Below are 1053108 nucleotides of genomic sequence, written 5' to 3' on the forward strand. Positions count from 1 at the left end.
TGTCTACTGTATGTTGATCATTATTTTGCAACAGAATGGCCCTTGAAGGCACAATAAAGAATTGCTACTGCTTCTTTAATGTGATAGTACTAAAGCTATAATAGTAATAATATTAAATGCTAATCGTTTGTGTGTGTTCACAGGGGGTCTGAGAACATTCTGGATAACCTGCTGTCCCGTATGGAGCAGTATGCATGTAATCTTGAGGAGATAGTTACTGAGCGTACCGCTGAACTTCAGGAAGAGAAGAAGCGGGCAGAGGGGCTGCTCACGCAGATGCTGCCACGGTAATGCTCCAGATTATAACCAAAAAGTTGCATATAAATCCTTTTCCTTTTTACACTTCCTTGATTTACAATGCTGTGGTTAGGTATGGAGGCATAGAAATCATGAGGTTACCATTGCGCCAACTGATGTTTTACCTAATTTGTAAAAGAATATATGCATGTAGGCCATGAAGCACCAAGCTGGTGGTTGGCCATTGTCCAATGACAGGCTGTCGTTGAGCTTCTGTTGTCCTATTTTTTTGTGGTATGTTCTACACTGTTGACACTCTTGAACCCCTATTGGCAGCTTTCCATGGATTGAGCAAATTGAATAACTCTGATTGTCTGTTCGGTTAGTCAACCAGTGCACAAGATGAAAAATGGAAGTGAGAAGCATGCAAATGACAAAGCCAAGAGGGCATACACAGAACTCTAGTTTACCTATTTAAAGGGGTCCTATTATGCCCTTTTACAAAGTCTTGATTTTGTTTTGGGGATGTACTAGAATAATGTTTTCATGCTTGATTGTTAAAAAAAACACATTATTTTTTACATTATTACAGCTCCTCTCTCCCCAGTCAGGTTGAACGCGTCGTTTTTGATGAAGCCCATCCTTCCAAAATATGAAATGTGATGTGATTGGTTAGCTGGCCCAGTGTGTTGTGAATGGCAGTGCTTAACGTGTGTTCAGGAAATGTCCTGCCCCTTCATAAACACAAGCTCTACTGAGATGAAAATATTAACGATGGAGTCAATTTCAAACCAATTTGAGCCCGATTCAGACCCTGACAATGTTAACGAACAACAGGATTGTGCTGAACAGATTTCAATGCTTGAAATCTGTTCAGCACGGATTTGAAGCATTGACTTTGGAAGCACGGATTTCACAGAACTTTTCAGAGTGGTATGTTTTTTTTGTATTTTCTTATAGATATGATTTTATCCACTTTTTAATCATATTTGTCGGAAAACTATATGGTAATGCAAACAGTAGTGATGTCCGGTTCGTGAACGAATCATTCTTTTGAACCGGTTCTTTTTAGTGAACCGGTTGAACCAGTACACTAAATCGAACAGAATCGTTCAAAACAGTTTGTGTCTTGCGTCAGCGCTGATCCACAAGTTACTAAAGTTACTCACTTTTGGACATGCCTGACACAGTCCCTCCGACTCAAAATAAACAATATCCCGGAGTATATACTCAACTACAACAGTTCACTGATCTGAGACATGTTGTGCTGAGAGAAGTGATGAGCACAAGCAGCTGATACTGAGCATGCACGCACTACCGAGCGTACAGGTACAGCGGTTCTCGAATCACCAGTACAGAACCGAGAACTGTTTCTTTCGGACACGGTCGATACGGAGAACCGATGAGCTGGAGATGCTGCGCATGCGTGATAGCACCGTCTCTGAACCAAACTTTCTTTCGGGCAACTGCATGCTGTGCTGATACATGAGCACGGGTGAACCGAGGACTTAAATGAGGGGTGAAATGTACGTGTTTTTTTTTAATAACAAATAAAATAAAATTGATGAAGACCAGTTTATTCACTTAATATCTTTAAGACATGTGAAACATCCGCGTACTTGCTCATCGCCTGTAGGGTTCATTTGCAAAACGTAAATGTAAGAAACTTATCCAAGATGATTATGATGATGATTACTATTATTTACATTTACATTTACATTTACATTTAGTCATTTAGCAGACGCCTTTGTCCAAAGCGACTTACAAATTAGGACAAAATTCAGCGAGTCATCATAAAGAGGCAAAAGCAACAACAACGCAAGAAGTGCTCAAAATACGAAGTTCAGGTATTATTCAGAGTAGCATAAGCCTGATAAGTGATGTTTCAAAGGGAAAGGAAATTTATTTATTTATTTATTTATTTATTTATTTATTTTTTCTATAAGGTTAAGTGCTCACGGAAGAGATTGGTTTTCAGCTGTCTTTTGAATGTTGTCAGGGATTCTGCATTCCGGATGAGGGTGGGGAGAGCGTTCCACCAGCATGGAACTGTGAATGAGAATATTCTGGAAAGTGATTTTGTGGCTTTCTGTGATGGAACCACGAGACGTCGCTCGTTGACCGATCGTAGGTGTCTGGTAGGGATGTAGACTCGTAGGAGTGAGTGAAAGTAGGAGGGAGCTGAGCCTGTGATAGTTCTGTAAGCAAGCGTCAGTGCCTTGAACTTGATGCGAGCAGCGAGAGGTAGCCAGTGCAGAGAGATGAACAGAGGAGTGACGTGGGCCCTCTTGGGCTCGTTGAAGACAAGACGAGCTGCAGCATTCTGGATCATCTGTAGGGGTTTGGTTGCACATGCTGGAAGTCCAGCCAGAAGAGCATTGCAGTAGTCAAGCCTAGAGATGACCAGGGCCTGGACGATAAGTTGTGTTGCATGGTCAGTTAGGAAAGGCCTGATTTTCCTGATGTTGTGCAGTGCAAACCTGCATGATCGAGCTGTCTTTGAAATGTGATCTGTGAAGGTCAGCTGGTCATCAAACGTTACTCCAAGATTTCTGACCGATCTTGATGGGGTGATTAATGATGACTCTAGCTGGATGGTGAAGTCGTGCTGTAGAGACGGATTGGCAGGGAGGACGAGAAGCTCAGTCTTTGCCAGGTTGAGCTGCAGGTGATGTTCCTTCATCCATGTGGAGATGTCCGCCAGACAGCTTGAGACCCGTGCAGCTACTGTGGGATCATCTGGTTGAAAGGAGAGGAAGAGCTGCGTGTCATCAGCATAGCAGTGGTAGGAAAAACCGTGTGCCTGTATGATGTGTCCCAGTGATGTGGTGTAGATGGAGAAGAGGAGGGGACCAAGAACTGAACCCTGGGGAACACCTGTGGTCAGCTGATGTGCTCTGGATACCTCACCTCTCCATGCGACCTTGAAGGACCTACCTGTGAGATAGGACTCAAACCAGTGGAGTGAAGTTCCTGTGATGCCCAGTGATGAGAGGGTGGACATAAGGATCTGATGATTCACCGTGTCGAAGGCAGCAGACAGATCCAGGAGAATGAGGACTGAAGATTTGGAAGCAGCTTTTGCGATCCGTAGGGCTTCTGTGACTGACAGTAATGCAGTCTCAGTTGAATGTCCTTTCTTGAAGCCAGATTGGTTGACATCCAGCTGGTTGTTTAGAGACAAGAAGGATGTTAGTTGGTTGAAGACAGCTCTTTCAAGTGTCTTCGCAATGAATGGTAGGAGAGAGATAGGTCTGTAATTCTCTACAAATGATGTGTTTAGCGTGGGTTTTTTGAGCAGTGGAGTAACCCGAGCCTGCTTGAATGCTGTAGGGAAGGTGCCAGTATGGAGGGATGAGTTAATGATGTGTGTGAGTGATGGTAGAAGTGTGGGAGAGATGGCTTGTAGAAGGTGTGAGGGGATGGGGTCAAGCGGGCAAGTGGTAGGGTGACTGGAGAGGAGAAGTGTAGATACTTCTTCCTCGGTTAGCGAAGAAAAGGAGGACAGAGGGGTATTGGCTGTGGAAGGGGTCGGTCTGGGTTCCTGTGTGTGTGGAGCTGAGAACTGACTGCTGATAGCTGTTGTTTTGTTGGTGAAGAAGTGCGCAAAATCGTCAGCAGTTAAGGAGGAGGCGGGTGGTGGTGGAGGTGGACAGAGGAGAGAGTTGAATGTCTTGAAGAGTAATCGTGTGTTGGAGGAGCTGTTGATCTTGTTGTGGAAGTATGAAGATTTTGCAGCATGAACATCAACAGAAAAGGAGGAGAGGAGAGATTGATACATACTCAGGTCAGATGCGTCTTTTGATTTGTGCCATTTCCTCTCCGCTGCCCTGAGTTCGGTCCGGTGTTGCCGAAGAACCTCAGATAACCAGGGGTTAGAGGGAGTAGCGCGTGCTGGCCTGGAGGAGAGAGGGCAGATAATGTCTAGAGAAGAGATTAGAGTGGAGCATAAGGTGTCCGTTGCGGTATTCACATCCAGAGATGAGAATTGTGAGGGTGGGGGAAGAGAGGATGATACGGCAGAGGAAAGATGGGAGGGGGAAAGTGGGCGCAGGTTTCGTCTGAAAGTGACTGGTGGTGGGGGTGGTGGTGCAGGGGTAGAGAGTTGTAGACTGAAAGTAATGAGGAAATGATCTGAAACGTGGAGAGGTGTCACCAGGATGTTTTCTGTGGTGCAGTTGCGTGTGTAAACCAGGTCCAGTTGGTTGCCTGATTTGTGAGTACCTGTGGTGATGAGTCGTTTGAGATCGAAAGAGGCTAGGAGAGAGGTGAAGTCTGTTGCATGTGGCTTTTCGAGATGAATGTTGAAGTCACCGAAGACTAGTAGTGGGGTGCCGTCCTCAGGGAAAGTGGACAGCAGCACATCCAGCTCATCAACAAAGTTACCCAGCTGACCTGGGGGGCGATAAATGACTACAATATGGATTTTGATGGGAGTTGTAAGTGTAATAGCATGATATTCAAATGAGTTGTTGTTGCATAGAGAAGAGAGCGTGGAGTGTTTGCAATTGTTAGAAACGAGAAGCCCTGTACCCCCACCTCTCCCAGACTGGCGAGGGGAGTGGGAGAAGGAGAAATTGCTAGAGAGAGCAGCAGGGGTTGCTGAGTCTTCTGGACGAATCCAGGTCTCAGTCAGCCCCAAGATACTAAGAGTAGAATGAGATGCAAAGGCTGGAATGAAGTCAGCTTTATTGACTGCTGACTGACAATTCCATAGACCCACGGAAAGAGAGAGAGGAGTATGTGAGGATGTGAGGATGGGACGCAGATTGGAAATATTGCGCTGTCTATTGCGCGTGATGAAAGGACGTTGCCGAGAGATAACAGGAATGTATTGAAAGCACATGTTGATTAAGGTGAACAATAAGATAAGTAGAGGGAAGAAAAAGGGAAGAGGAGATACGTAAGTGCCTTTCTGGTGTCCTTGCTCGGTGGAGTCGCGCAGGTAGAGTCGCTGGTCTTTACCCGAGTCGGTCTTCACACGAGGAGCCTGAACGCTTCCGCTGACGCTTCCGCGACAGCGTGCAAATTACACAGATATACAGATAATGCTCTCACCGCTTGAGTGAGTACAGCTGTTTCGTTCGGGCAATTAAGTCAATAACGGCAAAATGTGTCAAATCTAAAGTGCTAGGAGCAAGGGCTTAAGTTACGTGCAAATTAGATTGCTATAAACATTTACATGTGTTTCGTTCGCGGCTATTTCTCTAAAGTGCCAATGCGTCTAACTGAAATACAGGATTATGTGAAATTAAAATTTACAAAAGAACAAGAGAATCGAAGATGGCCTTACCTTGACTAAAATATAGCACTGAAATATCAGGAGAACAAGGTATTCTAGAGAAAACCACTTGCGAGCTGCGTGCCTCTAGTATGCTGCCCGCTGGTCCTATTGAAGTGATCTGAAGCCCTTCTATTTATATCTATCAATTCTTACAGATGCTGTTTCGTCCGGGCAATTAAGTCAATAACGGCAAAATGTGTCAAATCTAAAGTGCTAGGAGCAAGGGCTTAAGTTACGTGCAAATATTTAACTGAAGTTATGATAACAAATGCCTTTATTTGAATGTATTTTTTATCCGTTGGGATGATAGAATTGACGTCATTACGCGAATAGATAAAAGAACTGGTGAACTGTTTTTTTTTTTTTTTTTACCGGTTCATTGAAACGAACTGTCCGAAAGAACCGGTTCGCGGAAAAGAACCGGACTTCCCATCACTAACAAACAGTAATCAATCACAAAATCATGGATAATTGTCCTAAGGGGCTGTTGGAAAGTTTTCTTTTATCGAAGCAGAGACCAGGAGACGTTGGGATCACGTTCAAACAGAAAAGTTTCTTTATTTGAGCGCGGCTGCGGTTCGTCCAACAAAATCTGAATCTAATACAGTATTCAGTGTAATTATACTTCTCAAAGAGGGGAGGGATTACATAGAGGTGGAGTCTCTGAACAAAGCATGTAAATTAAGTATGAACACACCCTACTCTGAGAGCACTACCAGTCCAATTGAATCAGCGTAACTTATTCAAATGCTGATACTGGCCAGGAACTCCGGTTCCAAAAACCAATTCCAGAGCCATTAAAGACAAAAAGTGAAAGTCTCCCCTACAGCTAATCCAATCAACCTAATGATTCATCGTCTAGGGCTGGGGCTCGAGCCATTAAAGACAAAAGGTGCGTCTGGGGCTACGGGCTTGATCCATTAAAGACAAAAGGTGACTTAAAATAGAGAAAAACAGGACTGGCAGAAACTGTTGTTACTATTATCCTAACCTAACCTTAAAATGCTAACGTCAATGAGAAAAACAGGACTGGCAGAAACTGTTGTTACTATTATCCTAACCTAACCTTAAACTGCTAACTTCAATGTACTCAACTTTTACTGTTGCAACCTAAATTAAACATTTCATAAATTTGTAATACAACAGGGCGTTGAACAGTCTTACAAAAGCAAGAGCTTACAAAAGCTAAAGTAAACACTACATCAATACTGTAATGTTAGTTAGCAGGCTAGCGGAGGCAAAGCTTTGCCCTCTGTTTACATCATAGCTAACAACATAAAACTAATAACTGGAACTGTTAATAGAAACAGAACTACAAATAATAAGACATACTTACAAGTTCTGATCCATAACTTACAAATTGTGATCCATAAACAACAGATTGTCCCAACAAAATGGGAGCGGCTACGTCTTTCAGAAGAAGCATTTGAGCTTATAGCCTACAGTGTACTCTCTTTTGTAAGTAAAATGTGGAGTGCACAGACAAATGTTGAGGTTATATTGTTCAAGAAGAGTGTTGAAAATGCATAGTAACCACACTAAGTTCGTCAGCCTTAGGACAAACTTTTACCAGTGTGTAAAAAACAGCGACAACTCTTTTCATCTTCTCTAGCGTCACTTATCCAGGCCTCTCCAACTATTTTTTGCCTATTCCGTGGGCGGTATTATTTAAATGAGGAACATTATGACTTCATAAGATCCGGAAAAAGTGCGCTTTAGTCCACACGAGCCGTTCGTTGTGGTTCTTGAAAAGTTGATTCTGTTAAATAAAATATATCCCTTTGGAGTTATGCTCAAAAAGCAACATTACACACTAACTAAAGTAGAAAAAGTGAAAAAGCATAATAGGACCCTTTAAATAATGAATACAGACTACTGCCACCTGCTGGTATGAAGAGTTATTTCCTCTCACACAGGCACAGAAAGAATGCGCTAGTTGGCAGTTGGCTTTAGTCTTTGTGTTGTGTTCAAGCGCAGATTTTTGTGAAAAGAGACATCACCACAGTCGGCTTTCATTGCCGCTAGTTTTTTGATGCCGGTTTGTTGTGTTTTTACCCTAACATTTTCCTTAAAGGAAATGTTTTATTGTATCATCATTTACTCACCCTCAAGTTGTTTCACACCTGAATGAATTTGTTTCTTCTGCTGAACGCAAAAGAAGATATTTTGAAGAATATGGGTAATCAAACAGTTGGAAAAAATACTATTGAAGTCAATGTGGTCCATCAATTGTTTGGTAACCAACATTCTTCAAAAATAATTTGTGTGTGTGTGTTCAGCAGAAGAAAGTAATTCATACAGGTTTGGAACAACTTGAAGGTGAGTAAATGATGACGGAATTTTCATTTTTGGGTGAACTATCCCTTTAACACTGAAAATATTTAGAAAATATTTAGTACTGAATGCAATTTGCAATATATCTGCGAAACTGGATCTGCTTGGGTTATAATGCACTTGTCTTTCATTTGATGAATTATTGCTGCAATGATCAATAAAAATTTACTCAAACATATTTTTTTAATGTATACTAAATTATGTATACTACCTCATATTAAGGCAAAATCTTTATTAACATCTCATTTACATACAGCGAAGTCATGTTCGCTCTGGAAAAAAAAGGACACATAACTATGGTTCTGTGCTGTTTCAGCACATTTAAGGGGATAGTTGAAAAAAAAAAAATCTGTCAATTACTCACCCTCATGTTGATCCATATCCATAAGACTTGTTCTTTTTCAAAACACAATTGAAATTATTTTTAATAAAATCTGAGAGATTTCGGTCTCTCCATTGACAGTCCATTCACCCAAAACTTGTACAGTAAATGTAATCCATATGAAATATGGATTCATAAAATCAATCCATCAAATAATCCATATTTAATCCAAGTCTTCTGAAGATACACAGTCTCTTTTTTGATATACTTTTAATTTAATTAGACTTTTATTCACATATAAACATTGATCAACGCACCTACATAGAGTACATCAATTATAGTAAACGAAAGCACAACGATAATTTCTTGATGCATAAGATCCAGTAAGGTTTGAGATTGAGTTTCTGTTTACCATTTGGGTTTTGAAGATGAATGAAAAATTTGGAATGATATGAGGGAGTTAATAATGACAAAAATGTCATTTTTAGGTTTAACACCTGGTTAAACTGGATGCTTAGTGAATAAAGATGCATGCTTTTGTATTGACATACTGCGCACAAAAGTGGCACAACTGTTCAGTGAATTCGTCCTCAACACTTCAGTAGTGTTACTAAAAACTTGCTTGCACCTGGCCTAACAACAAGCCTACGTGACCAGACCAGTAATCAACATCACCAAGGCCTCCACTTGAAACCTGCCTTTGAAAAGTGCCTGTCTTTTTTCCCTCATATTTTTAGATCTGTGGCTGCTCAGCTCTTAGCGGGAAAAACAGTGAGAGCAGAGACCTACGACTGCGTCACCATCTATTTCAGTGACATTGAAGGCTTCACAGCCATGTCAGCATCCCTCACGCCAATGCAGGTGATGAAAGACACCAAGACTCAAACAGCATCTCAGAAAGTTTCTACCCAGTGCTTTCTGAGCAGGTTTGGCTGCATTCTGAAAACAAATTCACAGAGGTTTTTAAAAAATTTAGGTCCTGTGTGAGGTCATTTGAACTTATTTCGATCCTATTTTGAAAAAAAACATATGTCCAGAGCCATTTGGGCTGGCTTGAGGAGCTTGAGTTGTCTAAGACTTTGAAAAACCCTGGACTCGTTAAACAATGTGTGTGTGTGTGTCTGTGAGTGTTTGTGTTGGGGTCTGTGTTGTAAGATCAAATACCCACATAGTAAGCTCTGGAATGGGTCTCATATGTCCTATGAGAGCTCCTGACATTACTAGATCACATGGCTCAAGTGCCGAAAACTCCACTCTGTCACGAATATCAGGCTTCTGTTAGCATAGCTGTTGGCTCGCTAGCTCGTCTGAGTCTTAAAGTGGAAATAATACATTCACATGAGGCTATATGTGGACCATACTAAAGCCCACAGCTGAACCACAACAGAAAACTATTGTCACCTTACAGAAACTTTGATCTTTGTATCCATAAGCTGACTTTAAACCGGCCGTACTTGTTTCCTTTCCTGTAGGTTGTGAACGTGCTGAATGATCTGTACACATATTTCGACAATATCATTGACAACCACAATGTTTATAAGGTACGTAATATGAATGCCTCACCGTTTCATTGTAGGTTATTGGTTGCTTTATGTTTCCTTTGCTGTATCCAGGTGGAAACCATTGGCGATGCCTACATGGTAGTGTCGGGCCTGCCTATAAGAAATGGAGACGAACATGCAAAAGAAATAGCCAGAATGTCGTTGGCTATAGTGCAGGGCATGAGGAGCTTCCACAGTCCACACGTACCAGAGCAGCAGCTGAGGGTCCGCATTGGAGTCCATTCAGGTAATAACTGGATGGTGACAGCTCTTTGGCTGCATGGGCTATTCTTGTATATTCACTCGCCTGCAATGACCCTGATCAATCAGGAAAAAGAAATTTACTCAGGATATGAGTGTTCTTTGGTACTGGGTTGTAATTTATGTTACTGTATATAACAAAAGAGTAAACCTTCATGAACACGTTTTTTTTTGTGCTCTAAAATATGAACAAGTATCAGTGGTGCTCAACATTAGCAGTAGTTCAAGAGCTAGTTTTGTAAATTTCTTTTGTCTGCAAGAGCCACATTAAAAAAATTCCCTCATGCTCCACCACAGCTTGGTACATGGTAAAAAAATAGCTACTCAAAAGTTGCCACTCAACTTCGAGTGTTCAGTAAGCCTCTCATATTTCCACTTGATTTCCCACCCTAAAAATAAAAAAAATGTGTACTATTATTCAAAAGTTTGGGGGTAGAAGGATTTTTTTTTTTTATGAAATAAATAAATTGTATTCAACTGAGAAGCATTAAACTGATCAAAAGTGGCAGTAAAGACTTTTACATTGTTACAATCAATCAATCAATCAATCAATCAATCAGTATATAAGTAGCAATTATTTTGAACTTTCTATTAATTAAAATAAAATCATGGTTTCCTAAAAAAAATAATTTTAACTGTTTTTAATAATAATGAGAAATGCTTCATCAGCAGCAAATCATCATATTAGAATGATTTCTAAAGGATCATGTGACACTGAAGATTGGAGTAATGATTCAGCTTTCCATTACAGGAATAAATTACAATCTAAAATATATTATAGAAAAAGTTACAATATTTCACAGTCTCAGTATAGTGTAGGAAACAAATGTTGTGCATTGTTATCTACAGGTTTGAGAGACTACCTCTCATTAAATATTTGATTATGACTTGTTATTTATTCAAAAGGTTTATACAGTACATTTCATTTATTCTCTCTCTTGCCTTTTTCAGATGTGTTTTCAATAGAAAACCAATGACGCATTTGTATATTCATTCTGATTGGTCAATTTACGCATCAGAGGAGTGTTTACGCTGTCAGCCGCTCTGGCATCTATGCCGAGATTCCAACATGCCAACACATATAAGAAAGATTCAAATAAATGACATCATTGTACATTATATTACATAACACCATCATTAAAGAGGTGATTTAAGCACGCAAACACTACTACTGTGATAGAGAAATTGAAGAAACTTTTATTTGAAATGTGTTTGTTAAAACTACTAGAGGTTGAGGAAAAATGCAGAATCATAAAAAAAAACATTTTGCTTGTTGCAGGGCCTTGTGTCGCAGGGGTTGTGGGTCTGAAAATGCCACGCTATTGTTTATTTGGAGACACTGTGAACACGGCCTCCAGGATGGAGACATATGGATTACGTAAGATCACTCATGAAGGATGTGCCGACAGTAGATTAGTAAAATGTCAGAAAAGAATTTCAAATGAAACCTATATGTGATTGACATTGCATGATCTTGCCACTGCCTGGACCTTAGCATATTTCTAACACACATAATAGTGTAGAGAGGTATCATAACGTTATACTTTTCCCTCTCCAGCACTGAAGATCCATGTGAGCAGTTCCACCAAGTCTCTCCTTGACACTTTCAGGACTTTCCGCTGTGAATTGCGAGGTGATATTCACATAAAGGTACTGCTGTCACTTTTGACATTCACCTCAGAAAACACCATCTCAGTTTCATTTCGCCTGTCTTGCCACGTCACAACAATCCTATTTGCTCAACTGGTTCTTTTCACACTTATTTATTTTAGGATTGGTGCTTCAAAATTGCTTGCGCTAACAGTGACAAATCCATTGTTAAAAAGCCATAATGTAATAAAATGACATCATAACTACAATCAAGGATGTAAACATTGATATCTGAAAAGTTATGTATACACAGCAACACAATTTCAGAAAGAGTGGAAATATTTATTCGGTAACGAGCCATAGCTGGCAAGGACCTATAAATAGATCTCAATAGTCTATTCTTGACAATAAGTTTTCAAAGCTTCGGAACTGCTTTCACCTCCCTGTTCTCTTCCATTTCAGGGAAAGGGCTGGGTGAGGACATTCTGGCTTTTGGGAGAGGACCACTAAAACAGACGTCCCACTTAATTTTTGTTTTTGTCTTTAAATGCTGAAAAAAAAGTCTGTTCATTTTTACTAGAGCATATTACACTATATCTCTAATGTTACTTTGTTTTGCATGTTTGCAGTGTTTTAGTTCAATTAGCAAATTTCTAGGTACAGTTTGAGGCCGGCAATATTGTTTAATGTTTATTTATATATATATACAGTATATATATATATATATATCTTACGCTTTTTTATTGCATTTAGGCTGGATTTATTTGATCAAAAATACAGTAAAACGGTCATATTTTGAAATATTTTTGTGCTTTTTTTTCTATTTTAATTATATTTACTCCAGACTTTTCACAAAATTTAAAACACTTGTGTTGTGTTTTGTGGAAACAGTGATGCTTTTTCCCCAGGATTCTTTAACCCTTAAATGCATACCTCTGGTCTTTAGTGACCCAGGACATCAATCACTACCCCTCATCCTCATAATTTTTTTTAAGTTAGACATCATTATTCCTCAATCAATTCATTATACACAATATAACAAGAAAACAATATATAAAAGAATGCCTGTTTTCCCATTATAATTATTATTATTATTAATTGTCAAGGGAAAGGTAACGACATGAGGTGTGTTACAGTGCAAGTATATTTTTTTCAGCACAACAATAATTCAATCTTTGATGACTGAACAAGTGCAATTCAAATTTATTCCACAAGGTGGCAATGTCTGACACACAATGATGAAGTAACGTTTCACTCATAGTTACCACAGGCAGAAAAAAAAAAGCTAAAACAAATCGTCAGCTCAGCGATTTACTGCAGAGCAAATACTGAACGTAATCAAATATTAGTGTCACTGTCACTTGATGGTGGATCTGGTGAAGAAGCTGTCAGAGATCAACATTTTGATTTTGAAGATGTTGAAAATGATCCTGATAATTTCGCAACTCCTTGATAAGGAGGTGAAACTCTCCTTCCTCTCGGTGCAATCTCAGGATTGGATGGACCCAATATTTCCTCTTTCTTTTTCTCTTTTTAAGAAGTCAAAATCATCCTCACTGCTTGACGAATCCATTTAGTTTTTTTGCGTTTTTTTCCGCAAAGGTTTAATAAATACGCATCGGACTCAGTGTGCAAGGTTTCTGTGCGTGCCGAATTTTTAGGCTGACGAACACGAAAAAACGCATACGAAAATTTCGGACTCAGTGTGCAATGGCCTTGAGTCCGAAATTCGCATCCGAAATTTTTGCACGTAAAAAAAAAAATTCGACCTCACTTTATGTCAATCACGCTTGCACACTGTCTACGAAACTTTCGTCCGTAATAAAAAAATTCGGATCGGGTTCGATTTTCTGCGTTTTTCGCATCCACAGCCAGTATTTTGAGAGGTTTTTTGACAATTCAGAGCCACCGTACAAGCGAACGACAAAATCCAGAATGGCGTCTGACAAGTTGGTACACTTCGTCTCGCAGCACAAAGTACTGTATGAAAAACAAAAACGTATGTGTGTGTGTGTGTGTGTGTGTGTGTGTGTGTGTGTGTGTGTGTGTGTGTGTGTCCGTCCATACCTTAGACAAACTGCCAGTCTCTGTTCAGGATCGATTGGTTCACGGAAATTGGTGGTGGTCTTTTTAATATGTGGCTCCAGTATCGCTAGCAAAGCATCAAACTGTTCCACTGACATTCTGAGGTAAATTTTGAATCGCTCGGGATAATTTCGCAACTCCTTGATAAGGAGGTGAAACTCTCCTTCCTCTCGGCGCAATCTCTGGATTGGATGGACCCAATATTTCCTCTTTCTTTTTCTCTTTTTAAGAAGAAAGAGGGCAACAAAATCATCCTCACTGCTTGACGAATCCATTTTGTATTTTTTGCGTTTTTTCCCGCAAAGGTTTAATAAATACGCATCGGACTCAGTGTGCAAGGTTTCTGTGCGTGACGAATTTTAAGGCTGACGAACACGAAAAAACGCATACGAAAATTTCGGACTCAGTGTGCAATGGCCTTACTCTTAAAAGTAAGCCTGGAACACACCAAGCCGACGGTCGGCCGTCGGGCAGTTTCCGTGCGTCGGCCGACTAAATCTTCTCAGTGTGTTCCGCACAGTGTTGCCAACTATTTTCAAAGGAAAGTAGCTAACGCCTCCCCTAAAAGTCGCTAAATGTCGCTAGATGACGTAATACGTCAATTAGCATATTCATGACGTCATCGCGGCATACTTGCGTTCTGCCTGCCTAATGTTTTTTCTTATTAAAATCATGCTCACATACTGTATTTTAATATAATATAATATAATATAATATAATATAATATAATATAATGTAATATAATATAGCCGAATGTCCAATAAAGCTGTTCTCATTTACTATATTTTTTGTCAGACAATAGAACGAGTAGCTATTGAATGACTATTTTTTATATGTGTAAAATTATCTGAATTGAGAGAGTTCGGGAACTGGGTGAACTAATGCACTGTGATAGTGAGTATTAAGTGATAAGCACAAGAAAATAAAGGGAAAAAATGGTCAAACTAAATTCTTTAAATATAAAACAAAAGATAAGTGATAAGTCCGTGGAAACAACACTGCTCATTCACGTCTGTTGGCTGCCGTGCTGCTGCTCCTCTCTCAACCATTCACTGAACAGGGTAGACGAAGAGGTGCGTGACGGCAAGGAGAAAGCAATTAAACCTCGCGCTCGCAGGACTGTGCTGGCAACATTTGGAGGTTACTGAGGTTCGTCCAAAAATGCAGCTGGAAGAGGCTGGTGCGCGAGAACTGTGCCGCTTGTGAGTGCTTTGCCACAGGGATGGGTCAAACGGCAGCACCCGCTGCTCGTTGAGAAGAGTAAGAACAATGTGCGGTTTCACGTCAAAAAGTCTCTAAAAGTCTCCAAAAATACCAGTAAAAGTCGTTAGATTTGTCGCTAGTCGCTTTTTTGAAAATGTGTCGCTAGAGGGGTCTGAATACTCGCTAAATATAGCGACAAAGGCGCTAAGTTGGCAACACTGGTTCCGCACCGTCGGCTGAAATTGGTCCTCGTCGGCTTTGTAACGGCCGATTCGACATGTTGAATCGGCGTCGGGCCGTCGGTGAAAGAGGGAACTCTGATTGGCTGTTCAGCTCAGTGACCGAGTCAGTGCACGAGAATAATAGCAAAATAGCGGGCAAAGTCAAAACGGTAGATAGAAGGCTGTTCTAATGATATGTCATCTTATCTGAGTGTTCCTTGGCGAATATTTCAATATTAACACGAGAGGAGTGGAATAAAGACAGTGTTTAGCAGGATTGATATTCAAAACGGTAAGCACGCACTGCTTTGTTTACGGTTTGTGTAACTGCAGCCGGCAGCGCCGGTTTCCCTTTTTGAATGACGAATATAGACGAATATATCTGCAGAAATAGACAGCTGTCTCATTTACACGCAGGCGCAGAACACGCATTCTAGCTGACAGTCGGCTGTAGTTCTCTCGGTGTGTTCAAGTGCAGCTTTTTACCCCGACGCGAGGCGACAACACATTCGGCTTTCATCAGCGCTAGTTCGTCGGCGTCGGCTTGGTGTGTTCCAGGCGGCTATCAGGAGAGTTTTGTATTATTGCGACAAGTGGAGATCCATCCCTGTTAGATCTATACGGGTTGCTAAAGACATATGTAATAATGATTGGCGAAACATTCATGCATTTAAGGGTTAATGAATAAAGTTCAAAATATTATTAATGTATTTACTGTCACTTTTGATCAATTTAATGCATCCTTGCTGAACACAATTATTAATAATAAAAAAATAAAAAGTATTAAAGAAAAAAATTGGTTACACTTTTTGTTGTTACAGTGTAACTGTCTAATTACGGAGTAATATTAATTAACAACAACACGTTATTTCGATATAATTAGGGTTAGGGTTAGCTGCATGTAATTATGCATAATTTACTGTTTACTAATTACACAATTTACCAACTTACTGTTATTACTAAAGTAAGTACATGTAATACATGTAACAAGACACTGTAAAATAAAGTGTTACCCACAAATCTTACTGACCCCAACATTTTGAATGGCAGTTTATATATATAGCAATCACCTCCATGTTGCGTTGCTATAACTGTCATGCTATATTGACAGCAAACCTATAAACACTCTAGATTCAATCTTAATGGTCTACACATTACCATTGTTGAAAGGGACTGTCCATTACTCCTTTCTTGCTCTCTGGTAACATTTATCACACGGGCCACAGACACACTATTTTCAAACAAGACATTGCTGTGTAGAATTGCTGTGTGTCTTGTTACGGGGGAAATAAAAATGATATGATTTAAGTATTATCATTGTGTTGTCTGCTCTTTTAGAGTTCAAAGGAAACTTATCTGTCTTCGCCAGAATTTGTTTCTGCAGATTATCTTTGATTCCAACACAGAAATCTCATGAGATGAAAGCTTTAAATCTTTAAACTGCATCTTTAAATTTTGTTCAAAGTTTTAAGATTTAAAGATATGTGATGTTGAAAAGATAAATTCGGGATTGAAACTGATTGAAGTAAAACAGGAACAAGGGTTTTTATGATATTTCAGGCTTTGACAAAAGACTAAGATGTAACTTTGCCAGCTTATTTTCTCCAACACACTCACATGGCAATTCGTAACTGTTATACATTTTGGTGAATTGGTGGGTAACTTGCTCTGCTGTGGCGTACGTGAATTACCCATAGCAGATCTATACAGGTGGTGCTGTGCTGGGGAAGGTGGATGGCTTCTGAAGCGCGCTGCACTGCTAGGCAAATGCTATAGTATTTGAAGGTTGAGCAGCGAGCTCATTGGCTACTGATATGGCAGTAACCAATCAGCTGCACCCTATAGATAACGATGTGATTATGAAAAGGTGAGTATAAGGACCTATTAGCCTGCACCATCTAGAGTTTCATGCCAGAACTCTGTGTTTCAGTTCAGAAGAGATTCCAAAATCAAGTATTTTGACTCTAATATCTCATGAATACTTCAATCAATTCAAATCTCTCATGAATACTTTATCTATATCATTTAAAACAGCAAAGACTGTTGGTGTTATTGTTAATGTAAAAAACAGATATACAGTAAATCAGAATACTAAATGCATTTTATGTTAACACTTTCTACGGAGGTTGCATAAGCTGCATTCATTGTCACTCCAAGATATTTGTAATGTACTAAAAGCATAATATTACAAACTGTTAAAATAGGTTTTGAAATTCCAAAAATGAAAAAATACACTAGCTCTTTGCCTGATTAAATAGCTGTTTATGTTACAAATTGTAATAATTTAATGAAATTTTTTTTTACATTTCGTTTGACACATTAAGCTGTTCCATTAATATTTTATAAAAACTAATATATAGTATTATGGTATTGCCCCACCCATCTCTCCGAATTTTTATTATTTATCACTTAAAGGTACAATGTGAGCTCCTGCAGAATTCAAAGATAATCATGTTTGTCTTGTAATTCATTTCTAACTCAGGTTGCTGCCTGCTTCCTGCAATACAGTATATAATATATCCCTTAAGTGTCAACGGCACTCATCCAAGACTACTTTAGCAATTTCCCTCTGGTTAAGATTCTTGTCACGGAAGCTGGATCAGTGTCCTGAGAGGTGCTTTCTTGCAATGAGCCACGACCCGTGATTTGTTTTACGAACTGAAAGTGCTGATGGGGTAACTTCCTCTTCACGATCACCCTGTTGTGTCGGTGGTCAGTGTTGTTATAAGAAACATACAGGTCATGTTTACAGTAGAAACGGTTCGTGCAGTATGTTTGCTTTGGACTTTTGCCTGGTTGGCACTGGCGTGCTGTGGACAGTCATTGGCTGGATGAGGAATAATAGGCGGGGTTAGTTCATATTGTATGAGACTGGCCTGTGCTTTCCTCGCTGACCTGTGACCGGCACCGCTAAAGTCTCATCAATCACCGGGGACTGTCAATGTCTCCCTGCTGAGCACTCAACAATCATGTGTTTGTTTTCTTTTGTGATGACCCTGATAAGGTGCTGCTGTGAGTGGCTTTAAATACTTGATGCAGATCATTGTTCTTGCTACGTAGATGCAACTGAACAGGAGAGTTTTAACCCAAACATCCTGGAGCACATTGAAGGATATCCTGCTTTCTTCAGCCAGTAAAAGGCAAAGACTGTCAATGTTATTGTTATTGAAAAAAGAAAACAGATATGCATTTTCTTTGCGTTTAGTGTCTATCAAGCTTGCATTGTTGCTCCAACAAGATACATCTATAAAAGCAGAATAACACATATGTGACCCTGGACCACAAAACCAGTCACATGGGTAATAAAAAAAAAATTTCAGATCTATGCATCACCTGAAAGCTGAATAAATAAGCTTTCCATTGATGTATTGTTAGTTAGGATAGGATAATATTTGGCCAAGATACAACTATTTGAAAATCTGGAATCTGAGGGTGCAAAAATATCAAAACATTGAGAAAATCACCTTTAAAGGAACACGCCGACTTTTTGAGACTTTAGCTTATTCACCGTATACCCCAGAGTTAGATAAGTCCATACATACCTTTTTCATCTCCGTGTGTGCTGTAACTCTGTCTGACACACCCACCGCTAGCCTAGCTTAGCACAAAGACTGGAGGTAAACGGCTCCAGCTAGCATACTGCTCCCAATAAGTGACAAAATAACGCAAACATTTTCCTATTTACATGTTGTGATTTCTATAGTCACAGCGTGTACGAATAACAAGGTCACATGAGACACAACCTTCTTCTAACCATTTACATACTGGGAATTATTCTCAGAAGGCGAAGCACTGCTACTTCTGCGGAGTGATTTACTCCAACTCTGAGCGAACTCTGCTCCTCACCATGGGGCTTCTCAAGTGCTGCGAGCAAATCACTCCGCCCAAGTACCCAGTATGTATAGACCTTATGCGCCAGAGAAACGAGGGCGCCGCCATCTTCAGAATATTGTCTTTGAACTTCCGTTTTTGCGGTCGTTCTGTATATTCCTATGGCATTGCTGTCCAGGAGTAATTAGCTTTTGAAGTGGATTTACTTAATGTAAAGTTAACGAAAGTTATCATGAGGATTGTAATGTAAAGCAGATGTCTTAACAAATGTCAGTAGACCGGGAAGATTTTAAAACGAGCCGTTCATTAATAAATACGCAATATCACTGTGAAAATACAGACCGGAAGTCAAAAGACAACGAGCGCAGCGCTGAAAAGGGGCGGGGCTACATAAGGTCTATACGGTTAGATGTCTGTGTCTCATGTGACCATGTTATTTGTACACACTGTGACTATACAAATCCCAACATGTAAATAGGAAAATTTTGGCGTTATTTTGTCATTTATTGGGAGCAGTCGGGTCATTTTTTTCTTCTTTTTTTTTACAGATCGGGCTTGGTCGGACTCGGGCTCATTTAGCTTTTCTCCTTTCATCGGGCCCATAATATACATGCAGAGCGCAGGCTACTGTATGAAATATTGTTATATTGATAATATTATAAATATGCAACGCAATATGCGATTACGCGAGTAACGCTACGCGTGTGCAATGCATTAAGTGACAGTTGACCATGCAGAGCATCGGGGAGAAGTTGGAGCGTGGGGAGTTACTAAAAGTTCCCAATACTTCAGGAAAAGCTGCATTTTGAAAGAGTTTTGATTTGATTACCGCAACAAACAATGAGCCTGAAGCCTTCAACAGTGGATGATATTCTTTTTCACTCGCAAATAAACAGTGAATGAGTCTACTCAGTTAAACAGATTTATTATTTAACGTTAGCCAGTTGGCGAAGAGTTCTTTGAAACGTTGTTCTTCAGTAAAGTTACTTGACTTCAAAAAAAGGTATCACATTTGGCTATATAATATACTGCATGCTTATGCTTCTGTAATGGGCAGTCTGTATTAATATTTGTGGGCATAATTGTCGGTGGTGGTAGTTATGTATGGCGTTATTTTTATGTCAAAAGTTATGAGCGTGTAAGACATGCTCACGAGCACATTATGTTATTTCACACGCGCAAAAATGAACCTTCAGCTGGCATGATAAAAGTACACGCGCACAAATTCAACAACCGAGAGGTGTACAGGTAGCTGCAAGCGAGCGCCTGGCATACTCTCATAGGTTAACTCTGCTTGTATAGTGGAATCCTGCTCGCGCGCAGCGGGCTTCTGCTCGCGGAATGCTGTTTTGCTCGCGCAGTGGATTTCTGCTCGCTCAGCTGATTTCTGCTCGCTCGAGTCTACATGACTTTTGACAATTTGGGGGCGGAGACCAAGGAGGGCACTGACCCTCTTATGATTGGTCAATTTCATCATGGAAAATCTTGGGAAATCCTAACCCCGCCCACCTTCTGACGCAGCGCGCGTCACTCAGCTCGCTCTGCTACTCCAGCTATCTCTGTGTATATTTTAGACAACGAAATATGTGATAAAACACCATACTAACTATTTTCGTTTTCATTTAAAGAAATCTTAAACATGATAGCCACACAAATGTGGTTCAGGCAACACGTATTGATTATAATCACTTCACATAACGTTTGCCTATTTATAAAAAAAACTAAATATAAAACACAAACCTGCCTCTTTTCGTTTTAAATATAATATAAAACCATTAAACATTTTAATATGGTCCAGGCAATATGTGCTTTTGTACCAAACAACAGATTTTGCAGTAAACAACAATTTTTTACATACAATTATTACAATTTAAAATGACAAAACTCAACCCAGTCTCTTTTTGTTAAATTTCAGTTTTTATCAATAATAGCCATAATATTTTTTTTAAAAGCGCTGACTTTGTATGTTTGACTGAATTGTTTGCTTTATTTGTATAGCTTCTTATAAAAGGTATAAGAAGCTATACAAATAAAGCAAACAATTCAGTCAAACATACAAAGTCAGCGCTCTAATCTAACCATACAACGGTAAAGATAAATAGCTTATATGTATAGCTTTATTTGTATAGCTTCTTATACCTTTTACTTATACTTTTATAATGGCTAATATTGATAAAAACTGAAATTTAACAAAAAGAGACTGGGTTGAGTTTTGTCATTTTAAATTGTAATAATTGTATGTAAAAAATTTCAAAACTGTAATGTTGTTTACTGCAAAATCTGTTGTTTGGTACAAATGCACATATTGCCTGGACCATATTAAAATGTTTAATGGTTTTATATTATATTTAAAACGAAAAGAGGCAGGTTTGTGTTTTATATTTAGTTTTTTTTATAAATAGGCAAACGTTTTGTGCAGTGATTATAATCAATACGCGTTGCCTGAACCACATTTGTGTGGCTATCATGTTTAAGATTTCTTTAAATGAAAACGAAAATAGTTAGTATGGTGTTTTATCACATATTTCGTTGTCTAAAATATACACAGAGATAGCTGGAGTAGCAGAGCGAGCTGAGTGACGCGCGCTGCGTCAGAAGGTGGGCGGGGTTAGGATTTCCCAAGATTTTCCATGATGAAAGTGACCAATCATAAGAGGGTCAGTGCCCTCCTTGGTCTCCGCCCCAAAATTGTCAAAAGTCATGTAGACTCGAGCGAGCAGAAATCAGCTGAGCGAGCAGAAATCCACTGCGCGAGCAAAACAGCACTCCGCGAGCAGAAGCCCGCTGCGCGCGAGCAGGATTCCACTATACAAGCAGAGTTAACCTATGAGAGTATGCCAGGCGCTCGCTCGCAGCTACCTGTACACCTCTCGGTTGTTGAATTTGTGCGCGAGTACTTTTATCATGCCAGCTGAAGGTTCATTTTTGCGCGTGTGAAATAACATAATGTGCTCGTGAGCATGTCTTACACGCTCATAACTTTTGACATAAAAATAACGCCATAGTTATGTTTGAGGCCTATAATAAAATTGTACCTAGTAGCGTGTGTGTATGTGTGTGCGTCTAGCAGAGACAGCGCACATCAGAGAGCGTGCGTCGGAGAGAGCTTAAAGTGATATTGGTCTTGGGTCGGGGTGAAAAATTGCAGATGGTTTCGGGCTAGGGCCGGATTAGGGCTTGAACACCACGGGCCAGGTCTCGGTTAGGGCTGGATGTTTTGCCCCGTGCAGGGCTCTAGGCAGTATGCTAGCTGGAGCCGTTTACCTCCAGTCTTTGTGCTAAGCTAGGCTAGCGGTGGGTGTGTCAGACAGAGTTACAGCACGCACGGAGATAAAAAAGGTATGTATGGACTTATCTAACTCTGCAGGATACGGTGAATAAGCTATAGTCCCAAAAAGTTGGCGTGTTCCTTTAAAGTAGTCCATTTATGTTGGCGGTTGTGCTGCATTCACTCACAAAAATAAATGTTTTATATATTTACGGTAGGAAATTTACAAAATATCTTCATGGAACATCATCTCTACTTAATATCCTAATGATTTTTGGCATAAAAGAAAAATCGATAATTCTGACCCACACAATGTATTGTTGGCTATTGCCACAAATATACCCATGTGACTTGTGACTGGTTTTGTGATCCAGGGTCACATATGGTAAAAAGAGGTTTTAAAAATGACAACAATTTTTTTATTTATTATTAAATACCCTGCCTCTTTCCCTGATTACAGTAAATAGCTGTGTTTAAAAAAAAAATAAAAAAAATTCATCAAGACAGCTTTTAACCATTTATTTTCACACAAATTAAGGTGTTCCATTAATACTTAATAAAAAAGTTATATATAGTTTTGAACCATATTTAGTTTTCTGTACGGTGGGCCTTTTGTCATATTGTACCCTATAATGTACTTGCTAAACAACCCATTTTAAGTACTGTAACATTTCTAATAATGCATTATAATACAATATACTTAAACCATGAAACTTTAGTCACATTATAGGTGGTGATACAATTATTTATCAAAATATAAAATGGAATACAATGTGTCTTTTAAGATATCTACGGTATTAGATACACATTTATATTGCGATAGACAGACATACATAGATAGATAGATAGATAGATAGACAAATAGAGAGAGAGAGAGAGAGAGAGAGAGAGAGAGAGAGAGAGAGAGAGAGAGAGAGAGAGAGAGATCAGCATGTACAACAATGTAATACAGGCTGTGGTTACCGTCAATGAATTCTGCTTATTTATAGTCATACACGATCCTTGATCATATTCATAATTAACAAAATTCTCATTATGCAGGGCTCAGTGCAACACATCCTGCCTGTTGGTCTCAATCTGCTTATTCAATAGCGCAGATGCTCTGTGCCTCTCCTGACAAACACTCACATTACATATGAATGACTGGGCTGGAGACACCGCTGGCCAAGGAGTGAGTCTGCCTTTTATCTGGGAGCAATTGAAAACCCCACATGTTTAATTAAAGCTCGTCCTACACACTTGAAGGACTTGAGCTCAGACAGGCGCTCCAGGTATCTGGAGGGCAGTTTCACCTGTCAGATGTAGCACAGCAGGGGGTCCTGGAGGGGAGAGGGACACGCATAGCACCTCATGTGTACGTCTTGCTTCACATATTCTGTTCGTGGTGAGAGAGACCCGAGTGCTAAAGGAATTACATGTGTAGGTGGGCTGGGGAAGATGATTAGCAGGGTTACAAGTTGACAGATCAAAATCATTATGTTAATGTTTATAATATATTAAAGGGGTCATAAACTGCATTGTTTTATTGTTTTATAATGTTTCCTGGGGTGCACTTATCATTTTAGTATGATTTTTACATCAGAAAATGTCATAATTTAGAAATAAAAAGCATTTTTCCTACCTTGATTTTAGCCTCTGATTTGAACGCTCTGTTTGAAGGGGCGTGTCTGCTGTGAGACTTCAGTGTAAACGCCCACTGCTGTGATTGGCTGACATCTTTGCATATTAAATAGCTAAGTATTACATGTGGAACCCTCTCGAAAACTTTTAGCACATTTTTACTATTACACCTGTTAAGGTTAACTAATTAAGAAAATGGTTGATTATAGTATTGTTTTTTTAACTATAGCATTATATTGAGATCGTGGTATGAAAGGTTGCAGTGTTGAACATGTAGCCGATGACAGACATGTCTGTTGAGCGCATGAATGCAGTGATCTCATCATTGCAACACGATTTCTGCACACTCACGAATGCTTTCATCATAACTAACAGTGCAAACACAATGTAAATAAGAGATTCGTTGATTATAACCAAAGTTTTGGCGAGAGTCCAGAACTCAGTCACTGATAAACTTGCGCTGTATGATTGACAGCTCCAGCGATTGTAAAGGGAGCGTTCTTTCATCGCTTTCTACATATCATTTAATCAGTTTAAATAACATATGATTTTCATCCTAGAGAAACAATGTGAAGTTGACCGTTTAGTCACTGGTTTGTTTTACTGAGACAAAGACAAAAAAACATCTGACGTTACATGAATCATTACATATCAGAAATGACTGGTCACAGATCAGGCATTAGAATTAACACAGTTATTTACATGTTGTGGTATTACTGTCGAGTCCATATCGTAAAAGTCTGTTGCAAAGCCTGCGCCGAAATTGTGACTAATTTACCAAAGAATCCACAGTGAAATATATTGAATACAAATAAATTAATTTATACACCAAAAACTAACTGTCCAAGTACGTGGACGTCATGCTACAGTGGAGTCAGATTGTATAACCTCTGATTTCTGTAACCTGCTAGTATATATGTATATCTGTTCCATTTTTGCAAAAATGTTATGAGTCGTCTTATATTGTAATAAAACAGACATTTAACAGATATATCAACATAAATAACCATTCAAAATTCAGGTCACAGAACAATCTTGAACTGTGTTCGGTAACACTTTAGAATAATGGTCCGTCATTAATAGGTATAGGTAACTGCAGGAAGTAATGCAGGACAAATGAGTAGTACTACATTAACACTTCAGCTACTAACTAATATGGAAACAAGCTAGCTAATCAGTAATTAATATCAAATCTAGGAATAAGGTAGATCCTTATTAGGTAATCAATAATTATTGAATGAGATTAGCCTCATTAATAATTATCAAATAACTATAACCAATTAATTACCATCACAACATTACTGTGTGTCTGAGATGTAATCAGTCATCTTTTTTTACTCTGACTATAGCCATAAAATGCATCACTAATCACTAAGTGTTGCCTATAGTCACTCTGCAGGAATTACTAGTGATGTGAGCCATTATTTTAAAGTGAAAAACATCTTTCTTAAGGAGTAAATATAACACTTGAGTAATTAGTGAGGCATTTTATGACCACGCTGAGAGTAAAAATAAGACAATTGCTCACATCTCAGACACGTTAATTTTGTGATAATAAATGAATAATTCAGTAATTATTGATTACCTAATAAGTAACTATCTCAGTCCTAAATTTGACACACTGTTTATTTAATCTTGTTTCCATATTAGTTAATAGTACTGTAGTAGCTGTTAATGTAGTAATACTCATTTGTCCTGCACTACTTCCTGCATAGTTACCTTTTAAAGACAGACCATTATTCTAAAGTGCTCTTTGCTTGGCGTTCTGGCCTCTAATCCAATTTATTTATTTATTTTTATATATAATGGGATGAATTTTGAGTTATCTTTTTATATTTAAACACTCTCTGTTTGAAAGTGTTTTGTTTTAAATGCCTGGCATTTTGGTTGTGAAAAAAGGGTATTATGGACTGTTTTTCCTTTTTGACATTTTAATGGATAATGCCGCAAAAAAAAAAGAAAAAAAAAAAGGAACATTGGCGCTCATCCCATCTACTACACATTTGATCTGCTGTCCTGTGACACTGTTGTAGAGAGTAGCTGCCATGAGCACCTGTTCACAGTAGATCCAAAGGAATATTTCATCCATTTATATCAGTTTCAATATGCTAAGAGCCACAACAATTCTTTCTTTCTATCTGTCTATCTGTCTATCTGTCTATCTATCTATCTATCTATCTATCTATCTATCTATCTATCTATCTATCTATCTGTCTATCTGTCTATCTATCTATCTATCTATCTATCTATCTATCTATCTATCTATCTATCTATCTATCTATCTATCTATCTATCTATCTGTCCGTCCGTCCGTCCGTCCGTCCGTCCGTCCGTCTCTCCATGTGACAAAGGAGACATTTTAAATCTAGATAAAAAAATACATGTAGATTTTTTTTTTTTTATGTTGGTGTCATACACCATTTTTATTTTCTATTCGGGGTCTTTTTGACCCCAAATGACGTTTGCTGAAAAAAAATTATAATAATGTTCCCTTTAACTAAATGGCATGAGACTTGCTAGTTCTACAAACAAACAAACAAACCAAAAAAAGATTGGAATGATATCTGGTTTTATGTAAGCATAAAAAAAATGTAATAAAAAAAAAATCACACTCAGGATGATCCCGAAATCTCCCATAAAATGTGCTTTGGTAACATCATAATGTAATTTCTTTTTTTTTTCTTCTTTTTTTTTACAAATGTAATATCACTCAATTTATTAATGTTTTTACTCTACATCTGTGCAGCGTTTACTCCATCAGGAATGTGTTGTGGTATCGCCCCTTCATGTTTTGTGTTTTCTGCATGGTAACTGAATTTATTTTGACAAATTATGCAACAAAAAGCACATTTTATAGTCTCCCATTGATGTCTATGAAAAAAATATATTTTTATTTTATTTTTTATTTTTTTTAAATAGCTTTAATCCCCCCAACACTGCACAAATGTAGAGTAAAAACATAAATAAAGTGAGTGATATTACATTTGTTTTGAATATATATATATATATTTTTGTTACAAAATCACATTTTATTGTCTATAGTCTCTAGAGACCCCAACATCCTGAGTGTACATCCCAAACGAATAGTTTAGAAGGGTTAAAAAATCATAATAAATAATTTATTAATTACTCTAAAATATTGAATAGTGTTAACTGTAATTAAAAAGTACTTATATAAAAAATTCAAAAATAATTAATTACAATGAATAGTTTTAAATATTTTAAATTATTAATGATTAATATTTGAAACTAACCAATCAATTACTATTATTGTTGTTATTATTAAGAAACATTGCTAAAATAATGCAAAACTGCATACGGTGTTTATTTTTAAAGAATTTCTAACCTTTTAATGATACTTAATTATTTTATTTTTTTTCTTACAGCACCTGGATTTTTTTAGAATTTAAGCCCCACAAAAGTTATCCACACGTGTGTATTCATTATTATCGAATAACTTATAGATCCAGCCAATAATCTGCCAAGATCTCTGTGGAGTCGTGTGGGCACAGATTCTGTATGGGCCTGGAGCTAAACTCATTTTGAGACCAGAGCGGAATGCATGTGTTTACTGATCTTATCTGTGAAATACAGATTCTCAACACAGCAGTTTGTATCCTTCTGCCTTCAGCTTAGCAAAAGCAATTATTTCATCTGATTCAAACATCAAGCACAATTTGGAAAACGTGTAACCTCTCTGTTTATTACCTTGTGACTTTGATGTCTGCATTAGCCACACTGAGAAACCGCGAACAGTGCAGGAAATCTGTCGGATGTGAGGATTATTTGCATAACAATGCCCAACTCTTAATAATACCCAACACACAGGCACCCACACACACACACGCCCCGCCTACTTTCTGATCAAGAGGACCGTTTTAGTGCTTACTAATGTGGCATATTCAAAATAACACGCACACACAGACACTTTAGCATCCTTACTTTACCGATGGAGCTGCCACTCGTCTATTCATCCAGGAGAAATGGAGGAAACAAGAAGAGTCAGATAAACATGGCATTGTAAAGAAAGAAGAAACACCCCTATTTAGGTGAGTAGATCATCTCTGATTTGATGTGTAAAACTAGATTGTGATTGTAACATGCTAAATATATAATAATACTAGTAATAATAATAAATTATTATTATTGCTATAGATCTCCCATGATTCCAGTATTTGTATGGCATATTTAAGCATGTCAATACTAATATATATACTATAATATATATAATACTACTAATATAGTATTTATTAATAATGATGATAATAATATACTGTAGCTCTCTCCAAAGACATATTTAAGCATGTTATTATTAATAATAATAAATTATATTAGAATTATGTCTTTCAAATGTCCATATTTTTTGTCTTTAAGTATTAAAATCTGGTATGTCTAGATCAACTTTAGCACTGTTATTCTTAATGTTTTATAGTTTACATAATCATGAACCCTGAATGTTCTCTAAGTGATTCCCTTTATGACTGACAGGTCTGTTCGTCTCCTTGTTAGTGTGGGAAGGTGAGTTTTTTGCAGCCCGCTTTTTGTAGACAATAAATATGTCTGACTCAAATGGCCATTACTGCCCGGTCCAGTCTCTCCCTCCAATTCCTTGAAAGTAAAGCAAAAACATATTTTAAGTGAGTTGGCAGAATGCAGCGGTTTGATATGGGTCAATTGTTTTGCTTGGAACGCGCCAGAGGTTGGTTTTGTTCAAGAATAACAAACAAAGCGACTGATAGCACAATCGCATTGGATTTCCAGTGGCTTTAGTTTAAATATAAAGATTAAAGGGATGAATGGCAAGTCATTTGTAATAACTCCAGTAAGTTAAGTTCAAGAATATAAACAAATGAAAAGTGCTTGTGGATTGTCTCACATGATAACCGGAGGAGAGGTTTTGCTATATAACAGCTGAGCGCTCTGTTATGGTCTGGATGTCTTTATGAACTGGATCAAAAATGGCCCCATGTCTTTATTATGCACTTAGAATTAGTCAGTGTTTACATCTCTAATGTGGAGCGTGGGGTTGAGTTTAATAGGTTGTGTCTAAACTGAGGAACGACCACACACGCAGACACCTGAATCTGTTTCTCCCTATGTCCCTTTATCTTTAAACTATGTTCTCAGGACATTGTCTTGATGTTCATGGGTTCTTACTGCAAGAGTGTCTCTGTACGTTCCCCCTGCTGTGTCAGAGAGATAGAGTGCGTTTATGAACATGTCTGTTAATACATTTAAGTGAACAGTGTCTGCAGTCCTAACCTCGCTGATCGGTCATTTTGCAAAATTGCTAATAAAACAAGGGAACAGATATAATTCTATCATTATCATTTCGCATTATACTCTTCCCATTAGTTTTCAGTGTAAATTGCACTATAATGTGCAATACAGTATACACAGAAAGCCATTTGGCATTCCTCTATTTTTGAGCCAATCTTCATACTCAGTCAGTCTCTATAAAACATTTTGTTATAGGGATACATCTACAGCATGCTACATTTTATTATTCATTAAAAGATTATTAAAACAATAGCCCACGGATAAACTAACATTTATATCAGTTTAATGTCGTTTCAAACCCGTATACGCTGTTATATTATATTGTGATCTTTTGCAGATTTTCATAAAAGCACATAGTGACATTTGTCAAGCAGCACCAAAAGGACGACTTATATGACTTGTGCGCTATATTCCATATTCAAAATGTGGAGTGAAAAGTCAAAACACCACTGATTCTAACAGATGTGTTTTGAGTTTAAAAGATCTATAGCACATTAGTTGTATGGACTCATTTTTTTGTTGATCATTTTATGGTGTTTTTGCCCTTTTAGGAGCTGGACAGATGTGGTCACCTTGAACTGTTACTGTATATGGAGAGAAATGCGGGTGAATAAATAAAGACAGTATTTTCATTTTTGGGTGATCTTTTCCATCTGTGCTAATGCAGACAGCGAAAAAAATACTAAAATAAAATAATACAATTCTAATAAGCAATAGTACCAATTGCTGATATCCACAAAGGAAAAACAAAAACATAAAAAACATTTCTTTTAAATAAAATTACTTTTTTTTTGTGGATTTGGTAAGTAAGAGCAAAATGTTAAGCATTACCGCTCTCCCTGTCACATGGTCCCATTGGTGGTAATTAAAATTGTATTGTTACTGAGCTAAAACCATTTTTTTTCTCTGTCAAACATCCCCAGATGTTGTTTTCAGGTTCTGTCATGGGCTGAGAAACATGCCTGTCACTCATTAGGAACTGACACTCTCTTCCGCTTGACTGGATGTGAGACAATTCATTGGTGGTTTCAATTAAACACGACGTACATTTTACATGAAGAACGTGCGATGGAAGGTTTCTTCATTCAATCTCAAATATGTTATTTTTTAGAATTCCATTAATTATGTAACACATTACACCATCCCCTTGAATTGTTTCAAATAATGAAAGATATATGTGTCAGACAGTCAGACTGCATGCTTTCAAACTCGTGTTTTTGCTCACATCCCAATAGGGACTAAGTTAAACTGTAACAATGCTGATGACATTTTAGGTTTGCCTGTTAAGTCCCAAAGGTCAAGATGGGGCGCACTGCAGGGATACAGTTCCTGAAACAAGGTCGAGTTGAGGGGCTTTATATGATTCTTGGCAGATACCCAGAACTAAAAGATCCAAAATATTGTTTTTATTGCAGATTTGGCTTGGGTTTCCCAGTCTGTTCTGCTTTTCCCAGCCTTACAGGAGCTTCAGGGGCAGTTGTCACTTAGCAAAAATATTAATGCTGAAATAGATTAATTATTATTGTGTGGGGAAACGACACAGCCATTTTTGTTCGCATATATCAGTAACTGGACAATATCTCAAACAAGCATTCTTGTTGGTCTTCTAAAACACAGCGTGTTGTGAGATCAAACAAAGCATTTATCAATGATCATGGGAATACATCTTGAACGCATGTGTCTCGTTTATCACCAGGTTGAACAGCATGGAAAACTCCTCGGAATGGAGCAACATTTCACTCGATGCCGATTTCGAGGCCTGTGCCACGTTGAGGAGCTCTGGTTCACGAGTCGCCCTCTATGTCTTCATCATCGCTGGTATCGTCTGCACCGTTGTCGGAAACTTCCTGGTGGTGCTCGCCATTGCTTACTTCAAACAGCTGCAGTGCCCTACTAACTATTTCGTCATGTCTCTGGCTGTCGCTGACTTCCTGGTGGGCCTTGTGGTTATGCCGTACAGTATGGTCAGAACAGTGGAGGGATGTTGGTATTTCGGTCCAACCTTCTGCCATCTTCACTCCAGCTTGGATGTAATGCTCTGCACGGCCTCTATCTTCCATTTGAGCTGCATCGCTTTTGACCGCTATTACGCCGTCTGCAACCCCTTGGTGTATTCATTTAAGATGTCCCTTAAACGTGTCGGTCTGCTGATCGTGGTTTGCTGGGCCGTTCCTTTCCTCATCTCCTTCGGACCAATCCTCCTCGGGCTGCACAAGCTTGGCGTGGACGTTCCTTTGCCTGAGAATGTATGCATCTTCTTAGTAAACCGCGTTTATGCCGTCATGGCATCCCTTGTTGCGTTTTACCTGCCTATGGTGACCATGTTGGTGGCCTACTGGAAGATCTACAAGGCGGCCAAGCGGCAAGCCATGCAAATAAGCGCGATGGAATCGCAGATGGCGGCAGGTGTGGGCAAGGACTCGAGTAAGAAACAAAAACATCGCAACTCTATAAGGAGGGAAAGAAAAGCAGCCAAGACTCTGGGCATCATTATGGGGGTTTTCCTTCTCTTCTGGCTTCCCTTTTTTACCGTTAATATCGTTGACCCATTCATTGAGTATGGGACTGCTGGTGTGATTTGGGACGTGTTCCTGTGGTTGGGGTACGTCAACTCCTCCCTAAATCCTTTTCTCTATGGTTTCTTCAACCGTTCCTTCCGTAGGGCTTTCCTCATGATCATGGGCTGCAGAATATGTCTGTTCGGCACAGCTCAAGGAATGGACCTCTCTCACTCGAAAAGAGATGCCAGTGAGCGCACAGACAACCAGTAGACTGTAGTGGCAGTTTATTTGTTTTAATAAAATGACCCAAACTTGTTCCTGTCCACCCCATACGGCTATATATATATATACCTGTATATTTAAAATTCAAACATATATTACAAAATAGTGGCAAGAACATCCATTTTCAGGATGATTTCTTAAAATACATTTGTATAAATGCTTTGCACATAGCTTTCCTGTAGCTCAGTGGTAAGAGCATTGCGTTAACAACGCAAGGCTGTGGGTTCGATCCCAGGGGATTGCACATACCTATGTATAAATGTATAGGATAACGCAATGTAAGTCGCTTTGGATAAAAGCGTCTGCCAAATGCGTAAATGTAAATGCAATTTTGGACAATGTTAATGCATTTAGATTAAAAATATCTTAAGAAATTGTCAATACTATATGAGGAAATGTAAGTTACTGACACTTTTTTGTATATATTACAAATATATATTTGAAAATTAGAGCTGCACGATTCTGGATTGAGAATCACAGAGATCACTATTCTCCCACGATTCTAATCAAACAACTAAACAAAATGACGTAATTTGTTCTGACAAAATGTTAATTGCTGCAGTCTATTTAAAATGTTTAATTCATCTGAATAAAGGCCCTTGCACACTGAGTCCGAAATTTTCGAACGTTAAAAAATAAATACGACCTCACGTTATGTCAATCACACTTGCACACTGCCTCCGAAACTTTCGTCCGTCAAAAAAAATTCGGATCGGGTTCGATTTCCTGCGTTTTTCGAATCCGTAACAAGCGTTTGAATGGTGTTTTGAAAGTTTAGAGCCACAGAATGACGGACACGAAAAAACGCACGCGAAAATTTCGGATTCAGTGTGAAAGGACCTTTAGGCTATATATATATTTAAAAAAAAACTCGGTTTGAATGAATGATTTAGTGACTCACTCATAAATACTTCCCTTGTTTCATTACTGGATGAATCAGCATTTTTGAAAAAATGTCTTGAATGAACGATTCAATGACAAATACATTTTAACAGTCACTTGTCGCCACCTGCCGTAAGGATGTAATCGATATAATCGTTATTTGAAGCGCCACTTTCAAAATCTTTTCTATACATCAGTGTTATCTGAACTATAAACTTTTTTGCCAGTACTTCTGGGATAATAAGAATATTTGTAACACAGAAATAACAATACTCTGTGTTTGAAAAGACTTTTAAATTGTTTCGTAGAATATGATATACCTACACATGATAACTCTCTGGGTCAGCGGCAGCACCAACTCAAATTTGAATGTTCCGGTGTGATTTTTTCAAAGATTTAATCGACTCGGGCGAGGTCACGTGGGTGTTTGAGTCTCGGTCTCGACCTTTTAACAATTAATTGTGCAGCTCTACTGAAAATATATGTTTGTCGTATGGGTGCCCAAAGGTATTCTTTGTAGTAAGTCTTTCATAGATTTAAAAGATTAACATAATGGGTTCCAAATAATAATATAAATAACATAACATGAATCCCAGTTAAATGGGAATAACCCAGCCAAGACTAACAGCACAGTAAGCGATAAAGTGCATGTAAACATTGTGATTTGGTGTTGAACTTCCTGTAAAATGTTTTCTTCCACTTATTTATGTTTACTCTGTGAATAAATTAGATGTCTGGCCTGCATTTATAATTTTTTCGCAGATTTGGTGCTCTGCAGCAAATTATACATCATTCTTTTGCACTGTCTTTTGGTTACAAACAGTACTTTACCTTTTTAATAATGGCAGAATTGTGAGCATTCTGTGGTACAAGCTGTTACAGTTGAATTCTAAAATGGTTAAGAACACATTTTAAATTCACATTATGTCCTTTGCAGAAAAAGTTCTGGTATGTTTAACAAAATATGACAGTATGATAATAAACACAACAAGGAACAACCAAGAACAGAAGGTTTTTTGGCATTTGAGAGAGAAGTTACAGTACACGTACATAGAGTGCCTGTCAAAAGAAACACTCCGAAGGCATGTGACACATCCTGCCCTGTCACAAATTTGAACCAGTGACCTGTAGAACATCAGAGTCATTGCTAAAATATGTATGAGAACAAATAATGATAATGATGGAAATTAAATCGTATAGTCGTGATCACATTTTCTTGTAGAATTCTTATGAAATGACATGCTGCACAAAGAAATGGCACCAGCTGGTCTGCCTGCTCCAATAATGAGGTAAGCAAAGATAAAGGAGCTGGGGGGTGGGGGTTCTCAAAAACGTATAATATATTATTAATAATGGAACTCATCTCTGGAAAACATTTAGCATCATGCTATGTTTTTTAAATGAAGCTAATGTTCCGTTAACTCTTTGCCTGGCCATTCACTGCAGTGCTCTTCTTTTTAGACTTTTATGGCACTGCTTAGCGAATGACAGTGAAATGAAGCTTACGTAAAAACATTTATGTGACAAGTCAAAACATACAAGTGCTTAGCTGAAGGAACCCATTAAGAACTGTTATGCATGTTGATGTTAGTCTTCAGTAATCCACAGGAAACAGGGGAGGACAGGGACTTACACTGATTTACTCTTCAGTAAGTTCTCAGACATCTTAAATAGAAAAGGAAACCGTTTTTCAAAAAAGTAAGTTTGCACTTATATTATGTAATACTCACGAGTCATCTTCACACCTACATGCTTGTCACTTTTATAATTATGCATAATGTGAAATGATTCAGTATTGTAAAATTTGTAGGAATTTGCCTTTTTTTTTTTTTTTTACAGTGACCTCTACTGGCCATCTTTTTTTGGGGAGTAAGTGAATACAGCAATAAATCAGTTGATGGGAAATGTTGATAGTTCAAGATCATACAGTAAAGAGCTATAACATGTATGGGGATAGCAAAGCTATTTAATTTTGTTTCTCTTACTTTTGATTGCAGATTTGGTTTCCTGGTAAATCGGAGCACAACATGTCACATTGTTGAAATCCCTTCTAGAGACAAGCAATGAGTTTCAAAATGTCTTGGAATGTCCTTTTGTTGCTTAAATGTCAGCAGCACTTGAGCAGCATGAACTCCACAATGTTTGTAAAACCTAATAATCATGTTCTCTGGCATGATTTGATAATGTTCCAAAGAGCTTTGTATGCTTCAATTGAAGCAAGAACATCTGACCCTTTGTACAAAGGAGTCACACATTTGTTTATTTGAGCAGCGACCTAGGCTATGTTCAGACGACCAGCAAAAATTTTTTTTTTGTGCATATTTAGATCTTATCCAGATGGGTTTTTGAAAGTCTGGACAGCAAAATACTTTTTTTTTTTTTTTTTTTTTTTTTTTTTTTTGATTTCACATTTGGAGGTGATTTGAAATGCGATTCCAATCAGATTTTTACTGAAACATCTCAGTCTGGATGCTCTGGTTGTTCGAATCAGATTTCAAATTTTCCTTTGTATCACTCTTAAGGCGTCACACAACGACAAAGTCATTACTGGTGACGGAAATGCCAGAAGTATTCATATATTCAAATACTTATCTACCAGTCTCCAGGTTATGCACCGCGACTCGAAGGGGTGCTTATTTGGAGAGAAAAATGATGCACTTTCATTTTTCCTGCATCCATTTTGAAAGCCTCGTCACATGTGGTTACCAAATTGTACAACGTTGTTACCAAATCAACCCATGCAGATAGGTTGCTTATATCTGGACACACAACTCTTATTTGATCACTTGCAATTAATAGTGTGGACAGTCTGCCTGAAAAGATCTGATTTGAGAAACAATCTGATTTGTCTGCAGTCTGAACATAGCCTTTGCCAAGAGATGGTTTGGAATCTTAAATATTACTTCTTATCATTTTTTTTATTTATTCTCTGGAGTAAAGCAAGAGTCTCAAATTGATTTCAATATAATCTCATTCTGTGCAGGAATAACATTATTAAAGTTATCTGACTTGTGATTTTTTTTTTATGGGCATAGTTGTTTGAACAAAACAATTTCATTATTCTTATAGGATTCATCAAATATGAGATCAACTGCATGCTCTTTTCAGATTTATTATGTTTTATACTTTATACTTTTATACTTTATTATGTTTGACACTGAAAGACGTCGTCACATCAGCATTACAAAGAATCCCAAAACTTTTATCAACAACACACAAAAAAATGGAGTTGTAGTCCATTAATGATTTTTTTTCTTTTTTTACTATTGGTCCTTTTAGAGATGACTGAAAATCTCATGGTTGAAATAAGAATAGCATGAATAGCACACAGTATTCAACTACCCTATGAAATACTAAAAACATCTGCACAAAATCCATTTCAATTACAAATTGTGCCTCACATTTAATGGTATGTACCTCTAAATCAATTTTGAATCATTTAAAAGTGAATTCCTCAGTAATCTGCAAATCACGGTGAATCATTATGTCAAAATGAATCAGTATCATGGTTTCAACAGTCTCAGTATCACAGTTAAATATATTCTCCATTCACACTTTATGGACAACCGGTCAAAGCAATTGTAACAATCACTCATTGTAAATAGTTGCTGGTCATCAGAGTGTTTGAAACTGTTTGACTGTTTCTCAAAGGCCACATGGACAACACAATATACAGACACCCAGCAGCTATGAGTCTTTTCATTCTGGTCCAGTGCAGATAATTTTTTTATATATATGTTTTTTTTTATATTTCCATTCAGTGTACTTTTACCACTTTTAAAGTAATATTTTTAAATTATCCATATGGAAATGCATTAATCTCCTTTAACACACAATGTAATTTTTCCTCAGATTTGCTTCTCAATGGTGTCGATAGACACAACAAGAGTACTACTAGTCTTTGAGGAAAAAAAAATGATAGATTTAAAAAAGAGCTGGCAGTGGGTCAGAGCTCTGAGAAAACAGACACTAAGCTCTGTCTTTGTTTAGATGTCTGTTTCCTTCAGGCCGTAGCACTCTGTGAGGTCGTAAATCTGGTAGCCGCTCTGATCGGCACAGTCATTATAAATCCCCATTGACACCGTGTCGATCTCTGTCCGGGCCAGAGGAGACGTGCTACTCTTCCCCGTACCATTCTTGATCTTATTGGAAAGGTTGTTCATTTTCTCCTTCAGCTGGAAGGAGGACTTCTGTAAAGGGGTGAAAAAGCTCCAGCCCTTCAGACTTAGAGGCCGGCTTTTGCTCTGGCAGGAATATAAAGAGTTACCGCACTGCTCGTGAAAGGGTAGTCCAGAGCAGTAGTCTCTGTGCGGGTCCCTCCGGGGTCCCCGCATGGCCGTTCTCCAACGCTGATCGTAGAACCGGCGCAGGACGCGGCGCCGCCGCTGGCATTGGCAGCGCAGAAGACGGGTGAAGGCACGCTGGAATTCCTTGCTCGAGCAGGGATAAATTACGGGGTTAATGCAACTGTTGAAGTAGCCCAGCCAGAAGATTACTTTGAACACCGTCTCAGAAGGCTTCAGAGCGGGGAAGAAAGATCCTGAGGACGCAAAGAAAGAAAGAGAGAGAAGTAGAGAAATATTTAGTTGTCGGCTCAAGAGAGATTATTTACATGGGAAATAATGCCGTGCCTCAACTTAGCCTGAAGCTACCATTCTCCTCCCACGCGCTGAAAAGTTCAAATCTGCAAGTTCACCGTTTAAAACCATGTGTGCCTAATTATACCCAGCAGACAGATTACATACTTCGCACATAGTTTTTTTTCCTCCAGCTCACTGAAGAAATCTAATGCACATGGCAAATCTTCTAACAGTCTTTTTGAAACTAGTTCTATTTTTTTTTCTGTCTGCAGAGTGGGAGCAATGCCAATATGTCATTCCCAAATTCTCCTCCAAACCAAACAAGCACTATTAACATCGATAGACTGGCCACACAAGCCCATTAGTCATCACAATCAACATGAACTGCTGCTTGCAACCAATTTTTCTGCAGTAATCTCTGAGCGAAATATATTTAACAAAACAAATGCAAGGCGAGACTTGATTTTATCTATTGGGAATTGATTGGAATGTGAAAATTGGGTGGACCAAATGTAGGTCTGATAAAACATTGCCTTAATAGCTTTTTACCTGTTGGTTAATGTTACCCAACGTGACATCAGTGGAAATAGAAAATAGTTACAGGGGAGGCAAGTTGTTGCATTTTGATTAAAGATTACAAAGACAAATAGTTTGCTTTGGAGTAACATGCACCAGTGAATTGTTCACAGTAAGACCAGAATAATGCATTAAATAGATGGTTCATCCCCAAATGAACTAGCTTTTAAAAAATAAAGGCACTTTATTGGCATTGATATTTCCAGGATGAACCTTTCAAATCCACAGAACCTTTCCAATGCACAAAATGTTCTTTATAGTGGAAAAGGGCTCTTTAGAATATTAAAATGTTATTTATATTAAGAAAATAATGGTTATTTTAAGAACTGTTCAGTGAAAGGTTCTTTGGAAACCCAAGATGGAACCTTTCTTTCTTAAAACTTTTCCTCAAAACTTTTTGTCCATACAATGTAAATCATAGCAGTCTAACACAACATTGTCCCCTCATTTACTTTCATTGTATGGCCCATAAAAATCCAAATATTTTCTTTTGTTTTCTACTGATTTGGAGAGTAAATGATAACATTTTTGGGTGAACTACTCCTTTAAGAGAGCAAATAGGCTCAATTTTATTTCATACTGACTTTAAATACCAAACCATTCTTTTAGTTGCAGCAGGCATGCACGAACTGAAGATATAGAGCATATTTGGTCTAGATGGATCTCTGTCTACATTGTGTCTGTCTTCACATTCTCTCCTCCCACACATACACATCTAAACTACCTGCACATTTCTGCTCCGTCTACCTCCGACAGACACCACATATGTTGCCAATACCTCTTCCCTGCCTTGCTTTTCCCCAACGGGGAGTGAGAGGAGGCTAGCTTTGGATTATCTCACACATAAAACAGTTGTCATCGCCCATGCCATGAAATTTCAGTGTCACGAGAGGTCAGAGTCCCTCCCTGTCAGTGGATATGTATAAAAATAGCACCAGAGGGAATAGATAGTAAGGACGGACTGGGAGTAGTGCAGTCTTGTTGAAATTTTTTTTGATGAACAAAGAGATATGCTGCTCTCCCTCTTGTGTAAAGGTCGTAATTTGGACTTTGAGATGAAAGCTTTCCCTGGAAAGCTCCTTTTTCGTAATTGTAGTGATTATGAGATACACCAGGCAGGATGTTTGGTAGCTACTGAGAGAAAACTCCCTTTTTTTTTCTTTTTTTTTTGCCAGAGCATCATGTACAATGTAGCAGCCACTATTTTGGTGCAATCTGGAACCATATTTCCACTGCAGAAAAAGTGGATCTACTGACTCTTTTAGTTCTGATTTTAGGGGAACATCTGAGGAATTCTGCTAAAAGGATTTAGAAAAGCAAGCCAAACTAAAGTACACTTACTGGTAGCTGAAAGCATAATCAGTAAGCCAAACTATTTAATAAATGAATGAACGATGTGTATACATTTCAGAATTATGGATGCGGATGGCCTAATTATAAGCTAAGGAAATGGGTTTAGTTTGCACTTTGTTAGCAAATAACCAAATTGACATTCATGTTCTTTACACTCTTAAAAAATAAAGGATTCAAAAGGGGGTTTTCACAGTGGTGTCATAGAATAACCTCTGAGGAACCTTTCAGTGAACAGTTCTAAAAATAATTTGTTTTCCCTTAGTGTGAAGAACATTTTTAATAATGATGCAGCGGTCAGAGAGGCAATTAATTTAAAGCTGTAAGCTGAGAGGGTTGAATGTGTTCTTGTGGTCTTGAATTTTCTTTCTAGCATTGTATTTGCCTGGCACGAGCCACTTGAGCTATAGTGTCTTGGCAGGTAGCCTCACGTTAAAGCTGTCTCATCTTATACTGATCACCTGAAGAAATATTTTCATGTGGTCTATGGCTATTGGTTACATGTGTAAGTTCCTCTCAATCTGCATTCTGTGTCAATTTGAATTAAATGTATTAGAAGCTGACATGAGAGCTTGGTTCAAAAAGGTAAAGGATCATTTGACAGTCAGGCATGCAGGCAACGTTTTTCCCAGATATGAATATGACTTACCTACTCTACAATTTTTCTGCTTAGGTTTATAATCAGAGACACTAGCACAATCACAGTAGTCTTATATGAGATGGTATTAGTGAAACTTAAGTCATTGTGAAATTCATAATGTTGTATAATCTTACATTGCCAGAAAATTCATTGCAAATATATCACATAACACACAAACATAAGTGACCTGAAAAAAAAAAAAGGCTCATTCTCTGGACTTGTTGCCCTTTGGATTATTCACATATACATACTCTCAAATTACTATAATGACAATGTTTATAATTATTACATATTGAAATTGCAATGCAGGTTTTGCAATGACCTTGACTGTCAAGGTATATGTACATATCATTTCATTAAAGTAGTTTGTAGTTTTCTTTAGGACAGCAGCCAATCTCACAAAGAAATGGTCTAAAGAGATGGGATTTAGGAAACTTCATGGCCAAATAATACAAATTAAATTCATAGTGAAATGAAATTCGCAGTGTTGCATAATCTTACATTGCCAATTCATTGTAAATACTGTATACTGTAAATATTCAATATACTCTCTGAACACACACACACACACACACACACACACACACACACACACACACACACACACACACACACACACACACACACACACACACAGACACACAGACACACACACACACACACACACACACACACACACACACACACACACACACACACACACACACACACAGACACACAGACACACACACACACACACACACACACACACACACACACACACACACGTACACGTACACGTACACGTACAATAATAATGGGTTGCATTTACTTGGATTAATCACTTACTCAAATTACATTAACGTCATGAAAATGTTGAAAAATTGAAATTAGTAAACCTGGCAATGTTTTTAACAGTCACAGAATATTTACCTATGTAATTTCTAAAATATATATATTTTTTAGGAGAGCAGAAACATCTGGTTCTGTTTGTCACCAGAAGTAAGACTTTCACTGTCCAGCACAAACATATGCCATAAGGAAAATATTCCCCTGATCCATCACAACAATAACAGTGTGGACATGCTGTTGCCAAAAATATAACCATCATTAAGAGGGTGGGCCTGTCATTTTAAAAACTCAAAAAGTACAATTATATAAGTGCAGCGGAGGGGTGTTTATTAACAGGCTTGTACTTATCCCGCTCATTGCACAGCTACTCACAAAAATAGACAGACATTAAACACTGATTTAGGTTGAAATTATGTCCTAATCTTATCTGTATATTACCTTAAAACTTCCAACAAGAAAAAATTGTCCATTGCAATGTACAAAACAATTGGTCTAGCAAAAATATTAACGATATCACAGCAATGTTAAAACTGAAGTGGTCTGAGGTCATTTTCACCAACTGAGATGCAAGATGGCGTCAATTTTGTTTGTATGACTATGAAACAAGACAGAATGAGTCTGCAGAGAGAGACGTGAAAGTAGCGCCGGTTACAGTTACTCGGATGAGTGGACTGATATACCGTGGGATTTAAGGAAATATCAGGCTGATGAATGACCAATCAGAATTTTAAAATGTAATTTTTTATAACCACGATATATAATACCATAAGTAGAATAAAATACAATATTCCAAATGCCTTGACACTGAAGCAAGCTCTAACGTCATTCAACCCTTCATTTGTAACGCAGCGACTCACAGTTCGTGCTTCTCCAGTGTACGTGTGGATCTAAGCCATGTCATATCCCTCCTCTGTCCTGGTGGCTGGCTGCTTCTGAGGCTTTGGAAAACGAAAGCACCCTCTTTAACTCAACTTGTTAATAGCCGTGATTAAGGCAGTGGAGCGTTGGGCAAAAAGAGGTTAGGGACCTGAGTGAAAGAGCCTACTTCATTTTCTCAGGCTGAATAAAGTCAGGCTCCTCTTCCCAAACCATCTTGATCCCAGAATTTCATCGGTACCACATGTATATCTTGCCAGGAGATGTTATCAACCACTGCTGCCCTATTTTTCCCCACAGTGACTGCGAGTGGAATACCAACAGGGACTGTCAAAAACCGCACTTTTGGAATACCCTGGAAATAGATGGGACGGTTGGTTTGGGGGGAAACCAATAAATTGTGGGGAATGTACAATGCCAGCCATGTTTAAAAAATAAATAAAAATGATGTAGCCTAAATTTTAATTATCTCAGTAAATGATCAATAATAGTCAACATCATAATCATTACTATTTGGTTGTTTGTTTAGATACTTAAGACGTACCCATTTCGTGCCTGTCAGCAGCATCACCAAAATTCCTTTAATGTAATGGAATACTGTTTTTTTTTCCTTTACTAGCAAATTTTTTGGCCTCTGTGACATGGTTACGTGACTGGAACACTGCATTGAATGTCTTTCCTTCAGTCTCCCATGGGTGGCCTTTGATTGAGCATTCTTAAAAATGAATCATCTCTGCATTATGAATATCCCAAACATCTTTTTTGTTTTCTTTCTATGCAGGATTCAGGTATAGTTATTAACCCTGGGATGCAAAACTTAATAACTTAAGCATTGCACAACTTTTTGTTTTTCATGGGGTTTGGTGACAAGAACATTTTGACATGATTGTGTGTTTTATAGAAAAACGTTTGAAACTTTTGGATGTACTGCTTTTTGTGAGCACGTGATTAGTTAATACCATAAAATCATGGGTAATATAACTAAATGAGCCACAGCTCATTTTTGGCTGCTTGAGGACATGAAAACCCTAATAGAGGCGTGAGAGAATATTATGAGGTAAGATGTACTGTCACAAAGAAACTGTTATTGACTGATTGCATGCATGATTCAAGAGCAAACAAAGCACATTTTTATGAACTTTTCATACCATTGCTTTATAAAAAGGAGTTTATAAACTTTATAAAGGAACATTGTGCATTAGTCTCTCTCAAGCCTCAGTCTTTGCTTTGTTTGACAACAGGTCAGAATGTGCACTCTATCTATCTATCTATCTATCTATCTATCTATCTATCTATCTATCTATCTATCTATCTATCTGTCTGTCTGTCTGTCTGTCTGTCTGTCTGTCTGTCTGTCTATCTATCTATCTATTCATCCAATCCATATACATCCAACATGCACCATTAAGTACACTTGAATCCCACGGAACATAATGTTCTCCAAAACAAAGATCGTTGCACATTGAAAAGACAGCACATCAAGTGTAGAAATCAACAAAATCTCCCCTCCGGTTGAGCTGCTCAAATCCTGATCAAAACCCCACGCCATGGGCAAACATCCAGGCTACCATCTAATTTAATCGTATTAACTGTGAATGTAATAGAAAAAGTGATGCGTGGAACTGTTTTCGTCAGTAAGAAAAGCGCAAGTAATTAACATTCAGATAACAGCTCTTGTGTGCTTTATATCAGGCTACGCATTTCGCACATTTTTTGTTTCCCTGGCCAAGGAGTAGCTAACACATGAACACAGTATCGAAATAGACGTGTATTTCACATGCATTTCAATGCATAAAACATAGGCTACTTTAAATTACTATAAAATGATCAACTCATATATAACCTGCCATCTTATGTCATTTGTTTACGTAGCCTATGGCAGATGCAGAAAATTATTTGCTGAACTGCATTTTTTTTATTTATTTTTTTTATTTTTTTTACATTTCAAAGTTACAAAATAAATAAAACAAACAACGAAAGATATATGAACAATAAACAGTGGAATCTCTAGTAAACTTTCTTCTGGAACCAATCTTGTTTCCTAATTAATTGTCTCATAGGAAAAACATAGCCTAACAAAAAAAGTATATTTAGAAAACACATTTCTCAGCAAGATCGAATGGTCCTGCAAGAACATCACAAGGGATTTTATATATATATAAAAAATAAAATATTTATATATATATATATATATATATATATATATATATATATATATATATATATATATATATATAGGCCTATATATTTTAAAACTCCTAGCTAACTATCTCGTAGCAAAACAATCAAAAATACTGTTGCAATTTTATTTGATCCAGTAGGATCTTATTTGATTATTAGAGGATTTTTGTTTAATTCCATTATGATTCGTGGCGAATTTTAATATAAATTTGTACATAAATAATGATGATGTCATAACATCCATTTACACTGTCACAATAATTTCTGTCATTTCTACTCGTTGCAATGACATGTCATTTACTTTGGTTTTACTTTTAAACAAATTGTAAAGCAAGAAGTTTTAAAATGTTGCTCGGTAAATAAAAAATAAAAAAGTAGCCTATGAAAAACAAATAATAACTCGTATACGTACCCAAAGGCAAGACGAAGAAAAACGGTAGCCAACAGAGAATGAACATGCCCACGACGATGGCGAGGGTTTTAGCAGCTTTCTTCTCCCTGGAGAACTTCATGAGTCTCACGGACAATGAACTTCTGAACGGGTGATTTTTTGTTTTCGAGTTCGAATCCTCCGGAATGCTCCTGCAATGTATCCTCAGCACCACATCCATTGATTTATCTCTCTCCCGTTTCACACCCGCTTCCAAACTTTTTGTAGTCCTGCGGGCCACGATGTATACTCTAGTGTACATTACTAAAATCACCATGAGCGGTAGGTAGAAAGAGAATAAGGAGGAAAACAGAGCATAACCCGGTTCCTCCGTGATGCTGCAGATGCTTTCATCAGAAGGTGGAGGTTCTTTCCATCCCAAAAGCGGTCCGATAGAAATCACCATTGAAGAAACCCAGACCACCACGAGTATGACACCTGCTTTCCGTTCAGTCATGATAGTGGGGTATTTCAGACAGTATTTCACCCCGATGTACCTGTCTATGGATATAATGCACAAACTTAAAATAGACGCCGTGCAACAGAGCACATCCACCGCTGCCCAGATGTTGCAGAAAATGCGACCGAACACCCAGCATCCAAATACCTCCAGAGACGCAGAGAACGGCAGGACAATGATACTCAGCAGAAGGTCCGCTATGGCCAGGTTCACAATGAAGAAGTTGGTGACCGTCTGCAAATGTTTGTTGCAAAGGACCGAGAGAATAACCAAAATGTTCCCCACGATCGCCACCAAAATGAAGATGGCAAGAAAGATTCCCACACCGATGACTTGAGAGTCGAGGGCGATTCCCTCACAGGTGGTGTTGCTGATGTTGGAGAGAAAGTCCGAGGGGAATTCATCCTTGCTCTCGTTCAGCAGTTTAGAAAATGTCATTTTAAAACTCCATAAAGACGACTTTTACTGGCTTGGTCCGATGGTGTTGGCTGGTCGGTTCATGGTGAGTTTCATCCTCATCATCATCATCACTGTTGGAAGTTGTCTTCAGATTGTTCAGCTGGATCCGTTACTTTGTGAGCCTATTTATAAAATGTTGCATGTTAAACATCTCGTTACACCCACACTTTCGTGTGATGGCATAACCTGACATATCATTTGAACTATTTAAAACAAATTTTTGAGGTAGAATAAACTAACAAGCAACTAACAAGCTCCTAAGTCTGTAAAACCATAGTGCCGATGCACTGCAGGTCTTATGAAGAGGCAACTTCTGGTGGCATCCTCAGCGACCACTCCAAACTGCATTACAGTGGCTCAATGTGGACCCCAGTGCTCCAGGTCTCCTCCTCCTCCAGCTCTGAGAACTTGGTGACGCGTCGCACATTTGCTTCATTTCTTCATATGACCACTAGAGGGTTCTGTATTATTGTGGCACAGAGAAGGACTGCTTGGATTTTGCTATATGATATTGGATCAGTAGAATATCATTCAGCAACAGTAATGGGGAGTAAACAGTCATGTCAAGTCAGACTTATTTGTATAGCATTTTTCACAATATATATGTTTTTTTTAAGCAGGTTTACTGAAATTCATCCCTATATCCCCCCAAAAATCCTTAAATTACATTATTGAAAAACTGTTTAAATGGTAAGCATGCTCTTTCAGTTGCAAGAAATTACTATTTTACTGGCCTTGAAGTCCAATAAAAAAATGACTGATATACAGGCAGCAGTCAGTAAAGCGTGCCTTGCTGTCTCCTGATATATACTAAAATCACACTGAAAATCAAAACTAAAGCAATATTTCAGATTTGTGTGTAAAACCCCTGAGTACAACATGTCACTTTTCCATTTGAATTTCTGGCGAATGCCATCCTCAATAAAAGGTACCACATGTTTTGTGCGTATGGTAGAAAACATTTTTTCTTGTCATGACAGCTTTTTGAGTAAAAACAAAGCACTGTGCATTGCCAATGACATTCCCAGTGACTCTGTGCAGCTGCCAAGCTGCCATGCCATCTGTAGGTCCAGATGCACACTAAAAGCTGAGGGGACACTGAAGAGCCACAGGGTCCCCTGATGAGAAGTTGGGAGGAAGTGATTATACTCAAAGAAACTCTGTAAAATAGTACTGGGATACACATTAAAGGTGCAGTAAGAGATTTCTGAGAATCATTGTTGAACACTGTTGATATTTGAAATCAACCCATACAAACACAGCCCTCCCTTCATTGCTCCTCTCCCAAAATCCACAAACACTCAATGCAAGAGTGAATGTCTCTTTATCATAGCTGAAGTGAAGCAAAATAAAGCTTCATGAAAAGTAAAGCGAAGATGATGAACAAACGACAAGGAAGAACAAAAAATTAACACACAGTACACGAGTAATTACAAGCAAAAGTTCATTGTTAGTTGCCAGCAGCACACACTTCAAAACCAATGTAACTCACATATGGAGCAGAAATAATGCAACATCGGCCCTCTGTTTTCAGGCCTTCCCGCAACGCTGGGAAGCTTTTCTAATATTAACGCGGGTTCTTAAGCTCTTGCCTGATCATAACCCTTCTTTTTCCAGAGATATTCCTCTGACGTTTTCTCTTTTCTCAAACAGTCTTTCTTCAAATCTCTCTCTTGCTCACTCGCTCTCCTCCCCCATCATGAGTGTATACGCACAAGTTTGTTGTGGTCCTCGGTCTGATCCATTTTCATCAGTGTTTTTCATAAATCGCTTACTGCACCTTTAAGAACATGCAAGACACTGCAGCTGACTGCCAATCACAGTCAGTGTTTAAATATTTGATGTTGCCTTCCAGGTACTCATCACTGATGGCATGATACACTTATATTAAAACCTGAAAATTACATTCTACATAGATGTTTTGAGATCTAGTCGCATGATCCTTTGGCATGTGGACATTACATAGGCTACTGCAACATCAAACTAGATTGTCATCTCAAGATTTGTAACGTAACTGAATATAAGCAGCAGACATGCTGTTGTAAGGATGAATCTGTTGTCTGTGTGTTGTTTGCAGCTCTTCCAAGCACCTTTCCTAATCCTGAGCAAAGAAGCTTAGTTCCAGCTGAGAAGAGGAAACAGAGGCTACAATTCACACATGATCACCAAAACTGAATAGCTAAAATTGGATAGACACTGCATGCTTGCAAAATCCTGCCTGCGAAAGGCAGATGGAATGGTCAGTATCTGGCACATCATAAATCCACACATCCTTCCTGCCTTGTGTCAACAGGGCACAGCGGTGACGCTGGTGTATGCATGGAGAGGTTTTCTTGTGACACATTAGACCAACCGGCCATCAGCCGAATGACGCAGGTTGACTGAGCATTGCTTTTTATTATGTGCATCCCCATATAGCCACAAACTACCCATTTTCAAATTTGACTCCGGTGCCCTTTACAGCCTTCAGAAGGTTTTAAAGCATGTGAAACTGCATGAAGTAGGTCAGTATGGACACAAATCCCCAAGGAATGTTTCCAGTGCTCTTCTAAAACCATTATGCACATAATTCTGCATATTGTGAAGGCAAAAGGAGGGTTTTCTCTGAGACTGTAAAGTGACCGTGAAGTATGAAACCAGGAAAAACAGCATGAGACACAAATCGATTATAGGTCTAATAATTTGATTCTGCATTACACCCATTCCATCTTAAACTGCATCTCTCAAGATGTGCATGTTTATAACATGCAAATCATCATTTATCATATTAAATAGTCAATTTACTCTCGTGCTTTAACCTTGTGCTGTGTCGAAAACCCGCACTTGTGAAAAAAAAAAAAAACACCTGTCAAAAATGACCGACCATCAAAAAATTGCTTATAAATCTTTAGTTATGCTATCTTATCACCAAAATATTGGATTCAATCTTTTTGTCAGCTTATTTTCTTTCAATTAGGACAGGTTTTGTATTTACTTTTGGAACTCATCGATCATAGGCCTTATTTATCTGAGCTCATGTATCTCAGTTTTTGAGTGATAAAAGTGTTATTTGTGGATAATTTTGTAAATTTTACATAAAATATGAAGAAAATTGCACTGTTTTTCACACTAGTGTGCAAAAGCTTGGTTTGTAGCTTTAGCACACTAGTGTGAAAAACAATGCAATTTTCTTCATATTTTATGTAATTTTATGTAATTTGTATGCAATTTTCTTTCAACACCGGTGGTGTTCACGGTAAAAAATGGCCAACTTAAAAAAAATAGCTTGTTATGCTATTTCATCAACAAATATTGGTTTCAATCTTTTTGAAAAAGCATTTTTTCATATTTTATTACACATAATGTTTTTTTGTTTTGTTTTTTTACTCAAAAACTGAGGTATGTAAGCTCAGATAAATAAGGCCTACGATTGATCAATTCCAAAAGAAATATAAAACCTTTCCTAATTGAAAGATGATGTAGCATAATGAGATATTTATAAGTAATTTGATGTTTCTTGTACATCACAAGTGTTACAATGTGGGAAAAAAACACACAAAAAGTATAGATTTTTTTGGGGAGAACCCTAACATTACCTAGCATTTTCAGGTACGGGTAGATCCTCTCCAGGTCAAAATGACCCGAACACAACCTAAGGGATCTGTTTATGGAATGATATGCAGAAAATTATTCTACTCTCTAAAAGATATTACAGAAATAATAGATATCATATATCTTAGATAGCCATGTCTTTTAAAAGGGATATTCACCCAAAAATGAAAATTCTGTCATCATTTAGTTGTTTCAAATCTGAATGAGTTTCTTTCTTCTGCTGAACACAACACAAGATATTTCGAAGAATATGGGTAATCAAACAGTAGATGGGAACCCTCGGACTTCCAGAGTATGGGGGAAAAATACTATGGAAGTCAATGGGGCCCATTAACTGTTTGATTACGCATATTCTTCAAAATATCTTTTTTGTTTAGCGGAAGAAAGAGATTCATACAGAGCAACTTGAGGGTGAGTGATAACAGAAATTAATTATCTGTTTAAACAGTAATAAATTATAATAAAAAAAATATATAAAAAATTTAGCCAATCAGAAGGCTTTGAGGCGCTTTCTGCGTGTTTATCATTTCATGCCTTTTCGGTGAGCAGTCCATATATGGAAAGCCGGAAGCTGAGAGTGTGAGATGGATTTATAGTGCTTTAAACATTTACATTTACATTTATTCATTTAGCTGACGCTTTTATCCGAAGCGACTTACAATTGCTATATATGTCAGAGGTCGCACGCCTCTGGAGCAACTAGGGGTTAAGTGTCTTGCTCAGGGACACATTGGTGTCTCACAGTGGATTCGAACCCGGGTCTCTCACACCAAAGGCATGTGTCTTATCCACTGCGCCACCACCTCCACAACTTTAAAGAGTTTGTGGAGGTGTGAAATGTTCATGATTTCTCATTTGTGCTTAAACGTCCTGAATGGCAGGACTGAAGAAAATAAAGATGCAAGAGTGAACATTGCTTTTCATCGCAGGATATTGAGTTTCAAGACTAAAAACAGATGCTTGACAGGTAATTATATTGCTGTAAAAAGAGGGTCTGTGTCTAATTCTGTGGCGGAAGTTCTAGAACACGCTCACTTAGGCTTGGTGGGTAAATCTTTAGATGATGCACAACTTAGGCTCAATATATTGTATTCTGTGGAAGCATTGGTTTCCCTCTATTGTTATTTTTTTCAAGGCATTAAATTAGAACACAAACAGACCACTCTCTTCTTCTAGAAGAGTTCATGTGTTTTAGAAAGGATTCCAGGTCTTGTCAAATTTGAATAGACAATCGCAACAGAGTTGCCCTTTAGCTCTAACTGAAACCGTTTTTGCTCAGCTGTCAGACCCTCAATGTCATTACTCTTTCCTATCTGAGATGTTTATGAACAGTAGTTGTGCTGTCACACTCTCCAGGTCCAGGCCTGTTAGGTCCTTTCATGAATGAATGGTTTTTTACCACCTTGACGAAATCCTCGACCTGAACACCTTCCAAAATCAGCTCTGGAACACTTTTAGGTTTTATCAGGATGCTTCAGCCTGCTGGCAGTACAAAAATGAGAATCTAAAATATATAGAAAATCGAAAACAATTGCTAGCAGCTCTACCATTATTAATTAATGACTAACCTTTAATCATGCATTTTTAATTGACTGTTTCTACTTAACGGTCATTAATTATGAATCTTGTGTTACATAAGAAGACAACAAAGCTTCTTTCTCCATGCTTTTGGTGTTTATACATCAACTAATCTGGCATGACATATTAGAATATTACATAAAAAGTCAAAATTATGACATCAATATTTGAAATAATTACATACATCCAACACGTCATAATTTTGACTTTTTATGTTAATTTTCATTATGAGATACAAAGTCGAAATTATGACATACTATGTAACATAATTATAATATAAAAAGTCAAAATTATGAGATACAGTAAAAATTATGACATACTAAGTGATCATTTTGACTTTTTATAATTATAGCAAGTGAAATTTGACATAAGAAGTCATAATTATGACATACTAAGTGACATAATTATGATATAAATAGTAAAAATGATCAGATAGTAAAAAATATGACATACTAGGTCACAATTATGAGATCTAAGTAAGAATTTTGACTTTATGGGATAATTATGATTTGCAAAAGAAGGATTTATTCTTATGTGGTGGCTTTCAATATGTCTGTAACTATACTACATAAAAAAACACTCAGAAATTGCTAGAAAATTTCACAATTAATTACATAGAAATTGCAAGTAATATTGAATTGAACATGACATTTTAAAGTAGAAAGACTGAAGTTGTGTTTTCATGTAAAATGTACTTTAATAAACGCTTTATTAACAACTTCTAAAAAAAATATGTATAGTTTACAGTGTAGTACAAATCTCCAATAATGCACCTTATGATTGTCGCATTAGGAACATTTGCATTGCATTTTTGCTACAGATCTAATACAGGGAATAAAGGGCATTCGTTTGTTTGAAGCTGGCAGGTTTTTAACAGTTCTCCATTTATCCGACAGTCAGTGTTAAAGGTGAACTAAGTAACTTTTTTACCTTAACCGAACAGCTTCGGAGTCATTGGAATGGTTATATTACTTTTTTCGGGTTGAATGGTGGTCGTCTCTCACCCCCCTATCGCCTGTGAGCGGAAAAACCACCCTTGCAACTTTGAGCCGGCGGGCCGCCAGCCGCAGCGTCAGGAAGTATCGCGTGATATCAGGTCTCGTGATGTAACGAATTGCTTTACGGCAAAAAAATCGGCTAAAATTCTGTCATTATTGCGCTCCCTCACGCTGTTCGAACCCAAATGAAGAAGACGTTTTAAAGAATGTCCCATCTGCTTTGATGTCGTTGATCTACTAGCCTCTGGTATCTGAGAGTCGCCAACGAATTTTTCGACAGTGTTGTCAAATATCTATTCCGAAGCTGTAGGGGGAGCTCTATAGAGAAACCTGCAAGCAAAAAGTGAGAATACAGCGAAGAAATTCCCGAAACTGCATAGCCCTGCTTTAAACAGTCTCTGGAGCCTAAACTGAATGGTCCCACTGAAGGACTCAGTGCTATGCTCTAATTGAACTGACACTATGCATGTGCTGTCTGCTTTAGAACATGGTGACGTCCTTTGGGTTTGTGACTGACAGAAGTTTCCTATGAGTCACACAGCAAATGAACACCAGGCACTTTTACCTCTCAGATGAGAGCCACCATCATCTCCTACATTTTAGAGATTATTACCTACCTACACACAACCAAGTTACACAATGCTGTGTGCGTCTGAGTGATGCAAAGTCACTTTGTTATGCTGATTAGGAAACAATTTTGTGGTTGAGGTCTGTAATGGGTCTTGCACTGAAAGGATATTTGCTGTCGACGGATGTAATTTTGTTGTGCAGTGATGAGACATTCAAGTTTCACAGCCGACACAGTTTGAGGGGATGGTTGAGGCATTGCTCTAGCTATTTCAACCACAGAAACCCACTGATTGTGCCAAACATAACCACAGCTGCAGCATAGAATCCGTAGGACACACACACACTTTCATCTGAGGGTGATTCCCCTGACAATGTTCCCTGTTCCCAGTCTATTTGTCGCAGCCCCAGTCCATTTCCACACCACTCAATGTGGAAAATTTCCAGCTGCCAATCACCTCTTCCAGCTGTCTGAGCTTCAAATAGGGAAGAGCTCAAACCTAATGTTAGCATATATGCTAACTATGCTACTCTCTTAAAGGTCCCATGACATGCTACTTTTTGTAGGCTTTAATATAGTCCTTAGTGGTCCTTAGTACTGTATCTGAAATCTCTTTCCAAAAATTCAGCCTTGGTGCAGAATTATAGCCACTACAAGCCAGTCCCAGAATGAGCTTCCTTCAGACGGGCCGTTTCGGTGTCTGTAGCTTTAAATACTAATGAGGAGTAGAAAGGCGGCGCAAGGTGAAGGGTGGGTGTGGCCTTGACCATCTTATGCAACGGTTACGGTATTACGGTTGACCATTCGATGTTCATTTGTACATCCAATTATAGAGCAATTATTATGCTTCGCTCGCTCAAAAGCCATGATATCTCTCGTGGACAAACTAAAATCGCGCGCGCGTTCTACTTCCTAGCTCATTTTCTCATGGGCGAGAAATATTCTCTGGGCGGGCAAAGCAGAGAAAGGGGAGGTAACATTTCTCCTTATGATGTCATAAGGAGGAGATTCAAGATCAGCCCGGTTGAGCTTCCATTTTCTCAAAGGCAGAGAAAAATAGCAAAAGCTCGATTTACACCGATTAAAATTTTTTGAAACTTTGGGACCATATACAGGCTAGGGGAACTCATATTAATGTTAAAAAACCTCAGAAAGTGGAAATTTCATGTCATGGGACCTTTAAGGAAACAAATTTAGCATGGTTGTTTTAGTTCACTATAATATTACAGCTATGTTAAAGTGTTTTTGAAATAAATCTCTAATTCTCACCAAGGCTGCATTTATTTGATCAAAAATACAGTAAAAACAGTAGTAGTGTGAATTATTATTACAATTTAAAACGACAGTTTTATATTTTGATTTTTCAGCATCCATTTCTCCAGTTTTCAGTGTCACATGATTCTTAAGAAATCAGTTAATATGCTGATAAAAATCGTGATTTTAATGGTAAAAGACTGTAAAAATGCTACGGTGAAAAACTGTTAATTGCTTAAAGGAAAGTTTCCGTACTATATACGATGAATATCTGTGAAAGATCTAACAGTAGCCTACATTTAATCATTTTACAGTACAATACCATTAAATTCAGTTTTTCGAATTGAAAAAGAACAAGTCATTGTATAATTTACAGTGAAAAAACGTAAATTAATGTTTATTGCATTTTTTTAAATTTCATGTGTGTTTACCATGATGGTGTTTAGTGTTTGTTTGAATGAAACGTGCAGCTTACAGTATATTAGTACAAACTTTTTCAGCTTGTGGAAAAGCAGCTTGTGATGAGCTTTGATTCGTCATGTGACTCACATCACCTCTGTGATTGGTGGTTATCAGTGTATTTCAATGATTCAAAACAGATGTTAGTACTTCAATAGGTTGGTAAATTAGCACACACACACACACACACACACACACACACACACACACACACACACACACACACACACACACACACACACACACACACACACACACACACACACACACACACACACACACACACACACACACAGAGAGAGAGAGAGAGAGAGAGAGAGAGAGAACTTCAATTTTACAATAATCAATGCGGTCTCGACTTTTTCAACCTCACTGCCATATTTTTGTTTCATTTAGTACATGCAGGAGGGGAGAGGAGTTATTATGAGAGAATTAATTATGTGCTTGTCGAGGTCTAGATGATCTTGATTTTATTTCTATGATGCAAATAGCTACAAATTGCCATCTGTGGCCATATTATACAGAATATTCTTAATACACTTCACTGTCTCTAGCAGTAATTAAAAAAAAAGTGCCCATAAAGGCAATACTTTCTAATTTGTTCTATGATTCATACTGTACATTTCAGTGTGAATTGTGTATATTGTCAGATTGGTAAAGCAGTGGTTGAATCATTGCTGTTTGTTTGGGTTATTTTTCATATGGTCTGGGTCTAGGGCATATCCTGTGTTTATTTATTTCGTTTTTCCCAACATTTCTATCGCAAAGGCCAATATGTTTGTCAGAAAATAGTATTAAGGAAATAAAAAAAGTATAACAATAACATCACAGTGAAATTACTCCATAAATGGTTTCATATAATTCTAATCCCCTCAGTTTGGACATTAGATTCCATAAAGATAATTTCATGACCAGAATATTTTTGATGTCTGACCAAACCCCTGCCGTCCTAATGAAATAAATGGAATTTAAACGACTCCACATGTCTACATCCGAGAGTATCACTATTTTAGTGCTATTAAAACAGCGAATGAAAGTCAATTGCCTTATCCTCTTGAAACAGCTCTGATGTGGGAACAACATTCATGTCCTTAACCGTTATAACAGAGACGGCAAATCTCCCCTTTCATCAGAGCAGAGGGTTGAGATCTACCAGCATTAAGTAGCACATGTTTTATTAGTTCCATGTTGTGTCCTTAGTTCCATCGGGGTCCCATGGGCCGTCACTAGCGCCGCACCGGACACTGTGGTCTATGGGGTCACATTTTTCACAGATGTCTCCTAGTGGGGAGACATCCGCATCACACAGAGTGCATACACTCCCACACATGTACACAACCCCCCACAGAACATGTGTCACACCTCTGCACACAATTACTAGCACACAAGCTTCCCGTTATATGCACAAATATACATATGAACATATGCTGGATTATCTCCACGATTTGAGCACCAGTTCTTATTCATTTCCATAAAAAAAAAACATTCATGCACATGCGTTCTTCCGCTGATCCCAACAATGGAACACCATACTAAAAAACACTGAATGTGTTTCAGTGCATTACTTATTCAGTGCAAAACAGTGCGAGGACTGAAGTCCGATTCCTGAGCTATGACTTATACAAGCTGTGTTTTAGTGAATCTAAGACATACAATGTGACCCTGAGCTAATGACTCTTATGTGCCGGTTCTTATAGTTAATCACTGTAAAAGATGATTTGAAGTTGTAAATAAAGCAAAGATTACTGGAGTTCGTTTAGGGCTAGATTTACTAAACAGGGCAAATTAGTAGGCCTATGAGAGCACAATCCAATAAAAGCGCAGAAGGGAGTTACGCGCATATTAAAGGATTAGTTCACTCCAGAATTCAAATTTTCTGATAATTTGTCATCCAAGATGTTCATGTCTTTCTTTCTTCAGTCGAAAAGAAATTAAGGTTTTTGAGGAAACATTCCAGGATTTTTCTCCATATAGTGGACTTCAACAGGGACCGACGGGTTGAAGGTCCAAATTGCAGCTTCAAAGGGCTCTACGTACACGAACCCAGCAGAGGAATAAGGGTCTAGCGAAACGTTCTGTCATTTTCTAAAAAATAAAAAAATAAAAAAATAAATGATATACTTTTTAACCACAAATGCTCGTCTTGCACTAGCTCTGCAATGCGCGTCCATGACTTCACGCATTATGTAATCACGTTGGAAAGGTAATCACTTGTGACGCAGGCGGAAATAGCGACCCGGTGTTTACAAAGCGAATGCGCAAAGACTGAATGCGCAAAGAAAAACGCCCTTTACAAAAAAAAAAAAAAAAAAAAAAAAAAAAAACGATGTCGGACAATTTTGAAGTTGCAGGAGAAAATGAGATGGAGTTTTTCTACCCTACCTTTTCTGCCTAAATCAGGCATGACCTTTTCAACGTGATTACGTAATGCTTGAAGTGAAGTCGTGGACGCGCATCGCAAAGCAGTTTCTCTAATAAACCAAATCACAAATCATTAATTTCATCGTTCCCTATATTCCATGAATCAAGAAGTAATAGTAGGTTATTTTGGCATGTTAACATGTTCATAGGATTTACTTTCTGCTTTATTTTCTCATTTAGACCTATACATTGCATTGAAACAAGCCTCATCTTTCACCTCAAAGACAGCAGCTCCACACAAGCACAGTACATCTCTTATTTAAAACTCTTCCCACCTTTAATCTGTCTTCTTGTGCCTTTAGAACCCGAGATAGCGGCACTAAAAGCAGTTTCTGCATGTGGATGTTTAAATGACAGCATGTATTTTCCATTAATGGTAATGCAACCTGGGGAAATAGGGGACTGTTCCAGCAGAGTTGGATGTTAAATTATATAATGTTGCTTAAGGCTTACACTATAACAGTAGCATGCAGTATTTTGTGTTTTGTGAGTACTTGCATGTGTGTGTGTGTTTTTGTTCACAGGTGCTCTTAATGGGAGCAGTGCTCATTTTTACCCATTAAATAGATTTTTTTGAAATGACGGTGTAGATGGGTTACTATACATGAGGATATCTATTATCTGACGATACTCCAGGCATTGTGCCTGCAGCAGATGAGACAAAATGCTTTTGTTCTGAATAGACTATACACATCCAAATGTACAGTGTGAGAACTTGAAATACACAAAATAAGTAGTTGTGTCTTTTTTGGAAAACATTTAGAACACTCTGCTTTGCCGATAACCAAACAACTTATATTGTTATGTTAGATTTTTATTTTATTTTATTTTTCATTTAAGTTGGTCTTGTTTTGCATTATTCTGTGTGAAATTTAGTTTGTCTTTAATACACAGTCGTGTCTTAATCTAAAATGTTTGCCTGCACAATATTGAGCTTGAAAACCGACATAAAATATGCTACATATTCTTTTAATCTTGTTTTAAAATTTTAAGGTCACAGCCATGATGAAAATGGACACAAAATACATTTCTAACCTTGACTCAAACTCGTTATTATGAACTAAAACTAATCAAAATTGTTATCTGTAATTTAAAGAAAGCTGAAATAAAACAAAGATATAGATGTAGTAGATGGAAAGGCTTAATAGAAATGGCAATGGTGAAAGTTGAAGCTTATTTTAGTTAATAAAAATTATAAATATAAATTTAAAAAACCTAATAAAATTTACAATCACATAGCAAAATGACAACCTAAGTATATAAAAATAAAGGTTAATCTAAAATACTAATAAATACAATAATAGTATTTAAATCTGCTGATCTTGCATCTTATGTATAGATCATTTCCCTCTCAGAGATCAAACCGCAAGCAAAATAGATTAAATATCTGTTCATTTGGAGAACTTATTCAGCTGGGACGAATTATGCTTCCAGACCTTAACATAACAAGGTTATCTTCTCTAATAACAAGACGCTAGAAGATGTGTGTCGAATTCCACATATTTGTTTTCTTTGTATGTATCAAAAACGTAACTCTTTGACCCAATAATATTAAGGAATGCTAAGTGGAAGTTGATGGGATGTAAGAGGTAGAGAGTCTGAAGACAGTTTGAGGTCCTCTGAAGTTTGATTAGTGAAACCTTTGAGCCGTCATGTGATAAGATGGTGAAAGAGAAAAAAGTAGCCACAAAGGATTGATGCACTGATGCTTACAAAAAGATATGATTTTTTAAATAAGTGTTTTTTTTATTTATAGTTTGAATCAATGCAGACTGTGATCTGTGAATATATCCTGAAGGACATTCAAATTAGGATACAGCAAGGCTAAACTCCGCCCTTAAAGGATTAGTTCACCCTAAAATGAAAATGAAATCATAATTTTCTCACCCTGGTGTTGTTCTAATGCTTTAGGCCGTTCAGACCACAGGAGGAGAAATTTAGAAAATGTCCCGCTCCCACTTGTCCATGTAATGTCAGTGAATAGCGACCAGCAGAAAGCTTTAAAAAATAAGATGCAAAAGTATCACAGAATGATCCCATGCAACACGTGTCGTCTTCCAAGTGTTCTGGGGGTATTTGATGGGTATGGTGAAAAACAAACTGAAGTGTAATTTATTATTTAATGAGACTATGCTGCATTTCACGCCGACTCACCCAGAACAAAACAAAACACAAGTTGTGAGAAATCAAGGTTAATTAAAAGGTGACAATAAAAATGTGTGTTTGTTTTGACTAGTCATTTCAATATAAGACGTGCTTTGGCCCCTACAACATGGGGACTTTTACCCCAAATACTGTCCTATCACTTATTTAGTAAAAAGACATTGATTTAATCACATTTTGCTAAATCATAAGTACGTTTCTGTTTCAAAACATATGTGATTGTTTCAAGGTATTTCATCAGCTTCATACAGTAAATCCAGAACAGTTATCAAATATGATCAAAAGGCCTAAAATGTTTCTTTTGTTCATTGCATGCACTGACCTCAAGGATCACACAAGGTTTTCAGTTTTAATGATCAATAAACAGGGTTAAAATGAAGACATGATGGTGGGATTTGTTGAGAAAATAAACAGGCCCTTTAGCTCTGTTGTGCCCTACACCTCCTGGAAAAGCTATGTAGAAATATTTTAGCGGAGAAATTCCAGGTTATTCAATTGCAGACATTGTCAGCCCTCATAAGGTTATTATAATTTATGGAACAACTTTTATTTGGAAAACAGCATTTTCTGTATAGCTGCTTTGAAATGATGTGTATTGTGAAAAGCGCTATACAAATAAATATGAATTGAATTGAATTGAACTTTTCTTGCATAAATACCTGTCTGTTGCCTTCATTTTCAAGAAGCGCTTTGACTGCTTTAAAGTTCAATGATTTGACAACCTGAATTGTTGTGAGTCCCCTGGTGGCTGTCAAAACATACCTGGAAGATAAGCTTGAAACAAAGCAGATTCCTGTCACCTAAGTTTTCAGATAAGCAGCTTGTTTACACCCTTTTGGCGAGGTCAAACCTATGGAGAATCCATAAACAAACACTCACACTATGCACATATGCAGAGGTTTTCAGAGCCCTGGGCATTAGAGAGAAAATTATGTATATGTTTACGGCTTCTGTCCACGCAACACAAATAGCTCAGACAAATACAATTCTTTGAAGCTGTGATAATGCTTGATGGGACGCCTCTCTGTCTGTAAATGTGAAAACTATGCTTTTACAAAACTGTCAGCATAATGGAAAAAACATTTGACAGAAAATACAAAATAATTCTTAGAATGTGGCGTAGGAACTGACACATTAATTAACAAACCATATGGCCAGAACTTGATGCTGAGCAGTAATTATAATGGAAAAAAAGTGTATTACTTCAACATTTATATATATATATATATATATATATATATATATATATATATATATATATATTGTTTTTGTGTGTGTTTGCACTGTAAATATTGTTCTCATCAGCTGCCTCAATAATTGTCACCGGTTGCAAATTTAAATTGGGTTGTTCACTGAATGCAAAATGCCACATTCAGGATAAATTCTTGGCTGAATGGGGCAAAAATATAATTATGTATTTAATTTGATCCTTTTTCACCATTTCAGAAAATTCTGTTATGGTAGTTTGCACACCATTCGGAAGGATCACATTTTTTTAGTCTGTGGTTTTTAAAAGCCTTGCATGTAATTAATCAGCCCGATCTCATCCCAAGTCGTCATATACTGACGCTTTTGACATTTCGTCTACATCGAACGCACATGGCACCCTTTAGCGTCAATATGAGACGCAGATAGATATGGGCCAGAAGGCGCCTCCTAGCGGTCTAACCCTAACCCTACCCCAGACCTAAACCTACCCATAACCGAACAAATCTCTGTGCGCGTGTCATATTGACGCTAAAGGGTGCCATGTGCGTTCGATGTAGACGAAATGTCAAAAGCGTCAGTATATGACGACTTGGGATGAGAATGCGGTGAATTAATAGCTTTTCTTTAAGATTATTTTCTATTGTGGCCCTTTTTGGTGCAACACACAAGCTTTAGTAAAGCAAACAAAAGTTGAAAATGCATGCAACCAAATGAACCACAACAGAATGAAACTGTCAATTTTTTTTTAAATCAGTTAATCCAGAATGAACCCACAATACAACAACATTAGTAGAAACTGAACTTAAAATCTGCGGTTGCTTAATTCTGCAGTTTAATTCTGTTGTGTATCCGTCTGACACCAGGCTTCTGTCTAATCTCTACACACAGACACTTATCCTCTTCTCATGCTCTTTCTTCTTTCTATCTCTCCAGCTCTCTACTTTCTCTGCTCTGTTATGATTTTAATATACTAATCACCCCTATTTTACACTATTGTACTGACGGTTATATAATGCTGATAGACAGAACAATTTCATTCAGGGTGTACTTATATATATATATATATATATATATATATATATATATATATATATATATATATATATATATATATATATATATATATATATATATATATATATATATATATAGTTGGCTCACTTGGTATCCTAGAAAAGATAAAACATGACCACTTGAAGCAAAAGGTTTGGCTCAAATCCCACATTTTTATACATTCAACTGTTCGCTTTTTTATTTTTATTTTTTTATTTGCAATGTGGCAATGTTTAATATAACAATGTATAATTAAGTTTTAATACTTAATAAAAAAAAAAAGATTTATGGGCTTTGCAAAATAGCTTCAGGAGCAGTGCAAACTATTTTAGGATTGTCATACTTCATTTTGGAGGAATGTGCTAAATCAATTCAGGAAAAAACGAATGTGAAAAATGATGTGTGAATTGTGAAACTTTATAAAGGTTATAAAGGTGAAGTCTGGTGGTTAGCCTACTTACAGAATGATCATAAAAGCTGTCATCTGTGATAATTCATTGACAATTACAGCTCTTTCTTCCTAGAGCCACATGAGATTGGGTTGGTAGTTGTGTTGCTCAGGGTTAGAGTTTTCATCTGGAATGGAGTTACCATTTGTTCTGTATGCTTGTGTGTGGGAGTGTGATACAAGTGGAACATTTAATTAGCCTACAGTCCCTTATTAAAGAGCCGCTACAGTGTGAGACTGACTTGCAGGACAGATATATAGTGCAGAGTGTGATTTTGACTAGCTTGGATACATTTTTGAGGTTAAATAAATTAGAAGTTTTGACTGTGTCTGCTTTACCAGAGATAAAATATTTGTTTTTTTTAATCATTTCAGTGCTACCTGATGCTTCAGTTTTTTTTTTTCTCAGTATGAATAGTATATTCATCTACCTGTTTTTTCTTGGTATGTCGTCAAACACTGGAAATGTATAATGGAATATTGTTTTCAGACAGGATAGCTTTTTTTTTTTTTTTTTTTGGCCACCCACTCACAGAAGCTGCTTCATATCTAAGGGTGATCATAGTAGTTCGAGAAATACAATTTCAGATGGTCATGAATGCTAAAGCAGCTCATGTGACTCACAGAAGACCCACTAGCATCAGCATGTATTTTCAGCATTGTCAGGCAACCATACATGGAAAATAATAAAATGTATTGTAAAATTGTCAGGTAATCATATATGGAAAGGAAGAAAAAAATTATAAAAGGGAAAATATACAGATATCTTTATGATATGAAAGATTCGTATATAGTTAACATTTTGTAGCAGTAAAATCGTAATAATGTTACGTTTAAATGTTGCAGATACGTCCATATTAGATTAGATTAGATTAGATTCAACTTTATTGTCATTACACAAGTACAGGTACAAGGCAACGAAATGCAGTTTAGGTCTAACCAGAAGTGCAATAGCAGCAAGTGCAGGATATACAGTGGTTCCATAAGTGCAGAACATGGATATGTACTGAATAAATATAGAGTTGAATACTATTATAAACAAAAATTTACAGATAGATTTGTCCTATGAATATAATATACAGATAACTATTACTGTGAACAGAATTTACAGCTAGATATGTACTGAATATAATATACAGATGGCTATTACTATAAACAGAATTTTTACAGATAGATATGTACTGAATATAATATACAGATGACTGTTACTATAAACAGAATTTTACAGATAGATATGTACTATGAATATATATACAGATGGGTGTTACTATAAACAGAATGTGAGCATAATATACAGATGGCTATTACTATAAACAGAATTTTACAAATAGATATATGTATAAGTTAGGCTAAAATGAGCAGTATAACAATGGTTCTCTTACGAGAGGTCTCTCGTACTGCGTAAGATATCTTACGCTAGGGGAAAATCCTTTTCCGCGAGATATTGAAGCCAAAAATTATCCTTAATTTTGTAATAATGCAAAACGCGTTGCAGCAGCAATGCAGACATAGGCGAGACAGCTCGCGCGCCTATTGGCTGCTCTGCGGCAACTGCAGCAGCCTATCGAGCGAGGCCTGGCGTGACGTCAGACCCAATCAGGGCACTTCGCGCCCGCTGCGTCACGTCCCGCCGAAATGGGCGTGGTCTAGGCCTATAAATATCGCTCGCAGGCAGCTATTATCTGATTTTTCATCCTTCAAGCGAAGCACACGCATCGCTGGAGCTGGATTAGAAGCCGCGCCGTCGAGAGAGAGCACCTTCAGCGGGACGAGTCACTGAAGTCGCTGGCCGCGCCGCCTTCCTTGCCTTCCTGCTGCGCTTTCCGGCATTATATCCTTTCTCTGCTACTGTGTTTATGTATGTGTGTGTGCTCGCCGCCGCGACACACACTCCCATTGCACTAAAAGAGCTGGGCGTCTTTTTCAAGACGCCCCTTTTCCTGATCACGCAGCTCTCGCACTCGCTGACGGCGACTGCCCTCACTGCGAGTTAGGTACTGCCTATGGTGACTCTGAGGACTCACCTGGCATCCTTCTCCGAGACTGCTCCTCCGCCCCCCCCCCAACCCGCAAAGCTTGCCGGTTCGCCCGCTTGCCTTGCCTGCTTGGGGGACGATACCTGTTCTCCCTCTGTTCGAGCCGCGCACACCGCGCTGCTCACAGAGGATGTCAGGAGCGGGCGGTCACGGGGCTAGCTTTCTCTCTCCCTCTGTTCAAGCCGCGCAAACTGCGCCGCTCACAAGGGAGGCTGGAAGCGGACGGTCGGGGTTAGTTTTTCTTTACGTTATAAGAAAGCTACCCTGCCTTCTGCGCCCCATTCATGCGTCACTCACCGGCGAAAGGAGAAAGATGTGTTTTTTTTTTTGTCCCTCCGAGGATGGACTAACCTTCAATTTCTCATACATATTCCCAGTTCCCTGATCATGCGACTGGAAATATCAATATTGCAGCAGGCGAGCCTGTTTTAATACAAGCGCGCCTGCAAGCATACGCCGAAGAAAGCATGTGACGCTCTTATATGCTCGTGCATCCAAAAACCTTTGCGTTCCCCCCCTGTGGCTCAGTGGCGGAATCATTGGTTTTTCCCACGAGAGACCGGAGTTCGAATCCCGGTCTAGCGGCAGTTAAAATTATGCCGCCAATGCTTCGCTCTGTCAGTTCCCTGAAAAGCGACTGCAGACTTGCATTTTGCAGCCAACGAGCGCGTTGCACAACCCGCTCGCCTGCACCCAAACACCGTTTCTATGGTTTCCGTGCGTCACTGGCGAAAGGAGAAAAGAGCGTTTTCTGGTCCCCCCGCGGATGGACCGACCTCGTCTTTCTCGTACATTTCTCATTCCCCTCTGAAGTTCGGGCGACTGGAAATGTCTGTATTGCAGTGAGCAAGCCTGTTGTAATACACGCATGCCTGCAAACAAACGCCAGCACGTTGACGGTCTCTTATAATACTCGCGCTAACTGAGTTACAATGTGTCTCCCCCTGTGGCCCAGTGGCAGACTCTCAGGTTTTTGCACGCGAGAGACCCGCGTTCGATCCCCGGGTCTACCGGCAGATAAAATTATGCCGTCAATGCTCGCTCTGTCAGTTCCCTGAAAAGGCGACTGCAGATGTGTATTTTGCAGCCAACGAGCGCGTTGTACAACCCGCTCGCCTGCACCCAAACACCGTTTCTATGGTGTTCCGTGCGTCACTGGCGTAAGGAAAAAAGGGAGTTTTTCTGGTCCCGCTGCGGACGGACCAACCTCCTTTTTCCTATACATTTCCCATTCCCCTCTGGAATTCAGGCGACTGGAAATGTCAATATTGCAGTGAACAAGCCTGTTGTAATGCACGCAGGCCTGCAATAAACGCCAGCATGTTGACGCTCTCTGTTTCTATGGCAACTTCTCGCTCGTTCAGTTCCAGTAAATGTGACTGTTCCAGTGTATCCTGCAGTAAACAAGTCGGTTCTGTCACCCGCTTGCCTGCACACAAACGCCGTTTTTACGGCTACCCAGATAAATCCCATAAGTGTGAATTTTTTCTGGTGTCCCGGCCACGGCCGATGGTGCTTTATGTGTAAGAAGAATGCCCACTGCCCAGTGCCCATCTCTACACACAAGCACAGCCCGTCACACAGGGCTCGCGCACATGAATCGGCTCAGACCGATTGCGCTTCAAACATGGTGAATGTGCCCACTAACACCACGTTATGCATGTCTCACGGTTTCTGTAAAAACGAAACCAACGTGCACTCGCTTCACGCAAGCGAACGATGCTTTCGGTGTGATAAATGTGCCCGCTGTCCCGCGCCCACATCCACACATAGACATGACAGTTCCCACGGGAACCGCCCAGCCCTCCCCCTCGCGGTTAACCACCGCAGAGGAGTCGAGCGCGGGCAATCTGCCCGCTGTCATCAGCGCGCCCCATGCCTCAAATGTCACGAGCGACACGCTTGTGTTACAGCACACCGAAGCTTCTCCATCGCTGAGCGAGCGGAGCGCGCTTCGTATTCGACCCCTAGCTATCCATGCAGACGCATGGGCAAAGCTACCCGGGGTTTCGAAGTGGGTGCTGAACATTATAGAAAGAGGCTATTCGCTGCAGTTTCGCCGACGCCCTCGCCGCTATGTGGCGCGCGTCGAGACCACGGTAAAAGCAGAAGTAGCACATCTACTTCGAGCCGAGGTGACGAAACTATTGAGCAAAGGGGCCATAGAACCTCTCTCTCAAGATCAGAGCGAGGGAGGGCTATACAGCAGATACTTCCTGGTACCGAAAAAAGACGGGGGTCTCAGACCCATACTAGATCTAAGGCAACTGAACAAAGTGCTTGTGAAGCGACAGTTCAGGATGCTCACGACCAGGCAAATCCTTGTGCAGATTCGCCAAGGAGATTGGTTTGTGTCAATAGATCTGAAAGACGCGAGTTTTCAAATACAGATAAATACAGATATTTGAGATTCGCCTTCGAGGGCCAGGCATATCAGTACACAGTCCTGCCGTTCGGTTTGTCCCTAGCACCCCGTACATTTACGAAGTGCATGGATGCGGCGCTCGCACCCCTCAGAATGAGAGGCATGCGAGTGCTGAACTTTTTGGACGATTGGCTGATTCTAGCGCAATCTCGCGCAGTGCTCATAGAACACACGACCATTTTACTCGATCACCTCGAGGATTTGGGTCTGAGTGTCAATTGGGCGAAGAGCTCCCTGTCTCCCAGTCAGAAAATATCTTTCCTGGGCACAGAACTGGACTCACTATCCATGATAGCGCGACTATCACAACAGCGCGCGGTAGACATTCGACGCACAGCGAACTCTTTTCGCTGCGGCGCGTCTGTCCCGCTCAAGAGATTTTCAGAAGATGCTAGGTCTCATGGCCTCAGCATCGTCAGTGCTCCAGCTGGGTCTGCTCCGCATGCGCCCGCTGTAGTTTTGGCTGAAAGCGCGAGTCCCACGCGAAGCGTGGGCACCCGGTTTGCTTCGCCTCAGGGTCAATCAGAAATGCGTTACAGCTCTGAAACCCTGGAAAGCGAACGACTGGTACCAATCAGGTGTAAGCCTGGGGACTTCCTCGAGGGTGAAAGTGGTGTCCACGGACGCGTCCACCTCGGGATGGGGAGCGCTGCTCGAGGGCAGACCGTTCTTCGGCCAGTGGTCAGAACGGGAGAAGCTCCTGCACATAAACTGCCTCGAAATGCTGGCAGTAGACAACGCACTGACGCGTTTTTGTCCCCAAATAAAAGGTCACCACGTCTTGGTCCGTTCGGACAACATGTCTGTGGTGTCCTACATAAATCGCCAGGGCGGCATCAGATCCGAGAAACTGTACAGGCTGGCAGAACGCCTCCTGGTATGGGCTCAGTGCAACCTGCGCTCGCTCAGAGCAGCGCACGTGCCAGGGATCATGAATATAGGACCAGACAGACTGTCCAGGAACAATGTTCCGGCAGGCGAATGGTCTCTACACCCACAGACAGTCCAACTGCTGTGGAAGAAATTCGGCAGAGCGGAAGTGGACCTGTTTGCGTCTCAAGAAAACGCTCACTGTCAAGAATTTTTCTCCAAGAGCAGGAGCGCGCTGGCCCATGTGTGGCCCCGCCGCCCGCTCTATGCTTTTCCCCCCGTCTCTCTCCTGCCTCAGGTGATAGAACGGATCAGGGAAGAAGGATGCTCAGTACTGCTGGTAGCACCGTTCTGGAAAAACCAACCTTGGTTCCCAGCCGTGATGCAGTTAGCAAGTACTGCCCCGTGGCCAGTACCAGTGAGGAGAGATCTCCTCTCACAGGCCCGCGGCTCGATCTGGCATCCTCACCCGGAACTATGGTCCCTTCATGTCTGGGCCATCAACGGGTACATGTTGGACTCCCTAAAGGAGTATTAAACACGATCACGCAGGCTAGAGCTCCGTCTACAAGACGACTCTATTCTTCGAAATGGTCAGTGTTTTCGGGCTGGTGCACAGCCCATGGTGTGTCACCCACAAACTGTGATGTGACGGAGGTGCTTTCCTTCCTACAAGAGCTGTTGGATGGGGGCAGGGCCCCCTCCACGCTCAAAGTTTATGTGGCGGCTATAGCAGCGTTCTCAGAAACAACGCTTGGTCAGTCAATAGGAAGGAACGATTTAGTCATCCGCTTCCTTAGAGGAGCTAAGAGACTGAATCCTCCCAGACCTCCCTCAGTCCCCGTATGGGACCTTTCTACGGTTCTGGAAGCCATGAAAGGTGCGCCATTTGAGCCTTTACAGTCAATCGATTTGAAACACCTGTCTTTCAAAACGGTGTTTTTGCTGGCTCTCGCTTCAGTGAAGCGCATAGGGGATCTGCACGCGCTCTCTGTGAGCGCGGCGTGCATGGAGTTTGGGCCCAATGACTCAAAAGTTATACTCAAACCTAAGCACGGTTATGTTCCAAAATCCCTCAACACACCGTTTAGGGCGCAGATTATCTCTCTGTCAGCCCTACCGGTCCCTGATGAGGAAAGAGACGCGAGCCTCCTTTGCCCAGTCAGGGCATTACGAGCTTATGTGTCTCGCTCGTCTGTTTTCAGACAGACGGAACAGCTCTTTGTTTCGTTTAGCGGACGTTCTAAGGGACTAGCCGCGTCGAAACAGAGCCTATCCAGATGGATAGTTGATGCTATAGCGCTGGCATACGCCTCCAAGGGCATGCAGTGCCCTTTGGGTGTCAGAGCGCATTCCACGAGAGGCATGGCCTCTTCGTGGGCCTGGTCAAGTGGGATTGCCTTGCAAGATATTTGTATGGCGGCAGGCTGGGCCTCCCCGTCTACATTTATAAGGTTTTATAACCTAGAGGTTCCCGCCCTGCAGGCCAGGCTGCTGTCGGTCTAAACTACCAGTATTATCTGACCTGATGCGTTCAGCTCAGAATGCTGCGTTTACTGAGCACAGCTCAATTTTCGACAGTTTAAAAGCTGGGCAAACTGTGTAAGACCCACATTTTTTCCCATCAGTTCAGGCCGTACCCCGCCCTGTCTGTATGATGAAATTTGCGTCCCTTCGACGCTACTTTATGTGGAAAATTGAGGCTGCACCCCTCCTTCTTCCCGGACTCTCTGTGAGTTCACTGAGTGATTGTGCACTATATGTACCCCGGGCTTTCGCCCTTGGGTCTTTGGTGTCAGATCTCAGCATGCACGGCGTTTTACACTGGGTCCCCTAGCGTAAGATATCTTACGCAGTACGAGAGACCTCTCGTAAGAGAACGTACTCGGTTACTAACGTAACCTCGGTTCTCTCTAGAAGAGGGAACGAGTACTGCGTATCTTGCCGTGCATGCACACGCTCTGGTTGCTTCGATGATGAAAAACCAGATAATAGCTGCCTGCGAGCGATATTTATAGGCCTAGACCACGCCCATTTCGGCGGGACGTGACGCAGCGGGCGCGAAGTGCCCTGATTGGGTCTGACGTCACGCCAGGCCTCGCTCGATAGGCTGCTGCAGTTGCCGCAGAGCAGCCAATAGGCGCGCGAGCTGTCTCGCCTATGTCTGCATTGCTGCTGCAACGCGTTTTGCATTATTACAAAATTAAGGATAATTTTTGGCTTCAATATCTCGCGGAAAAGGATTTTCCCCTAGCGTAAGATATCTTACGCAGTACTCGTTCCCTCTTCTAGAGAGAACCGAGGTTACGTTAGTAACCGAGTACGATTTAAAGTAGTGCAAATAAAGTTTGGACAGAAGCTATCCGAGTGAAAGTGCAGTGGAAGTAATTGCATATTACAGTTAAAGTACGGTATTGCAAATGTATATGTAAACAGTCGGTACTGTAAATAAACAGTCGGCAGTGCAAATTGAGCATATTCCAGTCAAGGTAGTAGTGCAAGATGCATATGTAAACAGTTGTTTCTGTAATAACAGTCAGCAGTGCAAATGAACATTATAGTATTGCAAATAACAAAATGGAGGCAGGTGTGAGGAGGGAGAGGAGAGTCAATCAGTATATGAGGGGAGTGGGATCAATGAGGGTTAGAGTTTAATAAAGAGAAATATCATACGTTTCAGCATCTATCCAAACGTACAAAAAGTTTTCTTTGAAAATGACGTATTAATACCCACGTATTAACAATCAGGTTGGGGATGTGGTGCAATGGGAGATTCACATCATGGATGTGCAGCCGACAAACCTGCAGCAACTGTGTGATGCTATGTCAATATGGACCAAAACCTCAAAGGAATGTTTCTTTCCTGCAACTTGTTGAATTTATGAAGAATTAAGGCAGTTCTGAAGTCAAAAGGGCGTTATTTGTACAATAATGTAATGTCTCAAAGCTGCAGTCCGTAGTTTTTCCTCTTTGTCGCCATCTCTGTTCGAAATCTGCAATTGCAGTTATTCGCGGAATTATCAAATTTATGTGGGATGCACGGCACAGCACGGAAGAATCCAATGTTTTGAGGAGAATGTGCAGCTGTCAGTCACCGCGCCAATGTGGAAATAGTCATTCGGAATCACAGATTCTACTTTTTGGAAGTATGACCAACATAAAAATTTTCACCGGAAAATGTTGTCTGAACAGGTAAGTAACATCCACTTTTGTTCTGACCAACTAAGGAAAATAAGCATTGCAGTAAATCGCGCTGATTAAATTAAACGATCGCTTACCTTATCACGTCAAACCGTGCAAATTATACTTTGTTCTCAAATTTGTTAATGTTAACAACATCAGCATTGCGTGAATACATTTAATGCCCTTCCGATATTATCCTTGTTTTCGCATGGGCCCGGTTGCAGTCTCTTTTTTTTCTGTAGCCACTCCGAAGTCCGAACTAAGTCTTTTGCATTTTACAACGGGTGAATCTCCAGTTGTCACTGATGATTGTCGTTTGAACCTTTCTGGATCCGCCATCAAATTGCTAAGTTTAATCATATCAAGTGCTGCGAGAAAAGGCTATAGATCTCCATCTCCAACATCCTCACACGCAACATAGCCTACTAGCCGAGACTCCTCCTTTATGTGTACAGATGTGATGTAATGACGCAAAGACATGCTCGAATTTCCCGCGGAAATCCACCAGTACCACTGGAATTAAAAACATTATTACAAGCTTACCGTTTTGAATCGAGCTAAGGCAAGCAGGGAGTTTTGAACACTGGCTGGTTATGTACTTGCTAAAAAAAATTGGGGGGATCATTTTTAACCCAAAAAAGTTACGGAATGTTGCTTTAATTTGGGAATGTTTTCAGCAAATATTGATGTCACCTGCTATTAAATTTGATACATTTTCGGTAAAATAATTATTTTGAATACGATTTTAAAACGATTGACAGCTTTATAAAACTTTTATTTACTGTAATTCATGAGTTCCATAACATGTTGTTGTCTCTGGAAGGATGAGAAAAGGAAGGAGAATTATGGGAGGAACAGTGGCCAAAAAAGACAACCCAAGTTGCCTTTCAAGAGCGCACTAGATTTTGTCAAACTCCTTCAACACTGTAAGTGATTTGATAACAAATAGTCATAAATATGTTGATCTATACACCAAAACACACACCACACACACTCATATCCTCTTGTCCTGTGCCTGACACTGATTGTAAATCCCTCTTGATTGCAAAACAGTGACACAAGTTTACTTAGTGAAGTCTCTAGAGAAGGGCTCTCTGTGTCCCCTTGACTCCAAGGGCCCGGATATCTGGACAGACCGTTCTCACGCTGGTTGGACGTGGCGTAGTTTAAGAGCAAAGGGTGTCTCCACATGCCTCTGTAAGATTCTGCTGAGGTGCTGCCATGGTTTTCATTTCCTCTTGTTCTCTTCATCTGTGTTTCTTCCGGAGGAATGCACGGTCAAAATGAACCCTCACAGACTCAGTCACAGGTTTACTTTAATTAACCTCAGCGTTAAGGAAAGAAGCACACTCTTCAGTAACCGCAGCTGAAATCTAATAAGACTATACCAGTTTCTGCTAATAACATATTTGAATGGATGGATGGATGGATAGATAGATAGACTTCTGTTAATATTATGGGTTTTTTTTTATATTGTGTTGGATATTGGGGACCTTTGTGTTAAAATATTGATTACCACCGATAGATGCAGAGCAATAAACAATATTTTTTCATCAAAATATATGTTTCATTGCCTTGCCTTTGTCAAACCCAAGATTTATGATTTCTATCCAGGCAGTGTCTATTTACACCGAGTGTTTACTTGGTGCAATTGTGTAAAGGTTTGGATCAGAGCAGTTTTTCAGGAGAAGCAAAGAAGTTCACAGAAGTCCATCCCACCGACTGGCAGCGATAATTTCAAACATGCTTTATCCTGTTGGAAGGTCGGCAGGGCCATTAACTCAGCAGGGAGTTGAGACGATGGAGCTGCTAATGCCCACCCAGTGAGAGATGCAGTCGACTCAGTTTTACATAGTCATTTGAAAATCAAAATATGACTGAACATCGTCATAGTGAGATGCAGGACATTACCACTAACTGTTCTTAGACAGTTCGCTGATCTTTTCACACAATCTCTTATCTGATAATGCTAAAGACCTTTCTAGCACCACTTCCCACTGCACTCTGGATTAGCATGCTAGTAATCTTGTACAGTGTGCTTGTATATTATCTTAGTGTTATTTTGACATAAACTGAATAAAATGAAACTGAAATTATGTTGGAAACCCAATCATACACTTGATGCAATGCAGCGCCAGGCGCAACGCAAGTGTTTTTTGCTAGTTTCAGCCCAACGCATTTATCATTTTCACGTCCTGCGCCACGTTGTTTAAATAGTAAATTAATTTGCGCCCATTTGTGCGCCCATGGACGTGCTGGTCTAAAAACTAGGTGTGTTTAAGCTCATTATTGACGCGTTGCTATTTTGAGGCAACTTTAACCTTGCACACGAGCAGATCCGTTTCCGGATTCCGCTATGTAAATAGCGAATCCGCCATGGTGCGAGCGCAACCGGCTTTTAAAGGGAATGGGAGATGAGATGCTTATTGGTTTATTGCACGAAACGCCCAAAACACACCCATTGCTCATTATGAGAATAGGGACAACCCTTTTAGACCATGCGCTGTGCGCCAACCATTTTTCCCGTCGTTAAACTAGCAAAAGTGGATTCGGACACACTCAAAGTGCACTTTTGACCATGCACTTAGATTGTGAAAATAGGGCCCAGTGTGTTAATATTCTGAAGTGAACTGAAAAAAAGAAAAGAAGCCTGAATAGATAAATATGACTTGTGTCTGGTGCTGGTAGGAGGACAGTAATTTACTCACCTGCAATGATTGTGTGTCTGCACAGTGGTGAACTGCCCCTAATGGACTTTCAGCGAGGATGGAGTTGGTTTATGTGAGATATGTGATATGTGTGTGTGTGTGTGTGTGTGTGTGTGTGTGTGTGTGTGTGTGTGTGATTGAAGACAAGGATTAAACAGTGAGTGAAAGGAAGATGAGACAGAAGAGAAGGAAGAGGGAGACAGAGAGCTGGTGGAAGCATTAAAGGGATACTCCACTTTAAAATGAAAATTCTGTCATCATATACTCACCCTCATGTTGTTTCAAACCTGTATGAATTTCTTAGTGCTGGGCGGTATGACCAAAACTCCACATCACGGTATTTTTCTAAATTACACCGGTTTCACGGTATATGAGGTTGTTTTTTTTATTTTTTATTTTATTTTGTTTTTAGCATGACTGGGTGTAAAACCCATTTTTCACTGAGTGAGAGAGGAAATACTGCACAGTAGATTGACTTAGAATGCCCTATTTTACTGTCATGAGTGAATATTGTAAAAAAAAAAAAAAAAAAATCCACACTATATTTATACAGGTTTGCAAGGCTGTTTACAAAGAGGTGCCAGCAGGAGGTGCTTTTTAACGGCTGTACACAAAGCAGCAACGCTCATGAACGCAGCTTTATCAGGAAAGATAAAGAAAGATTCAATCGTAATAACAAAGAAACTTTTCTAAAGACCGTCAGTTCACTTCAGATACATTCATATAAAAACACCCGCGCCGCGTTTTGATTTTGAAACGTGCAGTGCTCATGTTTATTCAACGATGTCAATGCCAACCACTAATAGATTTTCCAAAAGGCTGTGTTGATATTGTGAACCAATGTATGGGAAACACTGTAATATAATTTGACAGCTATCAATTATAGTTGAACCTATCCATCTTCAAAGTCACGCTTAGTAACACGTGCATCACCACAGTGCAACAGTGAAAAAGGACCGCGCCGCGATCCGATCGTTATTAAAGCGACATACACCGGTATTGCGGTATTTAAAAAAATCATATCGTAACAAAAATAAACACCGGTATTCGGTATGAACCGGTACACCGCCCAGCACTAGAATTTCTTTCTTCTGCTGAACAGAAAGGAAGATATTTAGAAGAATGTCAGTAACCAGACAGTTTCTGGTACCATTGACTTCCATAGTATATATTTTTTCCTACTATGGAAGTCAATGGTACCAAAAACTGTCTGGTTACTGACATTCTTCTAAATATCTTCCTTTCTGTTCAGCAGAAGAAAGAAATTCATACAGGTTTGAAACAACATGAGGGTGAGTATATGATGACAGAATTTTCATTTTAAAGTGGAGTATCCCTTTAAGAGAGAGAGAGAGAGAGAGAGAGAGAGAGAGAGAGAGAGAGAGAGAGAGAGAGAGAGAGAGAGAGCACGAGAGACATGCAATTAAGGAGATATGCTGCTTTTTGTGTAAAAAAATTACTGACTGTCATGCAATTTAATGTTTCAGGACCAGCTCAGCATGTTTCTTGAATCTCAAAAGAGACTAAAATGCTGTTATGAAATATCTCTATTAACAGCAACTTGACTTTTTTGGTTTTCAAAACACAATGCAGTAATACTCAAATGTAATCTCTTGTTGGCAATGTTGACCTGTTTAGCTGTCAAAAAACTGCCTTTCTCCTCTGTCAAGCTGTGAACCATTTTTAAAGGATTGTGTAAGAGAGCTGCTTCAAAGATACTGTAGGTCAAAAAAAGTACTGCTCAAAAGGCTATCTAAAAATATTGTGACTGTGGATGCATGTTTTAACCCCCGTGATCATATCCATATCATGCGTGCCAATTTTTTCATACAAAGATGTTTCAACCTATCTAAGGTTGTTTTGTTTTTTTTTGTTTTTTTTTTTTGCAGCCTGTTGAGTAATACGGTGTGATATGGAATGGTGGCATGAGGAATGCAAAAAAAAGTTGCTCCTTTACATTTTAAGTTCAACTTGGATGTTTAGAACATCAAACTGAGTTTAAAAAATGAGTTGAATCTTGTATAACAAAAAAAAATTGTGTTAAGTGCTTAACTTATTTTAGTGAGTTAAAGCAATGTAAAAGCAATGTGTCACATGATCCTTCAGAAATCATGATTATTTGCTGCTCAAGAAACATTTCTTATTGTTATCAATGTTGAAAACAGTTGTGCTCCTCAATATTTTTGTGGAAACCCTGATACTTTTTTTTCAGGATTCTTTGATGAATAGAAAATTAAAAAGAACAGCATTTATTTAAAATATATAATGTAAAAGTCCTAACTGACTATTTTGTGTTCTTTTTATATTCTTTTGTGTTCAACGGAAGAAAGGAAGCCATTGAGATGTGAATGTTAATGGGTGAATTATGACAGAATTATTATTATTTTAAATTTTTTTTGGGTGAACTGTCCCTTTAATGTATTTAATAACTCTAAATATACAGTGCATGCAAAAATATGCAGGTCAGGTAGTGTAAGGTATTCCAAGGTAAATTTATGTGTGCATCAGCACTTGCATTGATTTTTAAATATTCATATTTAAAATATGAATATCCATATTGGCTCTACAAAGTTCTTTTGCTTGGGTCGTCAGAACATCATTCAGCTTAGCAAACTCTTTTGAGGCAGCTCTTTTGAAGACGCTTCACATGACTTTCAATCTTTTTTTCTGTAAAAAGATAACCGTTCCCACAGGGGAATCTCACCTAACTCTCTCGTACACTGACAAAAACCTGCTGCTGTTGCTTTAGTGCTGCACTAAACTCTGAAAAGGAAACAAAGCATTGCTTCATTACGTTTCAGTGTTTTGCAGAACAGTTTCTTCCCATCATGGTGGTCTACTGCGAGGTGGGGTGTGACCTCCAATTAAGGTAATTATTCGGTATAATCAGATCCGCCATAATGGACGTTAATATTCTCTCTTGCGTAAAATTGTGAGATTTGGAAACGCCTTAGGCCAACTAATAGGAACTCTTTTGTTTTGCACAACCTGAGAGACCACAGCGATTTGCTGACTGAGATGTTCAAAAAGAGCAAACATGTATCAAAGGCATGTGCATTGGAGCACTTGCACGTAAAGCTTCAAGGCTGCTAGATTTATTTGTTTTTTGGCATGCAATATAAAAATTTCATTATTAGATCTACCTAATTATATTATGTAAACCAAATCTGTTCTGTAAGCTTTGTCAAACATTTTTCAGCACAGGCACCTCTAGTTTAGGCAACAAAATGACTCACAAATTGGGTAAAATTGGTCCCTAATTATCATTATCTTTAATAGAAAAATATTGTAGATATACAAGAAATTATCCGTTTTATTCACAAACATAAAAAACAATTCTGTATTTACTTCAATGGGATAAATTATGTTATCACTTTACATTACAGTGTTCATTTTACACATATTATTTGAATTCATTTAAATAGCCACATCCGTAACTATGTATAATTACACGCAGCTGCACAAAGTAATTACATTAAGTACATGCTGTTTGTTAGTTTAACTCTAATGTAATTGCATGGTGCGCCGTAACACTGAACATTGATGTTGAGGTTGACCAACATTAGAATTCAAAACTCTATCATGAGTATCAGAACTAGCATGTCCTTGAAACACTGTAAACTGTATAAAAATAAGTGCATGAGGGTATAAAAATATTACATGCCGTAATGTTCAATCAGTCAACCATTTTTCTTACAGTTTAAGTTTAATAAAGGATGTTTACATTTTCCCCGTTTAATGTGTAACCAGTGTTAGGAGTAATGGATTTGTAATCAGATTACTTTTTCCAAGTAACTATTATTAGTAAATTAACTAATAACTAGTAAATTAACGCATTACTTTTAAATATCTAAGTTATTTTTTCAAATAAGTAGCATAAGTTACTTTTTCTCATTTATTGACTGACACCTCACCTGTCCCATGTTGAGTACAATGGGAGTAAGACGCTGAATAAACATGATGGTTATTGTAGTTCTATAGACTAAATGTGAGCGTGCATTTACTCATCCACTTGCACAAAAACAGATTCAGTTTTCCTCAAAAGGAACAAGAACAGCGAAATACAAAATCAGAATATTACACAAACTTGCAATAATTAAATATGTTAAATTACACAAATGTACTTTATGTATTTAATGTCACTTTATGAACACAACATCCTTAATTCTCATTTGTCGGTCCTCCCAAAACGCAAATTAATTTAATTGGCTGTTTTAATACACATGAAAATAACTAATAAAATGGAAAATAAAAATAAAAATCTGCTCATTCATTTAATTCAATCATGTGTTAATGCTTTTCATGTTACAACTTCCACCGAGATTCTGAGATGTGCATTTAAAGGGATAGTTCACTTTGAAATTAATTTTTGGTATGTTTTAGCTTACCTCAAAGGCATCCAAGATGTAGGTGTCTTTTTTTTCCGGAGTAGTTTCAATTTTGATATTTTTAGGTCAAACCGTTCTTGTCTGTCAGTCATATAATGCAGGTCTATGGTCACTGTCTCAAAACACAAGCACAAAGTCCAAATTAAACAATTCCCCATCGTCCAAATTAAACAATTCCCCGTCGTAAGTACACATTGATGGCTTAAGACACGAAACGAGCGGTTTGTGTGAGAAAACGAACAGTATTTATATAGTTTTTGTCCTCTTGTAAACACACACACCCAAATGATCAGAGGACGCGGGTGCTTCGGTCTGCGCAAGCGCCGGAAAGCGACGGAAAAGGTCAGAGGGCGCGGGCGCTTCGATCTGCGCAAGCGCCGGAAATAATCTCTCGCGCGTGTACGTCACTCATTGTTTACACAGAACAGAGATTGTAGGTAAGACGGCTAATCGAAATGGTTCTAATTTGCGCTTATCCAGGATGTTTAAACCGACGTAAAAGAAAACAATTTCGTATGCTCGCGCAAACTCATCCGGGAGTGGTGAGTTTTCACGAATTCCCAATTTATAATCCTTCCCTCTTGAAGTTATGGTTGATCGCTCTTCGGCTGGATATCAACACACCCATAAACGTACTAAAGTTGAGGAGGGTCTGCAGCGATCATTTTTCCCCTGATGATTTTATAAACCAAGGAGAGGATCGCATAGTACTGACATCATCAGCTGTGCCTATGGTGTTTTCTCATCCAACGGAGGTATGTGAACAACGTCTTTGTATGTGTCCTTTGTATTTGTAAAGCTGGCATTACATGAAATGAGCAATAAAATGTATTTCTGCACCATATATTTGGTAAGAATGGTTTTACATGAGAGAGTTATAAGATATGTTATAAGAAGAGAAGATATGTGTAGCCTATACTAAGCAGCTGCTAGTCAAACCAATGTGAAACTATGTGTACTACTCATAAGGGTGCAGTCAATGATACTACTACTACTACTAGCCTAATAATAATAATAATAGTAATAGACAGTGTGGATTCACGAGAGATAATTTCCGGCGCTTGCGCAGATCGAAGCGCCCGCGCCCTCTGACGCTTTCCGGCGCTTGCGCAGACCGAAGCACCCGCGTCCTCTGATCATTTGGGTGTGTGTGTTTACAAGAGGACAAAAACTATATAAATACTGTTCGTTTTCTCACACAAACCGCTCGTTTCGTGTCTTAAGCCATCAATGTGTACTTACGATGGGGAATTATTTAATTTGGACGATGGGGAATTGTTTAATTTGGACTTTGTGCATGCTGTTTTGAGACAGTGACCATAGACCTGCATTATATGACTGACAGACAAGAACGGTTTGACCTAAAAATATCAAAATTGAAACTACTCCGAAAAAAAAAGACACCTACATCTTGGATGCCTTTGAGGTAAGCTAAAACATACCAAAAATTAATTTCAAAGTGAACTATCCCTTTAATGGACACTTCACTATCCCATGAGGCTACGGGAGAGGATTTATGAATGGCAGTGAAGTGACGCAAGGACACTGGTAGGTCACATGATAATGAAAACATGACGAATAGTGCGTCCAGATTACATTCATACTAGACACATTCATTCTATATGGAATGTACTTTTTTAGAGGTTGTGAAGTAATTATTCAAAATAATACTTACTCAAGAAAGTATGCGATGAAAACGAGTGAGTGAATTCGGGCTGTAGGCCTACACTCGTTACTGCTTTGCAATGTGGGATATGAGTGCACTCGATAACGACCACTAATGGTTTCAGACACCACTACAAATGGCTGTCCCCTCAAATAATGCCCTATTTGAGGGTACAGGGTGCGATTTCGGATTCAGCCTTGGACTTTCTTCTCCTGTGTCTTATTCTTCTGCAATCCTGGGGTATATTTCCTAAAAACATCGTTAGCCAAATATGTTCGCAAGTTCCGTCGTTATCAGCATAGTTCAACGAGTCGGTGTTTCCCGAAACCATCGTTCTAACAAACATTCGCAAACAGCATCGCAAAGTTGTGTGGTTGGAACGACAGCTCTCGACCTGTGGTTAGAAGCATAGTTTCTAGTTTGCATGACATGTGGACTCAATAAATCCTTATCTTGAGCAAAATAAGCAAGATGACATTCAGTACAACCTGTGTTTTTTATTTAGAATACATACAAATGTCATACGTCTTTTAGTTTGTCAAGAGCTTTAAAGCACTGTTTTTGAAGAGCGCGAACGTGATCTAGAACGAGCCTATGATTGAATCTGGAAATAAAGAAAAATAACTGAGAAAAATGAGAAATAGTCCTCAGATGCCATGTCTGTATTGTATTTCAACACATCTAGCGTTAATTTGAGCTCAAACAGTTTCATTAAAAGAAGTTATTACTCCACCACGTGCGTGACGTCATTAAAAAAAACAGTCGTGATTTGTTAGTTAATTTCTACAATGATGCATCGTACTATTAGCCTGGCAAGCCAGACCTACATCAAGATGTTGGGTCTGGCAACTCACCATTGGCACGGCTCAATCCGAGGGGCGGGATAAACGGCTGTCTTTCAAATTCCCTCTGCACGCAATAGGACAGCGCTACAACCAATCAGAGTGTTTTCCCACCAGCGGAGCTAGTTGATAGATTAAACTTTTGCCGTATCTGGTCGGCAAAACTACGAACACATCTTCCTTTTTTAAGAATGACTTCAGTGCCGTTCTTTTCTCAAAGAACAGCTTAACTCCAAGTCCTCCAGAGTCGCGGCCAAAGCTGATTCAAAAGACCGCTGTTCACCAGCAGCCGCCATTCTTTATTTTCAAGTAGTAGCAGGGAATTCACGCAGAACCGTCACAACTCTGCCGTCATTATGTTAAGCCCGCCCACCGACTCTATACACGATGTGATTGGCCTGACTAGAGTTTGGTTTTTCCAGCTCGAAAGTCAACGGAGAGTTGCTAGACTACCCTGGCTGCAAAATAAATGTTGCTGCCGCTAGGGTGCGTCTAGATTTCTAGGCTATCGTACTATGGTAGTTAAGCAGTGAGTTAGGTCGTTGTATGTACACACCCAGAATGGCAGCACAGCTGAAATGTTTGTTTGAGCTGGTCCTCTACTGTACATATGTAGATTTGCATGTCCTTTTGCCTGAGGCTTTGGTATGAAAGGACCTTTACATTTGCCAAAAATATAGCTATAAAAACAAACCAATAATAGAGTATTGTGTCTGAGATGCTGCTGAGAGAAATTGCAGGAACTAAAAGTAATTTCTCCATTACTGTCACCATGTGTACTTATACATAAATGAGAGCTTTTGTAAATCAAGCACCTTTAGGTCCCATGATAGAAACTGGTCATCAAACCAACCATTGCATTCTGGCAATGTGGTTTTATAGCCTCCAGTTTAAATGTGGAGCTTGAATAGAGCAATCAGTATTAAGCATGATTGCTTCAGATGCCTCCAACCACTGAGTCGGCACAGGAAAGGGGTTTAGATTCTTTCTATGACTGCCCTTGGCTGGATTTGATCTCTTTCCCATGAGCTCGAGACTTTGTATGTATTGTATGTAAGGTGTATCTCTGAGTGACATGTGTACATATTTTTTACGTTTGGATGGACAGCGATACTTACAATATCAACGTATGAGTAACTTCTTAAACTTGAGACTGTTACGTTTTTTTTTACGTAAGTTTGAAAACGTACAAATGTTCACGAATCCTTATTTAGTCTAATGCTGAATTCATGGAATTAATTTTCTGTTGCATTTATGATAAATTATATTATGTTTTCAATCACATTTATTTAACAGAATTAACTAATTTGCTTAACTTGAAATTGTGATGTTTCATTCTGTTCATCAATTTAAAGGACTGCACAGTGTAAAGAATACTACGGTGGCCGAGAGAGCTCAACGTGCTGCAAATGAAGAAAACACATGCAAATAGAAAAAAACACCAGCAAATTAAGAAAACATATTCATCAGTTTTACAACATGTGTGCTCCAAATACTCACAACACAACCAAATACAGAAACATGCTGCAAACGTTCACAACACAACCAGATATAGAAATGTTTAAATAAAGACACTCACACACAGATATATAAAGCATGTTTTAAAAACTTTTTTGTATAAAAAATTTATATTTATTTGCAACAGTTAAATGTTAACAGCAATAATAAGACATTTTTGTCGTAAGAATGGTTATTCAGCTGATGGACACACACCGTGCTGCGTTGTCATGGGAACATCCCAGGTGAAAATAAGGTTGGTTGTGTTGTAAACTTTTGCAGCGTGTTTCTGTATTTGTTTTTTGAGTATTTGGAGCACACGTGTGTTGTGAAACTGATGAAGATGTTCTCTTAATTTGCGGGTGTTTTCTTCAGTTGCAGCGCATTGAACTGTCTCAGCCACCGAAGTGCACACTGAAAAACGTTACGACTGTAACCTATGTTCCCTGAGAACAGGGAACGAGACACTACGTCAGAATGACGCTATGGGGAACGCCTCAGGCGTGACAGGTGTCTGAAATAAATATCAACTCACGTCAATCATGTTGACCGGCGACAGCCCGTGAATCATCAGCTTGATTGATTAACGCGCGACCTGGATGTATAAAGGGGAGCCATGCACACATGACAACATCCTATCGTCTGAAGGGACTGTTGCAGGCAGGCCCCGAGGCATGGCAGGAAGACGTAGTGTCTCGTTCCCTGTTCTCAGGGAACATAGGTTACAGTCGTAACCTGAGACGTTCCCTTTCGAAAGGGAACTCTACACTACGTCAGAATGACGCTATGGGGAACGATATACCAACGCCACCATGCTAAGGGGAGTGCATGCCCTCAGGTCACACTGGGCTGTCAGTGACAGCATTCCCTACGGTCATCGCCCAAGCTAAAGGATACCATAGAAACCTCACAGTTTTAAGGGAAGGTCTACCTGGGCCAGCTCAAAGGCTTAGGACCACAATTCAAAAACTAGAAAGGGTCCCTTCTAGGGAATGTGGCTAGGGGACCCGAGGGAACCCCAGCCAGTCACTATTCAGGGGAACGTGCCACCTGAAATGCCACCAGGCAGGCCTGACCTGGTGTCACTACATAAGACACTACAGTCTGGCCACTTCCTGTCTGTCCGAAGACAGAGCCTCTGGACACTTGCCTTAGAAAGGCATCCAACCCAAGGGACTGCGAAGCAGGCAGTGAACCACTCAGCCCGGATCTCAGAGACGGGACATCCTGGAGAGTATGACTCAGCATAGTGCTTTACAACCCTTGCCAGCGAGGGGAGTTTCTCTACTCGATCCATGGATCTACCCAGTGTTTGTGTTTCAAAACACTGAGAAGGCCTGTGAGGGCCTAAAGGGAGCTTACCTCCAGGAAGGCCTGGTAGGACCTCTAACCTGGCGACCACAACATGGGGGAGCTTGTATTCAACCACAATATGTGGGAGCTTACCTTCAGGAAGGCCGGTGAGGCCTCTAACCTGGCGACCACAGCATGTGGGAGCTCATATCAGGAAGGCCGGTGAGGCCTGTAACCTGGGGACCACAACCTGTGGGGGCTTAATTTCAGAAAGGGAATTAAGCGTACAGCGCACAACCCTTACCATAATAAGGATTATAGAAAGTACATGAAAGAAAGTGCATGTACTTAGCCATTCTGAATCCAAGAAGGCCTGATGAGGCCTGTAACCTGGCGACCACAGCATGTGGGAGCTCATACTCGGGAAGGCCGGTGAGGCCTGTAACACGGTGACCACAGTGTGTGGGAGCTCATCAGAGTGTGGCAGTTAGCTAGAGAAAGGCGTCTGTCGTAATATACGTGACGACAGGACGCAACTAGAGTGGGACCCGAGGTGAAAGACCAGGGTCTGAGCCACATAGGAAGGGACCAAAGCGTACAGCGCATGACCCTTACCATAAAATGGATTTAGAAAGTACACAGGACGTTAGTCGTGTGACTTACCATAAGCATGGGTCTAAGAAAAATAGATTAAGTAAATTTAGGTGCATGTACTTCATCACTCCATATTCAGGAAGGCCTAGTGAGGCCTATAACCTGACGACCACAGTAAGTGGGAGCTCATTCTCAGGAAGGCCCCTGAGGCCTGTGACCTGACGACCACAGACTGTGGGAGCTTGTATCCAGGAAGGCCGGTGAGGCCTGTAACCTGGCAACCACAGCATGTGGGAACCCATGATCAGGAAGGCCAGATAAGGCCTATAACCTGATGGACACAATGCATGGGAGCTCACATTCAGGAAGGCCTGATGAGGCCTGCAACCTGACATGTGGAAGCAACCAGTGAGGCCTAAACCCTAGCGACCACAATGAGTGGGAGTTCACATTCAGGAAGGCCTGGAGAGGCCTGTAACCTGACATGTGAAAACTCATAACCAGGAAGGCCTTTAGGAAGCCTGAAGCCTGGCGACCACAGTATGTGGGAGTTCATACTCAGGAAGGCCTATGAGGCCTGAAACCTGGTGACCACAGTAAGTGGGAACTCACATTCAAGAAGGCCGGATGAGGCCTATAACCTGACATGAGGAAGCTCATAACTAGGAAGACCTGCGACCACGGTGTGTGGGAGCTCATACTCAGGAAGGCCGGGTGAGGCCTGTAACCTGGCGGCCACAGTATGTGGGAGCTCATAACCAGGAAGGCCTGGCGAGGCCTGTAACCTGGTGACCACCGTGTATGGGGCTCATATTCAGGAAGGCCTAGTAAGGCCTGTAACCTGATATCCCAGTATGTGGGAGCTCATAACCAGGTAGGCCGGATGAGGCCTGTAACCTGGCGACCACAATATGTGGGAGCTCACATTCAGGAAGGCCGGTGAGGCCTGTAACCTGACATGTAGAAGTCCATCACCAGGAAGGCCGGTGAGGCCTGTAACCTGGCGACCACAGTATGTGGGAGCTCATAACCAGGAAGGCCTGGCGAGGCCTGTAACCTGGCGACCACCGTGTGTGGGAGCTCACATTCAGGAAGGCCGGTGAGGCCTGTAACCTGACATGTGGAAGCTCATAACCAGGAAGGCCTGGTGAGGCCTATAACCTGGCGACTACAGTATGTGGGAGCTCATATTCAACCACAGTATGTGGGAGCTCATACTCAGAAAGGCCTAGTGAGGCCTATGACCTGATAACCACAGTATGTGGGAGCTCATTCAACCACAGTATGTGGGAGCTCATACTCAGGAAGGCCTAGTGAGGCCTATGACCTGATAACCACAGTATGTGGGAGCTCATTCAACCACAGTATGTGGGAGCTCATACTCAGGAAGGCGTAGTGAGGCCTATGACCTGATAACCACAGTATGTGGGAGCTCATTCAACCACAGTATGTGGGAGCTCATACTCAGGAAGGCCTAGTGAGGCCTATGACCTGATAACCACAGTATGTGGGAGCTCATTCAACCACAGTATGTGGGAGCTCATACTCAGGAAGGCCTAGTGAGGCCTATGACCTGATAACCACAGTATGCGGGAGCTCATTCAACCACAGTATGTGGGAGCTCATACTCAGGAAGGCCTAGTGAGGCCTATGACCTGATAACCACAATATGTGAGAGCCCATATTCAAGAAGGCCTAGTGAGGCCTATAACTTGATAACCACAGACTGTGGGAGCTCATATTCAACCACAGTATGTGGGAGCTCATTTTCAGGAAGGCCTAGTGAGGCCTATGACCTGATAACCACATTATATGGGAGCTATATTCAAGAAGGCCTGGAGAGGCCTATAACTTGATAACCACAGTATGTGGGAGCTCATATTCAGGAAGGCCTAGTGAGGCCTATGACCTAAAAAACCACATGTTTCTTTTTTTTTTATTTTATTTTTTTTTTTTTTATGGGGACTGTCTGGTCAAGGAGGCCTGCCAAGGCCTACTACCTGCCATACAGCCTCCAAAAACCTTTAGATTTTTACCTTCTTACCATAACATGCCCCAAACTCTATACAGGAGATGTGGTCTGTAAGAGAAACAGAAATATGTTATTTGCGCACAAAAAAACATTTCACAAAAAGACCAGACAGTACACCTGCGGCGTGTGGAGTAAAGACACGTCAGGAATTCCTTTTCTTTAAAAAGTACCTGGGCTCACCACTTACATGCCTGAAAGAGGCGCTCCTACTAACCAGGTCGAGGAGGGCCATCAGACATGATACTCATCATAGGCCCAGCCCCAGGCCTGATGTAAGAAACACCTGGGAACGCTAGGAGAAGGCTTCCGGGGAGATTATCCCTTTTCCTGGATAAGCTCCCTCAGATCCTTCTTCCTGCGGGAGTTGCGTCTCCTCTGTGACCTGCTCCGGGCAGGAGGAGGCGCACGAGAGGAGACACTGGCCCTCTGGGCCTGTCTATGGCCCTCAGACCAAGACGGACCAGGCCTTCCCGCCTGCTTGGGTGCGGACTCGGATCTCAGCGGAATGCAGCTTTTAAAAGCAGCTGAGCGCGCCCTCGCCTCCCTGAACTTTTCAAACACCGCCTGAACGGAGGGGCCAAAAAGTTCAGCAGGCGAAACCGGCGAATCGAGAAGAAAGATCTTATCTTTCTCCCCGATGTCTGCCAGGTTAAGCCACAGATGCCTCTCCGTGGCCACCATAGCCGCCATTGACCGGCCAATAGCGGCAGATGATTGTTTGGTGGCCCGGAGAGCAAGATCCGTGGTACGGCGCAGCTCAGTGACCGCCTCAGGGGATAGTCCTGTCCCCTGGTCGAGATCCCGCAGTAGGTCGGCCTGGTACGCCTGTAACACAGCAAGTGTGTGCAGAGCAGCACCGGCCTGACCCGATGCTGTGTATACCCTGCCATTCAAGCGCGATGTTGTTTTTAGCGGCTTGGATGGCAGGGTAGGAGCTCTTAGTGTCGACGCCTGCCCAGAGACGAGATAGTTAGCCAACGTCTCGTCAACGGGCGGCATCGACACATACCCATGCTCCGCCGCTCCATCCACAGCAGCGAAACTACCCCGCTGATGTGGATGAATACGGGCAGAGTATGGGTTCTTCCATGCCTTCTTGATCTCAGTATGGAGATCTGGAAGGAATGGAAGGCTCACCTGAGCTGATGGCCTATGGCTGGGAAGAAACCGATCGTCGAGACGGCCACGAGCGGTTTCTTCCCTGACGCGCCTCCACGGCAGCTGTAATCTGTCGGTGGCGCGCCCCATAACCTCCATCAGCTCCGCATACACAGGGCAGGATGGTTGAGATGGCTCCGTATCTGCCAGACTGACGACATCATCAACCATATCCTGCCCGTCCGGAAGAGCAGCAGCTGCAGACGCATTAGGTGATAATGGTAAAACGTCATCATCTACCTGCAGCTCACTCTCGTCAGCGGACGAGCTGTCTGAGAGGTGAACCTCCCTCTCAAGACGCTCGGCCAGCTCCTTCTGAGACCCCCATGATGAGAGTCGCCGCTGAGCCTCAGCCCGAGCGGGACCCGTACCACGGGGCTCAGAAGCTGAACCCTCCTCACTCGAGAAAAGGGTCAGACGAGAGCGGAGAGTCTTCAAAGAAAAACTCTCGCAGTTCGCACAAGAAGCTCTCTCGAGAGCCTCTCGTGCATGCTCTTCACCCAAACAAAAGACGCACAGACCGTGTGTGTCACCCGGCGTCAAAAACCTCGGGCACGGGTCTGCACACTTACGGAAGCTCTGCTTCTTTTCTGCGCGTTTCATACTTGTAAGCGATATTCTTACCAGACAAAACAGTCCCTGAAGACGAAAAAGATGTTGTCATGTGTGCAAGGCTCCCCTTTATACATCCAGGTCGCGCGTTAATCAATCAAGCTGATGATTCACGGGCTGTCGCCGGTCAACATGATTGACGTGAGTTGATATTTATTTCAGACACCTGTCACGCCTGAGGCGTTCCCCATAGCGTCATTCTGACGTAGTGTAGAGTTCCCTTTCGAAAGGGAACCTTAACATTTCTGTAGGCCTAATAGTTTAACCCCTTCATGTAATATTTATTTTATTTGCCATGGGGCTCAAAATGCATTTTATAAATATGCTGTGACTCATGGAGTACTCGAGTCCTGGACTCGGACTCGAGTCCCTATTCTCTGGACTCGAGTCCGACTCGAGACTATTCTCTGGACTGGAGTCCGACTCGAGACTATTCTCTGGACTCGTGACTTGACTCGGACTCGCGGACTGATGACTCGTGCTTGGACTCGGACTCGAGGATATATAAAATCGGACTTGAGCATTCGTCAAATGAATGACGTTGGATGAAGTTTCTGACCAAATAGGTAATAAAATTTTGATTTAAGATGTTACACTTTTCCTGTTTCGGGCTCCAAGACCGGCCGCCCGGGATCTCTTTTTTCCGCATAATAACGAGCGCAGAGAGAAAGCCCCGGCCACGCGTGCACTCACCATCTTCAAACAACACGAGCGCTGTCTTGCTCCATCTCCCTCGCGCATATTAATCAAAATCAATTGACACGATAGTAAAAGGTCGAAAGAATTAAGTTTCACGTGGAGCATTCGGAGATTTTTTTCTCCTGAAATACCGCGGGGTGTGAATTGTTCTAAAAAAAAAAACGTTTGCCTTGTCTTCTCTGAAAAGCGTTCCGCACATTCAGCTGAGATAAACACCAATTTCAATAAACGAAAAAAACCTATCCAGTGATGAAATGTTTTCTGTGTTGACACAAATCTTGTGCAATATCCTAAACTGCCGAGATAATCACACAACGCGTGCCGTAGGCTACACGTCCATTAATGACACGTCCGATTCGCGAACTAATGACTCCTTTGAACCGACTCACTTTAATGGAATGGTTAAAACAACTGTCCATCTGTCCAACAATGAATTCACGAGACGTCTGAATCGGTGTATAACAAATCTGTAACACTAATGTTCCATTTATTAAACTCTAGTTAACTACATTAGTTAAAATTTACTATTAATAAACTGCACTTCTACAGCATTTTTAAAGTTTATTTCAACATTTAGGCTAATAATAGCCTACATTATTGAAATCAAAAGTTTTTAACACATTGGTGTCATTTTTGTTTAATAGACCCTCTTTTACAATTATGTCAGCTCTTTAAAGGTGCCAGAGTGGAGAAATGTAGGCAGTCTTGAAACAACACAGACTCTATAAAATACACCAAAAACGCAACACAATATGATCACAAAAATGTTACAAAGGCCTACATAATTTAAACTTAAACATTGTTCAATAAGAAAATAAGAACGAATTTTCAATAAAAAAAAATATCTCAGAGAGAACTTAATATCTATTTAAAAAATAATTATTGATTTAATTATGTTGCATTTGAAGCTTGAAATTTTTCAGATGATAAACATTCTGTAACGCTTTTTTTTTACCATTCAAAAGTTTAGATTCATTAATTAAAAATTAAATTCATTTTTAAAGAAATTAATACTTCTATTCAGCAGGGATGCATTAAATTGATCAAAACTCAAAAGTGACTGCTTCAAAGAGCTTCAAAAAGATTTCTGATTTTGAATCAAAGAATCCTGAATAGAATTGTATCATGGTTTCCAAAAATATATATATTAAGCAGCACAACTGTTTTAAATATTGATAATAACAATAAATGTTTCTTGAGCAGCATATTAAAATTCTTCTTTACCATCAAAAAAATAAATAATAATTTGATTTTAAAATATATTACAATAGAAAACTTTTATTTTAAATTGTAGTAATATTTCACATTATTACTGCTTTTACTGTAATTTTGATCAAATAAATGCAGCCCTGGTGAGCAGAAGAGACTTATTTAAAAAAAACATTAAGAAATCTTACTGACTACAAACTTGCAGTGTATGTACTGTATATGTTGGATGATACATTGTGTTAAACAATAAATTGTACTAATTAATTTAACTGGCATCCCTGATATTAATATAGATATTTTACATATATTCCTATTTATGGACATTATTTTTGTTATGTTTATAGATTTGGAGGGTCATATTGTATCACCTCATATAGCAGAATTTTGTAGCTAGAATAATAAACAGTATTTTATTTATTTATTTAATTCTTTTTTTGTCATCTCATTCCAGTTTTTAAACCACAAGTGTTGTGTGATGTCCCATTACTGGCCTTTAAGATGAACTTTGATCAAGGTCACAATGTAGTCTGAACTGTGGTTTGACCCCCACTGAACTATGCTAAGAAAGAATAAAGCATATAAAAAGATTTAGCTTTTTAGTCTGACTGGCGATGTGCACTCTGACAGGGAAGACTACATAGGTAAAGGACATGTTGTTATCTGAAGGGTTAAGAACTATTTGTTAGTTTTTCCACTTACTGTTTTTCTCAATATATCTGCCTTATGACTTTGGTTACACAAATAGTTGTCTCAACCTCTTGCTGAGAAGTTTTACAGTGGGTCAGTTCACACAACCTCGTCAAACAAAAGTAAATACAAAAATTGAAGTAAGCTCAGATGCCGTAGCTTTATGTGATTCTCTGTAGCATTTTATCTCTGTAAATAATCAGCAAATATTCTCTCTGCACAATTACTCTTAAAAACAGATTGAATCAAAGGTTCAAGGTGCTAATGTTCTTTCAATCTTCCTCTCCCTATATCCTCTCCCTGTTTCTCTAGAACAAAACAACATTAAGTGCAGCCAGTTGTTTGTCCATTAAGGAGATTGATACTAATAAAAGGTGCATTTTCTTTTGCTAGTCGAATAGAGAACTGCAGTGTCACATCCTAATCTTTCCCTGTGTGTTTCAGGACATGACATCCAGTGTTGTGGAGTAGATGACTGTTATCCTGCAGGCCTCTCTTTTTGTGTTATAATTTTGTTTTAGAGGAAGAGGCTGGCATTTGTCCAGTCCATTTATAAATCGCCAAAGCCATTTCACCAAGAGAAAGCAGGCTATATAGTCACTCTGTCAAACAACCAGACTGTTCATTTATTTTAATGATACAATCTAAATGTGTGCATTTGTGATTGCCACCACACAACAGGCCTGAAAAAATACACTTTACTTAAAAGTTTGGTCTTTCTCTTTCTCTCGTATTCCATGTCTCTATTTTTATCAATTTGGAACTTTGTATTCCATCAAAGAATTGTGAATTTTGAAGCATCTCAACTGTTTTCAACATTGTAAATAATAAGAAATGTTTTTTGAGCACCAAATTAGCATATCAGAATTGTTTCTGAAGGATCATGTGACACTGAAGACTGGAGTAAAAATGCAGAAAGTTCAGCTTTGCCATTACAGGAATAAATTACATTTTATAATTATATTAAAATAGAAAACTGGTATTTTATATTGTAGTAATATTTCACAATATTACTGTTTTACTCTATTTTTGATTAAATAAATATAGCCTTGGTGAGCATAAAATAAATGTAAAAAAAAATCTTACTGACCCCAAACTTTTGAACAGTAGTGTGCTTTGAAAAAATGTATCATTTTATTCTATTCAAGATTTGTACTAGTTCATATGACATCATGATTAAATGAGCATTCCATAAATGTAAATCAGTCCATTGATGGGTTTAATGACATTAAACTTTTTTTTTTATATTTCTTGTAAAATAACAAGTTTTCGGTAACACTTTGTTTAAAGCCTTTATCTATAATGCATTATAAATTCATAATGTACATCATAATGCATTATATCTTTTCTTAAATAATTGTAACCAAAGTTTTAAAGCATTATAATATTCACAGATTCCTTCTTACATCTGAAAGTTTTTTTTTTTTCAAGTTTTAATGCATTATACTTTCTAAAGGTGTATTATAATTATAACTGTGGTTACATTTATTCATGAGACAATACAATGCATTAGATGCTTCACAAGGCATAATTAATGAATTAAAATACCTTTATAATGCATTATACATAAAGGCTTTAAGTAAAGTGTTAACTAATTTTCTTCAGTATAGTGGATGCGATTATTTTTCACACCTGAGCACAAATATTTCACATCACCAGTCCTTCTGTCATGTTCATAACTATTAAGCTGTTGTAAAGATGTTTTGACAGGACCTTTATTCTATTACTGAATGTGTCAAGACATAATAGTAAACTGGTGCAGATTATATTTTCTTACCTCATTTTGTAACATGTACAGTATGCAAAAGTGCCATTACACTGCATTATCACTAGCCTAGAAATCTATGTTTCTAGATTTCACACTAGCCTTCATAATCACATAATCACTAGATTTCATAATCACACTAGCCTAGAAATAAATGTTGCTGCCGCTAGGGTGCGTACCCGGGGCGGGCTTAACATAATGACGACAGAGTTGTGACGGTTCCCTGCTACTTGAAAACAAAGAATGGCGGCTGCTGCTGGCGAACAGCGGTCTTTCGAATCGGCTTTGGCCGCGACTCTTGAGGACTTGGAGTTAAGCTTTTCTTCGAGAAAATAACAAAGAACGGCACTTAAGTCATTCTTAAAAAAGGAAGATGTGTTCGTAGTTTTGCCGACCAGATACGGCAAAAGTTTCATCTAGAGGTCGACCGATATGGTTTTTTTCAGGCCGATGCCGATCTTTTGAAATCCGGGTCGGCCGATGGCCGATTAATGCTGCCGATTTATTTTGGCCGATATTTGGCCGATTATGTGCTTGTTTTTAGCCTCTATTTGAAAGATAAAATGTAACACAAATAATTACTTAAGATAGACAAGATTTCTCAACAAAAACATTTATTGAACACTTGACCAATCTGCACTTGTACAAAAGACAAAAATACCTTGAGATATGTTTGGTAATTGTACCTGAATGAATTGAAAATTAATTTGCTACATTTCAGATTAATATATTTGTTTTCCTTAAAATTTTAATTAACAGTAACTTAAACACTTTGCAGTTTGAATGATGTCTTGTATAAACAAAATGACGGTGTATGTTTTTATGTTTCCACTGTTCGATCGCATCTGCGCCTCTCTCACACACACACACACACACACAAATATAAGTAAACACTTTGCGACTTTAAACACACGCGACTTTTCGATCGCGCCCGCGCCCCTCTCTCCCTCCCTCTCTCTCTCACACACACACCATATTCCAGCATTGCAATCTTTACATCGCAGCCTGCTTCAGAGCTAAGGCGGAGCTACAGATTAGGTGTCCCTAAAGAACCCGCGTATCTAACAGTAGTTCCACATTACATTCATTAATTTGCACGCGAGTTGTATTTATTTTTATACCATGTATTCTCCGTGTAAATTTATACACTGAACCGTGACGCCCGTACCGTTTCGGTTCAATACGAATACATGTCTGAATAGTTTAATCTATCAACTAGCTCCGCTGGTGGGAAAACACTCTGATTGGTTGTAGCGCTATCCTATTGCGTGCAGAGGGAATTTGAAAGACAACCGTTTATCCCGCCCCTCGGATTGAGCCGTGCCAATGGTGAGTTGCCAGACCTAACATCTTGATGTAGGTCTGGCTTGCCAGGCTATTATCACACTGCTGTTGGCTGAATCTATGACTGCAAGAACATTGTTTGTTCACAAGAACAAAATAACAGTGGAGTCCAAAATTTGACAAGTGAAAAAAGAAGATTCTGCTTTGCACAACCCAGAGAATATGCTGCTATTAAAGCAAAATGAAATGCTAACCAATAGGCCTACTAAAAAACAACATTCATGTACATTTTTAAAGGGGGGGGGGGGGGGGGGGGGGGGGGCTCTGTTTCAGTCAATCTCATGTTAATCTTGAGTACCTATAAAGTAGTATTGCATCCTTCATATCTCCAAAAAGTCTTTAGTTTTATTATATTTATAAAAGAAAGATAGGCTGTACCGAGTCTTTCCGGAAAAACCCGAGCGGCTGGAGGCGTGCCGTGTGGGCGGAGCTAAAGAATTACGAGCGCGAATCACACACACACACACACACACACACACACCATACATCACATGCTCCATAGATACATTTACTATACGTGATCATGTTGTTTACTTGCTGTGCTTACGCTCCGATAGCTAACAACACACAGACATTTGAAGCAGTTTTACTCACTGCCTGCGGTTCCAACGCACGACCGTGAACCTGTATTGTTGGAACTGCTCCATCCTTAAAGGACAATTCCAGTGAAAAATGAACCTAGGGGTAATTAACACATGGTTACCGAGTCGATCGTTCCCTGGGATGCGTTTTCATAAAAATTGAATGTAAAGAGTTTTATCTCTAAAAACAGATTAGCTTATAACGCTAGTGTATGGGGCACAGCACAGAGTAAGTAAAAGTAAATCGCTAGTTAATACCACTAACAAGGCTCAAAATAGCCTCACACTAACACGGTAGCATAATGAGGTTCCCTACATGCAAACCGAAGCATTGAGAACTTTGTAAGTGTACAGACAGTTTAATAAGAAGATAGTTTATAAAGACAGTACATTACGCGTTTACAGGCTGGAGTCATCTTGGAAAACTGTCTCGACTAATCGAGTCACGATCAAATTTTGGGGCTCCACTGTTGTACATGTACAGTAGAGAAAAGATGCAAGCACAGTGAACCTCTTCACTGGAGAATGAATCATGATTGCCAGTAATGGATAATCAGCCATTTTGTTTTATAGGAGATCTACAATCTGCTCTAGAAAAAGTCACAGATGCCAAAGTAATTTTTTTATGAGTTTTATGAGGTTTGGGATGATACACTTCAACAATTATGAATGAGGCTCTGATGGGAAGTTTTGTTCCCGACTCCTAAATGTTAAAACACTCATTGTTTTGTTATCGGTTGTATAATCTCTCCTGACATTTCTTGCTCGCATCCATACGCTTCTATTTTTGCTTTCTGACGTGTTTGATCAATAACGTCATGATTGCAATCGCTCACTGTCTGTTCAGCTCCTCCGATCAGAATGGTGACAGCTGTTTTGTAGGATTCTGTCTTACACCTGCACTGTTGTACTGACTGAAAACGTTTTTCTTTTTATGACTCATCCCAGTTGCCAGTTGTGTTGGTCCATTTACAATTACAACCTGCTTTCGTTGTACTGTATGTCTGCTTGATGCATTCCAACAGTATTCAAAGCAAATAATCCAAAATAATGAATTAATTTAGGCCTTCTGTATACTTTTAGGTCTTCTAGAGGAAACATTACATCACTTCCTAGATCGAAAAACCTGGTATAGGGACTGACACCAGAAAATTTTGTGTTTGGCATTAAAAAATCTCTTAATGCACATTTCATGCTCAGTGAGTTAGTCAAACCAGTTCTTCCTGTTCTATTGTAATTCAAATAAATTCAGGAGCTTTACAACTCATGAGTTATCAGAAATTATAGTCATTGAAAATATGCATGACCCTTTGTTTATGTGAATCCATTTGCAACAGCTGGCATCAACAATGACACAAAGGAAAGGCCATGTAGTGTTACTGGGTCAATCAACATAAGAGGCTAAATATCATAGCTAAATGCCATAATGGTGTTTTTTCTCTCATCATAGACTGCAAATATGACATTTTACCCCTTGTATCAGAAGATGCATCTTTTGTGAGCCACTGCTTTAATCAAATAAATGCCGCAATCGTCCCATCATGATTCTATCAAGTGTTCATCCGTCAAATAACCTTTTTAAACTATGAAATTTAAAGGTTACTTAAAGTTACTGATGCTATATAAAGAAGCTTTGTGTCTTAAATTTTTCTGGAATTGAACCTCTCTCCTAGAAGTTCTTGATGATTCACAAATTAATGTCACTGCTAAAACTTTTTGCCTGTTAACTGTGTTATATGTTTGTTGAAGCTGTGTTATTACATCTCCCCTCATGTTGGGGGTCCAACACTATCCGACATCTGCCTATGCTAGTTGGTGTGTGTGTCTGAGGAGATCTACAAAGTTGATAAAAGGACATAAAGTTTCTTTATATCTTTTTCAGAACATTAAAGTGAGCCCTACTTTTTGTGTTGCTATTGTTTTTGAAGGTCACTTCCTATGACAGCGCTCTATAAATCTGACTTATTTTGATATTACTGTGAAAATATCCATCCATTCAGTAGCCGAACCTTCCCAGATCATATATATTTAAAACAACAAACAGAGCAGTGATTCCAGTGATAGCATATGCTTCCCTTCATGTGAAGTTAAGGACGTGCTGTTTGTTTTATTTCCTAATAAGGGATTGTGTGATTTCCTTCGCCATAGAACAGCGATTTTTCTTGTTTGGTGTTCTAGATAAATAGTTTCAAACCAACAAACGTAAATGTGTTGTGTTTATTTTCCATGTAAACTGCTGTTTATGTCAGGGAACACACACACTGAAAGACCGGTGAGTTTCAAAATAAACCAAGTACTTTATTTATACAAAACAAAAGAGGCAATGAGCGACAATGCAGGCAGCTGAGAGAAGCAGACGATGACAGATGGAATGGTGAGTTGCCACACACACATTAGACAGTCACTGATAAATGAACAAATAAACTTTAATTTTTTCTTTGAAGGGCGAGATCACAGAGATTGGAGGAGGATGAGGAACTGGAGACCAGGAACGGGAACGAGGAGAGGGACGAAGGAGGTAAGTCTATCATCAGGTAAGAGGTAAACAAACAGGATGCAGTCCGAGCTCTAGACAAGACTAGGCAGTGTGTGTGTGTGTGTGTGTGTGTGTGTGTGTGTGTGTGTGTGTGTGTGTGTGTGTGTGTGTGTGTGTGTGTGTGTGTGTGTGTGTGTGTGCGTGTGTGTGTGTGTGTGTGTGTGTGTGTGTGTGTGTGTGTGTGTGTGTGTGTGTGTGTGTGTGTGTGTGTGTGTGTGTCTGTGTGTGTGTGTCTGTGTGTGTCTGTGTCTGTGTCTGTGTCTGTGTGTCTGTGTGTGTGTGTGTCTGTGTGAGGAGTCCTTTTCACTGGTGCTCGGGTGATGACGGGTGACAGCTGATGATGAATACTGAATGCGTGCAGGTGATCGGAAGGAAGGATGCTGGGAAATGTAGTGCATGGTGACTGAACTGGTGACCGTGACAGTTTAGACTATTAATTAGCTCAAAAGGCTAATTTAACGAGTTAACTACACAACATTCAAGCGATAGCATATGTAAGCAGATGCATATGTAAAATATAGATATAGGTATAGGACTGTGCAAGCTCTGGGGGTGTTGATGGACTCGATCTACTCTATTTATGTTTTGATCATCGCTCTGAATCCGATTCAGATGTAGTCTTTGACCAAAACGTAGTCTTTGACCAAAACGTGATTTTCTCAGCTTTTTGCTCAGAATGTTGATTTTTTTTATGCCACCTACCCACATTCAAGTGTTGATAAAAAAATAAAAAAAAATAAAGGAATGCATGAATCTAGAATAAAACTGGGTTTCTGTTTAAAAGCAGAGGGTCTGTTTCTGTTTCTTTTGATATATTTCATGCTCAGATATTCATGCAACAAAATATTCTCGTGGCCATGAAACTTTGTGAAAATAATCAAAAATGCTGGTGCTGGCTGGCAACTTTTTTTCAAAAACGCTGGCAGGGAAACGTACTCGGTTACTAACGTAACCTTGGTTCTCTCTAGAAGAGGGAACGAGTACTGCGTAAGTATCTTGCGCTAGGGGAAAATACCTTTTCCGCGAGATATTGAAGCCAAAAAATTATCCTTAATTTTGTATTATTGTAAAACGCGTTGCGGCAGCATACAGACATAGGCAAGACGGCTCGCGTGCCTATTGGCTGTTCTGCGGCAACTGCAGCAGCCTATCGAGCGAGGCCTAGCGTGACCCAATGAGGGTGCTTCACGCCCGCTGCGTCACGTCCCGCCGAAACGGGCGTGGCTTAGGCCTATAAATCCGGCTCGCAGGCAGCTGATATCTGGTTTTTCATCGCCGAAGCGAACCGGAGCGTGTGCATGCACGGCAAGATACGCAGTACTCGTTCCCTCTTCTAGAGAGAACCGAGGTTACGTTAGTAACCGAGTACGTTCTCTTACGAGAGGTCTCTCGTACTGCGTAAGTATCTTACGCTAGGGGACCCAATGTAAAACGCTGTGCGTGCTGGGATCTGACACCAAAGACCCAAGGGCGAAAGCCCGGGGTTCATATAGTGCACAATCACCAAGGGAGCTCACAGGGAGTCCGGGAAGAGGGAGGGGCGGAACCGCACTCTTCCACATATAGCAGCGTCCCTCAGACGCAAATTACATCATACAGACAGGGCGGAGTACGGTCTGAACTGATGGAAAATTGTGGGTCTTATTCATTTGCCCATAAGCATTTTATGGTCGATCAGCGAACAGTGCTCAGCGAGCAGTGCTCAGCGGACACAGTATTCTGAACCGATAGCATCAGAACAGACAGTACTGGTTTATTTAGACCGACAACAGCCTGGCCTGTAAGGCGGGAACCTCTAGGTTATAAAACCTTATAAATGTAGACGGGGAGGCCCAGCCTGCCGTCATACATATATCTTGCAAGGAAATCCCACTTGACCAGGCCCACGATGAAGCCATGCTTCTCGTGGAGTGCGCTCTGACACCCAACGGGCACTGCATGCCCTTGGAAGTGGATGCCAGCGCAATGGCGTGAACTATCCATCTGGATAGGCTCTGAAGACAGATGAGCGAGACACATAAGCTCTTAATGCCCTGACTGGGCAAAGGAAGCTTGCGTCTCCTTCCTCGTCAGAGACCGGTAGGGGTGACAGGGAAATGACCTGCGCCCTAAACGGTGTGTTGAGGGATTTTGGAACATAACCGTGCCTAGGTTTGAGTATAACTCTTGAGTCATTAGGCCCAAACTCCATGCACGTCGCGCTTACTGAGAGCGCGTGTAAGTCCCCTATGCGCTTCACTGAAGCGAGAGCCAGAAGAAACACTGTCTTGAAAGACAGGTGTTTAAGATCAATTGTCTGTAAAGGCTCGAATGGGTCACCTTTCATGGCTTCCAGTACCGTAGAAAGGTCCCATACAGGGACTGAGGGAGGTCTGGGAGGATTCAGTCTCTTAGCTCCTCTAAGGAAGCGGATGACTAAATCGTTCCTTCCTATTGACTGACCAAGCGTTGTTTTTGAGAACGCTGCTATGGCCGCCACATAAACTTTGAGCGTAGAAGGGGACCTGCCCTTGTCCAACAGCTCTTGTAGGAAGGAGAGAACCTCCGTCACCCCACAGTCTGGGGGCGACACGCCACGAGCTGTGCACCAGCTGGAGAACACTGACCATTTCGAGGAATAGAGACGTCGCGTAGACGGAGCTCTAGCCTGCGTGATCGTGTTTAACACTCTGCTTGGGAGGTCAGCGGGTACCCGTTGATGGCCCGAACATGAAGGGACCACAGCTCTGGGCGCGGATGCCAAGTCAAGCCCTTGGCCTGAGAGAGGAGGTCCCTCCTCACTGGCACTGGCCATGGGGCAGTGCTCGCTAGCTGCATCAGAACTGGGAACCAGGGTTGGTTTTTCCAGAACGGCGCTACGAGTAGCACTGAGCATCCTTCTTCCCTGATCCGTTCTATCACCTGAGGCAGGAGAGAGACGGGAGGAAAGGCATAGAGCGGGCGGCGGGGCCATACATGAGCCAGCGCGTCCCTGCTCTTGGAGAAAAATTCCAGACAGTGAGCGTTTTCTTGAGACGCGAACAGGTCTACTTCCGCTCTGCCGAATTTCTTCCACAGCAGCTGGACTGTATGTGGGTGTAGAGACCGCTCGCCTGTCGGAACATTGTTCCTGGACAGTCTGTCCGGTCCTACGTTTAAGAGCCCTGGCACACGCGCTGCTCTCAGCGAGAGCAGGTTGCGCTGAGCCCACACCAGGAGGCGTTCTGTCAGCCTGTGCAGGTTTCGGGACCTGAGGCCGCCCTGGCGATTTATGTAGGACACCACTGACATGTTGTCCGAGCGGACCAGGACGTGGTGTCCTCGTATTTGGGGACAAAAACGCGTCAGCGCGTTGTCTACTGCCAGTATTTCGAGGCAGTTTATGTGTAGAAGCTTCTCCCGTTCTGACCATTGGCCGAAGAACGGTCTGCCCTCGAGCAGCGCTCCCATCCCGAGGTGGATGCATCCGTAGACACTACCTTCACACTCGAAGAAGCCCCCAGGCTTACACCTGATTGGTACCAGTCGTTTGCTTTCCAAGGTTTCAGAGCTGCGATGCATTTCTGATTGACCTTGAGACGAAGCAGACCGGAAGCCCACGCTCGGCGCGGTACTCGCGCTTTCAGCCAGAACCGTAGCGAAGCAAGCCCAGCTGAAGTACTGATGATGCTGAGGCCATGAGACCTAACATCCTCTAAAATCTCTTGAGCGGGACAAATGCGCCGCAGCGGAAAGAGCTCGCTGCGCGCTGAATGTCTAGTACGCGCTGTGGTGACAGTCGCGCTATCATAGACAGCGAGTCCAGTTCTGTGCCCAGGAAAGATATTATCTGTCTGGGGGACAGAGAACTCTTTGCCCAATTGACTCTGAGACCCAGATTCTCGAGGTGATAGAGTAAAATGGTCCTGTGCTCTATGAGCTCAGAGTGAGATTGAGCTAGAATCAGCCAATCGTCCAAGTAGTTCAATACTCGCATGCCCTGTAGTCTGAGGGGTGCGAGCACTGCGTCCATGCACATCGTAAAATGTACGGGGTGCTAGGGACAAGCCGAACGGTAGGACTGTGTACTGATATGCCTGGCCCTCGAAGGCGAATCTCAAATATCGCCTGTGACGTGACGCTATCTGTATTTGAAAATACGCGTCTTTCAGATCTATTGACACAAACCAATCTCCTCGGCGAATCTGCGCGAGGATTTTTCTGGTCGTGAGCATTCTGAACTGTCGCCTCGCAAGCACTCTGTTCAGTTGCCTTAGTTCTAGTATGGGTCTGAGACCCCCGTCTTTTTTCGGTACCAGGAAGTATCTGCTGTATAGCCCTCCTTCGCTCTGAGCTTGAGATAAAGGCTCTATGGCCCCTTTGCTCAACAGTTTAAAAATTTCGGCTTGAAGTATGTGTGCTACTTCTGTTTTTACCGTGGTTTCGACGCGCGTCGCATAGCGGCGAGGGCGTCGGCGAAACTGTAGCAAATAGCCTCTTTCTATAATGTCTAGCACCCACTTCGAAACCCCGGGCAGCCTTGCCCATACGTCTGCACGAATGGCTATGGGTTGAATGCGAAGCGCGCTCTGGTCGCTCAGCGACAGAGGGGCTTCGGTGTGCTGCAACATAAGCGTCGCGCTTATGACATTTGAGGCAGGGGGCGCGCTGATAACAGCGGGCAGATTGCCCGCGCTCGACTCCTCTGCGGTGGTCAACCGAGAGGGGGAGGGCTGGGCGAGTCCCGTAAGACCTGTCATGTCTATGTGTGAATGTGGGCGCGGGATAGCGGGCACATTTACAACACTGAGAGCATTGTCCGCCTGAGCAGAGCGAATGCACGTTGGTTTCGTTTAACAGAAACCTTGAGACATGCAGAATGTAGTGTTTGTGGGCACTGGGCAGTGGGCACATTTACCACGTTTAATGTGCAATCGATCTGGGTCGATTTCATGTGCGCGAGCCCTGTGTGACGGGCTGTGTTTGTGTGTAGGAATGAGCACTGGGCAGTGGGGATTTTGTCTACACTCATAACACCATCGGCCGTGGCCGGGACACCAGAAAATACACTCTTATGGGATTTATCTGGGTAGCCGTAAAAGCGGCGTTTGTATGCAGGCAAGCGGGCTGTGTCGCCGACTTGTTTACTGCAGAATACACTGGAACAGTCACATTTACTGGAACTGAACGAGCGAGAAGTTGCCATAGAAACAGAGAGCGTCAACATGCTGGCGTTTGATTGCAGGCGTGCGTGTATTACAACAGGCTCGCTCACTGCAATATTGACATTTCCAGTCGCCTGAACTTCAGAGGGGAATGAGAAATGTGTGAGAAATGGAATTCGGCCCGGCCGCAGCGGGACATAAAACACTCTTTTCTCCTTTCGCCAGTGAAGCACGGGAACCATAGAAACGGTGTTTGGGTGCAGGCGAGCAGGTTGTACAACGCGCTCGTTGGCTGCAAAATGCACATCTGCAGTCGCCTTTCAGGGAACTGACAGAGCGAAGCATTGGAGGCATAATTTATCTGCCGTTAGACCGGGATTCGAACACCGGTCTCTCGTGCGAAAAACCAAAGATTCCGCCACTGAGCCACAGGGGGGAACACAAAGGCTTTCAGATGCACAAGCATATAATAGCGTCAACATGTTTTCTTCTGCGTTTGCTTGCAGGCGTGCGTGTATTATAACAGGCTCGTTTGCTGCAATATTGATATTTCCAGTCACCTGATCAGGGAACTGAGAAATGTGTGAGAAATTCAGGTCAGTCCAGCCTCGGCGGGACTATAAACACTCTTTTCTCCTTTCGCCGGTGAGTGACGCGTGAATGGGGCGCAGGGGCAGGGTAGCTTTCTTGTACGTAAAGAAAAACTAACCCCGACCGTCCGCTTCCAGCCTCCCTTGTGAACGGTGCAGTTTGCGCGGCTCGAACAGAGGGAGAGAGAAAGTTAGCCCCGTGACCGTCCGCTCCTGACATCCCCTGTGAACGGCGCAGTTTGCGCGGCTCGAACAGGTATCATCCCCCAAGCAGGCAAGGCAAGCGGGCGAACTGGCAAGCTTTGCGGGTTGGGGGACGGGGCGGAGGAGCAGTCTCGGAGAAGGATGCCAGGTGAGTCCTCAGAGTCACCATAGGCAGTAACTAGCTCGGCAGTCGCCGTCAGCGAGCGCGAGAGCTGCGTGATCCTCAGGAAAGGGGCGTCTTGAAAAAGACGCCCGGCTCTTTTAGTGCAATGAGAGTGTGTGTCGCGGCAGCGGCTTCAAAGTGTCGACTCGTTCCGCTGAAAGGCTCCTTCAGACGGCGCGGCTTCTCTCCGGATCAAGCGATGCGAGAGCTTCGCTGAAGAGATGAAAAACCAGATATCAGCTGCCTGCGAGCCGGATTTATAGGCCTAAGCCACGCCCGTTTCGGCGGGACGTGACGCAGCGGGCGTGAAGCACCCTCATTGGGTCTGACGTCACGCTAGGCCTCGCTCGATAGGCTGCTGCAGTTGCCGCAGAACAGCCAATAGGCACGCGAGCCGTCTTGCCTATGTCTGTATGCTGCCGCAACGCGTTTTACAATAATACAAAATTAAGGATCATTTTTTGGCTTCAATATCTCGCGGAAAAGGGATTTTCCCCTAGCGTAAGATACTTACGCAGTACGAGAGACCTCTCGTAAGAGAACAGTTAATTTATAATAAAGAAAAGAGGCTTTGACTGAACTTGAAATTGGCTGTGCCATAAAACAAACAGCAGACAATTATTAGGTTTTAACAGTTATAATAACCATAGGATGTAATGGTCAACCTCATGCACATTATAAATCTCTAACCAGCAAATTATCAATTATCAATTATCAATTATCAATTATCAGTTTATTGCAAATGTTTGTTTTTTTTATAATGACTACAGAAAATGATGATTCATAATCTTTATTTTATTTCTGATATTCATTGTCAGCCCAAAGATTTTCCCTTTTAGTCATAACTTCAAGATCAATCAGCAAAGCTTCAAACAATCAAAAGTGTCTGTATTCCAGACGGAAGTACAAAAAATAAATAAACACTGCCGAGATGAGTCAGATTGAATGACTCATGTGTTTAAGGGGGAAAAAAATTTAAATAATGAAAACAACATCCAAGAGCAACAGATGCAGCCATCCTCCTGTAAGAAAACACTAGGGACTTTGTGTAAATTTGGCTGGACATATTGTGTCTTTCAAAGTCAAATCACTTGGCGGGAGAAGAAGCTCCCTTACATCCCTAGGAATTTGGGAAATATACCCTTCCTCTATTTTATGTATTTAAAAGTGTAAAATACTGCTGCTCAAGCTTGCCTGTAGGTGAATGGGTGTGTGAAAAAATTTGGTTTTTTTTTGGTTTGCAGACAAAAATCTTGGTAGCACTATTTTGATAGTCCACTTGATGCGTTTTAAACAAACTATAAGTAACGTTGTAACTAAATGTCAACTACCAGCCATTATATTATTAGTAGACTGTCTGCTTAGTCTGCAAACACGTTATTTTGATGCTCGCCAACAGAGTCTAGTGTGTAGTTATTGGCATGTAGTTGCAAATTAATGTGAGTTAGTTTACCTGTTGAAAATTTTGTTAAAATTAGCAGAATGTCTAAAGTGGACTATTGAAATAGTGTAACCAAAATCTCATTTTGTGTCTCTCTGAGTATTTCCTTAATGATCTGCAAAGTCTGTTTACTCCAGATATTTCCCCTTTTATTAAATAATGCCAAGAGCAGTAATAGAAATGTCTCTGTAGTACTCAAGATAGAAGGGTCAGACGTGTCCCAATCAATCAGAGAGATAAGAATTTAGACCTGAATTCATAATGCATTTTAGAGTGCTAATTTACATTCTGTTCCCATAAGTCTGGAACAAGGATAGGTTCTTTGGGACTAATGAACAATGCTGACCGGAATTCAGCTCTTTATATCAGAAATCGGTTTTCAACACGGTATTTTATTTATCAAACCATGTTTTGCGTAACATAAGCATAAGATGCATAAGATGAAAGCTTTGCAAAAAGCATAACATGTATTGTTTCATTGCACAATGATAAATCTGTTTTAAATGTTTTTATATGGATCTAGTAATCTTTTATACCCCCTAAACCTATTTTTTTTTATGTTATCAATACATTATTTAGCATGTTTATCAAGCAGTTTTCCACAATGCCCTCACAATGCCTGACTCACAAACACATACCCAAATGCAAAAAAATAAAAAAATAATAATAATAATATAAAAATATATATATATATATAAACACTATTGTGACTATTTTAAGAAGCCTTCTGTAGCTACAGAGCTTTGCAAAAAAAGTGAAGTCTGCTGAAGTAACCCTGAAGCATGCAGAGTTTAATCATTTGCATATCATTTGCATGAGTAATTTTCTGGATAACTCAAAGTGTGTATGATGATTTTGTGGGATGTTTTCAATATAAAAGATTCATTAACACATTTTGCATATACACGTTTTATATATATATATATATATATATATATATTTTTTTTTTTTTTTTTTTTTTTTACATATTTACTTTAATACAACACACAGTAAATATGCAACCATATATCATTTTTTATGTTTTTATCAATTATAAAATATATATTACATAAAATAATATCGTTTGAGCACATTTTAGCCTTGTGATGTAACACAAAAAGACCAATATTTAAGGCCTAAACTATATTCATTTGAAGAGAGTGATACAGGGGGGGGGAAAAATAGATGCAGCACATGCCAGGACTCAGATGGTGTGATATATGAGATGATGCCATTTACAGAAGGGAGTGAGATGGGCTTTTACTGCCGCTGAGCTGCCTAATCCTTTTAACTGTGAGCTGAGGTGTGAAAGCTGAATATGAGCTGATGCATTCCAGCGTTTATTCACACAGCAGATAGGTGAACACCCTCAGTTAGGCTCTAACTGGCTAGTGAGCATCCTGCATGCTACACCCAACTAAATTCCAGTGGTGCTTTCACACCATTTCACACATTAAAGCTACAATTTGTCTACTGAAAATAATACTTACTTCTAGTTCTAGGGAACAAAAGCCTCACATTACTTAAAAAGGTAAAAAAAAAAAAAAAAAAAGACAAATTGCTGGGCCTAAACCTGAAATGAAAGCACAATCAGACACGCCAGACACCTCTCATGTTAAAATGGAAAACATTAGGTTTGCTATAGTCTGTTTGGTTTCTGTCTGTTCTCAAAGCATGACCCAGCCAGCTAACTTTTATATAATGGCAATCCTTTAGAAATGAGATTTGGATAAGATTACTGTTATTTCAAAGTCAAGTATATTGCATAAAACCTGGGAAAAAAATTGGCAGAAACTTTGACCAATGCAGTTATTTACTTTTTATGGAATGAATTTCAGCTTTCTTGAGAGGCTTTTCCCCTCACATATATTTAATATAGATGTTTAAATCCACTTTAGTTAATCAAGAGATCAAGGCACTAATTATCAAATCTGACCTGACAAATGCATGTAGGCTACAAATATACTTTATATTTAATAACCTGTAGTATCATTTTATTCAAGGCTCTGACAAATTACATTTAAATGGGCACTGTCAAAATCATCAAATGCATGCAAAATTCATTAATCCACAGACTTTTCATTAATCCACAGTAAATTCAGGTGTTTTTCTCACCACTGAATCTATTTCCTATCTACATTCCATATATTTACTGTAGCATTCAATTTCACGTCAGTTTCATTCACATCTCGATGTTTCTTTATGCTCCAGCACTTTATAAAGTGAAAAATTCAGTTCCAGCTCAATAAGAAATATTTTTAGAAGCATGAGGTGAAATTCATGCTCTCGCATTTGTTGCCCTCTATTTCGTGTCATTTCACCTTTATATCTTATAAAAAGTAAAGTGCTCTTGGGGAAGCGTTCAGAGGGGAATCAAAGCACTTGTTTGTATAAACTCCAGAGACTGTGTGTCAGTCAGATAAAGATCTGACTGTGTGAGATAAAGCACTTTCCTTTCTGCTTTTATTTAAGTTTAGTTCTACATAATGTTGCTTTATGAGTCATTTAAAAAAGTTTGGTTAAAAAGGCAAAAAAGTAAATAAATGGATTTGTTTTTATTATGTAAGCCAATTCAAATTCATTTTCAGAGTGCCTTTTAGAGACATATTTTGCATTGTAAATGTACTGAAGCATGTTTTTAATGTGTATAATGGCCCTTTTGGAGCCTTGTGAAGTATTATCAACACCCTTGACATGGTAAAGGGATACTTCACCCAAAAATGTTCTTACCCTCATGCCATCCCAGATGTATATGGCTTTTTTTAGATGTACACAAACAAAGATTTTTAGAAACATAATCTATCTCTGTGAGACAATAGTAATGTACGTGTATAGGACCTCCAAAGTTGACGCTTCAAAAACCACACAAAGCGAACATGGCGGTAATCCATACGACTTCAGTTGATGAATCAACTGGCAAAAAGTACCCGGATGACCTAATACTTCAGCCGAGATTTTGTGTGCACATCAAAAGGACACTTTATTAGGCCACAGGAGAGGATTTGTGAATGGCAGTGAAGTGACACAACTGATGCCACAGGTCACATGACAGTGACAACATGGCAGATGTAGTACGTCCAAATTTCATTCATACTACGCACATTCATACTATATAGAATGTACTTCAGAATGTGCTTTCGTCAGTGCTTCACAACATGCTGGCGTTTACATAACCATGGTTTATAGTTAAAAAACTTTAAAATATTAGTGTTTTTCTCATACACACCCTGTCATTTCTCCAGGAGACATTAATCAACTGGGGTCGTATGGATTACTGGCCTGTTTGTTTTGCATGGTTTTTGAAGCGTCAAGTTTGCGGTCCCGTATAATTACATTATATGGACTCAGAGATGGATTATTTTTCAAAAAAATATTTGTTTGTGTTTAACTGAAGAGGGTGTGTAAATTAGAGAATTCAATGTTTTATTGGTTGCAGTATTTCTTTAAGCTAAGTGGTTACGTTGAGTTCAATTGGGATGGATGCTATCATCAAAGGTTTTTGATGTGAAGAAATATCACATTATACAATATGTTTAGCAATATTAAAAAGTCAACGAGACTGTAGGAAAATAAGGCTCCACTTTGACCACTTAATCAGTGATCACAGGACGTATTAATTATGTCTTATAATTGGACGAGGTTGCTCAGTCATACTGGTGTGTCTTGTGGAACAAAATAATTACAGGTTCTGGCCACTTTGAAACCGTTCAGAGTGGGCTTGTGTTTTGGTGAGTGGGTGAGTCATGTCTCCAGTTTTTCGACTGTCAGCTCTGCATTTTCAGGATTTCTCCCTCCTCGCACTGCTTGAAGACAGAGACTGTCAGAGCGTTTACTTTATGGTCTTTGCTGCACATAAATTGCCTCTGCTACACATCTCGTAAATCATTTGTACACATGCCTGAGACACAAAGACTGACTCCAACACCTGATCCAATTCCCTCTCGCACACTGAGACGTGCAGATAGCCTTTCTGTAATTGTTGTGTTGAAATGTTTTGCACTTTTGGCTCGGAGATAGACTCAAATGAGTTTCTCTCTCGCAAAAAAGGTCCTGGACAGCCCCTCGCTACACTTGTAGTGAATTTCTTTTGTATCACAATTTCCTCCCAGAAGTAGTGATGTCCGCTGAGCGGAATGAGTCATTTAGAAGTGTACACATTTGAAATAACTCATTGATGATGATGATCATTCAGACAGTCCCTCTGTGTTTTTCTTGTCAAATATTAAGTGTTTCCACTGCCACTTTTCAAAGTGTTTGGATAACAGTCTAGAACATCATATGGCACATATTTTGTAATACATTCTTGGATTTCTCACTGTTTGTATCACTGCTTTTCTTGGCCATGACCATGTCTTGAACTTTGAAATCCTTACAATAATAATAATAATAATAATAATATTAAATATAATAATATTTAAAACTGTCATATGTTTTGAATAGATATTCACTCTCAGAAAAAAAGGTACAAAAGCTGTCACTGTGGCGGTACCTTTTCAAAAGGTACACTTTTGTACCCGAAAGAGTGCATAGTCCCTCAAAGGTACATATTGGTACCAAAAGTGTACATATTAGTACCTAAATGGTACATTTTAGAACCTTTTTGAAGGGTACTGTCCCAGTGACAGCTTTTGTACCTTTTTTTCTGAGAGTGTTGAATAGATAAACAAATTTCAGTCAGGACCACTTGAGTAAAAAATAACAGACATTGTCAAATATAAAACTTTTTTTTTTTTATTTGCATTATTGTTAAAGTTACATTTGGCGGTATGGCTCTGTTCTGAGTTACCCATCATTTTCATGAGCTCCATGAAAGCTAGTCAGGGAACAGCAGCAGCTTCTGGGGACATCTCCCATTAAACTGGGAAAGCAGCAAAACAAATCCCCTTTGAGAACAGAGCATGCATCAATGACAACAGAATGACACTGATTAAGTTAAACAGAAGTTAAAGGAGGAGCTAGGGGAGGAGGTGGGTTGCAAGCAATGCAGTGGAAGCAGCCAAGCAGGCACACTGAAGAATGACTTTAAATACGGCGCCCTGTTTGATAGGGACCAATTGAGTGCTTAGAAATCAGATCAGCTGTTAGGTCTGGATAGGTATCAGCTGATAGCTGAGCTTGACTACGCGCAGTACGCGGCCTGCCTGAACTGACGCTGAACACTATATATTTATGTAATTTTGACTCCTTTAAAACCTTACATATATAGGCCTATCCCTTATATATAAACCTCCCTTACATCAGACATCCCCCACTGAATTCCCTTTTACAATAAACCCTAATAATCCAAATATCAAGTCCAGGAATTGTGGCCCTGTGGTGATTGACCTCAAATATTTGTGTCCAAGCCAAACATTTATTTATTTATTTATTTTGTGTAATTTTTTATTTATTACTTTTGGGCCACATTGCTGAAATATTCCAGTGTTTACCATCCACATATTTGTTTGTGTACACGATATCAAGTTAAACTAAAGCTTTTATTGCATCAGACAGGTTGTAGTCCATTTCAGCATGTTGCACTGATGCCAAATAAAATCTTAATATTGGACAAACATCACCCACTGACCTTTTCATCACCCTCATGAATAAAACTCATGGTTATATCCCAGTATTGTAACTACAGTATTTCTTTTACCTGGAAATTAAACTTTTTGCGCAAGTTCTATCAGGAAAACTCTAAACACGAATCATTGAAGCTCACAACCATCTGTTAATAGTTTACGGAATAAATACCATGCAAACGTTCACCTGCCCTCTTTCTGGTAGAATAATGACACATTAAGACTATTTGAATGAGACAGAAGGTATTAGTCTAAGAAGCAGAGATGACTGGAACCTTTCCACTCCTTTGGGAAATCCTGCTGTATCCTTCCTGAAGCGACTCAATTTCAAAAGCTAGTACAATTTTCAATTTTCCTCAATCCCTGCATGATCCTTTAGATGTGTGTCCTGATCCTAATTGACTCACGTTGTTACACAGGATAAATATACAACCCCATAAATAATGCTATAAAGAAATCCCACAGTATCAGAAAAAGACTTTGATTTGCTTTTTACATTAACTGCCATAAAAAAGAAGCAGTATGTTACAATGACGTGTTTTTTGTCTCACAACTAATGCCAGTATTTCAAGGAATTTGTACATTAATAGAATGAATGCATATGTGACCCTGGATCACAAAACCAGTCTTAAGTCGCACAGGTATATTTGTGGCAATAGCCAACAAAACATTGTATGGGTCAACATTATCGCTTTTTCTTTTATGCCAAAAATCATCAGGATATTAAGTAAAGATCATGATCCATGAAGATATTTTGTAAATTTCCCACCTTAAATATATAAAAAAATATTTTTGTGAGTGGATGCAGCACAATCGCCTATTGAAATGGACAACTTTAAAGGCGATTTTCTCAATATTTAGATTTTTCTGCACCCTCAGATTCCAGATTTTCAAATAGTTGTATCTAGGCCAAATATTGTCATATCCTAACAAACCTAATATCAATGGAAAGATTATGTATTCAGCTTTCAGATGATGTATAAATCTCAATTTAAAAAAAATTACACATAAGACTGATTTTGTGGTCCAGGGTCACATATGTGTATAATATCCTTATGTCTCTATTTCTGCTTATCAGCATCTGGAAAAATGCTCAACCGATCCAGAGAAAGTATTCCCACTGTGTAAGTCCAGGTCCTGAACCACTCTGTCTGCATCCTCCGCTCTGGCCAAGAAAAGGAATGAGCGCTTTTATGAGGAGACATCAAGTCTTAGCCAGTCCTCAGACCGTATTTAAGGAAACTCTCTGCACATCTCTTCGAAAGCTATTCATCTAGATTTAGCTGTCTTGCCTCGACTGTTACGTGCAAGGCACAGAAATGAATGTGCTAACGCTACTTTAATATGAAATCCTGCTGCTAGTCGCCGGTATTCTAATCTATCCTTGCAGATATTTTCCTGTTTCACATAATTTTTTTTTATATTTTAGGCAAAGGAATGTTGCTTTTCAAAAGGCAACAGCACATTTTCAGAAATTGTTTTTGGACAAATACATGTTAGGTTAGGGTCATTTACAATTTGTGAATTTATTACAAAAAAAATTCCCCAAAAGAATGGATTTGTTTGTTTGTTTATTATTATTATTATTATTAATCAATTAATTTTATTGTTTCAAGAATCATGTACTCCATGTTTACTGCTTAATTTCTGCTGGAAATCTATAAAAAGCTATTTAATAGCAGATTATCATATAGTATAACAACATGTTCCTCTATTGGACAAAAAGTTGAAGAACTGAATCAAAATTTCATGGAACAGCTGTGTCGTTCTATCTACGTAAGCACGAAGGGTGCGTACTGGACAGAGCAGTGCCAAGGCTGGATCTGCCTCCTCCAGGGGCAGCGCTTGCAGGTTCACCACCTGATCTCTAAAAGGAGTGGTGGGAACCTTGGGCACATATCTAAGACGGGGTCTCAAGATCACGTGAGAGTTAGCTGACCCGAATTCCAGGCACGCTTTGTCAACCGAAAATGCCTCCAGGTCCCCTACCCTCTTGATGGAGGCCAAAGCAATCAGGAGTGCCGTCTTCATAGAGAGGTACTTTAGCTCGACTGATTGCATTGGCTCAAAGGGAGCTCTCTGCAGCACAGATAGTACCACTGTGAGGTCCTAAGAGGGCATGATTTAACCTCCTCGCCCCTCTAAGGAACCTGACGACCAGGTTATGCTGTCCTACCGTTTTTTACTCTACAAGGTTGTGGTGTGCAAAGATCGCAGCCACCAAAACCTTCAGGGTGGAAGGAGACAGCCTTCGTTCCAACCTTTCTTGGAGGAAGGAGAGCACAGACCCGATCGGGCATTTTCTGGGATCTTCTCGGCGAGAAGAACACCAGTTGACGAAGAGGTTCCACTTCAGAGCGTAGGCGTGTCTCGTCGACAAGGCTCTAACTGAAGTGATGGTAGCCACCAACTGAGGTGGTAGGGTACTCAAACGGGTATACAAACCGGGATGCTGGTGGCAGAGGGTGACCTGTCTCTGAGAAAGAAGGTCCTTCCTCAGAGGGACTGTCGCTAGGAGCACCAGTTCGAAAGAACCAAGTCTGGGTGGGCAAATGAGGTGCAACCAAAAGGACTTGCTCATCGTCCTCCCTGATCTTGCACAGGACCTGTGCAAGAAAGCTCACTGGGAGAAACGCATACTTGCGGAGGCCCCGCGGCCAGCTGTGCGCTATTGCGTCCGTGCCAATGGACCCCTCGATCAGGGAGTAAAACCAGCGGCAGTGGGAAATGTCTGGGGAGCTAAACAGATCTACCTGTGCTTCGCCGAACTGTTCCCAAATCAGCTGAACCGTCTGGAAATGGAGTCTCCATTCCCCGGGACATGAGCGTTGTTGTGAGAGCTCGTTGGCTGCACGATTGAGCTCGCCCGGAATGTGAATGGCCACCCTGACGGTTGATGTACGCTACTGTCGCCGTGTTACCTGAACGGACTAGTGCGTGTGCAGCACTAGCTAAGTGCAAAACGGTGCAGAGCTAAGTGTACTGCCAGCAACTCGAGGCAATTGGCATGCCAAAGACGCATGGCACCCCAACCCGTGGCTGAGGCATCTGTTGATACAACAACATGTATCATAGAACACTCGTTCTAAGGGCACTCCGGCCCGTACAAAGGAGAGGTTCGACCACGGGGTCAAGGTCTGACGGCAAGCCCGAGTGACTGTGCGCACTCGCTCATAAGCTGTACGTACATGGCGACCAAGTCGATTTCCATACCGAGAAAAGAGATCCTCTGTACGGGGGAGGGTTTGCTCTTTTTTCACCAGGTCACTGTGCTCGCAAACCTGCTCTCGAGAGTGCGCTAGAATCAGCCAGTCATCGATATAGTTCAGGATGCGAACCCCATGTTGCCTGAGTGGCACAAGGGCTGCCTCGACGACCTTCGTGAAGACGCGAGAAGACAGGGCTAACCCGAATGGGATTACCGTGTACTGATATGCCTGCCCCTCGAAAGCAAACCGAAGAAACATTCTGTGTCATGGAGACATGAAAGTACGCGTCCTTCAGGTCGATCGCTGCAAACCAATCCAACGGACGAACGCATTCGAAAATGCCTTTGGCTGTCAACATCTTGAATGGAAGCCTGTGAAGGGTTCGGTTCAAGACGCGCAGGTCCAGGATTGGTCGTAACCCATCGCTCTTCTTGGGTACAATGAAGTAGGGGCTGTAGAAGCCGGACTTCATCTCGGCTGGAGGGACAGCCTCGATCGCACCCTTCGCCACGAAGTGGGCTGGAGTTTCGCTATGCAAATTCCGCATCCCCATGGCATTGTCTTGCCATTGGTTCGTTTTGTAAGAACTCAAAGGTGATAGGCTTCTATGCGAAACCCCCATTCGTCAGTCACTGACGTAACTCGTTGTGACTGACTGAAAGGGAACTAAGAATCACCTGACAAGACAAACCAATGAAAACATAACACATGAAACAAAGGAACAGAGAATCACATGAAACAATAACAGGAAACATGACTATGAGAAACTTCAAAATAAAAGACATGAAAAGATGAACATAAACAAAACCCACAACAGATGTGACATCTTTTAAATTGTGTGCCTATTCAGAAATTGACCTTCAAAAATGACCCTACCCTGATAATTATTCTCCTATATTCAAATTTAACGTCATAACTGTGTATGTTCGGGCATGTAGGTCACAGTTCATTATTGCATCTATTGCATGTCCTGTAACTGAGTGAACTCATAATGATTGCAAATATACAATTATTCAAGGATGCAGTTATGAATGTGTTTCATAACATTCATACAGGGTGCTTTTTTGTGCGTTGTAAGTGAACTTAAACCCATTGGCACCAGCTGAAAATGCAAACATTTAAAGTCCAGACATTTTAAACGTTTTATGGAGTTCTACCAGAAAGCCTCGGGAGAGTTATTTCAATAAACCATACATTTATTGACAGCTCAGCAAGCTGATAATCTACAAAGTCATTTGGCGTAGGCCCCGTCCGTAGTGCATAGTCCGAGAGTATCGGATCTGCAATTCCTGCCTAAAGATGAAGGCAGGGGCGCAGCCGACCCCCCTCCTGGGAGGTATGGACGGGACCATCCTGGTGGTGGTGGGGAGGATGGGGGTAATCGTCGCTTCAGTATCTGCGAACTCAAACATGTGTAAGTACCGTGCTTTTATACAATAAGCATAATAATATGATTGGATAGAAGTGAAGCAATAAGTGACGTAATAATTGAGTCTTCCCAGCAGAACTTATGCTAAAGCTTTCATTTCTTGGTAACACTTTATTTTGATGGTCCCTTTTGAATGTTCTGTTGACTACAAGTAACTTTGCAACTACATGTCAACTAACTCTCATTAGAGTTTTAGTAGACTGTCAGCTCTATATCTCTTTATTGTGTTGTTCCCCCAACAGACATTCTACTGTCTATAAGTAACTTATTCTAACTTTAACCCTGCAATGTAACTTATAGTCACCAGAATGTTCAAAAGGGACCATCAAAACAAAGTGAAACCGAGTTCTTTAACTATCACTTGCCATCAAAATTGGGCTTTGACAAGTGAATTTTTTCATGCACGGTCTCATACGAGATTATGCATTTTTCCTCTCTGACAGCCAAAGGCCATCTTTCAAATCCTGTAGAATTCTGCGTAATTCTTCGAGATTTTGGCTTTAAAAGAGTAATGTGGAAACTGAAGGGCAAAAGGCATATGACGGGCCACATAAAGACCAGTCTAGAGAGAGATAGAAATGACTTAAAGGATGAAGTCACTAGATAGTTTGTCCAGATTTATCTGTGTATTTGTGTATTTATGTGGGAGCGAACAAGCACACGCTAGTGTGTGAACTCGTCTGTTGAAACTGCCAGTTTAGACGCATATTCTTGGTAGTACTGGAGCCCTGCGCAACCCCCTAACCATCCTCAGCTGTGGGAAAATACTTCAGATGTCACTAGTGCACAACCTCCATTTCCCTTCCTTCTCCAGAGAAAGCATCAGCCAAGATAATAAACATCCTGAAATTCGGGCCTGCAGAAAACACAACTCCGAACTGGCTTTGGGCTCAACTGCCCAATGATATTGTATAGATGATGCTGAAATCTTGATGAGACTGCTTGGTTCTCTGAGGATCTCCAGACAGACAGAGTTGACAGGGGCATGTTTAATAGTCCTCTCCATATAAGCAATCAATCTTACTGCAATTTCATCTGACCACCTGTGGAAATTTTAAATGCATTGTATTTAGTTAGCATTCAGACAGTTTGTTGATCTTGATAAATTAGACTTAGTTTTTGTTAGTGGTACGGCCAAAAGAAATACTGTTCATAAATTGAAACGGCCTTGCAACACCAGCGGTTTTGTTCTTTTCTGTCATTCAGAGAGGGTTGTGATTGTTCAAGAGTTTATATCTTAAAAATCACCTCATTATTAAATCAAGCCAAAGTCCCCCTGTGGTGAAAATCAAGCTTTTTATGTTGTTTATATGTCTATGTGGTGTTTTTAATATGCTTTAAGACAAACCTGGCTGGTGTTTCTGATGTCACAAACTACCTTGTAACCAATCACGTTAACGAGTGGATCTCTACGCTGTTGTGAGTGAGTGGAGGTGGGGCTAATTTGAATATTCATAGACCTGCATATATACTAAATGAGGTAAGGGTGTAGAGTTACATTCAAGCTATTTTGAAGCATGAAGAAATTGTTTTCAAGGAGAAAATTTATAAATATGTAATTTTGGTGATTAAAGATGAGTTTTAAGGGATAAAGTTTATGAAAATTTCTACTGGCATTTTTGCCAAATAATAGGACAAACATGTTTTATTTTGCTTTTGTCATATTAAATATCAGAAGTGACAGTAAAGATATTTACAACGTTACAAAATATTTCAATTGGTCATGATTTGTATATACATCAAAGAATCATAAAAAAAAATCCTGGTTTCCACAAAAAACAACTGTTATTGTAATTGTAATAATATTTCACAATATTACGGTTTTACTGCATTTTTTATCAAATGATCAGACTTCTTTCAAGAACTTTGAACATTTAAAAAAAATCGAATCGACCTCAAACTTTTAAATGTTAGTTAGTTTGTTTGTTTAATGCTGATTATGGATTTGTATAATTTCTATTATTAATAGTAGTAGTAGTAGTTATATTTACAACAAATAACTTGACTTACTGATTTGATGATGATGTAGTTACTTCCCAACCAATACTGTTCTTTTGCCCACATTTTAATCCAAAACAAATGAGTTTAATTAATGCAGTGGTTTTACCATCAGGTCACAGGAGCTGCCACTGTAATGTATCACATGTCACAACATGCCAAAGCACAGTGTGCAAAGGCAATCTGTCATAATGAACAATGGCCTAGAGCAGAGTCTAGAGCTTAACCAGAAATCCTTTCAGGAGCTTTCTGCATATGTTTAAAGGAAATCCTAGCCATGCCCACGGCCTGATTTAATTTACTGTGGCTTTCTGGCTTGTAGTGCAGTGCAGGCGAATCCTCTGAGAATAACATAATTTTACATTCTGATTAAAGAGATTAATGAGATTTTTATGATCCTCTGTTGATGCACTCTATTTACTATTGAGAATAGACATGTTTTCTATAAGGTCTTACAGGAGGTTATGTACTGTTTTAGTATTACAGTTTTTCAAAGTGGCTTTGGTGCATTTCTCCAATCATCCTTAATATTTGCAAAGAAGTATGTGCATTCTCAAAACAATTCGTACAAACAGCACCACACATTGGATTACCTGCCTGTAACTTACTCAAAATCTTTAGTTCATCTCTCAAAAGTTATATGTCAATGAACATATCAGTGCCATCAGAATGAAAAGTCCTTGTGTTATTGTTCACAAACAATATAGTCAAAATGCTTAGTCAAGTTGTCAATAAAACATGGCACTCTGTTAGTATTACCTGATGTAAACTATGGTAACAGTTTGGATGACAGTTACTGTATTGAAAATTTACACACTACTGTACCTGAGTTATTGATTGAAAGAGACTGGATAGGATTCAGTTACACTTTTACTAGTGGTCTGACCCAAAAAAAAAAAAAAAAAAAAACTTTCCAATATTATTGTGATATAGAAAATAAAAAGAAATAGGGCCACAAAGGCAAAAATACAACATTAGAAAGGCAAACACTGGAAAGACCCCTTAGGCAGAACTTTGCTTTTGCATGCAGCACTGTATGAGGAATTGCAGTGCAGTTTGTCTATACCTCTTGACGTGCCAGTCTGTCGGGCCACAGATTCTCATCTACATCACAACGAATATCTTCCCTTGCAATGCAACGTGGAAAAAATCTTTTGGAATGTCTTATCCAACCTCTGCAGGCGTCTACTGTGATGTCCTCACGATCATTGACATTCCACCTCCATGCTGAAAAGAACTCCTCAATTGGGTTAAGGAATGGAGAATAAGGTGGGAGTAATTCCATCAGCATCCTATAGTGGGTCACAAATCATTGCCTGATGGCGTTTGAGTGATGGAATCTCACATTATCCCAAATTACCACATACTTTGGAAAAATCATCTCGAAATGGACCCCTCTCATCATCAGGGATGAGAGTCCTGTATAGGGTCTCCAAGAAGGTGAGTATATATGCTTGCCAATTGAAGGTTCATGAGATGAAACTTTGAGCTATTTCAGAGAACTGGTTTCTCATTGGTTGATCTGCATTCTCTTCATTAGTGAAAGTCAAGATTCACCTGCACAATTCATGGCACATTTACAAAAAGTCTAATAGAAATGTGTAGAAAATATGCTTGACAGTTTATGACAACTTGATCAACCATTTTGCATTTAATGATTTATACGATGGACTAATGACTAGATGTTTTGAGGGGTAAGACTATTGCACAGAGAACTATTTAATACATTTTGAGCAACATGGCATTAGCAACTGATAATGTAGGAAACCGCAGACAATTTTACATAATCAATTGCATGAATGTACCAAAGCAATCGCAACTTGTTCAAAAGAATGAGAAACTGCTTTTATGATGTGCACAAGTGACTAGATGATATGGAGGTTGAACAAGTAGTTTTGAGAATTTCATTTCTGATCTGAGAAATGCACCAAAGCGACTGAGAAAAACTGTAAGTTCTTTAATGTGTCATTTGTGGCACAGGTGGTGCCAAATCCATATGATTTAATTTTTTCAATGAAACAAAAAAGGAGATTGTACTGGTTGCTGTTTTCTATGTAGCATAATTAGTCCCCAAGGGCACTGAAGCTTTCACATTTAAATAAAAAAAACACACACACACACACACACACACACACACACACACACACACAAGAATTATAAAAGTCCACCATTTGACTCATTCTACATTACTGAAAGAGTAAGGAGGAACAGACATACATTTTAATGTAAGTCAATAACCGTGTCAGAATCCGTGCACTTATTGCGCAATTATACGACATAAAATGAGTTTAAGTCTTATTTCAAGAAATGAAAATGTTTTAATTTAGGTTGGAGCCGATAGCATCAAGGGGACCATTCTAACGTGTAGCGCGATTGTGCTTCAGGTGACCCAAGTTCGAGTGCCGGTGTGGTGCCGAATTCTATGACCCACTGAATTATGTGACCCTGTTAGGCGCTGTCATTGCTTAGGTTGCACGAGTGCCCACCACTGATGGAACCCTTGCAATGTGTTCAAATGGAACGTCCTAAGCCCATGATCACTGGAATCCACAATGGAGCTGATTTTTTTATTTACAGTTTGTCTTTCCTTATGAATTCATTTTACGCACCATTCTATAGGCATGTATGCATGCTTGGGCTGCTGTGACATCACAACCGTGTTGCGTAATTAATGGAATCCTTTGTTGCCAGCTAGCATGTCGTGAGTAAAAGTGATAAAAAAAAAAATTTAATAAAAAAATTTAAAAAAACGAATTACTTCTTGTGGCCTGCGTATTCACAACGAGTATAAATAGCAATGCAGATTAACACTAGGTGATTTCCTTGGCAGATATTGACTTGGGACTATATTGGGGTGAAGCACAGGCGAAGCACTGCTACTTGGGCGCAGAGATATCACGCAACACCTGATATCCCCCAACTTCCGTCAACATACTGACGTGAATTATAGTAGTTGGCTGTTTTTCCTACAGTAGACATAATGGTGATGAACATGGCGGATTTTGTGAGAGACGAAGAGGGTGACTTCTCAGACAGTCAAGATCCAGAACCATACCTCTATGAACCAGAGTTTTCAGAAGATGAGCTGCGTGCTTTGGAAATAGAATGACAGGAGGAGGAGGTTGCGATCACTCAACAGCCTGAGAGCCAACACAAACTGGTGGTGTGAGTGTGGGGGAATATGCCAACCTATGCTGACTGAAATAGAGTGTCTGTGCTGTGGCAAGTGGGACAAGGTACTGCCATCGATGACCAGGCTTAACGTGGGGGGATTTCAGGTGTTGCAGTGTAGCAGTGCTTCGCCTGTGCTTTACCCCAATATAGACCCAAGTCAATATCTGCCTAGGAAATCGCCTAGTCTTAATCTGCATTGCTATTTGTACTCGTGAATATGCAGGCCACAAGAAGTAATTCGTTTTTTTTTATTATTATTTTTTTATCCCTTTTACTCACGACATGCTAGCTGGCAACAAAGGATTCCATTCATTATGCTAAGCTTAGCTAGCGGCGGTTCTGCCAAACTAAAATAATGCATGCACTGAGACAAAAATGCCCACCTATCTAAATGTAGGAAAGATGATGAATTAGCCCCATTTCAAAAAATTGGTGGAGTGTTCCTTTAAGTGTACATATTGAGAAGACTCGCTCCCTCTATCAAAATCGAGGGGTCGAGGGCCTGTTGCTCTCTTGTTCACTAGACAAAGTTGAACGCACTTCAAACTTCCCGAGGGGAAGTGCTTAGGGACGTTTGTTAATGTATGTCTAAAAGTGGAGTTAAACGAAAAAGAAACCAGTAGTGCAATATGGGTTTGAAACAACATGAGGGCACATAATGACTAATCATCAAATAGTCAAAGACAGTGGTATAACAGTAACATGTTAAGTGGGCTATCCTGAACCAACACACAATAACAATATTTATATGTTGTTCTCGTTGGGCAGGTTTGGGAAGGATCTGTAATAAGGAGGGAAAAGATGGACCAGGTGGCAATCAATTAACTAGGTCTTGATATGACATTCATAAACCTCAACACTTGCCCCAATACACTAGGGAACCTAAAGCTGTATATATGGCAGCCTCAACAAGGCAAAATTAGCATCAGGTGTGCCTCCTCATGCACCACCAGCAACATTCAGTTTCCATGTCCTGCATCCTGTTATGAGCCTGGATGATGATGATAAGAGGATTGGTAGATCATCAGTCACGAAGAGTAATTGTTTGTACACCAGTCTGAGAGGACTGACTTCATATTGATGGTTAAATATTATTAGGAGCAAGTAAACAGTTGGGGGTTTTTACATTTAATTCACTCTTATAATATGTTGTGATATTTCGGCTTGTGACATTTCTTGTGCTAAAAGAAAGCATCTACAATCATATTGTGTTAACGTATTAAAAGGTAAAATTTAATGAATGAATGTATCATTATAGTCATTACTTTTCCATTTGAAGGAAAAAATACTACTAATGGAGTCTGGTGGATATAATTGAGTGTATCTGTCTCTAAACAAACTCTATAGGTGCCGTACAGTTTGTTGCGGAGATCTGACACCATCGACAGGCAAGCAGGGTTGAGATTTGGGTACACTGATAAGATGAGAAATAATGAGTTTAATTAAGGAGGAAAAGAGAGTGACTAAAATAGAGAGTGCAAAATAAAAAGGTGGCAGATGGAGATGGTCTCTCAAAGCAGATGGAATGAAACTACACAAACAGAGCGTAATGATTGAAGAGAGAGAAAAAGGGGGATTCACAGAAGCGATCACATATTCTACAATATTTAGTTTGCTTTTAGTTTGCTTGTTTGTTTGCTATAAAATAAAAAATAAAACAGGCCAAATCAGAAAGAAGCGAGTTTGTGAACGTTCAAAATCGCAAAATCAACATTTCAGTGTATACTAAAACATATGCAGTATAAGCATATCATTGTTTTAGTTATTAACTAAACTAGTGAGTTACCATGATCTTCACTTTATTAAGTGAAGATCATGAAGACAATGAAGATATTATTGTTATTAAGAATGTAGCACTGTCTGATCATTTCTGTATTTTCTTTGATATATTGATCTCTCCTGCCATTGAAGCTAGATCTGTGTCTGTCAAGAAGAGATGCTTAAATGAGAACACTAGTTTACTATTTATGAAGGCTATGTCCTTAACACCAAGCATATCTGCTGACTCTGTTGATTTTCTCCTTGATTCTTTTAACTCAAAAGTTAAAAGTGCAATTGATGATATTGCTCCTGTGAAAGTCAGGAAGAAGAGTGGCAGACAAAAAGCACCTTGGAGAAACTCAACAGCAGTGCAAAATATGAAAAGACAATGCAGAAAAGCAGAGCGCATGTGGCGGAAGACAAAACTTGTAGTCCATTATAACATCTACAAAGACAGCCTTCATTCTTTCAATATGGAACTAGCGAAAGCTATAGACAGACTTTCTTCTCAAATATTATAAACTGCAATTTAAACAACACACGCACTCTTTTTGCTACTGTAGAGACTGACAAACCCACCAAGCCAGATTCCCAGTGAAATGCTCAGACAACAAGTGCAGTGAGTTTGCTTCTTTCTTCTCTGAGAAAATCAATAATATCAGAAAGGTGATCAGCACATCCTTGAGTTGCGCTGGGGTCAGACAGATCAGACCACCTGAGAAAGTAGTTATGTCTGATTTCAAAGAAATTGATGGCAAAATTTTGGAAGAAACCATACAGCACCTTAAAACATCAACATGCGCCCTTGACACACTTCCCACATCTTTTTTCAAAAGTGTGTTAAACAGTTTAGAAGCAGATCTTCTAGAAGTGGTAAATGCCTCACTTCTCTCTGGGAGTTTTCCAAACTCCCTGAAAACTGCAGTTGTCAAGCCCCTCCTGAAAAAGAACAATCTGGATAAGACCATATTAAGCAACTATAGGCCGATTTCAAATCTTCCTTTCATAGGCAAGATCATTGAAAAAGTTGTCTTCAATCAGCTAAACAAATTCTTATGCTCGAATGGATACTTTGACAATTTTCAATCTGGTTTCCGACCGCACCGCACCACAGCACAGAGACAGCGCTCATAAAGATAATAAACGATATTCGCTTAAATACTGATTCAGGCAAATTATCAGTGCTGGTACTAGTCGACCTCAGTGCTGCATTTGACACTGTCGATCACAACATACTTCTTGACAGGCTGGAAAACTGGGTGGGGCTTTCTGGGATAGTCCTAAAATGGTTCAGGTCATACTTAGATGGGAGAGATTATTATGTGAGTATAGGAGACCATAAGTCTGAGTGGACATCAAGAACATGCGGAGTCCCTCAAGGCTCGATTCTTGCGCCACTCCTGTTCAACCTGTATATGCTCCCAATGAGCCAAATAATGAGAAAGAACCAAATTGCTTACCACAGCTATGCAGACGACACACAGCTGTACTTAGCCCTATCGCCTAATGATTACAGCCCCATTGACTCCCTGTGCCAATGCATTGATGAAATCAACAGTTGGGTGTGCCAAAACTTTCTTCAGCTAAACAAAGACAAAACTGAAGTCATTGCGTTTGGAAACAAAGATGAAGTTCTCAAGGTGAACGTATACCTTCACTCTAGGGGTCAAACAACTAAACATCAAGTCAGGAATCTTGGTGTGACACTAGAGTCAGACCTTAGTTTCAGTAGTCATGTCAAAGCAATAACTAAATCAGCATACTTTCATCTGAAATATATTGCAAGAATTAGATGCTTTGTTTCCAGACACGACTTAGAGAAACTTGTGCATGCTTTCATCACCAGCAGGGTGGATTATTGTAATGGACTCCTCACTGGCCTTCCCAAAAAGACCATAAGACAGTTGCAGCTCATACAGAACGCTGCTGCCAGGATTCTGAGCAGAACCAGAAAATATGAACATATCACACCAGTCCTCAGGTCTTTACACTGGCTCCCAGTTAGATTTAGGATTGATTTTAACCTCCTCAGACCCGAGCTTTGGTTTGACGTGCATTTTAGATTTATTCTAGCTTTTTGGGGTTAGGAGGGACCAATACATATAATAACCAGATATTATCTTTGAACATGAAGCACTTTTTGAAAAAAATGATGTCCACATATGTGGACACCGGGTCTGAATTCACAGAAAACAATCAAGACACCATTGTGTAACAAAATGCTAATCTCTTTTATTTACAGCCTGTGCCTGAACATTTTTCGTTGTTACTCTTGTATAACTTCTGAACATACATAACATACATCTTCCGCTTATCCGGGGCCGGGTCGCGGGGGCAGAAGAAGAAAGAAGAAATGCCCAGACTTCCCTCACTCTAGACACTTCCTCCAGCTCTTCCGGGGGGACACCGAGGCGTTCCCAGGCCAGCTGGAAGACATAGTCCCTTCCGGTGGGACGCGCCCGGAACACCTTCCCGGGAAGTCGTCCAGGAGGCATCCGGAACAGATGCCCGAGCCACCTCAGCTGAGCTCCTACCGAGTGACCGAGCTTCTCACCCTATCTCTAAGGGATCGCCCAGCCACCCTGGGGAGAAAGCTCATTTCGGCCACCTGTATCGGGGATCTTGTCCTTTCGGTCATGACCCACAGCACAGGACCCACAGCTCAGCCCAGGTGAGTTGGATCCGAAAATTTAGCCGGGGCCCCACCCTGGAGCCAGGCCCGGGGTTGGGGCTCGTATGAGAGCGCCTGGTGGCCGGGCCTCTCCCCATGGGGTCCGGCCGGGCTCAGCCCGAGGAAGCGACCTGGGGCCGCCCTCCCATGGGCTTACCACCCGTAAGAGGGACTGTAAGGGACCGGTGCTTAGAGGATCGGGCAGCAGTCGAAGGCAGGGGCCTCGACGACCTGATCCCTGGACACGGAAACTAGCTCTAGGGACGTGAAATGTCACCTCGCTGGCGGGGAAGGAGCCTGAGATTGTGCGTGAGGTTGAGAGGTACCGACTAGAGATGGTCGGGATCACCTCCAAGCACAGCTTGGGCTCTGGAACCACACTCCTGGAGGGAGGATGGACTCTTTACCACTCTGGAGTTGCCCATGGTGAGAGGCGGCGGGCTGGTGTGGGTTTGCTTATAGCCCCCCAGCTCAGCCGCCATGTGTTGGAATTCACCCCAGTGAACAAGAGGGTCGCTTCCCTGCGCCTTCGGGTCGGGGATTGGTCTCTCACTGTTGTGTGCGCCTATGGGCCAAACGGCAGTGTAGAGTACCCGGCCTTCTTGGGGTCTCTGGGAGGGGTGCTGGAAAGTGCTCCGACTGGGGACTCCGTTGTTCTACTGGGGGACTTCTGGGGGGAGGAACAGCCCCCCTGATCTGAACCCGAGCAGTGTTCTGTTATTGGACTTCTGTGCTAGTTACAGCTTGTCCATAACAAACACCATGTTCAAGCATAAGGGTGCCCATCAGTGCACATGGCACCAGGACGCCCTAGGCCGGAGGTCGATGATCGACTTTGTGGTCGTTTCATCTGGCTATATGTCTTGGACACTCGAGTGAAGAGAGGGGCAGAGCTGTCAACCGATCACCACTTCTGAATGGAAATATGGAATATGAATGGAATATGGAAAAACAAAATGTATATCCAAATAAAAAACATCCAAAAAACATGAAAATTTGCTTTCTTTTTTGTAACACTCCAAAACTTCAACTTCTCCAAACTAGTAGGCTAATGTTCTTTTTATTTGTGTGTGTGTGTGTGTGTGTGTACGGTGCGATCGCGAGTGAGCAAGAGAGTGTGTGCGAGAGAGTGAGCGTGTGTGTGTGCGCGCGCGATCGCGAGAGAGCAAGTGTGTGTGTGTGTGTGTGTGTGTGTGTGTGTGTGTGTACTCATCTATCTATCTAAGTGGGGACCTTGGTGTCGTTACACACTCACTAACAGGGGACCGTCGAGCCAAGTGGGGACATTTTTCAAGTCCTCTGTTGGTCATGCTTTAAAACATGTTAAAATCAGCTAAAACACGTTCTGGTTAATTTTTTACATTTTTGACCAAGTGGGGACTTACATGTGTGTATGTGTGTTTAAGTCCATACTCAGCAGCGCTCCTTGTAGGCTGGAGCAGGAACTGCAGTGGCCCATTAACACACGTTGTTCACACTTCTCTAATGGCTGCTGTCCTAGAGAGGCTCTGAGACTGTAGAGCTGCTGTTTAACTGCTTAGTTCGGGAGCTTTCAGTAACACTTTATAATAACTCCACGCTATTAATCATTAGTTAAGCATTAGTAAACAGTTCATTCATTTATAAAGCATTAATATACACTAATAAGCAGTATATAAATGCAGTTATAAATGCTTTATTCCTGTTTTAAAAGCATATATATAATGTGTTTAATAATTGTATTTTCATACTTTATTAATGATCAATTTATCATTTCTAAATGAAGTATAGCATCATTTACAAAGCAGTTATTTAGGAGTTGTCAGTGGTTCATAAGATCCCTTAGAAAGTGTAAATGTAAATGATTAAACTATTTCAATGTACATTCATACATCATACACTTATTATTCAGACATATAGTGTGTTAATAAATGCTTTATTAACATGTATTTCTACTGTAGTTCAGGTAGTTATAAAGCATTTAGTAGAGGTCAGTTCACAATTTTTTGTGAGCTCATCTAAAGTGAGGACTAGTTATGCTAGTTATGTAGGAGATTTAAAGGCTGTTAATATTTCTATGTTCTCTATCACTGTGTTGTGTTGTGTTATGTGTGTTTCCTTTTTCTGTTTAGAAGATAAATTAGTCTTTAAATCTCCTTTATAAATGCTTTACTAGGCATAACTAGTCCTCACTTTTGCTCACAAAATAGTACACTGACCACTACTAAATGCTTTATAACTCCCTTAATCTACTACATTTACTCACACTTTCTAAGTGATCTTATTAATCACTGACAACTCCTAAATAACTGCTTTGTAAATAATGCTATACTTCATTTAGAAATGATAAATTGATAATTAATAAAGTATGAAAATACAATTATTAAACACATTATAGATATCCTTCTAAATCAATAATACAGCATTTAAAGCTGTATTTATAAAAGGCTTATGTGTGTGTGCGCGCGCGCGCGCGATCGTGATCGTTAGTGAGCCAGTTTGCGTCACGAAGCTCAGTGCAACTACAAATTCTAATTTTTTTGCTCACATTCTTATACAGTTTCATCGAAGTTAAGTCCCATTGTCCACATATGTGGACATCAAATTTAGCAGCATAGTAAATCTTCCCTGTTACAAAAGTTTGTCAAATGTGCATGCCATTTTAATCATACAACACTATTATGCATAACTTAACAAGAATCAACAATGAAATGTTATTAATTTTTTTACATTGTGGACGTTTTGGTCTGATGTGGCTGCGTGACATTTCGCCTGTGTTCTCCATCATCTTGAAATTATTTATGTTACGTTTTTTTTTTCTCCTGACACCACCAGATGGCAGTGTAAGTGTCCACGTTTGTGAAAAACATGTTCCAGTTACACAGAATTAAGAATTATGCTGCCTGCACACATCCAAAAATGTGATGTCCACGTATGTGGACACCGGGTATAGTATTATTACTGGTATATAAATCACTCAATGGCCTAGGACCTCAATACATTGCAGATATGCTCACTGAATATAAACCCATCAGATCACTCAGATCATTAGGATCATATCAGCTCGAAATACCAAAGGTTCACTCTAAGCATGGCGAGTCCGCTTTTAGCTATTATGCCAGCCGCAGCTGGAACCAGTTTCCAGAAGAGATCAGATGTGCTCCTACAGTGGTCACATTCAAATCCAGACTCAAAACACTTCTGTTTAGCTGTGCATTTACTGAATGAGCACTGTGCCGCTGTTCGTCCGACTGTTTGTACTGTACTGTATTTTTTTTTTTCTAAACTGTTTTAATTATTCTTATTTCTTTTTATTATTTTAATTTCTTCTATGTAAATTACTTTGAATTGCCATTGTGTATGAAATGTGCTATATAAATAAACTTGCCTTGCCTTGCCTTTAGAGTACTGATCCAAATAATTAGTAATTCCTTTAGAAGGATGTAGTTACACTTGAGTCATTACTATCCAAAACCTTACAAAAACCTCAAAAGTGACTTCAGTCATTATTAGGTAGTTATTGTGCTTTTCACTTGAGAATACTGATCCAAATAATTAGCAATTCATTATAAAGGATTTGGTAATACTTGAGTCACTAGTGGGTTACCATGATCTTCACTTTAGAATTAATTATACCTTATGCATTATTCACCTTAATTATGAACCTGTATAGTAGTTCTTAGTAGTCCTCTGGGAGGTATGAAAATTATAGTTACTGATTAGCTAATAGTGAACTACTTAATTTAACTAAGCAGAGTTTATTGTTAGTTAACAGTAATTACTATAATGTTAATAGTGTGTTACTCATTTGTCCCTGTGTGATTACTCATTAATGACGGAACAGTATTCTAAAGTGTTACCCAATTAATTGCTAAATAGATAAAATAGGTTTTAATTATTTACCTTTTTGAGTTAAAACAAGATGTCACAGGGTAAGCCTGTGACTATGCATGGACTGAACACGCGCGCACACACACACACACACACACATTTCATACACCGGCGTCATGTTAACACGGTCTGTTTGCCGGCACTGACAATCATGTATACACGGACTCGTGTAGAATTTGATGTTATTGTATGTTTAAAGGTGTGTTGTGGTGTATTATGTCCTGTATGTTGATATTACCTGGTTTACGCGAGATATATGGGGAATCAGTGGCTGTAACATCAGCGCATATAACATGATAGGATTGTTGTCTTATGTACAGAAATAAATCACCCCACCATTATTATTTGATTTATATAGTTTATTAAGTACAGTGTTAAGAGTGATACAAATATACTTACAACATTTAACGAGTCATTTGCCAAACCTGTTCAGTTAAAAATCCGGTCTAGTTATACATGGTGTTCGCGCCATCTTGGTAGCGCGTGCGTCCGGGTGTGTGACGTCACTGGGGGTTCCATCCGTCATAGCTGTACAAAAGAAATGTTTTAGGAGTTATTTGTTTTATTATTTGTGTGTACATAATGTGTGTGTTATGTGTGTATCTGCAGATATAAGTTATTGTATTTATTATTGTTATTATTATATGTATATGTGATTTATGTGAAACATAGTTACCTTTCAAATGGTATGTCCCGGACCAGGGGAGGAGTTAGGCCTATAAAAAGGCTCCAGAAATTTAGCATGGGGATGGGGAAGTGCTGTTTGTGTCGTGCGATTGCACGTACAGCATCTCATTGTGTGGCAAATAAAAAAAAAGCTCTCTTGAACTTGACCAATGGCTTCCTCTGTCACTTTGGGCCTCCATCCGCTACTGCTATCGTAACACAAGATATAGATTGAATAGAAGACACTCAGTTTATGTTTAAAAAGGAAGGTTATAAAGCACAACTATAAAATGCAAGTGAAAATATATTGTTTTTCAAAACGTACACTGATTGTATAGACTGCAAGTCATGACTTCCAGAAACACAAAGAGGTTCAAGCCCAACTGAGAAACTCAGAGTACTTGCCAGAAAACAGCTCCCAAAATCAGATCTGGCCTGCAGCTCAATTGTCTAATGGACATATTGCAGGTCCTGGCAACAAATGGCTCGTGATTGAAGCAACAATTTTTATCCAATGCGACTCTCCCTCTCCCCTAACCTGGAGTTAAGTGTATTGCTCAATGGTGTATGATGGTGATAACCAGGATAACCATCTCTGTGATTCTCCAGGTCAAAGGTAAGCCCCAGTGTGCCCAGAGCCTTGACCACTTAACTAAAAACACCCGATCCCCTGGTTCTGCACCAAGAGATTGCTAAATGAGGAGAAATGCAAGAAAAATGCAAGAAAAATGCTTTCTTGACCCCTAATGAAATTAGTGACATTGACCAAGTGAACTCATTCGTAAAAAAGGTCAGCCATCCTTTGCTTCCATTAAAAATTATACTGAAATATTGTACCATGTTTTTCATATAGCTACAAATCACACTTGTTTAATCCATACACTTGTACAATATTTACAGTAAGTTCAACCTATTAAACAGTAAATTCAACTTATTAGTATGCTGAAGACTTCAACTTTCCAGCGATGGTTTGAATCTGACAAGAAACGTTCGATTTTAATGTTGCAGGGAAGGGACCACAAGCCCACCAGTGGTGTTTTTCTAGTAGTTACCATGACAACTAGGCATTTTCACAAGCCTAAATACTCAACGACTTGACCAGGAGCCACTTAATTGGTTAGCCCAATTCTGTGTCTGAAAAGAGCTAGCGCAGGCTTCTTTCCTGTACTTGACCTCTTACATAACTGTGGCTTGTGCAGACTTATGTTGTGGCTGGATGAGGCAACAAACATTAAGCTTGAGACATTAAGTTGGATAACCTGATCTTAGATCAACATAAAACATTAGACTAGCTGAGCACTGGCTCTGTATAGTGTCATTAAGGGTACGGGAACATGAGAATGAGGCTGAAAATGTAGTTTCGGGGATTGACACACCAATCAGTCATGGTTCTGACATTTGACTGAATAGTAACCCCTCAGGCTGTTTAGTTCTTCTGTGCTGCCCTGTACATATTATTATTTTATTTTTTTTTTTTTTTTTGTCAAGCTACTTGTTTAGGATTTCCAAATTGGCTTGAAACCAGCATGCTGTTACAGAATCATTTAATTGTGCATAATATAGAGGCTTTCATGAAAACAAATGCAATATTATGTGTTGTTTTTTTTTACTTGCTAATGTTAATACCTGGCATACAGTACATGTAAATAATTATTGGGACATGAAATTATTCATCTGAAATTATTTGTACCTGTAAATTATTTTAAATATTCAGGGGGGAAAATAGTCATTTACAATGTACAAAACAACATGTCTTGCAACAAGATAAACAACAATATTACAGTAATATTAATAAGATATGCTTGATAGATTTTTTTTATTATTATTATTATTTATAAAGAGGTTTCAAATGCTCAACAAGGATGCATTTCGTGAGCTTAGAATTATAAGGTTCTATCTCCACTTTTGGTCGAAATTGAGGTTTTGACATAATCTGATCCATTAGGTGTTTATTAATGCCTGTGTGGTGTTATCTTTGTAAAAAAAAAAAAAAAAAAAATTAGTAGTTAATAATAATTAATCAAATAAAAAGGTTCCATCTCACAAAAACATAAACCGAGTTGGGATTATAAGGTTCTATCTCCAGTAGATTCAATATCCAACCAAAATCAAAAATCCAATCAAGCTGTGTGCTTGTATTATAAATATATAAATTGATTAAAATCAATGGTTATATACATTTATTCTTTGAAATGTGGGGTTTTATTTGTAAAAGTGGAGATAGAACCTTATAATTCCAAACAGAATCAGAGCTCTCAGAATTATAAGGTTCTATCTCCATTTGGGCCATCTTAAAAAATCCCATTTCCAAATGTGCCAGGATTTTGATATTCTATCCTCAAAGTACCTGTAGGGTGATGGTCTTGTTGAGCTATAATAGTAGATTATACTACATAACAGTTTTGCCAGCTGGGATGTAAAAACTTTGATGCTCAATATCTCAGAACTACCCTAAACGGAGATAGAACCTTATAATTCTAAGCTCACGATTTATTTGATCAAAAATAGAGTAAATACACTATTATTGTGAAAAATTATTAAAATTTAAAATGACTGTTTTCTATTTTAATGTATTTTAAAATATAATGTATTCCTGTTGTGGCAAAGCTGAATTTTCAGCAGCATTACTCCAGTCTTCAGTGTCACATGATCCTTCAGAAATCATTCTAATATGCTATTCTGGTACTCAGTTTTTATCAATTATTATTGGTGCTCAATTATTAATAATGTTCTAATGGTTATTATCAATGTTGAGAACAGTTTCTGCTGCTTAATAGTTTTTTGTGGAAACCATTATACATTTTGTCAGGATTCTTTGATGAATAGAAAGTTCAAAAGAACAGCATTTATTTGAAATAGAAATATTTTGTAACATTATAAATGTCTTTACTGTCACTTTTGATTAATTGAATGTGTCTTTAATGTGTCTTTGCTGAATAAAAGCAATAATTTCTTTCATTTTGAACATCTTAATTACCCCACAGTTTTGAATGGTAGTCTATCAACTGGAGTAATGGCTCATGCATTGTTTTAATATATTTCATTTTCTGGTTTATCATTTAAATGATTGAATGGAGAAATAATAAATCAAAATAATTTATTCTCTCTATGCATTCCGCACAGCTGAAAGCTGTATCAAGACTTCTGCAGACTTGTCTTGTGCCATCAGTCACCTTAGATCAACATGAATCAGTACTGTCTGATCAAAATAAAAGTGATGATTTTACCCTTATAATTTCAGCACACAGAAACATTGATGCATGATGGGTTGGTATATAATAATGTGTTGAAAGCCTTGAACTTCTGCCATCACAATCTCCACTTTCATCCCTCCAGTCCTTTTACGATGTTTTTCACAGCGTCCTTCTGGATTTCCTTTCATTTCTTAATTTTATGAGCTCAGCATACAAAATATGTTAAATACTGTGCATCATTTCTGAAGGCCTATTCTTGACAATCTCCAAAGTTTCAAAAAATGATTACTCCAGCATTTGGGCACCTTTCTATATGGAGTGGTGAATGTTGTCATAATAACGGATAATTTAGACCAGTGTATACTATTTCAATTATGGGGTGCCAAAATCTAGATATCCTTTCTTTTCTTTGGCACATAAGGTTGGTGGTGCCATTGGATGTACTTGTACATTGACTGCAAATATTAAATAATATTAGAGCACTATGCCAAGAATCAATAAGACGCGGAGACCACGACATGATCTAAGCCTTCAGTGTGCCATATTTCCACATGATACCTCCATAATTAAGTATGCTGATGGAAGTCTGGAAAGAGCACAGAGCATCCATTAAAGTGATATTCTGGGATAAATACAACTTTAAACTGAAGTGTTTCATTTTTGGATGTTAAAATAGGTTTCTGATCCCATGCAGCTTAATAGACAGAGACAACTGTAAGTAAGCCATTGGTCAGTTAATTACAGAAAATTATGTAAACACTGTGGCACAATAAATACTTTTTTTGTTTATATGAGCATTTAGAATTGGCCGACAAGCGAACACCGACTGAAACAATGGCGTCAGTTTGAGATGTGACTATTTGTTTGATTGACTACCAAATGGAGACCCTTTAAAATCATTATTTTTGTAACTAATGCTACTTTTGGAACATAAATTATAAACTTCACCTTTAAGCTCTATCACAAACATCTGTAGGTATGTTTTCATCTGCAGTTGCAAATTAAACCTGGAATATCACATAAAACATTTGCGAATAAAACACTCGCTGCGTCCAAAATAAAATACTTCCCTATATGCAAAAAACAGTACATCAACAAATTATAGTATGTTGACTATGTTCGAATGCTATTCGAAAAACAGTAGGCAAAAGTTCCTGGATGACCTACTACTTCCACTAAGATTCTGAAATGCGCATTCGATGGACACTTTACTATCCCATGAGGCCACGGGAGAGGATTTATGAATGGCAGTGAAGTGACGCAACTGACTCCGCTAGGTCATGTGACAGTAACAACATGGCAGATGTAGTACATCTGAATTTTATTCATACTAACCACATTCATACTTTGAAGAACATAAAAAAAATAAATAAAAAAAAATCAGTAATAAAATGATAAAAAGTTGAGGTAAATGTATTTCGATTATAGGTTATGATGTGCATATTTTCATACCAAAACAAAAAACTTTTCCATCTCAATTGAGCTAATATGTTTTTTTTTATGCGATACCCCAAAATTTGCATACAAATATATGACACATACTGTAGTTAGTGACATTCTGTCACAGAATATAATTTTTGTTATGTATAAATACCTTGATACTTTGTCCAGAGGCCAGACCGTAGATTTGTGTGAAGAACAGAATTAATTTAAAGTAACTCATATGGAAAAGAGCAGCTTAGTCATTCTGCTATAAAATTTGCATTAAGTTATTTCTTTAAAACCAATTCTTTATTAAAAAGTGATCAAACAAGTTTAAGAATTTTAACCAAAAACAGACCTTGCAGACATTTTCTGTAAATGACATTTATATCGATATAAATCACTTTCATTTTAACTAATACACTTCATGAATTTGTTTGCTATGCTTCTGATTAAACAGAACGAACAACAGATTTAATTTATATCAGTGGTAATCAAGTCTGAATGAAATCCAGAAACATGTTACCCACAAGCTAGTGACAAATATATAATTGTAAGAATAATAACATGGGCCTTGAAAAAAACCTTAGGGTTTACTATAATGAGTAAATTATATGAACCACTTTTTTTCAGATCTTTGTGATATTTCAATGCCTCTAGAGAGTCAAATGCTCAGCCTCCGGGGAGCAAGCAAGTCAAATTACACTGATGGAAAAATAGAGGGACTGGCTTTTGTCGAATAGAATAGAGAACAATCACTAACCAGGAAATGTTACAGCATGAGTAAAAAGACAGGCAGGGCAGGCTTTCTTGTCAGAGCGTGATTGATATGTTTGTTCTTCCAGTCTGTGCACCAATCAATGATGAATATGACATTCTAGAGAACAGGGTGCACTTTCAGGCATTATACTTGGGCGTCCATCAAAAGTGATGGAGCAACATCCCTCACAATGAAACTCGTGTACCAGTGATGTTTTATGAATATTGAGTAGCGAGCAGAATCGGAGCTCAGGAAATAGACAAATTTTAGCAGCCCAGGCTAAGTGCAAAGTGCAAAATAGGCCTACTATTGGCCTACTAATGTTGTGCACATTTCGCGACAGTTTCAAAGTGAAATGTCCAGTGAGTGGCGCTAAAAGATTGATGCTCAATTACGTTTTAAAATAACATACACCTGCACTATACCCTGCCCTAAACCTACCCGATAGTGTTAACAAAAGCAAATGCGTCATAAAAACGCAATCGTAACCAGGGCATAGCTTGATTTTGAACTTTGAGCTCTTTCATCGTGACTCGTCTTCGTACCTGAGCTCTTCGCATCACAAGTACATTTCTGTACCAATTGAGCTATGGAGCAAGCTTAACAAGAAATTAAAACTGAGGATATGGACCTGATAAATTGAATAAATTCCAAAATATATTTGTTTACAAATCATGCACTATGGTAAAAAGCGCTTGCTGTTTTACTACCACTTGTGTTCATTTCTTTTAAAAACTGCAGTGATATGTACATATTGGTATGTATTTTGCGTTTTGCAAAAAAAAATTTGCCACAGGAAGGTTTTTCCAATGAGCCTGTGTTGAATTTTAGAGAGAGTATTTTTAGTCTGTAAAGTTGGAATAGAAACTGTATACATGATGTTGTTTCACCAATAAGCGAATGCCAAATTGTGGTCTTGTGAGCTAGTCTGCACCGTGTACTTGTTTTTGCTTAATTGCAAAATGTAATTTGGGTGAAAATGTTGCTTGGTGGTCACAGATCATATGTGTGAATGTCTGTGGATGTAAATGCACTGGTGTTCAAGAGAGACATAATTAAAGGAGGACAAAAATGACATGCACCAAAGAGTGTAGGCCTACTTTTACTAAATTACAAAGAAAAATCACACTTTCATTAGTTTCTTCACACATTTAATTATATATATATACAGTATATATAATTAAATGTGTGAAGAAAGGAATGAAAGTGTGATTTTTTGTATATATATATATATATATATATATATATATATATATATATATATATATATATATATACTATATATATATATATATATATATATATATATATATATATACACATATATATATATAGTACAGTAGAAATTGTATACCATATACCATAATCTACCATAATGTAAACCATAATCTGCTGTGTTCTAAAGAGTTGCAGGGCATTGATAAAACTGTTTAGTCACATTATGTAATTTGTTAACATTTTGAAATAAGAAAATATCAGTCGCTGCCTCTGGAATCGCATACTGTCTGAGAAGGTACTACATTTGAATTTGAATGAACTTTGCGACTGTTAAAAAAGTATATTATATTGTATGAATATGGGTAGTATGCATATGAATATGTGTCACTTCACTGCCATTCATAAATCCTCTCCTGTGGCCTCATGGGATAGTAAAGTGTCCATCGAATGCGCACTTCAGAAATCTTGGTGGAAGTAGTAGATCATCCGGGGGAATTTTCGCCTACTGTTTTTCGAATACTATGTATTCGGAAAAACTACTTTTTTCACACACTATAGTTTTCAATTTCGAATGCAGCGTGTATCTTCATTTCATCAATCAATGTGGGATTTTTTTTACTTTAAACTCAAGTATGTTTACAATTACAATTTTTTATATTTTTGTGTAATTTATCTGTACTTTTTTAGACTCCTTATCTGAGGACATCCACAGAACATTACTTTTTTTTACATTGCATACAGGTCACCATGAAATAAAAAAATATATTTTTTATGGAATATTGCTGTATTTATAAATCATTTTTCTGTGCACATCGTAAGAGCACTCGTAATCTTTAATCAAAATAACTTTTCCTCCTCTTGCAGTGACATCTCTTCTCTGATCATGTTTTTACTAGCGCGAGGGCAGGACAACCTGTCACTCATATGAGGTCACAGCAACAGAAAACCACAACCATCCAATCAATTCCTGATGGACAAAATCAAGTCCCGCCCTTTGCCCGAGAGCTGGATCTCTTGGATATACATTACAGTAGGGGAGACAAGACTACAGAAAACTTCCCATTAATTATTTTAATAGGACAAAATATAATAGGACACAATTAATAGGACACTTTCTTTTACCACTTCACTTTACATTGATTTTCAACACGGGTCATTTTGACCCCCTTTATGCATTTGTGTAGGTTTTTTGGTCCATGCATTCTAGGATTAAATGCAGCGTCAAAGACTCTGTAATGGTACGATAGGAACACTGACATGTGTAGTGGACAGAATAACTAGGGGCTGGGACCCTTTAAGTTGTATGAATAGTGTGGGAGAGGCATGTTTAAAGGACAAGTTCGGTATTTTACACTTAAAGCCCTGTTTACAGATCGTTTCTGATGAAATAGAACGGTTAAGATTAAAATTTGGACACATGCTGCTGTCCCGAGAATTTTAGGTTTCTTTCGCTTTCCCCCCCCCACCTCCAGAATGGCTGCATATGGGCACTGGAACAATCCTTCCTAAAAACGCATTAAACTTTCGTTTACAGAGACGTGAAATTCACCGAGTGGTCAGGGGTGTTCACTGATATGCTCACACAAAAATCGCTGCAAAAGATGCTTTCCAACAGGTTTTATCGTAGTTTTTATCCAACTCCATTGACTTGTATTGGATGTCCATTGACTTGTATTGGATGTGCTGTGAGCTACGGTATTACTCCGCCATCAACTGGGCTGGAGTGTCTATTATTCAAGCTCTCAACGAATGGTAAAACACCTGTTTGAATGCATCTTTTGCAGTGATTTTTGTGTGAGCATATCAGTGAACACCCCTGACCACTCGGTGAGTTTCACATCTTTGTAAACGAAAGTTTAATGCGTTTTTAGGAAGGATTGTTCCAGTGCCCATATGCAGCCATTCTGGATGTGGGGGGGAGAAGCGAAAGAAACCTAAAATTCTCGGGACAGGAGCATGTGTCCAAATTTTAATCTTAACCGTTCTATTTCATCAGAAACGATCTGTAAACAGGGCTTTAAGTGTAAAATACCGAACTTGTCCTTTAAGAGTTTTTGGTGAATGTCACTTTGATATAGCCTGGGTTTCCCCATGCTGCCTTGCTCGCAGCGCGATTTTATTCACGCTGCTAGGCAGCCTGGACACCATGGACCAGATTTTCCCCTGAAAAAGGGAACCAATCACAGAACGGGGAGGGAGCAGCAAGACGATGACGACACCGAAGCAGTTTGTTTATATCTATGGATCCAACATGGCATCAGACTCGACGTTACCTTCTACCCTCATATTTATCTTGCACAAACGGTAATATTCGCTAAACGCCATCGTGTACAAATAAATCTTTGACCCATCGTCTTTTTCCTCGTCGAATTTCTGTCACTCTACATACGTCATCTGGTATAATTGAAGCGATTGGCTATGAGCTACGTACAGGCGCATTTGATAGACATTCATAGCGCCCAATAAACGGCTCTGGGCATTCGTAAACCACGCCTCAAATACGAGAAAATTAACATGTGGTTCCCAGACCAAGTCTCAAATGAGACTTGGTCTGACGTTAGCCAGGCTAACTTTGATAAGGAACCATGTTTAATCTCCAACTTTGATATTTCCTAGCAGGGACAATTATTATACAAATTTAGTAGCATCAAAATGGAAAGGGGTGGTGACAGGTTAATGATTATGGTGGCAGATACAAAGTCAAAAGAGGGCTGAATCAGAGTAGGCGAGATGTAGCAAGTTGAAGAGTTATTTAAGTCCTCCACCCCCATTTGCCATCACTATTCTGCTCTGATGAAAGACATTTAACCCACGCTTTTAAGGGAATGGTCACAGTTAGTGTGTGTGTTTGTATAGTGGTGTATAGTGGTGTATATTCTTAAAGTGGTGTACTTTAAAAACATAATTATCGTCCTATTTAATGAAACTAAGCACATTTCTCATCAAATTTTCCTCATAATTTTTTTACATTTATTCTGAAATAATAACTAGAAGAACATAACATTGCTAGATTCTTTTTTTTGCTAACACTGCACCCTCATTTTTGGGGTATGATCCAAGAGGGCTGATAAGTTACAGGTATAATATTTCTCAACATGTGTAGCATAATCTGCATAACGCAGTATTATAAAAGTAAATATGCATCTGAGTTATATATACTGTATTTCTATATAGCCTACAGAATATTTCATTATGACATGCGTATGTTTTTCCTTTTCTTTTATATGCAAGTACAGGCGAGTTTCAATCATTGCACGATCATTAGAGAGGTTGAAGACAAAAAAGTGCGGACTAATTAGAATCTATATACAAAAGAACAAAATTGTACCTCCCTCTGCATAAATGCAATCATTATCACAGGTAAACCATTTTTTTTCAGCCCTACCACCTTTACTGCACGGCTGCAGAAGGAGCAAGCACTCATTCTGTACCCACATCAAGTATAAGTAAGCAAGCGAAAAGTATATTGATGATTATCAGGGCCAGTATGCGGAAAAGATGATAAAGACACAAAAGCTGTGCCTATGTTTAATTCAATGTCTTCACGGTTACTTTCCCTGTGTAACCTACAGGTAAGCAGCTTTCTCTACCATGAATGAGATTAGTGTTATTCCCCGATGCTGATGTACAGATCAAACTTGGTAAATTGGTATTCATTATTACAGACTTCTTAACATAATGGATTTTGTTTTTCCAAATAAAATTAAAGAGTATATTTTCGATTGATCTACATGTTTCATTGTCCAAAACAGAGAGAGTGCTGCTCTTCTTCTCAAGGTCAACTGCAACCATAAATTGAATTTTCTTTGGGCTTTCATTTTAATGGAGTCAAAGTTCAAGGTACATATTATCTTGGTTTTTAGTGATAGCGATGCCTAAATATGTAGTTTTTAGAACTGGAACATTATAAATATTGGGTGCTGTACAATCGTCGATAGACATGCATTCATTCACATTTACTTAGGCTATGTTTAGGTTTAGTCCTGAAGCGATTGAGAACAGTTTTATATGATCAAATGCTAAAGGACTTTGGGAGGCATCTTTTATAAATAAGGGAGTGGCTAATTGATTAACCATAATTTGCAGATCCTCTATACAGATACCCTGAATACAAATTATGTCAGTAACTGCACAGAGAGTAGGAATAAATAGGGAGACTCCTCTAGATAAATTAAACTTTGGTGAAGTGCAATTCTTTAATTCGCCTGAACAACTTCAATTAGAGGGTTTAAATTACTTAGCAAAACATACAGTATCTCCAAAATCAAATCAATGTAAAAACTGAATAACAAATTGGTACCAAATAACCAAATGCCTTATGGAAATACAGAGAAAGAAAGAAAAGAATGGAGCTATCCTCAGATCAATTCTAAATAAACTAATAAATCACGAACCAATCTTATTTTGTTAACAATGTGTCTTTTATTTATAAAACCAGATTGTGTCTCTTCTATTTTAGCCCCAGTGCAGATTTAAATTTTTAGCAACAATGATTTTAAGCAGAGATATAAAATGTAGAGATACTTTTAAATCAATTAAAAGTAGGTCTTTCTTGGGTTTTGGGGATTCAAGTAATTACACCTTAAGTAAGAGTTGAGGGAAGAGCTTCATTCTCTATGCTTTCTTCAATCACATTAAGTAAAAAAAGGGATACCTCTTTAAAAAACTCTTAGTAGAACTCTGCGATAAGCCCGTCAGTTCTGGGTGATTTACCTTTTTTTTTTTATGTTCAACAATTGAGTTATTTACCTCTAATAAACTAATTTGGCAACACTTTATATTAATTTACATTAATAAATCATTAACAAACATTATATAACGCTTAACAGATCATTAGTTAATATACGAGATAACGTGCTTGTTAATGTTTACTAATGAACTTATTAAACATTACATAATGATTAACAATTCATTATTTAATGTAAATTGAAATGCTTACAAATGCCATTAAACTTTGAATTTATATGATCAAGCACATTTAAAAAAAACAAAAAAAAAACAACTACAAATGATTTTTACATGGTTTACAATGATTAAAAGCTTCATTAATAAATAATTAACAAAACATTATATAATTCTGAAGGTGTCGTTAATTAATATACAATACTGTGCAAAAGTCGTAGACACGTTAGTATTTTCACCCCAAAAAAACCCCGGAAGAACTGTAGCAACGTCTCCAAGACGCTTGAATAAACCGACCTGCAAAGATACCTGAAATACTATGTGCAAGTGTACCTAGGACAAAAGCTGTTTTAAAAGCAAAGGGTCACACCAAATATTGATTTGATTTAGTTAATAGAAGTTAATTGATAATTAAAATCCATTTATGATATTACTTTTGAAAGCATCCTCACTTTACAGCACTAAGTGCCTAAAACTTTTCACAGTACTGTAGCTTTGCAGGTAGGTTTCTTCAAGCATCTTGGACACATTGCCGCAGTTTTTTTTTTTTTCTGTATTTAGTCTGGCTACATATTAGGGTTGCACAATAATACAAATTATCGAAATATCGCAAATGTATATATCGCAATATGCATATAGCAACGGCTTGCAATAACTGGGGTCATGAACAAATGACATAGAGAAAATCACTCACTGCTCTTGGCTGAATAACTTTTGTAGCTTTAATAAGAATCAGGGTATATATGTTTAATTAATACAGTGAAAACTAAGCAGTGTTTTATTTTTACATTTGATTATTCAGTTTCTGTTGTTTGATAAACCTAATGGAGGCCTACCTGAAACCCTAAACCCTGTGGTTTACACTGATGTTAAAATAACACTTTTTATGCTACAGTAAAACACTGCTGTTCACTTTTAGAAGTTGTAGGGATGTTTTCTTGTCACAAAAAGAATGTGAAACACGTATGTGTAGGTTATATAATTTAAAATACATTTTAAAGATAATTTAAGTTCATTTGACCAATTACCAATTTAAGGGGATAGTTCACTTTGAAATTAATTTTTGGTATGTTTTGGCTTACCTCAAGGGCATCCAAGATGTAGGTGTCTTTTTTTCCGCAGTAGTTTCAATTTTGATATTTTTAGGTCAAACCGTTCTTGTCTGTCAGTCATATAATGCAGGTCTATGGTCACGGTCTCAAAACACAAGCACAGAGTCCAAATTAAAACAATTCCCCGTCGTCCAAATTAAACAATTCCCCATCGTAAGTACACATTGATGGCCCAAGACACGAAACGAGCGGTTTGTGTGAGAAAACGAACAGTATTTATATAGTTTTTACCTCTTATACACAGCCATGTCCAAGTGATCTGATCTGACGTGTACGCAGACTGGTGCATAGATATATACACACTAGATGTCGCCTTGTCTATGGCAGTTCATTGGAACGAATGTCTTTAAGGCGACATCTAGTGTATATATCTATGCAACAGTCTGCGTACACGTCAGATCAGATCACTTGGACATGGCTGTGTATAAGAGGTAAAAACTATATAAATACTGTTCGTTTTCTCACACAAACCGCTCGTTTCGTGTCTTAGGCCATCAATGTGTACTTACGATGGGGAATTGTTTAATTTGGACGACGGGGAATTGTTTTAATTTGGACTCTGTGCTTGTGTTTTGAGACCGTGACCATCGACCTGCATTATATGACTGACAGACAAGAACGGTTTGACCTAAAAATATCAAAATTGAAACTACTGCGGAAAAAAAGACACCTACATCTTGGATGCCCTTGAGGTAAGCTAAAACATACCAAAAATTAATTTCAAGTGAACTATCCCTTTAAGATGAGTTATCACATATCGCATTTTTCTTCAATATCGTGCAGCCCTAGTATATACAGTGCGTGCAGAATTATTAGGCACGTTGATTTTCTGATCATATTTTCTGATCATCTGGAGAGATTAATGTGGTTTGGAATTGGTAAAATGTGCCTGGAAAAGAAATATGATCAGAAAATCAACGTGCCTAATAATTCTGCACGCACTGTATATATATATGGTGGTTTCAAGGTTGAATGAAAAGGCATTTCAGTATTGTCATCACCCTGTCCCTGGCACAAATGACAGCTCTAGCTACTGACTATTGCCTTCTCAAAATGAAATAAATATCCTCCAGTCATGGGGCGGAATGCAAGTGTAGTCTGTCTATGAATGTTGTCATTCAATCTGATCAGCTGTAGAATTTCTGGTGCCACACTGATTTTGGTTTGTCAGCTGAGAAATCGCCTTATCCTCGCATGTGAAAGGCAATTTTAGTTAATTTCTGTCAGCCGCTGAAATGAAAAAATGCCAATGCCGTTCATGTTCACTGTTGCTGAAGCGTAAGTGGCATTTTGAAACATGTTGAGCCAGATTCAAGAAAACTACAGGTCATAATTTTGATATATAGAGAAATGCAGCAATTACATAATACAATAATGTTGCACAATCCAACATTTATTGTTGTTTAATAAGTTAGAGAAAATATTTAGGAATTGGGTGTTGTTTCTGAGTGATTAATGGGGTTTTCTCCACTTTGTGAAGCTTGCAAGGTTCAAGACACAGCTAAAATTAAAAGGTTAAGTGTGTAATTTCTGCACCATAAACAGTAGATCTCTGATACGTCACAAGAACTGTTGAACCCATAACTTGAGCCCACTGTTGAAATAATGCTGCATCTTTGCTGAAATGGCCATTTAGGTAGAGACACAGTAGGTGCTTTGACGACAGCAGTAAATGGAACCTCCTACAAACTGTAATAAGGCTAAAAGCTTTAATGATCTATGCAGGACCTGATATTACTGAGATCATGATGAATAGATCAATAAATGTCTCTCTCTCCAACCATCTCTATGATTAAGTTGCGCTTCAATTACCATCCCACCGCACAAGGTTCTGATGGGGATGATTGCAGCCCATTTGCAGCAAATGACTGTAATTTGAGTCACAAATCATACCTGCTTAAGGCCTTCCTACAATGAACACAAATTGCTCTGATAATGCAGAAGTTCATTAGAATATGCTCCTCATCTTTACCACGAGTGTGTGTGTGTGTCGGTTCACATTGTGTGCTTGTTTACGGTTTTTATATGGACATCATTGTGATTATTTAAAAAAAAAAAGCTGAATAGTCTCTATGGGCCGTTTTTTTGGACTTAAGCACTGCAAGTGCTTTTTTTTTTTTTCAATTGCATAATTTTGCAATTACTACTTGCGTTATTAAATTATAACATTTGAAATCTCATAACGTGCATTAGTTGGACATATTGAGATGTTGTGATGAGGTTTGTGGCTAACCAGCTCTTCTTTGAGGGCTTCCAGATGTTGCAACATGTTCGTCACGTGACAAAGGATGTCTAGATCTTTCTCGAATGTAACTCTTCATCTGGTCTCCCAACCGAGGCTGGTTATATGCTGTTCAAACAAGCAGCGTTTCTCCGAGTGTCTCCACAAGCCACTGTCTGTGGTAATGTAGTCTCCAGTCATTGCTGTCTATGGTTCATAGCCATCATTCTGGAATTCCCATAATGTTTTGAGCATGAAAGCACTGACTTTTAACTGGTCTTCTCATGCAGTTAATTGAAAACAGCTGGTGTTGAGGTATAGCTACAGCAAGACTTGCATGATGCTGCAAAAAAATTATTAAACCGCTCTTGGCTCTATATCACAGTGCATTTATCATAGTTTATTCAGTGACAGTACCGGGAATACCAGAATCATTCCAAATGAATTGCTCATTTTGGAGCAGTGGCGTGCACAGACCTCCTCAGGGGCAGGGGCGGAAAGTCCAAAAAGGGCACCATTTTATTTTTTACATTTATTTATTAAATTAATGACCTGTATTTAAAGCAGTACCTGTCTGTCTGTCTGTTGTGTTTTTAAATATGACTTCCTTAAAATTAATTGGAATATCTCTCTCGATGAAGAGCAGTAGTAGGTCAGAGAGCCTCTCTTCATTACAAATGAAAAGACGTTGATACAATTAGAATACATAACACATCAAACAAAAATAGGGAAATTATGATAATATTACTAAATATTATTTACTTTACCAAACAAAACAGTGAGAATCAAGAAGGTAATTATGAGGAATTCATGTTTAGTTTTGTTGATGTTGTAAATTTTATGTATGTATTCATGAAAGTGTTAGCCATCATGAAATCAGTAACACTTTACAATAAGTTTCATTAGTTAAATTTGTTAACATGAACTAATAATGAGCTGCACTTCTACAGCATACTCTTAGTTAATATTAATTTCAGCACTTATTAAAACATTATTCAAATCTAAATTTGTATTTGTTAACATTAGTTAATGCACTGACTGACATTACATGAACAAACAATTTACAGTTGTGTTATTATTAACTAAGATTAACAAATACAGTAACAAATGTGTTGCTCATTAGTTCATGTTAGTTTATATTATGAATAATAAACAAATGAACCTTATTGTAAAGTGTTACTATGAAATCAATGAATCAACTATGAATTTAGAGTTGGACATGGACTTAAAATTTCCTTTCACTAGATGTATTTCCCCAAGCTAATAACACTTGCTATGGCCTTGGATAAAAACTAATGACATTGTCAAACTCAGAAGGCTGATGAGTTATACATTTATTATAGTTAAGCATAACTCGCGAGCCATCCCCAAAAAATGTAGAGGCTCGTAACATTCTTGTACTTTGTACTTTGTACTGTGTCATGTACTTTGCCTGGGACACCAGTGAAAATGTCTAGAAAAATGCCATGGTCATTCACAATGCCCTGTAGTAGAAGAGAATAGAAGCCTTTCCTATTCAGATAATCACCTCCTCTGACAACTGGCCTTTGAATGTGTATGTGGCACCCATCTATGGCCCCAATGATGCCCCTAATGCCACATAAGCGATACAACACTGCTGAAATTACTCTTTTGTCTCAATCGGTGGGCCATGTTATGTACATGTGAGCAAGCGAGCAGGTGACAGCCACAATCTCAAGGACAATTTTATGAGCTGCTCCACGGGAAACATTGAACTTATCAGAAATTTCTCTGAAGGAATTTTGATTGCCCATGTACCACAAAAACACAAGGGCTTTCTGAACTACAGGAGGTCGGGCTAGACCTCCAGGCTGCTGATCATCTGAAAGCCCTGATCTTTTCAGCTGATCAACAAAGCAGTTAAACTGCTCTCTAGTGAGGCGCATGTGACTTTGAAAACTGCGGGGATCCATGTTCAGAAGGACTTCCCATTCTAAATCTGTGGGCTGTCAGTGAGTAGCACTGTAGAACTGCATGTCTGGAACATGGCAGAGGGAGAAAAGTGATTGTAAAATATATATTACAATACTTACAGGTATTTAGCAGTGACATTGTAAGGCTTTTTCATTTATAACAAAGTAAGCTCTGCACAAAATATGATATCGTTGTAATATAACCATTATATATAATAATTATATAATGATACAGTTTACATTGGCTTCATAAGTTAATTAAAAACATAAAAAGCAAAAAAAACCTGATGCGCATTCTTTGTTCTTCATTTTCTATAAGCAGAGTTAACAAACCTTTCTGTATTTTCGTGTAATTTATTAAAAGAAGGTACACCATCTTGCTCCGACGAAACTGACTTGAACGCACCTCACGTCGTAAACACGACTTTCCACCTCGTACGTACGAACTTCCCAGGAGGACTTGAACGCACCACTAGACCGGTGTTGTTTGATCACTTGAGTGTGAGGTCAAGAATCACACCTTGCTGACTGGAGTGTGCGCCAACTAGTTCACTGCAGCTCATTGAAAAGATTCCTTTAGAAGAGGATTATAAGGTTTTGCAAAGACCACTTCTGTTCACATTACACTCTTTCATGAGCATTGAAATGGAAGTGATTCACAAAAATGTTCAGGCCCTCTTTATTATGTCTTACAATTTGGCCAATACATAATAGCAGGTGTTAAGCCACCAGTCTGACAGTTATGCCCATGGTAGTTTAAAGAGATGTTCTTGTCGAGAGCAGACAATTCAAGGAGTTACACAGTTTCCCAGGCTCTATAAATTCCAGTGAGGGTGACTTGGTGTGTAGGGGAGCACGGGGCTTAAATGTAACACAAACCTTTTACATAGTTAGTCAGGGTTAAGTAGGTTGTGTTTCCGCTCTTTTTCTCTCGCTGCCAGAAGACGGTCTCCCGCGGATTTGTGGAAAGTTTTGATAAGATTTCATGAAGATTCTGGACAAAGAGTGTTTTGACACCATGCAAGTGAATTTTTTCATCGTACGTTTTTTTTCGGTTTCTGAGTTGGGTGTGTACGTCACCAAATCTAACTTTATATTACCTTAATCTCTGTCTTGTTGGCTAAAACATAGCACCATTTTGAAACATATCAGCAACTCCTAACAACTGTTAGTTAGGCTTAAAATATTTTTTACACTGCGGGGTTAGTTGTAGCACGTTGTAACGATAACCAGCTGGAGTGCCCTTGAAAGCCTCCAGAGGGCACTCCACACCAGACTATCATGTTTCACTCACAAACTACATTTCCCATAACTCACTGCCCGGACTAATGGTGCGTTCAAGTCCTCCTGGGAATTTCGTACGTACGAGGTGGGAAGTCGTGTTGACGACGTGAGGTGCGTTCAAGTCAGTTTCGTCGGAGCAAGATGGTGGTGTACCTTCTTTTAATGAATAACACGAAAATATAGCAAGTTTTGTTAACTCTGCTTATAGAAAATGAAGAACAAAGAATGCGCATCGGGTGTGTTTTTCTTTTTATGTTTTTAATTAACTTATGAGGCCAATGTAAATTAACTGTATCATTATATAATTAGTTAATTGTTATATTACAAGTAGGCTATATCATATTTTGTGCAGAGAGCTTACTTTGTTATAAATGAAAAAGCCTTACAATGTCACTGCTAAACCTGTAAGTGATAGGCTATATTTTACTATCACTTTGCTCAACTACAGACGTTGCATTCATTGATTCCGCCATGCTTCTCACTGACACGCCCCCAACTCGTACAGATCGGGGCTTAAAGAAAATCCCGAGCTCCCCACTGGTATTTACGACATTGTGGTGGCGTTCATGTGCATTCAACTCGTAAATACGATCTATACGAGATGACTTGAACGCACCATAATCATCACTTATCACTGATCACATTCACCTGTACCTCATTCACTGATTGCATTCACCTGTCTCATCCTGTTAGTCTGTCTATTTATACCTTGTTCATTCATTCACTCACTGCGAAGTCTTGTTTAAGTGTTACACTGCAATTCTGAGCGTTTTCCCTGGTTTCTTGTCTTTTGGTTTATTTGGATTTCTTGCCCTGTTCCCTGGATTACTCTTTTGCCTCTGGTCCCTGCCTGTTTTGTTTGTTTCTTTGTTGGTTTGTTTGGACTGCCTACCTGTGTTTTGACCTTTTGCCTGTACGCTGGATTACGCCTCTGGATTGCCCCTAAATAAAAGCTGCGTTTGGATCTTAACCCTCGTGTCTCGGAGCAGTTCGTGACAGAAGACTTCGCCACACCCAGATCCATCAGCTATGACCTCCAGAAATCCAGCAGTACGGATCTCGCCTGATCTTCCCAGCATGAGCCGGGAGTTCGCTGGACAGATCGCGGCCTTGGCCCTGGATAGCCTCGATCTGTTCCAGTACACCTGGGGGTTTGTTCCTCTCGCTATCTCTTGCTCTCTGGGTGACGAGGCTATTAAGTTGTGTTACCGGCTGGGGGCTAAGGAGGTCGACCCGAGGGAGCTCCCTGATCTCTCCGGTCTGGATTGGAGAGAGGCACTCTCCAGATGTCTGGAGAGCTTCCTTCCGTGGCACGCCATGTCACCGTCTGCACTTCACGCCAGTCCAGCCGAGCCCGCACTTCACGCCAGTCCAGCCGAGCCCGCACTTCACGCCAGTCCAGCCGAGCCCGCACTTCACGCCAGTCCAAGCGAGCCCGCACTTCACGCCAGTCCAGCCGAGCCCGCACTTCACGCCAGTCCAGCCGAGCCCGCACTTCACGCCAAATCTGCCGAAGCCAAGGCAGTATGCGTCATGCCCGCCGCCCCTGAGACTGAGAGCGTCATGCCCGCCGCACCTGAGACAGCAAGCGACATGCCTGCCAAGCTAGAGCCCTCTTCACCGCTGGTCCCGTCCAGCACAGAGCCCTCTTCACCGCTGGTCCCGTCCAGCACAGAGCCCTCTTCACCGCTGGTCCCGTCCAGCACAGAGCCCTCTTCACCGCTGGTCCCGTCCAGCACAGAGCCCTCTTCACCGCTGGTCCCGTCCAGCACAGAGCCCTCTTCACCGCTGGTCCCGTCCAGCACAGAGCCTTCACCGCTGGTCCCGTCCAGCTCAGAGCCCTCTTCGCCGCTGGTCCTGCCCAGCTCAGAGCCCTCTTCGCCGCTGGTTCCGTCCAGTTCAGAGCCCTCTTCATCGCTGGTCCTGTCCAGCTCAAAGTCCTCTTCGCCGCTGGTCCTACCCAGCTCAAAGCCCTCGCTGATGCTGGTCCCGTAAAGCTCAGAGCGCACAGAGCCAGAGCCAGAGCTTCACGTCAGTCCTGCCGAGCCAGAGCTTCACGTCAGTCCTGCCGAGCCAGAGCCAGAGCTTCACGTCAGTCCTGCCGAGCCAGAGCCAGAGCTTCACGTCAGTCCTGCCGAGCCAGAGCCAGAGCTTCACGTCAGTCCTGCCGAGCCAGAGCCAGAGCTTCACGTCAGTCCTGCCGAGCCAGAGCCAGAGCTTCACGACAGTCCTGCCGAGCCCGAGCCAGAGTTCCACGTCACGTCCGCCCGTCCAGAGTCTCGTCCCGCTGAGACCGAATCTGATCCTGATCCTGAGCCTGAGCCTGAATCTGTTCCTCTTCCTCTTTCTACGCCTGTGTCTTCGGACAAGATGGCCAACTCCACGCCTGTGTCTTCGGACAAGATGGCCGACTCCACGCCTGTGTCTTCGGACAAGATGGCCGACTCCACGCCTGTGTCTTCGGACAAGATGGCCGACTCCACGCCTGTGTCTTCGGACAAGATGGCCGACTCCACGCCGGTGTCTCCGGACAAGATGGCCGAAACCACGCCTGTGTCTCAGGACAAGATGGCCACCGCCGAGCCAGTGTCTCAGGACAAGATGGCCACCGCCGAGCCAGTGTCTCAGGACAAGATGGTCTCCGCCGAGCCAGTGTCTCAGGACAAGATGGTCGCCGCCGAGCCAGTGTCTCAGGACAAGATGGTCTCCGCCGAGCCAGTGTCTTCGGACAAGATAGTAGCCGCTGCCACAGTGTCTGTCCCTGAGCCGGTGTCTGTCCCTGAGCCGGTGTCTGTCCCTGTTCCTGAGCCGGTGTCTGTCCCTGTTCCTGAGCCGGTGTCTGTCCCTGTTCCTGAGCCGGTGTCTGTCCCTGTTCCTGAGCCGGTGTCTGTCCCTGTTCCTGAGCCGGTGTCTGTTCCTGTGCCCTGGTCGCCTGCACGGTCGTCTCCGCCCTGGTCGCCTGCACGGTCGTCTCCGCCCTGGTCGCCTGCACGGTCGTCTCCGCCCTGGTCGCCTGCACGGTCGTCTCCGCCCTGGTCGCCTGCACGGTCGTCTCCGCCCTGGTCGCCTGCACGGTCGTCTCCGCCCTGGTCGCCTGCACGGTCGTCTCCGCCCTGGTCGCCTGCACAGCCTGCTCCGCCCTGGTTGCCTGCTCTGCCTGCTCCATTCTGGCCTCCCGTATTACCGCAGTCTCAAGGTCCTCTTCCGCTCCACGGACCTGGCCCTCCATCCCGCCCCCGGATCCGCCTCCGGGCCACCTCCCACCTGGACAGTTTTGGAGCGTCTGGAAGCCGCTCTTTGGGGAGGGGCTATGTAACGATAACCAGCTGGAGTGCCCTTGAAAGCCTCCAGAGGGCACTCCACACCAGACTATCATGTTTCACTCACAAACTACATTTCCCATAACTCACTGCCCGGACTCATCATCACTTATCACTGATCACATTCACCTGTACCTCATTCACTGATTGCATTCACCTGTCTCATCCTGTTAGTCTGTCTATTTATACCGTGTTCATTCATTCACTCACTGCGAAGTCTTGTTTAAGTGTTACACTGCAATTCCGAGCGTTTTCCCTGGTTTCTTGTCTTTTGGTTTATTTGGATTTCTTGCCCTGTTCCCTGGATTACTCTTTTGCCTCTGGTCCCAGCCTGTTTTGTTTGTTTCTTTGTTGGTTTGTTTGGACTGCCTACCTGTGTTTTGACCTTTTGCCTGTACGCTGGATTACGCCTCTGGATTGCCCCTAAATAAAAGCTGCGTTTGGATCTTAACCCTCGTGTCTCGGAGCAGTTCGTGACACACGTGTTACAACTAAGCCGGCAAGTGTACAACGATAATGAAATGAAAACAGGGAGCCACACAACTTTTCAGGTTTGAGTATTTATTTATTTATATATTTATTTTGCCACATTTAACTTTGTTGGACTTTCACAAACAATGTTAGAATTGAAATGTCAAAGTATGATTTTTTGGGGTCCACATTTGTTTACTATGCATTGATCACTTGTTTATTTATTAAAAAGCCTGTTTTTCATGCAATAAACCCTTTAAAATGTGATATTGAACTCATTTTTTATTATTATTACTGTTATTATTATTATTAATAATAATTTTGCATGCAGCTGCCACACAAATATAATTCAATAGCAATTACAATATTTGATGATTTTATTTATTGCAACACTGCAGCCCTTTCATAAATCTCTATCCATGATATTGATCCATAATAGAAGGATGATTGGATGAGGGATGAGTGTATGGATATCTATCTATAAAGATGCACAAACAATATCAAACTATACAGATAAAATAGTACTGAATGATGTGTGCTACACACAAGTGTTACAACCCCTCTGTCTGTTACAATTAACCCCGCATATTAACTTTCAGTGCAAATGTACTAAAATGGTAGGTCCTAGAAAAAAAACTTTAGTGTTCATTTGTAGCAGAGATGTGTGTTGCTTGTGTAAAAAATAAATAAATAAATAAATAATCTAACTGAATTATTTTTTAAATAATTGAGCCAAAACCAAAATGTGTTAGGTTGTGCCCCGATCTCTCCTACATTAAAATTCACTGCATTTGAGACTGCAAGTGAAGTATTGACAGGAGCTGGAACAGACCTCATGATATGAGCCAAATGTTTTACAAAAACTTGTCTCGTCACACATAGTCATTATGTAAATGTAGTAATATAATAGGCCTCCATGACTCCAATGATCAGTTTAGGGGGGCTCACAGTTCCACAATTGGCCGGATTCACCGCATGGCAACGATCACATGTGTTTTGTGTTTATTCTGAAAACAAATTATTACATTATTAAATTATTACATTATGACACCTTCAGTTCCCTAATGCTCACAAATCTGTATTTTTTTTAACAGTAAAAGCTCTTTTTATGTGGTCGTGAAGTTATATTGTGTCATGTTTATCAAAATAAAAATTATAAAAAAAACGTAGACCTCACTTCATTGGTATTTAAATAGTATAGGCTTATGTTGAAATTTATTCTTGTATGTTTTTGACAAATATTGCATTTATTTCACTTCAGCTGTGATAAAGTATGGGAACTACAGGAAGCAGAAAGTGTCCGACTTCATGTCTTCGTTTTCAGCTCCTCCCCGATTGCAAGAGGCAACTCTCACCGATTACATCCAGCCGCAGTCGAAGTCGAACGCACCGATTGGCTGCATTCAAAGACTTGTGAATGAAGGCACCTCACGAAATTGAGTACTGACAGGTGTCTAAGGCAGTGCAACAATAATGATCAACAGCAAAATAGAGAGAGCTTTGGTGATGATGCTTAAGCGAATATTTAATTACTATAGTAATTTATTGCTAGAAATGATATCAGAAGTGGAAAATGTTGGTCAAAAACTTACATTTAAACACAAACTACCCGCCAACCACAACATTTAGACGCCATCTTTATATTTTAGCTCAACTGTCACAGAATGGAAAACACAGGATTGTGGGATATCAAAGGCAGCGAAAGATATGCTGCCTTCAAAAATCGATCAGATGAAGGTATTTTAAGAAACAGGAAGTGAAGCTAACTTTGGATTCGGATGTGCCTTGATGCCTTCCTTTCTTGGAATGCGTCCTCCGAAGGCAGTATTTTTCAGTTTTCGGGCGCAGCCCTTGTCAAGTCCTCATTTTCTTGATTGTGTTCACCTGATCATCATGATCAGAAAGCTTTGCTTCCATAGTGCTCCTTTCCCTCATGTCTTTGCTGGTTTGTTGTGTTCCTTGTGTGTGCCTAGCTTGCTTGTGTGTGCCTAGCTTGCTTGTGTCTACACGTCTTATTTTTTGGTTTCTCTCTTGATTTTTATTCTGTTAACTAATCTTTTATTTCTTTTCTCTCTAGTTCCCTGCAAGATTTCACTCTTGTTTTATTTATTTTTTGCTTGCAAGTTCCAGTTATAATTTAGTTTCTTCATATTTTCTCTAGTCACATGTGTGTGTGTTGTCTTGTGTTGGTTCCTGACTCTCCTGGCAGCCAAACCTAGTGCTTCTGCGGTTTTATCTCCCCATGCCAATCGTCTGGTTCCTTGAGCCACTGCCTTATTTCCATCGTTGCCTTGGCATCGGGAGCTGCATCATCCCCGACCAGCCTATGCTCCTGTTGAGTGCCTTGCCCTATTGCTTGGACTGTGTTCACATCTCACCCTTCTTGTTTCGTCTATTGTAAATATAATAATTGTAAATATCACCCCTTGCTCTTTCCTCTCTCTCAGAACCGTGCCAAACATCTTACGACCCCAAAGTTTTGAAAAGTAGTGTATATGGGGCAAGTTTTCACAATGGAAGCTGCCTTACTACTGTTCTGCAAAATTTAAAGAGTAAAACAAGTATGAAACACACACAAAAGCAAATAAATAATGTAATTAATCAATTGGACAAATTTAAAACATGATAGCTTCCCAACAAATGTGAGAACTCGGAAAGACCTGACATCAAATAATTAAATAAATAAATGCAAACATTAGAAATAAAAGAATAATAATAAACTTGTAAGGTCTGCCATTGTTGAATATAGTTTTTTAGCAGTCCTACAAGAAATGCTTTCGAATGGCAACGATAACATTGCAGTGTGCCTTTTAACTGATCTTCAAAATGATTCAACCATGCATTTCTTTGTGTGGTCAATGGGCTCTATTCATGAAACAGGAGCGGAACGAATTTCTTATGTAAAATGTCACATTCAATAATTCAGTGCAACTATTTACTTTAGAATGTTTTTTTTTTTTAGCAATGGTTAACACAAATGTGCTCTGCTTGTTTCATAAATGAAACCCTTATATGGCAAGTTGAGCACATTCAGTGGACTGAAGAAAAGAGAAAAGTAAAGATCTGCTTCAGGGTCTTCAGGTGAACCCAGTCCGTTTTGTGCACAAACTCTTGCGAACAATTTAAGGCCCTGATATACTTCAAGCAAAATCGAAGAACAAAATTGTGCGATGTCATTTTGAACAAAATCAGGCCAAAACGAAGTTCATTTGGAGTTTGAAACAGCTTGCCTAATCGAACTTCCCAGAAACGTTTGCTCTGGCTGTTAAACACCTTCGAACTACCATTGGTGCGTTGCGATTACATACTGTAATACAAAGGTGTGCTTTGGGCTCCGCCAGAGAATGTCTAATAAGGGGAGAACTTCCACTCTCAGTAAACTTCCGGCTTCTGAACTGGTTGCAGTTCCACTCTGGTTCCATATAAGGGCGCTCACAGGACGAGTGCATAATGAATGGAGGTCTATGGAGCTATACCTCTCAAAATCCACTTTTCTCAGGATATATTTTTTTGTCGAGTAATCTGAATGTTGTATTCGAAAGGAGATGCATAGAAATTACACATTGCTGGGTGTTAGATTTTTTGAGTCACTTATTTGCTTTAAAAAGTATTTTAAAATGTCAATGACGTCATACACATCGTACGACCAGAGATACTGCTTTACGGCAATCCTTCAGTCACTTTGGTGCTTTCGCGCTCTGCACTTTCTTTTCTCTCGAGGCATTGACAACACAACTGACACAGGTAAATACACGTGCTAGATGAGTTTTTGTTTTGTTGTTTTAAAAGACCATCAAGCGGAATCTCTGGTCGTAATCAGTCCTTCACTGACCAATCAGCATTCATTAGCAGAATGCTAGCGTGTTATGGGCAACAACAACTCAACCTGTAAGAAATCGAAAGGACATAAGTACTTGTTCATTCAACTTTCGACCTATAACCCATGTTGAGCTTGCAAAACCTACAATCAAATCTGAGATTTCTCAACGGCAATCGGGTGAAAGAGACAAATTTAGCCGTCTAGCGCCATAGACTCCCATTCATTTTGCACTCATGGGCGATCGCCCCCAGTGGAACTCTGGTGGAACTACAACCAAAATTTGGTACAATAGGACTTAATAGGGAGTGGCCAGGCTCTCCATAGACGGGCTCTGGCTCCGCCTTCTTTGACATGGAAATCTACTCCAGTTAATTTCTTTTATTCTGTCCATTGAGGTACGAAATTGAAGGTGTACTTGTAATTGAAAGCGACACTGACATTTTTTCATTGTTTAAACGGCTAATTAAATAAACATGACATGACATGACTTGACTTGATCATAGTGCCGAATTGTAGGGCTTGTGCAAACACATCCACATCGCTATAATCAGATGGTTTCTTATTTGCTGTTTCCTCACATTTTTATCTTTTATTTTGTTATTGAGAGGAAACCATCTGCTCAGGTTCTTCAATTTTCATGAGCTTTGTGAAAGTGATGAAACATTGTCTCCTGTCTCTTTTCAAATCCCATTATAACGTTTTACAGTGATTTCATGAAAAAAAAGAAAAGAAAAAAATCTTTATCAGTACTCTGCCACTGATTCATTGCAGTACCTACCTTTTTTTAACATTGTTAATGAAAGGTCCTTGTGTGTCAGTTGCTCGTTGAAGCTGCATTGAAAAGATTGACTGTTTGAATGTGTTCATTTACAATGTGCTTTATTCAAACATATTTTGCCATTGTGAAAACATCACAGGTGTCAAGCATCTTTTTAAAGCTCTAACTTGATTGCAACTTCCTTGAGCGACAACGGTGTCCATTAAAAACAAACACCTCAAGGGCAGGGATGAGTGGGAGGAAGGCAATAGTTATTATGATTGCTTGTTCCTGCCTCGAGAGGCCAGAGTCCATTAAGACTAATTGCATTAGGCTCATAATGAAAGGCTCACACCTCAGAAACATAATTGATTCACATCAAATTGTGCTCCTTATTATTGTAATTTTAATAGTTAGTATCTGGAGTCTGGAAACATTCATCTGTCTTTTACAGAAAGTCATGTCAGTAATACATTTAGACCCAACCTTACGGATAACCCCATTCAATATAATTACATCTCTTAGTCTGCTCTGTCTGTTTAATTGAATGATGCACCTTTTATGCATTCCACATTTTGTAAAAGTTAAAGCCTGTAATATTGATTATTCATGCTCAGTACCAAATATTCTATAACCACAGGGCATCACTTTCAAAAATAGATGGGAAATGTTCATCTGCTCTTATCTAAGTCAACAGACTGGCTTTGAAAATCCATCTAACCTTGAACAAGGTGTCTGTATAACACTTAAAAGGGTCATATTATGAAAAATGAAATGCTCTTTGATCTTTAAAAAAAAAAAAAAAAAAAAACATTCATGTACTATGAAAACACTACTTTTTTATTTTCTTTAAAACTATGATATGAACCCTTTTAATGTGTGATCCATAACAAAGACAAAAATGGCTTTGAGAATAAAACGTCAAAAACTTAGCACAAAGAACCACAAATGTTTTCAACACTGATAATAATAAAATGTTTCTTGATCATCAAATCAACATATTAGAATGATTGCATCACAGGCATATATTGCATTTTAAGATAGAAAAAAAAATAGAAAATGGTAATTTAAAACATTTCGCAATATTTGTTTGCTGCCTTGGTAAGTATTAGATTTCAAAACCATTAAGAATAGTACTGATGCCAAAATTTTGAGTTGTTGTGTGGCTTTTTCCAAACTTTACCTCACTGACTAGTCTATAATATGGATGATTCAACATTATGAATGTCAAAGAGATCCTTCAGTCTCATTCTCCTTGCTATCAACGGTCCAGCTTGGATCAATCACAATCTCTTCACTTCCTCTTTTCTATAATGTTTAAATGTCAAGGTCACGGTGCTCTCACTGGTATGAAAAAGTATGACACCATAATTCCTCACCATCAATGCAAATCTGTAGAGTTCACATGAATTATTGCTTTAGCCTTCAAAGTGTGTTGAACTCAGTCTGCTTAATAGTTGTGATGCTGTGCTTTTTCTTATTATTATGTAATCAAACATTTGTTTCATTTTAGAATTTATGTCCCCAATTACAGCTGTTTGTTATTCTTGGCTGTGTATTATGATTCCATGTTGACCTGTTGAAATTTCAGCATGGCTAATAATGAGACAGTCCTTAGGAAAGCAGACTTGCTCTTGCTGATTCTGGTGAACTTCTGATACAGTTATAGATGCCAAGAATCTGCTGAATTTCAATATGAAATATTTAGTGTGCCCATTGTCCACCCAACACAATCCTTTTTTGTTAATTTGATGGCTAATTTTGTTTGACTTTGTACAATCCCATTTGTACATTATCATATGACCTGCTTACATGCCATTGAGGGCGAGGTTTAGCCTAGGTGGGGTTAATTTAGGCAAAAATTGAAAATAAAGTTTATTTAATAATCAATTAATCAACTTTATTTAATAATCAAAAAAAACTTGGGGAGAGTTCTAAAAATAGGCCTATTTAAATTGCACATATGGCACTAAAGGCAGTTTTTATATCAACATTTTAATAATAGAATTACATTTTTACTCCAATTTGTTGTTGATTGTTTATATATATATATATATATATATATATATATATATATATATATATATATATATATATATATATATATATATATAAATAAATGGTGGCATAATAATTTGTTTTCATGCATTTATTCAAACACAGTATTTGATAAAGACATCACTAACAGGTTAAGTACAAATTTAACGAATACGTTGTACAGTTAATTTATCAAAATGCTCTTCTCTTCTCGTTTAGCTAACTAACGAGCTATTGGCATTGAATAGTCGGTAACACTTTATAATAACTGCACACTTTTAATCATTAGCTAAGCATTAGTAAACAGTTTATAAATACAGCTATAAATGCTTTTTTCTTGATTTATAAGCATATTTATAATGTGTTTAATGTATTTTCATACTTTATTAATGATCAATTGATAATTTTTTAATTAAGTATTGCATTATTTACAAACCAGTTATTTAGGAGTTGTCAGTGGTTCATAAGATCACTTAGAAAGTGTAAGTAAAAAAAGTGTTACTTACTTGTTCAGACGACATTTTCCGGTGAAAATTCTTATGTTGGTCATACTTCCAAAAAGTAGAATCTGTGATTGCGAATGCCAGTATCCACACCGGCGCGGTGACTGACAGCCGTACATTCTCCTCAAAACATTGGATTAATCCGCGCTGTGCCGTGCCGGGGCACAACCCACGGGGCACAATCCAGGCGGTTGATAATTCCGCGAATAACTGCAATTGCAGATTTCGAACAGAGATGGCGACAAAGAGGAAAAACTGCGGACTAATTAAAATAAATAATAATAAAAGAGGCGGTACTCCACAGAACGTGACTTGACGATGATTGGACTACAGGCAGAACAACAGTGACTACTAGCTAACTCTGTGGTTGAATGCGAATGTGATTGAAAGAGTCCCTTTCACACTTTGGTGGTGCGTCGCCCAATCACCCTAATGAAGAATTCATTGTAATGCTCACATTGTAATGCTGATAACATAATTTTTAAGGAAAATTGTGCATTAAATAGGGAAGTTATATCCGGGAAACTTTTACAAAAAGAAACAAACACACACAAATAAATGCATGTCTCTTTGTAGTCTCGGCGAAGCTGTTTTATCAACAGCATCCACACACAAAAAAGTTGAACATGAAACATTTTTTTGCGCAAGTGCACTTGCCAAATGAAGACGGAAATGGATCAATCAAAAAACGTTGTTTATTAACGAGCTGTAGTCACACACTGACAGAAATGCAGTTCAAGTTAACGGCATAGCGCATCTGGCTGCATGGCGAGCGCGAGGGAGAGACAGCAGTGCACAGATCGCAGATGCACGTCTCTCTATATGAAGTAAATTGGAGCGGGAATTCACCGCATTATGAACTCAACACTTGAGGGAGTTAACACTATACGCAATACCCCCAACCTCACACCGAATGTCAGGCCCTGTAGATAGGCCAGCCTATATAAATATCATAGTAAGCAGAAATGTGAAATGTAGCATAGCATTTTAGATGAATACGATGATATCTCGATTGAATTGATGCTTGAAGAATGCACTTCCACATTCCACAGCAGCCACGAGTAACAGCAGGTAGGCTAGCGGTTAAAGTTTTCTATGCAGAATTTGATTTGATGACAGTCACGAGACCGATTACTGGATCCAATCACGTTGCTGGATAAAAATGTAATTAAAACGGAAGGAAAATAAGTTTAAAAAAAAGTTTTCAACTAGGCCTACTCATAGTATAATTTCTGCAAAAAAAAAAAAAAAAAACTTCTTAATTACAGTAACGTGAGTATTGTAATTTGTTAATTCTCACACCCCTGCTGGTTTGTAAATAATGCAATATTTCGTTTAGAAATGATAAATTGATCATTAATAAAGTATGAAAATACAATTATTAAACATTATAGATATGCTTAGAAATCAAGATTAAAGCATTTATAGCTGTGTTAATAAACTGATTATGTATATTAATGCTTTATAAACCACGAATTAACTGTTTACTAATGCTTCACTAATGATTAATGGTGTGCAGTTATTATAAAGTGTTATCGAATAGGGTTCCTAGAAAAAAAAAAAAAAAAAAAAGTGTAGAATTTTCACAAACAATTACAGAATGAGTAAACCTGAAATTTTGAAGTAGGTTTTTTAGTGTATTGATATAATCTAGCATTATGTGACATTGTTTACAAGCTGTTTTATTAACATCTTTCTGTGGTTGAAACACTTATGACTAATAGCTAATAGGGAGAGATGATTGTTTCATGTTGGCTGCAAATCCTCGTTTTCTGCAACACCAAAAAAATCCAGTTGCCAAAATATTAGTGCATCACTACTTACTTGTTTTCTAAGACAACATTCAGACTGTCAGTCCAAATCCGATTTTTGTGCTTATCCAATTGAAGTCTGATCAGATTCAGTAAGCATGAAAAAAAAAAAAAAAAAATTATATATATATATATATATATATATGTGTAAGGAATAATTGACGACAGGCCGTTGAATTATTAGAAAAATAATGCACACCCGAGGTGGTAATGCGGTCACGACGCGAAGCGGAGTGGCCGTTACACCTCGGGTGTGCATTATTTTTCTAATAATTCAACGGCCTGAAGTCAATTATTCCGCTTATACTACAGTTACCACACTTCGAAACATTGTTCAGATTATGTATTTCAAGACGTTTGTAAAGTTTTTGTCATTAAAATGCTCTTGTATGTAGGACTAATTTCTTACGCATCTAATCCCATGCCTCCGTTGCTAATTCCAAAACGTAATTTCAGAGTTAGTAACGGAGGTTTGAGCCGCTGATAGCAGACTAATGCTGGGGACACACGACTAGCTGACACATTCTCTGACTGTTTTCATCGACTGCAGCAGATTTTAAACACCGACTTTGAACACAGACTGAATGCGCTGAACACGCGTTTGGGCATGATCAGTCATAAGTATCAAATTACATTCATTATGCAGTTATTAATGCAGTTATTAGAGAGAGATGTTTCAATAATGAGACAGAAAAGCATGTGCGTCAATATTATTATTTATTTATTAATTCAATTCGTTTTAATTAATTCGTTCATTCTTTTTTTCATTATTGACAGATATGACAGTAGACTATAGCCAAATAAATGAAACACAAAGCCCTTTTAACAAGTAGGCCTATCAATAATTATTTATTTGTTATATTATCTGCAATAAAAATCCGTGCTGCAGGACTATCCATTTATTTAGCCTATATTCAGTTTAATTTTCTGTTGATTATAGATAGGACTATGTACTTTATTTATTAAAATTAAACTGCATGTTTCTGTTGATTGTGAAGCTAGACATTGAAAATTGCAGATCAAGCGCACGGGGCGAAATGCTTTTTCTTGTTATGAATTGTATCCTATTTTCCGTTATTACAGTTGACTACGCGAAGTGATATGGAACTGTAATGCGGTCAAGACCTGCCTGGAACTACTTTAGCCGTGCGTTTCCCTGAAAATAATGCACACCTTAGAACGTTCGTCAACCAATCAGATTCAAGCATTCAACGGCCCTGTAGTATATAAAAAAAAAAAAATAAAAAAAAATAAAAAAAAAATTATATATATATATATATATGGTTTTTCAATCTGGTCAGCTTTGAACTGATTTGCCGGCAATCTATTCAGATAACCTAACCAATCTGCACAGAAACTACAGATGGAAGTGTCACAGGGCGTTGAGGTGACTTTGAACTGAGGTGACATGGGTGAAGGCTGGCCGATGACAGGCTGGATGACTTGCGTTGGGTTTAGTGGGTCAGAGTGGGTTCATTGTTATTAGCATTCTGAGCGAGCGCATAGAGACGCAAGTGAGAGCAGACACAGTACTTTATTTTTAGCAGGATTTATGAGCACTTTAAACTTAAGATATGCACTGATGTACATAAAACGATAAGACTTGCACAAAAGTGTACATTTTACATAGACATAGACTGTTCGCTCCAAGCCACCCACCCACACATACTTGCAGTGAATTGGCTTCCCGACTGAGCAAGAACAGATGACAGAATCTGAATAATGAGCTCTCTACATGAGCAAATTACAGTTCAAAATTAACTCGGAGTACCCACAAAATCAGTCCCTCTCAGTCGAGACAGATACCAGAACTAATGTCCATGTTGGCTGCTTTATCATCTTTCAGAATGAGCAACACAGGCTTAAGCACTCTTTATATGGTGCTCTCTGAAGACATTCACAACTCTTCAGAATGGTCAAATGTAGGATTCGTGTCTGTTTGTCTGTCTGTCTTTCTGCCTGCTATCCATCCGTCCGTCCGTCCATCCGATCAGCACGGAAAACACATTCAAACACTGTTATACATTTTAGCCGATGGTTGCCAGTGAGCTTAAGCACTCTATGTTGCTCTCAGAAGACATGGGCCCATTTACAACTCTTCAGAATGGTCAAATGTTGTCTGTCTGTCTGTCTGTCTGTCTGTCCGTCCAACACGTAAAACGCATTCAAACACTGTTATACATGTTAGCTAATGGTTGCCAGTGAGCATGTGCTTTTATGAGGTGTGCTAATATTGTTTATAATAAAACGATGAAGGTTTACCTTCTAAAGTTCAATCTAGCAGTCAAGTTCACAAATCGGACCTGAGATGTTAGTCTCAAGCTAAAAAAAGAATCCTCCATTAACAGCACTTGACAGACAGATGGCATCGGTCCCCATGTGTCATCTTGATCTGCCCTCTAGCTGATTAAAACTCTGATTTACATATGGTTCAGGGCATGAAAAAATCCTCTCATGCTTCATATTCAGCCGAAGGGTTATTTATAAATCTTATAGCGGCAGAGTTTTATAGAGAATTTAGTGATAAAGTGGAGTTTTTTGCTACTCAGCTAATGCCTTCCTATGTTCCATTAGACAAGATTGGAGGCAGCAGGAATTTGAATAGACAGGCATGGCTGAGTGATGGGAGAATGTTGGGTTGACGTCGCAGTAACCCTGGCACACATGCAAGTGATTCGGTAATATTTTTCAAATTTCCTCTTAACATACTGGAGCTTTACTTGCCTGTCAGGCTGTGAATGAATCATAAGAGCAATCGGGATTGTCATGAATCTTTATAAAATGGCTTCCCTGGCATATTTTCTGTCAGTGTAAGGCTGCTTTTAACAATTCTAACAAATCTAAAATGTCTACTATTTGTTCTCATATTAAGTTCTGACATAACCCCTGTCAGTTTTTCTTAACCCATAATGTGAAACAGGTGTACTGTGTTCTGTTCAATCGTAAATCCTGTATTTAACGTCTCGGAAAATACAGCCCTACTAAAATGCTGAGACTGTACGATAAGGAGTAAACAGGAGGTGTGCTAAATGTTTATTTGTGTATCTTTGCAGTGACAAGCCTCCCTTCTCTGTGCAGTTGTTGACAGACAGCTGCCACACATGTAGGCATCAGATAAAGACGGTGAAGTGCTACAGGCCAACAGGCACAGCTGTACTGAGCTGATTCAACCCTGCTGAAACACTTCATTCTTTTCTATTGCTAAGCTATTCTTATTGCATCTCATTTGTGGCTAGGGACAACAGCACCGTGTTAAAAGACTCAGTGTCCAAATTTGACGCATTATTTTTTTTTGTTCGCCCAATTAGGAGCGTGCAGCAGCCGCAGTGGTGTGAAATGCATACAAAAAGGAACATTTATGGAACAAGCAACATTCGTCCAAAATGTAACAATCGCATAAGTAATGAAGGAACAGTAAATAAGGGTAGCAGGTTCTTGAGTCATGACCGGAGACTTTGTGTTGATAATGTGAAGGAAATATGAGGATATTGTTATGTTAAAAGAATTAGTTCACACAAGAATGAAAATATACTCATCCTCATATACACCCTCATTTAGTATACTCGCTTAAAAGCTGTACACACACACACACGCACACAAAAATCTAAATATATATATAAATATATAACAAGTTGTATGGATCCTTAGTTTTTTTTTAATGCTACTTTTCAGTCTTTATTGTTTTTTGTTAGTTGTATTGACCTTTCAGCATGAAAGTTGTCATTAAAAACACTGCATTATTTTGCTGTTACAACGAAACAGACCAACAATTTAAAATATACAAATGTGTACATGTCAGAGCTCATTGTCTGTCAGGCATATTTTATTGAATTATAATATTTCTTCTACTCTTTTTTTTCAATCCAAGTTTAAGTTATACATTTTTACTACAAATTCTAAAACTAAATTATTATAATATAATATATTATAATATAATATATATATATATATATATATATATATATATATATATATATATATATATATATATATATATATATATATATATATATATATATATATATATATATATATATATATATATATATATATATAATTTCTATTTAAATATTTTATAATATCTTATTTAGTTTCTTTTTAAAATTAACCTTACCCTAACACGAACTTAAGTTTGGTTTTCTCCATGACATTAGCCAAAGAAGCTGGCACTGCATTAAAACAAACAAACAAATAAAAATGAACCAAAATGTATAATATAGTAATGATTAAGCTAAAACCATCCCATATTGCAAACACATTTGTAAAATCGTTGAAGCTTGAATTGTATGAAAGAGCTAGATTCTTCTTGTTAAATTTTTTTTGTCATTCAGTATGAAATATATGAAAAATGGTCATGGCAGACTTTCATTTAAAAATAGCTTTACTAACTGCTGCATCTTGTAATTCTGCACAATGCATGTCTGGCAGCATAGGTAGATTTAACTTAAATAGAGAGATGGCAAATATCGCATGACATGAGCATGTCAAAACAGACTAACCACTCTATCTGCTTGAATCCTCAATCATGACAGTTACTGAAATTGCTTACTCATGGGTATTCTTTAAATTGAAGAACTACATTTAATTCCACCTTTGTACCAGCATGTTTTTATTTTATTTTATTTGACACCTCAGAAGATTATAAGTAACAGTCTGGGAATGCTTGAAATCGGATTTCAAGTACGCAGGAATGTACCTCTTGATGTTTCATGCCTGTGAAATGTCATGTCCTGACCCTGAGATTTTGGTCAAGTCAGCCAGATTGGACATTAGCTGTTTCTCAGGTTCTGAAAATGTCTTTAGCTTGATAAACACTCTTCTTCTCTAATTACATTTTTTGGAATTTTTTCTTAATTTTTCTTTAACGCTTTATTATTTAGATTAGTTATTAGGGCATTTTGCTGATTCCAGAAAGCCTATTCCAGTTTATCCTTGACAGGCTGATCATTATAGCAACCTGCTTACATTAAAGTTGGATTTAGCTGTGAGTCATTTGTGAGGCAATATGGAAGAAAAGACGATCACAACTTCTGTTTCTTGCAGACTTTCACTAATGAGATCTTATTTAAAAGTGTAACTAAAATTAGGTGGATAGAAATCACACATTTACCCAACTTTCATATTTAAGCATCTTTTCTTTCAACCAGACTGGAAGTCTTTTTTTAAATCTTCTACAACTTTCCAAAGTTCTGTAATTCATAGTTCTCCAGCTGTCTGCCAACCTCTGCACGATGATTTGTCTCCCTATCATAATACTTGTTTGGAATCCATTCTCTCATATCTTCATGAGTACACAGTCAAGACGGGTCTCCCAAGCTGGAGGCAAAATGATAAATGACGGCTTGAAACGTATTGAATATAATAATGAAGGTTTGCCCAAAGTTCTTGTATTTTAGGGACAGGACCATAAAGCATGAACAAAATATCATTCCTCAAATCTACATTGCCAGTATTCTGCTGACTCTTGTAATTTATTGATTTTACTCTCGAATTTTGTATTGTAGCCATTTTGTCCCTCAGCAAGTTATAATATACTGAATGCTTTGCGACTGAGTTATTTTTTGAGGCTCATTCTTCAGCAATCAGTGTTGGAAATCGCCTCCCACATATCAGCACTGGTTTGGCGAGAGGAGGTGGTGAGCAGCGTTGGCTGTTTTATTCTGTGCTAAAGCGGCGTCTAGCACTGAGACATGTTTAGTTTACAGCTGCCAGGCCTGTGGCTTCGCTTGTCACGATAGGCTTGTTGATTGTGAAGTTTTCGCCTGCTTACATTCACACTGCGCTCATAAACACCACCTCCTTAAGCCTCTGGGAGCTAAGGTTGGTAGGTTATGTCAAAGTGTGTGGGAACTATGTTGGACAAAGCATTTCCTTCCCATCAGATCACACACATTTACTCTCAACTGAGTGTTCTACACTAAGGCCTGTTGATACAGAGATTAATATTCCTATTATTGGGGTAGATTACTAAGGTACAATGTAACTGATAGGAAAGTTGTTCAAGAAAAAAATCAGCCAATGGGATTCTAGGATTCTGGGAAATAACACACTGTAACATAAATATTTATTTAATTAATAAATGCTTATATTCAGGAAAGGTGTATAAAAAAATAGACATTAAGATATTTTATAATGTTACAAAATATGTCTATTTCAAATAAATGCTTGTCTTTTAAAAATTTCTATTCATCGAAGAATTCTGGAGAAAAAAAAAAATTATCACAATTTCCACAAAACTTTTAAGCAGAGCAACTTTTTTTTCAAAGAAGAAGGAAATGTTTCTTGAGCAGAAAATTCATCTTTGCCATCACAAAAATATTTTTGATCCAATAAAATGCAACCTTGGAGACTATAAAAGTTTTTCAAAAATATTGGTAGTGGGGTGGTAGTGGCGCAATGGATAAGACACATGCCTTTGGTGTGAGAGACCCGGGTTCGAATCCACTGTGAGACACCAATGTGTCCCTGAGCAAGACACTTAACCCCTAGTTGCTCCAGAGGCGTGCGACCTCTGACATATATAGCAATTGTAAGTCGCTTTGGATAAAAGCGTCAGCTAAATGAATAAATGTAAATGTAAATATTAAAAACTCCCCAAACTTTTGAATGGTTGTGTATGCAAAGGCTTAATTGTTTTTGTTTGTTTTTTTGTCACTTTTAGCATAACCTATACATTTCTTTTTCTTTTTTTGTTGTCTGGAGTTGTAAGGGTTCTAGGTATGGGTGGAAAATGAAAGTGCCTAATATTATGTAGCCTATTATGACACATATTAGTTAACCCCACCTTTCCCCCTCCAATACTTCCTCAAATATCTGAAAATTGATTAGGAATTCTCAGAACTGAGGTGAAAATGTCATGTTATTGATTTTTTGGTGGTCCGGAATAATTGTCACTACAGCTGAGTTTCTTTATGTGGCTGATTTGATTTATATGTTGACCTTGCAGAGCTGTGATTATACAAATGTATGCAGCAGTTCCATCATGCAAAGTGAAATGGGGTTTCCTGCCTACTCTACTTTGATTCAGTAAAACTACACAGAATTTTGAAAATGGTGATGAAGACAGAAAACCCAATTAGCAAGAGAAACTCTTATTCGGATCCCATTTCACCTCTTCACATCAGCTTCTCAGATTAATCACAACATTCATTTAGAGATTAAATGTTAGGTTTTCATGCAAACTCTTTTTATATCTCTTCAAAATGTCCTTCTAAATGTCTTGGGTCATTGTGAAGATTCGAACAACCCAATCACAATTTATATATTGCATGCAATCAAACTACAGACACATTCGTGCAAATTTAAAAGTTTCTCACTTAATATCTGTCGTATTGACCATCTGTATATTGATTAACAATAATTGTTCTATATTTGCACTCATCAAGTATTCTCCACAGCAGACCATTTTCAATCAGACACAGTTGCACCCTTAAAGGATTGTTATCCCCTACTCAACAAATCAGCCTGTGCTTAGCAGCTCTATTGCCTGAAATTAGATACAAGCTGTAGGGGAAAAGTCTGAGATGCAACATTCACATGTTTAGATTGAGGAGGAATTAACTATGAACAAATTGCACCTGGTGGTATCACAGTTTATTTATCCGAGTTTTAGGGTTTAAAAACAATATTATATGTACAGTTTGTGCTATCCTTGTTCTACATTACAGAGAAATACTAAACCATAATAATGAGCTTTTTAAAATATACATTAAGCTCTCAAGCACATGCATAAAGCTTTCCGAAGCACACCGGCAGAAGTAATGATTTTGAATGTGTTTTCTGTAAGTCAGTGTCAGCTGCAAAGATGAAGTTGACAATACTGACTCGTCATTTCCCCCATATAGTGGATGTGCCTATAGAGAGAAATGGACGTTAAGTTAAATGTCATGCAGTAAACACGGTAGGCCCTTCTAATTTAGCTTTCACACTCCACACGAACACTTGGATATGCACCTAATAATAGAGCACATTTACCTAGTTTAAAGGGGGCCTATTATGCAAAATTCACTTTTACATGGCGTTTGAACAGTGTATCGGCAGTGTGTGTACACAACCACCCCATAATGGTAAAAATCCCCTCACTTCTCTTCTTTTTTATCCTCATCATTTTTAAATCATAAGCAGTGTCTCAGAATGAGCGTTTGCAGTTTCTATGCAATGTGACTTCCCGCCCACGACTGCTGACAGACTCTGCCCTATTAGCATAAACCCCGCCCTGAGTGAGCTGTACACAGTCCACCATGTTTATCTCTTCGCCAGAGTATTTAACAGCAGCATTCAAGTAAGAAATGTATTCTTATTAACGCTACTAAAGTTATTCAGTCAAGAGCAGTGAGTGATTTTCTGTTTTTCTTTGATTCATATCAACAGCATATATAGCAGTTGGTACTGTATATTATGCTGCTTTCAATTTAATACACAGATATAATATACACGTGTTTTTTTTTACTTGCATTCACATTCATAACTGACAGTGTTTAAGTGAGCTTTGTGTGTTTTTGATATAACCTTGTGTGTATTTGACAGTTTAAGCGCAATAAGACGTGAAAGATAGGCTAATTGTATTTAAAAAATCACGGGACGTGGCGTCTGACAGCCAGCTTTCTGTGCATGTGATTCGGGTTTGTTTGTGCACTCAGAAAACCATATATCAGAAGTTCAGACTGATATGGCTTTAAAACACATGTCATGCAGATAATAAACTTTCATGATGATGAAGAACTGCAATGTCACGTGAGCGTGACCACGATAGAGATGATTATCAAAACCAAACAAATGTTTTGTTAGTTTTTGTCAGAGTATCCGAGGCAAAACCTTTAAGGCCATTGCACACTGAGTTCGAAATTTTCGTATGCGTTTTTTCGTGTTTGTCAGCCTAAAAATTCGTCACGCACAGAAACCTTGCACACTGAGTCCGATGCGTATTTATTAAACCTTTGCGGAAAAAAACGCAAAAAAATACAAAATGGATTCGTCAAGCAGTGAGGATGATTTTGTTGCCCTCTTTCTTCTTAAAAAGAGAAAAAGAAAGAGGAAATATTGGGTCCATTCAATCCTGAGATTGCGCCGAGAGGAAGGAGAGTTTCACCTCCTTATCAAGGAGTTGCAAAATTATCCTGAGCGATTCAAAATTTACCTCAGAATGTCAGTGGAACAGTTTGATGCTTTGCTAGCGATACTGGAGCCACATATTAAAAAGACCACCAATTTCCGTGAACCAATCGATTCTGAACAGAGGCTGGCAGTTTGTCTAAGGTATGGACACACACACACACACGCTTTTGTTTTTCATACAGTACTTTGTGCTGCGAGACGAAGTGTATCAACTTGTCAGACGCCATTCTGGATTTTGTCGTTCGCTTGTACGGGGGCTCTGAATTGTCAAAAAACCTCTCAAAATACTGGCTGTGGATGCGAAAAACGCAGAAAATTTAACCCGATCCGAATTTTTTTATTACGGACGAAAGTTTCGTAGACAGTGTGCAAGCGTGATTGACAAAGTGTGGTCGATTTGTTTGTTTTTTTACGTGCGAAAATTTTGGATGCGAATTTCGGACTCAGTGAGCAATGGCCTTTAGGCTCCGCCCTCTTCTGGAAAGCATGAAGGGGAGCAGCAGCTCATTTGCATTTAAAGATATATGCACAAAAACAGCATTTTTTCCTTCCACTCAAAAATTTACAACATGCTATAATACATAACTGTGGGGTATTTTGAGCTGAAACTTTACAGACACATTCTGGGGACAACTGAGACTTACAAAATGGGGCATAATAGGTCCCCTTTAGAGCGAGTGGCCATGTAAAGTCGCTAACGTAGGCCATTACTTATGTTTCAAATGATAAGTTATGTTTGAGGTTGATGCATGATAGGTAAATGTTTGGATTTCCATGCCTGACATAATTACCTTGTTACCATGTTACCGTGTAACATTACCATGTTAACAATGTGTCCATCACAGATGCGTGATGTTTCCAGTAACTGTGGATTTTTATTTTCTGCGACCAACCGACTAATTAAAGTTTGGTCAACCAAGCCTCTTCTCATCGACTAATGTGTAATCGACTAAAATGATAAAATCAGGTAAATAATTTACGATTTATGGTAGTTAGCGGAGGATGCAGCAGACTACCACAATCTGCCGTACTTCGACTTTTTGCGCTAAAATATTGAATGTGCGTGCAGCTGCTGGATGAATTTAACCTTTATAATAACTAATCTGTGGAGAATTTTGCAATGTTTAATGTTTTGGAAAACTAAAGCAACTCTACTGTTCTCTAGTTATTTTTTAGAAAAGCGCATTGAAACTCTCAGTATTGTAATCAGCATCAGCAACGCTTTATCAAGTTCTTCATTGATTTCATTAGGCACTTCATTATGGATGAGCTGTAGATAAGTACTCTTGGCATTAGATAGAATCAATTAGCCTTGTTTTCAGCAAATAAACCATTCTGAGCTTAAAAGCACCAGTGTGTTAGTTCAAATAATGGAATGACTTTGTTGAATCTGTTTGTGAAACACACTTTTAAAAGTTAAATTTAATTAAAATTGACTTTAGAGAAGTTCATGCTTTCACCTGAAACTCACAAGGGTTGCTGCTGCTATCGAGTGACATTTTCTTACCTCCTTGACTAGTGGATTTTTATTTATCAGGGGTATTTTGAAGGACTTTAGCATTTTCTCAAAAGCTCTACTTTTGTGCTTATCAAATAAACAGTCAGCATCTGTTACAGGTTTACTTTTTATTTAGTTTCAACTGTGTAGGAAAAACTTTGCTTTAGCTTTGACCTAAAAAAAAAAAAAGATGGCTGTTTGTTTTGTCTTAAAATGGAACTTGGACATTCCACTGGGCATTTTAAGTGTACATTTCTGACCAGTAGAAACCTAGTATCACATTGCCCTGGAATGGAAACATACCGATGGGAAATACACTTTTTATAAAATTGCCTATAAGAACTTCAAATTAAAGTAAAAAAAAAAAAAAAATTGAGTGCACTCATAGATTGTGATCAGTGCTTATAATTTAACACTAAAGTTCACATTATCCAGATGATTACAGTAGACAATCATTTTGTATCCTTGTGCCACAGATGGCATTGCTTTAAACACACCTGGGGTCATCTATCTGATTTTATCTATAATTACAGCCATGTGTTTTACATCTAAATTACATCGAATCAAATTGGTATGGACATTACAAAATAACCGCATTTTCCAAATAATTTTGGAAAAGCTTTAACAGCAGAACAGGGTTAGGTGTGGCTGTTAAAACTATGAGGAGTACAGTTGCAGCGTGTATTTCTGAAAACGATTCAGAAGGAACCTACCCAGCTAACAGGGAATTTTCTCAGAACTTTGGCTAATGTTCTCACAAGGTTCTCTCAAAGTTTGAATCAAGAAGCCTTCCAGTAACATGAATAGAATGTTTGTTCAAAGTTATCTGGTATTTAATAATGTTCTCAAAACGTTAACACAAAAACGTTATTTCTATAATGATAACTCTGAAGTTGACGATCTTAATGTATTTGGTCTTGGTGGAATAGATCTGCTATGCTGCCGTTTACTACTGTTGTTGTAGATTAATGGCACTGCTGCTGCGGTTGCACAGCAAGTACAGGAGCTTGCTACTGCCAATACATACATGTATGTAGCGCTTCGTAGCAACTATGCCACCCTGGAGTAATGGGGAAAGCAACCCAAATAAATAAGGGACACACAAGTACGTTCCACTTAGAAACAGCAAGAGGCATGAGTTTCCGTACAAAAATAGTAGGTTTTATTAAAGTTACAATGATTGGCCAATAGTCATTTAAAGCCCGAAATCAGCACTATTGCCAGTGGTTAAAAATAAATAAATAAAAATATTTAACAACAATAATTGCTGGAGACTGAGGCTTCCTATTTGAAGAACAGGCTAGTATGACAGCACCAGGTACACAGAAGAGACACCACGCCAATCAGAATCACACCCACCAGATTCACTGCAAATAATGACACCGCAATAATGACAACCCTTGGTGAAGTAAAGCCTGTGCAACAAAGAACCAACCCACTTCAGGAAGCACTCAGCTCCTTGAAAGGAGGAACAAAAAGAAACAGAAAATCAAGAAAAGCACAAATTACAATATACTCAAACAAAACAAAGGATAAATATTACAGAACCCTACAAATTAAAGACAAAACAAGGACTTATACTGTCACCAGTGTATAACACCAAACTCAGAGGTAACTACAGGTCATAGGATCACTGAAATGACTGAAACATCTAAAACCACATGGTGGTAATCCATACAATGGATGGAGACTGTTGCTGTTGGAGCCATTAATGGGGACATGTAATTTTCTTTCACACCACTAGAGGGCACATACTGTATTTATGTTGTCAAATCGACACAAGTGTGCGCGAAGGTCAAACTAACTTTTTTTGATAGATTTGAATGGATTGTTGTTTGATAAGGTGCATGAAATAGACAATTCTTTTGTTTTCTGTGTTTTTGATTAATTTTGAAAGAAACGGACATTAAATGGATTGAAATATCAACTTTATTTTCAAAAGATATGGACATTGCATCTTACTTTTAATCTGTTCAACAACATACACGTCAAAACCAAGGATCTAAAAATAGGACAAAGCACGCCTACAGTTCATAATCATTAAAAAAGTCGGTGACAGTAACACAAAACAAATCTATAAACACACATAAATAATCCAAACAAAACCAAAAAAGGAACTTTCAACCCCACTTGGGCATTGGACCCCAAAAGCAACAGCGTGGCCCAGAGCGAGGAATAGGAAGAAAGCTACGTTAAGGTGACTGCTCTCACTCAGCCTGCCCTAACTCATGCACAGAGGACCTTAAAACACAACAAACATTTATTAACCATGATTAAATGACGTAATACTCACAGCGGCACATACACTGATCATAGAGTAGCTTCTTTAGTGGCTATAACCGCAACAGCTGGTGCTCCGACCTGGCTATGTTACACTGTGGTACCACTCAGATGGGGGCCCTGAAGGCACACCACACCAAGACCATCAGCGCTCCACACAGCCAGCCTTGGTAGCCCAACGTCACACTACACAAGTAAAATCGCATAATGTCACAAAATAACACAAAGATCAAACAGCTAAGCTACACAGCTAAAAACATACATCCATAGTACGAAGCCACGAAGGAAGGGGCGGGCTTTCAAACAGGTTTACGGAGCGATAGCTCATTGACTGATTGTGATGTTTTATACATCACAAACACCACTACACATACACCAATTTACTGCTGTGGCATGTAAGACACCGCTGCTGCACAAATAGCATGTAAAATTACCTGTAACAGATCTCTACAGGTGGAGCTGGGTGAGGGGGAAGGTTTGAGAGAAACTCTGAAAGTGCACTGCAAACTGCTATATGCTAACCAGCTATTTAAATGTTGATCAGTAAGCTCATTGGCTGCAGATGAAACATGAACCAATCAGCTAGTGGAATGTATAACGACGTGTGGTACCATCAGCCTGCCCCACCTAGAGTTTCATGACAGAATATAGTATTTATAAATCATTCATGGAACTCTCTTTTCTGGAATGTTTTGAAGTTTTTTGAATGTAAGTTCAGAGAACATTCAAAAGTAATGGCTATATTCCCATAAAGTTTGCATAACTAAGAATTTCTTTTTTCTTTTTTCTGTTATCTATTATATATTTGTTTGCTGGTTAAGCATTTGATGAATATGGTTATCTACATACTTAATTTTCAGTCCATTATTACATCAAATAGCTAATAAAAAGTGATTGTACTTCAAACAGTAACTTTTTGTTTAAAGTTCTTTTTTGACACATCATAGAAGTGATGACCGTGATTGTGCCAGGTTAATTGCATGATGCAAAGTAAAAAAAAAACATGATGTAACAGCCTTTAAATTAAAGATGTGACCATTAAATGAATATAGAGCAAAATGTCTATCTTTGAATATCAATGTGCACTTCATATACCATAATGCGTCTTCTGCCCGTCACTCCCCACATGCTTTATGAATTTGTCTGAAATGAAAATGGCTTGGAAATGAGCACCAGACATTAATTCTTGTCAGCAAAACAGAGTAAAGTAACCTTGTAGAGTAAAAATTGAAATATGTTTTATAATTGTGGTATTTTTGAGAGTTAAGAACATTTAATGAAGTGGACATGGTCTTATCTGTTCATTCGCTGGACAGCACATGGAGGCCCACTCAGCTCTATGAACAATATATCTTCACAGACAAGCTTCTCATTACATTTCCAGCCGACGGTTCATGCAAATCAATTTCAATATTTGAGTGTTAGGACCTTCAGATAAGATAGCCTTGCTACATTATGCAGATTATATAGCATAATATATTAGAGCTCAGCTGAATCACGGCCACAGAAGGCAACCATGAATCAGTAATTCTATTGTGCAGAAAAACTGTTTTTGTAATAGTACACAATAATTAAGCATTTGAAGTTTGCAGCTCTGCATTTTCTTCCTGTTTTAAATAAAAAATATGATTTAAAGGAATAGTTGATCCAAACATTAAATCCTTCATTCTTCACTCACCCTTATGTTGTTTTAAACCTGTATTTAATCCAGAGAAATAGAAATGTTTGATTTGTGAACTTATTCTTTTGAGCCAGATATTCTCAAGTGTTTCAGTTGATAAAAGTTTAGAACGGTTAGAACGATTTGTTCATGAAATAGACTGCTGTGGTCACTAAGCTTTATAATATGAGTTCAGAATATTTCAATATAGCTCACAAGTTGTAGAGGTGTAACAATACATCCATATAGACCCATTAAATCCAGCCCAGGCTCATTAGAAAAACGTACCTGTGGCAACATTTCTGCAAAACGCGAAATATGTTGTGTCGTGCACGTTTCGCACAGTTTCAAAGTGAAATGTCCAGTGTGTAGCGCTAAAAGTGTTTTTAGTTTTTCCCCCAAACAGATGAACGTGAATATAGCAACGTTTTATTACATTGGAGTTTCTAAGTATCATCACAGTTCTGAATTGAAATGTCTGTTGAGTGGCGCTAAAAGCTTATGCTCCATCTTAAAATAAAGTATACACCACACTAAACCCTAAACCTACCCGATAGTGTTAACAAAAGCAAATGTGACCTACAAATTCAATCGTAACCATGGCATTTTAGCTTGTTTTTGAACTCTTGTCTTCGAGCTCTTTGGTCGTGATTCGACTTTCATGGGATTCGTGCTCGAAATCTCTGCATCAAAAGTACAGTTCTGTACCAGCTGAGCTATCGAGCAAGCTCAATATGTTAGTAAACCAATCATATGAAGCTGGTTAAGCGATGCAAACTCCAAAATATATTCGTTTACAAATCAAACACTATGGTAAAAAGTGTTTTGAGGACATAACATAATTGTGCAAGGAGCCGTGTGAAAACATGTCTTTATTTATCTATTATCTGCCCTATAATCATAATTTTGTATGAAAACGATTAAAAGTACTGCCTCTAATGTTAATTTATGTTGGAAACTGCAGTGATATGTACGGCGGCCCAGTAGTGCACAACACAACGAAATTTAAAAAGCAAACAAAAGTTCACAACACAACAGAAATGAGCCACAATACAACGGAAAATGTGCAACACAACGAAATAAAGCCGCAACACAACGGAAATGCTCCCGACCACAAGAGGGCTCTCGGAGTGCGATAAAGTTAGTTCCCTGTCAAGGGAACTCGACTGCGTCAATGACACTTCGGGGACGCTCCCTTAGCGTAGCGGCTCTGAAGTATGAATGAAAAATAATCCAATCCTATTGGCGTTGCGTCGTGACGAAATGAGTGACGGCATAGGCGGAAGCTAGATAAGGACGCCGGCACAGCATAGAGTTAGCTTTAGCTCTTCAGCAAGCGCTCTCTGTTGTGTGTGTGTGAACTGAAAGTGAGAAGAAATTGTTTGTTGTTAGGAGATGGCAAGCGAGGATCAGTTTAGGTTATGTGTGCACCCTTGCCCACGCTATATTACGGGGGGGACACTCATGACTTGTGTGTTGAATGTTTGGGAGCGCAGCACGCCCAGGCAGCTCTCGAGGGGGCTGCCTGCGGCCACTGTGAAGCACTACCGATCAGAGTGCTGCGCTCCCGGCTGGCTATATTCGATGAAGCCGGCCAAACTCGCGCTCCCCGCCCTCAGATCGTGGGGCTCGCAGAGGGACCTAGCAGACGCGATCGAGACTGCTTCGGCACTTTCTCGATCTTCGTCTGATAGCTCAGATTCCCTTCCTCCCCGTGCAGAAGCCCGCCCCGCGGCTTCTTCCGTTCAAGTTGAGAATCCCGTGCTGCAGCTGTCTGATTCTGAGGAATTAGATGTGCTCAGCATTGTGGAAGGAGAATTAGTTGAAACACACACAATGCCATCTCACTCTGCTCCAGTGAAATATGAGGAGCTCGTGGAGGTTGTAACGCGTGCTGTAGAAAAATTTAATATCAGGGGACATTGATGAGGGCGAGGGCCTGACACCTGAGGATGTCGCGGAGCTGCGCTCATACAGACGGGACCAGAAAGAGAGTGTCGCTTCTAGAGCTCCCCCTCAGAGAGCTTGGGACTCTAGACGGCGCTCTCACCCGCAGCCTCCTGAGAGGACAGATTTAAAGGGATAGTTCACTTTTAAATTAAATTCTGGTATGTTTTAGCTTACCTCAAGGGCATCCAAGATGTAGGTGTCTTTTTTTCTCCACAGTAGTTTCAATTTTTATATTTTTAGGTCAAACCATTCTTGTCTGTCAGTCATATAATGCAGGTCTATGGTCACTGTCTCAAAGAGCATGCACAGAGTCCAAATTAAAACAATTCCCCATCGTCCAAATTAAACAATTCCCCATCGTAAGTACACATTGATGGCCCAAGACACGAAACGAGCGGTTTGTGTGAGAAAACGAACAGTATTTATATCGTTTTTACCTCTTGTACACAGCCACGTCCAAGTGATCTGAGAGCGCGGGCGGGTATAGATATATACAATAGAAGTCGCCTTGGCTACTGCAGTTCATTGGAACGAAACCGTAGCCAATGCGACATCTAGTGTCGCACCTACATCGGGCAAGGGTGCAAAAAGACACCTACATCTTGGATGCCCTTGAGGTAAGCTAAAACATACCAAAATTTAATTTCAAAGTGAACTATCCCTTTAAGAACTGTTCTTCAGGCAAGAAAGGCTAAGGGAAAGAGGTCCTAATGTCTGTGGAACCTCTAAGGGCCGCCCCCCACGAGAGAGAGCGATCGAGATCCCCTCTCTCGTTGGGCCCTCAGGAAACTGTAGTCAGCATCCCGCCGCCTATGGCGCTTCGGGACACATCAGTTTCCGGCGAACGCATCCTGCTCTGTCCGGAGGGCCGTTTCGACAGACGCGTCCCTCTCGGGCTGGGGCGCGGTCATGGACGGCCGCTTTACAAGAGGTCTGTGGCAGAACCAACATTCCTCCTGGCACATAAATTGCCTGGAGATGTTGGGGGTTTTCCGGGCTCTGAGGAGCTTTCTCCCAGATCTCAAGGGTCACCACGTTCTTGTGAGAACAGACTTTAGCTGTGTCCCAATGTGAAGGCTGCATCCTCCGAAGGCCGTATTTGAAGGACGATTGGCCGCATTTGAAGGCCGATTGCGTCACAGCGGCGCGACGAAGGACGTCCCAATTCAAAGGCTGCATCCTTGGAAGGTCGCATTTGAAGGCCGATTGCGTCACCGCGGCGCGATGAAGGCTGTCCCAATTCAGTTCTGCATCCTCCGAAGTCCGTATTTGAAGACCGGTTGCGTCATTGCGACGCGACGAAGGCTACCCTGATTCAAAGCGACGCCAAATGCATCCTTCGTTTCCCCGTGAAAGGAAGGATACATAAATGAACACTTAGCGGCCTATCCTACCCTATTCTACCCCATAAGTCATTGCGCGCCGTTGACGACAGCATTTATTTATTTATTTTTAAAGGCGGTCGAGACTAGAGATCGGTGGTGGACAGCAAATTCACATTTAAATGTAAGTATTATGTTTTCATTTATTTAAATGGCTAGCGAGTTAAAGTTTATTATAAACTTCATCTTAACTCCTTCGTCACCATTGCGTGGCTTCATTTGTCAGGTAGTTTGAGGCAAAACTTGTGCTAATATTAGTTTAACGACCTATTTGTAATATTTGCACTAGTCTATCTCACTTGTGTATTAGGCTAAAAGAAATATGCTAAAGAAATAAGCCCACAACAATAAGAAAAGCAGTTGATAAGGCAATGGGGTTTCACTTTTATGTGTTTTTGTAGTGCTGTCATGCAAGCTATGTGGTTTTAACCAAATTTGAGTATATAGAAATATGATTTCTTAAGTATTTTGTATGCATGTCTTGATGTGTCATATTTTGCAGTGTTAAGAATGCACTTAAGATTGCACCCCTGTGTTAAGCTTTTTTAGAGCAATTCAGGAGAAAAAAAATACAAAGTATGTTTGCAATGTATTGTGCTGTTGTTGTTAACAAGCTATGGTTAATTTGCTCTGCCCTTAGGATTGCAAGTGTCCTGGGACAGGTGAGGGTGTGAGTGGGAAACCCACTGCTGAAACTTGGCCCTGGTTTGTCCTCAGGGCCCAGTTCAGCAGTGGGTCCCCACGGTGAGGAGGAGCCAGCACCAGCAGCACCAGCACCAAGTCAGAGGCGAAGAGAGCAGGGAGAGGATGGACAGGCTGTTTTCTCTTCTTGAGAAAATGATAGAAAAATATATTTTTTTCTACATATTCTTTAACTTTTTTCACTATTTTTTAAAAGGAAAGAAAATCTGTACATTATTTTTATGCAACTTTAAATTTGTAAATAAAAGAGAATGAATTGTTCTGGACATTGTTTATTTTTTTGACAGTCATAATTTCTACATGAAACAAACTCTTGTATACCTTTTTTTTTTTTTTTAAATAAAATTGGTAAATGAAAATCATTTGTTCCATGGCCTACATTAAAGTACTTTTTCCAACTATTAACAACATACGTTAAACATATCAAAATCAACAAACATTTACAGTACATAAAATAAGAAAAAAATGATGTAGACTATTATTAGAATTTATTAGAATAATAATTAGACTTTCAAAAAGAGTAATTTCTGAAAAAAGTACGTTTAATAACAAGTTTTTAGTATCAAGAGTAAAACTAGAGGTATGTACAGTATTCTGCAGGGGAAAAAAACTTAATGTCAGGATTTTTATTATAGTTTGTATTTATATTATGCTACTCCTGCATTTTACTTATGAATATTTTCAAGGTTGTTACATTATATACTTTTGTGTAGTTTAATGTAAAATCATATGTGAGGGAAACAAAGGTACTTCAGTAGGTTACTTCACATTTGTACGTGACTATTTAATGAAATATGCAGTTCTGAAAATTAAAGTCCCATATCAGTTTGAAAATTAAAGTCTCATATAAGTTTGATATGTCCCATATCAAAGGGCGCATTTGAAGCGCTCGGACCGGTCTAGCCTACGGAGGATTGTTCTTGTCGCCTGGCAACCGTGACAGCTGCCGATGACGAGCGCGAGAAATACTGGACTTTTTTATATTCAATTGGGTTTTATTTTCAAACAGGGCTTAACCGAAAATACATGACCTGGCAGCGCTGGGGCTGAAACATCCTCACCATGTCCTCCAGTAAAATATAAAACATAAAAATGACAATAGCCAATTCTGGCTCAGCTGTTTACTCAATTAGGCTATATCAAATGAATGATCAGGATGGCAGCTGTCCTCTCGCACTGTTGAGGAGCGGTGATCAGAAACACCTGGTTGCGCAATTAGGAAATCCTATGAAGGCTACATGGTGCGTCCTTCGGAGGACGCATAGGCTGCATCCTTGAAGTCTTCAGTCCTTCGAAGGATGCAGCCTTCACATTGGGACACAGCTAATATGTCAGTGGTGTCCTATTTAAACCATCAGGGAGGACTGAGGTCACGCCCTCTATGCAGACTGGTGCATCAGATTCTCCTCTGGTCTCAAGGGAAACTGTTGTCTCTCAGAGCAATGTACGTCCCAGGGGACCAAAACCTAGGAGCAGACATCCTGTCGAGGCAGGGGCTGAGGCCCGGGGAATGGAGGCTCCACCCGGATGTGGGGGACTCAATATGTCAGAGGTTCAGCCCAGTGGAAGTTGATTTATTTGCGTCTCGAGAGACGACCCACTGTCCACTGTGGTTCTCCCTCACTCATCCAGCCCCGCTGGGGTTGGATGCCATGGTGCAGACGTGGCCGAGGCTGCGTCTGTATGCTTTTCCCCCGCTGACACAGGCGGAGGGCTCAATATTTCACCCTCGCCCAGAGCTGTGGAGTCTTTGGGTCTGGTCCCTGAGGGGGCGCAGTACCTAGAAGCTGGTCTGTCAGCAGGAGTGACTGAGACCATACTAAGCTCTAGGGCTCCCTCCACGAGGAAATTGTACGGCCTAAAGTGGAATGTCTTCACCGCATGGTGTAGACAACGTGACGTGGATCCAGTTAACTGTCCAGTGGCTTCAGTGCTGGAGTTCCTCCAAGATCGCTTATCTGCTGGTCTTACCCCGTCCACACTTAAGGTGTACGTGGCTGCCATTGCGGCTTTCCATGCTCCTCTGGGTGATGGGCCGTTGGGAAGACAACAGCTGGTCGTACGTTTCCTCCATGGGGCTCGGAGGATGAGACCTGCGGCTCGAACCAGGGTTCCCACCTGGGACCTGGCAGTGGTTCTCGAAGGGCTGGTCGAGGCCCCCTTCAAACCTCTGGAGTCGGCTGAGGCCAAGAACCTGTCCTTGAAGGTGGATTTCCTGTTGGCCATTACCTCTCTAAGGAGGGTAGGGGATCTTCAGGCGCTCTCTCTATCTCACGGGTGCCTGGAGTTTGCTCCAGGCGACATCAGAGCCATCCTTCATCCTAGGCCGGGCTATCTACCTAAGGTTCCATCCAATGTGGCTCGGCCTGTGGTTCTGCAGGCTTTCCATCCTCCACCTCATGAGACGGCGGTCGAAGAGAGACTTCATCGGCTCTGCCCCATCAGAGCTCTCAGAATCTATATTCAGAGGTCCTCTTCGTGGCGGAAGTCGGACCAGTTGCTGGTGTGTTTCGGGTCGCCCAAGAAGGGGCTTCCTGCCTCCAAGCCCACCATCAGTAACTGGATCGTTCAGGCTATATCTTCGGCCTACCAGGTGCGCAATCTGCCTTCACCTCTGGCCGTGAGGGCTCATTCTACCAGAGGCATGGCGTCCTCCAGAGCCCTCCTTTCTGGTGTTCCCATCCAAGAAGTCTGAGATGCAGCAGGGTGGGCTACCCCGCATACCTTTATTAGGTTTTATAGTTTGGACCTTCCCTCGACACCTGGCACCCTTGTGCTCTCGTCCTAAGTGTGCCTGTATTCAGCTTCACACTGGGACAGGCAGGGCTCGTTGTGGCAAAGTGGGTATTCGTTCCCCAAAATGTCATTGACGCAGTCGAGTTCCCTTGACAGGGAACGTCTCGGGTTACGTATGTAACCCTTGTTCCCTTAGAGGGAACGAGACTGCGTCCCTTCGCCACGCCTCCCCCTGACTGGGAGCGCTTGCTTCATCGCTAAGCTAACTCTATGCTGTGCCGGCGTCCTTATCTAGCTTCCGCCTATGCCGTCACTCATTTCGTCACGACGCAACGCCAATAGGATTGGATTAGTTTTCATTCATACTTCAGAGCCGCTACGCTAAGGGAGCGTCCCCAAAGTGTCATTGACGCAGTCTCGTTCCCTCTAAGGGAACAAGGGTTACATACGTAACCCGAGACGTTTTCCTTACCACTGTTCTATAGTCAGCAGTCTAAAAAAATATATCAACACCACGATTAGTTTTAATAGTATGTAGCTAAGCATTGTATAGACATTTATTTATTCAAAATCACCTATAGCATTATAGCTGCATTTATACTCTAGAATGCTTTGACGCGATACCACAGCGCATGATCCCCATGGGAACGTCCGGCAATTCCTTCAAGTTGTTAAAACATATAATTTGTATGAATTAAAATTACTTTTAACATTCAAAAACAGACATTTTCCAAATCCAAAGCTTGATTGTATTGGTAGTAGACTGACTTACTACAGCTGACTTTTTTCCAATACCTCCCTTCATGTATTTACAGTAAATAATATTTTTTTAGGAAACTTTTGTAATATAATTTTTTTTTTTTTTTTTTTTTTTATCATGTTTCAAAGGTTGCAGTTCCTATTAACCAGACTGATGTAAGTCAAGTGAAATTGTGCTAATAGCTCCCTGTATGCACAGTACACAGTTTTTTTTTAAATATATATATATAAAAACATTAGGCCTACTGTAATTCTTTTTTTTTTTTTTTTTTTGTTATGTTATGTCCCAAAGCTTGTGGTAGGTTCTTAGTGACCAGACTGACTTGTTAGGTGAAATTGTGCCAATACCTTCCTGTAATTCTACAATTCACCAAATGGTTTTTATTTTTATTTATCAAATTATAGTATAATAAATTATAAGTTTTAACCACTTGGTGGAATTACCAGACGTTCCCTTAGGGATCATGCGCTGTGCGAGTCAAAGCATTCTCCAGTATAAACTATAATTCATGTAGGCTAGTGATTTTGAAGTATATTTTATGTCGATATACAATAATTACATTCTGTTAAAACTAATCTTGGTATTGATATAGTAAGACTGCCGACTCTATAGAACAGTGGAAAGGAAAACTAACTTTATCACTCCAAGAGCCCTCTAGTGGTCAGGAGCATTTCCGTTGTGTTGTGGCTTTATTTCGTTGTGTTGTACATTTTCCATTTGTTGTGGCTCATTTCCATTGTGTTGTGGATTCATTTCGTTGTGTTGTGAACTTATGTTTGCTTTTTAAATTTCGTTGTGTTGTGCACTACTGGGCCACCGTAGTATATGTACTTATTGGTATGTATTTTGCTATGTATTTTGCGTTTTGCAAAAATGTTGCCACAGGTACGTTTTTCCAATGGGCCTGTGTTGGCCAGTGTTTGTTTATACAATCTGTGATGACATAATACATATTACACTAAAATGTATTTAAAAAAAATCACATAGCACCCTTTTTGACGGAAACTTTCTTAGCAGTGTACTTCTCTGTAGTCATCCTAACTCCTCATTCTCTATTAACTGATTTGAAATTACTGCAGATGAAGAAGGTATTGAGGAACACAGGGAAGGCTGCAGTTTGTTATTTGTTGCAGGGACATAGGCTCTATAATATTTATCTCCATTATATAGCAAATAAATGTTATATTTAGTGCAATGAATCCAGCCTCAGCAGACCTTGAGCATAACAGCCATTTTACTCCACATAAATAGAAACTGAAGACTGTACAGTACCAATCATGCTTCAGTAAATGATTCAGGGCATCGCTAAGATATAGCTCTGGAAATGAACAATTTATTGGCGTAATGGGGCTTTACCCATCCATGACTGAAAATGTGAATCATTTGCTGTGGCCTGTTGTTTGGTAGTTTCATTATTTTGCTAATAACAAGCATTGCTTTCCCATCCAAATGTACAAGGAAATGAAAATTGTTGATCACCGGGGTGTCATTTCCATGCCTAGTTTGAATAATCAACAGCATATTCAGGTTTGCATATGCAATCGATGTTATATGAGTAACAGTCCTAAAAATAACAACCGTCCTATCAGCATAATATTACAATGGCTTGCATTTAACTGTTGTCTCTCTATGAGTTTTTTTTTTTGTTTTGTTTTTTTTATGTAGGTAATATGCAATTGTAAATGATCAGTTATCAAGTTATCAGTGATCATTTTAATTTAATGGAATTGTTTTTGCCATCATTTCTAACCACTTGATCAGGAAATATTCAATTGATTGTTGTCCATGGCTGTACACAATAACAGCTTTATTCAGTATGACATTAAGTCAATGAAAAAAAGCACATACAGTACTGTACTACTTTTCCTATCTGGTACAATTTTGATTATCTGAGACAATTGATCTATATTATTTGATACAATTTATCTATATTATATGTCACGTTATATTTATCACCTTAAATGATAGACATACTGTACCTGCAATTGCAAAAGTTAATACATTTCTCTTCACCGACAATGCACTTTTCTCATAACTGGTCCTTTACATCTGGTTTGCATCCAATATTTTTCAAATTACTAGGGAAGAAAGGTGGCAATTGATGATAAATATACAGGATTAGTTGTGTCAAGCTGGAACGGCAGTCAGTGGTATTTTTCTCAATTCATATCGTTCTGGACCGAGGCCACATTTTTCTTTCTCCAATCTCGTACTTCCTCTGTGTAATGAGGTGTGAAGAGACTGTAAATATTTGACGGTTCCAAAATGTGCTGTTCAGATGAGAAGATTTCCAATAATATTAATGTAATCAAAATAATATATTCCTGCAGTTATTAAGTACATCTGGTACTTCTTGAATAGATTAGAGGAGTATTATTTTTTGCATAAACTGCTTATCAATTTCACACTAATATTACTTATTTAACTTCACGAAGGCTAGAACAACTTTCAACAGTGACTAGTACAAAGTCATATCCTCAAAGATGTTTTGATGTTAGATTCTCCATTGAGATGAATGAAAATGCAAATGGATAGTTTCTCCAGGTATAGACCTCCTTGATTATATTTATGTCATTGAAAAGGCTTGACAAATGCAGATTGAAATGAAATCGGTTTAATTAAATGTGTTAAAATAATATACTCCACACAAAACATACAGCTAACTCTGTCCAAGTTTTATCCATCTCTTATTTTCAGCTTCTCATCATGAAGGCTTTTTCCACAAAAGCAACATTAGTGCAGATGCAGCATTTGAGTTAAAGACCCAGTTGTTAAGATCTAAGAGAGAGATCTAACCAGACAAAAATGTAAGCTTTAATTTGACTTGTTCACCAATCCTGCCTGACATCTTTCATTACAAACCTGTCCTTCTGACAAATAAATATTTGCTTGACATTATGATTCAAGTAATTGCCAATATGCATTTTTTAAACAAATGGAGATAACGACGCAAATCTTTTAAAGGCTTTTATCTGTCATAATTAGTCAAACTTCAAATATGACCAGACTAATTCATACTTATGCTGCAGACTTGCTCACATTGCTGAACATGTGAAAATTAGATGTACTCCACAGCATTATGTGGGCGATTTATCTATTGTGGTCTATGGAGAAGCAATTACAGTGATTTACTACAGACTCTGATTGAGCCTAATTGAGCATTATGACACGCTATCAAGGGAGTGTTAATTAGAGGTTGTCATGGCATAATGTGAAATCAACCATTGAGCTCTTGTAACTGGTGCAGTGACTAAAACATGCAGTGCTGATTTAAAACCATACAATTTTCAAACTGGGATTTCAAATTTTAAATGTGGGTAACTTTGTATATACATTTTATGCATTTAAAATGTGCTCAGTTTTTTGTATTAATTTTTATATTTAAATGTGTATTTTATATTTACATTAGCTAAGTAAATTGACAGTTTACCACCTTGATTGAAAAGACAAGTTTATGCCCGCACAAATTTTTAAAGAGCTGTTCACAACAAGAATGATAACTGTAAAGATAACTTTAATATAACTGCAAGCAGCAATCACGGGGCCAAGCCCTTCCAAGGTGTAACATTTGAGACAGGCAAAGCAGCAGATCCACATGCAGGTCATATTTATTAAAGCAACACCATGGAGTTTTTCAACCTTCATAATGCATTTCCAACAGTGGCGGCTGCTGGTCTTTCAAAGAGGGGAAGCTCATTTTCGGCCTACATCATAAAAATTATTAATTTATTTATACGTAAATTCTACTTTCCTTTTCAAGAAAATGCTCTGTGAGAAATGAATGTAGTAATATAATAAAGGTATAAATAATAAAGTATAATAATAATGCTACTAATAATAAGTGTTTTTATTATTTTAATAATTCTTTTTGAATTATTACTACTAATAATAATATAAAAAATATAATAAGTAATAATATAATAAAGGTATAAATGTATAATTGTGTGAAATGTATTATGAAAATTGGCTAGCAATTTCGACAAGCAAATACCAAGAAATAGGTTGCAGCAGTTTGTCTTTGAAAAATCTGCGATGGGACTGAGCCGAACAGCTTCAACATCGGCGACTTTTTATTGTATGAAATCGCTGTCAATCAAAAGGAGACGCAGCCTTTCGACAGACCCTCCAATCATCACGTGGAAGCCCGGAGCCCGAAGCTGAGCTTCCATGGGCGGGACATAATCGCAGCATTTATCCAATGACCGTCTAGTTTCGAAGCAGCCCCACTGAAGTCAATGGAAGCTGGGCTTCAACAGGGAAATGCACTGTGACGCTACGGTAGGAAATCGAGTCAGCCGACCTATGAACTCGTCTTTGAGATGAACGTTTTCTAACGAATTTTTAGTCAATAAAATTAATACAATAGTACATATCTGACCATTCATTTTTTGACATTATAGGGGAAGCCGAGCTTCCCTTGCAGTCTTAAAGAAATCACCACTGATTTCCAAGACCCTTGTGATGGTACATCGACTTACAATAGGTTGAATGACACGTCTGCCATAGCCTGACGTGGCCTGTATCGCTTTTACTGGCACTACAGAACTTTGGGGTTCGGGTAGTAACCCGAGCACAAAAAGAACTACAAAATTCGACCGCTTTACGGCATACCTCAGTTCCCCCATTTATCTTCATTAATCAAGTAATGCTAGTAGAGGAGCAAATTATCAATCTGGTAACTAGTAAACGCTAACGCTATTACCTATCACACAAACATTGAATTGAATTAGCATATCCATTCTGTAAAACAGTAGCCAATAGGCTACTATAATGACGCTGGCTTGTAAACGTGAGCTACGTGACCTTTTGGCTTTAAAAACAAAACTAGGGCTGTACTCAACCAAAGAAAATCTTGGTCGACTGAAGTCCTGAAATTTTCGACTAAAAATCGACTAAAAATGACGGTAGAAAAAAAAAAGTTTAATTAATTAGATGCGCACTGTGCGCAGTACTTGGTAGCCTTGTTGTCCGCCTAAATGAATTATAAATAAACATAAAAAACTAGTAGGCTATTTGCAGTATATTAAATCGTTTTTGACCTAATTATTTTGCACTGAAATGAGTCTGACACTCCAGTCTGTCGGCTCTGACAGCGTTGCATCACGTGCACCTGCGCAATATCATAGCTTATGATTTCCGAAAACAGTAGCCTACTATGTTGTCAACTAGTGATATCATCACAAGAACTGTTGAGGAATATGCAACATAATTTAGACAACGATTTTTGTCATATGTTATAATAAGTTATAACTGTCAGACACTATCATTTCACCGTGCATGTCCTCGCACCGAGCGAGGCTGAACATGAGCTCAGCTTCGCAGCTGAGACACGAATAGACTATTAACTTAAAGCTTTTACTCTTAATAAACACAAAAGGCACGTCCACTTTAATAAAAAAAGAATATTTATTAAACAAACCAGATCAAGAGCAGAAACGAAATAAAGTGCATAACTGAAAAATAAAGCATCCTAGGCTCAAAACTAACACAACCAACAGCACAGCGCAATTGCGCATTAGGCTCCAAAAAAAAAAAAAGTTAGGTTATCACACTAAAACATTGAAATATGCAAATTCTGATATGTTTATATAGCCTACTCAAAACAGACAGGGCAAGCTAACGCAGACAAGTGAGCTTACCACTTTAGATGATATGTCATGTTTGTCGTCGAGCTGTGGAAAACTGTTGCTTGCAAACTTTGCATTCGACCTTTTTCCTGTTATCAATTTTAACAAAATGCTGCCACACTGTCGATTTCTTTGTTGTTGACATGTTAGAAGAGGACTGACTATTAAACGCTCTCACAATTAAATAAATAATATTCAGCATCAAACCTTCTATATGTGACGAAGCGGTGTTCGCTTAGGCAGTTCTAATTAACCTATTTTCGACTACGCCACCTGGGGAATTTCACCCCAGGAATCTAACGATACCTCTAATGTAATAGGCACGCACAGGTCCTAATCACTTCGAGTCAGAGACACAGATGAATTGCAAAAAAGATGTACATTTATTTTATTAATCGTTAAAAGACATTTGTCATTAAAAGGTGTTGACCAGCAATCACTTCAATTTGCTAAATTCTAATGTTGGCGGTGGAGGGACCTGGGCACACCCAGGGGGCAGTCTCGGGATTTCACCTTTTTGGAAATTACTCTACTCAGTGCACACACACACACCAGCACAGCACACTCAGCGACTCATGTCAGAGAAGACCACGGCACACAGTGAGGACACCACCACCTAATTTTGTCACTTGTCTGCCCCCGGGTGCCCAGGACCTACCAAAAAGCAAAAGAAAAGAGACATTAACCAGTGATATGTAAACAAAATAATATATAAACAAAATGATAAGTAAACAAAATAAACTTGGTTTACAATTTCAGGAGGGGACCAACTCCTTGGTCCCGACCTAATCGTCACAAATCAAAACCCCAAAAAACAAGAAAACTCTATAAACAACAGATCACAATTTCAACAGCGTAAGTCAACCAAAAATTATATATAAATTCACCAACACAATAATTGAGTCGGAAACAAATACAAATTCAGAAAACCCACTCACTCATTAACATGAATCAAAGTAATAAACAAAAAGAAAACAAAATAAACTCAAAAACATACCACGGTTACAAAGTCACCGTCAGTGGAAATAGTTCGTTTGAAACGATTCACTCGATGCGGTTCACCGAAACGGTTCACTTGCGATGGTTCACCCAGAATGGGTTACTTGAAGTGAATCTCAAAAGCAGTTCGCTTGGATAATTCGCTGGAAACGATTCACTTAGAACCGTTCACCTGGCGTGAAACAGAACAAAACAAACCGAACAGCACAAAACAGAACAGCAGCTGGTAAGGCACAGCGCAAACAGGCTCCACAATGAAGCACCAGGCAGATAACTCTCGTTCAGAATGGCGATATGGTCCTTATCGCATGCCTAGAAACAAAACAGAGGATGTTACGCTGAAAGTTCTTCCTCCTTGGCTTCATGCTCTAACAGTAACTCTATACTCACAACTGAGCACGCCGTCCCGGGATCAATATGCGATGAATAGAGCCGAATGCCTTCGACAACGCTCACCGGCGCCGACAGATCTTACACTACAGTGGACATACGGATTAATCAGACTAATCGCTCAGTCAAACAACTCATAGAAACGTGGTTTACAAAACGCTGTTGCACGCAAATGCTTCTCCTACCTGTCTCAGAGGTCCACATTCAACTCTCCCGACAACAGTGACCAGCAAACAGCACTGCCAGTGGCTAGCAGCTTCGGCGAGACTTTTACGAGCGGCAACACAGCTGGCCGTAACTCAATCAAACAGCAACAGGGCACATGGATGACATCACGTCCCTGAACGATGACGCATGCCAAAGAGCAGGTAATCCGGGCTCTTATTTGCACCAGACGCTGGGCCATTGGCCACGCATTAAACAATTACGAGTGGGAGGGGCGATAGACCGTCCTGCTACAATCTTCCCCTCCCTTTTTGCATCGGCGCCCCGTCGATGGACTCACTACAGGGTCCCCAACACCACTCATGACCATGGCCTAAACAAGATACCGGCAGTTACTTCAGAGCCAACTGCAACCCTACTTCCTATCTCTCCTACTGTTCGGGGAAGATGGTGCAAATTCCCATGCCGACCGGCTCCTTCTCGGCCTGTCCGCCGAGGGACGACCACCCTACCATCCTGGAAACCAAGAGGCACGGTGGGCTCCCCCGACACTGGTCCCCTAACCTGGTCGCCTGGCTCTCCTCCAGCTGCACCTACAAGGGGAAGATCCGACGGCAACTGGTTTGTACCAGAATTGGCACGTGCCCGATGACCTATTGCTCGAGCAGCACAAGGGGTCTCCGGCACTAGCACCACCAAGTCGACGTCATCTACCTCATCTACCCGTGGTTCTTCCTGAGCTTCTACTCCAACCCCCAGTTGGCTGTTTGGCAGGACCTCTTTCCGTCCAGAAGCCTTCAATAACGAGCGATGGACACATCGGACCTTACTTAGATCCTCTACTGGTGCAATAGTATACACTACACCTCCCACCTCAGGAGAGTGAACCACTTGGAACAACACCGGACTCCACAAGTCTGCAATCTTATGCCGCCCTTTAAACGAGTGATCTCGTAAATAAACCCGCTGGCCCTCCACCAAAGGTAAGTCACGAACATGCAAGTCGTGTCGTTCTTTTCGGCGACCCGCAGCTTCCTGCAGGCGTTCCCTTGTGCCCTGAAAGGCAACCTGCAACCGCTTTCGATGTTCTACCACCCAACTCTGCACAATACCTGCCATGGGCTCTGACACATTGCCCAGCAGGAAGTCCACCGGCAACCTAGGTTCCTGACCGAACATCAAGTAATAAGGGGACTCTCCTGTCCCCTGGTGGGGGGTGGTGTTATAACAGAAGAGAACCTGTGATAAACAAGAGGCCCAGTCTCTCTTCCTAGGGCCGGGCAGAGTTCGTAATAACGTATACAGGGTGCGATTGAAACGCTCGCATTGACCATTTCCGGCCGGATGGTACGGTGTCGTACGGGACTTCTTGATCTGATAAAGCTCACAAAGCTGCCGAATTAGAGCAGATTCAAAATTGCGACCTTGGTCGGAATGAATACGGCCCGGGACCCCAAACTTAAAGAACCACTCCTCGACTAGAATCTGCGCCACAGTCTCGGCTCGCTGGTCACGGGTAGGTATCGCCCTGGAGAACTTACTGAATACATCGGTCATGACCAAAATATTCTCATGGCCTGACTGAGATGGTTCCAGTACCGTGAAATCAATGGCCAGGACCTCATTAGGTCTGGAAGCCAACAAATGGCCCATGTAACCCCGTGCCACTGGTTGACTCTCTTTAGCGAGCTGGCATCGTTCGCACTCTCTACACCAGCGAGTAATATCCGCAAACATACTTGGCCAGTAACACCTACGCCTAATCAACTCACTAGTCCGCTCGACTCCCTGATGACCATGTTGTTGATGCAGCTGCTCTAAAACCTCCTGCTTCATTACCTCGGGCAATATCAACTGATAGCACTCTTCTCCCCCATCAGGACGGAAAATCTGCCGGTATAATACACCCTCCTTCTCCACCAATCGGTCCCACTGTTGCAGCAGTGTGAGAACGGGCTTAGCCAACTGGCGCCGTTCTTCGGGCAGGGGACGCTTACCCCGTCTCCAGAACCGCAACAGTGGTCCAATGATGGAATCACCATCCTGCATAACACACAAGTCGGAAGCAGAATAGCTAGGCAAGACAGTCATTTCATTTGCCACAGCATGCACAATGCCACCGGGTCTTATGGCCTGCTGTAGCAACTCAGGCACCGGGATACTGGCAGCCAAGCCCTCAATATCGTCCAGATTGACAGGGTTCTGGCGGGACAAAGCATCTGCATTGCCATTACTCCTCCCGGACCTATACCTCACCTCGAAATCGAAGGCAGCCAGCTCAGCAGCCCAGCGCTGTTCAGTGGCCCCAAGCTCAGTTATTATCAGTAAACACAAGACACTTATGTCCCAACAAATACTCCCTGAATTTCTCCACCATGGCCCACTTGAGCGCCAGGAACTCCAATTTCATGGAACTGTAATTACTCATATTACGCTCAGTGGGCCTCAAACTTCTACTGGCATAAGCTATGGGTCGCACTTTTCCCTCCTGTTCTTGCGAGAGTACAGCGCCTAAGCCGCTGTGGCTAGCGTCTACCTCCAAGATGAAGGTTCAGGAGAAATCCGCATATGCTAGCACAGGCGCAGAAATTAGCTTACTCTTCAATGCCTCAAATGACTCCTGACACTGTTGCGTCCACACCTGAACTAAACTCTGCCCCTTCCTTTTCCCTGACTTACCTCCAACAACTTCAGCTACCAGTCTATGCAAGGGAGCCGCCAACTTGGCGAAACCCTCTACGAAGCGCCTGTAGTAGCTTGCGAACCCCAAAAAGGTCCTCAATTCGGAGACAACTGTTGGGCGACGCCACTGCGCCACGGCCTCGATTTTACTCGGATCGGTCGCCACTCCTTGGGCCGATATAACATGCCCCAAGTATCTTACCTCTCGTTTGAAAAAGGCGCATTTCTGCCAGTTGGCCTTCAGCCCCTCTCTCCTCAACCGGTCCAAGACCAATTCCAGCCTCTGTAGATGCTGAGCCACTGAAGTGGAAAACACAACAATGTCGTCAAGATATAACAGAAGTGACTGACATTGCTGGTCCCCAAACAAACGCTCCATCAACCTCTGAAACGTACTTGGTGCGTTGCAGAGGCCAAACGGCATGCGATTGAATTCAAAGAGCCCAAAGGGCGTACAGAATGCAGTCTTGGGCCTATCATGCTCTGACACCGGAACCTGCAGGTACCCGCTGGCTAGATCTAAGGTGGAAAACCAGCGGGCCCCGGACAACGAATCTAATGATTCCTCAATTCGAGGAAGGGTAAAGGCATCCTTCCTAGTTTTGGCGTTCAAGTGACGGTAGTCTACGCACATGCGCAGACTACCGTCCTTTTTCTTTACCAACACGATAGGTGAGGCGTATGGGCTACTACTCTCACGTACTATACCTGCTTCCAGCAGTTGGTTGATATGAGTTTTAACTACCTCATATTCAGAAGGAGGAATGCGTCTATACCGCTGGCGCACGGGGACGTCATCCAGCAGCGGGATATCATGGGAGATTAGACGGGTGCAACCTAAATCTCCCTCATGGCCTGAAAACACTGCTTGATACTTCCGTAAGAAATCCCTAACCTGATCCTGCTCTGCAGCAGGCAGAACGGATAAATCGAGAGACTCAATCTGGTTCAGCAAAGGAGATTCCCCTTCTACACTATGGGACTGTACTGTCGCAACTGTGGTCTTAACTTCAATGACCCCCTGGGGCAGGTTAACCAAGTAGACTTCCTTCACACTTCCCACCACCGTGGTAGGGCGGAGCATCACATCAGCAGCCCCGACATTTACCACGGGCACGTACGCAGTACCTCGACTTACCTGTACTAAGGCCGGTGAGGCCAAGAGCCCAGCCGGAAGGCCAGACTCGGGGGGCTCAAACAACACGGTTCGGCCCTCAAATTGATCCGAACAGGTGGTAGCAACCCACTTAATGGTTCCTCCCGGAATGCGTCGTGATCTACGCCCACGCACACGCACACGCACCCCACCAACCCTGCAAGTTTTGCTCACATGTTGACAATGTTGAAAAGCCCTCAATACACCCGGAAGCTGTATAACCACAGGGAGATCAAAAAGTGCAACGCCGTGCTGGCCAAAGAGCTCCTGGTAACACCGGCTAAGTATATTCATCCCCAACACTCCGGGGATGCCTACACTCAGCCCACCAGGAGGATCCCTAACCACCAGGACACCACACCCTGTAATCAACCTGCCGCACATTTCTACATCCAGCTCCAAATAACCGAGGTACGGGATCTCCAGCCCGTTAGCCGCTCGAAGCTGCAACCACTGACAGTCCTGCAGACGGTCTCGCCCCCAAGGCTCAAAATGCCGACGAAAAAAACTTTCTGTGATAGTCGACACCATTGACCCGGTGTCGACTAAACAGGGTACCAACACTCCCCCTATAGACACAGTCAAATGTGGACACGAAGAGATCAAGCGAGGGAATAGACCACGTGTATCTCTGGGCTGGGAGTCAACTACTTCCCCACCAAGGTCGTGACTCTGCAACCTGGCGGGAGCTAGTTTTCCGTCGGCCGAGGAGAACGTGATTGTCCATGTGTAATAGAAGGACCGACTATAGGCTGGGGAGGGCGCGGGGGAGCCCGGCCCCCATCGCACTCCCGAGCATAATGACCTGGACGCTGACACCGTCTACATATAACTGGGCCCGGCCGCGGTGATCGACTAGGTACATACGGGGTTTGGAGACGAGCAATGGTCTGTGTGAGCTGATTTAATTGTTGCTGTTGCTGTCGAAACATTTCTCGCAGTTCGCTCATCTCAGACTGTTGTGGAGGGTTTTGCCCATCAGCAGAGGTGGCCCCACGTACCCCATACTGAAGACCGTAGGCTACCGGGACGGACTGACTACGCGCCCTTACACCCCCGGGCATCCCTTCACGTTCCCACCTAATTGCTTCTCCGCGAACTTCTAATAGCGTAACAGTGGGCTGGCGACGTACCAACTGTTTAAGCTCACGCCGCAGAGTGCTATCGGATACATGCTCCACAAATTGATCCCGCAATACAATTTCGGTATTTGCGACAGCGTTAGGTGCTTGGTTCTTAACCCTCTCCAAAAGAGCCATAAGCGCAAGGGAAAATTCTAACAGTGTTTCACCCTCCTGTTGCTTTCTTGAAAAGAAAGCCTCTTGCAACGCGACGTACGACTGCGAACACCCATAAAGCTCTTGCAACGCTTTAATAATCTTATTAGGATCTCCGCGCTCTGCCTCAGGACGATACCGAATCTCCTCTCGGGCCTCCCCCTCCAGGTGGTCAAATACAAAGAAAGCTTGTTCAGTAATCCCCATATACCGCGCTCTCATGCATGCCCGTGCCTCCTCGACCCATTCATCGATACTTATACCGGATTTACCGCTAAATTTTGGGCACCGACGCTCTCTAGGCACAAAAACTAATCGTTCCGGTGCACTAGCACCAGAAATTTGGGGCATTACCGGTGGAGCATTAGAAGCATCAGGCAAGGCTTCGCCATCCCCGGAAACACCAGCCACAGGCGCCTGTAGCTGCTGCATCCTGGCATTATCAGCCCTTAACTGAGCCACTAAATCTCGCAACTCCCGTAATTCTTCCTCCATTTCAAAAGAAATTACGTAAACTTACCACCCCAGAGAGGAAGCCACCTGCCCTCACACAAGCTGCTGTTCTGTTTCCCCCAAAAAATAAGAAAGAAAATCAAAACCATAAACACAATACAAACACACCAATTCATCTGTGTCTCTGACTCGAAGTGATTAGGACCTGTGCGTGCCTATTACATTAGAGGTATCGTTAGATTCCTGGGGTGAAATTCCCCAGGTGGCGTAGTCGAAAATAGGTTAATTAGAACTGCCTAAGCGAACACAAACACACCAATCTATTGTCTCTGACCCAATATAGTGATAACCCTGCCGACTTACGCCAAAATGTGACGAAGCGGTGTTCGCTTAGGCAGTTCTAATTAACCTATTTTCGACTACGCCACCTGGGGAATTTCACCCCAGGAATCTAACGATACCTCTAATGTAATAGGCACGCACAGGTCCTAATCACTTCGAGTCAGAGACACAGATGAATTGCAAAAAATATGTACATTTATTTTATTAATCGTTAAAAGACATTTTTCATTAAAAGGTGTTGACCAGCAATCACTTCAATTTGCTAAATTCTAATGTTGGCGGTGGAGGGACCTGGGCACACCCAGGGGGCAGTCTCGGGATTTCACCTTTTTGGAAATTACTCTACTCAGTGCACACACACACACCAGCACAGCACACTCAGCGACTCATGTCAGAGAAGACCACGGCACACAGTGAGGACACCACCACCTAATTTTGTCACTTGTCTGCCCCCGGGTGCCCAGGACCTACCAAAAAGCAAAAGAAAAGAGACATTAACCAGTGATATGTAAACAAAATAATATATAAACAAAATGATAAGTAAACAAAATAAACTTGGTTTACAATTTCAGGAGGGGACCAACTCCTTGGTCCCGACCTAATCGTCACAAATCAAAACCCAAAAAAACAAGAAAACTCTATAAACAACAGATCACAATTTCAACAGCGTAAGTCAACCAAAAATAATATATAAATTCACCAACACAATAATTGAGTCGGAAACAAATACAAATTCAGAAAACCCACTCACTCATTAACATGAATCAAAGTAATAAACAAAAAGAAAACAAAATAAACTCAAAAACATACCACGGTTACAAAGTCACCGTCAGTGGAAATAGTTCGTTTGAAACGATTCACTCGATGCGGTTCACCGAAACGGTTCACTTGCGATGGTTCACCCAGAATGGGTTACTTGAAGTGAATCTCAAAAGCAGTTCGCTTGGATAATTCGCTGGAAACGATTCACTTAGAACCATTCACCTGGCGTGAAACAGAACAAAACAAACCGAACAGCACAAAACAGAACAGCAGCTGGTAAGGCACAGCGCAAACAGGCTCCACAATGAAGCACCAGGCAGATAACTCTCGTTCAGAATGGCGATATGGTCCTTATCGCATGCCTAGAAACAAAACAGAGGATGTTACGCTGAAAGTTCTTCCCCCTTGGCTTCATGCTCTAACAGTAACTCTATACTCACAACTGAGCACGCCGTCCCGGGATCAATATGCGATGAATAGAGCCGAATGCCTCCGACAACGCTCACCGGCGCCGACAGATCTTACACTACAGTGGACATACGGATTAATCAGACTAATCGCTCAGTCAAACAACTCATAGAAACGTGGTTTACAAAACGCTGTTGCACGCAAATGCTTCTCCTACCTGTCTCAGAGGTCCACATTCAACTCTCCCGACAACAGTGACCAGCAAACAGCACTGCCAGTGGCTAGCAGCTTCGGCGAGACTTTTACGAGCGGCAACACAGCTGGCCGTAACTCAATCAAACAGCAACAGGGCACATGGATGACATCACGTCCCTGAACGATGACGCATGCCAAAGAGCAGGTAATCCGGGCTCTTATTTGCACCAGACGCTGGGCCATTGGCCACGCATTAAACAATTACGAGTGGGAGGGGCGATAGACCGTCCTGCTACATATAGTTATCGCTCTCTCTTGGGTTGGGCTAATCCTAAAAAGGTGAAAACAAGGGGGGTGTTCTGAAGACAGACTGTTAAAGTGAAACAAGGGTACTCTGAAAACACCCCCATTAGCAGTTAGTGCTTTCCACCTGATGAAATGAGCGCGCCTCAGCGCGGCAAAACTGATTAAATAAACGCAGCAAAACTGATGAAATGAACGCGGCAAAAAATCGACCAATCAGAGTTTTGGTCGAACCAGAACGTATCGACCAATTAATCGACTAATCGACTGGGACAGTACAGCCCTAAACAAAACAAAAAACATTATATTCATATGACATGCTGAAATATATGCCACTGTACCTGGGATGAAGATATTTCACACGCAACGCAGGCAGTCTGCCCAAGACGTGAGAACTCCTTCTGCAGAGTTCGGGGGTATCGGCTTGTCAACAAATGCACGTGTATCCCCTAGTGTAACCATGACAGATCTTACGACAGTAGTAGAAGAAAATACTGTTTCCCAACTGTAGGGGCACCCCGAGAGCAAAACTTACGTTGCTTTAAAGTCTCCACAAAGTGTAACGGTGGTCGCCCAATAATAAAAAATAAAAAAAAATAAAAAAATCTGAGGTGAGATTCAAACCCGGGTCTCCTGCGTGGTAACGCGGAGTCCTAACCGCTAGACCACGGTGTCGATCTTTTTCAATGGTCAGCAACAGTTTTACAACGACTCCCAGTCCTAAAGCCTCGAAAAAAAACAACAATCATTAATGTTCGGGCGCCAGACAAGTATACACCTGCCACAAAGATTTATATTATCGTCCCGGATAGCTATACCAACCACCCGTTACATACAAAAAACAAAACTGCATAAGAAATGATATACACCTTTCTTTAATAAGCTTAACAAGTCAATCTTTTATCAACACAATTTACTTCAAAAAAAATTGTAGAAGAATAAACAAACAAAAAAAACAATCAACACTCTTTAAATCACTGTAGCAATATATCTTCAAGTTAAAAAAATAGAGAGAAAGAAAAGGAAAAAAAAAAACAAGAGAAAAAACTAGCACTCGTTAAATCTGCGGCACTGAGTGCTGTGTATGTGTGTGTGTGTGTGTGTGTGTGTGTGTGTGTGTGTGTACAAATTAATTTGGGGTTTGAGAATATAACAACACTGACCAAATTGGCAGCACGGGTGGTCAAGAGTGACTCGGGAACATCGGCAGCGTCAGCCCGTCTTGCTCCTATCTTTGTCCCTGCTCCACCAAGCCACCGGTTTAGGAGTACGGTGCAAAACTCCAGTCCGATTCAAAACTTGAAATGGCCAAAGGACACATCCGCTAGCATGAGGCTAACCAAGCAGCACAACCTCCTCTCCACGGTACCCGAAAACACACTCTTCTCTCACGAAATCCACCCGCAATGACTGCCTCCAACGGGAAAGTAACGCACAAACTCTTCAGTTGAACATGACCGCCCTATACTCTTTAAATCATGCCCCTATATACTCATTTCCGTTAATTTTCCTCTCCTCCAATCCTGCCAGTTTATAGTTTTTGGGAGGAGGTGTCAGAAAATGAAAGTACTTAAAGGGGCAGTACAAAAGAAAATATCTGTATTGCTACACTCTCCCCCCCTGACTGAAACAACCCATGGTTGTTAAGAGAAAAAAATCAAAAACCCAAAAACTCCTCCTCATCTGAGGTTTCTTGAAAGAGGTTCTGAAGTTTCCTCTTCGCCTGGTCCTGCAACTCCTCAGCTGTTGGAAAATACATTTTAAGATTGCACACATGTGCAGTGCGCACATCTTCTCCAGTGGCCTCCAACGCTATGCGGTAATTCAAAGGTCCCAGGTTTTTCAGAATCCGGTATGGCCCTTTCCATTTAGGTGCCAATTTCGCACTAAACTTGCGTTGTGCACTGGACTGAGGAAAGTTTCGAAGCCATACCCGGTCTTTGATTTTGAAAGTGATGTCTTGTCTTTTTTTGTTATAGTTCCGGAGTTGTCGATGTTGGGCTTTTCTGCTGCTCTCTCTAGCTTGAGATTGCAGTTGTTGTATGTGACAAACCACATCATAAGAGGAAGCGTCAGGAGTGAGATTTGGACCGTGAAGTATTTTATCCATTGGTCCATGCAGTTTCCTTCCGAGCTGTAATCCTGCAGGGGTTACTCCAATGGTCTCCTGGATGGCAGAATTCATGGCAAATCGCAACTCCGATAAGAACTGATCCCATTTTGTGTGGTTGTCATCCACATATGCCGCAATCATGTTTTTAAGAGTTCTGTTCACACGTTCAGTCATGTTAGTCTGAGGATGATATGCGGTGGTTAACTTGTGGGTAACTCTCCATTTTTCACATACTTCTCTGAACACAGATGAGATGAATTGACTGCCCCTATCAGAAAGAATGAAGTCTGGAACTCCCCACCGGGTTAAGATTTCTTTTCTTAGAATTGTTGCAACACTCTGAGCAGTGGCGTGACGCATGGGGAAAAATCCAACCCATCGGGTGTAATAATCAACGAAAACCAGCAAGTACTCATTTTGCTGTGTACTCCGAGGTAGTGGGCCCATAATATCAACTCCCAGCATTTCATTTGGACGGGTGGTGGTAATTGATTGGAGTTTCCCTGCAGGTTTCTGGTTATCATGCCTGAGGGTTTGGCATGTCACACAACTCCTGACATGATGTTTCACATTAGTCCACATTCCTGGCCAAAACGCTACTTCTTGGAGCCGTTTATAGGTTTTATAGATTCCTCGATGGCCACTTAGGGGGTGAGAATGATAATGCTGTAGGAGTGTCGGCCTGAGACTGCTGGGAACATACACATATAGTGTATTTGCTCATTCGCTAGGTAAGTTTTGTGATACAACTTATCCTCTACCACTTCATATTGGTCCATTTGTGGACTTTGTTTTTCAGCTACTGCCTGTAATAGCTTTGTTATTTCACAGTCTTTATGCTGTTCCTCCCACAGGACAACATCTGACACTGGAAGCTCTGGGTGTTGGTCTGTCTTTTGCTGGTTGTAAAGGGTGCAACATGCTGTGATGGGAGGACTTGCTGTAGTGGAAGACCTGGACAAAGCATCAGGGGCTACGTTTAATTTCCCTTTACGGTATTCAATGACGAAGTTGAATTTTTGCAGTCTCAGGACCCATCGGATTAGGCGGCTGTTGGTTTTGGTGGATCCCATGACCCATTGCAGAGCGGAATGGTCCGTGACAACAGTGAAAAGTTTATGTTCGAGATAATGTTGCCACTTTTCCAAGGCCCACACGACTGCCAGACACTCTTTTTCTGTTGCCGTGTAGTTGATTTCTGCCCCAGTTAAGGCTCGGCTGGCGTAAGCAATAACCTCCTCTCTACCTAGATCTTTCCGCTGTGTGAGAATAGCACCCAGTCCTGTGTCGCTGGCATCTGTATATACGATGAATGGGACTCGAAGATCAGGGTGGCCGAGAATGGGGGGCGACGAGAGGCATGCTTTTAACTGGTCAAACGCTTGTTGACACAGCGTCGTCCATTTAAACCCTTGTCCTTTTTTTTTCATTGAATTTAGGGGCTCAGCAATTTTAGAAAAATTGGGCACAAACCGGTGGTACCATCCAGATAAGCCCAGGAACCTCTGAACTTCCTTCAAGTTGCAAGGGACAGGAAAGGTGCGAATGGCCTCAACTTTACTTGGATCAGCCGTGATACCTTTTGTGCTCACCACATGACCCAGAAAAGTGATTTCTGAGAGACAAAACTTGCACTTTTTTAAGTTAATGGTCAGACCAGCCGTTTCCAGCCTGTGGAGGACAGTCTGAAGGTCACAGAAATGTTGGTTCACGGTGGGCGAATAAATTATGATGTCATCAATGTAAACAAAACATATTTGACTTCTTAGCTCCCCCAGGACTGTCTCCATCAGCCTCTGGAAGGTTGCAGGTGCATTTTTTAAACCAAAAGGCATAACGTTGAAGTGATATAGACCTGCAGGCACGATAAAAGCAGTCTTGGCTTTACTATCAGGGTCCATTGACACTTGCCAATACCCGCTGTTGAGGTCTATGGTAGAGAAAATGAATGCCCCAGAGAGTGATTCTAAGATCTCTGTGATATTTGGAAGGGGGTAAGCGTCATTTTCTGTAGTTGCATTGACTTTACGGTAGTCTACACAGAACCTTAATTTTCCATTTTTCTTTGGAACAAGGACTACTGGTGAGGCCCAACCAGAATGTGATGGCTCCACAATTCCTTCTTTCAACATCACCTCCAATTGTTCCTCCATTGCCTGCTGTTTTACAGGGGACAACCGATAGGGCCGCTGCTTGATAGGTACCTGACAGGTGGTGTAAATGCGATGTTTCAGGACATCCGTTCGTCCAGTTTGGTGAGTACATACTCGTGGGTTACTTTCTAGGATCTGAAGTAGCTGCTGCTTTTCATCCAAGGGTAGATGTGCTTTACTTACAGCATCCATAATTAGTGTTGCATCATCCACATTGTCAGTTTGTAGCATGGTCAAAAAAGGTTGGGGAGGAGGAACAGCACTTAACAGTGACAAGTTTAGTTTGCTTTTGTTGCTTCTTTTTTCCTCCTTCTTGGTTGGCGAGTTAACAAGGGGTTCACTGGCATTTCCAGGTTGAAATGGATATTCTTCAGCAAGGTCAGACTTGAAGGAATATTTGTGTTCACTGACATTAATCTGCAGGCCACTGAAAAAGATAAAGTCCAGACCCAGGACGATGGCATAAGCAAGGGCTTGAGAAGGGAGGACAACAGCAGGTAATGTAATAGCTTTACCATGTAGATGAATAGTGGTGTTTATCCATCCTAAAGGACTCTCACCTTTGCCATTGGCCAGATAGAGGACCACAAGACCATGGTTGTAATTGGTCCTGGATGGCAAGCTGCTTCATAAGATTTTCATGAATTAACGTGTAACTTGCTCCAGTATCCATGATGGCTTTCCCCATCCAAAATCCAATGCGGATTGGGACTACTAATTGCTGTGGTATGGTCATGGATGCAATTGATCTTGAAGTGTTTGAGATACTTTGGATTTCTGCTTGTGACTGGGATGTTCCAGAGGCTGCTACAGTGTTATTGGAAGGCCGTCCCCCTGATTTTGCAGAGTGGTGAGAATACTTTCCACGGGGGAACTGTTGTTGACCAGAAGACTGATGAGATGGATGTACATACAGTGGGCAATTTCCTGGAGGATGTGGTCCATTACATCTCCAACACTGTACCGGTGGTTTCTCAGCAGGTCGGTTGGGTTGGGTCACTTGGTGTTTTTGTGAATTGGCTTGTTGTTTAAGACCCACACGCCCTTCATACCGAAGCTGTTCTTCGAAATCTTTTTCCAGTTGGTGTCCGAGTTTAACCAAATCTTCGACAGTGTTCACCCGACTTCGCAGCTGACTTGCCAGGTAAGGCTTGATATTTTTTAGGATCATTTTGACAATCTCATTTTCTGTTAGAGTGGTCTTCCATCTTTTGCACAGTGCACGATAAGTGAATGCAAAGTCTCTAACTGATTCTCTCTCCCCTTGGACTCTAGTACGGACCCGTTCAGCCAGCTCATCCTCATAGTCCTCGGACAGGAAAGCAGAGAGGAACGAGGTCTCAAATTCCTTCCAAGTGGTTATATTAAAACGACTTACTTCCCACCAGTCACGTGCAGTGCCATGCAATACTGTGCGGAAGGTAGCCAGGAGGTCTGCATCTGTCAAAGGATGTAGGGCCAGAAAATCTTGACACTTGGTCAAGTACAATAGGGGGTCAATATCATCTGTAGGCCGCCCAAAAGTGGGAAAAGTTAATTTAATATGGTCACTTTTTACAAGAGGGGTCGATAGAGGGGTTGATATAGCTTCTGGTGCTTGGGGTGTTGGGAGTGTAGTACTCAGAACTTGAGCTGTTGTTTCTTTCATTTGGGGTTCAACAGTTTTCTTATTGTACACTTGGAAATCATTTCGCAGCTCGGCTACACATATACGACATTTGTCAATTTGTGTTTCACATTGCTGAAGATTTGTGGTTACATTATCAAGGCCACCCAGAAGTGTGTGTTGGATTGCTTGTATATCCTGTTGTACCTCCACCCGTAACCGTTCCACCTGATCCCGAACTGCAGAAGTGATAGTTGATTCCATTTTCTGAATTTCTTTCGAGAACATCAGTTTCACAGCCTTAACCAATTGATCGGTCTCAGCTGCTTCTTGTTGTTTAGATGCAGTCAGTAGGGTGAGAACCTGTTGCTTGTTGGTCTCCACCTTGGCTGAAAGATCGTTGATCTGGCTTTCACGGTGGGAAGAGGAGGCCTTCAGTACCTGGGTAATCTCATTTACAGTTCTCTCCTGGTTTTTCATGAATTCCCTCAGATTGTCCCAGTTACCTTGTACCTGAGCAGTGAAATGGTGAATTTCCCTCCCAGGGGTTGGAAGGATGCCGGGCAGGGCATGCTGATCCATTGAGGAAAGAGATGCAACATCAGAAGACGTACAAAGCTGCATGTTATCAGATTCTGGGGCCCAAGTTAGGGGTTGTACTGATGTGCTGCCTTCTAGAGCAGGGGAGAGCATCCGCACCTGGGTTCCCGGATAGGGGAAACTGTATGGAGTGGAAATGTTGGGTACATCCGGTTCATCAATGTCCACATAAGTGGAGTATGGGGAGAGGGAAGTGGCCATGTCTGGTAATGTTTGGCTGTATTGTAAATGTTGGGAAATAAATAAATGAAAGCTTTTTTCTCAATAGTCAATTTAGAACATTTTCCCCAAACACCATCAAAAAAAGGAGAAAACCCACCAAATACATATTCAAAAGCAGACAACACCAATTGACAAAGATTATTCAAGTACGTGTCACACTTTTCAAAAACACAACATTTAAAAGGTTCAGTTATTCATCAATTAACCAGCCATTCAAAAGTTCAGGGGTTCACTTGCTCACAGTTCACACATTTTACAAAGTTCAGTGTCACAAATTTCAAGTGTTCATATTTAGTTCATGTCCCTGTTCGGGCGCCACTTCTGTAACGGTGGTCGCCCAATAATAAAAAATAAAAAAAAATAAAAAAATCTGAGGCGAGATTCGAACCCGGGTCTCCTGCGTGGTAACGCGGAGTCCTAACCGCTAGACCACGGTGTCGATCTTTTTCAATGGTCAGCAACAGTGTTACAACGACTCCCAGTCCCAAAGCCTCGAAAAAAAACAACAATCATTAATGTTCGGGCGCCAGACAAGTATACACCTGCCACAAAGATTTATATTATCGTCCCGGATAGCTATACCAACCACCCGTTACATACAAAAAACAAAACTGCATAAGAAATGATATACACCTTTCTTTAATAAGCTTAACAAGTCAATCTTTTATCAACACAATTTACTTCAAAAAAAATAGTAGAAGAATAAACAAACAAAAAAAACAATCAACACTCTTTAAATCACTGTAGCAATATATGTGTGTGTGTGTGTGTGTGTGTGTGTGTGTGTGTGTGTGTGTGTGTGTGTGTGTGTGTGTGTGTGTGTGTGTGTACAAATTAATTTGGGGTTTGAGAATATAACAACACTGACCAAATTGGCAGCACGGGTGGTCAAGAGTGACTCGGGAACATCGGCAGCGTCAGCCCGTCTTGCTCCTATCTTTGTCCCTGCTCCACCAAGCCACCGGTTTAGGAGTACGGTGCAAAACTCCAGTCCGATTCAAAACTTGAAATGGCCAAAGGACACATCCGCTAGCACGAGGCTAACCAAGCAGCACAACCTCCTCTCCACGGTACCCGAAAACACACTCTTCTCTCACGAAATCCACCCGCAATGACTGCCTCCAACGGGAAAGTAACGCACAAACTCTTCAGTTGAACATGACCGCCCTATACTCTTTAAATCATGCCCCTATATACTCATTTCCGTTAATTTTCCTCTCCTCCAATCCTGCCAGTTTATAGTTTTTGGGAGGAGGTGTCAGAAAATGAAAGTACTTAAAGGGGCAGTACAAAAGAAAATATCTGTATTGCTACAAAAGTAACTGGTGAAAACAACTGAAAACACGGAACAGGAGAAAACTCTAAACCAGGGAACGTCCATTCAACTACTGACAGAACAAGTGAAACAAGGGCTCTATATACACAGGCAGACAATCTTAAGATAACAAGGGGGTGTGGCTAATAAGAAACACTTTGGGAGATTAAACATGCAGGAACTGCTAAACATGGAGCAAGACAGAAAACAACAAGTCCAGGTACACAGGTTGGAATCATAACATATGATTTTGTCCGAAGACACAAGCGTAGAGTCAGCCATTTTGTCCAAAGACAGAGGCGTGGAGGCGGCCACCTTTCCCGAAAACACAGGTGTGAGGGTGGCCATCTTGTCCGAGGGCTCTGGAACAGCAGCCATCTTATCCAAGGGCTCTGGAATGGCGGCCATCTTGTCCGAAGGGTCATGGGATGGAGTTGATGTGTTTGCTGCCCACATACACAAAATAGCCGTGGCCATGATGATCAGTGCTGTATCATCCAGAGCTGACTCTGGAACGGCAGCCATGACAGTCAGAGGCTCTGGTGTAGGAAACGCATGACAGGACTGCCGACCATCAGAACTGGGCATGCTGGTGACTGATGGTCCAAGCTCTGTGGTTACTGGAGCTGGGTGAGTAACATCCTCCTCTAATTCCCCAACAGTAGAGGACCCACTTACCCCTCTTGGCAAAAGTGATTTTAACAGTTTGTTTAGTCCATGACAACAGAAGTCTTTCAGAACAGCATCCGTCCAGTTGATTCTATTGGCTAAAGCACAGCAATCGGTAGTGTATTTCTCGATAGTACGAATACCTTGACAAAGGAACAAATTCTCTTCTGCTGGATCAATGTGTGCAGTCAGTCATTTTGTAACATTTGAGACAGGCAAGGAAGCAGCACAAGTAAAACAAAGGGCTATATATACACAGGCAGACAAGTTTAACAAGATAACAAGGGGGCGTGGCTAATAAGAAACACCTGAGGAGACTAATCAACATTAAACAGAACAAGGAACTGCAAAACATGGAGCAAGACAGGATATAACTTAAAGGTCCAGGGGCACACAAGACAGGAGAACAAGACAATGGAACAAATAATTCTAAAATTATATGATCAGAGAATAGAAAGAGAACAGAATTCAAATATCTTGGACTAATCTTTGATGAGAAATTAACATGGAAGAGACATATTAAGAAAATTAAAAATAAATGTAAAGGTGTAAAAAACTGTATGTCTTCAATAGCCAAGTATGAATGGGGAGCCAGCAAGAGTTCACTGTTACAGGTATATCAAGCCTTAATACGTTCTAGTATAGATTATGGGTGTGTAGTGTATGGGGCTGGATCTAATACAGAATTGAACAAATTGGATAAGTTACAGTCTAGAGCACTTAGAATCTGCTGTGGAGCAATAAGATCAACCCCTGTAGATGATATCAGGGTTGAAATGGGGAAATGCCACTAGACCTAAGAAGAGAAAAGCTAGCTACAATGTATTGGGTTAACTTGCAGGGAAGTGACAATAATCATTGTACACGCACAGTAAGACTTTTGGGAATACAAAAATAATGGAGGAAATAGCTTTGGATGGAAATATAAAGAGTGGATCAAGGATTGTGGTCTGGAGAATGAATATATATGCCCTAATATACCATTATATGGAGTGCCAGTATGGAACTTTCCTGATCCTATTGTTGAAATGAGAATATTAGAGGCCAGAGAAAAAGCAGAAGAAGGATATCATAGCAGTAATGAAATCAATATGATTTTGCGAGAAAGATTTTACTCTTTTATGCAGATGTTTAAAGATGGATCTAAAGATCTAGTTAAAGCAGCACTCAGTAACTTCGGGACTTCTTCGCTGTATTCTCGCTTTTTGCTCGCAGGTTTCTCTCTAGAGCTCCCCCCACAGCTTCGGAATAGATATTTGACAACACTGTCGTAAAAACTCGTTGTTGATTCTCAGACACCAGAGGCTATAGATCAACGACATCAAAGCAGATGGGACGTTCTTTAAAACGTCTTCTTCATTCGGGTTCGGACAGCGTGAGGGAGCGCAATAATGACAGCATTTTAGCAGATTTCTTTTGGCCGTAAAGCAATTGTTTACATCGCGAGACCTGATATCACGAGAGACTTCCTGACGCGGCGGCCGGCCGGCTCAAAGTTGCAAGTGCGTATTTTCCGCTCACGGGCACCAGGGGGGTGCGAAACGACCACCATTCAACCCGAAATAAGTAATATAACCATTCCAATGACTCCGAAGCTGTTCAGTTAAGGTAAAAAAAGTTACTTAGTTCACCTTTAATCAAACAGTTGGTATAGTAGAATATATTCCGAGATTTAAGACAAAAATAAGTCTAAGAATAACTGATAAATTGTCTGTATATTCCACAGAGTTTATTGCCATAATAGAAGGACTACAATGGATTGAACAGACTAAGCCAATTAGGACTGTGATCTGTTCAGATTCATCGTCAGCTCAAGTATAATGTCTACAAGAAGTGACAGAGAAGATTTAGTGATGGAAATACATACATTATTGTACAGATTGAAAATAGAGGGTATAATAGTGTACTTTGTAGCACCGGTATCACACCACTTACTGCGCCACTGGACCAGTTCTAGGTTCTAAGGAGTGGGGAGCAAAAAACAATTACACCAGAGACCGTTGATTTAAATACAAAAGGCCGGCAATTTACTGAATGCAAAACACACATAGAATATACAGAATGCAAAACAAAAAAAATACCCTGCAGGTTCTTAATATTGAGGTAAGTATAATAAATGGAAAGGTATTTCACTCTCTTTTTGTTCTTTAGTTCACCTAAGTTATTTTAGTCAGGCTAATCTAAGTTAGACTGGTCTTTTCCTAGGTTGTACCTATTTTAGAATTCCTATTTTTCTTCCTGAGTTAACTCTTTTTCCTTTCTTTTACAGGTAAGAAAATACCTTCAATTAACACAGCCAAATCAAAGTGGACCACAATCATTTCAAATCACATTCAAACATATGAACTCAATATGAAAATAAAAGTATAACACCTTAAACTCAAGTTCAAGTCCAAATGTGAGTTCAATTATTCAGTTCAATGAAGAGTTTCAGTTCGATTCAGTCCAAAAATAATAGTTCAATCAGTTTCCAGTTCAGTTCAAAAACAAATTCCTGATACTCCTACCACTCTGGCAGCGAGTCACCATACGCAGGAGATTTCCTCACTGATGCGATGGAGAAGATGAGTTGAAAGTCTGGGTCTGGCTCGCCATCTTGAATCCCGTCTGTGCATGTGCACACCCGCACACTACTTAGGTAAAGTTGGTTTTATATTCGCATATTCGCACATTCGCGGACTTCCGCGTTCAATAACTCGTGAACTAAACGTTGTTGCTAAACAAAACACCTATCACATATAACTACAGATTAAACACCAGAAGCTACAACATAATTTTCCTCAAAACGATCTTTCCTTCGCACTGGACAAAATACATTGATCTCTATGCGCAGGCTGCTAAGAAGGGACCATCTGCAAAGTGCAAACCCGAAGGAAAGCTCGTTTTAAGAAGAAGATTTAAATATTAAAACAATGTTATTTGTGTAGTAACAATATTCAGCTCACGAGATATTGAACGCGGAACTCCGCGAATATGCGAATATAAAATCAACTTTACCCAAGTTGCAGACTTGATAATTTAGGACCTTCAGGACCACATACGTGGACAGCACCATGAACATAATCAAGTAAAAAAATAAATAAATAAAGTTGCCAACCAGGATAGAAATAGTTTCAGGTTTGATATTTGCTGCATATTTTTACTTTTTTGTAGGCTACTGTACATACAGTACGTATGTGTAATAGCCTACGTAGCAAATATGTTTTATGTAAAAGTTACAGTAATTCACCAAAGGGATTTTTTTCATGTTCCAAAGGTTGTAGTATGGTCCTACTGACCAGACTGACTTACTACATGTGAAATTTTGACAATACCTCCTTTACTGTACGTTCAGTATACAAATATTAATAAAAAAAAAATTACAGAAATTCACCTAAAGTATTTTTTCCTGTTCCAAAGGCTGTAGTGCTTTCCTAGTGATCAGACTGACTTACTACAGGTGGAATTTTGACAATATCTCCTTTACTGTACATACAATGAACAAATAAGTTTAAGAAAAAATTACAGTAATTCCCCTAAAGTATTTTTTCATGTTCCAAAGGCATAGTGCTTCCCTAGTGATCAGACTGACTTACTACAGGTGGAATTTTGACAATAACTCCTTTACTGTACGTACAATAAACAAATATGTTTAAGAAAAAATTACAGTAATTCCCCTAAAGTATTTTTTCCTGTTGCAAAGGCTGTAGTGCTTTCCTAGTGATCAGACTGACTTACTACAGGTGGAATTTTGACAATATCTCCTTTACTGTACGTACAATAAACAAATAAGTTTAAGAAAAAATTACAGTAATTCCCCTAAAGTATTTTTTCATGTTCCAAAGGCATAGTGCTTCCCTAGTGATCAGACTGACTTACTACAGGTGGAATTTTGACAATAACTCCTTTACTGTATGTACAATAAACAAATATGTTTAAGAAAAAATTACAGTAATTCCCCTAAAGTATTTTTTCCTGTTCCAAAGGCTGTAGTGCTTTCCTAGTGATCAGACTGACTTACTACAGGTGGAATTTTGACAATAACTCCTTTACTGTACGTACAATAAACAAATAAGTTTAAGAAAAAATTACAGTAATTCCCCTAAAGTATTTTTTTCCTGTTCCAAAGGCTGTAGTGCTTTCCTAGTGACCACACTGACTTACTACATGTTAAATACTGCCAATACCTTACTGTAAGTATAGTACAAACATATTATTATTAAAAAGTTACTGTAATTTCTCCTTTTTTCATGTTCCAAAGGTTATAGTATGTTCCCAGTTATCACTCTACTCAATTAACTTTGATGAATGTATTAGGTAAAAGTATGTATTAGAACTGCTGTTCCTTGTACAACACAATTCTTTCATTGATTAAAAAAAGCAGATATTTTAGGTTAATAATATTTTCAATGTTATAAATAAGCAACACCCTTATTGTAATTATTCAAGTTAAGTTTTTGTTATGAAGTCCTGAAGAAGTGGATTCTGGAACACACTGCTGCTTCAATGTATATCTAATGAGTGATTATAATCAAGGTATTAATCAATAGTTTTCCTTCTATATATCAAATGAGTTGAATGAATTCTCTAGGCTTATGAGATTTTACTTAAAGAAATTATCAGTGTGATTATAGAAAATGTTATTTCATGTATCCTTTAAATGTCTGTATTTGATATCTGAGGTGTAACATAAGGGTCTGGCCCATGCCAGGAATGCAGTAACAGTGTTTGCTCATTTAGCCCGGCTTCCAGAGATGAAATATGGACTTCTTTAACAGGTGTCACTACATCCATCTGCTTTTCCAGGCTACCCTGATAGCAATGGTCTCAGGAGTCATTGAAACCTATAGTTGAGAGACCATTTCTTAGTTAAAGTCTTTACTTTACAGTTAGATTTAAAGTATCCACTCCTTGAGAGAAAGAACATGTTATCTTAATGTTTTGAGAAGACTCTCCTCCTCACCAAATCCAATCTTGAAGAAACTGTGTCTGTGTGTGTTAGTATTTTGGTTACATGTTAAGGAACAAGTGGAAATATAGCTGCAAGCAGCGATACGGGGCCAAGCTGAAGCAGCAGCAAGAGCAGGAATAGTAAAAACAGCAGAAATTGAAGAAAAAAGAGCTGGTTTAGAAGTATAGGTGAAAATAAACTCAAAATGAACAGAAGTTCAGATGAGAATGAACATATAATGAACAAGACATACATTAATCCAAGAGGAAGAAAGATTAGTACAACGTTGAATAATAAAGGAATCGACATGACACAACATTACACACAATTTTTTTTAAATCATGCCACACGGGGCTCAAACCCATTATCTCTGGGTCAGATACCTGTCACTCATATCATTGCGCCACTGGGAAGTTGCGTTTTTAGCAAGATGAAGAAGGTCCAGTAGTTCAAGTGAGAAGCAATTCAAAATGAATAATTTTTTGTATAAATTCTCTGCATGTTGTATTTATCGAGTTCGCTCACATATAGACACCATGTCTGGAACAGAAGCAACTTTTACACCACAATACCTCTTGCGGTCTGGGAAGGTGCCACACAGGATTCAAACCCACAACCGGAATGGTTCAGGGCTCATGGCACGTGGTTTAGCAGCTTGCGCCACTCAGTTGACTCTGTCTTACCAAGCTGCCGAGGAGAGGCTTAAGTGTAAGAATGAGCACACAAAGGCATGTTAACTAGATTAGTTAAGTTAGCAAGTTAAGTTAGCTTAATGCTAATGTAGTTTATGGTTAGCCTTATAGCTGAAGAGCCACATTAGAAAGAATGGCATCAGGTTAGCATGCTAACCAATTAGCATGCTAAGCTAACTACCATAAGGCAACAAATACAGGTCAAATTTGGAGAAAAGTATATCAGGAACGATAGCAAAAATAAAAAAATCTGTTCAGTCACTTCTGTGTGGCTTGGTCCAAAGATCATCTGAGACAATTTTTGTAAAAATTGAACAAAATTTGAATGAGGAGTAGCACAAAAAAATTGAACACTGCCCATTACAGTAGTGGCCATTTTGAAAAGTACAGAGTCTTAATGTAAGATATTGATTGTGATCACCATAATGAGTGGAATCAGGTGTACTAAGTGTCATTTTACATCTATTTACATTCACATCTAGATCAAAGGGTTCAAAAGCTATAATCCTTTTAATGTTGAATTTTTGAACTGATGGTGGCGCTATAGAGTTGGTCCTAGACTGGAGACTCAAAAATTGGTCCAATTACTATTCATTACAATCACTACAAGTGTGGAAGGTCACGACGTGCCTAAATTCAGGGTCCGAATGTCAGCCGCATAATTGATGGAGATATGCTTCAGTCTATCTATGTGTAGAAAATGTGTGATTATTTATTAGCCAATCAGAACCTACTTTTGATCACTGGTTCTGATTCTTGACTTCTGCCTGATAATAAACTGCAAACATTCTTCAGTAAAATTTCCTTTAATTTATTATAATTCTGACTCTTGTCTTAAATTGAGTGCTCCTGGTCTTAATAAATCATATCTGGTCCATGGGTCTTTAACTGTAAGTCCCAAAATGCAGATATACAATGGTAATCCATATTGCAACAAGGACAATAAAGCAGAAGTTTCAGCAGATATTCTTTAATGATGTTCCACTGTTTAAGGTACACAGTGAGCACAACCATTGGGTATCTTTTTCAGGTAGCTTGTCTGGTGATAGTCCAATGCAGCTTACATTGGGTACCATCTTTGGCACTGTTCACGTTGGTAAACATGACAAGGATTAACTATGTAACAAACCACTAACAGTTATAGTTATGTGTGTTAACCAATTACATAATGCAATGAATAGATATTAAATAACATGTTCAATTGCTTAAATATTTTTGTTTACCCAAAGTAGTCCTGACTGAAAACATTTGAAAAAATGTTATTCAAACACACACATTTGTTTTACTTAAACTTTTACGTCACTTCACTAAAAGAAAATATAGTAAAGTAAAAAGTACTTGACAAAACAATCAGTTAAAGGGTTTATGATAATATAAGAACAACTTAAACCAAGAGAGGATCAACAACCGCAACATTTTGAAGAAGTGAAATTGAAATATTACTCTAACCACGAGGAATTAATTATAATAACTTTTATGTATAATCCTAGTGGTATTCCATGAACAATTAGAAAGATAATAGAAATAAAACAGTGCACTGTACAGTATCTTGAATGCCTCCATGATATTGTTCATTATCTGTCAGATTTGCTGCACCAATCCGTACAGGTTCAGTCACTACTGTTAATAATAATGTAGCCCCTATTAATGTACTACAACCTTAAACAAACAAAACCCCTTTTAGTGAATTACAGTTATTATATATATTATTATGTAAAACAGTATTATTAGGTATTGTCAAAATTTCACCTGGAGTAAGTCAGTGTGGTCACTAGGAAAGCACTACAATCTTTGGAATATATATATAAAAAACACTATAGGTGAATTACAGTCTATTACATAAACATATGTAATAAACACATGTAATAATGTTTATTACATAAAAATATTTGATAATTGTACAGTAAAGGAGGTATTGTCAAAATTCCACCTGTAGTAAGTCAGACAAGTCACTAGGAAAGTACTACACCCTTTGGAACGCGGAAAAATAGTTACGGTCAATTACAGTAAATTTTTCATAAACCTATTTGATAATAGTATATACAGTTAGGGAGTTATTGTCAAAATTTCACCTGTAGTAAGTCAGTCAGGTCACTAGGAAAGCACTACACCCTTTGGAACACGAAAAAATACTTAGGGTGAATTACAGTATTTAAAAAAAAAAACATATTTGTCAACTGTACGCACAGTAAGGGACTTTTTGTCCAAATTTCACCTGTAGTAAGTCAGTCCGGTCTGTAGGAAAACACTACAGCCTTTGGAACCCGAAAAAATACTTAGGGTGAATTACAGTAATTTAAAAAAAACGTATTTGTCAACTGTACGTACAGTAAGGGAGTTTTTGTCAAAATTTCACCTGTAATAAGTCAGTCCTTTCACTAGGAAAGTACTACAACCTTTGGGATATATATAAAAAAACACTATAGGTGATTTACAGTTTATTTCATAAACATATGTAATAAACATATGTAATAATATGCTCATTACATAAACATTTGATAATTGTACAGTAAGGGAGATATTGTCAAAATTTCACCTGTAGTAAGTCAGTCTGGTCACTAGGAAAGCACTACAACCTTTGGAACACGAAAAAATACTTGGGGTGAATTACAGTAATTAAAAAGAAAAACATGTCAACTGTACGTACAGTAAGGGAGTTTTTGTCAAAATTTCACCTGTAGTAAGTCAGTCTGGTCCTTAGGAAAGCACTACAGCCTTTGGAACACGAAAAAATACTTAGGGTGAATTACAGTAATTTAAAAAAAAAACGCATTTGTCAACTGTACGTACAGTAAGGGAGATTTTGTCAAAATGTCACCTGTAGTAAGTCAGTCTGGTCCTTAGGAAAGCACTACAGCCTTTGGAACACGAAAAAATACTTAGGGTGAATTACAGTAATTTTTTTTAAAACATATTTGTCAACTGTATGTACAGTAAGGGAGTTTTTGTCAAAATTTTACCTGTAGTAAGTCAGTCTGGTCCTTAGGAAAGCACTACAGCCTTTGGAACACGAAAAAATACTTAGGGTGAATTACAGTAATTTTTTTAAAAACGCATTTGTCAACTGTACGTACAGTAAGGGAGTTTTTGTCAAAATGTCACCTGTAGTAAGTCAGTCTGGTCCTTAGGAAAGCACTACAGCCTTTGGAACACGAAAAAATACTTAGGGTGAATTACAGTAATTTTTTTAAAAACGTATTTGTCAACTGTATGTACAGTAAGGGAATTTTTGTCAAAATTTCACCTGTAGTAAGTCAGTCTGGTCACTAGGAAAGCACTACAGCCTTTGGAACACGAAAAAATACTTAGGGTGAATTACAGTAATTTTTTTAAAAACGCATTTGTCAACTGTACGTACAGTAAGGGAGTTTTTGTCAAAATGTCACCTGTAGTAAGTCAGTCTGGTCCTTAGGAAAGCACTACAGCCTTTGGAACACGAAAAAATACTTAGGGTGAATTACAGTAATTTTTTAAAAAACGTATTTGTCAACTGTATGTACAGTAAGGGAGTTTTTGTCAAAATTTCACCTGTAGTAAGTCAGTCTGGTCCGTAGGAAAGCACTACAACCTTTGGAACATGCAAAAATGATTTAGATGAATTACAGTAATTTTTTCATAAACTTATTTGATAATTGTACGTACAGTAAGGGAGGTATTGTCAACATTTCACGTGTAGTAAGTCAGTCTGGTCACTAGGAAAACACTACAGCCTTTGGAACACGAAAAAATTATTTAGGTGAATTACAGTAATTTTTTTAAAAACGTATTTGTCAACTGTACGTACAGTAAGGGAGTTTTTGTCCAAATTTCACCTGTAGTAAGTCAGTCTGGTCACTAGGAAAGCACTACAGCCTTTGGAACACGAAAAAATACTTAGGGTGAATTACAGTAATTTTTTTAAAAACATATTTGTCAACTGTATGTACAGTAAGGGACTTTTTGTCAAAATCTCACCTGTAGTAAGTCAGACTGGTCACTAGGAACATGCTACAACCTTCGGATAGTAAAAAATCCTTTTGGTGAATTAATGTAATTTTATTCTAAAATTATGTATGTACATTATGTATAGTGAGGCAGGTTTCCTAAATACAATCATTATAATTCACTTTTTATTGTTGCTAAAGTACAATCAATAGCATTAGAAGACATAATGTGAGAGATATTTGCTGGTACATCTGTACTTTGCAAAAATGTAGTTGTCTGTTTGCACACAATGAAAAAAAATTGAACTTTTTAGACGGTCCCTATCCTGTTTACCACACTACATTGGACATTCAGTGGACATTCGCAACTTTGTATGCCATTAAAACAATATTTGCCCATTGATCGATTGTGGAGAGTGTTGTAGTTCACCATCTTTGTCCTAAAGATCATGTAGCTGCTTTTGTTTTGCAAAAATGTGCTTTATTGCGCTTGTTATTGAGACAGTTTTTAAGCAAAAAAGTGTGAATGTGCGAATATAAAACGTACTCGGTTACTAACGTAACCTCGGTTCTCTCTAGAGAGGAAACGAGTACTGCGTAACATCTTACGCTAGGGGAAATCTCTTTTCCGCGAGATACTGAAGCCAAAAAATTATCCTTAATTTTGAAATAATGTAAAACGCGTTGCGGCAGCATGCAGACATAGGCGAGACAGCTCGCGCGCCTATTGGCTGCCCTGCGGCAACTGCAGCAGCCTATCGATAAGGCCCTATCGTGACGTCATCACCAATGGGGGCGCTTCGCGCCCCATACGTCACGTCCCGCCGAAACGGGCGTGGCCTGGGGCTATAAATATAGCATCGAAAGGCTAGCTTACCGGTTTTTCATCGCCGGAGCGAACCGGAGCGTGCGCAGGCACGGCAAGATACGCAGTACTCGTTTCCTCTCTAGAGAGAACCGAGGTTACGTTAGTAACCGAGTACGTTCTCTTACGAGAGGTACTCTCGTACTGCGTAATATCTTACGCTAGGGGAAACAGTGTAAAACGCCGTGCATGCTATGATCCAGCACCAAAGTCCCAAGGGCAGGTGCCCGGGCTCATGTAGTACATGATCATAAGTGACTCACAGAGAGCCCAGGAAGAGTGGCTAGAATAGCATCATTCCTGTAATGCAGCATCCTATAAGAACAGTTATAAATGAATATAGTGGGTCTTACACATTGCCCATAGAGCTGCGCGATCTAAACGAGCGTTGCTCGCACTATTTCGGTATTCTGGGCCGGACGTACTCGGGGCAGACAGTACCGATTTTTAGACTGAAAGCAGCTTAGCTTGCAGAGCGGGAACCTCTAGGTTATAAAACCTTATAAATGTAGACGGGGAGGCCCAGCCTGCCGCCATACAGATATCTTGCAAGGCAATCCCACTAGACCAAGCCCACGACGAGGCCACGCCTCTCGTGGAGTGCGCTCTGACACCTAATGGGCACTGCAAGCCCTTAGAGGTGTAAGCCAGCGCTATAGCATCGACTATCCATCTGGATAGGCTCTGTTTCGAAACGGCGAGTCCCTTAGAACGTCCGTAGAGTGAAACAAAGAGCTGCTCCGTCTGTCTGAAAACAGACGTGCGGGACACATAAGCCCTTAGCGCCCTGACTGGGCAAAGGAAGCTGGCGTCCTTCTCCTCGTTAGAGACCGGCAGGGCAGACAGGGAAATTACCTGGGCCCTGAACGGTGTATTGAGGGATTTAGGGACGTACCCGTGCCTTGGTTTGAGTATGACTTTCGAGTCATTTGGCCCAAACTCCATACACGTCGCGCTCACTAAGAGCGCTTGTAAGTCCCCTATGCGCTTCACTGAAGCGAGAGCCAGAAGAAACACCGTTTTGAAAGACAAGTGTTTGATATCTACTGACTGGATAGGCTCAAATGGGGCACCCTTCATGGCCTCCAAGACCGTAGAAAGGTCCCATATGGGGACTGAGGGAGGTCTGGGAGGATTTAACCTCTTAGCTCCTCTAAGGAACCGAATGACCAGATCGTTCCTTCCTAGTGACTGACCAAGCGTTGGTTTGGAAAACGCTGCTATAGCCGCCACATAGACTTTGAGCGTGGATGGGGCTCTGCCTTCATTCAGTAGCTCTTGTAGGAAGGAGAGAACCTCCGTCACTCCACAGTCCAGGGGTGAAAAGCCGCGTGCTGTGCACCAGCTGGAGAACACTGACCATTTTGAGGAATAGAGCCGTCTCGTAGAGGGAGCTCTAGCCTGCATGATCGTGTTTAACACTCCCTCTGGGATATCAGAGGGTACCCGTTGATGGCCCACGCATGTAGGGACCAAAGCTCCGGGCGAGGATGCCAGATCGAGCCCCTGGCTTGAGAGAGGAGGTCCCTCCTCACTGGTATTGGCCATGGGGCAGTGCTCGTCAGCTGCATAAGAACTGGGAACCAAGCCTGGTTCTTCCAGAACGGAGCAACCAGTAACACTGAGCATCTGCTTTCCCTGATCCGCTCTAATACCTGAGGTAGGAGCGTGATGGGGGGAAAGGCATAGAGCGGGCAGCGGGGCCAGACGTGGGCCAGCGCATCCCTACTCTTTGAGAAAAATTCCGAGCAGTGAGCGTTTTCTTGAGACGCAAACAGGTCTATCTTTGCTCTGCCGAATGTCTGCCACAGCAGTTGGACTGTCTGCGGATGCAGTGACCATTCTCCTGCTGGAACATTGTTCCTGGACAGTCTGTCTGGTCCCACATTCAGGTGGCCAGGCACATGCGCTGCTCTAAGCGAGCGCAAATTGTGCTGAGCCCATACCAGGAGGCGTTTCGCTAACCTGTATAGGTTTCGGGATGTGATGCCTCCCTGGCGATTTATGTAGGCTACCACTGACATGTTGTCCGAGCGGACCAAGACGTGGTGTCCTGCTATTTGGGGACGAAAGCGCCTCAGCGCGTTGTCGACTGCCATCATTTCCAGGCAGTTTATGTGCAGAAGCTTTTCCCGTTCTGACCACTGGCCGAAAAACGGTCTGCCCTCGAGCAGTGCTCCCCATCCCGAGGTGGAGGCGTCCGTGGACACCACCTTCACACTCGAGGAAGTCCCCAGGCTTACACCTGACTGGTACCAGTCGGTCGCTCTCCAGGGTATCAGTGCTGAGACGCATTCCTGATCGACCTTGAGACGAAAGAGACCTGAAGTCCATGCTCGACGCAGTACTCGCGCTTGTAGCCAGAACTGCAGTGGGCGCATGCGAAGCAGACCCAGCTGGAGAACTGTGGATGCTGCTGCCATGAGACCGAGCATCCTTTGAAACTTCTTTAGCGGGACTATAGTGCCGCGGCGGAAGGTTTCTGTCATGCGCTGAATAGTCAATCTGCGCTGTAGCGATATTTGAGCTGTCATTGACAGCGAGTCCAGTTCTGTGCCCAGAAAAGATATTCTCTGACTGGGAGACAGTGAACTTTTTGCCCAGTTGACTTTGAGACCCAGATTCTCGAGATGTTCGAGTAAAATGGTTCTGTGTTCTATGAGCTCCGTATGTGACTGAGCTAGAACCATCCAATCGTCCAAGTAGTTCAAAACTCGCATTCCCCGAAGTTTCAGGGGAGCGAGGGCTGCGTCCATGCACTTCATGAATGTACGGGGTGCTAGGGACAGGCCAAACGGTAGGACTGTGTATTGATAAGCCTGGCCCTCGAAGGCGAATCTCAAAAATCGCCTGTGACGTGACGCTATTTGTATTTGGAAATACGCGTCTTTCAGATCTATTGACACAAACCAGTCCCCGTGGCGAATTTGCGCGAGGATTTTCTTGGTTGTGAGCATTCTGAACCGGCGTTTTGAAAGCGCTACGTTCAGTTGCCTTAGATCTAGAATGGGTCTGAGACCCCCGTCTTTTTTCGGAACCAGAAAATATCTGCTGTATAGCCCCCCTTCGCTCTGAGCTTGAGATAAAGGCTCTATTGCCCCTTTGCTCAACAGTTTCGCAATTTCGGTACGAAGTACACTTGCTACTTCATTTTCTACTCGCACCGCACAACGGCGGGGACGTCGAGCGAACTGTAGCGAATAGCCTCTTTTTATAATGTTCAGCACCCATTCTGATACACCGGGAAGCTTTGCCCACGCATGTGCGTGCATAGCTAAGGGTTGAATGAGATCGGAGCTCTGGTCGTGACATAGTGGCGACCGGGGAGCTTCGGTATGCTGTATTATAGACACCGCATTTGCAGCGCTCGAGGCGGGGAGTGTTTTGATCACAGCGGGCGGTTCGCCCGCGCTCGGCTCTCTCACGGCAGGTAGCTGAGAGACGGCGAGCGTGGGGGAAACCGAGGGATTCGTCATGTCTGTGAGTGAATGTGGGCGCAGGACAGCGGGCACATTTGCACTGAAAACACCATCGACCTGAGTCGGTTGTATGTGTGTTGGTTTCGTTTTTACAGAAACCGAGAGACATGCAGCGTGTAGTGTTTGTGGGCACTGGGACGTGGGCACGTTCACTACATTCTGTGCGCAATCGACATGAGTCGATTTTATGTGCACGAGCCCTGTGGGGCGGGCTGTGTCTGTGTGTAGGAATGGGCACTGGGCAGTGGGCATTTTTACTACACTCATAACACCGTCGGCCGTGGCCGGAATACCAGAAAATACGCTCTTTACAGGATTTATCTGGGTCGCCGTGAAAACGGCGTTTGTGTACAGGCAAGCGGGTAATGCAACCGACTTGTTTACTGCAGAGTACACTGGAACAGTCGCATGTAATGGAACTGGACGAGCGGGAAGTTTTGGTGGAAACCCGGCCGCAGCGGGGCTTGAACACCGTCGTTTTCCTAAGCTGGCTAGGAAGACTTTGAGGCCTCGGGCTTCATCTCAACCTTCGGCCGAGTCCCACGCTGTGGGGGGCGGCGGCCGGCAGAGCGAGAGCGTGGTCTCTGGTCCCGGGCCTGTCGACGCTGTGAAGCGGCGGCGGGGGGCGGTGGCTGCGAGCTGCGAGCAGACGGCTGTTTAGAGCGGCCTGATGCGGAGCTAGAGCGCTTTGGCAAAAAGTGCTTCATGGCCTGCGACGTCTTTTGTACCTCAGCGAATCTGTCCGCGAAATCTTTGACGGACGATCCAAAGAGGCCAGTAGCAGAAACGGGGGCGTCGAGGAACACAGAGCGCTCCGAGTCCGGCATTTCTGAAAGCGTCAGCCAGAGGTGTCTCTCAGCAACGGTGAGAGAGGCCATGTTCCGCCCTATGGCCTGTGCAGCGGATTTCGTAGCGCGGAGAGCGAGGTCCGTAGCGCTCCTTAAATCCGCCACGTTGACTGCTTCCGTGCCTTCCTCGTCCAGCTTTCGGAGAAGGTTAGCTTGGAAGATCTGGAGAGTGGCCATAGTGTGTAGCGCTGATGCAGCCTGCCCAGCGGCGGTGTAAGCGCGACTGTGCAGGGTGGAAGTAGCGCGGCAGGCTTTTGAAGGTAGCGCCGTCTTAGTCCGCCGTCCAGCAGAGGGCGGGCAAAGATGGGCTGCTACTGCCTCCTCCACTAGAGGGAGAGCGAGGTATCCTCTGTCTTTGGCACCGTCCACCACGGAGAATGCCGCCGAAGCAGAGGAACGTAGCCTGGCTGAAAAAGGGGCGCTCCAAGACTTTGCCAGTTCTTCATGAAGCTCAGGAAGAAACGGGGCGGGTCTTGAGGGCGTGGAAACGCGGTCCCCTTGCAGAAAACAGCCGTCCAGACGGTTGCGTGTAGGCTCGGCGGGCGCGGACCACTCGAGGCCGAGGCTCTCTGTGGCCTGTGTGAGCAGACGCATCAGCTCAGCTTCAATGCTGGCCCGTTTTCCTGACGACTCGCGGGCAGAAGAAGGGGCGAGGTCCACAGAGCTCGCCCAATCCTCGCTGTCCGAAGCCAGGATAGAGCAGTTGTCCTCCTCGAAAACTGCCGCTTCTTCCTTGTCATCTCCGGCGGAAGCGGCGGCCAGCGGCGGCCACTGTCCGGGAGTGAGAGACTCGAGAGAAGCAGACGGCGAAGCTGGCAGGCGCACCGGCGAGCTTTTCTCGGTGGGAGGCTCAGGGATCCGCTGAGCACGGCGCTTTTTACGGCGCGGCGTCGAAGCGGGAGGTGCAGGCTCGTGGAAAGTTGCCATGCGAGTCCTCAGAGTCGCCATAGGCATAAGCTCGCAGTGAGGGCATCCGCCGTCAGCGAGCGCTAGAGCCGCATGTCCTTCACCCAGGCAGGAAACGCAGATGACATGGCGCCGGTCCCCGTCGCTGAGTGGGGCTCGGCACGAGCCACAGGATGGACGAGACATCTTGAAAAAGACGCTCTGCTCTTTTAGAAAAGGAGTGTGAGTCGCGGCGGCGAACACACACAATGCAAGAAAAGGATATAACGCCGGATAGCGTAGCAGGAACGGTGGTTGAAGGCGGCGCGGCCAGCGACTCCAGGTACCGAACTCGTCCCGCTGAAATGCTGTTTCCACGGCGCGGCTTCTTCTCTCTGGATCCAGCGATGCGTGAGCTCCGCTGAAGAGATGAAAAATCGGTAAGCTAGCCTTTCGATGCTATATTTATAGCCCCAGGCCACGCCCGTTTCGGCGGGACGTGACGTATGGGGCGCGAAGCGCCCCCATTGGTGATGACGTCACGATAGGGCCTTATCGATAGGCTGCTGCAGTTGCCGCAGGGCAGCCAATAGGCGCGCGAGCTGTCTCGCCTATGTCTGCATGCTGCCGCAACGCGTTTTACATTATTTCAAAATTAAGGATAATTTTTTGGCTTCAGTATCTCGCGGAAAAGAGATTTCCCCTAGCGTAAGATATTACGCAGTACGAGAGTACCTCTCGTAAGAGAACCAACTTTACCTAAGTCCGCAACCTGCAGTCCAATCCTCGCTCCGACCGAGCCTCAATCCAAGCAAAAAACCTGACCAAAACCGGTGTGGCTTAGTTCTCATAAAATCCCCGACCAGGTAAGTTATGTTTTTCAACTGCAAAATCAACTTTTTCACTCTTTTCTCTGCTTATTAAACACAGTTCGTTCTCTCCTCTGCTCTCTCCCTCAGGCCTCTGCTGCAGCGTCACTGAAGTACTGTGTCTAACGTCACTAGTCCCTTAAAGGGGCAGTGACATGAATTTTCTGACAGCATACTTTTAATCTTAAACATTAAATTGTTGTATTAACATTAACATTTTTAACTCTGATGAATTAACTTACATTAAATGAATCACTTAACTTTCAAACTTATTTATGCAGCTTTTAAACTATTTATTCTTATTTATGTCATATTTTAACATGGGTTACAACTTCTTTTGGATACCGGCACATATTGGGATAGTAGGAAATGATCAGTAATATAAAGGATAGATCAGTGAATATCACGGACATCTTGGGAAAGGGATTGAGAGATTTTCAGATATATGGGGCTATATTAACCTTTTTAAAGAGTACAGGATTAGAGTATAGGATATAGTGTATGGGGATTGTGATGCTTCTGCCCACCTTGACGGTTGAGGAGCCCAGGGCGGACGTTGGAGGAGCTGAACACGCAGCGCCAACAGAACGTGGGTGAGGCATTACATCCACAAATTAAATGAGAAGAGGGAAGGAATGTATATAAAATAAAAGGAATATACAGATGCATCACCCATGTAGGCTGTACAGTAGGTGGCGGTAATACTCCTAAGGAGTGAGCGGCCAGTAACAACAACAAGAAGAAGATGACAGGAGAACACAGGTTAGAATCATAACACAAGGGTTCCATGAGTTTAAAAATACTAAGCTAAAAATACTTAGTTACTTTATTTTTTATTTTTATTTTATAGTTTTCATGAATGATGGTATTTAGAAAAACAAAACCTTTTCAGTTCCCTTTCAAGGGAACTCCCGTTGCGTCGAGAAATGACGCTGTGGGAACGCTTTGCGTGATGACGTCTTGAAGCACATGTAAAATCAGTCCAGTGGTGTGGCGGAACGTCAGAGGCGGGTGACGTCACGTACCAGGAAGCTATAAAAGCCGGCCCGAAACAGAAAACGAAAGCTTTCTGAGTCTTCAGTTGCGCTCTGTGTTGAATCTGTCCTTGTTATTTGGTGTTGTCTGTCTATATTATATATATATATTCAGTATGGCGAGCAAGCAGCAGTTTAGAGTGTGTGTCCATCCCTGCCCGCGTTATTTAACGGGAGGTGATACTCACACTCTTTGTGTTGTTTGTTTGGGTGAGGAGCATGCCCAGTCAGCACTCGAGGGTGGTGACTGTGTGCATTGCGACGCGCTTCCATTGCGTTCGCTCCGATCCCGCTTGGCTCGGTTCACGATCGCGATCCCGCGTTCCCCAGGGCTCGGGTCCCGCCGCGGCTGAGGCTCGGCGGCAATCTCAGACCTGGGGTTCGCAAATGGATCTGTCAGTGGATGTTGAGACGGGCTCTGCCTTATCTCAGCATCAATCTGACAGATCCAGTGTCTCTCATCAGGGTGTGGAAGCACGCATTGCGGTTTCTTCCCCCCCGATAGAGGCACCAATACTGCAACTGTCCAGCTCTGAGGAGTTGGATGTTGTGAGTATTGAAGCTGAGTCTGAGGATTCGCCACCTCAGTCTCATGCGTTTGAGGAACTGCTCGATGTTATTACTAGAGCAGTTGACAGACTATCTATTGAGTGGCCAGAGGATAGGCAGGACGTTCGTTCGAAAAGTAAGCTCGACGAACGCTTCCTGCCATCTCGAACACAGCCTCAGCGAAGAAGCCTTCCGTTTTTCCCCGATCTCCACACCGAGGTGTCGAAATCGTGGGGAAAACCGGTTTCATACAGAGTGTATGCACCACAAACATCCCACTATTCTTCCATTCACAAATATAAAGAATATGGTTATGGGGAGATGCCGAAGGTGGAGGAGACGCTTGCGAGCTATCTCTCTCCAGCAACGGCATCTTCCCTGAAAGCTCCTTCACTTCCCTCTAAGCCAGTAAAATTCACATCATCTCTGGTTCATAAATCGTATGCAGCCGCTGGTCAAGCTGCAGCGTGTCTGCATACGATGTCTATTATGCAAGCCTATCAGGCAGAATTATTGGGGGATTTAGAGGAGGGCGGGGGAATTGGTCCTGACACAGTGGCTGAACTACGCAGAGCCACAGATCTGTCTCTCAGGGCCACTGAGAGGCATCTGTGGCTCAATTTGAGCGATATAAAAGAGAAAGAAAAGCACGTTCTCTTAGATGCTCCGGTTTCCACTGTTGGTTTATTTGGTGATGCAGTAAACAGTGCGGTAGCTAAATCTCAGGAAGCTGCTAAACAGGCAGCTGCATTACAAAAACTTCTCCCCCGCCGTTCTTTCATTGAGGCTGCTGAGCGGGAGCAGCCTCACTCCTCTAAAAAGAGCGCTGAACATCGTGCCACTCAAAAACAGAGTGTGTCCTCTCGTGCTCCCCCACAAAAATCTCGGGGACACGGAGGGCGCTCTCAAACCCAGCAGTCTTCGAGGGGTAAAACGGATCTGCGGACCGTTATTACCGCCAAGAAGGCTGCTGGGAAAAAGTCCTGATGTCTGAGGGCTCAGGACAAATGAGGGTAGTCCCCCCGAAGCAGAGCGGTTAACACCTCTTTTCACGGTGCCCGTCTCTCTTCGGTGCCCTCAGGGGACCGTTCTGCCAACCCTGCCACCTCTGGTGTTACAGGGCGCAGCGGTCTCCGGCGAGCACATATCTCAAGGTCCACCCGGAAACGTAGTGGCCTCGGGATGCCCGCCCCCTCTGAGGAGGGTGCTAGAGCAGTCTGTTTGGTCGTTCCCTGCCGGTGCGCCGTTACAGGGCGACGAACCGACTACTCAACAGCAGGAGAAAAATACGGTGCCGTCTCTCTTCGGTGCCCTCAGGGGACCGTTCTGCCAACCCTGCCGCCTCCGGTGTTACAGGGCGCAGCGGTCTCCGGCGAGCACATATCTCAAGGTCCACCCGGAAACGTAGTGGCCTCGGGATGCCCGCCCCCTCTGAGGAGGGTGCTGGAGCAGTCTGTTTGGTCGTTCCCTGCCGGTGCGCCATTACAGGGCGACGAACCGACTACTCAACAGCAACAAAATCCAGAAACCAGTCTCGAGAGACTGGTACCTCTAGTAGAATCTTTGACAGCGTGGAAGCTACTGTCAAATGTTTCTCGTTGGGTCCTGCAGACCGTGGAAAAAGGGTATTAGATACAATTCTATTAACGCCCACCGCGGTTTATGGGGGTCCTGCCCACAGTGGTGGGCCCCGAGCAGGTTCTGGTTATGGAACAGGAAGTAAACACTCTGTTAGAGAAAGGGGCCATAGAATATGTACCCCCCTCCAACAGGGAAACCGGGTTTTACAACCGGTACTTCATAGTTCCAAAAAAGGACGGGGGATTGCGTCCCATTTTAGATCTTCGAGTTCTGTACGAGTACATGCAGCTCAAGTTCAAAATGTTAACCTTGAGACAAATCGTGCCACAGATCAGGTCCGAGGACTGGTTTGTCACGATAGACCTCAAGGACGCATATTTCCATCCGTCCGTGTCATTGGAAGTTCCTGAGGTTTGCTTTCGGGGGCAAAGCATACCAATATCGAGTTCTTCCATTCGGCCTGGCTTTATCACCCCGCACTTTCACCAAATGCGTGGATGCAGCTCTGGCGCCTCTGCGCCTCCGGGGTATTCGCATCACGAACTACATCGACGATTGGTTGATTTTAGCTCAGTCGCATTAGATGGCGGTTCAACATCGAGATGTTGTTCTCGCCCATATGAAAGAGTTGGGGTTACGGCTGAACGCCAAGAAGAGTGTGCTTTCTCCATTTTAGAGGACCACTTTTTTAGGCGTGGTTTGGGATTCAGTGTCGATGCAGGCGCGCCTGTCATCGCCACGCTTCGATTCCATCCTGGCAGCTGTGAGAAGTGTAAAGCTAGGCCAGCTACTCACTGTCAAACAGTTCCAGAGACTGTTGGGTCTCATGGCAGCAGCTTCCAACGGGATACCTTTTGGACTGCTGCACATGAGGCCCCTGCAGTGGTGGCTCAGGACCAGAGGGTTTTTCCCCGAGGGGCAACCCATTTCGCACAATCAAGGTCACGCGGTGATGCCTACGTGCCTTGGTTATGTGGAAGAAACCTTGGTTCCTGTCCCAGGGCCCAGTGCTGGGAGCTCCTTGTCGTCGCAAACTGCTAACGACGGATGCTTCCCTCACGGGTTGGGGAGCGATCCTGAGGGTCGCTCATCTCAAGGTCTGTGGGAAGACCATCATCGTTCCTGGCATTCTATAGCCTAGAGATGTTAGCTGTCTTCCGGGCTCTGAGGAGCTTTATCACAGGTCTCAGGGGACACCATGTGTAGTACATACGGACAACACGTCGGTAGTCGCCTATATCAAGGGGGTTTGCGCTGGCATGCCATATCCTCTTGTGGTCCCAGGGGAAGTTGCTGTCACTCAAGGCAGCCTACATCCCCGGGGTCCAGAATATAGGAGCAGACACTCTGTCGAGACAGGGGCCGAGGCCCGGGGAATGGTGGCTCCACCCCCGAGGTGGTGGAGCTGATATGGAAATTATAAGTGGATCTGTTTGCGTCTCGAGAGACATCTCACTGTCCACTTTGGTTCTCCTTCACGCATCCAGCTCCTCTGGGACCATCCAGTTGCTCTGCTCCTGGGAGTTCTGGAAAGAGTTCGCAGGGACCGGGTTTGCCTGCTTTTTATAGCCCCGCGCTGGCCGGGCAGAGTATGGTTTCCCGATCTTGTGTCCCTCCTCGACGGGCATCCTCTGGAGCTACCCGTCAGGAGGGACCTTCTGTCCCAGGCAGAGGGCTCGATATTTCACCCTCGGCCAGAACTGTGGAACCTGTGGGCTTGGCCTCTGAGGGGGCCCAGCTCATAGAGTCAGGTCTCTCAACCGAGGTTGTTGAGACCATTCTACAGTCCAGAGCTCCCTCCACGAGGAAACTTTATGCCCTGAAGTGGAGAGTATTCACTTCTTGGTGTAGTGACCGTCGGTTGGACCCAGTCCACTGCCCAATTGGTACAGTGCTGGAGTTCCTGCAGGAACGGTTCACTGCAGGTCTGACCCCGTCCACTTTAAAGGTCTATGTGGCGGCCATAGGTGCTTACCACAGTCCTTTGGGTGGAATGTCTGTGGGGAAAGACCCCTTGGTATCTCGTTTCCTTCGTGGCACTTGGAGGTCCTCCTCCCTTTCGAAATCGGACCAGGAGGCGAATAATTTGCTTTGCCCTGTTCGGGCGTTAGACGCGTATGTCCACAGAGCTGCCCTGTGGCGTAAAAGTGACTTTTGCTCCCCTAACAAGGGAGGTCCAGAGTCTAAGCAAAGGATGAGCAAGTGGGTGGTTGAGACTATCTCACTGGCTTATGAGGCGGCTGGACAGCCTTCTCCTTTGGCTGTCCGGTCGCACTCGACGAGGAGTATGGCGGCCTCTAAGGCCCTTATTTCAGGAGTTTCTTTACAGGACGTCTGTGATGCGGCAGGCTGGTCCTCACCGCACACTTTCGTCAGGTTTTACTCTCTGGATCTAGACTCTGCTCCAGGGTCTCATGTTTTGTCTTCCTAGTGCTGCTCTACGGATTTCACACAGGACAGACATTTGTAGCTATGGAGGCGTTGGTATAGACGTTCCCACAGCGTCATTTCTCGACGCAACGGGAGTTCCCTTGAAAGGGAACGCCTCGGTTACGACTGTAACCTCGGTTCCCTGAAGAGGGAACGAGCGTTGCGTCGCCTTGCCATATCTCCTTCATGCCTGTCAGCGCGACTTCAGACTTTACGAAGCTTTTGTTTTCTGTTTCGGGCCGGCTTTTATAGCTTCCTGGTACGTGACGTCACCCGCCTCTGACGTTCCGCCACACCACTGGACTGATTTTACATGTGCTTCAAGACGTCATCACGCAAAGCGTTCCCACAGCGTCATTTCTCGACGCAACGCTCGTTCCCTCTTCAGGGAACCGAGGTTACAGTCGTAACCGAGGCGATTTCTGAAAGTCAAGAAGGTCATTACTGAGACCCATCCTACTGTAAGATGTTGATATTTGTAAATTCTTAAAAATGTGTTTTGGAAAAAACATAGGTAAAATTATTGGTTCAGTGAAAATGGTTCAGCTGCCAAGGTTTAGTAGTTCAAGAGAAAATTTACTCAAAATTAACTCAAGGTCTGGAACAAAAGCATATTTTTCACCATTTCTGGCCACAGTACCTCTTGCAGTCTGGGCATGTTCTACACAGGACTCAAACCCACGACCTGAAAGGTTCGGGCTTGTTGCACCAGTGTGCCACAGAGGTCACATATTATGCCTTATTATGAAAGAGAGGTTTCAAGGCAAGAATGAGCACACAAATACATCAGTCAGCATGCTAACTGGTTAGCATGCTAAGCCAACTTAACCACTAACGTGGCTCATGGTCATAGAAAGAATAGACAAAATTTGATATAATAACCATTTAGTATGCTAAGCTAAGTAGCACAAGACATGAAACATGCACAGTCAACTCTATATAGATTTTCCTTGGGAAAGGTATAGAATATCAAAAATCTGCTCTGTTATTTTTGTGCAGCTCGGTCCAAATTTCATCCGATCAGATTTTGGACAAAATTGGACAAAATTTGTAGGAAGAGTAGCAAAAAACATTTTTTCATTTACTTCAATTTGGTGGACAGGCAAGGCACCAAGATCATGATTTTCTGCCAAACGTTTTGAGAAAAAATTGCCATTTTCAGATCTTATGATCTGTAGGTGGCGCTGTTCCCAAATTTGGCATGGACCCTCATATCATGGTGTTGATGAAGCCTACAGAGTTTAATTTCATTTCTATTCATTACCATCACAACAAGTGTTCCAATTTTCATAATTTCCCTACTTATGGTTCATAGGGCTGCCATAGACTCGTATTTAGAAGGAAAAATAATAAAGCAAAACCAACAATTACAATAGGGGCTATAGCCCCTTCGAGGCTTGTCCTCTAATTAAAGTACACACCAGCAGAATATATATATAAGTGTCTTGTGTGTTTTGTGTTATATTATAAGTACTTTTATGTTGTATTTCTAGTTTAGTTCCTGTTTCCTTTCTTTTCTTTTGATGCCTTGTTTGTTCCCATAGTTACTCTTGTTAGGCCGTTTCTCAATACCAAGTACGCAAACTTCGGACTTGAGTCCTTGGTAGTTCGGACTTGACAAGTTCGACTCAGGAGAACGAACTCCCGAGGACGGAAGGACTCAAGTCTGACAATTCTGCAAATGGAACAGCGGCGTACTTGATAGCGTCACTCAGCTCGCTCTGGCTACTCCGGTTATCTCTTTATGTATATTTAGGTTACAATAAAACAAAATATGTAATAAACCACCACTCTGCCTCTTTTCATTTTCATTTAAAAAAATCTTAAACATATTAATGGCCACACAAATGTGGTTCAGGCAACACAATTGATGATCTTCAGTTCATATATTTATAACAACACGAAATATAAAACACAACCCTGACTCTTTTTGTTTTCATTTAAAAAATATGATACATAAAAAACATTATAATATTGATCATTTATTTGATTATATAGGCTACATACAGTGAAGAGAATGTAGGCAACATGTATAATAAAATATTTTATGTTTTAAATATAAAATAAAATGACATAACCTTTTTTGTTAAATGTCAGTTTTAATGATCAATAATAGCCATTATAAAAGTATAAGTAGCCTAAAAGGTATAAGAAGCTATACAATAATAAAGCAAACGATTCAGTCAAACATAAGTCAGCTCTCTAGGCTACAACGTTAAAATTAAATAGTCTAAATATATAAAGCTATGAAACTTCACTTTGCCCTCATCCAAAACGTTTTGCCAGGGAATAAATTATAGATTAATGAGACAAATAAAGTAAATAAATAAATTGCCCGTTAGATATACACAAGACGATTTATATCTCATGTTAAACCACTAGTCTAGAGACATCCGAGCCAGCGGCAAACGTCAGCAGTACTAACCGAGGAAAGGCTGTTCTCGGCGGGGTACATGAGCGCCGAGCGTCCGATTGCCTGGATCTCACAACTCCGAAAACGTCAGATAAAATTTTCAAATAGGCGCTATCTTTATAAATAAACCAAAGATTCAAGCTTTCTGAAAAAAACTCTTAAAACTACATTTCGTGACACAATAACAGCAGTATTTTTAAATTACGCGGGGTTTCTCCTCTGCTATTGATGCTTGCTGGTTGGTGTGAGATGCATTCTGGGATACCTGGCTGTCTCAAGTCCGCACAAGTCACCTCTCGATGCATCCTCGGTAAAAGGGGCGGATCAAGAACACATCCGGGGATTTGAACTGGACTTGGCTAGATGTGAACTTTGAATTGGAACAGTACTTGAGCAGCGACTGATGACGTTTCACAAGTCCACAAGAACACAAGTACAGACAAGAACGCATATTGAGAAACGGCCTTAGTTTCCATACTTAACCTCGTTATTCACCATGACAACTTATTACCTACACCTGTTCTTTGTTCACCTCTTGTTAGCCTGTGTTTCAGTCTTTGTTTGCTTCATCAGCTGGAAAAAAATCGTTCTTATTTATTTCTATGGCCTGTTATTATTATAGTCGTGATGTGCACTCTTTTTTATATTTAGAATGATTAGAACTATTTCTTTATTGTTATAGTTATCATCCTTGAGGCTCTTAATAATTATGGTGGAACAGCGTGGTTTGTTAAACTTGTTGACTCTCAATAATGCCATTGTTATGTGTAATACATACATTTTGTAACTTTTTATTATTTGTAATTATATATTTTTTATTTATTGAATTATATTTATTGATTTTATTTATTACTTTTTGACAAGAATGGTTTGTTAGCCTTGTTGACTCTCAGTAATGCCATTGTTTCACCATATAAATACATGCTAAATTACATAATGTTTTTTTGTTCATTTCTAAACTATTTTTCAGTGTTCTCTGACATAACTTTTTATTAAAACCTATAAAAGATTCAATGTTAGATAAAGTCTCTAAATGTTAGTCCAAAAATAATCCTGCTAGGTTCCTACTCAAATATTTTGCACTGAAATAAGATCTTTGATTAATGATGCATGAGTTTCAAGCAGTACAGCCTCCTTCACTGGACCATCATGGAGAAATCTAATATTGAACACATGGTAACAAACTTAAGGTATTGGGCAGTAAACAATGACTGTGCCTCTAGCACCTCCATATTAGTAAGGAACTATCAAAATGCACATCAATTATTGATTCATATGTTACTTTTTGACCTTGCTGCAACTAAAGAAAAGGCTTGTTTGGTAATTTATCATGTTTCTTGGTGATTTATTTCTGGGGAGTACATTCTGGTTTGTATGGTCTGTGAGTGGTGAACAGAAGATGCTATTTTGGCAACTGTTTCCAACTATGTATAACTGTTTCATTTTGTAGGGGTCCTGTCAATGAGCCATAGAAGATCAACATATGCGTCTTGCAAATTTACAGACATAACAGCAGTAGTTAGTAGCAACAGTGTTGATTCAGATGTTCTGAAGCTCTCTGTTGTTTATTCATGCCCTATGAGTCATGTCTCAAAAAACAAACCTACTTATTTAAATATGATTGTGTTTCATTTTTTGATCGATTTATAGATGGATGACTGTTCTCTGTCCGCATAAAAATGTTGGAACACTCGTTCTTTCGGCTGCTGAGAGGACCCTGAAGCACAATGTTGTTACTGGATGGGTCAGGCCAACAGTACGTCAGCTCCTTAAAATGAACTGCAGGTAATGATGGCTGCACGAACATCACGTACACCTGCTCAGATCAATACCCATGAACCTCTGCAGAGCTACCCATACAGGGTCAATGACGTGAGGGTATTTTTTTGCCTCCATCTAAAAATACATTTGAAATGATTTTCATGCAAAAATAACATATTCTATTAGGTTTTCAAATGATGAATTTAAATAAATGTAAAAAAATAAAAATCTTAGAACTTCGCATATGCTTTAAAAAAAAAAGATTTTTGATAGATTTCTCCACTTTATAATCATATTATTGCAGTGTTGGGGGCAATGCATTACAAGTAATGTAATCAGATTACGTTTTAAAGTAACTAGTACATTTTCGTCTTCTTTTTTTATTTGTGAAGTAAGATTGTTGATCTTTCTTCTCCTGTGTCTTATTCTTCTGCGGTCCAGAATGGCAGCACAGCTGAAAGGTTTGTTTGAGCTGCGTCCTCTACTGTACAGGCGTAAATTCGCATTTCCTTCAGCCTGAGGCTTATTCATTTCACTTTTGGTGTGAAAGGGCCTTTACATTTGCCAAAAACAGAACTTTTTTGTTGTTGATGTAAAAACAGACAAACAACAAGCCCCAAAAAAAGGAACTAAGAAATGCAATTAGCTACTTTTTTAAGGAGTAACACCATGTTGTAATGCATTACTTTTAACAGTAACTTTCCCCAACACATCGTACTTGAGTATTTTTCATTGACACTTTTAGAGATGCAATGACTAAAAAAATTATATAAAAAACATTTGTTGTCAGGAATCCATATATTTCCTGTTTAGAACCCCCCACACTGCACAAAAGTTTTTTTTTATTTTTTATTTATGAGAGTGTACCAGAGCAAATGTTTGAAATCTTTTCCTCAATGGTTTCCACTTGAGCATGGTAAAACAAGATGCTCATGAAGTGTTTACTCAAGAGTTAAACATTTATTTTAAATTTGTAATTAGCTTTTCGCACGTCCTAACCTTCTCTATGTAAGGGCTTTCTTCACAAATGCATCCTTAAGGTCTGTACATGTCAGACTGCATTGGTGAAGGAGACATATTGTCTTTTTTTTCAGGCATGACTATCGTTGAGCTCTGTCTCTGTGATTGGTTTATCAATTCTCCTCACTGCAGTCAGCTCTATGCTAGATCTCATTCAGTAATCTCATGATTTCTAAATTGGCCTCTCAAAGATTATCCTCGTATCATTGTCTGCTCTTCACGCCGCTCCTCCATTCACCTCAGCTGAGCCATCTACACATACCATAAATTTAGTCTTAGGTCTGCTCTTTTCATCTCTTCGGTGATGGGTGGACTGTGTTGTGGAATAATTGCGTGCTGGTACTGGTCCAAAGCACACATACTTTTTCATCTTATAAGGATTGGACTGCATTTTCCCTCCTTGTTCGTGACCCTGTAGTGGATGATTGGAAGGCAGTGAACTCCTCTAGAATAACAGCAGCAATCAGGAAGCCCCTGTTAACCCTTGCCCTGGCAACTTTGCTCTGAGCAGAAACCCACTTGATGGATGATAGCCTACCTGCTTTTGAAATGACATGTGAGGGGAGATCCGAAATATCTGAAAAAACAAGTTTTGATTGTTTCAAGCTGCGCATTAAGCGGATGCCAAATATTGACTGAAAACGAAAGGCAAAATGTCACATACAACATCCATTATTGAGGTAAAATAGATTAAGAAACATTGTTGTAGAACTGCCTAAAAGATGAACTTTCAAATAGCTTATATTCTCTGTCTTTTATTACACACTTTTTTACTTAAGACATTTAAGTTATAATAATGCACTTTGAATTCCCCAGTCAGCCGGAGAAAAAAAGGCAGGCTTACCTCAAGGCGAGTCTATTTAAACTCCTTAAGCAACCGCCGCTATCAAGCTTTAAAACACACCATCATGACGATGGTATGTAACATTCCTGGTGATTAATGATTGAACGATTACAAGCACTAATGATTAGCACTTTAATTATTGCTGTGAAATTGTTCCTGCTGATGAGGATTTGATGAAGCCGCCCATGTTCATACAGACAAGAGTGAATTTCACTGTTGGTAAACTTTGGCACATTTTTCCCTCATATTTTTTTCCAGCAAGTTGTAATTGCTGCCTAACGCATTTGTTGTGTTAACTTAACTGAATACATGTAGTTAACTAACCACATGTACTATATTATAGCTGTATATCACTACCATTTGAACTACTTTGATACACTCATCTCTTGCTGATAAGAGAATACTTCCTGAATTGTAACGTTGCAACAAACATTTTCTGTAAAGCTGCTGATCTGATTCTAAATTCCATTGATTTCATCCTGTGTCAAAATTAGGAATAATTGTGATTTATAAAGTCAACAACATACATGGAAATGTCAAATGTCAACTGAAGAGTATGCTTATGACCTTATACCAGTATATTATTCATACTTCTGAACCATAAATGGATATTTGTGGCCATTCTGTAGATGGAGTTGATGCTCTTGTTCACATTGCATTTGAATTTAATATTAACTGTGATTTATAAAGTGATGCATTTTGATTTTTTTTTTTTTTTTTTTTGTAGACACTTTGTTAAACATTCACACTTAAAGCTGCAGTTGGTAACTTCTGTAAAAATGTATTTTTTACATATTTGTTAAAACTGTCATTATGTCCTGACAGTAGAATATGAGACAGACAATCTGTGAAAAAATCAAGCTCCCCAGGCTCCTCCCAGTGGTCCTATTGCCATTTGCAGAAATACACCGCTCCCGGTAAGAAACAACCAATCAGAGCCAGGAGGAGTGTCTTAGCAGTGTCAATCAAGCTTGTGTACGCGCTGATCACCCCCCTCTCTCGCACAGCGCGTACCGTCGTTCAAAATCAAGATAGCCGGTGTGCTGCGCAGCTGTGCTAATGGCGGACAAACAACCAAAACTGCCAATTTCTCGAGTGGCACCAGCTCATGGAACAAAGACAGGTAAACGGAAAAAGACCGATGACGATAAACAAGCGCGTCGGAGCCCATTGACTCAGTGTCAAAACTCTAGCCGCATAACACACAGATAAAATGTCACGCACTGTGCAAAGCAACAATAGAAACCTGCTAATTCACTGGCTTGTCATGTTGCTGAAATAATGTACTAGCAAACCTTATTTAGCATTACACATCGCTAGAATAATTACTTACTGTAACGTTACCATTATTATTATGCTAGCTATTTATAACTTATAGAAAGAGTGCAACGTTATGAAGTTACATTACATGTATTGCAAAATACGTAATGATTTGAGGACCAAGTTTGTAGTCAAAGTATGGGCAGGCCATAGTATTGTTGATGTTTCGTCCCTACCAGTGAATGTGCGATAACTGTTTATCCGCCGTCATCAGTGTCCCTGCATGTTTACTAGCCTGCGCGTTCATGGCAGGCTCCGCTGTGGAGGGAGGGCTGTAGCGCAGCTGAGAGCGAGGGGGAATTTTCAGTCTAACTGTACGTTCACACCGCCGCCGACTTGAGCTGCAAAGAAGCTCTGGCCGCCCTGTCAAGGACGCTTGTCAAAATCGTACGGGGAAGCTTGTTGACGCTTTGGCCACTCTGAAGTCTGTGTCACACCATGAAATGTAAACAGAAAAAAAAACAAGCAATACATTGACACTAGGAACCTTTTATAATGATAGCATTTTTATAACCGTTTTGGTCACATTTGGTCGGGAAAAAAATATTTGATTAATATGCGCGAGGGAGAGAGAGCAAGACATATTGTTTGAAGACATTGAAGGTGAGTGCGCGCGCACGGCCGGGGCTCTCTCTCTTTTGTAACTGGTCCCTATATGAAAATAACGTCATATCATAAATGATAGGAAACCCAGCAACAGCGATTATCAGTTTCTCCTCCATTTTCTCGGAACTAATGTTTTGGTAGGAACGAAAGTTTACATCGTATGTTTCTCCGGAATCAGCCAGCGCGAAGGACGTCTATATACCGATTGGTTGCTGGCGTTTGCCGCTGCTTGCCGCTGAACCGCGTCATAGCTCATTACCATAAAGTTGAGATACTTTCAACTTTCTGATTGACGCTCAAAACACTCAAAACGCCCAAAACGCGACGTCGATGGATTTGACGCTCCTTGCAGCTGAGAGAAGCCAGCCTCCATTGAAAATGAATGACTTCCGGTAACTTTGGAAGCTCAAGTCGGCGGCGGTGTGAACGTACAGTAAGTCAATGTTTTCTAAAAGCTCCCTACTGCAGCTTTAAACTTTACCAATGCTAGCTTGATAGTGAGTACTAAAATACATCTTATTTGTTTATATTCATAATGATAAAGTTAGATTTTTGTATTACATGTGATTCTGACATGATGTCACTGCATGCACTGCGGTCCTCTCCGCTCGTCTCAGGTAAATAAAATGCGTCTTCCAGCTCAGCGGTCGGAGTCGCGCGTTCATGTGTTTTGGGGGCGTGGCTTTGGAAGGAGCCCAGAAGGGAGGGGGTGGAGTGAATGGAAATAATGAGCTGTCTTTAAAACAGTCGTGAGAGGTCTACAGACACTAGATTTTTATACTTTCTTTTTCAGAGTACTTACATTTTAATTATGTATTGATATATAAATAAAGTTTAAACAAATTTGGAAAAGAAGTTTTTTAGACAATTCCTACCTACCCAACCTTTAAGATCATTCTCTGCACGTCTTTATGAACGAGGCCTGGACTGTTCACTCACAGGCAGTCCATTGAGTTGTGCAAGGAGTGATGTGTGTATCTTTTTTCCCTTTAGAGGCACTTTGGCACAGGTTACTCTATAAGGGCGTCTCTGTTATTTGCTTTGCATAAAAAGATGTCTGGACAAAGTCAATATGTTGGTGTCTATATCTTGTTTCATCCTGTTGTTGTTGCATCACAGTTGATTGCATGCTTTTGTCCACTATATCCTTTTTCATCTCATTTCAAATTAGCCCAGCATGAAAACAATAATTGAGTCCTGCAGCAGAAGGACTTCTACTGCATCTCATCAAGGAAATTGTCATTTCTTTAAAATAAAAATAACCTTGAAGTTATTATATGTGCTTCTGAAGGTTCATGGAAATGCTGTTGGCTTGCAGATTAATCATAGTATTTGTGTCTGCCGACTAAAATTATCAAAGAAAAACTTGCAGAGTGAAAAGAACAACATGAAGTCAGTGCCAAATGAATCCAAGTTCTATTTTGGTGTAGTGTTATCGTACTGAGTGGAACAGAAGGTTACAGCATACAATGCTGCATTTTGAGTATACCATAATACTCTTCAGTAATAATGTGTATTAACAGGTGACCAAGTTATAAAGTCTTGTGTGGGTTATTTTGAGCGTTAGCTGATGTTTCTTTTCCAACTGATTTACAGAACATTAATTACAGTGACAGTTCCCTTACACCATCCTGGAGTTAAGTGTCTTGTTCAGGAAAGTGCTGGCTAACGGCTTCTACAACCTCCAATTAAGAGCTTTGGATTATTTGGTAAATGTTATAGATTAGGATCTTCACACTTTACTTTTCTTCTTAATAATAATAATAATAATAATTCATTACATTTATATAGTGCTTTTCTCGGCACTCAAAGCGCTTTACATAGAGGGGGGGGATCTTGTATCCCTTCTATTCAGTTTGTGTTCTTTCTTTTCTCATCCTTTGCGCTCTTCTAGCAAATTTACTATGTCCTTTCCTCTCGCAACATTTCCATTTATTTTTCCTCTCGCACCATTTCCATTCTTTCCTCTTGGACCCTTTGCTTTCCTTTCTTCTTCCACCATTTCCATTCTGATCTTACTGTTTCTTCTTGTAACATTTCCATTCTTCTTTCCCTTTTCTCTTATCATTTCCTTTTCCTTCTCTTTTCTTCTCAAATCATTTCCATTTTGTTCTTTTTTTCCTTTCCTCTTCCACCTTTTCCTTTTCCTTTCCTCTTCCACCATTTCAATTCTGTTCATTTCCTTTCCTCTTGTACTGTTTCCTTTTCTTTTCCTCTTGCACCATTTCAAATCTGTTTTCCTTTCTTATTACACCCCTTCCTTTTCTCTCTCTCTTTCCTCTCTCTCTCGCCACATTTCTATAATTTTTTCTGTAATTTATTTCCTCTTGGACAATTTCCATTTTTCTTTTCTTTTCTTTTCCATTTTTATTTCTTCTTGCACCTTTTCCTTTTCCTTTCCTCTTGCACCATTTCCATTTAGTTATTTTCCTTTCATCTTGCTCTCTTTCCTCTTCTTTTTCATTTCTTCTCACACCGTTTCCTTTTCCTTTCCTCACAACATTTCCATTGTTTTCCTTTTCTCTTGCACCTGACCTTTACCTTGTCCTCTTTTCCCTGTCCTTGTTCGTTGTCCTTTCCATTTTCCTTTCCATCGCACATCCTTTTCTTTTCGTCCTACATTCTCTTTCTTTTCTTACTACATTTTCTTTCACAGAGCTACAATCAAAGCGTTCACTTTCTTAAAGAGATTTTTTTCTCTAGAGAGGGAAGGAAAAGAGTTGAGATTTCTCTATTTCTGAGAATCAAAGACTTGTACTGCACAATGGCAATCATATTGATGTGTCAGGGTGTACCAAATTAAGAGGAAGCTTTCATACATTGGTGTGAAGACATAGCAGAATCAAATGTACCACATGAGTGGTTAAAAGGGATTGTTTGATCCACATAAAGTAGTGAAGCATGCTGTTTATTCCCCTTCCAGAAATCAGAGTTGTGACTGGTCTTGATTGCTCTTCACTATCCCATTATGATGTGCTGTCATCACCGCCTTTCATCACTCAAGATGTTTTCAGAGAGATTGATGTTCTTTAATTTTGTTGAAACAAAATACATAAATAACATTGTTTATGTATGTGTGTCAGTATACTTAGTTACTGTTTTAAATGTTTGTGCAGGGATGGCACAAAACGTTCCTTTTATGATGGCATTGATGGCAACTTTATTGCTACTTTATTTAATCCATTTACGTACAAAGATCGCCGATGGCCCCAGATTATCCAGTCATGGCGCTGTGCATGGCGACACGCACCAGCATTTGGGTAGCCTACAGTGTAGTGCTTAGTTTGTTTGCCGTTTCGTTTTTTGTCATTTATTTGTCTAATAACAATGACTTATTTTAATTCGACAGGCTTTTTCTTTCTTTTAATGTTTTTTTGCCACTTTTTGAGTGTTTTTTGCAAGCTCCATGAACCTCTACAGTATAGCCGCGAGTTTGTCCTACTAATATAGTACGTAACTTTGGAGATGGCATTGTGGACCCTCTGGCGGCATTTCCAGCAGAGGTTATCCAGTCGGATTCTATACTGCGGTGAACCATGAGTATCCAAGCCGAAAGGGGTGAGGAAGAGGGGGAGTCGGGGTGGCGTGTGTCAGAGGTTGAAGAGACAAGGCCATCGTTGTAGAACTCTCCCTACAGTTATGTTGGCTAACGTTCTCCAGAACCAACTGGATGAGCTTTGGACAAATGTTAAGTTCCTGAAGGAGTATAATACAGCATGTCTTATTGCTTTCATGGAAACAAAGCTCAAGGAACAATACTCTTATTCCGATCTTGACATTGATGGTTTTGGGGAACCCTATCGTTTGGACAGAGATCCAACTGTGACAGCTAAACCACTCGGTGGAGGATTATGTCTTTGTTAACAAAAATTGGTGTAATACAGTGGTCGTTCGGGAGACATTACACCTGGCATTGAACTTTTATCTGTACTTACCAAGGGAGTTCCCACTAGGGCTAGGTATCGGTCAAAAACTTTTGATATCAATAACGATACCTTGATTTCGATACTGGTTCCTGAACGATACTTTTTCGATACCTATTAAATCCGTTTTAACAAGATTAAATTATATATTACATAAAAACCTTTGGTTTTATTTTTTAAGTTTGTTGACTTTTTACAGACTCAATGACTCATATAGGCCACTGGGGGGCGGAATATATGCCTTGTGCTCAAGCGCAAGCCTAAAGCTTAGGAGACATTTTAATTGTTTATTATTAAACTCATATTTTCAGAGTCAGTGTTGCCTACAAAGATGAAGTTGACGCTGACTAATCATCTCCGCAGTATAGTGAACGCGCACGCACCTATAAAGAGCAATGCACCTTTCATTTGGATTACATAATCAGTACATAATCAGAGTATTTGTTTTAGATTTGATTTGGTTCATTTAAAAGTAGACATTTCAAGCTTTCTTTCATTTCTCATGTCTGTGAAGCAAGTAGCCTATACGCTGAGTTTCAGTTCATTTGTGACACGCTCCAGTTCATCTTGCAGTCGAAGATGGAGCAAGTTTCTGCTCCTAAATTTATTACGTGCACTCATAAGTGCTTCATCAGATTTGTCGTGTTGCCGGTCTTGGCAGCAATGGTCTTGTCGCAAATATTGCATTGCGCGCTTTTGCCATCGAGCCTGGTGAAATGTAGCCACACTTTTGATCTTTTCCACATCTTTTACATCTATTTGGGTTGGGACGCCTACACACTACAGCCTTATGTGTGAGCCACGTCTCTGGGCGTAACCGGCAGAAACTAGTGTTTTTCCTTGATGCCTCGCCACAGCCAATCATGATGCATGCTTATTGGCTCACTGACGTTGAGGAGATTTGATGGTGTCGAAATTTGGTACTGAACGACAAGACATTTTTTGATACTCGATAGTATCGAGGCAATTCGATCGTTGCCTAAAAAGTTTCGAACTCGATACCCAGCCCTAGTTACCACAGCTTTTTGTTACGCTTGTAAATATTCACCCGAAAGCTAAACTGTGCAAAGGCTTCAATGGATGACGCCATATGCACTGAACTTTGTTATGGGTGATTTTAACCATTGCAAAATGGCTAAGTCCCTGTGTGGGTTTTTATCAGTATGTAACCTGTTTTACACATCATAAGAACTGTTTGGATCTTTGTTATGGATCTGTAAATGGAGCATATAAATCATTTTGTAGAGCTCTCTTAGGTACGTCATAATGGTCATAATGTTGTGTTTCTGGGTCCGTTATACAAATCTGTCCTGAAGAAAACTAAGCCGGATCATCGTTTAGTTCTGGTGTGGTCGGAGGAATCTATTAATTGTGCCCAGGTCTGCTTTATTTGTACAGATTGGGATGTGTTTATAAATGTTCGTGCTGAGATAGAATTACAGAGACTGTGTCAGCTTATATTACTTTTTGTGAGGACCTTGTTATCCCCAGGGAAGAAATCAGGCAATCTCGGAGCGATTGATTTGGTGCGGATCTCAGCATGATTACCGTGTTCACATTTGCCTAAACTAACTAAACCAAGGGAGAAAACACACCAGGTTCCGAAACAAATGCTCAGGTGTGAAAGCACCCTAAGAGAGAGGAAATGTCCTGGCCCAGATGGTATTGGAGGCCGTATTCTTAAATTGTGCAGAACAACTGTCCGGCAGATATGTTTCGTTTCATTTTTAGAATGCTATTGCGTCTTCATAAGATTCCTCGTCTTTGGAAGGAATCAATTATTGTACTTGTGCCTAAGAATAATGTACCAACATCTTTAAATGAGTACAGGCCAGTAGCACTTACCTCTCTGATTAGGAAGATATTTGAGAGGATTGTGAAGGATGCGCTTTTGACCATGGTACAGGCAAATCTAGATCCGCTTCAGTTTGCCTACAGGTCAGGCAGGGGTGTTGATGGCGCAATAAGTACTCTATTGTGGTTTTAGCACATCTAGAGGGTGCAAAGATTATAGAGGGTGTATGATTAGTTTTTATTGATTTTTCTATCAGCTTTTAATTGTTTCCAGCCTCATATCCTAGAAGAAAGGTTAAAGAGGGTTCATACTATTGATTCTGGATTGTTGGCTAATGGATTTTTTTAACTGATAGGTATCAATGTATGAAAGGTAAACAGAGTTTTATCTGATGTACTTTTTTCTTACTGGGTCACCGCAAGGATGTGTTCTTTCACCTCTTTTATTTGTGCTATACCAATGAGTGTCAGACATAACTAGAGAGGCGTCATATCATTAAGTTTGTGGATGATTTTGAGGATCCTGATCATGGTTTTGGACTGGCAGATTGTATTGAGTATTGGTTGGTGTAATTTGTCCTTTTTGGACTTCAATATTTAAAACTGAAGAGATGATTATAGATTTTAGGAAGAATACATTCATCTCTCCTTTTGTTATTAATGATCATGCTGTTAAGGTTGTACATCAATTTAAATACCTTGGTACTGTAATAGATGAAAAGTTGACTTTTTAGGCTCATGTGGATGCGGTGTGTAAGAAAGCCCACCGGCGTTTGTATTTTTATGGACGTTTTGTAGTTTTAATGTGGACAGCACTTTTATGAAAATGTTTTATTCTTGTTTTATTGAATCTGTCATTACTTTTTCATTTGTGCGCTGGTATGAGTCACTTAATCTTAAAAACAGAAATAGATTATGGGGTATTGCTAAAGTGTGTGGTAAGATTGTTGGCACCACTTTGAATGATTTGAATAATTTTTATAAAGCCAGGACTTTGAGGAAGGCAGAGTTAATTTAAGTTTTTAAGTTGCTTCCATCTACTCTTAGATATTATCTGAGACTGAGAGAGCGGTCAGAGCGCGCTCTGTCTCTCCTGTTCTTGGTTTGCGTCAGTTATGACTCATAGAGCGCTCATTAGTGGTCTACAGCTGTCAATCATCTAATGTGGCATAATTCCTGGCCTTCTGGATGATGTTGAATAATGATAAAAGAATAATGAAGATTGAGTCTCCTACCGGCAGAGGTGTGAAAGGTTCGTCAAGTTAGACCAATAGAACATGAATGGAGCAGTTCACCTCGCCAGACATTAGACAGAAGACTGCAAGTAGGTGTTTACATGGCAATAATATACTTTATTAGTATCTTATCAGCCTTCTCTAAAAACTCACATGACATGGTCTTAGAAAATGCTACATAAAGTTCATAGTTTTAGAGATGTAATCCTCAGATTTTAAATTAAGCATGAACAGACTTGTGGCTTCACTTTAATTGTGGTTATAAGTTGTTATACCACATCCACATAAATACATTTAAAAAATAAATTCTTAATATTTTTTTGAAAGGTTGCTGACCCCTGCTGCTGGGTTAAAAATATTGATTCATGAGATTATTCTCGATTTTAATCAATTTTCATTTTGATTAACCGAAATAGATTCTTAAATCCCAAGAATTTATCTTTTTGTAAACTAAACATTATTTGTATCGCCTGTCATCCAATAATCACACCAAGCTTTGCTTTGTTACTTTTGATATGGAGCAAAATCTCAGCTTTCAAATTTTGTCAATTTTATAATGAAATTATATGATTATTTGTTACGCTTAATGTGGCATGACAGATCTATGTAGTATGGAAACTTGTTTCTGCCACAGAATAATAATAAAAAACAACTCCAGGGTAAGATGTGCTTCCCCTTAAAATACATATTTCCATGAAACAGTTTTACATTTACATTTATTCATGCTTTTATCCAAAGCGTCTTACAATTGCTATATATGTCAGAGGTCGCACGCCTCTGGAGCAACTAGGGGTTAAGTGTTACGCTCAGGGACACATTGGTGTCTCACAGTGGATTCGAACCCGGGTCTCTCACACCAAAGGCATGTGTCTTATCCATTGCGCCACCACCACCACCCCCACCACCCCCACCACCCCCACCCCTTTTAACAGTATAAACGCTCCCAACAAATTATTTGTTATTAAAGCATCTACGTTCACAAACCACTGTTAATAAAAAAATTTAATAAAAAAAACAACAAGTATACAGCATGTGGGATTTGGCATGGCAAAAAGCATGCAAAGAGTGTTCCCTTTATAATAACTAAAAAGCTGTCACTCATTTTAGTTCATCAAGTTCTTACAAAGTTCTGCTATAATCAATGAAGCTACACTTTGTTTGTAATAATGAGAGGTTTCGTGGGTCCAAAGAACTCGGCACTGAGCAAAAACTCTGGCGTACTAACTTAAACATCTCTGATTGGCCATTGCGTTCAAGAAATCAACAGCTATGTTTGTGATGGGCTACTCTGCTCAACGCTGCAAAAACTCATTATAAATAGAAACCTTTGATGCTTCCCAGAGCGCAAACACAGACATGCACTATTATTACAGAGAAAACTAATCCTAGTTCCACAGTTATGAGCAGCATGTCGCTCTAAAAGCAATCACAAGTAGCATCAGGCATTGGTTTGAGTGAGAAAATTCAGTGCTAGTCTCAAATTTATTGCCAGGGGAAGGCTAAGCCTTGTCAAGCCTTACATGCTCTTCTAATGGATGTTGATGTTTGTGGTGGTAATTTATTCACTTATATTAGGCATGAATATTAAACGCTGTGCCAGAAATCACTTATTCACAATTTGGTAATTCTAATGAAGTCGCATCTTCTGCAGGTAATTTTTCCTCCATTGGAAAGTAAAAGAGGTTATTATGAAAATGTCAAAGCTGTTCTTCCATACATTTATGGTTCGGATTTTGCTTCATTAAAAAGAAAAAGATTTATATAATAAGACAGTATCTTGAACGCTAGGCTATTTCTAGACTATAGCACAATGCACTTTAAAAAAAAATTTAATTAACCAAATATTTTCTATGGTTATCTATTGACCCTCGGTTAGCCTACCTTCTGACCAGTTTAATGGAGATACCCCTGTGTGCATGTATTTATTTAATTTTTTTCTTGGGTTTGCGCAGTAATAAACATGCGTGAGCTGTAGCTATAAAGTGATAGCCTGAACCGGTCATGTGTGCACTGAAATAGATTCTTTAATTTGATGCACTCAGGTCTCAAGAAGTATTGATTTTCTTGACTGGTTTCTGCATGAATTATTCCACATGGACAATTTACTCAATTTGAATTCAAGTTGAATAGGGTTTGTTATTTTTTCTACATGCTTTTTTGAATAAATATGAAATATTTCCATCTCACTCCTCTAAGTCAAAGTTTTGCTAATGAGGAAAAGCTAATGCTACAGAATACATTTACATAATATCTATTTTGTTCTGGGTTTCGTAATCACAGCATTTGTTTTGCAAAATCTGTGTTCAACAATTAAATAGTTAATGCTTCTCCAAGGATTTTGTATGCTGTTATGTTCTGGCTGAACATATCATGGTATTCGGTTTTGTTTGATACAGCTTTATTTCATCATTACATCATTTTTTTTATTTATTTTTTTGCCAACATTAGAAACATTTGCATTGCTCATTTTGTTATTCTTTTTTTCCCACACTAAAAAAACTTGTCACATTGCTTTTATATTCCAAACTTTGCAAAACCCAAACTCTCTCATTGTCACATATTCACTCATATCTCAGGGAGAATGTACTGTACAGTCAGCTGGTCATCATTGCAAAATAAACTCTGACAAGGAGCACAGGGGACTATACCCTCAAGGGTTTATTTTGCGATAATGACTAGCTGACTATTGTCCTACTTACTATCTGCATTATCCTTACATCTCACCAAATAAAAAATATATTTGGGCATGGAATTAGATCTTGAGTTGAGATTATATTAGAATTTACCTGTATATTATTTTACTTGTCTATTAAGCTATAGTCCATTACAAAATAATGTTGTCTTGCAATAACATAACATCACTAGTATTAATATTAATGTAATATTACAGAAAAGACCTCTGAGGTTATTTCCCCTATGCAGTCGATAACTGAAAAATGTCCAAAATGGGAAATGAGATGCATAAAATAGCGGCAGTTTCAGTTTACCAGAAAAGCAGTTTGATATAGTTTTGACATTGACGAAGGTGAATATTAGGAAATATCTGACTGTCAGATTGTGCATTTGGCCAATCAGAATCAAGTGTTTCAGAAAGCCAGGCATTTTTCAGTGTAGTCACTTACAAACAGTATAGTAGTATCCATTCTTTTACTCTTATATCCATATCCAGTAATACTCTGTAAGATCTCATAAGGCACAGTCATGATATTTTCCCGTCCCCTGTCTTCATCAATATTGCCTCTGCCAGTGGCTAACCTCCATAAAAGTTTCAGGCTGACTCATCACAGCTGCCTTCACAGTTTTATCACCTCGTGAACTCAACTCCTTGATCAATCCCCCGGTGGGCTTTTAGACTTCGGACTATGCTGAAAATAGTGCAGGGAATAACAAAAACTCCATTTGCTCCCAAAGCCAAACATTTACTCTGTTATCTTACTTTTGTTAGGTGTTTAAAAGTGTGGATGAGTTTTGCCAACCACCATAAAACCTCACAAGAAGAGGGACCTACATTTGTGAGTTTGTGAGTGAGCTAGTAATTTAAGCTAATACAACACCTTTTTTGGTGTTGATTCCATGTGATGTTTTAAACAGAAGTTTACCTAATTTATGTGGAAACTACATTTGTAATTTTTGTTGGCGTTAAGGACCCAGCATGCTTTGAGAGTGTTTTGGTTTTAAGTGCTATTTTATGTATTTTTGAGCAAGATTAAAAATGACAAGACTTAGTTATTAATATTCTGTTATGTTGGGATTTCCTGAACGTACAGTTTCCATCACAGATGTACAAATGTATTCCCGCTCCACAAGGTGTTTGAGTACACAGTTGAACATACGGTAATGTTAAGAAAACCCATTTCCTATGTGAACAATCGAATTAGTCAAAGAATGACATTTTTGTTGTTGTTGAGTGTACTCATTTGTCTGCCAAGTGCCAAAAGGAGACATATATGCACAAGTGCAACACTCTCCAATTTCTTTGTCACGGTCGATAACAACATCCAGTTGCACCTTTAACTGAGGCTGCATATCACACTTCCTATGTTCTTTAAATAGATCAGCATCACGGGGGAGAATTGATGCTTGATGTGATGCTCTTCTCCACCCATCTTCCCGACCGTCACACAATTTCAGCTTGAATCTTGATGGTCAGGAGAGTTTTGAGAGTTTTGAAGTGGTGGCACATGTTTTGTTTTGACACTTGATTTGGGAACAGTGTGTTTAGAGTTCAGGACACCATACAGAGCATGCAGAAATGCATGCATTTTTTTGCTGAGCCAAGCTGGGACAACCTGTCACTCACATGAGATCACAGCAATATCAAACGACAACGATTCAATGAAGTCCTGCCCTACATTTTTTTCTACAACACCATCTTTGAGCATTTGACCACAACTTTGATTCCATTTGCTGTCAGCTCCATTTGTGAAGTGGAAGGATGGAGTGGTAAATTAACTCTTCTTTGTAGCCATCTGTTTTCCTCAACACCAGTACATTCCCATAAAGATTAGAAAAAGGGTTTAACATGGTTTAACATGATTAAAAATGATCCTGCTCAATCAAGAATGTTATAACGCTTAAAAGCACAGGTCAAGCATCAATCTCCATGTTTAGATTGAGAAAATGCAGTATAGCATGACGTTTTACACTTTTGAAGCCACACATCATGAAAAGATGTATGACCTTGATATAATACCCCATATTTTTAATGCAACTGAGCCAAAATAAAAATATAGATTAAATGAGCATGCACCTCTTTTTTTTTTGCCTGTACATTTAAAGGCTATATTGACTCTGAGGCTTGAACCTTATAAAATAGTGTCACCTAGAGGTGTGTTTGTGAAATAGCTCATGTTCCACACTGAAAAATGTCTCCATCTGCTGGTGACTTGTGGTAGTATGATATCTGTTTGGACACCTGCTTCATATTATATCACATCATATTATATCACATCAAGTGTTTGCATTGACTAAGGCAATAAAACATTTAACTGACCTTTAGCTTCTTTAGCATTGGTTGAAGGTAATTTATATAGGCTAGATCATTTACATAATATACAAACATATTATGTGGGATTTGTGTGAATATAGGGCTACATTATGTGTGTGTGAGTAGAATTGCGAGATATGAACTAACAATTCTTGCAATTGCAACTTGACTCCTTGCAATTTTTACTTGATTTCTTGCCATCTAAACTCAGAATTACGATATATAAACTTGCAATTGCAAGAAAAAAGTCAGAACTGAGAGATATAGACAGCAATTAGTTTTAGTTTTTTAGTAAAAATATTGTAGGTGGGCCTCATCACATGCAGGGCCTGGGACAATATAGTTGCCCTTCTGCATGTACTGTATGATATCTCCTACTTCCAACGAATGCTTCAAGCCTGATTATAATTATCTGCTGCTTTGCACTTCTGTGCATTAGTGGCTGAGATGCAATCAGATAATTGGACACTTGTAAATGTCAAAATGTCTCATCACGAATTCATGGTATTTTTTTTTTATACTATAGTAAATAGCAAACTAAGCCATTATAAAATACTTTGTTGCTTTTACCAGTAAAATGTATATTGCCAACTGAAATAATGTGTAGTTAGAAAAAACATTTGAAAAGAAGACAACAGGAGTGGATTCTTCTAATTGGGGAATTCAGGAAAACACGGAATGTAAAGCAAGGCAATGCTTAAGAGTCCTTAATTGGTGACGGCAGGAGCAGGTGTTTAGTATTCTGGGGATTGGGAATGAGTCCGAGGAGTTTAGGAATTTGGCACTGAGGAGATGGATGGGTTCATGACAGTTAAATTGCATTTTACAAGTGCCCTACAATATATTTGGCATATAGACATAACACTTTTTACATTAGTATGTGCATGTCTATGTGATTGGCTGAAGCCCTGGGGTGTCAACATGAAGACTGCTCACTAGCACCTGGCCAGAAAGATTCCAAGTTCTCTAACCACACAACAGATCACATCTAATCAAATAAAGTTTATATCAGTTCTTCTCATTACAATCAAGAGTTGAGATAAGAATGAAATCTAGCTCCTTTGGAACAATGAAATGTAACAAGAAAAATTACAACAGCAATGCCTCTTTGACAGATTTCTTCTGTAGGTTTTTTCCCCCTAAACTTTTCTTTTCTCCTTATTTTTTTTATTTTTATATATAAAATGTAACTTAAAATAAGTAAAGCTGAATTTTCAGCAGCCATTACTCCAGTGATCAGTGTCACATGATCCTTCAGAAATCATTGTAATATAGGCTTGGTGCTCAAGTAACATTTCTCATTATAAATATTGAAAACAGTTGTGCTGCTTAATAAGTTTGTAAAAACCAATATATCTATATATATTTTTTATTAAAAATTTTTATAAAAATTTTAATGTACAGGAAATGTAATAGAATGACATTTGTGTGTGCCACCCCAGTGGCATATTATCACCCTGCAAGTAGTCACAATTGCTTAACAGACAAAACTATTATAGGCTTTCCAGTAACAAACCGTAACAATCACATTAAGAAAACCATATAAAACAGAACAAGTTTTATTTCATTTAATATTTTTTTATTGGTTTTTAAATCCCTACAAAACCACTATAATTTGTGTATATTGAATTTGGACTCAAAACTTAAAGTTATTGTATAGCCCTACTGATAATCAGTCCCGGTCTCCTTTATAAACTATCATTTCAGTAGTAAAGGAATCAAAATATAAATATCTATTAATTTGCCTTATGTTCATTTATTATACACATCTTCTCTGAACCTAAAATGAACCCGGAGCAGTTACATAGATAGTTCTCAGCCTTCCGTGTTTCTTGACTTGGTGATCTGTAAATCTCATTGTGTAATAAAATACAGATCCCTGTGGGGTGAATGAGATACACACTCGCTAATGCCTTAAAGCTCTACTGAGATCAGTCTCATGCTCTCATTATAGCACTGATGTGAGATTGTGACATTTTTAAGCTGATTTTTCTTCAGGCTCGAAGGTGCAGTTCTCCAGGTACTGACTCAGCAAGAGCAGATTGGATTATGTCCTGTCACCCACCAACGTCCCCACGGGGCAGTGCTGTGGCTCAGCAACACTATCCACCTGTGGTTCACTGGAAAACAGGATAAGTGCTCAGTGATTTCCATACATTCATAGTCAGTAGTCGCCCATGGAAACTGTTTACTGTGCTGTTCTCAAACCATGTTGTTTATCTACATGCAAGAGCTTGACTGGAGTCATTAAAGGGAGGTCCGTTGACTCAGCGGCCATACTGGTACACTGAGAAAAATTAATCTGAGTGGATGTAAATGTTATGCAATTAAAATGTGTTATATTAACAATAACATGTTAAGTTTGTATATTTACATTATTATATCTAGTTTTTAATTAATCTGCATTTATTGGTTTGCAATTAATCTGTTTTGTTGGTCTGGAAACCCCTTGCATTCCAAACGAAGAGGAACACGCGGACTGAACTTAAAAGGTAAGAATAAAGTTAGCAAAGTAAGAGTTAATGTTACTTGGGTTGGTACATTCTTTACAGTTTTCGAATTGTTTGACAAAAACTAGGCTTTAAATGTAATTTGAAGATTATGTTGTTGGCCTACGTTTGTCACATGCCTGTCCTGTCTCGTGTAGCACATGTGGTGTTTGTGTTCCTGTCACTGTTTGACCCCACCCTCCTTGTTATCTCATTATTGGTTTCATTTGCCCCACCTGTTGTTCCTCATCACCTGCCTGATTTGTCCCTTTTATAAGTTCCTTTGTGTTTGCTGTCTGTGTCGGATCGTTGTCTTGTACACGTCTCCTGTTCTCCCGTGACCCTTCTGGTATGTTTGTTTTTGAAGTTGTTGTTTTGTATTTGGTTGTGTTTTCCCCCTCGTGGGTGTTTGTTTTACTTTGTTCTTTTGTTTATTAAACCATTCCTCTGCACTTGAGTTTTTTCCTCGTTTTCTTAAGTTTTACCGTGACAGAACGCTCCGACCATGTCAAAGACTCAGCAGAGGAATTCCCAGCATCCACTTGTTCCCCCTGTCTCATGCCCACAGTATGAACGCATTCTTCGTGTTCAGGCGCTGTTTGCGCTCCGCCAGCAGGGAGCTGACCTAAGGAAGTTCGCGGTCGAATTCCTTAGTACAGCAGAGGGACTGGGACTTAATGAAGAGCCCCTCAAGGACCTTTTCTTTTACGCCCTTGATGAGCCCATGGATTGGGTGCTTAGAAGGGCATTTGACAGCAGTACTTTTGTGGCTATGGTGGAGGGTCTCGCTCGCTTTCAGGAGCGAGAAGCCAGGAAGAGGGTCCCAGTTCCGGTGGTCCTGAGTCCAGTGGTCCCAGTTCCAGTGGCCCCAGTTCCAGTGGTCTCGAAACGGAGGAGGAAGAGGAAGACTCCCTCTGTGACTGTTCCGGCGGTCCCAGTTCCGGCGGTCCCAGTTCCGGCGGTCCCAGTTCCGGCGGTCCCAGTTCCGGCGGTCCCAGTTCCGGCGGTCCCTGTTCCGGCGGTCCCTGTTCCGGCGGTCCCTGTTCCGGCGGTCCCTGTTCCGGCGGTCCCTGTTCCGGCGGTCCCTGTTCCGGCGGTCCCTGTTCCGGTGATCCTGCTCGCACTGCCTGCACCACCTCAGCGATCCGTCACGTCTGCCCAGCCAGAGGCGGTTCACGTCACGTCTGACGGGCCTGTGTCTTCGGACAAGATGGCCGTTACAGAGACTGTTCACGTCACGTCTGCCGAGCCTGTGTCTTCAGACAAGATGGCCGCCGCCGAGAGTGTTCACGTCACTTCTGCCGAGCCTGTGTCTTCAGACAAGATGGCCGCCGCCGAGAGTGTTCACGTCACGTCTGCCGAGCCTGTGTCTTCAGACAAGATGGCCGCCGCCGAGAGTGTTCACGTCACGTCTGCCGAGCCTGTGTCTTCAGACAAGATGGCCGCCGCCGAGAGTGTTCACGTCACGTCTGCCGAGCCTGTGTCTTCAGACAAGATGGCCGCCGCCGAGAGTGTTCACGTCACGTCTGCCGAGCCTGTGTTCCCTGACAAGATGGCCGCCGTCGAGCCAGTGTCTGTTCCTGAGCCGGAGCCAGTGTCTGTTCCTGAGCCGGAGCCAGTGTCTGTTCCTGAGCCGGAGCCAGTGTCTGTTCCTGAGCCGGAGCCAGTGTCTGTTCCTGAGCCGGAGCCAGTGTCTGTTCCTGAGCCGGAGCCAGTGTCTGTTCCTGAGCCGGAGCCAGTGTCTGTTCCTGAGCCGGAGCCAGTGTCTGTTCCTGAGCCGGAGCCAGTGTCTGTTCCTGAGCCGGAGCCAGTGTCTGTTCCTGAGCCGGAGCCAGTGTCTGTTCCTGAGCCGGAGCCAGTGTCTGTTCCTGAGCCGGAGCCAGTGTCTGTTCCTGAGCCGGAGCCAGTGTCTGTTCCTGAGCCGGAGCCGTTGGTGCCAGTTCCAGTGCCTGAGTCGATGGTGCCAGTTCCAGTGCCTGAGTCGATGGTGCCAGTTCCAGTGCCTGAGTCGATGGTGCCAGTTCCAGTGCCTGAGTCGATGGTGCCAGTTCCAGTGCCTGAGTCGATGGTGCCAGTTCCAGTGCCTGAGTCGATGGTGCCAGTTCCAGTGCCTGAGTCGATGGTGCCAGTTCCAGTGCCTGAGTCGATGGTGCCAGTTCCAGTGCCTGAGTCGATGGTGCCAGTTCCAGTGCCTGAGTCGATGGTGCCAGTTCCAGTGCCTGAGTCGATGGTGCCAGTTCCAGTGCCTGAGTCGATGGTGCCAGTTCCAGTGCCTGAGTCGATGGTGCCAGTTCCAGTGCCTGAGTCGATGGTGCCAGTTCCAGTGCCTGAGTCGATGGTGCCAGTTCCAGTGCCTGAGTCGATGGTGCCAGTTCCAGTGCCTGAGTCGATGGTGCCAGTTCCTGTCCCAGAGCCATTGGTGCCAGTTCCGGTGCCAGTTCCGGTAGTGCCAGTTCCGGTGATGCCAGTTCCAGTGCCTGAGCCGGTGGTGCCAGTTCCACCGTCCGAGGGGTCGTCTCCGCCCTGGCCGCCCGAGGGAGGGTCTCCGCCCTGGCCGCCCGAGGGAGGGTCTCCGCCCTGGCCGCCCGAGGGAGGGTCTCCGCCCTGGCCGCCCGAGGGAGGGTCTCCGCCCTGGCCGCCCGAGGGAGGGTCTCCGCCCTGGCCGCCCGAGGGAGGGTCTCCGCCCTGGCCGCCCGAGGGAGGGTCTCCGCCCTGGCCGCCCGAGGGAGGGTCTCCGCCCTGGCCGCCCGAGGGAGGGTCTCCGCCCTGGCCGCCCGAGGGAGGGTCTCCGCCCTGGCCGCCCGAGGGAGGGTCTCCGCCCTGGCCGCCCGAGGGAGGGTCTCCGCCCTGGCCGCCCGAGGGAGGGTCTCCGCCCTGGCCGCCCGAGGGAGGGTCTCCGCCCTGGCCGCCCGAGGGAGGGTCTCCGCCCTGGCCGCCCGAGGGAGGGTCTCCGCCCTGGCCGCCCGAGGGAGGGTCTCCGCCCTGGCCGCCCGAGGGAGGGTCTCCGCCCTGGCCGCCCGATGGACTCTCAGCTCCGCCCTGGCCTCCCGAACTGTCCATTTTCCCTGCCCCACCCTGGTCTGTCTGTCCTGTTCCTCCTGTTTCGCCCTGGTCTGTCCCTCCCGTCCCGCCCTGGTCTGTCCCTCCCGTCCCGCCCTGGTCTGTCCCTCCGCCCTGGTCTGTCCCTCCCGTCCCGCCCTGGTCTGTCCCTCCCGTCCCTAGTGGAGCGTCTGGTAGCCGCTCCTTAAGGAGGGGGTAATGTCACATGCCTGTCCTGTCTCGTGTAGCACATGTGGTGTTTGTGTTCCTGTCACTGTTTGACCCCACCCTCCTTGTTATCTCATTATTGGTTTCATTTGCCCCACCTGTTGTTCCTCATCACCTGCCTGATTTGTCCCTTTTATAAGTTCCTTTGTGTTTGCTGTCTGTGTCGGATCGTTGTCTTGTACACGTCTCCTGTTCTCCCGTGACCCTTCTGGTATGTTTGTTTTTGAAGTTGTTGTTTTGTATTTGGTTGTGTTTTCCCCCTCGTGGGTGTTTGTTTTACTTTGTTCTTTTGTTTATTAAACCATTCCTCTGCACTTGAGTTTTTTCCTCGTTTTCTTAAGTTTTACCGTGACAACGTTGATTTTCTAATTAGCGTTACCATGTGGCTACGCTGGTAGGTGGCTAGAGTTGCTTTGTGTGTAATTGAAACTTTGCAAGTGGCGATAAAATAACGAGGCTGAATCCAGTTACTTATTCGTTTGTTACTTATTGACTTGTGGACCTCCCCTTTAAATTATACGTTATTCATATTCAGGTGTAATTGTACATTAAAGTACTGTATATAATACTTAAAATATTGTATAGTGTCCAATGTTTTCGGAGAATATTTGTTTATTCCTGATGATTCTTTTGCATGTTAGGCTCTGATTAGGTTGAGCTGTTACAATTTAAAGAGAATACTAGCAAATGTGTGTGAGATATTCAGCCGTTAAGAAAGTTTCACTTCAACCAGGTAATCAAGGTTGGCAACCATGGCGATCACACTACTCATTGTTAGCATGATATACATTTACACCATCAAAATGAATGATCACTTAAATAAGAGGAATTTAAACAATATGAAAATTACAATCGTGGCCTGCTGTCAGATGATACATACCTCAAATGGCATTTCATTACATATGTCACACAAAGAATGTTTTTTTTTTTTTTTATCATGCTGATAATTGTATTGTTATTTCATTGAATTAATACTATCTTCTAACATTTAAAATTGTAAATATATTTTAACAATCATCAACCGTTTCAATTGTGACTTATAAAACCAGTTAAATGAATGTAACTGAAAATATGAATTCAAATAAATTTGTAATAAATGATGCAATGATTCTTTGAACAGTTGCAGTGCAAGTCATTTTTTGCAATTTTTTGAATTATTATTAGTCAAATATGGACACAGAAAAAGCATTTTGTTACTCATACTAGCTACATATAATAGCTTTATCAGTCATCTTTATCACACAAAAGTCATCAGAATATTGCGACCACGGCGATACTTCAAAATAATTAAGTGTTTACATATTATGAACTTGGTCTGTGGTCAAGTCGTGTCTCTCCTCTTTCAAAAACTCTGCATCGCAAATTAATCAGCAATTGAGAAATTCAGGTTTAAACAGCTTTATTGGCATGGTAAAAAAAGGCTTTACATTGCCAAAGTTGAAACAGGCAGTGATTGACAGCGCTCTGGTCCAATCCCAGACAGCAACATAGTGTCGGACCAGATCCGGCCCACATCGGGGCCGTGTGCTATCCATGTGTACCAGATGTGGGCTGGATCTGGTCCGACACTATGTTGCTGTCTGGGATGGCATCGGTCATTGACTGATACAGTACTTTTTGTACTGTAGGCTACAGTACATATACTGTACAGTACTCTAGCCCAATGTTGTTTGGGGTGGCTAGGGGAAAATACGATCTAATCAGCTCCAGTTTGTATCCAGCCTCTCATGGAAACTTCAGATGCCCCAACACCCGTGAAGAGATGACTCGACGCCTGTGAAGAGACGACTCAACACTGGCGATATGTTATGCCCTAAATTTATACATGATTAACTAACTGTATTTTTCTATGTACATTTCTGAAATGCACTTTCTGTAAATCTGCTTTGAAACAATATGTATTGTGAAAAGCGCTATACAAATAAATTTGAATTGAATTGAATTGAATCTAATCGAAGACTAACCGAATGTAGATAAACAAGTCAAGTGTTATGGGCTCTCACTGAGCAGGTAGGCTACTGTATTATAAATAGTATTAGTATAGTATTAATAAATAAAAAAATTCAGACTTACCACGAGTAGCCTAGGCTATCCAGAAGGACCTATACTTATAGCGACATGATATCATTCGTCTGTACTATTCCTTCATCATCTCAACAATATAGTGTAACAGCAAATAAATACAGATATAGGCCTAAACTTAATATCAATAAAATGAAATAGAAAGCTGCGCTTACAGACGCTCACATCCACACATAAACACACCACTGACGTCTTCACTTCCAGGTGAAGAAGCTGTCAATCAAAAACTTAGTAGCCAATGAGAACACACTGCTACTAGCCCTGCCCCCACGAGAGAAATGTGTCAGAACGGCGAACGAAAACTCAGGGAGCGTAAACGAAATAACTTCAGAAGCATAAATGAAAACTCTAGAATTGCATTTGTAAGTTCAGATCAGCAAAATAAATATGATAAATAGTTAGCAAAACATGCAGTGTATTAAAAACGAAGTAAAAAAAAAAATTGCCTGCAATTTATTCTTTTTCAGTTTCAAAGATATTTTATTCAGTTTCAATTTATATTTTCATTAGTTTCTTGAAAAGTTACGTTCATTATTATTGGCACAAAAGTAATTACATAAATTAAAATGTACATTGCAACATTTGGAAAATAACCTGCATAAAAACAATAAAAGCAATCGCATACCAACATATAAGCTTAATCCTGGATAGTAGCCTGGGAAAACCCAGACAACTTCCGGCAAATTTAGATTTGCTCTGCAAGTAAGTCTGGCAAATAGCTCATTCAAGGCCATTTCCATGCCGTGGAAATCGCGGCACCAATCAGAAACATTGAGGCGGGCTTTACACGATGACGATCGCTCTGATTGGTTTTAGGTCTAGCCTATCCAATTGTGCCAAGAGGCATTTGAGAGACGTCCACTCCGTTGGTGAAGCACACCAACTTTTAAATGCAGCATTATTATATTCAAATTGCAAACACATGAGGACAGTCTCCATGATAGACCCACTGGCAGATGAACATGCTACTACATTTCTCTCCGAAACGGTAGGAAATTAAATTAGATTTAATAGAGGATTTTAACTGTGACAAGATGATTGACAGGGCAGTTTACATGACGGGATGCACGCGACAGATCCGTCCGATAAAGATGATGAAGTAGTATGTCCAAAAGTTGCCTACTTTTTTGCTACACATTCAAAAGTAAATACATTTTCTTCACAAAAAGAGTTATTTTATGGCGTAGTAGTGTAACATAGGCGAATTGCGAAGCAGCATATGGCTTTACACATGACGATCGCTCTGATTGGTTTTTGGAGTTCCGCTGGTGACGCCCCTTTGGAAATGATTTGTCTATGGAGCTTTGCCAGACCATAACTCAGTTACTACTGAGAATGGTCTGGTTTTAACCAGGCTATCTGGATATGAGAGGTGGTCCGATTTTTTAATATATTTTTTTCTAGATATGCACCCAGCTCTCCCTCTTCTGATCAAACTTTTGCAGTTTAGCCTCAGCTTATGTGGAGAGAGAGAGACAGAGACAGAGACAGAGACAGAGACTGACTTTAAAGTCGGCATGAAATCAAATTTGTCAAATCTTCTTTTTATATGTAATATTGTAGTGTTCATTATAAATGATTTATCTGTGCACTTCATTATTTAAAAAAAATGTATTTACCCTTATAATCTTTAATCAAATACATTACCCTTCCCTCCCCCCTCGAAACGACCTCTCTTCTCTTTCGGTCACGTGCCATGGCGAAAGGGTGCGGCCAGAGCCGATGAGGGTGCGGCTATCGGTGTCTGTCTCGTTTTGAGCGTTTTGAGTCAAGTCAAGTTATCAGTCAAGTTCACCCTCGAGAGCATCTCGAAGAGTCCGAATGGTAGACTATCTTATCTAAATCTAGTTATTTACTTATCGGACAAGTCGAGATGCTCTCGATGGTGAACTTGACTGATAACTTGACTTGACTCATCTTGGTTCGCGGAAGGCTCATATAACGTTAAATATGGGCTGATTCCTGCCTGAAAATGTAGCTGCTCGTCCTCGTTCTCGTCGCCGGGCTCCTCAATAAAAAAATCCTTCATGGGAGAGTAACGGTGGGGAGTCCGGTGGAGAGAAATCCTCCACAACTGAATGTAAACTGGCATTCAAATCTGCCTCCATTTTGTTTGCAACGCCCCACCTCCAACGATCCAATCAATTCCCGAAGGACGAAATCAAGCCCCGCCCTACATTTTTTTTCTAATTTCAGAAGCCGTTTCACTCGGATATACGTCACAACAAGGAAAAAAATGACAATCTCAACTTCCGTTTCATGCCGACTTTAAGGCCAGTCTTAAACCCTGTTTAAAAGTGCCGAATGCACTAGAGGCAAAAAAAAAAAAAAAAACGTAATTACTTTTACAACATTGTTAAAAGATTTGTAAATAATCCAGTTTCAGTTTATAGATCTGATTGCCAGACACTGATTTTTATTTCGTCATGTTTCAGGGCTCGGGATGCGAACAGGACACAGATAAAACAGAACAACGTAAGCTCTTGAAAAGTCAGCACAATAGTACTGTCATGCCAATGTGCACAATATATGTCTGTCTATTTTTGCATATGTTGCCATCACTAGACTAGTTGACTAGGTGGTGTATCTTTTGAAAGGGAACTGCCCCAGTGACAGCTTTTGTAGCTTTTTTTCTGAGAGCGTACCATGGTAAAAGCTTCAGCAATTATTATTTAATAAAAATTGTATACCCTGACATGCCTATATATGAAGAGTTCAGATGCAAAAGCCTCTAAGTGCCATCTGACAATTTCTTCTAGAATGATCATTTTTATCAAGCTCGTATATTTAAGTTCAGTAATTTCACTTAAATGACAATTAATAGGTAATTTTCATTGCCATTTAAGTGAAATTGCTGAACTTAAATAAACGAGTTTGATCAAAATGATCATTCTAGAAGAAAATGAGGATCTTCCTCAGGATTTCCTCCTGAAATGGACCGCCAAAACCTTTTTTCAGGCGGCTGAGTTCCTTAATTCTAGTAGTGGCCTGCTTGTGACAAAACTAACTCGGGCCGATACACACAGCTACACCGAGTATGGACCTGACACCAGTACATTTGTTCCAGTGTAATTTGAAGCTAATGTTAGAATGCAGCAATAAAATAAGACATGTAGTGTAAGCACATGGATTTTTAGAGCAGCCATGAATAATGTAGGGTAACATAGTTTTTTTTTTTTTTTTTTTACCTGCTATTTTATTCTTTAAAAAATATATTTTTTTGTGTTTAAGTGACTGATGGGAACAACAATCTTTGAAATCGGCCCAGTATTCGGGTAAGCAAGACCGCTGCAGTCTGCAGAGGCGAAACAATTAACGTTAGGCCTAATGGGCAATTGCGTATCTTTAATTTACATCCACAAAACCTGCTTGTTTTTCCACTGACATGCTCAGATTATTCTAAGTGTCTGACAACATGAAAGGATCCCTACAGAGGTCGACCTTTTTGTAGTAAGATCCTTTTTATTTAACCCCTTTACGTAGAAAGATCGCTTATCATATTAGAAAGATTTAAGACTCCAGCTTGGATATTTGGGCACTATTTATGATAAAACTAGGTTGCAGTGACATTCATTTCTTAATTTATGTCAAATAGTGCAAATAATCAATTTATTTGTGTTCAGATTGACAGCGTCCGTTAGGACGGTAGTTTATAGAGCGCTCATTAGAGGATTACAGCTGTCAATCATCTTACGTGACCATAGTCCTGCCTTCTGCATGACTCGGTTCCCTGTACACTTCTCATCTGAACTCCGAGGGAAAACAAACACAAAGAAACATTTCAACTTAAACGGAAGACAATTTGCTGTCTGATCAGCAGGTCAACTCCCTGCAGTGTTTATGGAGAGAAGAAAATGTGAAACTATTTTTAATATATATAGTTAAATTATTTGCTATGTTTTTGGTTTCTTGCTCAGTGTTATGGTCAGTTACTAACCATAACACTGTGTCGTTTCCAGGTGATTCTCCTGACAAGTAGACTACACTGGATAAAGGTATGTAACTTTCTATAAATTGGTTTATTGTTGTGAGGAAACTGGGGGTAAAGTTTTAATAACTCAGTTAGCTCATGGGCCAGACAAAAAGTTGTTTTCATTTCAAATGGCGAAGTTCCAGTTGTCCTATTTGTTTGCTTGTTTTGCATTTCACAGAGCAATTTTATAGTCCTGCAAATATCTATCATATCTATCATATCTATCAATACCTCATGAGGGTGAGTAATTAATGACAGAATTTTCACTTAAAGGGTTAGTTCACCCGGAAATGAAAATTCTGGCTCCTTTCACTCCTTCATAGGCTGCTTGGTAATTGCATCTATCAAGGCCCAGAAAGGAAGTAAAGACATCGTTAAAATCATTAAAAGTTGGCAACTTGCTATCTGGAATTGTATTTTCTTCTTGTGTCAAGCAATAAACTATAAACTAAACGCCGCTCTGAGCAGAACAGGTGGCGTAGGGATGTTCACTAACAGTATATCGCTGGTCTTGTATTTCAAACTTCTTTTTACTCCTAGCGAGGAACAAAAAAGAACTTTGCTAACGGGCTCTTTAGGCTTTTAAAGGCATAATTCACTCAAAAATGAAAATGATGTCATCTACTGACCCTCATGTCGGTCCAAACACAAAATATATGTTATATTTTGACAGAAAAATAATGTTTTTGTCCATACATTGAAAATTATTGGGGCTCAGTGTTGAGACTCCACTGACTCATTGTATGGGCAAAAAAAAAAAACATCCTTCAAAATATCTTCATTTATGATCCACAGAATAAAGGATGGAATGCAGGTTTGGAACATATAATAAGCTACTACAACAAAATGTAAATAAAGTATTAAATGTATTATTTGATTATGTTGTACTTTGAAATATTAGCAGAATGTAGTGTTGCTTAGAGCCACTTGGAGGCATTTGTATACTTTTAAAAATGGAAACAAAGAACAGACGTTTTGGAGTGCAGGTGTTTGCAAATGCAGCGTGTCTCACCTGACTGAGCTCAGAATATAATGTGCCGTCTTCACTGATCTGCCGCCTCTCATGACAGTGTGACAGGAGCCGCCAGACTCACGCAATTTGCATAATCCTAATGAATATAAGTGAACCTTGTCCTCAAAAATGCATTTTAAATAGACATCTTTTGTCTTTTTTCCCCCTGAAAGAGTGAACAGCAACCGCAGTCTGTCCAGATGTCTGATGAGTTGCTTCAGTGGGAATGTCAATGACGTGAGCCTGATTAAACCTGTGATAGTCCCTTTGATTGCCCTGACAAAACTTGCTGAAAGAGTCTCATGTTTGAGGAGATGAGATCTGGCCACGTTAGATAAATGCATTAGTGTGAAAATCCCATCTCCAAACTGTCATTTCCACATAAATGCTTTTTTGAGGTATTGTATGTCTTGGTCACGTTCAAAGCGAGGTCAGATGCCCGTCCGATTTATGAGAGTTTACATGATAGAATAAATGAGTAGTTCAGCCAAAATGATAACTTTGTCATTTATTCACGCTCATTGTATTGGAAACCTTTATGACTTCTTGTCACTTGTCACTTTTTTTTTTTCTTCATACAATAACTATAAATAGGGACTTGAGAAGTCACCATGAAATCAAAATGGACAATTTAAAAAAGAAATCATGAAATATTACGATAGTTATTATAGTGATTTAGCCCATCATTCTTATTTAAAAAAAAAAAAAATGTTATTCATGTGCCTAGTCATTAATAAAAATAACTTCCTATTCCCTCATGAAATGTTGATACAAGGCATGATGGATCCATGCTTCCATGTTGTTTACGCCAAATTCTGACCCTACCATCTGAACGTCGCTGCAGAAATCGAGATTCATCAGACCATACAATGTTTTTTTTTTTTTTTTACTTCTATTGTCAAATTTTGATGGGCCCATGCAAATTGTATCTTCATTTTCCTGTTTTTAGCTGACAGGAGTGGCACCCGGTGTGTTCTTCTGTAGAAAATCTGCTTCAATGTTTGACGTGTTGTGCATTCAGAGATGTTTTTCTGCAGATAGTTATGTTATTTGAGTCACTGTTGCCTTTCTATCAGCTCAAACCAGTCAGGCCATTCTCTGACCTAATGGCATCAACAAGACATTTTTGCCCACAGAACTGCCGCTCACTGGATATTTTCTCTTTTTCAGACAATTGTCTGTAAATCCTAGAGATGGTTGTGCATGAAAATCCCAATAGATCAGCAGTTTCTGAAATATTCAGACCAGCCCGTCTGGCACCAACAACCATGCCACGTTCAAAGTCACTTAAATCACCTTTCTTTCCCATTCTGATGCTTAGTTTGAACTTCAGCAGATCTTCTTGACCATGTCTACATGCCTAAATGCATTGAGTTGATTTGATTTTTGTGTTAACGAGCAATTTAACAGCTGTATCTAATAAAGTGGCCGGTGAGTATGTCACAATAGGCAAGAAAAGACTATCGCTTCCATTCCATGCTGACTTTAAGCTTCATACAATTCAAACACACCATACAATTATTTTAATTGTGGTCTGAATGACTCACTACATTCCAAGTCTTCTGCAGCGATACAGTAGCTTTGTGTGAAACTGAATAATGATTCGTTTAGCAATGTAGTCCACATTTGTGTTTGTTTTTTAAAGATTGAAAGCTACAGTCCTCATTCATTGTAATTGAATGGAAAAGAGCGACAAGTGCTTTAGTATTTTTTTCAGAATTGCTCCTTTTGTGATTCATTGAAAGATGAAAGCCATGCTAGTTTGAGACTAAATGAGGGTGAGTAAATTATGATAGAATTTATTTGTGCAACTATTGCTTCAGCACTATTCCTTTAACACACAGTCGCAGAAGAAAGGAGAAAATCAAAAGTGGTAAACATTTCCAGACAGTATACTTTACTTGTATTGCCCAATTCAGTCTTTTTCCTTTATAATTTTTCTTTCAGATTTTTTCTTTCTGTCTTTGTTGTGCTCAAGTGCGTTTGCAGTGAGAGCTAGAGAGAGGACACATGCCGCTCTGCATTGATTGATGTTGTAGTTGCAGACAATGTCCAGTCAACCAGAAACGTCTAGAGGAGAACTTCAAACTCTCTCCCTTTATCAAAATCAATTCGGCTCTCTTTGTTCTTTTGAATTTTAGCAATTCACTCCAGTCTCACAAAACTCTTGCAAAATTCAAATAAAATTTGTACAAATATTGTGCTGTTTACACTGATTGAAGTAATTCAAGTCGGTGATAGGCTTTTCCTCCTTATTGTGATGTATATCAGAGTGAGATGGCTTTTTGAACAAGAAAACAATGTAGGGTGGGACATGATTTTGTCCATCAGGAATTGATTAGATGGTTGTGGTTTGCTAATTGCTGTGATCTCATATGAGTGACAGGTTTGTCCTGCCCTCGCGCCAGTAAAAACATCGTCAGAGAAGAGAAGAAATGTCACCGCAAAGGGAGGGGAAGTTACTTTGATTAAATATTATGGGGGCACGTAGATTTTAAAAAATAACGCTGCGCACGGATAAATCATTTATAATAAATACTGCGAAATTCCATAAAAAAATTAAGAATTGTCATTTTGATTTTCATGGTGACTGTAACGTTGAGGCAAGGAACGACGCGGAGAGAGAATCCACATGCAAGCACTAAACAAACAGGTAATCCAGGGCAAACAACAACTGAAGCACAGAGGTTTAAATACACAGGCAAACAAGCTAAACAAGATAACTGTTGGTTAATCAGAAACACCTGAGGAGACTAATAAACAAGAAAAACTACAAAGGACTACAAAACATGGCACAGAACATGAAATAACAAAAGTGCACACAAGACAAGGGGAACACAAGACAGGAATCATGACAGCCCTATTGTTTTTATTTATTTTGACAACTAATGAACACTGGGGCGAGAGAGACTTGGTGAGAATGAGAAGTACAGAACATAATGACAAAACAGAAGTCAGTGACTCTTCAGCCACAGGGGACCCACACATGGCTGACTGTTTTCCATAATCCATCATCAGTGAGTTCAAACCGTGGAGTATCTGTGGATCAGAGGTTGTGAGGCCCCCACAGGATCCCCATTCTATGAAGTTCAGACTGTTGCCCGCTCCCCCTCCCATTGCCATACATTAGTGTTCCTGAGGTCAGAGGTTAAGTGAGCTCAAAACAACAGTGGCTCGGCATCCATGTGAGTCAGCAGATGTCTGGAATTGACTAGATTGTTTTTATAGAGGGGCAGAACAGCTGTGAAAGCTTGATAGAACACCTGCTGCAGTTTGACATTAAACTATTTCCTTGTTTACTATATCTATATATCTAGAAATATATATATATATATATATATATATATATATATATATATATATATATACACAACAGTTCTTTCTGGTTTTCGAATCTTATTGGCTGAGAGCCTTTTCCAGTCATGCGATATTCCCCCAGTATCAGCACTGGAACCGTTTCACCGTTTGTATAACTCCATATTTGCGGTGAATGTCATGGCAGTCAAATCCACCACTTTTTTTTGTTTAGTTTTTTTTGTTACAAATACTGCTGTTCTCGTGTCACAAAATGAAGTTTTGAGAGTTTTTTAGGTGAGAATGTAATTATTTAGACCTCAAATATGTGACCCATATATAAACATATCGCCTGTTTTACAATTTGTCGAAAAACTTTCGCAGATGCGAGCTCCAGGCCATCAGCAGCTGTTCAGTGCTCATGTACCCGCCAAAAACAGCTTCATCTCTGCCAGTCCTTCGGGATTGTGCTGTTGCCCTCTAGATAGTGGTTAAACATGAGATGTAATTCATTTGGGAGAAATCAAACAGGCAATCTACGGCTGAATCACATTCGTGCTGATATACCATATCACACTGTGATATTGCTCATACCGGTATATGTCTTAAAATACTAATTAGAAACTCTGTGATTAGTGGAAGCTGATGTCTGTCTTTCCTGCTGTGTACAGGAAAAGATTTGTGAACATGTTTTTCGAATTTTACTCCTTAAAACTACATCATTCATTGGATTGCTTTCAGCTAAACCGCTTTAAAATCAGCCAAACCATTCAACGGCTTGCTCTTCTGAACAATTCATTTTGTATGGGTCCGATGAAGGCATGATGAGTTTTTCATGAAAAACTCATAAAAACTCTTGACTTCCATTATTAGCGCGGTCATGCTGAGCAGACCTGAATGATTGAACAGTTGTCTTTATCCGTTCTGAACTCAAATGCAAATAGCCTTAATGGAATATTCAGAAATGTTCTGTAATACGGTTTCCTTTTCTTAAATATTTTTATTTCTTTTTCTTTAATTCTCAGTGACAAATTTCCATGTCTCATGATGCATTGTCATATATATTTTTATTTTGACACACAAATTTAATTTCACACAAATAAGCTAAAAAAAAGAATGTGATAAACGTGGTTTATAAAAACTGTGAAATACAGTTGTACTTATTTTTATAGTTAGAAAATGTGTTTAATGTTCTGCAAAGGCCTTTGTTTTTATGTTCTACTTGGTGGCTCTTGGAGATGCAATATTTAATTTCTTCTATTCTAATGAAGGACAGAATAACTTTGAGCTTTGTGTCACACAATGATAAAAATGACCTTGATCAATTCTTTCAGGCATGAGTTGGTCAATATGTACTACAGAATTAGAAACGTTTTCATTTTTTTAAGACCATTTTTTCTTTTCTTTTTGCATTGATTACTATTGCTCTAGAAAGTGAAAGTGAAAGTGAAAGTGAAAGTGAAAGTGACACGTGACGGCCAAGTATGGTAACCCATACTTGGAATTTGACCTCTGCATTTAACCCATCCAAGTTAATGCACACACATTAGGAGCAGAGTAGTGAGTAGTTAACACACACACTGCAAACGTGGATACACCCACCCAGAGCAGCGGGCAGCCTTTGTGTGGCGCCCGGGGAGCGATTAGGGGTTAGGTGCCTTGCTCAAGGGCACCTCAGTCATTTCCCACCGGCTCTGGAATCGAACCAGCAACCTTTGGGTTACCAGTCCAACTCCCTAACCACTAGGCCATGACTGCCCCTAGAATGTAATTGAGCTCACGTTCTGTAGATTCTCTCTCACCCATAATAGCATTTATTTTGAAAATCAATAATAGCATTTAGTTTGAAAATCAATACAAATTAGTTTTTAAATTGACCTTAATGGACTTGAACTTGTGTTTTGGCCTGCATTTCAATGTCAATGGGGCTGCAGCAGATAAAGTTTGCCCCTCCAGTTTGAATTAGATTATCTGAATTGACTTAATAAAGATATCATAATTTTGCAAAGGGAGAAAGTCTGCAAACGGTTTCTTGTTACCATGCAAGAAAAGTGTCATGCTTCAAGCTGATTGCAATGATCTCTGCAAACTTGGCTTCTCAGTTTAATTAATGTGGTGTTTCACAGTCGCTATTTTTGTAACATTTCATAATGTCACTACTCAAACTCTGGGTCAATATGTCTTTGTGCTCTGTCTCTTCTCGATAATTGCATGTGCACTGGACTGAGAGGAACATTAGACTTCACCAGAACAATCTTTCTAAGGATACTGAAGGCAAGTTAGACCTATATGTGTGATCAGTATCTGAAATTCCAATCATTCAGAATTGATTTTGCATTGAGTGGATTGATTCTAATATTTTTTTTACTATTTACCCATGCTGATTAATTGGCAACATACAGGAAGTGGCGCATTCAAATAACAAGAATCAATGAACCACATTATTAGACCATTTCATAAGGCTGCATGATATATTTAATCCATTTAAAAATCATAATACATTGTGAAATCACAAAGTCTGTGATTCAATTAAATAACACTGCAGGATTCAGAGTGAAGCAATGCTTTAATTATTTACATACTTGCAGGTTATGTGTTTCTCTGTTCACTGTAAATGCTGCTCCTGCTTTTCTTTGGGTTTCCTAATAACGTGCATTTGGGAACGCAAATAAAGTCTGACACGCTTTGTGTTTCATAGCGAAGGGTATTGCACCCTTTTCATTTAAACGTGCGTGGAATGTGTCCATCTCTGCATAAGCTGTGAGTTTAGGTTGCTTATAACTTTCATCTGGGAACGCAGCAACGTGTGCCATTTCCCCAGATTTGTAACATAAATCAGTAATAAACCTACGCCAGCACAGGAGAATACATAAATATGTTTCTAAATGAAACATTGTTGTTCATCGTGATTTCAAAATAAAAGTTTAAACCTTTGAAATGCTTCTATCTGAAAGAAGTGGTAAAATATTAAAGATTAAATGGACATTTGATTAAATGTTGTTTGGCCAATCCCAACAATGATTGATTATGCTGTAAAGTATAACAAAAAACACTGGCAGCATTTGTTATAATACGTAATCTACATAAGTTGATTGTTTATATTATGCATATTACGGATAAACGCTATTGTTTACTTAAATTGATTAGTCGATTAATCATCAAAATAATCAACAGATTACTCGATTACCAAAAAAATCATTAGCGACATTCCTACCATTCAAAAGTTTGGGGTCAGTATAGATTTAAATGTTTTTGAAAGAAGTATTCTCATCAAGGCTGCTTATATTTGATCACATATACACTAAACGAGTAATATTGTCAAATATAATCATTTAAAATAATAGATTTTTAAATAAGATTAATTAGATTGATCTAATTGATTGACATGATTGATCATGTAAAGAAGGATAAGTAATCTGCAGTTAACACTGACTTTTTATTGTTAAATGGCTATAATTATATATTTTATCTTTAGAAGTCACTTCCATTTAATAGAAGTAATGAAAAAAGATATTAAGATCAATATGAGTTCATGTGTCCACATATGTTAGGCCATAGTGTGAGTTGTTTTCTGCTCCTTTAGCAATTGCACTTACTACTTGAGCTGCATTTTACTGGCAGATTTTATGTTGAATACTGCTGTCATATGTTATATACATGTAGTGTGCTTGGAAAAGCTGCCAACACAACAATAATGTGATTCTAGCGAAAAATGTGAATGCTATAATTGTGTTTGTATGTTGGTGCGTCACAATTGTTGAGTGTGACATATGGTCTATTGAGTGGAAAGACCTCTTAGGAAGAAGACTGAGAAAGAAAATAGAGATAGAGAGAGATGGACAAAGAGTGTGGAGGTGGATGAGGGAGGGCATGAATATGTCAATAGTCAGCAGGATATTGTCGGTGAATGAGTTATATTTGTTTGTGTAAGATGTACTGCATGTCCACACATGTGCTATGGAGCTTTGTATAGCCCAATAGGAAGTGGTGATAGGATGCATTTTCTGCACAGTCTATTTAATCCCATAGAGAGATGGCACAGGAAACGTCTCCAGCTGAGTGCCTTAAGTTGTATTACAGACACTTTGGACAGTATCACAGGAAGATTCCCCTTGTAGCAACCTGGGGTTAAGAGTGTTGCTCAAACAAATTTCATCTTCAACCTTTTTATTGACCAGCTCTGAGAAGTACTGAACTAAATCTGTGACGGCAAGAGTTAAATCACAAATGCACAATGAATTAATTGTACAGACGTATATATCATGTTCCAGCTTGCTGCCTTTGAAATAATTTTGGATGCAAAGATGAAGCAAAAGCTAAAGTGAATAAATAAGCTTTCCATTGATGAATGGTTTCTTAAGATAGGACAATATTTGGCAGAGATACAACTATTTGAAAATCGGGAATCTGCGGGTGCAAAAAAATCTAAACATTGAGAAAATCGCCTTTTAAGTTGTCCATTTCTGTTGGTGATATTGCTGCATCCACTCACAAAAATAAATGTGATATATTTGCGGTAGGAAATTTACAAAATATCTTACTTAATTCATATCATAATGATTTTTGGCATAAAAGAAAAATTGATAATTTTGCCCCATACAATGTTTTGTTGGCTATTGCCACATACCAGTGTGACTGGTTTTGTGGTCCAGGGTCACATTTTAGGCTAACAACAGGTGCTTGAGAGCTCTCTAGTGGATTGAAGGCCATCTTGTTTTAGAGACTAAGAAAGAAACAGTCACATTCCAGACTCCATACTAACAGAATCCCTGGACACTGTCTGTACACCTGACCAAAACAGCACTTGCAGAAAATCCTTTCCTGTTATCCATCATTGATAACAGTTGTATCATATGTCCGCCAAATATGTAGGCGAAGCTCTCAGGCTTTAGATAATTTTCCGTTTTTCCAGGTAACTGACTACAGGGCAATCTAGAACATTCTTGATAGTAATAACCATAGTTATGACAGTAAATTATGCATAATTACATTCAACTAACCATCAACCAAATCCTAATCCTACCCTAACCTATAGTAAGTACATGTAGTTAATTAATATTACTCAGTACTTAAATGTGTAATTACACTGTAACAATGACACCTTAAAATAAAGTGTAACCTTGTGTTGTGTTTATTATGCTTTGTTTTGTTGTGGTGTTTTGAATTTTGTTTTGTTGTGCCTTGTGTTGTTTTGTTGTGTGTTGTATTACTGATTTGTTGTGTTTTTTTGTTGTGTACTGATTTGTTGTGCTTTGTTGTGTGCTGTATTGTTATTGTGCTGTTTTGGGGTGGTGTTTCATTGTTTTGTTGTGTTGTGTTTTGTTGTAGTGTTTGTTTCGTTAGGCATCGATAGTAAAAAAAAATATTTGAAGCATCTCTTAAGTTTTAACATAAATGAATTCGTTTTGATTGGTTTTCCTATACATTAAACCATGGCCCCTCAGGCTAACTTTTGCACTACCTAGGGGGCTTTGGCTGTTTGAAGGGTCATGGCCCCCTCGAGCCTTTATATATTTGAACTATGCTCCAGTTGACTCAAAAGGGATGCTTAGCTTATAGTCTCTTCTATTGTCACACTAGGTCTACTCAGTTTGTCATAGTTTTTATTTTTGGAGATCTCATACGAGGACTGACTCGGCTGTCAGTCAACAGTAAAGTGCACTCAATGCAGCCAAATACGTAAGTTGGGATTCAGACTCAGCATTATTCCTTCAGCTTGCTATCACTCACTTATATAGCTCTAATAGGACATCCTGATGCACAATCCTCACCTTTTTGCCATAACATTAAATCACACTGGCAGTTCAGTTCCACACTCCTCTGATTCAGTAGTGCGGAATAGCATGGATCACATTCTGATTTACTGTCCTTTGATACAGTGTGTCCTGTCAGTTATAATAGACTGCTGCCTTGAGATGGACATAATGGAAGTCAGTGCTTTAATGCGTCGGATATACCAGATTTTAAACTTGTGGTTTTTAGCAGGGTGATTGCTCTAGTTCTCTAAATTTGGCCAACAACTGAAAAAGGTCAGGTATAATGATTTATTATATTGTCTATGATCACTATTAGAGTTTTTCAAACAAATTTTGTAATAAACGCTTGAGCTGTAATTGTTTCTCTAAAAAACTGAACTTCACCTGTTCAGCTCTCACTAACTGAAGCTGACACAATGTCAGCTGATTTGCATAACAGTAATCACAGAAAAGTGAAGAGGACAGCTAGAGAGACTACACGTGTGTATATAAATGCATAGCAATCATTTCAAATGATTTCTTTGGTCCAGGCTATGCATACAGATGTTTCCATATAACAGAGTGATGGAATTGCTGGTCAGCTGAGGTCAGATGATCATTTTCTGTCACTGCACTCTGGAACCTCCATTAGTTCAGTGAGTGACGGGCGATAGATAAACTGCTGCAGACCCACAGGGATAATGAATCCTCTGACAACAGGTGCCATTGTCAGAATAGCAGGTGAGAGCATCCAGAGGCAGCGGGAATGTCTCTTGTCATTACAGAAAGTAACTGTGCCCAATCTAGAGGTTTTAAGAGCTTTAAAAAACAACAACAATTATTGTAACTTCATAACATAGCACAGTATGAATAATTGTTTGTGTGTGTGTGTGTGTGAGTGAGAGAGAGAGAGAGAGAGAGAGAGAGAGAGAGAGAGATACATTTTTCACATTTCTGGGTATGACATGCACTCTGGTCCACTTTTTTATTGTTGTTGTGGTGGCAGATATGGCAGCCATATTATACACTGTATACAGACATGTACTGTAGAAGCGTGGATACAAAATTCAAAGCTTTCAATCCCATTGTAGAAAAACACTATTGACAGTAACCCACACTGTAATAAATGTCATAATTTGAATGGTAAAAAAAAAAAAAAAAAAAAAAAAAAAAACGGTAAAAAGGTTACTGTCAAAACTGGTTAACGGTAGGCTATATGTATACTTTTTTATATCAGCTTGTGGAACAAACTACTTGTGATTAACTTGAATTCATTGTCTTACTCTTGTCTGTTTTTGGTTGTCACTATATTGTAAGGGTAAAACATATTTGAGTAATTTGGTATATTATAATTATTTGATTGTTTTTACTGTAAATTTAAGTTTGATCTGTAAAGCTTAAATACAGACTAACAAATTTTTGCATGGTAAAGTGCTGGCAACCAAAGCTGCTATTTTCTATTTTTTTATTAAATTTTTTTTGCTGCAAATTTCACAGATATTTTTTTTCACAGTGGTTTACTCTATGACCAAACATGTCCAATTATCCCTGAGATCCCCATGAGCTGCCAAACAGCGTATTATGACTTGAGTCATCTTGTGTGAGTGGATATGATTTGAAAGAAAAAAATGTTTTTACGTTTTTTCATTCTTTTTTTTTACTCGACTGGAAAAGTGCACATTTTAGGTCTTATTTTAAATGGAATATGTAACATTAATATGGGAAAGTTTTTGTATGTAATGAAAGCTCCTATGGACTTCTAATGGACTTCTAGATGTGGGCATTTGAGTCAACAGTATAATGGCTGATTTTATTTCAGCTTTATTTTACTGTCCATTTTATAGTACAAAAGCAAATAAGGAAAATGTAAACGGGTCTCGAAAGATTTTTTTAGCATCAAGTTTTTCAAGTTTAGATTCAAGTTTTTCAACCTTTAATATAACTAATTTTGTAGTTGACTGTGCATCCCTATACTTTACTGTGCAATACATAACAAAGAAGAGCCGTTTTTTAAAAGTGGGCCATAAAGCCAAAATACTATATCTGAAGGATACAGTGGAGTTACTGTATACCGTACCACATTAGAAGGCCAAGTGAGCAAAGATTGACCCTCAGCATTGCATGAATAAATCACAGCACAAAGCAGACCAAGTGCTGCATTATCTCATCACTGTAACATGACTAATGCTCAAACACATACTAGACAAGTCAGATAGGCAGTGATAAATAATGGATGCAGTACTGCAATGCCAAATGAAACCAGCAGCCTTTTGTAAACTCCGCCTGGGGGGCCAAGCATTGGTTAAAGTGGTCCGGTTATCATCAAGGTTAAGATTGCACTAGCAGAGCCACTACCATTGAGTTGAATAGGAATACCAGTGTGTTACAGACTGCGGGCCACAGCAAATCATTTTGAGATGCATCAACATTCTGAGGACTCAGTCAGAATTCTCTGAAAACTTTCGGCAAAGATCATTTAACTTTTTCTTCTTTTTTTTTTTTTTTTTGTCAGTAACTTCGATGTTAATTTCAGATGCTTTAGGTTTTAAATACATTTAATTGAATGATTCTATACACTTTTTGCTAAGTCAAAATAATAACTCACTCCCTGCTGTGAAAATGGGTAGTTTTTTGTCTTATTTTTGAGTGGCAGACAAAAGTAGCTGAACCGAGAGCGAGTTACTGGCCTGATTTTATCAACTGTTGATCTTAGAATTTAAACTTGTTACATCCGTGTGCCATAAGACTTTGTGAGAGATCTTTCTCATAAAGATTGTATAAGGTAATGCTGTATGTTAAAATGGCAATTTCTTCTGTTTGATGCATTTGTTTGTGTAGGGGAAATATATTAAATACAATTCTGATGTGGTGTTTTTGTCATGACATGAAATTGAGACAAGCAGCGAGAACCCACATAATATTGTACAACATTTCAACAAGAAAGGCTCCAGTGATATTACTGAAGAGGAAGGCAGTTTCTAATAAAGTGTTTTACTGAAATTAATTGTCAGATTTATAGTTAAAAATAGAAAATGCGACATTTTGATTAGAAAATTTCATTGGAAACATATTTTCAGAGTCCAATGGAAAGCTTTAACTAAATACTAAAGAGGAATTGGCATGAAGTGCATCAATGCTACATGAACTTATGCCTCCAGTGTCAGATATCAGTCTAAGGGGAGGGAGCCTAGATTTTTTTTTCTTTTTTTTTTTTTTCTGAATAAGGTATGATGAAATGATGGGAAATAATAAGACAGTTCTTTCAATATTGCTGTGTGAAAAATAAATGATTAGCTTTTGATTCCAGCTGTTAAACCTCTGGGGTCTGAAGTGTTTTCTGGGCCCTGGAGGTGTTTTGACATGCCTTGATATTTGTGCTTATTTCTGTTACTTATAACATTTTCATGGCAAAAGTCTGAATACATGGACAACATAAAACACAGAATCATGCATTTTTTTGTTAAACTTTTAATACATTTTACTTTTAAATATGGTTTGGAATCAGATACTTAAGGTCAGGAATGTGACACTTGTTATAAATAAAAATTTCGATTCCTCTTATCGATTCCTGTGTACGTATTTTAATGTGGTTTTAAACCATTCAAGTGGAGGAAAACGCGAAAAAATTCATTTCGGCACTAGCGCGCTGTTTCTGATCCATCCACAGCACGCACTCAAAAAGCTACCTCTCGTAGAGTGCACGAATACTGAATTGTACAGACAAATACAAACAAAATTATGTCAAAACATCCTCGTGAACACAGTCGATTATGTCCTAAGTGAATGTAAACAGTTGAGAAAGAAAACATGTGTAACAGTATATTGGATACATGCATTAGATCTTAAAGTGACAGCAGCTATAATAAACCGGCTGATGTCTGTGTCATTACTGTTAATAGAAAAACAAACAAAGAAAATCACTTACTTGCCTTGACTGAATAACTTTTGTAATTTTAATAAGGATTAATCTATATTTATTATTTTTATAAAAAATATTTATAAAAAGAAAACTATGCGGTATTTTACATTTGATTTCAATTTCTGAACTTTGTTCAGTTGTATTTATTTGTGCTATTGCAAATTAGTTTTATTGTATTACTGACTGTATACTTATCTTTAATAATGATTGAAATTGATATTCGTTAGTCTAGTTTATTAGTTAGTTATTTCTTTAGGCTGCTGATTTTTGTTCATGCTATTCAGCAGCAACAAAATGTTTTGCAAAAAGACACAGAATAAATATGTTTGATATATAAATGTTTGACGTAATTTTTTTCCCTGTCAAAACTGGGAATCAATAAGAACCATAACTGATAAGCAGAATCGGAACCGGAATCGCTAAAATATAAATAATACCCAACCCTTTTAAATTATTAATAAACTTTTAATAAGTTTGATTTCAATTCATTAGGCATGCTTTTTTGATCGCTAAAATTTAATTAAACAATTAAAGCAGAATCCAGAAACCGAAGGGGAAAAAACAAACCAAGAAAAACAAACAACATCAAAAATGGTATTTGGGAAAAAATAGATTTCATAGGGCCCTATAGGCCAAGTTGCAGCTCAGTCTGTAAAATGTAATCTTGTGTAAAACTGCACTTTCCAGGAAGCCCTCCACACATCAATCAGATGTCTACAGCTTGTGCCACATTCAGTGAATTTATAGAGAGGAAATGCTACGACAGCATTAGTCTCCATCTTTCACTTGGGAAGGAGCTTAGGGAGAATATCCGTCAAACATCACAGGGAAGACGTTTCTAGAGCACTTTTTTTGTGTGTCACAGGGACTGGGAAGGAAAGGTCCAAATGTGTGATCATGAGCCCTGCAGTCACACAGTCACTACCAGCCTGTACACCTCTGTATGGTCATAGCTCACTGTGACTCTCCTCTAAATGATTCATTCTTCTCATGTTATTAAATCATGAACGCTGTTTAATTCATGACCCAGGTGCCAGGAGTCCATGGCCAGAATTCTGCAGTGCCTTGAGTTTTTACCCATGGGATGTTCTTGCACTGCACTGAAAATGTTTTATCAAGTCATAGTCCTCTCTCTCTCTCTCTCTCTCTCTCTCTCTCTCTCTTTCTCTCTCTCTCTGTGACATCACACACGTTGTTAAAGATGGCAAGCGATGATTGGTTGGGAAGCAATGTGTAGTCTGACATATTTCTAGTCCATGACACAACAATAATTTAGGAATCAAAATCACATAATCTGATACAGGGACTATCGTAACAGACAAAATATTGTGTAGTCGGAACCCGGCAGCTATCCAAAAGTTCATTTGCATTTTCAATGTAGTTTTAAACCATTCAAGTGCAAGAAGACGCGAAAGCGAATTCATTTCGGCACTAGCGCCCAATTGTTTTAAAGGATTAGTTCACACACAAAAAAGGAAAATTATTTTATTTACAATACACACCCTCATGTTGCTGCAAACACGTATGATTGGAACACAAAAGGAGATATTTTTTATGAAATACTGGTCGCATTTTTACATGCTATTACGAAGTATACTAGTCTATACAATCACAGTATTAGTACTAAAATAACTGAAACAAAATAATCTAAAACTTGATAAAAACTATACCTATATATATAAAGACAAAAACACACAACAAAATTATTAAAGCTTTATAGTAAAAGAAAACAAAATAAAAAAGGAATTAAAATATTAAACTATAATAATATAAAAGAAAAAACAAAGATCTGACAAAGTTATTTATGACACTTTCATTATATATGCATATTTGTATTTATTTGTATCTATGTTTTGTTAAAAAAAAACGTCATTTCATTTTAAATTTTTTTTTACAACTTTTTAAAATTAAAGGTGCTCTAAGCGATCCCGGGAGTCGTAACTTGTTGACATTCGAATTGTTGTCAAACAAAACGGAGGCTAGCTAGACCCTCCCTCCTCCTCATCCCGTCTCCTCCCTCCTCCCCTCCCTTCCGGCATAAAGGAAAGTCAAAATAGTCACTACAAACAAAGTTAAGTTTTACTGATACTTCATTCAATGTGTAATGTCGCCAAGTTAGATAAATGCTTTTATATATTGCAGAACAGAATGCAGAAAAAGAGAAACATTATCTTAATCGTTTCGCCACCTGAGGTTATAACTATAGCTCCCATAAAAGGACGCAATAATAGCAAGATAACGTTAGCTTCGCGTTTCCCAGAGCATAAACAACGGCGGCGGCGTAAACAAATTTAGTCAATTAAATTTCGCAGTAGCCAATGCGACATCTAGTGTATATATCTATACCCGCCCGCGCTCTCAGATCATTTGGACGCAGCTGTGTTCAAGAGGTAAAAACGATATAAATACTGTTAGTTTTCTCACACAAACCGCTCGTTTCGTGTCTTGGGCCATCAATGTGTACTTACGATGGGGAATTGTTTAATTTGGACGATGGGGAATTTTTTTAATTTGGACTCTGTGCATGCTGTTTGAGACAAGTGACCATCGACCTGCATTATATGACTGACAGACAAGAACGGTTTGACCTAAAAATATCAAAATTGAAACTACTGCGGAAAAAAAGACACCTACATCTTGGATGCCCTTGAGGTAAGCTAAAACATACCAAAATTTAATTTCAAAGTGAACTATCCCTTTAAGATAAAATTTTGGACACATGCTGCTGTCCCGAGAATTTTAGGTTTCTTTCGTGCCTCAAACTGAGTAGTGTATCACTGAGAAACGTCCTGCTCCAGTCGTCCTTGCGATGGAGGTTCGAATAACTAGTTCTTCCAATTTTTTATCATCAGACTCGGGCTAGGATTGATAGGGTAAAATCAACATAATTGTTCGTTGCTGTTTACTTTATGGTGTAGGAAGCCTCAAGACAAGCAGAGCTGACGTTGTTATGGCAACAATGGCCGTTTTTGTTTTCAACACGCGCGCTGCACGCGGTAAACCAATCACAACAGACTGAGCCATCTGGCCAATCAGAGCAAAGTAGTTTGCGGAAAGGAGGGATTTAGAGAGACTGAGGGTTTAGAGTCGTTTGAGAATCATTGAAAATATAGCAGAGGTGGACGAAGTACACAACTTCCTTACTTGAGTGAAAGTAGAGATACTACTGGTCAAATATTACTCCGTTACAAGTAAAAATTGTAAAGACCTATTTTTACTTAAGTAAAAGTACAGAAGTACTCGTTTTTAAAAGTACTTAAATATCAAAAGTAAAAAGTAAATGTCAATGCATTGTTTTATTATTGTTGCATTGTTGTGTGTAATACTTACAGTACCTTATGCCTCTGAATCTATGCCTGCACTTATATCAATATCACATTTATTTCTAGAACACAGTTCAGTAGTGGGATTGAATGTGAGCTTCAACAATGGTTTCAGACACCCAAATGGCTGTTCCCTCAAATATTGCCCTATTTAAAGTTTTTTGGCTTTTAGTATGAATTTGTTAGCCTTACTGTTATCTATAAGCTAGTGTGCTCCAAAAAAGTGACAAAATTCGCATTTAGAAAACCAAACCCAACGTTGAAAATGAAAATCGGGTTGACGTCAGAAACCAACATCAGTCGGGTTCTGACGTCAACCCAACTTTTATTTTCAATCAATATCCATCTGACGTCGGGTTCTGATGTCAATCAGATGCAGGGTTCTGACGTCAACTCGACTTTCATTTTCAACCAAAACGCAACCCCTGCAACCAAAATCATCCACTGACTGATGTTACTTTCTACTCAAGGACCTTGACAAAATTGTAGTGGAGTAAAAAGTATGATATTTGTCTTTCAAATGTAGTGAAGTTAAAGTAAAAAGTTTCCAGAACAAATAAGTACAGGTACTCAAAAGGTGTACTTAAGTACAGTACTCAAGTAAATGTACTTTGTTACTGTCCACCTCTGAAATATAGTGATGTGCAAATGTATATTATGAGAAAATGAAACCGTTATTTGACCTTTGATGCATGTAAACCTGTTGTAGGAGACTCCAAAACAACACGAGGAAACTTTAAAATAGCATAATAGGGGCACTTTAAATCTTTGCCTTCAAGGAGTCTCCGTTTATCCTGGAATAGCTGTGAAGCTGGGGCGGCTGCTGTAATGTCATTAGCACTTTGATGAGCACTATGGACCTGAGAGCTCTGCTCACGGATGTGGAAGATAACACACAGCTAGTGTTGACAATGATGAATGCCTGTATGGTGCTGTGCTCTCTTATGAGTTGATATACAGTGAAAGAGCACTTGGTCAGGTGTGATTGAAGTGGAACAATTATCCTGTCATTGCAAAAAAAAAAAAAAAAAAAAAAAAAACGTCATTGGTTGAGTTTGGTTAGATCACTCACACATTATGGATCACACTTAGGGGATCAAAAGGATTTACTTACACTACAGGGGAGTATTCCAGAAAGAATGTTTTGTGTCTTAGCTGTGCAAGTTAACTCAGAGTAAGTGGAAAACTCCAACTTTACTTTTAGGGTATGCAAGTAGCCATAGCAATTTATTCCCTGAACATAACCTGCTCTGGATTTATTTTATTCCCAACTCACAGATCATAGATCTGCACTCGAAAGGTATATTTTTATGTAAACTAAAGTGAACACAATTGTGTATGCATGTAAAAGCCACAGAAATATCACTCGTCGTTTAAAAAAAAAAAAAAAAAAAAAAAAAATCCTGTTGTCACCGGCAGAAAAAGGATCCACTTTTTAGATTAATTATTAATTAATCAGTAATTATTATACTCCATGACATATCTGTCATGGAAAGAAGCAAGCATTTGTAGGCCATATTCAAAGGAGACTTCGAATTGGGAGAGCCTTCATCGCGCCACTGTGATCTTCGAATGCGGCCTTCAAAGGATGCAACCTCCGAATTGCGTTATTACAAAATACATAGGCTCATTTAGGATGTCTGGTAATGTTAATTGACATTAGAAAGCTGTTCCTCATTGAAAGCTATCCTCATTGATTCAATTAAGCCGATTACTGAGTGATTAAACTGAATGAACTTTTCTTTATGTTTCATATGGGACACATAATGATGGCAGTTGATTGGCCATTATGCCGGTCAAGTCTAGGTCGGGGAGCTTACTGCCAATATTATTCCTTAGTTTGTTGCTGTGTGCTTTTTTTTTCTCTCTCTCCATATTTTGGGGCGGGGAGGGGTTTGCAAATATGCTTTCGTTTGATTTCATACAGGCATGTGAAATAATCAAGGGGTTTGTCACAGAAGGCAGCATCTTCTCACACACAACAACAATTTTCCCTTTTTTTGTATCCACAGGTGTGTGCTGCGGCAAAACCAAAACCACACATTGCTGGAAGCCGAAATTACAGTCAACACGCCCAGTATTGCATCACTAGATTCACTATTGCAGCTGCCCCAGCAGTACTGTGCTTCCTACAAAATCAAATTGAATTAATTCATCTATTAATTCTTATGGAGTCCACCAGAATACTAAAGGTAATGGTAATTCAACCTAACGCATTGGCAAAGCTCCTTGTTTTAGTTTCAGCAGTACTACGGATTTTCCTATACTGTAAGTCTCTCTGTTTTGTTTTAAACCTATTATCCCTCTTGATTTGCTATTTGAAAATTGATAAAGACTCAGTTGGTAGAGCAGGATGATGATGCAACAATCCCATAGTATGGCTCCACCGTTTTGGTGTCAAACTGGGCCACATGGTGACTTTAAACTTGTGTACTCAACAGATGGGCAGGGTATTGGCACCCCCATGTGCATGGTCATGTCTGCACACAGTATATTGCCTGTATTACAGAAAACAAGTTACATACATGATTATATACTACTGACTACTTGACTAGAACTATGAAATAAAGTTGAAATGGTTACATTTGTTATGTTAGTGCATGAACATAGTAACATGAACTAACAAAGAACATTTTTAGTTTAATATTTATTTCTACTGTACATACATAACTGTTCAAAAATCTTTGAAAAAGGTATCTTATGCTCACCAAAGCTGCATTGATTTGATGAACAAATACTGTAAAACAGTAATATTGTGAAATATAAATTCATTTTAAAATAACTCTTTTCTATTTGGATATATTTTAAAATGTAATTTATTCCTGTAATGCCAAAGCTTAATTTTCAGCAGACATTACTCCAGTCTTCAGTGTCACATGATATACATTATTCTAATTTGCTGATTTTGTGCTCAAGAAATATATATATATATATATATTTGAAAATTATTATACTCAATGTTGAAAACAGTTGTGCTGGTTAATGTCCTAAAATGGAAAAGTTTTTCAAGTTGTTTATATGTCTATGTGGTGTTTTTAATATGGTTTAAGACAAACCTTGTGCAAATTCATAAGTCAACACCACTGCTGAGTACTTGCTCCTTAAAACTGCAGTGAACCAAGAACAGTCTCAAAAACGTGGTTTGAAATCGCTGGTGTTTCTGACATCACAACAAACTACCTTGTTACCAATCACGTCAGTGTGTGATGGTCAATGAGTGGATCTCTGAGCTGGTGTGAGTGAGTGGAGGCGGGGCTAATTTGCATATTCATAAAACCGCATACTAAATGAGGCAAGGATGTAGAGTTACATTCAAGCTATTTTAAGGCATGAAGAAAGGGGGGAAAAAACACTTAAGTGTACAAATTTGGTGATCAAAGATACGTTTTAAGGGATACAATTATTGACTACAGGGGGACTTTAACTAATGTTAATGACTCGAATCTTATTGTCCCCCCCCCCCCAGACTGCATGTTAAATGCAAGAAATGTGTATTTTGAGTGAAGAGCTTAAACCAATTACTAACTGCAATTGTAAATGAAAAATTTAATGGAATTATATTGACTTATCTTTACATCATGGGCGACTTATAAGCAAATGTACATACTGAACAAACAAACACAATCAGGTTTGGCCCTGACCGTTGTCTTCTCAATTGCTGATTTGTTCCAGATGAAGAGAGTGGAAAGCAGCAGATGGTGAGGTTTGAGAGGGGTTGGGCAAGACTAAGACTCTCCCTCAGACAGCCATAATCCCCACCAAAACAGCCCTGGATGCTGCCCACTGACATCCAAACTCTAAGACCGTCTGAGCTGGGCTGCTGTCATACACACAGCAGTGTGTGACCACGTATTTTACCATAGTACGACAGAAGGCAAAGGGTAATTGTGCAGGAACTTTATATTATTTATTACTGAACCTCCTGACCTCCATCAGTTAATTTTCACTGACTTCAGCAACCATGTTTACGTTTATTGCTTCTCAAGTTTAATCCTGTTTCAAATGCAAGGCACAACCTTAGCTTTTTGTAATTGCTTACTTTGGGCTGTGCGACTTGTCTTCAAATTCAGCAGACGTACAGTGCTCAAGTGGAAGCCTCTGTGGTATTGATGAGCATGTGTCTGTCTGTAAACATAATCATTCTGAAATGTGATGCAACTGATGCAGAACATTACTCATGACCTTCAGATTTTGTGGTGAAGTAGTTACTTAGTCATTTAGAAGGAATTTACTGCATTAATTCTAATTAGCAAAACAGGATAGCTGAAAGGCAACTGTTGATTTGCATCTGTCAAGCTGCTGTAATCAGAGGTTATGTAGTGTTCAGAACTCCATGTGACAAGCTGCTAGTTGCTATTTGAAAAATTACGTGAACAAGTTAGAGTCCATTTTTAATCTGAATTAGTTAAGGTTTAGGTCAGATGCTCTGGAACGCTTTGAGAACTAAAAAAAAACCTGAACAGGGTTTGAAACATCAATTGATTTTATGCATTCAAGAATTAGTTCTACTAAAAAAAAAAAAAAAAATTGGCCATCATTTATTTAATTTCATATCATTCCAAACCTGCATGATGGACTTTTATTCTGTAGAAAAAAAAAGAAAAAAAAAAGAACAAAAAAAGAGAAATTTCCCCTCCAGTGAGATTTTAACTCAAGAATCGTTTGACGTCAGTAACCAAATCTATGGAAGGAACCTACGGAGCCCCTAAAGGGACACGGTGATGAGAAAAATATGAGATGGGAGGAGAATTATTAAAGTCCCCTTGTAGTCAATAATTGTATCCCTTAAAACTCACATTTGATCACAAAAATTACATATTTAAATGCTTTTTCCTTGAAAAAAAATTCGTAATGCCTTAAAATAGCTTGAATGTAACTCTACACCCTTGTCTCATTTAATATATGAAGAGTTCAGATGCAAAAGCCTCTAAATGCCATCTGAAATTTTCTCATAGAATGATCATTTTTATCAAGCTTGTATATTTAAGTTCAGTAATTTCACTTAAATTACAATTAATAGGTAATCTTCATTGCCATTTGAGTGAAATTATTGAATTTAAATATACAAGCTTGATAAAAATGATCATTCTATGAGAAAATTTCAGATGGCATTTAGAGGCTTTTGCATCTGAACTCTTCATATACAGTTCTATGAATTAGCAAATTAGCCCCGCCTCCACTCACTCACACCAGCTCAGAGATCCACACATTGACGTTATTGGTTACAGTTTGTGACGTCAGAAACACCAGCGATTTCAAACCGCGTTTTTGAGACTGTCTTTTGTTCACTGCAGTTTTAAGGAGAAATTATTCAGCAATGGTGTTGACTTATACATTTGTACATGGTTTTTCTTAAAGCATATTAAAAACAACACATAGACATATAAACAACATTAAAAACTTGATTTTCACCACATGGGTACTTTGCAAAAGTTTTGCGTTCCCACAATAAACTTTGCATTCGCTCGCAAAACTTTTGAGATCGTTGCGAGCAAACGCAAAGATTAATGGATCGGAACGCAACATTTTGTGAAAGAATGCAAAGTTTTTCTGGGGAACGCTGTCACAGACTGTCATTTTCATGGACTTTCAGTTTGTATTCTTTAGTTTCATTTGTTTAGTTTTCCCACCACTCGTTAGTTGTAATGGCTACTGATATGATTAGTCATTAGTTCAGCTGTGTAACATTAATTTACCTTGTTTGTAAATATAAGTTCCTGTGTTGTCAGTATTCAGTGTCCGGTCTTGTCTGTTGATATTGCGTTATGCCTTCTGTTCATTTAGCCTGTGAAATAGTATTAAAGGGGTGGTTGATTATGATTTAACTTTTTTTAACTTTAGTTAGTGTGTAATGTTGCTGTTTGAGCATAAACAACATCTGCCAAGTTACAACGCTCAAAGTTCAAAGCAAAGGGAGATATTTTCTTTTAAAGAAACTGCTTTTTAAGGACTACAACAAACGGCTGGCTGGGACTACACAACATTCCTCCTGGGTTAGTGACATCACTAACCCTCAAATGTACATAAACCCCGCCCCCGGGAACGCAATTTATAGATTATCATGACAGAAAATGCTAATCAATGATTAGAAGATATGTAGATCAGCTACATACATTTAAACATAAACAAAAAAGTTTTTGAAATTTTCAGGACACAAACTGTTGTAGCTTTATCTTCATCATCGTGTCTTCATTCAATGAGAGAACGCAAAAGCATTGAAAAATAATTTTTCCTCCCATCCCATTTTTTTTTTTTCAACCACAATGTCCTTTTAGTTTATTTCTCAAAAATTCAGAATTGTGAGATATAAGATCACAATAATTGTGAAAAAAAAAAAAAAAATATTATTATTAATAGTTATTATCCTGATGATGAATTGTGAAATGTGAAATCACGATTGTGAGTTATGAAGTCAGATTTGCAAGGTATAAACACAATTATGAAAAAAAGTCTCACTTACTTCCATAAACAAGCTTCCATACGAATCAATCCGAATCATGAAAAAATCATTTAGATGAGTTTTGCAACAGATCAACTAATTAATTGAAAATATCTGACTTAATAGAGCAATTCATTATTGATGTTGAACAATTTCTTTAATTGATTTTCCAATGTTGCCAAAGCACAGTCCAAATGTGCATACAGTATATCATGATCATTTAATCATGATTTTTAGAATGGATTTAACCTTCCAAAATGTCTGTCTTTTCCAACAGGCAGAAGGTATTTCTGCTATACTGGTATACTTGCTACAGCTTTATGAATATGTAAACCTCTCACTTATTCAGCACATTTATTATGCATACTGCCAATCTCTGGCAGAGGTGGAAGTGTGCATATCAGCAAAAAAAAAAAGAAAGAAAAAAAAAAAGGCTGTTGTTACACTAGTAAGGCTGTATAAAAGGCTTTAGACCATTCATAGTAAAATAATAATTACAAAATCACATCTGTCCGGTGAAATCACATTTAAAAATGTGTGGACTAATTGATATAATCAGATTGCAATACTGTTTTTATACTCTATAAAAAATAATACAAAATCTGCTTGTCGAAAGCTGGTCAGGATTTGTGTGGCATTTCATTTATTTGTCCCTGTGATCCTGACAGCCTTCTGATGTATAACTGGGACAGCATTGTGAACATACACCTGAAAGAACAACAATGTTCACAACCCTGGGTTCACTGGGCTAGACATTGGCCTATTTAAAAAAAAAAAAAAAAAAATATATATAGGAATAGTTCTCCCAGAAATTAAATTACACTGTAAAAAATTTCTAACCCTCCCAAATCAAAAATGTCAAGTGACCGATAACATCAAAATTTTTCAATTGGCCCAAGTGAAATTCTTGTTGCAAAAGTCTGTTAACATTGACTCAATGAGAAATAATACGTCAGACTAATTGAAAAATTTCACTTGACATTTTTGACTTGGGGATGTAATTTTTTTTTTACAGTGTATGTAATTTACTCACTCCCATGTTGCTGTAACCATATGTTTTTTATATAAACAAACGTATAATTTTTTTTTGCAGAATCTTCAATCAGCTCTTTTCTATGCAACATCAGTTACTAGAACCATAAAACAACTTTGAGCAACACATCAATCATGTTTTAAAATCTGAACGTGGTCGTTCAGAGGAAGATTGTTACTAGTGAAATACTTTTCTTTGATTTTGAGATCAGCTTTTGCAAAAAAATACATATTATTTATATGTAATAATAATACAAAATATTGATCAATATTATTATTCAAGATTGGCGTTTATAAAATGTGCTTTCCATAAACACAGTAGGCCCAAAAAAGTTTGCCAAAAAAGCGAATAAAATACCCAATTCCAAACAGTGGTGGACTCCTATTAAGCATACATCACTGAGCACGCGCTCCATCCTCCAGCTGAGCATCACTATTTAACAAGGATGCGCAGCACCATCTTCGCCCCGCCTATCCCAGGCTGCGCTCTTTCTCGCCGCGTTCACAGCGCAGGCGCATTGGAGAGCCTCCGCGCGGCTCACTATTTAGCAAGGAGGGAGCGCGCATACTCAGCACCTGTCGTGTTTGTGGCTTGGGATTCAGTGGGAGGGGTCATTATTTGGCAGGGAGCGGCAGAGAGACGAGCATTTCCTAGATACCCACAGCAACGCGTGGATTCATTCTGCTTCCATCACTTCAGAGGCGAACCGGCGGGTTTTTTAGGGGTTGTTTCAACTTACTGACCAGGTTTGGAGAGCCGTCCATTTGGAAATAAATCACACCATCGTATTTTCCTCGGAAGTGTTTTGTTCCTGCACCGGGGCTGTCATCACTGAAGGTAAGATCAATGGAAGCCACTTTGGAGCAAGAACCCGTTATTAGATGTGTCAGAAAGGCGAGGCTTCTGCGTTTTAGCCTTATTGCGCTGATTATCAGAAGTCAAAAAGGAAAAACATATCAGATGTCAGATGAAAGATACATAGGTAAATTCCTGAAGCGATTGTCTAATGCATCCCTCCGCTGTATAAATACAGTTATTCCAGCACCGAGGTGATGGCCAGTGCCTCCCATCTGCAGCCTGCTAGCATACCGGCTAACCAGCTCATTTTATGTTAAATAATGGTTTGCTTTTAACAGAATAATAGCAGAATATTGTCCGCGTGATGACGGGCATGGTGTATTGCAATAATATAAAAGCATTGGTTCGTCTACGATCTGTAGACACCTCTCCTCATTGCCGGAGCGCCTCCCGTCTTAATGTCCCGTTATTCTTTGTCTGCAATTACTATTGTGCTCTATTTTACATTTGAATGATAGGTTGAAGAGGGTTTTAGGATCTGGACGTTTATAAGAAGTATATAGTAAAGTTTTGTAAAAACATACAACTTTAGGCTTCATGACATTGAGATATTTTGCCGGTTCCAGCTGGATGAAGCCCAGTGTTGGAAAATGAACTTTCTATTTATTGTAGAAGGATAGCTACTTGCGCCCTGGAATTGATTTTCAGGGGATTTTTTTTTTTTTTTTAACCTTTTATGAGGCCCCCTCCCCCACCATAAAAAAAACAAAAAAACAAAAAAAACAGTAGGCTACACAGTGTGTCATCAATTTATGTTTTGTCAAATAGGCTACTCCAATTGCACGGTGCGAGTTGTCTGGGTGTTTGTGGGAGTTGTGTCAGACTCCGCTTATTTAGCATCGATCCCCAAAAGGTAGTCAAAAAAAGGTAGGGTTTATTTTTCATATAAAGTTTAATTTTAGGTTTCAACATGATATTCATTTTCACTAGTAATGAGAAAAAAATATTTACATATCAAAGAGCATATTTTCACGTTTTGCTTAATAGACTAATGGACAGAGGTTGTGTTTGCTAAACCGTAACAACAGTTTTAGTCAAACGCTTGGTGTGTCGACATCACTGAAGATGTGTCCAGTAGCATCAGTAGATGTATTTGCCGTGCTGGTGGTGTAAATGACAAGCAATATAAAGGCTGCTAAGTTACATTTAATTAAAACGTACATTTAAATGTAATGTTAAAAGCCGGCATTTCTTTAAAACAGTCGACTCGCTGAAAGTCGTTGTATAATTCACACGCTGTTATCACAATTTGCTGACCTGAATCAGTTAGGCCAACTTCAAAATGTAAACCTATGACCACATTTTATAAAATATAACACAAAAAGAGGAATTTGCATTGAACATTTTATCACGTATTGGGGCATTATTTCTTTGAGCCCGTTTAATTTCAGACCCTAACCATTAACTGTTTAGCATCATGCAATAATTCCTGTCTTATCCAAGCTATGTCGTGAAACTGTAAAATCAGCCAGGTGCAATAACGTAGTTGTACATTTGTACACTTATATATATAGCGATTTTGTATTTGCAGTTTATTTACATGCAATGGATGTTCCAAGTTCCTTGCTGAAATCTGAACTTGTTTACTTTGTTTACATGAAATGACTATCTATCTATCTATCTATCTATCTATCTATCTATCTATCTATCTATCTATCTATCTATCTATCTATCTATCTATCTATCTATCTATCTATCTATCTATCTACAGTTTACAGTTAAACAGAGATACCTGATTGTGTTTGCAAGAGTACTTGCAAACATAAATTCCCCTCAGTCAAAGTGTAACAAGAAAACATTTTAAATGTCCTCACAGTCAGTGCCGCATTGTAACACCCTATATTGTTGGCGACGCCACAAACTTGAATGTTCCTATTTTAATCAATGAAGCTGACTATTTAGACAGCTTCCTTGATCATGAGGGCAGTTTTTATTTGCTCACTTGCAGTGTAGATGTAAGTTTCCATGCCGTAACAGTAGCCGTAAGCAGAAACCAAATGGGTGTGAAAGGGCAACAGTGAGGCTGCATTTAGAAGTCGAGCATTTGATTGACAGGGAGGTGTGCAACACTTTTACAGTCTTCACAATCGTGTCAGTTTCTTTTTTTCTTTTTCAGCCAACCTGTTAGCCAAAGAGTGCTTTTAAAGGGTCACATGCTTTCTGTTTTCATGTAATATGACACTATGTTAAATAATTGTATATCCACATATTTATCATGTTTCATAAACAGTAGCCCATTTAAAAGCAATTTCCTGAATTAACACTAAAACAAATACATTTTAATTCTTTAGCTGTTATTATTCTCAAATGGACTGGCATTGCACAGAAATAATGCGCTTTATAGTGAGAACCAGGAGAGCAGATTTGCCCCCTGTCAGCTCTTTGGGACGCCCTGTGTGCGTGATCTGTGAATCTGGTCGCTATGGTGTCTCCAGGCTGAGGTGAGGGGCTCTGTTTGCAAGACAAACAAGCAGTAATAAAGCACCCAGCTAGACGGTGAGACTTTCCAATGTGAAGGCATGCCTGCTGCACTGACTGACAGGAAAAATCATAGTATAAATTGTTCAGACTATTGATTTTAATGTTTGCGAACATCTGTACTGATCTTGTCTTCTTGTGAAACAACACTAGACGATTACATGCATGTCTTTACATCCATCCATTTATCTGCAGTATGTAAATCAGTGGTCCTAAAAAGTACAATTGTGCATTAGATTAATTTGAACAAAGTACCAAATCAATAGTTTTATTGTTAAAGAAATATGGCAGACTTTTCAATCATTTCACACAAACAAAGTTATTTGAAATTAATCAATAGGTTTGTTGTTCAAACATCACAACTGTTTCTTGAACACATTCAGCATATTAGAATGGTTTCTGAAGGATCATGTGACACTGAACACTGGAGTGATGATGCTGAAAATTCAGTTTTGCCATCACTTCAATAAATTACATTTTAAAATATATTAAAATGAAAACTGATCATTCAGCCTTAGTGAGCATAAGATAATTATTTCATAAAGATTACAATTCTTACCAACGCCAAACTTTTGAACAGTAGTCTAAGTGCCCAAATACCTTTTGGGGTTACTTGACAGTACATATCCTCCACACATTTTCCGGAGAAAAACCTTTCCAGACCTGTTTTTCTCTCTCGTTTATTTTAAACAGAGTAAACATTTGTTTAGATTTAATCATCAGCATTTCTTTGCAGTTTCAGAATAATTCATTAAGTTAATTGCTTTTCTGTTTGTGAATCTGCTTATAAATGTGCCAATAAAGTGGTTTTCAGGCTGAGATAAGCCTTTAAATAAAGAGGTAAAATTACCTTTGAAACTTTCATTGTCACAGACAGTTAAAAGTGATTTTCCAATGATGCATAAATAAAGACTGAAGGAATATGTATAAAGTATAATGCAAATAGAAATGAGGCTTGTTTTTTGTCATCTAATGCTATGTTTTATTTAAATAAGAGGAATTCATATTGTATTGGTTTGGGCATACGCCACAGACCTAATGCAAATTTCATGCATACTCCCACTTATTCTTTTCTGACATGCTGAACTCATGAGCTTATGCATTGTAATCTGCAAAATGTGAGTAATTTGGTAAGACTTGCAACACCCATTTACATCAATGTTAATGTGCCTAAGTATATTTTGAGATGCCTACTGGGATAAAGATGAAGTTCGCCATCAGGTTCCATGTAGAAGTTGTTCTTTGTGCTGATCTTGATTAATTCCTCATTAATTTATTAAAGAGGAAGCATTAAACTGGCGTCAGGAGACACACGTCCTGATTTTGCAGTTAGACACCTTCCTGTGTCAACATAATCATAACCCCTAAACCTAACTCTACCCATAAGTTATCCCTAAAATCCGAAGTGAATAACTGATGTAGAAGCACCTAACCCTGGTTGTTAGCCTAAACTTGACATAAAATGTAAACTTGTCCTTCAAATCTGATTGGTTGATTGGAATGTTGTTCCTATATCAATAAAGATGTTGATCCAGGAACGTGTTGCACTTGGCAACATTGTTCTTTATTTCCACTTTTAAACAAGTAATTTTGAGCAGTGTCATCCAGCGTTGCATTTTGCATCCTTTTACATCCTTAAAGGCTATTATTAAGATATCAGTATTCCAAGTTTAGATTTATTGGTTTTTCTATGTGGTCCAATGTCCACATCCTGATATTTGCAGAAGTTTTTAATGGAAAATGTCAGGTTACTTGGCTTTGCGACATAAATGTTCTCCAATGCATTACATGAGAGCAGCTCGTGTTGTTGTCAGTTGAGATTAGTCTTCCGAGAGTTAGAGAATTTGAGAAAAGCATGGATCAGTGCAAAAGGGCAGCGTCTACCTGGAGACACAGTTGCTTTTTAAAAGTCTGCATTGCAAGTAGCGATTAGCATTTTCTGGGAGGAAAACTGCAAAAACTGTCTGCATTTTTCTGAGAGATGCTGAGTAAAAAGCCACATCTGATCTTCTCGTTTGCAAACAGCGGCGCCTTTGAGTTTGGAGACGGTGCGAGCAACTGCCTGCAGCGCTCCAGAAGTAACTGAACCAAGTGATGCTGCAAGACATAACTTAAGCAAAACAAACAATTCACAATTTATGAGAGATTGCAAGCAGCACTAGATACACAAAGTGTTTAAGAACTTTTTATTTGAACTTTTTTGACACTTTTATTTAGCTTATCTTCTTCAGAATTCAGTATGTGAAAAGAGTTATTTCTCCAAGCACTTTACCATTCAAAAAGCTGCTGTTTTTTTTATCTGTCCAGTTTTGCTGTAGCGTCTCCCTGAAGACTTTTAAAGGGCACTGGGGAACCTTGTCTAATTTTCTTTCTGTATATGTATGACTGTGATAAGTCAGCAGAATCTCTCTGAGACGGCATCAGTTCATCCTCCTCTTTTTTTCTTTCAACTATATCTCCTTTTTTCCCCAGTTCCCTTCTTCCTCTAACCCAACATGAGAACAGCATTCCACTATAGGATATGGAGGACTCATTGAAGGAGTAATCTCCTTCCTCACCTTGCAATCTCCCTCTCTTCCCCTCCTCTTTTCTCCTCCATTTTTGTTGAGTGTTCTTCTTCTGCCCTACTGTTAGATCTGTTTAAAATTATTATTAGTACTTTTTTTTTTAATTACATGTTGTGTAGACATAAGACAAGTTAGGAATTTGTCAACAAAAGTATGTGAATTATTTAGACCAAATTTAGACCATCAAATCATCATTCTCAAAGTCACTGTACATGTTTTAACTTACAGTTAACTGTGATCTTGTTTTGCCATACACTCTTAAAAATAAAAATGTATTTATTGATGGTTTCATGAAGATTATTTAACATCCATGGATCCTTTCCATTGCACAAAAGGTTCTTCATGGTGGATAAAGGTTCTACAGATTATTAAAATGTTCTTCAAACTAAGAAAAAATCATTCTCTAAAGAAATGGTTGCTGAAAGGTTCGTTGGGGAACTCAAAATGGGTCTTAAAACGAAAAGTTATTTTTGGAACATTTATTTTTAAGTGTACAAAATACTGGTACAATAATTTTTATAAATATCTTTTTTTGTTGTTTTTTTTTTGTTGAGTTTATCTATTTTTCCCTCACTCTCTCACAATGTTTTTGGACATTTCTTTGTTGTTTGACTGTTTCATTCTCTTTTTTTGTACTTTCAATGCCAGAGAGACCCGCACCAGTCTGTCCTCTGCCCCACCCATCTGAAACATCTATGTATTTGACAAATATTGCATCTAATTCACTTTGTCTGTGATAAAGTACGCATACACTGCGTTAGCGTCACTACGGGAAGCAAAAAGTGTCTGACTTAATGGCTAATTTTTCTATTCTGCCCCCGACTGCATCTTGCTGATCTGTCTGCGCAGCACCGCATGAAGTCGAACACACCTATTAACAATAGTATTAACTTCAGATCACTTGGATAATGGCTTTTTTAGGGAATAGTTGATTAGTTCAGGCACTAGTTAATGAATTTGGAAAACATTTTCGGCACTGAAATATGAAAAACCAGTGTTGCTTGCTTACATGTTGGTCTGGTACACTGCGGGCATTCATTTCCAAAATAAGATGCAATGATTACCAGACTTTTTGCTTCCAGTCAGAAAAAAAAGTCTGGCTACTTAAGATGATGCTAGCCCAAGTTTCCCTCCTCTCTCCCTCTTTTTCTTTACCTTACTTTCTCTTCATTTTCTCCCCATGCTTTCAGCACCCCTGAGGGAAATTCTACAGCACAAATACTTCCACAGTGTGTGAATGAACACAGTACATTATACTGAGCTGGCCTCCATTGTCTTTTAGATATGTCCTCTTCCTCCAGCTCTCATTTTTTCTTCTTCTTCTAATGCTCCCCTGATCTTCTATCTTTGTGATTTCCAACATTAATTAACTTTCTTAATTAACTTTGGTTACCTAAGCCAAAATCTATCAGGGGGTCAATGAATGTTTTAGCTCCACCATTAGCATTTGAAGCGTACAGACCAAGTGAAGTGACCAGTATTCGTACATCAGGGTGTTTTAGGCAAGCTGAGCCCATTTACCTCCTTTTGAGGTGTCAGCAGTCGCAGCATTGGACAGATGGTCACTCCTCCTTCTGTCCGGCTTGAGATCTATTACTGAGGGAAATCAATAGGACTGTAGAAGTCACCGTGACCTGTAATTTAAGAACATCTATAAAACTCCACGCTTTAAACTTTGCTTAATTTTTACTAGGGTTCCTCTCTGATGGGCAGTTGTCATTTTGACCATAAACACAATTGATTTCCGGCCATGAAATCAAGTTGTGGCATTCAAACAATATCAGCTACTCCTAAATCAAATTTTTAGACGTGTGCTTTTTATGCTCAGTATGCTGGGAAATTCAGCACTGTGAATGAAATCAACAATCCTATTTCATGTCTGAACATTAATCTTCAAAATAGACCGTTTTCTCTTTGGTATTTTCATGCAATATGTCTGTAATCAAAACCAAGGACAGGATTTGCCTGTGTGTTAAAGAGATTCACTGAACAGCACAGGAACATGGCGTTAAAATTTGTATCCCGACATATAACAAAATGAAATGTATTGTTTTAAATCGCAAAAATTTTATACTTTTGCATACTGTAACGTTTGCCCTATTTTTCAGGTCTTCTGTCATACAACAGCTTTGTGTAAGGAACAGAGCAATAGTAAAGCTGTTATTGACTGAACATTTTGACATCTGTCCTAGCTTTTATTGGTGCATTCGAGAGATTTTTGCAATGTCTGATTCATGACCAATTTGTTCTTTTGAATCGGATCTTTTAAATGAATAATTTCTCCAGTTTACAAAGCCTGTCAGAATTATTTGTTTGTTTATGAGTCTGAATCAATTTCTTAAAGCGACACTAAATAACTTTTTTTAGCTTAAAATAATGTTTTCGAAATTGTATCAGTGGTTCATCAAGTCGTAACAGGGTGAAAGGCACTTCTGGATTCACTTTGCAGCCCTATATCTGCTATAACCACACTATGCAAGTTTGCCAGATCGGGTAGCATTTCTGTAGTTCGAATGAGACATAAGAAACGTTACAATAAGCGTTACAATAGTCATTATTTAGTTTTTCTTCGTTTCTGATGTCGCAATACATCATACTTTCATAAAATCACGCAGCATACTCTACCTTGTCTGTGGACATCGTTCATTCTAAAGCTGGTGCTGGATAAACAGTGAGCGTGCGTGCGACTGTAGACTGCGGTAGTCGAAATGATTTATGACAGCGGTAATGGACGATTCCGCTTGCAACCTGTAGGGGGACCGAAGAGGAAAAGTTATTTAGTGTTGCTTTAAATCTGATCAATGAGTCAGTGACTTAGAATCAACTCAATGATTCAGTGACTTAAAATCAATTCAACGATTCACTATTCTGCTCTCTTTTACTTGAGAGGAGATTATTAGTGAATAATGAAATTTCAGCTCGTTCAAAAGACAAGGAATGTGGTGCAGTGTTCAGTGCAGACCTCTTTTATGGTGCCTTTGAGACCATTTTGAAGTTGAAAGCTCCAGGCCCAATAATAATAATTATAATATCATAATAATATAATAAGAAACATGAATAATTATTGCATGGAAAAGAGCTACCAGTACAAAATTCATACTTTCGTGTTTCACGGACGAAAGAAAGTCAAACAGGCTTGGAACAACATGAGGATGAGTAAATTAAAGATTTGTCATTTTTGTGTGAACTAATCCTTGAACAGTTTTCCTCACGGATACTGAAATTAGCTGTCAGTGCTCATTTACCTTTCCCACAAATATTTGGCTGAAATGTTATTAGCTTCAGCTCCAAAGGCAATTGCTGCTGAGAGTAATTTGACTCTTGCTGCTTTTGTCAGATTGTTTTGCAATGAAACGCTATAAAAAGTAAAAATTCTTGTGCACATCATTTGTCACCAGAGAGCAATAAAGCGAGAAATTCCCTCATCCATTTAGCTCAAACCTGTTTGTTATCTCTCTTCAAGACACGACAAAATAGCCAATATTTGGAGCGCAAGCTAATAACAGAGATCTAAAATGGAATATGCTTTTCCAGCTCTTTAATAATGAGTCTTTTCTTAAAGGAATAGTTTACCTAAAGTCTGTGCTGCATACAACGTACTGGAATGGGACACCACTTCCATTTTACTTTTTTACGGTTATTTGTATGCACATATTTCATAGTTCCTTTGAAAGTATGTATATGTTTGAGGTGTAGTTTTAAAGCTGCAGTCGGCAAGTCTGGCAGATTGAGGGGACTTAGCCAAAATTTTTTATGTTTACAACTCTCATGCCCCTCCCCCACTACCACCGAGCACCCTCCCATTGAGTTTGTGCTCGTCAGTGCGTGTGCACCAGATTTTCTGTGAATGCACCTGTCTCTTCAGCATCGATCAACACCAAGCATACTTAGATTACTTACATAACACTCAGAAATAAAGCCAATGGTTGATAAAGCACAATTACCTGTCGAGAAGAAATGTGGCAAGCTCTGCATCCAGCTTGAACCCTTTGAAATCCCGTAACTTAGATCCTTCCATCTTTCAAATGCCGGTCCGATGTTGATCCTGGTTTTATTACGGGCACGGTCCCTTTCTTTCTTTGTTTCCTTCTTTTCTACAGGTGTTTTCTTTTCCTTGGTTGTTTTGGACCTCCTAGCTCTGGTTGTTGACCGAGGAATTGGAAGCTTGTTAGTACATTTTCTCTCAGCCATCACGCTTCGTACAATCCAAAACACCTGTGAACTTCAGGCGTGTGCATGGGATATTGTAACGTGCGCGAGGGGGAGGGTGGATCTGTGGCGTGTGCACGACCTGTGATTGACAGTCGGATCTCACACAGCCCTACGCTGATTGGACCAGAAGCAAAACAAATAACAGGCTCTAGGTGGAGGTAGAAGCGCGTTTTTTTCCCCTTTAAAACCAGCTGATTTTTGTTGTTCTGTCGAAGCATAGTGTCGGATTCAGTGAATATGATCAAAAAAATCTTGCCGACTGCAGCTTTAATTGTCAAATTTCACATGTTTGGAGCTACTTAGCAGTTAGTGCTCATGCTAACATGTTGAAGCCTTGGAGCTCATTTGGGTGACACAAAGTTGAGGTTTTTGGATGTTTAAGTAGTTTCTCTTGTGTTTGGTATGATGTGTGATTTATGAAGTAATTGATCACTTTTTGACTATGACCATAGTAGTGAGAACTGAGTGGAAAGCCCAAATATACTTCATTGTTTTATGTGTACACTAGGGTGACGTAAATGTTGTCATCAGCATAATATAGTGTAGCCAGATTTTTCTTAATGTATGTTTGAAGTGCAAATTTATTGTGACGCCTTTTTGTATTTGTGTATGATGTGTAATGTGTAGGGGTGTAACGAGACACTTACAGTGAGGAAAATAAGTATTTGAACACCCTGCTATTTTGCAAGTTCTCCCACTTAGAAATCATGGAGGGGTCTGAAATTGTCATCGTAGGTGCATGTCCACTGTGAGAGACATAATCTAAAAAAAAAAATCCAGAAATCACAATGTATGATTTTTTTTAATATTTATTTGTATGATACAGATATAAATAAGTATTTGAACACCTGAGAAAATCAATGTTAATATTTGGTACAGTAGCCTTTGTTTGCAATTACAGAGGTCAAACGTGTCCTGTAGTTTTTCACCAGGTTTGCACACACTGCAGGATGGATTTTGGCCCACTCCTCCACACAGATCTTCTCTAGATCAGTCAGGTTTCTGGGCTGTCGCTGAGAAACACGGAGTTTGAGCTCCCTCCAAAGATTCTCTATTGGGTTTAGGTCTGGAGACTGGCTTGGCTAGGCCACGCCAGAACCTTGATATGCTTCTTACAGAGCCACTCCTTGGTTATCATGGCTGTGTGCTTCGGGTCATTGTCATGTTGGAAGACCCAGCCTCGACCCATCTTCAATGCTCTAACTGAGGGAAGGAGGTTGTTCCCCAAAATCTCGCATTACATGGCCCCGGTCATCCTCTCCTTAATACAGTGCAGTCGCCCTGTCCCATGTGCAGAAAAACACCCCCAAAGCATGATGCTACCACCCCCATGCTTCACAGTAGGGATGGTGTTCTTGGGATGGTACTCATCATTCTTCTTCCTCCAAACACGTTTAGTGGAATTATGACCAAAAAGTTCTATTTTCGTCTCATCTGACCACATGACTTTCTCCCATGACTCCTCTGGATCATCCAAATGGTCATTGGCAAACTTAAGACGGGCCTTGACATGTGCTGGTTTAAGCAGGGGAACCTTCCGTGCCATGCATGATTTCAAACCTTGATGTCTTAGTGTATTACCAACAGTAACCTTGGAAACAGTGGTCCCAGCTCTTTTCAGGTCATTGACCAGCTCCTCCCGTGTAGTTCTGGGCTGATTTCTCACCTTTCTTAGGATCATTGAGACCCCACGAGGTGAGATCTTGCATGGAGCCCCAGTCCGAGGGAGATTGACAGTCATGTTTAGCTTCCATTTTCTAATGATTGCTCCAACAGTGGACCTTTTTTCACCAAGCTGCTTGGCAATTTCCCCGTAGCCCTTTCCAGCCTTGTGGAGGTGTACAATTTTGTCTCTAGTGTCTTTGGACAGCTCTTTGGTCTTGGCCATGTTAGTAGTTGGATTATTACTGATTGTATGGGGTGGACAGGTGTCTTTATGCAGCTAACGACCTCAAACAGGTGCATCTAATTTAGGATAATAAATGGAGTGGAGGTGGACATTTTAAAGGCAGACTAACAGGTCTTTGAGGGTCAGAATTCTAGCTGATAGACAGGTGTTCAAATACTTATTTGCAGCTGTATCATACAAATAAATAGTTAAAAAATCATACATTGTGATTTCTGGATTTTTTTTTTTTTAGATTATGTCTCTCACAGTGGACATGCACCTACGATGACAATTTCAGACCCCTCCATGATTTCTAAGTGGGAGAACTTGCAAAATAGCAGGGTGTTCAAATACTTATTTTCCTCACTGTATCTCACTAGACGAGACGAGACACAAGATTGGGTTCACGAGAAAGAGACGAGATTTTTGAACAATATTTTATAGAAATCCTGAGTGACAAAATTCATGACTGGAAAAATAGTCCATTTTGAAATGTTTTAACTAATAATCTTGTAATTAATGTCATTTCAGTTCTATTTTATGAGTTTGAATTATCATAGGCATTGAACAACAACAATATACAAGCACTGTAAAAGGTTGTGCCACAAACTCAACTGATTGGCTTCTCTCCTGTATGATTTCACATGAGTCTCTTCAGACCTTAGTGTACATGAATTATGAAATGGCACGATATCTCATCACACCCCTATTAATGTGCAAGTAATTGCTCACTTTTGACTATGACTGTAGTAGTAAGAACTGGGTGGGCTACTTGTACTACAGAGTGTATACTGGGGTCTCCTCGGCGGATGTTTTCCACACATGCGCCGTATATTGGCGTGTATACACTTCCACACATGCAATTTCCCTCCAGGAATTATTGCACATCTGGCTGTCTTTATATATGTTGTAATGACGGATTGTAGAGTTGCGGATATCAATGGACTTCTTCACACAGCCTCTCTTCATATACGGCGTCCATGTTGTTTTCCAGCCCATGCGCAGTTGGTGCTTTTGTAGCATAAGTGACTGCGCATACTTGTCTGCACGGTCACAAAAAATGGGAGGCACGCAGATGTCTGCAAAGAGCCTCCGCGTACACCCTCCAATGATGATTTTTACGCCACACGGATCCTCACGCACACGGAAATTATAGCGGAGCCTTAAGCGTTTGCATCAAAACTAAAGTAGCCCTATACTTTGGGCTTAACACACATACATGCTCTCTTGGCTGAGGTTACTCTTAAACTGCTGGAGAACAGAGATGTGAAGATAATGGTCAGTGTGATCAGCGAAACGGTGTTGAATCACTGAATAGGGACCTTTTTTTTAAAGGAATTTCATTATGAGATATAGCTGCTTTATAGTAATATTGAGAAAAACGGAAGTTTCAATCTGAGCTGCTTGTCCTGACCTTGTTTTACATGACTGCATGTGTTTATCTAGGTATTAACCTCAATTTGAGCTTTGATTTAATCTGGGTAAACAGCAAGGTGCTGTGAAAGAGAGATGACTGCAGTATGAGTGCTTTTAAGCATGAATTTGTAATCAAAAATTGTATAATGGAATTTGGGTTTTTGTGTGCGAAGTGGTGGGACTGTCCATTGTGACTCTAAAAGCTTGTTAAAACATCAGGTCTGAACTGGCTGATCTTCATTGCCATAGTCCCATAATGAGAGCTTTTCATATCATTCCATGATCCTGATAATTGGTTATTATGTAAAGCAGAACATAACTTGATTTGCATTCCCTAAAGTAAATACCAGTGCTTGCAAGGCAGCAAAAGAATAGCTGACAGTCAAAGCAGACAGGTGAGATATCCAAAGGCCATTATGACATCATCAGATTGCTCCCATTATAATTACTGGAGCTGTCATGCAAGTGCCTGATTGCATTATGTATTATTAACTTTATTTAATGGATGCCTCACTTCTATTTTTGATGCACAACTACTTCAGCTACTTTCTGTTACATCAATGCAAGCTTGTGATGTTTCTGGTTTCTGGTCTATTATTTTAAACATCCATGTTTACTGGGTGTGTATGCACATGTAATGTTACATTTTACATCAATGCATTTCCTTTGAAAGTACAGTAAGAAGTAAAAGAATTCACCCCATTATACACTGGCTCGTGGTTTGATCGTGGTTCTTATGTTGTGGAGCTGAAACTGTTGTAATTGGATGGAAAACAGCGACCTAAAGCAGGCCTAATTTCAGACCCAAATCTGAATTCTTTGCTGAATAGAAAGTTCCAAAGAACAACAATTATTTAAATAATGTCCCTTTTGATCAATCTAATTATTTCCGAGTAAAAGTGGTTACACACTTTGATCCGAACTGAGATGATCACAAAGGACTCATTTCTAGATCAGTATAATGACTGTCTTGCGGCAGAGCAAACAAGACCGGTCAAATGGTACCAGTCATTATTCCCTCCGGCATCTCATCTGAAGTTGTAGACAATGCTCTGTTGATAATAGCGGTGGTTACCTCAGGCCTTGGGAGCATCTGTGCGTCTGCTCGGTCTGAAATAAAACAGAGCCCAGAGCTCATTCTCTGTCTGAATGAGGATTAGTGAATCAGATGGACGGTTTGCTCACAATCCTCTTTTGAAAGGAAATCTGTGCGTTAGTTTGGTCTGTGGGCTTGTTAGTCTGACTGGCCTGCTACATGTTTGTCCAGCTGACTTCGACCTTTATCACATTTAGAGGATTCAGTAAGCCCTATTTTCTATGTACTGTATTTATTCATACAATTTAAGTTAAATAAATTTTTATTTTATTTTATTTATTACAAAGCAAATATACATCTGTATGTACACATTGTCAAATTATCAGTCAATGATGAAATTGATTTAAGTTTCACAGACCTTAAAGTATACACAACGTTCAAAATGGACATTACCTGAATGTAAGGATCATTTACAGTTAATTGAGTCAGAAGGAACAGCTTCAGGATTCGTGAGACTGTTTCAAACTGGTAACTGCTGATTTTGTGAATCTTTCTGAAAGATTCATTGAATAACTGGTTTGTAAGATCCATTTATTTGTTCAGTTCAGTTTAATAATAAAGACAGAATTACACTTTTTTCCATATTAGTCCGTACTGAAATTTAGAGATAGTGTATCAATGTGAGAGAGTCTGCTAGCCATGTTTCTGAATACTAGAAAGACAAATTGCATTTCAAACAATGACCTCATGGTGAGATATTTTTGAAATGTTGCCGTTCCAGTTGGAATTTCGCGAGGGTTTGCTAGAATGTGGGCTGATAAGGAATGTGCATTTGTTGTTATGGTGGACTGTGTTGTGCCTGGTCTGTCTCTGTGGTGACACATTCAAACACAGGTTAGGAATCTCATTGCTAGTGCTAGTGTGAGGAGCAGAACAAGAATATAATTAATTTTCCTTGAATGTCCTGTAAACACACATTCAGCAGTAGAAAGGCAATGCATTTGTTGTGTTTTTTTGTGTGTGGTTTTTTTGCATCTGTGTCGGTAATGACTTTATTGCATGTATGCCAGTTGTTTCTCTGTGGTCAGGACTATTTTAAGAGAGCTGCTCTCAGCAAAAGCAAGCCACCCGTACCATTAATGAGTAATCTCTTCAGTAGAGATCAGCCAAATAGAGATTTATATACTCTATAGGTCTATCGTTTGCAAGATGTAGGGTGACAGTCTGGAGAAACACATTCGGGGTTGTAAATCTCAGAAGAATTGGAAGTTGCCACCATGTGATTACAGAGTGTGCAAATGTAATGAAGACTAAAAGTTTGAGATAGTATCGGGTCAGTCCTTTTCACAAATTAATAACTCTGGTTAATTTAAAGGTGTGGTTGATTATGATTTCACTTTTTTAACTTTAGTATGTGTGTAATGTTGCGGTTTGAGCATACACAACATCTGCAAAAGTTACGACGCTCAAAGTTCAAAGCAAAGGGAGATATTTTCTTCTACAGAAATGGCTTTTTAAGGACTACAACAAACGGCTGGTAGGGACTACAATGAGCTTCTTCACGGGTTAGTGACATCACTAACCCTAAAATTTACATAAACCCCGGCCCCAGTAGCGATTTATAGATTATCATGACAGAATACGCTTATCACTTGAAGATAGTTAACTCCACATCAGCTACATACATTCATTAACTAACCATTCAGAAATGTCCTGTTGCATTCTACGTTGTCACTTCTTCTTAAGTCTCATCTTTGTCCGACTCCGGTTTGAACATAAAAGGCTTAACAGTTTTTGAAATTTTCAGTGCGTGTCTGTGTGATGTAATCGACGATGCTAACACATGAGCACTTGAAGCTCCACCCTCTGTGCCAGGAGCAGCAGCTCATATGCATTTAAAGGGACACACACAAAAATGGCGCGTTTTTGCTCACCCTCAAAACGTGACAATTTTAACATGCTATAAAAAAATATCTGTGGGGTATTTTGAGGGACATCAGAGACTTATTTTACATCTTGTGAAAAGGGCATTATAGGACCCCTTTAATAAATCATTCAACGATAATCACAAACACAGTATGAAGAATACTTCCCTCAACCAGACCACAATAGTGTTGTGGCTAACTCACTTTCTTTTGAATAAATAAAATAAAAATAGGGCTTAGATAAAAATATGCATTTTCAACATATTTTTAATTGAGGTAAAAAGCAAGTAAAATCTGTACCTTTGAGTGCTGCATAGCCTTTTGTCCTTGTGGCCATCTCACCATCAGCCACTGACATGTTCCAGAGACTTCCACTGTATTGTGACTGTCACCCTTTATCTGCTCTGTGTGCTTTCATTATTCTTGGCCATTTCTCTTTCTTTCTCTTATACTTCTCTACCCCCCCTCCTCTTCCCATTGCATCCGCTATTCTCCCTCTCTCTTTATTTGTTTCCTCTGCTGCATTTCCTCTTGTCCTCTACTTTGTCATTTTATCCTCCTCACTCTCTCGCTCCATCTTTCTCATTCCCCTCTAACTCTCCTCTGCCCCTGTGGCAAGAAAAAAAAAACTGTTTGTGGAGGAAGGAAACAACAAAAAACGAAATGACTGGAGATATTCCTGATGGTTAGAAAGGTGGAAAGAAAAATGTACTGTGAAATGGTACAGTGGGTTTAAGTTGCTTTCTGTCAAACGCAGCTACGCCCTCTTGTCCTCCTCCTCAACATGTTACAAAGTCATTGGGAGAACATTCTTGGTTTGACAGCAGTTTCAATGCTACCAGCTACTGCAGTGCAGGCCAGACTTCAGACGGTTTTAGCGTACTGACAGAGTCCTGTGCCTGTGCTTCAGCGTGTTAAGTGCCTAACAGTTATCAGACTGTCAGCAGCAAGCTAAAACCCTCTCGGAGAAGTTCTGTCTCTAACTTCATCCTCTTTAATGCTCCGCCAACTAGTTGATTAGTCATTCAGACAACCCACTGGGTAGTCGGTTTTAAAAAAAATATTTGGTTTTGCACATCCCTAATAAAAACATGCACATAAATGAGTTCTGGAAGTTGCGCAGCAGGCAGAATGGAGAGCACCGATATACTTTAAGCAAAATCCAAGAAAGTACTGGTGTGACACCATTTCAACCAAAATCAGGCCAAAATGAAGTTCGTTTGAAGGGAGTTTCAGGAGTCCCAGACATGACATATGGGCAAACATGTGTTCAATAAGAATTCATGAATATGTATTCAAATGAAAACATATGTAATTAACAATTCATTCCCACGTCTTGCTAATACAGTACGTCTGTGTCACAGTTATCTGGACTTATTCATCTTTAGTTTCACTTTCATGGACTTTCAGTTTGTTTTCATTCATCACATGTGTTCCTTTGTTTGATTTTCCCGCCACTCATTAGTTGTCATGGACACTCATCAGATCATCACACCTGTTCGTCATCTCCTCATTATCACTTTGTAGCCTATTTAAGTTCCTCACCTTCACTCAGTGTTTGTCGGTTGTTGCTTGTGTGTGCATGTTACACATTCTTTCTTTCTCTAGCCGCGGTTCCATTACCCTACAAATTGCGAATTGAAAATACGCCCAATGGAAACACGTCAGTTTCGCAAAAACTCCCATTTATCGCAAAAAAGTTTTTACGCTCGCATTAGGTGGTTTTTCAGGCAATTTGAAAAAGAAATATTTCGCAAAACTGCAATGGAAACAGTTTTTGCGCATTTACAGGTCAGCTGACGTAGATGACGCGGTGTGTTTGGACAGAATACGAGACAAGAGTTCTTTATTAAATTCATAAAAGACACAAGAATTACAGGAATAATGGATTCTGAACCTCAAATAAATGCCACAATCAAGACCTCGAAGCAGATCTGAGGGAGAAACACCTCATATGTGCCGCTCACAAGTATAATAAGGGTCGTTCCTTACCATTAATGCTTGGAAAACACACATACATTTCCTTCGATTAATAATAATGGCCAGTGCAGTGGCTGGGATTAGTACATACTGTAAACCTACCAGCGTTCATCCGTCGCCATGGTTTTTGGAATGATTTTACTTAATGAAAAAATTTAGTTTTAGTCGCATAACATCAGTTAATGGAAACACTGTCATTTCACAATAGTTCTTTGTCGACATTTAGAAAAAAATCGCAGAAGTTTTGCGCAAATCTGTAATGGAAACGTGCCCTCTTTCTCTTTCTCGTTGTGGATTACCTGAGTTTGTTTTCATTAAAGAACCATTTTGTTTATAGAAACCATTTTGAACTCTCCTTCATCTTCATCCTTGTGACAGACTGCATGATTTTACTAATTCGTTCCCTCGTTTTACTAAATCTTGTGCACGGTACAGCTTAATAATTAATTCCCTCATTTTACTATATCGTGGCCTCGTTTTAGTTTAGTTTTACCTCTAAACGAGGATTAAAAAAGAAGTTTGCTGTGAGTATATTGGGGCCTTAACTTACTGACAGCACCTCAAGAGCTACAGTAGTGGCGCCATTTAGCTGCTGTGTGCGGGACATATTTAGCATTTCAGTCCAAAATGAACACTCGGCAAACAAAGAATGCGAGAAAAAAACATTATTGGATAATATATGAATTTGTCAGTTGTTGCATTTTAATTACGTAAATATATTGTCTGATGTGTTGTGTTGCGTGGCATGGCAGGAACACTGGAGGGGTGTGTGTTTGTGGGCATTGAATGTTTTGCTTGTCTGATATTTAGCGTGGGTTAATCTAAGCTTTAATCGTCACCACTCCAGGGCAGGATCTCTGGGAACGGGCTGCAAAGAAGTTTAGGCTCAGGGTTTAAATTTAGGATGCGAGGCAGGAATATGCAAAACAGAATCAGGCGCCCTTTGATATTTTCAGAGATCCAGTGTCCTCGTTTTTCTCAAATGCACACAAAGTTGGCAACGTCATAGTTTCATTCAATTGCATATCTTATATACACACTTCTCTAACTATAAGATACTAGCATCAGCATATTGAGGTCAGCGTAAGGAGTTGGAGGGAATAAAAGAGGTCAAAAATGGCTGTGCTGGCTTTAGTCTGCTGTGCATGAAGTGTGTGTGTATGTGTGTGATGGGGTCACGATGAGTCTAGCCTGATTGAGCTGTCTCTAATCCTCTCTACTGTTTAAGCGTCACACAGCATCACAGGTTTACAGCCCAGGCAATTATCACTATTTATGTGAGTGTTGTTAATTTGATCCATTAATCTAGTGTGATTTCATTTTTTTTATTTTTTTTTATGTGGTAAATGCAATTAATCAGGCCCCCTAACCCATATGCAAAATCCGTGAAAAGGATATTTTCCGATTCAAGCCAGATTGATTTGATTTCTAAATGGATTGCTGTGAACTGTAGGTCAGTTATTATAAATGGCTTATATTTAATGATACACAACACAGCAACCAATATATTGGCTTCTTAAGCCTTTTTTTGTAATGCCTGTGTCTATGTAATATTTTACTCATTTGTCACAAATCACAATAGAATATCTTTATAAGACTTCATTCTTCATTTCTGATAATAATTTTATTTTTATTTTTCTTGAAAGAACATCAACAATAAAAGCATGTGTTGTCATGTCAGCGGTAAAGATTTCCTTGTCTTTGTGGCAATCTCGCAGTTAACACGGCTCTTCCTCCATATGAAAGCTAATGGATCTGAACCAGTCAGCTTGCTGACCCGTTCTGACTCCACTGTGTAGAAATTGCATGTGTGAAAGTGTCGCATTTCTGCCATTTCGCTCTCCTCGTTATGACTGCTGTTATTATCATCCTGGCAACCAGGCACAAATAGTGTAATTATTCCTGTTACCATTTCCGCAGGATAATTGAAGCATTATTCGGTGATAATGGAACTGAAATAGATCTTGTACAGCTTCCTTCCGGCGTGCTTTTCTGGAGATGGCTGTGTGATATACTAGTCAGCTCACTGTGAAAATAGACCTTTTTTTCTTTCCTACAAATAAATGTGAAGTCCTTTTCCCTTTTCTTGGAGTGTGCGTTTTTTTAGCCGAGTGAACTGCTAAACCTGATGGTATAAGAGAAAGTTTATTTTATTATTTTTATCTAGTTCTAGAAAACCAATCTAGGGCATTAAAGCGGTGGTACTCAAGTAGTTTTGTTGTTTACCCTCATTTTCCATTGAACATCAGATGGTGACCAAAACAGTACCTGAATTGTTAAACCAAAAACTTAAATAGATTAATATTACCATGAACTGCACAGGACCAACATTATTTACATAACATGCAGTGTTTTATATTTTAAAGTTTTGTTTTTGATTATGCATGTAACATTTTAGTCAGCAAAAATAAAAATGTAATTTATCATGTGCAAAATGCTTTAGAGACTTTTTTATGTTTTAGATACTGTTTAGGATATTACATGACATGTAGTGCATATTTAAAGTTCACCCCGTAATTATGTCATTAATTACTCACCCTCATGCCGTTCCAAACTCGTAAGAACTTCGTTCATCTTCAGAACACAAGTAAAGACGTTTTTGATGAAATCCGAGAGCTTTCTGACCCCTCAGACAGCAACGCAACAACCACTTTCAAGGCTCAGAAAGGTAGTAAAGACATTGTTAAATTAGTTACATTTTATTGAAGAATTTCTTCTCTTCCATGTAAGTCTCCTACACTGATCATATGTAGTGTAGTGTGTAGTGCAGTGCTTCCGGGTTCTACGTCGGAATGCCGACGCCAGTTGACCCTTCGCAGGGAGCTTGATTGACAGGCGATCTGACCAATCATAATCCGCCATCCGCCGAATCTGCCATTTTTGTCCGACAAAGCAGTCAGGAGAGTTAGTAGATTAACGTTGGAGGATTTGAACTTGAAAAACGGTGTGTACTGATGTCTTTCCATGGTTAAAACAACACTCCTTATGTTAATTTATGTTTATTTGATGCTATAAATGAACTAGAAGGAAGAGATGATCGGTTCACGAGCAGCTTTAACTGAGGCTCTACAGTGATCTGTCAGACACATTAAAGAGCCACAAAATGGTATTTATTGTTTCAATTTCGTAAAAAAATTACCAATTTTGAAAGCTGCGACTTTGTTTCATATCAAAAGTAAACTGGTCTGTCCTGTCTGTCAGTGCATTGTCAGTGTCCTCTCTGCTCCGCAATGTATTTTTCACTGCGTGAGAACATGTGAGACCAGGTGTGGTGTGAGAGCAGCATGGCTTGTCGGACATAGCAACAGTAACTAAAGTGTCTTTAAAGAGTCTTTCCGAATGGTCAATTTGCCTTCTGACGTTTAACTGTAGTTACAACGTAAACAGAGAGAATGAAACAGAAGAGAAGAAAATCTTCAATAAAGTCAACATTTTTGTTTGTTTTTGGTGCACAAAAAGTATTCTCGTCACTTCATAACATTGAACTACTGGAGTCACATGGACTACTTTAACGATGTCTTTACTACCTTTCTGGGCCTTGAAAGTGGTCATTGCGTTGCTGTCTATGGAGGGGTCTGAAAGCTCTCAGATTTCATCAAAAATATCTTAATTTGTGTTCCGAAGATGAACTAAGGTCTTACGGATAGGGCTGGGTAATCGTTCAAAAAATGTCGATACCGGTTCCTGAACGATACTTTTTTCGATACCAATTTTATGAAATCCATTTTAACAATATTACATAACACATTACCTCAGAAAAACTTTGTTTTTATTTTTTCAGTTTGACTCATGCTCCTTAGCCAGTGCACAAAGGAACAATTTTTATTATTATAAAGAACTCATGCTCACCAAAGCTGAATTTGTTTGATCAAAACTACAGTAAAACTTGTAACATTGTGAAATAGTATTACAATTTAAAATCTTATTTGAATATATTTCAAAATGTATTTTATTCCTGTGATGTCAAAGCTGCATTTTCAAAATCATTACTTCAGTGTCACATGATCCTTCAGAAATATGAAAACAGTTTGCTGCTTAATATTTTGGAAACTGTGATAAATGTTTTCATGATTCTTTGATGAATAACATTTTCAAAAGAACAGCATTTATTTGAAACAGAAATCTTTTGTAACATTACACAGGTCACGATTTTGATCACTTTAATGCATAGGCCTACTGAAAAAAAAGAAAAGAAAAAAAAAATCTGACTAACCAACACATTTTTGAACGGCAGTGTACATTCAGTTAGCATTCAGTGGGTCATTTGTCAGAGTGATCAACAAGGTATCTCTTCATTTACCAGTCGAAGACGGAGCAACTTTCTGCTCTTATGTTTACTCCGTGCACTGTCAAGGTCTTCATCATATCTGTCGTGGTACTGGTCTTTGCAGCAATTATTTTACTGCAAATACTGCAACGCGCGCTGTTGGCATCGAGCCTGGAGAAATGTAGCCACACTTTTGATCGACTTTTCCACATCTTTAGGGTAGTGTGTGTGTGTGTACGCTCGCGTCTCATATGAGTAGGCTATGTGCGCGGAGAGTTTGTGTGTGTGTGCTCGCGTCTCATATGAGTATGTGCGTGGAGAGTTTGTGTGTGTGTGTGTGCTCGCGTCTCATTGAGTATGTGACTGTGTGTGTGTGTGCTCGCGTCTCATATGAGTATGTGCGTGGAGAGTTTGTGTGTGTGTGCTCGCGTCTCATTTGAGTATGTGCGTGGAGAGTTTGTGTGTGTGTGCGCGCGCGCGTCTCATATGAGTATGTTTTAGGTGTGTCGTTGTGCATTTCATTTGTATTTGTTTGGGCACTGACGTTGACGAGTTAACCCCTTAGGTATCGAAATCTGGTACCGAACAAGAAGTAATTTTTCGATACTCGATAGTATCGAGGCAATTCGGTCGGTAGGCCTACCTAAAAAGTATCGAACTCGGTACCCAGCCCTACTTACGGGTTTGGAACGACATGAGGGGTAGTAATTACTGACAGAATTTTCATTTTGGGGTGAACTAACCATTTAAGATGTTTTTTCCCTCATCATTTTGTTCACCAGTGCGCATCACAAAATATGGGAAGTGTTTTATCCCTTAAAAAAAAAAGAAAGTTCTGTCCTAACTATGTCTGTGCTTAGTTTCTTTTTTCTCTATCTTTTTTTATTATTTTATTTTTGCCATTAAGCATAGTTTTCATCTCTACTGCCTGTGACCTTATCAGAAAAGACCTGGGATTCATTTTGGTTCGCAACTCGCCAAAGGACCCAGAAACCATAATGGTCATCATAAGAGTCTATAATATAACATCAAAGACTTTTTCATCTCCAAGAAACCGCAAAGAACCCTGCATAGTGACATGTGGTTCTTGATAAGAAGAGGGTTTTTGTTGCTGCAAAGACCCACTGACCCACTTTATTTTTAAGTGGTGAAGTGTGAATTGGTTACACCAATTTCAAGGAGTAAAATTGGTGCAAAACTGAGCAGGAGAGGTCTCAAACATGTGGTTTAATCGCTGTTAAGTCTGTTGTGTAGGACTCTGGAGTGTGTGTTTGACACTGTGCTTTAGGGAGTGTTTGACAGCGACTGAGACTGTCGGGATCCTCTCTTGAGGATTCACTGACAGCTACATCAGAAAAGAGAAAATATGAATTACAGTTTGAGCACAAAAGAATGTGAGGAACTGTGACTGGACAGTGGATGATGGTTTGATCTCATGCTGATTCTTCTCACACCAGACTGTTCAATTGTGTCATTATTTAATGAAAAAAGTTCTTGTTGCCAGTACTGGGAAAATAATACATGTTTATCTGTTCTTCATCATGTGACACTATTCTGGCACATTGTTGAACACAATCTTTATGAAACCCCTAAAGAGAAAAAGGAAAGAAAGAAAGAAATTAAAAAAAATCCTAAATTGTCCCTAAATTTCCCTAAATTGGGGAGTACTCTGGGTTCGGGCCCAATATCCGAGTTCGGAGCCCTCTCCCCGGACAGCACGCCAAATATGCATACCATTTATTTGTAACTTATTGTAACTTTGTAAGTGTGAACTCGTGAAATCTGTCATATTTTCACTTTAAAGTACTTTTCAAATTATGTAAGGTGGTCTTTTTGTGAAATTTCACAATATTTCATGTTCTTCCATCTGAACTGACTTCAGAACTGAAATAAATCTGAAATAATGCGGAAATAGAAAAAAATAACATCAAATATTTAAAATGTTGCTTTGGCAACTAACTGGAAAATAAATAAGTTTGCTGAAGTACTAAAATTACTTCAACTAAAACTGGAATACATATAAATGAAAGCTAAATAGAAATAAAAAAAACTAACTAATGATATTGCTAACATTTAAAATATCAATACAATTTTTTTTTAAATGAAAACTGAAAATCTAAAAATCTAATTAATTATAATAATATATAAATAATACTAAAATAACACTGCTCATGCAATGCTCATTCAGTAAGTCCATGCACTGAAATGTTCCTTCATAATTGGCATTCGAATGCTGTTTTACGTAAGTATTAATATCTACGAAGCCATGAAAGCAGGACACACGCTTAAAGGTAGGGTAGGTAATCATTTTTCTAAAAAAAAAACATTCCAAATTTGTTTAAACTGTCTTTATATACCAATACATAATTAAAATGTAAGTACTCTGAAAAAGAAAATATAAAAATCGAGTGACTGTAGACCTTTTAATCTGCAATAAACACAGCTCATTATTTCCATTCACTCCACCCCCTCCCTTCTGAGCTCCTTCCAAAGCCACGCCCCCAAAACACATGAACGCGCGACGCCAAACGCTCAGGCTGGAACAAGACGCATTTATTACCTGAGACGAGTGGAGAGGAAGGAGCGCAGTACATACAGTGACATCATGTCAGAATCACATGTAATAAAATACCTAACTTTATCACTATGAATATAAACAAATAAGATTTCTTTTAGTACTCACTATCAAGCTAGCATATCGATAATGGTAAAGTTTGATTCGGTAACGAGCTATATTTATAAGGCAAAACTAAAAACAGGTTGCATTGATACACGTTTTTCCATTACCATCAGTTACACTGTGATGAAGATGAATTTCGTGTAAGATTCATAACATATACGGTGTTTTGCATGTAAGAGTTTCCATGATGAAAACATTGTTGACTCTAATGAAGACTAACGTACACTCCGAGTCCGCAGACAAGTACCGCATAGTCGGTTCGAGGACAGGTCCGGGGTTGAGGGCGAAGCAGAGGAGGTCGTTCAAGAGCGCGGGCAGGGTCCGAGGAAGTAGTTTTTGCCTTGTTTGCCTTCGCTGACTGCATATGCAGGTGCTTTGAGCTGAATATTTCCGGGAACGGTGACATGTGATGAGTGCACGCCGGGCAGCGCGCGCAGTGGGGCTCGGGGCGGGCACGAGACATGAAGGCATCTGATTGGTTCTTTACATTCGCACCGAATGGCAGTGATTGGTCAGAGTTTTTACTGTCCTGCAGCTGCTACAGAGGTCTGATTTTTTTCATTCCTTTTTCTAAACATATAATGTATTGACTACTATCAGGATGGAAGGACCATTTCACCCAGTATAAAAAAAAGTGTTTCTGAACAGGATTACCTACCCTACCTTTAAAAAAGAGAGTGAACTTACAGAAGTGATCAAGAATTATTCATTCACTCCAAAGATGACTTCAAACACACCGATTTATGAACGTTGGTATGCATTGGTATTCCAGAACAATTCTGTAACGGAGGCGAAATGGAACTCTCAAATATAAAGAACATAAAGAAAAACTATGTGTAAAGGTGCTTCTGGGGAAATCGCAAACTCTCTCACACTCTTTCTTCCACATTCTCTCGCAGCTTGAAGGCTTTTTTTCTCTTAAGTTTCCCCTCAGTCAGGTAAACTTTTCTCCCTCCTGCTACGCAGGCCTGATCCTGTACCTCAGATGTCTACCTTAATCAGGAACCACCTGCTTACATTACCAGTGTTCAAAGGGCCTGGAGCTGGGCTTCGTACGCGCATATGTTTTTTGTAATGAGTATCTGTATGCAGGATCTAAAGATGCAGGAGGAAATCTAGGCCAGTGCTCCCATGAATGACAATATGATTGAAAACACCTACGTTACAGGATCCCCACTACCAAATGAAAGTCAATACTCTCTAACCTAAGATGTCATGGTTTGGTGGGTTTCTAGATTTTGAGTAGTGGTTCTCTAAAATGGTTTTTTCAGTAGCTGATTCTAGCAGGGTGGCTGATGGCCACACTTAAATAAGTTATCATGAAGAGTGCAATCTCATTCTTCACAGTAACACTGTGGCAATCTCTAAATGCCTGTCTTGGCAAGATATAAATGTAAACAGTATGTAAACGGCACTTTAGCTCTTTTAAATACTTTACCCTTTTCAGTGCTGCAGTATTTTCTGGTCATGTTGCTATATTTCTGTTGTTTTGAAAGTGTAAATGTTGGTGGGCTACAGCAATTCCTTAAATTAAACATTATTTAATAAAAAATGGGATGTGTACATCTTCAAGTATTATATCAAAGGTTATGTTTGTTTTTTTTAGCAAACTCAGATACCAAATTAAAGGAAAAGTTTATCAAGTTTGAGAACTTTGCAACTATATTTTAGGCTCATAATTAATATTTGAGAAATGTAGATCACTTTATGGTTAATATATAATTTGATCACTCCGTGTGTTTTTTCATTTAAAAGTGAGATAATGCAGTCTGACTTGCAAAACAATGTCTGCAACATTAAGACTCATTCTGAAGTCATTAGCCTGTAATATAATGTGTCATCTGAATCTTTTATAGTCTCAATTTTAGCGTGATGGATGTGCAACATTTAAAGACTTTTCAACGGAGAAGCGTTTCTGTTTTAATAATAGATGTGCGGCAGACTCACCGGCCTTTGATTTTGTTAAGAAAGTCATGAAGCATGAAACTGATAACCGAGTCTGTGATGTCTGCACCTTTTCCTTTTATCGTCCTATTAAACTGTCATTCTCTGTTTTTAACATCTCTTTCATCCTTTCAAAAATTCACTCCTCTCTTTTTCTCTTATCTCCTTCCTCTCCACAGTAAACATGACGAGTGCTACGTCCCCAGTCTTGCTAAAATGGGACCCCAAGAGTCTTGAGATTCGCACACTGACTGTGGAGAGGTTGTTGGAGCCACTGGTCACACAGGTAATGTCCTGTTAGATTCACAATGCTTGCCGTTTCTTATTTGCAGGTCCGGTTAATTTACCTACAAATTCTATTGAAACTTGGTTATTGTTGATAATTTTAGCCTTAGCTGTGCAATATGTTTTTGGGTTGGGTTAAAGCACGTTCACACCAATATAGTTCTGTTTATGATAAGCATGCTACAGTTTTGTTGTCTGCTGCTTTAAATGCTCGAGCTCTTTAAATCAGGATGGATTCTGATTGGCTGTAAATGTCTGAGATTCCTACAATATTGTTTCTCTGTGCCATTATCGTTATAGTTGTAAACTGGCTTTAAACATTAGTGGTCAACTGATATGGAAGTGAGTAAGTGTTAATTGTCCAAGTGGGCATGGTTTTTCGTTGCTAATCTCAAAATATTAAGCAATTTATTGGTCTGTCACTATAGCTTTATAATGGTCAAAATGTCCTGATGAGCCTCATTAAACAAATATTTAGGGCTCTATCTAAGCGCATGGTCTAAAGGGTCTAAAGCGCACGGCGCAAGTTCACTTAGGGCATGTCCGAATCCACTTTTGCTAGTTTAACGACAGGAAAAATGGTCGACGACGGGTGGTCTAAAATGGGCTAAAAGGGTTGTCCCTATTCTCTTAATGAGTAATGGGTGTGTTTTGGGCGTAACGTGCTATAAACCAATCAGAGTCTCATCTCCCATTCCCTTTAAAAGCCAGTTGCGCTCGGCCATGGTGGATTCACTATTTACATGGCGGAATTTGCTAGCGGAAAAATTGAATGCTTCTCTTGTGAGGAAACGGATCTGCTCGTGCGCGGATCTGCAAAGTATACGCGTGTTGTGGACCCGCCTATAGGCACACATTACTAACGCGCTCTTTAAATAACCAAAAAATTATTGCGCCATTGACTTTAGACCAGGTTTCAGTTTCTGATGCCTTAAAATAGCAATGCGCAACAAAGCGCCAGAACACACCTCATTTTCAGACCCAGCCCATGGGCGCACAAATGGGGCAAATGCATTTGCTATTTAAACAACATTGTGCAGAACGAGAAAATTATAACAGCGCCTGCCGCTGCATTGCGCCAGCTGTATGATTGGGCCCTTAGTATTCAGAATTAACTTACTGTACATCAGTGATGATCATAATGTCATTAATGGCGTGTTTGAAGTCTTTCTTGTATTGGCTGATTGCTAGACAGTGTAGAAAACTGTTCTAAGGCTTTGTCAGAGCAGAGAGCAGTGCATGCTGAATATAGGTTGATGCTGGATATTACATTGTTTAGTTTCCTGAAGTCCAGAGCTCACAGCAGGAATCTCATTTTAGACTTGGTTTTTCTTTGTTTACTTGTGTCTAGGGTATATCTAGGGTTTGTTGGGCTTAAAATACTAAGCAAAGCTTGCAAATGAACAAACAAGCAAACTTCTTGGACTTTCATACCATCACTCAAAAGTTTGAACACAACTTATTTGCCTCGATTAAATAATAGTAAAGTCATCAAAAACACAACTGGAACAATGGGAATTATGCAGTGAGCTAAATGATAAACGAACCAGATATCCTAAATTAAAACCTCTTCAAAGCCGCCTTCTTTTGTCATTGGATATATCATGAGAAAATAATTCAGTCAAGTTTTACTGGTAGCATATTCAATGTGTACTAAGAAGGTCAACTTAAACAACCGTTCAAAGGTTTTGAATTAGCAATATAGCTATAGGTATAATACATTAGTTTTATTCAATAAGGAGGCATTCGATTGATCAAAAGTTACAGTAAGGACTTTTAAATTGTTGCAGAACATTTCTGTTTCAAGTTCTGTAAATGCTTTTCTTTTGAACTTTCTGTTCATCAAAAAATTGTTCTTGATTATCAAATCAGCCTATCAAAATGAGTTCTGAAGCATCATGTGACACTGACGACTGGAGTAATGGCTGCTGAAAATTCAGCTTTGCCATCACAGGAGTAAATAAAACTTTAAAATAATAAAAATAGAAATCAGCTATTTAAATTGTAATATTTCTCAATATTACTGTTTTTACTGCATTTTTAATCGAATGCATTCACCCTTGGTGAGCATAAGAGGCTCAAACAAAACAAACCTAACTATCTAACTAAATAAGTAAGCAAACAAACAAACATACAGAAAATAAATACAAAATAAACAAAATAACAAAATAAATACATAAAAAATATCAACCCCAAACTTTTTAACAATGGTGTACAGACTTTTTCCCTTCGAAAAAGCAGAGATCGTTATTGTCTGATGGAAAATTACATTTCCCGTTAAACAGTATTTTCTATATTCTGAGCAATTATGTGTTTTTAAACCACTGTTTTATGGTTTTTATGTTTTTCTCAGGGAATAAGTTGCCTGAATGAAGTGTTAGATCTCATAAACCAAAATCATGTCTTCCCATAAAAACTTCCCATTAAAAGCAGACCTGGAGCATTTTTCGTTTCGCAGCTTTAATGGCTGAGTGCAGATGCCGGGCATGACCTCTCTATACATTAGATTATAGACAGCTCCCCTCTGCTTATTCTGTGAGAGAAGATGGGGGGTGGGGGGAAGGCTCTAGTTCATACACACACTGTAATGTTTGGGGATTGACAATCATGTCCTGTACTAAACACCTTGTGACTGTAAACTTGGATGCCAACTTGTTTGGTGTCAGCTTATTTTGACCAAATAAATTTGCATCCATAGACATAGTAATACAAATCCAGGTATCTGTCCTTTTTCTCTTCCGCATTCACTCACACATGCTTTGATCTAATGATGTACCTTGACCTCTCACAGAGATGCCATTTACCATGCACAGCTCTGAGGACAGACAGTCCAGTTGTCTGGATCTAAATGCCCCGAAGCTGAATTTTCAAAGCTAGGTTGGAAAAAAGTTAGAATATGAGGCAAACAGTCTGTCTGACTATTATGTGAATTGGCTGCTTTGATCTGGAAGGGGTGATTGCAGAAATACCATTGCCCTGGGGGTTTCTGAACATTCTGAGATAATTCATGATCAGGGTATTAATAGTTAATTGGTAATATCTGGGATCATGAAGGAATAGTCAATTGGTAATATGTGGAATCATGAAGGTTGACTGACAAGTATCCTTGTGGTCTGTAAAACACAGCAAAGTTTAAAAACACAGATTGCAGAACACAGATGTAATATAAGGTTAAATGCCCAGAAAAATCCTGTTACTGTTCACTTCAATCTATTTAAACACAGTTTGTCTAAATACTTTTCTATTTAGGAATTAAACAGGTAAAATATAAGGTGTACAGAGGGAAGAATTTTATATACACATTGAGTACCCTTTATCCTAAAGGACTTAATTTGGATTTTGATTATTTGGGTAGTTGTTTTAATTCCGTTTGTGCATTCAAAAAATTAAATAATAATTGTTGCTAATTGGATAATTGGCTAGTCAAGGTTGTCAGGAAGTGCTGGTGTAATTGGATATCTAGGGTCTCATGAAATCCTTTTATTTTTCCAAAATTATTTTGTAACAACGTTCAAGGCTTAGTGAAGAAGGTGGAAACGGTGAACGTTTAGCATACATTTATTCAACTTTATTTAAAACATTGTTAATTTCATTCTACCCTTGAATAGTAATATATTTGATCATAAATTTAAGTTAAACCAAATTATTTTGGTAGGTTGTAGTGAAGATCTTTGAGATTCTGTGTGCATCAAGCTCATGTTCATACACCACAAGCATCACGTGTGCTTGAATATGTGTAGTACACGAAACTGAGCCATTCATTCAGACAGAGACACACATAACATGCAGACTTAAATTGTATTTTTTGTAGTTTAATGTTCACTAGTCCAAATCGTGATTTTATTAAGTGTGCACCCCTACTTTTGATTTATTCATCCAAATTTTGCCAAATTCTGTGACATTCCACGCTATACAGTAAATTCAGTTTTTAAGACGAGAATTCTCAATTTCATCTGCGTTTTAGACATTGTGGAAATCATAGAGCCCTAGATATCACTCAACTCACTACAATGACAAATACAAATAGTTGTTCAGCCATTCCTTGCAATGTGTTGCACAGGAAGCATGTAATAGCTCAGAACATAAGATGCAGCCTGTGAAAGAAAGAGTTTGATTTCAGATAAACAAGCGGATAAAAACATCTGCTCTCTGGGTGAGAGACTGATTGATACTGCCAATTTACAGCTTTTGTGGAATTTAGAGCTCAGCTTTCATCTCCCGACCCTTGCTATACACTCCCTTTCTTTCCCTCCTTGTCTCTCTCTCTCTCGCACACTCCTCAGCACAATATCACAACTCCTCAAAGTTGTTCGCCTCAGCTTTCCCATTGTTCTGTCACATAATGGCATAAGCAATCATGGGAATGCTAATGGATTCTTAACATGGCGTTAATACTTTATTTGGAATTGGCATCCCAGCTAAACATTAGGCTTCGTTTCTCCACTCACTTACTCTATCAGGATCTCAGGAGGATCTCTGGAAATAAACCAGCTACTTACATGAAGAGGAAGAGGTATTGAGGTTAACTGGTGTCAGTTTATGTTGTGATTTGTAAAAATAAATAAATAAATAAAACTCTCCTATTATGCAAGCTGGAATCAAATGTCTTTGTGCTTTGGGCACCTCTTGTACAAAGCAAATAGACAATTGAAAGGGTGATGTCTCAGATGAATGCCCTCTGAGAACACAATCAAACCTAGCTGTCTTTCTATATTTTCCACTTGACAAATTGTCTTTCATTTCAAGGGAAAAGATCTTTAAGACCTCTGCAGTAACTTTATAAGACATGATAAGTTTGTTTATTGTCAAACTGAGTGTCAATTCGGTTCGTTTAAGGATACAAGTGACATATATTGAATTCTTAAGCGAACACATGCACTCCTACGCAGGTTTTTATTGGAGTGGTGCCTCAACAAAGTATTCTGTGAAATGAGCCTGTCTCCTTGAGATTGGTTAAAGTCAATAAGTGTTGCAAGAAAGATGAGTTCTGATTTAAGGTCAAAGCTGAGGAATTAACTTGAATACCTTCCACTGCTTTCATTTTTATCTGATCTGTATGACACAAAGCTAATGTGTCGTATGCTGTGACGCTTTCATCCCAGAGGAAAGAAAATCAAAAATGAGATCTCTTTTAACATCTCAAATGTTTCTCCTAGACAAAAATGAGGTTACTTTAACATCAAATGGAGATTCCTGCTTCTAACACATCCCACTTTTGACTTTCCTGAGACAAAAACTCTGTTCTCAGATTTTTCTCCTTAGCTAGATACTCTGGTGGTCTAGAAGAGATCTTAACAACTTTACAAATCAAATGTCTCAGTATGAACTCAAACATTTCAACCATACAATATGTATTAATAATCAAATTAGTCAAGGATTAAGTCGTAAGCCATTTAATGTACATTTCAGCAAAGAAAGCTCCAGGGTTTAGACTTCTGTAAGTCAGTTTTGATAAAGTCATCGGGTACATTACTGTTTCAAAGATATGCCCTATGCACATAAACTGTACAGATCTAATCTCTATTGTGTGTCAGCAATAAATAATGTTAACCTTCTGCATAACTTCACTCTTAATTTAGGCTTAAACTCTGTATGTATGGGTTGTTTTTTACTGTAGTCCCTTTTAAGTATTTGACCTAGTGCACAGTTTGTAAAGTTGTTGAGGTCTCTTCTAAACTTTAAAAGAGACAAATGTGAGAGCTCCAGATTTCTTATTTTTATTTATATATTTGCAACAAAAAACAAAAACAAAAAAAAGCTACAAAAGTGTAGAATTGTCCCATTTAAGGGGCTCATTTTTGTCTGGGATTCAGCAACCCAAATGGAGAAACTCTAGCTGGGTGTGTTTGTGTTCATGAGCTCAGTGTACAAAAACAGTGCCTTGACAGCCTTTTGGTGAATTTTGCACCCTGGTCTCAATGTATTCCGCTTTTATTTAAGGAAACTGCTTAGAAGGGGCCAGAGGACTAAGAGGCTTGTTGTAGCACTTGATTTCTGGTGTTTGTGCAGTTTTTCTGGCTCTTCTTTCCCCCATTTCACTACAGTATCTCTGTCCTGAGGTAAATATATGCAGGCGTTTTGATTTATGGCTGTCTCTATTTCAAACAATAGTTCAGCATATTCAGCTGAGGTGCAGCTTAAATCATGTTGCAGAAAGCAGAAGCTTAACGCCAGACGATGAGCTCGGGCTGTTGAAATGCTGAATTTTTGAAGTGATTTAAAATGCGGCCATTTGGTGTAGACTGGCAACGAGTCAAGGTCGTGACTCCATTGACGGAAGAGGAGAAACTGGCCCATCAGGGTGTGGACTGGACTGGACACCAGGGATTTGTGACTCACTGATTGAGCAATGCCCTGTGGATTTAAGATCCCAATGTAAGCAGTTATACTGCACCTTTGTGGGATGGCCACATGGATGATACATGTGCACTAAATCTTTTTATCAAAAAATATGATTTGATTCTGCTGAAGTCAACATATTTATTAATAACAGGTTAACAGATAATGCATTTAAGATTCCTTTAAGGTTACTAATCTAATGGTATTTTTTCATTTTCAGTTTAAGTACTTTTGATGCAAGAAACCTTAACTAACATTATACATTAAACAGTCTATATAGAATTGGCTCATTTAAGGGATTCATCTTATTCAACAACACAAATGGTGAAACATAATAGATTTTTTAAATGTTATCACAGCTTTGTCATAGTTTCCTTGTCTTCTGTTTAATTCTAGACATGGTTTTCTTTGTCAATGTTCTGGTTATTTATTAGTTCCTTGTTTTCATATGTTGCAGATTATGTTACACACCTGGTTCTTGTTGAGTTGCTCATTACCTCTTGTATTTAAGCCCTCAGTTTGTTCAGTTCTTTGTTCGGTGTTGTCTTACCCTATGCATGTAAGCTGTTGCATTGCTGCTCCTTTTTTCCTTTCTTTCGTTTCCTCCTTGTTTAGATTAGCCTTCTTTGTTTTATTGTGTTAAATAAAATAAGTATATTTAAGTGGTAAGCTATCTGCTTTCTGAACTCCTTCATCTTCCTTCTCAACTTTACGTGACAGATATCTTCTAAAAACTTCAATCCTTGTCAATGACTACAATTACACTAGCATATAGATAACCTTAAAGCTGAAAGACAATGACCATAAGAAACAAAATTTGATTTCATGGACTCTTTAACAGGCCAGACCAGAAGATTATAGATTCAACCAACCTGTCATTCATGCCCTCAAACCAGAGTCTTTCCATCAGTGTTTTTCCTCTTAGAGTTTGTAATTCATCACACTAACTCTGGCTGGCAAAAGAATCTAAGTGCTATAAAAAAAATAAAAAAAAATAAAATAAAAAAAATAATAATATATATATATATATATATATATATATATATATATATATATATATATATATATATATATCTTAATGAATCTTGAATCTCTTTTGGTAAGAAATAGACAGAAGTCTTACTCCAAAATTTTTCCTCATACTCATAGATCTGTTATTTCTATGGAAATATGTCTACGATCAAGACTAAATTAATCTACACAAAGAGCCCTGAGCTCAGCTTCACTCTTTTGTGAATTTTGATCAAATAAGTATTTTATTGTTCTATTGAAAATCCTCTAAAGAACCATTAAAAAAGTCACTTTTTTAATGCCGAGACTGTAGGCTACTCTAGAGCTGTTTGATAGTCTTGCTTTGCTTGATTATGCCTGTTAAATGTGTTGTTCAATGAGCTAAAAACTACAATTAATCATATGCTTTAAAGGTGAAGTGTGTTAACAGATAGAAGAGAACAACTATTTTTTTTTTTTTTTTTTTGTTAATTGCGTGTATAGATGATGTTGGCCTTGTTCATGTTGTTAGTGCAATAATTTTCTGAAGCATCTTGGTTTTAATGAGTTCCTCAGAAATGTGATAGAGTTCATTGACCCTGTTCTAAAGAAGTAATGCTTTATTGAAACATCTAGAGCTTTATGGTTTGTTAGCAAGTGTCGTTCCTTACCTGCAGTTCAAGGTTTGTTAAATATTACTGCACAGAGAAAGAAAAAAAATAAGCTTTCTCTTTTTCTCCATAGATTATGTGAGGAAGTGAATGAACGGAGTGGAAACAAAAGCTTTTTATCTTTCCAAATCCCCTCGTGTGACCGTGTTTGTGGAGAGAGAAGTGGGATTGTTTCTCCAGTTGATTTGGAGGATATTTTTCTGAGAGGATTGATGGTCTGTGGAAAATGGCTTGTGTTGGTCTGTACAGAGAACAGCATTTCCTTTTATCACAACACTGAGCACGGCTAGCGTCTAGAATCCAGACGCCCCGCTGTTACACACTCTCCTATAGCAATCAATATTTTACACCTACATACACACAGGGCCCTATTTTAACGATCTGAAATGCAAGTATCAAATGCGAAACGCAGGTAACTTTGTGGGCGGATCTCGGGCGCAGTTGCTATTATGCCGGCGGGATAAATGACTCTTGCGCCCGACGCAAATCTAAAATGGGTTGGTCTAAAGTAGCTTCATTACTCATAGGTGTGGTTTGGGCATAACGTGCAATAAACCAATCAGAGCGTCATCTCACATTCCCTTTAAAAGCAGGCGCGCTTGTTCCATGGCGGATTGCTATTATAACGGCGGATTTGCCAGGCGCACGTCAAGCGCGGTTCACAGCCGAGGTGACCGACGTTCTCGTCAGGGCCGTAAAAGACAGAGAAGTTACATTATATGGGGATGGGAGAAACCCAATAATTTGGGTAAATGTGTAAGCTAGATTTATGCCTATTTTTTCACATCTTCATGGACACCACAATGATTTCCCTCGTGTGAAATATTTTTCCTTGTAATTATGTAGGCTATGGTTTGCAAAAATGTCGACTGCTGCGTCTGTGAAGATGAGAGAAGCAAAGTGTATGCGCGTTGTGCACACGCTACATTATGGCCAAGCATGCACCCTTAAAATAGCATCTGAAAAACTGCAAAATAGCACCAGGGAACGTTTGCGCCGGAACACGCCTCCTCTTTTCGCTGAACCGCCCCCGGGAGCAAAAGTTAATTCCCTAATTTACCGACGTGGGTCTGTGGAGGGAAAAGACTGCTGTGCGTCGAGTGCAAAATAGGAATGATACATGCGTCGGTGTACAAAGTCAATTGCGCTGGGTGCAAGCCTTCAGTCTTCAAGACAGAGCCCACAACCTTCATCCTTGTGTGGACTTTTCATTCTTTAGTTCACACTTTAGTTTTATTAAGATAACTAACCCTTACCCTAAATACATTTCTTTTTTTTAGATAAGAATTCACATACTTGCTCTGTTTATTTTCTTTCGTGGTTTTTTTATTAATTTTTTTTACATTTCGAAAAGTAGTTTTTATGATTCTGTGAAAGGCTTTATTTGATGGAAAAATACTATAAAACTGTTATATTGTGAATAATTGTTACAATTTAAAAAACTGTATTAAAATTCCTGTGATGTGATGCTGAATTTTCAGTATTATTATTTCAGGCCCCGTTTACACGAAGGGAAGACACAGATATTTCCCTGCGGTTTGGCTTCTCATTTACACGAAAATCCTGTTTTTATCACAGAAAACGATTATTTCTAAAAACTCGGGCCAAAGTGGAGATTTCTGATAACGGTGGTTATGTGTTGCCGTGTCATCATCTTTCTCAAACGTCACATTATGCGCCAGAAAATGCTTAACGTCATGTGAGCGCCCTATGTTTACAGTTTGTTTGGCTACTGATCATGGATGCTGTTAAGGTGGTACTCATTTTTACTTTTGTGCAAACGCTTTTGGCCTGTTTGCATTTGCAAATACCATATTTGTTGTTTTGAAAGGAACAGGAAGTCACTTGTGTTATTCGTTGTTTCTGATTGGCTTGCATGGCTTTATCCTTCTCCCTACACTGCCGCCCATAGGTTTGGCATAGTTATGATGGCGCTCGATGGTGTATTTATGTGGGTTGATGTAAATTACAACTTTTTTGAAAACGATATTGTGTGCACGATGTTATTATTGAAAACGGAGGGGGGGAAATATTCGTTTCTCTAAATACCCGGTTATGTGTAAATGCGGCCTCAGTCTTCATTGTCACATGATCCTTCAGAAATCATTCTAATATGCTGATTTGGTGCTCAAGAAACATTTCTTGTTATTACCAATGTTAAAAACTATGTTTACTTGAAACCCTGGTACACTTCCATTCCCAAATTTGGGGTAAAAAAAAAAAAAACTTATATTCTTCTACTGAAGAACCCACAACTTATCAATGTCCTAACAACAACCCGCATAACCCTAGAAACTACCTAGAATCACCCTTGAGAAACCTAGCAACTCCTACTGTATAGCCACCACTCTGAACACATCAGAAAAGCCTAAATCTCTTTAAATTTGTAGTTTTTCTTAAACAATGTCAATGCATTTAAACTAAATAAGGCTTATATAAACTTCAAACTGGCAATAATTTGTCAACAGTCTATGAAGTACAACCAAAGTAAAAGGAATGGAAGAAAATCACAAACCAAATCTCTTTTCTAGCTGCACTTCACTCGTTATTCCTTGCATGCTGTAATCTGCTGTCAGTGCTCCCTGAAAGGCTTCAAGTGCTTTATTAGAGATACATATTTCCTGTTTGATTCCATTATTCCAGCATCAACTCAGTTGTGGTCAGGCCTCGCTCTCCAGCTCACACTGTATCAAGTGTACAAAGGCAGACAAAAAAAAAAAAGGCAGTGCAGTTTAGATTCGCATGGCATTGAATCAGGCCTAGTGTCCTGGCATTTTTTTAAATCTGAAAGGTTTCCAGCTGGTGATTGTGAAAGTGCATTTTGATTATGTTAAATCATAAGGAGTTTCGGAGCAGCTGTGGCACAGTTGTTGGCAAAGTGTTAATGCGAGGTTGACAGTGGAATAGAGCTCACAGCTTCTGATAGAATCACAAAGTGTATGCATCAACAAGGACGTCTATTTAACAAGGATTTTATTTTATTTTATTTTATTTTATTTTATTTTATTTTATATTTCATTATAGTTATATATATTATAACTCTCCAATTTAATCATTTTACTAAAATGAATCAGACTTTATTTTGTTTGTCCATAACTGTAATACACAAATACATTATTATTCAGGTCAAAGGTGAGCTGGTGAATTTATGTATGGGATGTCAGGGAGGATTTTTAAGCATGTAATGAATTAAGGAAAGCACTTTTTCTTCTGCTAAGCTACCAATATGAGAAACCCAGAGTTGGTTTTAGGAGAAAAATGGCCTTGCAGTTCAAAAGCACTTTTGAAATATGATTGACAGTCAACGAAATTCCATATATGCAGTACCATTTCCAGAAGGTACACCATTTTTTGTTCTTTTTTCGTCACCGTCCTCTAGTGCTTGTTTGATGTTTGCTTTCTTGGATTTTCTATGTGAATCCTTTTCATTGAATGATGTTAGCTGTCCTCCAAAGACCATTATGTAAATTACAGTGAGATTGTGAAAGCAAAGAAATTTTGAATAATGTAGTTTTATTTAAGTCTGAATGCTATTCTTAAATTAGATCTGAGCACTCTGAGAACAAGCTCTTGATGAAAACCGCAAAATGTTTTATGTATTTCATTATATCTCTGCTGTACATTATTGGGTTTGGGTAACATCAGGTGATATTTTTGCATATCCTTTCTTGTAAAGAGACACATATTGAAAGTCATTGGTGAAGAATCTGGACAGCTTCCCAGGGGAAATGGAATAAGGCAAGCAGGTGGCTTTAAACGATGAGATGTAGCTCAAAAGCTGTGGCATTATTTAAAACTTACACTTGAAGATATTAATGGCTGTGGATCTTGTTTACATATTAATGCATCAAATTATGTGGATTAATGCGCTTACCCTATTGCTCAGATAATTTGACTTGCAAGAATTTGATGAGAAGTGTTTGATATCATACTAGAATCTTTGACTTTAAATTGCAGACTTTAGTATCTTGGCAAATCCTAATGCCATTTGAGATGTTAAGATCCCCTCTGAAACTCTTGAAGAGACTTAAATGAGATTCTTTTTCTCTGTATAAAAATCTGAGAAGCACAAATAAAAGTCTCAATTTGCTCTCAAATTTATCTCATTGCTGTTTGGGAAATTTTTTAAAGGAATAGTTCACTTCAATATGAATATTCTGTCATCATTTACTCACCCTCAAGTTGTTTCAAACCTTTATGAAAGAAATTCATACAGGTTTGAAACAACTTGAGGGTGAGTAAATTATGTTACTTAAGTCAATGGGGTAAATCAACTGTTTGGTTACCAACATTCTTCAAAATATCTTCTTTTGTGTTCAGCAGAAGAAAGAAATTCACTGAACTATTGAACTTCATTGAACTATTCCTTTAACCTCAAGCTCAATCATTAGTAGAATATATTAGTAAATTTGCTAGTTTAGCTTGGTATTAATTGCCAGTGGGCAATAAATAGCATAGTTTGCACATTTTACTCCCATCAATACCAGCAACTTTTCTAATTTTTACAGATCCAATTCTAACTGGAGAGGTTTACACCCTCTCAACACCTCCACCCACCAGACATGTTCAAAGCTTGTGGAGACAGCCTTCTGTGACAATCCGATTGTAAAACAATACCTTCTTGCTTTGCTGCAGACATTTTTTTTGTCATCCTGAATTGTAGATGTAGGACCTCAACATCTCTTCAAAGAGACATTCTTTAGCATCAGGCTTTTAAAGTCACAATGAAATTAAAATAGACAATATATATATATTTTTTAATATTGCAGTGATTATTTTAAATGATTTATCTGTGCACATTATTACTTTTTAATTAATGTGCCCTCATAATCTTTAATCAAAATACATTTCTTGTTCAAGAAGCCATTTCACTTAAATATATTTCACAGAAGGAAAGAAAAGACCATCGCAACTTGCGTTTCATGCGGCCTTTAAAGCTTTCGGCAGAATTTCGGGTACCGATTCTCAGTTGCTTTTGAATCTTAATCCAAACAATCTGCGATTCATAGAAGGATTTCCAGGTTCTACTCCACACAGCTCAGTGCTTTAGCTTAGATTAGACCAACTCAATGGAGGAGCGGACACCTGAGTTACTTTCTTTTCAGATAGGATCATACAGGAGCGTGGCGTGGCCTTGACCTCAACCTCAACGAACTCTAACCCAGAAACTTTTCTCGCACTCTCTTCAAATAACACAGCACACACGCTTTGTATCCAGGGAAAAGTGGGTGGATGTTTATCCGTTTCGTTCTCCTCCGTTTGACAATCTTTTTGATGAAATGTAAATTCATTCACTTCAGATATGCTGAGCTGATTCCATCGAGCATTAGATTCCATCAGCGCTAACAGTCTCACTCACGGTTGGTCTTTAATGCGGAAAACAAGCAGCGTGACATGTAAATGTATTCGCTGATTGAGAATTGTGTATCTTATTAATCTTATCTTAAAGCTTAGAATTACATTTGTTTATTTGAAGTATGTTTATCTGCTCTGCTAGTCTCACTCCTCTGCGCTTGCTTTAATGCTCTGTTTATTGACATGGTCGACATTTGTCCCTCAGAACAGGTATTTGATTGGAGTTTGGAGACTCTTTTCTGTGGCCTTGATGATAGCATTGATTGAAACCAGGCAGGCAGGTGGTTTTAAAGCTATTGTACCTTGTAACCATAGCATTTATATCGCTCTCTCTCATACATCTTTCATTTTTCATCTGTTTATCCTTATAACTCTCTTTTTATACTTTATACATTCCTCTTCCTCTCTCATAAATTTTCCGCTCTCTTCCAAGTCATTCCTTCCTGGCTATCTGATTCTTAACCGTTGTTTCTACTTTCCCCATCGCTTCCAACAGCTGATTTATGATGTCTGTCTTGATAATATCTCTCTGGAATTGACTGGCAGGGTCTTATGATTGCTTTCTCCTGGTGATAGCGGAGTTTAACTAAACAATTTGTTGCCGTCCTTCATCCGTTTTTACGGAGATTAGCTTCCTACTGCTAACCTGAAAGCTGCATGCACATTGATCTTGCAGCTGATCCCCCTCTTCAGCTGTGTTGTTGTCAGATAGTTCACTTGGGTAAGGCTGGATTTAGATGGTGGTGGTTGTGTACGCTCGATATAGGGCTTGTCGACATGATCGTATATTCCAGTGGTATTCAAAATGTTCAGAGGTCCAGTCTTTGCATTTCCCAATCACAAGTTACACTAGGGCTTGATTTAATAGTTGAGTAAGAAGTAAAATGCCATAAGTCTCTACAGATCTGCTACTTTGTCTCGCATACTCTGTAAAAAGCAAAAATGGTCTTTTACTGAATAATTCTGTATCTACGTTATTTTTAGCACACATCCATTGGTATTAAAATTTCATTTGCATTGTCTGTTTTAGAGTACCAGCATTTTACATTTAAGTATTGATATAGCTGTTTATGATATACATGTGACCCTGAAATATTGTTCTGAATACTTAGAATGATATCCACTATTCTCATTGATGTCAATAATGTTTTTCTTAGAGCTGCTTTACAGCAGAATTTAATTCTTTTTGCATCATTCATAATTATTTTCCTTTTCATTATTCTAAAGCTGTTTTGAAACAATCTGTATTGTATAAAGCACTATACAGTATACATAAAGGTGATTTGACTTGACATGTAACAAAAGTGGTTTAAATATGTAGCAAATTCAATCCTTAGCCATTGAGATCACATTTATTATGTTTGCAAATTAAACATAATGGGGCATTTGTCACGTGACCTCTAATGTAGGCTATAGAATGTGATAGTATAAATGTGTCAACCAACCATTTATATTGTAATTGTGACCAAAAAAGTTGAAGTGTCAAGAAATGACTACGACATAAGTTAATGTGATATATCAACCTTTTCAAGGTTTCCAGGGATAATATAAAACAATGTTAGATACTGTTAAGATTTAGATCCTACCCACCCCTAGCATAATGGTTGTCTGGACCTTATTCAGGTAATGAGTTTGCTTCATAGAGTTGCTTGGCAATCTTTCCTCTTAGTGAAAGAACATGTGGGTTGAACAGAAAGAAAGAAAGAGGCAAAGAAAACCTGATGCTTCATTAGTGAGCACATTTTACCAGGTGTCTTCATGGATTTGTTTGTTTCGTATTCCATGTAGGATAGCTTTAATCTGTATGCAGGATGCTAACATTAAACGCTCAGGTTACAAAGTCAGAGATGAAGAGAGCAGAGAGCAGATCATGTGTCAGATGAAACATCAAGACTTCACTTTGCTTTGTAGGAATCTCAGATCAAAAGACAAGCGTCCTTTAAATGTCTGCATGAGAGGATGGCATCTCTGTTTGGGCAGCATATTAGACAGGTCTAGTGTTCTGACTCTTCTGCCTTCAAAATTTACTATGGCTCTGCTCCAGAAGCTAGCTAACTTTCTACCTAAATAGATCGCTGTCTTTAAGTCTACTTTTATAGGTAGCTGCCTTATCTTCATTCTGATAGAAATGAGATACTAGGTTTTGCATGGATACATTGCATTTTATACGCAAATTTTAAACTGATTTATAAGCTGAAAGTGTAGTCATGTGTACCTTAAAGTGCCTTTAAGTGCATTAAAATGTGTTTTATAAAAACAGGTAGAAATTATACATGGTTTATTTAAAACCAAATCGACACACTTACAATGCTGCCCACTGCTTTTATGTCTTTTCTAACTGAATAGAGGATGTTTTTTGTCAATCCAGGCTAATAACATTTTTACCTGTGGTGACATTTTTGCTAAAATTATCTAACATTGCTTCTTGCACATTTCCCGGCAGTGACAAAGTTAACCCTTGTGCATTGTTTAAATGTACTACCTTTCGTTATGTTTCGTGGCTGAAAACAGCCACTACTTTAAACTGCTGTAAAAATGTATCAGATAAATATTTTGTTCTATTTTTTTTGCATGAATCTATTAATCAACCTCAGTCCTGCTCAAAAATATTAAATGTTTAAAAAAAATTCAGGATTTTAACTCTTTAATTGCCAAATTCGTAAATGATGTCACTGATTTGGGGAAAAAAATTACTCATTTTCAATATAAAATGTGATTGTGGACTGGATTTTTTTTAACCTTTTATCACAGTCTTGGACATGTCAAAGATTAGAAACAACATTGGTTTTGATGCATTGTTAGTTTTTGTGCAGCATCAGATTTTAACTTTTTCTCCCTCATTTACTGTTCGTGGCTGTTTTTGCCCCATTGACTTCCATTATAACCACATTTTTTGATTGCAAAGCCATGACACCATATAATCATGCATTTTTGATTGTTGGTGGTTTTCCCTGTTGGGAAGAGGTAAAATTTTTACTGTTGATAACCAGGTGGAACCATTAACCCTTTAGATAGGCCTGTGCAAAAAAAAAAGCTTAGTTTCTGGCTTTTACATGGAGTTATATGGAGTTTATAAGGAGTATAATAGCATAATAAAGTGTGTGTGTGTGTGTGTGTGTGTGTGTGTGTGTGTGTGTGTGTGTGTGTGTGTGTGTGTGTGTGTGTGTGTGTGTGTGTGTGTGTGTGTGTGTGTGTGTGTGTGAACTCACCTTGATGCGTCTGAGAAAATCAAAATATGCACCTCAGCTCTCAGAACTACATGGAGTAAACAAAAACAAAGTAAGTGTATTTATGCATCTGCTGCCTTTTGATGGTGAGAAATGCAGACTAAACAAAAACAAAGCAAGTGGACTTAAACGCGTGCATGCAAGCCTGCTGGTCATTTGATGGTGAGAAGAGCAGCAAGCAACATGAGAAAGGGCTTGACTTGTAGTGAAGTTTTAGAGATGATTATGCATCCTGACCCTTCCAGCGAGCTGCAGGATGTATCGTCTTCTCCCTCTGACACCACAGACTCAGGAGAGTCAGATCCTGATTTGGATGTGGCACCCTCATCATCCTCTCTAGCTTCCACTGAAGGCGAGGAGGATTCGGAGGATCCTGGATCTGGGTGGATTGGGAGAAACGGCGAAGTGTGGTTTTCCACTAACGCGGAGACAACTCCCTTTCTTCATCCTGCCAGAGGCGTGACTCCAGGGCCGACGCGCTATGCCATCACAAGGCATAGTCATACATGTTTGTATGACTGTACAAACATGTATGTGTTGACGCAAGTCATGCTGACAATGAGGTCAATCATCTCCTCCGTAAAAAACAGATTGAACACGGAATCCATGTTCTGGATCCTTGCGAAGGCATAGCGCGTCGGCCCTGGAGTCACGCCTCTGGCAGGATGAAGAAAGGGAGTTGTCTCCGCGTTAGTGGAAAACCACACTTCGCCGTTTCTCCCAATCCACCCAGATCCAGGATCCTCCGAATCCTCCTCGCCTTCAGTGGAAGCTAGAGAGGATGATGAGGGTGCCACATCCAAATCAGGATCTGACTCTCCTGAGTCTGTGGTGTCAGAGGGAGAAGACGATACATCCTGCAGCTCGCTGGAAGGGTCAGGATGCATAATCATCTCTAAAACTTCACTACAAGTCAAGCCCTTTCTCATGTTGCTTGCTGCTCTTCTCACCATCAAATGACCAGCAGGCTTGCATGCACGCGTTTAAGTCCACTTGCTTTGTTTTTGTTTAGTCTGCATTTCTCACCATCAAAAGGCAGCAGATGCATAAATACACTTACTTTGTTTTTGTTTACTCCATGTAGTTCTGAGAGCTGAGGTGCATATTTTGATTTTCTCAGACGCATCAAGGTGAGTTCACACACACACACACACACACACACACACACACACACACACACACACACACACACACACACACACACACACACACACACACACACACACACACACACACACACACACACACACACACACACACACACACACACACACACACTTTATTATGCTATTATACTCCATATAACTCCATGTAAAAGCCAGAAACTAAGCTTTTTTTTGCACAGGCCTATCCAAAGGGTTAATGGTTCCACCTGGTTACCAACAGTAAAAATGACAAATTTTACCTCTTCCCAACAGGGAAAACCACCAACAATCAAAAATGCATGATTATATGGTGTCATGACTTTGCAATAAAAAAATGTGGTTATAATGGAAGTCAATGGGGCAAAAACAGCCACGAACAGTAAATGAGGGAGAAAAAGTTAAAATCTGATGCTGCACAAAAACTAACAATGCATCAAAACCAATGTTGTTTCTAATCTTTGACATGTCCAAGACTGTGATAAAAGGTAAAAAAAAATCCAGTCCACAATCACATTTTATATTGAAAATGAGTAATTTTGTGTGTTTTTTTCCCCCAAATCAGTGACATCATTTACGAATTTGGCAATTAAAGAGTTAAAATCCTGATTTTTTTTTAAACATTTAATATTTTTGAGCAGGACTGAGGTTGATTAATAGATTCATGCAAAAAAAATTGAAAAAAATATTTATCTGATACATTTTTACAGCAGGTTAAAGTAGTGGCTGTTTTCAGCCACGAAACATAACGAAAGGGTAGTAAATTTGCCCACAGTGTACTGTTGAGTTTTTAAAAAATTTCAAAGCATTTTCCCAAAATATGTGTCAAAATAAGATTTGTCACCAAAAATCATTCCATTTGCTGAAACACAGAAAAAGTTATGGCCAAATTTAGACTCAAAAATACCCCATAGTGGATGAAAACATCCCCAACAGCACATAAGGGTTAAATGACCAGTGAGTGGGGCTAAAAAGCATGTTCAGTTTTCTCCGAAACCAAGAAATGTAACTGTGTTAGCATTTTATTACATTGGTTCATGCACTTATCATGGCAATTCGGAAATTAAATGTCTGGTAAGTGGTGCTGACATCTTAATGTTTTATAGTGTTTAAAAATAATATACCCCCTATACTAAACCCAAATTTAAAGGAACACTCCGACTTTTTGGGACTTTAGCTTATTCACAGTATCCCCCAGAGTTAGATAAGTCCATACATACCTTTTTCATTTCTGTGCGTTCTGTAAGTGTTATTTGACGCACCCACCGCTAGCCTAGCTTAGCACAAAGACTGGATGTAAATCAGGGCTGGACTGGTAATCTGGTGGGCCGACGTGCTTTTTGGGCCGATACATCTCATACTTTTTTTTATTTTAAATTTTTTTTACGGCCCATAAAACTCATACATCGGCGGCCCATTCGTTTTGTTTTGTTTAATTGACGGCGCTGGGTTAGTGCCGGTGTAATGCATTGGTCAAACAAAAAGTAAGCGTTTTAGTTTTTTTTCCACTGATAGACCGGCCCATGAAACGCGTAGATCAGCGGCCCATTGGTTGTTTTCTTGATTGACACTGGGCTGGCCCAATCACATCTTTAAACACCTCCCCCTTTGGGCTTTGGGTGAGCGTGCAATGTCAGTGTGTATCTGTCTAAACAGTCTGAGACATGGAGAAGAAACGCAAGGAATGTGCAGAGAAATAGCGTGAAAAATAGATACAGGCCCTTCAAGCAGACGCTGTAAAATGTGTCAAAATATATGTTTTCTGCAGCAGCCCGACCTTCATCAGCTCCCGTGGCTGATGAGGAGGATAATGAGGAGGATCAGGAGAGAGATGAGAAAGTGTAGAGTCCGCGGTAAGCAGAACTACGTTCAAAACACTTTGGCTATGAGTATAGAGTTCGGGATCGTTGCGTCACGCCGCAATGCATTGTGGGAATCACGGTACGGAAGTAGATGTACTGTATAGTAGGCAGTAGGTAACGTTGATCATTTGGTCATTAATTTAGGTTATTTTTTGGAAAATGGTTCAGTATTGCTGTATTGTGAACTGCTGTAATCGGTCTCATGATCGACAGGGCAAACGCCTCATAAATCATATTAGTTTTCCCTATTTTCGTCGGATGGCTTGGGTCGCCGCTGGTCGTCAATATACTAGCAGCTAACGGACGAAAACAGTGGATTATTGCACGTATGATAAATTACTCCTGAAGTGTAACAAACCCGCATAGACAAGCTTCGTAGCTCACAGAATCTGACAAGTGTGTGTGTGTCACCACTGATGCTTGGTTAACGGTGCGAACGATTGTTTTCTTCGCGTTTACTTTGTAGATCTGCAGATCTTGCACTCATTCATTTGTGAAATGCAAGTGAGCCTCCAGTGACAAGTTTTTAAATTGATCGGAGCCGAGACTTCAAACAGAAAGCACAAAGCCTTTCTTTAAAGTGAATTTCGTTTTGCATTAATTTGTATTTTAATAAATATATCTATATAGAAATGTCTACTTTTAAACAAACAATTCAAAACGAAAGAAAACAGACAGCTCTCTGCTTATGTACGTTAATCCGTATGCAATGTGCATTTCGCTCTGGTGCGTTCACTACAGCGAAGATCGCCAGTCGTCAACCTCATCTTTGCAGCCGACTGACAAAAAAAAAAACACTTGTTTATTAATAAACAAAATGTGTGTGTGTGTGTGTGAGAATGTTGTTGCCGAGGGCACATGAAATTGTTAATCCGGCCCTGGATAGGAGAAAATATCAGGGAAACTGAGGCTTGGTAAGTTTTCATATTACTCCAGGCTTTGTTCATAGGGATCGATTCCGCCTATAATCAACTTTTTTTTAAAGTAGCGTTGTTTGGCTTCATTATGAAGTTTGTCCGTATATAGTATAGCCAACTTTTTTGTGTCACGGTCCATAACTCTTTCTGGATACCGGCCGGCTACGCTAATATCTTATAAACAGGCTTTTGCGGTGCCTTTAAAATGGCCGCCGTTACCCACAATGCACCATTCCATAACATCTACGCCCGAGCTCTATAGGAACCCATTACCCAGTTACGCATTATTTCCACATCTGCATAGTTGATGATTACAGAAATTTACTAGAAGTTTAAAGAGACGCGTTTTTATCCATGGGGCTGTTTACACCTGGCCACTTAATGCGTTTTCTCAGATCGGATAGCTATCTGATTTATCAAAACGATTCCATTTACACCTGGTCACATAAATGTGTTTTTGCGAAACGGATTTAAATCCGATCTTCAATTCTCGCGCTATATGCAGATTTAATGGAGTGTACGTCACCGAAAGCAATATGAGTTGCATTTTATTGATCATCAGCTAAAATTTCAAAAACAAAGACCGCATAAGAGAGAGCGGCAACAGCCCTAAGATCATTTCGTTTTTTAAGTATTTACTTTTAACGATGACGATTGTGTGTTAAGCGTCTACGACTTACTTTCACTTTGATTTGCGATAGTTTGCACGTTGGCTTAATGAATAGATGCTCAGCTGCTCGTCTGCGGCGATGCGTGTTCCAGTAGCGTCGTCATATCTGGCTATAACATTACATATAGCCTATAACGTTTATTTTTTTTAGCATTTTTGGGAGGAGTACAATTTACATATGTGGTTTTAACAACCAGATGCATTTACACTTGTCCAGTTTCGTCAGGAATGCGGCCCAGACCACCTCCTGAAGTGATTTGAGGGATCGGATTCAAATCCGTCTCGAATGCGTTTCGGAGGGCATTTACACCTGGTCTTTTCACGATCGGATAGCTATCCGATCTGAGAAAACGCATGAAGTGGCCAGGTGTAAACAGCCCCCATGTTTTCCGCCAAAATAAAAGCTTGATGAAGTTTCCGTCAAAATAAAAGATCATGTGCTTATCTCTTTCAAGTTTAGAAATTAGTACAAAACTAATTATGAAAGTTTTCTTTATTTTTCAGTGCATTTGTTTTACAATATATGGCTATTAGGCTACTGTCATGAGATTAATATTATAATTATTATTATGTAGTAGTGTAATATAGACAGACACTGTTACTGTTGCCTTTGGCTTGCTCAGTTGGGGATATTTTGGGGATATTTAATTTTATTTTATCAATCAATAAATTCCTCTTGAAACAAACTTTATTGTATTATTTTAATTTAATACTGTGAAGCTGCTTTGATACAATCTGTATTGTGAAAAGCGCTATACAAATATACTTGACTAAAAGAAGTTTGATTTTTTTCTTTGTTTAATTTGCACACTGAATATGGGTTGGAGCTTTTAATTTCGAACCCTCAAACTGCACCAGATTGATGAATATAACATTAAAATGCACAAAATTTTCTTAGGGGGAGCCTGCCCCCAAACCCCCCTAGAAGGACTGAGGTCCACCCACCACAGTTTTACCAAAAATCCTGTGAGAAACACTGGTATTGCTATGCCAATGCAGCTTAGCTTGTTTTTTGGATGCATCACTGTGGAGTATAGTTAAATTGTATTAATAAATTAAAATTTTGTACTTATTTCATCTGTTAACTCTCACTCGTTTATACTCACTCATTACATGGCATTAGTGGTTTTAATGAATAGGAGTTGAACAAAAACATATTCAAGGGCGTGCAAAGATGGGTGGTGTTTATGATCATATGTAGTGGGCCAGTCTGGGCCAAAATGCCAGGGCCGATTTTCTGTCCCAGTCCAGCCCTGATGTAAATGGATAAAGTAGCATACTAATCCCAATAAGTGACAAAATAATGCAAACATTTTCCTATTTACATGTTGTGATCTGTATAGTCACATCATGTACAAATAACAAGGCTATATGAGACAGAGACCATTTTTAATCGTATAAATACTGGGAACTATATTCTCACTAGACGTAGGAGCACAGCTACTTGGGCGGAGTGGCTACTTGGGCGGAGTGATTAGCGCAGCACACGAGACGCCCTGTTGATGGTTCCGTAAACAAAACAAACGAACTCACTGCTCCTCACCACAGGGCGTCTCGTGTGCTGCGCTAATCACTCCGCCCAAGTAGCCACTCCGCCCAAGTAATGTTAGCTGTGCTCCTACGCCTAGTGAGAATATAGTTCCCAGTATTTATACGATTGTAAATGTGAAATAAAGACGCATTTGCTGAAGCAACCAGGCCATTTTACCTTCTTTTTACACGGATTTGTGCTCTTTTGTCGAACTGTTTCACAGAAATTATATCCTAGCGCTCTCACACTATACCAGGTGTGCTACCAAGCAAGTTTACTATTGAAAAAATTATTATAATAATTTGTATATATATATATATATATATATATATATATATATATATATATATATGTACATATGGAGTTGGATATGAAATGTTTTAGTTTATACACTATGGTGTTTTGAGTTTTGGAACCGTGTGGAAATGAGCCTTCATTAAAACAATCTTTCCCTGCAATCATTATTTGCATGAAAAGGAATACCAATTGTTGGTGTTTTACTGCCTCTAGTGTTCATTTCAGCTGGAATCTATAGGGAATTGCATGTACATGTATGGTTTGAGTTGTGCAACAGTCTAGGAATAGAGGCACATTTTTCCAATAAGCCTATTTTTTTGCAAAAGAAAGGGAAATTGTTAAAATGAGAAATGTCTGATGGAAGTTGCAATTGGAGTGGCAGTTGTGATTTTGAATGCATGTTTCTGTCCTGCTGTCTTGGATGCTGTTATTGATTACACATGGCATGTGATGCACATTTTTATTTTTTCTTACTATGTGGGCAATTAATGCAGTCTTTTTTGACAAAAAATGACTTTGTTTATCTGTCCTGCTGTCCATATCTTTTGTACATTTTGTTCCCATTATTTGCTGGCACATTTTAGAGAACAATCAGTTTCATTAAATCCAATTCCTTTTTTTAGAGTCTTGCCTAATTGCCATTTTGGTTTGCTCTGACTGGACTGATCACCATCTGTACTTTGTTCGGTTTTCGCTCATGCCCTTGACTCTGGAATCCCAATAAGGAAGGAGCTGATTCTCCATGCATTCTCATGGAGTTATCAAGGACAGAGAAGGGATTTTCGCAATCTCTCTCCTTCCTTCCTATAATCCTGCCCTTTAGATGTATTTGAGCCACCGTGATGGGGACGTTGAGGACTTTGACTTCCTCTTCCCACAGTATTGCACACTTTTCTTCACTTTTTGCAGCCATGCGCTCAGCTGTGGGATTAAGAGTGTGCTCCCTCTTTCAGGCGGTCTATCTACGTTTTTTTGTATCTATCTTTGAGGTTAAAGAACAGCCTAATTCCCTAAACACATGCAATCACATTGTTCTTGGTCCATCCTTTTTTCTTCTTCTTTTTTTTGTAACCTGTATCCTAAATAACTGACTATAAGAAGGGCTATTGTGTGTACATTGTTAAATCTGAATGCACATTGCACTGCCCTTTTCATTTAGCCTATTAGTAGCACATGGATGACACTGAACTTTATTGAAAGATTGGAGCTTATTAGCCAGGACAAGGACATTTAGAAGATCTGGTCCTGATAAATGCTTGGAGATCTGATTTGAGCAAATCTGTTTAAACCTAGAATGCATGAACCAAAAAAACCTACATGAATGCATAAAGGGGGGCAAAATTACGTGTTTTAGAATGAATGATTTTCTTCCAAAAAAGGTCTATTAATGTACTAATAAATGTAATTGATGATACACAAATGTTTTAATATATCAAACATGTTTATTTGTTAAATTATCTTGTATATAAGTATTACAAAAAAACAACAAACCCCTTTTTCCCTGCTTTGTAACGCAGTTAGATGTTGTGGGAAGAAGGAGGCGGGAACCGGCGAACATTCAACACACAATTTAATAATAAAATAAACAAATACAAAACGAAAGTAAAAGACAGCAGCCCCTCACGGACGACTGCTGTCACACATAATAAAACAAACACAACACAAGTCCAGGCCTGTCCTCTCTCGTTCTTCACTGTCGTCGCTCCTCCTTTATGATTCCACTCCTCCGTGAGAGATACGAGACCGGTGCGTCGCACAGGTGTCGCTCATCAATCACGCCACAAGCCTTGCACCGTTCTCTCACAGCCCTCTGCCTTGTCCTGCTCGCCACACTATAGATGAGCTTGGTTTAAACATAGAAATATAGCAAAGGAGGAGTTGTTAGTTTGTTATATGGCACGTCAAGAAAGTGTGCTTGCTAGTACAAGGTAGATTTACAGATTGACTATTTACATTGTCAAAGTACTATTTCCCTCTTAGGTAAGTAAAAGTCTTGTCTTATTTCAGCTTCTACTCAAAAGTCGGACTTTTTCCCTGCTCTGAATTATGCGCCTAATTCATTTCATGCAGAATGAATGAACAAATCCACAATGAAACTGCAAATGATTAAGAATATAATCTCTTCGAAACGTCACGGGTGCAATTTATACCACAGAGCAGACAACGTGTTCTCCTTTTGAACAACCAGCTATAGACGTCGAGAAGTTCCCCGGAGTGAAAATGAGTGGAGGTCCCTCATAACGGATCTTCAGCGAAGTCATTCATTTAAAGGTATTCGGGTCATAACTTCTAGCCCGCTAATCTAAGCTCTCTTTCATGGATCTTCACGAAATGAGTTCACCGATCATCCATGAAATGTATTTCTCTTCATAGATTAAAACTTTCATGCGACATTGATGCTCACAATCCAGTAAAGCAAGCAAATACTGTTTCCTGGCCCCTAAGGGAGGATGCTGTATTTAAATGCACTTTTGGGGGCATTTTGAAAGCGTAAGCTCAGTGTCCCGTTCTGCCTTTTCCTTCGAGCCAGGTGTACTTTTGAACTGAAGTTGAAGAGCTTTGCAGTTTAATGAAGACAGAAAGGCAAGGAAGAGGGGAAACCTGCACAGAATTTAATACAGATATCTGCTTTGCTCACTATCTTTCATCCTGACCACAAACGCGGCAGATGACTCTGAACCGTTTGAAGAATTAATGGAAGCACACCCTAGAGACGATCTTATAGAAACAATACTACAAATAAAAAGAGAAAGAAGGTAAATGAATAGTCAGGAATGGGTTTAGGTAGTCCATAAAAGTTCAAAACAAGGGGTCAAGGTTTAGTCACCAAAAAGGCCTATAGTATCTAGAGAAAGTTTTCTGATAGCATTCCCATTCACATAGCAGTTGCTTGGCTGACACAGGATAACCCGGAAGTTCTGGAGCCAATTTATTACTTTTGATGTGAATGCTGTGTGAAATCGCAAATATTTAATTATATTATAGTACTTTTTTAAAAACTTTTTTTTTGTCAGTGACTGATTTCTTTTTGTGTAGAGATTCACTTCAGTGATTCTTTCCTGACACGAGTTGATAAATAGACTTCTTTGTAAAAACAATACATAGGAGATGAATAAACCGCAGTCTATTTGAGTTCGCCTCGGAAAAGTTGGACCTGTGAGTCATACTCTCACCAGTACTTCATTTAGCATGTCCGCCTGCATAGATTTTTGGTCATGTCCAGCCGTGAAAGTTTCAGCAAGTTTTTGTGACACTCTAAAAATCAGAAAGCAAATTCTTAAGAACTTGTATTATATTCTACACTTTGATTATTGATTGATTGATTGCTTGATGCTTAAGTGCAGGTTATAAAATATGCTTAGAAGATGCCTGTGGTTAAAGGAATAGTTCACCCCAAAGAAATAAAGATTCTTCAAATACTCACTGGTTTTCCATGAGGAAATGAACAGAAAATGGGTTCAGAATGTCATGAGGGTGAGAGAATAATAGCAGAACTTTCATTTTTCAATAGCATGCAGACTGTCCACAAAAGATTCTTTAAAAAAAAAAATCTTTTAAAAAAATGCATTGTAATGCAGCTTTTCCATTTAAAAAAGCATGAAGGTAGCAAAAGGTTATCTCCATTAAAATGAGGCAGTTTTAAGATATTTCTAATGAAAAGCCACACATGCTTCATAAAGAGTGACTGTGTATACATAAAGTCTTGTTTTGGAGGGCAAAGATTGGGCAGATTGCTCTCTATTCAGTTGTTTTTATCGCTGTCCTTTCCCCTATACTCTCTGCTTTCAAAGTCAGGCAAAAGGATGCTGGCAAAAGGATGCAGAACCCGAACCCAGGCTCAGCGTGTTTCAGAGAACTAACCAAAGCTCTTAAATTAGCTTCTGTGGGAATTCAACACGATTGTGCTTTTGAGCGATTGAAAAGTGGAGATGCATTTCACCAGAGTGGGTTTTTATAAAGTCTCAGGCATTGATTTGGAATGGAATGGATTGGCACAAATACAAATCAGTGTTAAGAAATTGGCCATTCATCTTTGCATGTCTGATTCTTAGAAGCTGATGCACTTCTACAAGTTTCCTTCATACAGTGCATAGCTGCTGTCATTGGCTTTTGTTTTCTCTCATGAGCAATGCAATTTCACCAAAAACAAAAATCTTTTTGATCTAAAGTTGACTTATTTAGATGGAATAGTTTGGTGTGACAATGCTCTCGAAGTGTGCAAACCCTCATTTATCTGCAGACAACAGGAACAAGAACAACAGGCAAAGGTGAATTGATCCAAAGCCCCAGCTGTGTGCGGTGAAGATTGCGGGAGCTGTATATGCAGTTCTCTTGGAGATTGTTCAATCTTTCTGGCTGACCTTTCTGCAATTCAAAGCAGTCCCTTTGGTCTCGCGCTGTGAAGAAGGCAGAACGTAGTTCAAGAGCACATACGCAGACTGCCCATTTGGCTGGCTTGGTCTCAAACTCCCGCTGCATCCTCTTGCGCTCTCTTTTTATTGCTTGTGCTGATGCATCAGCCGACATTGTTATACGTATGTAGATTCCAATGTTTACTCCTGTTTGAAAACCCGAGCTGTGTCTTGTGTACTGCATACATAGTGTATAAGGCAATATCCTAACCATCATGGACCTTCGTAAGTAAACATCTCCAGTTTAACATTATAATTTTACTAATATAGATTCTTAGAAGCAAAAAACTACATAGCATATGCAAGTATTGGATAAAAAAATAAAAAAATAAAAAGAGGCAACTTATTACTGCAATTCAGCTCCAGTTTTGCGTTAACATGTTGTCAGTATAGATTCTTACAAGCATATACTACACAGCATATGAAAGTATACAATAATCCATTTCTAGTTAAACCAAACAAATTCAGCTTCAGTTTAATGTTAGCATGTTTATAATATAGATTCTTACAAGCATAGGTCCACGAAGCATTACGCAAGTATTGGGTAAAATAATACATTTCTAGTTACACCAGATTCAGGTCCAGTTTAACATTATCATGTTGCTATATAGATTCTGACGATCACAAAATTACACTGTATACACAAGTATTGGGTAAAATGATCTCTGTTAAATGAAACAATGGCAGTACTTTTTAAGTTTTGAACAAAATAAAAGTTTGTTTATAGCTAACATTCTCTAGGTTTGTTTGCCATCTTGGATTTACTTTTATGCATGTCTGTGGTTGCACTTGTATCAACTGTTGTATTAGTTTAAAAGGGTAATTTTATTTTTATTTTTATCCCTATACGCTGATTTCACGCAGCCGTTATTTTGAAATCGAAAGCGAGGCTCCGGTGGGAAGAAAACCGGAAGTGTCGCCTTTAATCACAGGAGAGTCGTGAATGTGATGGCGTATTGTTGTGTTTAATGATGGTGTGTCAATTCTAAAACTGTACATACATTTCTTTCATACTTTAGACTATATACAGTGAAATTCATTTATAAATACAATAATTTTTTTATATATAATTCAGAATGTAAAAAAAGAAGCAGGAATGAACTATATACATATCCTATATTGGATATTAACATCCAATAGTGTAAATCGCGGCAGCAGCTTCAGGTTGGTAATCCAAGGCATTGTTGTTTATCTTTACTTCCGGGGTTCTTCCCACCGAAGCCTCACTTTCGATTTCAAAATGGCGGCTGCGTGAAATCAGCGTATAGTGTACTTAAAATGCTTAATGCCCCAAAAATGGTCAGTGTAGTTTTACATGACAATAGCTGGTACTGGTAAATGAAACAAAATTACCCACTATTTTGGAAATAAAGAGAAAAAAAAGTTGCTGCATTTAGCTGGTGTGAATGTTAATTTCCCAACTTTATTGTTAAGACTAAGATTTGCCAGTTTAGTTCCATCTGGGAGTGATCCAGGAACTGGGAGGTTACAGAGATCCCAATTCTGTCTAATCACCATTGTTCCCTTAAGCAAGGCACTTCATCCTGGGCTGTCCCAGAACGACTGACTCTGCAGTTACTGTACTATAAATTGTACTGTAAATTGCTTTAGATAAAAAGTGTCTGCTGAATGGCAAGTAACTGAGTTTAAAGTCTTATAATTGGCATAGCTCAGAGCTCCGATTGCAAACTTTGGCTCTCCGGTGTTCCTTATCTTATTTGCTCTCTCTTTCTCTATCTCTATTCCTCCTTCCAGTGGTGTAAATCACAGTGCTGTGTTTTGCTATTTTGCGAGGACCAACCATGCTGTTTCTCTTCATAGCTGTACTTTGCTGCAATCTAATCAACTTCAGTCTGACCGAAGATGCTACTTGAAGTGCGTGTGGTCACAAAGAGAAGACCACATGCTAGTACGTATACACATACAGTATAGCCCCTCTATGTTTCATATGGTATTAGAATAGATGCATCAGCATAAACATTAGACACTGAGGATGTGTTAATAGGCTACATTTAATTCTAGCTAAGTCTGAAAGTTTTTATTTTTTAATTTTTTTTAAAGCATTCATTACTGTTGAATGAGGAAGTAAATGCATTTCCTTGTGTTATTGAAAATTAATCCTGAATGTAGACAAATGAACAGCTAGTGTTGTGCTGATGCCGTAATTAGATTTGGTAATAGATTTAGGTCCTGACTTTTTTATTAATGACTTAATACTTTTTTTTAATTGCTCATCATACTTTTAAATGATGTTGTTATTCAAAATACAATACACTTTTCCCAGTTTCAATCGCCGTGGAGTAACTGGGTTTAACCGTCTTAGATTAGATTTAGATTTATCCATTTGGCAGATGCGTTTATTCAGAGGAATTTCCATTGCATTGAAGGTCTTGCTCAAACATGGTTGGGTGGCATGACTAAAAATGTCCATGATATAAGGTTTTGCCGCTGTAAATATAGTTTATTTTTTTATGCTGGAAATGTAACTCAAAAATGTTTAATATACTACACTTTAATTGTTTCCATTCATTAAATTCCTTCATGTTAAATATTTATAAATTACGATTACATGTTGATATGTAACACACCAGAAGTGTCATTGTAAAAAGGGCATATAGCATCAATATTATGTTAAAGCTTCAAGTGAATTTTCCAACGTTTTTCTCTCCCCTTTTATCGATTCCTGTAGCTTGAGGGTACTTTTCCCTTTTGCTGCCTAATATAATGATGATAATACAAAAGTGAATGTTAAAACTGGGTAGGCAGCGCTCAATGCACAACACCAAATGCTGGCAGCACACAGAAGGAAATAGCATCTGACTCCGTGTCTCAGACTTGAGGGCGATGCGAAGACAACATAATCACAATTTTTGGCAAAGCTGAGTCTGGGTGAATGGGTTTTTGTGCTGTTTGGCTTGGTGTCCCACAAGGCTGTGCCATTCAAGGACGAGTGCAGAGAATATTGAAAGGCACTGATATTGGCTTCTGTTGTTGGACTCAGGGAATACAGCAGCATTTAAATGCTAATACATAATTAGCTTAAAAGAATAGCTCACCCTAAGTTAAAATTCTGTCATCATTTACTCACCCTCATCTGAGTCCAAACATGGAACACAAAGTAACCAGTGCATTCAACTTTTAATGCTCCACTGATAAAACAGTTGCATTTTTAAATGAACTTTTTATCACTCATTCAATGAAAGTTCAGTGTGAATTCATCAAGGATGAGTCAGAGATCTCGGTGAGGTCGTGACTTCGGAAATAATTCTCTTTTCATGTAGTGAATGCCACCAAAGTCTCACTTCATATTTTTTTTTTTCTGTTCTAATTATTGTTTTTCAGGCTTTACTGAGATATATTTCATTAATTTATTTAGTGTAACTCGGTCTTATTTGCATTTGTTTGCAGGAGAGATGATCTATGATTCATGTTTACTGCAGAGAAACAGTTGAGCCCTAGTAATAAACACAAGGACTATATTAATTAAGAACTTTATAAATGACTGTATGACTACAGTAGGTGCCCATGTACCAGAGAGAATGGCACATTTGAGAACAGTGAAGAAAGGCAAGATCACTTGTCACTTGTCTGTTTGTGGTCTCAATCATGCTCTTTCTTGGTAAGTTACTTTCAAGCTTTCTTTCCAGGGCTCTACTGTGTGAGTATTAAAATTTTTCGCAATCATAGTAACTTATGTGAGCGCACTGGTGCATATGATATTTGACAGCAGATCAAAACTCCATTAGGTGAAAAATTAACGCACACTTAGCAATGCAAGCCTATCAGTTCAGTAAGTAAGGCCTATGATTGAATGTAATATAATTTAATTAATATTCATCTAAGCATTCATTCAATTGGACGTATAAAAGCCTGTATAACTGCGTTAAAATAAATAATAAAATGGATAATTGTTTAAAATAATAAACAAAGTCACAGTGTGACTTTCATAGTCATAATTATGAGGAATTCAATGAAAATTTTGAAAGTTACAAGTTATTTACGTCACGCTTAAGTGCTTGCTAAAGTTTCAAACCACAGCGTAAGATCATCTGCACAAATTATTAAGAAGTTATCATCCAGACTGCAATTATAGGAACCTGCTTGCGCATACTTTTGGAAACTCTTTTTGTTGGCTGAATTGTGTTAGTTTTGCAATTTCGGTAGTGCATGCTGAAAAAATAAAGCTGTTAATACATGAAAGAGTTTGGGAAAGAAGTATTACACTTGTCAAAACATGGTCTGTGAATTTAATTTATCTGTCTATTTTCTCAGCTCACACTATCATGGTGGTTGCGCTTATGAAAGAACCAGTATAAGCCAGTAAAAAATCCAGTAACTTTTCACTTTGTTGCACTGCAGGTATGAATTTCTTTGTATGCTACAATGATCCTCCACAATGGCTGTACGGTGGTATTTGTAACCTCGATAATAATAGTGCAGTGTCTCTCTTTTTCTCTCCCTCACTTTCTCTCTCTTGGAAGTACCCTACATGTGCAGATCATTAATAAATTGCCTGATTAAGAGGGATTACATCACACACTAAGCGCATCGTATTAGACAGCCCTTTGAATATGGTGCTTCATTATAAAATGTCCCAATTAGAAAATGTGGATGTTTTCTGTAGGGTGTCTTTGAAAACGCACACTAGACATTCACATGCTTATACAGCACAACACAGAACCAACATGTCCATTTCCCTTCCCCTCAGATGTTATGCCATGTTCCAGTGCTTTCCATCCCAACCCTCCTGCTCCATTATGAGAGCTCATTAATAAAACACACACAAGCAGTGCACACATGGCATTATCTTCTCATGATCCCCTCCAGACGTCACTCCATCGCCAACGCTCATGCTCAGTGCCCACCCTCCAGATTTGAGGTGGATGCATCAATACTTGAGTCACTGAAGAGAGAGAGAGGGTTACGTCTGTGTAAATATTAAACTTAGGGCTGAGAGACTGAGATCATAATCGTGTGAAGATGATGAAAGTGATCTTTTGAAAAGGTATCAGATATTGATTAGCTGAGAGTATATTAGCAGTATCAAACTGACTAATGAGAGTGGCCCGGGGCGATATGAACTGTTCTTGTCATTGATTGCTCATTACTGACTTGCCTAGTTCCAAACATTTGGCTTTCTCATAAAGGCAATTAAAGTTATTAAAGAACTTGTTATAAAGAGAGTATTGCTGGCATTTAGTAGTACTAGGGGCTATGTTGTGGAAATATATATATATATATATATATATATATATATATATATATATATATTTTTTTTTTTTTTTTCAAAGTTGTGGGTATGTTATGAAGGCTTCTGGATGTGCACAAACACTTTTTTGTCTTAAGAGACTGGACAGATGTGATAAGACTACATGAAGCTTATCCACAGCTGTTGGGTAAAGCCTTCTGACCAATTATTTTCTACGATTTTCCTGTTTTTATTTTCACAACTGTTGGAAAAGTAATTTAATAGAGGTGATCGCTATACTATATGTAAGGAATAATTGACGACAGGCCGTTGAATTATTAGAAAAATAATGCACACCCGAGGTGGTAATGCGGTCACGAGTCAATTATTGAATGAAGTCAATTATTCCGCTTATACTACAGTTACCACACCTCGAAACATTGTTCAGATGATGTATTTCAAGACGTTTGTAAAGTTTTTGTCATTAAAACGTTCTTGTATGTAGGACTAATTTCTTACGCATCTAATCCCATGCCTCCGTTGCTAATTCCAAAACGTCATTTCAGAGTTAGTAACGGAGGTTTGAGCCGCTGATAGCAGACTAATGCTGGGGACACACGACTCGCTGACACATTCTCTGACTGTTTTCATCGACTGCAGCAGATTTTAAACACCGACTTTGAACACAGACTGAACGCGCTGAACACGCGTTTGGGCATGATCAGTCATAAGTATCAAATTACATTCATTATGCAGTTATTAATGCAGTTATTAGAGAGAGATGTTGGAATAATGAGACGCATGTGCGTCAATATTATTATTTATTTATTAAATCAATTCGTTTTAATTAATTCGTTCATTCTTTTTTTCATTATTGACAGATGACAGTAGACTAAATGAAACACAAAGCCCTTTTAACAAGTAGGCCTATCAATAATTATTTATTTGTTATATTATCTTAAAATAAAATCCGTGCTGCAGGACTATCCATTTATTTAGTCTATATTCAGTTTAATTTTCTATTGATTATAGATAGGACTATATACTTTATTTATTAAAATTAAACTGCATGTTTCTATTGATTGTGAAGCTAGACATTGAAAATTGCAGATCAAGCGCATGGGGCTAAATGCTTTTTCTTGTTATGAATTGTATCCTATTTTCCGTTATTACGGTTGAACTGTAATGCGGTCAAGACCTGCCTGGAACTACTTTAGCCGTGCGTTTCCCTGAAAATAATGCACACCTTAGAACGTTCGTCAACCAATCAGTATCAATATTGATGTCTTTACACGTTTGAAACACTGATTGAGAGATTACACATAAACATCTACTCATAGATTGTCTGCACTGTGACGGTTCGGTACGAATACACCCCTAATATAGAGAGTAGACTTTATAGAGTGCTTGACTCTTGCATTGTCATTACAAGATCTTGACCAAAATTGTATGCACCTCTTTATGGAAATAAAGGTTGTGATGTTATTTCCATCAAGAGGTGCATTTTTGGTCAAGATCTTGTAATTGACAATGCAAGAGTCAAGCACTCTGTAAAGTCTCCTCCATCACAACCCAAATACTTTCAATGAATTTAAGGTCTGGACTCAGAGGTGGCAATTCAAATGTGAAAATGATTCTTCATGCTCCGTCCCAACCGTTCTTTCACAATGTGAGCCTGATGAATCTTGACATAGTCAGCCTGAAATATGGCCATGATGTGTTTTCCTACATGGTTGTTTAAGAAATGAAAAGCTACACACTCCATCAATTAGGGTTAGAAAAACTGTTGCCAAACATAAACAGTAACATGCTAGAAACATAATAATCACTGCACTAATGATCCAGTCATAGACTCTTAAGCTTTTGCCTATTTAAATACAAACAGCGACTTTTTTGGGGGTATGTATGTATGTATGTATGTATGTATGTATGTATGTATGTATGTATGTATGTATGTATGTATGTATGTATGTATGTATGTATGTATGTATATATGTATATATGTGTATATATATATATATATATATATATATATATATATATATATATTAGGGCTGGGAATCGATTAAAAAAAATTAACTAATTAATTGCACAATTTCTGTAATTAATTGCAATTAATTGCGCTTCCCCCAAGCTTGTAATCATCAATATTTAAACTTAGAATCACCTAATTAAACAACACAGGAAAAAAAGGGAACAGAAAATAGCCCTATATTAAAATATTAAACATCAATATATCAATATATTATTCTTTTTCAATAATCAATCAACATAATCAATTTAACAGATTATTATTATTATTTTATTAATTATTAAAACAAAATATAGTCCTACAAAGCTATTATTACCAGAGCATGTGATCAGAGCAGGCACAGAGCGCGCCGACCGACCGACCGACACACACACACACACACACACACACACACACACACACACACACACACACACACACACACACACACACACACACACACACACACACACACACACACACACACACACACACACACTCACGCGCGCGCGTGCGCGGAGCACAGAGCGCGACGCACATACCGAGCGGAAAAGACCCGCTCATGAAAGCTGCCCGAGAATGAAACCTGACCGCCGAACATGGAGGGGCGGGACGGCATATTTCGGCCTTTTAAATAGCAGACGCAACAGGAAATCATTAAAACGAGGCAAAAAAAAAAAGTGCTGCGTCAATTGCGTTATTTTTTTTTAACGCGTTAAACATTTCAAATTAATCGCAAAGATTAACGCGTTAATTCCCCCAGCCCTAATATATATATATATATATATATATATATATATATATATATATATATATATATATATATATATATATATATATAAAGTCTTTGTAGCCCAGAGTAAACTTTTGCACTCTTTTAATTTTAGCTTAATGCGCTCATTTATATTTTAGCTTAGCTGGTCATGACTAAGCCTAAACCCTGAACCCTAATGTGTCTCATTCTGGTTTATTTTTTCCCTTCGTACTCTTGCCTCTAGCTTCAAAGCTTTGAAAACTTAACCTTGTGTCTCCTCCCCTTCAGCAAATAAATGACACAAGACACCACAAAAGATCTTGTCCTCTCCACTAATGCAGTGTGGCACTTGAGCACTTGAGTTTTTTTCCCCCGACCCATTTACTGTATGTCAATTCATTTTATTTCAGAAATTTTTAGGTCTTCTCTGATCTTTTTATTTATTGATACGGTGTATATTGCTAGCTTTAAAATGCTGCCCTGTCCGAGCACTCTTGCTATGCTAATACACCGCCTCACTTTGAGTCAATTTCATACAGATCTTCTTGCTTTAGTGTCAGCCAACAACTTACAATCCGCCACTGAACTTTAATTTATATCTATATATAATATTTTTGATGAATTTACACATTCTCACTTTATCTTATTAGTGTATATCTTATTAGTGTATATTGCCACAATAGCAATGTTTGGAATAAAGACTCTGGATGACCTACCACATTAGCCAAAATGTGCTGAGCATCCTGCACTACTGTATTCCGAAATGCACTGTCCAATACTTGACCTTCCATTTCCAGTATGGAAGAATCAGCTGAAAGTAAAATCAGCCATGATTTTTGAAACATCTTCCTGGATGCCACTCACTGAATGGGTCACGTGACAAACATTAAGAGGTCATGTGATGACAATATGTTGGCATACTGTTTACAGTGTTTATGTTTCACTTAGGCTACTATTTGTTTAAATAGTAAGTAATATACAATATTTACTGCACAGTATTCTGTAAGTAGCACGTCAGTATTCTAAACTGAATGTTGCGTATATCTTCAAGGATATTTGGATGACAAATAATTTGATACGTATCGTCTTTAATTTATGCAACTGTCATATGAAATAGTTGATTGCGTTTGTGCTACAATGGCTTTTGTGATACGTTTACTGTTTCGTTATTTCAAGAGTATCACTTTACATAACTTAACACTTGCAAGCTCTTAAACCTTTCTAAAGTCAATATGTTGAAGCATGCATGTGTTAATAAAATTAGGTTTATGTTATATAAATGTGACAAAACATACAGTAGATGAATATGTTCTGTCAAAGAGTGTGTAAACTCTGCTTTTCTTTTATTCTATACTATATGTTACTGTCTCACTATTAACATAAACTTAAATTTTGGACATTTTATCTAAGTTTCCCCCATGCATAAATGCAATATGTGATGTTAATACACAGTACACTTTGTTGCATGTTTTTCAATGTACACTTTACCAAGAGTAGTAATGGTAAAAACATTATACAAATCCACAAATAAACTTGCTTGACCTTTTTTTTCCTTTGATCCCTGTACATAAAGAGTTAATCTATGTGCTTGTCTGACCATTTGTGTGACTATTTGATTCCTTGTGTTTCCATATCCATTTTCTGTGCACTTAGTGCATTTACTGGAGCAGCGCGTGGCATGTTAATTTTGGGTTGACACTGGCGTTAAATTTTCTGAAAGCTTGCGTGTCACACGGCCTTGTAGACACGCCAGTTTCAATAAACAGATTAACTTGAGCCTGTTCATGGTTTTTGTGCTCGTCTGAGTTCATTCCACCAGTCGCTGCCTTATGTAAGCATCATGTTAACACTTCCTGTGGAATTATATGGACAGGAATGTTCTCTCCGATAGTATCCTCTCTCCTTATATTCACTCTTCTTTAGAATAGCTTGTAGGCTCATTTGCAGCACAGAAGAGACATGATTTTTATTTAATAGATATGAGTATGACTTTCCCAAGGCACGGTTGTTTAAACCGATCATCTGTAAAAGATCATCCATTATTCTGTCTGCTGATGCAAAATATCAGCATGTTGACGTGTGTCTTGCCTTGTCATCGAACCTTGACACACTCAATACGTTTTCTCAGACACACTGACTGCAGGTGTATTCTCTCACTGTGTGAGCTTAGACATCTGTTCACATCTCTTCACTTCCTTCAGATAACTCAATACACCAAAGTTCTCGCTAGCTCAGTGGCTCATCGGGAATGTTTTGTGGGAAGCTACAGCTCACAAATTCATTGTTCTCTATCAAACAGGAGATTTCATTGTTTGACAAACTTTATGGAGAATCTGCAGAACATCCTACTGAACTTATGTTTGTGCCAAATTGAAGAACTTTTTTGGTGTGTTTTTTTCTTTTTTTCTTCAAATGGGTGTGATAAATATCTGTAGCTCTTGTAGTTTCATGGGGTTTATTGTAATGGCACATTTATCAGCTGCATTTCCTGAATTAGTTGTAATGTAAAGGCCTGTTCACACCAATGATGACAACTATGACTGGACATTTTTAATAAACTACACCATAACTAGAGCAACTCAGAGAAATTTCCAGGCGATAAAGTGACAATCAGTGGCAGACAATATACTGTCACTGCTAAACAGAACGTTATTAGTCCATTGGCATTGTTGATGATAATATAGTTATCATTATAGTTATAATTCTTGGTGTAAATGGGCCTTAGGGTGTGGTCATATTAGCATTTTTAAAATGACATTTTAGAGCAATTAGTATAATAATCTTATTACACTATTGTTGCTAATAATTAATTACTTTTTTTACGGTAACTTACCCAACAATGCTGGATACTACTGTTAGACCTTACTTTATTTGTAACTTTGTTATATTGGATTTATCTATGTTTGTAATTTGTGTATTTGTTCTTATTTTATTACTGACTGTTCACTTGTCTTTAATAATATTTGAACTTTTGTATTAGTTTGGCTGGTAGTTTTTGCTGTGGTATCAAAGTTCTTGAAGTGTTCTTTCAATAGTAAACGGAAAAGTTTCTTTTGGTGAACTACTTTGTTATTTATGTATTCAGTTACAAAATAGAACAAAGCTGCAATGTCTCAGTTTTCTTTTTCTTTGTCTGCCCGTACATATGTACAGTAAATGTATTTCCTGCCTTCTCACTCACTGCCCCCTCATTGTCCTCTGCACAAAGTTATATTTGGTATATTTGGAGTTTGGTATATGAAATGCGAACATTCATGTGATAGCTTTGTATGAGCTACATATTTAATTTATTCAACTTTAACTTCAAGTTTGACCTCATTAAAATTGCTGCATCTGGTTCGATGTTGATAATGTTTGGCCATGAGATAAAATCAGTAATCAAGGGAGGCAAGATAAACTTTATCAGCTGGTGTCACTGTGTGTTACTGGTCAAAAGTTTCAAATAATTACCTTTTTTTTTTTTAAATAAGCTTTTTATGCTCACCAAAGACTGCATTTATTTGATCAAATATTATTACCATTTAAATAACTGTTTTCTATTTTAATATATTTTAAAATGTAATTCATTCCTGTGATGACAAAGTGTCACATTATCCTTCAGACATCTTTCTGATCTGGTACTTAATTATTAATAATGGTTATACAATGATCATTGTTCTTATTATCATTATCATTATATAACATGTAAATGTTCATCCTTTTACATGTTCTTATATCAATACGTTTCTTATATCAAAAACATTTTGTATTTCAGCATACTTCAGTCGATGTACATGTTCATGTAAAAAAAAATAAAAAAAAATAGCATGTTTACTAATGTAAGTAAAAATAAATAACTTGCTCATCAGAAATGATATCCTCGGCTGGATCAAGTCACTCCTCAAATTCTTCCAGGATTATTCCTCACCGCGTCCCAAACCGATGTAAAGTAAATGGATCTGATGTTTTATCGAGTTGATGTGGGTGTTGTCTCTGTTTGCATGGATCACCTCAGATCATTACCATATGTATAACGCGTGCTGTCTGTAGGTGTGTTCACATTATCTGTAATGGACTGTACATCTTTCTATTTTCATACAGATTACATAATCAGAGAATATTAGTTTTCATTTTGAATTAGATAATTTTAAAATAGACACTTGTTTCTGTAGATATATTGCTGGTGTCTGCATGTCAAGTTTTTGCTGAGTTTTGTTTCATTTTTGTGACATGCTCCAGAAAAACACAAAAATTCAGCTTTCATCACGGGAATAAATAATATTTTAAAATATATAAAAATAGAAACACAACGGGATTGTGCATATTATATTTTTGATCAAATAAAAAAAGGCTTCTTTCAAAAATGAAAAAAATGAAAAAAATCTTTCAAACTTTTGAATAGTAATGTATATTTATGTGGATGCACTGCCTCCATTGCCTCCGCAGAAAACACCCTTGATGTAATTAAACTGTTATTTTTGCCTTATCCTAATCTTTTTGTTAATTTAGATTAAGGCAGACTAATCTGGGTTGAGCAAGTATGTGAAAAGGGGGAGAGGGGCTGTTTGGATTTCTTTAATAATTTTAGAGCTAAGTTATTTAAAGTCCTTTTTTAGAGCAAATATTGCAACGTGTTGCGTAATCTTGCCTGTTTAACTTCAGTGAATAAATAAACATTTTCTTTTTTTTTTTCACAATAAAATACTTTTTGCCTCTGATCTCAGCTGTGATAGATCCCGTTTTAATTACAGTTTGCAACAAAAAAAAAAATCGCTGCACAATCACAGTTACAACAGCTCTGGGTGTTTGGGATGAGAAAAGTATTGATGCAATCATGAAGAACTTCCCTCTCCGACTCGCTATAGCGATCAAACTGATCAGGCAAATTAAACCGATCAATGCGTTCTCTGGCTCTGCCACGTGCCCGCCTCTACGTGTCAGTTTGCTCTGTGTGTTTTAAAACCGTTGCTTTTGGCTTATTGAATATGAATGAATCAACTCCGGGCCCCTGTCGGCAAACACAGAGTGAGAAAACATGAAGGGGGGAGGACGAGAAAGCAGAAATCTCTCTTCACCATGCCGCAAAACATGAAAGAAGGACAGGCGACAGGGGTAAGAGGCTTCCGAGTGCCTTGCTCTTTTAGAGTCCTTGACTGTGACTAACACAGAATTGGCGTATGGCCACGGCATCGCCGCCTCATAATTCCGTCGAGGCAAGCTGAGTCATCTGCCAGCCAGCGCTTCTTATGTAGTCTAAGCTCAAAGCACTCGCTAATACTGCTGCAGTTGCAGAGTCTGTCTGGTCATCTTTACATCAACCAGAAATGCTCAAGCAACCTGTCTGTTTGAGGAAGGCTTTGTCAAGGAATGTGGGCGCGAACACGCAGGATGAAAATGTCATCCGAGGATCGACAAGAGACAAGACCGTCTGGCTACGTCCTCAGTTTATTTTTTTTATTTTCTTTCTTATATAATCAAAATTGTCTTGCACACTATTCTAAAGAACACAATGTTTTTCTGCTGATGTAAACAAGGGCACATTGACAATGAGAACAATATCATCGCTGGCTTTTTACTGTCCAATCATGTATAGTCCAAATATACTTAGACCTTTCTGTCAGTATGCGTCAAGTATACTTAGGTGCAATTTTAAATATAATTCTGAGAAGTACATAAAAAGAAGACTGAAAGTACTGTATAATTTTTTCTTTTTTTTCTTTAAAAGGGGTCATATGATGTATTTTTAATGTATACAATCTGTTACAAAGTTACAAAGCTCATAGTCTCCCAAAAAGGGGCTTATTCTATCTAACAGAGAACACTGATGCAGGCCTGCCTAAAACGCCTCGATCCAAGGCTAGATATTACTTCTGCAAACGTCTAGGTCGCAATGATAAATATTAGCATAATCGTCGCACAAAGTGATGCGCAAAGAGAGAAGATGAGGTTTCAGAAAATTGTAGTGCTGTCATCATGTCGCAGAGATATTGTGTGTTTGGATGCGAAAGCAAAACCTCTTTGTTCGAAATCAGTGGTTAAGATTTATTTATAATGCTGTTCCAGAACAGTACAACCCAAAGTTCACTTGTGCACAGTGCATTTTACACACGGATAGCTTCCTGAACCTGGGAGGGTACAATGCTGGCTATATACAAAGACTACTTAAAAGTTCTGCTCAAGTTGTGCTTTCAAAGTTGAGTCCGATCAATCAGCTTGTTTATCCAAATTTCCGGACACGAACTGATATGGTAAAAAATTATTAACATTATTAACTGTATGTTTACAATTGCTTAAAGCCTTGGGAGCTGATGCTCGCGATTATGGTATAAGGGATGTTACATTTCCAACACACTTGAGGTGTTTGGCCAGTCACAACACACTGAGTCTACTGAGTGTGCTGGCCACTACTGGTCATCTGAGCACTGTGAGCTTTTCGGAAGGAGGGGCTTTGTAGAAATCAGCATGTTTCAGACCGACAGAGGAGCTGCAATAAAGAATGAACCAAATAATGAACTATTATCATATGACCCCTTTAAAATATAGTTTATTCCTGTGATTCTATTACTCCAGTGTTCAGTGTCACATGATCCTTCTCCATTCTGACTTTGGTGCTCAAGAAACATTTCTTATTATTATCAGTGTTAAAAACAGTTGCTGCTTAATATTTTAAACCTTGGTAATCCCCCCCCCCCCCAGATTCTTTGATGAATAGAAAGTACATAATTTACCAGCATTTTAAATATAAGTAAAAGTCTTTACTGTCACTTTTGAGCAATTTATCACGTCCATGATAAATATAGATTTCTTTCAAAAGTCTTACCGACCGTACACTTTTGAAGGGTAGAACATTTCGTTCTTTTTGTAAATTGTTTCAGTTCTTTGTGTTGGTTGATTCGGAACTTGGACTCTGACAGTGTACTTTAATGTGAGTGATGGAGGTAACATGTGTGACTCTGTATCAGAAGGTCTCCATGTCTTAATTTGACTGCAGTTTTGGTATATGCATGGCATGAGTGCGCTTTCGCCTGGCATCCGCTTTTTCTGCCTCTCCCTGAGGAGATAACAAAATCAATTCTGACTAAATCCAGTGGGTGAGGAGAAACAAAGGATTTTCTCTCCAGCCTCTTTTGGCAGGGTACCCGTCTCTCTGTGAGAGCGTCTTTGACCTTCACCTCGGGTCAGAGCTTCTCAGGGAGGCCGTATTGTTTTAGCGGTGGTACGCTCGCTCACACTGCTTTTCAATCAGGAATGATATTTATGGTCGTCCACATGCTAGTGATTCAGGCAGTGCTATTTTCACTCTCTCTGAATGGAATTCTGAAATGGAAATCTATCTGGGAATGGATTCTCAACACACAGGAGGAAGGATAAGGTGGAAAGGAAAGGGAACGGTGAGATCCTGCTGATAAGATAATGTATGAAATCTCTCTCATCTACTTTCACCGGTAAACCTGATGGTCTTTACTTAGAATTGGCGGCTCCCTCATGCATAAGTTGTAGATATGGGTATATTCTCACTGTGGGTAACCCAGAGCCCAGTGCTGTATTTGAAGTAGATTTTCTGACACCCAAGACCTGAGTAGTAGGCTTAGAAAACAGCCAGCAGAAATCTGAGCAGAATTGTGGTGTCCTTTTAATTATGTAATAATTTAATTCATGTAGCTGGATTCACTGGTGGGCTCTCTGAGCCAAGGAAATCACTTGTGGAACATTTAGTATTATTGATTACTGATAAAAACAGAACTGCAGAGGTCTATGGGCCGTGGGGAAAGGTCAGCAATGGCAGCCAGAGATGTTTTCGAGATGGTCTGTGACTTTTATTGGACCTCATTTAAAGTTTTCAGGTCACTTACCACACTTGGGTCCTTTAATAGGCCATTGACAGTTTTATCACGCTCAGACCTTCAGCAGTTCTTCGTTCCACTACACTAAGCAGTTGTTTTAAATAAACAGATGTTTATTTCTTTGGTTTACTGAAGTGAAATAACTCATAATGTCTCTAGTCTGGCTGTGAGCATGGTTTCGCAGGTTAAAGTGAGCCTGACTAAGCGTTAGATTTCATCGCATGGATAGGTAGGTGCTGTTACACTGAGCTGTCAGTCTGTTCTCCAGGCCACCTGCTACATCTCGCCATGATGTGTCTCTCAAATTGGGACTCGGGACAGCTCAAGCATACGTGTCCTCATTCTTTCCTTCTGACTTTTCTTCCCATAGGGCTTCCCCCTCCCTTTCCTCTGTCAGCATTTTTCCTTTTTCTCCTTTTCACTTTTGGAGAAAGTCCCTGTCATGTATGGCAGGACAGTCGGACGTCTATTGAGATCTATAATTAGTAACTGAATTCTCACAATGCTGAAACATTCTGTGGGCAGTTGTCTAACTAATCTGTCAATGCATTATTCAAATGTGCTAAATATAAGTTTAATCCAGTAAAAGAAGTGGAACGCTCACATCTCAAGACAGTGGCTAGATGATGATGCTGAATACATACATATTGAATATTTTCTGACTGCTGCTTGTTTGCTTTATATTCAGCTAAAAATCTCCCTAAATTATGTGATTATTTGAATTTCTATAATAGTGGTCAGCCGAAATATAGATATTTGAATTTTTTTTAATTATCAGCATCGGCCTGTGAGTTTTTCTCTTTGGCCAATGTGTTGGAATTGGGACTTTTATTTTGACAGCGCCAGCACCTGAGCGTCTTAGCTCTAATTCTCCGTCTTCATTAATGTATTTTCTTTCTTTAACAGTTCTGCCTAATGAAATATTACAAAAACCAAATACGAAAAAGTAGAATGGTGTTTACTTTTCTGTTATTAGTAATGGTAGCTCTTTATTTTACAGTCCTGCTTCCCATGGACATACTATGAACTTATAATAGTAATTGTGATAACTGGGTAATAACTAGGTACTAACCCTGAACCTAAGTTACCTTATTACCCAGTACTTTCTTAGGTAAGTATACTGTAAGTACACAAGTGTATGTACAGTAAAATAAAGTGCAACCTTAGTAAAAGAAAGGCAAACACTATAATACTTAGGCCTAATCACCTACCATCAGCATTAATATGATTTATTATATTTGGATATCCAATAAACATTAATTTCACAAACCTTGCAAACTTTGGCAAATCATATTCATTGTGTACTGTATATCAAATCAGAGTTACCAGATAATTACTTTAGAAAATATGATTCCCAGTGCACTATTGGTTGCAGTGTTTACTTCCTTTATATTAATATTTTTCACAAATAAAGAAATAGTTAAAAAAAATACTATAGCAGGATTACACAATCAAGAACTTGCCATATAAAGTATAAATCTGTTTATTTTACTGATTAATTTTTATCAAGTTCAAATAATGCTTCTAATATCATTCATAAAAAAATAAAAAATAAAAATAATTTAGTAAATATTACATTAAAATGTAATTTCAGCAGTTGTTATGCATGTTTTTTACATAGTGTGATATCATATATATTGGCTTTATATCAGTCATCGGCGACCCTGCTCTCCAATATATTAGCATCGGCCATCAAAAATTCAATATCGGTCGACTACAAGTCTATAAACGTTGTGTGGTTGAAATTGCTATTTGAGACGTATAAATAACCACATGACCAGTTACTCTCTCCGGGTCAGCGGCAGTGATGCAGAGCATGGAATTGCACAAATGCAGATTTGAATTTAGTAGTTTGATTACATCACAACTAAATGTTTTAATCACACCAGTTTGATTGTACTTGTCAAATATTTAAGGCCACTTTTAAAGAGACTGTTCCACATGACTTGCTTCAGTGTTGCAGGTCAATTATTGTAATGTGACACTCAGTTCAAACTGTTTCAACTGTGTGTCACGATTTGGTCTTGTCTTGGTCACGTTTCATGTCATTGTCATGTTTCTGTGTCTTGTCATGTGTTTCCCTGTTTGTCATGTGATCCTGCCATGTGTCTTGTCATTGGTTAATCATCTGTTCATTGTTCACAGGTGTCCCTTGCATTAGTCTGTGTATTTATGCCTTGGTTTTTGTTTTCATGCCACGCCATGTTTTTGTTTCATGTTTTGTTTGATTTGTCATAAACTGCACTTGGGTTCTTTATAACTTGCCTCCAGTGGAATCCCTTTACACCGTGACAGTGTTTGCCGTTGAGCTTTTAAAAGGCAGCCATTAATTACCAAACAGTTTGCATGATTTACCATTATGAGACCTTTTGCGACATTCAAAGAATAATGATCATATGATATTCTGTGTGAATTAATAAATAGTGAAATAGCATAACAGAAAGGCTATCTAATACTTTTCACGTTAAATTCTAAGAGGCTTTTTGTTGCTTTGGCAGAAAAAAATATGTGATGTATAAACACTCCCCATTACCATTTTCTTCTTTCTTCTATTCTTTTATTTTCTTCTTACACTATAGCTTTTTGTGAAATTTTTTTCTGTTTCAAGAAAATGGACTGACTGAAATGTTATACTTTTCTTTCGTTGTTGTCATGCATTAATATTAAGAGCACTTCATTGCCACCAGCACTTTCTTGAAATCAGAAGTAGGTGGAGTGGCTGTACCGCTTCATTTGTCATTTTAGGTTGACGTTTTCAATTAGGTTTTCCCACTCAAGTAGACTCCCCTTCTTTTAGGCCCCCCCCCCCCCCCACGTAATTGCCACCCTCGGTTTTTGTGACACCATGAAAGGATTGTGGGCTGGCTGGTAGAAACGGAGATTTCATTCTAAGTTTCAGCACAGGGGGGCTTTCACACTTTTGTCTGTTAGATAGCGTCTTTTCTTCCTCTTGACATCCTCTGCTGTTAGCAACCGTGATCATTTTGGCATGGACACCTGAAACACAGTCTTAGGAATCTAAGTGGGGAAATAATGAGCTTTCCCAGAACTTCCAGCCAAATCATCCATCTTGGTGAAGTTGTCTGTAGTCTGTAGAGAATATCGAAAAATTATGTTGCAGAAGGGAATGCTATTTATTAAGGCTCCAATTATTTGTTCAAAAACACAGTGATGTTGTGAAATATTATTACATTTAAAAATGTTAAAATTTGAATCATTCCTGCAGTGGAAAGTCTTCAGTATCACATGCTCCTTTAGAAATTATTCTAAAATGCTGATTTGATGCTCAAAAACATTTTCGAGCTTATATTATCAGTGTTGTGCTGCAAACAGTTAAACATTTATAAATGTCTTTGCATTATATACAAGTTTTGGTTTGTTTAGCAATGTTTGGTCACTGTATAATTCCCACACTCCCAGTTGTTTTATTTCATAGTTTTGTTGACTTTTGGCACATCAGCCATGCAATACAATGTGGCAGTGCAACTTTTATTTTCACCTGGACCTTTGTTGACAGCTTTGACAGGACTGTGTGTGTCTCCATAGAAACCCAGCCATGGAGTGTGTCTCCAATTAGACCAGAGTTGTCAGGTGGACTTGGATGACTTTTCATGAGTTGTGCCGTTGTGGTAACATTTGGATCAATACGTGAATCTGTCTTTCTGACTCTTAAATATACTGTTTTAAGATTCGGTAATTTAATAAAAAAAGAAATAAAAAAAGGAAAACTTCTCATTAATGATAATACTTTCATTCCTTACAGGCAGCTCATGACAACTTTATTATTTGACCTCAATCATTAAAACATTTTTTATCCTGTGATGAGAGAATTGTTTTGATGTCAGATTTAATGACGTCAAATATCAAGCAAAAATAAATGAAGAAAAAAAAGTAATTATCTTCTGTTAGAAGATACAAGCCGACAAAACAGTTTTTATGTCATTTTCACTCTATATCCTTTGATGTTGACCCAGCTGGTTCAGATGAAACAGTTAAAGGGATACTTTACCCATTTGCATTAAGCTTTGTATCGTTAGAAACCCAGTCATATTTTTGAATGGTCGTGCATTATTCCCTCATTTTCCCCTGAGACGGGAGAAATACGGATTTCAGTGTTGCAGTTCCTGCTTATAATGATTTAAAAATCGTCATTTTGCTTCATTCTAAGCAGGAAGTCCCATATCTTTGTAGAGGGGTTGAGACAACAAACACTCGTTCCTCATTTTTCCAGGAGGTGGGACCCACTCATGCTACAGACCTATTACAGATCAGTGGGTGGGACTTCACTTGCAGAAACTAAAAGCAATATCCGCCATCTTGTTTGGAAGCTAAGCTAACAGGCGCTGTGGAGCCAGATGTGAAGTTACGACAATGGCGGAATGTACTCAAAATGATATGGAAAAAGAGGATTTCAAAAGTCTGATGCTCGAATCAGATGTCCGTGGCTACCTTTACGAGCCGCAATATAGCGAAGAGCAGTTGAGGCTGATGGAGGAACAGGAGGCGGCTACTGCAGCTGCAGAACAGCTCTATGTGTCTCGTTCCCCTTCTCAGGGAACCATGGTTACATGTATAACTTTCTAATGAGAACTCGCACTGCGTCCTCTCTAGAGCAGTGGTTCCCAACCACATCCCCCCATCCCCGTGTGCAGTGTGAAACGATGCAGTGTTAGAATGTTACGGCTTAATGCTTAGCAACTGATAGTCAATCGTGTGCCTCATATTCACATGCTTTGGACTGTCACGGAAACTCTCAAATCGAAAGTAGTTAATGTAGTTTCAATGAATGTCAATGAATTGGAACGAAGAAGTGAACGTTTCATTCTTACCTTTTATAGTCTGACAAGTCCATTAAATTGGCAATATGTACCATGAGGACACAATGCTAGAGGCTTTTTTTTTTTTTAAACAGGTTGCATGCTGTGTTTGCCTAATCAATGACACTGGCACCCCTATATGCAAATAATGGAATAATGATGTTAACCCAAAGTTTAGGAATATGTGTGAAATGTCAGTTAATAAATAGCCATGATTTATTGTTATCCCTATACATAATGAGCAATTTGAAACATGAAGCAGGATTCTGTTTACCCAGGGTTTAGAATGACAGGATTAACTATTTCAAGTGTAAAAAGCCCTCTATAATGTTACTTACACCATACAAGGGATCGGATTTCATGGTCAGGGCTAATCAGATCATGATAACGATGAAAGCCAGCTCAGCAAGCATCTGGAAGGCAGAGGTGGACGAAGTACACAACTTCCTTACTTGAGTGAAAGTACAGATACTACTGGTCAGATATTACTCCGTTACAAGTAAAAGTTGTAAAGACCTATTTTTACTTAAGTAAAAGTACAGAAGTACTCGTTTTTAAAAATACTTAAGTATCAAAAGTAAAAAGTAAATGTCAGTGCATTGTTTTATTATTGTTGCATTGTTGTATGTAATACTTACAGTACCTTATGCCTCTGAATCTATGCCTGCATACCTACCCTCATATCAATATCACATGTATTTCTAGAACACAGTTCCAGTAGTGGGATTGAATGCGAGATTGAATAAGTCACTAAATAACGTCCACAATGGTTTCAGACACCCAAATGGCTGTTCCCTCAAATACTGCCCTATTTAAAGTTTTTTTGGCTTTTAGTAATAATATGTAAGCCTTACTGTTATCTATAAGCTAGTGTGCAAAAAAGTGACAAAATTCGCATTTAGAAAACCAAACCCAACGTTGAAAATGAAAATCAGGTTTATGTCAGAATCCAATGTCAGATTGACGTTGATCTCCAACGTTGGACAGATGTTGTATTGTGGTTGAAAATGAAAATCGGGTTGACGTCAGAAACCAACATCAGTCGGGTTCTGACGTCAACCCTACTTTTATTTTCAATCAATATCCAACGTCAATCTGACGTCGGGTTCTGATGTCAATCAGATGCAGGGTTCTGACGTAAACCCGACTTTCATTTCCAACCAAAATGCAACCCCTGCAACCAAAATCATCCACTGACTGATGTTACTTTCTACTCAAGGACCTTGACAGAATTGTAGTGGAGTAAAAAGTAAGATATTTGTCTTTCAAATGTAGTGAAGTTAAAGTAAAAAGTTTCCAGAAAAAATAATACTCAAGTAAAGTACAGATACTCAAAAAGTGTACTTAAGTACAGTACTCAAGTAAATGTACTTTGTTACTGTCCACCTCTGCTGGAAGGTTAGCCTCTAGCTCTATGGATAAATCAATGCTCTGGGCACAGGAGGATAGACTTCATCTCTATGTGTTACACAGAACAAGGAAGGAGGATATGCTCACACAGAAATCCATTTGTTGACTGTCTTTCTATTGCTACCATTTATTTACACTTTTGTTGTCATAATACTATTGAAAACTTCCCCACAGTTTTATTGTTCCCACATTATTATAGAACAGAGAATTCCAGAACTGGGGTTTATTTGTCTTGCTGATGCTGCTATTGGCACTGACAGTGTTATCCAAGAGAAGGTAAGCCTCAGTTGGGATTGATTGTGTGGTGATGAGTGATAGTAGTGTCAGGGAATTCCCTTCAGGAGCACTGAACTCATCCACAGTGAAACAGGATATTTCAGTATGTGGATGTAGTATATTAAAGGGGTTAACCCAAGAATAACAATTATGTTACCCTCATGTACATCAACATGTTTGACTTTTTTCCTTTTTTTCCCCTATATTACACAAAAGGTGAATTTTCGAAGAATATTATGACTTCTCTTTTCAATATGATGCACATGAATGATGGATAGTGCTGTCAAGATGTTCTAAAGGGATACAAAATACCATAGAAGCATCATGAAAGTGGTCTAAATGACTTATGTCATACAATTAGGTTTGTGACTAATATTTAGTTTTTTTTTGTTTTTTTTGCTGTAGTTTTAGTTGAATTTGAGAATCGATTCATGTTTGTGAACTGGACTAACTAATTTATTGGAAAGATCTGACTCAAAATAATTATTCCTCCTTTATAAACTCTAAAATACTTGATTCTGATTGATCAATAGCAGAATTCTACAGTCATTTATTTTTGTAGTCTGAGGCAACCGATTCCCAGCAGAGCTGTCATAGTTTCATACCTGAATATTTCATCTTTTCTTCATGCCTTAACCTTGCCAGGGTTTGTTTTGTGACAATGACCGCTTTGACTGTGCATTTATCTCTAAAGTATATCTTCTGTACTTTCTGAACTCTGTTTAGTGGAGAGTGTTAGATTGAATACCATTTATCCAGTTCCTGTAATGGAGCTTAATTCAACATTGTGGAAAATAACTAATACGGCTACAAATACTTTAGTTACAGTACTTGAGTAGATTTTTCTTTCACTTTCTTGATTATAATTAAATTGTGGTACTTTTCATTTTACTTGTGTAGAATAAAAATAAAGTATTCAACTTCGCTACATTTATTTTTCCCCAAAAGTACAAAGTACTTTGACAAATGTGCCGACAGAGCAACAGTGCAAGCTTTGCTTACATTTGACAGACACTTTTAAAACTACTGCGGTGGAGCGCTGCGCTTCAGCCAATCACAGACAGGTCTGATGCGCTTCAGCCAATAACAGATAGGTCTGACTCGGGTGCAATACCAATCAAAACTTCCAGTTCGACTGGCGGGCAGGGACTTAAAACCGCGCTTTGACATTCAATCACTGGCGCTCGTGTCGTGTTTTGAATCAGTATCGCTAACGTTTCAATATTTTAGTGAATGTAAGTGAGCTATGCTCATTTTCTGATTTTAAATTTTAATTATGGCAACTCTTGCAATGGGTCATCCCATGATAATACCAGAGCACTGAGCAGTTTAAGTAAATAAAAAACTCGGCTCATAACATGGACGCAGTTATTTCATGGACGGAGCAAGAACAATGTAAGTGTCTTAAAAACATTGACTCAGTTCAATTGAATGGTAAAGCTCGCCCTCTTTAACAATAAGTTACAGTTAAACTAAATGTACGAAACAAACTTTGTACAAAGCTATAAAAAAAAAACACACAAAAAAAAACCCCCTCAATAACAGTGAAATAATATCGCATGATTTATCTGTTAATAAGATGTATGTAAAAGTGTAGTTCGTAATGTTATGGCAGTTTAATTCACTAAACAATCATCTTTGGCGTAAGAGACAGTCTGGAATCAAATGATTATTAAAAAGTAATTTATTATCTTGCAAGAGGCCCAATTGCCACACAGAGGTAGACAGTACAGTCTGTGAAACAAGTGCGACCAGGAGGGAGGGGCAGGCCAGTCTTTATACTCTGTTATTGTTATCTTCCAAGGTTCTTTAAACTCCAGAGATGGATAAGACACTCCACCAGTGATCCTATTATACACTGAACTTTAGTTTAGCTTAACTTACAGTCTGCAAGTCCTAAATTGGACAGCCCTTTGACCTTAGGGGTCAGGGCTTCAGCCTTCAAAGCTCTCCCCCTCTTCTCCTGCTTCGCAGGCGTTTCACATCAATCATTATATCACATAGTCAGCAACACACATAGTAGTCAATCTAGTGTATGTTAATGAAAATCAAAGTAAGTAATGAAAATCAAAAATCTCCCATTACACTCCTCCCTTTTTATCATTCATTGATAATTGTTTCATCAAAAACACTCACACAGTACTAATAATCATAATGAAACGTACCAAGTTCAAGTCTTACATCACACTTATACTTCTCATTTCTCAATTTCATATAACTGATCATACTCTTAAACTTAGCAGACAAAAAGATTAAAATTAAAACTATTAGGCAAAACATTAGAATTAAAACTAGTTTGAAAAAAGATTAAAATTAAATAAGCTCAGGCTATTTTTTCAGGGATAGACCCTTAATTTTACAGCAAGCAGATAAAGGTTTATTCTGGAACCGGGCTAGACGAACGAGCTCTGTCATTGCATCCCCAACACTATAGGTCGGACCCTCAGTCATTACAGTATAAACAAGAAAAAGTTGGATTAATATTTAGTAGGAAAACAAAACATGCTATAAAAACACAGATAAAGTAGATAGGAAAACTCCTCATATTCAAACCCTGTCCTTGTATGCCATCTCGTAACACGGATGGCTACTGCTTTTAACCCTCTTTACATATCATCATCGTTCTAAAAAATAAAAACATCAGAAAAATTCAACAAAAATGAAATAAGCAAAATAAAAACATAAACAGAAAACATAAAGAAAACATTCATTTACCACATGTTACTATAGCTTCCGCTATCAGTATCAAAGTCACATTTTGTTCACCAGTTTCATCATCAGAATGGACTGTCATTTTCGCCAATTGAACATTCATTCCCGCACTCATATTCACCCATGAATAACAAAATTATCAGAATAACACATACAATCATAACCTATACATTCAGCCTTTTCCATTAATCCACGCCCATCCACATATTTCCTAACCATTTTTTGTTAACTTTTAATTCCATCGGGCAATGGTTTTACTTAGTAAGCTCTATTTAATACCCTATTTAATAAAATCTAACCCTAAGAGTCATCATTGAATAGATTTTCTACTTTCCCTGAAAACATTTGCACCAATCAAATCATTAGATCCATATCAATACTAAGCCCTAGTTTGATTTAATCAAATAAAATCATCAAAATCATCACAAAACAAATTATTCTGCTAAACTTAAACCATTAGTTGGTCCACATCCTCCTCCAGGTGTGTTGATCATCTCGTTAGCCCCATTGACATTCCGTCTTCACCAATATGACACTTTGCGTGCCGTTGCAATGGGCTTTCCCTCGCTGGCAAGGGAGGTACGTTACTAGCACGTCCTTGATCCCTCACTGCCCTCCGCGTCGGCGCGTGGGGTTGCTGAGGTTGGTTGGTGTAGTCTAAGGTGAGAGGCGTGGACCCAGGTGTCACCCTCTCCAACCACTTTCTGATCATTACAAGATTTTCCCTTAGATCCTGACTGCACCGCCACTGGAATGAACCATTTCCTGCCTGCTGTCACCTGTTAATGCAGACCCTAGCTATTTTGTTATTGACCATTTGTCTAGCCGGTCATCCCTTTTGGTTTGACCTGTAGAATCAACCGCCTGAAACATATTGTCACCAGATAATTTTGCTCACTGTCCTTGTTTTACCCGAAAAACACTCAGTCCACTTTGCTCATGTCAACAAAACAATATTTCTACATTTGGAACAGAATCAGTTCTGTTCGACACAATCCATCCTGACATTCTGCCCTGTATCAAAAGTCTGCATGCTCTGTAAAGAAAAACAAATGTCGAGGTTACTGTCAGATAGTAAAGTACGTAGTTTCTTTTGTCTGCGGTGCTGCCGCATCTGCCCTGGCGTTCCCTGTTGAAACAGTCCCTGTTATTAGCACACACATACAACACTTTTGTTAGGGAGAAGAATGACCCCAGTTAAACCCAGTGTCCTCCCAACATTTATTGTCCCACCTGTGCGATTGCATTCAGCAAATGTGAACCCCTTGGTATGGCAATTGTTACCATCCCCCTTTTGATGCATGATCCACCATTACATTCTTCACTCCAAGCCACAATCTCATCTTCTTATCGAAGTATTTGAAGGACAGCGGCCCTCAGTTTCACCGCATATCCTGCCTTTCAGGCCTGTTGTTTGGTCTCTTAAGTCAGTCATCAACAAACATTTTCCAATGTCAAAGTCATCAATTGTTTCTATCAGGTCAGGTCGTGGTGTACAGACTTGGTCAGTATCAGTCAAACAACATTCTCCTTCTTTGTTCAGTTCACAATATTCATAAATGTGAAGGGCTCTCTGGATAAGTTGATATTGCCTTCGCCAATGTGTCACTTTTGTTGTTGCCATCAAATCTGTACCATTTTCTCAACTCATAATGGATGACAATCTGCAACTTCACAATTCAGATTTACATAAATACTTAAACTGATCCAGAAAGTAATTCAAATCAACACCATAAATGTAAAAAATAATTACTGCCAGACAGTGCTTGATGACTAATCACCTTAAAGCTTGCCCCGTGTTCTGTATTGTCTTTTCATCAGATTTTTGGCTTCTTTAAAATTTGTCATTTGCCTTAACGGAATAGCTCCCCTAAACAAACACATACCAAACATGAATTAACACTCATAAAACATACAATGCTGTCACCGCCAAACAAACACACACGCATACCTGACTATGAACCGCTCATATTCTCATATTCATATCTTTTGGTGTTTACTCTAAACATATTTAAATTTTAAATAAGATTTTAAACTTCTCATTTTCCTGTAGCTTTGATCTAATTTTACATGGTCTCTTAACCAGTTTCAAAGCACGTCTGTTCATTATTCATTTTCTCTTAGAAAAGTCAGCTGGGTTGTTCTTGTTCATTATCATTATTTTGCTTCAGCTTGCTTTATCAGGCCGATAACAGAAAGACAGACAGAGTACCCTTCCTCCACTCAGCAGTCTCTCTCACTATAAACAAATAATCTTTTCAACAGCCCCCTAAGATTGTAACTAAATAAATCATAGTCTAGAACCCTTAATTTTACAGCATTTTAAAATACAAATGTTTAACTCAAATTAGTACCATTACAACAATCTAAAATACATTATGCTATGAGCATTTCTAAGGTTATCGTTAGTTTAAATACTCAATTCACCTAACCTTTGTTATCCAGAAATTTCTCTTAACTCATCACAAGCTGTCTTCATCTTTAGCCACCAACATGTCTAATGACCTTCAGGAGTTAGAACTATCTTACAGACATATTATTTCAATATCAACACCCTTGCCCATAAGGCAACCAGCATCATGTTCCTGACATAAATTAAGTTTTGTTACTGTCTCCACAACAAATAATGACAGTCCCCTCATGGTCTCAGCTGGCTCTTGAAAGCCCATTCCCATTAGCTCTTAATCTATAATTTTCTTCTCTTCAGGGTGTTGTCCCCTGGCATAGTTGCAGACACTTGTCATAATGAAAAACAAGCCATACAATAAATGCGGTTTTTCTGGTGAGTGGTATATAGAGGAACTCACATTTTCTGGGTCAGGCGTGCCGTAACTCCTCACAGCCCATCCGTCCTCTCAGTGATCTGCTGATGCTGCTGGCCTCACAGTCACCTGCTCAACTCTAATACCTTTCTCACATAAAAACACCTCCCCATTATGGAGATGCCCAGTGTTTGTGGCGTGACTTCCCCTGTCTTAGGTTGACCTTTGGCCAAAAGATCTTACCCGTCTTTGGGGTAAGCACTTCGTACACACTTGGTTACCGCTCTTTCCCATCACAGAATCAGTTTTCTTCAACAGACTCAGTGTGTTCTGGAGCTTAGGAAAGGCACATTCAAGAGTCACCAGAGCACTCTGGACTGCCTAATAGTGTTAACACAGGGAGACAGGTTAATAACAACAGTATTTAATCACAAAAATCTGTTAAATCTGTCCTTGTCAGCAAAATCTCAGTGAATTTTAATCACATCCGTCTATTCAGTGTACTGTTACATCTGTAGCCGGAGCCATCAGCCCTGTTTCATGGTGGAGGCTAAAATCAGACAAAGACGTTACTGGTCCTGAATTAAACTAGTCAAAAACGTCCCTTCTATCGTTTAAGACTTCTTTAAAGTCATTCAGTTTTACTTTTGAAACATTTACCCTTTAAATGTATGACATGCCTGTAGCATAATTTCTTTTAACATCCCCATATCTATGGTTTTCAACTAAAACACTGTGCCTTACTATAAATAGCCTATTATCATTTATGACACAGGCTCAGATAACAGCTTTTAGCTGTCATTGAATGAGAGAGAGACCCTGAAGCATTTAGGACTGGTACACTGCACTCTCATAAATTTCTAAAATCAAACTTTATCTACCATCTTTTAACTCTAGCCCAGCATAAGGCATCTTTGCCAGAAATGACATGCGTTTTCAAATAAACATAATTCTTATATTTGTCTTTTGCCCACATCAGGGAATTTAGACATTACAAATTTCCACTCAGATTGTGTCTCTGTCGCACTGGCCATTTCAGCCACAGCACACACCAGATTCAGATAAGCAAACTGTTTCAGCCAATCACAAGCTTATCTTCTTAAAGCAAAACATCAGCTCCTAGTTCTTTCATGGTCAACACTATTCCTCCACGTTCACGTTCAAACAATATGTTTGTTTAATCAGATGCATTTCTACACATTTTACATTTAGCAACTGTTAATCCAGTAATACTGCGTCTACTTATTTGATCACATTTCATCTAAATTTTAGTTGTCAGCCTGTATTCATCAATTCACTAGCTCTTTCCTTCAAAAGGATTCCCGACTTAAATCTTTCAACCTTCTTTTAACCTTCAATCTTCTTACGACTTCCATCTATCCACTTTCCTTTAACTTTCTTTTCTACCTCACTTACTCGTACGTTCTTTTCACTTTCTTTAACACTGCGTTCACATTCTTAGTTCTTTCTCAGACGAAAACTTTAATATCGTCATTTAATTACTGTTCTACTTTCAAACCCACATTAATACACGTCACTTTCACATTATCACTTTTTTCCCTGAGTGTCCATTTACAATTACGGGCTAAATGGCCCTGCTGACCACTTCTCATTTTCCCTATAGTTTGATCATTGAGCTTTCAAACGGCTCCAACTTACTGCACACCCTTGAAGCAGTGTGTCCCGATCAGGAATGTAAACAGAGCCACTGATAAGCAGTTCTCTGTATTATTTTACAGTCCACCAGTGGCGGATTCAATCACAATAGCCAAATCATAATCTTCATCATTATTATTGGCCGCACTTTAATTTCATAAGTTGCAAAGAAAATCACTCAACATTTACTTGCTTTTTTTTTTTTTTTTTTTCGGAAGCAATACAAGGCTAAAAATGAAAAATTTTCAGTTTCTTTCTTTGTTTAGCCAGTCAAGTTGTTGTTTAAATTTCCAAACACAATCAAAACCCTGACTACCATTTACTTAATAATTTCTCCACATTTCTTTGAAGTGAGCTTCAGAGCACAGCTGCTTACAGCGTTTGCTCTCTTCTGTCCTCTATCAAATGGTTAGTCTGCATATTCAACTTAATGTTATCATTATTTTCTCAGTCCCTAAAATGCACAGACAGCCATTATAGCTGCCTCCTTGATTGATGACGAAAATTCTCTAGACATCATTATTTTACCAATAAAATATATAATTGTTCCCCATTCTTCTTAATAAAACCTTTTTTCATTCCTCATCTTTATATCACTTAATTTGACTTGCATGCATTTTGCCCATAATTTTCTTCATTGCACAGTATACCGGTGTGCAGTATTTACTATTAGATGTCCCCATAATGGCTGTTATTTTCCTTCTTTCACTATTGCATGTGGATTTTACTTCAGCGCGCTTACTCTAATTTTCACCCGAAATCAGGAAAGGTTGGAATTAATCTCTGCTTACTTTCAATTTCTTTCCCTGGGATTCCTCCAGCGATCAATTATTTCAGCCCCTATTAATTTCAATAACGAGTACTCGGCTTTGGTCCGGACAATGTCTTGACCTCCTCTAGGTCTCAATTTCCTCGCCCCTTTTAAAGCCTCTTCTTTTCCTCGTACCACAGTTCTAGCTTCAGTTCTTAAATAAAGCCATTATGGTTCATCCACAAAATTCTCTTTTCAAAATCCCCAAATGAAAAATAAATTTGCTGTCTCTTACCCAAGATTTTCTGTTGCCACCTGGATTCTTTCTGATTCCAGTGGAGTTCCTCCTGGCAAAGATAGCAGTTGGCTCTTCTCTCTCAATTCTGCGAGGTAAGACTAAAGCCTGGTGCTTCAGGATGATCAGTCGTCAATCCGCTTTACTCAGGGCCAGAAGAAACCGCCATGGAATCCCACTTCTGACACCAACTGTTATGGCAGTTTAATTCACTAAACAATCATCTTTGGCGTAAGAGACAGTCTGGAATCAAATGATTATTAAAAAGTAATTTATTATCTTGCAAGAGGCCCAATTGCCACACAGAGGTAGACAGTACAGTCTGTGAAACAAGTGCGACCAGGAGGGAGGGGCAGGCCAGTCTTTATACTCTGTTATTGTTATCTTCCAAGGTTCTTTAAACTCCAGAGATGGATAAGACACTCCACCAGTGATCCTATTATACACTGAACTTTAGTTTAGCTTAACTTACAGTCTGCAAGTCCTAAATTGGACAGCCCTTTGACCTTAGGGGTCAGGGCTTCAGCCTTCAAAGCTCTCCCCCTCTTCTCCTGCTTCGCAGGCGTTTCACATCAATCATTATATCACATAGTCAGCAACACACATAGTAGTCAATCTAGTGTATGTTAATGAAAATCAAAGTAAGTAATGAAAATCAAAAATCTCCCATTACAGTAACTATAGCAATAGTGGGCTCCCAGCACATTTTCGGTAGGACGAAAAAAAGAGCATTTCATTTAACGTTAACAAGTTAACCGTAAGTTACCCCACTTTTATTTATTTTTACTGGCACTTTTTTATTCATAATGTTGTAAATCTCTCTTTTTTTTATCGGACCTCTCATTTAACCTGCTTTGGTTAAATTGTTCGGTTCCCTTTCAAGGGAACTCGCGTTGCGTCAAAATTGACGCTATGGGGAACGCTTTGCGTGATGACGTCTTGAAGCACATGTAAAATCAGTCCAATGGTGTGGCGGAACGTCAGAGGCGGGTGACGTCACGTACCAGGAAGCTATAAAAGCCAGCCCGAAACAGAAAACGAAAGCTTTCTGAGTCTTCAGTTGCGCTCTGTGTGAAATCTGTCCTTGTTATTTGGTGTTGTCTGTCTATATTGTATTATATATATATATTCAGAACTATGGCGAGTAAGCAGCAGCAGTTTAGAGTGTGTGTTCACCCCTGCCCGCGTTATTTAACGAGTGGGGATACTCACACTCTTTGTGTTGTCTGTTTGGGTGAAGAGCATGCCCAGTCAGCACTCGAGGGTGCTGGCTGTGAGCATTGCGATGCGCTTCCTATGCGTACGCTCAGATCCCGCCTGGCTTTATTTAACCAGGATCGCGTTCCCCAGGGCTCTGGTCGATCACAGACCTGGGGTTCGCAAATGGATCTATCAGTGGATGTTGAGACGGGCTCTGCCTTATCTCAGCCTCTTTCTGATAGATCCAGTGCCTCTCATCAGGGTGTGGAAGCACGCGTTGCGGTTTCTTCCCCCCCGATGGAGGCACCAATACTGCAATTGTCCAGCTCTGAGGAGTTGGACGTTGTTAGTATTGACGCTGAGTCTGAGGATTCGCCACCTCAGTCTCATGCGTTTGAGGAATTGCTTGATGTTGTTACAAGAGCTGTCGAGCGATTATCTGTTGAGTGGCCAGAAGATAGGCAGGGCGTTCGTTCGAAAAGCAAGCTCGACGAACGTTTCCTGCCATCTCGTGCACAGCCTCAGTGCAGAAGCCTTCCGTTTTTCCCCGATCTCCACACCGAGGTGTCGAGATCGTGGGGGAAACCAGTGTCATACAGAGTATATACTGCACAAACATCCCACTACTCTTCTATACACAATTATAAAGAGCATGGTTATGGGGAGATGCCGAGGGTGGAAGGGACGCTTGCGAGCTATCTCTCTCCAGCAACGGCATCTTCTCTGAAGGCTCCTGCATTACCATCCAAACCAGTAAAATTCACTTCTTCCCTGGTTCATAAAGCTTATGCCGCCGCCGGCCAAGCTGCAGCATGTTTGCACACTATGTCATTAATGCAAGCATACCAGGCAGAATTATTGGGTGATTGTGAGGAGGGCGGGGTTATTGGTCACGATACTGTGTCCGAACTGCGTAGAGCCACAGATTTATCTCTCAGGGCCACCAAGGAGACGGCCAAATCCATCGGCCGCTCTATGGCAGCCCTGGTGGCCACTGAGAGACATCTGTGGCTCAATCTAAGTGATATAAAGGACAAAGAAAAACATGTTCTTTTGGATGCACCGGTTTCCACTGAAGTTTTATTTGGAGACGCAGTTAATAGTGCTGTAGCGAAGTCACAAGAAGCTTCAAAACAGGCAGCTGCACTTCAGAAACTTCTCCCCCGCCGTTCTTTCTATGAGGCTGCTGAGCGGGAGCAGCCTCACTCCTCTAAAAAGAGCGCTGAGCACCGTGCCACTCAGAAACAGAGTGTTTCCTCCCGTGCTCCCCCACAAAAATCTCGGGGACACGGAGGGCGCTCTCAAACCCAGCAGTCTTCGAGGGGTAAAACGGATCTGCGGACCGTTATTACCGCCAAGAAGGCTGCTGGGAAAAAGTCCTGATGTCTGAGGGCTCAGGACAAATGAGGGTAGTCCCCCCCGAAGCAGAGCGGCCAACACCTCTTTTTACGGTGCCCGTCTCTCTTCGGTGCCCTCAGGGGACCGGTCTGCCAACCCTGCCGACTCCGGTGTTTCAGGGCGCAGCGGTCTCCGGCGAGCACATATCTCAAGGACCACCCGGAAACGTAGTGGCCTCGGGATGCCCGCCCCCTCTGAGGAGGGTGTTAGAGCAGTCTGTTCAGTCGTTCCCTGCCGGTGCGCCGTTACAGGGCGACGAACCGACTACTCAACAGCAGGAGAAAAATACGGTGCCCGTCTCTCTTCGGTGCCCTCAGGGGACCGGTCTGCCAACCCTGCCGCCTCCGGTGTTTCAGGGCGCAGCGGTCTCCGGCGAGCACATATCTCAAGGACCACCCGGAAACGTTGTGGCCTCGGGATGCCCGCCTCCTCTGAGGAGGGTGTTAGAGCAGTCTGTTCAGTCGTTCCCTGCCGGTGCGCCGTTACAGGGCGACGAACCGACTACTCAACAGCAACACAATCCAGAAACCAGTCTCGAGAGGCTGGTACCTCTAGTAGAATCTTTGACAGCGTGGAAGCTACTGTCAAATGTTTCTCGTTGGGTCCTGCAGACCGTGGAAAAAGGGTATCAGATACAATTCTAGAAACGCCCACCTCGGTTTATGGGGGTCCTGCCCACAGTGGTGGGCCCCGAGCAGGTTCTGGTTATGGAACAGGAAGTAAACACTCTGTTAGAGAAAGGGGCCATAGAATATGTACCTCCCTCCAACAGGGAAACCGGGTTTTACAGCCGGTACTTCATAGTTCCAAAGAAGGACGGGGGATTGCGTCCCATTTTAGATCTTCGAGTTCTGAATGAGTCAGTCATGCAGCTCAAGTTCAAAATGTTAACATTGAGACAATCGTGCCACAGATCAGGTCTGAGGACTGGTTTGTCACGATAGACCTCAAGGACGCATATTTCCATCCGTCCGTGTCATTGGAAGTTCCTGAGGTTTGCTTTCGGGGGCAAAGCATACCAATATCGAGTTCTTCCATTCGGCCTGGCTTTATCACCCCGCACTTTCACCAAATGCGTGGATGCAGCTCTGGCGCCTCTGCGCCTCCGGGGTATTCGCATCACGAACTACATCGACGATTGGTTGATTTTAGCTCAGTCGCATCAGATGGCGGTTCAACATCGAGATGTTGTTCTCGCCCATATGAAAGAGTTGGGGTTACGGCTGAACGCCAAGAAGAGTGTGCTTTCTCCATTTTAGAGGACCACTTTTTTAGGCGTAGTTTGGGATTCAGTGTCGATGCAGGCGCGCCTGTCACCGCCACGCATAGATTCCATCCTGGCAGCTGTAAAAAGTGTAAAGCTAGGCCAGCTACTCACTGTCAAACAGTTCCAGAGACTGTTGGGTCTCATGGCAGCAGCTTCCAACGGGATACCTTTTGGACTGTTGCACATGAGGCCCCTGCAGTGGTGGCTCAGGACCAGAGGGTTTTCCCCGAGGGGCAACCCATTTCGCACAATCAAGGTCACGCGGCGATGCCTACGTGCCTTGGTTATGTGGAAGAAACCTTGGTTCCTGTCCCAGGGCCCAGTGCTGGGAGCTCCTTGTCGTCGCAAACTGCTAACGACGGATGCTTCCCTCACGGGTTGGGGAGCGATCCTAGAGGGTCGCTCATCTCAAGGTCTGTGGGAAGGCCATCATCGTTCCTGGCATATCTATCGCCTAGAGATGTTAGCTGTCTTCCGGGCTCTGAGGAGCCTTATCACAGGTCTCAGGGGACACCATGTGTTAGTGCATACGGACAACACGTCGGTAGTCGCCTATATCAACCACCAAGGGGGTTTTGCGCTCGCGCCCATTATCCAATCTGGCACGCCATATCCTCTTGTGGTCCCAGGGGAAGTTGCTGTCACTCAGGGCAGCCTACATCCCCGGGGTCCAGAATATAGGCGCAGACACTCTGTCGAGACAGGGGCCGAGGCCCGGGGAATGGAGGCTCCACCCCCGAGGTGGTGGAGCTGATATGGACGGAGTTTGGCCAAGCATAAGTGGATCTGTTTGCGTCTCGAGAGACGTCTCACTGTCCACTTTGGTTCTCCCTCACGCATCCAGCTCCTCTGGGACTGGATGCTATGGTACAGACGTGGCCGAGGCTACGTCTGTACGCCTTTCCCCCAGTTGCTCTGCTCCCGGGAGTTCTGGAGAGAGTTCGCAGGGACCGGGTTTGCCTGCTTCTTATAGCCCCGCGCTGGCCGGGCAGAGTATGGTTTCCCGATCTTGTGTCCCTCCTCGACGGGCCTCCTCTGGAGCTACCCGTCAGGAGGGACCTTCTGTCCCAAGCAGGGGGCTCGATTTTTCACCCCCGACCGGAACTGTGGAACCTGTGGGCTTGGCCTCTGAGGGGGCCCAGCTCATAGAGTCAGGTCTCTCAACTGAGGTTGTTGAGACCATTCTACAGTCCAGAGCTCCCTCCACGAGGAAACTTTATGCCCTGAAGTGGAGAGTATTCACCTCTTTGTGTAGTGACCGTCGGTTGGATCCAGTCAACTGCCCAATTGGTACAGTTCTGGAGTTCCTGCAGGACCGGTTCACTGCAGGTCTGACCCCGTCCACTTTAAAGGTTTATGTGGCGGCCGTAGGTGCTTACCACAGTCCTTTGGGTGGAATGTCTGTGGGGAAAGACCCTTTGGTATCTCGTTTCCCTCACTTGGAGGCCTTCTGTCCTCCTCCCTTTCGAAAAGCGGACCAGGAGGCGAATAATTTGCTTTGCCCTGTTCGGGCGTTAGACGAATATGTCCACAGAGCTGCCCTGTGGCGGAAAAGCGATCAATTGTTTGTATGCTTTGGGTCCCCTTACAAGGGAGGTCCAGTGTCTAAGCAAAGGATGAGCAAGTGGGTGGTTGAGACTATCTCACTTGCTTATGAGGCGGCTGGGCAGCCTTCTCCTTGGGCTGTCCGGTCGCACTCTACTAGGAGTATGGCGGACTCTAAGGCCCTTATATCAGGAGTATCTTTGCAGGACGTTTGTGATGCGGCAGGCTGGTCCTCACCGCACACCTTCGTCAGGTGCTACTCTTTAGACCTAGACTCTACTCCAGGGTCTCAGGTTTTGTCTTCCTAGTGCTGCTCACTTGATTTCACACAGGACAGACATTTGTAGCTATGGTGGCGTTGGTATAGACGTTCCCCATAGCGTCAATTTCGACGCAACGCGAGTTCCCTTGAAAGGGAACGCCTCGGTTACGACTGTAACCTCGGTTCCCTGAAGAGGGAACGAGCGTTGCGTCGCCTTGCCATATCTTCTTCATGCCTGTCAGCACGACTTCAGACTCTACGAAGCTTTCGTTTTCTGTTTCGGGCTGGCTTTTATAGCTTCCTGGTACGTGACGTCACCCGCCTCTGACGTTCCGCCACACCATTGGACTGATTTTACATGTGCTTCAAGACGTCATCACGCAAAGCGTTCCCCATAGCGTCAATTTCGACGCAACGCTCGTTCCCTCTTCAGGGAACCGAGGTTACAGTCGTAACCGAGGCGTTTTTGTAAGAAAGATACCCATATTTATAACTTTATAATCTAAAATAACTAGCTTCCGCCAGACGACCGTACGCATACTACGCAAATTGACGTATGCCACAAGAGTAACCCGTGACACATGTAGGACGTAGGAGTATCGTAAGCTTAGACGACTTTCATGGTAGGGCTGTGCAAATAGGGCTGTGCAAATAGGGCTGTGCAACAAACTGAAGCTCCTCTTCTATAGTATTGAAATCCTCCGACATTTCTCTTTAAAATGGCTAATTCGCGACCAGGGTTTTGTTTTGCTCTTACTTCTGAGCTTCCACGTTCGTCATTACGTTGTACGTCGGGTCAGGGGTTAGTTTTCCACCGTAAATCGATGTGTACGGCCGTCTGGCAGAAGCTAGTGATTATTTAAGTTTTAAATATGGCTATTTTCCTTACACAAACGCATAACTTCACTTCAGAAGGCCTTTATTAACCCCCTGGAGTAAAAGTGGAGCACTTTTATCATGGATGGATGCATTTTTTTTGGGCTTCAGATTTTCTCCAGCCATTCACTGCCATTAAAAAGCTTGGAAGAGCCAGGACATTTTGTAATATAACTCTGATTGTATTCGTTTGAAAGAAGACTATCATATAACGTTACACCTAGGATGACTTGAGGGTGAGTAAATCATAGGCTAATTTTCCTTTTTGGGTGAACTATCCCTTTAAAGACATACATAATTCTTATGAAAATACCTGATATAGCTTGATGAACACAGATATTATCGCTATTATGTGTTTGTCTTCATGTTTCATCAGTCAAAACGTCTCTATTTGCATGTTATTATATCCATATAAGGCATTTCCTGAAGCGTCATAAGTTTAATACTTCTATGAATCTCATTGGTGGACTTTCTGCACGAGGTATGAATCAGTACTGGGTAGCGCTCCATATCGCTATCATCTCTAGTCTGACGTCGTCATACTCAGATTCTAGTCTGATATCTTCTATAACAGACGCGATGGTGGAATCTACACATGATGTTTCATAAAGTTCGGGAGGAGCACTTTCAAATAATCAATCCAATCAACTTGTCATCAAACAATTACATTTACATTTACATTTACATTTAGTCATTTAGCAGACGCCTTTGTCCAAAGCGACTTACAAATTAGGACAAAATTCAGCGAGTCATAAAGAGGCAAAAGCAACAACAACGCAAGAAGTGCTCAAAATACGAAGTTCAGGTATTATTCAGAGTAGCATAAGCCTGATAAGTGATCTTTCAAAGGGAAAGGATTTTTTTTTTTTTTTTTTTTATTAGGTTAAGTGCTCACGGAAGAGATTGGTTTTCAGCTGTCTTTTGAATGTTGTCAGGGATTCTGCATTCCGGATGAGGGTGGGGAGAGCGTTCCACCAGCATGGAACTGTGAATGAGAATGTTCTGGAAAGTGATTTTGTGAGTGAATTACCATGTCTACCCTATCAGCATGAGAGAAAGCATATATTTATTCACTCTGTCAACTCACCTAACATTCCTTGACAGTTTTCAGCGTCCCTCCACAGCCAGGAATACGGGGGGAGTATTTTGGGTTCGGGCCGAATAGCGAGCCCGGGGCACTCTTCTAGGACAGCACGCCAATTATGCATTTATTGTATCTGACTTATTTGTAAGTGTGAAATCTCAATTCTCCAGCGGCAGTCATCTTTGTTTTAAACGAATTCAACCCAAGCGCTCTTTGGTGACATGGATGATTACGTTACTGTTGATCATCTGTCCATCATCGTATAAAGCCCGCCCTGACAATTTGATTGGTCCGAAGAGCTCTGGTTCGAGCATAATTGCTCCACAACGGATCAAGTCCAGACCGAACTTCCCGACCTAAAAATGTTGTGGGCGGGGCTAAATTCAGCTGGCATCCAGGCTATATCATAACTTTAAAAATAGAAAAATAATACTAAAGTACTTTGTAACGTAGTTACTTGAGTAGATTTTTAGCAAACTACTTATTTACTCTTACTTGTACTAAAGTAAATTATTACTTAAGTAGCAATACTTTTACTTAAGTACAATTTTGTAGTACTCTTTTCACCACTTTGCTGGCAATATTAACTGCTATTCCTTACATAAGCTTTGCCTTGCAAAGTCATTTAAATCTCCCAATTTCATGTTTTCATGTTTATCATTAACCCAGTCTAAGCTGGATTTACTTAAGATCACTTGCAATGTTCTCCTTTAAAAGTCAACTATGCTTTGTTTTGATTAAAACCTCTCTTAATGTAATCCAGTGTTATTCTGTGCATCGGCTTTGAGAATAACTGCGATTAAATGTCAGACAAAGGGGGTCTTAAGTTTTATCAACTGTATAGGCTGAGTTTGCAGGTGTAACTCGGCAAATCTCACTGGCCAATCTCACTGGCCAATGTCCATTGGCTCGTTTTGTTACCCCTTGAGGTGATTGAGCAACCTGGCGAGATCCCATGACATCAGTCCGACATAACGTCGAATTTGACTGACTTAAAGGGAACTCAACAAATTCTTTGTTGTACTACGGCAATTGCTTAGCGTGGGTGTCCTTGAAAATACATTACCCTGGGAGAACGGTCCCAGCAGAGACCTGCAGCAGAAAGTGAAAAACAGCACTGTTTTATAAGCCCTTTGAGAGCTTAATGCCTGCGGAATGAGTCACTATACATCACATAAAATGTGTAGACAAATGTGGAAAATTGCCAGAAATGTCTGCACTGCAAAAAATCTCTGTTTTAAAAAAAGAAGAATAAAACACTTTTTTGTTAGTTTTTTTTACCCTGTCCAAATTAATTCTTCTTAATAAAAATTTGAGGATTTTGATTGCGATGCAGTTGTTAAATCAGTAAATCAAGCTCTTTTCACAATTCAGACCTGAGACATTTTGCTACTTCTCTTATGAACCATTCAACAACACTGATGTAAAAGGTATAAAAAAAAGGTTAAAAAAAAAGGTTGTACTATGATGGTATTTGATGGTAATACATTTCTGAATTTATATAATATCATTAATTTATTACAAACTAAAAACATATTTGCAACTAATGAAATGACTGCATTATTACTATTCAAGGTTCAAATTGACATTTGACTACTAATGGTGATATTAACTTATGTTTGATATTTAATGGGGAGGTTGAAGGGGACACTTGGTTTCTGTTCACACGGGGCACGTCCTTGCGACTGACTGCGTCTTTTTAATTGTTGGTCTATGCTATAGATGTATATTTGACTGTTGCGACTGCAAGAGTCCCTTTACTTGTACATAATTCTGAAAGCACACAAACCCAGCAGTTTTTCTGACCCGTTGGTTTAGAAATAAACAAACTTATGCACGATCATCCTTGTACATAACGATTTACTTTAAAAGTGCCATAATGGGCTATGTTGCTAGACCTACTTTATGCAGTTCAGTCGAAATGTGAGTCAAAGGAGTCTTTTTACACAACAATCTTTATATTCATATTCGTCTTCATCTTTGACTCTTCCTGTCCACAGGTGACCACCCTGGTCAACACCAGTAACAAAGGCCCATCCAGTAAGAAAAAGGGCCGCTCTAAGAAGGCTCATGTGCTGGCTGTGTCCGTGGAGCAGGCGACCCAGAACTTTTTAGAAAAGGGCGAGCAGATTGCTAAGGACAGCCAGGACCTAAAGGAGGAGCTTATCGCAGCTGTAGAGGACGTCCGCAAGCAAGGTGAGAAGCCTGTTATCACACTGAGGAACTGTCCCAAACAAAATCGAACAACAAAATATGCCTTTAGAATGTTTTGCTAATGTTCCCATTACATTATGAAAATGTTATTTCTAGGGCTGTCAAGCAATTTTTAATTTTTAAAAAAATCTAATTAATTACACGATGTGGTGATTATTTAATCTAATTAATCACAAATTAATCGCACATCAAATTTGACCGAGAAATTACCCCCAAAAGATCATTTAAAGTCATTATTGTGTTAAATGAGAAAAACATCAAATAGACATTACAAAAAGTAGCTTTAGAAAAATGTTTTTTTTATTTGATTTAACATATAATTTATTGCAAGTAAATTCTAAAGTATACGATGACAGAATAAAAAAAAATTGAGTGAACTGTACTTTTGATGGTTTTTTTATTAATATGGAAATATGAAAGATATATATTTTTTTTAATGAAATGACACTCTTAAAGGTGCATTGCGCAAGTCTCTGAGTTTTTGCAGAACTATGCCCCCTCTGACGGCAAGCGAAACTGCAGCCAGAAGTGTGCACGCTCACGGACAAAAGTTTTCTTTTTTTTTATCTTACGTGGAGTTTGCGTTGGTGTTTGAAATGAACTACAAGCCGGTCTCTTAGAATCCATCTTCTACGGAGAATAGCGGCGAATACACAAACCTGCCAGACAGCCAGGTGAGCGTGCCGTGAACGCGCATGACGTCACGCCCAGTCTAAAATTCCGGCCCGAATCCCTCTTATTTATTTTACTTTACAGGATTATAGAGACAATCTCAGTGATCAGAGAAGGGCTCATTCAGCCCATCAGGCAATTGTTTAAGCATGTTTGGGTTAGAAAACGGGTATTTTTAACATGAAAAAGTTGCTTAATGCACCTTTAAGTAAATGTCTTAATGAGCCATTAAGTCATTGAGTCAATCATTCATTCATTCATTCGATTAGTTTAAACGGCTGATTCATTCAAGAATTAAGTAAATGGCTCACTTGATGAATTTGGCCATTGAATCATTGGTTCACCCGATTGATTCGCTCAAAACGCAGATTCATTTAGAAACGAAACACCGCTGCGTGTTGCTCGGAGATGCACAACAGTTCTGCTCTGGAAAAATTGAGCAAAAGCAGACAATACTTTGCCTAAAATATAACACATTATTAAATTCTTATTTATTGAACGGTTGTATAAAATCAATATCACATTTGCACTCATGCTATCCGAGACAAAAACAGAACTCGTGTGATATTGCGTTCGTTACTTGTGTGATATTGTATTGTATAAATATGATACAAAAACAAGGCATTTTTGCCCTGATATCTTGAATTTTAGGAGTATTCTAACTACATTCTATAGGCTCCACCACACAGTGAGTTGTTGCCCTGCATCATATTTGTCACCAAGCAACTATATAAAATATATCATTATTCTCTGCAGCACCATCTTTGATTTTTAGCGGGAATGAAAGTGAGGCTGTGAGGGATAGACATACATCTCTTCAGAGGGTTGTGCTGTTATTTAATGTGTTTTTGGATTGTTCTGCTGACGAAACACTGCAAAACACTTTTTTTTTGCCTATGTGTGGCAGTTTGCAGACAGCTAAGGTATAGCTTTTTTTCTCCTCCATCACCTATAAGTCCTGCCTATTATTTACATCCCTTATCTGGCAGCACATTACACACACTCTCTCTCTCTTACAAAGTTTCTTTTTTCTTTTATGATTGTTCCCATACACACTGAGTCCCTTTCCAAACCTTGCATACTCATTGGTCTGGACTGAAGTTAGTGTTTGCTCAGCCAAATTACCTCTATGAAAATGACAAACAGTTATTGATGGTGTTTCACAGAACATTCATCATCCCATAAACACAGCCGAAGACCAATTATGAGGTTGTGGAGAAGAGAAAAAAGCCAATTTTAAACTCCAAAAGCTGAAATGTATTATCAATCATCTGTTTTCTCCTTTTTTTGTGGTTTGTTTTAAGGACTGTATGATGAGGTAATGAATGATTAATTTGTTTAGTTTAAATTTCTTGGTAATAAAATACTAATGGGTTTTTGGGTGATTATTTGTCTATATTCAGGACTTTAAACATAAAATAATATGTGAGTAAAACAAAGAATAAAATACAGCTTTGGGAAATATGTATTCAAATGAATACTGTTCAACACAACAGCACAACTGTTTTCAATAAGAAATATATAACAATAAGAAATTCTTGAGAAGCAAATCAGCATATTAGAATGAGGAATCATGTGACACTGTAATGAAGTAATGAAGTAATGAAGCAAAAAATGCAGCTTTTCCATCACAGGAATAAAAAAAAAAAAAGTAAATTCATAATTTTTTTTTTGATCAAAAAATGTTTCCTTGGTGAGTATAAAACAGTTATTTCAAAAATATAAAAAAAATCTTATCAACCCCAAACTTTTTAATGGTAGTGTATATTTTTCCACAAGACCAGAGTCACAGAGTTTGTAATAGTCATTTGTGGTGAAAATGCACAACCGTTCTCAGACCTGCAGTGAATGGACTGCTGCACTGACAGATGGAGACTGAGCCAAGCCTGGCTACAGGAGCTGAATGAAGTGTGTTAAAATACTCTGTGTGGACCATTAGCAAGCCGACCTTTAGCTGGGATGAGGTTAATAAACACAGGTTGGGCATAATGGTCCAAGTGACTTACCACTCCCAAGGCTGACCGTCTGTTAGCCTACTCTGTGTGAAACAGGGGTCAAAGGACAAAGAAAATACTTAAAAAGAAACGAGAAGCCGTTCTTTTTTGATCTAATTGTCGCTTGTGTCCAATCCCACAGTTATTGATTTATTCACTTACCGAAAATGAAAAATGACTTTGTGAAACTTTCAACCAAAAGATAATTAAGCTACTAATCAATTATATAAGACTTAACAAGTAGACACTGGATAAAAAGTCAATGCAGAAGATCCATTGAAAAATGAAAGAGACTTCAGTGGTTTTTCAACAAGGTTTCAGTAATGAGAGCTGAGGGTCATCTCAGGGATCAATATGCTATCCAGCTAATGCTAGCCGAAATGCATACCTGGATAAATCCATTACCATCTCAATAGCAGTTGTCCGGCTTTTTTCAGGGCCTCCCTGTAAGTATGCAAACTCTCATTTCTAGACCTGTGCCATAAATGCAATGGAACCTATCAGCAGCAGCTAACTAAGTTATGCTAACCAGCCAAACCTTAACCTATTGGTGGCAGGTAGTATTGGGTGGAGGGACTATAAATTATAAATATTTATATCCGATTTCTGTTTTAATGATTCATTTAGAGGTACATTTATTTCCTTAAAGTCAAATTGATTCCACATGCTCCCAAGTGTTCCTCCTCCTAAATTCTTCAAAGAAATGATTTAATTTAATTCCAAATTTATCTGGGGCGGCAAACGACCTAGTCCTATCTTTATGTTTTACTGTCACACTTTCCAGATTACAGCCATGTGTCTCTTGGAGGAGTATTGAATCTGACCGAGTTTGCCCTAATAGTTTTTAAGACCTAGCCTTTACTGGTATTGGCTCAAGAAGTCGTCATCCGAAGTTCGGAAGCATTGAACTATAAAAGCTTGGTTTAACATTGTAGCAAATTACCTCCAAAGGGAATTATGAATAATTAATCATAACTCGTTATAATTAACTATACATATTTGGATCAGTTAATCAAATTATCTTTATGTAGCTGAATAAATATTACCATCAATTAATCTGTTCGTCCAGCGAACACTCAGTATTGATCGTCTATCAACTCAAGGATATTTTCCGGACCGAATGAAATGATTTAACACAAGACATACACCTTCCGCAGATGATATATATTTATAAAAATACATTTAGACCGCTTAACATAGTGATTGCTATCAGGATGTGAGGAGACTTTCAACCAGTATAAGAAAAAAAAAGAAAATCTGTAGAGAATCATCTATTGCACATTTAATAATATGCTAAAGCCTGCACACACACTGATGCGATTGGTTACAATGTAGTTTGTGACATAAGAAACACCAGTGATTTCAAACCGTGTTTTTGAGACTGTCTTTTCTCTTTCACTGCAGGTTTAAGGAGAAAAAACTCAACAATGGTGTTGACACATGAATTTGCACATGGTTTGTCTTAAAGCATATAAAAATTAAAGAGCAATATGTCTGTCCCATTGACTTGGTTCAATTGTGCCGTAGAGGTTAAAAAACAGCTACAATGGAAATAATATTATAACCTCCTGTGGTAATCCATGAAGGTAGAGCTGCCACAAAAATACACAGAGCCAGAGGACAGTGCTGACATTTCAGCAGCAAGACACTGTTAAGAATAGCTGGCATTCTGTCGTTTCAGTTCAGTGTGCGAGAAGAACAGCAGAATGCGCACATACGGTGAAGTACAGCCTTATTTATGGCGTACATGCAAGTGTTCACCCACACAGAGCCAGTGCGGGGTTAAAAACAAATATTCCCGTTCTCTCTTTCCCTAGACTCTGTGAAGTCAGTTTGCCACAAGCTTTCATCTCTGTATATCATTCTCAGATTCAATGACATTTGCTAATGTCTCAGCCAGGCTTTTTGTAAGCTTCCATTAATCAACTCTGTCCCACCTGCGGCTCCTGTTCGGATGGACGGTGGGAGGTCCACTTACTGTAGGGTCATTAATAGATTCTGTCAATGAACCTGAGACAAATTGCTCATTTCGACTTTAGCTAGCATGCCACAGTACCGTACTGACGTAGTCTGAATCATTTAGGCACAAAAATCGTGTACACACAAATAAATGAAAATGCTACTTTTGACAAATGGAGTGCTAAATAAATGTTCAGAAAGTGCATGGTCATCTAATACTGTCAATCAAAATGCAAGGGTATTAAACAGCTGCTTACATCACTGTTATGACAACCTACAAATGGCTTTCTTTATTTTGGTTTTAATGTTCTCGCATATTGATCTCTTCTATTGTGTTTTGAAATGTTTATTAAAAGTTTGAAAGGCACTGCATTTCATGGACAATATAGTTTGACACAATAATGGCACATTGTACTCCAGACACCAGCAATCTTCTGCATCGTTGTTTTTTTTTTGTTTTTTTTTCTTCTTCTTTTTTTTCTGCAGTGTGCTGTTTCACTAATGAACACTCTTGGCAATATTGCCTGTGTTCACAGTTTATTTCACTGGTAAACAGATGCACAGCTATTAATAAACCATTGACATGTCCAGGCAGCTTTTTTTGGTTCAGAGTTAAAATTCCTGGATATGCACAAGGGATTTGCTTTGTGGTATACAATTAAACATATGTTGTTTTGTGTCGATGTGCAGGTGAGACGATGCACGTGGCCTCCTCAGAGTTCGCGGATGACCCCTGCTCCTCTGTGAAGCGTGGGACCATGGTCCGTGCCGCCCGCGCCCTCCTGTCTGCTGTCACTCGCCTTCTCATCCTGGCTGACATGGCTGATGTCATGAGGCTCCTGGCTCACCTCAAGATCGTATGTTCTCTTCTCGTTCATCTCTCACCCTCATTTCTGTCCCCCACAGTTGCAGTTAATTTGTGAAATTAATCACTATTTATTTATCATTAAAAATGTATTGTTTATAATAACTTTTTTGTTTGTTTTGTTTTTGTTTTATTTGTTGTTTGCTTTTTTGTTTGCTTTAGTTTTTTGTTTTTGTTTTATTTGTTGTTTGCTTTTTTGTTTGCTTTGCTTTTTGTTGTTTTATTTGTTGTTTTTTATCTTTGCTTTAGTTTTTTGTTTTTGTTTTGTTTTATTTGTTGTTTGCTTTTTTGTTTGCTTTGCTTTTTGTTGTTTTATTTGTTGTTTGCTTTTTTCTTTGCTTTTCTTTTTGTTCTTAGTTTAGTTTTTTTGTTTTTTGTTTACCAGATCATACATCCCTACTCTCTACCCACCTTACACATTTTTGCAACTGAACATTTACACTTTTACACACATATGTATTAACCTACTTTTTGTTGCCAGTGAGAGCTGTCTCCTGGAAAATTCATTGTAATTTTTTTTGTTCCTTTTTCGTTCTGACTGAGTTTTCAAAGCTCTGCATCGCTACGACTGGTCTTCACAGCTGGTCACTGTCCACTAGGTCAGAACAAGCCAGACCAGCCTCTCAATTGTTTTGATATCCAAGTACACACATCTGCCTTTATTTCAAGGGCACAGGAGTTATATTTATTGTAGAAAAAAAGAAACACTCTTTATTTCCACTCCTGCTCTCCATTTGCATAGCACATATTGCCGAAGCAACGACCTCCTGGCATAACTTTGCTACAGATAATTAAAATGCATAAATAACACTCTCAAATACCACTTATCTTGCCTCTGGTCATCAAATGCATTTGTAATTTTGGTGTAGATAATTATTTTTCAGAGTGTCTGAATTTAGACTTTTTGCTCTTATACCTTCATTTTCATACAGTTTTGCCCTTTATCCTATTTCTTCTAGTTGCATCGTTCTGTTTTCTTTAGATTTTTGTTCCCCACTGGCACGAAGGAAACAGACACAATTCTTCTCACTCTAAACCAACAATTTATAGAAGTGTTTTATTTTTTTTACCCAGCGGCCTCTCTGTTATATAATCAGTAAACAAATTTGAGAACTAAGATCTGTCAAACTCAATGGTTGCGGATTTTTTTTTTACTTTTATAGTATAGGATATGACTGAGAAACTTTTAGATGTCCCTCAAGGGACAAAGCACCTCCTTGTTCTTCTGCTAGTCTCATTACGGAGAGTGAAAACTGTCAGAAATCACATTACATGTGTCCCAGGAGAACCAATAATAAGCACTAGAAAAGTTAACCGTGTGCTTTATGGAACTTTTATGCTACCATTCATTTTATGGATGATGTCTAAACAGCTGGATGTGTGTGTGTGTGTGTGCGTTGATGCGTGTGTTTCCAGGTGGAAGAAGCTCTAGAAGCTGTCAAGAACGCCACCAACGAGCAGGACTTGGCCAATCGCTTTAAGGAGTTTGGGAAAGAGATGGTCAAACTTAACTATGTTGCTGCTCGCAGACAGCAGGTATTTATTAAATATCACTTGTGTTTTGAATTTAAGAATATCATGAATTTTATGTAGTGTATATATATATATAAAAATAAATTATAACAAAAGGCTTTTTAATGATTTGTTTTAATTTTAAGAAGTTTTACTTCTATCCATTCTATCACCAATCGTTGTATGCATGAAGGGTCTATGAATAATTGCGTTTTGTACAATTATAGGATGGATGGACGCCTAGCAGTTAAATTAGAAAATTATATTATTATATATTGTATTTATCTTCAAACTTAACTCATTTCATTTGCTGCTTTACAGTAGCTTTCGATAGCTAGCGTGTGTGTGCATTTGTGTATGTGTGTTGCAGGAGCTGAAGGACCCTCAGTGCAGGGATGAGATGGCGGCAGCTCGAGGAGCTCTTAAGAAGAACGCCACCATGCTCTACACTGCCTCCCAGGCCTTCCTGCGCCACCCCGACGTGGCTGCTACACGTGCCAACCGTGACTACGTCTTCAAACAGGTCCAAGAGGCCATCGGTGGCATCTCCAGCGCTGCCCAGGCCTCCTCGCCCACTGACGAGAAGCACGGTCACGCTGGCATCGGCGAGCTGGCAGCCGCTCTCAATGAGTTTGACGTGAGTACACCAAGGGGTCAAGCTGCCTATTTAGTATGCAGTCACACAAACTGTAACATTATGCTTTTTTTAATTTTTATTTTTTATTATGTTTCAAGCTATCACATTTTGCAGATTAATGTGTCAACTTATAAGTAAGCTTTTTTTATTTTTTTTATCTTTGTAGTCCCTATAAGGCGCTTGGCGCTTTGTTCGATCAGTTTGACATGTCAATATTTAGGGCTAAGGTGTGTAATTTCCACACCACTAATAGCACCGGGATTGTTTATCTTCCATTGTTTACTCAAACAGGAAGTCCTGGACCAAACTCATGACATTGGCACAAAACGAAACGGAACAAAACAAAAGCAAATATGGCAAATATAATATTTAAACCACCAGAATCTGCAACATTTTTGAAAGTAACCGTATTGTACTAAATGTAAAATAACAAAAGCAATGGGCCCCTCATTTTCTTTCTTTCTTAATTTTTTTCTTTAAAACAAGAAGTCAAGATGATTCTAATATTGACATTAATGGGAAACCATCACAGAAGTTTTAAATTCCTGTGAGAGACTACTTGGAATATTAGGTTAGGCTGCCATCTAGTGGTCAAGAAGGACGTTTAAGGTGATCATAAACACTACTGTTCACAAATGTTTAAATGAATGTAGTACATTTTTTAATGTAGTGCAGGTTGTATTGTGACTATATAAAGTTTGGAATATGATCTGCCCTTTTTTATCTTCACCAAGACTTTTGTCAAAATGATGTCTGCTAAAATAGTGATTGGCATAAGGTTCAAGGCATTTCAGGGGTATACTTGGCACACTAAATGGTCAAAAGTATGTGGATAAATGGTACCAAATCGGTTTGAAATGATGCACACTCAAATGAGATTTATATCAGTAGTTTAGAATAAGATGTTTAGCTGTTTAAGTATGTTGCCTGGAGGCACCAAACACATTAATCAAGATAAATGTTAATAAAAATAAATAAAAACAGACATCCACACTAGCACAACGGTGCTTTTAGACAACAATACACACACACACACACACACACACACACACACACACACACACACACACACACACACTGATGAGCCACATTATGAATATCGTTGATCATCTTCTAGCAAGGCCACATATTAATGTCTGGGTAGATTAGATGGTAAGCAAACAATCAGTTCTCAATATCAATTTGTTGGATACAGGAGAAATGGGCATGAATAAAGATGTAAGCGACTTTGACAAGGGCCATATTGTTACGGCAAGGTGACCGGGTCAGAGTATCTCTGAAACAAGGCTTGTGGGTTGCTCCCGGTCAGCAGTAGTGAGAATTTGCCAACAGTGGTCCGAGAAGGGACAAAACAAACCAGCGACAGGGTGTTGGTGCCGAATATTCATTGATGCACAAGAGCAACAAAGACTATCCTGTCTGGTCCAATGCTCCACCTCGCAACATCTGGAGCCTCATGTATCAATCTTTACACGCACAAAAACTTTGCGTACGCCAGCTTTCACGCTCACGGTTGGATGTACTAACAGTGAAATTAACGCGAGAATGTGCGTTCCTCCACGCCAATTTCATTTCTGGCGTACGTACATTTCGCATTGTTTTTGTCCGCTGGCGACTCTTACAGGCAATGAAGTGAAGTTGCAAACATTACACAACGAATTGTTCTACAAGTCTATCGCACCACCACCTGTGGGAAGCATTGCTATTAATTTGCAATTTATAAAATAATTGACATATATTGTCACACAAGCCTTATGGGAATATTATATCAATTATGCAATTAAGTAAGAACATATAAAAGCATATGCAAATTGATACAACCTTTAGTCCATAAATAAAAAAAATAAAAATAAAATAAAATAAAATAAAATAAAATAATATAAAATAATATAAAATATAATATAATATAATATAATATAATATTAATAAAATATTAAATATTAAATATTAATTAATATAAAATTATATATATATATATATATATATATATATATATATATATATAATATATATATATATATATATATATATATATATATTAGGGGTGGAACGGTACACAGAAGTCACGGTTCGGTTCATACCTCGGTTCAGACATCACGGTTCGGTACGAGTTCGGTACAATGGAGGGAAAAGCAAAACAAAACAAAAATGCAGAAGGCTTGTGCATGTCTCAGGCTGAACCACCAAAGGAAAATAAATTACTTAAGCCTTGTATTTTTTAAATAAGTTTTATTAATAAAGTAAAGGCATAGAACCAGTTTATTTGTAGTGCACTGACAATAGTTTTATATAATTAGTTTATTAATTAAATGAATAAAAAGACAAAAAGACCTTGAGATATGTTTGGTAATTGTACCTGAATGAATTTAATTGAATTAATTTGTTACATTTCAGATTAATATATTTGTTTTCCTTAATTTTAATTAACAGTAACTTAAACACTTTGCAGTTTGAACGATGTCCTGTATAAACAAAATGACGGAGTATGTTTTTATGTTTACACTGTTCGATCGCATCTGCGCCTCTCACACACACACACACAAATTTAAGTAAGCACTTTGCGACTTTTTGATTGCGTCCGCGCCTCTCTCTCTATTCCAGCATTGCAATCTTTACATCGCAGCCTGCTTCAGAGCTAAGGCGGAGCTACAGATTAGGTGTCCCTAAAGAACCCGCGTATCTAACAGTAGTTCCGCATTACATTCATTCATTTGCAGTTTTATTTATTTTTATACCATGTATTCTCCGTGTAAATTTATGCACCGAACCGTGACGGCCGTACCGTTTCGGTTCAATACGAATACATGTACCGTTCCACCCCTAATATATATATATATATATATATATATATATATATATATATATATATATATATATATATATATATATATATATATATATATATATATAATAATTTATATAATAATAATAATAATAATAATACCGCATTGACGGCATCAGCCAAACTCTCCCACTCATATTTTTTCCTTTTGTTATTAATTCCGGAGGAAAAAGTTCCAAATAAAATATTTTTTCTCGTTTCTACCTCCAATAGTAGCACCTCCAATTCACTTTCTGTAAAGTTTCGTTTCTTGCCGCTTGCTTAAGCCATTTTCTTACTGCTTTCTTTTGCCAAAGTGGACTCATTACCATATTTAAATTGATTTAATTAAGGGAGGAGACTGGGTGGGGCGTTGTGCTCGTGCATGTGCGCTCAATTTTACGTTAATTGGGATGTACAAAGAGAATATGCGCGGGATCCTTCGTACGCAGAGATTCATACATCTGTTTTTTTTTGTGTGCGTACGCACAGTTACAGCTTTGTCCGTACGCAATGTTTTAGTATGAATTCAACGCAAGTCTTTGTACATGAGGCCCCTGGACTTGAAGTATCTGCTGCTAACATCTTGATGCCAGATCTCAAAGTGTGTTACATGTGGAAGGGGAAAATCTCCTCAACCACCACCAATCTGCAGCATCCACCTGGATGATGCGACGGCAGCTGTATTCCGCCAGAGCGCCCACCACACACATCAGCTTATTGGTGGAGAGGAGACGGTGATGAAGTCATATGGAGGCCTATGGGCAAATTTGGTCAGGATGTTAGGGTTATACCCCTACTCTTTCTCAAAGGACATCCTGGGATTTTTAATGACCACAGAGAGTCAGGAACTCTGTTTAATATCTCATCTGGAGGACGAAAAATATAGTCCCAAAATATGAGCACATGGCACATACATGTATGTAAATAGTTTTTTTTTTCATCAAGTATTTCTTCATGAAACTCCTAAAAACAGAAGCACTCAGTCACTATGTTATTTTAATATAATTATTTAGTATTATAAAACTATTAGCTCCAGTCCTTGATTCTGATTGGTCAATAGTTGTGTTTTATAAAACATAGCTATGACCGCTTCACCCAACGGTTCTATGTATCACTACATAACACCCTTAGCAACGTAACCATGTTTGTTCTCATTGATATTGTTCATTGAACCTTATAGAGTAGAGTATGTGAGTGTACCGGCATCTACAGTAGATATAGCATTTTTCTTCAGGTCAGTCCTTTACTTGTAATAAAAAATCTGTTTGAATGTCCGTGGCGATATCTTTACCTTTTAACAGTTAAGGGGTTTTCCCGTGCCCTCTAGTCATTTGTCAGTTGCTTCTCCGTGTTCACAAGTTTCAGTCCTTTCAATATAAAAGTCTTCTCTACTGACTGACTCACTCATAAAGACAGTCTTTGCCGCCATCTAATAGTGAAATAATGTAACTTCTGTTGCTGTTCACGGTCAGGGACAATTTTTTTCCAGCGGAAGGAAGGCTTTTAGTGATTTTACTTCATTAAAAATTTGCATTGATACATATATTTTTTGGATTTAATATTTGTTTTGTGTTGTAACCGTTTTATAAAAGCAATAAGGTATTCGAGGCTAGTGCTGTACTGTGAATAAATCACGGCTGAAGGGGTTGCAGGCACTCGACTTATTCACGATACAGCACAGCCTCTCGTACCTTATTGCTTATAGTATTTATTCATATTTTGAATGAGCTTTTAATTTTATATTTTGACTTTTCAATTTGATTTCAGTTAAAATTATAGTAATTTAAACTCTAACTAGACAATTTCAGCTATGAAGTATCTTGTAGCTTACAGGTCATAAATAATTGTTTTAAAGTGGATGATTTTAATGGTTAAGACTTTCTTCTATTCTAGTGCAGACAGCTCTACTGCAGCTCTGTCTGAAACCTGCTCTGTTTGTGTTGATTAAACAGAGAAGTCCATTTTATTCACTGTAGCAATATGCTAACATCTAAGTCTATGGAAATCAAGTTGAGAACTTGCAGCCTGGAATATAGAAATAACTACGTTGGACAAAATGGCTTTTGGATATTTGTATGGGGGGATTAGATTTATTGTGTAGAGAAAATTACTCATTGGTTCGACAATATGTGACTTCTGGCTGGGCCAGTGGCATTTTGTTTGACAAAGGAAGACAAGATGGTGAAGTGTTTTGGAAGCCTGTTTAATCTGTTTTTGTTTGATCCACAGAATCACGGAATTATTTTATTTACGCAACTCAAAACGTGGACATGTGGACAAAGTTTCCTGTTCCTGTCTCCTCTGTGTCTCAACATTTCGTCCCTGCGCTTTGTTGAGGTCACGCTTTCTTGATAGTCAGTGTAAATTGAGGTTTTCTCACACCTGCTGGACAGTATTAGACTGTGTGTGGCAGTGATGCATATGATTTCTGAAAGAGGAATCGCAGCTGGAGGTGCGAGACGGGTGTGAAGTGTGGAGACGTCCCGCTAATGAGTCTCTTTCTCCCCGACCTCCTGCATTTCTCATGAAGCTCAGACGCACAGCTCACCCAGATTTCACACTCTTATTTATCATAGTGAATATGCATGCGGGTAGATAGAAATGGCATGTCAAAAATTGCACATCTCTTTGAAAATTCTCTGTGAAAATTTGTCATCTACTAGGGAATGTTCTGCTTTGATATTCTGACCTGTTTTGAAGTAAGGTCTGTGTATGAGATTTTTGCCTGTGTTATGGAGACAAAATATATGCGGGTCACCAACATTTTGACATGAAATGCCATTTTTAAAACAATTATAATACTATTTCATTTTTCATATTTCAATTTTAATCATACTTTATTTCACAGTAATATTGTGAAATATTACACTTTACAATGTATTTATTATTTTTTAAATACTACAGCTTTCAGTGTCACATGATCCTTCAGAAATCATTCTAATTTGCTGATTCTGTGCTCAAGAAACATTTCTTATTATTAGCAATCTTAAAAATAGTTGTGCTACTAAATATTTTAAAGGAAACCGTGTTTTTCACCCCCATAATTCTTTGATGAATAGAAAATTCAAAAGGACAACATTTTGATGAAATATATGTATTTTTTGTAACATTATATATACTTTACTGTAACTTTTGATCAAGTTCATGCATGTTTGCTTTACAAAAACTGTTTCAAATAAATCTTGTTCTTTTGAGCTTTCTATTCATCATTGGATGTTTCATGGTTTATATGTAAAATATGTAAATATTAGAATAACTTATTATTAACTTATTATCAAATATTATTTTTGAAAATGTGAAATATTAATCATCAATAATAACTTGTTATAATTGATTATGAATATTTGGATCAGTTAATATAATTAACTTAATCTTGTAAATTAATATTACAAGCAATTAACCTGTTTGTCCCGTGAACACTCAGGATTCATTGTTTATTAATTGTAAGAAATGTACATTTCCAGGGTATGGGAAATGTCTTTCTTACTTTACAGTACTACTAAGAGACTAAACTAGACTAAACACTTAAACTAGTCTCACTCACTCACACACACACACACACACACACACACACACACACACACACACACACACACACACACACACACACACACACACACACACACACACACACACACACACACAGACACACAGACACACAGACACAGACACACACAGACAGACACAGACACAGACACACAGAGTTTACCAAGGGAAGAAGAATACAGGAAAGCAAGAAGTTATAGCATTGTTTGAAATTCAGCAGATCAATAGCCTTGAGCAAACCATCAGTTTAGTTCTAACACGCCCTTCTTAAAAAGGGGTAAGGATACTTAATGCATCAAATAATGAGACTAAGTTTGATACTTGCATGTCTCGCCCATTTGAATTAAACTGTCCTGATGCAATTTGTTGAGGCTCCAGTTGATCTTTGCTGATGTTGTCTTGATGAGAGAGAACCAGTGGGAGTCAGAGGATCTTTGGTGAATGGAAAGACAAGGCCGCAGCCTGGCACAAGCTTGGGGGTCCTTAAAAAACGTCCAGTTCAGCATCATCTTCACATCAGGATTTCAGAAAGGGACTAATCTTCTGATCAGTGATTTTTAAAATGTGAAGATGTCACACCCTCTGGAGGTGTGTGAGCCAAGAAGTTTTCTCTTTGGAGGGAGATTTTTACGACCCTTTGTGTTCTAGCAGGGCATTTGAATATGTAATTTCATTGGGTGTTTAACAAAATAATCTTCAAGATTCTTATAATACTAATGCATCACAAAGTTAGCTAAATGTAATGCAAATGAACAAATGGGAGACGAAGATTGGAGTTTATAAAGACTAAACATGCCACACATATGATTTTGGTTAACCATATATGCAACAAAGTCTGAAACATTAATCCAAAAGAGTTTAGTAGAGAAAATGAAAACATAAGCCAAACCACATACAAGGAAAATCATGAGATGGGAAAATTAGTAACATGTTTATACATTTCTCACGTGGATATATAGAATATATAGGATTAAAAGGGTTTATTTCTCCTTCTCAGCAAGAATTAAGTGAGAGTCACAGTTTCCTTCGAATTCCTTTTGGAGTCGTAAAATTCTTATCAGTCTCAACGTGTCCTGTAACAGGACACCGGGTTCTGCCAGTGTGTTAGCTTCATTTGGGATGCTAGTTTTGGGGGAAGTTTCATAGACCTTTGTTGAGTGAGTGAGTTTGCTGGATTATTCATTAAATTTAATGAATCATTTGTGTGTGTCTGATTGGTCCAGATGTAAAAAATTGTTTTTTTAAATACTTAAAACATTATATAGTATTAAAATTAGCAGTACTTTTCTGATGTCTTTGCACATATTATGTTAAAGTTACTGGGTTTACCAGCTTTACATGGTCATAACAAGAGTTCTGAATTAACTAAATTCTGTATTTCTTTTTACAGCCAAGGTTTTATCAGTGTAGTTCCATGTCAAAACACTGTTATTTTAATGCTTCTCCCAGTGCAATGCCTTGTCTCATAATCTTTCTTTGTGAGTGTATTACTGTTAACACGATTTTTACTTGATTTGACAAACTGAGGGATGAGACCAAATGACTTTCTGTGGTTATCGATGCACCACACAGATGCTGTCGATAGAGCTTAACTGGTATTGAACCCAGGACATTGCTTTAAAATCTTACAGAAAGGACAAAACAGCTGAGTAAATGGAAGATAAAGAACCCGTAAGCCCTGTTTGTTGATCCAGAGTTCAATATGCTGTGATCTTATTGGGATTCTAAATGGAGTGATACAAAATTTGGCTTGAAACTCACTAGAGGGCAAGTTGGCAAGTTTTGCAGTTTATACAGCATTTACCGCTTCTGTGGAAATGACTTGTGGCGTTTTAGGGATGTTTATCACATCTGTCATGTGGAAGTTTACAGGTCTGAGAGACATTAGCTCTGTGCCAAAACCTAGTGATTTAGGGCCTTATAGCCACTCCTGATGCAAAGGCTGTTCCAAAAGGTAGGCCTCTTAATTATGTTGCCTCTCAAGGTAACTTTTTTTGACCAGTGCTGCGTTCCAGTCCAAAATTGTCATGCCCTTCACTCGCTAACTTCCCTCCGTCTCGTTCACTCGGATGTACGTCATTGCTTACGTTGCACGAGTGCCCACTACTGGCGGAAACTGCAATGGGAAGAATTGGAACGTCCTAAGCCCTTGATCACTTGAATCAGCTGTGGAGTTGATTTATTATTTAAAAATGTTTTTCCTTTATGAATTTAATGCAGCATCCAAATGTTTATAGGGGTGTTTGGGTTGTTTTAAATTAAAAAATGTATAATTAATATATCATAGAGTTGTTGTGGTGGTGATTAGACGAGATGTGGTGACGTCACAATCGTACTGCATTGTGGGACATATAGGTGCCTGAAGTGTACATATGAAGTAGACTCGCTCCCTCTGTCAAAATCGAGGGAACGAGGGTCTGTCCATATAAACTTCCCTCGTCCACTTCAGAAAGTGGAACACACTTCAAAATGGCGGCAGGGATTCCCCCAAGGGGAAGTGCTTAGGGAAGTTTGCAAGTGCGCGTCTAAAAGTGGACTGGAACGCAGCCCTGATCCTTCAGGGAAGGCAATCCCAGAATGCATTTCAACAAGCTCAGTGAAAACAACAAATCCAAGATTGCAGATGAAGCTAGAGTCAATTATAATTATAAGGTATTATTATTATTATTATTATTAGATGCATTACTGTTCAAAAGTATGATTTGTTTTAATGTTTTTGAAAAAAGTCTCTTATGCTCACCAAGGCTGCATTTATTTGATAAAAAATGCAGTAAAAACAGTAATATTGTCAAATATTATTACAATTTAAAGTAACTGTTTTTGGTAAATGTATTTTTTGGTAAATAATGTAATTTATTCCTGTGATAGCAAAGCTGAATTTTCAGCATAATTACTCCAGTTTTCAGTGTCAGATGATCCTTAAGAAATTATTTTGATATGCTTTTATTAGGTGCTAAAAGTAAAATTATTATCATTTGTTTTGTTTAATATTTCTGTAGAAACATAATCTTTTTATTTTTCAGGAATCTTTGATGAACAAACATCCAAATAATAGCATTTATTAAAACTAGATTTTTTTTTTATATTACATTATACATGTCTTTACTCAAATTTTTGATCAATTGAATGTGTCCTTGCATGAGGTTAATACAAGTATTATTTTTGTAATCTCACTGTCTTTTAAAAAGTCCATTATATTATATTATATTATATTATATTATATTATATTATATTATATTATATTATATTATATTATATTATATTATATTATATTATATTATCAGCTTGATAAATAATGTTTAAAAGTAGTGATAAATATTGTCTTGGTAGGCAGCAGGTAGCTCATAGGTTTTGGAACAGCGCAATGCAGTTTCCTGTGATCCCTGCAAAGTGCACACTTACTCTTTTACAAACACAATCACACACATATCATGTCTACTTAGTGCACATCAGGATGATGGAGAAACATTGGAAATTAGATTAGTGCAGCAGCCTTAGTAGTGTACTACCCACACACACATTCATGCCTGCTGTTTTCCTCAGAGTGCTATTTTTTATCTTTTGACCTGCAGGATGCCGTCTCTGAGCAAATTGAACAGATCATCAAAGAAACTGTTTATACCCCACACAGCCATTTGTTTACCCAGCGTGCTTCACTCTGAAAAACAAATCAGTGTCTTGAGCATGCATGTTCTCTCCACTAAAGTGCCTGTTTTGTTTTCTCATTAGTGCAGAAGATGGACTGCAGTTTTGTTTGCTATTGATGTCGCTGGTATTATTTTTGTTGACTTTTAAGATGATTGCAAATTCAGTAATTTTCCATTCAAAAGCATACTATGATGTCATGTCATCATGCTGAGGTTAAGTATTGGAGTATGTTTATTTATACAGCATCACTAGTTTCGCCGTGTGTCCTGTGGAGTGACGCGGTTGTGTCTGGGCAGCACACACCATTGGTCAGACTGTGCACATCTCACAGTAAACAGTAGGGGGCAGTGTTGCGCCATACCAGAATCCCCTCTCTGTCTGAAAACAAGCATGATTCATCATGAGGTTTCTTTCACATCTTCTCTGGTTTGGTAGTTACAGACCAGACTTCATCTTGCCTTTCATTGCACTGAAAGCTCTGCATTGATACTGTATTTCAGTAAGGATTGGTAGCTTCAGACATACAGTGTGTTTGTGTGTGTGTGTGTGTGTGTGTGTGTGTGGGTGTGGTGATTAGTGACCATCTCATCTACTGCTTCGAAAATAACTATCACCAGCACTCATGTGTTCTGCAATATCCTTCCTTCCTTCCTTCCTTCCTTCCTTCCTTCCTTCCTTCCTTCCTTCCTTCGTTCCTTCCTTCCTTCCTTCCTTCCTTCCTTCCTTCCTTCCTTCCTTCCTTCCTTCCTTCCTTCCTTCCTTCCGTCCTTCCTTACAACTCTTCTTTAATTCCCTCTTTCTTTCCTTTCTTTCTTTCTTTCTTTCTTTCTTTCTTTCTTTCTTTCTTTCTTTCTTTCTTTCTTTCTTTCTTTCTTTCTTTCTTTCTTTCTTTCTTTCTTTCTTTCTTTCTTTCTTTCCAACCTCTCTTTTTTCTTTCTTTTCATCTTCTCTTTTTTTCTTTCTTTAATAATTTCTTTATTTATATCCCTTACCCTTTCCTTGTTTCCTTTGTTTCCATGCTTCCTTCCTTCATTTCACCAATTCTGAATGCCTCTTTTCTTTCTTTCTTTCCTTTCTTGCTTCATTCTTTTCATTCATTCCTTCCTTTCTTTTTTCTCTTCCTTGTTTCCTTCATGCATAGTTTTTTTGCTCTTCGTAATTTATCTGTTCCTTTCTTTATACATATTGCTGTCTTTCCTCCTTCTGCCTTACCCTTTTCTTTCCTTCTTTTCTCTGTTCCTTTTCTTTGTTCTCCACCCCATCCTTCAATCATCCCTTTGGTTTTGTGCTTTCTTCATTTTACCATTCCTTTCCTCATCTCCTCCTTACCTCACATCCTCATCCTTTCTCAATTATTTTCTTTACTCATATTGCTTCCTTGCCTCATTCTATTTCTTTTTCTTCCTTCATTTTTTCTTTCTTTGCTATTTTGAAAATTCCCCTCTCATACCTGCCCACAATCATTTCAGGTTGCTGATGGAAGTGTTCTGGGAAAAGACCCCCCTCTGGCTTAAACACTCATATAGTGCGCGCACACACACACACACACACACACACACACACACACACACACACACACACACACACACACACACACACACACACACACACACACACACACACACACACACACACACACACACACACACACACACACACACACACACACAGAGCTGTGTCTGTAGCAAATAATTTGTCATCCTTTATTCTTTTTACTATGTGTCTTTGCCTCTGTGGATTTTATAATAGTGATTTGGTGTGTACGCATATGTGTGACCTTAATCTCTTTGTCAGAGTTGTCTCATTCATGACCCCATCAAATCCCCTGCTATGTCATTTCCTGTGTCACTATGATGGAGAATCCAAAAAGGACCCCCTGCTATAAGATTAATCTGTTGTACAAAAGCACCTGTCAAATTAGTGCTCACACCTGACAGACCACCAATGGGGCATGTCAGATGAGCTTCCTGTGCTCCTTAAATCATCTTATGTCAGCACAGTGACATGGAATAAATAATCTGTTCTTAAAAGCCAGAACACAACACAACTACAAGTCCTAAACACAATCACACACACACTGTAGCTTCAGACATACTCTGAACCAATACCAATCCTTACAGAAAATGGATGCCGGCTGATGAGCATAAAGAGAAAGTAGTGTTTTGGTTGTAAAGGAGTTTACATGTTTATATAATCTTTGAATGAGTAAAAAATATTTGGTTCCCAGCTAATAAAAAGTAATTTATAGGAAGTAGTTTATAGGGCTGCAGAAAAATGAGAAATTGTACATTGCAAGATGTATTAAGAAGAAAAAAAAAATCATGTTTATACATGCTCATGCTTGTGAACCCCAGTGCCATGACATGTGCAGACACACAGACACAGGCGCGCACACACACACACACACACACACACACACACACACACACACACACACACACACACACACACACACACACACACAGGCGCACAAGAAGCCGGGAAGGCTAATATATGGATATGTATTCGTTGCAGTTGAATAAGCTTCGGCGTAATTGCTATATCAATCTATTCTCTACATTCCTGGCTGTCTTTGCAGGCACACCCTCCTTTTATCTCACCCAGCCTCTGCTTTTCCTTTCCTTTAATTTTTATAAAAATTTCTTCTCTTTTTGGGTCTTAAGAGAGGATTCACAATGATGACATACTGTAACATCACTAGGGAGCATTTTTATGGCTTATACTGAACATAGCTTCATTGCACATTGAAAGTGTCTGGAGTCAGAAATGGATGGACAATACATGCATACAGACACCCTCACAACACCCACATGTTAAATCAAAATGCCATTTTTTGATCTCTGAAAGTTTCAAATGTATGCCTGTTTTGGGCCTGAGTATGTAGACTTTAGGATTAGAGTGGATTAAACAGACACAGCAGTGAGTTTACCAGTGCATGCCTAGTTCCTCAGACCTGGAATTTCAGTCCTCTTATTCCTGCAGAGGAGCCAAACCCCTTCACAGAGGTTACCCAAAATCAATATCTGTCTCTCTTCTGTGTGTTGAACATACTTAGTTATTTATCGGCCAAAGATCAGCTCCCCTTCATCTTGGCTACAGTACGGTTATCCGAATAACAGACATTAGAAACATTCGCAATTTCACTGAATGCTGTGGTTTATAGTTTGTTTTTCCCCTAGCCTACTAATACTGAATGTTTTTATATTATTAAAACATCTCAGCTTCAGACGATATGCCTACAGACCACCCACAGTCCATTTTTAAAGCAACATTTTTTTTTTAATCTTGAAATATCAGTTTAAAAATCATTCTGATGGTAAACTAGCTTCAAATAAGGCAAAAGGTTTCTGTTTCCTCTCCTCGCTGTGACGCTGTGATTGTCTGTATAGCCCACTTGTAACAGCTTGTTTGTTGTTGTATGCACCTGTACACTTGTTGATTCATTATTTTCACTCCCTGTGACATACTAGTCCCGCGTCGGCTTGACCGTGTTCAGGGTGGGGGCGGTGCTGAAGGTGCAGGCACAGTTTTGGCACTCTGCCAGCTAGATGAATGCGTGTTTCAACCAGGTCCGGTACCCAACCTGGGTTAGACTTAGCACTAGATCTTTGTTGTATTCATCTGCTACGGCATGAGTAACATTCTTCTGTCAACTCTGCATATATTCTTTGCGATCGATATCACATGTTTGTTGATGGAGCTGGTTTAGACCTTACCAAATGTTCTGACCGCGTTTGTGCTGGACAAAGCCTGTGAGGACATTTCAGAGGTTACAGGGACTGATGGCAGCAATACACAGTACACAGGCTAAACCGTAATTTAAATGCGGCAATTTTAATGGACAGTAAAACAAAGGCATAACACCGTACAATCTGATAGGTAGCTTTATTTGATAGAACACCGGCACAGTAACTTCATATTGACGCATGGCTAAAAAAAGGTAAAGTACCGTAAACTCAATTTGAGCGTTCCAAAACAAAGCCAAAGAGCGGTAACTGGTGTAACAGTGTTCTGCCTTGGTTTCTCATGGGCTTTTGAAGTTACTGTTAAGAGCAACCCATTACCTTCTCAAAAAAACAACTGAATTGACTCATCCACATGATAAAGGGGTGGGGGTTCAAAATAATTCCTTCGTTAATAATTCGTTACACATAACTTTATTATATTAAATATTAATCAAAAAATGATTCACACCTTCACAAAATCCAAACATACAGTGTAAGAGTAAAAAAAAAAAGAAAAATGGTAAAAAACATAACATTGTTTATAATAAGTTTATTAGATTCACAGCTTATATAGTGTTTTGACCTCGACAGCCCAACTGCATTTTACCGCAAACTTGCGACTAGTTAACTTTCTAAAGAAGGTGCAATCGCTAAGGGTCGGGTCGGGACTCCAACATTAACACACTGACAACATTGTATTCAGAATATATATTTTTTATAGCACTTTTTAATGTGTGATTGTGTAAAGGTGTTCACGAGATACCAACCTTTCGTGTACTTGTGAATTTCGCCAGCCGTCTTCTCTGCACCAAATAGGCCAAGCTTCCACACTTGCAGGGATGATCTCGTTTTCATGCAGACAGACGCGGTGTGCACGGAGGGGAGGGGCTGTGTGTGTGTGCGTGTGTGTGTATGTGAGAGAGACGTGTGAGTGACAGAGAGACGGAGGGAGAGCAGAGAAAGGAAATGCAGCTGAACGAATACGCTGCGTGTTTTGAAATAGCAACAAAAAAAAAAGAAAAAAAAGAATAACGAAACGCAATATGTGGCGGCCGATGTTGATTCTGTGGCGCACTGCCACAAATTAGTCTATGTGTGGGAAACACTGCTCTAATAAATTTGTAATGAGTAATGCAATTACTTGTTACATTTTGCAAGGTACCTAACTTTTTCTGCAGCAGTTTATTTCTGCTACAAAAGAAGCGATATCGCCAACACTGGCCATTAAAGATACTATATATTGTCTGATCTGCCCTTACTCACCCAAACTTGTCAACTAGGCTACTTTATGCGAGTGCATTAGTGGGTGGTTGCTGAATCGCCGGTGTTTAAATTATGAGATGAGGAATCATTTTGCCATTCCTACTGTATGTTATTCTTTTTGTCATAGTTGTAATATGGCTCACCTCATCAGTCGACATGTTTCTTCTTTGCTTTTGAAATCAATTAGCAATTAACTATCCAAATCAGCTATCCGCTATATTTATGACCGTGGAATATTTACAACAGTGAATTCCACTCACTAACTGTAGGGGGCTCCAAAATCGCAGAACCACACAAAAATTTTTTTAAAAGTTGCTTTAATTTGGGAATGAATTTTGGCAAGTTTGGTCTGTAGAAGTGCCTTCAAAACCTGGCTCTTGACTTTCCATATATATGGCGTGAGTATTTTATTATTTTTTTTTTATAAATGTATATATTTATTCAGCAAGGGTCTATAAATTTGATCAAAAGTGACAGCACAATAAATACGTTTACATTGTTACCATTTCAGTGACACTTAAAACCTTTAAAGCCTATATTGCATTATAAAGGTATTCATAATGTATTATATGAGGCATTATATCTGTTCATAAATAATTGTAACCAAAGTGAAAATGCAGTATACTATTTGCGGATTCCTTTTTACATCTGCAATTTGTTTTTGTCATGTGTTTTAATGCATTATACTGTTTAAAGGTGTGTTCAATTAAGTATTACAATTTATTATAACAGTGGTTACAATTATTCAAGAGACCTCAAAAGGTGCATTGCAAGACAATTCATTTAGTCACACTTAAAAATGGCTGAGGATGAATTTTGGCTGACCTCACAGTGGCTCTTGTGTAAAATCAGCACAACTGGTTCTGTATGTAATTCTTTTTAGAGTGGACATTGTAACCTTCAGTGAATGGCACACTCATTAGCATTCAATAGATACCTCTACATTCTTAAGGCCTTCATGTGATGGGTTGGCTTTCATATATTCCCCTTCACGCTACTTTGCCTTGAAGTCAAGGTCATTTGTTCAACGATTACAGAAAGCCAGTGTACCCACTCATATGTTTCTGGAACAGCCATTGAGCTGAGACCAGTACGAGCGTGGAGTCTAGGCCAATGCTAAACCTTCCTGAACCCAGTGAGGCGGAGAGATTGGGCAAGGGATATTGAGCTGACTGCTTGGTTCTTGCCAAATGCAAATGCAGCTTCTTTTCCTGGCAGTGTGTCCAAGGCTTCTTTGTGAAAGTTTTCCATGTCTCTTCACCAACCCTGGTAAAGAAACTTTGTTCGGGAATATGTGCGCGGGGCCCCCCTGGGATGCTAGACAAAACCTGGAATAGAGATTACGAGCACCGCAGACCAATTTTATCTCCTTTTTGCAAATGTTTTTTTCTCCAATGACTACAGAAATGCTAAATATCATGCACCCTGCGGTCACAACGGAAATCTATAAACCTCCAGTTAAGGCTTTTTTATTTAAAATGTATGTTGTGGAATACTTTACAGGAAGATATAGAAGGCAAAGTCTTTTTTGAGTTCCATGTTGAACGAAATAAGAAATGATTTACGCTTTTTAGGAGAAAAGGTGGTGGCCTTCTTTATAGTAACAGTAGGACACATATTATTGCATTCTGCAGTAAATATGTCATTGACTACACTTCTTAAGCTTTATATATGACATGTCATGGTGTAGCGTTACATGAAATGACCTCATCTCCTTTTGAATTATTTCAGTTGTATAAATCTGTGGCCTTCCGTGTCTCTTTTCAGAAGGAAAATCCATCATATTTATTGATGTATGCCCAGCGTGTTGATTGCTATTGATTCGGTTGAGATGTTCCAACTGTCTAGATGTTTGATATAACATATAATATGTTATAATATGCCATCGGTAGGGTCTAACCCTGAATGAAGATATTCTTGTCTTCTTTATTCTGAAGATATTCTTTGAAGATATTCAAAGTCTTGTGGGACTGAAGATTCCAGCACTCTAGTTTGTAGTGAAGGTGTGAGACCAATATTCTCCCATTTTATATCTGTCGACCTAGCTATCTGTCTGCCTGTGTCTAGGTGACACATCTTAACTTGTAAGTTGGTTTTTTGTGTGTGTGTGTGTGTGTGTGTGTGTGTCCGAATGTGGGCATTGTCTTTGGGCCAACACTAGTTTTATTGCTTTTCCTGCACAATGTCAGCGAGCAAGGCCACATCATCAAGTTGTCATTCCCCAAGCAACACTCATCTCTTGAGTTCACAAACAACACATCCTCCTTTTCCACATTGCTGTCAAACTCACTTCAATACACAAAGGAACCCATGTTGGATGCTGTTCTTCTTCTTATGACACAGATTTTATTTAATTGACATTTTTAACATTATTTTACTGTAAGACTTTTGTATTTTTGTAAGACTGTAAGAAAAAAAATATTCTGTTTTTTTTGTCTGTTTGTCGGTCATCCATCCATCCGTCCAAATCTGAATTGCTATTCTTCATTCTGTTAAATGAAAATGTAGAAGGGAGTATCAATTCAATTCAAATGGTGCACAACTCTGGTTCTGTCAAATTTATGTTCAGTTAGTTTCATTTTCATGTACTTTTAGTTTGTCTTCAGTCACATGTTTCCTTTATTCTAGTTTACTGCCCCTCATCAGTTTCCATGGGCACTCATCAGTTATCACAGCTGTTTGTCATTATGTTCATTACCATTGTGTATTTAAGGCAAACACGGCCAATTTTTACTGGTCAATTTTGAGATTTTTGGATATTTGTCTTCAATAGCATGTCTTCTTTCAGACTTGTGGTGAAAAAAAAAGTCCGAAATACACGTTTAGGTCTTTATTTTACTACACTTTGTCTGTTTGCGTCTGTAGATTTCTCATAAATTCAACAAAAGTTGTCGTTGTAAATCATCCCGCTGCTCCGCGATCTCTGTCTGCTCTCTGTCATCACAGGCACCGCTGGAAAGCTCTCTCTTCACTGTACAATGCTGTCGGATCCAAATATGGTCATTTCCTTTTTATCAGCAACCAATCGTGAGAGTAAAAGGGCTGAATGCGCAATCTCATTGGCTGATGAAAAATCTTTAAAGCCCATTTCCTCAAAATGATCTTTCTTTCATATTCCAAGTCCAAAATCTCCACTTCAGTAGCATCTATATACACCACATTTTCCAGTCTTGTACCTAGTTATATTATGAAGACATTTACAGAGGGATTTGTAAATATATTATTCCTAGCCTAATTTATATTACATTTTATTCCAAAAAACATGGCGAAAATATTTTTTTTAAGGCTATTGACAGTATATTCTGATTTACATGATAACAAAAGTAGATATCCATAAATCCCTCTGTAATTTTTTTCCCATCTAATTTGTGAACACAATGAAAAAATTATTTTTAACCTGGCTTTATCCAATATATTGCCTAATTTGCATATTTAAACATTAAATTACAGAAAACTTGTAATACATTTTTTTTCTCATCTTAATGTAGGTAATCAACTGGGAAAGTTTCATGGTGATATCTGCTAGTTAATTTTTTTTTACCCTATTCACCTGTAGTGTCTCACCTTAAGTTCCTCACCATCTCCCCCTCATTGTCTGGTATTGTTTGTGTTTTTGTTATACACACACATTTTGCTTGTGTTTGTCTCTTGGATTAATAAAGAACATTTATATTGGAATGACCTCATCTACCATCTTCTTCCCTTCAACAAAGCGCTACAGGTTCAGAATCAGAACTTCTCTTTTAAATCCTAAAACTTTATTTATAATAAACTCTCTATTTTCAGTCGGGTCTCAGACTTCTAGACACCTCTGTGTTTGTCTTGCATTCCATTCATGTTGCATTCTGCATTTAGCATTATGTTCACATAATAGTATTGCTGGCACTTTAACATTTTGTTGCTTCTGGCTGTTCTCTCGGGGGTCTCTGCCATAGGTTTCACTCTCTAAACGCGTCTTGGCTCCATTTCTGAGAGTTTTGCAGACTGTTGTTGCCCCAACAGTTCAATTAGAACTTATGGAAATAATATAGGCAACTGCCAAGACGATTGGCAGGCTTCTCGTCATGTTCCTCAGATGTGTTTTTCCGAAACACGGAGGTGATCTTGAGGGTTAGTGTGAAAACGCCGTTTCGAGAGATGTTGCTCTCTGGGCTTACGTGTGCTTCAAAGTCTAGGGTTGAGGGGGTGTAAAACTTTCCATAGTGAGTGACCTCTTCACTTTATCTGGAGGACAGAAAGTTTTCCTGACCTCAGTGGCTTTGATATTGTAAATACACTCACAGGCTAGACTAGCACTTAGCTACAAATGTGATTTTTATAAAAGCTTGTGCTTTTATTGGGAAAATCTCCTCTTTCTCTCTCTCCAGCACCCACTGGGGTCTATCAGTATGGCAGAAGTCCATGTGCTAGGTTTTATAGATGTTACATTATTAGAGACCACGTCTATCACCAGCCCAGCCGACAGATGAGTGCCGGTGTGTGATCCAATGGATCTCATGTTTTACTGGCTCATTCTCTTTTTCCCCCCAGGCCTTGTGCTGCAGGATCAAAGTCAATTTTTAACAGAGAACAGGCTAATGTGGTTCAATACCTTCTGACTGTGGCGTCCTTGAGATCAAAGCAGGACTACGGGACTCCGTTGTGTCTCTAGTGGTGAACACTCTGAAAGCGTTCTGGTTATGGGAACTATATGCCTTAGGGGAAACAATGTAGTGAATGCATCAATGTAGTTGAATTTTACTTAAATTGACACAATTTTTACTCACATTTGTATTATTTTAAAAGTAACACATTGGCACACCCTCAAAAACAAAACAAATAAAAGTACAAAGAAAACTGAGCCATACAATGATAGACAACCACAGATTGTTTCTAATAGAAAAGTGCAGGCCGCTCTCCTGACAGTTTTTTTCTTTCTTTTTTTCTAGCGTCTAGAACTGTCACAGAGACAGATGTGATTACACTTGACACCTATTTCAGTGAGAAAACATATTGTCATGTTCTAGGGACATTTTATGTGTATATACCGTTTGTACCATATGTATGTAAGCACATACTATGTGTGTAAATTGTCAAAACCCCTAATTATACAGGAAAATAAATTATGTTAAAAAAATGATTAAATTTTATTAAATATAACTTTTATTAAAAATATGTATGTATTTGAACTGATTGACAGCCCTAATTACATATATATATATATATATATATATATATATATATGTATAAAATATAAAATATATATATGTATATAAATGTATATAATTGTATTGTTATTTTAGACACTTTGCTGTTTCGTGTTTAGGAATAATATTTATTGGACTTTCTCCTAATGGCATCGCAGGTACGCTAATGTGAACGTGAATTCACCAAATAACATGTTCCTGGATAAACATCCTTGTTGATCCTGGAACAACATTCCAATTAAGTAATCAGATTTGAGGGAAAGGTTTACAGTTAATGTCAAGTTTAGGCTTTCAACAAGGGTTAGGGGTTTCTACATCATTCTTATTCACCTATCATTTCGCTCTGATTTTTGGGATAAGTTAGGGTGAGGGCTATATTATTAGACAGGAGTGTTGTTCTAGGATCAACAAAAGATGTTGCACGTCTTACTTCTAAAATCATGGTGACTGTAAGGGAACTGTTCTATACATTTTTTTGGAGGGTTTCTGACATTCATTCACAACGGTTTTTTTTTTTTTTTTTTTTTTTTTTTTGGTTTTAATTCTAAAAGTATGCTTACTTATGGCACTTTTCCACTACACAGTACCAGCTCGCCTGGGCTTGCCTCGACTCGACTCGGCTCTGTTTGGTTTTCCACTGTGTAAAAGTTGTACCTGTACCCGCTTCCAGGTACTTTTTTTCGTACCACCTCTGGCGAGGTTCTAGGCGAGCTGAGGCGATACTAAAATGTGACGTGAAAACACGGCAGACTGCTGATTGGTCAGAGAGAATCGTCACTATTCACTGCGTCATCATTGCACTCGCCAGACGGAGTATCCTGAATAAAAAACAGCAATAACAAAAACAAAACCATCCAAAAACAGCATACACTCGATTTCCTCCATTGTCCTGTGTGTTTGGGTAGCGGGTGTATCTCGCGCGTCTCGCGTAAAAGATTTCCTGCGGCGTCGCTATGACGACCAGGTACTATTGTGGAGGTACTATCTGCAATGGAGAACGGAGTGAAAAGCGAGCCTAGCCGAGCCGAGTCGAGTTGAGCTGGTACTGGTAATGGAAAAGCGCCAATGGTGTATTGAAGCCTTTTTAAAATTGCCTCAAGTTTTCATTCAAGGAAGAAATCATTAATGACATTTCAATATCTCGCGAGTCGATGTTTTTGAGTACAGAGATATTCTGTCCTCAGTATTCAGTTCTGAATTCAGTTGCTTTGACAATGAGCAACAGGTGTGGGAGTTGCAATATAGACAGTTGCAAATCTGTATTCATTTGTGCGGTCATTGTGCAAATCTGCTGTCGGGTCTTTGAGTGATAGAGATTAAGAGAGGGTTTTATGCCTATTGTTCATGCATATTGTTGTTCTGTATAGCCTCGGACACAGCAGTCAGTATCAGGGCGGAGATGGGTAGGTTTATCACCGGCCCATTGAATTAATAAAAAAATAAAAAAAAGCTTGGGAATAGAATGAACAGTCTATTCATATTCAAATGAATCTCAGTCTCTCCTGCAGGGTTTTCAATTATTGTGATGAATCTATTATCACATCATCACTCAAGAATGCACTTACTGAACACAGTATCATGGCGTTCAGTCTTTTAGTCACTAAGGGATCGTATACATGTTCTTGCCTGTGTTTGTCATTTTGCTGATAGTGTGATGGGTTATTTGTAATTACAATATGTTTTCTATTTTAAAATATTTTAAAATGTAGTGTATTCCTGTGATGGCAAAGCTGAATTTTCAACAGCCATTATTCCAATCTTCATTGTCACATGATCCTTCAAAATCTTTAGATGCAATACGATAGTTTTATGTGAAGAACAGACCAAAATGTAAGTTGTTAATCTCCAGAAAGCTATCATATTGCTTCAGAAAACTGAATATAATGTGCAGGTAATATGGGCCATTTTTTATGAATATTTAAAAGTGCTTTTGCATCCTTTATGAAGCTTCCAAGTCTCAGTCCCTGTTCATTGTAATTACATGGTAAACAGGGACCAAAATTATTTGAAATTGCTTATTTTGTATACCTTAGATGTCATGCTTGTTAATAATGAGCAAATTATGACAGAATTTTCATTTTTGGGTGAACTAATCCTTTAAGTGAGACAAATTAGAATCACTGAAGCGCCACTGTAATCTAGCTGTATGGAAACCTTTTGCATAATTGTATTTTAGTCCATCACTCATGTAGCCTGATGAGACTTTTTTTTTTCTTTTTTTTTTTCTTTCTTTTCTCCTCTGATTATTTGTTTTTCTCCTTTTTTTGCCAATTTCAACACTAACCTTCACACTATTGTATGTCCCCTGCCCCTTAAACTGTATCCAAACCAGGCATGACGGGACAATTTTCCAGCAAGAACAAATGTATAGACTACCAGTCAAAAGTCTGCAGTACTTCATTTTTTTTTTCATGTTTTTGAAAAAAGTCTCTTATGCTCACCAAGGCTGCATTTCTTTGATTTAAAAATAAACAAATATTGTAAAATATTATTACAATTTAAAATAACTGTTGCAATTATAATTCAATTAAAAATGTAATTTACAGCTGTGATGGCTGGATTTTCAACAGCCAATAGTGTTCATTGTGACATGATCCATCAGAAATCAATCATACTTGAAGTTCTGCATCGGACCATTGCGATCACAGTGTGCAGCGCTTACCAGAAGAACAAGACACATATAAACAAAGCAACTGAGTAAATGTTTTGTAAATTGAAACAAACTTTGTTGTATTATTTTAATTTAATACTGTGAAGCTGCTTTGATACAATCTGTATTGTGAAAAGCGCTATACAAATAAACTTGACTTGACTTGACTAAATTGCAAAAAAAATTTGACTGTAATTTTATTTGGTATTTTATTTATAAAAAATGTAGTTTTATTTTTCTGCAAACCTGCAAAAAAAGGTTTGCAGAAAAATAAAACAGATTAGGATGGAAAAAAAGGCTTTTATAGTCTGATTTGGTCGCTGCACTTTTGTGCTTCTGTAGCTTGTATGCTCTACACATTTGCATTATGGACCTGCCTCAGTCTACTGGTCATTCCTTTGCCATGAGAGACACGTCCTAGAGTCTTACTGCTCTTAATCCTCATTAGGAGCTGAGCAGACACAGCTTGTCAGTTGTCGTACCACTGGGCTCTTAGAGGAAGTTGTTCTGAATTATTAATAAGGCTTCTCTGGCCTCTGCCGAGGAGACATGTATTCGAATGGTAATTGCATGTTTGTATCCCTGTGATTTCTAATTATATTCTCCCTCTTCTGATGGATAATAAATAAATTCTAATGACCGGGGTGAGCCCGACTGGTAATTACTCCAAGTCCCAGCAGGCGAGTTAGACGCTACTAAAAAGTAAACACAGAGAAACACACACTCATCCGTAAATATAAAAGTGTTGATGGGTAGGGGAGATCCGTTTTTCTCCCTGCAGCAGCTGCCGCAGTGGCCACACAGGTGAGCGGGACTCCCGCTGGGCCGCGCCAACACCTGCAGGGCCCCCCCGCGCTTGAGCCCAGAGACTCGTTTGGTTTTCTGGCCGGGCGAACGATCATCACATCAGTCCTGTTGCTGCAGAGAATATGGTGTCATAAGGGGGCATTCGAACTCTTCAGTGACTCCATTAGCTCCTCTGCTCATGTATGAATGCTCTCCGACGCTGCAGATGTGCACAAACCGAGCCAGAATGGTCACTCCGTTTGAGCCAAAATGACTGCCTAATGTCCCACTTATTGTGTTGGAGCTGAGCATGATTTCCCAGATCTGCCAGGTCCCCTTCATTTGTCTTTTTCCTCACGCTTTGCTCCACGGATGCGTAATTCCAGAGCATTATGGACTGGACATGTGGTTTTCAGCTGGTGCTATAGCTCCCATTTGACCTTATCTCCAGCTAACAGACAAAAAAAGCACACCCACCTCTGAACGACACTCAAAAACAAAGCCGCGATCGTCCCGGGTAGAGGAGAGAGGGTGTTTGTTTTTTTAAAGGTTTTGTTTAATAGCCACACAGAGTTTAGCCAAAATATATGGGTTAGGGTTAGAACTTACTGTGATGATGCTAAAATATTTTAGTACTTTTTTTTGCCAATCTGTAGCTATCTGGTACTTTAAAAAAAATACTTTTACGAATATGTGTTTTATATCTACAGTATACTGTCGTTTTGGCCCAAGGAATTCTATAATACCTGGTGAAAGATCCCTTATCATTGCCATTTATCTCATTTACACTGAATTTCACACTTTTAAGATGCATCCAAAACTATTTATTTGGGAACTATTCAATTGTCTACTGTAATATAATGAAATATTTAATGAATAATTATTTATATGCTGTGTTTTTATAAATAATATATATTTGATTTAAACTTTAAAAAATCAACACAGATATTTCAAAAATAAATAAATAAAACAAATTCAGAAAAATGCTTTTTGCTTCCAGATGGTGTATGTACAGCATCCACCAGCAGCGGCTAACAGGAGCAAAACCTTGAACCTTTGTTTTGGCCTTTTTAAGTGGGCACCAGACTGAGGGTTCAAGATGCTCTGGTAACTGTCGCCAGGTCACAGAAATATGGCACCGTGGATGTGGCCATGTCCCCTCGTTCCCACACGTATCCCTTACTCCTGAGTGATTTTTCCAGTATACAGTCATGTAGTCCTGATCCCGAGAGAGATAGCCTTCAGCTCTGTTGAGATTTATACCTCCTTAAAGCCAGCTTTATAGGTAACAGAAGACCACTAAACCGAGCCTAGAAGCCTGTTAATAATCTGTCCATGGGCCCGTCTATAGCCTTTTTGCTTTTTTACACCAACAACAATCTGACAGCTTTTGTCACCTCTGTATAAATCCACTGTTGATGGCTCTTTGTAAGCATTTAAACCGGGCGCTAAGCAATATAGTGACATATTGACCTTTTTTCCCCCTCAAAAGCTTTTATCTTTTTTTTTTCTGCTACCTATATAGGTGGACTTCTAAGGAAGCAGGGGGCAATTTGGAATGACTGAGCATGAGTTAGTGCCTATAGAGATCATATACAGTATATATATATATATCAAAAGTTGGATGGCCACATCCACGGTCAAAAGTTACAGTAAAGACATTTGTACTGTTTTAAAACATTCTATTTTAAACAAATGCTGTTCTTTTAAACTTTCTATTCTCTTATTATTATTATTTTTTTTTATCAAATAAATGCAGTCTTGGTGAGCAGAAGAGACTTCTTTTAAAAACATTCTTAGTTTCAAGTCTTACCGATCTTTGACCAGTAGTGTGTATATATACACACACATATATATACATATGTGTGGTGCTCCTGCAGACACAATTCTGAGCCGAGACAAATAAATATAGATGCTGAATGTTCCTGGCTTTTCTGAGAATAAATCATTTTCTTTCAGAAAACAATTTTGTCTTTCTGTTTTGAACAAAATAGTCCATCCAACATTACGACTGTTTTTTTCCTAAATATTTTGTAACTTTATATTCAATTATGTAGGTAAATTGCCAACTGACTTTTCATTCATATACAATTCCCCTAAGGAACTGCTAAATTAAGCTTGCTATTCGGTTCCTCTGGAAAGCACATTGACGTGTTCTTCTGCCATTTTTATCCCTACCATAGACTGTATATCTTTTCCATTCTCTTTTATACATTTTCAATTCTTGTTAACATTTAGGAGTTGCTTCCCATATCCTTCAATGACAAAATTTCTTACAAAAGTACTTTTCTTCTATGTCAGTCCAGTTCTGGCTCAGCATGTGCTCCTCAGTCTGAGCTTAACCCAGTATGGGCCGTGTTGTCGGAAGAAGGGCCTGACTTCTCTTTCTGCCACATTAATTACCCACCATGTTAGGAGTATGTTGACAGATTTGCCGCTACACCTCTCGGAATTCCCTGCGGTGCCCATCTGCCTCTGTGGCCAATGGGTGCCATGCTTTAGCAGCCCTGTGCTCGGAACAGGCTCCCTTGACACCGGGAGGTTGTGGGGTCTGTTCCCTTAACGCTCGGCTCACAAAAAGACATCCAAACAGGCCAGTGCCAGAGAGAGGCCGGGCCGGGCTCCAGCATCGTTAAGAAGCCGCGAGTGCTCTCTGCTGGCCCATTAGAAGAAGCCATGATTAATGAAGCTGCTCCACCAACCTCACAAGAACAAAACATTTCACCATATGTTCATCAGGCCAAATATGGATATGAGATCGACGCCTCATCGATTTCCAAACTGTGCCAAGAACAGGTCAATGAGATAGTCTATCAATAACGAAGCACTCTTACCGCCGCACGGACTCCGTTTCAACGAGCAAAGTTCTTGATGAATGTTTTGTTTGGCTAATTAGCATATTTTTCCACCATCGAGAGATTCTTTATTCCTTTATTATCATGTGTAAGCTGCAGCGCCGCATATTTTATGAGCCTAACGCTTTCATAATATATTCCATACTGCCGTTTGTCAGGCGAGAACTGTTTTGATAAGATGTGAGATGAGAGGCTTTTTGCTGATTTGTGCGTCCACTGAGGGAGACTAGGTGATTGCATTCCAGTGTTTGAAATGAGGAGACATATTAGGAAGCAGAGGAGGGGCGATGTGGGACATGAAAGTGCCGAAACGCTAGGAGACTCCAGAGTACCGACAAAGCTGATAGCTTATGGAAATAATCGGAGTCATGTAAGCAAATCGGTTAGAATAAGGAAATAAAACCACATTTCGGTAGTGTGGAGAGGATTTTAAAAGAGGCTATTTCCAGGAGGAATTCCCACATTGCAAGAGCTTTCAACACATTGATGGGCAGACTATTTTAAAGGATCATCTGAAAGTTATCTGAATGATTTTTGCGGATGGTACTTAATACTTAGAAATAATTTTAATAATAATAATAGTAATAACACAAACCTGGATTGATCTGTTAGATTTTTAATGTACCATATAATAGGATTCTCGCCCGCAGCTTCCAGATAAAAAAAAAAGAAGAAAACATTATTTATAATAATTAAATCCATATAAATCAAGTCCAAAATTTTAGTTTAGTACAAATATTCTGAAGAGACATGGTCACTTTATATAATTAACATATTTAAATTAGGCTTTTATTCACATATAATCAACGCACACATCAGATATGGTTTATAAACTCAAGCATGCTTGCTTGACGCGCGAGAACCAATTAGGTTTATTCTCGTGTGTTACGCAGCACGTTTGAGCTTCTAAAAGAAACAATGAGGTTAATTCTCGTGTTAAGCAGCATGTGCAGTGGAGCTTCCGTTTATGTTCGCTGATCAATGTTTATATGTGAATAAAAGCCTAAATTCAAACTGTTCATCATATAAAGCGATTGAGTCTCTTTAGAAAATTTGGACTAAACCGTTTCATTCTTATGGATTAGTTTTACGATCTCTTTATGAACATTTTGAGGCATCAAAATGGTAGTTGCGTAGCTGTCAATGGAGGGACAAAAATCTCTCAGAATTCATACAAATATTTATTCATTTGTGTTCCGAAGATGAAACAAAAGTCGGGTTTGGAATGACATGAAGGTGAGTAATTGATTAAAAATGTATATATTTTTCCGTTTTTCGGTGAACTATCCCTTTAATATTTGTTAAACCATAGGAAAACACATACGCTGTTTATAAAACCTTTATATAACATTTTATAAAACATTTTTATAAAACCTTTATATAAATGTAATAAATGAAATGTAAAGATTCAATGCAGACTTAAAGAAAAACTTTTTTTCAAATTTGTTTAAACTGTCTTTATATACCAATACATAATTAAAATGTAAGTGCTCTGAAAAAGAGAGTATAAAAATCGAGTCTCTGTAGACTTTTTAATCTGCAATAAACACAGCTCATTATTTCCATTCACTCCACCCCCTCCCTTCTGAGCTCCTTCCAAAGCCACGCCCCCAAAACACATGAATGCGCGACGCCAAACGCTCAGGCTCAGCTGGAAGACGCATTTATTTACTTACTTATTTATTTACTTACTTATTTATTTACTTACTTATTTATTTACTTACTTATTTATTTACCTGAGACGAGTGGAGAGGAAGGAGCGCAGTGCATGCAGTGACATCATGTCAGAATCACATGTAATAAAATACCTAACTTTATCACTATAAATATAAACAAATAAGATGGCTTTTAGTACTCACTATCAAGCTAGCATATCGATACTGGTAAAGTTTAAAATATATTTTGTTTGATTCGGTAACGAGCTATATTTATAGGTAACGAGCTATATTTAGGCTATAGGTAACGAGCTATATTTATAGGTAACGAGCTATATTTATAAGGCAAAGCTAAAAACAGTTTGCATTGATAAACGTTTTTCCATTACCATCAGTTACACTGTGATGAAGGTGAATTTCGTGTAAGATTCATAACATATAGGCTACGGTGTTTTGCATGTAAGAGTTTCCATGATGAAAACATTGTTGACTCTGATGAGGACTAACGTTACACTCCGGAGACAAGTACCGCATCGTCGGTTCGAGGACAGGTCCGGGGTCGAGGGCGAAGCAGATGAGGTCGTTCAAGAGTGCGGGCAACCAGGGTCCGAGGAAGTAGTTTTTGCCTTGTTTGCCTTCGCTGACTGCATATGCAGGTGCTTTGAATTTTGAATGCTCTTTCTCTGCCATAATTTTACTCTTCGTAGGTTTCACGCCTCTCTTGCACTCCTCAAATCAAACGGGTGTGCGCGCATATGGGCAGATCTGGTAGCAACAGGGGTGGTAGCCATGGTTGCGAGAGAGAGTGACAGTCGCCCAAACCAATCAATTGTTTCGTCCCGGATGGAAATAATGAGCTGTGTTTATTGCAGATTAAAAGGTCTACAGAGACGCGATTTTTATACTCTCTTTTTCAGAGCACTTACATTTTAATTATGTATTGGTATATAAAGACAGTTTAAACAAATTTGAAAAAAAGTTTTTTAGAAAAATCCTACCTACCCTACCTTTAAACAGTCTAGACGCAAATATTCCTTCAGGTTTATTAGGTTTTACTATTTACTATTTATTTAGGTTTTAAGGAAGTAAAAAAATTACAAGCAATATAACACAAAAAATTAGGACATTTAAGTAGATTTTATAAACACGCCTTAGAAAAAAAAACAAAAAAACATTACTGGTGTGCATCTTAAGACAAAACAGTGACACTGACATATTTAAAGATATGTCAGTGCAAGTTGCTTTCAGTTAAAACAACTAAAACATGCATTTTAATCTGGGACTAGCTTAAGCCTTAACTGGGAAACAGAGGGATAGTCTTCATTAAATTATTTTTAGATAATAAATTAATCCACTTTCGATGCTGTCCACGTTTGCTGAGAAGCTTATACAAAATTTGCCGTTATACTTCAATTTCATGTTCGATTGTTGGTTTTTAGGACATATCTGTCTGCATTGTTTTCTTTGCCCTCCTCCATTTTAGTGTTGACTTTGAATCAAAGCATCAGTAGTTGTGACATTTTCATAGTTTCAGTCATTAGTGAGTATGGATGGCCATATTGCCCTGTGTTTACAGCTCAAAGGCACAAAGCTGTGCTGAGCTTTCCCCCAAACCCACACACAAACAAACTCCTGTGTTCTCTAAAGGATTGATTGAATGTTTACTGAATTATTGTCCCCAGTCAGCCACATGCCTTTGTTCCAGCATTTCCAAGTATCTCTCATTGACATAATCAACACAAGTTTGTCTTATTTGAATACAGTTTATCTGTGAGATACCAAATGTCCTTGCTACTGTTCTGTTTTTGTTGCTGAATGCTCGGTTTGATGCGAGAAGCACAATTATTCTTCTCAAGGAGAGGCAACACCTGAGGAATGGAATCATTTAGCATTGTCCTATAGAGTGCACATCATTCAATGCATGTACTGTACTGAAGCATGAATGATAAAGCTGTGAGGTGGCGAATAAGCACTGTACAGTACAGCTAAAAAGCGATGCTTTTTATGCTGGGTACACACCAAAAGATAATCGGGCTGATTTTGGGCCAATTTCCCCCCTTCCGACAATCCTAGCTATGTCCCGATTATGTTGATGTTATTTTATCAGATTTTCCCTTGGTGTGAGGTGTGTTAAGAGTGTCCGAACCTGCTCGGAAGAATGTCGGAGCCGCCCCGATCGTGAATCGTAAATATTCAACATGTTTAATATTTACGATCAGAAATCCTAATGTGTGGGGGGAACCCCGAGGACAAACGCGCGAACGCTCTGGAGATTATCACGTGAAACAAAACAATATCCAATCAGAAAGCGAGATGATGGAAGACACGGTCATTCTCACACACACACACACTTGCAGGAAGCTGAGTGTTAAGGGTTCAGTGAGGTTCTATAGAGGGATTAAATAACTTTTTCTAAAGAGACAATCAATCCAATAAAGAATAAATAAAGACAATAAAGAATGAATATATTTCTGTATAAAAGGTTATATATAATGGTGGGTACAATCGTTTTTTTTTCATGCAAATTTTCTGTGAAAATCATTCCAAACACTATCATCGCAATTTCTTCCTGCATATCATCCGCCATGCTTATTCTGAAGTCTCGCGAGATTTTGTGAGATTTCCTGTGTTCACAGTCGAGACTCTGGTTGAAAATCTGTTCGTGTGTGGTGTGCTGTCTTTGTCACATCATGGCACACCACACACTATAGGAGCAAAACTCTATTTTTGTCCTCATGTTTTTGATCTATCACATTTTGACAATCTTATGATGTAAAAAATCTTTTAGTGTGTACCCAGCATTAGTTACATGTACTCTCAAAAAAGAACATGTGTCTAAATGTGTTTGTTCATTTTACTGGAGGGAGAGCGGTCAGCTATTAAATATCAATATGTGATGAGTTTTATCACTACTTACACACTACACGTGAAACTTGATGTTTTATTTACTTGTGACGTTTAACATCATCACTTGTTTTATTTATTTGGTTTTCCTTCCACCAGAACAAATGTCTGAAAATTATACATTTCTTATAAGGCATGGGAGATGCATTATTTACAGATAGCTTACAGATACCTCTAAAAATGTTTTAGCTTCATTTTAATCTTTAATGTAATTAATACATGTTCAGCCCAAGTTACAGTGTCAGTATCTATCAGGTTGCAATAGCTGATTGAAATATTGCAAGCGTACGTCACATGCCTCATATTTTCTTGTTCTATCTATCTATCTATCTATCTATCTATCTATCTATCTATCTATCTATCTATCTATCTATCTATCTATCTATCTATCTATCTATCTATCTATCTATCTATCTATCTATCTATCTATCTATCTATCTATCTATCTATCTATCTATCTATCTATCTCACAGTGTGTTGTAGAACACACACGAAACACGGTGATGAATGCAAAAGGCAATATTGAATAAATCCACATGCAATAATCCACACGAACAGAGCAGCATGCAACATATCTGTAACAAGGATAATTAGTGACACACACCTGAACTGAAAGACAAATTAAATGAACAACTACGAGAACAAACTCAACAGGGGAAAAAGTGCTAATAATTCAGCCTGGTCTTGAAAGACGGATTATGTGCAGTTCAGAACATAACATTTAAAATTCAATAATTCCCAAAAAAAAAAAAAAAAATACAATGCTATATAATACAAGCTTCAAATAGAATAGAATAATAGCCTGAAATCATCAATTGAAAACTACACTGACAGCAGTTACATTTCATTTATTTTCCTTTTAATTCAACTTTAACTTCAATATGATGTTTTGCATCATTTTTGCTACAGCAATTTAAATTTAGACACTTTAATAAGTGTTCTCAATTAAATTTGGAATGGTGCACAACCCTGCTTTGCAGTGACCTCAGTGTAGGGTCAGAACAAGTGACCCCCTTTTGACACTTCTTCATCACATTCTTCATCCTTCACACTAATAAAATATATAACAGTGTCCACAGAATTACCTCACAGTGCCTGGGGAAGCCCCCTTTGAAATATTTACACAGCCCACTGGTGGCCTGGAATTATCGGCCTGCAAATTTGATGCAACGCTCCAGTCAGCTCTCTCTATCTGTTGTACTGCCTAATGAAAAGTGACAGCCAAGAAATAAGTTGCTCTCACGTGGGACCCCCGGCCACCTTCTCTCTCGGTTTGGCTCCACATCTGTGATTTTAACCTCGAACATTTTATAGTTTGTTGGTTCCATAAATTGCAGTGCATGTGTCCCTTATTACAGTTTTTCTCAGTCGCTTTGGTGCATTTCTCACATCACTATTCACATTTGCATAACAGTTAATGCAGTTCTCCAAACAATTAGTACAAACTGCAAAACCTAGTTGATAACCTGCAAAAGCGTGTCACTTGCTCAAAATGGATAGCTCATTCCTCAGAAGCAAGTATTCATGTCAATGAAAGTGTCAGTGTCATCAAGATGAAAAGTCTTGACACCATTGTTTATGAACAAGATAGTCAAATGGCTTTGTCATGTTTTCATTATGACTGATTACTCTGTAAATGTTTTCCAGTGCAAAAAAAGTCAGATCTTGGTGACACTAGCTGAAAATGCTCAAGACAGCACTATATACTATTTGCACAGCCATTTGAAAAATACAGTAAAGTTACACATTACTGTATTTAGTGAGGTAACTGAGTACAAGACACTGAATATGTATGTTTCACATTTTTACTGCATATGCTCTATGCAATTCTAATTTGTTCACAGCATTGTGCAAAAGAAAAAATGCACCCTTATTTACAACAAACATAAACTCCCTTTGGATAGAGCTGTGCACAACTGGAAACAATGTTGCAGTACATATAGGAACTGAACATGCAACATAGTACTGTAATCATTCATGCACATCCAGACGTTCCTCTCTGTCTGGTATAGACATACTGTCTATGGGACATTTTCAGGAAAAAAAAGGATTTGACTTTTTTTTTTTTTTTTTTTGCTTGACAGATTTTGACAACAAGTTCAAAATTTTTGTATGTAATGACTCAAGCAATGAAATGAGGACTATTAGTTTTATATGGAATGACTATTCAGCATTCACAAGTATAGTTAATTTTGACTGACATGACATAAGCAAATGATAATGTTATAAAACAGCAGAGAGTTGTATGAAAGCAATTGATGCATGTCCAAAAGCATTTGCAATTTGTTAGAAGGAATGAGAAACTGCTACTATGATGTGCACAAATGACTAAATGTTGTGGAGGTTGAACTAACTGTTGTGCAAATGTAAATAGTGATGTGAGAAATGCACCAAAGCGACTGAGAAAAACTGTAATTAAATACCGACTTCTTTCATTACTTTATCAAGTCACCTATGTTTATGTAAGCTATAAGTCTAGACACTACACAGTATGGCTGTTCTTGGAGTTTCAAACAGTCACTTTCTCCACATAGCCTGTGATTTGTTGTCTTTACATATTACATTTGTTATTTTGCCCGTTTATGCTTGGAGTACCAAGCCACCAAGGTAACACTATTTAGCTAGCTACCATAGTTTTGATCAAAACTGTAAGAATGATTTTGAAAAACCAGTAAGTGTGGTCAGAAAATGATAAAAAAATAATGATAAAAAAAAGGAATGTTTTGCACCGCATTCCATTAGTTTCCAGAACAAAATGTTGATTTGACGAATTGTTTTAAATGTTTTATTTTTCAGGAATATTAGGTTGAAATCAAACAATAATTTGTGGACCACATGCAATGTCTCTGTGGGCCCCTAGGGGTCATAGGGCCCCCTGTTGAAGACCCCTGCTGCAAGGCACTGTTATGCAGTTTTATAGGTCACTGTAAGAGCCTCCAAACTCATAACTGTCCCAGTAAAGCATAGACTTGCGGGGAGTGAGATGACGACATGGCAGGATGGGACGTACAGCAGAGGCCCGAAACTGTGCCGCGAGTGCTGACTCACTGTCTGTTTAGCATAGAGCCTTAATATGTTATGACTGAATGGCGGTGAGTAACCCGGCTTCCTCTTCATCCGACTTCAGGCAAGAGAATCACAATAGCAAGCGTGCCCGTTGGAGACATACTCATACGTACACACATATATGAGCATACATGAATGGATGGCTGTACCCAAGGCCTAGCCCTTTGTGTTTGTCATGGGCGTCAGCAGGCAGACCTGGCTTCCTCATTGTTTTTCGTACATCACCCATCAAAGCAGGCCCCTGGTCTCGACTTCATTGTCTGATCATGCCTGATAATAACTCAATTTATCCGCTCGCTCAACTGGTCTCTACCCAGCCGCTGGCTACTTGGAGCAGAGCATGGTCTTGTCTCTGTAGAGTTTAGCATGTAGTTTGCTCAAAGAGATGTTTTAGAGGAAATTATGGCCTGGCATTTGTGATGTCCACTTTAAGAATGCAAAATGTAAGTTTTGTAACTGTGACTGTTTGTTTATACTGTGTTATTTATTTATTCGTCCATCCATCCATCCATCCATCCATCCATACATCCATACATCCATATATACATGCATACATACATACATACATACATACATAAATAAATAACAGGGTTGTGCAATGTAATGTAATATGATATAATATAATATAATATAATATAATATAATTCCTGAACAGTGTATACTGTGTGGCATACATTGTCAAGTCAAGTCAAGTCAAGTTTATTTGTATAGCGCTTTTCACAATACAGATTGTATCAAAGCAGCTTCACAGTATTAAATTAAAATAATACAACAAAGTTTGTTTCAAGAGGAATTTATTGATTGATAAAATTAAATTAAATACCCCCAAAATATCCCCAACTGAGCAAGCCAAAGGCAACAGTGGCAAGGAACCGAAAAACTTCATCAAGTGACCTAATGGTGTCCTAAAACTCCATCAGGTGACCTAATGGAGAAAAAAAAACCTTGGGAGAACCCAGGCTCAGTCGGGGGCCAGTTCTCCTCTGGCATTTATGAGCTAGAGGCCGGATTGTAGTTTGAACTGTAGGATTATATGAATGCCTGGCTGAAGAGATGCGACTTTAATCTAGTTTTAAACTGGGAGAGCGAGTCTGATCAACGAACAGTATCAGGAAGACTATTCCAGAGTTTTGGAGCCAAATGTGAGAATGCTCTCCCTCCTTTGGTGGTTCTGGATATCCTAGGTATGACCAAAAGCCTTGAATTTAGTGATCTTAAAGAGCGCGATGGATTATAGGGTGATAAAAGATCCGTTAAATAGACTGGAGCTAAGCCGTTTAGGGCTTTATAAGTCAGTAGCAATACCTTGTAATTAATACGGATCTTTATAGGTAACCAATGCAGTGATGATAAAATCGGTGTTATATGATCATATTTTCTTGATCTAGTAAGAACTCTAGCGGCGGCATTTTGGACTAACTGTAGCTTGTTTATTGAGGATGCAGGACAACCAGCTAGTAAAGCATTACAGTAATCCAGTCTCGAGGTCATGAATGCATGAACTAACTTTTCTGCATCAGAAACTGATAGCATATTACGTAGCTTAGCAATGTTTCTAAGGTGGAAAAATGCTGTTTTTGTAACATATGAAATATGATTTTCAAAAGACAGGTTGCAATCGAGTATGACACCCAGGTCTTTTACTGTAGAGGATAAAGTAACAGGACATCCTATGATGTTACAGTTGTATTGTGCGAGGTTTTGTGGGCGGTTTTTTGAACCGATAAGTATTACCTCTGTCTTGTCTGGATTTAATAAAAGAAAATGACGGGTCATCCAATCTTTTATATCTTTAACACACTCTGTCAATTTGGAAAATTTTGCGTTTTCATCCGGCCGTGATGAAATATATATTTGAGTGTCATCAGCATAACAATGGAAACTAATTCCATGTTTCCTTATAATATTTCCAAGTGGCATCATATATATTGAAAATAACAGAGGGCCTAATACAGATCCCTGCGGCACTCCATAGTTTACTGGAGTTATGATCGATTTTTCTCCATTTAAATAGACAAAATGGTAGCGGTCAGATAGGTATGATTTGAACCAGCTTATTGCTTGTCCTTGAACACCAGTATAATTTTGTAGTCGATCTAAGAGTAATGTATGATCTATAGTATCGAACGCAGCACTAAGATCAAGTAAAACTAGTATTGAGATACAGCCTTGGTCAGAAGCTAAAAGTAAATCATTTGTGATTTTAACGAGCGCAGTTTCAGTGCTATGATGCGGTCTGAATCCAGACTGAAACTTTTCATAGATCTCATTTTGTTGCAAGAAAGAGCCCAGTTGAGCGGACACCACTTTTTCTAATATTTTAGACATAAATGGAAGATTTGAAATGGGTCTATAATTTGCTAGATTATTATGATCTAATTGTGGTTTCTTAATGAGAGGTTTTATAACTGCCAGTTTAAATGTTCTTGGAACATGACCTAAAGATAAAGACGAGTTAATAATATTGAGGAGAGGCTCTTCCACTACAGGTAACACTTCTTTCAGTAGTTTAGTTGGTATAGGATCTAATAAACATGTTGTTGTTTTAGATGAAGTGATAAGTTTATTTAACTCTTTTTGTTCTATAGTTGCAAAGCACTGTAATTGTTCTTTCGGGGTGATAATTGAAGCTGAATTATAAGGCGCGATTGAAGATTGAACGTTTACAATTGTGGTTCTGATGCTTTCTATTTTCTCAGTGAAGAAGTTCATGAAATCATTACTACTGAACTGTAACGGGATATTTTGTTCGGGTGACGTCTGTTTATTTGTTAGTCTAGCCACGGTGTTAAATAAAAACCTTGGATTGTTTTGGTTGTTTTCTATTAGTTTGCGGAGGTGCTCAGCCCTGGCCGCTTTTAGGGCCTTTTTATAACGTGACATACTGTCTTTCCACGCGATTCTAAAGACCTCTAAATTAGTTTGTTTCCATTTACGCTCTAAAATACGCGTTTCTCTCTTTAAAACATGCGTAGTATTGTTATACCATGGTGCTTTATTTTTCTCTCTGACCTTTTTTAATTTAATAGGTGCAACCACATCCAATGTTCTAGAGAGAATGGTGCTCATAGTGCTAGTTAGTTCTTCTAGTTCATCTGTTTGTTTGGGTTCAGGCAGCAGCTGAGACAGATTAGATAAGCAATTTGAGAAATTATCTATGGTGGATGGGAGGATTGTTCTGCCTGGTTGATAACGCGACGCCGCATGACATATTACAGCAGTACGTAATATGCAAGTTACCATGTAGTGATCAGTGACTTCATCACTTTGTGGAATGATATCTATATCGGTTGGATCGGTTCCATGTGATATAATTAAATCGAGTGTATGATTAAGACGATGTGTTGGTCCGGTGACGTTTTGCTTGACCCCAAATGAATTTAATAAATCTGTAAACGCAGCTCCTAACGCATCATTTGGATTATCTACGTGTATGTTAAAATCTCCAACAATTAGTGCTTTATCGACATTGACTAATAGGTCTGAGAGAAAATCTGCAAACTCTTTTAGGAAATCAGCGTAAGGCCCTGGCGGTCTATATACGGTAGCCAAGGCTAGAGATAATAGGGATGTTTTTCTAACATCTAAGAGCGTAACATTTAGTACAAGTACTTCAAATGAAATAAACTTATAACCCGTTTTCTGGGTAACATTTAGAATATCTTTATAAATGGTTGCAACACCTCCGCCACGACCAATCAGACGGGGCTCATGCTTATAACAGTATCCAGGAGGAGTAGACTCATTAATACCGAAATAATCATTTGGTTTAAGCCAGGTTTCAGTAAGGCAAAGTATATCGAAGCTATTATCTGTGACTATTTCATTTACAATAACTGCCTTAGGTGTGAGTGATCTAATGTTTAGAAGACCTAGCTTTAGAAATAGTTTTTGTTTACTAATAGCAACATTTTCTGTTTTAATAACAATTAGATTTTTCCTAGATCCTGCATTAGATTTATTATTTGATCTCACTAAACGAGGAATAGACACGGTTTCTATGCAATGTTCTACACTAGTATTTATATCAGTTGAATTGGTGCAGCAGAGACTATGATTTGGACTTTTGGTTACTAGTCAAAGGGTATTTAACATTTTGGAGATGTTATCTGACAGAAGATCCGCTCCGAATCTGCTTGGGTGTAAGCCATCAGCACGGAAAAGCCTAGGACGCTCCCAAAACAGATTCCAATTATTTACAAAGAGCAGTTTCTGCTCATTGCACCATGACATTAACCATTCATTTAGCGCAAATAATCTGCTGAACTTTTCATGCCCTAGTCGGTACGTGGGAAGCGGTCCTGACACAATGATCGTTGTTTCAGGCGATGTGCTGCGTACCGTATCGATTAGATTCCTGAAGTCTTTCTTCAGAATCTCCGTCTGGCGCAGCCTGATGTCGTTCACTCCCGCGTGCAGGACCACAGTTCCGACGCGCTCGTCACCGTTCAGGATCTCGGGAACGCGAGCAGCGATTTCAGAAACACGAGCACCAGGAAAGCAGTGACTTTGCACCTTACTTTTACCTAACGTAGCGTGTACATGCCGAACGATGGAATCGCCGATGATCACAACATCGCGTTCTGTTTCGCGTAGAGGGGAGAAGCGGTTTTGTGTCGATAACTCGAAAACCGGGAGGGTCGGAGAAAGTCTTGGTCTAAACCTGACTCGCGTCTTCCGCTGCGGAACCACCCAGGCTTCGTGGTCGCGTGTTGGAGCCGGAGTGAACGAGACCATGGCTGATTTCGACCGATGCTGAGGAACGCACGGAGTAGACGCGGTCGGAGTCAGCGGGTTAGTAACGTTAAACACTGATTTGTGTGCATCGGCGCGTGATGTTTCAAGAGCCAAACACCGGTCTCTCAGCTCGGCCTGTCTCAATAAAAGGTTGTGGATCTGTTTCTCAACAGCTTCCAGCTCAGACTGCAGTGCGTGAAGCTCAAATGTGTCCTCACCTGCACCAAGCGGTAGACTACTTACATCTGATATATTCGCCATTTTAACAGATGGACAGTGAGTTAGCAACGAAGCTACCAGTGATGCTATCAATATTAATACTAATTTATATTATAAGTTTGTTTGTAAGTGAGTGTGGAGAAGACGCGTTCAGCCGTGATCCATGGACGTAACCTTTAAGAGTATGCAGCGTTGGATCACTAATAGGCTTGAGACGCGTCTGCTCAACAGTCCGCGTTGTAACTATGAGGTTTTTTTTAGGTTTTTTAGTGGTAGGGGTGTAGAGTAGACGCACGATAGGCAAAAAAAAAAAAAAAAAAAAAATGTTTGTTTATAAGTGAGTGTGGAGAAGACGCGTTCAGCCGTGATCCACGGACGTAACCTTTAAGAGTATGCAGCGTTGGATCACTAATAGGCTTGAGACGCGTCTGCTCAACAGTCCGCGTTGTAACAATGAGGTTTGAGCAGTAACATTAGTGCTTCTCAGTGAGGAAAAGTAGAAAATGTTCGTTGTAAGCGAGTTTAAAGAGAAAAATCAAGAATTATAAATCAAATCGATAGAGCTCCAAAAACAACAACGCATTCAGACGCAACGCATGATAATAACAGGACAAGACATTACTCACCGTGTTTGTTGAGTGTTTCTTACTCACCTGAGCTTTTCTGAACTCAAAGGCGCGAGAGAAAATAAATAAATAAAAATAGCTGAGCGCACACGGGTGGCGCGTTTACAGGCTAGCGAATTACTAGCGTGTTGTGCTAGTAGTAACGTAAGCTAGCGATGTTAGGGTTGGGTAAGCTGTATTTATTAGTAATATAAACAACTAGAAATTGTAGTAAATGATGGTTCAAAACAAGGAAATACGAGGCTAAGACGGAGCTTACAGCACCGAAGCAGACACACTCACAGCAGGCAGCGAGAAAAATCAAGAATTATAAATCAAATCGATAGAGCTCCAAAAACAACAACGTATTCAGACGCGACGCATGATAATAACAGGACAAGACATTACTCACCGTGTTTGTTGAGTGTTTCTTACTCACCTGAGCTTTTATGAACTCAAAGGCGCGAGCACGCGAGAGAAAATAAATAAATAAAAATAGCTGAGCGCACACGGGTGGCGCGCGTTTACAGGCTAGCGAATTACTAGCGTGTTGTGCTAGTAGTAACGGAAGCTAGCGATGTTGGGTAAGCTGTATTTAGTAGTAGTATAAACAACTAGAAATTGTAGTAGATGATGGTTCAAAACAAGGAAAATACGAGGCTAAGACGGAGCTTACAGCACAGAGCAAACACACTCACAGCAGGCAGCGAGGCAGACATTGTCCTGATGATATATACAGTTTGATTTTCCCTTGTGTAACTATAATCTATAATCCATAGTAATTATATAGTAATTAAAAATAATAATAATAATTCTTTATCTCTATCATCATCCTTTACACTGATCAAATGCATGGCAGAGTTCACATCATTACTCACACGACCTTGCAAGTTAAAACTATACTGACTGAAAATCTTTTTATTTAAAATTGTCTTTAAATTCAAAGTTGTGTCCTGTTTTTGATACCTCAAATGCAATTCAAATGTAGACATTTGAATTCTCAATTAAATTTGGAATGGTGCACAACCCTTCTTGGCAGTGACCTCAGTGTAGGGTTAGAGCAAGTGGCTCTTCCTAACACTTCTTCATCTCATCTAAATGAGCGATTAGATATAACAGTCGTTGGAATTTATAGAGTCTTTTGGAAAATGTAAAACCCAGATACTCAAATGGAGGGACATGAGAGATGTGGAATCCAGGTTTTACAGTCTTGCGTTGCCCGGCTCTAGCTGTTCTCTTGGGCCGTTGGAGTGATGAATGGGGCACTTAGTGTGTGAGCACATGTGACTTAGATATCTGTGCTGCTGAAGGGTATTCACAATCTCAATTCTGCCTGGAGGTTAGGAACATTACCAGAAACCAGCTGCTGCTCTGCAAGTTTGGAAAACAACATGTGTCTCTTCTACCTTAGCAGGGTCATGTTTAACTGGATTTGGCTATTTTTGAGTATGTTCAAGTGGCCTCAAAAATATTTGGACACTTATTTGGAGCTGCACGAGGTAAATTACCTTCAAAGCATTTTTAATGGTCCATGGTCTTTCATATAACTGAATAAATCAATATTATGAAGACTTCATACTGGTTTTGAAATGTGGCCTTTTTGCACAAAAGAATCCCCGAAGATGATAAGGGAGATGTGACAGTTTGAAGCTGGCTAGGTATTTGGTTCTGTTACCGCAACAAAGAGAGAGGGTGAGAGATTGGTCAGTATATCTTTTTTTTCTTTTTTTTTTTTTTTTAGGCAGGCAGGAGGATTACAGGTGTGGCTAACAGTGCAGAATTGATCGAGGAAGCAGTCAGATGGAAGACTGTGTTTCATTCAGTCTATCACAGAGGAGCACAGACACACAATTGAAAATGAGAACAGGAGTTGAGTCGAGTGCCAGAACCACCTTTTGGATTTAAAGGCATAGTTCAACCAGCAATATCATTATTTACTCATAATTCCAAATTTGTATGGCTTTCATTTGTAGAACAAAAATAGACATTTTGAAGCATCTTCAAATTTCCATTTGTTGCAGTTCATAACATTTATAGTGACAATAGCTTTTAACATCCAATGAAACATAAACAAAACAAAACAAACATTTACATAAACATAAAAGTAGTACGAGCACCCCTAGAAACTCTTATGAGTAAAATATCTCTGACGTATATTCCCATTCATATTAACATGTTTTAGCAAACCAGGGTGACTAGGAACATGAACTTGTTCAGCCATGACTTCTTGTTTCACAGGAAGACCAACTTTCCTACATTTCCAAATTGCATTCATCACAATGGGTAAAGCCAAATTATAGTTCTGATCTGCAGCAAAAGATTGTTGTGCTTCACAAAATACAGAACGGCTGTAAGAAAAAAGCTGAAGCATTCGAAATTCCCATTTAATAATTAAGAAGTTCCAATCAACTAAAGAGGTGGAAAATAAAATCTGCCTGGAAGAGGACGTGTGTCTGTATTGTCTTAATGCACGACGAGGAGGAGAGTTTGAGTGGCCAAAGACTCTCCAAGGATCATAGATGGAGAATTGTAGAGATTAGTTTGAGTCTCAGGGTCCGAAAGGCTGAATGAATGAACGAACGAACGAACGAACAAACAAACAAACAAACCATTCTCTTCCCTTTCATTGTATCAAAATCATTACATCTGTTCTTTTTACTGACTTGGAGCACAGCTTGCTCTCAGGATCCTGATCAGTGACGGGCTGTCTCTTCATCTTAACATCTATATGCTGATCCCTATTGGCAATGGTGCCTGCTCCTACTAACCACCATCTGTACAGAAATCCCTGTTTTTCAATGTTGAGAGTGGTCCCTTTAAACGAATATCCAGATCAGCTTTTCTTAGCTAGTATCTTTGTGAGGCTAAGCTCAGCTGTCAGCCTCAGCCTTGTGGAGGGATCCCACTATAGTCAGGCCTGATCTAAACATATATCTTACTTGCTTCCAAGATACGACCTCATTGCTGAATGTTAATATGAACGGAGGACAGGCTAATGCTATGAGCGATGAAGACATACTGTGTCAGTCTTTTGTGTACAAGAAAAATCCCTAAAGCTCCCATTGTGTCTTCTTACAATGCAGCCCAAAGACACACTTGAAAAACATGTGTGCAGTGACCTTTAAGGACACTGTGTGTGCCGCTGTTCTTGAGAATGTCCATCTTCGGCAACACTTTTTTAAACCTTCTTTTGTTCCTGATAATAACAGCTAAAATGCAACATCCACCCCAGGTGTTTGACTGTAAACCAATTTTCCAGTTTGTCCTTATGAAACCTGTGATTACTGAACTCAATTTAGGTGCTTTTGTACAGATGGTTCGACCTCACGGAACTGTCTGCTGAAGTTGTTTTCCTACTGTATGTGCTGTGCGTGCAGCAAGGACACAAGCCCATTCAAAGTTTGGCAGAGCATTCAGAGATTTCGACATTCACACAGTTGTGGTCAGAATTAATGGCACCCCTGGTAAATATGAACAAAAATGGCTGTAAAAAAATAATCTAAGAGCAAAAATCTAACCTTTCATTAAAAATCTAACCTTTCATTAAAAATCTAATCTTTCATTAAAAATCTAACCTTTCATTGAATTAAAAGAATTGAAAGTTGGGGGGAAATCACATTATAAAATAAATGTTTTCTTGGCAATTATTGGCACCCCTAGAATTATTTTTTTTTACGTGTAAAATATCTCTGAAGTATATTCCCATTAATATTTACCTTTTTTTTTTAGCACACCGGGGTGACTAGGAACATGAAATTGTTTAGCTATGACTTATTGTTTCACATGAGTTTAAATATGAGGAAACACAAAGGCCAAATTTCCTCAATCATCCATCACAATGAGTAAAGTCAAATAATATAGTTCTGATGTGAAGACTGTTGAGCATCACAAAATAGAAAGTGGCTGTAAGAAAATAGCTAAAGAATGGAAAATTCCCATTTTAACCAGTTCCAATCAACTAAAGATGTTACGAATCTGCCAGTCTTAATGCATGGTGAGGAGGAAAGTTTGAGTGAGATTGCAGAGATTACTTGAGTCTTTGGGGTCAGAAAGCCTACAAAAATATGTCAACCCCTACATCACCGCATGTTGTCTGGGAGGGTTTCAAGAAAAATCCTCCTTGCTACTCAAAAAATAAACTCCAGCAAATTCAGTTGTCAGACAATGACTGGAACTTCAAAAGGGACCGGATTCCATGGTCAGATGAAACAAAAAAAGTTTTTTTTTGGCAGCAAACCCACCAGATGTGTGTGTTGCAGACAGGGATAAAAATTACCCCATACCCACGGTTAAATATACTGCTGGATCTTATATGTTGTGGGCCTATTTATTTGCTGGATGTCCTGGACATCTTGTTCAGATACATGGTATTATGGATTCTAGCAAATACCAACAGATAAACAAAAATCAAAACCTGTCTGCCTCTGCTAGAAATCTTAGAATGGGCCGTGGTTGGATCTTCCATCAGGACAACGGTCCAAAACAAACATCAAAATCAACACAGAAATGTGTAACAGCCACTGATCTATATAGAATGACTGGATAGCTCATGATGTCATAAACAGTGAAGCCACCGCACCGCCATATTGGTATTCCCTAGTGAGCTCATGCGTTCTATTGAATCAATAGGAAATTTTATGATTTGACTGAGAAAACATTGCTTAACGAGACACCGTTTTTAAATCTAAAGTCTCCCTGTACATTCCTACAACGTAAACATCCTAAGCATTTAAATTGGTATTTGTTTTAAGTTGGAAATTTTTCCTGCTTATTAAACAATAAAAATAAATGGCAATTTCATTGCAAAAGGAATAAAAAGCTGTACGAGAACACTAGTCAGCCTTCACTGAAGCTATAGTCACAGGTAGGAAAAACAGTTTGATACAATTAATTAAATAGTGAATATTCAGGTGAATATTGTTTCGTGGCCACAAATTAATAATACCTCAGCACGTTTTACTAATTTGTTCCCTTGTTTTACTGTATTGTGGCCAGGGTGGGAATTATGTAATTTTAGGGGCAAGGCCATTTGGCTTCCACCTTTTCTTTTTTTGGAGGGGCACCAAGGCCATATGACAGGGCACAAAGGCCATTGAGTACAATTCGATGGTTTTCCCATTCAGACTGATACCATAACATCCTAATTTGGAATAAGACATGGATTATGACTTTTTTTAATAAAACAATTTTTTTTTTTAATGAGAGAGAGAGAGCGCCATTACATCCAGAAGGTATACACCCTCACACAACAATAGAAACAACATAAATGCCAATAAAAGCATTCAGAAACACCACAAATGCCAATAAAAGCATTCAGAAACAACACAAATGCCAATAAAAGCATTCAAAATATTCATTCAGTCCTCTATATCATGTGAGAATTATGATTATCAAAGTTTACATTCAATATAGGCTATAAACAAATTTTGTGTAAACATGTTATAATTTGCCTATATATATACATACATACATATATATATATATATATATATATATATATATATATATATATATATATATATATATATATATATATATATATATATATATATATATATATATATATATATATATATATATATATATAACATAAATTGTAAGAATATGACTAATAGTAAAGACTAGTACTAATAAATAAACTTTAGGCCTATGCTAAAGTTATTAAATAGCAGTCCCAAACTTTATCTTGGCAAAAGGAGGTTGCAAAAAAGTATTTAATAACAGGGAGCCAATAATTACGGCCAACATGTTTTTGAGAAAAGCATGGAAATTAAATAAAAGTAAAGAAATGTTTTTTGCATTTTTTTTTAATGAAATATCAAAAGGATAAACAATGCAGATTTATTTTCCTACAAGCATTTTTCGATCATATTTACCAGGGGTGCCATTAATTCTGACCACAACTGTGAAATTTGTACTTTTTTTTCCAACAAGTAGTCACATGTTTGTGGCCTAGTCCCAAGTGGCTGGACCCAGACACAATTAGTCTGTCTGACACAAAATGTATTTTTAATTATTTAATTATTTAATTTATTATTCATTTTCATTTTATTAATTACTTTCAATTAAATTGAATTAATTACTTTTTTATTTTGTATTATTATATAAATTATTTTATTTTAAGTATTATTTTTGCTTCATGCTTTTTAAATGCAAACTTTGTAGTGGTGCAGTTTTTGTTTAATCCACACTATTTGCATATGCATACTGAATTGACAGCATATATTATTATACATTTTTCTATTTTTGAATCCCGTCTCAATGTACATCCTTTTTTCTCACTTCTGCATCTAACATTTGTCACAGCAATCAGTGCTTATTTTGTATTCTGTCACCTATGCTTAAGAATGAGCAATCAACTTGGTTTCCCAAGATTGAGATTCTAGTTTAAGTACAATTATACAGCATATGAGCATTAAAAATGTACCGTATGCAAATCTACTTTTTCATGATGCACATAAATTATATCTCAGATGCATCTTCTAGGCCTCCCCAAGCACACAAGTAAAACGTGAGATGACTATTTGCAAATTTTATACTATAACTCTTCATTTGTAAGTCGCTTTGGATAAAAGCATCATTGCTGAATGAATAAATGTACATTTATTTATTTCACCCCGAGCAAAAAGGGTGGGCTTCCAAATCTTAAGCCCCAAATATCCTTTTTTTTTTTTTTAGTGAAGCACAACATGTTTTTATATTAACATAGTGCCAAAAATTGTACGCATGTCAATTTGTATCACCATTAAATCCATTTAGAGCAGCAATTATGTTCTAAGTTATGCTTAAATTAAAGTATCATTATTACAGTATTGGCATATTGTAGCTTATTTTGCAACAAAGTGAATGCATGCGTAAATTTATACAGCATTTTTTACATTTTACATTTATATTAATGTGGGCCTTAAAACATTTTGATTTTATTTATTATGCTTAAAATCTTATTTGGATTTTTTGCTAGACTTGTTTATTTGAAATATGTGCACTTAATTATTATTTATCCTGTATTTTATTCCTCTTTAGTTTAGTTTTAGTTTTTATCAACACAAATGTTTAGGTTCCCATTGACTTGTCCTTACTATGGAATTCAGTGGTGACCAAAACTGTTTAGTTACCAACATTCTTCCAACTATCTTTTGTGTTCCTCAGAAGAAAGAAAGTCACACAGGTTTGAAATGACATGAGGGTGAGTAAAGGATGATAGAATTTTCTATTTTGGTTGGACCTTTAGTCAAATCATCCGAATGTTCTTAGTGTCAGCTCACTTATCAGTTACTTATTTGGTTTTCTTAGGGTTCTTTCACACGTCCGAACCAGAGTTCGATTGCTCCCCCCTCCCCCCTCCCCCCTCCCCTGCTGGACTGTGTTCACATTACATTATTTGAGTCCAAAACTTAGTGCATTTTCATCATCAAAGCAGCAGCCGTTTACCCCTGTTGCTTCAATGACGCAGGAGAAGGAGGCAAAATGCAAATGTATATTTTTGTGTTTGCACCTTTGGTTTTGTTTTCAAAGCGTCGGCACAAAACGGCACTTGCATATCTGCTGTGAATGCACTACAAATGTTCTAAAGAGTGCGGGAGTCCATTTCTGCTGAAGGCAAGGAGAAATGAGATATACATTTTCTCTCCCTGCAGTGTGTCAGTCACACTTGTCTGGAAAGTGAGAACACACAAAAACAGCAGTTCAGTAGCCAACCATGCCAGAGTTTCAACACATGAACCATTCCCTAGACCACCCTTTTAATGTGGACTCATATACGGTTGGGAGGTTCACATCGTCTAAATGAACCTAACTCTGACGTCAATCGGACCCGGTTGCGCACCAAAAGTGTTAGTGTGAAAGATCCCTTACAAACCTGTTCTTGGTTCAGTAAGTCGGTGAGTTGTTGACTCATGAACAATTCATGAACTTATTGTTCAGTTTTGCGAACCGGTTCAATCGAGTCATTAAAAAGATTTGTTTCGAATGAACGATTTGTTCATCAATCAGTATCTGCTCCTTCAAGGACAAGTTGGACTCAGTCCTTCTATCTCTCCTTCACTGTCGTTTCAGATTGTCACTCAGACCCTGTGCCTGCAATAAGCACCAAATGGAATAACAATAGGGGCTATTCCCCAGGCGCTCTTTCCTCTGTGCTTTCTGTCTTGTATTTAAACAAGCAGTTTTCCAGAGGCTCCCATGGCTCTTTGTGCCCTTCCAAACCCAAACCGTCTCTTTGTCTCTCTCTCTGTGATTGGAGGTTGCATTTTTTTCCCCGTTTCACCCTCCATCCCTTTCAAATGACACACGTTGATTAAAATCAGCCTGCCATTTAGAGTGAAAGTTAATGAAATGTATTATGAATGCAGAAATATAGCTTTTTCCTTCTGTGCTGACCGCTGACTCTGTGTACGGATTCTTTTAGAAATAAATATTATATAATTCATTTATCTATTAATACAAGTAAATTATAAATTATGTTATATAAAACAGTATATTTAACTTCCCATCACACTATTTTTAACTTCTCAGTGCTCAGGGTTACTTGTGTTGACTTTTCAGCAAACTTCTATCGCTTCTTATCTTGAAAGGAAAAAAGCAACAATTCATCAACCACAGTGGAACTGATTAACGAACATCTCTTTTTTGTCACTGAATCAGTGATGCAGTGGGGATCTTTGTATGGTCATTCCTTATTCTTACAACACCAAATTAATCTAAAACAGTTTTAGCTCTGTGCTTATTCATTGTCATTTCTGGCTTTTATTTGCCTGCATGTTATGAATCCAAACAATTTCTTCCTTTTTTAAAATAATAATAATAATATTAATAATAATAATAAGTGCTGTCAAATCCATTAATTGCGATTAATCACATCTAACATAAACGTTTGTAAATATAATCTAACTAATTAATTTGTAAATATAATTTTGCCAATAAACCTGATTTGGGGGGTTGAATCATTTTGATTACAACTGTATAAGCATATATTATATATTTACAAAATTTTTTGTTAGATGTGATTAATCACGATGAATCGATTTGACAGCACTAATAATGAAAACTTAAGCCAAGTGCTTATTTTTTTCTTGTGTGTTTGGAGATGCATTTATGTATCTGATTGTTTGAGGTTTTTAAACATATCCTTGAACCTCTCGGGTTTAGGTAGTTTTGATAGAAAGAAGCTGGAAATTTGTACTCTCAGATGATTGACAGCAGGGACGGACCAATCAGCACGTCACCTGCAAAAGTGAAAGTAAAAACAGAACGGAGAGAACAAAAGCAAAGAACACCCAAACCACACATCCAAACGTCACATAGTGACGTAACAAGTGTAAATTATTTAAAAACAACAGCAACATAATATTATAAATAAAAATAAGAAAAACAAAAGTGACATGACCTCTTTAAGGGGCAGAATGATAAAAAAAAAAATTGCCCATTGTGTGATATATGAGATTTCCTTGACAAGTCATGAAACCATTTTAACACATGATTTGTCATTCTTCCTCACTCTTCATCTGTCACCAAAATGTGTTTACTCAGGCTTTCTCAGTTTCAGAACTCCTTTACTCTACAGACTGTGAGAACTCAGAATAACAGTTGGTGTATGTAAACCATTGTGGTGGACAGAAGGCTCGCCAACACACAACAGAAACACATGAGACAGACTTCTGATGTGGGCAGTCGCTTTACAGTGATGACAGAAACTTTTTAATAGCGTATCAAAGGGTAAAGTGTTGGTGGCACTGCGATGGAGCAGGTGGTGTTTGTATGACTCAATCAGATGGAGCACCAGCCCTCTTAACCTTGCTGTATGTCCACACACACACACACACACACACACACACACACACACACACACACACACACACACACACACACACACACACACACACACACACACACACACACACACACACACACGCACACACACATACACACATTGAATGTAGGACAACAGTTTGCTGGATTTCGTCCAAAATTAGAGACACCCCACATAGACAGTAGTCATTAATAACCCGCACAGACTAGTCACCAGGCTAGCCAACTTTGTTGTTCGTCACACACTTTCTGTCCTTTACGCTCTTTCTCTCACCCATGTTTTCCTCTTTTCCGTCCTCTCACTCCAGAGCTCTTTAGTCACTGTGTAAAAGTAGGTTACATTCAATGCACCGCTCTCCTGTACGCTCTCTCATTATATCGTCCTTGACGAACAACCTGTCACATTCTGTGAGCGAAGTAAGTGGCAATCCCACCCACTTCTAAAACATACACGCTCATGCATACTGTATGCTACATAACTGATTGCGTCTGGCCCATCATGATCCATTTTTACAGATGAGTTTGTGTACTCCTCAGCAATCAATCTGGACTAATTATGTTTGCACTGACAAATTGATGGAACCCTTTCAGAATGGCGTTTTACATTTCACTTCAAATGTCTTTTTAGTGCATATTGCATAGTTTATGTGTCTTTTCTTTAGGTATGTTTGGTCTTACAGATTTTATGTATTAGATATTCTTATTGAATATAGACTTTATCTCCAGAGAAACTTTATGAGATATTTATTTCTATATATTTGTATTATTCTCAGTTATATAATACTGTTCAAATGTTTGGGGTTGGTGAATTGTTTAAAAAAAAAATATATATATATATATATATATTTTTTTTTTGCAATGATTATTTCATAAACAAAATCAGTAATATTGTGAAGAACTGTTTAAAGAACTTTTCTATTTATATATTATAAGATGCAATTTATTTCAGTGATGGCAATGCTGAATTTTCAGCATTATTACTCTAGCCTACAATGTCACATGAGCCTTCAGAAATCATCCTAAAATACTTATTATATATATATATATATATATATATATATATATATATATATATATATATATATATATATATATATATATATATATATATATATATATTTGTAACTTTTGTTTTTTCAGATATTAATGCCAAAGTGGAGGTCAGTTTGACCATATACAATATAAATGTCATATATAAGATTTATCTCTTGATAAAATAGCACCTGTCACAAACATGAACAGCTAAATATTGTTCCATTTGAATATATGCAGCATTACACAATTCGAATGTGTTTGTAAAGGCTGTTTCATCTTGTCTTTAACTAAATAAATCATAATTGGAATATGTAGTCAGCATATGAGTCACACAAGATCTAAGTAATCTGTACAAATTGTTTCACAATGGCTTTTCTCCAGCCTGTCAGCGTCTGAATGTCCTGCCTGTCGCTTTCCAATCAGACATTTCACACAAGTCTTTGTTTTAGTCCCTCATTCAGACAAAAGCGGGCGGACCGGAATAGACCTGGAAACTTGACACAGACAGATTTTAAACAAACCAATAAATGTCCACATACTTATCATTGAGTCATTGAGATGGCCAAGACTGCTGTTACAGCTTTTACTTAAGAGTTGATCACCATGGCAACATGCTATAATGGGAAAGCTCTCTCTCTCTCTCCAATTGTGCTGTTGTTAGTTTGCATAACTGCTACTGGATTAGCACATTCAAAAGACACAAACATCATTCCCTGCCTGTGGACATGCCAAATAACAGGAAGTGCATGCTGAGATATAAATAATGAAAGATCTGTGAAAGATCTAACTTATTATGAACCGCTTGGTGAAGTGCCTTTCTGAATATTAGTCTCAAAAGTAAAGGGCACTAGCCACTTCTGGTTCCTCTAAATGCCACCTCCACCTCATCTGCACTGGCAAAGTCCACAAAATGCAAACTGCTGCCGAAGCCGTATTCATATATAGCCGTAAAACATAATATTGCCACTATCAATATGGTAATTTCCCCAGCCCAGCCCAAGAGATCATAAAACCTGTATTTGGTAGCAACTTTTCAATAATAAAAAGGAGGGTGTTCTTGAGTCTGCATCCTGTGTTTAAAAGCCCCATTAAATCACAATGTGGTTGTAACCGAGGGCCTGGATCTCGCCTTGAAGGTCACCTTATAACAGCCTCTGGATATATGCTCCAACATAATGTCTTCAGTGGATCGCTAATGGAAACTATCGCAAACATCTCACAGGGCTTGTTATCCTTCTATCTGCTACACAAAACCTCTACCATCTGGGGGATGTATGTAGGACAGTACATCAATAGTTCATGACTGACTATAGGGTTTAAATATTTTATCCAGCATAGTATGATTGAGAAGTTTGTGTGTGAAACAGCCAGGTGTTACTATGTCACTTAAGATTATGGGCCAGATTTACTAAACAGGACAAATTAGCGTGAGAGCACAATTCCATAAAAGCGCTGATGGGAGTGGAAAGTTCTGCATGTGATCTACTGACGACGTGCAAAATAAAGAACACAGACGCAGACAAATCATTTCCATAATGACCAACACAATCTACCAAGAATAGCGCAAATTATCGTAGGGTCGCAAACACAGGCGCAACATGGTTTAATTTTTTGGGGCGTTAAATAATGCCACAAATACCAGTAAATTTACTAGTGCGAACCTTAGTAAATCACCTTGCGTGATTCAATAAATACTTTGCTCCCATACATTTTGCGTCTCAAAGGGAAACTCCTTCAAACGCATATGCAATAAGGTCAGCTGCAAAAATAACTGTGCCCACACCTTTTCAATGCTATTTTATCACTGTGTGTCTTTAGTAAATCCTGACAGTATGTTAGTAAATCTGTCCCTATATCTCTAGTTCAGTCATGAAACTCTAGATGGCGCAGGCTGGTATGTCCTTTACATGCAATCTGCAAACAATCCTATCATTAGCACAATGCTTGCTCTGCAAAAACATGCATAGCAGATCTTGTCCACAAGACCAAATACATTAACAACAACAACAACAAAAAGATAAAACATGCAATTGCAATTGCAATGCTCATACTAACAATTGTGGAAAGCAACCTACTAGTTACTTATAGTTGCTCTTAAAGGTGTTTATGGATTTTAATGTTTTCAACAGAAACTTTCATAACCTCGTCCCTGGCCGTCTTTTCTTCTGTTTCAGAATAAGATCATTCTGGATCCGCTAACATTTAGTGAGGCTCGCTTCAGGCCGTCACTGGAGGAACGTCTGGAGAGCATCATTAGTGGCGCCGCCCTCATGGCCGACTCCTCCTGCACACGCGACGATCGCCGTGAACGCATCGTAGCCGAGTGCAACGCCGTGCGCCAAGCCCTGCAAGACCTGCTGAGCGAGTACATGAACAATGTAAGTCCTGAACATCCTTTTCCACTATGTAGGTAGCTTGATTATTAGTTTTTTTTTTAGCACTTTGTTTGTTTGTTTTGCTTTAGGTGTTCTGTTTTTTTTTTTTTTTGGTTTTTTTTTGGTTTAGTGACTCACAGTAAGGCTTACTTGATGTTTAAATACTTTTTGTGGCTAATTGTGGCATGGCACTTTTCCTTAATTCACACACATCCTGCATTGATTGTGATTCATACTGTGATTGTGATTCAAGGCTGTATGGCTAGAAAACATTTTCCTCTAACAACCATGTAGTAGTAGTCATACCTTTCAGGGAATTGACACATACCATATACATACACACAATATGTCTTAGTGAGTATTTATGTAATTATCAGTGCTGACATGGAACATGAAGAGCTTTCTGCATAGACAGCCTCTGCGTCATCACATATAGTACACTATCTTAAGCGGTTTGAGGCTATTTCAGGATAAGTACATTTCTGAAGTTTTAAGTGGCTTTATTACATGGAAACTTCTAGAATGAAACTTCCAACATGTTCAATTTCATATGTCCTTGATAAATACAATTATTAATTTCTTTAAAAAAGTAATGCTACTGGTACAGTGGTGTGTATATTCAAGCAATACTGTAGTTTCCATATATACAGTATATATTGGATAGAGACTGATTGCTCATCTTGGGAAAGTTCACCAGTTAAAAGGGTCTTAATATTCTTTGATAAATCAATACTCTGACCTTTAGTCTATCACAAACCCTTCTTTTATGTGTCTCTCTGTGATTGTTGTCCTTTGCTCAAATGAAAGACTTTAAGGCATATAATCCTATAGAATTATCACGATGGTGTGTATGCATGTGCCAATGTGTCTTTCTTGTTGTGTGTATATGTCAATTACGTTGAAACAGGTGTCACAAAGGCATTGGCAAGGGTTCTGTAATATTGATCGCTATGGTATCAATGGGCCTGTCTGGCTCTGACGCTATGCAGTAATCAATGGCTTCTACCCAGCTATTATCTAATGCATGTTTCCTAGTGCTGGTGTGCTCAAGCACCATACGGGAACATAGGGATATTAAATACAACCTCTCATTCGATTAGCGATGCCCCTTTAGTCAAAACACAACGCCAGTGGAGATGAATATCACATCAGCACTCAAATTACAAGCTCCTGCTCTGGGAGGAAATGTGTTTGTGTTGCTAGGACGCTTGTTTTATATGAGTTTTAGTCTCTCAAAGGATTCATTTTGTTATGCTTTTTTGGTATGTTTGCATATGCATCTTTTTCTGGGTTTGTACTATAGACTGTAAAAAAAGATGGACGACGCCCCTTCGCTCTCTTCCATTGATGAGAACTGAAGCCGCCAGAGTCCCGAAATGGCGCTGACATATTGGAACTTGAGTCTGCGCAGTAGCGATTTCGGGACCAGACCTGCGCAGTAGTGAGCAGGAAGTAAAGCCGCGAAATCAACGCTCCGCCCTCACTCTCGCAGAATGCACTCAGGGAGAGTGGATTCTGCACACTTTTTTAAAAATTGATTGCAGTACGACAAGAGGCTTGTTAAAATAAAGTAAACACAATCTCCTCAGTCGTCCGAAGATCCCGAAAAAATGTCCGTTGGTGCTTCAGTGACTACTTCGCTCAGAGAACCTGTCAATCACAGCTGTCAATCATGACGTTACACCACCGCATCACGTAACTAACTAAAAACCAACTTATTTTTGAAACAGACACTTGAACTTACATCAGCGTGATAAAAACGACAGCAAATGAAAGAAACCACCTTTGGAAAAAAGATATTTGAAGTGTAATTTAATTGTTTAGTTGGTCTCACGTCCCGTTGAATAACACGGGGAGGCGGGGCTTATGACCTATACTAGGAGCAGTCACCGGGGGGCGATCGGGACGTTTTGGCTTCACTTTTCAGGGCTTGTGCGGCACGCTTGGTTTCTACATGTGAATATTTTCATTTGCACAAATATGTTTTCCTCGTGCACTTGTTATATATTTATATATATATATATATATATACTTTTATATAACTTATATTAATATATTTTACACCCGAATAGTCTCTGGATATTCTTTAGCTGCGTTTACAGACTGATGCTGTTATAAAAAAACATTTTTGTCTCAACAGACCACTGCCCTTACGAAAAAGAAGTATACTTCAAGTTCAATTTTTTTTTTTTTTTTACCTCCACCCCCCCCTCTTCGGAGGACAACTTTATTTGATTTTGATTTTTTGTAAAGGCGATATATTTTTTTAAGTACATACACAATATTTTAAGTACAGACACAGACTGGTAACGGGCTTGTGCTGCCTGCAGATTACTGGGCTGGGACACAAGTTCATTTTATGAAGTATACTTAAGTAATTTTCAAGTATATTTTAAGTATACTTTATGTTGTAAGTATACTAATATCAATGTGTACTTGTAGTAAACTTGTAAGTGTACTATTTCAATACTGCTTGGGACTAAATTGGCCCACTTTTATATAAAAGTATACATTTAATTGTACCATAAGTGTAAGAGTAGTAAACGAGTAGTAAACTAAGTACCGGTACACAACTAGGTTTCTCATTTGTAATGCATCTGTACTACAAGTGAACTTATAATTATACTAGTAGTTTACTATTTTAATACAAGTAGTATTAGTTCTTCATTTTTTAGTTCATGAAAGTACACACTGAAGTGTACTCTCAGTAAACTACTAGTTTAGTAGTTTATACTGAAAGTATACTTGTAAGTTTTCTTTAAGTGAACATAACATTATACTTAGTTTACTATTTATATATTATTTTTGCACTTGCAGTATACTACTATGTTCAAATGTAGATATTTTTTTATACTTGAAAAATACCTTTAACTGTACTTTAATTTCAAACATTTGATTAGCTTCATGCATCCTTTTTTAATCAACACTTGAATGTCGGTAAGTTTCATAAAGAAAGGCAAAATTTAAAAAAAAAAAAGTTGAGAAAATCACATTTTTGTCAAAGACTACGCCTTGATCAGATTCAGAACGATGATCAAAACAGATGGAGTAGATCTAGTCCAACACCCCCAAAGCTTCACAGTCGTTTTCTCTTCATGGGTTACGCTTCATTTCATTTGGTAATATTACGCCGTTTTCATTTACATGCTGTTTAATGTTTGATGATCACGTTATTTTACATTTGAGTGAGCAATCTTTGAGTGAGCAATTACTTGTTTCAGCTTCTTCTTCTCCTGTGTTTTGATCCGGAGATTCTGTACTAAAAGATGTGTCATATATCGCCCCCTACTGTATAACAGTGAAAACATGGATAGATGGAAAATTCAGTCAATGATGGGGAAAAGTAGAATTAGAGTACATTCCTATACCAGTGGACTAGCATACACAAAAAATCTGATACAATGTAGACTGAAAGTAAACTTTCTTATTTTTAGTTTAAATGAAGTATACTAATTAGGGGTGACCCCAAATAGTCGAAGATTCGATGCTTCGATAGGAGGAGCCTGATTCGACTACCGATCTCACGGTCGAATCTTCGCAGAGGTGTTATGAAACGAGGATCATGCCACTTTGGCTATATGAGGGCGCTCAATGTCTGATTTCACATAGAACTACCGGTTTTCTGTCAATACGTTAATATTCAGCCTATTATGATAATGCTGTATATAAAAATGTGCAAAGAAAGAAGCTTTTAATTAATATTTTTTAACGTGCGTGAATAAATCAAAACACCCCGTGACAGAGTTTTACTTTCAATCCGTGACTGACAGAGGAGCGTCTTGGCGGCAAGGATTTAAATCTTTAACAATGCCTGGGATAAGAAAATCTAAAGTGTGGATGTACACCATCAGAAAGGATATTCTCCAAGGCTGGATTTAGCATCAGGAAAACCATGATCGCACTTCTGCCGGCCAACGTTAACAAGTTGGTTTTCTACGGGACATTCTAAAATGCTTAACGTGAAAAAAGCTTTTAAAACGCTTAAAAGGCACTTTAACGTGGCTTAATGTACACGGTACACACTTTATTAAGAAACCATACTATGTATGTGCAGATAAGCAGATGAACCCAGAATATGAACGCAATGCGTTCCTCCTATAGTAAAGCGTTTTCATATTTTAATTTAACTATTTTTGGAGATTAAGTCGTTAAACGTTTTTCACGTTACGTGTTTTAGAATGTATTTTATCTGCGCGCACAATTTGAAAAGACTCCAACGGACACAGACAGAGAAAGACTGGATTTGTTCTCTCGATCAGGTAGGGTACAAGTGATTTTCAAAACTTTTCAGCCGGTTCTAATTTGATTTTTGGATGCTGTGAACATTTTTAGCTAAAAAGACTGCGACTCCAGTTTAGCATTTATTGTTGTTTCTGCAGTTAAAAAGACAAAGTAGAAAATTCTGGCTACTATCGTTATTTTAATCATTTCTTTATTTTAATTTTATTTATTGATCTGTCAGGGTTATCTAATCTAACTATTTGTGACTTGTGTTTTGAATATATGTTCCCCTGCACTTTAGGCATTTTGCACACATTTGCTCCTCATCTTGTGACTTGATTCTGATTTATTTCGTTTTGTATTTTTATTTATAAGAAAGGTATATTCTGTTCTAATTTAATTCAGTAAATTAATTGTTTATTTTTTCGGTGCATCGATGTTGTGCTGTACTTAGAGCCTGCTTGCACAGGTAATTTAGCCGATTTAATTTGATTTGCATGTGAAATGTAAATCCTGTCTGCAGTGTGGCCTTTCTGGAGTTATTTATGTTATTTCTTAGTTTTATTGATCCAAAATGTTTTTATACATTTTCTTCTATATCTTTGTGTGATTTTCTGTACATAGCGGCTTTGAATTGTTAAAGCCCCGCCCCCATACACATGATTCGACTATTAGTCGACTATAGGCAAGACTTGATGATTCTGATTCGACTATGAAAATCCATAGTCGGGGACACCCCTAATACTAATAGAACACTTGAATACACTTCTTTTTCGTAAGGGTGGTCTGTTTTATAGGTATTACAGGATACCACAAGTTTACAAGTCAGCATGGTTGACCTCTAGCTTCTGGGAATTAAGGGTGCAGTAGGTATATAGAAGTGGTGTCTGATTTCTGCAATGCTTCAGTTTCTCCTCTAACACCTCTTCAACTTCTGCCACCTTCTTTCCACCTTTTGCTCTAATCGTTCTTCAAGCTCAAGCCTGAACGACTTGTGGAACGGCATGAGCTTGATCAATGTGCTGGTTTGCAATAAATTAAGTTCAAGTGACAAGAGAATGTCCATACTTGTCCTGGCCGGTGGTGATCGTTGATTGGTGACACCCGCCCAGGCTCCCAAGACCACTGCTGAATCATCAGAATTGGCTGATTTAGTTACGGCAGCCTGGACAGGCCAATCTATCAATTGATCGGTTGGAGTAATGCATTGCTGACCTGGGTCAAGGGAGCTCGGTTTGTGGCTATAGGTTGAGAGGGTCCAGGGGTTTGTGGGTGTGGTGGTTCACCTCGCTAGCCTGGCCTGCAGTGCACTAAAGAGGATTTAGGGAGTTGGTTAGTAGAGCTTAATCTTACACTTAGCGGGACGTGGCACTCTGGCGGTCACACTGCGTTTAAAGAAGATGGATGCCTGTTCTTCGGGCCTCCAGGGGGCTACACAGAAAGGCTTGATCAAGAGGAAGGTTCTTCGAACACTCCATCAGCCTAACAGTGTTGCAACCAGCCGCACAAGCGCAGAGCCTGTGCGATCCAGAAGATTACTTTAGAAGAACAGCAGATCAACGAGTTATAGAGAAATAAATAGAAAAAATGGGATGTATAGATTAGAAGCACATGAGATCTGATTTTACCACATACTCTAGGGTAGGATTCTGTTTTGTGACTCAATATTAAAAGTTGGGTCACCAGCACTTTATGTGCATCTAACACCCCAACTAGTTGTTCAGCTAGGACATTTTCATTCCTGGGTTGAAGCATTTCCAATTGAAATTTATTGTATTATTATTATGAAAAATAGGCTTTAGTGTTATATCAGCCATTTACCATAATTTACTACTTACAAGTCAATTGCATGTGGTGGAGGGCCATTCTAAATCTAGAGAGCATTTGATTGAACAAAAATGTGTTTTGTGGGATAAATAATCAATATTGTAACCCATAATCCTGGAATAAATTATTATATGCACACAGTAGTAGTTCAAATTCAGCTAGCTTTTAAATTCAGTCCAAGTGACTTGTTTCGTTCCTGATTGAATCAGCATTTTTAAATGAATCACTCACTCAAAAGAAAGATTCACTTGGAAATATCTAAGAATATTGCACCTCTTGTATTATATTATATTATATTATATTATATTATATTATATTATATTATATTATATTATTATGTATTGCATTATTGGAACATTTAGTCGAGGAATAAGGAATACAAACACTGGATAACACTTCAAAATAGACTTTACTGGAGCCGCAGAAGTAGAACTGCACATTGCACGAAACAATAACTGACAAAAAAAATGAACAGAACAGGGATACACATAGTAAATGAGGGATACTGGCTACTCAGGGATACTCATACAGACATGACATGAACAACTACATTTACATTTATGCATTTGGCAGACGCTTTTATCCAAAGCGACTTACAGTGCACTTATTACAGGGATAATCCCCCTGGAGCAACGTGGAGTAAAGTGTCTTGCTCAATGACACACTGGTGGTGACTGCTGGGATCGAACCAGCAACCTTCAATTTACCAGTTCAGTGGTTTAACCCACTAGACCACCATCTCCACTCTAGACAACTAGAAAAGAACATACCATATTGTTCCGAATATAAGACCATGTTTTTGTTCTTGGAAATACATCTGAAAAAAATTAGGTCGTCTTACATTCAGGGTCTAAACTTTTACATGTCAATAATACACCCGGAACAATGGGGAGCGCCAAATATGTGTAAAATGTAAGCGTTTACCAGGACTGATAAATGCAGCGGAGTAATCAGACAACTCTCATTAAGCAGCCAAGAAATACAGTGTTTGAGAGTTTCAGATGGCGAGCCCAAAACGAAGATGGCAAGCAGTCAAAGAAAAGCTTACTGCTGTCCTAAAAGTGGCCGCTTCAAAGAAACTGACAGGCCAGTGTGTCAGTACGTAGCCAAAAATAGAAATGAGGGGTTGCCCATAACCAGAGCCGTCACCCAGCTGAAGGTATTGGCAATCGCCAAAAAGATGAACTTACCCACCATTGAGGCCCATTTCTTATTTCAGCTATGTACTGACGCACTTGCCTGTCAATATCCTCGAAAGCGGCCGCTTTGATGCGGCATAAGAATGATGCGTGCCGCTTACCCTCTGACTTAAGGGAGAAACTGCTGTCTTTTCAGCGCTATGTGATCGGCCTAAGGAAAAAACATTCATATCCCCTGGATCAGATAGGTAAAGATGAGAAATCAGTCATTGTGAAATCTACTAAATGAGAACTTCAGGTTATTTGTATGGTAGCAAAAATTGATCCATTTCTGAATGTTATTGTTGTTAGTACATTTAACCATTTTACCAGTAAAAAAAAAAGAAAAAAGAAATGGCAATATGAAAATTATTTTCAAATAAAAAATTTTCTTTAAAAGACTAAATTTACATATACAAAAGTTACATCTTGAAAATGGGGGGGGGGGAACTTATATTCGGAACAATATGGTAATCGTGACTATTATATTATATTATATTATATTATATTATATTATATTATATTATATTATATTATATTATACCATTACATTACATCAATCTGATTTGTTTTTGGTGGGCTCTTAAAAATAGAAAGTTGATATTTTAGCTCATTTTAGATCTATTGAATGCATAGTTCAGAATGTTCCAGAACTTGGAGTTTTTTTCTTTTCTTTTAATAAAAGGTCTGAGTTCTAGAAAAAGTTACAGAATGTTGTGACTTTCTGCCCATCTCCCTAGGATAGCTAATAACAAGCTGTCGTGACATGACACAGTAATGTCATGTGACTGCTGGTACCTCTGCACAGTGTCCTCCCAGCCGCACAAGCGCTTTGATGCCTCGATTTGGCAAGTGCTAGACACCGTCTCACTGGACAAGACCAGTCATTTCAGAGAAAATAACCCACAGCATGCACAAGAAAAAGGCCTTTCTTTCGCTCTCACCATCCATCTCACTCTGTCTGCATTGGTCCAAAACCTTCCCCCAAAGACACAAACAAAAATACACATGCATATCACACATTCCCTTCAAGCTTTTAAGCAAAGCCTCCTGCAAACATCTCCTGTGATTTGCTCTCTCTCTCTCTACTTTTATCTTTTGCTAGCACGAATTTTGCTATTATATTAACCTGGCTACAAGAATGTTGAGTCATCTTAGTTCTCATGTAGCCTGGCTGAAGATTGAGGTCTCTTTTATAGCTGTTGGCTACAACTGGTATTTGTTGCATTTGTTGACGAGTGAGGCTTTATGTTTTCCAAGACTTTAACTGCATCTCTACTTGATGGCTCATGCTGATTGTTTAACTTTGCCACCTCTATCTTTCCAACTTCATTAGATATCATATCCTCCTTTTCCTTCTCTTGGTTTCTCCTCACTGACAAAGACTTTCGTTGCATCATGCATGAAATACTCCACATCACATGAATCATTCTTACTTCACCCAAAAATGAACATGGTTTTTCCAACCCGATCTCACGGCAAATCGCATGAATTTTACGAGATGGCTGGCTAATTCGTACAAATTCATATGACTTCACTCGTACAAGTTCGTATGATTTTTGCTAAATCGTACATATTTTACGAGTTGCCCAATTCGTATGAATTTGTACAAATGACTACCCCTGACCCCGCCCCTAAACCTACCCATCACGTGGGTTTAAAACAAATTGTACAGTACGGATTAGCCACCTTTTACTCACTCCTACGAATTCGTATGAACTGGTCGTGAGATAGCGTTGGGTTTTTCCTGTAATTATATGGAATTTTGTATTTTCAGTTTTAAGTAAATATGTTGTCAACAAAGGAGAAGCTTTAAGGTCTCCCAGGTCTGACTACAGTGGCTCTTCCTTTGAGTTAATTATGCTCTTGTGCTAGATGTCTTTATTGCTTAAAATAAACATCCTCAATGGACTTGACCTTTCTGACATCATCATAGATAAAAGACAACCTTACGCATTTCAGATTTGTTTTTGCAGCATTCCTCACCAACTTACTCATCAAGAGCCTCTCTCCAGCCAGATTCCACACTTGTGCCCTATTAAGTGGCCTGTATGGGGCAATCCATCAGCCTTTTCCCTCAGTGACTTGTATACCCTCCCTTCCATCTGTCAGGCTCTAATGTCCCTGGCTTGATTTGCTCTACCAATGAGAGATGCTTAGTTCATGTACCAGCCCATTCCAGGTACTCAAGAATTTACGAAGCGTGCTTCTGCATTGTTTCAGCACACACTAATAGGGATGCCTGATATACTGTATCTCATGAAGTCTAACCAAGGATTAATTTATTTAATCAAAAATACATTATAAACAGTAATATTGTTAAATATTATAATAATTTTTGGTTAGACTTTATTTTGATAGTCCACTTTAGATATTCTACTATATATACTGTAAGTAACTTTGCAACTACATTAGAATAATGTAAGGTTAGGGTTAGGTGTTATACTGTAGGTTCGGGTAAGTAGAAAAAGTTGAGGGACCATTAAAATGTGTTGGCAGATATTAAGCAGACTGTCTACTAATACTCTAATGACAAATAGTTGACATGTAGTTGCAAAGTTACTTAGAGTTAGTAGAATGTCTAAAGTGGATCATCAAAATAAAATGTTACCTAATTTTTGCTAAAGTATTAAAAAGTATTCAAAACCCTTAATTTGTTTCACATTTTGTTATGTTTCTGCCTTATGTTAAACCACTTTAAATTACTTTTTTTTCACATCAATCTACACTCCATACACCATAATAAAAACAATAATAACATTTTTTAAAAAACGGTTCTGTGACAACTTAGCAAATTTATTAAAAAGGAAATTCTGAATTTAGTATTTTTGGGTATGATGCGACAAGCTTTGCAGATCTGCATTTGGCGATTTTTGCTGCAGAAGTCAGAGTAGAAGGAAAAGTCCCCCAGTTCCTGTCGTTTTGAGCAGTGTTGAGCAGATTCTGACTGACTTAAACACATTCAATGATTGGTCATTGCGTTCACATGCTCAACAGATATGTCTGTGATTGACTACAAAGCTCAACGCAGCAAAAACACATTGCAAATAAAAACATTTCCCAAATCCCCAAATTAATATCCACTTTTTTATTCTGCACTTTATAATATTGTCATGCCTAAATTCACTTGTAGCGATTGATTTTTTTAATTAATTAATTAATTAATTAATTGATTAATTAATTAAATTAACTTATATTTATTTATTATACATATATTTAGTTTTTAATGTGTGTGTGTGTGTGTGTGTGTGTGTGTGTGTGTGTGTGTGTATATATATGTGATAAGATATTGTTAATAGGCAGAAGTTTAATATCTGCACTTTCTTTCTCAAAAGTGCTGTGACTGGGGACAAAAGGAACTTTTGACTTTTGTAGATCCTCTGCACCTTCACAAAGGCATCTGAAACTGTAATGAGAAAAAGTAGGAGGACACATAGTTGCAAACTCTCAAGGAGGGACCTTTTATCTTCCAATTTCCTTTACAAGGACTCCTGCCTGCTTGCTGGCCCTTGGCCTTGCTCTGGTAACGCAAAGAGAAGCTTTCCTTTACATTCTCTTCTCCTTCACGGGCCCCCCTCCCCCCAAGCTCTGGCTCTATTGGTGTTAATCTGGACTTGCACTGCGACTCCTGTCCCACCCTCAAAAAAAAAAAAAAAAAAAAGGGTTTTCAGGTTATACAACAAAATTAGTCCCAGTATATATTTAAAGGGCTTAATTCGGCAACACTATGCGAGTTAATTCAGGCAAGGTAGGAGCAAAGTGGAGTTTATAATTCCCCAACATTTTCATTAATTTGCTCCTCATGTTTTCTGCCTGCAGTAATCGGGGAATGAAATAGGACTCAGAATGATGATAAATCACTCGGTCGCTGTGTTTTCTGCGGTGCTGCTTCATTACTGAACGCTGATGAGAGTGAAAGTAGTTTTTGCATTGCTTTGTGACTCAGGGAAGGGTGGAATGTGTGTGTGTGTGTGTGTGTGTGGTGGGGGGTATGTGTCATTTTCTACCCTCTTACCAGCTGGCATTTTCTTTTCTTTTTTGTTTTTGATTGTTTTCTGTCTGTGCGTTTTGGTCAAATATGCACTAATGTCTACTTAACTTGAGAGTTTAACTCTATGTGCATTGATTTTTATTTTTTGTGTGTGTGTATGTGTGTGTGTGTGGGTGGGTGAGTATGTGAAGGGCTTCTCATTCTGTCTCTTTTGTAGGATCTTTTTTTCTGTTATATTTGTTTGCTCCAGGCTAGTGAGCACCTCACTCATTTCATTTCGGGGGTCTGTTTTTGTGTCTGGTTGTAAATCAGTCTTGGGGTTAGCAGGGTTTAAAGGGCTGAATGTGATCCAAACAGGCCAAAATCAATCTTGCTGTGCTGATTTTCTTTGGCTCTTTTCTTCCTCTGAATGACTTGCTGGTCATTCAGCTGTATTGTTGGTGCCACTATCAATATGCCAAGAATGTGATGTCTGTATGCCTTGAATTCCTGCATGTCAAGGACTGAAGATTCTAATTTCCTGTAAAACCATGTTGCAAATATAGCTGTAGTATAAGAAGCTATTGAACCCCCTCAGAACTAAAAACACAAAGTCACTTTCTGAGTTTCTTTGAAGTTTGTTCTTGTGGTGTGGAAAGTTTATTTTGTGTGGTCAGTTTTGTTCTCCTGAATCTCCTGTCTTATGTGACACAAACACGACTCGTGAGCACAGAAAGTCGCTTCAGACAGTGCTTGAATGGACAAAAAAATTGAATAAAAAAATGCTTGTTTTGTAGAGTATCCACGCAAGCACAGTTAAATTTGTTAAATTAAGTTGTAAATTAACATAAAGAGTTGTGAGAAAATGTGTTAGTTCCGCATCATGTGCGACAGGTCTTAAAGTGACAGAAGCCTAATAAACCCTGTTATACTGTCTGTCATTAAGGATAATCAAATAACAAAAGAAAAGAGAAAATCACTCTTGACTGAATAATATTTGCAGCTTCAATTTGTCTATATTTAATTTATAATGTATGCTGTGAAGACTGTGAAGTGTTCCTTTATACAGTAGTCAACATTTGAAGTGGATCAAAAAAAGTTCATTAAAGTTCATTCATCTTGTCCTACGACAAGAACGGGTATCGTTCAAAATTCATGTATGACTTTGATGAAAGGTTTTGATCCACTTCAAATGTTGACTACTGTATATTGTGTTGTAGCCAAACATAATGTGGCAGACAGAATAGGGAATATGGTTTGAGAGCTGATGCAATGTTTCAGTAAGAAAAAAAAAACACCTTAATGCAATATTACAAAACTGTTATTTTAAGCAGTTTCTATATAAATATGCTGACTGATATATTATATAAAGTCTAAATCCTTCAGAACTTTGACAAACTTTTTTTTTTCTTATTTGATATATTTTTACTTTTCAGAATTTGAGTGTTTGTCAGGTCGATATGCCTCTGCCATTTTAACAGGTAGTTCCGCAGATGATGCATGACAGGCCAACGTGTCTGGTTCACTCTTAGTCATTCATATGTTGCTCTTCCAAATAATCACTTGGGTGAAAAACATCAGCCTCTCTAGAAAAGTCTCCGGGTCCATCCGGTGAATTAGCTTTCTGCTCTGGCTTGACGTCAACATTCCCTCTGCATCCTCATTGCATTCTTTCTTTAATAAAGTCAGGAAACTGCCGTCTGCCAACAGTCATGTTCGCTTTCAATTAAGGACGTTTCGGAGGCATCGTGCCGTGAATCAGAACACCCGCTGTGCAAGCGAGGCCCGAGACGCTGACGTCAATGCATGCGAATGCGCGTTCGTGCCGCAAGGCCACGCCATTCTCCGCCGAGGTGATGCAGGCAACGGAGATTTAATTGTGTTTTTAGGCTATCTCATATTAAGGGGATGAGATGGAATTAACTAGAGACAAATTAATGTAATAAAATCTCTCAGAGCTACATGCCCACTTTTCCACTCCACCCTATTGAGTTTCAACTTGACCACACCCCCTCCCCCCAAGACTTGAGAGCGGCTAATGCGATTGACATTGATAGGTGGATGGAGCTGTGGAATCGAGTGTAATTGCGTTAATCGGGCAGACATGGATCTGAGGAGCAGGGCTCTAACTGTGTTAGCGTGCTACATATGTTAGCGTTATGAATGCAGGGGGTGAACTTGGTTGGGTGATGGAGCATGCAGTTCGTCCCGCGGCCCGAGCGAAATGCATGCTGGGCTGTGTGGGTAAACCATGTGGAACCGTTCAATCAGAAATCGGAGGCAAAGAACGAGAGAGATATGTGGAGAGTGAATGTTGGAGGATAAAGGAAATGCTTAGAAGAACGCTGGATTATGGGCCTGCTCTTTGCCTTTAAACAAGAATCAAATCATTTGGTTTTATTGCTGCCGTTATTGTTCTCGTTGTTGTTGTTTTTTTTGTTTTTTTTTTCCTTAAGAGGTTAGTAATGATAATGCACTCATACTCTGAGTTGACATGTCATTTGACTTAATTAAAGTCACTTATATGCTTTTACTCGCCCACATGTGTGCTTTTGTATTGTCAAACTAAGATCAGTTGTCTACATCAGTAATTGCCAATCTGGGGTTTGTGTTCCTCTGGGTTGACATTAAGACATTCAGACATTTCTAATTAAAATATCTCAATATTTGATTTCTTAGTAGGTAATATTTAATAATATGTTTTATTCAATATTTAATTAAAATGATATACACAATTTTTATTTTTTTTATTAATGACTATTTTATTAATTAACATGTTTTTTTGTTTTGTTTTTTTTTTAATAGTTTTTTTATTCAGAAGTTTGTGTGGATAATACTCCTATTTTCATCCCATCATATCTTTCAGCCAATCAAACCATTTTCAAACTAAATGAACTTAATAAAAATAAAAGCTTCTATATTTCTCAAACAGCTTCATTTTGAATGAAAGCTACTTGGCGAGTCTGTTATTTTTTGACAGTATTTATTTTTGGGGGGGTATAGAAATGAGTAATTGTACTGATGAGAATTTTTATTATATTAAAGAGACAGCTAAGTGATATATAGTATAATAAACAATAAAATAAACATATTTCTTGTTTGGAGTTGATGAGCCTTACAGTGCACTTATTTCCTTATTTCCTTTATCGATCTTGACTTGCATATTTATTACAGTGGCGCCTGCAGCTGTATGGCTGTACACACTGTGCGTACCATGAGCACTCCGACTGCCCTAAGAAACATTTTCCATGGGAATATTTTAGCAGTTATTATGTCCTGTATTTCTGTCGAATGAACCAGTGATTCCAGTCATTCTTGAGTTAATCATTCTTTTGAGTCGATTCTTTCTTTTCTGCGAATTGGCCAAACACGTTTGCAAAAACGGTCTTAATCGATTCACATTCATTTGGTCGCTCTCCCACTGAACCATCTGAAGCGATTTCTCAGGCAGTAAAACAAACAGACAGCATCAAGAGAACAAACAACACTGTTTTTCAGTTTTCATATGTGAACATGCTCTGCCATTGTTGGGTCCTTTCTCATTCCCCCACGCATGACATGAGAATCTTTCACCAGTCTCTGTTAGCATTTCTCTGCAGGTCTTTATCCCATCAGCAGCGCCAAATGTGCAGTTTTAATCGCTTTTCTGCTTGGAGCTCAGAGCTCCATAAATATGTTCTGTCAACATGCAAACATTTATAAATAAGTCATACCGCCTCAATGTTTCAGCCTGGTTGCTTGCACACCCTTTCTATGAGTGAAAACGAATGTCCGTCTCACCCCAGTTTATTGCGCCTCCTTGTTTACTACATAAAAACATGAAATATAAATGCAGGTGTGAAGACAAAGGCATGAGGGTCATGTATGATGCATGAGCTTATCCACCCTGATTCTGTGTTTTTCCACTTTATATTTCACACAGTACATACAGATGTGAGGGTGGAGTGACTCAACTGTCAGTCTCAACCGGATGATCATAACGGACTGTGTGTGTTTGTGTCTCTGAGACCGAAGCAGTATGTTCAACACAGTCACATACTGTGTGATTCAGTAAACAAGGGATTTGATTTGCTGTATGTCATTCACAATGACAAAACATAGCAAGAATCCTGCATGAGTTTCTATGACCTTAGACATTGTCGTCTTATGTAAGCAGTGTACATTTTTTGTCATTTTGCAAAAAAAAAAAAAAAAAAAAAAAGTTCACTAATTATTTAGACAAAAAACCTTTACTAAAAACCAAATTAAGAGTAAATTACTTGCTTCTTATTAGGGCTGGGCAAAAAAATCGATTTTTCGATTCATCGTTTTTTTAAATGTGGTCGATTCAAAATCGATTCTCAAACGCCAAGAATCGATTTTTTTCCATCTTTATGTATTAGTTTTCCTCCACTGTTCATAGGCTTGCAAACTCAATTTTATAGCTAATGCTGTGAGATTTTATGGTAGTTTTATCTAAATCATAAAATAACCTCAATTAGTGCTGCACGTTTAATCATATCGCAATCGCTATGACAAGCCTATACGCAATTAGGCTATATGACCAAAATGCTGCCAAAATGCTGTCGTGACTGTGACAGAAAAACTTGCGATGATATCGTGCGTGCGCACAAGACAGCACAGAATAGAATTATCTTTCACGCTTGAACGAAGAACACACACAATTATGCCAAAATGTATTTTTGTCGAGTATCTTTATAACATAAGAGCAGTCTTATGACGAACGTGAAGAGTTGTGCCTCGTGAGAGAATGAGTCCGCGTGTGAGTTCCGCCTCTGTCAACAGCGGCTGGTCTTAAAGGGACAGTACACTGTAGCCACTAATTATCTCTGTCATTTAAGTTAATCAAAGAACAAAGAGAACAGAGAAAAACACTCACTGCTCTTGAATAAAGAACTTTTGTAACTTTGATTAGTCAATATATAATTTATAATTAATGCAACACAGACTGTTTGATAATTTTATTCAATTTCTATGGCCTAGCTGTTAGACAGGAAGGGCACATATTATATTATATGCAACGTTTTTATATGTGGGTTTATGTGAGGATTGTTAACCTGTTTGATCAAGACATGCGACTGTTCTGACTTGTCCAATTTTCAGCATCAATTTTTCATCTTGCATCAAAATCCTGTCTATTCATTGTATGCATTTGAAATATAGAGTTGGGTTCTGTTTTAATGTACCCAAGTGTACCTAAAATAAAAAGAGTTTAATATACAGGTTTGTAGCTCTTAATTTCTTTTTATTAATTAAACACTTGAAAACTTGTTCACTTTTTTTTCTTTTCTTTTTCTTTTTTTAATAAATATAGGATTTGTATTTAATATTCATTGAGTGAGTCGAATCGAAATTAATTTAGAATCGAAATTGGAAAAATCGAATCGAGAATCGAAATCGAAAATCGAATCGAGAATCGAAATCGAATCGAATTAGAGCTTGCGAATCGAAATCGAATCGAATTGTAACATCTGAATCGATACCCAGCCCTACTTCTTATCTGTAATCCCACTTTGTAATCAATTACATAAAGAAAAGAGATTTTCTTCTTGTCTGTCTGGAATTATGTTGACAAGACCTCCATTAAACACAATTCCAAAAAAAAAAAGCTTGGAAGTCCATTCTTCAGTTATACAATTAAATCAGTATAATACAAATACCTTGAAAGCATTTGAAGATGAAATGTGTAATTTCAGAAAATACAAAATTGCACATTTTCTTCATAATTGCTTTATCTTCTAAATTCAGACCTTTATTTTTTTCTTAGTTTTTTTCTTTATTGGATGGATGGATGGATGGATGGAGATTCACTCTTAGTAAAAATTCACCAGGACATTCTTCAAATATTTACATTTTGTGAATTTATATTTTAGGATGCTCTTAACTAAACATCAACAAGACCAGATCAGATCAGTCACCTCTCCACTTACTGGAGAAATCAAGCCGACAGAAGACATAGATGTGTGGCCAGATTATGGTCAGGGTGGTTGTAAATCTGATCAGGGTTGTTTCTAACCTGCAATGGTGCCACAAATGGCATTAATTGTCCTTATCGGACCCATAAGACCCTCCTCTCCTCCTCAACCCACAGACCAGAGTGACCACTCATCAATTTATCTGATACGAGCAGTTGCTATTAGTCTGACTGGGTTTTATGTTCCTATCCTGTAAACACAGGAGTAACTGGGGTCGCTGAGTCCAATTTATAGAAGCTTGACAGGCTATTTACTAAAGCCAGACAGAAAAATGGTTCTGATTGTAGATCTTGTGATTAGAAAAGCAGAACTCCTGTGCGGTGGTATATAGTTGAATGCATTTTATCCTGTAGTTGGGGGCCTTAAGCACATAAATAGGTAATTTCGCGCAAATTCATCTAAAAGCGCCAAATTTGGCACAGATGTAGCTCAGGTCATACCGAAATGATTTAGCTAGGGCGCCGGAGCCAGCGACCCTCGGGACCAAGATGGCGGCCAAATCCAATATGGCCACCGCCCGAAAAGGGTCCCGGCTTTAACTTTTGAACCACATGAGTTACAAATACAAACTTGATATGTTTTTCAGCTTAATTGATCATGAGAAACACATAGGAATGTTTATATTTATGACCCAGTATATCTGGACCCCTCGATCCTCCAATTCCAATATGGCCGCTGTCCAAAAAAGCAGTTTGGGCTGTAGTATGGGGCCTTACACACCATTGTTCGCGCAAATTCATCTACAAGCACCAAATTTGGCACAGATGTAGCTGAGGGGATACTGAAATGATTTAGCCAGGGCGCCCGAGCCAATGGTCCCTGAGACCAAGATGGCGGCCAAATCCAATATGGCCGCCGCCTGAAAGGGTTTCGGCTATAGCTTTTGAGCCAGATGAGATACAAATACAAATTGATGTCTATTTTACCTTCTTTGACCATGGGAAACCCATAGGAATACTTACATTAATGATTGGGTATATCAGGACCCCCCAAATTCCCTAAATTCAATATGGCTGCTATCCAAAAAACGGTTTTGACTACAAATTTTGAACCAAATGCGCTACAAATGAGGATGTGGTGTCTATGTTATGTTTATTGACCACAGGAAGTCCATTGGCATATTTATATTTATGCTTGTGTAAGTCTGGAACCTGTATTCTTTTCAAGACTGTGGTTGAAAATCCTTTTTTTTTTTACCACAACTTTGAAGGTTATTCTCAATGTTGATTCATTTCCTTATAGAAGTGAAATGGTTTTCAGTTTACCACAGGTGAATACATTTCAAAGTGTAATCATATAAGAAAAAATAAGACACAATTAATATTGCAAGGCAATATTTATATTATGTCAAATTGTTAAAATAATAATATAGTCAATTTTTCCAAAACTCTTAAAGGTTTGCTTAGCATAACAAAAAAACAGCAATAACATAAAAAACAACAGTGAATTCTCATGGTCTCTCACATGAATTATCACTATCACTCACAATCACCGGATCTCTCATTGTCTTCACCATCATTGTTTGTACAAGCACCCTCACATGCACATATAGAAGTGCAACGAACTCCGGCTTTACAGCACTTACAGTGCCCTCTACATGCTGTCTTGCAGCCACAGTGGAGGAGAATGGTGCAGGCTTTACTGGCGTCTCTGAGATTAGTCCAGTAAGGTTCCCAAGTCTTGCTCGTAGAGTCCCGAAACCATCCCCATGCATTAAACTCTGGGATATCTTGCTGGACAGCGGTTGCCTGATTCCAGTAGAAGCTGGCCTGCAGAAGTGCTCTTTTGATGTGCTGAATCAATGCAGCTTGGGTGGGTGGCAGGTTCTCGAGAGACTTGGTACCATTCGAGAAAAGGTGATGTCTAGCTTCATCTACACGGCTGGAACCACAGCTCTTGCTGTACATGATGACGACCATACGCTCCAGTCTTTGGACATGGACGTCATTGTTGATCTGTTCAGGCTCCAAGGTGAGGGTAACCAGAGATTCTGTGAGATCTGGTGTTGCCTCCCAAGCTGCCCATGCACTCTTTTTCCCATGGCACAGGAAGGCTGAGGTTGTGTCACAGCCTGTTAAAGCGTGGAAGAGTGGTAAGGCTAGTGACTTCTGGGGACCAAGATCCTTGCTGATTTCATGAGCAGGAATGTCCCTATAGTTTTTTCCACCTGCAAAGCCGATCCAGAGCTCTGTGAGGCCGAGTGTGTTGAAGAAGCGGATGGCAAGGATGACAACATCGCTGTCGACAGTCCGGACAAATGCCTTTTTATGGCCAACTGGCCCCAGCATGTGCAAGATGCAGGATTATTCTTGTATCTGCTTCTGGATGATTACAAGGCTGAAGGGCAGACATGTCATACCCTGGTCTGTTGGAGAGTAGAGCATCTTTCTTGGTGGAAAGGAGGAGTTTACCTGACATGCCATGCTTGGTTATCTCTTCACTGATATATCCAAATAGTTAGATATATAACAATATATCCAGTATATATATAATAGATATATCCAGTTACGTTTTGGAATTGGAGTTCTCCCATCTACTTTAGTTCTTGATCTGGTTCCTCTGCGTTGGTGAGTTTGTGTTTTGAGGTTCTCCTCTGGATATGTATCAAACACAATATCCAATCACGTGACAGATTCATAGCTCATGTGTGACCTCACAAACCCAGCAATATTGGTGTTAACGTAGTCATGGAATGTTTTTTCAGTAGTTGGCCGGACCATTTGGACCATGAGCTATGAATCTGTCACATGAGCTCATCATGTACAGCAAGAGCTGTGGTTCCAGCCGTGTAGATGAAGCTAGACATCACCTTTTCTCGAATGGTACCAAGTCTCTCGAGAACCTGCCACCCACCCAAGCTGCATTGATTCAGCACATCAAAAGAGCACTTCTGCAGGCCAGCTTCTACTGGAATCAGGCAACCGCTGTCCAGCAAGACATCCCAGAGTTTAATGCATGGGGATGGTTTCGGGACTCTACGAGCAAGACTTGGGAACCTTACTGGACTAATCTCAGAGACGCCAGTAAAGCCTGCACCATTCTCCTCCACTGTGGCTGCAAGACAGCATGTAGAGGGCACTGTAAGTGCTGTAAAGCCGGAGTTCGTTGCACTTCTATATGTGCATGTGAGGGTGCTTGTACAAACAATGATGGTGAAGACAATGAGAGATCCGGTGATTGTGAGTGATAATGATAATTCATGTGAGAGACCATGAGAATTCACTGTTGTTTTTTATGTTATTGCTGTTTTTTTGTTATGCTAAGCAAACCTTTAAGAGTTTTGGAAAAATTGACTATATTATTATTTTAACAATTTGACATAATATAAATATTGCCTTGCAATATTAATTGTGTCTTATTTTTTCTTATATGATTACACTTTGAAATGTATTCACCTGTGGTAAACTGAAAACCATTTCACTTCTATAAGGAAATGAATCAACATTGAGAATAACCTTCAAAGTTGTGGAAAAAAAAAAAAAGGATTTTCAACCACAGTCTTGAAAAGAATACAGGTTCCAGACTTACACAAGCATAAATATAAATATGCCAATGGACTTCCTGTGGTCAATAAACATAACATAGACACCACATCCTCATTTGTAGCGCATTTGGTTCAAAATTTGTAGTCAAAACCGTTTTTTGGACAGCAGCCATATTGAATTTAGGGAATTTGGGGGGTCCTGATATACCCAATCATAAATGTAAGTATTCCTATGGGTTTCCCATGGTCAAAGAAGGTAAAATAGACATCAAGTTTGTATTTGTATCTCATCTGGCTCAAAAGCTATAGCCGAAACCCTTTCAGGCGGCGGCCATATTGGATTTGGCCGCCATCTTGGTCTCAGGGACCATTGGCTCGGGCGCCCTGGCTAAATCATTTCAGTATCCCCTCAGCTACATCTGTGCCAAATTTGGTGCTTGTAGATGAATTTGCGCGAACAATGGTGTGTAAGGCCCCATACTACAGCCCAAACTGCTTTTTTGGACAGCAGCCATATTGGAATTGGAGGATCGAGGGGTCCAGATATACTGGGTCATAAATAAACATTCCTATGTGTTTCTCATGATCAATTAAGCTGAAAAACATATCAAGTTTGTATTTGTAACTCATGTGGTTCAAAAGTTAAAGCCGGAACCCTTTTCGGGCGGCGGCCATATTGGATTTGGCCGCCATCTTGGCCCCGAGGGTCGCTGGCTCCGGCGCCCTAGCTAAATCATTTCGGTATGACCTGAGCTACATCTGTGCCAAATCTGGCGCTTTTAGATGAATTTGCGCGAAAATGTGCTTAAGGCCCCCAACTACTGGGCAATTTTGAAACCTCTTTGCTGATGGTTACTATTAAAACAGTAATATAGGCAGAGGAGGCCACTAGAGGTTTTATTGTCCTTTTATTGTTCAATTGTCATCAGAGTTTGGCTTGCTTGGTTGGTGTCTTGGAAACTGTGATTTGGACCAAATAATCAAACCACGCACGCACGCACGCACGCACAAAGTGATACACGGTTTTAACATGAAAAAAAAAACAAACAAAAAAAACACCTAATGTGATATTTTTGTCATGCATAAAATAAACCAGTACGAAACAGGTAAGAATGAATGAATGAATGAATGAATGAATTAATAGTTTATCATTTACTTTTTTTATTTAATTTAAATATTTATAGTTGCAAAATGCATTGATTTAAATTGCATATAATCAGCATAAATCTGTTTGTTGTGAAAACAATTGCATTTATTCAGTTAAAAAAAAGTATAAATATGGATAAATTATGGCTAGCTGTGGAACAAGCAATATTTAATGGGGTGGCTGTTTACACAATATAATTTTCAACTTAAAATGGAAAGTTGTTTATGCGTTTTGGCCGTTCATTTACACAACAATGGCGTTTTGGGGGCTTGAAAGTGCAAACTTTTGAAAACGGTTTTGGGGCTGCAAGTTTTTTTTAAAAACAATATCATTATCGCCTCCATTAAAACTACAGAAATGTAAATCTGTGAAAATGGTGATGTGTGTATATAAACACAAATGAATATTAATGCGTTTATAAACACGTGCGGTCAACACAAAATGAACGAATCGTTCATGACCGACCCATCACTACACCCCAGCACCAGTTATAAGGACTTGACACACACCCACACACACACACCCACACACACCCACACAGATACACAGATTGTCTGGTCTCGTCTATGGCTCATACTATATTTGTTTGGATTGTTACTTACCTGAAGTGTCCTCATGAGCATCCTACAAGAGAAAACGAAAGTTTTTTAACATCTCTCTCTCTCTCTGTGACTGTTCAAAGTGTGTGTGTGTGTGTGTGTGTGTGTGTGTGTGTGTGTGTGTGTGTGTGTGTGTGTGTGTGTGTGGCTACTCACCATTCGTCATTCATCATCATTTTCACTGCTGTGCTGCTTCACTCAGTTTCCTGTTTCCTCATTTACGAAAATAAAGTGTTTTGGATTTTGAATACTTACCGGTCAGTCCAGTGTGTGTTTCCTGACAGCCTAATATTTGTGTCTTATAATTTATTATACTAATTTTATAATAATAATACTTTAATAAAAACTGACAAATTGTGTACACTGATAAAACTTATTTTGTGGTGAAGTAAATAGGCTACTACAGAAAAAAACAATGTAATTTACATGAAAAAGTTAGTTCAGGCAAGAATAAAAAAAAAAAATTAAGTAAATTCTATTTTAGTACTCAATTCAAGCGCATAGAAATGAAAGCGTAAATATCAACGTTATCAAATTAAGTACAATTACTCAACTTGCCTGATACTGGTTTTCCCATCATGCACTGGGTTTTGAATAATTAATGTAGTTGATTTTTCACTGTTTTCCATCATTGCTTTTGTTGTTAGGATCAGTTAATTGCCATTTTGTGACATTTGAAGTTCATTTTCTACTCAAAATGACACATTCAAACACAAAAATGATCCATCAAATGTTACCGTCATTGTGTAGTCTACCAAGTAACTTCTGATATGTAGATATGGTGTCTACCACAATATCTATTGTATTAATTACTTAGATGTTTCTAAGTAAAGCATATGCTTTAAAAATGTGGTTTAATTCAATGTTATATTGTTTGAGTGAAATGTATTGCAAAGGAAACTTCAACTAAATAGATATTGCTCAACTTTTTATTAGCCAAGTTAAAATTACTTATTTTCTTTGTTACTTTCACTTAACTTAACTTGATAATGAGTATACTGCAATATTACAACTCTATTTGGTATAAGAGTTTGTCTGTTATGCTAAAAACAAAGTTGTTTAATCAATTAAAAAATTGCTCAAAGATTGTAGGTCAGCCTCTTGAGAAGCTTTATGATTCAGCCTATCATAACAATTTGCTAAGGCTGGCTAATAATATAGCTTCTAACCCTATGCATATCCTGCATAATGAGTTTGAACTACTACCATCAAAGCGGAGGTATAGAGTCCCCAGATTTAACAAAGTGAGGCTGAAACACTCTTTTGTACACCAGGCTATCTTAGCATTGAACAAAAACACTTAATCAGAAATCAAGAGTATTGTGAAGGTGTTGTAGATGCAGAAGTGTTGTACTGAATGCATAATGTGTGAGGTTTAAGTGTATGTCGATGTTGGATGTTGTAAACATAGACACTGTTATGCAAGAAAAATGTCAGACTTGTCTTACAATAAAGTATAAAAGTAAAAAAGTAAAGTAAAAGTAAACTTAGTTAAGTAGAGTTTACTTAATTCCACATTTAAATTTACTTAAAAAAATATGCGTGTGGAAGTAAATTTCGCATATTGTTTATTTCAGTGTAGGCTACTTGGATGGAAATTTTATATGCAATGCAAATACATAATCTTGAATTTGGACTAATATATATATATATATATATATATATATATATATATATATATATATATATATAATTGTATTTATTTTTTGACTGCAGTTGTGCGTACGAGGTAGTATAGGAAGAGATAATAATTTCTTGCGTCAAACTGTCACAGCGAATTCTGTTTTTTAATACCAGTAGTGCACTTTGCAGCCCAAGAAATCACCTTCTCTCCTTCTCCTCCGCTGCTTCTCTCCTCCTACACCGTCAGATAGGTGAGGCTTTGACCTTAATTCTTCATGGTCTGTCAGCCGCTCCAGGGCTGGCACAGCGGGTCATCAATAATGTCTGGCCCAGCATTGCCCACTGTTGGCATGGCTAACCTGCGGCTGCACTGCACCCTGCCAAGCCCTGGGAGAGTTTATTAATGAGAATAGCTTGAGTGGGCATAGGTGAGAAAGTGTGTGTGTGTATGAAAAGGCGGCCTTTTTTTTTCTGTCTTGCTGCTGGGGTTCCAAACTGTAGTTCTAAGGGTCTGTCTCCAAGACACCAATTTATTAGAGGAACCGTTTCACCAGCCATCTCTAAAACACTGGTAAGAGTGAGGAAATGCCCTCGGGCCAGTTCTCCATTGAACAACATTTGATCACCTTCACACTCTTTCATAGGACATGTGAACGTCTAGCTGTGTCTCACTGCACTCCTTAGGTGCACTGCCCACTAAAAGTAATTGTTAGTGGAACTGTTAAGAAGAATTGGAACCGCATTTGTTATTTTTGCATGATTCTCAACCCTGTTCCTTGCACAGTGTACTTAGACCTAAACAAGGGAGCATATTGAGTCAGTATTCCAAAACCAACTAATGTGCTGTTTATTAAAACAAAACAAAAAACATTCCTTTTACTTTAGGTTCCTGTTTTAGTGCACAGCACAATATGGTGTGCCATGCATCATTTCAGCAGGGTTCAGTAGCCTTGCTTTTTCTGGGTAGCTGTGATTTTCACTAAAGAAGCAGTGTCGTCTCATCTTCCCACTTCTATCCACCTCCACTCCTGCAATTACCTGAAAGCATTTGAATACGGTGCTCAGAATGGTGGCTTTCGAGTGTCTAAATAAGCTGGGCTGTTACTTGAAGACTGCTGTTGGTGTGTACTGTATGTGTTTGCTTGAGTGAAAATTAAATGCAAGTTTGTTGGTATGCTTTTACTCTTGACATCTGACATATATGACTTTTTAAGTACATTTGAGTCACAATCAATTGATTATATACTTCCTCCACAAACTTTCCCATATATTTGTTTAAAATTACTATTAAATAACTGTATTTTTGGTATAACAAATATACAGTATTTACTCTGCTCTTCATAACCTGTGCTTTTATTTTTATTGAAAGTAAATTGTTTAAATATTTAACTGCTCAATGAAATGGATCTCTCTGTAAGTATTGGAAAGTTATGGAACACTTTCATAGCTTTTGTCTGTACAAATGATAAATTATTTATTTATTGTCTTTTCTGCCATTATCATTTGCCACAGATGTGTCCTTCAATGAGATGTACATACCTGGTGAATGGACATATTCTAGATTTTTCAGCATGCTAATATGTGTACTATTTTAATGACCTGAATCATTTAAATTTATTTGAATAGTTTGATTTGAGCATGTTGCTAATGCTAATGGCATGATGGTTACATAGCACACACAAATAATAAATAATACAATTATTATTAATATGATTGTTGGGTTAACAACATTTATTTATTTGCTTTTTTAATAGTGTGTCCAATATGATTGACTGAATTAATAATTAGCAATCAACGGTAATCACATTTTATTTTTAATCCCAACTGAACTGGTTGCAGTGCATTCTGGAATATCCTTCTCTCTGAAGGATACATGCAATGCAATGATTTTGGCCAAAAAAGAAGGTATCTAAGGCTGTGAACATGTTGCTTACCAAAACGACTTTAGTATGTTCGGAAGTGTGCCTTGAAATCATGTCTAGGTAGGGAGTTTGTTACATTTCCACTGAGCTTCTATCTTTATTTCCCAGCAGACTGACATCACTGTCTTCTAAGGGGACCAGGGAGAGTGTGTGTGTGTGTGTGTGTGTGTGTGTGTTGCTTTAGCATCAGCAGAGGGTATTTTTGTGTGTGCACAGCAGGATGGCACAGCCATAATTAAGACAATTAATTCAAACGGAGAAGAGCATTGCACATTAGCCAAAACATTTGCACACTGCTGATTTCAGCCGCTGGCTTTAAGAAATGTCATTGGCATCAGGGCTAATCTGATTAAGGGTTTGTTGTCTGTTAATGCACAATTAAAGGAGTGGGGGTGGGGGGTGGGCAGTGTGTGTCTTACACATACTCACAATCTTCCCTCCCACTTTCTTTTTTCCTTTTTCCTGCAGGGAAAAATATAGCTAAGACTATCAAACCCCTATGAGGTATTAAACTTGTCTTCCAATCAGGCCAAGCTTGGGATTGTCTGGTATTTCCCTGGGTTAAGATGGTCTAGCTGGTCTCCTTGCCTGGCCAAGCTGGTTGTTCACTGGTTGGGCTGATCGGCCTAACAAAACTATCCCAGTATAACCAAAATTACCGTTTTTTGGGGATGACAGATACATTAATCAAGTCATTTTAGAGACATTTCAGCTATATTTTGTGTTTAAAAGGTCCATTATCCATTGCCAATAGTGTAGAGTTGTATAAAGCACAGCTCACACAGAAGTTACTTTAAAACCAAGCAGCTTTCTGTTGTTCAGCGTGGAAAATCATGACTAACTTGATCATGAGTGAGATAGGCATGGTGAACAATTGCGAAGATTCCCATTGGAATCACCAAATTTCGCTTGCAAAATTCCACTGAGCAATGGTAAATACACTGATAAAAATGATTTTGTGGTAAAGTAAATACTACAGAAAAAAACAATGTAATTTACATGAAAAAGTTAGTTCAGGCAAGAGTTAAAAAAAAAAAGTAAATTCTATATTAGTACTCAATTCAAGCGTGTAGAAATGAAAGCGTAAACATCAACGTTATAAAATTAAGTAAAATTACTCAACTTTTCTGATACTGGTGTTCCCATCATGCACTGGGCCTTGAATAATTAATGAGGTTGATTTTTCACTGTTTTCAAACTGTATTTACACTGTTTCATCATTGCTTTTGTTGTTAGGATTAGTAAAGTGCCATTTTGTGACATTTGGAGTTCATTTTCTACTCAAAATTACACAATCAAACACAAAAACGATCCATCAAATGTTACCGTCATTGTGTAGTCTACCAAGTATTGAGGTATCTGCGTTCACATGACGCTTAACATCTGATATGTAGATATGCTGTCTTACACAATATCTATTGTATTACTTAGGTATTTTTAAGTAAAGAATATACTTAATTCAGTATTATATTGTTTGAGTGAAATGTATTGCGAAGGAAACTTCAACTAAATAAATATTACTCAACCTTTTACAAGTGAAGTTAAAATTACTTATTTTCTTTGTTACTTTCACTTAACTTAGTTAAGTAGAGTTTACTTAATTCCATATGTGAAATTTACTTAAAAAGCTTGCGTGTGAAATTTACTTAAAAAATATGTGTGCAAAAACTTGGCAAAGAAAAATTGAGTACATTTTACTTATTATTTTTTTCAGTGTATGACCACACCGGTACAAGTAGTGAACATAACACAATGGCTATCTCATTTGTTAGGTTGACATCAATAGCTATATGGCACGACCTTGGAGACTGCCGGCCTATCAGAACACCCTCTTCTCCTTTCAAATCTCAAGAAAATTGGTGTATCTCTCCGTCTCGTTGTCTTTCTTTCAATTTGTGTCTTTGTTCTCTCGCTCTCTGACCTTGGCCTTATCATATTAAAGCTCCTCTATTTCCTGTAAGAGCTGCTCAATGGCTTTGTCTCCAGATTGGGCTGTTAGAGAAGAGTTCACCAGGTGCCTATCGGGCACATTTATCCCAGACTGTTCCAGAAATGAGTCAAGCAAATAAGCAGGGGAGGAGGCGCTTGCCGTGCAGATGGCTGTCTCTGACACAGAGAACAAATTATTCACCCCGCAGAGGCTAATGTACATTAGTGAGGCGACGTCTGCTGCCGGGAGGAGACGACAGGGACAGGTATCCCCACAACTCTTCTGCTGCAAGCCTCACAACTTGCTTTACAAAATGCTCATTAATCCACCGCCAATCGTTTGGTTTCGCTACAGTCGTACACCAGGGGAGCTGGAAGAACAGGTAGAAGAATAGAGCTGGAGTTGACTTATAATGCTAAGAGATAAAGAAAGGGTCAACAACAGGTGGAGCAGGGGCATAATAATTATTGACTCATTCAGAGAGACTAGTTTAAAAAAGGAGTTTCAAACTCAGATAACCTTGGGGCTGCGAGCCAAATTGTTTTTAGATAAAAAATGTTTCAGCTGTAGTGTATGTATGCATTTTATTTTTATTTTTTATTTTTCAAAAACAATTTTCCTTGCCCTGTCAGAATGTTCACTGATTTACAAGATTTCATATATATGTATTTGATTTTTTATATGTCAAATGTCATAGATTTCTATGATATATAGTGATCATCCAGAAAATTGTAAAAAAAAAGAAAAAAGAAAAGGAATACAAATTGATATTGGTGCATGGACAGACTGTTGAGGGACTCATCTCACCTATAATTCTGCTCTGTTTTTTGGACTAATGATGCCTGAGATTGTTTTCCTTGAGGACTGCATTTTCTCCTTGCATGATCGGCAGTCAACAGTCCCATTAATAGAGCATCATAATCTGATTTTGATGGTATGGTAATAAGTTATGTAAGTCACATAGCAATCAATTAATACAAATAATTTTAGATTTTTATTCATAAAATCATTTTATTTCAGACAAACAAGCAAAGTAATCCATGTAAAACTTTGAGGGGTTATTTCTCTAAATTCCCGGCTATGTGTAAATGTGGCCTTTGTTTGTTTTCATTGGACTTGTCTGCCTGTCTTCATGTCATCATCACGTGTCATCATCATTATCAATTCATCCGTATCACCTGGTTTTAGGTAATAATCATAATCATCATCATCATCATCATCATCTATATCACTTGTGTTCTGTTAATCAGTTTTGATCTGTGTTAGTATTTAAGTTCCTTCAGTTCAGTCAGTCTAGGTCTGTTCTCTGTTGTATTTGGTGTGTGTGAACCTTCTACCCGTTTGAGTTATATTATTGTAAGTAAACATTTTGCGTTGGAACTTTTGACTCCTCATCTTCTTCTGCCGGCACCGCACCCTGACGATTTGTTCCGAATCCACATTTAAGTGAGAGTCAATAAGATGAAGGATACAAAACTTATTTTTGCCATCCTTTACTGGAGCTAGGGGTCTGCAATTCTTACTATACATCAACAATCGCATGTAGTTAGTTTGTCATAAAAGGGCACTTTAAGAGACCATTACAGTAGAAATACTGTTTGACAATCATGCATGAAATGTAATATCTATAAATGTATAGACCTTGCCAGTGCTCTGTGAATATCATATAAACTGATGTGACCTGTTGGGGAATGTGAAATTTTTTTTTTTTTTTTTTTTACGGGTTATTTGAGTTCTTTTTTTTAGGTAATTTGATTGTTCACCCTTAAACATGGTAAAATCATGCTGGTTTAGTTTAGCACGTTCTCTCACAAAATGTTTGCGTTCCCCGAGGAACTTTGTTCTTTTGCAAAACTTTTGCTTTCTCAAGCAAATATATTTACGTTCTCTCGCAAACTTTTGCGTTCTCTCACAAAGATATTTGCATTCTTACGCAGAACTTTTGCATTCTTTCGCAAAACCTGTTGTGAGTTCGGACAAACACTTAGGACCTACTGTTTAGTGTTTTAGATAGTTATCAATGGAGCGGTTCAATGAGTTGTATTTTGAACTTAAGTATAAAGAAATACAGTCAGTGCTTAGTTCAATAAAGTTGGCAATATATTCACAGATTCGAACTTCCCGGACGAACTCGTGAGTGAAATGTTAAAACACAAATGACACCTCTTTCCAATCATCCAATCACAAAAGTGCAAAGTGCAAAACCTGAAAAGCCTTACTACAAAAATAGTCATTAACTTCAATATTACACAATGTACACCAATTTCTCTTCACACATCACTGTTCTCCTACTCACACAAAAGTTTGCAAGAGAATGCGGATATCTTTGCAAGAGATCGCAAGAGTTTTGCTAGAGAATGCAAAGTTTCTCGGTGGAACCCACCTCCCATCCCATATCTTTTTCACCGCAAAGTTTCTCGATGGAACCCACCTCCCATCCCATATCTTTTCACCACAATGTCCCTTTAGGTGCTCCCGTAGCTTTGCTTTTTTTGTTGGTTTTTTTTGCTTTGATTTTCTTTTTTTTTTGTGCTCTGCTTTGATTTGTTGATAGATCTTGTTTTGTTTTAAGAAGTAGGATAAAAACACATTTATTAATTTATAGTATTTGCTAGTTTGTTTGATATGATTTGCAATAGTATAGTTTGAAGATCTGATATTTGTAGAACATTTATTGGCTCTTTTAATCTTTGCAGTAAATTGCTTTTCTGAGTTGGAAACTCATTTTGGAGGTTTGCCATCCGAGTGCCATCTGTGTCGGCTCTTGCGGCTATAACTTTAGCTTAAATCTGATGTATCTTTGAAAGCCAATATGGAAGCTGACATCGGTTGAATCTTTTTGAATGCTTCTTGCCATCTTATCTGTAGCAGACCTTTCGGATTGGCCTGTGGTCAATCTCTGCGGTGGACGACAACCTGCTGTGGCAGCAACAGCAACTATGTGTATGATTTGATTTTACATGCTGATTCAATGTGAGCTGATCCAAGCAGCAGATCTTTTGATCATAAGAGCTCTCTCTAAGCAAACACATTGAGGTTTTGGTATCTACATTGCCTTTTATTGAATTAGGCAAATTCTTTCGCTCTCTAATAACCATCCACACGGATGGACATGCAATTTCATCATTCTATAATAGCAATTCAGTTGAAAAAAAAGCCATTGAAACTATAATAACCAACCCATTGAAACATTTGATAATAAAGACAATAGGGAAATAGGGCTTAACACTGTTTATCCCAAAGAAGACAATGTGTGGAACTGAAAAACATGTGTTATGGGTAAGTCTTTTAGAAAAATAGAGAGACATTGAGCTATACTATCACAATTATGTTTAGTTAGTTTTGTTTTCATGGACTTTTAGTTTGTATTCATCTGTTGCTTGTTTCCTTGTTCAGTTTCCCGCCACTCATCGGTTTCCATGGACACTCATTAATTATCACAGCTGGTTGTCATCATTCTCACTGTGTATTTACAACGCTATCTCACGACCAATTCGTACGAATGATAAAAAGTTGGCTAATTCGTACGACCTCACTCGTACGAATTTGTACGATTTGTCTAAACCCACGTGATGGGTAGGTTTAGGGGCGGGGTCAGGGGTAGGTCATTCGTATGAATTCATACGAATTGGCCAATTCGTAAAATATGTACGATTTTGCAAAAATCGTACTAATTCGTACGAGTCAGGTCGTATGAATTCGTACGAATAAGCCACTTTGTAGAATTTGTACGTTTTCCCGTGAGATCGGGCTGGTATTTAAGTTCCTCTGTGTGCTCACTTCAGTTGTCTGGTATTGTTGGTGTATTGTGTGCTACACTCTGTCGAGTTGCTGTTTCTACACCTTGTATAATCTGAGTCTACTTTGAGTTTAAATAAAAGGACTTCTACCTGATCTTCTCTGCCATTCGTCTTCATCATCGGACTGACAACGTTACATATACGTCACTTGAATAATAAGACCGTGACCTTTTTAAGAAATATATTGCATTGGAAACAATCACATTTAGTCAAGCTACAATGATCCATGCCAAGTAATGATTTATTGATTGAGCCCCAGCTCTCATGATTAAAAACAAACAAATAAAAAAGTAAGTTGGTATGTTCTGGAGTTAATACCTGCACACAAATCTTTTGTTACACCTCTAGCAGGTCACTTTTTATTTTATTGTTTCTCCCCCGTTTCCAATGAATAGACTGTCTGTGCCATTTTGAGCTCACTTGTGGAGGTACTGCCAGGCCATTGAAGGGTCAGATCAAAATTGTTATTGATTGTTGAGTTGTGAACCCATGCATAAGCAACATCTTAAAGGTGCTGTAAACAATTCCAGTCATTCTAACTTCCGCCATTTTGTTAGCTTGAACCAGATGGCCACTCAACAAAACCCCATCCACTGCAAACTCAGGATGTCAGGAAACCCAAATGTGCAAAATTATTTACAGTCAGAGTTTCTGATTGGTACAAAAAAGAAAGAAAAAAAGCCTTCACAGAGAAGACCTTCCAAAATATTGTTTTTTCCTCTCACCTAGGTTTGAGACCTCTGTTGGACAAAGAAAAACCTTCTAACTGTAGAATCTTAATTCTTATTTACTGTCAGATTTGATTTGGAGTTGCAGAGCCTACAGCAGCTGTCTAATTGTGTTAATAGTGGACATGTTTGTGTTATCGTGCTGGTACATAATGTTCATGATGTTGTCTTGTTCATGTTACCATGCTTCAGGACAGTTTAGCCTGATTTGAATTCCCCTTCTCTATTGTTCATAGCCTTTAAAGCTACAATATGTATTTTTTTGTTTCGCCGCTAGGGGTCGCTAACCTCTTACAATAACAAAGGTGTAGGCTGATGACGCATAAGCGGAATTATGGTACTTGTCGTCATGCCGAAGGATCTAATAATGTTCATGGATGAGTGAATACATTGATGTTTTTAACATGACTGTGGTATAAAGCAGGCCGCTATTGCTAATGAGAAACAGATTTCAGCGCCACACCTGAGTCCCACGGATATAAAGAAATAAGGACATTTCATTCTTCCAAACTTCCCGCAAATGCTGAATTAATACTCACACAGGTCAGTTTATTAAACGAATGAAACTTGTGAGGTAACAAAGCGCTGTTTCACTTGGTCTACACTATCACACTAAACTGTATTTGAGTGTGTTGAAAGTTATAATGTTATTCTATGTGTTAGTTTGTCTGTATGAGACTAGCAGTGAGCTAGATCAACATTAGAATAGCATACTGATCATATTCTAACATTTCATCATGTTGAGCTATATAACATTGATTAGTTTTATGTACACTTGCGCGTCTCTGTCAAGTCGAAGTTTGTCACGGACGTGGAGCTCTCGGCATCTCGAAAACGCCACGCTGATATTGATCCTCGTTTTAGTTCTCCTTTTGTCCCAAAGTCTGTTTGCCATGGTCCATAATGTTTGAACGAAACAACAACAGTGTGTGGGTGCCGCTAGACGTAAAGCAGTTGTCCACGTCTGTCGCCATGGTTACTATGGCAGTACGAGCGGAAACCAGGCCTAACATAATATTATGTCATTGACAGGCGACAAGTGAACAGGGACGAGCCATTTTTTAAAATTGGAATTTCTCTGAAATTAAATATCTTTGGGAACTTTTGGGATATTGTAAGTACACAACTGCAGGAAATATATCATAATGTGCAAGTGATTTTTGGATATTTTATTACAAAATTCTTACATTGTACCTTTAATATACATGTCACTTGCCTTTTTCCCTCTCTAGTGTGCACACAAATGTACTTGACCATCTAGTGTATACATTTTTAAAAGGTTTTTTTTTTTTACTTAGAAAGCATTAATCATTTGGTGATGGGATATATATATATATATATAATGACAGAATGATCATTATATGATATAAATGACAGAATATGATGACTGAATATGTATGTATATATATATATATATATATATATATATATATATATATATACATACATATTCATATTCAGTCATCATATTCTGTCATTTACTCACCTTCATGATGTTCCAAACCCACAAGCTGTTGGTTAATATTCGAAACACAATTTAAGATATATATATATAATGAAATACCAAAAAAGTTTCTGTCCCTCCATAGAAAGTCCAAGTAATCAGCTTAAAAGATCCAACAAGTTTATAAAGGTATTGTAAAACTAATTCATATGAATAAAGCAATTTAATCCAATTCTGTAAAGAGATAGGATTGCTGGTCGTGGAATGTCTGATAAGTGAAGTACTGTCTGCTGATCGGTCGGTGTCTGTTGGAGCAGTGTGCCTTTAAGTGCATAAAGTATCCAACATTACACACTTTTTTGAGGTTTTAAGAATTATATTATTCACATACTCTGCACATAGTCCACTCGCTTATTCTGTTCTCACTGTGTGAACACGCTACTAGTACTGCTTATACTAAATGGTGTAGAATAGTGAAGAAATATATAAAATGTGTCGTCTTGTTTTCCAGTTTAGACTGTTAAGCTTAGAGAAAAGCCAACTACAAACGGGTAGTTCTTAAAAGCGTATAGCTTGAGAAAACAAAACTATTCTACTTAAGCTTAACACCCAAAGGACTTTCTCTGTTATTAGCCAAAATGTCGACGCCATGGAGCCAGAAAAGCAATGACAATGTTAATTTGGTTATGTCTGAATTATTCTATCTCCTGCTGCCAGATGGGACTATCTGTAATTAGCCCAGTGAAGGAATCGCTTTTCCGTTTTGGCAAGACTTAATGAATATGAGTCTCTTTCAATATGAGATTCAAAAGCCCACGTAGGTTTTGCTAAGGCACCTGGGCCAGTATCTCTAGCGCTAATGAAATCCTACTGGAAACAAACTGGCTGGTGTAGAAAGTCTTCAATAAAGCAACAGATTCTACCATTTATCCTTCTTGATTGTGCCAGAAATTAGACCTTACGGTTTTTCATATCCTCTCTATCTGTGTGAGAATCTTATTCTCATCCTCTCCGAGTCCCTGGCCTTGCCCTGGCACATCTGTTTTGACAGATGTTTGACTAAAGAGATTTGGCTGGCTGTTCTCTCAGTGGTAACTTAAGTTTTCCCGATCCCTGTTTGATATTGTTCCACTAGAAGACAGTTACAGAGAACACCTGCTAATGCTAACTCGACTTACTTCTTCCCACTTGGAGAGTCATTTAGGTTCACTGCGTGTTCCGCTTTTCTGTTCTCGCATGCGACCTAGCAGGTACCAGCTGCTCATCGAGACTCAATTATCGTCAGGGATCATTGAGGGGGACGATTTGTGGTATTTTAGCGAACTTATTTAATTGTACAGAGCTTGATTAGCCGTTTCAGTGAGTGGTCCCTGTGTATCTTAATGGGACTAAACAGTGACTAAAGACTTGATTTTGAACAGTGCAGTTTGTCTCACTATGTTTTGTGCACATTAGTGGTCTATGAACTCCAGCAGTCTTGCTTCAGGGAGATTGCGTTTTATGCTATAGGTAAAAGACACTGCGAAGGACATTCATTAATTCATTCATTCATAAAAAATGGTGTAATATATCTGTTTAATTGTTTAATTGTTTAGTTAAATATATCCTTAACTCTTTCTCCGCCAAACACGCCATTTTCCGTTATTTGTGAGAAAATGCTTCCCCGCCAAACACAGAATTTTCTTGCTTTCCGTGTTTTCACACTGTTATACTGCAGGGGGCGCTATGACACATCTTCTGAAAGAGTACTTAATCTCTGGATCAAAACACAGGCGAAGAAGCAGAATCTAGCGATAGCATATGTAAGCAGATGCATATGAAAAATAACGCGATCATCAACATTAAACAGCAAATAATTCCAAACTGCCTTATGTTACTGAATGAAATGTTGACCCAAGACGAGCTATAGGACTCTGCAAGCTTTGGGGGTGTTGATGGACTCGATTTACTCTGTTTTGATTATCGTTCTGAATCCGATCCGGATGTAGTCTTTGACAAAAACATCATTTTCTCATCATTTTGCTCAAAATGCTGCTTAAAAAAAAAATAAAAAAATAAAAAAATAATAATTAACTTAACCACATTCAAGTGTTGATTTAAAAAAAAAAAAAAAAAAAAAAATGCATGAAGCGAGAATAAAACTGTTTGTTTTGTTGTTGTTGTTTTTTAAAGCAGAGGGTCTGTTCTTTCTTTTGATATATTATTGCATGTTCAGTAATGTTCATACAACAAAATATTCTGGGAGCCATGACATTTTTTTGAAAATTATAAATGCTGGCGGTGGCTGGCAACAACAACAACAAAAATATATATATTTATTTATTTTTTTGTATATATAATTCATTATTTCATTTATTTATCTATTTATTTATTCCATTCATTCATATGAATGTTTATTCATTCATTCATATAAATGTTCACTCACTCACTCACTCACTCACTCACTCACTCACTCACTCACTCACTCACTCACCAAAAATTGTGTCAAATGTCTATGGCATTTTTTTATTTTATTTAGTTAAGTATATTCTTAACATATTTATTCATTAATTCATTCATTCATTCATTTATGAATGAACGGACAAACAAACAAATAAACAAACAAACGAATGAAGTGTCAAGACTGAAGTGTGCACTGATTTATTTTTTATTTATTTTTTTTTGATCAGTCTTTTTTTTTTTTTTTTTTTTTAGAGAGACCATTTTTCAATACCTTTTTTTTTTTTTTTTTTTTTTTTTTTTTTTTTTTGCTATAGGACACGGTTGCAGTGACCCAAACATTAAACAGAGAGGGACAGAGACTGCAAGGTTTTGTAATGCACACCTGTTGCTTCATTTCCATTAGATGTAATGTAAATGTAATGTCTACATTTTTCATTGCTGGTGGCCTACATTATCACTGTATGCAGTGGCTGCTACAATTACAGCATTTGTCATTTAAAAATAACAGAAAAAATGCAATGAATTGACAAGGTTTCCATTATGTAATCCACTTAAATTAAATTTCAAAGTCTGTCTGCCTCTGTCTATCTATCATTCCGTCCATCTTGTGCATATTTAACTGATTTAATGACCACAGTAATCTAACACTAATAGTCCCTGTGTGTGATAAAGTAATTGCCCCCCACTTAGAGAAGAACAATTAAAGGGGTTATTAGAATCAGGCGACTGCACACAGCCAACCCTTATTTCAGTCACACATCACAGTCAGTACAATTCTCTTCTTTAGATGTTCCAGCACTAAACAACTAGAAAATTGTGTCGTGATCACTGCAACTATCTGATTTATTAATGGAATCTTTGGTTTGTCTACAGATAAAAAACAAAAAAACAAACAAAAAAAAAACATCTTAAGCTGGAGCTTTGTCCACCTGTTAATATGCTTCTTTTCTATCTCGGGTTGTGTGGAGTTACACTTACAGTATTCTTCCATATGTTGGCTCTGAACCGAATACTCACACACACTGACCTGCAAAAAGCCATCGTCATAGCAACAGACCATCATTCTTTCTACGACCATCACTCACACCTTTATATCTCCCAGTACTTTCATTTGTTTTGCTCTATCCCTCTCTCAACATACATATTCAGTAAGTGACATCTGGAATTGAACGTCATCTGTTTTAATGAGTAATTAGGTTCATCTCAGAAAATCGTTTAAAAACATTAGTTGCCTGTGCACATTTAAGGCGAGACACCCCAGGTGAATATAGGAAGACAAAAAAAAACGTATAAATATCACCATACTTCACCAGTTGATTGATTACATTCATAATTGCAAAAACATTTATTATTATTATTATTATTAATAATAATAATAATGTATTACAAGTTTTCCGAAAAAAAAACGTATAAATATCACCATACTTCACCAGTTGATTGATTACATTCATAATTGCAAAAACATTTATTATTATTATTATTATTAATAATAATAATAATGTATTACAAGTTTTCCGAAATTGTATGTTTAAATATGCAAATGAGGTGCTATCTAATTAAATATGCATTAATTTGCATACATTTCTAGAACAAAAATATTAACATCAGATGAAGTCAGGTTCAAAATTCCCGTTTATTTTTTTATATATATTAGAGTCAAAGGTTTGTACAGAAGGGATTTTGGATCTCTCTATTTATCACTCCACAAATCAGAAAATTCTGTCAACAGCCAAAAAGAAACAAATTTTCGCCAGTTTTTTAGGAATAAAATGTTGTATAAAATCTGGAAAAGGATATATGAACAAACCCCTCTGTAAAAACCTTCAGCATATAGATAAGAATAAAACTGTAAAGTTTGGTGAATGTAAGTGCTGCTGAAGTGCAGATTTCTGGCTCAATGTAGGAGAACAAACTCATTTTGAGAAAACGGCCTTTAAAGATCTATACTGTACTTGAAATCTACAGACGCAAATAGATAAAGTGCTCTAAAAGATACAGTTAAAAGTGTATTTTGGATGTTTTCTGTCCACTAATCTGAAAAGACACTGTGTGAAAAGCCCAAAAGCCCAAAATCTTAAAATTGACAGATGCATGAAAAAACACTGTCTGTAGTGTCTCCCCTTAAGCTTGAGCAAATATTCCAGATTTAGAACAAGTTAAAGAACAAGTTAAATTGACTGAAATCCTTGAGTTCAACCTAGCTCTCCTCAGCGAGTTTATGAACATTTATTAGAGAAGAAGCAACATCTGATTTGTGAATTAATCATTCCCGTGAGTTGCAGTCTTTTGGATAAATTGGTAGATTTGGTTCCCAAAATAAAATATGTATGATTCATTAAATCAGACTGACTTGATTCTCAATTTCAACTCATTGACTCTGTTGCAGCAGTTAAAAGCTCACTGGAGGGAATGATTATCAATAAATGACTCAAATGTTGGTATGTTACAAAAAAAAAAAAAAAAAAAAAAAAAAATGCTGTTGTATAAATTCAGGTTTATGTAGACCAGTTTTATGGTTTTCTTTTTCGAAGTTTAAAATCTCCGGTTTCTGTCCACTGTATTGCTAATTTAAAAAATAAAAAACAGAGCAGTGGAACATATGTATTGAAATAAAGCTAAAATAAAACAAATATTAGATGAAAAACTTACATTTTAAAACACAATTTAATTAGAACTGAATTGAATTCAACTAACTGAAATGAATAATACAATTAAATAAATTAAATAATAAAATATATATTTTTTTTTAATAAAATAAATTAAAGCTTAATAGAAATTTACAAAAATAATAAAAATGACAAAAGGTTTTTTAACAAAATTACTAAAACTAAAAGTAAACTTAAAATAAGAACAAATATTAATAAATGCAATAATAGATTATAAATTATAGCCTACTAAAATGCATAATAAAAAATAAAGGTTCCAAAAATGTGTTTGTTTTTTTTTCTCCTCTGCAATGTCATTAAGGAATAATTTTAGGGTCCCCAAAGAATCTTTCTTGAAACAGATTTTAAAATAACCTCTTTTTTTTCTTAGTGTGAAGAACTTTTTAATAATCTTAAGTACCTTTTTTTTCACTATGATTAACCTCTTTGTGGAATTGAAAAGTTCCACGGATGTTTAAGGTTCTTCATTGGACTATATATGCTAATAAAGAACATTTATTTATATGAGTGCACCGCTGTTTTGGAATGACACAAGTGTAAATAACCAAATTTTCCTTTTATAGACAAACTAGTCTCCATCCGACCATCTCACACATAAATAAGAATTTCACTGGAACTATGACGCCCGACTCACAAAGTGCTCCACTTTCTCTACTACACATTTTCTTACTTTTCTCTCAGTACATGATTAATGGCGTAATCAAGCATCCCTGCACGTAAGACTAGGGGGGATGTGAGAATAAGCATTTTTCATGCTCGGCTAGATAAGATTATGGCTTATAGGATCAGATAAAATGTCTCTCTCTCTCCCTTTGCTGTATTTTTGAAAGTGGCCTAGTTTTAAAAAAAGTTCAACACATTGCGGTGCGGCATCAGAGAGCCGAGCGTGTGATGTGAGGGATGGAGAAAGAGAAGGGTAGTGTGAAGCTAGAGGATGCTGCAAGGTGTGTGGACGTGTCGGTTTCATTTTTGAAAGAGCAACAACGTAAAAAAAACAAAAAAAAAACTTTGTGAACTATTGTACTGGTATTGTACTCCCAGAAGCACTGTGCACATTGTGGTAAAAAAGTGTAGCGACACATAGTCTGTGAGCATAAAAAAAAAAAAGAAAAGCCATGACTCATATTTTATCTTCTCTTTCTTTTGAAAGAAGACGTCCCTCAGGCTTGAAGGCCAGAGTGGTGTTTAATGGCAAAGTTTTATTTGTGTGTGTGTCTGTTTGTGTGTCTGTACAGGAAGTCAAGCAGGCACAGACGAATAGTGCCATCATCGTGTGTGACATTGACTGATGAAACACATTTCATGTAGCACACACACACACACACACACACACATACACACACACACACACACACACACACACACACACACACACACACACACACACACACACACACACACACACACACGGCACACGGCACAAGCACTATGAAGCGTCATTCCATGACAACAGTACAGCGTGTCTCCCTCACACTGTATCCAATGTTGAATCTAAAGTCATCTGGAATTCCTATGGGACAAACAAACCTCTACGTTCCATGCTCCCAAATTATAAATGATTCAATTATTTTAAATATAGCCCATTTGGAGTAAGGTTGTTCAGGCCATGTTGAATCACACAGTGTTTGACACAGTGTGTGGGGTCGGATGATGTGTTTTATTTATATATATATATATATATATATATATATACAGTATATATATAGATATAAGATAAGATAATATAAGATAAGATAAGATAAGATAAGATAAGATAAGATAAGATAGATAAAATGTATTATTATATTGTGTGATATATTACTATATTGACAGTGAATGTGCTTCAGGCCTGCTTTCACAGTACAGTGGGTTTTGTTGGATTTTGTACGCAGAGTTAGAGCTGGAGCCGAGCCTGTTTTGCTGGCAATATAAAATTAAGGAACATTGTGATTGATGTTAATGTGCTTATTATTTGGCCATTACATTTCCTAAAGAGCATACCATTAGACTGTTTCCACCATTAGACTAGAAAATGCGCATTAGACTAGTTTTGCAATTCCTCTTTGTCTTGTGACATGATTATGAGAGCGTTAGGACAGAAATGTTGTGTTTTAAACCTCTGATTTAAAATTAAGCAAGAAAATGTTTGAGTTGATAACTCTGATTGATGTTTAAGTGCATATATAGAATGCTTTCAATTTAACAGATTAATTTTAGCATAAATAATTGCACTATACCGTTCAAAAGGTTTTGGGTAGGTACGATTTTTTTTTTTTAATGTTTTTGAATCAAAAATACAGTAAAAAATGTAATATTGTGAAATATTATTACAATTTAAAATACCTATTCTCTATTTTAATATACTTTAATGTATTCCTTCACATGATCCTTTAGAAACGTTTAGAAAAAAACATTCTTTAAAGAATAGAAAGTAAAAATAAACAACTTTTCTAACATTTATAAATGTACTTTGATCAATTTAATGTATTTAATGTTTTAGTTATTTAAAAAAAAAAGATCTTACTGACCCCCAAACTATTTTATTTTTTACAAATCCAATCAAAATCATAAAAAAATGAAATTAAATACAGTATTATTTAATTTACATAATCATGCAACGACGTCACATATTCACAATTATATTATTAAATAAACCAATAATGATGTGAAACACGGATGTTTTACATGTATAAAGCATATAAAATGAATAAACTAGTGATAATTAACTCACGTTTTTACCACGAGAAACCATAAAAAATAAAAAAATAATAATAAACGGTCATTTCACATACTCATTAATCAGTATTGAATATTTCACACATTTATTTGTTTGTTTGTTTGCTTGTAAAAGTATCAGCCATCCTTGGAACAAATTCCCTTCAGATCTCTACAAGGGATTGAGAAAAATCCTTGACCACAACAACCTCTAATAGGAAGAAAAGAGGGAGGGAGAGAGAGAGAATGCATGAATATCAAATATGATTGTTATCTGGCAGGAGGAAATAGGAGTATGAAAACAGAGGAGTGACGGAGACGGTCGTAATGCTGGACATGTGTTTGAGAGGGGACGTTTTGATGGGCTCTTCATCTGCTGTGCAAATCAAGTCGTTTGAACAGAGTGGGACATTTTAGGTGTCTCAAAGGACAAACATTGTTTTGCTTTAATTTGACACATACATACAAATGGATCCTGTTATCAGCCACTTAAACCTATGAAAACTAGATAGGGTCACGGCTCATAGACTTGTGAGATCCATTACATCATCTTTAGCCTCAAGAAAGCCCTGTTAGTGTCCCTTTAAATGCTCCTTTCTTTCTTTCTTTCTTTCTTTCTTTCTTTCTTTCTTTCTTTCTTTCTTTCTTTCTTTCTTTCTTTCTTTCTTTCTTTCTTTCTTTCTTTCTTTCTTTCTTTCTTTCTTTCTTTCTTTCTTTCTTTCTTTCTTTCTTTCCCTCCCCACTCTGAGCCCTAGTGGCACGTTTCACATCACCCCTTTTATTGATCTCATTAATTGTTTGTTAGATGTGTAATTAAACAGTAGAGATGGAAACATCTTGTTAGCAGCTGGGGTCTTTATGTGCTTTTTGGACTCCAGTCTTAGTTAAGCTACAGTGAGAAATTAGGAAGCCGTCGCTAAGCCCAGTGGGAACATCTGCGGGAGACTGGAGCCCCAGTTTGGGAGCTTTTAATAGCTGATTGTGTAAACGGCTTCATTAGAGTGTATTCGATGTCAGATACGTAGGAATAATATTTTTAATGCCAGGCTAATGGGCGTCTTTCACATACTATCAGCAGAGGATTTTAGCAGTCTATGCATTGAGACATGAGTATAAGATGTTTAACTAATGAAAGACACATCCAAACTTTAGACTGTAGATATATATATATATATATATATATATATTTATATTTATATTTATATTTATATTACAAATATATACACTACAGTTTGGAGTCAGTTTTCCATGTTGATAATAATAAGAAATGTTTCTTGAGAACTAAATCAGCATATAAGAATGATTTCTGAAGGATCATGTAACACCGAAGTTGAAATTTAGCGTTGCATCACAGGAATAAATTACATTAAAAATATATAATATAATTTATTTTAAATTGTAATAATATAACACAAATCTGCTGTTTTTACTGTATTTGTGAACACATAAATGTTGCTTTGGTGAACATAGAACATTTGACATTTGAGCGTCAAAGGTGAGCATTGAACAGTATTGTATGAATATTTTAAAGGGTTCACACACGCCGTGAAGGGTTGTGGAGGTGTGTGACGGGCTGAACTAGGAAAGTATGGTAATTTTGCCAATTGGTGGACTGCATTTTATTATTATCTTACTGACTGCAGCAAATTACTTTTCTGCACTGTTCAACTAGCCTGCCTGTTTGACAAACTACATCAATACTGGCAACTGCCATGCAGAATGCAATTTATATCTCTTCTCTTCCCTTCTCCGTTCTTCCTTCTCCCTGTGTTTGGCATTTGTTTATGGCGAGCACGACTGTCTCTTGGCTCTTTTAATTGATCACATGGTTTTATGGTTGTGGTTTCTTTTGTGTTCAATGAATTTTTGATCCTCACAGAAAGAGCAACTGCCTTGTGAAATATCTTGTAGTGTGTTGTGAGCATTGTAAATGTAAAACAAGTAAAAGCTGATGTATGGAACACACACACACACACACACACACACACACACACACATTTCATTTCCACATGTAGCCGTAAAGCAGCTGGTCAGCTGAACTTACTGTATGAAATTGTAACTGTAACTGAAATAATAACTGTATTTAAGTATATAATACTACTACTAATAAAGGATATCAGGATATTAAAGGATATCAGTAGTAGTAGTAGTATACACTAAAGACAGTACCATAGTAATGTATGTGCATACTTTATGACGCCTGCATTGAAATGCATTTTGCGAACTTGAAAAAGACCTGTGTTTGCTCCCCTGCACAACAGGATTAAAAAATATAAAAAAAAATACAAAAAAGGAATATGTAAAGGAGGGTATCCGTTCACTCTCTTGTTTTCTTCCAGCCACCAGATTCCGAACCTTTCGGTTCAGTACAGCAGTAAGTAACTGATATTAATGCTTCTGAAAGAAAGAAAGACGGAAGTGGGAGCCTGATAAGGGCATTAAGCGGGGAAAATGGATTTTAAAAGTACGGTAAATCCTCCCTGGTCTCTGGTTTCTATAAATATTAATGTTATCCCCAGCTGTTCAAAAGGTATGCACGGAATAAAAAGCTAGTGATAAGTTTTCCTCGCTCGGCGTGTGCTGCATTCTCCCCCCCTCTCGTTCGATTGTTCACCCGCAGAAGTTAAAACGCCTTGAAAAATGAATAGATCCCCATCCACTCATCCCCTTCTGCCTAATTCTTTAGCTTCTTTTACGCCCTAATACACACTGTAAACAGCGCGGCAGCCCCGTCTCGTTGTGTTTTTCCACTTGAAATCACGCTCATCTTTGAGCCAGTGGAGCAAAAGGCAGAATGCTTTTCGGAAGCAAAGTACTTCTGTAAAGTTCCCTCTCAGATGAGTCGCTGCCTTCCTTGCACTTGTGAATCATTACACTTAGCCAAACATGAACTTGAAGTGCAAAGTCTCAATGTAAAAGTGCTAAAAGCAGGGCATTATGGGTCATTTAACTCAATACTCCATGGGAATTGTCGAAGTCTTCGTGAATGGAACAGAAGGGTCTCAAGATGCATTTATTTATTTATGAATGAATGAATTAAAACAGTTATGGTAATCATGAGATATATTATAAAAATAACACCAAAATAGGCGTTGTGCACAGAGCTTAAATCTATTTACAACATTTTGAATTGAATCTGTATGTTGAGTGGTTTGGGCTGAATTAATTGTAAGCATGGTCATGTCATTAAAGCACTCAGAGTCTTGGTTCCCAGACTCAGTTCATGAACATAAAGGGATCATGACCGTTTACTGTGGCCCTAATCTCTGCCATAGAAGGGCCACTGCAGGGGTAATTGTCTTTTAAGAAGCACTAATGAATCCAAGAAGCTTCTACAGTGACCGATCGATGGTCTTTTGCTGTGCTGTTTAATTGTCTGTGCTTTATGGCAGCATTCACTGTGTGTGACAGTGCAGGGGGCTTAGGTGCATATGCGCTATCTAAATAGAAAGAGGCCTTTGCCGCTTTTTGCACCATTACCCTCAACCTGGCAACCGTAATGTGCATATTTCTTATCTGAGAAGCTCTGTGAGGAGTGAACTGAGATGAAGAATAGAAAGAGATCATGGGAAAAGAGAGTGAGAACACATTAATGAGAAGTCCAACATTCAGACGATCAATACAATCAAAAAACAACCAAAAATTTGTCCCTATAGTCTAATTCTGCATACACACATACATACTCATTCATACTCGTATGGTCAGGGAAAAATAATGTACTCTTTTCATATAACTCTTTATTTAAATTGTCCACTTTAGAGTCTATATAAGTAACTTTGGAAGTCTATGTAAGTCAATAATATATAAGTCAGTTCACCAGTCATAAGACTATTAGTCTGCTTAATATCTGCTAACACTTTATTTTGATGCTTCCAGAACAGACATTCTACTGATTATATGTAACTTTGCAAATACATTTCAACTTATTCTTCTAACTCTAACCCTAACCTAACAGTCTACTAATACTCTAATGCGAGTTCTTGAGAGTTAATGAAAGTTAGTTGACATGTAGTTGCACAGTTACCTATACTTAGTAGAATGTGGACTAAATAAAGTGTAACCAAAATTGTATTAACCATCCATCCATCCATCCATCCATCCATCAAACTCTGTGCTTTAAAGCGTGCAAGTTATTCATCCTGAGATGGCTGCATTTTTGTGATTATAGGCCTTTGCTGCCATCCATCCATCCAATCTCAAGTCTATATATATATATTATGTATGTATATGTATGTTTTTTTAGATCTATTTTGAGTTCTACGTACTTCCTAAATGTTAAGATAACTTTGTTTTTAGTTCAAATAAATTGGACAAATCAATTGGAAAACAGAGTAAATTAAATTTAGTGTAATAAAATCATTGTGATTATTAATTAGTTGATATTAAGTAAACCTAATCCTCATCTGATGCCTGATGATCTGATGATTTTTAAAATTCATCTTAACGGTCCCGTCAGTGCTTGGAGTAATGAGTGTAAAAGCGATGATCATGGGATCTTCAGCTATCCTCAGCTAACCAATTTAGGCCCTAACCTGGAATATCACTCCATATCTTCCCTGTACAACTCTGTCTGTCTCATCTGCACTTGTTCATGAAAGAATAAGCCAAAGAAGTAAAATAACCTCCATTATGTGCTATTGTTCTGATAGTGGCAGGGAGGGGCAAGCTAAAGCCCCTGTGCTTGATTGCATTAATTAGCACTGTAGCTTCAATAGTGCTATTACGCAATAAACCCAGGCAACTGGGAAATTAATTAATTAATATGTTATTTCTCATCTTAATTTTTTTCCTTCATTTGTTTCTTCAATTATTTATTTTCTCAAAATTAATCACAAAATGCAGCCATCTTGCTTAGAGCAGGATGAGTAACTCGTATGCTTTAAAGCACACAGCGTTTAATGATCATCTATTAATAAATGTGACCTTTAATCATACACAACCACATCAGCCCCCGCTTGCTGCAAAAAAAAATAAAAAAAAATAATAATTTCCTTTCATTTTTGAGCTGTCCTCTTAAGTTGTTTTGTAGGAGGGGGTGTGGTACATCTGGGACTAATGGCCTTGTGTTTTGTTGATGAACCATTGAGAGTCAAGTAGCCTACAGCATTAGTGGAACTACTGTCTAAACATGAGCAGATACTGTTATTTGTCTTCACATCTACCTCTGATAGCTCACTGGCAAACAAATATGACACTAATAGTGGTTTGAATACACCGCCAAACAAGGGCATGAGGGAATTTCTTAAAGTTTTTTTTCTTCCCACCCTCCACGGGCCTTGCGGCAGCCAATTTGCAATCTCAGTGTCTGATTGTTAAATCATTGAGACAGGATTGAGTGAGAGAAGACGGGGAAAGAATGTTTTTGTTTGAGGGAGTTCAAGGTGATGCAATTCAAGCTAAATGTGAGGAGCAGATAGCAAGGATGGATGCTCATTACTGAAAAATAAATCACGCCCCGATCTCCCTCGTTAGCAATTACTAGCGCACATTAGCGTGTAGCACCTCAGGCTCTTTGTCATTCGCCGTCAAAAGCCAGGCGGCGCGGGTTTCGGCACGTTGTACATCATCTCCCAGGATGCATCAGTGCCGCCAGCTAACATCCTGACAGAAACGTTACGGTATCTGCCCCTATCATCAAGGTGAAATGTGTGCTTGGGTCATAAGAAGATAAAACCTGCTTTCTGATCCACATTAGTGGTGTGTGGGAGGATATGTTTATTTATGTGGGAGTGTGTGCACGTGAGATGAGTGTTTTGTTCTGTTAATAGGGAGCGGACATTTTTATATGCAGAAATTATTTTTGCAAAAACATCATGAGAATGAAAGACTGACGGAATCAGTCTGTGTGAATCTTATGAAAGCTGTCAAGAACATTCCCTGGTCAGGTTTCACACTTAAATCTAAAGGAAGTAATTATACATTATTTTGCTTGAAGACAGTGAAGCCCTTTCTGGACTGTGACATTCTTTGCATTTTGACATTTATTTTCTTGACAATTAATCACAATTTCCTTCCCAATTTTCAATATTGCACAAAGAAAAAAAGAAAGAAAGTATACATACATGCATGCATAAATACATACATTTAAAATAGTATCTAGTTTGCATATAGTAAATATGTATAGTAAAATAACAATAAAACAAAATATAATCATAATAATAATAATGAATAATAATGGTGATTAAGCTTTATATATTAAGAGTATATTTTCACTCAAAATGTGCTTAAATGTTGTAAAAAAAAAATATATATAAATATATATATTTTTTTTGTCATTTCACTCAAAATGTGCTTAATTGTTGTGAAAATCTATCCATCCAACCATCTTTTACATACACACACTTAATTTCCTCTTGTTTTGATCCAAAAGCCATTCAGATTATAGGCCTGTCCTTCAAAATGCATATTATAGAGATAGAAGATAGAACATGTGGGTGTTGGCATGGTGAAATGTATAAGCAATATGTGATTATGGCAAACAGCTGGCTAGATCTTGGTCTGAAACATCTGGTCTGAAACATCAACATTATGCTCCTAGTCACAGTATTGCTAAAACACTCTTTAGAAACAGCTGCTGGAAGGAGCGCTATATGACATTATCCATTAAACATGGACGTGTAATAAAAGGTGGTACATAATATTGTGATGCGAAGAAATTGCGGATGGCTATAGCTGAGGAATGCTTTGAGGTGCTGAGTACTTCTCAGAATTTGCTGTCTTATGCTGAAACCTCTTCCTGGTTTTTCATGCTCTGCTCACTCACATTCACATGACTTGAACCGAATGGATTCTGCTATTGTTTGCTGCAGGCATCTCAGGAAAGGCCAGTAATAGGTTTCTCAGGGACGAGCGGATAAGACACGAAAGCAAAGCTGGAAATCAGGAGGATAGAGAAAGTGTAAATGGGGGGGAATGGCATTCAACACACGTAGTGCCATCTTCTAAATATAGCAAAACATAGTCTTGCCTGCAAAGGTATTCAGGCCTAAAGCTTTTTTTTTTTTTCTCCTTAGATTGTTTAGCACTGCATTTTGCCACAAACATTGACCTGAAGTTTCCCTTTCGGATAACTTAGTTATTGATAACCTTGCGGTCTGCTTCTGTTGCTGATTAGGTTTTAATTCCAATTTAGAATTAATTAGCAAAATTAGAATGAGGCTTATTAGTTGTATTACTTTATCTTGATAATTGTATTGAATCTGAGGTTGAAACAAATTCAGTTTGGCTGGGATGCCCAGTTGTCAAATAAATTTAATCAATTAGTAGCTTTTTTTTTTTTTTTTTTGGGGGGATTAGATTTGCTATGGCACTACTAATTATTTTAAAACATTTATCATCTTAACTCCAATTAAAGAGAAGAGAATAAAATAAATGGAAAAATACATTTAGAAGAAAAGAAAAATAACAAGAATATATAATATAATATAATATAATATAATATAATATAATATAATATAATATAATAATAGGTTTGTTCAGATATTTTGTTTAGTCATTTCATCAGTTTTGTTATAGGAAATTCAGATGAAAGGGATCTCAGTGAGAAGCACCGGTTATCCATCCATCAAAAGAATCTATGATCAGTGAAAGAATGCTGAGGTTTCACGATTTCAGCAGGTCATGTCAAATGTGTTCAGAGGTCAGGTTATGTTATTAACCTCCAGTCAACACAAGTAATTGGTCAAGAGTAAATAATCGCCGGTAGTGCGTACCGTATGTCATCTGACCTCAGGTTGTGCTGACTCCATTGAAAACTGAAGGTTTTGAAAGTACAGACACATGCATAATATGAAAGATGTAGTTGAGAAGTGCGAATAGGGGTGCGATTCAGAGATGTGGAGTGCTGCACATGTCTCATGAGATGTTTGTGGCAGTCACTTGTTTTCTATTACCACTCTCAGCTCTCTGTGGTCTGTCAGCCTCTGATGGAATTGTTTATACACAAACACAAATATTACCCTATGGTAGTGTAACCAGATAGATAGATAGATAGATAGATAGATAGATAGATAGATAGATAGATAGATAGATAGATAGATAGATAGATAGATAGATAGATAGATAGATAGATAGATAGATAGATAGATAGATGGATAGTTTAAAGTAAGATAGATTGCATGTAATGATGTAGAATTATAATTTAAATTCCAAGAAATTTTATCAAAGCAAAATTTATCAAAACAAACTTTGAATCAATGCCTGCTTTGACAGCCTTTTTTTAAATAATAAAAGATAAAGAGTATAAACTAATACAAAAGAGTATAAAGGTGTGATGATAGATAGATAGATAGATAGATAGATAGATAGATAGATAGATAGATAGATAGATAGATAGATAGTTTACAGTAAGATATATATAAATATATAGTTTACAGTAAGATAGATAGGCAAGGCAAGGCAAGGCAAGGCAAGGCAAGTTTATTTATATAGCACATTTCATACACAATGGCAATTCAAAGTGCTTTACATAGAAGAAATTAAAATAATGAAAAGAAATAAGAATAATTAAAACAGTTTAGAAAAATAAAATAAAATACAGTACTTTTAAAAAATAAAAAAGAATATTTATTATAGATCTTTCTTTCAAAGGATTCCCTTAAGACTTAAATCTTTCAACCTTCTTTTAACCTTCAATCTTCTTACGACTTCCATCTATCAACTTTCCTTTAACTTTCTTTTCTCCCTCATTTACTCACACGTTCTTTTCACTTTCTTTAGCACTTTAGCACTGCGTTCACATTCTTTCTCAGACGAAAACTTTAATATCGTCATTTAAATACTGTTCTACTTTCAAACCCACATTAATCACTTTCACATTATCACCTTCTGAGTGGGCATTTACAGTTTCGGGCTAAATGCCCTGCTGACATAGGAGAAATTAAAATAATTAAAAGAAATAAGAATAATTAAAACAGTTTAGAAAAATAGAGTAAAATACAGTACAGTACAAACAGTCGGACGAACAGCGGCACAGTGCTCATTCAGTAAATGCACAGCTAAACAGAAGTGTTTTGAGTCTGGATTTGAATGTGACCACTGTAGGAGCACATCTGATCTCTTCTGGAAGCTGGTTCCAGCTGTGGCTGGCATAATAGCTAAAAGCAGACTCACCATGTTTAGAGTGAACCCTTGGTATTTCTAGCTGATATGATCCTAATGATCTGAGTGATCTGTTGGGTTTATATTCAGTGAGCATATCTGCAATGTATTGAGGTCCTAGGCCATTGAATGATTTATATACCAGTAATAATACTTTGAAATCAATCCTAAATCTAACTGGGAGCCAGTGTAAAGACCTGAGGACTGGTGTGATATGTTCATATTTTCTGGTTCTGCTCAGAATCCTAGCGGCAGCGTTCTGTATGAGCTGCAACTGTCTTATGGTCTTTTTGGGAAGGCCAGTGAGGAGTCCATTACAATAATCCACCCTGCTGGTGATGAAAGCATGCACAAGTTTCTCTAAGTCTTGTCTGGAAACAAAGCATCTAATTCTTGCAATATTTTTCAGATGATAGTATGCTGATTTAGTTATTGCTTTGACATGACTACTGAAACTAAGGTCTGACTCTAGTGTCACACCAAGATTCCTGACTTGATGTTTAGTTGTTTTACCCCTAGAGTGAAGGTATGTGTTCACTTTGAGAACTTCATCTTTGTTTCCAAACGCAATAACTTCAGTTTTGTCTTTGTTTAATTGAAGAAAGTTTTGACACATCCAACTGTTGACTTCGTCAATGCATCGGCACAGGGAGTCAATGGGGCTGTAATCGTTAGGCGATAGGGCTAAGTAGAGCTGTGTGTCGTCTGCATAGCTGTGGTAAGCAATTTGGTTATTTCTCATTATTTGGCTCATTGGGAGCATATACAGGTTGAACAGGAGTGGCGCAAGAATTGAGCCTTGAGGGACTCCGCATGTCATGGATGTCCACTCAGACTTATGGTCTCCTATACTCACATAATAACCTCTCCCATCTAAGTATGACCTGAACCATTTTAGGACTATCCCAGAAAGCCCCACCCAGTTTTCCAGCCTGTCAAGAAGTATGTTGTGATCGACAGTGTCAAATGCAGCACTGAGGTCGAGTAGTACCAGCACTGATAATTTGCCTGAATCAGTATTTAAGCGAATATCGTTTATTATCTTTATGAGCGCTGTCTCTGTGCTGTGATGCGGTCGGAAACCAGATTGAAAATTATCAAAGTATCCATTCGAGCTTAAGAATTTGTTCAGCTGATTGAAGACAACTTTTTCAATGATCTTGCCTATGAAAGGAAGATTTGAGATCGGTCTATAGTTGCTTAATATGGTCTTATCCAGATTGCTCTTTTTCAGGAGGGGCTTGACAACTGCAGTTTTCAGGGAGTTTGGAAAACTCCCAGAGAGAAGTGAGGCATTTACCACTTCTAGAAGATCTGCTTCTAAACTGTTTAGCACAATTTTGAAGAAAGATGTGGGAAGTGTGTCAAGGGCGCATGTTGATGTTTTAAGGTGTTGTACGGTTTCTTCCAAAATTTTGCCATCAATTTCTTTGAAGTCAGACATAGTAACTACTTTCTCAGGTGGTCTGATCTGTCTGACCCCAGCGCAACTCAAGGATGTGCTGATCACCTTTCTGATATTATTGATTTTCTCAGAGAAGAAAGAAGCAAACTCACTGCACTTGCTGTTTGAGAGCATTTCACTAGGAATCTGGCTTGGGGGGTTTGTCAGTCTCTCTACAGTAGCAAAAAGAGTGCGTGTGTTGTTTAAATTGCTGTTTATAATATTTGAGAAGAAAGTCTGTCTAGCTTTGCCTAGTTCCATATTGAAAGCATGCAGGCTGTCTTTGTAGATGTTATAATGGACTACAAGTTTTGTCTTCCGCCACATGCGCTCTGCTTTTCTGCATTGTCTTTTCATATGTTGCACTGCTGTTGAGTTTCTCCAAGGTGCTTTTTGTCTGCCACTCTTCTTCCTGACTTTAACAGGAGCAATATCATCAATTATATTTTTAACTTTTGAGTTAAAAGAATCAAGGAGAAAATCAACAGAGTCAGCAGATATGCTTGGTGTTAAGGATATAGCCTTCATAAATAGTACACTAGTGTTCTCATTTAAGCATCTCTTCTTGACAGACACAGATCTAGCTTCAGTGGCAGGAGAGATCAATATATCAAAGAAAATACAGAAATGATCAGACAGTGCTACATCCTTAATAAAAATCGATGAAATGGTTAGACCCTTACTGATAAGTAAATCTAGAGTGTGTCCATGATTGTGTGTGGGTCCATGTACATGCTGAGTCAGATCAAAAGTTTTTAAAACAGTTTTGATTTCTTTTGCCATATTGTTTTCTGCATTATCTATGTGAATGTTAAAATCTCCAGCAATGGCAAAACAGTCAAACTCTGAGGTAATTGTTGATAACAGTTCTGTAAAGTCCTCAGCAAAGGCTGGAGAATATTTTGGAGGCCTGTAAATAATGATAAGTAAAATGCGAGGAGCACCTTTTAACACAGTACCCAGATATTCGAAAGACGGGTAATTCCCAAATGATATTTGCTTACATTGATAGATATCTTTAAAAAGAGCAGCTAGACCCCCTCCTCTCTTAACAGCTCTGCAGACACTCATAAAAGTAAAGTTAGGAGGGGATGTTTCATTGAGGATTGTTGCACTGCAGCTGTATTCTAGCCAGGTTTCATTTAGAAACATAAAGTCCAGGTTGTTTGTGGTTATTAAGTCGTTGACTAGAAGTGATTTATTTTTAAGTGAGCGAATGTTTAAAAGTGCTAACTTAACAGTCTTACTTTTTGTCCCCACAGCAATCTTAGTTTGACATGTAATAGGCACCAGATTAGTTGGGTTTGCTGTACGGCTATTGAAGGCCTTAGACTTTCTATCTTGTAATAGAACAGCAATAGAGAAAGATACAGGCACACTGGGTTCCCGCTTGTTCTGTAAACATTTGAGAAAGTTACTGTTATCATAACAGGAACCCAAAACACATCACTGAGAGCTGGTATCAGTTGTTTTTGGTTCACCTCGAGCAGATGGAGGAGGGTGTGGGCCCTGGCGTTTTGGCCGAAGAGGCCGAAGAGCTCTCACAGGAGGAGGGGGCAGGCGAGCTCGGCGCGCAGGCTTCGGTGTTTGAGGTGCCTGACGATTTTTGGTTGGTATCTGGGGGCTTGCAGCAAAAGAGTGGGATAGTCTGGTTCCAGCATGCACTAATTCTTCCATTTTCTGTGAGAAGCACAGGAGTGGAGTCGCTGGCGAGAGTGAGAAAGTATCTGGTGAAAGGGGCTGTTGCTCTGGTGTTATAGGAGGCTGTGATATGCTGTCCTGGCTTCCCTGGCTGTTTTCCAGGAAGTCGTCCTTGGGTGCTGAATCTTGGAGCAGTTCTGATGTGTCTGTCTGTGGTGAGCTCTGTGGGCATGGCTCAGCTGAGATTGTGTCCGTGAGCAGAGGTTGTTGTGGCTCAGTGGTGTTATCATTGTCCTTGTGTGATATGTCAACCGCATGTCCATCTTGTTGCTGAAGTGAAGTCCCGTGTTCATTCATACTGTTTCCAGGTGTGTGTGTGTCGTTCAGATTGACACACACTGCAGAAGGATGATTGAGGGAGAAGTCGATATTGTCCTTTAACACTCTTGAACCAAGTTTGTTTGGGTGATGGCCATCCCGATGAAATAGTTGTCTCTGACTCCAGAAAAGATTGAAGTTGTCAATGAAGTTTACTCCTTTTAAATTGCAGGTTTTTTGCAGCCATGTATTAATCCCAAGCAGCCGAGAAAACCTGTTTGTTCCTCTTGCTGGGAGTGGTCCACTGATGAATGTTTGAACTTTCAGTCTTTTAAGTGTTTCAAAAAGTTCATTGAAATCCTTCTTAAGGAGTTCTGACTGCTCTTTATGAATATCATTCTTCCCCACATGAATTATGAGTCGATTTGCAGTCTTATGTTTCATCAGAATGTTCTGAAGTTCCCTGTTTATATCAGAAGTTGTTGCTTTTGGAAGGCAGCATGTAGTTGTATCCCTGCTGCTAATGTTTCTGATTATGGAGTCCCCCACTATCAGAGTCCTGGGCTCGGCTGAGCTCTGAGCTGAGTGCCGCTGTCTGCTCGACCTTGAGCGCCAGTTAGCATCAGTGTTAGCTACTGGCTGATACAGTCTGTGTTCGATCACATTCATCACGTTTGGGGATTCCTCATTTACATTCATTAGTACTTCAAATCTGTTCTCAAGATGTATAGGTGTTGGTGGGAGACCAGTGTTTGCCATCCTTGTCAGAGCTGTATCTGGGGTAGAGGATGCTACTGCGGCAATATGTGGGGCTCGTGACAATCTGATGTCTCGAGTGCCTTTGGGTCTCGCTCCCTGTTTGTGCCATCGATTTGTAAGTCGATCGGCTTGTTTCTCTACCTGTCGAGGAGCACTAGTTTCATGGGACTCACCGGCTATATGCTGAGGGTGTCCATGACGAAGCTCTATTGTGTGTTCCGTCTGGTTTGGTGGTCCCGTAAATAACTTTGTTTCAAGAACTGCAATCCTTTGTAAAAGTCTGTGGCAGTTAGTGCAGCAAGTAGATTCCAGAAGAGGCATTTTCTCTCTTATCCTTGTAGGCAGTTGTGTTTTCCTTTCCCCGGAATGTAAACTGGTCGGGTAGAAGAATTCTGCGTTTTTGTGGTAATCCAAACTTTGTCGTTTGAGCACTGTGCTGATTTGCTGAAGTTAAAATTAGGTGATAAAAGGAGCTAAAATATAAAAATATAGAAGATAAAATATAAAAGCGATAGAGCAAAGCGCGGAGCAGTAAGCAAGAGCGTCCGAACGGTAGCTGAGCTGAGCAGGAAGTCCTGCTAGAGTAGATAGATAGTTTACAGTATAGTAAATGTGTAAATTAACAAGAACTAACATACATATTTGTTATATAATACGACTAACACGTTAACACATTTTTTAAAATTATTTTATTTTATTATGTTATGTTATTTTTTATTATTATTGTTTTATTATTTTGTATATATATATATTTATATTTATTTATTTTTTATATATATATTTTTATATATATATAATATATGAATATAAAATTTTTATGTATTTTATTTAATTATTATTATTGTTATTATTATTATTATTATTTTATTTTTTTACTTTTTTATTTATTATTATTATTATTATTATTATTATTGCTTTTTCATTTTACCTGATTTAGACTCTACATTGGACATGTGAGCATGTCTGGTGTGTTATACAGCCCCAAAATTACAAATACAATACAGTGACAACTAGGGATGGGATGATTACCGGTTTCACTATAAACCACAATAAAATGTACTTACGGTCGGCTAGTATTATCGTTTAAAATTGAATTATCATTAAAACTGTGTTTGATTATCGCATTTTTAATCATCCATCCATCTTCTTCCGCTTATCCGGGGCTGGGTCGCAGGGGCAGCAGTCTAAGCAGGGATGCCCAGACCTCCCTCTCCTTAGACACTTCCTCCAGCTCTTCCGGGGGGACACCGAGGTGTTCCCAGGCCATGGTCCCTCCAGCGTGTCCTAGGTCTTCCCCGGGGCCTCCTCCCGGTGGGACATGCCTGGAACACCTTCCCGAGAAGGCGACCAGGAGGCATCCGGAAAAGATGCCCGAGCCACCTCAGCTGGCCCCTCTCGATGTGGAGGAGCAGCGGCTCTACTCTGAGCTCCTCCCGAGTGACCGAGCTTCTCACCCTATCTGTAAGGGATTGCCCAGCCACCCTGCGGAGAAAGCTAATTTCGGCCGCCTGTATCCAGGATCTTGTCCTTTCGGTCATGACCCACAGCTCATGACCATAGGTGAGAGTAGGAACGTAGATTGACCGGTAAATTCGAGAGCTTCGTCTTGCGGCTCAGCTCTTTCTTCACCACGACAGACCGGTACATCGACTGCATTACTGCAGAAGCTGCACCGATCCGTCTGTCAATCTCCCGTTCCATCCTTCCCTCACTCGTGAACAAGACCCCAAGGTACTTGAACTCCTCCACTTGAGGCAGGAACTCTCCACCAACCTGAAGTGGGCAAGCCACCCTTTTCTGACTGAGAACCATGGCCTCGGATTTAGAGGCGCTGATTCTCATCCCAGCCACTTCACACTCGGCTGCAAACCGTCCCAGTGCATGCTGAAGGTCCTGGTCTGATGGGGCCAGCATGACAACATCATCCGCAAAGAGCAGAGATAAAGTCATGTGGTCCCCAAACCTGACACCCTCCGGCCCCTGGCTGCGCCTAGAAATTCTGTCCATAAAAATTATGAACAGAACCGGCGACAAAGGGCAGCCCTGCCGGAGTCCAACATGCACCGGGAACAAGTCTGACTTACTGCCGGCAATGCGAACCAAGCTGTGTCAGCCAAGACGGCCCCACAACATCCAGGGACTTGAGGTACTTGGGGTGGATCTCATCCACCCCCGGTGCCTTGCCACCGAGGAGTTTCTTGACTACCTCGGTGACTTTAGCTTGGGTGATGAACGAGTCCACCTCCGAGCCCTCAGCCTCTGCTTCCTCAATAGAAGACGTGTCAGTGGGATTGAGGAGATCCTTGACGTATTCCTTCCACCGTCCAATGACATCCCCAGTCGAGGTCAACAGCTGCCCACCTCCACTGAAAACAGCATTGGTAGGGCACTGCTTCCCCCTCCTGAGGCGCCGGACGGTTTGCCAGAATCTCTTTGAGGGCGACCGGTATTCCATCTACATGGCCTCACCGAGCTCCTCCCAGGCCCGATTTTTTTGCCTCCACAACCACCCGGGCTGCAGTTCGCTTGGCCTGTCGGTACCCGTCAGCTGCCTCAGGGGTCCCACAAGCCAGCCAGGCCCGATAGGACTCCTTCGCGATTTTAATAACTCACTGTAAATCCTGTCCAGCCAGCAACAGGCTGACGCAGGCGTAGCATGCAATGTCGTTGTTTTTTTTATTCGAGAATGAATTGCGGAAGGCAGATTAATGTTTTAAATCTTACATGATCACAAAAATATGATCAAACGCAGTAAACAATAAATCAACTCGAAACGAGAGAGCGCGTGCACATCTATTGTGATACATGTGCGCTGTGTTATAATGCGTTGTTATTGACCACTGTCATTTTAAGGAAGGAAATGCCACATAATATAATTTTGCTTAAAAAAAGTGCATAGAGCTGCTTGTTTTATTTGTTGTTTGTTGATTTTCAAATATAAAACTTGTTAATGTTTTCAGTGTGAGCATCAGTTATTTTTGAACACTTTAATCTCGTTTTAACAAAACCGTGATAATATTGATAATCACGAAAATTTTGGTCACTATTATCGTGATATTAAATTTTCATACCGTCCCATCCCTAGTGACAAGACAAATCACCTTTGCATTTCAACAGCCACTAATGTCCATTCTCTGTTATTTTTTTTATTTTTTTCATGAGCAAACAGGCATCAGTTGTCAAGTTTGGCAGTCCATTAGAACACAGGGTGCACTAATCAAACATCACACTTTGTGCCAGTGGATATAAGCGGAACTGATGTCATCCAACTGTGTTGGTGCCAGTGGTCTGTATGTCCTCTGAATAGGATCAGTCATTTAGTAGCTGAGAGCTCTATGAGCTTGTTGGCTGCAGCGAGGTCATTATCCAGTGTGGTCTTGTTTGAAGCTCTAACTGGCATGGTTGTGGCCACCATGCTGTAAATCCTGTTGATCAGGGTGATGATTTAAACAAGTAAAAATCTACAGTTGGATAATGCGAATTCCTGTGTCTCTGGCTCTGTCCCGCTGGCTGCAGCACAGTAATGACTCTTCTGAAGCTGAGAGGGGGGGATTTTATTGTGACCCTGCTGGATCAAAAGTATATACTGTGATCCACAAAGCTGTCATTAATGTTGAATAGAAATACATTTGTATCGGTGGCCATATGGAGAAATGTTGACCAGCCATGGGTATTAATGGCTTTGTGGAGGTATATTTGCAAGAGCACATTGCCCCCAAGGCGCAAAATGAACAGCAAAAAAAAAAAAAAAAGATTAAATGATGTTTAAATAATGTTTAAATAAATATTTGGCAATATTTATGACTGCTAAATGTTTTTACCATTGTCAGGAGCATGTTAGCTAGGTTAAAACAAATGTATTGATTGTACTTGTTTTTATGTTCAAGTATTGCATTTTTCCCTTCAGCCTTCAGATACTAGGCTAAAGCATATTTATTCTTCTGCTAATTTTTATTAAATGTTTTATATTATCATTACATAATGCCACTATACTTCCCAAAGCCGTATAGTTTGCACCTATTTAAAGTGGTGTTGATATGGCCCAGGTATTTGTCTACTTATTTTTTACTGAAACACATACACATTTGAATTGCCAGCACAGTACATCCTTTCAGTGCACAGTATAAGTGAACTGGAACTTCATCCAAAGTATTATAAACACCCCTTAAGGTTTGCAAGATGTTGTTTACTTGTGTTTGAAAGACAAGTATTCCACAAAAGAAAGTATTCCTTTGAATGGACATATATATATATATATATACCTCCACAGCTGATCGCTCTTTTAGTGGTAAACCACATGCAACCATATAGACCCCCTTGACATGTTCGAGAACTTGTAAGTGTCTTGGTGGAAGAGTGGAGGAACATCTCACAGCAAGAACTGGCAAATCTTCTGCAGTCCATGATGAGATGCACTGTAGTACTTAAAGCAGCTGGTGCCACACCACATACTGACTGCTACTTCTGACCTTTTCTGTTCATCAAATGTCTGTGAAATTTCTTTGTTTTATGCTCACACAAATATTTAAACATTTTAATCATTTGCTGGGTAAAAAGCAGTTGAAAGTGAAAGGATGTTTGTCATTAAAAGTTTAAATAAAATAAATCAAAAGTCATTATACCCACCCAAGGACCACAACTGTTTTGGTCAACAAGTCCAACCAAACACTAGCAGGGTTCTCTCCCCCCCATATCTCTCCCCATCCAAACATATACAAACAAACAAAAACAAGCCAACATTAGCTTTGATTGGGAGCTACTCACACAGTAAGACTTATCGATTCAACCACAATAACCTTCTGGGGTAGGCTAAAATTATGGATTTGTAGAGGGTGGAGAGAGGTGTGTGTGTGTGTGTGTGTGTGTGTGTGTGTGTGTGTGTGTGTGTGTGTGTGTGTGTGTGTGTGTGTGTGTGTGTGTGTGTGTGTGTGTGTGTGTGTGTGTGTGTGTATTTCATGATTTTGGGTGGTGAGAGAAATACAGACAATATCATGTTTTGTTGAAACCCGATTGATTGATTGACTTAAAGCTTATTTTTTATTTATTTTTTATTCTGTGTTCAGAATATCTTACTATCACTTGTGTGTTTATCTAGTGTGCAGTATGTATAACGTGCACTTTATGCAAATGCTCTGCATGCATGGAATCCCTAGATGCCCTGCTGTATTTTTTATTTTTCAGAATGTGAATTATACAGTAGACCATATAACATGCAACATATTCAGGACATGTCCCTTTCCTACAGTCATGGAAAACCTGAACATTTCATGACATTTAAAATTTTAATATATATATATATATATATATACATATTAGGTTAGATTTTTGCTAATTTTTTGAATGAAAGATCAAAAGGATAAACAATGCAGATTTATTTTTTACAGCCATTTTTGATCTTATTTACCAGGGGTGCCATTAATTCTGTCCACCACTGTATATATATACATTCACTAGCATACTACTGTTTGTTTATTGACTTATTTTATTTATTACAAGCAGGTCAGAGTGTGTGAGTGTGATATTTCTCCAAACTCCACTGTGGACAATCGCTTGGGTAACACACCAGCTTGAAGATTGCATTGGGTCCAATTGAAACATCCACACAAGCTGCCCTAAAAAAGCCCCCATTCACACAGAATGGCACACACAAACATGTTGCATGGTGAATTGGGTGTTTGCTGCACATAGTGGCATTCTGACTGACCACTATTATGTGTCCCATGTTACATTCAAAGACAGTATTTAATGGAGCCTACCGTTTTCCATTTTAAGTAAAATAGTAAGTGGTATACAATGAGTATTCCAAAGCGGTATTCCATGCATTTCCTCATGTTGGTCATGGGAAAGAAAAGCTCTGCAGCATTCTCAATCTGCTGTAAAATCGGAAGAGCTGCATGCAGCACAGTTCACACCGCAGTCGTTCCCGCTCTGCTAGCTCCACACAGCTTGACTCTGTTGATTAGCTCCCTCGTGTCAGACGTGGTGCACAATGATGTTGAATTCATTTGCTCTCACTGTAACTTTCAAAAACCAAACACGTTGGAAACCCAAGCTGTATGTGTATACCTTACCAACCCTGGCTGCATTTTTCTGAACCGTTGTCATGGTAATGGCCTGTGGCTCCGCTGTGATACACCAGAGATGAAGCGAAAAATGCTAATGTGCGCATTACTCAACAGAGAGAAAAACAAATACAGACAACTACATCGAATCTGAGCTTGGCGGTCTATCACATCTTACACCGCATTGGTGTCACGTGTTCTTCGTTCCCTTGTTCATAGACAGGTAGATATTACACTTGGCAGACAGGTGAAGCAAACAAATCACCTGACCGAACGACAGTCACTTAAGTCATACTGAATCGGTCGAGAAATTTTGCACGTAAAGTTTTCTGAAAACCTATATTTTAATGAAATTTACACTCTTGTTTAGAGTTTTTTTTTGTTTAGTTTTTTCACCTGCATGTGACTTTGCCAGCGTGGCAGGATCACTTTGAAACAGCAGTGTCTGTCTGGTAAAGGTTTATTAACCTTGAAATGAAACCCAGGCCGTGGAGGCCACGGCCCCAGACACGCCATGTGTAGCAGAAAATGAAAAAGCACTTGATATACAGTCCAGGGGTAATAGACTCCTCTGGCCCTGACTGATAAGTCATTACAAGTCTTTACCTATTTATAAATCAGTTTTTGTCCTGGTTTTTCTTGAAATATTAATAACTGATTATGTTGTAGTCAATTATTATTATTATTTTCTGTGATTTTTGGAATGCTGGATGTTATACCTTATATATGTCTCATTAGGGTCTAAGTGTATGTCCATTGGTATGTCCATTAATGTTCTTCTTTTTGCATCTACTATACACATTTTTATTTACTTTTAGTTCAGATGAGCAGAAGTTTAATTTAATCGTAATCAAACATGGATGTCTTTATTCATGACTGCTTACCTTACATTTCCTATAAACTCATTTAAACTCAGCTAGAACTTGTTTGCTTGTTTTCAGGAAATGCATTCACATGCCAGGAACAAGTTGTTCAGAAGTCTTCGAATCTGTTTTGGGCCAAATTTACTTGGATGCTAGAAATATGTGCCATTAAATTATATTTTATTTAGGAACATGTTCAAATGATCTATCCTATCAGCATGAGAGGAGGCTTGCATATATAAACCTACCTCCAAAGCTACAGTACTGTGAAAAGTTTTAAGCACTGTGTAAAAATGCTGTAAAGTGAGGATGCTTTTCAAAAATAATGTTGTATTCATCAAATAACTTTAAAACAGCTTTTGTCCTAGGTACACTTGCACATAGTTTTTCAGGTAGCTTTGCAGGTCGGTTTCTTCAAGTGTCTTGGAGACGTTGCCGCAGTTCTTCTGGATTTAGTCTTTCTCAGTTTGTTATCCTATGGACTCAATACCGGCTGTTGTCAGACTCCTTGTGCATACACAAATCTCACTGGATTATTACAATTAATTGGAGTTGTGAACTGATATTTCCTACTGACAGACTACAGAAAAATTTAAATATCTGGCTTAAAACCATTGTTATTTTTGTGTGTGAAAAAACTAACATGCCTAGGACTTTTGCACAGTACTGTACATAGCCAACTCACCTATGTTACCCAACAGTTTTCTGCATCTCTCCATCACCCCGACTCCTCACTCTCGGCTGGTTACTATCCCAGCCAGGGATACGGGGGGATTACTCTGGTTTGGGTCAAAATTTGAGATCAGAGCCCTCCCCTTGGACAACATACAAAATATTCATACTCTTTACTCTATATGATTATTTGTAAGTATGAACTCATGATAACTATATTAAAAGCCACATGTATAGTGCATATATCTTATTAGTGTCTGATGTGCTTTCTTGGATATACAGCAACCTAAAGTGCATTTAGAGATTGAAACATGGGACAAAGTGTCGCCATCACTAATATAGTACCACCCCCCGGTTTCATATTTCATTTAATGCAAGGGACATTCACATATACTAATGTGGCTTATATGTCTAAATAATTCTTGCTTTGACTTAATTATTCATACTACCCACTATATTATATCATATATTCATACACTATTCATCATAGCTCATTATAAATTATTCAGCCATTTTATGTATCACCATATCTTGTGGTGTGAAACACACCATCTGCAGGTGATGTTGAACACAGTTCATTTCAGTTTTTGATATTCAGTGTTGATTAAAAGGCTTGAAATGAATACTTTCTTTTAATGTAACATGGGACACATAATGGTCAGTCAGAATGTCAGTATCTGCAGCAAGCACCCAGTTGTTACATTTGGACCCAATGCAATCTGCAGGCAGGTGTGTGCTGTACTGAATGACTTTTACCCAAGTGATTGTCCAAAGTGGAGTTTGGAGAAATATCACACTCACACACTCTGACCTGCTTGTAATGACCCCATACGAGAGCCCAACAGCTTTGAGTTGGTCTGACCTTTATTATGGGCTGATATGGGTTCCAAGAGAGCTCAAAGAGACTCAACCCATCTTCCCAAATGGACATGGTGTGTTAAAGTAGGCCACAGTAATGTCTGTACCAAGTATCACTCCAAGTAAGACTTTATTTCCAGTCTGGTACTTCAGGGCAACACAAGTAATGTCTTCCACAACACAGAGGGAGACAGGAGGACCACGGGGAAAGAAAGAAAGAAAGAAAGAAAGAAAGAAAGAAAGAAAGAAAGAAAGAAAGAAAGAAAGAAAGAAAGAAAGAAAGAAAGAAAGAAAGAAAGAAAGAGAGAAAGAAAGAGAGAAAGAGAGAAAGAAAGAAAGAAAAAGAAAGAAAGAAAGAAAGTGAGAATGAATGAAAGAAAGAAAGTGAGAATGCATGAAAGAAAGAAAGTGAGAATGAATGAAAGAAAGAAAGAAAGTGAGAATGAATGAAAGAAAGAAAGAAAGAAAGTGAGAATGAATGAAAGAAAGAAAGAAAGTGAGAATGAAAGAAAGAAAGTGAGAACGAGAAGTTCTAGCTCAAGAGAGTATGACAACGAAAGGAAAAAGGAAATACAACTAACTAAATAAAAAAAGAACAATCCAATACATTAAGAAGAGTATAGAACAAAAAAACAAAGCAAAGAAAGACCGCAAATAAATGACAAACAGTATAGAACTAAAAAACAAAAAAGAGACGAAATAACTACAAATGAGAGAGAACAAACAAATTCAAATTGGAACAAAAGCAAACAAATTAACAGAAGAAAAAAAAACTATTGTTTTGTGTTATTTGTATAGAGTCCACATTACAATTTAGAGTGATTTGTTTTGTATTTCAGAAATGTACACATACAAAAGTTAGCTAAAAATGTATTCATTTAAACAGTGTCATAACTTAAGGCAGAAACAATGAGCTCATTGAAGTAATGAATACTTGATTGAATACATAATGAATGAATACATAAAAAAGTAGAAAAAAAGAAGAGCAGATGAATGACAACAAGGAATGAAAGAGAACAAAACAAAACAAAAATGAAACAAATAAAATGGCACCACCAAAACAAACAGGAACACAAATAAAGGGAGAGAGAGAGAGAGAGAGAGAGAGAGAGAGAGAGAGAGAGAGGGGAGAGTTAAAGAAAGCAGATTGCCAGGTCTGGTTGATATCATTTCCTCTTGTAATAGCCCTCTGGCTGAGTGGCATCTCCTGAGATTGGCAGGGTCTGATAGGGAGCAGTTCACACTTGTCACAGGCTCAATAACACCAAAACAAAAGCAAGTGCAGTGGAGAGCAATGCGGCCGTATGTCCCACTTATTCTCCGGTCTTTCTCATTCTCTCACCCTCTCCTCCCCTCTAAGATATAAACTTCATTTTAAGACACAGAGAGATTGCAGCTGCGGCCCGTCTCCGTCTGCGTGCGCCGAGGAAAAGAATCACCACCTTGACCTTTCCCAACGTTCTCTGAAATTCACAACGGCCTGTCAACATGTGCTGCCGATTTCTGTTTGACACATCTTTAATGGCGTCTTCTTTAACAAGCCCGACCCGCAAAGTTCAAAACCAACATGTTGCTTTTGTTTATGTAAATAGCACGGGTGCTCGCGGAAAGGCAATTGACGCACTGCTTATCCTAATTAGCAGGACGACCCGCGCGACCGCTTTTCTGTTTGAGTCAGCTCCCCCACGACAACACTGGCATTTACAAGGACAAGTTTCAAGAGCGCTTCTGCTTTTTTGGCAAAAGAAATCCATGGTGCATCGTCGTATTTTGCGAGGTGGGGAGTCAAGGAGAATTGTGTAGCATTCATCACACGCTGTGAACTAGATCTTCAAAGCCAAATCTGAATATGGATCCATGTAGTGCTAATATATATATATATTAAAATATCTCTAAAACTACATTTGGTTTTGATCATGTCAGTCAGGATTTCATGTATACACGGCTTTTGAAATTCCTCATTCATTTTTAAGAGGGACCATGAGCTATAAGAAAAAGAAATTCTACATTGGGGCCATTGTTGCTTTTTTGTTGATATGGAATCCGCTTAAATATGTGTGTGTATAATACCAGATGATAGCGAGGAGACCACAAGGGAGGCCATGCTGTTTGTTTGCCGACGGTGCCTTGTGACTCCCGCCGTGTGTGTTTTAGGTGGCTGGCAGCCTGTGGGTGGATCTTATCATATGTAAATAAGCATCCCCTCAGGCTCCGCCTTTTCATATAGGAGCATGAGGGAAACCCGTTTGCTGCTTTTAAGTTTCACTGAATGCAATAATAGTATTTGGAATTTGATAATTCTTTCCGCTGCCAATAAAAATGTAACACCTTTGGCTATTTTTTTTTTTACATGTTTCTACTGTTACATTTTTGTCCTCCCAACATAACTGGAGAAAAATCTCTCCTCCCCAAAATTTACATTCCATAAAGGTTTGGTTATATCATGAATTATGCATATATTCACTATTTATATTTCTCCATTCCCATTTTGTCTTCAATGCTAGATGTCTCTTCAATGGGACAAGTATTGGTCTCGTTTTGTACTCTGCAAGTATTTGCTTTGTTCAGCGAAGAGTGGATAATGTTAGACCAAGACTTCCTGTGTCAGGGGAAAGTTTGGGGTCTGTTCCTTTTTCTGGGGTCTGATATTTTATTCTGGAGGTTACGGTTGGCTCCTCTCACTTTTCAGTTCTCGGTGCACACACTTACACCTGAGCCAGTTTGACCTGGGGCCAGTCAATTCCAACCTCAAACTCTGGATAGATGACAGAGCAGGGTCTTTGTCTACGCTCCTATGCTCTTTTTAAAGCAGCCGTCAGTAACCTCTGACCCATGACTCTGCCAGTTGCTGATGTGCTCTCCTTTTTGCCCAAGTGTGTCTTCAAGATAAGGAAAGGGATTGGGTTAGATATTCGGCTCATACAGGGAGAGACTAGAAGCACTTACACACACACACTTTGTAACTTTTTAATTCCTGTCTGCAGACCTTCGGAATCGGCGAAGGAAGTTCATAATGTCCTTTAGGCCGTATTAGCCAGCGTTGACTTTTAACTCGTACCTAAGGATAGGTTCAGAAAGATAAGAAACCATAGAAACTCAAAAATGCCAAAAACACCTAATAGAGGCTATGAGAAATACAGGATTACGGATTCAAAGAACCTCGGACGCGTGACTTATGAAAGAGACCTGTGTGCTGAGGTAATTAGCCTCCTGATGGCAAACATCCCCTCTTATCCCTGCTTCATTAGGGCTGTAAACTCTCTCTCTCTCTTTCTCTCTCTGAGTAACCACAACCTTAATTGGCATTGTATACTGAGGTTTATGACCCGAAGCATTAATTTGGCCAGTAAGATTGTCTGTGAGCGTGTGTGTGCACTACCTTGTTAAGCATCTCCCGCATAATTTGTGGACGAAGGCCATGGAAGTAAAGGTATCAGATTTGAAACAGCTTGTAATCTAATGAAGATTTCAGTAATGAATGGAGAAAGACATTGGGTTTTCTGGACCCATTTCCTGTGCAATTCAAAATCTCTTACCGTAGAGAAACATGAAAGCAATTAAAGGCAAAAACATGATAGAATAGACTGAAAAAGTTCCGTTGTTGGATAAGCGGGTGAGAAGTCAAAGTTTTATGTGTATTTGAAAATTTAAACTGTTAAAATGAAGTTCAAAGAGTTTGTTCATTTTTATTAGGTCCGAGAGTGTCGCTCAGGTAAAGTGGCTCAGATGTGACTGTTTGTGGTGCAGTGACTTCTAAAGGAAGAGCCTATGCTGAGACCATACAAAGTAGCTTACAAATCCATCATCACTGCATAAAAGGACAAACTTTAGATTTGCCACAGTACAAAAGTGCCCTGGTACTGTGTGCATTTCTATTTAACCATATTTTGGGGACAAATTTGTACCCAGGAGTAGAATAAACCTGACAAAACCTTTCAAACCCTGTTTCCCTGCTCTGTTAGGTTTCTGATTATGTCCCTGTTTGTTTCTGTGATTAATTATCATCAGCTATAACTTATTTAGTTCCTGATTATCCCCTGCATACAGTATATACTCCCTGTTCAGGGGTGTGTTTCCCGTTCAACGACGCAACTCGCTGCTTAACTATCATAGTAAATGCATCGTTGAAGAAATTAACTAGCTAGCTGTATTGTCGCAAATTGGTCGTTCAACCAAATTGGTTAATGATGTAACGTACGTGGTGGAGTAATAACTTATTTTAATGAATCTGTTTGAGATCGAATTAACGCTAGATGTTTTGCTATAAATTACAGACATGGCATCTGAGGACTATTTCTACTTTACAAAAACTGTGCTTTAAATCTCTTGACAAACTAAAAGACGTAAATAACATTTGTATGTATTCTAAATAAAAGGTTGTACTGAATGTCATCTTGCTTATTTTGCTCAAGACAAAGATTGATTAAGTCCACATGTCATGCAAACTAGAAACTATGCTTCTAACCACAGATCGAGAGCTGTTGTTCCAACCACACAACTTTGCAATGCTGTTTTCGAATGTTTTTAGACTTAACTACGCTGATAACGACGGAACTTGCAACCGTAGTTGGCTAACAATGCTTTTGGGACACGCTCCCCTGTTTAGTCCTTTGTTGGTTATTGTCTTATGCAATGTGGTAATGTAATGTGGTTGTTACTCCTGTGTTCAGCATTAAAGTCTGTTCAATGAGAATTATTAGTTCCGATGTATTGCCCACTACTCCAGAGTGTTATAATTTTAAGGGATGACCTCATTTATAAAATGGCATAAAAACTATTAATTATTTCATTAACTTAGAAATACTTTACAGACTGAATTGGGTATAAGTCTCACATTTTTACAGCAACTCAGCAGGACAGCCCTTTTGGCCTTCAATTTTGTGTGTTTCAAAAAGGGCAGACCTCATTTAATTCCAGCTTTGAAGTATGAATACAAAAAGAAAGAAAAACAGGTGCAAATGAAGGGGACTGGGGTTAGGTGTGTGGGAAGCAGAAAAAAGAAAGACGGACAGCAAAGAATAAAACCAACCTGGACCCACACATGTTACCCACTCAAGGTGAACAGCTCGCTTCTGCCTAGAAACAATGGCCATTACTCACCCAGCAGCAGACACACAAAATTAGACCGTGGAGGGAAAATGAAGTTGAGGAAGGGAGGAGAACGAGAGAGCGTTTCGTAGGTGATATATTTCAAGCTCAGCTGCTTATGCTAAGCAGGAACAAAATGGCTAAAAGCAGTGGATAAATATTAATGTGGAATGAGGGCCCTCTAGGAACCTATAAACACTCATTGCTCAAGCTGTGGATTAAAACGCCCATTAGCGAGGAGGCCATGGGTTCATCATTCACAGCTTACAGGAAGCCAACACATGCGCTAATCATGTTACTACTGTATGCCCACCAGTTATCTTGGGAGTTTGGCATGGTATGTTTAATGGTGGCCGTCACACAATGTTGCACATGTAAATACAAGAGAGAGTGCGATGGCTCCTTCTTAACTTAAAGTCAAGCACAGGTGATCATTTAACAGGTGGCCGATTCTTGCAGTATACTCACAGGTTTTGTCATTCAAAACCTTACAAACAGGCCGTTTGGGTTTCAGTTCAGAGAAAAGCGGCTCACACTTCACTGTGTGCTGAATCCAGACAAGTTTGGGCAGATGATTATATCGATTTGTTTGCGTGAAGTCGCCACAGTGATATCTAAGTTCTCATACGATTGGTCAAGGATACACACACTGCTCTCGCAGAGTGTGTAATGGATTTATTATGAGTGTGTTTACCCATAAGAGCTGTTATTGTCTTTTGTATTGATTGGCACTGATGCACAGTTGTCTTGCTATGAAGGTGATGTTTTCTTCACTTAGGTTTTTGGTGTTCTGTGAATTGTGTTGCCATCAATTGTAATAATATATATTTTTCTCTCTCTCTGTTTTTTTTTCCTTTTTTTTTTCCTCTATCTATGTGTTGTTCCCTTCCTGCAATCACAAACCAGGTAAGTGCCTAAATATGTCATTATTTATTCATTCATGTATTTCCTTATCTACCATTCTACCCATTTGTTATCATCATATATTTAAGCCATATCAACTGTAGGCATGTAGCAACAAGCATTTATTTAGTATTGTATTTTTTATTTTATTTTTTTTGCCAACAAAAGTAGTTCCAAAAGAACAACTTCTGTGACTTCACATTTTGTGTTAATGTGCCAAACAGTTTATAGTTATGCTAATGGACTTATTGCATGAGGGATTCATTGTTTAATCACATTACTAAAGGTGCACTATACACAATTTTTTTTTGTTTTTTTGTTAACAAAATTTGGAAGGAAAGAGTCATGCCACATACAGAATTTGGATGGAAAGAGTCATGCCACATACAGAATATAAATTAAATACTTTTAAATTAATACTAAATTGAATTTGAATTGAGGTAGCAAAAAGAATGTAGCTCTACAGTTAGAGAATTTGAATGTAATGATGTAGAATTATAATTCATTTAAATTCCAAGAAATTTTATCAAAGCAAACTTTATCAAAACAAACTTTGAATCAATGCCTGCTTGACAGCCTTTTTTTAAATAATAAAAGATAGAGTATAAACTAATACAAAAGAGTATAAAAGTGTGATGATAGGTGATAGATAGATAGATAGATAAGATAGATAGATAGATAGATAGATAGATAGATAGATAGATAGATAGATAGATAGATAGATAGATAGATAGATAGATAGATAGATAGATAGATAGATAGATAGATAGATAGATAGATAGATAGATAGATTTTTTCTTTTTCTGTTGTCCCAGTCTAAAGGTCAGAACTGCTGTTTTTTGTTTTGTTTTGCTTTTTTAAGATGAAATTGCAGTCAGCGGTGCAGGTGTTTACTCTTGGCACAATCTACACCTCATTACTGCCCTTTTTTATTTTTGTTGTAGAACATAAATTAGGCTCATTATAAAACTGTTGACATTTCATGAGTTAGGATAATGAATTCGGCCTCAACAGGTGTCCTGTAACACAGAGAAGCAGGTTGTGTGAGAAACTTTCCCAACTTGAGATCACCTCTCTTAGCATCTGTATTATTTGTTCTGCCAGCGGCTGTTAGATATATACAATATGTGAGTAAATACTCTAAGCCATTAAAGATGAATTATCAGTTGTAATAAAAATCTCTCTTGAAATTTGTTGGGTGCCACATATTGAGTGGTAGCGCATTACAGATTTGATGTATGCAATATTTTGAAATCAATACTTCAGCAAACTCTGCCCATTTCAAACACAGTTAAGATGAGTGTCTTGCTGAGATGGTCTGGAGAACCAATTTACAACTCCAATTTTGTTAGACCAAGGGAACATATAGCACAAATAGATAAAACATTACAAAAATGCTGGAAGCACTCTGTCTTGTTTAGAAATCAACTCAGGTTAGGCATAAATCCAATCTGGGCTACATTTTTTAAAAATTGTTTTGTGTCTTTGTGCACACTTGTGTATAAAGCGAGAGTTTGAAATGCCTAAATCTGACATTGACATCTGACAAATCTGACAATCAAGTAATGGCTCGTCTTACATGTAAGGATTAGAGGTTTGCAAAAAAAAAAAAAAAAAAGGGTCCTCTATATGTGGTTTCTTTGTTGGCATAGATACAGACCTTTTGGATGGTCATCAGGCCAGTAGACTGAGTTGTGCTGCTGTAATGTTGGTTCATGGCCTAGGTGTTGTTAATGCATTGTATGGCCTGTGTTAATGGAGACAGAGTGAAGGCCTGGCTGCACCTTCTATTGTCACTTAATAAGATTGCTCTTGACCCCTGACTGCCCAACACAAAGCTACAGAGCTCAAATTAGCCTGATCTTCTTTTCTCTTTTCTCTTTTTCTTTTCTTTTCTTTTCTTTTCTTTTCTTTTCTTTTCTTTTCTTTTCTTTTCTTTTCTTTTCTCTCTTTTCTTTTTTCTTTTTTCTTTTTCCCTTCCCACCCCATCCCACCATTAATCCACCATGCATGCACCATTCTAACTGTCATTATAAACCAATGATGTTTTCCTGGGGTTCAAATGTCCTTTTCTGACCCCCTTCCCTCTTTCTCTATCTCCCTCTACTTTCCTGGCTCGCCTTACTTTCTAGTTCATTAAAGGCATAGAAAAGCACACAACATTCAGACACATGCAGACATGCTCATTTGGTGGCTTAATATCTCCATGTTTAACATCCATAATGGAAATATTATTTAGACTCTGAAAGACTTCAGTACATTTCGTCTAGTTCCAGGAGCCTAGTGAATAAGAACACTTTAGCATTATAATAATTATGGCAGTTCTCCTTTTACCCATGTCTTGGTGTTCGCATGCACTTTTAATACTGCAACAGCAAGGCTCTTTTGTAAAAGATAATCGCCTAAATCTGGGGACAATGAACCAGCTTTCCTCCAACCTGATATTAAAGTACTTTTCCTGTGTTCCTGCCAGTGCAGTTCTTTTTTTTTAATTCTTTTTTTTTTTTTTAGCCCTATCGCGACCCCCTGTTTTCCATTCAGATAAAATTTCAGTGCTCTGAAGAATTTCCTGCACTCTCCGTAAGAGGATTTCAGATCATAAAAGGGATTGACACGAGTTTCACACACATTCTGGATTTGGTGCAGCTTCACCACATGTGCCAGTAGAAGGGGGTCTTCTCAGAAACAAACATTTTCACTTTTGGCTAATGGCACAAAATAGCTGTGAATCTGTGATTTTCCTGCCTGTTGGTTTTTACTGAGTCTCATTAATAGCAGCATTAAGCTGAGTCTGTAGATCCCTGGCTGTGAACATGCTTCATTGTTATACACAACCACAATGTCTGCATTAACAAGTATTAGGTTAAGCTGCTATATATATATATTAGGGGTGTAACGATACGCGAATTCGTATCGAACCGTTTGGTACGAGGCTTTCGGTTCGGTTTTCGGTACGCATTACGTACCGAACGGTTCGTTGGACCATTTTTTCTGCCGACCAAAATTTCGTTATTTCAAATGAAGGCGCGTCGCGGGTGGCAAGCGCGCTCATAGAGGCTGGCGCGACCTAAACATCAACTGGCAAATGCAATGTAAGGAACAAAACTGAGCTACTCTTATTGTGTTTGTGTGGACCGTTTATCAGTTTTGACCTGTGAAGCGGGACTCGCGAGCCCTATGCGCGAGCCTGATCAAGCAACACCACACAGCACTAAGAGATCCAGACCAGTAAAGAAAGCATTTGAATTTCAAATGCTTTTTGAATTCGCCACTGAAGTAATAACATCGCTGCGAGATCTAGTGAGAAACATGCACATTTCTCTTTTATTAACGGATCAAACAGCGTTGACGTGGAAACCAGGAAGAAACATCGTGCCATGAATGAACTGGCCGGTGTCTACAGATCAGCAACATTCACCGTGGAATGGTTTAGTAACACTAACTGCAAGTATGGAAGTTTGTCAGGAATAGTGGGCTATAATGCTTTCAAGTAACATTACTGTTTTATTTTGACATTATGAATACAATTGCTGCCCTCAAATGTTAATCTGAACTAAAATAAACCTTTGTTTATAACTAGCCTAGTACTACAATATTACATTTCATTTTGTTCAAGGAGCTGTTTTGTTTTATATGCTCATAAGAAGAGTCAAGTATTATTATTAAGCTCCATTATTGCTCAGTAAAAAAAGCAACAAAAAAAAATGTATAAAAAAATCATACTTTATGAAGTTAGTTTCATTAAATAAAAAAATTAAAAATAAAAATGAATTCAAGGAAATTTCTCTGGCATTTATTTATTTTTGCTGTAGCCTGTGGAAAACGTACCGAACCGAACCGTACCGAACCGTGACACAAGTGTATCGTATCGAACCGAACCGTGAATTTTGTGAACCGTTACACCCCTAATATATATATATATATATATATATATATATATATATATATATATATATATATATATATATTATACCTAGAAAATAAGCCTCGTATTTAGTTGTGCTCAACAGGGGCATTTGCCCATACCGTTCTCGATGTGAATGGACTGCTGATTTGTAGAGAGGGCTGACAGACTTGGCCCTTGACCTTAAAAAAACAAACAAAACAAAAAGGAAAAAAATGCAAAGTTGTAAATTCCAAAATGCCATGTCATTCCAAACCTGCATGGACTCAAAAAGAGACCTACTGAAAACTGCTGTGTATGTAGTGAATGGGGCCTGAAGCCTTCATATATCAATAGGTAATGGGAGCAAATCAACCTCAAAGTATCATGGTTTATTTGATTTCTAAATTTAAATGATAGCTTTGTGTCCAGTTTACCAAAAACCTCTAGCACTCATTGATGTTCATGGGAGTTGAGTATTAATGTCTTGTTGTCTAACATTATGTTGAAGAAGAAATTAAGACAAATGGGATATCACTTGGGAGCCCCAATCACATCTGAGTTGTAGAAAAATGGCCAGTGGAATTGGTGAGTGGAATTTGTCTGCCAAGCCACTCTCCCGTATATAAGATACGTATGCTACACATCCACTCATTCAGGTTTATGCTGAGGAGCCGAGACAGGGCCAATTTAGCAGGGTGGTTCAGGGTTGTGGCAGGAGGAACATAACGTCTCCATTTCCTCCATCAGGGAACAAGGGTGACATCAGTAACCAAGACATTCCATATCTGTCAGTCACGTTCAACGTTATGTTGAAGACTGACAAATCGAGTCCCTATAGAAAGCGCCACAGCCACTGAACTGTGTTACAAGAGTTGGAGACGCAGATGATGGCAAGCTGTAGCATGCCCTTTTGGCAACTGCCTTCATAAAGTTAAAACCTACCCAGCGCCCCATGTAAGCCCCAAAAATAATAGTCATCCATGCCAACGGGATGGAAGGGACAAGCCTTACAATGGAGACATCGTTGCTGCTGTTCCTTTTGTATGTTACTTCACAGGAAGAGTGCTTTGGTTCTCTTTTTTTTGTCAGCCATGACCAGTGTTGTTAACGCCGGGGAAGCATACCTAGTCCAAAGGAGAGGGATGCTACAGAGGCCACGTCCTGCCCATAGGGAGGACCATGTGAAAATACTCATATGGACTGACCCGTGGGACAGTGCTATATGTGGAACATCTTTGCGGTAGGTCCTTCCTAGACAGGGATGTAAGCACTACAGACACAGAGACGGGGCAGAGCGTAATCTGGCCAGGGAAAGACACGAGTTTACCGACATTTAAACCATACTGTGGAAGAATACACACATGAGATTACCAAGAGGGAATTACAACACATGGGGCATCAAGCCCAGTACAATGGCTGACCAAATGGGCTTGAGTACTGGGCCTGGCATCGGACGTCTCCACCGCATCTGACTGCCGATGGATTTTCGGAGGAAACTCAATCCAGGGTTCGGCAAGGGGGGAACTCACCTGAAGAAAAAAAAGGCACTCGTATCCTCCTTTAGAGGGGAATGGCGCTGCAAACTAGACACTGAGGAGATGGGGTCTCCATTCTCCCAGTAGCGTGAGCTGTCGTGAAATTGTGTCAGCCGTATGATTGAGTTTGTCCAGAATGTGAATGGCGCTCTGGGCATTTGGTATGCCACTGCAGTTTAGGTCCTTTCCAGGAGCCCAAAGCTGCATGCCTATTGCACACAGTGCCCCAGCCCGTTCTAGAAGCATCTGCTTTAACAACAACATGCCTGGACACTTGTTCTAAGGGCAATCCGGCCTGTAGAAAGGCAAGGTCTGACCGAGGGCTGAATGTACGGCGACAAATCTGCGTGATGGTCTCATGGAGTGTGCCGTGGCGCCATGCCCATCTTGGGACTCGGCCATGTAAGTGTAGGACTGGCTAGGGAGGCGTGAGGAAGCAGCGCGTCCTCAAAACACGCACTCCCAGCCTGTGGCAGAGCGTCTCTCACTGCCAAACCAAGCCCGGTATGGCCCAGAGGCTGAGGAAACTGTTCTTTTATTTAAATAAGGGGGTACCGCTGGAAGAAATAAACTCTTTCAAATGAATTTGAAGATTCTCCACCTGACCCTCCTGCAGTGAGTGGTGCGATCACCACCTCCTGGTTCAGAGCAGCTCCCTTCATCTCTGGACCACCCGTATCAAGGCCACTTAGATGGAAGCTTAGAGTGTTTAGCAGGGGCCTGAGGGATGTGTCGCCTTCCTGAGGGGGCTTAACGGGGCAGCCGGATTGATGTCTCTGCTTTTGCCAGATCAGGTGTACAGGGGGACGCCCTACACACTATTTGCTTGTGACTGTTCTCTACAGCTGACATGCAGGGTGCAATCTTGATCTAACAATGAATGTAGCCATCTAAAATATTTATACTCTTTTAAATGGGTTTCATTTATTTTTCAGCAACAAGACAAAATAACACTTATACAAACTCCCTCTGTTATTACCCTGCAGGCTCTGACCATTAAAACCACTAATTCTAGTCTATTAGACACAAAACAAGTACAATAGATGGTGATATTCCTTCCTATTAGTAGGGCAGGTTTCTCTATGTTTTGCAGATGGGTTTGCGTGCTAGTCTATTGAGGCAACAATTCTTATATTGATCAGATGGTGATTCTGTTTAATAGATTTTCATACAGTAGTCATTATGTCATGCACTGTGTACTTATGTTATCAATTGGTAAATAATTCCTCAGTATTGTTCCGACAGCAAAACTTGCCAAATTTATATCCACTTTATTCATTGCCATCATTCTTCACAGTACATCTGCTCGAACCTTCACTAAAGGCTATTTTTGTATAAGTGTCACTAGTTCACATGCACCTAATTCCCCCTCTCTGCAGTACACATGCTCTCTACACACTGTCATATTACCAAAGCTTCCAACATTCTGTCCTTGTTTGAGCTTCTAATCAACCAGCACGACTTGCACTAATGCAAAGGGGAGTGAAAACATTAATAAACATTATGCCCTAATCACACATTCAAAAGGTGCTTATTGCTCTGAGGTGCTTGTTAATTAAATGCGCTTTTGCGCAAGTGTTTTAGCATGCAGCACTCTGGCACCAGCCGACCACCTCCCCACAATTTTCCCAGATCAATCGACAGGAGTCCCTCGTCTCACAGGTTTTATTTGTTTGGCTCTCTTATTAATTTATTGTCTGTGTATTGATGTACAGTGGGTGAGTAATGGATTTGCTGCACAGGAAGAAGGGTGGGTTGGAGTCTCAGAGGGCCCTTTGCCCATCAAGCAGTGCTGAACGCTGCAGTACTCCAATAGCAAGTCAATTTGCACCCTTAAATTGGTTGATTATGCTGAATGGGGGTGCCTGAATGGAGGCTCATAACTCAAATAGATTTCATATTATGTAGAATGGCCAATGCTATGCTAATCTCATCTGCTCATTGATGGAGGGAAACAAAGCAAAGCAGCATGGGAGACTTTTGGTAGTAGGAATGAACTGAGGGGACTGAGCAGAAAGTGTAGTGCCAAGTGTTTAGACATTTCTCTTTCTTTGTAATTCTTCCTCACTCTCTTTCTTTTTCATGTATCATTTTTCCTATCTCCAGGACTCAACAATAAGATGTTGTTGTTGTTTTGCTGGCTCAGTTGGCTTCAGTTTAGTACATGCAAACAACAACAACAACAATGGATTTAATTTTTATAAAAATATTTTGTGTCAGTCAGAAGGAAATATATATTTTTTTCATTGTTTTCCAGACTAAAGGTTTCATAGTTTTCTTGATAAAAAAAAAAGAAAAAAAAAAGAAGTTACGACTGTTTTTCATGTTTTGAAAATTGCAAAAGGGTAATAAAAGGAAATTGTGCAACTTTAATGCAAATCAGTGATAGCTGTCCAGTACACGTATGCATGCATACATTGGTGTATTAAGACTAAAGGCCAGTTCACACCAAGAACAATAATTGTAAAGATAACTATAACGATAACCATATTAGCATCCACACCAGCAGACGATATTGTTAGCACGCGCTGCAATGTTGATGTCTGCCGCACTAAATACTTGAACTCTTTAGAGCGGAATGGGTTGATCATTCATTCATCATCTAAAAAAAATAAAAATAAATAAAAAGTTCTGAAAGTGATTCCAATTATATCGTTTATCTGTGCTGTTATCTTTATAGTTGTGGTGTGGACTCTGCAATTCTTTTATATTTAGAACGATTTCTAGAACTATATCTGTATCATTATAGTTATCGCTCTTGGTGTGAACGAAACAGCGAAGTTAATTTAGCCTTTTTTCTTTTTTTTGTACTTTTCAGCATAACAAATCATACAAAGCTATACATTTAATGTATAATAGCTAGCAACTACAGATATTCACTTCTACTTTTAATACATATGATTCATGTATTGTATAAGAATAGTAAAATTGGTCTGTCTGTCTTGCAATTCAAAAGATGGATTTGAATTTCAATGCATTCACTAGTTTAAATAAATGCATTTTTTTCTTATATATTTTTACAGCCTATGTGACATCTTTTGTATCTTTTATTTATTTATATATTTCATTGCATTTATATTTGTATTTGTAATGCAACTAAGTAACATCTATAAATGTATACCTGTGCTGGAAAAATGGCATACAGTCGTATAGCATAACTAGCACAACAGCGAGATAAGTTTTGGTAACTAACTAACTAACTAACTAACTTATCACACAAAACGCATGTTACAAATGTAACAAAGCATAAAACACAGCTTGCACAGAAGTATCTCTCACTGTCCTGATGCCATTGGGCCATTCTTATGGTTGAGCCCTTTTCTCTCTCTGTCCTTATCTTTATTCCGCTCTCTTTCATGGAAACGCACACACACACACATTAGCACATTCAAAGCATGAATCATAAACCCTGTTCTTAGACTGTAACTCAGCTCGGAGATAAAAACAGAGGCCTACTCACCCCTCCATCTTTACAAGTGAAGGCCACAGCTGTAAATTTGGGCTGTTCTGAGTCAGCGAGAAGTTAAAGCTGTGACACAAAATTAGAGTGTTCTCCTCCACCAAAGTGCTCCTCCAAAAGATCTTTAAAGTGCTCAAAGATTTTCCCTCCATCAGATGTCTGTAATAGCCCCAATCAAATAATAAATGAACAACATAAATTCCAGTCATGGCTGGAAGGGGGAACTTTCAGAAAATCTAGATCAAACTAAAAGAATTTTGTGCTTGCATTGCCAGTCTTGGCTGGTGTCCTCACAATAAACTTGAGTTATTTTTTATTTATTTTTTCCAGCGGAAATTTTATTAAGTGTTTGTCTTTTCCTAAGTTGCAAAACTTCTTAAGGACTGACATCTATTTATTGTCCCAAACCACCATTATAACAGTAGTCTTGTTGACGTACATTTCAGTTGAACCGCCGTGTTCTTCATGACCTTTCACTCGCATCTCTCTCTATTGCATTGTATGAGACAGAGACGTAATTGCTTTTGACAAGGTCTGAGCCATGGGGTGACCTTTAGTCTGCTGATGGTCAGATCATCCATGTGAACTGCTTCTAGGGCCTCAAATAATCTAAAAAAAAAAGTATGGCTAACTCAGGACTGCTCAGTGTCTCTACCTAGAAAATTCCACTATGGGCTGCTCCGCAAGGGGCCAATGACTCAAAAACCCAAATCACCAAAATCTACTGTAGCATTAACGTGTGTCCTCATTTGATCTGGTTGCTATAACTGAAGGTGCAGAAAGGCTAGATACAAATAATAGTAATGATCTTTCTTCACAGATTAATCTTTCTGTGCTCATCTCTACATTGTGCCACAATTGTATTGAGCATTCAGTAATCATTCTACTCTACGTATTGTATGTTGTCTGAGGTCTAGATCTCCCACTGCTTTTGTTTTATGTGATTCATTAGGCTGTAATGAGAAATACATTTGATTTGATTAAAGAGACTTTTATATTATTTTAAAATAACCATATGAATTGTTACTAATATATGAATATTACCATAGCACTGTGATGGATTGCCCATCCTACAGTGTATTTCCCCTGCTTTCGGGCCTAGGACAAACGGTTTGGAGAATGATTGGATGGGAATTTTATCATAATTTTCATAAAATTATGGCTGGCTTAATGGTGCACATTAGAAACGAACTCAAAAACACACTGATGAAGACATTGATTACATCACTGAAGTACTAGGCAGACAGTTTAGTTTAGTTTAGTTTAGTTTAGTTTAGTTTAGTTTAGTTTAGTTTAGTTCATCCATCCAGCCATCCATTCATTTGCATGATACCAAATTATCATTACTGTTGAGATGCCTTCTTGTTATTTGGTATTTAATTTAGCACAGAGCAACAAGGCAATATTGTCTGGAGGAAATTCTCATCAGTGAGGGTAAACTATCCTCCTTGTGTGAATTTGGTCATACAGAACCCATGGGAGTCTATAGGATAATCTAGCATTTGACATAGGCAGGGGTACTGTGTGATAACTGTGGCTACAGTGGTACTGTAAATGTGTTCTGGTTTGATGACCTGAAGGTTGGTGTTGTAAGGCTGTGTATGTTTGTTGCTGCCTGCATGCATTTAGACAGGTGAAAAAGTGTCTCCCATCGCTTTCCGTAAATGACACCATTCGTCTGGGCTCAGACTGCTGATTCAAGACCTCTAGTGCTAGCACTCTGTCTCAAACCTTCTCGTCAGCACCTGACCTACCACCTTGATCCTCTCACCTCCGTGATGATTGCAAGTTATTGCACCTCATTTCATACAGCAAACTTTCAAATCCACTCGGCCCTTATGTATTGCACTACACTTACTCTTTCTTACTCTTGCTTAAATCCCCCTCAACTGCATGTCTTTGGATTGTGATGAGGTTAGGATTTTTCTTCTCCGTCTGATCTCCACCCTGTTAGACAGAATGAGGAATACATGACTTATTCATCTAGCTCAAAGTTTAACATGGCAGATCATCAGATCAGAAGGCCCAACACTGCACTATCCTCATAACAAAGCATTGCCTGCGGGGCCAATACAAGTATCAGCCAAACTAGAAACTGTTTTTGTACACATTTTGAACACATTGTGCCATGTTTGAATCTACTCGACACATTTCCCCATGACATTAGCAGAGAAAATGTGAGTTTCACCCATTGAGTCCTACCTGATTCTGATCTCTAATGAAGCATTTAAACATCTTCATATTGTCAGAGTCATGGCTTACTCGTAGCGCACATACTCGTGATGCATAGATGCTCCTCCCGGCCTGTGACATAAAGGGAACCTTTAATGAAATACTATGTTCCTGTCTCTGTAATGAAGCTGCTTGAATGAATAGGTGCAGTGGCTATAGATGACAGTCGCCCTGTTTTATTAAATTAGGGACCTTTTCACCAAGCCATATCACTGCAGTTTCTTTCTGATCTTTTGCTCTCTCTATTTCTCTCTCTGGTATTTATTAGTTCATCCACTTTGTACTGTGAATAACAGCGTGCAGTGCATTTGCTGACACCAGATTTTTATTTGCCCCTCCTTCAGGTCCTCAGCTGGTGTTTATATATTGGATTGAGCCTGCTGTCAGTGTCAGAATATCGTTAAAGGGCCCCCCTCTATGGTGATTGATATTAGTGTGCAACAGGGCATTTGAGAACGAAAGATCTGTTGAGAAGACAGCAAATTATAAACATGTAGTGAATCCTTAGATCACAAAAGTTTGTACTGTAGTTAATTGAACGCTTGAATCAAGCGCTTCTGGGTTGAACGTCACAACGTAGGCTCACTATTGGCCAGCATCACACACATGACCAGCATCAGCCAATAGTGAGCCTACGTTCTGACGTACAACCCTGAAGCGCTGCGCTGTTACACTACGTGAACTCACTCAGAGGCCCACACAGAAGAAAATGAATAGTTGAATAAAGTCGTTATTTTTGTTTTTTTGCGCACAAAGTATTCTCGTTGCTTGATAAACTTAAGGTTGAGCCACTGTAGTCACTTGGAGTATTTTAACGATGTCTTTACTAACTTTTCTGGGCTGGCAGATATCAGTTACCTTGCAGCCTATGAAGGAGTGAGACAGCTTTCAGATTTCATAAAAAAAATATCTTAATTTGTGTTCCGAAGATGAACGAAAGTCTTACGGGGTTGGAACAACATGAGGGTGAGTAATTACTGACAGAATTTTCATTTTTGGGTGAACTAACCCTTTAATATTAAATTGCAGAGCGAGGCTGGCTGTGAGAGTAGGCGGGCTGCTCGCACCCTGCTGTTTCTCGGTGGAAAGAGACCCTGCCGAGAGAACAGTCCATCCAGATGGACCGTGGCATAAAGAGAGCACACAACTCGCATAACAGAGGCTCTCTCCTATATGAACCCACAGTAGACACTTCTAGCTGAGCTCTCATTCTTTATTTCCTGACTTTTTTCAGTTCATCATACAGGAGGCCACTAAATCAATGGTTATCCTGCTCTCTCTCTCTCTCTCTCTCTCTCTCTCTCTCTCTCTCTCTCTCTCTCTCTCTCTCTCTCTCTCTCTCTCTCTCTCTCTCTCTCTCTCTCTCTCTCTCTCTCCCCTATAATTTCTACTCATTTATCTGCAGTTACAGCCTGTTTGCCAAACGTTGGACAAAGTGTACCTTGAATCTGTAATCTCTCAGTCTTCATAATTCAGAAGCCTGTGCTCAGCACCTCATGAATTACTTGGCACAGCTTGTTGAGGTATACAGCCTGAGATACTATATCATGCATAGAAATTACGCATTCTGTCACAAGAATGAATATCGAATGTGAGGAGCATGGCTGAAAGATGGTGGGGTAGGGGAAGAAAGAGAGATAATTTAGGAAAAACTTGCAATCAATTGACTACGTGTTGTGCTTAAAATGAAGGCCACAGTTTTAGTAATGCACCGCTCACTTCTCAGCGATGTCCCTGCTGCAGTCATCAATTCACTCAAATCTATAATTAAAATACATTAAGCCTCCAAGTGCAAACTCCAACAGGCAATGTTAAGTTTGCTTCTGCATTTTAAGTCAGCACTTGTTTTTTGTTTTTTTTCTCCATTCCATTCTTACTGAATTCTTTCAGGACACATGTTTTGACATGGCTTGGAGGCAGGGGAAGAAAAAACAATAAAACATTTTTTTTTTTATAAATAAATAAAAAATTTAAAAGTCATTATTAAATACATATTTAGAGGTAATTTGATCAATTAATCACCATCATGTAATTAATTCAATACATTTTTTACAGCACTACTTCAAGGCATGTGAACTAGGAAGAAGCTTGTTTGAGGGATGCAATGTACTAGAATGGGGAGGTTTAAGCGGAGTGTCATCCTGAAAGACCCTCTATACCCTCACTTCCTTTTTTTATCTTTTAAATCTAACCCTGGTATTCTCTTGCTTAGACCTCTTTGAAAGAATACGTGTCCTTTGGACCCTTTCTCCACTTTCTTTCTCCATCTACTATACCATCTACCTGATCCTCTCTCTTTTATCTCTCTCTTCTAAAATGAATGTTTTCTCTGTCAGAGTCCTTGGCATATAAATGAAATGAGAGAAACTGCAGAAAGGAAGATAGCAGAAGTGATTGGTCTGTACTGAGGGGAGAGTGTTAGCCATTTTCAAGGGCCCATTTGGCAAATTGAGGCACAGTGAGGCGAGAGGGTCCCATTATAGTTCACGCTCATCCTTTGTGCCTTGTTCTGCCTGCTTGCTGTGCTTGATTGCTTTAAATGCTGTTTAGGCATTGGGAATGGTGAGATAATAATCGCTGGAGGGGTCAGCAGGGGCCAAAGGAGACCTTCCTAATAAAATCAACAATAGGATGAAATAATGGTTGTTTGTACACCGAAACATTAAAGCTGAAATCGGGTGGGCTTTCTTACCAAAACAGTAACACGCTTTCCAAAGTACAAGTTTTGTTGGTCAATTTTAAATATTAAAGTCCACCGGAGTCAGCGGTGGTCCAGCATTAGTGGCGACCGCACAACGTCTCCGTTCCCTCCTTCAGAAAGTATTAACCTTCGTTGAAAGGAATACGCTGCGGAAGCCACATCCTGCCCTTAGGAAGGTGTGGAGAAAACACATATGGACTGAGCGAATTACCGGACAGTACAACATATGGAATGTCACTGAGGTGGCTTCAGCCGAAAACAGTGGGGAGACGCAACCGGTCAGTGACGGCAGAGCAGGCTCTGCCAAGGGAAGACACGGGCTCGCCGGAGGCAGCCGTACCATGGAAGAATACACATATGGCTTTAGGGATCACAACATATGGACCCAGCCTATCACAAGTTCCACCAGTACATACGAGTGTTAGGCCTAGCATCGGACGCTCTGCCACGTCCAACGCCGAAGGGGTGTGGAGGAACTCAATGGTTCAGCTAAAGGGGAACTCAACTGGAGCAATGGCGCACGTATCCAGTCCATATGAGGGGAATGGCACAGCAAGCCGACACTACAAACCGGGCTAACATTGAAGCTGGCTTCATGTGAAGGGAGCCCATGGAAAGCAACCGGCTCAACACATAGGTTATTTCCCTAGCAAATGTGCTGGTGTCACCCAGCCTGCAGCTCTAAAAGATCTGTCAGTGAGGCACTCTGTGTCAACGCCCAGGAAGGAGCTACAGTCTCTCTTCGGAGGAGCGTCGTAAGCAAGCCTCATCTTTACAGAGGGAGCTCTCGCAGAAGTGATGGTATCTACAATCATTTTCGTCTAGATAGCTGAACCTCCGCATCGAGACCTGGAGTTTCTAGAGGTCGGGTGCAGGTGCCAACGGTGCCCCGTCCCTGAGATGTTCTCAGAGGAAAGGGTCAGGAAGGGGCTGTCGAAATGAGCATAAGTTCGGGTGAACAAGGTCCAGTTGGGCCATTAAGGGGCAACTAAGAAGACCTGCTCCTTCTCCTTCCTGACTTAGCACAGTGTTGTGCAAGAAGGCTCACAATTGAGTAGGCCGGAACATAAAGTGGAAGAAGCGACCTCAGAAGCTTCTGACTCCATTGGAGGAGGTGGCGGGTGAGTTTTGACATGCGAGGGAAGCGTATGAGCGATGGTCGCTGTACTGAGCAGTGCAGGCTTGCTTAGCTGGGGCATCAAGCAAGGGAACTGTTAACAACTCGAGGCAATGGATGCCAATGCAGTGGGAGGTTCACCGCCCATTACTGCATGCCCAGCAGAGACTTGTTCTAGGAGCGTTTGGCCCGGAGAATCACATTTCTGAACACGGCTGAGAGTTTAGTGGCAGGCCGGTGTTGTTAACACACACACACAAAGAAAGACTCCACCTGGCCCTCCACCGGGGGGAGGGAGTGGATCGGTGACAAACTTCAGGAGCACCCTCCTGAATCCTTGAGTGGCCTGCTCAGGAACACTTTCGCTGTCGCTTGCCGCCTGGCTTGGCAGCGCCTGGAGCGGGCTGGGCACCCCTACTGCGGCCAACTCAACGCTGAGGCCTGGCTGGAGGCTGCTGCGGAGAACCAGTGTGAGCGGGAGCGGCGGCAGGGGAACACCCTCGGCGGCGAGCAGGCGGAGGAACTGCCACCGGCGGCGGCCCAACCCGAGAAATTGGGGAGACCAGGAACCGAACCTTGTCCGCATCCGCCGTTTCAACCAGGCTGAGCCAACAATGGCGCTCCTGGACCACTAAGGTGGACATCGCCAGACCGGTCGCGCACGCCGCACCACGACACTCATGCCCCAGAGGGCGAGGTCGGATGCAGTGCGGAGCTCATCTATGAGCTCATAGTCTGGGCTACTCTCGTGCATGTCCATGAGTACCCTGGCCTGTCTAGACCTGTAGCAGCGCCATGGCACGGAAGAGGAGGCAGCTTGCCCACAGGCTTTGTAAGCTCTGTCCGTCAGAACAGACGAGAACTCACAGGCCTTAGGGGGGGACACGAGGATCCCCCGTCCAACAGGCATCTATGTCGCGACAGACCGCTCCACTGGAGGGATAGCCTCGGCTGGATCTGGCTCGGCTCGGGCAACATTTCTGGATATGGCTTGTGCAACATTACACTCCCAGAGGGAGATAACGCTGCCCAGTCATCATTTCCAGAGGTCAGCTCAACCTCCAATGCTGCAATCGGCATCCTGTCCTCTGGAGGGGCCCCGAATGAAACGGCTGGTCGGTCCATTACATAGGGATCAGCACGCTCAACAGGGGGCTCCACCAGCTGCAATGTGATAGAGGAGTGAGGATCCCACAGGGATTGGTTACCGGACAGGGAAGCCTCACTATGATCCTCTGAACACACATCCCACACGGCGCCGTAGCGGGGCGTGGTAATGGGGACTCCACTTTCACGCATGAAGGCGAGTCTTGATCTCAACACCGCGTCATATTCTCGCAATGAGAACATAAACTATCCACAAAAGCTGATTCAACATGCTGTATATATATATATATATATATATATATATATATATATATATATATATTTATATATATATATATATATATATATATATATATATATATATTTTTTTTTTACAAACATTTGATACAACTATTGTGAACATCCATTTGGGGGGACAGGGAACGATCGCGTGGAATGGCATCTTGAAAAAGACGCAAACGCACCCGTGTTGCTCTTTCAGGAAATGGGACCCATCACCAGTGCCGGAGCACACAGGGGAATGACCGCGGCAACATTGAACAGTGAACAGAAACAGTGAAGCACTCACTTTTCCGTCCTCTAACCAGCCGTCAACAAACACAGAAATTTGATTCTGTTAAAACAGCAGTTGAGTGCTCAAAGTTCGCGATCACTGCTAGTGCTGTAGAACCACCAGCATTGGGAGAGTCTTCCTAGAAGAACACAGACACACTCACTCGTTGTAAACAACAGCACTCTTCAGAGACATCAACACTGATCGGCTCCGAAACGAAAGACAAGTGGTGCGTGCATCCGCTTCCGTGTTTATACAGCAATGTGCATTGGCTCGTTTTAACAATACTCAAAGATGACAGGCTCCCTAAGCGTGATCCCAATCAGTCGCAACGTTGACTACGTTGACCGTGAGTGACTGAAATGGAACTGTTGATGTCCATGTTGACAAACGATGTCCACCCTACCGAGTACTCGTCTGATTTATGAAGATTTGTCGGAAGTTGTAAATAAAACAAAGATTATTGGTGTACATTTTAAAATAGGCCTACTATTTCAGTTTTCTACTTCAAAAATTGCATGTTTAATTCAGTGTGTTACTTGCTGTTTCTTTGTAATGTTTTGTGAAATTTACAAAAAAATTACGAGTGAAAATTGTTTCTATACAATTTTTTTTTTTTTTTTTTTTTTTTTTTTTTTGTGTACTCAAGCTATTAAAATAACCAGAAATGTACATTGGAATATGATCCGGGCCAATCATATAATCTCAGATTGAGGTCTCCAGATTAAATTTGAGACTGATTTTAAGACCATAGCCACATTCTCTTATAGGGATTTGAGATGAAGCACTTGAGATTATGTGAACTCTTCTTGCTGTTACATTCTGAAACAGCACAGGTGGCATGTTGATCTTTTAGCTTAACTGTTCTCATGTGATGAGAAAAAAGACAAACAGAAAAAAATGCTGGTAGCGCTGCTGTAAAACTCAAATTCAGGAGTCCACAGGGCACTGGGGTTTTTATGTGTTTGCTGGGATTATATGTGACAGTGCCTTCTTTGTCTACCTTGGGAGAAAGTGTGTCAGTCTTGTCAGGGCTGTTTAGCTTTGTAGCTATAACAAGTAGTAATTGTGAGAAGCGATCTGATAGAACAAGAATATACACATTTAAAATGCCCTATTATCAAATGGATATTGACAGTGATCTGATGTGCTACATTATTTCCTCTTTGAAACTGTTTATAGTCCAATTGGCATTTCAACAAAGCCTCTGTTGGTTTAGGACGTTTCACACCATTGAACAGGGCATTTAATAGCACAATGCATGTACACTTGTTCAGAGAAACAAAGCTAAATTATTCTGCATAATAGAGAGGTGTTTGCTTATTCACACCTCAACTTGACCTCAACTTAAAAAAAAAAAAAAAAAAAAAAAAACCTGAGATATTTTATACTCTATCAAAAGATTAGTTGAGCAATTGCATCCTATTATTGAGTAAATCAGTCGAATAATAATAACCCTAGATGTATTATGGCATGTGACATTGTTACAGTATGTGCAATGCATTCATTCATTCATGCATTCATGCATTCATGCATTCATTCATTCATTCATTCATTCATTCATTCATTCATTCAACAGTCATTTAAATGGATAGTTGACTAAAAAATTAAACATCTGTATTCAGGGGCGGGAAGCACAAAGTTATTCATCACATTTCTTTCTTTAAGACTGTTCATAAGTTGTTTAAGTCAGTTAGGTAAAAAAGTAGATTGGTCTAATTTGATACTAAGCCTGATTGCCCCTTTATCAACCGCTAGATGGTCACACAAGTACTTTATTTATTTATTTTTTTACTTACTTAATTAATATTGGTCAATTGGTCTGTATGGGTTTTGCAAATATTTTACCAATGAAAAGTATTAAAAAGAGCTTGTGACAAAACCTCGCAACTCCATTGGATCCTCAACTGTCGGTAAAACCTCATAACTTCACCCCTCCTATTTCTTAAATGAGTTGCCTCAGCAGTTAAATAAAGAACTGTTTGTTTGAATAAGTACACAGTTTTCTTTTCTCAAGAAACACTATATAGGCTTTTTTTTTTTTCTTTTTTTTTTTGAGGGGCGTAAAAGAATGTCTAAAGTCTAGAATTCATCAAGTCATAGCCAATACTGTGTTAAATAACCTGTGTGTAGCACTTCATCATTTATAACGTGATTTTGGCAGAAAATGACAGACAAATCTGAGCGCCCACATAGCTATACAGTAAACTTAATAACTTTATAATATTCTTCATGAAGAATGTTGAGGTCCAAAAATCACTGGATTTGGAATGGATATTATGGCCATTGCCTTTGGGAAGCCAGAAATTTTACCACATGCTCTGACACTTATTTGCTTCCTCTTTGCTTCCTTTCTACAGGAAACACAGATCTAGTTATTCTTGAAATTCTCTACTAGCTCATGACATGTATCTTTCCTTGAATGGCATGGCTAAGATATGGACAGATCTTCACTTAAGTCCTCTCAGTAAGCATCCTTACACCTGGTCAAGATCCATACTGACATATATACTGTATCTTACAATTGGCAATCTTCCCACACACTGCTGTTGAATTCTATAGTAGGCTTATGGTTGTGTTAAACCTACTCTTACTTGTGATTGATTGGCCTGTGTATAATATGGCAAAGCCTCCTCCAGGACTCCATGCCTCATTGCATGTAAGCCCCGAATCCCCTCAACTGAACCCTCTAACCCTGAAGCATGTTGTACCGGGGCCACAGTAAGAGTCTTCACACACACTGCTCCTGCCCCAACGGGCCTTATTATACAGTCTCTGCAGACAGAACCAACACACGTATGTGTATCAGTCTGTGTGTTATTGTGTGTGTAGCCTTGAGCATGACTAACAGTTTCACAAACTATCGATTCTTCCTCCCCCAGGCTTCATCTTCCACCAGCTTCACATTTTCTATTAGCATGAATTATCTGATGTTGTAATTGTAGAAGCATTAGCTCAGCACAAAGTGGTCAACCATTAAGGGAGGGTATGCCGTCATTCTTTTTTAGGGCCGCCAACACGGTCGTATTTGTTTATGACATGATATTCCATCAGGTTGCGATTTAAGAGGCCACATATTTGAAATAAAACACCATCAGTCAATTTTTTGGAGAGAAAAAAGCAATTACATGGATATCACCAGATGCTCGTCATGACTATTAAAGAGTGATGACTATCATGATGATATGAAACACTGAATCAATAAAAAACGAAATATTCTTATGTTTGTGACTAAAATATTAAAAAATATCCATCCATCCATCCATCCAAAATACAGGGATTAGTAAGATTTTTTTGTATTTTTTTTTGAAAGAAGTCTTGTGCTTACAAAGGCTTCCTTTATTTGATAAAAAAATAGAGTTAAAATAATTTTGTAAAATAATATTACTGTTTTTAGTTCAAAAGAACAGCATTTATTTATTCTATCTATCTATCTATCTATCTATCTATCTATCTATCTATCTATCTATCTATCTATCTATCGATCGTTTTAGTGGTTCTGTGTTATTTTTTCTTTCTTTCTTATATTTTAGTTGAAAAGTGTGTTTAAGGATAGTAATTTCTCTCTGACGACCACAATCCAACAATGCTGTGCCTCCTTCTTTCCTCACAGTAAGCACAAACTGCCCTTTTCATGGTACCTCTGCGGTAGCCTTTGAGGACCCAAATACTGAATGCTAACTAAAGCTGAGCCGAGAGAAGCTGAAAGAGAGTTTTCGCAGTCTGAAAAGTATCTCCTGTGTCTGCACGCACACAGAGATCAACTTCCTGTGACTAATGGGGAGGCTACAGTCATCCATAGAGAGATATGTCATTACTGACGCAGAGACACTGTCATACTAGGACATACCTCAGCCAGAGCTTGCTCTTTTCATTCTCCTTCTTGCTCTATCTTCCACGGGCGGCTGCTATTAAGTACAATGCGTCCTATCCCATCATGCTGCATTTAATTGAGTTAGCTTTCATTGCCACTTTTCGGCTTTAGAGGCTGTTAACATTTATTTTCCTGTCTAATGTATTAGCCCCGGGTGCCTTAATGAAGTGTCCCTTGAGGGAGGCTCTCGCTCACTTGCTCTCTCTCTCTCTCTCTCTCTCTCTCTCTCTCTCTCTCTCTCTCTCTCTCTCTCTCTCTCTCTCTCTCTCTCTCTCTCTCTCTCTCTCTCTCTCTCTCTCTCTCTCTCTCTCTCTCTCTCTCTCTCTCTTGCACTAAGTTTCTCTTTTTCCTTTTTTTCTTTGTTGCTGAATACAATTGGTGTGCTTTGCTTTTATAAGTTCTGCACAATATTTCACTATTTGTAGATACAGTAAAAAATACTTTTTTTACATTGCTTTCACATTTTAAAGAATTAATTCACCAAAAAAATAAATAAAAAAAATGTGCAGTAATTTACTCATCCTCATTTTGTTCCAAAACCTTGAGATTTGTACAGGATATGAGATTTTATTTTATACACAGAAAAAAACTAAATGTGTTGAGCAGGTTGGTTAGTCTTCCATGAATAACTCATTTTTTTGGTTCTATAGAATAATTAAATCAGGTTTTGAAAGACGGTTGGTACATAATAGTTTTCATGTTTAACAGAATTCATGTTTTTAAAGAGGATTATTTCTTTGAGAGAATTATACTTTTTAAGCATGAAATATATTAAATATGTAAGTGAAAAGCTGCTTTAAAAAAAAAAAAAAATTTACAAAATTGTGCATATTTATTATTATTATTATTATAATTATATTTTTTAAATCATGATCATGTTCTCCAGCATAATTTGAGAATGTTGAGAAAGTGCATATTGATCAGTCAACTATTTGCTTATTGCATTGTATTGACTTAATCTGGCATATTTTCTTTTTGATAAAAAAAAAAAAGATTTTCTTTGAAAATAATTCACTCTATTTCCATAAAAAAAAAAAAAAATGTTTTGGCTGTTATTTTTTTAATGTTCATGAAATAAGTTCCTTAATCTCACCAAGGTTGCATTTATTTGACCAAAATACTGTAAAACAGTATTGTAAAATATTATTACAATATAAAATAAGTACTTTCTATTTTAGTCAATTTATACATTTATATCATTTATATTTATAAATATTATATTATAAATATATGTTTTATAGTATTTAAAAATGTTGATGGCATAGCTGAATTTTCTGTAGCCAATACCAATACTGTAAATAATTATAGTGGAGTATATTATTATCAATATAAAAACAGTTGAGCTGCTTAAATTTTTTTCATAGATCTGTGATGAATAGAAAGTGCATTTAAATAAGAATAAATTATATCCACTTTCATATTCTTGCATTCTTGCTGACAAAAAATATGAATTTCTTTAAAACAAAAATTACACTAAAACTTCGAATGGTAGTATTAATCTAAAGGGTTCGCAGGCAGTAAGATAAGGCTGTGGTGTCATAAGAAAGTGTGTGTGTGTGTGTGTGTGTGTGTGTGAATGTGGCAGCGAGTCTTGTCTTAAGATCAGGAAGGCCTCCAGAGCTTGCTGAGCATCTGTTTCTGTTCTGTCTTCATACGGTGCTCTGTGACCCATGTGATGCAGTCTGCTGGAATTGTCTTTTAATGATGTAGAGCACGAGTCTTTTACCTCACACACACACACACACACACACACACACACACACACACACACACACACACACACACACTACGAAGCACTACAGCGCCGCAGGAGTCCTCGCACCCACCTGCTTACCTCACTGTTCTTCTCGCCCTCAATAAGGAGTATTTGTGTGTGTTTTTGCGTATTCATCCAATAACAAACATGGCTTGCAGAAGTTTCCCCGTTCCGCTAAGAGTTCCACACTTGAAATGTAGGCTGCGATCAGGCCCGCGGCACAGCTTGATCCTTCCCATTAATCTCAAAATTCCCCTAAAATCACAGAGCGACGGTGCGAAGCCAGGCGCATTACTCCACTTCAGGAGCCACGCAGATGAGGAACCAAACAGGCCGCGGCGCCCGAGTCTGTCACAAAGCAGGCAGCGGCTTCCATTGAAACGATGATTAAAGCGAGAACAGTCAGGGCTTGTGTTCATCTCACAGGCCAAAAATACATCCTGGAGCAAAGAAAGTGTGCGTGGGGCTGAAAAAAAAAAAAAAAGAGAGAGAGAGAAAACGGCTGCTGCTTTTGTCTCTCATCTGATCCCTGGGTTGTACGCTCACACGTGGCAGCTGGGAGCTCGGTGATAGAGGCTTCTCGGCGTTTGCGTTTTGGTGGCACCGTGCAAAGATAGCAACATGCTGCACTTGAGCTCCTGCTAATCTAAAGCACAATACACACACTCTTGCTTTATTCCTTCACTTAAGACCCATTAAATCCAACCTGAAGCGTGTGAATTTTTTACACTGATACTCTCATGCCTTATCTTAATTATGCGTTTTTCTGATGATTAACAGTATTATGACTTTTATATTAGATGCAAGATTGTTATAATCATTTTCACTATTTATTCCGTAAAGCCTAACATATGAAATAGTATTCAGATTTTTTTTTCAATTGAATAGTTTTACTGAACCGTTAGACAAAATAATAATAAAAAAAAAAAAAAAAAATATCCAAACTGAGAAAAATATTAACTTTGGAGCAGTTACAGTATATGGCCAAAAGGTAAGATGAAATTCTGGTAGCTTTCAAGGTAAAATCAATGAGATCTTCTAACAGTATAGCAGACTACTTACATAAAATGCATAGAAATATCAGTTGTCACTCAATCTCTCAATAATGTGTTAGTAAGATTGTATTGAAATGCTTAGTTTTATGATCAAAGCTCTATAGTTTAAATATATATATATATATATATATATATATATATATATATATATATATTGTAAAGTGCAAAACATAAAGTGCAATGCAATACAATGATGATTGAGAGATTTATAAATACACATTCCTCAAAAGCCTGATGCATCATATTTGATACTCACATGTTTTGTATCACATGTTATCGCATGATTTATAATCAAGTAGATCTGCTAGATGTCCAGTAGGTGTTTATCTTGAAATATTACTTAAGTTACTGTTTGGTTTATTATAGAAAAGTCATATTTGTAAAGATCAGTAAAGATTTCACAGCAAAAAGACACGTGTACCATGACCTTAAGGTGGACATTTTTTTGAAATATACTAAAACGCCTTTAACTTGCTAAAAAAAGTTTGAACTATTAGTCAGACAACAGAAGGCATGCAGGAGATTGTTCTTTAAAGGGTTAATTATGTGGTTGGTTTAAATTGGGTTTAGTCTTGTTTCTCTAGCTTGTATTGTTTGCTTTATTCTCAGTTGCCTAGAAGTAAAAAAGAAAGAAAAGAAAAAAAAAGCTTGTTCATGCAAGTAAAATCCCTTTTCAATTGTACCGTGAGCATGTAAATCCTCTGAGAATTAATGAAGCATCAATCAGAAAAGGGCCAAAAATATCCTCCTGTCTGCCTTTTTTTGCATTCATTGAAGTTTTTAAAAGCATACTCGTAAGTTCCCATCAGGTTTGGCCATTAGACTCTGTCCTTGTAAGTTTTTATGCTTCTGTTTATGCATCCTTGCAGCAATAATTGCATGCATTAGCATCTTTCCTCCAGGAGCTAGATGAGTTTGTGAGTGATTTCTGCCCTGCACTAAAGCTACACTCAATTAGACTGTTCACTTAAAACAATCACCCCCTAACCATTGTGGAGGACACCATCGTTTTTGTCTTTGTTACTTTCAGTGGAGAGTAGAAAGCACAATGGACGATGTGGCAAAATAAGAAAGAGGAACTCATGTCACCTGCATACGAGCGACACAGATGAGAGTGGATTAAGATACAATTCTCCTAAATGAGCACTATGGGTCAATATGTTGACACACGTAACACTGACCACTAGACCACAGATCAGACATTTTGTCATTTTAAAGAAATGGTAACCCAGACAGCAATATAGTGTCGGGCCACATCTGGTACGGGGTAGATCTTTCGCCCCTTGAACTTTTTATGCAAATTACTTTTGAAATGACCGGATTTTGCCTGCAAAAATTCACAGAACAACAGCAAATGTGACCCCACCTTAAGTTTAGTTCCCATCACCTGTGAGTTGAAAGATAACATAGTAATTTTGAGATTTATAATCCAACTCTTTGTATAATGAGCACAGTCAGTACATACGATTGACATCCTGGAAAACCATGTGTACAGGAAAGTGACATTCTTTTCTTGACAGTTTGGTATATTTGACAGTGAATGGCTTACTTCATTCCGCCCACTGCTCATAGTCAGAGAACAGATGAATCCAAACTCTTGACATTTAACTCAGCTGGTAGAACACTGCGCTATCAATGCCAAGGCCATGGGTTCATTCCCCGAGAACACACAGGTGGATAATATATATTTGTTGAATTCACAATAAGTTGTTTTGCATAAAAGTGTCTGTGAAATGCATAAATTCATAATAAATTATTATTATTATTTTTTTTTTATTATTTTTTTTAATTCAGCTGTGATGTTACAGTTTGTTAGCTCTACCTGGAAAGTGACATTAAACAATTTCACAATCTAAAAAATGCTTTGAGCCTTTTCAGTGCAAAAACACTCAGATTCCCTCAGCTAAGCTGCCCTCTTTGACATTATGGACATATTAGATGTCTTAACAGATGCCATGTCCAATTTGTTAGCCCCTATGTTCAGGACGAAAACTCATTTTATCTGTCTCCTACTCTAATACTGTATTGCGTTCTTATTTTCTGGCTTTAATTGAGTTTGAGTTTCCTTTGGGGCACTTGGTGTTTTAAGCCCCCAACGGCGCCTTCCAGGCAGCGAGGGGATGGGTAGGTTTAAGGTTGAGGGTAGGGTTAGCTGCCTCTAAGGAGCCATTGGGGGCTTAAAACACCATCGAGCTTCCTTTGGAGGCCATGGTCAAGAAACAATGCAACAGACAAAAGCATCTCCAAATACCATTCTTTTTAAGATCCAGTTTTCACATCCAGCTCACAGAAGCGGTTGAAATCTCTGTTAGCATTCTGCACACTTGATTTACAGTAAGCTTAAATCAAGTGCAACTTCACAAAGCTTTCATCATTCTTCAAGTGTTAGTCATTGGAATCTCAGTGATGACCCTCCTCAGTCAGAGCCCGAGGCAACAGAGCAAACTTCCCTTCCTGGGTGCCAAAGGTCTTTGGATAATGTGTTTTCAGAAACCCCTAGCACACTAATAATAGATGACAGTTAATTCCATTAATAGGTCTGACAGAGAAAATTAGGCCTGCGGAGACTGACTGCATGAAGGATGTATGCTTAAATCCTAAGAGAGAAAGTTCTAGCTGAGAATGAGACTTTGCAGCTTTTCTGATGGTTGAATTGTGGAACCATTCATAATGAGAAGCATCGTTTCATTCAGCTACCAACCTCCTCACAAAAAAAAGAAAGAAAAAAGAAAGAAAGTTGCTGTGCTGTTGATCAGAATAGAATATTTCCAAAGCCCCCTGTGGTGGTAGCGTCGCTCTTTCTGTCGCTAATTCTGAAATATCCCATTGGTAAGCTAGCTCTTCTAGGGATGTTTGCGTCTCCCAAACCCCATTAAGAACGAGCTGAGGTTTGATGGGCATGCAACATTGACTCATGCTAATCCACGTGGGACTCGCCGTCACGCGCATGTATATCGTTGTATCTGTTTGTTTATCACTTGCACTGTTATGAGCTGAACAAAACCAAGACAATGAAATTATAAACTGACAACAAAACAAAAGGAAGCAGAAAGTGGCAATAGTGTCAGTTTCCACATGAAGTTTTTGTTGTGCACTGGGGAGCTGCTCTAGTTTTGGGACGCAATTGCCTTAGTTAAGCATGAAGCCGTTGGGTAGCTCAGTGAAAAGAGGAACAAATCACCACGTGTGTGTGTATATATTGCAAGGGCAAAGCATTAACAAAAATCATTTTAGCAGAGTTGTCACTATTTCTTGTTTGGCAAAGATTGCTAACTGGAATCTCTCATGCAGAAGGTTAGAAAACCTTGATCTACCATTTAACCCAATAATCTTTTCAGTGACCCGTTGTCCACCGTGATGCTAGTGGAAAATTGCCGCACAGAAATTGCCGCACTTTTAAGCAGCTTGATGAAGAGGTTGCTGGCAGTACAGTAGTTTGTGCATATTATATGAGTAAGACAGGAGACAGCATTTAGCCCATTGGGGCACCTGTGTTAATGACTAGGGGGGCTTGCCAGACCATCTGCTGCTTCTCTTTCAGGATGTCAGAGATTTGAGAGCAGGTGTGAGAGGGGGTGATGACTTCAGCCATAGTTTATGGATACGTTCCTGTATGATGGTGTTGACAGCCAAGATGATTCACAACCATATGTAGAATAAACACTCTCAGTATAATCAAAACATGTTTGTACATGTTTGTCATCTTTTACATTTCATTGCTGAACTTCAATAGAATATACAGATTTACCATCATATTAGCCATATTTCATCAATGAACAAAATAAAATTATAGCCATAGGCCTACCAGTCAAATCTCAGTAGTCTAACACTTTTGGCCAGTGGAAAATAAATGTTGGAATGGGAAATATTAAAATAAATGTTTGAAGAGTTAAAGTTGTCTACTTTGCCTAAATAGTAGTAGTATACAACAATAACCAGCGAATACATATCATCTGAAAACGTTTAAAACCACATGCTGTAAAGAAAAAGGCAGACGACAACTTTTCCCGCCTGTCTCACGATGGTCCCGTCGGTCTGCCAGCGCCGCTGTGGGAGGAAAATGCAAGTCAGCACGGAAATGGGAAATGAGTGAGCACCCACTCCGATGTTCTTACGGACAACACAAATGTATTTATACCGTGCAAATAACATTGGTACAAAACAAATAAGGCAATTACATGTGTATTAAAGTTGACCTATCAATTTAACGTTCTCGTAGGGTTTTCGTCTTCACAACGAGTCTCCCCGTTGGTCTGCCAGCGCCGCTGAGGGAGGAAAATATAGTCAGCACGGCTTAAATAGGAAATGAGCACCCGCTTCAATGTTCTTACAGATATATATTAACTCAAACGTATTTATACCTTGCAAATAAAATTTGTATAAAACAAATAAAGCAATTACATGTGAGTATACCTACCAATTTAACGTCTACTCCTGTCCCAGGAGGACTTTAATCTTTACGACGCTGCGGGAGGAAAATGCCAGAAATGTAACGCTTGCTCAGATATTCTTAACAAATAAAACATATAAAGGGATTTAAAAAGTCAAAAAAATTATAGTTAACCTACCATAGGCTACTCTTTTGGGCTTTCATCTTCATGATGCGTCTGACGGTCTGTCACAGAGCAGTTGTGTGAGGAGGTGTGTGGTGGGTTTTTTGCGGTCAGTACTGTTTTTAAATTTACAGTAGGCTAATTTTCCCAGAATGCATTTTAAAATATACAGTAACATACTGTATTCAGATTCTACAGTAGGGATTTTTTGAGAATACTGTAATATTACTGTGAAAACAACATAAATAATTCACAGTGTAGTCAGTAGATTGTCTGTTGGAGGACCATCACTATAAAGAGTTAGCTGATATTAAGGAGACAGTACTAATACTCTAATGAGAGTTAGTTGACATGTAGTTGCAAAGTTACTTATAGTCAACATAATGTTCAAAAGGGACCATCAAAATAAAGTGTTACCAGAAATAATTATACATTTGCTAAGACTAGTTAATTGACTTAGTTGCCGGACCATTGGCAGCTGTGGTAAGAAGCTACATTTGTTCCCTGTTTGTAAATATTGTGATTCCTAATTCCAATGGTTCTTTAAGGTCTCTGATCTTCACAGTTACTTCTGGCTGTGCAATAAGTTTTGCTGCCGAGATGCAAAATGGCTAACCATGATCTGTCCATCACTGATGAAACGTCTAACCTTCAAGGCCTGTTTGAAAAGCACTCTCCCTTAATTGACTTTATTTTTTACCTGCGCTACATTAGTTTTATATAAGCTAACGATCATTAGCACCCCGGGGTTAATTACCGGGCATGAAAAGTTGGCCTCTTTTACCTGCTGTGCCTCTCTCACCTCAAACAGAATTGCTCTGCTGTGGAAAGGGAGAGAGTTACAATGCATCGCTGACTGGAGAAGCAAGGTTCCGTGTTGATCTGCATCAGCAAATTCTTTTACGAATTCACACGACCTGCTCACCGCTCCCTGCAATTTGTTAACTCCCTTTTGACTTTGTGAAGTGTCTGTGTGAAGTGAACTACTCATCTATGGAGCATTTGGCGAGCGTGTAGGCACACTAGTACATGGTGCAATGGTGCATTAACCTTCTCGCTGTTGGGCTGTAAGTGGGAAAAATATGTTTTTAAAAAAATGAAATGGCGTTACAAAAAAGTGGAGATATAGAGATATAAGTTCAAATGGAGAGGGACCGTCTCCTATCTCCCCTCACCTTCACAGTCAGACTCAAAAAGTGTAGTCCAATGCTCCAGCGAAGCAGGCAATAAATTAAAGCTAGTGGAAAGTTAGGAGCAGACCGATTCGCTATTCTCTTCTGTTTTCGTCTATAACCTTTGAAAATCACCATTTATTTGCCAAGGCCAGGGGAGCCTGTCATTGTGTGAAATAAGAAACATGGGATTTAAATCCATTCTCCATTGTGGTAGGTGCAGAATAAACATAGAGGACCGTGCAGGGACAAAAACATTTCTCCAGCAGATTCACCCTGCCAATGACTTTACGAACAAAACAAGTTTTCAGCTGAGGAAAGTTTTTTTTTTTTTTTTTTTGAGAAAGACTAGGAATGGAGATATAAAAATACATGATGTGTGTGGATGGGCCAAATACGAGAATAACATTCTGAACGTCAAGCGTCTGACAATCCGCATCACACCAACAGCGGTGATTTTACTCCACTAAAGCTAAGAGCCTCTTTTATCAGTGGTCCTGAGTGCTCAGGATTTTGGGAAGATTGGTTTAAAGTGCCGGATTCATGCTCCACAAACTGAAGTAGCTATGCTATTATACAGGACGGCATTTATGTCCTCTGTGCTTATCATGGACTGTGGATGAATATGTGTGGCTAGCTGTGCATTGTCAAAGAGGATCAGAAAATCAATTCAGCTGTTGCCTGTTTTTGAGAGTAACCTGAGGTCTTGTATGACTGAACCGGCAAACGGGGAGAATTTGTTCCACCCTTTGGTCGTCCACAGGTGTTGGAATGAAGATAAGACCCTTTCCAATGCCCCCACTTACTCACGGCACCGTGATCCATGGGCAGCCCTCCTTGGCCTATTAGAAACACTTTTAGACATGAGTTTGGATCTCAGTTTTGGCTCTTTCCCTTCAGTCCAGTCTTTATTTCTGACCTTCTGTTTTCTGGAACAAATGTGTTTGTGAATACACAGGAATAGAATAGAGATCTGCTTTCTTGGATGAAACTAGTCTTGAGAACCAGATACCCAGTTATTATACTGGAAATTACAGTGTTTCCTGGAATACTATTTACTGAATATACCGAACAGAACATACAGTACACAGTGTAGTCTGATTTCTTAACAAATTGAATAAAAATGACTCACGAACAAGCCAGAGCATTTACTGACTTACATGCTTGATGATAACCTTGTCTGAACGAACAGTTAATGTATTCTTAGGGTCTGTGAGACTTAAATCAGTGTAGTTTCTCACTGATTGTTTATATGACACCATGCAACATTATAGTGAAATCAAACTTATTTTTTTTATTGGCAGTTTAATTTTTCTCTTCACTTTACAAATTATAAACTGCCAGCTTGAGATCCTTTCCATCTAAACTGGTTATATCTCTTAAGGCCAGTATTGCATGTTTTATGAGCTGTAGGATAATCTTTCTTTCGTTTTTTTTCTCCTCTTTTTTTTTTTTTTTTTTTTTTGCTATGAGAAAGAACCATATTCATCCGTACAATAACGCACAGCCCCGGTAGTTTTTTTTAACTGCTAGAAGGACACAAGTTACATACCTAAGCAAAGAATACTTTTATTCAGCAAGGATACATTAAGTTGTTTAAAAGTGACAGTAAATAAATATATATGATGTTACATGTTACAAAACTTTTTTTCTCAAATAAATACTGTTCTTTTGAACTTTCTGTTCATCAAAGTATCCAAAAAAAAAAAAGTCAGTTTCCACAAAATTGAGCAGCACAACTGTTAATCATAAGACATACTTCATGTGCTCCAAATATTTCTGTTTTTCTTTTTAATCAAATAAATGCAGCCTTAGTGAGCATACTAAACTTCTTATATAACTGTTTTGTTGAAATATTAAATTATCATTTGCAAATTGATCGCTGAGGGCAGTAAATGCAAGAAGAATTATAAGAAATACATCTTTCTCAACAGTACTAAAAGAATCATTAAAGACATCATTAAAAAAACTGATACCAGAATTGTAAAATTCCTTACGATTTCAATCCCTATAGTTGAAACTAAGACTATTATTTTATTAATCCATTTTCCCCCATCTTTTCGCATTTCTTTATCTTTTCTACTGGCATTTTCTCCCTCTGCACTCTGTTACTCATTTGTTACTTTCATTAGTGTAGCACACGTCCCAAGGCTGAGCCAATGTATCTGCCCCATTTTTTTGCAAACCCATGAGAAAATCATGCACACTGAATATACATATACAAACAAGCACATGCTAGCAATGACTAATGCCCGCTTTCTATATTTAGCTCTACCTCTCTTTCTGTCCATTTAATCAGTTATGAGGTCTTGGGGGAACCATTTATATTCTCTTAGCAACAGAAACAAAATGATGCCACGTGTATATAAACGTCAACCTGAGATTCCTCCACACAGATGGCAGAGAGGCAACTGATGCATCAGTATGTGCGTTTGACAGAACAGAATCACAGCTGATTCAGAGGTCAGGTTGGGACCACACTAATCATCTCAAAACTCCAGAGGAAAAAAAAAAGGATAAAATATACAAAAATGACAAGGACAGAGAAATGACAGCTAATTGATAGAGGCTAATGGTTTGCTGGCGGCCCATAACTAAAGACAAAAACATGTAATTAATAGATTCTGCAGAAATAACATGAATGACGTTCTGAGAGCCCTGTGGTCAGAGTTTAGAAATGCTTGTACCACCCTTTCTCCTTTACGCCCCCTCTACTTCGCTGTCTTTTTCTGTCTATTTCTATCTAACTCATATCAGAAACCCCCGGGCTGTATGGTCAGAGACTGTCTAGATCAGTAAAGATTTGCTTTTCGCTTTGGGTCATTGAACTCGGTTTGTTATTTTGTAAAATAGCTTTTGCTTTTGCTTTTGCTCATTTTAATTAAACAAATTTGCTTTAAGTTAAACAGTGGATCTTTAATTCTGCTGCCCTTGTGCAAATTAAATTGAAATAAAAAATGCATGCATTAACCGAGCAGGTTTAAGATAGTACCATACTACTCTTACTATTCCTGCACTATGTACACTACCTTTCAAATGTTTGGGGGTCAGTACACTTTTTTTGAAAATGTTTTTGAAATGTAATATTGTGAAATATTATTACAATTTAATATTACATATTTATTACATAATTATTACATCTTTATTACTTAATTACTATATCTATCTTCTAAAAAATATATTTATTCCTGTGATGCCAAAGCAGAATATTCAGTGGTCATTATTTCAGTATTCACCGTACCATAATCTTTCAGAAATCATTCTTATATGCTGAATTAGTGCTCAATAAACATTTCTTGTTGTCATTACTTTGTTGTTGAAAACAATTGTGCTGTTTAATATTTTTGTGGAAACTGTGATGCATTTTTTTAATATATATTTGTTTTATTATTCTGATCAAATAAACAGCAATGCTCAATAATATTTATTTGAAATAGAAATATTTTATAACATTGTTTTACAATTACGTTTGATCTATTTGCATCCTTTCTGAATAAATGTATTAAATACATGCATACATACATACATACAAACATACTGTACATACATACATACAAACATACATACATACATACATACATACATACAAACATGCAAACAAACAAACATACATCTTACTAACCCCATACTTTTGAACTGTAGTGTAGTTTGTTATGGAATACCCAGATGACCTACTTTTATGTCAAAATGTGCAGTATACAACAGCACTCTGTGTTCGGTACTGTATCCCAGAATGGTCCCTTCCATTTCAAGTGTGATGAAAGAAGCTATTTTAACAACTTTTTCTTAATTCATTATTTGATATTGTCAGGAGACATTTTTACTTGGATTGAAATGCCCGCAAAAGAACCATATTTATAACCGTTAAATGAATAAATGTAAATGAGGTGATAACTGGACTCCACTTGTTGAATTAAACATGCAATTTGATGACAATGTCATCTACCACCATTTACAATATTTAGTATTGCAAATTACATATGCAACAAGTTTTCTTTTCTTTTCTTTTTTCTCTTTTTCAACATAAGAAATTAGTATCTGTAACCTGCAGTAAATTGCCACACACCCACAGAAAAACAATACAGCAGTTTATGCATCACCCCTTGCACAGCAATATTTCAGTTTGCAACTCAATTTTTAACAATTAGGCTAATATATACTCATGATTGTTATAATTAATTTGTATTTGTGGTAGTTGTTGTTGCTGTGTTAATTATATGCAGCTAATGTCACTGTATCTGTCAGTGTTAAGCTCCTGTAATCACCTGCTCTCTGTCACCAACACTTCATATCCCTATTTTCTCTGTGTTTTCCCCCTGTCCCCTCCCTTTTCTAAGCACAGAGCTTCATCTATCTGTGAGATCAAAGCACGCTCGTATGATGCAGTATACGGCAGATATCAAAGTTGTCTCACTGTTAGCATGTGCACCCTTGAAGGCAAGGCCGATAACAGTATCCGTCTCATCACAGAGGCCATTTTATTAGCGCCCCACTCATTTACAACAAACACATTTCATCTGAAGCCTGCTGAGCTGGGAAATCATCCAGGAGATAGCTCTTAGAAATCAGGAAGCCACAGTGTTCATACTTTTTGATGAGGATGTTGCAAACTGAGCCTGTGGGGTTTCCTTAATCTCTCCATTCTGATTCCACTCCAAGGTTTTCACTAACTCCACTCTTCCCATGCCTCTCATATGCTTTTCATAGAAACTTCAGCTTGTTCTGCGGAAAAATTTGCACCTTTTTCACAAAAAAAGAAAAAATGTTGATGATGATAATAATAATAAATAAATATTAATAAAATATAAGTTATTATTTTACAGAATACATTATTATTATTATTATTAGTAGTAGTAGTAGTATTAATAATAATAATAATAATAATAATAATAATAATAATAATAAACAAGTGATAGTTTGGACTTCCACACATGTGCATTTGGGCACAGGTGGGCCGCAATGGCCTCCTTGACGGCGGTTTGGTGTATCCCAATAGGTCGGCTCGGTCGACAGAAGAGAGTAGATGAGTTCCTGTGGCTTGGGCTCGGGCCGAATTGGGGAATCGCCAAGCCCACAAGATTTCCTTGTGGACCTCGGGGAAAAATATAGCGGGTATCTGGGGGGTTGGCGGCTTGGTGACCCTGCTGCAGAAACCACATGTCCATTTTGTACCTTGCTGGCTGTTCTGGTGGTGACCGGTCGAGGCCTAGGTCCTTAACAGCCTCTGAAAGGATGCTTAATAGCTTTTCATCCACTGCAGCCGGAGGCTCGGTCAACTCAATGTGGGGAGCCTCGGACTCCTGACAGGACGAATCACCCGAGTCAGAGGTCGCAGTTCAGGACTGTTGAAACCCTGGCACAGAGGGTCCTGACTGTCATTTCCTTGCAGAAAGGACAATCAGGCCTATTCAACACGGCCTCTGCATAGGCTTGGCCCAAGCAAAAAATGCATGCATCATGCGTGTCGGGGAGCTCTGTGGGTCCACCGCACAAATTACATTTCTTGATGGATATCTTCTTCTTCCTGCCTGAACACAGAAGGGGAGCGGCGAGAGAACGTGTCTTCCTCTTAATGGCAAAATCAACGTTGAGAAGAAATCCAGTGCTCTCTTCGTGAAGGAGAAAGACTCTGAGGCTATGGCACTCAGTCGCCATTGGCCAGTAATTTTTACTGGCCCAATGCAATCAGGCTTCAGTATTCGAGGAAAGAGTATTCAGCCTCTCGACATTGCTTGCAAATGCTTTGGGGTATCCCACCAAAGCATTTGCAAGCAATGTCGAGAGGCTGACTCGAAAAGGAAATGTAGCTTAGCCACATGTGGCATCCTTTTTTTTTCGGTCTGTACCTCTCATTCAGTGGATTAACCTCCATCCGTAACAATCACTCACTCACTCACTCACTCACTCACTCACTCACTCACTCACTCACTCACTCACTCACTCACTCACTCACTCACTCACTCACTCACACACACACACACACACACACACACACACACACACACACACACACACACACACACACACACACACACACACACACACACACACACACACACACACACACACACACACACAGCATGAAACCATCATTACAGTCCTTAACCTCAGATGCCTGTGTTTGTCTTAGTTACCCTAATCATATTTTCCCCCTTAGCCTTCGCCTTATTGAGATAAATTAGTGTAATGTTGTGGCGACAATGTTCCTTGAATATAAATGTCCTCTGTCTGATATAATCCTGTTCTGTATCGGATCATGTAATCATGAACTACGACACCAGAAACACATTTACCATCTTCAACAAGTATTGATACATACAATACCAATACCTGTACATAAAAAAGAAATTCAAAAAGTTTTTTTTTACAAAAACAAAACAAAAAGGGACTGTTAAAAGATGGACAAATAAAGCAGAGCAGGATTTACATGCCTGCTTTGAGTGCACTGATTGGAGTGTTTTTGAAGCTGCTGCCACCGATCTGGATGAACACACTGATGCTGTAACATCATGTATCAGTTTCTGTGAGGGTATGTGCATTCCTACCAGGACTTATTTAACTTACAACAAAGTGGTTTACTGCAAAACTCAGACAGCTTTCTCGGGCCAAAGAAGATGCCTACAGGAATGGAGACAGAGTCTTGTATAAATAGGCCAAAAACACACTCACAAAGGAAATCAGAGTGGCTTAGAGGAACTACTCTGAAAAGCAAAAAAAAAAAAAAAAAAACATTTTTTCAGCCAACGACCCTGTACCATTGTGGAAAGGCCTGAAAGACATCACCAATTACAAGACACCATCCCCAGCACTGTGTCAAATCAACAACTGGCCGGCAATTTGAATTAGTTTTATTACAGGTTTGAAAAACACTGTCTCAGACCCCACACCCATTCTGACCTTCTCTTTATGTATCCATCAACACCTCCAGCAACACCCCATTCACCCCAAGATAGGGGGCATCTGGTCAGCTCAGTTTTTTAGACAGGCTGGTGAAACACCATCTGGGCCTGGTGCTTTCCTTGTTTTCTGTTTCCGGGAGACCCGACACATGTCCTCTTCACAGACCCAAAGGGCAGTAGGGGGGCAGAAAACAAGATAAGCACAAGGCCCAGATGGTGTTTCACCAGCCTGTCTAAAAAACTGAGCTGACCAGATGCCCCCTATCTTCACACAAATCTTTAATAGATCACTGGAGCTATGCAAAGTTCCTTCCTGCTTCAAATGTTCCACCATCATTCCCATCCCAAAGAAACCCAAAATCATAGGACCGAATGACTACAGACCTAATGCCTTAACGTCTGTGGTCATGAAATCATTTGAAAGACGTGTTGGCCTACCTGAAGGACATTAATGGACGCTTGCTGGACCCCCTGCAGTTTGCTTATCGAGCAAACAGGTCTGTGGATGATGCGGTCAACATGGGACTGTGTTACATCCTGTAACATCTGGACAAACAAGGGACTTATGAGGATCCTGTTTGTGGACTTCAGCTCAGCCTTCAACACCATCATTCCAAATCTCCTCCTGCCCAAATTAACCCAGCTTTCTCTACCCACCTCCATCTGTCAGTGGATCACCAACTTCCTGACAGACAGGTATCATCTAGTGAGGCTGGGAAAATTCTCATCCACCGCCCACACAATATGCACTGGCGCGAGTCAGGGTTGCATTCTCACCCTACTGCTCTTCTCCCTCTACACAAATGACTGCACTTCAAAAGACCCCTCTGTCAAGCTTCTGAAGATTGCAGATGTCAGCACACTCTTCAGCCTCATCCATGATGGTGACGAGTCTGTTTACAGACAGTAGGTTAAAGAACTGGCTGTCTGGTGCAGTCACAACAACCTGGAGCTGAACACACTCAAAACGGGGAAGATGATAGTGGACTTCAGGAGACACTCCCCTCATTCACCATAATGAACAACACTGTGAAAGCAGTGGAGTCATTTAGGTTCCTGAGCAACACCAGCGGCCGGTTTCACAAAGCTATTTTAGACCGATCTATAGTGTAAGACAAGTCTAAAATTTGCTCATAGACTAGTCTAATGCAAGTTAGACTGTTTCACAAAAATAAAGACCAAAATTTAATTTAGACAAAAAAAAAAATGAGACACCTTACCCCCAGGCTAACTTAGGTCTAAAGGGGGTCGCACACCGGACGAGAAGCTCCGCGCCGCGCCTAGGACAACTCGAGGTATTGCACACCGGACGCCAGTGTTGGGAAAGTTCACTTTCTACATGAACTAGTTCAAAGTTCAGTTAACACATTTTTAAATGAACTAGTTCAGTTCATAGTTCAAACTTCAAAATTTTGAACTAAAGTTCACAGTTCCAAAAAATGAACTAGTTTTTTTTCCATATGTTGCTGCAAACTATTATTTTTCAAAATGATTGCCACAGCCCATATAAAACCACAGACAGCAATTATGTTATCAGTTTTAACACTGAAACTATGCGTCAGATTTCATCTTCATATCCAATTTTAAAATCCTTATCCAACCAGGGTTTACATAGCATTGAGGGTAGGGTTGCCAACTAAACAAATGCGGGACAATCATGCATGGTTCTTTACAGGAAAATGAGGGACACTCAAAATATTTGTAGGCTATAGGCTAGGCCAACATAACACAGTAGGCCTATATGTCATTTCAGGTTCGTATGCGTTTAAAAGGTTTTCAGATTTTGATTAAAGTCATATTACACACAAACCATAGTTCAAAATAATAGCATTTATCTGAAATAGGAAGCTTTTGTAATTATACACTACTTTTAAAGAAATTAATAGCCTACTTTTATTCAGCAAGTACATTTATAATGTTACGTTTTTTTTTATTTCGGATAAATTTACTTTGAACCTTTTATTCATCAAAGAATCCTGATTTTTTCTTTCTTTCTTTCTTTTTTACATTAATAATAATCAGAAATGTTTCTTGGTCAGCAAATCACATCAGTATATTATTCGACTCAGGACGATTTCATGCTTTCTTGCGTGGCTGGATGTATGTTGGACTCACAATAATCACGTTGTTTGAATTCGTTAAAACTGATTTGCCGAAATCAAAACCCAGTCGGACAGTGAAAGGGATTTGCCGTTAGCGCGAGACCGGATCGAAGCGACCAGACAGCGGAGGATTCTGTGCGCAAATCAAACAATGATTTGTCCCAAAATAATAATGAATTCTCAATTTAGAGTTTGTTATTCGTATGGTCTGATCTCTGGGTCTGATCCGCGTGAGTGTGGACTGTGATTGGATGATGACCGGTGTCGTGATCAAGTGTTGCTGTTGTATCAGATTCAGTCATACATCAGTGGTTAGATCAGCGTCAATAAACGGGACAACGGAGGTTCCGAACGGGACAAATACATTTCTATAGAAATCTTGCACCCTTTTGAACGAAGTTAAACTGAGAGAGCGTGCCGTTCACAGACACCAGAATGAACGAGTTCACAGTAACGTTCATCAGGCAGTAACGGAGTACGTTCAGTTCACGTTCGCCCAAAATATGAACGCGTTCAGGCACAACACTGCCGGACGCGCATTTTCTCAGTTTATGGCCAGCAATATTGTTATGTTTAAGGACATTATGGAAGTAAGATAATGTCTGTACTATGTTATGATTGTACTGTACAATTAAATACAATCGTTGCAAACTAAAGTCTGCAGTCTGAATACTTTACCTCAGAGCGTCCGTTAACTGAATGAGTTAGTTCCACTGCCAGGTGATAGTGAGAATATCACCTGAAAATCCGATAACATCAGCAGTTTTCATCCACGCAGCTGATTTCTGTAAAAAAAATGTAAAACTAAATGTATATTGCAGGACAGGGTGAAGTCGGTATATACATTAACGACGATTTAAGACAAATATGAGACAAAAATGTAAATGGCGCTCTGTGGTGTGGCAGGATTTTGAACAAGGTCCTGAGCCGTTGCTGGGCGCCGCGGACAGACGCCGAATGGCGCCGCCGGTTGGCACTGCGTTGAAATTTTATGCAACAGGATCTTTTCTGAATGCTGTTGGTGACACAGTGGGTCTCAGCAAAGCTTCTGTGTCACGGGTGGTATACAGGGTATCTTGTACCATGTTTTTGTATCTTTTCTGTAACGTTACGTCTTTAACGCTCCGCTCAACGATCGGATTAACGCTGTTAACCGTAGCAATCTTTTTCCAAATTAAAAATTTCTTCTTGTTACTACATTCTCCGCTAAATTTCCCAAGTAAAATGTCCTTGTAACTGTTATACTCCTCCAACAAACACATATTTTCCGCTGGGGTAAACTGCACTGAGTGGTTGAATGCGCTTACTCGATCCGCCATGTTTTTTTTTGTTTTTTTTTAAGTGTCTTATTTTACCCAGAATGCATTGCAGTGTAGTCCTACTTAAGATAGTCAGAGTCTTAAGTGCTTTGTGCAACGGTCTAATTTAGATGTCTATCTGAAGTCTGACTATCTACTATATCTAAGCCATAGTCAAAGTCTATCTTTGTGAAACCGGCCCAAGTTCTCAGGACATGTAGTGGGACAATCACATTTTTCACTGTCAGACCAGTTCGAGCCAGGGCTAACAACGTGTTGTGCGGGCCCAATAGCCTCGTACCTAAAGCCCTGAGCCCACATTCAAATTGCATTTCCACTGTCAGGCCAGTAGCCCGCCCTTAAAACGCCTCCATAGAACGACGTGTCGACGTCACACACATTTCACCAGCTGAGCTGACTTGAAAACTACCTAGATCGCAAAATGAGCATGACAGCATGATCTTGACTTGAAGATGTAAGATTCCAGCATCGATATTTGGACAATTTTTTACAATAACATTTTTTACAGTGACAAAAATTCATTAATTTGTGTCCGGAGTGCACATCAATCATGCTAAATCAAACTGGTATTTACCATTTCACATAAAAAGAGAACACATACTGTAGCTATTCAGTTGTGCATGTTTCCATTTATTTACCTTCACAGGAATGCATAAAACCACTCTGTTAAGGCTTTTAAGTCCAAAAGGCTTACACATTTAGACAAATATTGATAAAATATCATTTGTTTGCATCGCATTTTAGCATTTCTATTAATTGTTCACAAAATTATGCGATGATTGCGATCTAAGGAGGTTAGAAATATCTCTGCCATCTCACTACTGTTATCCTTTCGGGCAGAACAACACAGGGAACTCACAAGAAGAAAACAGGAGTTATTAGTTATACAAGTTAACCAGAGTGTGTTACATAGTATATGTGGATGCCCTAGTCCGGTATCAACAAAGGCAAAGGGAAGAGACAGATAAAATATGAAACCAAATAAATACACGATTATAATCATATATGTTTTTTCTACGTTCTTAAAGCAGTCTCTGGTATTTTCCTGGTATATGTGTATTTATTATCGCAAAGATTAGCATAAGTAGCCTTTAACATTACATATATATATTTCTGCCTCATACATCCCCATCGAATCACAAGGAAGTTATTTCAAATGCTCGCTGGTGTCTGACAGTGAGTTTTGCGCTGAAAGTTGTTTAAAATGTCTTAAATGTTGAAGTTAACTGGTACCCTGATAGAATAACATGGGAAATGCACAGTGGTGTTGACTCCCTCCTGACTCCACCTCTGCTCACAACAACTCCTCAAGCCCCAGTTGGCCCGCTTTGGACCAAGGTATATGCCGGGCCAAAAAACCCTGGCCATTGGCCTTGAGGAAGCCCCGAGGAGGCCCGATCAAGTCCTGGAAGTGACAGTGAAAACTCGATTGGCCCTGGCACATGCTTGCACGCTCGCTTTTGGCCCGACAGTGGAAAACGGCTATTTAAAAAGGCCCAACAGAGGTTTTACTTCCTTCGCCAGCTGAGGAAGTTCTACTCTGCAGTCATTTAGTTTCCCTCTGCACTTATATAACTGTCTGGTTTAGCTCAGCTACCAAATCAGACCTCAGAAGACTACAGTGGATTGTCCTAACTGCTGTGAGAATCATCGGTACACCCCTCTTCATTCTCCAAGAACTGTACTCATCCAGAGTGAGTAAAACGGCTGGCAACTCTGGACCCCTCACATCCAGACCACTTCCTCTTTGAACTGTTGCCATCTGGCTGGTGCTACAGAGCACTGAGCACCAGAAAAGCCAGGCACAAGAAAAGTTCCTTTCCTCAGGCCATCTACCTCATGAATTAAATGCCCCAACTGGGCAAAACACATCTGCAATACAAACACTATTTATACTTATATTTATTTAGCACACCATACCTCTTATTTACTTTCCCTTACATTTGTATATCACATATCTGTATGTTGTCTATTTTGTATATTGTTTATTTTTATATCTTTTTTATTTTCTGAGTTTTGTCGCTGTCATTCTGTCTGTGCTGTGAAAGCTTCTGTCACCAAGACAAATTCCTTGTATGTGTAAACATACTTTGGCATTCCGATCCTGATATGTTCCAGTCTCAGCTCGAGCCCTAAAGACTGGGTATACCTGAGCGGTAAACGCATGAAAACAGTTTTGCAAATACAAAATGACATAGCTGTTGGTTGCTTGAAGTTGTTTTCAGAGTCAATCATTAATCTTATAAGGCTATCAGCAGGTGACCAGCCGTACTGTGAATACTACTGTGTACACAGTGGATACTATGAGAAAGGATTACCATGAACCCAGCGGGAGATCAAACAACATGTGTAGTAGCGGTAAAGATTGCCTCTTTTACTGAAATGACAGGGAGATTGGAGCTCTTTCTTTAAAAGAGCAGCAGGAGTTTTAAAGAATTGAATTGGTTGCTCTTTGCAAGGCAGTTACAACAATGCACGGGAAATTAGACTTTTAAGCTTTGCAAAGATGAAAATTTATAATAAAAGTATCATAAAATATGGTCCATACAACTTGTGCACTAAATTCCAAGACTTCTGAATTCACACAATAGATTTGTTGGAGGTACAGACAACATTTTTATTTATTCATTAATACGTTACCTACTGTCAGTTGTGAACCACTGAAACAGTGTGATTTGTGAATTAATCATTTAGAGTTTTCTGAACGTGATCAACCGGTTATTTTGAACAGATCCAATTTGGAATATAATGCACAACCCACTTGGACAACCGCTTTTTTTTTTTGTTCTTTTTTTTTTGAGAGTGAGTATTCTGAGTAATGATGAAATAATTTTAATCTTGGGCTGCAGATCAGATGTACTGTATTTGATTTAAAACCACATCTGGAAATGGCTTAGAACGATTGCACATTTTGCAGCCTTTGACTCAACCAGTTATAAACATTTGTGTCTTAAAGATGGAACTAAACCAATATTTTTTCTTGGAGAATAAGACATTTAATTTTGCACTACTGTTCAGAAGTTAGTGGTCTAAAAAAAAAAAGAAAAAAAAAAAGTTACACTCACCTTGGCTGGAAAAACAGTAATATTACGAAATAGTATTACAATTTTTGTTCATTTCTGTTTCTATTTTTAAATATAACATGCATATGTTTTTATACTAATATTTCTGTGGAAGACTTTCTATTGTTTGATGAATATAATGTTAAAAAGAACAGCATTTATTCTGTCACTTCTGATAAATGTAATGTGCCCTTGCTGAATAAAATTATTAATTTCTTTCAACAACAACAAACAAAAAAATCTTACCGACCTAACTTTGAACAGTAGAGTGGATTAAATTGTACTCACAAATTTTTTGGGGGACCTTGGACATGTCCACAACAAATGAACACAATCATTTACCATTGCGCGTGCTTGTGTGTGTGTGTGTGTGTGTGTGTGTGTATGTGCATGGACATGCAGGGACCTGGAACAGGATTTACCTCTGTAGGTTATCCTCCACTTGATTTATTCAGCAAATACTGTCTCATCAACATGACTAATAAGATTTTGCAGCACTGCGGGCGATACCGAGGGCACAGGATTAGGTAAACAGGGGCTTTAATCAAAGGCTCACATTAAAGGCTCATTACAATTAGCAGATCTTTTTGGTTTTGTATTAGTGTTATGGCACAGGAGCTCTCAGGAGCACAGCTCTCCTCCGTGAGAGGCTGTCTTCGGGTTGATGCGGAGGTGAGTGGAAGGGAGTCGAGGGTGAGGGTGTCCTCTAAAGGGGAGTTAGCTGTAACTGAGTGCAGGTAAAGACCAAATGATGGTGTTCCATCACAGATAAGTAAATCACATGGGACAGTGTGTAGTTATAGTAGGTTTTTGGACAAGAGACGTTGATATGTTTCCGCTGCTCTGTTTTCGATCAGATCATTTTAACCGTAAACTCTTGTAAAGTTTTCATTCCAAGGTCCATCTAAGCAAATGCATTCCAACTGTCAGTCCAAAACAGCCCTAATGCAGAGAAAACCTGGCCAAATTCATCAGAGATGGTGGAGAGAATAGTGTATACCAGTGTAAACCAGTGTCGCGCTAGTAAAGTTTTGATGAATGACGACTGTAATCTTTCAAGGTAAAGGCAATTTATTGTGACAGACATTAGGCACACAAGACAAGAGTTTTTATTATTGATGCGCAAACAAACTGTGTGTGTGCGGCGCTCTTGGCGCGCTCTGATCGCTTTTGAAAATTACTAAAAATTGGGGGGTGGGGAGGCACCACTGTGTATGCTGTGTCAAGGAAGGCTTGACTTTGAAACCCCCTGGACTATGGGCATTTTGGGCATTTTGATTGTCCGTTACGAAGACAATCAACGAGCTTACTGCAAGAAAGAACGTGTTTTAGTACTTATGTTTGTTCTCATTTTGTTTTAATAACAAATTGTAGTACCAAACATTAGCAATATATTGTATATACAAACTTTTTTCGAGTCTGTCACTCTTCTGAGATCACAGCAATAGCAAACCACACCCATCCAATCAATTCCAAATGTTCAAAATCAAGTCCTGTCCTACAATTTTTCTTGCTCAAGAAGTTGTTTCACTAGTATATACATCACAATAGGGAAGAAAAGTCTATAGTAACTGTTTAAAGGCACACTTCAAAATAATTTTGATGGTAAACAAACTCGTAGGGCGAATCATCCCGATTGCAAAGTGGGGGGGCGCCGCTGGAATCTTGCGAGAATCACGACTTGCTTTACGGCACAACGTCACATACATCAACAACATATGAAGCAGCCTCTATGGAAGACACTAGCACGCATTTCAGATGTGAATCATGGCAGAGTCGACGAAGAAAACTAAGAAAGCGCTGTCGGAAGAGTGCAGAGACGGCTCTGCGTGAGTGGTATTTACGACAGTAATGCTAAATACAAGTACTCCACAGCAACTCTAGGGGTCGCTGTTTGACAAAAACGGAAACTGCATAGTGTGCCTTTAAGACCAAACTTTTCTCTTGTTTTAGAACAGGAAAACAAATAAAAATAATAAGACAACATTTTTTTTTTAATGACCCAATGTTTCCTTTGCTTCTTAGAGCACCACACTGTGTAGTTTATTTCCTTGCAGAAGCATCCTGGGTGATGTTGTGAGATGACATCTCAATGCAGTCCTCCAACTGACAAGAAAAAACAGACAAAAGAGACGGGACATAAACAAAGCTTAGCTACAAAAGAGTCACTGCAAGGTGCACATACACACGCACAAACACACGTGTCCCAGCTGAGTTGTGTTGATGGAGAGTCAGTTTGTTGCAGATCGGCCTCACGCTGTGTTTCCTCCCACACGGTCTAGCCGAGCCATGCTCCAAAGCAGCAGTTTACTGATCCGTTCTTTGTTTCCCTGTCTCTCTTTCTTTCTCTCTATGCTTAGATATTTTTATGTTTTGTATTAAACATATAAACTTTTTATTTATTAAAATTTTTATACATATAGAAATACAAAGAAAAACACATTATACGAAGGTAATGTGAAGTTGTGTCATTGTTTTGACAAAAGGTAGTTGTGTTTTTATTTTCTCTTAATCTGATTGGTTGAATTTACACAATTGAGTTTTCCCTATAGTTATATATATATATATATATTCCTTATATATATTTTTACTTGTTAAATCTTCTGCTTGATCATTTTGAGTTAGCAATACTGGATCGTATTGTTTTTATCTATTATTTGTAAATTATTATTATTTATTTATTTTTTAAGGAATGTTATTATATTTAATGGTTACTTTAAGATTTATGATGTACTAGGAACTTGATTAAAGCTAGTAAGAAAAGAAGAAAAAAAAGTTTACTTTATATGTGATTAGAGTCTATGTTTAATATTAATTGCATCAACTACAATTAATAAATTCTAGAGAAATAAGTAGGATCAATAGCTCCTGGTGTAAACAGAAATATAGAAAATTAATTTTGCTCTGTTATTTAATTTAATTTAAAAGTACATACATTATTATTATTATAATAGATATTCATTCCCTCCAGTCTTCTATCAGCTTATTACTTTTAGTTTTCCCTATACATCCCAATGAGAGGAGCTGTCAGAAAGAGCGTTTTCGGACTGTTTAGCATTCGCCCATATATTTATTGTTCGTTTATAGTTGCAGGGCTTAGCAATTAGTGTCACGCCTCTATCTGCACTCCTCTCCTTGGCTTCATGCTTGCGTTCACCGCAATTAAGAACAAACTGCTCATGTGGATAGATGTGGCCTTCCATTTTTAATTAGCAAAGCTAGTGTACATAGCCAAGACTGTTTGGCCTGCATGTTGATGAGTTTGTTTGCTGACTTACAACAAGACCATAAAGGGTCTTTTGCTGTAATGCAAACATTTCAAATGCAACACATTATTATGATTGGCAAAACAGTGATGAAGGTGCACCCGTTTTGGTCAAGGTTTTTTTTTTTTTTTTTTTTTTACTTAACGCCAGCACTGCGCAATATTCATGTAGTTCAGATAAACTATAGTGTTGTGAATCACATCAGTCCCTTGACTGGCAATTTTGGCCGGACGAAAATGAACTTGCATGAGTTAATATGCTGGTTTTGCTGACCGATTCAAACACATCAATAATTAATATAGTTTGGGATACGAGGTTATGTAGTAGTCTTCAACATTTTTGTGTCTTGGAGCATTTGAAACAGCTCTGGTTACATTATTAATGGCTACCATGCTCAATGTTGAGCGTTTAATCCAGTGTTTCTGAGTCTAAAGCAGGCTGCTCTTTAAGGGTGCTTCAAGAAATCAACTTTGAAGAGCAACTTTGCGCATAGACTGAAATTACAGTGTGCAATCAGCAAACCGGCACCACCTCACAGCCTGACAACATTGTTCAACTGAACACCTATTAGTAATAATGTGGGTTGCGCATTAGTCTACAAAAAAAAAAATGTAAGCGAATCAGAAATAATAGTTTCACATCATACTATTTTGAATGTTTTTATTTTTACATTTTCCATTTTTTATCTTAATTTTAGTCAGAGTTTTGGTCATTTTGCTGTGTTTTGTCTTTTTTAACACTATAGACTTTATATATTTTTATTTCCGTTTTAATTATCTTAGTACATCATGAAAATTTGATATTGCAGGTTTTTTTTTTTTTTTTTTTGTTAACATTTATTTTATTTCTAGTGATTTTTTTTTATTTTTTTTATTTTTTTTTCTGTAATAACCTTCCTATAGAGACCATTGCAACTCCCTAAATCACTCCTTACATTTGTACGACAACATTTTCAGAAGAATAGGAAGTGTTGCTCTCTGCCAAAGACTGTTATGTCTGTGACCATGGCTTTCCTGTGCTACGGCTGTGCCTCCTTGTACACAAGTACATTTTTAAATCGCCCCCTCTATGCTGTGAATAGCCTGTCCTTAAATGAACTCGAAACTCTGATTTCAAACTAATAGTGAGTGAAGAGTTTTCTCTTCTTGTTGTGAGCAGAGTCTCTCTTGTGTGGACAAGGTTGATGACAATAAGTTTGTTGTAGGCGGAAAAGTCAAAGTTTGCAATCATTATTAGTCTTCCATGGACTGATTTTAAATCCTTTGCATTTCCTGCAGGCAAACGAATAATCAGATTCATCTCCTAACTTGTTTTAAATACTTTTTTGCAAATGTTGTATTGTTATCCGCCTCCGAACTTCTTCCTGTTTTCAGATTTAAATTATAAGGACTTCTCACTCCTACATTCGATTTTATTCTCTAATAATAAGGGATTGTTCTCAAAATAATAACTAACTAACATACATACATACATACATACATACAATGTTAGCATTCACTAGTTTAATTTAAAACCTGTATACTCTTATGAAGTAAAAAAAAAAAAAAAAACTCTTAAAAAATTTAAACCTCTTTTATTGCATTTTTATGGTGTTTTATTGTACTTTTTGGAGCTTTACATCTGTCATTGTTCGGAACAATGAGTACATTGTATTGTATTCTACAGAATATATAAAGGTATATGAGATTGTAAGGTGGTTTAGTAAATAATAACTTTGTCCATATATTTGTATACTTATTATTAGGGATGCCAATTTACATAAATTCATGTAATCGATCGTTGTTTAAATTAACGATCAATTAATCGATAAATCCATAACCTCAATTTCTTAAATCTGAAGTTAAGGCTTCATCTGAAGTTACTTAACAACCACTTGCTTAACCAACACAAAACAGTGTTGTTTTGAAGCTTAGAAGCTTGGCTTAACAGTGAATAGGGAATATGTTAAATATGTAAAAAGTGCTTTTAAATTTGCTGACATGTCAGAAGTGCTCTATTTTCATAGCATGAATAAAATAGCTTCTTTACATGAAAAATGTATCTGTAAAATCATAGTACATAACAGATAAAATTGTCATATATCATTGAAGGGTCTCAACTTGCAGAATACAACTTTGTTTGTTTCAGTTAGAGACCAAACTATTATACCAAGTATGTAAAAGCGCCGCAGAAGCACATGCATACAGTATACACACGGCTATATACAAACTGTGCTGTTGCTCCACATTTTGGTTTGCAACATCGCAAAACATTGTAGTAGATCACATTTTCAGCAAAATTATCTGCCAATGGGGATAAGACAAATAATCTTCATTCAAACAGAAACAAGATTATTTTTCTTACCCCATTGGGATCATTTTGCTTGTTTTAAGCAAAAACTCACTTCATTTTGATGTTATCTTTCTAGGCCAATGATGGTATTTTCAACCAATATGTGGAACATTCTTAGACTTGTTCATCATATTTTATCCTTGAGTGGAGGCCCTCCTGTCACCTACCAACACTCTTTACCATTCCAATACAATTCCATATTAGAATAAGGTTTGTGTGTGCTCTTTTACCGTTATATGATGGTCACACACATCTTAAAGATAACATTTCTTCCACAGTACTTTACTAAATGCATCTTGATTTAAGAGTTTTTAAAATATTTTTTTTGCAGTGTTCGCAGTTGTCCGTTCTCGTCTGTGTTAAATGGTTGTTCTGCTCCGGCGTGTGGATAAGTGTTTGTTATTTTGCTTTATTGTTTATTAATTTTTTTTTACCTCTGCATCAGTCTGAAGATTCCAGCACTGGTTCTGTGGTGATTGTTCGTTGGCTTAAGGAGCAATTGAACACACGAGAATTGATTTACTCCCCTTCCTTTAATCCCTCAGGTGATAGCACCATTTATTTGATTGATTTGATCTAATCCAATTGGATTGGATTGGATTTTCTTCCTTAGCCCTTCCCGCCAATTGGACCTAATCTTGTATGGCGAGGTGGTAATGGGATGGAGGGGGGAGGGGATCAACCCTCGTTTTTGAATCGTAGAAGAACAAGCTCATATGAAATGACATTACGGTCTGCTTTGCTAAGTTAATGCACACTAGTGTCTGATCAGACATCACCGTATGCCTGTCAGCAAGGCCCCGTTGGACTGCCGGATGCCAACAGGCGTTTGCTAAGCTCTTTGAACACGCCTCCAAAACATATATATGTCACAACGGGTCAAGGAGGAATTAGATTACTTACGCCTGCAGTGCCGCCCACTCCCGTCATGAATAACCGTGTTGTGATACATATAGTTTGTAGCAATAAATAGAATGACTGGGCCTGCTAAATGCCCTGGAGATCGCACATGCCATTACGATTAAACCTCTCTCTCTCTCTCTCTCTCTCTCTCTCTCTCTCTCTCTCTCTCTCTCTCACTTCCGGTGTGACGTGTGATTGTTTGAGTGTGAGTGGAGCGATTGTGATTGAATCGGAGCTTATGAGTGAGTCTTTTTTACTTTTCCTTGCTTTTCTATCTTGTTTAGGGTATTGTTTGAAAGTGGTGGTTTATTTGATTGTTCGGGCCGCGTGCTACCGTTTTTCTTTGCGGGCAGCATGACGGCCCCGCGTATGCAAGGTTTGAGTAAACTTACGCGGCGCCACGGAGTGAAAGTGGCGTCCGCGGTGAGTGTTGAAGACTGTTGCCTGGCTGCAGGAGAGGTCGTTGGGCATGAACATATCATGTCGGCCTCTAGAATGAACGGTGCCACAGTCATTTTTCTTAGCTCCGTTGAAAAGGCAAATGAGTTAGTTGAGACTGGAATAGTCATTGATAATCTTTTTACCCATGTTCTCCCACTTTCTATGCCATCCAAAAAGGTGCTGTTGTCTAATATTCCGCCTTTTATAAGTGATGAAACTTTAGTGAGAATTTTGTCCCGATATGGTAAATTGGTGTCACCTATTAAAATGATACCAATTGGAAGTGGTTCTCCTCTTTTGAAACATGTGGTTTCGTTTAGGCGATTTGCTTACATGATTTTAAAAGATGATCAAGATCTGGATCTTTCTTTGCATCTCAAAGTTGACGAGTTCGACTATGTTATTTATGCTACTACGGACAAGATGAAATGTTTCAAATGTGGTGAAGTTGGCCATTTAATTCGTGCTTGCCCTGGTAAGAATAAAGAAAACACCTCAGCGGCTGAGGACATTGTTAATAATGTTACTGAGCCGGTCGAGGCCGGTACGTCTAACGCGGTTCGTCCTGTGACAGAGACGGGTGCGGTAGAGACAGGTGCAGTGGGGGATCGAGTGGTGGAGAATCCCCCCGCAGCTGAGAGTGCGGCGATTCAGGTAAATTATCCCAAAAATATGTGTGAGGAAAATACGCTGAATGATGCTGAAACATCGAATATTCGTTCTTGCAAGTCGAATATGCAAGAAAAGGATAGTGCACCTATTGTTTTGCTGCCCGAATTGTTTTGTGATGGCATTGAAATGGAGACAGAGCAGAGTGAATTCAAAATTCCATCAAAAAGGAAAAATTCGGACGTTTCCCAAACGGTTAGAGCTAAGAAATCTGACGTGGAAGATCAATATGGTGACAGTGACAGTGAGTCTTCTGATTCTAGTGTCGGTCTCTCTCAGAGTGACTTCTCTAGTCGCGGTTGTGAAGTGGATGACATCAAACTTTTTTTAAAAGCTACTAAAAACAAGAGAGGGGTTTGTGTAAATAATTATTTTTCTGACATAAAGCAATTTGTCGATAAAACCAGGTTTTTTATGTCAGAAGGTTTGTTTACAAACAAGGAGATTTATCGATTGAAAAAGATAGTGAGAAAACTCACTTCTGACAACGCCAATGAAGGTAGTGAGAGAGTATAGTATCTTGGCTAGTAATGTGTTGTGTGGAGTGCTGCTATGTTTCTTGGTCTATTTCAATATGAGTGAGGTGAATATTGCAACTCTGAATGTAAATGGAGCAAGGGAAATGAGAAAAAGAGCAGATATTTTTGAGGTGGTTAAACAAAAAAGAATAGATGTTGCTATGTTGCAAGAAACGCATAGTGACTTGAGGAATGCTGCTGATTGGGCTGAGGAGTGGGATGGGGTCTCTGTGTTGAGCCACAACACCTCACTTAGTGGAGGGGTGGCTATTCTTTTTTCTAAGAGCTTCAATCCAACTTCTTATCAGGTTGATGAAGTAGTTAAAGGTAGGCTCTTAAAAGTAAGAGCTACTTTTGGGAATTTTATTTTTGTTTTTATTTGTGTGTACATTCCTACTGCACCAATACAGAGAATGTTGTTTTTAAATACTTTGTGTTCTGTTTTACAAAAATGCTGTGTAGAAGAATATTTATTCTTAGGTGGTGACTTTAACTGTACATTGTCAAACTTGGATAGGAATCATATTGAACCTCACTTGCCCTCTCGTAACCGGTTAGTCCAGCTTGTCAAAACGCATGAGCTCTGTGATGTGTGGAGACAGTTTCATGAGACACAAAAGCAATATACTTGGACTCATGTTCGTGACAGTGTGATTTCGCTGGCAAGATTGGATCGGTTCTATGTTTTTAAGCATCACTGTAACATTGTTAAGAAATGTTTAATCACCCCACTGAGTTTTTCTGATCACAGTATGGTGCAGTGTTCTGTGTTTTTAAACTCTATTAAGTTAAGAAGTGCATACTGGCAGCTTAACACTATTTTGTTAAGTGACAGGTACTTTAAGAAAATGTTTAAACTGTTTTGGGATGAGTTCAGAACCACAAAGGGATCTTTTAAGTCGATGCGACAGTGGTGGGATTTTGGGAAAGCCCAAATAAAACAATTTTGTTTGCAGTATACTCAAAACGTCACTAGAGAGACAGTTTTGATTATGAACACCTTGGAGACTGACATTCTGAAACTTCAAGAATTAGTTGAGTCGACTGGTGGTCAGAGTTATTTAGATTCTTTGTTAAAAAAAAGGACACAGTTGGCTGATTTACTGGGCATTAGAACACAGGGGGCTCTGGTCAGGTCGAGGTTCCAGAGTGTGGACCAAATGGATGCTCCATCCAAGTTCTTTTTCAACTTGGAGAAGAAGAACGGTCAGAGTAGAGTCATCCATGCTCTGCGCTCTGAGTCTGGAGGATTATTGACAGACCCTGCGGACATTCGTAAGAGAGCAGTTGTTTTTTATGAAAACCTGTATAAAAACGAACTTGGGGCAGAATACAGGAGTGACAGTGAATTTTTCAACGACTTACCCCAGGTGTCTGAGGAAGTCAATGTTGAGATTTCTGGTGCTTTGAGCATGGGCGAACTGTACAAGGCTCTCCAAGGAATGGAGTCTGGAAAGGCTCCGGGCATTGACGGCCTGCCAGTTGATTTTTATAAATCTTTCTGGTCAGAACTGAGAGAGGACCTTCTGGAGGTATTGAACGAAAGCTTGGCTGAAGGCCAGCTGCCTCTGAGCTGCCGTAGAGCAGTGTTAACCCTCCTGCCCAAGAAAGGAGACCTTACGGACATAAAATGCTGGCGGCCCGTATCGCTACTCTGCAGCGACTATAAACTGCTCTCGAAAACCTTGGCTAACAGGCTTGCAGGAGTGATGGATGGTGTCATTCATCCTGACCAGACCTACTGTGTTCCTGGTAGGTCAATATTTGACAATGTTTCTTTGATTCGTGATGTTGTAGAAGTCTCCAAGATGGTAAATCTAGATTGTGGGTTAATCTCGTTGGATCAGGAGAAGGCTTTTGACCGTGTTGAGCATCGCTATTTGTGGAGAGTTTTAGAGGCCTTTGGGTTTTGCCAAAATTTTATAAATTGTATTAAAGTTCTTTATAGTGGCGTCGAGAGTATTTTGAAAGTGAACGGTGGTTTATGTGCTCCTTTTAAAGCTCATAGAGGTGTCAGGCAGGGGTGCTCATTGTCTGGTATGCTCTACTCCTTGGCAATAGAGCCACTTTTACAGCAAATAAGGGTTAAACTTTATGGTTTATGTTTGCCAAACTGTGCAAAAAAGCTTATATTGTCAGCTTATGCCGACGATGTCATAATTATGATTAGTAGGCAAAGTGACATACAGGTTTTGTCAGGTTTACTTAAAACTTTTAAAGGGTTATCTTCTGCTAGTGTGAACTGGAGTAAAAGTGAAACTTTATTGTTAGGTAAGTGGACAGGTGGGAAACCAGATCTCCCTAAAGGGTTAGGTTGGGGAAAATCAGGTTTTAAATACTTAGGAGTGTATATTGGTGATGAGTTAACAGTGCAAAAGAATTGGGAAGGAGTCATTGAAAGAGTGAAAGGTCGTCTGGATAAATGGAGATGGTTAATTCCAAAAATGTCTTATAGAGGGCGTATATTAATTATAAATAATCTAGTTGCTTCTTCACTATGGCATAGGGTTGCATGTATTGATCCTCCATCACATTTGTTAGCAAAAATCCAGGCTTTTTTAGTAGATTTCTTCTGGGATAAACTGCATTGGGTCCCACAGAGTGTGTTGTTCTTGCCTAAGGAGGAGGGTGGGCATGGCTTAATACATCTTCATAGTAGAGTAGCAACTTTTCGGTTGCAATATATTCAAAAACTTCTTACTGGTTCAGTTGAATTTAATTGGTGTTCTGTTGCATATGTGATTTTACAGAATCTTGAGAATATGAGACTAGACAAAACTCTTTTTTTACTCGACCCAATGAAATTGAACACTTCTGGGCTGCCAGTTTTTTATAGGAACCTCTTTAAGGTGTGGGGTCTTTTTGTTTTAAAAAAAACAGAGGATTCAGAGTCACTTCATTGGCTATTAGAAGAGCCTTTAGTCCGTGGAGCACGTCTGGATTTGTCTGCCAATGGACTTTACCCAGGACTTAACAAAGCACTCATTGACAGTAAAATTACCACTTTGGGACAGTTACTGGAAGTGTCAGGACTTGATTTTTTGAATAAGGAAGCGACGGCTCAACATCTGCAAATTCGGTCAACCCGTCTAGTTGCGCAGCTATTGATGAAATGGCAGACGGTTCTTAATGCAACGGAAAGAACTTTGTTGACTGAGTACAGTGATGGTCGCTGTAAACCAGATCCTGAAGACTCTTTTCCTTGTCTGTTTCTTTCAGTGAAACTAGAAGAGGTTTCTGGTGTGTTTTTAAAAACTGTTGAATCCCTGTGTGTAGATTTCTTTTCTTGTTCTGGGAAAACTTTGTACAAGTATTGTGTTGTTATTTTTAACAAACGAATGTTAAATAAGAAAATTGATACTCCATGGCGTGATTTTTTTAAATTGAATGTGGATAGAAAACCTGAGTGGAGAGCACTTTATAAACCACCGTTGACAAAAAAGACAGGTGATTTACAGTGGAGAATCCTCCATGGCGTTGTCGCCGTCAATGCTTTCATTTCAATTCTAAATCCTGAGATTGATGTTGAATGTCCGTTTTGCACTGAGAGGGAAACCATCTTTCATGCATTTGTAAAGTGTACAAGATTAGAGCCTTTATTTCTGCTTTTAGGAAACATTTTTCAGAGGTGTAATGAAACTTTTTCTACAGTGTTATTTATTTTGGGTTTTAAGTATGTGTTGAAAAAAAGATTTGTATGCCAGTTGTTGAATTTTGTTGTAGGCCAGGCGAAATTGGCTATTTATATAAGTAGAAAAAAGAAAGTTGAACAAAATTTGGGACAGAATGTAGTTGCAATGTTTTCAAACATGGTGAAAGCAAGAATATTGATTGATTTTGCTTATTACAAGTTGATGGATGACCTTATCACCTTTGATGGTATTTGGTGTTGCAGTGAGGCTTTGTGCTCTGTATCTGGAGGTGATTTGGTTTTTGCACATTTATTGTGAGTTGGGGTTGCTCTTAATATTTATGCACATTGTAATTTAAATGTATTGTAAAATGTATTTGTAATAAAAGTTTGTTAAAAATCAAAATCAAATCTCTCTCTCTCTCTCTCTCTCTCTCTCTCTCTCTCTCTCTCTCTCTCTCTCTCTCTCTCTCTCTCTCTCTCTCTCTCTCTCTCTCTCTCTCTCTCTCTCTCTCTCTCTCTCTCTCTCTCTCTCTCTGTCTGTGTCCATGATTGTTGCTTTTGAAGTGCTTCTGTGAAATTCATGGGGGCTGCTCCGAGCTTCTGATAACACCCACATCAAATCTGTACGGCACAGCAGAAACACTAGAGTGCATATGCAAGTCACTTAACTAATTGATGGAATTGGACTAATATGCTTTTACTTGAAGGTCCAGAATCCCCGGGGACTCGCTCGCACACAACCATATATCCAGCACTTTTTTTTTCTTCTTTTTTTTTCCGCTCAATCTATATATAGCTATAAATGTACTTTGACTCTATGTTGAGATCATTTTCTAATGATCTCATTTGTTTATGCTTGGTTATCTACATTTGGGGAAAACACAAGAATTTGGAAGTTTCATAATGAGGTTTATCCTTGCACGCACTGTATTCGTCAGAAAGTAGAAGCTCAATCTGTTCTCTTTTCCAATAAGAATCTTCAGTAGTCAGCAACAACAGTGGTAATGATAGCAGCCATTTGAAGTAGTATCGTTTATCGGCAATTTGTGGCACTTCATTCGTGGCTGTTTTACTCAATCTCTCCTGTCGGTTCTTCTTTAACATTTATCTGTAGTGTGACACTCATGTCTGCTGGTGGTCTTGGTCTCATGACAGATTGAGACTGTGTTTTTTACTAACCTGTTCACTGCAGAGTAATACAAAAAAATAGTTTTCTACTTTCGTTATAGTCAGGCTTTTGGGTTAGGGTTATTCGCAGCAGGATTACTGTATTATCTTAATTTCATGGGCATGCTGGATGTGATATGACTTGAATTTAAAGAGGCCTTATTATGGCTCTCTATAAGGTCTTGATTTTTTTTTTTTTTTTTTTTTTTTGGGGGGGGGGGGGGGTCTAATAGAAGGTTTTTATGCTAGAGTGTAAAAAAAAAAAAAAAAAAAACGTATTTTTCACATATTTTACATTGTTGCAGCACCTCTTTTCCTAGTCTGTCAGTAACGCTCTGTTTAGTCTGGTCTCTATGCGTTTCAGAAATTACTGCGTTACTGTGAGTGCGTTACTGTGAGAAAAATGCGTTACTGTGAGTCTTCATACACTACTAATGCAACTCAACCAGGCTTTGTCCTTTTTTTTTTTCTTTTTTTTTTTTTATGCCTTGGGCAGGTATTATTTAAAAACGGGAGGTGTACGTTCCCAGAAGAAAACTCAAAACTGTATATTTAAAATGGCATATGTGCAACGTGTCTTGCTGATACATGCATTTTCATCTGATAGATTTGAACTGCGGTACATTTCTAATCGGACATTGCACAGATGTTTTCACAACGTCAAAGATTTAGGCCTCTTTCACATATTCTGCAGGGCGTAATGTGGCACATATTCATTTGGATATGCTTCTATACATCAATCAAAACTCTTTTTTATGGATGCTAGACAACATGTAACTATGTCAATGAATATTTGTGAATCTTCTTATTTTAAGGTGTATGTCCACAAAAATGACTCTTTAAATAGGACTTACACACACCACCTAGGCATCTACATGTATGTGGTTTTTTGTTTTGTTTTTTTTATCTGGAAGACTGCTCGTCTACAGTACATCTCTAAAACATTCCGTCGGATGTCACAATGACATTCAACAGATGTTTTTGCAGTGTAAAATATCTATGAATCTGTTTTTTGAAGATGTTTATCAAACAAAACGCTTTGTACAAAAAGAAAGTGCTTAAAATGAACACAATGCTTTCCAGATTATTTTTTTTTTCTACCAGCTTATTTAGTGTTTGTTTAGTTGTTTGTAGTGAATCTTTTCGAATTCCCTGACAGTAAGGGTGGCCTTTTTTTTTTTTGAATATTAAAAGCGAGATGCTTTGCATTCTACTCAGAGCATTAGAAACCTTGATAAGCACAAAATTCATAGATGTCTCTCTTTCCCACAGCTCTCAGGCATGTTAAGAGAAAGGGAAAGGAACTCGTTTTATCTGCAATGCAGCAGCAAAGCAAGCTTCTTAAAATCATGGAAATATTCATGAATCATAACAGCATCACAAACACTCCGTCGAACTCCCCTCGGCTCATTCTGCTGTGTGGGGTAATGAACAAAGCTGAATGGGTGACCGGTTCCCACACACAAACTCACCCTACATATCATAAATAAAGATGCAATAGTTGTAAAGCACAATGAGAGCTGAAAAGAGTTGAGAGGAAAGTCTTACCCCCCTTGCTTCTTTCCACAAGGCTGCCTTGAAAGGCCATTTTTCTCATTGTCTGCCTCTGATCCGCCTCGTCTGGCTGCTCAAAGGCCAGCAACTTAGCCCTCCATTGATTCCTTCCAGATGTATAAAAAGCAGTTAGAAGGTTAGAGACCAACTTGGAATTAAACAATCTAAAACTGTAATGACCCATTGCAAACCTTGGGATCACTTTCAGGCCTCCATGCAGCCAGAGGCAACAAGTGTAATGCTACTTCCCCAAAGACAAATCTGGCCTTCTCAAATGCATTTTAAAGGGGCCTCCCTGAATTAAACATAACCCCCTCTGCTTACATGCCTTAAGAATACTTACTCATGTCCCAGAACAATTAACCTAAACATATTGTGCTTCAGTTCAGCTGTAAGTACATTGCAGAAACGTAAAATGAGCGGTGCATGCCGAGTCGAGGGTTGGGACTTTTATTAATCGAGCATTAATGCTGCTGTAGGCTGATAATGATGATGTATGTGAGGGATTGTGGCCCATGAGGGCTGGGCGATACATTAACGTATGTGCCGTTGTCAAAGGAAAAGAAAACTGCTACTTATTCTCTATATGGGTGATGTTTGTGTGGCTGAAAAGCATTTGTTGTTTTAGTATAGTATCTCAAATAAGTTTATTTTTGCCTCAGATTAAAAATAAAACTGGTAACTGTGAGATAAAGAGTTAAATAAGAAATTGTCACATTGTGAGATATAAAGTCACTATTAATAGAAATAATGTTGCAATCACAAAAATGTAAGTCACAAATATATTTGTATAAAATGTTTGCCTCAAATAAAACGATGGAAAGGGTCTTGCATGTAGAGTGTTGCCAGTATGTATATTAAAAGTATATATAAAAAATTTACTTATCAAGCTGTAGGCTGAATGTGAATGTCCATTTTGGTTTGCTATATTTTGTTATTAAATGCAATGACATTTAGACATTTTTAAGTGGGACTTAAGTGTCCAAAAATGTCCAAATTAATTTTGGGGCCACTGCAGTTATGGCAATTTACTGTAATCAACCACTTTTCACATTTCTGGTGTTCTCAGAACAATTGTTTGTAATTTTGTCATTTTAGTATTCGTGTTTGCTACAATTGCAAAAACAACAGAAAAAAACAAACAATAATGATAGCAATTCCACGACTCTCCAAAAGATGGGAAGAAAATAAAGAGAGAATGATGTGAAATCTGCTGTCACTCCCTCAGCAGTTGTATTAGAAACACCCTCGCTGTAGTTATTTTTATTTATTATTCATATTTTTCTTTTTTTTTTCTTTTGTTGTTATAATTAACTAGCCTGGTCCTACCAGACTCTCATACATTTAATTTGTACAGAGAGTCTGGCCACTCTCCATTGACAAGCGTTAACTTCCTTGAAGGCGGGTACTCTGTTGAAGTTTAAAACTATTGGATCTGCCCAGAGCCACTCTGGATCTGCCATAACCAATGGGCTTTATGCACAGCTGCACTACTTCCTGAACTTCAGCCAGCTCTTTGTTTCCTGTCTGCCATTATTGGACAAACTGATTAATCCAGGTGTGTCTGATTATTGTTACTGAGGTCAGGCACACCTGGATTAATCAGTTTGTCCAATAATGGCAGACAGGAAACAAAGAGCTGGCTGAAGTTCAGGAAGTAGTGCAGCTGTGCATAAAGCCCATTGCTAACGTTTGGTCGTGACGCAACCCTACAACTCAAACTAGCTCACGACCTCAACCTCATCGTTCTCAGCCACTCCCCCTGTTCGCTGATTGGACTGCCAAAAACTTGGCCGAAGGAAACCCAAGAATATACCGCAAACCCAGACGACGTACTGAAGTAAGAGGGCGGAGCCAGACTAATAATTAACTGCCAAAAAAAAAAAAAATTACAGTCTGTGAAAAGGGTCCATGGTGACTCATTCCAATTTAAAAACACTATACAAAAAGTGTACATAAACATACTTTCTTCTTTTTATATCATGAACCAGATATCAAATGAGCTTCCCACTTCTGTGACCAGTTCTCTTCTCTTTCTTTCTGCTATTTCTTTTTTTTTTTTGTCACACTTTATTTTAGTAGCTTTAATGTACTGCCTTTTTTACTGCAAAAAAAAAAAGAAAAAAAGAAGTACTACAAGTGAGTACTACAAGTAATGTGTGTATTTTTCTTCCTCACATGCTGCTTTGCCTGAATGATCAAAACAGGTAAGTGTGACTGTCTTTCTCTCACCCCTGAGCTTTATAATGACTGTTATTGAAGCACTATTCTGCCGTGCAAAGGCAAAAGAACACAACTTGTTTTTGGTCGAAAATTTGTTATTTATATTTTTGGCACATTCAAGACCTTCCAAAAGCCCATGAGAAACCAAGGCACAACACCGTAACACCAGTTACCGCTCTTTGGCTTTGTTTTGGAACGCTCAAATTGAGTTACGGTACTCTGACTTTTTTTTAGCCGCGCGTCAATATGAAGATACTGTGCCAGTGTTCTATCAAATAAAGCTACCTATCAGATTGTGCGGTTATCTGCCTTTGCTTTACAGTCCATTAAAATTTAAATTACGATGTAGCCTGCGTACTTTGTACTGCTGCCATCAGTCCCTGTAACTTCTGATGTCCTCAGAGCTTTGTCCTACACAAACCCGGTCAGAACATTTAGTACGGTCTGAACCCGCTCCATCGACAAACGTGCGATATCGATCGCGAAGGATATATGCAGAGTTGACAGAAAATGTTTATTCATACCGTAGCAGATGAATACAAGAAAGATCTAAAGCCCCGACTCACTCAGTTCGGGTACCGGACCTGGTTGAAACACTCATGCATCTAGCTGGCAGAGTGCTAAAACTTCACCGGCACCTTCAGCACCGCCCTGAACACGGCCAAGCCAACGCTGGACTAAAATATCACAGGGAGTGTTAATAATGAAGCAACAAGGGTATATTGGTGCATACAACACAATGAAGCAACAAGTGTACTGGTGCATACAACATTAGACCAGCTGTTACAAGCGGGTTATACCTACAATCACACCGGAATAAATCCGCGGGACGAGCGAAGTGCACAAGCACAATAATAGGGCAGACAGCTGAAACCACCGCATACTGAAAAGAGGCAGAACACAGAAGGTTGTGCAATAAATGCATTAGTCGTCTAGGTAGTCCAGAACACGAATCTTGGGAAACGCCTGTGATGAGGGATATCTGACTGAAAGTATATGCGTCTTTCAGATCCACCGCTATAAACCAGTCCCCGGGTCGAATGTGCGTGAGGATCTGTTTTATCGTGATCATTTTGAACTCGCAAGTCCTACAGTATATGCCACTCGGTACCAATTGAAGATACTCTTTACCGCTATGGAGGTATTTTGTCATGTCTAATGTACTAATAATACCATCAGAATGCAACCAAAGCACAGGATAGCAATAAGTAGATGGCTATAAATAATTGTAAATCATTTTATACAGGTGTTACTATAATGATATTGTTAATGGTGATCAGCAACCAAATATTGATAATGTAGAAGTTACTGTCTTTTGCCTTGGCATGACTTTTTGCTGACAATACAAAGGCAGAGTACAGTAACTTTAAAATAGTGGTCAAAAGTCAAGTTTGAGCTTTTATTATGTAGATCATTTTCATTACTAAAACATCTAATTACCAGATTCCCAGTGTCCAACCTATAGTTAATTTGGCGGGACAACTAAAAAGCTTTAAAGTATTTTTTTTTTTTCTCAGTTCCACACTCTAGCGAGTTAAGGTCTTTTGCCTTTGTAGGGCAGTATTATAGTGTGATGTATAGGAATCAAGGTAAAAGTCTTTGAAATCTGTGCTTGCAAGTATTTGACGGTCTTGTGAAAATACGGATGGTTACTTAGCAACAACACTCAAAACATCAGTTATTTTTTTTTTCCTATAGTCTTTTTTTTTTTTAACCCTTCTGTTGCATTGTAGGATTTGCCTTTAATATTATAACATTTAGTTCTGATATCCACTCATTGAAAAGAAACAAACAAGAACACAATATAAAACAAAACCACCTATCTTCTCCCATAGTTTAATTTGATCAAATACCTTTCAGCATTGCTCTGCCGGACTGAAGTTTGCATTTACTTCTCTGTCGCTCGTATTTAGGCCTTCGCCGCCCGATGGTACATTGAAAGCGGCATTTCTCGTGCTGCCAAATTTTTGTCTCCTCCTGTGCTTTTCGTTCCCTCCTCCTCTTTCTTGCCTCTCTCTCTCTCTCTCTCTCTCTCTCTCTCTCTCTTTCTCTCTCTCTCTCTCTCTCTCTCTCTCTCTCTCTCTCTCTCTCTCTCTCTCTCGCTCTCTCTCGCTCTCTCTCTGTGTTCTTTCTGCGCAAAGCGGGTTTGATGTAGGCTGGATGCTCGCAATTGATCTAAAGCGCTTTTATAGAATAGGAAACTTTCTCCTCTCGTTTGATTTGGCCATGTGCAGCAGAGGGAAGAGCAGATAAACACCTCTGTCTCTTTTGATTCTCTCAGCCGCCGTGTGAGACCCACAGACCACCACGCGCGGCTGCGAATGCATGCGTTGTAGTTCTTAAAGCGCGTGTGTGTGCGCAGATTTTGTGCGTTTCCTTGGTCTCTGCAGTTATCTGCTAGCTCATTAGGCTTTCCAGCTAGCTTAAGCAGCAGAGCACCCTCAAAGACCAGCCTCAGCACTGGCTCTAATGATACACATTCAGTAGATGTGTGTTTGTGTGAGTTTGTCAACGTGGGGGTGTGTGGAGATGCTGTTCAATAGTGGAGTCATTGTGGCACTGCACTGCACTGCACTGCACTCCACAACCAAGTATCTTAAAGTATCTTAAAGAGGTCATGGATTTTTTTTTTTTTTATATATATATATATTGAATATGTTCCTTGAGTTTCACTTATAGGGCCCTATTTTAACGATCTAAGCGCATGGTATAAAGCACAGGGCGCAAGTGCACTTAGGGCGAGTCCGAATCCATTTTTGCTAGTTTCGCCTGGTCTAAAAGGGTTGTCCCTATTCTCTTAATGAGTAATGGGTGTGTTTTGGGCGTAACATGCAATAAACCAATCGGAGTCTTATCTCCCATTCCCTTTAAAACTCAGTTGTGCTCACGCCATGGCGGATTTGCTATTTACATGGCTGAATTTGCAAGCGGAAAGTCTGAATGCTCCTCTAGCGAGGAAACGGATCTGCTCGTGCGCGAGGTTAAAGCGTGCAAGCAGACCATCTACGGGACAAGCCGGATTCCATCATATCTTTGTGTACACAATATTAATGTTTTACATTGTAATCATTTTATTTTTAATATTTGGCATGTTTGTGTGCTTCTGCGCATCTCTGCGTGTGTAATAAGAGTGTCAAAATATAGGCCTATTGCCGTGTTGTGCACCCGCCTATAGACGCACATTACTCTTTAAATAAAAAAAACAACAAAAAAAAAAACACTGCGCCATTGACTTTAGACCAGGTTTCAGTTGGTCAATGGCACAGTCTATTTCAGTTGCCTCAAAATAGCAATGCGCCAACAATGCACCTAAACACACCTCTGTGTTTTTAGACCAGCACGCCCATGGGCGAACAGATGGGCGCAAATGCATTTGCTATTTAAACAACGTGCCGCTGGACGTGAAAATGATAACTGCGTCAGGCTGAAACTAGCAAAAAACACTTGTGTCGCGCCTGGCAATGGGCTTTATGCACAGCTGCACTACTTCCTGAACTTCAGCCAGCTCTTTGTTTCCTGTCTGCCATTATTGGACAAACTGATTAATCCAGGTGTGTCTGATTATTGTTACTGAGGTCAGGCACACCTGGATTAATCAGTTTGTCCAATAATGGCAGACAGGAAACAAAGAGCTGGCTGAAGTTCAGGAAGTAGTGCAGCTGTGCATAAAGTCCATTAGCATATGGTTTGGATTGGCGGTATGGTTCCGTTCTGGGCGAGAACTCCCTGCGCATCCATGCAGCCTAGCATGGATAAGAGTATAAATAGAACAGATAGAACATGAATGTTTGCAAATATATTTAATTCAAGATTTTAAAGTACAACATAATTCGAGAATTTATTCTGATTCAGAATGCCAAATCCTGACTGGGTGAGAGGAGGAGCTGGGGATGGAGGAGGGTAATTAGCTCCTGAGAAATGCGATAGCTGCTGATAATACTGAAGGAGCTTATATATGTATACGGTGATAGGCGTCGTATTCCTATAGGTAGATCTGGATCAGCTGAGAGTCAGCTGATGCGAGCTTGACTAACATGACCTGCCAGAACTAACACTACGCTTGATTTTTGTGAAGATTATTATATGTGATGAGTGGGGAAAATGCATTTGTGATATCAAAGACAACTGTAGGGCACAGAAGAATCACCAGACTGTACTTTCTGGCTCGGCATGGAGGTCAGAGACAAGATTGCATCGGCAGGATTCAGCTCCATTTCATCAGGCTGCCATGCCGAGATCAATTTCTGAGAGGGGCAGAAGCACGTTCAGCCTGCTGTGCCCACTGAAGCCGGTTCTGACCCGGATTACTGAGTGCAGGCTCTGGGTACCAACCAACAAACTACCAGCGGCTGCAGCCGTTCTCTTCTAAGAACCTATGTCACATATCTTCACGTGAACTCACAATGACATTTACATATTTTTGAGTGGGACTTAAGTGTCCAAAACTGTCCAAATTCATTTTATGGCCACTGCAGTTATGGCAATAAATGAACATTTTCAAGATGTGAATGGTTCCATCCACATATATATATGACTTTCCACTAGGGATGTCCCGATCAGGTTTTTTTGCCTTCGAGTCCGAGTCCGAGTAATTTGATTTTGAGTATCTACCGATACCGAGTCCCGATCCGATACTTCTATAATACATAAAAAAAGAATAAAGAAGAGCGAAAAAACAGATCCAGGATGTTCCTTATTTTTTATTTAATTCACCTTATTTTAACATTCAACAACTCTGTTAACAAACAGAGCACTTCTGTGAACAATCAAGTAATAAATAACATAAATTCTTCACTTTTGGACTTTAGTGCAACAGTAAATATAAAAAAAAGTCTAATATATAAACAAATAGCACCTCAACTTAAAATACCCGGCAGGCATGTATAACAAATAAAAAATAAAAGTGCCACAGTGTTTGCAAAGCCAGTAATGTGCTTTCAGGAACTGCACTCCTAACTCTTAAGCTGGTTTCACACTGCACGCGTTAGCAGAGAGTGCAGCGCGTATTTTTTTCGCCGCCCATGTTAACAGATTAGAGAATTCACACCGCACGCAGAGGTGGCGAGGCAGTGCGTAGCAGAGCAGAGCAGCAGTGCCGCAGTGCCGTGATCGTTTCGGCGCCGAGTCTATTTTTGCTGCGCCGCTTACTCTGAATTAAAGTGACAATGCATTGATCATGGCCAAAATACACCGCAGTTTTATCCAAAAAGTGCATTGACGATATCTATTGTGTTTTAAACAGTCAATCAAATGACCAACAGCAATTTAAAAAGAAAACAAATGTCCAAAAACAAACTTGTTACCAGAATAATAAAAACAAAGATGTCTGTACACAACCCGCGGTTCAGCCGCGCGTGACAAACGCTGCCAGTGTGAAAGCAAAACGCGCGTGTCCTGCTCCTGCTCACCATACGCACTGCTCCTGCGCTGCTTACGCTCTGCTAACGCGTGCAGTGTGAAACCGGCGTAACTCTGTGCCACCGCATAACTATAGATGTGTTAAAAAATAATGAGAATATACATATATATCTGAGTCCTGATCGGGAGGTAACGTCTGAAAACACGTGATCGGGCCCGATTTCCGACCACGTGATCGGATCGGGACATCCCTACTTTCCACCATATATATAAATAGGGTGACCAAACGTCCTGTTTTCCCAGGACATGTCCTGTTTTCAGGTCCTGTCCTGGCCGTCCTGTCTGTTTTTTATAAAGTGATGAAAATGTCCTGGTTTTCATTATTTTTCATTGGGCCATTAAGCGTGTACTTTAAATACATGCTTGCCTTTGCACACAAAACATATGAAACCGGCTTCGCCCCGTCTTGTTATAATCAGCGCGTTCCTCAATCCACAGCGGCAAGCAGAGAGCACGTCAGAATACAGAAGCCACTGTGTGTTTGTGTGTGTGTGTTCATCTCAGCCTCATTGGTCTGTCACACTGCTCCTCAATGTCAGAATATTTGAAATGACCAATCAAATCAAAGTAGGCGGACTTTACGTTCACAGAAACAGAATTTCAATTTTAGCAGCGTGACTCGACCAGGACTCGACGGTCAATGCTTCAGTTTACGGTCAAGTGCGAGATAAGATGTAAGTAGCTAACAGCAAAAAAAAAAAAAAAAAAAGCCCAAATGTAAATTCACAGATAATTTACAGAGAAAATTCCAGTTTTTTTTCGTTTCGGTCGGGATCCGTGTAATTTAAAGCAGAATGCATGAACTGCAAAGCTGGAACGTACTTGTCAGTGTCAAATAAAGGTGCTAGCGAAGTAGAAGCCCACATAAAGAAAAAGCTACAAGAGAACATCAGGAGGACTGAAATTGATTTTTTACTGAAATAGTGTAGTAGATTTTTTATTTTAGTGGTAGATTTTTAAGCTATGCTATGGCCATGAAAAGAAATAGTGTCATGTAAAAGGTGTTAAAAGCTCAACTTTTTTTTTTAATAGTAGGCTATTCTATTGTTGCGGGCCAAACATTGAATGGAAAGGATGTATTAGGCTACTTTATGTATTAAAGTACAGTAACATAGTTGCAAGGTTGTGAATGCATTTGTCAAGTATTTTTTGATGCATTCACCCCAACTACGCCCCCACCCCTTAACCACGCCTCCCAAACCACGCCCCCGTCCTGTTTTCTGAAAACTAAAATATGGTCACCCTATATAAATATTAGGGGTGTAACGATACATGTATTTGTATTGAATTGTTCGGTGCGTGGCTTTCGGTTCGGTACGCATTACAAACCGAGCGATACGGTGGCCGAGAGGTGCAAAACAAATCACAAAAATGATTACAAATTACAAATTATAAGACAATGGTAAATTTAAAAACAAATTAAAGCTGCCGTCGGCAAATTTTTTTTGATCATATTCAGTGAAATTGACACTATAATCCGACAGAACAACATAAATAAGATGGTTTTAGAAAAAAACCCGAGCTTCTAACTCCACCTGGAGCGTGTTTGTTTTGCAAAAATCCACCGCTCCCGGATCATCGGGTCCAATCAGCGCAGGGGGGTGTGAGATCTGACTGTCAATCACAGGTCGTGCACACGCCACAGATCCCCCCTCACTCGCGCACGTTAATATCACATGCACACGCCACGCCTGAAGTTCGCCTGGAGATTGCATGAAGCGTGATGGCGGAGAGAAAATCTACTAACAAGCTTCCAATTCCTCGGTTATTGCTATCTATGGATAGATTAGCCAGGGCAGCCTACCTCCGAGTCCATGGTGTTGATAGATGCTGAAGAGACGGACGCATTCACAGAAAATCAGGTACACACGCACAGTGACGCACTGACGAGCACGACCTCGATGGGAGGGTGCTCGCTGGTAGTGGGGAGGGGCATGAGAGTTGTAAACATTCAAAATTTTGGCTAATCGACCCAATCTGCCAGACTTGCCGACTGCAGCTTTAACAAGTAGAACGATTCGTTAGAATGTTGGTCGCATTGGCAAGAAAAATGGTCCGTTATCAGTCGCGGTGGCCCAACATCATACGGCAAACGCAATGAAAGCGGAAACGAAACTGCAAAATCGTTTGTGCTTCACAGCCCGTTTAGCAGTTTGGACCAATGTCAGTGCATCGTGAGCCGATCTTGATCAAGCGACACTGTTACTACACAGCGCAAAGAGATCCAGTAAAGAAATCATTTGAATTCGCCACAGAAGTAATAACATCGCTGCGAGATCTTGTGAGAAGCATTCAAATGTATCTGTTATTAACCGTTAGATATCTATTAGATCAAACAGCGCTGACATGGAAACTAGGAGAAACATTGTGCTATGAATTAACTAGTTATAGGCTTTAACTCCACAAATCAGAAACATTCACCATGGATTTAATGTACACTAACTGTTACCATGGAAGTTTGGTAGGAATAGTAAAATGCCTTGTCATACATCTTCTTCCAGCACTTCAAAACTCAAATATTATCATATTTAAATGTTATTTTTAATGTGATTGCCAAAACATTATTTATTCATCCTTGAAAGATTACCCTCATTTATAAAACTAAAAGTTTCAAGATGTAGGTAAACTCATTCTTATTTAAAAATACAAAAGACATTAAATTACCATTGTAACCAGTAGATGGCTGCCATTTCCACTCCCAAATATATATATTTTTTTTATAATTTTGCTTTTGAATTATTATTTTAACATAAAGAAAATACAAATTATGAATTAAAAGGAGCTGTTTTTGTTTTATATGCTGCTAAGAATACACCCCAGAAGATGGGTCAAGTATAGCTCCATCATTGTTCAAAGTTTTTTTTTTTTTTTAAAGATCATACTTTATGATGCTAGTTTTAATTAAACATTGTAAAAAAAAAAAAATCAAGGAAATTGCTGTGGCATTTTTTTTTTCTGGATCGAAAATGTACTGAACCGTGACACCACTGTGTCATATCAAACCGAACCGTGAATATTGTGAACCGTTACACCCCTAATACTGTATACGTATATATATCCATCCATCCATCAATATTTTTTCCACAATTTTCTTTAATTCATTCGTTCATTCAGGCCTAAACTCCAATGAATATATATATATTTATTTTTTATTTTTTTATATATATATATATATACTGTATATATATGCAAAATTAAGAAAGGTGCATTGTCATATAACAGAGCATTACTGACGCTGCTTGGCGTGTCATGTAAACTTTTTTTAACTATTTTTTATTTGCTTATTTATTTAGTTACATTTACATTTACAACGCTTTTATCCATTAAATTCAAGGTACACATTTACATTTGATCAGTTCTTGCTTTCCCTGGAAATCAAACACATGACCTGGCTTTGCTAACGCCACGCTCTACTATTTGAGCTACGGGAAAGCTCAACAGGGTTTAATCCTAAATCAGATCACATAGAAAGGTAAATAGCTAATCTTAGCTGGTGTGTTGACTGGTTTTAGCAGGGTTTTATCAGGGGCCCTTGTCAACTTATCAGGCTTGTGCTGGCTTAAAGATTGTTGTTTTATTATACTTTTCCCCCTAAGCTACTGTAGTAAATGGTATTTTTGGCAGAAACTCTGGTTACCATGGTGATCATGAATATTTGTAAGGGTTAGTTTACAGCATGTGTATTATTATTTTTTTATTTTTTTTTCTGTTCATGTTGGCTCAGTCATCACTCTTATTCTACACTGCCAATGAAATGCCCCTCCTCTCAATATGTCCACCGAGAGACACACTGGCCACAGTCAGGGGAAAATATCTTTATATTCTTCTGTTCTTATGACCATAATCCTCTTTTTACTAATTTCTCTCCATCTCAGACAGTTCTTAACTTCCTGTGTCACATCCCAATTTCTTCAATCATTTGCTGTTCCTGTCAAGCCTGAGAACACACTGATACGATGCAGAAACCCATCGGATACACTCTATAGCTTAGCTACACAGAAAATAACTTAACAGGAGTTGTTTTAATGAAATCCTTTCCCTCTCTGACTGTTCTTCTGCTGCTTCTGTGTACCCTAGTTATTAACTCATAAAGTTAACATTTAATAATGCGTGCACGCATACACATGCACACACACACACACACACACACACACACACACACACACACACACACACACACACACACACACACACACACACACACACACACACACACACACACACACACACACACACACACACACACACAGTCATTTCTGTGCCCTTCCTGTTATGCCTCTGGGGGTGTGTGGGTGAAGCGAGCCCCTGTGATGCACATTAAAGATGAAATATGCCATACGCAATTAATTATTAACCACACAAACATGTTTTATCTTTTTATCTTTTATTTTTCTCTTTTTCATCTCTTGTAGAGATAAGATCCGGCTTGAATTTCGCCACTGAATATGGAGAGAGGCTTATCCTCCTGTTCAACATCTCTCTCTCTCACTCTCTCACTTGCTCTTGTTCTATTCTGAGGCCCTGTTTACTCTAGTGCATTTTAGTTTTAAAACGTATAATGTCTCGGTTACGTATGTAACCCGCGTTCCGTGAAGGAAGGAACGGAGATGTAGTTGGACGTACCGTACTGATTCGGATCACTTTGAGAAACCAATCTACTTCGAGTGTAATAAAACGAGCCAATGCACATTGGCATGCGATAATTGCATCAGCTGCTCTGACTCGCAGTGCGAGCATATAATGAGCAGCAGGTGCGTCGCATCTTTGTTTTTCCGCTGAGGAGCCGAGCGGAGCCCGGAGTCAGCGGTGGTCCAGCAATAGTGGCGACAGGACTACGTCTCTGTTCCCTCCTTCAGGGAACGAGGGTTCTGAGACGTTCCCTTTCAGTTCGGTCACGTTCGACGTAGTCGGACGTACCGTACTGATTGGGATCCCAATTGGGATCCCACCTTGTGCTGCTACCTTCCAGTGCCTAGCGAAACAACAGGGTTCGGCTAATGAGGAACTCTACTGGAGCAAGAATGGCGCACGTATCCAGTTCATAGGAAGGGAATGACGCAGCAAGCCGACACTTTGAGCGGGAATTACGGTGTTGACTGGCTTCTATGTGAAGAGAGCACACGGAAATCTACCGGCTCGACGCATAGGCTATAGAATCTAGCGAACGTGTTTGGTGTCGCCCAGATTAGAATATAGTGAATACTTTTGAATGCTAGTGTTTTTACATGCATCTTTCTCACACTTTGTTTCCACTTAGCTTGTCGCAATGTATGAGATTACCTTCTACTGAAGTGAATTAGTAGAGCTACATTAGATTTTCAGAAAATACTGGTATCCTAGAGGGCATGAAACTTAATTTTAACCACAATGGGTGCTTAGTTAATATTTTTTTTTGCTTTTTAGTTGAGTTTAAAACAGCTTCTTTATCATGTATGTCCTTCTCTTATGCAGTCACAGTCATTTCTTGTACATATATGAGACCTTAAGCTTGTGAGTGTGTGTGTGTGTGTGTGTGTGTGTGTGTGTGTGTGTGTGTGTGTGTGTGTGTGTGTGTGTGTGTGTGTGTGTGTTAGGGGTTTCATCAACTAGTCGACTAGCCGACTAGTCGACTGTCACAACCACTAGTCGGCGCTGTCGGCCCTAATCGACTAGTCGGAAAACAAAATGGCGTCAGGCGCTGAGGTACCTATGCGTCCAAAACGGTCAAGGTCATGGAGTGCACTGTCGCATTTGGTGCAATATAGATGGACACGCAAAACGGGACACATTCAGAATTAATAAACATTTAGTAAACTACAGAACAGCGCGAGTGGGAAATGGCGCACCTCACACGGGCAGGGCTACGAGAACGGACACTGCACTGGTGATATAAAACGCACACACACAGGTCTGTTAACTTAAGCGATACTTTTAAGGTTGTCTAATATTTTTCTGACTAACAAATTACTGACACAGTAGGCTAAAGGGTAGATTTAAAAAAAGAAAAAAGAAATTTAAATAAAGAAAAAACTAAATTTAAATAAAGAAAAAAAGAAATTTAGGCTAAATAAAACAAATGAAATTTAAATAAAGAAAAAAAGAAATTTAAATAAAGAAAAAAAGAAATTTAAAAAAGAAAAACGAAATTTAAATAAAGAAAAAACGAAATTTAAATAAAGAAAAAACAAAATTTAAATAAAGAAAAACGAAATTAAGTTAAATTAAAAACGAGATTAATTAAAATTAAAAACGAGATTAATTTAGATTGATAATAACGGGTAAAAAGACTAATACATTTTGTTTCTATTATTCTATTTTCCACAATGTCAAAGCAACGCAGCTTAACCGAAAACACAAGCTCAGGCATGCACTTCGGTCCATACAAACTCCGCTGTTCTGCACTCTAGCGGTTCGAGCCGCGCTTGAATCGCGTGTCTCACGCAGGCAGTGTGCAAACTCCAACCTGTTAAGCTGAGACGCTCACGCCACGCAGCCAGTGTGTCGCAGGTGATACAAAAATATAGTGGTTCAGTATAACCTACATCAAACTTGTATCGGCCTATATGCTTAAATGATATTTGCTTAAAGTTGCAATGAAAAATGCACAGTTAAAACTATATGCAAAAAATATGTTGTGATGTTGACAATGTTATTGTCTGAGGCTAGCCATGTGGCAATGTTTATCTGCAACGTTCGCTGATGCGCGTGGTGTGGCAGTTCATAACAAGAATGTTTTAATTACAAGAATGTTTTAAATGAATGCTGCTGTTTTTGTATTAACACAAGAATAACTGATGAATTTATTTATTATGTTATTTCTGAATTCCAAACATACATTTCCAATAATTCACCAGAACTCCTTTCTCTGTCTTCCTTAACAATGCTCAATGCGTTAATGCGTCAATTTAATGAATAAATAATTTAACGACTAGTCGACTAGTCGTCGACTGTTATGCAAAACTAGTCGACTAGCAAGAATCAGTAGTTGTGAAACCCCTAGTGTGTGTGTGTGTGTTACATGTATGAGGTCTCTAATTTCAATGTAGCTATAGAGAGCAAAATGTAGCACATCTCAGCACATAAATATATGAGGATGTCAGCACTCGCTAGCTCACAATGCAGGCCGAATCCTTACCAGGTCCTCTCCTTAACAAAACCTACCTTTTCATTCTTGCGATTCACTTTTATAAACGAAGTAAAACTAGGATCTTACCTCACCCAAAACCTCAGCAGATAGTTAAACTGCAAGTCTTTAATTAGCCTTAACCTCCGTATTTTAAACTTTCCTAATGAGTCTGTGTTACTGGCTTAACTGATAAAGAAAGATCAATGCAATGAAGGGTGTGAGAGAACAAAATTAACCCCACACTCTCCAGGTGACCCGATATGTCTGTCATCATAATGAGAGGGCAACTTAATAAAATATGTTGTTTTTTCTCAGTGCTCCCATATCAGGAGTAGTTTGTTGGGCAGTTTGGGTTCTTTTTAAAGCCCTTAATTGAAAGACTAATTATATATTCGCTTCAATAAGTGTCCTTGAAATACTTACAGTATGAACACATTGATTAAGACAGAGTAGGGTCTAGACTAGGAAAAGCCAAAAGGAGGAGGAATGAGAGATAAAGGGAGGATGATTGAGTGAAACATTGTAAGAAAGCGCTGTGTGGGTGTCAAACTCTGTTTTTCTATTCATGTATGCCATCATTTATTTACAATGGGTTATGGTGTACATTTTCTGCTCATTGACTCATCTGCCACCTCGTCTTTTTGACACGTTGTCTCCACTATACTGCCACACCATTTGCTTTATCCAATCAGAGATGTGGAGACAGGTGTGCTTTAAAGGCAATGCTGAACACAACAGACCAACAGTGATTCTAAAGTAGATTCTAGCCCATCCATCCATCCATCCATCCATCCATCCATCCATCCATCCATCCATCCATCCATCCATCCATCCATCCATCCATCCATCCATCCATCCATCCATTCATCCATCCATCCATCCATCCATCCATCCATCCATCCATCCATCCATCCATCCATCCATCCATCCATCCATGTGCAGTTTGTTACTTCTGCAATGAATATTTAAAAATGCATTGCCACTCAATTATCATGAGGTCAACTGCATGTAAAGTAATTCTGCATTGTCACACTGCAGGACATTGCTGACGCTGCTTGGCGTGTCATGTCAACTATCCAACTGCCGATGCAGGTGATGCTTCTGCAAGCGAATAGCACAATCACTAATCAAACACCCTGTAACTCATTGTGACAGCTCCAAATCCTTCTAGAATCTGCTAAACCAGGTTATGGCAGAGAAGGAATTCCATTGTGCTGTTACATTCAGCAATGAAGTACTCCAGTCCATTCTCATTACTGTATACCTCTATGGAAATCTCTTTCATTTTCTTTATAGCAAAGCCACAAAGATATAAATGTGCCCTCACATTGACAATCAATACTCTGGTGAGATTGGCCAAGATTTCAATTTATTTTAGGCTCTCTTCCTAGTCACATGGGAATTTGTAGTACACTCTTCCAAATGCGGTTACCAATCGAAGACCATAATTAGCACCATGCCAAATAAATAAAATATTATCCTTTTTTAGCAATTTAATAATTAAAATGATCTCTTATATTGCAGTGGATGTAGTAGTATGCTTGTGAACAGGATCCAAATTGACCCTGGCCAAGACTCAAATGTGAGTTAAAACAGGCTTTTGCAAGTAAATTAAACAAGTCATTGGCTGGTAGCTTTATTATAACTGAGAAATGATCAAAATCAGACTGTATGCTTTAAAGAAACTGCCATTAGACGTTTATCTAGTATGATTTTTAATTTTTAATTTTTATTTAATGTGAGTGAAACATATAAGAGCCTGTTTGAACATGATCACTTTTCATCTGATTCATCTGATCATCTGATTTGTTAAAATGGTTCCATTTACACTTAAATGTGTCTCCGCAAAACGAATATAAATCTGATCTTCAGTTCCTGTGCTCTATGCAAATGTAATGGAGTTTACGTTCAAATTACAGTAAAATTGCATGTGTGGTTTCAACAACCAGAGGCATTTACACTTGTCCAAACCACCTCCTGTTGTGGTTTGAGTGATCAGATTTAAATCCGTTTCTTTTCATGATCAGATGGCATGAAATTGTCTAATCTCGATGCTTAGAGTAAAGGCCTGTTCACTGATTTGATTATGAGCCTTCGGTTCGATCCCGATCCATGGCGACTTGATGGATAACCGATCTATCGATCAATCGTGTGCAATTTGAACAAGTTTGGCCAGTGTCTTCTCTGCTGTAGTCAAGATTGCGTCAATCCATCGAATTGCAGGTCTCCCCCTTCGTCTTGATCCATCAGTCTTTCCAATTATGATGTCCTTTCCAGTGTTGTTCCCTCCCAATCATGTGACCATAGCAGGAAAGGCATAATTTGATGATCTGTGATTGTAGTGACATACAGTAGCTGGCTTGATTTTTTTTTTTTTTTTTTTTTTTTTTTTTTGCACAAATTTTGTTTGTTATTCTCGCTTTCCAGGGAACTGGCAGGATTCTTTACCAGCATCATAATTCAAATGCACAATTCGCTTATGTCTCCTTTCTTTACTGTCCAGCTCTCACATCCATAAATAACCACCGAAAATATCAGGCTGTTTGTGAGTAGTATTTACATTTTTAGGGAGATGTCTTAAGACTTGAACATCTTGTCTACTGACTTCATTTGTAGACTTTCCCTTAGCGAATCTTCTTTTAATTTATTGCGTTGTTGTTACATCCAAATTGACCAGTGATCCCAGTAGATTTAACCACTTGTACTTCATCACCATAAAATTTTAATATATCATGATACTATTAGTCCATTGTCAGTATTTTGCGTGTGGATATACATTTTTAAGTTGTAGTCTTTTAAAAATGCATCTGAAATAATAAACTAAGTGCAATCTAGTGTTGTCAAAAATATAGATTTTTCGATTCATATCGATGCTGAAATATCTGAAACTCTTCCGAAGGATACACAATACCAGCTGCGCGTTCTCACTCTCTCATCTCTCCGACAGCGAGTGACACACAAACCCGCCTCCCTTTACTCACTTGTTTCATTTGCTGGATGAATATTGTTGGTGTTACAGGGCTTGAATTTCGCTGTGGGATTGTACGCATGGAGCATAATTTTACTAATTCCTGCAGATTTTTTCTCACACCCAAAAGTGTGCGCACATAAAACAGTATAATAGTTCCATGCGTTAAGTCTTAAAGTGACAGCAGCCTTATACACCGGCTGCCAAATTATGAGATAATATAAAAAATATCTATATGGCAGTTTTTCCCCATGGTATTGATGTCTAAATTGTGGCCAGTGAAAATTCTGAGTAGCTAGTAACTTTGGAAAACCAATAGCCACAGTGACTGGTGAGCAAAAAAGTTAACGTCAAGCCATAATGATAACTGTAACAATAACTATAACTATAAAGTTTTAATAATATCTCTAATTCTATGAGAATTGTGGAGTCCATCAACAACTATATCAATAACGACACATAATACCAATAATGAGCAATATCATTGGAATCACTTTCAGAATGTTTTTTTCAATGATAAAACAACATTGACAGCCAAATAGAATCCATTGTGCTTGGATTCCTGATGTAGATGCATATACAGTTTTTGATCAATCCTTTTTGATCAAAATGCAGTTTTAAAATAACATCATGCAATGTACCTTTTTGTTTCATCCGTGTTCAGAGATCTGTAAGGTCATATAAACGTTTTCAATTAACGTGTGTGTGTGTGTGTGTGTGTGTGTGTGTGTGTGTGTGTTTGCTTGCTCCTGCGTTTGTGAACAACCCGAGAAGTAAGAAACCAAGGGAAAGATGAGTATTTTGGAGTGAATTTATCTTGCACTGCATGATCAGGATCTGGTGAGTGAGACGAGACCTTTGTGCTGGCTTTATTCCAGCCTGCCTGATGGCCTTGTCTCTAGAGAGAGAGAGAGAGAGAGAGAGAGAGAGAGAGAGAGAGAGAGGGCTTTACAATCACCCCACCAGCCTCGGACTGCGCTGGCATCTCTAATCAGCTTCCCTCGCTCGCCGCATCCTGTTGCCCAGACAACAGCCAAGCCTGCTCGTGTCCTGCTAAGGAACGAGGCAGAACGTTGCGAAATGAGAAACAGTGATGGCGAGAGAACACCGCTGCTCGGATCTGGAATGCTTAGTAACGGAAAAAATTGCTGAAAATAAGTCTCGCAGAGGAGAGAGCTACCAGACTGCTCACAGTTCTGTGTGTGAATTAGATCACTCCAAATTCCGTGTGAAGGTGAGGGAGGAGCGTGCATCAGCCAAAGCGTGTTTTATTGTAGTTTCGAGAATGCATAATAGGGTTATTAGGCTATTCTGCAACCTTCCTATTGAATTCTCGCACACGGCTCTTCTAATCTGATGACTGCTTCTCACAGGGGGAATCACCAGTCGTCTGTGGCCCTCCACCTCCTCACGGCAAATCCCCTCCCCATCCGCTGAGTGCAGAAAGCTGCCTCGGAGGAGAGAGTGAAAGAGAAAGTGTATTGATTGGTTCTTCAGTTAGGCTAGACTAAATGGAAGAGCGTGGATGGCCGTGCCACTGGAGGCTTGCTGCACAGGCTCAATTTTCTGAACCTTGTTCTTCTGGTGTGTAAAAGGTCGGGAGAGGTTAGTGAGTGTTAGTGCTGCACTCGCCGTCTCACTGACTCTTTCATTACTCTCCTTATTCCCCCTTTCTTCATCGGTTTCCTTCTTTCTCCATCCTGCCACTTGACAGCACTGTGTGAGTTTTATTTCAATCTGCCACTGGGGGGCTATTGTGTAGCCAGACTTTGGACTATCAGAGTACAGTCTGGTCAGCTTAGTTTGACCAAGAGGGTTCAGTTGAGTTGAGTTGAGTTTGCTGTAACTACAGCAATCAAAAAGCATCTTTATGTATTAACAACCATTCAAAAGTAGCTGTGTCAGTTTAATTTAGACATATACACTACCACTCAAAAGTTTGAAATCTTTTTTTAATGTTTTTGAAAGATGTCTCTTGTGCTCACTTGGGCTGTAAATACAGTAACATTGTAATTTCACATATTATTTAATATATGATAATAATATAATGTATTAAATATTATTACAATTTAATTTAAAGGGATGGTTGAGAGTTACAACGCTCAAAGTTCAAAGCAAAGGAAGATATTTGCTTTTAAAGAAATCGTTTTTTAATGACTATAACAAATGGCTGGTTGGGACCACACGACATTCCTCCAGGGTTAGTGACATCACTAACCCTAAAATTTACATAAACCCCGGCCCCGGGAACACAGTCCATGTTGAGAAGAGGAAGAGTTGTTGTAGTAGAGCACATTTGTGAGTCTGCTCAAGCTGCCGCATCTTTTCACATGCAATACAGTACGTAACACAAATGCAATAGCATGTCACTCTGTAGGCGTCTTACAACAGTTCCCACACAAGCGATTTATAGATTTTCATGACAGGATACGCTGATCAATGACTTGAAGATAGTTAACTCCACATCAGCAACATAAATTCATCAACAAACCATTCATAAACGTCCTGTTGCATTCTACATGTTGTCACTTCTTCTTGAGTCTCTACATTATTGTCTGACTCCAGTTTAAACATAAAAAGCAGAACAGTTTCTGACATTTTAGTGCTTGTCTGCGTGAGGTAATCGGAGCTGCTAACACACACACACACACACACACAAGCTCTTGAAGCTCCGCCCTCTGTGCTGGGAGCATCATTTGCATTTAAAGGGACACACACGAAACGATGCTTTCTTACTGACCCTCAAAATGGACAATTTTAACATGCTGTAAAAAATTATCTGTGGGGTGTTTTGAGCTAAAACTTCACATACACACTCTGGGGACAACAGAGACTTGTTTTACATATTGTAAAAAAGGCCACTATACCACCCCTTTAATTTTCGGCAGCCAGTACTTTAGTCTTCAATGTCACATGATCGTTCAGAAATCATGTAATTTGGTGCTTAATTATTATCAATTATTATTATTGGCTCTCTTGTTATCAATTTTATTTATTTTTTTTCTTTTCTTTTTTTTTAAGGATTCTTTGATGAATAGAAGTTTTTTTTTTTTTTTTTTTGGTGAAAATAACTTTATTTATTTTATCAGGATTCTTTGATGAAAATACTTTTCTTTTTTTTTTTTTTTTACCAAGCCCGAACTTTTTAATGGTTGTGCATAACCGTGCTCACACACGCACACACACGCACACACATGCACACGTTAAAATAGAAAACAGATCTTTTAAATTGTAATGATATTTTGCATTATTACTTTTTACTGCATTTTTTATCAAATAAATGCAGCCTTGGTGAGCATAAGATACTTTAAAAATAATTATAAAATTGTAATATTTCCAAACTTTTACTCTGGTACTTTACTATTATAGAATGTATTAATATTTGAATTTAGCTTGTATTTTATATTTTTTTTATTTTTATTTTTTATAAAAAAATAAAAAAATTATTATGTATTCAATTATTCATGTGTGTATTTGTGTATGTATGAATGTTTAGGTTTTATTTTATTTTTATTTCAGTTTAACTTTATTTCAGCAAGTTTCCAAGTCAACATTTATCATTTAAGCTTTTTAAAGTGTAAGTTTTTCATCTAATATTTATATTGTATTTTATTTTCAGCTTTATTTTACTTAACAAAAACACTTTACTTACGCAGATTTTCCAGATTTTGGAATCAGTTAAATTGTTATACCTTATAGCCTCCACTGAGACCAGAAGTGCTAATAGAATTTGGCTCAATGGAGGATTCTGTTTTCTGCCAGTTGCCTCCTTAAAGATAGACCAGATTTATTTATTTATTCTTTGACATAGAAAACAGTTGCTTCTTGCTGCACTATAGACTTCGCACCAAGTGGAATCTCCCTCTCACCTAATCACTTTGTTGGACTATTCGTAGTGGTTTTCACTGTCATGCATCTTACGTAGCCTCCAGGATATTGTGGTTACTTCCAGATGACTTTCAAATAACTCATCAAGAATAATCTCAGCCATCCACCATGCATGCTTCAGTGAACACAACCTATCTTCAACCTATCCTTAAGTGTGATATCCTGAAAAGGTATAACCTTTTCAGCAGTCGTCAAGGTGTTAGTGTGTGTTTGCAAGTGTGGGGTTATTTCATGAGGGAGAGGGAGAGGGAGAGGGAGAGGGAGAGGGAGAGGGAGAGGGAGAGAGAGAGAGAGAGAGAGAGAGAAATGGGAGCATCAGGCTTGCAGTCAGGCCTCTGGGTGATGAGCCTGTAGACTAATTAGAAGATATGAGATCTAGCATATGGACTGAGTTCTTCCTCTCCACCTGACACTTCTCACCTCCATCCCTATGCTGGGATTTTCATCAGCTCTTAATCACGGCCTATTCAGCTGTGCATCACACTCTAAGTCGAGTTGTTCATGTAATATGTATCTGTGTGATTTTGATACGGATGCCACTGTGTTGAAATAACAAGAATTATTATTATTTTTTATTTTAATTTTTTTAATCTGCATTGGCACCAAAACATATTTGGGCACTTATTATAGGAATTAATTCAGATAGTTTTTATTTTATTTTTATTTTTTACTTTTATTATAAATCTTTTACTATAGCTTTTTATTTTATTTTTGCTGTTTTATTTATTTTAAAAGCATCATTTTAAACAAAAACAGTTTATTCCAAAAAATAATAGCAGTCCACACATCGTTTTGTCTGAGACTTTAACTACTGTAAAACAAACCAAATGGCATTTACTGTATTATAATATATCTCAAAATATCTCAAAATATAAATCTGTTGATATATTAGATACAAATTAAGACAAAAAAACTCTTTGCAGAACAAAATACCAAATACTATGAAATAATTAGCAAAAAAGGTTTCAAATTATGCATCAATGAATACTTCTGAAGGCCACTGTAACTTCCTCTTTAAAAAAACAAAACAAAACAAAACATCTTTTCTGTATTGTGTGCTGTTTGGAGATGTTTTATCCGAATAAAGGCACAGCTCAAGGTCCGTATCTAATCCTTGAGCTTTGTACATGTAGGCGTGCGTGTGGTTTGTAGTTGCTCTGTGGACATTCATACTGCTGGCCTGATGCAGAATAGCTCCTCGTTTTCTGTGTTCCAGTCTGTTAATTACCAGGGGCCAATTGCCACTCATTAAAGCAACACAGACTCATTTAAAAAAAATAAAAAAATAAAAAAACCTACCTGTGGCAAAAGTTTAGCAAAACATAAAATACGTACCAATACATACATATCGCTGCAGTTTCCAACCGAAATCAACACTAGAGGCAGTAAAACAGCAAGCATTTCAGTCCTTTTCATACAAAATTATGATTACAGAGGCAGATTATGGATTAATAAAAACTTCTTTTCACACGGCCCCTTGCAAAATATTATAGTATGACCTCAAAAACACGTTTTACCATAGTGCATGATTTGTAAACGAATACATTTTTGAGTTTGCTTTACATAACCAACTCCACGTGTTTAGCTTTGCTGACATACTTAGCTTTCTCGGTAGCTCAGCGGGTACTGAATTGTTCTTGTGATGCTGAAAGCTCAGGTAAGAGTCCCGTGAGTTTCAACAAAAGACCTAAAAGACTTGTATAGTCAACATATTAATGTTTATCAAAGAATCCTGAAAAAAAAATAAAAAAAATAATAGTTTACATTTCAAATTGTACTGTTTTCAACATTGATAATAATAATATAAATTTCTTGAGCAGCAAATCAGCATATTAGAATGATTTCTGAAGGATCATGTGACACTGAAGACTGGAGTAATGATGCTGAAAATTCAGCTTTGATTACAGGAATAAATTATATTTTAAAATATATTAAAATAGAAAACAGTTATTTTAAATTGTCATAATATTTAATTTGTTTTATTATTATTATTATTATTATTATTATTATTATTTTAAATCAAATAAATACAGCCTTGGTGAGTATAAGAGACTTCTTTTAAAAACATAAAAAATACCGATCCAAACTTTTGAATGGCAGTGTAACTATTCCAAAAGAGTATTGTCCGAACCTCTGCTGGGAAGGACATATAGAGACCTCTTGGAACTTTAACTGAAAACCCCAGGTCTACTTGTTTGTTTGTTGGTTGGATTTACTACACGAGTAATGTGTTCAGAGTATTGTTTAATTTGTGCATAAAGATTACCACAGTCATAATTAATTTGCCACAATTTTCACTTTTTGATTTATGCGATAAGAACAGGCGAACAAATAATTTGTCTGTCCACACTAGATGCGAAGTGACTGCGAGATGCGTCAAAATCAATCAAAAACCACAGCCAATCAGAACAGCGTGTGGGCGGAGTCTCGCAGCAAGTGCACAGCACCAGAGAGTAATCTTGACGGCAATCGCAAGAAAATGGAAAAGTAGGCTACATTATCAAATTCACAAATATTACACCATTATTAAAAATACATAGGCTACTGAGTTACTAAAACAATCTTTGTCAAATAATACACTTGTTTGTTCACAGTTTGAACGTTCTTGTTTCCATTTGTTTAATTTCAAGATCTGAGGTGAATTATAAATTTTTGCTTTTACAGCTACAAAGCTGGGAGCACTAAATTATATTCAAAGTCACATGCATGCTTTTAACATTAAATAAAGCACATAACAGTACCGGATATTATCATTGCCACACTTTGTGTTTGTTGTTCCAGCCGCGATGTCGCAGAAAAATAGAAACCGTTTAATTTTGTGTCGCCGCCGCAGCTGGGTAGGACAAAAACTCTGATTAACATGGAAAAGATACCTTTTATTGTGCGTCGCATCGCATGTAGTTAGGACGTGTTAGAATAAATCTCAGTAAAGTAATTTACGCTGTGATGATATGCAGTAATGAGTTTTGCATTAGTAGTTTTGTAACCTCTTCTAGGTCATGCTGAACTTACTCCTTTCTGTGAAATGGTATTTATTGCGGCTCAGATGCGTCCAATCTATTGATTACTTTGACATTTCCACTGGCTTTCAAAGCGGAATGCTTTCTTTGTAGATTTGTGCCACTTAAGTTGTTTCTGTTTGAATGTGAGTGTGGGGGTGTGTGAGCAAAATATACTCCAAACCATCTGAATTCGTCAGGAAAATCGACACTTTATAGGTGCAAACTGTGTCATTTCCAGCAACGCAAACAGAAAGAAATGCATCTTAATAGCAGAGCATTCCCAGAGATCCCATAGACGTACATTTCTAGCTGTCAGGGAGCATGCCGGCGTGTCCTCGTACAAATTCAAATGTGTGCACAGCAACTCACCAGGGAGGCCGTCCCTGACTTACCCACGATTGTCTTTTTTTCCTTTCCTCCTCTCTCTCCCTCTCTTCTGATCTTTCCATCACTCGCCCTCTCCGTCTCCTTCCTGCCCAGAGACGGCCATTAACAAAAAGTCAGTGTTTAAATGGCTTTGCCAGCACGGCTGACATGGCTGTCAGTGTCCCAGAGATTACCCCCGTCCCCTGTCCATCCCACTGAGAAATGATGGAAGGGCCATGACAAAGTAAAGGGAGGAAAAATGGACAGAGAGCTGGTGAAAAATGATTGACTGATTCATTACAGGCAGCAGGAAATGGTGAATGACTGTTGCCAAGTGCCCATTATGAGGTCCTCAATGCATCTATGCCTGTTATGAGGTCATCAAACTACATTTTAAATTCAGCATGAAATCAAAATTAAATTGTTTGTCCTTGTAACATTTAATCAAAATGCGTATGTACACTGCCATAAAAAAAAAGAAGTCTTCCTGTGGTGACAAAGCTGAATTTTCAGCATCATTACTCCAGTTTTCAGTGTCACATGATCCTTCAGAAGTTATTCTAATATCATGTAAGTGATAATTTATTAAATGTTAAATTTTTAATCAATAAAAAAAATAAAAAAAAGTATTTGAAAAGAAAATAAATCTTTTGTAACACTATACATGTTTTTACCATCACTTTTGATCAATGCAATGTGTCCTTGCTGGATAAAAGTGCAATTTTTAGCAGTATATTTATGAATGGTAATACTTTTTTCTTGCCTGCTTACATCTCTTTGACCTTTTTTGGATAATATTAATGTATAGCCAGTTAGCTTTTTAGGCATTATTTTAGCAAACTCGTCACCATCATGTCATTACTTTTTTTTTTTTTTTTTTTTTGTATGCAAGATGATAAGCCTCTTTCATTTAAAATGTATGGTACAGCTTTAATTTGTATAATTATATTTAAAGAAAACACTGCTGTGATGAAGCAAACATTTGTTTCAGAAGCAGTTAATTATGTCTTCCTTTAGTCCATTTAGTCCACTTTGCATTTGTTTCAACTGTATCCGCTTCAAGCTGTTATTATCCATCCGTCATGGATGTGTCCTTTCTGTTTTCTGGAAAATCCAGCAAGACATAACATGCCAAACTAGCGAAAGCATGAAGCATGAAGAATGAAACATTCAAAGAGGAACATGACAAATGTCTAATGATTATTTATCTCCAAATGAGATCAGATTCTTGAAAGATTAGTGTGTCACATTAAAAAGTGGACAAGAAGAAGAGAAAGGCAAAGCAGTTGGCATAGCATATCTAGTTGGCATAGCAGCTGCTTTCAGTCCTCCTCATGCCTTTACAGATTGCAGTCTCACTATCACCCTGGATAAGACAATTTCTGTTTAGATGTGCAAACCTTGAATCATATTATAATACAGTGTTCTTTAGAAGATTTGTGTGTGCAATACTTGCCTCAGTATCAAATACTTGTAATGCTTTAACAAAGCCGTGTTGATGGGTTTTGAGCAAAAACATTCCAGACAGAAAGCAAATATTCACTCTTTACTCACCATTCATCCTAAAATGCACATTTTGGCAGTTGCTCAATTCGCGTTCTTATGCGATCTTGCGCCCTTGTGTTTTCGTACTACGTCATCATTAAACGTCAAAACTTCAGTTCCAATACTCAAGGGTTGTGTTCCACTTCACTTTTAGACATACACTCGCGAACTTCCCTAAGCACTTCCCATCGGGGGGACCTCTGCCACCATTTTGAAGTGAGTTCCACTTTGTCAAGTGGGCAAGGGAAGTTTATGTAGATAGGTCCTCGTCCCCTCGATTTTGTCGCAATAATATAAAAGTCTCCTGATATTAGAGTAACAATTACAGAAGAATAAAATAAAGCATGTGTTGTTACCTTTTGGAGCTTGGAAGGGTTCAGTTTGAGCAGATGTTTAATACCATCATCACTGTCCTCATCAGAGCTCATTTCCCAGTACATTCAACATCTGGCTCATATTCTCAAAACTATAATTTTCAACATCTTCAAAATCAATATTTTGATCGTTGACAGCTTCGTCGCCAGATCCACCATCAAGTGACAGTGACACTAATATTTGATTTCGTTCAGTACTTCTGCAGTAAATCATTAAGCCAGTTCAGGTTTTGCTGATGATACTTCCTATTCTTTTGTTTTTCTGCCTGCGGTAACTATGAGTGAAACGTCACTTCATCATTCTTTATCAGACATTGAGATCTTGTGGGACCATGTCATTCCAAACTATATGGCTTTCTTTATAAAATTTCTCTGTTGAACACAAAATATGTTTTTTAAAGAATTTTCATGCTGGTACTATGTGTTGGTGATTAAATAATGATAGAATTATCATTTTAGATGGACTGTTCATTTTAAGTGAAATACAATAGTTAGATGCACGTTATCCCTGGAATAAACAATTGTGCTTTGCACAAGGGCACCGTGTTTGCAAATCACAGTAATTTGCCAATTGTTGTCATTGCATTACACAATTTGCATCCCATATACTAAGCCACTTTTCTAGCACCACCTGCAAACCTGCAGTGCACAAAAAGCTACAAACGATAGCTGTGTTTAAGGCTATAATTATACTTGATGTGCGTATTATATATTATGCGATTTTGTATTGGTTTTGCTAATCCGTTTTACTTAAAACCCCTTGAGAAATGTGAATGTGTTGTACAGCTATACTCAACAAGCCAAAATATGGCATGGCAACCGCAATATCAGCTAGACGGCAAGCTCCATTGCGCATCCACTGTGCTTATTTCCTTTCTTTGTTCACCACAAGTACAGACAGTTCACAGATGGCACAGTATGTACTCCATACACCACACAGAATCATCTTAAATTCAATGTGATGGGACGGAGACTTCAATGGAAGAGAGAAGGAGTTTGTAATATTTAAGACATAGATCAGAATCCCTTGCAAATATTAGGATGCTTGCATTGACGTAAAATCTTTTAATTGTGCTGGAATCAGTCCAAACTGCCTGCGTCTGCTACATTAAACATCGGCCCTTGAAATATGGCCTGCTTAATATGCCTAAGTGGCTGCAACCTGACCAGTTCAAAGCTCACCACCCTCTGGCACTGTGCAAAATTGTAACCATACTAAGCGTTATCTAATGAAATCAATTTAGCTCAGAGACCTTTCCACTCTGAATAGAATTGTTAGTTGCTTTATCTGTCTGGCCACTAGGATTTTTTTTAAGGCTCTGAGCGAGGAGGGGAGAACTAGTTACTGGAATTGCTAAACCCTTTTTGTTTCTGTTCAACCCTAATTGTTGTTTGTCTATTTTTATTTGAATGACTGATTTAACCCTCAAATCATTTAAGTTTTATCCTCTGCTTTGTTTTATCAGTAAATCTCTAAAACCAGCCCCCAAACCAAAGTAATTCCATCGGAAATTACTGTCAAATAGCAGAGGATTTCGATCTGTCCAAAATTGTGTCCTGTTGCGCTCCAATGTCATTGGCAGATGCAGGACCATTTACCGTTAATGAAGGCATACCCATAACCATTAGACAAGACAGAATAAAACTGGCTGTAGTTTAGAATAAAATGCCAGCATCAACCCTCCCAATCTGTCACGGTCCACTGCTCAAGAACAGAGATGTACCTCCGCCGGAGGTCATGTTGATTCTAGGCCAATCAATGACACAGCATTACTGTAAAATGAGTTCAATTCATTTTCAATAGAGACACAGTGGTGATATTAAGTGTTTAACTGAGTGTAGCAATAGGATCATAGAAGACTATTTCAGTATGGTACACAACTTTCTCTCATTCTGTCTTCAAAGGTACCTGATTAAAGACCAGTGCAACACGTTTTATTTTAGATTTTATTTTTGACTTCTTCCACACAAAATCCCTTTATTTATTTATTTATTTATTTATTTATTTTAAACCATGTATTTACGGTACATGTATTATTATTATTATTATTATTATTATTATTATTATGACTGATTTATTTATTTACTGTTTGTTAGTTTGTACTGAAAGTAACTGTGGTATTTTTATTTATTTTTTGCTAGGAAACTGATGACTAACTTTAACTGGTGACTTAAACTGGTAACTTTAGGAAAGGTTATGTAAAAATTAATTTTCAGTCTTCATAATTCTGAGCCCACATACTACATCCAGTATGTTTCAGTGTCTTGATATGTATCAACGTTTCTGCAGAGGCAAAAAACTTAGTATGATCTAAAGTTATGTTTAGGATCTAAAATAATTTTCGCATTATAACAGGGTTGCCCCACTGCTCCGATTTCTTTATTGTATTTTAATGTTTAGTATGCTAACAGTTTTTTCAACATTGTCTGAAAGTTCATGCTAACTCTGTTAACATTTATCTCTTTCCCCTATGTGAAAAAGATGGCTATTGATTTCCATAAAACCCCAAACACTGTGTCATGTTCAATGTAATGAAGTTTGACTGTTGTTTCTTGTTTGACTGTAATGATACTTCAGCTTCAATTTATTTGATGTATCAGGATCCAATGCTAATAGCCTTCCATTTGAATACCAAATGGCATCTCTTCCTCCTCATCCATCCTCTCTGATAACCAGTCACAATGATCAGTCAATCAGAAGATCAATATCTGTCTCCATGGCTTTCATTGACACCATTTGCTCTAATCTAGGAACATCAAACTCAATAGTTTTTGATTGTTTTTTTATCTCCGTTTTTTTAATTTTATTTTTTTTTAATGAAAAAGTGGTGCTTTGTTGGCCAAACACATGACCTGATATTGTTTGTTATATATATATATATATATATATATATATATATATATATATATATATTTATATATATATTTATATATATTTTATATTTATTTATTTTTCTGTATGAAAACTAGAAAATACCCATAACTTTTCTTTTAAAAGACATACTTCTTCAAACACAAGAAATGTCAAAGTGGATGGCCTGTTTTTGCTTCTCGAACCCCAGTGAAACGTCCTGGTCAAAGAGACACCACTGAGCTGTTCACAGTTTGCCTCCATTAGTGTTTTCACTGGATCTTTTTTTTAACTGCTCAGCTTCTTTGAAGACACAATCCGACTTCTCCTCCTGCTGAGGTGACATAAAACACAAACGCCTGATCCATCTCGAACCCTCCTCTGCCTAGCTTTGCTTTTGTTGCGGCTTTTCTTTTCAGTGCTATTTTTCCTTGAGTTTCAAAATTGATTCCCTCTTCTTTTTTTCTTTTTCTTTTTTCCGTCCCATAGTTCAGGCTTTTTGCTTTTTTGTGAATCCCTTCCTTTTTTCTCTCTCTCACACACTTACAGCACAGCATAGCATAGAAACCCTATTCATCCAGTAAGTTCACAAACTCTTCTCCTCTAAAAAAAAAAAAATAAAAAAAATTCAGAAGGCTGGGAATGAGAAATGGATATGAGCGATGTTTCAATGTAAAAAAACCTATTGAATTCTGGAATGCGGTCCCTTTGCTCACTGTGCCGCCCTGAGGCAGTTGACCTCATCTATCTCTAACTAATGGATGGAGGAGAACAAAGAAGATATAGACAGTGTCCTTCCAACTGTACACATTTTTTTTTCATCTTAGACATCCTCTGTACAGTGAATTTCCATGACAAGCCCCTCTAATCTGTGACTTCAATTGCATCAGACCCCTACTGACTTGTGTGTGGACTGTTCTGGTTTGTATTATTCAAGAAGTGGCCTTGACAGCACTGTGCGGATGTTTTATTCCAAAGTCATCAAAGCAGACAGAATGCTTCTCCAATGTTTTGTACAAGAAAATGAATGGGGAAAAAGACAAGATGGAGATTTTGACGTGCCACAAAGCGTAATGTGTCACCAGCAGCCATCACTTTGGCTTAGTGTTATGATGTGTCTAAAAGAGCTTTCAGGATGTAGACTGATAGACCAACTGAAGGCGCCTCAGGCAAGAGAGTTAAGGCGAGACGACCCTCGGTCTCAGAAGAAGACAGTTTAGAGGACTGATTAGATGAGTGGTTCTCAACTGGTTTTGCTTCAGGGCCCAGATTATACATTGGATATCAAGTGGCGACCTAAGACAATCCCAAAACCCTGTGTTTAATGTAGTCTGGGTCATTTTATTTCATAATTGCTTGTTGGTTTTTAAGGATGAGGGAAACTTCCACTACCTGCCCATGTTGACGCATTGGTTTATAGTCATGGCACGTTATTCCTCAAAATCAGAATTAAATGGGTGTTTTTTTCCTCAGGATCACAATAAATTAAATGTAATCCTATCATCATTTACTGTGCTCACCCTTCTGTTTTTCCAAACTTATTATGAGTAATTTTTTATGTTTTTATTATTTGTTTGAGATCCCATTGACTTCCACTGTATTAAGAATACACTGTATTGGAATATCTTCTTTTGTTGCCACAGAATAAATAAACTCAACAGGTTTGGAATGGTGTGTAGACAACACATTCTCACCCCAAAACGTCACATACTGACGGGTCTTGACCAAACGGCAACATACGACGAAAAGGGTACCCCTTTAACGTCCATGTGTGACGATTCGGGTTATGGGTAGGTTTAGGTATGTGTTAGGGTACCGCTAGGAGGCGCTGCTGGTGCGCTTATGTCTTCGTCTCATATTGACGTTATGGGGTACCCTTTTCGTCGTATGTTGCCGTATGGTCAAGACCCGTCAGTATGTGACGTTTTGGGGTGAGACCGGGCTGGTGTAGAAGTTGACAGAATTTGTATTTTTAGTGGCCTATCCGTTAAGTAATCATTATAATTTCCATTCATTTTAACATTTTCAAGTTTAGTCTAGGGGAAAGTAATAGAATATTCTAAACAATTTGACCATGACACCAGAAATCAGAAAAAGTCAAATCAAATAGATAAACATAATTCATTTATCACCTTGATTGGATCTGAAAATCAGCCTATAATTTTCTGAATTCAATGTTCTTTGAACCTAATATGTTTCATAAAATGATTAGCATATTAAAGTTGTTCACACATAACTCTCTAATAATGAAATTGTAATGTTTATGCGAATATGCGAAAAAATATATGTGTGCACTTTATGCATGAAAAACCTAATGAAATCACCTGGACATCTTACATCCTCAATGCGAGGTTGCACTTGACAGTTTTTCCTTCATGTTGGAATAGACCTGTGACAATATATATATATATATATTTTTTTTTTTTTTTATTGTACTATATCTCACCAATCACAGTCAGATGTGTGCCTGTTTCTTCCTACTCCATTTTCAGAATATGTTACAGGTCCTTGAACTTCAAGAAAAGAAATAGAAAGGTGACAAAGACTAACTTTTTTTTGTTTTTGCACTTTAAAGTTTCATAGCCCCCCTGACTGTGGTCCATTTGCACCCCTGTAGGAAGTGTCCGCTCATGATTTCTCATGTACAAATGTGTTTCCCGTCATCTCTAAGAGGTGTTTTAGTGCCATTACAGGGTTTACGTATCCTGGAAATGGGGGTCAGGTATTGAAGATGCATCCGTCACAAATCTCAGTCCATAACTACAACACTTTATATCCTCCATCTGCTGGAGAGATGCTGCTAAACAGGGCCACTTTTCTCTTCCCGTTCTTCTCTTTCATTCAGTAGGTTTGGATTTGAGCCTGGACTAGCCGTCCTCCATATTTTATAACATCAATGAAAGGAAACTGGCTTCACACTCAATCAGCTTGCTGCCTCTAAGCCCTGGAGAGAACATGCTTAGAGAGATAGAGAGAGTAAGGGAAATACAGAGAGAGAGAGCTAAAGAGAGAAAATGGGAAGCAGGGAGACTGGTAAAAAGAGATATGAAGACTGAGTGAAAAGAGGATGCAAGCAGATAAGAGGTTCTCTTTCCTTTGCATAGTCTCGTCCTGTTTTGCGGCTCTAGGTGCTGCTCTGTTTGCGCTCCACGGCCCGTCTTGACCGGGTCATTGGTTGCTTCTGCTAGATAGCAACATGAACGAATGCAGGCTGAGGGAAAGAGGGGTGCATTTCACAAGCTGGCCATTTTTCTTTGCCAATAGGTTCGTCGTGCGTGCTCTGCACCGCTTTCTTACCAAATGGGATCAAACAAAGAGCAGCACAGTTGCTCATTCAAAATTCGGAAGGAGAATTCATGCATTACTCGTTTTCCAAACAGTTTCGGTCTATGATAGTTTGTGCACTTAACTGCAATAATTTTGTGATATGGATTTTAAAGGTCAAAGTCATGCTTTCAAATGCTATTTCATTTTTATTTTTTTATTTTTTTTATTCGGTCTCTGACCCAAACCTTCCCAGATTAGTGTGAAAAGATTTACTCATATGAATTACTCACTGTTTTCTATTCACAGTGAATTGTAGTCATTTAGATTATCCGTAGATTGTCCTACTTCTGTCTTTTAGCGCTTGTGACAAAACAACAGCATTTGGGGCCTGGTGCACATTTCATTCCATATTGCTTCGGCATGTTTTAGAGACTTTATAATCTCCTTTTATTTTTGTTTATTGCCAGTTTGTGTTATGGTAATGCCAGACATTACATTTGGGAAAATAAAGTCCTGGTAATCCTCAAAAGCGTGTCCTTTTCATTGGTTGTGTCAACCCCTCCCCCAATTCTGGCACAAAGCATGTTGCCGCTTTGTGTTCCCCATCCCCCTTTTTGCAAGCAAAGAATAAATGGAAAGTGGGATGTATGTTAAACACATGCACATACAACTTAAAAGTTGTTAGAAAAGAGTTAATTTGAGGTTGAGTTAGATTATCATTTTGTCATAATCCATCATATTATTACCCGTCATTTCAATGTTCATATATTCATGATAATAAGAGATTTAATAGTCTCATTCACATTTTTATTTGTAATAATGAACTTACAGGACAAGCATGTAGGCTAGATTGTGCATGTATTTATTTATGAAGAGAACAGAGATGCGTCACTTTTCATGTTTAACTCCACACGAAGCAGATGACGGTTAAATGAGCACAGAATGCAACAAGATGGCATTGATAACAATGGCTATGTTTACATGCACACCTTTAGTTTCAAAATGAATGAATTCATGAATCATGAGTGTTTACATGAACGCTGAATATATTTTGTTTGTGCATACTATTTTCCTACATTGCTACTTTGTTTTATAGAGCAGACTTACAGTAATTAAGGGTATTTACAGTAATTAAGTACTTACAGAATTAACTATTCCGGGTCATGATTAGGAGACAACGGGCACAAGAACCATTATGCTGTGCTGCTTATATTTATCAAACAGTAAAAACGCCCCTTCCCATGCCCAAAATAAAGTGTCTGGGGATGAGTATGAAGTGAGGACTGATGGGACGTTGTTCTGCTCCACTTCACAGACGATGAGTGGGAGGAGAATTTTAGAATAACACAAGTCCTTTATGACTTTTTATTTCACAACAACTGCAGTTCGGTCTGCACATCATGTTTCATTACACCATTTCTATGTCATTGCACATGCGCAGTCCTTTCCAGTTTCGGTTTTCAATCCGATGAAGTGTTTTTGCACGTTCTCTCGATCGTATTAGAAAAGGAATAAACCACCCCTTCCAATCTGATAGAAATTTCATTTGGATTGAGCTCAATTGGATTGATTAGGGTGTTTACATGAAGGCTTTTCAGTCCGATTGTGCCGTCAGTCCGATTACTAGTGATGTTACCCTTGATACCGAGGCTTCAAAGCTTGTGACGAGAACGTCAGGTACTTCCTGCTGGAGCTCCGAATCGAAGCTTGTATTGTTTTGGTGAAATAACGTCACCGGTAACGTCCGAAGCCTTCTTTGAGTGCAGTGCTTGGAGAAAGGGTTCTCTTGGTGGAACAATGTCTTTTTCCCCTCTCATGTTACACACTTCTCTCTGTCTAGTCCAACTTAATCACTTTCACCTTCTTTTACCCACTCTAAAGAACATTTCGATATGTTAAACCAAAGCACTGCCCAGTTACCAAATTATGAAACATTATGGAACAACACTGAAAATAAAAAACTACCACGCTACACGAATTTTGGCGCAGTCATATTGTCTCCTGCACCATATTTCTATTGACCAGCAGGTGTCCCTGCGTGCATTCGAAACCTCGAGAAGCGAACCACTTTTCAACACATCTGGCTCGAAAGCTTCAAAGCGTCATGAAGCTTCATCTCACCACCACTACCGATTACTAATGGATTATTTGGTTGCATAAATGAAAAGTCCTTCTACAAGAAATGAAATGCATCTCATTAGGAAATATGCAGACATTAGCCCCTTTCACACATTATAGTCTTTACTGGAAAATTACCGGTAAATTACTGGTAACAGATCATGTGTGAACAAGACATTTTCAAATATATACCGGTAAATTTGTTCAAGCAATTTACCAGTAAGGGAAGTTGTAACATTATCATAAAATGACCGGTATATGCGCTGTGTGAACGCGGAATGAAGATTACCGGTATTTTGCATATATGAGGTCAGAACGCGTTGACATCAGAAGTGATTTGGGCCAATCAGAAGCCGTTGAAAGAGCAACGGCTCTTGGCCATTCATAAAATTGATGCAGATGACGTGTTTACAAATGTCTTCAAATTGGAGTGATACCGAAACTAAAGCGCTTCTCCTCATCCGGGAGGATAAAACGATTTGTCAACAACTTTAGAGGTCACTTCCGGTTAATGACAGCATCACAGAGTTTACCGGTATTTTGGAACTAATGTTTGAATGGTCTGTTACAGGTAAAAAGCCAGAACGCTGTTGCTTGTGTAAACAGCACATTTTTGAATTTACCGGTAAAGTCGTTCTGGCAATTTTACGGTAATGTACCGGAATTGTTGTGTGAAAGGGGCTATTGACTAATGTCACCACAAATACAGAAAAAGAGAACAAGACTTACCTAGGATTAAGCAACAAGCCATGTCAGATTTCTCAACCAGGACTGCGTTTGTGGTTTGGAGTAGTAGGGTCATGCCTGCTAACTCCAGGAACAATTTAACTTCTTCTATTACCCACACCTGTTTATACCTAAGAGTGTTGCTCACTGGAGCCCTCTCAGGGTGGGTAGTAGAATTACAGAGGATACATAACACGTAACTGACGTGAGACTGTTACAATGTCACGTAATGTTACATTTACCTCAGAAATGCCATTCAGTCAATTGAACTTATTACTTATTAATTTAAGCTAGATGCCAATGAAACATTTCTCATTTAAATTTTTCATTTAGTACTTAATATACTAAAATAACACAAAAAAACAATAATACAACTATATACACCCCCCAAAAAAAGACAAAAATAAGACAAAAACACACAATAAAGTTACTAAAATGTTAACAAAAAATATAACTATACAAATTAAAATATTAAAATAAAAACTAATTCAAACTATTAATACATACTACAATAGTATCTCAGTGATGCTAAAATATCACTTGGTGGTAATGCTTATTCCTGCTGACAAGGGCGTTGATTCCCAGGGATCGGTACTGTGGTAGCTGTATGACTATAACAGCCCACAACATGTGGCCAGACCTCCATCACCGCCACTGCCAGCCTTGCTCTCTTGCTGCTCAAAGAGAGAGGGAAGTACTGGAAGACATGTGGCCACAGCAGAGCAGTGAGAAATCCGCGCCAACTTATCGTCCAATGCTTGTGGCCATTGATACCACATCTTTATCGGCCAGATCTGCCTTGCCGACCGCCCAGATTATAAAAGGTCTCTCAGAGTTTGGAGAGGAACAGATAGTCTTCTCTGGCTTATCTACATTATAGATAGCTTTCTTCCTAGTCTCATAGTAGTGTTATTTTTACTGTCAGCAGCAACTGATCTCAGACAGAACAGGCAGAAATAGCTTTTATCCCCATATTTAGATTTGTATTGTTTTCCAATTAAAGAGACCCTGGAATTGTGTCCTGACATTGTAATATCCTTTGAAAATGTGACTAAACCAAACAGCGTAGTTCAAGTGCCTTTGATTGAAGTGTGCTGAGAAAACTGACTGTATATATTTATATTGTTAATTTATTTATTTATTTATTTTTTAAGGAACAGTTTATTTAAATAAAGATCAAAGCAGAATAGATAATGTGATCAGGAACAAACACGAATTCAAATGTTAATGAACTGAGACAATTTACACACATTCAGAGAGAGAGAGAGAGAGAGAGAGAGAGAGATAGTATTGTATTTTTATTTTATCACATTTAATATTTTTTTCTTTCTTTCAATCTGTATTTTTCATTACAGTTTTTCTCAATTGCTTTGGCTCAATTCTCGAATTAGATGTTTTTTTACTCAAAACAGTAAGTTTTAGTTGCATTTGTTTGCAAAACAATTAGTTTATTTTTCACATCAGATTATATATATATATATATTGATTTAAGCAAATTGCATGTGTTTTGGAATATGTGTGCAAAAGAGCAAGTTCAATTGCCTACAATTTTCACAATAACTAAATGCACATGGCTTGTTGATCAAAACTGATTTGAAACAATACACTTGCATGCATGTTTTTACATTGAACTTAGATTTATAAAATACCTGCATGTAATTACAGCTGTAATTAAGTATAGAATTACAATGTTGACCCTCCCCTTACCCCTTAAACCACCCACAAACTTACCCACTAAAACTGTCCCTAACCGTATCCCACCTCAATATCAGCACAAGTGTTTTGTACTTATTTTTTGATGCAAGTAGTTAATGACACCTAATATAAAGTGTGACCAAATGTCCCTTTTCTTTTTTTGTGTACTGCAGTATTGACCTTTCTTTGTAAATGTGTACCTACTGCTGAAATCTGTATCTAAAAAGCTCAGTGAAACACAAGAATATTCAGCTAGACAAAACTGACATTCTTGTAGTATAGAAAACAGTGTCAACTGAAAAGTAGAAAACGCATGCAATTTATATTATAACAAATATTTCCATGGTGAAAAAAAACAACAACAAAAAAAAAACATCTACATATTTTGACCAGTGTGGCAAAAAAAAAGAAAAAAAAAGGTTATTTTGGTGGCATTGACCAATTTACTGACACAATAACTAGGATTTGAAACATGAACTAAATGTTTTTTGTGAATAACTACATTTTGCAGACGTGCAATATGTCTGCTCTGATGTTCAAGCAAACAGTTGTGACAACTGAGCTTACAGTTTAGAGAATGTTAAGACTGTTTCAAAAAAAAAAAAATATGCCAAAGTGATTGAGGAAAAACTGTAATAGATGAGAATCTAAACTCGTTCACCTGAATATGCTCGTTCACCTGAACTCGTTCACCTGAATATGCAACCTCAATTTCATTTATGATCATTTGTTAAGTTATGATATCAAGTTCATAAAGGTGTTCAGCTGTCAGTGTGTTTAAATTGTATTAGATGATAGATAGATAGATAGATAGATAGATAGATAGATAGATAGATAGATAGATAGATAGATAGATAGATAGATAGATAGATAGATAGATAGATAGATAGATAGATAGATAGATAGATACTGTAGATAGATAGATAGATACTGTAGATAGATAGATAGATAGATAGATAGATAGATAGATAGATAGATAGATAGATAGATAGATACTGTAGATAGATAGATAGATAGATAGATAGATAGATAGATAGATAGATAGATAGATAGATAGATAGATAGATAGATAGATAGATAGATAGATAGATAGATAGATAGATAGATAGTTTGGACAAGTCACACAAGAAGTACAGTAAGCAGAGAGGGATTTGGGGTATGAGGGATAGGGACGGGAACGGGGCGAAGGTCTTGATTTACTGCCATCCATCAAAGCAGGCCAGCATCTGGCCTGGCAGGCAGAGGGCACCGGTAAAGCCAGCAGCTTCACTGAGACAAAGCCTCTTTGGCTGAGGCTTGTCATTACCTCCTCTGCAGGGTTATGCTGCGTGGGACCATCTGTATTAGCAGGCCGTCTGATGGAGCTCCCAGAAGAAGCAGAAAAGTATCCACGTGACTCTAGCAGGCATTTCCCAGGCTGTAATTAAGCTCCTAGCTGTGGCCCCGCTTGCCAGACTTTGAGCGCGAGGAGACCCAATCCTGCTCATTAGCATGGCACCCAGAGTCAGAGTGCTAACGTTGCTATAATTACAGCCCAGACTCTAGATCCAGAATGCATTGACTTTGGTCTGAGGCTTTATCCTTAGCGCTTCACTAGCTCTAACGAAGCTAACCTCCCGGCAGATTGACTTGAAGATTGAGAAATGTAACTGAAGCAAAGCTAGAGGAGACATTTTGATCGACTCGACGTTAAACGGTTAGGATGCTGGAAATCTTCGATAGTGGGTATGTTAGCGTGTGGATAAAGCTGTGTTTAAGTGTCACACAAGTGATTTACCTGCTACACCAGTTGCCAGCAGTGGTTGTGCTTTAGCTGGAAGGCCTGCAATTAGAAAAATGAAGCGTTTAGAGCCAGTTCAGTGATTTGAGCCAGCTGGCCTGGGTGTTGAGAGATTTTTCTCTGTCCAGGCTAGCTATTGTAGACTTGCATACAAGTGGCTAATGGGCAGACTTGACAACTTTTTGTATTTTGTTTTATTTTTTTAATGCATGTGTGAGTAAACTCAAGAACTCATAAATACTCCTTTCCTGAGCCGGAAGAGCCAATCTTGTGGCCACTGGGAGCCTGGCAGGCATAATGACACCATAATGATCTCCCAGCTTGATGTAGGGCTTCTGTGCCATGCTGGTCCCATGACTGGTCCAGGTCAGCCAACAAATCATGCAGGCATATTGAAGCACAGGGACACAACACGGCAGTGCATGCCCTTCCTTTGTATGCGTCATGTGTTGTTGTTTGGTCTCTTTTAGTGGACCTCTGGACAGGCACCTAGCCCTCTTTAGACATGCATTGGCTTTTGGATATTGATAGCCTGTACTGTTGTGGTACAGTTAAAGGGACAGTACACCAAACATTGCTAAATTGTATTTAATTTTTTTTTTATTTCAATAATAAATTATTATTTATTTATTTTATTATTTATCATTCAGGCCCTAAGTTGTCCTTCAAAACATGTTAGAAATACATACATACATATTGTTTTTTTATACTTTTGTTAAGGATATTAAATTGATCAGAAGTGACAGTAAAGAGATTTATAATGATTTAAAAATATGTATATTTCAAATAAATGCTGTTATTTTGAGCTTTCAATAAAAATATTAACTGTTAACTGTTTACAGTTAACTAAGATAATAATAATAATAATAATATTCAGATTTATGAAGGATCATGTGACTGAAGACTGGAGTAATGATGCTGAACATTCATTCAGCCATCATAGGAATACATTCAACTTTAAAATATATTAAAATATAAAATAGTTATTTTAAATTAATTGAATTTTTGATCAAATAAATTGACCCTTGGTGAGCATAAGATACTTATTTCAAAAAACATATTATCGACCCCAAACTTTTGAATGGTAGTGTGTTTCCAAATGAAGACATATTTGGATGTTTTATGACTTTAATACAATAACACCTTTTTTTTTCTTTTTCTTTTCCTCATTTATTCCCATACTTCATTATCTCCCAAAGTAAAAGTCATCAGAGAAGCAAATATTCATTCTAGGCTTTAGAAGGATCTGATGTGTGAGACAAATTTGGGATGTTTTAATCTTCAGGCTTGGCCACCAGTCCTGTTTTCCCTCTCTATCTCTGTGCTGAAGTCTGGCTTCCCCCCCTTGTTTCTGTGAAATCAAATCACATTAATAGTCGCCCCAATGCATCCTTTGTACCTTTTCTGTGCGCTAATGCCTAATGACCCATACAATATTAATTGAATCACTTTAGAGTGGCCAAATAGTTTTGTCAAACAAGTTTGCAATTTGTGTAATTGTTTACCATGTAGTCTTAATTTTTTATCATATTTTTTTTTCCCCTGGAGAAAAAAAGTGTGGGGTGTACAAAAAAGTGACAATGAACAATGAAATTCCACTTTCATTTGACATTTAATTGGATTGATAGTGATAAAGAGGAGAGGTGAGGTGGTCAGGCGTGGAATACCCAAGCCATCTTTGTTCTGTCAGTTTATTTTAGCGGCATGAGTGGCTGCGAGTAGGAAACAATAGAACATGAGTACCGTATTGATCCCTGAGGAACAACATCAAACAAAAAACACCACTATACATAGTCCGCAATTAAGCCTGTGCAAGACATAGAGTGCAGTTGCATCAAATGCACAGCTTGCAGTGTGAATGCATTATGTGGTATTATCATGTTGCAACATGAATGGGGAAACATTCATGAATGTCATTGTTCCTCTCAGGAACGTGTGAGCAAGTATATATAGAGACGGCATTTTAATTGCAAAGCAACAGCCAAACACGTTCAACTGTGGAGCAATGGTGGAATAAGTTGGTGGCTGAATGTGCTTCAAGATCATTGTTCTCCAAGGGCACATTTCTCCCAGTAAAACCAGGATACGTCTGGTTATTCAGTTGGCATTTGTGATTAATTTGTATACGGTGTTGTTTCCAGCACAGAAAAACACACCGGCCACTATAAAACATCTGTTTTGGATTGCTACATATGGGCCAGTCCAAACTTCCAGATGCTTGAAGGATTACAGCACCTCCACAATCCTGCTCTGGGCCCCGTTTCCCTAAAGCATTGTAATCGCTGCATAATCTCAAGCAAAATGACTGACGAGAATGTGTCTGACAGTCCCAAAATCTTAACTGTAGTATTTGAACAACATCAAATAAAGAGATATGCTTCAGTGGCTACCGAGTGGAAAAATCTCAGCAACTCTTAGGTAACATGTAAAACACAGTCTCGCACAATTAAAAAAATTGTGTGTATTGTATTGTATTGTATTGTATTTTATTTATTTATATTTATATTTTACCGTGGATTGATTAGTGAGAAACACAATTTCAGTTTCTTTGTATGTCTGGTACATGGGCGTCGGAACCATTGTATATGGGTGGGACAAGACCCACCCACTTTGTAAGACCAGTGATATTATACCCACTCACTTTTACCATCTCTAATTCAGCACATTTGTCTGTTCACTTTTCAGAGCGCCGTCAGTCAAATCCATTCCACTTGAGGAATTCCCTAATAAATTAAACTCCATTTCCGCTGAATCGCTAAATTATATTTCTCAACGAGCCGCAACTGACGAAAGTAACCACTCGTTGTACCCTTCCAGTCAAATATTGCGTTGCAAAAATCAATAACAGCTGTAAGTTGTCATTGCTGGCAAATGACCATGGTATTAGCGGGATGATCCACGGAGAGCTGTGCATTAAATGCACAACGTGGAGGCAAAGAACCGCCCAACGTGAAGTGGAGTTTAGTTTACTTGTTTAATTAAAAGGCACCAGAATACATGAAATGGTATTTACTCCAGTAACATTTTTCTGGGGGAGGACCCACCCACTTTTTTTTTTCTTCCGACGCCCATGGTCTGGTATATGTGAAGAAATTGACAATAAAGTTGACCTTGACCTTGACCTAATTAGGTCAAGTACAGTTTTGGGAAACACAAAACATTTCTGCAGAAGACCAGAGGAAATATTTGAGAAATGTGTGTTTTACAGTTGTTTTGGACCCCATTGACGTTCATTGAATGAACAAATAACATTTCACACTTTCTTCAAAATTTGTTTTCTGCAGAAGAAAGAAAATTATACAGGTTTAGAGCAACATGAGGAAGGCCACAACATGAACTAGTCTTTTTAACAGGGACCTATTATGCTTTTTATATTTGCAACTTTCTTTAGTGTGTAATGTTGCTGTTTGAACATTAAAAAGGTCAAAGTCCACTCCAAAGGGAGTTATTCTTTATGTCAGTGTGCACTGTTTCTGAACTCCCTGAAACACCTCGATAGTAGTCTTGGGGGGTTTTTCTTTCTTTTTTTTTTTCTGGAATGTACACGTCGTAATATTCCTCATTTAAAAAATTCTCGCTCAAGGCATACGCAAAAAAAAAAGGGGGACAAGGCCTTGTTGAGTTGTGTTAGAAGTGTGTTGAAACTCACGCTTATGGTAAGGGGTGTGACATTTCCAAAACACACTCACCCAATCACAAAACACTTATCAAGGTGACCAAACAGAGCACATTGCGCTTTTCAGAAGGAGGGGCTTCATAGAGACCGGAACTAAACAGAGCGTTACTGACAGACTTGGAAGAGAGGTGCTGCCACAATGTAAAATTTGTGAAACATTGTTTTTTGAACATTCAAGCATGGAAATCTATTATAGCAGTCTCCAAAAGCAAAATCAAGATTTTCTAAAAGAGCATAATATGGCCTCTTTACGAGCTACAATACATGGGAAAACAAGGCCATGGATCTCTACTGGTTTTAAAGGTTCTGTGACTTGGCAGAAATCCACCAACCAATCATTTGTCTTGCTGATGTTCAGCTGCAGGTCATTTCTCCTCAAACCTAAAGAGAAAGTGTTTATTACTTACTCAAGGAAAGCCTTGGATAGAAGTGGTCTTGTTAATTTATTCACTATTTATCCGTGAACTACAGGACAAATGAGACCTCAAGAGAGATTTTGAGAATTGCTTTATTCATTTAGTTAAAGTTGTCTATCAGAGAGAATTACACATTCTTAATCTAAGCGGTAGATTTAGAGTTAGACACTGTTAATGAATCTATCAGTTTTATTATTATAGTAATTCAGTAACACTTTACAACAAGGTTCATTAGTTAACATTGGTTAACTACATTATTTAGCATGAACTAATAATGAACTGCACTTATACACCATTTATTAATCTTTGTTAATGTTAATTTCAACATTTACTAATACATTATTAAAATCTTGTTAACATTAGTGAATGCACTGTGAACTAACATGAACAAAGATTAGCAAATACAGTAACAAATGTAATGCTCATGGTTAGTTCATGTTAGTTAATACATTAACTAATGTTAAATAATGAACCTTATTGTAAAGTGTTACAATAATTTGTCTCAATGGTTGTTCATCATGTGGTTAATGCAGTTTTGAATTCAGTGGGAGATTAAACAGATGTAAAGCCTTGGGACATTTTGCAAGGCTCAGTAAACTGTGCTTCAAGCAATCAACATGATTGAAAACAAAACAAATGCAAGTTTAAAAATTCAACTCCATTGATCGCACAACAGAGCACATTACGTGCACAATGGGACCTTTGTGGAAAACAATTGATTTATCATCACAAGGGCTTGTGTTTGTCGTTATTGGGTAATATGTTGGCGATACACTTTACAAGTTTGCCATGCTTATTTTGCCCATGTTTGAGCAGCACTTGTATTCAGTTTGTTTCATTTACATTTATGAGTTTAGCAGACCCTACTACTAAAACAAAAGTGATTCATCCTCGGATTCTTGTAGAAGAGTATGAAGTACAAGCTCCTAAAAAGATGTATGTGATGTAGGTGAGACATTTAAGGCAAAAAGAGAGTTTTTCCATTGTGGACCAACCCGTCAAGGCATTGCAATTCAGTTTGATGCCACAAATGGCAAAACAATTATACAATTCACATGCAAAAATTGTTTGTTAAGGTATTGCAAGGGAATTAAGGTTTGTTTATTGACATCGGCACTTTGCTCTGATCATGTTATTAGCATAGGTTGGTGGTGCATTTGTAATAAAGTGGTGTGGAAGTGAAGGGAGACGCCCCATAAAAGTTTATTGACTCGCACTTGCTCCTCTGAGGTAATTGTTTAGTAGCTATCTTCTGGATATTAGAGCGGCATACTTTAATGAGGTCATTACTGACTGATTTGAGCCTCGTCACCACAGGTCTTGTGTTTGGTGACATTGACTCTGCACACTGACCTAGGTCCACTTTCTCCATTTCCTAACTAAACTGTTTTTTTTATTTGTTTTATGATCAATTAGCAAATTGCTCTGAGTTCAGATTTAAAGGGAAACATCTACAAATTCAGTGCAGTTGAATTTCATGCTCAATGCAAATAGAAAAAATGCAAAAAAAAAAATACTTGGCTATTGGCCAATTCAAATAATTTTGCAATACAAGTTTACTTAATAATACTAATAACTGTATAATTATATAATTATAAATGTATATAATATTTATTTATTTGTTTGCAATCAATTCATTTCAATTCAGTTTATGTAAGCAATGCCCTCTGATAGTCATTTGCAATATATAAATAAATTTAATTAAATGCTGCCAAGTTAATTATAAATAGAACCACCTCTGCTGGTTAACCTTTTTTATTTATTTTTTTGGCAAAGGAAGTGTGTTATGTGGTCTCCATCAGAATTTAAACCTTGATACCTTTTTTTCCCCTTTATTTCTTTCTCTTTCTTTTTTTTTTTTTTGCACAAGTTCCTTTTGGCAAAATTACTCTGGCTCAAATTGGATGGACACAGTTTGGGAGCTGCAATTTTTATAGACATTCCTGGGGTGCTGAATTGAATTGAGGTCTGGGTTTTGACTGAGCCTATTCGGGACATGCACCTTTTTTGGCACTCAGATGTGGTTTTTGATGTATGTTTCAGGTCATTGTCCTTCTAAAGGAAGAATCATCTTCTATGTCCCAGTGCTCTTGTCAATTGCAACATGATTTCCTCCAGGATTTTGCTGTTCTTAGTGCATCTACAATTTTTCCTTCTGCCTTCAAGGGTTTTACAGACCTTGCCGCAAAGAAGCCTCCCCAAAGTGAGATGCTGCCATCACTGTGCCTCAATGTAGTTAATAGCTTTGTGTTGAAACCTAAAACACCATAGAATATCTCACCACATTTCTGAGCCTCTCACATGCCTCTGGGCAAACTCCAGCAGAGATGTGATATCAGGCTGTGTTTTTGTCCCCCAAAAGAGTCTTTCTTCCTGACATTCTCTCATGCAAGTGAATTGTGTTTGCTATTGTTGTCTTGTGAACATTTCACCAGGGTCATCACTAAAACAACTTGATACAATATATGTTTTTGAGTTGGTCCCATAGATAACCTTAGTCCATGGTGTCTTGACTAATATAAAAATATACATATTGGGGTCCCTGGTTTGGTTTAGAGTTTGGAATTACACTACTGGTCAAAAGTTTACAATGATCAAGATTTGATAATGTTTTTGAAAGAAGTCTCTTATGCTCACAAAGGTTGCGTGTTTATTTGATAAAAAAATACAGTATAAACAATAATATTAGTTCCTATCATTCCGGTAATGGTAATGCTAATCCTTCATTTTTTTGTGGAAAACATGATACATTGCCATTCAAAAGTTTAGTTTAAAAAAAGAAAAGAAAGAATTGCTTTTATTCATCAAGGACACATTAAATTGATCAAAAGTGACAGTAGAGCAATGTATAATGTTACAAAATATTTCAGATATTTTTCAAATAACTTTTGAACTTTCTACCCATCAAAGAATACCCCCCCCCCCCAAAAAAAAAAAGCAGCAAGAACTGTTTTCAACATTGATAAGAACTTCCAAACTTTTAACCGGTAGTGTATACTTTTTTTTGGAATACAAAAAATATAAATAACACAATGAAATGCTTTCTCTTAGGCCTAGTTCAGACTGTCAGTCCAAATCCGATTTTTATGCAAATCCGATTGGAATCCGATCAGATTTAGATAGTGTAAACGGTTAAAAATCTCATGAAATCCGATCTTTGAAAAAAATCCGTCTCAGTCTGAATGATCTGATCAGATTTTGCATGGTTTATGTGACTTTTTCACGGCACGTAAAACGTAAACGTCAGATGTTGTTATAGGAAACAAGTTGAAAGTCACTGCTGAAACAATGTTGTGTTGTTGCAAAGTGCCGGACGAGCAGAAAATGACAATATAACGGAGACATATTTTGAAACCGGAGGAGACGACAGCACGAGAAAAAACGCACCAGCCTCCGGTTCTGCCGCTGCCTCGGAAGACGCATAGTCCAGCACTATGGCATTGTAAAATTTAATTTAAATCTTTATTGCAAACCCCTCCATGTTGCAGTTGTTGTTGTTTTTAGCGTAATCCTACCAACGCAACCTCATTGCCATAGAAACCATATTACGGAAAGCGGAAGAGCTGCATGGACACACAAATCAGATCTGAACAGTTGCGATACACAGTGTGGACATCAATAATTTTAGATCAGATTCCAGTCGGATACGCAAATAATCAGATTTGGACTGACAGTCTGAATGAGGCCTTAAACTTTCACATAAGCAGTATCTTATGAAAAGAAATCTGCCGTCTGCATGTCTTCCATATATTCTTTCACAATTGTTCTGGGCAGTGGGAGAACAATCATGGGTAATTGGCTTTTGCAAATTGAATAGGACAAAATGGGTGTGCGGACGGTTAATTCCATGTTTGAAAGATGTCTAGATGTTACTCATCTGTGATGACTGGGCTTTGATTACTGCACATAAAATATTGTATTTGGGGTGGAGTCTAATCACTGTCAGCAGTGTAAATTTGATTGGCCCTATTCATCTGACTCTGAGGAGAAACTTGTCAGAGGTTGTGAAGGGTTCGGGTTTTGGCCCGTATAGCCGACAGTGCATTAAAACTGGCATTGAGAGGCCAACTCCATCTGCATTTATTTATTCACTTATTAATGCAATGAATTAGGGCCGCTGCCAGGCTCTGCCAAAGTAAGTCTGTCAGACTTGGCACCAAGAAACTAGTTGGGAGATGATGTGGTGAGGCGGGGATTCAAGCGCCTCAATAAAGCTCCCAACATTAATCTCTTTCTGTCTGAAATCTGACTGAGGCTTTTAACTAACCGGTGTTCATGAATCGGGGCCAGACATTGGCAGCCCCCTTAATCCCTCACAGTTTGGATATGAAGATCTTGGATCAACATTTGCTCACCAGTGGCATCTTCTGTCTTGAACCTCAGCCAAACCACACCACTCTACTATATAAAGCTAAATGACAGACAAGATAGACAGCTCCTTTGGTAAAACGTGTGTGCTCTAGTGATGAAATGCGTAACTCAAACACTGTTTTATTGATTGTGCCAGTTTGATCCGGCTCATTTTGAAGTACTAATAGAAAACTAGCGGTTTGTGGTAATGGTGCAATTACACACCGAAAGAGCCTTGAATGAGAGTCTGGGCAGTTTTAAACCAGTAGACCGTGTTTAGTTAATGACCAGTTTTGGTGCCATCCAGTGGATTTTAACCTTGGTTAAAACTGTGTCCATTATGATACTATTCACTGCCTGATAGATAATTGTTTCCTGCCATGTATGGCCTTTTACGACTAAAGAGACGAGAAATATGTAGCATGAAATTTAACAGCCTATCACACGCTTTAACTGGAAGTAATTTAAAGATACAGTACTGTTCTGGTGTTCAAATCAAACATTTTTGGATGTGTATCTCTCAGCACTCACAAAGTTATTCATATTTCAAGGTTGTTACAGCGATAATCTGCTATACTTTTGTAGAAAATAGTTACTAACTGCTATGGGATACTAACAAAAGCTTGTTGCGGGGGTGTTCGAAAACAAAAGAGGAACTACTATGATGCTACTGAAAAATTTAGTTTAGTTAGTAGTGTTACTTTAGTAAGTTGCAGTGGTATCTGTGAATATTTGTTTATCTGTTCATAGATGTGTGTGGCTTGGGGGATGTTATCCCACAGTATCTCTGCAGCTCTCCGCACTCAGAGCTTTGATGAAATGTGGCTCGCACCTCGCTAGAGCGTTCCCTCTTCCCTCCATCACTCCTTTATCTTTTTCTCTGAGTCCCTTTCCCCTGAGGTGTGGCAGGGGGCTCTATTTCCCTTTCTAGTGCTTGCTTTTGTTCTGCTTTTCTCTTTTGTTGAGTTTGTTTTGACAACGTGTATTACCACAGCTCATGAGGGTTTGAAGAGACTTGCTCTTCCAGGCCAACATTAGCATGCTAGCATATTTGCTTTCTGCTCACACAAAGCAATCTTTTCAATTCCTTCTGGTTTAAGACAGAGAAGCATATATATTTGCTGCCGGTAGTCTACTTATATATTGCGCCTAATATATACTTTAAAGGGATAGTTCACTCAAAAATGAAAATTGTGTCATCACTTACTCAACCTCGTGTTGTTCTAAACCTGTATGGGTTTCTCTGTTCTGTTGAACACAAAAGAAGATATTTTGAAGAATATCGGTAACCAAACAGTTGATGGACCCCATTGACTTCCATAGTATATATATAATTTTTTTTCCACTATGGAAGTCAATGGGGTCCATCAACTGTTTGGTTACCGATCTTCTTCAAAATATCTTCTTTTGTGTTCAACAGAACAGAGAAACCCATACAGGTTTAGAACAACACGAGGTTGAGTAAGTGATGACACAATTTTCATTTTTGAGTGAACTATCCCTTTAAATTGCATAATGATTTTGAATTTTATTGAATTAATTTATTGTAGGAAACAGCAATTGTATTTTATATATATATATATATATATATATATATTATTTTAGTTTTGCATATCAAATTGATTTTTTTCTTTTTTTTTCTGTACGATCAACCCTTTTTCTTTCTTATTTTGCATATCTTCTATCAAATCAGTTAATTGTACTCAGAATTATTGTATTTGCATTGCAAAGAATGAGTCACCTCAATGATTAAAGATTGTGTTGTTTTTAACCTTGCTACATTTCACATATCACCAGAAGCTGTCTGGCATTCAATCAATTGAAACCTCAATTAGATCAATCAGCCCTCTCGGGTACTGACCTGCACATCGATCATCAGTAAGGCCCTTGTGGTGTGCGATGTGCTCCACTGCTTCATTAAAAGCCTATTCCATTGCGATGGGTGACTATGGATTACCATGGAAGCCCCCTATTCTGACCTGCCTAAGGCCACTAAAGGCTGATCAGTGGGCTCTTAGCACCTATAAAGCCACTAACGATTGTAAAGGCTTTAAGTTGGGAGTCATTTGCTCTTTTTACTGCCATTCATAAGCTCATTGAGCATTTTAGGTTATGGATCAGACACTTTTTTTTTTTTTTTTTTGCATATTTCACTCACACACCCACACTTCCACAAAGCTTTCACTTCATTGTAGAGCTGCACAATTAATTGAATTAAACCGAAATATTCTCTAGTGTGACTATTAAACCACAAAAGGCAGTGATTTCATTAACTATATAATCTGTATGCGCTGCATGCTTCAAAGTGACTTCAAAGTTCTGCCATCTATTGCATACGTATGTGTGGTGCTCATGAAACCATGTTTGTCTCAGAGCATGTAATGTAGCCACATAAACTTAGTCTTTAAATATATGCTTAAGTTTGCTTAATAGTGGCATTGTGAATAACACAGTGCTCTGTTTTATTTTTCCATTCACATTGATCCAAACATTTTTCTAGCAACAAGTTATTATTCTAGCAAAAATGTATTATCATAAAAATAATAATGAGATGACATTATATATTAAAATAATTTTGATTAGGTTCCCTGAAAGTGAAAAGTCAGCCTAATGTGTATTTAATTTTCAATGTGATTTTTGTGCAGCACTACTTCATTGTATCCAAAACTGGTTTCCAAATTGTGAAGAGCCGTTCCTGACAGACTGTCTCTGTCTCTGTGTGCGTTCTCTTCCTTCCAGGACAGGCATACGGCAGCAGTAGAATTATGAAACAGAGCAACAAACCAACGAGTCATTTCACTCAATGCTCCAACCAATTATTTTCTTTAAACAGTTTTTTTTTTCTTTTTTTCAAAACCCCTAATTCTGTTTGACGGGCTCAAGATGCTGTGGTTCCCGGCTATTACAAGGTCGTACATCATAAACATGAGGATTGAATGTCTGAGACTGAAAAGCGAGTCCCTCTGTCGGATCTGATATTTGGAGATCTGCTGTGTTTGCCTGTGGCTTGGCTGAGGGTGCCTCTGAGATGTTCTCCTAATGCCTTTGCCTCCTTTTACTCTTTGAGTTTTTAATAGCCAGAGAAAAAGCTATTTTCTGTCTGAGTAAGCTTAACATCATATATCATAAATATCTCAAAGCTCCGAAGATAAATCGTTATAGTTTCTTTCTTGAATTCTTTGCTTATATAAGTATAATTCTGCTTTGCTGGTGAAATAGATTTATAGATGCTTTGCACAATTGAACCACAAACAATTTGGATTTTGTCACAAACTTCCTCTGAATCTCTGTGTTTCCTCTGTCCTTGGGTTTTTGAGTGGTATATGAGGTAGAATTGCTTCTTACTTTTGTCCATTGTGAGTTTCCTCACACCCAAAATGACTTACTAAGGAGATTAAAGACAAGCAAAGGAATATACCAAGTAATACTTTTTCCCCTTGATGTTTTGTTTAACTGCTTAATGGTCTCACTCTCTTAATTTTCTGCTTAAAATGTTCTATTTTAAGTTGCAAACAATTTACAGATTGTAATCACATGTTAAGGCTAAAGCATTCTCATACAACCAGTTCAGAAGTTTCATCTACTGTATAATGTGACACGATACTGTCAATAATTGCATGCTAAAAGGCTGTACATTCAGATGGTGCCCTATTCTCGCTCAATGACAAAATAGATTTGCATTTGCTAACGGAAGCAGCGCTTGTTAGTTAGCCAAAGAGTAGTGTGAAAATTCCCAGTATGCTTAAGTTTTAGGCTTTAGTTGCTTACTATAGATTATTAGATCAAAATAAGACAGACAAGAAACAACTAACGGTAACTTTGTAACTACATGTCAACTAACTCTTATTAGAGTATTAGCTAACACTTTATTGTGATGGTCCTCCAACAGACATTCTGCTGACTATTTTGCAACTGCATGCCAACTTATTCTAACCCTAACCCTACTAGTCAACTAATACTCTATTAACACTCTAATGAGTGTTAATAAGCATGTAGGTGCAATGTAACTTATAGTCAACAGAATGCATTAAAGGGACCATCAAAATAAAGTGAAACTCAATTGACACCTAAGATTTGAATGGGGCCATTAAGCAGTTCAGGCTGAACTAATTGCAAAATGTAATGCAATTTAATGTGTTAATTTTGTATAACAATAGCTGTTTCTTTTTCTGTAATATCACAGTATTTGTTCAATGAATCACAATAGTCACAGCGTCTTAAAAATGTAGCTGCAGGAAAAAGGGGGGGGAATACAGTGCCTTTTGAAAACTCCATAACCAAATACACAAGAGCATTAAAAGCTCTATTCAAAATGCTTCATAATTGAATATCACCAGCAAAATCATTTTGAATACAGTAAAACAAGAATATGTAATTGCACTGTTTTAGTCCAGATTTATAGTGTACACTGCATATGCATGCACAGAACATCACTCTGCTGAATTATGAAACCCATGACCTTTTATGCATGTGGAGATTTCTTAGTGTTGTTTTCAAGCCCATAGCTAGCATGGACTCCCTTTGTTCCTCATCCAAAAATGAGATACCAACTGGCAGTTTTTAGTCCAAAACACTTTGAATCGCAATGCTGTCTGTGCTGTTATGCCTCAGGAGAGCGTGTAGGTGTGATTGTAGACAAAGGTTAGCAAGCACTTACTCACTCATATTAAATGTTTGATGGATACTGCATAATGCAAACAGGCACAGTTCTTCTCAGCTATGTGTGTGTGTACAGGTTTAGATATTAGGCCAAATGTCCTCATTTATATAGTGAAATATAATGACAACTGACTAGTTAGGACATATTGCTGGTCCTCACAAGTTTAAAAGGCTTATAAATCAACCAAAACATAGTGTTTTGCACATGTTTCTGTGATGGGTAGGTTTAGGGGTAGGGTATGGGTTAGGCCATAGAAAATAGCATTAACCTGATATAAAATCAATGGATGTCTATGCAATGTCCTTACTAATATAGTGAAACAAGTGTGTGTGTGTGTGTGTGTGTGTGTGTGTGTGTGTGTGTGTGTGTGTGTGTGTGTGTGTGTGTGTGTGTGTGTGTGTGTGTGTGTGTGTGTGTGTGTGTGTGTGTGTGTGTGTGTGTGTGTGTGTGTGTGTGTGTGTGTGTGTGTGTGTGTGTGAGAGAAAGAGAGAGAGTTTAAATTAGTGAACTGTTTTTGATGTATTTTCTTCTCCTGCACATACTGTGAGCATTAGAATGCAAACTATGACATTCAGATGGCGATAAGCAGATACATCTTTTCTGCTCTGAGGCGCATGAACTATGGAGACATTTAGAAACACACATGAACAAGGGCAAGGCACCTCTATGTCACAGATTCAATTTCATGGTTATGATTTAGAATAATTTCTTTTACATGAACGTCTTCCTAAAAAAATAAGATGACTCATTGTTAAACAGTCTCACAAACATATTCTGAAAGTCATCAGTAGTATGGTTTCATCCACCTATTTGTATGTAAAGATGCACATAACTTCTAAAAATGTTTCATAAAAACTAATGTGCTCAATTGAGGCGAATCATTTTTTATCCGCTAAGAAAACATGCTATGATGGAAACATTTACCATATAAATAACTGTATGCGCGGAAAAAAAAAGAAAAGAAAAAGTGATTCACGTGACTGCCTTAATAGAGGATGAGATTGGATGACTGAACTATCTAGTGAACCAATTTTGTTGCACAGCATCTCACATGTTGGTTTGGTCATTCTAAAATGCCTGAGCTAAAGTCTGTCATTGAAATGATAGGGTATAATGTCTTGTCTCACACGACTGCATTCTCAAACACCAGGCATCTGCCTCCAAACGCAAGATAACATGCCTGCGCTTTTTGTGTTCTCTGAGGCGCAAGAATAGGCCTCAAATACAAGATATTTTCCATTGATTTTAATCAATAAAAAATCAATTGCAGCATTCAGACATAATTATCTTCACCTTTTTATAGTTTATTTGAGGCCGTTTATATGGCGCTAATTTTAATGACAAATGTCTAGAGCGCATCCGAGTATCTCTCAATTCGTAGGCAGATGTCCTTCATTCTCGCACAAAACTGGACGCGTGTTCTCAAATATACAGTCTCATAGCTCTTGTCTGCTCTTGTTCAGATATTACGTTGTCCGTGTTACATCTCTACTTGCTCTTTCCCTAGAATGGTCTTTTCTCCTGGATTTAATGTTGCCAGAAGCTTTCAACAAACTTACTTTCACGATTGAATGATGAAATAACACTGTGTACCTTTAAATTGTAAAGAAATTATGGATTTGCCTTTATTTCATGAGATAGCATTTTCAAGCTGATTTCAGTCAGCCAGTTCTCAAGTTATTTGATTATTTAATAGTTATTTTCGAGTTAAGTGCTTATTGGAAATGGTATTTATTGAATTATTTCATTTAGTGAACCGCTGCTGATCATCAGATATCAGCGAGAGCTCTACTCTCGACAACACTCATGGAAAGAATGTGCTTTTGTTTGGTTGGTATCATGGACGTAATTTGTGGGTGTGACATGTCCCCAACACATTTTGCCAGGGTCGATATTTTCCCCATCATTTTTTTTTAAACATCTCACACAGATATAATGCAAATGAAACATTAATTTGTTTTAAATAATAGGTGATCTGGCGCTGGAATGTGTTGTTTTTGAAATCATGCATACAGTAAGTAATCATACGAGAAAAGAGCCACTGTGGCTTCCTTGATCCTTTCAGTTTTATTAGATATTTTGCCACAATATTCCAGGAAGTGACGGTTTTGTTCTCCATGGGATGGAAACTACACTCAATGTTTTATGTGATATTCCATGTTATATTTTGTGCATAAGTTACATTCACAATTGACAACTTAGCTATAGTGTCCTCAAAGCAGTTCCCTTAACCATTAGCTTAAGCTTTGCATTAATCTTCACATTTATCATTGCACAATATGGTGTTCCATATGTTTAAATCCACAAAATTTGCATGGGGAATGCGCTTTTGACCCCAGACGTGCTTTGAAAGTGAAATCTCACTCTTTTTTTTCTCATTGCTGAGAAGGACAAGACTGCTGAAGTATGTTATCTGGGCCTGATGTGCCTCACAAGTCAGACTCTATCTGCCCCTTCAAGAGTGAATGGCACATTGAGGTTGTTGCAAATCCCTACGCTGAAGATCCTGTGTTCCCCCCTATCCACTCAACCCTTTGTCTCCTAACATTGTGGGATTGGGAATTGACAGAGTGATGCCTTGCCCAGTGATGAATTGTCCTCTAAAAGCAGGCTGATGTTGGGCCAGTTAGTGTCCCTCTGTCTCTGGAATACCCTGGTAAGATGATAGCCAGTTGATGTATCGTGCGCTGGAAGGCAGCCAGTGTGTACTTTGTCTAGCTTCAGTCCGTTGTGACACAGGTCACAGATGGTCAAGTTCAGAAAAGGACATCTCCCATCACGCCACCGCCTAGCACGCGCAGCTTGTATAAGTTGACCGAACCAGTTTCAAATGGCACGTCGGTCAATAAGCTGTTTATGAAAGAGAAATATGTGTTATATTGGCTCATCTTGTCTTGTTTCCCCCAGTGCGGTTTTGATTCACACGCAGTCGTAACCTTTCAAAACCCATTTCCATGAAACACAGTAGCCACATCTGAATTTAAGATGAGCTCTGTAAACACGCAGGGGTACCTAGCAGAGCTTGGTGAATTGCTCGTTCTGTTTGCCTGAAGTATGGCCTAGGTAGTTTCAGGAGCTGTTTATGTGTAGTATGATTTTTGATGTTCAAAGGGAACCAAACACAGCAAACTGTTTTCAGAGCAAAAGATGTGCATTTTGGAAGGACAATATTGACATTTGTTTTGAGAAAGAGTTATGTTTCAGTCAGCTAATAAACACTTTGTACACACAGCAACATTTAGAAAATTTTAAATCTAACATCAATAACATTTGGCATGCTAGATGGTTAGTATTGCAATATCACTGCATTGTGAAAATTTTAAGTTATACTTACAAATAAATGTCTCTTTTTTGGACATGGTGTCATTTGTTTGGATGTACTTTATCTGTAGGTATGTGTATGTATGCATGTATTTATGCATTTATTTATTTATTTTCTGGATCTATGAAAACGGACAACGCATGTAACTTATCTGACCAACTAGTAGCTATTGACAAATCCGAAGTGTTTTGTTTCAGCAATATATGTAAAATGACTATTTGATCAGTGTGTTTTTATTTTATTTATTATTATTATTATATACATTTTTATATTTGTATTTCTTATAATTATTTTAATAATAATAATAATAGTATTAGTATTATTATTATTAATCATCATTATTATATAATACATGCATACAAAATTTGAACTTCTTGCATCTTGATGGTGTCCTAAAAAAACAGCGCTCATGGTGTGATATGCAGCACAACGGCCAAAGACCATCTGACGTCCATCTGTATCCATCTGATGAATGGGTACACAGACCAAGAATAAAAAATAAATAAAAAAATTGTGCAGAAAGAATGGAAAAATATGTCCTGTGCCTCCTTCATGAAACATAAATAGAATATTGAAAATGGTGTATTGTTATTTACAGCTAGAAAAAAAATTGCTAAATAAATGCATATTACAATGTAAAATCTACTAGAAAAGAAACATATTATTTTTTAGCAGGCACTGTATTTGTTCTGTGCTTTTTACATTACTTTTCCATATTTTTTATAACATTTCTCACACCTATAACACTTGGCCTGACTTGAATTGATCAAGATAGAGTTGCTGCTCTTTTTCTACTCACACGGGCACTTTACTTGGCACCTTTCAGCAGCGTCCTAGCTTCCTCCTCACGTTTAATCCCTAATGGCAACATGGCACTTAAACTGGTGTAAGAGTGGCAACAAGTCATTTCCTGATTTCTCTTTCTCTCTCTCTCTCTCTCTCTCTCTCTCTCTCCCTGTCCTGCTCAACACATGTTTGCACCCTCCACCTGGAACAGTTCTTCAACCGTTATACGACCCATTTTGCATTTCTATAACCTCTCTGACTGTTCTGGAAGAGCGCTCTGACCGTCCACCCCTACCTGTGGATGTGATTAATTGTGTTTCATAACACCCGGGGGGCCATTGGTGCTGCCAGAGAATCCAGTGAAAGTGTTTGAGTCTGCGACCCTCCAGCATCATTTATTTGATTCTTATTACAGGAGTGAGCTCGGAGTATCTCCATAAAGATGTAATGCGTTTTAAATACAGCACTGCAAGCGTATGTGGACATCTAGATTGAATTAAGTGTCTTCTAGGCAGGTTCACAAATGAAAACAAGTGAAGAAAAAAAAGGTTATAACACAAGATTTACATTTCTGATTTAAATCATTCAGATGCTTTGCGACATTTCCTATTTAAGTGAATACTTGTTTTTACAAATAGAAAAATAAATCTGAATTAGTTTCTTTTGAATTCTTACCTAACTTACAGCAAACAACTGTTGATAGAGGTTAAGTCATGTTTATTTTGGTTCATTCCTTTTAAGCAGGGAAATCTAAATAGTGCAATAATTGTATAAGCAATGTAATTCCATCTCATAGACCTGTAATTCATTTAACAAGGTGCACAGAAATTAAATTGTTGCAAAGCAAGTCGACAGGGTCAAACATGCCATATCAAGAGGCTGTTAACGCGTACATCCATAACGCCGCGAGTGTAAATACACAAATATTATTTTAGTTGCTAACTCATCACCCATCCCAACTGTACCCCCAAAATTGAGTAATTATTTAACATGGGGGTGTGATTAAAGGAAGGAGATTTCATTTTACTGTGCAGAATGATTAGAGCTATTGAATCGCAGTTCAATTTAATTAAATTGCTTTTGTGATTCAATTTTTGCTGTGGGTGTCAGGGAGATGGTCTGGCCATTAAAATGTGTGATTTGATTGATGAATTTTAATCTTTTCTACAGTCAGGTCGACAGAGAGCGAGATAGATGGAGGATAAGAAAAAGGGGGATGATTTTTTTGTGCTTTATAACTTGGCAGATTAAATTATTTGTTCTGCTTTGTAATATTTTGATTCAGCGAGTAATTCATCTTGTGGATTTAATGGACATCAAGACTTTGGCTGTGTTGCTACTACTATACAAAATTACAGTTTGCATCTGAAGTGAATATTTTGTTTTAGTAGAAAACCATCGCTCTTCGTTTAACTATCTGGTTATGCATGCATAAATATTTAGTACTCAATAGTACATGCAGTGCTGGATATCACAGTAAATAATCAAATCAAAAGCTTTTTTTTCAGGGTCTAATGCGTTTCCAGCATCTTTAAGTCATGCAGGACGGGATGCAACACACCATATTTTTCTTTACCAATATAGGGCATTCATGCTGTTTTCTCCTCGCCAAGGGAAAGGAAAACATGACTTCTTGCAGAAGTCTGACTTGTAAACTAATTAACCAATCCCTCTTGATTGCTAATTCCCACAGTCCACCTCTGCACAGACAGATGCCTATTCACCCTCCACCCTGACACCCTGACACCCTTCTTACCTTGTCTAATGGTGTAAAGGGAAGAGACCAAAGCGATAGTGAGAAGGGAGGGTGCTGGCCTTGGGCAGGACTCGTTCTGAATGCCATCTGCTTTCATTAGATTTTGTTCTCATTTGTCTTCGCTCCATCTCTTTCTCTAACCTCTTAATCCTTGCGTTTCCCTCTTCGCATAACAAGACCACATTTCTGCACTGTATAATGCATCTTTGATTTAATACAAGGTCCCTTTTACCAATTAAATCTGTATTGGTTGGCTTTATTTTTGATGTTATGCTTGATTTGATTTCAGTTTTGTTTTTAATTACACCCGCCCTTGCCGGCAAGGACGGGCTGGTTGTGCAGGCCTGTGGAAGCTTTGGTCAAATGAGGCAACGGTTTCAGGGCTCAACAAGGTTGTTTTTTTTGTGTGTTTTTTTTTTTTTTTCTCCCTGATGGCCTTGGTGGGCAACTTCATATTTTTACTTAACATGGTGCAAATATGATAAATAATTATTTATGTTACAGTATATAGCAGCATATTTTTAAAGTATATATATTTTCATATATCTAAACAAATATTTTTCATTAACATTATTTGTCTTTTTTTTTTTTTTTTTGATTTATTTTTTTTTACTCAAAAAACTATATATATATATATATATATATATATATAATTTTTATTTATTTTTTTTGTAAGATGACTTACACATGATCTACAAATGCAAATTGTAGTGACAGCCCAGCACTGGCTCAAATGATCAGTTCTGTATACCAGCCTGAAACACTCATTAACACTGTAAAGCCTGACATGAAATAATAGTCAGAAAAAAATAATATTTGTTTCTCTTTTTTTTCTGACAGTTGGAAAAAAATAATCTGACATTAGAAGAAAAAAAAATAGATCTTACAACATTTACATTTATTTACATGTATTCATTTTGGTGGACGCTTTTATCCAAACCAACTTGCAGATAAGGAATACAAGTAATTCAGCTTGAAGAGGCAATGGACACGAGAAGTGCAGGTAATACTAGAAGAGATTAAAGTGTCCCTATTATGCTTTCTCAGATATTACCTTTCCTGCAGTGTGTAATATAGCTGTATGTGAATGTAAAATGTTTGCAAAGTTTTAAAGATCAAAGTGCACAATAAATAAAGTTATTGTCATTTGATTCTAAACTGACGAAACTTGTCTCACTTCCGTAACATACATACGTAACAAAATTACACATTTGCATTATGCCCACCCATTGGCTGCCCGTGAACAACTACTACTTTGACCCGCTCTCAAACACTGTAGCTGGTTCGTGTTGTGTACATGTCAAGAAGACGCTGTTTTCCTGTGTCTGAAAATACTTCTGCTAATCAGCTGTGGGCCACTATTACCTACAATTGTGTCAATGAATGCAGATTCTCTGTCGTTCTTACTACTTTGAGTAATGATAAAGTATGGAGCAAGATTTGTTTTGCTCGGCTAATGTATGCACTGTTTTTGATACAGTTAATGATATAGTTCCCGCATGTGCACTTCAATAAATTAGAAATATACACATCGGTTTGTTGATGGACACTTATTAATGCTGATGGTGAGGAATTACAGTTGCAACATCTCATAATGTACGACAAACTGAGTAGCGTATTACTGAGAAATGTCCTGCTCAAGTCGTCCTTGCGATGGAGGTTCGGGTTGAATAACTTTCTTGCAATGTTTCATCATCAGACTCGCGCTCGCATTGATAAAATCAACGCCATTGTTACTGGCTTTACAGTCTGTAGAATCGCTGTGGACTGAGGAAGCCTCGTGAGATGACATTTTTTATTATGGTAATTTGTGTTTAGCTTCTGACAAGTGCTGAGAGCGGTAGACCAATCACAACAGACTGGGCCGTCTGGCCAATCAGAGCAGAGCAGGATTGCGGAAAGGAGGGATTTAGGGAGATTGATTCATACAAGAGTCGTTTGAGAATGTTTGGTGATGTGCAATGTAGGCTATGAGAAAATTAAAGTGTTTTTTGGCCTTTGATGCATCCAAAAGCAAAACTAGGAACCTTTATAGTAGCATAATAGGGGCACTTTAAGGAATAGTGAAAGCATAGGGTAAGATTATTTTTAAGTGCTGACGGAAGAGATGGGTGTTTGTTGAATATTGTCAGGGATTCGGTGTTCCAGATAGGATTGGGAAGATCATTCCACCAGCAAGGAACAGTGAACAAAAATCAATTAGAATTTCATGTAAATCAAATGATATTTTTTATACCTGTTTAACAGACCTCTTGCATAAAATGCATTTAAATAACAGTTGTCACTCTATGGGCCCTATTTTAACGATCTGAAACGCAAGTATCAAGCGCGAAACGCAAGTAACTTTGTGGGCGGGTCTTGGGCGCTGTTGCTATTATACCGGCGGGATAAATTACTCTTGCGCCCGACGCAAATCTAAAATGAGTTGGTCTGAGGTAGCTTCATTTTTCATTGGTGTGGTTTGGGCGTAACGTGAAATAAACCAATCAGAGCGACATCTCACATTCCATTTAAGAGCAGGCACGCTTGTTCTATGGCGGATTGCTATTATAACGGCGGATTTGCCAGGCGCGCGCCAGGAGCGGTTCACAGCCAAGGAGACAGATGTTCTCGTCAGGGCCGTAAAACACAGAGAAGTGACAATGCAATGGGAGAAACCCACCCAAATTAGCTTCGGTTAAACAGGCGGATGATAATTTGGGTAAATGTGTAAGCTAGATTTATGCTTTTATAATAAACTGTCTATCTATCTATCTATCTATCTATTGTAATAATGTATGATTTGCAAAAATGAAAACTGCTGCTTCTGTGTAGATGAGAGAATCAAAGTGTATGCGCGTTGTGCACACGCTACATTGATTATGGCCAAGCATGCGCCCTTAAAATAGCATTTGAATATCATGCGTAACGCGCCACTGACTTTAGACTAGGTTTTTCCTGGTTAGTGGCGGAATTGTTTTCTAAACCTGCAAAATAGCACCAGGGAACGTTTGCGCCGGAAACACGCCTCCTCTTTGCGCTGAACCGCCCCGGGGAGCGCAAGTGTATTTCCTAGTTTAGCGACGTGCGTCTGTGGAGGGAAAAGTCCACTGTGCGCGGGTGCAAAATAGGAATGATAAATGCGTCGGTGTACAAAGTCAATTGCGCTGGGTGCAAGATAGGGCCCTATGTCACTTACTGTGTCTAGTGAGATGATATTTAAATGCGTAGTTTTATGATCAAAGCTCTGTAGTTTGTATTGTGGGGGACAAAACATTTAATGCAATGCAATACAGTGATGATTAATAGATGTACAAAGAAACATGATGGATCAAATTCGATGCTCACATTTTGGTGTGATTTAAAAAAATATATAATAATATATGGATACAAATTATGTTGCTTCAGTCCAGTACATTTTGAAAAATTACTAAGAATGTTTACTTGATATAAATCTGATGACAGAAGGCATGTATTAGATTGTGTACAACTGTTTGTTTGTTTGTTTTTTTTTGTTTTTTTCATGTTTATAATTTAGAGGCCTTAGAAATCTGTTACATACGATACACTAGGCTTTATAGGGTTAAGAAATGAGTCTGCAATGAGTCCGTCCGCCCCCAACCCTTCCATGAAAATGTGCATCATTGTTTATACACTGTAAACGTATATCAAAAACCTAAGGCATGTGGACTTTTGACAGATTAGGTTGATTGTAAAAGAACACATTAGATGTGCTCAGCAGAAACTGAGAGCAGGCTGCAGTAAGTGGCCGAATGGTCTGTGTAAGACTCCCACAATCCATTGCAGCTTTGAAGTAATTCCCTTTTCACATGGCCATACCCGCAGGCAAGGTTCTCACACTCAGCCGAGCCAGACACTTTTGTCGGCATTTTCCATCCATTGCCATCCAGTTGTCGTGAGCGAGAGGGGAAGGGTGTGCGGCAAGTGAGTGAAACCAGAGGAGGAGGGCGTGCAAGCGAGGGATGAAGTGATTGTTTAGCATGAAGAAGAGGCGGAAAACATTCATCAGCTGCCACATAACCATAAAAAGAGAGCTCAGTCAAACATGACACTAAGTGTTTGTATGTAACAGGTAAAGCTCTTGGGTCTGAGCGTTGAGTGCAACATGCATACATCTGTGTTAAGATTCAGACAGGGTTTAAGACTCTCAGACAGGGTAGACCGAACTTGATGAATGTGTCAATCTGACCTTTCTTCTTGGCAGTGAATGAGGCACCAAACTTTTGGTTAGGTGTAGCACATATGGGGTGACCATCCGTCCCACTTTGTGTTGTACCGCACAGCATTTTCACCCCTTGTCCCGCATGTCGCATATTGAGAAAATGTCCAGCATTTTCATCAGTCTGTTGGTTTAAATTATCATATTAAGAAAACGTGCATGCGTTCTTTTGCCTTTTTAAGAAAGCATTTTATTTATTCTTTTTGCGGCGTAGTTTTTCACCTATATTTAACAGTGCTTCGTCAGAAGTAAACACGGTCACTTGTTGTGACGGCTGTCAATCAAAATGTGGAGCGGTGATTCGTTCCATGTGTTCCCTGTCAGAAAACAAATGGATAATTTGGTAAATTAAATTAAAGTAACAGAATTGATCAACTTGTTGCCTGATGTGGTTGTTTTAATTCACATCCTTTCTAAAAAATATTAAAGTTTTTGGTTTAATATATAAGACTATAATTTCATGTTGTTTTATTTGTTCATTATTTATTTTGTTGGATTTTAGTTGGACTTGGTCAGAACTGTTTCAAAAATAGTTATCTGCATGATGCCTGCTGCCTTTGGTCTCAGTGATGTTGAATTTAAACGTACAGTATGGGATTTGTTCTCCACTAGGGGTCGCTAACCTATTTACAATAACAAAGGCGTAGATTGATGACGCAACATTTGCTATGAATTATGGATTTTGTCGTCAACGTCAAGCCGACCGATCTAATAATGTATATGGATTACTGAATACATCGATGCTTTTATCATGACTGTGATATGAAGCAGTTCGGGATTGCTAAGAGACAGCTATCAGCTCCAAACGCGATGCGAGTCCCGCGGATATAAAAGGAATATGGACATTTCATTCTACCGAACTACACGCAGAATTACTACTCACAGGTCAGTTTATTAGACAAATTAAACTTGAGAGGTAACGCTGCGCTGTTTCACTTGGTCTAACATTACACTATCACTCTAAACTGCATTTGAATGTGTTGAAATGTATGTGTTAACGTTAGTTTGTCTGTATGAGACTAGCAGTAAGCTAGCTAGATCAACATTAGAATAACATACAGATCATATTCTAAAATTGTATCATTGTTGAACTATATAACCTTGATTAGTTTTATGTAAATGTGCTCACCTGTTTAATAAAATACATGTAGGAGTTGTCGAAGTCTCGGACGTGGAGCTCTCGTCTATATAGTGTCCATGGGAGCACTCGACATCTCGAAAACACCGCGCTGATATTGATTCTCGGTTTAGTTCTCCTTTTTTATCCAAAGTCTGCTTGCCATGGTCCATAATGTTTGAACGAAACAACAACAGCGTGCAAATAGACATTGCGAACTACACAGTTGTCCGCGTCAGTTTGGTTACTATCAGAGGGCTCTGGTTCATAGCTCTGGTTGCCATGGCAGCACGAGCGGAAACCAGAGACAACACGGATATGACGGCATTGACGGCGACAAAACAGAAATAAAGACACAGTCCGTGTCTTCGAATTAAAATATTAATTTATCTGGATTTAGAAGTTAATTGGAACTGTCGGGATAATGTAAATACACAACTTTAAAAAATATATAACATAGATATAGTGATTTTTTATATTTTTAAATAAAAAAAATACATATTGTGCCTTTAAATGACATGTAAACTAAAAACATGTTATATTACATTGTGATGTAATGTTGTTTTCTAAAGAACAAATAATTTTTTATCAGCTGAAAGGCAGAATACAAATGTTTTTATTAAGTTAGAAAGATATTATATAACAGTTTCAGGTTATGTTTTAGTGTTGGTAATATGTCCCACATTGTCCCACACAAACTTATAATCGTCCCACATTTGGTTTGTTTGATGGTGGTCACACTAACATGCTCTGATAGCTTAGTGTCCCTGAGGAGAGTTACAAGGGTCATATCATAGAAAACAGGAGCGAGAATGAATGGATTCCCTGCTCTGACTCAAAGATCAAGTGATTGTTGTACACTGTTTTATTTTAAAATGAAAACATAAATAAAACATAAATGTGGGCTTGGGTCGAGTAGAAGCTCTCTAATACCAGTGTCTTTTCAATATTCAGCAACTTGGTAAGGACATTGTAACTCATTTCATTCAAAGAGGTTAGTCAATCATAACAGAGGCCATTTGCATATAAAGAACATCACAAGAACAGCCTGTTTAATTCTAAAAATCAGAAACATTTGCTATTGTAAGTGGTTGTTTTAAAGTGAAATGAATGAATTTTTTTTTTGTAATATGTTCTTATGAGGTTATAATGTTATCATTATACATTATAATCATATAATGTTATGAAAGTTTTATACAAAAAAGTCAAATATTCAAAAAAAATTTTATTTTCAATCTTTCTGGTCCTGTTTCTGAAATGATCCGTTTTAGGGTAATTTCCCTTCAGTCTTGTCAGTAAATTGCATTGTTGTGATTGGTTAATGCAGTTGCATGGGAGAGCATTATCCATATACAACAGTAATTTACAAACAAAGCTTTATACAATTTATAACTTACGCTTTGCAATTTAGTTGCTCTCAGATCCTATACAGTTGGCTGCTTCATCTTTCAACAAAACTTTCTTTGCAAACTCTCCATAACACCTTGGGCCCTATCTTGCACCCAGCGCAATTGACTTTGTACACCGACGCATGTATCATTCCTATTTTGCACAGAAGCACGTCGGTAAGTTAGGAAATACACTTGCGCTCCCGGGGGCGGTTCAGCGCAAAGAGGAGGCGTGTTCCGGCACAAACGTTCCTTCATGCTATTTTGCAGGTTTAGAAAACAATTGCGCCACTAACCAGGAAAAAATAGTTTAAAGTCAGTGGTGCATTGTGCAAGTTATTCATATGCTATTTTAAGGGCGCATGATTGGCCATAATCAATGTAGCGTGTGCACAACGCGCATACACTTTGATTCTCTCATCTACACAGAAGCAGCAGTTTTCATTTTTGCAAATCATACATTATTACGATAGATAGATAGATAGATAGATAGATAGATAGATAGATAGATAGATAGATAGATAGATAGATAGATAGATAGATAGATAGACAATTTATTATAAAAGCATACATCTAGCTTACACATTTACCCAAATTATCATACGCCTGTTTAACCGAAGTTAATTTGGGTGGGTTTCTCCATCCCCAATGTCCCTGACGAGAACGTCGGTCTCTTCGGCTGTGAACCGCTGCTGGCGCGCGCCTGGCAAATCCGCCGTTATAATAGGAATCCGCTTTAGAACAAGCGTGCCTGCTCTTAAAGGGAATGTAAGATGACGCTCTGATTGGTTTATTTCACGTTACGCCCAAACCACACCTATGAATAATGAAGCTACTTCAGACCAACCCCTTTTAGATTTGCGCCGGGCGCAAGAGGCATTTATCCCGCCGGGAAAATAGCAACAGCGCCGAGACCTGCCCACAAAGTTACTTGCGCATTGCGCTTGACACTTGCGTTTCAGATCGTTAAAATAGGGCCCCTTGAATACAAAGCAATCTGCAGTCAAATGCTCTGAACAAACATATAATTATCTGACACATGTAATTTTCCATACGCTGGGGTACTTCTGAAGGCTGTACAGATGCAAGCATGCTGTTTAAACAGGGCACATCAAAGCAACTGTCCCTTTGCTCTTCTATTTGTCCTGTCTTTGGCAGTAGCTGAAACGCATATAGAATATTTGAAATTGACGAGGCACCTTTGTACTGTATCCATTGTAGACAGTGTCAGTGATTGTAATGTGTCCTAGTTGCTTTTGATGCTTGTATCAGGTGTATATGGGTGTGATATGCAAATATATTTTCATGTGTGAATTCACAAATCCCACAATATCAAACATGTCCAGCTTGTTTACATAAATGCTCTTTTTGTACTGAGTACTTTTTAAGCTATAACATTTTTAGGGTGTTTTAATGGTACAAAGACCTCTATATGTCAGAAGATCAAGGACAATTTGATTTCTCATGCCATGAACCCTTTAAGGTACTTCAAGAAACCATGGGGGAAGTGCAGCAGATCTATTTGTTCCATCAGATTCAAATTTATGATAAGTGTGCAAGACTTATGTTTGTTAGCATGAGTCGCGTCCTCTAAATGTCAGAGTTCGAGTCACACATATTTGACTGATATTTTCCTCTGCGGACACCTACTGTCCTCAGCATGACTGTATCTTTGAGAACAGTCTGAATGGAGCTCAGAAAAAAATGAACAAGATAGAGTTGTTTTGTCGATAGAGAAAAGTCTCTTTTCCACCAATTTCCTGGCCAATTTCCTCCAGCTGCATTCTGCTCAGTCTCTGGAGTTGACAAGTATACTCTGAGGCATCTCCCTTGAAGCAGCTACAAAGTGCTATGCTTCATTTCACAATTCATCCTCACTGCTTCAGAGTTATTGTCCACTTTAGGTTTCAGGCTACATTTAATTTCTTTCCAATACGTTATAAGATCATGATGCAAATGTTATTTGGTTGAAAGGATGTGAAAAATATTACAAGATATGCAGTTTGTTTTCCACATTTTCTGAGCAGACAGAGACTTGCGCCATTGTCGATTTTTGTATTTATCTGTACATAAAGTGTCTATGTTTGATTGGATTAACATTGGCAGAGACATTACCAGCATTAACAACATCATAAAGTCTTCACATTCTTTTGAATCATGTGACAACTGATCGTAAATGAAATTGACTATTTCATTATTCAATATTATATTAACCTTAAAGTGTTATTAGACATTTGTAGGTTTTTCAAGTGTTTTGGATGTAAATGGGTCAATATTTAAGATGCTGTAAATACTTTGACATTGTACAGTTCAAATTATGAGAATAATCCAAGCTTGATTCACACCTGTGTTGCCTGCAAATAAGCACTATCACACACATTTGTTTGGTCATATCTCAAACAAGTGATTAGGGTTTTTTGTTTTTTTGTTTGTGATACGAATTAATCCAGCACATCACACAAAGAACCATTCATGCTAAATGATAATACTACAGCTAATTCATGGGAAGAGAATATGCAGTAGTAGTCTAGAATGTGGCTGACCAGTCGGTGATGGCACATACACAGAAAATAGCTTACTTCTGTAGTGAAAATAAAAGTCTTGCTATCCAATAAATCTGATCAAAACTAATAAAAACAATTTAAAACCCAAATACAGTGGATCATATAGTGAAACAAATTAAGTTGTTTTCAAGTTTTAAATAGTTTCCAACAATCATGTTTAGGGTTAGTGGTTAGTTAATACATAATCAAATACATATAAATAAATGAATGCATACATTTCTACTTCAGAATTCTATGTTTAGTTCAGTATGTTACTTGCTACTTCTTTCTAATTATTTGTGAAATTCACTACCAAGTTCTGGGGGAAGTATTTCAAAGTAAATCCTACTCCATTTTATTCAAACATACATCAAATATTAAAGAACAATATATATATATATATATATATATATATATATATATATATATATATATATATATATATATATAAGAATCAATATTGGTTCATAAAAATGAAAGTTGATTACAATCGAGAAATCAATTTTTTTTTTTTTTTTGCTAGCTCTACTCATTACAGTACATCTCAGTGTAATGACACATCCATCTCCACTCAAATGATCAGTCACAAATAATCTTCTAAACTTCTAATATAAACTTATTTTTTTGTGGAGAATGTGACAAAATCTGCATTAATTTATTTTAAAGTCATTTAGTTTTTAACTCATTGTTTATGGTAAAACAAAGAGTAAAGCCTGTTTTATGCTTCTGCGTCGAATCGACGGCGTACCCCCGCGGACCCCTCTGCGTCGACGCGAACCTCGACGCGACCCCTCCGCCGTAGCTTGACGTGCACCTCCAAAAAATTGTAACTACGCGTCGCGGTGACGCAGACCGCAGGGGCTGTGATTGGTCAGATTATACATCATTTCCGGAGTAAAATATATTAAAATAGAAAACAGTCATTTTAAATTGTCATAAAATATGTTTTGTTTTATTGTTTTTTATATACTAAACACAGCCTTGGTGAGCAGAAGAGACTTCTTTTAAAAACATTAAAAATCTTACCGATCTAAAACTTTTGACCGGTAGTGTATATGTATATATTTATATATATTCTTTTCTTTTTTTGTTGTTGCTAGAAATAAACTTCAATCAATCAAATCAATGTTTGTTTTGAAAAAAAGTTTGTTGTTTATTTACAATACAATGTTCACGGGTACATCATGGATATCAAGTAATTAACCAAGTCTGCCACGGGACACTACATTATCCTGCCATGGCACCGTGGTCGAACCCATTTTGTAGCCCAACCCGGTGATCTGTTGGTTTGCACCCGAAGATAAAATCTTTAAAGTCACTGCCAGTCTCTGAGCGAGGTCAATAGGCATACTGTGTGTAGTCTGATGCTGTATTAACGGCTTTAAACGATGAACAAGATCGTCAAATCGACCTTTCGACATCCGAAAATACTTAAAGTGCATTACTTCGTCCAAGTCCCTCAGCGGTCGAACAACCGTAACAAATTCGCCAATCCTTCCCCTGTCTTCGTGCACTGGTCGTACAGACCACCTTCGCTGACGTCTTCTTTTTCTTCTACGATTAAACATTTGCAATAAAATCATTTGTTGTTCAACGTTGATTAGCTCCAGCTGCGACAACACTCTCTCTCTTTCGCTCGCCATTGTCGGAAATGAAAAAGCGGAACCGGCGCATGGAACCAAAACAAACTAGGAAAGAGATTCGCGAACCACACCACCCCCCTAGCGTTCTGGCGGTGAAATGCACCGCGATGCAACGCAACCCGACGCAGAACCATAAAACGGTCACGACGCCGTTGGAGTGACGGCGTAGCTACGCCGTGGAGTTGACGCAGAAGCATAATGAGGGCTTAAGTCCTACACTCTTATTGTTAGCAGAAAGCATTCAAAATGTTTAATAAACAAAAACACAAAAGGAGGGGAATGTGTAGTACTTTGTGAATAATATGTGGTCTATTTCCGTGACATCTTTGAAGCTTTCTGCGGATTTCGTATGGGCATGACACACAGCAGTGGCTCATATATATATATATATATATATATATATATATATATATATATATATATATATATATGCATTACCATCAATGTCAAATCCTTCTTTCATTTCCTGTCACACACAGATCATACATGTCAAGCTATGCGTATATGTCTACATTCAGCCATTTTCCTGGAGTCCTGCCTTGGATCTCATTATGGCTTGGCAGAACACCGCGCCAGTTTAACGTTATTACAGCAGACTGACTCACATAAGCTGACACTGACTGATCATGTTGCACGTAGTGTGGTCTCGCCCAATTCATCTGTTTTAAAACAAACTCCCTCCAATTTATCTGCCGCCTCTGAGCCTGGACAGCATGCTTATGCTCTGATAAAGTGTGCTAAGCTAAGAGTTTCCCCATTCATTAACATTAGTTATTCCCTCTGGTCCGAAACCTGTTCAATATTTACATTAGAGAGGATAAACTGTGTTTTTCTGCAGGGGATGTTGGCTACACTACAAACCAAACGCCAAATACACCCCACCACACCAACCACGCATCTGGCCCCGTCGCCTCCAGCGTCCTTTGCACTGAAATAATCCTCTGAATGGTATCCCGAAGTGGATAGATAAACTCAGTGGGGTAAATATTCATTTGGGTAGTTGAGCCAGTAGTTTGGGACACAGGGAATGGAAATGAAAAAAAAGATATTTCGCCCTGCCATTATTTAGAGTGCGAATGGGGCCGCTCTTTGCTTGAGTCTGCATTCATAAATCTCCTCTTGGCTCCATGAATGTAATCAGGTGCTTTGCAGAGGACACACACTGGCACAACACACTCCATCTCTCTTGTCAACAGCCGAGGCAACTATATGGAGGGGTGTGATGACGAAACTTGCACTCTTGGATTTCAAAAAAAGGGGGGGGGGGGGGGTGTCTGGGGGAGTTGTATAAAGCATAGGACTTTAGTGATCTTCCCACTGCAGCCATTTTGTAACGTAGCAAACCAGTTTTTTTTTCTTCTTCTTTTTTGTTTGTTTCTTTTTTTTTTTTTTGCCATGCCATGTTTTGTAAAAGGATAAGGACAGAGTTCAAAGAGTGAACAGCAAGAACAATGCTATTTGTGCCTTAAGTGTATGTGTGTGTTGATTTTTTGAACACATAAATGTAGTCATAGACACTTGCTTTAAGGATTGTCAGGGGCCCGAGCTTGAAAAGTACTATCTGTCTAAACTACAGCACCACGGGCCTTTGACACCTCTTTATTCTGTTTCATCTTCACTTGCTGCACAAGGTTTTCTGTCTCTCTGTCTGTCTTTCTCATCCTCGTTCTTTCACCATCATGCAGCCTAGTCACAAATCCATTTGAAGGATTGCTCTGCGTTATTTTGTTCTCTTTTGTTATGCTTTTGGCAGCATTTGGGAAAGTCTTGCCCTGATATATATTTTATCTTAAGTCTGCACTTGTAATAAATACATGAATACATAAGTAACTATTGCTAAGAGGGATCAAGTAGCTAGTAGTATGTGCATGTTTGTTCATCCATCCATCCATCCACCGATCCACCCATTATTCTAAAAAAGGTTTACTGGTGCAACTGCATATCTTTTATAGAAACATGACTTTTATTGTACCACAGTATTGTCAAATAGTGACTGAAATTTGCTTGGTTTCATGTGTATTGGTTTTATTATATACTGTAGGTCTTTTGGGGGGGAAAAACACATTTAAAACTTAATTTCGAAATATTTTTTTATTATTATTATTTTTTTTCCATGTAGCTTCTCCATTAAGTAGCTTCATTAGTCTAAAGTATTGCATTCTGACCATGTTTCTTTTTTTCTTTTTTCTTTTGTCCTGTGTTTCCACCTCTACCTGCTGTTCTGAACGTCTCCTGAACGTGTCTCCATACCAAACTCTTCTTAAATAGGTAAGCCCTTTATATTTAAATTATTCCATGATGTTTTATGTGGCTTATTCCTGCTTGAATACATACTCTATTATAGGTTCATGAATATTGAGAAGCACTTGTTGATTGGAAAACGTAAACGTTATTTAAACAGTTCAACGAATGTTCTGGAATGTTTCACTTATTTTCTTTTAACTTCAACATTAACTTCATATCAGTTTAAATATAGCTTACATTTTCTAATCCAAGTGTTGCTGGTTTACCTTCTCTATAATTGTTTGCTACTTTCATGTTCTGTATTTGATAGTGAAAAATCCTCTTAAATCTACCTGGATTCATGGATTTTAAGCTGTCCAGCAGTCCTATAGATTGTCAGTTCCATTTATTAGAATTTTTTTTTTTTTTTTTTTTTTACTTCAGAAATTAGTTGATCATCTTGGATGAAAGAATTAGAAGAAAGATGCAGGGTGTTTGTCATAGTCAGTGATAAATGTAATAATTCTCTCTCTTTATGTGGACGTGCATCTGTGCTGACACTAACTACATAAGTGATACCTTTTCACTTCAAATCCACTGCTTAATTTTTTTTTATTTTTTTTTTAAGCTTTCTTTGCTGGAAACAACATATTAGCATGCCATAATGCTTGCAGAATTCATCATGAATATTTAAAAGGTCCATATATAACACACAAAGAGACTTTCAGCTCACACATTGCATATAGCACAAATGTTATATATGTTTTGATTTATCTAAACAATACTTCACTGCTGTTCCTCGTTGTTGATTCAGAGAATGATTCATTCTGATTTATATAATGTACAAAGCCTAGTGAACTTCCTGGAAGCAACATATATAGCTGTGCTACTGATGTGAAGCCTGTTAAAAAAAAGGCAGCTTAATTATGCTGTCTCGTAAGATATCTTCTTTTAGCCAAATTCAAAAGCCAGCATTACATATATCCTTTGTAGACAAGGCAATCCCAGAATGCATTTTGCTACGCTCAGTGGAAGATAAATCTAAGATGGCAGATGATGTGAGAAACATTTTGATAAATACTAATACAGTACTAAAGGAATTGGTTTGAATAATTAAAAATAGGCTATTTTACCCCAAAATGTTCCTGCATATTATAGTCACTTTTTTATTATAAATTTTAAATTATAATTACCGTATTTTCCGCACTATAAGGCGCACCGGATTATAAGGCGCACCTTCAATGAATGGCCTATTTTAGAACTGTTTTAATATATAGGGCGCACCGGATTATAAGGCGCATAGAACAGAAGATACTGCAGTCAAACGTTTGACTGGGTTTGCGTTATGCAGTGGTCACCAACCTTTTCAAGCCTAAGATCACATCCAAAGTCCAAATGTAAACCAAGATCTACCACTTGCAAAAAAATATGAAAAAACAAGTGGCTGAGCTGTAAAACCTTGTTTATACTCGACGCGTCCGCATGAGCGCGAAGGTAATAAAAAACCTAATATCCGTCTGCTCGGGCAGATTCGGCTCAAAGTCGTGCATCTTCGGATGCGGAGGCGCGCGCGCGGCAAAATGACGTCATTGTGACAGCGCGCGCGCGCCTCCGCATCCGAAGATGCACGACTTTGAGCCGAATCTGCCCGAGCAGACGGATATTAGTACATCTCATCACACCGGCACCCAGTTTGCGCGTCTAAATCAGTTGTATGGTCTGGTGTTCAGTCTAAATTCTAAAACAAAACAGTTGCGTCAAGTATAAATGCCTCGTCTGTTTGGGGAGGTGCGCGCGCAGTCAGCGGAGGCTCGCGCTCCGGTGCCAGGCGAAAGTATAAACAAAAGGTTTAAGTCAGCGGTTGTTTTACAGACATTAATATAAGGCGCCAGATCCATATATAAGGCGCTCCGGATTATAAGGCGCACTGTCGTTTTTTGAAAAAATTAAAGGCTTTTAAGTGCGCCTTATAGTGCGGAAAATACGGTATAATTTTAAATTATATTACCGACATCTGATTGACAATTAAGATTTAATTTTATTGTCGATGAACTGCATGTGTTTTGTTCACTTTGGCTATTTTGTGTTCATCTTAGGTTCTATATATACATAATGATGTTTAGTATCATTATCTGTTATTGAAAAACCCATATTAATAGTTAGATAGGTTTCTGTTAGGACCACTATCGTCAAATATGATTGACAATTAACATACAGCTAGGATTGGCGGTATGGTTCTGCTCTGGGCAAGAGCTCCCTCTGCATCCATGCAACTTAGCATGGATAAGAGCAGGGCGAGCAGCAATAACCCCCCTTAGGGTAAACAGAACAGAACCAACATGAATGTATTGCAGATATCATTAATTCAAGATTTTTAAAGTACAACATGATTCGAGAATTGATTCTGATTCAAGGGGAATCAGAATGTCAAATCCTGACTGACGAGAGGAGGAGCTGGGGATGGAGGAGGGTAATTAGCTCCTGAGAAACGCGATAGCTGCTGATAATACTGAAGGAGCTTATATATGTATACGGTGATATGCATCATATTCCCATAGGTAGACGCGGATCAGCTGAGAGTCAGCTGATGCGAGCTTGACTAAAGTGAACAGCCAGAACTGACGCTACGCTTATTTTTTTTTTCTGCAGCATTCATTTTCCTTCTCAACGCAATCAAGATTTTGTATGCTTCCCTTTTAATCCCATTTTTGTGCAGCGTTTTTGAAATCCCGTGGGGCAGAGGAATTACTGCGGAAATGACTGCTCTGCAAGGTTTCTTTTTTCATTCTGTCAGAGTAGAGAGTGTTCAGCTGTTCAAACACATATATCAGGTGGTTTATTTAGTTTTTGTCACTTTGAATCTCATAATCTACCATTTGCACTTCAAGACACTGAATAGATATGCAGCTGTCACATAATAGATAAATCAGCAATATATATATATATATATATATATATATATATATATATATATATATCCTCAAATATAGCAATTAGCAGAGTCCAACAGGTATAGGAAGTTGTTTTTGTCAGTCATATTTCAGTAATATTGATATCGGATCCTTTATTTTTCTAGAGAAATTGCTAAATTCGGCATACATGTGGAAATAGTTCACATAAAAATGACAATTCATTTACTCACACTCAAGTTGTTTCAAACCTGTATGAATTTCTTTCTTCTGCTGAACACAAAAGAAGATATTTATTTTGACTTCCATGGTATGTTTTCCCTACAATGGAAGTCAATGGGGTACATCAACTGGTTACCGACATTCTTCAAAATATCTACCTTTGTGTTCAGCAGAAGAAAGAAATTCATGCAGGTTTAAAAAAAAAAAAAAACTTAAGGGTGAGTAAATGATGACAGAAATGTATTTTTTAAGTGAACTATTCCTTTAATGGCAAGCCAAGTCGCTTGAAACCCACATTAAACATTAGAGTTAGAGATTAGAGATATTGACAGTTTTAATTTCTACTGTATATTGGAACAAATGTGTTTCAAGTTTGCAAACGTTTTAAAGCCATGTCCACTGACCAGTGTTTTATGAGAAGATTTTAAAAGATTTAACCTACAATACAAAATATTGGTAAAAAAAAACTAAAAAAAACATTGCAGAGCTTATGGGTCCTTGAGGCAAATTTGTTACTTGTAAGTAAGAGACTGTTATGTGAAATTGTAAGAATCTAAATCAAACAGGATAGCAGGGCTTATGTTCTGAATATTGCAAATTGAACTGCTAGTTGCTTGGTAACCACACATTCCATCCATCCCATAATTATACAATATGTAAAAGAGAGCTGCAGGGATGATGCATTTTTGGAGGCCAAAACCTATGCGGGTTATTTGAACACTCCCAGTTCCATCGTCCTGAAGTCAATGTTTTTTGTTGTTTTTGTTTTGTTTTTTTATTACATGCCTGAAATAATGTCTAAGTGTCTAATGTCTAATGTCTGTGTAAGAATCATAAACTTTTGTTGGTCACAGGTTATTTTCTACAATAATCCAAAAGCCAATGGAAAAATGTTATTGGGTTTTTGTTGAGGGAACAAAGGTGATGCTGACTTCTGGTTTGGTCTACAAAAATACTTCATCACTGCACCACTCTACAGTTTGTTTTTAAAGGAACAATAACGTTGCACATGATTGAAACAGCTTCACCTTGGAATTTACGTTTAGGTGTTTGGTGTTTACATTATGTCAGTAATTATATATGTGCACCGTGTGTGTATATAGCTTAGACACAAATACAGAAGGAAAGATAAATATAGACAGACACTCAGAGGGAAGAAGTTTATCGATCCTCCTTATTGTGCCACATCTCTCTCTATCTTTAGATACAGACTGCAAAGCATTAATATGCACTGATCTCTACAGTGCAATGCTCTCTCTCTCTCGCATGGTAACCATCAAAAGTGCTCTCAGGTAACACTGTCTCTCAAGGGTTACTGGGAAAAGTCACTGTCAGGGTCAGCAAATAAGTACCAAATGTTTTCTCATATTTCAGATATTTTTCACAAATCTGCATAAATGGAGAACAGCGAGCTGTGCGCTGGGTGCGACCCATGAGATATTCCGCTAACTTGCAGAAAATAACAATCGGCATTGTTTCCACCCTACGACTGTCTCAAATGTGAGAGCAGATGTTGCTGAACATTAGCCTTGAGCATTACCATTCAGCCATATGATATCTGACTTTAGAGACATATTATTCATTATTGTAACGCCCTGGCAGTTTACATTAGGTATGACTTAAACTGCAAGCGGATCAGCCGCCTTTTGCCGTCATGTGTCGTTTCATATATATATATATATATATATATATATATATATATATATATATACATACACATATGTATATGTATGTCCTCTTCCCACTCACTTCAATGTCTCTGCATCTGTGAATAAAGACGTGGGCGTTTATATCTGTTTAAATGAGCATTAAAAGCTAAGCCATGCAAATTAGTCTTATCTGAAATTGTATACATTCATTATATATAGTTATTTTAATGATTTGGTTACATTTTGAAAATGGTACAATACCCCTGCGGCGACAGTTAATGTGACGGCAGTGATGCAGATGCACATATAAGAATGATGATGATGATGATGTTGGTAATTATAATGATGAGTTGGAGGATGATAAAGCCATCTTGCTCAGTTTACTCATATTCCAATAAAAGCAAGTTCTTTACTACAACGTTATACTGCAAATGTTGAGGATGATATCGACTTAAATACATTTATGAGTCAGCGAGGGAACCAATAGTCAATTCTTGTGTAGATTCGTAATGTCCTCTTCTAGAGTCTCGGTCAGTCTTATGCGTTTTGGCAGGATTTCTGTTTATGTGTGGGTGTTTTATTATGCGAGACCAGAGGCAGGGAATGGCACACAGGGGCATTCAATCAACACTGAGAGACAGCAAGCAAGGTTAATTAATTTGTTAAGCATCTGGTGCTCTATCAAGAGGCTCTGATGAAATATCTGGATTTTTATGTATGCCGATACCGTGACACTTAATCTAGTTTTCCCATATCACCGACCTTCTATGAATTTATGCAAGCCATTCCTTACTTCTTATGAAATGCAATCTTGGAAAACGTGGTCTGGTTTATTAGGTTTTTGAAGATTAGATGTCAATACACAGGATTGAAAGGAAAATATGTTGCTTTTTTTTTTAGACAATGTTTCTGCTGTTTTATTTAAGTATACATTTTCTCTCAGATGTTCCCTAGGAGAAATGAAAATGGACAGAAATGAAACAGTTGAGATGTATAGAGATGTTGAGAAATAATTTTATAATAGTTTAAATTCATAATAGTTCATTTTAAAACATCTGCTTTTTGATTGGAGACAGTATTTGTGTTACTTGAATAGCAAAGTTAACTTAAAATAAGAAACAAAATAAAATAAAAATATCTAGTTGCCAACGAAACATTTCTCGTTTTCATTAAATTAAATTAAAATAACTAAAACTGCAATACAAATGAAAAGCTATAGACATAAAATAATGACAGACAAACAACAAAATTAATTTTTAAAAAGAAAAGAAAAACTATTTCAAAATATTAATAAAAACTATGATAGTATCTCAATGATACTAAATTAACACTGATCTGAGCATAGTTTGTGACCTTTTCTTTCCTATAGGATACAATCTTGTAATGTTGCAGTCAGTCAAACAGTTTGATTTTATGTACACACTTAAAGGCACAATATGTAAGATTTTTGGATTAATATAACCAAAAACCACTAGAACAATGTTATATATTTTGTTGACGTGTACTTACATTATCCCAAATGTTTAAAACCAGATAAATCAGCTATTTTAACCAGTGTAACGGCCCGTGTCATTGCGTCGCCTGTCAAAGACATCAAATCTGCTTTACCCTCGATTTGCGGTTTTACTTCTGTAGAATCCATGGAAACACCAATTTGTCAAATAAAATGACATGTATGACTAGTAATTCAGCACTCGTGGCTATTTCATTAGAATTAAATAAAATAATGTTCATTTAAGTGATCAAATGTAACTCTAACATAGGCTGTAAAGATAAAGACGACAACTCCCATGATTCCACGCTCTTTCACAGCGTCATCAAGCTACGCTTTTGTTTTGAATAAGCGACCTCTATCGGCGAAAATTACACATTGTGCCTTTAAGTCTGTGAGACTGTTCCGATATTCTTTACCCACATGATTTGCATAGTTTGAGAATTTGTTTTTGTTCTCTAGGTATTTGTAGCATCTCACCATTTTGCTTTGTTTACCAGTATTGACCCTCCTCAACTCAGTTCTGTACAACATGTAAACACTACAACCCATAGTATTCATTTGAGAGTTTCATAATCAGTTGCTAATTGCATGTAGCACACACTCACACACACACACAGACACACACATGGTCGCTCAGGCTAACAAGGTCAAAAGCTAATATATCGCCCCCCTCCATTTGGCACAACTGCCTTCCCACTGATCAGAGGGCTCATGCCTTTTCTCACTGCTTGAATCCATGTCTTAGTGATCGACCATTGCTCTCTCTCTCTCTCTCTCTCTCTGATAGTACTGGGCATATAGCCAAGAACTCCCCACACTAATTAGCCAAAATATCAATAAAAGATTGTTGTATAAACAGTACCCCCCCCCCCCCCCCACACACACACACCTCGTTTTCTCTCTGTCAACACCAACACAAATTATTATTGTTTTTTGGATTGTTTGTCTGAAAAAATAACAAGCAAGAAAGTCTGTAATTGCATAAAAGTTATCCATATCAATCTGCCTCAAGCCTCATCAATAACGGTATTAATTATTAGTTAATTGTCAGAGCAGTTGGCCAAGGGTTTGTAAGCAGCATAAGGAGGAGGAGAGAGATTCAGATAAAAAAACTAAAAAAAAACTCCCGCCACTTGAAATATTAATTTGCTTCTTGTGAAGAAAAATAGAAAATAATAATAATTCAGGGAAAGGGGACTTCAAAACAACTCCCAGCAGTGCCAAGATGAAATGACAAACATACAATATTGATACAAAGCTAGAAGGGCTAAAAATAGGCCACAGAAGCTTTTTGATTGGAGCAGGGCTTAAATTCGTTCTTCGTGCTATAGAGAAGAGAAGGGTGAATGAAATCAAACAACTCACTCTATGTCTCCATTGTTTCCCCTGTTACCTTGACGCTGGTATGGTTAACAGCTATTGTTAGTGAATGACATGTTTTTGTTTCCCTCATTCCAACCACCAACTGCCTTATTTTCTTTCATTTTTTTGCTGGCCATACGGGGAACAATGCTGTCATTTCATCGTTGTTTTGATGCTAGGAATCTGCCAGTCAAATAGAGTTTTTTTTTTAGTTTTTTAATACTTTCCAGAGGATTCATTAAAAAGCCAACCACACGTTGGAGTGTACATAATTAGGGGTTTGCTTCAAAATATGTCACGAACAATATCATTCAACGCAAGGAAATTAAAAAGGGTGGTAGAAAGTTTGTAGTCCAAAGAGTGTCAGATCAGAAGTTTTGGATAATGCATCAGCATCTTAAAAACATCTTCATTGACAGAAAACAAGCATTAACAGCAAAACAAACAAAAAACTAATAATAATAAAAACAGCATGACTAGATTAATCAGGAAAGGGCAAAGCGTGTCACAATGCTTATCATTTACAACAGTAGGAATACATTTTATTGGTTTAGCTTGGCTTAGCTTCATATACGCATCAAATACAGTGCTGAAAATAGAACAGTTTTATATCAAGTATTAAAGGATTCAAATGGGGCGGGACTTTGGAATCCATAATAAAACTGTTTGATTTGATTGTAAAAATATTTGCTCAGCCTTACATTTTCCCTTTAAGGCATATCCCAGTCATACATGATAAATTATTATAACTTCACACATGCAGCTGGTCAGAACAAACTCAATTCCACCTTTTCAGGACAGGACACACACACACCCACTTAAATAGTCAAATGAAATGCATACACATACATTCACACAAACGTTGTACCTCACACACACTCCAACTTCACAGTGGCATGTCCCCTATGCTTACTAAACAGATCTATTATTATAACAGCCAAGTGAGTGAGGTGACAATACAGTCAATGCAAAGTGAGATCTCCCTTATTTATAACCAACCTGCTTTTGTTGTTTAGTCCAGATACTTTACACTGTGGCAGTAATCCTGAGCTGAGCTTAGAGAATGCATATAGATAAGCAACAGGTGTATACACGAACACATACAATGCCTGGGCAAGAGAAATGCAAGGGCTTGTTGCTGCGGTATCTTGTCTTCCTCTGCTGCTGGTGTGAACACTAGGGAGCAGCCTGTACCTTCTCTCAAAGGCCCTGTGCTTTTACCAGCTCAACAGCAACTGATGCGGGATGCACACAATCTGACAATCTGTCAGGATGATCACTCACACAAAAACAACGGGTGACCACAGGATGCCTTTTAAAGTAATGTCACATTTAAACAGAAATCCACAATGAAATATACATCTTTAATCAGCGAAACTTTTTTGGGTAACAAAAGAAAAAAAATCTCATGGATTATTAATCACACCCCATTTCAAGTACATTTAAATTTAAATGTTTAAGGCCTCCCCTCACTCTGATTTTTACCCCTCGGTTGAGGCGCTTTTTATGTCTTGTCTCTGAAGTCTGTGGAAACAGTGAAGGAATTAAGGTCTTAGACACTCCTTGTCTTGTTTATTTGCACAGCACACAAATGTTTGACTTTATCATGTGAGATTTGATCAAACCACGTCAGCCTGTTTTGTTTTTGCTAGTTTGCTTAATCTATTCAGGATAGTTACAAGGGGGGCAACTGCAACAGCCATAGCAATCAAGCTTTGCACAGTGATTGTATCTCGGGGAGAGACGAGGAGATCTGAATCTTAGACTGAGGCTTAACATTTCAAATGAAGTGAAGCGCTCCCAGCAGCCCTGCTTATTTACATCTTGCAATACTGCAGAGCTCTCTGAACATCTTTCCCCGGGATCACAGACAAAAAAAAGCAACCCTCCAACTCACCTGCAATAATGGTTACTGTGAATTGCAATTCATTTATTTAAACATTTGTATTTTCCTCTTTTTTTTTTCCATAGATTACAAAAGAAATAGGATAACATCTTGCATTTTTATCCCTACTCTTGCATTTCTGCTGTTAACATATTTTACATAGAATCTTTTATTTCTTTAAGGGTTTATTTGTTTTGTTGTTTTCCTCTCCGATTTTGTCTGTTCATATGTTTGTTTCCACAGTAAAAATGTTGTTGTGGATGTCCTTGGTAGCTTTAGAGAGTCCTATAATATCCTGAAGTAGAAAGACACATTAAAGCTCAAATATCCACTCTTCACAAGAGAAGCCAGGACAGGTCAGCATAATTATTCCACATCCTTTGCATCAAGTACACAGGTTTCACAGTCAGATTCTCCCACAAGGCTTTGATGCTGTTGAAACCAGCACTAAATCCCTGTTTTTAGTCCATTTGCCCTCCAGAAATGTAGCTTCCTCCTGAGAGCAGCTAAATGAGGTGCCAAGTTTAAGTGTGTTCCATATCCATCCAGTCATTGAAACCATTGACTTTTAAAAACAACATGGGTGGAATGTCACACCTCACACTCTCGAGATGTCTGCTGCTGGCACGTGCAAGAGCCGTACTCGTTGATGATGACAAGTGCCCCCTCAATATGGTTGGGTTTGTAGTCAACGTAGTACTCGGATGCAGACGTAGTAGCCATCTGCTGCATGGTCTGCTTCTGCTTCTGTTTGCGACGCTGGCTGGTGAAGCATTGCCTCAACTGCCTAACGCCTGCTGGGAAACATTTCCAGGACACATAGAGCATGAGGACCATGATCAGGAAAGAGAAAATGAGGGCCATGGTGCCTGTCACCACCTTGTGAATCTGCATGGTACTCTCCAGGTCATCAGCGGATGCAGTCACTGTTAAGGAGTTGGTCACCACTTCCCCACCCTCCACATCCTGCAGGTCGTACGGATTTCTCGTTGGGCCATCGTATATGAAGCCTTTGGCCTGGTTTCTGGTGGCGGTGCAGGACTGTGTGGTTGCTTCCACATTGTCCTCGCATAACTGGAAAGCATAGACAGCATCCAGAATGTCCTCACCCTGTGCAATGTCCGGGCTGGCACACAACAGGCCACTGTCACGTTGTCCCTGGAAGTTGCTAAGCCAGGAAGCCAAGGCACAGACATTCCTGCTGCATTCCCAGTCATTCCCCGACAGAGAAATGCTGCTCAGGGAATTCCAAGAGTCCAAAATCCGCTGATTTATGTAAGTTAGTTTATTAGAGTCCAGCATAAGAATGTTAAGGTTGGGCACACTTTCAAACACATGAGGTTCAATGTACTCAATCTCATTATTGGAGAAGTCAATCTTCTCCAAGTGGTCCCAGGTCCAGTCAAGGGTGCTGACCACAATGGTGGCCTTATTGTTTCGCATGTAGAGGGTCCGCAGGGATATGAGGCGGGGGAAATGGGCCAGATTGACTTTCACCAATTCATTGTGCTCCAGATGCAGTTCAGTGAGCTTGAAGAGTCCAGCAAATGAATTACGTGCCAGGCTCTGCAGCTGGTTGTAACCCAGATCCAGGAATTGCATGCTCCTGCAATCCTGGAAAATCCGCACAGGGATGAATTTAAGGGCATTGTAGCGCAAATGTAAATTGGTAAGCTTCCTAAGGCCATGGAAAAGGTCTGGCTCTAAGGACTGAAGTTTGTTATAGGATAAATCCAATATTCGCAGGTTGGGCAGAGGTCTAAAGGTCCCGTTGGGCAGGCTCTCTATCCGATTGGTGCTCAGATCCAATTCTTTAACCCTTCGCAGCCTTTCAAAGGCGCTCTCCTCCACTATCTCAATATTGTTATGATCCAAGTAGAGCCAGGTAAGCTGTGACAGGCCCACAAAGTTCCCCTCCCGCAGTTCAGAGATGTTATTCTCGCGCAGGGACAAACCAATGGCGCTGCTCAGATTTTGAGGGATGTCAGTCAGGTTGAGCCCCTCACAATACAACAGCTTGTTGTCGCATCGACATGGCCTCGGACAGCTCCCCCCCACCAACGGAACTATTTTCAGAACAATGCCCAGGGAGCACAGAATCAGCCCAGGTGGCTTCCTTAGGGGCCACTTTAGGTACAGACCAATTAGAAGGAAATCCATTAGCATGAATATCCTGCAGTGTCGTAGAGAAAAAGTCCATTGAATCTTTCAGATCTTGGTCATTGTGATTTGTAACTCCCCTTTCATTTGATATATATTTATAGAGAATATGGATGGTGATTTGTCACTTAAAGATTCAAGAAATCCTGCCACATTGAAAAGAGAAGAGCGACGACAAATAAACGACAAGTCACTTTGCTCATGTTAGATCAGAGAAAGGAAAAGAGAGACAGGGAGGTAAAAAAATGCACTCCTCGAGCATCAATCTCACATGAAAGGATGCCTACTCACCCCTTTCCAGAGGCTGACAACCTCTATTCAGTTGATCCCTTTGTGCCGACACTAATTATGTGCGAAACTAAAAAAGACCCCAGTGTGGTACAAATTCAGCCCCCCCTCCTTTTCATCGGACACCAGATCCTGGCAGACTTACAATGTCTTAGTTCTCCTCGTGTGAAAGAGCCAAAAAGAGAACGAATCCAAGTGGCATTCAGCAGGCTGGGAGGAAGTGCAAGTTTCCCGGACTGCATGCATGAGCGCTGTCCTCTCTCCGTCGTTGCTCTGCATCGACTGCTGCGCCGATCTGTGGGAGAGATGAGCGGGGGAAAAATGCGCACGAAGGAGGGAATAATCCACTCCAAACTCTCACGCTCCCTCTCCTTCCTTCCTTCTCATCAAAGACTCCCGATCTGTTGTCGCAAATCACCATCCATAACCTAAAGTGATCACTGACCTGTACAATGTACATTGAGTGAAGCTCGTTGGCATTCTGTCAGTGGTCATTTCTTCACAATTATACTCATGCAAAAGCTGTGTGATCTGCATCATATAGCTCTCTTTTTTCCTTTCCTTTCCTTTTTAATTGTTTGTATAGTGATATCCAAAGATCAATGATGGTGTTTCTAGTAAGACTCAAATCTTCTGCAAGGTCTTCTTTGTGTGAAGCTCATTTCCAGTGGGCTGCGGAGGCTGTAGATGCTGAGGCTGAAGGCAGGCACCGTGTACGGGGAGGCGAGAGATGCTCGATCCCTTGCAGCAGACTAGTGCACTGGCAGTGCATGCAGAAACACCTTCTGTTCACTGAGTGTCGTAAGCCACTCACAATTCAGCCCAGGCGCGCTCTCTCTCTCTCTCTCTCTCTCTCTCTCTCTCTCTCTCTATCTATCTCTCGTTCTCTCTCCCTCCCTCCACCCCTCCCTCCACCTCCTCCTGGTGCTTCTCTGCTCACCCTTTTTTTTTCTTCAATATGCGCTCTCTCTTTTTCTTTCTTTCCTTCTCTCTTTCTTTCTCCCTCTCTTTTCTCTGTGCCTGAGACAATTTGATATTTAAGAGAGGCTGGGCTTAAACTATAGTTTAAATGAAGCATACATCTGAAACATATATGTGCTAACGTCTACTGTTGTTAGTGTGCGGTTTAAACTTAAACTGTTAGTATGCGGGATTAATATCCTTCTAATGACTTAAACAGTGTGTCAATTCCCTGTGGTTTTGATGTGTTGAAGCTCTTGCGTAAACAAGAGGATAATTTTATAATTTTAACTTTCTTTTATATATATCTTTTTTTTCTTCTCATTGGCAGGATAGGCATTTCACTTTCTTAAATCTAGATTTGTATGATTCATTCTTTTTTGAGACCTGATAAAGAACAGCATGTCACTATGTGAGTTTCAATGACTAGGTACTCTCACTAGCCGATGAGCTATCCTAGACCAATATTGATATGGTCTCAGAGCGAGATGAATGTGTTTTTTTGCCAGGCTCCAATCGGACCATCAGTGTGAGTTCCAAATGGCATTGTAGTGTAAGCATTGCCTTTTCAGGCTGTTAGGTTGTTGAAAAATGAGCTTGTGCGCAACGAGCATGGTAATGGCATCACGCACCATATGTCACAGCAGTTAGCTAGTAGTACATGTAAGCTTAGATATAGTCCAGGGCAAGGAGACTCCCCTCTCCTCCCCCTCACGCCCCGCCCCACCCTCGCACACCCTCATTGGCCTAATTCTGAACCCGAACCGCTAAATTTACATTTCATAATGCTGTCTGCCCAGGCTTGTTTATCACAGACATTTCAAGTCCCGCCATCCAGTTGGAATACAGATATCATCTGTTGCCACTTAGCCAGGCTTACATAAATATTCTGCTCAGGAGCCTTGTTGCAGTGCACCGCGGATTGCAGTCCCCAGGCTTGTCATTTCATTCCGATTAATTTTCAAGGACAATGAGCTGTGACGATCCCGTACATGAAGCTAGCATGCGTCTGTTGGTTTGCCTGCTTTCTGATGGCTGCCATCATTTTAAGATCAGCCTTTTCCTTTGCTTTGCACACTGTGAAATATGAATTAATCTCATGTTGAAAATATGCCACACATAGTCTGCTTTGTCCGCTAATTGGCACAGGAGTCTGCAAACAAGGGCAAGTGAACAGCATCTGCTCGGATTACCTTAACTCATGACTAAAACTCCTACGCCTTGAGGGAAAAAGCCCACTAAGCTTTTTTTTGCTCAGCATTTACTTGAGAGAAACACCAGGGTATTGGACCAGCCTCAGCCTGCTGTTAGGGTAAAATCAACAGATCTTAGATTAGCTGACAGGATGGCAACTATTCTCAGCACATCCAAATGTACCCCCATCATATCTTTAAAAAAAGCTCCCACAGAAACATTTTAATTTGCTTTCTATTCTCCAGATGATTATATAAAATAGCTTTTCTCTGCTGTTTCAATGTGTGCCTCAAATCTATTACATCTTTTGTCACCTAAATGCTCTGCAAAGATTTGACATAGAAATGGATGTGTTGAGCTCTACGGGCGGAAGGAAAAAGGCTGCGAGGCCATGGCCGTCCTAAAGCCTGATCTGTCTCTCCTCCACCTTGCCCATCACTCTTTAGCTGTAATAAATGGGTTTACCATCAGTTAATGATGTGGTGCCCAGTAATGACTTGACACAGCGATGAGAAAATGTGAGAATCCCAACCATTTCTTATAGTGTATCTGAAGCTCTTTGGCTAGAGATAACAGACCCCAGATGTGGTTCCAATGTTTCTCTCACTTTTAAAGGAATAGTTCATCCAAAAACAAACCAAAAAACAACACAAAAAAATGTAATCATATCGCCCATATGTTGTTATCTTTTAAAGCTACACTGTGTAATTTTTTTAGTTGATTCTTAGCAAAAAACACTTGGTTCTTTCAAAAATATATGTGCTCATTAATGTATATTTACTTATTTCAAGTAATAAAGTATTCTCGTAAGTTTATAATCTGCCATTGAAAGTACATACGGGTGAGGGGTTCGAATGCCGGTCGCCATGTTGCCCCTCCATCTTGAAACTACATTAGCCAAAGAGGGACATACCTGTAAATTCAAGCTTTGCCTTTCGCGCTTTACACTCAGTGACACAGAGACGAATGTGAGGGGGAGATTACTCGCGACTGCCTGCAGATTTGAAAGATTGCTGATGGAGGATAACGCCTATTTTCGAGGACATGTAGCAGAGTCGCCAAGGAAGTGAAAGAGAGAATTAAAAAGTCAACGTGACAAGCAAATCAGCAAGACCAAAGTCAATATTGGAGTAACTTTTCCCAGATGGAAAGAGCTCATGAGGAGCAAAGATTTTAAAACGGACGCTGAAGTTGCCTGCTTTCTTCTCGACAGGTAATTCAGCCTATTTGTGTAAATTCGAAGTTTTATAGTTGCTTGTCTAACCATAGCATGGTTGTGCATAACGCCAGAACGACCTCTAGTATAACTTGCGTTACTTTTCCTCACGTCAATGGTGAAAAAGTATTGTTTACCTTGTAACATAAATCTGTGCTGCGACGGATCACAGGCGATAGTTTTAAAGGCGCAATTGGACAAAGTCGAACTGGAAACCATGTTAATCTTGGAATAATACGGCCACTGTAGGAGTTAAAACGCCCTCGAAATTGAAAGGAACAGAAACTAATATTCACTGGGTAGTCATATACAATTTCACCGCTACATGGGGGAAAATATCACACAGTGTAGCTTTAAGATGAAGATTTTATGCAAACCACCATAAAAATATGGTTATCCTGTTTTTGAACAAATTATTAATATCAATTTGGTGAACTGGATCAAATGAGTCAACTCAAAATAATCATTATTAATTGTATTATTAATTAATATTTTGAATGGATTTATATTGTCACTTTTTAAAACACATACACACACACACACACACACACACACACATATATATATATATATATATATATATATATATATATATATATATATATATATATATATATATATATATATTTAGTTTTAGTCATTTCTGAAATTTCAGTACAGTATTTCAGTACTAGTTTTGGTTGCACTTTATTTCGATAGTCCACTTTAGACATTCTACTAACTATAAGTAACTTTTCAACTACATGTCAACTAACTCTCATTAGAGGATTAGTAGACTGTAGTAGACTGTCAGTAGACTGTTAGGTTATGGTTAGGTGTTAGGGTTCAGGTTTGTAGAATAAGTTGACTTGTAGTTGTCTGTTGGGGGACCAACAAAATAATGTGGTAGCAAATATTAAGCAGACAGTCTACTAATTATTTAATCAGAGTTAGTTGACGTAGCTGCAAAGTTACTTATAGTTAGTAGAATGTTTAAAGTGGACTATCAAAATAAAGTCTTACCCTAGTATTTTTTTTCTTTTTTTTCTCATATTACAAATTCATTTTATTTCAGCTACCAAAAAAATATATATATAATAATAAATATATATATAGAGAGAGAGAGAGAGAGATTCCTAGAGATTATATTGGTATTGGAATATAAACATTGTTTAAATGTTGAACAAATGAGAAACGATCCGTTCATCAGTCAGAGCACAGTTGTGTATATATTCACCGTGTAATTTATTGCACTAAAGAAGTAGGTTGCCTGATAAATATGACTCATCTTCATTTCCATACATAATAGAGATGACACAGATGAGGTGGACCTGAAATGATTTTGATTGTCAATTAGATGTGCATTGTGTTTATGCGTTATACACTTAATCAATATCCTGCTATGTTCCATTTTAATGTTTTCAGCATCATTAAGTGTTTAACCCCCAGATTCCCCTATCCTGTGGAACTAAGCCAGTGATCAGCCAATGCTTAAGTCCACCGTAGCTCTCCTGCCTTTATAATGGATACCTGCTCTGCCCTGTCCTGATGAGACTTAAAATGGCCGCACTTGCCAGGCAGAGCACAGCATTTAGGGACGTGTTCAATCAATGGCTCTGTTCTGGATTAGCATTACTGTCAGTGAGGTCTACCTTCCCGTCTCAGTCGTGCTGCAGAGATTTGCATGCAGACCTGCTCACAGTCACTAGTATTCCTGACCAGGGAAAGCTTTGCCTTGGAATGTTTTTTTGTTTTTGTTTTTTTGCCATCTTGGATAATAATAAGAAAAAAAGTCACCCATTTCCCTGAGGGCCTGACTCCACAGGCCGACTCTCAGATGATAATGAAAGAGTCAGTTCTCTCAGTGGGCCATTTGGACACTGTTAGGCATCAAAGGAATGTGGAGGATTTCTTGGAAACAATGAGTACTCCTGGGTGACCCTCCTCTCTGCTCATTTGGGTCATTGTAGTGCTTTAGATTTGTAGGCCCCTTATTAATGCAAGTGGGATACTTTTGAGTTGTCAGAACAAAACAATATGGTGAATAATCACTCCTTTCTCTTTCTTTCTGTGCTTTTCACCTCCTCCTTTGTTCACAGCTCAATTATTTTTTTGGAATAAACACTCATAGACAAAAACTAAGCAGATTTAGGAGGAATCTGAACATTTGCCATTAACAAAATTCAGCAAGTTCCTCACCAATTGCATGTTGCATTGTTTGTTTTTTTTACAGTTTTGAACAAATAGTGTGTAAATCAAGCATAGCGTTAGTTCTGGCAGGTCACGTTAGTCAAGCTCGCATCAGCTGACTCTCAGCTGATCCACATCTACCTATAGGAATACGACACCTATCACCGTATACATATACATTATACATTATACGTATACATTACTGCTGCTCTCCCTGCTCTGATCCATGCTAGGCTGCATGGATGCGCAGGGAGTTCTCGCCCAGAACGGAACCATACCGCCAATCCAAACTGTATGCTAATTGTCAATCATATTTGACGGTAGTGGTCCTGACAGAAATAAAAGATACACTTTAATATATATATATATATATATATATATATATATATATATATATATATATATATATATATATATTATATATTTTTTTTTTTTTTTTTTTTTTTTTTTTTACTATTTACAGTACAAGTAGGTACTCTCAGCTCTGTTTGATACATTTTAGCATATTTAAATCTCTTCCACAGAATTTCATAGATATATTTTTATTTTCCTCTCAACAGGGTGATTCTGGGATTTCAGTCTCCCTTACCTGAGAATGAGCTCCAATGAATATTTAAGTGTGCGGTGCTAAATTTAAATATTGTTCGACTAACATTATATGATCAATTAAATGCAGCCTTAACAGCAGTACCTTTAAGGCCCGTTCACACCAAGCACGATAACTATAAAGATAACGATAAAGATATAATTCTTAAAATCGTTCTCCATATTAAAGAATAACAGAGTTCACACCACAACTATAACGATAAAGATATGAGGAACGATATTGTTGGGATCACTTTCAGAACGATTTTTTTTCCAGCTGTCCAACGATAAAACACTGACAGCCAATCAGAATCCATTCTAATTTAAAGGTCTCGCGCATTTAAAATGGCAGATGACATTGCAGAGAAGTTAATCGTCGAGGTACAAAAAAAATCCTCCACTGTTTGACAAGTCAAACCCCCTTTTCAAGGATACGTTAAAAAAGATGGATATATGGAAAGCAATCGGTCGTATCCTGGGAATAAATGGTGAGAAGTAGGCTATTAACGATGAGATATTATGCAGTTTAGCATAGTGTAACAAAATTACCTCAGGTAGGATATCCATCGCTAGTTTTGACAACATTGCTGAAGTTGCAGTGAAAAAGGCGTTGTATACATAAAGGTGTTGACTAGGCGATGTTTTTATCCCATCATTGACAGCGCGGGCACGCGCGTGCTTAGAATAAAAAGACCGTTATCGGTCGTTGGTGTGGATGCATATATAGTTATCTTTATCGTTATCTTTATAGTTATCGTGCTTGGTGTGAACGGGCCTTAAGGCTGTATTTATTTGATCAAAATCAGCCATTAAACAGTCAGTCTTCATTGTCACATGATCCTTTGGAAATCATATTATGCTATTTGTTGCTCAGGAAACAGTTTGTTTTATCAGCAATGAAAACAGACATGCTGTTTAATTTCTTTAAAAAGTTATATATTTTTTCAGGGTCCCCGATCCATCTTCCAACCCAGAAAACGCGAAAAGTGACAACCTAGTAACTTTGTTTTCGTAAGCCTTTCTCTGCAAGCATGTCAAAAAATAAGCTGATCAGATTTCGCTCCCTTTCTGATGTAGGAAGGGGATCTTATTATAATATTACCGCCCCTAATTCTGCATGTTTCCACCCACTGCGCCACCATTTGGTTTTTGCAAGCGACAACATTCTATCAAGTTGGCAATGGCAAAAGTTCAAGCAAAGCATGCAAACTGTTCTGTCGTTGGCTGCACAGAACACTCTTTGACCAAACAATGTCACAGCTGTTTTATAAAGACCTCAGGGAACTGTCAACTTGTGTAAAAGTTAAACATGATGGTACATGCAAGTCGATGAGATGAATCAATGTAACTCCACAACAACTACATAAATGTATCCACTAACCATTCAGAAACGTCCATGTGCGTCCAAAAGTTGCAACCTTTTCCTGAGTCTCTCTGTAAGGCTGCACTCCGCTACTGGTTATTTCTGAGATTTTGGATGAATGAGATTATTCACGTTTTTGTATTGTATCTGAATTTAACTCTTGTAAAGGATCAGCCTCTTCTGAAAGGAGGCAGAGGAGCAGAAGCTCATTTGCATTTAAAGGGATACACACAAGAAAAACAGCACATTTTACTCAGACCCAAAAATGGGCAAATTTAACAAGCTATGATAAATGATCTGGGGGGTATTTTGAGCTGAAATTTCACACACATTCTGGGGACACCATAGATTTATAATACATCTTGTGGAAAGTGGCCTAATATGTCACCTTTAAATGCATTGAACAGCAGTGTATATATGTGTATGCACACACTTACACAAAGGAAACATGAAGATTCTGTGTTGGCTGTAAAATCTACTTTGATATATATAATATGAATGTAATCACTTGGAATTTGTTTGCAATATGTTAGCATTTAAAAATCAAAAACTCTAAAGACTGACAGTAATAGTCTTAAGTTAGCAATTAATTGTGTACTTGTAAAAAACAAATATCATGATTGTGAAGATCCAGAAGCCTTTGCTGCTCAGCCCCATTCCCTAGCCGGTTCCTGCCCTTTGGCTAAAGGCTTATTGATTTGGCTCTCTAAGCAACTCCATCTCCACTGAGAGGTTCTTTAGGTGGACCGCAGCTGAGGCCTGCTGACCAAGATACTTTGGTGTGATAAAATTGTGTAGTTCTCATTCAACAGAGCCACACTTCATGTGTCTGTACATTTAAAAATAGAACAGACAATTTCAGCTACCTACAATCATGGGAAACACTAATCGGAGGGCATGCAGATTTATTGCATGTGTCTAGATTAGATCCACTTAGTTGGGACTGTTAATTGATTAATTAAATCACTGATATGATGTGCTGAATAATTGATACGATCAATCTAAATGAATCGATTATATCTGTATTTGCTGAGAAAAGCCAGCAAATGGAAATAATTTAAATATAGTATAAAACATTAGAAAAAGTGACTCACAATGCCTAAATTGCCCATTTAGGGACTGTTTACACTACACCTTTTTTTAACTAAAAACGTACAACTTTTTATGCGTTTTACACGACAACAACGTTTTGGGGGGCCTAAAAGTACAAACTTTTTAAAACTGGTTTCAAAGTGCAAGTTATCGCCTCAGTGTAAACTACAAAAATGTGAATCTGTGAAAACTGTGACATCTTGAGGATGCATTTTACATGTTCTGTCTAGGTGGATAGGTTTTCTTTACAAAGTGACCTGGCATGCAAAATGCAGCGTTTTTAGCTGTTTTTGCAGATCCGTGTGAACAGGGATTGTTTTGACAAAAGCTAATTTTTTTTCGTCTGTAAAAAAAAATAAAAAAAATCCATCCATCTATTTTTCTAATTAAGATTCTAAACAAGAAACCAAAACCCTCCTTAGAGAAAAGAGGTAAGCATGATGGAGCCTTGTTCTAGTCAGCTGTTCATGTTTAGATTCAGGATTGGATCAATTCATGATGCATGATGAACTGATGTGGAAAAAGAAGACCGTTTACCCATCCATAATTGTTTAGCTCCTGACTTTTGGAACAGATTGAGAGACGTGTGATTTATTTCATATGTTGTTTTGTTATGACATGTTGTCTGATTTTCCTGGATTAAAGGATTCTTTGTTTTGGCATAAGATCGTCCCACAAGCCTGGGCATGTTTTTTTGGCTTTAATATATTGAGCAATTTGAATTAATCCCACCTCAATCCTCCTTAAGTATCTTCAATGTACTGTACAAAAAAGAAAAAAAGAAAATATGAGCATGAAGAGCCAATGAGACAGTTTGAAACCTATATAGTGGGGGAAATAATTATTTGATCCCCTGCTGATTTTGTAAGTTCGCCCACTTACAAAGAAATGAAGGGTCTATTTTATGGTAGGTTTATTTTAACGGATAGAGACAAAATATCAACCAAAAAATCCAGAAAAAAAAAAGAAGAAAAAAAAACATTATATAAAGGTTATAAATTGATTCGCATTTCAGTAAGTGAAATAAGTATTTGATCCCCAAGCAAAACATGACTTAGTACTTGGTGGAGACACCTTTGTTGGCAAGCACAGAGGTAAGACGGATTTTGGTCCACTCCTCTTTACAGACACTCTCAAAATCTTTAAGGTTTCTTGGCTGTCACTTGTCAACTCAAAGTTTCAGCTCCCTCCACAGATTTTCTATATGTTTTGTTTTTTTATGTGAATGATTAGGAAGGATGATTTTCACATAATTTTGAAGAAAAAACTCTAGGCGACAAAATGCATTATTCAGAAGTCTTATTGACACATATTTGTTTTTTCAATAACCATGCATAAACATATATTTTAAATACAAACATGTACATACATGTTGCTCACATATTATGGTAGCCCTGTTTGTGCTAAATAGAGTGTAATTACACCTGTGCCATTAATATGTTTATAAGCAACTGAAAAAAGCACAAATGTAAGAGCATGTCAGAACATCTCAAGGACCCCAAAAACACCTTAGACCCCAGAGGGTTAAGGTCTGGAGACTGGCTAGGCCACTCCAAGAACTTAATGTGCTTCTTCTTGAGCCACTCTTTTGTTGCCTTGGCGGTATGTTTTGGGTCATTGTCATGCTGGAAGACCCATCCACGACCCATCTTCAGTGTTCTGACTGAAGGAAGGAGGGTCTCGTCCAAGATTTTACAGTACATGGCCCGGTCCATCGGCCCCTCAATACAGTGAAGTCGTCCTGTACCCTTAGCAGAGAAACTGCCCCAGAGCATAATGTTTCCACCTCCGTGCTTGACTGTAGGAATGGTGTTCTTGGGGTCATAGTCAGCATTTCTCTTCCTCCAAACACGGCGAGTTGAGCTGATGCCAAAGAGCTGAATTTTGGTCTCATCTGACCACAGCACTTTCTCCCAAGCCTTCTCTGAATCATTAGATGTTCATTGGCAAACTTCAGACGGGCTTCTACATGTGCCTTCTTGAGCAGGGGGACCTTGTGGGTGCTGCAGGATTTCAATCCATTGCGGGGTAGTGTATTTCCAATGGTTTACTTGGTGACTGTGGGTCATTACGTCACTCGTTACATCAAATGTGGCGGCGATGCGGAAGCTATAAAAGGATATATTCTAATAGGTCAGCTTCTGATAGGTTGAAGCAAGTGGTTCTCAGGAGCGCAGTAAGTGTGGCCAAGGGACACAGCGTCTCGTTCCCTTCTTAGGGATCTGGCACAGTCAAGACGAGATAACTTGTGAACCCGGTGTAGAGGGCAGATCCAGACTGTAATGTTTTATGAAGGTGTGTGGGGAGGCCCAGCCAGCGACATCACAAACCTCTTGAAGGGAAACCCCTGCTAACAGGGCTTTAGAGGATGCCACTTCTAAAGGGAAGTTGCGCGCCTCGTAAGCTGAGGAAATAGCCTCTACTATCCATCTGCTGATAGTTTGTTTAGAAGCAGGGGAACCCTTCTTAGGTGACCCAAAACACACAAGCTGCTGGTCCGACTTCCTCCAGCCCAAGGACCTGTGTACGTAGGCCTCCAGAGCTCGGACCGGGCATAATAGATGTAGCTCAGCTTGATCAGCCGACACATGCGGTGGAGGATGGAATGCCTGCAAGATTAAAGACCATGCTACATTTGTAGGCACCTTAGGCACATAACTGGGTCTAGGGTGGAGAATGGCTCTCACTCTGCAAGGAGTGAACTCGAGGCAATTGGGAGCAACAGATAGCGCCTGCAGGTCCCCGACTCTTTTAAGGGATGTGATAGCTTGCAGGAAGGCTACCTTCAGGGTTACATACTTCTGAGACACCTCATCCAATGGTTCGAAGGGTGCCAGGGATAACCCTTCACTGCCAGGTCCCACGTGGGGACCCTGGTCTGGACGACAGGCCTCATCCTCCTAGCTCCACGAAGGAAACGTATTATAAGTGGTAGGCACATAACCGGGTCTAGGGTGGAGAATGGCTCTCACTCTGCCAGGAGTGAACTCGAGGCAATTGGGAGCAACAGATAGTGCCTGCAGGTCCCCGACTCTTTTAAGGGATGTGATAGCTTGCAGGAAGGCTACCTTCAGGGTTACATACTCGTCCAAAGGTTCGAAGGGTGCCAGGGATAACCCTTCACTACCAGGTCCCACGTGAGGACCCTGGTCTGGACGACAGGCCTCATCCTCCTAGCTCCACGAAGGAAACGTATTATAAGTGGGTGTCTCCTAAAATTGCCTACCCCTAGAGGCATGTGGAAGGCAGCTATGGCCGCCACATAGACCGTTAGCGTAGACGGTGAGAGCCCGTCAGAAAAGCAACTCTGGAGGAATTCCAGCACTGAAGCCACTGGGCAGTTAACTGGGTCCAACTGATGTTCTCTGCACCATAAAGTGAATACATTCCATTTTAATGAATACAGTTTCCTTGTGGAGGAGGCTCTAGAGTTTAAGATGGTCTCAACAACCTCTGTTGAGAGACCAGCATTTACGAGTTGGTCCCCCGTCAGGGGCCAGACCCACAGCTTCCGGCCGAGGGTGATATATTGTGCCCCCGGCCTAAGATAGAAGGTCCCTCCTGATAGGAATTTGCCACGGAGGGCCTGCTAGGAGAGCTATTATGTCTGAAAACCATACTCGGGGCGGCCAGTACGGGGCTACTAGGAGCAAGCTGATCCCGTGCTGCTGGACCCTCTCTAGAACCCCTGGGAGCAGAGCGATTGGGGGAAATGTGTACAGGCGTGGCCTCGGCCACGCCTGCACCATGGCGTCCAGTCCCATGGGAGCTGGATGTGTGAGGGAAAACCAGAGCGGAGAGTGTGTGTTCTCCTGAAAGGCGAACAGATCCACTTCCGCCTGACCGAAATTCATCCATATCAACTCCACCGTCTCGGGGTGGAGTTACCATTCCCCAGGCCTCAGCCCCTGCCTCGACAGGATGTCTGCCCCCACATTTTTGTCCCCGGGAATAAACATTGCCCCGATTAAGAAAAGTTTGCCTGGGACCACAGAAGAACCTGGTGCGCCAGTCCGCATAGAGGGCACGATCTCAGGCGCCCCTGCCGATTTATATATGAGACCACCGACATATTGTCTGTTCGTACTAGAACATGATGGCCTCAGGTCCGGAAGGAAATGTCTGAGAGCCAGAAATACTGCCAACATCTCCAGGCAATTGATGTGCCAAGAGAGATGGTGGTCCTTCCATGAAACCCTGGTGTAGACTTTTCTTGACATTGAGTCTTAACCCCAAGCACTTCAGATGGCTCAGAACAACATCTCGATGTTGAACTGCTATCTCCTCTGACTGTGCCAGAATGAGCCAGTCCTCGATGTAATTGAGAATACGAATGCCCTGAAGTCTCAGTGGAGCTAGAGCTGCATCCATGCATTTCGTGAAGGTGTGAGGTGATAATTCTAGGCTGAATGGAAGTACTCGGTATTGGTAAGCTTTTCCCCCAAAAGCGAACCTCAGAAACTTCCTGTAATGGGGAAGAATGGATATGTGGAAATACGCGTCTTTTAGATATATCGTGACAAACCAGTCCTCGGACCTGATCGGACTCACAATAATAGGTATGGTTAACATTTTGAATCTGAACCTCCTCAAAGACCGATTCAACACCTGAGATCTATTATAGGACGTAATCCCCCATCCTTTTTGGGAACTATGAAGTACCGGCTGTAGAACCCAGATTCCCTTTCTTGAAGAGGAACCTGCTCTATGGCTTCCTTTGCTAAGAGGGACTGAACTTCTTGTTCCTGACCCGACCCTGCTCAGGGCTGACAAGCATATGAACCACCCCGCTGAATTTCGGTGGACGATACTCGAACTGGAGTCTGTATCCTTTTTCCACTGTGCGCAGGACCCAATTATTATAAATGAGCATTGGGGCTCGATAATCGGGTAGAGAACGGTTTACTCCAGAATCTCGACACCTCGGTGTGGAGATCAGTGAAGAAAGGGAGGCTCCGGCGCAAAGGCTGGAGGCTGGAGGCTGTAAACTCATCAAGTTTACTTTTTTTAGTCGCTTCCTGCTTTTCAGATGGATAAAATATATATATATATATATAAAAAAAAATTTAAAAAAAAATATATATATATATAGAGAGAGAGAGAGAGAGAGAGAGAGAGAGAGAGAAGGGATGATATATTGTGACTTTCAGACAAAACAACACCAAATAAGACAGTACAGCACACAGAACGCTTGCTGAAGATCAGAAAGCTGATGCTGTTGTGATCCGGCGTCCTTTTATAGCTTACTGCATCGCCGTCACATGACGTAATGACACAACACCAATCGAGATTGGACTAGTTCCATACGGGCTTCTTCAGACGCGTCACGCTGAAGGCGTTCCCCATTGTGTCGATTCTCGGCGGAGCGCAAGTTCCCTCGAAAGGGAATCTCTGTTCCACATGGGTACATAACCAATCTGTGGGAGGTAGAATTATTGCTAGTTGGTAGGGGATCAAATACTTATTTCACTCGGTCAAATGCTAATCAATTTACAACCTTTATATAATGTATTTTTCTGTATTTTTTGGTTGATATTCTGTCTCTCTCCGTTAAAATAATCCTACTATAAAAAGTATAGACCCTTCATTTCTTTGTAAGTGGCCAAACTTACAAAATCAGCATGGGATAAAATAATTATTTTTTTGTTATTTTTTAGGTCTAGGTCTAGCTTTCAGGTACAGAAATTTGAATAAGGTAATCAAATGTGAAATAACACTGCATATTCATCACTGTATAAATTAAATATAGATGGATCTTTGTAAAATTACAAAAGTTATTCAGTCTAGAGCAGTGAGTGATTTATTTGACCTTTGTTTAATTAACATAAAAACACAGCAGCATGTTTATTAGACTACCGTCCCTTTTAGACCGAATGCACGGATTTGAATATACCGTATGTGTTCACTTGAGATATAATAAAATAATAATAATAATAACTTTGACTTTTATAGCGCCTTTCAAGAAACCCAAGGCCGCTTTACAAGGGGTGGGAACTGGTTGGGGGGGGGGGGGGAGTTAGAGACCAAAGGCCTCTGTGAACAAGTATGCCTTGAGGTGCTTTTTGAAGGACAACAGTGTGGGGGCATGACGTATGTGGAGAGGTAGCTGATATAGATAGATATAACTGACTATGTTTATTAGGATACTCGCCAAAATGGGCATTTTTACAAAATTTTGTGTATATCTCAAAATTTCCTCTGATGTCTGTGAAAAAGGGATGCTGAGATCAATGCTATATATATATATATATATATATATATATATATATATTGTCTCCTTATAGCATGATGAATAGCACCTTTGTGATCAAACTCCCATCAGTGAAAATTACATATTGGATAGTCATTCTGTAAAACATGCAAAAAAAAACATCCCAAATGAATAATGCTGTGTTATGTAGTCAAGTTCCCCATAAGCTCAACATTCAGACCAGCTATTTTGTCTGTCATTAACATCACAAAGCAATTTGTCATTACCAGTCAGTCGCTGTCATCATGGTTGCATATAAATCCCGCTCATGAATCACTGGTTGAATCATTCAATGAATCATTTTTTGATGTGTGATGTCCCAGTCTCTGTCTGCCGTTGTCAATATTGTTTTTCCCCCTCTGTCTTTAAATGACACTGTCTTGTCACACAAGTTTACTTTTGTGGGCAGGTTTTCATGTCGCCTGACAATTCCTATTAAAATTCTCCATATAAAACAGCATTTCCTATTAAAGAGCCTCTATGGTAATGTGTTATTGAGCCCAGCGGTGGCTAAAGTGGGGTCTCTGGGTGTATAATGTGGTTAATGTCTAATTGGCCCTCTGCTGAGATAATGTGGAAGGATGACAATGAAGGGTCAGGCTTGACTGAGGCTTACACTGCCTGGGGGGAGGGAGGGAGCGAGGGAAGGAGGGAGAGAAGAGACCATAGAGCTTACCATGAGCTGGAGCTTTCACCAGACAGCTGATCCCATTTTGTATAGCCAGTGGAAGGGAGGAGAGAGGAGAGAGTGTTGTGCATTGGTTAATGATCAGTACTGCCAACTGTAAGGTTGCTGGTCTGATGCCCACTTGGAGTGAATCATGGGTCATCGCCATTGTTCCCTTGACCAATGCACTTAACCTCATTTTGCTCCAGGGGGATTGTTGGTTCATGGTGTCGTTTTGGTAACACTGTGTGCAATATGTGGAAATCCCACTGGCCCTGGTCCTGTGATCGTAAATAAAGATTCTGGATGGAGGAAGAGACAGGAAAGATTTGGATGGATGGATAAACTAGAAATTATGCATTTTTTGTGTGTAAAAACTGTGTGAAAAAATATTTTAAATGCAAATATGTATGTATTTATTTATAATGTTTTAGTTATTCATGGAAAAAACATTTTATAAATATTTAAAAAATGATATTGTACTAATGTCAAAATAGCATTTTCTACAATATTTACTTTTTTTAATTAATAGTCTTTCATTTATTATTGTATCCATGTAAACTACTTTTTAAAATAAACTTGTTACTGTTAAAATTGTAAAATATATATGAAAGAAAAATCTAAAATATTCTAGTAAGTTTGTTTGTTTTAATACATAATAATAATAATAATAATAATAATAATGTAGTATGTATTATAAATGAAAATAATATAATACAAATCTTATACAAATCTTACAAATTATACATATTGTTTTTTTTATTCTAACAACAAAAGTATTAAAACATATGAAATATGTATAAACTTGTTACTGTTGAAATGTTAAATGTATTAAAAAAATTAAATAAAAAAAAACCTCCCCCACCCATACCCATAAAAACGTGTTGTTATTTTACTGATCAATTAATTACCTCTAATCAGTGTTGTGCATTCATGAAACTAAAGCTGCAGTAGAAACAGAGCTGACCTTTGACCAGCCCTATGAAAGGCTTGTAACCACACACACTCAAATCAATTTCCGCTATAGCAGCGAACCAACACATACATGTCACCGATCTGATCATCGGAGCATAACTGGACTCCATCAACACAGAATTCACTTCAAGTGGTATAAAGCACTCACTTTTGTGTGTATGAGTGTATTAGAGAAATTAGCCAGATCCCAGGGGAATGTGCAGTGCTGTATGTGCTCAAATAAGCACCTCCCAGTTTCCCAAATGTGAAAATCAATAAAATTTCATCTTTACAGTCTTGGATATTTGCCTGGTGGGAGAATGTATCACGTAGAGCTGTGTGGGAGTTCCCATTGGGACCACATGTATATGTCTTCGCGTGTTTGTGTCTGTCAGAATAATTGTATTTCTCAAGTGGATAAACTTGAATCTCCAGCTCCCTAGCAGATACTGAATTAAAGCAAGTAGAAGTAGAATGATGGAAGCCTGTGTTCAGTCCATCAATTATTTTCCAAACCAGCAGTAGACACAGTAGGCTGTATTATGGTAATGATTATGATAAGATGCAGGGCCATGCTGAGGGTTATGGGTACTGGCTGCATCAATGACAACTGCTTGAGGGTGGCTAGACAGGGTTATTCAACAGAAATCCAGAGTAGACAAGTATAGCAGTGTGATCCTAGCTTTTATTTTGGACTGGAGTTGTTTTGCTTACATGCTATACTCCAGTAAGTGTAGAAAGACACTAGGAAGCCGGGGGTTGCTGTTAGTGTAAATCACAAACCGAGGCTCTCTTACTCTTGCATTCAGATAAGAGTACCCTGAACTTCTTTTACGGAAATCTTATTTCTATGTCTATGTCTATGTATGTTGTTGTTGTTTTTTTTTTTTTGTTGTTTTTTTTGTATTTCTCTTCTATAAAGCACTCTTGTAAACACTTTAAAAAAAGGTGCTATATAAATAAAGCTTTACTTACTTACATACAGCTCTTAGACACACATACTCTACTTCACCTCGTCTGTCTGTGTGAGACACTTAATCGCTTTATATGATGAACAGATTTAATTTAGGCTTTTGTTCACATATAAACATTGATCAGCGAACATAAACAGAAGCTCAACGAACCTGCTTGATTGGCGAGAACAAACCTCTTGCGAAAGCTCAAAGGTCCTGCGTAACACACGAAAATGAATCTCATTGGTTCTTGCGGAAGATCAAACATGCTGCATGAGATCAAACCTCATTGGTTCTTGCGGAAGCTCAAATGTCCTGCTTAACATGAGAATGAACCTCATTGGTTCTTTTGGAAGCTCAAACGTGCTGCGTAACATGAGAATGAACCTCATTGGTCCTTGCTGAAGCTCAAACGTGCTATGTAACATGAGAATTAATCTCATTGGTTCTTGCGGAAGCTCAAACGTGCTGCGTAACATAAGAATGAACCTCATTGGTTCTTATGGAAGCTCAAACGTCCTGCGTAACATGAGAATGAACCTCATTGGTTCTTACGGAAGCTCAAACGTGCTGCGTAACATGAGAATGAACCTCATTGGTTCTTACGGAAGCTCAAACGTGCTGCGTAACATGAGAATGAACCTCATTGGTTCTTACGGAAGCTCAAACGTGCTGCGTAACATGAGAATGAACCTCATTGGTTCTTGCTGAAGTTCAAACGTGCTATGTAACATGAGAATGAATCTCATTGGTTCTTGCGGAAGCTCAAACGTGCTGCGTAACATGAGAATGAACCTCATTGGTTCTTACGGAAGCTCAAACGTGCTATGTAACATGAGAATGAACCTTATTGGTTCTTGCTGAAGCTCAAACGTGCTGCGTAACATGAAAATGAACCTCATTGGTCCTTGCTGAAGCTCAAACGTGCTGCGTAACATGAGAATGAACCTCATTGGTCCTTGCTGAAGCTCAAACGTGCTATGTAACATGAGAATGAATCTCATTGGTCCTTGCTGAAGCTCAAACGTGCTGCGTAACATGAGAATGAACCTCATTGGTTCTTACGGAAGCTCAAACGTGCTATGTAACATGAGAATGAACCTTATTGGTTCTTGCTGAAGCTCAAACGTGCTGCGTAACATGAAAATGAACCTCATTGGTCCTTGCTGAAGCTCAAACGTGCTGCGTAACATGAGAATGAACCTCATTGGTCCTTGCTGAAGCTCAAACGTGCTATGTAACATGAGAATGAATCTCATTGGTCCTTGCTGAAGCTCAAACGTGCTGCGTAACATGAAAATGAACCTCATTGGTTCTTACGGAAGCTCAAACGTGCTGCGTAACATGAGAATGAACCTCATTGGTTCTTACGGAAGCTCAAACGTGCTGCGTAACATGAGAATGAACCTCATTGGTTCTTGCTGAAGCTCAAACGTGCTGCGTAACATGAGAATGAACCTCATTGGTCCTTGCTGAAGCTCAAACGTGCTATGTAACATGCACTGCATGAAAATTGGGATTTCCGACCCCGTAAACGGCCATAAATCTCCCTAATTTTCGGCAGTTAACGACAATTTACAGCCTGTGAACGTCGCGTTCGTCTGTGCCGAATATTGTCGGAAACGAACCATGACGTATGCAGAGCGCTCGCGCCGGAGGTGTGAATGGCTCTAATTACCATATGAATAGCAGCTCCCGCCAGAGAAAGGCTTGAATTTCCTCACTCACTATAGGCGGATCTTTTGTGACGTCATTGTTTATGTTTGTCGCGTTGCATCATGGGAATCGTGTGGCAGGAAACACCGCTAGATACCTCTAATTTGATTGTTTTGCACGTTTGGAGGAGGATTTAGAGAAGAGGATGGTTCACTCTTGCTGTGTGGTCGAGTACGGCTCGTTGGGGGCCTGATAAAAAGTTTTTTTCGAATTCCCTCCGAAAAGGATCGCGAAAAACGAAAGAAATGGTTGCGTGCAATTAGGCGATTGAACCTGGACGCTCCGAAGAAAGCCTGGATTCCTGCAGCTAACGTTACTGATCGAGTTTGTGAGGCTCATTTTGTTCATGGTAGGCCTAAGTCTTAGTGACTATGTATTTATAGAAGATTGAATAAAAAAAATAATAAAACTGAGTCAAATCAACCGAGTCATATGTTTTCGCGTTCTGATTCAGGTGTCCTAAACCGCGATCCACAGCACCCAGACTATGTTCCTCACATCAAAATGGGCTATTCTGGATCGCAAAACTTAAAAGCAAAAGAAAAGGCTGTTCTAACCTCTGCTTTTAGCACGATCACTGCTTTCTGTTTGGCAGAAAAGATCGGCCCAACTTTTTGAAAAAACTAAATAATCATAGGCCTCCAGACTTTTGAAAGCCTTTAATCTTTCATGAGTGAAGGGTCCAGGGGTTTCTATTAAATAAGAATAAATGTCTCCCCAGCAGATTGGTGGCCAAGACACGGGCAAGTCGGACCAACGTTTTTTGTCATCCCAGATCTCATATGGGCTTTGAATAACTTCGATTTTGTCACCAATACAAATTTTGAGCTTCTCTCCAAACCTCCTCCGGTCTTCAGATGTTAAAGTGCTTATATATTGTGGATTTCGCCCGCTAACTCTCTTGAAAATGCTCGTCGCGTCTTTACTGCCCGCAATACTGTTTGTTTTGTTGCCACACAACCACTCGCGCATGCGTACAAAGATGTCAACAAAGATCCTCCTATTGGTTGAACCCACGTGGTTTAAACAAGAAAAATCACTCGTGATTGGTTGGCAGATCTGTTACTATTGGTCACCCTCGCTCATTATAAATTCAAAAAATTATAATATTCATATAAATAATATATAAATTATTTGTTTATATTCATAAATTCAAAAAATTATAATATTTATATAAATTATGATATACAAGTTATTTTTTTATATTCATAATATGCTATTCTGTGGTATATTCATGTCATTGTTAACCTATGGACTACACTATGATTACCATCAAGGACATGAATTTATAAAGGAAAGGAAAATTTGCCAGGGACATGCTGTTTATTCAAAGAAAGAGCTTTATTAGCACAAACACAAAACAATATACACCTATGTACAAAGCATAGATCATCTGCACACACAACAAATTGGAAGCTCAGTGTCTGTTTTCATCTTCGGAGCTGTAGGTGACTAGCGGCGTTCTCTCTGAATTCGATCCACTTTGAAAACGTCTGTGGTGCGTTGCCCTGTATTTAGGAGTCGCCTCTAATCTCGACTGCAGCGTAGCACAGAGCTCTGTGAGCTCCTGGCTGGTGGTTGAACTTCATCGGACATCAGATCTATGGTGGCGCACTTCCAAATGCCCACGTCATCCTCACCTAGCACACCGTCTCGCTTCTAGCAGCTGTAAACACAACCAATATAAACAATCAGTACTGTGATGCACTGTGTATGGACACAAAACATCTATTAATGCACGTGAAAAATAGTCACATTGACTAAAAATCTTACCCTCTTTCTTCTCGCTCGACTCCGAGCTGAACTCTTCACAGCTTCGGCCTGCAATGCCAGATCTGGTTGTTTGTACCTGAAGCTCCTGCGTACTGTCTCGTAGTACGTCTTACAAGCAGCTGGAAAACAATTAAATGAGAGTGATATGAATAAAAACAACGCAAGTCACAGTAAAATGAAACAAGGAGAAAATAGTAAAAGTTACTTACAATGTCGTCATGATCAGCGTCATGAAAATCTGGACTTGCTGACATAGCTCTGACTAAATGTGAGGTTACGCCCTCGTTATGAGGCGAGGTTACTCTATGGAAACAAAATGTATGATTAAGATCGTAAACTATAACGGATCTATTTTCTTATACAAGAGAATGAAAGCATATTCTTTGAATCTTACCTTTAAAATGTTTGTAAGTTTTTATGAAAGTAAAAAAATAAAAGAATGTAAGATTCTTTTTTTTTTTTTTTTTTTTACCTTGCTCCAGTTCGTAGCGCCCACAATTTGTCTCAGAGTTGTGAAGATGGCATACTGCTTCCTGTAAATTACAGGATTATTTACAATTATTAAACAAATAATAGCCATCACTCCCATGACCTCTTGCTTTATGATGAAATCATGAAAAACAGAATATTCTTACATTTCACAAGGCCTGACAAAATACAAAAGTGACCGATGAGATGAATACTTACTGGGTGTCAACATCTGGTTGTTTGTACCTGAAGCTCCTGCATACTGTCTCGTAGTACGTCTTACAGGCAGCTGGAAAACAATTAAATGAGAGTGATATGAATAAAAACAACGCAAGTCACAGTAAAATGAAACAAGAAGAAAATAGTAAAAGTTACTTACACACAATGTCGTCATGATCAGCGTCATGAAAATCTGGACTTGCTGACATAGCTCCGAGTAAATGTGAGGTTACGAACTCGTTATGAGGCGAGGTTACTCTATGGAAACAAAATGTATGATTAAGATCGGTATCTATAACGGATCAATTTTCTTATACAAGAGAATGAAAGCATATTCTTTGAATCTTACCTTTAAAATGTTTGTAAGTTTTTATGAAAGTAAAAGAATGTACAATTCTTTTTTTTTTTTTTTTTTTTACCTTGCTCCAGTTCGTAGCGCCCACAATTTGTCTCAGAGTTGTGAAGATGGCATACTGCTTCCTGTAAATTACAGGATTATTTACAATTATTAAACAAACTAGATGTACCGCATCGCGGTACAAAATATGACCGCCGCTCAGGCCTGCACTGGCTTTCCACAAAAATAAATGACATGGAGTAATTTGGCTGTATTGCGTGTTTATGTATATACCTAAAAAAAGTAATAGTATGTGCATGTCTGTCTGTGTGTGTGTGTGTGTGTGTGTGTGTGTGTGTGTGTGTGTGTATATGTGTGTGTATTTGTGTATGTGTGTGTCTGTGCGTGTATGTATGTGTGCGTACATGTGTGTTTGTGTGTGTGTGTGTCTGTGCATGTGGATTTGTATGTGTGTGTATGGGTGTGTGTGTGTGCATGCTTGCGTTTGTTTGTATTCCTGCATGTGTGTGTGTGACAGTATCATCCTAAACCAGCAACCCTTCGCTCAACAGCACCATCTACAGGCCGATGAGTGTACAGTCACTAAATGTGCACATAAATGAATTTATTTTATACCCCCCCATGGATGAAATTCTACAAAACTTAGCAGAGGATACCCCCAGAGGTTGTCAAGTTAATCATACACATGAAATATGGTGCAGTTCTGAACATCTCCACTGAAGATAGGGGCGATTAAAGCAGAATAATATTGCATTTTCATTTTTTATGGGAGGGGCGCAAATCACAAATGAGTGATTATGGGCTAGGTTGATGTGCCATAAAAATTTCTTCATCCTCGGTGCCACGGTTCAGGTAGTTATTTAGGAAAAACTGCATTTTTTTGGGTTTGGGGGGGCCCAGCGCGGGGGGGGAGTGGCCCCCGGGGACCAAAGGAAATTTTTCCGTAGAAGTCTAGTGGGGCTACATGCCCACCAAATTTCATGTTCCCCGGTGCTTCGGTGTGCCTGGTATCGTTGACGAAAAATTTACGGGGGCCCCAGCGCAGGGGGGGGAAGTGGCCCCCGGGGACCAAACGAAATTTTTCCGTAAAAGTCTAGTAGACGAACATACCATAAAAATGTCTTCATCCTCGGTGCCACGGTTCAGGTAGTTATTTAGGAAAAACTGCATTTTTTTGGGTTTGGGGGGGCCCAGCGCGGGGGGGGAGTGGCCCCCGGGGACCAAACGAAATTTTTCCGTAGAAGTCTAGTGGGGCTACATGCCCACCAAATTTCATGTTCCCCGGTGCTTCGGTGTCCCTGGTATCGTTGACGAAAAATTTACGGGGGCCCCAGCGCGGGGGGGGGAAGTGGCCCCGGGGACCAAACGAAATTTTTCCGTAAAAGTCTAGTAGACCAACATACCATAAAAATGTCTTCATCCTCGGTGCCACGGTTCAGGTAGTTATTTAGGAAAAACTGCATTTTTTTGGGTTTGGGGGGGGCCAGCGCGGGGGGGGAGTGGCCCCCGGGGACCAAACGAAATTTTTCCTTAGAAGTCTAGTGGGGCTACATGCCCACCAAATTTCATGTTCCCTGGTGTTTCGGTGTCCCTGGTATGGTTGACGAAAAATTTACGGGGGCCCCAGCGCGGGGGGGGAAGTGGCCCCCGGGGACCAAATGAAATTTTTCCGTAAAAGTCTAGTAGACCAACATACCATAAAAATGTCTTCATCCTCGGTGCCACGGTTCAGGTAGTTATTTAGGAAAAACTGCATTTTTTTGGGTTTGGGGGGGCCCAGCGCGGGGGGGGAGTGGCCCCCGGGGACCAAACGAAATTTTTCCGTAGAAGTCTAGTGGGGCTACATGCCCACCAAATTTCATGTTCCCCGGTGCTTCGGTGTCCCTGGTATCGTTGACGAAAAATTTACGGGGGCCCCAGCGCGGGGGGGGAAGTGGCCCCGGGGACCAAACGAAATTTTTCCGTAAAAGTCTAGTAGACCAACATACCATAAAAATGTCTTCATCCTCGGTGCCACGGTTCAGGTAGTTATTTAGGAAAAACTGCATTTTTTTGGGTTTGGGGGGGGCCAGCGCGGGGGGGGGAGTGGCCCCCGGGGACCAAACGAAATTTTTCCTTAGAAGTCTAGTGGGGCTACATGCCCACCAAATTTCATGTTCCCTGGTGTTTCGGTGTCCCTGGTATGGTTGACGAAAAATTTACGGGGGCCCCAGCGCGGGGGGGGAAGTGGCCCCCGGGGACCAAATGAAATTTTTCCGTAAAAGTCTAGTAGACCAACATACCACAAAAATTTCTTCATCCTCGGTGCCACGGTTCAGGTAGTTATTTAGGAAAAACTGAATTTTTTTGGGTTTGGGGGGGCCCAGCGCGGGGGGGGAGTGGCCCCCGAGGACCAAACGAAATGTTTCCTTAGAAGTCTAGTGGGGCTACATGCCCACCAAATTTCATGTTCCCCGGTGTTTCGGTGTCCCTGGTATCGTTGACGAAAAATGTACGGGGGCCCCAGCGCGGGGGGGGAAGTGGCCCCCGCGGACCAAACGAAATTTTTCCGTAAAAGTCTAGTAGACCAACATACCATAAAAATTTCTTCATCCTCGGTGCCACGGTTCAGGTAGTTATTTAGGAAAAACTGCATTTTTTTGGGTTTGGGGGGGCCCAGCGCGGGGGGGGAGTGGCCCCCGGGGACCAAACGAAATTTTTCCTTAGAAGTCTAGTGGGGCTACATGCCCACCAAATTTCATGTTCCCCGGTGTTTCGGTGTCCCTGGTATCGTTGACGAAAAATTTAAGGGGGCCCCAGCGCGGGGGGGGAAGTGGCCCCCGGGGACCAAACGAAATTTTTCCGTAAAAGTCTAGTAGACCAACATACCATAAAAATTTCTTCATCCTCGGTGCCACGGTTCAGGTAGTTATTTAGGAAAAACTGCATTTTTGGGGGTTTGGGGGGGCCCAGCGCGGGGGGGGAGTGGCCCCCGGGGACCAAACGAAATTTTTCCTTAGAAGTCTAGTGGGGCTACATGCCCACCAAATTTCATGTTCCCCGGTGCTTCGGTGTCCCTGGTATCGTTGACGAAAAATTCAGTAAGGTGACGAAAAAAAAAAAAAAAAAAAACTTTGACAATCCCTATATGACCGCTTTCGCTAGCTACGCTAGCAGCGGTCATAATAATAGCCATCAATCCCATGACCTCTTGCTTTATGATGAAATCATGAAAAACTGAATATTCTTACATTTCACAAGGCCTGACAAAATACAAAAGTGACCGATGAGATGAATACTTACTGGGTGTCAACAGGTCTTTGCTCAGAGGTGCACTAGCATCTTAAGGGCGAAAAAAACAAAGAATATTCAAAATTGTACAATTATTGAAATCAAACAAAAAGGTAAGAATTGCCACACTCTGCTCTTCTAAGCAAGACTGTCTGAAACATGTCATTAAGCCAATAAAATAAACTGTTACCAGACTTGATTCTCAAGCAGTAATTAAAGACCAATTTATAGTTATGCGTCGACCTCCCGCTGTAGCTACAGAGTAGGCTGTGTACATAGCGTACCCTTTAGCACACCCTGACGTGCACCTCTCCCAAAATGTAACAATGCGTCAATTTTACGTGGACGGAAGCGCTGTGATTGGTCTAGAACGCCTCCCTCGGGTTTCACAGGCTTCTTTCTGCATTGTGCGTCGACAATGCAGAAGTATAAATGAAACAGTGTAGCCTATAGCGTAGAGGCTCGGGCTTCGGTCTGACGCAAAAGTATAAATCAGCCTTAAAGGATTAGTTCACCTCAAAATGAACATTTCCTGATAATTTACTCACACTGAGTGACAAGATATACATGTCTGTCTTTCCTCAGTGGAAAAGAAATTAAGTTTAAGGAAAACATTTCCATATTTTTAATGGCATATACTTTAATGGCAACCAAAGATCTCAATGTTCCAAGACGGTTCAAATGTCCGTCTCAATGCAGCTTCAGAGTCTCTACACAATCCCAGTCGAGAAATCAGGTTCTTATCTAGCAAAACCATCTGTCATTTTCTAAAATTATATATACACATTTATGTATTTTTTAAACAATTGTTTGTCTTGTGCTAGTCTGCTGGCATTACAGACATTTGAACCTTCTTTGAACATTGGGATTGTTGGTTGCCATTAAAGTCCAATCTCTGTAGAAAAATACTGAAATGTTATTCCTCAAAACTACATTTATTTTCCACTGAAAAAAGAAATAAAGATTGGGGCAACAGATAAAGTGAATACTCACTGGAAATTTCCTTGCACTGAAATCTGGCTGCACATTTCTCCGGGTCAGAGAAGGCTTCCACAAGACATTCAAAGTTTGACTTAGAGTCTGAAACACATGAGTCAGCCAGTAAGTACGGTCATGTTGCCTATACTAAATTAATAATGAAATACTGGAGTCATTACTACGCTTAATTAAGAGTGAGAAGAACCTACTCATCTTGAATGGACCAAAAAAGCGAATGTTTTAGTTTCATCTTTCCATAGAACATTTGAAAAGTAACTGACACTACTGGAACTTCAAACGGGCAGAGGGACGACCAGACTCTGACCATAGAACGCTGCCCGTTTGAAGTTCCAGTAGTGTCAGTTACTTTTCAAATGTTCTATGGAAAGATGAAACTAAAACATTCGCTTTTTTGGTCCATTCAAGATGAGTAGGTTCTCACTCTTAATTAAGCGGCTTAAATAACTCTGACCAGCACTGTATATATTTAAAGGCACAATATGTTTTTTTTTTTATTTAAAAATATAAAAAATCACTATATCTATGTTATATATTTTTTAAAGTTGTGTATTTACATTATCCCGACAGTTCCAATTAACTTCTAAATCCAGAGAAATTAATATTTTAATTCGAAGACACGGACCGTGTCTTTATTTCCGTTTTGTCGCCGTCAATGGCGTCATATCCGTGTTGTCTCTGGTTTCCGCTCGTGCTGCCATGGCAACCAGAGCTATGAACCAGAGCCCTCTGATAGTAACCAAACTGACGCGGACAACTGTGTAGTTCGCAATGTCTATTTGCACGCTGTTGTTGTTTCGTTCAAACATTATGGACCATGGCAAGCAGACTTTGGATAAAAAAGGAGAACTAAACCGAGAATCAATATCAGCGCGGTGTTTTCGAGATGTCGAGAGCTCCCATGGACACTATATAAACGAGAGCTCCACGTCCGAGACTTCGACAACTCCTACATGTACTTTATTAAACAGGTGAGCACATTTACATAAAACTAATCAAGGTTATATAGTTCAACAATGATAAAATGTTAGAATAGGATCTGTATGTTATTCTAATGTTGATCTAGCTAGCTTACTGCTAGTCTCATACAGACAAACTGACGTTAACACATACATTTCAACACATTCAAATGCAGTTTAGAGTGATAGTGTAATGTTAGAGCAAGTGAAACAGCGCTGCGTTACCTCTCAAGTTTAATTTGTCTAATAAACTGACCTGTGAGTAGTAATTCTGCGTGTAGTTCGGTAGAATGAAATGTCCATATTCCTTTTATATCCGCGGGCCTCGCATCGCGTTTGGAGCTGATAGCTGTCTCTTAGCAATCCCGAACTGCTTCATATCACAGTCATGATAAAAGCATCGATGTATTCAGTAATCCATATACATTATTAGATCGGTCGGCTTGACGTTGACGACAAAATCCATAATTCATAGCAAATGTTGCGTCATCAATTTGTTATTGTAAATAGGTTAGCGACCCCTTGTGGAGAAAAAATCCCATATTGTGCCTTTAAAATAGATTATTCACAAGCAGTAAAAAACTACTTGTCTTGAATGGAGTGTGACTTTGTGCAGAGCAATGTTTTGTGCAGAGCAATGTTTTGTGCAGGGGGAAAAGTACTTACCAGGAGTGGACATTTCACTGCCAGGACGCTCCACTTGGCTAGACATGGCACAATCTTTATTAGATAAAACACATGAATAAGCCTGTGACTTATGTTGTACACAACACAATATTATGTTTAAGTTGTCATCAGTATTGTGCAACATGCTGGTGTCCTCAATGGGCTGCAGCTTCCTTCGTACATTATTGAAGGGGGTAACGTTATATCTTGACGCTTATACAGACGTAATGTAAAATAAAATATATAAAGTTAAAGAATTTAATTTTTTAAACTGCAATTATAAATTAAGAGAAAACGATTACCCCTGATATTCTCATCCGAATCCAATAATACTGCAAAATAAAAATCATTTGTATAAAATTTCAGGCCCAATTTGTATCAACCGATTTTATATTTCAAATGTATAAAATATCTGAAAATGAGAATACCATTTCTAACAGAACCCTCCGATTTCTTTTTTTTGTGTGTGTGTGTGCTTCCTCGTAACGTTAAGTTAACGTTAGATCTAATCACCTCATCGTCCTTCTCCTCTGCCTGGTTACGTTGTTACGTTAGGTGTCACATTCACGACGCACATTTATAAATGAGACAATTCACCTTTAAACCCACCTTGCATCATCTGTGAACCCCGTAGCAAGCTGCTAACGTTATATGGACAAGCTAACTTAGTTAGCAAAGAGCTAAGTTAGCCAGTCAGACTCAGAACTCTATGCCATGCTGCTATCGGTTTACGTGCAGTTTAGTTTCCCAAATTGACATATTCTCTCGTGTACAGCTAAAATAACATGGAAACTGAACATGAACCATGAGCAGCAAGCTAACTTTAAAAACAAAACAAAAAAAGCGCCAAAAGCTAACGAGAAGTTGTTTACACAGAGAGTGCGCGCGCGCGACCGGCTCTCTCTCTCTCTCTGGTCGTTCTTTTAGTTAAAACATGCGCCCTGTCACAAACGCAGCCGTTCATCTACATTACTCACCGATCAAATAAGACTTTAGCGGGACAAAAATTCACTTTGGCAGCGCTAAAACAAGTTCAATGCAGGAAAATTCATGCGTGAGTTTCCATTAGACTCGCACGGTAGCCAGGCAAATGGCGAGCTCAGCTGTTGTTGACGCTTTGCGCTTCAAGATTATGACGCAAGTGCTAAGATTCCGATTGGCCAAGAGAAAAAGTGCTAAGATTCCGATTGGCCCAGAGAAATTTAAATTATAAGATTTATCCAATAATGTTTCGCAATTCTAGCCTGCATGGCAGTTTACTGTGAGAAACAATACAGAAAATACAGGAATATATAATTGTTTGTGTTTTGTTAGCTTAAGTTTCAGTGTGGATTGTTTGTGTAACCTTTAGACATTAATGAAGATAATTTAATATTTTGTCTAAATCATGCAGAAAACCATCTATCTTTGGATAAAAGCGTCTGACAAATGGATAAATGTAAAATAATATATATTGCCACTGTACACTGTAAGTCCAGATGTTCCTTCATGAACAACAGCCTTTTAAAGTGGATTTTAATGTGGTTATTCAATTTGTCCCATTTTGTCTGTTTAATAATACTGCTATCACAAAAAGGGCAGTGAAAATTTCTGCAACATGTTGTGCATTGCTCCAAAAGTGGTAGCGCTATTCAAACTCCACTGGCTACCTGTCACATTCAGGATTGATTTTAAAATTTTACTATTTGTGTATAAAGCTCTTAACAAACCGGCCCCCCAATATCTGACCAATCTCCTCTGCCCGTACACTCCATCTCGTACTTTGAGATCCAGTGATCACTGTCTTCTTATCGTGCCCAGATCCAGACTTAAAAAACGAGGCGACTGCACTTTTGCGACTGCAGGCCCAAAACTTTGGAACAGTCTACCCCTCTATATCAGACTAGCTCCCTCAATTTCCATCTTCAAAACATCCTTGAAAACTTATTTATTTTCTCTTGCTTTTAATACCCCTTGACTATGATACAACTATTGCCTTTTTTTATTTAAAAATTTTTTTCTTGTCCTGTTTCTGCCCTGCATTTTATCTATTGCCCTGTACAGCACTTTGGTCAGCCTTGGCTGTTTTTTATTGTGCGTTATAAATAAATATTGTATTGTATTGTATTTTTTTTAGAATTAAGTTAATACCTTTTAGTCACCTGGGATAAAACTCCCCCTGCTACCCTCATTTGCATTTGTAAAGCTCACAGCAGTCTCATTTACATGTTAAAGCATGAGAGGGAGGGGGGTCACGGGGCAAGCAAGTCCCACGTCAATTTCCGACAATTTCCGACAGTTTGCAGTGTTGCCTGTAAATTGCCGTTTGCAGTCGTAAACCTGAACTTCCACGACAATCTACAGCGCCGGTAACTGTCGAAAATCCCACTTTTCATGCAGTGATGAGAATGAATCTCATTGGTCCTTGCTGAAGCTCAAACGTGCTGCGTAACATGAAAATGAATCTCATTGGTCCTTGCTGAAGCTCAAACGTGCTGCGTAACATGAGAATGAACCTCATTGGTTCTTACGGAAGCTCAAACGTGCTGCGTAACATGAGAATGAACCTCATTGGTTCTTGCTGAAGCTCAAACGTGCTGCGTAACATGAGAATGAACCTCACTGGTTCTTACGGAAGCTCAAACGTGCTGTGTAACACACCTCATTGGTTGAATGAACCACATTGGTTATCGCACGTCAAGAGAACATGCTTGAGCTTCCGTTTACCACAGCTAATGTGTGAGTTTATGAATGTTCATATGAGAATAAAAGCCTAAATTCAACCTGTTCATCAAATAAAGTGATTGTGTCTCTTTAGACAATTTTGACTAAACCGCTCAATTCTAATGGATTAGTTTTACAATCTCTTTATGAACTTTTTGAAGCATCAAAGTGGTAGTTGTGCAGCTGTCGATGGAGGGACGGAAATCTCTCAGATTTCATCAAAAATTTATTCATTTGTGTTTTGAAGGTTAAAGAAAGTCTTACAGGTTTGGAATGACATGAGGGTAATTAATGACATATACTTTTTGGGGGTCTGTCCCTTTAAAGGGATACTTCAGGATTTAGCATTGAGCTTTGTATTAGAAAACCTGTAGTATTTTCGAATTACCGTGCTTTCTACCCTCATATCCCCCTGAGACGAGAGATTTATGTATTTTTTGTCTGGAAAAAATCCTCCGATGACGCAAAAATCGTCATTTTGCGTCATCGGAGGATTTTTGGGCCAGAGGCTAAAGACTACAGCCAGTAGGAGGAGCACGTTCCGCATGTGCTCAACCCGCCCATAGAGGGTGGGATCTCACTCACAGAATGTACACAGTGACAGTCGTCTTTCTTTGGAAGCTAAGCTAGCAGGCTCTTGTTCTGTGAAGAAAGCTGAGTAGTAGGGGTTACCATCCTCTTTTTCCCGGACATGTCCGGCCGTCGAGATCATCCAAAATGTCCGGGATTCAGCTTTTGCTTTCTGCGGACGCCATTCATTGTTTACATGCACACCTTTGTTTCAATCTAACTGAATTCATTCTGATTGGTGAATCTGAATGTAGTGTTTACATGAACGCTAAACAAGTGATCGGTTGATGTGCGTTTTAACATTGCTAAGAAAATTCCCGCTCCTCCGTGAGAGATACGAGACCGGTGCATCTTTGCCTGCAGCGCAAGCTGCTCATCGGTAATCACGCCACCGACCTCGCGCTGTTCTCCCGCGACCCTCAGTCTCGTCCTGCTCGCCACAGTAAACATAATGAATGGCGACTGTCGAACGCAAAAGCCGAATCCCGGACATTTTGGGCGATCTCGAAATCCCGGGGAGACTCACTAGTAGCTAATCCTTGTTGTTTAACTGCTGCGCTCTCTTACCGGTAGGCGTGGCTTGGGAGTGGCCTCCTAGGGCAGCGAAGCAAGTGCATTATGGGAGTTGTTGTCTTTCATCCACATAAGCCAAAAATACATTTTCTGCCTTTTCTCAGTCTAGAAAGCTCCAAATTCAAAAATAATTTCACATTTCTTCTACATAAATGACCCATTTTAAATACACATTCATCTTTCCAGAGGTGAAGTATCCCTTTAATGTATCTATAGAAGCTCAGCTCAATGCTTTTAAAATGTGCAATGTGCAGGAAGTACAACACGCATGCTAGGATAATAAGACACTGCCATTTATGTGCTTGTTTATGGTGCAAGGTGAACAAACAGTGCAGCGCTCTAATAAGTTTTAATCCTTTTATACTTATTATGTAACTTTCTTTATGGGCATATTGGTGTTTTGATGGTTTATTGTAGGAGGCAACATATCTCGGGCAAGCCAGCCACTTTAATTACTGCAATGCTAACACCCCCTCTCCTATTCCATGGCCAGCAACCTACAAGCAACACACACACACACACACACACACACACACACACACACACACACACACACACACACACACACACACACACACACACACACAAACACACAAACACACACACACACACACTCACACACTATCTTTCTCCATCTTAACCACCTACAGTCTTAGTATGCGACAGTTTTTTATTTATTTTGGTCATCATCTCACCTGTTGTCATGGTTACCATCGGGGCTTTATTTCTAGTCAAATTCAGGCACCAGGCCCAATGCACTCTCACTCTGCTCAGGTCGAGTGGATCATTCTCATGCCCTCACAACCCGTCCACAACGGCCAAAGCATCACACAGCGCATAATTTGCTCCAACTCTGAGGTTTGCTTGGCTTGCACTCGCTGCCTCTGTTTTCATGTGACGTTGGGCACACGTGTGTCAATCAACATCTAAAAGCAACATTGAGTCACAGAACATGAGTGGAAGCGAGCGAGAGGGATAGATGCTTGACACGATTCTGCTTTGTGAATGTGTGCTTGAGACAAAAGAAAATATAGAGTGTTTTACCATCGGTTGTTTTACATGCAGTGGGCGTCTTTCAAGAGGCTGTTGGGAAATGTGACATGCTTCTCTGATATTAGTTGAGAACAATGAAATACATCATAGCAGATATTTTAACAAACACATTTTGATCATGATGCCTTCCTTCAGATTATGAGTAAATTTCACATAAAAAGCATTATTTTAATATATATTACTTATATATGTGATGATTGAGTTACAATAAAGCAATCTCAAATGTGTTGTTGGGCTGTCGATTTAACGTGTTCATTTAATTAATAAGTTAAGGTGGATAAATACACTTATTAACGCATTTAACTCACCCGCCCGCTCCAGACCTTGTTCATCTTACATTTCATACAGTTGATTGAAGCTAACATAATGCAGGGCAACAACTCACTGTGTGATGGAGCCTATAGAATGCAGTTAGAATACTCCTAAAATTCAAGATATCAGGGCAAAAATGCCCCTGTATGAGTTTTTGTCTCATATTTAGGCCTATATCATGGCATAGTTCAGCAATATCAAGAGTAACGAGCACCATGTCACATGAGTGTTGTTTTTGTCTCAAATAGCATGAGTGCAAATGTGATTTTGATTTTATACAACAGTTCAATAAATAAGAAATTGTGTAAATTTAGCTTTTGCTTAATTTTGCCTACGAAAATATTACCTGTAAAGCCAGAGCAGAACTGTTGTATGTCTCCGAGCTACACAGAGCGGTGTTTAATTTCTGAATTAATCTGCGTTTTGAGCGAATCAGTCGGGTGAACCAATGATTCAATGGCTCATTCTTAAAGAGAGCCATTTACTTTATTCCTGAATCAATCAGCCGTTTGAACGAATCGAATGACTTACTCATTTAGACATTTACCGCCACCTACAGGCAGTTTTAGTTTTATAGCAGCTTTGTATCATTTCATAAAAAAAAATACTAATAATTGTGTAGCCTAATAAATTCTATGTTGAATCAATTTTTTTTTCTTTTTTTTTTTTTTTTTCTAAAGCTACTTTTTGAAATGTCAATTTTGTTATGCTTTTCTCATTTAACATGATACTGACTTTAAATTATCTTTTGGGGGTAATTTCTCTGCCAAATTTGATATGCGATGTGCGTTATTTTATCCAGGCAAAAAGTTGGCAAAAATTTCCAAATTCAGAATGAATGTTCACTATGCAGCATAACGAAAAATGTTGCTTAAGGTTTTCGACAAAAAATTCAGAAGAAGCGTTGTTAAAAGTATAATTTAACAGAATCACAGACATTCCTATTCAGATGGGATGGAATATCTCAGAGGATATAGTAAGCTGGAAACCACTAATTTGCTCTGTAATTTTTTCAGAGGTTGTGTGTGGGAGGAACACAGACATGTTTATATCGGATGAGATTAAAAATCATAAAGAATGTCAGTGAAACATTCATAAGTTACACTTTAGTTCGATAGTTCACTTTAGACATTGTAGTAAGTAACTTTGCAACTACATGTCAACTTACTCTCATTAGAATAGTAGAAGACTGTTCGTTTAGGGCTACTGTTAGAGTTCAGGTTAGTAGGATAAGTTTACATGTAGTTGCAAAGTTACTTATAGTTAGTAGAATGTCTAAAGTGGACTATCAAAATAAAGTGTTACCCATAAATTTACCTGATGTCCTCATAAAAAAACGAGTCCTATTCCAAGAGGGCTTAATTTGGTTAGTGGCATTGGACTTCACAGGTTCCAGATACAAAATTTTATGCATTATGCGAGTCTCTCTTGTTTACGTCAACTCTTCAGAAGGCCACGGTTAATAAGTGCACATTCTTCTGACAGAGGCTGAAATGGTCTGGATGCCTCTTACTGCAGTGCTTTGAAACACACACAGTCAGAGCGAAAACCTTTCTCCTCCTCTCTCAGATGTTGACAAGAAGAGCATTTTAATGAATATTTACTTTCTTCCTGTCTTTTTAGAAATGTAGACGCTCAGCTTTCTCTTACAGGGAAATCAAAGTCAATTATTGCTCTGCTTTTTGACGGCGGCGTGATTCAGTCCTTTTGAGTCTGCTTCTCAATGAGAGATAGAAGACTCTTGAAGTTCTTGTCAAGGCCTCTACCTTGAGCTCCACTTAGCAAAACTATTTAATCTTGATGGAGACGTGGGTTAGTGGATAGCACTTGTGTTCCACACAAATTGAGCTGTGGTGCTAATGGGGTTTTGGGAGTTTGAACCTGCCCTCTACATTGGTTCCTGTCATCTTTTCTGTTTAATCAGTTGAAGTTCAAAAGTCCACATTAAGCTGTTATTGATGAGATCACTTCCAGGTTGGGCACTTTAACTTGTATAGATTTATAACTACCATATTGTGCAGAATCAAATTTTCATTTTTATCCTCCGAAATATAATGTGACTTCTATGCGAATTGCTGTGCTACACTTGTTGTGTAGGACAGGGAACTAAAATACATGCTTATATTGTTTGTAAATGTTTCATTTTATTTAAAGGGTTGGTTGATTATGATTTCACTTTTCTAACTTTAGTTAGTGTGTAATGTTGCTGTTTGAGCATAAACAACATCTGCAACGTTGCAACACTCAAAGTTCAAGGCAAAGGGAGATATTTGCTTTTAAAGAAATCGTTTTTCCAACAACAAATGGCTGGTTGGGACCACACGACATTCTGTCCACAGTGACGTAACTAACCCTAAAATTTACATAAACCCCGCCCCCGGGAACACGCAGTCCATGTTGAGAAGAGGAAGAGTTGTTGTAGTAGAGCACATTTGTGAGTCTGCTCAAGCTGTCGCATCCGTCTTTTCACATGCAATACAGTACGTAACACAAATGCAATAGCATGTCACTCTGTAGGCATCTTACAATAGTTCCCACACAAGCGATTTATAGATTATCATGACAGGATACGCTGATCAATGACTTGAAGATAGTTAACTCCGGAACAGCAACATAAATTAATCAACTAACCATTCAGAAATGTCCTTTTGCATTCTGTTGCAAACGTCCTGTTGCATTCTATTCTATGTTATCACTAGGGGTGTAAATCGGACAGTTCATCACGATATGATACAATATCGATTCTCTCAGCCAACGATACGATATTTGCCGATAGCTCAAAAAATTCTGCGATACGATTACGATTCGATCCGATTCAGGGCTATATCGATCGATTAATCGATATTTAGATATTATGTTCACACAACCAGTTACATTTTTATTAACTCACAAATGCAACCAAAATATATAACATGAAAGTTTAATTAAACTATTTGAAAATTGCACACCCTCTCCCAATTGGGACATTTACAACAGAAGAGGTCATTTGCAAGTACTCTGTTCTTGTTCATTTTCATAAATCATGTTTTTTATTATTATTGTGCATTCCACAATAATATCCACATACAGGTGCATTAAGCAACTTTTCATGTTAAAAATACCCGTTTTCTAACCCATACATGCTTAAACAATTGCCTGATGGGCTGAATGAGCCCTTCTCTGATCACTGAGATTGTCTCTATAATCCTGTAAAGTAAAATAAATAAGAGGGATTTGGGCCGGAATTTTAGACTGGGCGTGACGTCATGCGCGTTCACGGCACGCTCACATAGTATGTCTGGTAGGTTTGTGTATTCGCCGGCATTCTCCGTAGAAGATGGATTGTAAGAGACCTGCTTGTAGTTCATTTCAAACACCAACGCAGACTCCACGCAAGATAAAAAAAAAGAAAACTTGTCTCTAGTGCAACCAAAAGGGCAAAATTGGACTCAGACAGGCGTCGGAATAAGACGAGAGTAAACATAGGGAAGTGTATAGATGTTGTGTATAGTTACCCTTTTTTTGTCTTATAAATGTATGAACTACTGTGACCTTGCCCAGGGACAGCAGTTGAAAAGTATTGACACATTTCACATAAATGTTCATCAGTGTGTATTGTCCCTGGCAAAATATCTACTAAATAAATCTGCACTACATGTATTTTAATGATTTGCTATTCGATTAAAACAGTTCAAATATCTTGAGTGTAATATAAAATGCTGATATATAAGTTAGATAATTAGACACAAATTTTGAGCAAATTACTGCTTAATTAGGATGTATTGCTATTGGAATATGCTACTTAGCAGATCAATAAAACAGGCTAAACCCCCGCAAATCTTCGGCGGATTAGCCTGTTTGGCTTTTATGGTAACGTCATAGTGCCATTTAATTGTTTATTACCTTGAGACAATTGAGTGTACTTTTTTGACCGACTGTGCTTTGAGCTTTTACAAAGTAACAACTTATATTGTTCATGTACGTGTTTCCATAATAATACAATCATAAGTGGATACAGTAAACACATAACACAGTTCAACATGGAGATAGATGGAAATAAAAAACGAAGTTTTCTACTACCCCCGTTTTTCCCTCACACATAAGTGTGTAATTTACTCAATTGCCTTTCCTTTCACATATTTAAAATGACTTGCAGATTTATAACTTTATTACCTCTGAAGACATTATGATTGTAAACAAAAGATTTGCGGCTGATGCTCCTTTGGTTATGAACAGCTCGTGCTCGTGCAAGCGTGCGTGTGCGTGTGGTCCGTGAGCGTGCACATCTCTGGCTGCAGTTTCACTTGCCGCCAGAGGTGACATAGTTCTGCAAAAACTCAGAATCTTGCTTAATGCACCTTTAATTGAAAGTATGCTTTAATATGTTATTTTTTTTATTTTATTTTTTTAGAAGAGCAGATACATTCACATTTCATCTTTCTGAGTCAAACAAAACCAAGTAATTGCTATGAAAAATAATACAACACTCGGTAAATCTTTGTAACGTTAATCTCCTCAGCTGACATAGACGCCTGAAAAACTTTGTTGTTGTATTTAACGTACACGCAATACAGTGAGCTTTTCCCTCACCACTAAACGAGCTGCTTTAGTAAGGTTCCGTGAAAATGTTTCAGCTTTTATTTTCCTTTTACGCCCCGAAGAAGATATCATTGGGTTTAACAAGTTCGTTGAAATTATCCATCCTCGATCACTTTTAGTCAGCTTTTGACGAACCTCCTCTTAGCTAGTGCGTCTTTTCGAAGTGACATCTGACATGAATACTGCATGCTGAGTCGCTAAAACAGACTTATCGTGTTGTGTTCACCAACAAGGGTGCGACTGCTTGTCTGTTTCTGCTGTAAAACATGAACTTGCGATGCCTTGACAGCGGACACTACCGGCTTTTGTGACAAAACTTGTTTAGGGTTCAGTCAGTCTTGTCAGGCGTCTATTTCAGATGAGGAGATTAACGTTATAAAGACACACCGGAAGACAGTATGGTTGGTGAGTAAACGAAAATGTGCGCTTTGGCAAAAGGGTGTTACGTGAGAATGTGGAGAGTGTCAAAATAAAGGTGTATATCGATATTTTACGTGTGGAATCGATGCATCGATCCATATCGATGTATTGTTACACCCCTAGTTGTCACTTCTTCTTGAGTCTCTCCATCATTGTCTGACTCCAGTTTAAACATAAAAGGCAGAACAGTTTCTAACATTTTAGTGCTTGTCTGTGTGAGGTAATTGGAGCTGCTAACACACACACACACACACACACACACACACACACACACACACACACACCTCTGTGCCGGGAGCAGCAGTTCATTTGCATTTAAAGGGACTTTTTTTACTTGCCCTCAAAAAGGGACAATTTTAACATGCTGTAAAAAATATCTGTGGGGTATTTTCTGCTAAAACTTCACATACACACTCTGGGGACAACAGAGACATATTGTAAAAAGGGGCATTATACCACCCCTTTAAAAAAAATGTATACTATTTCTGAATGTAATAATAAATGTGAATTTTTTTCCCCCTCTCACCAATGCAATTTTGACCTGGTGCGACTTATAGTTAGTTGGGACATATTGTTCGGAAAATACACTAGATTTTTTTATGTAGTGTCACAGATATACCGCAGTATAAACAGTATAGCAAAATCTCTACTGGACTACCGTCACATCTTAACACCTGCCAGACACTTTCCTTCCGTCATTTCAAAACTTTCCAGACTTGCTACTTCTCTCATGTTTGTGCTCAGTTCATATGGCAGCATGTGATGAGCTGTGCATTTTCAAGCCAATCACCTATTAGTAGTTGTTAAGGGTCCAGAAAGTGGAGATCCCGGGGGCCGCTGGTATTTCTGAGGCTGTCCACACTTGGCAGCTGTGACTGCTGTGAGACTCTCCTCCAGCTGCTGCATTGGCACACTAATGTTCCCGGTGCTCGTGCGTCTCCATGAAGACATGTTTGGATCCTGTGTGGGCACTGACTCTCTCTCCAGCTCAGTCTAGTCCTCTGGCCTGCAGTATTCGGCCTGTTTTGCATATCCGGTGTCTGCACAACTTCAGCTTGGAGAAGTGTAGTGGTGAGATTGGGTCCTGCTTTAACTATGAGCAAGTTTGGCTATGTTGGCCTTAAATACTTTTATTCAGCAGAGATGCATCAAATTAATCAAAAGAGGCAGTAAAGAAATGTATAATGTTACAAAAAATATATATTTCAAATAAACGCCTTGAACCTTATGTTCATTTTGAACTTTCTGTTCATTAAATAATGGAATTATGTGTGCTAAAAATACAGCTTTGTCATCACAGGAATACATTTCATTTTAAAATGAAATGTATTAGAAATCAGTTATTTTAAATTGTAAGCATACTTTTTTTTTCTTTTTTTTTTATACTATATTTTTGTTCAAATAAATACAGACATTCAAAAATGTGTGTGTGTTCAGTTTTTCCACCACAATGTCATATTCATCATGTCTAATATTTTATATTTTATTTGATAATATGATGTGGTGGAAATTAAATTGTGTTTATTCTTTTTCGAGTAACTTTTGTTCATTGGATTTGGTCATCCACACTTTTTTTTTTTGCCTGCACTGGAAAAGATTGGGTTGATCGATAGACTACAGTGCAATTTCACTGTATTTTCAAGGTTTCTTTTTCCTTTTTTTTTTTCTTTTCTTTTTTTTTCTTCAGTGAATCAGAGTTCAGTGTTTTATTTTATTTTTCTTGTTTTTTTGTGCAGTGCTGATTCTGCTACGGAGTGTTTGCTGTTTACATATGTAGTGTAACGTGTTAGTATAGATGCTTAAATGCCACAAATGCATGATGCCATCCAGCCTCTCAATGGTTCTGATGACCATTAGCATTATATGTTGCCTCTGATGTTGTGGGCAAGAAACTGTAGGATTAATTGGACAATAATTAATTATTTCATAATTATTTATTTAGTTGTCTGTTTCCAGGGAGCATTGAAAAGAAAAAAAATAGCCAAAAAGCATTCATCTACAAAAAAAACAAAAACTTTTGAACAATCTTTCCATTTCTTCTTGAATAAAAGTCTCATCAGAATGGCGAGTGCACATCCTTTTGAGCGTAATGAATGGAATGTGCTTGTAATGTCTAATTCCCATTTTCAGAGTCTCCCGGGACAACTCAACTGTAATATTCAGCTCTTCAGAAACTTTCACCCCCATATAGATGAAATATGAAAGGCTCATATATGAATTTATGTTTTGCTAGTCTGCACAACTTTTTTGAGGTACAAGGACTAGTGTTCATTCAGAGATGTCTAAAGCAAAGAATGGTCATTTTCAAGGTTTTTTACAGAACAAAACAGAACCATGTTGCCTCTGCATTACAACAAGGATGTACAGTGTCAAAAGTCTCAGCTGTGTGCGAGTGTTTTCAGGAGCAGACAATTCATGACTCTTTGTTTGCTTAGGTGATTATTTGCTTTTCTTCCCTTTCTTTCTTCCTTCTTTCTTTCCATATGTCTCTGTTATCCCTGCTTTTGAACATCTAAGGTCTTAGTGTTTCAATCTTTCAAGCAAATAATTGTGTTTTCAGTCAAACCAATGTTTTGGAAAGCATGTGTGAATTTGTCTGTGAAAATGAAACACTTCTGTGTTCTGTAAAATATTTGTCGGCTGATCTTTAATGTTAGTAAGGCTTAATGTTCCATATTTATCCAAAGATGTTTCACCACTAGAGTTGAATCAAGACCTATATATATATAGACTCAACCCTACGATTTTGTTAAAGGCTGGCATTCAGGTGTAGCATTGTTCATTGAGTTTTTGGAAATCAGAATAATGTTCTGTTTACGCAGCAATCCTCTTTCAACCTCCCTCTTTTCTGTAGTTTGAGTTTGAGCTGAGTGTTGTGCTCCATTACAGACTGCAAGCCGGTCCTGTCTGGCGCCCTAGTGGGTGTCATCTATCACTAAAGCAAGTGTGATTTACACCGTTGTGCTGACACAGGTTCATGAGACACGAGCATGAACTTACCACAGCTGCAGTGTAATGGCGCTCTCACCTTCGCTTGCCAGCGAGAGACACTAGTAAAATAACAGTAAATACATTGTTTGTTTTGTGTACCTCTGTCTGTAAGCATTTTTTATTGAATGCCATTACAGTGACAGGGCCAATACGATGCCAGTACAATCTCTTATCCTAGTCAGTCCCAAAATGGGGGTGAAAAATAAACAAACAAGATTTTGTTGTTTATTAACTGCTGCACATTAATTAGCAAAAAGCACTGTGTTTTTATGGCGGGATAATTGACAAATTTAAATCTAATGTTATACCTGTAAATGAAAATTTGTATTTCACCAGTGCAGCACAATAAATGTAAGAAAATTGCATTTACCATAACTGTGTGTACAGTTTTGGATTATCAATGTAATATGATGATGCTAATAGCCTACATTTAATTATAATAATAATTATTACTAATAATTAATGAAATGAGTGCATAGTGGGAAATCATAATAAACAAGATTTGTGTGTAATTATATGCAATATGTAATTTTTACACACACTATATAAACTACCTTCCAAAATGTAGCTGGGGTCGGTAATATTTTACATATTTTTCAAGGTTTTTTTAATGAATAGATGTTTCAGAAGTACTGCATTTTTGTGAAATAACATTTTAAATGTCTTTACTGTCACTTTTGATCAATTTAATGCATCATTGCTGAATACAAGTATTGATTTAAACAAAACAAAGTCTTACTGACCCAAAACATTGAAAAATTGTATTACTTTGGTTGCACATTATTTTACAGTGTCTACTTACAGCATTCTTACCTAAGAAAGTACTGAACGATACAATGTAACTACATGGGTTAAGGTTAGTTGTAAGGGTAGGTTCAGGGTTAGTACCTAGTTATTACACAGTTATTGTAATTTTTTATTTTTTTTTAGAGCAGTATTTATGTGTGATCTTAAGTAGGGTTGAAGAACTACAGTGAAGCTGCTGACTAATGCAGTTAAGTTAGTAGCTCACTACTATTAGTCAGTTACCCCTCCAAACACTGTGAAGTAGTGCAGTCTGAATGCAATGTGCATTTCCTACAGTTGTTTGTGGAAGAGAAGAAAAAGAAGGAGAGGATAAATGAAGTTAGTGAGAGGAGAAAAAAGGTGAGCCGCAAGCTGTAAACTAATAGAAGGAGCCTGTCTGATTTGTCTGATGCGGTGGTGGGAATTGATATTTCCTGCAAGCCTCAGGGGCTCGAGTGGAAATTCCTCCTCTGAGCCGCATCGTTCCCACTCCATCACCCTGATCCATAACTCAGAAGAAAAAATGAAATGAGAGAGGAAGCGTCAGGGGAGAATGAACTGATGAAATGGGATTATGTCCGTGTATTAAGAGCAGTTCCTTAAAGGGATGCAGCGGCTCCCCTTGAGTCCTGGCGTCGGAGCCGGGCCGAATTTGTGTGCGTTTAAATGCAAGGCTGCGTACGGTATCGGAGTGTTGGATCCGCCAGACATGAGAGACATGCAAATGTGAGGGTAGTGGAGCCAGAGGAGTTATGAGTGTTGTGTATGGGCATAAGAATATTTGTAAGACAGAAAGAGCAGTGGACAGATAGAGATGAAAGCTAAGTGTTCAATTCACTTACTTAATAATTTTAGGGTAAATAAACTGAATTCTTAATTGAACAAATTAAGTTATGTGAACTTGACAATTCCACATTATTATCATTTTTTTATTTTATTTTTTTTATTTTTTATTAAGCATGATGTTTATTTACTTAATAATTTTAAGGCAACAGGCTTTCCTATTTTTTTTTTTTTTTTTTAAGTTAAGTCAACTGATCACTTTTTACAGTGCAAGTACATAAAAATAGTATTATTGTTGGTGGTGAAGTACATAATTAATGAAATTCTCTCATCATTTACTCACCCGCCATGCCATTCCAGATGTATATTACTTTCTGAATTCAGATGAACACAAAAATGTATTTATATATATATATATATATATATATATATATATATATATATATATATATATATATATATATATATATATATATACACAATATGCAATATACAAACCTATCAGAAAATCATTGCAAACCAAATCTCTTGAATATCATCAGATATTGTAAGGATATAATCCAATAAAACTTCACAAATTGCATCCTTTGAAAATACACTGGAAAAGAGGGTAATCCAGCCATCTTTGACATACTGTTCAACATATGATGTGGGACTCACTAATCCTAATCCCGCACAGAAGGACAGACAATATGGGAATTGTGTTTCCACTGGAGTGTGTTAAAGACAGAGAGAAAATTGTTGCCTTGTTTTCTCAATGTGTTGCTCGTGTCACTGACCTGGTTCACCAAGCCCTGTGTGCCAAAAATAGTCTCCCGTTGTTTCTGACAAATAGTTTTTTTCGGGCCTTCCACCACAATCTCAGAACACATTCGCAGACTACTTATTTCTCATCCCTCTTAACCTTTCTCATTCATTAGTGTAGGTCTTTGTTTCCCCGTACACTCATTCTCATTGACCTCCCTCCCTTTCTCTCTCTCTCTCCCTCTCTCGCTTTCCTAAACACCCACTTGCCATTCAGTTCATGCTTCCTCAGACTGCATGGCTGCTATGTGCTCCGCTCAGCAGCAGGAATAGACAATCAGTTTTGTGTTGGCCTAATAACTCTTCCTTCTCCTCCTCCTTTTCTCCGGCCTCAGATTTCGTAGCGCGGCCCCTCCCCGCCTCCATGCATCAAGCCATGTCTATTTTTAAACGTCTGCATTACACCACATTATGATCCCCGGTAAGTGTCCTGTCTTTTCAGGGGACCATCAAAAATGAACACATCCATCAACCAGTCACATTTAATTTGTTTGCAAACTCCTCGATGCTCAGGAGACTTTAGCTCAAAAGGACAGATGTAAATGTATTTTCCAGGTACGCTGTCCTCCTGTATTTTTTGTACAGTCAAAGCAGATTGATGCCGTTGTTGATTTGATGCATTACGAAAGTGGTAATCTATTTTGTAGCTTAGCTAGCCTGGATGCCAGCCGAACTTAGCCCCGCCCACAAAACTTTTGCTTCGGAAGTTCGGTCTGGACTTGATCCGTTGTGGAGCAACTATGCTCGAACCAGAGCTGTTTGGACCAATCAAATTGTCAGGGCGGGATTCGTTTACAACAAAGACGACTGTCGCTGGAGAACTGAGATGTGTAGATTCCGCCATCACGTCTGTTATAGAAGATATCGACAGCGCATTCATTTTAAAAGAGGAACAGAGAACCGCGATCGAGGCATTTGTTGATCGGAAAGATGAATGAAGAACATACGTCACTTACTCCGTTGCTCTGATTGGTTGTAGGTCTATCTAATTGAGTGCAGAGGCATTTTCTTTCCTGGTTCAGTTGAAACACGCCCCATAATCACAGCCCAATGGAGCAGTATCAGACTCACATTCAGACTAGAATCTGAGTATGACGACGTCAGGCTATAGCTTAGCGTTAGTCTAGTAAACATTATTTGCTGGACAGATGCTGAATCTACTGCATTTGTTTGCAGTATAAAATACAAACTTTATTTGATTTTTGTTTAGTAATTTTTTGTATGCAATCGCAAGCCAAACAAGCCAGGATTTACTTTATTTTTTACTTTAAATACAAAGAACTACATACTGTAATTAGTTTGCAAATATTTGCAAGTTACTATTCTATAAAAATCTCAGTAATGAAATAATAACTGTCCCCCTTTCTTCCGTGTTATTTTATTTTTCTGTCCCATCTCCATTACACACTACCATTCAAAAGTCTGCTCACTATAGCTGCATTTATCAAAAATACAGTAAAAGTAAACATACAATACAATTTTGAATTATTATTACAATTTCAAAAACTTTTTAATAACATTTTAATTTATTTCACTTCAGTGTATGATCCTCAGTGAAAGTTGTGCTTTTTGATTTTGATTTCATTATACTTTTTTTAGGATTATAATAGAAAGTTCAAAAGAACAGCATTTATTTGTTAAAAAAAAAAAATATATATGATTTTCCCATTATAAATATATTTACTGTCACTTATGATCAATTCAAAGCATCCTTGTGAAAAAAATATATAAAAATATCCACCCCAAACTTTTGTTGTGTTCAACCAGTAGTGCACCTGTCAATGAAAATATAAAAATCCTAAAAAATAAAATAAAATAAAATGCATCAACTTTTGCATCATCTACAAGATTTAAACTCACTTTACAAAGATTTTCCGAAAGTCAGTTATGTCTAAATCATCATATGTACCTATTGACATTTGCCCATCATGTAGTGATTACAGATGTAGCCGATGATGGGAAGTATTCATTGTGCGATCTGTCTTACAAACCCACACACACTCTGCACAGTTGTCCCTTACCCACTCACACTCATCAAGTCAGAGCTGGGGTATAATTACACCTAAATACCCTTATTAAAATCATCTTTTCATCGCAGGACTTCAACTCATGCATTGGAAGACTCGCTCTTATGAAATCAGTGATTACGTCTGATAAAACACACAAGACAATGAAGGTGCTGTTGTGCTTTGCCTCCTCAAACAGCTGCTCTGTGACAGTTATGCTTTAAGCAGAAGGGTGAAACTATCGTCACCTCCATCGATTTTGCTCTCAATGTTGAAATCACAATATTCTCACTATTCTGCACCTCACGGCAATGCTTTACACAGCCCTATGAATTACAGCTCTGCAGCTGAACGGATCTTAATTATGATCTGACTTCCTATTATGTAGAGTAAACTTAGCATCTCTCTCTCTCTCTCTCTCTCTCTCTCTCTCTCTCTCTCTCTCTCTCTCTCTCTCTCTCTCTCTCTCTCTCTCTCTCTCTCTCTCTCTCTCTCTCTCTCTGGTGTTTGAGTGGATGCTAACACAGAGCTGGCCAGCAATTGCGTCTGGCTAGTATTTATTTCAACTCATTCATCTGACAGTAAGATGATGAAGAAGAAAAAAACCTGCTGCATCACAAATCTTTGCAATCTTTCTACATGCCAACTAACTCACATTAGAGTATTAGTAGACTGTTAGGTTAAGTGTTTGGGTTTGTGGTAGTAGAATAAGTCAACGTGTATTTGCAGAGTTACTTATAGTCATTAGAATGTATGTTGAGGGACCATCAAAATAAAGTGTTACCAGATGTTAGAGTTAGTTTTCAAAAATGAAAATTCTGTCATTAATTTCTCACCCTCATGTTATTCCAAACTCGTAAGACCTGCTTTCATCTTCGGAACACAAAAAAAACAAAAAACAAACAAACACAAGAGCTACATCATTGCAACTTTCAAGGCCCAGAAAGGTAGTAAAGACCACCATTCGCATAGGACATCTGACATCGAAGATAAGAAATTCTTGAATAAAATCATTCTTTTTTTTGGGGGGGGGGGGGGTTTCTTAGATGCATCGCGATGCGGATGTGGACGATTCTGAATTAATTCACAAATGTCAAAAATAAAATAAAAAAGAACAAAAAAAATCTAATAACGTAATATTGACGGAACGCAAAAGGCGGAACTCTAAAGCGGACGTGCAGTGCGCGGACAGTCTGTGGCGTGCACATAACAGAGACACGCACATAACAGAGACGCATGATGGTTGAGTGCCAAATTCGAACGGCACCCTCTTCGTTACATACACAAAAAGTTACATTTTGACTGTGCTCTCTGCAGATGTTCATTCACTTTTTTTGTATAAGCTGTTTTTTTTATTGTGGTATACAGCAAGCATTTCAAGTTATAACTCTGTATTATTTTGTTGTTTATAAAAGCGACTTTGTATGTTACTAATTATTCAGAATATGTGTAAGTCCACAAGCATTATGTTTGTATGAGAGCTGATGGTACATCATTCTATATTTTTGAACGAAAACTGTTTTTTGTTTGTTTGTTTTTGTCTGAAGGAAGGATTATATTGCTCATTGGAAAGAACAGGAGGATGTTGGTTAGAAGTATATTATTAAATGCTAAAGATTCAGAATATGCTGAAGTTTGTAATCATTTACTACAAGTACGCTGCTAGTACAGGCACACATTTATTTTCCTGTTGGTTCTTTGCAATGTTGGGACATATGCTGGCAAATGTAACCTTACAGTTGACTTGCCAAATCACTTCCATTTGTTTTATTAATAAATATAATATAGAAAGTATTGGAAGTAAATGCATTATGGGTCATCATAAATACTTTGCTTTAAAAGTACCAAGTAGTCGCAGAAAAAAAAGATGCATCGTTACCCTCTGAATCGTAATAATCGTTACCCTCTGAATCGTAATCGAATCGGTGCCTAGAGATTCCCACCCCTAATATATATATAAAAAAATATAAAAAAAAATAAATATATATATATATATATTACAGTTTAATTACACTTGCATATACAAGGCTTTAAAGCTGCTAGACATGGACTGAAAGCTAAACTTTGATTTGATTCCATGAGTTGAGGTTCAGATGTCAGATGCCACCAGCAGCCAAGAGAGTGTTATTGAACTGTTCTCTGTAAGAAGATACCATACTAGTAGAATGCTACAGGCTTGCGTGTCAATGTGCTCATGAGCATTTGCTTTCCATCGGGTGCACACTGCTCCTGTCTAATTAACATTTGGCCCAAGGGCTATGTGTTTGTTGATCTTAACATGTAGCTGCATTTTCAAATTAAAAGTATGCAAAGATGATATGGTAACTTATAAAAGCCAAACATATATATGGTTTTAACAGTTGAATTAACAGTTGAATTAATGCTACACTGTGAGTAGCATTGTGTAGTTATGCCTCCACTTCACAGATTTTAAAGAAGCGGATGGCTTTACTTGGGGCCCAGATAAACCTTCCCTCCTAGTGATAGGTAAATGACACATTAGCATTTGGCTCTGAAAGCAATAGGGGGTTGAGTAACGATGCTGCAGCATCTTGGGCTGGGCTTTGCAGACGTAAGCAGCCTCCATCTAACACTCTCTTTTGGCACCAGATCAAAGTGAACAGAAATTTGAATCTGAAATTCAATCTTCAAATGTAAGTTTAAACAAATCTAATAAAAGAGATGGTTCAGCCAGAAATGAAAATCATGTCATCATGTACTCATCCTGGTGTTGTTCCTACACTTTATGACTTCTGCAGACAAAAAAAAAGGACATATTTGAAGAATGTTTCAACTGTGTTTGTCCAGACTCTGTAAGTCAATGGGATCCAAAACAACATTGGACTGCTTTGACTTCATAGTGTGTACAAAATCGATCCATTCATCCATCCATCCATCCATCCATCCATCCATCAATCAGTCAAGTACGGAATACGTACGTATATTTTTTGGCTGAATTTAATTTCGGATTTCAAATTTAACTTTTGGCAGAAGTTTGATGCTGTCGTGTGAGAACAAGCAACAGCCGGCATTTTTCCTCCTCCCGAGTGCCTCATCTTCTTAATCTCCTCACGTAAATGATTCGATTTCGATGGCTTACGTTTCTTCCCCACCGCAGAAACCACCACAGGTTAATCAATGGCGTCAAAATAAAAAAAATAAAAAAATGTGTTTGTTTGTTGATCACAAAGTACAAAGTAGATAAGGAAAACTAGGATGCCGGGTGTATTCAAAGCACCGCCGTTACTGTTTACAATGCGTGGGATGGTGCGCTGTGATTGGTTGAGCGGATGTATCGCATTCTGCAGAGAAGGGAGACTGGCATTTGTCGCGGTGTGGAAAGAAAGGGAGAAAACATGACAGAATAACATGGTGGATATCGCATTTTACATAAAATTAAAAATTATTTTTCAACACCGACCAGATACACCTGATAAAGTCACATGGTTGAGTAGCTGATCAGTAGCCTGGCAAGCCAGACCTACATCAAGATATTAGGTCTGGCAACTCACCATAGACACGGCTCAATCCGAGGGGCGGGATAAACGGCTGTCTTTCAAATTCCCTCTGCACGCAATAGGATAGCGCTTCAACCAACCAGAGCGTTTTCCCAACAGCGGAGCTAACGTCAACTTTTGAATCTGGCCGGCAAAACTACGAACACATCTTCCTTTTTTAAGAATGACTTAAGTGCCGTTCTTTGCTCTTTTCTCAAAGAAAAACTTAACTCCAAGTCCTCCAGAGTCGCGACCAAAGCCGATTCGAAAGACTGTTCGCCAGCAGCAGCAGCCATTCTTTGTTTTCAAGTAGCAGGGAACTGTCGCAACTCTGCCGTTATTATGTTAAGCCCGCCCCGCCTACTCTATACACGATGTGATTGGCCTGACCCAATTCAGGTTTTTACAGCTCGAAAGTCAACGGAGAGTTGCTAGACTACCCTGGCTGCAAAATAAATGTCAGCTAGATTTCTATGCTAGCTGATCAGTTATTTATTTAATAAATGCAACTGATGTTGGCATGAGAACTAAAAAAATAAGTTGGAAGAGGTCCAGTTGGCTGTTCCTCTGCTATGCTTATATCAGCCGTCTTTCCAAGGTATCATGTATTTCACAGGAGTCTAACTGTGATTTGTGTACCTGAAAGGTGTGAAATGTACTTCTCTATGGGATGCCTTGGGAAGGTGAGAGTTAGATTGGATCCAAGCTTGTTTGCTCTTTCCTTTAAATTTTGAAAAGGACAATCGATGAGACATTGAGAACTTATTTAAATTCATCTGACTGGATTCAATATGAAAATCTGTATATGCTTATCTTTTCCATTTCTGAATACAAGCTACCATATTTTTCAACTATTAGAAATTTATAAAACTGAATAATTTAGATATATATTTTTGGAGTTGCTGGCGTACACTAAGAATTCAATATATTAAAATATCAAAGATTCAGAGTGAAAATATTCAGTAATATGAAATTGCATTTTATTTCAAGCATCATGCCTTTGATGGCTTTTGAAAGGCAGTTTCTGTTGATCTGATGCCGTAGCCTCAATTTCCTCCCAATCTCATTCTCCAAAGTAAATACAGTGTACGATGAGTGAATGCCTGCACACAAACCAATGCCAAATGTACCGTATGTGTAGTGGCACCCAAAAGTCTGAGACCACAAGTGAAAAAGTATTTGAGACAGGCCAATTACATCTTCATTCTTTCTGCCTGTCTTCCATCTAGTAAAATGTTTGAGAGTGACGTGAAAAGCATATGTATATGCTCACGGTGAGTCTTCTGTGAGCCAGCATGCTCATCAAGTTTGACTTTGACTCTATGCATTTCCTGCTGTGTTGCAAGATGTCGATTACTCGTTCAAGGCCATGATGGGTTTCAGTGTATAAGGTGTGTATATATCTGGTTTGCTGTGAATAAATGGTTACTTGAGCCTTGATATCTGTCCATTGTTCCTCAGTGTTCTCAGTTTCCCAGAAGACCATTGTAATATGGTGTGTAATACTATTTAAATTGGCATTTAAGTGGTGTGGGTTTGATAGCTGCATTCAGTGTGGAAAATGGTCTTTAAAGCATTCTTCTGGGGCATGCTTGTCTCCTACTCTTGATCGAAGCAATTTCTCCCCTTAATATGAAATAATGCTGTTTATAACTTGACTGACAAACACATAAGGAGTGACAAAACATGTTACCTCTAATGTCCAAACAGGGAGCAAGAAGGCAACAACAAATCAACAGTTCTGTGTTGAGGTGAAATGCATTTGTATCCATTAATTTATGCATTACATGCTTTAAATTATTAATTAAATGGTAAAAAAAAAAAAAAAAAAGAAGCAAAATACAAGCATTTCAGTGGTCTCAGATGTCCAGATCCCATATATTGTGCTAGATTATGTTTATCCAGCCAATTTTAATAAAAAAAAATAAATAAAAAAAATGGAATTTCATGTGACAAAATTCTAAGTATTGTTGTTGTTAAACCATTGCACGCATAAACACTTTGTTAACTCTGTCCCTGCCATTGACAGAATTTCCTGTCATTTCTGAGACAACGTTTCCCCGCCATTGACAGACTTTTTTTGGTTGGGGGTTAGGGCTGTGACGGTGGCAGTTTTTTACCACCGCGGTAGTAATGGACCCAAATACCGGCGGTGTTGCGGTTGTTGGGTGGGGGGTGTTTTGAAATAAATAAATTAAACAAAAACAAAGAAACAACAAACTAAAGCCTGTAAAGCATATTGAAATAAATATCAGTAAATACTGGTAACTTACATAATATAATCAAGTTGAATCTATTTAAAAAAAAAAAAACATTAAGAAAAAATTTCGGTTAATATTTCCACACAAAGGCGCGTGATATTGCCTACCGCTCTGCGCATTGAGAGGGATGTGGGACACAAGCAGGAAAGAGACCATCGATCTTTTCGAGACCATCATGTTTTCTACTTGTAAAAGGTATGAAGAGCGAATTTTATCTTCTACAAGGGCAAGGCATTTAGGCTGTTTGCGCGCTGCCAGAGAAAGCCAAACTAAAATCACCCGCGGTTGTGAAACGCGCTTTACAAAATGAACGTGACGCTTCTTACCAATTATCATGTCTAACAAGCACAAACTGTGTTAAAAAGAATTTGACTTATAAGTAAAAATGTAGGCTATCTGTCCTACAGCGTTTTTTCTACTTTAACACAGTAAAGAATACGAAAATAATCGACCTAAAAGCGAACAAAGGAAGAAACGTTTATAACGCGTCTTTGGGTGAGACGCGAGTGAAGATATGGGAAAAGAAAAAAGATTCATTCCATGCAGGGATGAGTCACGATTTTTGAATATTCGATTAGTTGATTTAATTATAGAATATCTAATGTTCTAATGTCTGTTGTGCGATCATTCTCTAAAATAAAATCTCCATGTTCTGGTGCTGATGCAGTGGTGATGCGTAACCGGAGGGTGACGCTGCCAATAACGCACATAACAGCTGTCACAAAGAACTGGCAAAAGTAATGATTATGAACGTGTCAAAGATAGCAAGGAGACATTTGAATTGTTTATTAATAAAGTTTTTTTTTTTGTGTGTGTCAGTGTCGGGCTGCAAAGATGAAGTTGACGATGCTCACTCTTTGCAGTGAACGCGCCTAGAGAGAAATGCACACTTCATACGGAATACACAAGCATATGCTATAGTCGGTTTATTTTCGTTTTGAATTGTTTTGTTTAAAAGTATATAATTCAAGCTTTCTATAAGAATAACTAATGGTATATTTTTAAATTCGCTAATAATCGGGTGACCAGATCGCAAACCAGAATTCAAAGCCGACAAAGCTTATGTTTATGGGCTCACGTAGGCTACAACTCTCTCATTCGTCATGAATTTAAACTTTTCCATGGCTGCGATATTACATTTAATTGCTAACCTATTATTTATTTTGTAAACAAAGCTTTGTGTGTCATAATATTAATGTTAAACAGCATTCATATACAAACATTTTTTTTAGGCGAACTACCGCCGGTACTACTCAGCAACCGCGGTGGTGCGGTTGTCAAGTTTACCGGCACAGCCCTATTGGGGGTGCTATTACTTATTTTCTGAATGAGTAAAGAATCTCCGGATCAAGACAACGCTTTAAAAATGCTGGCGGGAAAAAAGTTAATAAGCTCTTTGCAGCTATAACAATCTGTTTTTGGAGCTGTGTTGTCTGTCATTATTTGTGTTAACCAATAAGTAACAATAACATTGAAGTTTGTAACCTTCAGACACGTCTTATCTAATAGTAATACAGCTAAATTATATATATATATTATCTCCAGATGCTGGTGCAATATATTTACCCTCATAGCTGCAAATGTATCGAAGTGGGGTTGAAAACTTTATTTGGAGTTGTGTACATCTCAAACTCTGGAAAGAAGCAGATGAGTGCGAATTATAGTTTGGTGAGAAGTCTGAAACAATTCTGAAACTCACTTTTTAGTCCTCATGTGTTTTTCCTTTTTACCTGTCCATGTCATCATTTCCATGAGAATCATACAGAGACTTCAAAGAGGGGAAATCCGTTGAGTTGCCTCTGGGTACTTCTGTTTCCTTCTGATTTCAGCTAAAAGAAGCAAATGCAATGGTATTCTGTAACAATTTAGTTGTGGCCTTACCATGGTTGGTTAAGAATTGTCTCCCTTTCAATTCAGACGTTATAATTTGAAGTGATCCGTCCACACCCTACACAATGTTTAATTGAAATTTGAATTAGATTTAATGAATTAGAATTACACTTATAATTAGAAATTAAACAATATGTTTTGTTATATATTTATTCCTATTTATTCCCTCATATTTAATACACATTTTGGAAAACCCTTTATTTTAAGGGGACGTAGTTACACGTTACTACATGTACTTGCCATAGTAGTAACAGTCAATTATGCATAATTACAACTAACCCTAAACCAAACCCTAACTCTATAGTAAGTACATGCAGGTAATATTACTCAGTATACTTATTTGAGTAAGTGCAATGTAACTACGTCACCTTAAAATGAAGTGTATCCTATGAAGTGTATTTTTTCTGTTCTTTTTTTGGTAACACTTTATTTCAAAAGTCCACTTTAGACATTTTACTAACTATAAGTAACTTTGCAACTACGTCAACTACCAGTCATTTAGAGTATTAGTAGACTGTCTTCTTAATATTTGCTAACACTATTTTGATAGCCTCACAACAGACATTCTACTAACTATAAGTAACTTTGCTATTACACATCAACTTATTCTACTAACCCTAACCCTAACCTAACAGTGAGTGTACTAATACTCTAATGAGAATTAGTTGACATGTAGTTGCAGAGTTGCTTATAGTTAGTAGAATGTCTAAAGTATAGTTTAGAAATAAGTGTAACCCCTTTTTCTTCATTCTTCGTTTTTTTATTTTATTTTATTATTATTATTTTTTATTATACGTATGTATTTTTCTTTTTCAGGCTTTTTTGCTACTAAATTCATGCTGTAGAATAACTTTCTCTTGTAATTACTTAACACCTGCCATTCTCCTGACTATGATTGGTGCACCATCTGTTGCAAAGCCAGTAAACTTTATTTCCTCTAACAATCCTGAAGGCCGTCTTTGTGAGACACCCTTGTGTTAGAGTCACATACAGATGATTGCCTTGTCATTGTGCACTAGTAGAACAAAGGGAAATGTCTTTAGATAGCGTCTTGTTCTGTTAGGTTTGCTGATTCTGAATTCCGTGGAGATTTTCTTGCCTCTTCATTCATTTTAAGAATATTGATTGAACTAGCCAATCTAACGTGAGCCAGCTTGCACTGCCTGTGTATTAATAACATCTAGGCGGAACTGGAGGACGGTTGCTTGGCAACATGGTCATTAATTTTGAGCAATCTCATAACACTCAGGCTGAATACAACTGTTTCTGCTGTTTCAACTGTTGCCTCTGATTTGCAATTCTCTGGTCAGATGCCTTGCCTTTAGTCAGCATTGATGAAAGAATCCATTTTAGTATACAATGATGGAAAAGGTCATTAAGTTAATTATTATATCCCCATTTTTGAATCAAGATATCCATTTTGAATCTTTTGTTGAATAATCTCTCTTTCAATCTCACTCTCTTTCTTCCAATTTAAATTTCAAAGCACTTTATTGGCATGATTGTTTCACATTCAGTATTCTCATGCAAGGAAAATAAAAATAAACACCTTGTAAATAAAAAAAATAAAAAGTATATTATCATCTAAGTATATTCTCACCTAATTTGGCTCAAAGCAATGGTAAAGGTATCCACTTCTTTCTTTCTTTTTTCTTTTCTTTCTCTCCAATAGATGAATGAGTGCCCTGGTTTGGAACTGATGTTTGTTAGATGTTTGTGAACTGATTTAGGGCTCTTCCCTTGGGTTTTAAGAGCTTTACGCTGTAATGTGTTAGAACAGCTTGATTTCAGATTTGTGCAGAGCTGTCTTACTCTCTCTCTCTTTGCTGAAAGGTAGAGTGGGGTTAGTGCTTGGCCCCCTAATTGCGCTCCATGGTGCCAAAAGAAAAAAAAAATGCTGCTTTTAAAGATACCATTTGAAATGGCAGCACCGGTAAAGGTTATGATGGCTTCAGTATTCAGTATTCATTCTGAGGGTCATCTCCCAAATGAAAGCGGATAGCCTAATTAACAGTCTGCTTTGAATATCAATTCACGCCAGGCAAAAAAAAAAAAAAAAAAAAAAAAAAAAATCTTTGCACATGGATCATTATGTATCTAAAATAATGTCCATTCAGACTGATTCTGACCTTTAACCATTGTAAAAAAATAATCTAAGTTGTCTTGGTTTTGGGTTTTCTATGTGATGGTTAATTTCACCTTTGATGAAAACATCATTTAAGTTACACATAAGTTGAATTTTATGTATTACCTTTAGGCTCATTTTATTTATTTATTTATTTATTTTTCCATCCATCCATAGATGCATTTTTATCAAATAAAAAAGCACCACCACAGGAAAGAGAGATTCAGAGTGATTATTTTCATTATTTGGGGGCACTGTTCTTAATAAAGCACTTTAAATAGATCCCAAATGGCATCTTAAATGCCCCTGCATTGCACCATCATCTTGTCCTCTCATACACTTTTGTACACCATTGTATCAATTTCTAGTAAATTCTTGCAGGCATTTAGCTGTTTCAGTCCTGCTGTCCATATTTAATAGGATACTGTTTGTGTTTGTACGGAGCCACAGCCTGCAGTCTTGCTGCTGAGAGAAAGTGAAAGAGAGAGAGAGAGAGAGAGAGGGGGAGAGACATGGGACGTGTGTTGTCATCAACGGTGAGAGTTTCCTCTGACACTGACATACAGGAGCCAGCTGTGAGCTGTCTGGCAGATCGGACCTAGGGGAGACGGCCGCCACCGCTGCAAAATCTTTAATTACTCACTAACAAGAGGAACCGTCCTCGTTTCAACCTGAGCACATTTCACCCGCTCACTCTTGACAGGGGATAGTGAATCCTTTTTTGAGGACAACAGCCACTGGAACAATCAGACAGGAAACAAACAGGGGCATTCAGATTATATGGTGCATGACACTCCTAAACTAGTCAGTCGTAGCCAGACTTTTCCCTCACGGCATCAAGTCTAGTCCACATCACAGCTTATTCTGGCTAATAACTGCCTATTTAGTCAGAATGAGATAGTCTGACCAACATATAAAGTGACCTTTTGTGTGGCCACTGGGGGCGGGGTTAATCTAAAAATGGATTATAGCAAACAGTTTTATATAAAACAATGAAAAATGCGGGGATTGTCTATAGACCTTGTGATTATTGTCCACCCAAACAAAGTCGTATGGTTTATTTCCCAGACCTTTCTCAAAAATAAAGTGGAAATATGCAGCTCTGCTTGTTTACTTGCTACTAAGTGCCTCAAATATATATATATTTTTTGCAACAATTTGATGCCACTAACCTGAACAACTTTGGCAAATTCACTTATTTACTCTTTCTCTGAAGTGCTTTTTGAATCAACGTGGTACCTTTGATTGATTGATTTGATTAATACCAGATTGATAAAGGATTGATAGAGACATTTTTGTGCCTTTATTTCAGGAAGTTGCGTAAAGTCAGCCAGATTAGTCAGTGAATGTAGTTTCTAGGGCAGTTTGGAACTGTCTTTTTTCCCTTGGCTCCCTCTCTAAATCAAAGCTTAACTGCATGTCATAAGCATATTGTGCCACACATCGAGTGTGTCATCTGGGGAGTTTAGTATTGTTAAGCACCTGTGAATTGATGATTTAGAAAGCATGACTCTGGTCAAATTTGTTCATTTCCCCTCTGCAGTTAAACTGTCAAAAGATTGAATGAGAGGGTTGGAGAGACAAAAATGCTATTGATTCATACTATGAATATAACAGAGAATTGTAGACACTCAACTCTGTAATCCTCCGAGCTGGAGTTCGTTTTATGTTAATATTCAATTCATAGAGTATTGGTGAAAGAACATGCTTGTTGTGCAGCATTCAGAGTTGGTTGCAATTTTCAAATGGCTCCAGGCTATGGTGTCCTCTCGGCTTCATCAGATGGAGTTCTCTGCACCCCACAATGTGTCTTTTATATGGCTATAAAGGTTTAATCCCTGTCGTTTTAGGACTTGCCTGTGGCCAGCCATTTTTGTCGAGGAGAAATGTAGCACAGAGGATTCTTTCATGTCAGTCTGTCTGCAAAATCTGCTACTGTGCTCAGTCTTTTTTATCGTTGGTCGTGTCCACTCTCTATTGTTACTTTATGAGGCACTTGCTTTATTCCATCCCTGCTGTGTCTACATTTAGAGGCACTTACAGGCAAACCTGGATTAGTACCCCCAGGGCCCCCTGGGCACTGAAGCTCATGGGCCCCCCTTCCCTACCTGACAACCACACCCTCCAAAGGAGGCACCAGAATTTGAGTGGTGTTTTCGCAGAGATTTTAGCCGAAAACCACCGGGCGTGCTTCAAAATGGCTGAGAACGCGAGAGTGGCGGGCCTCGGGGACGCCCCCTACCGGATCGCCGTTCGCTGGGACCCCCGACTTTGAACGGCTATAACTCGGGCGAGTTGGACCTTGTGGATGGGCTCGTTCGAAAGGCCTCGTCCAGCACTACGATCGATTAGAGTTTGGGGAATATTGAGCGAGGGGCTTTCGAGATATACCTTTATAAATATAAGATGTTTTCATTCACCTTTATATTTTTAGATAAATAAAAAACTCCCATCAGGGCGGGCCCCTCTCTGCCAAGGGCCCCTGGGCACGTGCCCAGATTGCCCGTATGGTAGATCCGGGCCAGCTTACTGGGCTCAAGTTTCAAGGGGTTTCTAAAAACCTTCACCAAAACCCTACTTAAGGCCGACAACACTATTTGTAACTTAACACTTACAATCTCTCTTGATTTGTTTGGTAATCTTTCATGTTCTTCTGGTGTGAGCTAGTTGGATATGAAAAGGCAATATTACACAAGTAACACTGTTTCTCAACCTTTCTCCCCTTTTATTGCAGACTGGAAGAAAAGAAAAAGGAGACCCGCTGAATTCAGCTATCGACAAGATGACCAAGAAGACCCGTGATCTTCGCAGACAGGTTCGTCAGTCTTCAGTCTGCTCTCTTTCTAGAAATAGGAACATAAAAGAAGATTACCATTTCACTGAAAGGAAGAGACCCGTTAAAGGTTTTCAGCAGTGGTTCTGTCTTTCTTGTTTTTGTTTTTCTTGTTTTGTGTTCTATTAATTTCCCCTTTAAAAATGCTATCTATCTATCTATGATATATTTAACTTCATGCTATTTCATGTCATTTTATTTTTCACAGATTTCTTTTTTCTTTTTTTTTCACGATACATTGTGTTTTGTGGAACACAAAATTAGATAAATAAGGGATGAGAGGATGGTGGTTGCAACTGTCAAGCTCCAAAAAGCACATCAAGGTATCATAAATGTTGTATATGACTTGTGCACTATATTGTAAGTCTGCTGAGGCTATATGATAATTCTGGGTGAGGAACAGAATGACATTTAAAGCCATTTTTCACTGAAGATCTTCCGCTTTGCTGTCCCTTTACAATAGCCACACTTTGACAACCGCTGGTTTACTCAATCGTGTTTCATAAAGGTTAATGCATCAGCTATTAAAACTTGTGTAAGGAAACATAAATGTTTCATTTGAGCCCGCAGATTGCTTTAAACCATTAAATACAAACAGACAAACAAAATTCTAAAAAAAACTATATCATAATGCACAGCACTAGCTATGTGTTCAAGAGGAAAAATATTTTGAGAACGGTTTAGACTTAAATAACACTTCCTCATGTTTCTGAATATCTGACTGTCATGCATAAGTGCATCAAACAGCAGTATGTATCTAACTCAAGAAGCTGAGGTCCACACTCTCGACTTCAGCAATCAGCAGAGCTTAAAAGCTATTTTGATGCATTTTCTCTCTATCACCATGACAATGGAAGAAAGTGTTGAATCGGTCAGCACTGGTCTAAACCAAAAACACAGTCTAGAAATAAAAATTCAAGGTGTTATTCAGAGGGGCATTCCCATCAGACTATTATCAGTCATGTAGTTTTTGTTGTAAACTTAATAGAGAATCGACATTACATTATGCTATTATGATAGTATTATATGACATTTGCATCAAGAAAATTAAGTATTGTGTCAGCTCATCAGTGTAAAGAACAAGGCTAGATAAAGTTATTTCACTGATTAAGAGAAACATAGGTGCTCCTGTCAGCTTAGTTAGGGCAAGATTTTTGATAAATGGCTTCACAAATTTCACTCTGTTCCTCACACAAAGTTGTTGTATGTCTTTTGAAGACTTGACATACTTTTATGATACATTTATGGTGCTTTTTGTCATTCTGAAGTTTGATAGCACCCACCCAATTTACTACTTTTTATGGAAAACAGCAGGTAGGATATTGTCTCCCCCCCGCACACACACAAATCATCTTTTGTGTTCTACGGAAGAAGAAAAGTCACATTCTATGTTTGGAATGGCATGAAGTGTAAATGGTGTCAGAATTTTTATTTTGGGTGAACTATGCCTTTCATAAACTCACCAAATAACACATTCCGGTAAGGAAAAATTGGCCCAACACTCTAGACATCAATATGTCAGCTGTCAGAGAGCATACAATCACCATAGTCACCCTCTCATTTGTGAGACTTCACCACATTCTCTACGAGATTGTATTTATTTATTTTTTTCAGTTTTCTGAGATTGTTGTGTTTGAACTTTCCAAACTTGTTTTGTATTCTGAGAAAATGACATTGTTGCACAAATCTATTATAGTAGATGTTTTACCACTGCCTGCATTTTTTTATAGGGCTCTTACAAGCTTCGAATCGACTTCAATTTTTCTCTGTCTGCTGTCTTTGAGACATTGTTGTGTGGTTCTATTGGCCAATCACAATGTCATTTACCTGCCATGTTTTTGTCCCCCTTCACGCTTTCTTCTTGGTGCATTTTCTATGATTTGTTTATGCATATTTTAACACGGTAATCGTGTTTGGATCCACACCAAAACAACTGGACCAAGGTTGTCTGAAAGAGGTGTCTTGGCCGATTGAAAATGCACTCTGAAGCCGTTTGGTTGTGGTGAAAAAGATATCCGACCCAACGAACCAATCTACAGGGTGGGCCATTTATATGGATACACCGTGGTGGCATGGGAGTGGTTGGTGATATTGAGGTCCTGTTTGTGGCACATTAGTATATGTCATGGTCACCACCCATCTTGAGGAGTTTGCCCCCTCACATGTACTGGTGTGCCACAAACGGGACTTTGGTGTCACCAGCCATTCCCATGTTGTTACGGTGTATCCATATAAATGGCCCACCCTGTATATCATAATTCATAATAGGAAATGTGCTGCGTAAAAAGCAGCAGTGTCTGAATCTATAGGTGGGCAGTGTCTGAACATTAGGTTACCCAGTTGAAAGCCAAAGAACGCCTCTTCATCTTAAACTGTTGCCTTGTGAAAGAAAATGCAACATTGTAACAATTTAACCCCCTGTTTCGGAACAAAACATACAATCTACAGGTTTGAAAATGCCCTTAGTCACAAGACATTCTCAACTGATTGGCTCTGTGGGACCATGAGCGAGGATGGCAGATTTCAAATCTCACACTTCCGGGTGGTCCAGGATGAATATTAATGCTTACAGATAGCTTTCTCCAGGTATTATAGACCCCATTGGCCTGCTCCCTCTGAGAGAAGACCCTCTTCACCCCACATCACAGTAAATCCACAGAGAGAGCAACTACCATGGAATGGATGTTCGTTTTGAGCGGCCTGCTTTAATTACACACTTGGAGTTCAGGAGTGTGTTAGTGGGTGTATAAATCAACTGGCGCAGAGGTTAAAAAACAGTGCACACGCACACACACAGCTGGAGTTAGCTCATGAACGTTTGCCGTTTACCCTCCACACGATTTGTACGATCTTTTATAATTGGAAAACATCTTTAAAATCTTCCCCCTCCCTCCCCTTCACCATGACTGTAAATTTGAGGGTCGTTTTTTCAGACTCAGCAGTCGTACATCACCTTCCTCATTTCTACTCCTCTACGCTCCTTCCCCCCTCGCTGAACCAGGCAGCCGCCTTGTTCCCGCATCTTCTGTCACCCGCTTCGCTGGACCAATATTTGGAAAGCTGTAAACTTTCCCTGACACATGTATTGTAGTTACGTGTTGGTTGAGGGAGCTGGTTGTTTACAGATTTGCCAGGCCAAGCATTTTTAATCCTCTTAAGACATTTATTTCATTATCTATCATGGTCTGAGGTGGGGCAAGATGTTTCCCTTATGGATAGATGGAGGTTTTATGGTACAGTAAAGTGGTTTAAAGAAAATGGAAAGTGTTTGATAGCCCTGATTTAGCCCGGCTCACTCATCTCCGGGGAATTCAGACCGATCACTTCCTGTTTCCACTGCTGGTGGGCTCCATATGCTCTTGCATCTGATAAACCACCTCTCACCTTAGCAACATGTCACTAGAATCTCATCGCAAAACAAATTACATTTTAATCACTTTAATGGGGTTTGAGATCCCGAAAAAACTTGCCGAAGGATCAAGGAAGATTCTAAGGGAATTGCAGACCAAGCTGTTGATGTATCAGATGTGAAATCCATGCACATATGTTGGATGTTCTCATTACGTATTTTAATTTCAGGCAGTGATCAACGGGCAGCAGTCGCCTGCTGTGTTTTTGCTGTTGTTTACCAACCCTGCAGTACAACAGCCATGGGCTTTATAACAGAAAAAAAACAAAACAAATGATTCAATCAAAATGACTTATTAGGGTTGTATTAGTTGATTGCGGGAAGATGATGCATTGAGGGGTTGAGGCTAACCAATACACAACTCACCATGCAGAACACAAAACAACCCGATATTTGCGTACATTTGCATGTGTGGATCTGGGTAGATATATGTGCTGATTTTGGCATGGTTTGTGTGTCTGTGTGTACGTGAGTAAATGCATTTCTTTCTCATGGCACAGCCACAGAAGATATGAGATGCGAACCTCTGTGATCCGCTCAGGGCTTTTCAGGCCCCTCAGTCAAATGAATGGAGGCATCGCCATCTCATCAAATCAGTCTCAGCGGGGAAACATCCGAGTGTCTGTGGCAGCAGGCTTTGAGTTATTACTGTCTACCTGGCAAGAGGATATACCACCCCGACCAGTGCAAATCCTGTTCACGATCGCAAACATTGCAGAGGACCGTGGTTGATTTTCGTATTGCCCTGTGTTGTATTACATTTGCACTGTGTAGATTCAGCATGTATTTACAAATTGCCTTTTGATTAGACAGACAGACATGATATGTGGATGGATGGATGGATGGATGGATGGATGGATGGATGGATGGATGGATGGATGGATGGATGGATGGATGGATGGATGGATGGATGGATGGATAGATGGATAGATGGATGGATAGATAGATAGATAAATAGATAGATAGATCATATCATTTGATGACTAGTATAGGATTGTGTGCGTAAATAACAACTGATTAAAATAATAAATCTATTTTGAATGAGGTATGAATATTGTTCATGTAGGTATAGTCTGACCTGCAAGGACTTGTTTATGAAATTCACAGGCAATCTAAAAAAAAGGTTCACTGTAGACAGATGTGAAAATTGTGGTAAACTTTCTTTGATCTAATTTGAGTTTAGACAAATCAAATCCAAGAGAAAGACAGTAATGCCCATCCTGCTTTGCATAAATGCATAAGCAGGTATTTATGCAATACAGGCATGCATAGAATAACCGTGCAACTTCAGCCCTGCAGTGAGCGCTCTGACTAATGCATTAGCATCGCTATCAGATCCATCAATAGTGCCGCAGAACAGATTAGACTTGTTCATATATACAGTTGAGATTAACCTCAAAAGTGTCTTCCATTGCCTTTAGCCTGAGCACTTATATTTCCTTCCACATTGTGCAGAGGTCAACTGGTGATTCCCACTTTTTCATTCATTTATTTTCTTTTTATTAATGGAATGAGTGGTTCTGGACTGGTAACCAAAAAGTTACTAGTTGGAACACTGCAACAGCCGATCCTTGAACTATCACCATTCCACCCTTGAGCAAGACACTTAGGTTGCTCCAAGGGGACTGTCTCTGTAATGAGTGTACTTTAAGCACTTTGGATAAAAGCATCTGTTTCCTGACAGAAAAGTACCATAGTTCAACTATGGTGCTGTGATGGTACCATTTATCAGACACTTTTATCCAAAGTGACTTAGAGCAAACTTATTACAGGGACAGTCTCCCTGGAGCAACCTAGTGTCAGGAGCCTTGCTCAAGTGTACGATGATGACAACTTATGGCTCAGTTCCTGAGGAGTTTGAACCACCAAACTTGCACTTTCTGCAGGGGAATGAGATTTACAGTGGGTAGGGGAGACGAAAATGGACATTGTGATGTCAGTCTTCAAAAATGTTCCAGACACATTACCTAATTAAGCCTTGGATGGATGGATGGATGGATGGATGGATGGATGGATGGATGGATGGATGGACGGATGGACGGATGGACGGACGGACGGATGGATGGATGAATGGACGGATGGGAAGGTGGAAAAGGTTTTTCTCTGACTATCCAATAGTGAGAGACTGCTGCTCTGGGAATTTAGGTGGATAATATTTGTTTCAGACATCCGTCTTACATTTTTTTAGAGGTAAAAATAAAAAGAAGCACACATACCTATACCTGTTTGAAATGGTCATACTGAAACTATAGCAAATTATAGCCTATATGATAATTTTTTATTGGGAGTCAACAGAGTTTGAATTCATATTTAATATCAGCCAATGGCAATGAGTTGTCGGGGTTCTGGCGTTCCCTACATAGGTGAAGTGTGAACAAACTGCAGGATAAAGATCATATACCAGTACTAGAGGTAAAGTAAAAAAAAATAAAAAATAAAAAAAAACCTTTGACTTGCTATTTATTGTATTAGGTCCTAATACTTTTTTAAAGACTTGTTTATGCATTTGGATGAACACATATTAGTGCTTCAGATATGATAAATGTTTTAATCTGGATATTTTTTTATTATTTAAATTTACGATTTGTAGACGTTTTCTCTTCATTTGCTTCAAGATACATAGAAAATAGAACAAAAACCTATAACTACACATACTAAGTACTATATGACTACTTTATATTTTCTTTGCCTTCATTGTACATGACGAGAAAGAAGCAAAGAAAGAAATCGTGTCATGTCAGGGGGCGTTTCTTTGAGCTAGTGGACCACCTACCTGAGTAATTCTGCAGTCATGGGGCCAGTCCTGGAACTAAACCCAGCATTTGTCAGACCTCTCCCCCAGAGGCGCACCTCTCAGATGCCGCCGAGTGCTCGAGCTCCCATAATGCTCTGCCACCGTGAAATACTGAAAGAGAGAAAAATACAGAATAAAAAAATAATAAAACAAGAATAACAGCACGTAAAAAAAAATCTGAGGTACCGTCTTCCGGCTGTTTAGAAACTACATGAATAATACTGGAGGTGTGAGAACGTACCGTGCTGAACTTATACTCTTAATTATCTGTTTTTATGCAATTATCAGTCTCCACACACATCCCTTTACACCACTTTGAGGTATGTGTCATCTGTCATCACAGTCCTAATAAATGTGTCTGTCAAGTCCTCCCTCCCAGCTCTCTGTTGACGGATAGCTTACTCCAGGATGCTCCTCTAGTGCACAACACTTCTCTGAACATATGCTTAAGCAAGCTCTCTCTCTCTCTCTCTTTCAGTTTCTCTACGTGGGGATCCATTTTGCTAATAGAAACAATTGAGCTCCTGCAATATACAGTATATACTTAAAAAAAAAAAATATATTTTTCCTGTAGTTGCACAAAGCTTTCAGATTTTACTTATTATTTACTCTGTGTGAATGAGTGCAATTATTGCTATTGGCACATGGCTTGTTTTTGTGACCTTGTGAGAGTGTTGGCACTGACTGCTATTCTGACTGTGTCTTGTTTCTACAGCCGCTTTGACTTCTTTGGAACTGTTTAGCTGACAGCTACTCTTAATCTACATCTAAGAAATTTTCCCAGAGACAGACACACAGAGAGAAGCTCATAAATCTCGCCTGTTCTCAAACTAAAACCGATTTTCAAAGTGGAGCTCAGTTTTAACACTTCCAAATCAGCTTTACATTTCCCACATTTATGAAATTCTTGAGCAGAAATTGTTTGAACTTTAAACAATCACTCTGAGTGATGTCTGCAGTCTGGAGAGTTTGGGTTCACTCAGCACTCTGAACTGTCAGGCTACTACGGTACAATATGGCAGTCATTTCTTGAAATATAAAGGGGATTGTTTATGCACAACATGTACTGTTGTATGCTTGCTTTGAGATTTTATGTGTCATCCTATGCAATTCCCAGGCATTCACAGAAGCATCTTAACACTGACATGTGCATGCAGTAAGCTCAGTTTTGGGTACTTTATATTTATATATTTATTATGTGCTGTATTTAGTTTGAGCATAACATGACATAAAAAAATAAAAAATAAAAATAAAAAAAAACTTTGGACTGAGCCTGTTACAAATCTGGCATTGAAAATTTGTATTGTACTCAGAAGCCGTTCTGCTGAAATGTTTTAAACAGCTATTTCAGAATCCCACATTATATATAGCCCACTACCATTCAAAATTGGCATTGGGAAGATGTTTTATTGTTTTTTAAAAGAGGTATCATATGCTCACCAAGGCTTTAAAAAAAGAAGAAAAAAAAAGGTTATATCGTGAAATATTATTACAATATAAAAGAAGTGTTTTATATTTAAAAATTGTATGTTATTTATTTTATTATTTTTTTATTTATTTTTTGTGTTGGCAAAGCTGAATTTTAGACGTCTTCAGTGTCACATGATCCTTCATAAGTCATTATAATATGCTGATTTGGTGCCCAGGAAACGTTTCCTATTATTATCAATGTTGAAAACCATTACATTAACATTATAAAAGTCTTTACTATCAGCTTTGATCAATTCAATACATCATTGCTAAATAAAATAATGAATTTACATTTATGAATTTGGCAAAAATAAATAAATATCCAAAGCAATTTACATTGCATTTTCTGTTTATCAGTTAATGTATTCCCTGGGATTTAAACCCATGACATTGGCATCATTCTCTATTCTCCTTGAGATACAGGAATGCTCTTGAATTTCTTATTCAAAACATTTTAACTGTAATGTGTGTTTACATGGACCATACTAATATGTGAATAATCAGACTGACAGCTGATCAGAATGTTAAATGAAGTTATGTCATAAATAACTGTAAATGAACTGAATAATCAAATCCAATAATTGAACTTTTGAATTAGACTGTTTTACAATTACAATCATAAATAGTACATTGTAGAGCAATTATTTTTCCCAGGCCTTGGTGATAGAGAATGCATCGCTTGTTTCATAATCTGTAAAATTTAGTGTTGCATTTTAAGCATGGTCTATTATAATATGCACATAATACCATGTCAATCTATTTACAAACTCTTTTATGAAGCATAGATTGCAAATCCATTAAAATAATCATTAATGTGCAGAGTCATATACTTGCACATTATATTTTAATGTGGGAAGGACCATTAATTTAGCCAAATATTCACTTTAGTTGAAGGTTTATTTGAAGTTTAGGTTAATGCAATGTTTTTTCTCACAATAATTGTCAGACCCCTGCAGTACCACCACAGACCCCCTGTTGAAGACCCCTGGGCTAAAAATGAAAATAATTACATTTTCTTAGCATTGCATCTGCAGTTAAATTGAATTGATTCATACTGACACAAATCTGTGCATGTAGTGAATGTCACACAGACAGACACAGAAAGCAAGAGCCCCAGAGAGACGCCACTCCCAGTTTTTGCTTATAAAAAAAAGCCCTGCATTGCAGCGCAGTCAAGGCTGAAGTCAGTGGGCAATACATTAATGCAGGCAGTGGGACTCAAACTGAAAGTACGGCGCTCTTACTTGCCGATAAAGTCCTCAGTGGTCCCTCACCGATCAGGGTACATTGGTACCTCAGTCTGTCATAGTGGAGTATGATAACAGCAGCAGCTGATAAACCCCTGTGCACACCTCCTTACATCGGCTCTCATTAACAGTCTAGAAACACCTTCCCACAAGCCTGTCTTCTTATTATTTCTATTTCAAGAAATTGGCAATTGTCACACTGCCACAGCGTCCGTCACATCCTCTCATAGATGTGTGTATTGACTCCAGTGTTACGTGATTCTATATCAGAGATGAGACCTCTTTTGTTATGTGAACAATGTTATGTGGAATGTGTTATGTAAGGAACTGCTCTTAATTTCTCAGTACCCCCATTAGAGTTGCTATTCTTAAAATATGTTGTAGCTTGCATTACATGTTCCATTTCAGTGAACTAAAAACATTTAAAACCTAGAGTTAATGTCCAGCATTGATTATTGTTTTGATGGAGTATTGCACTTTGTGTCATTTAATTATACAGACATATTAGATGGATGGATGGATGGATGGATGGATGGATGGATGGATGGATGGATGGATGGATGGATGGATGGATGGATGGATGGATGGATGGATGGATGGATGGATGGATGGATGGATGGATGGATGGCACGTGGATGTACTGTATCTTTCAGTGTGGCCTGGAGTAAAAACATTTACATCAATGCTAAAGCTTTAACCTAAATGTCATCCCTCCAGATTAAGAAAATAATTTCTCAGGCTTTCTCCACTCTACCCAAAGACCTCTGCAGTGATCACTGAAGGAGAGGGGGCTTTGCTATCAGATTCATTTACAGACATGACAGGAAGATCAAACAGCACATCTCCGCTTGCTCTGTTTCTTTCTCTCCATCCCCTTTCCTTTCCAGATGTCATTGTTAATACTATAGAAGTTGTCACTTTATTCTGATTTGTATTGGCTGCCTTTTCTGCTAATCAGGTACAGAAGCATGTTTATCCTGTGATTGCCCTTGACATTTTAGTAAAAAATGTTGAGCTCTTGAACCCAAAGCTTCTGCCGTTACCTGCAGAGAATTCACATTTTAAGACTGAAAGGCAAACCACTCATCGTTTGTTTTTGATCATTGTATTTAGTCATGTTCTATTATTTTCCGTGATTGTAAATATTGAAATATCTTGGTCTCTCAGTCGTGACACAGAAATAATACCAATGAAGTTTTTCAGAAATTGGTGGAGAATGCGGGAATAATTCAACAGCATAATGAACTGCTCTTGTTTTCTCGGATTAATAAGTAAAACATCTGTCGGCTTTGTTCTGAGCCTTACACTGAGTAGATTATAGAAAGATCACTGAATTTCATTGCTGGTTTGCCTTTCTATCTCTCTGGCATCTGTTTTCATGTTGTAGCAGGTGGTTAATCCTTAAAAATACACTTTCCTGTTTGTTAGCGAAATTTGCAAACAAAGCTAATCTCATTTCTTAATCTCCCCCATTTGCGACAATAAAAGTTATATCCCCCGGCTTGGCTAAGTGCATGCTTTCTTCCTTATTTTGTCTTTGTTACCTTCTGAATTTGACTTGATTGAGTTTGCTATGCTGATTTTTACCGGTGCTTCAGAGCCATTTGGATGAAGAGAATAATGAAATAGAGAGAAATTGGGAAGAGATGCAGAAAGACAGAAAGGGGAAGATGACAGGTAGGATCACAAGATTTCCATTTTTTCAGTCTCTCAGAGCAATTTAAAGCAAAGCACTTCCTCTCCTCAGTGTTTCCAATTTTTGGCATGCTGTTTTTGTAGTCTGTGAGAAGTCGGCGGCGCACTCCTTTCGTCAAGCTTTTTTTTTTTTTTTCAATTTAGTCCTGAGATTACATGACTATAACTTCAATTCCCTCTTTGAAAAAGACATTACACATGAGGGGCTTCACCGTGGACTAGGCCTACTTGTTGTCTGGCCAAATCTCATTTTCTTATTTTTTTTTTTGTTTTGCTTAAATTTAAAAAGCTTTTGCGAGTGTGGGAAAAACGTGTTTTGATTTAACATGTTGGAATAACATGCAGTATATTAAATAAAGCTTTAAAGGTCTGCAACCTGAAAATGAGATTTCCCCAGTAAACAGAAATTAATCTCACTGGCATAATGATGATAAGATGCAAACGGAACTGACCCTAAAATGCCATGGTCGATGTCAAAGGAAATTAGTTATGGCTTAAATAATCTTAATATAAAAAGCAGAGACGGATGTATTGCTCTCAAGCTCCGTGAGAACTGAAAAATTAATTTTAAGAAGGGGTGGGGGGACTGAAATGCAGTCAGACTGAGTCCCAGTTTAACATTATTAATATATTCAAATACTAGTACGGTAGTGTTCTTCTTTTTCATGTAGTCCTTTTTTTTACACACAAAATGACTCATGTTCACTCTAGGACATCTCTTGTTTTTTAGTGCATGTCTTTATTCAGTATAACCAGAAAAATTATACGTTTTGGTCACTTTTTTTTCAATTTCATTTTCCCTGGGGTTGCACCCCAACCATTAGGAAGACAAGCACACATCCTTTACCAGAGGTTATTAGAGACAGAGCGCCAAGGTTCATTAAAACATTTCAATTAAATCATCGGCACACAGGGAGAAGGATCATTACCTATGAAGTGTGCTCTGTTTTCTGAATTTCATGCTCAGGTGGCCAAGAACTCCACCACTGAGTGCTGCACATTGATTGAAAAGATGACGTCCTCATGCTTGGCTCTGGTTTCATTGCCTGTTCCACATCCCAGCGTGGCCTTAAACCTCCTTCCATGCAAGCAAGAAAGGCCATATTTTACACTGTAGTGGCAGTTATTGAGTTATTCAAGGTTTCCCACAACAAAAAACATGTTGCGTAGATACCGTCCTACATTCAATCTTATGATAATATCTCAAATGTGCATGTGTGATTCAAAGAACGAACAAAAATGTGTGTATGCCTCTCTTAGATGTGAAATCTATAAATCACAAATGATCTTGAAATCGTGTGCAGCTGAATGTTTCATATCTCCGCCTTGTAAACGGCCCCTATTTAGCATCATTAACATATAAAAGAGCACCAGTCAACGTCCAAATCCTTTACTTGAGAATGGCGAGCTGCAAATACCTGCAGTACACTGACTCTCTGCCACAAGAAAAAGTGCATAAGTCTGCTTAGATCCTGATGTGGCGCTAAGCACTTTTCCACATCAAATACCATTTTTATCATTTGGATTTTAGCATACAAAGTTCAAGTTCAAATCTGTGCATACGCACGTTTTATAAATGAGGCCCCAGTTTAGTACTTAGCAAAAACAAAACAAAAAGTGGTTCAGTGTGGTTCTGTATAACTCTTGGGCCTTTGATTCAATTTTAAAGAACACTTTATGTCAAAAAGGTTCAATTTAAGGAGAAATATATTTCGTGTTTAATGGGTAATTTCATTTTTTTTCTAACGATAAAGTATATTTACAATCTGTTATTCATACAATTTAAAGCTAAAAATTTTTTTTTATTTTTTTTTTTATTAAAGCTAAATCTATAAAATGATCCCATGATGGGAACCAATAAAAGGTTCTATGAAGTGTCTGATATACAACCCTTTAAGGTTATGTTTGCAATCAATTAATCATAGCTTTTGATTAGTGCATTTCTACATTGATTGGATCAAATAAAACCATGCATATGAAAATGAACCCAGCCAAGTTGATTAGTGAAAAGGTGTTGATGTGGAAACGTGATCATAACCATGATTATTACAGTTTTTGCAGATTTATTAGCATTATTAGACTGAGAAAGAGTAAGGAAAATCCTGATTTCAGTGACATGTCCCCTTTAAGGGCGGCTCAAGTTCTGACTGGCCAACTTTCTTGCCAGTGATGGATTATGCGATGCCTTTAGCCATACTTCATCATTACTGTCTTCCCACCATTGCCTAGCACAGGGTTTTTAATTGGTTAAGATATGTGCGCGCCTCACTGAATGATAATTATTGCTTGTTAGGAGTTTCCCATCAACCATTAGAGGACATGTGTCGTGGGAATCTACCTCATTAGAATAGCCCACAATGTTGTTTTTTTTTGTTTTTTTTTAACTGTGAATGATGCTGATGTGTGCTTCTGCTAAACTAAAATCATCTATTAAAGTCACAATGATATAAAAATTGACCTTTCTTATTTTTAATGGAATATTTCAATATTTATTATAAATTATTTATCCATGTACATCTCATTTTTTTTAATGCATGTGCCCTCATAATCTTTAATCAAAGTAACTTCCCCTCCCTCTTGCAGCAACATCTCTTCTCCTCTCTGATGATGCGTTTACTGGCGTGAGGGCGGGACAACCTGTCGCTCACATGAGATCACAGCAATAGTAAACCACAACCGTCAAATCAGTTCCTGATGGACAAAAGTCCCGTCCAACATTTTTTTCTTTTTTGATAGGCCATTTTTGTCATATATACATCACAAAAGACTATTTTACCTTCTGTTTTATGCCAACTTTAAGTAATACTGATTGTATAGCTATTAACCTATAAAGAGGGGGCAGTCATGGCCAAATGTTGGAGAGTGAGACTGGTAACCCGAAGGTTGCAGGTTCGATTCTGTATACCGGCAGGAAATGACTTGAGCAAAAATGGAAAAATTTAGTATGGGTTACCATACTTGGCCTTCACACTTAAGAACATATTGTTCATTATTATATATCTTGTTTCAAGAGACACAGTATTAAGCTTTTCTCGTACCTTGAGGCAAAATATGTGCCTGTGTGTTGATGTGATACTGGTTTGTGCTTAGGGCTAGTGACCAAAAGGTTGCTAGTATGATCACTGCAATTAACTAGCACTGTGATTTCAGCATTTCCCCCCTAAGCAAGGCATTTAACCTTTATGTTGCTTGCTATTCCTTCCTTGTCTGTATCATTTGCACTTATTATCTCTTGCTATGCCAAAACATTGCTAAAATGCTAAAATTACTTGCAGGGGAAAACTGCCATTAAGATGGATGTCAATGGTAGATTTTTCAAGGTATTACAGATCCTCTTGAAGCATCTCAAGGATCAAGTGTTGACATATCAGTGCATTGAAGCTAATGCCCCTATAAATGTGCCTTCTGTTCAGTTCTGCTGTGCGCCATCTAGCTGTTTTTAACACAAGATCACACTTAAGCGCTCCATTAGAAAATGTGTTAAACCTTTAGTTTACCGCTTGTAAATGCCCTATAGCAGGAGCTCCAAGTACAAGTTTAAGTACTATGTAGGACAGCAGCTGACCCCAACTCTTTCTGTCTCTTTTCTCTAGCTAAGGAAGGCTGTTATGGACCACATATCTGACTCTTTCCTGGAAACCAACGTGCCTCTGCTGGTGCTGATAGAGGCGGCCAAGAGCGGTAACGAGAAAGAGGTTAAGGAGTACGCGCAGGTCTTCCGTGAACATGCCAACAAGCTGGTGGAGGTGAGTAACACATAACACCCCCTCACTCAACTCCCTCATCTCATTCAGCCCGAGCGGATGATTCTTATCTGGGGCACCATAGGCCACTATCAGTCAGAGCACGAGGTGGCCTTTAGGAAGTCATCTGCCAAGCCAAGGCAATTTAATCCTGGAATATGGTGCAGTGGAGCTCAATTCTGTAATGAGAAATTTATGTTTGATAACATGGATTCGGATCACAGAGTGGGAATGACACCAGGGAATGGCTTTAACATTTTTTTTTTATATATATTTAATATCTCTCGTGACTCGACTTCAAAGATGCGGTTCATTCCCATTATCGAAAAGCAATATGGTGACTGAGGGAAAATGGCTGAATAGGAAAGAGACACTTATCTAAAGGGTGATGTTAGAGGTTGGTATGTCAAAAAAGCAAAAGGACATATAGCGTACACTGAACAGAACTTTTCGAAAGCATTAGAGAATCACTTCTGAGTAAAACTGATAAATCCTGACGTGTTCTCACACTTACTTTTGCACACACTAGCATTGACTTTAACATACTAGCTAGTGTGGGTGCACACGTTTTCCAATAAACAGTACTCTATTTCATAGAGTATCCATGCAGGCCAGTCACTACAATTTTATTCCATAAACTTAAACAAAAGCTAAAAAAACAACAAAAAAAACTTGCCGTCAAAACCTGTGAGTGACATCTAGATGATTGCTTTCCAAAAGAAGAGCTTAAGGAGAAATCTGCTTTTGACTTTGGAACACTGGATTCAGCACTCAATTTTGAGCATGGTATCAATAATGTAACCAGTCTGACAGAGCAATTCCCAGCGCTTTTAGACAGATGGGAGAAGTTTTAAGATCAAATTCCAAAATATATTTACTATTAATGTGCTTGAATTTACATTCAAATATTTTCTAAAAGAGTTATTATTGTGATGCTGTGTGTGTTCTGGTAGAGAACTTTTTGGGCCTTGAGGGTCCTGGAGCAACATTAGCCTATTTATCTGACCTATTGGAACACTGGTGTTAAAGGTTGACAAATTTAGTTCACAGATATTTTATGGCAATTATGATAACTATATAATGTATATAATTCTGTTAAAAGTTCTTAACATTTTGGTTTAATGACAAAAGTAATTTCTGATGAAATTACTACATTTTGGTAGCAAATATTTCGGTCATATAGCCTATATCTAAGAATTTTTATCAGGGAACTGTTCTAAAGTTATTCCATAATAAAGTTTGTGGTCGGTAATTATTATTTATTTTTATTTTTATTTTTTTATGTTTTTGAAGAGCTATTATGCTCGCCACAAAAATACAGTACGAATATTATTTTATATATAAATTTTAAACAGCTGTTTTCAATTTTAATATATTTTAAAATGTAATTGAGATTTGCCTGTGATGGAAAAGCTGAAGTTTCAGCATCATTACTCCAGTCTTCAGTGTCTTATGATTATTCAGAAATTATCCTAATATTCTGAATCGGTGCTCAAGAAAGGTTTTTATTTTTATTTTATTTTTTACCACGATCATTTTTTCAGGATTCTTTGATGAAAAGAAATTTCAAAAGAACAGCATTTATCTGAAATAGATTTTTTTTGGGGGGGACAATAAAAAAGTATTTTTTCATCCCTTTTGATCAATTTAATGAAAGTATTCTTTCAACAACAACAACAAAAGAAAAAATTTTGAATGGTAGTGTGTCTTTTCTCTTTGAGGACGTCCCCAAAATGAGTTTTGGCAGATTTAACTATATTCCGGGGACATTTTCTGCAAATTTGTCCCCAAAGCATAGACGAGTTAGGAACACACACACACAAAGAGTTGACCTGAAGGGAGTGCCATTCCCTGACTTCATCAAATAAAATGTTCCCGCACTGGTATGATCTCAGAATAAAGGACAGCCGAGCGGCTCAATTCTGTTTCTCCAGCTGATCAATAGTCACTGTTTCTTGCCGGGGTCAAGGAGCCTGATGAAATAGAGGTCACGTGCCACAGCTCTACCCTGATGCAGTGTCTATCTCTCTCTCTCTCTTTCTCTTTCTTTCTCTCTCTCTCTCTCTCTCTCTCTCTCTCTCTCTTTCTCTTTCTTTCTCTCTCTCTCTCTCTCTCTCTCTCTCTCTCTCTCTCTCTCTCTCTCTCTCTCTCTCTCTCTCTCTCTCTCTCTCAATCAATCAATCAATCAATAGCAACAGCAACAGCAATGAGGACATGCATATGAATATTGATTATATTTCATTCAGATAGCAATAATCTTGGGAAATGTTACAACATTTTTATCCTCTAATCTAGTAAATGCAAGTATGATGAAGGCCTGATCTCTTTTGAGAGCCATTATGACATTCACTTAATGGTTAATGTTGATGATTTCAATACATTTAAAATAACTTTCTCATATTCACTTTGCAGTCTACAAATGACTCCACTAGTGTCTGGTTCTATAGTGTATTTTGTTCTACATTCGTGTAATGCATTGCATTATAAAATAACTGCAAATTTAAAAGGTTATTAAATTATTTGTAGCACAGCTGAGATGTGAGTTATTAATGTGAACCTGTTGACACACTTTTTTGTTTTTTGTCTTGCTATCTTTCTGTCACTCGCAGACACATGAGATGGCACACAAAAACACAAACACACCATCCCACACACAACTGTCAATGGGGAAATAAGTGTAAACTTTGTTGTTTCATGCACTGTGACTCGATGACCGGTTCATCTCTTCCAATGAAAACTCGTATTTTATTTCCCCCATATTTACATGCATTTACTGATTCTGCTGACTTAAGATCATCCTCCCTTTAGCAGTTCATGTCTGCTTGGGTTACACTGTTGTGTTTTATAGCCAGCTTTAGCAAAGGTTATTAAAAATGTGTTTGGCTTGGAAGGTAAAGCATGTTATTTATTTTTCTTATTTTAAAATATGTTCCTATCCCAGTTTAATGTGCAGAGAGAACTTAAAGGGATAGTTCAACCGTCATGTTTTTCCAAAGCTGTATGCTTTTCTTTCTGTGGAACACAAAATAAGATATTTTGAAAATGAAAAGTCAATGGCCTCCAGTGCTGTTTTGGACATTGAATTTCATTATATGGACAAAAACATTTGAAACATTGTTCAAAATGACTTTTGTGCTCCACAAAATAAAGAAATGCATACAGATTTGGAACGACATGAGGGCGAGTAAACAATAAGTGGCTTTTGAGTGAACTGTCCACTTAAGCTATTTGTTGGCCATTTCATTGGGCAAAAAAAGGACAAACTGTGATTATGTGGTGCTTTTAACATTGCGGTTTGTTTCAGTTTTGTTTCTTGAGGTAAACATGAAGCAATGTTTGCATCCCATTTTACTTCCATTATCCAATGTATTGAAATGGGCTATTGAATTTTAGGGCTGGAACCATGTTTTATTCATTTACAGATTTACAGTAAATACAATAATAATTTTATCCTTTTGATAAAAGATAATAAAGACAACGACAAAGATAACTTTTTGTATTAATTCTGCACAATAAGACATGGTGCATACAGTACATGCATTGAAAAAGTAAATTGGTCAATTTTGATTGCATGTTTAATTTTTAATGCTCTCGAGTCTCATTTAATGTTTCTGTAGAAAAGAGAAAGATTCATAAAAGATCAAAACATCAGTCAATTCACAGTGTTTTTCAGAACTGTGCCATGGCTTCAGATTTTTCACAGAGTGACCCTTTTACTTAAAAGCAATCTAAAACTAAATCTGCACATATAATAATGTGTGAATTTACCCTTTCAATGGAAAACAAGTTAAATGTCAATGCTGCCATTCACTGGCACCCCTTCGGGTTAGTCTTAAACCCTAAAGGTCACAGGTCACGATCAATACTCTTATGGGACTGTGGCATATTATCATTGTTGCTAACAGTTGCTAAGTTACATTATATTTTTATCACATAGTTTGTGTTCAGGATGGAAAAATTGTCATTTAGTGTGAGCAATGGAAATAGTTTCCTATCTTTCCTATCTGCCTCCTCCTGACACAAAATGAAATGCCTTAATAATTACCAGATGTATTCTTTTTTTCTGGCCATGAAAAAGTAGTAGAGTGAAAGAGAATGAGAGAAAGAAAGAGATAGTTTTCCAAGCCTAAGGCAATGCTGCCACAGCTAGCAGACCTTATGTGCGGGTGTAGAGAAATATTTATGATATGGGTATGGTGACCTTAATTAGCAGAGATTGCATTAGAGAATGGACTTGTGTTAATAAAACGAGGGGACTGGGATTTCGCTCTCTCATTTCCCACTCCCTCTCTGTCTTACCACCTGTGACATCACAGCACGAGGGACTAAAATCATCTCTCTTACTGACAAGGGACGATTAGCGGTAAGCACTGGAAAGCTAAGCAAGAATTCCTGCTAGCGGTAGCCTTTTACACTGACTCAATATAAAAAAAAATGTCTTCTTAAATCCAAACATCACATTCTCGTAAGGAAATGTCACTCTAGCAACTAGCTCCTGATGCTCAACTCTTGTGCTGCTCAACTCTTGTGCTGCATGTTAAATGTAACTGTGGTGCCATGTTTAACTTCTTTCTGAAGCCATCATACCTTCTCCTGATTCTCAAATCTCATTCGCAGTTAGCACTCATCCAAACTTGAAGCCATAAGATTGACGTCAGCAATGTCAAAACCAATTGTTTCTAGAATATCGTTGACCTTATTCATCTTTTTTAATTTGATTTGTGAAGAAGAGGAAGATTTTCTGCCAATAATGACCTAAATACAGTTTCGAAAGTTGGTTTATTGATTTTTGTAATTTATCGTGACTGCACATTTACTATATCTGCTTGTCCCAAACAACTTGAATTCACCCTATGTATTGCATTATTCACACACGTGATAATATCCAAAGATTGACAATATTCTGGGAATCTCCGAACATAATTGAGAATGTCACCAATACATGATTACTGTAGCCATTATAAGAAAGAAACACAAAGCGGGTCTCAGATTAATTATAAAGGCCAACTTTTCATTGTCTGGTAGACAGTGGATTGTAATAAAAGTCTGTTTTTCACCTGTCCCTCGTCACAAGAGGATTCATGCATCATCAAGAAGCCGTAATCTGACTTTTACACATTATTTAATTGATGCCCTTCCCATAAGTCTCATTTGAGCTTATTAATAGTCCCTTCACCATGCCTTAACTGTGCTGATCAAAACATTCACATGCTTTTGTTCATTGAAACACGAGTTACAGAGAGTCCCATTCAAGCTGAGATGAAGAATGCATTTCCGCTTTATAGAGGTAAGAAAGGCTGATGGAAAAGCAAAGATCACAAGAACATCATAGTCCATCACAATTCAAATAGTGGAGCGAATTTGGTCATAATTCTGGCTCATGGCTGCCAGCACAAAATCAGAATTGTTCCATATCCTTGAGCCTTTTCTCTAAAGTTTCCACAACAAACTTGTTTTCTTGCTTTGCTCAAGAAAACTTGCTTGCTTTTCTTTCTCTGTAAACTCGCATCCTGATCTCACACTGTGTTCATTTTCAGTCAGTCGCTTCCTGTCCTTCACCACTTTTGAGGATGGTACACGTTTTTCCGCCTCCCATGTTCTTCAGCAATTGTGGGTTTTGATGCACAGTCTATTGACTAATACAATGATGTCTACTGGGATGATGGTAGCCGAATTGTTCGGTTACCAAATTAAGCTCATCAGCAAGATACTTAACCTCCAGGTGCTCTGCAAATGTTCCATAAGTTGCAGGTTACATCACTCCCAGTGAGTTTTTAGAGTTGTGTATCGCCACAAGTCTCTTTGTGTCTTCATAATACAGAAAAAGAATACCTGGTGAGCAGTCCTGACCTGCATCTGTGTGCACTTGATTCTCCATAACCTACTTTTTCAGCTAGCTGGCTCACTAGGGATCCTATCCTATAGAGAAAGAGCTTTCAGCCAGTGCTTCAAAAGGTCTCTGCGCTCAGGTGTCGGGAACAAAACTCCCCAACGTCGTCCCCTGAGGACGACTTCACACACAGTTGTGCTTTTCCTCATTAATTTGACATCTCAACATCCCTTGTTTTATCTGTTATCTGTTTGTATTCCTTCCCATGATAACATTTTATCCTCCTCTAAAGTTTTTGTTTGCATACATTTGAATATTATCTTTCATGGATCACTCCTTTTATGTCCCGCTTTGTGTTTTCTTTGTGCCATCTTTTGTTCTTAATTTGTGTTTGCATTTTTCATTACTATCCGAATGCATCATTACTATTGTCTTGTTTTGATATATCTCTGTGGAGAATTCCTTGCTTTTTATGTTCATTATAAAAGGAGCTTTAGAACTGAATTCTTGCAGCTGTATGCGTCTTCTATTCTATGCATCTGAAATGTGATGTATATTTATCAGAGGTGCCAAGAGGCAGTGTTAACTAACAAAGAGCTGCTCAGATTCAAATGTGCTACTGTATGTAATTTCTTAGTCATGATTGTTCAGACATTGAGTTTTGTAAAAAGTGCTTTGTTCCAATTAGTGCCTTAATGACTTTGATAATCCTTTGCATATGTAATGTGCATTCATTTAATTAAAACAAATTAATTGAAATTCGATTAATGTAAAACATAGCAGTTTTAAATTATGAATGGAATAGATAATTTACTAGTATCTTAGAAAAAGATCGTCAGACAGAAGAAAAAAAGAACTGGTAATAGAAATTAACTTTTTTTATTTACAGGGATACATTGCGGCCATTTCTTTAGACTGTAGGGTCAGTTATTGAGGTTTATTGATTTTTCTGTAGGTGTGTGTGTGTGTGTGTGTGTGTAGGTTTGGAGTATGTTATGTTTTTCTCCTTGAGGAAGAAAATGAACTTCAGGTAGTTTGGCCTTCTTGCCCTTGAGTGCTGAAGGAGCCTGAATAATGTCCCAACTTTTCCCGGCTGAAATTACCTGAATTCATGCATCTATTAACCCAGTAAGTGTCCAAATATTAAAATCAACCTAATTTTAGAGACTTTTTGTTTCATGGAATGAAAGACCATTGTCTTCTGTTTTTTGAGTCACCTTACCAACGTAGCTCAGGTCTTTTCAGGTCACCCTAATCTGGAGCTGCTCTCCTTCCTTTATATTCAGGGCAAACAGTACCCGTATCTCTTGTAGAGTGTGACTTTAAGTGCCACTCCAGTTCATGAAGTCGCATAGACTAGAATTTAAAGCACTGACCTTCCTGATGAGATGAAGGGTGAAAAGTTGCCTTCTCTAATGATTATGCAGAATCAATATCGACCTGAATGTAACCAATATTGAATCGGCCTTCAGGCCTTCATGATTCCAAACGCACTGCTGCAGGCAGTAAATATTATTCCGCAGGAAGGGGGGCCATGCTGCATTAAATGGTGTGCTGAACACGATAGATGGCTATTGGAACAAGTCTATTTGTGGTGACCCAGACCTTTGGACTGGCATAATCCCTTATCAAGCAGAGTTATTGGCCTCTGAGGAAATCTAACGCAGAGGCGTCTCCACATTTGGGAGGAGCTCCGGACAGATAGATCAGCCTTTCTCTCCCTCACCTTTTCCCTGGGAGGCATTACTTTCAGATTTCTCCCTCTTCATGGACCATTTATCATCACATACACCCACATCATGGTGTTGTACACCTGTACTGCAAGGCTGCCCGACGTCCCCTATCAACTTACAAAACTTTATTTTGAATGTCAAACAATGAAAAGTATATGTACTCAATTTAATGAATGAGTGTTTAAAGTTTACAATTTGCAAATGCTGAATGTGACATTTCGTCCCCTTGGAATTATAAGGTTCTATCTGCGTTCTCAGCAGTTTTGAGATATTGAGCTTTAAAGTTTTTGCATTCCATTCGACTGTGTAGAAAGAACCTTTTTATTTTCGAAATAAAAAGTTCCAAAATGTACACAACTTAAAAAACAACATCACATAATGTAAAGAAGTGGTCACAGAATAAGAATATGTGAATAACTAAATTTTGACGAAAATGTCAGATAGAACCTTATAATTCCAAGGGGACGATTTTTCAGTATGACAATGGACAACATTGCCTTAGGCAAACTGCCACGGTCATGACTGATTTTACTTGCGCTAATATATATCTAAAGGTGATTAAGACATGGACAGGCGGGAGCAAATCAATTGCTTGATTGGATCGTTGGATAATTTGCGGTTAGAGTTACAAGGAGTCATTTTATGAGCCACTTTATAGCAGGTATCAATTGAAGCCATAGCGTTATTAGCAGGTCAATGCTGTTTAAAGTGTCAATACCAGGATTGATGGTGCTCATCTAATCCTCAGCTGATAAATTAACAATGCATATGCTGACGGACTGATATTTCGGAAGATTCTAAAGCTGGTCAGAAAAAAATACATTTGTCAAACAATAGACCATTTGAGTGGTCTTTATAGTTGCTGGAAGTAAATGAAAACATGTTTTCATGATACTCGGCATTTTGTAGATAGATGACATGACAAACCAAACTTTGCTTCATAGTTTATGCATTCTGGATGGCGGAATGATTATGTGCATTTTATTTGAAAAAAATGCACAAAGAGAAGGAAAGTCTGGACTTTAATTTATGTTGAAAAGAACTACTGTGAGTGCTATTGCCAGTACAACTGTTCCAGCAATGTCGCACCATATATTTCTATTTCTAATGTTTTAGTACATTATTGACATTATGCTTTGACAGCTCTGAAAAGATAAAATGCTCCAGATACAGTCTTCAAATCTCCATATATGTGAGATGTAAGTTAGGACATATGTGCTTGCATGCATTTATTCATTTAAAACTGTACCTGTACACTGTAAAAAAAAATAAGTTTACCTGATTGTGCTCCTTTAAGTCTGTGTGGTATAACTGCAAGATGTTAAAACTCAAGCAAATATCCATAGGATGTTCTATATGGCTACAGCTTATAAATATTCATTTGAAAGGTTAATTAAATATTATTCATGAGATAAGGCATCATTGTGACATGACATCATCAGCAGTTCATCCCCGGCTTCAAAACTCCCTTATGGTGCCACTGGTTTGAGTGAAGGTGAAACATTTCTCACTAAAATAAGTAAAGGTGTTTTTTTTTTTGTTTTTTTTAAGCAATAGGGAAGTTGCTATAGCCATTTTTTTCTCTTTCCATATGACAGTTACTCTGAATCCTCTTTCCTTAGACAGACTTTTGTGAGATCAGAGATGGCGCCAGATGCACTTGTTTGCACGGGTTAATCTCCGGTAATTGAATATCTCAGGCAATCGGACAATCTAAAGCTGTCCAATTTCAACTTTTATTGCTCTGGGCCAGGGCTAGCCATGTTAAAAAATAAAGAAAAATAACATTAGAGGGAATCAGAATGCCGGCCTGTGGAATTAGCTTATCATATCCAATTGAAAACACTGTAAATGCCGCTTAGCTGGCCATTCCCCTGCGGGTGGTCAGCCAGGCGAGAAGAGGACAGAGGAGGACATCTAATGCTGCAGATGTCAGTGTGAGGAAACAGTGGGGAGTTTTTGTTCTGTATTACAGGGTTTTTAAACCTTTTCATCTCAAGAATAGAGAGGTATTTTGTCCATCAGCACCCACCCACCTCTGATTAAGTGTGCAATTTGACAGTACGTTCTGATTGTTCCTGGTGATAAGCGTTTGTCAGGGTGAGACTAAACTGAAGTGTAGCATCCAAAATATATAGATGCTTGAATAGTTTAATATACTCTATGTGCAGGGTCTGCGAGAGAAGTTGTTATTTGATGATTGTCAAATACTGGTAGTTCTCTGGAAAATGTATGTTTGCTCCTCTTGACTACACCTTGTCAGTTTAAGGTATGCCAAACTTTTCTCTTTGGTTGGCAGTGGAATCTCTGAAATTGTTACGCTGTGCTGTGCTGCTTGGAACTATACAGTATATGTATTATTATTATTATTATTTTTTGTGCAAGACCGGGTTTCCATATGTTCAACATATTGGGGCATGTTCATTTATTACATAATTGTGACATATAATTCGCATTTCTTCTCTTCCTAGTCTTTCTCCCATTGGAATTACAAATATTACTAATGCAGCCTTTCCCTTTTTTATCAAGTGCAGCCTTTCCCTTTTTTAGTTATACATACAGTATATGTAATGATATGCAATGATATGCCACTATTTGTAATATGTCAAATGTATTTGTTTATTGAATATTTTAATTATTAATGATATTTTACTTAATTTATTTAAAAATATTAAAACAAGGAAAATATTTTAAAAAGGCATTTCAGCATTTTTTAGGAAATTCCATTAAATGCAAATATACTAGAAGGAAAATAGAAGGAAATTTGATTTTGAGCACAATAATGCAAACATTGTCTTTCATGACAGTGTATGCAAATTCAAACACCAGCTTTCTGAGACATATGCATCCTTTTGTAGACATTAGCTAATCAAAGTAAGCTTTGTTGTGTGTCTGGCGGCCACATAAAGCAAGCATGAAAGCAGCCTGTACCTTTTCTACAGCAGAACCTGTGCGCTCTTTAAGCCTGACAATCAGTTTTTCGTTCACAATGTTTTCCCCATAGCCATAAAGAGACTGCTTGTACCTAGGGGCCGATTCTCTGTGCCTGTGTGAGAGATATAGAGTGTGGGTGAAACTGGATGCTAATACGCATGGAATTTATTACCTTGCAGATGGGCGATTCTCAAGTGTCTGCTGCATGATGCTCCATCTCCCCTGTGCAATTGGTCTCAAATTAAAGACTATCTCTATTTCCTCCTACAGGATCCTCTCTGCTCCACCTGCTACCTCCCTACATCTATACAGCTCCATATCCTGCATCACCACTTCACTCCAGTATCTAAAAAAGACAATACCTCATTACTCTTTCTTTTGTTGCTCTGACTAAGCTCTTTTTACTTTGTTCAGTGGTGAAGAGACACTCATTATAACATAAAAAATTTAAATGGAGTGATCCATCTGTTTTCAGGACCCTTTCCAAAGCCTACAAAAATTCTGTGTTGAAACTATTTATACTATTTCTATTGTGACATAGTCATGATTATATATATATATATATATATATATATATATATATATATATATATATATATATATATATATATATATATATATATATATATATATATTGTCACACACACTGAAAAAAAAAATATAGGACAGGGATTTGGTTCTATCAATTTGTTGTTGATTGAATGGAGGCAGATCTAATGTTAGCTTGCGGTTGATTGTAAAATGTATGGGGTTTAAGTGGACTAAATAATTGGAAAGCTTGGCATACGTCACCAGAGAGAAGTCTGGGGTCGAGTTATGACATTCTGATAAAAAAATATGAGGTCCAAAAAAAGAATCATATGCATGGATGGATTGTTCATCAAACAATCAACATGCATTTAGAAAATAGATGCTGGCTTTAACAATATATATTGGGTAACACTTTACAATAAGGTTCATTAGTTAACATCAGTTAACTACATTAGTTAACATGAACTAAGAATGAACAATACTTTTTACATAATTTATTCATCTTAATTAACAATAATTTCAACATTTACTAATACATTATTAAAATCACAGGTTGTATTTGTTAACATTAGTTAATGTACTTTGAACTAACATGAACAAAGAATGAACAGCTGTATTTTTATTAACTAACATTAACAAAGATTTACTAATATAGTAATAAATGTATTGCTCATTATTAGCTCATGTTAGTTAATTCATTAACTAATGTTAACTAATTAACCTTATTGTAAAGTTTTACCATATATTGTGTCTAAAAGTGTAACCATGAGTGCTTAAGGCCAAGTCACAGTCTGATTTTCAACTCAGCAGTAAACCTGTGTACTCTTACTATTAATTGCTTAATTGTACATTATAGTCTAGCCTGAAAAATGATTTATTTTTAATCAATAGCAGAATTTTCTTTTTGAGATCAACTGCTACAACTACCATGGAGGGAGTATTGCATACACATGTAGCCTAAATGTATCAAATTGGGACGTTGTTACAACATGGCATTGATTGTCCTGCCTTTAAAAAACTTTTGGAACAATCTAAAAAGTATGTTTAATTAAACTGAACACAATCTGCTTCATATAACACAATGTTGATATTAGAGGGACTTCTCCAAAGCCGACAGCTCGGTATACACGATCAGTTTTATAGATTTCCACAATGAATGACGTCTGCTGAGTGCGATCATGGTATTTCCTGCGGCTGATATTGATTAAGAGTCATTTCATGAGCACGAATTAATGCACTGCTCTCTACCAAACAGAAGGTTAATGGTTCACTAAAGAGCAGTAGCCAACAGAAAGTTATTGGGACGCTGGCGTTGTAAGAAGTAGGTGGGTACTGCGTTTACAATTCACAACAATTCAGAACATCGCTATTTGTAACACATGCACACAGGTCCATTCCCTGCTGGCCGCCATCCATAGTATTTATGTCACTGCAGGATAGCACCTCAACGCCAGCTAATACAGTAATCTCATAACGCTTACAATTTGTTCTGTATTTTTCCTCTCAACGGTAGCCATCCAAATCTTGGACACATTAGAACGTTTTTGTCACCATGCCATTTGGAAAGCCTTTCAGGTGTCTCAATAGGAGGGTGTTGCAAATAATTGTTCTTAGAATTTGTTTTCTGCTGTTCGTGCGCTGACATCAGGAGAGTCTATGATAAATCTTCCTGAAGAATTACCTACAGCGTGCTCTGAAAATTAGTCACAGTGTGTCTACCCTGTTCCTTTTAATGGTCTTTAGTAATTGGAGCTAATGAAATGACAATTTAGCATTATTAGGGCACGTGGCTAACAGCGCTGAGCTCACTGCGCTTCTTAGCACACATCTGCATCTCCAGTCGGGCCCTTGGGGGAAAAAAAACTTTTAAGCATCTAGCACATTCTCACAGTGTATACGTGATCTGATGATGGGAGCAGGGGTTGGAGTTGGTCCTTTTTTTTCATTAGTTATTTTTTCCAAACTTCTATCTGCTTCTGCTGATGGGACATTAACATAAGGTCATGGTTTGAATTCTAAATATCTGTCCACAGATGGTTCTTCAGGGTCTGGCTTTGAATGGCAATCAGCCGAGCGAGTATCCGCCGTCGCTCTCTGATATCTCATGGACTATGTGTGGATATGTCATAATATCCTGGCTTTACTTCTAAAGCTTTTTTTGAAATGCACTCTTAGAGGAAGAAAAAAAAATACCAGTAAGACTTTATTTTACAGCGCCTTTGTTACATGTTGCATGTACTTACTGCAGTATTAACAATCAATTATAGACAAATAACATTTTGCCTGCCAGGTTTTTTTTTATTTAAGTTGCCAGCCACCCTAATAAGTTGAGACTACTCAAATGTTTGAGGAAAGTGGTTGCGTACGTTTTTTGGAGTAATGGGAAAATTCTAACTTAATTAATTGAGTTGACCTAATGTGGTCTTCTCATTGAATTAACTTAAATGTTTAAGTAAAGATAACTTAAAAGGCAAATGGACTCAACTCAAACTTCCCAGTTTATATTTTGTTTACTTATTATTAAATAAATACATTTTAAATAAATTACAAATCATTAAACCAAGTTTTGTTTTTCACATCAACAGCTTTATTAGGGTTACATTGCATATCTTAACTTCTATAATGCATACTGACTGAACATTGTATATTAACATTTAAGCAGTAAAAAATACAATTACAATACTTGCAGTAAATTAAATCAGTTGATTAAAAATGTATTTAGAAATCGGTCATTTAAAAGTGAAATTGACCAGATCAGAACAATTGATCAGAACAGTTAAAAGCACACTGTAATGAACAACAACAGACATGTTTGTCATCTACTTTAACTTAACTTATCTTTCACCCTTAGACATAGTTGTGTGCGAGTCCCTCAGTTGTCCTCGGTGTGAATAGATAGATCTCAACATCATACAGTCACTTTGGGTTCAAATATTCAAAATATGCTGGAAAACCAAAAATTGTACAGGATCTGGATTTTTCTTAAGAACAGTGGGCACTTTAACTGCTCAGGACAATCAAGTGACACATGAACCTCCATCACAAAACAAACAAACAAAAAACAGTTTTCGATCATCCAGGTAAAGACACAGAATTAAGAATGGTCACTTTTAAATCCTTTTTTTTTTCTTTTCTTTTTTGCTATAATTTTGACAATGTAAACATATGTTAAGTGAAATAGCTTCATCAGGGCAGTACTAAAAAAAACAACTATTATTATAATTTTTTATTTTTTTTTTTATTATTTTTTTTATTCTGCAATTTGATGTAAACCTTTGACCACAACCGTATGTGTGTGATAGAGTCAGTACTGCAGGCTAACATCAGTGAGATCTCAACCTGTGTAAACTGCCACTGTTGGTTCAAATGGTTCTCATTGCCACAGTCCTTCATACCCCTTTTCCACCAAGGCAGAGCTGGTGCTGGTTCGGAGCCAGAGCCTAGTTTCAAATCGGTTCTTTGTTTTTCCACCGCCAAAGCACCAGCTCCGAACCAGTAAAAGTGGTTCTTAAGTAGCACCAAATCATTGCAGGGTCTAGAACGGAGCCAAGAAAGAACCAGATAAATGGTTGGGACTGGGAACGGACGATCCTGTGATTAAAAAAATTATAATAATTAAGAAACATTTTTTCTAAATACATTGTACAGTTCTCATTGTTTAAGCACAGGTTAGAATGATATAATAATACAAATGTAACAATACAAAGCAATTTTGTTAGTTGGACAGCAACAAGAATGGAAATAATCAAAGCAAGTCAAAGTGCTTTCTTGCCGATTCAGTAACTAAATAAAATACAAGATAACTTGGGAAACTGAATGGTATTCAAACAAAAACTCTTTCTCTGTGCGTTACCTTATTGATGACTCTGTTCTTTGAAGAGCAGCAGTATTCGAGAAGAATGGCAGCATTTACCACCTGGCCTAAAAACAACCATATATATACACAGTAAATTACATCATAATAAAACTAAGTACATGGTAGATTTCTACACTTACTAGAACATTGAAACATAGGAGTGCAATTTACACTGTACTTTAACAAATATGATATATTTTTAAGTATGTTGCTAAAACACACCTTTTCTGCCTTGTCTGCCTCACATGAATCAAGTCAGCTGCAGTTCTTCCTTCAGTGCTGTTTTTGAAGCCTCTGAGGACAGTTGAGAAGAAAGTGTCTGCTAATTTGTCAAAGGAAAATACTTTAACAACTCAAGCACACTAGCTAGGCTAACATTAATTAATAAATGTTAATATTTGACTAATGACCAACTTCTTAGAAATGTATGTAGTTAGCAGTTGCAAAGTAACGTTAATGTACCAGTTAGCAGTTACAAGTTACCAAACTAGCTAAGATAGCTAGACTAATTTTACAACATAAACGCACTCAATTTAAATCAACAACACCCAATCTTATGTTTTGGTAAATACTCTATTTAAAAAGGTTTTATGAATTTGCACTTCCCTTCGTCTGATATAAATGTCTGAAAACACAGGACGATGTCAGCGCACGCAGCGCAACTGAAGGCAGTGGGCTAGAAAATACGGTTTAGATAAAATATGACATTGAAAAACTTTGCTGTTATGATAAACATGTTATTTACAATGATTTTATGAATTCACTTACCTTCGTCTGATGTAAATCACACAGAAAATACCAGACGTTGTCAGCGCGCAAGATTTGAATGGAGCAGGAAACGGCTTGAAAACAACGTCGGGCTAGAAAATACAGTTAAAAAACTGTTACAACATTGAACACATTTTTATGTTATGTTATGGCAAACATGTTATTTAAAATAGTTTTATGAATTCACACTTACCATATATGTTTTCTCAGCCTCAGAATACCGGACGCTCTCTGCGCGCGCAAGAACTGCAGTGAGTCAGCGAGAGTCAGCGACTGCGAGGCTGCGGGGGAGGGGGAGAACAGGCTCGAGAGTCGAGACAGTAGTCGATTCAAAAATAGATTCCATTTACAGGCGTCAGGAATTGAAAGTCTCGTGTGATTCAGCTCCAAATGCGAGGCCTGAAATGTCCGTACGTGATGGAAGGGCCGGCTCCGATTTAACCCTGAAATTACTGTTTTTATGCTGTGTCAGTGACTCTGGCCTGCTGCCTGCATCAGCAAATTCATTATGAACAAAAAAATCAGCGTGTTGTAAAGGCAGAATTTCAGGCACGACCAATCATATTAAACAGAGACATAGCAAATCATTTAAATAACTGGAAATGTTTTGTTCATAACACAATCTTAATCCGAAAGATTTTTGCTGCCAAATGAAGTACATTAAACACAACTGTTTAATTTTGTATGCAAAAACTTGCTATTATAAATAATGTTAAGTTATGATAACTTGATTTCTTTATTAATGACAACATTGGGGTTTACAGTGCATTTACATATGCATATGATTATGATATTGCATGTTTCTGCATCTTCTTCACATGTTTTGATCAGAAGATTCAGTACTCTTTCAGAAGATGTGTTATAGTGCCCCCTACCATATAACAGTGAAAACATGGAAAGCCAGAATATTCCGTCAATGACTGGGAAGCGTTTTCTCACAAATTACGTACATTTCCGTCAATGGTGGGGAAAGAGTTAAGAGAAACGAACCCTAAACCAAACCCTAATCCTAGCCATATGGTAATAACATGTTATTTAATAGGCTTATTAATCAGGACTTAATTATATAATTACACAGTAACAAGACCACCCTTAAAATAAAGTGTAACAATTTTACCTTTAGGGTAAAATGTCACTGCAGTACCCATACAAGAACAACTTTGTACCTCATTTAACCTAGCTGCCTTCGATTTTTAAGTGCAATGAAACTGGCTGTACAAGTCATTTCAGCGTAAATGATATTAAACTGACTTAAAAATCTAGTTGAATCTCAATAACTTATAAAAAAGTTGGAATTGCTTAAATAAGCCTGATGAGTTGATGTAAAAACATATTTTGCTATGACTTATTGATACAATTTTTACAGTGCATAGTTCATATTACTACTAAAGGAAATAAAACGCACATTTTACATGTAAATAAGGTACAAAGTTGTCCTTTTAAAGGTACTGTCCCAGTGACAAGCAGTCTCTGTCAAGTCTCTCTTTCTTTCCTTCTTCTTTCTTTCTTTCTTTCTTTCTTTCTTTCTTTCTTTCTTTCTTTCTTTCTTTCTTTCTTTCTTTCTTTCTTTCTTTCTTTCTTTCTTTCTCTCTTTCTTTCTTTCTTTCTTTCTTTCTTTCTTTCTCTCTTTCTTTCTTTCTTTCTTTCTTAAATATGTACAAGCAGTGTAACCAGTGTAAAAAGAAAAGAAAAATACGCAGAGAACAAAAAACGTTTCCTGGCAGCAATGTCAACTGACTCCAAAGCGCAGAAGAGAGAAACCAGTGAAGGCAGTTTCCCTTGAGGCAACGTTGGGTTTCTCTTGGGGAAAGCCCTAGTTTTAGCTTGTCCTACATCATCAAAGCCCCGCTTCACATGCAATATTAACAGGATTTCTATCAGAAGTCACTGTGTAAGAGCATTAGAGACAACATTTACTCAACAATTCAGTGGCCATCTTTGTGTGGAGAGATAACAAGGGCTGACCCACTGGGTTATGGGATTACTCGATTAAACTTTAACAAGACTGCCAAATTCTGCTGTGTTTCTTGGACCAGATTGAAGTGATGTTGGCTTTTATGCTGAGTGGAATTCATTTTGAGATGTGCCAGTGAAGCGTTCTTCTGCTCTTTCGTACTCTTCCAAAAACAGGTCCTCTGTGTAAATGCAGACTTTAACTAATAATAAGATAAAACGCTGTTGGTTGCTGAGCAGAGTAAAATTGCAGCTTCAAGGCATCCAATAGAGAACATTTTAGAGACATATTGTAGATGAGCAAACTTAAAAAAAAAAAATTCCCAGATTAAGGGTTAGCGGTTTGACCAAAATCTTGTATCGCAGTTATGGCATATATCCATATATAGTTACACTACTCTTCAAAAAGTTTGGGGTCGGTTCGATTGTTTGGTAACACTTTACAATGGTTACAATTACAAGGTTTCATTACTTAACATTAATTAAGAATGAACACTTCTACAGCATTTATTAATCTTAGTTAATGTTCATTTCAATGATTACTAATACATTAAAATCAAAAGTTATTTTTGTTTTCATTAGTTAATACAATGTAAACTAACATGAACACACAATGAACAACTGTATTTTTATTAACTAACATTAACAAAAAATAATAAATACTGTAACAAATGTATTTCTCATTGTTAGTTCATGTTAATTAATGTTAACAAATGAGACCTTATTGTAAAGTGTTACCGATTTTTTTGATAAAAAAAAAAGTATCTTCTGCTCACTAAGGATGCATTTATTCGATCAAAATGCAGTGAAAACAGTAATGTTGCGCAATATTATTCAAATACATTTAAATGTAATTCATTCCTGTGATAGTAAAGCTGAATTTTCATCAGCCATTACTTCAGTTTTCAATCACACGAACAGAAATTATTCTAATTTGCTAAATTGGTGCTCGAGAAACATTTCTACTTGTTCACAACAATTGTGCTGCTTAATATTTTTATGGAAACTGTGATTTCTGTCACTTTTCAACAATTTAATGCATCCTTGCAGAGTTAAAGTACTTAATACAAGTATTTTTACTTGAAATACATTGTGCTAAATAATCATGTTTTAATTGAATTTAACTTATTTTTGGAGGATCCAGTGAGTTCAATGCTTTATGACTGAAAGGAACTCATATAACTATTTTCTCTTTTTTTTATTTGGAACTCAGGGCAATTTGGAGATTTGCATATGTCTGAAAGTCTGGCATCACTGCAGAAACAACTGCGTTTTATGTAAAAAACCTCTGAATTCAATTAAACTCCAAATTTATCATAGTCTTGACTTGTTTGTGACACATTGCATGCTGTATTCATAATGCACTCACATACATGTGCAATTATACCACGGTATAAACGCTACCAGTTGACACGTACCAGTCACGCCGTCCACAATTTGCATGTGCTATCAGGGAGTGGTTTTGTGCATTAGCAAAATAGAACTCTTTAAATTTATCTTCCAGGGCAAAAGTCTTTAACAAGGATGTAAGATATGGGAATAAAGTTGGTGTTAATGGTTAGCGAGTGCGTCAGGGAGGTGACGACAGTAGAGGGAGGGGTTCAGGGACACTTGTCTCTAAGCTGTTTGACTTTTTGACACAGTCTAAATCTAATCATCAGAAAGCTTTAGAGGTGAAGTGGACTATCGTAGCTGAGTCAAATCCTCTGAAAATTAAGCCCATAAATCAAACACACAGGCTCATTTGCCATTTTTATAGAAGTGGCTGATTTGCAGTTGGGTACGTAGGGACAGCGGACGAGGGGGATGAAACAAAAGAGAAAGGGATTCACGGAGCAGGAGAATATCCATCAATTCTCATTAAAGAAAACTAGATCATCTCTCCTAATTAGAATGTTTTTTAGTTTTTTTTTTTTTTTTTTTACCACGATAAAATACTAAGTAAAGCAAGTTGGCCGTTGCACTGCCATCTCTGATTAATTAGGTAAATGCATAGTAGGTAGCAAGTTCATGATAAAGGCTTATTAAATGCAAAGTGTAATTTATTGGAGGTCGAGTCCACAGAGAAAATATTATCACCATTTCCCATGAGGTAATTTACTGATTCTGTCCCACTTTGCTTTTTCATTATCATTTTACTCCATTCTTTGCTTCTCTCTCTCTCTCTCTCTCTCTCTCTCTCTCTCTCTCTCTCTCTCTCTCTCTCTCTCTCTCTCTCTGTCTCTCTCTTAAACACACTGACTCACTTTTACTTAATGCAGACATCAGCAAATGTAGGTCCCTGTGCACCTTAATTCAAACAACAATACAGAAAATTGCTATAATAAATCTGATAGTTTGTTCAATGTGACCTGGTCTTTTGAATCTTTCATCATATCATATCGTATCTCCGAGCACATCTTCACTGTAAAATCTGCTAGCGATGCTTTTGTGCAGATACAACAAATACAACAGATGATGCATAACAGTTCCTTTGAAAATGGACACTTGGTTTTACAGTATCAGTCTTGCACCTCATTATTGTACTGCAGAAAGAACAGCGATGTTTAATTCTAAGCAGCTTTCCTGCAAAAAAAACATTTATTTGTGGCTAAGTACAAGATAATTTACAGTCAAAATAAACCCTGACAGGGGAATCAAGAACGGGACAGGACGTGGAGGAGTCTTGTATCATCCTGAAGAGGTTTATTTTGTGATTATGGCCATTTGGATACTTATTCAAGTTGAAATTATTTTATTATGCAAGAGAATGTTATGAGAGAACAAACCAGCACAGTTAATAATACATGGATATACATAAACAGTCATACAAACATTTCTGAATGCTGTGATTGTCCAATCAGAATCGAGTATTCCAGAGAGTCGGATAATAATATGCAGAAAACATTTGCTACAAGGCATTGCAAATATTTACACAGTGCAGTTTTGAGTATTACTCTGTAAGTAAATACACAATAATGTGACCATTCTGTTATAAAGTAAGTCCGCAAATATTCAAAGACGATCACTTACACCTGGAAGATCTGAGAGGAGAAACGTTGCTCTTGTTATTTTGCTTTGGTCGTTCCTTGTCTGTCAGTCGTGTGTGATTGACAAGATATTTTTTCAGCCTACTTCATCAAAAACAACAGTCTTTTTCACATCGTCTTCCTTTGATGCTTTCATGTCACGTCGTGCCATCCCATCCGACTCGCCCGCCTTGGTCCGCCGTGACGAATTTACCATTTTACATGAGCCACACACGGCCCGAAGATCATTTCAAGTCGCCTCTCAAACAAGGCCTGTTCAATACAGCCGCGTATTAACACTGGCTGGTGTGCTAAGCATATCTAATGCATTCAGCTGACTGACAATGTCAGTGTGAGAGAGGAGCGGGTTCCTGACACTTGTACCACAGATGAGATATGGGTTGAAAATAAAAGTTGGGCCCAAATTGTTTTCAAAAGTAGAGCTTCAACTTTGATGTGTTTCAGTGTATGCTACAGTCAAACCAAAATGTATTCAGAAATCAACATTCAACATTTCTCAAATTATCACAGTTTATTCACTATAGTTTAGAAAATGGTAATAAAATATGACAAGAACTGACTGATTGATATTTCACTGGTTTTGTTAGACTGTCTCACAAATGAATTAGGTTGAATAGCTGTCAGCAGTTAAATTTAAGTACACAATTAGATAATATCAATTTAGGTCAAACAATTACCAAGCAATGCTTCATTTTGTTCAGTCTGTGGTGTAAAAAGGTCGCATTAGCAATTAAAGAAAAAACACTTAAGCAAAACATGGTCAGGTCAAAGTGTCATATTTTTTTACACATTTTACTGGTAGTCCACTGTATGAATATTTTTTGGGTATAATATGTCACAGTTTATTTTGTTTTGCTATCCTCACATAAATTAGTATCCTTCACCCATTAGTAAAAAAAAAAAATATATATATATATATATATATATATATATATATCTGTAAATGATGGGTTGTATGGGTAGCCTTGATACAGACAGAATATGGTGAAAAAAAGAGATGTGTTGGATCTCAACATGAACTTATATTTTCAACTAACAGAGAAGCACTGTATATATTTTAGTTATCACTGTTAAATAACAACTGGGATTACAGCATATTCTTCCAGTGTTTAGGAATAACAGGAATAATGGCTGAACAGGCCAAGTTGCTGAGAACAGAACAGTCGTCATTGGCTTGTGAATGTTATTTTGGGTAAAAAACAAACTAAACAAAAACAACGCTCTAAGGTTAATTTCAATAAATGCTCTTTTGAGCTTGAATAGGTTGAATATGAACTGGGCACTCTCTAAAGAGACTCTTTTTTTTTTTTGAGTGCAGAGATATTAAATATATAGAGAAGAGAGATGGACTATGTCTACGTCTGCTGTGTATTGTACTGTATGTGGGGCAACTGTCATTGGAAAAAGGTGATGGAGGACCTCATTTTGTGGTCCTAAAAATGGTCTTTTCTCTGTTTTTTACATACACATACACACTCGCAAAAATCATAGAGTGTCTGTCCTGTGTTTTATAAGTCTATTTAGGCCGTACTCTTTTCATATATTCAGTCAACGTCCTGGGTTTTCATATAAAAGACTGCAATCAATGTACGTTTGAGGAATGCATTGTGCACCCACATACACTGGTTTATTTCAGTAGCGCAGGCCAATCTCACACAGTGGGATGTGAAGATGCATTCTGTGATAAAGCTCCCTGTTGCTCTGGGGGTTGAGACCATGCACTTGGGCAATCAGAGTTTGGTTGGGCCATGTGCTTGTGTTGTGCTTGGCAGTGCAGAAAATGCCACTGAGCTGCTTAGCTTAGAGTCACATATTTAAAAAGTCAGCCTTTGCTTAACCATTACCAGCTCTTATGTACATAGCAGCAGAAATGTGTGAAAAAAATAAAATAAAATAAAAAATGTTTGTGTGTGTGTGACTAAATAGCGTTAAAAAACATAAAAAAAAAAAGGTTATTGTTTTAAGGAAGTCTCTTATGCTCACTAAGGCTGCATTTACGTATTTAATCAAAAATACGAAATATTATTGCAAATTAAAATAACTGTTTTGTTTAAATACATTTTAAAATGTAATTTATTCCTGTGATGGCAAAGCTGAATTTTCAGCATCATTACTCAGTGTCACATGATCCTTCAGAAATCATTCTAGTTTGCTGATTTCGTGATTTGGTGATCAGGTAACATTTCTTATTATTATTATCAATGTTGAAAACAGTTCTGCTGTTTAACATTTTTGTGGAAATGGTGCTACTTTTTTTCAGGATTCTTTGATGAATAGAACTTTCAATGAACAACATGTATTTGCATTTATTCATTCAATGTATTTAATACATTGAATTGTTTTGCTATATATATATATATATATATATATATATATATATATATATATATATATATATATATATATAATAGCCTTTGATAATATTATTATCAAGGAATAATGCTTCCTTGATGAACAAAAGTATTTATTTATCTCTTTTAAAAGGGTACCACAAAGGTATCAGTGTTTCCACAAAAATGTTAAGCAGCAAAACAGTTTTCAACATTGTTAAAAATAATAAATGTTTCTTGAGCTGCAAATCAGCATATTATAATGACTTCTGAAGGATCATGTAACACTGAAGACTGGAATAATGATGCTGAAAATTCTGATATTTTTTCACAGGAATAAATTACAGTTTTAATAAAATAGAAAATAACTACTTTAAGTTGTAATAATATTTCACAATATTACTGATTTCACTGTATTTATTAAATAAATACAGCCTTGGGGAGCTTTAATACAATTGAGTCTCATCTCAATAATCCAATGAAAGTGAATTCTATATTTGTCAGTTTATAATGAATATTTGACATGACAGTAGATATTTTATTTGTATCTGACAATGTTCACACACATTGAGTTCCAGCACGAAAATATGCGGGAGGTTGCATCAAAACGAGTACCTTGGAAATGTTCAACAGGTTAATCCAATTCTAATTCTTTGGTACATACTTTTTCTTATTTAATTCTTTTACTTTTCTAGCCTGTTTTATCCTAAGTGTGGATAAAAGCTTCTGTGTGATCTGTAAAAGTGTTCTGACAAAATAGCTTTGTTGTTCCCACATCACAGAATGAGTGTGGATCGTTTACTTCCTGTTCTCCTAAAAGGCAATACTGTTGCGGTATTATTATTTTCCTGTCGAGGAGGACACTAGTAACACTTATTTGAATTTGCTTGATAAAAAGAATGTCATTGGCAGTTCAACAAATAGATAGTCGCAGTTCTGCAGGGAAGAGAGGTTAAGCAAACTAAACATGTCGGAAATAGGGTTTTGTCTACAAGTGTTGAACATGTAACACCTCTATTGCAGGCTAGGTGTCAGACCGATACATATTTTTCCTCTTGCTTGTCTTTCACATTTGTAACACAAACACATACGCACACACACACACACACATGTGCACAGACACACTCACACTTTTTTTTTCCTATTTTGAATGTGTATTCACTCCTCAGTCTGATGCGTAGCATTGTTTTGCTCCTTATTCTTTAACTCTCGAGGAAACATCATACATGAAGACCCCTCTGCTCTCCAAACTACATCAATTACAGGGTTTGTTTTGGTTTCATCCTTGAGTATCAGCCCTCAAGGACGCCTTTGTCTTTATCACACACACATACCACACATACACTCACTCACAGCCGCACACACTCCTTCCCGAGCATTCATATATTCAGAATCAAAATCTCACAGACAGACAGTTCCCCGCTTTCCATGTCACAATGTTAAGCGAAAGCTTTTGAGCACAGCCGATCACGTGCTAAAATGTCACTCCTTCGCTTGTTAGTGAGATACTTTGGGAATATAAAGCAACATTACAGTTAGACTTGGCATTTCTTGCCTTCACAACTGATCATGCCAGACAGCAGCAGGGCGGCGTTTAACCTGGATGCCCTTTTGATAAGTGTTGTTTACGTAACCAGCCACTGGCCTTTTAGAGACAGTCTAGCCCGTACATCCTAAAGAGTGTCTCCAAAAGAGAGCCTGTAGATAATGTACATGTGACCTCAGTAACCCATTGTAACAGCAACTTGGAAATTGACTTTTTTTATAAGTATAACTCATTTGATGAAATATGATGAGTGTGTGAGAGATGGCCTGCTGCTAATTCCAGCCCACTTACAACAACCTTCACTCTCTCTGTTCCGCTGTGGTGAAATTACTTTCAAACCTCAATCGGATCTGCTAAGTTCATCACAAACTTCAGGCTGAAGACACAACTCTTTCATGAGCACTTGCTATCTTATCTACAGTACAACCACGCTGTAAACAAATAGATAGTTTGCCAAAAGATAAAAATTCTGTAATCATTTAGGCCTACTCAACATCATGATGTTCCAAACCTTTCAGACTTTCATATGTGATACATAGATTTGAGTGAGGAATGCATGAAAATGTAAAGTCAATGTCCCTACAATAACAGACCAGAGTGTAAAACACTGGGAGCATATTTTAAAGAGATTATGCCATGAACTTCACATACTTTTGATCTAGTTGATACTGACAAGCGCTTATTGTAAGAGTTGTAACACGACGGCATTCTTCTTCCTTGAAGGGGTTTGGCGTCATGACGGCTTTGTTAGGTGGACCGTTAAAAAACGTGACACACACATCTCCTGGAAATCCTGTAGAATTCAATCAGATGACAACTTCTGAGGCTCAGACTAACCTCTGCTTTCCAAGTTTTGAGAGTGAATAATTCTTTTGAATTTGATCTTTTCAAAGTATTGGATGGTCTGGATTTGGTCACAAATTCCTTTTTTAATTTCATGTAGACAATAGAGATGCGGACAAACCGCGGATCGGGAGGATGATGTGACGAAAAATTATATTTTAATTCACTAGTTCACACTTACAAATAAGTTAGATAGAATAAATGCGTATTTGGCGTGCTGTCCGAGGAGAGGGCTCCGGGCTCGGTATTCGGCCCGAACCCAGAGTACTCCCCCCGTATTCCTGGCTGTAAAAGATTAAGCCAAGAGTGAGGAGTCGGGGTGGTGGAGGGATGCTGGAAAACTGTCAAGGAATATTAGGTGAGTTGACAGTGTGGATATATATATACTTCTTGTCATGCTGATTAGGGTAGACATAATTGTTTGATGACGAGTAGATTGGATTGATTATTTGAACGTGCTCCTCCCGAACTTTGTTTTTAAAACATCATTTAAATTTGGGCGGGTGGCGGTTGAACTAATGAAATGAAAAAAATATATACATTGTTAAATATTGTTACCTACATCCGAGAAAAAAAAACGGAAAAAAAAAACGATTACACTTTGAAATAGTAAAATTTTCATCAGGCAGTAATTTGGCCTTGTCGCGTCTATGCATGCTGCTTTGTTTATTATCAGAGATAGCAACACCAGCGAAGGTGGTATGTGACAAACTCAAAAAGGGAGAACTAAAAACCAAGGAAAAAGAAGGTCAGAAAAGTGCTGCCTGGAATAAGTTTTATGAAGTGGTGAATCAGGATGACACCAGTGCAGACTGTCATTTGCAAAACCTGCGAAGCTGTTTATGTTCATGACAGTCACAAGACAGGTATGTCTAACATGCTGCATCACAAGTGTGCTAAACCCCAAACCTCCACGAACACCTTGACAAGTTTCGTCCGTCGAGATCACAATAGAGTACCACATTATGTCAAATCAAAGCTGACGGATGCATGTGTGGACCTGTGCTCTCTTGATATGCGCCCGTTCGATATAGTTTCTGGTAAAGGATTCCACCAAGTGGCCCAGAAGTTGATTGACATAGGAGCTAAGTTCGGTGCCACTGACGCTGGTGCTATCTTACCCCATCGGCAAACTGTGTGCGATCCGGTAAAGAAGCAGGCTTTCATTGATAAGCAGAAACTTTCGGAGGCCATCCAGAAAGCTCTAAGCAGCAACAATGGTATTGCCGTAACCACAGATATGTGGGCAGATGAATTTAAAAAGAGGGCACAGTTCTTACGTGTCACTACATCAGTCAGTGGATGCTGGAAAATCATATTTTGGCAACGGTGGAATTTGATCCTACCCTGAAAAAAACAAAACAGCGAAAACCTTCATGAGCAGAGAACCAGTGTGTTAACGTCCTACAGAATACAAACAGACAAAATTGTTTTTGTCTGTGACCAGGGCTCGAACATAAAGGGCGCACTCCGGTCTTACCACTGGATTCCGTGCTCCGCACACATCCTTAACACGGTGCTGAGACATACGTTCAGTACAAAGGGTGACTCCAAGTCCGATGGCATTGAAGATGTAGTGGACATGATCGATTACTGCAAAGGGCTCGTTGCATACCTGAAGAGAACCAGTGTGTTCGCCAGCCTAAAGCACACTGTGAATCAAGAATGTGATGTGCAATGGAACAGTAAAAGTCACTATGTTGGAATCGATGACCAAGAAGATCGCCTTGATGACATCCACCAGGATCAACTCACACACTTGATCGACTTTCTCACCCTTTTCAAGTTAGCAATCAGCGAGCTTGAAGGGGAACATTACCCAACCATTCACATGGTGTTGCTCTGGTTTTTCAAGCTCAAAAAACACTGTAAGCCCAAGTTTGGAGACCCACTTTACATGAAAAGTCTCCGCTCTCGCGCATCTGCCCTTCTTGATGAGAAGATGTGCCCTACTGCTACTCATAAAATCGCCACGTTTCTCCACCCGAAATTAAAGTCCCTGAAAATGCTGGTAGAAGAGGACAGACGAGAAGTGATTAAGCAAATTCGCGAAATTCTACCAGAGGAAGGCGTCCGTCTCAGTCATGATGGAGAAGGAAGCAACACTGTCACCGAGCCCATGCCAGCAACAGAGCAAGGTGGGTCGATACTTTGCCTAGGCCAGGGGTCGGCAACCTTTTTGTTATAAAGTGGCATTTTTAAGTTTCCTTATTCATCACTAGCCGCGTTTCCACTGTCGGGCCAGTGCAAGCCAGGGCTTTAAACTGACCGTGCTGGGCTAATAGCCTCGGGCCAGAAGCACTGAGTTCAAAATCTGTTGCGTTTCCACTGTCGGGCCAGAACTTCCACAGCGCTTCACTAAAACATGCCCATTACACGCCTCTCTGGAACAATGTCACACTAACCCATCTTTTCACCAACAAATGGAAGTTTTATCAGAAAACTAATCAGAAAAAATCACTGGAAACAGCGTGATCGCAAAACAGACATGATAAAAGCGACCGTTTGCTGGCATTTTCGTTGTTTACTTGAATATTTAAAACCCAAGAATCGATGTTTTACCACATATTTACAATAAAAAGTGATACATTGATCATAATGAATTAATTTGTGTCAAAATTGCACTTTAGTCACACAGAAATTAAGTGGTTTACCATTAGGTCTATTTCACAAAAGAAAGAGGACACACTTACTTATTCAATCGAGGCTGTTTCTGTTTATTTTGTAGTTACAGGACATATTTACAGAATGATAATTTCTACAAATATGCCACCAAAAATACGACCTGATGAGCTTTAGTACTAGGGTTGGGTACTGAAACCCGGTTCCAATAGAGAACCGGTTCCGACGTAAACGGTAGTATCGAGACCGAATAAGAACGCAACTTTCGGTGCCTGATTTCGGTGCCTGACTTTTTTCACCGCCCCCTATAAAACATCTCGCGGCACGAATGATCCAATAACAAAACATCTCCAGTTAACCAGCAGAGCATTCATTTAGTTCGTTTGTTAAATAAGAGACGATCTAGCGCTGAACTGTGTTTTTTTAAATGATCAAAGTGCTCATTGCCGCTGCGATCAGTGGCGCGGATTCTTGTGGCTCGCGCACACCGCACTTTCTTCACGCGCGCTTCAATACGTTGGACGCGCTTCAATACGTTGCAGAGATCGATCTATTTATGAGGCGTCGTCTATATGAGTATGTGCGCGGAGAGTTTGTGTGTGCGTGCTCGCGTCTCAGATGAGTATGTGCGCGAGTGTGTGTGTGTGTGTGTGTGTGCTCGCGTCTCAGATGAGTATGTGCGTGAGTTTGTGTGTGTGTGTGTGAGCTCGCGTCTCAGATGAGTATGTGCGCGGAGAGTTCCGCGCGTCTCGTGTGTGTAGAGTTTGTGTGTGTGTGTGTGTGTGTGTGTGTGTGTGTGTGTGTGTGTGTGTGTGTGTGTGCTCGCGTCTCAGATGAGTATGTGCGCGAGTTTGTGTGTGTGTGTGTGTGTGTGTGTGTGTGTGTGTGCTCGCGTCTCAGATGAGTATGTGCGCGAGTTTGTGTGTGTGTGTGTGTGTGTGTGTGTGTGCGCTCGCGTCTCAGATGAGTATGTGCGTGAGTTTGTGTGTGTGTGTGTGTGTGTGTGTGTGTGTGTGTGTGTGTGTATCCTCTTCGGGTAAGTCTAGTATTTTAATGCCAACTGCAAATCTTGCATATCAAGTATGAATATCAAGTATATTTATATGAGGCTATACTATGTGTGTTAAATATTTCTGCTCAGTGTCAGATATTTCTCTGTTTTGTAAAAGTCTATAATATATAATACGTAATATAATATATAATATATATAAATAATATGAGAAGAAAATTTTTTGATCTTAACTTAAGTGTTTTCGGCTACATCAGTAGCCTTTTAAACGGCACAATTTTTTATTTAATCAGAAATCAGAAAATCTTTTTCAGAAAACACACAGGTATTATTTTTTTGATAAAGTGTGTGCGGTTTATTTTTTTGATAAAGTGTGTGCGGTTTATTTTTTTTGATAAAGTGTGTGCGGTTTCGTTTTCTTAAGTACCGGTTTAAGAACCGTTTAAGCACCGGAACCGTTTGAAAAATACCGAGTAGGTACTGGTATCGGATAAAACCCAACCGATACCCAACCCTATTTAGTACTCTCTCCCAGTACAGTTATATTTTCATTCAGAGAAACGACACATTGGGGAACGCCTTCAGCGTGACGTGTCTGAGGTCTGTATAGAACTAGTCCAATCTTGATTGGTGTTGCATCATGACGTCACTCGTGACGTTGCATGTAACGGTGATGTGGTGATGTCCTATAAAAGGACGCCGGAACATAACCGTGTCAGCTTCTGATTGGTCGAAGCAAGTCGTTCTGAGGGGCGCGCAAAGTGTGGCCGAGGGACGCAGCGTCTCGTTCCCTTCTTAGGGAACAAGGGTTAGAGTCGTAACCCGAGCACTTTCGAGGGAACTCGCGCTGCGGCGAGAATCGACACATTGGGGAACGAAATGCCCACTGCACCACACTGAGAGATAAACGCCCTGGCGTGAAGCAATCTGGCACACTCAAGACGAGAGAACTTGTGAACCCGGTGTAGAGGGCAGATCCAGACTGGAATGTCTTATGAAGGTGTGTGGGGAGGCCCAGCCGGAGGCGTCACAGACCTCTTGAAGGGAAACCCCTGCTAGCACTCCTCTAGTTGAGTGGGCTCTTATCAGGAGCGGTGAAGGCAAATTGTGCGCCTCGTACGTTGAAGAAATAGCCTCTACTATCCACCTGCTGATAGTTTGCTTAGAAACAGGGGAACTGATGTAATAGCGAGCAGGAAGGCTATCTTCAAAGATAAAAATTTCTCAGACACCTCGTCCAATGGTTCGAAGGGTGCCAGGGATAACCCCTCAAGAACCACAGCCAGGTCCCACGTGGGGGCCTAGAACTGGACGACAGGCCTCATCCTACTAGCTCCACGAAGGAAACGTACTATAAGTGGGTGTCTCCCCAAGGTGTCCACCCCTAAAGGCGTCTGGAAGGCAGCTACGTCTGTACCATGGCATCCAGTCCTAAGGGAGCTGGATGAGCGAGGGAGAACCAGAGCGGGCAGTGGGTGTTCTTGTGAGAGGCAAACAGATCCACTTCTGCTTGGCCGAACTTCCTCCATATCAACTCCACCGTCTCGGGGGGGAGTCTCCATTCCCCGAGCCTCAGCCCCTGCCTCGACAGGACGTCTGCTCCCACATTTTCGTCCCCAGGGATAAACATGGCTCTGACTGAGAGAAGTTTGCCCTGGGACCACAGAATAACCTGATGTGCCAGTCTGCATAGAGGGTGCAATCTCAGGCCCCCCTGTCGATTTATATATGAGACCACCGACGTATTGTCTGTTCGTACTAGAACATGATGGCCTCTGAGGTTCGGAAAGAAAATGTCTGAGTGCCAGAAATACAGCCAGCATCTCTAGGCAATTGATGTGCCAAGAGAGATGGTGGTCCTTCCACGAACCCCTGGTGTAGCGGCCTTCCACGACCGCTCCCCAGCCTGTGAGGGACACATCCGTGGTCACTATTTTTTCTCTGACACGGTGCTCCCAACACGGGGCCTGGGACAGGGGCTCTAGAGGCGACACTCTCCTTTTGCGACGTTCGCTGATCATCATTTTAATTCCTCAGAATTAAATGCAGCCATAAACACGGGATAAGTGAAACACGGTCTGGATGGTAGGCTGAATTTAAATATCTAACTTCTTAAAGTCAGATAATATTCCATCGTTTTAATTTCATATAATTAAAGGCATCCATAATCACCAGGCAATACTGTTTTAATATTTATTTATACGGTCTCGTAATCTACACGCAAACGCGAGATTCGAAGTCGTTACAATATATTTGGCTTTCATCCCTTGAGAAGAAAGTCAACAGTATTGTTTCACAGATCGTGTGTGTCCCTTTAATTGCAGACCCATAATCTATGCGCTGCCTCGGCGAACGCACAGGAGCTGACTGTGCTTGCTTCACACCCACAGAATCTTTATTGCAGAGTAGACCCGTAATCTACGCGCTGTATCGGCAAACGCGAGATCCGAGCCACTATAGATTCTGTATTGCAATGCAGACCTTTGATCTACGCGCTGCCTCGGCAACGGGAGATCCTAGTCACAGAATCTTTATTGCAGAGTGGGCTCATAATCTACGCGCTGCCTAGGCAAACGCAAGATCCGAGGCATTATAGATTCTGTTTTGCATTGCAGGCCTTTAATCTACGCGCTGCCTTCAGACTTCAGACACGTCACGCTGAAGGCGTTCCCCAATGTGTCGATTCTCGACGCAGCGCGAGTTCCCTCGAAAGGGAACAGAGGAAGCTCCCGAAAAGAAAGTTGCTATATTTTATGATAGTCCGGTATAAAGAGACGAGACGTAGACTACTGACAGATAAAATAAAAACAGCATTGTGATAGTCTTTATGATTTGTCTGATTTCTTCAAGCGTTCATATTTACCATGTTTACTATGGTAATGGTTAGTGTGCATAGTCTTTTGCATCGCGTAAATATTTCTACCTTATGCGGTGATCAGAATCCACATCGGATCACAAACGGAAGGCATTCAAACATGAAAGTGTGAGTTTTGAGGTAAATTATTTTAAAAGTATTTAATACTGACCCAGCTCTGGCCCGACAGTGGAAACACGGCTACTGTGCCACAACCCATATATACCCCCCATAATGGCTAACATAGAAATAGTACAGAAATGTTTATATTTCTCATGAAATTAGTTTTAGATGTGTCATCTTTGTTTTCAGGCTTAAATAAGATTTTTCAGAACAGATTTTACACCTGGTCATTCATGTGTTTTATTCATGACTTCTTTGCTATCCGTTTTGTTAAAAGTGTTCCACTTACACTTGACAACATAACTGGATCTCCACATGCAAATCTAATAAAAATGGAATCTTTGATTCCCAGGCTATATGCAAATTCACGTCAATGAAAGCAAGATATGAGCTGCGTTTTATTTATCATTAGCTAGTTTCAAGAGTGGCATCAGCACTGGTAATATAATTTAGTGTCACTATTTTAATGAAGACAATTGTGTGTTGTGTTGAGCTTCAGTATGTGAGCTGAACTTTGTTTCATTTGCGGCAGTTTGCACGTCGGCTTGCTGAAGAGATGCTCAGCCATATCTGTCATATCTGTAAACCGCGCATACATTTTTTACATTTTGGCAGGAGTAAAATTTATATATATGTGACTTCAACAAGCAGATGCATTTTGTTCAGTTTCATCTGGAATATAAAAAAAGTGTCCTCTCTGTTGGAAGGCATTTACCTCACGATTGGATAGCTTTCCGATCAGAGAAAACACATGAAGTGACCAGGTACGCATGAACGTTTTTCCACATGCATCACAGTCATTTTAATATGTATGGAATGTTAAATAAGTACTCTCTATACTTGGTTTAAATTTAAAGCATTAACTATTTACAGCGGAACAAGCTGTAAGCTGTCAGTCGGTAACTTGTGTGCGCTGATACGCAGTGGTCGCGCTAATGGTTTGTTAGCTGCACGCTTTCATTGACTTGCACAGTTTAATTCTCACACTTTAATATTTATAGTTATTTATAGTACACTTTATAGTATTTATAATTCCTAACTTAATAAAACAAGCTGTTACTACGAGGAATTATTACATCAAAATGTTGATCTATATGCAGGTGGGAGGTAGGCTACTCTGAATGAAATACATAGGGTACACCTCTCTCACGTTTGCTGCGTGCCAGCGATTAACCCTTACATTTACATTTACATTTTACATTTAGTCATTTAGCTGCCGCTTTTGTCCAAAGCGACTTACAAATTAGGACCAAATTAAGCGAGTCATCGTGAAGAGGCAAAAACAACGCAAGAAGTGCTCAAAATACAAAGTGCAGGCATTGCTCAGAGTAGCATAAGCCAGATAAGGGAGGATTAAGGGAAAAGGAAAGAATTTTTTTTTTTATTATTTTTTTTTTTTTATGAGATTAAGTGCTCACGGAAGAGATGAGATGATTGTCTTTTGAATGTTGTCAGGGATTCTGCATTCCGGATGAGGGTGGGGAGATCATTCCACCAGCATGGAACCATGAATGAGAATGTTCTGGAGAGTGATTTTTTGGCTCTCTGTGATGGTACCACGAGTCGTTGCTCGTTGACCGATCGTAGGCTTCTGGTAGGGATGTAGACTCGTAGGAGTGAGTGAAAGTAGGAGGGAGCTGAGCCTGTGATAGATCTGTAAGCAAGCGTCAATGTCTTGAACTTGATGTGAGCAGCGAGTGGTAGCCAGTGCAGAGAGATGAACAGAGGAGTGACGTGGGCCCTTTTGGGCTCATTGTAGACAAGACGAGCTGCAGCATTCTGAATCATTTGTGGAGGTTTAGTTGTGCATGATGGAAGTCCAGCCAGAAGAGCATTGCAGTAATTAAGCCTATATATGACCAGGGCCTGGACGAGAAGTTGTGTTGCATGCTCAGTTAGGAAAGGCCTGATCTTCCTGATGTTGTGCAGTGCAAACAGGCATGATCGAGTGGTCTTTGTAATTTGGTCTGTGAAGGTCAGCTGGTCATCAAATATTACTCCAAGATTTCTGAATGACCTTGATGGGGTGATTGATGATGAATCTAGCTGGATAGTGAAGTCGTGCTGTAGAGACGGATTGGCAGGGAGGCATAGAAGCTCAATCTTTGCCAGGTTGAGCTGCAGGTGATGTTCCTTCATCCATGCCGAGATGTCCGCCAGACAGCTTGAGATCCGTGCAGCTACTGTGGGATCATCTGGTTGAAATGAGTGGAAGAGCTGTGTGTCATCAGCATAGCAATGGTAAGAGAAACCATGTGCCTGTATGATGTGTCCCAGTGATGTGGTGTAAATGGAGAAGAGGAGGGGTCCAAGAACTGAGCCCTGAGGTTGCCGACCCCTGGCCTTAAGTTGAATTAGGCTATCTTGACTCTGCAGGCTATTTTTCATTATAAATGTAAAATATTAGGCTATGTACCGACATGGATCAATTTTAGATTTCATTGGTCTTTTGCAGGTATAGCTGATGGCGCACTAACGAAAAAGCCAAGGATTGACTTGAGGATACAATAATTGTGAATGAAGTACAGGAGTATTCCTCTACAAACTTCCATACAGACGGATCAGCAGAGGAAAATCTACTTTTCTTTTGGGAGAAACAAGGCCAGTCATTACCACGATTACAGCACCTTGCCACGAGAATGTTATTTATTCCAGCAACAAGTGCTGCGAGCGAGCGCTCCTTCAGTGCAGAGGCCAGGCGCTCTCGCCTGAATCCTGACACTGTAGATGATATTTTATTCCTGCATATATATTTCATTATAATTCAAGTTTGTGGGGATTATCTAAAGTCCATGGGCTATTTGGGGCATAGACTTTTTATTCGACTTTTAAATTGACGTGTTTCCATTGGGCGTATTTTCAATTAGCAATTTCAATTTGCGCAATTTGAAGGGTAATGGAAACTCGGCTATTGTAGCCTACCACTCAGGGAATAGGCATTTAAAAGAAGTCATCCAGATTATGGAGTGATATGACTCAGAAATGACATCGGGCAATGGCAGCGCGAGATGTTCAGAAGAACGCAAGAGCTAAACTTCTACAAGCTCAATAGCATCCACAGCAAATAAAGAAGGTAAGAAAAATTGTCGGAAAACTTTGCCCATTAATTAGATGTGCAAGGCAAGCAGGCAAGTTTTCGGGTTGTTATGGACAATTAAAAATGTGATCATGCATATTGCACTGTTGTGCGGTGGACTTTCAGCGAATTTCGGAATGAATAAAGTTGGCATTTCTTTAATTTCGAGGCTCCATAGTTTGTTTCTTGTATGATTGTTTGGCCTGCTGGTATAAAATTAATTGCACTGTCTGTCTGAAAAAGACACGCTCTCTTCCCATGCAGTCAAAATTAACGGGAATCTACAGAACAGGCTCGTCCTAGTCGTCACCCTAACATGACAGTGTGTAGAGTTAATTAGCCTATAATGTGAATGACTTGTTATTTTATTCAAGCTTTCTTTCTTTTTGCAAAAAAAAAAAAAAAAAGTTCAATAGGCATTAATTAGTAGAAGGCTAAATATCAGCATGTTAAAAATGTTGTGCCAAATTGCGTTTTTTATTACAATGATAAAATTGTACAGTAGCCTAGTCAGGTAAGGTCAGGTTTGCCGATGTGCGTTTTGTTTAGGCTATTTATTTATTTTCGTTCCTTTGCGCCGATCGGAGATGGAGTTCACTGCTGATATTCTGGGGATACAACATAGCCAATAGGCTATACTAGTAGGTACTTTAGCCTTTAAATATCTTTGCTGCATTGGATCAGTATCCTTTCTAGAACAGGTAAGAGCTTTCTCGCGTCAGCAGCGCCTTGCATTGCCCATAATAGCCCATCCGTGCATCTCTAGTAGACAAAGACCAATACATTCTTAAAAATTGTCTTCTTTTGTAATCCATGTAAGAAAGAAAGTCTTACAGGTTTGTAAAGACATGAGGGTGATTTTTTACTATTTCTTCAAGTATTCCTTCTTCCTGCAGTTACACATCTGCTATTTTCCAATATTTGTTTGCTCTTAAAATGTTATATTGCAGTACTTTTATTGTTGGATCCTTTATGAAAATGTTTTCTCATTTGTTAGTCGCTTTGTATAAAAGCATCTGCAAAATGATTAAATGTAAATGGCTCAGCATGTACACATGAATATATCTGTGTGCGCAGGTATACACTTCTTGTCAGGCAAACAGCTCTCATCTACCATCAGTGGGAATGGGCTTTCATTTCAGATTGCTTCTAATATTCACACGCTTTTTTTTTTGATAACCAGTGGGATGGTGAGTGTAGGGCTTATTTTGTCTGTGTGTGCAATGTTAAAACAGTTCAGAAACATGGCCTGGAACTCTTATACAGTGTCTCTGTGGGGCAGCCTAAGCGGCTTATATTAATGGGACAGGATCAATGTGAAACCCTCAATGGTGGTGGTAGTCTCATCAAGCCCCATTGTTTCAGTAGTGGCTGAAGAGTGGCATAACACAGCCAGGTTCTGAGGTCTATGACCATCAGGGAGGGAAAGAGACCCGCGTGAGTCTGTGCTGCTTATTGGATGGTTATTAAACTAATGATGGAGGAAAGGTGGGGGAATGGCAGAGAAACGGCATTCCTACTGTTTTCCAGAGTATTCTACTGGGAGTCATATGGCTTAGAGACTCTTAATGGTTGCTTGTGGCAGATTGCATCCTCTTACTGTGGCTTCTTTATCTTTTTATTCTTATGCATTTCTCTTTCTCACGTACTCTGCACTAGGTGTTGCACTGCTGATAAAATGAAGCAGAAATGAATGCAGCAAAATAAAAAAAAGCAAAGAAATGAAGTTGTAAGTGGTCAGAAGTCAAAGAACAAAAAAAAAAAAAAAAAAAAAATTCCATGGAGAATAATCCAAATACTGTATTGCTGCATGCTGCCAATTACCCAGACTGCCGTTTTTTATTCTAGTGTCGTAGACAGTCTTCGCCCAGTTACTGTTGGCGAAGTTTGTAGCCGCTTACTTTTCCAGTTCTGACATGTAAGGATTCTATACAATAATGGACTTTTTTAGACTCCTGACCTCCAAAGCTATCTAGACACACTATAAGACAGAACAGTTGATTGTGTACATTATACCGTATATACTACCATTCAAGGTTTAGGGTCAGTAGTATTTTATAATGATCATGTGACATGTATTGTAATGATGTTGAAAACTCAGCTTTGCCCTCACAGTAATAAATTACATTTTAAAATATTTTAACAACAGCTAAGTGAAAAATGTATTCAAATTTCACATTTGTATTTTTATTGAATAAATGCAGCCTTGAGCATAAGTCACTCTTTCCCCAAAATTATAATAATAATAATAATAATTTTCAAGTGGAAGTTTTTTTCTGAATTTGAAATATTACTGGAATATAATCTTGACAAATAAATTAATTGGTTTCTGTCTTTTCCTTTTAAAATGTATGATGTATAGCTGGCTGGCTGTTACCAGTATGGCTGCCAAGTTACACTTTAAAAATCATGATTCTTTTTTCTAGTCATAGACCTAGATTGTGGCATGGCATGTTTTATTTTTCTTCAACTCTTCCCAATCATGTAGAGGTCCCAACTGATGTGGCAGAGAGGCACAGCGGAGCTGAGGGTCGGTTTAAAGAGTGATGGTTTCCACCATGTATCCACTATGAGTCCCAGAGTATGTTAACCTTTAGAGAATGCAGCCCATGAGGAAATGGAACTTAACTTCCGTTGGGTGCATCTCATCATAGGGCAGACTCTACCTTTGCCCTTAATTTACTATTGGCTTGTCACTTTTTTCACCCCTTGCTCCTTGTCATTCACTACTGGTATATGAAAGTGTGTTTTTCTATTATTCTCTGTTTATTTTAGTGTTTCTCTGAAAGAAGCAATAGTATTTGTGTCTTCTGTCCTCTGCTGGTGTCCTAATCACTTCATTTGTTTAGTAATGCTGCTCCCTGCACAGTTGCTTCAGCAACCCTTTACTTTGTATCTGAGAGAAGCAGATGGCTTTCTTCATTTTCTGCAGCTCCCTTCTCTTACACAATAGCAACAAAAGCAACAAAAAACCTTATGAAGCTTTATGGAGATGCCATCTTTAATGCAGTACGCATATTTGCGTGTGTGCTCGTGTCTGAGAGAGACATCAAAAAGATGGAGAATGTGTCTTACTAAGAGACACCAGCATCATGGACTATTAGAGTTCAAAGGCTCGTGGTTCTCCTGAAACAAGATTAATTATGTTATTCGCCATAATGGCATTCTCATGTTTCCTGCCTACAAAAAAGGGGGGAGAGCTAAATCAAAGCATTAATGAGTCAAGATGAATAAAACATAGCTAAATGTAAGCATGGACAACTTTAATTCCAGTTTTATTTTTATTTTAAGAGCTCAGTCTATTAGAATAAACGGAAATAGCTATTTATGGTCACAGGACATATTTATGGCCCATTTCCACCCCACTTGCTGATGCAGTACAAATGACTGTGGATGTTAAATGGAGATATTGCAAAATGGAAGAATTGTATTCACATTCTTATAATATGTCTAAAAGTGCTGACAGGAACAGGCAGTCAGATATTGTTGCTTTCTAAATAGGGTGAGAGGTTAAATATGTTTTGTAATAATTTCAGTGAGAATCTCAAATGCTGGATGTCTAAATGACAAATGAGTCACAAAGAATCTTTTTTGATGCAAAGCACGTCATGTAATACACAGGACAGCATTTATAAATAGGTTTGCATTTGCATTCCACACACTAGACAAGAAAATCCTTAAAGCTGAAACGGGTTTTTTGTTTTGTTTTGTTTTTTTTAGAGATAGGTTTGACCAAGTGCAGATAGGAAATGTTTGAAAACGATCTCTGAAATTTCATTCTCTAGAGGCAAAAAAAACATCTATTTACTTTGCAGAGGTGAACGCATAGTTTTGCTCAGCCCTGTCACTGTAGGCTACATGAAGTGAAAATGTCTAAATAACCAAGGTTCGTCCAGGCGGGCATTTCAATTTGAAATCCAATTAGAAGTATGAAGGAACTTATGGGTATTTTATGCCATATAAAAGAAAGAAAAAAGTTATTCTTGAAAATATTCTAGAGGTAATAGTAATAGTAATGTCTGTGCAAATACATCTACTAATGCTACAGGACACATCTTCAGTGATGTTCCTGGAATCATTGGGTGTTTTGGGTCTTTCAACATCATACACCCTCATCCAGGCGACCCAGCTGTGGCTGATCAGACCCCAGCTTGTGTCCAGTTGGCAAATCTGGCTACCCTACCCCCATGGATCTCCTCTCTTGAGCCATAGCCATCTTGAGGCTTTCTCTGCCGCTTCAGTGGTATTTCCGATGGCTCTTCTCCTCCTCACTCCATCAATGCCTAACAGACTGAAGGCTCTGGACAGGGATCGGGCTATAAAGCCCCTGCATCCTACCTCTATTGGTAGACACCTTGCTCTCCATCCAGCTTGTCGACACTCGCTGACCAGTCCCTCATACTTGGCGAGCTTCCTCTCAAACCAAGCGATCTTCCCAAGGGACTGTAAGCTCCAACAGAACCACTTGAGAACGACATCTGGTCTTAAGGTGGTGGTCACAACGTGGCTGGGGAACTTGAGTTGCAGCTCCAAGTCCACCAACAGCTGCCAGTCCCACGCAGTGGCCAGGATACCTGCAGATGTTTTTGCAGCTGCTTTTGGCTGCTCTCCAGCTCTGATGAAGGCGATGGCTTGCTTGGAGGGGCGGGAGCGCTTGGCCCACTTGACTCCTGTAGCAATGGCTTCAGCGATGGCCTTCAGCACCTGGTCATGCCTCCACCATAATAGTAATAGTAATATTGTTGAATTTATACAACAAAATCCACAGCTCTTACATTGGCTTCTGAAGTAATACATTTTTTAAATCTGGACAAAGAAAGGCTAGTGTAGCATATATCAAAATCCCTCTTCCTAGAATTTATGAGTCTCACCATCTGTACCAAAAGCTACAAATATTGCATATCAGCTGATTATTTTACAGTCATCTGGATATATATATATATATATATATATATATATATATATTTTTTTTTTATTTTTTTTTTTTTTTTTTTAGCAAATGAACATTTCATCTACAGGATGAAATCAATAAAGGAGGGAGACATACTCTATAATACAAAGAAAAGAAAGGTGGCAGGCACTACACAAAGCAAAATGTTCAAAACTTACAATCTGACTCAGTGTTCTTAATAGTGAAGTAACTGCAATTAAAAGCACAATAAAAATAAATTAGATGCGCAATCAATATTTCACTGTAAAAGAAAAGCACCTTTCAAATATTTAGTTGGGGAGCCTTGGGGATTGTTCTGTATATATCTGTCTAAGCAAATGTATTGTTCCAAAATCTAGCAAGCTGCCCACTAAGGCAGTTTCTTTTAAGGAATCATAGGCGCACTTTTCAGAAGAAGACTGTTCCAAACACCTGGTGTTATTTGTGTTTCCACCTAAGATACTTTAAGCAAAATTCTTTGCATTATCATTGCATGTATCCTTCATGGAGAAGGCAGTCCCAGACTGACACTGACTGATCAGTGAAAAGAAAAAAAAAGAAAAAAAAAGAAAAATGTCAATAATTGTACTTCAGTGTAATTAAAAATTGATTATATTACTTTAATATCTCTCTGTGTGATGTATTTTTAATCTTATTAGAGCACTGCAGTTAGCTTAGCAACATACGAATGTCAAACTCTATTGAAATCAACTGTAAGTCGATTCTCCTGTGCAGAAGACTTTTTGGGTGGTGTGCCTGTGAAGAGGATTCCAAATCGGTCACTTATGACACATAGGATGCTGCCATGTAGCAGCTCGCCAGGTTTTGGAACGGAGCTAAAATAGGCTGAAAAAAAGCCAGTGCAAAAATGAATGTCAGAACTTCCTAATTAATGTCATTAAAAAAACAGCTTTTTAGAACATTCATATCCATGGCAACTGTCTAACATGCATTTCTATGCTTTCAGTCTCTCCCTGCCCTTTCATTTTCTCACACCCACCCCCTTGTTCACACCACCTCCTAATGGACAATGTGTGAATGTAAAGTACATCCGTTGACGTGTAACATTAGCAATTTCCGAACACAATCTGGTAAATTTGCTCTGATTTAAAATCGCTGTGCCTTAATGTGCTTCTTAGACACCTACTCTTACAATCCTGAAAGTATGTACTGTTTTAAAAGAAATTAAATAACCAGGAAAAGCATAATAAAACAATCCAGTCATGGTTAACGTATGTTAATATACTGACACCTTACTTGTACTGGAAGTTAGAGAAGGCGAAAAATAGAGATTGTTCTTGTTATTGTAACAAGCAACTTGTCTTCTCAATAAACCCTTTTGATTGAGGTGCTGATTTTAAATCAAAACTGCTAACTCATTGGGGAGCCATGCAGCTTTGTTATGAATAAGCTCTCCAGAAATTATTGAGGAAATAAAGTAACCTGCTCCCCTGGTACAAATCATTGTCCGTGTCCATTAATCAAGAAAAGGCACGGCGTCTAGCGTGACCGAGCGTGCCGCTGTAGATCAAAATGCATGAACAAAGGAGACACAAAGGAGTGAGGGACTCAAATTGGCTGTGAGAGTCTTGAAATGATCAATACATTAGGGATATCAGCGATGCCTTTGGCTTCAAACTCAAGGAAGCCCCGCTGTGCAAACATGCAAAGATTGAGAGAGGACATCGCCCATTAGCTGTGAAGATTGATAACATCTCATCATGTTATTTGTCGATGGAGATAAATAAATATTCAGCTGCTGTTTACTATGCTGTCGATTGAGGGGTGGCGCATTGGTAACATTTGAAAATAATCAGTCAACCTCACAAGCGACACCATCTCTAAGTTGGTGGATCGTGGGAAAATAGATTGCATTTGATTTCATCATAAATATGTATCCCTTTCCTTAACCTTTCTGAGACCATATTTGGTCATTTTATATTTGTTCATCTGTTGCAGATCTCAATTCTGTTGTTAGACAGGCAAATATTGAGCCAAAAATGTGACAGGTTTTCTATTTGATATTCAAACACATTTCTGAAACTAGATGAAAAAGAAATATGATGCTGTGCATGTATTACTAATATTACTATTACTTTTTGAATTATATTAAGGTTATATGTAGTATGTGAATGTAGGGTCGCAGTAATCTATTTAACTGACCCTTACCTGGTCTGTCTGATTATGCTCACAAAAATGTCTATCATAGCAATAAGTTTAGTAATGACCATGAATGTTAGCGCTTGAATATAGAACAGTGTAGCAATGCTAAAGGAGTTTGTTCTTTTCATGGAAATGCTGGAACAGTGTGTGAAAAGCATGAGCCTCCCAAGTCTACTGCAGGTGAGGAGATCAGTAATTGCCTTTCTTCACACTGGCAGCACACAAACACACTCTCACACAGGCCTCTTTGCAGCTCATCCAGACAGAGCTGTTGAGAGACAGCCAGCAGTTGATTGGCACCGTCTCAGTCTCAAGCTTTGCTCGTTTTTCACACTCAGGTAGAAAAGAGGAGCTATCCCAAAACCTGCAACTGCCACAGTTTACCCAAAAAAAAAAAAAAAAAAAAAAACTGCAAGATATCTTTCTCTTTTCGCTTCAGCACGCCTATACCCCTCAAATCCTCATCTGAGAGCTTTCACATTGCCTGGGTCTGAAATGCAGTCTATCAGAAGGCTATCTCTGGCCCCCTTTACTCCATGCGTTTCGTGTCTGGATATTTTTGGATAGATTGCATTTACACCTTGCATTCCAATGCATTTCCAATGTGACTGAAAAATAACACTTTTCATTAGCCTGGGAAAACCCAGACAACTTCCGGCAAATTCAGATTTGCTCGAGAAGTAGTCTGGCAAAGAGCTCATTCAAGCCCATTTCCATGCCGTCGAAATCGCGGCACCAATCAGAAACGTTGAGGCGGGCTTTACACAATGACGATCGCTCTGATTGGTTTTAGGTCTATCCAATTGCGCCCAGAGGCATTTGAGCGACGTCCGTTCAACTTTTAAATGCATTATTATATTCAAATTGCAAACACATGAGGACAGTCTCCATAAAAGACCCACTGGCAGATGAACGTGCTACTACATTTCTCTCCGAAACGGTAGGAAATTAAATTAGATTTAATAGAGGATTTTTTAACTGTGACACGATGATTGACAGGGCAGTTTAAGTGACAGGATGCACGCGACAGATCCGTCCGATAAAGATGACGAAGTAGTATGTCCTAAAGCTTGCCTACTTTTTTGCTACACATTCAAAAGTAAATACCTTTTCTTCACAAAAAGAGTACATACTTTTATGGCGTAGTGTAACTTAGGCAAATTGGGACGCAGCATATGGCTTTACACGATGACGATCTCTGATTGGTTTTAGGTCTATCCAGAGGCATTTGAGCGACGCCCGCTGGTGACGCCCCTTTGGAAATGATTTGTCTATGGAGCTTTGCCAGACTATAACTCAGTTAATACTGAGAATAGTCTGGTTTTAACCAGGCTAACTTTTCATAGGATGCATAAGCCATATTTTTGGTGGAATTTAAAAAATATTAGTGGATGATTCAAAGTGCTTATTGCTATTTTGATAGGTATCAGCAGTATCTGGTCTGTTGTGTTTCTATAATACCGTAAAGGATGCAGATGTGGATTAGAAGTAGAGATGCACCGATTACAATTTTCTGGGCCGATTCCGATTTCCGATTTTTCTTTAAGTTTGACCTGCCGATACCGATTTTAGCCGATTCCGATTTCATTTTTTCTAACCACTTAACAGCACACACAAATATTTATTTTATATCTTTTCTGTAATAGAACATTTTACAATTTGCATAGTACATATTTTTTTGAACAGATAAACGCTATAAAATAGAACTATATAAATTATACTCCAGGTGTGGGTAATTCACACACATCTAAAGTGCAGTGTTATGGAAGAACCATTTCAATATCCAAATTTTTTTTTATATATATGTATTTAGCAAACTAAACGTCTGTATGAAAACAGGGAATGGCAATAAAATAACATAAATCAAAAATAAAATAAATATAGCCTTGCAGTATAAAGATATTTCTATTGCAATCACTTGTACAAACTGAATAATAAAACAAGTTTAAATGGGTACATTTTCTGTAAATATTAGTCTTCGTTTTCTTTTCTGACATTGCCTACTCCAGTTCTTGTTAAAACAAGCAAATTCTGTGCATTTTGGGCACTTTTTTTGTGAAAGGCTATTTAGGCTATTTTGTCCATCAAAAGTGTGCTTTCCCTTTAATTGAGCGTGATCAGTGCAGCAAATAGACTCTGCACTGAAAAAATATTTTCATTCATCCAATTAAAAATTTTTAGGGTAATGGTTCACATCTATATTGTATAACTTGAGCCAATGAAAAATAAATAACTTGCCCTTACCAATATTTTCTATGTCTATGAAAACTATTTTATAAAACTTGGCACAAAGCATATTTTTCTTGTTGAAAAAAATCAATTAATTTAAATTCTATTTTTGATCTAAACAAAAATATATAGATTTAATCAAAACAAAAATTCTCATTTAATAAATATGTATTAGAAATTATTTGTTTTCTCCAATTAAATAGATATTGATTTAATAATACAATTATTTCTCATTTTTAAAAATACAAGTTAATAGAAATTATTTATTTTAAACAAACAAAAAGATATGGATTCAATAAAACATATTTCCCATTAAGGAACATAATCTTGTCCAAAATAAAATAAAAAAGACACATCATTTTCATTAAATCGATATTTATTAAATTATTATATACATTACTTCCACACATCCACAATTTTGTGTCAGATTTTCAACTTTTTCAACATTTGCGACAGACAGCAAGTCCCTCAGAACCTCTTGACCCTCAAGTATGATTCCAATGTTTGTGGGTATACAGCTTGTGCATCTCTGATGACAAAGATTTCTGCTGAAGAGTTTTTTCAGCCTCTTCCTTCTCCAACACCTGGAAAAGAATTTAGGAAGGAGAAAAGAAAAAGAAAAAAAGAATAAGGAATCAATACAGCTTGGGTTTCCCTCCAAATTAGTTTACATAATACTAATACTTCTAACTAATTATAAAATGTACTCCAATTTGTTGTTGACATAAATATAAGTTGCACAAACTTTCCAGCACATGGGACTCTGATTTTAGCTGAAAGTAATTGTTTCTATATTTGAAATTAGCCTTCAGACTGTTATCAGACATATATCTGAACATAGTCTGATGGCTAATTTTGAAGTGGACAGCCATATCTAGCATTTTCACATCTCTAAAGTAATCTGGCCTTACCAGGAAATCTTTGATGAGGTCCTCCACTGTTTCTCCCATATGGATGAGATATTTCAGTGCTCTTTGTATCGGTGTCAGTATCCTGCATCAAGATAGTACAAATTTGGCATGAGGGTACATTATGGTCAACAAACTTTAGCACAATATACGTTATCAGTTGATATAATAATCATTATAATATATTATTCAATATTGTGTCAATCCTATTACTAACGCCACGAAAAAATGTCTGCCCCCCTATGGCTAGTAGCTGCTACTACACTTTTTTTGAAAACCAACCGACATCAACCGATTGGCGCCAATGCAGCAATACTTCTATGCATACAATCCATAAATAAATGACCATTGTGAGTGTCGACAGTCATACGTGTTAGATAACGTTACCATTAATCACAAGTGAACGTCAGTCCTTTTACATGTAAGTTAACTTTAGCTCCTTAGTTGTTGATCAGGTTTCTACGGTTTTAACCAGAGAACGTCGTTCTTATGACGCTGCATCGAGATAACGTTATGTTCAATGATTAAACGTTCACGTTAATTACCATTGTAAAATCAAAATAAGCCAGGGGTAAACGTATGTTCCCTTTTGCAATCGGTCAGGAATTGATTAACGTCGACACATTAACGTTAACGTTAACTTGCCTAGTGTAAACTAAGCTAGCTAACACATTTTTAAACTAACGTAAGTTAACTTACATAACGATATCTAACAGATAAATTCGGCAGAGCAACATGTCTTGTAACGTTACAGGCTTCTAAATATACAGCAGCACATTTAAATGGTTGTTTGTTTAACTTACTTCAGTTTATCCGCGATGAAATCTGATTCTCTCTGGAGCAGCAAAGTGATCCATGGAACGTAGAAGAGCGGTTACAGCGGTCTGCTGACGTGGTCGTTGTCGTCGAGAAGATTTGTGTTTAATGCCCATGCGCAATCCTGTGTGTAACCTTGAAATTGTACATTCGTCGAAACAAATATTTCTTATTTGAGCTCTTAATGAAAAATATTTATATTTAACTATGTTTTGAACTAAAAAAATATTATTTGAAAAATAAAACAAATAATGGTAAACTGAATTGAAAGACAAATTATTAATTAAATGAAGTACTGCTTGAAAACCTTTTTACAGTGTGCGCCGAAACACGCGCTTCACTGCTCGCGCTCCTGCTTGATGCTCACGCGCTGCTCCTGCTCCCGTTGTTAATGCACTCATTGATTAACATGCACGCCGGAAAAAAATACGCGCTTGCGGTCTGAACGGACGTAATTCACTAGGTTTCCTACATGTTTGATGCTGATGTTGCACGATGTTAATCATGCCGCGCCCGAGTGCATTTGACCGGCATAAAATCGGCATTTGTCAGACTGACCGGCCGGTCGCCGGTCACGGCCGGTCACGGCCGATCACGTGAAAATCAGCCAATTCCGGTCACCAGCCGATCAATCGGTGCATCTCTAATTAGAAGTGAAGATAAGGTTGGCAAATTGCATTTTAAAAGTGCCCCTGTGAAAAAAAGAAAAGAAAAGAAACATGTTTTGGGGAGATTCCAAGCATTTTCCATTGGAATAATTCATGGGATAGTGGTCATTACGTGGGGTGAGAGGACTGTAAGAGCGCACCTTCGCGCTCGTGCGGATGCGTCGAGTATAAACCAGGCTTAAGCTTAGTTTATACTCGACGCATCCGCATGAGCGCGAAGGTGCGCGCGGCAAAAATGACGTCATTGCGGTGTGGGCGGTCGTTCGCTTTGGGTTCGCAAGACCACATTTCGCCTGGCGGTGTGCGCGATATTTTTTGTAACAACGCGCACGCCGCCGAATCTGTCCGAGCTCGAACTTCTCACCATACCGGCACCCAGTTTGCACGTCTAAATTAGTTGCTTACATTTAACAAATGAGCATACAATAGCATACGAACGTATAAACAAGGCTTTAAGAAGGGATAAAGCGAATGCTTCACTCAACAAATCAAATGTTTAAGTCACATGGGGTGAATATTTCTCTTTGATTTGTTGTTCTTTTTTTCTATCCTCTTTATATTTTCTTTCTTCTATGGAGCTGTTGAGGGTGGGCTCTTTAAATATGAATGGGGGTAGAGATGGTAATATAATTAGCAATGGTATCAGAGTTATTTAGTATTAAATAAATGTAGCTTTCTTACAAGAAATACACACTAGTTTAGATAATGAATCTGAATGGAGTAGATGGTGGGAAGGAAAAAGTGTTTTAAGTCATGGGACAAATACAAGTGCTGGCAAAGCCATTTTATTTTCTAAAGAAATGAATGTTAATAGTTTGGTTGTCGAAGAAATTATAGAAGGAAGAATATTGCTGTTAAAAATGGAATATGAAGGATCTGTGTTTTTACTGATAATTTTTTATTTTTTTACTGCACCCAATAATGGACCTGAGCGTGTGAGGTATTTTTTAAACTTAAGGAGTGCTATTCAGAAAATGTATGACAATGTTTGTACTATCATTGGAGGTGACTGGAATTGCACTATTGATTTTATTATGGATAGAAATGGAGAAGAACCCCATCATGAATCAAGTGTTGTAAAAAAAAAAGAAGAGTTTTAATTAGGATAATATATATATGTGGAGAAGAAGAAACACAGGAATTAAACCGTATACCTGGCTCAAAGCATCTAACAATAGGGTTAGTGGAGCTAGATTAGATATATTTTATATAGGTAGAGAATGGAATAATAAAATTACGGATGTTTCTATTTTACCCGTTGGGTTTTCAGATCACCTTTTGATATTATTTGCTTTGAATATGAAAACATTATTTTTGGCATTTTAATACTAAACTATTGCAGGATGCTTTATTTTGTGACAATTTTAATTTATTTTGGAATGACTGGAAGTTAAAAAAGGTTTCTTTTGAAAATTTGCTTATGTGGTGGGAGGTTGGTAAAGCAAACATACAAATATTTTGTCAAAATTATAGTTCACATTCTAGTTCTATGGTGAAAGCAACGATACAAAAACTTCAAAGGGATATACAAGCTTTGGAGAATATTCTTGTGATAATTAATAATGATGGAAAGATAAAAAAAAAATCATTTGAATAAACATTTGAATAAAAATAAAGAACTTGGTTCATTATTACAATAACAAGTGATGGGAGCATTAATAAGAGCAATCATTTCCATTAAAGACATGGATGCTCCTTCCTCATATTTTTTTAATCTTGAAAAGAAAAGTGTTCAACAAAAGCAAATGTATCATCTTCGGCGGCCTGATGGGGTCATAACCTCTGACCCAGTGGAAATAAGGAAACTGGCAGTTAATTTTTATACAGACTTGTATGATGTCGAGACTTGTGATCTTGAATGTGTTTCTGATTTGCTGACTGATCTACCAAAGCTGACAAATGAACAGAAAGATTCTTTGGATGGACAAATTACTTTTCAGGAGATCACTGAGGCAATGAGACAGTTATCAAATGGCCGTTCTCCAAGAATTGATGGTTTGCCAGCAGAGTTTTATCAGACATTTTGGAATGTACTAGGAAATGACTTACATGAAGTTTTATTGGAAAGTATAAGGAATAAGCTACTTCCTGTAAGTTGTCGAAGAGCAGTCCTTTCTTTGCTCCCTAAAACGAGGGGTTTGTGCCTTCTAAAGAACTGGAGACCTGTCTCTTTACTGTGCATGGACTATAAAATACTTTCAAAATGTTTAACAAATAGGTTGAAACATGTTTTGGAATTATTAGTTCACAGAGATCAAACATATTGTATTCCTAATAGGTCAATCATGGATAATCTTTTTAAGAGATGTCATTGATTTTAATCAATTCAGTAATGTTGACCTGGGTGTGCTTTCGTTAGACCAAGAAAAAGCTTTCGATAGAGTCAACCGTACATATCTTTTTGAGGTTTTAAAAAAAAATGGGTTTGGGAAGAATTTTATATCATTATGCATCTGCTATATTCTGAAGTTTTTGTGATTGCAAAAGCTGGTGGAGGATTGAGTGCACCAATACCTGTGTTAAAAGGGATTAGGCAAGGCTGTCCACTGTCTGGACAGTTATATAGCCTTGTTATTGAGCCATTGTTGTGCAGGCTAAGAAGGGATCTCAATGGAATTAATGTCATGCATGGAATCTCGATATCAGCTTATGCTGATGATGTTATTGTTTTTATTTCAAATCAAAATGATGTTATTTTAACTGAAACAATGGAAAATTATGAAAAGGCACCATCAGCAAGGGTCAATTGGGGAAAAATTGAGGGACTTATTATTGGTCAGTGGAAAAGTGGGGAAGGACCTCCAAAATTACCTGGTGGATTGTCGTGGGAAAGAGATGGGCTGGAAATGCTTTTTTTTTTCTTCTTTTTTTATTGTGGAAATAAACAATTTCAGAATAAAAAGTGGGAGGGAACGCTGGAAAAGGTGTCTGCCCGATTGTTTAAATGGAAATCACTATTACCATTGATGTCATATAGAGGAAGAGTTCTGGTTGTGAATAATCTGGCTACCTCAACTTTATGGCATAGACTCATTATAATGGATCCACCTGAAGAATTGATCTGCAAAATACAGAGGACATTTGTGGAGTTGTTTTGGAGTGGAGAACATTGGATTCGAGCAGCAGCACTCTACCTTCCCGTTTACGAGGGAGGTCAAGGTCTGGTGGATGTGCGGAGTAAGATCTGTGCTTTTAGAATACAAGCAGCACAGATATTCCTGTATTATAAGGACTTAACTTGGACTGAGACTGCAAAAATTATCCTACAAAAAGCAGGTGACAGACATCTGTTTTTAATGGAACTGGATAAAGTGAACTTGTCTGAGGTTACACCTTTTTACTGGTCAATATTGGAGTCTTGGAGAACTGTTTTTAAAGTGGAAAAAGATGTTGATGAATCTGGGAGTTGGATATGAGAGGAGTGTTTGTTTTTCTACCCAATGATTCAGACAAGATTGTTGTCATCTATAAGCGTGCGTGCATGTTTACAAAGACATGGCATTATGAAGCATAATGGGGCAACTTTTAAATAATGACCGATGGGGATCCGTCGAAACCTTGAAAGAAGCAACAGGATTAAAGTCCTTGCGCTTGACGGAGAAGCTGGTGGAAGAAATTGTTAATGCATTACCAAGTGGCTATAGGAAAAATATTGCACAAGGATTTCCATCAGACATGAGCAATGAGCTGGACTTTCCAAAAATAAGAGTTGCTGCTGTCGTCGGCGAAAGACAAGAGGATGAATGAGCAGGTTGAATTTTGTCTTTTAAAACTCCACTGCTGGACTTGTTTGAAACGACATCAAAAGAACAAAAGATCTCAAGGTGGCCAGTTTTGTTGAAGCCAGAATTTATTGTAAGAGATAGATGGAGAACTCTGTATAAACCTATAGAGAAAAGAACAGTGGATCTTCAATGTAGAATTATTCATCATGCAATAGCTACAGACAAACATGTGCCGCACCTGAACCCAGCAGTAGGGGTGGGATGTAGGTTTTGGGGAGAAGAAGAGAATTAGAACATTTGTTTGTTTTTTAAATGTAAAAGATTGGAAAGTCTTTTTGATGTTCTTAATGGATTGTTTCAAGCTTTTGGTGAAGAATTGTCAGAGGAAGTTTTTATAGGGGGTGTGAAATATAATTTTTCAAAAAGAAGAAGATGTGTCTGTTAAATTAGTTAATAGGAACTGCGAAATTGGCAATATGGAAAACCATGAAAAATCAAGGTTTACAGCTTAATAGTATTAATGCTGAGGTGATGTTTATGAAATTAGTAGCTGGTAGACTAAAAATAGAATTTGCATACTGTAGTCTTGTAAATAATAAGATGGGTTTCAGTGATCTGTGGTGTGTTAATGATGTTTTGTGTGTTGTTTCTGTTGGACATCTGGTTTTGGAAATGTAATCTTTTTTTTCATATATATTGTGAATTGTTGAAGATTATTAAGCGTTGTTTTAAAAGTATCTCTCTCTCTCTCTCTCTCTCTCTCTCTCTCTCTCTCTCTCTCTCTCTCTCTCTCTCTCTCTCTCTCTCTCTCTCTCTCTCTCTCTCTCTCTCTCTCTCTCTCTCTCTCTCTCTCTCTCTCTCTCCACTTCTGTTGCTTTGGATTCGACAAGCACTCTCTCCATCCAAACACTTTTAAATGCATTGTTTATCTCCAAACAGTTTTAAATAGTGGCCCTGGAGTATTCTTAAATATACAGAGAAATTACAAAGAACAAGCTTGGCTCCATTTTCATAATTGGGCTTCGCTGCCAAGCACAACTGCTTGGCTTGCACCCTCACGAGAAGAGATCGATAGTTCAGTGAAAGCTGAAAGCTGCCTGCTTATACTTTGGGAAGTTGGGGAGGCACGCAGCCCCTTCCAAGTTTCTCAAGCTTTTTTATGTTGAAGACCTATTATCTACTCCGATTTAAAGGCATGTCGGGATTTGAGTGCAAGATGTGAGAGTAACATCAATCAATCCAAATGTTCTCTGTGAGCGCATATGTCCGTGAAAGCTGACCCGTGATTGGAAGCGGAGCAGCCCACACACAGCCTTGAGCTGAAACAAGAAGTCACTTTTCCCAATGCGCAGAGATCTTTTGGTAATGATTTAGATATAGGACTTCAGTAAGGCATCTCTGAATGCCACCACAGCTGGGTAGAAATGAACCACCTGGCCCACACCGCTCTATCACCCTCTCGGGCATCCATCCTTCTCAATTCTCCATCCATGAATACATCAGCGTCATCCGGATTGGTGGGCATCTCCGCCATTGCCCTCGGTGATTAAAGTCGCCACCCTTCCCCTTGCCTCTCCACTTGTACAAAGTCAAGCATGTCCACTCAGCTTTATGGATTGTTTATATTGCTTTCAATTACCTTCCCATGTCCCACACTGAAGTCAGTAAAGTTTTATATGCTGGAAATTACTCTCCAGGCACCCATCTCCACCATAACTGCCAGAACCCAGACAGAAGCTCTCCATGCCCTGGAAAATAAATCATATTTAGAATTCATCAAAATAATTTAGAGTTTATTAGGGTTTATATGCCAATCTGAGCAGTGCTTTGGGCCTTGACTCTTTATACCTAGCGGTCGCTTGTCAGTTGTTAAACTCATTAATAAAGCTAAAAATCACACAGCATTGCAACTAAATTAAATTTCACAGTGCCGGTTGTTCTCAGCGAAATGTGGCTCGGATGAACCCTTAAAATAGTCCTCTGAAATTGTTTGATGTTATCTTGGGTTGCTGTGCACTTGTGATATTTTCTTTAGATTCTGAAATGAAAGAGGCTAAATATAGCTATGTTTAATATTGGGATGATAGGAAATGTAGGCCTACTCAAAACACACACACACACACACACACACAGACAGAGAGAGAGAGAGAGAGAGAGAGAGAGAGAGAGAGAGAGAGAGAGAGAGAGAGAGAGAGAGAGAGAGATTAAAGAGTAAATATAATATATGATATGTATTAAATAGTATAATATTTTAAAATTTATATCACAAAATGTAAAACTGCTTTTGTACTTATATCAGACGTATCATTCATTTGATATAAGTGAGTACCTTTCAGTTTAGTAGACATTGTCATATAACAACTTATAAACCACTTTTTCTTTGAATTTCCAGCAAAAATAGCAGAATGGACTGTTCTGTAGTATACTGTAACTTTGATATAAAATGCCTTCCACCCCATATATATTTATTTACCAACTCAGAGTTTCAAAGAAAAAAAAAAGAAAATAACTAAGAGGAAGAGTCTGATTTGAAAACACAGTGGCTGCAATCACAAGAATAGCAATCAATATATAATCTAGCCCAAATCAGTCCTGACACAACAGAACTAAATGCAAATGCAGTACGAGACAAATGGAAAAGACACTAGGGGGTTTATTTTATTGCAGTCAATAAATGTATCTACAAGAAGTAAGAAGCAATTTGCTGAGTTTGCATGCTGTATGATACACTGCCCGGTCCAACAAAAAAAGTCACTGGAATGTAGGGTTGGGTATTGGTTGGGTTTTATCCGATACCAGTACCTACTCGGTATTTTTCAAATGGTTCCGGTGCTTAAACGGTTCTTAAACCGGTACTTAAGAAAACGAAACTGCACACACTTTATCAAAAAAATTATATCTGTGTGTTTTCTGAATTTTTTTTTCTGATTTCTGATTAAATAAAAAATTGTGCAGATGTAGCCGAAAACACTTAAGTTAAGATAAAAATGTTGTCTTCTAATATTATTTATATATATTATATATATATATATTATATATCAATTATATTACATATTATATATTATAGACTTTTACAAAACAGAGAAATATCTGACACTGAGCAGAAATATTTAACACACAAAGTATAGCCTCATATAAATATACTTGATATACTTCATACTTGATATGCAAGATTTGCAGTTGGTATTAAAATACTAGACTTACCCGAAGAGGAACACTGCAGCTGAACTTGAACTTTAGTCAAGAATGTCAGAGGTTTTGGGTTCTAATCCGCATGCGTAGTTTTTTTAAACCGATAATGCTCATCAGTGGTTGTATATCAAGCAGGGACACTTTGTGTGCATTATATGTTGTGATTTCACCAGAACGAATAGATATGAGGCGCCGTCTAGGGCTTAAATCGAACTTCATTCACGCACACATAAAACGCTTGCATACACATATCAAGTAGTCACACATGCATGTATACTGCTGAATGCTCCAACTATATGAAATGCACAACGTCACATCTAAAGTCACTCACGCACACACACACACAAACCGCACACATACTCATCTGAGACGGGAGCGCACACACACACACACACACACACACATAAACTCGCGCACATACTCATCTGAGACGCGAGCACACACACACACACACACACAAACTCGCGCACATGCTCATCTGAGACGCGAGCACACACACACACACACACACACACACACACACACACAAACAAACAAACTCGCGCACATACTCATCTGAGACGCGAGCACGCACACACAAACTCTCCAAGCACATAACGTTACTCATATAGACGGCGCCTCATAAATAGATCGATCTCTGCAACGTATTGAAGCGCGCGTCCGAGACGAGTGCGGTGTGCGTGAGCCACAAGAGAAAATAATTTTCAGCGCTAGATCGTCTCTTATTTAACAAACGAACGAAATGAATGCTCTGCTGGTTAACTGGAGATGTTTTGTTATTGGATCATTCGTGCCGCGGGATGTTTTATAGGGGGCGGTGAAAAAAGTCAGGCACCGAAATCAGGCACCGAAAGTTGCGTTCATATTCGGTCTGGTTACTACCGTTTACGTCGGAACCGGTTCCCTATTGGAACCGGGTTTCGGTACCCAACCCTACTGGAATGTGCCCATGATGTGTCTTCCTACATGGTTGTTTGAGAAATGAAAAGCTACACACGCCATCAATTAGGTTTAGAAGAACTGTTGCCAAACATATAACATGCTAGAAACATAATAATCACTGCAATAATGATCCAATCATAGACTCTTAAAGGCACACTATGCAGTTTCTGTTTTTCTCAAACAGTGACCCCTAGAGTCACTGTGGAGTACTTGTATTTAATGTTACTGTCGTAAATACCACTCACGCAGAGCCGTCTCTGCACTTCCGACCGCGCTTTCTTCGTTTTCTTTGTCGACTCTGCCATGATTCATGTCTGAAATGCGTGCTAGTGTCTTCCATAGAGGCTGCTTCATATGTTGTTGATGTATGTGACGTCGTGCCGCAAAGCAAGTTGTGATTCTCGCGAGATTTGGTGGGGCGCCACCTCTCAAACTTGCATTGCTGGTTTTGCCAGCAATGTATACTCATATATTTGTATTTATTTATTTTTCCTCCATACAGTGAAAATCAATGTGCTCTAATGTTGTTTTGGACACAACTGATCTTCTTTGTATTGGCAAAAACAGTTCCTTTGTGTTCCATAGAAGAAAGAACGTTGTACAAGTTTAAGTTTAAGTTAGCTTAATATTACTTTAAGTTGGTGTCAGTGGTTGGTCTTACCTGTGCACCACCATATCAAGGAAGTGGCAAATGTCGTTCACTTTGTGAACACTATAAGCCAACAATGGCAGGCACTGCACCTTTCCTGAAAGAAGAAGAAAAGTAATCAACATGGTTTTCGACAGGCTTTCTCTTTTCATTTGGTTGGCTCTCCTTTATTTGCCTCAATTCAGGCTTTGTTTATCAACTGGATGATTGTGAGGCACTTAATTATGCCACACTCCAAACTGCAGATTTCCCAGGCAATAAGCTCCTTGGCACAGTGACTTAGTCGAGGAAAGTGGTGTGGACGCTTACTGACTTCTTAAGCAAGGCCTGTGACTCGCATGATTAAGATAACAGACTCTGGAGACAAATAAGACTCAACCTGTGTGTGTGTGTGTGTGTGTGTGTGTGTGTGTGTGTGTGTGTGTGTGTGTGTGTGTGCCTTCTAGGTGGTTGAAGGCACTTTTGATAGTTGTTACTGTGCACAAGGTTTAAATTGAAGAAGCTTATCACTAACTCCTGTAGTGAAGTTGGTCTTTTAGCATTTCCAGCTAACATCTGCAGAGTGCAGAAAAAAGTGTTATTCTGTTAATGGGCAGGAATGTAAAAATACCTAGCTATTTTCCAGCATATAAGGACTGAATTTTTCATAGTTTTGTCCAAAATATTACTCTCATTTTCTGTGTTAAAGCTTGCCCATTAACTGCAGCCTGTTGCGTTGATAAAAATAATTAATGTCTTGGTCATAATTCTAACACAGTAAGTCTCGGTTACGTATGTAACCCTCGTTCCCTGAAGGAGGAAACAGAGACGTAGTCGGACGCACCGTACTGATTGGGATCACGCTTAGGGAGCTTGTCATCTTCGAGTCATTCCCTGTGTGCTCTGGCACTGGTTGAGAGCGCTATTTCCTGAAAGAGCAACACGGTGTGTCTGCGTCTTTTTCAAGATGCCATTCCACTGGTGCGTTTCTGGATGCGGTCGTTCCCTGTCCCCAGCTGACGGTCACAATAGATGCATCACATGTTTGGGCTTACAGAACGCTGAAGCAGCTTTTGTGGATAGTTCATGTTCCCATTGCGGGAACATGACTATCTCTGTGTTAAGATCGACACTCGCCTTCATTCGTGAAGGTGGAGTCCCCATTCCCATGCCCCACTCTAGCGTCCCCTCTGGCCAATCCCAGAGGAGACATACTGCGCCGTGTGGGATGGGTGATCTGAGGATCACAGTGAGGGCTTCCCCAACCCGTAACCAGTCCCCGTGGGCCCCTCACTCCTGTCATACCGCAGCCGGTGGAACTCCCTGTGGAACATGCTGGTCCTGAGTCTGACATGGTACGTTGGGCTAACCTCCCTCTTTCTCTTGCTGGGCGTATAAGCCTAATCAAGATGACTGTTCTTCCCAAGTTTTTGTATTTATTTCAGCATATTCCAATTTTTCTTAAGAAAAAGTTTTTTATGGATTTGGACAAACGAATAATTTCCTTTTTATGGGGAAATGGACCAGCTCGAATTAGGAAATCAGTTTTAGAGCTCCCTAAAAACAAGGGAGGTCTTGCACTCCCAAACTTTTTGCACTATTATTGGGCCTGCAATATCCAGAAAATTGTATACTGGAGGAACAATCTGAATTCTGAAGCCCCTTGCTGGGCCTACCTAGAACAGTCCTCAGCACGCCTCTCTCTGCACTCAGTTATATGCTCTCAACTACCATTGCCTACCAACATTAGTTCAAATTTAGTAGTATCTCACTCAGTTAAGATATGGACTCAATTTAGAAAACAGACTGGGTTGCATAGGTCTTCTACACTCTCTCCGATAATTAAAAACCACAGTTTTGCACCCTCTAATATGGATGAGGCGTTTCGAATATGGTTTGATAAAGGCATAAGGACCATTGATGATCTCTATGAGTGTGGAGTTTTCTCGTCCTTTAATAACCTTTCCAAAAGATTTGACTTACCTAATTCCCACTTATTTCGTTTCTTTCAAGTCAGGCATTTTGTGCAAAAACTATTCCCTCACTTTCCGAATCGCCCCCCTGAATCGCCATTGGATGACTTCTTAAAGCTTGAACCACATTCAAAACACTGTATTTCTGTAATTTATAATTTGATTCACAATAATAATCCAGCCTCTACAAGTAGGGCCAGAGCGGCATGGGAGGGAGACTTGGGATTTGAAATCTCTGATGAACATTGGGAGCGCATTCTTGCTCTCATACACACATCTTCTATTAGTGCAAGACATGGCCTGATACAGTGTAAGATTCTACATAGGGTTTACTATACAAATGCTAAACTTGCTAAAATATACCCCTCTGTCAGCGATGCATGTAATAGGTGCAAGCAATCACCAGCAGATCTCATTCATATGTTATGGGGATGCCCTAAATTATATGATTACTGGACTAAAATATTCAAAACTCTGAGAGAAGCCTTCGCCATAGATTTTGACATAAATCCTCTTCTGGCCATCTTTGGGATGGCCGTTGAAGTTAACCTTTCTGTAACGGTTCAAAAGGCTCTAGCCTTTACTACTTTACTAGCAAGACGTCTCATACTTCTGAAGTGGAAACATGCCTCACCCCCTTCTTTTGATTCATGGCTGAAAGAAGTGTTCACTTGCATTAAATTGGAAAAAATCAGACTGTCACAGACTGGATCTTTAAGGACCTTTGATAAACTGTGGCGCCCCTTTTTAGACTATTTACTAGCTAATTCTCAAGACACTTAAGCTGAGCATCCTCTGATGATTTTTTTATTTTATTTTGAAAATGCTTTAAGATATCAATATTGTATTTTTATTATTATTATTATTATTATTTATTTTTTTATATAATTTTTTTTTTATTTTTTTTTTATTTTATTTTTTTATTGGAGACTGTAGGTTGTTTACTTGATGGAGGGTTTTATTGGGGTATTAACAGTGTGGAACGATTATTTTATAAAATCATTGTTATTATACATTGACTTGATGTTCCCAGCAGAAAAAACAATAAAGAAATTTAAATTTGAACATGCTGGTCCCTCTGTAGTGGACCGACCAGCCATTTTGTTCGGGGCTCCTCCTGAGGACAGGATGTCGATCACTGCATCGGAAGGGGAGCTGGACTCTGGAGATGATGATTCGGCTGCGCTGCCTACTTCTGGAAGAGTAGCGTTGCCAGAGTTGGATCCAGAAATGTCAGCTATGCTGAAACGGGCCGCCGAGACGTCGGACTCGTGTGGAACCCTCCACCGTGTCCCGAACCGTTCTCAGTTGGATGATTGGTTTCTCGGGGCGGGCCGGGCTGGGACCGGCACCTTTTTCTGCCAGAAACCGCCTTAGTACCTCCTCCCCCCTCACTACCCTTGACGGTTGATGGATGAAGGGCCACAAGGCTATCCCTCCAGTGAAGCGGTCTGTCGCGATCAGGGGCGGATTAAGGTTGTCAGGGGCCCCTAGGCTGCTCTTTGTGTGAGCCCCCCCTCCCCAATTAACTTTAGTAATTTACGTTTTTGTGCTCCACTTTCATGCTTTCTTTCAGCCATTCTGCCACTATGTCGTCCAGCAATAGCAGTGACGTAAATGAAAATGATTGACATGATTTGACCAGCAGCAGCTGATTGGATAACCAATTCACATCTACCCAATCACCTGCTTGTTTTTTTTAAATGTTTCTTATGGGCCAATTAGGGTCTTCTTTTGTTCGCGCCCTGACGGGCTTAGGCCCACCCACTTTTCAACAGGCCCATCAAAAACTTTTCTTCAAAAAAAATAATATATATTTTTTTAATATGTTCTAATTTTGTCAAGAATTATAAAAAATTGGCAATAAGCTCATAATTTGTGCTAAAATAGTCTAAATATTAGTTTAAAAAAAATAATTTTAAAAAGCTGGTTATGTCTAACCTGTCTTTGATGTTTCTGCGCAAGTTCAGCAGACAGTGGTTCGGGTTTGTTCCGATCAGAGCATGTGAGCGGAGAGCGCAATTCTGAATATTCTCAGATTCGCAATTCTCAGCTGCTGCTGGTCAAATCATGTCAATCATTTTCATTTACGTCACTGCTATTGCTGGACGACATAGTGGCAGAATGGCTGAAAGAAAGCATGAAAGTGGAGCACAAAAACGTAAATTACTAAAGTTAATTGGGGGGGGGGGGGCCTCACACAAAGAGCTGCCTAGGGGCCCCTGACAACCTTAATCCGCCCCTGATCGCGACAGACCGCTTCACTGGAGGGATAGCCTTGTGGCCCTTCATCCATCAACCATCGCTCAACCAAGAATGGCCTGCAAATATGTGGAATATGGGCTGCCTCCGACAAAAGTTTTTTTCTAGTCGACTAGTAGTTGTTCATTTAAGCCATTCGTGGACAAATCGCCCCTTTATATTAATTTAATTACTTAGGCTATATACCAGATAGATGAGTGTTTACATAATATAGCCGCACTCAAGCGCACGACCACAAGGAGACATTTATTAATTACTATTTATTAATAAACTGGTGTTTTCTGTGTCGCAGTAAAGATGAAGTTGATGATGTGGTCTCGCCATGAATGCCAAAAAGAAATGCACATTTCATATTACATATTCAGAGAGTAGGCTAGCCTATTTATTTTAGTTTTTAATATTTTAGTTTAAAAGTAGACATTTCAAACTTTCTATAATAGATAGCCTATATTTCTCAAATCTGTGAGGCACAAGCTGAGTTTCGGCGCCCTCCAGTTCACATGCAATGCAAGTGATCGTGTCGGCGCCTTATTACACTGTCTGCTATATATGTGCTTGTTATTTAATAAATACAGGCAAATTGTTGATAAAACATTGATCAAAATTAAGATACAATTTATACAAAACGAAAATCTTTTAAAAAAGAGACTACAAAACAAAACTTAATGAAGTGGTCAAAATGTTTTACCCATGTCTCCAGACATATTGCACATCTCATGATGTATCATATCTTTCTCATGCTGCATGCTCACTTTCATAATCAACATTGATTAAATTAAAAAACATAATTACGTCACATATTTTCCAACCCAGCCCTCGGCCCTGTTGCAACAGTCGTTGTTTAGGTACCTTAAACGCGCACGTACAGTCTCGGAGTCATCGCTGCAACCAAGAAATGAAGAGAGCTGAGACCCACATCATCACCTACATCTTCGTCTCTGCCACCCCAGGATGCTAGCGCGACCAGCGCCATTGCTAGGAGGGCGCCTCTGCCTCTCAGCGCCTCTGCCTCTCAGCGCCTCTGCCTCGCGAGTGGATGATAGCCCTGAAGACGCCTAGCAATGGTTTAACCTTTAGTAAAGTTATACCTTAAGAGTCTTCGTAGCGCGCTAAGAGACAGCGAGCGTTATCGGGAAACGCAGCCCAGGAATGATGCTTTGCGTAATGGAGATTCCAAAGCGCTCTTCTTTGGTCAGAACCACGGAGAGCGATCGCGGATAGGTCCGTCCTATGCACCGAAACTTTTTTACAATGCAACAAAGCTATTAAAATCTGTATAGTCACAGATAATTTAACAGTATATTAGTCAGTAATTTTTATTAGGTTAAACAGTGATTAGATAACGTTTTTTATTTAACGTTCTGGCCCATCCAAACTGGAATCCCCCAAAAAATAAAAAAAATAATTGTCTGGCCAATCCGAGGCCCCCTGAACATGTGGGGCCCCTAGGCTGCAGCCTATGTAAGCCTGTGCATTAATCCGCGCCAGGTCGCGATGCAGCTGTGTCCGGCGACCGCTACCTCTTGGAAGGGTGATCCTCGTCTCCACTCTCAGGCCTGTAAGTTCTTGTCCGTTCCTGCCTGCATGCCATGGCGTTGCTGCAGGTCCAACTGGCCAAAGCACTCATGGACATGCACAAGGGTAGTCCAGACCGTGTGCTCATGGGTGAGCTATGCACCGCAACCGACCTTGCCCTCCGAGGTACGAAGGTTGCGGATCGTGCGGTCGGTCTACCGATGTCCACCCCAGTGGTCCAGGAGCGCCATTTCTGGCTTAACCTGGCCGATATGACGGAGACCGACAAGTCTCGGTTCCTGGACTCCCCCATTTCCCAGGTTGGGCCCCAGAAGCAGACGGAGGCAATCCAGCACATCCTGCCCCGGCGGCCCCCTGCTGCCTCCACCCGTCCGCCGGTGGCAGATTCTCCGCCTGCTCGTCCAGCAGTGATAATGAAAAATAATGTTGCGTGCATCCGCTTCCGTGTTCATACCCGCGCAGCGGCGCGGCTCGTTTTTTCAATACTCGAAGATGACAGATGATGACTAAGCGTGATCCCAATCAGTACGTTACTGATATCATACGGTACTGATATCATCTGACCAAACTGATATCATAACTTTTAATAACATTTACAAAAACTTACGCTTAAAACTGTAAAAAATTAAATAACTGAAATAAAATATAACATTAAAAAACATATTTATTTCTCATTTTCATTATTTTTTTTAACTGAATGTACAACTGAATGTTTAACTTGATGTACAAAAATAAACCAAATAAAAAATATTTATTTTTTAAATTAAAAATAATAATAATAAAAAAACGAACAAATTACAATAAAATTACTAAAATTTTAACTAACATTTTAATTAAAATGGAAAATGTTACAATAAAACCAAAATATTAGTAAAAACTATAACAGTATCTCAATATTACTAAATTAACACTGATACTATGGTCATATAATGGTATTTTTGAAGTACCTTACACCATGTCCTAACTACACGCCGCGACACGTGATAAAAGGTATCTTTTCCATGTTAATCAGAGTTTTCGTCCTAACCAGGCGCAACGGTGACACGCGACGATTCTATTTTAGAAACGGTTTCTATTTTTCTGCGACGTCGCGCTGGAACAACAAACACAAAGTGTGGCACTGATAATCTCAGGTACTGTTTATGTGCTTTAATGTTAAAAGCTTTGAATATAATTTAGTGCTCCAGCTTTGTAGCTGTAAAGCAACAATGGATATAATTCACCTCAGATCTTGAAATTAAACAAATGGAAACAAGAACGTTAAAACTGTGAACAAACAGGTGTATTATTTGACAAAGATTGTTTTAGTAACTCAGTAGCCTATGTATTTTTTAAATGGTGTAATATTTGTGAATTTGATTATGTAGCTACTTATTCATTTTCTTGCGAGTGCCGTCAAGATTACTCTCTAGTGCCGTCAAGATTACTCTCTACTTGCCGCGAGACTCCTCCCACACGCTGTTCTGACTGGCTGTGATTTTTGATTGACGTTGTGGCGTCTCACAGTCGCGTCTATTGTGGACAGACACACTGCTTGTCGCTGGAATCTTATTGCGTTGCGTGTAGTTAGGACACGGTGTTAGTGTGTGAGGTGATAATTCAATTTAAAGGTTTATTTCAAATATTCCAGACAACTCTTTTTGTTAACCCAAGTATTCTCTAAGGTTCAGACATTTTGTGATAAATTATAAAACATAATTAGCCTACATTAATGGCAACCTTACAAACAATATTTTTAACATGGTCGTCCCTGTTGGACAATATCAACAACAAAATAAGCAGCACCAGAAAACAACATCAACAGCATTCATAATAATGACAGTTGTACCAGTGGTATTTTTTCTAATATCAGGTGAAATAGACAGGACAGCATTTTAGAGCTTAATATTTATTAAATGTTGTATTTATGGAGAAAGATCAAGGTTTGTCCTAGACTGTTCAGGGTGATTCTCCGTTAATCTCCTTTTAGATCAAGACTTGCTCTTAATGGTCCTCAAAAGCCATTAACTTACACTTTGCTGAAATGTACCCATGCATACACCGAACCCTTCATTTTCACCAAGGCTAAACCTCTGAAGGGGCTGGGACAGTTTTTCATATTGACCTTCATGCCAGATCTCATTATCTCCACATGATGTCTATTTATGACAACCCCATATATCAAATTCAGACCTCTTAGTGCAACTTTAGTGACAGTTAACATTTCACTGCAGTACTTTTTGAGCCTTCTGGCTCTAATGGGGACTTTGTAGGTTCTCAAAACAGAACCTGACAGAGAGAAAAGTGGAATAAGAGAAGAACCTGTGGGGAAGAAAAGCCTCTTGGCTGATGGCCGACCTGTTCCAGACCACAGCACTGTGACCCAGTTGAGCTTGCTAGTTGGAGGCATTTAATGTAGCTTACTGGCTAAGGACAGGTGCATTTTAATAATATAGCTTCATTGTGAGATTCAGGCTTCCACAGCTGTGGCAGGCCCACCAGCTTTGACTCTATTACACTTTTCCACGTTGAGCAGAAGTGTCAGTGAAAGAAGCCAGAAAGGCTAATTCACTACCGTGAGATGTCAAATGAGAAGATGTGCTGTGTTATTAGGACTTTTCTCAGCCACCTTCCATCCGTTACATTTTAATGTACAAATCCAGTGGCTATAGGCTTTTTTTTTTGGATTCCCAAAATGTTCTTAAGAATAAAAAAATTTTTAACGTGCACAAGTTCCCTGAAGTGACACCAGTGATAATTTTGCCGCATTCAAAATTCAGTAACAACTCTTCAAAAACAAGGGACCTTGTTTTTAATCTTAGGGTGGACTCACAGAACAGCTACTAGTCTTGTGGGCGCTACTACTTTTATCATTACAACAGAAAACATCTTCTATTACTACTCAGAGAGTACACATTTCAATTAATTCAAATTGTAGTTAGAACAGGAATTGTAGTTTGCGAACAATGGTTTGTCTGAGTTCTTCAAGCCTTCTCAGGAATTTTCATGAACTTTCGCTGGCAAAAAGTTGTCTATTGTCCATAGTGTAGCGATGTATGAAGCACAGCTCATACAGAAGTCACTTTCAAAGCAAGGATCTTTCTGTTAGTGCACCACAGGAAATTCACATGACCACCTGAACACGATGCGAAAACTGCTTTGCCCTCACATGGAATTCCAAAATTTCGCCAAGCATCAAGAGCACAGGGAATGATGAAAATCAGAGGGGGAACGGGGAAAAGTTGATACAAAACCGACTCGCATCATCTGCAGGAATGCCATTGCAAAATGTGCGCAACTTAGTATATATGCTAACCTCAGGGTCACAAATCTGACAAGTCCGGCACTTTTTGCAATTTTCATGTAACTTTGCATTTAAATCAATATGTAAACTTGTCTAGGCCTTTCCAAATCTCCCTGTAGACACGTCAGGGGTCATCAGGTTTCAAACATCTGGGACTTTACTGTTGAGGTTTGTTGCTATAGCTCTCACATGGTCACGCTTAGTGACCTGTGTTTGTTTCTCCCCCAGTGGGGCGTTCTGCTTCATCTGTGCTGACAGGCTGATTTATTTGCTCTCTGACCGGGGTATGGTTGGGGAATAGGGGGGAAGCACTCAGGCTAACACCTTCTCTTGCCCCACTCTTAACCGACTCTTTTCTGACACAACTTCCCCTCTCTCTCTTAGATTCTGTCCGTGATCATTTATAAAAATTTTCCCTTTCCAGATGGAAATACAATAAACAATACCTATTTCTTGACAGGAATGATTCGACCAAGAAGTGCTGAGAAGTCTGAAATACTGATTTAATGTGAGAGGAGGTATAGATCCTGTTGTTCCATGAGCTAGTAAGCTGCTTTCATACTGTAGATTGAAACCTAAAAGTGACTGATCTGAACTGAAATGCTCTACCTATCAAGTAGCTCTTTGTGTCGTATAGATAGTTGTAACCCAGGTTAAAAAACCAGTATTAACAAAGAATTAGAAAATTCAAATCCTATAAATTCTCTTTTCATTTCATAAATTATTTTCATGCGTTTTAAAATAGCCAATTAAAATTAGTTTTATTTGGGAGGATTGACCAATGAGAGTGCATTTCTGTTTTCCATATTTCGCACGCAGTTAGAGACCGCGTTCTTTTTTGATTGCTATCGCAGACGAGAGCAGACGTCAGTTGAATCTCTCCAAGGAAATTTGAGAGATAAGTTATCTTCTTTGAGAATTTGATGAGAATTACATGTATATTGTTCCAGAGACGATGTAGTGGAAGAGAAGTAAATTTGATATGAAAGAGACCGAGAAAAAGAGTTAAATTGATTTTATACTGTGTGACGCAGTTACGGAGAAACCGCATATGTGACGCAGTTACGGAGAAGCAGCCGTTGTAACACAGCGCGTTCACAAATTGAGGTTTATTTATTGAGAAACAGAGACTTATAATACGAATATATTTTTGAGTGAGGAAGAGAAAAGGATTTTTCTGAGTTGTAACCGTTCTTCAAACCTGAAAAAAAAAGGTTTATATTCAAGCTCATCTGGTCTTGGTCAGGTTTTTTTGTTTTGTTTTGTATTCTCTCTGTTTTCTTCTTGTCTTTTCCTGATTTAAATTTTTCATCGTCATCGAGTGTGTGCTGAATTGAGTTGATGCTGCTGTGAGATCGAATCTTTCCGGGTTGGAGTTCCTGGATTTTGTCTTAACTCTCATGTTCGCGGAGGGAGTCGGGACTGGCGAGCCGCACGAGTCTAACAACGAGTATTGATCGATTGCCTGAAACTGACATTATCGTTGCCGAACTGGATGGTAGGAAATTGAACTAACAGCTCTCACACTTTTCACTGTTACTGGGAGGAATTTCATTCACGAGGAGAAACGGACAAAATCATTGTCATTACCCATTTCAGCCATAACTACCGAGACTGCATTCAACTCATGTCGAAATTGAAAGGTTAAATTCCTGAAAAAAAAAAGAATTTAAATGTGAATTTATTCATTATTTGGTTTATTTTGTGTTGCTTGATCAAAGGTAATTGTTTTTTTGTCCATTCTTTTATTTTGTTTTGAAAAATTAGAAGATAAGAATTTCAAAGGGAATCAGATTAGGAGTTTAGCTTGAATTGATTATATTCTAAATTTTATTTTGTTTCTTTTATTTTCCAAAAGAACCACTGAAATATGTGAAAACTAAGAAGTTTTAAACAAAAGTGTTTAAAGAAATTAATTGGTTTGAGACGCACACTTAATTGTATTTTATTTACTTTTCTATTTCCTGTATTTTATTTTATCTATCTCTGTTTTTCTTTAACATCTTGAAATTCTTGAATACACATTTTTTATTATACTAAATCAGTTACAACTTAAACTTTGTGTGAGTGACTCATTATTGTTGGGACATCTTATTCTCTACCGGCGAATTCTAGGCTTCTGATTTGACTGGTCCATACGCAGACATTGTCTGTATCAAATTTAGTGAAGGGTTACATAGTGGTCCTCGCATGAACTACACAGAAGATGCAACCATGTTGTTAATATAATGCAACACTCATAAACATAAAAAAAAACACACTGCACTCACAAATATAGAGTAAAACAGTTTTGTTGAACTTTTTTGTATTAAAAGTATAATTATCATTACTACTCACATTGTTCACTGTCATTCTTGGCAGTGTTATTTTAGTGTTATTTATATACTGTAGTATTAATATTGTGAATCAGCTTTTATTTTATATTTTCAGTTTTCATTTAAAATTTAGTTTAAGCTTTAGTTATTTTATTATAATCAAGTTCTGTGGATGTCATTTTTATAATTTCTTTATTATTCTGTTTAGCTTTTTTCAGTTTTAGTTTTAGAAATTTACTGAAACTTAAACTTATTTTATTTCAGATTTATTTCAATTACCACTTTTAATTGTATTCATTTTAGTTTGTACTTAGCAATATCAACACTTATTGTATGATTGCCTATCATAGAAGCTTTTGGACAACCATTTGTATAAGGGCACACTTGGCGATATAACATGCTGCCTACATAGACAGCTTATAAAATGATAGAACAAACCTTTTGGAGTTATTAGTAGTAGTAGTATAAATTACATTATAAATAATAATTTGTGTAGCATGGATATATTTAATCATTTTATTTTAATATTTTTGTATTTATATATAGTATGCATAATTGCATTTTAATATGCAATGTTTTGTCTTTCTTTTATTGTATTTATTTATTTAATTTGAAGAACTCTTCAAGGGTAAGGCTGATACTCTGCGCACTGATTCTCTAGATGTGGTCGTCCAAATGAAACACTCAGAAATCAATAGTTCTTTTATAAAGGTCTAACTAGACAACACATAATGGTCGGTCAGAGAGACAACACGGTTGCGATGCGGTCTCTTTCTCTGAAATATTCTTACAAGCAAGGACAACACGCACGCACACGCTTGTCTCAACCTAGCATGAAACTCATGAATATTATTTTGACATCCTTGGCTAACTAACAGGGGTCTTCTCTTTGAGAAAATAAAAGGCCTCACAAAGGAGGAGTGGTTCTTTAGATAATTGCAATTAGTATTTTTGGCCGGACACTGTGTCTTGGCTGGGATCCAGTTCTGAGAATTGAGTGCTGGAGCATTGGCCAGTTCTGGCTGCCGTCCAGGAGCTGCTGCTGGTTTGACTGTGTGTTCAGACCATGAAGGACTAGTGAGGACCAAGGGAAGTGAGGAATTACATGACAGGATATTATTTCCTGCAGACGCTGGGAGTCCCACACCGCCAGCCTGGTGTATAAAACAACCCCCTACCTTCCCATCCGGTCCTTTATGCTGCTGTCTCTTGCCACTTTTCTACCGAAAGGGTGGTGGAACTGGTGGCCACTTCCACTCAGGTCCAACTGCACCTCGAAGATACAAGGTGGACTTGACAGTTAGGGAAGGATGGGTACAGAGGTGGTTGCCATATTCTCAGGGGAAAAAAAGGCACAAAATCCATCACTGGGATGATACATTTCCCAAATATACTATATTAGTATATTTACCCAATATTAGTATATTAAGTATATTTATAGATGGGTAATCCACAGCATGTGCTACTAATATTTACATTCAGTGTACTAATATGCCCATTTTAGGAGTAAATAAGGTACAAAGGGTGTACCTTTTGAAAGGGTACCACCACAATGACAGCTTTTGTGCCTTTTTTTCTGAGTGGATGCACCAAAAGGATGCAAACTCATAAAATGAATACACTATTATATAATGTATTGCATATTATATAATGATTTTGCCCAAACATGTATACAGACTAAAAGCAAACAACAGACTATTATTTCAAAAACAAATATGCGTATTATACAAACTCATAGCCATTGATTAAAAAAAAGTATATAATGTTCTATGTTGAAGCTTATTTACCATATCTTCTTCTTTATCTTGTGTCTATGCTACATTAAAAATTATTACTAATTGTGATAAGGAATTTTTATGAATCGATGCATAATCATTTCAGAAAGAATCAATGCATCAATGAATATTTTTTTTCCCCCATTGGTACTCTTATGCACACATTATCACTTGCAACCCTCAAGCATTTAAGTCTTTACACTTTTAGCCGCACAGCTAAACACACACGCGCAAGCACACACTTGAACAGAAGAGCGATCCATCAAAGCATTCAGGGCTGTCAGGGGTAAACAGGAGAAAAGGGCTGTAAGCAAGAATCTTCTAACACAGATTTGATTTGCCTCGATTTACCTAAAAAAAGAAGAAGAGAAGCCCGCTGATATGGTTTCAGTCGCATTGCATTTGCCAGCAGGCATATGTCACTTTAGCGCCGTCAAAATCCTTACTCATGGCTGCTGTGTAATCTGATTTACCAGCAGAGGATGAGATGCTTGGAACACCAATTCTGAATTGTTATCAAAACGGCTTTGACACTCCTATTAGCGCCTTTCATCGAGGTCTGACGTGTCACCAACTTAAAAACTCTCTGAGCAATATTCCGGTGTTTTTTTGTCGGATCCGACATTTTTGGCAGAAGGGGAGGAGGGAGGCAGCCAGGTTTTTAGCATCCAATCTGGCCAATGCTCCTTGCGCAGATGCTTTTCTGATGATGGAAGCGAACAAACACGAGAGAGAGAGAGACCTTTTCTCAATGCACACGTGTATTCACGTGTACGCACCGATCCGGCATTGCCAGATGCATTGCATGATGGGTAATCTGAGGGCTGCAGGCAGGCAGAAATTAGACAAGGAGGTATTGCGCATAGAGGAGCCATCTGCTAGTTTAATTACACTTTTTCTGTCATTTTTCACCCACCTTTTTTTCCCCCAGGTAAACTGGCCTAATGATTTACATGGGAACATGAAGTTCAGTAATGAACTCTGGTTATTCCGCCAGTGCTTTGCGGTGACAATTTCATATGGAAAATTCGACGTTACTTTATGAGTGAACAACAGAAATACGGCAACCTCCAATTAGGACCCCTCTCCGTGTCCGCTGACATTTTTGGGGTAATTGTGTTTTCGTGATGGGAGATTCACAGGCACATGATGAGGACATGAAGCGGAAGCTTCTAAATGTCCAGGAGATTGGCCGGTAAAAATTCAAATTACAAAGTGTGTGTGATGTCAATTATTCAAATAGACGCTATTTTTAAAATAGTAAAAGAGAGACCAAGGCGGTATGATTTGGGGCCAAGGGAGCAGAGGGGAAGAGGGAACCACAAATCATGTTCTTCACGCTGGGAAATAACAAATACCAATCTAACACTTGAATGAGCCCTAACTCTCTGTACATATTTTGCCCTGACATTGCCTTTCAAGCCAAGCATTAAATCCTTATCCATTGCACACAGCACTGATAACTTCAAACATGAACAGCAAAAAGGACTATGTGTTTGTGTATATGTGCGCTCTGCTCAGAAGCTTATTTGCCCCTGTCCGAATGCTAGTCTAACCTACCTGATTTATAGAAATCTGGCAACCAGAACCCTAATGTCACTTTATACTTTAACATCAATGTACAAATGACCCAGTGCATGGCTCACCAAACTCTCTCCCTTTTTCAGGTGGCCAACCTCGCCTGTTCCATCTCCAACAACGAGGAGGGTGTGAAGTTAGTGCGCATGGCAGCTACACAGATTGACAGCCTGTGTCCTCAGGTAAAAGGCCTAAACCTTTGCTATCCACCCAGTGTTCAGTTTTCTAGAACCTCTTGCAGCAGTTTTATATGGTGGTGACAAATCGGAATTCACTATAATGCACCTTATTTGCAATATTCTATATACTTCATTTTACACTGTTTGCCTGCCACAACTACCATTGCACTATTACCGGTCATGGAAAGCACACAATTTCCTTTAGAAGAGATGTTTGTGTAATCTTTTTTTTATGGATGGTGGCAGCAGAAGAGCATATCCAGGCACATATCCAGATCCGTCATATTTATTAAAATATTACTCACATTTGAGGTTTTTAGCTATATTCAAAGTCAGCAAGAAATGCTGTTTGCAACCCATTGAGAAAAATTGTGAGGAATCAGTGAGAGGAAAAATTCATTGGAAACAGAAAAAAAGAGCTTGGTTTTCATTACTCCATTTATTTAAAGAGATAACATGCACACTGGTAATCATTCATAGTAAGACTATGAGTGTGTATTAGAAAGGGTATAAGGAAACAAATAGGGTCAATTCAAAGTCAGAATGAAATAGCATTGGGGAACAAAATATTTGTAATGTGACATATTTATGAGAAATGTTGAGAAATCTGATTTTATCCATTGAGAATTGATTGAATTGTAAAAAGTTTTCTCTTTAAAATGACAGATGGTTGCAAGGGATATGTTGGAAAAAATGAGGGCTTGGTGACGTCATGCCCTAACCAGTCCTTCATAATAAGTGTCAAAAAGAAATCTGCCCTCACCATGTACTGATTTGATTATGTGTAAGGTTGGACTGGAATTAAAGGTTCCAGTAGAATTGAGGTATTAAGATTCAAGAAACATTTTCACTGAAGTCCCCTCTAACAGATCTCGCATTGTGAGTGACCCCCCTGCAAGTGAAGCTAACACACAAAAAACCTGGAAGTAATTGTGAGATGTTCAAAATTGTTTCCTCAAAGTACTGTTACAAGTTAAGTTACTAAGATAATTTGACAAAGACAAATTTGACTCTACAGTAGCAACCTCTATCAACAAGAGACCTTTAGATTTTAAAGAATCATCATATGACTCAAAGTTGTCAAAGCAGCAGGTATTCTGAGGATTATAGGTTTATAAGGATAAATAATTAATTTACATTTTGACTTAAAACATGCACATGGTTTGACTCCAATGTCTTCTGGCTAGTAAAAAAACAACTGATTCACACAACCGTTTGAACAGTAACTTTTGTAGTTTCTCTTGAGTTTTGTTAAGGTTCAGAATGATACCGTTATGCTCCTCACAGGTAATCAATGCAGCCCTGACCTTGGCCGCACGCCCTCAAAGCAAGGTGGCTCAGGACAACATGGATGTTTTCAAGGACCAGTGGGAGAAGCAAGTACGCATCCTGACTGAGGCCGTAGATGACATCACTTCCGTTGATGACTTCCTGTCCGTTTCAGGTAAAACTGGAAACAGATTACACAAAATGGAAACAAATTAAATTTTTTCCTGTGTCTATATATTACACACATCTGCATAATAAGTGAACAGACAGTGTGCTTAAGCTATGGTGTATGCGGGTTATTATGGCCTGGTTTGACAGACAGGGCTTCGATTAAGCCAGGATTAGGCCTTAATTCAATTAGGACATTTAAGAAGCTTTTATAAACGTGTCTTAGAAAAAAAACATTACTGGTGTGCATCTTAAGACAAACCATGACACTGACATATTTTAAGATATGTCAGCACAAGTTGCTTTCAAAACAGCTCAAACATGCAGTTAAGTCTGGGAATATAGGCTTAAGCCTTGTCTGTGAAACTGGGGGTACATGGTTTTGTGAGATCACCATTGAGTACCTGCTGCCTGGTGGTGAACAGTAAATCAAGCAACCATTCTGGTTTCAAACTATTACAACATTTTAAGTCTTTAAGAGCATTTTAAGTATAGATTTTTTTGTATAATTTTTTTTATTTTTTTATGTGAATGTCCATCATCCCCCTCTTGACATCTAAACTCTCCACACGGAGTACGGTGGTAGAATATAGCAATGTCTATTTTTCCCTCTTTATAATGGACACTCTAAAATGTCAGCTGCCTCCACCATCAAAATCCCATTATCTTGAATGGGAATGTCCATCTTACTAACAGATGGAGAACAGAACACTGGATAGAAATGTGAATGGCCATATAATTTAACATAAATATGAACAATTATGACCCTTTGTATGTGTAGCCTTGCTTTACTTACACTGTGTTACTTTTTTGTCCACGGCACTAAGTCTTCTTGTTTTGCAGTGATTAAAAAGATTACTATTATGGTGCCAATTACTGAGTCTGTGTGTAGTTTCACATGAGCATTGGACTCAAACCTATGTATGGCTTATATAGAGAATGTATGGTTTAATTAAAAAAAATATAACTAAATTATATATTTAAAAATAAAAAGGCTTAAACACATTGCCTGGTGTAGAAGATAATTAAACCGCTCTCTAGTATGGAGTTTTTTTTTTTTTTTTTTTTTTTTGATAGGACACCATTTTTGCTGATGAATAAGGTAATCATGTTTAACTTAAAGCAGCACTCAGTAGCTTCGGGACTTCTTCGCTGTATTCTCGCTTTTTGCTCGCAGGTTTCTCTCTAGAGCTCCCCCCACAGCTTCGGAATAGATATTTGACAACACTGTCGTAAAAACTCGTTGGTGATTCTCAGACACCAGAGGCTATAGATCAACGACATCAAAGCAGATGGGACGTTCTTTAAAACGTCGTCTTCATTCGGGTTCGGACAGCGTGAGGGAGCGCAATAATGACAGCATTTTAGCAGATTTCTTTTGGCCGTAAAGCAATTGTTTACATCGCGAGACCTGATACCACGCGAGACTTCCTGACGCAGCGGCCGGCGGCCCGCCGGCTCAAAGTTGCAAGTGCGTATTTTCCGCTCACGGGCACCAGGGGGGTGCGAAACGACCACCATTCAACCCGAAACAAGTAATATAACCATTCCAATGACTCCGAAGCTGTTCAGTTAAGGTAAAAAAAGTTACTTAGTTCACCTTTAAGTGTTTCATCTTGTAATTAATGTATAAATGAAATTATTTAATTCCCACAGTTCTTTTCATTGCAAACGAGGCACACCAACTTCAGTCTCACCTTCCACCTTAGCTAAAACGGGCTCTCCTCTACATCAAATTCTCTTTTTTTGCAACATTTTGCTGGATAGTGTATTTCCTATCTGGATCTGGCACAAAAACGATTAGAATGAATACTACATTCTCATCATATAGCCACGGATTTCAAGGCAGGGATTATAATAAGTCAATACTAAATACACAGCAAATGAATAAATGAAATCCTGGTTGTTGTGGGCCAGATCCTTTTGTATATCTGACAGGTCTATGTGGGCTGTATGAAATGAAGCAGGAGGAAATATTGGTATGCATCCCACCTCCTGATGTCCAGAATCTGGTGTAAGCAGTGCATTCCAGTTTGGAAATATTCGTTTGAAAATCTGTGAAGAAAACATGTCAGGATTCAACAATAAGGATTTATTATTATTATTTCCTGAAAATCTGGTCTGGTCGGCCCAGTGTTTGAGATTAGTACTTGCCCTGTCAACATTTTCACTGGACGCAAAAGAAATATACATTTTTTGCAACATATTTTTGTATGTGTCAGAAAGAATTTATTGGACACACATTATTTATTAATTTTTTCTATCAGCAAAAATATTTTCCCAATCTACTCTATTCATGAGTATATTAGACAACTACACATATTAGTGACAAAAAAATTCAATTTACAAGGCATAAAAAGCGTATACCGTTTATGATCAGCCAACACAAAACATATTTACAATGCAGCACTGGCTCAATAAGGCATGTGACAGATCTGTCAACTGGCCCGAAACGCTCTCACATTGGCTCATGGCCATCTTTATTGTTGAGCCCTGCATGTGCTTGTGAAATTCAGATATAATTGATATTTTCTGCTTGCAAAGAAATCAATTACATGTCATTTCTTTCACAGGAAAGATGTAAACAGTGTGTTTTGCAAGAGCAGGGAAATCATTGATACTTTTACATGGAAAAGGATATAAAGGCTGAAGATCTTTTTAATAATAGTGCATATGTGCTATACCAGGACATCTGAATAGGTTTTCTTGAATCTGTTGAGAAAAATAAATAAATACTGTAATTATCTTTTTCCCCCTTCTTTGCATTTGGTTTAGCCTTTATGCAAGATCATTCCTTGTTATTCAGCTGCACTTTTTTATCTAAATCTAAACACGCTTATAGATCATTTAAGGCAGTGCACTTTTGACCGGTTGCCATAAACAAAGCATTTTTTTCCTAAGCTACTTAAAGAAGGCTCTTATCAGAACAGGAGACAAATAACACCCTCATTAGGAAACCAGTGTTTAATGAGGTCAACCCAGAGAAGCACTTTGAAAGCTTTTGGTCTGTTGTCTTGCAAGTAGTTTTAGGAGAATGTCGGAGCAGTTAGTGCACATGCTCCAAAATACAGAGCTGTGGTGTTCATGGGTGATTCAAGTATTCCGTCAAAGTCCATGTTCCTTTTTTTACATTTCAGCATGAAAAAAGGTCTGCAAAGTTACAAAGCACAAAGTCTTAGGGGAGTTATTCTCTATTTCAGTAAGCACTGTTTCTGAACTTCCTCAAACTTTGTAGTTAATTCCGATGAAGTACACGTCACATTCATATTCCTCATTTAAATAATTACCGACCAAGGCATACGCAAAAAAGGAGAAAGACCTGGTTGAGTTGCCTTTTTAGAGTGATGAAACATGACATTTTCTAAACATGACCAATCACAATACACTGGTCCAGCCGACCAATCAGAGCACACTTGGAGCTTTTCGGAAGAAGGGGCTTCAATGGGACAGGAACTAAACAGAGCATTACTGACAGACTGGGAAGAGAGGTGTTGCAACAATGTAAAATATGTGAAAAATAATGGGGGTTTTTTTTAGCATCCAAGCATGTAAACCATTCTATTAACCCCAAAAACAAAATCAAGACTTTGTTGGGCCTCTTTAAAAGGGAGATACAATCTTTTTCTTTTTTTTTTCTTTTTTTTTTTGCTACTTTACATGCTTTTTTCTTGCTTTTTTTTGTAATGCTTTAAAAAATGTCAAATGTTACTATTGTTCTTGGACAACAATAATGCTTGAAAGTGTTCTACATTTTTTATCTCATCTCTCCACAGAGAACCACATTCTGGAGGATGTGAATAAGTGTGTGATCGCCCTGCAGGAGGGGGACGTGGACACACTGGATAGGACAGCAGGGGCGATCCGGGGCCGAGCCGCTCGAGTGGTGCACATTATTAATGCTGAGATGGAGAACTATGAACCTGGCGTTTACACTGAGCGTGTTCTTGAGTCCATCAAGCTCCTCTCTGAGACTGGTGAGAAAGATCACAAACACACCTGAGTCCTGAACTTATCTTATGCTCACAAAAGGATGAACTTATGGTAGAGATGGGGACAGATGGACAGAGGAGACCAGGAAGCTCTTGGAAGAAGGAAGTTAAAGGAGAGAGGGTAGACAGATGAGAAAAGATGGTGAGGCCGGAGATACCACCTGTTCCCTCCTCTGGCACTCATCCTTTGCTCATTCATTTTTCATCTGTTTTCCCCCAACCCCTCCACCTTTCACAGTCTAGTGCCAGCATTCAGGAGGTGGCAATTTAGACTCTGACAGACAAGGCCGAGGGCCAAAACATACCAAGTAATGCAGAGATTTGTGCATAGCTTTTTCCCAATGCTTTCAAGTCACAATATCTGACAGGAAGCAAAAAAGGCTGCTATTTTAGGTGTTAATGTGTAAGAAACATCTCACCTGACACTTTTTGATGTAGTTGTTCCATTTAAATGCACTTCTACGATTGTTTGGAATCAACAAATGGAGGGTGGCTAGAAAATGAGCACTCAAAATATTATTATGGCGGCAGCGCTTTGTCCTGCTTCTCTTGTTCTGTCTAAAACATTACATTAGACTATTCTGACAGCATGCTTTGTTTAGAAGAGCAAGCGCTATATGAGAGGAAGAAAATAACAGTCCTGCTTTCATGGTAGATACTGCAGTATTTTTGTTATTATGAAATTACCACTTTAATCATATTACTGCTGTTTTGACGGCTAAAGGCAAATGCATATTTGTGACGTCTGACCAACTGAAGATTCAAATGGAGTCATAATGTTTCCAAATTGATCTTCATTGGTTCTTCTCATCATCTTCTACTCATATGTCCCATAAACTTTTTTTTGTTTCTTCACATCACTAGAATATTTATATGAAACTTCCAAACTAAGTCAAAGTGATGTGATAATGAGTAGTCTGGTGGTTAGACCTTGAATTGAGGTCTAACCACCAGGAATTGAGCCACTTTCAGATCAGATTGTGTTGGTGCGTTTGCACTGTATCATGATTTACCTCATTCCTATAAGTGGGCGCAATTCATTCTTGAGAAATTATCTCCTTTTTGTGTATTGTATTATTAAAAAAATGTAACTCCACATTAGAGAACATGAAATTTCAACCGGAGAGTTGATACCACTATCTGTATAACAGTTCTGTACAGTGAGACACATGTACTTAATGTAACTTATCCGCTGCAATGTATGAAAAAATATGTTTAATTGCATAATTAATTTCATAATTTTATCTCCTCCTTTATTAGAGCTATTAGAGACTTAATCAGAACCAAACACAATACAGTATCCTACATTTCATTACCGCCTTCAGTGAAATAAAATAACCGTCTTAGTCTTTTTTTTTTTTCTTTTTTTTTTTTTTCAAGATAAAGAACTCTTTTCCGGAAATCACAAGTTGAACAGTTAATGCTCGCTCAGCTTGAATGGAAAACTGTTCTGCTAGTCGCTTCAGTAAAACCAAGAGGAATATCTGCATGCTTGATTGAGAGTGATAATTGAATTGTGAAAGGGCTGGACGCCCAGACTGGCTCTCATCTTCTCTGTATTCACTTTGAAGAGGCGGTTCTTTTTGTCAGATTTTGCCCTTTCCCCTCTTTCTGTCTTTGTTTTGGGATGTTGGTGTGCCACCCAGGGCTGTACGTCATCAGGAAGGAGGGAAACTGGGAAAGTTGTTCCAGGCCCTTTGATGAGAGGGACCCACTGAGTTCTTCTGTGAAATAGCCTTCATTAGGCCCAAGGGAGGGAGGGCCACCCATAAAAATTTAGTCTGATGCCCCGTGAATTCAAATGACGGACATGGTGCCACCACATAAATGGAATTGAACCATAAAGCATTGCAGCATTGATTCTTCTAGAACGTTCATTATTGCACAAGACTTGGCACGCAAAATGTCAATGAATTTTTGAAAGTTTGAAGGTTTGGGCCAGGCGTAATGTTGAGGTTAGCGAATTAGTATAATAGAAGCGTATAGCATTTGAATGTGTTTTCCATTTAATTAGGATGTTTGCTACTCAACTAAGTGGCTTTATCAATTTAATAATGGAGGGAATTCCCAAGCATAGTGTTCTAGTGGGCAATGGGAGTTAAACCGCAGGTACTGATTTGTACTTTGACTGAGTTTTATTCTGATTTCTGATTATCCACTGAGGGGAGGGGAGGGGGGGGGGGGGGACGTTTTGTTAAAAATGTGTCAGCCAGGACAGACTTTTTTTCTTCATTTCAATCACTCTCAACAAAAAGTCAGACCATCATTCTTACAATTCACTAACTTTGTAAAAAAAACTAGCTGTACCATTTCCTCAAAAGTGCCTGACACTTTCTTTTCAATTTCTTCAACTTTTTGGTTTGGTTCCTTATCGGTAGACAGCCTAATTAGGACATACCGAACTTTATCCTGGCCTTTTTTTTTATCGTCCCAAGGCAGTGTAAATATAACAAAAGTGCAGCTGGTCCAAAGCTCTATAAAGATACACCGTTGAAGGACCTTCAGCACATAGCACCCACGAATCTCGAATCGTGTCCTTGAGCCTGAAAATCAATAGTCTAATAGCAAACCCGTGATGACTTTCCCCTCTCTTTATCCTTTCCATCCTTTCTCCGATCCAAACTAATCTTCATGTGGGAAAAATTACCCCATCATTAAGGTTATGCTCAGCCCCCCAGTAGATTAAAAATGAGAAATATGGCTGATGTAATAGTGCCAAGAAGGCATGAGTAGCAATACTGTCATAGAGTATGGCAGAGTGAGTAGGGCTCATGCCAAAAGGGTGACCATGCAGAGATGAAATGTGGCCACCTAATCACTGCCCCCCGTCTAACACACACACGTAGACTCACACATGATTTTTATGGCAAATATAGTGTTTCACTGACAGGTTGAAGGGCATGTTTGCTCAGGTTCTAAAAACAGCAATGATTTCATACATCCAAATGACCCCACAAAATGTTATTCCTCAGCATATCACGACCCAAGAGTCTGCATGGTGAGACACAGGAGGCATGCAAAACAACAAGGATAATAGAATTAGTCCATGCCTGCCCGCTACAATGAGTCCAATAGTTTGTTCATGAAAAAGAAAAAGGAAGAAAGAAAGAAATACTGATCCTGAAGAAAGGGCAGTGCTAACTAATTCCACAGCCTAAGGGGCAAAATGTAAATGAAACCAAACTACTAGTGACCTCATTTTTTTCAAATGAATTTGTTCTCCACTTCGAATTACTTGCAGTGTTTTGTAGGGCCTATTAGCATTAGGAATGTCTCATTGCGTTTTCTAGTATTTCATTTTGAGACCATTAGGCTGGTCTGACCTCAGCCTCTCGAAAATAAAACCCAGTTTAAATGTGCATTTTGAATGATAGAATTCAAAATACAGTCTCAAAAAAACAAAAAACAAAAAACAAACATTTGAAGGATCATAGAACATATCTGACTGCTTGCTTTATCTGGCGTTAAACACTTTAAGAAAATAATCCCTTCCAACGTGGTTTTCATTAGCTCCTTTCATCATTCCTCACTGGTCTGAGTTAAATTTGCTCCTCACTAACAGCAACTTTACTCATTAATGGTTTGAAGAACATTTAAATATTTCTATTTAAAAGTCACTGCAAAATTCCCTAAAGCTCATTTTACGCCTCTCCAATAAGTGGATTAAAATGAATTAAATATGTGTTAAAGCAAGACTGGGTTGGAAAGAAGAAAGGAAATCAAATAAAGAGCCTTTACCGCACCTTTTTGAATGTTTTGCATAATTTTGTAATTCTTATGTGTTCATTTGAAATTCAAATCTAACCTTTTCTGCATTAGCCGATAGACATTCTGAAATTGTCCATTTTAAAACGCAAATAGGCAAAATGGCTGTCAAAATGGATCATCCACTGCTCCCCTTTTAAGTCAATCTCAAGTCGGATGCCTATAATCAAAACCATCAGAAATCTCAAGACCGGTCTTTTCTTCAAAATCTGCATCTGCCATTATTGTGATTGGCTCTCTGGGCTTGGATTTGGTTAGATGGTTGATGGCAACACTCTAAAATTTTCTTGTCACAGAAGTGTGCTCACAAGACCCACCTTCCCCACGGAGAAGTGTATCTTGGGTCATAATATCCCAGTTCCTCGCTTTTAAAAATCCTGAGACCTCCTCCTCTCCTCGATACATGTGTTGAATATTTTAAGAGCATCTTTTTGCAGTTTGCTCAAGGGTTTAATACGAGGCTTTTGCCCATCTTTTTTTCATCAACCACCAAGTGGTCTCGGGCGTTGATATTAGATCACAATACAGTTTCCCTCCACCAGTGACATTGTCATGGAAACGCAAGACTTTTACGTCATTTTGGATATTATTCCCTTGATGTGCTTGGCCACAATTTCAGAGTAGGCAGACAAGTCATTCAGTGTCAGGTCCAAAGGTTGAGTGTGAATTGGTGGGCTGTGGAGCACAAAGGAAGGTACTTGTTGAATACAGTCCAAAGTAATGAGCATATTTTTGCTCTGGAGTCACCAAAGTTTAAAGCTCATGATTCATAACAGCGTTGTCGGATCCCTCTAAAATGCTTTTAACATTTTATATTGATATTTCACCAAAATGTAATTGACTTAAAAGTCTTCATTCACTGCCACTACGCAGCATTAGCCATAAGGATTTTTATCAAAACGGTTACGCTAAGGTTAAGTGGTCCAAACATATTTGTTCAGTGTAAACGCTGAAATATGGCTCATCAGAAAAAAACAGATCAAACTAATGTCACATTAGCGGACCTTTCCCAACCCTCCAGCTGCACTCAATCAATGTCTGTCAACATTGTTCATACTCAACTCTTGTTTGTCAAACAATCCCTTATTACAGCCAGCGTTTAGTGGCGGGGGAAGATCTCACTACCCGTTACTGAGGAACAAGACAGAAGGGTGAATTGAATTGAAGGCCGATGAAGTAGAGAGCAAGCGGATGTGATTTTTGGAAACACTTTACAATAAGGTTCCACTTGTTAACACTAGTTATATTATATAGTGTATTAGTAAAAAAAGCCTCTGGAGCAATTATTAATCTTAGTTCATATTAATTTCAACATTTACTAAAACATTATTAAAATAAAAAGTTAACTTAATTTTATTTTTATTTTTTATATAAATACAGAAACAAATGAATTGCTTGCCCATTATTATTGTAATTCATGTTAGTTAATGCATTAACTAACGCTAACTCATGGAACCTTATTGTAAAGTGTTACCTGATAAGATACTAATAACACTTTATTTTACAGTGTCCTTGTTACATGTACTTACAGTAAATAACAGTAAATTATGCATAATTACATGCAACTAACCCTCAACCAAACCCTAATCCTACCCTAACCCTAAAGTAAGTACATGTAGTTGCTTATTATTACTCAGTACTTAAATATATAATTACACTGTAACAATGACACCTAAAAATAAAGTGTAACCCCTGATTATTATTTTTTTTTATTGGGTTAAAGAGGTCTCACTTATGGTCATATGTTCCCATCAAGGTGAAGTGGTTAATTTGCAGACGTAGGGCACCCTTTTCACATATTTTCAGGGTGACATTTTATCATCTTTCTCTCCCGCTGCATTCCATGTCCTCGGGCCTGACTGACAGGGAGAAGATGGCAGAAATAGACATGCTTGCCTGAATTTCGACACTTAGCTTCTTAAGATCACATATTCTCCATTTTTCTCACCTCTCACTCTGTCTTTTCTCTGATATGTTTGGCACCTGAGGGAAAGGCTGACTTTTGAGGGATGTGTGTAATCCCTTTTTGAAAAAGTTTTTTTTTCTGTGTATCTGTCTTTCTGTTTTTGCTTTCTCTCAGGCTCTTGCTCACCTCAATACTCTACGTCCTTTTTTTTCCCATCAGTGATGCCGCGCTTTGCAGAGCAGGTTGAGGTCGCCATCGAGGCTCTTAGCACCAGCCCCCCGCAGCCATTCGAGGAGAACGAGTTCATAGACGCCTCTCGCCTCGTCTATGACGGTGTGCGTGACATCAGGAAAGCAGTCCTCATGATAAGAGTGAGTAGCGTACAAATTAGAGAACCACATGAGGTGCTCGCTCTTCACAAGCGGGGCTTTTACGATGCTCATTACCCCAGAGGTTTGGATTGATAAATAACAAAACAACACATCAAACACATTTCATCTGAAAATAATGTAGTGGGTTATGACTCCATCACACAGGGCAAGGGTTCTCAACCTGAGATATCTGTGAACATACTCCAGGGGATTATTAGAAGTTATATTGCTAAAAGTTATATAAAACATATCAAATTTTCTTTAACAATTCATGCCATTTTTATAGACATTAAAATGGTTTGAATTAATATTAAACGAATGGTATGTTAAGCATTATCATAATGCAGGGCTTTTGATGCCAAGAATGATCCTCCATGATGATCCAGAAAAATAAACACCCCTTTATACTGGAAGAAAAAATAGTGAGAGTGATATTATAATCTATTGATTCATCTATATTACTTGCTATTGAAAATGTTTCTATTCAGGTTCATACATCTTAACATCAAAGTAGGAAAAAGGTAATACAGTTCAAATTAACAAAATATATTTATTATTTATTAATATATAATATTTTATCAAATAAAATTTATATTCCAGAGCGTCACAGAGAATATTACCCGACAACATCAGCTAAAAAGTAGCTGAGCAAGTCAATGGGTACAGTGTCAAAGAATAGACTATTCTTATGCCAGGTTCAGACTACATGGTATTTTGTGTCTGTTACGATAGTCACTGTGTCAGATTATGTGATTTTGACTCCTTAATTCTTGTCGTGTCATGGACAAGAAACATGGCAGACTATGCGTTGCTCCCCGACCAATCGACGCTTGCTCTCTTTAATGACGTGCGTGATGTCAAATAAGGCGAAACTAGCAACTGACTTCCAGAAACAAGAGCGTAAAAAATCTGCTGAAGCGGCATATACGAGATGAAAAGATCGATTCTTGACCCCATTGCCGTTTACGAATCACCCTACGTCAAACGGGTCAAGCCAAAATCCTGCTGATATTGGGCATTAAACATATGATAGAAAAGTACTTATTTATTTATAAATGTAGAGCAGCTCTTCTTTTAGAAAGATATTAATTATAATAAAATAAATAACCTTGACACCTCTAAAAACATTTTGTAACATTGACTCCCTTGCAGCCTCTTGGGGTAAATGTTCTTAATCAAGGTTATTCTAGAGTGTTTCTAGAAAAATCTAGCTTTTGTATATTGGGGGTCTCTGTGTCTGTAGCAGTTGAAAAGCCCTGATATAGATATTGTGAAGTAATAATGCTATATGTTATCATATATAATGTATACGGTATGTCCTGGTTATACAATAAGAGTATGTTAGACTGTTGATTTGTTTATGCCTTTGTTCACTGTGTATATTCTGTTTACAGAGTTCGAATCCATTTGGTTTGAACTAATAAACACGTCTTTTTGTTGCAAAAAGGCAATTTCTAAGATGCACACTTCCTCTGTGGGAACATCAAACAATATTGAACAGTAAATAATAATTTGCCAGTAAATAATGTCAAGCTGAGTTTGGAGATGGTTTGGAACAGAGTGATAATTGTAAATAGAGATCCTACTTATTTTAACTTTTTTTTTTATTGATTCCCCGAACCACCCCCCACCCCACAAAATGAATCACAAAGATAGATCATGCAGTGTGTGTGAATGTGTTGGTGGCTGCTTTTAAGTTTTGCAAATAGTACAGCTCCCAGAGTAGCAGTGAAAAGAAAGTACCAACACACACACAGTTATTTGTCAAGGATTGTATCCTGCTGAAAAACTTGGGAAGAAAAATCAAACCAAGATGGGTTTGCGCACAAATGTACACTCCTTTTTTCATTGTCTATACACTTTTATGTCTACGTGAAATCTCGATCCACTGGGATCTTCATTAAAACGAGTAACAAAGAAGACTTTGCTAGTTTGCTATAATTTACTTTATTCAATCAAAAGAATATCTCCATAAGTTACTGCCACTGCCGCTCAGAGTGGCTGAAACCGTGGCGGCTGTCAAGATACACTCTCTTTTCTTTGTCTCCAATTTGCTCATTAGTCACTTAGTGGGACTGATGTTGAAACTACTGGTAGGCAGAATACAAGAAAACAGATCACATCTAAACCCTGAAGAACCTAGAGGCCTTTCCCCCTTCACATATTGTTTGATCCCACTTTACGAGGGAACTTTTTATATTACTCACAAGAAAGCCAAAAGGGAATTGAACAATGATGCAAGTCACTAGTAACTCAAACTGTGGGATGAATGAATTATTTATTGAGATTTGACTGGTTTAATGGTTGACACGTCTTTATGTTGGATCAGAGGTCCTTCGCCCTTCATTGTGTAGAAATGCACAGCCGGTAGTGGCGTCTGTCAAATGTTGTGCCCCAAATTGTCACCAAGTTTAGCATTAGGACAGAGGACATCGGTACTCTAGTAGAGTACATTTAAAATATAGATGGAAGGTTAAACAAGGCGAAGAAAGTTGTTGTCGATAGAAACCCAAGACTTAAAAAGTATCAGTCTCTCCAGACCAGTTTTGAAACTAAAAGGTGAAAGCAAAAATTCTATTTAGGAGACTTTAAAAGGAATAGTTCTCTCAAAAATGAATCATTCATACATCATTGACACTGTCATGTTGTTCAAACCCGTATGCACAAAATGTGAATTTCAAATAATAAACTGATCGCTCTTTTCCGTGAAATTATAAATAACAATAAGAAAAAGATTGGGTGGGTAACTGATGACAGTATTTTTTTTTTTTATCAAACGCCACAAAGTTATGGTATGGATGGCTACAAGGATGGTCAATATTATAATTTTTTTATATATATTTCAGACTCCAGAAGAGCTTGAAGACGACTCTGATTTTGAACAAGAAGACTATGACGCCCGTAGCCGCACCAGCGTCCAGACAGAAGATGACCAACTTATTGCTGGACAGAGCGCAAGGGTGAGTGACTCCTACGTGACACACGAACAACATCTCTGGTTCCTCCTGTCATTTCCATCAGGTTTACGCTCACAATACAAAACACTTATCACTCCGCTGAGCGTGTCTGCTGTAAATTACATCTAGTTTCAGAATAACAAGAGTGCCAGTCACTCAAGTGCATGCACACAACGTGTCTCTCACTTTTTAGAGAACGAAACATTATTTATCCTCCGCTGTGAATAATGGCGAGAGTTTTCTAGAAGCTAACAGGTTCATACATACATTCATATTTTTAAATAGGCATACTAAGTCAGCACTGCTCATATCCTTTTTGAAGAAAGCTGAAGCAAGAAAAATTATGATTAGAATTCTTTCAATACAGCAAGAAAGATTGATTTTTACAAATGTTTTAGCTTAGCAATATGCTAACAGCTAACTGTATATAAATCAATTAGGAGTCGAGTCTACAATGCACATCATATTACTCACAAAACATTGCTTAGAGTTGCTGCCTGTGTAAAATGTTCAGTCACTTATAAGGTTCCATTTTGGTTAGGATGCTACTTTAGAAGGGAATGCAGGTTTTGGGACAGAGCCAATATACAGTATATGTTTCATATTTAAAATAGCAAGGGACACATCTAAGATGGTGGACGAAGCAAGAGAAATGTTGATTATAATTCCTTCAATACAGCAAGTTAGTAAAGAAGTCTACTAAAATGGCAGTTTAACCAACCTTTTACCTCAGCAACCTGCTAACAGGAAACTTAATCAAAAATACAGTGAGTGTCACAACAAAAAAATATTGCTCAGAATTGCTAACTTTGTTGAATGTTCGTTCAGTAATAAGGTTCCATTTTAGTTAGGAGGCTGCCTTAGAAGGGAATGCTCTGCAGGCAGCGATGTTGGCTTAAGGAACAGAGCCTATATATAAGCTTTAGTATTTAACATAGCAGAGGATCATGTTTTATGCATCAGATGCATACATTTCCAGCAGAATCAAATGCTTTACACAAGAATAATTTTGGTCTCAGTTTTGTAAACTCTGTCTGCAGAGACTGTAGTTGTTAAAATATGATTGCAAATGAGACTTCTGGCAGTGTCACCCCCCCTTGTGTGCGTGTGTCAGCCGGCATTTGACGGCAGAGCTCACTGGGGTTCAAGGCTTAATCCACATTAGTGTATGTGTGAATAGTGCTCAGTGGGCTGCTTATGAGACATTACAAGAATATCAGTATGTAGCTGTGGAGTACTGCTGACATTCACGCGCAAATACACACCATAACCCTGTTTGATACCAATTACTCTTGAGAATAAATTATCTTCCATGAATGAGAGGAAATTATCATTTGTATTGGAATAATAGACTAGGCTAAAAGAAAAACTGCTGTGGAGAAGAAAAAACAGGGTCATTCCTTGAGAACAGCAACCAATTGACAAAATAAAATGACCGTGGAAAAACATTTCGCTCACTAGTAAACTCAGTTCAGGAGTTCAGGCGGCGCCGTATGCATAGATGCTGAATGTTACATTGAGTGAATGTTTTTTACAAATCAAATATGCGTGTCACTACTTTCATATTGATATAGTCTATGACTTTAAGTTTTATGGATTTTGAGTTCTCATAAAAGAGAAATAAGAGCAGGCATTTGTTCACTGACTCACTTTCAGACACACACATACACACTGCTCTATCTCTTTGCTCCATGATAGGATAACATTGCTGATAGGTCAGCCATAAAATTGAACTCCTGTATCTAGGCCACTTTATTTCAAATGAGAAAAATTAAAAAGCTTTTCTGAGGGATTTCTAATCCAGAAGCACACACACATGCGTGTGCAGACGTTCGGCACACAATATGAGTGTGTTGAATGAATCGGCACCGGTGCGTATGGGGAAGGATTTGTTGGAGCATTAAGCTGCCTGCACCCTCTCTTGTTATCGGTTAGGAGCCAGAGAGATTTGGGATAAGTGAATTCTGAGCAAGGCAAGAGGAAGAAATAGGCTCTCCCCCCTTCTATTCACCTTCTTTCCATTCATCACATCCACTTTTAGGACCAGAGGAGTTGGGATTAACCATGCAGCAGCATATTAATGCTGATTGGCTGCTTCAAAGACATACAAAGAGAGCTGATTGGCTCCTGGGATGGGTATGTTTCTGATTGGATGCACGGGTGGTAAAACAACTTCCAAGCTAAAACGAGACAACCTTAAATTTAAATAAAGACTTTTAAATAAGCTTTAGTTATAACCAAGCAAAAACTTTGTTACAGTCCTTTCGACCGCTCTTGCAGATCCCATCGGATAGGCTTGTGGGATATCAAAGGCAGTGATAGATACATTTATGCTGTACAAGAAAAAAAAAGATATATTTTATATTTTATTCGGACACAGTCACCGTTGCATCAGCCCTCCATTTGAAATGCCCAGGAGTGTGCGCTATCTGAAAAAGAAATCATTTTCATCTTTTAATAGCATTTTCTCTGAGGACTTCTTTTCTTTTTAGTGTGTAATTGCTTGTTAAATAAACAAGCAAAAAGCTACAAATCTTAAATGAGCAGCTGGCTCTTAATTAGCTCTTATGTTATGACATCCTTTGGCTATGATGGCGTATTGCCACTTATAAATTCAGACAAAACTGCGGAAAAGATTTCTGACTTGTCACACTACAAATTCAGACTTGTACGGCACAGACTTTTTTTTTTGCCAAAACCATCTTATGGTGATCGCGCACTTAAAGGCATTCAGAGTCCCCTGCCATGGTCCGGTCCGTCTGCTCCAACAGAACGTTGAACAAATGCATAATTCATTGACTGGTGTAAGAAGTGAGGTAATTATACATTTATCTCACAAATAATACTGCGCCTTAACGGTTCCTGTGACCTTGCAAAGAGATTAATACCCTTTTGGACAGGCTCAGAATCGCTACGGAGCGAGAATTTATTCCTTGACAAGAAGAGGGGGAAAGAAAAGAGGATGGATTTTCTCTTTATGAGCATGAGATGTCATGGGGTTTATGATTAAGTGTTAAGTTTCAAAACCTTATACAGAGGTATTTCAGTGGGGTTAAACAAAGTCAACCTAAATGGATGGTACTTTCTTCACAAACTTTTAACAAGAAACAAGGGCACGTGTTTGCACAATTGCAAAATGTGTGTAACTGATCTTTATCTTGTGTCATATCGCTACCCCTCATAGGCCATCATGGCTCAGCTGCCTCAGGAAGAGAAGGCCAAGATTGCCGAACAGGTGGAGAGCTTCAGGCAGGAAAAGAGCAAGCTGGACGCAGAGGTCGCCAAGTGGGATGACAATGGAAACGATATCATCGTGCTGGCCAAGCAAATGTGTATGATCATGATGGAGATGACTGACTTCACCAGGTACATCAATCCACATGTCAACAATGAGAATACTGGAAATAGTTAAGAGATAACGTGAAGCCAAAGGGTCTCATTTCAACCGGGGTTTATTTCGTGATAATATCGGTACATTATCCTACAAATAAATGCATTACATTGAAATATTAACACTTTCCCCGCCATTGACGGAATTTTCCGGCTTTCCGTGTTTTCACTATTAGAAGGTAGGGGGCGCTATTATGCATCTTCTGAAAGAGTATATTATCTCCTGATTAAAACACAGGCAAAAAAGAAGCAGAAACAAGCGATAGCATATGTAAGCAGATGCATATGTAAAATAACTTGATTTTCAACATTAAACAGCTTAGATATCAAAACTGCCAAATGTTACTCAATGAAATGTCAACCCAGGACGAGCTATAGGACTGTGCAAGCGTTAGGTGTGTTGATGGACTCGATTTACTCCATCTATGTTTTGTTTATCGTTCCAAATCCGATCAAGAAGTAGTCTTTGACAAAAACATGATTTTCTCAGCTTTTTGCTCAATGTTGTTTTTTTATGAAACTTACCCACATGCAAATGTTGCTAAAACTAAAATAAAGCTAGAATAAAATAAAATAAGAAGTGTTTGTTTGTTTACAAGCAGAGGGTCAGTTCTTTATTTTTATATATTGCTTGTTCAGATATTCATACAACAAAATATTCTGGCGGCCATTAAACTTTTGTGAAAATGATCAAAAATGCATTAAAAACAACACTGTCAGGGAAAGAGTTAAGAACAATGATCAAATATACATTTTGTAGATCATTATACAAAAATATTTGATCAGAATGAAGCCATGTGAAAGAGTTATTTATTATTTAGGTTACTTGCTCTTGCTGCTTCAAATCTGTTAGCGTATGTGGTGGGCTTGCTTGCTTTCATGCCCTGTGCAGTTTGCTTTCTGCCTGTTGTGAGGAATCAGCTAATGGAGTTACAATCTGGGTTTTTGTGTTACCACAGGGGCAAAGGCCCTTTGAAGAATTCCTCTGACGTGATCAATGCCGCAAAGAAAATCGCAGAGGCCGGATCCAGAATGGACAAGCTCGCCCGTGCCGTGGCTGACCAGGTCAGAATACCCTTTTATTCCCCATTTGTCTGTGAGATCAAAGCCCAGGGTTGTGTTTAAAATAATGAGCTCCTATGAGGTGTTGAATTTATTATTAGATGAGCACCATCTTCAGAACCTGCTGACTGACACTTTTTAACGTTTAATCAACTGTACCTCTTGTGAAGTAAAGAAAAGCTAAGGATATGCTTATGAGTCTTGATGGCAGCTACTATATCATGCACTGTCTTTGCTTGTTCCTGCTACTGTATTTAGTGCATTTTCATGTTCTCATGAAATATTATGCACATTTATTTATTTATTTATTTGTTTTTTGATGGAAGTCATACACGTTAGTGTTATTTGCTCATATGGTTGATTTGAAAATAGATTCTTGGCTACTGCAGGAAGCCAGTGGAGTGAGAATAAGAGATGTGTGACATGGGCCCTCATTGGCTGATTGAAGAGCAGATACGCTGTCGTGTTCTGGATCATCTGCAGACTCTCAGAATTTTTTTTTTTTTAAATGGTACAAAAGGTACTAATATGCACCCTTTAGGGGTAAATAGGGTTCAAAGCCATACATTTTGAAAGATTACCTCCCCATTGATAAGTTTTGTACCTTTTTTTTCCTGAAAGCTCAGAGGCTTGATTGGTCAGAGTGAGGGGTGAATTTGGTGAGTATTAAAGGTTCATAAAACACCCTGTTTCAGCACCAGTTAGTTCTCACCAGAGTTTTGAAAAATGCTACAAATAAAAGATGTATTAAGCTGCGGGTTGGAGGGGGAAGAAGAGAGAATGACAACGACTTCTGATTCAGTTTTATTTTGCTCTCATTGAGTTAAAAATATCAAAGCTTCCCACAAATGCACCCTGCAATTTACCATTAAATGCAACAAAATAAACACATGGTTTTATAAGCCAACCGTAACTTACACAAATGCATACATATACTGTGACAGCTATAATTTAATGGACAAATAAATGCACAACCATTAGGATTTTTACGCCATTGAAATCATATATGAACCCGCTATAATACTTTTGAGGCTTATTTTGTGGTGTTTTAATAAGCAGTTAGATCGGTTATATTTAAGGAGTTTCAAAGACCGGTTATTCTCACTGTGTAGATGAATCGTGTTTGTGTTGGAGACTTGAGGGTCTATGGAAGAAAACTGTAGAAACTGTACAACTCTCATATGCTAAACTGTACAACTTGTTCCTGTAACAAAAACAAACATTTATTTATGATTTGTGAGATCTCACAACTTGAAGCCGTCATTGGAGATCAACATGCACTCTCATTAATAACTAAGCAAGGTGTCTTTTCATAGGATAAGGACATGTAATCTCATGAATAATTATGAGACACAGGTGAATCATTGATGTACTACAGATAAAAAAATAAAAAAAATAAAAAAATCACATGACGTTAACATGAAGACAAATTTAAACCCGGAAGATCAAAAAAGCATACCAATTAGGTAGATTTTTCTCCTACAATTAAATCTAATGGATGGTAACAATGTCTTCTATTATGTGCAATACACATACCTCTGTTAAAAGCTCAGAAAATTAAGTTTAAACATGTTCTAAAATGTGAAATTGTTGAAAATGAGCAAACTTTTCAGCCACCCAGCCCACTTGGGCGAGAAGCATGGAATAGGACAAAGTCGGTAGTGAAGGAGTTGGTTGGTTTTGGTGGTCCATGTTTCAGTCAAAGGCAAAATGTTGCGTTTTGACTGACTGAAAAAAACAAAAAAACAGGGATGAACTCAACTTTGTTGCTGGCCAACTGACAGACCATGATGTGTAACAACCAAGAGAACACAGGTAACCAGTGGTGCAATTGTTTTGTGTGCAGACATGTTTAGACTTGCACCTGTGATATACTTCAGGGAAGTAGTGAGAGAACATGGTAAGATCATGACAGGAAACAAGAGAGTATTAAGAGAGAAAAGAAAAGAAGACTTAGCCTAGCATGCTGCGTGTTGTCGCTGCTTGTCGCTCACTCCACTGTTGCACAGGTAGAGTCACAGGTTTTTACACAAGCTTGGTCTTCATGCAATGAGGGATGAGGCTACAGTGATGGCTGCTCAATAAGAACTCGTTCACTGATTACTTCACTTGCCTCCACCTCCTTAATTAACTTCTACTTCAAAAGGACTGCTCTATACTAACAACTAATTAGCCAATCTTAACTTAGAAAAAATCGACTCACTTTACCTAATATCCTTAATCAAAGACACATCCTTAATGATATCTTCCAGACACATACATGTTTTGGTGGGGAAACCACAGCACAAAACCAGGGTCTTCAGGATTGCTACATATGGTTCATTTTTACATGCCAGGGCTGAGATACTCTGCCAATAGAGATCCACATTTCCTGCAGAGAGTGAGTCAGTGAGAAAATGAATGCAGATGCAGCATCTGACTATAATGATGACAAATTTGTTGAAATTCATGATTTTTTTGTTGTTGTAATACTTAAAGCCTTTATGTATAATGCATTATAAAGGTCAATAATGTACACTATAACGTATTGTATATTTTAAAATAAGTATTTTTAAAATAAGTTAAAATGCATTATAATATTTGCAGATTCTTTGTTACTGTACATCTGAAATTGGTCGTTTGCCAACGCATTATGCTTTCTAAAGGTGTAACATAAGTATTATAATGTATTTTAACTCGTATTGTAACTCTGGTTGTAATTATTCATGAGACCATGCAATGCATTATAAGGTGCATTACAAGGCCAAATAAATGCATTAAAAATACTTTTGTAATGCATTATTCTGTATACTGTGTTAATTTTTGTATTTTAAATATTTCTAGTTATTTACAGTTTTTTTTCGATTGCTAAACGACAGTGGGCTCAACTGGAGTCACATGTGCAAAACTCTAACTACAGTCTGCACAGCTGCAGTTCATGTGGACCAAACTCTAGTTCGTTTTTCATTGCTTGAACACAGTTTTCAAAACTCTACACACTTATCCCATGACTTTAACCACAACCTGCACAACACTGTGGATTTACAGCACTTTGTTCAAATGCTAACACACTGCTGTCAAAACTGTGAACCACACATTCAAAACAGAATAGATTTCAGCCTTGTGCCTTTCAAACACTGCTGACTGCAATTTCAGCTGAAAGGCTAAGCAGGTGTCTTGTTTTAGACTTGTTACACACACACACACACACATATATACGCATATAGGTAGAGCTCAGAAAGACTCATTTTGAATTACAGTATGTACTTTCAGTTTCTACCTTTTTTTTCTCTACAGACTATTGAAGCAAACAGCTTATTTTCATTTACCTTAAATAATTGTTATGTTCTAAAAAATTTTAAAAATCATGTGAAAGAATGTCACTCTTTTCTTTGAAGAAAATATTACTTGAAATCACTGAAATTGTTCAAACTGTAAAGATGAAAAGTTAGTATTTTCTGTATTGGTGTTTGATGCTAGTGTTTTTCCTCTCAGTGTGTTCTGAGTGACAGTGTGTGTTATCTCAGTGAGGGTTGTGTGTAGTGTTTGGCTGCACTGAGCTGTTTTGAGCCATGTGTTAAGAGTTGTGTTGCTTGGAGTGAGTTTTGCAGGTGATGTGAACTGTTTCGCTCAGGTGACTGTTGGTAGTGCAGACTGTAGTTAGAGTTTTGCACATGTAGCTCCAGTTGTGCTCACTGTCGTTTAGCAATCGAAAAAAACTGTAAACCCAATTACCTAAACTTTTTGGAGATTGGTCCTCCAGGAGCATTGAACACCCCTGAGCTGTATGTAATAAAGTGCATCAACTTGACCAGTCTTGTATCCCTCTTTAGAGACATATTTCCTTAAATTGACACTAGCGCATTCATTGTCAAAAGGGTTCTGCATAATAGGAATTATCCTTTTGTTGTCATCAACACTGGGACACTGATCAAAAAGATATGAGAAGCCTGAAACCTGCTGTGTCACCACTGGCCAGGCCTCGTGTTGTTTTTGTTGTTTTCTTGCAGTATTTCTTTTCTCTTAGATAAAGGGAGAATAGTGAGGGGGAACCTGATCACATTGCTGATCAGTGTGTAATCCGAGTGTACAAGCACATCGGAGATGGCCAGACAGTTCCTGCTTTCCAGAACACCCCTCCCTTTAGGTCAATGTGTTCCTCCCATAGCAGCAATCCATTCTCCCTACTACCAAATCTAACACACGCATGCTGTGTATATTAGGTAGTCTGAACAGGTGGCTTGACTTGTCCCTTATCAAACCCACTAACACAGTATTTACATCTAATGGCCATCTGGGGTTCTCAGGACGCATCAAGGGAGCGCATTCATTTCAGAAAGAATCTCTGAGTAGGCGGTGTTAAACAGAACCGGGTGCTCAATAATCAAGCTGCTCCTCAATGCTGGAAAAGACAAAACAATTTCGAAACAAAAGCCATCAAAGGATATGCTTTATTTTATGTATATAGTGTGATGAATGGTTTGGTGCACGATGAGGTACATGTAAAATGATCGAATATCTTACAGCTGTGGTTGTCAAAAAACAGTGCTAATTAAAAGTAATCAAATATGCATTTTATTGCTAGTTTCTGTCTAATTTGATTACATTCTACCAAATGACAGATTAACTAACATGGACTGGACATGGACACAACTGAAAAGAAAATGCGACCCTGACTACACAGAATTTGTCAAATTCAATGTCAATTTGTTGGGAAAATGTAATTATTGGCCACATTGTTGGACCTTTGCAGTTTTACTGATATTAATCGATTTAAATGATTTTGAGACGGTTTCATTTACTTTTTTGTAAACAATTTTGTTGGGTTGCAAAACACTGCCGTAGAGGGCTGCCAGGTTGGGTTGCATTGGTGAATGTGGTCATGACAGCAGTCAGACCTCCTCAGAAACACATTCTTACAACTTCTCTAACTGCTGCACTTGACATCGCAGACCTAAAGCTGCTGGGCCCTGGAGGCGAGAAAAGAGGGTTCCTCATTTTTTTTTCATTTCCCCCTTGCCATGCCCCAGCACAGCGAGAGGTTGCTTCCTGCAGAGAGACACTTGAACGCTAAACACTAACGACGTTACAGCTGCTCAGCCGTTTCAAAGATAAAGCAGATTCAACAGTTATTAAATGTGTCTCATCAGTCTTTTTCACTCAAAGTTCATGGAAAGCTAGGGGAGAAAAAAAACTATATAACAACTTCTGACAGGCGGCTTATTGCTATATGCAATATGCACTGAGTTAACCGCTGTGTCTTAGCATGCAAGGTGCTGTGTGTTAAATTATTTATCCAAAAAATCGTAACGTTAATTGGGACATGCTAATATATTGCTTCGAAGGGGAGACAGAAACAGCACACAAAATAGAAGCCATTCATACATATAGGGTTAGGGTGGAATGCAGAAGTTGGACATTGGTAGACTGAAACTATATCTATAGGTAACCATTCTGCTATTGACAACAGTAATGGTGAATTAATATGACTGCTCAAATTACAGTTTTGATGTCTCTGAGAAGATAAAATGCTACAGATCAGATCTCCAGATAAACATACTTGTAGGACAGGAGTATGCTGATAAATTTAAGTTAAATCATGTGAACAGAAGCAAATAATGAATAATTCCAAAGTCCTGGCTTTTGAATATTGAGTAGTTTGAGACTGCAGGAAGGTTACCCAGCAACATCATCATGACATAATTAATATTCAAGAGATAAGCAATCGATGTGTCATGAAATCAGAAAGTCCATGCACCCCTCTCCACTGGCTTCAAAACATTTCAAGGAAATTAAGGAGGTTTTCATTTACTGTGATATGGGCTGGTGTCCATTATACAATGTTTATTCAAACCCTCAGGGGTAAAAAGTTCTTTCTATTTCATGTTGCTTGTTTACTCTTGTGCTGTAGATTTATGTGTACAGTCTTCCTATTAACAAAATAAACAATTGTGATGATAACTGGAGATTTACGAACAAGTCTACAACTGCAGGCTTTAGCCAATATGTGATGATGACAAACCTTCGAGTCATCTTCAAGATGGAACTAATTTCATCTTCAGTCATCATCGCTTTACCACCCTCCCCTCATATTTGCTCTACACAGTGAATATGTAAAGGTCAAGTCTCTGCTATGTATTCCCATCTCTTTTAGTGTCCGGACTCAGCCTGTAAGCAGGACTTATTGGCATACCTCCAGAGAATCGCCCTCTACTGCCACCAGCTCAACATCTGCAGCAAGGTCAAGGCTGAGGTTCAGAACCTGGGAGGAGAACTCATTGTTTCAGGGGTAAGATGATTCTAGCCATACGTATTATGATGCTATTTAAGTATGTACATGAGGTTTGCAGTGTTTCAGTTTTGCATTCTGTATGTATAATTAAATGTTGTATTTAAATATTAAAAAGATGCCACAGAGCCTGATGTCTAATTACAACCATTTTGTGTGCTGAAAATGTGATCGTGGCTTTAGTCTGACTAAAATCATACCAGTCTGGTTTTTGTGAAGTCGGACTAAACACTGTACCTACATAATGGGTTTTGTCCAGCATCTACATGTTAACCGGACAACAAGTGGTCTCAGAGTTATGTACTTGCTCCAAAACAGCTGTGAAGAACCATGCATATTTTGGACAACTAGTTGAAGACTGTAGCTCAATTATGCAAAAACCCACCATAGCTCATTTATAACCATGTAAACATCCCATTCTGTTTCACATCCTTTTTTTTTTTTCCTTTTTTTTAAATGCTATGCATTGACTCAAAACAGTTCATAAATAGTTAAGGCGAGAGACTACAGGTGAACAGGGTAAATGTTTAAAATAATAGATATCACCATGAAACTTCCTCAGTTGATTACTTACACAAGTATATAAAACAAATGTATTACAAGTTTTAGAAATTTTTATGTTTAATTATGCAAATTAGGCATTCTCTCATTAAATATGCATGATTTTGCATATATTTTCGGTAGATAGATCTGAACATATGATAAAGCCAGGTGCAAAATTCTTTTTTCATTTTGTTTACACACAAGATGAAAAATAAATCTCAGAGGGATTTCAGGATATATGCTTTCATTACCTAGAAAATCAAAATATACTGTCCATAGCCTTAAAAAATCGATTTTCGTCTTTTATTTTATTAAAATGTCACATAAATCAGGCCAGGAATGATTTATTAACAAATCCCTCTGACGATATCTTCAGAATACTGCTAAGTGTATAACTGGAAAGTTTGGTGTACATAGGTGCTACATAGGCTGAGATGTTTGTACTGGAGAATGACAAAAAACTCATTTTGAGAAAACAGCATTTGAAGATTTAAATAGCTCTAAATGAGATTTCGTCATTAGCTTTAAATCCCCCTTTGGACAATCACAATTGGTTACTGATAGACAGGAAATGTCCATATTTGGGTTAAATAGCGTTGTGCAGGAGACTCAGAGCTTTGCAACGATACCGGTCATGACACTTCAGTAAACAGTCGCGTTGGAATGCTAACTTCTTGGTAAATTCGGAAGAAACTTACTGCCGCAAGAAAACTAAATGTAATAAAATAAACATCTTAATGTATATTTCAACGTTTTCTTCATAGCAGCTTGAAAGAACACATATTGAAAGGAGTAAACTAGCCCAAAATCTAAAAACTGACCACTGCATGAAAAGTCTATGTTTTTGCCTGCCGTGTCTCGCCTTAATTCCATACATAGCTATATTACAATCACGACAACTGGATATTTTTAGCATGTTAATGGTTATAAAAATGTATTTGGTCTTGGTGGACTAGATCTGCTACACTTGTTGCTGTTGCAGAGCAATTATGGACTTGCTACTGCCAATATATACTCTGCTGTGAGCATGTAAGATATGCTGCTGCTGCTGCTGCATGAATAGGCTGGGGGAGGTGGAGGGTTTCAGAGCATCTCTGATAGCACACTGCAGGACTAGGTTTCAGTGAACATTGAACCAGACTATTTAAACGTTGAACAAGCAATATCACTGATTGCAGAATCAGCAGAGGCCAATCATGAAGTAAATGATGTGACTTCTAGCAAATTGCATGTAACGGACCTATCAGTCTGCGGCAGGTTTCATGACTAAATACAGGCACTAATCTGAATGTTCTCTTCCCTTTTGTCCCATATTCAGCTGGACAGTGCTACATCCCTCATCCAGGCAGCCAAGAACTTGATGAATGCCGTGGTCCTCACGGTCAAGGCCTCCTATGTAGCTTCCACCAAGTACCAGAAGGTTTACGGCACAGCAGCAGTCAATTCCCCTGTGGTTTCCTGGCGTATGAAGGCCCCGGAGAAGAAACCCCTGGTGAAGAGAGAGAAACCAGAGGAGTGCCAGACCCGTGTCAGGCGAGGCTCGCAGAAGAAACACATCTCCCCTGTCCAAGCCCTCAGTGAATTCAAGGCCATGGACTCCTTTTAACTCTGCACCACAGATGCCCAAAACTCCTCCTTCTCCTCCTCCTCTCTTGATTTTTTTCTCCTCGCCTTGTTACGGCTTATTTTCTTGGAGCTGTATCTTGTTCCATGCAGCGACGTGTGTGTATGTGCCCAGTAAATGTCTGTGAGTTGGAGGGTTTGGCCACCCCATCCTCTTCAAACCAAATTTCGCTGTAAATGAGAAACACTCATGAAGGAGACGTTTACAGTGTGAGCTGCGGTACTTGCAATTCATGTGGTGTTCATTCTCGCTGACTGGCCATATATACACAGAGATATTAAAGAATATAATCTATGGTATAGTAGTGTCAGCCCTAACCGAGGCAGAGGTGCTGCTTTCCTTCCTAATGATTTTTTAAATTATTATTATTTAAAATGAAAATGACCCATAGTATTTACATAAGTAGGAATAACTTATGTTGAAGCATTTTTCTTCCTTCTTCCCATTTATCCATATGGTGACCTAATGCACTAGTTTTTCCATTTAAAATCCATTTCTTTGATTATATTACTGTATCACTAACCATGGCAGCCAGGTTTGCTATAGTATTACATTTAGAAAAGGACTAGTTGTGTGGTTTGCTCAGAGACTAGTAGAATCCTGCATACCTTTATAGCCCTGATTCTCTAATAAACCTTGCAACTGTGTGTGCCGAGTCGAGTTATTTTCCAATCTGTTCCATTCAACTACATGTTTTAGCAAACGTACCAGTACCTGATGTACTAAATTTAATGTTGCAAACACATTTTCTAATTAATGAATACTTACTGTGTGTTTGACATGCAATATCTTCTATCAAGCTCATATCCATCACCAAACAAGTTTTGTGTTTGTCACACACAGTGTTCTGAAATTGCTTATCTGTGTCCATACACATTTTTGGTGAACAACGTAATCACAAATAAAGTTTGCTGTTTTTGGCAAACTTTGAGATGGAAAATAAGGCCGGTTTTAATGATTCAGTCTGACTGAACACTAAGTATTTAGTATTAAAAATAAGTCGGCATGAAATGAAAACCCATCCTTTTTCTAAATGTATATTTTGGAACTTGTGATCAATTTCCATTGTGCATATGCCTCTTTTTTTTTCTGTGAAAACGACAGGACTACCCTTACAAAAAAGAAGTTTATTCAAGTGTGGTATTAGTATACTTATTTTAAACAAAAAATGAGAAAGTATACTTTGTCTACTTTTTATGTTCTTCTCAGAACTATGCTTAAAATTACACAGACTTTTCTGTCAGTATAAGTCAAGTATACTTCAAAGTATATTTGGCCTATACTACTTCTCAATCTTTTGACAGATATATACTTAAAACTATAATTAAGTATTCTAAGTATACTTGGCTTGTAGTTATGTTTACTCTGAGTAGCATATTAAATACTTTTTTCACATTGTTTTACATTATGTCTAACGAACTTGCATTGTTTTAAAATATTGATTTATAAAGGAAACTCCTAATTCTGAGTATGTGGGTTTTTGTGTAGTCCACTGGTAGTGTAGATATGAATGTACTTCAAATCTACTTAAAGTACAGTTAAAGGTATATTTCAAGTATAAAAACTAATAACTAAATATGAACGTAGTAGGCTAGTGTACTTAAAGTGCAAAAATAATGCATAGTGAACATCTGTTGCCATCTTTGTTTCATTACAACTTTAAATCACAGAAAAAAGGGAAAAATAAGCTCTTCAAAAATATAATGAATGAATGAATGAATGAATGAAACAGACTTTTTAAAAAGTCTATACAAAACATATGTAATTATATTAGGTCTGACAGTTTGGAGTGGGTGTCTCAAAAAGGTCCACAGTGTTCCTTTTATGTAATTATCTCAGGGTTACGCTGACCAGGACGAGAGAAACAAGCCTCCGGCTCAGAGTCCAACCCTTGTTAACAGGATTTTTTTTTTTTTTTTTAATGATAAAAAGGTAAGTACGTCAATGCCACACTGTGACCCCCTCCTGACTTCATGTGTGCTGAAGATTCTCTGCCATTTCTCTGGTTTTAATACAGTGACCTTTGCCTAATGAAAGGAATAGCTGCAAAACTGCTGTGCCAATATCTGCCATTTAGATTAATTAAAATCTCCTTTAGCCACCACTTATGTCACAATATACAACATGAATACTTTGAAACATTGTTCTGTGTTCAAACAGGTATCAGATACAGCATACACCACATAAATCTAGGAGGTGAAGAGTGTAATTTTTGGCATCACCACAAGAAAAATGATTCAGTTATGGTGCCACCTATCATAATGACTCAAGAGCTAGAACTCTGAACATGATGTTTTCACTCTGATTGGCTGATTGCACTGCAAGAACAAACAGTCCCACACTGTTCACTAGTGGCTAAACTGAAACTTCAAAAGCAGCTGTCAGAAAAAATAAGTTTATGTCAGGCTTTTAAGAGCCCTCCCAAAAAGAAAGTATTTGCAATAGTGGTAACAAGGACCGCCTAAGAGGCCATCTGACTGCCATGTCAAACAAGCAATCGCACTTTGTTTTGTTCAGCGTCATGTTTAGGGGCGTGAAAATGGAAAATCAATGTGTCCACAAAAAACAGACATGCATCTAATAAATTATTCATTTAAGAAAGTTGTACAAGTTTACTGTAACAATGGGGCAGTGAACTTTACATGCTTTTGAAAATCTAGCATTTAGTTGATTCTGATAAGTGCATATTGTCACAGTTGTAAACAAGACAGCTTTGTTTTTTTTGTTTTTTATTACGGGGTTTGGCTTCACAGTGGCTTTGTTTCCAGGCGGACTGACACACACGTCTCTCAGAAATCCCGTAGAATTAAACCAATCAGATAATGACTTTGAAACTCCTGAAACAATTTGAGGTCCACATGCAACAGATGTTCAGCCAACGGTCTGTGGGCATGACGTCTGAGGCAGAGATTACCGAATTACTAATCATCTACTATAATACTATAATTTGTGTTTATTAGGGGGGGGTGGGAGAATTGTCAAAAATTGACAGAATTTTTTTTCATTGCTGTGATATGTTTGATTTTTTGTTTGTTTTTTTTGAACCAGGCCAGTTGTGTCCCCATGTTGCAATGGGACTGAGGAATTATTTCAACATCAAAAAAGGGAACACTTAACCTTTAACTCTTCAACTGAAATATAATTATACATGAAGGTCAGATAGTGGTTTCAGATGAGATAGTATTCAGGCTTTAGTTCACCTAAACACTGGATAAGAACAAAAGCAGAATGAAGATCATTTCAATCAGATTCACGCACACTAAATGGCAGTACTTGAATGAGCTTCAGGCCATGATAATTCTCTTTAAAGCATTGCCATCTCATACAAAAGGAATTTTTGAATATGCTGTTGCATATTTAATGGCCAACTTGTTTCACAGATGTTTCTCCAGACATCCGTACCTCATAAGAGTGATTCAATTACTATTTCATCAAATCACTCACATGTTTTGTTTTTATAATACAATATGCAGCTCGTAGCAAAGCTTTGATGTTCAAATGAACTGCACTGTACCTACTAGTACAAGTAGAGCCCTGTATAATGTAGACGTCTTACGACATCACACACGTTTAAGGGAAACGTAACACCGGGTACTGCATTAATATCTCAGTCCAACATCTAAAAATGGAGGCCAGGCAAAATCTCAAGGCTGCTTAAGAGTCTTCCCATATTCCCTTCAAAAAATACATTTCTATACAAGCTCCAGTGCACTACTTTACTGAATCTCCCTTTTTAACATTTTAAGGGCAACCTTTAAAAATACCCAAGCTGTGAGACAAGCAGTGCTCCCAGTGTTTTCTGACAAAATGAGCCTCGGTCAAACTGCAAATAATAAGCCCGGAAGCCTCTCACCAGTTATCTAAATTATCGTTACCATGATTGGAGGGAAAATCAGGATGAAAGACTGTTATACTGTACCACAATCTGAGCACCATGGACCTGACATTTACAGACCTGTGATTGGCCACAGTATGAAGTCCTCTTTTTAAAACTGAAAAGGAGAGAGTACTAATGCCACTAAACACACAAAAGAAGTGGAACATACAGTTCTCACAGGCTCAGGAAGTTCAACTCAACCACAATCCTGGCTGGCAAGTCCTCGAGATAACTAGAATAACCATTCTTCTCCCGCTGTGGACTCCAGTGCCAACTGAGAACCATCACTGTAAAAAAAAATTACATCCCCAAGTCAAAAATTTCAAGTGACCGATAACATCTAAATTTTTCAATTAGTCTGACGTATTATTTCTCATTGAGCCAATGTTAACAGACTATTGCAACAAGAATTTCACTTGGGCCAATTGAAAAATTTTGATGTTATCGGTCACTTGAAATTTTTGATTTGGGAGGGTTAGAAATGTTTTACAGTGATGTCACGGCTTTTCTTTGATTTCTTTGCTTTCAACTTCTTGGTAAAAAATGTCCTTGGCCACCTATTTTAGTAAGCAGTCATTTTGAGCACATCCTCGAAAGTCTGGTTTAAACATGTTTCTGTTCTCAGGTGAATGTTTGCATTTGCTCAGTTTATTTCAGGAAATGTTATTTTAATTTCTGTAATGATGCTTTCTCATATGGAAAAGAGTGCTTTTACAAAGATGTTGACTTGCCATTATGTCTTGTGTACACAATGCTACAAATTAGTAGGTGTATTTTCCCAGAATAATCTGTAAACTATGATTTTGTGCTAATATCCAAGGTCTTACTATGACAACCAGTTCATAACCAATTAACTATCTGATGAATTAATTATTAAATCACTGTTTTTTTCTTCTTCTATGTTTTACTTCATTTAATTTATTTGAATTATTTCAGGTTTATTCATAATGCATTAAATATTAAATCTTGGTTAGTTTATAATACCTAATGGACTGATTATCATCAATATATTTTTATTTCAGTCATCATACGCAGTTCTATAATAATTATAAATATTTTTACATATTAAAGGTATAGCGGAGGATGTTTTACTTCCTGGTGGGTAACCTATACTATTGGTCCTCCTAATTGTCAATCATTCTGGTGAATCAATCAAACTTTTCAAAAAGTGGAGAGGGCGGGTCTTATCTAAAATTTGGAAAGATCCTCCGCTATACCTTTAAACAGTAAGGATTAGTCTTAAACATTTGCTTATTTTGCATACTCATTTTTATAATAAATGTCACTTCACTACTAAATTTAAAAAGTTGGGCCTCTTCTGTACAAAAGATACAAAAAAAGCTACTTAAAAAAATGCTTAAGACAGCTGAAAAATGCACATTTAAAAAAATGATACAATTGTTTATTATATTCATTTAAAATTATTCATTTGGAGTTATCTACAGTATTTGTTTATCAATGACAAACATTCACAAATTTAACTATACTGTGAAGAGTTACTGGTAGTAACACTCTTCCATTTTGACACACTTTCCATTTTGACATTCGGAAAATTATTATTAAAAAAATACGTCATTAATAAACACAACAACATATAAAGAAGAATTTTTTACGGGTCACCTATCTTGGTTTTAACATCACACTCTAAATGGGTTAAAATGCCTTTTAAAGAGACCATATGGATATACCATGCCTTAGAGCTGCTAGTTCTGTAATTAAAGTTGCTTGGAAATGGTGTTATAGCATCCCATGAATTTACATACATATGCAAAGTTAATATAACGATTTAAACAGAAATAAAATGTATTCATTCATTCATTCATTCATTCAAACCCATCCACTCAAAAGCAGTAGGACATGATTCCATTATACATCGAGTCTATTATTTAGGTTCATTCTTGGCATCTGTGAGTGAGTTACCAGTACACACTAAAATCAACAGGTTTTTGCAGGACTGCCAGTGTACTATGAACAGAAATACAGTCTGTAAACAGCTCTGATAGCTTTTCAGTTCCTGAGCGGATGTGCCGCCACTAGATTACAGCCTTGTATTTGTGGCGATGATATATTCTCATAAATTAGATACAAGGCTTCTTATCAGAATGTCATTTATTTCCTGTCTTATCACTCTTATTGAAACCTATTCTTAGGGGAGCTTTACATTCAAGTCCATTAGTAAAACAACCTATCGGGGTAAAGATAAAGGTCATCGTCAATTACTATATCAAGGCCTCATTCATTTTGCATTAAACTAACATAATTTTGTGGTGGAAGAACATTAGATTCGCCGGATTCTTGACTGTATGCAGTTGGAACTGTTTCAGCTACCAAAGACATGCTGACCTTCAAATGAAGCAGATTTAACACATTGAGCAACTTACACTATGCAAGCTCAAAAAATGACTACAATATCAGGAAGCCACCTAGATCACCTGGGGCTTTGTTGTGTATCAACCATGAAAAAGACGATTTGCCACTTCACTATGGAGGACTTGTTTCATCCAATGGATGTCAAAAAGAGCCAAATTCAAATTCAATGCTTGCTGCCTGCAGATAAGGTCGGAAGCAGAGATGAGGCTTGTTAAACCGAGCGCTATCTCCCACAGAATTGAGCAAAGGATATTAAAGAACATCTATTATGAGCTTTCACAACATGCCACACATCCTGGTGTAAAGCCCTCCCTAACACACTCGCATGCTTTCATGAGCTGAGATTAAATTCTATGTGAGATGGAAACAGCAGAACAAGTGGTAGACAAATTATTTAAATACAATGGAGCAAGAATAAAGCTGTAAAGAGTGAGAAAATGCCTTATTATAATGTTACAAGGTGTGAGGTTGAGAAGTGCACCAAACTAGTGTACCAGACATATGCAAGGAGAACGGTAAAAGATAATGCCACAATTATATATGAAAGAGCTTGAATGCTTGTTCTGGATATTGGACAGCAGTGTTAGGACAGTGATGCACTTGATTTGAAAATGTGCACCTGTGGTACGGAAGGCCAGCTTTAATTCCACCACATTTACCTCCATAAACTGTGAACTGTGTAGAAATTACACACTGATTTATTCACAACCCAAAAGTAATTGGACAGTTGGCAGATCTGTTGTTTCCTAGCCAGGTGTGGATCTATTGGCAGGTCGTTCGCCTCTTCTAATGATGGGAGAGAGGACAAGAAATGGGGAATGAGATCATAAAATGACCTGAGCTGAGCGTGAATTCACATTGCATTAGCAACATGACCTGACTTGTCAAAGCACATGCGACTATTGTTAAACCAAGGTTTAGGGCCCGGTTGTATGAAAGCCTTTAAGTAAAAAAAAAAACATAAGTTATAAGGTTAAGGGTACCCTTAGTCAAACATGGGTTACAATAAGAGACCTAAGGGTCCACTTAAGGAACCTTAAGGCTGTCATTAAATATTCCCCCTTATTTCCCCTACTTAAAGTCCCTAAAGTCCCTTAAGTCCTTAGTAACCATTTAGCCCTTAAAAAATTAAGAGACCAAAACAGGTCCCTTAAGTCAAATGCTGAACTCAGACGTATTGGATGATTTTGTGTTAAATGAGGAGAAAGTATAATGTGCATTTTTAGCGATCAAAATAAGAATTGAAATTATTATGACCTGAAACAGTGTGTATTGTCAAAAATAAAATTGAATGAACAACATTTTCATACTTTTTCATCACCTCCACTATGCGTTTAAATTAATTATCTCATGCCAGGTTTTCGTCTTGTGCACAAGCATCAGTATCTAAGTATAGCATCAGGCTTGGGCATTCCCCCCCCCCCCCCCCCCCCCCCCCCCCCCCCCCGTCTTCTAAAAGAATAGCTTTTTTTGTCCTTTGTCCTTTGTCCAGTACGGTTTTGATTTTTTGTTTCCCGAACTGTAAAGGACAAGGCACCGAGCCACATCGTGGCTTGGACACTGAACACCGGATGCGTCATTCTGTACTTTCGTGCTTAAAGGCACCCACACACTAAAAGATACCAATTCTCCCATTTCGACAATCGTAGGTAACGTTCCGATTATCTTGATGGTTCTACAGATTATCTTATCAGATTTTCCTGTGGTGTGAGGTGTGTTAAGAGTGATTGAATCTGCCCAGAAGAACGTCGGGATGGACCCACCTCAAATTGTAAATATCCAACAATCCGAAATCCTGTTGTGTGGACAAACACTCACACACTCTGTAGATTAACTACAATTGTTGATAATTATAATAGTTTTTTACAAATTATACATAAGGCATATTTTTATATTGATATTATACAAGGCATATTTCTATATCGAAACTATACGAAGTTAATGGAATTGCATTTAAAATGGGCTTTTTGACATTACAGTTTAAGCCCCGCAAAAATAACAAGATAATAGAAATAATTTTGCCAATGCTTCAGATTGGCTTTGCTGCACACCCTAGTATTATTATTGTTAACAATAACTATTTAAAAATAGTTTTTGATAATTGAAAGCTGAAATCAAATCAATAAATATTACACGAAAAACTGAAACTTGTTTATTTCAGTTACTTGCAAAAGCAACATTTCTAATATTTGTTGAAGTTGTCAGTTTGAACTTGACAATAAACCTCAACATTTTAATTAGGTTAAACGGTACAGTATCCAAGGTAATTTGTGAAGTGGATTGAATCAAATGATGAGCAGTGAAAAATGCACACCTGCACAGCGATATGCACAAAAATCCTACATATGAAAATTAGCACTGAGAGGTCCAAGTGCATGGCACAGACATGATCCAGACATACATTTACATGATTACAAAGATGCAAATGTCAGCATGCAGAACAAAGGAGGGTGATGATTTGTAGCCATGGGGGGAAAGTAATGATCAAAGGATTCTCTTTAATGAGCAGAGAACACAGTAACTCCAAACAAAAGGTGCTAATCACAGTGACAGCATAGTGTTTTTACAGGAGAGACCAGGGGGTAGTTGACTGACAGACGGACAGAAAATAAACAGGAGGACAGATAATAGACAGACTAACAGATAATAGACAGATAGAAAGACGGACAGATAATAGACAGATGGACAGATAATAGACAGACGAACAGATAATAGACAGACGGACAGATAAAAGACAGACAGACGGACAGAAAATAGACAGACTGACAGATAGATAACAGACAGACGGACAGATAATAGACAGATAGATAGACAAACAGATAATAGACAGATGGACAGATAATAGACAGACGAACAGATAATAGACAGACGGACAGATAAAAGACAGACAGACAGACAGAAAATAGACAGACTGACAGACAGACGAAAAGATAATAGACAGACGAACAGAAAATAGACAGACAGACAGATAGATAACAGACAGACAGACAGACAGACGGACAGATGGACAGATAATAGACAGACGAACAGATAATAGACAGACGGACAGATAAAAGACAGACAGACAGACAGAAAATAGACAGACTGACAGATAGATAACAGACAGATAGACTGACAGATAATAGACAGATAACAGACAGACGAAAAGATAATAGACAGACGAACAGAAAATAGACAGACAGACAGATAGATAACAGACAGACAGACAGACGGACAGATAATAGACAGATAATAGACAGACGAACAGATAATAGACAGACAGACAGATAGATAACAGACAGACAGACAGACGGACAGATAATAGACAGATAATAGACAGACGAACAGATAATAGACAGACAGACAGATAGATAACAGACAGACATACAGACGGACAAAAAATAGACAGACTGACAGATAGATAACAGACAGACAGACAGACGGACAGATAATAGACAGATAACAGACAGACGAACAGATAATAGACAGATAATAGACAGACAAACAGATAATAGACAGACAGACAGATAGATAACAGACAGACAGACGGACAGATAATAGACAGAGAATAGACAGACGAACAGATAATAGACAGACAGATAGATAACAGACAGACAGACAGACAGACGGACATATAGATAATAGACAGATAACAGACAGACGGACATATAATAGACAGACAGACGGACAGATAATAGACAGACGGACAGATAGATAACAGACAGATAGACTGACAGATAATAGACAGATAACAGACAGACGAAAAGATAATAGACAGACGAACAGAAAATAGACAGACAGACAGATAGATAACAGACAGACAGACAGACGGACAGATAATAGACAGATAATAGACAGACGAACAGATAATAGACAGACAGACAGATAGATAACAGACAGACAGACAGACGGACAGATAATAGACAGATAATAGACAGACGAACAGATAATAGACAGACAGACAGATAGATAACAGACAGACATACAGACGGACAAAAAATAGACAGACTGACAGATAGATAACAGACAGACAGACAGACGGACAGATAATAGACAGATAACAGACAGACGAACAGATAATAGACAGATAATAGACAGACAAACAGATAATAGACAGACAGACAGATAGATAACAGACAGACAGACGGACAGATAATAGACAGAGAATAGACAGACGAACAGATAATAGACAGACAGATAGATAACAGACAGACAGACAGACAGACGGACATATAGATAATAGACAGATAACAGACAGACGGACATATAATAGACAGACAGACGGACAGATAATAGACAGACGGACAGATAATAGACCGACGGACAGATAACAGACAGACGGACAGATAAAAGACAGACGGACAGATAATAGACAGACGGACAGATAATAGACAGACGGACAAGACAATAGACAGACGGACAGATAATAGACAGACAGATAATAGACAGACTAACAGATAATAGACAGACGGACAGATAATAAACAGACGGACAGATAATAGACAGACGGACAGATAAAAGACAGACGGATAATAGACAGACGGACAGATAATAGACAGACAGACAGGTAATAGACAGACTAACAGATAATAGACAGACGGATAATAGACAGACGAACAGATAATAGACAGACGAACAGATAAAAGACAGACGGACAGATAATAGACAGACGGACAAGACAATAGACAGACGGACAGATAATAGACAGACGAACAGATAATAGACAGACGAACAGATAATAGACAGACGGACAGATAATAGATAGACGGACAGATAATAGACAGACGGACAGATAATAGACAGACGGACAGATAATAGACAGACAGACAGGTAATAGACAGACTAACAGATAATAGACAGACGGATAATAGACAGACGAACAGATAATAGACAGACGAACAGATAAAAGACAGACGGACAGATAATAGACAGACGGACAAGACAATAGACAGACGGACAGATAATAGACAGACGAACAGATAATAGACAGACGAACAGATAATAGACAGACGGACAGATAATAGATAGACGGACAGATAATAGACAGACGGACAGATAATAGACAGACGGACAGATAATAGACAGACGGACAGATAATAGACAGACAGACAGATAATAGTCAGACAAACAGACGGACAGATAATAGACAGATGGACAGATAACAGACAGACGGACAGATAATAGACAGACGGACAGATAATAGACAGACGGACAGATAATAGACAGACAGACAGATAATAGTCAGACAAACAGACGGACAGATAATAGACAGACGGACAGATAACAGACAGACAGACAGATAATAGACAGAAAGACAGATAATAGTCAGACAAACAGATAATAGACAGACAGATAATAGACAGACGGACAGATAACAGACAGACAGACAGATAATAGACAGAAAGACAGATAATAGTCAGACAAACAGATAATAGACAGACAGATAATAGACAGACGGACAGATAAAAGACAGACGAACAGATAATAGTCAGACAAACAGACGGACAGATAATAGACAGACGGACAGATAAAAGACAGACAAACAGATAATAGTCAGACAAACAGACGGACAGATAATAGACAGACGGACAGATAAAAGACAGACGAACAGATAATAGTCAGACAAACAGACGGACAGATAATAGACAGACGGACAGATAACAGACAGACGGACAGATAATAGACAGACAGATAATAGACAGACAGATAATAGACAGACAGACAGATAATAGTCAGACAAACAGACGGACAGATAATAGACAGACGGACAGATAAAAGACAGACAGACAGATAATAGTCAGACAAACAGACAGACAGAAAATAGACAGATGGACAGATAATAGACAGACGAACAGATAATAGACAGACGGACAGATAAAAGACAGACAAACAGATAATAGACAGACGGACAGATAAAAGACAGACGGACAGATAATAGTCAGACAAACAGACAGACAGATAATAGACAGATGGAAAGACGGACAGATAATAGACAGACGGACAGATAAAAGACAGATGAACAGATAATAGACAGACAGACAGATAATAGACAGACAGATAATAGTCAGACAAACAGACGGACAGACAGATAATAGACAGACGGACAGATAATAGACAGACGGACAGATAATAGACAGACAGATAATAGTCAGACAAACAGACGGACAGATAATAGACAGACGGACAGATGATAGACAGACAGACAGATAATAGTCAGACAAACAGACGGACAGATAATAGTCAGACAAACAGACGGACAGATAATAGACATACGGACAGATAACAGACAGACGGACAGATAATAGACAGACAGACAGATAATAGACATACGGACAGATAACAGACAGACGGACAGATAATAGACAGACAGACAGATAATAGTCAGACAAACAGATAATAGACAGACAGATAAAAGACAGACGAACAGATAATAGACAGACGGACAGATAATAGTCAGACAAACAGATAATAGACAGACAGACAGATAATAGTCAGACAAACAGATAATAGACAGACAGATAAAAGACAGACGAACAGATAATAGACAGACAAACATATAATAGACAGACAGATAAAAGACAGACGAACAGATAATAGACAGACGGACAGATAAAAGACAGACGAACAGATAATAGTCAGACAAACAGACGGACAGATAATAGACAGACGGACAGATAAAAGACAGACGAACAGATAATAGACAGACGGACAGATAAAAGACAGACGAACAGATAATAGACAGACAGATAGATAATAGTCAGACAAACAGACGGACAGATAATAGACAGACGGACAGATAACAGACAAACGGACAGATAATAGACAGATAGACAGATAATAGTCAGACAAACAGATAATAGACAGACAGATAAAAGACAGACGAACAGATAATAGACAGACGGACAGATAATAGTCAGACAAACAGATAATAGACAGACAGATAAAAGACAGACGAACAGATAATAGACAGACAGACAGATAATAGTCAGACAAACAGATAATAGTCAGACAAACAGATAATAGACAGACAGATAAAAGACAGACGAACAGATAATAGACAGACGGACAGATAAAAGACAGACGAACAGATAATAGTCAGACAAACAGAGGGACAGATAATAGACAGACAGACAGATAACAGACAGACGGACAGATAATAGACAGACAGACAGATAATAGTCAGACAAACAGATAATAGACAGACAGATAAAAGACAGACGAACAGATAATAGACAGACGGACAGATAAAAGACAGACGAACAGACGGACAGATAATAGACAGATGGAAAGACGGACAGATAATAGACAGACAAACATAATAGACAGACAAACATAATAGACAGACAAACAGACAGACGGACAGATAATAGACAGACGGACAGATAAAAGACAGATGAACAGATAATAGGCAGATGGAAAGACGGACAGATAATAGACAGACAAACAGATAATAGACAGACAAACAGACGGACAGATAATAGACAGACGGACAGATAATAGACAGACGGACAGATAATAGACAGACGGACAGATAAAAGACAGATGAACAGATAATAGACAGACAAACAGACGGACAGATAATAGACAGACGGACAGATAATAGACAGATGGACAGATAATAGACAGAGAGATAATAGTCAGACAAACAGACGGACAGATAATAGACAGACAGACAGATAATAGTCAGACAAACAGACGGACAGATAATAGACAGACAGACAGATAATAGTCAGACAAACAGACGGACAGATAATAGACAGACAGACAGATAATAGTCAGACAAACAGACGGACAGATAATAGACAGACAGACAGATAATAGTCAGACAAACAGACGGATAGATAATAGACAGACAGACAGACAGATAATAGTCAGACAAACAGACGGACAGATAATAGACAGATGGACAGATAATAGACAGAGAGATAATAGTCAGACAAACAGACGGACAGATAATAGACAGACAGACAGATAATAGTCAGACAAACAGACGGACAGATAATAGACAGACGGACAGATAACAGACAGACGGACAGATAATAGTCAGACAAACAGATAATAGACAGACAGATAAAAGACAGACGAACAGATAATAGACAGACGGACAGATAATAGTCAGACAAACAGATAATAGACAGACAGACAGATAATAGTCAGACAAACAGATAATAGACAGACAGATAAAAGACAGACGAACAGATAATAGACAGACAAACATATAATAGACAGACAGATAAAAGACAGACGAACAGATAATAGACAGACGGACAGATAAAAGACAGACGAACAGATAATAGTCAGACAAACAGACGGACAGATAATAGACAGACGGACAGATAAAAGACAGACGAACAGATAATAGACAGACGGACAGATAAAAGACAGACGAACAGATAATAGACAGACAGATAGATAATAGTCAGACAAACAGACGGACAGATAATAGACAGACGGACAGATAACAGACAGACGGACAGATAATAGACAGATAGACAGATAATAGTCAGACAAACAGATAATAGACAGACAGATAAAAGACAGACGGACAGATAACAGACAGACGGACAGATAATAGACAGATAGACAGATAATAGTCAGACAAACAGATAATAGACAGACAGATAAAAGACAGACGAACAGATAATAGACAGACAAACAGATAATAGTCAGACAAACAGATAATAGACAGACAGATAAAAGACAGACGAACAGATAATAGACAGACGGACAGAGAAAAGACAGACGAACAGATAATAGTCAGACAAACAGAGGGACAGATAATAGACAGACAGACAGATAATAGTCAGACAAACAGATAATAGACAGACAGATAAAAGACAGACGAACAGATAATAGACAGACGGACAGATAAAAGACAGACGAACAGACGGACAGATAATAGACAGATGGAAAGACGGACAGATAATAGACAGACAAACATAATAGACAGACAAACATAATAGACAGACAAACAGACAGACGGACAGATAATAGACAGACGGACAGATAAAAGACAGATGAACAGATAATAGGCAGATGGAAAGACGGACAGATAATAGACAGACAAACAGATAATAGACAGACAAACAGACGGACAGATAATAGACAGACGGACAGATAATAGACAGACGGACAGATAATAGACAGACGGACAGATAAAAGACAGATGAACAGATAATAGACAGACAAACAGACGGACAGATAATAGACAGACGGACAGATAATAGACAGATGGACAGATAATAGACAGACAAACAGATAATAGACAGACAAACAGACGGACAGATAATAGACAGACGGACAGATAAAAGACAGATGAACAGATAATAGACAGACAAACAGACGGACAGATAATAGACAGACGGACAGATAATAGACAGACGGACAGATAATAGACAGATGGACAGATAAAAGACAGACAGACAGATAATAGTCAGACAAACAGACGGACAGATAATAGATAGATGGACAGATAATAGACAGACAAACAGATAATAGACGGACAGATAATAGACAGACGGACAGATAATGGACAGATAGATGAAAAATGTTCATCTTCACACCTGAAGTAACAACTTGATGTCTGTTGACCTATTAACACTTTGGTATTATTTCCTGAGTGAGGTCCATAATTACACTGCACAGACAACCCGTTAATGAGAGTACAATTACGGTCCAACTCTTGCTCTGCTCCAAGTCATCACCGCTAAAGGTTGTACAGCAGATAAGTGGATATTTATGTCTGACTAAACATTAGGTACACACACTCTCTCAGCGCAGGTCAGAGGTTCAGTCCTTCTGTTAAAACCCTGCATAAGCATCCAAAATTAAAATGAACTCAAAAAATTAATGGTTGCCGTTAAACCTGGAGCGAGGTAGCCATATATAGTCATCTGTTTGTTTGTTGATGAGGGTTCATAAGAATGCTTATGAATTCAGGATGCTTAGAGCAATACGTGCCTGTTTGACCCTGTGCCATGCATTGATTCCCTCGAGTCCATCTCAGTGAATGCGAGGTCAAAATATTGTGTGGTTGTAGGGACACAGCCTACATTTTTATTAATATAGTATAGTACAGAGTCAATACTGTTGTAAAGAATAGTTTTACTATTGGAAAAAAGAGAGAGAGAGAGTATTCAAAAACAACTGCACTGGACAAGCATGAGTATATACTGTATATACTATATATACAGTACTGTGCAAAAGTCTTAGGCATGCTAACATATATATATATATTGCTCTAAGATTCCTGAATTCATATGCATTCTTATGAACCCTCATCAACAAACAGATGACTATCTATGGCCACCTCGCTCCTGGTTTGATGGCAGCCATTAATTATTTAACTTAATTTTAATTTTGCAAGCTTATTTTACTGCGCAGGGTTATATATATATAGAATCATCTGTGAAATACAGGAGATGGATGAGGGATGAGCAGACGTTGACTGAAACTGTGAAGTTCAAAAAAAGCATCATCTTTACTTAAAGGTGCATTAAGCAAGATTCTGAGTTTTTGCAGAACTATGCCACCTCTGGCGGCAAGTGAAACTGCAGCCAGAGATGTGCACGCTCATGGACCACACGCACACGCACTCTTGCACGAGCACGAGCTGTTCATAACCAAAGGAGCATCAGCCGCAAATCTTTTGTTTACAATCATAATGTCTTCAGAGGTAATAAAGTTATAAATCTGCAAGTCATTTTAAATATGTGAAAGGAAAGGCAATTGAGTAAATTACACACTTATGTGTGAGGGAAAAACGGGGGTAGTAGAAAACTATGTGTTTACTGTATCCACTTATGATTGTATTATTATGGAAACACGTACATGAACAATATAAGTTGTTACTTTGTAAAAGCTCAAAGCACAGTCGGTCAAAAAAGTACACTCAATTCAATTGTCTCAAGGTAATAAACAATTAAATGGCACTATGACGTTACCATAAAAGCCAAACAGGCTAATCCGCCGAAGATTTGCGGGGGTTTAGCCTGTTTTATTGATCTGCTAAGTAGCATTTTCCAATAGCAATACATCCTAATTAAGCAGTAATTTGCTCAAAATTTGTGTCTAATTATCTAACTTATATATCAGCATTTTATATCACACTCAAGATATTTGAACTGTTTTAATCGAATAGCAAATCATTAAACTACATGTAGTGCAGATTTATTTAGTAGATATTTTGCCAGGGACAATACACACTGATGAACATTTATGTGAAATGTGTCAATACTTTTCAACTGCTGTCCCTGGGCAAGGTCACAGTAGTTCATACATTTATAAGACAAAAAAAGGGTAACTATACACAACATCTATACACTTCCCTATGTTTACTCTCGTCTTATTCCGACGCCTGTCTGAGTCCAATTTTGCCCTTTTGGTTGCACTAGAGACAAGTTTTCTTTTTTTTTATCTTGCGTGGAGTTTGCGTTGGTGTTTGAAATGAACTACAAGCAGGTCTCTTACAATCCATCTTCTACGGAGAATGGCGGCGAATACACAAACCTGCCAGACATAGCTATGTGAGCGTGCCGTGAACGCGCATGACGTCACGCCCAGTCTAAAATTCCGGCCCGAATCCCTCTTATTTATTTTACTTTACAGGATTATAGAGACAATCTCAGTGATCAGTGAAGGGCTCATTCAGCCCATCAGGCAATTGTTTAAGCATGTATGGGTTAGAAAACGGGTATTTTTAACATGAAAAGTTGCTTAATGCACCTTTAAGTCCATATGACTAAGTTTAAACTTTTTATGCGTTTTGGCCGTTCATTTACACGTCAATGTCGTTTTGGGTGCCTGAAAACGCAAACTTTTGAAAACGGGTTTCAAAGTGCAAGTTTTTGAAAACGGTCTCTGTGTAAACAACAAAAACTGGAATCTCTGAAACCGATGACGTCATGCACATGCGTATTACAGTACGTGTTCAGCCTATAGTGTTCCATCGCCATCTAATGGCCTGGCAGCAGAATAGGCTAGCTAGCTAGCGGGGCTTCGACTGAACTTCAGAGAAATGCACTCTCTCTTTCTCTCTTTCATAAAGTGTTGCCAATCTGTTCAATAGCGTGGAGAGGCAGATAGAGCCAAACCGCACGGTAGGATACCTGTTGATTACTGGCTCAGGAAATTACAAGCAGTCGAACAGCTACAACAAAGTGTAAAATAACTCAATGAGACTAACCAGGAGGTCCATGGTGGAAGAATTTGCAAGGAAGGGTTAAACTGAAAGAAATCTTGCATCTCATTTTCCCGAGAGTCTACATTTTCACCAAACATTGCAAATGTCATTCTTCCACAAGTCAAATGGCCATCAATTTCAATTTGTTGAAGTGTCATTCTAGCAGCTTTCGAGGGGAAATGCCTAGGAGCGATGTCTAGTGATAGACGCCTCTTCACCTTTTCATCCCGCTCCGAGTGTTATGGTTTAAAGCAGGAGGTGAAGGTGATGCACATTTACCACCTTTGATGGAGTGTCAGATCAATAAAGCAAATACTAAGGATTTATGCGCAAATGCCAGGAACATTTAAATGAGAGAAACAGCAGAGACAATCCATTTATCAGCATGACTGGATGGAACGTTGACGTGTTAAATTGGTAAATACTGCAATATGTGCAGCCTCATGTAAACTTATTTATTTGCCATTTTCATGCAATACTTGCTAAAGCGATCTCTTATAGTCAACATGAAATCAAAAACAGTTTGTCCATGTAAACCATGTACTGCACATTCCCTGACATTATTGTGAATGATTCATTGCTGTTCCAAAGAAAAACAATGTTTGTCTTTTTAAATGTAATTCAAAATGTAATACTTGCTGTTCCTCTGAAATTACTTTAATTTAACAGCATGGGCAGGGAAAAGAGACAAACATGTTCATACAACCACTTGTCTGGTGTGAGCTGAAGACACATGAAATCGGTGTAGCAAATGGCAAGGAGGTGCAAGCTATGTAATGTAATTCAATGTAGTGTAATAAATATCCCTTATATCATGTAAACTTATATTAATTTGTGGTCTTTTAAACACTTTCATATTTTCAGTACATATGAAAAAATATCATGACTCATAGTTTGGATTGGGGTGTGTGTGTGTTTGTGTGTGTGTGTGTGTGTGTGTGTGTGTGTGTGTGTGTGTGTGTGTGTGTGTGTGTGTGTGTGTGTGTGTGTGTTTCTCTACATCTCATAAATGATGCAGTATCTCAATTTTGACTTTCTATCTCATTCTAACCATAAGTAACTTTGGAACTATATGTCAACTAACTCTCAGCGTATTGTTAAACTGTAGTAGAATGTTAGAAGACTGTTTGGTTAAGGTTAGCAGTTAGGTTAGAGTTAGTAGAATAAGTTGGCATGCAGTTGCAAAGTTATTCATAGTCAGTAGAATCTAGAATGTCTGTTGAGAGCATCAAAATACAGTGTTAGCAGACAGTCTACTAATACTCTAATGAGAGTTACTTGACATGTAGTTGCAAAATGACTTACAGTTAGAATAATGTCTTAAGTGGACCATTGAAATAGTGTTACTTTTTAGTTTTGTCTTTTTATCTCATAATTGTGAAGGTTTCAAATGTTTTTGTTTGTTTTTCATAGCGATGCAATAGAAGGATCCACAAAGAAACTTTCTGTAAACCGTTCTTGAAAGAACCCTTTTTTTTCTTAGTGTTAAGAACATTTTAGTAATCTGAAGATTATTTTTCCACTATAAAGAATAGAAATGCAGACATTTTTCATGAATGTTCAATGTTCTTCATATAACCATAAATGGCAATAAAAAAATAAAAAAATAAAAAAGTGTCGTTTTTCATAATTTTGACTTGACAATTAGACAAATTAACGCAAAAGTAATGTAACTGCAATTAAGTCATTTTTAAGGAAGTAATGCAATATTGCAATGCATTACTTTTAATAGTAACTTTCCCTAACACTGCTCTTCTTTTCCCGAGTTGTCTATAGCGTATTAAAAAAATTTTTTTAGACGACTCCCTGTTAGATTTTAAAAAAATAGACGATATCTTAGACAGGGCCAAGTTCCTGTTGCAGTGGCTCTACATTTTTAACTTTCTTTTAGCCTTAATTTTCCCCTCCTTCATCAAAACTACATGTAACGCCCCCTTCCTGTCAATGGGAATTTTAATGGGTGACGCCCAAGTTCTTTAGTATGATGGGTTTAGTTTAATTTGTGCTGCTATCTATTAAACCAAAGGGAAAATTAAATGTAAATCACCACAATACAAAGAATTAACTCCAAATAAAATTTAATTAATTAAAATAAATTATCTATCAATACTGAGTAAACAAAAACAAAAATATCTTTGATACTGTTATCCTTTTCAATAAAGCTTTTGTCAAGATAAAAGTGTGTGTCCTTTTCTCTTTCAAATGAAATTCACATGTGAATCAACAATCAATAAAATCAAAGAGACAAATAAAAGTTTTCAAACAAATAGAATAACCTCCTAAGCCGGCAAATAATACTTTAAATACCCCTTAGTTTCTGTTGCAGGCCTGTTCCGCTGCTTGGGTTCGTAGAGGCCAAAAACACACGGCCGCTTCACTCAATTGAGCCACAAATAAAATAAAACAAAATAGGTACCTTTGCTGAAGATTTGGATCTATTAAATCACGATCGGTCACAGTCCATCGGGCTCCTAACCGGAATCCATCTCACCGTCGCGAGACGCACTCAACAGCCGTCAGTAGTGCGCCATTCATCCAGCGGCTCGGACGCTTTCCAACACGATATCTCGCTCCGTTCAGCAGTGCACGGGACTCCAGTCACCAAAGTCTCCGAAATAACATCCGTCGTCGTTCTCCTTCACAACAAACGCGACCATAGACAGTTCACTCCGAATGTACTGGCTCGCCGCCAGCGGTTCGTCCGTGCAAGTCTGTGACGCACTTTAAATAAACTCGAACTTCGCGGTCACGCTTAACCAGCAGTAACTCAGTTCAAAGTCCACTCTAATATCCTTGAGATGAACTATAATGCATACATTTTTATTCACAATTCACACTTTCCAGAGAGTTGTCTCGCCGACATCCCACATCTGTCATCCTTTCTATCTCGTGCATTCTCTGCCTCTCCTTCCGCTTCTCGTCCCGCCCTTCCTCATATCTGATAGGTTATTATTCACAAAGTACCCAATCACATTATAAAGAAAGAAAAATAACAGGCCCTAACAGTTAGGTTATCTCTAAACACATTTTTCCACAGTACATTTAAACCAAACTTTATACATTTTTGTATACAACTTTGTAGAAACTATTTAGATCTAAAACCTCTAACAGATTCCCACTTGGGCTACACTCTCCCGCCCTTTAAATGGTCCTCATGCCCCATGAGACCTAACACCTATTAGATGGGAATTCAACCTATTTTAATTACTATTCCCCTATGAACAATAGTCAAGGGATGATCTGTAGTATTCCCCAACTCATCGTAAGTAAGTTTGAGGACAGGTTTCACTTTCCTTTGAGATCTTCTAGGGAAATTCACCTCAATTTGTTCTTCTACATCATTCATTGAACCATCTCTTTCTAACTGTGGGGGTTCTGGGCTTCTCTCATGCCCACCTGTTTTTTCCACATCCTGAAAACCTTCTACACCATTGCACAAACCTACAGTATCGTCTGTGGTATGAATTTCTCCAAGTTCTTCTTCAAAGGTCTTGTTCTCATTTGTTTCAGGAATTTGCTTTTCAAGAGTCTCATGACACTCTTTTTCATGACAACATGTTTCAAACTCATTTTCTGTCTCACTACTCGCTTCATCATCTCTTAGACTCTGTGATACAGAAAAATGCATGTTATGACTGCCATCATAACGGGTACCTCTCTGTTGTCGGGTCATAGGCCTATTCATGGAAGGCAGTGGGTCTTCCTCTGGGGAGATCCTAACCGTCTGCCCAATCGGCAGTAAGTGATCTCTGTGAAGGACTCTTGAACGACCCATGCCACTCTCTGGCTTGACAGTGTATACAGGCAAATCTTGGTATTTATTCACCACCACATATGGCAACTGATTCCATCTACTTTGCAGTTTATGCTTTCCACGAAGACCAAGATTTTCCACTAACACTCGGTCACCTTTAGCCAACGTCTGGTGTCTTACGACTTTATCGTAAACTTTTTTGTTTCTCATGTGCACTTTAGTTGCTGTTTCTTCAGCAAGATCATAGGCTCGTTTCAAATCTCTTTTCAGTCCTTCTACATACTGAGAATAACTGACTCTCTCTTCCTCTGTCTCAAAACAAATATCCACCGGTAGCCTAGCCTTCCTACCAAACATGAGGTAATACGGTGAATATCCGGTGGCGTCACTCTTCGTACTATTGTACGCATGTACAAGTTGACTCACATAACGACTCCACTGACGTTTCTGTGTAGTGTTCAAAGTTCCTAACATTGACAGCAACGTTCTATTGAAACGTTCTGGCTGTGGGTCACCCTGGGGGTGATAGGGTGTTGTTCGGGATTTACGAATCCCTAAACTCTTCAAGAGTTCTTGGATCACTCTTCCTTCAAAATCCCGACCCTGATCCGAATGGATTCGGGCGGGTAATCCATAATGGACAAAAAACTTCTCGACCAACACCTTAGCAACAGTGACTGCTTTTTGATCTTTGGTAGGATATGCTTGTGCATATCTACTAAAGTGATCTGTGACAACCATTATATTACTGAACCCTGCTGTATCAGTCTCCAGTGTCAGAAAATCAATGCACACTAACTCCATAGGACCCCCAGAAGTTATCTGATGCAACGGAGCTGCCCTGGTACGAGTAGTCTTCCATGAAACACAATTGCCACAATTTTTCACATAGTTTTCTACCATCTGTGCCATTCGTGGCCAGTAGAACCTGTCCCTAATCAGACTCGTCGTGCGTTCCACTCCCAAATGGCCCAAATCATCATGTAAAGCTTTAATCACTTGTAACCGGAACTTGTCAGGTAACACTAATTGAAATGTTTCATTTCCTGATACATCCTTCACAACTCTGTGCAATAATCCATCCTTGATTTTCAGCTTCTCACTCTCACGCTTCATTAACATAACCTCTTGGGGATACTGACTCAAATCCGATGGCCACAAATCTGCACTCACAAACTTCTTAACCACTCCGGTGACATCATCCATGTCTTGACCCTTCCTCAAATCACCTCTAGTGAATTGTTCCAACTGCCCCATTCCAAGATTAGTTGCAAAAACGTATAGCTTAGGAATACCTTCAGCAGGCACCCCCAACCTGTCAACTAGTCGCTCTGCATTGGCTGAGTTTCTCAAATGGATACAATTGCATATTCCTTTCACCTCAACCTCTGAAAGATGTTTCCACATATCAGTATGTGAGTCATTCCAGCGCCTTGATAGTAGATCCGCATCAATGTTTGTATGACCAGGACGATACTTAACCTCAAAATCATAAGTCGCCAAGGCAGCAAGCCATCTATGCCCAGTGGCATTGAGCTTTCCAGTGGTCAACACATAAGTAAGCGGATTGTTATCCGTCACAACAGTAAATTTCACACCATACAAATAGTCGTGAAATTTCTCCACCACCGCCCACTTAAGGGAGAGAAATTCAAGCTGGTGAATATGATACCTCTGTTCGGCAGCATTGAGCCCTCGGCTAGCGAATGCAACGGGACGTAGCCCCTCAGGATACACTTGATTCAACACAGCCCCCAGCCCCTTCAGGCTGGCATCCACGTGCAAAACATATGGCCTCGTTGGATCAGCGAATGCTAATACAGGAGCATGAGTCAAACAGTCAATGATCTTATGGAAGGCTTCAGTGCAGGAATCAGTCCACCTAAGACCAAATGGTTCTGACTCATTATGGTAAGTTTGATCAGAGAGAGATTTTTGCTTTTTCCCTTTCCTAACCGGAGGATACCCCTTGGTAAGCTCAGTCAAAGGCTTAACTATAGCAGAGTAGTTTGCAACAAACCTCCTATAATAGCCACAGAAACCCAGGAAAGACCGGAGAGACTTCAGATCAGTTGGCTGCGACCATTTAGCAACTGCTTCAGTTTTATCTGGGTCAGTTGATACTCCATCCGCTGAGACTATATGACCAACATATCTGACCTTGTCCCGACATATCTGACACTTGTCCAATGAAACCTTGAGACCTACCTCCTCAAGGCGATCCAACACCTTTAGGAGTCTTTCCTCATGTTCCTCCAATGTAGCTCCAAACACAATAAGGTCATCAAGATATACTAGTACCTGGAGCAAGTTCATGTCTCCTACAGCCTTTTCCATGAGACGTTGAAATGTCGCAGGGGCCCCAGTAACCCCCTGCGGCATCCTCTCAAATTGATAAAACCCTAACGGGCAGATAAAGGCTGTTTTCTCTTTGTCTGATTCAGACATGGGTATTTGGTAATACCCATTTCGAAGGTCTAATACAGAGAACCAGCGGCTTCCAGCCAAACAGTCTAGAGCATCATCAATCCGAGGGGTGGTATATTGATCGGGTACAGTCTTGCTGTTGAGGGTTCTGTAGTCTATACACATACGGATTTTGCCATTCTTCTTCCTAACAATTACTATAGGAGAAGCATACGGGCTCCTCGACTCCTTGATTATCCCAGTCTCTAGCAAATCCTTCAAATGTCTACGTACATCCTCTATATCTGCAGGAGCTATCCTCCTTGATCTTTCACGGAAAGGCCGAGTGTCCGACAATCGGATACAATGCTCCACCCCCTTGGCTAGTCCCACTTCCCACTCGTGTACGGAGAAAACATTGCGTTTCTGCACCAATTTCTGTCTAAGCCTCTCTTTCCATTCCACAGGAATGGGAGAATCCCCAAAATCAATAAGGCTTGGATCTATCTCTTCAGACTTACTCTCTCTCATCGGTGGAACAGCCATGTCCGCGACTTGCACATTCCCAAGCAAAGCACCTTCAGGTATGATAACCTCTCGCTTGGTCTCATTCTGTAAAAGCACAGAGAAACTCTCTCCATTTACAGCTGACGCTAAAGCCACCATAGGTTGAACCATCAACCCTTGAGGTAGTGGGTTTACATCATCAGCCTCCACCAGAACTATGCCCTTTGTCACTGGTTGAGAAAATTCTGCTTGACAACTGACACAACAAATGTCTTCTGGTGGAATAATTACTGAGCCAGGACTTTCCATTTCAGCCGACCCACAACGTCATCCTCACCAACCTGACTCACCTTGACCGCAGTAGACTCAGACAGGCTATCTGGTAGAAAGCATTTTATATTGAAAACACGAACCAGATTGCTACCCTTCTCTTTGTCACAAAGAGCAAACAGTCTTTGGAACAAACTGGCGTTAGTCCCCAATATTACAGGAGTCTGATCAGGAGAATTTGGTCCAGGGCACACTAGAGCCAGCACTGACAAGGTTTCTAGAGTGCCAGTCAATTCTCTAGGAAATTGAACATCCACCACTACGTAACCTTGGTAGGGGTAACTTTCGTCACTAAGTCCCCAAATAGCCAATCCGGACACTGGATGAATAGGGATATGAGACAGATGTTTCTGGTACCATTTCTCAAATATAATGGTCACTTGTGACCCACTATCCAACAGTGCAGTGCAAGGTTGACCATTTACCTTCAATGTCACCGTAGAAACTGGTCCCACCAACCCAGCCGGAATTGCAACTGATGCTATATTCTGGACCATCTGTGTTTTAACAGAGCAGTGTGTTGTCTCCTTGTCAGGACCATCATCAGTAGTACTTTGTTTCTCTTTAGCTTTCCGAAGCGAAGCTATAAGCTTCCGGATTACCTTCCTTTCATTCTGTGTGGCAGTGCAATTAGTTGAGATGTGACCATCCTCCCCACAACGGTAACAAAAAAAATCATCATTCTCTTGGGGATGAGGTTTCTTACTGCCACAATCACTCACTCTTACTTTCACAGCAGTAGCGGTAGCAGGTTGAGCTGGCTCTCTACTTTCCAATGTCTTCACTTTCTGACTTAGTCTATCAACTTTTTTCTGTAAAGCAGAGGCTTCGTTTGCTTTATCATCCGATGTACACGGCCTAACCAATACTTTTGTGTTAGCACCTTCTTTACTGACTGAGCTGGACTTCATTTTCAATTCAGACATTTTGGCTTGCAGAGCCCTCACATCGGCTCTAAGCTCTTGTAAATCTAAATCAGTTGAAGAGACACAATCCTGTGCTCCAACACTCCGAACCCTTGCATGGACTTTGCGTCGAGACCGTTCATATTCCTCCTCAACCCTAATTTGACTGAGCAATTCAAGAAAGGTAGGAGGGTTTGTTTTTTTCTCTTTGAGACGTAACTGCAAAAGCATAATGTCAGCCCCGACTGCTCCCCGCAACAATTGCTCAATTCTCACTCTATCCATATCCCGAGCACTTACACCCCCCTTCCGGACAACCTTAGTCAGAAAAGGTTCAAGCCTCTGTACATAGTCAGACAACAACTCTCCAGATTTTTGCTGAATGAGACGATATGCAAAATACAAATCTTCTCCAGTTTCTGGAGATCCAAAAGCCCTATCAACAGCAGAAATATAATCAGCGGAGTCAACTTCAGGGTTGCTAAACCGCAAGGACCTAACAATTTCTAGTGCAGGACCCCTCAGACTTTCTATTATTCTACGTCTCTTCTCCTTTTCAGGACAGTCACTGCCCTCTACCATCATCGTTGCCTGTTCAATCCAATACTCAACTTGTTCCTCTCCCATTGGGGTAGGAGTGATACCAGAAAACACTCGAAGTCGACGGTAACTGTGACTCTCAGCCATGCTTCTGTTAGACTGCTTCATCACTTCAGCCATAGCATGAATGAATAACTCCTCAGTACCTTTAGCAGATGGTGAAGTAGCCACATAATCCTGGAGATCAGCAACTGTTTTACCTTCAGCTTGCAAGAAATGCTGTAGCTTGCCAACAAAGTCATCTGACGAATCAGGCCTTTTATCCACCACTATTATGTGCCACACAGTAGTGCCATCATCACTCCTCACTTCAGGAGGAATAATCTGTGGGTTTATTTCTTCCCTACATTCACATAGAACCAGCAAACCTCCTGCTTCAACACTGAAAGTCCTTCCTCTTACTCTTACACGACCCCAACAGCGCACAGTTTGCATCAGTTCTTCAATTTGGCTTATGCTGACTTCCTCTGCTACCCCAACAATCATTATAGCATGAGCTGGATCAAGTTGTTCTCCTTTACACCAACTACTGAGTGTATCTTGGTGTTTGCGGTACAATGCAGGCTCCATGTTTATTCTCACAAATGACAACAAGAGAAGTTAGACACAACTGAACATCCTAGATAACCACAAACTTATGAAACCCATCCCAGCGGTGCCTCCATTTTATGTAACGCCCCCTTCCTGTCAATGGGAATTTTAATGGGTGACGCCCAAGTTCTTTAGTATGATGGGTTTAGTTTAATTTGTGCTGCTATCTATTAAACCAAAGGGAAAATTAAATGTAAATCACCACAATACAAAGAATTAACTCCAAATAAAATTTAATTAATTAAAATAAATTATCTATCAATACTGAGTAAACAAAAACAAAAATATCTTTGATACTGTTATCCTTTTCAATAAAGCTTTTGTCAAGATAAAAGTGTGTGTCCTTTTCTCTTTCAAATGAAATTCACATGTGAATCAACAATCAATAAAATCAAAGAGACAAATAAAAGTTTTCAAACAAATAGAATAACCTCCTAAGCCGGCAAATAATACTTTAAATACCCCTTAGTTTCTGTTGCAGGCCTGTTCCGCTGCTTGGGTTCGTAGAGGCCAAAAACACACGGCCGCTTCACTCAATTGAGCCACAAATAAAATAAAACAAAATAGGTACCTTTGCTGAAGATTTGGATCTATTAAATCACGATCGGTCACAGTCCATCGGGCTCCTAACCGGAATCCATCTCACCGTCGCGAGACGCACTCAACAGCCGTCAGTAGTGCGCCATTCATCCAGCGGCTCGGACGCTTTCCAACACGATATCTCGCTCCGTTCAGCAGTGCACGGGACTCCAGTCACCAAAGTCTCCGAAATAACATCCGTCGTCGTTCTCCTTCACAACAAACGCGACCATAGACAGTTCACTCCGAATGTACTGGCTCGCCGCCAGCGGTTCGTCCGTGCAAGTCTGTGACGCACTTTAAATAAACTCGAACTTCGCGGTCACGCTTAACCAGCAGTAACTCAGTTCAAAGTCCACTCTAATATCCTTGAGATGAACTATAATGCATACATTTTTATTCACAATTCACACTTTCCAGAGAGTTGTCTCGCCGACATCCCACATCTGTCATCCTTTCTATCTCGTGCATTCTCTGCCTCTCCTTCCGCTTCTCGTCCCGCCCTTCCTCATATCTGATAGGTTATTATTCACAAAGTACCCAATCACATTATAAAGAAAGAAAAATAACAGGCCCTAACAGTTAGGTTATCTCTAAACACATTTTTCCACAGTACATTTAAACCAAACTTTATACATTTTTGTATACAACTTTGTAGAAACTATTTAGATCTAAAACCTCTAACAGATTCCCACTTGGGCTACATACACATATAAAAAGCAGCATGCATTCCCAACAGTGAATAGTTTTAAATGGCAAATATAATTATGCTGCTTATTAAGATGGTAGACAAAGTGGAATAGATGATAAATAAACTTCTGTTTAACGATAGGAAAAATGGTCTAAAAGGGTTGTCCCTATTCTCTTAATGAGTAACGGGTGTGTTTTGGGCGTAACGTGCAATAAACCAACCAGACTCTCATCTCCCATTCCCTTTAAAAGCCAGTTGCGCTCGCGTCATGGCAGATTCGCTATTTACATGACAGAATTTGCAACTGGAAAGACTGAATGCTCCTCCAGAGAGAAAATGGATCTGCTCATGCGCGAGGTTAAAGCGCGCAAGCAGACTATCAACGGGACAAGCCAGATTCCACCATATCTTTACCATATCGCTGTCTATTTAAAAATATCAACGCGCCAACAATGCGCCAGAACACACCTCATTTTCAGACCAGCACGCCCATGGGCGCACAAATGGGCGCAAATACATTTGCTATTTAAACAACGTGGCGCAAGATGTGAAAATTATAACTGCGTCAGGCTGATACTAGCAAAAAACACTTGTGCCGCGCCTGGTGCCACATTGCGCCGGGTGTAAGATATGTCCCAAAGTGTTCAGTCTAAGCATAACAGACTGACATTTAAGCAACTATTATGTTAGGAAGAGAGCTGAACGGCAGGATTGTGTATGGGTTAGAAAAGATAAAAGAAAACAATTATTAAAAACAAATAGCTAAATGTCAAAGCCTGGCATGAAGACTAATTTAAGATGCTAACAATAGCTGACAGCTGTTTTGTTTGCTGTGCGGGGAGTTTTGGATTTCATCATTCTTGCTGTCCAGTGCAATACCTGTGCGGAGGACATCAAAGAACACAAAAGAGTTTTCAATAAAAAAACTTTGTGAAGTTGCTGTCTGCTTTGATCTGGATGGAGAATAGAATTGCCAAGCTGATATGCTTTGAGGCAGACCCTAAAAGGATGCTGTAATTGGACAGACATCTGGCAGCAGAGCAACATGAGAGCCACAAGGTCACAGCAAACAGGAGCCCCGTCAGAGAGAGAGCACAGAGAAAACGGAGTGATTGAGATTTTAGAAAAAGAGCGAGAATGAGACATTGAGCAAGAAAAAATACATTTTCGAGTATAAGCTAAGAAGCAGAAAGAAATCTATATTGGCTGTATGGAGTTGGGTCTGTAAGAAAAGGACTGGCATACTATACAACAATTTTTTTGCAAACTCAAAAATGCTTGCATTCAGTGCTTTAATAGACAGCTTCCAGCAGAAAACCACATAAAAAAAAAACTGTGGGACTCGCTAAAACAACACAGACAGTAAGTGAAAATAAACTTGTGTGTTTACTGAAGCGCTTAGTCAGTGATTTAAAGCTCATATAAGGTCAAAAGGTCACATCTTAGATGTCACATAAAAGTTTTCGTAACCAATCAAGCGCATTCAACTGTAGCCGGTGGATCTGAGTCTCTTTGATGTTGTGTGAACGGCTAAGGAGCACGTTTGAAGTCTAACCTGAATTCGTAAGCACAGATGTTGTTAGAAACTGCTCTCATCTTTGCAACAGTTCTCTCTATTGTTTCTCCAAAAAGACATTGTCTTTGATTTCCCTACTAGCTTTGATAAACAGCAGATAAACTGATAAACTATAATAAAGCGTGTCACAATTTGATAAAGCATATCAAAATGTATCATATTCAATCTTAGCCAGAGCCCATAAAATAATGCACCCCGCCGGTCACTTAGACAAGAAACAAGCTGCCAAATTTACTGAATTTATAATGATTGCTGGTATTTTCCTGATGTTGTGTTTTTATTTTCTGTTCATTTACTGTGCTATTCTTAAATGCCACCAATAACTCCAGCAGCAGGCTGTCTCTCCAGTGTCTTAACAACATTTCTGCTGCAGCACTATACAAAAATAGTGATGTCTGGGTTACTAAATTGATTATTTCCTTAAAAAAAATAATCACAAAATGTAATTTTCAGGAGTAGGGGATTCACATTTACATCTAAATTGAAATGAATCGACATGGAACTCAATGTAAATGCTAAATTGTTGCTATAAACTGTTAAAATCATTTGGATTGAGTCAGAATTACTGAATAGAAACTGTCTGTGAGTCGGTCACTGTGAATGTAACTTGCATCAAACCAAACAATTTGTATGTTTTTACAACCTGCTCAAGCACTGCTTTCTATGACAGCTTTTTCCTACCATGGAATGAATGAATGAACACATACAGTACACATATATATATACACACACACACACACACACACACACACACACATATATATATATATAAAATAAAAATGTAAGTGTGACATTTTATCAATTCTGAGATCTTTTTTTATCAATTGTCAGTTTATATCTCGCAATTCTGACTTTTTTCTCAGTATTATGTGATATAAATTGACTTTCTTTTATCTCACAATTCTAACTTTGCCATTTTTTGGTTACAAAGTCTGAATTGTGAGATATAAACTGAGAATCTCGCAATTCAGACTTTATTACTCACAATTGTGAGTTTATATATTTCAGATCTGAGGAAAATAGTCTGATTTGTGAGATAAAAGGTTGCAATTACCTTTTTTTTATTTTTTATTCCATGGCTCTACCAGACACAACACACTTCAATGAACCTTGCTGAAATGTAATCTATATACACAACCAAACCCATGTGTGTTTTGTTAGGGAATACGGGATTGCAGGAACCATTAAAATCGGAAAAGAAAAACAAAAGGTTGCCCACAGCTTAGAGCCTTTCTTTGAGCCATTAGTTGACATTTGCATAAAAATGGTGAATGTGAAGTACGGAATTCACACACTCCTCTCTACATAGCCAAAATCTTTTACGCATTGATTTATCTAACGCATGTGCCTGGCTAAGTACTTCAGCTGCGTCTCATTCTGAAAAGTGCAGGGTTCACGCAAGCCCCTTATCTGCTGGAAGTGAGAGAAAGGCTGGCACTGCATGTGGAACTGTGGAAATGACAAACGCTGCCTGTTCTGAATGGTTTTAAAATGGATAAAGCAGGACTGCTGCTGGCCTCTCCTGATGCATTCACAATCCTGTTTCACTCCCAGCACGCTTCGTGGTGAGCAACTATGTTTTGTGTGGAGTGAAAAACCTCATCAAATTCATTCTGTCTGCAGAAGTGGCCAGTTTTAGCCTGACGGCAGAATAGCAAAGTCAACTAGAGCCATAATCATTGTCCTACTTAAATCAAGATCAATTTTTGGCAAAATGGCTGGCCATTAAACATTCATGGGCTTCTTTCAATTTTTATATTCCACTGTTTCAAATGACTAAAGACACAGTGGGGTCCAAGAGTCTGACAGCATGTGAAAAATGTGTCTTTTTAGCATTTTCTCTCTGCATTACTATTTAAATGAAAGTTCAATAGAAAAAGTTTGAGGTTTGCTTGAGTTTGAGGTCCATACAGCCACTAAAGCAAAATGAAAAGTATTGCCAAACTATTGAGTGAGATTTCCTTAGGTCTGCATAGGAAATATTAGGAAAGAACAGGAGGATGACACTTGAGCTGATCAATAGCTCTACTAGAATCAATGACTCAGATCAATGCCATCATGCTCACACTAAGAGCGCAGAGCACCACTTTACTGCACAAGAGGTCAGCATCTATAAAAGCGAAACACTTAGCAACACTCAGACATAATCAGTGATATATCACCAAAACAACTCTGTACTTGACAGTGGTTTTCCAGTATAGATTTAAGCTAATCTTTCTATTATCTGTTTCCATCAAATTATCCAGTTGTTAAGCTGCCCTAAAATAACCAAAAAGACATGAAAATAAAGACAACAATGCTCCCATTGCTCATACATACAGTTATAAAACCAACTAAAATTGATAACAGTGTGTAAAACTAATATCATATATCAACCTTCATCAGAAGAGCAGAACATTTTTGGAATTCTATTGTAGAAAAGCTTTAATCAACTTAAACAGTGTAGCAAATTAGCGCTAAAGAAATATTAAAAATCAATAATAACTTGCTATTGAATATGAATATTTGGATCAGTTAATAGAATTAACTTAATGTTGTAAAATTTATATTACAATCAATTAACCTGTTTGTGCCGTGAACACTCAGTGTTAATTGTTTACTAATTCTAAGAAATGTACATTTCCGGGGTATGGGAAATGTCTTTCTTACTTTACAGTACTACTAAGAGCAAGTAGTCAAAATCTATGATTAGAGACTCCAGTATATATGAGCTTGAAACACGGACAACTTTACGTGTGACATGAACAAGATTTTATAAACTAGACTAAACACTTAAACTACTCTAACATACACATACACACATACATGCATACAGTTTACCAAGGGAAGGAGAGCTGAAGCAGAATACAGGGAAGCAAGAAGTTATAGCATTGTTTGAAATTCAGCAAATCAACAGCCTTGAGCAAACAATCAGTTTAGTTCTAACACGCCCTTCTTAAAAAGGGGCAAGGATACTTAATGTATCAAATAATGAGACTAAGTTTGATACTTGCATGTCTCGCCCATTTGAATTAAACTGTCTTGATGCAATTTGTTAAGGCTCCAGTTGATCTTTGCTGATGTTGTCTTGATGAGAGAGAACCAGTGGGAGTCAGAGGATCTTTGGTGAATGGAAAGACTAGGCCGCAGCCTGGCACAAGCTTGGGTGTCCTTAGAAAACTTCTAGTTCAGCATCATCAGCTTCACAGCCGAGGAGACCGACGTTCTCGTCAGGGCCGTAAAAGACACTTTGTCAGGTGTCCTTATATACCTATGTGTCTTGCCACTATTGGTCAAACAGGTTTGATCCGTCATTACTACAATTAGCCTGAATAATTTGGGTAAATGTGTAGGCTAGATTTAGGTCTATTTTTTTCACATCTTCATGGACACCACAATGATTTCCATCGTGTGGTAATATTTTTCCTTGTAATTATGTATGGTTTGCAAAAATGGCAACTACTGCATCTGTGTAGATGAGAGAAGCAAAGTGTATGCGCGTTGTGCACACGCTACATTATGGCCAAGCATGCACCCTTACAATAGCATCTGAATAACACGTCACTGACTTTAGACTATGTTTTTCCTGGTCTGTGGCGGAATTGTTTTCTGAAACTGCAAAATAGCACCAGGGAACGTTTGAGCCATGCAATGTTCCCATTGGAGGGAATTTCTTTACGACCTTCTGTTAAAGCAGGCCTTTGAACATGTAATTTGATTGGGTGTTTAACAAAAGAATCTTCAAGATTCTTATAATACTAATGCGTCACAAAGTTAGCAAAATGTAATGTAAATTAACAAATGGGGGATGAAGATTGGAGTTTATAGAGACTAAACATGCTACACATATGATTTTGGTTAACCATAGTATAACCATAGTAAGTCTGAAACATTAATCCAAAAGAGTTTAAAAGAGAGAATGAAGACATATAGGCCAAACCACATAAAAGGAAAATCATGAGATGGGGCAATTAGATACATGTTTATACATTTCTCAAGTGGTTATATATAGAATATATAGGATTAAAAGAGTTTATTTCTCCTCAGCAAAAATTAAGTGAGAGTCACAATTCTCTGCAAATACCTTTTGGGGTCGTAAAAAGTCTTATCAGTCTTAACGTGTCCTGTAACAGGACACCAGGTTCTGCCAGTGTGTTAGCTTAATTTGGGATGTTAGTTTTGGGGGAAGTTTCATAGACCCTTGTTGGGAGAGTGAGTTTGCTGGATTATTCATTAAATATAATGAATATTTTGTGTGTGTGTCTGATTGGGCCAGATGCTACAACAGTAATAATAATAATAATAATAATAATACATAATATAAACCTTTGTAGTATCATTTTTTTTTTCTTACAATTTTTAATAAAGGTAAGAACAGCATTATTAGCTATTCAGTCTATAACAGCACAGCCTGAATGTTCAGATATCCTCATCATCAGCGGCTCGCTTAAGTATTCGCCTTAATAAGAAACTGGACTTTTTAGGCATTACATAGAGAGCAAATACTATGGTGGCTGTGGGAGCTCAACGTGCTGCAATTGAAGAAGAAAACGCATTCAAACTGAAAAAACACCAGCAAATTACAGTTTCCCTATTTCTTTTCTATATCACAATAATATTGGAAAGGTTTTTTTTTTTTTTTTTTTTTTTTGTCAGACCACTTGTAAAAGTGTAACTGTGAATCCTATCCAGTCTCTTTCAATCAATAACTCACATAAAGTAGTGTGTAAATTTTTACTTTTGAAATGGATATATGGCATACAGAAGAAGCGCAGCTTTGTACATTTCAATACAGTAACTGTCATCCAAACTGTTGCCATAGTTTACATCAGGTAATACTAACAGAGTGCAATCTTGTTTGTGAACAATGACACAAGGACTTTTCATTCTGATGGCACTGATATGTTTATTGACATAAATACTTACTTTTGAGAGATGAACTAAAGATTTTGAGTAAGTTACAGGCAGGTAATCCAATGTGTGGTGCTGTTTGTACGAATTGTTTTGAGAATGCACATACTTCTTTGCAAATATAAAGGATGATTTGAGAAATGCACCAAAGCGACTGAGAAAAACTGTAAGAAACATCATCAGTTTATTACATGTGCTGCAAATACTCACAATGAAAAAAAAAAGAAGAAAAAAAAGAAGAAAAAAAGAAATGCGCCAAAAATACTCAAGATGCAACCAAATACAGAAACGTGTTGGAAATACTCACAGCACAACCAAATACAGATATGCGCTGCAAATACTCACAAAGCAACCAAATACAGAAACACGCTGCAAATAGCACAAAGCTCAACGCGCTGCAACGCGCTGCAACTGGAGTAAACACATGCAAATAGAAAATACACAAGCAAATTAAGAAAACATCTTCATTAGTTTGACAACACATGTGCTGCAAATAATCACTTCACAACCAAATACTGAAATGCACTCGGAATTACAACTTGTAACCCGGTAACTTTCAGAGAGTTCCTACTTGTACCACATGACCGTTGTACCACCTGACAGCTGCAGATTCATTTAGGTGTTGATAGTGTTGCCATAGAAATGCATAATTCCCAGTCCGAAGACATAAACAGCTCCGAGTAGAATGTCAAGTGGTGTCATCTCAAAATTACGGTAATTATGACATGGCGTGCCGTGAACTCGGCAGAAGTTTCCTTCAAGAATCCTTTAAATTGCCCTTTTAGTACTCACACTAAATTCTATTACCATTTATTGTGCATTATAAGGATTTACTTGATCTCAAAGCAAAGGTGAGGTTTTACTTAAAGCTAATCGAGCTTAAAATATCTTTTTTTTTTCTTTTTTTTTTACCATTAAACATTTCTTCCCAAATGTGCCTTTCAAGAATGCAATTTGCTTGTTTCATCTGTCACTAATGCATCATTAAACATTTATTGTAACACAACAGGCACTTCTCTAGTAAATTCAAATTCAAAATTAAGGTTTAGAGTAATGTGCCACAGTCTCCTCACACTGTTCTGTTATCACACCACAGCTTTAAAGAGACACCCTTCATTAGAATAGCAACTTAAACCATAAAATCCAGTTACAACTCAAAAAGTCTAATTCACAGAAAATAAAGTTTGCAGGATGTGGGCAGAGTCTGTTTTCTATTCCAGACCTGGATATGCAAGTATATAAAGCTACTGTAGTTTACACATGTGGATTCTGATCATTAAACTTAAAGACAGGGAAGAGAGAGCAAAAGAGACAGCTTTCTTTTGAGGACAAATTGGAAAACATACTGGAGAAAAATAAAATGAAAAAAATAAAAATAAAAAAAATAAAAATGTGCCCACTGCATTTATACAGTATTAATCATCTAGTTAACAAGATTTTGACAGAGCCCCCACAGCTGTCATTCACTCGCTGTGTTTTTACATAATCTGTGTGCCAGGTTAGTTTTCTGCACATAAATCAATACGTTAGCTTTCAGGTGACAGGGTGCCTACATATTTTGACTGTATAATGTTGAGTTGAATGCTTATATATGACTTCCAAGATGACTATAAATGTGGGTCCTCTCCCGTACTCTAAATTCAAAGCAAGGTATCAGCTGGGATGGGCCACGGTGTTTATTATGATTACATGGTGACAGTGATGTATCCACTTGTTGGGCATAAATCTTCTCAGTCACTGCCACCGAGAGCTTGAGGGACTGAATGCAAATTCGCTCACGGTGCAAGTGCTGACATCACCAGTGAGGGTGCTCTCATTACAAAGGCAGTTGAAAGGACAACATGAGCTTGATTGTTCTATATCAAACTCTCACTTCAATGTAATAGCCATCACGTATAGAAATGGGTGGTTTATAATGCAGCAGGCTGATTACCGTTCCGTCTGAAAGTGGAATTTTTCCCATTATTTGAGGTCCATCTCCTTCCCTGTATGCTTTCTTTAATAATAATTTAATTGCAATCATGGTTGTGGTTGAATTGGAGCACCATCTCTGAACCTGGGCATCGTTGCCCTAGTGAAAAATAAATATACCAAAATGTATTTTAAATACATTTATGCAAAGTATACTATAAATACATTTACATATTTATGTACTTAATATAAATACCCTGCAACTGTACGGTTGGTATATTAAATTGATATACTTAGTCTACTAAATTTGAACAACTAATATTGTACTAATGCTAAGGTCGAACTAAAGATATACTGAAGTAGATCTGATTGTGCTAAAGTGTAACTATTGAAAATATACTTCAGGTACACTTAAAATCTTGAATTTAAAGACTGATATTATACAGTGATCATACTAGCCTTACTAATAGTGATATTAAAACACATTTAGGCTTAAGACATGTGCCTTGTGCAATAAAGAAGGGCAAAACCTTCTTTAGGGCAAAATCTCACTGCAGATATCCAAACATGTAGATCCTGTCAAGAGTAGAACAGACCCAGAAAAGAGAGAGAGAGAGAGAGAGAGAGAGAGAGAGAGAGAGAGAGAGAGAGAGAGAGAGAGAGAGAGAGAGAGAGAGAGAGAGAGAGAGAGAGAGAGAGAGAGAGACAGAGAGACAGAGAGAGAGAGAGAGAGAGAGAGAGAGAGAGAGAGAGAGAGAGAGAGAGAGAGAGAGAGAGAGAGAGAGACCTTACCTAAGTAAGCCATGTCCTAGTTTAAGTGCAGTATTCATGCAGTTGTTACAGTTATGTTATGTTTAATAAGTGACTAATGCAGTGTTCGCTGCAGTATTATTTTAATATTTATATATTATTATAATTTTCTTTAATATTGTGTATTTGATTTTTATATTTCAGGTTTAATTTGAGTTTAAGTTTGTGTGATTTTGTCATTTCTATGAATTCCATTATTTGTTTATTTCAGTTTTAGTTTTAATTATGTTAATTTGTAAGTTTAAGTTATGTAACATTTACTATATATTGTATTCTTTTAAACTTTCTTTCAATGAACATTTTTTAATAGTTTTAGATGTAATTAAAGTTAACACTGCTGTTTCACTGATATCATGCTGTAGGATCTTGTTCAAGGATATTGCAAAACCCAACACGACACACAGTAACACTCCGATAACTGGGAAAAAGAGCATGCTGCTGACAGATTGGCTAGTTGCTTCATTTTGTTTTCCAGTTAATTAATGTGGGCCCACACTGTGGTGAATCATTGGACAAATTGCTGAGATGATTCTGTTGAGAAGCGGGTGCTTTTACTTCAAGGCCTTCATTTAATGATGATTTGTTTTTTCAGTGAAGCAGATGTTCTCCTGCATTTTTGTGACTGGAGCTGTTAGAGAGTCACTTATGGCGACCCAGAGTACAACAGCTGTAGAAGCCACCCAACACACACACACACGCTCTCACACACACATTGTTATTTTTTCCTATGACTTATTGTAAAAACATGTTATTTCTACTACTCTATACTGTGAAAACAAAGCAGCTTTTTACTCTGAGAAACTACTCAAACTACTCTTAGAATGTGTAATGTGAGGTCCTGTCTCTAAATGGCACACTTAATGTAGTCTGCAAAATTCAAAAGACTTTAAAGTGTTGTGTGTAATTTTAGGATCCACAAAGTTCATTACAAGCAGCCATGCAAAGCCAACATTGGTCTTCAACATTATATAGATAGGCCACTGTTTGCCTATCTTTCTTTTTAAAGAAGGGGGAATGTGATTATACTACCCAAGATACTGTATGTATTAAGTATTAGATAAAATAAGATAGATCTTATTAAAATAAGATATGTTTTCGTACTCAGTAACATCTTTAGAAAATTATGTTACAGGGATGTTACCTTCCTAAAGAAAAAGTTTTAAAATACATTCTAAAGTTGCATGAAATTAAAATTCACCTTATCTATACACTAAATACACCTTATTAATCTTATTGTAAATGATTTAACCCATGCATATGTTAATTTATTTATTTTTTAATAATTTTGACCTTATCATTTTTAATAAAATTAAATCGATCTTCTGGTGAAACAACACATTCCACTCTGGTAATGTATGCCATCCTTCTCCAATAAATAAGTCTGCTTTAACGCGTTTTATTTTATTTATTTTTTTACAATTGGCCTCAAGCTCACATTATCTGCCTCCATTCCAATCAACAAATGATGATAGAATCAAGTCCCCTTAATTCACTTTTTTTCCCCTCTCAATAACCCATGTCTCTTGAAAGTAAGTCACAACAGGAAAGATAATTAAAGAATTAAATATTTAAAAATGTTATATAAAAAAAAAATCAAACATTTAAAGAGGTATTTTTTATATATTTTTACATTTTAATAAAGTTGCATAAAAAATGTAAATAAAAAAACAACAACTATTTGTCAATTACAAACTCAAAAAAAAAAAAAAAAAAACATTATACACATTATCTGAAAACAAGTGCCAGGACATTTTTATACAATTGTGCTTTAAGCACATATTTACTGTTTTATCCTGTTATTATTTACTTGCAAAAATGCAAAAATACTGATTTATAAAATGTGCTTTTAACAGTGCAGGAAACATCATACGTCAGTTCTGAATTAAATTTAATTGAACTGGACTGTATTGATACGTAGTCTTTGACAATTTACAAATTTCTCTGTTTTTTGTTTAAAATTTTGCTTTTTTAAAGGAGAACTCGGTAACTCTAGCGAACTCTTGTCACTTCTTCGCTGATTTTCCCTTTTGTTGTCGCATGTTTTCCCCACGAGCTCCCCCTACAGCTGTGGGGGGGGGGGGGGGGGGGGGGGTGTATATTTCACAACACAGTCGTAAAAAAACTCATTTGCGGCGGCCTCCTCCCCCTCTCTACCGCTGCTCATGTGCGTTTGTTTTGATCGGAGCAAGCCAACTGTATCGCGTGGAGCTATGTCTACCGAGGTGGGTAATCTGGTAATACATCATACATGCGTGTGTGTTTATGTCGAATTGCCGTAAAGCAATTTGTGTTTCGCGCTCGTTCTCGTTCTAGTTCTCGCTTATCACGAGACTTCCAATTTCTAACTTGCCGGGACGGTAGTGTTGCAAGTTGCAAGGTTGGTTTTCCGCCTGGGAACGCTGGGGGGAGCGGGGAAAGTCACCAATATCACCAGAACAGGTTGTTTAATCATCCAAATGATTTCTAGACAGTTTTATTAAGTTAAAAAGTTACCAAGTTCTCCTTTAATGAAACTCACCCACATTCAAGAGTTTACATACAAATTAATGCATGAAGCTAGAATAAACAGTTTTTAAGAGTTTTAAGAGAGAAAGAGTTAAAGTACAGATAAATATATATTTCAAATATATAAAAAAAAAAAAAACCTAAATAGGAACATAGTAGTATACTTAAAGTGCAAAAAAATAATATATAAATAGTAAACTATATGTATGATGTTATGTTCACTTACAAAACTTACAAGTATACTTTCAGTATTTGTAACGGTCACCAGCTGGAGTGCCCTTGAGAACCACCAGAGGGCACTCCACACCAGACTCTCCTATTCACTCACTAACTACATTTCCCATAACTCACTGCCCGGACTCATCATCTCTGATTGCATTCACCTGTGTCTCTTCACCTGTGTCTCATCACCCTGTTAGTCTCAACCTATTTATACCATGTTCACTCATTCACACACTGCAAAGTTTTGTTTGTGTTACACTGCATCTCTGAGCGTTTTTCCCTGGTTTTCTTGTTTCTTGGTTCTTGGTTTTTTGGATATCTTGCCTTGTTCCCTGGATTACTCTCTTGCCTCTGGTCCCTGCCTGTTTTGTTGGTTTGTTTATTTGTTTGTTTGGACTGCTTACCTGTGTTTCGACCATTGCCTGTTTATTGGATTTCGTCTTTGGATTACCCCTCATTAAAGCTGCATTTGGATCTCTACCTTCATGTCTCGGAGCAGTTCGTAACAGTATTAAATCTAATAAGCTGGTTATAGACTTGGAATTAAGCCTTTTCCCCGTTGTTATTTGATTCACGGGACCGGACACCAGTTATCTTGCCAAGAGAAATATTTATTCTTCACACATGTCAGCATAGGAGGGAAACTTAAAGGGATACTCCACCGTTTTTTCATATTAAACTATGTTATTCCCTTAACTAAGACGAGTTGATGCATACCTCTCTTGTCTCAGTGCGTGCACTCAATCGCTCTGTCTTGCGTCGAAACTTTGTTAGCACTTAGCTTAGCCCAGTTCATTCAATATGGGCCAAGCAGAGAAGCTACCAAACACCTCCACGTTTTCCCTATTTAAATACAGTTACTCGCGTAGTGTAACTCGACCTAGGACGGTGACACAAAACAAAACATTGCGCTTTTCTAAGCGTGTAAAATGGATAACTATATTGTATAGCGAAATACCATAGCAAGTGCTTGTAAGCACTTCGACTTGGCGCAGTAATATCTTCACTAGAGGGAGCGGGGGCCGGTGAGAGGATTTTTCACGAGTGAAGATATTACTGCGCCAAGTCGAAGTGCTCACAAGCACTTGCTATGGTATTCCGCCATACAATATAGTTATCCATTTTACACGCTTAGAAAAGCGCAACGTTTTGTTTTGTGTCACAGTCCTAGGTCGAGTTACACTACGCGAGTAACTGTATTTAAATAGGGAAAACATGGAGGTATTTGGTAGCTTCTCTGCTTGGCCCATATTGAATGAACTGGGCTAAGCTAAGTGCTAACAAAGTTTCGCCGCAAGACAGAGCGATTGGGTGCACGCACTGAGACGAGAGAGGTATGTATCAACTCATCTTAGTTAAGGGAATAACATAGTTTAATATGAAAAATCGGTGGAGTATCCCTTTAAGAAGATGTTGTATTTGTGCCAGGTCTATGTGTTTCCGGGTTTCTCTGTCGTAGTACAGATTGAGTTTATATACACCACTGAGGGATTTACAACTTCCTTGTAAGAAAAACATGTTGCTTATGTTTAAATAGTAACGTACATACATATGCATTCACATGGCACAATCCACTTTCCATATTAAGAAACTATCCCTCAGTATATACATTTGTGGTACATTTGCATCAGTCAAAAACATTCCTTTCCTTGTAAAGAATATGCCAACTGTACATTTGAAGTATCATCATCAGTGGATCATGTTACATTGCACACATACTTACATGTTTATCTTGCTCCCAGCTCCTCTTTCTTTGCTCACACACATGTACAAACATGCTCATTATGAAATTATTATGAAAATTAATAAAGAAAAATAATACAAAAAAATAACTTTAAACAGTAAATTGTACGTCTTCACTGGTAGTTTACTGAGTTTATACTTCAAAGTGTATACTTTCATAAACTAAAAGGGGCTACAAGTATTTGACTAGTAAATATCAGTACCTATCAGTGCACTTGTAGTATAGTTGCAGTACAAACAAAAAACTTAGTTGTAAACTAGTCGTGCCTCAAAGTTTATACTGTTATACCTAAAGTAAACTTAAAAGTATACTTTTATATACCAAAAAGTGGGCCAATTAGTCCCAAGTAGTATTGAAACAGTACACTCACAAGTATACTTCTAGTATATATACATACTTAAATATACTTAATAAAATGGACTTGAAATACTCTTTTTTTTTTTTTTTTTTTTTTTTTACGGGGAGACTAATTTCAGAGTTATAATATTGTATCTTCCATTATATGTGTAGAGAAGTAAAAAGGGCATGTGGTTAAGCTAGAAGCAGAATACTGGAAACAGAATGTCAGGCAGGTCTGCACAGCGAGAGCAGCATAACCATGGCGCAAATACAAGTATCAAGGCTTAAGAAACAGACAGCCAGAGAATAGCCTGTCAGATACAGCAGCTGACAGATCTCAGATCTGCTAATTCAAGCACAGGTCACATAGCAGCATTAGGGGCTAACACACTGCAGTGCATAAGCTAGACTGCTGCTGGATGAGGAGTGAAGCTTCATTCTATTCATGAAGTCTTATTAGCATAATCAGCTCAGTTCATTGAGGAGTGAACCTGAAGTTCTGTGAGGAACATGTCAATCAAGTTTCAGGAGCATAGCCAACACCCTGAACAATTTCACTCACTGCTATGCTGGAATATTCGAAAGAATTTTCCATGTATCTTCCTGTCTTCTCAGGCCTCCGTTCCACACAAGTCTTCTCACTTCTTGTCTTTCCTCCACAGCCAGAGCTAAAAGGAATAGTTGAGTCAGAAATGAACATTGTGTCATCAGTTACTCACCCTCATAATATTCCAAAGCCAAATGACTTTTATTTCTTCAGAGAAACCCAAAATAAGATGTTTTGAAGGATGATATTAAGCAGTGGTGAGCAGTGATGTTCTGAAATGAGGAGGCAAAGTAACTTATAGTCAGTATAATGTCTTTTGGAGGAGTATCACAATAAAGCGTTAGCAGATATTAAGCAGACAGTCTACTAATACTCGAATGAGAGTTAGTTGAAACAGGTGCAATGCTACTTATAGTCAACAATGTTCAAAAGGGACCATCAAAATAAAGTGTTACCATTTATTGCTCTATTTATTAAAACAAAGTCTATTTCTCGTCAAGTTCTCTCATCATTTTACACGATTCGTTGAATTTAATCAATTTTTTTAGCGTAAGTGGTTGCACACAATTGATTTTAACTACATTTAAACAAACGCATTACGTTGAACTAAAATGTATTAAGTTCAACTTAATGCATTTGTTTAAATGTAGCTAAAATCAATTGTGTGCAACCACTTACGATATTTTTTTTAATTAAATTCAAAGAATAATTTTTTTCAGTGTACTAAAACGTTAACCACAGGTGTCACAGTTGGACAGTGTCATTTTAGAAAAAAAAAATGATTCATAGAATTTTAATGGTATATTTCGTAATAATTCTGTTTTATATTGTACTGTGAATTATTTTCTCGTCCATTTTTTTGAGGCGGCACTGCCTCTCATTCCTCATAGTGGAATGGAGCAACATGATTTAAATTTTAGGGTGAAAACTCCTTAACTCACACACAAAGGTTTTAGGGTTGTAAAGAGTAGTGCCGGCAACCTCCTCTCCAGCAGAAACACATGCGGGCAACTTCCTCATTCCATCTGTACGTTGCCACCCCAGGCCAGAAGCGCCCCGACAGGCTAAGGTAAGCGGAAAAGTGGGACATGATTGGCGACTGACTATTTGCAGTTCGTCATCAGGATGACGTGAAAATCCATAGGGAATAAGAGATGCTTCTCACGCCGGCTGGAATTGACCATCGATCGATGCGGAGGGAAATTGGTCCTCAGAGTACGGAGAGCTGGACGAGGTTGAGAAAAGCTGTTTGGTGAAGCATTAGCCAAAGATTATTTATGGGCAAACATATATCCTGTTTGAAGCCCTCTTATTCAAGTTCTCCAAGCTAAAGGTTGTATGTTATTTTGCTTAGTTATGTGAATCACAGAAGTCTGGGAGTCTAAATGGTTTTATCATTGAGTGAGCATGTAATTAAAACAAATACAATCTTTTTTTAATCTTTTTTTTTTTTTTTATAATTGATATTATTGTGGGTAATATGGTGACCACTTCTCAGTCTGTCCTTGTTCCAGCTCTGCATCTTAAACTTTGTCATTGTCTTGACACTCACTGCACATCTACGGTATACGGTGTATATATATATATATATATGCATCATATCATTTTGCAGAATTGTGCAAATCACTTTTGAAATCTGGGCAAAATCACTTGAGATTAAATATACAGAGGATTCAAAATGAACAATCATCACACACCAAATCTGAGTAAAATTTGGCTTTTTAAACTGCAAGACAGATAGTTGAACCCTTGCTGTTTTATCTGACATTAATTTGACAAGTGATGTGAGCAAACCAAAATCAAAGACATGCTAGACTAAAGTGACTCCATAAACAGATGGAAGTGTTCGTGTTTACATGCACATAAAGTTCCTCTCGTTATTTTTTCAGACGTGGAAATTATATCTGTGTGCCTGAAGACTTTCACAACTCATGTATCTAACAAATTTTACCTCTGTGAAAAATTTTGTATAAAAAGTTTATCTAGGAAATTAAAAAATATACCTGTAATACTTCCTGTATTAAAGAGATAGTTCACCCCAAAAATAACCTAAAGGTCGCCCCTCATTCCTCAACTTTTTGCTTCTTTGGAAACAGATGCTTAATTTGAGCATGAACTTTCTGGTTACACTTTATTTCAATAGTACATTCTACTATATAAGCAACTTTGCTACTACATGCAACTAATTCTCATTTGAGTATTACTTATATGCTTATAAGTCTACTACCTATAAGTAACTTTGCACCTACGTGTCAAATAATTCTCATTAATTTGCTACTACATGTCAACTAACTCTCAGAGTGTTAGTAGACTGTTAGGTAAGTTGACATACTTGAAAAGTTACTTATAGTCACAGAATGTCTTTTGAGGGACTATCAAAATAAAGTGTTATCAGATATTGAGCAGACAGTCTAATAATACTCTAATGACTGGTACTGGTGATATGTAGTTGTAAAGTTACTTATAGTTAGTCAAATGTCTAAAGGGATTTCAAAATAGTGTTACCATCTTTTTAAATGAATCAGTTGCTGAATCACCAATTAGACAGTTTTCAAGATTAACTCACTAATTCAATGATTATGTTCAACTGGTTATAATATATTTGATTATACTTTAAGGGTTAGTTCACACAAAAATGAAAATTATCCCATAAATTACTCACTTTCAAGCTATCCTAGGTGTATATGAATTTCTTCTCTCAGCCAAACACAAAGGGCCCTATTTTAACGATCTGAAACGCAAGTGTCAAGCGCAAAGCGCAAGTAACTTTGTGGGCGGATCTCCGGCGCTGTTGCTATTTTCGTTGGACGTTGGGGATGGAGAAACCCACCCAAATTAACTTCGGTTAAACAGGCGTATGATCAGAGCCGCCTTAACCTAATGTTAGGCCCCGGGGCTGAGAGGTTTTGTAGGCCCCCCATCCCCTCAATTTAAAGAGTCTCATTTAAAAAAAGTGTAATAGCCTATCTATAGGTAATCTACATCACAAAATGCATTAGTTTCTTTCGAGACCTACAACAGTGATTTTTTTAAATATTGTTTTTCATTTTAATATTGTTATTAACATATCACTGAGCACATAAACACAAGACACTTTATTTAACAACCACACACAGCAACTAAATTTCAACTTTATGCAAATGAGAAGCGATTTTCGCGAGTGATGACCAATAGGAAAGAAGCCTTTCAGTGGAGCTCAGCTCCCGTCACCGTCTCGAGTGAAATTGCATGTGAATCGGCAAGACCGAAGAGTTCAAGGGCGATTTCACTGTTTTATATGATTTGACTGTAACTAACCACAAACATGGATATAATAAAATGATGCATGGAAAAGAAACTGTCGACAGTCTCAGTGAGTTTAATTCATACATTTATAGTTCGAGTGTTGTAGTTTTATGATGCAAGTTTAGCACTGCTGCAGTTCATTTTACAGTGCATTATGTTGACTATTAGGGACAAGAAAATGTATTAGCCTATTTGTCAAATTCGGATGACGTTTTAGTAATTGATGACAGTATGAGTGAGTTTAATTTGTAGATTGATCGATCGTTAATCTAGTAAATGATTTAATCCCTGAACACTGCTGTGTGGTAGATATAAAAACACTCTCCCAACAGCATACTGTTTCTTTTGAGCCTAATTCCTAGTCAAATTAAAATGATATAGTTGTATAATATCACTTGTGGTGGTGTTTTGTATAGATGTGGCCAGACGAGCAGTCTCGCCTCATTCGCGCCGCGGGACCTCTAGACGCGCGTAAACGCGTCTTTACAACACTGAAATCACTCGCGCCATACGCTCTATTCGCGTTTGGTGTGAACGCACCATAACAATAACATTAGAGCGACAGCACTACCAACACCCACAAGCGACTAGCGACATACAGCGACAAAATCTGACAAGTTAAAACAATATGACCTTTTCAGCTCATCATGAACCTGAACATGGGAGGCCCCTGAACTTGGGAGGCCCCTGGGCTTCAGCCCAGGTAAGCCCGTGCATTAAGGCGGCCTTGCGTATGATAATCTATCGTAATAATGTATGATTTGCAAAAATGAAAACTGCTGCTTCTGTGTAGATGAGAGAATCAAAGTGTGCGTTGTGCACACGCTACATTGATTATGGCCAAGCATGCGCCCTTAAAATAGCATATGAATAACATGCATACATAACATGCGCCACTGACTTTAAACAATTTTTTCCTGGTTAGTGGCGCAATTTTTTTCTAAACCTGCAAAATAGCATGAGGGAACGTTTGCGCCGGAACACGCCTCCTCTTTGCGCTGAACCGCTCCCGGGAGCGCAAGTGTGTTTCTTAGTTAACCGACGTGCTTCTGTGGAGGGAAAAGTCCGCTTTGCGCGGGTGCAAAATAGGAATGATACATGCGTCGGTGTACAAAGTCAATTGCGCTGGGTGCAAGATAGGGCCCAAAGAGTTGTATTAAAAAAAAAAATATCCTGGCTCTTACAAGCTTTAATATGGGAGTGAATATACCTGAGATTTTGAAACCCATAAAAGTGCATCCATCCATCATAAGTAATCCATGTGGTTCCAGAGGGTTAGTAAAGGCCTTCTGAGAAAAAGCGATGCGTTTTTGTAAGAAAAATATCCATATTTATAACTTTATATATGCAAGTCTAGTTCCGGTCGAAGAGTAACCTCTGACATGACGTACGCGGAAGCGTAGAGTATAGAGAAAAACACAGCACCGGTCACAAATTGGAAGTCTAAAAGAAATGTTGGAGGAGCTTGAGTTTGTTGCCCATCTGTATTTGTTTGAACCGGGGTCTAATTTCACCTAAACTTACGCTACTTCTACATCTTACGTCATACGTCGGGTCAGAGGTCACTCTTCCGCCGGAACTAGACTCGAGTACGGCCGTTACTGGAATCTAGTAATTATAGTTTATAAAGGATATATATATATATAAATATGGATATTTTTCTTTCAAAAACGCATCACTCCCTGGAGCCTTATTTGTTACTTTTATGATGGATGGATGTGCTTTTTGGGCTTCAAAATATCAGGTACTATCACTGATCTATATAATGACTGGATAGCTCATGACGGCACTTTTAAGATGACTCGCTGTGCAGTGCTACAAGTGTAAAACGATGTTCACAAAAGGATGTAGAAAAACTGCCAACAGGTTGTAATTCAAGCCCTATAAGTAGTAATTTACATGCACAATTGTCGCTATGCCCGTGTTGTTTTCTCCGAGGCAAGAGTAAAGGCCATTGCACACTGAGTCCGAAATTTTCGTATGCGTTTTTTCGTGTTCGTCAGCCTTAAAATTCGTCACGCACAGAAACCTTGCACACTGAGTCCGATTTTGTTGCCCTCTTTCTTCTTAAAAAGAGAAAAAGAAAGAGGAAATATTGGGTCCATCCAATCCAGAGATTGCGCCGAGAGGAAGGAGAGTTTCACCTCCTTATCAAGGAGTTGCGAAATTATCCCGAGCGATTCAAAATTTACCTCAGAATGTCAGTGGAACAGTTTTTTGCTTTGCTAGCGATACTGGAGCCACATATTAAAAAGACCACCACCAATTTCCGTGAACCAATCGATCCTGACCAGAGACTGGCAGTTTGTCTAAGGTATGGACACACACACACGTTTTTGTTTTTCATACAGTACTTTGTGCTGCGAGACGAAGTGTATCAACTTGTCAGACGCCATTCTGGATTTTGTCGTTCGCTTGTACGGTGGCTCTGAATTGTCAAAAAACCTCTCAAAATACTGGCTGTGGATGCGAAAAAGGCCGAAAATCGAACCCGATACGAATTTTTTTATTACGGACGAAAGTTTTGTAGACAGTGTGCAAGCGTGATTGACATAAAGTGAGGTCGAATTTATTTATTTTTTACGTGCGAAAATTTCGGATGCGAATTTCGGACTCAGTGTGCAATGGCATTAATGCTGCTGCTTCTTCAAAAAACAACGATAAAACAGTCAACAGTAGCCTATAAGAAACCTCAGAGCAGTAATAATCACAATTAAGTGTCCAATAGCGACACCATTTGACAGCTTCAAAAGAGCTTCGTGCAAAGTCTGTTTACCGTTAGCCTACATTAACCCATACAATTTGTATTATGCATTTCCTGAACATGTACTTGCTAATCAAACACTTTATATGAACAAACTAATCTATAAAACACAATCGGTCTTCCGACCTTTTACTATTGTGTCAATTGATGTTGATATGCGCGAGGGAGAGAGAGAGCAATACATCGCTCGTGTTGTCTGAAGACAGTGAGAGTGCGCGCTCTCTCTCTCTCTCTCTCTCTCTCTCTGCTTGTTCTTATGCGCCCTGTCCACTGATCTTAAAGGACAAGTAGGTATTTTACACTTAAAGCCCTGTTTACAGATCGTTTGTGATGAAATAGAACGGTTAAGATAAAAATTTGGACACATGCTGCTGTCCCGAGAATTTTAGGTTTCTTTCGCTAAAAGACACGTTGAAATAATTCCCTCCCTCATTTTGATTTAACGAATTACAACGTGGCCACAATATAGTAAAACGAGGGAACAAATTAGTAAAACGTGCTGAGGTATTATTAATTCGTGTCCACGAAACAATATTCACCTGAATATTCACCAGTTCACAAAATATAGGTCTTTAGCATTCACTATTTAATTAATAGTATCAAACTGTTTTTCTTACCTGTGAAGATAGCTCTTCAGTGCAGGCCGACTAGTGTTCTCGTACAGCTTTTTATTCCTTTTGCAAAGAAATTGCCGTTTTTTAATAAGCAGGAAAAATGTCTGACTTTAAACAAATACCCATTTAAATGCTTAGGATGTTTGCATTGTGAGAATGTACAGGGAGACTTTATTGAAAAACGGTGTCTCGTTAGGCAATGTTTTTTCAGTCAAATCATAAGATTTCCTATTGATTCAATAGAACGTGAGCTCACTAGGGAACACCAATATGGCGGTGCGGTGGCTTCACTGTTTATGACGTCATGAGCTATCCAGTCATTCTATATAGATCAGTGGGTAGGCTACTATTCACTCCCATTATAAATCTTGAAAGAGCCAGGATATTTTTTTAACATAACTCTGATTGTGTTTGGCTAAAAGAAAAAAGTCATATACACCTACACCTGTAGGATGGCTTGAGGGTGAGTAAATTATGGGATCATTTTTTTGGGTGAATTAACCCTTTAATGCTGATTTACTCATTTCCTCATCAACTTTTATTATAATGAATGCGCATCCAAGATATAAGCTTCAAAAAATCACTTTTTATGAAATGCTTAGGCCATTGTGCTGCTTTATTTCCATCCCCCACCCCAAGTTGAATAACTGCAAATGGTACGTACTTGACATCAGAGCAAGACAAATATAAGATGCTTTTGCAGTTTGAGGATCACAGCATTTCAGATTCACAAAATGACCAGCTGACACTTTCACGCTACACACAAAATACCTATCATCTCTGTCCTCAAAGCTGACCTTCAGCTGGTGTGAAAACGATTAAGTTTTGATGTCCAAAACCATTCTCTTTTTTTCCCCTTTTGGCAGCAGAGTGCAATATTACCTTAGAGATACACTCTTCTCTTTCTGCATCAAAGAGCTCAGCTGTCAGACTGGCCAGTGAATACAGCCTAATGTGTGACTCTGGCTGTGAAAGTGAGAGAGAGTGAGTCTGTGTGTGAGGTAGAGAGAGATAGTGAGAGGAGATGGGCTGAAAACATGTGCATAATAGATCCTGTGTGTATCCAAGAATGCTTTTGCTGTGTATGCGTTGTGAGTGTGGGTATTACAGAAAAATAAATGGTGAGCACACAAGTGTGTCTGATGTATAACAAAGAATGTGCGCAGGATCTCTTCTCCTGCCAAATCTGCTACTGTGTTAGTGTGTGTGTGTGTGTGTGTGTGTGTGTGTGTGTGTGTGTGTGTGTGTGTGTGTGTGTGTGTGTGTGTGTGTGTGTGTGTAGTGAGACAGGAAGAAGAGCTTTGGCTCACATGAATCTGTAAATCTCAGGACAAGCCAGAGAGCAGGCAACTGAGCAATGGGTCACTTTAGCAACCAATCAGGCTTTAAATAACCGCACTGAGTAGAACTAGCCAGGGGAGACAGGGTGGCCGTAAAACAGCAGGTAAGTACAAAGATGGGGATATCAATAACCCTATTTTTACATTTCCAAAATCTCATTTTGGATATATATGAAAAAGTTCACTGAAATATTATGTGAAAAATTTGACTTATCGGGCATGGCATCCAGACTTAATAATAATGATTCACCTTCTGAAGCTTTGTATCTAGGATACATAACATTTTATAAGTGGATAACCCCTTCAAATTACCCCAAAGTCACTCCTCATTGAAAATTTATAATTTTGAATATTTGAATGAAAAGATCCAAAATGAAAAAAAGGCTAATCAAATAAATCACAAACGTCTGTAAGTCGCATGTTCTGTATTCCATGTCCTCTGATTTCTGCGAGGAACACTAAAATCTTGACATATTTTTTAGCTCTCCTTTGTGATTGCGAGATATACCAATGTCTAATATGTAATCTTAATTTGAGCATGATATTTTTAAATGAATCAGTTGAGTAAGTGAATATATTGCAACTGGTAAGGGTTATTTGATCAAGTACACTGTAAAAAATCCAACTTGCAAAATGTTAACTCAGTTTAAAATTTTATGTTGAGTGGGCAAATTTTTGACTGCAATGTTGACTTTACTTATGAAAACTATTTAACTGCAAGTGTACTACTATTTTGTCCAATGAACACAAACAATTAAGTTGAGAAAACTTAATATTTTGATTTCATAGTTCGAACGTTTAACTTCCCGTCATCGCGCATGCGCAGTCTGTCTCGCTGTACGTTACTCTCGGGGTTTCCTCGTTCAACCACGCTATCGAAGGGACTGGATTTCATCTGATTGAGGTAAGTTTTCTTTAAGCTTTATACATGAAAATAGGTTATAAATTGCACACATATGTTGATAAAATATAGTATTATGTTAAAAGATATATTTTGTGGTGACGATAAGTTTCTATTGTTCGAGATTATCCACGTAGCACATTGCTACTAACGTGCTAACGTTAAGTTACCCAGACTAACGTTAGAGTGAGGAAACATGCTTGAATGAGAAAAGAAGGACAAGGACGTTCATGGTGTTTAAAATATGTTAAAAATGTTAAGCTCAGTTAGTCGTGAATAAAGACTTAAATGCGGTGCTTGCGTTGATTGAGAGACAGAATGCTGCTTCTCTCGGACTCGGACAGAATCTGAGTGCGAATTCAGCTATCTTTCGTGGCGTATTGCGATTTAATAGTGACATACACATACAATTATGTCAATAACAAAAAAACAAAATAAAAAAAGTATTCAAGTAAACACGGTCGGCAATTTCTTAAATGAACATAACCAATTTGGTGAAACCTAGATGTTTCAGTATTAGATCCATGAGCTCTTAAAGTGACCGCAGTCCGTTCAATTTAATTTCAAGTTTATTTGTCACGTATACAAATTTCAGTTACAGTTTGTACATGCTTAGGTTGAGGCTCAGTCATTCTACAGTGCAATATAATTAAATACAATACAATTTAGAGGAAACATTTAATAATATTGGCCTATATATGCAAAACGAATGTGTTATGTTAAAAATATGTATGTTAACTTTGCATATTAAATAATAGAATGGGTAGTATGTGTGCAGTATGTTTTAAAGTGAATAGGATACAAATATTGTGTATCCTTAAACAAATATTAGGCTACAAAAGACAAAATAGCTCACTGCTCTTATAATAACTTTTGTATCTTTAATATCTGTCATATTTAATAAATACAGTGAAAACGTCTCGGGTTACTGGATGTAACCCTGGTTCCCCGAGAGAGGGGAACGAGACGCTGCGTCATATCAACGCTACGGGGAATGCCTTCGGCATGCGTTATCTGAAGTCACTATACAACTATTCCAATCTGGATTGGTGTGCGTCATCGTGCGTCATGACGTTGCATGTGACGGTGACCCGGACGCTATATAAGGGTCACAGGAACAAGGAAATGACAGCTTCGAAAAAGGTTCAAAGCAGCTGTTCTCAGGGCGCCCCGAAGGTGGGGAGAGGGGACGCAGCGTCTCGTTCCCCTCTCTCGGGGAACCAGGGTTACATCCAGTAACCCGAGACGTTCCCCTTCGTTACGGGGAACTCCCGCTGCGTCATATCAACGCTACGGGGAACGAGTACCAGCTAGCCCCCACCGAGAACAGGCGCCCCTGGTGTGAAACATCTGGCACACTCAAGAGCACTAAAGCAAGGGAGAGTGAAAGATCCAACTGTGCTAAGAATTTTATTCTTTCTTGTTTGGTGTACAAAGGGAAGGTTGCATCAACAACCTCGATATTAAGGTCCAAGTATATAGGCCTGATTAATGACAGGCAGAACACTTAACTCCTAACACCTTTTTAGTGGATCATCTCTGGAAGCCTAAGAGGCTCTCTTGCTTACACCGCACATGCAACGAAGGATGAAGAGCCTGAGGAATTTTTAGAATAGCCTCCGGTACCTTGGTTACCGGGGAGAAATATCTCAAAGAAAGCTAACAAACTCCCATTTAATACCCTATATAGATATACTCTGCGGAGCCGAATAAAGGCTCTAAGCAATTTAATATGATAGCCTGCAGAGACAGGGTTCATCCAGATTTTGACGCAGCATACAGAGGCAGAAAGCACTCTGAAGGTGAGGATCATTGCTAAGGACAGGGGAGAATTTATAGAACCCACTATACTAAGAATTTTATTCTTGTCTTTTTTGGTGTAAGAAAAAGGCTGAGTTAACAGCCTCAGAAGTGAGGTCCAATATATACATATGCCTAAAAAGGCAGGACACTGACTCCAAGGCACCATTAGTGGATAACCCTAAAAGCCTAGAAGGCTCTCCTGTCACACTTATAGCAACGAAGGATGAAGAGCCAGAGGAAATCATAAGATAGCCTCCGGTACCCTTATTGGTGACCGGGGAAATTTTCTACTAGAAAGCTAACAGATTTCCAAAATATGTCGATTTTCTTTTAATCTAACATATATACACGTATCCCGCAGAACCGACAGGGGCTTTTCTTTCCACAGACCTGTCAGCCTGCAAGGATAACAGGATTCATCCTAGAAGGCTACAGGGAAATATGGAGGTCATGGGACGACCCGGGTGGACCACCCTGAGAGCATACGGAGGCCGTAGGCGCCATAGCGGCTCTGAGCGTGGACGAGAGGTCCCGATTAGAGTATAGAAGAATCCCAGTACTGAAGCCATAGGGCAGTAAAAGGCTGGGTCCAGCTAACTCAATTAAAACTTCCTGAGCCGGGGAGTTCTGGAGGTAGCTGATCTGATGACCTCGGCCACCAGATCACCCTATTCGAGAAGGCCAGTGTGGTTTTTCGAGAATAAGATCTACTCAAAATCCTCTGACCCTCTCCAGAACTCCAGGGAGTAGAGCGACCGGGGGAAAAGGCGTACAGACGTTGCCTCGGCCACGTCTGTACCATGGCCTCCAGACCCAACGGGGCTGGATGCGAGAGAGAGAACCAGAGCGGGCAATGAGAATTCTCATGAGAAGCGAATAAATCTACCTCCGCCTGGCCGAACTTCTCCCATATAAGCTCCACCACCTCGGGGTGGAGCCTCCATTCCCCTGGCCTGGGCCCCTGCCTCGACAGGGTGTCTGCTCCCACATTATCAACCACAGGTATATACATAGCCCTCACCCCAATAAGGACCTGATGGCCTCTGAGGTCTGGAGGGAAATGCCTGAGGGCAAAGAATACTGCCAGCATCTCCAGGCAACTGATGTGCCATGAGAGGTGATGGTCCTTCCAGACCCCGCGGGTGTACCGGCCCTCCATGACCGCACCCCAGCCCCTGCGGGAAGCATCCGTGGTCAGAATTTTTCTGGGACACGAAGCTCCAAGCACCTGCCTTGGGACAGGAACCGTATGTCTTTCCATATGACTAGAGAACGAAGGTACCTGGACGTAACTCTAATCATACGGAAGGGGTTGCCCCTTGGGGAAAACCCCCTGGTCCCGAGCCACCACTGTAGGGCCCCATAAGGCCCAAAATTCCTTGAAAATGTTTGACAGTGATGGCCTGGCCTAACCTGATAGCTCTAACTGCAGCCACGATACTTTAAGTACGTGGCTGGGTCAAGTGAACTTGCATAGATTGCGAGTCCCACTCAGCTCCAAGAAATTTTATTCTTTGAAGAGGAGACAGAGAACTTTTCTTGACATTGAGCCTTAGCCCCAAGCACTGAAGATGACGCAAAACAACATCTCGATGTTGGATTGCTAGCGTCTCTGGTTCTGCCAGAATAAGCCAGTCATCTAATAATTTAGGATGCGGTTCCCCTGAAGTCTCAGTGGAGCAAGGGCAGCATCCATACAGAAAGTGCAAGGGGATAGAGTTAGGCCGAAAGGAAGAACCCTATATTGGTAAGCTTTTCCCCCCAAAAGCGAACCTAAGGAACTTCCTATGATAATGGATGATGAAGTTATGAAAATAAGCATCCATGAGATCTATTGTCACAAACCAGTCTTCAGATCTGATTTGCTGAATGATACTGGGTATAGTGAGCATATTGAAACTAAATCTCCTCAAAGATTTATTCAATACTCTAAGATCTACAATAGGATGAAGTCCACCATCCTTTTTCGGAACAATGAAGTAACGGCTGTAGAAACCTGAATCCCTCTCCTGATTAGGGGCAATTTCTATTGCTTTTGCTAAAAGAGATTCAACTTCATTTTCCATCACCTGGCGCTGATGTGAGAAAACCAGTGTGTGAAATACCCCGTTAAAATCGGGTGGTCTTACTTTAAACTGGATTCTATATCCTTTAACTATACCCAGGGTCCATTTAGATATATTCGGAAGGCCTGACCAGGCGTCTAAACAATCTACAAGAGGAATCAATTTCTCTGGGTTAGTCTCAGGTGATATAATGTGCTTATCGGTGGTCTGAAGCAGTTTACTGGCAGGACGTAACCGATGAATAATCTAATAAGGAGATCAGTCCCTCGAGACTGACCTCAGGTTTTGAGATTCGGTGACCTGAAGCGATAGATCGGCAGGAACTAACCGAAAATAATATGAAGTGCCCATAAGGGTCCGCGTCTTTACGCCAGGACCTCATAGTTTATTTTTTTAAATTTTTTTTTTTATGAGAACGTCTCCTCTGACCCCGAGCCCTGTACAGGGGGAAGGGGAGGGGAAGAGGTGACTTCCCAGAATATGAGGAGCTGGTGACTGTCCCCGGGGGACCTGGACTACCATATGTAGGTACCTTCCCTACCAAATTCGAGATAATATTTATATTAGCTCCACTTTAATTTTGGAGGGACGTGTCTGAGTCATCAGAGGTAATACGATATCTGGGAGAAATATTCTTCTACCCCCTGCATCATTAAATTCCCCTTTAATTTTCTTCTTCAATTATTCCACAATCTCAGTACCTCAGTATGGAGATCGTTTGAAAAAGGAAGACTCTGACACAAGGATTTTGACTGGGTTTGCAGGAAGCACTCTTTTTAGACGCTTCCTTCTTATTAAATTACCAAACATTTAATTACATTACAGCCCCAGTCTTTCTCCAGCAACTCCTCATAATGTGGTGAATATTCGTGGTTCAGTGTTGATAGTATCTGACTCCTCAGAATCAGATAAATCAAACACCGGGTCTTTAACACGGTCGGAAGAAGCCGCAGTGACGCGGGCTTCCGAACCGTGCGCGAGACCTGTAAACACTGCTCCACGTGCGAACCCAATGCAAACAGACAACGCGCTGCCTCGACAGACGCGAGCTGATGCACTAGGAACGCAAGCCTATTTTATTCTTTTTAAACAGGCTCAGGCGGGAGCGGAAGAGTAAACTCAGAGTCTACACCCTGCAGACCTGTAATCTACGCGCTGCCTCGGCAAACGCGAGATCCGAGCCACTATAGATTCTGTATTGCAATGCAGACATTAATCTATGCGCTGCCTCGGCAAACGCAAGATTAGTCACAGAATCTTTATTGCAGAGTAGCCGTAATCTACGCGCTGCCTCGGCAAACGCGAGATCCGAGCCACTATAGATTCTGTATTGCAATGCAGACATAAACCTACGCGCTGCCTCGGCAAACGCGAGATCCCAGTCACAGAATCCTTTCAGTTTGCACAAAATAGACAGTGCCCTCGAGAACTGTCCGTGCAAGCTCCGCTCACAACCCAACACCACAAAGCAAGTGTGCGCCATCCTTGCTTCTTTAATTTTTCTTAAATCAAGGAGACGCACACTGCCTTCGCCATAGTAGATTTGACAGACAACACCAAATAAGACGTACAGTTTGACATAGAACGCTGCTGAAGAACAGAAGCTGTCATTTCCTTGTTCCTGTGACCCTTATATAGCGTCCGGGTCACCGTCACATGCAACGTCATGACGCACGATGACGCACACCAATCCAGATTGGAATAGTTGTATAGTGACTTCAGATAAGGCATTCCCCGTAGCGTTGATATGACGCAGCGGGAGTTCCCCGTAACGAAGGGGAACTAGTATGCATTGATTCTTTTTCACATTTGATTATTCAATTTCTTTATTATTTTTACTACATGTTAAATTAACTTACTGTAACTGATTTTTGTTGTTGTTGTTTTGTTTAATAAAATTATGTATCTTTGTTCTGTTGTATTTGTCCTTTTTAGACTAAAGAACATCAGTACAGTGACAAGATCCTTGGATGTGCTGAAACAGTGGCCTTTATTTTTGAAAAGATCAGGTGAGTTGAACTGAATTTACTTGTGTTGGTCTACACTTAATTCTTACTGTTTCAACAATGTTTTTTTTTTGTTTTTTAGGGTCTCTGCTCTCTGCTGAGTATTACAGGATCACACAAACTGATCCGAAGAGCACCTTTTTCTCTTGGTTAAATGAATACACATCTAGTCGTACAAAGCAAGTGGTGGAGCGTATGGAGATGAGATGAAGATCTTCCTAGACCAACTTGATCATCAAGTAATTATTTGATCATATCTCTCTGGTTAAAGGCTAAATGGTGCCATCTCTTTTTCAAGGTAATTCCCATGCTTCTCTTTGTATATAACTTGTTCCATATTTGTTTTTCTGTCTTTCAGACACAGAAACTCCAATGTGCTTCCTCAAAGAAAGTCTACAACTCTTAAAGGTCTGCCTTTGTTTATGAGGGAAAAGTCTGGAAACATTCTGAAGACTTGCCTGGTAAGAAGATCATCAGCGTATACACACACCTGATATATTTCACCTATTTACCAGATGCTGTTAAGAGATAGGTTTTGTGTGATATACAAAACTTATCATCAACAGACAAAGTCATGGTAAAAAATACTTTATTAAATAATCGTAGTTGAAACTTTCTCAGTGATCAGTTTGACTTCACCTGATAGCACAAATTCAACAAGTTGTTATTTTATCAAAGCAAAGACAGTCGAAAAGTACTGTTTCACAACACTGTCTGGAGACATTCCCTCTGATATCTAACCTGTTAAAACAATACAGTGCACAATCATAAGGTTAAACATGACCGTGTTTCAAGTGAAGTTACATGAGCAGACCTTTAGGGACACTCTGGTCTAACATAATTCAATAAAATAAAATAAAAATGACCCTAATTTTATGCTGATTTATTTTCTACTGCAGGACACAGAGCCAGAAGACATTCACAAGGGGAGAAGATGAGGATCTTAACTATCGTTGAAGATGATGTTGCCACTCAAACCCAAATATAAGGTGCCTCTCTGTAGTACTATAAGAGCAGATTGGGCCAGATAATGTGCAAGACCTTTGCCACAGTTGTTACTCTCCTCTTTGGCTTGATTTATGGCCCCAATGGACTATCCTAAAGTATTAAAATACACCAGTAGTAACTGGTGGTTAAGAAAAAATTTGTTTAGTTTGTTTAGAAAAAAAAAACTTTTATTTATCTTGACCTAAAGTGCTCCGCAAGGCTGATTTATTTTGCATAGTCCTTCAAAAGATTGTCCAAGTAGCTGCAATCCATATGGATAATTGTAAGGTTGAGCATTTATTTATTCCAGTTTGTACTCTAATTTTGTGCATTTATTTTTAATTTTTATTAATCTTGAAGAGTGGAATAGAACTTCATCACCTTAAAATATGTGTACCTAATGCAAATAGAAAATGTGGTGTTTTGCAGAATATTTGTCAATAAATAAGTTCTGTAATGATAGCAATGTCTTTTGTATTGTGTTGTATTTACAGTGTGGTTTACTCCCTGCATTTGGATTCTTAATGTGAAGGCTATACAAGTATCTGGGTGAGATATTTGAAAAAGTTGAATCCACTTAAAAAAGTAAAAAAGTTTAATCAACTTAAAAAAGTAAAAAATTGAATCAACTTAAAAAAGTAAAAAATTGAATCAACTTAAAAAAGTAAAGCAACCAGCTGCAAAGTTGTGCTAACTCATTTCTTTGAGTTGGACTGGTAGTTGGATGAACTTCGACCACTGAAGTTGAGTAAACTCAAAAATGCTTTGCAGCTGGTTGCTTTACTTTTTTAAGTTTACTCAACTTTTTATTTTTTACAGTGTACAACAATGGAGATATAAACCTATTCTACATTTCTAAAATTTCATTTCAGATATATATGGAAATGTTCACTAAAATATTACTTGAAAAATATGACTGATCTGGCATGGCAGCCACACTTAAATATGATTTTCCCTCTGAAGCCATGTATATAGGATACCTTTATAAATATACCCTAAATATTCCCAGAATTCAAGGGACAGTTCAAAGTACAAAAATGGGGATACCAATAACCTTATTTTACATTTCCAAAATCTCATTTCAGATATATGGAAAAATTCACTGAAACAGCCAATATGTAAATAAATGTACGTGACTGATCGCAGCCAGACTTAATAATGCACGGATCCTTACCAAGTAAATAAGAAAGTAAATAATTGAGAGTATAGGATGGGCTAGCATATTCACAAGGGCCAAGCAACCAGACAGTATATTAAACACCAGCCATGACTGTAACATGACCTATGGGTCTGAGAGATACAAGAGCTGTAGTCCTGTTCTCACAGTGCTCAGTACATAACTCCACTTGAAATCAATCATGCAGGTAAACAAAGCACATGCTTTGCTGCACAGCACGACAATAGGAAATGTGAACTCAGCCCCACGGTGACCCAAAGAGCCGCCACATGAGGCCATTTGCTCTTATATAACAAAAGGTAATTCATCTGTAAGCTAAAGCAAACTTGTGTACATATGTACTGGCTAAGTCTAGAACTTCATTTAAGTATTTATGATGTTTCTGATACCACAGGGAGAATGAGAAGACAGGCAGTTATTGGATTTTAGCTCCTTCCATGCAAAGCTGAATGGTTTTCTCTCCACGACGCCGGAGTTCAAAGCCACCTTGCCGTGCCTGGAAAGAAAATAAGAATCCTGTGCCTGGTGAATCAAAGCCTGGGTAGAACAGGCTGGGATCATAGGTCTGTGTTTTCTTTGTGAAGGTGGACGAATGAGAAGGTGTGGAGGAGTGAGATGGCGCAGGAGGGGGTAACACCGCCAGGGCTTTGATCTGCTAACACATAAGCACTTTCACCCACGGACCAACAGGGAGTCTCAGCTTTACCCCCTCATGTGATGCTCCATATGAGGGAACATTTGCTCCCTCTGAAGCCTTGTCAACTCATCTTCATGTCTTCCAACAAAACTGCACATAAAATAAAGCATAAACACCAAGGATGAGACCGGGAGTACTGACTGGAGGAAAAAAAAGTGTCTCAAATACAAATAAATCGTTTTTGAATGGGATGACAACTTAACCAATAAACTGGACGAGGATTATTCGTTTTATTTGATTATTCTACTAAATTTTGAAGTATGGATCAATTGCTGCACTAACCCATACCAACACGTGACTTCAAAGCCGAGGTACGTACCGAACCGTCATGTTTGCACACTGTTACACCCCTAATATATATATTTTTATAAAACGAATAGTCCTTGATTCTGATTGGTCAATAGCAGCGTCACGATAAAAAACGTCTATGACCGCTTCACCCAACGGTTCAATGCATCACTACACAGCACCCTTAGCAATGTAAATATATGTTTGTTCTCATTGGTATTGTTCATTGAAGCTTACAGTATTATGTAGAGTATTGTGTGTGAGAGAGAGAGAGAGAGAGAGAGAGAGAGAGAGAGAGAGATTGAGTGAGCAACAGAGGTGGAAGTAACGAATTACAACTACTCACGTTACTGTAATTAAGTCGTTTTTTTGGGTACTTGTACTTTTTTGAGAATATTTTTAAATCTGTAATTTTACTTGTACTCAAGTACATATTAAGCTAAGTAATCTACTTCGCTACTTGTAAAATCACATTTCGTTACTGAGAACAATTTGAATTGATATTCAAATCTTTGAATGGCATTTCGGTAGCCAATAAAAATATTCGATCGTAAACGGACCAATAAAACCCCTGATATTTGGACTGAATGAAAGCCGCCGCAGTCGCAGCAGGTTTTGAAGAGCTGATCATGAAGGAGGCGAGGAGCTCAGAGTGATTAATGGCTGGACTGAAAGTTTGGAACAACAAACTACATAGTACTACTGTCAAAATATCTATATTTTGATACATATCAATACTGAAATATCTGTCAATACTCATTTTGGCCTATACACCAATACGATACCAGCTGCGTGTTCTCATTCTCTCATCTCAACGACAGCGAGTTTGACACACCCGCCTCCCCTCAGCGCGGGATTGCAGGTAGGCCTATTACGCATAATTGTATTAATACCTGCAAGTTTCTATGGCATATTTTAATGGCAAATGTCACGAACAATATTATAACGCGAGGGCACATTCATGTAATCGCAGAAAACTGGACGCGAGCTCTCAAATGTAGGCTACGAGTGAACTGGACTCGGATATTGAGTGTGCGCTCTCGGACTGTGTGTCATATCATGTGTAATCGCGAATCTCTCCAAGAGGTTCTCACTGCAGACTCAAATGACGTCCAGCTCCAATCTCTCCATGCTCTTGAATTAAACGCTGTCAAAAGTTATGAAAAATCTAGTCTTTTTGCAAATTAAATTCAGTTTGAATTGAAATCAAGCTTCCTCGTGCTGTGTGTGAGCTATTGCAACAGTTCACGTTACCCTATTGTAAAGACAAATACACTGAGTGAGTAAATATTAGATTATTGTAATGGTTATTGATCAATGTTTAAATATGTAAACAAAAGCCTGAATTAAAATCTCTCCTTATAAAGTGGACGTGTCTCTTCAGAAGACTTGAATTAAACTTTTCCATTCAAATAGATTACTGTTACAATGAGTGTTGTGCTTTTCAATGCTTGAAAATAATGATTGCCTTGACAAAATGGATGGACAAAAATGTAGATATTAAAATATTTAGTATGTAGTAGTTTTCCCGATGGTATTAAAAATTATAGGCTAGGCCTACTGAATATTGACATATTTCAAGGTGTCATATTGAAGTTAGAAATTCCAGTATCCACTAATTAATGTCCTTCGACAATAAGGTAAAAATGTGTTAAAAGTAGCTATTTTCTACATAAATCTATGATTTGGTTGTATATTTTTATTGGTAATGCATTAACTATCGCCAGCTAAAAAGTAATTAGTAACTAGTACTCCGAGTAGTTTTTGAGAAGAGTAATTTGTACTTTTACTTAATTACTTTTTTGACACCAGTACTTTTACTTGTAATTGAGTATTATTTCAGCAATGTAACGGTACTTGTACTTGAGTACAAATTTTCAGTACTCTTTCCACCTCTGGTGAGCAAGTGTACCAGCATTCAGATATAGCACTTTCCTTCAGGTCAGTCCTACAGTATGTTCATAATAAAAAATCTGTTTGAATGTCCGCTGCAATACCTTGTCCTTTAAATAGTAAAGGGGGTTTCCCGTTCCCTGACTCTGACAGCGCTAGGCAAAGCATTTATCAGTTGTGTCTTGCTCCTCCGTGTTCACAAGTTTCAGTCCTTTCAATATAAAAGTCTATAAAAACTGACTGACTCACTCATAAAGACAGTCTTTGCCACCATCTAATAGTGAAATAATGTAACTTCTGTTGCCGTTCATGGTCAGGGACTATTTTTTTTCCAGTGGAAGGAAGGTTTTTAGTGATTTTACTTGATATATATTTTGGGGCTTTAATATTTGTATTGTGTGGTAACCGTTTTACAAAAGCAATAAGGTACTCGAGGCTAGTTCTGTATCGTTAATAAGTCACGGCTGAAGGGCGTTGTTAGGCACAACGTGAAGCGGAGCCTCGAGTACCTTATTGCTCACATTTATATATATATATATATATATATATTTTTTATTTTTTTAGATATACATTAGTGTGGAGTAACATCTCACAGAAATAATAGGAAAATATGGCTCAGTCATGGGATGCACTGTACTTAAAGCAGCTGGTGACCACACAATATACTCACTGCAACTTTTGATGTTGACCATAACAGGGGCTACTTATTCCATTTATGTTTATCAAATGTCTGTGAAACAGTTTATAGCTGTGTCCCAATGTGAAGGCTGCATCCTTCGAAGGACTGAAGACTTCAAGGATGCAGCCTTTGCGTCCTCCGAAGGACGCACCATGTAGCCTTCATAGGATTTCCTAATTGCGCAACCAGGTGTTTCTGATCACCGCTCCTCAACAGTGCGAGAGGACAGCTGCCATCCTGATCATTCATTTGATATAGCCTAATTGAGTAAACAGCTATGGAGCCAGAATTGGCTATTGTCATTTTTATGTTTTATATTTTACTGGAGGACATGGTGAGAATGTTTCAGCCCCGGCGCTGCCAGGTCATGTATTTTCGGTTTAGCCCTGTTTGAAAATAAAACCCAATTGAATATAAAAAAAAGTCCAGTATTTCTCGCGCTCGTCATCGGCAGCTGTCACGGTTGCCAGGCGACAAGAACAATCCTCCGTAGGCTAGACCGGTCCGAGCGCTTCAAATGCGCCCTTTGATATGGGACATATCAAACTTATATGAGACTTTAATTTTCAAACTGATATGGGACTTTTCGGAACTGCATATTTCATTAAATATTCACGTACAAATGTGAAGTAACCTACTGAAGTACCTTTGTTTCCCTCACATATGATTTTACATTAAACTACACAAAAGTATATAATGTAACAACCTTGAAAATATTCATAAGTAAAATGCAGGAGTAGCATAATATAAATACAAACTATAATAAAAACCCTGACAAGGAGTTTTTTCCCCTGCAGAATACATACCTCTAGTTTTACTCTTGTTACTAAAAACTTGTTATTAAAAGTACTTTTTTCAGAAATTACTCTTTTTGAAAGTCTAATTATTATTCTAATGAATTCTAATAATGGTCTACATAATTTTTTTTCTTATTTTATGTACTGTAAATGTTTGTTGATTTTGATATGTTTAACGTATGTTGTTAATAGTTGGAAAAAGTACTTTAATGTAGGCCATGGAACAAATGATTTTCATTTACCAATTTTATTTGAAAAAAAAAAGGTATACAAGAGTTTGTTTCATGTAGAAATTATGACTGTCAAAAAAATAAACAATGTCCAGAACAATTCATTCTCTTTTATTTACACATTTAAAGTTGCATAAAAATAATGTACAGATTTTCTTTCCTTTTAAAAAATAGTGAAAAAAGTTAAAGAATATGTAGAAAAAAATATATTTTTCAATCATTTTCTCAAGAAGAGAAAACAGCCTGTCCATCCTCTCCCTGCTCTCTTCGCCTCTGCCTTCGTGCTGGTGCTGCTGGTGCTGGCTCCTCCTCACCGTGGGCCCTGAGGACAAACCAGGGCCGAGTTTCAGCAGTGGGTTTCCCACTCACACCCTCACCTGTCCCAGGACACTTGCAATCCTAAGGGCAGAGCAAATTAACCATGGCTTGTTAACAACAACAGAACAATACATTGCAGACATACTTTGTATTTTTTTTCTCCTGAATTGCTCTAAAAAAGCTTAACACAGGGGTGCAATCTTAAGTGCATTCTTAACACTGCAAAATATGACACATCAAGACATGCATACAAAATACTTAAGAAATCATATTTCTATATACTCAAATTTGGTTAAAACCACATAGCTTTCATGACAGCACTACAAAAACACATAAAAGTGAAACCCCATTGCCTTATCAACTGCTTTTCTTATTGTTGTGGGCTTACTTCTTTAGCATATTTCTTTTAGCCTAATACACAAGTGAGATAGACTAGTGCAAATATTACAAATAGGTCGTTAAACTAATATTAGCACAAGTTTTGCCTCAAACTACCTAACAAATGAAGCCACGCAATGGTGACGAAGGAGTTAAGATGAAGTTTATAATAAACTTTAACTCGGTTTCGCTAGCCATTTAAATAAATGAAAACATAATACTTACATTTAAATGTGAATTTGCTGTCCACCACCGATCTCTAGTCTCGGCCGCCTTTAAAAATAAATAAATAAATAAATGCTGTCGTCAACGGCGCGCAATGACTTATGGGGTAGAATAGGGTAGGATAGGCCGCTAAGTGTTCATTTATGTATCCTTCCTTTCACGGGAAACGAAGGACGCATTTGGCGTCGCTTTTGATTCAGGGTAGCATTCGTCGCGTCACGATGACGCAACCGGCCTTCAAATACGGACTTCGGAGGATGCAGAACTGAATTGGGACAGCCTTCATCGCGCCACGGTGACGCAATCGGCCATCAAATGCGACCTTCCAAGGATGCAGCCTTTGAATTGGGACGTCCTTCGTCGCGCCGCTGTGACGCAATCGGCCTTCAAATGCGGCCAATCGGCCTTCAAATACGGCCTTCGGAGGATGCAGCCTTCACATTGGGACACAGCTTATAGGTGTGTTCGACATCGGCTGCGGCTGGATGTAACCGATCGGCGAGAGTAGCCGCGTGCAGGCGGGGAGGAGCTGCAAACGGAGACGTGAAGTCGGACACTTTCTGGTTCCCGTAGTGACCGCTCACGTGGTGTTCGCGTACTTTACCACAGCTGAAGTGAAATAAATGTAATATAGGCCAAATAATACACAGATTTTCAGAGACATTTTCATTCAATAGGCCTACTTTATGTACTGCTTCATACAGCGTCTGTTTGAACAAGAATACAGTTCAACATAATTGCTACTATTAATGAAGTGGAGTCTATACGTTTTTTAATCAGTTTTAATTTGATAAACATGACACAATATAACATACGACATGAAAAGAGTGTTTACTGTTATAAAAAACTGATTTGTGAGCTTTTGAGTAACTAAAGGGTGTTCGAATAAACACGAAACACACGTGATCGTTGTCATGCGGTGAATCCGGCCAATCGTGGGACAGCTGTGTCGTCATCAGCCCTCCTGCAGCCCAGTGCAGCCGCTCTTGAGAAGCTGCGCTGGCTGAGTTCTCCGGCTACTCTCGAAATGCTCTCGCGGTACTTTGATGTCATAAGTCACAGTCACGTGGCGTCGGCGCTGTATCAAGTCGGACAACATTTCTAACCGGCATGCACTGCTTCAAGTCAACCGCCGATCGGTCTGCGCAGAGCTGTATGAAGTCGAACAAGCCTAAAGTCTCGGTTGTTGAACTTTTTATCTTAAAGGTGCAGTGTGTGATTTTTAATGGCATCTAGTGGTGAGGTTACGAATTGCAACCATCAAAAGTTACGGTGGCAGACAGGAGACGTCGTCGTCTGAGATAGCAGAGAGTAGCATAAGCAATGAGGTTTCTTTACAATGATAAATTAAGAAATTATGTTTACTTTATTATTCAGTAAAACGATATGTTATTGGGAATATTATTGTTAATTGTTCATCATTGTGTCAGTGTTTTATTCGCTGACTTTAGCTAGCTTCTTTGCATGAAGAACAACATAGTGATGAAAATACAGACAGAGGAAGGTAGAGAAAGAAACTCATAACACAAAAGTTAAACTACAGTATGCTGCTTTATTTTAATTTGGAGGGGTTGGTGAATTCTTTGAAGTGTTCCGGATGAATCACTATTAAACGTCAATCAGATAAAGCACAGTGCTATCAGCTTATGTGAAAGAGATGTTACATCCCGCACTCACAGAGGGCCTATTGTTGACTTTCAATCAATATCCTTCAATTAGTGGTTGTCAAGAACGCATCCAAGAACTGGAAATGAGACGCCTTTGGGAGCAAACCAACTTGTCATAGACACTGTATATTAAAAGACAATATCTGTCAAGCATTGAGGTTGCCAAAATGAGATTTCAATAAAAATATGAAGTTAAATGACAAAGTAAGCTGTTAGCTTTCAGGGGAAGTCAAAGTCAAATTTGATATTTGAGCCCCAAGTAAACAAATCTGCCTGCCTTATATGATGGACATACAGTGTATTGCAAAAACAACATAATTTTCAAAGTGATTTGTAAGAGATGGACTATATTGGCCTATAACTTCTATAGAAGAGCAATGACAATACAGCAGTTTCAGTCAGCCACGGTTGAATAGTTATTCCAAAGCCTCATGACTCTATTCTGTGGAACATAAAAGGCGAATTTAAAAATAATTCAAGAATAAATGGTATCTCATATTTTTTCCCCAATATTGAAAAGCGTATCAGGCCTAATCAAATCTTTCAAAAATGTACCTTTTGTGTTCCAAAAGAAGAAAGAAGTTCATGTGGATTTGAAATTACATGAAGGTCAACAATGATTCATTTTGTGGGTGAACTATTCCTTTAAGACTTGTGAGATGTTTGGATATAGGAGGATGTGGCTATTTTGAAGGCCTGTTTTGTTGTTGTTGTTGTGCTGTCTGGAGATGAGGTAGCTAAGATACCTCACAAAGTCCTGAAGGCCAAATTATTTTGCTCTTGCTTTGATCAAACGGTGTCCTGCACATTCCTCCTCTCGCTTCAAAGCAGGAAGGCAAGAAAGAACATGTGCCCTGAAGCGAGAGAAAAGTCATGGTGACCTCTGTCAGTTTCTTAATAAGCCTAAATTCTAAATCAGTAGGGGGGAGCTACACTTTAAACCTTCCACAACATTAATTGAGTGAAATGCTAATATCTATCTATCTATCTATCTATCTATCTATCTATCTATCTATCTATCTATCTATCTATCCATCCATCCATCCATCCATCCATCCATCCATCCATCCATCCATCCATCCATCCATCCATCCATCCATCCATCCATCCATCCATCCATCCATCCATCCATCCATCCATCCATCCATCCATCCATCCATCCATCCATCCATCCATCCATCCATCCATCCATCCATCCATCCATCCATCCATCCATCCATCCATCCATTTCAAGGATTTCAAGCCAGCCATTAAAGTACCTCTTCAATGCAATGCAAATGCCATTTTACCAAAGAGCTTTCCAAAAATAGCAAACGTAAAAAATAAATAATAAAAAAACGTCCATTCAAGACAACACATTAAAATAATAATAATTTTGGTCATCTTCAAAAGCCATAAATAGAAGAACCTTTTATGCTTGAATGCCGTCTATATAGATTTTTTTTTTCTTTTTTTTTTTTTTTTTTTTTCGCTTGGCTGGTCTCCCAAAAAGCAGGATAAGGTATTCATAGCCTGCGAAAAATGCAATCTCAAGTAGGGAGAATTCATTTTTCTATCTATAAGAAAAGAGCAACACTCAAAAAGCTCAATGTAAATGCTATTTCTTGCTGAACTTTTGGCAGATTGGCGTGCAATGTGAAGAGAAAGAGTAGTGACATCACAATTTTTTTTTTTTTACAGCAGTTAGTGAAATGCACACACTAACATTTGACATATTATGAAAAGCATTGAAGTGTGATCTCACATGCATTAGCTTGTCACCAATGGCACGTTTCCACTGAGCAGTACGGTACGGTAAAGCAATTATTTCCGTTTCCACTGTTAAAAGTTGTGAATGGTACCAAGATGCCGAACCGTACTGCACCACTTTTTCGGTACCCTTCCGTTGGGGTACCTAGCACAGTGGTACGGTAACTAAAAGGTAGAGCTAGACTCACTGCAGAACATTGATTGGTTGACAGAGAACTTGCGCGTGCAACAAGGGGAACGACAACGCAAGAGGCGCCATTTTTAAAACACAACACTGTTGCAAAACAATGTCGGTGCGCAACATAACGTTACCGTGGTAGACCCAGGAGGTGTAGACGTTCCTGGGTATCATCGTTGATGAAAGGGTGCAAAGGGAACTCGATGGCATGGTGAGAAACGGAAAGGTTTTTCAGCATGTTTCTGAGAGGTTAGCTGCCGAGGGGTTCTAGCGGACGCCCGAGCAGTGCCGCATTAAAAAGAAACTGCGGAGTGACTACCGTAATGTGAAAGACCACAACAGCCGGAGTGGTGTTCACAGAAAAAGTTGGAAGTGGTTCGATATGATGGAAGCCATCTACGGACACAGACCGGCGAGTTTGGGAAGAGAAGGGGGCATCGATATGGCCATCTCTTTGCTGGAGTCGATGATGGAGTCTGCCGGTAAGTTCTTATAACTTAGTTGTGAAATAAAGTATACAATGATCACGGTAAAGCTCACTTTCAATGCACAGCTTTTGAGCAAGCCTGTTGTTTGTTGGTTGTTTGCCAGCCAGTGAGGTATCAACCAATAATTTGCAAGCTAGCAAGACGCTAGTTTATTAGCCAGTGGTGTACGGAGTACAAATCCAGTAACGTTACTTAGTACAGATACCCTTACTATTTTACTACTATTACTACTAAACATATTCTACTAAATAGCTATTAAAGAGAGATGGGTCTACTGATAGAGCTTAAGATAAGAGCTCAGTCTGAAATTATTATGAAATATCAGAGAGAGAGATGTGAAAATATGTCCACATGCAATGGGCCTAAACAGCTCGCCCTTTTACAGCAATATTGCGGGGTAAAAATACAATATTATGCTTTGGAATGTAGTGAAGTAAAAGTTTCTCAAAATAAAAGAACTCTGATAAAATATAGATACTTGAAAAATGTACTTGTACAGTAACAAAGTGTAGCCTGTGGGCCAGGTTAGGATTAGGATCCTTCAGTTTACTCTCGTTCTCTTATACTTTTTTTTTTTTTTTCACGCTCCAATCACGCCACTAATTGGGGGGTGGAGTGGGCATTTAGTAAGCCACCTAACGTGATGGAGGCAGGCTTATATATAGACACCTGGGGTGCTTAGACCGGGACCATGTCAATTTACTGCTGGCTCTGGTGTGGTGAATCAGCGATCCAGGTGCTGTTTGGAGTGACTGAGCCACGGTGCGCCATTGCTTCCCTGTGAGACCGTGTATGGGCGAGTGAGCTACGGCAAAGTAATGCTAAACTACTTCCGTTTTAAACAAGCGTCTGCTGGGTACTGTGACTGCAGTGGGATGTTTACATCTAACTTAGTGTTCCCCATTCACTGTTAATGCCTACGACAGACCTGTACAGCTACATTATAGCATAGGTAGCTTATATACATTTATTAATTTTTTTCTTCTCTAGCCTGTTGGCTGTAGCTGTTATTGAATGTGAGTGCATGTATCTGTGCTTAAAAGAGAGAGGTTCAAAGATGGCCGTTGTCGCAGTCTTGCGACCCAAGAGAGCCTGCGATCATTTTCTGACTGTGTCAGAAATTTTGCATGATCATGAATGAATGAATGAATGAATGAATGAGGCATTTATGATCATCTCACAGTGTGTTTGCTGCTACAACCTACGCCTACTTACTAGCCAATAAAAATGCAAAATGAAACTTTCAAGCTCCATTTGCAAATTGGTATGCCAAGTTTGTTTCTTTTCCCTAGCCATGATGACCCCGTCCATATTCTCCTCAATCGCTTTGTCCTCTTTTTTTTCAGCACATATAAAATTAAATTAAATAAAAAAAAACACACAATTGCCAAAATGTGCTTCATCTTGCTCTATTTGTTTACCACTAGCGCATGCTGATGACGTTTTGTTCTTCTATATTAACTTGTGTCGTAGCCTACGATTCAATGGGTTTCATCATTGTACAGTCAACAGTACACACATCATATCCAAGTTTATTAGAACCATGTTGTACAGTGTGATTTGTCATGATCTTATAGGATTGCAAAAATCATTCAAATGAGTAGGCTGTCAGAAAATACAATATTCATGGAGTAAGCACAAAATACTGGGATGACCAAAGTATGCAACCAGTGGACATCTCATCTCACACAAAGTTTTTTTAAAAAATAAGTAAAAAAATAAATAGATAGATATACAATATTAATAAAAGATTCAGCAAAAGTTTCAGGAACCAGGAAATGGTTCCTTGTGGTTAAATTGTACTTTTTTAACAAAACCCATTAAAAATGTTAGTACGTCAGATTAAAAAACAAAACAAACAAAAAACAATAAAACAAACAAACAAACAAAGGAAATAGCAACATGGTGAATGCAGCATGTCCAGCAATGCATTATACTACACGCCTGCATTTTATAAGTTATTACTCAATAAAGAACGATCTGTGTGCTGGTTTGAGAAACAGGTACAACTCCATAATTATAGAATAAACAATGCAAATGAAGTAAATTAAGCAAATAGCAATTAAGCAAATTAAGGCAATGTCTCAAGAGCATAATTTGATATATTATCATTAAACCTGGACTGTATCAAGAGAGCTCTATCCTACATGTATTCATCTGAGCCCAACTTTGAGATCATTCATCATATGGATGGATGGATGGATGGATGGATGGATGGATGGATGGATGACTTGAGTAAGATTTTCAGTAAATAATTATTTATTTCGGTATGACTTTTAAGACTTCAGAAGACTCAGAATATAAGCACACAAATTGCATGATAAGTTGTTTTTGTCATTTTTTAGGCTTAAAAAACAGCTAATGGGTTTTAAATAATATTGATGCTGTGTTAAAACTCTTTATTATTATTATTAATATTTTTGAGTGAACTGTTCCTTTAAGTATTCCATGCATCCAGGCTCACTTCCTCAAGAGAGTTATCCTTGATTCTAACCTCCAGTTTATTTGAATCATAACATAACATGGTGGTGGTGCATATTAGTTTGGCAATACATCATGTGAACTCTCCACAGTGACATACTACTATTTTCTGCATATATAGAGGCAAATTGGATTAAGTCCAATTTAATAGACATTAGGCCTCCAGGTACCATGCAGCTATTGCAAATGTCAAGTGCCATTTTTTTCAGCTATTCTCTGCCACCGAGTCTCGCTTTATAAAAACAAAGCATCAAAAGCATCACATGAGAATACTTCTACATGAAAAACTGGCAGCTCACAGCCCTGGTTAAAAATGTGACGTGGGTATTTTTTACTTCTAGTCAGAAGCTAAATTTGGGTGAAGCCGCGGAATGATGGATTGTCGGCTGGGTCTCGCGTGACAGTTTGCGTTCCCGCTAGACTTGTCGCCCAAGACTTGGTCCTCTCTTTGCTCCGGAGGGAGCTTGAAGTTCTCTTTGACTGAAAATAAGAGTCATTCTTCTGACCAGCATACATGTTGTATCAGAGGCTTGTTAAATTACCTTGCTGGAGGAATTCCCACTGGAGAATGGGGTGCTGTGATCCCTCTCTGTGGGGATGGTTGGAGGGCATGCCAGCACTGCCTGCTGCATTCCACCTGCTATACATGCATCCCGATGGGCTTTGTCACATGCACATTCATGAAGAGCAACATAGGTATGCACACATCTCATAATGGCCCAGAGGAACATACCTGAGAAGGTACAGATAAGAAAAGACATGCCGTAATGAAATATTCAATATTCTATATGCGCGCACATAGACTTACTGTATAAACACTCTCAGCATATGTACATGCAAGACCTTATGATGGATATAGCACATTGAATATCCGAACCGATCTCACGGCAATTCAAACGTATTTTATGAGGTGGCTAATTCGTACAAATTCATACGACCTTCATACGGTTCAATGGGGTTCAACCCTAGTGTTCTTGACTCAATTTTAAAGAACACTTTATGCCAAAAAAAGATATATATAATGAGAAATGTCTTAAATTAACCCCCCCCCCCTCTATATGAAGCGTCTGACAGAACCCTTAAGGGTTTATATAGAACCTTTTCTTCAAAGAGTGTATTGCTACATGAAGAACCTTTATTATCCATGGAAACTTTCCATCACGCAAACAGTTCCTTATAGTGAAAAATGGTTTGTCTATTAATAACATGAACAGTTATTCGAGGAACCCAAAATGTTTCTTCTGTGGCATCACTGTAAAAACCTCATATACAGTATTATTATTTTTGTTCAGTCTGACTTGCCATTCTGGTAGACATATGCCTACCTTTGCAAAAAACTCAAATATGACGGGTTTTTTTTATTATTTTTTTTATTTAAAAGGTACAGAGTAATCAGTTTTGTAACCTTGCCTTCCAATATAATTTTAAACATTTAAAGTTTCAATAAATTATTTCTAAACCCAGAACTCCATAGTTAAAATAAGTAATAAAAATGTATCAAGCAGTTTGAAATCCCTTTTATACAAAGTTCTATACATAGTTTTATCGCTTTCACAGTCAACATTTAAATATTATTTAAGGGATTATTATGGGTTCACAAAAAGCTGAAAGCTCCTGAACAGTCCTCCAAAAAGCTACTTTAATACAAGAGAAACTATTAAAACACCCTGTACATCACAGTCTAGCCTGCTTCCTTTTTTACCACTTTAGAATCACAAGCTGTCTCACCACACAAAGCCCAGCTCACCTACATTGTTTTCTAGGGCGAGAAAGCTGACATTTTGCTGCACGCTACACTTTGAGAATTATTTAGAGCAGTCGTCGCAATCCGGATCCAACGGCAGGATCCGCTACCTATCGCGTGAGACAAAAAGACAGACCTCGGTTTCCTCCTCGCTTCGCAGCATCAAACCTTTCCCGGCTCTGTGTTCTTATGTTGTAGAGGGACGTCACTTGAGAACTGAGAGAGGAAGATTCTGCCAGCGTGCCCAATTCGTATAGTGCACCTGCTGTTCTGGTGACAGCATTAAAACAAGTATGTTTTTCTCTCCCTGATAAAATGCCCTACAGGTCACTCTCCAACCGAGATGAGAGATCATTAGAATTCATGGCATATCTTGGAGTCAGATGATAGAAACAGTGATTATTAGAACTCTGTATTCAAAATGCACAATAGTGGAATATGACAAATTTGAGGATGGCAGCCGAGGGCAACGCTGGCAGTTATGAGGAAATTATAAACATAATCACGTATAAACTCTCTGCATGACACTAGGCTAATAAAAGGCTATGGTGCGTCATGAGCAACAGTCACTTTTGAGCGTTGTGAGCAACACATTAACTTTTGAAAATAGAAGAGAGCTAAAGATCTTACTTTCCCACAACAAGGACATATGAGATGCAGATCTAGTGGAATCCTCATTGAGATGACTTGAAAATGTAATCTTAGCCTGGAAATATATATATATATATATATACACATATACACACACACACACACACACACACACACACACACACACACACACACACACACACACACACACACACACACACACACACACACACACACACACACACACACACACACACACACACACACACACACACACACACACACATCATTTTAATTATTTTAAAATTAAAAATATTGTACAAGTTAGAAATGTCCAGTGCTTAGATCTGATCTCTCAAATCCTCTTGTTATAATTTAACTTCTAACAAAAAGTGTAGACATTATGTTGGCTAAATAAGATATTCATTGTACAGTCAGCTTAATTGATTAGCAGAACTTTGAGATTACGATGAATTAAGATGAGTCGCAGCTAAGTGATTATAAAGGGAGCGCTTTTATGCACACTTTATAGGCAATAATCCAACAACAACATATGATTACTGCATTAGGTAAGGCAAAGATTAGGCTATTTATTATTTGAACTATCATGTCATGCCAAATCACGCATATTAACCACTTTAACAAGAGCGTTTATGCTGGTATGTGTAGGTTGTTTATAGGCGACACGTAACTATTTCATGACATTCTATTTAAATGTGTTTGTAAGGAGGAATCGCATCTAGCCTTAGCCTAGAGTTGGTACACCCTCCACCTACGCACACATGGTTATATATGGTTTATGGGCTCTTCCCTATAGGCATAATTGGTTTTATACTGAGCTAAACATATTTTCTACCCACACACATTCAAAACACAGACAAAACTTCTATCGCGCAAAACACTTAAATCATCACACATGCAACTCCTCACAAATCCCGCTGCGAGTGTCAGATTATATTTTGACAGCTTAATATCTTTTTGAAGTTGGTCAAACTGTCAGATTCACTTAGCATCAAAAATGCAGAGCGTGCACCATAACTAGCAGATGCCACTTTGGATCTGAAGCCGATATTGATCTGCAGAAGCCTCCAGTACAAATTGATTAACCTGATAAGGAGGAGAACTGCAAATCAATGTTAAGGTCATGGAATTAGCTCTACATTAAGTGGACTGGAAAGGTGTTGGCTCAGGAAATTAATGGAAGAGGACGTCTTAAAGGGCATGCAAACACATCCTCCCGTGACAACACTCATTTTACTTCAGATGTTTTCAACTTCTCACGTTGGGTGAACCGGGCTCACTGGACTCATACTAACTTCTAAGTGACTTTTATCTAAAGTTGATGTGAACAAAGTTGAGTGAGGGTGATGTGGTTTTGTGGTTAAAGATATGAACTGTGCAACTGTTGTGCCCTTGAACAAGACGCTTAACCTCAGGTTCCTACAAGGGGACTCTCCTGATGGAGATTAGTTGCATAAAAGACCAATGCTAATTGTGCCGTCAACAAAGCATGCTTGAAGAAAAAAAAACTTCTGTTACTTTTAGAACAGTATTTGATCCCAAGTATATGAGGCGAGAGCATATTGAATACATTTTGAATAATTTCTAAATTTAAAAAAGATTACAAAATGTTTTTTTATTAAAAAATTGTTTTATGAATTCAGATGTTAATAATAATAATAATAATGATGATGATTATTATTATTATTAATATTTTGTACAATTGATTTTTAACTAGTTTCATTTCATGTATTATTTTTAATTTGTTTAATTTACAGCATTTTTATTTATTCATATTCATATTCATATTATTAATATATAGTTTTAATTAATTTAGTTAATGTATTCTTTTTTATTTAATTTCTTTTTATTGATTGATTAATGATAATAATAATAATAACAACAATAGCAATATTAATAATAACAACAACAACAACAACAATAATAATAGAGATATATTGACATGCCACCACAAAGCTTCCTCTATTCCTCCAACAGTGGCCAAGCAATCAGCATTCCCATATCCCATATCCCCATACATTTGCATAATTGTTAATATACCTCACGGCACCGCATTAAAATGTACTATTCACAAAGGAAACACAAAACGGTTAGCGAGTCTTCTCCTCTCATTCCAATAAAGTCCATGCAAAACACAAGAGTAGAAATAGGGAGAAGAGGATCATTTGCATAGTTTGACAATATCCATAAGGCATTCTATACTGGCCAACAAACCACTACCTCAAGCACGGCTTCATAAAGTCAGTTAACGTCTTCTCCGCTAGTCAACAAGACGGCCCACCACCAACTGTCACCACTCGGCCTGGTAAATCAAAGGACTTCTTCTCATCACAATATAGCCTGATTGAGGATTGATGGCTTTATGTACATCCCCTGAGGTCAGTCGTTTCATAACCCCCTAGAACAGTTTGGGTCTGTGTGTGTTCACCAATGCTGGTTAGTGATTCTATTATATTAAGCACGGCTCATCAATCCTGTCTGTGTGTTCTGTTGGCTCTCAAAGACCATTCTCTTCCATTCTGCCGGCACCTGGGAAATGGCCTCATTCCATATTTTGAAAAGATTCCAAGAACTGTAATTTTCTCTGCTTTCAAGACGTAAAAGATATTAAATACGGAAACATGCAAAGCAAGTCATACTGTGCTTTACTGTTTAGTATAGATAAAATGGTTTTGCTAGTGGAATTTCATCAGAAAACAACATGAATCTGTTAATGTTAATATGTTAATGATATGTTAATATGTTAATACGTCTGTGCAGAGCATAGAATAAGTTATTGGTTTATTGACTCAAATGTAACAAGCTAAATTCCTCAAGTAAATAAGGAATTGCTGAATCAAAAAAAAAAAAAAAAAAAAAAAAAAAAAAAAGTTCAGTTAGGTTTTATTAAATTCTATTCAAGTAAAGAAGACCGAAAATGTATTGCCTGAGGTTTCATTTAAGAACATAATGACTATAATGCTATCTACCTTTGCTCAATTGCAAGAACCATTGGGCAGTATTACAGCCTGACATCAATGTGAGTCTGAATAAAAGTGTGTCACTGATAAAAAAAAAATAAAAAAAAATGACCTTTTGCCTCATTACATTCCACTCAATTTCAATACGTTTCCATTTTAAGGAAAGAAAAAAAATCAAATATGACGTCTAATGCAGCAATCACAGCCTAGAAATTATATGGCCATTTGCTCTTAGATGGTTATATAGCATAGTAACTTGACTACTTAATTTAGTCTTTTTTTTAAACCTTCATATTAGACTAAGTTCCAATCCAAGTATCAGATTAGACCCATCAAACACAATTTCCACTACTCAACTCAGAATATATTTGAATATAATGAAAGAAAGCAAGCACTGATGTTTCAATATCTCATCTGGCCTGAAATACACTGAACACATAGCAGTTATCCATATAGTTCATCAGTACTGAAGTCCCATGGATTTCAGATCACAGTATTCCCATCTTGACAAAAAACCTATTCACAGAGTTATATAAGAATCAAAGATAATAGGGTTGCCAAAGAAAAATAAGGAACTCTTTCATTTTTTTGGCAATAAGGGACACTCTGTATCAATATATTAGTGAATTCTTGCAGCTACAGTATGCATGTGTATAAGATTTTTTTTAACATGCATAACATTTAAGAGTTTCATAGTGATACATTGCGGATTCAGTCATTGTTTGACTGATTTAACTGCTAAAAATGCATTTGAGATGCATCCTTGCATCTGTTGTAAAAAAATAAATGATCATAATAATAATAATAATAATGTTAATGTCACGCATGTCATACACCATTACAAGCCTATTAATTTAGCTTTTACCGATGAAAATTATAACACAAGAGAATTTTGACAGTTTATAAACATTTAAAGATGACATTAATTATCATAAACAAATCCAGTAGAAAAAAAAAAAAATATATATATATATATATATATATACACATACACATATATATATATATACATACACACACATATATATATATATACTGTATGCAAAATAAAGTAATTTGACATGATCTTGAAAAACATTTAACTAAATACAGAGTTTTAGACTTATCATTTTCAGATTTTAAATATAACATGGTCACACATATGGCTTTAGCTGCCGTGCATTTCTAGATTGCTACAGTGCCCACTTCAATTTTATTTTCATGAATATGTTTCATAAAAATACATTTCTAATAACTTTACAAAACTTTGAAGCTATTTAAAAAATGTTTTTTTCATTATGACAATAATTAATTCTACATTTACAATAAACTACCAGGTGTCAGCTTTCAAATGAGATCATACTTGTGCTTTTAGTGCAAAGGGTTCATGAACTGTATCTGTTTCAGTTTGGGTATGTCATTTCTGGGGATTTTTCAAAAGTGGCGTTGCAGCTTAACAGGTTAAATACACAAGAAACTGACTGAAAGCTAAAAGATTGGTTATATTAAGTTGAAATACAGACAGTATAGCAACAGCCGATGTCATCACACTTACATCCATACATGCACATCCTTTTTCCAATCTTTAAATTTCAATTTTAATGCTTGTAATCTGATTCTAATCCAGTTAACACTGAAGCGTTCTTGGATGTTAAAATACAAGACACACTGTTTCCTCTATGGATTTAATATAGAAAACAGTTGATTTCCTTACAAATTGGAAGATATCATTATTTAGCACATTTGGAAGCCCTAAGGATGATACTCAAAGTCTACAGTGTCAGCTATATTCTAATAATAAATAAATAAATCAAATGAGCTGATGGCGCGTGTGGATTAAATGCACGTCTTGACTCTGCAAAGAAACACATTATGTAATGTACAGCAAGAGAATTACAGGCAACAGCTGAAACACTTAGAGGTCACCAGTGTAGAAGACAGTGTTTTCACAGAAACCCGGTTTACTGGCTTATTAGCGATTGTAATGAGCAGGGTCAAAGTTGAGTTTGAACATGCTCTCCATCTAGTCAGCACAGGGGAAATATCTAAGGTTAATGAGATGACACAGTGTAAAATATGTTTTCTTTTCCTTATTTTGTCCATTGCAAATGACTGCTTAAGGCAGGAAACAGATACAGTATATAATAGATATAGTAGCGGAACCCACAGTGCGTGGTGGGGTGTGCACAGCTCCTATAAGGCTTGCTATTCTATATGCATGGAGCTTAAAGCAGAGAGGGGAAAAAAACTAAGCCACAATTCTCTAAAGGGGGTTAGTTCCAGCTGGTTGTTTTGACTTGGTAATGCTTTTAGAAACTAAGCCATTTGTGGTGCTGGAGGATTCTTCCAGACAGAACTTCAATCAGACAACAGAAAACAGCAGAGCTTACAAAGAGTGTCAAATATATGAAAAAGTAAAAAAAAAAAAAAAAAAAAGTAAAGAAATATATCCATATATATTTTTAGGTAGCACTTTATTTAGTCTTGTTCTACATGTACATACTGCATTCTTATGGTAAATTCAATAGGTACTAACCCTAAACCAATGTATTTACTTTTTAACCAGTACTTTCTTAGGATGTCATGTCATGTCATGTATAATTGTAAACTGTAAAGCCCTAATATAAATTAATGAAAACACATCATGACAAAGAGGCAAATTAAGTTATTTACTCCGGCAGAGTAACAATGACTGATGCTAAAAGCATGCTCATGGAGTGTTACAGCCATATATTATTATTTAGACAAAACAATCGTGAAGCGCAGATGGGGACGCCTATGCATATTCATTCCATTTACCAATCAGACATTGTACACAGCTGTTTTTCCAAAAGTGTCTTCATCAAAACAGGAGGCAGAGTACAGCCATCCTCCTGCATTATAACAGCTCTAGATAACTTCAGGCAGTAGTAGAGATGCAGTATGTTACTCCTAATGTTGACTGCAGCCCTTACTTTGGTCATCTGATGTGATTAGACGCCAGTCATAAATAAAACTGCAGTCTGGTGCTTTTAATTTCAGTATGTCATCATGTGTTGTAATTTTAAAGAGTTTAGAAAAAGACTTTAGTATGTGGGGTGGGGGGTTTGGGTAACGACAATACAGAGCATGACAAGGCAATAATTCAGAGGTTAATAACAATTGGAAATAGGTTTCTTATTCGCTATTAAAATTAATATACTTATTCACATTCAGAAAAAGGGAGGGAGTGTGTGGGGGGGGGGGGGGGGGGACACCTACTACTGATGTGGAAATAAGCGTGACATCTTTTAATACCATTAAAATGAGGAGACCAGCACAGAGTCCTTTCACTATTCCCCAGACGTGTAGCACACAATAATTAAAGCTGGAAACAGGTGAGAGAGCCCATATTTAAGCTCATACAGAGCAAATTACTGTTCCATAACCTCAACCTGCTTAGAGCAGGCCGAACAACACAAGACGGCTATTCTTTTAGATTTCTCAGACTACACAGAACTGTAACAAAACACACGGACAGATTAGAAAAGGCACTTTGCTGATTTCTGAGAGGAAAATCAGCTCTTTAACAGCAGCACATCTGCAGAACCTACAGTCTCAGATGATACACCCACAGACTAACCATAATCCATCAACTGACGCATTATGAACACAAAGAAAGTACTTATGGCAAGCTCTAATCTAATTGGTTAGCTTTACAAAACTTCAGAGATTAAAGATGCACAGGTTTTTTTTTTTTTTTTTTTGTCACCATTTCAAGTCCACTTAGAAAAAGTCCAGAGTTGATAAAACAAGCCCTTTGAAGGAAGGAAGGAAGGAAGGAAGGAAGGAAGGAAGGAAGGAAGGAAGGATTGACTTCTGAGATGTTTTTCTTTTTCTTACAATATTAGTGTGGTATCATCTACAGTGAAAAAATGATGTAGTGAAATTGCTAGTAGATTACTAGTAAAATCTTCAAACATTCTTCAAAATATCTTATTTTGTGTTCAGCAGAAGAAAGACATCCGCGCAGGTTTGGAACAACTTGAGAACTAAACATTTTACATTAACACCCAACAAAACATTAGGGTGCAATTGTGCAAATCGATTTATACAACCAGATGTCTATGAGTCACAACAGTTGTTGTTCCCAGAGAATTAAATATTAGCATGCTCTGAGGGAATAAGACATATCCATTGCATTCTTTGGGCAAAGGACAAGACAGAAGGAATCATTTTCAAATATGTCCTCATTACAATACTGCAAAAACAAGTTGCATATGTGGAATAATGAATCACAAATAACACCCTATATATTACATTATTTGTGAACATAATTCAAACTCTTCTGTCATGACAACAATAACTTCACATTAACACCTTAGCACATTAACTATTAGCAATGAAATACCTTGAAATTCTCACATTAGACGTATACACGCCATATGTCTGAGTTTTTATTAGAACTCTGATATGTATTGAATTTCCAATGGGATGTGCACACTAACATGCTTACCTAATATATTCTATGAATACATCATTTACCAATTATACTAACTTTAAAAGGATTAATTAAGGAATTATCATGTGGGTTCTTTAAGGAATGTGTGACCACAGAGCAAATGAAAACTTTGTGGACCTTGTCAAATACATAACTCATCCTTGAGCATAAATACACTTAATCCCCCCAAAAACTCTTTTATTTAGAGACATCACACGCCGTCATGTCCAGACGAACATTCTGAGCTTCGACCACAGATCACATACTGACAAGTTTTGAATATGTTAGACATCAGGGAAAAAGCCATGAAGCTGCAGTGCTCAGGCTTGAGTTTCTAATTAAAAGAGGATGTGATGTAATTGCAGGAAATGTTAACTGGGATTAAGTGTATGAGTTATGCAAAGGCAATGGGACAATTTTAGATTGTCATGCCAAAAGAACACATGAAGTACCTTGAACTAAAGATTAACTGAAGGAAGCTCTTTTTGATTCCACATCAATGTCAGAAATGGTTTTATATAGTTAACATGAAATTATAAAATGACCCTATTTGAGAATATAAAAAGAGAAAAATAGATTAGAAATTGAAGATAGATGATAAAATAATGAATTGGAAAATACTGAAATTACTATCTTCAGTGAAATGTCACAAGATGAAAAACAACGTAATTTTTACTTTGTAATTTACTTTGTTTTCCTAATATGAACTACATTTTTAGAACACATTCACCATCAGCTAGCCTATGACTCCTGAGATATTTATAAAGCAGAAAACATGTCCTCACTGACACTGTAGTGAGTACTAAAATAAATCTAAAACGTTACACACCACCAATGTATTATAAGCCAATCAAATAGGATTGAAATGTGTTCACTTGTCTGAAGTACCAAAAGAAAATGATTAACTTTGAGAATGTAATGTTTTAATGCATCCACTGTGTGAATAAGGCGGAGGTATTTTCTTTGTGCTTGTTTTTCTAAGCACTTATGACATTTACTTCCAAAACCTTCACAGGAGTTTTGAGGCACAGCGAGGAGGCCAAACAAACACGGAAAGGCTCTTTATTTGCTTTAACCTCCTCCATGCATTTGCATTAAATAGGTCAAAATCATCCATTTTTCATGGAACCCCGTAAAGAAGAGAGGACTCTCAAACAGCTGCAACATTTGCTCACTCAACGAGGAGCTTTTGGAAAGGTTTGAATAAGTAATGCTGTTTTAACATGCATCAATTTTAATTCTGTTTCAACTTAAAGCATATTTTAATGATTGATTCCTTTTCATCAAGGGTTCAGCAGGTGAGGAGAGACCTTTTCTTTGCAAAACCAGGCAGGATGAACTTTCTTACATCATGTATGCCGCCCCCCACCAATTATTTTCCGCCCCTTGTCTTCACACTTCAGACCGTTCTGTAAATATGTTAACATTTTTACTGTTTTACAGATTATTAGGGCAACCACAGTTGCCAGTTTCTCTCTGTAAAAACAGTGTATATAAACAGTACTTTAAAAAAAAGTATCCTTAAGTGTAGTTGTTTTTTCACAAGGGCTTGCACAAATTATGATTCCTGCAGCCTAAGATTCTCTTTTTTTAGGCCGTGTTTATTAAAAATAATGCTTTGTGTTTAATATAGATTTAGTCATAAAATAAATTACAAAAACAGCTAATGGATTGCAGCATTGAAGTACAGACTATAGTTCATAATAGCGCGGCTGATGGCATATATGAATTATTTGCAGCGAACGCAGCTAATTACAGAGAATATAAAATCCATAAAAAACTCTGCTTATTTTAGTCTTTGTTACATTTCACCAAGCACCCTCTCATCTTGTGTCAGCTACTAAATGTAGGAGTGGTTAATTAGCTAATTAGCACTGATGCATCAAACTCTATTTTCATAATTCACTTGTTTTCACTTTACCTTGATTCCATTTCCTCCATCTGCAGCTGCTGAATAAAACAAAACCTTTAACCAAGGATAAATGTAGTTATAGGGCATCTAACTAGCCCTTGTCAACAAGTCAAACCCTGACCACATATAGACATACTAACAGACCCTCTTTGTTTTCACAGTAGATAATGGAAAGACCGTTACATTTGTACTGCAAGCAACAGATCCAAACCAAAAGTACCATGCCATCAACTTAATGAATAAAGTAACTTTAGCTCACTAAACGCTTCTAATATCCTGTGCCTACCTTACCAAATCATTAAAGTGCTGTGTTACAGCTCCCTGAGCATTTACAACACTGCCACCGAAAGCCCACATTATACTAATTGTACACACTATGACAGAGCAATAAGTACCATTTCTTATTTGTCACACAACACAAGAATGTACTAGGTCACCTCATGTGCTCATTTAAACTATCCTCAAGTCATCCTCCACTGTTTTACCACTTTAAAACAGAAAACAGAGGTAGGGCCTAGTTTTAAATCATTGCGGTACAAGTCTGCAGCCGTAGGGTGGGGTTGATGGTCTGGAGACAATATTTACAGGACCCTTGTCCTCGTGTGAGATTTGTGACTTGAGACTCGCTATCAAAACACTTCAGAATGAATCACGTTCCACCACAGAGCAATTTTTCCTTCCTCCAATCTCATACCTTCTCCCGTGGGGACATACTTCACATTCGCCACTGTCTTTTTCCCGACTGCTACTCCGAGATGGGTTTGAGAAGGGAAGTATTGGTACCTGAGAGTCCCATTAGCCAGACTCCCACGGGTGCCGTCAGTCTCCCCAGGGATTGTGAAAAACATGAGGCGTATGTTATAATAACCATTTCCACACTGCCAAACACTGAAAATCTGCACAGCTGTTTTCGGGTAAAACACGCGAGTGTGATTGAGCTTTTCTCTTGGTGTGCTTTTTCTTTAAATAACATCTTATTCATGGTTTGCACTCTGGATTCTTGTCTAACGTTTTAGCAGACAACACAACTTTTTACATTGGTCTAATAATAGTAACCATGGTATAATAGTATATCTCATAGCAGAACATTTGCCTAAAAGTTTAATTACATATCCATGATAACAGAATAACACAATATAAAGCAAATAAATAAATTCAAGTTTCAGTTTTATTTAAAGGTACAATATGCAAGAATTTTTGCCGCTAGAGGGCGCTACATTCCAAACAACAACAACGGCGTAGCTTGATGACGATGTGAAGGAGCGTGGAATGATGGGAACTGTCGTTTTAAACTCCACCGTGGATGTAAATCAGTCAGACGGGAATCGAAAAATCATGTTCATGGATGAGGCTAAGTTCTATTTTTATAAATGTTGCGTTTAATGACATGCTTTTTGTGGCGAGGGGGGCGTGGTTCAGCGCGGTCTGTGATGGGAGAGAGAAGAGACGAGCAAGTAGGTCAAGTGCAAATGCACCTGTGTCTTATTGCAGTGATCGGCGTGGAGAGGCCGCTTATAAGCCGCGCTGGAACGAGAGAGAGACTGGAGAGAAAATTGGACGCAGAGGAAGAAAACCGGTGGATCCGAGCTCTCATTTTTGAACTGTTTTGTGCCGTCGCGGTTGCCACAGTGAATGCGCGTAGTGCGCGGCTTTTGTTTGTTTTGCTTTATTTTAATAAAGTACGAGTCCCAGTCACGACGACGCGTCTTCTTCCTTCCTGACTCTTAAACCTCATCACACTTTTATTTCATTAAAATGAATTAACCGCAAGAAAAGTAAGGTTTAATACTTCATAGATGTTACTGTATTTGTTGAATTCATTGTTGTGATAACGCTGCGCAGTTTTACATGTTCTAAACAATTGTTGTAAAAGTACATTCGAACATGCCCACATCATTTGCCAAAATACTGATTCATCTTTATGTATAACACATGCTATATTTATTTACATGGCCATAAACACCAGACGTGATAAACAATGTCAATAAACTAAACACAAATCTAAAGCAATAATACTTTCCTTACACAAACATAACTATTACCGAACGCTACATTTGGAAAATATAAAATTAAGCATGCTTTGTCGACAGAACCAGCTGCAATCGGTAAAGAATAATTGTGTCCCATAACGACTGCAAGAAACAAGCTAAAGTTTGTAGCTTGATAGACGCTACAACTACAACTTTCGCATTTGTCCAGGACTCCACGCAGTACGAGCGGAAACCGAGGGTGACGCGGATATGACGCAATTGACTGGCGACTCCCAGCTCTCCCCTGCTCTAACGCCCCGTTTCCTTGGTTAAAATCGCAATTTTCTCACGATTTAAAAATAGTTGGAAACATTTGGGATATTGTAAGTAATCAACTTAACAAAATATATAACACTGGCCTTGAGATTTTGGGATATTTTAATGCAAAATTCTTACATATTGTACCTTTAATGTTTTCAGGTCTATTTAATGTTTTCAGGTCTAACAACAAGCAACTAATACTATATTTTGTTGTGTCTTTATATTTATATACAGAACAACATACTATACACATACCATGTTTATATAAAAATTCAGTCTCATTAACCATCCGCCAATATTTGACATTTTTTAATTATCGGCATTGGCCAATATGTTTTTCTATTAGGCTGATAAGTGTCAAGAGTGGGACTTTTATTTTGACAGCACCCCACAAGACTAATTCCAGCTGGTTACTTCGAGATTTTCCTATGGGGTTTTATAATTGGGTTTTTCAATTTATGTGTGAAATAAAGCCTGTGGTAAACATACCTTGACTATACTTTAATGGTTTTTTCCACTACGTAAATTACACACACGACACAACCATAGCAAAAATGTGAATTGTGATGCAGTAATGTTTATTTTGAAAACGTACGTTTTTAATAAGTAAGGCAGATGATGATAAAGTATGTACAGTGTACGCTGTAGAACAAAACGACAAAGTAACGTCAAGTTATGTTTACCACGGGCTTTATTTTACTCATATGTTGAAAACCCCCCTTTATGAAACCCCATAGGAAAATCTCAAAGGAACCAGCGGGGAATTAAACTTCTGGGTTTGAAGTCCATCTTCATTAGTTTGCTGTTTTTGTTTAACCATTTTTTAAACAGAAGTGTTAAACAAAGAAAGTAAGCAGAATATGAAAATATATGATAATGTTTAACTTTCTATTATTAGTAATGGAAATGCTGTAATACCTTCTATACCTGGATTTAGCTAAATTATGCATTTACACCAAGTCTTTAAATATCTTTAAATAAATATTTAATTCCACCAACCTCACAAACGCCAGCAAATCCAGCAGTGCATTTGTAGATCTGTCCACACCAAACTAATGTATTCAGCTATCACTGGACAAATTTTAAATTATTGATTTCTATGCAGCACAATATCCAGTTGGTTGCTATGTCATATTCATGTCATATTCACTCTATACTATATGCAAATGTAGTGTTTAGTTATTTCTAATTAAGTAAATGTTATGTAAAACAAATCTAAATTTCATTCCAGCATGCATTGATATTATTTTTTAATTAAAGGTGAAGTCTGTAAGATTTTTATTTTAAAATACATCCTCTTAACACAGCTTATTATTCATTGACTATCATGAGTATGCCTTTCATGGGTTTATCTACCCATCACTGAGCCCCCCAGGTACCATACAAAATGTAACCACCCACTCAGATCAATCTCAACCTATAGTGAGATTTTAGGGCATGGCTACGCGTTATATGAAAAGACATTCAGTGCAAGCTTACATGAGTGCAAGCCAAATTTTGCTGCGTTTAGACCTTCAAAGATTAAACAGGTCATGAACATGTCAAATCGAACTGGGCATTTTGATTCAACATGCTACAATGGACATACACCATTGAACACCAGTACCGTACAGCAGGGGTGTCCAGAGTCCGGCCCGGGGATGAATATCAAATGGCGCGCAGCTTGTCTATTAAAATATATTATAAGTGGCCCTCCACGCATAATTTACAAATCATGCAGTTTCACAATGTCAACACAAGGCGACAGCGCTAGATCCATCTTAGCTCATTTTCTGTAAGCGCGTAGCTTGACCAAAATTGTTTGCACAATTTCATGGTAACAACAGATGGATACAAAGACGGGAAGCAGTTCTGCAGCATAGATGGCTTTGCTGTGCTGTCAAGCCTTTTGACCCACATCTACTGTAACTGCTTTGGTTTCACTAATGACAAAGTGTATAGCTGGTTGAAGGAAAAACAATCCTGATTGTTTTATACTCACAAATGTGCGTGTGCTTGACTGGCAGAGGGAATTGTTTGAATGGAGGCAGGAATAAAGTATGCGTGGAGGGAATGGGGGGAAAGGAAGCTTGAGACCAAGCACAGGAGAGGGAGAAAATTGCTTGGATGAATAAATGTATACCGTTTTTGCTAAAGCAGCTGAATATGAGGCTGAACAGCGCCACCTATCATATTCAGTGTTACTCACAACAAATTAGCAAGCCTGACAAGGTAATTATGTTTGCTTCTAATTCTTTCCATAAGAACACAGAGTATTTAAAGCAGTAATATGCACACACACAGTATAGTTTTGCGATTTACTGTTTTTGCTACACTCAAACGGATGTGTTAAAAACAACACAACCTGTGTTATATCTTAACACACCTGTGTGTCTAGTTAAGGACAACACATTTTGTGTTACTTTTAACTCAACCAGTGTGTTATTGTTCTTAACACAGGGAGTGTGTTAAAATATTTAACACACTAATGTGTCCTAAATCACACAATTTGTGTCATAGATGTGCTATTTGTGACCAGTTAAAATGAACGCAAAACAAAAAAGTATTAAACAACTAAAAAAAATATTATCTTGGATTTACAAAAAGGTTTTCTTTGTAGGAAATCATGTGAAGAGGTTTTACATCAGCAGCATTGCTCAAATTTGTTCTTTGGACTGCATAAGCATACAAGTGTGGGTGAAAGTACATTTGTGATAGAACTCTTAAGAAAAACTAAAACATTGTGGAACTATGTGTAAAACTTCACCAAAGAGACGCTCTTCTCTTAAGTCACAGTTTAAAGCAAGTACACAACCAGTCTGAAAAGTCTGACCGAATACACCAACAGAGTGAGAAACATGAACAGTGCCACATGCGTCAAGTTCATAGCCAAAGTCTCTCATGTTTTCAACAAACAGAACACTTTTTTCCAAAGATCCAACCATGACTGGAAAAACATTTGGGACAGTAATTTTTTCTGTTAATGGACTTCCCAGTTTCCAGTGAAACATAGTCTGAACCTGACTCTTGTAGGCTAATGTCTTACTTATATTTACAAAATTACATACAACTTGTGCTTGTCTTTTTAGAGGACCATGCTTTCCCTCAAATCTCATGCACCAAAATTTAGACAGTGGGCCAAATTTTAGCATCATTCGCCAGTAATGAGTCATAAAATGATGATTTGGTATTAGTGATTTGTTTCAACAACAAATTATGGTGATCAATAACTAGCTGCTTTAAAAATACAGCAAATCCTTTGGTGACAACTGGTGCAAAAATGATACTACAAATTTCTTTAAGGAGAAGGAACAATTTCCAGTGACTATCACCTTCACTTATAAAATTTCCAATCAGGAAAGGCAAAAAAAGGATGAGACACCACATTTGACTGGCATTTTGCTTAATGGGGTTCTCTGATGTTCTTAAATTATGAATGGCACTAGGCTTGATTTTCTCGTTTGTCACACCATAGTCAAAGCTAATCATTCGGTCATTCAACTGATCTAAAGTGAAACGTTTTTGCTCATAGATGAAATGTTGTAACATTAGTTTGATCTCGAGTGGAGCCACACCCTCTAAAACGTCATGCATAATGTCAACACAGACATTATCAGTAATATGAAAGTACTCTAGAGAGTTTAGGCAAGAGTCTGCTTTTATGCCTGTTAAACTAGGATTTTTAAATGTTCATTGTAATTAACTTCATTGCGCAACTCCAAACAATCGTCATCAAATATACCCTGCATCTCATGTTTGTCAATTAGACACAAATGACAGAATTTGTTGGCTTCAAAACTCTCCAAATACCCTCCAAGTGAATGGCAGGCCAGATTATCAGCAGTAAATAAGCATATTGTGCCAAATAACACTGAACTTTGGCCATTTATCTGAACTTCTAGCCCTCTGGTTTCAAGAAATTTAATATCATCCAACAATGGCTCAAATATTTTGTTGAAACCATAAACTTCTTTGTCAATGGAATTAAAAAGCAAACATAAGTGGATGTTTTCAAGAGACGAGTTAAATCTAGCAGGTAAATTCCTCAAACAAAAATAAACTGCTCCCATTTTGTGAACTTTGGTTTTAGAGCCTAAAGGATTTGTTGTTTCAAAATCATCAAAATAAAGTTGAATTTGTAAAGCTTGAGGAAATCTACTGTACAATTTGTGATTTTTAAAATGTGAGCCATCACAGTAGTCACGCAATTTACCATCACTGTCGGTTGAATCCACAAAGAGGTTTTGCATTTGTTTATTGTCAAAAAGAAACTTCAGGGTATCAATAATAGATATGTATTGACATGTATCTGCTATTAACACTTGAGTTAATTTACCATGCTTTCTTGCAGTGTCACCTCTGTTTCCAAGGAAGATTTCTGTTGGCTTGATAAAAGAGTGGTTTTCAGCAAAATATTTGGTCATTTTGTAGGGGGTATCAACTTCCTCAAACATATTTTGTCCTCTTTCAAAATCTTTCATCAAAGTCTGCAATTCATCATTGGGTATAGAGTAACGATTAAGCAGAGATGTGGTTCTCTCTTGCAAACAGTCCAGGGTTTCACAGAGTAGTTATTTTGTGCATGTGATGCTTCTTTGCACATCGGTCAGCGTACAATTTGAAGAGGAGTACATTTTTGCAACAAATGCTGCTGCACAGCTTTGGTAGTCAGAAGTGCTGCAGTTACTGGAGCCATCAAAATTAGTCTCTAGAACATCAACAGCAGCAGAGCAAGATGCAGCTGAGAAGTTCTCACTCATGCTAGTGTCAGAGTCTTGTTCTAGATGTACTGGGTTTGCAGCTTGAGCATGGTCTCTATTTAGATGTTTAGCATAAGAATTGAAGTTATGGTATGTTCGTTGACAGTTGTTTTGACTGCAAACAATTGTATAATCCTGTCCATCAGAAAGTGCATGGACATGCCTAAGATGACTTAGAAGTTTCCGGATGTCTTTTGAAGTTGATTTTTTGCACTTCGGACATATGTACATGGCGGTACAATTTAGGAAAGTGCTTGAAGCTTTGAAATAAGCTCCACAACTTTAGATCTCTTCCCACCAGAGAAAGGAATGTCATACACATTTTCAAAGAAATTGAAGACAGATGCAAGTTGGACAGGATTTTCTACATTGCAAACCCAATACATTTTAAACAGCTTGTCGATGGCACACGTCAGACTGTTATCCTCAAGTGGAATGGTGACTTTGTCATTCTCGGCCACAATGATGTATTGCGCTGTAGAACTTGGGGCTCCTAAGCAGACAATGTGGGGTTGATGGCTTTCCACCATTGTCTGGGAATTATCCAGGAGGCTGGAGATGCTGGTTCCAGCCTGTAAAAATAAAAGTACATTTTATAAAATCCATTTTTTGCAACAGGAATACCGCAAAAGGAGTAGCAAAAGTCAGAGCGCTAGGATTTGAACTTGTACCGCCAGATCTGAGAGGTTGTAAGTGCCGACTTGACATTGTGCAGCGAAACTGAAGTAAAGTGCAAAAGTAAATGTCGTAAACATTTGTGTATGTCATTTTACACATTTGTGACTTAATATACAACTTCCAATTCAAAACACGGATATTTTGATCATTGTTTGTGTGTGCAAATTGAAAGATTCAGCTTTTCACATCAGAGCTGTGAGTGTAAATTTCGACTTACAAATACGAATGTTAAAATGACAAGTTCTCTTCTCACATTCAGATTTTCAACCTCTCGAGTTAAGCTACTGATTTACCTCCATAGTTTTGGATCACTGCATTTAATTTGAGAATGTACATACAGAATGAAACATCCAGCGTGATAGAGTAAACAGTCACTACCGTGAGAAGCAAAAACAGCCTCCCCTGGGTCCTAATGCCCATTCGGTAATAAATAAAATGAAAATACACAAATAACCTTAAGGCACTTGGCCAAAATGAGTTTAAAAATATCTGCAAAAATCTAATATCATGCATACCTCAACAACAAAACAAATTAAAACAATATAATTTTATGCAAATCAGAGTCATATAATTTAATAACATCACAAAGTGCTTGTACAGAAAACTGACAAAAAAAATTAAGCTAACATAAAAGGACAATTAAGTTGCTTACCGGCTTAATGTCTAAGAGATAAGCAAGGGCTGACTTTGTACTGCATTTGGCCCACCCTTTGCTCCTTCCTGACGCAGTAGGGGGAAGCAATGTAATAAGAATTTGAAGAGCTCTGTAACATGAATCTGTAGTATGATAGAAAAACACAAAATATAATGACATTTTTCATGGCTGGTATAATGGCTGACTTTAAACTCTTTGAACTACTAAAACTAATGGTGTTCACTGAAAGAAAAACAACATTTTGACAGAACGAGCAAAGTAGCCTACCTTCACTCTCATTATCAGTTGGCATGACCAGAGGATTTTTCTCTGTGGACATCTTTTGCAATTTTGGAACAATATTTCCTTCCCATTTTCGAAGAAAGAGGTCAGCCTTCCCAGGAAACATTTTTCCAAACTCAGTGTCAAGCTACAGCACAGGATAGAATACAGAATTACAACACTACTGTGTTTCCTCAGTATGTTCACAAAATATGGAGTCTTTTTGAGTCAAGTTTATGCAATCTTAACTTCAGAGAGGCATTGTGGGCCATTCCAGGTTATGAACAACAGTATATTTATATATACAGCAGTATTATGATTTGACTTAAACTGAATGAAGAAAAATAAGTGGTGGGGCTTGATTTTAATGCACCTTAATCTCTAGCTTGCAGCAGACTGATGATTGGAGGGGAGTGGTTAAAAGATTTTTAAAGGATATTGTAAGAGAAGGAACAGCATTTCAGAGGGAAAGCAAAATTCCAGATTATGACTAAAGATTACAAAGACAAACTTTTTTTTATAAATATATAAATTGCATAGATACATTTTTCACCATAAGACTAGTATTGTGCACTAACAAAGTAAAAAAAACAAACATTTTAAATTCATGTGGACTTAATGGGCCTGTCCCAATACCTCCCCTTACCCTAGATTTCTGCCCTAACCCTTGTTTTTGCGCGTTCTCGTGTAGAGGTAGGGTGTCCCAATCAAGCGGCAACATTCTAATCTGAAAAATGAAGCCTACCCGGAAGTGCGAAAAACTGCAATACATCGAAAATCCGCTAGGGGAAGGTCCCATAAGGGAGCAAATGTCCATACACCCCCATGTTAAAATGTCCGTTTTCACAGCATAAATTCATGTTTTTACAGGTTGGTCCCATGGACTTTTATTGTATTTTTCGATAGGTTCCGAGTGCCTGACGACTGTGAGGGGGGTGAATTTTTTTCTAACTCGTTAGTTTAGATCGTATTTAGATATAAAATGTATGACAAATAAGGGCGCGATTGACAGCTTGATTGACAGCTGACAACGAGCATAGGCTGCGCCGAGTGGAATTCCTGAAATTTTACGTCTCGGCCATGATCTGACACAACACATCATACCTGTAAGTTATCCTTTCTGAACATTTGTATTGAAATATGGCGCCGCCCATACCCCCCATAAACGGCCTCAAAACCGTTCTTCAGAAGTCTATGGGTGACGTCACAGACGCTTTGTCCATATTTTTTACAGTCTATGGTCCCAATACTCTAAAGAGCAAGGGGGAGTGCTATTCTCCCCTTAAAATCAACCCTCAAAACATAGTGCGGTCCGATGCAGGCTTAAAACGAAGTGGAAGATGAAATTACCCAGGATACCTTGCGGACTCAGCAAGCCGGTCATTTTTTTTAAACAAGATGGCGGACACCGCTGGAAAGGAACAATTGAATTGTAATTATATTTTCGCAAATAAGCATGTTAAAATTTCTAAATATGTTGGAATATGTTAGTTTGATGCACATCCAATGGACTGTAAAGTTTTGAACACTAATGTTAGAAAATATTTCACGAAGCTATCTATCTGACGATGTTCATATCTGCCGAGTGCTTCAAGAGAGTCTGCCCATCAAATATACATCTTATCTGGGTAGTTAATCTAATTTTATTTTCGATTTTGGCTTCCAAGGATTATAAAAAGAAGATGTGAGGTAAAACTATTAAAAACTAGCCGCGTTCGTCTAGTGCTTCATCTTTTTCTTTACAGCGCGCTGTCACTTCTCCCTAACGTTAAACCCAAACAGCACTGAGCACAATCAGTGATTGTTGTAAAATGCAGTGTCTGCTGATTATAAATTGCGGGAGGTGTTTGATTGTAAAAAGAGCTATTATAAGCACAATGATCCGCGCAAGAGACGTTGACCCTGTTCCCATGGCGGCGCGCGTTCGGAAACGGACTGCAACTAGACCAGCTAACTATACTTTGGGTTTCATGTGCGTGTCTAAACAATCAAATACAGACAAAAATATGGCTAAATGACCGGTTTGGAGATTCACTTTAACACAGTTTATGTCTTAAAAGGGAGATAGTGTATTATTAGATCTGCATTCGGTCTTAAAGTGGCAGCGTCTAATAAACCTGCTAATGATTACACCTTTAATGTGAATAAAACAACTAAAGGCAAAGAGAAAATGACTCCCAGCTCTTGAATGAATAACTTTAATGAGCATTAATCTATCTATAATAAACGATGCTGTGTTATTTTACATTTTAGATTTCTAGCATATTATTATGGATACTTATATCCTGATCATAACTGGTATAGTGGTGTCCCATTTCATAGGGAAAGATCTTCAACTCCACTTCCCCTCATTGAGGGGACTTTACTTTCGAGGGCACTCAAAACCAAGTGGAAGTTTTAAGGGGGGAGAAATGGGACAGGGCCAATATCTACCAGCCATGTCCCTTTGCTAACAAGTCTATTCATACCTAGCTATAAGGAAAAGCCATGCAAAACACAAGTCCTTACCAAGTATGGCATGTCTACAAATCGAGGATATTGTTAAAAAATCTCTTTCACTGTTGGGGACTTGTTTGCGACCCATAACCTGCGATTACTGTATGTTTTCTCCATGCCAGTTTTGATGGTATTGAGGTTTTCTGGAGATGGTTTCATCCTTTTGATCACAGTCGTCCACTCCCGAGAGGACTCCTCCTCCTCCCCTTCAGCAGTTATTTCCAAAGTGATAGACACTCCAGAGGAATCACTGATTCGACTACGTTTGCGCTGGTAGCGACGCTGATCATCATGAAGTTTCCTCCGTAGATTCCGAAGTCGCATCTCAATAAATCCACTGTGGGAAACTGGGTCATAGAAATGTTCCTGGATGAAAGGGGGAGGATAACAATTGTAACTTTTACAAGAACCCATGACGAGCAAACCAGCAGAGTGGATGTACTTTTGGTGTTATTGTAACTGTAATATTGCTAATAAAAAATAAAAAATAAAAAAAAATATATTACAGTCACTAAATTTTCAATTGATTTGTAACCTGTAAACTAATTAACATACTACACATACTTACTATTCCAATTTGCATTTATTTAAAGTGGGCTTTGTGTGTTTTAATAAGTGCAACTTACAAATCCTTCATTCTCTTCTCCCATCTTGATCTAAAGAGAAGGAAACAGTGTTACCACACTTTCTGCCAACATCCGTTTCTCTTCGTTACAAGGGTAACTATAAGCAAAATAAAGACATAACATGGAAGAATTACCCAATTCAACTCATACATAATACATTAAAATAAAATACAGGAACCAAATTCAGTCAGTTTTCCCCAATTATGTTCAAACTATTAAAAGTAATCAGTGTGTTTTCAAAGTATTCAACATTTTTATACGTTATCGCATTCACAGTTGTTTTAATTCATTTCTCAACTGTAAACTTACAATCCACTTTGATCCACCAACGCACTGACTCCTATCTTCACAAGGAGCTTTCTTGATGTCTCTGAAAGCATTCCTGAAGCTTCATAATCCTTATATGTGACCCTGGACCACAAAACCAGTCTTATGGGTAATTTTTTTTTAAATTGAGATTTATACATCATCTGAAAGCTGAAAACATAATCTTTCCATTGATGTATGGTTTGTTAGGATAGGACAATATTTGGCCGAGATACAACTATTTGAAAATCAGAAATTTGAGGGTACAGAAAAATCGAAATATTGAGAAAATCGCCTTTAAAGTTGTCCATTTCTATTGGCGATAGTGCTGCATCCATTCACAAAAATAAATGTTTTATATATTTAAGGTGGGAAATTTACTAAATATCTTCATGGAACATGATCTTTACTTAATATCCTAATGATTTTTGGCATAAAAGAAAAATCTATAATTTTGACCCATACAATGTTTTGTTGGCTATTGCCACAAATATACCCGTGCGACTTGTGACTGGTTTTGTGATCCAGGGTCACATATACTCAGACCTTTGCTTTCAATTAGTGCTTGCAATGCATCTACATCAATTATATTACGTTGATGCTGGAAATATAAAAAGCACAAAGTAGTTCTTATTAGATGAGTTAGTGATTCAGTTACTCAAAGTCACTCACTTATATTGCTCCTGAATGAATGAGCAGTTTTGAATGAACTGATGAATGATTCACTCATTAATAAAGACAGTCAACATCTACTGGCAAAATGTACAGATGTACTGTACAAGTGTACAGACTGTTAGTTTCTGTGGAATGGGCAAACAAATTCAAACAGAGTGATACAAATAATGAAAAGAGTGCTGTTATTTCAGCACTCAGTTATACAAATCGTCTGTTGACTACTTGGACCAGCTTCATGTGTGTTCTTTGGTGCAACCTTCAAAAAAAAAAAAAAAAAAAAAAAAGGCAGTTAAAATGTTCAAGTATATTACTTGTAATTATGTATACGCAAGTCCTCCATGAACATACATTCTGTTGATGACTTGGACTGGCTGCATCTACATCCAATTTTTCATCCTCAAAGGACAACATGTAACAAGAAGAAGTACAATAATAAAGATTTGAAATAAAATGAAACTGCATCTACTCTTATGTTATGCACAAAAAGGTTAAAGTCAAATTTTATCAATGGATAAGTTTAATTTATAAAGTTGTCTGTACTACTTTACATTATCATTTGTAATCATCATCCCACACCATGTTTGAATGGAAATGCCACTTGAACGGTTTCTTACCATGCTCAAAATTGAAAAGCAATATTAATATTTAATGCTTAAGAAAAGTACAATAATACTGGAATCTGTATGCATGACACACAGGTCACTTATTATAAGTTATGTTACTGAAAAGGGAAATTACATACCAATGCATGTGATCCACTTCTCTTAATCGACTTAAACAAAACTTGAAACTTGTCCAAGGCTTCCACTTTCTCAGTTAGGTCGGTGTCAATAAATTCATTAAAATCAGCGTTAAATTTTAAAATTCGGTGGTACTCTGCAGCACAGGGGAGGAGACATTTGGAAGCATCAATTATTTCTGCTGCACTCTTGAGATGCTGCAATTTTTTGCATATCTCCTTTTCATCAAGTAGTACAGCCACTAGTGTTTTCGGAGTGTCCCCCATTTGAAGCTGCAAAAGGGCAAACAAAAACACCAATCTGTTATATATAATGTTACATACTGATTAGTCATGCATAGCCAGACCTTCAGACTGACGGCAGAAGGTCTGGACTCTATCGCAGCATTTCTTGGCCAAGGACCGCCCAAGAGGACGTTTGACTGACATGTAACACAACCAATCACAGTTTGTTTTGTACCGCGTCATATTTAGGGGCGTGACAATATAATGTTGATGTCCCCACAATAACAGACCGGCGTGCATCTAATAAATTATTCATTCAAGAACCTTGTGCAAGTTTACTGCATCAATGGAGCCGCGAACTTCACATACTTTTGAAAATACAGCGTTTAGTTGATCGTGGTAAGCGCTCATTGTCTCAGTTGTAAAAACAACGGCTTTCTTCTTCCACGAGGGGTTTCGGCGTCATGACATTTGTTTCCCGGCGGACCGAAAATAAACGCGACACTCGCGCCCCCCGGAAATCCGATAAAATTCAACCAATCAGATGACGACTTCGACATTCCTGAAGTGTTTCCAGTTAAGTGTACCATATGCATCAGACGTTTAGCCAACATTCCGTGCTACTGTCTGAGGCTGAGACTACATACTGATTAAGCATAGTATTCACATTCATTATGTAAAAGAGTAGTTAACAAGCAGTGTTAGAATGAACAATATCTATTTATTTACGAAAACATCAAGCTAGCATAATAAACTTCCGAGATAAACCTAAAGCAATCTTTTTCAATGAAGAGTCTTCCTGAATTTGGTACTTCATACTACTTTTACTATTTCTGCCATATATTATGGTAAAAAAATATTAAAAGTAGTGTGCTAGTACGCGGTTCCGAATTCTGAATCTGTTTGTCTCATATTACAATGTACTCTAACATTTTTTTTTTATCTTTTAAGAGAAGTGCCAATCCCGGGGTGCGCCAGACCCTGAGCACCCCGGGGATCGGCGCTTCTCATAAAAGGATGTTGAAAACAACACAACCTGTGTTGAGGACAACACATTTTGTGTTACTTTTAACTCAACAATGTGATTCCTGCTACTTTTATACACACCAGTGTGTCATTATCACACAATTTGTGTCAATTACGTACACGAAATGCGCAAACTGTGTTAAATTAGTCAAATTAACACATCCTTTTTGAGATGGAGACGTAGGCTACTCGATTGTCGAAGTCAATCAAATTTTTACCGTTACCTTGATAAATCATGTTATTATTTAAGGGCATTTAACAAAACATCAGTACATTCTGTTGTTTAATTAAAGAGAGGCGACAGATAGCAATGAAAGTGGTAACGTTACCACTTTGCCAAACTCGTTAACGAGCTGCAGCGTTTTATCAGACATCATGCCATTTGCAACAAATGAAACAAAGAAAAACAAAACTCGTTAAAAATTAGTTCTCTCTAGAAAGTGAGGGACAAACCTACCAAAGTTATATGAGGAGAAATAAAAATCATTTGTGAAGCACTAACGTTAACTATCAGATGCGTTTGCTGCCTCAAGGCCTCAACTGCCTGTCGCGTCTACGGAAAACACCCGTACACAGTAGAGGTCGCTTACTAAATGCACATTTGACCGTCTAAAAAAATAACAATAATAAAATACATTTGATAATTTATATTTGACAATTTCTAATAAAACATAAATCCAAATACCTGACGTGTGCATCCAAGTCATCCATCGATGAAAAAAGAGGCGCGAACTTGCTGAAGTTGCTTCTTGAGGCGCTGAGTGACGTTGCAGCAATGTGATTGAATGATAGTTAACACATATTGTGTTGGACACACTGTGTTGTTTCTCTCTCTCTCTTTCTTTTTACACATGATCAACTTAAAATTACACAAAATGTGTTAAAATAGCCATAACACAAAAAATGTGTTATAAATTAACACATCCTTTTATTTAGCAATATCCTAAAGCCTGATTATTTACATTTTATTTTTTATTATTATTGTCATTATTTTTTAGTGTTAGTATTCATAGCAGCTAGTTTGTAATATATTTCAGATATCATATAACTAGAGATTTACAAATTGCATAGCACAGTTTTACATATCCAATATGAAACAACATCATATAGCCTACTGTTATGAGAATCACAATTCTTTGGCTGAATTAAATTCAATGAATGACAGTGTTTGCAGATATTTGAAATGGGGTTTCTTAGTTGTAAATAAACTGTGAACACTACTTTAATACATTTTCAAATGTATCCATCTAAAAAAAAAACTACAGTCACACAGTTAACTACCAGCTGGCTGGCTAGCAACAGCACACATTATCATGCTCAATATAACCATTGTTGCCATTTGGTGTTGACAGGAAGAAAGAGAAGACTGATCATTTCATTTCCATTAATACAGTAATTACTTTTTGAATAAAGCATCAACTCGAAATTCCTGTTGGCCTACTGTTGGATGCACTCTTCACCACAATGATGCCCACCAAAAAAAAAAAAACCCACAAGATAAACTATTCTATCCCAACATAACAAAACATTAAAGAACCCTTTAGAAATGAAAAATACTATTTTTTTACTTACCCATGATGTTTAAATCTTCATGATGTTTGAGTATTCTTCATACAACAACAGTTCAAGTCTGTCAAGCTCCATTATAACAAAACACTCCATACATCCACGCACTATATTCCAAGTCTTCTGAAGTCACATGACAGTTTTGTGTGTGGAACAGATTCTTTCTTGTTATTATTCATTCAACGCTATCTCACGACCAATTCGTACGAATTCGTACGAATGATAAAAAGTTGGCTAATTCGTACAAATTCGTACGACTTCATTCGTACGAATTTGTACGATTTGTCTAAACCCACGTGATGGGTAGGTTTAGGGGCGGGGTCAGGGGTAGGTCATTCGTATGAATTCATACGAATTGGCCAATTCGTAAAATATGTACGATTTTGAAAAAATCTTACTAATTCGTACGAGTCAGGTCGTATGAATTCGTACGAATAAGCCACCTCGTAGAATTTGTACGCTTTCCCGTGGGATCGGGCTGTATTCATTCCTTTCCACTGCAGTTCTCATAGCAGGTGTGTGCCATTAACAAAGTCAAAACTGGCACCACCATTTTTGTAGTCTGTTTTGATTTTGTAGTCCATAGGGTGAAAACGATAACAACTTCAATTTAAGGTTTGTTCCTTACAGAAAGTTATCATATGGCATCAAAATACTTAAATACTTAAAAATGTTTGCTAATATAATTGTATAATAATGAATACATGTTTTTTGTCCTTTTTGGTGCTTGACAAACGTGGTCAGTATGAACTATCATTGTATGAAAAAGAACAAGAAACAGAAAACTGTATCAAAAAATTTGATGGAACATATGAAAGTGAGTAAATAATGACAATTTAAATTTTCAGTCAATTATAAAGACAGAAACATCTTTTCTCAGCTTGTTCAAAACACATAAACTATGCACTTCAGCATTTATTCTTAAAGGACAAGTTCGGTATTTTACACTTAAAGCCCTGTTTACAGATCGTATCCGATGAAATAGAACGGTTAAGATTAAAATTTGGACACATGCTCCTGTCCCGAGAATTTTAGGTTTATTTCGCTTTAGTGGACCTATTTTGCCAAACGCGTCACACCTGTGATTCTTCCGTTGAGAGCTTGAATAATAGACACTCCAGCCCAGTTGGTGGCGATAATGCACCTTTGCCAATTGCAAGCAAACCACGGGCATTTCATTGAATACACAGAAGAAGCAGAAGAAGTAATAAACCTAAAATTCTCGGGACAGCAGCATGTGTCCAAATTTTAATCTTAACCGTTCTATTTCATCAGATACGATCTGTAAACAGGGCTTTAAGTGTAAAATATACCGAACTTGTCCTTTAAATAATTTTAGCAATGCTACATTAACACCAATGGAAACAAAATGAATTAAGTGAACTTCATACAAAATTTTAAAACTTTCAAGAATTACATTTCTTTCTGAATAAATGTCTAATTTCCAGCTCAAGTAAACTGAACATGCAGTAAAAAAAGCCAACATTTTATTAAAATAAAATAGTTAATAAACCTCATTGTATCACATTACACATAAAACATTGCAATATGTATCATATCATAAGCCAAGTACTGTGATAATAATGTAATCCTTGGTGATTTTCATCACTATCTAGTATCATCCTTCGATCCATCAGTCAGTATTCTCCTCCAAGCCTTTTAGCTATGAATGGATTTGCAGTGTCACCTGCACAGCTTATTACAAGTGACCTTAGACTATTCAGCTTATTATAAAGGATTATAAGGCCAGAAAGGAAACAGAGAGGACTAAAAAGGGTTGGAACTCAACCAAACACTCTCTCTGTTATTGTAAATAGCCTACTATGAAGTTAAGGCAGGCTGTGCTTTAAATGAGGCAAGCAGACAGCTCCAATTGGCCCGTCTGATTTGTGAGGATAAGATAACTAACTCTAATTTAGCCAGTGCTGTTGATGAAGTCAAACATTGTTTGGCAAACAGAGCACATGGAACACTTAGACAATAAGTGCCAATGAAAACTCAAGTTTAACTGAAGGAATCACCACAATGGACACAAATCAAATAGTGGATAATTGGAAGAAGAAAAAAAAAAGAATATCTAATGTGAGATTGAATTATTTATATTTATTATACAACTATTAACTATTAAGAAATAAGGAAAAACTGCCAGAGGAAAGGTTGGAGAGCCAAGTGTTGGCTCGTGGAGGTCGGGTGTCTGGGTTTTGCAGGCTAGTTGCTTTGCAGGGCATACACGGCACTCAGAATCACTGGAGAGAGACGAAGGAGAGTCATTTACACCACCACAGATGCAGCTGAGAAAGCATCCAGATGGCTCTGGTTAAAGAGGGCAGATTTGTGGGTTGCTGCTAGGGCACAGGTCGGGGTCTGACCAACCCAGGTAGGGTCGCCTGGGCGAGGGTGTATGCTATTGGAAAGACCCAATACACCCAGTGACCCCAGGTAATATCACTGAGGATGTGCCCTATAGTGTAGCATCACAAAGATGTTTCTGAAAGTACTGTACACATGCAGACTGAAATCCTAATCATCCTTACATATCTCTCATTTCGACTTCTTATTTGAATTCCTTGTCTAGCGACATCTGAGCTCCGCCCTGGTGACCAGTCACTGAAATCAGACTACAAAACATGTATTTGACTTTTATTTTAAGTATTTATTATTATTATTATTATTATTATTATCTACAGAACTAATCAAAGATTAGCCGAGTATTTACTGTATATAGCCTACACATTTATATTATATGTTATATGCAGGGGTGCCCATAACTTTTTTGGTCTGGCACCTGGGAGCACCTGGAGATGCTGCTTGGTACTCACACTTTATGCGGCACACTTATCCTACAAGCTGTCGTCATCACTTTCCTCTTGACTGCTCTCATCACTTTAATACTATTTGTTCACAGTAGAAATGAAATATAGGTTCATCTTTATTAAAGCTGTATTCATTTAATGTTTTTTTATTAACATTATTGACACAGACAACAGCAGGAATATTAGGCTGCTGTTACTTTAAGACCAAATGCACAGACCGAATATATTGACACACATCTGGTTTCTTTCTCAACTGTTCACTAATCACATAACCGAGAGAATACTTGCTGAGACTATATACGTATTTTGACAAAATTCAAGTTCAAGTAAGCTCGAAATCTGAATCAATTCGGTGTTTGAGCGATGTCTGAAACGTGCCTCTCTCTCTCTCTCTTTGTGCGCACGCTTCGGGTGTGTACAGCACAGACATAACTTCTTCCGTGTTTAAAATTGTTTGAATGTGTAAATTGGCAAGACAAAACACGTCGAAATGATAAAGTTTCACTCTATGATGGTAAAACTTAGCATTTAATCCGCAAATCACATGCGTTCCGAACCGTGGGGCCTGGTCCGTACGGATCATGTATCAGTTACTGTGATCTGTTACACCCCTATTAACAACTAATAATTAATGATAATGAACACACTATAGTCAATTGCTATCTTACCCGAGATGGGGAAAAATCCTGTCCCCAAAAATGTTGGTACTCAAAAGCGCTTCCTTCCACGTTTTATGCAGCGCATCGTTTATTTTTACCACGCATGCGCACCAGTTATGTGCACCCCTGGTTATATGTTTGTGTATCTATGCCAACATTTGATTCTGATGGTTTTGGGGTATGTGTATAAGAGAATGGAGCTGAGATGAGTGAATGTGTGTGTCTGTGAGAAAGAGTCTGTAGGCGAATACAGGGAGAAGATTGATGGAGCTGAGGCACTGAATCTGGACTGGAGGCTGTTTGGGCCTGTCAGCATTCTTCCTCAAGGTTCTGGTAATGAACAGATAGAGCCACGATCATTGGAATGATAAAAAGTTGACAGGCCTTTTCATCAACATGGAGCACTATTAAATCCACTCCAAAAAACAAAGTCATGCAAGGAATATCCACAAATAAGACTGTCTGAAATTCAAACTATAAATATGTTCTTATCTTACAGAAAAATACTACAATCAAGCTGTTTGAAGTAAAATAAGTTACATGGTACAGTATATATCAAAATACCATGGTAATACCATCTGATTTACAACAACAGTACTTTTTTGAAAGCGATTGCATAGGTGAAATTTCCCCTGTTTACGTCACCTAAAATATGTGCTATATTATATAAATGAGATACACTCTAAAAAAAGCTGGGTTGTTTTTTAACCCATAATGCTGGGTCGAGTCTGTTGGGTGATTTTGTTGGGTTATTTTATCACATTTTAAACACCTTTGGGTAGTTTTAATTTTCCAGTTGTTGGGTTAAACCTGCTGGGTAGCAACGCTGGGTTGTTTCTGCGCAGCTGGGTTGTTTCACGAGCTTTGCGCCAAATGGAGATGTTTAAATTCGCTCCCAAACTGTCATCTTGAGGGGTAAAGCAGCTGGGTACAACTGTTTTAAGGTAAGTTTATATAATGTTTTTATTTTTATTTTTTATAATTAGTTTGAATTAGCATAATTATAACTTTTTTTCACAGCAATAATTCTTAAACTATGCAGACTAAAATTGGTGATGCAACTTGTAGGCCTACGACAAACAATTGTTACCTCAGAATCAGATATTGACTCGCATAGCTATTTTAAGGTATGTGAGACGACAGATTAATACAGTTAATGATTCTGTATCACACGGAATCATGAAATATGTGAATATCTGTGAAAACAGAGGAAAGAGTCGCTTCTGTCACTGACAAGCGAATTGAACAAAGTGAGTCGAGTCACTCAAAACAAAACAATTGAGTAATATGACTACGTAAAATGTCGTGGGACGGCAGGTCTAAAATAAACTAACATCCGGAAACGAAATGATTCCCGGAAATGAATCGACTTATTAGCACCACGAAAACCTTCAAAGTGCGTGCGTGCATCAGTGCCATGGGTTGGACCAGTGAGGTGATTTGATGCACGTGTGGTACAAAAAGTCTTTTTTATATACATTAATTCGTTTTTGGTAAGTGATGTAATTTAAAATTAACGGGTTTTTTTCAAGTTAGAAAACCATATGGATACATCTGGGAAAAAGTCTTCGAGTGGCAGTTACCCAGTCGTATCGACATGTTTAACGGTAAGTTAAACTCATAACGTTTGCTCACAAGGCTGCCAAGTTTAGCCATTTATAAGCTTGTGGTTCGATTCCGATTTTGATTCAATGTCGATTCATTTGGATAAATATCAGATGCAGTTCCAGATGCAGTTCAACAATTCCTACATGTTAATTTTTTAAAGGAAAAAATTAAGGGCCCTATTATGCTTTTTAATTTTTTCTACTTTAGTTAGTGTGTTATGTTGCTGTTTGAGCAAAAAAAAATCTGTAAGGTTACAAAGCTCAGCCACTCCAAAGGCCTATTTTATGTAACAGAATTTTAAAGATTGCAATTAAGGAAGAAAAATTGAATCAGTCTTTGGAAAAAAAGGTGATGTTTGTTGTTTTAAATCTTCCATACAACATAAAAGGCAACCTTAGATATTTAGTATCATTATTGCATATTTATTTTATGTCTGTAGCTTATTGCACTAACTTTAGTATATATTTGTTGAAGCTGGTCCTGTTTCTGAGATGTTATGTCTCTTTTCTGCAGGTGATGTTGCTGTTTTGGTCATTCCCCTTCTTCTTGCTGCCACGGTGTACATATTGGTCAGAAGGTATTTCGTCCATCTATTGACGAAGCTAGAAAGGCTTTCATTGATCTTCAACTAGTAAGTATAAAACCGCATAACTGCTATTTAAATTGCATTGTAACCTGACTGGAACTGCCTGTGCATTAAGCAAGGGATACTGTACATCCAGCCAGTTGATATTGCAGAATAAACTTCAACAGGGTAATCAACACAAAGTGGAGGGATCTCGTATCACCCTGAAGGAGTTTATTTTGTGATGAAAACTGACTGGATGTACATTATCTAACTTAACTTTATTACCTCAAAACAATTCCTATTAAGCAACTTTGATCCTAGACAAAAAAACAAGATCAGACAAGACATAATGTAAAGCTTACCACTTATTATAGGGCTTTTTTGCCAAATAAAAATATTGATTATTGAAATCATGAAGAACTCCATTTCATGATGAACTTTACACAGTTATTGAACTGAACTGAATCAACACTGAACTGATTTCAACCGAATAATGAAACAATTGCCATTGAAACAATCTATATTGTATTTATTTTCTTTTATAGGTCGGAACGAACATGGTGGAATTTCTAAACCGGGCAGAGTCTACAAAACCTGCATCTAAGAGTATTCTTCTTCAGAGTCTAAAAAATTTAGATTTCACATACTGTAAAATACAGTATGTGTACATACTGTAAAATAAAATCTTGCACATCTGTGAATTTCACTTTAATTTCCTAAGAATTAAATGGTATAAATTGCATTGTTCGGAACTCATTTTCTTTCTTTCTTAACTGTATTTGACTTTAACTATACTTATGTAAATTTTAGCATATTTAAAATATTATTTTGCATTCGCTGACTTTAAAATGAATTGTCTGTCGATTTCACTGCTTATTTAAACCGTTAAACATGTAATAGTTAAATGTATAAATGTCATTGTTCATAACTAATCTTCTTTCTTTCTTTAATTGTATTGGACTGTTTAATACTTGATGTATTTTTAAATGATTTTGCATTCGCTGAATTAAAATATAATTGTCAATGTCACTGTATTTAAATCATTAAACATTTAATAGTTTTAGAACTAATCTTCTTTATTTATTTATTAAAACTGACAATATTTAACTACTTTGATGTCAGCACTAAATGATTTTTGCATTTAAATTTAATGTGCAGTTTGTTGTCATTGCTGCCAATTTGAACACATTTGTGAATGTCAGTTGACAAGCATTAAAAATGATTATTTTAACAGTCTAAACATGTTATTCATTATTTCTTAATTCATATTTTTACAGTAAAGCACAGGTAAAATTATAAGAATAACCCAGCAAAAATAACAGAATAGCAAATCCATTAATGGTAAGAAATGACTACATCTTGGGTTTTATCAACAACCCAGCCTGCTGGGTTAAAATGTCACTGGGTTAATTTAACCCAGCATGTGTTCTGTCCAATATTTACCCAGCGCTGGGTTGCCAATTGGGTTGTTTTTAACCCAGCCATTTTTAGAGTGTAGTTTTATTAAAATATAAAATACCCTTTAATATGATAACATCAACCTGGCTATATTAGTTTAGACCAAATAAATTGTAAAGGTCAAGCCAAGTAGAAATATCTCCTTAAGGAAACAATTGGACATTTTCACTTTTTCATGTTTCTTTTTACTTAAAAAAAATAAATAAAATGCAAGCAACATTCCCACTGCACACACATACAGAGAGAGAGAGAGAGAGAGAGAGAGAGAGAGAGAGAGAGAGAGAGAGAGAGAGAGAGAGAGAGAGAGAGAGAGAGAGAGAGAGAGAGAGAGAAAAGAGAATTTTAGCATTGACAATTACTTATAAAATAAACCTTATGCTTTGACATTTAATGAATACAGATGAAATTGAATACACAGACCGAAGCCTTTAGCCTTCAAAATGCGACATTTGCGCACATACATAATAATATCAAAGTGGTGTGACATTTTCACTGCTTGAGAACACAGATTTCTTATTTTAAAAGGAAGAGAAGTTTCATATTCTGCAAGGCCATGACACATCTAGTGTCAGGTGTTCTTATGGCGATTCCAGAGGAACAGACCCAAGGACCTGTCACTTCAGAGGCCAGCAAAATGCCATGGGCTTCTCTGGACTTGAAAACATATTGTGCATGCACTTCACAGGAAACGAGGTTCAGCCTTCAGAACGACATGAAATTCACACAACACCAGTGGCAATGCACAAAAAGGGGTGACAGGTGTGCGCCAATGCACACTGCTAGCTTTGGTCCATCAGATTACCCAGCCACAGTGTACAGGTTGTACATGTCCAGTGGTACAATGCAAGAGCTGTGATGAGAGGCTGTTCTTCATAGGAAGAATCCCATCTCTTCAGAAGCACGGAACCAGCAGATGTAATGGTGAGTAGGTCTTGCAAACTTGAGATGAAGATAGAACTTAGCTGAATATGAATGTCTTGCAGGTGGAGTGGAAACCAGGATGATGAAGATGATCAGCGGAGAAGGCAGATGGCAGATCGGAATTCACCCAAAACTATAGGAAAGTAAAAAAAGAAGGGAAAACTCTCTTCCATGAAACACAAAAGGTTTTTTTTTTATTTTTTTTTTTATGTAACGTTTTTTGGCTCTGCAGCTACAATCAATTGGGATTGAGGCATTTAACTAGACTAGCAGTCCTTCATTTATGCCATTAGTCGACTAATCACATGTTTTTATTAATTAAATCATTTATATGCTGAGGAGAATTCTAAACCATTTAATTTATATGTCTAGGCGTAATATAGCCTATATACTGCACAATATATATATATATATATTTTTTTTTTAATATATATTTTTTTTTTTTATATTACAAATATGTTTTGAATTGGTTCCTTTAAAAGTAGACATTTAAAGCTTTCTATAGATATATTTCTCATGTCTGTGAGGCAAGTAGCCTATTACGCTAAGGTTAATTTTCACGAGTTCACATATTAATGAAATCTGATGTAATATTATAATGCGTATTTGGCTTGCTGTCCGGGGGGAGGGCTCCGAGCTCGGAATTCGGCCCGACCCCAGAGTACTCCCCCCTATGAATGTATAGCTCATAGGTATCTATGAGTAGACCCAGCCGAAGTGAGGTGATGGGGTGGCGGCGGGATGCTGAGAAATTAGTCATGAGACGGGAGGTAAGGGAAGGCTTTATTTATACTGGCTTCTTCTTGTGCTGATTGGATGATTACCTGAACATGCTCCTCCCGAACTTTGTTACATAAAACTTCATTTTGTGACACGCTCTAGGTCACGGAGACCGAGACGGCAAAAAGCGCATCTTGTTTGTTTTCTTTATTTTACAAAAGCACAACGTTTTCTTGTTATTGTGAGTTTACACAAATAAAACTAGACCCTTTACATTTTCGACTGATGTACCAAAAATGACGGAGTATTTTATGTTGTTTCCGCTGTTGTCAGGAAATAAAATGCAAGTGATCACGTCGGCGCCTCCATGTTGTCACGGATCCACCAGATCAGCACGCTCCGCCCACTCGTTCACTCTCCCCGGAATTCTAATTCACCGCACCTGCACTTCATCATCAACACACAATACAAAGAGACACTTCTCCTTCACTTCCCTGTCTGGTATCGTCCTTACGTGAATATACAAGCTGTGTCCCAATGTGAAGGCTGCATCCTCCAAAGGCTGCATTTGAAGGCCGATTGCGGCGCAACGAAGGATGTCCCAATTCAAAGACTGCATCCTTCGAAGGTCGCATTTGAAGGCCGGTTGCATCATCGTGGCGTGACAAAGGCTACCCTGATTCAAAAGCGACGCCAAATGCACCCTTCTTTTCCCCGTGAAAGGAAGGATACATAAAAGGATCCTTTAGCGGCCTATCCTACCCTATCCTACCCCATAAGTCATTGCGCGCCAGTGACGACAGCATTTTTGTTTTGTTTTAAAAAGGCGGCCAAGACTAGAGTTCGGTGGTGGACAGCAAATTCACATTTGAATGTAAGTTATGGTTTCATTTACTCAAATAGCTAGCGAAACCAGAGTTAAGCTTTTGCTAATATTAGTTTAACAACCTATTTGTAATATTTGCACTAGTCTAGTCTCTCACTATTATAAGAAATGTCACTCACCCTATAAAGCCCACAACAATAAGAAAAGCAGTAGATAAGGCAATGGGGTTTTACTTTTATGTCTTTGTAGTGCTGTCATGCAAGCTATGTCTACAAAGGTTTTAACCAAATTTGATTATCCAAAAATATGTTTTCTTAAGTATTTTGTATGCATGTCCTGATGTGTCATATTTTACAGTGTTAACAATGCACTAATGTTAAGATTGCACCATTGTGTTAATATTAAAGTACCCTTTTCTGCTTTTTTAGAGCAATTCACAAGTTCACACTTACATACAATTTGAGGGGGTAAATTTGAATGCGTATTTGGCGTGCTGTCCGGGGGGAGGGCTCGGAGTTCGGAGTTCGGCCCGAACCCAGAGTATGAAAGTGTTTAGGACTAGAAGCGTGGAGAAGGGGTGGTGGGGGGATGCTGCAAAACTGTCAATGGATTGAGCTGAGACTGCTGAGTATATACCTCTTACCATTGATTGCTGAGTGCTCTCCACTTGTGTTAATTATCTGAACGTGCTCCTTCCGAACTTTAATAAAACCTCATTTCTGGTGAAAATGGGTCTGCTGGGGAAGGTAACTCCCATACAGGCAAAATAATGATAATACTGATAATAATAATACTGATAATAATAATAATAATACAGATAATGATAATAATAATACTGATAATGATAATAATACTGATAATAATAATGGGACAACTTACAAAAAAAAACACAAAAAGTTAATATACATCTTTGCTGAAATTTATTGTGCTGTTGTTGTTAACAAGCCATGGTTCATCTGCTCTGCCTTTAGGATTGCAAGTGTCCTGGGACATGTGAGGGTGTGAGTGGGAAACAAACCCACTGCTGAAACTTGGCCCTGGTTTGTCCTCATGGATGAGGTGGGACAGAGGCATTGCAGGACATCCCTGAGGACACACCAGGGCCGAGTTCAGCAATGGGTGCCCATGGTGAAGAAGAGCCAGGGGCAGCAGCACCAGCAGCACCAGCAGCAGCAGGAACACCAGCAGCACGAAGGCGGTGAGACAGAGGACGAGTTTTTGGACTTGATCAGAGAAGACATGCAACTAGAGAGGGAGGCGAGGAGAGCACAGGAAAGAAGGGAGAGTATGGACAGGCTATTTTCTCTTCTTGACAGAATGATTGAAAAATATTTTTTTTTTTATCATTTTCTTTAACTTTATCACTTATTTTTTAAAAGGAAAGGAAAAATCTGTACATTATTTATTTGTAAGCAACTTTAAATGTGTAGATAAAGAGAATGAATGGTTCTGAACATTGTTGATTTTTGTAATGACAGTCAATTTCTACATGAAACATTCTTCTATTCTTTTTTTTTTTTTTTTTAATAAAATTGGTTCACGAGTTCACACTTACAAATAAGTCAGATAGAATAAATGCGTATTTGGCGTGCTGTCCGAGGAGAGGGCTCCGGGCTCGGTATTCGGCCCGAACCCAGAGTACTCCCCCCGTATTCCTGGCTGTGAAGAAAGAGCCAAGAGTGAGGAGTCGGGGTGGTGGAGGGATGCTGGAAAACTGTCAAGGAATGTTAGGTGAGTTGACAGAGTGGATATATATATATATATATACTTCTTGTCATGCTGATTAGGGTAGACGTAATTGTTTGATGACAAGTAGATTTGGATTGATTATCTGAACGTGCTCCTCCCGAACTTTGTTTATAAAACATCATTAAATGGAAATCATTAGTTTTTTGGCTACATAAAAGTACTTTTTCCAACATACGTTAAAAATATCAAAATCAATAAACATTTAAATTTACAGTACATAAAATAAGAAAAAAAAAAAAGTAGACTTTTATTGAGCTGAGCAGGGAGACCCTGGTGGAGCTGCTGGACAGGGATGGGCTGCCACAATAGAGACCCTGGTAAGGCCTCCTGCTGGTGGGACATCATCTGGGATGGTCTCCAGAGTGTTTGAGTGCATATTTACACAGGTTTGCAGGGCTGACTCAATCGACGGCTGCCATGTCACTGAGATTTTTTTTCAGAAAGAGTATATATTTCTGAAAAAAGTACTTTTTATAACTATAATACTGCACTGGGGAAAAACTACTAGTCATATTTTTCAAACCTTAGTTAGGCTTGAGTTGAGGCTAATGTACTTAAGGTATCAAGAGTAAAACTAAAGGTACTGTATGTATTCTGCAGGGAAAAAAAACTCCTTGTCAGGGTTTTTATGATGGTTTTGCATTTATATTTGGCTACTACTGCATTACTGCGTATGTTGCATTTTACTTCTGAATATTTTCAAGGTTGTTACATTTAAACTATAATATTTTGTGTAGTTTAATGTAAAATAAATGCATCATATTGTAAAAGAACATAATTTTAGTGGTGTTGTCCTGTGAGGGGAAAAAAAAGTACTTCAGAAGGTTACTTCACATTTGTACGTGAATACTTAACGAAGTATGTAGTTCCGAAAATTAAAGTAACAAAATGTAGGCCTATTGTCACAATATTAACAAATTGTTGCTAACTACAGCTGCGTCCCATATCAAAGGGCGCATCTGAAGCGCTCGGACCGGTCTAGCCTACGGAGGAACTATTCTTGTCGCCTGGCAACTGAAAGCTGCCGATGACGAGCGGGAGTAACGTTTGCCCTGGACTTTTTTACATTCAACTGGGTTTTATATTCAAACAGGGTTGAAAACCTGTGTAAATATGTTCACCATGGTCCATTTGTGTACATAATAAAAATAATACACTAGCCTACAAAATCGCATCAAGGTAAGATATAAGTGAACATTTGAACCTTTGAATATATAGAGGCCTATGTAAGGTTTCTTTTCATATATCATTACATTACGTAAGTTAACACCCAATACTTGAACAGTTTAAAGTGTAATCCGGCCCAAACCAGCTTAATTTATCTGGCCATGGTCTTGCCTAAGCTGAAAATACATGTCCTCCAGTAAAACATAAAAATGACAATAGCCAATTATGGCTCCATAGCCGTTTACTCAATTATATCAAATGAATTATCAGGATGGCAGCTGTCCTCCCGTTGCTTGGTGCCAGGAGCGGTGATCAGGAACACCTGGTTGCGCAATTAGGAAATCCTACGAAGGCTACATGGTGCGTCCTTCGAGGGATGCAGCCTTCACATTGGGACACAGCTACAGACTCTACTCGCATACCTACCGATTCCTACCTACCTCGAAGATTCCTCACCTGAACTTCGTCTCCGATCATCCGCTTCCCGTCTTCCGTCTTCTGTCATCTGTCTCCTGCCGTATCCTCTTCCAACAAGATATCAAGGTTATGGTTCAGCTAACTTCCTCATCCAGTTCTGATTTCTCCAATACATACTCACCAGTCTCCTCTGCTGTTCCATTCCGTGCCTCTGTTGAAATAAAACCATTGAACTATTTACCTGTCTGCTTCTATCTGTATTGTGACACATGTCATGAAGCGTGCTATACGTTAGCTTCCACAATCCGCACAAACACTTGGATATTCTCCTAATAATAGCGTGAATTTATCTAGGTTAATGTTAGAGCGAGCAGCCATGTAAAGTTGCTAATTACCAGTGGTGGACGAAGTACACATACCATGTACTTGAGTTAAAGTAAAGATACTCAAGGTAAAATATTACTCAAGTAAAAGTAGAAGTGCTGCCTTTAAACATTCACTTGAGTAAAAGTACAAAAGTATTTGCCTTCAAATGTACTTAAGTATCAAAGTACTATGATTTTTTTATGGCTATAATGTCCTATTATAATTTTTGTCACAAGACTCTTGCTTAACTCAGTCTACGTGAAGACTCTGATGTCACTCTTGGCACATCAATCTATTAATAAAATGACATTAATTAGTCATATATATATATATATATATATATATATATATATATATATATATATATATATTTGAATTGAATACATTTTTTGTGTGTTTAATTTTTGACGGAAGGGGACTGATCCCATAAGGTATAGCCTAATACATTTACAATATTTACTGTACATATTTTTCACGAGCGTCTATGGTCATAATTATGAACATCCTAATGTTATGATACATTCACATAAACCTGCACAATGCCATTGAATATATATATATACACACTACATTATGGGAGCAGCCAATTTCCCACAAAATTAAACACCAAAACGTATAAATGCAGTGTTTCTGCTACTCCTCAAAAAAAAAAAAAAAGCTATTATATGCAAGTAATTTTAGTGTCAACGTAATAAGCAATGTTCATTATGCGTCAGTATTTACCGATAATTGCTGCAATAATAGCTGCTGCTCTCTGCCCCGCTTAAAATTATTGGCAACACAAATTGTTTGGAACTATTGAGAGCTACACGAATCACGTGACCGCGCGGCGGCGAGATCACAGTTGGCTTGTTCGACTTGAAACGGCACACTGCACAGACCAATCGGTGAATGACATTAAGATACCGCGAGAGCGATTAGAGTAGACGGCTCTGTATGCTTTTCAATCGCTCTCGCGATTTCGCTCTATACTTTGATGTCATAAACTGATCGGTCTGTGCAGCGCCGATTCAAGTCGAACAAGCCGTGTGTGTCGCAACCTCTTATATACTGTCTATGGTCGCAACTCTCATATTTAACGGCTCTGGTTTGCGCTTAGTAGATACCGCCAAGGCAAGTTCAAAACAAAGCGCGCACGTTGTAGGCTACTGTGATAGGTGGCTCGTTTGACCAGTTAAGTTTTTATCCACTCATAAATAAAAAGGAACGACTGATTTTGAAAATGTAGTAGAGTAAAAAGTAAGATATTTGACTTTGAAATGTAGTGGAGTTAAAGTAAAAGTCTTCCCAAATTTAAATACTTCAGTAAAGTACAGATACGCAAAAAAGCTACTTAAGTACAGTAACGAATTACATTTACTTCGTTACTGTCCACCACTGCTAATTACATGTTTCAAATGTCAAGCCAAATTTGAGGTCGATGGATGATTTTTTCCAACGTTTGAATTTCCTGCCCGACATAGTGTAATTACCACAAAGAAACACAATTAACGATCTGTCCCTAACGATTAGTCCAATTTTTAGTCAACTATTAGGTGGCAGCCCTACTATTAAGTGGTTTGATCATAAGGCGTGCCTAAAACAGTATACAATACAAAAGACAAAAGCCCCCTGGCATCCATTTGATGTGAAGAAAGGTCACACCAGTTTCCTAGTTAGCATCAGGAAGAGAGCAACATTTTGAGATTAGCAACCACTTCTATAAACTCATCAGACTCAGTTAAGGTCCTTCCTTTAATCACTAGTGAGAATTGAATTTGATAGCCCTCTCCAGGCCTCTGATCCAAATGGTGATTGTGCCCAGGCACTACAGCAGCCAGAAGATGGTATATGTTACATCCATGGCATTCCCATAGTAGTTTCTTTTTATTAGACAGCTCAAATTTGTTTTAGCAGATCCTCAAGTCAAGTGCATGCTCAACATAAAATAAACTCTAACAGAACATTAAACATTAAAAAGTCTCTCCGTTTTATCATATTGATAAAAAAAAAAAAAAATAACACTATGGGCCCTATTTTAGTGTCCGAATCCACTTTTGCTAGTTTAACGACGGGAAAAATGGTCGGCGCGCCAGGCGCATGGTCTTAAAGGGTTCTCCCTATTCTTATAATGAGTAATGGGTGTGTTTTGGGATTTACGTGCGTTAAACCAATCAGAGTCTCATCTCCCATTCCCTTTAAATGCCAGTTGCGCTCGCGCCATGGCAGATTTGTTATTTACATGATAGAATTTGATAGTGGAAAGACCGAAGCCATCTCCAGAGCACAAACGGAACTGCTTGTGCGTGAGGTAAAAGTGCACAAGCAGACCATCTACGGGACAAGCCGGATTCCACCATATCTTTATGTACACAATAATAATCTTTTACATTGTAATACTTTTATTTAAAATATTTGGCATGTCTGTGTGCTGCTGTGCGTCCCTGTTTGTTCAATAAGCAAAGTGTACGCGCGTTGTGGACCCGCCTATAGGCGCACAATACTAACGCGTTCATTAAATTACAAAAAAAATATTGCGCCATTGACTTTAGAGTCTATGTCTGTTGCCTCAAAATAGCAACGCGCCAACAATGCGCCAGAACACACCTCGTTTTCAGACCAGCACGCCCATGGGCGCACAGATGGGCGCAAATGCATTTGCTATTTAAACAACGTGGCGCAGGAGGTGAAAATGATAACTGCGTCAGGCTGAAACTAGCAAAAAAACACTTGCGTCGAGCTTGGCGCTGCATTGCGCCGGGTGTAAGATAGGACCCTATTTTAACATTTACTCTCCCTATCCAGCCCTGTGCAAAGCATAATGGGGAGTGGAAATCTTGTCCCTAATTTCTATAATGCTACTTTAACAAAAATAATATCAGTCTCAACTTGAATTAAATAAACTAGTTGAACTTGATGAAATTAATTTATTAATCTAGGAAGAACTGTGTTGGATTAACTTGTTTTATTTTAGTAAATTGAACAAGCAGCTAAATAAATTTTTGATCTACTTGTTTGAAACATGTTCTTTCAAAATGAGAACATTGAGTTAAGCCGAAGAGTAACCGTTTCAGGTCAGTTTAACACAATACAATACCGTAATGTTGTAGCCCAGGGGCCTCTGGTTATCTTAAGGCACCCCTGATGTTAGGGGATAGAATATATAGTTTGTACATTATAAAAATAATTATGTCTATGGAAAGTTTACATAAAACATAAAAACCCAAGAAATATGTCTTATGATGATCAATGTTGAAAAGAGTTTTTGATGATTATACATTCATTATTTCCATTGTTTAGCCTGAAAACCAATTATACTGTAGTCACTATCAAGGGTATTATTACCCTTAATTGTACCTATGCGCCTATGCGGTCATGACGGATGTATGTGGTCAATTATTCGTGTATCAACTGATTACCGCATCTGACAACATAATCCATTTTTACTGCAGTTATTTTAGCCTCTTTACTGCAACAAATGAGACATGTCTTAACTGTCTTTGACTGTCTGTAATCACATTTATTAATAATTGTATCTCCAGCCAGTTACGTTTGCAGTCAATGTTAATCCTTCCTGTTTGCACAGTGTTGATAGTCAACAGAACATGAAAAAGGCACAACACTCATTTTCCTTTCCATCCCTCATTTAAAAACAGCCAATCACCACACCTGTATCAGTGTAAGTACGCGTTTCTCGCTTGCAGTGAGAACATTAATTTAGCAGTTGCCTTGAGTGGCCTTTGAATAGACCCAGATTAGTCCTGTGCATCTGAGGGCCATCTGTACCCCTGTCATGCACAATAGTTGTTTGATTGCGGTTTCAACTTTGACAAGCCATTTTGATTCAAATGGCTCTTCTTGCCTCTCTAAAACTTCGGGATCTCTCCTCCAATCGTTCCTCCCACTATCCCTCTCTCTCTCATCGTGTCACCCCGACTGAGGCTGTGAGTAATATGCACGTGGTCTCTCTGTGGATTTGGGCCCAGTGTCCTCTCATGGAGGACGCGTGTGATTGATTGGATCGAGGCAAATTTTTGTCAGTTCGCCGTGCTTAAGGAGATAAGGCTGCTAATAAATTCCCCCCCGGTAGCTTCTGACACGTGTCAGCTGGCGAGCTTGTATAAAGCATGATGTCGGCCAGGGGCAGAAAAAGCGCACCACCCAAATTCCCTCGTGCACCCCTCCTGATGTCCTGCTGAGACTGAGTTTGGGGATGTGAAGATATATTTGGGGATTTCGTGCCTCTGAGTGAGACTGTTACATCCAGTGGTGAAGGGCAAACTTTTGGGGCCTCAGCAAACAATACAACGAGGTTCTACCCACATACTGCGATGTAATGCAAGAGTGTTCGATGTTTTTTGGGGGGTGGGGATGAAAGTGTATCACTGATTGAGCTGAATCAAATGTTATTTTGGCTAATATATCTCTCTTTACTTTGTTTATTGATCCTATTCTGTGTTAAACTCTTTCCCCGCCATTGACGGAAATTTCCGTAATTTGTGAGACAACGCTTCCCTGTCATTGACGGAAATTTCCGGCTTTCCAGCTTACACATCTTATTAAAAAGTGTACTGACTCTCCTGATCAAAACACAGGCGAAGAAGAAGCAGATCATATGTAAGCAGATGCATATGTAAAATAATGCAATCATCAACATTAAACCGCATATAAATCAAAACTGTAATGTTACTGAATGAAAAGGACCCAAGACAAGCTTTAGGACTATGCAAGCTTTGATGGACTCGATCTACCCCATTTATGTTTTGATCATCGTACTGAATCCCATCCAGATGGAGTCTTTGACAAAAACACGATTTTCTCAGCTTTTTGCTCAAAATGTTTCTTTTTTTATGAGACATACCCATATTAAAGTGTTGATAAAAAAGGAATGCATTAAGCTAGAATAAAACAGTTTTTCTTTGTTTAAAAGCAGAGGGTATGTTCTTTCTTTTTATATATTGATATCAGATATATAAAATATTCTGGGGGCCATGAAACTTGTAAAAAATTATAATAAATCCTGGCAGTGGCTGGCAACAATCTTCAGAAACGCTGGCGCGGAAAGAGTTAAATAGTTTTCCTTTTTTCAGTTTTTTTTTGTCAGAAGTGTAAATGATTACAATTTTAAACCATTCAGTGCTAGTGAGTCTCCAATTAAGTGACCTGAATATTTTGAATTTGTTCGCCAGTAAGATTAGATCACTGATTTGTTCAGTGGTCCTTTCTGCAGGTTACACCCTTACACCAGTAGGTGGCAACAATGAGTGTTATGGGTGAAACCCAAAGCATACTTAAGTTTTTTTTTTTTTTTTTTTTTTTTGTGCATAGGATGTCAATTGTCATCAGAACAATGTTCCACAGTCAGTAAGAAACAGAAGGGACGTAACAACAATAGCAAACTACTTAAGACGGCTACGACGATAAACACCCGTGTTGACAACATTGTTTTAGTGAGTTAAGAGATACCTGTACCTGCAACTCTAGTTTGAATGAGCACAACAAATGTTTTATTGGTTATAACTTCTGTTCCTCTATTCTTATACACCATCATATTTTCATATAAACTGTGTAAATATGCAAACAAAGTGAGATTAAAGCTATTATACGTATAAACCCATGTGTTAACTCATGAAAGAGAAATGAATTCATTGATTCTTTCAATAAATCTATTAATGTAAGAATGCAGTGCTGTTTTTCAATATCTACTCATAGTCATTGCATATGCAGTTTATTGAAAAAAATATAAGCACTAGTTTCCCATGTACATTATGTAATATATCACATTATATTTTCATGATTATGGTTATATCATGATGACGCATGATGACAGTAACAAGAGGATGACAAATGTGAGACATACAACAAAAGAACTACATAGTGCACTGTATTCACCCTCTTCAGCTCTCCTCCAGCTGCTGTACATAGCAGATGAGGAAAGCTGGAAGAAAAGGGGGAATTACATTATTGGCAAAGTGTCATGACAAATTGATTTTCTCAATTAAAGCCGGGACAATGGACAAGAAATAACAGGTTGGCCGTTTCTCCCTCTAAATGGGGCCATTTTCTTTTTTCCTTCACAGATCAGCGGAAAAGAGTCATTAGGAGTCCACAGGGTGAGAGAGAGAGAGAGAGAGAGAGAGAGAGAGAGACTGGTACAAAGGCTTATTCGAAGCACACAGGGGGACTATAGTATCCCTGGCCTCTCATTCTTCAAGACCACAGTGTGAACGTCTCCACCATCACATGCAGCATATCCTTCAAGTGAGCAGTCACCCATTCAGACCGACTCTCAGAGAGCTTCGACATTGGTGCATTTATGACTGCACCTGACCACATCATCAATCAGCGCTAGCCCCGGTTCAGTTGTCCCCTATTTTCTAATTTTATCTAGGATAAATGTTTTAAGCAAATGACAAATGTTACAGAAATTAATCTATTTCCCTCTGAAGAATTAGAAATGAATTAGTGCCTTTGGTTTAATTTATTCCCTTCTTGTGACATTAAGATTTTCAAAACGAGAACTCGAACAGCTTTAAGAACCAAGAAAAAAATGTGGACCATTTTCACTTGGTGTTGTAATTAAATCGAGACAATAAAAAAAAAATTAAAAAACTGATATTCCTAATTAAAGCCAGATTAATAACGCTTCTTCACAATTTTTTTTGACATTTTTAAATAATTAACTTTCTTTTTTTCTTTTTAGTGTTGCAAAATAAAATTGCAAAAATGATGATGCTTTTTGCTTATAAACAAAAACATTCTCCCTGACTGTGACTGGTCGGACATATGTATATTAAACTGGGTGAAGAGAAAAAAGAAATACTTAAGCTTTAAATTCAGCTAAATCAAACTGGATGAAAGGAAAAGTATTCATTTCAAATATATTTACTAATGACTTTTTAAACACTTTAAAATGATCTAAGGCATCTAGATATCTGGAACTAATATCAGCCTTGTCTGCTTGCCAAATTTCAAAGACCACAGACCTGGGACTCTGCTAGACATGAGCAATATATAAACCAGCTTTCTGTCCAGCATTCACTATGACCCTGACATTAAAGGAAAGTCTTTTGCAATTCTTCTCCAAAAACACCTCTCGTTTCACCTTTGTTCCAGTGAAATGCTGCAGACTAAAAGACAAGCTTGAAAGAAATGCACTCGTATCTGTCCTTTAATGACATTCTGAAGTAGTTTGTGATGTGAGGCAGGCTAATACATTTCTAACAAGCACATGGAAACTCACAGTCTCCAATTGCAACCAAATACAAATTGCTTAACTCCACAGAAGTCATTTATTCTTTTTAGTTCTGTGTCAAAATCAATTTTTTACTCTTTAAGCTTCGGTACTTCCTCCATAGGAGCCAAAGCTAATCTAATGAGTCAAATTTATAGAGCAGCCTCACAAAGAATTTGTATGTAATTGCATGTTAATTGAGTTTCTTATTCTTAATTGTTTGTTTTGTATTGTATTGTTTATTTTGCGGTTTTTGACCTCTCACAATAAGCATGCTTAGAGGGAGTGATGAAGACAGAGTGAAACTGTAAAAGAGAAATATTTGTGTGAAGTTCTCATATTATGTTTAGCTGCGTGACAACCTGCTTACAGCAAAACACAAGTTTTACAGAAACTAATCCAGAGACTAACAAACTAATGAATTAAAGTCTTGTGCTGCCATACCTTTGTCTAAATGGCATAAGGTTTGATCAATTTTGCATCTTATTCTGGTCAAGAAGATGATTTTGCATGTTGATTAGGGGTGGGTTTAAGATTAATAAACCAATGTGTGTGTTTTATAGGGCTGTCCCCGACTATGGATTTTCATAGTCGAATCAGAATCGTCATGTCTTGCCTATAGTCGACTAATAGTCGAATCATGTGTATGGGGGCGGGGCTTTAACGTTTCAATGCCGCGATGTACAGAAAATCACACAAAGATATAGAAGAAAATGTATAAAAACATTTTTTATCAATAAAACTAAGAAATAACATAAATAACTCCAGAAAGGCCACACTGCAGACAGGATTTACATTTCACATGCAAATCAAATTAAATCGGCTAAATTACCTGTGCGAGCAGGCCAGCCTACAGCACAACATCGATGCACCGAAAAAATAAACAATTAATTTACTAAATTAAATTAGAACAGAATATACCTTTCTAATAAATAAAAATACAAAACGAAATAAATCAGATTCAAGTCACAGGATGAGGAGCAAATGTGTGCAAAATGCCTAAAGTGCAGGGGAACATATATTCAAAACACAAGCCACAAATAGTTAGATTAGATAACCCTGACAGATTAATAGATAAAATTAAAATAAAGAAATTATTAAAATAACGATAGTAGCCAGAATTTTCAACTTTGTCTTTTTAACTGCAGAAACAACAATAAATGCTAAACTGGAGAGGCAGTCTTTTTAGCTAATAATGTTCACAGCATCCAAAAATAAAATTAGAACCGGCTGAAAAGTTTTGAAATCACTTGTACCTGATCGAGAGAACAAATCCTGAACGTCTTTCACTCTGTCTGTCCGTTGGAATCTTTTCAAATTGTGCGCGCGGATAAAATACATTCTAACGTGAAACCCAGTCTATGCGTGAAACATGTTAACTTTGGCCGGCAGAAGTGCGATCATGGTTTTCCTGATGCTAAATCCAGCCTTGGAGAATATCCTTTCTAATCGTGTACATCCACACTTTAGATTTTCTTATCCCAGACATTGTTAAAGATTTAAATCCTTGCCGCGAAGACGCTCCTCTGTCGGTCACGGATTGAAAGTGAAACTTAAATCTGTCACGCGTGGTGTTTGGATTTATTCACGCACGTTAAAAAATATTTATTAAAAGCTTCTTTCTTTGCACATTTTTATATACAGCATTATCATAATAGGCTGAATATTAACGTATTTACATAAAAGCTAGTTCTATGTGAAATCAGACATTGAGCGCCCTTATAGCCAAAGCTGCATGATCCTCGTTTCATAACACCTCTGCGAAGATTCGACCGTGAGATCGGTAGTCGAATCAGGCTCCTCCTATCGAAGCATCGAATCTTCGACTATTCGGGGTCACCCCTAGTGTTTTATTTTATTTATTTTTTTATAATTAAGCTACGTAAATCAGATTAGAATGTCTTGCCAGATGCTTTACAGTTTATTGTGCAATATTGAATCATACTTGTGGGTGTTCTGTGAGAGTGCCGTATGAGACCGAGACTGGGTGAAATGTTGATTTATTATTTCTATATATGATATGATTGATAGGGAGATTTGGCCACAGATGCTCACCTTCTTTGTCCTATTGATTTATGCTGCTCAAAATGGTCTTTTAGAGGCGATTTACCTCTACCAATCTCTGACTTAAATTACCATTAGGAGAACTGAAGATTCTTATTTGATAATTCATATTTTAGATCAAATTCCCATAGAGGGAACGAAAAGGAATGGGGCGAAGAGAAAACCATTTATCAAAAGATTGATAAAATGAACCTGCAAAATGTACATTTCCTGAGGACAATGTTCATTTAATAATAAAAGGCAATGATAAGGAGACACAGACAGCTAAATAATATCTCAGAGACCCATCTTTTCTAGTTTAATTTGGTTGATCTTGACTAAAATGCTGCAATGTGGACTAGACTTTATGGCAAAAGTTAAATATACTGGGAAATAGGTCTAGACAGCATCTACAGTTGATGTCCGCTATGGCAAGAGCTATATCATCTCTCTTGTGCATATCTGTGAATTGAGAATGACTTTTGTGGAAAATAGGATTTTGATAAGCAGAAGGCTCTTAGCAAAGCTATGGGCTGATACATTTACTCTATTAAGCTCCTGTTGGTTACACTATTGAGCCTACATACATTTTTAAGAAATCCTACCATTAAAAGAATAGTTCACCTAAAAAAAGAAAATAGTGTCATCATTCACCCATGTTGTTCCAAATCTGTGTGGCTTCATAACAACATAGGAAGTGCAATAACAATGAACATAAAAGTATCATAAAAATGGTAAGACTCAATTAATTCAATTCACTGATTTAATGAACATTTTTATTTTTGGGTGAACTACTGATTTAACTTGCCATTCAGGAAAATTTACATTATATTTAAAAAATGTTTAAAGCACTTGGTTTTATTGTTAAAGGCCTTTGGCTCTGTTTTTACCTCCCCCCAGTACATTTAGGATATAATCTATTAGTAGATGATCACATATAAGACTTATTGTACGGTTTCAATAATTATTGTAAGCCATAAAAACGTACCTTCACCAGTTATGTAATCGACATTTCCAGTGAATTGCCACAAAGGAAGTGTGTCTAAAAATGGGGCAGAATCACCACTATACCTGTCACAAATAGAAACAAAGCACGATGATCACCAATTGTCTAACCAGCACCGGATGTCCAGACTGGAGAAATGCACTTGGGCTCAGAGGTAACCCAAATAAAAGTCTAAAAACGATGCGAAACCTTTGATAAGTGCTCAACTGGGATGCAGCTGTCAGGAAGATAAATACCTAGTGTGGAGGAGGCTTTCATTAATATACCAACCTCACTGGTGGCTGTCGAAAAGGCTGCACAAAGTTTTTTTGAGCAGAGAAGCAGTCCACTGTCCCCTCCTGTGGCGTGATTAAGTCTTTCTTATGGTCTACACAGAGCTTCCAGCTTAGCTAATATATTGAGGTCTCCAGAGACAATTACAAAGACACAATTAACTGCTGGAGTGCATTAGTCGTCATGTGCCCCACAATCTCATGGAGAAGCCATTTTATCTTCAAACAGACAATTTTCATTGTCAATCAATGATTAATGCAAATGTTGTTGAACATTCACAGCTGAATATAATTAGAATATTTTGATAAGGTTTGGAAAAACTGTTGCAGTCTTGGAAATTTTTTTAATAAAGATAGGAATGCTCTGATGTGAAAATGTTGTCCAATAACTGTCATAATCCTCAGTCACCACAGCACCCTACATTTCCCATCATCCTCTCTGGCTACCACCTGTTTACACTCAACAATCACCACACACGTCTGAAATCGGCCTCATCAGTTCCTTCATAAAAGCCAGCACCAAACACCAAACATCTTGGTCTGGTCTCATCATTTTACACTGAACCTGTACCGGACAACTTAGCTGTGGCAAACAAACAAACAAACAAACAAACAAATAAACAAACAAACAAACACAAACCTGTGGTAAACCTTACCTGTGGATTTTGTCTTCTACTGTGTGTCATTGTCTGCCAGTCTTCAGCCCACCAGCCACTTCTCTTCACTTTCTGCAACAAGATAAGACTTTCATTCACATGCCAGTATCACCAGAACTATCTGCAATCAAGAGACTCACCTGTGTGTCATTCAATTAACTCCATTCATATTTTACCTGTGTTTGCAATCTTCTGTTCCATGACAATAGCAATAATGACAATTATTTATATTTTGAGCCGATAACAATATACAGTATTAGATATCAATCTAGATTAATTGATTGTGAAAAGTCCAGATCTCTACATGCTTAAAATGGGTACACTTGAAGAAAATAAACTTTCTAATCCCACAATCATTTGACAAATGTTTACAATGAACCACTGGAATGAAAAGGACAGGCTATTATACATTACATACCCATGGTCAACTTTTATAAAAAAATACATAAAATAAAATGTTTAACAGAATAAATGAAACAAAATGTTTTTGTTTTTTTTAAAGGCAGCGAGTAATTTTTATATTAGGTAGACCAATTAGAATGGATATAATGTATTGCCTTTAATATATCATATTTGTATCGCACTGATACCGATAATATTAAATTTGGCCAATACTGATGACCAACAATATACCGTCGCATCTGTGCTCTATATGGTACAATAGTTAAAACACTCTTATTTATAAAACATACTCAAAATATGTAATGAATGAAGACACAAGGGATTCTTCTGAGTTCTACTGAGGCAGATTCTGTCTGGGCTTGGAAAAATTGGAGGAGCAGCACTGCACAACACTAAATCACCTAACTAACAGATTCCAACACAAGGGCACGTCCTTGGTGCTACCTTGAGCCAGATGTACGGATGGACTCACACAACACCTTTTCTATAGAATAGAAATGATTGGGTTTCATTTGGTATGTGAACCACCTTGCACTGCAGATGTGAAAATAAATAACAGGAAGAATTGAAGAGTTCGCCACCACAAGAAGCAACACTAAAAATGTCCGACACTCTTCATTGTCCATCCACTTCTACATTATTAATGTGAAAGTTTGGATATGGCTACCCTCCTCTAACCTTTTCCTGCACTGGAAACTTTTGTGTTTACTGAAACCATGCCCTGTCTGGAAATGTTTACCTGAGAAAAATTGTATACTCATGTCTATGCATATGCATACTAATTTCAATCTCTAAAATAGAATCTGCCTAAAAACAAAAACAAATTAATACACATTGAATTTTAAATGTATGTGGTGAGAAGCAGTAGCAACAGTTATCATAATGATTTATTTATTGGCAGAAGAATTGTTTATTGTGATTAAAATTACTAGAAAATGATATTTTTTATTGAACGTTAGTTTCTGTAATCACATTGTTGCTTTATATGCCACCATTTTATAACTTCATTAGCTTCTGAGGCAGTGCACTAAAGTGATTTTACCAAGGTCTCTTGTGGCATGTTGCTTAAATATTTTAGCTATATGAACCCTCAGCGCCTGTCGCAATAGCGTAACCTCTGAATATCATCATGCGTGGTTTCCCAAGCAAACATGGTGTCCACTTCCTTCTGTATGATCTTCAGCTATTACTTCTGATCGTTCCCAGAAAACAACTATCTTGAGACCCTCTTTGGTCTAAATGTAGATTCAAAGCCAGTAATTCGAGCTTGAGCGCTCCGACAGCACTGTGAGAGGAGCTAATTTTTATTAATCATCCCCTCCACCACACATGTCATGCTTTAAGCAATCATAGACCTTGGAGGCCAGCAAACTTTGAAGTTTGTCAGAAGCTGTGAGACCAGGCTAGGTCGTCTAATTAAACATACTTTTTTTTAGCAAGTAAAAGGCCTTTGAGTATCATTTTAAAAATGTCCTTAAGTTTGTGGTATACTGTACATGTCTTTTTGCTGTGAAATCTTTAAGGATTATTATAAAGTAAACATAAGATTAACTTTTATATTGTTAATATTTCAAGATGAACATTTACCGGACTGACGCCAGGTTCACACATATACATAAAAATAGAGCAAATCACCTTGTGAAAGTAACTTGGCGCTTAAACCGATTTGGCTTCTCAATGTTGAAATTGCAAAGTTGTTTTTTTTTTTATGCGCAGCTTGTCATTGATGTACGGCTCTGTAAACGCTGCTCCATCTGAAAGCACTGTGTTTGAGTCACTTATAAAGTGCTTTTGAAAAAGCAACACGCATCAAACATCTTTCCAAATATGACAAGCATTTATGAACCTCTTGTCCAACAAAAGAAAACATTTAATAACATGTTTTTACTCCAAACTTGCTTCATACCGACAGTTGAGCTCATCCTTCTGTGAGATGATGTGGCTTCTTACACAGAATAAGGCAGTTGTGTGTTTATTAGTTATGTTTAATCAAAGCGTTTCAATCTTCTGTTTATTCAGCTACAGATAGTATGATGATAGTAGATGAGTAGGAATTTCCTGGAATGATTATCGTACTTCTGCGGCGGGGCATATTTGTCATGTCTGCGTGAGAGCGCCTTCTGGCTTTCTGAATGGAGCAGCATTTACTACCGATCAGCCGCACTGCAAACTGCGCATAAAATAATCGCAGCCTTTGCCAAATCGCGTGAGATTTCATTGCGATTAATTGTGCAGCCCTAGTATCGATTACGTCGTTATGCTACTAGGTGGTGACAAGTGACTGTTAAAAATATATATTTGACATTGAATCATTCATTCAAGAGATTCGTTCAAAAACACTGATTCATCCAGTAATGAAACAAATTAAGGATTTATGCGAGTCATTGAATCATCCATTCAAACTGATTTTTAAAAATAATTCATTCAAATTAAACATTTTAAATAGACTGTAGCAATTAACATTTTGTTAATTACATGTTATTTTGTTTAGTTGTCTGTTCAGAATTCTAGGAGAATCGTGATCGCAATTTGAAAAAAGAAAATCGTGATTCTGAGAATCACAGGAAGTAGTGGTGCGGGAGGTACTCGATGGGTGCTTCTCAAACGGAAGGCTGCATACGAAGGCTGCATATTTAAGCTTGTCACGGCATCAAACATTGCTGAAGACCATCTCAATTCAAAGGATCCTTGGAAGGCAGCTTTCGTTGCATGTCCTTCTTTCGGCCTGTATTGAAGGACGCATTAGATGCATCCTTCGTGGCCTTAAATCACCCACAATCCTTTGCACACATTTAATTCACGAAAATAAAGTGATGGAAACTGAGTCGGTACTGAGCTTGTCTGAGTTTATTTATGAAATGTAAGACAAAAATAATGTTTTCAGACATTAAAATATAGATCCTTTTTTTTTTGTGGCTGTAAATGAATCACTTAACACTAAACTGCCAATAACGTAAGCCACTGAGAGACCGCAGATGGCTGTCATTCACTGTATTGCATTAACAGAAAGCCAGTTAATATAAAGATTTGTAATACAAAGTATTTTTCCAAAATTAAGTTTAATTCCATGCGGTGACAGCGGGGGTGGAAACATTTACAGTATGACGTAGCGTTTAATGCTGAGGTACAAGCCTCTGAAGGACTGGATTAGGAAGGACAAAGACTCACTAGGATGCAACCTTCCATTTGAGAAGCACCAAATGGGTGCTTCTCAATACTCAAATTGAAGCTTCCTCATTTCCTCATTCCTCCGTCCTCCAGCCCGCCCACTTAGCCATCTTGAAGGACATCTCAATTCTCTAATTGCACTGCAGGGAGGTGAGGAACGAGGATACACAGGTGTATCCTTCCCTCACATCCTAAGGGGGTGGAGCTAATACGCAAGGAAAGGAAGTGATGGAAGGAAATGAGGATGCACAAATAAGAAGCACCAAGCATATGCAGTGTAGAAGCAGAACAGGCTCTTTGTGCTTTCACATATGACGCGTTTGCAGTGCGCAACTGATCTGCGCCTTTATACCTGTCATGCTCAGGATTAGACGCAATGACCCGAACTGAGGTAAAACTCAAACAGGTAGGTTTATTTGCAGATATGGCAGGAACACAAATATAAACAGGTAAGAGATGATACTCAAGTAGATGAGATACACTTGTATTGTTGATTTTGAGTCTTCGTCTTACAGAATAGTTGGAGCACACACACGAGGGAACAACGTTGAGACGAGGGATGATTGGAAGATGACTTGGAGTAGGTAACAACAGTAGCTAGCAGGGTAGTCACGAATAAAGTAGAACGCTACGTATTTAGTCTGAGGTATCAGATAAGGTCAGACAATGACTGAGGGAGTGTGTGTGCTCTATATAGTGCTGGTGATGAGAGCTAGATGAGTTCCAAGTGTGCATGGTTGGGTGTCAGGAAGAATGATGGTAAAATGCAGTCTGTGACAATACAACAAACACAACATTTATTTATTATTTTTATTTCAAATCCAAAACTTGTCACTGAAAATGTTTTTTCAGCATTGTGATTCTCTTTATACACAGTACAGTTATACAGGCTTTCATAGGTTCATACAGCAACATAGTACAGTTGTCAATCCCTAAATGATATACATTTATGATGAAATAACTACATTTCTGTGTCAATCCATGTTTATTTGTATGCGACAATGTGCTGTCACTTTAATTCAGCGCATGCAGCATAAGCTGTGGCCCAATTCAGAGGCTGCATCCTTCGAAGGCCACGAAGGTTGGACTGAACATTGTTAAATGAGACGGTCTAGCCTACAAAGGATTGTTCTTGTCACCTAGCAATTGTGACAGCTGCCGTTGATGAGCGCCAGTAACGTTTGTCTGAAAAAAAAAAGTGTTCACAAACTCTATAAATATGTTCACCATGGTCAATTTCTGTATAATAAAGAGTATAAACTATATACTGTATAATTGTATCTAAGGGGCTGTTTACACAACACCATTTTCATCTAGAAAGGAAAAACGTATGCGTTTTGGCCGTTCATTTACACGACAACATCGTTTTGGGTTCCTAAAAACGCACACTTTTGAAAACGGGTTTCAAAGTGCAAGTTTTTGAAAACGGTCTCCGTGTCAACAACAAAAACGTGAATCTCTGAAAACGATGACGTCATGCACATGTGTATTACGTGTTCAGTCTATACATGAATATCAATCACGTGACCTCTTACGTCATCCGCTCTTTTTCCAGTTGACTGCCGCCATCTTGAGTACCTACCGAGTACTGTCTATGGTACTGACAAGCATTAACTAGCTAGCTTGCAACTATTTACAGCTTCGTACGGATACAGTAAATGGCTACGAAAGAAAACATTTCACACCTCGACTGCCATGAAAAGAAACGCTACTTTAAAAAAATAATATCATTAGGGTGTGATCCCTACGCGATACCTGATGCGTACTTCCAGCCTCTGTCCGCTGCTACCGAACTACCAATCCTGGCATTCAATGATAATATATGTTGATCCAACTATTTTAAATGTGTATTTAAATGGTCCAGTGGCAGAACTTTTGCCAAGTGTGTCAGAGGTTCTGGGTTCTAATCCGTACTCATATAGTTTTTTCTTTTTTTTTTCTCATCAAAACCGATTATGTTTATCAGTGGTTGTATATCAGGCAGGGACACGTTTGTGTGCAGTTTGTTTTGTCATTTCACCGGAACGAATAAAGAGTCTCTCCACATTGAAGCGCGCGTCCGAGTGAAGACTGTGCGCGAGCCACAAACAAACACAGTATCCGCGCCACTGATCACAGCGGCAACGAGCACTTTGATCACTTGATTTCAGAAACAACACATTTCAGCGCTAGATCGCCTCTTATTTAACAAACGAACAAAATAAATTCTCTGCTAGTTAACTGGAGATGTTTTGTTTATTTGTTTTGGTACATTCGTGCCGAGAGATGTTTCAAGAGTGGTGGTGACATGTCCCACCCGTCCCACCCGCCCCACCCGCAAATTACAGCGTCTTTTTTCGTCCTGAGGTAGCCTGTAAGAGGATATTTTGGGGTCTCCTTTTTTGTTGTTGCACCCCACCGCACAACATATTGAAGGCATAGCTAGCTAGTTCCTTTGCGACTGACGTGAATCAGGTACTCAAGATGGCGGCAGACAACTTTTAGAAGTGAGTGACGTCAGTGAGGAGATGTTGGTGACATCATCTGATATTCATCTATAGTGTTTCATCGCAATCTAATGGCCTGGCAGCAGAATACAAGGTTTTTAGTCGTTTTCGCGGATCCGTGTGAATAGGAATCGTTTTGACAATGGTGTCGTCTGTATGCGGAAAACCTCAAAGGAAAAACTTTTTAAGCATATAGTTGTCGTGTAAACGTGCCCTTAGTAAGACAGGTCAACACTTAAACGGCTTAAAGGTAGTTTTTATTTATTTATTTTTATTTTTATTTATTTTTTTACATTTGACTATTAAAACATTAACATTTGACTTTTACATTTAAATATCTTAATAGGACACATTATTGGGAGATATTAAGTGACACTGATATTTTCATGAATTTCAAATAAAGAGTCTGCTATACATTGATTTACAATTCACCTACCTTAAATTTTGGCCATAACAACATCTGCACCAAATATTTTTTGCTCAATTTGGGTTCTAAATAAAATTGAGATTTTTGTATGTATTTTTTAACAGGGACAATATAACTAGGCATTGGTACACACAGGCAACTGATGTTGTGTACATAGGGCATATATCATAAAGCTAATTGACAACCCTCGTCCCTGATGTTTTTTTCCTCTGAGTATGACCTCCATATTCTCACTATATATCATACTATATGGGCCATTAAAGCCTGACCTATCAATTATGATACAAAACACATAGGCCTAGGCCTATGCAACAAAATAAAATAAGATTTTGTCTAAGGGTTCATTATACTGTTCCATTAAAAAAAGGTTATGGGTTAATAATGGTAGCATGGAGGAGTCACAGTGGAAATTTTGTTTATTTTGTTGAAGAGCATGCTTCTAGCATCAGTGACTAATGATGAGAGCATCGGGGTCAGTGTGGTGAGGGGGATTATGTGTGGGTTCTGGTGGTCACCCATACCTCATCTGATGAGCTTCTGCAGTATGCAAATGAGTGTGATGGCCAGCACGGTCCTAGTCTCAGCCTCAGGCGGCACACCCACAGACCACCCACAGTCTGTTCACTGACCTGCTTCATGCATATACACATACTGTACACACATTTTTTTATTTTCTTCATACACTCATCCTGTCTCAAGTGGGCTGTTCTGGCCAGTATAAGCTGCAATTTGGACTAGACTTCATGCCTCAAGTCCAAAGACTATGTGAGAAAATCATGGTCTCTCTGGTTAACGCTTTCTCTCTTTCTTTCACAACATCTGTAAAATACACGCAAACCTCATTTCTGCATCCACACTCACTAATGCCCTCTTGCAACACCTGGATTCCTGGATGCAAGAGACAGAGGGAGCTATGCGCCTGTGCCTGGCGTTGCAGCACTAGAGCTAATCACAGTGACACTGGGTGAATCCATTCCCCACAGTCAGCTGGCGACTGGCCCAGCACAGGCAGGCTTTCATTTATCATGACTAGTCTGAGAAGACATACGTGGAGTGAGAGCAAAAAGCTAAAGCCTGTGAACATCTGCTGACCAAACCAAACTTTATTTATGTGGCAAGCACAACAGGAGAAAGCACGTATTACACATGCAAATTGAAATATAAATGCTCCTTTGATTTGATTGTCCAATACATTTTTCTTAAGAGGGCCAAAATAAAATGACATTAAATAATCTTTTTTTAAGGTGCAGAATATTCTAAGAAGCCCAAGGTAATAAATGTGCTTTTATATAAATTCCTTAGAAATAAAATTATTTTAAATAAATAAATAATTACAAACATTATTCACTCAGTAGGATGCAGAATTTATTCTAAGTAGCCCTAAGTGATAGATAGATAGATAGATAGATAGATAGATAGATAGATAGATAGATAGATAGATAGATAGATAGATAGATAGATAGATAGATAGATAGATAGATAGATAGATAGATAGATAGATAGATAGATAGATAGATAGATAGATAGATAGATTGATTGATTGATTGATTGGAGGGATGGAAGAATGGATTGATTATTCACTCTGTTATAGCATATTATTAGCCTGACGTCGTCATACTCAGATTCTAGTCAGAATGTGAGTCTGATACTACTCCATTGAGCTTTGATTATGGGGCGTGTTTCAACCGAACCAGGAAGGAAAATGCCCCCGCACTCAATTGGATAGACCTATAACCAATCAGAGCAACGGAGTAAGTGACGTATGTTTTTCATTCATGTTTCCGATCGACAAATGTCTTGATCGTGGTTCTCTGTTCCTCTTTTAAAATGAATGCGCTGTCGATATCTTCTATAACAGACGCGATGGCGGAATCTACACATAATGTTTTATAAACAAAGTTCGAGAGGAGCACGTTCAAATAATCAATCCAATCAACTTGTCATCAAACAATGACCGTCTGGTCTACGGTCTATCAGCATGAGAGGAAGCATATATTTATTCACTTTGTCAACTCACCTAACATTCCTTGACAGTTTCCAGCATCCCTCCACTCACTCTCGGCTTGTCCTTCCACAGCCTGGAATACGGGGGGAGCACTTTGGGTTCGGGCCGAATACCGAGCCCGGAGCCTCTCCTCAAACAGCACGCCAAATATGCATTTATTCTATCTGACTTATTTGTAAGTGTGAACTCGTGAAATAACAATTCTCCAGCGGCAGTCATCACCCAAGCGCTCATTGGTGACGTGGATGATTACGTTACGTTGCTCATCTGTCCATCATCGTATAAAGCCCGCCCTGACAATTTGATTGGTCCGTACAATTTTTGTTCGGGCATAATAGCTCCTCAACGGAACGAGTCCAGACCGAACTTCCCGACCTAAAAATGTTGTGGGCGGGGCTAAGTTCGGCTGGCATCCAGGCTAGCATATTATTATAGTGATGATGTATACGCAGCAATAGTTTATTTGAATAATCCACAGAAATTCTAAACAGGGAAGATAATTACAATAATCCAAAACGAGAAAAATAACTCAAACAGCAGGGGGAAACACTTCAAAATAACATTCCAAATATCAAAACCAAGAAACTCAAAACTAGTGAACTTGTAACAATTATATGCAGAATGCAGCTTTCATTTAAAGTAGCCATTCGTGATAAATATGCTTTTATATCTATCTGAAATCCTTAATAATAAATAAATATATAAATAACATTATATTCACTAGCGTATTATATAACACTCATCATGGTTTTAGATACTGTCACAAACTGCCTTTTTTGGTTTCATTTTAATTTGTTTCTCTCAGTTACGTTTTCCTTTGTTCCAGTTTCCCGCTCCTTGCTTGTCTCCATGGTTTTTGATTAACTCTCGTCATCATCTGTTCATCATTTGAGTTCTATCACCTTGTGTATTTAAATTCCTCTTTTTTATACAGCGGTGTCTGGTATTGATCGTGTGAACGTATGCTCATTTATTATGCCATATGTGCTGTTACGAAGCCTTTCGCCTTATGGATTACTTGAGTTTGTTTTATTAAAGGACCTTTTGTTTATTGGAACCTGTTTGAACCTTTTTCATCATTGTTACAGATAGATGGTAAATGTTAAAGTATATTAGAATATATATATATATATATATATATATATATATATATATATATATATATATATATTTATATTTATATATATATATAATGTGTGTGTGTGTGTGTGTGTGTGTGTGTGTGTGTGTGTGTGTGTGTGTGTGTGTGTGTGTGTGTGTGTGTGTGTGTGTGTGTGTGTGTGTGTGTGTGTGAAAAAAATGGATACATATCAGTTGTTATGTAGTTAGTGCAGGAAGATGGAGAAGCTTGAGTCTGTGGGTCAATGGTCTAAATGTGTTTCACAGGCACACATGAGGACTGAGGTCTTCAAGGGTGAAAGGAGTAACAAGAGAGAGCATTTGTGCCACTAAACACCAGCTATAATAGAGGCCATGGATCAGGGCCCGCTTTCCCTCGCCGCATGGCTGCGGCATCGCATTCTATCTGGCCCTTTTATCTGCACTTTTATTTAGCTTTATTGAGCATGGCGGCAGCAAAACGCGCCTCTCTAACAACGCGCTGTTAGAATCATTTCGCACAACACCACTTCGTCATGTAAACTGACAGTTTTTATATTGCTCCATGTCCTTGCTTTGTCTTAGCAAACCCAGGCTATTCGAAAGCGCAGCCGAGTCACAGAATGGCTAAAGCGAGCTCATCTCAAGCCTGGGGGAAATGTCTGCAACGAGACCCCTCCAGCTACAGACACATCATTTGAAAGGGTGTCCTGGTAAAAGCTTTTCACATTACACGAAGAGGATCCCATTAAATGGCATGGTGGCTTTAACACCTAGCGGACTGTTTCAGCGCTTGGGACTCTGGTGCTATCGAATGAGAGGGAGATGCCAGGTACAAAGTCTTTCAATTAACCCCAGGCCTGTTTCTCTTTAACCGCGTGGCTCTTGGCTGACCTTACACTGAGTTATAGCACTATGAAAATGACAGGGTTGTGAAAATATGGCCTGCCTCAGGACACTGAGGCTTTTGACTAATCTTTAGCAGGCAGGAGAAGCAATAATTGGGGGTGTCAAGATTAGGCAGTGAGAAATTATTCCGTCCCTCAAATGTCCCATCTCGGTGAAAGAGGAAAGGTAAGAGGAATGGACAGCTGACCACCAAGACCTTCCCTCAAAAAAACTTTAAATGTCATTTAAAGTTCATTTTATTGCAGTCTGAAACTACTATGCACATCATAGACATTATACACTATATAAATGTGTGGTACAAATGCTGAAAATTCACAAAAAAAAATATATATATATATTTAATTAACCGATAAAAGGTTAATATACCAACCTACATGAATGCCATACTGTACATCTGCTTCGTACCTTGAATCTGAAATGTACTGAAAGCTACCATTATAATACAGGTGGTAATATAGGAAGCCACAATGATGAATTAAAGTTCATTAAAAGTGGACTGTTCATAATCCATGACCAATTCCTGTACAGTGTGTAAACAGTACAAACAGTCATACACACAAAAATACAGAAACAATGCAAATAACACAACTATAAATAACTAAAATAATATAAATAGCATAATTTAAAATGTAACAAAAAAAATGAGACACAGCTATTTAAATAAATAAATACAATAAAATAAAAATACAATGCAAACATAATAATTGTAACAACAATTTGCTATAAAAATACATGTAGCCTATATTATTTTTGTCAGAGGTCACGTTAGACTTTCTCATTGTCTGTCATTTTGATGGACATGGTCTAAAAGTTTATCATATTATAACGCGTCATTTTAATTTTCATATTTTAATGATATTGAGCTCTGTTTTTGTTCACATTTTCATTTTTATTCCCGAACTTACATTTAGCCTATTTATTTATGAAGAGAAAGTTGAAAAGAGACAGTCCACTGTCCAATAAATAGTAATAAGCTTTGTGCGTTGTTCCTTTTGATATGAAAAAGTCTCAGTTTTCAAATTCTGTCCATTTTATCACAAAATTCAAACAATACCGTTTTGGTGCTCTTTAAGGTGACACAAGAGATCACTAGCACCTCAGTTCAAGCAAAGTGAAATGCTTTCTGCGAATACAACCATCCCTTCCTCTTTACGTTACACAGTGAAATAAACATGAATGAACATCAGAAAATATGTTGAAAGATACAATCACACTTACCGAAATCCATATCATGTCTCAAAATGTAATCACTCAATCAGTGTTTCACAACGCAGAAAGACGTAGGCTAAATAAAACAGCTTGTAAACAATGTCACAAAGCCATTCGTTGAACATTAACTTGCAAGAGCGCACTCACCACCACGTGTACATAATTACAGTTACAAGTTACAAAACATCACCCTCAGTGTAATCTGTCAAAATTACAGACTTTTAGATTTTTCTGTCACTAGTAAAACATTTTTTTTTAAATGTAAAAAATCAATGATGGAAATGTTTCGGCTAGCGTGACCTCTGTGTAAACTGTAAATAATATGGTAATTCATACTTATTTTCAACAACCACTGTGTTCATTTTCCATCAAAATTGCACACACACAAAAAAAAACATGGAAACGTGACATATTTAACTGAGAGTTCACACTACCAAGACGATTTGCAGTTTTGCCATCTAGAATGGATGGGAACTATTTGTGAACACCTGATATCCAGGATATAAAACTAGATTTAAGTCACTCTGTGTGTTTTTTGTTGTTGTTTTTTTCTGTAAGTTTCAGGTCCCCATCCCAAAATCCACTCGAGCAAGGTAGAGATGGTGTTCTGAGTATCCTGTGCTGTGCTCGACTTGTACTGAATACAGAGTGGGTATTTGAGTCCAAATGTAAAAAAACAAAAAAAAACAATCCTTTAGTCAGTCGATAAAACCCTCCTCTAAAATGTTGTGTCTTTCAGATGCCTGTGGGCATTCTACAGCTAAGGTGTGATATGAAGATTTTTGTTTAGATTTTTTTTCTTTCTTTTTGTCAGCAAGGCTTTCTTCCTGCCACCCATTTTGTACAAAACAGATTTTCTGAAAAGTACATGCTGTTTTGGTCTTGTCTACATCTCTACTACCTCTGTTGTGGAAAGCTAAATCTATTCTGGAGATCGCCCACTGTTCATCCCTTCCTACAACACCCATTTCTGTTAAGATTTGAACTTTTCACATTTCTCCTTTTTTTTTTTCTTCTTTTTTTTTTTACTTGTGAGAAAGTTTCTCAATGAAAATCTCCTTGTGGAATGGGGGGAACACATGAGGTGTATTGATTCTGAAACCATATGAAACACATCATATGCGTCATATATATGAATGTCATTCCAAGTGACATTTCATAACAGATAAAGAACAAACACACTTTTTTTTTCATTTTTTTTTTCAGAACAGAACATTTTCTAAAAATACTTTTGTTGGTTTTTAAATTATGAGACAACATATACATTGTCCAAAATCAAGAAAGACAATATTTGGACTCCTGGTTGTCAAACTTATCCTATTGTTCATCACATTTGTCTCGGTGTGGTGCAGGCAGAAGAAGACAAAGAAGTCAAAATCAAACTGGTACATAGAAGACAGGCAGAGGGTTCACACTCACACTCACACTCACACTCACACTCACACTCACACTCACACTCACACTCACACTCACACTCACACTCACACTACAACATAGATCAGCTCAGACAAAGACTGACTGAACAGATGGAACTTAAATACAAACACAGATGACACTGATTAACAGAACACAGGTAATACAAATGACGATAACTAAACAGGTGACAAAACTGAACTGATAATGACAGTAACCATGGATACAAAAGGAGTGGCGGGTAAAGAACAAAGGAGAACAGGAACCAATCAAAACTCAAACTGACACGTGACAGTATTGACTATGGACATCTGTGGATGCTCTGCTAGGACATCTGTATAATTACAATCAATCAATTAATCAATCACTCAATTTTATTTATTTATGATGTCACTTTGTTTGTTATCAAATTAAATTAATTCATTAATTGTGTATGGTTTTAGTTCTAATAGTTTTTGAAGCCACAGTGTGTGACCTGCATTATCAGTATGAGTTATTTACTTCAGAGGTAATTTGACTGTCAAATCAAGGGTGAATACTTGTTGTGTCAACCTGTCTGATCATGAAGTGTAAACAAATAAAAGACAGACAACCAGAATGAAAAAGATGAGCCTTGTGATTATACAACAAAGAAAAGTACTGCTTTGTGAGCCATTTTCTTTAACTGTTGAACACAATAGTGTCAGCACTGGCCGTTTTCAGAGCTGCCATGTACAATTAAACTAACACCATTAGATCCATTAGATGTCATCTCTTATTCCACCAGATACAATTTTTTTTTTTTTTTCACAATATTGCCTTTATTTCATTCCATGAGTATTTTTGGATGGTTAATTCTAAGAGACAAGAAGCACATTCAGCTATTTAATAAAAGACAGCTTTCTGGAAGCATGTCAGACAGAGGCAACCAATCCAAATCCATTTGGCTGCAGTGTGTTGGCTTGTGAATAGATATTATTATAGAAAGGTGATTTTGGTGTCATAAAGACAAATGTCTTGGCAATTACAGAGATGGCCACTTGTGTAATACAACTTAACAACCCTGAGCCAAACATTTCAGAGCTCAAAAAGCGCATTCTGAATGCTCTGTTTGCAAATGTAAGCTGTGGTGAAATATACTGGATGTGCATTTTATCAGATAATTAATAAATCAGTTTAGTTGATAAATTATTAACGTCTTAAATCGTGTACTGAACTTTGTTTATGGCATGGTAAACAAGTTGTTTATACAAATACAGCTAGCAAACACCTGCACAACATAATGTAATTAATATTTATTCGAAAAATAAATAAATTGTACCTTAGTTTAATTCATTTGAATCAAATTAATGTCATACTGTTTGTGTATGCTGTTAAATATGATTTTAATGTGATCAATTTGGACATGATTACTGTCTTTCAGACTCTAATTATGTCCCATGGACAAAAATATGACCAGAAAAATACATATCTATTTTTAATTTATAAAAATATCTATTTTTGAAAATATAGATATTTTATCTGTTTTTTTACAGTGTCCATTGTAATGCATTTGTTCTCATTTTCACAAATTCTCTCATCATTAAATCACCTTAATGCCATCCCTAATGTATATGATTTTCTTTTTTCAGATAAACACAAATGGAAATTTTTAGGAAAGTAATCCATCTCTGCAGAGTCCATAATGTAAGTGAATGGGTGCCGCTCGGTTGACACTTGACACAAACTGTAAACTTGTCCCACATGTAAACTTCACGTCACAACATCCCTCTTGTGAGCGTGTGTGGTTTTTCAAGTGTCAACCGAGCGGCAACCCGTCACGTGCATTATGGACTCACAGGGTTGGATTATCTTCATAATACATTTGTGTGTGTGTGTGTGTCTGAAATAAGTCATAAACATCGCAGATGGCATGCATACATAAAAAAGCCTACTGCTTTAAATGTCACACATTTTAGATAGCCTATTATTTTGAAAAGAAATGCCGTATAGATTGATGTGGCAACATTTAATCTAATGCTCCCTTGTTAGCACCAAAACGCATGCACGCACGCATGCACGCACGCACGCACACACGCACGCACGAACTTGATAAAACTCCAGAGAAAAGTGATGTCCATTGGAATGGACTTGGGGTTTGAATAGGTTCAAGAGTGGTGTGTTTTCGAACAATATCTCAAAAATATGGCTCTGAAGTACGCATGATGCAGCGGTAATTGCAGCTGCCTACATGCTGCTGTATACCAAACACTCAACATCTCTTCAGAAATAAGACCCATGTACTTCTGTATTTCTGATGTTTTCTCTGTGAGAATGCAGAAGGATTGTGTACACAGTGTTTCACCAAACCTTAGGTTGTTAAATTGTCTTTAACAATTACCACCCCCCACACAATAAGGCAATTCTCTAGGCTCTCGGGAGATAAGAATCTTTCTTATAAACAGTAGAACATCGTGTGAACAAAACAAGATAACAAGGTCATCATAAGTGCTATAGTTGTGCTTTAACTTTATTGTCTGGAGGAACATTTCAAGCAAACAGTACGGTTAGACCACAAACAAACATATTGTGAATGTTCAAAGACTTTGACCAATATGTATTGTTGTGGAGACACAACAATGGGTTTTGTAACATCCTGTGATGACCCGATGAAGTAATAGCAAAAAATATCAGATGATATGATGTCACTGCCATGCTCAAGCTATAATATAACAAGCATTCTATTCTATTCCAAAGTCAATAAGCTTCCTATTCTGTGTGTAATATGTTTTCCTTTATTTCCCTATAATGAAAATGATGATGCTTTTTCTCTTTTTCGGTCTTTTGTGGTATTTACACAATATTGAGTATACACATAATTATTCAAATGAAAATAAATTGATTCAAGCAAAATCAGTCAATAGACACGTCTGGGGTCATGAAGATGTCTGAGAAATAACAAAATCTGCATTGCTAATATAACACATTTGAATAAAAGTTGTTAACAACAAAAGAACAGTCCAAAAGTCTGAAAGCAGATATTCTCGTTTCTTTAATGTTGCATTTGCAATGTAAGAAGAAATGAATCTCTCTCCCTCCCTCCCCTTCTCTCTCTCTTTAGTCATTTATTTGTCTACTGTCTTCTAGTCAATGCAAAATTCCTCCCTTTAATCCAGGAAGATGAAGTGTCAGATCAGCCCAGCCTTCAAAATCCTGAGTATTGATTTCTCCACCCAAATTAAGGCTGTTAAAAACATTTTGTTTGTTTTAAAAAAAAATCCCATTTTGGCACTGGAGGGATCAAATGGCAATTAAATAAAAAGTATTTCTCTTTGAGAGCGGCTCTGAAATGAGTATAACACAGAATGACTGGATTTGTAAAGGCCTGAGAACAATGCAAGCAGCCAATCAATACTAGTCAAGTTAATATAATAAAAAAAGTAAAATCCATTAAAGTCAGGTAATATAACATGCAATGAATAGGAAACTTGTTGCATTGCCATATTGCATAACGGTACAGTTTCACTATTATATTTACACAATTGATTATAAATTAGCCTGTGGCTGTAAAAGGCATTGATTAAATTAGACTGGTTTCTGTGGCTAAACTATGCGGTACAATTTTACCAATCATATTTTAAAATGATTTATACCTAACATAAATTAATGTTTAATGCTTTTAATGTGAATTAAGTTTGTATTCATTTTCCTTCTGTGGGCTGAGAGATCCAGAGGAAGAGGCATACTGTATGTCATGAAAAGATCAAAAATCTGCCATAAGCGTTTTTTTTGTTTTTTTTGGCCAGCTGTCATTGTGCTCATAAACTTTTAAGTTCAAATGTCACCTGCTCTAGGAGCATTGCTGTATAGCTGTCCATGTGCTGTGATCTTTTCTCTATATCTGTCATTAAGCATCCAAATGCTTTGCTACCTTTAAGAGATACATTTAGTGTTTCAATCCGCTCCTTATGTCAGTATGAAGTTAACTACCCTGGTATTTGGCTTATATTTCACCCCCATGTGCACATTGCTAGTTCTGATTCCAACTAGCCAATAGAAAACAACAATTACAGATGGTTGCTGAAATAATGTCATGGAAAAAGTAACTGTCACCACTACCCTGCTACGTAAGAATAGTAAAATAAAACAATAAAAAAAAAATTTCCAACTAAAACACTATCTATCAACTCATGAGAAATGTGGTTAAACTAATAATAGATTTCCTATTTACAGATACTGCCTAATCGCTGGTCATTCAACAAGTGACTGGCTCATTGAATGATGACAATCTCCAGTTTTCAGACTGTTATTGAATAGAGATATTATTTGGTATTAGTTTTAACATGCCCTAGTGGCTAGTAGACCTCTCAACAACAGGGAACAATAAACCACACATTCACATTCATGTTCTTAAGCTTTCTATAATCTGTGTGAAATCTGTGTGAATGTTTTAAGAAAACACCCTAGTTTTCTTTCAGTAAAGCTTCATGGCCATCGGGTTCTAAATGCGTTCAAAATACATTTAGTTTAATTACTTTTACCACAACAATAAAGTTCTTGATAATTGAGTTTGGTAGTTGTTGATACAGAAGTCAACATTAATGGCCACAGTATTGTATTCCACTGTTTATCCGTTTCACCCGCAAAAAAACATTTTTCTTAACAGCATTACACACATAAGGAGGTTTAATCTGCCTCCCTGTTCTTCATCATGTTGTGTCATACTGACCTAGATACACAAACAAATTGTATCCAAAAGAAAAGACACATAGTCCAAGACTTAGAGGGGAAATAATGAAAATAAACTTATGAATAATACATCTGCTTGAGTGTTGACATACTAAATGAGGTGAAAGGTGCTCCAGTAAAAACTTTATATCTTTTGGCAGTGCCATGAATAATAGCTCTGGACTTGGCGGCAAAATCTGCACCCACTCGGAGAGGAGGGAAGAAAATGTTACTTCAAAAGAAAGTTGTGGAGGCACGATGTGTGACAATATACATTGCTGTGTACAAAAAATGAAAGAAGAAAAAAAAAACCCGGATTTGCATGGTGTTAGAATGATTGCTAATTAACATTGTGCAGCATTAGCATGAAAATAAGCTAGTTAAAAAAAAATAAAAAATTATAAAAAAATCTACCACAATGATACTACCAAACCACTGGCACCAAATGCTAAGTATAGCTGTCAGTCTTTTTGAGAACAAAAAGAAAAGAAAAAAATATTTTACAAAAATTTGAGAAGTCAAATGTAACATCAATTAAATTTTGTACGATTACACTGAAAATGAAATTATCAAAATATAATCTATTACATCAAAGTATAGTTGAGAACTGCTCTTAACTCTTAATTTTAAAGAATTATACTATAGGTGACACTTCCGTGCTTTACACACATATTGTTCCTGAAGCTAAAGAAACTAATTCCACATAAAGGAGAAAACTATTCAGTAATATTAATCAGTATTAATTAAAGCGATGGTATTAATTTGAGATTCCTTTGGTTCATTTTTTAAGTGTTACCTAATAACCCAAATGTGGGTTAGTATTTCTATGAAAATTTATTATATAAATTATATAAATTATATATAAGTAATTCTAAAAAAAAATGCCACAAAAAATAAAAATTTAACAAATTATTATACCATTGCAGCAATTCAAACTATAAGTACCACTGAATTACATAACATATTTGAATTAACTTTTTTTTTTTAAACAAATAAAAAAATAGCCTGTGTGAACAAGCAATATATTGACTTCTAAAGTGCAATTAATTTGATTTGTGAATAGCACATATTGTAATTAATTTGATTAAATTATTTTTATATTGATAACCTACTAGCAAAATGTTACAAGTGACCTATGTCTCCCCTACATAAAAACATGCAGAATGTGCAAGAGGATTAAGGCTAGTAGAATACTCAATATGTACTCAAAAATGTAAAAAAATTCAAGATAAACAACCTCCATTCATCTCAACCTTGAACACAGACACTCCTGAGTACTAATGAAAACCTCACATTTCCTTTCATCATCAAGGTTAAACGAAAGAGTCAGGAACGCACGAATAACCAAATCAAAATTAACGCGATAACTGCTGAGCCGATGTGAGTTGACAAAAGGCCAACCCCTGAACCAATAAACAGGAGCACAAATCAGGCTTACTCAAGCTTAGGAGCTTCAGACAGAGGTTGACTGGGGGATTGCAAGCATATTTTTAGCATGCCTTTTAATTGCCATTTTCACCTTTTCACGTCAGAGTCATTCAGAATAATAGGCTGACATGAACCCTGCCTTCCCCCGCTGTAGTCTCGGTGGACGAACCCTCCTCTGTATGTCTCAAATTCTTCCAGAACACTGCTGCTTGCAACATCCCGACAAAGTTCACTGGTTCCGCCCACTGTAGGCCGTGAACGGTACCCCAGAGGCCCCCCCGCAAACATGACAGCCTCTGCCCATGCTGTTCTGCCCACATAACCTAATTGCTGTCTTCTGTCATCTAGCAGGGGGAATAATTGACCGGCAACAGAGGCAACGTGAAAGAAGCGTTCCAAATTAAAATGCTGCCTGCTCCCTAAGTGAACCAGCATAAGGGGCAGCGAGGTGTTGAACGTGAACAAGATTATTCCTTCTCAAAGCAGGGCCTGCTCACAAGATGATATTATATATTTCAGAAACCTGCATCGATACGCCAAAATAAGGCCTTGGAGACACCAAAATCGAACTGAACGGTCCCAGATTAACCCTGTCTATAATACCTGGAGAAAGAAATATGTTTGCATTTCTGTTCATCTCAATGGCAGATTCACAACAGGCATAGGAATACTGGATATGTGTGATTTGACAGTTTTGTAAGTGGGAACACGTAAAGTTTTGAGACAATTAACTGAGCCGTAAATTACACAATGTCACCAAGATGAACGTGATTTCACTAAGTATCAACCAAACAGATTTGAGGGACATGTTTACAGTTTATGTCAGGTTTAGGCTAACAGCCAGGGTGAGGTGCTTCTACAGCAGTGTTATTCACCTATTATTTCCCTCTGATTTTAGGGATAAGTAATAGGAATTGTTAGGTTTAGGGGTAGGGATAGAGTTACGGTTAGGACAACATTTTTGGACAGGAATGTTGTTCTAGGATCAACAAAATATGTTCTTTCTCTGCAAAATCACTGTGACCATGTGACCAACTCTAAAACAGCAGAAAAATTAATGGCCATCAATGGAGAAATGTGCTTTTAAGGATAGTTTAGTATGAATAAAATATTATTAAAATAAATAATAGATTTTTCTAATGTAAAAAAAACTCATTATATAAATATTATGTGTTGTATAATGATGCCATGAAGTTTTGGGGCGTCTGCTTTTACATGCACATGAACTTTAATGACATCCCTTTCTTAATCCGTAGGGCTTAATATGGAGTTGGCCCACCCTTCTGGGAAGACTTTCCACAAGGTTTAGGAGTGTGTTTATGGAAATTGTTGACCATTCTGCTAGAAGTGCATTTGTGAGGTCAGGTACTGATGTTGGATGAGAAGGCCTGGCTCGCAATCTCCACTCTAATTACTCCCAAAGGTGTTCTATTGGGTTGAGGCTAGGACTCTGTGCAGGTCAGGCAAGTTCCTCCACACCAAACTCGCTCATCCATGTCTCTATTAGAGTTGTGACGTTCGCGAACGAACCGATTCTTTTGAACGGCTCATAAACATGAACGATGGGAGCCGAGTCGCGGCTGGAGGGGAGCCGTTCTTTCTGTCGTTCTTTTTTTCCTATGCGTGTTTCACACAGATGCACACAAATTAGCTCCTCCGCGAGACAGAACAGTTATAGGGGACGCACATGGCACCCTTTAGCGTCAATATGAGACGCAGATAGTCTATCTGCGTCTCATATTGACGCTAAAGGGTGCCATGTGCGTTCGATGTAGACGAAACGTCAAAAGCGTCAGTATATGACGACTTGGGATGAGAATGCTTGGCCGAACAGCATGATGATAGTTGTGCACGCATCCTTCGCGTGAGTACTCCAGTGGAAAAAACCCTGCGTGCCTCTGTCATTGGGTAGGAGCGGCGTCACATGCTTACTCCAGTTTAAAAAATAAAAATAAAAACACGTGCGAGTGCCTCTCTGTCTCAGTGCCAACGTCAGTAATAGCGGGTCGTTAGGTATTGTGTGAATAACATAAGTCAACGTAGCTTTACACATACACACTTTGTACTAAAGGTAAATCCAAAATAGTGATGTCACTGTCTAAGCAGAGGGATGTTGTGCAACCCTATGGAATATAGTCCACACATGACAAATGAGGTAATAATCAATATTTCAGAATAATTCAAACTCAGATATTTGTGTGTGATATCTGAGTTTGAATTATTTGACTACAAATCTCACCTCATAATTCCTCCCAGTGATTATTTCCAAGATAAACTGAGATGCCCCCAAGCTGGCTTCTTAAAACTGACTAAATATTTAAAAAGAGCCAAAAGAGCCGTTCTTTTGAACGGCTCTTTGAAAGGAACGGATCGCCAAGATCCGGATCCCCTCAAAGAGCCATAAATCCCATCACTAGTCTTTATGGACCTTGCTTTGTGCATTGGTGTGCAGTCATGTTGGAACAGGAAGGGGCCATCCCCAAACTGTTCCCACAAAGTTGGGCAAATGAAATTGTCCAAAATGTCTAGGTATGCCAAAGCATTAAGAGTTCCTTTCACTGGAACTAAGGGGCCAAGCCCAACCCCTTAAAAACAACCCCACACCATAATCCCCCCTCCAGCAAACTTTACACTTGGCACAAAGCAGTCAGGCAAGTACCGTTCTCCTGGCAACCGCCAAACCCAGACTCATCCATCGGATTGTCAGACAGAGAAGTGTGATTCGTCACTCCAGAGAACACATCTCCACTGTTCTAGAGTCCAGTGGCGGCGAGCTTTACACCACTGAATTGCACTTGGTGATGTAAGGCTTGGATGCAGCTGCTCGGCCATGGAAATCCATTCCATGAAGCTCTCTACGCACTGTTCTTGAGCTAATCTGAAGGCCACACGAAGTTTGGAGGTCTGTAGCAACTGACTCTGCAGAAAGTTGGCGACTTCTGTGCTCCTCAGCATGCGCTGACCCCGCTCTGTGATTTTACGTGGCCTACCACTTCGTTATTTGTGTTATTTGTTTTGCAAAAATCCACCGCTCCCGGTTCTTCTGGTCCAATCAGCGTAGGGCTGTGTGAGATCTGACTGTCAATCACAGTTCATGCACACGCCACAGATCCCCCCTCCCCTCTCGCGCACGTTACAATATCCCATGCACACGCCTGAAAGTCCGCAGGTGTGTTGGATTGTATGAAGGGTGATGGCGGAGAGAAAATCTACTAACAAGCTTCCAATTCCTCAGTTAACAACCAGAGCTAGGAGGTCCAAAACAACCAAGGAAAAGAAAATGATGATTCAATGCTGAAGAGACGGGTGCATTCACAGAAAATCTGGTGAACACGCACTGACGAGCATGAACTCGATGGGAGGGTGCTTGGTGGTAGTGGGGGAGGGGAATGAGAGTTGTAAACATTCAACATTTTGGCTAAGTCCCCTTAATCTGCCAGACTTGCCGACTGCAGCTTTAAAAATGTAATGACTCATACATAGCTGTATCTCATTTTGAAGGCTGCACACTTCGGAGGTCGCATTTGTCAGCCACATACGTCATCGAGGCTGTTTAATTTCAGAAAAGCAGCCATTATAAAATTGTGTGGCATAATTATTGTAAATTCTTTCTTTGCAAAGTAGTGGCTGCTTTTCTGAAATGAGACAGCCTCAATGTCTTATGTGGCTGAAAAATGTGACCAGCATTTGAAATGAAATGCATTACTGAAATAATGAGCAATTTTGAACAAATGGGTTGAATGAATGATTCGATGACTCACTCATAATACAGTCACTTACCGCCACCTAGGCCTATATCTAATTCTGCAGAAAGATTTGCTGATAAATACATATACCACTTGTGCACAGACTGAAAGTCCATCTTGAAGTCCTATAAGCAGGCAAACCTTGGGCCCCTTGAGAAAAACTACAACTTCAATATACCACAAATAGAACCTGGATCTGAATCACTGGCTTCTGAGATCTTAAAAAAAAAAAGAAAAAAAAAAAGAAGAATAAACTTTTTTTGTCATCTGGCATCTGCTGTTGAAAATGCACAATCCCTTTGACAATACTTGTGGATCCAAACTAAAGTGTACCAGTTGCTATACTGGCTGCTGCCATGAATTATAAATGTGAGATTTGCACAGTGCTTTAGAGAACAGAAGGTAACATCAAATGAGTGTAAAGCGAGTGAGTGTTAAAAAAATAAAAATACAAAATAAAACAAAATCCCGGTAAGAGATATTATCACTAGCATCTCAAAGCTATCAGAGGAACTGTTTATCATTTTCAAAGATCCAGCTTCTCCATCTGACTGAAATTAAAATAAATCATTTAGCAAACGCATTCTTCTTATAATTTTTTTCTGCCACATCCTTGTGTGGATCCCTTTGCATTCATTATTTTTTGGGGCACAATAGCTGCCATTTTCAAGTCCATTTTCAGAATAATTTGAATGATGAAGAGCCACATCATCAGAGGCTTTGTGATGAACAATGAACCTGATATTAATCTCAGTCAAAACAATGACAAAAGCTTCATGCGGAATAATATATGGCAGATCAGGAAAAAAAAAAGCCTCTCTAATGTCGTATTCTTTGTTTTACAATGGCACATTTACAAGTCTGTGCATCTGTTTATGAATGTCAAATCTATCTCATTTCCCTATCTGCCATTATGCATCAGGAGGTTAAAATCTGAATATTTGTGGCCTGGCCATCCAGTTCAACGGACCATGATATTTCCCTACTAAATGTCAGTAGGATAATTCTGTGATTTAATGTCCTAAAAAATCCTACCACTTAAGCAAACATTCTCACATTTTAGATATGAATTTTACCTTTAAAATAAAGTAAAATAAAGTACACATGTGGTCTGGACATGCCGTCCCATTTCTGGACCTTGGTGCAACTTCTGGATGACATCTTAAGCATTCACTATGAGAATCTTAGATAAGAAATGGACAGACATCATGGTGGATTTATGGTCTCAGGATGAAGCAGGATCAAGAAAACTGCTAGTGGTTTTCACATTTGTCTTACTCCTGGCTACACAGTCCTATTGTGTGCCTGTACGTGGGCCGGTTGTTGAAAAGATGCCATGACAATGACTGGCGGATAAATATTTTTCCATTACAATACTGAGATTAATGGAGCTATTTTGGTGAATTGTGAAAAGTATACATGCGTTTAAGGCCCTGCATATTTATATAACCCTTGCTATTTGGTTGCATGGCCTTCTGCTTAGCACACAAGACAAATAGCTAAATAATGTTGACGCTATATCTTGCTTATTAGATTTTTCTCCTGATGAAAAAGCACCAAGTTATTTCAATTATATATTTTATACTGTAGCTCTCATACTGTAGGAAACAAAATAAATGATAACATAATTCACATCATTTAGCCTATGTTTAGAAGACTTATATGCATATTTAAAGTGATTTTCATATTCATTTGCATAACTTATGGTTCCATACCATACATAAAGGTTTGCAGCACATGAGCAAATAGAATTTCATGTACTGCTCATTTTTCAATGAACAAAGTCAGCATAAATCAGCCATGTTTAATAGACTGGGTTCTAATCCAGCATTTACTACTCTATTCCTAGCTCCAGCAAGTTAGGTTGTGTTAAAATATTTGAGAATACAAAGGGTCTGAGTTCAAACCCCAGAATGGCTGATTCATTCACAGGAGAGTGAATAAGGCACTTAACCCTAGGTCTCTCCAAAGGGACTGTCCTGTAGAAAGCACTGCTAAACCATGATAAACGTGCACATCTTAAGGCTTAAGGCATTTTTCCTCGCCTCAGGCATCAGAGGACAGACAGTGTTTTGGTAGATTATAAGCAAAAATCTCTAACATGTGACTCATGCCGTAAAGGAAAAGAACATAAACTAAAGACTTCAGTCCTGTATAGCATCTCCTTATATTTATGTGAAAACCTATAGAACAGTCCAACACTGAGTAACTGCTGCCTACTTATATCTTTTAGCTGACCTTTTTGGGAAATTAGGTATATTATATCGACACTGCTCTGCCTAAAAAGTGCTGTGAAATTGTATAAGCAAAAAAACGAGCTGACATTCGCTCAAAATCACGTTTTTCCTCTTCATTTTATTCAGCACACTGTGAATTTTGAGTTCTGATAGCTATAGAAATCCCTAAAACTACATCTATTACTCAGCCCTGTCCTCATATGAATGTTCAAACACAAAGACGTGCAATTATTGCCATAGAAGACAAATTGAAAGCAGACCAGATTAGTTGTTTTCTGCAGCATTTTGACTTCGAATGAGTCCAAAATGCAGTTTAGTGACTGCTCAGTCTACAGTTATGAAGAGAGAGGAGGGAGTTCTAGTGTTCTAATGGAAGTCTATTAATTGCCTGCATTAGACTAATTTATGCATGAAAAATGTTGGTAGTGGAATGTAAATGGGTAATGGACTCCTACGGATGCCCTGGTTCTTCTTCTCCCCATTAACCTAAATGCCTATAGGTTGTTTTATAGCCTACAGTTTACATCTTGCACAGAAAAAGGGGTTTGTGCTGTTTGCATGCAAAACAATTAACTTCCATTCATCTGATGTCGTTTGCTATGCCTATTGCACTTGGTCCATTATATAGCTATATTAGATTCGAAATGAAAAGGGTAGATGTGAAGCCATCATGCAGAAATAATTTCATACTTTATGTGAACAATAATACCGGTCCAAAAGAGCAGAACAATGTGCCGCAAATTACTTTCTAAAATCACTTAATAATTTAGCAAAAAGCATTGCAATAATATCTCAGTGAATACACTGCCAATGTTTCTCCTTAGGAATGAATCAAGTGAATAATAAATGACTTTTGAAAGCATCATAGATGTTCTCATGATGTCAGATGAGTCACAGAGAGAGATAGAAATAGACATTAAGACAGTAAGACATATAGACAGACAGCATATATAGATGGATGGATGGATGGATGGATGGATGGATGGATGGATGGATGGATGGATGGATGGATGGATGGATGGATGGATGGATGGATGGATGGATGGATGGATGGATGGATGGATGGATGGATGGATGGATGGATGGATGGATGGATGGATGGATGGATGGATGGATGGATGGATGGATGGATGGATGGATGGATGGATGGATGGATGGATGGATGGATGGATGGATGGATGGATGGATGGATGGATGGATGGATGGATGGATGGATGGATGGATGGATGGATGGATGGATGGATGGATGGATGGATGGATGGATGGATGGATGGATGGATGGATGGATGGATGGATAGATGGATAGATAGATAGATAGATAGATAGATAGATAGATAGATAGATAGATAGATAGATAGATAGACTGTACAAAATTATATATATATAAATTATTCTCTTTTTTTTTTTATCAAATCCTGCTGTAGGCACATGGAACAGGTGAGAGGTAAAATCAAAGCTTTCTGTGAATACAATCCATGTGTCTGGGCTATTCAGCGGCTGTAATGGTGGACACTGGCCTCTGATTTCCCTGAGGTATGAAAGCTATCATATCATTCAAGCTTTCCTTTCAAGTTTGTATTCCAGTTCTGATGGGCAACCCGGAACAGAGGCACATTTGATGTTGATATTAAAAGCTTCCAGAACTGAAAATTCTCACTATTTACTGGTATGTTGAAACATGGTGTTATAATGAATTATTCCTTTCACAACACTCTGTAAAGAATGAGTGTTGCATTTAGCCACCATTTATTTTTCAAGTATGTCATAATTAAAGATAGAGATGAGATTTCACAAAAGACTTTCATTGATGAATGCTCATGCACTGTGCAAAAGGTTGCATCTACAAAATTAATTTCATAGCTACTAGAACAGAACACCTTGTAATACCTTGCACAAAGTGAGGATTATTTTTTCTGCATATCTTATACTTACATTACAATAGTGCATTTAAACATAATCAAAACTGAAGGGGTCATATAATGCCATTTTGTACAAGCTAATATGATTCTTTCGGGTCTAAATTCAAAGTTTGTAATATACTTTAATTAAAAATTCTCATTAGTATTGTAAGAAAACACTCATTTTACCTGGTCAAAAACAGCTCTGTTTTCAGCACGCCATTTAAGTGCATGTGTCTTTAAATGATAATGAGCTTTGCTCACCCCGCCCCTCTGTTCTGTGCGTACACCGTTTGTAACACAATAACACAATAACACAATAACCATAACGCGTTGTTCATTATAAACGTGGGATTATGAATTATATTGAGAACGTCGTACATAGAAAACATGCCGTAATGTACCCTGAGTGTAAACAGCCGCATTCATCGTGAAGCGTGCAGCAAGCAATTTGCAAAGACTAATATAAATATTAATATTAAGGTTAATAAAACGTTACACTCACTTCTTCTTCTGGAGGTGCAGCAGGAACACGAATAGTTGGTACCGATCCTTTTTTCAGGAGCAGCTTCTTAGCAAAACCAGCTTTATACTGACCCTCGTTTGTAAAGCAGTCTGGTGTGTGAAATGCTTCGCGCAAACATGAAAGCATTGACGTTGATGGTGCCGAATATTCCCTTCGAAAACAAAACTCAGCCACTGCGTCTTCAGCGGTTCAGATTTAGGAACATCAAAATGACTGCTGTGTTCCTTATTACACCCAAGAACAGTCGCTTAGACGCCATTCTGCTCATAGACAGTGCTCCAGCGTATCAACAATGACCGCGCGGACTATGAGCTCACTCACTCACGAGGGCGGGTCTGTGTTGAAACGCTGCTGTCAATCAACAATAGTGGGAGGGGTGTCGATTTTGTGACGTCACAAAATCGAACGGCTTGATTTGAGACAGGGGAAAACATATAAGAAGATAAAATAAAAAAAAAACACTGGATGGATTTTTATCATTTTATGATGGTTGTGTACAGGCACTGCCAACACACATTTCAGTACAATCAACTTGTAAAAGTGCATGTACCATTATATGACCCCTTTACATGTATTGAAGTCAAACCAAAGACTACCACTGGCTTTTTTTTTTTATCCTAATGGCAACTGGCATGCTGGGCCGTAGCTAAAGGGATGAAAACTGGAAGGGGCCAAACCAAACAATTCAGCAAAAGTGTGTGTGTGCGTGGTGTGCGTGTGCGTGTGCGTGTGTGTGTGTGTGTGTGTGTGTGTGTGTGTGTGTGAGTGGTTCAGAGTGGTTCAGGTAAATGAAATGTACCCAAATGTTCTTTGAAAATGTAAAAATGCTGAAAGTTTTCTGTGATGGGTAGGTTTAGGCGTAGGATTAGGGGATATAATATACAGTTTGCACAGTATAAAAATAATTATGTCTATGGAATGTCCCCATAAAACATGAAAACCCAACAGACCCAGCAAAATATACAGTCAGAGGCCCATAAATCCTAGTGATGGGCAACATTTCCCAAAACTGGCAAGACTTAATTGATTCCATTTACATTTGTTGACCTTTCTGAAGAAGAAAAGACCCTTTGAGATTCATACTTGCATCTGGGACAAATCACTGACAAGATGATTAATAAAAACGAACTGTTTAAATCTTTACAAGATTTGTTTGACTTGTTGCATTTCCATTTTAATAAAGCTGTCATTCTTTGCATTATACAAGAGAGACTGTTTTTAAAGGCACCCAGAGAGCAAACCATTTACATCACAGCTAGGATATTAAAGGGGTCAATGCAATTAATTGGCTGGTCAGTGTAAAATTAAGCACCATAACAAGTGTGTGTGTTCCATTTGACACAGCTGTCAATCTTGGTATGTTATTGCATTGGGAGTTAGAAATCAATACAGTCATGGCCTCATGTTGCATATGTTTTTGATTTACACATGATAGATTACCCTTCAGGTCAAATAAAAGCTATTTATGTTATGTCACCTGTATATGAAACCATCTGTTACGGAGAATAATTAGGAAGGTTAGAAATGTACATAGATGTTAGTGAGTGGCATTTATGAGTGTGAACGTAAAGTTAATTATCAGACAAAACTTTATTACATTACATATCTCTGGAAAATAATACCAAATGTGTATACAATATATTTTATAAAGAGTTTGATGGGTTCAAAAGTTGCTAAAACGGTAAAAAGCACTAAATGTATCGATCAGATCTTATATGCTATAAACACAGTAGTAAGCACATGTAGAAATTCAATAATGCCTCTCCCTCCAAGCATTAATACAATGAAAAACCATTCACATTAAAGTTATGGTCTTTACTATAAAGATGTTTTCGGTTCTTAAATTGACAGTACATAAAAAGACAACCACTCACACTTCCAACAAACCCACTCCTCAATTTGGTGACTGATGAATCTTCACTTCACTTCACGCTAAACTCAGACACTCACAATCAGTGGCAATCCGAAAAATATCTTTGACCTTCTCTGAAAATTAGAAAGCCAAACATGATGAGGACTAGTGACTGACATTTGGACCGTATAAATTGTTTTAAGGGTGAGGGACTTGTTTAATATCAAGCTTTAGAATACTGTGAAGGGAGTAATAAAGCCTTATCTGAACCTGGCATACAACAGGTTCATTGTAAGCATAATAGGACGTTTAGGCCATTTACACTGTCTATAAAAGAGCAAATTGCAGCAGCTGTTTCCGTGGCATTTTTTACAGAACTACTGCGACATCTTCATCAGCTAAACTCTTCCACCCATCTTCTGAGCACACATTTTCCCCAGCGAGTTATGTGTCATGTTCCCCTGTAATACTGATTAATTGCTCGTTTCTAGCAGTGACTTGATAGTGTCTTGCCAAAAAATTCAATTATGAAGCACTTCTGTTGTCACGCAACTGGCAATCCAATGGTATTATTACAACACAATCAGCGCACTGACATATTGTAAATGGCAAATAATATGGGACATGTGCTGAAGTAATAACCTTGAGAGAGTGACGGATGGTAGTTGGGTTTTATGCTAATGACTGCATTATTGTTATTTTGTGTGCAGAGACAGATGGATTGAAATGGCTTTAACTTCAAAGGAGTGTTGCTGAGCCAAAGCAAAGCCTGAGTACTGACAGTGGGTGCTGCTGGGGCAAAAAAAAGAAAGAAAAAAAGATGTAATGCAAATGGTGTTTTTGCTCTTGGATCACAGACATTACAAAATTGCTAATTGTACTCTTGTATCTAGTATTTTTGCAACAAAAGGCTCTGCTATAGGGATACAAACTCCAAGACTTTATGATTTCACAATTCTTTTAAATAGACAGTGTCTTGTATGGAACAGTCTCCCAAAAAATGAAGAAAATCATTTACTCACTCTCATGCTATTGCAAACTGTAGAGGAACAAATAAATGAGATATGAAAATGACCATAAAACAGTCCATTTTAGTCCATTTCTCTTTCTACAGGTTACATTGTAGCGCCGGTATTGGTGTCTGTCTGTCAGTGAATCGTTCATTCGTCCAATTCACTCAAACAACTTATTCATTCAGTAACTACAGCTGACTGTCTTTATGAGTGTGACATTAAATGAGTCAGTCAATCATTTTGTTCAAAAATGCTTATTTGTTTAGGAACAAAATAATTGATTTTAGAAGTGAGTCACTGAATCATTCATTCAACTGATTTGTTTAAAAAATATGTATTTTTTCAGGAAGAAAAATAAACGAGTGGCTATCTGAATCATTGGATTATTTACTGAACGATTTGTTCAACAACACCGAATCATTCAGGAACGAAACACCACTGTGTAACTGTTATGATGTGGCTTTGTTTGGAACTACTCTATGGTCAAAATTGTTTGCATAAGTATTCACTCCCTTCAAGTAATAATTCAGTAGATGCACCCCTGGCAACGATTACAACTTTGAGTTTGCATAGATAGTTATCTTCTCAGCTTTGCACATCTGGCATTTTTGATTTTCCCCAAAATTATTAAAGCTCAGCCAGGTTGCATGGAAATCATGAGTGGACAACCATTTTGGCCACATCAGACCATAAAAAGGCTTCAGAGCCTCAGCAGGCTTCAGAGATTCCCACATGCCTTCTGGCAAACTGTAGCTGAGATGAGATATGACATTTTTTAACAAATTTTTTCTCCTTTAAAGCTGTGACAGACGAAGCACCCGAGTAACAGTTGAAACCCCTTCACCTCACATAAGTGATAACCTTACACAACTAGGGAATGTTCTCAGAAAATTGGCTAATGTTTTGGCTTTTTGAACATTCAGAAATAACATTTTCATAACATAATGGGAACGTAAGCAAAAACATTTTTAGAGTACATTTTTGTTAGCGGGGTAGCTATATTTCAGTTGATTTCATAATACTTATGAAATCTGTTATTAACATTAATAATTCATTATTTGCTTTTCCTTTGACATTAAAGTTTTTTTTTTCCTTTTCTTTTTTAAAGCCAAATTAAGTCTACAGTGATTCATTGATGTACAACAAAAAAATATGCCAAGGGGGTGAATATATTCAGAAGCAGTACAAGTGTAACTTTGGCAGTCTGTTTTGATTTCTGTTCTTGTCGTTCTCATACCCAAATCGTCACTTTTTCGTCACTTTCAACCATGCTTCAATATCCGACGCACAAAGCACCCTTTAGCGTCCATATGAGACGCATAACCCTACCACATACCTAAACCTACCCATAACCGAAGCGTCACATATGGACGCTAAAGGGTGCTTTGTGCGTCGGATATTGAAGCATGGTTGAAAGTGACGAAAAAGTGACGATTTGGGGTGAGAATGTGTTGCAGGTTATCAGTTTATTAGTTCAGTTTAGTCTTCCTCCGCCCCTGCCTGTTTGTTTCTTTGTTACATATTGATTAGATAGTTCTGTTCAGGTGTGTCTCGTCTTATCTTGTTAGCTCTCCAGTTTGTGTATTTAAGCCCTGTGTTTAGTTCAGTCTTTGTCAGTTCTTAACGTTGTACTATGTTGGTTGTTCCGTTCACAAGTCTTGTTCTTGAGTCTGAATTTGTGAAGTTGAGTTTATTTAATAAAAGACTGCTGCACATGGATCCTGGTTCCTCCTCTGCTTCAATTAACGTGACGACAAGTATTCTAGTATTACTGTCCAAGTGATATTTACAGAGAGTTACAGTGGGAAAGATGCTACTGCATTACTGACCGCTCTGATTCACTGTATGGGATAAGAAACTGAATATGAAAAAAATGGCCATGCACATACAGTAGTACCTCATATATAGTAAATTACACTCCGAGCTCTCTACTAATTAATAAATTGAGTAATCTCCCATCAAAGGACTAAAACTGAATTAATCACGCTTGCCTGCAGTATGTAGACAAATGACTACAATTGGGATATGATCAGGAAATGGCAAAATTCACGGAGGCACTCCTGATTCATCCAACCATGAGCAATTAATATTCTGTCCGCTTCAGATATGCTGGGCCTGCAAAATGGGAGAGAATTACAATAGAATTTGCAAATATTCACTAGTGTCAATGAATATTCATATCCTTCTTTCATGGGCATGAGATAATCCTTGATAACTGTCCTTTAGATTAAAATGTCATATTGATCACTTTTTCTTAAGCATGAGTTTCTAAACATTCATTTAGAAAATGCTTTATCGTATGCATAGTAGTAACTAACTTAAAGGAACACTCAAAAATTAAATATCTGTCATATACTCATCCTTATGTTGTTCTCAACTTGTCTCTGGCAGAATGTCCAAGCTACTCTTTTAGACAGCCAACCAAGACAGTTTAGTAGAAAAATTTCATTTTATGAGTGAACTATCCCTTTATAGCCTATACATTTTGACACTCTGACACTTGCTGACACTGCAAATCATACTCTAAAGACAATCTTTTAGCTGCTCTGAGTCATGGTTCATTTCATACCAATTGTTTTTTTTTGTTTTTTTTTTTGTCTGTTTTTTTTAATAGCAAGCTCAAAATACCACATGGCTAAGACGAGAAGCTCCAATCTCTTTTCATTGCTTGCACTCCAGGTTATCTGGTTTCTGACTCCAATTAGCTTTTGAAGAAGACTTTAGCCTATGGATTTTCTTTTTTTTTTCTGCACTGTAAATATGTTCACTAAAGACATGAAAACAAATATTTTGTGAGCTGTTTGTTTAGGCACACTGTGTTTATCTAACTTGGTTGAAGATCAAACTTTAGGCACAATTTATGCAGAAATTCCAAAGAAATGGCATGCAAATGTAATGTCCAACATTACATATGCATGTTTATATGTATGTAATGTTTAATGTTGCATAATGTTTAAGATATTGACGTGACTGATGGTAGTGACACACAATAATACAATAAAAAAAAAAAAAAAATCAAGTGATATTTTGTTTAATTTATCTTTACTTTACACATAATATATCTCATAATTCATGTTATAACTTAAAAAAAAAAAGTGCTAGTTAGATAACAATGCTTTAGAGAAACATGCAGTAAAGATAAAGTACCTGTCACAGTTATGTTCAGTTAGTATGTTTTCATGGACTTTCAGTTTGCTTTCATTCGTCACATGTGTTCCTTTGTTTGATTTTCCCGCCACTCATCAGTAACCATAGACATTCGTTCATCACAGCTGTTCATCATTTAGTTCGTCACCACCATGTATTTAGTTCTTCTCTGTTCACTCTGTTTCTGTTGGTCGATGTTTGCGTGTTTACTCCATGTTTCACACACGCGTTGTTAAACTTTCTGTCTGTTCCTGTGTTTATTGTAATATTAAAATCACTTTGTATTGGATCCTGTCGACCCTCGTTTTAATCTTCTTCGTCTTGTGACAGTACCATGTTAGTGAAATGAAATCCAGCCAAGAAACCCAGCCAGTATCATGTAAGGCCATCACAATGTTAATTAAATGAAATTATATATATTTTCACTAGAGCTTTCAATTAAACATTCAGTTAATGTAATTAATTAAAATAAAATTAGTTAACAACATACATTTGTTAATAAGGGCTTCTTCAATTGAAACAATTTATTGTGAATCACCAAACCACATTGAGAGCAATTTTAAAGCTTTCAGCAAACAATGACATATGTAGCCTTATAAATCAATCCATTTTGAATTGATTGACAGCCTTAATATTGATGCTATACTCCAGCTGTCAGTCACAACATCACTTTTACTATAGATATAAAGCACTCTTAGTAAAGCCAACTAGTAATCCAAATAGTTCAAATGGTCTTGCGGTCTCATCCAAAAACTGAATTATGGACTCAGAGGGCAGCACTAGTCCTGCCTGATCCCTGATCGTGAGTTTCATATCATACATGCCAAATACCACGTCCACCTCCCGCTCTCACTGCAAGAAGCGAACGAAAGATTAGCGGGTCTTGCGGCAGCACAAATACTCCCCTACACGGGGTCCCTGGAGGCCCTAGAAAGACCTGGCTCAGCGGAACCCCTGACAGGCTGAAGCACAGAGAGGGGAGCCAGCTAATCAGCACCCAGGAGAAGAGCTCTGAGGCTGGGTCACGCAGGCCACATCTCCTTCCTTTCCTTTTCCAGCACAGTCTAGTGGGCCATTAGCAGTGCTCTTTATCTGGTGCTCATCCAGTCACTGACACGGTGAGCTCAAGCTCCAACAGCAGAGCTGACGCTTTATTTGAAGCTGTTGATTTCTCAGGTTAATACATGCAAGGTATTTTAGCTGTGTTTCCCAGGGATGTTTAATGATTCATTCTTGTTAATCCATCCAACAGACAACATGAGTCCTGCAATGTTGCATAATTAGCATAATGAGGCATAATTAAGCCTTGAAAAAAAAACTATTGACAGCCTCATAATAAACACAGTTTATGACAAATAGGGACTTAGAGACACAAACAGGTGACTTATTAGCATAAATAACAAAAATGCAGGTTGCAAGTGACAAGGGAACAACAGAAGTAGATTAAAATGTGCACATAACAAGCATTATGTTAGAGAGTTTAAATGGCGGGGGGAAATGAATAACATAAGTGTTTTCCAGAGAAGTGGCCATAGATTCCTGTTATGCGGTGCCATGCCCCAGAATGTACTGTATGACGTTTCGGTTACATTTTACAGTGTCATTGTTACACGTTACATGTCGTTACTATAGTAATAACTATAAATTATGCACCCTAAACCAATGCATTATAACCCTTATTCTAACCATATTGTAAGTATAATATATATATATATATATATATATATATATATATATATATATATATATAACATAGTTAATTACTGTAATATTACTCAGTACTTAAATGTGTAACAATGACACCTTAAAATAAATTCTGACTGAAGCTTCTTCAGCCATGAAGCAACACATTGTTTTACACAAGTTTATTTGAATTTGTCCACTAACAATGTCCAAGAGTCGTTCCCTTTCGAGGGAACTCATGCTGCGTCTAATGACGACACTTTGGGGAACTTGTCTGAAGCATGTGTGAAACTAGTCCAATTCTTATTGCCATTGCATTGTGACGTACAGTGTGACGGCTTCTGTTCTACAGCAAGTGCTCTGTGTGTACATTTACTGTTGAACGTCCTATTTGTTGTTGTTTGTCTCTGCATCAGGGCTTACTGTTCTTGAAAGAGAATGGCTATGGGATGATGCCGCAGGTGGAAGAGACTTTGGCATCTGATCTCTCCCCTGACACTTCACTGAAAGCCCAGACACTGCCCAGTGCCCACTAAGCCATGCAGAGCAACTTATGGTTTAGTGGGCAAGGCATATATGTGACCCTGGATCACAAAACCAGTCACAAGTAGCACCGGTATATTTGTGGCAAAAGCCAACAATACATGGGTCAAACATATCGATTTTTCTTTTATGCCAAACATCATTAGGATATTAAGTAAAGATCATGTTCCATTAAGATATTTTGTACATTTCCTACCGTAAATATATAAAACATAATTTTTTTTGTGAATGCAGCAAAATCACCAACACAAATGGACAACTTTAAAGCTGCAGTAGGGAACTTTTAGAAAACGTTGACTTAGCCTGAAAATTTGAACAAGCACAGCTTACAGGTCACTCCCCCTTACTCTCTGCTGCACTACAGCCCTCCCTCCACAGCTCCTCCCCCACAACAACGGAGCCTGCCGTGAACGCGCAGGCTAGTGAACAGGGCCACTGATGACGGCGGATAAACAGTTATCGCACATTCACTGGTAGGGACGAAACATCAACAATATGCTTTACATTGACTATCATGGCCTGCCCATACTTTGACTACAAACTTGGTCCTCAAATCATTACGTATTTTGCGATACATGTAATGTAACTTCATAACGTTGCACTCTTTTTATAAGTTTTAAATAGCTAGCAAGATAATACAGGGCTCTACACTTACTTTTTGAACAAGAAGCACTGATGCGCCTAAATAAACAAATTTAGGAGCACAGACAAATATTTGGGGGCACAGTCATTTTTGTTGTATAAGTTTATCATTATAGAGCATGTGAGCGGAGTGGAGCGGGAGCGAGCGGGGAGCGCGAGCGGGCGGATCTTGGACAGAGCGCAGAGCGGCAATTTCAAAAGGACGGAGCGTCGCCCTATTTCCCGCTCACGCCACGCATCAGTCAAAAAATGCGCCATGAAGAAGAAAAAACATATATAGGCATAGCCTAAGTCGCACTGGACTATAAGTCGCATTTATTTAGAAATTTATTTCACAAAAAAAAACTAAAAAAACAATGTTACAGATGGGACAGTTCTCCGTTACGGACGTGAGCGCTCTGACAGCGGCACTAAAAGACTGCTTTAAAACTTTCACTGAGACCTCAAACAGAAAGCACAAAGCCTGTCTTTAAATTTAATTTCGTTTTGTATTAATTGTATCTTAATTTTGATCAGTGTTTCATCAACCAATAGTCTGGATTTAATAAATAAGTAAATATATTATAAAATAGATAATCACGACACGAAGGCGCCGGCGGGTGAACCTGGAGTTTGTCTCATAAATGAACCGAAACTCAGCGTATAGCCTACTTGCCTGACAGACCTGAGACATATATATATAAAGCTTGAAATGTCTACTTTTAAACAGAACAATTCAAAACTAAAGAAAACAGACTGCTCTCTTATGTAATCCGTATGAAATGTGCATTTCTCTCTGGGGCGTTCAATACTGCGAAGATCGCGAGTCAGCATCTTTCTAGCCGACACAGACATAAAAAAAATGGTTTATTAGTAAACAATTAAAATGTCTCCTGCTATATTTTACATATTCATAATCATTAATTTTGCCGGTTCGTTGTGACAGCTTTTAGGTGCGTTATTGGCAGTGCCACCCTTAGGCCTACATGTTACATGAACGCATCAGCACCGAAAACATGGAGATTTTTTTTTCTTTTGGGGGCATTTTGTTTGTGTTCAGACTTTCTCAGTTGTCTTTAGGCGCGATGTTAGAGGGCGCTGCTAATAAAGTTGCTAGTATGGCCTACACATATTGGATTCACGTTTATTATTATAGGCTATTTAAAAAAAATACCCCATTTTTTTATGCCGTTCGTATCATTTTATTTTGTTGTATTTATCCGCCACACCTTGGCCGGTCCGTGAAAATATTGTCTGATATTAAACCGGTCCGTGACGCAAAAAAGGTTGGGGACCGCTACAAGTGATATACATGTAGATTTTTTTCCTTTTTTGGAGCGAGCGGGGGGCGATTTGAGTGGAGCGCGAAGCAAACTGCGTTGAGCGCTGAGCGAAAATGAGCGGAGCGGCCTGATGTAGCTTTGAGCGGGGGAGCGGAGGGGTGAACAGTTCCGTGAGCGATGAGCGGAGATTCTCACCGCTCCACTCCGCTCATATGCTCTGCTGCTACTGAAGATTTAGGCCTAAATAACTGATCTCCCGGTAATATAGTGTCCTACTCTGCCCCTCCTCATGATGATGTATTTGCAGCTGTTTCTATAGAAAAATGCTGTCACTCGCACAAGTGCGCCCAAATATTTTTTCACGTTCGCACGCCGAAATATTTACTCGCATGTGCGAGTGAAATGGGCGCACTGTAGAGCCCTGTAATATAATGGTAACGTTACAGTATGTAAGTAATTATTCTAGCGATGTGTAATGCTATATAAGGTTTGCTAGTACATTATTTCAGCAACATGACAAGCCAGTGAATTAGCAGGTTTCAATTGTTGCTTTGCACAGTGCGTGACATTTTATCTGTATGTTATGCGGCTAGAGTTTTGACACTGAGTAAAGGGGCTCCGACGCGCTTGTTTATCGTCATCGGTCTTTTTCCGTTTACCTGTCTTTGTTGTATGAGCAGGTGCCACTCGAGAAATTGGCAGTTTTAGTTGTTTGTCCGCCATTAGCACAGCTGCGGCACACCGGCAGTCTTGATTTTGAACGACTGTAGGTGCTGTGCGAGAGAGGGGGGTGATCAGCGCGTACACAAGCTTGATTGACACTGCTAAGACACTCCTCCTGGCTCTGATTGGTTGTTTCTTACCGGGAGCGGTGTATTTCTGCAAATGGCAATAGGACCACTGGGAGGAGCCTGAGGAGCTTGATTTTTTCACAGATTATCTGTCTCATATTCTACTGTAAGGAAATAATGACAGTTTTAACAAATATGTAAAAAATAAATTTTTACAAAAGTTACCAACTGCAGCTTTAAAGGCGATTTTCTCAATGTTTCGATTTTCTTGCACCCTCAGATTCCAGATCTTCAAATAGTTGTATCTCGGCCAAATATTGTCCTATCCTAACATACCATACATCAATGGAAAGCTTATTTAGCTTTCAGATGATGTATACATCTCAATTTCAGAAAATTGACCCATGTGACTGGTTCTGTGGTCCAGGGTCACATATGGCGTATGAGTCATGCTGGTGCATTGTTGCATTCTATGGCCATCATCAGAATCAGAATCAGAATCAGAATCAGAAAGAATCAGAAAGAGCTTTATTGCCAAGTGTGCTTGCACCCACAAGGAATTTTTCTTGGTACTGAAGCTTCCAGTGCACATATACAAATACAAATACAACAAGAAACATAGTAATACAAATTCTAAGAATAAAATATATAAAAAAAAAATAAAAAAAAATAGTATAAAAAGTAAAAAAAGGGGTCACAGTTGGGTTTAGTCTGAATAAACATTTACAGATTATGAACATATTTACAGTATGTTGAGTAGTATGAATTATAATATAAATATAAATATCACCTGAGTTAGAGAATATTACACTAGACAGTGGGAGTCTAGTGCATGTTACAGATTATGAACATATTTACAGTATTTTGAGTAGTATGAATAATATAAATATAAATATCACCTGACTTAGAGAATATTGCACTAGACAGTGGGAGTATTGCACTTACAGGCATATGCATTGGGGGGCATGTTAAGTGTTCAGAAGGGAAATGGCCTGTGGAAAGAAACTGTTCCTGTGCCTGGATGTTCTTGTGGCCAGTGATCTGTGTCGCCGTCCTGACGGTAACAGTTCAAACAGGGGGTGACCAGGGTGAGTGGAGTCTGTGATGATTTTACCTGCTCTCTTCCTCACTCTGGAAGAGTACAGGTCCTGGAGGGTTGGCAAGGGGGCACCAATAATCCTCTCTGCAGTCCGGACTGTCCGTTGTAGTCTCCTGATGTCCGATTTGGTAGCTGAACCAAACCAGACAGTGATGGAAGTGCTTAAAACAGACTCAATGACAGCTGAGTAGAACTGGATCAGCAGCTCCTGTGGCAGATTGAACTTCTTCAGCTAATCATGCAGGCATACCAGGCAGACTTTCTGAAGGACCTTGATGAGGGCGAGGGGGTTGGGTCCGGTGGCATTAAAGAGCTACGTTAGGCCACTGACCTGTCTCTCAGTGCCATCGGCCACTCCATGGCAGCATTGGTGGCAACGGCAAGAGGCATTTGGCATCAAGGAGAGTGATTGAACATTCCTCCTTGATGCCCCGCTGTCGCCTTCTGGCTTCTTCGGTCGTCGAGAGGTTTCAGGGGGTGAAACGTCAATTGCCACTTGCCACTCTCTATTCTGTGGGGCTGCTCCTCATACCGTCAAGAACAAAAAGAGAGTGCTGAGGACCATTATTCCCTCAAAGAAGGTTTCGGGGGAAGAGGTCTTGGCCACTGAAATTCAAAGGTGTGCTGTGCACTGTCGTGGGCCCCGATCAGGGTCAGGTGTTGAAGCAGGCCATAGAATGTGTTCCTACTCCCGAGAAGGAGTCCGGGTTCTACAGCTGGTACTTTATAGTTCCTAAAAAAAGATGGGGGGTTGTGTCCGATCATAGATCTTCAGCAGTTAAACTGGTCTTCACAATCCCGTTGATCGTGAATCAAATCAAGTGGACTGGTCCATCATGATAGATCTAAAGGACGCATACTTCCATAAATAATCCTTCCTCAACATCGGAAGTTCCTGAGGTTCGCTTTCGGGGGCATAGCGTTCCAATTTAGGGTTCTTCCATTTGGCCTAGCTCTATCCCCTCACACCTTTACGAAGTGCATGGATGTGGCACTGGTTCCTCTGAGAATCCAGGGCATTCATGTGCTAAATTATATAGACGCTTGATTTTAGCATAGTCACAAGAGATTGCAGTTCCACATCAAGATGATGTTCTTGCCTACATAAGTCAGTTGGGGTTGAGGCTCAATGCCAAGAAGAGTGTGTTATCCCCCCTTCAGAAAATTAAGTTTCTCTGGGTAGTTCGGGATTTAACTACGATGTGGGCTTGTTTGTCTCCCGTTCGTATCGAGTCTATTCTGACAACGGTAAACAGGATTAAGTTAGGCCAGGCCAGAGCCATAGAGAGAGAGAGTTGCGACACTCTTTGATGTCGCCGCTATGGCTGTCACGTGGTTCATGTAAGCCCCAATAGTTCCAAAACGTACGCTGGCTGTCATGTTCTTCTATGGGACAGACAGCAGCGATTGCATTATTGAACGGTAAATATAAAATAAAACACACACCCAAGTACTTTTTCAGCTGTTATTGCATTATTGCATTTTGTTAATGTCAGTTTTGCATTTTGAGATAAGTTTTAAGCTATATTTTTGGAGGGAAAAGCTTAGTGTTCATGTTCGCATGGGTAGTAGCACTGGCTTTAGCGGCTCTAACTTAACTTTTCCATATCATTCATCTGATGATGGACGTCTCATGATATTAATTTTAGCACAACTGGGCTGTATTAGGCTATTGATTCCCGTGATTTTGCTTATAAATTTTGATTCAGCCATTAGCCTACCTTCGTGATCACGCAAGCGGTCTGCCGTGGCGGTCCGTTCAGAATTCGCTTAGAAGCTAGCTCACTTCTTCTGATGAAAGTGGCCACCCCCAGGACCACAACGTGAAACATGATCATGCTAAGACTAAGAATATTATTTTAAGATTAAGGCCATACACATTATCAAAACTATAACAGATTAAAAACGAATTTAAGCATGGCTGATACAAATGAAGGTTTTCAAATAAAATATTTTTTATTAAACAATGACAGACAACAAAAATGTGTGCTTGTGTGTGTGAACAAGAAAAACAAAAACCAGGGGCAGGTGATCCATGAAACAGACAGGACTGGTGATGGCCATAACAATCCTAAAGGTCCAGCATTGTTCTCACAAGCCGCTTCACTCAAGACAATAATAACATAATGAAAAGTTAGTATATCCCAAAAAATTAAATTAAATAAAAGTTGCTATAAAGGTGGTAGCGATTCATTACCGAACTCTTAGCTGACGAAGTCGCGCTAGCTAACTAGCTAGCAGGCAGTGCTTGAAAATTGGTTGAAACAACCAACATAAAATATAAATAATTACGCTGTGCATGTACAAATGAAGACCAGTATAAGCATCGCAAAGGGCCTCTGATACAATATAGACAGTTGACAATTCAAAAGAGGTCGATATTTCGGCAACTTAACTCTGGAACAACTCGACGCGCAGCAATGTAAGTGAATGGTGTCCAACGCCCAAATGACAGTGTTTAGAACTATTCCGATCTTCATATCCCGGAAGTAGGCGGTTAAAAGCGCCGCCATTATTTACAACGGAGGTCTATGGGAGTGTCGCAACTCTCTCTCTCTATGGCTCTGGGCCAGGCCATCCCTGTACAACATGTTGGGGCTAATGGCAGCTGCGTCCAACGTAAAATCATTTGGCCTGCTGTACATGAGACCCTTGCAGTGGTGGCTCAGGACCAAGGGGTTTTCCCTGAGGGGAAACCCATTCCATATGATCAGGGTTATGTACAGATCAGAGCATGTGAGCAGAGTGGAGCGGGAGCGAGCGGGAGCGAGCGGGAGCGAGCGCGAGCGAGCGCGAGCGGGCAGATCTTGGACAGAGCGCAGAGCGGCATTTTTAAAAGGACGTAGCGTTGCCCTATTTCCCGCTCCACTTTCGGAAAATGAGAAGACATACAGGTGTACCATTAATATAAAACTAACTAACAATGATAATGTGGTACAAGAAAACGAATGTGGAGACATCGTTTCAGTCAGTAAAGATTCATTTTGGAATCTAAAAAGACACATCCCTCGAAAACATGAAAGTGTGCTACGTGAACACGCTGGGAAGAAAGAAAAAGGTTAGCCAATTGAATACGGTAACTTGTAACAAAGTGTAAATTAAATATAGCGTAATATTCAAACACATTCGTTTTGTCATTCAAGTAGGCCTAATGGTTCGTTTTATTTAATTTGTGTCGTCAGTAATAATATTTATATTATTAGGCCCATTTATTCGTTTAATTTTACAGCAGTTTTTGTGTACAATGGATATAAGCCCATTTAAATTGTAATCATGCGCGTTGCGCAGAAGTTCACTTATCAAAATTCTGGCCTAATAGTTCATTTACTTTTAAAACTTTTATGTATATTTTTGTTTATATAATTTTTATTTATATTATTAGGCCCATTTATTCGTTTAATTTTACAGGACTTTTTGTGTAGGCTATATTCCTTCTTACATAGGCCTAATTTGTAATTTGAAATAAAACATTTCTATTTGAAAAATGTTGTTGTTGCTCTTTAGTTCTTTAGGAGGTAAGGCTGTGGTCTAAGCTACAAGTGATATACATGTAGATTTTTTTCCTTTTTTGGAGCGAGTGGGGGGCGATTTGAGTGGAGCGCAAACTGCGTTGAGCGCTGAGCGATAATGAGTGGAGCGGCCTGATGTAGCTTTGAGCGGGGGAGCGGAGGGGTGAACAGTTCCGTGAGCGATAAGCTGAGATTCTCACCGCTCCACTCCGCACATATGCTCTGGTACAGATGCCTTCATTTCCTGGCTATATGGAGGAAACCTACGGAATAAACCTGTCTCAAGGCCCGGTGCTAGGAGCATCGTGTCAGCAGGAAATCGTGACAACGAATGTGTCCCTCACGGGCCGGGGTGCGGTCATGGAAGGCCGCTCAGCATGGGGTCCAGGGACGGACTGACAATCTGTGCGTTCTGGAAAAGTCCAGAACGGCCGTCCAACCGAGGGCCGTCGGTACAAAAAAAAAAAAAAAAAAAGTCTAATAAAGCAATATGAACAGCCAACAGCAGGGGCAGTGCACTAATGTGATCACTTATATGCTACGTGTAAAAAACAACAACTGACGAAGAAGAGTCGGCCTATAGCCACTGACAGAAAGTTAGTTTTAAGGCTGCACTTTTAAATTTGCTTACATTATATTTGAATAGCAGTGGTCTCCTACGTGGTGCCTGTGAGTTGCCCGCTAAACACATTCTATAAATAGCCCCAACTTGTCGTCGGGGTTCCAGACTTCGAATAAATGGTATAATTTTGCGACCTTTTCAACTAAACGTTTCAATTTGAACTTTTGCCTCTACAAAATTACCTAACTCTTTTTGATTATACGCAGTCATTTGCGTTGCGTATGAGAAACATCAAATGACAAACGCTCAAAAAGCGGAACAAAACGTGTTTGCTCTGAGCAGCGCAGAGCATTATCAGCTCGGCCCAAAAAACAGCGATCGCGGCCAAAGCAGCTGTGCGGGCTGATCTCGATCACGCGAACATTAGGGCTATTACACAGAGCTGCGCGATCCACTGAGAAGCATTTCAATTCAGCGCAGAATTCTCTATCTCTATTATAAACCCACAAATGACTATGTGATTTAAGCTTGTAAAAAGCCAGATGAAACAGCGCTGATATTCTCAACATAGTGACAAAAAAAAAAAAAAAAAAAAAAAAAAAAAGGCTAAACATTGTTCCAAGAACAAACCAGCTAGAAGACATTTCACACCAAAACTTATGAATTAACTTTAGTAAAACAAACTTTTTTTTAGCAGAAATGTGCCTGTATTCATATTTAAAATGCTGTTATATTAATATAGTATTGTATAAATGTATTAAATGTAGGCCTAATGCAGTAATGTTTTGTTTAGAAGTTATGGCAGTTTATTTGAATTTTTTCATTTATATTTATACTAAATGTTTGGGCTATTGTTTTTGATAACACATACAATAGGTTTATAGAAAATCAAAAAAAAAATCAATACATTTTTCATAATTTTTCATAATAATTAATTTTTTTTTTACGCTTGTAAGTCTGAACCAGAAAATCAAGATATTTTATTATTTCCCATATGATGGTGAAAAGTAAAAAACCTTCACCATGTTATGTATAATAAATATTGGAGTATAACAAATAAAAATTCCTTCTAGATTATTGTATCCCCTGAGGTAGCCCTCGCACACAAAAAGGTTGGACTCTGGTATATAGTAACTATATGTTTTATAATTACAAGTTTGTGTATTTTGGGGTTACTGTAGCCAGTGACATTTCATTATTTGTATTTTATGGCATTGTACATTTTTTGTTTTTATTTGAAGGCTGAGGCTTCATTAATAAACACAACCCCAATTATCATCATTTGTTTTGAGATGTTACCTGCTGTGAATACCTTGTCTGATAGGCTACAGTATTGTGGCATAGTATCAGGACATCCTGGCTAGTGTCTGTCGCACACGGCTAGAGGCGAATGGCCGGATGATGGGCCTATTTGGGAGAAAGTCCAGGGCTGTTTTTTAGCCCCAGTCCGTCCCTGATTGGGTCTGTGAAGAGGGCATCATCTCTTGTGGCACATAAATTGCCAGGCTTATGCTCACTAATATAGTTCATTTCAAGGGTTTTTCATTTTAAATAATTTTTTTACTTTATAAAATCATTATAATAACATTACAAATCACATCATCACCGATTCATTTGTTCATTTGAAGACCCGAAAATAATGTTTTAAATGGGAAAACTTGGAATAAGCATTTTTATTACCTATCATCTATCTATAAATTACAGAAACGTCTATCAGTTAGTCTGTGTGTCTGTTATTCGCATATCTCTCGAACCGTTAGTCCGATGGATTTCAAGCTTGACAGGTGTCTCTCTACAGGCACGAGTAAGTGCAGTGCCAAGTTTGACGTTGTTTGGATTAGAAATGCAAAAGATATCGGTAAATATATCGGTATAAGAAGCAGTTATATAAACATTCTGACATTAGAGGGTTGTATCGGTCAAAGAAGCCCCAAGAAGGTTGTGGTTTAAAAATAAACATTCTGACATAAACACTATGTCAGCTACACTGTTTACTTCTGAATAGTATATTTTATTCACGGCCATCATTTGTAGTAACCTATTCACAAACTGTTTGCTCAAGCGTAGCATTTTTTCGGAGTTCACTGTGTAGCCTGCTCCCTGAATCGTCGAGTTCACTGTGTAGCCTGCTCCCTGAATCGTCGAGTTCACTGTGTAGCCTGCTCCCTGAATCGTCGCCCTTATTCATTTGTGGATGTTAACTGAATCTGTAAGTCACCTACTAGGGCTGCACGATAATGGTTAAACTGATAATCACGATAATTTTGCTCAAAATTACAATTGCGATAATTAATCACGATTATTCTCATTTGAGAAACTACAGAGAAAGAGAAGAGACAGTTAACGGTTTATATATACAACTTATATAAGTTACCAGCTAATTCAGAACTTCTACCAGCCAAAAATTTTTATTTCACAGCTTATTTATATAAGGCTATATTAAAATTTGGATTTCATACATTCATTTCTTATTCAAACAAAAGCCTGTCATCAAGCAATCTCATCCCTCCCTCATTTATTCTCATCTTTTTTACCAAAAATGTGTTTTAGGTGAACAGATCAATACAGTACAAAGAACATGTAGGATGTTGTAAAATATCAATGTCTTTTCTGTTAGCCAAATGCTTTTCTTTTTAATCTACACTATTGCTTCAATGCAAGTGATCAAGCACCGCTATTTGTTGTGTAGTGACGTGTGTGTTCAAGTAAGCCAGAAATGCGCAGATTCTGTGCAATACGCTGTATTTAATAGATCATGATGACTCACAAGTATTTGCGCAAAATCCGCGCAGATTTGGCTTACACGAATTTCCCCAGCAAAGTGAGTAAACATAGTAACATGCCAAATTGGCCAGTGATTTGACAGCGTGTTAATTTCAAACCATCAGACTTCATTTAACCAACTATGACAACTTCCTCAGACAGCAAGTCAATACAAATTGCATGATTTTGATGAGCGCTTTGTGATGCGTCTTCACATTAGATCTTCTAAGCGACACATTTCGGTTGCAAATGAGACAAAGTACAGATCCAGATCGCTCAGTAAATTCGTACTCCAAAGAAAAATAGTCCACTTGTTGATACACACTGAAAACTGTCAGTGGATGTCATTTTCAACTGATTCACATCATGAAAACTGGTAAAAACTTAAACTTAAACAAAAAATAGAACAGTGAAACTCATTTAGAAACAGATTTTGTCACACAAACACCACAAGTGTATACTAACGTCCCTAAGACTTTTGCACAGTACTGTATAAAAAAGTGAAAGATAAAAAAAAAATGTCTTCATTAAGAGTTTTCTTTCCTGGAACAGGGGAGTGCATATGGACATCAAATTCTACTTGTCAAAAGAAGAGCAGCTTTATTCTGATATTCTGATTGCACTTGTGTCTTGGTGAGTGAATATTTTGGCTTTAAGCTATCAGATGTGACAAGCTTAATTGTATCTCTGTGAGTGGATGATGAAGTCACAGATCTCCACCCATATGGAAAAGACACAAAATGAGACAAGGCTGCCCATTTCATCCTATTCAATCAGACCCTCCCTAAACGGGGGAAAAGACAGGGAAGGAGGGAATAAGCTATGAAAACACACAGTGCACACGCTAATATATGCAACCGAGCCTCACTGGAAATACATGCCTCATTGGAAATACGTGCTTTTGGCAACATTTCTGGAAAATTATATTATGTTGCTTCTTGCACGCTTTGTGACACTTTCAAAGTGAAAAATCCAGTGAGTTGCTCAAAAAGTAGGTTCAGTTTTATCCAAAACTGTGAATCTGACAATGTTTTATTTTATTGGTTGTATGTATCGCAGTATTTTGGAAATTAAGGCCACATTTACACATAGCCGGGTATTTAGAGAAACGAATATTTCTCCCCCTCCGTTTTCAAAAATAACATCGTGCACACAATATCGTTTTCAAAAACAGTTGCCGTTTACATCAACCCGCATAAATACAAAGGGGCGGCAGTGTAAGGAGAAGGATAAAGCCATGCAAGCCAATCAGAATCCTCAAAATCGACAACGACGAATAGCACGAGCGACTTCCTGTTCCTTTCAAAACAATAGACATGGCGCGAGGTTCATTCGTGTGGACAGACAGCGAAGCAAATGCAAACAGGCCAAAAGCGTTTTCACAAAAGTAAAAATGAGTACCACTTTAACAGCATCCATGATCAAATAGTAGCCAAACAAACTCATAGACAGTATGGAACAAACTCTAAACATAGGGCGCTCACATGACGTAAGCATTTTCTGGCGCATAATGTGACGTTTGAGAACCTAAAACCCCGTTTCTCCCAGTTGACACGGCAACACATAACCGGCGTTTTCAGAAATCTCCACTTTGGCCGGAGTTTTTAAAAATAATCGTTTTCTGGGATAAAAACGGCGTTTTCGTGTAAATGACAGGCCAAAACGCAGGGAAATATCTGCGTTTTCCCATCGTGTAAACGGGGCCTAAATGTCTAGTGAGTGGTGCTGGTGCTTAAAGGTTCTCTCATTTGAAAATAATGCACCTACGCACTGCGCATGCATCTGCAAAAAAACGGATTATATCCAAGACTTCAGTCATAAATTTGTATTAATATTGATAGCATCACTGGTAGCTTCGTTGCTAACTCACTGTCCATCTGTTAAAATGGCGAATATATATAAAACCAATTAAAATGTATATTGAAAAAAAATGGCGAATATATCACATGTAAGTAGTCTACCTTTTGGTGCAGGTGAGGACACATTTGAGCTGCACGCACTGCAGTCTGAGCTGGAAGCTGTTGAGAAACAGATCCACGACCTTTTATTGAGACAGGCCGAGCTGAGAGACCGGTGTTTGGCTCTTGAAACATCACGCGACGATGCACACAAATCAGTGTTTAACGTTACTAACCCGCTGACTCCGACCACGTCTACTCCGTGCGTTCCTCAGCATCGGTCGCGATCAGCCATGGTCTCGTTCACTCCGGCTCCAACACGCCACCACGAAGCCTGGGTGGTTCCGCAGCGGAAGACGCGAGTCAGGTTTAGACCAAGACTTTCTCCGACCCTCCCGGTTTTCGAGTTATCCACACAAAACCGCTTCTCCCCTCTTCGCAAAACAGAACGCGATGCTGTGATCATCGGCGATTCCATCGTTCGGCACGTACACGCTACGTTAGGTAAAAGTAAGGTGCACAGTCACTGCTTTCCTGGTGCTCGTGTTTCTGAAATCGCTGCTCGCGTTCCCGAGATCCTGAACGTTGACGAGCGCGTCGGAACTGTGGTCCTGCACGCGGGAGTGAACGACATCAGGCTGCGCCAGACGGAGATTCTGAAGAAAGACTTCAGGAATCTGATCGATACGGTACGCAGCACATCGCCTGAAACAACGATCATTGTGTCAGGACCGCTTCCCACGTACCGACAAGGGCATGAAAAGTTCAGCAGATTATTTGCGCTAAATGAATGGTTAATGTCATGGTGCAATGAGCAGAAACTGCTCTTTGTAAATAATTGGAATCTGTTTTGGGAGCGTCCTAGGCTTTTCCGTGCTGATGGCTTACACCCAAGCAGATTCGGAGCGGATCTTCTGTCGGATAACATCTCCAAAATGTTAAATACCCTTTGACTAGTAACCAAAAGTCCAAATCATAGTCTCTGCTGCACTAATTTAACTGATATAAATACTAGTGTAGAAAATTGCATAGAAACCGTGTCTATTCCTCGTTTAGTGAGATCAAATAATAAATCTACTGCAGGATCTAGGAAAAATCTAATTGTTATTAAAACAGAAAATGTTGCTATTAGTAAACAAAAACTAGTTCTAAAGCTAGGTATTCTAAACATTAGATCACTCACACCTAAGGCAGTTATTGTAAATGAAATAGTCACAGATAATAGCTTCGATGTACTTTGCCTTACTGAAACCTGGCTTAAACCAAATGATTATTTCGGTATTAATGAGTCTACTCCTCCTGGATACTGTTATAAGCATGAGCCCCGTCTGATTGGTCGTGGCGGCGGTGTTGCAACCATCTATAGAGATATTCTCAATGTTACTCAGAAAACGGGTTATACGTTTATTTCATTTGAAGTACTTGTACTAAATGTTACGCTCTTAGATGTTAGAAAAACATCCCTATTATCTCTAGCCTTGGCTACCGTATATAGACCGCCAGGGCCTTACGCTGATTTCCTAAAAGAGTTTGCAGATTTTCTCTCAGACCTATTAGTCAATGTCGATAAAGCATTAATTGTTGGAGATTTTTAACATACACGTAGATAATCCAAATGATGCGTTAGGGGCTGCGTTTACAGATTTATTAAATTAATTTGGGGTCAAGCAAAACGTCACCGGACCAACTCATCGTCTTAATCATACACTCGATTTAATTATATCACATGGAACCGATCCAACCGATATAGATATCATTCCACAAAGTGATGATGTCACTGATCACTACATGGTAACTTGCATATTACGTACTGCTGTAATATGTCATGCGGCGTCGCGTTATCAACCAGGCAGAACACTCCTCCCATCCACCATAGATAATTTCTCAAATTGCTTATCTAATCTGTCTCAGCTGCTGCCTGAACTAGAGGTCTTCTCGGGTCCTAAAAACTGTACCCGACCCGAATCGACCCGAATCACTACTTACCCGAACCCGACGTGCATAAATTAATTTTTTTTAAAGAAAAACCCGACCCGAGACAGACCCGATAAAATTAGACCCGAGTCCGACCCGACCTGACGCCATTTCCTTTAGAACCCGACTGGACCCGAACGTAAACGGCATTTACATTGTGCACAGCCTGCAGCCCTGCGTTTCTCAAAAATGCACTTAACATAGACGCGCAAAGGCCTACGCGCTGAAGTGCTGAAATGTCAATCACACATCACGGTCGGTAACCCATTACATCCTATAAAATTTGGCATAATGTTATTTACCGGACCATACGATGATTAACATTAGAACCACCACAGGGTAAAATTTACCGATGGCTGTTTTTCAAATGTAGCCTATAACAGATTTTCAATAAAATATCCAAAGTCTCCCAGTCATTGACTTTTACTAAAATTTTGTTATTTAGCCTACAATCCCGTTGTTAAAAAGTTGTTTAGATAAAACCAGATTAAAAACAAGGCATTAGAACCGCCATAGCAGGTCAAATACCATGTAGGCATGTCTTTATTTTTGCAACTTTTCTTTATTTGAGCAACGTGTCTGCTTACTGTAAACAGTCACACAACGCACGTTCAAAATAAAATGTTTTAGCCTACTCATAAATGTTCAAACTTTGGATTATTTATTAAAACAATTTTTGCAATTTTTATCGTTTATTGTTTGCTGCTATTTATTCAAGTCTGCCAGTTTCCTGAAGAAAATTCCGATCTTTAATGTAGCCTAATGAATAAAAAAAAAAATCTGATTACCCCAAGTTTATTGGGGTTGTTCACTTATTGAAATTATAAATTATATAACTAAGCAAATTAATAACTGAGTAAATAAATGCGGAGGCAACCGTGCTTATAGCCCATTGCACGTAGAAGCGTGGATTCGCTCTCCCTTAGAAAAAGTGAGAGAACGGTGTCATAGAGTTGTTTTAAATAATGCAATTTTGTTGAATGCCCAACATAGTTTGGGTCTTCTCGGGTCCATTTGGAATAAGCATTTTTATTGTAAATTACCCGAGACCCGAGGCCACTAATACCGAACCCGACCCGTGTCCGAGACATTCGTCTGAGTTTTGGACCCGAAACCGCTCGGGTCTCGGGTCGGACCTCGGGTTTTCGGATCCAAGTAGACCCGTGAAGACCTCTAGCCTGAACCCAAACAAACAGATGAACTAGAAGAACTAACTAGCACTATGAGCACCATTCTCTCTAGAACATTGGATGTGGTTGCACCTATTAAATTAAAAAAGGTCAGAGAGAAAAATAAAGCACCATGGTACAACAATACTACGCATGTTTTAAAGAGAGAAACCCGTATTTTAGAGCGTAAATGGAAACAAACTAATTTAGAGGTCTTTAGAATCGCGTGGAAAGACAGTATGTCACATTATAAAAAGGCCCTAAAAGCGGCCAGGGCTGAGCACCTCCGCAAACTAATAGAAAACAACCAAAACAATCCAAGGTTTTTATTTAACACCGTGGCTAGACTAACAAATAAACAGACGTCACCCGAACAAAATATCCCGTTACAGTTCAGTAGTAATGATTTCATGAACTTCTTCACTGAGAAAATAGAAAGCATCAGAACCACAATTGTAAACGTTCAATCTTCAATTGCGCCTTATAATTCAGCTTCAATTATCACCCCGCAAGAACAATTACAGTGCTTTACAACTATAGAACAAAAAGAGTTAAATAAACTTATCACTTCATCTAAAACAAAAACATGTTTATTAGATCCTATACCAACTAAACTACTGAAAGAAGTGTTACCTGTAGTGGAAGAGCCTCTCCTCAATATTATTAACTCGTCTTTATCTTTAGTTCATGTTCCAAGAACATTTAAACTGGCAGTTATAAAACCTCTCATTAAGAAACCACAATTAGATCATAATAATCTAGCAAATTATAGACCCATTTCAAATCTTCCATTTATGTCTATATTAGAAAAAGTGGTGTCCGCTCAACTGGGCTCTTTCTTGCAACAAAATGATATCTATGAAAAGTTTCAGTCTGGATTCAGACCGCATCATAGCACTGAAACTGCGCTCGTTAAAATCACAAATGATTTACTTTTAGCTTCTGACCAAGGCTGTATCTCAATACTAGTTTTACTTGATCTTAGTGCTGCGTTCGATACTATAGATCACACATTACTCTTAGATCGACTACAAAATTATACTGGTGTTCAAGGACAAGCATTAAGCTGGTTCAAATCATACCTATCTGACCGCTACCATTTTGTCTATTTAAATGGAGAAAAATCGATCATAACTCCAGTAAACTATGGAGTGCCGCAGGGATCTGTGTTAGGCCCTCTGTTATTCTCAATATATATGATGCCACTTGGAAATATTATAAGGAAACATGGAATTAGTTTCCATTGTTATGCTGATGACACTCAAATATATATTTCATCACGGCCGGATGAAAACGCTAAATTTTCCAAATTGACAGAGTGTGTTAAAGATATAAAAGATTGGATGACGCGTAATTTTATTTTATTAAATCCAGACAAGACAGAGGTAATACTTATCGGTTAAAAAAAACGCCCACAAAACCTCGCACAATACAACTTTAACATCATAGGATGTCCTGTTACTTTATCCTCTACAGTAAAAGACCAGGGTGTTATACTCGATTGCAACCTGTCTTTTGAAAATCATATTTCATATGTTACAAAAACAGCCTTTTTCCACCTTAGAAACATTTCTAAGCTACGTAATATGCTATCAGTTTCTGATGCAGAAAAGTTTGTTCATGCATTCATGACCTCGAGACTGGATTACTGTAATGCTTTATTAGCTGGTTGTCCTGCATCCTCAATAAACAAGCTACAGTTAGTCCAAAATGCCGCCGCTAGAGTTCTTACGAGATCAAGAAAATATGATCATATAACACCGATTTTATCATCACTGCATTGGTTACCTATAAAGTTCCGTATTAATTACAAGGTATTGCTACTGACTTATAAAGCCCTAAACGGCTTAGCTCCAGTCTATTTAACGGATCTTCTATCGCCCTATAATCCATCGCGCTCTTTAAGATCACTAAATTCTTATAGTAAATGTTATAATATTCTTACAGTTATAGTGATGGTCATACCTAGGATATCCAGAACCACCAAAGGAGGGAGAGCATTTTCACATTTGGCTCCAAAACTCTGGAATAGTCTTCCTGATACTGTTCGTTGCTCAGACTCGCTCTCCCAGTTTAAAACTAGATTAAAGTCGCATTTCTTCAGCCAGGCATTCATATAATCCTACAGTTCAAACTACAATCCAGCCTCTAGCTCATAAATGCCAGAGGACAACTGGCCCCCGACTGAGCCTGGGTTCTCCCAAGGTTTTTTTTTCTCCATTAGGTCACCTGATGGAGTTTTAGGACACCATTAGGTCACTTGATGGAGTTTTTCGGTTCCTTGCCACTGTTGCCTTTGGCTTGCTCAGTTGGGGATATTTTGGGGATATTTAATTTAATTTTATCAATCAACAAATTCCTCTTGAAACAAACTTTGTTGTATTATTTTAATTTAATACTGTGAAGCTGCTTTGATACAATCTGTATTGTGAAAAGCGCTATACAAATAAACTTGACTTGACTTGACTCTAAACCCAACTGATAATTTTAAAGGTCCCATTGCATTAAAATTTCACTTTATGAGTTTTTTTTTACCTTAATATGAGTTTCCCTAGCCTGCCTATGGTCCCCCAGTGGCTAGACGTTTTGATGGATGTAAACCAAGCCCTGGGTATTTTTGAGAAAATGAAAGCTCAGACGGGTGAATCTAGAAATCTTCCCCTTATGTCGTCATAAGGGGAAAGGTTACCTCCCCTTTCTCTTCTTTGCCCGAAAAAAGAATTTGGCCCGCCCATGAGAAAATGAGCTGCACGAGCACGATATTGTTTTTTCCTTGAGAGACATCATTGCTTGCAAACGAGCGAAGCATGGCAGTTGCTCAGTTTTTGGATGTACAAATGAACACAAAAGTATTTTTTTAGTTCCTTCATCCGAGCCTCTGAAGAACCAGTGGGTTATGTGAATTTCTGATGTGTAATTGTTCAAGTTCAGACAGATAATCTTTCTTTCAAAGTCGTTCAATACTGTTTATGCATCAGTAAATCAAGCCAGTGACTAAACGATCAACTTCACGTCGTTTCTCTTAGTAGGATGAAAATAATCTTACTTAAACTGTGATTAATATATATACAGAAAGCGATCAAAGAACAATCCCTTTCCAATCGCCCAAGCTGTCAATCACACAGCGCGAGTTTATCTGGACACTTGCCAAAACTCGTTATGAAATCAATGACGCTGTTACGCTGCACAACAAAGCTCTTACTGTACATACCTCATGTTTGCATTGGTGAAATCATTAGTGACAGTGCAGAAACTGCGTTGCAATGATAAGATCTTCATTCACGCAAAACTGCGTTGCAATGATTAGATCTTCATTCACGCGATCAACAGGCTGTCATCTGCTCAATGCTCATCACTGCAACCTTTTATGTGATGGGAATAGATCTAAATACTTAAAAAACTTCAAACGATTCGTTAATCTCGATAGCTGTAATAGTAAAAACGTATAATAGCTGTAATAGTAAAAGTTTTCTAGAGAGTTCCACATGTAATGCTAGATATTTCATATGCAAGCATGTCAGCCAATCACAGCAGTGGGCGTTTACATTGAAGTCTCACAGCAGACACGCCCCTTCAAACAAATCAGAGGCTAAAATCAGGCTAGGAAAAATGCCTTTTATTTCTAAATTAACAACTTTTGATCTAAAAAACATACTAACATTATAAGGGCAACCCAGGAAACATTATAAAATAATAAAATAATCCATGCAATGGGACCTTTAACAAAAGCCAGCGTTACATAAAAATGCATTTGCTGAGACAACCAGACTTGTACCCGAGTACACTGTATTGCAAGTGCAATGCTGTACCAGGTGAGTTATCGAGCAAGTTTACTAGCATCAGGAAAACCATATGAAGCTGGTTCCCCGATTCTGGATTTTGTGACATTATTTATTGATAATTTGCCCCCATAACCATAATTTGTGTAAAAAAGAAACTGCAGTGAATTGTACATACATTTTTTTATTTTTTTTTAAATAGGTAAAGGCAAGTTTTTCAACTGAGCCTGTACATATGGTTCTTGTCTTAGTATATACCAGTGATGCGCGGGTTGATCCGAAATGAGCGGGTGCCTGCGGTCACCCGCGGTTACCCGCGGTTACGAGTCATCCAAAAATATTTTTAATGATATTCGGGTCTTGGTCGGTCGGGTCGTTTGAAATAAAGATGCCAATTAAACCTTTGTAATTTATATAGTAGTATAGAGAGCATAAGCGGAGTGGAGCGGTGAGAATCTTCGCTCATCGCTCACGGAACTGTCCACCCCTCCGCTCCCCCGCTCAAAGCTACATCAGGCCGCTCCGCTCATTATCGCTCGATCAGCGCTCAACGCAGTTTGATCCGCGCTCCACTCAAATCGCCCCCCGCTCGCTCCAAAAAGGGGAAAAAAAATCTACATGTAGCCTATATCACTGTAGCTTAGACCACAGCCTTACCTCCTAAAGAACTAATGAGCAACAACAACATTTTTCAAATAGAAATGTTGTATTTCAAATGACAAATTAGGCCTATGTAAGAAGGAATATAGCCTACACAAAGTCCTGTAAAATTAAACGAATAAATGGGCCTAATAATATGAATAACAATTATATAAACAAAAATATAGCCTACATAAAAATTTTACTATTAGGCCAGAATTTTGATAAGTTAACTTTTGTGCAACGCGCACGATTAAAATTTAAATGGGCTTATATCCATTGTACACACAAACTGCTGTAAAATAAAACGAATAAATGGGCCTAATAATATAAATATGAATAACAATTATATAAACAAAAATATAGCCTACATAAAAAAATTACTATTAGGCCAGAATTTTGATAAGTTAACTTTTGTGCAACGCGCACGATTAAAATTTAAATGGGCTTATATCCATTGTACACACAAACTGCTGTAAAATAAAACGAATAAATGGGCCTAATAATATAAATAAAATTTATATAAACAAAAATATAAAATAAATATACATAAACGTTTTAAAAGTAGGCCTAGGCTAAATTAACTATTAGGACAACATTCTTATAACTGAACTTGTGCGCAGCGCGCAGGATTAAAATTTAAATGGGCTTGTATCAATTGTTTGCATTTTACGCTGTATTTAATTTAGGCTACACTTTAAGTTACCGTATTCAATTTGCTAACCTTTTGCTTTCTTCCCAGCGTGTTCACATATCACACTGCATGTTTTCGAGAGATGTGTCTTTTTAGATTCCAAAATTAATCTTTAGGCCTACTGACTGAAACGATGTCGTTTTCTTCTACCACATAATAGTTAGTTTTACACCTGTATGACTTCTTATTTTCCTTTTTGAAGTAGCCTACTTTTTGAACTCCATTATTGAGCCGAGTTTTGACTGAAAATAGAATCCATCTTGCAGTCATCAACAGTAGACTGAGTCAGGCTTGACTGAGCATGCTTCAGAATCTTGGTGTGCGCGGAGCGAAATTGGAGCGGGAAATAGGGCGACGCTCCATCCTTTTAAAAATGCCGCTCTGCGTTCTGTCCAAGATCCGCCCGCTTGCTCCCGCTCCACTCCGCTCACATGCAATTTTCTATGAAATACATAGGCCTACACTTTATTGGCTGAATAACTGGCGCGAAGATGACGCACGAGCTCAGTCTGCAGGTAGAGATGGAGGCGGCAAGAGAAAAGGTGAAGACTGGGGAGTGGAAGCTCCGCAAATACACAAACAGAAAGAGCAAAGTTGCCGAAATAATGAAAGATAATGACCAAAGTGCTGGCTTTGTCATGTGTATTTCTTGCTATGCATTTACTAGCCTACTTTTAAAAAATGCGGGTCAGGAAGCGGGTCGGGTACAATATTTTCTTTCTTTTTTTTTGCGGTCCGAGTTGCGGGCGGGTTAGTTGAAAAAGTCGGTCGGGTCCGGGTTGTTTATACATTGACCCGCGCATCACTGGTATATACATGTCTGTTCTGTCCACCAATCTAATTTTCTTCTGTAGTAGTCTTTTTTCCCCTGTGCCAAACTGTTTTTCTTTGTCAATCTTTATTTTCACAGAGCAAAAAATGATGCAGGAAAGTGGCATGTTGAACCGAATGGCAGAAAATTCTGCCAATAAACATTGTTTTGTTGGTCATTTCAATCTCAGTTAATATAAACATGATTATCTTCCTCCATAATTAATGTTTCGTCCTGAAGTGACAATTCTATCATGCTGTTCTTTCTTCAGCAAAACACAAAAGAAAAACTGACTGCTGTGCCACCCATGCTACAGTGCAGCTCCTTGTCACTTTCACGATATCCGATTTGTGAGCAAATTATTAATTGGAGTTGGATGTTTTCAATAAATCGTACTCGGTTACTAACGTAACCTCGGTTCTCTCTAGAGAGGAAACGAGTACTGCGTAAGTCTTACGCTAGGGGAAAATCTCTTTTCCGCGAGATACTGAAGCCAAAAAATTATCCTTAATTTTGAAATAATGTAAAACACGTTGCGGCAGCATGCAGACATAGGCGAGACAGCTCGCGCGCCTATTGGCTGCCCTGCGGCAACTGCAGCAGCCTATCGATAAGGCCCTATCGCGCCCAATACGTCACGTCCCGCCGAAACGGGCGTGGCCTGGGGCTATAAATATAGCATCGAAAGGCTAGCTTACCGGTTTTTCATCGCCGGAGCGAACCGGAGCGTGCGCAGGCACGGCAAGATACGCAGTACTCGTTTCCTCTCTAGAGAGAACCGAGGTTACGTTAGTAACCGAGTACGTTCTCTTACGAGAGGTACTCTCGTACTGCGTAAGTCTTACGCTAGGGGAAACAGTGTAAAACGCCGTGCATGCTATGATCCAGCACCAAAGTCCCAAGGGCAAGTGCCCGGGCTCATGTAGTACATGATCATAAGTGACTCACAGAGAGCCCAGGAAGAGTGGCTAGAATAGCATCATTCCTATAATGCAGCATCCTATAAGAAACAGTTATAGTGATGGTATTTTATTCAGTCAGGGCGACCCCGGCCTGGACTGATGAATATAGTGGGTCTTACACACTGCCCATAGAGCTGCGCGATCTAAAACGAGCGTTGCTCGAGCCATTTCGGTATTCTGGGCCAGACGCACTCGGGGCAGACAGTACCGATTTTTAGACTGAAAGCAGCTTAGCTTGCAGAGCGGGAACCTCTAGGTTATAAAACCTTATAAATGTAGACGGGGAGGCCCAGCCTGCCGCCATACAGATATCTTGCAAGGCAATCCCACTAAACCAAGCCCACGACGAGGCCACGCCTCTCGTGGAGTGCGCTCTGACACCTAATGGGCACTGCAAGCCCTTAGAGGTGTAAGCCAGCGCTATAGCATCGACTATCCATCTAGATAGACTCTGTTTCGACACGGCGAGTCCCTTAGAACGTCCGTAGAGTGAAACAAAGAGCTGCTCCGTCTGTCTGAAAACAGACGTGCGGGACACATAAGCCCTTAACGCCCTGACCGGGCAAAGGAAGCTGGCGTCCTTCTCCTCGTTAGAGACCGGCAGGGCAGACAGGGAAATTACCTGGGCCCTGAACGGTGTGTTGAGGGATTTAGGGACGTACCCGTGCCTTGGTTTGAGTATGACTTTCGAGTCATTTGGCCCAAACTCCATACACGTCGCGCTCACTGAGAGCGCTTGTAAGTCCCCTATGCGCTTCACTGAAGCGAGAGCCAGAAGAAACACCGTTTTGAAAGACAAGTGTTTGATATCTATTGACTGGATTGGCTCAAATGGGGCACCCTTCATGGCCTCCAAGACCGTAGAAAGGTCCCATATGGGGACTGAGGGAGGTCTGGGAGGATTTAACCTCTTAGCTCCTCTAAGGAACCGAATGACCAGATCGTTCCTTCCCAGTGACTGACCAAGCGTTGGTTTGGAAAACGCTGCTATAGCCGCCACATAGACTTTGAGCGTGGATGGGGCTCTGCCTTCATCCAGTAGCTCTTGTAGGAAGGAGAGAACCTCCGTCACTCCACAGTCCAGGGGTGAAAAGCCGCGTGCTGTGCACCAGCTGGAGAACACTGACCATTTTGAGGAATAGAGCCGTCTCGTAGAGGGAGCTCTAGCCTGCATGATCGTGTTTAACACTCCCTCTGGGATATCAGAGGGTACCCGTTGATGGCCCACGCATGTAGGGACCAAAGCTCCGGGCGAGGATGCCAGATCGAGCCCCTGGCTTGAGAGAGGAGGTCCCTCCTCACTGGTATTGGCCATGGGGCAGTGCTCGTCAGCTGCATAAGAACTGGGAACCAAGCCTGGTTCTTCCAGAACGGAGCAACCAGTAACACTGAGCATCTGCTTTCCCTGATCCGCTCTAATACCTGAGGTAGGAGCGTGACGGGGGGAAAAGCATAGAGCGGGCAGCGGGGCAAGACGTGGGCCAGCGCATCCCTGCTCTTGGAGAAAAATTCCGGGCAGTGAGCGTTTTCTTGAGACGCAAACAGGTCTATCTTTGCTCTGCCGAATGTCTGCCACAGCAGTTGGACTGTCTGCGGATGCAGTGACCATTCTCCTGCTGGAACATTGTTCCTGGACAGTCTGTCTGGTCCCACATTCAGGTGGCCAGGCACATGCGCTGCCCTGAGCGAGCGCAAATTGTGCTGAGCCCATACCAGGAGGCGTTTCGCTAACCTGTACAGGTTTCGGGATGTGATGCCTCCCTGGCGATTTATGTAGGCTACCACTGACATGTTGTCCGAGCGGACCAAGACGTGGTGTCCTGCTATTTGGGGACGAAAGCGCCTCAGCGCGTTGTCGACTGCCATCATTTCCAGGCAGTTTATGTGCAGAAGCTTTTCCCGTTCTGACCACTGGCCGAAAAACGGTCTGCCCTCGAGCAGTGCTCCCCATCCCGAGGTGGAGGCGTCCGTGGACACCACCTTCACACTCGAGGAAGTCCCCAGGCTTACACCTGACTGGTACCAGTCAGTCGCTCTCCAGGGTATCAGTGCTGAGACGCATTTTTGATCGACCTTGAGGCGAAAGAGACCTGAAGTCCACGCTCGACGCGGTACTCGCGCTTGTAGCCAGAACTGCAGTGGGCGCATGCGAAGCAGACCCAGCTGGAGAACTGTGGATGCTGCTGCCATGAGACCGAGCATCCTTTGAAACTTCTTTAGCGGGACTATAGTGCCGCGGCGGAAGGTTTCTGTCATGCGCTGAATAGTCAATCTGCGCTGTAGCGATATTTGAGCAGTCATTGACAGCGAGTCCAGTTCTGTGCCCAGAAAAGATATTCTCTGACTGGGAGACAGTGAACTTTTCGCCCAGTTGACTTTGAGACCCAGATTCTCGAGATGTTCGAGTAAAATGGTTCTGTGTTCTATGAGCTCTGTATGTGACTGAGCTAGAACCAGCCAATCGTCCAAGTAGTTCAAAACTCGCATTCCCCGAAGTTTCAGGGGAGCGAGGGCTGCGTCCATGCACTTCGTGAATGTACGGGGTGCTAGGGACAGGCCAAACGGTAGGACTGTGTATTGATAAGCCTGGCCCTCGAAGGCGAATCTCAAAAATCGCCTGTGACGTGACGCTATTTGTATTTGGAAATACGCGTCTTTCAGATCTATTGACACAAACCAGTCCCCGTGGCGAATTTGCGCGAGGATTTTCTTGGTTGTGAGCATTCTGAACCGGCGTTTTGAAAGCGCTTCGTTCAGTTGTCTTAGATCTAGAATGGGTCTGAGACCCCCGTCTTTTTTCGGAACCAGAAAATATCTGCTGTATAGCCCCCCTTCGCTCTGAGCTTGAGATAAAGGCTCTATTGCCCCTTTGCTCAACAGTTTCGCAATTTCGGTACGAAGTACACTTGCTACTTCCTTTTCTACCGTGGTTTCGACTCGCACCGCACAACGGCGGGGACGTCGAGCGAACTGTAGCGAATAGCCTCTTTCTATAATGTTCAGCACCCATTCTGATACACCGGGAAGCTTTGCCCACGCATGTGCATGCATAGCTAAGGGTTGAATGAGATCGGAGCTCTGGCCGTGACATAGTGGCGACCGGGGAGCTTCGGTATGCTGTATTATAGACACCGCATTTGCAGCGCTCGAGGCGGGGAGTGTTTTGATCACAGCGGGCGGTTCGCCCGCGCTCGGCTCTCTCACGGCAGGTAGCTGAGAGACGGCGAGCGTGGGGGAAACCGAGGGATTCGTCATGTCTGTGAGTGAATGTGGGCGCAGGACAGCGGGCACATTTGCACTGAAAACACCATCGACCTGAGTCGGCTGTATGTGTGTTGGTTTCGTTTTTACAGAAACCGAGAGACATGCAGCGTGTAGTGTTTGTGGGCACTGGGATGTGGGCACGCTCACTACATTCTGTGCGCAATCGACATGAGTCGATTTTATGTGCGCGAGCCCTGTGGGGCGGGCTGTGTCTGTGTGTAGGAATGGGCACTGGGCAGTGGGCATTTTTACTACACTCATAACACCGTCGGCCGTGGCCGGAATACCAGAAAATACGCTCTTTACAGGATTTATCTGGGTCGCCGTGAAAACGGCGTTTGTGTACAGGCAAGCGGGTAATGTAACCGACTTGTTTACTGCAGAGTACACTGGAACAGTCGCATGTAATGGAACTGGACGAGCGAGAAGTTTTGGTGGAAACCCGGCCGCAGCGGGGCTTGAACACCGTCGTTTTCCTAAGCTGGCTAGGAAGACTTTGAGGCCTCGGGCTTCATCTCAATCTTCGGCCGAGTCCCACGCTGTGGGGGGCGGCGGCCGGCAGAGCGAGAGCGTGGTCTCTGGTCCCGGGCCTGTCGACGCTGTGAGGCGGCGGCGGGGGGCGGCGGCTGCGAGCTGCGAGCAGACGGCTGTTTAGAGCGGCCTGATGCGGAGCTAGAGCGCTTTGGCAAGAAGTGCTTCATGGCCTGCGACGTCTTTTCTACCTCAGCGAATCTGTCCGCGAAATCTTTGACGGACGATCCGAAGAGGCCAGTAGCAGAAACGGGGGCGTCGAGGAACACAGAGCGCTCCGAGTCCGGCATTTCTGAAAGCGTCAGCCAGAGGTGTCTCTCAGCAACGGTGAGAGAGGCCATGTTCCGCCCTATGGCCTGTGCAGCGGATTTTGTAGCGCGGAGAGCGAGGTCCGTAGCGCTCCTTAAATCCGCCACGTTGACTGCTTCCGTGCCTTCCTCGTCCAGCTTTCGGAGAAGGTTAGCTTGGAAGATCTGGAGAGTGGCCATAGTGTGTAGCGCTGATGCAGCCTGCCCAGCGGCGGTGTAAGCGCGACTGTGCAGGGTAGAAGTAGCGCGGCAGGCTTTTGAAGGTAGCGCCGTCTTAGTCCGCCGTCCAGCAGAGGGCGGGCAAAGATGGGCTGCTACTGCCTCCTCCACCAGAGGAAGAGCGAGGTATCCTCTGTCTTTGGCACCGTCCACCACGGAGAATGCCGCGGAAGCAGAGGAGCGCAGCCTGGCTGAGAAAGGGGCGCTCCAAGACTTTGCCAGTTCTTCGTGAAGCTCAGGAAGAAACGGGGCGGGTCTTGAGGGCGTGGAAACTCGGTCCCCTTGTAGAAAACAACCGTCCAGACGGTTGCGTGTAGGCTCGGCGGGCGCGGACCACTCGAGGTCGAGGCTCTCTGTGGCCTGTGTGAGCAGACGCATCAGCTCAGCTTCAATACTGGCCCGTTTTCCTGACGACTCGCGGGCAGAAGAAGGGGCGAGGTCCACAGAGCTCGCCCAATCCTCGCTGTCCGAAGCCAGGATAGAGCAGTTGTCCTCCTCGAAAACTGCCGCTTCTTCCTTGTCATCTCCGGCGGAAGCGCCGGCCAACGGCGGCCACTGTCCGGGAGTGAGAGACTCGAGTGAAGCAGACGGCGAAGCTGGCAGGCGCACCGGCGAGCTTTTCTCGGTGGGAGGCTCAGGGATCCGCTGAGCACGGCGCTTTTTACGACGCGGCGTCGCAGCGGGAAGTGCAGGCTCGTGGAAGGTTGCCATGCGAGTCCTCAGAGTCGCCATAGGCATAAGCTCGCAGTGAGGGCATCCGCCGTCGGCGAGCGCTAGAGCTGCATGTCCTTCACCCAGGCAGGAAACGCAGATGACATGGCGGTCCCCGTCGCAGAGTGGGGCTCGGCACGAGCCACAGGATGGACGAGACATCTTGAAAAAGACGCTCTGCTCTTTTAGAGAAGGAGTGTGAGTCGCCGGCGGCGAACACACACTAGCAATGAAAAGGATATGACGCCGGATAGCGTAGCAGGAACGGCGGTTGAAGGCGGCGCGGCCAGCGACTCCAGGTACCGAACTCGTCCCGCTGAAATGCTTTTTCCACGGCGCGGCTTCTTCTCTCTGGATCCAGCGATGCGTGAGCTCCGCTGAAGAGATGAAAAATCGGTAAGCTAGCCTTTCGATGCTATATTTATAGCCCCAGGCCACGCCCGTTTCGGCGGGACGTGACGTATTGGGCGCGAAGCGCCCCCATTGGTGCTGACGTCACGAAAGGGCCTTATCGATAGGCTGCTGCAGTTGCCGCAGGGCAGCCAATAGGCACGCGAGCTGTCTCGCCTATGTCTGCATACTGCCGCAACGCGTTTTACATTATTTCAAAATTAAGGATAATTTTTTGGCTTCAGTATCTCGCGGAAAAGAGATTTTCCCCTAGCGTAAGACTTACGCAGTACGAGAGTACCTCTCGTAAGAGAACAAATGGCTTCGAAAGACTTAAGTCATATGGACAACTTTTATGATACTTTAATGATGCTTCTGTGACAGTTTTTGAAGACTGAAAGTTCCAGACCCCATAACTGCATGGAAAAAAAGGTGACATAATTTCTATTTTGAGGCAAACTAACCCTTTAAATAGGTTATATCCACAATTATTTGCCTTTTGTGCTTTGCAATGAATATTTTGTGACAAGATTTTTTGTTGAATTTACTTCTTTAGAAGGGCTAGCGCCCAAGGCAACACTTAGTGACGAGGCTTTGCGAGTCAGCAAAGAGTGCAACAACCCTGGAGCTCCACTCCAAAGTGGCGTCTCCAATAATCCCTGTAATCCATGATACCCTTTGCTTTTTTCTGCTGATATGGTGTTTGCTTGTCTGTGGTAAGATCTTCTTTGTCATACACACAAAAACCATGCGGCAAGCCTCTTTGGAGTAAGGAGGCGTGCCATTTAACAAGCAGGAGGGTATTTGTCTTGAGACATAACCACTGCTTCAGCTGTTTTCAAGCCGGATCAGGGCTTGTCAGCCTTTTCATTGCCTTGAGTTGATGAAAGAGGAAAACTCCAAGGTATACTTCACAGGTTCTGTGGCGTTGAATTCTTTATCAGCACACTCTTTAGACGCAGCTAGCCAGATCAAAATCAGCCTGCAACAAGTCCTCCACGCAAGCTTTAACAGACGCTGCTGACTTTAAGCCAATTCAGTATTGATTTGTTCAACATGACACCTTTTCCTACAATATCAGTGTCTCTTTGGTTTTCTGTCCTTTTTGTTCTTTCATGTCCATCGATAAAAGACAAAAAATAGATTTGATCAATTAATTCTGTACAATCAGCATGTTTTTCAGAAGCAAATGGAAAGATGTGAATGTCTGTCACTGTGCCAGAATGCAAAACTGGACATATAGATGTAATCAAAGACTTACATTGTAACAATCCAAAACAAACCTGTTGCTCAAACAAACAGCTAAAGCACATTAAGTAAAAAAAATAAAAAAAAAGTTTTTAAAAAATAGTTGGTTGGTAAAGGTGCAGTATGTAACATTGACAGCTAGTGGTTGAAATGGGTACTGCAGTCCAAATTCAAAATATTAGAGAGAGTTCTTTCCCCCGCCCCCTCTTCCTCAGATTTGAAGCTCACGCTGGGTGCCAGATTGAGGACACACAACAGGAAAGAGCACAATGGACTACTTGCCCTGAGCTTTGTGACACATTTCCATTTTGAAATAGCACAACTCATTTATTTCTGGTTATGTATATTTTCAATGTGCTGTTCAATGCCACCTAAAATGATTGTCCGCAAGAAGATTAAAAAAACTGGACATTTTCAGAGACAGGAGAAGAGATATTCTGATGATTACTTGTTACGGCCCTTGGCCTGTTTCTGGTCGTTCTCCTGCCCCTCCTCTCTTTCAGGCCTAATTGCTGGCACCTGGGAAGATGATGTTTAAATAAGAGCTTCTCTGCTGCATTGATCTATCTTCCTGCTCTTGTCTGGTGGCATAAGGCTCGAACGCTGCTCTGTTGGCCTGTCCGGGTTCACGCCTCGCTCGGGACGCCAGGACTTTACACAGATCACATTTTAAGTTTATGTCTTTTATTTTTACACTTGCACCCGCACACACAACACATCCACGCACCTGCCCTACACTACTGACACTGACATTCACACCCCATATTTGGTTCTATTATTTAAATTTGTGATAGATACACAATAAACGTATGTTTTGCACCGTTTGTTTGTGGCATGGTCTCCTATCTACTGTTATGGCCCTGAGTCAGTAATAACGTACTATATAAAGCATTTTCCAAACAAAACGATACATGAAGTTTTAATCCAACCAAAGCCGATCTGAGAAAGCAGCAGCTGTTAAACATTCGAGATTATTTCACCACAGGGTGTCAGTGCTAAACTAGTGACTGTGATGCTGAAGTGTCTGAGACCTGATGAATAAGATCAGATTTTTCATTGTCAATCATTTTACTGTTTTTGTAATTTATACGTTTATGCCCAAAATTCTAAATTAATATTCAAAGTAGTTCTCTGTCATTCTCCTATACACTGTGCTCTTTAAGATTAATTAAATATTAATCTCTAAATATTAATCCAACTGGCAACACGGGGTGTCGAAATACTATTGGGTAATTGGCAGTGGGCGGGATAACACAGACCAACAAAACAAAAAAGGAGACATTCTGACATGGAACCCACATTTCAAAGTAGAATAACTGGCTGTAGAACTGTTTTTCGGAGAAACGAGAATGTGAACTTAGCAAGTTTTGTAAACAACTACAAACTTATTAAGTTATTTTTATGATTTACTAAAAATACATAAAGCACATAAGACTGGACTTTTTTTGTAATCTTGTTAACAAAGAAGAAAACTTTTAAATAAAAATAAATCAAATCAAATAAATTGCTAATATGTTATTATTAGCTGATACCTTGCTAAACTATTTTCTGAAGCAATGCTTCTACTATGAACCGCACACCATGCAAGGTTTAATGCTGCCAAAATACTTAGACAGATAATTTAATATTGCCATTCAAATGGCAGCTTGAAGCAATATTGCTTTAATTGATTGAATCTATGCTGAATTGCTAACTCAATTGAAAACAATGAGCAGAACAGTGCAGGGAATGCAGATGTAGGGGAACGTGGCTCTCCCGTTCCCCAGGAACATGTCTTTGCTGGCAGCTAATCAATCAGCTGTGGTAATGGCTGTCTCCCAGCCTACAGTGGCACCTTTAACAGCTCAGCTCAATTTAGTGGAAGACACTTTTGACCTTTTGTGGACACTTAGAATCCTGCTCATCAAGCCAATAGGTGCAAAAGATGCCTGCATTGGTAGTTTCTATCAATAAATGGATCGACAAACAAGCTTGTAAATATTGTCTGAATGCCCATGATAAAATAAATAGCCTACGACCTGATTGCCCATAAAATGGGCAGTAAGACACCATGAGCCGTTTTGTATGTGGGATAGGAATCATCTAGCTAAACTCTTGATGTTACTGTTACTGATTACTGCGTTCAGAATTTTGGGGTTGGTTACATTTTAAAAGGATCTTGTGCTCACCAAGACTGTAGCTATTTGATAATAAACAATGAAGAGAAAAAAAAAAAAAAATCATGTTGAAACAGTATTCCGAAATCCATTTAAAATAACTTTTATATTTGAATTTATTTTAAAATGCAATTCATACCTGTGGTGGTATAGATACATTTTCAGCATCATTATTTATTTTTTACAACCACACGTACATTTGCATAGACACATCTGTTCTAAGTGTTTGAGCTAACATACAATAACACAATACTTAATATACATTTTAAATGCAGACAGAGTAAAGATATTCATTTTAATGCAATAAAGTTTCTGTAATTGTATTGTTTTGATCAGAGATTCAATGGTAAATGTTGTCAGTAGTTCACTACATTCCTGGATTTGTTTACATTGTCATTTGGTTAGCACATATTATGGTATTATTAGATATATGTGAACAATGAACAGACTCATTATGGATCAAAATATCCCTTACAATGGTTATAAAATTGCTAATTAGAGTATAAAATGCAGACAGAGTAAAGATATTCATTTTAATGCAATAAAGTTTCTGTAATTGTATTGTTTTGATCAGAGATTCAATGGTAAATGTTGTCAGTAGTTCACTACATTCCTGGATTTGTTTACATTGTCATTTGGTTAGCACATATTATGGTATTATTAGATATATGTGAACAATGAACAGACTCATTATGGATCAAAATATCCCTTACAATGGTTATAAAATTGCTAATTAGAGTATAGTATTAAGACAAGTGTAACAACACCTAATCCATCTCTTGAAGAAACATTTGTCTCTTTCCAAGTAATTAGAGAAGTAATCCATTTAAACAGTGTCTTTTCTTGCAACTAAAGCTTCGAGAGCATGCTCAAAGCATTGATTTGTCTAAAATCAAGTCGAAAAATGTGACTGCAGACAGCAGTGTTCTCATTAAAGTAAATTACATTGTGCAAAAGGGCACCAAACCAGCCAATGAATACAGAGCAAAACTGGTACAACCAATATACTATTATACAACTGAGAAACAACGATTAGTCAGGTTCCCTGATCTAGTTACGTGCGTCCTCCCTGTTTACAGCCTCTATAGACTCGGTTTCTATTTCTGATAAGCTTTTGATTCTATACTGAGAAAGAGAGAGAGATTCAACCGCATGCAATTTGCACAATCCATCCACAGCCCTGGACTGGAGTGTGATGCGGTGAGTTTTGGCAGTGGCAACGGTGTTGAATTCTAATTGTTTTGAAGGGTATGGAACTGAAGGGTTGCCATGGCAACGTGCATCAGTCCAAAGGGGAGCGATGCTGTCGCCTGATTTCTGTGATCTAATTCAAAGTTTCCAGGTTTCCTGTTATCATTCACTTTAAAGCATGGAGGATTAAAACAAGGGCCTTGAGAGTTCAGCACATGTATGGCATGTGTATTTACCATTCGCACATACACATGTGTTATACTTTATATATTACATGCATCCACATTTAAAGCATTTGACATTATCAGTGTGAACTGGATGGATGTCACTGCAAAGCGTGGCTTGTAATGTACGGTATGCATATTGACAACATGATGACTAATTCATGAAAAATGGCAGTGAAAGTTTTTTTTTGATAATGCTTATTTATTCCTCAAGGCTAGATTATTGTCATTAGTAGTAATTAAGACCAAAAAACTTCAGCCTGCTGAAAATGACTAATCATTCATGTAAACATATTGCTGTGCTAGTGTCTGACTCTATATGAATAAGCAACGGGCTTTTAGATAAGATGGGAGCTCAGTGAGTGCCATAAGCTAAAAAAAATGAGCTCTATGCATTTGTTACAGATATACTTATAATGGGGATGCTGCAGAAAATCAATAGGTAATCAAGTCTGCAATCTAAAAGCGGGATGCGCTGGCCTCTTTCCGCCGACGCTGCACCACAGTGCTCACGCACCCCGGTGAAGATAGATGTGGAAGGCTGTCAGATTTTGGACTAATACCGTGAGGTGCATGGTTTTTAAATTGATCATTTTCGTAGCCATTCAGATGCTCTTTGGGGAGAGAAAGTGACTCGCCATGTTGATTAGGTTGCACGGTTTGCCGATGTTCTGCTGTGTTAAACACGGTGAGCCATGAAAACGTCTTCTCTGCTGCTTCAAGGTTCAAGGTCCTTTATTTGTCATATTACATTCGTGTGTGATGTAATATAGTGAAATGTTTTTGTAGTTTCTTGTCCCACAATGCAACAACAACAAATAATACATTATAATGAATACATAATATAAAAAAACTATACATCAAAAATAACATGAATAAAAGTAGTAAAAATAAATATATAATAGTGTGTGCGTGTAAGACTAACAATTCTGCAGACTTCTCAAAAAATAAGTAACCGGATTGCCTGAGGATAAAAACTCCTTCCCGCCTGTATTTGTCCTCAGGATCCGATAGCGCTTTCCTGATGGGAGCACTGACAAGAATCTGTGCCCAGGATGGTAAAAGTCTTTATATGCTTCTCATGTAATTTAAAAGGATTGTGGAGTCTTGTTGTTAAAGATCTAGGCTGTATAGGTTAACCATGCAAAGAGTGGTCCATCAGCTACTACCGTTGTACCCAAGAGGCACTAAAGGGATCTAGCAAACTTTTCATCCCATTACCGTATATATTTAATAAAGGGCCCATCTTTTTTGCAGCTGCTTTGCGATTGAGAGATGCACATGAGAAAAGTATAAGGCAACACTTTATGATGATGATAAGGACGTCAAAATGATTTATTTTCTACATGGCTGGTAAATTAATTTGGTCACACTTTAGATTAGGGTCCAATTCTCACTATTAATATATTAACTATATGACTTTTGTCTCAATAAACTCCTAATTACAGCTTATTATTAGTTAGTAAGGTAGTTGTTAAGTTTAAGAATGGGGTAGGATTAGGGATGTAGAATATGGTCATGCAGAATAAGGCATTCATATGTGCTTTATAAGTACTAATAAACAGCCAATATCCTAGTAATATGCTAATAAGCAACTAGTTAATAGTGAGAATTGGACCCTAAACTAAAGTGTTACCATTAATTTTAAAGGGGTCATGACATGGACTTTTAAATTATTTTAATATACAGTATTCCTTGAGGTTCACTTAATGTTAATAAAGTTGATTGCACACACACACACACACAAACACACGCACAATCACATATAAAAACTACATGCGGAAAAACAATTTTTTCACCCTCTGTCTGAAAGTCCGCGGCTCCTTCAAGGCTTGTCAGTAAACAGTCACTGTTATGATTGGCTAATGTCATCGCATTGGAAAGAGTATCAACGCCCATTCGCAATTGCATGTAAGTGTTTTGAAAACATTATCCATAAACCATCATTTACAGACAAAGCATTATTGTACAAAGCATATTTTTACTTTTGATCAATTTAATACATTGTAGCTAAATAAAAGTATTACTTTTTTATTTAATTTTTTTAAACCTACAGACCCTGATGTCAAGTTCGGTGGCTGTAATGAGCGCACAACGCAGGAGAGTATAACACAATTAATTATTAATCAACTTTAATTATGAATCTTCCCAGGAACATGCAGGAGAATAACAGAAATCCACTGGAAACACAACCACGATAACATTGACAACATGAGACAATGAACAGAACAAACTCAGGGTTTAAATACACAAGGAGAGTAATCAAGGTAAAAAACATTAACTAATTAAAAACCAGGGAGACTAACGAATAGCACAGGCAAATGAGTACAGTGAAAACAAAAACAAAACAGAACACTTAAATGCTTGTGTATTTTGTCATTAATTGTATATTTTAACATGGTGTAGCTTAGCTCTTATATCAGAGAAATAGGGTAATTTTTTTGCAGATTGCAGACAAAGTAAAATATAAATAGAAAATAGAATCTAATTTCTCATAAATGGGATAACTTAAGTGACACACCTTACCCCACTCTCCCCTAACGTAGTAACTCAGTTTGTTATATTTATTGACGACACCTGACAATAAATGCACAGGAACTACACAGTTGTGCTACAGTATACTGTAGGTGAGGAGTATGACAGCTTAGACTCGTCTGGTTACACAAAATGTCTTAATATGGGTCAAGCGGCACATTAATTTAAACCCAGATTAGAATCGGTTGAGAAGAGGATGAAGATCTGTCTAATAGAGCGTCACTTTGATGTAGCCGTGTGGGCTGACATGAGCTCAGCGGAGGACCTGAAGTGGAGATAGGTGATCGGTGCTGGAGGCTTTCTCTCTGCTCCTCCTGTCCCGCTGAGCATCTCCCCGCACCAGGGGCTCAGCTCAAAAATCTCCTCTCTGACATCCATCAGTGCTGGATCAACAGTGCTCATAGATCCGTGCACAATGCTATCTTCCCCCCATCCATCCCATTGATCTCCTTGTACAATTATCGGCTAAACGTGTTCAGCTGTTTGACTTTTTGAAGGGGCTGGAAAGTTGCAGTTAAGACAGACGCCATGGGAGAAATCTCACAAGGCCGACCGGCAACAAAGTGGAGGAGAGACAAAAAGCATAAGGACACATGACATCTTTATACATGAATTTTGTGCCTGCAGCAGACATGTGCTATTCTGTGTGCTCTCGACTGAACAAAGTAACACACTTCAAAACAATAAAATGTGACAAAATGGTGGTGGTGTTTAGGAATCAGTGGGTTTCATATCATTTTCAACAACAAGATAAAAAAAATAAAAAAAACTGTTGAAACTGTCTACAAAATGACATAGTTCTGGCATGAAGCTATGAATGGTGCAGGCTGATAGGTCTTTAACTTATTGGTAGCAATCATGCCGTAATCTACATTGCACAGCTGATTGGTTGCTGTTAACACTCTGCAGCGTGCTTCCAGAACCCTCCCCCTTCCCCAGCTCCACCTGTATAGATCTGCTACGGGGTTAATTCATGTATGTTATGCAGCAGCGTAGCAGATCTATTCCGCCAAGACCAAATACATTAACATTGCCATATCCATCACCATGCCAGTCTCTATTACCATACCAATCTCCCGAGAGTCTTCATGACAGAACTGAAGTTAGCAAAGTAAAGTGAATTTGACTACTGAAAGGTAATCTAAACTCAACATAAAAGCAAGTCAAAAATGAATTGAACAAATTGGCCATATAGCTTTCTGAAATTGCCTTTTCAAAAAGGTATATGCTGTAAATGTACTCTTCATATAAATTTAATTATTTATTGCACATTATCTCTCATTAAATAAAAAATAAATAATGTATAAATAAATATATATTTTAAGTAAACTTTGTCGCATTGGCCACGTTCACAAATTGACGTCACCTCAAATAGCCAACTCTCAATGAATATGAGTGACTTAAGGTTGTTTTTCCACTGGAAATATCTATCAGTTTTTTAATGCCAAACTTTTTTTTTTATCTTGGCTGGCTTTTCATGCATTCTGACTGCAATGTATTCACATCAGGTCAGATTAGATTACCCGGTTGTCTCGTTTTAGTGAAACAAACACTATTCAGTCTCACTGGCCCTTGGACAGTAATCCTGCTCCAATAATTTCACTTACTCAACTGTTTTAGATTTGAAGTTATTGACTTGTTGTACATGCAGTACTGTGCGAGCTAATAAATCAATAGAACGGTTCATCAGGTTATATCGGCATCCCATATGTGTTTAATTCAGGAAATTTCTCCGTTTTTGAGGGCATTTTTCAATGCCCCGGTGAACAAAGAAAGAATATTTATGGTAGTTAGTTACTCTATAATCACTTTCACCTCAAAAGCATCTCTCTTTGTTTTGAGGGGAATCATTTCCTATAGTGTGCAGTTTTATTGATTTGCTCATTAGGATTTTTCTTCACTTGAAATCTAGATTTTTTTTTTGTCCTTTTACTGTTTACTGTTTACAATTTTTAGGCAAAAACCTTCAATCAAAACTTTCACTCTGGCCCAGAATAAATACACACATACATACATAATTAAAATGTGTGTGTGATAATTACAAAAGAAACAGCAAGTAACACATTGAATTAAACATGAAATTAGAAAGTAGAAAGACTGAAATAGTTTTTTGTTGTTGTTGTTTTTGTAATATGTACAAATTACTTTGAAAAACAACATTTTTGGAGTGTGGAAGCTGTCTAAAAAAAATCAGAGAGTGCATGTTTGTGGCCTATGATCAAGTCTGTCTTTTTGAAAATGTTCGGCACTACCGCTGCCTTTCATTTCAGGATCTAAAAAGGTAATTGACCTTGACTCTGAAATATGAAACACATGACATCATGACATATCATCAAAACATGTGCCACACGTCCCACTGACAGAGTCATGGAGGGAGCACTTCCTGTTCCTGAAACTGTCACACATGCGCTCACCCATCCATGAGGGTTATAAGTGATCGTAGTGGCCCTCAGTGGACAGCCCTTTAATTCCGCAATGTTTATCCCACTCTTCCCCTGTATTCTCCATTTCATCCTCTCTCCACTTGTCCTGCCAAGGCTTTGCTTATTATAAATAGCAGGCTAAATGTGAACTCAATTACCCATTATCATGCTCAACTGATGATCCTAAATTTCATTAGGCGATAGAATGTCATGTGGCGAGCAATGCCACTTCTTCTGTGTGCTCACAGTTGATTGTTATTTGAGAACACAGAGGGCCTGCAGAGGAAGTACATATCATTCACACAGAGACTGTGCTAATCCAAATATCATCTCAGATGAACTATGCAGTTTTAAACAAACAAACATACCTGCGATTACTCTTTAACTATTTTTTAGAAATACTATTTTTATAATTTAGTATGCTTGGAGACTGAGATTCAAATTCTGACCTAATACAATTTTGTTCAAGTTTATCAAATCCCGAGCAATGCTTTTTATGGTTATGAATCACATTGTTGGGGGTAACACATTACATGTAACTCACCACATTAATAAGTGAGATACTGTACGTAATCAGATTACTTTTTTAATTACCTAGTAAAGTAACGCATTACTTTTGAATTTATAACAAAATATCTGAGTTAATTTGTCAAATAAGCAAGTTACTGTTTTCTCATTTATTGACTGACACATCTCCTGTCATGTTGAGAGAAATCGGGAGTAAGTGCAGAGGTGTTGTGTGCGCTGTGTGTAAACATGATGGTTATTGTAGTGTATTGTATTTAAATTTCAACACTCTTCAGAAATAATTAAATTAAACGTGACGTTTATCTAAAGTCATTTTTGCTTATTAGTATGGTTCAAATGCATCATCAAAGGTCAGCAGCAAAGACTTAATAAAGTGAGATTCATCTACTATACAATAACCTACAATAACCACCATATTTACACAGTGCACACAATGCCTCTGCACTTTACTTCTGATTTATTTCAACACAAGAGAGCTGTCAATAAAAAAAAAATGGGAAACAAAGTAACTCAGATTGTTTTAAATAAATTTAAAAGTAATGTGTTACTATACTAGTTACTTGAAAAAGTAATCTAATTATGAAACTTGCGTTACTTGTAATGCGTTACCCCTAACACTGTTGGCAACACTTTACAATAACGTTGCATTTGATAACATTAGTAAACGACATTTTAAAATGTTAAAAATGTATTTTAAAGCATTTGTTGGATACATTATTGTATCTGCCAGAGGTGGGAGTAAGTCACTAAATTCAAGTCTCAAGTCAAGTCCAAGTCTTAACATTGCAAGTCAAAGTCAAGCCAAATCATTCTGTTGTAAGGGTCAAGTCAAATCAAGTCAAGTCAAGTCATACTCTTTGTCAAGTCAAGTCAAGTCGCAACTTAGTCATCAAGTCATACCAAGTCACACACAGGCTCGTTTTACAAATTTTTTAACTCTGGGACTTTTATTTCTTATTTAGACACAGAGGGCTGATGGGTAAAAAAAAAAAAAAAAAAAAAAAAATTTACTTGTGTGTAATAAATAAAATATTGTTAAGAAGCACATTAAATGCTCTAAAATAAAAATAAATCAAATGGACACAAGTAAACAAGAATTAATAAAACTTTTCCCATCTTGTGCTAGCCCTACATAGTTATTTTGCTGTGATGTCCTCTATGAAAGTGTAAACGAAACAAAAACATTAAAAATGTCAATTTAATCCAATTAGGCCAACGTGAACACACTAAAAAAATAAAATAAAATAAAATTACCCATCAGCCCTCTGTGTCTAAATAAGAAATAAAAGTCCCAGAGTTAAAAAATTTGTAAAACGAGCCTGTGTGTGACTTGGTATGACTTGATGACTAAGTTGCGACTTGACTTGACTTGACAAAGAGTATGACTTGACTTGACTTGATTTGACTTGACCCTTACAACAGAATGACTTGGCTTGACTTTGACTTGCAATGTTAAGACTTGGACTTGACTTGAGACTTGAATTTAGTGACTTACTCCCACCTCTGGTATCTGCTCATATTATTTAGTGAACCAGAGCTTACATGAATTAACAATGAACAGTTGTATTTGTATTAACTAACGTTAACAAAGATTTATTTATTTATTTTAGCTAATGTTTGATAATGGGACCTTATTGTAAAGTGTTACCAATTAACTAATAAATTAAGTATTTTCCATTGTTAGTTAAAGTTAACTATATAACATATTTGAAGGCCATAGTTTATTTTATTTTAACATGGTCAATCTTATAATACCATATTTACTTAAAATAAAATAAAACATTCCATAAATCCAATATAATAAATGTCTTATATGTCTCAAAATATGAAAAATAGAATGCTAGAAAAGGAAGGAATAAAACATAATTGTTGCCTGAGGAAGTGAAAAATTTAAACTAAACAATAAATCCTACAATAAATACATTGCTCAATTTCAATATGTTAGTCAGCCAATATTAATCACAAGAATAACACATTATTTTCCCCTTTTTTTTTTCTTTTTTTTGTGATTTTTTTTTACTATGAAAACAAATTTAAGCAAGCTACTCTGAGATATTGTCTCGTTCTTGTTTGCTTTCCTGTGTGTTTAAACCTTACCTTTTCACTTCATTAAAGATCATATTGATCTAGCTCGGAGCAAGCGAGAAGGGTGAGGGTTTTTGTTGAGTATTACCCAAAGCTTCTTCATAGCTGTCAATTGATCGTTTCAGTTGTGCTAAAGAGAGGTTTATCGCTGATAGTAGTGACATAACAGCCTGTTCTGTGCAGTTTCAGATACTCAACTGTTGCGGAACCAAATCAAGAAACACATTTAAACCGGGAAATAAATGAGGGATCTAATGAGATATGAGAAATAAATCTAAATGAGAAATAATTAGTGAGTAAGCAGTAGACATTGTCATATTCACCATTTATTCAAATATTATTAAACAAAATGTGTTAAAGATTTTGTAAGCAAATTGTGTAGTTGTGCTTGGAGTCAATTATTTGTGATAACGCAATGAAACATGCTAAATTTCTGGCCAGGCTGTCATACAAATAAATTATGAACACATGCAAAAACAAGAGAAAACCACAAAATAGGAATCCTTTTTTTTTTTTTTTTTTTTAAACCTTAACCAAGTTTAGCGTTTTGTTCTTCTCTCATATAAAAAAATAAAATAAAAATCCCCTCGGACATCACTCTTTTCCTTCTTTTTTTTCCACATTAATGTACATTTGTGATTGTTGTGATTTTAATAAAAAAAATTGCAAAACCATTTTGATTTTTTTATATTTTTTTATATCACTTATCAAATATGAAAATATGTGACATTGATCGTGATGGTAAAATTTTCTTGCTTACATTAAAGAACAAAATGTTGATTCATAAATTCAAAAAAGGTCTGTGTACTTTTGCGTCCATTCGTTTTTCCTTTTTAACCTGTAATTAAAAAAATTTAAATGAATGGTTGAACACCAAAATTAGTGGAGCGGCTAAGTGATATAATCGTTCAGTTTATGATACAAGCATAAAACGGTGGTGCGGTTGTCAAGTTTACCGGCACAGCCCTAGTTAAGAGCTCGCTCAAGAACTGCGGAGCTAAACCATTTAGTGCTTTGTAAGTAATCAGCAATATTTTAAAATGTATACAATGTTTAATAGGGAGCCAATGCAGTGTTGACAGGCTAATATGGTCATACTTCCTGGTTCTGGTAAGAACTCGAGCTGCTGCGTTTTGGACCAGCTGTAATTTGTTTGTTAAGCATGCAGGGCAACCACCCATAATACCATTACAATAATCTAGCCTTGATGTCATGAACGCATGAACTAATTGTTTCCGCATTTGTCAATGAGAGCATATGACATATTCTAGATATATTTTTAAGATGGAAAAATGCGGTTTTACAGATACTAGACACGTGACTTTCAAATGAAAGATTGTTATCAAAGAGCACACCCAGGTTCCTAACCGACGACGAAGACTTGACAGAGCAGCCATCAAGTGTTAGACAGTATTCTAGGTTATTACGTGAGCAAGTGTTTTGTCCAATAATTAGAATCTCTTTTTTTTTTCTGAATTAAGTAGTAGGAAATTACTAGTCATCCAGTTTTTTATATCAGCTATGCATTCCGTTAATTTTGTGAATTGGTAAGTTTCGTCAGGGCGTGAAGAAATATAGTGCTGAGTATCATCAGCATAACAGTGAAAACTAATACCATGCTTCCTAATGATATCTCCCAAGGGTAGCATGTACAGGTGAAAAATAAAATAATTATACGTGAATAATGATCACTGATGTGTATTTGACTCGGAAGATAGCTTAACAACATACACTGCCGGATGGCAGGTTTAAACAAATTACACCGTGACCTAGAGCACGCAGACGTTGGTATTGCACATCTTATTTTGTTCACAATGGCAGTTAAATGCAGTAGCATTTTCAAAGATCTGCCTCTGCTTGAAAACACTGATTGAACCAACTCCGCAGAAAACTAATATTGTCTGTTGTAGTCCATATACCCCCGGTTTCACAGATAAGGCTTAAGCTAGTCCCAGACTAAAATGCATGTTTTAACTGAAAGCAACTTGCACTGAGATATCTTAAATGAAGTCAGATAGAGACTTGAGATCTTTTGTCTCAAGATGCACACCAGTAATGTTTTTTTTTTTTTTTTTTTTTTTTTTTAAGGCACGTTTATAAAAGCTACTTACATGTCCTAAATGAACTAAGGCCTAATCTTGGCTTAGTCTAAGCCCTGTCTGTGAAACCAGGCCATTGTGTTCCAGTTAATTTGTTTCACCACTCTACAGGCAGGACCAACCTACGGTCGTAAGTTGATGACCGGTTAATTGGCAGCAAAGGGAATTTGAGCCGCAGAAAGTCGGGTTGGACGAGCCCTCCGGCCAATACATCGACCATGAAATGCGCAAATAAAATGCAGAAATCAAATTTTGCATTTTTGTAAAATGGAAAAAAAGTTGTATGTCAATTATTTGATTTTCAATTAAATAAGCATTGTATACAAGGTGAATATTTGTTTTCACCAGTCTAAAAACGAATAAAGAAGAAAGCATGTTTTCAATTACGAGTTAAAAAAGGAAAAAGGAATGGACGCAAAAGTACACGGACCAAAAAAATTATTCTTTCATTAAAAATGGTTCGCTGATAATATAAATTATAATTAAAAGATTCAATTAGAAAAATGACTAGCAAGTGCTAATCAGACCTTTTGGACTCGCACAGTCATCCTCAGCGCTTCCATAATTAGCGATATACAGTATAAAGGCATGTATCTGCACATTATTATTTATGCATGGTTAGTGTTAAACACTGCATTCAGGTGCTTCCTAATTCCGCAGCATTGGCCTTCATAGTCAAGTTAAAATTCATATACCACTGATAAGGATAAATTAAACAAGAGGAAATTGGCATTAAAAGCCTGAAAGTATTTCTTAATAACTGGCAGAATGAATCATCTCTCCTAAGCCTGTATTAATTAAAACATGGATTTAACAAAAGCTACGGGTATTAGAAGCGGTCTTCATCATTCTTTAACCTGAGCTGTGCAGCAGTATGCTGTCATAGCATTGATATATTAAAAGGCTTTAGAAAGATACTGGAGAAACACTGCACTGCCCCAAACTTTCCTCTTGACAAATATATTATACAACACACACCATTGCTCCAGGTCAAAGGTCATGTGGATTCACATCACAGCATGTCTGATAGCTTGAGGCAATTCAACATTTCTTTTCATGTCTCCTGTTTATGTTCTATCTACTACTATGAAATCACAGTAATTAATTATTATTATTATAAATCTAGTAGTATAGGTTTTAAGTAGACCCTACACATCCTGACCTAATATATACATTTTATTTGAAATAAATCAAGAAAATTTCATTGAGAACATCCCTTAATACTGTATGCTCCAGATGAAAAAGTCAAAGGATTTTCAACTGCCATGAAGGGTGAAAACATGTGAGAAGTGCTAAAAGAAAAAGTGAGGGTATATGCTACAGATTAAAATATTGAAGTACCGGCCCACTTCGAGTATTGGAACCGGCCAAATTTAGACACGTGATAACATATAATTCTCTGAATAGCATCTACTGCTGCACAAAGTCTTCAATAGAGATCAAAAGCACCTCTACCAACATATTACTTGAGGTATCGTATTAAGGATTCATTAAACATTAATAAGTGCAAGCATCTATTCACAGGCTGGATTCAAGCAGATAGCCTATTAAGTCAGTTGGTAATTGCAGGAACAGCATATAAACTCAAAGAACATTTACAGTAGGTGGTTACATAAACTGTTATTGTTTGAAGGTGTTTGTTCTTGCACAACTCTGAAACAGCCAGTAGCAGTTGTCACAGATGGCACTTTAAAGCATCTGCAGTGCTTCACATGAGATTCAGCTCTTTTGAGAGAAGGTATCGCCTGGGGTCCTGCATGAAATAAAGCGGTATTGTGTTTTTTTTTAATATTATTATTTATTACATTTTCAATATAGTTTATTTTCTCCCTCAGTACTTTATTTTCTCTTCTTTGATTATAAATATTGTATTAATTATAAATAGTCCAGTTACTGCCTTGAGAATCATCCAGATTTCATTCACTGTGACATGATTCTCAAAATGGTTTTATATTGGCCACAATTGTTATTTCAAGACGTAACTTTATGGCATTATGGCATATTCATTATGGCAAATGTCTATGTCTTTGTGTCTTTGTTTTGAGATCTTTCAAAAATCTGTAGAGTTGTTCATAAATTGGAAACTGTTATTCTAAAAACCTGTTATAATGATGATAGCCTGCTATATAGAACCTGTTGCTAAAAAAAAACCCCTAAAAAAAACCCTACTGTTTACATTTTTATGCAGTTTGCCTTTTTCGGAAACAAATGACATTGCATTATTTAAATATCCCTTCTGATTGGTCAGCTTACAAATAAAAGGAACCTGTATGCAGTGATTTGTTAAACATTTTTTGAGTAAATTTTTTTTCCAAATTGATACACATAAAATATTTGTATTTATTTTTTCAATTTAGTTGTTCCATTCCTTTTTAAATCACATCATTCACTTTTGAACAGTCACTGCCTCCTGAAACTGCATAAAATACGCAGAACAAGACGCTTAACTGCACACAGAGCAAAACTGATGACCATTTCTATGCAACAGTAGGCCCGTAATAAGTGCACCACTCATTGGAAACAGACGGTGAGCAACACAAAACCCCAATGATGCTTAGAAGTGCGTATTAAAAGCCATTTGTACACTTTGTACACAACGCAGACAGGGCGCGAAGCCCGGATCATATTTTACCATGTGTAATGGTGTCCCTGTGGCTATACATAACTTCCCACTGTCACTTTCCATTTGATCTGTCATGAGAAACATTATGAGTGCCTTCGCACTAACGTCGTTCGGTATAAAAGAAAGGAGGGGATGACATATTGCACAAACAGTCCAAGGTAGCAGACAAACGAGCCATTGTGCGTCTCATTTTTCAGCCGTGCTCTTCGTGTCTTAAAGCCGAGTGGAAAATGAAGTGTAGTTGGATAGAGGACGCATGATTGCTAGCCTAGCGAAAGTGTATGACAAGTCTAGCTGATGGAATTGAACAATAAACTAATGAGTACCTGAGGGTAACTAACAGTTTAGGCTGAAAGGTCAATGTTAAGATGTCAACTGCTACTCGAAACAAAAATGTAGAGACTTATACATAAGTCTTAATAGCTTAAACGCTTTCGGCACCGTCATAACACGGTGGTTTAGTGATGGTGCAAGTTACTTCAATACATCGACCTTATGATCACTGAATAATCAAGAGAGGCTTGTCAGAGGCACTTTTCTCCAACAAGTGGAACTGACTTTCAATAAAGCAATTAAGGATGTCAATTAGCATTCTCCCTTCCTGCTAGCAGCAACACTCCATGCAACATTACACACGAAAACTCATTGAGAGCTTTGATCTGTGAGTGTGTGCGTGTTCAATTGGCCAATTGAGGACCTTTATACAGCCATTTAGAAAATGGCAAACTAGGAGTACAAAGGTAACTGCGGCAAAACACAAAAATAGCCGTGAAAATGACAGGTAAACAGCACCCTGAATAAACCAAGGCACATAGCTGGAAGATAGATAAGCCAGCTAGTCTAACAGCTATGAGATGAGGAAAAAGGAGGCCGTTCCCACTATGTGGTTAAGCCACTAAATGGAACTTAGCTCTTATCTGAACTGATGCAGGGATTCCTCTGATTTCCCAGCTTTGCTTTGATGTGCTCAGCTTTAGTGGTGGTTGAGAAGCCGCGCTACACGCCGTCGTACACGCTTTTATACGCCTATGCAACACAATGCTGCCAAGACCCGACTAGTTCTAGATGGCCTTAGCGGCGAGCAGCCGTGTGAAAAGAATGTTAAAAGCATTGTAGACCAAAAACATGTCTGGCCTCTCTTGTACGCATAGTCAGATCTGCCTTTTCAGTTTTAAATCTGATGTTACATGAGCCAAGCTTCCAGAGAGAGAGAGAGAAGAGGAGAGAGAGAGAAGAGAGGAGAGAGAGAGAGAGAGAGAGAGAGAGAGAGAGAGAGAGAGAGAGAGAGAGGAGAGAGAGATAGAGAGAGAGAGAGAGAGAGAGAGGAGAGAGAGAGAGAGAGAGGAGAGAGAGGAGAGGAGTGAGAGAGAGAGAGAGAGAGAGAGAGAGACTTTCTCTTAGCTACAGATCAGTAACCTGCATTTAAATGAAGTTGGGACACATGTTTAGGGCTGAAATTGCTCCTTGCTGCCATCTAGCAGAGGAATAGGTGTAGTGCAAGCACAACTATCAGTTTAAGCCTTTGACCAAGGGCCATGTAGCATCTGCAGCAGTAATGTTTAACAAATGTCATTAACTCTCTCTCTCTCTCTCTCTCTGTATATATACATGAGAGACTGTACATGCTAGATGTTCCCTCTTGTGGGCTGAGTCTTGTTTAAATGATTCCCAGCTAAACATTCTGTGCATCTATGGGATTATACAGAAATGCTATGTGCATATAATTACCACCGGAACACAAACATACTGTTTTCTCCTCTTGTACATAGAGTTTGTCAACTCAAATACAGTCTCCTTCATTTTCTGAGCTTGACAGTCCCTGGTAACTCTCGGTGGAAAGACACGAGTTTAAAACAGGAACAACATTAGGTTAAACAAGAAATGGCAGAATTTTATTTTTAGTGAGGCCAGAGAACTCCTTAAAATCCTACAAGTTGATTTTTGGTGCACCTTTACAGGCATTGAGAAATTGCCTCGAGTAAAGGACATTTCTTTGCCGTCAACAGTTTGCCGCTCACAAAACACAACCATGGCTTGGCTTTTCTCCTCTTCGGTAACTGTACAGTTCCCTTGAGTTGATATGGAGATGGACAGGTGAAAGAAAAAAAGATATATATTACTGCCACACCCTGGAGTCCTCATTAACCTCTACAGAGCCATGAGAACGCCTCCCACCGCATTTTAAATGTAGTCTACAGTAGTGCCGTGCAAGGTCTAGGCGCTCTGTTATTTCTAAAAATAAATAAATAAACCCCAAAGGAGGCGAGCGTATGAACCCGCATAAACACTCACCACATGCTGGATCAAAAAAAAATCTCCAGCGCCTTTCCTGAGAGACTCAAAGAGCAGCGTGGAGATCAGGAAGTGTGTGAATAGCTTGCCGGAGGCATGTGTTTTTTCCTGTTTGGGGAATGAATTATGCATAGTCTTAATCAAATAAATACAAATGAGAACGCCTTGACAATCAGTCGCAAAAGCCAGAAGAAGGTGTTGCGTACTAAGATATATGCTCCTCCCCCTCCCCCTCTGTATCACTTTTGTGCCTTTCATCTCTCCTCCTCGGACAGACTATGGAGAAATGAACAACCCGCTATTTCTATCTCATCTCTTTTCTTTCTCCCTCCTCCCCGTTCCTGCTCTCCTTCACTAAGCACAGAGTGGGCAGAAGAGAGTTCATGCTCTCCAGCAGAGACTCGCACAATTCCAGAGGCCTTGTTTTGCTATGCGGTCTGGAGAAAAGCATTTCATTTGGCCAGGGGATTTACCACTCAATTATACTGTGTAAGTACACAAATAGGTCACCGTTTATAAGTACTTTTGCTATTTGTTTGACTGTGTCGTGTCTCTGATTCATGCTTTTTTCCCCTCCACTTTGCTTCTGAGTGCGATGAAACACTTACATGTTATTAGCTCTCGTACATATTTGTGGTTTTTCTTTCATTTTTCTTTCTTCTTTTTTGTGTGTGTGTGTGGTGGGGGGGGGGTTCAAATTCATTTAATTGAATTTGCACGGTGTTCATTTTGTCTTAAAGTTCAATAATTAATCCACAGGACAAAAGATGTTAAAGAAGAAAAAAGGCCATTAATTTGTGGTCACATTTACTCATTGTGGTCATTCTGCAAACTTTCGCAGGGGAAATCCAGTCATTTCATTAGGAATATACATGATTAGGAATTGCGCATGAGGGTGAAATATTTTCTCAGACAGATTTCAAGTTGGTTATGCCACATTATCCAACAGAAAGCTGTTAACCTTTTGGTTAGAAAATAATAGACAATGATAAATGATTTTAAAAAAAGCTATCTTTGTATTACCAGCTCAAAACTACCAATCTCAGGATGATAGCTAACTGAATCAGTGCTGTGGGTTGAGAGGAGCTGATTGTTTCACCCACAATGAACACCAACTGCCACCAGCTTTCATATAATTAAATGCATTGCATTTACATTGCATTCACATTTATTCATTTGGCAGACACAAATACGCAACTTAACATAAGCAAAGAAATAAGCGGTGAGTCATATGAGGAGTTAGCAATGAAACCGTTCCAAAGCTGGTTAAGCTATGTGCTAATTTAATATATAATTAACCAACTGTTTATTCTTCACAATTTAAGTCCCAAGCACATCAATTATCTTAGTAAAAAGAATAATGGAAAAATAATGGTATTTTGCTTGACGTCCTCATTATGACACAGAGCAGGTTATTTATTTCTGCCCTATTCTTCTATATTCTTAAAATATATGTGCTCTTTTCTCTCTCTCTCTCTCTCACACACACACAAAATATACAGCATAAAAATGTAAAAACATGGAAATACAAATCTACAATAAATTAAAAGAAATACAAATCTGAAATGCAAAAAAATAAAAATACATCTACATTTCATGGGTGTAATATTACACGTGTAACATACGGTACCTGTGTGCATTTGTGCTCTGCTGGTGTTTCACATTAGCATTTCTATGAATGGCAGCATTTAACACATGGGTGATATTTTACTTGTTGAGCTTTGATGATAATTAAATTTCACCATGCAAAGAATACAAATTACTTTACTTTTGTTAAACATCCCATCTGGGACTTTCAAAATTATCCGTTAAAATGTCTTTTCTCATTTACTGATAAAGGCATGCTCCGCTAGGGAGTGTGTGTGTGTGTGTGTGTGTGTGTGTGTGTGTGTGTGTGTGTGTGTGTGTGTGTGTGTGTGTGTGTGTGTGTGTGTGTGTGTGTGTGTGTGTGTGTGTGTGTGTGTGTGTGTGTGTGTGTGTGTGTGTGTGTGTGTGTGTGTGTGTGTGTGTGTGTGTGTGTGTGAGTGTGTGTGAGGAGAGAGAGAGAGAGAGAGAGAGAGAGAGAGAGAGAGAGAGAGAGAGAGAGAGAGAGAGAGAGAGAGAGAGAGAGAGAGAGAGAGAGATGTATTAACTTTGACAGCCCTAATAAGAAAGACATGTCAAACAAACATGATACCTACAGTATACAGCACTCCAGAAGCTAATTTACAGATGCACCAGAAGCTAATTTAAGAAAATCTGTTCAAAGTGTTTTCTTTGTGATGCTAAAGTTTGGTTGTTATGTAGAATAGCAGATAGCAGTGCTAGTGGACAGATTGTCGGCGTCTACAGGCTAAAATCAAATGAATGCTGAAAGTGAATACATGTGAACATAAAGATACCAGAGATGAAGAGAACACATTTTAACATCATGTTTCTAAAACATGAAACTGATTGATGGCAGCAATCAACTTTGAGAGAGAAAAGGGTAATAAGGACGTTGACATGTACTGTATATCATTTAGATAAAATGTCTAGATGTTGCCTAACACTGTGTACAGCAAGTCGGTAATCAATGTTACTGGATCAAATAGTCCTGAATCCCTTGTAGTCGACTTGCATCACTGAGCAAGCATCAGCGTCAATTAGTGATTTAGTTGTCCAGGACCATATCTGTAGGCCCTGAATATAATGTAAATGTAATGTAAAACGGTCCTTATTAAGAATCATTTATGATACAGACATGTACCCACCAATTTATTTCATCATAATTTTATCCCCACCATTTTATATGGTATGCATTATTTTCCAACGGTTGAATATTTTCGTCTCATTTTAGTTTTTGGGCCAAAATACAACAACAAAGTAGGAAACATTGCTATATGGCAACTTTGTACAATAGAAAATGATTTAATTCAATATTATTTCAATATGCATTTCAATATAATTGTTGCCACTATCTTTTAAAAAGCTTTATGCCTTAGCACAATTACATTGTAGTACAGTGTTGTCAAATGACAACATTGTATATTTTCTGTAATACATTGATCAGTTAACAACATCTAATTCATTTCTTAAATATGCAGCCAAAAAAAAAAAAAAAAAAAGCTTAAGCTTTTATGTGTGCTACAGTTTGTTTAGTGTATTGCAGTAACGCTGTTTATGTAAAAAAAAAAAACACTTTCATGATTTAAATACACTGAACAAATAGCTGCAATTTCATTTTATTAAAAAAAAAAACTAAACATTATGCATCATTCCTCATTATGAAAGCGCTAGATTTAAGAATAATGTTTAATATGTTAAGCACAGTACATTTAAGTACTGAAATTGATTGAAAATAACAACTCACCTACTATATAAAGAGAATGTATCTTTCTATAGTAAAACTGCCATGATATGATATGCTATTGGGCATTGTATAGATTATATAATTGTACAGATTTTGTATCTAATCATAATGTTAATAAATTTAACTTTTCAGTTTAGACCTGAAAAAGAGCAAATTAACTGCTATTTATGTGGCATTACAACCAGGATTTTTGATCACTAAATATGTAATATTTTCTATTACTTAGTATTAGTATTATAGTATTAGTATAGTAGTATAAGAGTTTTTGTATACCACAATACATCAGGGATTATAATAAAATAAGTACACACACACAACAAATGGATGGCACAACATTAAATATTTGTTAATGAGCAAAAATGAGATACATAAAACAAAAATCACAATTACTTTCCACTAAAAGTCTATGCACTCTGTGTTTTTGGCATGGTAACACACTGAATTACAAAGCCGATAAAGAGCAGTATTTTTAAGTTGTTAAAAAAATGAGAGAAAACTGCAGTCATTTGAGACAGAGAGATTAGAAATCTATTACCAGAGCAGATAACCATTGGCCCTCTTCAAGCCATTTATCTAACTGTCCTCTCAAATGGATCTTAAAGTTTGCATCTCCAGCCCTCAAAAAACTCAATATCTGAGAGGGACTGTTTCACCATTGAACGTGTAATGAATTGCTCAGGGGTTTGTATGTGTCATCAGTTAACCCAATCTACTGCAGCCATAAAAAAAAATAGATATATAAAAAAAAAAATGGGCTGGCCTGAAATCACATGACAAATTGCAGGATGAAATGGCATTTGGATTGTGTGGTTAGCTACACCATCATCCTTTTACCCTCTGTGCATGTAAAATTTCTGTCAGTAATGGGTTGAGTAGGATGGGATTTACTTTAGTCAAATAGATGCTGTGAGTGATGCAGCCTGGATGCAACAGAATTATAGGAAAACCATAAATGAGGACTAACCACAGAGCGAAAGACTGGATATTGCACAGCAGCCTCAGAGATGAAAGGTAACATTTTTCAAGGAGGACGTGTGAAGAATGCTATCAAGTTGAAATAGGTTTCTTATCAGTCTTCATAAGATTAGGAAAAGTCATGAAGCGTCAAACGAGTGACCATAAAATATGAGATTCTAAGTCATAATTATGAAATAAAAAAGTTGAAATTGTGAGATAAAAACCATGTTATGAGTCATAATAGACAACGTTTTAGACTAGTGTATTTGTATAGCACTTTTCATGCATAAAATGCACAAGGTAAAATACAAAAATTAAAACACAAAATTGTCAATGTAATTTCACACAATATCAACACAATGTCAGTATCAATTAATATTGATATCAATAATATTCAAAAGCAACTTTAAAAGACATATTGATTTAAAAATATGAATGCTTGAATCCTGTCTAACTTCAATTGGTAGACAATTCTAAATCTAAATCAGTCCATGTTCTGTCATAATTTCAGCTTTTTATTGGATAATTACAAATCCATGTCATAATTTTGACTTTTTATCTCTATATATTTGTATATAATTTGAAGTATTATTTGTAATTGTGACTTTTTATGTCATATGATTTACCAAAGCATTTTTTTTTATTGCATGGCGGAAATGGTCTTCCATATACAATACAATACATGAAAAACAAGATGAGGACGATCTTGTAATTGTTGTTGGGCATGATGGATTTTAGCAACTCAATATATTGCATATAAGGTTCGGAATGTGGCTCATCCAATCGGATTTTAGAGTCTGAATGTGGCTATTTAATACACAAACAATTTCCAGTAAAACTATCATAATACATAAACTGTGACCTCCCAACTCCTTCATTAAATATCAACCTGATACTTAAATGTTAAGTATTTTTCTAAATGTGCTTGGAGCCCAACTTGAGTTGGTTTTGAGAGGCAGTTTAAACACTAGCTCGAAAGCTAGCCACATCACATATTTTTGTGTGTAAGAGTGCGCATCTATGTGCCAGTATGCCTTCTGTTCTCAATTGATTGCCTGAGGCGGCCACCTGACCCGATTAATAAACTGCTGTTGCCAGCGCGGCATCCCTGCTTCCACGCACACAGAGGAACGACACATCCATGATGCATGATGCAAGCTGGCTCCAAGTAGGAAGCAGGAAGGGGCTGGGGCATGGCCCGTGGACAGAGATCTGCTCTCAGCTGGCATCCACTACACTCAGCTGCAGATATGAGGAGAGATACTGTAGGAGAGAAAGAGTTATGATAGAAGAAGAGAAGGCGGAAAGAAATCGAATGATGAAAGAGGGGTCTGAGAAAGGAAATGTAATGTTCTCTAGCTAGATGAAAACAACGATTAGGGTTTTATCTTTTTTTGGGGGGGGGGGGCGGGGGGGGATTCGAATGCACGTATGAGTCATGTAATGTACAGTACAGTAACAAAAGTAGCCAATTTTAAGGAATCAAATATTCTCAGAGATCAGAAGCTGTATTAAAAGCAAGCACTTCTGAAATGACCTCTATCTGACTTAAGAATAATATGGACAGAAATAGGGGCATTTTAATACGGTATTATATGGCACTTTCCAATATATTATACATTGATGCACCATTCCATTCTAAAAAGCATGTTTTCATGTTTTGTAGTAAGAATTACTTGATATGTTGGAAAAATAATTGTCTAACATCACATTTAAGATAGCAAAAACATACTGTAAAACCATTTGTGTTTAAAACCTTTGTTGAACTGATATTTATGGAAGGCAATTTGCTCTGGTATATCTTAATTATGACACAGGAAGTCATTCTGACATAAAAAGTCAACATCATTTGAGATGCCAAGTCATAATTATGAAACGAGTAAAAATTGAGTTAAATATCATTATGAGATGCAAAATCATAATTTACTTAACATTTAGCCTGTAAGAATGATGAGTTTTTATGTTAGAATTTCAGCATTTAATGTCATAATTTCAACTTTTACCAAATTAAGTTTTTTCTTGTGTGGCACAAAAAAGGCTTCCATTCATATTCAATACATTTAAAAAAAATGTAATCAACAAATATTATTTTAGAAAAATGTAACATTTAGCTGTGTTCCACAAGTTGTGTGCATGTTACCGCATAATTCCCCCCACATTAAAACAGGAAAATTCCTTAACCCTAAAGCTGTGAAATCCAAGAGGGAAGAGAAGTTTCAGAATTCCAGTTAGTAATGATCTGAGTAGATCAGGGTTTACTTTAGATGCTGTGAGTGATGCAGCCTGGATGCAACATAATTATGCTGAAAACAATTAAATGAGCACTAACCACAGAGTAAAAGACTGGATACAGACTGCAGCCAAGATGCAAGATAACATTTTTCATGGAGGACGTGTGTAGAATGTTATCAAGTTGTAATCGTTCTTCTAATCAGTCTTTTTAAGATTAGTAAACGTCATAAAGTGTCTCAAGCAAGTCAACACAGGAAGATAGGCATGTTGTTAGGCATGATGCAAATGGGATTTTAGAAACTTGATTCATCCAATTATTTAACCTAACAAGGCCTAGTGATGATCAAAGCTTAACTCCTAATGTGTGCGCACTAACTTGGATGGGTTAAATGCAGAGGACACATTCCAAGTATGGGTTATCATACTTGGCCTTCACATGTCACTTTCACTTTCAAAAAAAGAATAGAAACAAAACCTTAAAACCTAAAGTTAGGACTCAATTTAATGCTTATGAGTATTATCAACAACATGAATTCTTAATTGAAATGCATAAAGATATGAAACATTCCAAACAATTCATCTGAAGAGGCTACTTCACCTTCAAGGCTATAATAAACGAGAGTCTAAAGCGAATAAAAATATATGTATTTCTTTTAAACACTTGCTTTTATTGGACTCCATTTGGTTTTCAGTTTGATTGTTAGAATAATTTATGAACAAAGGAATTATTTTCATTACTAGAGACACTTTAGCCACTTCAGCTCTGTACGGCACTAAGGATTAGATTTGCTAATGGATTTTCAGACAATGAAGATGTATAATTTCAATACCCCATTCAAAAACTCTTGACATGGGTTCAAAAAGCATAGCAAAGTATCTCTTGAAGAGAACAAGCATCTGCTCTTGATATCTGTCCAGCTACAGACTCCCCAAACTAAAACGCAACTTTGATCAACATCATTAGAATCGACAGTGAGCTAATTGATGGGAGCACAGCGTGTCCATAACGGTCTGAAGGTTTGGAGATTTTAACTGCATATTGGCAATTTGGAGTCTATAATGAAGAGGAATGGTCTAAGGTTTTCATCGATATCGTTGGAGAGTGAGCATTTAAAGGTGAACGATAACACTGCCTTGCCAATTACTGTTGGTCTGACTAAGCAGGACTAACTGACAGCAGGATGAAATGAGGGGATATCCGAAAGAATAATCACTAAATTCTACAAATCAGAACATAGTAAACTCATTTAATTCCAAACATTCTCTTAATGACTATTTAGGACATATGGGCTGTGTTATAGGCCAGGCCAGTGGGGTTATTACACTGGGACCTTCAGAATGGCAGGGGCCTCCAAAGCCTTGGGCCATGTGACCCAGACCTCTCTGATGCAACCCAAGCTGATCACTAGGACCCCGGCTATTGGGTCAATGACGTGACTCTAATTGTTTTGGTCTTATCTATTAATTTATTCAAGAAGACATTAAAACTGCTATTAATCCATTAATCTTAATGACTTAAAGGGATAGTTCACTCAAAAATGACAATTCTGTCATCATTTACTCACCCTCAAGTTGTTCAAAACCTGTATGAATTTCTTTCTTCTGCTGAACACAAAAGAAGATATTTTGAAGGATGTCATTTGGTTATCCATATCCTTCAAAATATCTTCTTCTGTGTTCTGACTTTGCGTTAAACTGATTATATTTAGTTGACTACATCTTTTGCATTTTTAACAAGATATTTTCTTGCAGGGTTTCACACAGTTTATTTTACGATAAAACAAGGGTAGCCAAACTTGTTCCTGGAGGGCCGCCGTCCCGCAGTGTTTAGCACCAATCCTGATCAAACACACCTGAAAAATCTAACCAAAGTCTTCAGGATTATTTATTATATGATGTGTTATAATTTATATGATATGCTTGATTAGGGATGGTGCTAAACTCCAAAAGTTGCCAACCCCTGAGGTTGAAGATGAGCCTTTTTTAGCATTTGGATGCCTGGATTGCAGGCATCCGATTGTAGTAAAACAAATACTTTTTTTATAAATTAGCTCATAAAATCTATATATATATATATATATATATATTTTTTTTTTGTTACTTCAGTCCAGGTGATATAAAATGTGACATGAAATATTTTTTTGCTGATCATTTTCAACTCTTGCATGTTTAAGAGTTAACAGCATACCCTACCGCTTGTTCATCTGGCGAAAATCTTTCCAAAAATTTGCATATATATAAACTATCACTCACAGCCTCATTTTCATCAGTGTAAAATTCAATATGGCATCTACCCTGTCTAAAGTCTTTTGTTATTAATATCTGAAAAACTTTGGTCAACAAAATCAAACTTATGTTGTTCAACCAATGATATACAAAATAATAATTTATGAAAAAGTTAAAAATCTACAAATTTTCTTTTTTTAAAACATATTTATACTAAGTCTATTTGATAGATAGAGGGCAACAAAGAGACCCATTTGATGTGAAATTAAGTGGCACTCAATGTGACTTGGCTCAATAATAAATAAACACTTTTAATATTTTAGTCCAAAAACACTTGTAAGTGATGGGTGTGCCAAGAAACCATCCGTTTTGGCAAAACATTTAAATGATATCATCATTTAAAGTTGAGACATTGCACTGATAAGGGAAAAACTAAGTTTTACTCTTCTGTAGCTGTCAATAAACTCTATTCATTAGATTGCCTTTGTATACAAACTAGATGTTTGTAGTTTTTAACATTCTTAAACCCATAAGTTAAAACTCTGCCAGGGGAAGCATACGGATACTGCACACACAGCCTGTGTGAAATCATCTAAGATGGATTCATGCAACAGAGCTGGCTGTCAGAGGCCTGAGAAGCCCAGAATCGTGCCACTGTAAGATTACAATTGACTACATTACACATTCATTCCTACAAAGTGTTACTAATCACAGCCACAGTTGGGCATGCATACAGTCATCCTCATACGGAAAAACCCACCAAAGCCACAACTGGGCATGACTTGCACTCATCTGCTCAAGTCACACACAAACACTCTCTCCCCTGCACACTAGCCAATGCTAAATATATTAACTGTAAACGCAGTGGAAGACTAACTGCAAACTTTTACAGTACTGCTGTTGCCATTTGTATAATTGAGTGTGAGCAGTGACAGCCATCAAGCGAGAGGAATATTTGACAGTATTTGTGACAGAGTAACAAGCCGTCTGTTGGAACTGCAGTGCCACTTTGTTACTGTTCATTGGTTCAGATGCACCTATAACTGCAAGTATATGTGCGGTAAAGTGCAAATACGCAGAAAAATATATTACTCAATGCACTAAAAGCTAAAGAATTTATATAAACACAAATAAAAAACAATTATGTGCGGTAAAGTGCAAATACGCAGAAAAAAATATTACTCAATGCACTAAAAGCTAAAGAATTTCATATAAACAAGCTGTCTGTTGGAACTGAAGTGCCACTTTGTTACTGTTCATTGGTTCAGCTGCACCTATAACTGCAAGTTAAGTTAAGCTGCAAGTATATGTGCGGTAAAGTGAAGTGCCACTGAAGTGCCACTTTGTTACTGTTCATTGATTGAGCTGCACCTATACTGTAACTGCAAGTTAAGTAAAGCTGTGCGGTAAAGTGCAAATACGCAGAAAAATATATTACTCAATGCACTAAAAGCTAAAGAATTTCATATAAACACACAAAAAATGTTTTTTTATGTGTGGTGAAGTGCAAATACGCAGAAAAATATATTACTCAATGCACTAAAAGCTGAAGAATTTCATATAAACACAAACATTTTTTTTTTATGTGTGGTAAAGTGCAAATACGCAGAAAAATATATTACTCAATGCACTAAAAGCTGAAGAATTTCATATAAAAAAAAAAAAAAATGGATTCCGTAACTCCGTAATTCCATATTATTGCATGGAACATTCCGTGAAAGTGAAAGACAAGCTTCCTTGTACTTTCTAAGCTTAATAAATAACGTTTAAACAGTCCGTCTAGTGTTATTGTTTCTTTACAAAGACTTGCTTTGCATAAAAGTGTCTGCTAAGTAAATCTATCACAAATGTTTCGTCACTGTGGCAGTATGTGCAAAAAACTGTATTATACTAAATGAAAAGAAAACCCTGTGCTCGAAGTGGGCCGGAACGCACCGGTTCTGGTACTTCTATATTTTAATCTTCAACGTACCCTCATTTTTTCTTGCATACCGGCTCTGCTCACACTTCTCAAACGCGGTTTCAACTGAGAAGGATTTTTTTTTCACTAACAACACCTGGAAAAACAACTAAAATCTCACACACTCATAGTCTAACATACGTAATATAAAGCAGACTTTGCAAAGATGGTGAAAAAAAGATAATTAGATTTGGCACAATTGTTTTTACTAACATTACGATTGACCTATAATATAATATAATATAATATAATATAATATAATATAATATAATATAATATAATATAATATAATATAATAAAAACACCTTTAAATATACATAAATGTCCACTTTATGGACCATATCTCAGGTTATGTTTTAGGTTCCATTCTTCCATTATGTTCTATTTCGGGGGAACTTATTTCCCTGAGAGTTTTTGTCCAAAGAGTCCAAAGAGAACGGAACCTAAAGATGCCCTAAAATCAATCTTTGCAGGCAGCTCAAAGCGTATAGCGTAAGTTATGCCGGCAAGACTCAATTGTTACGTCACTTATTATCTTCTCATCTATCCAATCAAGTCAAGTCAAGTCAAGTCAAGTTTATTTGTATAGCGCTTTTCACAAAACAGATTGTATCAAAGCAGCTTCACAGTATTAAATTAAAATAATACAACAAAGTTTGTTTCAAGAGGAATTTATTGATTGATCAAATTAAATTAAATATCCCCAATCATGTTCTAATACGTAGTATAAAAGATCGGTACTTACACATGTCTGAGTTCGCAGAGGCTGACGCCTACATTCACCTCCATCCTCCACCAGGATGGTCCCTTCCCCTCCATCCTACCCACCACCACCAGGATTGTCCCTTCCACTCCATCCTCCCCACCACCACCAGGATGGTCGGCTGCGCCCCTGCCTTCGTCTTCAGGCAGGAAATGCAGATTACGTACCCTCGGATTGCGAGCTACGGACGGGGCCTACGCCAAAGAACTTTATATCATAATGCTTTCTTGCTGGGCTGTTAATAAATGCATACTTGTTACGTTAATTTGCCTCCCGAGTCTTTATGGTAGAATTGCCGTTTATAGCACATGACCCTGGACACGTAGGGACGGAGTCATGTATCAAAGCACCTTTAATTGCACAATAGATGCAGGATGGTATCGAGTGCGGGAGACGTGGGGGCTGTGGCACAGTGTCATTTTTAAGAGTGTGTGGAGGTGCAGTGTGTTCTGTGCTTTATCACGCTCTCAGACATCCTCTTGATAAAAAGCTAACTCATCTCACTCAATCTAAACTTTGGCTGGTCAACTTTGCTCAAAATGAAAAAAGTCTCAGATGGAACAAAAACTTGGAAGACACCATGAGGGTTTGAGACAGAATAAAGCTGGTGAAAGTCTGAATTGTAATGTTAATATGATGGAGACCAAGCCACTGATAATGATAATGAATTTTGAATCATTTTATGTAATCTTTACACTGCAGTAAGCAGCACAGAAGTTGCATTTGAAGTGGCATATACCCTGAATAAGTGCATTTAGGCAGACAAATTTTTCACACACACAAAAAAATGCATTCTGAATTTAATATAATTTAAATAATGTCATGAAATTATTGTTTTAAATATGAAATAAAACTCTGAATGCAGAAACCCGAAGTAATAAATAAATAAAAATACATATACATAGATCATATACAGTACTGTTCAAAAGGTTGGGGTCAGTAAGATTTTATTTAATTTTTTTGAAAGAAATTGTTACTTTTATTCAGCATTGTTACGAACCCCTGTTGTTAAAATGCTCGTTTCGAAAGGGTTCAGCAACATAAAAGGAGACGCAAGGCAAAGAGCAGTTTAAAACATTTATTATAGGACTAATAAATGACTGCACAAACTCACATCTCTCAATTTTTCTCTCTCCACATGTAACACACATTTACTCTGCACTAAAGTCAACATAGACATAACAAACACTAACAAATAGAACAAAATAGTAGCACAGTACAAAGAACACCGCTTGAGTTGATCAGCGGCTAGGCATCATGACGCGCACGGAGTTCACCGTTGCGTGTCTCACCCTCCTTCACACTCCACTTATATGCTCAGCACGAGCCATCAGAGCAACGGGCCACAGGTGCGCAAGGGCGGAGCCTACACTCAAAAAGAAACTCCAATTAGAAGACGAGACAAACACACACAAAAATACACAGGCAACACCCATAAGGCTGAGGCCGTAACAAGCATGAATGCATTCAATTGATCAAAAATGACAGTAAAGACTTTTTCATTGTTACAAAAAAAAATATATACTTTTAAATAAATCTATTAAAAAAGGAATCACAGTTTCAACAAAAATATTAAAGCAGCACAACAGATTGTTTTCAACAATGATAATAATAATAAATGTTTTTGAGCACCAAATTGCCATATTAAAATGATTTCTGGATGATCGTGTGGCACTGCCGAATTGAGTAATAATGCTGATATCTTTTTTAAATTAATATTAAAATGAAAACATATATATTTTAAATTGTAATAATATTTCACAATATTGTGTTTTTTATCACTAAACGTAGCCTTGGTGAGCATAAGAGACGTCTTTCAAAAATCTTTTTAAAAATCACATCGACCCCAAACTTTTGAACGGTATACGTACTCTGATAACAAAATATCTCAATGAAGTTGGAAGCCTTACTATTTCATTCAGTGAGCGATATGATTTTTGTCCCATTATGTATTGTTTGAATTATTATTATTATTATTTAAAACATTTTGTGTGCATACAACACTAAATACATCAGACTTGATTTCCTCCCTCCAGGGGAAACATTTCCCTCAAGCTCTTAAATTAATCTTTCCCCTTTAAAAGACAAAGACCATTGATTACACTTAAAAAAATACTTTGCTTTCAATCATTTCAAGCATGCGTCTGTAATTATTGTTGGCTTAGGCTTGCTTAACACGCTCTGTAGCGTCTCATCCATTTTTGCAGACAGCGCTCATCCAATTATGAGAAATGAGAAATCTCCTTAAAAGGCAGGTAGGCTTTCAGTCATGAAACCTGCTAAACATCCCATGAACAACTGATATTACACCACTAGCAGGAAACAATGGGCTTTAAAAGAGACGAAGGGTTTGATGGTGTCATTTGTCAGCTGGATTAGTTTTTAAGGTAGTTAAAGTTAAAGTAGTTATTTATGTTGCCTTATCAATAATGGATCAATTGTTTAAAATAACATTGTATCAATATTAACAACAGTTAAGTGCAGTCTATAACTTAACAGATCATTAGAAGCAATGTGGTTGTTTTTGTAACACATCATGATTATTGAATCTATAGATGTCCTGAGAAATCACATCTATCTCTGTGACAAAAAGCAAAGCATCGTTAAGGCGATTCTTTAAGATCCAGAGACAAGAGACTTCATGGGGAATTTCGAAAGGAATCCGGTGCTTAAATTAATGAAAAGGAAGTTGTGATAGTCTTTTCCTCCCAATTGTGGCTCATATTCGAGTGAAACTGCTTCTCAAACAAGAACAAATGTAGGGCGGGACTTGATTTTGTCAATTGGAAATTGATTTGATGGTTGTGATTTGCTATTGCTGTGACCTCATGTGAGTGACAGGTTGTCCCGCCCTCACACCATTAAACACATCATCAGAGAAGAGATGTTGCTGCAAGAGGGAGGGGAAGCTATTTTGGTTTAAGATTACGAGGGCACATGCATTTAAAAATAATGATGTGCACGAATGAACCCTTTTAAATAAATACAGCAATGTTACAATACAAAAAAAAAAAGACTTTTGCCCATTTTGATTTCATCAAAAAAAGTGAACAGCCACAGTTTTACCGACACAGTAGTCTGTCCAGCCCTTCCAGCAACCGCTTGTCAAGCAGACAATTTAATCAACGTCAGAAATCTCTCTCTCGCTCTCTCTCTCTCAACTCTGTTTTACGCACAGCTCAGCAAGTTGACATGCCCTCTGAAGGGGTCAGGAGCATACGCATTAGAGCTTAGTCTTATCTCCACCGAATCTGTCCATCACACCTACCTGACTGAGCACCAGTGTGGGAGAAGCCTCTGAGAGTGAAGGCACAGAGAACACACCAGAACAGCTGTGCTCATGTTTTTCTTTCTGCCACTTTGTAATCATTGCTTACTGTATTTGACAATATTGCTAACGTCTCTGAAAATATTGTAAAGTGTTACCCTTATCAAAGCTGCTCAAAATGTGGTTTGTGGGTCATCCAAATTTGTTTTGACTTGCTATAAGTTTATATTTCTTTTTTTTTTTTGTTATGGAATGACCCACAAATTTGATGATCTTTTTGTAAAGGACCCAATTCCTAAACTATAAAGGCAGATCTATATTTTAAGACCCATTTATACTGTCAAGATCATGTTCTGCTAAGTTTAGTTCCTATCATGTCTGCATTAGTTTGATTTCCCCCATGGCTACATATTAGTTTTCGTTCAGTTCAGCAGTTCCTGTTTAGTTCCCTCAGTTAACCTCTCTACTTCCTGTTAATTTGCTCATTGTTCCGTGTTGTTGATGTTTCATTGTGAGTGTTCCTTCGAATTAAAGAGCATTTGTACTTATTCTCCTGTGTCGTGTGCTTACATACAGCCTACTGTGAAAGACCACGGAACTTAAGAAGTTTAAACTCACCAGCGTGGCGCCTTTTCCTCCTCTAAGAGAACCGGAATGTGCTGTTTTTGGGCTGGATGCTGCAGCACGGTGTCCTCTCCCTCACAGCCTGAGCACCTGAGGCACCCACCGAGCTCGTCCCAGAGCCGGCCACTATCAAAGCCCCGGAGTCTATGCACACTGCTCAGTCCATCTCAGAGCCAGGAGCGGACCCTCTGCCAAGTCGATCTGTGGTCGGTGGATCCAGTTCCCTCCCGAGTGCCCACCCTTGAGTCTTCGCCTTTTCCGTCGGTCCTGTCCGGCTATCTGGATGCTCCGGTTCCATCCTGAAATCTTCCTCTTCCACTGTTTCCACCTGACTTCTTGGTCCCATCCCTTTCGCTGGTTCCATCCAGTCCCCTGGATCCAACGGCTCCACTGGTGTCGTCCGCTAGCTCAGTGCGGCTCTTCAGCTCCGCCTCAGGCTTGCCTTCCACCAGCTCGGCTGAGTCCCTGGCTGCACCTCGGGCCTCCAGGCCTATGTCTCCAGAGCCCCAGCTCTGCGTTCCCTCGTCTCCACTGTGGCCCGTCTGCCCTGGGACTCCTCCGGGCTCCCTCTTCCCTCCGGATCAACCTCAGTTGGTCGTCGCTCACCTTCCACCATGGACTTCCGAGTCTCGGGCTGTGCCTCGACCTTCCACCCCTTCAGTTCCGCATGCTCCGTCGCCCCAGTTAGCCGAGTCCCTGTCTCCACCTCGGTCCCACGAGCCAGCCGCTTCACTCTGGGCTTCCGCCCTGGTCTGTAAGTCTCTCTGCTCCGCCGGATACTCCACGCACCCTGGTTCCGCCTTCATATATCAGTCCCTGGGTTCCACCCAGCCCTTCAGTCAAAGCACCACCCTGGCTCCTCTCATCGGAAACACCATGGTGTCTGTCTCCACTGACTCCTAAACCCTGTCCGCCACCAGCTCCACGCCCACCTCCAAAGCCCCCTTTCTTACATCAAGTATCACAGTTTCTACAAAAATATGAAGCAGCACAACTATTTTCAATATTGATAGTAATAAAAAATGTTTCTTCAGCACAAATCAGCATATTATAATGATTTCTGAAGGATCATGAGACACCGGAGTAATGATGCTGAAAATTCAGCTTTGCCAACACAGGAATAAATTACATTTTCAAATATATTAAAATAGAAAAGAGCTATTTTAAATTGTAATATTTTTGTAAATTTTTTTCACAGTATTACTGTTTTATTGTATTTTAATTCAAACAAAGCAGCCTTGGTGAGCATAAAAGATTTCTTTCAAAACATTAACATTTCCAAACTTTTGAACTGCAGTGTAACAAAAGGGAAAACGTTTCAATTTGCACGTTAAATGTTTGAAAGCTCTGTTAGTGTTTAGAAAGTTTAGAGTGTATAGAAACGCTCTTAGAATCCAGATTTAATTCTCCAGTCAGTCTCTAAATTCATGACATTTTTAATGGCATGGCAAGTGCTGCAAGCATCAAAGTAAAAAATATCTATGTTTTTTTTCTTTCTCTGAACCGTCCAAAGATTTATGACTTTTACCAAATTGCAAAATCACTTTTTTTTTTTTTTTTTATGGTGCTCTTCTGGTATTTTTGTTCATTTAAGCTAAAATGTAAGAAAAAAGGGGTCACAAAAAAAGGTAACAAATTTTCTTTTTAAAACAGTTACATTAACTTAAAGGGTTCCTATTATGCTTTTTCAACTTTAGTTAGTCTATAATGTTGCTGTTTGAGCATAAAAAAGATCTGCAAGGTTACAAAGCTCAAAGTCCATATTATTATTTAACAGAATCCACTTTTCAAGAATACAACGAACGGCTCGTTTGGACTACAACAGGGTTTTTCCGGATCTTATGAAGTCATAATGTTCCTCATTTAATTTAATCCGCACCAACAGAATACACAAAAAAGGTGTCCATTACTGTTTGGATTTTTCCAACAAATATCATGATTAGATGGTGTATAACATCGTATCTAAAGTGTCTAAGAAAATTACAAAAAAAAACAAACAAAAAAAACATACCATACTGAAACGTCCTGAAACCCATCCTTACATAGTCCGTGATTCGTTCTGCACGATCCTCTTGTTTGTTAAAATTATTAATATTATTATTATTAAGTCTAAATCAGGCTTGAATTGTTTTGAAATTGATGCAATTCTAAATAGGCTATTTACATCTGAGTGTGTAGAGCTGGCTGTTATGAAGGGGCAGGACATTTCCAGAACAAGAGATAAGCGGTGTTAATCAAAGCACACTGGGCCAATCAAAGCACACTGGGCCAGCTAACCAATCACAGCACATTTCATATTTCGGAAGGAGGGGCTTCATCGAAATGGCGTGTTCGCCCAGACTGGGGAGAGAGGACCTGTAATAATGTAAAAATATGTGAAAAATAATGAATTTTTTTAACAATAAAGCATGAAAACATATTCAAGTACACCCCAACAAAATCAAGACTTCGTAAAAGGGCATAATAGGACCCCTTTAAATTCAAATGCAATTGTCTGCTACTTCAATTCAATAAAGTAGAATTAAATTTGTAATTTGAAAGGTGCTATCAATTTATTTACGAATGACATGTTCCTGGTTTATAGAGACTTCCTCAAACTTCCATTTCTTAATTTACATCCTATAGGACGAGCTAGAGGCTTCATCATGCAGAGGGCAAAGCCATGCAACACAGATCCACTTCTAATTACAATCACTGTGGCATTTTCATAAACATTTGATTGCAATATCATCTGAGAGCAAGAGACTTCTATTTCTTCCCATTCCTATTAATAAGAGCCATCATGCCAGACTGCAGCACTAAATTAATTGCATTCTGAAAGAAACGAGGGGGAAAAAATTTGGAATTAATTGAAAGGAAATGTTGAAAGAAAAAAACATTTTTTTTTTCATTTCACCAGCTCAAATCCACAAAGAAAGAGAGACAGCAAGACAGGGAGCTATGGAATTAATTGCAGAAAGAAACTGAATGTTGGGCTTTGAGATGAGATATAAGAAAAGAGCAAAGGATTATGGGATTGAGGAGGGGCACAAAACTGAGAATGGTCCGAGAATGGAGTCAAACACAGAGATTTAAAAAAAAACAGAATGAAAGATACAAGTGAAAGAAATATTTATCTTCTATACCTGAGTAAAATGGTAATATGTGAGAAGAACAAAAGAGACACTAGACTGGCTGTTGCATTTGTTAAAGGGATAGTTCACCAAAAAATGACAAATGAGTCATCATTTACACACCTTCATGCTGTTTCAAACCTTCAGTGGAACACAAAAGGGGACCTTTTAAAGAACGTACTGTTGAGACTTTTTATGCAATTACACTGAAATGGGACTGGAGCTTTTAAGCTTCAAAAAGGATGCAAAAGCAGACAGCACCATGAAAACTATCATAAAAATGGCCCATGTGCACATAATCCACGTCCGAACGAGATATGCTATTCACATTCAAACCAGATCAATCTAAAATCATCCCCTTAAGTAGAGAATTTAGCTGAAATGACCCAGTCACATGCAGTGTTCTTTTATCAATTAAAAATGAACAGAACTTGAAATCTGTAATGCAAAAACTGCAGACTGTACTATCTGCAAAAGTAATTCACTCACTCAATGTCAACCTGTCCATCAAGCAGACATCCTTCAGGACCAAACAACTCGGCAGGGCACAGCGTGCCACCAGAAAAAGTGAACCTTTGGAGAGCAACAGCCCCATGAGACAGGAGACATGAAGTCATAAAAGGGGAAAGCAATTAAAACAGAAGAGTCACCTTGGCCTTCGCTGCATTGAACTGTCAGAGCTTAGGAGGGATCTCCAAATATTTCTCCCTCCTTGATTGATGACAGGTGATTGGGGCGCAGTACCGCAGGCCCACACCTCTGTTATAAAAGCGGCCACCTCAGCAAAATGTAATTGAGCCGACTGCCTCGGTTCATCAAAGCATTACGTTATTGGTCTGATTAAGGTTATTAAGAATGGCAGAAGAGGAGGAGGTAGCTGAGAATATAGGGATTTTGGGCATACATACATTTCTCCAGAGCAAATGTTTTTCACTTAAATGCATAAATGAGCAATTGAAAGCGGTCAACGCTGATATCAACCCATGTGGCTGTGCAATTAAGATGGGCGTTTAAAACTTATAGGGACCCATCTGATATGCACAGTGATTCTGACAATGTGAAAATAATGTGTTCGTTGAAGGGGGATGAAGCTGGAGTTAGAGGTGACTAATCAGAGGTGATATTACGGCTGTCATTGAAGACTCCTAATGGGCGTAAGCGTGTTGCTTACGTTGGCAGACTTTATTTCATTACTCATTCAAGCAGAGGGATGGTCAGCGATACCTATTAGAAGTTTTAGAAAAATCAGTTTACGCTCAGAGCCCACATGCATAACATTAACATAAATTTGTTGCAGCAACTGCAAAGTATCATCTACTAGGGTTCCACGATAATTACTCATAATAGCAGATATTGAAATAACTTTAGTTCTTCTATTCTATTCTATTCTATTGCTCAAAAGCAAGAATTGCAGCTGTTAAAGTTTTGCCAAGTATGCCATCATTTTCCAAGTGTTTTATCTATCTATCTATCTATCTATCTATCTATCTATCTATCTATCTATCTATCTATCTATCTATCTATCTATCTATCTATCTATCTATCTATCTATCTATCTATCTATCTATCTATCTATCTATCTGTAATCACATTCACATTTACACAATCAAAGATACTTTGGTATAGCCCCCATTGAATTGCATACACTTGAACTTAACTTAACGTTTACTTCAGTAGAGGTATGGCCACTATTACAGATATGAGCTGACCAACATTACTTCTCTTATAATAGCTTTGGATTAGCCATGCCGTGGTTTCCCACGTACACTTATCTAAAGTAACATTAAATTAAAACAGAGGTAAGACACACCCAGATATAGGTTGGTCAGGCAGCATTTGCTGTTCTAAACGGAAATTCACTTCTTGTCTTTGCAAACCAAGTAGACTTGAATTGATGCCAAAATATTAGTCGTCACTATCTGACGCAAAACTTGCGGGAACATACAAATCCGTTTAATCTGCTTGGGAAAACAATTTCAGAGTCAGTCGGAATAAATCAAGCGTAACAATTTATTATGTCAGGTAAATGTATCATGCCAATTTCATAATCAGTTCAAAGATAATAAATACAAAACATCAAATGCTTTGGAATAAAGAGAAAAGATGTGAACCTGACATTAGGAAATACATGATGCTGAGAGTCTCGGCCACTCTCAGCATCACGGGCTAATTTGAGCTACAAATCGCCACGAGCCATCTTCAGCATCTCCCTAAATACACAGACCAAGGCAGACCTCTTTTCAAATGTAAACATGAGTTTACAGTGGGAATTTGCATTAATGACCGTCCCAGACTTACTGGGGACAGGAGTTGATTTACATGGGGGCACATCCACAGCAATTAACAAGATTTATCTAAACTCTCCACACCTTATTATGTTTTTGTTTTACTTCTGTGGGAATGAGACCTTTGTACCAGTCGCACTGAGACATTTAAAATGATACCAGACATGTATAATACTGTATGATAATTGTTCATATTAAACCATATCGATTTTTGGGTGAATTCAGGTAGGGATGGGTGAAGGGAATGATGTGTAAATTGGGAGGTGATCAACTCAAGTGTGATCGTGTCTCGAATGGGGATGGTAGTAATATAGCAAGATAGTTCAAATGTTAATTTCCTTTGTTTTCTCAGAGAGTAGCCCTCTCTTCCAGTTCTTCAAGTTTCTCCAGTCTCACAGATATATATGGCCGGTTTCACAGACAAGGCTTAAGCCTAGTCCCAGACTAAAATGCATGTTTGAGGCACGTTAATAAAAGCTACATAAATGTCCTAATTTAAAGGGGTCATGAACTGGGAAATCAAATTTCTATAAAAAAAAAAATCATACTACAAAAATATCCTGTAAGTTTCAGAACTGAAAACTTCCTTGTTAGTCCGAAAACAGCTTTTATTGTAACTAAGCCCAGAGAACGACTTATTGTGGAAAGTGCTTAGCACGTGCCTATCACCTCAGCAGAAGAAAATAAACGCCTACTTCATAATTGTAACTTTGGCCCCGCCCACTGGCGTGTTAGTGAGATGATGAGGAGAGAAGAGCGATACAGAATCACTGGACTAAAATTAACATTACCTGGAAAAGAACGCTCTGTTTGCATATGCATATTTCACTGTGGATTCTTTGGTAAATTAGTTGCAATTTCTGCAATTTTTGTTGTAGAAATCATACCAACATTATAAGTGCACCACAGAAAACATTATAAAACAATAAAACAATGCAGTTCATGACCCCTTTAACTAAGGCTTAATCCTGGCTTAATATAAACCTTGTCTGTGAAACCTGGCCACAATATCTTCTTCCAGGGAGTCCTGGTCAAGATGGATGTCCTAAAAATAATCTAAAACATTTTTCCTTCAGGTTCTTAGCAGGTTGATGAATATATATTTTTTTAATAAAATTGTAAAAAGTCTTTACTGTTTACGGTGCTGAATAAAAGTATTAATTTATTTTAATGGCTCATTTAAAAAAATAAAATAATTTAACAGTAGTGCATGTGTATTTAAAATGCTAGAGTGACAAAAATCATATGGTGTGTAAAACGCTTACCAGTGCAGTCATTCAACTGGAAGCTAAGGACCTGGAAAGTTGAATCCTGAGTTTATCAAGTGTTAATGCAAGGACATATTTTACTGCCATTGATGAGAATATCAATCAAATGCTGGGAGGTTAATCAAGGTCAATTAATTAATTGATTTATTTTTCATAGTGGACAGTGAAATTGAAAGTCATGGAGGTTTATTCTCACATTGTCCTTTCATTGAAAAACAAGTGGTGGTGAAATTGACGGCTAATTAGCAATGAGGGAGATTGATGGTGTCAGTGAAGCAAGAATGACTGGTGATGGTGTAACGGTGCTCTGTTTTCAGAACATGTACAGTAGGCTACATGCTGATCATCTTTTTCATGAGCCACTAAAATACCACCACTCACCAGAGGTTTCTAAATATAATCCACACTTTTTCTCTTTGACTGACAGTTAGTAAAACTTCTGTGGCTACTTTCTACTTCTGTAAGACACTTGCGAGATGCATTTTTAAACAATACAAGGTCTTGGTTCCAAGTAGATAATTTACTCAAGTTTAAATGCGAAGCAGTACTGTGGCCTCATTACATCTGCAAAGCAGCAGCTGAACTCACAGGTGCATTCAGTGTGTAACGCAGCACATTATCAAAAATTAACAGAAGTTCAGTCAACTAAGAAAATAAATGAGTCAATTAAAAAGAAAGTTTTAAGGAAGTGAGCTGACTGATAAACTCATAAAAGTGACAGCAAATGTGTAGAAGTGTTTTCTCACTTCTCATATATATACTGTCGTTTTTCATAACATCATTTTAAAATGAATACGAATTTATAAAAAATTAAATAAAAATAATAATAAATAAAACCCAATGATTGTGCATTATCTACAATCATTAAGTCAATGTTAACCTGCACCGAATTCAGAAAGTATGTTCACAAGAATATGAAGCTTGGCTCTGAAGAATCATGTTTGAATTCTACAGGGACGAAATGATGAGGAGTTAAGTCTACAGCCGTCAACTTGATAATAGGATCCTCAATTTTCAAGACATTCTCCTGTCCCTGGTGTGAGAACCTTTGGTAATTACTAGAGATAGCACAACCTGCTGGCAGCCATGATGGATCGAGAGGCACGTTTTCTGAGCAATTTTCCTTTGTAGCGTGTGTAATTAAGTGAGAAATATAATGTAGTGAATTAATTAAGATTAATGGTGCCGCTTCCAACAGACAGATTAACAGCAATGTTTTAATGTTCTCATATTTCACCTTTTATGAGGGCGGGAAGGATGAGTACTGTCCCCCAAATGGTCTTAACTTTCAAAAGATTCCAGACGGGGTGATAAGAGATTGACAAAATAGCAGACTGGCATAGTGGGGCTTTTAAACGAAGGGCATCTAAGGGTCCATTCATTCAAAAACTGTACAACTTTCAAAATAATGATCTGAATAGCTTACATTTGCATGTTTAGGGGAAAGTTATGGCATCAACAACATTATTTCCGTAATTCAGAACATAATTCTTACGTCAAACGAGCTCAGATCACTATTTTGTGTTATTTTAAATATTACTGTGAAGCACATATCATTATGGCATGCTGATGCAAGAATGTCTGGGATATGTTGGCAGTGTATTAAGCAGTAACCAAATGTAAAGCTCAGTGTTTGAACAGCTCTCTAGATATAATTATATTCTCATAGGAGACTGGTGGTGAAACAGCAATGTGGGGCAATAATGTAGCTGAAAACTGTTTGCTCAGCTGATACTGTACAGCAACTGTCAATATACTGCTGAATTTATAATGAAAATCCAAAAGACAACCTATAAATACACTTCAAACTTTGTGATTTGCATAAAGTACACTGCAAGATATGAATAAACCATCTATAGTCTACATGAAAACTAAACATTTTTTCTACAGTAGATATATATATTGTAAACCTATAGTCTAAAATACTATATATAATATGACATACAATATTCAAAAGACAGGTGAAAAGTAACCCATCTCTTCCGTGAGCACTTTACCTCATCATAAAAAATAAATAAATCTATGCTTTCACTTTCCTTTAATCCCACCCTATTGTAGTTTATATGATCTCTGAGCTATGTCTGAAACTTTGTATTTTGAGCACTTCTTTTATTTGCCTCTTCATCATGAATCGCTTGCTGTATTCCTCATTTGTAAGTCACCCTAGATAAAAGCGTCTGCAAAATGAATAAATGTAATGTAAATGTAATATAACCATTTTAAGGAATAGTTCACCAAAAAAATAAAGGAAAAACTACTCTATGAGCTTAAAAAAAAGTGCATGTGTTATACAGACTAATTTTGAGAACTTTTATTATGATTTTTGTCCTTTTTATTCTTCAAAACATTTCCATTTGTTACACAGAAGAAAGAATTATACAGATTTGGAACAAAAGGATGGTGAGTAAATAGAATTTTCAATTTGGGGTGAACTATCCCTCTAAATTACATATTCTAATAATCATTCACAGATAATACAGAGAGGGGTGTGTTTTCCTACTAAAGTCAATTTTATATACAGTTGTTTTTAACAAACACCAACAAACAAACATTACATGCATTTAGAAAATTGGTTAAAAAACAAATTAAGGTCGCCCATGGAAAACACATGTGGACCTCTGGTATAATAACCTCCTTGAAAAAAAAAAACAGCTTAAAAAAAAAAAAATGAAATAGCTTATCTGATTCATTGGAAATGGCATGGAAAATCTTGATGAATTGGCCTTAAAGGCTTTGTGTCACACATGATGGTGAGAGAACCACATAATGAATTGATGCACAATTAGCATGAAGTCATTATGAGATATGTGTGCTGAACCGCACTGCCAGCGTGACTGAGCCTCCAGTCAGGAAACACGAGACTGAAAGGTCAGAGTGAGGAAACGTGGCATTTTCTTAACTCTTTACATCCAGGCTTCATCTTCTAGGAACAAACAAGTCACGGATGTGCTGCTGCTAAATGACTAAACCGATGACGTTGACACAGAGTGTGGGAGATGATTCACAGAGATCCTTTTTTCAAGATTTCATTCCGTGGCTATACAAGATAATGACAAATCAATGAATAGTTGAACATTAAAAAGATACTGAAAGCAGATGACAATCATATTTGAAGTCTATCATATTTCACTTCTTTTCATAGTGATTCTTTTCAAATTTGACATGTATAACATTCTGAGATTGAGAAATGAATGAGAACAATTTATGTCTTTTCTCATTTCATTCCATTAAACAGCATGAACTTAAAAATGTAAAACTGGTAAAATGTTCGTATTTTGTTGCTCCTGTCTGCTCTGCAGGAGAACTGCTCCATATTACAGAGTGTGACAGTTCATAAATCAACATTGTCATCTGTAACCTGTGAATGCAAAAGTTTTAAAAACCAGGAAAGGGCTTGCTTGATTGTTTGGTATTGTGTCAAAAGACTGTTAGACTTGTCAGAGTGGTGTTTCACAGTCATTTATCAATCATTTGAACAGCACTGCTTTTGTTGTCTGCCACACAAGAAAGAAACATTAACTGCCTCACCTAAATATGTGTATAAAGTACATACAGGTTTGAAGTTTTCCGTGTGCAGGGTCATCTGGACATAATATAATATTGCAAGCAAGACTCTGCAGGAAAAATAATAATCTTAAACATTCCAATGCAAACTGCATGATTGTAATAACTCATTTTAAGAAGATTATCCACTGAAACTCAAAAATAGAGGGATTATACTGAAAAAAAAAAAAAAAAAAAAAAAAAAAAATATATTATATCTTAGAATGTTCCAGTTCGGTGGTTAAGGAAGTTTAAATAGGGAACACTAAACTATTCAATGTAACATGTAAAAAAAAAAAAATAATAATATCATTGTTGTCTGTTGAGCTATGGTTATTAAAATATTATATGAAAATAAACATGTCTTTGAAGAGCATTTAATTGATACGTCAAAGCACCCTGAAAACCTTGAACAAGCCATCTTCTTTGAAGCAGAGCGTTGTTTTGCATGCTGGTCACACTTAAGAAATGTGCAAGATAATGTAAAGAGCAGTAAAATAGTCAAACATGACAGGCATAAAAATTCTAAAATGTGATGGGTATTTTACACTGCTCTCAAGGAGCTGTAAAATGTTAATTATCCACACTAAACGTGTAGCCGAAGAAGAATTGTCCAAAAGGTTGTCTGTTAGGATGTTCTTTCAAGTCTTTAAACAACCAGCCAGAGAGTTGGTTGTAAGCATATATTTGAAAAGTCCTCATAAGATAGTCTGTATTGATTTGATCTCAGTTCTGTAGCTTTATATGTTCCTTAGTGACAAGAGGGAAAAGGTTTATATATATATATATATATATATATATATATATATATATATACATACATACACACACACACACACACACATACCTCAGGAAACTTAATGGTGTTCTCATTTGTGTTTAATTTAGTGTTTGTCAAGCATTTGTCAAGTATGAGATGTTTCTCCTTAAAATCCTTATATGATTAATTAAAATAGAAATAGCAAGGGGCTCATTGTTGACATTGGATCACATTGTTCAGACAGTTTATTTATTAAAAAAATGCATGGGAGATGTTTGAATGCTATCGTTACAAAAAAAAAAAAAAAAAAGTTTCAGCTGTTTTGGTGATGAAAGTCAGTGGAGTCCAAAACAACATTGGACACCACTGATTTTAAATGCACAGATAAAATAACACAGAAACATTCTTAAAAATATCTTCTTTTGTGTTCCACAATAGAAAAAAAATGTTATAGACCTTATGTAGCCCGCCCCTTTTTAGCTCTGCGCTCATAGAGTTCCGTCTTCTGCTTTGTGTTTCCACAGCATGAAGGTAAGATCTTACGACTTCATGAATGAACCGCTCCTTTTTTTAAATCTCCCTAGTCCTTCTGACAATTGTTATGAAATCCGCTTCAAACATTACAATGCTCAAGATAACTTTTGTTAATGGTGACATATTATGCCCCTTTTCACAAGATGTAATATACATCTCTGGTGTCCCCAGAATGTGTCTGTGAAATTTTAGCTCAAAATACCCCTCAGAAAATGTATTTTAGCTTGTCAAAGTTGCACCTTTTTGGGTGTGAGCAAAAATGTGCTTTTTTTGTGTGTGTTTCCCTTTAAATGCAAATGAGCTACTGCTCCCCGCCCCCATTCAGAAGAGGCCGATCCTTTACACTAGCTTCGGATACTCTGGCAATAACAAAACACAAGTATAATCTCACTCATTTAAAATCTCAGAAATAACAAGTAGCGGAGTACAGAGAGACTCAGGAAGAGGTTGCAACTTTTGGACGCACAATGGAAGTTTCTGAATGGTTAGTGGATACATTTATGTAGTTGTTGTGGAGTTACATTGATTCATCTCATCGACTTGCATGTACCATCATGTTTAACTTTTACACAAGTTGACACAGTTCCCTGGGGTCCCTTATAAGACAGCAGTGAAATGTTTTGGTCAAATAGTGTTCTGTACTCGTCTGACAGAACAGTTTGCATGATTTGCTCTAACTTTTGCCATTGAGTCAGAACTGGTTACACTGCTGTCAGCTTTGCGAAAACCAAATGACGGTGCCGTGGGTGGAAACGTGCAGAAATAAGGAGCGGTAATATTATAATAAGATCCCCTTCCTATGTCAGAAGGGGAGCGAAATCTGATCGCCTTATTTTTTTACATGCTTGCAGAAAAAGGCTTACTAAAACAAAGTCACTGGGTTGTTCCTGGGTTGTCTCATGTTTTCTGGGTTGGCAGATACACCAGGACCCGATTATAGCACTTAAACATGGAAAAAGTCAGATTTTCATGATATGTCAACTTTAACTCTAGAAAAAGTAAATTCACTTCACCAGCTAATTACTCTTCGACAGCGATGCTATAGAACTATAAAGAAGTTCAAAGATGGCTGCTTGTTTCTCTGACGCATAAGGTCTATACAGGCTTGAGCGACACAATGGTGAGTAAATGATGACTCATTTTTGAGTGAACTAACCCTGTAAACAAAACTTTCCATTGAAGCCCATAGCTATCTAGGAGAAGGAAACAACCTGAGATAATAGAGACATCTCATTTATAGTTTTTCTTTCCCAGTGGGTGGATCTATAAGACATTTCCCACCAGGAAGCTTTTTTCTTCTTTTCTACAAAGAAAACACTGAAAAGGATAGTAATGCAAAATGCTACTGGACCATCAACAATTTCAT

At 38.6% G+C, this 1053108-nt stretch overlaps 6 protein-coding genes and 2 long non-coding RNA genes across 9 annotated transcripts; 5 read left to right on the top strand and 3 right to left on the bottom strand.

Moving 5' to 3' along the window:
- The first annotated feature begins 156 nt into the window (after positions 1 to 156).
- On the top strand, positions 157 to 12265 carry LOC309495249 (atrial natriuretic peptide receptor 1-like). The gene is made up of 7 exons (XM_082164923.1): positions 157 to 287; positions 8915 to 9038; positions 9650 to 9718; positions 9791 to 9965; positions 11259 to 11357; positions 11538 to 11629; positions 12032 to 12265. The coding sequence occupies exons 1-7, from the start codon at positions 181 to 183 to the stop codon at positions 12077 to 12079; spliced, it is 714 nt and encodes a 237-aa protein (XP_082021049.1). The 5' UTR covers positions 157 to 180; the 3' UTR covers positions 12080 to 12265.
- A 15190-nt stretch (positions 12266 to 27455) lies between these two features.
- LOC309495232 (5-hydroxytryptamine receptor 4) lies at positions 27456 to 35745 on the top strand. Of its 2 annotated transcripts, XM_082164905.1 has the most exons (3): positions 27456 to 27846; positions 28286 to 28315; positions 30774 to 35745. In XM_082164905.1, exon 3 carries the CDS (start codon positions 30784 to 30786, stop codon positions 31846 to 31848), a length of 1065 nt encoding a protein of 354 aa, XP_082021031.1. In that variant the 5' UTR covers positions 27456 to 27846; positions 28286 to 28315; positions 30774 to 30783; the 3' UTR covers positions 31849 to 35745. The 2 variants fall into 2 exon arrangements, with proteins under 2 accessions (XP_082021031.1, XP_082021030.1); XM_082164904.1 differs by lacking the exon at positions 28286 to 28315.
- Positions 35746 to 35838: 93 nt separating this feature from the next.
- Positions 35839 to 45488, bottom strand: adra1d (adrenoceptor alpha 1D). The gene is made up of 2 exons (XM_082164890.1): positions 44189 to 45488; positions 35839 to 37282 (listed from the first exon to the last, which is right to left on the bottom strand). Exons 1-2 carry the CDS (start codon positions 45102 to 45104, stop codon positions 36729 to 36731), a joined length of 1470 nt encoding a protein of 489 aa, XP_082021016.1. The 5' UTR covers positions 45105 to 45488; the 3' UTR covers positions 35839 to 36728.
- Positions 45489 to 177511: 132023 nt separating this feature from the next.
- Positions 177512 to 254114, top strand: LOC309494691 (uncharacterized protein; the record flags this gene model as incomplete). The annotated part of the gene is made up of 3 exons (XM_082164104.1): positions 177512 to 177627; positions 177816 to 179027; positions 254043 to 254114. The coding sequence occupies 2 exons, from the start codon at positions 177512 to 177514 to the stop codon at positions 178876 to 178878; spliced, it is 1179 nt and encodes a 392-aa protein (XP_082020230.1). The 3' UTR covers positions 178879 to 179027; positions 254043 to 254114.
- Positions 254115 to 282203: 28089 nt separating this feature from the next.
- Positions 282204 to 817532, top strand: ctnna2 (catenin (cadherin-associated protein), alpha 2). Its single transcript, XM_082164839.1, has 18 exons — positions 282204 to 282507; positions 309101 to 309207; positions 376707 to 376902; positions 382236 to 382402; positions 383827 to 383946; positions 384293 to 384559; positions 437245 to 437448; positions 704978 to 705058; positions 719285 to 719437; positions 789484 to 789576; positions 790861 to 791017; positions 794784 to 794984; positions 800890 to 801041; positions 803888 to 804001; positions 807183 to 807364; positions 808348 to 808453; positions 814584 to 814718; positions 816580 to 817532. Exons 2-18 carry the CDS (start codon positions 309106 to 309108, stop codon positions 816865 to 816867), a joined length of 2718 nt encoding a protein of 905 aa, XP_082020965.1. The 5' UTR covers positions 282204 to 282507; positions 309101 to 309105; the 3' UTR covers positions 816868 to 817532.
- lrrtm1 (leucine rich repeat transmembrane neuronal 1) lies at positions 642278 to 647892 on the bottom strand. The gene has a single exon (XM_082165565.1). It carries the CDS (start codon positions 646779 to 646781, stop codon positions 645207 to 645209), a length of 1575 nt encoding a protein of 524 aa, XP_082021691.1. The 5' UTR covers positions 646782 to 647892; the 3' UTR covers positions 642278 to 645206.
- On the bottom strand, positions 764339 to 765555 carry LOC309494995. The gene is made up of 3 exons (XR_014204499.1): positions 765505 to 765555; positions 764705 to 764786; positions 764339 to 764377 (listed from the first exon to the last, which is right to left on the bottom strand). It is a non-coding gene; the product is annotated as an uncharacterized lncRNA (long non-coding RNA).
- A 57662-nt stretch (positions 817533 to 875194) lies between the features above and the next one.
- On the top strand, positions 875195 to 876286 carry LOC309494894. Its single transcript, XR_014204475.1, has 3 exons — positions 875195 to 875217; positions 875337 to 875439; positions 875878 to 876286. It is a non-coding gene; the product is annotated as an uncharacterized lncRNA (long non-coding RNA).
- Positions 876287 to 1053108: the final 176822 nt, after the last annotated feature.

The sequence above is a fragment of the Leuciscus leuciscus genome (assembly GCF_965113295.1).
Source record: "Leuciscus leuciscus genome assembly, chromosome: 3".
In the NCBI taxonomy this organism is placed as follows: domain Eukaryota; kingdom Metazoa; phylum Chordata; class Actinopteri; order Cypriniformes; family Leuciscidae; genus Leuciscus; species Leuciscus leuciscus.

Coding starts and splice junctions, on each gene's coding strand:
- ctnna2 (XM_082164839.1), top strand. CDS start 309,106: ATGACGAGTGCTACGTCCCCAGTCTTGCTAAAATGGGACCCCAAGAGT. Junction 382,403..383,826: donor TCCTGGCTCACCTCAAGATC/GTATGTTCTCTT, acceptor GTGTGTTTCCAG/GTGGAAGAAGCTCTAGAAGC. Junction 705,059..719,284: donor CCCGTGATCTTCGCAGACAG/GTTCGTCAGTCT, acceptor TCTTTTCTCTAG/CTAAGGAAGGCTGTTATGGA.
- LOC309495232 (XM_082164905.1), top strand. CDS start 30,784: ATGGAAAACTCCTCGGAATGGAGCAACATTTCACTCGATGCCGATTTC.
- adra1d (XM_082164890.1), bottom strand. CDS start 45,104: ATGACATTTTCTAAACTGCTGAACGAGAGCAAGGATGAATTCCCCTCG. Junction 37,283..44,188: donor TTTCTTCGTCTTGCCTTTGG/GTACGTATACGA, acceptor TTGCGTCCTCAG/GATCTTTCTTCCCCGCTCTG.
- lrrtm1 (XM_082165565.1), bottom strand. CDS start 646,781: ATGCTAATGGATTTCCTTCTAATTGGTCTGTACCTAAAGTGGCCCCTA.
- LOC309495249 (XM_082164923.1), top strand. CDS start 181: ATGGAGCAGTATGCATGTAATCTTGAGGAGATAGTTACTGAGCGTACC. Junction 288..8,914: donor CTCACGCAGATGCTGCCACG/GTAATGCTCCAG, acceptor TCATATTTTTAG/ATCTGTGGCTGCTCAGCTCT. Junction 9,719..9,790: donor ACAACCACAATGTTTATAAG/GTACGTAATATG, acceptor TGCTGTATCCAG/GTGGAAACCATTGGCGATGC.